This window comes from Zalophus californianus, chromosome 3 (genome assembly GCF_009762305.2).
Source record: "Zalophus californianus isolate mZalCal1 chromosome 3, mZalCal1.pri.v2, whole genome shotgun sequence".
NCBI classification, from domain to species: domain Eukaryota; kingdom Metazoa; phylum Chordata; class Mammalia; order Carnivora; family Otariidae; genus Zalophus; species Zalophus californianus.
The window spans coordinates 74,926,862-76,080,058 of NC_045597.1; the positions used below are offsets into that span (position 1 = coordinate 74,926,862).

Here is a 1,153,197-nt window from a genome sequence, read left to right on the forward strand (position 1 = left end):
CTCCCTGCGATACTTTATGGTATGTACATCTGATCACAGGAGGTAAAACCCATATTTGGACAATTAATAATTTAGATCCATTACAGACTAAATGTGTATTTTTGGACTAGGCTGGGAATTACCATGCATGCTTTCTCTAGAATATGCATTCTGAATCATAAACAATGCTTATTGAAATGAAGCACTTCCAGATTTAAGTTCTTGTCTCCTATTCTCCTTATTCCCAGCCCAGTTCATTATAGTTCTTTCCAGATATGACGTCGTTCATATCTTAAAGATTGATTTATTTTAAAGAGGGAGGGAGGTGCAGAGGGAGTGAGGGAATTTTGAGCAGACTCCTTACTGAGCTCAGAGCCTGATGCAGGCCTCCATTTCACAACCCTGAGATCATGACCTGCGCCAAAATCAAGAGGCAGACACTTAACTGACTGAGCCACCCAGGGGTTCCCTTCATATTTTAAAAAGACAGTTCTCAACAGTGCATGTGTGGACTATTTCTTACACAGGAGTCATTCCCCCTCCCACCTACCCTCTGCTCCATCCTCCCTCCATTACTCCTCTGACAATATTTACTGAGCTCCTATTGTATGCTGTGCCCTTCTGGCTGCTATGAAAACAGCTACTGTGGTGTCTGGAACATGGTGGGTACTCAAAAATGTTTATTTCCTTTCCCACTGACATTGACCTTCTTATGAACTTGTCCATCCCTGTGCTCTTGCCTCTTCCAGTAAAATAGATATGCTTTAATCTTCTACTTGTTTGCCAAAGCTGTCTTTTTATAAGCCTGAGTAGAATTTGGTAACTTTTAACCTCTTCTGGGGATATTTGTGACCACAGGAATGGAAAGTTTGCTTAGGTCAACTTTATTTATAAATGTGATTTAATATTGTTAAATGTCAGTTTGTGTCATAAATAGGGAAGAAATTGCACTTATCTCTCTACTCTTTTCAGTCATTCATTCATTTATTCAATATTAGCGTATGGCTTCCACAGATACTGAGGTAGACCCTGGAAATATCAAGAGGAATAGGACCAGAAGCCTGCCCCATACACATCATAGTCTAGTTCAGTGCTTCTCAATCCTAATTGCACATTACAATAATCTGAGAGCTTTAAAAAGAAATCACTGATGGGGCGCCTGGGTGGCTCATTCGGTTAAGTGTCTGCCTTCGGCTCAGGTCATGATCCCAGGGTCCTGGGATCCAGCCCCGCATCGGGCTCCCTGCTCAGCGGGGAGCCTGCTTCTCCCTCTCCCTTGCCCGCCACTCCCTCTGCCTGTACTCTCTCTCTCTCTCTCTGTCTCTCTCAAATAAATAAATAAAATCTTTAAAAAATAAAAATTAAAAAAACCACTGATGCCCAGATCTAATCCTAGACTAATTAAATCTGAATGTTTTGGCAGATTTTAATCTGCCATACCAAAAATTTTAATAGCTCCTTAGAAGAATCTAATTTTAGCCAGAATTGAGAACCGCTGGGCTAGTGGATATGAGGGGATTTAAGGTAGAACTATAAATATATCCTAATCACTTGGAGAGTTAAATGTATGTATGTATGATATGAGATATGTATATTACATACCTATATCTATTCTTACTTACCCCCCCTCACCCTAAGGCAATATTAAGACCCTCAGAGAGAGGAGTACCACGGGTGTTTTGAAAAGTGCTTCTGTTTTCTCTTCCTCAAACAAGTAGGAAGACAATTATGTGATAAGTCACTATGGGTTACTATCAGATCACATGGAAGGAAAACATAACCAAGGTCAAAGAGTCAGTGAATTTTCTCCAGAAGTGGAGATGTCAGAGCTTATGAGTCCTAAAAGAGTTAGCCTGGTAGAGAGAGATAGGATTAATTTTTCCCAAATGAAAGAACCAAGCTAGGCTAGACATTAGCCCATCTTTGCTCAACTTTTCTCCCTTTCCTGTCTTTCTTCCCTCACCACTGAAAGGTTTTTCCTGGAGAATACTCCATCAATAAATCACTGACTCTTGCTCTGTTGCTAGGGAATCCAACCTAAGATAGTTGATAGCTGGAGGAATCCCAATAAGTAAGGATGACCTTTTGGAGCTGCCATCGTCTGCTAAGGGACTGGCCACAAAGCCCTTAGTGGAGTTTTGACAGTCCTGGCACATGAAAGAGTGCAGCAGCTAAGGTTTTGCCCTGTGGGGAGTTGGTGTGTATTGCAGGTGGAAGAGAATGCCCTGGCTGGTTGTCCGGTATTTGAGAGGTATGGAGGAGGTAGTTATTATAAGGGCTGTGGAATGGGATGGCTAGTGCTGGGCACCACTGATGAACCGAGGAAAGAAAATGGAAGGTGCAAGTCACTTGATCATGAATTAAAAGTGAAATGTGAGAGTCAGAGGCCACTCCCTGACAGCAGGTTTAGGTCTAACTTGCGGGAGCAGCAGAACTGCAGGGAAGGCTCAATGCTTGGTCAAGGCAGATCTGTTCTGAGAGGAAGGGAGTGGAACTCTGAGGTTACAGATCTCATACAGACATAGCATGTGAACCCCCACCCTCCCCCTGAATTAATGGGCCTGCAGAAGTAGTTCTCACCCCTTGCTAGGAAGGTTCTATCTCCTACCTTCCTTCCCTTGCTGTGCAGGAATCTCAGATGAAGGCAAGGATTTTCCACTGCCCACTTCTGGATACCAGACCAAAAACCTGGGGTCACATTTCACCATGATTCAATTAGGGATGTGCTTGTTGTGCTATAAGTAGAGAGTAATTGGACCTAAATAACTTTTCATCAGCAACAATAGGGAGAAAATATCTAGGAGGGGACCACAATTGTGCTTGAGCAAAGCAGGTAGACCAAAAAGCTGGAGAAAAGAGGATTTGTCAGTATAGGGGCATTTCCCCATGAAATAGGATTGAATTCCTTGGAAAGCACCCCGTTTCTGTTATGCTGTTGAATGGCCCTTGGAAACTTGGAAGAAACAGTGGTTTACATTAAATGCAGTAGAAACGCCAGAATTGCCATGAAAGGCTGTGGAGGAAGAGATCAAAAGGCTCAGAGAAGTGGGCATGTGTCTCAGTCAGCTCGGGCTTCTATAGCAAAATACCACAGACTGGGTAGCTTATAAGCAACAGATATTTTTTTTTACAGTTCTGGAAGTTGGAAGTCTGGGATTAGGGTGCCAGCATAGTCGGGTTCTAATGAGGAGCCTCTTGTGGGTTGCAGAATGCTGACTTCTTGTATACACATGGCAGAAAGATAATAAACTAGCTCTCTAGCTTTTTCTTATTAGGGCACTAATCCCATTCATGAGGGCTCTACTTGGTGACCTAATCCTCTTCCAATGGCCCTGCATCCTAATACTCCCACGGTGGGGGGCGGGGTTTGATTTCAACATACGAATTTTGGAGGAACACAAATAGTCCATAACACCATGATAGAATGGATCTACTATAGAAGATCAGAAAGCCCACCAGCTGATTATTTTTTCTCAAGAGGTCCCAGGGAAAACTAAGGCAATAAGAAATTCACAGGTAAAAGGGCTACCAGCATCCTCGAGAGACCATTCTCTGGAGGCTGAGGCTGATAATAAGAGATGGTGTTACAGAACTGGGCTTCCTGGTAGCAAAGGGGATTAGAGAATTCCAGAACAGCAGAGGCCAGGTGACAGCACTTAGCCATCAGAAGCACTAGTCCATGGCCTCAGTTACTTCCCTGGTTCCCAAATGTATCATCAGAATTAGAATGCTTAGCTGTTGGCAGAATCCTCACATTGGTTCCTTGAGCTACTATCGTAGGAAACTCCAAGGAGTAGTCCCTAAAACCACCCCTCTTCCACCAAGATAGTAAATAAAAACCTGTACTCCAGGCCAGGGGAGATGGCAGAGATTAGTACCATCCATGAAGACTTTTTAAATGAAGATATGTTGCTCCTTGTCGTAGCCCTATTTAATTTGTGAATCTGACCTTTGCAAAAACTTGATGGATCATGACATAGGACAGTGGAGTACCACAAACTTAACCAAGTATTGGCCCCACTGCAGCTGCTTATATATATATATATATTTACTAGAGTCTATTAATACAGCCTTGGTACATGTATTCAACTATTAATCTGTAGATATGTTCTTTTCTATATTCACCAGGAAGAAGGATCAGAGGCAGGGGGCAACCACATGGCATGAACACAGGAGACCCTTGCCCCAGGTCAATGTTAATTATCCTGCTCTCTGTCATAATAGAGTTCAAAGGGACCCAGACAACCTGGACATCCAGAAGAATATTACGTTGATCTTCTACATTGATGATACCATGTTATTAGAACTTAGAAGCAAGAAATGGCAAGTACTCTGCATGCCTTGGTAATATATATTCGCAACAGAAGGTGGGAGATAAAGCCTACAAAGAGTCAGGGGTCTGCCACATCAGTGAAGGTTTTAGGGGTCCAGTGGTCTGGGCATGCTAAAACGTCTCTAAAGTATAGGGCAAATTATTAGACTGTGCATTCTTACTGCTAGGAAAACAGCAGAATGCTCAGAGGTCTCTTTGGGTTTGGGAGGCAGCACATTCATTACACTTGGGAATATATTTATCAAGTGACTTAAAAGGTTGTTATCTTTTAGTAAGGCCAGGGCAATAAAGGGTTCTATAGTAGGTACAAGCAGCCCTCCCACTGGGGCCATTTGAGCCAGCAGATCCCATGGTGCTAGAGGTATCTGTTGTAGAGAAAAATGCTGTTTGGTTGCTCCTGGCAAGCCCCAATAGGCGAATCACAGCACAGCCCCTGGGTTTTTGGAGCCAGGCCATGCCATCTGCAGCACAGAAGTATTCAGCATTTGAAAAGCAGCTCCTGTCATGCTACTGGGCTCTGGCAGAAACTAAGCATCTAACATGGGATGCCAAGTGGCCATGAGACACCAAGTGATCCTAAGTTGGGTTCTGCCAGACTTACTGGGTCAGAGGGTGGTCTGATGGTTGTAGCAGCAATGTGGTGTAAAGCCATTTCATACATCTGGGATTAGGCTCAAACAAGTCCAGAGAGCACAAGTGAGCTGTGTAACAGGTGGCTGGGAACCCCATGTCACCTACCACTGTTGTACCAATGCTTCTCCCTCAACACATAGCCATGGCCTCAGGGTGGGGAGGAGGGTCCCTGTGACCAGCTGACACAGAAGGAAAAACCTAAGCTTGGTTCATGGATGGGTCATCTTTGTATGGTTATAAGCTGAAAATATCTGCTACCGTGATTTAGCCCAACACGGGGGTGGTTCTGAAAGGGAGTGGTGAAGGGAAATCTTCCCAGTTGGTGGAGTTTCAGGCAGTGCATTTAGTCAGCAACTTTGTTTGGAGACAGAGTGGCCAGGGTAAGGGTGTACTCTATAGTGACAAATGTTAGCTCAGCTTATTGGTCAGGAGTTGGAAGAAGAAAGATTGGGGAAGGTTGGGGAAGAGACAGATGGCTGGATCTATGGGAGGGCACAGGATGTGAAGATCTTTTATAGCACATAATGCCCACTATAGAGTGTCCACTGCAGAAGAGGCACTAACCAACCCACCACATAGGTTGAGTAGGCTAGCAGATGTCGGTCAGCCTATGTCAGTGGCCACCCAATTCTCACACAGCAGGCTAATGGATGGAGCAGCCATGGTGGCAGAGATGGAGGGACGCACGAACCCAACAACTTGTACTCTCTCTCCAAAGCCAACATAACTACTGCTGCTACTAAATACCTATCAACAGCAGAGACCAACGCTGAGCTTTTAAGGAGGCCAAACAGCTGCTGAGTAGCAAGTTGGTTACACCAGGCCTTCCTGATGTAGAGTAATATTTCATCCTGACTGGGTTTGACCTGTATTCCAAGTATGGGTCTGCTTTTTCTGCCCACAGCCCTTCATCTGGCACCACCATCCGAGGACTCTGACATGGAATCTCATATAATACAGCCTCAGATCAAAGTCTGATATTCTGACATGGGATCTCACATAATGCTGCCTCCAACCAAGGGGCTCACTTTATAGCAAGAGGGTGTGGTGGCGGGCACTCCGCCAGGGGCTCCACTGGTCATAACACATCTCACACACCACACTGCGAGGGAGCTGTCAGATTGATGGAGTGGACCTATGGCTGGTGAAGGCACAGCTGAGGCTCTAGGTTTGAAATGACCCCTTGTGAGGTTGGAGCATTATCCTTCAGGATGCAGTATACTTCCTAAAGCAATGGCCATAATATGGGTCGGTGTCCCTAGTAGGTAGAATACATGGGTCCAGAGATCAAGAGATAAAAGTAGGAGTCGCCTGCTTGCCATAACTCCCAGGGATCCATTTGAAGACTGTGTTTCCTGTCTGCAACCTCAGGCCCTGCTAGCCTAGAGGTCAGACGTGGGACGCTTCCTCCGGCAAAAGTCCCACTAAACTTAAAGCTATGGTTGCTCTCTGGTCACTTGGGGCTCCTAATGCCAGAAGACTGACAAATCATCAGGAGTTGGGGCTACTGCTACATAATGGAGATGGAGAGGTATGGTGCTTGGCACTCAGGAGGTCCACTGGGGGCATTTCTTGGTATTCCCATGCCTGGTTGTAAATATAAACAGATAAGTACAGCAACCGCAGCCTGATAAGAACATGATAACCAGGATATGAAACCACTTAGGGAGCAGTGCCTGGGTTAATCCATCAGTCAGACCACCTATACTAACAGAAATGATAGCCAAAGTGGAGGGAAATCTAGAAATGGTGGTGGAGGAGGGAGATAATGACTCTCATTTGTGAACTTGAGATCAACTACAGCAGTAGGGACTGTAGTTTGTCCCATTACCCTCTTCTTATAAAATTCCCCAGAAATTGTGACGCATAAGAATTCTGGAAAAAATTGTGCTTGGATGGAGTAACTTAATGGGAAAAGTAAGGGATCTACACATTACAAAGGGCAGACTAGAGTGAATTCTGTGTGTGCTTTGCCCAAATCCACTTTATAAGATATTTCATCTATATTTCAGCTTCTCTGAATGTTGGATAACAATTCAGGATGCCACCTTCCCTAGAGGATTGTTGACCTCCCCTGCAAACCTCATGCAATGGCATGGGGACACACAACAAAAATTGGTCTTCTTGGATAACACTTGCTGGTGAATTTTGTGGGGGATCAGTTGAGGTTCATTCTTATTTCTCTGTCTTCCTGGCCAGTCCTGCTTCCTTCACTCCAGAGAGCACTTCCCTAATAAATCACTTGAACAAGAATCTTTGTCCCAGGCTCTATTTCTAGAGAACCTGAACCAGGACACAATCTCTGGCCTAATTGGATAGGTGAAATTGATAAGACTAGTCCTGAATACCTTGGATTTCCTTGCTCAACCTCCATTCTTTCCTCCTTCTAGCATGCCATCTTGTACAAAGGCTGGAACACTAAGAGTAACCTCACCCAGACTTTTCTACAACTACAGTTCTAATGCAAATTGGATTCTGCCAATTAAAATGTATTCACCAAGATGTGGAAAATGGAGCCAAAGCAAAGGCCATATTTCAACCTACTTGGGGCTGTTTTTCTGACGGTAAGCAAGGTATAGAGAAAGGAGGATTTTCTGCAGTAGGATTCAGCACCCAGTTACCAGCTTTGATGGTGTTAAGAGACAACCGATGGTTGTGGTGGCAGATGTTTTTGGATGTTGGCTTCCAGACCACTGTACTGCAGCAGTGGACGCAGTACCTTCTTGACTCAGGACTTTCAGGGGCAGCCTGAGAGGTGGTAGCTCTCCTCTTCAGTAGGTTCTGTACGAAATGCTCCTTCCATAAGTACTTCAAGTGTTGGATTTAATGCCTTCAGTGAATCCTTAAATAATAATGTTAAAATTAATTGTAAAAATTTATATGATGATCCTGAATTTCTCTTAGTTGTTCCCATACTGTCTATAAACTAAGTAAGATTTCAACCAAAACTTAGATATCTAAATCAACTATTCACTTTTGCTTTTTAAATTTCAATTAAGGCTGCCATTGTAAGAAGCCAAAATCATTTAAACATTATAAGAACACAAAACACCAAATATACAGAGGACCTTTTTAATGTCATGGTTTAAATTCTCTTAACACTATTTTTTTTAAGATTTTATTTATTTATTTGTCAGAGAGAGAGAGAAAGAGAGAGATGGAGAGAGAGAGCGCAAGCAGGGGGAGCGGCAGGCAGAAGGAGAAGCAGGCTCCCTGCTGAGCAAGGAACCCTACGGGACTCCATCCCAGGACCCTGGGATCATAACCTGAGCCAAGGGCAGACGCTTAACCGACTGAGCCACCTAGACATCCCTGCACCTTTTTATTCTTAATAAGGGCGCCTGGGTGGCTCAGTCGGTTAAGCGACTGCCTTCGGCTCAGGTCATGATCCTGGAGTCCCAAGATCGAGTCCCCCATCGGGCTCCCTGCTCAGCAGGGAGTCTGCTTCTCCCTCTAGGGCACCTGGGTGGCTCAGTTGGTTAAGCGACTGCCTTCGGCTCAGGTCATGATCCTGGAGTCCCAGGATCGAGTCCCACATCAGGCTCCCTGCTCAGCAGGGAGTCTGCTTCTCCCTCTGCCCCTCTTCCCTCTCGTGCTCTCTGTCTCTCATTCTCTCTCTCTCTCTCTCTCAAATAAATAAATAAAATCTTTGTTTTTTGTTTTTTTTTTTTAAGATTTTATTTATTTATTCATGAGAGACACAGAGAGAGAGAGAGAGAGAGAGGCAGAGGAGAAGCAGGCTCCCAAGGAGCAGGGAGCCCGATGCGGGACTCGATCCCAGGACTCTGGGATCATGACCTGAGCTGAAGGCAGACGCTTAACCATCTGAGCCACCCAGGCGCCCATAAATAAAATCTTTAAAAAAATATATTCTTAATTGTAAAAAGTCCTGGAGTTAAAAGATGTATACACACTAAAAAGGCCAGGTGCCATTTCAGTAAACTCAGACTCATTAGAACAGAGATTTTGGCAGGTTATGAGACCTGGAATGAAGATGTCCAGAATGATTTGTCTCTCTGTCCCAATTACCATATCTCATCCCCCTTTATAGTCACTTTGTCTTGGGCTATAAAAACTGAAGGAAAGTGTTGGATTCGGGTTATATACATTATCCGTTTACTCACAAAAATCTGCAGCTTCCCACCAGCTAAATCACTTGACTGGATTTTACATTTTTTGACTATTAGGATATATACATGTCTTTCAGTTTAAAGGTATTTGCACTTGATGGACTAGTACTCTTTTTAAAAACTCGGTAGATATTTCAAATGATTTCTGCTTGAATTCTGGCCATCTCACCTGTGGCTTTCTCTGACTTGTACTCACAGTTTCTGAGGTCATTGTACTAACATGCATTAATCCTGTTTGCAGAAAGTTTGCATTTTTCTCTGCTCATCCATGCAGTAAGCTGAGGACAATGTGCCAGGAGCTGCGCTGAATTCTGGGAGTATAAAAATAATAAAACTATTTGTTCAAATTTATGGATTTTAGAATCTTGGAGGAGATGCATAAATTAACAGAAAATCATTGTGAGTACTTGCTCAGTGGCTGTCTTTTTCCATTGAAAAGGAGGGCAAGGACCTTGTTTTATCCTCTGCTGTTATCACTAGCACTTAGTACATATGGCACCCCATATTTGTCAAGTAAATGAATATATGCTAAAGTAGAGTTATATGGAGGGAGCTATGGGAGCCCTCAAAGGGACATCTGCCTGGTTTTATGTGTGAATTTTGGGCTGGAGGGTGGAGTGAGGGTGTCACTTCAGAGATGTCAGAAAAAGTTCCTTAAGATGGGGAATGAGCTGGGTCTTGGGACTGCATTATTTATATATTTCCATCTTAGTATCTATATGATTTTTTTTTTAACTTATCTACCCCTACTAAAGCCATAGCTCGTCCATGCTTAAGACTACATCTTCTACCGAGGTGCTCACATAATTGCTGGCAATAGACTAGCTCTTCAAAAATTAAGGCAGGAATGAATGAATGAGTTAATGAACGAGCGAATGAAGAGTAACAGCAGTGTGAGCACTGTGCAATGATTAAGTCTTCTGGATGGTAGGGTTGTTCGGAAAGGAACCTACACCAGGTTGGGCAGAGCCCTACTCAAAGGCTTAATTAATGGTGAAGTGAGTTTGGTTAAGTGTCACGTCTCAGCAGTAAAACTAGGGACATGTAAGCGGGGAGTTTCCAAGTGCATTCCTATCGGGAAAGTGAAGAAATACAAATAAAATCACTTTAGAATGATGGGGATTTGTAGTTTCCAGGTGCCCGTGAGCAATAAAGGGAAGAGCTTGGCTGATTAGTTACGTGGTACCCGGGCAGTAAAGAGATAGGAACAGACTGCTGCTGGGTTGCATGCACTCCGTAGCCAGGCTCGGCAAACAGGCCACAAGAAAGAACAGAGTAGGTGCTACTGCTTCCCAAGGGTGGAAAGCAGGCTGTCCCCAGAACTATGCAGCTGCAGGAGCGCTGAGCGGCCCGGTACTTGGCGCTCCAGAAGGAGGCCCTGGGACTATCAGCCCTGGCCGCGAGCACTGACGGGACGGAACGCGGAACGCTAGTATCCTAGATCCCGCCGGACGCAATTTTCAGTAACACCGGCGAGCGCCCAGCTGGCTGTGCCGCGTCTCCGCTCGTCCGAGGGGGGACCTGGCTGTGAGAAAAAGGACTGGGGCATTCGTCCCTCCTCCGGGGCCGCCAGACCAGCTGGACGACCCCAAGCTGAAGCACGGGCTTCCGGCTTCTCCCTTCAGCAAACGATTAGAGGGTGCAGTGGCCCCTCCTGCCCGTGGGTCACAGCCTTCCAGGACCCCAGAGGAGCGCCACCCGCCACAGACTTTCCTCCGGGGAGTAGGAGGACGGCCCGACTCCCGACGAGGTGAGCTGCGGGTAAGGCGCCGAGCCCGGCCACTACTTCCGGGAGACGCTGAGGAAAGCCAACCCTCCTTGGCCCCCGTCTCTTTTCCGATTGGTTAACTGCTCTCTGAATGCGCCCCCCCCAACTGGTGATTGGCTCAGATGCGCCGTCTGTCACCTGCCTCCCTGTGGGAATCCAGGTCGCTAAGGGAAGCGTTACTTGAGGCTCGGTTGGGAAGAGGTTGGTTTGGCCCTTGAGCCCAGTTTGTTTATTGGAGTGCGAACCGTACTCCGGCGCGAGCTCCTGTCGCAACGGCCAGGAAAGGAACCAGTAGCGGGACGGAGGGCGGGGGTGGCAAGAAAGTGAAGGTTCAGAAGTAAACTGGAGACACCTAACCCTGGTAACATCTGAATGGGAGCAGGCTAGGAAGGAAGGCCTTTGAGAGGGGAGTTGTAATCCCAGGAGCTGTGACAGTGTAGGAGGGAAGGCCTAGTTTCTGTTGTGGGAGAAAAGGGCCTTGTGGGAGGTTTTAATGACCTAATTGTTTGGGGATCTAATTTTCTAGGTGAGTGTCTAACAAAATCCCCCGAAGATTTTTGCTTTGACTTTGCAGCAGAGCTTTGACTTTGCTAGCCATTCCTGTCCTTCAAAGAGACAATTTATTTAATAATTCCGTTCTCTCTTACTGCTTCAGATGGGCCGCTCTCAAAAAAAGCACAAACAATTGAAGGATGGATACCATTGCACATATTAAAAGCATGTTGAAAGGAAAATAAGGTACTCACTTTGTTTAATTGTGGTTAATTGTATAAGAAAATCACCTTTGAGGTGAAGCTCTTAAAGTTTTGAATAATGGTAGGGTAGCTTGATTTTATTATAGCTTTCAATTTTTATGATTGTTTAGTACAAAAATCATATTACTGCTGTACCTACCAAATGTGCTCCTTGCTAATGATGGTCTAGTCCTGTTTATTCTGAAAATGGACAGAAATCTTGAGTTTTTAATAACGTTAATTTGTGTTTGGGTAGTGCTACTAAATCTTTCCTTTAAAAAACTGTAATAATCACTGTAATAAAATCCTTGAATGTATAACCTAATGTTAGAATGTAAGTGAAATTGAATAGTTGCTTACTCGTACATAGTTTAGACTTGTAGACTAATGTATTTTGTATTTAAAGTAGTTTGCTTAAACACTGAGTCAGAGTTGCAACAATTGCTTCACTGGTCACCAAGCTATTTGATCCTCCAGCCTCCATTAAGTCATGTGCTATATTACACATACCCTTCATTAACATCCAGAAATTGTCAAGGAATAGTTTATTTCATCCACAGAATACCCGAATTAGCTCTTAAAGATAGACCTGGGCCCTACCTTGGAAAATTCTGATTTAGGATTGGAGATGAGATCTGGGCATCTGTATTTTTAAAAATTTCCTCAAGTGGAACTAGAGGGTATTATGCTAAGCAAAATAAGTCAATCAGAGAAAAACAATTATATGATCTCACTCATATGTGGAATTTAAGAAACAAAATAGGATCATAGGGGAAGAGAGGAAGAAAAAAGATGAAATCAGAGAGGGAGACAAACCATTAAGAGACTCTTAATCATAGGAAACAAACTGAGGGTTGCTGGAGGGGAGGTGGGTGGGGGAGTGGGGTAACGGGGGATGGGCATTAAGGAGGGCACGTGATATAATGAGCACTGGGTATTATATAAGACTGATGAATCACTGAACTCTACCTCTGAAACTAATAGTACATTATATATTAATTAATTGAATTTAAATTTAAAAAAAAATTAAAAATGTCCTCAAGTAAGTTTGTGCATTCCCAAGTGAGAACTGTTAACTCACTAATACAGGTGTTTAAGAAATTCTAAAATATTTATGAAACAAATAATTTTCTCCGTTGATTTCTTTATAGTTTAAAAATAAGCCTCTAAGGAATGATGTTTAAGTATAATCCAAAAATAAGGTTTGCCTAGGCAAGGTCAGAAAGTTTCACTGGTACTCAAAAATCTCTGGGACTAACCATTCCAGGCCTAAGGATGAGATTTGCTATGGGAAGACACAGAGTGCTCTGCTGTACATTCACAGTCCTCAGAGCCATGTGTTGAGTACTGTTTCCTGTTAGGTTTAAGAAGAGACCAACTCCAAGTCTGTTCAGTAGATATAGTCGGTTAAATTATTTTTACCTCAACATAGTACAATGGAGGGTAATATTACAAATAAATGAGTTTTATTTTGGAAAGAATACATTTGCTGGAAATAAATGTAAATCATAGCCTCCCAGTAGCTCTTTGCTTATTAAGTCAGCTTAAAATTTGTATGCTAACATCAAGTACCCAGATATTTGAAACATCAGTGAGGGCTTTCTGATCAACTTTACCAGAGAGTGAAAGAGGTTAAAAAAAAAAAAAAAAAGTGAGATAATCACTTTGGTATTCAGGAATTAGAAATGAGTGATGAAACCAGATCCAGTCTGACTTAAACAATGGCTTTGAGCAAAGAAGTAGGTCCGATTATAGTCTTACCTCCTAGAAGCTCTTTTTCATTTTATATGTGAGTTCTTCACCGCAAGATTTGGCATATGAAATATATGAGTAGAGGACGAAATTTATTTTATTTTATTTTATTTTTTAAGATTTTATTTATTTGAGAGAGAATGAGAGAGAGAGAGCACCGGAGAGGGGGGAGGTCAGAGGGAGAAGCAGACTCCCCGCCGAGCAGGGAGCCCGACATGGGACTCAATCCCAGGACTCCAGGATCACAACCCGAGCCGAAGGCAGCTGCCCAACCAACTGAGCCACCCAGGCACCCGAGGACGAAATTTAAACTGAAAATAAAGAGGGTGCCTGGGTGGCTCAGTTGGTTAAGAGACTGCCTTTGGCTCAGGTCATGATCCTGGAGTCCTGGGATCGAGTCCCGCATCAGGCTCCCTGCTTGGCGGGGAGTCTGCTTTTCCCTCTGACCCTCCCCCCCCATGCTCTGTCATTCTCTCTCTCTAAAATAAATAAAATCTTTAAAAAATAATGAAAATAAACATGAGTTAAAAACAGGAAGCCATGTGTAGTCTATTGACTAACAGCTTGAATCTAATGTATATTGTTTGAACAGAAAGCGAGGAATCTCAGTATGAATCCCTCTAGATCTAGATCGCATGATGGTAGTGAAGAAGTCTCATCTCAGGACCATAATCATCGTGAAAATGAGAGAAGATGGCAGCAAGAGCGTCTCCACAGAGAAGAAGCCTATTATCAGTTTATTAATGAGCTCAATGATGAAGATTATAGACTAATGAGAGACCACAATCTTTTAGGCACCCCTGGTAAGAGATGGGTGAAAGAGGAGACACCTTTTTTATCATTATAAGAGGAGTTTCAAAATAAGGAGGGTTTTTTCCCCTTCTTCCCTCTCCCAAAATATAATGCACTATTTATTAAATTTAAAAACTTTTTAATATAACAAAATAGAAAATCATTGGCTTACTTCTGTATTTGATAAGTAAGTATGAATCTTGGACATGGAGCACTGTTATACAAATGCCAAGCTAACAAATAGCTTAATGTACATAATAGTGTCAAATATTTACATATATGGTCCTATTTCTCTTTTAAGTAATATTTGTACAAATAAAATATTATTTAGAACCCAATTTTAACTCATTTGAGGTATTATAATTTATTTATTTAGCTGAATTAATAAAACTCCAAAAGTCCAGTGTGCTTCATGAATTTTGTACAGTCATTTCACAAATGAATTAATTAAAACTTGTATGTTTGTACAGTATATATTTGTATATTGCATATTTGCACATTGTATATTGATAACCCATATAGTGAACTACTGAGGTAAAATTCAAACAAAGATTCAAAGTTCTCTCTAGAAATCCAACCTTTTAAATTTCTTTTTATCTCTGACAAAAATCTATGAACTAGAGCTTCTAGATTCCTAAGTGTATCAATTGAGAGGACCTTTTAAATTTTTCAAATTAAATCCTATTTTTTATTTACTAAAACATAAATGAAATACAACAAAAATGATACATACCTGTGTCAATTAAATATTTTTAACTGTCTTCAGTTTAACAGAACGTGAAAATGATAGAATGTCTTCTACAGATTGCTGAAGATTAGTCTTACCCTTCATGAGTTCTCATAAAACAATAGTTTAAAATATTTACTTTCAGTGAGCAATTTTTTATTGTTTTAGGAGAAATAACATCCGAAGAACTACAACAGCGGTTAGATGGAGTGAAGGAACAACTAGCATCTCAGCCTGACTTGAGAAATGGGACAAATACCAGAGGTACTGTGGACTCCTTTCCATTTGAAGCAGGTTTGATTGGAGCAATTGCGAATATGAACTTACTGTATCTTGTATAATATGTTTGTTTTTAATGTTTTCCAGTTTTAATGTGATGTTCAGATAGCATTTACCCATTATATGCAAAGCAGCATACTTAGGCAGCATAGGACAGGGGTTGAATACAAAGACGTTTTTACACACAGATTGCCTTTAGGGAGCTCATAGTATACAATTAAGTTAATTACCAGCATAGTTCTTTTTAATCTTAGAATGTACACACTACTTTTTTTTAAAGTAATGGAAATTTATACCAAGCGATACAGAAGGACTGAATGAGGAGACCTGCTTTATTGTTTTTAGTTTTTTTGTGTTTATCATTTTATTGAACAAACACTAAGTCATAGTATAAGAAGTTTTTAAGAAAAAAAAGTGTAAAAAAAGAAAATTCAAACTAAAGAGAAGTATACAGAATTAAAAGTAAAGCCAACTTAATGTAGCCCTTACCAGTTCCATTTCCTTCCCCAGTGATATTTATTATTGGTAGTTTCACTTTTTTTTGGGGGGGGTAGTTTCACATATTATATTAAGATTATTGTATTAGTTAGGGCAAAGACTATTAAAAACTCAAAAATGTAATGGTTCAATAAGATAGAAATTTATTTTTCTTTCGTGTTAACAGTCCAGGGAAGATAGGCAAATTTTACTCCATAATCCTCCTGGAACCCAGCCAGCCAGCAGAGTAGTTCTACAACTGTGCCATCCAGTGCAGGAGCTACTGACCACGTGTGACCATTTAAACATAAATTAGGTAAAATTAAGTAACATTTAAAATTCACTTCTTCACTCCTATTAGCCACATTCAAGTGTTCAGTAGTCACTGCACATGGTTAGTGACTTCTATATGAGACAGCACAGATGTAGAATATCTCCACTACTGCAGAAAGTTTCACTGGACATTGCTGCTCCAGTGTTGTTTGTATGATCATGTTAAGTCACAACCACATCTAGGTTCTACCTGGCAGGTCTAGGTTCCAGAAGGAGGTTCAGGCACCAGCCCAAAAGTGAGATATATCACTTCCATTCCCATTCCATTGATGAGAGTTTAGTCACATGGCCACACCCAACTGCCAGGCTGTTCATGTGACCATTACAGTGCATTTACAATGGGAGAAGGGCAGGACAGGTTTTGTTAGATAATTAGTGAACTCTTTTACGTATACACATCATCACTATATTCTAGTAATTAAAGAAGGAAGTATCCTTTAGAATGCTTTTTACCTGCCTTTTACTCCTGTCTCTTTCCAAATTAAAATGGAAATTGGATATTAACCCTTTCTCCTCTCTATATGTAGGTATGAGAGTTGTACTATATTGTTATAGCTGGTAATACTTATCCTTTTATTATGTCTTAGCTTGTATCTTTAGATATGGCTAAAGTTGCTGTTTATTTTATTGACACCAGAAGCTGATTAATAACTTTAACATATAAAAAAAGGTTTTTATAAGAGATTGCAGTATGAAATGAAATCAAAGCAATCTCATTTAACAGCCGTTTTTGTGTTGAATAAATGTTAAGGTTAAAGTCTGTGTAGTTCACGTGCATTAGAATGCTTTTCATTGAGTTTTGCCCTGTATATATTCCACTGGTTAAAAATGGAAAACAAGCTTCCCATAGTAACAGAATTGTCACCAAAAAAGTTTATCAGGGGCACATTTACTTCTAAATTGATTCATTCAACAATATTGGGAGTCTGATTTGTACCAGATACTGTTTTAGAGGTTGGGGATTTAACAGTAAATAAAACAAGACAAAACCCTTCATCTTCAACAGAACTTACATTCTAAATGAACAGAAAATATGTTATGCGTAATGGCTAACAATTATTGAATTCTTCTATGTGCCAGGTATTGCACTAATCATTTTATATGCAGTAACTTATTTTATTCTCATGATAACCCTATGGCATTTATACTTTTATTATCTCCAGTTTATAGATAAGGTTACAGTCATTAAGTAACATGCCTAAAGTTTCCCAGCTTCACATAAAGACATGATGTAGTTCTAATATTGTATTCAGAAAGCCGTATTTCTTGAGATACACATTTTTGGCAGTTCCTGAGAAATAGGATAAAATTCCCAAGGTTACAAAAACATGTAATTGCAAAAATGCTGAGTTACCTTTACCAGAAGGATTCCACGAATTCAAGGTGAATTATATATAAGTTTTGCCACTATATTTTATTGATTTTACCATATGAATAAAGCATTTTAAATGTACAATTTTAGTATTGGATCTGTTCCTCATTTGCCTTAATATTTGCCAGTAACAGGCATATAGAAAGTAAAAGTGAGGATTTCTTCAGGGCTTTGCATAAACAGTATTTATATTTTTATAATACATAAGAATGTATTATAATATGCTTATAGTATGTACCTTTCTTTGAGAAAGTTCAGTTTTTTTGCCATTTTTGATTCCTTAAAATGCAGATCCTCTTAAATATAACTTAATTTAATAAAAACTTTTATCTTGTAGGCTTTTAATAAAAGTCAAACCATAGATTTTAGGAATTGATCTTAAGTTGATTTGGTTTGCTTTCCAGACTCAGAAGTCCCTAGAGAAAATTCAAATGAAGATTCTCTGCTAGAATGGTTGAACACCTTTCGACGCACAGGAAATGCAACTCGAAGTGGCCAAAATGGGAACCAAACTTGGAGAGCTGTGAGTCGAACAAACCCAAACAGTGGAGAGTTTCGGTTTAGTCTGGAAATACACATAAATCATGAGAATAGAGGAATTGAAATTCATGGTGAAGATCATACAGGCATTCCACTTTCAGACATTAGCAGAGATCATACTACAAGTAGGCAACAAAGATCAGCTAGTCCTGTGGCTAGGCGAACAAGAAGCCAAACTTCAATGAATTTCAATGGTAGTAGTTCCAATATCCCAAGGACTAGGCTTGGTTCAAGGGGGCAGAATTCAGTAGAAGGCTCTTTCTCAACATTGGGAAGATTAAGAAATGGAATTGGGGGAGCAGCTGGCATTCCTAGAACTAATGCTCCACGCGCTAATTTCAGTGGTCACACAAACCAGTCGGGTGGTAGTGAACTCAGGCAAAGGGAGGGGCAGCGGTTTGGAGCAGCACATATTTGGGAAAATGGGGCTAGAACTAATGTTACAGTGAGGAATACAAACCAAAGATTAGAACCAATTAGATTACGGTCTACTTTTAGTAGTCGAAGCCGTTCACCAATTCAGAGACAAAGTGGCACTGTTTATCGTAATTCACAGAGGGAAAGTAGACCTTTACAGCAAAACATGAGAAGGTCTGTTAGGAGGCGAGGTATAACACGTGTCTTTTTAGAGCAAGATAGGGAACGTAGAGGTACTGCCTATGCTCCGTTCTCTAACTCAAGACTTGTGTCAAGAATAACAGTAGAAGAAGGAGAAGAATCCAGCAGATCCTCAACTGCTGCACGACGACATCCAACAATCACACTGGACCTCCAAGTGAGAAGGATTCGTCCCGGAGAAAACAGAGATCGGGATAGTATTGCAAGTAGGACTCGATCTAGGGTAGGGCTGGCAGAAAATACAGTCACTATTGAAAGCAATAGTGGGGGCTTTCGCCGAACTATCTCTCGTTTAGAGCGGTCGGGTATTCAAACCTATGTTAGTACTATCACCGTTCCTCTTCGTAGGATTTCTGAGAATGAGCTTGTTGAACCGTCATCAGTGGCTCTTCGGTCAATTTTAAGGCAGATCATGACTGGATTTGGAGAATTGAGTTCTTTAATGGAGGCCGAATCTGAGTCAGAAATTCAGAGACATGGTCAGCATTTACCAGAGAGGCACTCAGATCTGAGTAACGTAGGTGCAGTTAATGACATCAGCCAGCGCAGTGAGGGTGCCTCTCAAAACAGGCGGGCCCAGGAAGACAGCACTGCAGTGCATGGCGAAAACCAGACCACCCAGCCTCATGCCCGAAGCAGTGATAATAGAGGTGGCAGGCAGTTGCGAAATTCAAATAACGTAGTTGAAACTGGAACGCTACCTATCCTTCGCCTTGCTCACTTCTTTTTACTAAATGAAGGTGATGATGATGATCACATTCGTGGTTTAACCAAAGAACAGATTGACAATCTTTCCACCCGGAACTATGAGCATAACAGTATCGATAGTGAACTAGGGAAAATCTGTAGTGTGTGTATCAGCGACTATGTAACTGGAAACAAGCTCAGGCAGTTACCTTGCATGCACGAATTTCACATTCATTGTATTGACCGATGGCTCTCAGAGAATTGCACTTGCCCCATCTGTCGGCAGCCTGTTTTAGGGTCCAGCATAGCAAACGATGGGTGAAGTGTTGGGTCTATTCAAATAGTACATTTTAGTAGAGCTGAGTATTTAAGCGCTCTTTTGTTGAATCATTTGTGATGAGCTAACCAGGATGAAAAAGAACAGATTATTATAGTTTGAACTATTTTTTGTGTGCTTTTTTAACTTGTTAAAAAGAAAATTTATATAAAACTTAAAATGGCAAATGTTAAATTATACACAAGTACAGAATAGTTAATATTGCTAGAACCAAATAATCTTTAAAATGTTTTTATTTTGGTAATTTTGTCATGCTAAGCACTTTTGTATCTGCACAATTCAGTAGGTTAAAAGTCAATCTTTTCTTAATAGCACAGCAGACGTTAACTTGGACTTTCATGTTCCATAGGCTTAGTACCATGTGCAGACATTGGTGTCTAAATAAGCCTTTCATTCACTTTTTGTTCTAAGGACAATATCTTTTCACGAAAGTGTGTTTGGCTGAATGTTTCCTAAATATATTTAAGTTACTTGAAATGTTAAATTTAATATGCAGCATACCATATATGTATATATAGATATATAATTTTAAGGTTAAACTATTCAGTCTAAAAACTACAGTGTGGTTCCTATTTAAGCTTTTGGCCTATTACTGCATATGGCACAATGTTTAACATTTACAGAATCATCTCTGGGAGGAAGTAGATTAAGATATTTAAAAATAGAGATAATTTACTGAAGCGTCTCTGACAATCTTACTAGACAGTAAGCAATATGTAATACTGAACAAGTATTTCTTCACTCAGAAATGGAACATGGACATTTTAGTACATATAGATTATTTAACTTGAGTTCAGCCTTTTTGTGACTTTTTTGAACGTGCAGACAGTTCTTTGGATTATATTAAGTAAGGTATACAATATGCATGGTTCCTTAAATTTTCTTTTAAAATCTAAAAAAAAAAAAATGTCTATGAAGAATCAAATGCATAGATAATATGTTAAGTTCACTTGGAGGCCAAAAAACTCCACATAATACAAAAAAAAAAGAATGTAGAATTTATATAAACACAAAGTATGCATTGAAGATTTATTTCTACCAATAAATATTAAAACTAAAGCTGTATGTGAACTATTCTTTTCTATTGGTCCCCTGTGGTTTATTTACTCAAAAAAAAATTTTTTTTTGCACCTACAAGGTGCAGGCAGTGTTAAAGGTGTTGAGGATTTAGCTGAGGACAAAGTTCCTATCTTCATAGGCAAGAGGATATTTGCTCTTAGAAACTGAAAATCAGTTGATAAAATGAATTACTGAATTACATGACTTCTCTGTTTGTTTTTTTTTTAAAGATTTTATTTATTTATTTGAGAGAGAGAATGAGATAGAGAGAGAGCACGCAAGATCCAGGAGGGTCAGAGGGAGAAGCAGACTCCCTGCTGAGCAGGGAGCCCGATGCGGGAATCGATCCCGGGACTCCAGGATCATGACCTGAGCCGAAGGCAGTCGCTTAACCAACTGAGCCACCCAGGCGCCCAACTTCTGTGTTTGTTTATGAATATCTGACAATAGTTCAAATCCTGTGGTGATACTGCTTGGGCAAAATCACAAAAACAAATACCTCAAGACCAGATTCTGTGAGATTTACATGTATCTCAAGATTTAGTTTTACTTTCTGATTAGTAACTGTATTCAATTCATCATGTAAGATGCATACACAGGAATTTTTAGGGAGTGCATTTAACACCTGGAGTGAAAGGTTTAGTAAGAGTCATGACTTTGTCTGGAGTAAGTGGTTTATATAGTTCATTTATGGGGTATGGGACTGGGATGTTTGAAGGCTTTAAATACCAGACTAAGGAATTTGGCTTTACCTTACAGACTTTAGATGTCTCTTGATGAATTTTAGTGGTGAATGGTAAGACCATCTTTCATGTTTCAGGAAAATTGGTGTGGTGTAGTGTTCAGAACACAATGGAATGGGGGAGGAGAGCAAAAGAAATAATAAAGGAATTGTCATTTTTATTATCAGTTATCATCATCCTCAGTTGTTCTCTAACCTAGGGCAATGGCAATGAAACTGGAAAGAGAAGGGAGTAAAAATGTTGGGGAAAAGGACATTATTTGGTTTCTTGTTCAGTATGAAAAAGTGGGAGAGTGATATATTCACAGATGGAAAATCACCCGAATAGAAGAGGGAGAGGTGTTACAAGCTATGCCTATTTATCTCAAATATAGCCTTATTTGTGTATCTCACTCATTTCAGTGTTACCATTTGTTCCCAGTATGACAAGAGACTAAATCCAGTATTTATTGCTCATATGGAATATTCTTCAGGAAGTTCTACCTCCCCTGGGAAATGAAAACAAAAAGGGGGGCGGTGGATAAAGAAGAAAAAGTAAAAGCACATTGATTCTTTGTTTGACTTACTCCTTTGCAGGACATGGTAGGACCAGCATGTAAAGGGATCCCAAATAGGCATTTGAAATAGAACCAAATCCTATACTATGTGGAAAATTCCCTGAAAGCAGCAGGAAAGCTTAATGTATTTTGTAAATTGGTATCCTAGTTGGGAACAAAGAAGTGTATTCTTTAATATTTTCATTCGTTTCCCAGTAAACGAGGCTGATGACAAATACAAAGGCTTTTTATTTATAGCCTCTATTTAGCAATGATTGTACCCCTTATGGTTCCAATATAGAAAGGAACAAATAGTTTGAAACTCTTCATTTGAATATTATGTTCCATGTCATGTCCTTAGAGCTTGTTTTTTTATAGTATGGATGTCTTGCAAACTTCTATTTCAAAACTGTCAGCTTCCCAGCTGCTTTCCCTCTTGCATCCCAGATTTTTATCATTTCAACTAGCATTGACCCGTACTTGACTATCTTTTATTCATTCTGGGGTTATTTTTCTTTCAGTATTTAAAATGAATTTATAATTTAAGCCTCCCAAGATCTCCTTGAAGTATTACTGCCACTTAACATAGTGGCAGAGTTTAGAGTCAATCACAGGACCATTTTCCTCCAAAGCTTCTGCTCTTCCCACTCAATTCCATTTTGGAAAGCAGAAATGTTTTGAGAAGTTTTCAGTCTAATTTACTCCTTCCTAAAGATATTTTTCTGATTTTCTGACTTTGTGATAGCATGTCTTTGTGATTACTCTAATTTCCATGTGCAAATACATCCTTTCTGTCTCACAAATGATGAGAGGACTGCTCCTGAAAGTTATAAAGCAGAATCTGTGTTGTAAGGATGGATCCAGAAAAGAGGTGAATGAGGCATCTCTGTTAAGGAGCATGGTTAATAAGCTGAGTTTGAGGCTTTTTCATGAATATTACTCATAGACAAGAACTTCTAATGAATTTCCAATCTTCTTGCCCCTCTCCATTTGAATAATGTCTGGCCAGAGGAGCAAGAAATTGTGTAGAAGTAGTGCTCCACATGAAGGGGGTAATTATTCCCTTTGCAGTGGCAGTAGGCTTATTTGGGGTCTCTTCTTCAATCCTGTGTCAAATTGGAAGTCAGAGAGCTGGTCTATCTGTTAATACAGAAGATGGTTTCCCAGCAAGCCAGAGCCATCCATCACTGAGAAGTCCAAATGTTTGATGTTCCAGAGGACATGACAGCAAGTGTCAGTGGTGACTGTTTCCTCACTCTCTACAGGCAGGTTGTGAGTTCTTTTCAGTTACTATGGAGGTATTAGACCCTGAACATCCCTGCCCTTATGATAATTAGGGATCAATTACAATAATTACTCTCAGCGAGTTTTTTGTTTTATTTTGAGCATTAAATCTGAAGACTCTGAGTTGGCCCCTATACTTTTCTTTTTCTTTCCTCCTTTTTTTTCTTTTAAAATAATATCCTATATCTTCTGCAAAGTAAAAAACACTTTCAGGTGTATTTTTTCTCTATTGTATTAATGTCTCATTTGAAGACCAAGAAAGCTCTTGGTTGCCCAGTATATATGGACCCTTCCTTCTCACACATTTAACCGAAAAAAGTGCCCCTACTTAACCATAATCAAACTGTCTTCTATGCAATTGCAAAACATTTTCACATTCTCCCCAGTGGGAAATACTCCAAATTCATATATAGTTTCTGTATTGTGAAGTGACACAATTCAGCCACTCTTATGTGTTCAGCTTCCCTGCATGGTGTCCATTCTTCCATTAGCTTGGATTTGATCAGGTTTAATTGTGATCCCTTACCATCCAGCTTATGGGATAAATGATAAACGTAGCTTCTATCTACCTGATAGAGTGAAGTGGAATAAAAAACTAAAAAGCTGGGAAGACGTGTCCTTGATTACATTGATTACTGGTAGAGAATGTACACACATCTTGCTGAACAAGCTTAGTAGGATGAGTGATAGAAATACTGAGTCTTGTAAACATCTCTTTGTTGACTCCCTTATCAGAATGTAGAGTAAGTTATTTGGTCAACCAATTTGGCTGGCCCTGATGCTGAATTAGGGCCACTTTCAGAGAGACATCCAGAGAGAATTTCCCTATTGGTGCTGGGAGTGAGTGTGGGTGGTGGCTCAGAGGTTTGAGGAGATACTAGTGACCAGCTTTGATCTTAGCACTTTGATGTGAGTACTTGGTTCAGGGACTGCTATAATGTTGAACAGTCCCGAGTCTTTGTATAACAGGTTAGGGGCTTTTTAGACAACTTCCTTAGAACTTTAATCAGCTCCTTAACAATTTCATTTGGGGTCTTGTATCACATGCCAGAAATCTTGTATCTTTGATTTGCTAGAGGGAATAGCCGTGGCCCTTAAAGCACTTTTAGGGAATCTTACCGCTCTAACTCTTAGCAAAATAGATGTTGCTTCTGGCGTAGTTGGGAGCTTTTCTTTTTTTTTTTTTTTAATTTAATTTTATTATGTTATGTTAATCTCCATACATTACATCATTAGTTTTTGATGTAGTGTTCCATGATTCATTGTTTGCGTATAACACCCAGTGCTCCATGCAGTACGTGCCCTCTTTAATACCCATCACCAGGCTAAACCATCTTCCCCACACCCCTCCCCTCTAGAACCCTCAGTTTGTTTCTCAGAGTCCATAGTCTCTCATGGTTTGTCTCCCCCTCCGATTTCCCCTCCTTCATTTTTCCCTTCCTACTATTTTTTTTTAACATATAATGTATTATTTGTTTCAGAGGTACAGGTCTGTGATTCATCAGTCCTACACAATTCACAGTGCTCACCATAGCACATACCCTCCCCAATGTCTATCACCCAGCCACCCCATCCCTCCCACCTCCCACCTCCCACCAACCCAGCAACCCTCAGTTTGTTTCCTAATCTTCCCTTGAGTGTTACCTTGTCCCTTTGCTGCACTTCAGACAGTGTGCTTTACAATAGGAAGGAGACATGTTCATTTTTGTCTGTAGGATGAGGCAGCGTGACCATTCCACTCTGACCAGCTGGGGTCAGGTCACATGGCCAGTCCACTGCAAGCATGTAGCTTGGGAGGGGTTTAATTCTATTTTGAGTCCCAGCATTGAAGTACCCAATGTTCCTGATAACTGTGTTGGAAGATCCCAAGACCATCCCCAGGTTAGACTCAAGGGATTCCACATATATAGTTGTGCTCACAGCTAAGATTTACGATAAGGGAAGGAGACAAATCAAAGGGAAAAGGCACATAGGATGAAGTCTGGAGGAAACCAGGCAAGCTTCCAAGAGTCCTATCCCAGTGGAATCACTCAAGACACACATTCCTCCAGCACCAAATGGGACATGGGAGAAGTGTTGTCTGTGAGGGAAGCTCATTACAGACTCAGTGCCCAAGGTTTTTACTGGGGGTTGGTCACATAGGCACTTCAGCCTGGCATGTTCCAAAATTCCAGACTTCCAGAAGGAAATGTTAAGCACAAAGCACACTACACAGTTTAGGCACATTGAGACACTTTTAGCAGTAAGGGAATGGTAGAAGCAGTCCCCAAATCAAGTGCCTAGATGCCAACCAAGAGTCAATCTTGCCTGCAGACCTTTCTGAGGATAGCCTAAGGCTATCTTTTCTGCACACACCCACATCTCCATCCATAGCTCAGAACATTCTCCTGAATTCTAGGATCACATTTGTGTGTTTTAATTTCTTTTAAAATCAGAAAAAAAAAATCCAAACTCTATTATATTTATCTTTAATCATAGTAATAGAATATAATTTTAATATTTTTTATGGAGGAAGGGGCCGCCAAGGCAAAAGTGCTAAGAGCCCATGAAAGTAATGATGTGGCCCCGCTCATCTCCCCATTATGCACTTCAGCTACACTATGTCTTCTGCAAAGAACTGTGAGTTCCTTGAAGTTATCCTTAGCACCTGACATGATGCCTGGTACATACAGTAGGTCACTCAGTATATTTAATAAGTAAGTGAATAAAAGTTCCATATATAGGTGGGCTCTGGCTTACAAACAGCTCTTACATTAAAAGCCTGTTTGTAAGATTTTTTTTTTTTTGAAACTCAGAACACATTTACTGTATACAATATCGTATGTTTGTGGTTTGAGGCAAGAGGGGAAAGGTTCCCAGGCAATCCCACAAAAATCTACATTACCCAGAGTGTTTCTGAAATATGATTTAAGTGTAGCCAAAAGCAGAAAAACCCAATATTCCTGCAAGTTAACAAAGAGAACAAGAATGAAATTGAAGAAATATTTTAAAAATTTATCTTGAATGGTGGTGCTTGAGACTCCATAAAGGATGCCTTCCTCTTTTTTTCTTTTACTTTTTTTTTTTTTTAATGAAAGCTCTACATCCAAGTGGGGCTTGAACTCATGACCCCAAGATCAAGAGTCACAAGCTGTACAGATTGTGCCAGCTAAGTGTCCTAAGGATGACTTTCTCTAATTTCAAGTTGCCCTTTCCTCATTGGCCTGTAGCAGATACTCTTTACTTACCACAGTGGCTAAACCAGGCCCCAATTTCTGCCTTGGGCCACCTGCTCTGTAAATGGTGGCTTTAGTTTTGTGTGCTCTGCTTTTCTTGTCTCTCACTACTTCCATCTTCTCTCTCTCCTGACTCCCATCCCCAAAAACCAGGAGAGGGCAAAGGGCCCTCCAGCCGAAGAGCAGGCAGACAGGCTGGGCATTTGGACTGTGGGGAGAACCACACAGCCAAGTGGAAGAGGGGCTTGGTGGTTGCCAGTGCCTTAGTAGAACAGGTTGACCCTTTTACAGCTTAATTCTGAATGTGTCTCACCATTTTCTGTACTCAGATTTTTTTTTTCCTTGCAAAGAAAAAGGTTTTGGGTTTAATCTTAAAGAGTGTTTATTCTGTGTGACTGTTTGTATCTTGGGAACTGATGATAGCAAACACCTTCTGATTCAATATAACATTATCATGTTTAAAAACAGTTTGTTCAGGTAAGAATAAAGGTTTAACCTTCTCAACTCAGTATACAGAGAGGGATAATTACCACATCCTCCTAAGGGAAGTGTACTATATCCCTATGAAAAGGCATTTTCTGAAATGGCCAGTCCTCATGAGAAACAAAGAATAACCTTAACCTCTTAATAGGGGGTGAGGATTACAACTTCAGTGATTTTATAATGTTGGATCCCCAACATGCAGAATTGTGTGTGTGTGTGTGTGTGTGTGTGTGTGTGTGTGTGTGTGTGTGTGTGTGAGAGATCTGGACAGATTAAATAATGTATCCAAGGTCACACAGGTTATTAGAAGCAAGACATAATAGCCTTGTAACTTTAAAAATGTCTTACTTTATTACGAAGAATTATTCAAAGCGCTAACCCCATATATTCACTGCCAAAATATGTTTAACTATGAGTCTTACAAGGCTAATGACTCAATATAGGGAAAGGCCTCTCCTAACCTAGTCAGGACAAATGCTGAGCCATGGGCTATCTGACTCTTTGGGACTTTGGGGAAGTTTGAGCTGAGTCATGCTGCTCCAGGGATTCAGTAGAGTTCCAAAGCTGGTTTTTGAGGGCTCAAGCCTCAGATCTGCAGCCGTCTGTTACTAATGAGTATTGTTTTCGATTAATTTTATTAATTTTAATAGCATCTGTTAGAGCAGTGCAGATTTCAGATCACAGATGGTGACAGGTGCAATGAAGATGTCATTTCAGGCATTTCTCATAATCATTCTGATAATACCTTAAGGTCATAATTCTTACTTTCATAATGCAGTGAATTTTTTTTTTAAATAAAGCTGAGAACATTCAGCCTGTTCTATTTATGCCCCAAATACAGACTCATAGAATTTTAGGCCTAGGAGAAGACGGACCATCTTCTAAGCACATCCTCTTTGGGCCCTGGGAGCCTGTACTTAAAATTTCTCAGTCACTAGTTGCCACGCTTGCTTTTAAAGACAAAGGTATTATTTCCCTTTCACTACACACTCAATATTGTATCAGTTTGGGTCTCTGAGTAGTGAACACCAACACAGGATTATATGCAAGGGATTTACTGCAGAAACACCTGTTCAGGAGAAAGGGGAGGGAGCAGGAGTAGGTGAGGAGAACCTCCAGGCTGGGATATAGGTATGCTACCTAACAAAGGAGCGGGGTTGAAGGAGGCTTAGGGAGGAGAAGCTTCAGACTGCAGTGGAGTTCTGAGACTCTCAGGTGGGAAGTCCAGGCTGATAGGGGAGGAATGAGCCAGTTCTTGTACCTCTTCGGGCTCGGTCATTGGCTAGGGGCAGCCTGGGGGAAGCATGGCATGGGCCTGAGTGCCAGGGCAGACCCAAAAGTGCGACACCTGGAGGCTGTCAGTCACTTATGCTCCCCACACCAGCTTCTATTGAGTGGTGCATCTTCGTGACTGCCACAAATTCTTAATACTCTTCACTTCTAGAAACAGTCACGATTTAATCCTGGTTTTCTCTGACTTCTTTGCTCTCCAAAACCACCCATACTGGTTTTCCATTCCTTGATCCCAGTTGCCATCAGATAAGTTTACATTGCCCTGGATCATATCTTAGCTTTTCTCCAGATTAAATAATCTTATTCCTTTCACTGCTATCCTTTGAATCCTCATAAGGTTTGCCAAGCACCTTTGCCAAAGCCCAGAACTGCCACCCGTGCTCTAGTGTTCTGTGTGAGCAGCGTGCTCTTTGGGAGTCGATTTACAATACTGGGATTAGAAACACAGAATTTGGTGACAGATATCAGCTCAAGTCTCAGATTTGCTACATAAGGGCCAGGAAAACTTGTGGAAATACTTTAACTTTCTGGTCATCATTTTCTTCATCCGTGAGATTGAATAAGAATCACACCTACCCAGTGGGACTAAATGCATGTATACACTAAGAGTCCATGGCATATAGCAAGTGCTTCATAAACATTAGGATAAAATATTAGCATTGTATTCAGTCTTGAGCTTTACTAATAAAAGGACTTGGGTTGCTGACTCATATCCAATTTGTGATCCATTTGGCTAAGCCTTGGTGTACTTTGGTTCATTATTTATTCTCAGTATCTGCCAGTGTGATAATGAGGTCTCTATTTTTCCTTTCCAAATGTACCATACTATTTTTATTCTTGCTCGCTGACCCTCTCTCTCCTCCAGCTTTTCTGCAAAGTCTGTGCTTCTGGGAATCAGTTAAAGGTTTTCATTTCTGTTTTTGTTTTTGTTTTAGTTATGCTGTGAGGTAAGAAGCTGCCTTGCATCACTGTTAAAAAATCTGAGTTTTAACAACTAATGCTTCTTCTGGATTCATAGCAGTTCCTGGGTTTTCAAGAAGCTGGCATAGCCATAGAACTCTTTGATCCTTGTTTCATGAATAGCAACATATTGAAAGGTCATTCTCTAAATCCTGATTTAGGATTCTAAATCTGATCCTTATTTGATCCTCTCCCATTGCCAATAATCAAGGGGAGGGTGCCAGCCCCACGCTCTAGTGCTACTAATAATAAGTAGCACATCATCTTAATTTTCTATGACATTTCATTTTCCCAAAGAGATTTCATGCTTATTATCTCATTTTATATATGAACCAACCTGAGAATAGGTTGGGTAAGAATAACTTATGCTTATTTGGGAAGAAACTGAAGTATAGAGAAGTGAATAATTTTCCCAAGTCAACCAAAAAGCCAGTGGCAGTGCCAAAAACAGATCTTCGTTCTCCAAACTTACAATGGAGGCGCTTCAGTTTGGGCCAGACTGCTATGCATGGCAGGATAGAGCTACACCCTCAGAATAAGGGCCGAAGGACACTCTTTCTTCCACCATGCGTGGGTCTAGTACCACACACCTCCATAGGCAGCTTGTCTTTGTCCTCCCAGTAGGGGATAAGTAGTCCGTCCCCAAAGCTTCTAGACAGGTCCCACAATTGGGTCACTGGGTATCAGTCAGCTGGCTTTCAAGGTATGAAACCAAACTTCTGGGTAGCAACATAAAATCTCAGGCACTTAATGGGCCTCATATGAATTATGAATTACTATTTTAGGAATCTGAGCCCAAGCCTGCCTCTTAGTTACACTACTCTTAGGCACAATCATTAATAACTCTGTAGTCCTAGGGACCAGTGGCCCATATGTGTTTGAATATGTTTGATCCATGTTTGGTTGCCTCAGGTGTAATTTACAAGCAATTCTTTGCAGAAACCAGTCATTTTTCTAGGTAGTGTCTTAATATAGGCTTAAATCCAAGAAAGGATTGAATCAAAGCAGGAACCTGAAATCTGAGCCCTGCCATCTGTAATAGAATATTCTCACTTTTCTCTCATTTTCTGCCTCCATTATTTTTGCTTGCTCAGCATCCCTTCTCCGTTCTTCTAGGGGAATTACTCTCTCTCCATTCTATGTGTTACTGGTAGGGCTGCCGATCATAAGATCTCATTCACTTTCTTCAGAGGGTACAAATGTCTTCAACTTAGCCACCTTCTCTTTCCAGGTCATGTAGTAAATTCATGGCTGACTTTACAAAAAGTCATCAAATTGTTTTCCAAAATGGTCATACCATCTACATTTCTACCAGAAATGTATAAGCCAGAGCCAGCTGCATAATTTGCTGGATCCAGTGCAAATCAAAATATGTGGTTCACTGTTCAAAAAGCAGGAAATATAAAGCTCTTTTCTTCTACAATCTCTCTCGTCATGGTGGTTTTTATTTTTTGCTCATGTTATTAATTATTAGCATAAAGTTTACTGCTATTTCATCTTTATGTTGTATAATGTCAAGGGATTTAATATATATATGGAAAATGTTCTTTGTATTGTGATGTTTGGACATCTCAAAAGCCTTTCTGGCTGGGGAAAGACTGCTCCCTCTTAGGCTAGCCAATTTATACTCTTCCAGGACCCATTAACCATAGACTATCCCCTGGGCCAGGCACCTGCCATCTGACATGAACGTAAACTTCCACAAATACAAAAACAAAACACAAAACACTGTTAAGTCTTGATCTTATTACTTCTGGTCTGGGTGCTTTCACTCATTTACACTCCAGTAAACATTTGTTTCAACCAAATGTGCCAAATGCTGAGACCCACATCAACTCCAGTAAGTACCCACTTGAGAAGAATGCCCCAGTCCCACATCCCTGACCCAGGAGCTCACTGCTGGAGATGACATCACCTCAGATGACATGGTCTCTACCCAAGACTCGCCACTGGAGACGACCTCGGCCACTGTGTGTGAGAGATACTTCACCCTGGATACTAAGATCGCCACCCGAACAATGCCCCTGGACTACCTCTCCTTAGACACAAATTGGACACAAGGCATGTTTGTTTTTCTTCCTTTGATAGTAGGAATTCTATTATGTTTCTGAGCTCACTGCTTAGCCCATGATCCTGGTATATTCCTTGCTGTCTTCTCAAATGTGCATCCCTACATTCCCATGCCTAATGAGGAATCTGGTAGAAGTTATTGCTATCTGTGCCATCCTAAAAATTAATGGAGATTATTGTTTTCCCCAGGAGGCATTTGCCTCATATTAGTCAACACTTTGACCTTCCCACTGCCTTCTACTATACACCTCCAGCTTCCCACCACGATCTCCTACCTTGCGTCTCAGACCCTGACCACCAAACCACTGTTTCCCCTTGGTTAGAACCGTAAGTCTTAATATATACTAACTTATCATTTCATACCCTTTTACAACATTAACTGCTAGACCTGCCACCTTCACCTGAACATATTTCTAACAAACTTTATAACTCCTCCAAGATATTATTTAAAAACTTTAAAATTTTGGATCTATTTTTCTTGGCTAACGTGTTGATGGGAAATGTAGTTATGGACCAGCCTGTGGAGACTCCTTGTACTTCTACTTCTGTTCCTCCTCTCTACTCTCATAATAAAATGTTTTCTATGCTGTTTGGGGCAACTTATGCCCCTAGTCTAAAAATCTCCATTACTATCACCCCAGACTTTCCTTAATATGATGTTAAAACATCAGAAGACCAATTGCATTGTGTGTGTGTATGTGTGTGTGTGTGTATTTTCCCCCTGTACATTATCACATTTTGACCTCTTAAAAATACTTTCTGACTAGGGAGAGCATGCCCTCCTGGGCTAGCCAATTCTTAAAGGTAGCAAGGAATTCAGCCTCAGCCTGCTGTTGATACACAAACTGTCCAATCCAGAGCCATACCTCCTCTTCCTGGCCCATGCACCCCCAGTAGGCTATATTTCTCTGACTTTATCATCCCAGGTATTCAGGTAACTAGGGACCACCCCTGTAGTCTAAAGCCCGTAGAAATTATTCAGATTAGTCTATCCTATGTTGTTTTCTTGCCGTGTCTTCACTTCTCCAAGGAAACACCAATAAAGATCATGGTCTAAGTGCACCGTTCCCGGCCCCACCCCTGCCAGCACATATAACTGCTCCTACTCCTGTTTTCTGTCTCTTGACCACTCTGGTGTCTTTCCCATATGGCCTTGTGTGCCTCCTGTCTCTAGGACCTGTTAGTATAATTACCATTGTTTTGTCTTGAGCCTCTCCTCTGTCTTCTCTTGTGTCTGCACCTGACTGATGGTCTCATAAAAGAATCCAAAACCACCAGTTTTAGGTGCAAATACAAGAGCTTTTAGCTTGTATGTGGAATCACTGAAATTACACAATTCATAGCTCATACATTTATTTAGCTTTTAGGAAAACAATAGAAATACTGCACAAAACTAACTCAGCTGTGTCTATTTCTCTTCTCGACACATGTACGTTGTAGCAAGTCTACTTTAGGCTTACTGATGACTAAGGAAGAGCTGAAAGGAACAGGAACTCTAGGTTGCCTGATCTTTTTTGTTCCTTTTATGTCTCAGGTCTTTATTCTCAGTGTAAGTAGTTGGCTAACACAGGGGTAACACAAGTGAAAAAGGAAATGGTGGCATTCTTTGGTGTTTCATGTTTCTTGGAATGCTATTGCCACTTTCTTCATTCAAAGCAAGTTCTGGTTCAAACGGCAAGTGTGGCCTCTTGAGTAGGATTGCCAGTTTTAGCAAATAAAAATCTGATATGAGCAATTAAATCTAGGTCTCAGACAAACTGCCAATCATTTCTATAGTACGAGTACATCCCAAATCCTGCATGGGACGTACTGGATTTTACCTGGCAACTCTGTATCTTAGGGCTATCAGTGCCCCCTGCTTCCTCAGTCATACATGTAACATAATTACTTTTTAAAAACTGGTAAAATCCATGGAATCATTAAGCATTTTTAAGCGTCCATTCAGTGGCAGTAAGTACACTTAAATTGTTGTGCAACTGTCACCCACGGAACCCTTTTCATCTTGCAAAATGGAAACTCTGTACCTTTAAACACAAACTCTTCATTTCCCTCTTGTCCCCCCAGCCCCTTGGCACCCACCATTCTACTTTCTGTCTCTATGAACTTAGCTGCACTAAGTACTTCAAATGAGTGGGATCATGTAGTATTTTTTTCTTTTTACAGCATTTTAAAGCCCTTTTGCAACTGGCTATTTCACTTAGCATAGTGTCTTCAGGGTTCATCCATGTTGTACCATGTATCAGAATTTCCTTCCTTTTTAAGGCTGAATAATATTCCATTGTACATACATGCCACATTTTGTTTATCCAGTCATCCATTGATTGATACTTGTGTTTTTTCTACATTTTAGATATTGCAGATAATGCCGCTATGAACATGGGTGTACAAAGTCTCTGCTTTCATTTCTTTTGGGGTATATACCCAGAATGGGATTGTTAGATCGTATGATAATCCTATTTTTAATTTTCTGAAGAACAACATGATTAGTTTTTATCTGCTTTGTGTCTTGCTGAATACCCATGCATTGTGCTCAGCAGAATTCTGTGCTCATGGGACACTGCAAACACCATATCTATAAGAGGTGGCAAGGAACAAACAGGCATATTATGAGCATCTCCTCTGCTCACATGCATTTTCCATCGTTTCATTGGACTTCACTTAAAAAACACTAGTTCAAAGGTAAAATTGTTATCAAGAATGTCAGGACAGTGACAGCAGAGCATTATTAATTCAAGTGTGGAGCCCTTCTGAGCATGGTGCCCAGGAAACCAGTCTTGTATGAGAGTTCCAGTTGCTCCATATTCTCCTTCACATCACTCTTGTCAGGCTCTTTGATTTTAGCCATTGTACAGTTGTGAAATGGTATCTCATTGTAGTTTTAATTTGAATTTCCATGATGGTTAATGATGTTGACCATCTTTTTCTGTACTTGTTTGCTTTTTATACATCTTTTAGTTCTGTCTTTATATAATTATATATGTTTGCCCATCCCCCCCAATTGGTTTATCTTGTTATTATTGAGTTGTAAGAGTTCTTTATGTATTATGAGTATCAGTCATTTGTGATCCATATCTATGTATGTGATACTAGATACATAGATACTACATGTGTATTGACATACATACATACTATATACAGATATATACACATTATAGATGTTTTTCCTCCTAGTGTCTGACTTGCCTTTTCATTTTCTTAATGGCATCTTTGAAGGAGAATGTTTTTAATTTTGATGAAGTCCAAGTTATCAATGTTTGTCTTTTATCGTTTATGCTTTTTGTGTCTTACCTAAGAAGCTTTGCCTAATCCAAAATCACAGAGATTTCTTTCCTCCTCCTTCTCCTCTTGTAATTTGTCTTCCTCCCCCAACCCCCTTCTCTTTCTTTTGTCTTCTTTAGCTGTTATATTTAAATATGATCCATTTTGGGCTTATTTTTTAGTGTGGTGGAAGGTAAGAATCCAGGTTAATTTTTTTGTTTGTTTTTTAATATGGATACTCTCTTGTTTCAACACCATATGCTGAAAAGACTATCCTTCCCATTGAACTCTTTGGTGAAAATTAGTTGAATGTGTATGTGTGAGTCTACTGCTAGGTTTTCTATTGTGTTGTTCTATATATCTATTTTTATGCCATTATACACTCTTTGGCTATTTTAGATCCTTTGTGTTGCATATAAATTTTATAATCAGCTTGTTAATTTCTATGTAAAAGAATGTTGTGGGATGGAGGGACACCTGGCTGGCTCAGTCAGGAGAGTATCTGACTCTTGATCTCGGGGCCATGAGTTCAAGCCCCAAGTTGGGTGTAAAAATTACTTAAATAAAAAACTTTTAAGGGCGCCTGGGTGGTTCAGTTGTTAAGCAACTGCCTTCGGCTCAGGTCATGGTCCCAGGGTCCTGGGATCGAGTCCCACATTGGACTCTCTGCTCCGCGGGAAGCCTGCTTCTCCCTCTCCCACTCCCCCTTGCTTGTGTTCCCTCTCTCACTGTGTCTCTCTCTGTCAAATAAATAAATAAAATCTTTAAAAAAAACCCAAACAAACAAAAAAGACTTTCAAGTCCCTCTTCCCCAAGGATGTCGGCATTTTGATTGGGAATGCATTTGAATCTATAGATTAATTTGGGGAGAAATGAATCTTAAAAAATATTGTATCTTTCAATCTATCAAATTTGTATATATCTCCATTTATTTATTTTTTTTAAATATCAGCAATGATTTGTATTTTTTGAGTGTATTTTGTATATTTTGTTAAATTTATGCCTAAGTATTTCAGGTTATTTGAAGTAATTGTAAATGTTATTTTTGTACAATTTTAATTTCTAGTTCCTCATTACTAGCATATAGAAATGCAATTGGTTTTGTGTATTTTGAGCTTATATTCTCTGATTTTGCTAACCTCACTTATTCTAGTAGCTTTTTAAAGATTCTTAATTATATTCTGTATACCAATCATTTCGTATGCAAATAAAGTTTTTTTTCCCTTTTCGATATGTATGCCTTTTTTTTTCCCTTGCCTTGTAACACTTTGGGATCCCCATTACTTTTAGTTATCTGAAAATATTTTATTTCTCCCCTATTTCTGAAAGATCCTTTCTCTGGACATAACATTCTGGATTGATAAAGTTTCCCTTTCAGCACTTTGGAGATTTTGTATCTTTGACTTCTGGCCCTACCTATATTGTTTCTCATCAGAAACAATGTATGTTTGTGCTATCTTCTTTCTCTTGCTGCTTTCAAGAGATTTTCTTTATCTTTGGTTCTCAGCAGTGTGACTACAATGTACCTAGGTAGTTTTATTTGAATTTATTTTATTTGGTGTTCAGTGAACTTTTTGGGTCTGTGAGCTTTAATCAAATTTTGGAAAATTTTGGTCACTGTATCTTTAAATAGATAGATATCTATTTAAAGATAGATATCTAAATAGAATCTCATTCTAATTCTCTTCTTCTGGGTCTCCTATTATATATATGTTAATCTGTTTGGTATTTTCCCCCACAGGATCCTGGGTTTATCTCATCAGGATTTGACTGAAAAGAATAACTCATATAACATTTCCAAGGAAAATTAAGTTCAAATAAATAAGGTCATCTTTAGAGAAATTACAAAAGATGGTCCTGTATATGAGTGTGTGTGTGTGTGTGTATGTGTGTGTAACAGGGGCGATGATGGGGGTTTGCATATCACCCCACGATGGTACAGTGGTTTGGACTATTAGCTCTAGAGACAGACACACTGGTTTTAAATTGTGATTTTGCAACTGAATAATTGTGTGACCTTGAGCAAGTTACTTAGCCTCTTGAAGCCTCAGTTTCTTCATCTATAAAATGGGGACAGTATTAATATAGGCATACCTCAGGGGGAGATATTGTGGGTTCAGTTCCAGACCACTACAATAAAGCTAATATTGCTATAATTATAATATTGCAATGAGTCAAATGAATTCTTCGGTTTCACAGTGCATATAAAAATTATGTTTACACTATGCTGCAGTCTATTAAGTGTGTAATAGCATTATGTCTAAAAAAACAATGTACATATCTTAATTAAAAATACTTTATTGCTAAAAAATGCTAACCATCATCTTTCAGTGAGTCATAATCACTGATCACAGATTACCATAACAAATATAATAATGAAGGAGTTTGAAATATTGCAAGAATTACCAAAATGTGACAGAGACACAAAATGAGCAAATGCTGTTGGAAAAATGATACTGACATACTTACTTGATGCAGGATTGCCACAAACCTTCAATTTATAAAAATTGCAATATCTACGAAGTGTAATAAAATGAGGTATGCACGTACCTACTTTATGGAGTCATAAGAAGGAAAAAAGGCATTTTGTTGTTTCAATTAGCATTTTTTTTAAATCAGGCTAAGCATCTTTTAATGTATTTTTAGGTCATATTTTTCCATGTGAATTGCCTGCTTGTATTGTTGTGCATTTACATATATTCATTGAGTTAATATTCATTGGGTTATGAGTTTTTTCTCATTACTTTAGATATATTATGAAGTTAAAATATTAGGATGTATTATTGTAACTATTATCTTACTCATATTACTATTTTGTCGATTATATGTGTTATAAATTCTTATTCCTAGTTGAATTTTTAAAAACTTTATTTTTTTCTAAAGAAATTTTAAATTATTATAAAATAAAACCTGACAATATTTCTCTTTATAGCTAGCTGTTGGACTGAGGGCCTCCATTCCCAGCTAGCAATTGGCCAGAGGTCACCCTCGGTCCCTTGCCACATGGGCCTCTCCAACATGGCGGCTTAGTTCATCAAAGCTTGCAAGCTAAGAAGGTAATAGAGAGAGTCCGCTAATAAGAAAGAAGTTACAATATTATGTAATCTCCTCAGGGAAGTAACATCCCATCATCTTTGTTATCTTCTATTGATTTGAAGCAGACCACTGGATCTAGCCCACTCTCAAGAGGAGGGGATTACAAAAGGGTATGATTACCAGGAGGCACGGGTACTTCTCTTTTTCTTTTGCCAGCATATCCAACCCATCCCCACAAATCCTATTAGCTCTGCCTTCCTTATATTCAGAAACAACCACTTCTCACCGGTTTCACTGCTACCACCCTGGTCTGAGCTATTGCTCTCTTTCAGCTGGAATACTGCAATAGCCTTCTAACAGGTCTCCCTGCCCCTGACTTTGCCTTCATTAAGTCTATTTTCAAAACAAAAATTAGAGAGATTCCATTAAAATTAGATCATGCTACTTCCTATCTGACTTGAAAAAGCCAAAGTTCTTATAATGGCCATCAACCTTTGGTCCCTGGCTACCTCTCTGGCCTCCTTTCCTATTATTCTCCCCCCACTCACTGCACATCAGCCACTCCTTGCTATTTCTGAAACAAGTATGCTCCCATTTTAGGGCTTTGTATTAAATGCTACCTCTGCCTGAATGTCCCCCCACCATAACTACATGGCAACCTTCCCACCTTATTTAAGTCTTTACCCAAATGTCATCTTTGTAGTGTTGCTTTCCCTAAACATCCTATTTGAAATTGCAAACTCCTATTCCCTATTCCCATTGCTTGCTTTGTTTTTCTGATAACACATATTCCTACTAATATGCTTACTGTCTGTCACTCCACAGTAGAATGTAGCCTCCATGAGAACCAAGATTCTTTTTTTTTTTAAGATTTATTTATTTTAGAGAGAGAAAGCACATGCATGCACACAAGTGAGGGAGAGGGAAAGGGAGAGAATCTCAAGCAGGCTCTATGCCCAGTGCAGAGCCCATGCAGGGCTTGATCCCATGACCCTGAGATCATGACCTGTGCCAAAACCAAGAGTTGGATGCTCAATTGACTGAGCCACCCAGGCATCCCAAGAACCGAGATTCTTGTCTGGTTTACTGCTGTATCTATAGCAACTTGACCATGGTAATGTTTTAATACATATTTGTTTAGTGAGTGAGTATATTTACATATTTAATCCACCTGGACTTTTCATGAATGGTTGGAGTTAAGACTGTACTTTAATCATCCCCCCCCCCCAAACAGGGCCAATTATTCCAACATCTTGTATTTAATAATCTATCCCATATACCACCCCTTCCCCCCGGCTTGAAATAGTCTAAATAGAGCATAATGTTCCATAGAATATTATCTATTTCTCTACCAGCTTTTTAATATTCTAGCTTTATGGCATCCTTTAATGAGGCTTGGCCTCATGAACACTGGAGCTAGATAATGATTCTGTATTCTCAGAAAGAATTTGTAGATTTTCACTCTAGTTCTCTGACATTTCAAATGACTCAATCCCCCTTTGGATTTCTGGATTTTTCCGTTTCATGCTAAATGAACAATGAATCAAAATGTTGGTGATGATGGTGATGGTGATAATGAAGAAGAACCCATGAATCCACCAGCCATGAAGTGGTGAACAATGACAAATCAAATAAAATTGACAATAGTAAACCATTTCATACAGCCCTTACTTTCACCAGCTAGTGCATGATTTCCAGCTCCTCTCAAAGTCTTCCTGCTTCTTTCTGTGAGACTCCTCAGAGTATCTCACATGTGCTTACAAACAAGTTCTCTCAGCTTCCACCTACTGTCAGTAAGGATCTGATATTGTAGAGATCATCTCTTAGATCTGTCAATCCTGGAGCTGCCCCCAAGAAATAACTTCCTGTATAAGAGTAGACTTTGAGGTTTGGAATATTTTCCATGGTATTTGTAGACATTAAGTAAGCAGAGCTTGGTTTGCTCAAATTGTCTCAAACATGTACATCTTTAAACAGCTAAACCTCTGTACAAATAAGGAAATAAACTGAGTCATAGTTGGCTGCCCCAGCAAGATGACACTTCGCCTCACAGGAATGGGAACCACTGATCTTTGCTACTAGTTGTGCCCAAGTTCCCAGGGGTGATACAGGTAGTAACAGAATGGAGTGACCAGAGTTTTCCAGAACCTTGTCAAGAACCAAAAAAGGATAAGATGCCAGTGTCATACCACTATTTACTCAGACACTGAATAAGGTAGCCAGCACTGTACTACCCTTTCTTATTTTAGACCCTGCGCACTTATAGTGGAATTTTTAGTTTCAAGTGAGCATACCCTCTTAGGGACCCAACAAAATTTAAAAATAAGAAACACTGAGAACAAGATTATCATCACAGGATACAAATTTGGTCCCAACAAAAACAATGCCAGAAACACTTCCAGCAATCATTAAGAAGGTCTTCAGAACTATGACTGATGTCATTCGGTAGCCAAACAAAAGTCAGAATTCTTCCGAGTCTTAAAGGCAGACATGCCAAAATGAATACACAAACTTAAACAATCATTTAGCAACAAAGCATTCTAAAAGAAAGCTAAATTGAAGGAGAGACCTCAAATGTTAATTACAAAATGCATCACTTTCCCAACAATGGAGAAGTTGTGTCATCAGATAACTCAGTCCAGTGAACTTTCAATATTATCGAGTCAACAGCAGAGCCTCTGGGAAAGCCAAATTGAAAATAAACAGATTTTTTTTTCATTTTCTATGTCAGGAAATTTGAATGAAAATTGGTTAGGTTTATTTTCATTATTTCAGTTACATCTAGAAACAGCAGCACAGCATATGAGTAGAAATGGCATGTTCCTATTACCAGCTCCGAGAATGCATGTGGAGAGGCTGAATTAGATGAAGAGAAAAGAGTAAAATTTAAGTTAAATGAATAAGAACAAATGCCTTGATGACCTCACCCATTGGAGCATCCTCTAGCTTTTGCTTTACAGGTTGTCACAGCCTGGAGTTCTGAGTGACTCAGGTAAACTCAACCACAGCAAGCTAAAGGTACTTAGATCTGGATTTTGTAGACTGTAGAGAGGGACACAGCATGAAATGGCTCTTGTGCTCCAAACACCTTCACATTATTTCTGAAGAGCCCATTGGTAGGCTCAAGTGACCTTCCTTTTGAGCACTACAGAGTCAGACTTCCCCATTCTGATGTGTTGCCGATCATGTGAGAAAATATCCTCCGACTGGGGAGTCCAACCTCCCAAGTGCCTTGCTTATCCTCCATGTCTGACTTTTGGTTCTTTCTTCCTTTACAGGATCTTTACAGATAGTATGGGGAAATGCCAGAACTGTGCTATCCCATTGCCACTGAATTCCTAGTCTTCTCTGGAAAACATCCAGATTATGCCCTATCCTCAGCCATATGTCCAAACTAAAAGGCTTATCTGCCCTGATTCTCCCTCTCATCTGGCTGCCTTGGTGTAAGTACAAATCTACAGAATGTCTCTCTGCTAGTCTTTGCTTATTGAAATCTTGGAAGGTCATCTTGGAAGGCTCTACTTTTTCCAGGAAGCCATCTTTGCTAATTCTAATAGAAACTGTTCTGCCTCATTTATAATTGTTTCTCCCTCAAGGCTAGAGTAAGATCTTCAGAGGACCATGGCTCTGAAAAGGTTTTGGTATTCTTCCATTATTCAAAATGTAAACAATTCTAAAATATAAAATGTGTATAAAGGTCTAACCAGTTCTACCCACCCCCTCCATAATTGCTTGACAGGAGATTTTTTGGGGGGGTAGAGGAGCAGAGGGGGAGAGAGAGAGAGAGAGAGAATCTTAAGCAGGCCCCATGCCCAGCACAGAGCCTGATGTGGGGCTCAGTCTCACAACCCTGAGTTCATGACCCGAGCTGAAATCAAGAGTTGGACACTTAACTGACTGAGCCACCCAGGTGCCCCAACAGGTGATTTTTAAAACACACATAAAATTCGTTCAAAAATTATTTTGGTCCCCCTGATTTGGTGGTATTCAAGGTGATGCTACGGCTGTCTATTGGATTATCCACCTGTTTCCTTCACTAGAAGAAATGCATTATGAGACTGGGGACTTTGGCTGATTAATCACTATATCTCTGAAGCCTAGAATAGCATCCACATACAATTGGTGTTCAATTTGTTCAACTAATGAATAAAAGGAAAATCTTCTGGCTGTTTTCAAATATATTAAGAACTTCATGTGGGGGATGCGTAGGTGGGGGTACCAGTTTAGGTTTTCTCCTGTGCTTCTTAAGACAAGGACCTATGCATGGGCCGTACTGGGACTGAACATTAGAATTCTGTGACATTTAGAGTTGGTCAACATTACCCTTTTGTGGCCTTGTGAAGTAATAACCTCCCCATCAGTGGAAGTACTAAGATTAGAGGAACATCTATCAGGGAATTCCTTCTTCTAGAAAGGAGCTGGAAGAGATGCCTGTGATATATGTGGAATGATGACCCCCGATGATGTCTATGTCCTAATCCCTAGAACCTTTGAGTGTTATCTTACAGGGTGGAAGGCATTTTATACATGTGAAGAAAGTAAGGACCTTAAAATGGGGAGATTATTCTGGATTACGGGGGGGGGGGGGAGACAATCTACGTGTCCTTAAAATCAGACGTTTCCTGGCTGACATCGCAAGGGATGATATGAAGAACAGTCAGAGAGGTGCTATGTTGCTGGCTTTGAAGAAGGAGGAAGTGGGCCACAAACCAAGGAATACGGTTAGCCTCTAAAAGGTAGAAAAGGCAAGAAAAGAGTCCCCTGCCCCTACCACACATAGCCTCCAAAAAGGAACACAGCCCAGCTATCACTTTGATTTTTATGACTTGTGTTGAGTTTTTGACTTCTTTTGGAACTCTAATGTACAGAACTGTAAAATAATAAATTTGTGTTTTAATCCATCAAGTCTGTTGGAAAACTAATACAACAACCTTTAAGGTTGTTTTCCAGATCTAAGTTTCCATAATGCTGAATTGTTGGAGGAGGACCTGGATTAGAACCAGGAAAGCAATTCCAAAGGTGAGGGTTTTTAAGCATGGAGGTGGTTTATCAGTAGATTGTGAAATCCCTATTTCCCATGAGCTTAAAGATCTGAATGGGTGAATGTGATCTGTCTAGAACTCAGTCTAAAGTTCTATTACCCAAGAGTTCTGGGATAAGCTAGATGAATTCCTACTCCCTGGAGTCTGTAAAAGGGCTCAGAAGTGAAAATGTAGGCTTTCTATAAGATTGGGGCAAACTGCATTCATTCATTCACCCATTCATTCATTCATTCATTCATTCAAATGGCCTTTAAATAGAATTTCCCTTCTGAATGCTTTGGGTTTTAGGTAAAAATGTCCAAACTGAAGCAATTTTAAAATCTCTATTTCCTATTTGGAATGAGATATAAAATTTCACCTGAACATATACATAAGTAACACAGCCATTGATACTATGTTCAAATGAGCCTGCCATTTGATTTTGAGTGATTGAGCAAACCTGCTTATTTCCATACAAAGGTCTGTTACAATAGGAACCATTTTGATTATATCTTAAATTTAAGAAGACTCCCTTTGGCCTCAGGGGAGTGCAAGCCTTTGAGCCTGCAAATTAATTTTCACACAAACAGAACCCTCTCCAGGAATCTGTTCTGACTTGCCAACTAAGGTCCCCACGGAGAGGGAGAAAATAGCTGCAGATTCCACTTAAAACTCCCCCAGTCTGGGGCGCCTGGGTGGCTCAGTTGGTTAAGCGACTGCCTTCGGCTCGGGTCATGATCCTGGAGTCCCGGGATCGAGTCCCACATCGGGCTCCCTGCTCGGTGGGGAGTCTGCTTCTCCCTCTGACCCTCTTCCCTCTCGTGCTTTCTCTCTCTCATTCTCTCTCTCTCTGAAATAAATAAATTAAATAAATGTGTGGCTTGAAAAAAAAATGAAATAAATAAATTAAAAAAAAAAAACAACTCCCCCAGTCTGTGCTTTTCATGTGACACTGGCCTCTGGCTTCAAGGAAGTCAGCAAGCATACCTTAAGCAGTTCCTGCTCTTTTTTGAACAGTTGCATTTGTTTTGGAAAGTGAAATGTAAATTGAGCTGGACTGTTGATAATTCCAGGAGGTACTCAGCCATATGTGATGTGAGGGATCTCTCTGAAACTTATAAGTGGCATTTGGACTACAGGTCACTGTCTCCAGAATCAGCCTCCCTTCCCCATGTGGCACAGTTAAGTTCTTGTCCATGTCTGTTTGAAGGGAGGCGGAGAGGGAGTGGATGTAGGTGGCAGCTAGTGTCATAATTGCCTCCTTTGCACCCTCAACATTTCTCATCTGTCCTTGTGCACCAACCAGTTTAGTGGTAGGAATCTAGTTTTGCATCAGCGATCATGAGGCCACTTCACCTAGGAGCTGCTGCATCTGGGCTTGAAAATCTGTCAGCCAGGAGACATCATTATGATGGGCTGGATGTGGCTTTCAAATGACCAGTTACACTCCCTAGAATTCCAAGACCTTGGACATTAACCCCATTTCATCCAGAGGAAACTGAAGACCAGAGAACTATAGAGTCTTGTTTCAGGCCACTTCTGACTTGCAGTCAGTGTGCTTTATGCTTCATAGCACTGTGACCCAAACTGGTTTCAAAGAGGGGTGAGGCTAAACATTTCATAAAGAGATATAGCATCTTGGTTGAGAGTACAGCCTCTGGAGACCAGGATATCTGGGTGTGAATCCTGCCACTTACTGGCAGTGTGATCTTGGGTAAGTTACTAAACAGTGAATTTATCCAGCAAGTCAGAATTTGGCCTAACCCCTGGTAAGGGGACTGGGGTAATTTTTATTTCTTAACCAGCCCATTCGATGGGGGCAGGTGGATGTGGTTCAGAGGAGTCAGAAATTGACTGAGACCCAGAAAATCAAGAGGCGTGACGTTTCTTGCTTACCAGAGTTCCCTGGCTGACATTCTTACCCGCCGCTACACCACAAAACCCCAATAATTCTCACTTCTCCGCTATCCCAAAGGTTATTAGCCCGGTCCGACCATCAAACAATCACCCTTCTTGAGCCGGCTTGAGTTTCCAGGCCTTTTTCTGTCCCGTTGTCTCCTGCCGGCTTTCCAGTCCGAAGGCTGGATCTCCCACGCTGCCAGGGCCAGAGGAGCCCACGGTGGCCGGACAAGCCATGGCTCCGCGGGCTGCAGAGACAGAAGGCACGGAGACCTCGCCGTCCCCGAACTTCACCCCAGGCAAGGCTCTGGAGCCCAAGGGCGGGCGAAAAAGGAGGGCTCAAGGGACAGAAAACTGATTCTTCCGCCCCCTCCCCGCGGTGGGCAAGCTGCGATCCTGGGATGGATCGTCAGCACACCCAGCGCGCTGCGCATGTTTGGGAGCGAGGCGCCACGATACCAGTGACAAGCCGGGGACCGCAGAGCGGGCGACGGCGGCCGAGGAGGCCCAAGCCCAAGGCTTCGGCAGATCAGGGTCCGCACTGACGGGTGTGCGCGTGAGCGCCTACGTATAGTCCCGGATCCAAAGCTCGGGAGCTGTGGGCGCGTCTGTGGCATGCGTGGGCGAGGCCCCGAGCCGGATTGGGGTGGCACTGGGCGCAGTCCCGGAGCCTGCGGTGCGGTGCGAAGCCAGGCTGCGGGACCCGGGTAGCCCACGTCGGCCGTGGGCGCGCGCGGCTCTCCAGCTCTGCATTCCAATTAGCCAACTAGTTCCAACTGCGAGCACTCTGCGGACAAACGCGGGCGCGCGAGGTAGTGGCTGGGCACTGTGGGGACCGAGCAGAGCTGGCCAGACCGCTTCAAGCCCTGTGACTGGCCAAGGCCCTTCTGGCACGCGCTTCATCTGTTAGCGGGGCATAGTGCTAGCACTCCCCTCACGGGGGTGTGGCGAGGGCTGGATGAAGAGCGAGAAGCAAAGAGGATGTCTTTCTACATCACCTGCAACTGGGAAAAGCAACCCCTGCATTCTTGTGGCAGCTCGTGTTGTTGGCGCTTCATCTCCCTCTTTGGAGGGTCAGCTTCTGGAAGGTTGTGTTGGGGACAGCTTTACTTTCCCAGAGGCCAGTCATTTACGAGATGTACTCTGTTCTTTTAAGCTACACATTTCAAAAACATTTCTTCCTAAGGCTGTATACTGTTTATAATGTATTATTTTCACTAATTACTATGCTAGAGGAAAGGAAGATAATCAAAGATATGTATGTGTATATATATATATATATGTATATATATATATATATATATATATATATATGAAGACTCTTCAGGGAAGTGTCGGGCCAGAAGGCAACTCACCAGACAGCCAGCATTGTTGCATGAAGAACCATGGGAGCAAACATTAGACTCTTTTAGGGATCATGGTTGGGTTTTCAGGCATTTCCTGTTAAATCATGGTAAAGAATATATATTTGTGAAAAGAGGGGCCCATTTTATGTCTTAAAAACAAGCCCGATGGAGTACCTGGATATCATCTTTTAGGAAGTATGAGCCCATTGTGGTAGGCTGAAAATGCACCCACCCCCAAGATATCCACATCCTAATGCCTGGAACCTGTGAATGTTACCTCATTTGGAAAAAAGTTTGCAGCTGTGATTAAATAAGGATCTCCAAATGGAGAGGTTTTCTTGGATTAGCTGAGTGGGCCCTAAATGCAATCACAGGTGTCCTTAACTAGAGAGAGGCAAAGAGAGATTGGACACGGGAAAAAGAGAAGGAGGTCATGGGAAGATGAAAGCAGAGATTGGAGTTTTATGGCCACAAGCCAAGGAATGTTGGCAGCCATCAGAAGCTGGATGGGGTGAGGACGGGATTCTTCCTTCGAGCCTCCAGAAGGAGCAAGGTGCTTTGTGGACACCTCGATTTTTTTTTCTTTTTTAAAGATTTGTGCATTTATTTTAGAGAGAGCGAGTAAGTGGTGGCAGGGGGAGGGGCAGAGGGAGAGAGAGAATCTCAAGCAGACTCCCTGCTAAATGCAGAGCCCATGGTGGGGTGGGACTGGATCCCAGAACCCTGGGATCATGACCTGAGCCAAAATCAAGATTTGGTTGCTTAACCGACTGAGCCACCCAGGTACCCCATGGACACCTCGATTCACTAGAACTAATTTTGGATTTCTGACCTCAAGAGCTGTGGTAGACTACATTTCTGTTTTAAGCCACCAAGTTTGTGATATTTTGTTACTGTAGCCACAGGAAACTAATACTCATTATTAATTCAGAGAACTAATAGATCTCCAAGTCCATATAACATGGAATTCATTGATACTAGCTTTGTCCTATTTTCCCTCTGTGGAATATCTTGACTTTGTGGTTAATGATATAGAGAATGACTGGGTGACCTTGAGTAGGGTGGCTTTAGCCCACCTATCCAGGTGTTTTCATTTGGTGTTGGTTGCCAGGGATAGCAATATAAACCATAATGTCCCTATCAAGGCCACGAGGTCAACATTAGCCTGTCAATGTCCATGTTGGCTTCAGAATGTTGAAGTTAATTGCTCACCGTGGCTCTCCATGCACTGTGAGACTTGGATAAGCCTCACAATCTCTGTGTGGTTATAAGGTGAGCCAAGTGAAAAGAAACAAAAAGGAAAAAAAAAATACTTGGCTGTTTATATTTAGCATTGTGAGCAAATTTATGTTGTACTGGGTTTATAAATCATAACCCTTAAGCAAATCCATGAAGTCAAGATTGATTCAGGAGCCCAGGCTCCAGTTCTCGCTCTTCTTTAGGCAATTTACTTAACCTTTCTGGAGAGATGAAATGGCATGAGACATAATAACAATACATATTATTTAACAAGCACATGTATCAGAAACTGGGCTAAATGATATGCATATACAATCTTATTTCATCTTTGTAACAATCCATTGCAATAACTTATCTTTATTATATAGATGAAGAAATTGAGTTTCAGAAAAAACTAAGAAAACTTGCCCAAAGCTGCAAAATCAGTGTCTGAGCTGGGATTTGGACACAGAGATGTGTTATTCCCAAGTACATACTGTTAATCACCATTGAGTAGTTCTTAAGTGTAGAGACAGTGGAAAGGTGCCTCATTATGCATTATAAGTTAGAGTCTTTATTGATGTCATTATGATTTTAATTTCAGAGCATCAAATGTCCACACAAACTCTAGATTCTGTTCCTCCTAGAATCAGTGTTGGATGTCCTTGCTCTGAGTGGCCCCAGTAAACCAGTTAGGAGGATTTCTGGGAGTCAGGGCTCTGATGGTATATTTATTTTGGGAAAACAAGCTCAAACCCCACTCTATCAGTGAAGGATTCTCTCCTCACTACTTAATGTAATGATCTCTCATGACCTGAGGATTGCTATAACCGCAGCCCACAGGTTTGGAAACCAAGGAAGTTTCATTCACTATGATTATCCTAAATATGTTATAATTTCTTATTTAATTTCTCATTTAATGCAAGTTACCCAGGAATACATTTTAAAGTTTCTGAGCATTTGAATTTATTTTAAGCTGCAAATCTTAACAGAGCTCTAAATGTGGATTTCCCGCCCCCCCCCCCCCCAAAGATTTACAGATCCAACTGCTAAAACCACTGGGTAACAGCTCTGAAAGCATGAGTGAGGGGCAGGGATGATGTGACCATGACAGTGAGGAAGAGCCAGTATAACAATATGGTCTGAAAATCACTACTGTGGCCAGTGGGAGTTCAATTCCACTGGCAATGTTCCAGATGTTTTCTAGAACTACTTGTTTGAAGGACGGGAACCTGCTTTCTGCCAGTGGTATAGGTTTGCCCTTAGCAGGGGTGTGGAGAGGGGTGTGGGGAGCAGAGGAAACAGCAATCACTCTCCCATATTTCTGGGCAGAGCTCAAACAGGCCAGTGACCTTCCACTGCTTCAGCTTCTGAGAAGGCTCTGAGGCAGGACACCTACAGACGAAAGCACGCTCATTCCTGTATTTCACAAGTGTTGAATACCTGCAAATTTCAGGCATTGGAGATAGAATGTTGAATTAGATATGGTTCTTGTCCTTATGGGAATTACAGTCTAGTGAGATATCATGTACCAGAGTTTATATAGTCAAGGAAGTGACTTGAGCGTGTTGGGACCAAAAAGTTGTTCAGTATTCAATCTAATTGGAACATAGATGGTGAGGGGCAAGACTAAATAACTAGGGGTCAGGTAATAGAACACTCTTGTTAAGAAGCTTGGGCTCCATTTTAAGGGCAGTCGTGTTTTTAAGCAGAGAGTGACATCATCATATTTGTATTTTGAAAAGAAACAAGCATTGTGGAGCAGGACATGACTAGAGGTAGCAGGATCTTGCCAACAGTGCCGGTGAGAAACAGGTGGCTCACAGGAGCCTTTTGGCAATAGTGGTGGTTGGGGGGGAAGGTATTTAAGAGGAAATTGTTTATCAGTTGGATGTGGAGAGTAAGAGAATAAGCTGAAGTTTGGTTTCTGGCGGCAGGGTAGATTGTAAAACTATTGCTCAAGTTATAGAAAATGTAAGGTGGAATAGGTTTGGGGTGATTAGAATTTGGGCCTCTCTCATGGCTATGATTATCACCTGGGTGTTGAAGAATGGATGGACTCTCACACCGAGAGGGCTTCAAACAAGAAAAGAAAGGAACCAGGACAGAGTTCTGCTGCCCACTGATGTTTAGGAAGTGGGAAGAGGAAGAGAATGCTGCCAGGAAGTGACACGGGGGTCTAAGAAGAGTCTGTTGGAGCAGTTGACAAGCAGGACATTGGTGATCTTTGCGAGCAGTTTTCGTGCAGTAGTAGTAGCCAGATTTCATCAAGTTGAATGGTTAATGGGTATTGATAGAGGGTCTGCTGGTGTAGACACTGCTTCCAGGAGGTTTGTCTTTATATCAATTCCTTAGAGCTGCTCTATCCAGAAGTTTTCTGTCAGTTTCTTAGAGCAAAACAAACCAGGTGGCTTAAAACGACAGAAATGTATTCTCACAGTTCTGGAGGATACAAGTCTGAGATCAAGGTATCTGTAGAGCTGGGCTCCATCTGAGGTTTTGAGTAGAATCCTTTCTTGCCTCTTCCTAGTTTTTGGCAGTGGCTGTCAATTCTTGGTGTTCCCTTGCCGGTAGACACATCACTCCAATCTCTTTGTCCATCATCATATGGCATTCTTTTGGTGTGTTTCTTTCTTTTTTTTTTTTAAGATTTTATTTATTTATCTGATGGAGAGAGAGAGAGAGCACAAGCAGGGGGAGCAGCAGAGGAAGAAAGAGAAGCAGACTCTCTGCAGAGCAGGAGCTCGATTCCAGGACCTTGGGATCATGACCGAAGCCAAAGGCAGACGCTTACCTGACTGAGCCACCCAGGCGCCCCCTCTTGGTGTGTTTCTGTCTTTACACGGCACTTTCTTATAAGGACACCAGTCCTATTGGATTAAGATCCACCTAATGACATGTTCTCAGCTTGGCTACATTTACAAAGACCCTATTTCAAATAAGGGCACATTCCCAGATACCAGGGATTAGGGCATCAACATATCTTTTTGGGGGACACAGTCCAATCCATAGCAGTCTTTCAAGGGGAGGCTGGGAAGAGCGTCCTTAAAGTAGAAGTATAGACTAGAGAATACCAGGAAATGAAGACAAGTTTCCCTACATGACAATGGCCAGTCTTTTTTTTTTTTTAATTTTTAATTTTTAAAAAAAATTTTTTTGAGCGAAGAAGAGAGAGAGATTTGGGGGACAGAGGGAGAGGGAGAGAGAGAATTCCAAGCAGGCTCCACACCCAGCGCATAGCCCGACGTGGGGTTCGATCTCATGACCCTGAGATCGTGACCTGAGCCTAAATCAAGAGTCAGACGCTTTACCGACTGAACCACCCAGGCGCCCCAACAATGGCCAGTCTCGAACAGAAAGGTGGAATTTCAGTTCAGAGTTTACTAGCCAACCCTTCTTTCTGTGTCACATCAGGCCTCCCAACCCAGACAGCCATCATTGCCCTTCAGTGATTTCACCTCCTCTTGGTCAGATCTTTGTTTCACTTCTAAAGAGTTGACAGACAATTTTGTGTCCTAAGACTGACGGGTTTGTCCAGAGCAAGTCCGCCACTGGCTTTCCCTGGAATATGAGAATACTGTGTTCCTACCTTTTCCCGGTCAAACACATAGACACTATGCCTTGAGAAGCGTAAGTTTTAAAAAAGTGTGAGAGGACTATAAGAAATCTAGCATTTTTGTTGTTTCCCATGCACATTTTCTTTTTTTTTTAAGATTTTATTTATTTATTTGAGAGAGAGAGAGAAAGAAACAGCATGAGAGGGGAAAGGGTCAGAGGGAGAAGCAGGCTCCCCGCTGAGCCAGGAGCCCGATGTGGGACTCGATCCCAGGACTCCGGGATCATGACCTGAGCCGAAGGCAGTCGCTTAACCAACTGAGCCACCCAGGCGCCCTCCCATGCACATTTTCAAATTGGAAATTGCCTTGCATCCTGCTATAACTTGGAAGTGCACACTTCCATACAGGGAGGTCAGTGCAAAAGTGAAGGGGTGGCAGATTAGTTTCTGGCCCACCCTCTCTGACTCCCTCATGGCACCTTCTGATTCTCCCACCCTCCCCAGTGTTCCTCACTTTCAGGCTGCTCATGGCCTGCAAACAAGGTACATCTGTACATACTTTATTAGGACGCCAGGAGCTGTAATGGTAATCAGGGCACCAAAGATGAATAAGCCAAGTTTTATCTTAGGGAGGGCAATGTGATAAGCCCTAAGGATATCCTGGAGAAGAGGAGTTGATGAGTATGCCTGGGGCCCGGGGACTGGAGAAGGAAGCTCCTTATTCTCTGGGTCAGGGTATTCTCTTGAAATACACCTGATTCAGAAAATGAGCACCTTGGGGCGCCTGGGTGGCTCAGTTGGTTAAGCGTCTGCCTTTAGCTCAGGTCATGATCCCAGAGTCCTTGGATCGAGCCCCACATCGGGCTCCTGGCTCAGCAGGGAGGCTGCTTCTCCCTCTCCCTCTGCCTGCTGCTCTGCCTACTTGTGCTCTTTCTGTCAAATTAATAAATAAAATCTTAAAAAGAAAATTAAAAAAAAAAGAAAAGAAAATGAGCACCTCGGTTGGTACTCAACCCCTTGGCTGCTAAAACATCGAGAGGCACCTGATTGTGAGCAAGACCTTTTGGAAATTGTTATGGATGGAATTATGTCTCCTCAAAAATTCGTATATTGAAGTCCTAATCTCTAGTGCCTCAGAATGTGACTGTATTTGGAAACAGGGCCTTTAAAGAGGTAATTAAATTTAAATGAGGCCTTTAGAGTGGGCCTTAATCCGATATGACTGGTATCCTTTTAGAAGAGATTAGAATCCACAGAGAGCCTCCAGGGATGTGTGTCTACAGAGGAAAGACCACGTGAGAGCACAGCAAGAAGGTGACCATCCGCAAGGCAAGGAGAGAGGTCTCAGAAGAAACCTACCCTGCCGGTACCTTGATCTTCTAACCTCCAGAACTGTGAGAAAATGGATTTATATCATGTAGTCATGTAGTTTGTGGCATTTTGTTTGGGCAGTTCTACCAAACTAATATGAGAATGGGCACTATTAATTCTCCTGGTTTCTTTATACTGTGACCCATCATCTGATGGTAGCATCCTATGGAGAGCTGGTAAGGGGCTCTAAGCTGGGTGCGGTAGGGAGAAGCAAATAAGGTTGAGCAGACTTACCTCTTCTTGCCCAGTGTGTTCAAGGAGTTGCTTTCTGCCACCTGGGCTTATGTTACACTTCATCCAGTTAACATCTTTGCCACTTTAAAAATACAGGGTTAGGGGAGGGAGGCTAACTCTGTTTTAAGTGCTGATTTCCAAGTACAATGAACTCATGAGATGTTCCCTTTTCAGATTCATCCAGGGAAGCAAACCTTCTACATTTCAGATGATAATAGTGAATCAGAAGCAAGCTGTTTCATGGCACATGAAGCACGGACATCACTTCACCAACTGATATTCTTATTTATTTATTTATTTATTTGAGAGAGAGAGAGAGAGAGAGAGAGAGAGAGATACAGGGCTCCATCCCAGGACCCTGAGATCATGACCTAAGCTGAAGGCAGATGTTTAACAGACTGAACCACCCAGGTGCCCCACCAACTGATATTCTAATAACTTAAATGTGGTGGTAGGAAGAAATTAAAAGTGTATATGCACATGTGTGGAATTTACCTGGGAATGATGAGGCACAGGAAGAGAAGGATGAAAAATAAACCACCTATTTATTTTTGTTTTATTTTGTTTCGTCTTTTTTTTTAGAAGGGCCGTAAAAATTCTCCTGTCCATCTGTGGCAGACAGCCTTACAGAGTAATCCATCCTTGGATTTCTCCCTCTCACGAGCAGTCTTTCTTCATCTGTCTGCATTTCCATACTTCTCACTCGCTTATATATTTAATGTTTGTCCCCCACCCAAGCCATCTTGCCTATTTTGAATATATTTCCTTGAAAAACTATATAATAATAGTTATTTTGTATACATTTTAAAATTTTATGTAAAGGATACTGTGCCATAAATCTCATTCTGCTTTCATAAAATGTTAGGTCTTCAGGACCTATTCATGTTACTTTATATGACATGCTTCTGTTTGGCACATATTACTCTATTGCATTCCCATAACATAGCTCTTTTCCTGTACTCATACTTAGGTTATTCCCAACTGTTCCTGCTTCTATGAACTTTTACGTGGTTTCTAATGAACCTGCCCTGTAGTGGTGTTTTTTGGGGGGGGGGGCGGGGTGGGTACATATGTCCTAGAGTAGATGTCAGAGGTTTTGGGCTTATGTATTTCATTTCAGTAAGTAATGCTGGATTGTTCTCAGAAATGGTTGTACAAGTGTAATTTCTAATGGTAAATATTAGTAGTAGATATAAGCTACGTAAACGAAGTTCCTTAGGTTCTTTGATACTTTTTAAGAGTCTGAAGCATTCCTGAGACCCTACATTTTGAAAGCCAATGATTTAGTCTACAAAAGTATTGGTAAAAATCATCAATTATCAAATCTACATTAAGTTCATGTTTCCAGGGGTGCCTGGGTGGCTCAATCGGTGAAGCATCTGGCTTCGGCTCATGTTGTGATCTTGGGGTCCTGAGATCAAGCCCCTGCATTGGGCTTCCCTGCTCAGTGGGGAGCATGCTTCTCCCTCTGCCTCTGCGACATTCCCCCTGCTTGTGCTCTCTCTCTCAAATAAATAAATAAATAAATAAATAAATAAATAAATAAATAAAATCTTAAAAAAAGAGAGACATTACTGTTAAAAAAAAAAAAAAAAAAAAAGCTCATGTTTCCAGTGAGGTATTGTCTTATCTTCAAGTGTTCACCTATTAGTAAGCATGTTACCTACTTTTTTCCACCATTTGGAAGAAAAGCAAATTAGCTCCCAAGTGTGAAAGGTCTCTTTTATCCTTCTAGGCTGGGTTGAAAGGAGGGAGGTACTTCAGAGGGCAAGGAAAGCAGGCTTGGTGAGTGTGGAAGGACAGGAAGTGTGGCAAGCCCCATCCCAGGAGCACAGTGTGAGGGCAGTGCTGAGGCCTCAACTGTCAGAACTTCCAGAGGCAAGCTGGGAAGGTTTCCGCTCATTCCAGGCCAGGACCAGGGGCCACCGTCGGGACTAGGGCTTTTGGTGTTGAGTGAAGACATTCAGGATATTAACCATAACAGGTCATTTTCCAGTCAAATGTGGTGTCCCCAGCCTGACTGGTGAGTAACTAGGAAGCCCTCTGTTTCAGTGTGTGGTCCCTTTAAGCAGCAGCTGTGTAACTGTTCCAGTAACTGAACTGGGGTCCATTCTCAGGCGTCCAAGGCTCACCCAGGGAGCCTGTCCTTTTTCATTCCAGGGTCTGACCCTTGAAATTTTGTGGAACACGTGTCAAGAGGCTGGAATCAGTGCCCTGTACCCTAAATGGCCAGAGAAATAATAAACCAAAACAATAGATTCATATCTCATTTACCTATTGCCTAAAAACTTTCTAGTAGTTTGGACTGTCACTGTTTGGTGGGTGCCTATGCAGTCACTCTGTGTGATGTGTGTCAGTGCACGTGACTAAAATTCAACAAACACACACACAAAAAAACATGTTCACCATACAGAGAAAACAACCTTTATATATATGTATATATGTATATATATATTTTGTTATATTTCTTGTTTCTAAACATTTTATGTTTTTAAGTTTTTATTTAATTTTAATTTAATTTTTTTCCTTTTTCTTTCTTTCTTTCTTTCTTTTTTTTTTTTTTAAGAAATCATTGGAGATAAGGCAAAGCAAAAATCACCTTTAACATTACCTCCAGGCTCGGGTGCCTGGGTGGCTCAGTTGGTTAAGCGACTGCCTTCGGCTCAGGTCATGATCCTGGGGTCCCGGGATCGAATCCCGCATCAGGCTCCCTGCTGAGCAGGGAGTCTGCTTCTCCCTCTGACCTTCCTCCTTCTCATGCTCTCTCTCTACCATTCTCTCTCTCTCTCAATAAATAAATAAAAATCTTTAAAAAAAAAAAACAACATTACCTCCAGGCTCAATCCCCCGTCTCCCTCCCTTGGGCCCTGCTCCAGGCAATTACTATGCTGAGTGCGTTGTGTATGATTTCAGTCGTTTAGTCTAGTTAGCATCTGTCAGCACACATAGTTACAAATTTTTTTCTTGTGATGGGAACTTTTAAGATTTACTCTTAGCAACTTTCAAGTATGCAATACAGTATTATTAACTATAGTCACCATGCTATATGTTATATCCCCAGGATTATTTATTTTGTAACCAGAAGTTTGTACATTTTGACCTTCTTTACAATTTTGCCCACTTCCCATCCGTACCTCTGACAATCACCAGTCTGTTCTCTGGATCTATGAACTTGTTTTTTTTGTTTGTTTATTGTGATTCCCACATTTAAGTGAGATCATAAGGTATTTGTCTTTCTCTGCATTAATTCAGTTAGCATACTGTCCTCATGGTCCATCCATGTTGCCACTGGCAAGATTTTCTTCTTTTTTTATGGCTGAATAATATTTAATTGTATATATATATATATATACACACACCAGGTTTTCTTTATTATTCATTCACCAGTGGACACTTAGGTTGTTTCCATATATTGACGATTGTAAATAATGCTGCAATGAAATGGCTGTATATCTTTTAAAGTTAGTGTTTTCATTTCCTGATTGGTACATAGGCCCTCATGTGGCAGTTTTTAATGTATACAAATATGTATAGTCTTTCAGGACCCTGAAGTTAAGCCCCACTGGCTACCAGAGCCAGGCAATCTAGAGGTGTCCCCTGGGCAACAGTCACAAAAATCAGGGTGCCTAGATGAGGGTGCCAGCTCCTGTCTGGGAATACTGGCAACCCAGAATGAGGTAGAGGGAGAGCACACAGCTAGCATCCACTGGCATCCATCCCTAGAGAATACTCCAACAGCCGTTAGTGTGCCTGCCCCTCAGGCTGAAGCTCCAGGACCAGCTAATAGGCCTCTTCCACAGAAAGACTCAGGGGTGTTTCAGTCGGCTGTCTGTGACATGCCCTGCGGGTGGTGCTGGCCAAGAACCAGCTCTCTGATTATTGCAGTCCCATCCCACCAGACCCAGGAAAGTGAGCCCCACTGGCCCCCAGAGCCACGCAAGCAAGCAGCGTCCCCTGAGTGGCAGCCATAAAAACTGGGGCATCAGCTGAGTGTAAAGGCTCCCCTCTGGGAGATCCTGGTGCTCTGGTGGCAGAGTACAAAGACAGTGCCCACCTTCCAAGGTTTCTGGAGAGTATGACTGAGGGCCTTCAGATGTGTGTTTGACTAGAAGCCTGCTCCTTAGGTCAAGCCTGTGAAGATAAGTTAATTGGCCTTCTTCATAGAGAGCCTGGGCTCCTCAGTCTGTTGCGTCTCTGCTCTGCCCCATAGAGGGGGGTGCAAGCTGGATGAAAACTCTTTCTCCGTTGGTTAGATTCCAGTGGGACTACAGAGCATAAGCCCTGTCAGCTGCAAAATCAGGTCACTAGATGGGGGTACAAGCTCCACTCCAGGAGATGCCAGAGGGCTGGAGGGAGGCATAGGGGAGTGCAAAGATGGCGCCCACAGGCCTCCGTGTTTGGAGAGAATTTCCGCAGATCCCTAGATGTGCATTAATGTAGATGCCAGGCCCTCAGGCCAGTGCTTTAACAGGAGAAAATAAGTCTCTTTCACAGAAAGTCTGGGTAGGCACTTTTCAGTTGGCTGCCTCTGTGCTCAGTCCTGGGGTAGGTGCATTTGCATGTGAACCCTTTAAGAACAACTTCTCAGTTCACCATAGTCTTGTGAGTCTTGTGGATGCAAGCCCCATTAGATGTTTTGGGGGCTCATTTCTAAGATGCAGGTAAAAGTCAGGGTGCCACATGTGGGGTCAAAACCCTGCACTCCTCGGAGAGAAGCTCAGGGTTTTGAGTTCCTTCCTGATTGGGGGTTGCCACACCTCTGGTGGGGTTCACACCTCTGGTGAGACAGAGTCCGCCTCTCGTACCACTCTGATGTGGGTTTTTTTCATTTTTATGTGTAGGAGTTGCTCAGCTAGTTTTTAGCCTCCCCTTTCCCGCCCCTGGAAATTGTTCCATATGTAGCTGTGGATTCAGTGTGTATTTTGGTATCCCTAGAGACTCCTTCTTAAATAGGTTATTAGTTGGTTCTTTCAGCTGTACTTAATTCCCTCTTACTGTGCAGGAACCGTATTCATGTTGTGGTAAGTGCAGGAGAGGGCAAGTGTTCTATAATCCTCTGATTTGGTTTTGTTCTTCACAAGGACTTTTTAGGTTGTTTTTGTTTTTGTTTTCCTGTTAAGTGAGACAGGAAGACTAAGACTAGAATGAGCTAAAGTTAGGCATTTCCTTTCTTCCACGTTGATGAGGCTCTGGTAAAATACTTTTCCTTGAGAGCAGGCCTTTGTTGAGGGGAACAGAATGTGCTGAGCATATTTTCTAATGGTCCCTTTCCCCCATCTCTTGCTGGAAGCATGAGGGGCCTTTTCTCTGATTTTCACCCTGAGAACCTGGTGGTGTTCCTTAAGGTCCCCCTCTTGGGCCATGTCCCCCAGAGATTTTTATCTCAAAGCTAGTGCATGGTTCAGCCTTCTGCAATTAGTCAATTACCCTCTGCATGTTTCTACCAGTTGCTGGCTCCAGAGATAAATTGTGATTCTCTGTATTCACCCAACTCTTCAGTTTTTGGGGACACAATTCGCCTTGTGACCTGAATTCTCTGATGGATCTAAGAAGAGTTGTAGATTTTCAGTTTAATCAGTTTTTTTCTCTTTATGAGGATGGGAGTCTTAATCTCCAATTATTTTTACATGTTACACCAGAGCAGTTTTTTAAAATAGGTTCTTTAAGAGTATTTTACATTGGCAATCATGTAGTTTGTGAATAGAGTTCTATTTCTTTCTTTTCTCTTTGCTTTTTGTTTATTTGTCTTGCCTTATTGCAAGACAAAACCCCCAGTGCAATATTGTATACACGTGGTGAGTAAGGACAGCCTGCATTGTTGCCAGTCTTAGGAAGAAAGCATTTGGTCTTTTGCAATTAAGTCTGATATTTGCTGCAGGTTTTTCATAGATATCCTTCATCAGGTGGAAGAACTTACCCTATTTTCTTGGCTTGCTGAGAGTTTTTATCAGTTGATGTTGAAATTTGTTAAATGCTTTTGTATCTATTGAGATTATCATAGGGCTTTTTTTTTCCTTTTATCTTTTGAGATGACAAATTGCATCATTTTATTTCCAAATGATGAGTCAAACTTCCTTTCCTGGAATAAACCCACTAGATTATTATCAGTTTCCTGGGGTTATCATAGGAAACCACTACAAACTGGGTGACTTAGAACAATAGAAACCTATTGTCTCAGAACGCTCAAGGATAGAAGTCTGAAATCAAGGTGTCAGCACGGTCATGCTTTATTTGCAATCTGTGGGTGAAGGATCATTCTTTGCCTTCCCCAGCTTCTGGGAGCTCCAGATGTTCCTTGGTTTGTAGCAGCACGGTTCCATTCTGTATCTCCATCTTCAGGCATTTCCCCTGTCTCTTCACACTGTCTTCCCTCTATATGTGTATCTGTCTCTGTGATCAAATTTCCCGTTTTCATAAGGACGGCAGTCATATTGGATTAGGGCCCACCCTTTGACATTATCTTAACTTAGTTAACTCTGCAGGGAACTTAAGCTATGGTCTGAATGTTTGTGTCCCTCTCCCCCAATTCATGTGCTGAAATCCTAACCACCAATGGTGAGGTTATTAGTAGGTGGAGCCTTTGGGAGTTGCTTAGGCATGCAGGTGGAGCCCTCACAAATGGGATCAGTGCTGTATAAAAGAGGGCCCGGAGCGCTCCTTAGCCCCTTCCACTATGTGAGGACATGATGAGAATGCACCAGCTGTGAACCAGGAAGATGACCCTCACCAAAACCACCATGCCGGTGCCTTGACCTTGGACTTCCCAGCCTTCGAAACTGTGAGAAATAAATTTGTTGTTTAGGAGCTACCTAGTCCGTGGTATTTTATTAGAGCAGCCTGAACAGACTAAGACAGCTTGTTTCGAAATAAGGTCACATTCTGAGGTACTGGGGGTTAGGACATCAATGTATCTTCTTTTGTGTGAAGATGCAATTCAACCCATAAAAGTCACGATGTGTGATCATTTTAAATATTGGTAGATTTGAGTTTGAGTATTTTGCTAAGGATTTTTGTAATCGTGTTTATAAAGGATTTTAATTTGTACTATTTTTTTTCTTTTAATGACTTTGGTTTTGGTGTCATAATGTGGTTTCATAAAATATTTTGGGAAGAGTTCCTTCCTCTTTTCTTTTTTCTGACTGCTTTTAAGATTTCCTCTTTGTCTTTTGTTTTCTGCATATTCATTATAAATCTAAGTGTGATTTTATTTTTTATTTACCTTGTTTGAGATTTACTGGTTTTCTTGCCTTTGTGAAAAATTCATAGCCATCGTCTTTTCACATGTTGCTTTTGTCCTATTTCTCCCTCCCCGCTTCCTCCCTCTCCCTCCCTCCCTCTCCCCCTCCCTCCCTCTCCCCCTCCCTCCCTCCCTCTCCCCTCCCTCCCTCCCTCCCCCCTCCCCCCTCTTCCTCCCTCCCTCCCCCCTCTCCCTCCCTCCCTCCCCCCTCTCCCTCCCTCCCCCCCTCCCTCCCTCCCCCCTCTCCCTCCCTCCCTCCCTCTCCCCCTCTCCCTCCCTCCCTCCCTCTCCCCCTCTCCCTCCCTCCCTCCCTCCCCCCCCTCCCCCTCCCCCTCCCCCCCTCCCCCCTCCCCCTCCCCCTCTCCCTCCCTCTTTCCCTTTCCCCCCTCCCTCCCTCCTTCTCTTTCTCTCCCTCCATCTCTCTTTTGTTCTCTCTCTCGTTCTCTCTCCTCCCCCTCCCTCCCTCTTTCTCTGTCTCTCTCCCTCTCATTCTCTCATCCTCTCTCTCTCTCTCCCCCTCCCCCCCCCGCCATCAGGACTCAGTTGAAATTTTGCTAGATCTTCTCACTTCGTTTACTTGATCTCTTAAGCTCTTTTATGGATATTCTGTTTTCCTGCTTCCCCGTGCTGTATTTTGGGTAATTTCTATCACTATTATTTTCCCTCTCAGCAGCATCCTATCTGCTGCCAAATCTGTCCATTGAATTTTTTTTAAGATTTTATTTATTTGTCAGAGAGAAAGAGAGAGTGAGCACAAGCAGAGAGAGAAGCAGGCAGAATGAGAAGCAGTCTCCCCACCAAACAAGGAACCCAATGTGGGACTTGATCCTAGCACCCTGGGATCATGACAGGAGCCGAAGGCAGATGCTTAACCGACTGAGCCACCCAGGCATCCCTGCCCATTGAATTTTTAAGTTTCATTAGGACTTACCCCATTTTAGAGATTTTATTTGGTTCTATTTCAAATTTCTGGGTCACTTCCCATAGTTTCTCTCCATATAGTTACTTTATTTTACTTTTTTTAAAGATTTTATTTATTTGACAGAGACAGACACAGTGAGAGAGGGAACACAAGCAGGGGGAGTGGGAGAGGGAGAAGCAGGCTCCCCGCTGAGCAGGGAGCCCGATGTGGGGCTCGATCCCAGGACCCTGGAATCATGACCTGAGCCGAAGGCAGACGCTTAATGACTGAGCCACCCAGGAGCCCCTCCATGTAGTTATTTTAAAGCATGTTTTTCTTCATACATAATAAACATGTTTATTTTCTTTTAAAGAAATCTATAGTGGGTATTTTTGGTAGTCTTTTGTTTGTAATGGTTCTTACAATTTTTGTTTCTTTTGTATAGTACTTCTTTCCTTTGATAATAATTTTTGGGGGTTCCTTGAGGCCTAGGATGAACGGATTTTTCTTTGGAGAGGATTCATATTTGCTTTTACCTCTAGCACTACCAATTCTGAACCATTTTGAACTGACAATGCTTGAGATTTCTTGGACAACTCTGGTGATGCCAATTTGGGTCATTCTGCTAGAAACCTCCCTCCTTCCCATCATTGTGCCTCTCATTCTGCGTCTCTATGTCTGTCTCTCTATGTCTGTCTCTCATTCTGCCTCTCTGTCTGTCTGCCTCTCATTCTGTCTCTCTCCTCTCCTTCCTCAGAATGATACCAAGGCAACTTTCTCCAAAGCCCTGTGGGAGTGGTTGAAGGATAATGGAGCAGCATTCTTTCTACTTCACTCTGGCCCTGAGATGAATCTGTTTGACTATGGGGTTTCTCAGAGTCTCCGTCTTGGGCACAACCTGAGCCTTTACTTAAATACCACCTGTTTCCCCACAGCTAACTTTAGTATTAATTGGCAAATTTCTTCAGGAGAAAAGTGCTTTTTGAATTTTTTGCCTACTTCTCTTGACTTTTGTTTTAGACTTGATAATAGCTACTATCTTGCCTAATGAATTTAAAAAGCTTTTTTTTCCCTTAAAAGTCAGCATTTGAAGCTATTTCAACAGAGTTTGGTCACAATAAGATGGCCTACCATTACCTAAATCCTTATTTTTATATCCAGAGAAATCACTGCTTTCTACATCTCATTTATCAGCTTTTCATTCATTTCTTGATAGGATATCTGGGTCTCCTGCTTCTAGCTTGAATACTTCAATGGTGACATCTGAGTGTGGCCCCAATATTCCCTCTCTCTCCAACCTTCCAAAGTGATTTGATTTGTCTAATACTGATTTTTTTCATTATTCTTAAAGTCCAATAAACTTTGTCAAGAAGTGTCTTGGCATTTATTTTGTGTCAGATCTTTCTTAGTCATGTTCTCATTAAAGAAAGCTCTATTTTACCAATATTTTTATTTATTTTATTCTTTATTTCTTCCTCAAGGACAACAAATATACATATATTGGATATCCTTTGTCCCACATCTATACTTTTTCTCCAGTTCTTTATCTTCTGTGCTCTTTTTCATTTCATTTTGCTTAGTTTTTTTTTTTTTAAAGCTTTTATTTATTTGAGAGGCCTGGGTGGCTCAGTTGTTAGGCGTCTGCCTTCGGCTCAGGTCATGGTCCCAGGGTCTTGGGAACGCCCAAAAATTATTTATCAAAGGAAAGAAGTACTATACAAAAGAAGAAACAAAAATTGTAAGAACCATTACAAACAAAAGACTACCAAAAATACCCACTATAGATTTCTTTAAAAGAAAATAAACATGTTTATTATGTATGAAGAAAAACATGCTTTAAAATAACTATATGGAGGGGCGCCTGGGTGGCTCAGTCATTAAGCATCTGCCTTCGGCTCAGGTCATGATCCCAGGTTCCTGGGATCGAGCCCCGCATCGGACTCCCTGCTCAGCGGGAGGCCTGCTTCTCCCTCTCCCACTCACCCTGCTTGTGTTCCCTCTCTTGCTGTGTCTCTCTCTGTCAAAAATTAATAAATAAAATCTTAAAAAAAATAAAGATTTTATTTATTTGAGAGAGCGAGCACACAAGCAGAGGGAGCGGCAGGTAGAGGGAGAGGGAGAAGCAGGCTTCCCGCTGAGCAGGGAGCCCGAAATGGGGAGGTGGAGGGCTGGGGTTCAATCCCAGGACCCTGGGATCCTAAGGAAGCTGCTTAACCAACTGAGGCACACAGGTGCCCCGCATTTTGCTTAGTTTTCTACAGTCTGTGCAGGATATCCCTCTTTTCAGCTGTCTGTTGTGTAGTTGCTTCTAATGTGACTTTCCTTTTTCTTAATGTATTTCTCTTTCATTTCTTTTCTAAGCTCCTTCAGGTCACGTTAAAAATTCTTCTGCAGTTTTATTATGTTAAAAAATATTTTTGTATTTCTTTTTTTGACCTCTTGTTTCATAATGGCCATATTTAATTTCTTTTACAGGAAATGCATTTTCTCTGTGTTTTGTAACAATTCTTTCGATGTGCAAACAAGAATTTCCTTTGTCTTTTGTTCCTTATACTGTGTCATTTTTTTGGGCAAATGGCTGCATACTTTTTCATAGATTCTGTGCTGGCTCATTTTTTACTATTACTCAAATTAAGGGACCCACTCTAACAGACCAGTTATTTGCTGAAGAGACATGTTGGTGTAGCGGGAGACACCTAGTGTGTGAGCTGGGACATTAGCTTAGGCCTTAAAACTGGGATTCTTGGTCACCGGCACTCTTCTCTCAGGTAGCTGGTTAGCAGGTAGGCTTGAGGATCACAGGTCTCTAGTCAGGTGATTTGAGCTTTATTTATTTTCATCAGCAGCTCCTTAGTTAACTATCACTCACCTTTTGTTTCTTCACCCTCACACATGGATGGGTTGTTAGGGAAATGCTTGAAGAGAAATAGCTAAACTAAACATAAATGATGGTGGGAAAGTTCCTTTACTCCAGAATCTGAATATCCATGTCAATCCTGCACTACAGGACTTTTGGCAAGTCTGAGGAAATTTGAGCACGTGGACTGGCACAAAGATGCTTGTTACTGTTGAGAGCATACTAGCCTCTATTTCTCATCAGAAACAAATGGGACTTTCCTTGGGCCCTTGGTCAAAAACCTTATTCATTTTTGGGTTAGGAGATATCAAAGCAAACATTGCCTGGGCAAAGTTAACCAGGCAAGGAATACTTGATTAAAGACTATTGCAATAGGGAGAGAAACTGAACTCACCTCAGCTGAAACAAAAGATGGGAGAGTTTATAAGAGCTGGGGTGGGGAACGTGGGGATTGTCGTTGGCCATTTGTGTCTGCTAACTGGCCTTGCCCAAAGAATAAGTACATTTTCTCTTATCTTCATGACAGGAAGGAGTTTTATACTTGGAGCAAGGCATCCCCTGAAGTTAGGCTCCTACCTTACCATGGAGATCTTCTCTGATGATTACATTTCAGAGACATCCCAGGTCCTTGAGAAAGGCATTCCCTGGATCTTAAAGCTGGCAAGGGGCTTTTAAGGAGGTTTATATACATTTCAAAGGGAGTAGAGTTAAGAATTTATGGTTAGCAGTTCGTATTTGTGCTACGTGTCGCTGGCGTCTGAGCCGTTGGCTGGCAGGCATCATGGATCAGGTGTTTTGTATTTGTAAATTAAAACAATTCAAAATAAACTTATCTTTTTTCCATCATAAAAAAAAAAGAATTTATGGTTACGTATTCTAAGGTAAATGTTTTATGTTAGCAAAAAGGAAAGGGAGTTCAGGGGTCTATGGATAAGACATCTGTTTAAAATTAAGTCGAACTGAGGGGAGTGTTAAGGCCATCATGGCCAGGGGGTGCTCTCTGGTCAGGAAATTATTGCTCTTCAGCCAAGACACTCTCCCCTCCCTGTCCCCCAGCCCTCTTCACCTTCTCCCCTCCCCCTCCTCTTTCTGACCCAGCTGCTGGATCCTATATCACTGCTTGGTTCCCAGTGTCCTCCCTGGGCAGAGTGTCAGTGCCCACCCAGAGCCTCTGGGGCTGGGGAGGGGAGGGGAGCAGGGTGTGGGAGCTGTGAAGGAAGTAGAGCTGCCTCCCCCAATGCAAGGTGGCAGGGGAGGTCTAGGGGGCCCAATCCCTGGAGAAGTGGATTGGGTAGATGAGGAGCTGGGGGCTAAGAAAGCAGTCTGCCTCCAGGGGACTCACAGAGGCTGAAGTGCCCAACCAGAATACACAGTGCACTTGTACTGTCCCTGGAGTCTGACTTCATTTGCATTTCTGTGTAACATCCCTGTGCCTTCTTGATGTAGGACCTGTCGATTTCTCTTTGGGCTGTCAGAAGGTGGAGGAAAAGATGGGCTGGCAACAATCTCTGCAAGAATCAGATGTGTCCAAAGTCCGCACCATTTACCTCAATGAACCCCTTAGGAACAGTTTCTGCAAAAACTCAATCAGGTGAGAAGTGTGTGTAGCTGGGAGGAGAGGAAGGAGGAAGATGTGGTCCTCACCTGCAAGAAACAATTGGTGTGGATGCTTCAGGCTATAACAGTTGTCTCAGGCCTTGAGAAACTTTGAATTCTCAAGTTCACCACCAAGAATAGGCTGTGTTTTCATCTCACGTTCAAGGTTTCTTTCTGAGTTGGCCTCTCCTCTCACTTGTGCCTGTTCATGGCAATACCAAGCAGCACACTGCCATTTGGGAGCTCTCTTTAGTAATACCTACCTATGACGTAAAGTGCTTTCCAGTGGAATCTCACCGATCTGCTGAATTGTCCACCAATATCCTATATTAGGGAATTGAGCATTTGGCTTCTTTTTTGTTGTTGTTGTTGAAGTTTAGTTAACATACAGAGTTATATTAATTTCAGGATTACAATATAGTGATTCAACAGTTCTATACATTACTCAGTGCTCATCAAGATAACTGTACTCTTAATCCCCTTTACCTATTTCACCACCCCCCCCCCCATTCACCTCTCTTTGGACAACCACCAGTTCATTCTCTGCATTTGAGTCTGTCTCTTTTTTGTTTCTTTTTGAAATTCCCATATGACTGCAATCATATAGTATTTGTCCTTCTCTGACTGACTTATTTCACTTAGCATTATACCCTCTAGGTCCATCCATGTTGTTGCAAATAGAAAGATTTCATTCTCTTTTATGACTGAGTAATATTCTGTTGTATATATGTGTTATACCTTTACCCATTGAACTATGGATGGACACTTGGGTTGCTTCCATATCTTGTAAATAATGCTGCAGTAAATATAGGCGTGCATGATCTTTGTGAATTTAGGTTTTCATTTTCTTTGGATAAATATCCAAAGTGAATTACTAGATCATATGGTAATTATATTTTTAATTTTTCAAGGAACCTCCATAGTGTTTTCCACAGGGGCTGCACCAATCTGCATTCCTACCAACAGTGTGCAAGGGTTCCTTTATCTCCATATCCGTGTTATTTCTTGTTTTTATTTATTTATTTTTTTATTTTAGCCATTCTGACAGGTGTAAGGTGATATTTCATTGTGATTTTAATTTGCATTTCCCTGATGATTAGTGATGTTGAGCATCTTTTTGTGTATCTGTTGGCCATCTGTATGTCTTCTTTGGAAAAATGTCTAGGTCGTCTGCCCATTTTTAATCAAGATTAATTGTGGGGAGGTGTTAAGTTGAATAAGTTCTTTATATATTTTGGATGTTAACCTCTAATTGGATATATCATTTGCAAATATCTTCTCCCACTCAGTAGGGTGCCTGTTTGTTTTGTTTATGGTTTCCTTCACTGTGCAAAAGCTTTTTATTTTAGTGTAGTCCTGATAGTTTAATTTTGCTTTTGTTTCTCTTGCCAGAGAAGACATATCTAGAAAAATATTTCTACAACCAATGCCAAAGAAATAACTGCTTAGGAGTTTTATTATTTCAGGTCTCACATTTAGATATTTAATCCATTTTGAGGGTTTTTGTGTGTGTGTGTGTGTGTAGTGTAAGAAAGTGGTCCAATTTCATTCTTTTGCATTTAGCTGTCCAGTTTTTCCAGTACCATTTCTTAAAGAAACTCTTTTCCTCATTGTATATTCTTGCCTCCTATGTCATAGATTAAGTGATTGTATGTGTGGGTTTATTTCTGAGTTCTCTATTCTGTTCTATTAATCTATGTGTCTATTTTTGTGCCAGTATCATACTGTTTTGATTACTATAGGTTTATTGTAAATCTTAATCTGGGACTGTGATATGTCTAGCTTTGTTCTTCTTTCTCAAGACTGCTTTGGCTACTTGGGGTCTTTTGCAGCTTCATACAAATTTGAAGACTATTCTAGTCCTATGAAAAATGTTGGTATTTTGATAGGTATTGCTTTGGGTAGTATGGAAATTTAAAAAATATTGATTCTTCCAAACCATGGGCATGAAATATCTTGCTATTTGTTGGTGTCATCTTCAGTTTTTTTCATCACTGTTTTAGAGTTTTCAGAGTACAGGTCTTTTACCTCCTTGATGATTAAAGTTTATTCCTAGGTATTTTATTTTGGTGCAATTGTGAATGGGATTTTTTTTCTTGATTTCTCTTTCTGTAACTTCGTAATTAGTGTATAGAAACACAACAGATTTCTGTATATTAACTTTGAATTCTGCAACTTTACTAAATTCATTTCTCAGTCCTAATAGTCTTTTGGTGGAGCTTTAAGGGTTTTTCATATATCATCATGAAACTGCAACTAGTGACAGCTTTTCTTCTTCCTTATCAATTTGGATACCCCCCCTTTTTTTTTTGAATTGCTGTGGCTAGGACTTGGCGGTACTATTTTGAATAAAATTGGTGAGAGTTGACACCCTTTTCTTGTTTTTGATCTTCGAGGAAAAGCTCTCAGTTTTTCACTGTTGAGTGTAGTGTTAGCTGTGGGTTTTTCATATAAAACCTTTAGTATGTTGAGGTACGTTTCCTCCAAACCTATTTTGTTGAGAGTTTTTACTAAGAATGGATGTTATATTTTGTCAATTGCTTTTTCTGCACCTATTAGGATGATCATATGTTTTTATCCTTTTTCTTATTGATATGATATATCACACTAATTGATTTGCAAATATTGAACCACATTTGCATCTCTGGAATAAATCTTACTTGATCCTGGTGAATGATTCTTTTAATGTATTGTTGGATTCAGTTTGGTACTATTTTGTTGAGGATTTTTGAATCTATTCTCATCAGGGATATTGGCCTGTCATTTTCTTTTTTGCAGTGTCTTTATTTGGTTTTGGTATTAGGGTAATGCTGGCCTTGTAGAATGAATTTGGAAGTTTTCCTTCCTCCTCTTCTTCTTTCTTTTCTTTTCTTTTCTTTTTTTTTTTTTTTTTGAAATAGTTTGAGAAGACTCTTTTTCAAAAGTTTGGCAGAATTCACCCGTGGAACTATCTGGTCCTGGACTTTTGTTTGGAGTTTCTTGGTTACCAGTTCAATTTCAATATTAGCAATCTGTGTGTTCAAATTTTCTATTTCTTCCTGCTTCAGTTTTGGAATATTGTATGTTTTTAGGAATTTATCCATTTCTTCTAGGTTGTCCAATTTTTGGCATGTAATTTTTTCATAATATTCTCTTATAATCCTTTGTATTTCTGTGGTGTTGGTTATTTCTCCTCCTTCATTTCTGATTTTATTTGAGTCATTTTTTCCTTGATGACTCTGGTTAGAATTTATCGATTTTTATCTTTTTTAAAGAACCATTCTTCGTTTCATTTGTTTTTTCTAATGTTTTAGTCTCATTTTATTTCTAATCTAATCTTTATTGTCTCCTTCTACTAGCTTTGGACTTCATTCATTCTTCTTTTTCTAGCTCCTTTGGGTGTAAGGTTAGGTTGTTTGAGATTTTTTTTTAATTTCTTGAAGTAGGCCTATATCACTATAAACTTCCTTCCTTAGGTTTTACTGTGTCCCAAAGATTTTGGACCACTGTGTTTCCAATTTCATTTGTCTCCATGTATTTTTTGATTTCTTCATTGATTAGGTGCATGTTATTTAGTTTCCATGTGCTTGTGTTTGCTTTTTTTTTTAAGATTTTATTTATTTATTTGACAGAGAATGAGCACGAGTGGGGAGGAGGGGGAGAGGGTGAAGCAGGCTCCCTGCTGAGCAGGGAGTCAGACAAGGGGCTCAGTCCCAGGACCCTGGGATCATGACCTAAGCCAAAGGCAGAAGAGTAACCGACTGAGCCACCCAGACACCCCATGTTTGTGTTTTTTACAGTTTTTTTTTTTGTAAGTGATTTCTTTTTTTTTTTTTTTTAAAGATTTTATTTATTTATTTGACAGAGAGACACACAGCGAGAGCAGAACACAAGCAGGGGGAGTGGGAGAGGGAGAAGCAGGCTTCCCGCTGAGCAGGGAGCCAGATGTGGGGCTCGATCCCAGGACCCTGGGATCATGACCTGAGCCGAAGGCAGACGCTTAACGACTGAGCCACCCAGGTGCCCCTGTAAGTGATTTCTAGCTTCATATCATTTTGGTCAGAAAAGATGCTTGATACTTTTTTTTGCAAATATTAGCATTTTGCCACATTTGTCTTATTATTCCTTCTCTCTCATACATATAAAATTTTTTCTCTATGTAGTCTCTTTCTCATACACAAATACATATATATCACACATTTTTTCTGAACACTTTGAGATTGGATTGCAAATACGCCTATTTACATCAGTGTGTATTTCCTGAAAATAAGACCATTTTCCCTTATAGACATAGTATAATTATAAAAATCAAGACAGTAACATCAATTTGATATTATTATCTAATCTATAGACCTTATTCAAATTTTACTAATTACTCTACTAATGTCTTTTTTATGTTGTGTTAATCACCATACATTACATCATTAGTTTTTGATGTAGTGTCCCATGATTCATTGTTTGCCTATAACACCCAGTGCTCCATTCAGTATGTGCCCTCTTTAATACCCATCACCAGGCTAACCCATTCCCCATCCCCCCCCCAGAACCCTCAGTTTGTTTCTCAGAGTCCATAGTCTCTCATGGTTTGTCTCCCCCTCCGATTTCCCCAATCTTCTAAATTTACAAAGACTTGTTTTATGGCCTAACATATGATTTACTCTAGAGAATGTTCTATGTGCACTCGAAAAGAATGTGTATTCTGCTGTTTTGGATGGAATATCCTGTTTATATCTATTAGGTCCTTCTGGTCTAATCTGGTTCACAGCTACTGTTTCCTTGATTTTCTCTCTGGATCATCCATCCATTGATGTAAGTGGAGTGTTGAAGTCCTTTACTATTAGCTGTATCACTGTCAGTTTCTTCCTTTATTACTTTTAATGTTTGCTTTTTGTGTTTAGGTGCTCCTAGGTTGAGTGCATAGATATTTACAATTATTATATCCTCTTGTTGGATTAATCCCTTTATCATTGTGTAGTGTATTGTCTCTTGCTATAGTCTTTGTTTTAAGGTCTATTTAGTCTAAGTATTGCTACCCCAGCTTTTTTTTTTTTTTTTTTTTTTTTTTTTTAGCTCCCATTTGCTTGGTATGTTTTTTCATCTCTTCACTTTCTGGTCTTTAGGTCTGGAGTGAGTAACTTATAAGCAGCTTATGGATTATGTTTGTTTATTATTGTTTGTTTTTATCTATTCAGTACCCTATGTATTTTGATTTGAGCATTTAGTCCATTTACATTTAATTATTGATAGGTATTTACTTCCTGTCATTTTTTCCCAATTGTTTCTGGTTGTTTTCTGTTCTTCTCTGTTCCTTTCTTTTCTTGCTCTTTTTCTTTGTGGTTTGATGGCTTTCTTTAGTGTTATGCTTGGATTTCTTTCTCTTTATTTTTTGTGTAACTATTATAGGTTTTTGATCTATGGTTACCATCAGGATCATCTATATGAAATCTTATGTATTTAGCACTCTATGTTAAGTTGATAGTCACTTAAGTTCAAACACATTTTAAAAGCACTAAATTTTTACTTCCCCCCCTGTTTTATTATATGATGTCATATTTTATGTCTTTTTATTTTGACCAGTTTTTTTGGAAGGTAATTTTACTACTTTTGTCTTTTTTTTTTTATAAAGTATATATTTATTTATTTTATTTATTTATTTGAGAGAGAGAATGAGATAGAGCATGAGAGGGGGAGGGTCCGAGGGAGAAGCAGACTCCCTGCTGAGCAGGGACCCCCCCCCCCCCGATGCGGGACTCGATCCCGGGACTCCAGGATCATGACCCGAGCTGAAGGCAGTTGCTTAACCAACTGAGCCACCCAGTCATCCCCTTTTGTCTCTTTTTAATAAAGATTTTATTTATTTGAGAGATAGAGATAGGAAGCACAAGCAGGGGGAGGGGCAGAGGGGGAGAGAGAGAGAGAGAGAGAAGGAGAAGCAGACTCCCCAGAGCCTGACGTGGGGCTCAATACCAGGACCCTGAGATCATGACCTGAGTCAAAGTCCAATGCTTAACCAACTGAGCCACCCAGGCGCCCCACTACTTTTGTCCTTTAACCTTCATAGTCACTTTATAAGTGACTACCTTTACTATGACATAGTAAAGGTAGCTTTACTATGTTTGCTTTTACCTGTGAAATTTTTTCCTTTCATATTTTTAATTACGGCCTTTTCTTTCCACTTAAGGAATTTCCTTACACATTTCTTGTAAGACTGCTTTAGTGGAGATGAACTCCTTTAACTTTTGTTTGTCTGGGAAACTCCTTACCTCTTTTTCTATTCTGAATGGTAAACTTGCTGGATAGAATATTCTTAGTTGTAGGGTTTTGTTTGTTTGTTTGTTTTAGCATTCTGAACTTTTGGTCTGCAGTTTCTGCTGAAAAATCACCTTATAGCTCTTTATGGGGTTTTCCTTGTATGTAACTCTCTGCTTGTCTCTTGCTTTTTAAAAAATTCTCTTTATCATTACTCTTTGGCATTTTAATTATTATATGTCTTGGTGTAGATATCGTTAGGTTCATCTTGTTAGGGACTCTCTCTGCTTCCTATATCTTGATGTCCCCAGATTAGAGTCATCTTCAGCTATTTCTTCACATAAATTTTTTGCCCCCTTCTCTTTCTCTTCCTTTTCTTTCTTTTTTTTTTTTAAGATTTTATTTATTTATTAGAGAGAGAGAGCAAGCACAAGCAGCGGGAGTGGCAGGCAGAGGGAGAAGCAGGCTCCTTGCTGAGCAAGGAGCCCAATGAGGGACTTGATCCCAGGGCCCTGGGATCATGACCTGAGCTGAAGGCAGATGCTTAACCAACTGAGCCACCCAGACGTCCCTCTTTCTCTTCTTTTTCTAGGATCCCTATAATGCGAATGTTATTACACTTGATGATGCCAGAGTCCCCTTAACCTGTTTTCATTTTTTTATTATTGATTTTTCTTTTTTTTTAAAGATTTTATTTATTTAACAGAGAGAGACACAGCGAGAGAGGAAACACAAGCAGGGGGAGTGGGAGAGGGAGAAGCAGGCTTCCCGCGGATCGGGGAGCCCGATGTGGGGCTCGATCCCAGGACCCTGGGACCATGGCCTGAGCTGAAGGCAGACGCTTAACGACTGAACCACCCACGTGCCCCATTATTGATTTTTCTTTTTGCTGTTCAGCTTGGTTGCTTTCCATTACCCTGTCTTTGAGATTGCTAATCTGTTCTTCTGCATCCTCTAATATGCTTGTGGTTCCCTCTAGTGTATTTTTTATTTCTGTTATTGAATTCTTCAGCTCTCACTGGTTTTTTAATTTTTTCTGTCTCTTTGTTGAAGTTCTCATTGAGTTCATCCACTCTTTTCTCAAGTCCCATGGGTATCTTTATGATCAGTACTTTGAATTTTTTTTATCAGGCATATTATTTTTGTTTCATTTTGGTCTTTTCCTGTGGCTTTTGTCTTGGTCTTTCATTTGTGACATATTCTTCTGTCTCCTCATTTTGTCTAACTCTGTGTCTCTATCTATGTATTAGGTAGGTTGCTTACATCTCCTGGACTTGAACATACTGGCCTTCTGTAGAAGAGTGGTGCCCTATAGTGCAATCTCCCTTGGTCACCAGAGCCACATCCTCCAGGGGTGTCCCCTTTGTGGGCTACTTGCACCCTCCTCTTATGGTTGGGCCTCAGTTACCCTTAGTTCAGCCAGCTGCAATGACCCACCTTTCCTTCTGTTTGTGCACAGGACAGGGTTTGCTCCCTGTACTGTGGAGAGACCTGTCTGTGGCTACTGTGGGCTTGCTGGTGGGCAGGGCCAGAAGTCAGCCTAGCTGTCTGCAAATAGACTCTCTGACACAGCTGCAGATGCACAGTAGGGCAGGGCTTGCTTTCTGCATAGCCAGCTAAGAGGCCTGGCTGCAGAAACTGTGGGCATGTTGGTATGTGGGGTTATCTCTCCCTCTTTCCAGAGCAGGAGTCACTTTGAAGTGGTTCTGGTCCCTGTGGGAGTTGCTTGCAGGGTGTGGTGGGGTAGGAGCTGTTTTGGCAGGATGCCTGCTGAGGAATCAAGCAGGTTGGATGGGGTGGGTCCACAGGGGAATGCTGGGGTGGGGCATCCTAATGCTAGCAAGGTAGATGAAGAGTATTTCTAGCTCCCACAAACATCTGGCTATCTAGGCTGAGGAAGGGAAAGAGAAATGGCCTCTGCCAGCACTCTTGTTCCTAGAAAAATCTCATGTAGCCTCCTGCTCCTCCAGCACACATTTTAACATTAGTAAATAAATCTCTTCCTGTATACCCCATGTGCTTTTCAAACTGGTGCTTCTGTGTTGGGTCTTGGGCTGAGTTTAGTATACTGGCTCTTTAAGGGCAGGAACTCAGCTTTCTCTGTCTCTGGCTCTCCCACAGTTATGCTTGCCGAGTTTTACAGCTCTTGGATTGAAGCCCTGCTGGTTTTCAAAGCCAGATTTTTGGGGACTCATCAGTGTGAGTCCCCAAGTCTGGGGGTGCCCTGTGTGGGATCAGATCCTCCTGCTTCTTGGGACTTGTGCTGCCCCCCCCTCCCCGTTTGTGGTTAGTTGTACCAGGAATTTGGTTCCCAACTGCAACTCTGCCCCTCCTGCCCTTTTTGGTGTGGCTTCTCTGTGATGGAGCTGTTATCTTGGTGTGTTTGTGGGACAAGTTGAACTCTGGATCCTCCTATTCTGTTGTCTTCCCAAAACTCCTGGTCTTTCTGATTTTAAAATATAGTAGATTCATTAGAAAACAAGAAACACACCTGTGTCTATGATGTGGCATAGGCATTGGGGGGGGTTGATGGATTTAAGATAACTTAGTGATAAAGAACCTGTGAGGGAGAGAAGGGAGAAAAATGGGTGACTCTTATTATCCTTGAACTCTAAGATGAATGTTTAGAAGTTTTGTTACAAGAATTACAGGCCATTAGAAAATGTGGAATACATCTTGCTTATCTACTATATTCATAGTACTTAGTTCCTGAAATGGGGAAAATTCTTTCTTTATCCTGACATTGTTTTCAGATAATAATGTTTTTAAAAATAGCAAAAAAATCTTTAGAAAGAGTCAGTGTTTTATAACAATATTTTATCTACTTCTGGGTTTTCCTTTGGTGTTTTTAGAGTTCACAGTGTTAACTGATAATGACATTTTTCTTTTTACCTACAGCACAGCCAAGTACAGCATGTGGTCATTCCTCCCTCGATATTTGTATCTGCAGTTTAGCAAAGCTGCTAATGCTTTCTTCCTGTTCATTACTATATTGCAGGTAATATTTCTGAACACATTATTAGAGTAAGCTTTTTAGAAAAGAAAATATAAAAAGCTCATTTAGCTGAAATAAGAATTTGATGTAGAGAATAAATTCAAACACTGTTAAGAAGAGAATTCTCTTCTTATAATATTTAAGTTACTCAGTAAGACCCATTTTGGGGCTGAAAAACATGTTTATGCCCAATATATGATTTGGTCCACAGTTCTTCCTGATTTAGATCACTAATGAGATATTATTGGACCAACTTCTATAATTTATGCCGCTTCCATGATAGGATAATTTTAATATATTTAAAGGAATAGTTTAAAGAAAGTCCAAATGCTAGTTTAAAATAGCTAATTTTCTTTTCTTTTCTTTTCTTTTTTTTTGTATTTCAATAAGAACACTTAATGTGAGATCTACCCCCTTAACAATTTTAAGTATACAATATAGCAGTGTTAACCATAGACATCTGTTGTACAGCAGATCTCTAGGACTTATTAATTTTGCATAACTGAAACTTTATGCTCATTGAATAACAACTCCTCATCTCTCCCTCTCTCTAGCCCCTGACACCACCATTTTACTCTGATTCCATGAATCTGACCATGTTAGATGTCTCATATAAGTGGACTTATGCAGGATTTGTCATTCTGTGGGTAGTTCATTTCACTTAGCATGATGTCCTCAAAGTTCATCCATGTTGTTATGTATGGCAGGATTTCCATCTTTTTGAAGTCTAAATAATATCCCATTGTATATATGCCACACTTTCTTTATCCAGTCATCCATTGACAGACATTGAGGTTATTCCCATATCTTGGCTATGGTGAAAAAATTATGAACATGGGAGTGCTGCTATGTCTCCAAGATCCTGATTTCAACTCTTTTGGATAAATACCCAGAAGTGGGATTGCTGATCCATATGGTAGTTCTATTTTTAATTTTTTGTAAAAGCTTCATATTACTTTCTATAACAGCAGCACCATTTTCTATTTCCACCAGAAGTATACAAGGGTTCCAATCTTTTCACATCCTCACCAACACTTGTTATTTTTTTGTGTTTTGCTAATAGCCATCCTAACATGTGTGCAGTGATATCTGACTGTGATTTGGAATTTCATTTGCATGATGATTAGTGTGATGTTGAGCACCTTTTCATGTACCTCTTGGCCATTTGCATGTTGTCTTTAGAGAAATGTCTATTCAGGTCATTTGCCCATTTTGATTGGATTATTTTTTTTTCCTATTGAGTTGGAGTTCCTTATATATCCTTATCAGATGGGGGGGCTTCAAATATTTTCTCCTATTCTGTAGGTTGCCTTTTCATTTTATTGATGGTTCCCCTTGCTGTGCAGAAGCTTTTCAGTTTGATGTAGTCCCACTTGTCTATTTTTGCTTTTGTTGTCTGTGCTTTTGGCGTCATATCCAAGAAATCATTGCCAAGACCAATGTCTAGAAGCTTTCCCTCTGTTTTCTTTTAGGAATAACATCTTCTCAAAACAGTTAAATTCAAGACTTTCCATATTTTGGTTTATTCCTGTTTATTCAAACTTATTTTCATCATGAACCCTACAATCCAGCACAACCCAAGAGGCAAGCCTCCTCACAATTCCCCAATTTTCTTCCTATCTCTAGACCTTGGTTCATTATATTACCTAACCCAGAAGACACTCATCTGGCTATAATCTATCCATTCTCTTAAAGGCGCAGCTCAAAAATAACCTTCCTTCAAACTTCACGAAATTCCATGCTCCATCTTCATCTTCTGTAGCAGTGATCTGTGCTGTATGTTATAACTGATTTTATTTTTCCTGGAAAACTGAAAATTCCTTGAATAGAAATAGTGCCTTCAAAGTGGCCAAGCTTTGGGATAAAAATTTAGTGAATTTGTTGAATTGAACTTAAACAGAAGACTGGCATTAGTGAACATTTATAGAGGTCAACATAAGTGTGTACCAAAATTTGTGCATGGAATTAAGAATTCAAGGATGAATTATTAGACCTAGCTCCTACCTTTGGAGAGCTGGTAGTCTTAACATACAAATACTTTAAGAAATATTTATAAAGTGTTAGGGGAACACACCGTCCTTTGGGCTTGAGGGTGAGTGGTTCAGGAAAAGCTAGTGAAAAAGATGACCTTTGAGCCAAAGATTAGAGGAGGAGGAGTCTAACAGTAAGCAGAGGGGCAGCGGAAGGAGAGAGGCCTTTCAGGCACAGGAGACTGTGTGAGCAAAGGCACAAACAGGAAGCACTGGTTGCCTTTTATAGGAAACAGGGACAAAGAAGGGGGGAGGGAAAGAGGTAGAATTTTCTCTGAGAACATTTTATGTATTTTGAATTGTGAAAATTGCAAGTATTAAGATTTTTTCTAGTGTATGAAATGTTCTATGAAACAGCAAAATTTTTGTTTGGAGCATAGGGTAGAAAAGAAGCTAAAGATGTCAGCTGAGATCAGGTTATAAGAAGCTTAGTGTGCTACATTCAGAAGCTTGGACTGTATTCTAGGGATAGGAAAAAGGCAGTGACAGTCAGGAGCTAGAGTGAAGTGACCAGCTCTGGTTAGGCTTAACTGAGAGAGAGACGATAGAGGCCTGCGAATGACAAGACTGGCTTGGAGGGGCCCTGCAGAGAGAGATGGAGAGGAGGGGCAGATAGGAGTTATAGGAAAGAGATTTAATTGATAGCCTAAGCAATCCTAAAATTTCTCCCCTTCCTCTTCTGGTTCTCGAATTGTATTGTATTGCATTGTATGTATTTTATTTATTTTGTTTATTTTTATTTTATTAATTTAATTTTTATTATGTATTTTTATTGTGTATGTATGTAATTTTATTTCTTAATGTATTTGTTTATGTAATTTTTAATGTATTTATGTAATTTTATTTCTTATGTATTGATGTAATTTTATTTTTTATGTATTGATGTAATTTTATTTAATTTTAACTTATTTTTATTATTTTTTAGAGATTGTATTTATTTACTTGAGAGAGAGAGGGAAAGAGCATGAGCAGGGGGAGGAGCAGAGGGAGAGGGAAAAACAGGCTCCCCGCTGAGCAGGGAGCCCCACTCTGGACTCATCCTAGGACCTGAGATCATGACCTGAGCCAAAGGCAGATGATTAACCAACTGAGCCGCCCAGGTGCCCTCTCAGATTGCTTTTAAAGTAACTATAAGAATCATCGAGAGTTTCAAAATAAACACTATTTTGCTACACAGAGAGATAAGCAGGAAATAAGGCAGCATAGAGAGTACACACAGGCCCAAGTCTGGAAATACAGGGCTAAGAACTGGTCTAAATCTGGAAAACTAAAGGGGCCAATCTAGGACCTCACCTACCCTTCTGTCCATCAGGAAACTGCCACGGCCTGTTTATCACTTTATTTCTCATATTTTATTTATTTAGAGAGTGTGAGCAGGGGTGAGGGGGGCAAGAGGGGGGCAGAGAGAGAGAGAGAATCTAAAGGCAGGCTCCACGCTCAGTGCGGAGCCGCATGCAGGGCTCAATCTCACAACACTGAGATCATGACCTGAGGCGAAATCAAGAGCCAGACACTTAACTGAGCCACCCAGGCGCCCCACTTTATTTCTCATATTTTAAACAGTAGTGGGTAGACCCAGGGTGCTTTCCACCGGAAATTATAAGAAATGTTATTCGCCTGTGCCTCCAAAAAAATTTTCTCTTTTGCCTCAAAAAGAAGATTCAGTTAACTGACCTTCTGGATTTAACTATTTTGAGAGGATGGTATTTTAGACATTTTAAGTTTTGAACTATTCTCTTCAAAATGTAACAAAAGTATTATATTGGAAAGGTGACATAATGACCAAAGTGTTAAGAAGTTGCACTTTTGCATAATGTAATGTTTAGTGTCCTGCTTCAGGGAGGGTTTTGATATGCTAAGAGTCTCCCTCCTCTTTTTATTTAACACTGTGGGTTGTTCTTATGTCCCGGGTATGCCACTAGTAGCCTGACTTTTAGTGTTAAGCAAAATATAAGAGTCATCATAAGATTCATGGTCACTCTGTTTTTGCAGCAAATTCCAGATGTGTCTCCAACGGGAAAATATACAACTCTCTTGCCTTTGATGATGATTCTTATGGTTTCAGGCATCAAAGAGATTGTAGAAGATTATGTAAGTTTACTGTTAGTGAAATGTTCTCAAAACTACTCCCTTGAGTAGAAGAGACATAGTTGTTGTTTTCAAGCTTCTTGTTGGAACTGGTATAATTTTTTAAATCTGTAATTGATGTGAAAAATCAAATTAAGGTTTTAAGATTTCAAATCTTAAATTGTGTGTGTGTGTGTGTGTGTGTGTGTGTGTTTGAGAAACCAGTAGGACTTAATTGTGGTCATAAGATATATCTTTGAGGCTATAATGGAACCAGAAAATCCTAACGGGCTAAAAAGTTCAGGAATTGTGCAGTGACTTCATTTCTCCTTTAACCTTATCACAGATACAATTTCTTTCTTTTTTTTTTCCTCAAGATTTTATTTATTTGTTAGAGAGAGAGAGAGCACAAGCAGGGGGAGGGGCAGAGCAAGCAGAGGGAGAAGCCGACTCCCGGCTGAGCAAGGAGCACAACGTGGGATTCGATCCCATGACCCTGAGATCATGATCTGAGCTGAAGACAGATGCTTAACCGCTTAATCTGGCTCAGACAGACTGAGCCACCCGGGTGACCCCACAGATAGAATTTCACATGAGCTTACATATTTCAGCAGTGAAGGAAAAGAAGAGAGATATTTAATATTTTCTGTTTGTTCTTACCCAACCTGCTACAGCTGGGGTCACTCTAGTAGAGTCCCCTTCCTCCTCACTCACAATCCTAATGCTCATTTTCCAAAATTGCTAGCTATTGTTAGTCCTATGATTCTGCCTCATTCCTTCATATCTTGAAAAGATAGGTCATCAGTAAGATCTATTTGGTTGCTGGTCTTTTGATTGCTTTATAAGATGAAAGAATTTTTCAAACTTAATCAAAAGCCTTGAGCTAAATTGGGGCATAATTCAAGATTAATTATGTGTTTAACTAGAAAGATAGTCATTGAAAGCAATGTATAATATGCTGACATTTTAAGTAGCACTTCACTGTGTAGGAGGCCCTGTATTGTATGTATTTGTATGCGTGTGTGTGTGTGTATTCAATTACACTGAGGCACATACTGGTCCGTGACCTGACATGGCTACATTCATAAGAGGCAGAGCTGGAATGTCAACCAAAGTAAGCTGTCTCTAGGGACCACATGCTTAACCACTTTGCTATACTCCTTCCCTTAGATCACATCTTAATTTAGAGAGTCGGATAAGAGCAAAACAAAATTGAAATTAGTTATAGCCAAAAAAACCCCCACAAAAAAACAACCCCCCCAAAAACAAACAAACAAAAAACCCAAAATCCTTTACAATCAGGTTTGCTGCCTCTATTCTTTCCTAAACCTCCTATGACTTGTATTATGATGTGGATTATTCACTTTGAACTTTTAACATAATGGATTTTTTTCTATAACAGAAACGACATATGGCAGACAAATTAGTTAACACAAAGACCACGATAGGTAAGATATTAGATTAAGCTTTTATTCCCTTTCACTATAAAAAATATCCAAATTGACCAAATAGATATACGTACTATGTTTCATAATGTTTCATTATTTAAAGAAATATAGAAAACAAAGAACAACCATTAGGAAACTGTTTTCTATATGTGACAATCATCAATTATGTTAATTAGAATAAAATAAACAAAATTGGAATATTTGGGATATGAGCAATTCTTATGTCCATAAAAAAGATCTGGGTGTTACATAGTCTCTCTCAGTCCTAGTTTTGATATGTGTTATCTTTGTAATTGATTAGAAATATATAATGTTGCTTTCGGGCTATCAGCCAGTATTTTAGCATGTAACAGCAAACTGTTTTCTCTTTAGGATCGGAAGTAACTTAACATAGCTTTACCTAACAGTCATCTATCTATCCTTATGTTAAGTTACATTATATTATACATATTGCTCTATTTTGGTGCAGTGATGTGAACACAGTTTACATATTTTTCCAGTTTATATCAAGGTTAAATTAATAAAGACAGTACTTTATAAAGAAACACATTTAGTTTTTTGGAAAAATATCTTCTATTATTTTGGAATTTACCTAATGCAATTGTTACAGTTAATACATAGTTCTGTGTTTTCCAGTGTTAAGAGAGAATGCGTGGAAAATGATTATGTGGAAAGAGGTAAGAATGTATTTTAAGTTAGTAATAAGCACCTACCATATTTAGAGTTACAGATTTTTATCTCTGAAACATGTCTTCAAGAACTGTCAAATTATCCTATTTTGTAGATGAGGAAGGAAGTAGAGGGTCAAAGGGAATAACTATTTTGCTCAAGCTCACACAGCCTAAAAGTGGTGAAAATAGGCTTTGAATTTAAGTCTGTTTGGTTGGAAGTCTACATGCTTTCTAATGTGCCTCAGTGTTACTTTTGTGTCATTGACTGGAATATTTAAAGATGATGCTTCACAAACTGTTGCTCAGGGTACAAGGCAACCTTTATATGGAGACTACCTCAGGGAATATTTTCATGTATATTTGCCCTTGGGATAGAGGTTAAAGGCATAGTGGGTTAAAGGCAAAGTATCAAAAGCATTGATACTTTGTCTTCATAAATAATTCATTACTGACCAGTGTAAAATTCCTTTGAACACTAGTTGTAAGAGTGTTTTGATTTCTAAGTATTATCAGTATGTCTTTCCCTGAAAGAGCTAGAGTGGGTGAGTCAACCATGATTACGTTTTGCTCTTCTCATTGGGACTAAGAGGAAAAAGTCCCTGAGAGATCCACTCCATTCCTGGTTGGCAGAGTCTCAGGGGAGACGGAGACGGTTGGTGAGAGACAAGAGGAGAGGAGTGAGGCGGCAGCAGGGGGAGGGGGGCTTCTTTCTGTGCAGAGGTGATTGCATGATCTGAGCTTTAATTTACTTACCCCCAGTGTCTTCCACTGGAAGAACGAGCCAAACAGCTAGAGCCAAGGACCAGGAATTCTTATCCCTCTGACTCATTTTACCTCCTGTACAAGCAAACAGAGCACATTGCACATCAGGTGCTTACAAAAGGAAAAGGGAGTTGATTTGGGGGTCCTTTGGGCAAAAGAGAAAAAGAGTTTGTAAGAGATGTGCTGGTCATGAGCACCCTTAGAGTAACGACTGCCTGCTATCAGTTCCCTGGGTGCATAATCTGCATCAGTATTGTTTCTTGGTGGGAAGTCTAGTTTTAATTACAAAGTCTCAAACTTATCTCATTCTAGTCATTGTTAAATCTTGCTGTAAGTTAGTTGTTTATATAAGTTACAAACCCTTTATCGTTCGCTGCATTGTGACCTTGATATAAGTTGTGAATGTTTAATTGTCAATCCTTTTTTCTCCCCTACTGTTGCACGTGTTCTCAGCATTTATAGACACTTAAATAGCATTTAATGTTCTCTCCTCACTTTTATCCAGAAGTATTTAATTAAACTTTGTTCAATTAATGAAGATAGAAATGATCTGTATAATCATATTATATATAAAAAAAATAGTCTCCTTGTTCTCTTCCTCCTCCTCAGAAATTTTTTCAATATATGTCCAGAAATTGGTTTAGGAAAGAATTTTTACCCCCAACCTCCCCGCCGATCCCACTTTTCTAGCTGCCCAGGAGGGTCCTGCCAATTTTAAGTGTCCTCAATACCTAGCATGGTGTAAATGCTCAAGGGGTTTGTTAAAGAAAAAGTACACAGGAAGAAAGCATCAGAAATTCATATTGCTTTCTTCAGGTATTGTTCCTAGTATTTACATCTCTCTTAGTTATAAGTTAGAATTCATTCATACATTCAGTCAACAAATTTTGATTGATTGATTGATGGAGGGAGATGGGCATTTTTTCTGTTCTACATGGACCTCACAGAGCAGCAGAGAAAAGCCCACCATTAAGCAAGTGATTACAGCGTGATAGTGTATGAACAGCACACAATTGCAAAAATAGTACTACCAATAGGTCTGTTCGGATTTCTCAACCTCGGCACTATTTACATTTTGGGCCAGAAAATTATTTGTTGTGGGGGGCTGTCCTGTGCATTGTGGACTGTTTAGCAGCATCCCTGGCCTCCATCCACTTGATGCCAGTAGCATCATCCCCTAAAACCCCAAAGTTGTGACAACCAAAAGTGTTTCCGGACATTGCCAAATGTCCCTGGTGGGAGGGGAGGGCAAAGTAGCCCCCGGTTAAGAATAACCATTTTAGAGGGATGATTCCCTCCAAAAATAAAATTGTTCTAATGTAGCTGAAGTTTCTTAGCATGGCTCCAGGATTTTCACATCATAATTTTTCTTAAGAATATTTGACACATTTTGACTCTATTTTTGCTTTTTTTAAAATTCATGCTTCTGTGATTTCTCTCCTGGTCTTATAGGTAATTGTGGGCGACATTGTGAAGGCTTCAAATGGACAGTTCCTTCCTGCAGACATGGTTCTGATTTCTTCTAGGTTGGTTATGATAGTGGGCATTTAAAGAACTTTTTTTTTAGATTTATTTATTTTAGAGTGTGTGGGGGAGGGTGGCAGACTGGGAGGGAGAGTCTCAAGCAGACTCTGCGTGGAGCCCCACTCAGGGCTTGATCTCACGACCCTGAGATCACAAGCTGAGCCGAAACCATGAGTCGGGAGTTTAACAGACTGTACCACCCAAGCTCCCCCACTTAAGGAACTTCTATTCTGAATTAGAAATTTTAAGAAAACCAAAGGCCTACCCTTCTCACCGCTTTCTGCATCCCTCTCTCTCTTATTATAGATCAGCAAAGTTTTACTGCAAAGTAAAGTTGCAAAACCTGCAGTTTTACTGTGAAAGGACTGATAGTAAATATTTTCAGCTTTGCAGGCCATGCAGTCTCTGTTGTAGCATCAGAAGCCACCATAGGCAACATGTAAGCAAATAGGTGTGGCTGTGTTCCAATGAAACTTTATTTGTAAAAAGAGGATTTAGCCTGGATTTAGCCTGTGGGCCATAGTTTGCTGACTGTTAGTCTATACTTTTATTATCTTTTCTTTAATTTCCCTGGACATATTTTCTTCTAGCCTAATTGTTAGATTAATTCTATCCCTCCTGTAATTTCTACAGACATTCAGCAAAATTAAAAAAATATGCTTATCATATTTTAATCTCATGGCAATTCTGAGATGTTCCCATTCTATAAATAAAGTGACTCACACAAGAGTAAGTGATCTTTTCAGTACCATTAGGTGGGCTCATGTGAGGCCCAAGTTTAAAAACACAGCTTCTGTTCTTTTTGTAGAACTATATTGCTTTATTCATTGGCCATTTTAGAGGAAACTTACACAGAGACTCCCTACAATGGGTATTTCCTTTCCATTAGGTCATGTCTGACCACCTCTCCATATGCTTCTATGTTGGGCCCCCTGGGGAGCTCAGCTGTCCCCTCCTTCATGTTCTCTGTAAGGAGAACATAGTCTTGGGCATCTGTGGGTAAGGGTGGCTATAGTCATGAACACAGCTGCATTTGACATGTTGGGTAAACTGTTTCCCTAGATCAAGTCATAATCATCTCCAAGTGATAAAAATGTTCCTAGCCTTCTGGACACACATCATCTTGGAGCATGGAGAGATTTACTGGGAAGAGAGATTTGTTCTAGAGCCATTGTCTGAGCTGGAAAAGCAATAATGCCAACACTAGCTCTTATTCCTACCAGATGCACTTTGTTCTTTTGCCATCAGTGCATTAACCCATTGGACAAAGGAACTTACTGTTGCTGATAGGTTTCTCTCGGGTTTGGTTAGGAGTATGGGGTTGACCACAGGAGCCAGAGATGTACCATAAAGGGCTTTGTTTTTACAACCTCTACATCATTTGTATGTGTGACTTTCTTTGCCTCTTTCTCTCAAAAAAGTACTACTTATATGGAAACCAATCTTTTTTTTGGAGTAGGAGAGAAGTAAGGGGGAGATTAAAAAAATCATTGTTCTTGGACTTTTTTCTGGCAGTTTTACAGATATTTTCTAAGTTTTCACCCTGCCCCCACTAAACAGCTTAGATACAAACACACACACACACACACACACACACACACACACACACACACACACCAATGCTTATTTGATTGGGCATAAAAGTAAGAAAACCACACTGAGTCCCAGAATGAAGTGAGATCCTAAGAACACTAAAAGGTAATACTGTGTCAGTATAGGCTTTTTCCCTGAGTGTTTCTGCCAAACCCCGAAGACCATAAGCTTCTATTTCATTGAGCATAGGAAGTAGGCGATTCTTGCATAAAGCTGAGAACTACACCCTTAATTAAGGGAGAATGAAGAGTAAAAACCACCATGCTGTAGGGGGCAATAGAGAAATGTGCTTGTCTTGACTTTGGCATAGGGTGGAGGGAAAACTGAGATTCGAGTTGGCTCATGCAGATGTGATCTCTGAATTCAACTTGCCTGTGTGCTGAAAAGAATTTTAAGCAGAGAATTTAATGTGATCCTGGAAAATAAAGAAGAAACCTCTAATTAGAAAGAGATAAAACAGACAATGGAAAAGGTAACAGTCCAAAAGAAAATGGCTGACATTTTCTCAGAATTTTTGGAAGTCCGTCCCTTAGATTCATTGGGTTTCCTGGATCTGCAGCTAGAACTAAATAATAGGGAACATCAGAGTAATTTTGAGTGTGATAATCAGAACTATACCAAAGGTGTTCATATTGTTCAGAATGAGAGTGAAGATATCGATTGGTTAGAAACCTTAAACTCTGGATATTTGTCTAAAAATTTACTTTAATATCTAAATGATTAGACATAGAATATATAGCTTCCAGCCATATCATGGGGGAAAATTATTTGAGAAAAAGGAAAAGCCCTCACAAGTAACTAAAAATAGAAAAAAGGCAAAAAGAGGGAGAAATAGAATGCACTTAATCAGGTAGTAGAATAAATAAAAATACATCATCAATAACAAAGCAAATAGATTTCAGAAGTTAAAGAGAGAAGATTATAAAATTGTCCAGCTATATGTTGTTTACAAGAATTTCACAAAACACAAGTGCTCAGGAAGATGGAAATGAAAAAATACATACAGAAATAGTAAAGAAAATAAGTCCAGAAGAGATGGTATCACCATTAGATAAAATAGACTTTGAGGCAAAAAGCATTATTTGAGATAAAGTGTCATTGAAGAAAAAGAAAAAAAGCCATTTCATAATAACAGTTTTAATTGTTATTAAATGATATGGGTTAAACATAAAGAAAAAACTTAAACATCTACAAGAAATTTATAAACCTAACATCATACTGGGATGTTTCAGTGTTTGCTTTCAGGAATTGATCAAATGGAGAAAAAAGTCAGTATGGAGGTAGATTTGAAAAGTACAATCCCAACCTTGAAATAATGGCATGTATAGAAATTTTTGGTGTATTGTACCAAAAAGCAATATATACATACTCTTCAAGCACAATTAGGAACATTTGTCAAAATTGTTAGGACATAAGGAAGAAAAGATTCTAAGGGACTGGTATTCCACAGGCCACTTGCTCTGACCATAATGCTATGAAGTTTGAAATCAATAATAAAAAGATAACTAGGAACTTTATAAGTTGGAAATAAAACATGCCTCTAAACAATTCGTGGGTCAAGGAGGCAATCATAATGGAAGTTGGAAAATACTTAGGTTTTAGTAGTTATGAGAATACATAAAATCTCCTATGATACAGCTAAGTTGATAGACATTTTTAGCTTAAAATGCTTTCATTAAAAAAGAAACGCCAAAAAAATAAGCTAAGAATCTAGTCTAAGAAGTTAGCTCAGTACAAAAGAATAAACTAAAATCAGGCATAAGGAAATAATAAAGAGAAGTAGAAATTAATGAAAAAACAATGGAGAAGGTCAAAATGGGGAAAACTTGCTTCTTAGAAAAAGACAAATTAAAGTTCTGGTAAGATTAATCAGGGAAGAAAAGGAAAGTCACCAATACACAATACTACAAAATTGAAAAGTTGATATAAGTATAAATGCATCAGAGATTAAAGAAATGAGAGGATCTTATGAAAGTTTTATAATCACATTTTAGCATTTAAATGAAGTGCATAAATCCATAGAAAAATATAACTTACCAGAACTTATTCTAGAAGAAATATAGAACCTGAATGGTCCTATAATCATTAAAGATACTATGTAGGTAGTAAAAAAAAAAAATCCCACAAACAGACTCTCAGGACCAGGCATCGTAACTGTCAAATTCTATCACACTTAATGTAGAGAAAATACCAATCTTCCAATAAACTGCTCAAAGAAACAAAGAATACCCTCTGATTAATTTTCTGAGGCTGGTGTAATCTTGACACAAAAAATTAAAGACAGAATGATAAAGGAAATTTACAAGCCCATTTTGTTAATTTAATTTTTATTTTTTAAAAGATTTTATTTATTTGACAGAGACATAGTGAGAGCAGGAACACAAGCAGGGGGAGTGGGAGAGGGAGAAGCAGGCTTCCCGCTGAGCAGGGAGCCCGATGTGGGGCTCGATCCCAGGGCCCTGGGATCATGACCTGAGCCAAAGGCAGCCACCCAACCAACTGAGCCACCCAGGCGCCCCTGTTGTTAATTTTAGTATAAAAATTTTAAAACCTGGCAATATTTAAGATGGTAATATGATCAAATGGGGTTCATCACAGGAGTGTAATTTGTTTTTATAATAAGGAGTCGGACTCCATTTTTGGATGTTTGCTGACAAATTTTAAACCTCCCCTTCTCTTCCCCTCCTGCCACACATCTGGGCTGGTTGACAGGAAAGCCTCGGTGTTCCCTCCTTTGGCACCTTGTAAATAATAAACCTTCCCCCTCTTTTGGTGTGTTTGTAGCATCATCAGTTTTGACACTCAAAATCTTGGGTTGGGGGGGTAGCTTGATCCTGCTTCTGAAGGGTGACCACAACAGTTTCATTATTAGGAAATGAAAGGATTGCACTTTAGTGCATTTTCACTTTGGTAGATTAAAAGGTAGAAAACATGATCATATCAATAGAAGCATTTCAAAATATACAACATTTGTGATAAAAACGCCTAGAAAAGGGAGAGCCTGGGTGGCTCAGTCATTAAGCATCTGCCTTCGGCTCAGGCCATGATCCCAGAGTCCTGGGATCGAGCCCCACATCGGGCTCCCTGCTCTGCAGGAAGCCTGCTTCTCCCTCTCCCACTCCCCTGCTTGTGTTCCCTCTCTCGCTGTATCTCTCTGTCAAATAAATAAAATCTTAAAAAAAACCTCCTAGAAAACTACCAATAAAAGGGAACTATCTTAACCCAATCAAAGGAAAAAACTGGTATATAAGGAGTAAAAAAATTCTCATTATTTGGAGATGACATTATTGTATACAAACCCCCCCAATTTTTAGATTATAAGTGACCAATATATTGCTTAGTGATACACACAAATGTAGTAATGAAATTATAAAGAGAAGGGAATGATTATCACAAATATTAATATAGTAGTTATCTCTGGGAGGAAGAGAAGAAAATGCAATTGGGGGGCCTTTCAGGTACTATAAATAGTCAATTTCTTCTCTTGTAATATATATAGCAATAAAACAGTATTTTGTTCTCAAAATATAAACATTCATTATATAAACTCTTGGATATATATTTCCCACAAAATATAAAATTTTGTTATCTTTCAAATCTGTAAGAGATACATATAAAATTTACTAAAATTCACTGAAAAATTAGTCTTCTGTATTAAAAATAATTTAAAAGTGGGAACCACCTTTATGGTATGAATATCATCAAATTTAGAGACAATTTTTTTAAATAGGGGCTATTGATCTAATGGAAAAGCTTTATCATTTGGAACAGATCTTTTCTATTTGTGTTCTTGGTTCACACTTCTCTCAGGGAAAAAAAAAAGCTTATGATTCCCACATGGTAGTTGTAAAAATAGAAAGATAAGAAGAAGAGTGAAAATATGCTTTGAAAGTAGAAACACCAATATAAAGTTCTAAGCCAGTCGGGGCTTGAACAAGATCATGGTAATATGATTGCTATACTGAGTACATTTGAGTATTTCAGATTTGGAAGAGGAGTTTCACAGGCTCTTAAAAATTAATTTTTTAGAATAGCTAATTCACATATGTGTTTCAAGTTTTAAAACGTAAGAAAAGACATCCAGTGACATCTCCTTCCCTCCTGTTTCCCTGCCATCGGACACTCAATGCTATTATTATGTTCCCGTGTATACTTCCAGGGATCTTTTATGTTTATAGACAAATACATCTACCTGTGCCCCCCTCCTTGTATTCTGAAAACTTTAAGTTTTCTTTATAAGTGTATCTAAAATATCTTCTTTTCCTAGCTTTTTAAGGTGTAAAGTTATTAACTTGAGATTTTTCTTCTTAATTTTTTTAAAATGTAGACATTTACAGTTATAAATTAGACTCTAAGCACTGTTTTAGTTGCATCCCATAGGTCTTGGTATGTGGTATCTTAACTCTCATCCACCTCAGAGTATTTTTTAACTTCCCTTTTTAGTTCTTTTTGATCCATTGGTTATTTAGTAGTGTGTTCTTTAAATTCCACTTATTTGGGAGTTCCCCAAATTTATTTCCCTATTAATTTCCAACTTCATCCTATTGTGATCAAAGAACATACTTTCATGATTTCAGTTCTTTAAATTTATTGAGGCTTATTGTATGGTTTAGCATATGATCAATCCTGGAGAGTGTTCAATAGGCACTTGAAAAGAATGTGTATTTTTCCAGTGCTTTGAATATATCATCCTCATGCCTTCTTTCCTACAAAGTTTTTTTTTTTTTTTTAAGATTTATTTATTTGAGAGAGAGAGAGAGAGAGCAGGGGAAGGGGCAGAGAGAGGCAGAGAGAATCTCAAGCAGACTCTGCGCTGAGTGCAAAACCCCATGTGGAGCTCGATTTCATGACCCTGAGATCATGATCTGAGCTGAAACCAAGAGTTGGATGCTTAACTGACTGCGCCACCCAGGCACTCTGATCCTCCAAGGTTTCTGCTGAGGAATGATATATAGTCTTATTTAGCATTTCTTGAAAGTGGTGAATAACTTTTCCCTCTTGCTTTCCAGATTTTCTCTTTGGCTTTAACTTTTAACAGTTTGATTGTCTAGGTGTGGTTTCTTTGAGAATATTTTACTTGAAGGCTTATTTTGTTGAGCTTCTTGGATGTGTAGATTAACGCTCTTCATCAAATTTGGGAAGTTTTGGGGAATCATTTCTTTAAATATTTTTTTCTGCCCCTTTCTCAATTCTCCTTTTGGGACTCCCATTATATGTATGTTGGTATGTTTGTTCGTGTCCCACAGGTCTCAGGCTCTGTTTATTTTTCTTTATTCTTTTACATTTTTGTTTCTCAGACTGAGTTATCCCAATTGACCTATCTTCAAGTTTGAGTCTTTCTTCTGCCTGCTCAAATTTGAGCAATGAATTTTTCATTTCAGTTATTATACTTTTCAAGCCAGAATTTCTGTTTGGTTTCTTTTTTATCATTTCTATTTCTTTCTTGATGTTCTCTATTTGATGGGATATGTTCAAATATGTTATTTCTTTCAACATAGTTTCCTTTAGCTATTTGCATATATTTAGCATATCTGATTTACATCTTTGTCTAGTAAAGTCAATGTCTGGATTTGCTCAGGGACACTTTCTATTGATTGCTTTTTAATATGTGTATGGGTCATACTTACTTGCTTCTCATGGTTTTCATGTCTCATGGTTTTTGTTGAAAATTGAACATCTTAAGAATATAATGTGGCATCTCTGGGAATCAGATTCTCTCTCCTCCTCAGGATTTATTTTAAAAAAAATTTTTAAAGTAGATTCCCTGCCCAGCATGGAGCCCAATGCAGGGCTTGAACTCATGACCCTGAAATGAAGACCTGAAGTGAGGTCAAGATTTGGAGGCTTAACCGACTGAGCCACCCAGGCACCCCACCCAGGATTTATGTTTGTTGCTTTTCATTACAAGTTTTTCTTTTAGGCCTTTTGGTTAGTCTATTGTTTCCCCTAACTATTATACATCACCTCAGACAACTGCAATGTTCAAACACTTTCCTGTAAATGTTCTCAACAAATCCACACCACTGTTTACCCAGGATTTTAGCACTGGGTAAGCTCTGGGTCAGGTCAAATAAAAACAAACCCTTTAAGTGGGACCTTCCAGAGAACCATCAGATAGGTGAAATAATGACTATGGGAACAAGGCTTTGAATGAGGTCTTGCTCTTTTATGCTCCCTCCAGTACTGGGATTGTGGACAATTATTTTTTAAAGCTGTCACTGAGCCAAAAGCAGGAAGTGGGAGTAGGGCAAGTTAAAATATTACAAAGCTCACTTTTTTAAAAACCAGTATTCAGCTTTTTTTTCTTGAATAAAATCTCCCTGGGTTGATTTAAGTATTTAGTTAATTTTTAAGAGTTCTGAAAAAGTTGATTCTCATAATTTTTTCCGGTTATCTCATTGTTTTATAGAAGAGAAAGTTTTTGGACATTCTTACTTTGTTATCTCACTGCATCTTTAATGAAGATATATATTTATTTTGGGGGTATATGGTCTTGGCTGGCAAGATTGATACAGATTGTTTTACCTTAAACTTGTTATTCAGTAAATGAGATACAGTCAAAAGAGTAAGACTAAAATCAAGACTAAACTTTAATGACAATTTTTGTTATTCTTTGTGGCATTTCCCCCTAAACAATTAATTTTCATGAGTAAATTGCATTTGACATGCAGTAAAATCTGGCAAGGCAAATGTTCATTAATTCAGTGTCTTGATTTCTTAACTGGTGAGGTTAGATAGAAATAGAGAAGCCCAAGTGTAGTGTTTGTCTGAGAGCCTCTGCTCTGTCCAGAGTTATCCTGAAGATTTTATTCTCATTATAAAGGCCATAGAGGGGCACCCAGGTGGCTCAGTCAGTTAAGCATCTGCCTTTGACTCAGGTCATGGTCCCAGGGTCCTGGGATCGCGCCCCATATTGGGCTCCCTGCTCAGTGGACAGCCTGCTTCTCCCTCTCCCACTGCCCCTACCCCCCCAGCTCATGCTTTCTCTCTTAAATAAATAAATAAATAAAATCTTAAAAAAAAAATGAAGGCCACAGAACCTGAGCCATTGGGAACTACAATGGACCCATTTTAGAAAATAACAGAATTTTAGGTTTGACTTGTTGTGACACTGTTTGTTCTGAGCTATATAACATCTTCTATTCACCCTCAGCCATTTCTCCTTTTGGGATTAAAGAATAAACACACAGCTTTGTCAGGGTAGTTTTCTACTACAAGATGAATTTTAGGCTGGTAGTATCAGACTGCTAATTTCTCCTGAAAAAGTAATTGTAGTTCTTTTAGTTTTGAACAGTCCTTTCAGCTGTTGATTTAGATCCCATTTCATTGTTAACATTATTGGGAAATTAATTTTTGGAGAGATATTAATTCAGTGTTATTTGCTTTATCTTCCTTAGTGAACCTCAAGTAACCTGTTATGTTGCAACCTCTAATCTGGATGGGGAGACAAATCTAAAAATACGGCAGGTAAAGACACATTTTTAAATCCTAATTTTGTGTCTAAGCTCACAATGTCAAAGTTTTGTCAGGTACCAGTTATTATTATTTTTTTCATGAAGAAAAGTATGTCACTACTGTTATATAGAAGTAATTCATCCTCACCAGTTATTTAGAGGGTACTTTAAAAAAAATAAGTAGGAACTAGATGATACAGTACTAGTGTAAGAAAAAAAATGTCCTATAAAATTCAGGTCATATAAAGGATAACATGCCTTTGTGCATATTATTTTGAGGATATTTTTGTTAGTGCTTTGGTGATAAAACTACTGTCATGATAAATATCATAACTAGATCAAAGGGGTATAAAGGAGCTCTGAGTATATACCACTGCTTTTTATTTATTTATTAAAAAAATTTTTTTATACCACTGCTTTTTAAACTATCATTTGAATTTCAGAGTAACTTGTGATTGTGAATGGAAGGAGAGAGTTTTCCAATTAACTTCCTATTAATGGAAAAAAGACAATCTTTACGATAATTGACTCTTTGCTTTATCACTTTGCTTCAGTAAGGAAGTCCCTGAATTTACATTTGACTATTTATATGTCTGCTAATCTTTTTTTGCAAACTTTAATTTGATTGAAAATGAAAAAAAATATTTAGAATTTATTGAAGTAATATATTATCTTCATAAAAGCAATATAAGTAATACAGAAACTTATTAAACCTTATCCCCACCTCCCAAATCCCACCTTTATTCCCAGTACTAATTGTTGTAATAGCTTGGTGGTACCTTCTTATTTTTAAAAATGCAATTGTAGACTTCTTCAGGGGAAATGAAGTAGACATACTTTCTTCTATTTTTCCTGCTAAGTACAACTAAAATGTTTGGTCATTATATAGGAAAACAAATATGAGAAGACACTGAAAGAGTGATAGAAGAAGGTAGATTGTGGGACCCTGGAACCCAGGGAACAACATGGTGGTGAGTTCCCTGGGTTTTCCTTTTGTCATATATACCAGACTTGGAACTGAAGAAGTCAAAAACCCAGAAAAACCAATGGACACAGACCAAAAAATGCCCCAACAAAAGCCTCCTTTCTTTAGTCAAAGGACCAGGAAAGGGGCAGCCAGCAAGACAGGAAGTTTGAGACGATGGCCACTCCATCCCAGCCAAACACCAGAGTAAAAATTTGGCCCCACTCCCACTGATACCAGCAAAGGTTGAGTGTGGAGCCTAGAATTCCACCCTTACCCAGCTGTGATGAGGCACCCAAATCCCCAACAAGGATGGTGTCAGAGAAACCAAGCAAGAAGCCAAGACTGTCATTTTGTAATAAGGATGGTAATAAGGCCCTCCTCTCTTTTTGCTGTGTCAGTGAAGACTACATGGACAGCAGCACTCCAACCCTTCAGTCCAGGGAGGTAATGATGGAGGCCTACAGGGGAGCCAGAACTCCCACTCCTGCCCAGCTGTAACAAGGAGCCCCTCCATTTGGTTGTCAACAGAGGCCAAGTGTGCAACTTGCCTCTCTGTCCGCCATCTTGCAGTAATGAGGCCACACCGGCTTCCCTTGTCAGACTAGTGTCAGAGGAAGGCACCTAACACAGAAAGTTTAGTGATGTCCAGATCTTATATTACCCCAAATATCCAGATTCCAATAAAAAGTGATTCATTATGCCAAAAACCAGGAGGATCTCAAACTCAGTGAAAAAAGACAATCAACTAATGCTAAGATGAAGATAATGAGATGTTAGAATTATCTGACAGAGATTTTAAAGGCTCCATCAGGAAAAGAGCTTCACTGAGCAACTATAAACATGCTTGAAACAAATGAAAATACAAAAGTTCTCAGCAAAGCAATAGAAGATGTAAAGATGATCCAAATGGAAACTTTAGAACTTAAAAGTACAGTAAGTACTTAAGGCATCAAAAACTCTCAGGGGATGAGCTCAACAGCAGAATAGAAGGGACAGAGGAAAGAATCCATGAACTGAAAGATAAAACAATAGGAACTTCCCAACTTGAAAGCAGAGATAATAGGCTGAAAAGGAAATGGACAGAGCTCCAGACACCTGTGGGAATATAACAAAAGATCTAACATTCATGACATGAGATGCTGGAAGGAGAAGGGAGGAACTGAAAAACTACTAGAAGAAACGGTTGCTAAAACTTCACAAATTTGCCAGAAGACATAAACTACAAATTTAAGAAGCTGAGCAAGCCAAAAAAGATAGACCCAAAGAATCCATACCAAGACACATTATAGTAAAACTTCTGAAAACAAAGAAAAAACTATTTTAAAGCAGTGAGAGAAAAAGGACCCTACCTCTAGGGGAAAGACCCTTTGTGTAATAGCAGATCTCTCGTTAAAACCCATGGAGGTCAGAAAGAAATGGCATAACATTTTTAAAATGCTGATAGGGAAGAATTGTCAGTCCAGAATCATGTATCCAGCAAACGCCTTTTTCAAGAGAGAAGAGAGAATTAAAATACTCTCAATTGAAGGAAAAATAACAAGTTGTTGCCACAAGGCCCACTGTCAAAGAATGGCTAAAGGAAGGTCTTGAAACAGAAAGGAAACCATAAAAAAGGAATGAACATAAGGAAGAAGGAACATGATAAGCAAAAATAAGGCTAAATACAGTAAGCTTTTTTCCTTTTGAGTTTCCTAAATTACGTCTGATGGTTGAAGCAAAAATCATAAGATCTAATATGGTTCTAAATGTGTGAGAGAAAATATTTAAGATATATAACAGGGGAGAGTAAAGAGACATAAGAGGAAGCAAGGCTTCTATATTTAAATTTGTAAAATGATGATACAAATAAACTGTGAGAAGTTGCTTATAAATAATGTAATGCCTGGAGCAACCACTACAATAGTTATACAAATGAAGATACTAAAAAACACTATCAATAAACCAAAATGGAATCCTAAAAAATGTCCAAGTAACCCAAAGGAAAGCAGGAAAAAGCAAAAAGCAAAACCAGAGAGGACAAAAAAAAAATCAATAATTCTATTAAATGTAAATGGTATTAATATGCCATTAAGTTTTGGATTAAAGTAATATCTAATGGATTAAAAACATGATCCAACTATATGCTGTCTATTCAAAACTCATTTTACTTATAATGGTATAGGCAGGTTAAAAGTAAAAAGATGGCATGTGGGTGGCTCAGTCGGTTAAGCGTCTGCCTTTGACTCAGGTCATGATCCCAGGGTCTAGGATCCAGCCCTACGTGGGGCTCCCTGCTCAGTTGGGAGCCTGCTTCTCCCTCTCCCTCTGCCTCTCTCCCCTACTCATGCTCTGTCTCTCTCAAACTCTCTCTCTCTCTCAAATAAAATCTTTAAAAAAAAGTAAAAAGATGGAAAAAGATATATCATGTAAAGATTAATTAAAAGAAATCAGGAGTGGCTATATTAATATCAAGTAGACATGAGAGCAAATGAAATTGCTAGAGACAGAAAGGAATATTTTTTTCTTATCATTATACAATGATAAGAGAGTCAATCCACCAATAAGACATAGCAATGCTACTGTGTGTATACATCAAAAAATAGAACTGCCAATATGTGAAGCTAAAAGTGATAGAACTTAAAAGATAGACAAATCCACATTTATAGTTGCAGACTTCAGCAACCCCCTCTTGTTAATTGACAGAACAACTAGATCAAAAATTCTTCAAGATACAGAACTATATGCCATTAATCAACAGGATCTGTTTGATAGTTATACAACATTCAACAATACCCAACAAAAGAAAAACACACGTTCTTTTCAGTGTGCAAGGAACACACACCAAGATAGACCATACCTGTGTCATAAAACAAGCCTCATAAAATTAGAAGAATTGAAACCATGGAGAATGTGTTCTCCAACCACGGTGGAATAAAGCTGGAAATCAGTGACAAAGATAACAGACAAACCTACAAACACCTGAAAAAGGTAAACTGAATAGCTCAGTAACTACTAAGGAAGTTGAATTTATAATTTAAAAACTCCCCGAAAAGAAATCTCAAATCTCAGGCCCAGGTGGTTTCACTGGAGATTTCTAACAAACACAAAAGAAAAATTAAGATCAATTATACACAGTCTCCTCCAGAAAACAGAAGAGAGGGACTACTTCCTGACCAAGCTTTTATTACCCTGATACCCAAGCCAGACAGAGACAGTGGAAAAAAACACAACCAAACAGTCCAATATTCCTCATGGGTATAGACACCTGAATTCTTTAAAAGTATTAATAAGTGGAATTCAGCAATATATGAAAAGAATTATAAAGGTTTATTCCATGTACTCAAGGCTTGTTTAATAATTGAAAAATCTATCCATGTAATCCACTATTTTAGGCTAAAGAAGAAAAATCACATAATATTAATAAATGCAGGAAAACATCTGACAAAATTCAGTGTCGATTCATGACAAAAACTTAGAGAAATGTAGAAATAGAGGGGAACATTCTCAACTTGGTAAAGAACATCTACAAAAAAACTTAGAGCTAATATTAAAATATATGTGGTGAAATATAAGTGGTAAAGACTAAATGCATTCCTCCGAGACAGGAAACGGGCAAGGATATCTGCTCTCACTATTCTTGTTCACATAGCACTGGAAGAGTTAAAAAATACAATGAGAGGAAAACAAGACATACAGATTGGAAGGGAAGTAATAAGACTCTCTATTTGATTTTGACATAGTTGTTTACATAGAAAAGTTGTCTACCTAGATTCCCAAGGAATCTAAAATAAAATGAAATCATGTGTTTTTAGCAAGGATATAGGATACCAGATAAATATACAAGCCACTTTTTTTTTTTTAAAGATTTTATTATTTGACAGAGAGAGACAGCGAGAGAGGGAACACAAGCAGGGGAAGTGGCAGAGGGAGAAGCAGGCTTCCCACTGAGTAGGGAGCCTGATGCGGGGCTTGATCCCAGGACCCCAGGATCACCACCTGAGCTGAAGGCAGATGCTTAATGACTGAGCCACCCAGGTGCCCCTACAAAAGCACTTTTATTTCTGTATAGTAGCAATAAATGTGTGGACCCTGAAATTAAAAATACAGTATCGGGGCACCTGGGTGGTTCGGTCGGTTAAGTTTCTGCTTTCAGCTCAGGTCATGATCCTGGGATTGAGCCCCACATCAGGCTTCCTGCTCAGCAGGGATTCTGCTTCTCCCTCTCCCTCTGCTCCTCCCCCTCTCCTGCCCCTGCACATAAAATCTTTAAAAAAATACAGTATCATTTATAAGTGCTCAAAATGTGAATTAGAGGGCACCTGGGTGGTGCAGTTGATTAAGCATCTGACTCTTGGTTTCAGCTCAGGTCATGATCTTGGGGTTTTGAGATCAAACCCTGCATAGGGTTCTGCACTTGGCGCAGAGTCTGCTTGAGACTCTGTCTCTCTCTGCCCCTACACTTTCTCTCTCTCTCTCTCTCTCTCAAATAAATAAATCTTTAAAAAATATGAGTTAGGTGTAAATCTAACAAGATAGACAGGATCTGTATGCTGAAAATTTCATTATAATGTTGATGAAAGAAATTAAAAAAGATCTAGATAAATGGAGAGAAAAACAGTGTTCATGGATTGGAAGACTCAATACAGTAAGGATGTTAATTCTCCCCAAATTGACATACAGGTTTAATGTGACTCCTGTGAAAATACCAGCAAGGTCTTTTGTAGAGATAGATGAGCTTATCCTAAAATATGTACGGAAAGGCAAAGAAACTATAATAGCTAAAACAATTTTGAAAAAGCAGCATAAAATGGAAGGAATCAATCTACCTGATTTCAAGTCATTTTTTAACTACATTAATCAAGAGTATGTAGTTTTGGTAAGGGACAGGCACACAGCTCAATGCAGCAGAATAGAAAACCCAGAAATAGATCTACACAGATAGGCCCAAATGACTTCGTCAAAGGAGCAAAAACAATTCATTGGAGAAAAGATAAACTTTTCAACAAATGGTGCTGGAGCAATTGTATGTTCATAGCAAAAAAACAAATTAAAAAACCCTTGACCTAAGTCTCATACTTTATACAAAAGTTAACTAATAATTTATCATAACTTAAATGTAAAACTATAAAACTTTTAGGAAAAAAAACTGGAAAAAAATCTTCAGAATTTAGAGTAGGCCAAGATTTTCAGAGTCAATACTAAAAATGTGATCCAGAAAAGGAAAAATTGATAAATTGGACCTCATCAAAATGAAAAGCTTTTGCTTTTGAATAATATGAAAAGATAAGCTGAAAACTGGGAGAAAATATTTGCAAACCACATATCTGACAAAGGATTGGTATTTCAAATATATAAAGAACTCTCAAAACTCTACAGAAAAAAAAAATAGCCAAACCAAACAATTCAATTAGAACATGGGCAAAAAGAGACATTTCATAGAACAGGATATAAAAATGGCAAATAAGCACATGAAGATATTTTCTACATCATTAGCCATTAGGGAAATGCAAATTAAAATCAAAGTGAAATGTTACTACATACCTATCAGAATGGCCAAAATTAAAAATAGTTCCAACACCAAATGCAGGTAAGGATGTGGAGAAACTGGATCAATCAAACACACTGAATGGGAATATAAAATGATACAGCCACTTGGGAAAACATTTTGGTGGTTTTGTATAAAATTAAACATGCAAATATTATATGACCCAGTAATTGTACTATCCCAGAGAGATGAAAACCTATGTTCACAGGACAGACAAACTTTATGCAAATATTTATAGCAGCTTCATTAGCAATAGCCAGCTATCTTCTAGTGGATGAATGTTTAACTGTGATACATCTATACTTATTTTTGTTTATTGATCTTAAATTCAGATACCTTACTAAACTCTCTTATACATTTTTATGATTTTTAAGTCAAGCAGATAGGATTTTTGCGGTAACAAATTCTTTCTATAAAGTTGGTTCATTTCTGGTGCTTACTTTTCAGTAATCATACTTAGTTTCTTTTTTCCCCAGTCTTATGGTATTACCCAGAAACTCCTGAGCAGTTGCAAATAAATTTGATGATAGAACCTAGTCTCTTCTTGATCCTGACTAACATGGAAATGCTTTAACATTTTATAGTTAAGTGTGGATACTTGCTTTTTGTTTGCTTTTATCAAATTTGTGAAGTCTTGCTAAGAATTTTTTTTTCTAGAATGCATGTTAAGCTCTTTACTATTTTTTCTGCCTCTATTGATAGGATAATGCTTTTTCTTTTTTAATTCATTAATATATCACTCTTGAGCATCTATTTTTGAGCGTACTGGTAATACATATTTTCTTTTTTGGGAAAATATTTGTTCATGTTGTTTGTTCATTTTTCTATTGGGATATTTATATTTTTATTGGTTTATAGGATTTCTTAACATATTTTTCTTACTAATTATTTGTCAGTTATATGTATTATAAATGTCTAGAAGACATTTACCCAGTTGGTAACTTGGTCTTACACTTTATTTAAGGCATCTTTTGATTAACAGAAGTTCATCCCAAACTGTTTTGATGTAGGTTTCTGAGTGTCAAAACTTCCAAGACATCGTTTGCATGCCTGAAAATATTTGCGTTAAACTTTCACATTTGTTTGATATTTGGGAAATTTAAAGGTCTAAATTTAAAGGTCTTCTATTTAGATAACTAAAAATAAAAATTCACTGTCTTCCTATATCTTGTATTGTTGTTAAAAAGACTGATGACAATTTGATTCTTTTTTTTTTTAAAGATTTTATTTATTTATTTGAGAGAGAGAGAGAGCACGAGGTGGGGGAAGGTCAGAGGGAGAAGCAGACTCCCTGCTGAGCAGGGAGCCGCATGTGGGATTGGATCCTGGGACTCCAGGATCATGACCTGAGCCGAAGGCAGTCGCTTAACCAACTGAGCCAAACAGGTGCCCTGACAATTTGATTCTTGTTCTCCTGAAGATGATCCGCTTTTTCTCTCTGGAAAGTTGAGATCATCTTATCACAATGAGCCATTCTCTAGATCAATGTTTCTCCAAGTGTGATCCCTGGACCAGCACCATCACCATTCTTTTGGAAATACAAATTCTAGTGACCCACCCCAGACCTACTGAAAACAAAAAACAAAAAACAAAAAAACCCCTCAGGGTACATCTCAGCAGTCTGTATTTAAAGACTTCCAGGTGAATCTGATGCATGCAAATCAGGTGATGCATGGAATCACTATTCTAGATCCTTGCTACTCTAAATGTGGGCCAGAGTTCAGCATCATCAGCTACATCTGTAAATGTATCAAACATGACATGATGTTTGGTTACAGTGACTACACTTTCAAAAACATTATTTTCATATCGAGATGATGAAAACTTAACTTTCCTACATCTTTCAACCTTATTAAAATTATTTGCCAAATGCTGTCCTGGCAAAGTTTTCTAACAAAGTTTATGTTAAAGTTTCATGTGCATTATTTGTTACCTGATAAGTGCAGTACATTTTTAGACCCTGATTTTCATAATTTTCTTTTATTAACTACTAGAGACATTGAACTTTGCTATTAAAATTTAATTTTCATATTTTTTAACTTTGCCTTTATTTTACAGGCTTTGTTAGAAACAGCTGAAATGCAAACAGAAAAACAATTATCAAGCCTATCAGGAAAAATAGAATGTGAAGGACCTAATCGTCATTTCAATACCTTCATTGGAACCTTGTATCTAAATGGTAAAAGGTATCATCTTTCACTTCTCAAACCTTTTTTTTTCTTAATGGAACTTTAAAAAATGGCAGTTTTTATTCTCTTGGTTGATAACATTTTAAACCTTTATACTTTTTCATTTTTTACTTGATTTTGAAATACCTGAGGCATCAATATATTGTTTTTAAAAAAAGGAATTCTTAAGTATAGGAGGAAAGTGTATGACATTTTCTTAATCAGTTTACTTGCAAATGGAAGGACTAGAGAAGTCAGGTCCAAGTTCCCATTGCAGACAAGCACTTAGCACATCCCTTAGGGTAAATTAGTGGAAAGAACAGATTTTGAATGTCATCCAGGGAGAGAAGCCACTAAGGATTTAGTTTGATAACGATGAAGGATTTTTCCTAATTTCTACTCCATTTCTACTTAGCTTCTACTTTAGACTTCCACAAAAACATCTTTTATATGGTGAGTTGGGCTGTGCTGGAGGGGACAAGTAAATATGGCAGACTGATCTTGCTTTGTATACTCTGAATGACCACATGTAGTCTTTTCTATAGATTACCAAATTGGCACACAGGTATTTATTCCTCCACCTAATCTTTCTTGACAATAAGATTTATAGTCACCCTAGGTATCAGAGATATTTTCTCTCCAAAATTTTAGTCAGCATACTTTTTTGGGTTAGTGAGAAATGGATGATAAAACATTGTTTTTCCATGCTCATTTAGAAGGAGGTACTTTCTATGAAGACACATTTGTTTTTATTGCTATTTCCCCCCAGTGTTGAACTTGACAAAAGGAAATATATATAAGGTGAAAGCTTAGGCTTGCTTTACGTTGTGAAAAGAAAAGAGAAAACTTTTTGGTTAATTTATAAATGCTCTCCTTTATTTTTAGCCCTGTTCCAATTGGGCCTGATCAGATCTTGCTAAGAGGCACACAACTTAAAAATACTCAGTGGATCCTTGGCATAGTTGTTTACACTGGATTTGAAACCAAATTCATGCAGGTAAAATAATTTGTGATGACAGATAGTATTGCCTCTGGTTTTTTCTTCTTTTAGGAGGTGAGGGATTTAGTATTTATCTCTTGAATTTAGGAAGCTTATTTCTGGGGGCACCTGGGTGGCTCAGTTGGTTAAGTGTCTGCCTTTGGCTCAGGTCATGATCCCAGAGTCCTGGGATCAAGTCCCACACTGGGCTCCCTGCTCAGCGGGAAGTCTGCTTCTCCTTCTCCTTCTGCCCCTCCTCCTGCTCCTGCTCTCTCTCTTAAATAAATAAATAAAATATTTTTTTTAAAAGGAAGCTTATTTCTGTTTATTAGCCTGAAGTTTGGAAGGGAGGTCCATATTTCATTTTAGTCTATATGGCTCCCATTTATGGTAAAATTATTTTGGCCAAATGACATCAGAAATTCTATGTAAATTCTTACTCTCATGTACCATTCCTCTCAATCATCTTTCTTTCTTTTTTGAAATTCTATAATGAACAAATATTTAATAATACGTGTACAGACATACATATAAACGTGCAGAAAACATTTTGTGTTGGCAAAAATGGTATCAATCTGTACAGACTATTATATGAATTGCTATTTAAGACTTGAAATTACATTCTATGTTAACATATGGAGGGGTGCCCGGGTGGCTCAGTCGGTTGAGCATTGGACTCTTGATTTCGGCTCAGGTTATGATCTCGGGGACGTGGTGGGATTGAGCCCTATACCGGGCTCCACGCTTAGAGCAGAGTCTGCTTGAGGTTCTCTCTCTCTCTCCCTCTATCCTTCCTCCCACTTGTGTGCTTGCTCTGTCTTAAATAAATAAATAAATCTTTAACATGTGGAAATGACATAGTTACATTAGAGAGTCTAGGGGAGAGAAACTATTATAAATATTGCTGCAGTGAACATGGATAGTTGCTTATTTTTTTCACAGAAGATAAAGCTCTAGCATTGAAATTGTTGAAACAAAAGGCAGCATATTTTTTTAAAGTTTTTATTTAAATTCCAGTTGGGGAGAGCTGGTTGGGGGGATGGGTTGAATAGGTGATAGGGATTAAGTGTTGTGATGAGCACCAGCTGTTGTGTAGAAGTGCTGAATCACTAAAATGTATGCCTGAAAATCAATCGCCGTCTTTGTTTTGGAGTAGGAATTTTTGCATGTTTATTATTCATGAGAAGTAACTTAACAGTAAGTCTACCCATTATACCATCTGCTAAAATACAACATTTGGCTTTGACTATTCCTTCTACAAATATCTCTTTAGTACTTATGTAATGCCAGACACTGTGCTAAGACCTTGGAGTGTAGTAGGCCTGTTGCCTGTCCTTGAGTTACTTGCAGTGTGTGAAGGAAGACAGTCAAGGTAACGTAATAGCAAGAGGTCACTCAGGAGGGGTAAGTATAGGATGCTCCATGTCTGCAGAGGCGCTCCATCCAACCCGATGCTGAGGCTGTTGTGGGGAAGTAGCATGTAAAGCAAGGCCTGAAGGCTGAGTGGAATACATGGGAGTGTCAAGGGTTTGGGGAGGTTCAGAAAGAAAGGGAGGCAGGTGGGACAGCGCCAGGCCAAGAATTGGCATGAGCCCTACTGGGCAGTGCAACTCCGCGTGACTGAGAGCAGAGAGAGAACGCATGGAATGGTGACAGACTAGTCTGAGGAAAGTTGGAGGCTGTACGACTGAAGACCTGGGTACATTTTCTTGCAAAGCTATGACCGGTCTGTGACATTCCCCTGTGTTTGCTTCCCAATTTCTTGTCTCACTTTTCTTTTACCTCTCATTCTTCCTGCCCTGGGATTGTACCCTGCAATAACGCCTTAATGGGTAAGATTTCCTTACACTCTGTATACTAGAAACCCCAGACTAAGACAGCGATATAAACACAGCCTATCCCCAAATAGAAGTTTGTATTTGGACAGGGAACCAAGGGCAACGTAGAACACACATAATCATGACCCATGATTCAGTTGTAAACTGCTCCACCCTCAAACAGTACACTTCAAATGATCGTGCTGGCTTACTTAATTGTCCACCTGGTAATACAACACTGCATCTCAGATTTCACTGTCTACTGTTAATGGAAAAAGCCCACTCCATTACCCCCCAGTATGGCTTGTCTGTGCTGCAGCTCATTGGAAAGTGCATCCTTCTTTATGATATTTTGTGGATGTAAATCACTGCACAAGTTGATTATACATGTTGATTGTGTCATTTAAGAATAACAGAAATCTCCAGGAGAGGAAGAATGAAGGGGAGTAAGTCAGAGGGGGAGACTAACCAGGAGAGACGATGGACTCTGAAAAACAAACTGAGGGTTCTAGAGGGGAGGAGGGTGGGGGATGGGTTAGCCTGGTGATGGGTATTAAAGAGGGCACATTCTGCATGGAGCACTGGGTGTTATGAACAAACAATGAATCATGGAACACTACACCAAAACAAATTATGTAATATATGGTGATTAACATAACAATAAGAAATTAAAAGATTTAAAAAAAAAAGAATAACAGAAATCTCAAAGAGTGCTTTTTCATGACTTCAGAAAAGAAAGAACTAGTAAATGTCAGTATTTCCTTATTGAAAGATTTTAAGTACAACACCCTTAGCTGAAAACTGTTTTATATTGTATAACATTTGAAGACATTACTTATACAGGTTAACAAAAGAGAAGGAATGACATGATTGCTTTGGAGATATTATACATAAGTATATATATATTTATATATATGTGTGTATATATATATAAATTATGTGCACACACACACGGATGTTCTCTAATACTAGGCTTAATGCAGTTAAACCTAGATTTTAAAAAAATCTTATTCATATGCTTTGTAAAAAAGTTGAGTAATTTAGAGTACTAACTCATATTTTCATAACTTGTAGACTTCAAGAATTTATGCTTCTACATTTAAAAAAATGTAGAAATGGTAAACTTAATCTGTCAAAGTGTGATTGAAAAGTTAAATATCTATATCTACCTATATCTGTATATATCTATATGCTTGCCAATTATATATGTTATATATTAAAAAATTAAATACACACATATTTGCCAATATTTCAGTAGACCTCAGCAGACAATTATCAGAAATTTATGGGCAATTCTGAAATGCTAATAGAAAATTATTATTTGAAACTCTCACTGTATCCCTAACCCAGAGCTTTGGTTTCCCTAAAATATGCATGTGTCAGAACAATTATTGTACTGGTAAAATCTTGAATATTTTCCCAACAGACTCAGATGAAAGGTATCTTCCTATGGTTTTTAAACCAGAAGTAATTCAATAACTATAAATAGTAAAACCAACAAATTAGTACGGTTTTTTATTGGGGGGTTCTGTACAGAAGATCACCTAGACTGATTTACCACATTGGATTTTTTTTTTAAAACCCTAGAACGCTGGGGTGATAGATCATCTGTGTGAATATGTTCTTTGTGAATTAGTAAAAAATGCTTCAAGGACCGAAGTGGAAAAGCCATATCATTCAACAATATGGCACACTTTTAGTCTTGGTAGTTATTTGGCAAAAAAAAAAAGTGTGCTATTTTTCAGCTGTTGGGATTTTTGACCTCTTCTTGCCATTAGAGTATTCATGAGTTATAATTCCTTTGATTGTTTTTCATTCTTTTTGGTGTGTGTGCATGTGCTATTATGCAGAATTCTATCAAATTGCCTCTCAAGAGATCAAATGTTGAGAAGGTGACCAATGTGCAGATCCTGGTGTTGTTCCTGCTGCTCCTGGCCATGTCCTTGGTGAGCTGTTTGGGAGCCATACTCTGGAATGACTGGTACAGAAAAGGCATTTGGTACATCAGGACAAAGGGTAAGTGTCCAAGGGTGGTAAGAAGCTACCATTTTGGGAGCCGTAATGCTGTAACCCTGAGGGTTAATGAGTTTAGAAACAATGTTTCCTTCTTAAGATTGTTCTGCCAGTTCCGCATAATCTTGGCATTCCAGAAAAAAGGAGAGGGAGGAGTCAAGGCAGAGGAATGAGACTGTGAGCCAGACAGATAAGGCCCACATCTCTGCCTCTACCACCTAGTCACCGGGAGAAGTTGGACAAGGCTTTTTACTTGTCTGGGCTTCTCTTTTTACTTCTTCTTCCCTCATTTGAAAATAGCGATAATACCCACCTCACTGGGTTAGTACAGTGCTCTGTGGACAATGAATGATGCCAAGAAAATGATGACAAGGGGCCCCCCCGAAGGGGATTCAGTGGTTAAATTGACCAGAAGGTCAGTAAAAGATTTAAAGGTAAACTATCCTTGGCATTAAAAGTTCAGTCTTTTTTTTTTTTTTTTTTTGGCTTATGTCTTTCCATGTTTTCAGAATTAGCTGTCGTACATCCTTCTGCCTTTTCTCATCTATCAGCTGAGGATTTTAAAAATTTTTCTAACTTCCTTTGAGAGGATCTGTCTGGGAGCATCTTAAAAATAAAGAAGCTAAGATAAAGACTTTGTAGATTGGATAAAAAAAAATCAAAGATTCATTCTCACGCAATCTGGATTTCTAGATATACCTATCCAGTTTTTATCTCAAGCTTTTAGATTTTCAATGATTTCAAAAAAGTAATCTCAATTTAAATGTGCTTGTTTAATTTGTCCAAGCCCGGGGCTGTGAATATTATATTTTGAAACAGACATAAATTCTTACAGAAGTCACTGATATTTTGTTGCGGATAAAATGTGTCAAGTTCTACATACCCTACAAATGACCTGTTCTTTCCTTCTTGATCAGATTTCTTGAAAGAAGAGACAACCCTCATTGTTTCTATTTTCTTGCATCCTGGTCACTCTTGGGTCCATTTCCATCTGCTGTCCACTTCAACCAGTCCACTGGAATTGTGGCTCAAGGGAAGGATCAATTCCTAATTGCCAAACCCAGTGGTCATTTTTTTAAGTGGGATCTAACTGGACCCCTGCCACCCTCTTCTGATATTTTTTTTAAACCATCTCTTCCCTATTTGATTCATAGAAACTTTGATCCACCTTTTAAAGGCTGGTATTTTTCAGGACCCTAGGTTCACCAGGAATGTCTCAACTTGAGTCCATAAATCCTAAAAATTTTGTGAGAACTTCATTCATATATGTATATGTGCATGTTTTTTCCTGCAGAAGGGCCTTCACTGGCTCCTTAGGGATCACCTTGTCCAAGAAAATCCTTCTAAGAGAGCTCACTTGCTCTAATAATTTCACCTGTCATCCATCAGTTGATGTCTTCTACCTGTTTGCCTCAAGCTCAGATCACTCTCTGAATTATTAACTCATTGTTGTCTGGACATTGCTTTGCAGGTATCATGTAGACTTCTTTTTTTTTCAATTTAATTTAATTTTATTATGTTATGTTAGTCACCATACAGTACATCATTAGTTTTTGATGTCGTGTTCCATGATTCATTGTTTGCGTATAACACCCAGTGCTCCATGCAGTACGTGCCCTCCTTGATACCCATCACCAGGCTAACCCATCCCCCCACCTCCCCTCCCCTCTAAAACCCTCAGTTTGTTTCTCGGAGTCCATAGTCTCTCATGGTTCATCTCTCCCTCTGATTTCACCCCTTCATTTTTCCCTTCCTTCTTCTGATGTCCTCCAAGCTATTCCTTATGTTCCACAAATAAGTGAAACCATACGATAATTGACTTTCTCTGCTTGACTTCTTAATTCAGCACGTACAAAATTAAATGCATCTTTTTTCCCCAAACCATTGTCTTTTTTCAGTATTCTCCATGTAAATTGTAGGTACTCCATCCAACCATCATCCAAGCTAGAAACATAAAGGTCACTCTTAGTCCTCCTTCTCAGCTTCCTCCTCTTTTCCCGACTCCTACCCCTATGGCCTTCATCATCCAATCAGTCCCAAAGTCTTATTCATTCCACCTTTTCAGTATTTTCTCTGTGTGTACTCTCTTTTTCATCCCTGGACAACTGTCACAGTTTTCCAACTGGTTGCCCAGCCCTCAGTCAAGTTCTACTCCAATTCATTCTTCATACAGTTTCCAGAGAGATGCAGATAAAAAATAGGAATACATGCAGTAGCTTCAGTGTATCCTGTTGTTTATACTGGCATGGTAGACTACTGCCTGATGGCCCACTGCTTGTTTTTGTAAATAAAGTTTTATCGGAGCACAGCCATACTTATTTATTTATGTATTATCTGTGATTTATTTCAGTGCTACAATAGCAGAGTTGAGTAATTGAAACAGAGACTATGTCCTGCAAAACCTAAAATATTTACCCTCTGGCTGTAAACTCCTGGCCTACAGGGTCAAGATAAATCTCCTTTAGCATGGTATATCAGGACTTTTATAATCTGGTCCTATCTCCATCACCTGATACCTCACCACTTCTTCCTGAGCACTTGGTCTCTATTCACAGAAGATTGACTTTTGTTCTATTTCATGATCCTTCCATCCACCAGTTGCTTCAGCATCCCCAGGCCTTTCATCTTGTGCTCCTTTCTTCTGCTTCAAATGCATCTCTGGTCCCTTCTTGACTGGATACCTGTCACTTCTCATTTCGGTCCAAGATGAGGTATTACCTTCTCCAGTAGCATTTCCTATATCTTATCTTCCTCTTTTCATTTAATGAGGAGCCCTCTTGGCTTCTATAATGATATCCTGAATAGACATCATTCCATTTCCATGTTTTACAATTATTGTTTGTCCCTCCCCCCAGCTAGACTGTGAATTTTTGAAAATTGTGAATTTTGGGGAATCACTGTATCTTTAACTCCAAGAACAGTGCCTTTTCATAATAGGAACTCAGTAATTTTTTGGCTAAAAGAAATAATTTTATATTTAGAAACAGAACTATATAGTTTTCTAGTCCAGCCCCTTGTTTTATGAAAGTGAAACAGATTCTGTATATTTCCCAAAAAGCACAGAGGAACTTAGTGGCTTATTTGGAATGAGAATCCATAATTGGCTCTAGACTACTACACCACTCTACCAGGATATTCTAGTCCAAAAGAAGAAAAAGGTATTGGGTAATTAAAGTATAACTGTATTTTTAATAATTAATAAATATATCAAAGCACTTGATCTTGTCTCCACTTCTCTGTCCATCAAATGGTCATAATAATATCTGCCTCTAGTATTCCTAAAAGAATAATTTATGACCACAAAGTAGTACAGTAAGTATAAAAGTATAAATATGGCAAATAGGGGAAAGTTCATAAACTGAATGGTGACAAGAGTTTGAATAGATATGATAGCGAATTAAACTTGACTTTTGTTTTTATTTTTTTATTTTTTAAAGGCTTTGTTTGTTTATTTGACAGAGAGATAGAGAGCACAAGTAGGCAGAGTGGCAGGCAGAGGGAGAGGGAGAAGCAGGCTTCCCACCAAGCAGGGAGCCCAATGCGGGGCTTGATCCCAGGACCCCGGGGCCACAACCTGAGCTGAAGGCAGCTGCTTGACCGACTGAGCCACCAGGCGCCCCAAACATGACTTTTAAATTGATGGAATTTAGAAATCTAGATTTAACTACTGTTCTAAATTACAAGTGTGCTCCCTTTTTAGGAAAAATGGATATAAAGTTTTAACTTAAAATTATTATTTAATTTTGAATTTATATATTCATATTTGTGTTTAATTACACTTTACAAATCAATTTGTGTTTAGTTCTTTTCAGTTATAACCCCACCTCCCATAACTCAACATATAAATTTAATATTTAAGGTTGAGATGTAAGTTTTGAGAAAGACATGTATAAAGCAGCATGTATATATCCCCTGAATACCTTCTAGATATTTTTCAGTGCATTTCTGTGAAATTAGATTGAATTTTTATTGGAAAATTACTCTCTCAAATGTATCCATCTCTTTAAAAAGGAGGATATCAGGGGTGCCTGAGTGGCTCAGTCGGTTAAGTGGCTGCCTTTGGCTCGGGTCATGATCCCAGGGCCCTGGGATCGAGTCCCGCATAGGGTTCCCTGCTCAGCAGGGAGGCTGCTTCTCCCTCTCCCACTCCCCCTGCTTGTGTTCCCTCTCTCGCTGTGTCTCTCTGTCAAATAAATAAATAAAATCTTAAAAAAAAATAAAAAAATAAAAAGGAGGATATCACTAGGTTTTACAAAGTATATTCATTTTCTTTTCTTTTCCTTTTGGCTTCACTTTCCTTCTTTCCCTGAGTTTTAAAAATCATTCATTATTTGTCTTCAAGCCATGTAGTTCCTGCTAAATAAGATGTCATCCCCATTCTCTTCCCCTCATCTTCTCCATTTAACAAACTCCCTTCTTCAAACTTTGCTGCACCCTCTTTCTGGGCCCTCCACTTTGTGCTGTTGTTGTGACTCTCCGTGGTCAGTGCTAGCACGGAATTCATCACGCCGTGCTTCCTGACTCATCTTCCCTTCTCAAGCTGCATCCAAAGCTCCCTGAGGCCGGGGTCTATCTCTTGCTAGATCTTGTACTTTGATACTTGCCATCCACCCTATTACACGGTTGGTGCTTCACTGATTCTTTAAAACCCATTTTGATGTGTCCATTTTCGTTATACTTTTAAGAAGTTTCATGCAGAAATGCTCACAATTGTAAAAAGTAATAATGCAAACAAAGATGAAAGCTATTGCCTGAAGCTGTGACATGATTCCTCTGCTCTTCTTCCGCAGATTACAGCTCCCACAGTTTAGGGTTTGACTTATTGGTGTTCATCATCCTGTACCACAATCTCATCCCCATTAGCCTGCTGGTCACTCTGGAAATTGTGAAATGTGTGCAGGCCATGTTTATAAACTGGGTGAGTATTGAAATCAGAATGTTTAAAAAACAGTTCTCTCTTGATCTGTAGCTTTGGTTTTGAAAATCAGCATAGCAGTTCTCACCATGGGGCTAGGACGTGGGCCAGTTGTGCTTCTGACAGGAAAGCCAAACATTGGTGTCAGCCTGACTCCAACATGCCTGGGCCTCTCTGTGTCACTCTTGAGGACACCACTGTTTCATATGTTTATTCTAACTGAAAGGGAAGATTTAAGAGTTAGTGGCTTAGTAGCAACTGTGAAGAGATAGCCCATTAAGAGAGAACCCATTCAGCGGGAAGCCTGCTTCTCCCTCTCCCACTCCCCCTGCTTGTGTTCCCTCTCTCGCTTTGTCTCTCTCTGTCAAATAAATAAATAAATAAAACTTAAGAAAAAAATATAAGATCCTCGAGAGGAGTCCAGTAGACTTATAATAGATTTACATATCTTGGCAAGAGTGACAGAAACAGCTATTTCAGAATCATTTCACATTAAGGAAAAGATATCTTAAGTGAAAGCCATGCATTCACTTAAGTAAATACTTAATAACATGTGACTGAATGAATTTTCCAACTTGAATGTATGGTTGCAATTTTCAGTTCTGTTTTAAAAGATTTTTCCTGGAAGTAAGATTTTTGCTAGATATCTCATTAAAATGATCTCCCTATGCCAATAAATTACCACCACTTGAAGGGTACTGTTATTTTTAACAACCACAAAATGAGACAGAGTGCTTTTAAATGTATTCCCATAATTTTCATAGGAATGCTGGGAGATCAGTGTTATTGCTCCCATTTTACAGATGTAGTAGCTGCAAAGCACCCTCAGGATCCCACAGAGTGAGAGCCTGAGGCAGAGCTGGGATTTGGAAGCCAAGTCTTCCAGTACCAAACCAACGATACACTGACATTTGTTTCTATATAGCATTGCCTCTCCTGAATCAGCTCTGCCAACGTATGTGAGACACTAGCACCCGAGACTCTCCAAGTATTCTAGACTCGCCATTTTGAATTCTTTCTCATGTCAGCCATGTCAGAAGACCAGTGGCGGTACAGTCGACCTGAAGAAATTTTGAGCCTAGTTCTGACTGTGTGTCTCGGCTATTTTGTTCATGTCTTGCAGGATGAAGATATGCATTGTAAAGGAAATAATGTCTATGCCATGGCCAGAACATCCAATCTTAATGAAGAGCTTGGGCAGGTGAGGGCCCCTTCAGGGACTGGGTACGTGACAGGAACTTTGAAGAAGGTGGATCTAGGGAGAGGGTGAGCAAAGCCGGAAGTGCTGAATTCAGCCACAGGCTGTAGTTAATATGATACCTATATGGAGCTTCAAAAGTAGGATTTGTTAAAAATATTGATAATGCATCCTGGGTTGCAACCTAATACAGGTTATTAATGTGCTTAGGAAGAGGCAGGTAGGGAAAGCTTCAGTTAGCTCTCAAGTTTTCACTTAGCTTTTAGGGAGTCACAGGAGCTTGGAGACCTGCTACATGTGGCCATGCTCCTGCTTCCCTAAGGCAGATGACCCTTGGGGAAGCTTCTGGAGCTGCTGTAAAATTTTCCACCTGCCTAACCCGTGTACCCTCAGGCCTTTAGTCCCTGCAATACACTACAAAGGGGCAGAAATGATGCCAGGTTACCAACAGACAGTTGGTTACCTTCTAAATGACAGTGGCGTGGTTACAAGTAGAAATTGTTTTTAAAAACTCCCACAGTTATTTGTCAGTTATACCACAGGACAGCTGGAAGAACCCAAAGAACTCCCACGGTTGTGTGGTACCTGACAGGAGGAAGACTTCTGATTGTTATTTTTCTGTAATTACTTTTTGTTCTTAATATATTTTTTTACAAGATTATAATTTTCCCATCTTTCAATTAATTGGAGGCAATATGTAAATTATGGTAAAAGCAGAATTTTGGAGTTAAGCTTCCTAGGAATGAACCCTGATTTCACCCATTTATAAGCAAAGTCACCATGGGCTTCTGAGGTAACTTGTTGGCCTTCATTCCTCATTTGTAAATCAGGAGAGATGATAGCATCTACTTCAGAAAGTTGTTCGGGGGATTGAATAAGATAATGTATTTGTGGGATGCCTGGGTGGCTCAATCAGTTGAGTCTGCCTTTGGCTCAGGTCATGATCCCAGGGTCCTGGAATCGAGCCCCGCATCTGGCTCCCTGCTCAGCGGGGAGCCTGCTTCTCCCTCTCCCTCTGCGTGCCGCTCTGCCTACTTGTGCTCTCTCTCTGTCAAATAAATAAATAAAATCTTTAAAAAAAAAGATAATGTATTTTTGATATACTCAGCATAGTACCTAGTATGAAGAAGGGATTTAATTAATGCTAATAATTATAACCAGCAATTTGCATATATGCTTTCTAATTTAGGGTCACCTTGTATAGTATCATTTGAATAGAGAGTTCGCAGTAAATAATTATTTTAGAAGGTTTCTGGTGCCTGGAAATGCCTGATAAGAGAACATGAACAGCATTTTTACCTTGGACAAGTAAAGAAGGAGGATGGAATCATCAGCATTCTAGCAACTTTTCTGCTTATGAAAATCTGATTACTTGCTAATCCTCTAAACATATGTTTTCTGTTGACAGTTAGGAAAAGATTCCTTTATCTACCTTGCCTTGTCAGTTGACTCTAGCCTCTTTAGGGTGGTAATTAAATATAATAAAACTGGCTGTGGAACTCAAGCTTTAAAAATTAATTATATTGTTTATGTAGGTAATACATAAAGATAAGGGCAGAAATCAATGAAATTGAATATTGTCTTATTAATTAATTAATTAATTAAACCCTATAGAGGGTTTAATATTCAGAATATATCAAAAAACTACAACTCAATTGCAAACCACAAATAACCCAATTCAAGAATTGGCAAGGGATTTTAATAGGCATTTCTCCAAAGAATATATATAAATGGACAATAAGCACATGAAAAGTGGTCAACATTACTAATATTTAGGGAAAAGCAAATTAAGACCTCATTGAGACACCATTTCATGCCCACTAGGATGGCTACTATAAAACAATAATACCAACAGAGAGCAACAAGTGTTCATGAGGACGTGGAGAGAATGGAACCCTTGTGCACTCCTGGTGAAACTATAAAATGATGCAGCCACTGTGGAAAACAGTATGGGGAAACCTCGAAAAATTAAACTGAGGATTACCATATGTTCCAGCAATCCAACTTTTGGATATTTTCATGAAATAATTGAGAGTAGGGACTCAAAAACTGTATGCAGGTGTTTTTAGCAGCCTTATTTACAATAGCCAAATGGTGGAAACAACTGAAATTCCCATCAATAGGTAAATGGTTAAACAAAATGTGGTATATACATGAAATGGAATATCATTCAGCCCCGAAAATGATTGAAATTCAGAAACATGCTACAACATGGATGGACCTTGAATCTCACACTAAATGAAACATGCCAGACACAAAAGGACAAGTAGTATATGATTCCACTTATATGAGGTACCTGGAATAGTCAGACTCACACAGAAACAGCATAGTGGTTACCTGGGGCCACGGGACAGGAGAGAATGAAGGGTTAACTATATCATTGAGGTGATAAGAGGTTTCAGTTTGGGATGATGAAAAAGTTCTGGAGGTGGATGGTGGTGATGGTTGCACAATTATGTGAATGTGCTCAATAACATTTAAAAATGGTTAAAATGGCAAATTTTATCTAGGTACATTTTACCACAATAATAAAAAATGCTTTAACACTGCCTCTTTCCCTTTTTTACTGAGCTATAATTGACACATAGGATTATATTAGTTTCAGGTGTACAGCATAATGGTTTGATATTTGTAAATATTGCAAAATGACCATCACGATACATCTAGTTAACATCTGTCACCATATATAGTTACAGAGTTTTGGTGATGAGAACTTTTGAATTTGCAATAGAGTATTTTTTTTTGAAAATGCAATATAGTAGTATTAACTGTAATCACCATGCTCAGGATTTATTTTATAACTGGAAGTTTGTACCTTTTGACCCCCTTTGCCCATTTTGCTCACCCAACACTCCCTGCCTCTGGCAACAACCAATTTTTTCTCTGTAGCTATGAGTTTAGTTATTTTTTTCAGATCACACATGTGAGATCATGTGGCATTTGTCTCTTTGTCCGACTTATTTCAGGTAGCATAATGCCCTTAAAGTCTTTTAATGTTATACAAAGGGCAAGATCTTCTTTCTTATGGCTGAATTGTGTGTGTTTGTGCACGTGTGTGCATAATTATGTATCATTATATATACACCACATTTTCTTTATCCGTTCATCCATTGACAGACACTCAAGTTGTTTCATCTTGACTATTGTAGATAATGCTGCCATGAACATGGGGGTACTTATATTTTTTCAAATTAGTTTTTTCATTTTCTTCAGATAAATACCCAGAAATGGAATTGCTGGTAGTTCTATTTTTAATTTTTTGAGGAGCTTCCATGCTATTTTCCATAGTGGTTGCCTCAATTTACATTCCCACCAACAGTGCACCAAGGGTTCCCTTTTCTCCACATCCTCACCAACACTTGTTATTTTTTGTCTTTTGGTAATCGCCATTCTAAGGTGTGAAAGTGATATCTCATTATGGTTCTGATTTGTAGTTCACTGATGATTAGTGATGCTGAGCATCTTTTCATGTGTCTGGTGGCCATTTGTATGTCTTCTTTGGAAAAACATCTGTTGAGATCCTCTCCTCGTTTTTTAAGTTGGATTGCTATTTTGCTGTTGCATCATATGAATTCTTTATATATTCCGGATACTAACCCCCCTCACCAAATATATGATTTGCAAATATTTTCTCCCATTCGTTGTGTTGCCTTTTTATTTTGTTGGTGGTTTGCTTTGCTTTACAGAAGCTTTTTAATTTAATGTAGTCCCACTTCTTTATTTTTGCTTTTGTTGTCTTAGTTTTTAGTGTCAAATCCAAAAAAATTCTCACCAAGACTGATATCAAAGATCTTACTACCTATGTTTTCTTCTAGAGATTTTATTGTTTCGGTTTCTTCTGTTCAAGTCTTTAGTCCGTTTTGAGTTACTTTTTCATATGGTGTAAGAAAGTGGTCCAGTTTCATTTTTTTGCATGTAGTTATCCAGTTTATTGAAGAGACTGTCATTTATTTATTGAATACCATTTTTTGAAGAGGCTGTCCTTTACCTAATGTGTATTTTTGGCTCCTTTGTTATAAATTAATTGATGATAGGTGTGTTCGTTATTTCTGAGTTCTCTATTCTGTTCCATTGATCTGTGTGTCTGTTCTTATGCCAGTACCATACCTTTGGATTGCTATAGCTTTGTAATGGAGTTTGAAATCAGGAAGCATGATGCCTCCAGCTTTGTTCTTTTTCAAGATCGCCTTGGTTATTTGGGGTCTTTTGTCATTCCATACACATTTTAGGATTGTTTGTTCTAAATCTGTGAAAAATGCCATTAGAATCTTGATGGGGGTTACTTTGAATCTGTAGTTGGCTTTGCGTAGTATGGACATTTTAACAATGTTGATTCCTCCAATGCGTGAATGTGGAGTATCTTTCCATTTGTTTGTGTCTTTTTCACTTTTTTTTTTTTTATCAGTGTATAGGTCTTTCCCTTCCTTGCTTAAATTTATTCCTAGGTATTTTATTCTTTTTAATGCAATTGTAAATGAAATTGTTAATTTCTCTTTTTCTGGTAATTCATTATTGTATAGAAATGCAGTATTACACTATATGTTAACTAACTAGAATTTAAATAAAAATTTTTAAAAAATTAAAATTAAAAAGAGTGAACCATAATGTAAACTATGGACTTCAGTAATAATGATAAGGCAGTGTAGGTTTTTTGACTGTGACAGATGTACCACTCTGGGGCAGGATGTCAATAGTGGGAGAGGCTAATCATGTGCTGGAGCAGAAGATATATGAGAACGCTATACTTTCCACTAAATTTTGCTGTTAACTTAAAACTGCTCTAAAAAATAAAGTCTATTTTAAAAAAACTCAAATAAAAAAAATTAAAAAGAAAACAAAATGCAATAGATTTTTGTATGTTGACTTTATATCCTGTAACTTTACTGAATCCATTGATTCTAACAGGTTTTTGGTGCAGTCTTTAGGGTTTTCTATATATGAAATGTCCTCTGCAAATAGTGACAGTTTTACTTCTTCTTTTTTAATTTGGATGCCTTTCATTTATCTTGCCTAATTGTTCTGGCCAGGATTTCCAATGCTATGTTGAATAAAGTGGTGAGGGGAGGCATCCCTTCTTGTTTCTGATCTTAGAGGAAAAGCCTTCAGCTTTTCACCGTTGACCATTGGTGTTAGCAGCAGGCTTGTCACATTGACCTTTATTATGGTGAGGTTTGTTCCTTTAACCCCACTTCATTGAGAGTTTTTATCATAAATGGATATTGAATTTTGTAAAATATTTTTTCAGCCTCTATTGAGATGGTTGTATGATTTTTGTCCTTTATTTTGTTAATGTGGTATATCACATTGATTGATTTAACTATTCTTATATCCCTAGAATAAATTCTACTTGATTATGTTGTGTAATCCTTTCAATGTACTGTTGAATTCAATTTGCTAATGTGTTGTCAAGTATTTTTGCATCTATGTTCATCAGGGATATTGGCCTGTAATTTTTTTTCTTGTGGTGTCTTTGTTTGGTTTTGGGGTGTGTGTGTGTGTGTGTCTATATATCTACTTAATGTTTTCTAGAGACTTTTGATGAGATTTCTTGTGGCAAAAAAATGAACTTGGACTTCTGATTTTCTTAGGTTTGATGGCTTGAAATTTACTTTGCTTATTAGCATAGAAATTTCCCTGCAGTGTAAAACAAAGAAAAGAGAATCTCTGAAAGAAGTATAAATATTAAAGGTAGAATTTTTATAAACTGAACTTCCTGTTTCCTAAAAGTCCAAAGATTTTGAGGATTTGAAGAGAAAGAACTTGATTTTGTCTTTGTTCTCTAAATATAGTTTATGTTGTTTATCATGTTTGTTTTTTCTTTGTTTAGGTAAAATACTTATTTTCTGATAAAACAGGAACCCTCACTTGCAATATTATGACATTTAAGAAGTGTACCATTGCAGGTATAATTTATGGGTAAGTGTTCTTATTGCCATACTCTGTTGAAAATTCTCGTTTTTGTCTTAAATTAATTAGCCTTTATTTACTTCAAAACTTATATGAATTTCTAATAACATAGCTATATCTGAATGAGATGCCTGGGTGATAGACATTGGGGAAGGTATGTGCTATGGTGAGTGCTGTGAATTGTGTAAGACTGATGAATCACAGACCTGTACCCCTGAAACAAATAATAACATTATATGTTAAAATAGTAGGAGGGGAAAAATGAAGGGGGGGGAATCGGAGGGGGAGATGAACCATGAAAGACTATGGACTCTGAGAAACAAACTGAGGGTTCTAGAGGGGAGGGGGTGGGGGGATGGGTTAGCCTGGTGATGGGTATTAAAGATGGCACATACTGAATGGAGCACTGGGTGTTATATGCAAACAATGAATCATGGGACACTACATCATCAAAAACTAATGATGTAATGTATGGTGATTAACATAACATAATAAAAATAAACAAAACTTACTATAACCCAAATGAAAATTTGCAGTTGTTAAAAAAATAAGGTTTATATTTACTTTTATATGCGCTTAGAATTCCTAAAGCATTTTATATCTATAGTCTTAAAACCATTATATTTCCTCCCTCATTTTCCCTCAGAAATCAGTCAGACAGAAGTGATATCAATTTGGAAAAGTTAAGGTAACTAGACAACATTCTTTTCTACTTTGTCCATGCTCCTCCCTTCCCGCGCCCCCCATGGACTTTTTATCAGTATTGGAGTTCTGATATATGATAACACAGCTGTCCCTTGTCAAGACCTACAAAGGCAGTTCCCAGAAATCTCCCCTGGATAGATCTTTCCCATGTGATATTCAAAGAACCCAGAATCCAGGCTTTGATTTGTTGCTTTTATAGTTACTCTGTCTTAAATTCTGTATAACTATATGGAATTCCACAAAAATTTAGGCATTTTCTAATGCCATTTTGCAACCTGAGTCCTGATAGGATTATAATTTGATAGAACTTTAAATATTTACTATATAGTTTACCCTTGAACAACACAGAGGATAGGGGTGCTGACCGTCCCCACGCAGCTGAAAATCCGTGTATAGATTTTACCTCCCCAATTAACTACTAAAAGCCTACTGTTGGACCAGAAACCTTACTGATAATATAAACAGTTGATTAACACACATTTTGTATGTGTATTATATAGGGTGCTCTTACAATAAAGCTAGAGAAAAGAAAATGATAACTAAGAAAATTACAAGGAAGACAAAATACATTGACTGTATGAGAAAAATCTGTGTATAAGTGGATCTGCACAGTTGATACCCATGTTATTCAAGCTCTACAAACTTGATACTGTAACTTACTGAAAACGTGTTCACTTGAGGTCCATTTGATTGCTAACTGGCCCCATCAGGAATTTTAGTTACAACAAATCTTCTCTGTTCTTCCTCAGTCTGTCACCCTCTGTCATCACAGAGTCCTGTGAATTTAATGACCCAAAATTACTGCAGAACTTTGAAAATGACCATGTAAGTCTGCTATTTTCACTTAAAGCCAACAGGGGTAATGCTACATAACTTTAAAAAATATATATGGTTTATTAAAAGGTATAATTTTCTCAGCCAGGACAGAGTCTTGAAATTTTTTTTTTGATGTTAATAAACAGTGGACTTCATGCTGATATTAGGAGGAGTGTGCTACACTTGTTAGTGTCAATGAATCCAAACATTAAGAAAGAATATTTTACTATGTAGCAATCTATGTAAGAAAATCTCTAAATGCTTCTAAGCTATTTGGTTCTATTGTATGTTACCAATATCTTCACTTACCAGTTTTAAGATACTGATCTACTTGATTTGAAATCTTGATCTTCTCAAAAATAAAAGTGATCTTTTAAAACATAAAGCTGTACATGCCCTTCCTTTGCTTAAAAACCTTCAGTGAACTGACACCCCCTCTTAAGATAAAATCCTAATTCATTACTGTGACTTTCTCTCCATCCTCATTCTGTGTCATTGTTCTCCTTGTTCAAGATGCTGGAGTCACACTTGTCTTGAAGTTCACAAACCTATGAATCTGTTTCCTGACTCAGGGCCTTTGAAAGTGCTATTCCCTTTGCCTAGTATGTACCACAGTCACATGTCAGTGAACACAGCTAACTAACCTTTCCATTTAGGTCTTAATTTAAATATTATCTCCTCGATGTATTCCCCCCCATCACCTCCCTAAAATAGGTCCCTCTATTCTCTGTAACAACCCCTATTTTTTCCTCCAGCTTTGAGAAACCTCTTTCCCCAGTGAGACTAGAAGCTCCAAGAGAGCAGGGTCATCTTCACTGAGGTCTCCCCAGCCCTGCACTGTCTCTACCTCGGTGGCCACTCCACAAACACATTTTGAATGCATGATATGGTTTTTAGTCAGTGCCTGACTCTGTGTACCTGAAGTGAAACCACAGTTGATACAAATTGCAGACTATATATTAAGTCTTATGTCACTGGTCTTGGAAGAGACTCATTAGCTCTGTGCCTTTTTTATAGCCCACGAAAGATTATATAAAGGAATTTCTTACCCTGTTATGTGTGTGCCACACTGTTGTTCCTGAGAGAGACGGAAAGAATATAATCTACCAGGCTTCCTCCCCAGGTAGGTGCTGTGTGCCCCTAGAGCTCCTGGTAGGTGATGAGCCTTGAGAAGAGGCGATATACTCCTGCTGATCCCTGGATTGCTCCTGTGTTGCTCCTTCCCCAGACTTCTCACGGGTCAGGGGTACTCATGGTACTGGGTAGTTACTGGGGCTCTTCCCTACACCCCCAAAGACTGCCATAAGGAGGCTGGTCAGGAGGGCTCTCTGAGCTGGGGTTCAATAGAACATTTACTTATAACCAGTAACAAGGCAGGAGTAAGGTTAAGGCACTGCACCATGTTGTGGAGATTCTCTTAATGGCTTTAGAACAAAACCATAATGAGTACTAGGAAAGAACTATATCTTAACCCCCCTAAAAAAGGCCTATTTAACGAAATTTCCTCTTTTATGAATGCCTTCTGGTACCTAGATAAGTGCATTTGGATCAAAAAAAAAAAAAAAGGCCAAGTTTAAAAAAATATTCATGGTGTTTTAGTACTGGAGAATGGAAATCTGTTTCAATTAAATTCGGTATTAACGTATTTGCTCCATCTCCATTAATAGACTTTTTATTGACAGATGAAGCAGCTTTAGTGAAGGGAGTGAAGAAGCTTGGCTTTGTTTTTACTACAAGAACGCCAACCTCTGTCACTGTAGAAGCTGTGAGTAACGTCTTACATACTTTCTCATGGTTTACACGCCCCTTCCAGAGAGACAGAAGTAGAGTAGTTGAGCGGAGAAGCTCTGGAATCTCAGAGCCTGGGATTCCCACCTGGACCCACACTTTTTCAGCCATATTCTCAGGCATGTTCCTTAACTTCTGTGTTTGCCCCAATCTTCTTATCACGCATGTCATAGGGTTTTTGTGAGGATTAAATGAGTTAATATATGTAAAGCAATTGGAATTAGTGCTTGGAGCAGAGAGAGTGCTCAATAAAAGTGAGCTATTTAAAAAAGAATCATCAGATCTTCAAGAAATATACTATTTCTTAATTTTTTAACGAAAAATTAAAAATTTTCAAACTTTTTGGTGAGTTCTCTTGTGTTGATTTGTTCATTATATGTAATATATGTTATGTATCTGTTTTTCTTGTTTTGTCTTGATGACCACTTACCACAAGCCTTTGATACTATGGGGAAGAATTGAAGCAATGTGAACATGGTGCCCAACACACTCAGTTTTTTTCCTAGTAGTTAAGGATGCCTACTAGACATTCAGTCCTTAGAATGGACTGACTGATTCATCTTTATATCTGTAGTATGTGCCACATGGACAACTCTCAAATTATTTGAAATTCTGAATTGCCTTATTGGTGAATTGATCATGGCTACAGGAAGTCAAGAGGCTGTAACTGGAAAAATTTAGAAAAGAAAGCAAGTTTAATTGATATAGAATTTTATAGCATGCCATCTCTTTCCCTGGGTACCTCTTCAAATTAACGATTAAGGATTTTGTTTGATCTGTGCAATTTTATGAAAAGACTTGTTTTCCCATTTCTGCTGTTGATTGTCTCACTTACTCCATATAACCTTGCAACATGAGAGTATTCATAAAATGTTTCTAGTAGTGCTGATTTTATATTGAAAGAGGTGTTTTAGTCTTAAATCTGCCCTTTGAGAAGTATTTTTGCCAATAGTCCCCCAGTTTGCAAACAATGTTCTTGCCAGAAGAGGGCACCATTATTTCATCAGGTTTGCAAGGAAATGTGTTATTTTGAAAAAGATGTGTAGTTGTAGGGTAGGTAAAACTTTTTTCTGATTGGGAGAATGAGCTCTTTTGCAGGATGAGTACTTTTTTTTTCCCCCCTCGGGTAAGAAGATGTTGTCTTATCTTCCTGTAGATGGGAGAAAACTTCACATTTGAAATTCTTAATGTCCTGGAGTTTTCTAGGTAAGATACCTTTTCATTCTGTTCATGTATCCCCCGGGGCTCCTTCTGTGACTCTTCAGTTAAGATTTGGTAATGCAAATCAAAACTTTGATATAGAATCACAAAATTCTAGTTAGCTTCCATCCACTCTTTAATCTGAGCCTGGTGCTCCCTTCTTTGGGTATCATTAGGCCAAATCCCTTTTTGTAGCTGAGAGGAGGTCCCATACCTCTCCTTCCTAGCACTTGTCAGAATCAGACTTGAGGTTTACATCTGGGTTACTACTTACTGACTGTGTTGCCAACTCGACTCTCAGTTCCAGGAGGGCGGGAGTCACCTTCTGTGGAAGTAAGTGCTCAATAAATATTTGATGAATGGATGAACATTGGATATTATTTTTCCAAATAAACCCAACACTATTTCTTTAAAAAGAGATAGTGAATTAATTCCTTTTTGTCTCCCCCAAAGGAAACAATGTGCATACAAATCCTTCTCTCCCCGGAGACTTCAGAGGGCCTCCTGGTCCAGCCGCTGTGGCCTGATCCCCAAAGCCTAGCGGGGGAATATTGGTGATGATTTTATTTTCATTGCCCTGTTTTGAAGATTCACAAAGTCTCATCTCTTAGACCATCTGAGCATTTCTAATGTAGAATCTGAAAAGTTAGAAAAGGAAATGCTAGAAATTTAGAAAAGGAATAATTCATTCTTTTCAAAGCCAGATGACTTTTTTAAATCATGTTTTTTTAATGCCTTGTTGGCCAATGACACATTAAAAAAAAAAAAAAACGCTTTGAACCTCAGTAAAGTTGTTGTCAGCTTCTCTTTTCTCTAGGAAAGCTTTTTCTCAAAACTTTTTTTTATAAGAAAATGTATCTTAATGTTCATTTTAGCTTTCCCTACTACTGGAACACTCGTTTCCTGTCCTTAAAATAATGAGCTCCTAGTTAGGTGACACTTAAATAACTCAATTGCCTTGAGTAGTGTTCTAACAGCTAAGTAGGTAAAGCAATTGCTAGTCCCTGTCCCTTTTGACAAGTACTTTCTAGCTCAAGGGCTCAGGTGTAGGATTACTCACTGGGATCCTCCTTGGATCGTACAACACATAGAGTTGTGGGATATGACGATTATCTGAGAAGGTGCTGAGTGACTGTTTGGGTCTCTTAAAAAGTGGTTATAGGCCATGGAGAGCCATTCAAGGGTTATGGTCGGGGAGTGACAAGATGTGGAAGAAGGCAAAAAAAAAAAAAAAAAGAAACCAAACCTGATTGAGCCCCACATCGGGGGCGCCCCCTGCTTGTGCTCTCTCTCTCTGTCAAATAAGTAAATAAATCATTTATTTGACAGAGAGAGACAGCGAGAGAGGGAACACAAGCAGGCAGAGGGAGAGGGAAAAGCAGCCTCCCCGCTGAGCAAGGAGCCTGATGCGGGGCTCGATCCCAGGATGCTGGGATCATGACCTGAGCCAAAGGCAGATGCTTAATGACTGAGCCACCCAGGCGCCCCTCTTTTTTTTTTTTTTTTTTTTTTTAAAGAATCTCAGTTTAAAATGTAGGTAAATCAGAAAAGGAGAAAGAAACACATTGGCCTTTTCACTAACGGTCAGCTGAGGACTTGTAAATTTGGTTTTGTGTGTGTGCCTTAGCACCATGTACTGAGGAACATAGAAGCTAATAATAATTCTTATATTGTTTTAGTAATAGAAAAAGGATGTCTGTAATTGTCCGAACTCCTACAGGAAATCTCCGGCTCTACTGCAAAGGGGCTGTGAGTATAGGGATTCATTATTCATATTAACTCCTTCCCTCTGTTTCAACAACTTGTAGGAAGCCTTTTACAACTTCACAATATTTTTAAATGGTGTTACTTTGTGTCTGCTGTTGGGCTGGTTGTTGAGAGATTTATCCAAGACTGAAACAGAGTAGCCCCAAAGCTTCCCCAACAGTCAAGCCCATTGAAATTTATGGTGGTTCACACCAGAGTGTTTATTAAGCTTTAATGTCAGTGACAAATTTGTTGTCACTCAGTTGTTCTGTGGAGAACTAATGGTTAGATTGTTGAGGCTAAGGGTTTATTAGCAGGAATTTTGATCCCAGTTTCCAGCCCAAAGTGTTTGGATTTGGTAAATCTCAGGAAATGGCTTAACCTCCGTAAAAACCTTTTTTTTTTTTTAAGAACTTATATATTTGTTCACAGCCATAGGCAATTAAAAGAAAAACAGCTTTATTCAGGTAAAAGTGACATAAAATAAACTGCACATATTTAAAGTGTACATTTTGATAAGTTTTGACACCAATGTGCTTTTTGTCACTCTAGACTCATTTGCGTTTACTAAATTTTATATAAAGTCACGTAGGATATATGGCTTTTTGTCTGGCTTTTTTTTACTCATAATTATTTTAAAATTCATTCATGTTGTAGCTCATATTAATAGTTCATTTCTTCATATTGCTGAGTGGTGTTCCATTGTATGGATATATCAGTTTGTTCATCCATCACCTGTTAATGGACTTTTTTTTTTTTTTTTTAAAGATTTTATTTATTTGAGAGAGAGAGAATGAGAGATAGAGAGCACAAGAGGGAAGAGGGTCAGAGGGAGAAGCAGACTCCTTGCTGAGCAGGGAGCCGGATGTGGGACTCGACCCCGGGACTCCAGGATCATGACCTGAGCTGAAGGCAGTCGCTTAACCAACTGAGCCACCCAGGCGCCCCTGTTAATGGACTTTTTGTTTGCAGTTTTGTCTACTACAAACAATGCTCCTATAAACATTTGTGTACAAGTCCTTGTATGGGCACATAGTTTCATTTCTCTTTGGTAAATATCTAGCAGTAAAATGGCTAGATCAATGGTAGGTGTATTTTAACTTTTTAAAAAACCACCAAACTGTGGTCACATTTCTACCAGCCATTGTCACCAGCACTTGGCATGGTTAGTCTCTTTAATTTTAGCCATTCTCATAGGTGTGTATCTCATTGCGATTTTAATTTACATTTCCATGCCATGACTGATGATAGTGAGCATCTTTTCATGTTCTTATTTGCCATCTGTGTTGGGGGTTCTCAAGATTACCCATATGTTTTTAGTGGATCTCTAAAAGGATTCATGATTATATGCATGGCTAAGATGTATTATAGTAATGTAGCAAGGACACACAACCAGATTATAAGGGAAAAAGACAGGCAGAGTCTGGAGGAATCCATGTGCAGGCTTCCCATGGGTGTTATACAGGGAAAGTTTCTATCAGCTCAAAGAATTGAATACCAGCCAAGTCCCTTAGATGCTATCCAAGAACCAACCTTGTAAGGAGGTCTTTCTAAGGATAACATTCTCTGACCTGCTTTGGTAACTCTTTTCTGTGCACCATCCACTTATTTTCTTTGGTGAAATGTCTGCTTAAATATTTGTCCCTGTTTTTATAACTGTTTGTGTTTCTTTGTATTGAGTTTTGAGAGTTCTTTTTTAATTTTTGGATATAAGTTCCTTATCAGATACATGATCTGCAAATATCTGTGGCTTTTTTCATTCTCTTAACAGGTCTCTGAAGAACAGGAATTTGTAATTTTGATGAAGTCCGATTTAACAATTTGTTCCTTTATGGGTCATGCTTTTAGTGTCCTAGCTAACAAATTTTTGCCTAATTCAAGGTCACAAAGATTTCCTCCTGTTTTATCCTCCTTTTATAGTTTTAGGTTTTACACTTACTTCTGGGATCCATCTTGAGTGATTTTGGGATATGGTATGAGACATGAGTAGGAGTTCTTTTTTACAGATGAATATCTAATTTCACAGCACCATTTATTAAACTGTTTATTCGTTCTTCACTGAATTGCCTTTGCACTTTTGTAAAAAATGAACTGTTTATATATATGTGGGTCTATTTCTGGACTTTCTGTTTTCTATCATTGTTTCGTTGGTTATCTTTACACCAATACCACAGTATCTTGATTATATTACTTTATAATAAGTCTTAAAATCAGATATCATGAATTTTCCAACTTTGTTCTTTTTCAAAGTTGTTTTGAATGTTCTGGAACCTTTGCATTTCCATATGAGTTTCATACTTTTTTTGAAGATGCTTTTTATCATATTAAGGAAATTTCCTCCAATTCCTAGTTGGCTGAGATTTTAAAAAAATCAGTAATGGATGTTAAATTTTGTCAAATAGTTTTCTTGATTTGATTGAGATACTAATATGATTTTGTGCCTGTTAATATGGTAAATTACATTGAATTGATTTTTTAATGTTAAACCTATCTTGTATTCCTGAGATAAGCCCCATTTGTTCATGATATCCTTTTTCTGTATAGTTGGATTCACTTTCCTAAAGTTTTATTTAGAATTTTTGCATCTACTTTCAAAAGGGATAGTGATCTTTAATTTTCCTTTCTTGTAATGTCTTTGATTTTTAATGCTGACCCTATGAAATTAACGGGGAGGACTCTTTCCTTTTCAGTTTTCTGGAAAAGTGTGCATGGAATTGAGATTGTTCTTTAAATGTTTGCTAGAATTTACCAGAAAGCCATCTGGACCTGAGGGTAGGCTAGCTAGACAGTTATTAGTTTTATTTATTTTTTCACTTATAGGTTTTATTGATCTCCCTAAAGAAATTGCTTTCAGATTTGATTTTTCTTGAATGTTTCTCTGTCTTCTGTTTCATTAATTTCTACTCTTTATTATTCCCATTCTTTTGCCTACTTGTGGTTTGATTCGCTCCTCTTTTTCTAGCTTCTTAAGGCAGAACTTGATTTGAGATCTTTCTTTTTAATACAAATGTTTAGTGCTATAAATATCCTCCAAATCTTTGCTTTAGCAGCATGTCACAAATTTTGATATGCTGCATTTTCATCTTCATTCAGTTCAAAATATTCTAATATTCTAAGTTTTCTTTTGATTTCTTCTTTGGCTCATGGGTTATCTTGAAGTGGGTTAGTTTTCAAATATTTAGGAATTTTCTGGAAATATTCCTTTGATTTATAACATAATTTGATTTTATTAGAGAACACACTTTATATGACGTGAATTTTTAATTTAATTGGGACTTGTTTTATGGCTCACATTGTGACTTATCTAATGTTAAATGTTTTGCATGCACCTAAAAAGCCTGAATATTCTGCTGTTTTGAGGTAAAGTAGTTTATAACTATCTGTTAAGTCAAGTTGATTGATAGTGTTGTTCAAATCTATATCCTTAATGATGCTTCGTTTACTTGTTCTATCAATTATTGATAGATAATTGATAGGGGGATATTGAAATCCCCACTGTCATTGTGGATTTATGATTTTCATCTTGGAAGTTCTGTTAGTTTTTACGACATTGCATTTACTTCTATTAGTTTAGCTTCATTTTGAAACTGATTTATTAGATGCATAAGCATTCGGAATTACTAGTTCCTCTTGATGAATTGACCCTTCTGTCATTCCAAAATGATTTTCCTTATCCCTGGCAATTCTCTTTACTCTGAAATCTCTATTGTCTGGTTATAATATTGCCATTCCAGGCTACTTTTGATTAGTGTTGGGTAGGGTATATCTTTTTCTTCCTCTTTAACCCATTTGTGTCTTTATATGTAAAGTGTGATTCTTCCAGGGAGCATGTAGTTGGTTTGTGTTTTGGAAATCTCTGCCTTTTAACTGGATGTTTAGACCATTTACATGTGTGCTTACTGATACAGCTAGGTTTAAATACATCATCCTTCAATTTATTTTCTATTTGTCCCAGTTCTTTTTTCCTTTATTCCAAGAATTACTTGAGTATTTTATAATTCCAATTTCTTCCTTTTAAAAAAAATTTTAGTGGTTGTTAGTAGGCACCTTCAATTTATTACTTTCTATTTTCAAGTGGTAATATACTATTTCATGTGTAGTATAAGAATTACAATTCTGAACTTCTATCTGTCTCCTCCCAATCTTTGTGCTCTTGTCAGACATTTTAATTTTACAAATGTTATAAACTTCACACTACATTAAGTTTGTTCAAGCAGTTATCCTTTTTTAATAAAATATATAACAAGAAAAATATTGTATATATATCCGTATACGTATATATGTGTATATATACACACATAGACTCATGTCATTACCATTTTCAATGCTCTTCAAACTCATATTTCCATTTGCTATAATTTCCTTCTGTCTGATGGATTCCCTTTACCATATCTTATAGCATGGATCTGTTGGTGATAAGTTTTTTCAGACTGTTTATGTCTGAAAAGATTTTTTTTCATCTTTATTTTCTCTTGCATTCATTTTGAAATTTTTGCTGAATATAGGATTCTAGGTTGACAATTTTTTTCTTTCAGTTTTTTAAAGCTTGTGCTTCATTTGCATTCTCAATGAGCAATCTGTTATCTCTGTTCCTCTGTATGTAATGTATCCTTTTTGGAATTGTGCCTTCCCTGGGGCTTTTTGGGTTCCTTCATATCTATTAGATATAACAATAAAAATATAATGCAGTATTTAGAATTTGGATTGTTAGGCTTAGGTAAGATATTGGTCACAAGAACTTTTTTTTTTTTTTTCCGGATAGGATACAGTGATTTATGAGAGACTTTCAGAAGATTCTCGCTTTATGAAGGAGACATTAACCCACCTGGAATATTTTGCCAAAGAAGGTAAGTGAACATTGTTTAGAATCTTGTTTCTTTTTGAAATGCTATTCTTAAATATTAAAATTGTAACCTGAATGCATGTCACTGATGCTTGGCCCATAGGTGGGCAAGGGGAGCTCATTCCTATATGTGACTTTGTAATGCCTTCTGTTTGCTTAAAAAATAAATGGTTCCTCAAACACACCCTGTTGAGATATTATTTTTCCTTTCTTCCTCTCTCCACCAGCAAATGTTGAAAAGTATGTTTTTACTGTGTAGTTCTTCCTTCATTCCAAAAACAGTGTCTTCAAAGACATCTATTTTCTGTTTCTATTTGTTGTAGTAGGAACTTGGCCCCTAATGGAAAAAGAGAGGTTTTTCCAGTATGTGTTGTATATTTCAAAGTTAATTACTTTGTGCATATAACTCAGAAACCTGACATAGTTGATGTTTTCCTGTCATTCTCTTCTTATCCTTCTGATTTTGACTTGTCACCCACCTCAAGAAATAAAATTCCATGAGTGAGTTTTGAATAAGAACAACACTCACTAAAAAAGTTTATAGAAGTTTTGAAAAATTGAGGTGTAATATCACATAAAAGTAAAGCTAATAATACCTGGAAGCAGTCGCTCACTTTGTCCTTCCAGTTTGTAAGCTGCTGGATATTTTGCAAGGCTGCACTTTGGGCCTTTTGCTGCCATCTTAAAATATAAGTGAGCTGTAGGCAGGTTACAACAGGTAGAAGCATATAGGAACTGTATTGTAACGGAGCTCAAAACAGAATAACAACTTCTATAGCTTATCTGTAGAGCTTTAATTTCTAGGGGAACCTCAACTATTTGAATGTTTTGCAGGAGTTAGTCTAAAATATTAGGATACAATATAATTTCTAAAATTTTTTCTTTGCAAAAATGGGACTTAAATTAATTTTCTGTTATTTTAATGATAATTTGGCTTACTTTGAAATTGAAAAACTAAAGCCTTATTCAATTCTTTCCTTCCTCCAACAAATAATTATTGAGTATTTATTGAGTGCTGTGCACTGTTCTAAGCTTCTAGGACAGAAGTGAACAAAACATAGCTCATACCCTGAAGAAATTAGCCAATAATAGATAATGTCAGGGGGTGATAAGTGCTATGGAGAAAAATTAAACAGGATAAGGGGAACAGAGTATGATGGGGGTGCTATCTCTATAGGGTGAGTTAGAGACTAAAGGAAGAGAAGGAGAATACCAGATGAAAGTATTCCAGGTCAAGGGCAGAACAAGTTCAAGAGTCTAGAAGCAAGAGGATCAGCAGAGACAGGACCGTAAGCAATGAGGAGGTGGCAGGTGGTGGGGGGAGTAAGATCAGCAAGGTAGCCGGGGACAGAGCAGGTAAGGCTGTGTGAAGGACTTCACATTCCCATGACCTCTACACTTTTGGATTTTGTTTTCAAATTCTGTACTCCTCTCTGATCACTGGTGGCTTGATCAGTTTACATTCCATTCTTTCTTACAGGGCTGAGAACTCTCTGTGTTGCCTATGCAGATTTAACTGAGGAAGAATATCAGCAGTGGTTGACGCAGTATGAAAAAGCTAGTACAGTTATCCAAGACAGAATGCGGAGTTTGGAAGAATGTTATGATAATATTGAAAAGGTAACATACCCGATATGTATTCTACATGCCTAGTTAAATATGTGAAAACATACACTTAGCAATGTTTTCATATCTTGATGTCATTTTAAAAAACTCAGTTAAAATGGGGCGCCTGGGTGGCTCAGTTGGTTGTGTCTGCCTTCAGCTCAGGTCATGATCCCAGGTTCCTGGGATCGAGTCCTGTTGCCCGATCGGGCTCCCAGCTTAATGGGGAGTCTGCTTCTCCCTCTCTCCCTGCTTGTGCGCTCTCTCTCTCTCTCTCTCTCTCTCTCACTCTCAAATAAATAAAATCTTAACCAAAAAAAGCTCAGTTAAATTGTTTTTTTTTCCTTCAGAAGTATAAAGCTATCTTATACTGAAAATTCATAAAATGGGTTTTTTAAAATATTCAAAATATTTCTTTCATTTCTGAATCATATCCTAATCACTTCAATTTTGTTACCCCTTTTTATAACTTTTCCCATCCAAAAGAAATACATGTTTATCACACAAAACTAAGCCAGAATAGTAAATAATAATCATCTGTAATATTGGGCTAATGACTAAATTCTGGTGTATAATCCTCCAACGTCTTTCTTCATATATGTGTATTGTCTATGTAGTATTCCATTGTAGGTTTTTAATACACATACATACATTTTTCCCATAAAAATTTAAAAATCTCCCCCCACCCAAAATCTCTGTCAAATGTTCCCTATAAAAACACTGCTCAGATCATAAAATTTTTCACTCTGCAATAAATTGGTAATATTTTCCATATCACTGAATATTTTTCTGTTAATTGCATAGATTAGTCATGGTATTTCATTACTTTTATTGTGCTATTCTCTGGTGCTTACTGTCCCAGGGGATCTCGTGCCCCCTAGACTATTGTCGTTGGAAGGTCATTGTGAATTTGTTTGTGGTGGCCTCAGGGATCTTGTGGCTCCTGGGCCAATTCTTATCTTAGTTTCTTGGCTTGGGTTCTTTTGTCATTTGCTTCCATGAACTCTGCATTTCATTTCTGCAGGAACATGGCCAGAACAGATTTAGACTGGGGGATTTTCTTTTCTTTTTTAAGATTTTATTTATTTATTTGAGTGAGAGAGAGAGAGCATGAGGTAGGGAGAGAGGGAGAAGCAGACTCCTTGCTGAGCAGGGAGCCCGATGCGGGGCTCAATCCCAGGACCCTGGGACCATGACCTGAACCAAACTCAGATGCTTAACTGACTGAGCCACAGGTGCCCTGATAGACTGGGGGATTTTCTTGACATCATGGGGTTCATCTTTTTTTTCAAAGTCATCTTGTTGAGAAATTAGGAACCTAACCTAGCTTCACACCAAGTGCAGGAAGATGCTGCAGGAGCCCTCATGGGTGATTATTCAGCATCTGTTGACACAGCACAGCGAAGGGACAGACTGATTTATGTAACCCTCCTCTTCCTCATGTTCCCAGCAGGTTGTTTGTGAAGAAATTTGGGCAATGGAAAATTGGCCTCTAGGGGCGCCTGGGTGGCTCAGTGGGTTAAGCTTCTGACTCCTGGTTTTGGCTCAGGTCATGATGTCGGGACTCTGAGGTCGACCTCACATCAGGCTCCAAACTCAGCGCAGAGCCTGATTGAGCCCTCTCCCTCTGCTCCGCCCCCCCCCCCCCCCCCCCGCCACACACCCTCTCTCTCTCTCAGAAATAAAATCTTAAAAAGGAAAAAAAAGCAAGAAAGGGAAACTGGCCTCTGGAACTTGAAAGATTGTATAGTTCCTTTTCAATCAAACTGATATATTTTATATTTTAGTTTTAAGTTTTAATCTGGAAGTCATAGGTGATAAGGAAGTCAAAGAGTAAGTACGTTTGCCTTTGCCAGGTCATGTGGGTGGGTGGCAAGGGCAGGGCATGGCATGGCCTTAAGCTGACTGGTTCATTCATCAGTTGAATGCTAGTCTCCAGCATGTACACAGTGCCTGGCACACAGTTGGCGTTCAGCAAGTATTAATTGAATAGATGAATGAAATATTGGGGTTGAATGTTTTAAGATCCTCTGCTTTCCAAGGAAGGTAGATAACTATGTATAATTGGCAGGGCTTGATGTTGATTCTTTTTCTTCAACTTCAAAGAGCAGTCATAAACGGTAGAAGGGCTATCATGGGCCAGTTTTTCCTATCTGGTCTTAGAGGTTTTTGACCTGGGTGAGTGCCACATTACAGATTGTCTGTATAGTCAGAGTGAGTAATGAGCAGCATACAGTGCTTGGAAGGTCTGAATGGAAATCTAATCAGTTTTAGATACTTTAACAAAGTACTATTGTACTGTTTAATAAACTACTGCATTTTCTCTCCATGACTATGAGGTTAAAATTGCAGGCATCAAAATACTCAGTGTCTGTGTTTAGTGTGACTAGGATATCTCTTTAGCCTTTGTCATTTATGCAAATGACAGGCTCTGTGATGTTAAAATCACATTGAAAATTGTCAAATATATTCATTGGTGTCCCTTTCCCCCACAGGATGTTTTCCAGTTCACCCAGGAGCGATGAGCTCCTGGGTGTTGAATCACGTGGGCCAGACTTCTGGGGGGCTGGGGACTAGACCTTGCTATTCATTACAACTCTGTCAGGGGAGACCTATCTTGAGAACTAGGTACCCCACTGAAGAAGGGTACTTCATGAAAAATGGACCCATTAGGAGGGCAAATGATACATGAGAGGATTGTTGTACATAGGTTTTGATCAGAGGGAATTGGATTTTTTTTAAAAAGCTGTATCTCTCAAGCTGTAATGGCCTGAAAGAATTTTGTTCTTCACTTTTTTTCTTTTCTTTTCCTTAAGTCTATGTCATCAATTCTAGTTTTCTGGGCTTGGAACAACTGTATGCCACCTAGAAAAACTTGTCCTTCCAGTTGTCCTTCAACTGTTATTTTTCTTACTTTATATTAGCCACCAGAGCATCTAATCTTCTGCTTCATGACTTGTGTTAATTTCCACAGTTCTAGCTGATGTTGTATTAGTTATAACTATTGTTGCAGTTAAATGGCTATTCTCTGCAGACTGTTAGGTAAATATTGGAATCTGACACCAAAGACGGGTCAGGGTCAACTAATTCTGTGAAATGATTCTTATAGATAATTCCATGTACGTTGTTATGATCCTACTTGTTTTCAGTTCTAGGGAGGTATTTTCTGATCATCTTAGATCTTGAGGCCAGGAGTACTTCTTTACCTCTTGAATATATTTCCTTTGGACACTCATAGATTTAAGTTTCTTTCCTATTGGGTAAGAGTAAGAAAGACAATGTCTACATTTGTATCAATAGTCATTAAGTACATCATAACTTAGAGCATAACTGCTAAAGTAATTAACTTACTTTTTTTTAAGATTTTTTATTTATTTATTTGAGAGAGAGAATGAGATAGAGAGCATGAGAGGGGAGAGGGTCAGAGGGAGAAGCGACTCCCTGCTGAGCAGGGAGCCCGATGCCGGACTCGATCCTGGGACTCCAGAATCATGACCTGAGCCGAAGGCAGTCGCTTAACCAACTGAGCCACTTTCATGTTGCCAGGGTCACTCTATTGGTAAAACATAAATTTGACATACTGGCTGATTGAATTAGACTTTGAAGCATTCCTTGTTTATTTTTTTTTCTTAATACAACAGCTTTATTGAGAGATAATTCACATACCCTACAATTCTCCCATTTAAAGTATATAAGCTACAGTTTTTAGTATATTCAGAGAATTGTAAGACCGTCACCACAGTTAACACGGAATATTTTAAACATACCCCCCCCAAGCCCTATATCCATTAGTCTTCACTCTTTGTTACCCTCCTATTCTCTCCCCCAGCCCTATGCAGCCACTAATTTACTTCTAGTCTCTATAGATTCACCTTCTCTGGATATTTCATATAAATAGAATCATAAAATAGGTGGTCATTAGTGACTTGCTTCTTTCACTTAGCTTAATGTTTTCAGGATTCACCCATATTGTAGCATGTACCAGTGTTTCATTACTTTTCATTGCTAAATAGTATTCCATTGCATAGATACCTGATTGTTTATCCATTCTTCTTTTGAAGGACATTTGGATTGTTTCCACTTGGTTATTGTGAATAATGCTTCCATAAGTAATCATACAAGTTTTCATGTGGACACATTCTTTAATTTATCTTATGCATATACCTGGGCGTGAAATTGCTGGGTCATATGGCAACTCTATATAACCATTTGGGAAGCTGCCAGACTAGTTTTCCAAAGTGGCTGCACCATTCTACATTCCTACCACCAGTGTTTGAGGGTTCCATTTTTTTCACATCCTTGTCAACACTTGTTACTATCTGTAACTTATTATAACCATCCTAGTGGGTATGAAGGAGTATCTCATTGTGATTTTAATTCACATTTCTTTAATGGTTAATGATGTTGAACATCTTTTCATGTGTTTTTAGATTATTTGTATATCTTCTTTTGGAGAAGTGTTGGCCATTTTTCAATTAATATATTAATATATACCTATAATAGTACATTCATCTATTTCTCTTTGCTGTTCCATGAGTTCTTGTCTAATATATTTTGATGCTCTGTTGTTAGGTGCACTGAAGATTGTTACATCTTCTTAGAAAACTGACTCCTTTATTATCATGCAATGCCTCTTTTTATTCCTAGTAATTTTCCTTCATCTGAATTCAGTTTTGTCTGAAATTAATATAGCTACTCCAGCTTCTTTTATTAGTCTTAGTATGTGTATCTTTCTCCATCCCTCTATATTTTTAATTTTTATTTATTTAAATTCAATTAGCCAACTCCATCCTTTTATTTTAATCTATCTGTGTCTTCATATTTAATGTGTGCTTCTTATGACAACATAGAGTTGTCTTTTTTTTTAATCCACTCATACAGTGTCTGTCTTTTAATGGGTATATTTAGATCATACATTTTTACAGTTATTACTAGTTTAATACCTTTCATACTTGTAACTATTTTCTATTTGTACCCTTTCTTATGTGTTTTCTTTGTCTTCCACTTTTTTTTCCTGCCTTGTCTGGTTTTTAACTGATCTATTTTCTCTCCTTTCTTAGCATTTCAATTATACCTCTTTTAAAAATGTTTTTAGTGGTTGTCTTAGAGTTCGCAATTTACATTTACCACTAAATTGTCCACTGTCATATAATACTATACCATGTCATGGGTAGGACAGTTACCTTACAACAGTATTTCCACTTCCTCTCTCCAATCTCTTATATTGCTGTCATACATTGCATTTGTCCATAGCCCATAATCACCTAACACATCATTGCTATTATATTTTGAAAAAACCATATCTGTTAAACCAATAAGAAAAATAAAAGATATCATTTAATCCTTATTCATTCCTTCTTTAATGTTATTCCTTTCTCTTCTCTATGTATATCTGAGTTATTAATCTACATTATTTTACTTCTCTTGAAGAACTTTTAACATTTCTTGCAAGGCAGGTGTGAGAGCAACAAATTTCCTCAATTTTTGTTTGTCTGAGAAAGCGTTTATTTCTCCTTTACACTTGGAGAATAATTTCACTGGATACAAAATTCTAGCTTGGTGTTTTTTTCCTTTTAACTCTTTAAGTATTTCACTCCACTCTGTTCTTGCTTTCATAGTTTTGAAAAAGAAGTCCAATGTAGTTATTATCCTTGTTCCTGTAGAGGTGAGGGTGTTTTTGTTTTTGTTTTTTTTATCCTCTCTGGCTTCTTTCAAGATTTTCTTTTGAAAACAGTTTGCACAGGAAATGCCTAGGTGTAGATTTTTGGGATTTATCACGATTGGTGTTTTTTGAGGTCTGGGTCTAATTTTGATGTCTGTGATTAATATTGGAAAATTCTCACCAATAATTATTTCACGGATTTTCTGTTCCTTTCTCTCTTCTATTTCTGGTATTCCCAATCCATGTATGTTATACCTTTTATAATTGCCCCACAGTTCTTGGTATTTTATTTTATTTTTTTCATTCTTTTATCTCTTTGTTTTTCATTTTGGGAAGTTTTTATTGACATATCTTCACATTCACTAGTTATTTCCTTGGGGATGTTCAGACAACTGATGAGCCCATCAGAAGCATTCCTTATTTATGTTACAGTGTTTTTTTTATTGCTAACATTTCCTTCTGATTCTTTCTTAGAGTTTCTATCTCTCTGCTTCCATTGTCCATCTGTAAAAAGTAAACATGTCATTTACTTTTACCACTAGAATCTTTAGCATATTAATCATAGTTATTTCAAATTTCTAGTCAGGAAATTCCCAAATTTCTGTCATATCTGAGTCTGAGTCTGATTCTGATGTTTGCTCTGTCTGTTCAGACTGTGATTTTTGTCTTGAGCTCCCCTATAACTTTTTGTTGAATGCCACACATGATGTTTTGGATAAAAGGAATGAGGCAAATTGGCCTTTTGGGTGAGGTTTCATGTCTCTCTGACTAGAAGTGAGGCTGTGTTTACTATTTGCTGTAGCTGTGATATTAGAGGCTAAAATTGCATCTAGTATTCTTGTTTTCATCCTCCGGCTATCTTCAGGTTTCCCTAGAAACTCCTTCTTAAACAGGGTCTGAGCCTTACACTTCTTTCATCAGCAATCCCTTATATTCATGCAAGAGACAGACCGATGTGGTAAGGTGAGGGAGAGGAGATCTATGGTTTAGCCCTTGATTAGATCTCAATCTTCTATGAGTCTGAGTTCTGTATTTGTCTTCCCCCATGTCGAAAACTAGAAGGTGCTGGAGATGAGTATTTCCCTTCCCTCAGATTGACAGGCTCTGGTAAGTCCAAGTTGATAAGCCTCTGATAAGATAGTTTCCTTTGAGTACAGGCTTTTGTGAGAGAGCAGAATAATCTGGGAGTATTTCAAATGTTTACTTTCCCCCTCCTCTTGACATAATCAGGAAGGGATCCCTTTTATTCCTAGTTAGCTGTGTGTTTTTATCATGAAAATGTTTAAAGCATTCTTTTAAAAATCCATGTTTCATACCCAGAAACATAAATCATTATTGAAAATACTTTTTGCTAGCTGTGGGAAATTTTACATTAAAATCCAAAGTTTTAATACAGAAATATCTTGAAAGTATTATAGTAGAAATAGCCCAAAAATAGAATAATGAAGATAAAGAATGTCTAATAAGATTGATATACTTGAATATTTAGCACTTAAAAATTCAGCTGGTCATTGAGAAGACTAAAAATTTTATGGTTATTTTAAAGTTTAATTTATAGTTTATATATGATAGTATCTCAAATTATTTCAATTCTAATTATCAGCACAGAATCAGCTTACTTTATATCTTAATTTCATTTTAACAACTAATAGCAATGTAAAAAACCCTTGAATGTTTAGGTTGTTCTGGCTTCTGGGAAACAACTTATGCTTTATAGAAACCTTTTTATCTACCATAGAGCTTCTGCTTGAATCTCCACAGTGATAGGGAAATAATTCACATTAGGAACAAAAACTATAAACTATCTGATGCTATGAAATTTATGGAGAAAATATGAAATTTCTTGTAAGGACTTACATAAGTGGATAGGTGTATTCAATATATAGAAAACCGCAGTATAATAAATGTGGCAATTCTCCTCAAAGTCATTTATAAATTCAGTGTAATACAGGAAATAATAAAGGAAATGCATATAATTCCCAACAGGATTTTTATAGAACTTGAGCAGTTTGTTCTAAAATTCACACAGAAGTAGGAGGAAGCTGAGAATTATCATGATACTTTTTTAAGAATAATAAAGGAAGGGGGCTTACCTCTCTAGATTTAATTGCCTAATTATAATCTGCTAGATACTCTTTTTTAAGATTTTATTTATTTATTAGAGAGGGAGGGTGGGGTGAGTAGGGTGGGGAGGGGTAGAGGGAGAGGGACAAGCAGACTCCTTGCTGAGCAGGGAGCCTGATGCAGGGCTGGATCCCAGGATCCCGGGATCATGACCTGAGCAGAAGGCAGACGCTTAACCAACTGAACCACCCAGGCACCCCCATGAGCCTATACTCTTTAACTATCATGCTACACTGCCTCATGCTGTAGCAAAATAGGGACAAATAGACCAGTGGAAGAGACTAGGAAGAAAGTGTGTGTGTGTGTGTGTGTGTGTGTGTGTGTGTGTGTGTGTGTGTGTGTGAGACATGTATGGGACTTTACATAATAAGTAGACTGCATAACATTTGTCAAAATTTGCCCATTTATGCCATATTAAAATGTTTTTTATCTTTTTTTTTAAAGATTTTATTTATTTATTTGACAGAGAGACACAGCGAGAGAGGGGACATAAGCAGGGGGAGTGGAAGAGGGAGAAGCAGGCTTCCCATGGAGCAGGAGCCTGATGTGGGCTTGATCCCAGGACCCTGGGACAATGACCTGAGCTGAAGGCAGACGCTTAATGACTGAGCCACCCAGGCGCCCCATTTTTTTTTATCTTAACTAGTAATAAAAAATATCTCTTTCAAAAATATATCTAGAAATTTCTGCTTCTTGGAGCCACAGCCATTGAAGATCGCCTTCAAGCACGTGTTCCAGAAACAATAACAACTTTACTGAAAGCAAACATAAGAATATGGGTTTTGACAGGAGATAAACGAGAAACTACAATTAACATAGGTAATAGATATAAAGTTTTAGAAAATCTGTTTGGACAGGTATTCTAAATATATCCTGGTATCAAGAATGAATGATTGAACTTCCTTCAAGTAGTTGTTTTATATGCCTTTGGGTAAATGGAGTGCAAAGGAATCTTGCCATCACATGGCAGGAAATTTGAGCAAACTAAGCAAAGCAAAGAGTCTGTCTCCTTCACACTGTTGAAATATAGACTGCAGAATGCTTACATGAGTAATATGTATGTTTCTTGTTCCTTTCCTTTGATATTTGAGGTTATGGCATATTTTCCCTATAATGTATATACCTATATTTGTATTATGTATGTTTATTCATAAACATTTTGATTATTAGTGAGAATATTCAATTGTTTTTTTCTTTTTAAATTTAAATTCAATTAGCCAACCTGTAGTACATCATTAGTTTCAAGTGTAGTGTTCAATAATTTATCAGTTGCATATAACACCCAGTGCTCATCACATCATGTGCCCTCCTTAATGCCCATCAACAAATTACCTCTTCCCTCCACCCCCTTCTCCCTCCAGCAACCCTCAGTTTGTTCCCTACAGTTAAGAGTCTCTCATGGTGGGTTGCTGGAGTGGTGGGGGGTGGGAGGGATGGGGTGGCTGTGTGATAGACATTAGGGAGGGTATGTGCTATGGTGAATGCTGTGAATAGTGCAAGACTGTTGAATCACAGACCTGTACCTCTGAAACAAATAATACATTATATGTAAAAAAAAAAGATAACAGGAGGCGAAGAATGAAGGGGGGGAAATCGGAGGGCGAGATGAACCATGAGAGACTATGGACTCTGAGAAACAAACTGAGGGTTCTAGAGGGGAGGGGGGTGGGAGGATGGGTTAGCCTGGTGATGAGTATTAAAGCGGGAACGTTCTGCATGGAGCACTGGGTGTTACACGCAAACAATGAATCATGGAACACTACATCAAAAACTAATGATGTAATGTATGGTGATTAACATAACATAATTAAAAATATATATATAAAGAGTCTCTCATGGGGGGAAAACTGGGAAGTCATCAGAGAGGGAAAAAAACAATTGTTTTTTTTCAATGTCTTTTTTTTTTTTTGCCTTTTTTCCCCTTTTACTGTATGATTGTATCTTAGAGTTGAGATGTGCAGAATAGGAGTTGAAAAGTCAATTGTTAGCTGTGAATATTCATGTTTTGATGGTGAGAAGGAATTGAAATTATTATGTTTTTCATAATCATCATGGTAGTCAGCTCCAGTTAGACTAACATATATGATAAAACAAGTCTGTATGCGCCAGACACCACCTTTAAATGTTGTCTCCACTCATTTGTTTATTCTACATTCATTCATTTAGTGAATATTGATCACTTGCTAGGTACCAGGAAAATCTAGGAGCTGGGAATGAAAACCTGAGTAATAGTCTCTGTCCTTATGAAACTTATATCCAAGTAGAAAAGATAAAATTAATAAGCAGATCACTGTGTTTTGTAATATTGCAATCAGTGCTAAGAATAAAAACACAGCAAGGCATAGCAAGAGGTAGACAAGCTAATCACATAGAACACCTCTAAAGAAGGTGACTTTTGAAGCAGAGACCCAAATGGAAAGAGGGAGCAAGCATTGAAAGGATCTCTGGGATGAGTGTTCCAGGCAAAGATTATAGTGAGCACATTGGCCCTGGTGTGGGGATGTGCATATTCGAGGAACAAATGAAAGGCCGGAGTGGTTGGAATATGGGGAGGAAAGCAAAGAAGATAGGAAATGAAAGCTTGTCAGGCCACAATAAGAAATGTGTATGGTTTTAAGCAAGAGAGTAATATGATCTAGTTTATATTTTAAAAACAATCTCTTGGTTCTTGTATGGAGACTAGGCTGAATGGAAGTCAGGAGATCAGGTAGGAAGCCTTCATAAAAGTCTAGACAAGAGATGCTGGTGACTTGTACTAGGATGTGATGGGGCATGTGAGAGAAGGACTAAATCTGGGGTCCATTTGGTAGGTTGATCTGTCAACCCTCACTGATGAGGGTGTAGTGAGTGCAGATGAGTCTTTCAGAATTTTGCTGTGAAGGGGAGCAGAGAAATAGGGTGTAGCTGGAAGAAAACAGTCAGTGAAGGGTTGGCTATTTTTGAAGGATCTGCTTAACCTCTCTAAACATCAATTTTCTTGTCTGTAAAATGGGGATAATAATAGTTTTGGCCTCATATCACTGTTGTAAGGACACCTTGAGGTAATCCCTGTAAAGAGCTTAGCTTGGTGTGAAGCACTTACAAGTCCTTCATGAATGCTAGATGTTAACATAACTATTAAGGACTCACCAAAGGAGTCCAACCATGATGTAGTCACTCATTTATCCCCCTGGCAAATTTTGAGAGCATACCATGCTCCTTTTGCCAGGTCTCCCCTATTTCGGCTTTAGTGTGACTTGCTATGCTTCTTGGTAATCATGAACTCAGCAACCACTGTAACTTGGTGTATATCCTGTGAAGGGGCTCAATGGACAGAGCACCACAGAGGAGGATGATTGCTCTCTCATCACCTTCCTAAATTGCTCCCAATCCCTTTTTCCAGACCCACAAGCAGAGGATTGTTTTTCCTGAGCCTCTGGCTGTCTCCTCAGCTGGGGACTGAAACCCAACCTAGATGAGACACAGCCATTGTTGTTGGTAGGGGAATTTTTATCCTTATTGAATGAGACCTATTTTTGTTAGTAGAAGTCTCTAATTCACTTGAAGGATTCTTTGCTGAGAATAACTGGATTCTTAGATAACTGCTATATCTAATTGCACTCATTAAAAAAAATTGTTTAGTAACTGTGGTGGACTTGAAGGAAGAAAGGAAACAATCTCTCCAGTTTCTTAAAGCAGGGCTTGCAAACATCTGGGAGAACCAGGCAGGACAAGAGTGAAGGGCAATGTCCACAAGGGGATGCTGGTCCCTGAAGGGGCAGCCAGTACATCCTTGCCTTTTGGAAATGTCTGCAATTGGCACAGGGTTTTTTTTTTTTATTTTTTAAAAAAATTTAGGGTGTAGAGGGGCAGAGAGAGAGAGGGAGAGAGAGAATCCTAAACAGGCTCCACACTGGGCGTGGGGCCTGAGGTGGGGCTCAATCTCACAACCCTGAGATCATGATCTGAATGGAAATTGAAAGATGGACACTTGACTGATTGAGGCCCAGGCAACCTAGGTTTTTAGTTTTTAAGAGATAATTGGGAATTCTGTCTCTGATATGAAATATCCTGATGCACAGATGTTGACTTAAATGTATAAAACTTTGTAAGGGCAAAGCAAAACATGTCTGTTGGCTGAAGGCAGCCCACAGTCCCCTGACCTCTTTTGAATACTGGGTCCCAGCTTAAATTTTATCATCACCCCTTAGAGGCTACGCCTGCAGAGACCAGCTAAAAGATGGAGTCCATGAACTTAGTATAAACTGAAAACCGTGCTGACATAATTTGTTTTCTTAGAAGCTCTCTGAGCTCTAGCTTTTTCCAAGAAAAACAATAGCCTTTGGTTAGAGAGCTCTCATGTTACTTTCATGGTTCAAATGTCTGGGGGATGGATTCAAAAATAAAAAGATTGAGCTGTGTCTGAGAGCTGACATCTTTATATCTTTGGAAGACAATGTAGAGCACAGTGGTTGAAAATCAGACTGTAGAGTTACCAAGGACCCTGTTGTGAGCCTGAATCTCCTGCCTCTATATTTATGAGCTTGTGCTTTTGTGGGCTTTTCTAACCCTCAATTTTCTCACTAATGAAATGGAGATAACCATGATAACTCTGGTGGTTGTGATGATTAAGTGAGATATGTATGTGAAGTTCTCTCTAAAGTACTGGACACAGTAAGGGCTTTGAAAAGTTGGCTGCTGCCTTTATGAATGTGGTGACAGTTATTATCATCAGCTCTCCTGGAGCTCAAGTTGGCTAATGTTTTTGTGGCTAAAAGACTAAACATAGTCTTGATTCTGATTACAAAATTTGACTAAGGATTTGGCAGGAGGGTGACTTTTAGCAATCAGTATGTCAAGACTGGTTTTTGACAATGGTCACTAGTGACTATATAAGGACCACTGTCACATTTTTGCCTATTTTCTAAGACTACTAGTTCTATTAACTTCTGAAACTTTCTGACAACATGATTCAACATGATCTGCTGCTTCTTGACCTCAGCAGCATTTATACTATTATATTTCACTTACCAATATGCTGGGTTTTTTTTCTTTTTTGCATTAGCTTTGATTCCTTAGGTTTTAGAGGCTTATCATATATCTGTTGTAAATCTTCATTTGCACCCAACATAATGCTGGGTACGAGCAAGCACTCAGTGCTTGCATAGTGACTGGATTTTCATCATAATATATGGAGACCTTTGGCTTTGTCTATAGAGAGCCAGCAGCAGCAACAACAGCTTCAGGAGAAAGGAAGTTTCCTCGTGGGGGCAGCTCGAGAACCCACAGTGGGCTGGCTTGTCTGTGTCCAGCACAAATATGAACTCTCCAACCTGGGGGTTGGTAGAGAAACTGCCAACCTTAGACAGTTAACTTTGTCAGTAACTTACCACAAAATGAAGGTGGACACATGAACATTGCAATAAAACATATCAGGAAATCTTTAGAATTCTTTGAAAAGTTTAGAATCTCTGGTTTTGAAAAACCACTGCAATAGGGCAAAAAAAAATCCACAGGCTTTGAAATAGAAATTAAATTTAAAGACCAGTACATTCTGGGGGCAGGGGACACTGTTTAAATAGGAAGCATCAGATGAACCAATAATTGATGAAGAAGACCATTTAAAAAGTGATTATCTCCTGTAATTGGATAGACTGCAATAGAATACATAAATAGGTATTTTGAATTATATAAAAATCATGAAGCTACTTTTGCTTTTCTGTATGATGTCCACAAGTTTCAGGAAATTTCAAAGGAAATATTAAAATGATAGTGTATAAATTTACATTTAAATTAAATTCCAATTTACATGAAACTGATTTATATGAACAGTTAGTTTTAGAAAATTTGTTCCATAGGAATCATCAGTTACAAATGTACAAAAATTTAATTTTCAAAATAATATATCAGAAATTCATCACAATATCCTCACAGCCTATAAAAAAATCTTAAAAGCTCTAGTAATAGTTACATCAGAAAGATGATGCTCAAAATTAAAAATGGTCAAAAATTACAATCTTACATTTTCCAAGAGTGACAAACATTGCTTTCAATTACATATATTGTTTGAAAATAAAGTTGCTAAAAGTATAAGTTTTGATGATCGAATAAATGAATTTGCAGAAGTGTAAGAGAAAAATCTAATGATCCAACAAGATATCACATTAATAAAGTTTTATTTTTATCGCATTATATAAGATTATGGCACCAAAACTATATATTTTTTGCAATTTGTAAGTTTATGTTGTTTTTTGTCTATCACCATTACCCCTGTTACATTTTCTAAGTATAAAATATTTTTAGAGAAAAACTTTCTATTTTAGAATCTATAATGGCATTCTGTCCTCCCCCCTCCCCCTGGTTTTTGAATAAGGGACCCCATACTTCCATTTTGCTGAGAGGATGGCTGGGGTGAGAGAGGAGAAGATGAACCAGCACTCTGGAGAGCAGGTCTCCTGGATTTGTGGACAGATGCCGAATTAAACACCCACGCACTATCTTCTTAGGACAACCATTAGTTCTCAGAGACAAAAACTGAACCTGTAAGAAGGAAGAAAAATACTATCCTAACTCACTCAACATTTGCAGGGCTCTCTTCTTACACTCAAATCACTACTTCCTATTATTTTCACAGTGGGGTTAATTCCTTTCATTTATCCAGCAGCCTTCCTACTGTGCCCCTTTGAGCCTATAGGAGGAAAAGAAAGTGACATTTTTGGACTGTTAGTAGATGTTTCCTCAGCTTCATAGAATTTAAAATGACTGCTTTTACAAAGACTCAAACTTTTTTGATAAGGGTTCATCTATCTCAGAGATAGTTTCATTCTTGTAGATACAGATGTGATTTTCTATTTGCGCCCTCATAGGCTAATCCCGTATTTACAAAAATATTCTCAGTCTAGTTTCTAAAGTGAGAATGACTTAGTTTTCAAACTGGAAAATGCTCTCTGAGGTGTCTCACTGGATCATCACATTGAACGTTATTATGAGCATTGGGTGAGTTTATTTCCTTCAATCCTACCTAGGATTTTATGAGTACGGTAGACATAATGCTGTTGATATAGCAGCTTGATACAACAAAACTTGATACAGCAGTCTTCCTCAAGCCTTGGAATTGTTATAAAGCATGAATTGAATCTCATGTCATATAAAGATAATAAAAATAAAAATCCACAGACATTTAAAAGTACAGAGTTAGCCATTAGTTATATGCACCTTCCCAACCATTTCTATTTAGGTTGCCAATTAAGATTAAATGAAGCAATGTTTCAACTTTTTCAATCTACAACCTTTTGCTCAGTATTTGAGATGAGCTACTAGGCTTTGACCTAGTCATAAAGCAGAGACTCTGATGAAGAAAATGTATAAATAGATGTCTTACTCTAAAAAATGAACTCATGGAAGGCATTGAGTCTTCAAATATGTGACATGTTTATTTCTCTCTTGATAGCATATTCCTGTAAACTGCTATCAGCTCACATGCCTCATATTCAATTGAATTCAAACTCATTTGAGGTAAGTGATTTTTAAAAATTTGATTTAATATGAGTGTAACCAATTTGTTACTTCAGTGTTCCCCCATACCTTAAAATCTACATAAGTTGCCTTGAACTCTCAAGTCCATTAGAACATTACCTCTGGTCCCCATTTCTTGCCTCATTCTTAGGCTAGTCCTTTATCACCCCTGCTTCTGACATCATACCAAATCCAACACTCAAATCTTTGATTTTAAAAATGCAAAAAAAAAAAAAAAAGAAAATATGTGTAAATAGCAGTCTTTATCAAAAGTTTGAGTAGATAGGTGGCATTTACATTGAAGGAATGAAAGGATTTTGTAATCCAATATTGAACCTCCTTGCCCTTAAAAATTAAATGGTTACAGCCATTTATTTTCTGTTAAATATTTTTTACTGTGTAATTTTCTTATCATTTAAAAAATTTTAAATAGATTTCATCTATTCCTTTTCAGTCTTCTTTTTTAAAATGTAGATCTCAGTTTCTGACATATATCATAATTATTCTCCATGAAAAACTTTAAAAATATTTCTTATGGGGCAGATCAGCTGGCATTGAATTTCCTCAGTTTTTGTCTGAGAAAAATCTTTATTTCTCTTTCACATTTGAAGGATAATTACACTGGATATAGAATTCTAGGTTGGTGTCTCTTGTTCCTTCAACACTTTCTTCTCAACTGTATGGTTTCTGATGAGAAGCTTGCTGTTTTTTACTTTATTCTTCCCTTTAGCTTCTTTCAACATTTCTTCTGCCTTTGATTTTGTGGTTTGAATATGATATGCATAGGTGTAAATTTTTTGGTATTTATCCTGCTTGGTGTTTTCTAAGTTTCCTGGGTCTGTAGTTATGTGTTTGCTATTAGTTTGGGAACATTCTTAGTCATTTGTACTTAAAATTTTCCTTCTGTTCTCTTTCTCCTCTCCTTCTGATATTCCAATTAGCTGTATGTTAGACCTTTTAAATTGTCCCACAGTTCTTGAATATTCCATTCTGGGATTTTTTTTTCTAATTCTTTTTTTTCCCTTTATATTTCAGTTTGGGAAATTTCTGTTGATTTATCTTTAAGCTCATTAATTTTTAGACTTTGTGCAGTCTATTGTTGGGCCCAATAAGGGCACTCTTCATTTCTGTTAAGTGTTTTTTTCTTTTTTATTTCTAGCATTTCATTTTTATTCTTTCTTAAGTGTTTCTCTCTGCTTATCTTCCCCATTTGTTCTTTTATGTTGTCTATTTTTCCATTAGAGTCCTTAACATGTTAATCATAGCTTATTTTAAATTCACTGTCTGATACTTCAAAAATGTGTGTTATCTTTGAATCTGGTTCAGATGCTTGCTTTAGCTCTTCAGACAGTGATTTTTCTTGCCTTTTAGCAAGTCTTGTAATTTTTGTTGAAAGCTGAATGTGATGAATGTGGTAAGAGAAATTGTGGTAAAGGCCTTTAATGTGAAGTCTTATGGTAATCTGGCTGTATTTAATGTTTGCTGCAGCTATACACATGAGAAGCTCCAAATTCCTCTAGTGTCATTGTTTAGTCCCCCTTGTTGTCTTTGGGTTTCCCTAAGAACTCCTCCTTAAATAGATCCGCACCTCACAGTTCTTTCATGTGTAATGCACTGTTACTATACTGGGACCCCATTGGTGTGTGGTAAGGTGTGTGGGAAGAGAAGTGATCTTATGATTAAATCTCAGTCTTTTAGTGAGCCTGTGCCCCTGTGTCTTTATAAGCATTTCTTAGCATCTTTCTCCCGTTGGGTGAGACAGGGAGGTTAGAGGAGGCTAGAATTGGGTAAATACCCTTCCCTTTAGGTGGGATAAGACTCTGGTAAAGTTTTTAACTTTGGAGACTAGGCTTTCATTATGGAGAATGCTCTGAACATATATCAAAATGGTCGCTTTCCCCCTCCTCCTGCCTGAACCATGAGGGGAATTTTTCTTGGCTTTTCTCCATAAGAACCTGGTGAGGTTTCTAGAAGTAAATCCACAAAAATGTGAGTCTTTACCCATCAAGATTGCAACCCAAGGAGTGTCTCATTTTCGTGGTAACCCATACTCAGCCTACATCAGTTCCTCAAAATTACCAGTTAAGTGTTCCTACCAGTTTTTGACTCTAGTATTACCTTCTGCTCCAGTTAAACAGAGCTCAGCTGTGATTCTCTGTATTCCCTTGTCTCTTCAGATTTCTGGTGGAAGTTTGTCATGTGATCTCACCTATCTCTGATAGGTCCAAAGAAGGTTGGTTTTCACTTTGTTCAGCTTTTTTCTATAAGGATGAGAGTGGTGAATCCAAGCTCTTTATGTGTCATTGTTGAAATTTCAGTGCCTTTGACTAACTTTTGACTTTTAAGTTTGTACAAGGGACAGTACTCAAGTTTTTGAGAGGAATAAATTTGCATAAGTAATTAGATGAATGAGTTAGAATTTTCCAGAAGCTAGTCTTGTTAGTGAAGCTTACTATGGAAAACTCTGTCACTTACATATTGTGATTTACCTAGTGATCCTGGTACATTGTTTCTCTAAGATTTTCTCTATGTTTTAAGTTCCTGTTAACTTTAGAGTCATGTCATTTTCAAAACTCATTATTCTTAAATAATCATTACTTAGTTACTGATAGACTTGTTTTACATATGAAGCATATAATGCAATTTTCCCATATAATGTGCTACAGGTTGTGCTGCAGGATTTTACATAATTAATGTTGGCAAATGACTCAGGTACTCATGTTCTAGAGTGAACCATGTTGGAAGAATTACCTTTACCTTCTGTTAACATTGGCAACAGAAGGACTGGTAAAGAGAACCAATTTAGGAGTAGAAGAAAAAAATAAGACATTAAACTAATAGCTTTAGCTCCAAGCATTTACTTGTTTTAAGAAGCTGTAAAATTGAAAACAATATGTTAGCTAGAAAAGCACCAAGTTTTGTGTTCACTAACCAAATGAAATATGAGAAGAATTATTAAAGTGAGGAAAACTTCAATTTTGCCAGATTATTTTGGGGCAACAAAATAGTCACTTGAGATCATTGATGGGATATGCAGTCCACTGTGTAGAAAAAGCAGAAGTAGAAATGTTTAATATGATATATATATATCACATATATTATACACACACACACACACACATATATGTAATACCTCATAGTTCCTACACAGCATGAACTCAAATTTAAAGTGTTTGAATTCCATCTGTTATTAGACCTTCAGGTTTATAAAGCCTTCAGTAATTCAAGGATTATTAAAGTAACTTTATTTTTGGGAAAAACAGTTATTTCATTTGAGTAATGAGTATTGAGTAATGAAGACCTTCTGAGAAAAATAGGGAGGAGGATTTTTTCATTAAAGGTTTTGGTGCTTGATGCCTGTTATGCTTTAAAAATTTTCCCCAGGTGGCACATTTTCTTAAAATTTCATTTATTAATATGTTTAGGGGAGATCATAAAAAAAATCTCTGATTTCTGTAGATCATTGAATATACCTGAAAATTAGAGTTAAATAAAATAAATAAGCTTTTAAATATGATTTAGTATTTTATGGCATTCATTTCACACAGTCATAGAAGTAAAACAGAGTTGGTAAGAATCAAGAAATATTTTGGCAAACTTATTATTTCCCTAATGTTTCAATAGAAAATGGTAACTGATATATTTTATTTTACTTGTATTTGATGAAGAAATTTTTTTTAGAATTAATCTATATAACTTAAAATTTTATTACATATTTTCCTTAAAATTCCTGAATTTTCCACTCTGCTACTGGCATGAGGAGTCATTTCTCTAAAATTTTGAGCTTCCAACAGTTTATGTGAATTATGAAGGAAGGAAAATTTGGGTGAGGAAAATAAGCTAAGGGAGGTGATGCCCACACATCTTAAATTGAGTGATGAGTCTTTACAACTTCTTTATTTCTCCCTTAGGAGGCTGAGACTCAGTTTTGTAGAGTACACTCATTATTTTGTTCCCACCTTTGACATTTTTCTCAAAAATTTTCTGAACTTTCTGATATGCTATTAACATCCATCCATATTTTCCAACTGATATGAATTCACTCTTCTGTACCTTTTAAAAAACAGCTTTATTGAGATATAATCCACATCACATAAAATTTGTTTAATGTGTACAATTCAATCTGTTTTAGTATTTTCACTTATATATGCAACCGTCACCACAGTCAACTTTTAGAACACTTTCATCAACTCTAAAAGAATCTCCCTGCTTTTTTTAAAATTTTTTATTGTTATGTTAATCACCATACATTACATCACTAGTTTTTGATGTAGTGTTCCATGATTCTTTTTTTTTTAAGATTTTATTTTATTTATTTGAGAGAGAGAATGAGAGATAGCACGAGAGGGAAGAGGGTCAGAGGGAGAAGCAGACTCCCCGCTGAGCAGGGAGCCTGATGCGGGACTCGATCCTGGGACTCCAGGATCATGACCTGAGCTGAAGGCATTCACTTAACCAACTGAGCCACCCAGGCGCCCTAGTGTTCCATGATTCATTGTTTGTGCATAACACCCAGTGCTCCACGCAGAATGTGTCCTCTTTAATACCCATCACCAGGCTAACCCCCACCCCCCTTCCCCTCTAGAAACCTGTTTGTTTTTCAGAGTCCATCGTCTTTCATGGTTCGTCTCCCGCTCCGACTTACTCCCCTTCATTCTTCCCCTCCTGCTATCTTCTTTTTGTACAGATCTGTGATTCAACAGTCTTGCACAATTCACAGCGCTCACCATAGCACATACCCTCCCCAATGTCTATCACCCAGCCACCCCATCCCTCCCACCCCCCACCACTCCAGCAACCCTCAGTTTGTTTCCTGAGGTTAAAAATTCCTCATATCAGCGAGGTCATATGATACATGTCTTTCTCTGATAAGAATCTCCCTACTCTTTAGTTAATCATCTCTCTCATCCTCCTTCCCCCACCCTGAACAAACACTAATCTATTTTTTGTCTCTATGGGTTTGTTTATTCTCAACTTTCATGTGAATTGAATCATAATAGCATACAGATTTTGTGACTGGCTTCTTTAGTTACCACATTTTCAAGGTTCCTTCATGTCGTAGCATGAATTAATACCTCATAACCTTTTTATAGCCAAAGAATATTCCATTATATGGATATACCATATTTTGTTTATCCATTCATTAGGTTGTTATAACTTTTAGGCAGTTGTGAATAGTGCTGCTATAAACATACAAGTTTTGTGTAGACACTTGTTTTCATTTGTCTTGGGTATATATATGTATGAGTGGAATTGCTGGGTCATGGGTAAACTCCATGTTTACCCATCTGTGGAACTGTCAGACTATTTTCCAAGGTGGCTACACCATTTTACCTTCCCAACAGCAGTGTATGGGAATTTTGCATTTCTCTATATCCCAATCAACACTTATTATCTCACTTTTTGATTCTAGTCATGTTAATGGATATGAAGTATTATCTCATTGTGGTTTCAATTGGCATTTCACTGATGACAAATGATGTCAATCTTCTTTTCATGTTATTTACTTTTTAATTTCAGTGAGCTATTTGAAGGAAAGAATGAGGTAAAAATATGCCTCAGTTTACCATCTTGATTCAGAAAGTGTTTTCATTTATATTTAAAATGAGAAAAATAAAGTTATTCCCTCCCCCCACCTTTGTTTTAGGCAACACAACAAGCAGTTACTCAGAACTGTGAAGCTCTTGGAACCCGGCTAGGTAAAGAAAATGACCTGGCCCTCATCATTGATGGTGAAACACTGAAGTATGCCCTCCATTCTGAAATTAAGAGGAGCTTCCTCAATTTGGCCCTCTCATGTAGAGCAGTATTATGCTGTAGGTAAGGATATATTCACTGTTCTTTTTCCCTCCCTGCTATCTTTAACACTGTTTATATAAAGAAAATGTGGACATGGAAATACAAGTTTTTGTAGAAGCAAAGTTACTTATTAGTAAAATATATGCTGAAATTGAAGAGAGATATCTGAATTTAATTTTAATTGTCAGGCTTAAGATGTTACTAGAAAGCAGATTATAATTTTTCAGTGATAAATTGTTTAGTGATGTATTGACCAGATGAAAGATGTCTTTAGTAAGAACAAAAGCCCTCTATTTATAGTGAGGGGCAAATCTGAAAAAAATCCACCGATGTCTAGAGGAAAATGAAATTATCAGTATTAGTGCAAGTTAAAACATCAATTTAAAAAGGCAAAACATGTACAAGAAAGTTGGCTGGAACTAAGAAAATAATGAAACTAGGTACAGAATAGTTGTTTCTTGCTCCTGAATGAAAATATTAAATGGACCAATTATTAAAACATCTTGATGCTTTGAACTTCTAAGTATTAATATAGATTTGCTCCTCAATCAATTGAGTTCCTTATATGCTTCAAATGTTTCCCTTAGATGTCCTCCTGCGTTCACATTCATTCAGCATCTGCTACAAAAATTCAGCACCTTCTGTTCTTCACTCCACCCTCACTTGTCATGACTGTAGTTTAGCCTTTAGGATTCTTTGTGATTTAGTCTTCCATCAGTTAGAACTGAAAAAAAAAAATAATGGATAACTGAATTCAAGTCCAGCTTGGGCAAAAAGGGAATTTATTGGCTCGCATAACTGAAAATTCTATAGGTAAAGCTGACTTCAAGGGAAGCAAGAAAATTCATCAATAGTCAATTCACCAATTTTTTTGTTTCTTTTAACTATTTAGATTTAATTGCCCAGTTTTCATTTTGCATCATACCAATATTTTAAGGAATGCTCACTTTTTCTTACTCAAACTTCCTACTCATGCTGGAGGAAGCAATGAGAGGACCTACTGAAGAAACAGAGAGGAGAGAACATTTTGCCACCAAGGATGGATATTCCAGCAGTTGGCTTGCAATGAACTATTAGTGGTTTGTCCTAAATCTGGCTTTACTTGTGGTTTGATGTAGAGTTCAAATGGTGTCTCCCTTTTGATTCACCTGGTGCAGGCTTTATCCCCAGGCCAGATACCCTTTTGGCAGCAAGTTGGGGGTTGAGAGACCCAAGCTTCACAACCTCAAATGATTGCATGCAGGAGAAGATTCACATATGCTTTTTCCCAGAAATCTCAGCAAATGGGACATCATGTTTGGCTCTGAAAGATACTTGCTTTCAGGAGCCCAAGAGGAAAACAAAGGGATTATATACATGCTGGTAACAGTGGAAAGAGCCGATATACCCCTAGGTCCAAAGGGATCGGAGGAGGGAAGTAGTCACTGTAGCTGCAAAGAGAGAACCCTGCAGAGGGGACTGCTTCTAGAGGAGCCTCGAGCTGTGGTCGATAGACATAGCCCCCTGGAGAAGACATGGCAGGGAGGAGCAGGGAAATGTCCAACTTGACCTCACTCTCCTCCCTGTCCAGCTTCTGCAGGGGTCACTCATTGGCCAACCATGACAGCAACTCTCAATGATCCAGGTTTAAGTGGTTCATTGCCTTAGTTTCTCCACTTAGTCACTTCATCCCTTTAAGTCATTAAAGGGACTGTTCATCCCATTAGATGAACAGTAAACATAAATGAATACAAAACTGAAGTCTGTTGACTGAGCTATATCCTGAACTGAGGAAAGCAATTTGGTATGGAACTGGTTGAAACTGTAACTTACAAAGGGAGTGGTGGTAGGGGAGGAGAGCAGAGTCTGTTTCTAACATTCTTCATGGCTTCAAAATTTTATGAATTTTATTTTTATTTCTTTTTTTTAAGATTTTATTTATTTGAGAGAGAAAGAGAGAGAGAAAGGGCAAGCACAAGCCGGGGGATGGGCAGAGGGAGAGGGAGAAGCAGACTCCCTGCTAAGCAGGGAGTCTGACCCCAGCCTCAATCCCAGGATCCCATAGATTGTGATATCTCAATCTCAATCTCAACACATTTGGGTCTTTCCTATATCCCTTTCTCTTACTGATTTCTAAGTTAAAGCTATTTTCAAATAAAATACTAGGTTTATTTTTTTTTCCCCTTGGTACTTTGTCATTCTGTTGTCTTCTGGCTTCCTTGTTTCTGATGAGAAGTTTGCACTGTTGTTACCCTGTATGTGACAAATCATTTTCCTCTTCCTTCTTTCCAGATACTTTCTTTGTTACTTGGTTTCAGTTGTTTGGCAATGCTGGCTCTATACATGGTTCTTATTATATTTGTTCTCCTTTGGATTCAGGGGATCCCTAAATTAACGTTTTGTTTTGTTTTTACTAGATTGGAAAATTTCAATCATTATTTTTTCAAGGTTTTTTTTCTTTCTACTTTTGATTTCCTTTACTTTCAGGACTCCGATCATATACATGAGTGAATGATTGATGTTGACTTGTGGCACCGCCACTGCATTTTTAATTTTCCCTCTTTTCTTTTTGTATTGCATATTTTCTATTGATGTGACTTCAAATTCACTGATTCCTTCCACTATCTCAGATCTGATGTTAAGTTCATGAAGTACATTTTTCATTTCATCCCTAGAATTTCTATTTTTTAATATAGTTTCCATTCTTCTGCTGGGATATGCTGTTTGTTGACTCATAATTGTTACAATTTTCTTTGATTCTTCGGACGTATTTTATTTCAATTCTATGAACATATTTATAATGCTGCTTTGAAGTTTTTGTCTGCAGAGTTGAGTCTTCACCCAATTACTTGGACAAGTTTGTGCCTCAACAATTCAAACTCTAAGACTTCTACCTCTGCTGCCAGGGCTATATGTGGTTGGAGCAATGCTTTCAGAAGTCTAACAGGTTGCAGCCTCTCTAGGCTGTTCCCTGCATATCCTTAATTTAGTGGTCCATCCAGAATATGTAGAAAGTTTATTATCTCAATGCTCCCATGATTCTTTTGTTGCAAAAATCTCCCTGTTAAATTTCTATCTGATTTTTTGCCCTCCCTGAACTAAGAGAGCCACCCCAGTTGATAAAGATGTGGGTGATCATCATCTGCTCCAAACCATATCCACCATGTCCAGATAGTAAATCTGTAGATTCTTGCCCCACTCCCAGGTCAGGGGAATACAAACACCTCCAGGAAAGGAGGTCACAAACTTGCTGCACTTACCTGATACAGTAATATCTTTTCATGAATAAACATGTCTCAAGTTCTTTTCCACCTTTGGTCATTTTTCTGGTGAGATGAAATACTTGCTTTTAATCATTTTTTCCAGTTCCACACTTGTTTTCTTATTGAAGGAAATTGTCCAGTGTCCTTATATGCCATTAACAGGTATAGAAAGTTTTCTTAAAAATTTAACCAACAATTTGCTTACTGAATGTCACTTAGAAATAAAAAAGTTTAGATAGTTGGAGGGTGTCATACAGTATTTGTTATAATTGCTTCATCAGTGGCACTCAGGTGAACATAATTAAAAGAGAAAAATTATTTTTTAAAAGTCAATTTATGAAGCTGTAGAGTTATTTTCCCCATAATTCTTATCACTATATGCCATAATTTTTGTTTTACTTACTTGGTTTATTGTCTGTCTCCTCTCCACTGCAATGTAAACTTCATGAAGGCAGGGATATTTATATATTTTATTTTCTGCTCTATCTTCTCTATCAAGGATTGTGCCTAGCTCATAGTAGGGACATAAATATTTGTTGAATAAATAATAATTGCTGAATATGAGGTTACCTTTAAGTAGCTTACTCAGCAAATTGCAAGCACAAATATAGCAAAAACACTTGTTTATATATCTAAGAAAACATCTGTGCTGTACAATATGTTGAATCTATTTTACAATTTTTAAAAGGCTTTTATTTAAATTCTAGTTAGTTAACATATAGTGTAATACAGTTTCAGACGTACAATATAGTGATTCAACCCTCCCATACATCAGCCGGTGCTCATCACCTGTGCACTCCTTAATCTTCGTCACCTATTTAACCCAAATTTTGAGTGGAAACCATTTTATTTTTTATTCCTCACACTGATTATATTGATAAAGAAGTCAATAGTATGTGCCCATGGAAAAACCATGACATTATTCCAGCCAATTTGTTTATTTATCTCTGTATATTTTTAATCCATGAAAATAGATGATAAAAGTACTGCAATTTTTGAATTACTCAAATGGGACTCGAGTCTTTTATAGGTTGGGATCTATTACGTGTTCTTTATAAATTATTGTTGAATTTGTTATTTGGTTCCATGTTATAGATTAAAAATCAAAATGAGAGTTGACATGTAAAATACTATTTTTGGAAAGTAAAGATGTCCATTCGGATGAGAAGAGTAGAAATGAACTGTTTAATGTCTGTTTTGAATTCCTAAAACTATTTTTTAGGGCTGTGTTTTCTTATCACTTTTGTGCTCTGAAACAGCATATTGACTTTTTTCCTATCCTGAGTAGATTTCTCCCCTTTCAATTTTTGTGACTAGATGGCTATGGGACTTCTATGTTGTTTCAGTCAATAGAATGACAAGATGAATTTGGCCAGACATGAGTGTAAATACCATCAATTGGATATAACCCTAAAATTTCAGGATTAGGGAAATTTGGCTTAATGCCCATACATGGACACATGACCTAAAGTGTTTTATTAATTGGAGCTCAATTAACAGATGGTTATTAAAAGACTAATATTATTTTAGGATTTATTTTCATATATGGTTGGGGAGGACCCAAAATCAGAATAGTGATGATCCACTTCTATTCTTAACTGGTCAGAACTGACTTGGAGCTTTGGTGAAAGGCCTAGAACCACATTACCAAAGGACTGAAGGACTCAGTGATGTTTAGCAAGGGGAGAAGAAGGTTTAGTGGGTCCCTGACAGTTCTTTTCTTATATTTTGGAGAGCTTGGTCGGCCCAGAGGATAGAATTAGGATTTGAAAGTTTAAAGAGTGAAATTTGGGATTAATATGAGGTAGTTTTTCTTTTTTCCACAAATATCGCAGTCTGAATATAAAAGTAGTTGCCAGACTAAATGGTGAAATTATTATCATTGTCAGCATTCCAGCAAAACAACCAGCATCTCTTGATGGAAACGAAACATACAAATGGTTTCTGGAACATCCTCTACTTCAGTAACTTTTCATACTGTGACGACAAAGTAATGTTAACTCATTATATTTTCTTCATTATGAAGCAAAAGTTTTTCCATCTGTGCTTCTGTCTTAAAATTTGGAGTGTGAGCTAGTCAAGGAAGCCTATCTCCTCAGTTTTTAATAATCTCACCTAAAATTTGAAAGGTTTAAATTTAAATTAGTTTGTAGGAGCTGTTTTGTGGGAAGGGGGATGATCATTCAATTACTAGAAAACAAAACCTTTGTGTGTCTCTTATTTTTTGGATAGAGATGTGTATCCAATTTATTTAGTGGATGAATACATAAGTGATGAATAAGAGATAAAAATTTTTGCTTCTCTTTCCTTGATATATCTGTAAGTATTTTGTGTAGACAGGGTCTGTTAGCCTGAAATATTTTAGGAATACTAAATTTGCTTTTGTAAGCTCATCTGAGGGGGGGAAAAGGATCAACAGTATTCTCATTTATTGGACACATACAATGGAAAGAAACAAACATCTGTTATGTTAGGTTACTTTGCTTTTGTTTGTTACCACAGACTCGCCTGACTGACACCTTCATGTTTTTACATCTCCTTGTATTTTTCAAGTTCACTTGAAGGTACTTTGATTTTCATAGGCTAGTCTACAGGCTATCCTTTGGGTAAATGCCTTCATATAGTTTCAGAAATCTTCACTTCTTGCTCTCGTTTAGGTAGATGATATAAATTAATAGAGCAGGCCAGTGTTAGGCAACAGGGAGTGATGGGGAGAAAGGCAAACTGAAGAGTTTATCTCCATGTAAACTGGGCAACTGCTATTGTGTATTTCTTTTGGATGTTAAAGAAGTTACTGTGTGGTTTCTTTGCTTTTCTTTTTATTTTGGGTACGGGTGGGAGGGAACTTTTTAGGAAAAATGGAGTGTAGTTGACACACAATGTTACATTAGTTTCAGGAGTAGGACACCGTAATTGGACATCTCTATATGTTATGCGATGCTCACCACGAGTGGAGCTCCCGTCTGTCACCAGACAACACTATTACAGTTCCACTGCCTGTATTCCCTGGGCTGTGCCTTTTATCCCTACGACTTACTCATTGCATAACTGAAAGCCTGTACCTCCAGGTCCTCCTCACCCATTTTGCGCATCCCTCCATTCCCTCCCCCTCCAGCAGCCATCAGTTTGTTCTTTGCATTTGTAATTCTGATTCTGCTTTTTGTTTGTTCATTTGTTTTTTTCGATTGGTGGGTGGAACATATTTATATATGTAAAAAGCTTAATTAATGACTTGGGAAATGTACCGGTAACTGATATTTAAAGGTGGTTACGTGTAGATCATTGTTGACTCCTTGTTAAAGACTTTGTGAACAAAAACAAAACAGTAAAAAAATGGTGGTTTCTGTCTTCTTTTTCAGGTTATCTCCCCTCCAGAAGGCAGAAATAGTGAACTTGGTTAAGAACCATGTAGGGGCCATCACTCTTGCCATTGGGGATGGTGCTAATGATGTTGGGATGATCCAGATGGCCCACGTGGGTGTGGGAATCAGTGGGAATGAGGGCGTGCTGGCCACCAACAACTCAGATTATTCCATTGCACAGGTCAGTAGTGGGGGCATGAGATTATTGGAATATCTTGAGTCTATCCCCGAGGCCTACCCCGCTCTTTAAGCTGCTTTTCATATGAAACTACCAACACATTTGGGGTTTTCTTTCGTTTTGTCCTTATGCACTTTGCAGCAAAAAAAGTTTTCCTTGAGCAGTTATGGAGTTGGTCATACTGATGCCACCAAGAATCTATAGCTCTGCTAATACAATCTCTAAATCCCCAGTCTCTTTAGTCTGTAATGTGTGCTTTTCTTTGTGGTGTCTCTCAATGGAGATTTCTTAAAGACTTATAATCTCCCCATTTCTGCTTTTTAAAAAGTAGGCATTGCCTCTTGGCAGGCATTTAAAAAAAAATAGACTGTATTTTAGAGCAATTATAGCTTCACAACAAAACTGAGCAGAAAGTATAGAGTTGCCATATATTCCCCGCCTTCCTCCACAAACTCCCCCATCATCAACATCCCCCACCAGAGCAGTATATTTGTTATAACTGATGAACCTACATTGACACATCATTATCATCACCCAAAGTCCACAGTTTACATTAGGGCTCACTCTTAGTGTTGTATATTCTATGGGTTTGGAGAAATGTATATTGACAAGTATCCACCATCACAGTATCATACACAGTAGTTTTACTGCCTTAAAAATCCTCTGCACTCTGCCTATTCATCATTCTCTCCATGCATGAACCCTTGGCAACCACTGATTTTTGTACTATCTCCATGGTTTTGTCTTTTCCAGAATGTCATATTCATACAGTATGGCTTCTTTCACTTAGTAATATGCATTGGAGTGTCCTCCACGTCTTTTATGGCTTGATAGCTCATTTCTATTTAGTGATGAGTAATATTCCACTTTCTGGACGTACTTTATCCATTCGTCTACTGAAAAATATCTTGATTATTTCCAAGTTTGGGCAATTATTAATAAAGCTGTTATAAATATCCATATGCAGGTTTTTTTGTGTGGACATGAGTTTTCAACTTTGGATTTATACCACAGAATGTAATTGCTAGATCATATAGTAAAAATATAAAAGTATGTCTAGTTTTGTAAGAAACTGCCAAACTGCCTTCCACAGTAGCTGTACCATTTATTGGAAGGCATTTAAGCAGTGTGTGTGGTCTGTGATTTACAGCCTTTGTATATTTATGTAATATCCTAGGCTGTTTAACAAGAATACCTCCTCCTTCTACATATTAATATTTTGACTTTTGAAGAATATTTTAATCAGTAATTTAAGATTAGCTTTTAATGGATCTAGTATTTTATCACAGTTGAGCAACTAAGAATAACACTTTTCAATTTTGCTGAATTCAGGAGCCACCTGTAATTCTTGAACATTCCTTAGGAATAATCCCATACGCTGAGTAGGCCTTCCCTCCTGGGGCTATTCTTATGGTGGCTGTCCCTGAGGGGCTAGATGATTTAGTACCCTGTCCACAGGTAAACAGATGCCTGAAATTGGAGTGGTAACAAAATGGATTCCTAGGATTTTACAGCATAGATAAAGAGCATATTACCCCAGTGTTTGAATCAGATCCATTCTGAGACCCTTCTTCTTACTTACAGGTTAAGTGTTCTGGTTTTATAGCAGGGAAAACTAAGGCTCCTCTGTGCTAGAGTATTTGTGTTGGGTGGGGAGAGTGTCAGTAAACCATGATCAGAGCACCTGTGTCTGTAAATAAACAAATGGCCACCAAATTCACCTAATTGTGTCCTAAACTGCTACATGCTATTAGGATACATACTTCCAGTGATCTCAGCAATTATATGTGACATAAGCCTTGAACTACTAAACACTGTAGACACACCAAGCTGGCCAGTATCAGGAGTCCTGGGGATCCAGAAAAACATTTCTGGCTTTTTTGTTTGTTTTTTTAGATTCCACATTAGAAGTGAAATCAAATGGTAGTAATCTTTTTCTGTTGGACTTACTTTACTGAGCACAATATCTACTAGGTCCATTCATGTTGTCGCAAAAAGCAAGATTTCATTCTTTTTTATGGCTAATATTCCATTACACACACACACACACACACACACACACACACACACACACACACAATCTTCTTTATCCATTCACCTATTGATGGACACCGAGGTTGCTTCCATATCTTGGCTATTGTCAGTAATGCTTCAGTAAACATAAAGGTGCAATAATACCTTTTCAAGTTAGTGTTTTTGTTTTCTTTGGGTAAATACACAGTAGTGGAATTACAAGATTATTTGGTATTTTTAATATTTCAAGGAACCTGAATACTGTTTTCCTCAGTGGCTGTACCAGTTTGTATTCCCACCAAAGTGCACGAGGGTTCCTTTTTCCCCACAGCCTCACCAACACCTGGTATTTCTTGTCTTTTTGATTCTAGCCATTCTGACAGGTGTGAGGTGATATTTTATTTTGGTTTTGATTAGCATTTCCCAGCAAATTAGGTGATGTTTGGTGCAAATTAGGTGATTGGTGATGTTGAGAATATTTTCATGTGTTTGTTTGCCATCTGTGTATCTTCTTTGGAAAAATATCTATTCATGTCCTCTCCCCATTTTTTAAAGTTTTTATATGAATTCCAGTTAGTTAACATACAGTGTAATATTAGTCTCAGGAGTACAACATAGTGATTCAACACTTCCATAAAATACCCAATGTTCATCACAAGTGCACTCCCTAATCCCCATCACCTATTAAACCCACCTCCCCCAAACCTCTGCCTTTTTAAATTGGGTTATTTACAGTTTTGGGGTGCTCAGTTGAATAGCTTCATTATATATTTTTAATATTATCCCTTATCAAATATATAATTTTCTTTTTTTTTTAAGATTTTATTTATTTGACAGAGAGAGACACAGTGAGAGAGGGAACACAAGCAGGGGGAGTGGGAGAGGGAGAAGCAGACTCCCTGCTGAGCAGGGAGCCCGATGCGGGACTCAATCCCAGGACCCTGAGATCATGACGTGAGCTGAAGGCAGACGCCCATCGACTGAGCCACCCAGTTGCCCCATCAAATATATAATTTTCAAATGTCTTCTCCCACTCAGTTGGTTGCCTTTTCATTTTGTTGATGGTTTCCTTAGCTGTGTAAAAGATTTTTGTTTTGATGTAGTCCCCATAATTTATTTTTACTTTTGTTTTCCTTGCCTGAGGACATATATATAGAAAAGCGTTGCTAAAGGTCAATGTCCAGGAGATTGCTGCCTTTTTTTTCCTTTTTCAAGTTTTTATTTAAATACAGTTAGTTAACATACAGTGTAATATTAGTTTCAGGTGTAGAATTTAGTGATTCATCCCCTACAACACCCAGTGCTCATCACAAGTGCCCTGGAATTCAGGTCTCACATTTAGGTCATTAATTCATTTTGAGTTTACTTTTCTGTATTGTATAAGAAAGTAGTCCAGTTTCATTCTTTTGCAAGTGGCTTTCCAATTTTCCCAACATCTTTTTTGAAGAGACTTTTTCCCCATTGTATATTCTTGCCTCCTTTGCTGTAAATTAATTGGCCATGTAAGTGTGGGATATTTCTCAGCTCTCTATTCTTTTTTTTATTATTATTAACATACAATGTATTATTTGTTCCAGGGGTACAGGTCTGTGATTCATCAGTTTTTTTTTTTAATTATGTTATGTTAATCACCATATATTACATCATTAGTTTTTGATGCAGTGTTCCATGATTCATCATCTGCGTACAACACCCAGTGCTCCATGCAGTACGTACCCTCCTTAATACCTATCACCAGGCTAACCCATCCCCCCACCCCCCTCCCCTCTAGAACCCTCAGTTTGTTTTACAGAGTCCATAGTCTCTCATGGTTCGTCTCCCCCTCTGATTTCCCCCCCTTCATTTTTCCGTTCCTGCTAGCTGCTGCTGTTTTTTTGTGTTTTTTTTGTTTTTTTTAACATATAACGTATTATTTGTTTCAGAGGTACAGGTCTGTGATTCAACAGTCTTACACAATTCACAGTGCTCACCATAGCACATACCCTCCCCAATGTCTATCACCCAGCCACCCCATCCTCCCATAACCCCAACCCTCCAGCAACCCTCAATTTGTTTCCTGAGATTAAGAGTCTCTTATGGTTTGTCTCCCTCTCTGGTTTCATCTTGTTTCATTTTTTTCTCTCTTCCCCTATAATCCTCTGCCTTGTTTCTTAAATTCCGCATATCAGTGAGATCATACTAAAATTGTCTTTCTCTGATTGACTTATTTCCCTTAGCATAATACCCTTTAGGTTCCATCCACATTGCTGCAAATGGCAAGATTTCATTTTTGATGGCTGCATAATATTCCATTGTATATATATATACTACATCTTCTTTATCCATTCATCTGTTGATGGACATCTAGGCTCTTTCCATAGTTTGGCTATTGTGGACATTGCTGCTATAAACATTGGGGTGCATGTGCCCCTTTGGATCCCTACATTTGTATCTTTGGTGTAAATATCCAGTAGTGCAATTGCTAGGTCATAGGGTAGCTCTATTTTCAATTTTTTGAGGAAACTCCATACTGTTTTCCAGAGTGGCTGCACCAGCTTGCATTCCCACCAACAGTGTAGGAGAGGGTTCCCCCTTCTCCGCATCCTTGCCAACATCTGTTGTTTCCTGACTTGTTAATTTTAGTCATTCTGACTGGTGTGAAGTGGTATCTCATTGAGGTTTTGATTTGTATTTCCCTGATGCCAAGGGATGTTGAGCATCTTTTCATGTGTTTGTTGGTCATTTGTGTGTCTTCTTTGGAGAAATGTCTGTTCATGTCTTCTGCCCATTTCTTGATTGGATTATTTGTTCTTTGGGTGTTGAGTTTGATAAGTTCTTTATAGATTATGGATACTAGCCCTTTATCTGATATGTCATTTGCAAATACCTTCTCCCATTTTGTCAGTTGTTTTTTGGTTTTGTTGATTGTTTCCTTTGCTGTGCAGAAGCTTTTTTATTTAATGGATTCCCAATAGTTCATTTTTGCCCTTCCCTTGCCTTTGGAGATGTGTCTAGCAAGAAGTTGCTGCAGCTGAGGTCAAAGAGGTTGCTCCCTGTGTTCTCCTCAAGGATTTTGATGGATTCCTGTCTCACATTTAGGTCTTTCATCTGTTTTGAGTCTATTTTTGTGTATGGTGTAAGGAAACGGTCCAATTTCATTCTTCTGCATGTGGCTGTCCAATTTTCCCAATACCATTTGCTGAAGAGACTGTCTTTTTTCCATTAGACATTCTTTCCTGCTTTGTTGAAGATTAGTTGACCATAGAGTTGAGGGTCCATTTCTGAGTTCTCTACTCTGTTCCATTGATCTGTGTGTCTGTTTTTGTGCCAGTACCATACTGTCTTGATGATTACAGCTTTGTAATAGAGCTTGAAGTCTGGAATTGTGATGCCACCAGCTTTGCTTTTCTTTTTCTTTTTTCTTTTTTAAAGATTTTAGTTATTCATGAGAGAGAGAGGGAGAAGCAGGCTCCCCGCTGAGCAGGGAGCCCAATGTGGGACTCGATCCCAGGACCCTGGGATCATGACCTGAGCCGAAGGCAGACGCTTAACCAGCTGAGCCACTCAGGTGCCCCTTTGCTTTTCTTTTTCAACATTCCTTTGGCTATTAGGGGTCTTTTCTGGTTCCATACAAATTTTAGGATTTGTTCCAGTTCTGTGAAAAAAGTTGATGGTATTTTGACAGCTCTCTATTCTGTTCCATTGATCTATGTGTCTGTTTTTATGCCAGTATCACACTGTTTTGATTATTATAGCTTTGTACTATATCTTGAAATCTGGGATTGTGATACCTCTGGCATTTTTCTTCTTAAGATTGCTTTGGCTACTTGGGATCTTTCGTGGTTCCATACTAATTTTAGAATTATTCTATTTCTATGAAAAATATTGTTATTTTGACAGGAATTGCATTGAACCTATAGATTACTTGGGGTAGTATGGACATTTTAACAATATTAATTTTTCCAATCCATGAGTATGGAACGTTTTTCCATTTCTTTGTGTCTTCCTCAATTTCTTTCATGAGTGTTCTATAGTTCTATAGTTTCCTTTGCCTTTTTGGTTAGGTTTATTCCTAGGTATCTTATGGTTTTTGGTGCAATTGTAAATGGGATCGACTCCTTAATTTCTCTTTTTCCTGTTTCATTGTTAGTGTATAAAAATGCAACTGATTTCTGTGCATTGATTTTATATCCTGCCACTTTGCTGAATTCCTATATGAGTTCTAGCAAGTTTGGGGTGGAATCTTTTCCACATAGAGTATCATATCTGTGAAGAATGAGAGTTTGACTTCTTCTTTGCCAATTTGGATGTCTTTTATTTCTTTTCATTGTCTGATTGCTGAGGCTAAGATTTCTAATACTATGTTGAACAACAGTTGTGTTCCTGACCTTAGGGGAAAAGCTCAGTTTTTCCCCATTGAGAATGATATTCACTGTGGGCTCTTTGTATATGGCTTTTGTGATATTGAGGTATGTTCCCTCTATCCCTACACTTTGAAGAGTTTTAATCAAGAAAGGATGCTGTACTTTGTCAAATGCTTTATCTCTACTGAGAGGATCATATGGTTCTTGTTCTTTCTTTTATTAATGTAGTGCATCACATTGATTGATTTGCAGACACTGAACCATCCTTGCAACCCAGGAATAAATCCCATTTGGTCATGGTGAATAATCCTTTTAATGTACTGTTGGATCCTATTGACTAGTATCTTGGTGAGAATTTTTGCATACATGTTCATCAGGGATATTGGTGTGTAGTTCTCCTTTATGGTGGGGTCTTTGGTTTTGGGATCAAGGTAATGTTGGCCTCATAGATTTTGGAAGTTTTCCTTCCATTTCTCTTTTTTGAAAGAGCTTCACAAGAATAGGTATTAATTCTTCTTGAAATGTTTGGTAGAATTCCCCTGGCAAGCCATCTGGCCCTGGACTCTTGTTTATTGGGAGATTTTTGATTAGTTTCAATTTCCTTGCTGGTGATGGTTCTGTTCAGGTTTTCTATTTTTTCCTGTTTCAGTTTTGGTAGTTTGTGTTTCTAGGAATGCATCCATTTCTTCCAGATTGCCTAATTTGTTGGCATATAGTTGCTCATAATATGTTCTTATAATTATTTGTATTTCTTTGGTGTTGGTTGTGATCTCTCCTCTTTTATTCATGATTTTATTTATTTGTGTCCTTTCTCTTTTCTTTTTGATAAGCCTGGCCAGGGGTTTATAAATCTTACTAAATCTTTCAAAGAACCAGCTCCTAGTTTTGTTGATCTGTTCTACTGTTCTTTTGGTTTCTATTTCATTGATTTCTGCTCTAATCTTCTGATTATCTGATTATCTTCTATCTGATTACCATCTATCTATCTATCTAATTATCTTCTGATGATCTCCAATATGTCTTCTTTTATTATTTCTCTTCTCCTGCTGGATTTAGGCTATATTTGCTGTTCTTTTTCTAGCTCCTTTAAGTGTAAGGTTAGGTTGTGTATTTGAGACGTTTCTTGTTTCTTGAGAAAGGCCTGTATATACTTCCCTCTTACGACCGCCTTTGCTGCAGTCCAATGGTGTTGAACAGTTGTGTTTTCATTTGTTTCCATAAATTTTCTAAATTCTTCCTTAATGTCCTGGTTAACCCATTCATTCTTTAGTAGGATGTTCTTTAGCTTTCACGTATTTGAGTTCTTTCTGACTTTCCTCTTATGATTGAGTTCAAGTTTCAAAGCATTGTGGTCTGAAAATATGTAGGGAATGATCCCAATCTTTTTGTACCAGTTGAGACCTGATTTGTGGCCCAGTATGTGATCTATTCTGGAGAATGTTCCATGTGCACTTGAGAAGAATGTGTATTCTGTTGCTTTAGGATGGAATGCTTTGAATATATCTGTGAATTCCATCTGGTCCAGTGTGTCATTCAAAGCCCTTGTTTCCTTGTTGATCTAATGCTTAGATGATCTATCCATTCCAGTGAATGGGGTGTTGAAGTCCCTTACTATTATTTTATTATTATAATGTGTTTCTTTCATTTTGTTATTGACTGGTTTATATAGTTGGCTACTCTCATGTTGGGGGCATAAATATTTGCAATTGTTATATCTTCTTGTGTATAGACCCTTTAATTATGATGTAGTGTCCTTCCTCATCTTTTATTATAGTCTTTGGTTTAAAATCTAATTTGTCTGATATAAGGATTGCTACCTCAGATTTCTTTTGATGCCCATTAGCATGATAAATGGTTTTACACCCCCTCACTTTCAATCAGGAGGTGTCTTTGGGTCTAAAATGAGTCTTGTAGACCGCATATGGACAGGTCTTGTTTTTTTGTTTGTTTTTAGTTTTTTTGTTTGTTTTTTTATCCAATCTGATTCCTCCTTTTGACTGGAGCATTTAGTCCATTTACATTCAGAGTAATTATTGAAGATATGAATTTGGTGCCATTGTATTACCTGTAAAGTCACTGTTTCTGTATACTGTCTCTGTTCCTTTCTGGTCTATGTTACTTTTGGGCTTTCTCTTTGCTTAAAGGATCCCCTTTAATATTTCTTGCAGGGCTGGTTTAGTGATCACAAATTCTTTTAGTTTCTGTTTGTCCTGGAAGCTTTTTATCTCTTCTATTTTGAATGACCCTTTCTGGATAAAGTATTCTTGGCTGCATATTTTTCTCATTTAGTACCCTGAATATATCATGCCAGTCCTTTCTGGCCTGGCAGATCTCTGTGGATAGGTCTGCTGCCAGTCTGATGTTTCTACCCTTTTAGGTTATGGACCTCTTGTCCCAAGCTGCTTTCAGGATTTTCTCTTTGTCTCTGAGATTTGCAAGTTTCACTATTATATGTTGAGGTGTTGAGCTATTTTTATTAATTTTGAAGGGGATTCTCTGTGCCTCCTGGATTTTGATGCCTGTTTCCTTTCCCAGATTAGGAAGTTCTCCACTATAATTTGCTCCAATATACCTTCTGCCCCCCTCCTTTCCTCTTCTTGGATTCTAATTGTTCTAACATTGTTTCTCTTTATGCTATCACTTATCTCTCAAATTCTCTCCTCATGATCCAGTAGTTATCTCTTTTTCTCAGCTTCTTTATTCTCCATCATTTTGTCTTCTATATCACTAATTCTTTCTTTTGCCTCATTTATCCTCGCAGTTAGAGCCTCCATTTTTTATTGCATCTCATTAATAGCTTTTTTGATTTTGACTTGATTAGATTTTAGTTCTTTTATGTCTCCAGAAAGGGATTCTCTAGTGTCTACTATGCTTTTTTTTTCAAGCCCAGCTAGTATCTTTGTAACCACTATTCTGAACTCTAGTTCTGATATCTTATTTACATCCATACTGATTAGGTCCCTGGCAGTCAGTACTGCTCCTTGTTCTCTTTTTTTTTTTCTTGTTCTCTTTTTTTGAGGTGAGTTTTTCTGTCTTGTCATTCTTGCAGAATGTGGTAGCTTTTCTATTTGTAGAGTTTCAGCTAATCTTTTCTCAGATCTCTGATTGAGTTCGCAGGTGTTCAGAATGATTTGATAGCTATCTAGCTGAATTCCTGGGACCAGACAATACTAAGATCTTCTACTCCTCTGTTATCTTGGACTATCTCCTCCATGTATTTTTTAATTTCTTATTTGATTTCTTCATTGACCCAGTGGCTGTTTAGTGCCATATTGTTTAGTCTCCACATGTTTGTGCTTTTTCTGTTTTTTTCCTTGTAATTGATGTCTAGCTTCATTCATACCAGTTGTAGTCAAAAAAGATGCTTGGTATGATTTTAATCTTCTGAAATTTATTTAGGCTTCTTTTGTGGCCCAACATGATGTATCCTGGAGAATGTTCCATGTGCACTTGAAAAGAATGTGTATTCTGTTGTTTTTGGATGGTATTTTCTGTATATGTCAAGTCCATCTGGTCTAATGTGTTGTTCAAAGATGCTGTTTCCTTACTCATTTTCTACCTGGATGATCTATTCATTGATATGAGTGGGGTGTTATAGTCCCCTACTATTTATCATATTGCTATCAAGTTTTCCCTTTGTGTCTATTAATATTTGCTTTATTTAGGTGCTCCTATGTTGGGTACATAGATAACTACAATTATATCCTCTTGTTTATTGATCTCTTTATCATTGCTGGTCCATTCTTCTGCATCCTCTAATCTACCTTCAATTCCCTCTAGTGTATTCTTTATTTCAATTATTGTATTTTTTTTCTAGTTTTTTTTTTTTTTTTTTTGTATTCTTCAACCCTGATTGGTTCTTTTTTTATATTTTCTTTGTTGAAGGTCTCACTGAGTTTATCCACTCTTTTCTCTAGTCTGGTAAACATCTTTATGACCATTACTTTAAACCCTTTATCAGGTAGGTTGGTTATCTGTTTTGTTTAGTTCTTTCTCTTTTTTAGGTTTTTGTCTTGTTCTTTCATATTCCTCTGTCTTCTCATTTTACTTGGTTCTCTGTGTTTGTTTTTATGAATTAGGGAGAACAGCTGCTTCTCCTAAACTTAAGGAAATGATCTTGTGTATGGTTGTCCCTTATGTAGACTATGTGTGCCTGGTCACTTTGGCTGCCTGGCTGGAGCTGTGCCTGGCGTGGGATGGGATTCCCAAGGCATTCTTTGCTAGAGCTACCCTAGTGGGATGGCCTGAGCTGAACTAGGCATGTAAGAGGATGTTCCTAAGTCTCTCTATGCTGAGGGTGTCCTGGAAGGACAGCTGAAGCTGAAGTGCGTATAAGCTGGCTGTCCTTGGGTACTCCACACAGGGAGCACCCTGGCAGGTAGCTGGTGCAAATGCAGGCTCAAGCTATAGGTTCCTAGGCTTTCTGTGTAGGGTGGTTGGAGCTGAGGTGTGTATGGCCCAAGGGGTTCTCAGGGCACTCTGCTCAGGGTATACCCTGGTGAGTAGTGCAGAACCAAACTGGTGTGGGCCAGGAGTGTTCTGGGGTGCTTTGCTCCTGTGTCACCTTGGTGTGATGGCTGGCATTGTAGTGAGTGCTGACCTGGGTTGTCCCGGTGTGTGCCATGCTGGAGCCACCTTGGTAGGACAGTTGGGCTGATGTGGGCTAGGGGCCTAGGGCTCACTGAGGTCGTAGACTGGCTAGGGCACCCAAAGTATTCTCCCATCTACACTATCAAGGTGGAAAGGGAACAAACTGTGGCACTCAGCAGTCCCTCCAACCTAGAGTTTTCTAGCAGCTCCCCACACTATTTGTCAGAGTTTTAGGGTTGGCTCTTTTATATTCTAGTTGCTCTTTTAAACTGTGGCTTTTTTTTTTTCCCCCACACAAACGATGGTACTCATTAGCCCTTCTAACTTGGAGAGAGTTCTAGGGGCTCCTCTGCTGTTTGGGAGGGTTCTGGGGCTGGTTCCTTTATATTCTAGTTACCTTTTTAGACTGTGGCTTTTTTCCTGCACCCCAGGGCAGATGAATCCACTCATGGTCCTTAAGTACTGCTGTTGCTCCCCACTGCTGTTTGCAGTGTCAGGGGTGGGGATTCTTTTTCGTACCGTGTCTCCATCTTTTGTGGTGCAGAAGCTATTCAGTCAGCCCTCCGGAGGAATTCCTTTGTAAATAGGTGTAAATTTGGTGTGTCTATGAAGGAGGTCTGAGTTGAGAGTCTTCCTGTGTCACCGTCTTGGAACAGACCTTCCAAGTTTTCTCTTCTTCCTTCCACCCACCCCTAAAGTGCCACACCAAGACAGCTACTAATGCAGGAGATTGATTTGATTTGACCCAAGAGCAGCTTTGACTGTAGAGGGGGAGAAGGTATTCTGCCAGTGATGTGTGCCATCTTATACTTTTGCAGAATGAATCTTATTCCCAGAACTGTAAGTGGAAATTTTCCCATTTCTGCCCCATCTGCCTCCAGCCTTTCATATGTATTCTGCAGCAGTGGTCAAACAAATGTCTTTTACTCTGCTCTTTCTGGGTAATGAAGAAATTTCCCTTTTCAGAGTATATCAGTATAACATTCTATTCATAACCTGGATCATTTTATTCTCTGAAAAGTGTAAATTATTCACTTCCTTCTCCAAATTTCTTAATATTTTTAAGTCATCCCAAGAAATGGAACTCTGACCTTCAACCACTGCAAAGCTAAACACTGAGGCAATAGGAATGTTTTCTATAGTGACTCAAGTTTAATGTCAAGTTCTGGTTATAAACGAACAAAAACCTTTCTTTAATTCACTGAGCATCTTCTTCCCCATCCTGCTCTCTCATGATCCAAAATCTTAAGTGCTCTTTTTTTGAAAGTTTAAGGTTTTTCATATGTACTACCTGGTGCCACTTTGAAGTGAGTATTTAATTCCAGGAGTCATTAAATTACTGAATTACTTCATTTTGTGGAATAACTCTCCTGAACAGTCGTTCAAAAAAATGTTCACTGAGCGAATACCATATTTTGGGCATGTTTCTGGGTGTTTAGGATTCATCAGTAAAGTCAACAATGAGACTTACTCTCTCAGAGCTTCCATTGTAGGAAACAAAAATATACAGTAGTGCCTGTCGTTTGTTAGAAGGTAATAACTGCTATGAAAGTATGTATGTAGATGAGGGTAAGGAGGTTCACAACACTGCAGAAGCTGCATGTAACCTTCATTTTTAATTTTAACTTTTTATTTATTATACGAAGTGGGGAACTGATTCCTGTAAGACTTTGTTACTTATACCTGATTACACATTAAAAAAAAAAAAAGATGAGTGATTTAGCCTGAGTTCTTGTTTCTAATAGGATGTTCCTTTCATTAAATAAGTCTGTCCCATTACTATGATTAAAGTCCCAGATGTGCATCAGATTAAAAGTCTTGCATGTTCCAAGTGAAAATCTAAGCGGCATTTACTGGGCAAAAAAATATGTTAAAAAGATTTGTTTTAGTGATAAGAGAGGTGAATTTTATAAAGCTTTAAACAAATTTCTTTATAGAGAACTGCCATGTCAGGTTGTGAAACTGGTTTCACTCTTCTTCCTCCTGTGTTATATTTTCTAGAGTGGAAACTGAAATGTGAAATGCTGAGAAAATGACGTTTTGTGGGTTTTGTCACTAACTGGTAGGTCCCTTTGAACTTGCAAATGACTGTTGTTTCCTTCTTTTAGTTTAGCTACTTGGAGAAGCTTCTGTTGGTTCATGGAGCTTGGAATCATTTTCGAGTGACGAAATGCATATTGTATTGTTTCTACAAAAATGTAGTGTTATACATTATTGAGGTAAGAAAAGAGATACACCTTCTTTCATGGAAAAGTTAGGTCTTTCTTTGACATCAGGCTTGGTAGTTTAGGGTTTTTTTCCCCCATATTTGTATCACTTAAATTACCATTACCTAATTCTGTTTTAGGTTTTCACTCTAAGTTATTCAGTAAATTTGAATCTTCTAACCCCACCATCCTGACTTAAAAAATACTTGTTAAGCCTTTAATTTGGCTATAGAAATATATTTTTAAATATTTTATTTTGAAATAATTATAGATTCAAAGGAAGTTACAAAAATATTTTTAGGAGGTCCTGTGAAACATTCACCCAATTTTCCCTAAAGAACACCTTGAATAACTCCAGGACAATACCAAAACCAGGATATAACCAACAGAGTTTTTTCATATTTCACCAGCTTTACACATACTTGTGTGTGTGATTCTGTGTACTTTTATACACACGTAGACTGATGTAAACACCATAGAAATCAAGGCAGAGGCCTCTTGCCCTCCCCAACCCTCCCCCAATGATATAGACCTGTTCCCTCACCACAAGGATCCCCCTCATGCTATCCCTTTATAGCCACATCCATCCCTAACCCTGACAGTGACTAATCTGTTCCCTATCCTGGTAAGTTTGTTCTTTCAAGAATGTTATGAAAGTGGAATCATGTAGTATATAACCTTTTGAGATCGGATTTTTTCAGTCAGTATAATTCCCTTGAGATCGGTACAAGTTATTCCCTGTATCATTTGTTCCCTTACCATAACATTTATCATCCACCTGTTGAAGAGCATTTGTGTGTAGGTTTTGTGCAAACACAAGTTTTCACTTATTTAGGACAAATATCCAAGAGTACAATTGCTGGTTCATATGGGAAGTGCATGTTTAGTTTGAAAAGAAACTCCCAACTATTTTCCAGAGGGACTTCACCATTTTCAGTTCCCACCAGCAAAGCATCTGTTATCTTGTTTCTCTGGATCTTTACCAGCACTTGATGTTATCACTATTTTTTTAGCCATTCTGATAGATGGGTAGTGATACGTCATTGTGGTTTTAAACTGCATTTCCGTAGGGGCTAATGATGTTGAACATCTTCTCATGTACTTATTTGCTATCTTCATATCTTCTTCAGTGAAATGTGTCTTCATATTTTTTGTCCATTTTCTAATTGAATTGTTTTCTCACTCTTAAGTTTTGAGTTCACATATTTTAGATGTTAGTCCTCTGGCAGGTAAGTAGTTTGCAAATATTTTCTTCCAGTCTGTATCATGTTGTCTTGTCGTCTCAATAGTCTTTCAGAGTACAAAAGTTTTTAATTTTGATGTGGTCTGATTTATATATTTTCCTTTTATGGATCATGCTTTTGGTTCTATGTCAAAAAACTCTTTGCCTAGCTCTAGATTCCAAAGATTTTCCTCTATGTAGTTCTCTAAAAGTGTTTTACACTTAATGTCATGGTTCATTTTCAGTTAATTTTTGTGTGCAGTGGAGGGTTTAGATTGTCTAGTTATTTTGCCTATGTAGATCCAATTACTTCAGTACTATTTAATGAAAAGGTTATCCTTCCATTAAATTGATTTTCCACCTTTGTCAAAAATCAGCTGGGCAAATAATGAAGAAATAGAAAATATGAACAGACTATAGTAAGGAGATGAGATCAGTAATCAAACACCTCCCTGGAAAATTATACCAATCATTCAAAGAAAAATTAACACCAATCTTCCTCAAACTCTTCCAAAAAGTAACACTTACAAACTCAAATCCATCCATGCTGTTGCAAATGGTGGAATCTCATACTTTCATTGGAGATATACATATATATATGTGAGTGTATGTAACCTCATTATCCATTCTTCTGTTGATGAACACCTAGGTTGCTTCCATATTTTTGCTATTGTAAATAATGCTGCAATAAACATAGAGGGGCATAGATCTTTTTGAATTAGGAGGTCTCCTTTCTTTGGCTGGGCCATTTACAAATATTATTAGTTGCAGATGCTACAATTTGCTGAAGCCATAGACAAAATCATTCTGAACCTTTACAACTCAGTATCATTCTTTACTGAAGCAATGCATTATTGGACAATGAGATGTAAATATTTCATTGAAATTATTTTTTGATAGAGACAGTACAGTAACAAAGAATGAAATAAAAATTCTAAAATAAATGGACTGGCTTTCTGTTAGGCTCAAATACTCAAGCTTGATTTTGTTTACATTTTGGTAAAATCCCATTTGATGACATGGAAAAAAAATGATAAAGTACTTCAGTGAATGGAAACACTTAGGTCAATATAAAACTTCTTGAACTTTCTTTCAGCTTTGGTTTGCCTTTGTTAATGGATTTTCTGGGCAGATTATATTTGAACATTGGTGCATAAGCTTGTACAATGTGGTAAGCATTCTCCATCTTTATTTGATAGCATGCTGTTTATGTCTGGGAAGTGTATCTAAGTCAATCATCTGCACATAGCAGGCAGCACAAATACATCTTTAGAGCCTTTGTTGCTGCAACACATCTTGCAGAAGCCCATACTCTCCACACATGGTTTCAATCATAGGAGATCATTCTATAGCAACTACATTAAATTTCTATACAATGCATTTTGATAATATGTCCAAAACCTCCTTACTATATGCCTGTACAATGTTTTTAGGCTTTTAAGCCAAGTAATTATTATTGAACTCTACTTCTTTCCATTCTACTTAATACATATAATACATTTATTTATATCTGTGTATGTGGGTGTGTGTTTATAGTGTAGTTCCCCAGCCTTTTAAACCTCCTGGTAGAAAATTTGTCCTTTTGTAAATATTTTAACCCTGTGTTTGTAGGAAATGATGAATTTTGATATGAAGTCCTATAATAAAAAAAATGGAATCTTCTGAAACTAACAATCCCATACCATTACTTAACTCATTTTAAATTAAAAAACTAGAAATAAACAGTATGGTTAAATGGTTTTTTAATTCACCTTTAAATTTTTTGTTTATTATTCCAGTTTAAAGATTAGAGGTCAGGGAAACCTAGCATAAAAATTAGGCTCCCAGTAATATATCATGACCTTTCTTTTGTACTGCATTATCATAACATATTAGAATCTAGATCCATAACATTCTGTCTTCTAGCAGCTTGAATTCTGAAACAGCACAGACAAGTCATTGAGTGTCCAATAATATAAAAATGTCTAGTGCTATGAATAGTTACAGTTGTGTACATGTCAATTCTAGACATATTTGCCTAGAGCACTATATCAGTGAACCTGAGGTCATACACATATTTGTCTCTACCAGGCTTTTGGTCGCAGATGACAATACTCAATTTTTTTTTTTAAGTTTCATTACAGACTGGGCTGGCAGAATCTGTGTGTGAGAAAATTCACTATGAATGCATAGGCCACAGATATTGGTCAATAGAATTTTATATATATATATATATATATATATATATATATATATATGCAGTAAATGATGGCTTCAGTGGGAAACAAAATTGTGGACATTTTAGGATAATATGACTTAATATCCACTGACTTATTAAATCTTATTACATATATATTTTACAGATGGGAGAAAGATGAAGCCTAGGACATCAAATAGTTACTGGCCATAAGAGAGCTAGATTGCTTATTTAATAACTACATTTAAATAGGTATTCATACTGTTTCTGGAGGTCCTGCATTATTTCTGCTTCTGCCCATGCATGACTAACTGCTATAGGAATTACCCTCCTACCAGAAATAACCTATAGTGTCAGCCAAAATATATAAAACAATGGTTTTCAAAAATTAAACAAAAGGCTGCTCATGGCTGTGATCCTTGAGAGAAGGACTATTTCCAAGCCACAGTGCAAGAAGATGGATCCAAAAGAAAACCCAGGTGTCTTAATGAGTTGAAGACACAGAGGTTGGAGCTCAGTGGGCCCAGGTAGCTAGAATGTCAAAGAGGAAACTGTACTGAGAGAGAGACAGAAAGAATGACTGAAGATCTATAGAGAGCCCCCTTGAGACTTTGGTTCTAGTTTGTGTATGCATGAGAAAAATCTACCCAAAGCTAGGGAAAGAACTACCAGAAAGCATTAGGATGAATTCTTGGAGTTAATTCAGGGCTAGGAATAACTAGTTACATATGATATTGGGAAAACTTAATCAAGTTACACTTTTAAAAATAAGGATAAATTAGACCTATAATAAACACTATTCTGGGCCCATCATAAGAAAACTTAAAAGCAACCTTAAAAAAACCATCAAACTAATTTGCAAGTCACTTACCTGCAAATCAGACACAGGCAAACAATATTTAAAGAGCTGAGCTGTCCTTCAACAGGTGATGGATAAAGAAGATGTGGTTCATATATACAATCGAATATTACTCAGCCATCAGAAAGGATGAAAACCCACCATTTGCATCGACATGGATGGAACTGGAGGGGATGATGCTAAGTGAAATAAGTCAAGAAGAGGAAGTCAATTATCAGATGGTTTCACTCATATGTGGAACATAAGGAATAGCATGGAGGACCACAGGGGAAGGGAGGGAAAACTAAATGGGAAGGAATCAGAGAGGGAGACAAACCATGAGAGACTCTGGACTCCAGGAACCAAACTGAGGGTTACAGAAGGGAGCGGAGTGGGGGGATGGGGTAATCGGGTGATGGGTATTAAGGAGGGCACATGTGGTGATGAGCACTGGGTGTTATATGCAACTAATGAATTGTTGAACACTACATCAAAAACTAATGATGTACTATATGTTGGCTAATTGAACATAATAAAAAATAAAAATAAATAGAAAAAAAAGAAATAGAGGCTAAGGGGGCTCCAAAGCCACAGAAAATATCTAATATATACAAATAAAGAACAAAATTAAGTACTCAAGAACACAGAATTCATAGTTGTGCATCCAATAAAAGATATCGGTCATGCAAGAAATAGGAAAATAAGATCCATAATGTGAAAAATAAGTCAATGAGAGCAGATATAAAAATTGTTGTTGGAAAGAGTAGGTAAGAACTTAAAACAGGTATTTTAAATCTTATAAACATGTGCAAGAATATAAAGGAAGAAATGAACATAATGAGAAAAACAGAAGATATAGAAAAGAACCAAATAGAACCTTATGATGAAAAATACAATAGAAAATGGACATTTTTCTGGATGGGATTAAGAGCAAATTAGAAACTTCAGAAATAGGATCAGTAAATATGAAGACATAGCAATTATAGAAGCACAGAGAGAAAAATCAGAAAAACACACAAATGTTCTTCTTAACCTAATTGTTGCAAATCTGTGACCAAGAGAATAATCTTTAAATCAACCAGGTAAATATTATGTATAGAAAATAAATGTAGGAGTAAAAGCAGATTTCTCATTGAAAACCATGCAGGGCAGAAGACAATGGAATATCTTTAAAGATCTTAAAGAAAGAAAAATCCATTAACCCCAAATTCTATATCCAGCTAAAATGTCTTTTGAAAATAAACCAAGAAAATGAAAATTTATCACCAGAAGACCTATAATACTTGAAATGTTAAAGGAAGCTCTTCAAACAAAAGGAAAAGTATACCAGGATGAAATTTGGATCTATCCAAAGAAATAAAGAGGAACAGAAATGTTAATTATATGGGAATTAATAAAAGACTTACCCTTTTCCCCTCATTTTCAGTCATGATGACAGATAACTGTTAAAGCAAAATTAATTATGTATTCTGGGATTTGTCATTAATTTAGAATAAAAATGTCTGATAAGTATAGCACAAAGAATGGGAGGAGGGATTTGAGAATGTACTATTATTTGAATTTTGTGATACATTGCATATATATATACTGTAAACCTTAAAGAACTAAAACCCCCAAAAGTTATGGCTAATGAATAATGGAGATAAAATCTTAATATTTCAATTACTTCAAAAGAAGTCAGTAAATAAGGCAGAGAGGAAGATGAAATGCAACAAATAGAAAAAATAGGAAGATGGGAGATTTAAATCCAACCACATTTATAATTACACTGAAATGTAAGTGGTCTAAATATTTAATTAAAAGGCAGATATTGTCAGATTGGATTAACAAAATCAAAACCTACTTCAAATATAAAGGCACAGATAGGTAAAAAGGAAAAGGATGGGAAAAGATTTACTTTGTAAACAATAATTAAAAAAAAAAACCAAAGTGGCTATATTAATAACAGAAATAATAGCCTTCAGAAAAATAAATATGGCTAGTGATGAAGATTGATATTTCTTTTTTTTTTTTTTTTTTTTCGATTTTTTTTTTAAGATTTTATTTATTTATTTGACAGAGAGAGACAGTGAGAGCAGGAACACAAGCAGGGGGAGTGGGAGAGGGAGAAACAGGCCTCCTGCTGAGCAGGGAGCCCGATGTGGGACTCGATCCCAGGACCCTGGGATCATGACCTGAGCCGAAGGCAGACGCTCAACGACTGAGCCACCCAGGCGCCCGAAGATTGATATTTCTTAATTATAAAGTGTTAACTTGATAACACAGAATTCTATGTAAGAATAACATAGCTTATTAGAAACTAATTAGAAATGAAGCAGATATTGATATAATTAAATGGCAAGTTAAGTAAATCAACACTTACATTCAGAGACTTAAACTCTCTTTAATGAACAGGGTCTGGGTGTCCTAGCCAACCTACCACCTCCACGAGCCCTGGGACCCCAATCTACACCAGCACCAGCCATTGGTTTCTTTTTTTTTTTTTTTTTTTTTTTTTAAAGATTTTATCCATTTATTTGACAGAGAGAGACACAGAGAGAAAGGGAACACAAGCAGGGGGAGTGGGAGAGGGAGAAGCAGGCTTCCCGCTGAGCAGGGAGCCCGATGTGGGGCTCGATCCCAGGACCCCGGGATCATGACCCGAGCCGAAGGCAGACGCTTAACGACTGAGCCACCCAGGCGCCCCCAGCCATTGGTTTCTGATGAGCACTAAGTGCTTCTATGAAAAACCTACAGCTAACATCATACCTAATGGCAAAGCCTGTTCCCTTAAGATGAAGAACAGGAGAAGAATGTATGTTCTTACCACTTCTATTCAACATCATCCTTAGGTCCTAGGCAGTGTAATAAGACCAAAAAAAAAAAAAAAAAAAAGGATTGACAAAGAATAATGCTTGCTTTAGTTGCTGTCAACATTCTGTATAAAATTCTAGAAAATCTACATAGGTCATATGTTGTGTTAGATTGTTATAATAAAGGTCCCCCAATTTGTCCATGCCCTTCTGTATCCACATTTTTGGTGTACCCACTCACACTGACTCTGAGTTTGGTCATGTGATCGATTTAGCCAATGAGACACAGCAGATACAAGAAGCCCAAAGATGTGAAAAATGCTTGCTCATTGAAGCTTGCACCATCTTGTTGCTCTTTGTGAAGAATCCCTGGTTAAACTGCCATAGAAACAGAAACAATATGGAGCAGAAATATGTCACTTCTATCTTCCTGCTATTTTCCTCTCATTTTCTCTCCCCTCTCCTCCTTTCCCCTTCTTTCTCCTTTTTTAACTTCTCCCTTACTTCACCATTTTTTTTCTATTATTATACCTACTATTACAAGGTTCCCTCCTTGACAAGGTCCAGAGGGAACTTGGATCTTAAAGGTTCATGTATTTTTCATTTAATATGGTTGCTAGCATAATGATTGTTAGTAAAATATTTGAAGAGTAAATGAGTAGGAAACATCCCTTTGTTTCTGATAATAATTATCAAGATAAAGAATTCTTGTGTATTTTTTTTAATCTAACATTCACAACACTATTTACTGAGTAACTACTACCTGCCAAGACCTGGCAAGTGAACTAGCTTATAAAACCAACTGGTTCTTATGAGGGATATAGATATCATTATTGGTAGATATATTGGTCAGTACCATGCCTATTATTTAAATATCTAGATATTCAATTTATTTTTATGCTCATTAAATAGAAGAAATTTATTCATTTTATGCTCATAAAGCAACATTTACAGTTTCAAATCAATCAGAAAATTTAAGTCATGATTTGTTAAGTGTTTAAATCTATGTGACTCATTAATATCGTCTTTGTAAATAATTTTTGTTTTTAAATAGCGTAAGACTTACCAGAATATGCAAAAACAGTTCTGTGTACCCTTCAACCAGTTTCCCCCATAATGATATCTTAATAGTTGTAATACATTATCAAAGTCAGGAAACTGACATTGCTACAATATTAACTCCATTACAGACTAAAAGTACTTTTTACTAAATCCTTGTTTTCTATGTAGATTTTCACTTCATTACCCCCTTTTACTCTGGGGATCTTTGAACAGTGTTGCAGTCAGAAGAGCCTGCTTACACATCCACAGCTCTACAGGATTTCTCAGGCAGGGAATACTTTCAACACAAAGGTAAACAGAAGATTTATTGCAGGCCTTTCATCTCAACGCCAAAGTTACCTTTGGTCTTTTCCTTTTCTGATGCTTAAAAAAATAATTTACAAACCAAGGGATGCAGCCCTGTGCAATCATTTACCTTGTAGTTTAGTTTATCCAGGAAATTGAGGTTTAAATAATAATATGTGGGGAAGAGAAGCCTTAAAGAGAAAGAAGCAAGGCACCATGTATGGTCCCACAAATTGTGCACTGAGCAGCTTCAGGAGGCATGTTGTGCAATGGGGCAGTCCTGGAAAATACTTTTCTTCGTCTTTTTAGATGAGACAAGTGATTCTTTTGGAATGATTTCTTCCTGGGATCATGGAGTTGAGATTTAACAGGGGAATTAAAGGGATTTTATAGGCCATAAGAGTAAACCTAATTGCATCTCAATCATTAGTGAAGCTTTAAAAAAATATAGACACCTGCAAGTATCTTTTCAAATTAATGTTTTTGTTTTCTTTGGCTAAATACCCAGTAGTGCCATACTAGATCACATGATCATTATATTTTTAACTTTTTGAGGAACTTCTATACTGTTTTCCATAGTGGGTGTAGCAATTTGCATTCCTACCAACAGTACACAAGGGTTCCTTTTTCTCTACATTCTTACCAACACTTGTTATTTCTTGTATTTTTTATTTCAGCCATTTTGACAGGTGTAAACTGATATTTCATTGTGGTTTTAATTTACATTTCCATGATGATTGATGTTGAGCATCTTTTGATGTGTCAGTTAATCATCTGTTAGGTCTTCTTTGGAAAAACGTCTATTCAGGTCCTCTGCCCATTTTAAATCACATTGTTTTGGGGTTTTTTTGGTTATTGTTTATTTTGTTCTTTATATATTTTGTTCTTTATATATTTTGCATATTAATCCCTATGCACTCCTGTATTTATTGCATCATCTGCAATAGCCAAAATATGGAAGTAACCCAAGTGTCCACCAATAGATGAATGGATAAAGAAGATGTGGTATATACATATATACAATGGAATATTACTCAGCAATAAAAGGAATGAAATCTTGCCATTTGCAATAACATGGATGGACTTAGAGGGTATAATGCTAATTGAAATAAGTTAGAGAAAGACAAGTACCATATGATTTCACTCATATGTGGAATTTAAGAAACAAGTGAACAACAAAAAGAGTAAAAAAGTAGACTCTTAAAAACAGGGAACAAACTGGTGTTGCCAGATGAGAGCTGGATAGGAGGATGGGTGAAATAAAAGGAATCAAGAGCACACTTATCATGATGAGCACTGAGTAATGTTTAGAATTATTAAATCATTATATTGTGTGCCTGAAACTAATATAACACTGAATGTTAATTTTACTTTGATAAAAAAATATAGACACCTGGAAAAAACATGGGCCTTTTAAATATATTGCTTCATGGCTCAGAATATGGTCTATCTTATAAATATTTTATCTTTGTACAGAATGATTAAATTAGGTCAAATTCTTATTTTCTGTCCATTTATTCTATCAATTATGGAAAGGAACTAAAATCTCCCAACTGAAAGTATAGATTCATCTCTCTTTGACGTTCTATCAGTTTTGCTTCACATACTTTGAAGTACTGTTATTAGGTGTATAGATGTTTAGGATTGTTACATTGTCTTGATTGATCGCTTTTTCACTAAGAAATTACCTTTTTAAAATCTGTTTTGTCTGATACTAGCATGACCGCTTCAGCTTTTTTAACTGTTTCTGTATCTTTTTCCATCCCTATAACCTATTTGTGTCTTCATATTTAAAGTGTATTTCTTGTAGGCAGTTTATAGTCTTGCTTTGTTATCCAATCTGAAAATATGTCTTTATACTGAGTGTTTAAAGCATTTATATTTAATGTGTTTATTGATGTGTTTTGGTGTAAACTTACCATCTTTCTATATATTTTCCATTTTTCCTAATAAAATTTGTTTCCTTGTTTTCTGTTGTTCTGATTTCTTTTGGAATAATTTTTGTGAATTCTATTTCATCTCCTTGTTGGCTTCTTAGGTTTAATTCTTTTTTTTTTTTTAAAGAATTTGTTTAGGTTTTATACATCTTCAGGTTAGTATAGTCGACCTTCAAGTGATATACTAATTCACACACAGTATAAAAAACTTAATGGTATACTTCCATATCTCTCCTTCTGACTTTTGGACTGTCATACATGTTACTTTTACACCCCATACTATATTCACATTTGTGTTTGAACATTTTTAAAAGTGATTTAAATAGCAAAATAAATACTTTTGGGTTTTTTTTTAAGATTTTTGTTTATTTATTTGTCAGAGAGAGACTGAGCAAGCAGGTGGAGTGGCAGGCAGAGAGAGCAGCAGGTTCCCTGATGCAGGACTCGATCCCAGAACCCTGGGATCATGACCTGAGCCAAAGGCAGACGCTCAACCAACTGAGCCACCCAGGTGTCACAGCAAGAGAAACACTTAAATCTTTACCCATATATTTATTATTTCCAGTGATCTTCTATCCTTTGTGTAGATTCACATTATTATTTGTTGTAATTTCCTTTCTGCCTGAAGGACTTCCTTTAAAATTTCTTGTAGTGCTAATCTGCTGGTGATGAACTCTTTCAGCTTTTATATATCTCAAAAAAATCTTCATTTTATTTTTAAAAATTTTTTATTGTTATGTTAATCACCATACACCATTAGTTTTTGATGTAGTGTTCCATGATTCATTGTTTGTGCATAACACCCAGTGCTCCATGCAGAACGTGCCCTATTTAATACCCATCACCAGGCTAACCCATCCCCCCAAACCTGTTTGTTTTTCAGAGTCCATCGTCTCTCATGGTTCGTCTCCCCCTCCGACTTACTCCCGTTCATTCTTCCCCTCCTGCTTTTTTTTTCTTAACATATATTGCATTATTTGTTTCAGAAGTACTGATCTGTGATTCAACAGTCTTGCACAATTCACAGCACTCACCATAGCACATACCCTCCCCAATGTCTATCACCCAGCCACCTCATCTCTCCCACCCTCCACCACTCCAGCAACCCTCAGTTTGTTTCCCAAGGTTAAAAATTCCTCATATCAGCGAGGTCATATGATACATGTCTTTCTCTGATTGACTTATTTCACTCAGCATAACACCCTCCAGTTCCATCCATGTCGTTGCAAATGGCAAGATCTCATTCCTTTTTATGGATGCATAATATTCCATTGTGTATATATACCACACCTTCTTTATCCATTCATCTGTTGATGGACATCTGGGCTCTTTCCACAGTTTGGCTATTGTGGACATTGCTGCCATAAACATTGGGGTGCACGTACCCCTTCAGATCCCTACATTTGTACCTTTGGGGTAAATACCCAGTAGTGCAATTGCTAGATCAGATGGTAGCTCTATTTTCAACCTTTTGAGGAACCACCATACTGTTTTCCAGAGTAGTTGTACAAGCTTGCATTCCCACCAACAGTGTACGAGGGTTCCCCTTTCTCCACATCCCCGCCAACATCTGTCATTTCCTGACTTGTTAATTCTAGCCATTCTGACTGGTGTGAGGTGATATCTCATTGAGGTTTTGATTTGGATTTCCCTGATGCTGGGCGATGTTGAGCACTTTTTCATGTGTCTGTTGGCCATTTGGATGTCTTCTTTGGAAAAATGTCTGTTCATGTCTTCTGCCCATTTCTTGATTGCATTATTTGTTCTTTGGGTGTTGAGTTTGATAAGTTCTTTATAGATTTTGGATACTAGCCCTTTATCTGATATGTCATTTGCAAATATTTTCTCCCATTCTGTCTGTTGTCTTTTGGTTCTGTGGACTGTTTCTTTCGCTGTGCAAAAGCTTTTTATCTTGATGAAATCCCAATAGTTCATTTTTGCCCTTGCTTCCCTTGCCTTTGGCGATGTTTCTAGGAAGAAGTTGCTGCGGCTGAGGTCGAAGAGGTTGCTACCTGTGTTCTCCTTTAGGATTTTGATGGACTCCAGTCTCACGTTTAGGTTTTTCAACCATTTGGAGTCTATTTTTGTGTGTGGTATAAGAAAATGGTCCAGTTTCATTCTTCTGCATGTGGCTGTCCAATTTTCCCAACACCATTTGTTGAAGAGACTGTCTTTATTCCACTGGACATTCTTTCCTGCTTTGTCGAAGATTAGTTGACCATAGAGTTGAGGTCCATTTCTGGGCTCTCTATTCTGTTCCATTGATCTATGTGTCTGTTTTTGTGCCAGTACCATACTGTCTTGATGATGACAGCTTTGTAATAGAGCTGGAAGTCCGGAATTGTGATGCCGCCAGCTTTGCTTTTCTTTTTCAATATTCCTCTGGCTATTTGGGGTCTCTTCCGGTTCCATACAAATTTTAGGATTATTTGTTCCATTTCTTTGAAAAAAGTGGATGGTATTTTGATGGGGATTGCACTGAATGTGTAGATTGCTCTAGGTAGCATTGACATCTTCACAATGTTTGTTCTTCCAATCCATGAGCATGGAACGTTTTTCCATTTCTTTGTGTCTTCTTCAATTTCTTTCATGAGTATTTTATAGTTTTCTGAGTACAGATCCTTTGCCTCTTTGGTTAAATTTATTCCTAGGTATCTTATGGTTTTGGGTGCAATTGTAAATGGGATCGACCCCTTGATTTGTCTCTCTTCTGTCTTGTTGTTGGTGTATAGGAATGCCACTGATTTCTGTGCATTGATTTTATATCCTTCTACTTTACTGAATTCCTGTATGAGTTCTAGCAGTTTTGGGATGGAGTCTTTTGGGTTTTCACATACAGAATCATATCATCTGCAAAGAGTGAGAGTTTGACTTCTTCTTTGCTGATTTGGATGCCTTTGATTTCTTTTTGTTGTCTGATTGCTGTGGCTAGGACTTCTAATACTATGTTGAATAGCAGTGGTGAGAGTGGACATCCCTGCCGCGTTCCTGACCTTAGGGAAAAAGCTCTCCGCTTTTCCCCATTGAGAATGATATTCGCTGTAGGTTTTTCATAGATGGCTTTTATGATATTGAGGTATGTACCCTCCATCCCTATACTCTGAAGAGTTTTGACCAAGAAAGGATGCTGTACTTTGTCAAATGCTTTTTCTGCATCTATTGAGAGGATCATATGACTTTTTCTTTCTTTTGTTAATGTATTGTATCACGTTGATTGATTTGCGGATGTTGAACCAACCTTGCAGCCCAGGGATAAATCCCACTTGATCATGGTGAATAATTCTTTGAATGTACCGTTGGATCCTATTGGCTAGTATTTTGGTGAGAATTTTTGCATCCATGTTCATCAAGGATATTGGTCTGTAATTCTCCTTTTTGATGGGGTCCTTGTCTGGTTTGGAGATCAAGGTAATGGTGGCCTCATAAAATGAGTTTGGAAGTTTTCCTTCCATTTCTATTTTTTGGAACAGTTTCAGGAGAATAGGTATTAATTCTTCTTGAAATGTTTGATAGAATTCCCCTGGGAAGCCATCTGGCCCTGGGCTTTTTGTTGGGAGATTTTTGATGACTGCTTCAATTTCCTTAGTGGTTATAGGTCTGTTCAGGTTTTCTATTTCTTCCTGGTTCAGTTTTGGTAGTTGATACCTCTCTAGGAATGCACCCATTTCTTCCAGGTTATCTAATTTGCTAGCATAGAGTTGCTCATAATATGTTCTTATAATTGTTTGTATTTCTTTGGTGTTGGTTGTGATCTCTCCTCTTTCATTCATGATTTTGTTGATTTGGGTCATTTCTCTTTTTGATAAGTCTGGCCAGCGGTTTATCAATCTTGTTAATTCTTTCAAAAAACCAGCTCCTAGTTTCGCTGATCTGTTTTACTGTTCTTTTGGTTTCTATTTCATTGATTTCTGCTCTGATCTTTATTATTTCTCTTCTCCCGCTGGGTTTAGGCTTTATTTGCTGTTCTTTCTCTAGCTCCTTTAGGTGTAGGGTTAGGTTGTGTATTTGAGACCTTTCTTGTTTCTTGAGAAAGGCTTGTATTGCTATATACTTTCCTCTCAGGACTGCCTTTGCTGTATCCCAAAGATTTTGAACAGTTGTGTTTTCATTTTCATTGGTTTCCATGAATTTTTTTAATTCTTCTTTAATTTCCTGGTTGACCCATTCATTCTTCAGTAGGATGCTCTTTAGCCTCCATGTATTTGAGTTCTTTCCGACTTTCCTCTTGTGATTCAGTTCTAGTTTCAAAGCACTGTGGTCTGAAAATATGCAAGGAATAATCCCAATCTCTTGGTATCGGTTGAGACCTGATTTTTGACCTAGGATGTGATCAATTCTGGAGAATGTTCCATGGGCACTAGAGAAGAATGTGTATTCCATTGCTTTGGGATGGAATGTTCTGAATATGTCTGTGAAGTCCATTTGGTCCAGTGTTTCATTTAAAGTCTTTATTTCCTTGTTGATCTTTGGCTTAGATGATCTGTCCATTTCAGTTAGGGGGGTGTTAAAGTCCCCCACTATTATTGTATTGTTGTCAATGTGTTTCTTTGCTTTTGTTATTAATTGCCTTATAAAAGTGGCTGCTCCCATGTTAGGGGCATAGATATTTACTATTGTTAGATCTTCTTGTTGGATAGACCCTTTAAGTAAGATATAGTGTCCTTCTTCATCTCTTATTACAGTCTTTGTTTTAAAATCTAATTTGTCTGATATAAGAATTGCCACCCCAGCTTTCTTTTGGTGTCCATTAGCATGGTAAATGGTTTTCCATCCCCTCACTTTCAATCTGGGGGTGTCTTTGGGTCTAAAATGAGTCTCTTGCAGACAGCATATGGATGGGTCTTGTTTTTTAATCCAATTTGATAGCCTGTGTCTTTTGATTGGGGCATTTAGCCATTTACATTCAGGGTAACTATTGAAAGGTATGAATTTAGTGCCATTGTATTGCCTGTAAGGTGACTGTGACTATATATTGTCTGTGTTCCTTTCTGATCTATGCTGCTTTTAGGCTCTCTCTTTACTTAGAGGACCCCTTTCAATATTTCTTTTAGGGCTGGTTTTGTGTTTGCAAATTCCTTTAGTTTTTGTTTGTCCTGGAAGCTTTTTACCTCTCCTTCTATTTTCAATGACAGCCTTGCTGGATATAGTATTCTTGGCTGCATATTTTTCTCATTTAGTGCTCTAAAGATATCATGCCAGTCCTTTCTGGCCTGCCAGGTCTCTGTGGATAGGTCTGTTGCCAATCTAATGTTTCTACCATTGTAGGTTACATATCTCTTCTCCCGAGCTGCTTTCAGGATTTTCTCTTTGTCTCTGAGACTCGTAAGTTTTACTATTAGATGTCAGGATGTTGACCTCTTTTTATTGATTTTGAGAGGGGTTCTCTGTGCCTCCTGGATTTTGATGCCTGTTTCCTTCCCCAAATTAGGGTAGTTCTCTGCTATAATTTGCTCCAATATTCCTTCTGCCCCCCTCTCTCTTCTTCTTCTGGGATCCCAATTATTCTAATGTTGTTTCGTCTTATCGTATCACTTATCTCTCGAATTCTGCCCTCGTGATCCTGTAGTTGTTTCTCTCTCTTTTTCTCAGCCTCTTTATTTTCCATCATTTGGTCTTCTATATCACTGATTCTCTCTTCTGCCTCATTTATCCTAGCAGTTAGTGCCCCCATTTTTGATTGCACCTAATAGCCTTTTTGATTTCGTCTTGGTTAGATTCTAGTTCTTTTATTTCTCCAGAAAGGTTTCTCTAATAATTTCCACGCTTTTTTCAAGCCCAGCTAGTATCTTAAAGTCATGATTCTGAACTCTAGGTCCGATATCGTACTAATGTCAGTATTGAGTAGGTCCCTGGCAGACGGTACTACCTCTTGTTCTTTTTGCTGAGGTGATCTTTTTCGTCTTGTCATTTTGTCCAGAGGAGAACAGATAAATGAGAGAACAAAATGCTAACAGGTTAACAATGTCCCCAGCAAATATACTCTATACAAATCAGAAAAGACCTGAAACCAGGGGAAAAGAAAGGGAAAGAAAGGAAAAAGAAAGAAAAAAAAGAAAAAGATAAAAACAAAAACAGAACAAAACAAAAAAACAGAATATGATCAAATATGATCAGGCTAGTGCATAGATCAGTGCCACACACTAGATTTTGGGTGTATTTTGGTCTGTTAGAAGAAAGCGCCTCCTAAGATTTTAAAGGAAGAAAGACTTATATATGTACAAAATAAGGGTTGATACAATAAAGGGATAGAAGATGACTGTAAAGATGAAACTTATAAAAGGTTTTATAAACGGAATTGATAAGAAGTTGAAAGAAGAAAGAAGATTTAAAAAAAAGAAAAAATGGGAGAGACTGTGATCAGGCAGGAGACTAGAACAAAGCCATACACTAGTGATTTAGGGTATATTTTGATCTGTTAGAAGAAACTGTATATCAAAATTTTAAAGAGAGAACAACTTATATATATATGCCAAAAATAAGGGTAACTACTATGAAGGGATAAAATATGACTCTAAAAATGAAAAATAAAAAAAATTTTTTAAAAAAGGGATTGATAAGATGTTGGTTGAAAAAGGGAAAAAGAAAAGTTAAAAAAAATAACAGTTAAAAAATTAACTTTGAAAAACTAATGAATCATGGTAAAAAAGCCATGAATTCTATGTGCAGTATTCCCCTAGCGCTGGAGTTCTCCCGTTCTCCTTGATGGGTAAACTTGGTCTTGGCTTGCTGGCTGTTCGTGCTGATTTTCTGGGGGAGGGGTCTGTTGCTGTGGTTCCCAAATGTCTTTGCTGGAGGCGGAATTGCCCTGCCCTTTTCGGTCTGGGCTAAGCAAGCTGCTTGGGTTTGCTCTCAGGAGATTTTGTTCCCTGCAAGCTCTCGGTACAGCTTTGGAGGACCAGGGTGAAAATGGTGGCCTCCCACTCTCTGCCCAGAGGAGCTGAGAACTCAGGGCCCCACTCCTCAGTGCGCCCCAGAGAAAAGCAGTCAATCACTCCCGTCTCCTCGGTCTCCGGCCATACTCCGCGCTCACCCAGTCTGTGACCGAGCATTTCTATCTCTGGCACCCGACCCCGTGTGGAGTCTCCAAACCCAGCAGATCCCTGCGGTGCACTCCTGCGCTGCTCCTCCTGGGGGAGGGAGGGGAGTCTCCCCGCTCTGCTGCTTGTTGGGTCCCTGCTGGAGGCGCAATGGCCCAAGTGGGCCGGGGATCACAGTTTATGGCAACCCCGAGCTGCAAGCCCGCGCCTCGGCTCCGTCTCTGCAGCCGGCTTCCCCGCTCCGATACCTGGGAGCTCTGCTGCACTCAGGCACCCCCCGTCTTTCTGTGACCCTGAGGGTCCTGAGTCCACACTGTACCGCGAGGTTTCCACCCCCCCGCTTAGCCACTGGAGTGACGTCCCTCAGCGGAGCCGACTTCTAAAAGTTCTGATTTTGTGCTCCGTGGCTCTATCACTTGCTGGTAGTGGCCGACGGAGGCCCCCTCCCCCGCCGTCTATCCTCCCGAATATCGCCTCGGATTCACTTCTCCGCACGTCCTACCTTCCAGTGAGTGGTCGCTTCTCTGTTCAGAGAGTTGTTGCTACTCTCCTCTTTGATCTCCTGTTGAGTTCGTAGGTGTTCAGAATGGTTTGACCCCTATTCAACTGAATTTCTGAGACCAGACGAAATCCAGGTCTCCTACTCCTCCGCCATCTTGCTCCGCCACCCATTTTACCTTTACTTTTGAAAGTTATTTTTGCTTGGCATAAAATTTTAGGTTGATAGTTTATTTCAGCAATTTCCATTATCTTCTTACTTGCCTTGTTTTAATGTAGAATTACTGTTATCTTCGTCTTTATGACTTTAATATGTCTTTTTTCATCTGGCTGCTTTGAAGATCTTTTTCTTTATTACCAAATTTGAGCAATTTGATTGTGATGTCTCATTTCTTCATGGTTCTTGTGCTTGGGGTACTTTGAGCTTCTTGGATCTGTAGGTTGATAGTAAGAAGATCAGCAAACTATGGTCTATAGGCCAAATCTAGTCCTCTGCCTGCTTTTATAAACTTTTATTGGGAAGTAGCCATGCCCATTCACTTAAAAATTCCCTGTGATTACCTTAAAGTTACAAGAGCAGAATTGAATAGTTGCAATGGAGATCAACGTGGACCCCAAAGAATATAAAATATTTTCCATTTTGTCCCTTACAAGAAAAGTTTCCTGGTTTATAGTCTACATCAAATATAGAAAATTTTTAGCCATTGTTTTTTCAAATTTTTCTGGTCGACCTCCCCTCCTTCTGTTGCTTCCAATTATACATATATTAGATCACTTGAAGTTATCCAAAACCTCAATGAATCTATATTTTTGTTTCATACATTTTCTTCTCTGTTAAATTTTGGGTATTTTTAGAAATTATTTTGTCTTCAATTTAATTCTGCATATCTATGTCATTAATTTTTCCTTCTGCAGTGTTGAATCTGCATTACTGCCATCTAGTAAATTTATTATCTCAAAAATTGTAGCTTTTAATCCATAGAATTTCTATTTGGAAATTTTTTATATCTTCTATTTACCTACTTACCATTTGAACATAAAGAATAGAGTTATACTTTTCAACATCCTTATCTGCAAATTCTAACATTTATGTTGGTTGTGGGTTGGATTTAATTGATTTATTTACTTCCTTATTTTGGGTAGTATTTTTCTGTTTTTGCATGCCTGGTAATTCTGGATTGGATGTCCAATATCATGAAATTTACCTAGGTGATGGATATTTTTATAACTATGAATATTTTTTCTTTACATTTACTTTTAAAAAATTTTTAGTGAAGTAGTTGACACACAATGCTACATTATTTCAAGTGTAAAACATAGTGATTCAACAAATCTATACATTATGCTATGCTCACAAGTGTAGCTACCATTAGTCACCATACAACACTATTACAATACCATTGACTATATTCCCTATGCTGTACCTTTTATCCCCATGACTTATTCATTCCACAACTGGAAGCCTGTATCTCTCATACCCCTTCACCCACTTTGCCCATCCCCCTACCCCCCACCCCTCTGGAAAACTTCAGTGTGTTCTCCGTATTGATGGGTCTGTTTCTGCTTTTTGTTCATCTATTTTTTAGATTCCACATATAAGTGAAATCATATGGTATTTGTCATTCTCTGCCTGACCTATTTCACTTAGCATGATACCCTCTCAGTCCATCCATATTGTTGTCAATGGTGGATCACATACTTTTGTTTATAGCTGAGTAATATTTCATTGTGTGTGTGTGTGTGTGTGTGTGTGTGTATACACACACACACACCTTTTTTATCCATTCTTCTATGGATGGACAGTTGGATTGCTTCCATGTCTTAGCTGTTGTAAATAATGCTGCAGTAAACATAGGGGTGAATATATCTGTTTGAATTAGTGTTTTTGTTTTCTTTGGGTAAATACCCAGTAGTGGAATTATTAGATTATACGGTATTTCTATGCTTAATTTTTTGAGAAACCTCCATACTGTTTTCTACAGTGGCTGCACCACTTTGCATTGCCACCAACAGTGCACAAGTTTCCTTTTTCTTCATATCCTCTTCTACACTTGTTTTTGTGTGTGTGTGTTTATGATTTTAGCCATTCTGATAGATATAAAACGATATTGTGATTTTGATTTGCATTTCCATGATGATTAGTGATATTGAGCATCTTTTCTTGTGTTAGTTGGCCATTTGTATGTCTTCCCATTTCTAATCAGATTATTTTTTTGGTGTTGAGTTGTAGAAGTTTTTAAATGTATTTTGGATATTTACTCCTTATTGGATGTATCATTTGCAAATATCTTCTCCCATTCAGTAGGTTGCTTTTATGTTTTGTTGATGGCTTCCTTTGCTGTGCTTAAAAGCTTTTTACTTTGTATTACCATGACTGTTCTTGAATTTTGTTCTGGAAAACAAGCAAGTTAACTGGAAACAATTTAATCCTCATGGATCTTCATCTTAATATTAGGAAGAACAGGAGTTGTGCTAAGTCCAAGGATAATTTTTCTCCAGTACCAAGACAAAAACTTCTATGTATTCTACCCAGTGTTCCATGAGTCTTGAGGTTTTCCAATTTGGCATTAGCTGCGTTTTTAAACCAGTTTCTTACATTCTTTCCTAAAAACAGCTTTACTCCAAGAAATTTAGGTCACAGGACAAAATATGCTTTTTCCACATTTTTTTCTTCTCTAGTCCTTTATCTGTAAGTCTTCCTGGCAAGCATAAAAATAACTGATATATTTAGAACCAAAAGAACAAAGATTTGTTTTTGTTGTTCAACCATCTCCTAACCCCAAGGTGTACCTTTTTTTGACCCTAGGGATTTTATATTATTAAGATTTCCTCTAAGAAAATTGTATGTGGTTTATTAAAATTTATTTTGACTAGAGTCTGGGTGGAGATGTAAAGATGCAGAGTTTATCATATGAAATAAGGTATGAAATTATATTTAAAATACTACAACCTAAGTATTGAAAATATTTTTATTTCTTTTAAAAATTGCTTCTGGTTCTTTTTCATTGGATAATTTTGGTCTTTATAATTTTTTATAACAAATATTCTATATTTGAGTTCTACACATTTATATTTAATGAGTTTTCTTTTCAAATAATATCCCATACTTTCACAGTCATTTCTTTTAGAAGTAGAAGAAATGGAATTTTTCCATCTCTAGGAAAACATTTTGGCTTTATAACTGTTTCAAACTACAAGCATATTTCATAATGTCACGTTTTTAGGTTTAGAACAATGTACTATCATAACTTTCTTGCCTTGCTTTCTTCTAGGTGTTTTGGTTTCAATGTTTAAATGCTTTGATCCATTCCTTCATTCTCTTCTGGATGCCCATGAAAATGCTGGAGCATGGTAATGGCTTCATTGTTTCATATATTCAACAAAGAGCATGTTTTTCTCACTGGGGCCAATATTTCTGTGTTTGTGTGTGTGTGTTTATGTGTTTGTCTCCACAGAAAGAACTCAAGGCAAAAAAAAAAAAAAAAAAGGAATTTAAAAATATTTACCTATATGTAATATTACAATTTGGTTGAGATTTAACGGTTAATCTTTAGAACACATTTTCGTTGTCTTTGACATATATAAATTGAAAATTAGTGCTTTTGTTCTTAATTTGTAATAAATATTTGAGTCAGAAGGTTTGATGGAAAACACAACAGTTCTAATGAATTATAGATACCTTCTGTAAGTTTGAAATTTATGTCTATTTCTTGTTTCACTTCCCAAACTTAACACTTCAATTTAGACTATTACACAAGTTCAGTATACTTTATTATTAGACCAAGTCTCCTTTTCCTGATGTACAATTAAAAAAAACAAACATTATGTGTGAAGTTTTTCTACAGACTGATCTGGGTCTAACACATCTAAATGTAGGAGACATACTTCTGAAGTATGCTATTGCTGTATAATGGGTTCACAGCCACAAATTAAGGTATAAAGTGTAATTATTTTTCTTTAATCAGATTTAATTTTCATTGGGTATTACTAGCGATATGTCCTTTATTGTGGACATATTTTTTTAAACATTGAATTTGAGTTGCATGTGTTTGTGTTTGTTGGTATTTAAAAGAATGGATCTGCCATTAATATAGCTAAAGCCCTTCCTTGTAAAGAAAACGGGCAAAACTTTCAAATGATGACAAATACAGCAAATCACAAGCTTACAAAAAGTTCCTTTTGGTATGGAAGTGTGTGGGGCTCTTTGGATCTGCTCTCCACCCAAATAAGCCAAACTGGTCAAAACTACAAAAGCACAACTCTGGATATTGTCCTAAAGACAAATGAAGAAACATTTATTCAAGCGAATCTACTGCAACTCAGTAAGAATGTCAAAAGCCTGTGGCATTGTAGCCATGACCTACTCCTTCTCTCTCTTACTCACAACCTGCTTGATGGAAACTCCACTGCAGGCAGATGTGGTAAGGGTGTAGGACTACTAGTCTTCTCAATTATCAATCAGGGTTACCATATCTCACAGGAGGGGCAGGCTACCAGCATTTCTCATACCCCCAAATCTGAGGTAAAGAGGCAAAATTCCTGATGAGTGTGTCCAGGAGGTTAGAACTCCCCTTTGCCAATCAACTTATATCCATGGGACAGAATCTCTACCACAGGCATTACAGGCTAAGAATATTGGGTTCCTGATCACTTTCACCACAGCTTGCTTGTAAGGCAGAGAATCTCTAAGAGATTGTTGGGAAGGCAAGCCAAGAAGACCAGTGACTACAACTTCACTATCACCAAGAGTAGTGGCAGTAAGATTTTGCCTATGGTGAGAGGTAGTACATAAGAAGAGAGAGCTCCAAAACTCTTCCCAAAGGAAGTGACTATTTGAAACAGACTAGGGGGAGAGTTCAAGTCTAGGGATGTTCTCAAAAATACCAACTCTTCCTCGTTGAGACCGATAAGCTAAATCATAGGCCTACTAATTTACTAGAATGAAACAGAGACAGAGACATAAAAATAGCTCTCCTGAGGTGGGAACAAACCTCAAAGACTTGTGTCAAAATTATCCAAGCCTGAATTTAATTGTCTCAGCCTGATGTACAATTTATGCCCCAGAACACTCTCAAAAACCATAGACTAACCCCTGGGTAATTAGTGGACCTTAACAACTGGTGTAATGCCAAATGAGTCAGATAGCTTAATGGAGAAATCAGCAAAAAACAGTCAGGACAGACCAGATAACACCAAGGGGGCTTTGCTTGCCCAGCACTGCACCTTCCAAGGTGCAGTACCAAGGTTTAGCCCTGGGGAAACAGACTTCACTAAAATAGCCAGCCGAATCACAAAACAAATAAACAAGCATCAAAGCAAATATATGCCTTAAAGGGAGGGGGGGATTAGTATCCAGAGTAGCTATAATATATTGTGTAAAATTTCCAGTTTTCAACAACAACCAAAAAGTACAAGACACACAAAGAGACAGGACTGCATGAGCCACACACCAAGAAGCAGGTAACAGAAACTACCTGTGAGAGGCTCTACATGTCAGATTTAACAAAGAGTTCAAATTAGCCAATATAAACATGTTCAAAGAGCCAAAAGAAATGCATAAAGGTATGAAGGCATGGAGGCACATCAAAGATTGCCAATTAAGAGAGAGAAATTTAATAACCAAATGAAAATTCTGGGGTTGAAAATTTTAATTAAAAAAATTCATTAGAGTGACTCAATGGTAGATTTGAACTGGAAGAAGAAATTATGAAACCTGATCTTACATTAATAGAAAGTATTCAGTTTGAAGACCAGAGAGAAAGTAGAATGAAGAAACATGAACACAGACTCAAAAAATGTGAGAAGCCTTTAAACACACCAATCTAGGCATATGGGAGTATAAGAACAAGAGCAGAAAAAGAATGAAATAGAAAAAATATTCATGGAAATGGTAGCTAAAGAGCTTCAAATTAGCTTAACAACATTAATGTGTACATCCAAGGGGGCTCAGTGAACTTTAAATGAGATAATTGCAAAGAGATCTATATCCAGACACATTGTAGCAAAAATGTTGAAAGCCAGAAACAATGGGATAATATTGAAAGCAGCAAAAGAAAAATGACTCAGGTACAAAGGAGCTCCAAAAAGATTTTCAGATGACTTCTCATTACACACACAAAAAATGGAGGCCAGAAGGCAGTGGGATGACAAATTCAAAGTGCTTAGAGAAAAAAATACCTGTCAACAAAGAAACTTAAGCCCAGCAAAATAATCTTTCAAAAATGAAGGCAAAATAAAGGCATTTCCATATAAACAGAAAAATGAGAGGATTTCTTACTATAATACAAACTTTTCAGGAAATATTAAAAGGAAGTTCTTCAGATTAAAAATAAGTAAACCAGTCCACAAAGAGCCTTGGCAAAAATCTTCATCAAAATATCAATATACCAAAACTAGAAATATATATAAGGTTATATATAAACACCAGATGGCATTATGCCAAGAATGCAAAATTGGCTTAACATCCAAAAATAATGTAATACATCATAACAGTAAAGGATAGAAACTACATGATCATCTCTATAAATTCAGAAAAAGCATTTGACAAAAGCCAACACATCTTCAGGATAAAAGCAGTCAACACCATAGGAATAGAATGGATCTTCCTCAACTGATTAAAAAAAATCTACAAAAAACACAGTTAACATTTTGCTTAGTGGTGAAAGACTGAATGCTTTCCCCTAAAATCAGGAACAGGACAAAAATATCATTTCCAACATTCCTATTCACTATTGTACTGGAAATTTTAGACAGTGCAGTTGGGCATGAAAATGCAATAAAAATCATCCAGATTAGAAAAGTAAAAGTAAAATGATCTCTATTTGCATATGACATGATATATATATATATATATATATATATATATATATATAAAATGCTGAAATTATATGTTATATATATAAAATGCTAAAATTAAAATACTATTAGAAGTAATAAATTAAGGTTTCAGGGTACAAGATTAATATACAAAAATCCATTTTATTTCTTTTTTTTTAAGATTTTTATTTATTTATTGAGAGAGAGAATGGTAGAGAGAGAGCAGGAGAGGGAGGAAGGTCAGAGGGAGAAGCAGACTCCCTGCTGAGCAGGGAGCCCGATGTGGGACTCGATCCCGGGACTCCAGGATCATGACCTGAGCTGAAGGCAGTCGCCCAACCAACTGAGCCACCCAGGTGCCCTTAAAATCCATTTTATTTCTATACAACAGAAATAAGACAGAAAATGACATTAAGAAAACAATTATATTAACTACTGAAGAAAAATGAAGAAAATACTTAGAAATAAATTTAACAAAAGTGCAAAATGTATACTTTGAAAATTGCAAAACATTGTTGGAAGACGAAAGAAGGCTTAAATGAATGTAAAGATAGCCCATGTTTGTGGATTGGATGATGTGATAATGATAAGCTGGCAATACTTCTCAAATCAATCTAGAGGCCCAATTAAATTCTTTTCAAAGTTCCAGCTGACTTTTTAGAAAGGAACAAGCTGATTCTAAAATTTGTATGAAAACATAAGTGACTCAGAATAGCTAAACAACCTTTAAAAAGAAAAACAAAGTTGTAGAACTCACACTTCTTGATTTCAAAACTTACTCCAAAGCTGCAATAATCAAGACAATGCAATATTGGTATAAATGTGGGTATATTATATATATATATATATATATATATATATCTCCCAATGAATAAAATTGAGAAATAAACCCTCGTATTTATTAAGTGATATTTAGCAAGTACACCAGTGCAATTCAATGGAGGGTGGGAAAGAATAGTCTTTTTGAAAAATTGTTCTGAGATAAGTGGATATTCATTTACAAAAGAATAAATCTGGATGTGTACCAGACAAAACACAAAAGTAAACTCAAAATAGATTATAGAACTAAATGTAAGAGCTAAAAGTATAAATATATCTTAGAAGAATGTATAGGGATAAACATTTTTTACTTTGGTTAGATGAAGATGCTTAGATGTATGACACCACAACACAAACAACACAAAAATAAGTAAATGGGACTTAAAACAAAACAAAACAAACGTGCATCAGAAGACACCATTAAGAAAGTAAAAATATAGACAAAATCAATGAAATCAAGAGCTGGTTCTTTGAAAAGATAAACAAAATGGATAAACCTTTAGCCACTCTTTAAGAAAAAATATGAGAGCACTCAATGTCCAAAATGGAGAAATACCACCACCACCACACAAATACAAAAATGTGAGATTATGAAATATACCAACAAATTGGACAACCTAGAATAAATGGATAAAGTCCTAGAAATATACAGTCTTCCAAACTGAATCTAGAAGAAATAGAAAATTTAAACAGACCAATTACTTGTAAAGAAATTAAATCAATAATCAAAAATCTCTCAACAAAAAAAAAGTCCAGGACCAGACAGCTTCACAAGAGAATTGTACCCAATAAAGAAGAGTTAATACCTATTTTTTTAAAAGATTTTATTTCTTTATTTGACAGAGAGAGAGAACACAAGCAGGGGGAGTGGCAGGCAGAGGCAGAGAGAGAAGCAGGCTACCTGCTGAGCAGGGAGTCCAATGTGGGACTCGATCCCAGGACCCCAGGATCATGACCTGAGCCGAAGGCAGTCGTTTAACCAACTGAGCCACCCAGGAGCCCTAATACCTATTTTTGTACCCAATATTTAAAGAAGAGTTAATACCTATTTCTCAAAATAGTCCAAAAAAATAGAGGAATAAAACTTCCAAATTCATTCTATGAAGTCAGTATTGCCCTGATACCAAAACCAGAAAAACACACTACAAAAAAAGAAAACTACATAACAATAGTAACCGTCAACAAAAGGCAACCTAGTAAATGGGAGAAGGTATTTGCAAATGATGTATCTGAAAAGTAGTTAATATCCAAAAAATATAAAGAATTTATGCAACTCAACATAAAAAAAAGCAATCTGATTAAAAACGGGCAGAAGACCTAAATAGACATTTTTCCAAAGAAGACATACAAATGGCCGACTGACACATTAAAAGATGCTCAACATCACTAATCATCAGGGAAATGTAAATCAAAACCACAATGAGCTATCGCTTCATACCAATCAGAATGGCTAATCCCCAAAAGACAAAATATAAGTGTTGGTGAGGATATGGTAAAAAGGGAGCCCTATGCACTGTTGATGGGAATGTAAATTGGTGCCAGTGTGGAAAGCAGTATGGAGGTTCCTCAAAAACTAAACATATAAATACCATATGACACAGTTTTTCCACTACTGGGTATTTACCCAAAGAAAACAAAAACACTAATTTGAAAAGATATATGCACCTTTATGATTATTGCAGCATTACTTATAATAGCCAAGATGTAGAAGCAACCCAAGTGTCCATTCATAGGTGACTAAAGAAGATGTGGTACACTTACGTACACACAATGGAATATAACTCAACCATAAAAAAAGAACAAAATCTTGCCATTTGTGACATCTGGATGGACATAGAGGGTGTTATGCTAAATGAAATAAGTCAGAGAAAGACAAATACTAGATGATTTCACTTACATGTGGAATCTAAAAACAAAACAACTGGACAAAGAAACAAAAAAGCAGACAAATACAGAGAATAAATTCGTGGTTGCCAGATGGGAGGAAGATGGGGGATGGGTGAAATAGATGAAAGGGGTTTAAAAGGTTCAAACTTCCATTTATAAAATAAGTCATAAAGGTGAAATATACAGCATAAAGAATATAGTCAATAATACTGTAATAACCTTGTATTGTGACAGATGGTGACTAACCCTTATCATGGTGAGCAGTGAGTAATGGACAGATTTGTCTAATGTTTTATACCTGAAACTAATAAAACATTGTATGTTAATTATATTTCAATTAAAAATGAAAATACAACCCACGGAATGGAACAAAGCATTTGCTCATTATATTTATAACAAAGATTTCTATCTGGGATATATAAAGAATGCTTACAACTTAACAGTAAAAAGACAAAAAGACCCAATTTTTTAAAACATACAAAAGATTTGAATAGACATTTCTCCCCAAAGGATATACAAATAACTAATAAATACATGAAAAGATGCTCAACATCATTAATCATTAAACAAATGTAAATTAAAACCACAATGAGGTACTACTTCCTGTCCATTAGGATGGCTATAATCAAAATGACACATAGCAATAAGTACTGGCAAGGATGTGGGGACTGGAACCCTCATACACAGCTGGCAGGAACGTGTGGCCGCTTTGGGAAACAGTCTGGCACTTCCTGTAATGGGTAAGCATTGAGTTACCATATTATCCATCAATTACACTAAGTACATGCCCAAGAGAAATTAAAATCTATGCCCACAGAAAAATTTGTAAACATAGCAGCATTAATCATAACAGCCCAGATGTTCATTAATCAATGAATGGATATACAGTTGATGTGTGCTACATCCATACAATGGAATAGTGTTAGTTAATAAAAAGGAATGAAGTACCGATCATGCTACAACAGTGATGAATCTTGAAAATATTACACTAAATGAAAGAAGCCAGTCACAAGGACCACGTAATGTGTGAGTCTATTTACAGGAAATGTCCAGAACAGGCAAATATATAGAGACAGAAAATAGATTAGTGTTCACCTAAGGCTGGGGGGATGGAGGGATGGGCAGTGACAGCTGAGGGGTCTGGGGTTTCTTTCTGTGGGGGAATGAAAGTGTTCCAAAATTGATTATGCTGATAGTTGCAAGACTCTGTTAATATACTAAAAGCCATTGACCTGTACATTTTAAGTGTGTGGATTTATGGTATGTAAATTATATCTCAATAAATCTGGTAAAAAAAAAATGAAGACTTAACTTCATACTATATCAAAGAGTCCAGAGAAAAGAATGCTCACTATACAATAAATAAAATATATTTGGGGGATCATAGATCATCCTCAAAATATAGAATGGGATCTGAACCACTGTAGTAATAATGAATGCAAATCCAGAACGAGAAATACCATGGTTTTACTAAATTAGTATTTTACAGAAATTGTTGTTAATGTCAAGTATTAAACAAGCTAATTCTTTTTAAGACATTCATTTTTTAGCATTTTTCTCTGAGATTCATGAAAATTTTCCATCTCATGACACTTAACATGTTCCCCAGTGCACACACACACATGCGACACCCTCATATTCTCTATAAGGAATAAACAATTACTGATTATTTGTGCTTTCTGGGTGGGACAGAGAACTAATTTAAATAATCTTTGCCAATTTCCTTAAAAGTTAATGGGACTGAATTATTTAACTGCTCACAACACCTGGTGCAGTTTTTTTTGGCACTAACAGGTTTAACACATGTTCAAATTTAAAGGTATTTTCTACACAACAGGCAAGCAAACTACATAATCACAAACTCTCAGTCACCATTGTGAAGTTATGTGAAGTGACAACCAGTGTTTCCAGGTTCCTACTTTGTAAATTCAGCCTAAATGTGTCATACTAAATGTAACTGACCAGGTATACGTTATCTACATAGTGTTCTTTATGTTATAACTTGTATCACATGAAATCTGTTAATACAAGACATTAATAATGAGAGAGAGAGAGAAAATCCATCTTCCTTACCATTTTCTACTAATTACAGCAGTTCCCAAACTTATCTGTATGTTAGAATGGGTGGAAGATTTTTTTTTTTTTTTTTTTAATTCCAAAGCTCAGACCATCCCCAAACCAACTGAATCACAATCTCTGTGGTTAGGCCACAGGCATCAGTAGCTTATGAAGCTCACCAGAATATTCCAAAGTACAGACAAGTTTGGGAATTACTGCTCTAGTACAAGTGCAAACAGGCAAGGAATGATGATTTTCCATATTTCAAAAATGTTCATTTTTTTAATGCTTTACTATGCTTTGTATTCTATAGTATTAATTATATTTCTGGTGATTTATAGCTAATGAAAATTTTATTCTAAAAGGTCATTACAATTATTTAAAATTTAGGATGTATTTTCCATTTTTAATTTACTTATAACGGTGTCACTGACCTGTTCAATATCACATTTTTTTTTTTTTTTTTTTTTACCCTCTTTGAGTTCTCAGAGATTGAGGTGGTCTTATGCAAGTTGCAGCTGGGTATCTTCTCCAGCAGCTGTGGTAGTATAGGCTCTTAGGGCAGGAAAATAGGAGTGGTGATGGGGGCAGGGATCAAGACCCAGGCACGAGATCCTCACAGAAGTGTCTTGGAAAAAGGTTCTGTTGCCATAGAAGCCCATTATATAGGGAGGCCATTTGCAACTTGGGTATATATAAATCAGGGCCTGTAATTTTACTTGTACGATGGTTTCTTATCAAATAATCTAAAATTAGAAATTCAGTGTGAATAAGTTTACCCCATTTTATCCTGTATCACTGTTTACATCACTAAAATATTTATACACTAGCTCTTTGTTATTTTATTTTGCATTCTTCTGATGACTAATGATATAGACCCTCTCTCATGTGATCCTTTGTCATTTGTATACCCTCTCTGAAGGAGTTTTTTTAATTCCTTTGCCCCCTTCTTAATTGAATTATTTTCTTAGGGAGTTGCAAGAGTTCTTTCTAAATAAGAATCCTTTTTCATGTGTACATTGTAAGTTTTTCCCTTAATCTATGCCTTGACTAATATTATTAAAATCAGAAGTATTAAATTTTGAGTACAATTTACTGAAACATTTTTATGGTCTGTGCTTTTCTTTTTGTCCTAAGAAATCTTTGCCCACCCCAAGGTTACAAAGACTAATGCTGTTTTCTTTTAGAAGTTTTCTCTTTTTAGGTTTTATGTTTAGTTTTCTAATCTATTTTAATTTTTGTTTATGGTTTGATGTCAAAGTTGAGATTTATTTGTTGCATATTGATGTCCAGTTGTTACAGTACCTTTTGTTGAAAAGATTATGCTTTTCTCATGAAATTATGTTGGCATCTTTGAAACTGTATGTATGGATCTATATCTGAAATCTGTTTCACTGATCTAGATGTCTATTTCATTGATCAACATGTCTATTTTTGGACCATACTGTCTTGATAACTGCACTTTATATTTAAATCCTGAACCAGGTAGTATAACTTCTCTGAAAAAAATTTGGCTATTCCATGTCCTTTGAATTTCAATATAAATTATTAAAAATCAGCTTTTCAAATTCTAATTAAAAATACTGGGATTTGGATTGCAATTGCATTTAATCTATAGTTTAACATCAGGAGAATTGGAAAATTGACATTTCTAACATTATTGAGTCTTCCAGTTCATAAATATAGTATATCTCTCCAATGATTTAAGTTGTCTTTCATTTCTCTCAGGAATGTTTTGGAGTTTTTAATGTACAGTCTTGGCACATCTTTTGTTAAACTTATCCATCAGTATTCAAGTTTTGAATGCTACTATAAATGGCATTTTTAGATCTTATTTTCCAATTTTTCAATGTTACTATATAGAAATACCTTTTATTTCTTACAATAACTTGCATCCTGTGTCCTTGCTAAATTCACTATTTGTTCTAGTAGCTATTTTTTTTTGCTTTATTGGGATTTTCTATATATAAAACCATGTTGTCTGTGAATAAAGAGAGGTTTACTTCCTTTCCTTTCATTTATTTTTCTTGCACTGATGCAGAATCTACAACCTCCAGAACAATGTCAAATCAAAGTAGTGAGTGTGGACGTGTTTGCTTTTTTCCTCTTAGGAGGAAAAAAAAATTTTTTACCATTAATCATGATGTTAGCTTTTTCATAAATGTCTTTTTCCTCTCTTCTGGGACTCCAACTACACATCTGTTGACACTTTTGATATTTTCCCACCTCTCTGTTCATTTATACCATCTTTGTTTTCTCTTTTGGTTCATTTTTAGTTTCTTTTGCCATGTCTTTAAGTTCACTGATCTTTTATTTAACAGTCTCTCTGAAGGTAATATCAAACCAGTGACATTTTCCTTCCATATGTTAATACTCTTCATCTCTAGAAATTCTAATTAGTTCTTCTTTACCTCTTTCCTTTCTCTTTTTTTTTCAAATGCCTGAGTGTAATTGTGATACTTATAATAGCTATCTTAGAGATTTTTCTGCTAATTCCAACATGTCTGTTATTTCTGTGTTGGTTCTATTACCAATTTTCCCCTGCTATGGGTCAAAATTTTGCTTCTTCATATATCATAATTTTATAATGGAGACTGGGCATTGTGAATTTTATGCTGCTGAATGTTTTTTTGTGGTATACATTTAAATATTGACTTTGTTTTGGCCAGCAGTTACATTCCCTATGAACAGTTTGATCCTTCTAAGATCTGTTTTTCTTGAGTCTTGTAGAGTATCTTTTACTATAGAAGTAATTTAGTTCCTCTACAAAGGTTCTCTCTTCTTGGGTGTCTACTGAATGCTTCATATATTAATGATGTCTCTTTATTTTGGCCCATGGAAATTTGAGTAAACCCTAGCTTTATATTAGATCTGGCAATTTTCAACTTGCAGTTCTGTGGTAATTTGGTTTTCCACAGTAATTGCTTGTTGGTGACCTTGTGAAATTTCTCAGTACACGTATGCAGATTGGCATTCAGCCACTTATGAAGATCCCATGTGACTTTCTGGAGCTCATTCTCAGCATTGTTCTCTCATTTCCAGTGTTCACTTCTGCAAATTCCAGCCATCTTGGCCTGTCTAAAGTCCAATCTCTTTCTCATCACCAGAAATTGCCTCCAAGTATGAAGCAAGGGCAGTGGTAGGTCTCACCTAATTGTTTACCCTTCTCTCAGGGATCACAACCCTGTGCTTTTTAGCCAGTGTCTGAAAAAAATATTTCATATGTTTTGTTCAACTTTCTAATTGATTATAGCAAGAGGAAAATTACTGTTGCTTCTTCATAGGTAAAAGAAAAAGTCCTGATCTTTCTAATTTTTTTTCTTTTGTCACTAGTCTGTCATGTACTGAGAAAGGTAAGGTAAAGTCTACTACTACTAACATATTTGTTTCCCTTTTAATTTCTCATAATTTATAGTTTAGAAATGTATGTTATTTGTTGCACCAGTATTTCTAGTTGTTTCATATTCATTGCAACCTGTACCATTTGGCATTACAAAGTTCTCTTCTTTGTCTGGCTTCGTTCTTTTCAGCCTCAATTTCTTAATATTAATATCATTTTTGTGCTTTGAATTTGTATTTTTCATGCCTGTAATTTACTTTTCAAACTTTATGAATTACTTTTTTTAGGTCTGTTGCTTGTATACAGCATAGAATTGGGTTTTGTTTTTGAGACACAATTGGAGAGTCATTTTTTAAAAAATGGGTTTTTGTTTGCAATATCTCATTTGACTTTGCATTTCCTGTTTTAATATACTTTTCTAATCTTTATGTGCCTGGCTTTCTTTGTGGGTTTTTTGTGTGTTGTCTTGTGGTATCCAGGAAGGTTTGAATTTTTTTCCTTATGCTTATTTTTATTATAAGTTTATATAGACAGTGCTGTTTCTTTGGACAAATCCATTGGTTTCCAAGTATGATAAAATTATGTTTCCCATCTTTCCATCTCCCTTCCCTCTAGCAACCCATTATCTTGAACATGGCATACTTGTATACTTTATATAAACTTGTAATTCCATTACTTGTTAGCTTTGAATATTTTTTAGACTCCCAATTATAGATGAGAAAATCTGCAAACTTACTCTACTTCCCATCTAAATAACCTGTATCCCTGGATCTTATATAAATTGCATCATTCCCACAGTGTCTGGCATTGAATAATTATAATCAGATTGATCGTTTTAGCACCGTATTTTTTGTTTTTGCTTTATTTTAACTCTATAGTTAAATATATAAAATGCTCACAGTAAGTCTTTTTGCTCTGACTTCTCCAATCATTTCTTTGTTGGCTAGTTGTAATAGTTTTTTTTTAATCCCTTGGTGAGTATACTTTATCTAATAAGTTTTGGTGCTCTTCTTTTAATTTGCTTTCAAACAATTTTTTTTCAGTTTAAAGATTTTATTTATTTATTTATTTATAGCATGGATGGGGGAGGGGCAGGGGGAGAGGGAGAGAGAGAATCTCAGGCAGACTCTGTGCTGAGTGCAAAGCCCAATGTGGGGCTCCATCTCACGACCCTGAGATCATAACCTGAGCTGAAATCAACAGTGGGATGCTAAACTGACTGGGCCACCCAGGAGCCCCTGATTTCAAACCAATTTCAAACACATACATTAGGCAAATTTATAGTGTAGTGAACAGTAACCACACAAATCACATAGAATAGAATACCCTGCCTTTTTTCCTATAGTCTGTTTTTATGGATGCTGTGCCTACTTTTATATTATTCCTCAAGAAATTAGATTTTTATTTCCCAGCTACTGGAGGAAGGTTCTTTCAAGGAGAGTATTTTTGCTGATATTTCTGAGGTCTGCTACCATCAGCCAGCTTGGTATTTGCTTTGCCCTGGTGCTTTTATCATCACCAAGCATAGTTTCTGCTCACCTTAGCTGCTTGGAAGCCCTCATTAGCTTTCTGAGACTGTGGATTTTTTGTCTCATAGTTTCCCTGACACAGATTCTGTGGAGGTTTGCTCTGTTTGCATCATTGATTTTGCACAATATCCGGAAGGAAAAGAATTTGTTTCACATCACCAAGTGCAAACTGGAAGTTTCCCTTTTGTCCCAACAAAGCTTATAATTTCTCTCTTCCCTTTGAGAATATGCATCTGGACAACATAACTCACTACTATGGGCTTTCTATGCAGTTTTCTCCCTGTTTCTAGTCAATTGCAAGATTGTTCTCATCTATACTATCACTCTGTTCCCATTAAAACTCAGCAAGTTAAGTCTGTACACAATTCAGGCTCTTGATTGTCACTTCCCTAGCTGGTCTAACCTGGCCCACATATTTACCTATAGTTTCTGGCAATGAGATGCCTTAATATTCCACTGCAGATAAGTTTAAGAAAGAGTATGAGCTTTGTGTATTTTAGTGGGCCCTAAATCAAGAGAAAATGGAATATGTGAGCTTCTGAATTGGTATTAGGATCAGGAATTTGCACCCCCACATTTCCATATCAACCAGGACCAGAAGCACAAGTATATATTTGAGAATTTTAAAAAGTGAAAATAAGTGAAAAAATCATCCTAATCTTGAGATAGTTTTCACCCTTTATACAGAATGAAATTCATAAGTTATAGCAGACTTAGCAATAAGAGAATATGAAATTCCATTGTAAATTTAAATTATCTGTTAGGTTGATTATTTTAGTAATCCTGGAAAAGAAAAAGAGTGAAAAGTGTGATTTTAAAATGCTTAGAATCCTAACCTTGTTTCCTAGCATCACTCATGAGATTGTTTGGGCTTTCAATTTGCCAGATGGTTTATATGCATGTAAAACTAGGTTTCATAATCACATTCATGTACTCCTTGTAATTTATTTACTCATTTTTTGCTCAGTATGTCTTTGGAGAGAGTAAGAAATAGAAAAATGTCACAATTGTGACAGGCAAAGCAAGCATTGTTGTCACTTTAGAAATATGACCAATTATTGAGAAACATTTTTGGTGGCCAGTATGGGTTCCTTTGATAAAAATAAATTCAAATCTATGTTTCAGACTCTATAAAGATAAAAAAAATGACTTTTTCCATTTTTCAGATATGGTCTTACAAGGGGGTCACACTACAGACTATTTGTTTCTTGGAAATTTTATTTATACGGTAAGATCACCCATATGATTCAATCACTTTTTCTAGTTTTTAATTGAAAAATTCAAGCATTATAAGAATTTCATAAATTTTAATTCTGCCTCATGCTCCAATACCTTTTCCAAGAAGGAACTATTACAGTGGTTGTATATGCATGTGTGTATATGTGTGGGAGTATATGTATAATTTCTAGAAATATGAAATACATTTAACAAATGTATATGTCCTCCCTTTTTTGTACAGGTAGGGAGGTGCCTTCTATATCTTGTTTTTTCACTATACAATATGCCTTGGTGATGGCTTCAAGCCAGCCCATAAATATCTATTTCATTCTTTCAGGTCTGCTTATATGACTAACTCACCACTATTTATTTAGCCAGTCTCCTATTAGTGGACCTTGAGATTGTTTGGGGTCCTTTGCCATTGCCAACAATGCTGCAAAGATTATCCTTTATGCCCATGAGTAAGTATATCTGTAGGATAAATTTCTAGAAGTGTAATTGCTGGATCAGAGAGTATTGTGAATTTTGAAAATCATTACTAAATTATCCCCTAGAGAGGTTCTTCTTATAACAACTAGTTATAAGAATATCAGTTTCCCTAAGCCCCTATGGGTGTTAGTCTTATCACACTTTTTGATCTAGTAGGTAAAATGGTATTCTATCACAGTTTTTGCCTTGAAGAAAAGCATATTTTCATGAAAAACCACTTTCATTTCTTCTTTTGTGAAGGCTTATTGAATTACTTTAGCAGTCCTATTATTTTGTTGGTCTTTTTATTATTAGTAGTAGATATTTATATGTTAAGGATGTTAATTTTTTTCCTCACATTTGTTACAAAAATATATTCTGTTTTACATTTTCACTTTTCATGGCATTTTTGTCACACATATATTCTTCCGATTAGTTTTCTGTAGTTAAATTTATTGATATTTTGCTTTATGGCTTCTGAGTTTTGTGTCTGCCACTAATTTTTTAACTCATAATTCCTAAAATTATAGATGTGTATTTAACTGTATGTTATCCCTTTTGTATGCAAGTAGAAACATATTCCTCTGCATGTTATTCCTTTTCATTTAACAACATATGTTGGAACAAGAAAACTACAAACCATTTTTCCTCATGTTTTCTTCTATGTAAGAAGCAATTTATTGGCATATTGCCTCTTTTCACTTTAGCTGGTTGTCTTTATTATTTCATGTTATTGGGTGTGGCTTTTAACTCTATATTATATAGTCCTAAACATCAAATGTGGTTAGATAGTAGTGTCTTATTTATTTGGACATACTCATACAGCAAATTTCTTTCTTTTCGGACCTCCTCACATACAGACATGCATGCATATATACAAATGTACAAGATAGTCAAGATGCCAGAGTAAATTGATCTCATGGAATCTCTATCTCCCAAGGCAAAAAAAAAAAGTATAGATAGTAAAACCACCACCAACAAATTACAGCAAAATAAATTTAGCGTAGCAATTAAAGAAGGAAAGGGGACTAGACCAATGCTAAATATGAGATGCCAAAGGAGAGATGGTAGAGTTGGCAGGGTCAGGATGGTGAGGTCATTAACTCAGCCTTCATGATACACTGTTCCCAGTGCCAGTGGGTTTGAGGAAGTACTAGGCCCAAAGATAGTGCCTGGAGGAATACAGTAAACCTCCAGGGAGGTAGAGTCCACCCTAATGCTTTCAGAGAATTAAAGAAGGCCAATGGAACTAGAGCACAGTGTGAACGTGTGTTGGGCAAGGGAGGTTCAGGATAATGGCGAAGATGAACTTGGAGCAGTAGGTAGAGGCCAGTGCTTGGGCACCTTTAAGGTTTTGGAATAGTTTAGATGAGATGATGGAGGCTAGCTGGGATGCTGAATCTAGAGCTAGGGAGTGGACATAAAGTCTGCTTCAAAAGTAGGACTTTAAACACTCAGTGTATGTCACACATCTGTTGCACAGGAACCCACACTGTGACAAAATCATACTTAATGAAACACTTAGAGCTTTTTTTTTTTTTTTTGAGATTAAGAAAGTTGCTCAGTATTACCGCCTCTCTCCAACACTGTGGAGGAGTTACTAACCAACACAATAAGAAGATGAGAAAAGGAGCACAAGTCTTAGCAAGGGGAAAAATTGGTTTTAAATCAGAGGTGATACAAGTGTACACAAAAAATACAAAAAATTCTACAAATAAAATATCACAATTAATAAAAGAGGTTGGCAATTTGCTGGATATTGGCCAATGTTTTAAAAAACCAATTATATTTCAACATACCAGCAGCAAATATTTAGAAAATAAAAAAATTTATATACTATTTTACCATAGTATCCAACAAGGGAAAAACAAACAAATTTAACAAATGATGTCCAAGACCTCTGAGGAAAATTAGAAGACTTTATTGGAGACATTAAGAACATCTAAATGGAGAAATATACCATGCTCATTAGTTGGAATACTCAATACTATGAGGAAGTCAGCTCTCCTCAAATTGATTTATAGATTCATTATAATCCCAGTCAAAAGCCCCAAGTGCCTGACGGGCTATTTCTAAAATATGTATATATGAAATGCAAAAGGCCAAGAATAGCCAAAATGTTCTTTATGATGATTTCAATCTACCCTGTTCAACTGTGCTTTTTATCAATAGCACTTGGATTTCTAATGAGAAAGAAATCTTCCGTGCTATTTATAAAAAATATAAATATATATATGATATAAACATGATTTTTGTCATATGTTAAAAGGGCTTCTAAATATGAAACATTTATTGAAAAGTACTACATTCTGTCCTCAATTAAAACCTAGCAAAACCTATGAAACCGGAATTCACTGGACATGGAGAACAGGGATGGATGGGAGGAATCAGGAAGGGAGTGAGGTAACATGGATTCTAGTGGAAATTTTAACACATTTTTCCAATCTGTTTCCCCTTCTCATCTCCGTGCACAGTATGTAATTGTTACTGTCTGTCTGAAAGCTGGTTTGGAGACACTATCTTGGAATAAAGTGAGTATTCTTGAGGGTATTTCCTTAATCCAGTATAGTTGTTTGCATGTTGATTTACTTTTAAGGTTTAGAAAAGTAGTAAGCATTTTTTTTCCTGGTCTTCATATTTTACCTTCTTTTGTTTTGCATATTCAAGTGATTTAAACTGGATGGTGGCATATTAGCAATCTAATGTCTTTAAAATATTCATTTCCCTGCCTTACATCTTAGAAATAGATTCAATTTATCATGACATTAGAGATTCTTACGTTATCATTACATGAGATCCTTAATTCATTGTTATTATCAAGGAACAAAATTATAATGGAAAATTTAGCAAAAACAGAAAAAGAAAGAAATACAAATTACCCATACCTTTCTGTATCAGTGACATGGACATTTTAGTTTTTGTTCTATTCTTTCAGCCTTTGTTTTACATGTGCTTGGTTTGGTTTTCTTTTCATAAAAAGAGAATTCTAAGGTACCTAATATTTTGTAATTTGCTTTTTTCACTTAATACTAGATCTTTAACATTTTTCTATATCTTTAATATTTATATCTCACTATATAATATTTTATCACCTGGATGCTTATTATTTACATTACTTTTAGAATAATTGTTTTAATTTCTGTTACTATAAATAATATATAATCAGTACTGTTATGAACACAAATATGCGTGTACTTACAGACATGAGTAATAATTTCCCTAGGATACTATTAAAAGTAGAACTTCTGATAAGTAGAATGTTTTTATGAACTGCTGAATAATTTAAGTGAATCTGTATGTAAGTACATATACACACATATACCCATAAAAATAAGTTGTTTTCCAAGTTGTACTCAAAAGTTTATGAGACAAAATGAATTTTTATCAGCCTGTCACCTTCGGAGAGCTTAGATTACGTAGCATATCGTGTATTTCTTCTCCAATGAATAGAGTTCTCACTGTCCCTCTCCCTAATGCAACATCAACACAATGTTGGGACTGAAGCATTCTGAACAAAAACATTTTATTAGCAATACATAAGACACACCAGTTGTGTGTATTATACTGCCTTAAGGTAACATAAACGATGATTTTCTATTCCTTTTAATTATTGTTAAATTCTCTTCGGTAAGAGTGTTTGATCCATGATCACCTACACAATCTGCATATGGTGAATCTCATTTATGAATAAGGTAGTATTTTAAGGCCAAAACAGACTTAACAAAACTCTTCTGGCCTATGAGCTACCAGGCTCCTGCCCTCCAGCTCACATGCTGGTTAGGAAGGAACCTGGGAACTGGGGCAGGAAAGAAAAGGGACTGGTTTTCAATTTTGGTCATAGGCTACTCTACCCCATGGGGAAGGTCAAGGAGGGAGCCCGTACTTCTTCACTGGAGAAGAGTGCTGGCAGCCACTGTTTAGTTCAGAGAATGAGCCAGGGCAGAGAGAGATAACAAAATATATCTCAGAGCAGCAATGGTGGCTTGCTGCTGCCCCCAAGGTGATGGTCCTGACGGAAACCGACCTGAAAATTCTTTTTAAGCCGCAAAAAATGCCTTGCATTGCAGCCCATGTGTTAATACCAACTATAAGGGAATGGTTACATGAAAATACACTGAAGTGCTTGAAAAATTTAAAGCTCACAGTCTTGAGCTGATTCTCTTCTCCATCATCTCCTGCATGATCACAAGAAAGAGCCCTCAGGAGACCAGTTCTATTTAATGAGAGAGAAATCCTCTAAGAGATTCTTTTTTTATTATTATGTTATGTTAATCACCATACATTACATCATTAGTTTTTGATGTAGTGTTCCATGATTAAGAGATTATTTCTAAAGAGTATAAAAAACTGCCTTTGAAAATGACTCATAAAGAAGTAAAAATAAATACTCTGAGAAAATAGCAGATCGCGTTTTTTTCCTCCATATTTTTGTTTTTCAGATAGGATTAAGTAATGAGCAGTACCTAACAGGATGAGAGCACTTGAGCTCTTAAGAAATCATCTTGTCTCTCAAATCACTGATTTATACACAGATGGTAACTCTGAGGTGCCCAGCACAGCCAGGTTTAGAACAGAGGTCTCCTATTCATTTTCCTTATGATTCCTCTGCTAACACAAATCGTACAAGGCAACAGATCAGATCAACAGAAGGACCTACCTCCTTAGCATTAACCATTAAGAATTTGTCACAGTTCCCAGCCCCAGGCACAGACAGTGATCCTTCAGCCAACACCCTCAATCTGAATGATATACACACTTGATATGCACAGAAAACCTTCCAGTTTCAAACTAAGAGTCACAACTTCTGCCATTGTCCCAGAATTATTCATGCAGAACAGATACGATAGGGTTAAATTTTTAGCCCTCTTAATGATTTCTGTTCAAACTTTTTTTTCTGAAGAGATCTTTGTTTTAATAAGTGGGCAGAAGCAGAAGTCTCTTTGAATAACCTATCAATTGTATGAACCAATTCTGATTGAGAGTTGACAGTTTCACTGAAGACACTAAATATCACTTGGCTTAGGTGACAAGGTACAGTTGTTTTAGATACTTTAAACAATGGCTCCTTGAATCCACAGCAAAATATTCTGAGAAGGATGTTAGAAAGGAAGTCTCAAGTATCAAGAAATCAAAAGATTATAATTTTCTTCATCTGAATACATATGGCCTAGACAAATGATTTTGTCAGTTGATAGTTATTTTTTTCTTTTAAATGGAAAAGCTTGAAGTGTTTCTGTAATATTTTTTCTGCAGTTTAGTCATTTGGCCATTTGGGGAAGCATACTTATATGGCTGGTGTTTTTGGCAATTTACTCTTTCGTATGGCCCACCATTCCTATTGCTCCTGAAATGAGAGGACAGGTTAGTTTTATTAATTGTCAGTGGTGAGTATACTATACATCCCTTTTGAAAACTTATGTTTGTTAATAGTAAAAGCTTATGTTATCTGCTCTCAGAGTGATTTGGAAAGAGAAGAAAAAAATCAACACAATTAGAAATAGTTGGTGATCCAGCTAAATTCTGGTTGATGTTTTAAGTATTATTTTATCTAAAATCTCATTACCTCAAACTATATATGTTAACCATGGTTTCCAAACTTTTTATCTTTTGTGCATAACTGATAAAAGCTATAATCACTTCAGGATCATCCAAAATAGCTAATACTGTAATTATATTTTTTATGTAATGTGCTATGTGCTATTTGGTACTTGGAAAGGACACATGACAAATAAGAAAACATTTTTTTAAAGATTTTATTTGTTTGTTTGACAGAGAGATAGAGAGCACAAGTAGGCAGAGCGGCAGGCAGAGGGAGAGAGAGAAGGGAGCAGGGAGCCCAATGCAGGACTCATTCCCAGGACCCCGGGATCATAACCTGAGCCAAAGGCAGACACTTAACTGACTGAGCCACCCAGGCACCCATGAAAACATTTTTATTTGAAATGTTTAACCAGAATTCACATTCCTTGGAGCTCCAGAAGCTCCAGCTTCTAAATATTTAGTTTCATGAAACTGTTACTTTGCTTATATCAAACCTCAGAAGTGATATAGTTTTTAGACTTTTACAATTTTTTACATATTTCTAAATTCTACTTTGTCTATACTTATAATGGAGGATTAGGCCTGTGATGCTTAGATATGAATCACAGAATCACATGATTGTAGGACTAGAAATAACCTTGGTCCAAAGTCAGTCAGTTACTAACTAGAGAAACGTAGGTCCAGAGTTGCCCAGTTCAATCCCTGTCTGTCTGCCTATCTGTCATACTGTCTTTCTCTGTGGAAATAAGAGATGATCCTTGTACCCCTGGCCTGTGTCAGCCCAATTCTCAGGAAATAAGAATTTTAAGAGACTTCCTGTTTCAGCCACGACTAAGTGTCTAGTATTGGAAAATCCTGACAAAAACAGCTCTAAAAACTAGAATATTTCTTCAAATAAGAATTATTTGAAGACATTGGCTAGAAACCAACAGAGGTAATACTTGAGGATATGATTCTTGAATGAAGGGAAGCCTTTCCCTTCCTTATCTTGGCATCTTCCCTATGAGTATTTCTCAACTCGCAGTACAAGAAAAGGAGCCCAAAGTTAATGCAGTGATCTTACTGGGAGGAGGAGGTAGAATTTAGAGTTTCGGGCTGCTGAAATGCCTGTACTTGAGGGACAAAACCCTCAAGAAGATGTAGCCATAGAGAAGTGAGAGGCGTAGGCACAGAACCAGGGAAAGACTTTGATAGGGCCAAGGGTAGTTTGAAGCTTGGTTTTGCCCTTAACTATCATGGCCTTATTCCAGGGTGTAGTACTTTCTTCTAATTTGAGGCATTTCGTTCCAGGGCATGGCTTTTCTGGGATCTCAAGTAGACTGGATATTTACCAAGAGCATTCCCACTTGACAAGATTTAAACTACAATCTCTATCTCCCCAACATTGGGTGGGCACCAAATCTTGCTTGGTTTTTCAACCTGTTGTTTTCTGCTGAGTCTCTGAAAGTCTCAACATACTCATGCACTGCTTAAAAGTCAGTCCAGGGGTGCCTGGCTGGTTCAGTCAGTTAAGAATCTGCCTTCAGCTCAGGTTATGATTCCAGGGTCCTGGGATCAAGCCCCATGTTGGGCTCCCTGCTCAGCAGGGAGCCTGCTTCTTCCTCTTCCTCTGCCTGTTGCTCCCCCTGTTTCTGCGCGCGCTCTCCCTCTCTCTTTCAAATAAAGAAAATCCTTTAAAAAATTTAAAAGTCAGTCCAGGAGTTAAGGGCAATTGCCATACTTCATTTATATGTCAGAGAGGAAATTGGACATTATGAACTAAATGAAAATGAAAACATGATGAATCAAAATTTATAAGATGCAGCTGATGTACTTAGAGGGAAATTTTTAGCACTATATCTGTAAAAAAGAATGTTTTCAAATAAACAGCTCTAGCTTCCACATTAAGGAACTAGAAAAAGGACAAATGAAACCCAACTGAGAAGAAGAAAGTAAATAATAAAGATAAAATGACCAAAGTATACAATGGGCAAAATATTCAAATAGATACTTCACCAAAGAATATATATGAATAACAAAGCAAATGAAAAGATGCTCAACATCATTAGTTATGAGGTAAATACAAATTAAAACCAAAATGAGATAACAACATGCAACTATTAGCATGGCTAAAATTATAAAAATGTCAACACCAAATGTTGCTGAGGATGTGGAGCAATCGCAACTCTCATATGCTGCTCATAAGAATGTAAAATGGTACAACTGATTTGGAAAGCAGTTCGGCAGTTTCATAAAGGTGTAACGTACATGTACATAAGACCCTGTCATTCCACTTCCTGTGAAGGCATATGTCCACACAAAGACTTGAACATGAATATTCATAGCAACTTTGTTTGCAATGGCCAAAACTGAAACAACCCAAAAGTGCATTGACAGGTGAATGAAAAGACAAATCACCATACAATAGACTATTATTCAGCAATAAAAAGGAAACAAAAAAAACTATTGACCCATACAACGACATGGATGGCTCTCAAAATAATTATGTTAAGAGAAATAAACCAGGCCAAAAAGTTTGCAAACTGTATGGATCTGTTTATAAAAATTCCCAACAAATTTATAGTGGCAGAAAGCAGACCAGTGGTTAACTGGAGACAGGGTGGTGGGTGGTATGTGGCAGGGAAGGGCAGGAAAGAATGCTCACATTGCAGGATAAGGAGACTCCTGGGGTGCTAGATATATTCTTGATTGTGGTAATGATCTTATTAGCATAATGTATGTCAAACATGTCAAATTGTTCACTTTAATTTGACATGTTTGTCAAATTTTATGTTCAGTATATTGTAAGCCAATTATGCCTTGCTAAGCTTCTTTAAATAATATTTAAATGAGCCCTAATTCATAAATGTGGTGAAGTAAGTACTCTATTAAGGGAATGGTGATAAGCTCATTTTGTTCCTATTTTAGGAGAGAATATTTATATTGTCATAAATTCTGCATTAAAATTGAGAATTTTAGTGAAAAACAGAGCTTTTTCCCTAAGATCAGGAATAAGACAAGCATATCCACTCTCACCACTTCTATTCAACATAGTACTGGAAGGCCTAGCCACAGCAATCAGACAAGAAAAATAAAAGACACACAAATTGGTAAGGAAGAAGTAAAACTGTCACTATTTGCAAATGACATGATACTATATATAGAATACCCTGAGGACTCCACCAAAAAAAACTACTGGAACAGGTAAATGAATTCAGTAAGGTCACAGGATACAAAATTAATATACAGAAATCAGTTGCATTTCTATATGCTAATAATGAAGTAGCAGAAAGAGAAATTAAGAAAACAATCCATTTACAATTGCACCAAAAATAATACCTAGGAATAAACTTAACCAAGGAGGTGACAGGTCTGTACTCTGAAAACTATATAATATTGATGAAAGAAATTGAAGATGACAAACAAATGGGAAGATATTCCATGCTCATGGATTGGGAGAACAAATACTGTTAAAATGTATCACCCAAAACAATCAGCACATTTAGTGCAATCCCTAACAAAATACCAACAGTATTTTTCACAAAACTACAACAAATAATCCTAAAATTTGTATGGAACCAGGAAAGACTCTGAATAGCCAAAGCAATATTGAAAAAGAAGAACAGGGCTACCTGGGTGGCTCAGTTCGTTAAGCGTCTGGCTCTTGATTTCATCTCAGGTCATGATCTCACAGTTGTGAAATCAAGCCCCATGTCGGGCTCCACACTTGGTTGTGGAACCTGCTTAAGATTTTCTCACTCCCTCTCCCTCCCCCCCAGCTCTCTGTCTTTCTCTCTCAAGAAAAAGAAGAACAAACCCAGAAGTATCACAATCCCAGATTTCAAGATACTACAAATCTATAGTAATCACAGCAGTACGGTACTGGCACAAAAATAGACACATATATCGATGGAACAGAATAGAGAACCCAGAAATAAACTCATGATTACCTGGTCAATTATTAATCTTCAACAAAGGAGGCAAGAATATGCAATGTGAAAAAAGACACTCACTTCAACAAATGTTGTTGGGAAAATTGGATGGCTACATGCAAAAGAATGAAACTGGACCACTTTTTACACCATACACAAAAATAAACTAAAATTGACTAATTTATTTATTTATTTATTTATTTATTTTTAAAGGTTATTTTTTCTTTTGAATGGGCCACACTTTCCTATTTCTTTGTATGTCTTATGAATTTTTTGTTGAACACTGAAAATTTAAATCTAATAATGTGGTAACTCTGGAAATAAAATTTTCCCTTCTCCCCAAGTTTTGCTGGGTTTTGTTATTTTTGTTTGTTTATTGTAGGCTGCCTCTGTGCTGAGGATCAACTTGAGGCATACATTTACTGTCCTCTTAGGTCTTTTCTAGACTTCTCCCTGGGCATAAGTGGTCACTTTTTAATTTTACTTGTATATATAGCTATTTTTGAATGTCCTAGTTTTAAATATGTCTGGCTCCTAAAAGGGGAAAAATGAAAAAAATGGAGTGGAAAAAGAGTTCTGGTGCTTTAAGGCCCTCTGAAGTCACTTCAGCCAGAGGGGAGGGGCTTGGAACAATGCAGGGATGTACAACAATTGCTGTCTGCCTCTTTGCACCTCTGTGATCAGAAGCAGCAATCAGTGATCAAAGACCTCCAATATTTGGATAACAGCTTCCTTTCTCCCAGCCAGCTTCCCCTAACCTGTATGCAAGATGCTCCAGAAATATGTGACTGGGAGTATATGATGGGTAGCTGCTACTACTGGGTAGTGCTAAGAGCTGAAATTGACCAAAGCTAAACACAATTTACCATGCAAGTCACCCCCTGGAATATGCCAGCCTTCAACGGATTTCAGAGTCCAAAAACAGACACATTCTAGGAGTGCAGTTTTGTTGTCTAGGGGGGGAGACAGATCCCCGTTGCTGCTTATTCTGCCATCATCCTAGAATACTGTTACATTTATTTCTGCTCTGGTATTTATTATTGCCTTCCTTTTGGCTGTGGGCTTAGTTGTTCTTGTTTTTCTAGTTCCTTAAGTTGTTAAGTTAGATTGTTTGAGATCTCTTTTTTCTTGATATAAACATTTATTGCTATAAACTTCTTTCTTAAAATTGCTTTTATCATATCCCAATTTTGATACATTGTGTTCTCATTTTTGTTTGTCTAAAGATACTTTCCAATTTCCTTTTCTGTTTCTCAACTATTTTTGTTGAGCTTTGTTTTTTAATTAAAGTATAATTAACCTACAGTGTTATATTAATTTCAACTGTATAACATAGTGATTCAACAACTCTATATGTTATGCTATGCTCACTTCCAAGTGTAACTACCATCTATCACCATACAATGCTATTATGATATCCTTGACTATATTCACTGTGGTATACCTTTAATACCATGACTTATTCATTCCATTAGTGGAATTACTGGATCATATAGTGTTTCTTTTTTAATTTTTGAAGGACCTCCATACTGTTTTCCACAGTGGCTTGCACCAATTTACATTCCTGACATTGCATGAGGATTTCTTTTTCTCCACATCCTCACCAACACTTGTTATTTTTTGTTTTAATTCTAGCCATTCTGACAGGTATAAGGTGTGGTTTTGACCTGCCATTTCTCTGATGATTAGGGATGTTGGGCATCCTTTCATGTGTCTATTGACTGTCTCCAAATCTTCCTTAGAAAAATGTCTATTTGGGTCCTCTGCCAATTTTTAGTTGAAATATTTGTTTCTTTTCTTTTTTTTGGTGTTGACTTCTATAAGCTCTTTATGTATTTTGGATTTTAATTTCTGATTGGATATATGATTTGCAAATATCTCCCATTCAGTAGGTTGTCTTTTTGCTTTGTGGCCCAAGATGTGATCTATCCTGTAGAGTGTTCCATGTGCACTGGAAAGGAATGTATATTCTTGTGCTGTTGGATCAAATGTTCTGTATGTGTCTATAAGGTCCATCTTGTCTATTTTGTTATTCAGGTAAGCTGTTTCCTTATTGAGTTTTCCGTCCAAATGATCTAGCCATTGTTAAAAGTGAAGTATTGAATTCCTACTATTATTATATTGCTCTGACTTTGCCCCTTCAGTTTTGTTAGTATCTGGTTTAAATATTTAGGTGCACCAATGTTAGGTGCAAAAAAATTTACAATTCTTATATCCTCTTAATGAATTGACCCTCATACTATACAGTGACCTTCTTTGTCTCTTATGACCAATTTGGCCTGAATGTCATTTTAGCTAATATGTATAGTCACTCTTGCTCTCTTTTGGTTACCATTTACTTGTAATATATTTTTCAATAACTTTACTTTGTGCCTAAGTGTCCTTAAAGCTGAAGTGAGTCTCTTATCAGCAGCATACTGTTAGATCTTATTTTTGTTTTTAGATTTTATTTATTTGAGAGAACATGCATAAGCTGGGGGTGGGGAGGGGCAGAGGGAGAAACAGATTCCCCACTGAACAGGGAGCCCAATGCAGGGCTTGTTCCCAGGACCCTGGATCATGACTTGAGCTGAAGGCAGATGCTTAGCTGACCGAGCCACCCAGGCACACCTGGATCTTATTTTTTTATCCATTCAGTCACTCTGGGTCTTTTGATTGGAGAATTTAATCCATTTACATTTGAAGTAATTACAGATAGGTAAGGACTTACTATTGCCATTTTAACAAAATTTATCATTTTCACAGTTCCTAAAGATAAAGCACAGAATGCCACATAGGGCCACAAGGGAAAGATAGCAGGGTGGTCAGGAGGCAGAACACAGGAGCTGGGGAGCACTTAGGCCTTGCCTTTATTGGGGTTTCCATCAGAAAAGCAAGGCAGAGCAGGGTAAACAACCCAGGAATGGATAGTTTGAGTGATTTTTGCAGGATTTGGGCTAGAGGTGGTTTCTAGTTGCCTGGTCCCTGGTTCTGGGATGATTACGGCAGAGGAATATTGCCTCCTGGGGTGTATGGGCCAGTTAGAGGAGATAGGGCTGTGGATTTAGCCCTTGAGTTTGCAGATCAAAAGCATCCTCCCAGTTAAGATCTTACTATCTCTAAGAACAGACTAGCCCTGGGAGGGGCAGTCTCCAGATAGAAAGGTTTTTTAAGATGTTGAAATATTAGAATATACAGAAAATTAAAAATATATAAATAGTACAGAGCCTTACCCAGTCTCAAGTCAGTACAGTCCTTATTGAATTAAAGTGATCTGTTAGTTACCAATTTGTCAGGCAGAGAGAAGAGTGAATTTTTTCAGGGGACTATAATGGCAGAATTGCCTTACACACAATGTCTGGAAGTTAAAGTTGTATTGCTAGGGAATATTGCTAGGTAATACTCTTGCATTCCTGAGATATGACTTATTTGATCAAAATATTTAGTTGGTTGTTTACAGAATATACTATTAAATTAAGCTAGCTAATACTATAGTTAGGCTTTATGTACTCACATTGGTTTAGTAGTTCTAGACTCTTTGACTGCATCCATACCTGCATCTCCAGGTTTTTGTGGAGGAGAAGGGAAACTGAAATTTGCACTTTCTACACAATACTGACAAACTAAAAGATTCCTATTTAGATATTCTTTATTTCTGTTTATTTGCAGGTCAATATGGTCCTGGTTTGTCCACACTTCTGGCTGGGTTTTTTCATAGTCCCCATTGTGTGCCTGATTCTAAATTTAATATGGAAATTGTAAGTTGAAAAATGAAGTAGTAACCAAAAGATACGTTGTCATGGTTAATTGTCCTTTTCCAATTATACGGTTTTCAAGTTAAAGTAAATTTAAAAATCTGTCATTTTATGAATATTAAAAATCATGGAACTTTTAGAGGAAGTAAATGCCCTCTGCCTTTGCCACTGACTTACCAGCAATCAATTTAGGGGGAAAAAAAAAGATGGAATCAAAATTCACAAGAGGTAAAATTTGTAGTGATATTACCTCGTTTGTGATTTTTTTCTGAAAGGTCATCCATTTACTGTTTAGAAGTGGGAATTATATAACTTCTCTCCACTTTAGAGGAACCAAAACCTGATATCAGAGGATCATAGATTAAAAGCTAATAATAAGAAATAGGAGGGAGATATTCTAATTAGAAAGACATTCTTCACTTTTTAAAAACATTTGGAATAAGAATCTGTCAAATATCGTTCTCCCAGAATATGTAACTATTAGGTTACAGAATTCTCCCACTTTTTTTTTTTTTAACAAATCCAACAGGAAAAAAAAGCTTTAAACTAAGGTGCTAGAAATCCCTGCAATCCCTAATGTGGGACAAAAAATCCATGAAATTACAAGATTTCAAATCAGAAATAACTTACATAAGATCATTGTACATAATCTGCAACATAAACAGAGATCTGAAACATTACAAATTTCAAACTAAGAAGCAGAGAAAGGAATTTCTAGAAGGGATAAAATTAATTTTGCTTTTTAATGTCCAATTCTTCCTTAATCCTTCTATGTATCAGGGCAAACACAATTATTTGAGAAAATGTGCCCTTAGATCCAAAAAGATGTACAAATGAGCATTTGGACATAATTTGTTTAGAAATTGGGTACCACCTCCATGAATTTAAATGGATTCCTCTGGAAGTGAGGGCTGAGATGCATCTGCCACTACTGTTTTCCAGGAAACTTTGCCTAGTAAATTCCATAGTTAGGTAAGGATACCAAATTTTTGCTTGATAATGTGTAACTGTGAGATGGCAAAAATTTAATACTAATATCCCTGAAAAATTTTTGGAAAGTGATCCATGTTATTGAATGAAGGTCTTAACTTGGATCTTTTAAAACCTATGGTCTCGCTCATATGTGGAACATAAGGAACAGCATGGAAAACCACAGGGGAAGGGAGGGGAAACTGAAGGGGAAAACAGAGAGGGAGACACACCATGAGAGACTCTGGACTCTAGGGAAACAAACAGGGTTTTAGAGGGGAAGGGGGTTGAAGGGATGGGGTAACCTGGTTATGGTTATTAAGGAGGGCATTTGTGGTGATGAGCACTGGGTGTTATTGTCAACTAATGAATCATTGAACACTACGTCAAAAACTAATGATGTTATTATAGCCACCACTAACTGAAGATAATAAAAATAAATAAATAAAAATAAAATTGGGGGGGAGGAGCAAGATGGCAGAGGAGTAGGAGACCTAAATTTCGTTCTGGTCCCAGGAATTCAGCTAGATAGGGATCAAACCATTCTGAACACCTACAAACTCAATAGGAGATTGAAGAAAAGAACAGCAGCAACTCTCTGAAAAAAGCGATCACTTTCTGGAAGGTAGGACATGCGGAGAAGTGAATCCAGGCGATATTTGGGAGGATAGACAGCAGGGAGGGGACCTCCGTCAGTTGCTACCAGCAAGTGATAGAGCAGTGGAGCACAAAGTTGGAACTTTTAGAAGTCGGCTCCGCTGAGGGACGTCGCTCCAGTGGCTAAGCAGGGGGTGGAACCCTCACGGGACAGTGTGGTCTCAGGACCCTCGGGGTCACAGAAAGACGGGGGTGCCTGAGTGCGGCAGAGCACCCAGGTATCGGAGCAGGGAAGCCAGCTGCAGAGACAGAGCCAAGGAGTGGGCTCTCAGCTTGGGGTTGCCATAAACTGTGATTCGCGACACAGTCGGGCCATTGCTCCTCCAGGAGGGACCCAACAAGCGGCAGATCCGGGGAGACTCTCCCTCCTCCCCTGGGAGGAGCGGCGCAGAAGCGGGCCGCAGGGATCTGCTCGGTTTGGAGACTCCACACGGGGTCGTGTGCCAGAGATAGAAACTCTCAGTCACAGGCCAGGTGAGCACGGGGTGCGGCCAGAGACCAGGGAGATGGGAGTGACTGACTGCTTTTCTCTGGGGCTCACTGAAGAGCGGGGCCAAGTTTTGGCTCCTCCAGGCGGAGATTGGGAGGCTGCCATTTTCACTCTCGTCCTCCAAAGCTGTACGGAAAGCTTGCAGGGAACAAAAGCTCCCGAGAGCAAACCCAAGCAGATTACTTAGCCCAGACTGGCAAGGGAGGGACAATTCGGCCTCCAGCAAAGACATTTGGGAACCATGGCAACAGGCCCCTCCCCTAGAAGATCAGCAAGAACAGCCAGCGAAGATCTAGTTTACCAATCAATGAGAATGGCAGAACTCCAGCAGTAGAGGAATACTGCACATAGAATCGATGGCTTTTTTCCCATGATTCTTTAGTCCCTCAAAGTTAACTTTTTTAATTTTCTTTTTTTAATTTTTCTTTTTCCCTTTTTCAACCAACATCTTATCAATCCCTTTTTTAAAAATCTTTTTTATTTTTCATTTTTAGAGTCATATTCTATCCCTTCATCGTAGTTAACCTTATTTTTGGTATATAGGTAAGTTGTTCTCTCTTTAAAATTTTGGGATACAATTTTTTCTAACAGACCAAAATATACCCTAAATCTCTAGTGTATGGCTTTGTTCTGGTCTCCTGCCTGATCACATTCTCTCCCCCCACCCTTTTTTTAAATTCCTTTTCTTTCTTTTTCAAACCAACTTCTTATTAATTTCTTTTATAAAATCTTTTATACTTTTTATCTTTATAGTCATATTCCATCCCTTCATCGTATTTACCCTTATTTTTGTACATATATAAGTTTTTCTTTAAAACTTTAGGAGGTACTTTGTTCTAACAGACGAAAATACACCCAAAATCTAGTGTGTGGCACTGATCTTATGCACCAGCCTGATCATATTTGATCATATTCTTTTTTTTTTAAACTTTTTTCTTTTTCTTTCTTTCTTTCCCTTTCTTTTCCCCTGGCTTCAGGTCTCTTCTGATTTGTTTAGTGTATATTTTTCTGGGGTCATTGTTACCCTGTTAGCATTTTGTTCTCTCATTCATCTGTTGTCCTCTGGACAAAATGACAAGAAGGAAAAAATCACCTCAACAAAAAGAACAAGGGGAAGTACCGACTGCCAGGGACCTAACCAATACGGACATTAGTAAGATGTCAGAACTAGAGTTCAGAATGACGATTTTAAAAATACCAGCTGGGCTTGAAAACATGGAAGATATTAGAGAAACCCTTTCTGGAGAAATAAAAGAACTGAAATCTAACCAAGTTGAAATTAAAAAGGCTATTAATGAGGTGCAATAAAAAATGGAGACTCTAACTGCTAGGATAAATGAAGCAGAAGAGAGAATTAGTGATATAGAAAACCAAATGATGGAAAATAAAGAGGCTGAGAATAAGAGAGATAAACAACTACTGGATCATGAAGGCAGAATTCGAGAGATAAGTGATACCATAAGACAAAACAATATTAGAATAATGGGGATCCCAGAAGAAGAAGAAAGAGAGAGAGGGGCAGAAGGTATATTGGAGCAAATTATAGCAGAGAACTTCCCTAATTTGGGGAAGGAAACAGGCATCAAAATCCAGGAGGCACAGAGAACCCCTCTCAAAATCAGTAAAAATAGGTCAACACCCCAACATCTAATAGTAAAACGTACGAGTCTCAGAGACAAAGAGAAAATCCTGAAAGCAGCTTGGGACAAGAGATCTGTAACCTACAATGGTAGAAACATTAGATTGGCAATGGACCTATCCACAGAGACCTGGCAGGCCCGAAAGGATGGGCATGATATATTCAGAGCACTTAATGAGAAAAATATGCAGTCAAGAATACTGTATCCAGCTAGGCTGTCATTGAAAATAGAAGGAGAGAGAAAAAGCTTCCAGGACAAACAAAAACTAAAGGAATTTGCAAACACAAAGCCAGCCCTACAAGAAATATTGAAAGGGGTCCTCTAAGCAAAGAGAGAGGCTAAAAGTACCATAGACCAGAAAGGAACACAGAGAATATACAGTAACAGTCACCTTACAGGCAATACAATGGCACTAAATTCATATCTTTCAATAGTTACCCTGAATGTAAATGGGCTAAATGCCCCAGTCAAAAGACACAAGACCCATTGATATGCTGTCTGCAAGAGACTCATTTTAGACCCAAAGACACCTCCAGATTGAAAGTGAGGGGGTGGAAAACCATTTACCATGCTAATGGACACCAAAAGAAAGCTGAGGTGGCAATCCTTCTATCAGACAAATTAGATTTTAAACCAAAGACTGTAATAAGGGATGAGGAAGGACACTATATCCTACTTAAAGCATCTATCCAACAAGATCTAACAATTGTAAATATCTATGCCCCTAACATGGGAGCAGCCAATTATATAAGCCAATTAATAACAAAAGCAAAGAAACACATTGACAACAATACAGTAATAGCGGGGGACTTTAACAACCCCTGACTGAAATGGACAGATCATCTAAGCAAAAGATCAACAAGGATATAAAGACTTTAAATGACACACTGGACCAAATGGACTTCACAGATATATTCAGAACATTCCATCCCAAAGCAACAGAATACACATTCTTCTCTAGTGTCCAGGAACATTCTCCAGAATAGATCACATCCTAGGTCACAAATCAGGTGTCAACCGGTACCAAAATATTTGGATCATTCCTGAATATTTTCGGACCACAATGCTTTGAAACTAGAACTCATCACAAGAGGAAAGTCGGAAAGAACTCAAATACATGGAGGTTAAAGAGCATCCTACTGAAGAATGAATGGGTCAACCAGGAAATTAAAGAAGAATTTTAAAAATTCATGGAAATAAATGAAAATGAAAACACAACTGTTCAAAATCTTTGGGATGCAGCAAAGGCAGTCCTGAGAGGAAAGTATATAGCAATACAAGCCTTTCTCAAGAAACAAGAAAGATCTCAAATACACAACCTAACCCTACACCTAAAGGAGCTGGAGTAAGAACAGCAAATAAAGCCTAAACCCAGCAGAAGAAGAGAAATAATAAAGATCACAGCAGAAATCAATGAAATAGAAACAAAAAGAACAGTAGAACAGATCAACGAAACTAGGAGCTGGTTCTTTGAAAGAATTAACAAGATTGATAAACCGCTGGCCAGACTTATCAAAAAGAAAAGACTAAGGACCCAAATAAATAAAACCATGAATGAAAGAGGAGAGATCACAACCAACACCAAAGAAATACAAAGAATTATAAGAACATATTATGAGCAACTCTATGCCAGCAAATTAGATAATCTGGAGGAAATGGATGCATTCCTAGAGATGTATCAACTACCAAAACTGAACCAGGAAGAAATAGAAAACCTGAACAGACCCATAACCAGTAAAGAAATTGAAGCAGTAATCAAAAATCTCCCAAACACAAAAGCCCAGGGCCAGGTGGCTTCCCAGGGGAATTCTACGGAACATTTAAAGAAGAATTAGTACCTATTCTTCTGAAACTGTTCCAAAAAATAGAAATGGAAGGAAAACTTCCAAACTCGTTTTATGAAGCCACCTTGATCCCAAAACCCGACAAAGACCCCATCAAAAAGGAGAATTACAGACCAATATCCTTGATGAACATGGATGCAAAAATTCTCACCAAGATACTAGCGAATAGGATCCAACAGTACATTCAAAGGATTATTCACCATGACCAGGTAGGATTTATCCCTGGGCTGCAAGGTTGGTTCAACATCCGCAAATCAATCAATGTGATACAATCCATTAATAAAAGAAAGAACAAGAACCATATGATCCTCTCAATAGATGCAGAAAAAGCATTTGACAAAGTACAGCATCCTCTCTTGATCAAAACTCTTCAGGGTATAGGGATAGACGGTACATACCTCAATATCATAAAAGCCATCTATGAAAAACCCACAGTGAATATCATTCTCAATGGGGAAAAACTGAGAGTTTTCCCCCTAAGGTCAGGAACACAGCAGGGATGTCCACTATCACCACTGCTATTCAACATAGTATTAGAAGTCCTAGCCACAGCAATCAGACAACAAAAAGAAAGAAAAGGTCTCCAAATCAGCAAAGAAGTCAAACTCTCACTCTTTGCAGATGATATGGTACTTTATGTAGATAACCCAAAAGACTCCACCCCAAAACTGCTAGAACTCATACAGGAATTCAGTCAAGTGGCAGGATATAAAATCAATGCACAGAAATCAGTGGCATTCCTATACACCAACAACAAGAGAGAAGAAAGAGAAATTAAGGAGTCAATTCCTTTTACAATTGCACCCAAAACCATGAGATACCTAGGAATAAATCTAACCAAAGAGGCAAAGGATCTATACTCAGAAAACTACAAAATACTCATGAAAGAAATTGAGGAAGACACACACACAAAAAATGGAAAAACATTCCATGCTCATGGATTAGAACAAATATTGTGAAGATGTCAATGCTACCCAGAGCAATCTACACATTTAATGTAATCCCTATCAAAATACCATCCACTTTTTTCAAAGAAATGGAACAAATAATCTTAAAATTTGTATGGAACCATAAGAGACCCTGAATAGCCAGAGGATTGTTGTAAAAGAAAAGCAAAGCTGGTAGCATCACAATTCTGAACTTCAAGCTCTATTACAAAGCTGTCATCATCAAGACAGTATGGTACTGGCACAAAAACAGACACATAGATCAATGGAACAGAATCGAGAGCCCAGAAATGGACCCTCAACTCTATGGTCAACTAATCTTCAACAAAGCAGGAAAGCATGTCCAATGGAAAAAAGACAGTTTCTTCAACAAACATGTTGGGAAAATTGGACAGCCACATGCAGAAGAATGAAACTGGACCATTTCCTTACACCACACACAAAAATAGACTCAAAATTGTTGAAAGACCTAAATGTGAGACAGGAGTCCATCAAAATCCTAAAGGAGAACACAGGTAGCAACCTCTTCGACCTCAGCCGCAGCAACTTCTTCCTAGAAACATTGCCAAAGGCAAGGGAAGCAAGAGCAAAAATGAACTACTGGGACTTCATCAGGATAAAAAGCTTTTGCACAGCAAAAGAAACAGTCAACAAAACCAAAAGACAACCGACAGAATGGGAGAAGATATTTGCAAATGACATATCACATAATGGGCTAGTATCCAAAATCTATACAGAACTTATCAAACTCAACAGCCAAAGAACAGATGATCCAATCAAGAAATGGACAGAAGACATGAACAGACATTTTTCCAAAGAAGACATCCTAATGGCCAACAGACACATGAAAAAGTGCTCAACATCGCCCGGCATCAGGGAAATCCAAATGAAAACCTCAATGAGATACCACCTCACACCCGTCAGAATGGCTAAAATTAACAAGTCAGGAAACGACAGATGTTGGCGGGGATGCAGAGAAAGGGGAACCCTCCTACACTGTTGGTGGGAATGCAAGCTGTTGCAGCTACTCTGGAAAACAGTGTGGTGGTTCCTCAAAAGGTTGAAAATAGAGCTACCCTATGATCTAGCAATTGCACTACTGGGTATTTACCCCAAAGATACAAATGTAGGGATCCAGAGGGGCCATGCACCCCAATGTTTATAGTGGCAATGTCCACAATAGCCAAACTGTGGAAAGAGCCAAGATGTCCATTGACAGATGAATGGATAAAGAAGATGTGGTGTATGTGTGTATACACACACACACACACACACACACACACACACACACACACACACACACACACACACACACACACACACCCAACGGAATATTATGCAGCCATCAAAAGGAATGAAATCTTGCCATTTGCAATGACGTGGATGGAACTGGAGGGTATTATGCTGAGTGAAATAAGTCAATCAGAGAAAGACATGTATCATTTTTTCACTGATATGAGGAATTCTTAATCTCAGGAAACAAACTGAGGGTTGCTGGAGTGGTGGGGGGTGGGAGGGATGGGATGGCTATTATTTTGGCTATAGATAGACACTGGGGAAGGTATGTGCTATGGTGAGCGCTGTGAATTGTGTAAGACTGTTGAATCACAGACCTGTACCTCTGAAACAAATCATACATTATATGTTAAAAGAAGAAGATAGTAGGAAGGGAAAAATCAAGGGGGGTGGGGAATCAGACGGGGAGATGAACCATGAGAGACTATGGACTCTGAGAAACAAACTGAAGGTTCTAGAGGGGAGGGGGGTGGGGGGATGGGTTAGCCCGGTGATGGGTATTAAAGAGGGCATGTATTGAATGGAGCACTGGGTGTTATACGCAAACAATGAATCATGGAACACTACATCAAAAACTAATGATGTAATGTATGGTGGTTAACATAATAAAATAAAATAAATAAAATCTGTGGCTTCTCTGAATTGATTCCTCAGTGATCTTCATCTAGGTGTAGAGTCCAGATTTCCAAAAAGAGATAATGGTGCACTGGGTATTGAGGGGCTTATGTTAGAATCATCCTATCAGTATGTTAGCATCTTCTACGTAACAGTATAGCCAAGGTTGTCTGCAAGTTCCCAACTGCATTTTCAAGGCAAGTAATAATAATCTTGAATTTTTTGTTGTCTTTGTAATTACGTGAGACCTCTTTTTTCCTGTGAGTAAAGATAATTTAGTACACCACTTTTTTTGTTTTTGTTTTGTTTTATAATATGGTAAATAGAGGTGTGAAAATTTGTAAGTCAAGGGGGACTGTGAAATCTTTGAAATTTATACTTTGGTGTAAGTGCTATGTAGCTCAAAAAAAGTATTTTAGTAGTATGTACAGTCTTTTAAAATCCAAGTCACATGTACATTTGAATTATTTCATATTTTTTAAGTTCAATTAGCCAACATATAGTACATCTTTAGTTTTTGATGTAGTGTTCAATGATTCATTAGTTGCGTATAACACCCAGTGCTCATTACATCACATGCCCTACTTTAAATACCCATCACCCAGTTATCCCATCCCCCACCCACTTCCCCTCCAGCAACCCTCAGTTTGTTTCCTATGGTTAAGAATCTTATGGTTTTTCTCTCTCTGATGACTTCCCATTCAGTTTTCCCTCCCTTCCCCTATGCAATATTTCTTATAGTCCACATATGAGTGAAAATATTTGGTTGTCTTTCTCTGACATATTTCACTGAATTATTTCACATTTTTGCTTAATTTTCACTTAAGTGTCTTCCTGGGATTGTACCAAGATTTTTAAATCATTCTAGATCATAGAATATTTTATAAGCAGGAAGTAGATTAGTAAGGAAACAGATATATTGAGGCTAAAAACAAAATAGAATTGAAAGAACTGCCCCTCAAAGGCCAGTGGCTTTCGAGGTAGCATTTTACAGCAACTTTAACAAATGAACTTGGTTGTGCTGTGAGTATATAGCAGTTCATTTAAAAATGCCACCTCAGATAAATAATTCAACATTACTTCAGCTATGTGGGGTCTTTTCCGGTTGTATACAGATTTTAGGATTGTTTGTTCTAGCTCTGTGAAAAAATGGTGGTATTTTGATAGGGATTGCATTTAATGTGTAAACTGCTTTGTAGTATAGACATTTGAACAATATTTGTTTTCCAATCCATGAGCATTGAATGTTTTTTCCGTTTCTTTGTGTCATTTTCAATTTCTTTTATAAGTGTTCTATAGTTTTCAGAGTACAGATCTTTTTACCACTTTGGTTAGCTTTACTCCTGGGTATCTTATGGTTTTTGGTGCAATAGTGAATGGGATCAATTCCTTGATTTCTCTTTCTGCTGTTTCATTATTGGTGTATAGAAATGCAACAGATTTCTGTGCATTGGTTTTATATTCTGTGACTTTCCTGAATTCATGTATCAGTTCTAGCAACTTTTTGGTGGAGTTTTCCAGGTTTTCCACATAGAGTATCATATTGTTTGCAAATAGTGAAAGTTTTACTTCTTCCTTGCCAATCTGAATGCCTTTTATTTATTTCTGTTGTATGATTGCTGAGGCTAGGACTTCCAGTACTAGGTTAAATAACAATGGTGAGAGTGGACATCCATGTCTTATTCCTGACTGTAGAGGAAAAGCTCTCAGTTTTTCCCCATTGAGGATGATATCAGCTGTGGTTCTTTCATATATAGCCTTTATGATGTTAAAGTATGTCTCATCTATCCCTACTTTGTTGAGGGTTTTTATCAAGAATGCTTGCTGTATTTTGTCAAATGCTTTTTCTGAATCTTTTGAGAGGATCACATAATTCTTATCCTTTCTTTTATTAATGTGGTGTATCATATTGATTGATTTGTGAATATTGAACCAGCTCTGCAGCCCAGAAATAAATCCCACTTGATTGTGGTAAATAATTCCTTTAATACACTGTTGGATTCAATTTGCTAGTATCTTGTTGAGAATTATTGCATCCATGTTCATCAGGGATATCGGCCTATATTTCTCCTTTATAGTGGAGTCTTTGTCTAGTTTTGGAATCAAGGTAACACTCATCTCATAAAATGAGTTTGGAAATTTTCCTTCCATTTCTATTTTTTGGAACAGTTTGAGAAGAATAGGTATTAACTCTTCTTTAGATGTCTGGAAGAATCCCCCTGGGAAGCCATCTGGCCCTGGACTCTTGTTTGTTGGGAGATTTTTGATTACTGATTCAATTTCTTTGCTGGTTATAGGTCTGTTCAAATTTTCTATTTCCTCCTGTTTCTGTTTTGGTAGTTTATATGTTTCTAGGAATTTATCTATTTCTTCCAGATTGCCCAATTTGTTGGCATATAATTATTCATAATATTATTTTATAATTGTTTGTATTTCTCTGGTGTTGGTTGTGATCTCTCCTCTTTCATTTGTGATTTTATTTATTTGGGTCCTTTCTCTTCTCTTTTTGCTAAGTCTGGGTAGGAGTTTATTAATTTTATTAATTCTTTCAAAGAACCAGCTCTTAGATTCATTGGTCTGTTTTCCTGGGGGGGGGGTTGTTTGTTTGTTTCTATATCATTTATTTCTGCTCTAATATTTATTATTTTCCTCCTTCTGTTGGCTTTAGGCTTTATTTGCTGTTCTTTCTCCAGCTCCTTTAGGTGTAAGGTTAGGTTGTGTATTTGAGATTTTTCTTGCTTCTTGAGGTAGGCCTGTATTGCTAAGTACTTCCCTCTTATGGTCACCTTTGCTGCATCCCAAAGGTGCTGGACTGTTTTCATTTTCATTTGCCTCCATGTATTTTTTTTTTATTTCTTCTTTACTGTCTTAGTTAACCCATTCATTCTTTAGTAGGATGTTCTTTAATCTTCATGTATAAGTGGTCTTTCCAATTTTTTTCTTGTGGTTGACTTCAAGTTTCATAGTGTTGTGGTCTGAAAATATGCATGGTATGACCCCAATCTTTTTGTGCTAGTTGAGGCCTGATTTGTGACCCAGTATGTGATCTATTCTGGGGAATGTTCCATGTGCATTCAAAAAGAATGTGTATTCAGCTGCTTTGGGATAAAATGTTCTGAATATATCTTTTAAGTCCATCTGGTCTAGTGTGTCATTCAAAGCCATTGTTTCCTTGTTGATTTTCTGCTTAGATGATCTGTCCATTGCTGTGAGTGGGGTGTTAAATTTCCCTACTATTATTGTATTATTATCAATAAGTTTATGTTTGTTATTGATTTATATATTTGAGTGTTCCCAAGTTGGGGGCATAGATATTTACAATTGTTACATTTTTTTTGGATATACCCCTTTATTATGATTTATTATGATATAGTGCCCGTCTTCATCTCTTGTTACAGTCTTTGGTTTAAAATCTAGTTTGTCTGATATAAATATGGCTACACCGGTTTTCTTTTGATGTCCATTAACATGATAGATGGTTCTCCATCCCCTCACTTTCTATCTGGAGGTGGCTTTAGGTCTAAAATGATTCTCTTGGGCCTCCTGGGTGGCTCACTTGGTTAAATGTCTGCCTTTAGCTTGGGGTCATGATCCCAGGGTCCTGAGATCAAGCCCTGTGTTGGGCTCCCTGTATCGTGGGAGCCTGCTTCTCCCCCACCCCACCCCCTGGCTCATGCTCTCTCTCACTCACTCTGCGCTCTCAAATAAAATCTTTTAAAAAGTAAAATAAAATGATTCTCTTGCTGGCAGCATATAGAGGGGTCTTGGTTTTTTTATTTCTTTTAACATGATGACCCCATGTCTTTTGACTGGAGCATTTAGTCCATTTACATTTAGAGCAATTATTGATAGGAATTTAGTGCCATTATATTACCTATAAAGTAATTGTTTCTGGAGGTTTTCCCTGTTCCTTTCTAGTCTTTGGTGCTTTTGGTCTTTCTTTCCCAGAGTTCCCTTTAATATTTCTTGCAGGGCTGGTTTAGTGGTCATGAACTCTTAGTTTTTGTTTATCTGGCAAACTCTCTCTCTCCTTCTATTGTGAATGACAGCCTTGCTGGATAAAGTATTCTTGGCTGCATATTTTTCCCCTTCAGCACATTGAATAGATCATGTCACTCTCTTCTGGCCTGCTAGATTTCTATGGAGAGATCTGCTGCTAACCTGATTTGTCTTCCCTTGTAGTTTAGAGATCTCCTTTCCCTTGCTGCTTTCTTTCCTTATCTCTGTTTTGCAAATTTTACTATGATATGTCTTGGTGTTGGCTGGCTTTTGTTGATTTTGATGGGAATTTTCTGTCTCTCCTGAGTTTGGATGTCTGCTGCTTTCCCCAGATTAGGAAAGTTTTTAGCTATAATTTACTCAAATAAACCTGCCCCTTTTCTCTCTCTTCTTCTGAGACTCCTATGGCATTAATATTATTACACACTATGGAGTCACTGACTTCTTTAAGTCTACATTCATGATCCAATATTTATCTTTCCATCTTCTTTTCAGCTTCATTATCTTCCATAATTCTATCTTCTCTATCACTTATTCTATCCTCTTTTTTTTTTTTCTATCCTCTGCTTCTTGTGGTGATTACATCCAGTTGGTTTTGCATTTTGGTTATAGCATTTTTCATTTCAGCCTGACTAGTTTTTAGGTGTTTTACCTCTGCAGTAAGGGTCTCTATGGTTTCTTCTATGCTTCTCTCAAGCCCAGCTAGTATTGTTATGATTGTTGTTTTAAATTCTGGTTCAGGCATATTACTTATATCTATTTTGATTAGCTCCCTGTCTGTAACCTCTTCTTGTTCTTCCTTTTGGGATTAATTCCTCCATCTTGGCATTTTGTCTAGGTCTCTTTCTTTGTGTGTTAGGAAAGCCTATGCTTGGCTTTATTTCCCCTAGAGTTAAAGCTTTGCAGCACTCTGATCAGGTGACCTGGTGCATGGGGTGGGGGGGAGGTGCTGGCTGATCCCTGCCTTCACCTTGTCTGTGTCCAAGCCATCTGCCTGCCTTGCAGTGCTCCTGTGTTTTATCTCAGGCATGCAGATAGGTTTCAAAACTCCAAATTTTGGGGACCAGGCACAGTGCGGACCTCACTGATCCTCTCGGGGAGGCTCTTGCCAGGCTGTGGTTGGTGCTGGTTCGTTTCACAAAAGCAGTCCCACTACCAAGTAGGGGCCTGGGTTTTATGGTGAAGCATAGCAAAAAGCCAGCATCCAGTTAGCTGCCCTCAGGTGTCTCTACTCATATGCTAATGAATAGGACAGCTCAATGGTGCCTGCTGGCTCTTTTGTCCCTGAGAAGCAGTGTTACCTCTCCCAAATGCACTCCAAGAAGGGGAACTGTCTCTCCCAGCATGATCCAGGGGATCCTCAGAGCACAATATCTGCTCCTGGGCCTCTGCCCTCCTTCTCCACAATAACACTGCTATGCCCACCAGGCTCAAACCTGGCGATGGCACAGACTTCTAAAACTTCAGATTTTCAGCTCTACTGCTTATAAAAACTTGTGATAATTAGCCCCTCTAATTTTCCCCATCAGTGGTTTTGGGTAAGTGTTTTTCTTGTGTAATCCCCGGTGTACTGCTCTCTCTCTCTCTCTGATAGGGCTCCCTGCCCTCTACAGAACCTATGATTCTTTTCTCCCCCAAGTCACATCACCACACCTCCTACCTTCCACAATGTGGCCACTTTCCTCCCTCTAGTTGTGGAGATGGACTTTCTGGGTGTTCAGAATGATTTGATAATTATCTAGCTGTGTTTAAGGGACAAGGCAAACATAAGGTCCTCGTACTACTCCAGCATCTTACCTCCTCCCTGATAGCTTCCTGTTTTTAGGGAGCAACTTAGAAAATTCCTAAATTGAAGCATACCACTTAGATAAATGTGTTTTTCTTCAGGTGCATGTTAGAATTTAGGCTTATTAATTCTTTTATAATGCAATTTTGAAGTGTGTGGCATCACATTTTTTTACTTTTTGTTCTAAAATTTGACCACTGACTTCTCTAATAATTTCTGCCAATCACCCAATCTTCTTCCCATAATTTTCTGTCTCAGCCAGCCTAAAATTTGTAAACCAAGTCTTACTATCATCTTAAACTCTTTTGCACTTTTTTATTGTACGTACCTGGGGGTAAAAGCAGTCATGATTAACCAAAAGCCCGTGAGCTGTCCTCTGTGCCACTTCTTAACACCTGCCAAATCCCTCCAGTCCATCTCTCTTACCTCTCTCAGACCATGCTCACTGTGCCTCCCCTCACTACAGGGCTCTCCCGTAGGAAGTTTCTTCTGTCCAGAATGTTCTCCAACACCCCCCTTTACTTACTTCCTTCTCCTTTACCCCAGCTCAGACTCCACTTTCCTAGAGGAGCCTTCACTAAGACTCTTAACAAGCTTCTACCTCTGCCTCATACTGTAATGCTGCCATCTAGGGACCCTTGAATCATACCTATTTCCTTCTGACATGGCTCATTCGTTTACTTGTCTGTCGTCTCTCTCTATATGTTGGAAGTTTTATGAAAGTAGAGATAATGTCTGTGTCTTTGACACCTAATTGTGTCTCAAAAAAATTTAAGGAATACATGAGTGGATGAATGATGAGTGCCTGAATATAGATAGTGATAGAGACCCCAATGAAAATAAGTTGCCACAGAAATGGAGAGCATCTGTCTGGGTTGCTTTGCATGTTTCAAGTCAAATATGCACACCTGATACATGAAGCTCTGACACATCCCCTCTGCCATTATAACTGCTATAAATGGCACAGTTAGTCCTAGATCTCTCTGACTAAAGTGAAGATTAGAGGTAGCACACAGCTGAAAATTTAAGAATCCAGATTGTGGAATAGTGACCATGGTAGAAAAAGTCATACAGAATCATGCTAGTCCTATGAATCTTTAACTGTCTAGCTGCATTCATGCAGATTGACTCTTTCAGGGTCAGGGCCCTCTGTGGCTTAGACACTCAGATCTACAGACATGGAAGTCTGTGTTTGGGGTGGCTGGCTACTAATGGGCACTACCCGGCTCTGTCCAATATCCTCTCTGGTAATGCTTCATAGCTACTAGGAAAACAGAGTCTGGTTTCACATGGAGACTGGGTCTGCTGCATTGCATCCCCTCATATGGCCTGTAGGTAAGGGATGTCCAGAGTTATCCAAGAGGGGAGAAATTGTTGCTTAGAGTGTGTAATGCTCATGTGTTATGCTCTATCTTTCCCACATAATACAGGATTATAAATACCTGCAACAGAACATTACTAGAGGAGATTCGGGAGCTGGAAAGTAGCAGAGCTCAAGGACTTTATCCTCCTAAAATGTTTAAAAGGAGGTGAGGCTGTTCCCTTTATCCTGACTTTTGTTAAAAAGCTGTTCTCCTCATTCTTTTTTTTTTTTTTAAGATCTATTTATTTATTCCAGAGAAAGGGAGAATGAGCAAGTGGGGGAGGGGCAGAGGGACAGACTCCCCAAGCAGACCCCCTCCACCCACTGCCGCTGAGTGTGGAGCCTGATGCTGGGCTCCGTCCTATGACCCATGAGATCATGACCTGAGCTGAAACCAAGAGTTAGATGCTTAACCGACTGAGCCCCCCAGGTGCTCCTGTTCTCCTTGTTCTTCCCACCTTTCCCTCCCAGGTACTTCCATACTTTCCATGATTTCTCCAAGCTTATTAAGCACATGTCAACCAGGCATCTTGAACTTCATATCCCCAGCAGCACAGGCCCCTATTCTGCCACACCAGCTTCCCCTAAGTTCCTCCTTTCAGTGGATGGCAACTTCATTCTTCCAGTTTCTCAGGCCAAAAATCTTGAGGTCACTCTCACATCTTCTTTCTGCTATCCCATACCCATGTCATTAAATCCTATTGTTCCTACCTCAAAGTAAAACTGAGAATTAGATCACTACTAACAATCTGTACCATCTTGCCCTGGTCCAGCCCCTATCATCTTTCGTCTGGATTATTTCAGTAGCCTCTTAACAGATATCTCTGCTTCTGGCCCTTCCCATAGCAATCAGAGAGAGGACACTTCGGCAGTATAAATTAGACATCACTCCCCGCTCTCCACCTTCCCATTACCTCCCCTTTCACTCAGAGAAAGATAAGACCCTTTCAGTGGCTTAGAGTGCCCTACACACTGTCCCTTCATACACACCCACACACAACCAGTTTGAGATATCTTATTGTTTTCTTTACCAATTTTTTTTAAATGACTCATTTTGGAAAATCATGTTTCCATTTCACCTCACATGTTTTTAAAGAAAGCTTTGTCCTTTTCACAACCTTCCTTGCTATTATTTTAACAGATGGCGCATCAAGTTTGTATATCCTAACTTTATATTAACTTCTGGTGGTTGGTGGACAGACACCCAAATATCTGTCTTGGGCCAGAGAATCTGCTAATTTCTGCCACTTTTTCCTGCAGATTCTTGCAAAAAGGTTTAGATATGCAGGGTCTGTGTCCTCCCCACTAGATGAAGCTATGGCTACTGGAGGTCAGGGAAGTGCACTGCAGGAGAAAAGGACCAGGGCTTCTTCTAGAATTGCTCCCTTTCTCCCACTGCCTTGGAAGAAGACAACAAATTACATTGTTTACTTTCACAGTTGCTGCCTTGTTCCCACTGGTCCTGATCTGATGGCTTTGAGAGAAGAATAGGCCAAATGCTAGAAATTAATGTGTATTAATATTTTTAATCTCTATACCCAAACTATCTCCAGGAAGAGGTCATCTCCAATGGTCTGCCATAACCTGGGTGTTCTTCTGAGTGAAAGAGCCATGCTCCTTCTCAGTAACAACAGACTTCTATTTCAGACACTTATATGAAGCCTGGTATGTCCTGAGGTTTTAAGCGGGCTTTATCTGGATCTGGACTATTTATACAGGAATTATAAGGCAAAGAATCAGTCTTTAACTATATTGAATGCCTGCTATATTTGGAGTACTTTGTTAACCATGAAGGAAAGGGTCAAAAGCAACTGATGGTGTGACCTGGGTAAAGAGGCCCAAAGGTACTTTTTAAAATTTAAATTGGAAGCATGGGCAAATCTAAAGTAAATGAATGGATTAATTATCACCCCCATATTTGGCACCTACTGAGTACTCAGCACTGACAGTACCAAGTGTTGGCAAGGATGAAGAGCAACTATAACTCTTGAACAATCAGTCTGGGCAACTGACCATTTCTAATCAGTTTAAAGAAATGCTTATCCCCATGACCCAACAATTCCATTTCAGGTATTTACCCAAGAGACTTTAAAATATGTGTCCACACATCCAGGTACATGATGCTAAAGGATTCCCAAGTCAGGTACAACCCAAAGAAGACTTCAACAAGATACATTATAGTGAAACTGTCAAAAATCAAAGACAAAGAATCTTGAAAGCAACACAATAAAAGAAGCTAATCACACACAAGGGAATTCTATGAACAGATTTCTCAGAACAAACCTTGTAGGTCAAGAGTGGGTAGGATGCTATATTAAAAATGCTACAGGAAAAACAACCACCAACCAAGAATACTGTATCCAGCAAAGCTGGAACTGAAAATTTTCCAGACAAACAAAAGGTAAAGAAGTTCATCACCACTGACCTGCCCTTACAAGAAATGTTAAAGGGACTTCTTTAAACTGAAATGAAAGGACGCTAATCAGTAACAGAAAAACATGAAAGTATAAATTTCATTGGTAAAGGTAAATTATAGTAAAGTTCAGAATCTAATATTGTAAAGGTGATGGATAAATCACTTATAAAGCTAATATGAAGCTTAAAAGACAAAAGTAGTAAAAATAACTATAGTTGCAATCATTTGTTAAGATACACAAGATAAAAAATATAAATTGTGACATCAAAAACAGAGTGGTGAGGAGGGTAAAAATTCCAACCTTTAGATTGCATTTGAACTTTAGTTGTTATCAACTTAAAATAGACCTAAAATATAATTTTATGTAAGTTTCATGGTAACCACAGAGCAAAAACCTATAGTAAATACACACAAAAAATAAGTAAAGAGAAAGGACTCTAAACATACCACTGCAGAAAATCATCAAATCATAAAGAGAAGAAATGAAGGAACAAAGCAATTACTAAACAGCCAGGAAACAATGAACAAAATGGCAATAAGTATACACAGGCATATCTTGTTTTATTGTGCTTTTCCTTATGGTACTTCACAGATACTGCTTTCTTTTTTTCCCTTTTCTTTTCTTTCTACAAATTGAAGGTTTGTGGTATACCGTGTCCACAAATCTGTTGGTGCCATTTTTCCAACAACATTTGCTCACTTCATGTCTCTGTCACATTTTGGTAATTTGCACAATATTGCAAACTTCTTCCTTATTATTTTTTATGGTGATCTGTGAAGAGTGATTGTGACATGCTGAAAGTTCAGGTGGTGGCAGGCATACATTAACAATAAATTATTTTTAATTAAGGTATGTACATTGTTCTTTTTAGGCATAATGCAATGATACACTTGAGAGACTACAGTATAGTGAAAACATAACTTTTATATGCACTGGGAAAGCAAAAAATCCACTTGACTCGATTTACTGTAATATTAGCTATATTGTGATAGTCTGAAACCAAGCCTGCAGTATTACTGAGGTATGCCTATGCTGATGAGTAATTTCTTTAAAGGTGAATAGATTAAACTATCCAATTAAAAGACAGAGTGGCTAAATGGATTAAAAAACAAAACCCATCTATATGTTGCCTACAGGAGACTCACTTTAGATGTAAGGACATGCAGAGAATGAAGGTAAAGGAATGGAAAATGATATTCTATGCAAATGGAAACCAAAAGAAATCTAGGGTAGCTATACTTATATCAGACAAAGTAGACTTTAAAATAAAAACAAGAGAGAAAGAAAGTCATTACATAATGATAAACTGGTCAGTCCAATAAGAGGATATGACATTTGTAAATATTTATGCACCCAACATAAGAGTACTACATGTATAAAGCAAATATTAACAGACCCAAAAGGAGAAATAAACAGCAATATAATAACAGTAAGGGACTTTAATATCCTACTTTTTTTTTAAAGATTTTATTTATTTACTTGAGAGAGAGAATGAGAGAGAGAGAGAGAGAGAGAGCACATGAGAGGGGGGCGGGACAGAGGGAGAAACAGACTCCCTGCTGAGCAGGGAGCCCAATGCAGGACTCCATCCCAGGACTCCAGGATCATGCCCTGAGCAGAAGGCAGTCGCTTAACCAACTGAGCCACCCAGGTGCCCAATATCCTACTTTCATCAATGGATAGGTCTTCTAGATAGAAAATTAATAAGGAATACTGTCCTTAAATGCTTCATTAGACAATTGGCTTAACAGATACATGCAGAACATTCCAACCCAAAGCAAGAGAATATACATTCTTCTCAAGAGCACATGGAACAATCTCCAAGATAGATCATACATTAAGCCCCAAAACAAGTCTTAGTAAATTTAAGAAGACTGAAATAATATCAAGCATCTTTTCTAACCACAATGGTATGAAACTGGAAATCAATTACAAGAAGAAAACTGGAAAATTCACAATGTGTGGAGATTAAACAACATACTACTGAACAACCAATGGATCAAAAAAGAAACTGAAAAAGAAATAAAAATACATCTGGAGACAAATGAAAATGGGAGGGCAACAATGGGGTGCAGCAAAAGCAGCTCTATGGAGGGAAGTTCATTACAATAAATGCCAACATTGAGATACAAAAGACATCTCAAATAAAAAACCTAATCTTACACTTTAAGGAACTAGGAAAAGAAGAACTAAGCCTCAAGGTAGCAGAAGGAAGGAAATAACTAAGATCAGAGCAGAAATAAATGAAATAGAGACGAAAACACAGTAGAAAATATCAATTAACAGCTGTGGTTTTTCAAAAAATAGACAAAGTAGACAAACTTTTGGTTAGACTCATGAAGAAAAAAAGAGGACTCAAATCAGAAACAAAAGAGGAGACATTACAGCTGATAACACAGACATACAAAGGATCATAAAGCACTACTACAGAACCAAAGCAATCTTGAAGAAGAACAAAGCTGGAGGCATCACACTTTCTGATTTCAAACTATATTACAAAGCTATTCTATTACATTTTACTATAAAGCTAATATATATTGCTGTAGCAATCCAAACAGTATGGTACTAGTATAAAAAACAGATCTGGGAGATTGATACATAGGTAAATAGGTCTGTTAAAATTCATCACACTGTACTTTTAAGATCTATGCATTTTATCACATGCAAAATGAACCTCGGTAATAAGAAACCAAACCAAAAATATAAACAGTATAAATTGTACAAAAAGAAAATTCACATAACAAAGTGCTAGCCTCCCAAAAAGATAAATTGTTTCCAGAAATCAGCAAGACCAAACACCCAAGCAATAGAAAAATAGGCAAAGTATAAACACACAGTTCACAGAAAAGGAAATGCTAAAGATTCTTAAACATATGAAAATATTCTCAACTTTATTCATAGTAAGAAATGAAAATGCTAAGCACACAGGCAGGATATTTTTCATCTATCATTGTTGGCCACCCTTGGCTCGTGAAAATATGGGAAAGGAAAGAATTATGGTAGTTAATTTGGCAATATCTATCAGAAATACAATTGCGTATGGCCTTTGACTCAGTAATTCTATTTCTGGGAATGTACCATCCCCTCTCATCCCCCAAAAACTCACATATGTCCCAGTGTTAGGGACTGCAGCAGTATTTGGAACTGCCAACGTTTAGGAACAACCTTACTTGTGTGGTACATTCACGCACTCCAGTACTCTCTAGCTGTGAAAAGCAGTCAGGAAGCTGTGTACTGAGGTGCAAATGATTCCAGGATATGTTAACAGAAAAAATCAGATGTTGAACCCTTTGTACAATATGCATCCTTTAGTGCAAAAGGGCAGGAATAATAATATGCAAGCACTTTTTCTTATAAAGCACCTCTGCAAAATTAGCTAAGAAACCACTATGAGTGATTACCGGTAGAGAACAGAGGTGAGGAACAAGGAAGTTGGGAAAAGGAAGTCGAATGTTTATTCTCCATCTTTACATATTTTCTCTTTAAATTTTTAACCATGTAAGTGATTTATCTGTGAAAAATTTAACAGAAAAAGAGGAAGAGGGAGAGAGGGAGAAAAAAGGAGGGAATGCAAATGAGTAAATGGATTCTGGAAAGCCCAGAGCCAAATGTTCTTCAGCTCCTGGATATACAAGCAAAAGTAAAATCCTAATCTGAGTCTTTCAAACGCTTTGGAAAACCTCAACCTTTTTTTTTTTTTATGATTAACTTTTTTTTTGTTCTGGTTCAGAACATTAGCAATGGGTCACTTTCATTCCGGGGAGCAATGGAGAGAGGGAAGTCAGTAGTCAGTTATTCCCAAGGCCACGCCCCTTGTGTAATAACCTTTGAGCCGCACCAACTCAGGAACTGTTCCTTCAGGCAGTCCTTAGAAAACGTCCTCTGAGCCACCAAAGGGAAGCCTTCCCACAGGAGGGCATGGTATAGGGGTACAGTTGTGGTTGTTGAAAGCAACTGCAGTTTGTCACACCAGCTGTGAGCCCCTCAGATCTCTGGCAATACCAGGATACATGGCGAATCCCAAAACAGCAAAAGGCTCCTATAGCCTGGTGACATCTTAGAAGTGAGAAAACAGAGCAGGTTAGGCTGCATGGGTTTTTGTTTTGTTTTAACCCTATTTTCAGGCTTATAGAGAGAAAAAAGGAAGAAACAACCATGGACTTCCCTAATTATGCTGCTGTGTTTACCCACAATGGCCCCACACTCTTTGAAATTTAGAAAGTATTGAACTTGGGGCGTCCAGTGTGGTCCCCTTGGGGTTTAGAGAAGGTGTCTCTTATGCTTAGAGCTGACCCTTCCTGATGCACGGTATTCAGAGTCTTGAACCAGGAAATTGAGACAAAGATTTTTAAAATACACAGCATAAAATCTCTAAGGTGCTCTGGGAGGCCAGAAGACTGACAGGACATGCATTGTTCCATTCAGCTCCTGGGGAGGGACAGTTAGGAGGGCCGTATGTAAGAAATGTTCACAAGCAAAACCCCTATTTTAGAAGAAGCACCTTGTTGAGTATCTGGATAATATCAATTTTATTTTAAATATACAAACAGTCCCTAAAACATGAAGACTTTTTTCTTTTACCTTGCAACTTCTTTTTTGTCCCAATAAATTTCTTTCAAATCTGTTCCAATGAACTAAAGTGAGGCTATGATTGATTTATTCACAGAGTGGAGGCAACAAAACTCAGAATGTCCGTAGCCAGCACACTGCAGAAGATTGTCTTCCCAAATGAATCTTTTGATCAAAGCATCCCACGTAAGTAACATGCTGTAAAGTAGGCCACAAACTGAGACTCCACCTACTGACATGAAAGATGAGCAATTCAATGTCAGGTGCTTCTTGAAGAGATTAGGCCAAGTGAAATGAGCCAGACACAAAAAGACAAGGACTCTACGATTCCACTGATATGAGGTACTTAGTCAAATTCATAGCGACAGAAAGGAGAATGGGGGTTTCCAGGGGGTGGAGGTGGGGGATGATGGGAGAATGGGCACTTGGTGTTTAATGGGTATGCAGTTTCAGTTTGGGAAGATGGAGAGGTCTGCAGATGGATGCTGGTAATGGTTCCACAGCACAGTGAATGTACTTAATGTCCCTGAACTGTACACTTAAACACCATTAAGTGGTATATTTTATGTTACATGTATTTTACCACAATTTTTTTAAAAGGAAACTACCTGTGGTATTTTATATATATTTTTTAAAAGGTAAGGTAGTTCTCATAGGGCAGGAAGGCTCACCTGGATTCATCAAATTAATGTTCTTGGCCTAAAGCAAGTGCAGTTTCAAAGACCGCAATTCCTGGTCAACCATTCCTGAATGATAACCTCCTTAAATCTAACATCCTCACGTTTTCAAGATCCTCTTACAGACTCCCAACATGCCATTTAAGATGGAAAAGTGGTATTTGGCTCCAAATAATTTTTACCCTTAGAAAACTTGTGTACACTTTTTGGGGGTATGATGTTAACATAGCCCATGTTGGACATGGAAAACCTTTAAAAGTTATTTCATTTTCCTGTCCTTTAATAAGAAATGCATCCGAGAAGTGCCTAGATGAAAGATTTAGGTCCTATGTGACTCATGTCTGATAATGTGAGTGCTGATTACTATCCTGAGAAAGGAAATGAGTCAAACACAAAGGTAGTACAAACAAAGGAACGTGGGATATTTGCATGGAATGAGAGCTAACTGTCCCTCTTTTCTGACCAAGGTATTCACTGAAAGTTGTAGAATTTTAAAAATTCTAGATTCTTTTATTGTCTTTTTTTCATATCTCTGAGATTTGTGTGTCTCTGGATTGATCGCTAGTTCTCCTTTGCACACACACACAGTTACTTCTTCCTGTCCTGTGCCCAGCACTTTGGTTTTCCCCCTCTCCCTAGATATATTTAAGCAGAAGCAGCGGAAAGGTAACCAAAGGTAAAAAAAAATGAACCAGGACAAGAAAATAAAAAGTACAACAGATGTCTTAAGGATTTGGATTAACATCTCTCCGATCTTCTTTCCCAAATGATGACCTTGATTTCTACATCCCAGAGAAAAATGGGCCAAAAATGAACTTTCAGTCACTCTCTCCACCACCTCACCTGTCAGCTACTTCCACCCACACACTCTGTCTTCCCACTTATTTCCACAGACTGGCTCTTGTGCCAGTGAGTGGCCACTGACTCCATTTGCTCTTGTGCACCCGAGAATCTCATTCCCATCTTTTCTTTGTCTCCTAGGTCACCACTTTTTCACTCTCCGCTACTAGATCATTCTCACCAGCACACAAAAGTAGAACTTTCTCTGGACCGTCCATTACCCATTAGAATGTGCTTCATTTCATTGAACTCCTTTGCAGGAACAGTTCTTGGTCAAATGGTCTGTATCCATTTTCTCAAATCCCCTTCTTTCATTCTCCCTTAAACTCACTCCCCATCAAGCCTTCACGCCTACCACCTAACTGACATTTCTCCAGTCAAAGCCACCAATGATGTCCAAAACTGAGCCCCTGGTCTCCTCTCCCACCAAGCCTGCTCCACCTACAGCCTTCACTTGAAGACAACTGCATGCTTTCAGTTGCTCAAGCCAAAATCCTTGCAGTCCTTCCAATTCCTCTAACATATTAGATGGCTCTGCCATCACATTATATTCAGAGACTGACCACTTCTCACTCAAACCCCTGTTGGCACCCTGCTTTGGACCACCACCACCACCACCTGTCTGAATTTCTGCAACAATCTCTTAACAAGTCTCCTGCTTCTACCCTTGACTCTTGTACAGCAGCCAAAGTGATGCATTTAAGATCATGTCAGCACAAGCATATCAATTTTCTGCTCAAAATTCTTCAATAGCTATCTATCACATTCAATATAAAAGCCTTACAATGGCCAAAAAAGACTTATCTGGACCCTGTTACTTTCCTGATGTCATCTAATCTTCTTCCTCCTTCATTCCACTCCAACCTCTGTGCTCTTCTTATATCAAGAATGCTCCTGCCCCGGGGCCTTTGCACTGGATGACACTTCAGCCTAGAAAGCAAATCTTTCATATATCTGTGCTGCTCAATCTCTCACTTCCTTCAAGGCTTTGCCCAAATATTACCTTCTCAATGAACCCTACCTTGACCACTCTACAGCTACACAACCCCACCCCTGATTTCAGTTTTTTCTTTTGTTCATAGCTCTTTAGTATACTCTTGGATACTATGATTAACTCTTTGTTTTGTGCTTATTATCTTCATATGCTTACATAATTCATCTTTATTGCTAGAATGTAAGCTCTGTAAGAACAAGGATTTTTGCTTTGCTAATTTATTCCAAGAACACATGTACATAGTGGACACTCAGTACAAATCTTATGGAATGAACTAATTGACTAATGAAGTGTCCAGGCAGAATTATGTATATTAACAAATAGCCATTTCTTCTTCCAACTGTCCAACGTCAACCATTGGAAATGGACAAAATGGAACCAATATTTATTGAGCACATACCGTGATCTTGGCCACTGTTAAAACACTGGGTCTTTATTGCACTAAATATCTGAAACCACTATGTAGAGACAGTTATTAAATATTTGTTGAACAACAAGTTAACTGAATGAATCCTCATTTTGCAGGGAAGGAAATGGTTCAGCAAATTTCATCACTTGCCTTAGATTATATAATTAGAAACGGGTGGAAGACAGACGGGAACTTCAGTATGTCACATTCCAAAGTGCCACATAGTTCAGCTCCATGGGAATTCGGTTGATACACAGGAATCCAATGGTCAACTGCATCCCAGCTTTGCCTCTTGACTTGCTATGCGACCCTAGGCATGTCACTTATCATCTCTGAGCTGCACTATCTCTATCTTTTTGGTACTTCATGCTATTGGGGTCACTGTAGATAATATGGAGTGTTAAAGGACATATGTAACTGGATTCAAATAGAGGGATAAGTGCTTTATGCAGGAATCACATGCTCCTGAAACCACTACCAAACATTTCGTTAATATATGAGGATATGAATGACTTTAAAATATCATTGAATATATATGAGAAATAGAAAAGTATATTTCAGTTACTTTAAAAATATTTTTAAAATATTGTATAGAAAGAAATTATTTTCATGACTCACTTTTTAAAAACGTTAAAATAGAGAATACTATTGGAGGGTTAGAAATCGTATAGGATTACAAGAGATTCTAAGGTGTGTTCTCTATGACATTATCTTTTGTTGCTGGAGGTGAAGTGCCTCAGCCAGTTTGGAGGTTTTGGGGTCCTGTATGTTTTTCTGCATTTCACCACAATGTTAACTTGAATTTGTAAAGTGCTCTGAGCTCCTCAAATAAGAAATAGACAGGGAGGTTCTCTGTTAATTGCAACTAACAACTCTTTCTTGAGCCAGAAAATTCTGACTTTAAGATGTTATCAGACTCCCAAATTTATAATGAAGTGAATTAAATGAGACAGTTATGCCAAAATAATGAGAAATGACATGGTTGATTCTGAAATCTGCTAAACGTTTTACCAGGTTGAAGAAAAAAAATGACTTGGAAATTCCTTCATCCTTCACCTCTACCCCCCTCCCCTTACCTCCCTTGCCTCTGTCCCCCATCCTCCCAGATTCTGGCTGCAGCTGAGCATTTAGGAAGCAGATGCACTGGGAAACCAGCCCGGGGAAGTTCAGGAGTTGGGTCCATGGACGGCTTTCCCCAGGCCCCCATCATTACTTTGTGGCTGTCAGGACTTCCTGAAAGATGAATGAAAGTGGGAAAGGCTAAGAACTGGAAGCTTCCCCTTAGCTCCCCATTTGGATGCAAATGGCAGCTAAATGTTCATCAGGCAGAAACGGGTGACCTGATGGTGTATCTTTGTCAGGCTGAGGGGTGTAGGCTGGACAGGTGGAGGGTCATGGTCCAGGTTGTCCCTCTTCAGCTCTCACTCCTCCCTGAGAACACTGCAGATAGGAAAACCAGCCCAGATTTCCAAAAAGATACCATTTATCTCTGAGTAGCAGTAGAATCCTGGTTTTCTGAGGCCAGATCTTTATACAATTTGGGGGACCTTTTTAGGAAAATTAGGTTTAAACGCAAATATTTAGATGAGTAAAAAAATAAAATCACAACAAATTACTAGTATACAAAAGAAAATTCTAAAACCTTACCCACCCTTGAACGGGGGTAATGTGGCTGAAACTTCATCAGCTCACAAAAGATCTTCTCTGTGTACATGTCTTATAAGAACTAAGGAGAAATATTTTTTCAGGCCATATCTGAAATATTGTTTTCAGACCCACCTGCTCCCTGGAGGTTAAGGCAAGAATTAAAAACAGAGGGGGAAAAAAAAAGGTTTTATGTCTCCATTTGAGCGGGGAAGAGACAATTTAAAATGCTAACACATCTTCCATTTAAAAAGAAGGTGGGGGGCAGTAAATAAAGAGGGCGGGGCTATGTTTTATTTGTTCATTTACAGCCCTCCTTGTTTTTATGATTAGAACATTTAATATAAAAATGAATGGACAGCTGTTTTTCCACCTTTGGTTGTTTGCGTGGCTGACATGAAGTGGGCCCACTCTCTAAAAGAGGCGGTCTCTGAACGCTCAGAAATCCTGCCTCTGGGTTTTCCTGCCACACCTGCAGGCCCTGTCCTGCAGTATTATGTTCTTCATAGCCACTCAGAGCATCCATGGATACACATGAGAAACATTTGGGTGGTTCTAAAAAATGCCAAAGTTTCACCTTGAGATTATGATCTACTTCCTCCAAGTGGGAAGGAAAGAGATAGAAGAACATCGTGAGGGGTTGAAAGCTATTGATACCAGCATCTACCCACAGGTTGTGGTTCAATTGGCCTAAACAGTGGTTCTCCAGGCCTTGTATTTAGGCCAGCAGCAGGCGCATCAGCCGGGAAGTTATTAGAAATGTCAGTTCTTGATCCCCTATGGCAGATTTACTAAGCCAGAAATTCTGGAGATGGGGCCAGTGGTCGCCAAGTGAATTCTGGTGCCCACTGAAGTGTGAGAACCACCGGTCCAGTGTTGGTACCGGATCCTGGGATTTTACCAGGTTTCAGGTGATGCTACTGAGGAGAGAAGTCTGGGACCACTTGTCTTTCCTTCCACACAGAAGCACTGCAGTAAATCCAATATAATCAGTATATACCACATAGATAGAAGTTACTTTCCTTCTTTCAGTTGCGGCCCCAGAAATGGGTATGTTTAAAGGGCTCCCCTAAGTCGTTCTTTAATACCGCCAAACATGCAAGGTGTTCCATTACCATTCTCTCAACATACCTCACCACTTTCCCCTACCTCTGTCACTGGCCTGGCTGATGTGGCCAATGCGTCTCAGTTGGATAGGAATCTTGCTTTCAGTCAGCAGAATGCTCCCTGTACGTCAGTGCTCCTAACAGATTCCCCTGTCCTTTCTTTACTCTTTCAGATGGGTACGCATTTTCTCAAGTAGAACAAGCTGTGATTACTCAGGAAGAACTAGTCCGTTCTTATAACACTACTAAAAGCAAAAGCAGTAAGATAAGTATGGACTCTTCTGACTCCAGATAGGAGTGAGGTTTGGACGACATCCTGTGTTCTCATGTCCTTCCCCAAGGCTGCAGAACATGCCAACACCCCCGAACACTCATTTCTTGTGGCTCTGGGCAGACAGTTTGTTATTTATGTATCAATTGAGTCAATCCTTGGATATAAATTATGGGGGAAGCCTATTTTTCTTAATTTGTCTTTAATGTTTTACCTAACCTGTTTACTTTTCTGTTGTTTTGAGATAATTTACCAGTTCAGTCTAAAGTATAAAATTAAAAACATTTTGTTTCACCAAAATTTAAGCTTTGGTACAAGTTGTTTTGGGAGAAAAGGTAAAGAAGGTCATGATGCATAACAAGCCTATCTTAGTTGAAAAGGAGTCACACAGAAACTTTGTATTTTGAAAACTCACAGATTAAGGCGGGCATATAAAGGCAACATATAAAATATTTTTCTAAGTAGGCTGTCCTGTCACTTTGAATCATACCTTATTTGTAGGAAATTTGCACAGTATTCTTGATTTTTTAATGAATTCACATAATAGGTGTAATATACTATAATCTCAGGTTTCAAAATCAGTGTGCAAAAATCAACATATCTCCTTATTTTCTGTACATTGATTTAATCTCCATTCTGATTCCCCCATGCATTAGGACTTAGTGGGAAATTCAGCCACAGTCATTCTTGGGACTGTGCTTTAGGCTTATACTAACTTCCCTGGGTTTCACACAATGCATAGCATTGGGGCACCATCTGTTCTTCTGTCATCTTCCCACACAGGTCACCACTAAAACAAATGATTTATTTTGGTCACTTTATGACGCTTCTGTACCAGGTAGGGGAAACTGGAACCTCTAGGGAGGCTGGAAATCCCCATGCCTATTAATGATTCTGGGTCACTAATTCTGATGTATGGGAGGGTTTTTCCCCATACATACAAAGAATTCTCAGACACCAGCTGGGTGCCCTACAATTCAACTCAATTCTGACACTATCTACCTGAAGATAGCATCAGACCCCACAGGTTAAGGACTCAGTCCCACAAGACTGCCCCCCATCCCCACATACACAGTTCAGATGCCAATCCTGGGCCCAGATTGTCACCCGTGCTTCTGACCAACTGATTATAAGTCAAAGGTTCCCATGACACCCTCCTTGGATTCAATTAATTAGCTCGAGCAGCTCACAGAACTCCGGAAACCCATTTACTCATTAAATTACCAATTTATTACAAAGGATATTAAATAATATGAAAGAATATGATTCAACAGCCAGATGAAGAGATACACAGGGCAAGGTCCCAAACAAAGCAGCTTCTGTCCCAGTGGAGTTTGGGCCCAGCATGGTAACACATGGAAACATTCTGGTTCACCAACACAGCTTTCTAAAACCCTTCCTTTTGGTTGGTTATGGAGGCTTCATTACATAGGCATGACTGATGAAATCTTTGGCTGTTGGTGACTGATTCAACTCCACTCCTTCACCCTCCCCAGAAAGGGGTGGGTGGGACTCAAAGTGCCAACCCTCTATTTATTGGTGGTTCCCTTGGTAACCAGGTCCCATCCTAAGTTTTTTTTTTCCTAAAAGTTACCTCATTAACATAAATCCAATTGGGGTAGAAAGGGACTTAATAGGAATAAAAATATAGCATTTCACCTTTATGTGTCTGAAGCATTTTCAGGTACAGAAGACAAGAAACCAAATATTATAACAAAAGATGTTCTCATTGCTCTTATCACCCAGGGAATTCCAAGGGTTTTTGTTGCTGTGAGCCTGGAACCATGGACAAAAACCAAACATATATGAGAAGTATTTTGGTCATTCAGATGACCTTCTTGACCAAATATAGATTTCTTATAAATCACAATATTGTACCTGTGGTCTAACATTGCCAGGAAAGCCATTCCTCTCCTGGAACACATCATCATCCCAGTGTACAGTGAGGGGATGAGGAGATAGTTTTTGAATTCCTTCTGTAGTCTGAAGTCCCCTTTCTTACACCCATTCTACTTAGTTTTTAAAAGCAAAAGTAAGAATTCTTGAAGACAGAATCCTCTATTTTGTCCTTTTTTTTAAAAAAAGATTTTATTTATTTATTTGACAGAGAGAGACACAGCGAGAGAGGGAACACAAGCGGGGGCGGGGGTGGGAAAGGGAGAAGCAGGCTTTCCGTGAAGCAGGGAGCCTGATGCAGGGCTTGATCCCAGGACCCTGGGATCATGACCTGAGCCGAAGGCAGATGCTTAATGATTGAGTCACCCAGGCGCCCCTATTTTCTGTCCTTCTATCCAAATGACTCCTCTGAGGAAATAACCCCAAAAGCCTGATAACTGTTTGGAGATAAAGCAACGAGAAAAACATGGGGGAAGAAAAACCTAATCAATTAAGATAAAAATGTAATGATCCAAACGGGCACATGCACCCCAAAGTTTATAGCAGCAATGGCCACAATAGCCAAATTATGGAAAGAGTTGAAATCTCCATTGACAGATGAATGGATAAAGAAGATGTGGTATATATATATACAATGGAATATTACTCAGCCATCAGAAAGGATGAATACTTATCATTTACATCCATGTGGATAGAACTGGAGGGTATTATGCTGAGCGAAATAAGTCAAGCAGGGAAAGACAAGTATCATATGGTTTCATTAATCGGTGGAATATAAGAAACAGTACAGAGGATCATAGGGGAAGGGAGGGAAAACTGAATGGGAAGTCATCAGAGAGGGATACAACCCATGAGAGACTCTTAACTATAGGATACAAACTGAGGGTTGCTGGAGGGGAAGTGGGTGGAGGGTGGGGTGGGCATTAGGAGGGCACATGATGTTATGAGCACTGGGTGTTATATACAACTGATCAATTATTGAACACTACATCTGAAACTAATGATGTACTCTGTTGGTTAATTGAATTTAATTAAAAAAGAATGCAAGCCTAAAAAAAAAAAAAAAATCCCAAAAAATGTATCCATGAATGGAAAAACAAAATGTGGTATGTCCACACAATGGAGTATTATCTGACCATAACAAGTAATTAAATACTGATATATGCACAACATGGATGAACCTTAAAAACTATGCTAAGTTAAAAAAAAAAAGCCAGTCATTAAAGGCCACATATAATATGATTTCATTGGGGAAGTTCATAAGCAAAACTATAGATATATAAAGATTAGTAGTTGCTTAGGGTTGGTGGGAAGATGAAGGGCAAAGGTTTAATATGTAAAGGGTACAGGGCTTCTTTTTGAGGTGATGAACATATTCTAAAGTTGACTGCATTAATAGTTGCACATATTTGTGAATATATTTAAAAAAACATTGAGTTGTGTACTTTAAATGGATGAATTGGTGACTTAAATCTCAATAAAGCTATTTTCAAAAATTTTCCAGGTGAATTCTACTTCTAATCATAATGTACTAGACGTGCCCTCCTGCTTAAAACTATTAGAAAACTGGAAAAATATATGAAAAAAATATTTTCAGATATTGAACAAAGGGCAGCATAGGAATATAATCCCCAAGAGAAAAGAATTAAAGTAAGTCATACTATTTCCCAGGCTTTCTTCCTAGAGGCACTTTCCAGGCCATGGTGCAGAAAAGTAGCACCCAAGCAAAGTAGTCTTGTCAGTGAACTGGGGAGACTAAGCTAAAAGTTTGGGGAGGCTGAGGCAGCTGATATTTGCTGGGTATAGTACCATTGAGAAAGGAGCTGTACATAGAGTTCTAGACATTTATTTAGGGATATTCTAGAGTAAATAGCTAGATGTTAACCTACATATATGTGGAATGAAACTCAGTGAAGTTGGGCAAATCCAACTACCAGAGACATGTAAGCTGGACAATTCACAGAACTTTCACAGGATACAATATTTAACCAAATAGGGTGGAAAGGGTTTGATGAATACTTGAGATATTCCATAGAGACCCCAAAAGACCCATACCTTAATAGTATGGCTAAGCTAGCACTATAGCAAGAACTACTCTAGACTCATGATCTTATTTTAGCAAAGCTTATTTTAGCAAAGCTTGAAAAGAAGCATCCAAAGCATCAAGGGGATCCATAGTTAATTTAGCTGCCTGTAGGAAAAAAACAAGCCCTCTAACAGAAGAAAACAAATCCAGACACTTCAGTGTAATAATAACAATGTCCAACATCTAGTAAAAAAATACTCAGAGATTCAAAGCAGCAAAACTGAATCCATAAGCAAAATAAAAGTCAATGGAACAATCCAGAACTGACAGAGATGATGGAATTAACAGACAAGAACTTTAAAAACTTTAAAACAATTATTACAAATATGTTTAATGAGTTAAGGACAACATGAACACATTGAGGAAAAAAATGAAAACCAGAAACAAAGAAAGAAATGAAACTTCTAGACCTGAAAAAACTATGCTAAATGAAAATTTTATTGAATAAGTTTAGCATATTGGACACTGCAGAATAAAAAATAACCTTGAACATAGCGGGAGAAACAATCCAAACTGAAACACAAAGAAAAAGGCTGAACAAAAACTGAAAAGCACCAATTACCTGTGAGAAAAGATCAAGCAGTTTTATATGCATTCTTTTGAGTTGCAGATAGAGAAAGTAATAGAAAAAAAAATCACTGAAGAAACAAAGGCAGAACATTTTCCAAGAATTATCTGAGAAGCATAGCCAACCCAGAGTAGGCTAACCCACACCGCCCCCCCCCGGCACAACACACACACAGCATAATCAATTTGCTGAAAATCAAGGATCAGGAAACAAATCTTAAAATTAGCCAGAAGGTAAACACACACACACACACACACACATACACACACACAAAATGATGTTAAGAAAAAGCAAATTGAAAATGACCACTAATTTCTCAGAAAAGACAAAAGGAAATTTGCTGAAAGAAAAATATTGTCAACCTGAAGTCTATAGCTAATGAAAATATCCTCCAAGATGAAAGGGGAAGATAAGGCATTTTTCAGACAAATATTGCAACAGTTTACCAATAATAATCCTGAACTAAAAGAAGATATTTTTTTTTAAATTTTTTATTGTTATGTTAATCACCATATATTACATAATTTGTTTTGGTGTAGTGTTCCATGATTCATTGTTTGTTCATAACACCCAGTGCTCCATGCAGAATGTGCCCTCCTCAATACCCATCACCAGGCTAACCCATCCCCCTACCCTCCTCCCCTCTAGAAACCTCAGTTTGTTTTTCAGAGTCCATCATCTCTCCTGGTTCATCTCCCCCTCTGACTTACTCCCCTTCATTCTTCCTCTCCTGCTATCTTCTTTTTCTTTTTTCTTAAAATATGTTGCGTTATTTGTTTCAGAACTACAGATCTGTGATTCAACAGTCTTACACAATTCACAGCGCTCACCGTAGCACATATCTTCCCCAATGTCTATCACCCAGCCACCCTATCCCTCCCAGCCCCGACCACTCCAGCAACCCTCAGTTTGTTCCTGAGATTAAGAATTCCTCATATCAGTGAGGTCATATGATACATGTCTTTCTCTGATTGACTTATTTCACTCAGCATAACACCCTCCAGTTCCATCCACGTCGTTGCAAATGGCAAGATCTCATTCCTTTTGATGGCTGCATAATATTCCATTGTGTATATATACCACCTCTTCTTTATCCATTCATCTGTCGATGGACATCTTGGCTCTTTCCACAGTTTGGCTATTGTGGACATTGCTGCTATAAACATTGGGGTGCACGTACCCCTTCGGGTCCCTACATTTGTATCTTTGTGGTAAATACCCAGTAGTGCAGTTGCTGGATCGAATGGTAGCTCTAATTTCAACTGTTTGAGGAACCTCCATACTGTTTTCCAGAGTGGTTGCACCAGCTTGCATTCCCACCAATAGTGTAGGAGGGTTCCCCCTTTTCCACATCCCTGCCAACATCTGTCGTTCCCTGACTTGTTAATTTTAGCCATTCTGACAGGTGTGAGGTGGTATCTCATTGAGGTTTTGATTTGGATTTCCCTGATGCCGAGCGATGTTGAGCACTTTTTCATGGGCCTGTTGGCCATTTGGATGTCTTCTTTGGAAAAATGTCTGTTCATGTCTTCTGCCCATTTCTTGATTGGATTATTTGTTCTTTGGGTGTTGAGTTTGATAAGTTCTTTATAGATTTTGGATACTAGCCCTTTATCTGATATGTCATTTGCAAATATTTTCTCCCATTCTGTCGGTTGTCTTTTGGTTTTGTGGACTGTTGCTTTTGCTGTGCAAAAGCTTTTTATCTTGATGAAATCCCAACAGTTCATTTTTGCCCTGGGTTCCTGTGCCTTTGGTGATGTTTCTAGGAAGAAGTTGCTGTGGCTGAGGTCGAAGAGGTTGCTACCTGTGTTCTCCTTTAGGATTTGGATGGACTCCTGTCTCACATTTAGGTCTTTCAACCATTTGGAGTCTATTTTTGTGTGTGGTGTAAGGTAATGGTCCAGTTTCATTCTTCTGCATGTGGCTGTCCAATTTTCCCAACACCATTTGTTGAAGAGACTGTCTTTTTTCCACTGGACATTCTTTCCTGCTTTGTCAAAGATAAGTTGACCATAGAGTTGAGGGTCCATTTCAGGCTCTCGATTCTGTTCCATTGATCTATGTGTCTGTTTTTGTGCCAGTACCATACGGTCTTGATGATGACAGCTTTGTAATAGAGCTGGAAGTCCGGAATTGTGATGCCGCCAGCTTTGCTTTTCTTTTTCAATATTCTTCTGGCTATTCGGGGTCTCTTCTGGTTCCATACAAATTTTAGGATTATTTGTTCCATTTCTTTGAAAAAAGTGGATGGTATTTTGATAGGGATTGCATTGAATGTGTAGATTGCTCTAGGTAGCATTGACATCTTCACAATGTTGGTTCTTCCAATCCATGAGCATGGAACGTTTTTCCATTTCTTTGTGTCTTCTTCAATTTCTTTCATGAGTATTTTATAGTTTTCTGAGTACAGATCCTTTGCCTCTTTGGTTAAATTTATTCCTAGGTATCTTATGGTTTTGGGTGCAATTGTGAATGGGATCGACTCCTTGATTTGTCTCTCTTCTGTCTTGTTGTTGGTGTATAGGAATGCCACTGATTTCTGTGCATTGATTTTATAGCCTGCTACTTGACTGAATTCCTGTATGAGTTCTAGCAGTTTTGGGGTGGAGTCTTTTGGGTTTTCCACATAAAGTATCATATCATCTGCAAAGAGTGAGAGTTTGACTTCCTCTTTGCCGATTTGGATGCCTTTGATTTCTTTTTGTTGTCTGACTGCTGTGGCTAGGACTTCTAATACTATGTTGAATAGCAGTGGTGAGAGTGGACATCCCTGCCGCGTTCCTGACCTTAGGGGAAAAGCTCTCAGCTTTTCCCCATTGAGAATGATATTCGCTGTAGGTTTTTCATAGATGGCTTTTATGATATTGAGGTATGTACCCTCTCTCCCTATACTCTGAAGAGTTTTGATCAAGACTGGATGCTGTACTTTGTCAAATGCTTTTTCTGCATCTATTGAGAGGATCATATGATTCTTGTTCTTTCTTTTGTTAATGTATTGTATCACGTTGATTGATTTGCGGATGTTGAACCAGCCTTGCAGCCCAGGGATAAATCCCACTTGGTTGTGGTGAATAATCCTTTTAATGTACTGTTGGATCCTATTGGCTAGTATTTTGGTGAGAATTTTTGCATCCATGTTCATCAAGGATATTGGCCTGTAATTCTCCTTTCTGATGGGATCTTTGTCTGGTTTTGGGATCAAGGTAATGGTGGCCTCATAAAATGAATTTGGAAGTTTTCCTTCCATTTCTGTTTTTTGGAACAGTTTCAGGAGAATAGGTATTAATTCTTCTTTAAATGTCTGATAGAATTCCCCTGGGAAGCCATCTGGCCCTGGGCTTTTGTTTCTTGGGAGATTTTTGATGACTGCTTCAATTTCCTTAGTGGTTATAGGTCTGTTTAGGTTTTCTATTTCTTCCTGGTTCAGTTTTGGTAGTTGATACATCTCTAGGAATGCACCCATTTCTTCCAGGTTATCTAATTTGCTGGCATAGAGTTGCTCATAATATGTTCTTATAATTGTTTGTATTTCTTTGGTGTTGGTTGTGATCTCTCCTCTTTCATTCATGATTTTGTTGATTTGGGTCATTTCTCTTTTCTTTTTGATCAGTCTGGCCAGGGGTTTATCAATCTTGTTAATTCTTTCAAAGAACCAGCTCCTAGTTTCGTTGATCTGTTCTACTGTTCTTTTGGTTTCTAGTTCATTGATTTCTGCTTTGATCTTTATTATTTCTCTTCTCCTGCTGGGTTTAGGCTTTATTTGCTGTTCTTTCTCCAGCTCCTTTAGGTGTAGGGTTAGGTTGTGTATTTGAGACCTTTCTTGTTTCTTGAGAAAGGCTTGTATTGCTATATACTTTCCTCTCAGGACTGCCTTTGCTGTATCCCAAAGATTTTGGACAGTTGTGTTTTCATTTTCATTGGTTTCCATGAATTTTTTTAATTCTTCTTTAATTTCCTGGTTGACCCATTCATTCTTTAGTAGGATGCTCTTTAGCCTCCATGTATTTGAGTTCTTTCCGACTTTCCTCTTGTGATTGAGTTCTAGTTTCAAAGAATTGTGGTCTGAAAATATGCAGGGAATGATCCCAATCTTTTGGTACCAGTTGAGACCTGATTTGTGACCTAGGATGTGATCAATTCTGGAGAATGTTCCATGGGCACTAGAGAAGAATGTGTATTCCGTTGCTTTGGGATGGAATGTTCTGAATATGTCTGTGAAGTCCATTTGGTCCAGTGTGTCATTTAAAGTCTTTATTTCCTTGTTGATCTTTTGCTTAGATGATCTGTCCATTTCAGTCAGGGGGATGTTAAAGTCCCCCACTATTATTGTATTGTTGTCAATGTGTTTCTTTGCTTTTGTTATTAATTGCCTTATATAATTGGCTGCTCCCATGTTAGGGGCATAGATATTTACAATTGTTAGATCTTCTTGTTGGATAGACCCTTTAAGTAGGATATAGTGTCCTTCCTCATCCCTTATTACAGTCTTTGGTTTAAAATCTAGTTTGTCTGATATAAGGATTGCCACCCCAGCTTTCTTTTGGTGTCCATTAGCATGGTAAATGGTTTTCCATCCCCTCACTTTCAATCTGGGGGTGTCTTTGGGTCTAAAATGAGTCTCTTGCAGACAGCATATGGATGGGTCTTGTTTTTTAATCCAATCTGATAGCCTGTGTCTTTTGATTGGGGCATTGAGCCCATTTACATTCAGGGTAACTATTGAAAGGTATGAATTTAGTGCCATTATATTGCCTGTAAGGTGACTGTTACTGGATGTTGTCTGTGTTCCTTTCTGATCTTTGCTGCTTTTAGGCTCTCTCTTTGCTTAGAGGACCCTTTTCAATATTTCTTGGAGGGCTGGTTTCGTGTTTGCAAATTCCTTTAGTTTTTGTTTGTTCTGGAAGCTTTTGATCTCTCCTTCTATTTTCAATGACAGCCTAGCTGGATATAGTATTCTTGGCTGCATATTTTTCTCGTTTAGTGCTCTGAAGATATCTTGCCAGTCCTTTCTGGCCTGCCAGGTCTCTGTGGATAGGTCTGTTGCCAATCTAACATTTTTACCATTGTAGGTTACATATCTCTTTTCCCGAGCTGCTTTCAGGATTTTCTCTTTGTCTCTGAGACTCGTAAGTTTTACTATTAGATGTCGGGGTGTTGACATATTTTTATTGATTTTGAGAGGGGTTCTCTGTGCCTCCTGGATTTTGATGCCTGTTTCCTTCCTCACATTAGGGAAGTTCTCTGCTATTATTTGCTCCAATATACCTTCTGCCCCTCTCTCTCTTTCTTCTTCTTCTGGGATCCCAATTATTCTAATGTTGTTTCATCTTATCGAATCACTTATCTCTCGAATTCTACCCTCGTGATCCTGTAGTTGTTTCTCCCTCTTTTTCTCACCCTCTTTACTTTCCATCATTTGGTCTTCTATATCACTGATTCTCTCTTCTGCCTCATTTATCCTAGCAGTTAGTGCCCCCATTTTTGATTGCACCTCTTCAATAGCCTTTTTGATTTCAACTTGGTTAGATTTTAGTTCTTTTATTTCTCCAGAAAGGGTTTCTCTAATAACTTCCATGCTTTTTTCAAGCCCAGCTAGTATCTTTAAAGTCATGATTCTGAACTCTAGGTCCGACATCGTACTAATGTCCGTATTGAGTAGGTCCCTGGCTGACGGTACTACCTCTTGTTCTTTTTGCTGAGGTGATTTTTTTCGTCTTGTCATTTTGTCCAGAGGAGAATAGATGAATGAGAGAACAAAATGCTAATAGGTTTACAACGTCCCCAGCAAATATACTGTGTACAAATCAGAAAAGACCTGAAACCAGGGGAAAAGAAAGGGAAAGAAAGAAAAAAGAAAGAGAAAAAGAAAAAAAAAGATAAAAACAAAAACAGAACAATACAAAAAAAGCAGAATGTGATCAAATATGATCAGGCTAGTGCATAGATCAGTGCCACACACTAGATTTTGGGTGTATTTTGGTCTGTTAGAAAAAAGTACCTCCTAAAATTTTAGAGGAAGGAAGACATATATGTACAAAATAAGGGTTGATACAATGAAGGGATAGAAGATGACTGTAAAGATGAAAATTATAAAAGATTTTATAAAAGGACTTGATAAGATAAGAAGTTGTTTGAAAAAAGAAAGAAGATTTAAAAAAAAAATGGGAGAGAATGTGATCAGGCAGGATACTAGAACAGAACCATACACTAGTGATTTAGGGTATATTTTTATCTGTTAGAAGAAACTGTATCTCAGAATTTTAAAGAGAGAACAACTTATATATATATGCCAAAAATAAGGGTAACTACTATGAAGGGATAAAATATGACTCTAAAAATGAAAAATAAAAAATTTTTTTTTAAAAAGAGATTGATAAGATGTTGGTTGAAAAAGGGAAAAAGGAAAAGAAAAAAAAAAAAAACAGTTAACAAAAATTAACTTTGATGAACTAATGAATCATGGTAAAAAAAAAAGCCATGAATTCTATGTGCAGTATTCCCCTAGCGCTGGAGTTCTCCCGTTCTCCTTGATCGGTAAACTTGGTCTTGGCTTGCTGGCTGTTCGTGCTGATCTTCTGGGGGAGGGGCCTGTTGCTGTGGTTTCCAAATGTCTTTGCCGGAGGCTGAATTGCCCCGCCCTTGTCGGTCCGGGCTAAGCAAGCTGCTCGGGTTTGATCTCAGGAGCTTTTGTTCCCTGCAAGCTCTCCGTACAGCCTTGGAGGACCAGGGCAAAAATGGTGGCCTCTCAATCTCCACCCGGAGGAGGTGAGAACTGGGGGCCCCTCTCCTCAGTGCGCCCCCAGAGAAAAGCAGTCACTCCCTTGTCCCTGGTCTCCGGCCGCTCTCCGTGCTCACCCGGCCTGTGACCAAGCGTTTGTATCTCTGGCGCCCGACCCCGTGTGGAGTCTCCAAACCCAGCAGATCCCTGCGGTGCGTTCCCGCGCCGCTCCTCCCCGGGAAGGAAGGGGAGTCTCCCCGGATCTGCCACCTGTTGGGTCCCTGCTGCAGGGGCAGTGGCCCGACTGGGCCGCGGATCACAGTTTATGGCCACCCCAAGCTGAGAGCCCGCGCCTCAGCTCCGTCTCTGCAGCCAGCTTCCCCGCTCTGATACCTGGGAGCTCTGGCGCACTCAGGCTCCCCCGGCCTTTCTGTGACCCCAAGGGTCCTGAGACCCCACTGTCCCGCGAGGGTTCCACCCCCTCTTAGCCACTGGAGCGACGTCCCTCAGCGGAGCCGACTTCTAAAAGGTCCGATTTTGTGCTCCGCGGCTCTAGTACTTGCCAGAAGCGGCCGGCGGAGGCCCCTCCCCCGCCGTCTATCCTCCCGAATATCGCCTCAGATTCACTTCTCCGCACGTCCTACCTTCCTGTAAGTGGTCGCTTCTCTGTTCAGAGAGTTGCTACTCTCCTCTTCGATCTCCTGTTGAGTTCGTAGGTGTTCAGAATGGTTTGATCACTATTCAGCTGAATTCCTGAGACCAGACAAAATCTAGGTCTCCTACTCCTCCGCCATCTTGCTCCGCCCCCCCAAAAGAAGATATTTAAAGGAAGTTGTTTAGGTGGAAAGAACATGATAAGAGATGGAAAATCTGGTCTACAAAAATTTCAAAAATGGTAATTCTTGGAGAAATATAAAAGAACTTTATTTTCTAATTAAAAAATGTTTCTATTAATGCAAAATTAGTAACAATGTATTGCAGGGTTTATAATATATGTAGCATAAAATATATGTCCACAGTAGCACAAAGGAAAGGAGTGAGGGAAGGAAATAATTATACAGTTTTTACATTATATGTTATATGATTTACTATTGTTTAAATGTAGTCTGTGGTACATTAAGGAGGTATACTATAAATTGTATACAACCGCTAAAAACGTAAATCAAATGGTATGTCTAATAAACCAGTTTATGGGATAAAAATAGAATACCAAAAATAATTAACAGAGAGGGAGGCAAACCATAAGAGACTCTTAAATACAGAGAATAAACTGAGGGTTGCTGGAGGGGAGGTGGGTGGAGGATGGGCTGGGTGGGGGATGGGCATTAAGGAGGGTACTTGTTGGGATGAGCACCGGGTGTTACATATTATAAGTGATGAATCACTAAATTTTACTCCTGAAACCAATACCTCACTATGTTAACTAATTTGAATTAAAAAAGAAAGGCGCAAGAGAAGTGGGAAAAATAGAAAATAAAAAGAATAAAAAATAAATAGAAAGCTGGTAGGTTTAAACCCAACTATATTGATAATTACATTAAATATAAATGGTTTAAATACTCCAAATAAAAGTCAGAGGTTGTCAGACTCAACAAAGAAGCAAGATCCAACAATATGGTGTTGGCAAGAAATGCACTTTGAATATAAATACATAAGATGAAAAACTTCTAGAGATTTGTTGCACACTGAATACACTTAACACTACTGAACTGTACACTTAAAAATGGTAAATTTGGGGTGGCTGGGTGTTCAGTTGATTGAGTGTCCGACTCCTAATTTTTGCCTCAGGTCATGATCTCGAGGTCATGAGATCGAGTTCTGCATTGGGCTCCATGCTGAACATGAAGTCTGCTTGGAATTCTCTCTCTCCCTCTCTCTCTGCACCCCCTCTCCCCACTGGCCCACTCGCTTTCTCTCAAAAAAAAAAAGGGGGGTAAATTTAATGTTATGTGGCATTTTTTACCACAAGAAATATGTACATTAGTAGTTTAAAAGGATAGAAACACACCTAAACCATGGAAACACTAATAGAAAAGGTAGGCTGCCTATATTAATATCAGAAAATTTAGCGTTAAGGTTGATTAACACTAATAGAGAGAAGGTACATGTCATAAGGATAAAAGGGTCAATTTATCAAGAAAATTAGCAATCCTAAGTGTATATGCACATAATTACAAGTCTCCAAATACATAAAGTGAAAATTGGTAAAACTGAAAGGAGAAATAGACAAATGCACAGTTATAACTGGAGACTTCAGCACTCCTCTCTTAGATTATAAAATAAGTAGAAAGTAAAGATATAGAGGATTTAACCAATACTACCAGTTAAAGTTGATCTAACTGAAATTTATAGAATACTAGTTACACCAACAAGACACAGATTCTTTTCAAGTGCGCATGGAATATTCACCAATATAAAATATACGCTGAGTTGTAAAATAAGCCTCAATAAATTTAAAAGGCTTGAAATTATATAGAATATCTTCTCTGGTATTAAATTACCAATCTCACTTGAAGGACAGATAATCTAGCTGTAATCCCCTAGATATTTGGAGGTTAAATACACATATTACTAACTCATGAGTTAAATAAGAAAAAAATATTTTTAATAGCATGATTGTGAAAAGACAACATATTAAAATTTTGTGGGATGCAGCTAAGGGGTGCTTAGAAGGAAATTTATAGCTATAAATGTAAATGATACATGAGATAAGAAGTCTAAAATCATGAATGAAGTTTCCCAGGAAAAAAAGAGCAAATTAAAGTTGATTAGAAGTTTGTTAAAATAGAAAATGGAAAAATGTAATATAAGTACCTAACATTAAGCTTTAGATTGACAAGGCATCCATTTCAAAAGATGTTCATCTTGAGTAAACATTGTCAGCTACTAGCAAAACAACCAGATAAAGAATTAGGTTGCCCCCATGCATGAAATTCCCTTTTTCAGAAAGCCCAGATAACCTATACAACTAACTACTTGAGAAACTTCTCACTTTCTGTGCTCTAATTCCCACTTTTATGTTTTAAATTAGCCAATAAAGATTGAACCCTCAAAACCTAGACATGCCACCCTCAACCCTAATAAAGGCAGAACCTCAGATCCTTTCTCTCTCTCTCTCTCTACACATGACCTCAGTGTGTGGCCCTTGGTCATGCTGTGTACCCTCCAGGACTTGTGAGTAATAAATCTTGTTCCTCAAAGTTCCCTGATGGTTTTTGCTGTTTTGCATCCCACAGTCACAATAAGAACCACTAGGGCTGATCCAACCACATTTGCCTGGGTTGGGGAAATGTCTGTGGGGGTTCACTGTGGGTAATACAGGCAAGTGCCTCAGGCATTCCTAGCTGATAGCATCACTATCAATAGGCTGGAACTGGCACAACACAGCAATAGAAAAAATAAACAAAAAACCTAGATCATTGAAAACATCAATGAAATAAATGTCTAGTTTGACTAAGAAAAAAGTGAAGACACTAATTGTCAATATCAGAAATGAAAGAGGGGACATCAGTACAGATCCTACAAACTTTATAATGATAATAAAGAAATATTAACAATGTTAAGCTGGTAAATCCAAAAACCTAGATAAAATTGATAAATTACTGGAATAAAACATTACCAAAATATGCACAAAATAAAAATCTTAATGGTCTTTTATCTGTTAAATAACTTGAAATTGAATTTATAGTTTGAAACCTTCCCCTAGAGAAAATTCTAGGTCCAAGTAGTTTTACTGATGGAAATATATAAAATATTTAAGGAATAAATATCAATTCTACACAAACCCTTTCTAAAAATAACAGAGTGGGGGTACCTGGGTGGCTCAGTTGGTTAAGCATCTGCCTTTGGATCAGGTCATGATCTCAGGGTCCTGGGATGTATCCCCATGTCAGGCTCCTTGCTTAGTGAGGAGTCTGCTTGTCCCTCTCCCTCTCTCTCTCTGCCCCTCACCACTACTCATGCTCTTTCTCTCTCAAACTCTCTCTCTTTCTCAAATAAATAGAATCTTGTAAAAGAAAAAAGTAAAAATAAAAGAGAAAGGAACTCTCCCCAACTTATTTTATGAGAACAGTATTTTCCTGATTCTCAAACCAAAGAAAGAAATAATAAAACTATAGGTTAATATCTTTCAAAATTATAAACACAAAAGTCCCTGACAAAATATTAAATTCAGCAAAATATAAAAAGTAAAATACATCATGAGCAACTGAAATTTAATTCAGGAAGGCAAAGTTGAAAATCATCACTCTAGTTCATCATTTTAACAGACTCAAGGAGAAAAAGCATATGAACATTTCTAAAAATGCAGAAAAGTCTTTTCACAAAATTCAACAACATTCATGACCCCCCCAAAACTTTAAACAAAGAAAAAACTTCTCAAACTGATTTAAAAAATCTATAAAAATCCCACAGCTAACAATAAATAGAAAAAGGCCGAACTCTTTTCCCCTGAGATCAGCTACAAAACAGCAATGTCTGATCTCACAACTTCTAAGCAACATTGTTCTGGATGTTCTAGCCAGTGCAATAGGAGGGGAAAGAAAAATACAGATTGAAAGAAAAAAGTGCAATTGTCTTTATTTTCAGATAATGGTGTATTTACAAATCCCAAGAAGTATGGCAAAAAGCTACTAGATCATAAAAAGAAATGAAATACTGACAGATGTTACAAAATGGATTAATTTTTAAAACACCAAGGTAAGTGAAAGAAGCCAAACAGAAAAGGCCACACTTGTGCCTTGTGATCCCACTTATATAAAATAACCAGAATAGGTGAATCTGTAAACATAAAGTAAATCAGTTGTTGCCTAAGGCTGGGGGAGGGGAGGTTGAAATGTAATGAAGAATAACTGTTAATGAACGGTGTTTCTTTTGAGAATGATAAAAATGTTCTAAATTTAGATAGTGACAGTTGAACAATTCAGTGACTATAGTAAAAACCACTGATTTGCACACCTTAAAAGGGTGAATTTTATGGTATGTGAACTGTATCTCAATAAACCTGCTAAGTTTTAAAAAATCACTTAAGATATTAATAAGTGAATTCAGAAAATTTGAAGCAACACAGTCCATACACAAAAATCAATTGTATTTTTATATGCTAGCAATAAACAATTAGAAAATGAAATTTCTTTTAAGATAACATTTACAATAGCACAAAATGACAGAAAATAAGTAGAAATCCAAAAGATGTGTAAGATCTGTATGCTGAAAAATTAAACACTCATTAGGAAGACAATAAATGAAGGGATATCATGTTCATGGATTGGAAAACTCACTATTGTTAAGACATCAGTCTCCCCCCCCCGCAACTGATCAACAGGTTCAACACAATCCTAATCAAAATCATAAATAACAATACAATTTAAAATAGGGATCTACCTTTAGGTAAATTTAGGAATAAATTAAAGTGCTACTGAATACTGCACATTATAAAATATTGCTGAGAGAAATTGGAGATGATCTTAATAGATATACCATGTTCATGAACTGGTTAATTCTTACTAAAAATCATTAAGATGTCAAGAGAAAGAGACAAACCAATAATTCACCATAATTCTAAATAACACTCCATCCAGTTTTTGTGTTTGTTTTTGTTGTTTTTTTGTTTTTTTAGGAAAAGTTGATGGCTAATTCTAAAATTTTTATGGAATATCAAAGACCTAGAACAGTGAAAACAATTTGGGGGAAAAAGAATAAGTCTGAAGAACATACATTACCTAATTTCAAAACTTACTCTAAAGCCACATACAGTAATCAAATATAGTGTATATACTTAGACATATAGATCAATGGAACAGAAGAATCCAAATATAGACCCACAAAATATATATATATAAGGTCAATTGATATTTGACAAACATTTTGAGGTAACCCCATACAAAAAATGAGTAACCCATTAAGGATTACCTTTAAATGCTTTCAGTAAATCTTGCTGAAACAACTAAATACCCATATGTAAAAAATCTGAATTTCAACCTCTACCTCATATCAAATGTGAAATTAATTTGAAAAGTAGACAGACATAAAGGCAAAAGCTAATCTATAAAATTTCTAGAAAACATTATAAGAAGGAAGGAAGGACCCATGATTTATAATAATATTTGCAATTAACAGGGAAAATAAACCTTAAACTCATCAGGAAAATTAGATTTGAAGAGACACTAGAGGAAAGCAGGATAATGAAATGAATGAGTAAGGCTGAAGAAACTTTCCCTCCTTTTCATCCTATCCTAGAAAAGAGCAAGTTTGGTCTGTTGGTTGGTTTTAATGCTAAGTAATTAATAGCCATTGGGTCAGGCAATTTGCTGATCATTTAGAAACATCTGTTAACACTTTTGTAGAGAAATTATAATATATTCACGGTCAACAATAAATCAACATGTGTATTTATATGCATATGCATATTCTAGAGCTGTATTAAACATATTTATGTGAGAAAACAAATTGTAACAAAGATCTTAAAAGTCTACTTTTGGAGATATTTTTAGCACTGTAAGTATTTTATTTCATTTGTGGATCCAAACCATTTGAAAAGTGAGCCAAAATTCGATTCTTTTTCAGACACTCAGCTATTTTCAGAACTTGATTCTGACCAAGATAAATCCACAAATCAAACTTTTTATACTCCTTACTGCAGTTCTTTTTTTCCTTATTTTTCAGGGGTTGTACTCACCTGTTAGAGTGAGTTCCAGTACTTGCTGTGATGAAATTCCACAGTCATTGGGCCATTAAAAAGCTGAAGGCTGATTTTGTGTCGATTTTTCCTCCAAAACATTTGATTGATGTAATTTTCTTTTCTGACAAAGTCCTGTTTCCTATTAATGCAAAATGAAAACAAATTTGTGGGAGACCATAAATTAAATTAAAAGGCAAATTGAAGTTGGGTAAAAGATAAGTTATGATAAATAATTAGAAAAGCAATACCTCACTAGATAAAAGGGGAACAAAGAACATAAATGATTTACGGATGCAGGAAAACACAAATGACCCTTAAAAATGAAAAATTAAAAAGTTAACTTCACTTGTAATCAATGGGAAAACAAGTGAGAATGACAGTGAGCCACGACTTTTCACTTAACTGGAAATGGCTGACAAAGGAAAGCCAGTGTTTATGAGTGTGATAAACCAAACAATTTTATTCACTACTCATGAAACAGCAGAGCAAAATGTCTAAGTACGTCAGAAGTTTCAAAACTGTACTTTCCCTTTTAACTAACTATTTAATGTACATGTTTACTCTGACCATATAATCAAATTTGCCGGTAAAAATCCAAGTACAAGGATGCTCAGTTGAAAATAGTGTAAAGAAACAGAAATTGGAGAAAGATATAAATGTCCTGCAGTAGATCACTGATTAAATAAGTTATAATATATCTTATGTTAAATACCCAGAAATCATTTAAAATCATGTTATAAAAGAATATTTACCCACATGGGAAAATGTTCATATTTTATAAGGTAGGGGAAGAAAATGAGCTTCCAAAATAGCATGTTTACTATGATCCTGTTTATGCGTATGTGAGCACCCATACATCTGTGGGTACATCAGACAAGACTGGAATAACATGTCCCAGACGTTAACATTGAAAGGTTAACAATATTTACTTTGGGACGGTGAAAATACAAGCAAATTTTAGTATTGTCCATATTTTCTACACGTTCAATATGATTCACATTAGTAAGACACTCGAGTATGAGCATTTCAGTATTGGTGTATGTTATGACTATAATTCTCTTTTTATAAGTTCAAGTTCAAATTTTTGCCAGCCATCAAAAGATCTTATAATGTTGGACTTTTATATTTTCTATTATCAAAGACTATTCTCAGAGGCATAATGATGCTTCCCTTCTAGTACCTCAGGGTAAACTGTCACAGGTTTATCTAAAGAATTGCCAAGATAACAGGGACATACTCCTACCCTGGCCCCAACCCTAACCCTAGATCTGAAGGGGAAAAAAAAAAGTGCTGTGTGTGTGTGTGTGTGTGTGTGTGTGTGTGTTTAATGGAATATTACTCAGCCATAAGAAAGAATGAATCTTGCCATTTGCAATGACATGGTTGGAGCTAGAGAGTATTAAGCTAAGTGAAGTAGGTCAGTCAGAGAAAGACAAATACCACATGATTTCACTCATATGTGCAATTTAAGAAACAAAACAAATGAGCAAAGGAAAAAGAGAAAGAGACAAACCAAGAAAGAGATTCTTAACTATAGAGAACAAACTGATGGTTACCAGAAGGGAAGTTGGGGGAGGAATGGGTGAAATAGGTGATAGAGATGAAGGAGTGCACTTGCTGTGTTAAGCACCAAGTGTTGTATGGAAGTGTTGAATCATTGTATTGTACACCTGAAACTAATATTATACTGCATATTAACTAACTGGAATTTAAATAAAAACTTAAAAAGAATTGCTAAGAAAGAGTATAATGTGCCCAGATGGGTTATTTTTAACTGCAAAAGAAATCATATTTTTCAGAGTAAATGCTCCCACCCATTATAAATTATATGACATTTTGTCAAATAATACTTTTAGTGATCATTCTTAGAAAGGCAAAATTACTTGTTTGCCATCTTGAATGGCATTTTTATATAAATGGCTGCTGTATCAGTCCCTTTTATATTGCTACAACTCACTTTTGGAAAATAACATTAGTCAAAACTTACTGAATTTTTTAGGTGATTAAAAAGAAAGGCCAATCCCCTTATATAAATAAGTCCTGCGGATATAATGTACAACATGATATAGTTAATATTGTGTATTTGAAAGTTGCTAAGAGAGTAGACCTTAAGAGATCTTATCAGGGGCACCTGGGGGGCTCAGTCAGTTAAGTGTCTGCCTTCAGCTCAGGTCATGATCCCAGGGTCCTGGTATGGAGCCCTCAGCAGGGAGCCTCCTTCTCTCTCTCCCTCTGCCCTCCCCACCCCACCCCCCACCCCTGCTCATGCTCTCTCTCAAATAAAACCTTAAAGAAAAAAAAAAGAATTCTTATCACACAAAAAATTGTAGCCATGTGTGGTGATGGATATTAACTGACTAATAAGTCAAAATAATGGTGATCATTCTGCACTATGTATAAATACTGAGTCATTATGTTGTACACTTGAAACTAATATGATGTTAGGTCAATTATATCTCAACTTGGAAAAAGGAACAGGATTAAGATGTCTCCAGTTATTTGAACATCTATAATTTTATTTTCTCATTACAGGAACGTTTATTGGACTTCCAAATTGGAATAAATAAGAGCAATCTTACTCCAACAAGTTTATGCCTCTAAAACAGAATAAAAATCTTAAACCCAGAAAGGACATTGATAAGCCAACTTAGTCACTATTTTGTTTGTTTGCCTTAAGGTGAAACACCACCAAATCCTTCTTAGAAAAATTAATCCTTCTCCTTCTGTATGTGTCATTTGTATTTAGAAAGTTGTAATCTTCCTTGTTAAGGAGAACAAGTGGAGTGTAAACCCCCATGCTGAGCCAGGCAGGGAAGCTGCTCAGATGCTGGTCCACCTGACCTTGCCTTTCCAAATCTGTTCTGGGCACGAGCGACAGGGACTCCATAAAGCTCATGCATCTGCAATGCTTCCAGGAGGAGACCACCCCTTCAGGTATATCAGTTTTTTCTGCTGACAAGAGGCCCAAATCTGTGGCCATGGCCATAGGAGGCCCCTACTCATGGACCTTGGATGATGGAAGAAGGGAGGGAGTGCCACTGTGTTTTCCATCTCACTGCTCAAGGTTATAGTCCTGGGTGCTCTCACCTCCTCCAGCTGCTCAAATCCTTCCTTCCTCTGATATTCACAAAAAAGCGGCAGAATTCACAGCCAACTATGGAAAACCCAGCATCCTTCTTCAATTTGTCTAAGGATTCTCAGATCTTATGTTTCTCCTATTCATCTCAGCTCCAATTTCCTACCTCAAGTAGATCCTTGATTTCTTTTTCTTCACCTTGAAGCTGTTTCCTTCTCTCTACCTTTCCTCACCTTAAACTTGGAACACAGCCTTTTTGCTTTGATTTGCTTAAACACCCCGAATACAAAACAATTATGGCTTTTTTTTTTTTTTTTACTGAGTATTTGAAATGAGGAGTGAAGATGGGTAAAGAAGGGGAATTCTATTTGCACAAATGGTAGGATGACCAACTATCCCAGTCTACCTGGGACTGAGGTTTTTTCCTGGGATGTGGGACTTCAGGAGAATTCTGGGTAAAGTGGGATGAAATGATCATCCTAACCAAGTTTGACTGCTAAAGAGACAGGACTCAACATGACAAAGCTTTTGCATTTACAGTTTATTGCATGAAAAGATGTACTCTAACAAAAGCACTAAAGTAAGGTGATACATCACAGTCAGATGTTACCCCAAGCAACAGGGTCACAGAGGCCAGGCATCAGCTCCCAGAGTCCTCCTGCTGTGAGGGCCGGTGCAGACACCCTTTCTCTGTCTCGGTTCAGGAACCACTGACCTATGCATGGAATACCTCAGAACCAGAGTCCAAAGTGTAATCGCAGCTGTTTCTTATACCCTCTAGGCATTTTCTTGTTATATAACCAATCTAAATGGCAAGGCACCCTAGGGTCAAGAGGGTCTCATTGAGACAAAGTGCAGATCATCATTCTTACTGTTATCCATCAACAATGCTGACAAGCTGGTACCAAACTCAGCAGATCTACGGTTACAAAGAAACACTATCACTCAGTACATTCCCCCATACATTGACCAGGGGTTAATGCCTTGCATGGAATTAGTAAAACAGTTCAGGTCAATTCCAGGTCTGCTGGAGTAAACCCTCACAGTTCATATCAAATCAGCGAAAGAAGAGACTTAAAATAGAAGGGAAGGTGCTTTTATCATTATAAGTCTTTTGGCTTTTCCTGCCAAAGGAAGCTTCCATTTGGCCTCTTCTTGGGCTCCTGCTTCCTTACCCGCAAACTCGGCCCAGTTTGTCTTCACTTCTCATTTCCAATCCAGCCTTCCTTTTTACTCTACTACTCAGGATGCTGCACAAACTAAAAATTCTTCATATTTTACTTTGCAAAGCAATTTGCTTCACTTTGCTGTACTCCAAGTTCTCACAAGCAGTGGCCCACCTCTTCATCCTCCTCCTCATCATGATTATAATTACTACAACATCAACAGGAGTGGCAGTAGCAATGCTTAATATAGGCCTTACTCTGTCCCAGGCCCTAAGCATCTTACACATACTATCATATTTAATCATCACAACAGTGTTGCTAAGTAAGGAGTATTAATACGCCCATTTTACAAATGAAGAAAGTGAAACAAAGAAGTTCAATAATTTTCCCAAGGTCACTCAAATTGTAAATGATGAAGTCAGAATTCTAAGCCAGGCACTCGGACTGCCACATCTGTGCTTTACTTCACTGTACTCTCCAGAATGGCCCATCAGGCAATTTCACAGGCATTTCTCTCCAGTAGTATCCTGCCACTTGTAATTAGTATTTTGGAAAATCAACAGCATAGAATACAAAGTTTTTAATAAAATCACTTCTAAAAATACACCAATTAGGGCGCCTGGGTGGCTCAGATGGTTAAGTGTCTGCCTTCGGCTCAGGTCATGATCCCAGGGTCCTAGGATCAAGTCCCGTGTCGGGCTCCCTGCTCCTTGGGAGCCTGCTTCTGCCTCTGCCTCTCTCTCTTTCATGAATAAATAAATAAAATCTTTAAAAGAAAAAAAATAAAAATACACCAATAACTAGCAAAATAAAACTTTTTTTTACAAAAAACTGGTAATTATATATTCAGATATTTTTGAGAACACATCCATAAAACAAGAAAAGAGTGCTATGAAAACGACAAATCAAAGAACATGAAAGTGTTCTTAACAATTACAAATATTGCTAACATAAAATAAAACACACCTTCCAAAAGGGATTTATAAAGTTTGGACAGTGTCCTAGAATGTAGAGGAAAAGGAAGAATCAAATTATGAAAGAAGAGATAGAAGATACAGAGAATTAATCTAGAATGTCCAACATCCAACTAAGAGGAGTACAAGAAGGAAGAGACAGGACAATGAAGATGGGGAATCTAGAAAAAGCCACTTGGAAGAATATCAAAGCTGGAAGAAAAGCACAATCTTCACTGAAAACAACTTACTAATAGAGATCAAGATGAAAAAGAAAAGACAGTTGTATACACTACTTCACACATTAAAGAATAAAGAAAAGATGCTGAAAGCATCCAGAGAGGAAAAAGAGGTCATCAAGAAATAACTGTTAGAGTGGCACCACCATGTGACCTAACTAGTTAATCTCTCTGTGCCTCAGTCTCCTGATCTGTAAAAGGAGGATAAAATAGTATTTTCCTCAAAAAAGTGTTGTGAATATTAGCAAGAATTTTGGGAAGATGACAAAATAGAAGGATCCTTACCCCATCCCACAAACATACCAAAATAACAGCTACATGTAGGTAACCACTCTAAAGACAACCTGAAGACTATCCAAACAGACCTTCCTTAGCTAATCATGGAGAGGAGGCCACATACCAAAGGGGTGGTGGGGCAGAGACATGGTTGAGAACTAAACCACCCAGTGAGACTAACCACAAATGGGAGGGACATTACAAGCATGAAGAGGTGAGAGTGCATCTCAGCACTGGAGACCTGCACTGGGAAGACAAGTCCCCATAATGTCTGGCTTTGAAAACCAGAAAGACTTAGGGAGTTTTTAAAATCAGCAGGGCTTAACTCTGGGTATTTTAATATCAATGGGCTTAACTCTGGGAAAGCCAGAGGGCAACAGGAAATGGAGTCCCAACCCTGAAAGAGCCAGGATACAAAATAACTCAGCCTGAGACATAGCACAGAAGCACTAGTTTCAAAATGCCTGGAGTATACATGAAAGAGATTTATTAAGTAATCTTAGAACATGTTCTGGAGGGGCAAGTAATCTTAGAACATCTATGGGAAATTTTTCCAGAAACAAAAGTGCTGGTGAGTGCCATTTCTCTTCCCCTCCTCCCAGTCTAGGTAGCTGGACACTTGTGGGAGACAACACCATACTCTCCATCTACCCTGCTAGCACTACATGCCTGCCAAACATTCCCCTGTGGACCTGCCCCACCAACCCCACCTGACTCTGGAGGTTTCCTTCCAAAACAACTTCTCCCTGCCATACCCAGCAGGAGCCACAGCCAGAACCAGTGCCACTCCAAAGTGACTCCCGCCTAAGGGAGGGGGAGGGATACAGCCCCACAGCTAGGCCTCTTGGCTGGCTATGCAGAAAGTGAGTTTTGCCTTTCAGTGCACCTGTAGCTGTGGCAGAAAGGCTAACTGTAGACAGCTAGGCTGGCTGACCACTGGCCCACCAAAGAGATGACAGTGGCTGCAGACAGGCTTCTCAACAGCATAGGAAGCAAACCCTGCCTATACACCCACAGCAGGAAAAATGGGACATTGCAGTCAGCTGTGCTGTAGGCAATCACAGCCCAGTCACAACAGGAGGGTGTGTGCAGCCCATACAGGGGGCACCCTGGAGCACCTGGCTCTGGTGATAGGATTGTGTTATAGGGCATCACATGACCTCTTCTACACAAGGACACTACTTTTAATACCAGCTGTAGCTGACCTACCTAATACATAGAAACACAGAGTTAGACAAATTAAAAACATAGAAGAATGTGTCCCAAATGAAAGAAAAAGAAAATCACAGTAAAAGAGCTAAATAAAATGAAGATAAGCAATATGCCTGATAAAGAATTTAAAAGTAGCAGCCATAAAAATATTCACGGGACTTAAGAAGAGTGGATAAATTCAGTGAAAATTTCAAGAGAAAAAAATATTAAAAAGAACCCAGCTGAGCTGAAGAATTCAAACATTGAAAAAAACAAACACACTAGAGGAAATCAACAGCAGATTAGAGGATGCAGAAGAATGTATCAGTGACCTGGAAGACAGGGTAATGGAAAGCAACCCAGCTGAACATCAAAAAGAAAAAATAAAAAATGAGAATAGGTTAAGGGAACTCTGTGACATCATCAAGCATACTAATATTCATAGTTTACGGATCCCAGAAGGAGAAAAAAGAGAAGGGGGCAGAAGACTTATATGAGGAAATAATAGCTGAAAACTTCCCTAATCTGGGAAAGGAAATGAACATTCAGGTCCAGGAAGGAAAGAGGGGGCCTTAACAAAATAAAACCAAGGAGGATCCACATTGAAACATAATAATAAAAATGGCAAAAAGTAATGGTAAAGAGAGAATTTTTTGAAAAGATTATTTGAGAGAGAGAGAGAGCATGTGTGCATACGAGCAGGGAGAGTTGTAGTGGGGAAGGAAAGGGAGAGGTAGAGGTAAAGTATCTCAAGTAGACTCCCTGATGAATGTGGAGCTGATGCAGGGCTCAATCCCAGGACCCTGAGATCATGACCTAAGTTGAAATCAAGAGTCACTCAACTGACTGTGCCACCCAGGCACTCCAATAAAGAGAGAATGTTAAAAGCAGCAAGAGAAAACAGTTACATACAAGGGAAACCCCATAAGGCTACCAGCTGATTTTTCAGCAAAAATTTTGCAGGCCAAAGGGGAGTGACATGATATATTCAAAATGCTGAAAGGAAAAAAAACCCTACACCAAGAATACACTACATAAAGTTATCATTTGGAATAGAAGGAGAGATAAAGAGTTTCCCAGATAAAGTTAAAAGAATTCATCAAAACTAAACCAGCCTTACAAGAAATGTTAAAGGAATTCTTTAAGTGGAAATAAAAGGCCATAATTAGAAGAAAGTTATGAAAGAAAAAAATTTCACAGGTAAAAGCAAACATATAGTAGAGGTACTAGATTAATCACTTATAAAGCCGGTATGGAGGTTAAAACACAAAAGTAGTAAAATCAGTTATATCTACAAAAATCAATCAAGGGATACACAAAATATAAAGATGTAAAATATTACATCATATATATAAAATGTGGAGGGGGGAGTAAAAATTGAGTGCTTTTAGAATGTATTCAAACTTCAGTGACCATCAACTTGATATAGACTGCTATGCACATAAGATGTTATATATGAACCTCATGGTAACTACAAATCAAAAACCAATAATAGATACACACAAAAAGAGAAAGGAATCCGAGCATAACACTAAAGGGAGCCATTAAACCACAAGGGATGAGAGCAAGAAAGGAACAGAGAAGACCTATAAAAACAATCATAAAACAAAATGGCCATAAGTATACACCTTTTAATAATTACTTTAAATGTACATTGCCTAAATGCTCCAATCAGAAGACATAGTATGACAGAATGGATAAAAAACAAGACTCATCTATATGCTGCCTAGAAGAGACTCACTTCAGACTTAAAGACACATACAGACAGAAAGAGAAAGGATGGGAAAATATATGCTATGCAAAAGGAAGCAAAAAAAAAGAAGTGGGGTAGCAATACTTAAATAAAATAGACTTTAAAACAAAGACTGTAGCAAGAAACAAAGAAGGTCACTACATAATAATAAAGTGATTAATCCAACAAGACTGTAGCAAGAGACAAAGAAGGTCACTACATAATAATAAAGTGATTAATCCAACAAGAGGATAGAACAGTTTAGATGCCTATGCACCCAACACAAGAGCACCTAAACACATAAGCAAATATTAACAGACATAATGGTAGAAATTGACAGTAATACAATAATAGTAGGGAACTTCATCATTCCATTTACATCAATGGATAGGTCATCCAGACAGAATGTCAGCAACTGTGTCATGACTATGAATGACACATTAGACCAGAGGGATTTAACCAATATATAGTCCATCGAAAAGCAGAATACACATTCTTTTCAAGTGCACATGAAACATTCTCCAGAATAGATCACATTTTGGACCATGAAACAAGTCTCAATACATTTAAGAGGACTGAAATCATATCAAGTACTTTTCCCAACCATGATGGTATGAAACTAGAAGTCAAACACAAGAACAAAACTGGAAGAAACACAAACACATGAAGACTAAACAACATACCTACTGAACTACCAATGGCTCAGTGAAGAAATCAAAGAGGAAATAAGACTCATAACTATAGAGAACAAACTGATGGTCACCAAAGAGGAGTTGGGGTGGGAGGGATGAGTCAGGTAGGTGATGGGGATTAAGGAGTGCACTTGCTGTGATGAGCAGCAGGTGTTGTATGGAAGTGTTGAATCACTATGTTGTACACAAATGAAATTAATATTACACTGTATGTTAACTGGAATTTAAATAAAAACTTAAAATTTAAAAAGATGAAATAAAAAAATACAGGGAGACACATGAAAATGAAAACACAATGGTTTAAAATCTTTGGGGTGCATCAAAAGCAGTTCTAAGAGGAAATTTTATAGCAATATGGGCCTACCCCAAGAGAAAAGAAAAATCTCAAACAGCCTTATATCTGAAGGAAATAAAAAGAAGAAATAAAGCCCAAAGCTAGTAGAAGAAATAAAAAGTATTAGAGTGGAAATAAAGGAAATAGAGACTAAAAAAAATGATAGGAAAAAAAAATCACCCATTTACAATCACACCAAAACCAGGAGGTGGGTCTTTGAAAAGGTAAACAAAATTGATAAACCTTTAGCCAGACTCATCAAGAAAAAGAGGATTCAAATAAAGTCAGAAGTAAACACAGAAATACCAAAACCACAGAAATACAAAGGGCATACTCCTTTTGTTATTTCAATACTATTTATTTTGAATCCTTATTTGAAAAATTATATGCCAGCAAACTGGACAACCTAGATGAAATTGATAATTTTCTAGAAACATACAATTTTTCAAAACTGAATCAGAAAGATATAGAAAATTTGACCATATTGATGACTAGTAATGAAATTAAATCAGTAATCAAAAACCTCCCAACAAACAAAAGTCCGGGACCAGATAGCTTCACAGATGAATTCTACTAAGCATTTAAAGAAAAGTTAATACCTAGTCTTCTCAAACTATTCCAAACAATAGAAGAGGAAGAAAACTTCCAAATTCACTCTATGAGGCCAGCATTACTCTGATACCCAAATGAGATAAAGATACTACAAAAAAAGATACAGGATAATATCTCTGATGAACATGGATGCAAAAATCCTCAACATAATATTAGCAAACTGAATTCAACAATTCATTAAAAAAATCATTCACCATTATCAAATGGATTTATTCCAGGGATGCAAAGATGGTTTAATATTTGCAAATCAATGTCATACCTCACATTAAGAGGAAGGATAAAAACTGATCATCTCAATAGATGCAGGTAAAACACTGAAAAATTCAACACCCATTCATGATAAAAGCTCTCAACAAAGTGAGGTTAAAGAGACTATAGCTCAACATAATAAAGGCCATATAGGAAAAACCCACAATTAACCTCGTACTCAGTGGTGAAAAACTGGAAGCTTTTCCTCTAAGATCAGGGACAAGACAAGGATGTCCACTCCTACCACTTTTATTCAACACAGCACTGGAAGTCCTAACCACAGCAATCAGACAAGGAAAAGAAATAAAAGGCATCCAAAGCAATAAGGAAAAAGTAAAACCTTCACTAATATGCAGATAACATGATACTATATAGAGAAAACTCCAAAGACTGCACCAAAACATGACTAGAACTGATAAATGAATTCAGTAAAGTTGCAGGATACAAATTTAACATAGAGAAATCTGTTACATTTCTATACATTAATAATGAAGCAGAAAGAGAAAGTAAGAAAACAATCACCTTTACAATCACACCAAAAAGAATACCTAGGAATAAATTTAACCAAGGAGGTGAAAGAACTGTACTCTGTAAACTATAAGACACTGATGAAAGTAACTGAATACAACACAAACAAAATGGAAAGCTTTTTCATGCTTATGGACTGGGAGAATAAATATTGTTAAAAGTCCATACTACCCAAAGCAACATACAGATTTAATGTAATCCCTATCAAAATGCCAACAACTTTTTTACAGAACTAGAACAAATAATCCTAACACTTGTATGGAACCACAAAAGACCCTGAACAGCCAAAACAATCTTGAGAAAGAAGAACAAAGCTAGAGGTAATATAATCCCAGATTTCAAGACATACTACAAAGCTATGATAATCAAAACAGTATGGTAATAGCACATAGATAGGTACATAGATCAACAGAACAGACTCCCAGAAATAAATCCATGCTTATATGGTCAATTAACCTACAACAAAGGAGGCAAGAATATACAATGGTGAAAGTAAAGTCTCTTTAACAAATGGTGCTTGGACAACTGAACAGATATATGCAAAAGAATGAAATTGGACCACTTTCTTACACCATACACTCAAAATGGATTAAAGACCTAAGTGTGAGACCTGAAACCATAAAACTCTTAGAAAACATGAGCAGTAATTTCTTTAAGCAACATTTTTCTAGATATGTCTCCTAAGGCAAGGGAAACATGCAAAAATAAACTGTTGGGACTACACTAAAATAAAAGGCTTTTGCACAACAAAGGAGACCATTAACAAAACAAAAAACCTAGTGAATGGGAGATGATATTCACAAATAATATATCTAATAAGGGTTTAAGATCCAAAACATATAAACAAGAACTTATACAGCTCTACACCAAATAATAATAATCCTACTAAAAATGGCAGAGGTCCTGAATATACATTTTTCCAAAGACAATATATAGATGGCCAGCCGACACATTAAAATATATTCAACATCACTATTCATCAGCAAAAATGCAAACCAATACCACCTGTTAGAATGAGTAAAATCAAAAACAAGAAATAACAAGTGTTGGAGAGGATATGGACAAAAAGGAACACTTGTGCACTGTTAGTGGGACTGCAAACTGGTGCAGCCACTGTGGAAAACAGTATAGAGGTTCCTCAAAAAGTTAAAAATAACATTACCATATAATCCAGTAATTCTACTACTGTGTATTTACCCAAAGAAAATAAAAGCACTAATTCAAAAAGACATATGCATCACTACATTTATTGCAGCATTATTTACAAAAGCCAAGCTATGGAAGCAACCCAACTCTCCACTGATAGATGAACTGATAAAGATGATGCAGTATATATGTACAGCGGGATATTACCCAGCCATAAAAAAGAATGAGATTTTGCCATTTGCAACAGCATAAATGCACGTAGAGAGTATAATGCTAAGAGAAATAGTCAGAGATAGACAAATACATATGACTTCATTCATATGTGGAATTTAACAAAACAAAACAAAGAAAGACAAAAAAATAGACTCTTAAATATAGAGAAGAAACTGCTGTTTGCCATAGGGAAGGTGGATGGGGAATGGGGATTAAGAGTGCACCTATGTTATTTAATAGTGTTGTATGGTGACGTGTGGTGGCTACACTTGTGGTGAGCATAACATAGTGTATAAACTTGCCAAATCACTATGTTGTACACCTGAAACTAATGGAATATTGTGAATCAACAGTGCTCAAGTAAAAAATTCAATTAAAGGTAAAAAAAATATACTTATCTTCATGAACACTGAATAATGTATAGAATTATTGAATCATATCGTACACCTGAAACTAATATAATGTATTTTAATTTACTTCATTGAAAAAGAAAAAGACAAAAACTAGTTAACTATATCTAAAGCAGAACAAAAATGTGAATGACCACAAATTTGATAAATCTGAAACCCTGATGGAGTCCTAAGTGAGGCAGCACAATATTTTTCAAGGGCTGAAAGAACTCTACAATCAGGGAAAATATCCTTCAGGGATAAAGGTGAAATAAATTCCAATGTGCATGCTCTAGTCAGAGCTCTTACAGGTGGATTTTCTCTAAGCAGGGACCCAAAGATCCAGGATCCTTCCATCTTATGAGACACCTTCAACATGTGTGATCTAGCCCTGGGTATATATTCTTACTATTCAAAATATGTGGTCCATAGACCAGGAGCATTAGCTTACCTGGGAGCCTCTTAGAAATGCTTCTGAGAAATCTGAGGCCCTACCCACACTTACTGAGTCCAAATTTGATTATTAGCAAGATCTCCGGATCATTTTATGCACATGTCACTTAGAAGCACTACTGTGTATCAGTTTATCACCCCTGCCACCATTCAATTTTGGCCAGACTGATTATTTGGCACTACCTAAATGGACTATGTAGGCTCTTGAAATGTAGTCCATGTCTATGGCTAGGAGGAAAACAAAACAATTTTGTGAACACATAATACTGAACCATTTTGTTCTTTTTCCTACACAGAGAATACACTTGCTTCTCCTCAGAGGAGAGGACTCAACTACATCCACCGATATTAGTTTTCTCCAAGTGTTCAACTTACTACAATAAGTATAGTAGGCAATGTTCAGTTTCCTCCATCAGTTCCAGACATGGCCCCATCCTGCTATGGTCACCATACTGTTAATTGGATCTTTGCCATGAGGCTCAGTCACTCTGTACAGCCAAAAAATCTCACTAAGTCCATGCCAATTGAAGACTTTTAAATCCCATGTCTCACCACTTAAAGTTAGCTTTCCAGTCCTTTAAGATCCTTATAATCTTTGCATCTCATTTCTCTTTCATATCTGCTTGCAAAATGGCCAATTTACTCTGAACTCCTCTCTTTCTTGCAATACCTTGCCAAATGCATCAATGACAATATTATTCTTTCCAGTCACATCCTCTAGAGCCATTGGCTTACCAAGCCCATGACCTGCTTGCAAAATTATTACCGGTGACACCTCTGTCAGACATGCACAACATGAGCCTCCATCTTCTCACAGCCTGGTATCAGTTTTTTTGCAGCTCACAAGTTGACCATTGAGCCAGTGCTGCACGTGTTAGCCTGCAGTACTATTTTGCAGCACCGATCTCTGAACTAGTCAGGATTGGCAACTGCTGTATCCAACAACTTCCAAAAACCATAACATTCATTTCTCAGTCACACAAAGTTCATGATCCCAGGGTCATTGAGCCCAGGTAGCTTTTGTACAACTTGCTTCTCAAAGCTCAAAGATCTAGACCTCTTACATCTTGTGACACCACCTTCAACACAGGGCTTCCAAGGCTGTCGTGGAAGATGACCATGTGTAGGAATTCCATTTGGACTACAGGAGGAAATGGTGTATATCACATCTGCCCACGTTTACCAAAACGAGTCACACTGGCCAAAACTAGATGCAAAGAAGCTAGGTGTAAAAACAGCTGCAGGAAGCACGGGAAATTAAAAAGCAGCAGCAGCTTGGAAAATATCATCTTCCCTCGTAACAAGGATAAAACTCACACAGTATGATGGACAAACTCACACAGTCTGTATTAGCTTTCCCAAAGCAGATACAGATTGGAGCAGGAGGTCATAATGTTCTGAAAATCAAGACTTAAAGAATTAAGAGGATTTCATACAGTAGATACTATGATTGAGAAGTGGGATTACATTGAAGACATGAAAAAGGCATGTATTTCTTCTATTAAGAAAAAAAGAAAGGCAATTAGAAGCCTCCAGAAAACCCAAAAGCTATAGAAGAAAATTATGCTCTAAATATGAAGGAAAATTAAAAGTTGTATGACCTTGAACAGTTGATGGCATATAAAAAGAGATGGAAAGAATAGAGAGAATATGTTTGTCCTCAAAGCCTGTCAGTCATTAAGGAAGACACAAGGCCAGTGAAATTGAACACAGAGAACTGTAGAGAAGAAAAGTTAATCCTAGAATATGACTTGGTTCGGTAGGGAACAGGGAACGTATAGAATAAAAAGAATGTAAATACTGTTCATTGGCTTTCAATGTACAGACTCAACTTGCAATGAAGCACACAATGCTTAGAATACAAATATTAACAGCTATGAAAATGCAAAGCAAAGGTGTAGTTAATAGAAGAGGAGATAGGTATAGTCAGAAAAAGGTAAAGATATATAGCTAATAGAAGGAGGAAAATACAGAAGCATTCATTTATACAGTAGAGTTGCTATGGACTGAATTGTTTCCCTAAAATTCATATGTTGAAACCCTAACCCCTGGTGTGACTGTATCTGGTTAGGGTTTTTAGGGAGATAATTAATGTTAAAGGAGTTCAGAAGGGTGGGGCCTTAATCTGATAGGGCTGGTGTCCTCATAAGAGGAAGAGACCCCACAGATCTCTGTGCACAGAGAAGAGGTCATGGGAAGACACAGTGAGGAGGTGGCCATCAATAAGCCAGAAGAAAAAACTTCATCAGAAACCAAACCTGACAGAACCTTGATTATGGACTTCCAGCTTCTGCAACTGTGAGAAAATTAATTTCTGTTGTTTGAGCTTCCCAGTCTGTGGTATTTGGTTACGGCAGCTCAAGCAGACTAACATAGGAGTCAAGAGACTAAAGTTGATGGAAGAAGAGTAGAGGTTTAAAAAAGTTATGATGAATCCACTAAATTATACTCCTGAAACAAATATTACACTATATATTAACTAACTAGAATTTAAATCAAATTTTGGGAAAATAATAAATATAAAGTTACAAAGGTAGGTAACCAAGAGAAAACTTTTAAATAATATAATTATCAAAAATGAGACCAAAAAAGAGGGATAAGTATCAAAATGCATGCTTATCTCAAGTAGGCAGAAGAAAATGCCTTAGGAGGGAGAAGAATAATTGGTCCTGCTCTTGGGCAAATTCCTCAGAGCTCTGCAAGGAAATGGGGTCCGTGCATCCTCGCCCAAGACAGACATGGTGATTGGCAACTTCTAAGGTGTTATGCAGTTGTCCCTGCTTCCTGGTATTCATGTACTTGTGTAAATTTACCCCTTTGAGTATAGGCTGCAGCTAGCACCTTGCTTCTAATAGAATATGGTCAAAGGTACGTGGGGTGTCATGAGGTTAAGTGACAAAGACTCCAAATTTCATCTGGCCATCTTTCTGGTTCTCTCTTACTTGCTCTGATCAATGCCAGCTACCATGTTGTGAGCTACCCTATGGGAACAGTCAGTCAGAAGGTTGCGAAGGGGGGCCTCTAGCCAACTGCCAGCAAGGACTTGTGTCTTTAAAATCTGATGGTGTGTGAGGAACTGAATCCAGAGAACAAGCACACGAGTGACACATCCTTCTCTGATTGAGCCTTCAGATGGGATGCAACCCTAAACGACGCTCATCTTGATTGCAACCTCATGAGAGACTTTAATCCAGCTAAAGCACACCGAATTCTTGCCCCACAGATTCTGAGATAATAAATGTTTGTTGGTTTTAAGCCTCTAATATTTGGAGTAAATTGTTATATGGCAATAGGTAACTAATAAAAATTTATCATTTGTAAACTTAAAATTTGATATACTTTTCTCATCCAGAGTTGTGGCCAAAATCACTGCACCATACTCTAACATCTGTGGCAGAGACTGCCACTTGTCTACCAACAATCACTTTCCTCATGTACCCTATTAACAGTCTGATTATATTTATCACATTTCCTAGCTTCCTTTGAAGATGTCTTCAATTTAGGCTAAATAATCTAAAAGCAGATTAGGGGAGGGGGCAATCCAGGATAGACCCTTAAGAGAGGACCATACCCAATTGGCACATCTGTTTTACTGCTTGCCCTTTCTTGCTTCATTCCCACATGGGCCTGATGTTGGAGTCACAGCAGCCATGATGTACCATGAGGCAACAAGCACATCCTATAAATGAATGAGCGGAAAGACAGGACTCCAAACTGCAATGGCATCCTGTAAATATATACCAGCCCTGATCTGAATACTATAAAGCTACTAACTTTGTTAAGCCACTGTTTGCCAGCTTTAAGTTACTTGCAGCCAAACTTAGTTCCTAACTCATACACAGGTTGTCATGACTGCTGCTGAGATATACATAGTGCAGCCTGAGCTCACCATTTAAAAGCATTCCCTATGCCATACATAACAAATCCATGGTTATCTACTGATATCCCATATGAAAGAGGATTTGTCTCAGAAGAAACTTATTTTCTATTTTTCCCAAATTTCTGTTTATAATAAAAAGCATGATTATTCTAGAACATTTAGTATAGGGGAAAATAATAGACTCATGGACCATCAGCGTACTGTAGCACAATATAACACCCATTATAGTCCTTAGCCAATAATTAATAAAGGATTAAATTATTTCAATACATATCAATACACATGTATCAATACACACACACACACACACACATATATATATATAAACCTTCAGCACAGCAACTCCCCTTGCACTTTTAACCTAAGGAAATAATTTGGTAAGCAGAAAACACAGGTGCTATCAGGGAAGTTTTCAGATAAGCCATGGGAATTCCAAAAGACCTTTTGAACTTCTGTTTGACTTAGAATAGCCTTATTCTGCTTAAAATCTTTGACAACTTCCTATTGCATTTAGGAATAAATACAAATCCCTACACTAGTTTCCAATCACAGTCATGGGGTCCAGCTCCTCCTTTTCTCCCCACTTCGTCTCTTTTCTACTCTTCCCCACTCAAAAGTTCCTATTCATTTCTTATACACAGCAGAACCATCTCCTTGTTTATGGTCTCTTTTGAGCTTCCCAGTCCGTGGTATTTGGTTACGGCAGCTCAGGCAGACTAACATAGGAGTCAAGAGACTAAAGTTGATGGAAGAAGAGTAGAGGTTTAAAAAAGTTATGATGAATCCACTAAATTATAACTCCTGAAACAAATATTACACTATATATTAACTAACTAGAATTTAAATAAAAATTTGGGAAAATAACAAAGTTATGAAGGTAGGTAACCAAGAGAAAATTTTTATATAATATAATTATCAAAAATGAGACAAAAAAAGAGGGATAAGTATCAAAATGCCATCAAATCTTCACCTTCCACCACCAAGATATTATTTACCTCTCTTTTTATGGGTGCCAGCTATTCATTTTTTGTCCTACTGCAGTTCCTAAGGTAACCCTGTTGGTGGATGTATCATGCCATTCTTTCTTATTCAGAAATACTAAGTCCAAGCTCTTCAGGATGGTATTCAAGTTCTTTCACCACCTGACCCAACTCACCTTTCTAGGTAGGCTCATGGCTGTTGTTAAATTAACCTTAATGTAAGCAGTTTGAAGTGCTGATTTCTATGTGCTTTTTCTAGTTATAAGGAAGAAAACCATGAATATGTGGGTGTGTTGGGAAATGTGATCGCCAACTGACCCATGAGCTGGACTGGGGCACTCAGAGGCTCCTCACGCCTTCCCCTGTCCTTGGAATGTGGGTTCCACTTGTCTTTCCCACTGCCAGAGGTTGCTCCAAGGACAGAGCCTTGAGATGGTGATGTGATGTTGAAAACACCTGCATGGTATACGTGACCGAGCCCAGTTAGCGCCTGTTTTTAAGCTTTCAAAATTTGGAGGCAGGTGCGGGGATCCATTCATCTTGCTGCCACCAAAGACAAGCCTTGAATGTATGTTCCCTGTGCTATTATTAAAACCGTCACCGACCAAGCTGGAGTGGCCCACCTCTTTGGTCTCTCCTGCCCTCTGTGTATGGGAGGTTTCAGATTACCCCAGGAAAGCTCCCAAGAGGGCTGTGAAGCTACAGATGCAGAACCTTCACGGGCCCACCATGCCAATGTGCCCGAGCACACAAATCATCCTCAGGTTAAGAAGGTATATCTCAACAGTGGCCAGGATCATTTTCGCTAACTCTTCAGACTTGTATTCACTATTAACATAGACAACAACAAATCTAACCAATGTTGATCACTCCCCTCTCTCTCTATATATATATTCCTGGAAAATGCTGTAAAAAGATGTGATGAAGGGAGCCAACCAGAAACCAAGAAATGGCAGAACATATTGAAAAGGGATTCACCTTTTGTCACAACCTACTGAACTCCCTCAGTTGTTGCCATGGCTGCAACCTCACAAGCAGCCAGAGCCTACAAGGGTCCGGGCACATTCCAGCAATAACTCACTATTTCAGGTTTTGCCAAAGATACACTAAGTATGAGGAGCCTTTTACAACAGTCAAAAGGAGCTTTAAGGGAAGCAGCTGAGCACACAGGAGCGCTGAGAAAAGGGGCTTCAGGTGGAGATCTAATCTGGTCCATGGTCTCCATGGAGATAGAAGATCTTGCTTAGGGGACAGCGGAGTGAAAAGAGAAGGAAGCTGAGCCCTGCATCTCCAGGGGGATCTTAACTTACTGTCTCAACCCCCAAATCTTGAGTAAATGTCTCAAACACACTACTACCTTACTAGTGTTTGGGGAGTCAGGTGCAAATGCCTGGGTTCTGTCTTGGGGTCGGCACACACAGAGGGACTTTAAGTGGAAAGGAAACTTGTTCAAGATCAGCAAGAACACCTCACTGAAATCTCTGAAAGGGGGGCCGTGCTCCCAGCAGGAGGTGGGGGGGGCGGGAGGATGGGAGAGGATTGAGTCAATGTGAACTAAATGCCAACAAGTACGGAAGGTGCCCCCAGCTGCCATGGGGGTTACACGGGTGATTTTCAGGAATGCTGGACTCATCAATGCTTTTACATGCCTTTGTAGTAAATATTTATTATGCAGCCCCAACCGGACACCCATTTTCCTTGGCCCTAGGGTGACAGCAGGCAACCTGAAAAGCCAGTTGGCTGACATCATACAGGTCACTATCTGGTTAGGGAAAAATTATTAAATACCTGATTGACAGTCTTGCCTATTCCCTAAAAACTATCTTTTCCCAGCCGCTGAGGCTCATTGAGAAAAGATTTTCTGACATACAAACTAGCCCAGCTGTGTACCACCCTATGTAAATCATTTGGGAACATTTTGTGTCCCAAAGCTCCCTGTTAAAATCTCATTTCCACTCAGGACATCTTTTTTGGAGGCTTTCTTGTGTAAAGGAACTTATGAGAGGCATCTGCGGTCTCTTGCCAGACTGCATCTCTCAAGGCTGATTGCTCAGACTTTCTGTCTGCTGTTGATTGGTTTAAGAAATAGGACACTAGGTGGAACCTGTGTTCTGTCCATGTCCTCACAAAACAGGCTGGCCACAGCTACATGTGGCTTCCCGTGTTCCACCTGCTTCCAGTCCACTACTGGCCCCTAACCTAGATAGAATGAAATGCAATATTCACCAAGAAATAGACGATAGCACATAAATGATAAAGTTTTCCCTGCATTCATTTTATCCCTTAAGTCAGGGTTTTGTCCTGTTATCCTAAAGATTCTATTTGTGCCACCTTGTCCAGAGAGATCAGCCACACCTAATGCTTTGAAAGCTAAAAACAGGGGCACCTGGCTGGCTCAGTTGGAAGGGTGTGCCACTCGATCTCTACGCCATGTTGGGCGTAGAGATTACTCAAATAAATAGAACTTAAAAAAATACCAAAGGCAAACAAAAACTGATGAAGATACCCTTAGACAAGGCTCTTTTCAAGAATTTTGTCTCAGGGGCGCTCGGGTGGGCTCAGTCAGTTAAGCGTCTGCCTTCGGCTCAGGTCATGATCCCGGAGTCCTGGAATCGAGCCCCACATCGTACTCCCTGCTCAGCGGGAAGCCTGCTTCTCCCTCTCCGTCTGCCTCTCCTCCCCGCTTATTCTCTCTCTCTCTCTCTCTCGAATAAATAAAATCTTTAAATAAATAAAGGTAAAAATCTTCTGAAAGGTATAATAGAACTTGCTTGATTCTGTAGATTTGGTTTACTGGGGACACCTGGGCAGCTCAGCTGGTTGAGCGTCTGCTTCGGCTCAGGTCATGATCCCAGAGTCCTGGGATCGAGTTCCGCATCAGGCTCCCTGCTCCGCGGGGAGTCTGCTTCTCCCTCTCCTTCTGCCTCTGCCCCTCCCCCTGCTCACTCTCTCTAGCTTGCTCTCTCTCAAGTAAATAAAATCTTAAACAAAACAAAACAAGAATTGTGTCTCTCTGCCCCTAGGGTCTCTTGGAGTTTTACCATCTAGGAATCTACATTTCAGTGCAGATAGGCGTGGGCTCTGGAGAGACACGGGACCCCTGAACCTGGGGACATACAGCCACAACCAGGAGCCCGCGCAGCACCTACCAGGGTGTGTGTGTGAGCTGGGCCGAGGAAGAAGGGAAGCTGGCCTGACGAGGAAGGTGGTCCTCTGCGGATATAGAATCAAGGACCATTTCCTTCGTGCTGAAGCGTCCTTCAAGCGTATGTGATTTCCTCCACTCAGGCTACCTGTCAAACAGCCCGAGAAGCTGAATACCACACCCAAGGGGAAGGAGCAAGCCTCCTGAAGCGCCCCCAGAGCTCAGGGCAGGTTGAGCCCCCGAAAGCACCCACTACCCCAGCTGCTGCCAGGCCACCAGAGTGCGTGGTTCCCACTCCTTTTAAAGATCCTGTGTTCCTCTCCGACCCTCCGGCCAGTGCGGGTCTGAGTGAGGGCGGAGCCGGATCAAGGCGGGGCTCAGGGGGGAGGGGCAGGGCAGCGCTGAGGCTGGGCTCGGGCGGAGGCGGCTGGGCGCAGGTGGGGAGGGGAGGGGCAGAGCAGGGCCTGGGGGGGCTCGGCGGGGCGCGGGTCCAGAGGGAAGTGCGGGGCTTGGGCGGGACGCAGGTGGAGAGGGGCAGGGCGGGGGTGCCAGGCGCCGGGAGGCGCCTTCGCTCCACGTCGTCCTTGCATCTCTGGTGGGAAGGTCCACAGTGGGGCGCCAGGGTGAGCTTAGGTGAGTTTGGCGCCTGCGTGGGCTTAGGTGTTTGCGCCGTGCCTGCCAGTCAATCCGCTAAGGAGAGGAAAGTGCCCGAGAACGCCGCTGCGCACCGTTTGCTCCTGGCAGCCTGGGGATGGGTCAGCTCTGTGCAGAGGGTTGCCTCGGAGCTCAAAGGGAGATGAAGCGTCACGGGGAATGTTCTAGACACATCCAACCTTCTCCTTCCTCACCCATCCAACCAGCTCCTCAAAAATTGCCTCACGCAGCCGTTCTCAGGGCGGGCTCCAGGGTGGCCAGGGAACTTGTTAGAAACGCAAGTTCTTAGCCCCACCGCAGATCTACAGAATCGGACTCTGGCGGTTGACTCTCCCACCCGATCTATTTTATTCAAGGTCTCCAGGTGATTCTTAGGCACGCTAGGAGCGCAAACCGGCGCCCACAGGGACCCACCTTGGGGTTTTATCGCTACATGCAGAGAACACACGCAGGGACTTCAAATACGGACCCACAAACTGGTCACACCTTTATGTATTTCGCTATTTACCAGTTTAACCAGCTATTTAGATGGAAGTCCAGATCTTGCTGAGCTGTGAGTGTACAGAGCCATGCCCTAGAAACCCCTTTTCCCAGAAACTTGGATAATGAAAAACTCGAAAAGAGAATTCTTATGTCTCCAATCACTGTACAGGAGATTTGGCTTTCAAGGCAACAGGTAAACCAATAGAGTCACCGAGCCAAGTGTTCTATTTCCTCCCCCGCCAAAAATCACATGCCTGAAAAATATTTTTCCAAAGCCTGTTGTCTGGTCTTTGATTTGTTCATGTTCTTTAGATATTTAAATTTTTTAAACAAATGTCTGAAGATTCTAAGTACAACTGGTAGGAGCAAATGTATATAAACCACTTCCTTCACCTGTTTGATCACATTATTTTGATTATTTCTCTGAAATGGGATTTCTTCCCCCCCCATGGCCTCTTTTTGTTTTGATAGATGTTTATTTGATTGTCTATCTTAGATCCAAATTAGATTGGAGCAACATTCAAAATTCCAATCCCTTCATGTTTTTCTTCCTCCCGTGGTCTAGTCTGTGTTTGTACTTTCCACAAAATTCCTAACTCGGTTCTCCTCTTGTAGTCGTGATTTTATTCCTTGGCTATGGTCCCTTTGCTTGACAAACTTTATTGCTTTTTATAGCCACTCAGTCCTCGTCCCTGTCCCCTGCTAGTAATTACTTCAGACATGTGTTCAGTGTTGGCAGCCATCTGGAGGACCTCATGCTCTTAGCATTCTTATTTAGCCCCATTTTATAGCTGGAGTAAACTCAGTAACAGTCATCAGCAAACACGGGGCCTTCCTTTCTCTCATATTTAGATAGATATTTGAATTACTTTTATAGATAATAAAGTCTCACATAAATAAAAACAGGGACTCAGAATTCATTCACTGTGATGTGAATTTTTCTGCAGTAGGAGACAATCTACAGGAATCTTTTCCGCTGAAATACTCAATCAAGAACTCTGGAATACTGCAAGTCCCAGCAGAAGACACCAGGGAGCGTGAGAGACTTTTTGTTCCCCTCTGGTCAGCTCAGTCACCTAGTTTATGAAGAAAGATCACACTTCCCTCCAATGCCATGTTTGTAGCTTTTCCACCTAGAATACCTGTATTTGTGTTTTTTTCATAGTTTATATATTTTCCTATTATGAATCTTGCTTCCCCCCCCACACACACACACCCTGCCCTGTGTAATAATCTATCTGGCTACATATTAACTGAAAATAAAATATCTGGGCCAATAGATTAGTATTTGTCTGTTTCACATAACTTATTCCCAAAGCAGTAGCTGAGGCCCAGGCATACATTCTCTCCTGTATCAGGCAACATCCTTCTACTTCAGCATATTAGGATGTTCAAAAGGTGCTTTAGGGAAAAAAAAATAAGGTAGTCTTACTCATGGAGTAGGAGGTTTTTCCTAGAAAATACTTAATGGGAAAATAATTCCACCAGCAACTAAAACAAAATGTAAATGACAGGCATTATATGGTTTTCAATAAATATTAGTTACCTGGATGCATTTGTAAGAGGTGTTTTAGGATCAGTAGTATACATTTTGAACCACATATACCCTAGGATTAAAAATAATTTTTCTGTCCTTTCCTGAAGGATATTGGAAAATTTCAAAAGTGATGTGTTTGTTTCATTTTCCAAATTGTCAGTGCTCTTATGAGTTTTTTTTTTTTAAGATTTTATTTATTTGACAGAGAGAGACACAGCGAGAGCAGGAACACAAGCAGGGGGAGTGGGAGAGGGAGAAGCAGGCCTCCCGCTGAGCAGGGAGCCCGATGCCGGGCTCGATCCCAGGACCCTGCGATCATGACCTGAGCCGAAGGCAGACGCTTAACGACGGAGCCACCCAGGCGCCCCAACAATGAGTTTTATACCTGCCCCCTCCAGAGACTCTGAAGTTCTTCCTGCTTTGGTCAGGAAAGTATCAGCTTAGGTAGTTAGAGCAGCTAGGATGTATCACGTAACGAATAGGAGACAAATGACAAATGTTCCATTCGCTTCTGTTTTCATCTCAGATCAAACTCTCTGCCCTCTTTATCCACCTGCCCAGGTGGTCTTCGGACTTCTGGTAGAGTTATCGATCTTCTAACTAACCTTGGCGAACTATGGGGGTGGCGGTTGAATTCCCTTGCCCCACCTGCAGAATCCATCCCACCTGACCGCTCCTCCTTGCCCCAGTCCCCAGCACCCCTCCTCATGCTCTTCCAGGCACAAGGCCTTCTCATAGGCTGTTTTCAGACAGGTTTGCCTTCTCAGAGTCTTGTCTTCCCGCCTGAAATATCCACTGCCTCTTCTTCGCTCAGCTGAGAAGCCTTCTCTCCAGTGTCCTCATTGGCTTTCTCTTCTGAGATCCACTGAGCAAGATTTGTTTCAGCATTTAGCACATCTTATCTGCATCCTCTAGACTGACTTCTACTTTTCCATTCCCAGTGCTTCATGCATGCCTTCCACATGATAGAGCCTCGATAAACACTTGCTAGGTAAATGAAATGATGGCTATATTAATGGAATCGTTCATGGCTGAACTTTCCCATAGGTTTAGTATCCTTACATCCCATGAATGGTTCACAGCATTTAACTGGACCTTTACAACTCGTTCTTACACAGAGCCATGAATTTAAAGGGAAGAATTCCAGATCTGAGTAATCACTTGAATCCATCGTGTCTCTTATATAAGGTGCTTTTGATTTCTGTCCCATATTTTGGACAGTGTTCCTGAATACATGTACACACTTCACTCCAGCCAAGCATTCAGCAAGGAGCACACCTTTCTAGAATCCGCACCGGCTGATTTTTCATCTTCTAATTCCACAAGCTCTCAAGTACATACAAGCTAAATTTCTTGAGACTGATTTCAGAAGTAGCTTTGTAACAATTAACTAAAAATTATTCCAACAAAAAACTCCAACACAGACATTAAAATTACGTTGCATTTCTTCTACTGGATGTGTCATTCCTGACCTTCAGGAGAAAAGGGTATCTTAAAACTTTTTTCCTGTCCATAATACATAATTTTGTCCTCCCTCATAAACTCTTTTCTTCTGCAGTTTCAAAATAGCAACTACAGCTGCTAATAGAGATTCTTCCTCTGGGATTTTGAGGCCGCTACTCAATTTCACAGCTGGAGGCAAAGCACTTGGCTGGGAAATATTTTTTGCATGACATACAAAGTGCTCTGACCTTGTGGGGCAGCCAGAGGGTTAAGCTTAAGGAGTAAGGGAAGCTGGAGCAGAGTGAGGAGGCCACAGGTGGGCTGGGGCTCCTCTGTTAGTTGCCTTTCCCCTGCCTCCGTTCATTGTTCACCAACCGAGCTGGTGAACAAGGAGACTCCAGTGCCTCCAGCAGCCTCAGGGAGCAGAGAGCCAGGAGGGTCAGAGCTGCCTGATTCCACCTCTCTGAACTATGTGCAAGACCCAAGCTTAAAGGGTATAAGGAAGAAAAACCCTCCTTTTGAATGACACCTTCCTCTTCTCTGGTGGTTCTTCACCTTCAGTGGGCATCAGAACCACCTAAATGGTTTGTTGAAACCAAAGACCCGAGGATGGGCAGTTCTAAAACATCCTCCAATGATGCCAAGGCTGCTCACCCTGCAGCCACCTTGCTCTTCTCTGTCCAAGTGATATACTGTCTTTCCCTCAAATATTTACTCACAAGAGAGTTTCCTGCTCTGTGTTTCTCCTACAAACACACTGCTTCACTCCCAACATCTTTCTTCAAATGTCAGTTTTGTCCAATCGGAGGAGGGAGGTAGACTAACCAGGCATATGGTCAAATAATTGGTCTTGCCTAATTTCGGAGTAAATGTGTCAGGAGAATAACAGAAAGGACTGTAATATAAAATCATAATTTTAACAGATTTCCTTTCTTTAGGCTGCAAAGCATATTTCACCGATAAGGAAATTTCATGAACTCAGTACACTTTTACTGAGCATCTGTGCCAGTCTGTGGTGGGTTTACGGCATTTCCTTCCATCCAGACTCTCTTTTCCCAGAAAATCAAGTTTGTTTTCATGCACAGATATCAGTTCCCAAATGGAAGGGGACTTCTTCATTTCCTACCCAGGATAAATCGTCCATCGGGCCATAGGTTGACTCCTGTGAGTGAACATCTCCATTCTTGCTGAGCTCATCCCAGGCACTGTGTAACTCAGTGGTTAAGAACACCGTCTGGAGGCAGATAGATCTGACTTGGACCTGAGAAATCTTCCAAACCCTTGGTTGTGTGCGTGTGGGGCTTTTAAGTTACACATTGGAGATGATAATTCTTAACTCAGGGAGAAACATCAAATCCATACTTTGGTTGAATATTCTTTATGGCCAGGTCACTGAAGCCAAATCCAAATATCACCATCATAACATGGATTTCTAGAATAAAAGTAACATTAACAGTGTCAGTCATGCATTGTCATAACATGGCTGTGCAACCACAAACTTCAGTGGCATACAATAATAAACATTCATCTTTCACCACCATTCTGTCAGTCAGCTGGGTTGCTGTGCTGCTCCGGGTCAGACCCAGATGATCTCAGCCAGGTTCTGCTGAGTGTGAGTCTGCTCACTCACACGGCTGCAGTCACCTGGCAGGTCAGCTAGGAGCTGACGGGTCTAGGCTGCCATCCCCTCTGACAACCAGTCTCTGCTCTCAGTGGTCTCTCCTATTCCCAGTAGACAACTGAGCCAGTTCTCAGGGCACAGCAGGGTTCAAAGAGTGAGAGCCGAAGCATGCAAACCAATGAGGTCTCTAGAGATTAAGCTTAGAGCTGGCATTATCAGTCACTTCTGCTGTGTTCTGTTGGCTAATATAAATCACAAAGCTGCTCAGATTCAGAGTGGGAAAACAGACTCCCCCTCTTCAAGGGAGGGTCTTCAAAGTTACATTGCAAAGGCTAGCTATGAATAAATGTTGGGGTAGAGAATTATTCTTTTTTTTTCAGTCAATATACTACATTAACAAGTTTTATTAATAAGATTTTATCAGTCAAATGTTATACATTTTTTTTTAAGATTTTATCTATCTAGAGAAAGAGAGCACACATGACAGGGGGTCGGCCAGAAGGAGAGGGAGAGAGAATCTCAAGTGGACTTTGCGCTGAGCACAGGGCCCAATGCAGAGTTTGATCTCATGACCCTAAGATCCTGATCTGAGCTGAAACCAAGAGTCAGAGCTTAAGCCACCCAGGTGCCCAAATGTTATAAACTTAACATTATGGGAAACAATTTCTTCACTGTCAACTACTAGATTTCTGGTAGCTTCCTACGTTTTTTAAAAAAGATTTTATTTATTTATCTGAGAGAGAGAGAGAGAGAGAAAGCGCACACAAGCAGCGGGGAGGGACCGGGGAGAAGGAGAAGCAGACTCCCTGCTGAGCAGGGAGCCTGACACGGGGCTCCATCCCAAGACCCTGGGATCATGACCCAAGCTGAAGGCAGACATTTAACCAACTGAACCACCCAGGTGCCCCTAACTACCTACATTTTTCAATACTAGATAGAACCCATTTTCACCTTTGACTGGTAAAGAAGCGAAGTATTTTTGGTCATTTTTTAAAAAAAAAGATTTTATTATTTGAGAGAGAGAGAGAGAATGAGAGAGAGAGCACATGGGGGGGAGGGTCAGAGGGAGAAGCAGACTCCCCACTGAGCAGGGAGCCTGATGCGGGGCTCGATCCCAGGACTCCAGGATCATGACCTGAGCCTAAGGCAGACGCTTAACCAACTGAGCCACCCAGGCACCCCTGAGCAGCTCATTTTTAAGTAAATATTCTGTTCTTCTTCCTTTAGTTTTTACTATGTCTAGATCAGAGATGATTTATCCTGGATGTCGCTGTAGAGTAATTTAAGTGATTTAGGAGTTTTTCCTGTGAAATTTTTAGTGGTAAGGTTAACATGCTGATTTTAAAGCATCCATAAAAAGGTTGAATTTCTAAATAGTATTTTTCCTTAAAAGGATCATGGCTTACATAGAATGTAAAGAAATGAAAAAAGAAATACAGTTCTTACTTGTCACTTTATTTAATTTTAAGAATGCTAGTACACAAAAACAATTCTACAAAGCCTACAATTATGATATAATTGATAATCCTTATTATTCTGCCTCATATTATCATTTCAATTTGTGCGAACATTTGTTGACTCAAAAAAGGATGTATCTAGAAGCTAACATACTTTCTTTTACATAATCTTTGTGATTTCCATACTCAGCATAGTCTTACTATAATAAACATAATTTTATACTTCAACTGACTGATAGAATTCCAAACTCTAAACGCACAAAAGTGATTTTCGGTCAAGTTTCATGTAGAAACACTTACCTATATTTGAAAGTAAGTGCTGTATTTCAATATTAACAACTCATCCAAATGCCACACCATGTTTGCTTTTCTACAAACATGTTATGATGATTAGATATGATGGTAGCTTATGCAAGAAGATGACCACTGACCGTACAAGTTCAGGGATGCTGGAGAGACTGTCGAAGCAAGCTCCCGAAGCTGACCTCAGAGGCAAATGGTAGATTTCAGCTGGACAAGGAGGCCAAAGCTGAGCTCTGTGTGTAACTATGCTCCCAAATGGGTTTTGGGAGCGTAAATGAGACAACATATACGAACAATCTATGGCACACAGGAGGTCTTCAATAAATGACATATTATTTTCCACGCTTTGTGCCTTTCGTTAGAACTATACTATTGCACCGTATTTTGACCCCGAGGGAAACTTACCGGCAAGCCTTCTTAAATCAAAGCAGACACGAAGTTAAGAATGGGGGATGTTTGTGCAAAAAAGATCTGGTCCCTTGGAGATTTTAATTTAATGTTGTATAAAAGGCTGTCTCCATGTTGCCTTAGTTAACCAACGCCTCCATGTTTCACTCTGGTGTGACTGTCAGTACACGGCATTATGACAATTATTTTGCCTGTTTTAAGGATATGTTGCAAATATGATTAAACCCAGAACAGGCTTTCAAAGGGTATGGGATCTGTAGATGGGACCTGTAGAATTATTTATGATCATGTTCCAAGCCCAAACGGATATTGATTTTGGATGTAAAGTATACACCTTTCATAGCCCATTCCAAGTCGAGAATATTAGGATTCTAAGTAGAAAATTAGTTTCTGGTTGGATTGAAATTGAAAAAATGACTAAATAGGTATATATAACTTTGGCTACAGAAAAGCTATTAGTTCCTAGATATTTTGCTATTGTGTACTGTAATAATCTATTACTTGAATATTTGTATTTCAGATTAAAACTTTAACAGCATGCCTGCATGTATTAAACAAAAGCAAAGAAATTAGTTTACCATTCTTCACTCATCCGACAAGAAAATCTACAGTCTATGGATGATACAAAGGTAAACTGGACTCGGTTCTTGCCTTCAAAGGGTTTAGATTTCAGAGCAGTGACTTGGAGAAAAGTTACCCAAAATTTAAAGTAAAATCATGATGATCAGCTGATTGTTCCCCATGCCTGGTGTCCGTACTTCCTTCTCCCCTACCTTCATCGTGCACTGGGTCCTCAAACCCTGGAGTGGGTTTCTGGGATTGACATTCCAGGTAAGCAGGGGTGCCATTTCAACCTGTAGTCATCTTCTTTCTTATGTATTGCTGTTTCTCCTGTGGATTCAGTACATTTTTGCTGGCACAGTATCAGTGTTTCTCTTTTGATTTAATCTTGTGCCACAGAGGCTCTGGGCTAGGCAATTGATTGTAACGGTTGGTGTGCTCAACTCAACTGTCTCACAGCCAACTTTTAGCCAGAAGATGGAGTGCAAGAGCCAAAGACAGGAAATCCTGGGACATGTATGGCTGTCACAGATTTTCCTCTGTACTGAAAGGCTTGAAATGATATTCTTCGCTGTGACACTTAGAGCCCAAAATTTAGCATCGTGATACATGTAAAGTTAGGCAAGCTGTTAGGGGCGGGCTACCCAAATAAGTGTGTTTTAAGAAGCATATCATTTAGATTTAATAATTTGTTAACAAGGAGGGGCATGTATAAATCAAAGACCAGCATCAGGGAATGGTTTTGGTTTTGTTTTAACAAGCAAGGTACAATTAGTACTGTTCGTGCTTTTGTCTACATGTCTGTAGGACAGAGAGTCCCAAATCAGAAGAAGCAGGGTTAAGCCATTTTTATGAGTCATTGTTTGGACATTAAACAGATTTCCCAAATGTTAACAATTGACGAACATTGTGAAGGGGTACACGGGAATTCTCTATATGATTCTTACCCTCGCGACCCTTTCTCCAAGTCTGAAATTGCTTACAAGTCAAAAGTAAAAACAAAAACCTCCCAGATTTCATAGTTTATTCAGTCAACCAGACATGGCATGATTTTATCAGCTGGTTAAAAACAATTCTTACATTGCCTGATCCTACCTCTTAGGGAAAAAATAGTCAAATACCGGAGTTTGCCAACATCTACAGCCAATTGTGAAATTAAACACAATGAACATTAATTAAGGGAGTTGGAAGATTTGATGGGTCAATTATCAGAATACCAAGTTTTCATTATCCTAGGAATCTTGGAATCTCCAGTGAGCTGGAGACATCGCAAATAGTGTCAAAATACCTCCATAGAGAGGGAGTGTTCACTTTCTGTGACACGTGGAAAGGGTGAGGAGACTGCTATTGGACTTCTCTGCTCATGTTTTAGAAAGAATCTTCGGTTTAGTGAGCTTGCTCTATGTTCATGACTCAGCCCCTGTAATGTTGGCGTGTGTCAGAAGACCCTGCTCCTCGCACTGGAACTCAACAAGTGGGGGGCTGTGCTTCTTATATTTATTCCAACACTCAGACTTTAAAGTAAACCAAGGCCTGATCTTCAGCATCTCCTTCCAACACTACCAAAACAGGACCCACCATAATGAAAAAAACAGCAGTGAGTGCTGTTTCTTGGAACCAGTTACCCATTTTTTTTTTTTTTTTTTTATTACTTGGAGGCTGGCTTAATCCTTCTCTTCCTATCAAGCAACATGTGGATTATATTTTCCCCCAAATTAGGCAGAGTTTGGCAGCCTCATATAAATTCTGGAAATGTATGAATGAGTTTAAAAGGAAGTGTTTTTTGTTTTGTTTTGTTTTGTTTTTTGCTTGTTTGGTTGCATTTTTTGTTTTGTTTTGTCTTGTGTCTTAGCACTTTTATTCATTCTCTACCAAGAGGATATTGAATAGTCAAGTGCATCTGAAATAGTACTACAGAAGTTGAAAGTTCGATTTAAAGAGCTGAGTTCACCTCTCCTGTGGTTTTAGCACTCAATATCATGACCACGCATTCAATCCGGTTGGCAGGATTTCTCGAAGTGAAGTGAGAGATATGGGTTTTACTGCACTCTATAAATATAACCATTTATTGGCCCCAGCATATTTATGTTCCCATTCATTCAGTACTCACTTAAACTGTCGAATTTGCTTGACCCAGTCTATAAATGTAAATTGCCTACATCTGAAACTCACCCCGGATGGCTTTTGAGTGTGCAGGGGTTGGAACCGTGTGACTTCCACAGACCAGACCAGGTCTCAAGGTAACCTGCAGGCAGCAAGTCACTCCCTGCCCCCCGCTCTCCCTTTCCTCCTGCTCAGAAGCACTAAAATGCATATTATTCCAGACCTTTAAAATATTATTGGAAGGTAATACATTAATAGAGGCAATAATCTTGTCTTGTTTTAAAATATTTTATTTGCTTGAGGAAGTCAGGAAGCTTGGTCAATGTCAAAAAGAGCAAATGTGAACCTTGTTTGCTGTTTCCTTTATTATAAGCCTAAAAGTTTTATGTGGCATGGTAAGATTCAAGGAAGACTAGTAAGGAATCTCAAGAATTTAACTAGTCCTGGCTGTGTCCATCGGCACAGTTATCCTGAGACACCCCTCCTTCTTCCAAGGCTCCAGTTTATTGAACAGGTTCCTAGGGAAATAGGGGTTGGGAGTTTCCATTACTTCCTTCATCATCCACATTACAGCTTCTTCATCCACGCTGGTTAGAGAGTGCTCTTTAAAAATCACTTTCTGAAATGTGACTCCACTCCCCCTGGTCTGTCTTCTCTGTACTGGAGGGCTAAGCGCCCTCCTGAAATAATCATTCACATTGAAGGATTTTTGAAACAACCTCCTTCACCTTATTTTCTTTAGGCATAATATCCTCATCATCTTGGACCTTCCTGTACTTTTCTACTTTCTATTTTTCTAATATTTTCTTCTCGGCCTCGTATCTCCAAAGTAAACTGACCTACTTCCAGAAATAAAATAAAAATATGCGCACCTTATAAAATCAAACCACCATGTGCCAAAAAGGAAATTGGTAACAAATTAAGAATGCCAGTGATTTGTGTATTTTTTCTAAGACATTTCATCTCATTTGTGTAACATTAGAAGTGGGATCATTGAAAATAAAAGCTGGGAAAGGAATACTAACAGTGCTTGTATTAAAATTAATTGGATGACATTCTGCATAGGCTTTCTTTTTTTAACTCATTAGGAAATTTAGAAAGGTGGATGAATTTAAACCTTTTTAGCTTATTAATAACATATTCATTAGAAGAGACACTATAATGGTATCAAAGAATTTAGCACAATACCTGTGGCACATACCAGACGCTCAATAAGCAGTAGTTATTAACTGATTCGGCTTCAGTCTTAGAGCTATTCAAGCATATTTCCTGACATGAAAACATTTGAAAAAAAAAAAAAAACAACCTTTCCTTTTAATTAAGTAATGAAGACTAGTAAACTGGAGACCCTCCAGATAACTGTTACATTGTATAAGATCTTATAATTTCAAGCAAGAAGTATCTGAATATCGTAAAGCTCTGAAGTGGCCCGAAATACTTAAACAAGTCTTAAGGTGTTATCAGAACGCTAACATTTTTAGGAGATGGAATTCATTACACATTTTTCTGCTCATTTGAATACTACACAATGCAGAACGTTCTTTCTTTCTTCTTTCAGTGGAGACGTCTTGAGGAACTGCAGATGTGAGGCACTACCCAAGGACTTTTAAACAAATATTAAGTTTAATTCAATTGTTTCCTGAGAGATTGACTTTTGCAAAAGCCAAAGAAAATCTCTTACTAATCCAAAAGTTACAAAAAGAAGGTTGAAACCATAAAACGGGGGAGGGCTTGGTTCAGAAAAGTTAAAGTCTTTGGACAGGGATAATTACCAGGAGGCTGCGCTGTGAATTCCGTCATTCCACTTCTGTTAAAATAAGCAGCACAATGGTCCTTTTATCTTTTTATGTTTTTACCAGGAGACTGGTGAGGCAGCTTTGATGAAAGAAATTCCTATTTACATCAAATCTAAACACCCGGGATAAATGGGCTTTTTTTCCCCCCTATGACCGGGTCATAAAAACGATCATCTTCAATAATGTGAAATCCTAAAGAACCTGTGATCTAAAGTGTCTTCTGAATTATTTTCATAAATAATATGAAACTAGATTCAAGGAATCTAGTTTCTTAGACTGGATGTGAAACAACATAATTCCTTACTACGTAACAAGATTAGACATTTCTCCACCCTCTCTTGCTCTGCGGGGAGGAGCCCCACCCCACTCAGAAATTCCTCTTAGTTGTGAGAATCCCCCCAGAGTGTCCTCTTCTCAGGCTCATTCTTCTGGTGCCCACGAGGCTGGTGCTGTTGACTTGCATCTCCTCTAGCTCTCAGCCATGCCGCCTCATATGCTGGGGACAGAAGTGATACCCTCAGTGCCTGCAGAAGGTGCTGGCAATGACATTGTCCCGACCAAACCAGGCACTGAGGCAAAGTCAAGACCACCGATGGAGGCACAATGGAGCTTCTCCTGCCATGCACAGACCAAAGCTGCCGGCACAATTCTGTGCGTGGCTTACGTGTTGATTTTCACATGGTGACATCCAGAAACAGCCTGTTCCTTTCTTGCATCTTCTCTCATCGCAAAACATCTCTCACCTTAAGTCTCAAATGAAGGTCCGTGCGGGTGGGGCCGGGGGAGGCTCTGACTCGGAATTATTCCCTCCCTCTGAACTCACTCACTGTCCAAGGATTTCTTCCTAGGCACCACTTTTTTTTTTTAAGCCTAATCTTACCAGATATTTTATATCCAAGCTTTGATACTTAGAATGGCTTTAATGTTTAGGTAAGTTTTATAGGTTGTATTTTGGTTTTAAAGATTTTATTTATTTGAGAGAGAGAGCGAGTGAGAGTGCATGAGCAAGGAGAGAAGCAGAGGGAGAAGCCGACTCCCCGCTGGGCAGGGAGCCTGATGCGGGGCTTGATCCCAGGACCCTAGGATCATGACCTGAGCCGAAGGCAGATGCTTCATCGACTGAGGCACCCAGGTGCTCCAAGTTTTATTGGTTTTAAATTCCTTACAATTAACACTTCAATTCAATACTGAGTATTTTTGTGCCTGGCACATACACATGCCCAATAAATGTTTATTGACTGGGTAGCCTGAGCCCCCTCTATGTCCCACACTGTGGGGACTCAAAGATGAGTAAGATTTGATTTCTGCCCTCAAGGATTTATTTCTAGAAAAGAAGGTGAAAGGAATCATAATTCCAGTTAGATCAATAGAGAATAAATAAAATGTTTTGGGGGTAAATTGAACATGGATCTGTGGGATAGGCCACTTTCAGCAATCAGTTAACTAATACTCCACCTTCCAACCATTTTGAATCAGCACACATTTACCGTATCTTATTCTAGATGGACATGCAATTTTCTCAAACTGTTTCTAGCACATATCCCTGTCACCTCGAGCCACCCCTCTCTGGTCCAGAGATAGAGCTCTTACCCAAGTTGCCTCGCATTTTAAGGAAGACCTCACAGTTGTCTTAGGGCATTCCTGTTGTTAGTCAGTTGGAGGGAGGTGGGGGGAGCAGGGTATATTAGTATGCTCCGGCTACCACAACAACATACCACAGACTGGGAGGCTTAAACAACAGGAATGTATTTCTCACAGTTCTGGGGGCTGGAAGCTTGAGGTCAAGAGCTGGCTGGATTGAAACCTCTCTCCTTGGCTTGCTGATAGCCGCCTTCTTGCTGTGTCTTCACATGGTCATGCCTCTGTGCACACCTATCCCTGGTGTCTCTTCCTCCTTCTATAAGGACACCAGTCCTATTGGATTAGGGCCCCCCCTCTTGTGAACTTTAATTATCTCCCTAAAAGCCCTATCTCTAACTACAGTCACATTGGGATTAAGGCTTCAACCTATGAACTTGAAGGAGCGAGGATGCCATTCAGTCGGTAACAGAGGATTTGCAACATTAATTTAAGGGCTTGGAATTACACTCAAAAGTACCTGGCCATGTCACAGGTCTTCTTAACTGATAATCTTTCAGTACTATTCATTTCTAAGAGAATAGAGACTTGACATTGATGTACCTGCTTCAGGATCTTTGCGTGACATCACGGGCAGATGACTAGTTTCACAGATGGAGGCTTTTTTCTTTTAGTTCTAGATTCTTTTTTTTTTTTTTTAAAGATTTTATTTATTTATTTGACACACAGAGAGAGATAGCGAGAGAGAGAGAGAGAGAGAGAGGGAGAGAGCACAAGCAGGGGGAGCGGCAGGCAGAGGGAGAAGCAGACTTCCTGCATGAGCAGGGAGCCCGATGTGGGGTTCGATCCCAGGACCCTGGGATCATGACCTGAGCTGAAGGCAGCGGTTTAACCAACTGAGCCACCCAGGCGCCCCAGTTCTAGATTCTTTCTTACTGTGGTAAAATACACAGAACATAAATTTTACCACTAGTGACATTTGGTGCATACACAGTGTCATGCAACTATCACTAACATCTAGTTCCAGAACATCTTCAACCCTGGAGGAAAATTCGTACCCATTAAGCAGTCACTCTCTTCCTTCCCCCACCCCAGCCAGCCCCGGCAACCACGAATCTACTTTCTGTCTCTGTGGATTTCCCTATTCTGGACATTTCCTAGAAATGCAATCATACAATATGTGCCTTTTGTGTTTGGCTTCCTTAACTTAGCATAATACTTTCAAGATTCATTCCGGTTGTAGCAAGTGTCAGTTCTTCATTCCTTTTTGTGGCTGAATAACAATTCCAATTGCACGGATACACCACGCGTTTATCTGTTCATCAGTTGATGGACATTGGATTGTTTCCACTTTTTGGCTATTATGAATAGTGCTGCCATGAGCATTTGTGTACAGATATATACAGGGACATAGGTTTTCTTTCTTTTTTTTAAATATTTTATGTATTTATTTGAGAGAGAGAGAGAGAGCATGCTAGTGGGGGTAAGGGAAGAAGGAGAGGGAGAGGGAGAATCTCAAGCCAACTCCTTGTTGAGTGCAGAGGCCAACATGGGGCTCTATCCCACGACTCTGAGATCATGACCTGAGCTGAAATCAAGAGTTGGACACCTAACTGACTGAACCATCCAGGCGCCCCCAGAGACAGGGCCATATGTTTTCAATTCTTCTGGGTATATTATTTTGAGAAACTGTCAGGCTGTTTTGTACAGTGGTTGCACCATTTTATATTCCCACTAGCAATGTGCAAGGGCTCCCATATCTCCATATCCTCTCCAATCCTTATTTTCCGATTATTATTGTTTTTATTATTGCCATCCTAGCAGGTGTGACATGGTAACTCATGTTGAGTATCTCTTCATGTGTTTGTTGGTTGTTGGAGAAATATTTATTCAAGCCCTTCGCCTGTTTTTTAATTGGGTGGTTTGTCTTTTTGTTGTTGATTTGTATATATACTCTGGATACTAAACTCTTTTTTTTTTTTTTTTTTTTTTTTAAAGATTTTATTTATTTGAGAGACAGAGAATGAGAGATAGAGAACACGAGAGGGACGAGGGTCAGAGGGAGAAGCAGACTCCCCGCTGAGCGGGGAGCCCGATGCGGGACTCGATCCCGGGACTCCAGGATCATGACCTGAGCCGAAGGCAGTCGCTTAACCAACTGAGCCACCCAGGCGCCCCCTGGATACTAAACTCTTATCAGTTATGTGATTTGCAGATATTTGCTGTAGGATTTTGGTGCCCGGTTGATTTTGTTTATGCTACCCTTTTAGATATTCCAGACTTACTGGAAGAAGTCCTGGCTGGCTGGTAACTCTATATTTCCAAAAAGAAAATATAACAATAGTAAACATCAAAATCAACATAAAAAATGGTTCATTAAAACTCTGGACTTAGGGGTGAGGATGGGGGAGGGAGAGAAGTATGTCAAATGTTTAAAGTCAATGGTAGATGAGAAAAAAACATATTTTTAAAAGATTTATTTATTTGTTTATTTATTTGAGAGAAAGGGAGAGAATGAGCCCGGGTGGGGGGGGGCAGAGAGAGAAGGAGAAGGAGAGAAGCAGACTCCCTGCTGAGTGTGGAGCCCTGATACGATGCAGGGCTGGAGGCAGGTCTCAGTCTCACAACCTTGAGATCATGACCTGAGCCAAAATCAAGAGTCTGTCACTTAACCAACTGAGCCACCCAGGTGCCCCGAGAAAAAAAGAATTTAAAATACAGAAATTACTTGGCTGAAAGTCAGTATATTAATTACAAGGAAGAAAACCAGGAGGATGAAAGATGAGAAATTTAAAAGCAACAAGAAAGATTTTTTTTTTCAAAATTTTATGACCATTTTTATTTTCGGATGAGGTTAGGTAACCACGAGGCAAAATTAAAAGAAATGTAAATTAGCATATTTGTTTGGGTTTGAGGTCTCATTTGTTAACGCAAACACTTTAACTTAAAAGAACTTCTGGTAAACCAAATGTGAATTTTCAATACTACTCCTATTTATAAAAGAGGAAGGAAAAAAATGAATGAACCCAGCAAAAGCCATTCTTCCTACAGACTGCCGACTGGTGTACAGATGGTAAGAACCTTCTGCTCTTGCTGAAGCTTGCAGAACAACACTGTAGATCTTGCATCGTTTAGAACTGCCAGCCAAATGAAATATGATTACCTCCATACGATTTGTGTCAACTCCAGTTAGCAAAGGTATAAGTAATCATTTCTTTAGTTATAGGACTTTCTACTTGTACTTTTGAAGATATGTCAGCAGTTTGCATTTAAATCAATTGCATTTTATTCATATACACAGGCACAGACTGAAAGACAAAATTACCTGAAAATGTACTTTGCAATGAATGTCTATAGAATTAAGCTTTTTGAAAGGGAAGAGGGCACTCTTTCCTATGTGTTTAAATATGTTTTGGCAGACTGCCTGACATTTAGTTTTGATTATAATAAATTATTATTACCACTACTACCTATATGTTATGATTTCTAGTTACAGTTTCTCAGAAGAGACTAGTAAAATTAGTTTAGGCTGTCTGTTAAGGAAAGCAAGGGAATTTCTTTTTATTTCTTATCGAAGGAACAAGACCAACTCAATATCTCTCAGCAGCACCTCCCATAGAGAAGCTCAATAAGTATTTGGCAACTTATTTTATAAAATTTTAATACAACATACTAGAGACACAAGTTAAAAGTTAAAACAAGCCAGAGAAGAACAGAGTGATTTAAAGGATCTGAACCTTGATGACAATCAAATCAACCACCACAAGAAACAGGCCTTTCCTTAAATTTTTTTTAAAGATTTCACTTATTTATTTATTAGAGAGAGAACATGAGAGAGCACAAATGGGGAGGGGGAGGAGCAGGGTGGAAGGGAGAAGGGAGGGGAGAAAGAATCTCAAGCAGACTCCTGGCTGAGCACAGAGCCCAACACGGGGCTCGATCTCATGACAAGGAGATCAGGACCCAGAAGTCAGGACCTGAGCCGAAACCAGGAGTCGGAGGCTCAACCGACTGAGCCAGTCAGGTGCCCCAGGCCTCTCCTTAATTTTCAAGGAATAAAGGAACACAGCAATAAAAAAGAAAATGAATTTGTTATGAACTCTGCACTTCTAAGTTTACTAACAGTGACTAAATTGTGAACTGTTTGGGAAGAATGTATTGTGTTGACACTGTGGCACTACTGGGTCCACCCAGTCAATTCTAATATGAAAATGCTCAACGTTGCTTTGTCTTAAACGCTGGCAAACTGTCGGTGTCTTGGAGAAGAGGATAAATGGGTGATGGAAGAAGAGTATGGTACTGGTACTGTTTGGAGGTATGTACAATCGTTTTGCATTCGTTTTTTTCCCCCTTTGTATTAGCCCTCTAGACACCACCCTAATCAATTTATGGTGCCGTAGAAAAATAATGATACCTAAGCATCTGGTGATTGGCATAGAGTTCACAGTTAATCCTAGGCTTGCTGCAGTGGAGATTGTGGGGACTGGCAGTGTGCTGCAGTGGGCCAGAACTTGGTGCAGTCCAGGCAAATTGACAATTTCTATCTACATGAATTGAGCAAGTTATCCTCACTAGTAAAATGGAATAGTGACTATGTCTTTTTCATAGGGTTGTTGAGAGGATTCCAAGAGACTATGCATGTAAACCTCAGCACAGGGCCTGGTACAGAATAAGCCCTCAGTAAACTTAGCTAATAGGATTTTTGAAGAAAATGACTCAACCCGAGGGGCACCTGGGTGGCTCCGATGGTTAAGCGTCTGCCTTCGGCTCAGGTCATGGTCCCAGGGTCCTGGGATGGAGCCCTGCATCGGGCTCCCTGCTCAGCGGGGAGTCTGCTTCTCCCTCTTCCACTCCCCCTGCTTGTGTTCCCTCTCTCGCTGTGTCTCTCTCTGTCAAATAAATAAACAAAATCTTAAAAAAAGATAAGAAAATGACTCAACCTGAAATAAATGGGTCTTCCCTCACTTTCTTCTGGTCTAATTTAATGCCATTCCTCTGATGATATTTCTGACCTCCCCACCCTCCTCACCCCCAGGTTATGTGCTTAAATTGACCCAGTACACCACCAGTCACAGCTTTTATCAGACTTATATCATCTTTGTTTATTCAACTCTTTGTCTTTCTGTCCAATTTGTTTTACCCCAGAGACCTTGAGCTCTCTTTGAAGGGAATGTCCATGCTGTTTGGATTCTTGATGAATCCCCAGTACCCCACACAGAGTACAGTATACTTACTGTAAGACTTCAACATGTGTTTGTTGAATGAATAATTTGACACTGAAATTTTGTTAACATACTGGGTTAAGAACACTTGGTGGCTGATGCATTTAAAATACATAATTTTATGAAGCTGAAAATAACCCCCCAAAAGCCATGAAATTAAGTGCAATCCTTGGAGAGAGGCTTAGTGAAAAGAATGAGGTGTTCATTGGGGGTGGAGAAGAAGATAGGTTTTTTTCTTTTGATTTGATTTTGTTGGGCTGAGTGGAAGACTATCAACCACGTCTGAGTCTATGCATTTACCAGGCATACACAAGTGCTCAGTGGTTGTTTGAACAGCAGTGTCTTTGCTGGGAACGCAATTGCCTTGTGTTCTACAGTTCTACAGTTAAGGACTTGGAAGGGACCTTACTGGTCATCACATCCCAGACTCCACCTTAAAGAGGAAGAGAAGGGGTGGCTGGGTGATAGACATTGGGGAGGGTATGTGCTATGGTGAGCGCTGTGAATTGTGCAAGACTTGAATCACAGATCTGTACCTCTGAAACAATACAATATATGTTAAGAAAAAAAAAAAGAAGAAGCTAGCAGGAGGGGAAGAATGAAGGAGGGGGCTATCGGAGGGGGAGACGAACCATGAGAGACGATGGACTCTGAAAAACAAACTGAGGGTAATAGAGGAGAGGGGGTGGGGGGATGGGTTAGCCTGGTGATGGGTATTAAAGAGGGCACGTACTGAATGGAGCACTGGGTGTTATGCACAATGAATCATGGACCACTACATCACAAACCAATGATGTAATGTATGGTGATTAACATAACAATAAAAAAAATTAAAGAAAAGAGTAAAAAAAGAGGAAGAAGAAACCGAGGCCAACAAAATGCAGTACTTCTTTCCTGATGGGGCTGGGCCGAGATATCAGGTCCGCTGACTTCCAGACCGTGTCGGAAGGGTCACTAGTTCTTTTAAAAATAATCACTGCTGCTTTAATAGCATCAGCACCTGTTGTTTTAGCTTCCGCAAGGGAGAAGCTATTAATTTCTCCTTCATCAAAGCCGCATTTCGGGTCTGTCTGAACCTTGTTTGCTTCCTCACTGCAGCTGTCTGCACCCGTAAGGCCAAATGTTGAACGGAGGCACCTTTCTGCTTAAACCCAGTAAATCGCCACGGCCAAATATGGAAAGAAAAAATTCGACACACATCATCTAGACAGTGGCCAAATTTATAAGGTTTTTCCTGAAGTCTCTCCATTCATTCCACCTGGCAGAAGCCCGCAGCCCACCAGACGCAGCCCCTGGCGCGCGAACCCTTCCACAAGCATCCTCGTTTGTGGTCTGTGACCAGCCGTGGCCAGGGCACGAGCTGGGGGAAGCTGAAAGAGGCAGTTAATCTGAGTGGCAATTTCACTGTCTGTAAAATGGGAAGTAATTATAATCCTTCCTTGGGGAAGTTTTGAGAATCAAATCGAATGCCGAGGATCTTCCATAAGCCAGCTTAGTTCGCTTTGATTACCATTACTACCGTTCTTGTGTTAGCAAGGCCCAGATCGTTTGAGTTCTCTTTTCTCCCGCGCCTATCCCAGCTGGCGGCCCGCTGCCCCACGGGCGTCGGAAAGCGAAGGGCTCCGGGCGTCTCCGGGCGTCCCGAGGAGGAGGGAAAGCCCGCGCAGCGCGCATGCGCATCCTAGGAGCCGCCAGCCCCCTAATAAGAGCGCCGCGCAGCGCGGGGGCCAGCCCAGTCGGAGCTGGCTTGGTACTGGGCGCCGGTAGTGTGCGGGCGGCTGCAGCGCTCGGCTTCTTACGCAGCCCCGAGGACTGAAACTTCCGTGGGAGGCTCCCATCGGTGCGCCCATCCCGGGGGAAGCGGCGGCCAAGGCGAGAGGGAGAGCCGGACGGACGCTGCCCGGCGCCCGTGGGAGCGAGCTGCAGCCGGAGAGGCGGAGCAGGGTAGCCCGGGGCGAGCGGCCCGCCTGGACCCGCGCCCAGCAGCAGCCGCGGCCGCCGCCAGCCAGGCAGGCTCCCGGGGCTGCGGCGGGGGCGCGCCGGACCGTCGCTCGCGTCCCGGACGCCGGCGTGCGCTGGGAGGATTGGCTGTCAGCCCCGCGGAGGGCAGCGCTGCCCGGGCGGCGCGGCCGGAGCCATGCGGACCGAGTTCGGAGCTGGGGAGGCTGAGCACGGCCGGCCGCTGCACTTGCTGCCCGGAGCCCTGTGCGCGCTGCCCGCCTTCTTGGCCCCTTCTCGCCGCCCGAGAGGGGAATAAAGGAGGGGAGACGCCCCCCGACTCGTGCGCGGGACCCCGAGGCTTAAACTCCGCGGCCGCGACCTGGCTTCAGGTCGGCAGCGGGAGTGAGCGTCCCCTCGGGGATGCGCAGGGAGGCTCCTGTCGTGGGCGAAGCCTCCAGGGGCTGCGGGCCAGCAGCTCCGGCGCCCCTCTGACTCTGCGCCCAGAGAGTTCCATCAGCGAGTGCCCGCTCTCCAGGCAGCCCCATGAGGGACCGGGCCGCCCGGCCGAGGGAGGGATGGCTTAGGACCCCTGCCCCGGCAGCCCAGCGTCGTCAGCTCCTGGACGTCGCGGCAGAGAGCAGAGGCAGGCTTGGAGAGCGCCGCGGAAGGGACACTCGGGCGTCCAAGTCCCGGCCTCCGCACCACCGGGAGCCGGGTCGCCGGGTCGTCGGGACCCCGACTTCCCGGAGACCGCTCTGCGCCCCCTGGAGCCGCGCCGCCCGCGCCCGGGGTGGTGCCATGTGGGGCGGACGCCGCTCGCCCGCCGCCTCCCCTCGGAACGCCGCTTCGCTCCTGCAGCTGCTGCTGGCCGCGCTGCTGGCGGCGGGGGCGCGGGCCAGCGGCGAGTACTGCCACGGCTGGCTGGACGCGCAGGGCGTCTGGCGCATCGGCTTCCAGTGCCCCGAGCGCTTCGACGGCGGCGACGCCACCATCTGCTGCGGCAGCTGCGCGCTGCGCTACTGCTGCTCCAGCGCCGAGGCGCGCCTGGACCAGGGCGGCTGCGACAACGACCGCCAGCAGGGCGCCGGCGAGCCTGGCCGGGCGGACAAAGACGGCCCAGACGGCTCGGCAGGTAGGGCAGGCGGGTCCGGGCGCGACGGGGCAGGAGGGTTAGCTTTGCCTGGGAGCCTGGAGACGGGAGAGGAATCAGGAGCACTGGAATTTCAGAAAAGGGCTTGGACCAGGAGGTGGTGTCTGCACCCTGGCCCAGCTGTTAACTTGTGCTAAGCGGAGCGCCACTTCACTGCCCCGAGCCTCAGTTCCCCCATCTGTCACCTAAAGAGTGGGTTGGCTTGGATTTATTTTCCGAAGAAAACCACATATGTAAGGCAGTGTGGGGTGCAGACAGTCCCACATTCCTCCTGGCCAGGGAACCTCTGTTTCCCCTCCCACACCTCCTGTCTCCGCGGGTCCAACTTCTAGTAAGGGTGAATGTCTTGATGGTACCCCAGGAAGCCATGAGGCGCGACCCCAGCGAGAGGGTTGGCGGGGGGTGCTTTCGTCCATAAAGGCTCCGCAGAAGGCGGGCATCTCCTCGGGGCCTTCCCGTGGGTGATGCACTCTTCCAGACCCCGAGGCATTCTCATCGTCTGGAACATTTGGCTGCACGGCCTCTCTGGTTTTTGGACGGTTCTCCTGACCACGTCAGACTTAGGAGGTGTGACATTAGAGCCATGCCCAAGCTTGCTCTTTGTGGCTTTGATTTTTTTTTTTTTTTTGATTATATTTTTTTCAAGTTGCCAAAGCCAGAGCTGGAAACATAACCAAATCCAGGAACGAATTTGATAGGTTCCATTTCCTCCGTTCTTCAGAAACCTCACAGACCTCCTCCCTTGAGGGTCTACACCAATGTGTGTACGGGAGGGAGGATGTATCACCCAGCTGGGAATAGAGGTCAAATGGCAAACATGTCACAGAGTGGCTGTCTCCTCCTTCTGCAGCTGGTTGTGTTAAGGAGAGGACTGTTTACCAGCACCTTGAGCCAGGGCTTAAGCTACCTGAGCTTTGGCACTGAGTGTTTACAGAACTGTCTCCTGGGCCTGGTAAGAGGCAGCTCTCTTCAGTGCCGTTCCCTTTGCCAGCAGGCGTTTTATGAGTAAGCTACTCCTGTTGTTCCGCTGCCTTGAATCTTGAAGAATGGACAACTGAGGGTAATAATTCCAGAAGAGGTGCCATCTTAAAGCTCGAGATCGTGGCTGCAGGGGTGTGTGTGGACTAAAGCCTTGAGAAATGAGCCAAAGACGGAACTGCTTCCTTGATGTATCTGCTAAGTTGGGCTCATTAGTGATCTCTAAAAAGTTGGGTTGACTTTGGACAAATCCTCATGGGGCCGTGTGATGTGCGTGGGTGCCTTCTTCACTCTACCTTTAAATCTTTTTTCCTAAAAATTCTCTTCCCTCTCACTTCTCTTCTGCAGTCAAGAAGGACCACGTGCCTAATCAGGCAGTGGGGAGAGTTTACGGGAGCACAACATTCTTTACTTCTGTGTGGTTATTTACCTTCCCAATTAAAAACCTGGAAGAACAGTTTTCTCCCAAAAACTCCTTCTGTGGACTTATCTTGCTTTCGGCTAGTTTCTGCTATAATGTTTGGAGTATTTTTTTTTTTTTTTACACTTGTTTACATCCTAATGACATATTTAGGGCTGGTATCTTAATTTAGAGAATGAAGTATTTATCACCTGCATCCACTGTTCCAGTACGTTGTCTCTCCCCCGTTATTAGAACAGTCCCATCATCTGAAGACCCGCTGAGCTCACCGCAGGCTCTGGAACAAGTGTTCCTACCCGCTAACAGGCACCATGTAAATATAGTATTTATTCTTCAGCAGTGAAGGTTTAGGAAACCTTCAAATGTCAGCCTTTGGTGAAATGCCTATAAAGTATGTTTTACTTCACAAGGCCTGATTCTTCCAGGTCTCCATGTGGCACTGTAGTCTAACACCCCTGCCATCAGGAATATCAGAGCCGTGGACAGGAGCATAATTAGAAAGGCCACTGCTCTAGCAGATAGTCCAAGGGTTTTTCACAAATTTGACCTCAGAGGTGAGGTCAAGGTCTCCCTCAGCGGGAGAACTGGGCTTTTTCCCCAAGTGCTGCCCTGTACCACTGCGCTGGCCCTGGGCTTGGCCAGGACTGGGGAGCCCTAGTTCCTGTCCTTACATATTTTCCAATCAGATAGTCAAGGCAACAGGCAGGAGCACATCAAAGAACCCGTTCTTGGTAACATGGGGTGGAAGTCCCCAGAAGTGGCTCTGAGGCATTCTGCAGCCTCCTCTCCCCCCATTCTTCGTCCCCATCAGCCAGTGTATCTAGCTCCTGAAAGCCCTAGAGTGCCAGCCCCATGGCTTCCAGAAGCTTAAGTAACACCGTGTAAAAATGGAACCACTACCAACTAGAGGAGAGTCGTTCTTTTCATCTTTCACGTTATTTTTCAGAATATACCTCACTTGTTAAAGATGACGCCCACTGCTTAATGGTCTGCAGGCTTTCCCTGTAGTTCTGCACACAGAACCCAGTGTTAAGTCCAGGTGTAACTGCCACACCCCAGCCACCCTCGGCCCACCTGGGGGCCTTCTTAAACACTGGAGGCTGCTCTTCTTCCTGGAACAAATGTCTGGTTGCTCCCAACATTTGTTCTTCTTGATACCTTGCTTCATGCTGACCTGCGGCCTGGAATAGCTTCCCTTTTCATAAGTCACTTCATCTCTCCACCATCCAGTGGGTGGGCCCGAGGTCCAGCCCTCAGCTAAGCAAGTCAGTGTAGAGGTGGTTTTTTATCTTTTTTCACCCTTTTTTGACCTTTGTGTCTTATATTACAGATTTGGAAATGGTCATGGCTAGATCTAAATTTTTGGGGTTTTTTTTTTCAAAGATTTTATCTAAGAGCGATAGAGAGAGAGGGAGAGAGAGAGCGCACAAGCTGGGGGCAGGAGGGGCAGAGGGAGAGGGAGAAGCAGACTCCCAATTGAGCAGAGAGCCCTATGCGGGGCTCAGTCCCAGGACCCTGAGATCATGACCTGAGCTGAAGGCAGACGCTTAACATACTGAGCCACCCAGGCACCCCTCAATTTTTTATTTATTGGCCTGTGAAAAAAAGAAGAGTTCAAAAGTGGCAAAAGAATATCATTTTCAGGGGGAAAAAGACTCTTAAATCATGTAATTCACTTAGATGCAGATCCTACAACTATCCATTAGGGCAGACTTAAGTTCAGGCAGTTCGGAATCTTAGAAGTCTCAAAACATTAAATTCATATTTTTGCTAAATCGGACATTTGTCTCAGCCAGTGTTGCAGTTGGCAAGCCTAGCTGTGAATGTTAACCGTTTTGCTTTGGGGGCGCTGATCCGCCCTGCCTAGAGGGCCCTAGCACCCTTCCTAAGTGCCTGATAAAGGACAGTGCATGCTGTGGGCTGCTAATAAGCGCACAAACCTGTCCAGCAATGTGAGGCCCGAAATTGGTCCTTCAGTCCAGGCGTGGGCGTCGCTCACTTACGGATCTCCACTGCCAAGCACGGATTTTTCACCGCATTCTGAGAGTAAATCCTAATGATGTGTTTTCATCCTTTAGTCCCCATTTACGTGCCATTCCTCATCGTTGGGTCCGTCTTTGTCGCCTTCATCATTTTGGGGTCGCTCGTGGCCGCTTGTTGCTGCAGATGTCTCCGGCCCAAGCAGGAGCCCCAGCAGAGCCGCGCCCCGGGAGGGAACCGCTTGATGGAGACCATCCCCATGATCCCCAGCGCCAGCACTTCGCGAGGGTCGTCCTCCCGCCAGTCCAGCACAGCAGCCAGCTCCAGCTCCAGCGCCAACTCAGGGGCCCGGGCGCCCCCAACAAGGTCCCAGACCAACTGTTGCTTGCCCGAGGGGACCATGAACAACGTGTATGTCAACATGCCCACAAATTTCTCCGTGCTGAACTGTCAGCAGGCCACCCAGATTGTGCCCCATCAGGGACAGTACCTGCACCCCCCATATGTGGGGTACACGGTGCAGCACGACTCCGTGCCTATGACTCCCGTGCCCCCTTTCCTGGACAGCTTGCAGACGGGCTACCGGCAGATCCAGGCCCCCTTCCCTCACACTAACAGCGAGCAGAAGATGTACCCAGCTGTGACTGTGTAACCTGGGGTGCTGGCCGGGTCCCTTTACGAGACCCAGGAGCCCAGGGAAGCTCTGGACTTGGAAAGGATTCTCTAAGAGGAAGTCTGCCCGCCTTGCTGGTGCAGACAGCCCCGTTGTTTTGGATGGCTTCCTTTGGCCCCCAAGTGTATGAAAACATTTCTTCCCGATTTAGCCTTTCTGGATATGTTTCATCCCACTGCATGATCGATTTATGATGGGGAAAAAAGCATCATCTGGAGATGACTGTGTTGTTGCCCCTGGTTGTGTGACAAATGCTTGAGGCCTTAAGTGCTCTTGAGGTATGGCTGTCAGGGGAATTTTGTAACCGGGTAGACTAAAGGTTTTTATTATATCCTTATTAGTGTTTCTTTTTTGTTTTTTTACCGTGCAAGATCAGAATACCTGTTCCCTCCCTTGGACCTGGAAGAGTTTTATAAGCATCCAAGGTTCAGGGGAAGACGTAAAGAAACAGAACTATGATGAAAGGAAATCCAGTTGGAACTCCCTGAGATTAGTCCTTGATCTCATTGTTTCCCAGGCACATCTTAATTTCATTGTAAAAAAGTATATATATTTTGTCTATTTTTGTGTTTTTTTTTTTTGGTCTATTTTGTGCTTTTTTACCTTGTGTAGAGATCTTATTACAAAGTGATTTTCTACATTAAAAAGAGACTGAAAGAAATTGTATAGTTAACTAATGATATTTCAGAACTCTGGGATTATTTTAAGCTTGGAAGTAGCAGGTGGTGTAGTAATACAACCATTCATCTCATTTCTCGATCATATCGTCTAATTTGCTGACTTTACAGTGACATCTGAGAAGAAGCAATTAGAATGTTTTTATATTGAAATCGTAAACTGTCACCTGCTCCTTCTCCAGGTTACTTTGAATTTTACCATGTGGTATGGCTTGGCATTCGTTCTGTTCGGCTTTCAGATCCCCATGTCTATGTAGTACCATGTGCAGGTAATTACTGTTATAAATGAAGGTCAGCATTTCGGCCTAGATCTGATAAAACATTTTCTTGTTTTCCTATAAAAATTCGAAGAAATGCTTTACAAAGATACTTCATCCAGCTTCTCAGCCATAATCTGAGATTTGGGATGAAATTTAAACCACAAATAGAGTTTACTTTGCAAATCATAAGGCTTTTTATACTCCTCTTATCAAAATGGCTTATTTTTCAGGCAGTGAGGACTGTTGAGTCAAGAGAAAAGCTTTTCAAAGAGATATTGCCTTTCTTCCCCCACAAGGTTAGTTTTTGTTTTCCTCTCTCTTTTAGTCCTCAACAAGCACTGTATTCATTACTAATGTTCTGAATTATGAAATGCAAGTGAGCCTGTATTGTTTACTTAAAAGAAGTAAGCCTAAATATGTGCAAGCAAATTTGCAACTGCTGACAACACCGAGGTTTACAATTAAACATTGTAAGGTGCAGTCTTTCACACGTTTGTGTCTATAGTTTATTTATCCACCCACCCATTCATCATCTGTCTACCCTAGTCTCCTCGCCCCTCCCTACATCTACCCATCATCTCCCTCTCTCTCATGACTGAATGATGTAAAAGCATTGTTGGCAAGTGGTATCAACGAAGATGCTCAGATTTTTTAAATAGCAAAGGCAGGGGAAATCATTTTACTTATTAATAAATATTTTATGGTATGAATTCCAAGGGAGTTGGGTTTTTTTCATTTTTGTTTTACTTGGTAACTTTGCAGATGGTCTATTAAGCCTGTTAGTGTCATAAAATTGCGAAAAATGGTAAATATCGCTTTCTAGAACCAAAAGCCTACCTTTGAAAGTAATCCATACCTGGGAAGTTTATGTGTATATTCTAGGAATGAGTATTATTTTACGTATTCCATGGGAAGTGTTGACAACATGAAAGAGACAGTCTTTGGGGATTATTGTATTATGTGGCTAATGCATGTTCCATGCCTTCTCTTTGAGGGAGGATCCTGGGTTATCTAAAGAAGTAAAATTCCTAGAAATGTGGAGGTGAAAAGGACCTCAGAGATCACTCAGCCTAGAGATTGGCAAACTTTTTTTTGGCTTTTTTCCCCTGGGAAGGAGCCAGAGAGTAAATATTTTAGGTCTTGCAGGCCAGATGGTCTCCACCAGCTATGCAACTCTGCCATTGTCACACAGAAGCCACCACAGGGGCTACAAATGAGTACAGCCGTGTTCCACTAACACCTTACTGGTGGACATTGATGTTTGAATTTCACACAATTTTCACATGTCACAAAATACTTGATGTTTTTTCTCAACGATTTCAAAATGTAAAAACCATTCTGAACTCTTGGGCCATAAAAACCAGGCAGTGGGCCAGATTTGCCCATTGGTCTTAGCTCACCCATCCCTAATCTAGTCCATCCTTACCTGATGCAGGAGTCCCTCTGTGACATTTTTCACAGCCTTTTCTTAAACATGGAGGGATGGGGAGTGCTTGTTTCTCTAAGACTAACTTTTCCTTCTTTTCTATGTGGTATTAAATATCACGATTAAAGCAAAAGTGCACTTTAATAAATGAGTTCTTCACTTTAGTGCTACCTGGTCTTTCCAAAAGTATAAATAACATCACTGGAAGTACCCTCAGACCTTTTTAGTTTTGGTAAAAACTCGAGAAGTTGAGCTGTCAAAGTAAAAGGTCAGACAGCTGGTTTAAGGGTATCTTCCTTACTATCGCGAAATCAGAATCTGTATGGTGTAGTATGCACCCAGTAGGAAAATTTTAAAGTCTGCTAGAAAAAAAAAAAAAAAAACAGTTACAGATAGGAAAATAGTTTGCTGCTGTACATTTTCTTCTGTATCTAAATCTTTGGTTCATGATGGTTCTGGGGATTTCTGAATCCCTCTGTGTGGGACAGAAAGACCCTCTGATTGTAAGGAAGAAGAAATTAACCAGCTCTTTCTGTCCATTTAAGGGCCCCGGGGAAGCAAAGCATCTCCTTTCATTTCTGCTGTGGCTGGAAAAGTTACAATTAATTACACAATAATACCAACATCCAAAGTGGCAAGAAGACCATTAAGACAAACACGCGTGGGTCTGGCATATTTACTCTGCAATACTCCTGGTTTCAGGCTAGCATTCCATTTTTGATTATGTTCCTAGATGCTTGACTAATATTTCCTATATTAAATTTACCTTGAGCTCGTTTTTCTCAGACTGCATGGTTTTATTTCGTGAATTTTATGGCTGATCTTTTCTCCTTGTTTGGATACATATTCGGATTTCAGTTGCCTTCAGAAGTATTTTCTGAAGAAACCATGACCATCAGAACTAAGTTGGCAAGGAAAGTTAGGGCAGATGTCTGCAAATGGACTGGACACAGAGGAGAAAAGTTTCAGAGGTGCTCACAATTGGGACAGGGAAGGGTTTGGCCCGTGCCTGGTAACAGCACTCACACTACTCCCTATCTGCATCAGAGGCTTTCTGCAAATTCACATTCTGTCTCGCTACCACGCAGACCCTCAGTGACTCATTTAAAAGCCATTTAAATGAATGAGCTGCATGCTGGCTTTCCACTGCTTCAGCTTTTCAAATGCTTAAAAGGAATACGTTTGTTTCTGTTTAAGGGATTTCGGTGGACTTCTCACTAACTTAGCCTGGGCTCCCTCAGTCAGAACTGCCCCGTTAAAATGTGTAATGTGTATTTTCCTACACTGTCCACTGCAGACCTCTGTTTGAGCTATGTGCTTGGCGGAGCTTGGCGGAACTTGGCGGAATTTGGGGAGAGGGGTTATTATGAGCAGACAGAGAAATCTAACTCTGTCGGTCATTGGGATGGACAAGGAGTGGCCCAGGAACCTGCCCGCCCTCCTTGACCTGCTGAGTTCCTGCTAAGTAAGTAATGGATCAGCGGTAACGGCTAAGGGAACTTTCTAGGATTTTAAAACCTGTGATCCCTTCCCCATCCCGCTTCTTTCCCTTGCTTCTTGAGCAGGAGACAAATCAAACCATCCGAGCAGGCTGTACGATCTTGAATGGAGAAAGCTCAAGGCAGGCAGGAGGACAGTGGCTTTAACAACCCTGGTGTGCGGGCTCCCCGGGGCCTGCCTAGGGAAGGGCCCAGGAGCCCAGCAGTGAGTCTGGACCTGGGCACTGGGGAAGGCACACCCTTTGCGTTCAACTTTTAGAGCGCCTTTCATTTTTAAAAGGAGCAGCCTAAATATTGCAGGAAGAATAAATCATGCATACAAATGAGAACACCATTCCTCATCACTCAACCTTAATCCTACTTTTCTTTTTCTTAGATGCTAGAGCCTTGAGGACATTTCCACCCTGTTACCCCTCGCCCTTTCTCTCTTTTTTTTTTAAGAGCCGGAGATCAGGTCTTTTCATTCAGGCTATTCATTCCAAAATACTTATATAGAAAATTTCTTTGCCTTCTGAAATTTTTCTCTTAATTGAAAACATGAATGTTACTGGGCTTCAAGTGCCTTGAAAGGGTTGAGTGGGGAGAGAGGACAAAGAGTTAGAAATTGTTAACTCTTTCCCTGAAAATTAAAGATAACGTTAGGTAAACATTGTTTAGCGCATGATTTGCATTTGCTTTTCCTTGCCCTCTGTTCTTCCAGATAGAATCCTTTATCAGTGAGAAATGGGAGAATAAAATCCTAGAGAAAGAGTGACTCCTGCCCAAGAAGTTCAGTATTTTTGACTGTTAACTATAACGCCAGGGCACCATGACAGCATGACTTTGAGATAACATTACAGTTTTACGGAGGGAGTTGGCGGTGAGCATCCTTGTGCTTTTCACAGTGACATCTTCAGAATGCCTTCAACATTTATTCCCCAAATTGAAGGAACCAGACTCAAATCAAGAATAAGAAATTTAAAATTAATGCTTAAAAAAAAAAGCTTTTAAATGAGGGATGATAAAAGGGGTAAAAAGTGTATGGTGGCAGCCTTAAGATGGATTTTAAACAGAAAACTTGCATCTCAGTTTCAACCATCTTGAAGTGTAGGTCTTTTCATTTAGAAAAATCATAGGTTACACAAGACATTATTTACTCAGTAGACATAATAGCTGTGGAAGACTATTGCCATCTGTAACATGTATATAAAATTACCACGTGTGTATACGTATGTGTGCCGAATGATCACAGGAAAATTTGAAACAGAAATAACTTATTGTATGAGGCTATCTCATCCAAGACTCTGTTCTCAATTCTTGACTGATTTTTTCAAACCGGAGCTGGTTTGCAGCCCTCAGCTCTGCTCATCTCAGCTGTAACTGGTTCTAGTGGACTTCCTCTGGAGTTGGATGGGCCCAAGTTAGAAGTCATCTCTACCACTGATGGTGTGGCCTTCAATGTGAACTTTCATGTCTGAACCTCAGCATGCCCTCTGGGAAAGGACATCGTCTACACCTACCTCCTCTGGTTAGTGTGGAGATAAAAAACCTACCACAGTGCTAGTGGCATCTGATAGGTTTTTATAATACATATAGAATTTAATTTCTTTTCAGATATTTTTAACCTGCCCAATTCAAAGAAATACAAAATTTATATTGACAAAATATGTCAAATATAGATAGATAGATCCTTAGAACTACATTAGGAGGTTCTCCTTATTTTTGTTTCAATAACCAGTTTTACCTGGGTTAGTCTACATTTCTAGTGTTTTCAGGTTGCCTAAGAGACTTGCACAGAATTGGCTTTCTCTGACCCTCAAATCAATACCACTCTTGGTGATGCCCTAAGTGGCCTGATTTCTCTGTGCTGTTACTTTGAAAAGTCACAGGATTTCTCTCCTCCCTCTGTCGCCCCTAGGTTTGGCTTATCCTACGGAGCCTTTCTAGTCTGCCAGTTGGCATCTCTCTGAACCAACTGGGCTTCGGTCAGAAACACACACTGAATCATCTTACACACACAGGAAAGCACACAAATCTTAAATGTACAGCTCAATAAACCATCATCAAGGTCAAGAGACAGAAACAATCCTGTTGATAGTTCCCTTCAAAGAGAGGGGCTCTGCTGATCTCTCTCACCATAGATTAGCTTTGCCTGGTTTTGAACTTCACACAAATGGGATTACACAACACGGACTCTTGTGCCCGGCTTCTCTCACTCCGTTTTGTGACTGCTACTGAAGGGAGCTGCAGCCCCTTTTCATCGCTGTGTAGTAGTCCATCATAGAAAAGTACCACAAATGGACCGTATTTATCCACTCAACTGTTGGCAGACATTTGGGTTACTCTCAGGTTGGGGCTGTTAGGAATGATTCTAAACGTGTTTTGGTAAACACAAGCACTCAGCTCTCTTGGGTGGAATTCCAGGAGAGGAGCTGCTGTATCCAAGGCTATGTGGGTGTTTGCCTTAGTAGATTATGGCCACTGTAACAGAGAATTTGTGAAAAGAATTGGTTAAACAGCTGTTAGGGAACTGAAACAGCAAAAGGGGAAACAGGCAATGCAGAGCTAGTGATTACCTGAGGCAGTTACTACCCCTAGGGCCAAAGGAACAAAGGGGGGCGTTAGAATCCAGATGCTTGAAGGAAAGGCCCTGTCATGCTCAGAGAGGGGGCACCTGCTGACCGGGACCCCAGGGGGACACAATGTGGTTGGTTCTGGGAATGCCAATTTTTTTTCAAAGCTGGAAACTGGTGCCAACTGCCACCAGGGTGAAGGCTGTGTCTTTGGACACAGGTCAGGGGACAGACAGGACCTTGCCCTTCTACTCCCTCAGCCTCTCGGGCTCCCTGTAGCGCCCCCTGTTGGCAGAACCAGCAGGCAAAGGGTAAGGTGCTTGGCTGCCCCACCACAGCATCACAGGGCAGGGTTGGAAGGGTGGGGTTGGAAGTCAATAACTGGCATCTTTCAAGCTGACACTGTGATTTGTGACCCGAATGGCTCTTAGGATTTTCCTCATCTTTCTGACGTGTATGTTGCAAATGTATTGATCTACTTAGGACAGCTGTGTACCAAGTCGGTGACTGAACTCGGGAGTATTTCGTATGTCTCATTTCAAGGCAAAAATAAAAACTAAATGTTCCATCAGAGTGGGGTTTAAGAGCATTCCCTGGGCAGCTGCATTGGTGGGGCCTTTGCAGGCGTCCTTTGGAGACCTACTTTAGCACAGTCCTTTGAGGTAAATAAAGCATGGCCTTGGGAGGAGGTGGAGGAGTTGGATTCGAGGTCCTCCTCCAGCCCTAACAAGTGTGTGACAAATCGAGACACCTCTCGGAGCTTCACTTGGTCAAAATGGGACTCACCATCACTTCTGCTCCCAGGGCAGTTGTGTGGCGTAAGTGACAAACTATGACAGTGATGGCTACCTCAGCTTTCTCCCAACATGGCATTGCTTTCCAGCAGCTCTGGTTTTATGGAAGTGAGCGTTTTTTGGCTAAATGTTAAACTATCTTTAAAACCTCACCTAGCCGCACTCTTTGTTGATCCTTTGTTGTTCCTCTGTTCTCAAGTTACCCAATAATCCTGAGATTGGCCTAAGGGAACCAAGAGCAGTAGAGACCGGGGAGGGGGCAGTGCTGCTCTCTGCTCCTTTCACACACACTGGGTGTGATACCCCTTTGTTCTCTACAGCACTCGCTGCACCCTTGGTGTGCTGCTTGGTGCCATGTTGAATCGTGTACATATACCCTTAGATGCCGAGTTTCTCAAGGATTGAAACCAAGACTTCAGCTCTCAATGACGCCTCGGCACCTAGCACAATGCCTGCGTACAGTACGTGTATGTGTGCAGTTAACCTCTGTGGAGGTAGAAAATGTATTTGGACATAAAGATTTTAAGTATTTCAAAAGGAATCTAATAAGAGACGTCCTTAGGCCAAGGCAATGCCACATTTCCCGAAAAGTGGCATCCAATAAACTTGACATTATGTGGACTAGCACACAGATTTTTCTTCGCTTACAAAAATTTTCAAATAGCCATTCAGTTAACGATGCCCGAGACAGAATAGAACTTTAATCCTGTTTGCTTTGTTCTCGGACCCTTCTCCTGGTGACCTCTGCAAGAATGACATTTGCTGCTTCTGTCTAGAGTTTTGTCACAGGTTGACTCCAAATATTTGGCCCAACAGAACTATGTGAGGATGGCAAAAGTGTGAAATTACTAGAGCCATCTTAAAGCAATTTCTCCTGATAACTAATTAGAAGACTAAGAGTGATCTGAAGTGATCACTCTTATTAAGTTTTCATTTTCTTCTTTTTTAACCAGTCCAGTATTTCTGTATTAGTTTTAATTTTAAGAAACTTTATATCTAATGAAAGGTGTCTTGGAACAGAAAGTCGCCTTTGTTGAATACCTAAGGATCAATATTCATTCAGGAGTCCTTTACTGAGAAGTCTCAGGAACTCATGAGATTCAGTGACTCCTCTTCTTCACAATGTGAAGGTAGCATTCAATGTCAACAACTCTAATAACAACTGCTGGGACAGACCCTGCCAATTCACAGGTCTGGCCAAGGCTGTGGCTCTCAGGGACCCTGTGCAGCTTTCTCGAAACTTCCATCATTCTGTGGTCTAAAGTCAAGGAGAGTGCAGTTGCCAGAAGAGGTAAATCGCTGAAGGTAGAGCTTTGGGACCCACCCTCAGGAAACATAAGTCATTTTAGTTATGTGTATGGCCTATTTCAAGTAAATGAAAACTTAATGTTTGTGAGCTGCTCTGTGTGGGTTTGGTGCTTCTAGCCTTCGTGGGTGAAGGGATTTTATTTTGTCCTCTTTCGGAAAATATGAAGTCCAGACCTCACCTGTAGTCCCAGTTACAGCAACAGCTGGCTTTTCAACAATTGCTGGAAAGTTCCCTTGAAAGATTCATATGTGGTGGGATGCCTGGGTGGCTCAGTTGGTTGGGCGGCTGCCTTCGGCTCAGGTCATGATCCCAGGATGCCTGCTCGGCGGGGAGCCTGCTTCTCCCTCTGCCTGCCACTCCTCCTGCTTGTGCTCTTTCTCTCTCTCTCTCTCTGACAAATAAATAAAATCTTTTTTTTTTTTTTTTTTAAAAAGATTCATACATGGAATGGAATGTAGGCAGAAGATTAGAGGCTAGAGTGGGCTCCTGTTGTGTGCCCTGTTGCTTTGATATACATTTCAGTCCTTCACATTCAATATGTCTCTTACACAAACATGTTGAAAATAAATAGTGGAATCTGAATGATTTTTCAAAGTAGCCAGAGTCTTTGTCACAGGGAAAACTATTCTAAAGAGTATTGCTGTAGGCAGAAATGTAGGGTCTGCTCTGTCTTCTGCTAATGGCCTCTCAATGATTCGAGTTTATTCTGGTGAGCACAAGTGAAGGATGACATTTCAAAAAAAATCACTGTAGGGGTACCTGGGTGGCTCAGTTGGTTAAGCATCTGCCTTTGGCTCAGGTCATGATCCCGGGGTCCTAGGATCGAGCCCCGCATCTGGCTCCCTGCTCAGCGGGAAGCCTGCTTCTCCCTCTCCCACTCCCCCTGCTTGTGTTTCCTTTCTCGCTGTGTCTCTCGCTGTCAAATAAATAAATAAAATCTTTAAAAAAAAAATCACTGTAGCAGCAAAGGCAGAGTTGTAGACACGACCAAGAAACAGCACAGGTTTGGAATAGAACACCTTGCTCTTGACTGTATTAAATCATTTTCAGTTTTGCATGATTTAAGAAAAATAAGTCCAGGCCTATGGAGAGCAGAAGGAAGTCCTTCCCCGTTCTGCCCTAAGCTGTGGAGCTCTGCCTGGAATGAGGCCCGGCCTCCTGTCCCTGCCCATGCCTGGGGATGTAGCTACCAAGGTCGTGACTGCGCTATCCTGGCCAAATTCAGCTGTGATCTGACTATCTGGGAGGAATCAGAGTCAGCTCTGGGAATCTGCAGTAAATCTGAAGTGGGCCGTTAAGAGGCTTTGGGGCTCCAGACAGGGGCCTCTGCAGGGAACGATCTCTCGCAGGCTTTCTTTCCTTCCTGTTCTCCACCCCCAGAGTCACTCCTCACTGTGCACAGCTGAAGTGTAGAGCTGCCCACACAAAGCCAGGCAAGCAGGTGATACACCGAGCCTGAGGCTGGTTTCCCCTGCCTCCGTGCTTCCCAGGCCAACGTCCGGGCCCTCCAGCTCCCGCTTTACCCCAGGCTCAATGTGGTCTCTGCCGTGTGACTTGTGCATCCCAGGGAACCTCGAGGCAGTGGATGCTTACCTAAATGTGACTTAGGGTACCTACAGGGAACGGGAGGGTGATTCTTACTCTCTTTAAAATAACATAAGGGAGAAGAAACTTCCTTCTTTCTACCCTCTGAGGTTCTGTGGCTGGCCTAAGAGTTTAACTGACACAAGACAAACAGGAGAAAAGCATACAAGTTTATTTAATATTTTTACATGCACGTGGGAATCTTCAGAAGGAAGATGAAGACCCCAAGAAGCCATTAGATCCAGAAGCTTATAGGCCTTTTTACACAAAGAGAGATAAATTGGGAATGGGACCGGACAAAGGCGATTGGGCTGGGGCAGTAAACTGTGGGGCAGTCCTCGGGAAAGATACAGGGGAAACGAATGGAAGGTCAGGGTTATTTCAGTAGGTTTGTTTGTACCGGTCCATTCCAGCACCCACCCCCAGTCTCCAATGATAAGAACATTCTCTTCCCAGTACGGGGAAGGTACTTTTCTCAGTGGCAATGTTATGACCTGCTTTTAGGTAGAAGGGGGAGGTCAGAGAGCCTTCCCTGCATCTGCTGTTTCTCAATGGCCTTCAGTTCACAACAATCAGTATGTCAGAGTGGCATCCTTTGGGGTGGAGTGTTTGGCACCCCTTCAATGACGGTCCTGTCATCTCATGCGTGACAATAGAATTTGAACTTTTCACATCTCAGTTTGCAGGGAAACTGAGATAAACCAAGGGGAATACAGTAATCAATGGGGGAAGCCCTTCGATGCACAGTTCTTTCCATTGTGTGATCCATCCAAACTCAGTGTGGCCTCCTGGACTCTGCTCTCATGAAGGGGCCCTGGACTGGCGGAGCTCATGTTAATCTACAATTCAGATTCTCCTGAGCTCCTGCCACTGAGCAGCGTTTCCTTGGCCATCAGCTCTTGGGGCAGAGCGTATACGTAGCCTGTACCTGCTGACACAACCTCTGTATTATTGTCCCAAGTCCCTATGGCAGCAACTGCCTATTAGTGCAAGAGAAAATTCCAAAATAAAACACGGTCCAATCATTTACTTTAACAAAAGATTTATTTGAAACAGGTTTGTGTAGACATATACCAGTCAACAGGATTGATCAAAGCCACAAATCACTACATTTTCCAAAACCTCTAAAAATACAAGTAAATGCCCTTCATTTGTATTCACTCCAGGAGGGAACCCAGCTCTGCTATAATGTGCGGCTGTAATTTAACAACCAGAGGACATTAATAGGACATGAAAATGGTAACACTTCTAGAGGGAGGGAACAAAAACCCCACACTCCATAGACATGCTCACTACTCTGCTGGGAGCCAATTAAACGTGCCCCCACAGCCCCGCTTCCCTCTGCATAACCAGATTAAAACCTCCCTGTCGCAAACAATATTTAAGCAATCGGAGCACAGATGTGACAGCAGACAGGAGGGCACATGGCTTTGCTGGCATGAGAAAGACACCGCAAAGATGGTGCATTCAAACAGCAATTCAGTGACCTGCAGGAAAGAGGACACATGCAGGCTGCAGACCTAGCTGCTCCTGGCGGAGCCCCCGGGGCCCCACCCCTGCAGTGGCAGGGCTGCAGCTGGTAGCAGGGCCCTTCAGAGGGAGGCTTCCTAGGGAAGCAGTGGGCACACTTCTGAACTCAGCAATCACCGGCAACGTGGGAGAAGGAAGGCGGAGGAATGCACATGTCAGCACACACACTGACTTTATTAATGAAAAGCCCGCCAAGTATCCACTTGTGCAGGGATCCTGTGGGAAGGACAGAAGTCCTAGAACAGGGCGGATTTTCTTTTTCCACTTTTTAATTGGTGTTTACTGATCGACCTGTAGTTGTGTGGCGGTCTTCGGGGGTGACTGAATCCAACGCCGTCGGAAGTGGGTTCACATTCCCACCTTCAGGCTGTCCCCCCTCCTTCTGGCCCCTTCTCTGCGGCACAGAAGAGCTTGCCTATAAAAGGCTCTTGATAAGCTCTCTTGACCCCTCAGTTTCCTGGGCAAGGTTATTTGGATAGCGCTATTACCTCAACTTTCTTCTTCCTATTTCTGTCATAAATCAAAGCCACCTGACACTTTGTTCCTGACTTTTAAAAGGAACAGGTCTCCTTTCTTTCGTTAGCCAGGTCAGAAGAAATGCCGATGGGCTAATCTTGGGAGCATATTTTTCTTGGTCTGGAGCCTGAGAGAAAGAGCAGAGTGGATGTCTCTAAGGCAACCAGGGCAAGAGATTGTCATTGACAATGAGCCAGCCCAGTGTAAAAGAATCACTCTTTTGTCTCCCCTCAGTGAGGGGAGCAGAGGTGTTGGTCAGAGTTAACAGCTATGGATTATGCTTGGGGTGGGGTAACAGGGTGAGCTCGCCCCTCTTTTCTGCCCCCTTTTGCTTCACAGCTTCTGAACACTATGTTGGCTCAGTAGCCTTTTCTTCCCGTTAAAGACTGCATGCTGGTTGGTCACACTCAGACCCCACAAGCTAAGAGAGAACTTTCCACACAGTGCCAGTGGAACCTTGGCATTCAATGAAGCTCTTGTAATGTCAAAGGAAATGTGTACTGTGGGACAATATGGGATGCTGAGAAAAAAAATAAATGAGGAGTACAACACATCAAAGTAGAGTATTTCAGGTCTATTCCTTTCAGGGATACTTATTAATATATTCTGGGGGACCTTGGACTCTCACCTCTACGACCCACTGGAAACCCTTCTCACCAACCTCTTCGCCTCTGAGGATGGGAAAGTGTCCAGGATGAGGCTAAACAATCTCGCCCGAGGCTATACTGAGACCAACAACTGTCTTGAGCCAGTGGAGAACCAGCAACAAAGCCAGCTGATGTATGCTTTCCCTTTGAAGGGGGATGGCTGTCTTTTCACTATCTCCATCATTACTAAATTTGCTAATACAAGCATTGGCATGATGAAAGTATTTAACGAATATGATGGGGGATGCCATCTTTTACCTTGACCTGATAAACTCATTTCTTTGCCAGGTTATTATTTCGGGCTCTGCTTAACCACAGTTTCCCTGTTTCCATTTTTTTATGGATCCCTGGAGATGAAGTCTACATTTCAAATGCTGAGACTGAATTGCTCCTTGAATTACCTTGGGACAATGACCCTTGGTAATAAACCAAATGCCAGCTGAAATGTGTGCACTTCCTTCCCATGTTCAAGACGAAAGACCACCTTGTCCTCTTGCAGAGTTTTGCAAACATTCTATTCAACTTACGGTCTAAGACATAAACCCCTAGGAACAGAAATAGGATTAAAAATTCTCTTCAAAAAATGAGATAAAGGGTCATTGTTATAGCAAACAGATTACAGACTCTAGCTTTCTTTAAAAAAATTCAGTCGTAAAGCCTGTAATATATACATCTATATGCATTTTCAGACATTAGTTACTCATATTCACTTCTTTTTTTCATTATTCACTGCTTCTTGACAAGTTATCACTGATTTTCACTGCCAGCTCCCTACAGCAAGACCTGAAGCCTTGTCAAGGAAAAGAAAATGTCAACAGAGTTCCCAGCCATGCTTTGCTAAAACTCAGGTTCACGTTTTAGGGTATTACTCCATGGATGTTAAAGCAACAGCATCTCCTTTCTCCAAAGGAAGGTTTTGTATGCTCTACTGATCCTCCCCCCCCAAATGATCACATGTGTGCTGGGAGATGGGAGAACATAACACTGGTCAAGAAGTCCTGAATATTCCACAGAGAGGCAGGATGGACACATCAGCCACACCCCAAAATTATTACCAAGCCCATTCTGATCAGCAATGAAGTGCTAATCTGGACAACCAGGCAGAAATGGTTGGTTTATTCTGTTCTCCTATCCCGCCTTTTCAATGGGCACTTTCCCCAGCCCCCCTTGCTGGTCCGTGCTGGTGTGTAGTGGAACTCAGAGCTAATGCATGGAAGGGCTGCTCTTTGCCTTCTGCAGACTCAGCCAGAACAGAACACACACTCGTAAGTAAGAGTCGGCAGTCTGTGTACGACAGCAGACCAAGGCTGGCCCTCAGTGGATTCTGCTACTTTAGCCCAATCCAGAGTCCGGCCCTATAGCGCTGACCAAGTATGACCTGTCAGACTGTATGTCACTTACCATGTGGCCGAGTGACAAGTCCAATGTGGCATTTCCACTGAGCTGACAGCCAGAGTACACAACTTACTCCAGCCCACCCTGCTCCCTGGGGAGGGGCCTGTGTGACACTCTGACCTCAATTTGAAGATAGGACAAATGACACAGCCCCTGAGCTGGCCATGGCTAAATATCATACATCACTCATGGTGACAGCTTCTCCTCCTCGAAGCCCAATTTAGTCATTTGGCCACCAGATAGCTTGATCGCATACGACAATTAATAGACTAGAAACGTTTCCCATCTAATGTTTCTTCTGAGTGCACATTTCATTATTGCAAACACTGTTCAGTTGTCAAAAGAATCAGAAAATATACTTAAATCTCAGAAAATGTGAACTGCACTTTAACCTAAAACATAAAATAAAAAATGAAAAGCCCAAAACAAAACATACACACACTGTAATTCACAAATCTAATTCAGAAGACTTCAAGTTTAAGAAAGAGCTAAGTGTCTGACAAAGAATAAGCCTGAGTTCCCCTTTCCAGAGGCTTAGTTCCAAATGGAACCAAGGAGTCAGGATGCCAAACGCACATTCGATTCAAATTTTCATTTCTCCTCTATACTTAGGACATCATCTCTCTGGGTGTCCAATAAAGACCTATACCTCAGTCTGTTATGTTAATTCCAGGCACATTTGTAGGGGGGAGGGGTGTTGTAATTCCTGCATTCAGACAGTCCTTTAGGGATTCATCTCACTGGGCGCTCTAATATTTAACAATGGTTTTCCACCTCGGGGAGGAAGGAATGGCAATTTTCTAAGCCTCACCTGTTCACTGCATTGTTCTGCTTCCCCTTAAGTCCTCCCTGGATCCTGGTCACGTCATAAGCAAAGGATTAGTTTTGTCAATGCAAATTATACTTTAAGTTATTACAATGCCCAATTAAATGTGGATGCTCCAAAAATAAAGGATAAGGAAGCAAAGTGCACTATTGTTTTAGTTCCCAATTTAGCGCAGCCAACCCTCAGAAGAACGGTGCCATTTTAAGCAGTAACAGCTGCCCAGAAGTATTTATGTTAAGCCATCCAAAAATCTGGTTTGGCAACAAAAGTCAAGAGGAGAGAACGTGCCTCCAGGCTGGCCATTTATTAAGGGCTCCAGGTGCTCATATTCATGCCCGAGGGCACGCAAGTTCCGTCCAAATTTAGAAGGTGGGACTCCACAGTTTGGAAAGTCAGTGACGAAGCACTTCTCCTTAGAGTCAGGACACTTTCTTTTCAGAGGTGCCTGTGTCTACCACCGACTGGATTAGGACGGAAACCTCACCCATATAGAAAAGGGCATTTCCGTAAATGTTTGGAATTCTTGCTGATAAAAACTGCATGTCAATATCTTGTTTAGCCTCCTGCATGCATTACCACAACTGTCTGGGCTTCCAGGCTTGATTTCGGTGTCTACTGAGCAGATTTGGCTAACCCGTCCTCTCTGGCCTCCTCCCCGGGGCTCTGTGCTCCTTGCCTCTTGCTGTCCCCTTTGATGGTGATCTTCCTCCACTAGCCTCAGGGGCTCCCTACTCTCCCACCGGGTTCACTCATCCTGCCTGATTTTAGAGTTACAAAGTGACAGGCGTGTCCCTCCGTGGGGCGACATGCTATACATTCACTTGTTTCCCAGCAGTGAAAGTCCAAAATGGGCTCCGAACTCCCGAGAAAATACATGAGGGTCTCACTGAAGTGAATGCCCAAGGTCCAATACTCATTGGGGAATGAGTATTGAGAACCTGACCAGAGCAGGAGTGCCAAAGCATTCTACCACACACAGACCTGCAGGCTTCCCTGTCATTGGAATGCGGCAGAGAAACATTTAGAAAATAGCTATGCTTCTTTTTTTTAGTTCTAGGAGGTGAAGGGTGGTGGCAGAGGGGATTTCTTGAATCCATATCTGAATGTGTGCCAGGACAAGAAATAGTGCACATTTGGGTTGGTTGCCCACCAGCTGCCATGCGCTGAGCACAGCGGTCAGCCATGCAGAAGGTCTGAGATGAGAGAAGCCCGGACAGCCCAGAAGGCACCTGGGAAGAGTGCAGGAGAATGCTAGAAGACCGACCTGCCTGCCTTGCTGGGAGTGTGGCTAAGAGGTTCAGAGAAGCGTTCTCAGGGTCACCACCCTGATGATAGACATTTTTGTGATTTCACTGCAATCAAGAAGCTTATGCCCACTTCATACAAACAAGATAGGAATCAAAACAAGACATCAACCTACCTACAATGAAGTTTACATGCTGCCTGGTGGACTTCATCTGTGAGTGAACAAAAGAAGAAGGAAGCGTGCCCCCGCTCCAATTCCACAAGATGGGTTTCTCACGCAACATAAAACTCTCTTAGCTTTCTCCCAGAACTAGTCCTGATGTTTAAATATTGGTGAAACATAACGTTTTTAATTTCACACCTCACAGAGCACAGTTGAATGCTTCAGAACAAGGTAAACAGAAGTTAGGCCAAGCACTGCGAATGAACTGAAAGGGAACAAAATGGCTTCCCCTGCGGTATCTACTCCAGGTTTGCGAGGGAATGTGGAACTAACAAACTGGTTGGCTAAGGCCACAGAAATGGGTTTTATGGTGTTTTGGCTGCTGACACCAGTCTCTTCTGACAGAGATGTGTTAACACTGGGTGCAACAAACTGCATCTCTTTCCTGGGACCAATCAAGACGACTCACGTCTTATTTCTTCCTCGATTTCTTTTTGGTGGTGTCATAAGCACGGACAATTTCTTCCTGAGTAACAGCTCCATGCTCTTCTTGAGAGAAGGCATACCCATCTGCAAGAGGAGCACACACAGGGATCGGTGAGGAGGAGAATCAGGGTAGCATGCTGGATTTAGAAGAAAAGGCCTTCGTGGGAGACAGCAGCTGACCTTTGCCACACTGGTCTCGCCAGCCTCAGGCAGGTGGGGCACCCGGATGGACAGACCTGTGGCTTGGAAGGGAAACGTGGGCAGAGTGTGGGGTGGGGTGGGACAGGGCCTGACCAGTCCTGGCTGCTGATGCCGAGGCTGGGATGTGAGGGGCTGGGGAGGCGGGGGAGGGTGGCCTCCCTGCAGCTGAGCTCAGCCTGGGAAGCATAAACAGTGGGTCACTGGTCCATGTCTGCACTTTCCCAGCGCCAATCAAGAGGAAAGGCAACTTGCTCAGCTCCAGAAGTGTCCCAGGCTGCCCAACACAGCAGGCTGGCTGGGTAATTTATAGCTGTAAACAGGCCGGGGAACACACACACAATGCTAGTAGGCAAAACTGGCCATGTGCGCATGGATGCTTGTGGCATTCCTGCGCTTATATGGGACTGATATGGACTGGTAATCAGAAATTACAGTGGGTTCATTTTTGTGGAAATAAAGGAAAAGATCACAAGATAAAGTCAAGAGGCCACAGGAAGACCGGGTCTTATCAACAGTTCCAACAAGAGTAATGCTAGCAGCAGGCGCAACAAAATCAGATGCTGTGTGTATGGGGCCTGTTCTATGTACTACACACAAACAGCTCATTCATTACCCCAGCAGCCCCATGAGGCAGGTGATAGTATTCTCCCCATTTCTCAGATGGGGAAACTGAGGCACAGGGTGATTTTTTTTTTTTTCCCCCCATGACTTGCCCAAGGTCACAGACCTAGTGAGTAGTATAGCTGGGAGCCCAACCCAGGCAGTGGTTCTGCAGGACCCACACTCTCCCTGCATCTCCAGTTCTAGAGAGAGATTCAGCATTTAAAAGCCCACAGTAGGGCCCTCCTTCCTAACTGGTCCTCCCCGCTGAAGGAGCATTTATAAGACTCTCTCTCTCTCTGTTGGCTTACCTTTCTGGGTCAGGGGTACGGAAAAGTCTCACAGCTGGATTAGACATTCTGGCCCAAAGACAACAACAGTAAAATGTCTGACAAGGGTGACTCCCATCCATGTGTATATATGACTTGTCAACAGACATGTTTGTTCACTGTCACGTTCTTTAAAGGGGAAAATGAAATCAGAAATTGTGCCCATGTACCACCTCCTGGATTGCTAATTATTTTACTCAGACCCCTGGCTTACAAAGGAAAGTTTTTGAACTATAAAGACATAGAACAGCAACGTATCTGGTGGGGATGGTGAGGAAGGCGCTCCGCTAGAGGATGCTCAGGGTGACTTCGTACTCTGCCTGTGCTCATAAGCCAGAGTCTCTGCCCCTGGGCTGGCGCCCCAGCTCCCCTGGCCCCCGCCTGAGGAAACTCCAGGGCTCAGGAGAGCCAACCTGGGAGGTGAGGCCTTGTCTGCACGGGTGGCCTGGGAGGCAGTGACGGCCCCAGGCTAGGTAGCGGGGCGGGTGGGAGCTAAGGAAGGACTAGTGAAGGATAGGACAGAAAGGAGTCTTCCCCAGGGAGATGTCCATCCACTGGCTCACCTCCGTCTCTAACAAAACCAAATCCAGTGACCAAAAAGCAGCCGGGGCACAGCAGCCCCCAGGCCGGCGCGGGCCCCACCTGGCCGCGTCCGGGAGCGGGCAGTGTCCCTGGGCTGCCCTGCGGGAATAGGCCCAGGGAGGGAGGCCCTGGGGGTGCTGGGTGCAGGGCACTTGAACGTCCTCGTCATGGCTTTCCACACAAGGAGCCTTCAGAGGCCTCACAGGATCTGAGGAGGAAATGCCTCTCCTCCATTCCTCTGAGAGCTTTTAGACTTTCCCCGCATGAGCTGCTTGATCAGTGAGGCCCCAGGGACGAGGAGCCGTCCTCTGTCCAGCTTCGGAGGGGCGGCTCCCTCCCTCGCCTGTGCTGTGGTGGCCCCTCTAGGACAAGGTGCCCTTTGTGCAGCTTTCTGAATGCCATCCGAGACCAGATGCCTTTCCCTGGGATGGTTCAAAGCAGAATCTAGCAAACGACACTGTCTCCTCCAGTCACAAGGCTGTGTTCTGTGGTCGATGTGGATAATCTCTATTCTCCGGTCTTTAAAGGTAACATTTCTAGTAAACAACTGATGTTTTCCTGTGGGAGCCACACAGTGGTCGTCTGTGGCCTGCCGTGCCACCCCAGGTGGACGCTTCTCAACCTGGCAGAGTGTGACTCTGATCCCAAGCAGTGGGGGGCCCTTCTAAGTGCTCTCCATGAGCCGTTCTGGCGGCAGGCTGATGACTAGGGAGCTTTCCACCCTGAAGGCGGCTTTCTTTGCCTGCTCTGCTTTCATCTTGGATCCGGGGCCCAGGGCCTGAGGCAAGAAGGATGCTTCTAATCCTTGCCTGGCAGTAACTTGGCCACAGGACCATGGTTTCTTTAAGTTCTCTGGGTCTTCTTCATTTACTGTTCTGTGAAATAAAGGGCCTGGACCAGGTGGGGTCCAAGTTCCAGCAGAGCTCCCACCCTCCCAATGGGCTCCAGGCTTTTCCATGGCCAACTATACCCAGGCCACAGAATCCTCTCCTTCATTCAGGGCCAATTCACACTCAGCACCAACGGAGGAAGCCTCTACCTCCATACCAGAGAAGAAAGGAACCTGTCGCAACAACCCATCCAAAAAGAACAGCTGCAACTTGTCTTTTTTGGTGAGCTTTTTGGAGGGGGCTCCCGGGGGAGAGGAAGAAATGAAGGGGACTCGTTGAGACAAAAAAAGCAAACATTGTTTGGGAGTGTCCTTGGGAAAGGTAGCTTAGCATCTGGAATTGTCTACTCCTTGGTCAAGTGGAAGGAACAAAAGCCTTGTCTTCCTTTTTCTGTTTTTCATGCACACCCTGCCTATGCCTACTGGGACAGAACCATAGCTGAGAGCTGTGAGGCATCCGTGGCTTGTATTTGACTCACTGGCACGAGGGCCTTCCACTGGGATTACTCAGCCACTCCAGACTGCGAAGGGCTTCCAGGTGTCCACTTGAGAGGACCTTCCCAAGCAAATCTCGTCTCAGGGTAAGTTGAGACCCAGAGGTCATGACCAAAGGGCTTGTCCAGCAGTTCCCATGTTTGCAGAATGTTACACACTAAGATTTCCCTCACTAGACTTTCTTAGCCTCCGCAGAGACTTGAACTCTGCAACTCAAGAAGGGAAAGGAGGATGGCTTGGTAGGGTTATCCTGGGGCAGGGGTGTCTCCCTGGTTCAGATATAATAGTTTCCTCTCAGAAACCAGGCCTGGTGGGAGATACGGCTGTAATGGGAAAAGTTTTAGTGGGGCAAAAGAGGCTATGACCACCCAACTAGCCTTTGCCTGTCCAGCCTACATCCCTCAGCCTGACAAAGATGCACCATCAGGGCACCAGCTTCTGCCTGATGAACATTTAGCCGCCATTTGCATCCAAATGGGGAGCTCAGAGGAAGCCTCCAGCTCTTAGCCTTTCCCACTTTCATTCATCTTTCAGGAAGTCCTGACAGCCACAAAGTAATGATGGGGGCTTGGGGAAAGCCGTCCATGGACCCAACTCCTGCACTTCCCCGGGCTGGCTTCCAGGGAAGCATCTGCTTCCTAAATGCTCAGCTGCAGCCAGAATCTGGGGGCAGAATAGGGTAGGTGAAAAGGGATGGAAGGGGAGGGGAGTGTCTAAGTTGTTTTGTATTCTCCTGATAGAACATTTGGTGAAGTCCATAAAATCATGTCATTTTTTTTCATTATTTTGGAATAAAACTCCCCTTAAATAGCTCTGATAACATCTTCATGAGAGTAGAAGTTTCCTGTCTGGAAAAAGATTCCTAAAAGCAACAGAAGTGGGGACAACCATGAGGACAACAAGGAATTAAGACTGTAGGAAATGCTGATCTCAGTTATACATACTGTGTGTTGGTGTCCTGGTGTCCTGCAAGGGACTAAAAATGCGGCCAAGGTGAGAGTTGTCCTTCCGGTTTTCTGGGAAGACAGGCCCAGAACAGTGGAAGGACAGATCCAGGAGGGAGAGCTATGCTGGAGGCTGACAGAAGAATGCAGAACTTCTCACAGGCCACGACCACTTCCGGTCTCCCCATGGCCTTCTCTAGTTACTGACAGAACGTTTGGTTATCGATCGGTTTCTCACTATTAGTTGCTGGGTGTTTTTAAAATGTGGTGTGATTTTAGAGGCTTTTTTATCTCTTGTACTTGCTCATTCTAATTTTCTTTTGTCCTTCAAAATCCCAAGTTAAGAAAATTTTTTTAGTAGTTTTGAGACATTTTATGACTCTCCTGTAAAAGTTTTTACTCGGTCTTTGATCTCAATATATGTATCCTATATATTCTTCCTAGGGTTATTGTGAAATATTTATTAGAGAAGCAGCAGGGCTCCATGGCATGAACCCCACTGTTTACAGAATCAGTACTCATTTTCTCTGTGTCTGCTAGAAAGAAGGTGCTTTATATACATCGTCCTAAAGCCTCACAAAGACTGTGTAAGATGTGTATTATTTTTTTTCCCTTTTAGATGTATATTATTAGATTTCTTTTTTCCCCTCAGTGGAGGAAACAGAAGTTTAGAGAAATATGTACATCGCCCAAAGTTACTCAACTAGTGGCAGAAAAAACCTGGTAATACCTCACATTTTTTGGACTCCATATCGTCAGGTGCTATTCCAGGCTCTTCGTATAAATGATCAAATTTAATTCTCCCCCCAAACCCAGTTCTTACATCATCTCCATTTTACAGATATAGAAATGGAGAGGTTAACTTACCTAAGTGCACAAAAAAGTGACAGAGCTGGAACAGGACCCTCAGGCAGCCCAGCTCCAGAAGCGGGGCCCCACAGACCTCATTCCCTGGACTGTACCATCAAGCCTCCTGACCGGACCTCTCTCCTGGCTCAGAGAGACCACGGCTGACCCAGATCGTTGGGGCCTTGCTGGGCCAGTTACTATACTACACTGGCCTGAGCCTCTGCCACGTGCTCTTGGGGCTGACAGCACCTACTCCCTGGGACAGGACGCGAAGCAGGTGAGGTGCCACATGGGCTTGGTCTCTGCCATGTTGGTATCCCACGTGGGAAAGTGAGGGGAGGGAGTCCTTCCTTTCCTTCTGTTAGAAGATCTGTGACGATCTGTTGATGGGTGGAGCTCAACCGAGCCTGACACAGACCCCTCAATACCTGTATTATGGATACAAGGATTCTTCACTTCTAAACCACTCTTGTTTCCTTCTGAACACGTCAGGGAGAGAAAGGGAAGCAGGAAGCAGTGTTGTTGAAGAGATGCGAAGTGCACGTGCAAGAGAGGGAGTTCTGGAAAAAGAGGTGGGATTTGGAGGGGCAGAAGCAGGTGACAGGCCACGACATGCCAACAGGCCTCACCTTGGGGAAGGCAGAGATAACCCCCTCCCGAAGGAAACCAGTGCTAACAGCGCCCCTCAGCGGGGAGTCAAGTGGCTTAATTGCTGAAATAGCCCCACAACCCCCGTTAGCTCTGCTACCCATCTTTCTTTCATGGCCTCCTGCCCCCTCCCCTGGGGTCTGGCACATCCCCACTGACCCCGGCTTAGGTTTGGTCCTTTCAACAGAAACCAGGCCTGGCCTCTGGTGTTGAGTGGGGCACCAATGCTAGATGCGGGGCAGCCTTCCTGGGAAAAGTACAGAGACTTTTTCCCCAGTGATTGTCATTGTTTTAATTAATAAGCTAATATTAATGAACTATCTTTGTGGGCAATAATCCAAAAGTAAGATCATTTCAGCCTTAGAACAAAATCCTACTGGGAGGCTGACAGAAGGATCTCGACCACATCAGGATTTTAAGTTTTAGGATTTTGTCATTCAGGCATTTGATTGGGTCCCAGGGAATTACCTGCACTCAAGCTACGCTTGCCTAGGGCCAAATACACAAATTCCACTTCCAAATGTGGGGCTCCGGCTTGGCAGTGGTCTCCAGACATATCAGCACCAGCATGCTTTAACGAAGCCACTGCCTTCCCTGCGTGGCCGGGGCTACTTACGGGGGACACACTGCTGGATGGAGCCTCCCCGGAAGAGAGTGGGGGGTGTCTTCCTGCTGAGCCTCTTCAGTAGGCGGTCACGTTCATTCATCCTGCAGGTAGATCAAATGCAGTCAGTCCTGGTTCATAGAAACACCTCTCAAAGGGCCTCACCCAGTGACTTGAGGTTGCAAAAATAAAACGGACAGGGGAAAAAGGCTTCCTCATGTCAGGAAAAACGTCCAGGTTGGCAAGCAGCTCTATTATTTACAGTAGATGCTATCTCGACACCTTGAGTGCACTGCTCCCTCTTCTAAAAGGTGCTCTGTTTCCAGTCTGTCCTGTCCGTAACGCCTCTCAATGCGGCCTTCCTCTTAACTGAAGCACACTACAAGTGCCCTTTCATACCAGGCTCACCCTTGGCTTTCCAGATTGCTTATGCAAGCAGTGATTTGTTTCTAGGGAAATGTCTTAAAGCCTCCGTTCCACCTGCAGCCGCCTCTCCCCGAGCCAATAAACTCTACCAAGGGCGAGAGCCTCCCCAGGGGCCTTGGGTCCCCAGCAAGAGACTGATTTCTTTTTGCACAACCTGATTGTTATTTTGAAACAGTGAAAACCAAGGTGAGTTTTCTTGGAAAACACAAGGATTAGGAGCTCTTCTTGCCTTCCCTGAAATGATTGCCTCCAAGTCTGGCACCTCTGTAAGGAAATATGGAGCACAGCTGATGTTCATTCCTATAAAGCAAAAGGGGGATGCTTTAAAATTGCCCAGGTAGGCAAGAGGGCTTTGATTTCTTATCATTACAATGTCACTTTGCTTGCCCCAGGAGATTCCTGGTGTGTGGGAGTTTGCCAATGCCCTCTGATATGGGCTGAACTGTGTTCCCCACAGATGCATATGGTGAAGTCCTAACTCCCCAGTTACCTCTAAATGGGACTGTATTTGGAGACGGGATCTTTAAAGAGGTCATTAGGGTGGCTCTTAATCCAAGATGACTGGTGTCTTCTTGAGGAGAGGAGATTAGGACACAGACACCCACAGAAGGAAGTCCATATGAAGACAAAGAAGACAGCCATCTACCAGGCTCAGAAGGAACCAACACTGCCAGCACCTTGATCTTGGACTGCCAGCCTCCAGAAGTGTGAGAAAATAAACCCTGCTAAGTCACTCAGTCTGCGGTACTTTGCGATGGCAGCGTAGCAGACAAATCCCCCGCAGATCTGCTGTTTGTGGGAACGTGAGGCACAGAAGCTGCAGCTGCCTGCCGTCCCGAGCACATCCCCCACCATGTCTGTGGGCCTTGAGCCTGAGGAGGGTGATCTCCTGATCACAGTCCACTTCACAGCGACCTCAAGGGCCTCAAAAGAACGGGGCCCAAGGTATTCTCAATAGTTCTCTGAGCTGAAGTTCATTTTGCCCTTGAGTTTCCAGAAGAGAATATTTTCTGATTATGTCAGTTGAAAGGACAATGTTTAATTCATCACCAATTAAAGGTGAGCCTCAGCTAGCTAAGCTTGGCAAAATGTCTGATGGCTGATGAGGAAAAACACTTTTTCTATCCCTTCACAGGCTTTCCCTTCTCTCTCATGTCTTTTTCTTCCCTGGGCCAAATTAATCTCACTGGGCCCTGCTGAGTGACTGCCCCGGCCAGCAGCCGACAGGAGCAGACGACCGAGGAGGAGCCTGTGAGTGTGCCGGGTGCCGTCTGGCTGGTAGCTCGCTCCCTGCTGACAGTCTGCGGTTCCCTGTGCTGGCTGCTTTCAGGACAGACGGAGGGTAATGAAGGGCTGTCCTCCCTGTGTGAGCCAGCACTGGCCAGGATGCCTCCATGGAAGGCACTGCCAGGCTCTGCCCAGGGCATGTGTGAAGATGGGGCACCTGAGGGCTGGGCTGCAGCTCCCTAGGGCAGGCTCTCCAGCCAGGTTGTGGCAAGGAAAAGGCACTCCCTCCCCAGGAACCTAGTGGACAGACTCAGCCTACGCTCCGCCAGCACACCCGACCTCTGCCCTGGCCATCCCTGTGCCTCCACACTCAGGTCCAGAAGCTCTGCCAGCGGTGGGGCGAATGAGAACTTCACAGGACCACACAAGTGGGAAATCCCACATCTTGGTCTCTCACAGGGCAGGTGAGGAGACTCGGCTGTACCAAACACAAAGGTCACAGGATGCATTACTGGCACTGTTCCTGCCCCTGCCTTTGCGCCGTGCAGGCATCCCTAATTCCCTCGTGAAATGGTGTATGCTTCTCTTTTTTATAACGAAACACTCCAAACGCATAGAAACTAATACGGCGAATGTCCACCAACCTGCTCAGCTTTAGCAAATGGTAGCTCCGCCGCTTGACCCCTTGTTTCAGAGGGACCCACTCTGTCCTGCAGCCCTTCCTTCCAGGTGGCAAAGGCTCCATAGGGCCAAGGAGACATGTCCACCCAGAGCCCATGCCTGTCCCCCAGCCCAGGTATTTGGGACACCAGAAGTCCCTGTTGAGTGACACCTCTCCAAGCTGGCATCCAAAGCCAACTTGACCTCCTCACTATCTTCCTAAGAGCAAGACCCTATAGCCAGTGTGCACTCTCCTAGGCCTGTGGGTGGCCAAGGAGTGGTTTTTTGCAAGGGATATGTATGGATGGGGATGTCCAAACACATGTGTGCAAACTCCTTCACAGTTTAGGACAGAGCTGGGGTCTGCTAACTCTTCTCCATGCCACCACTTTCTGGCTCCAACCCCCAAAGAATCTGGGAATCACAAAGCACCACAGTCTTTTGGAAGGTATATTAATCAAGGTATATGGCTATTTGTTAGCTTGACTTATAACTTTCACATACCCAGACATGGTACTTGGTCTCCATTTGCACTCTCACACCAAGTCCTGTCCTGCTTGTGAGAACTACTTCAAAAAAAATTTTTAAGTGGATTTATTATTATTATTATTATTATTATAATCTCTACACCCAATGTGTGGCTTGAACTCACAACCTTGAGATCAAGTGTCACATGCTCCTCCGACTGAACCAACCAGCCCCACCGACTTCAATTTTAACAAAATGATAAAATCTCAAATATAAAGTCCCTTATATTCCTCCCAGATCCCATTCTTTTTCCTTCTAGTATAATAAGGTTAGAAATAATCTTCCATCTATATGTCATACTTTTGTTTTACACATATATGCAACACAACTAATACTTAATCATGTTCTAAAATACGTCTAAATAGTGTCATTTATTTTATCCTTCTCTTGTATCACATTTTTCTTTGCTCCTTTTCTTCTTATATTCTTTTTAATTATCTACTCATTTAGAGGAACTAATTCTTTGCAGGTAATCTTTTTCCTTCTAGATACTTTTATAATTACTCTGTCTTTGGTGCTGCAGTTTTGTTACAACACTTAGTATGACTAGGTGTAGATTTGGTTGTATATCCCGCTCGGTTACTCAGGCCTGGAATGCCACTATAACTCGAAAGTTTACCTTCGTGTATGGAAAACACTTTGAATACTGCCTGTCCCCAATTCTCTGTTTTTTCTTATTCAGGGGCTTCTTACATATATAATTCTATCTTCCACATCTCTACATCTCCTCTACATTTTCCATTTCCTTTCTTTCTTTGGCTTTATCTAAACTATGATTCAGCTGACTGGCATGCTTTAATTTCAATTAGGACCCTTTTCATGTTTATCTTCCAGACCCACCTGGTTTTACATTTTTGCATACTGTCTTACTCTTGGTTTTTGATTTCTGTATCTTCTTTCTTCAGTACTTTATAGATCCTTTCAGATAGTCCTTGCATCTCCCATTCTTGGGGGGATGGGAGGTGGACTAATAAATGTCTGCAGTATTCCACAACTCGCCTTCACTGTGGTTCATTTACTGTGTGTGCTCTAGTTATGCAATCATTCTTCAGAATGATTTTCTTTTGCCTCTGCCAGGATCCTATGGTTTACATCAATTTTTATATTATCTTAGCTTAGTTCCTATAGCATTGGGAATAGTCTAAAATTGGACCTCATACATAAGCATGGGCTTCCAGTTTCTAGTGGGTAATTCTTTCCTCCGCATTGCTGCTTTGTCAATCTAGTGAGTAAAATGTTTCTAGTTTCTGTTTCATTAAAATAGCAGCCCTACCAAATTTGCAGCTTTATGCATAGGGTTCTCTTCTATCTCACATGGGACTGAGGTTTTATCTTCTCTCCCTACATTAATCTCTGAACCGTCAGTCTCTGAGCCTCTTATGCGGTCTGATGTCCCTTCTTCAGCTTCATCTCCTTCTTAGCCTACTGGCTTTTGTGTCTCTCCATTTTTGGCACCTAGGTTTCTGTGTGCTTCTTTTGAACTCAATTACGTATTAAAAGCCTTTCTTTGTTCATATTTCACTGAGCATATCTATGCATCTGGAAAAGTTCTGAGTCAGCTCAGTCTACCATATTGACTTTATCTGGTTTCTGTGAATAATTTATGTTCCCTTGACCCAATTACTGGAAAACATTATGGCTACAAAACAAAGTCATAGAACTGTTCTTTCTCAAGTCCTGCCATCCTCAGAAACAACCTTTTCTGGAGACCCTTAAAATAGCAACATGTTTGACAAAGCTTTGGGTAATGAAAAGGGTCCTAGAGCTTATAAAACACTCTAGTGGAGATGTTTGAGCCACTGACTTCTCTATGTGCTCCAATGTCGAAAATGCAAAGGAATATTATATTCCCAATTTCCCTTTTTCTTCTCTGTGGAAGAAAAAAAGTGTTATGAATGAATATTATTAAAATTTTTCATGAACGATAATATTGAAAAAGCTCAAGATAGAAAGGGGTGATAATAACATTTGCCCTTCATAGTATTCTGTCATCTACATATGTCTTGGAAGCTATCTACTCACAAAGACATAGGAAAGAAGGTGAAGGAAACACAAAACAAATATTTGGTTAATTTTGAATAATGAGAAGAAGAGAAAAAAGGAGTACAAATTAGCACAGCGGAGGACAATTTAAGTCTATGAGATTTTGGTTTAAAAAAGGAGAGAGAATCCTCAAGAAAATACTGGCAAACTGAATTCAGCAGTATAATAAAAGGATTACACACCATGACCAAATGGCATTTATCCCAGCAATGCAAGGATGGCTCAACATACAGAAATCAATCAATGTAATGTACCACACATTAACAGAATGAAGGAAAACATCACATGATCATCTCAATTGATGCAGAAAAAGCATTTGACAAAATCCAGCACTCTTTCATGATAAAAATACTCAGCAAACAAGGGATAGAAGTGAAATTCCTCAACATAGCACAGGTCATTTATGAAAGACCCATAGCTAACATCTTACTCAGTGGTGAAAGACTGAAAGTTACATCTCTATAATCAGGAAGAAGACAAAGGAAGCCTGCTTTCACCACTTCTATTTGATGAATTTGTTGGAAGTTTTAATCAAAGCAGTTAGACAAAATTCCAAGTCTTTTTTTATAAAAATGGAAAAACTTATCCTAAGATTCATAGGGAACTGCAAGAGACCCCCAAATTGCCAAAATAATCTTGAAAAAAGAACAAAGTTATAGGACTCACTTTACTGATTTCAAAACTTAATATAAAGCTATGGTAATAAGAACAGTGTGGCACTGGCATAAAGATAGACATATCAATCAATGTAATGTAATTAAGAGCCTAGAAATAAACTCATATATATCTATGGCCAATTTATTTTTGGTTAGGTTGCCAAAATCATACAAAAATTAACCAAATTTGGATAAAAGACTTAAATATAAGAGTTGAAACTATATAAATCTTAGAAGAAAACAAAGGCGTTGTTTAATGTTTATAAACAACTATACATCTTTATAACCTTGGATTTGGTAATGGTTTCAAAAATATGAAGCCCAAAGCACACGCAACAGAAGAAAAAATAAACTGGATTTCATCAAAATTAAAAACTTTTTCTCATCAAAGGACATAATCAAGAAATAGAAAGGCAACCATAAAATGAGAGAAAGTATTTGCAAGTCACATATCTGATAAGGGTCTAGTATCCAGAATATATCAATAATCCCCAAAACTTAACAACAAAAAAGACAAACAACCCAGTTCAAAAATGGGCAAAGGACTTAAATAGACATTTATCCAAAGAATAAATACGATGGCCAACAAGGACATGAAAAGATATTCAACATCATTAGTCATTAGGGAAATACAATTAAAACCCACAAAGCGACAGCACTTAACTTCTACTAGGATGGCTATAATTAAAAAACAAACAGAAAACAGAAAATAACAAGTATTGGAGAGGATGTAGGGAACTTGGAAGCCCAGCACATTATTGGTGGGATTATAAAATGGTGCAGCCACTGTTCTTCAATAAATTCCACACAGAATATCGCATCACCCAGCCATTCCACTCCAAGGTAAAGATCCAAAAAGAAAGGAAAATGGTCTCAAATAGATACTTGTACACCAGTATCTATAGCAGCATTATTCACAACAGCCAAAAGATCAAAACAATCCAGATGCCTATCAACTGATGAATGGAAATAAAATGTGTATATTCTATACGGTGGACTATTACTCAGCCATGAAAAGGAACCAAGTACCGAGACATGCTACAACATGGACAAGCCTTGAAAATATTATGGTAAGTGAAAGAAGCCAAACCCCAGAGGCCATTTATTGCATGATTATATGAAATGTCCAGAATCGACAAATACATAAATAGAAAAAAGAGTAGTGGATACCAGGAATACAGGGTGGGTAGGTGGAGGAGAGAAATGGGAAATGACTGCTTAAAGCATATGAGGTTTCCTTTGGGGAAGTGAAAATGTTCTGGAAGTAGACAGTGGCAATGGTGGTACAATACTGTAAATGTACTAAATGCCACCGAATTGTACACTTTAAAATGGTAAGTGTGGGGCGCCTAGCTGGTTCAGTTGGTAGGGATGTGACTCTTGATATCGGGGTTGTAAATTCGAGCCCCACACTGGGTGTAGAGATTATGTAAAATAATAAGTTTCACACTATGTGAATTTTACCACAATTTAAATGAAAGAAAACTCAAACAGAAAGGAGAGGGAATGGGTCCTGAATTGAAGAAAATTCCCTCCCATAGCCTGAACTGTTGCTAATGATGCCATCTTCACATTTTACTTCCCTAATGGTGGGAGATGCTGGAGCTAATGTGTTATCTTTGATTGTGTCCTATCCTAGATGAAGTATACACGCCGACCGTGACTTACCGATATGAAAGTTGTATATAACATACATTCACCAAATGTACGTGCACTCTCAGTGCCTCCCCAGTAATGATGGTGAAACCTAATGTCATGCAAATCCATACAAGCAGGCTCTATTTAGAAGCTGACATATCCTAGGGGCGCCTGGGTGACTCAGTTGGTTAAGCGACTGCCTTCGGCTCAGGTCATGATCCCGGAGTCCCGGGATCGAGTTCCACATCGGGCTCCCTGCTCAGCGGGGAGTCTGCTTCTCCCTCTGACCCTCCCCCCTCTCATGCTCTCTCTATCTCATTCTCTCTCTCAGATAAATAAATAAATAAATCTTTAGAAGCTGATATATCCTAGAGGTGGTGGTGTGTTCCTATCTCAAAAAATGAGCAGTTTAGGAAGGAGCAGGGAGCTGAGAAGCATTATGTTGGGGAATAACAAACTCATGTCCACATTTCTGTCAGGCTATTCCTGCAAAAATCACATGAGCATAACTGCCAAAGAGCAGGAACATGGAGAATATAGCAAATAATTGCAAGTCTGTTTTTAGATCTTGTCAGTAGTTACAGCTGCTAGGAATCATAGCTGACATACAAAGCCAAAAACAAATAGGTATTTTTAGAAACTTATTTTTCAATTACTGCTGGACCATATTCAAAACATAAATCTGACAGGTTCCTCAATAAAAAAGCTAGTCCAAAGTTACTTTTCCTTCAGGTAAGGCTAAACATCTACCAATCTATCAGACTACTGAAATTCTAACCTATTTTTAAGGATCCCTAGAGAATGAGATTTCATAGCCTCAATTGGTAACTTATTTTACGCCTTATAATCTGAACATCAGAAACTGAGAAGCTTGTAGGCTCAAGTGCATTCCAGACCTACCTAGGCCTTTGTAGGATCAAAAACCTTGCCTTAGTTAAACAGACTAATGAAATGAGGGAAAATAACAAGAATAAAAACAAAATAGGTTTTCTAGACTAAGATTCCAATAAGATAGGAGTTATGACCCTGGAGCTAGGAGCCCTTCATAAATTCTGTTCCATTAGATGGTAGTAAATTATTCTCCTGTTTCCTTTCTGCCAATCCATACACATCCTGCTTTTAAAACATGACTTCCTTTCATTGAGCAATTATGTTATATGTGAGATCCAGTGCTGTTCCTGCCCTTATGAAGCTCACAGTCTCTGAGGTGATCTCGCGGTGCAGACACATATCATGGCAAAGGTGATGAGTGCCATAATGGAGATTACATGGGCCTCCAAAGTGGTAAAACTGAGGAGTGAGAACTCGGAGAAAGCTCAGGAAGGCTTCAAGAAGAATCATCACTGAAGCTGCATCTTGAACAATGGATAACTCCTTGTTGATCATCCAGATGTAAACACAGAAGAACAGGGTTAGTGGGAAAGACAATGAGTCCAGTTTTGGATGTGAGGCTTCACATTGCCTCTGAGACATTCAGAAGGCCATGGGATATTGGGGTCTAGAGAGGTCCAAGCCAGAGATGCCACTTTGGATTCCTCAGCCTGTGTAAATCCACAGAGACCAGGCAGGATGAGGAGGTACCATGAGGAATGATTCCTCGAAGCACCAACATGTTGTCTGAGGGTTCAACCAGAGGGTCTGTTCTCTCAGGGACCAAGTCATACTGTCTCTGCATTCTTCATAGTACCCACCCTCGGCTGAGAACAGAGGACGTGGTTACATACATAAAATTGCATTTGTGCTCTGTATTTACTGATTCGGGATGTCTTATTCTATCTTATTCTCATGTGTCTCCACAGCCTGATTCTGCCATCATTTGTCTCTGTATCTGTCCCAATGCCTAACACTGGGCTAGGACACAGTGGACTTTCTAATAGCAGCCAAGATGAATTCCTTTGTATTATTCTCTACAGATGACAGAATAGGGACATCATCCCAATTCTCTTCCAGAGGAGAAAAGCCCCCCTCCAAACTCTAGAAGAGACTGTGAGAAACAAGACCTAACAAAACAACTCTGTGGCCTTTATAGAGATAGGACATTGTATTTTGTTAAGAATTCAGATTACATGGAACAGCTGAAAGACAGTCTGGCTGAGGACTCAAGGTTAACTAACTTAATACAAATTCCATTAAAAAATAAAAGGATAGATCCCTCCTGTCCTCCCTGGTCTCAAGTCTCCTCTGACCATCACAACTGGGAACTGGAAGGAAGAAAGGTTCATACTAGCAAGGTGCTTTATCTGTCCAAAGTTTTGGAAAGTGGACTGTTCTGGGTGTTGGACGAAATGCCATTTTTTTACAATGTGGATTAGTTGATTTCCTATCAAAAAGACAACTTTGTCCTCTGAGGAGTTGTAGTACCAAATTAAGTAGTGAATTTGCAAGAGGAAACAGCAGATTTGCCACCTCCAGATAGATGGGATCTGTCTGTTGACAACCACCCCGGGTTAGAACACAGGTGATGCACAAAGCCAACCCTGCTGATGGGCAGAACTGCAAGCCTTTAACAAAAAGAGGGGCAGCTGACATTGAAAAGATTTAAAAGCAAAGACAGATAACATGTGATCCTTTTCTAACGTGTCTGCTAGTAGGAGTGAGAACTTAAATAAACCAATGCAGTTGGAAGGAAAGTTCAAGAAGAAATAGAAACTAGCAGCTGGCAACCACATTGTCCTTTCACTTGAAACAGCAACTTGGATGAAATTGTTAAAAATGGCTTCTCCTGAAAATTAGTACTGCATTACCATATCCCACTGACTTTTAAAAAGTAAAAAAACAAAAACAAACAAAAAAATCCATTTAAAAGACATTTCTGTCCAGAGAGACTTCTGCTTTTAGAAAGATGAAATAGATGTATTTTCCCTGTTCCTTTTGCTAAGCACAGCTGACAACCCATTATATATAAAATTAGATATATAAAACAATTATACATACAAAACAAATTATATATATAATTATGTATGAATATACATATACATATAAAACAATTATATATATAAAACATTATATATAAAACAAATAGAAAACACTAAAAAGTGGAGAGAAGAAGGAACCTCAGAGCATGAGAAACCTCAGTTTTCTTTTGGCCTCACAGATCCCAGACTTGGAGCTGAAAAGCCTGGCAACCCAGAAATGCCACTGGGTGCAACCAAAAAAGCCCAGAAAAAAGCCTGTTTTCTCTAGCCAGAGGAACAGGAAAGGGGCAGGCTAGCAAGACAGAAAACTTTTAGACCATAATCACACAACCCCACCCTAACACCACAGGAAGGAAAAAACAACAAGTGTGGCTCCACCCCCACTCATGCCAGCAAAGACCAAGTGGTAAGCCTAGACTTCCACCCTTATGAGGCTGCAAAAAGGCACCTTATGGCCCTACTGAGGTGGTGACAGAGGAGGCCAAGTAGGGACCTGGGATTTGCATCCTTGCCAGCTGATAATGAAGTCTCTGGCCCCCTGTATTGTCCGCAGAGACAACATGGGAAGAATGATCTTCTACCCTGCCCCCACCACCCAGCAAAAGGAGGCATTCCTTCTCCTCCTTTGCGTGGTATCAGAAGAGGCCTAATAGAGAATCAGGACTTTCATCACTCCCCAGTAGTAACAAGGGCATACCCCTGCCTCCTCCCCTGTGCCCCACCTGCCTACCCTTAGCAGTGTCAGTGGAGATTGTGTGGACAGCAGGAACTCCCATCCCCACCTAGCAGGTTTCAGTGGAGATCAAGTCGGGGATCTGGATGACTTCTACTTGGCAGGATCCAGAGTCAGATAACATAACACCTAAGATGTCCACATTTCATTTGAAAGTGACTTGTCATATGAAGAACCAAGAAGATGTCCAAATGAATGAAAAAATTCAACTGATGCCAACACTGAGATGACAGAGATGGTGGTATCATCTGACAAAATATTAAAGCAGCCATGATTAAAAATGCTTCTATGTGCAGTTAGGAATATGCTTAAAACAAATGAAAACAAAAGAAGCAAGCCTCAAAAAAGAAATGGAAGATATAAAGAACCAGTTATAAATTTTAGAACTCAAAAATACAGTAACAAATAAAGAGCTTAGTGGATGAGCTCAATAGCAGGATGGAGAGGATAGAAGAAACAATTAGTAATCAGGAAGACAGAACAGTGGCAATGACTGAATCTGAACAACAGACAAAACAGACTGAGGAAAAAACTAACAGGGTCTCAGGGACTTGTGGGAATAAAAGAAGATATAACACTCATGTCTTCAGAGTTGCAGAAGGAGAGAAGAAAGAAAAAGCACTCAAAGAAATAAAGGCTGAACTTCCCAAATTGGTGACAGACATAAACCTATAGATTCAAGAAGCTGCACAAATTCTAAATATGCTAAGCCCAAAGAAATCCAGCCCAAGATAGATCATAATTAAATTTCTGGAAGCTAAAGACAAAGAAAAGATCTCAAAAGCAGCCAACAATAAATGATACTTTACCTATAGGGAAAACCAATTGGAATGACAGTGGATTTCTCATCAGAAACTACGGAGGCCAGAAGAGGCATAATATTTTTCAAGTGTTGAAAGAACTGTCTACTTGGTGGAAATATCTTTCTGGAATGAAGAACTCAAGAGATTTTCAAATGGAAGGAACTAAGACTTTGTCACCATCAGAAGTACCCTACAAGAATAGCTAACAGAAGTTTTAGAAACAAAAAGGACATGATGAAAGAAAGAATCTTGGGACATCAGGAAGAAAGAACGAACATGGGAAGCAAAAATATACATTGGTACATACAATGGGCTTTTCTTTTCCTCTTGAAGTCCCCAAATTATGGCTAAGTTAAAGCAAAAATTATACACTGTCTGATGTGGTTCTAAATGTATATAGAGAAAATATTTAAGAAAAGTATATTATAAGTGGGCATGGGTAAAGAAATGTAAAAGGAGGTAAGTTTTCTATACTTCACTCAGGCTGGTAAAATAACAAAAGCACTAGACTATGATTAGTTATGTATATATAACATATAGAACAACAGTAAAGAAAGCTATACTGTGAGGCACATTAAAAAATACAATAGATAAATCAAAATGGAACTCTAAAAATTGTACACATAACCCACAAGAAGGAAAGAAAAACAAAACAGAGAAACGAAAACCAGAACAAATAGAAAACAAAAGATAAAATGGAGAATTCTACTGGATTCTATTCTCCCTGGATAATTCTATCAAATATATTTAAAGAAGACTTAACACCAATTCTACACAATCTTTCCCGAAAATCGAAGAAGAAAGGATATTTTCCAATTCATTTATTAAACTAGTATTTCTGTGACAGCAAAACCATTTAAAGACATTTAAAAAAAGAAAAAAGAAAGAAGAAAACCATTGCCAATACTCATGAATATAGATGCAGAATTTCTGAATAAAATATTAGTAAATGCAATTCAACAATAGATAATGATAGCAACACCACACGAACAAGTGGGTTTTATTCCAGGGATGCAACACTGGTTCAATATACAAAAATCAATCAATGTAATCCACCGTATTAACAGGCTAAAGAGGGGGGGGAAGCACGTGATCCTATCAGTTGCTACAGTAAAACACTTTACAAGATTCAACACCCATTCATGATTTAAAAAACAAAGTAAAACCTCCTAGTAAATTAGGAATAAAGGGGAACTTCCTCAACCTGACAAAGAATATCTATGAAAACCCCACAGCTAACACCATACTTTGTTATAAAAGACTGATACTTTCCCCCTAAGATAGGGAACAAGGCAAGGTTGTCCATTCCCACCACTCTTATTTGGCATAGTGCTGAAAGTTATAGCCAGTGCAATATGGCAAGAAAAGGAAATAAAAGAAATATGGATCAGAAAGGAAGTAATAAAAATGTTTCCATTTGCAGATGATGTGATGATCCAGAAAATCCCAAGAAATATAAATATAAATAAGAAAGTACCAACACAGGGCGCCGGGGTGGCTCAGTCATTAAGTGTCTGCCTTCAGCTCGGGTCATGATCCCAGGGTCCTGGGATTTAGCCCCACGTCAGGATCCCTGCTCAGCGGGAAGCCTGCTTCTCCCTCTCCCACTTCCCCTGCTTGTGTTCCCTCTCTTGCAGTGTCTCTCTCTGTCAAATAAATAAATAAAATTTAAAAAAAAGTACCAACACACATATATAAATGCATATAAAACTCCCAGAACTAAGACGTGAGCTCAGCAAGGCTGCATGCTATGCATGCTATAAGACCAACATACAAAAGTCAGTTGTATTTCTATGTACTAGCAATGAACACATGAATCCTGAAATGAAAAATATGATGCAATTTATGATTGCTCAAAAATACGAAATAGGTGTAAATCTAGCAAAATATATACAGGACTTATACACTGAAAAGTACACAATGTTGACAAAAGAAAGATCTAAATAAATGGAGAGACATGTCATTTTCATGGATTGGAAGACTCAACATAATAAAAATACTAATTCTTCCCAAATTAATATATAAGTTTAAAGCAATTCCTATCAAAATCCCAAGAAGATATTTTGTAGGTATAGACAAGATTACCTAAAAAATTTATAGAGAAGCAAAGGAGCTACAGTAGCTAAAACCAATTTTGAAAAAGAAGAATAAAATGGAACAGATCAGTCCACCTGATTTCAAGACCTACTGTAATCAAGACAGTATGCCATGGGTCAACCAAGAAATTAAAGAAGAATTAAAAAAATTCATGGAAACCAATGAAAATGAAAACACAACTGTTCAAAATCTTTGGGATACAGCAAAGGCAGTCCTGAGAGGAAAGTATATAGCAATACAAGCCTTTCTCAAGAAACAAGAAAGGTCTCAAATACACAACCTAACCCTACACCTAAAGGAGCTGGAGAAAGAACAGCAAATAAAGCCTAAACCCAGCAGGAGAAGAGAAATCATAAAGATCAGAGCTGAAATCAATGAACTAGAAACCAAAAGAACAGTAGAACAGATCAACGAAACTAGGAGCTGGTTCTTTGAAAGAATTAACAAGATTGATAAACCCCTGGCCAGACTGATCAAAAAGAAAAGAGAAATGACCCAAATCAACAAAATCATGAATGAAAGAGGAGAGATCACAACCAACACCAAAGAAATACAAACAATTATAAGAACATATTATGAGCAACTCTATGCAAGCAATTTAGATAACCTGGAAGAAATGGGTGCATTCCTAGAGATGTATCAACTACCAAAATTGAACCAGGAAGAAATAGAAAACCTGAACAGACCTATAACCACTAAGGAAATTGAAACAGTCATCAAAAATCTCCCAAGAAACAAAAGCCCAGGGCCAGATGGCTTCCCAGGGGAATTCTATCAGACATTTCAAGAAGAATTAATACCTATTCTCCTGAAACTGTTCCAAAAAATAGAAATGGAAGGGAAACTTCCAAACTCATTTTATGAGGCCAGCATTACCTTGATCCCAAAACCAGACAAAGACCCCATCAAAAAAGAGAATTACAGACCAATATCCTTGATGAACATGGATGCAAAAATTCTCACCAAAATACTAGCCAATAGGATCCAACAGTACATTAAAAGGATTATTCACCATGACCAAGTGGGATTTATCCCTGGGCTGCAAGGCTGGTTCAACATCCGCAAATCAATCAACGTGATACAATACATTAACAAAAGAAAGAACAAGAATCATATGATCCTCTCAATAGATGCAGAAAAAGCATTTGACAAAGTACAGCATCCTTTCTTGATCAAAACTCTTCAGAGTATAGGGATAGAGGGTACATAGCTCAATATCATAAAAGCCATCTATGAAAAACCTACAGCGAATATCATTCTCAATGGGGAAAGGCTGAGAGCTTTTCCCCTAAGGTCAGGTACACGGCAGGGATGTCCACTCTCACCACTGCTATTCAACATAGTATTAGAAGTCCTAGCCACAGCAATTAGACAACAAAAAGAAATCAAAGGCATCCAAATCGGCAAAGAGGAAGTCAAACTCTCACTCTTTGCAGATGATATGATACTGTATGTGGAAAACCCAAAAGACTCCACCCCAAAACTGCTAGAACTCATACAGGAATTCAGTAAAGTAGCAGGCTATAAAATCAATGCACAGAAATCAGTGGCATTCCTATACACCAACAACATGACAGAAGAGAGACAAATCAAGGAGTCGATCCCATTTACAATTGCACCCAAAACCATTAGATACCTAGGAATAAATCTAACCAAAGAGGCAAAGGATCTGTACTCAGAAAACTATAAAATACTCATGAAAGAAATTGAAGAAGACACAAAGAAATGGAAAAACGTTCCATGCTCATGGATTGGGAGAATCAACATTGTGAAGATGTCAATGCTACCTAGAGCAATCTACACATTCAATGCAATCCCCATCAAAATACCATCCACTTTTTTCAAAGAAATGGAACAAATAATCCTAAAATTTGTATGGAACCAGAAGAGACCCAGAATAGCCAGAGGAATACTGAAAAAGAAAAGCAAAGCTGGCGGCATCACAATTCCGGACTTCCAGCTCTATTACAAAGCTGTCATCATCAAGACAGTATGGTACTGGCACAAAAACAGACACATAGATCAATGGAACAGAATCGAGAGCCCAGAAATGGACCCTCAACTCTATGGTCAACTTATCTTTGACAAAGCAGGAAAGAATGTCCAATGGAAAAGAGACAGTCTCTTCAACAAATGGTGTTGGGAAAATTGGACAGCCACATGCAGAAGAATGAAACTGGACCATTTCCTTACACCACACACAAAAATAGACTCCAAATGGTTGAAAGACCTAAACGTGAGACAGGAGTCCATCAAAATCCTAAAGGAGAACACAGGTAGCAACCTTTTCGACCTTAGCCGCAGCAACTTCTTCCTAGAAACATCGCCAAAGGCACGGGAAGCCAGGGCAAAAATGAACTATTGGGATTTCATCAAGATAAAAAGCTTTTGCACAGCAAAAGAAACAGTCCACAAAACCAAAAGACAACCGACAGAATGGGAGAAAATATTTGCAAATGACATATCAGATAAAGGGCTAGTATCCAAAATCTATAAAGAACTTATCAAACTCAACACCCAAAGAACAAATAATCCAATCAAGAAATGGGCAGATGACATGAACAGACATTTCTCCAAAGAAGACATCCAAATGGCCAACAGGCACATGAAAAAGTGCTCAACATCGCTCGGCATCAGGGAAATCCAAATCAAAACCTCAATGAGATACCACCTCACACCCGTCAGAATGGCTAAAATTAACAAGTCAGGGAACGACAGATGTTGGCGGGGATGTGGAGAAAGGGGAACCCTCCTACACTGTTGGTGGGAATGCAAGCTGGTGCAACCCCTCTGGAAAACAGTATGGAGGTTCCTCAAACAGTTGAAATTAGAGCTACCGTTCGATCCAGCAATTGCACTACTGGGTATTTACCACAAAGATACAAATGTAGGGACCCGAAGGGGTACATGTACCCCAATGTTTATAGCAGCAATGTCCACCATAGCCAAACTGTGGAAAGAGCCAAGATGCCCATCGACAGATGAATGGATAAAGAAGATGTGGTATATATACACAATGGAATATTATGCAGCCATCAAAAGGAATGAGATCTTGCCATTTGCAACGACGTGGATGGAACTGGAGGGTGTTATGCTGAGTGAAATAAGTCAATCAGAGAAAGACATGTATCACATGACCTCACTGATATGAGGAATTCTTAATCTCAGGAAAGAAACTGAGTGTTACTGGAGTGGTTGGGGGTGGGAGGGATGGGGTGGCTGGGTGATAGACATTGGGGAGGGTATGTGCTACGGTGAGCGCTGTGAATTGTGCAAGACTGTTGAATCACAGTTCTGTACTTCTGAAACAAATAACGCAACATATTTTAAGAAAAAAGAAAAAGAAGATAACAGGAGAGGAAGAAAAGGGGAGTATGTCAGAGGGGGAGACGAACCATGAGAGATGATGGACTCTGAAAAACAAACTGAGGGTTCTAGAGGGGAGGGGGGTAGGGGGATGGGTTAGCCTGGTGATGGGTATTGAGGAGGGCACATTCTGCATGGAGCACTGGGTGTTATGAACAAACAATGAATCATGGAACACTGCACCAAAAACTAATGATGTAATATATGGTGATTAACATAACAATAAAAAAATTAAAAAAAAAAAAAAGACAGTATGCCATTGGTTGGGGAAAAAGACACATAGATTAATAGACTAGATTAGAATAGAGAACCCAGGAAAAAGACCACAAAAACCTACCTAATTTTGGACGAAGGTGTGAAAGCAATTCAGTAAAAGATATTCTTTTCCACAAATGATGCAGGAGCAACTATGCATATGTAGGGAAAAAGCAAACTCTCTATATAGGTCTCCCACCTTATATAAAAATCAACTCAGTGTGAATCACAGACTTAAAAGCAAAATATACAAATATATAACTTGTAGAAAAAAAATCAGACAACATATTTGGGATCTAGGACTACGCAAAGAGTTCTTGGATGACACCAAAAGCAAAAATCCATAAAGAAAAATTCATTTGGGCTTAAAAACTTTTTTTTTTTTCTCCTGAGAAAGATTCTCTTCCAGAAGCCGAAAGGACATACTACAGAGTGGGAGAAAATATTTGTCAACTATAGATCTGACAAAGGACTAAAAGTCTAGAGTATATAAAGAACTCTCAAAACTCAGCAGGAAAAAAACCCAAGGAATCCAATTAGAAAATGGGCAAAAGACACAAAGAGACATTTCATCAGAAAGGATATACAGATGGCAAATAAGCACATGAAAAGATGTTTAGCATCATTAGCAATTAGGGAAATGCAAATTAAAACCAAAACGAGCTACTACTACACACTTACCACAATGGCTAACATAAAAAAAATAGTGACAACAAATGCTGGCGAGGATGTGGAAAAATTGGATCACTCTTACATTACTGGTGGAAATATAAAATGGTATGGCCACTCTAAAAAACAGTTTGGCATTTCCTTAAAAAACCAAACACATCACAACCTTGTGAATACACTAAAAACCACTGAACTATATACTTTAGAAAGGTAAAGTTTCTGTATTTGAATTATATGTAAAAAGAAAAAAAAAAGATCAGATAAACCTGAGCTAATGTGCAGCCCAAATTATCACCCCACAGAATGGAAGCTAAAAAATGGTTCTTATTTTAAAAAACAAACAAACAAAAACCCTACCTAAATATGCAGTGACCACAAACCCAGCAGTTGCACTCCTGAACATTTATCCCAGAGAAATAAGGACTTACGTTCACAGAAAAACCTGTAAACACGTGTTTACAGGAGCTTTACTCACAATAGCCCCAAGCCGGAAACCCAAATATCCTTCAACAGGTGAATGCTTTAACAAAGTGTGGTATACCCATGCCATGAAATATTACTCAGCAAGAAAGAGAAAGAAACCATTGATACTATGCAAGAACCTGGATGAGTCCCCAGAGAATTATGCCAAGCGAGAAAAGGTCACTACACCTTGTATGACTCATGTATATGACATTCTTGAAATGACAAAATTATGGAAATAGAGAACAGATTAATAGCTGCCCAGAGCTAAGGAGAGGGCAGAAGGTAGATGTGGCTATAAAAAGATATGAAGATCCTTGTGGTGACAAAATGTTTCCTATCTTGACTGCATCAGTGTCGATTCCCTGGCCATGATACTGTTCTTATAGTTTTGCAAGATGTCCCCAGAGGGGGAAACTGAGTAAAGGCTACAACAGGATCTCTCCGTACTATCTCTTACAACCACATGTGAAGCTGCCAATGATCTCAAAATAAAACGTTTAAACAAACCCCCCAAAATATATGCATTTCCTTCTATTTTGTGCTCCTCTGCAGGGTGAGGAAATGCTCCCTCGCTGAGCTCCTCACAAGGGGGTGGGAGACTCTCATCCATCTCCTGCAGCCGCCTACCCCAGGGAGAGCCGTCCGGCCTCATTAGCAGAGCAGGCGAAGTGCAATTTGAGTGACAGCCCCGGCACATATGGAAACCATTACCTCATTTCGCGACTTGTAACAAGGTAGTGAGGCTCCCCTTCTACAAGGCTGAGTTCCGTGGTCCAGTCAGAAAGCCTATGTAAAGGTCAGGTGGGAGTCACAGGGCTGTTAGGAACAGATAAATTAGCAGGGCACCTGGCTGACCCCGCGCGGCCTCGGTGAAATGCCATGCGGGGGGCTGAAAAGCCCCCAGCGTGCGGCAGTGAGCGAGTAGTTTAGGCTCCGTGCGTTTCCTGATGGGGCGTTTGGGAAAGGACAAGGTAAAAGAACTTGGGGGTGAGGCACCATGCCGGCCAGGAAGAGGCAGCTTTCCAGGCATCGAGTTCTGTGAAAGTTCTATTTCTACCCATTGGCCCATGCCATCTCCCCGCTCAAAAGCATACACTAAATGCAAGGCCCTGGCTTCCTCTGAAGCCCAGTCCCCTACTATGCTTCCCCCGGCCCCAGCCACATGGCCTTTCTTGTTTCTTGCCATTGCTGGAACACTACAAATTTCCCACATCAGGGTCTTTGCACTTGGTGGTCTCTCTGTCTGGGATGTTCTTCCCACGGTAGCTCTCTCCTTCAGAGCAGCCTCCCTCAGAGGAGCTTGCTGTAAAACCTCCCTGCCTCTTCACTCCCTACCCCTAAACCTTGCTTTATTTTTCTTCATCTCCCTTTTCACTCCAGAGTTTGTGTTTACTTTCAGTGCCCCCCCCCCCCAGAAGGTATGTTCTCAGAGGGTCAGTTCTATCCATGTCTTTCGTTCACCGAAACCAGTGCCCAGGACAAGGAAGATGCTCAAGGATTGTTTGTGAAAGGATTGGAGCAATGAAGAGATGAAGAATAAATGCAGGTGGGCCAAAGTACAAAAGCAAAGGCAAAGATGAAAAGGGCCAGGCCCCAAGGCCCTCTGGTCTTTCTCCTTCCAAAGGCTGTGCAGGCACGTCACCATCCTGGGGGAGGGGAGGAGCTGACGTGACCGGCCAGGAGCTCATCACAGGGAGATTCTCTGTAAAGAGCATTTCCAGGGCCACAGGACTACCAAGTCGACATTCTCATTCTGCCAAAGAAGGGTCAACACTTCTCAGACGGACACAGACTGGCTAAGAGTTACTTGCTTGTACAATGGAAACGGTGCATTTCAGCGCAGGTCCAAAGTTCACCCTCACGTGAAGTCTGAAAACAATGGCCTCATTTAAGGGTGTTAAATTAGTGAAACAAGGAGGCCCTTAGACTGATGTGGTTTTAATGCCATGGTGGCCTATGTAGGTAAACCAAAGTCTGGGCTTGTAAATACCTCACGGTTATGAAATTGAAACCTAAGGACAAGCAATCACAAACCCAACTAGGCTTTAGGCGATAGCCCATCCAGAATATCCTTCATTTGCAGGGCCTTTTCTCTATGAAACTCTCTCCCTGAGCTCCTTCCTGTTGGTGGAGCGCTCCTAAAACCATGTCTGGTCTGTTGCTTCTGATTCAAATAGACTTTTGCTCAAATAGACTCAATTTTTTAATATGCCTCAGTTTATCTTTTAACAAGGGGCAAGTGGCGAAGGAGGGAAGACACGCACTTGGGAGGGTGGAAAGAATAAATAAAGAACAAAAAAGCAATGATGATTTTTAAAGGGCTTGATTCTTATAGATAACAGCTGGAAATAGCACAGGGTGCTGGGAAGCAGCAGAGGAAAATTTAAGGCAGGTATTAAGGACAGTTTTTGAACAATGAAGCCTACTGGGCGAGAGTATAGTTAGCAGCTTTATCACATAAAAGACTGAAAATCAGCTGTGACTTGACAGAGCATCTAATATACGAAGGGAGAGACATGGGGGTAATGACTTAACAGTATTTTAATCTATTAAATTCCTTTAATGTGAACTTGCCTTTACATGTAAAATGACACAAGTTTGCCTATTTGAGCTGAAGAAGATTTGGGTCAAGTTTGAAACCATTGAGACTGTTCATGAATGTTAGTTTCTTTTTAAAATAGCAAACTTTCTAGTAAGCCCATTAAGCTGCAAATTAATTACAGTAAAAGTAACTGTCCCCATACTTTGCTCCTCCTCTCCTAGGACCCTTCCTAGGACACAGTGTCTGGAACTGGGCAATAAACATCTGACTTTACAAATTCAAGTAAGAATCCAAACAATTCAAAGTTGGCCCCAGGGTCCCCCTGACTCAATTGTCAAAGTAAGGAAAGGTAAGCTTCACTACCGATTAACCTCCTAAACACTAATTAAAGATAATGAGGGATCAAGGTACCTGGCACAGCCTGACCTCTGTGTCCTCCCAGAATTCACAAGAGTCTGATGGTCCGTGTGAGACTCACAGAGGGAAAAAGGATAAAGTGGAAGCAGGTGCCTGCATCATACGGTCTCCTTGGGAAAAACACACGGCCCCATCAATGGGGAATACAATAAACTCTCTTTATGAGAATTACATAGAGCAGAATGTGCAGATCTTAGCCGAGGGTATTTGTTGATAGGACTTCAGACCATAAGTGAGTCACTAAGTTTGGACCAGTCCTTGGAGAGAGCTAGAGGCCTTCAACAAATTATCTTTTAAACTAGAACACTTGATTCATGTTTTTGAGGGCCTTAAAGTCCATTCTGGAACAAGGTGCGGTGTAAGACTTTATAAGGGGGTGAATGAACTCACAATTGTGCACACTCTGGAGTCCAGCCATGCCACCACCAATATTTGGAAGTATTCTTCTCTACCTTCTTCTACCTCATCCCACATGGAGCAGTGTAATATCAATTAAGTCCTAGGTAAAGCCAGACAAAGCCATTGGAAAAAGTAATCTGTGTGTATCCGAGCTTCCTTCCCTTTTCCAGTGAACCTGTTATGACTAGGATGTAGCACAGGGCCTAGCCCTTCCTACCTGTGTGTGGCTGCCATTCTCATCACTTGTGAGTCAATGCCTTTTCCCAGCTCCGCATGCAGGCACTGGGGTCCACTGTCTTCATTCTCATGGCAGAGATGGAAAATGAGTCATGGGACACTGAGGGACAGGCGGACAACACAGCCCCCTGAGGCTGACACACACGCTGAGTTAGCCAGGGCTGGACACACAGGAGGTTCAGCTGAGCTCTCCTCAGTCACTAACCTGAATCAGGTCCCCATTAACTAGCTGGATTGCTTTGGAGTTGGAACTAAAATCTCATTTTCCATAATCTTGTATGTATACTTACAATTCTGTTTCCTGTGGCCAAGTAGCTGGGCTAAGTACCTGAAAGTGTCTCTTGAAAAATGTCTGCTTCATCCAAAAAAAAAAAAAAAAAAAAGAACCCACATTCTTCGGCAGAAAGTGACTATACACAGTGGGTTTTCAAATCCGCAATTTCAAGAGAACGAGTGTGCAATAATTGTTCAAGGGAGGCCACACCTGCGGGAAAATTCTATGTGCAACAAGCAGGAACCATACCACAGCTACCTTTTAAAATTTGTGTGTTGATTGTTAAGGTAAACAGAAAAGGAAAATTAACATTCAGTTATCTGGTGTCCTTTGAAGGCTGTCCAGATTGAGAACCAGACCTGGGCTACAGAGGGCTGGGAAATGTGACCCCCAACTCTACTTGGCTGGTGGCCACAGATGGTCTTGGCAACTCATCGAATCCTCTCTGGGTCTCCTCTTTTAAAGAAGCATCTTCAGGGTGAACGTGGGGAGGGAGGCAACATGATGCAGACTTTGCCAGGGTCTTCTTTCATTACTTCTAAAGCAGGATTTACTGAAAACTGATAAGCACATGGATAGACAAGGCTCAGGGGCTCTTCAGGGGGCTCTCCAGGGGTCAGGTCCTTGCCTTCTTCCAAGTAGAACAGCTGCTAAAGCTGCCTGGTATTTCTGGCAAACCATTTCTTTTCAAATTTCAAAATAAGGCGATTGTCCACATCATTACTTGCTCATGTTTTCCAGGTTAGAGAAGAGCTCTCGTTGAAAAGGCTCACCCAGATCCCACACTGTGTGGCTGCTCTGACGGGTCTGGCCAAATCACCTTACTTTTGGTTCCTAGCAGTCTGTGGAAAGATTCATGGCAACGGATGTGGGGATAGCGTTAGAAAAGATGTGGTAGAAAATAAAACTACCTGGGGCACAGGACAGGGAAAACACGTTTTTCTTCTCATTCCCAGTGGAAAAAAACCTTTGGGTTATGAATTTCTTAAAGAATGAATTGGATGTTTGCAATGAATTATTCATATGTTATTACTTGGCCTCTCTCTGGGTCATCCATGAAAATTGTGAAATAGTGAATTAAAACCACAATTTAACTCCAGTGTTAGATGGTGTACTTTCAGAATGGAGAAAGCGTACAGGTCAATGCTAACATCTAAGAGAAAGATGCATCTCTGCTCTGGAAGCGATGCAATTTTTCTGAGATGAAGAACAACAGTCTTCAGGTGGTTAGTGAATCCCCTAAAAACCGAACGCAAAATGGACACAGGGAGGGACGGAGCATAGCTTTCATCAGATGATCAGAGGCCTGAAGTGGACTTGCTACTGTTTCCACCAACATCCACCACGTGTTTCCTCCCCTGCTGAGAAGACACCTTGACAGAGCGACACCCTGCTACCCCGACATTCCTACATGGATGGATTCTGCTAATCCAACCCTAAACCAAACCTCCATGGCATTTCTCCGACTGCCAGGATTTGCACAGGATGGCTCCTTCCCCTTCCAGAAAAATAGAAACTTGTGAACTGCTGGTCAGGGGCAAACTCTCCTTCCAATGGTTGTGAACAAGGTTCATGTAGGGGTGACCTCCCTGGGATCATGACAGGGGCTGGAGCAGACTTCATATCAAGTGTTGGAGCAAAGTGAAAAGGCGGAAAGACTCTGGGTCCTGGTGACATTCCTGGCCAGGGATCCATCAACCATGACTGCTCTCCAGCAGGAGGTTCAAATTATTGGATAAGCTGGGACCTCTCATGACCTGAAGGGTGGTTTGAATTGGAGCCTGTCTTATTTGCAACGGGAAGCAGCCTCTACGGATACAAGACTTCTTGTTCCAAAACAATTACGAGCCATTGGCACAAGGACAGACTTTAAGGAACCAAGAGCGTATGCCCAGGAGAGCAACAGGGAGAGTAACCTGAGAAGGTATACAGAGGACAACATGGGACTTGGCTATTTATTCTTGGCCTTGTGGCCTCGAGGTATACTTTGGAGTTATTTGTTGAAGAACAGTTTTTGGATATAATTCATAACAGTAATCTAGGTTTTATCATCTTTTTCATTCTTATAACCAGCATATGTCACTTATAGCTGGTATGTTATAGGACAAATAAATCTATGTTATATAAACAGCTGCCCATTAGGTCTTGTGTGAGAAACTGCATTCCCCACATCAGCAGTGCCAGGAAGTCCCCGGCGCTGGAGGTCAGCCCAAGGGGACATTACCCTAAATTTGCATATTTGGTTGCTTGGTGCTTATCTGCCAGGCAGTTAGTAACCTACAAATTCCTTTTCTCCTCAAAAAGGCTGTGAAACCACTATAAGAAAGCTTTCTTATAATGTAAATTATTCTAGAGCAGGGTATCAAATATGCATGTCCTGACACAGCCCTGTATCACAGAGGAATTCTGGGGACAGCTATACCTCGTTTTTGCCTAGACAACTGTAGAGACCTTGGTGAAGAAAGGTCAAGTGGTTCTTTTTAATATTCTCTACTCATGAGATCTCATTCGATAGCTATTTCTAATTAGTGAGGCTTTTAATGGCTCCCTGTGGCTCATAGAATAAATCCCCAGCCTCATCACGGGTCATATGATTTGGTCCTTATCTATTTGTGCAACCTAACCTTTCACCACCATGCTGGACTCCCGGCCCGTCATACTGAACTTCTCATTGTGCTGGGAGAACTCTGCAGAGTTATTCTTACAGCCAGAATCCCCTTCCCCTGCTTCACTCCCTGTGAACAAATTCTAATTTGCACTGGGCTCCCCCCTCCCATCATTCTCTTAAAGCACTTTGCACACTGTATTCCCATTCTCTATCTGCTCATCTGACATCATCACTTTACTCTTTTCCTATTCATCACCTAGCATGATCTCTGGCAAAATGCAAGGCTCAATACATACTCTTGCCTGGATTAGCATCACCACAAAGGATGACAACACTGGCATCTCTGAGTGAGTGAATACGTATGAGCAACCATGTGTGGAAAATTCTCAGAAACTCCACTTTTATCCAGGCTGACCCCTGAAGCTTAGGAAGAGAATGCACCAAGAATCTGTCAGAGAAATCTACTTTTATAACGTGACCTTCAACAACAGGATATGCACACTCACAGACATTTAAAAAAGTCATGATACTACTTGTCAGCAGGAGTTTTATACAAAATATAAGAGTTTGGATATAAATGGATAATGATTTATAGAAAAAAAAAAAGAGGGGCGCTTGGGTGGCTCAGTCAGTTAAGTGTCCGACTCTTGGTTTCAGCTCAGGTCGTGATCTCCTGGGTCCTGGGATCAAGCCCTGTGTCGGGCTCCGTGCTCAGCGGGAGTCTGCTTGAAGATTCTCTGTCTTTCCCTCTCTGCTCCTCCCCCCACTTGCAAGCACGCATGTGCGCACTCTAAGTCAAAATAAGTCTCTCTCACTAAAATAAACAAATCCTTAAAAAAACAAAACAAAAAGAAGGAAAAAAAAAGAAAGTAGCATCATGTCCTCACAGATGGGTGGACACAGTTTTGGGAGAACAAATGATAAACTTCACTATAAATTCAATGATCAGGTTTTTCTTTTGTTGTGACTTCATTTTCTTTTGTTGTTCTTCTAAATGGCAGGTGTTCCTTTGTTGTTATAAGTGGTAGAAGCGGATGAGAAATGCTGTGCGCGCGCACACACACACACACACACACATTATACACACACATCTCAGTTGTTAGAAAGGTGAAAATATTTGCTGCAGACACTAACATGAATAGCGGCACAGAAAATCAAGATGGATAAACAGAAGGTGCATTTCAGAGCCTGTACATTTCTAATGATGTCATAAGTTGGACGTGTTCCAACAGAGCTATAAAAGAACAAAAGTCGGAAAACACGAAATCTATGCATGGTTTAAGTATAAGCTGCTGTCTTCAAGAAAGAAATTAATGCAAGGAATCCAGCAGTGACAGAACAATGAAGTAAACTTGATGGAATGATGTGGTTATGTCCTTTGAGAATACTACATAAAAAGGAAGAAGAAAAAGTCGCCTAAAGGAACAATAAGAACCGAGCATCTAAAGTACATAAATGAGGATGTCTGCTGGGCCTAATGGAAGAAATCCCTGAAGATCCTCAAGAAAACTATCTGGAATCAGACGGTGCACTTTTCCCAGAGACATTCCTCACAAAACAGCACAAATACAAATCAATTGTTTTTGAGGCTGCAAGTGTATTTTCATTTCCCGATACTGAAGAAACTAAAGTGAAAACTTTGAGGGAGAGCAACAATGGGGTCTTCAGCTAGTTGACCTAGGACTGCACAGTTTGTGGGTATAAAAAAACAGAGGCCAGAATGGAGTAGAAACACGTGGCTACAGCATTTCTCTGGGTGATCCAAGAAGCTCCCTGGGTTTCTACTCTGAAAAGTCACTGTATCTCCAGCGCTCCAGCACCCAAAGTATCTGTAGATGGCTGGTCAAAGAATACAACCAATTTGTCCAGCAATATGGCAGCAACCAGTCTGCTCGCGATCCGGCCCCATGCCTCTTTGCTCTCCCTGAGTGCCTCAGTGTCTTTGACCTTCTGCAGCTGGTGAAAGACACTGCATGAACGGGGAGCATGCACACAGCTTTGTCTCCAGCCTGTGGGCAACTTGGATATTTCTTCAGTTTTCAATAGATGTGTGAGTGTGGCAGAAAGATGACAGCATGGACAATGATCCTGAAGTTGCACGTGACAAAAGTGCTGTCAGCAAGTTCCTGTCCTTACCTCTTTTCAGAAAAGCAAATGCTTTCTGAACAGGTAGGATAGAGTCAGGATGACAAAAGGTCTGGGTGACATACCAACGACATACCAACACTTTAATAAACAAAACAACTATCATTCTAGAAATACATGGGATATCTAAAATTTTTCCCATCAGAAATCTTGAGTATTTGTGATTAACTGGAAAAAAGAAATCTATCGCAGAATTGGAAATTTTTTATTCCATCAGTGATGGAAAGTTCTATTTACCCATAAATTTAAAGAGGGCATGTAAAACTCCTAAGTTATACTTCTAAATTTAAATGCCAAAAATTAAGTTATTCATTTTATATTCCCTAAACTAGATGGTAAGTGATATTAAAATAACTACACGTGTTTTACTTTCTCTGAAATGTATATTCTTACCAAAGTCTTCAAATTTTTTGATGCATGTATGCATCTGGATATTGTGACTAAATTGAAATACAGGGATAATGTATGCTTTTAAGGTTACAGCACTGTTTACTAATTTTCAACCGCTAGTTTTTAAAGATTTTACTTATTTATTTGAGAGACAGCGAGTGAGCGAGCGAAGGGAGGAGCAGAGGGAGAGGGACAAGCAAATTCCCCGCTGAGAGCAGAGCCCAACATGTGGCAAGATCTCAGGACTCTGAGATCATGACCTAAGCCGAAATCAAGAGTCAGACACTCAACTGACTGAACCACCCAGGCGCCCCCGTGAGACACTATTAATGTGGCAACTGACCTTTATACATCAGGGCTTTTCTCAATACATCCAAAAGAAAACAAAAAAAATTTGGATAAGACATCTGTCCTCCCTAACACTTATTTTAAATTTCTGTCATTTTAAAAAATCATCTCACTGTTACTACTAATTGGCTTTAAAACAAGTGTGCTAATTTTAACTGTTATAATACATTCATACTAAAAAAATACTTTCTTTTTTACTTTTTTTGTACCTTCACTTTTATATATATATAGCTTTTACTCAACTTTTGAAGAATGGGATTCTATGGCTTTCAAATGGCATGGCAATCACGTATTTTATAATATTGGGTCATGCATTTCTCTTGCTTAAGCCCTTTCCATGGCTCCTGGTGGCTGAAATCCTGACCTCCATCCTTATGGCAAATTTTCATGTGAGCTGGCCCCTCGGGTGACTTTGCCCTGTACTTCGTAGACACCAGCCAGACCACCAGCTCTTCTGGCTGTCTGCGATGCATCTTCCCCAGATCTTGGTTGGGTTGGCTATGTGTTTTATTTAGGTCTCTTAAGTGACATTTTGAGAGGCTTTCCTGACACGCAAACCCATTCATTCCCCCATGACAAACCTCTGTTCCATGTTCCTCACAGTGGTCATCACTGATTCTCTTGTTTATTCGCTGTTTGTTCGCTGTCTGTTACCCTCACTGGAATGTGAGCTCGAACACGGTGGGGCCCCGTCTGTTTCATCCTACGCCACACCCTGGCCTGGCACATCCTCGGTTTTCAATAAATGTCTGTTGCATGATGAGTAAATGACTTGTCCCGTATTAAGCCAAACACTGATTCTATTTGCTATGAAGCCAACATGTTTACTCATTAGCAAGTGTGAATTCCCAATTACCACCACCTAAGGTGCCTTGAGCCAATCCTAATTGCTAGGGCAAGAGAATAAACACTGAATAACCATATTATCACTGCCTTGTTAGAAAGGGAAGACGTAATTGCAACTCACTGAATGGCTAAACCACCAACGCTCTAACATAAGTAGCCATTCCCAAGTCCTGGCCTACAGAGGGATTTACTCTTTTGTGCACTAGAGAGACACATTCGTTTTCTTCTGCTCTTATTAGTACAGAAATCCCTCCAAAAGTTCAACATATCTATTACTAAATGCAGCAGTTGCCATTACAATGATCATCTCTGAGCAATAACTTTTACAAAGTCTCTGAGTTCTCGACTACAAGGTAAATGATGTCATATTCACCTGTGGCCAAATGGCCCTTAACTGGCTTTCCAGGTGCCAGGCACAGAGATGGCAACCACTGTGCCTTACCACAAAGACCACACCTGGCCCCTGGGTGTGTGTATGTTCAGAGTAGCGCTGGGTACAAAAACACACCAAAAATAAACAAAAAATGTCCAACACTGCCTCTCAAGTTTTTTTCCTCTAAAAGTCTAATACATCCAGGGGATTCAGTAATTCTCTTAAATGCACTACAGAAGCAACTTTGCAGCTGTACTTTTGGGATGCTAGAAGGTCTACACTGCTTTCCTCAGCCTCCCTAAGGATTTAGGAACAGCCCATGAGAAATGAGCAAAGGAATCTGGCGGTTCCTGGATTATGTTTAAATTGTAACTCGATTTCAGAATGGATGTTCCTGGTCATCCGTTTTCTGCTGGCTGGAATGCTTTACCATCACAGTTGGAGGGAGGGAGGAAAAGGGAGTCACAGTGAAAAGCAGACACTCACTGATAATGAAGTAGAAAAGCGATTAGCCAAGATCTTCTCAAAACCTCCTGAAGAACTAATCTCTGCTTGGAATGTGAAATATCGCTATTTAAATGATAAGACCTACACCATGAAAAAAATTATTTAAAAATTTACCTCTGCATGTTTCTATTGTTGTTCAAATGGGTGAAATAAAACTGACTTTCAAAAAAAAGGGATTAGAATATTTCATACTGCTTTACAAGGCATACAGTGAGCCATCAGCACTAGTTACTGACATTAACCTCTCAAGTAAAAACGATTTTTGAAAAGGGGCCTTGTTGGCAAATAGAGAAAGCTGACATTGAACGAACCTAAGCCCTGATGGGAAAAAATAAATTTACTCCAGTCATCCCGGAAACAGAGGCTAAGGACGCGTTACCAGCACACCGAGGTCTGACACTAAGTTGCCTCCACGCCCATCGGCTCACCTCGCTGCAACACACGTCAGACCACAGTTTCTCCATTCTCTTCCAGAGACTGCATAAAGATTCTGCAATCCTTCCATTACAGCAACGGCCAGTGGCTCGGCTCCTGGGAAGTCTAGTACAGCTAATGAGCCCCTTAAAGGGGAACAAGAAGGCCTTTGCTTGCTCCCTAACAAATGACAAAAGGTATTTATAAAAGTTTTCTTCAATTATTAAACACCCGTCCATAACAACAACAACAACAATCCCAAAGGCACTCAGGATTTACCATCCGTAAAATAACAGAGAACCAATTATTTTCTGTTCACACAGGAGGCTTAGGCATTAAGTAAATGCTAATTAGGTGTTTTACTTCCTTAGGAGTTGATTTCCCTCATCCTCTCTCTTTCCTTTGCCCAGGATGCAAACAGTCACCAGAAATCCCCATTTGGGTAATCCAGTGAGCCTTTCTCTAATTTCCTGCACCGTTTACTCCCTTTGTTCTACTCATGCATTTCCTCACCTGTTCTATTTGTCAGCAAGGTGGCAGGTCTCACTGGGCTTGCGTGGGGGTGCGGTGGACTCTCCCACGGTTCTACGAACCTCTCCCTGTGGTCTCAACCGCCATGGGTGCCGTCTTAGGTCTTACCCTGGGTTCTTCCCTACACAGGATTAAATCCACTCAATTAGTTTCTTTCATAGACCATCCTAGTCTCCATTCAGGTGATTCTGGCTGGAAATCATCTTCCTCAATAAGGCTTCTCTTTTCTGAATCCTGTCAAAGCAGCTGAGTGCCTTCGTGAACTCCTTTGCTCTTATTTGCTCTGAAGTTGACCGACCGTTTGGTTTCCGTATTCCTGTAGGGGAGGGCAGAGTCTCTATGTTCTCTTCACATTTAGGGATGCATAAGGCACCAATGTGCAACTATTATTTTCCCGTTTCCTTGGAGTTCTGCAAAGGGAAGTTATCAAACTGGCACATTTTGACCTTTTCCCGAAGCTTCCAATCAGATTCCTGCTCTCAGGAAGCCAGCCCTCCTGGTCTCTCTGGGGGCTCCACTGCTTTCCACACAAGCCAACTGAGACACAATTGGAAATGCAAGCACTTGGGTAGCTCTCAAAACCCTGGCTTTGTGGAAGGAAGCCTGGAGTCAAAGAGGAGGGTCTGGCCTCTGACTTTGCTTGGGTGATGCTGGGGGGAGGGGGTGACCCCACCTCCTTGAGGCTGAGCCCCCTTTTCTGCATAGGAGCACACTCATTCACAGCATGTGGTGATAATCATTTTGAGACAAAGAAAATGGGGCATAACTCCTGTTAAGCCCATGGCATTAAAAACAAGGAAGAGAGGGGGTGGAGGCTGGGGGGGGCACTTCTCGGGATTAAAAGAAACTTAAAAACACAGCAACCAAAGGTTACATGTGGCCTTTGCCTTGATCCTCATGCAAACCTAATCCCTAAAAAGAGGGTTGGTAGGACTCAGAAAATCTGTTTATGGACCGGGTATCAACTAATAACAAGGAATTATTGATTTTTTATATGTGGTAACAGGCATTGCAGTTACGCTGTTTACATGTAATAGAATAAACAAGTGTAACATGTATTAACAAATAATACATGTTAAACTGTACGATGTGATATTTAGAGCTACATCCTTAAGTGTGTGAGGGTGAAATGTGAGGTTGAGGATTTGCTTTATATGCTTCAGCGAAACCCAAACGTGGCCAAAAAGGAGCTAGATGAAGCGGTTGTGGCAAAATCTTGGTAAGTGTTAAAAAATCTGGGCAGCGAGGATACGGGAGTTCTTTGTACTAGTTGCTCTACTGTTGTGTATGCTGAATATTTGAATCACAGAAAAAAGTTTCAAAATGAATACATTAAAAGCAGCCCAGGCTGACATTATCCTAGTGGCGAGAAGTCAGACAACTTAGTCACGTCAGAGAGTGTGTCCTCAGGACTGCAGGTCCCTCCAGGACAAGAGTCTGCCTCAACTGTCCCTGAGGACCCAGACCTTGACCCAGTACCGACACTGTCGTCTAAAAAGAGCCAACAGAGAAGGGCCAAGGGGCAGCACCAGCCACAGAAACGCATGACCCATCCCAGAAAAGCCTGGGAGGGCAAAGGGAGGTGGAAGGCCAAAAGAGGGAGAGCAGGCAGAAATCACTGTGTGGCCCGAGTCTGCACGTGGTTGGACAGCTGATGGGAAAGGTTCTAGACCAGGGAGTGGTGGGAGGAGGGCTGTGCTTTGGAAACAGGCTCGGCTGGGTGGAGGGTGGAGCGAGGCCAGAAGGCACCACAGCAGGGAGACCAGTCAGGGGGACTGCACGGCAAAGAAGCCACTGACCCCGGGAACGGTGCTGTCCCGGGGGCTGCAAAGGTGGCCTATTTCGGAGTCCTGGTGTCCTGCTGCATGCGGCAGCAAACGGGGGACAGAATGATGCTGGGAGAGGGTGAGGTACTGGAGCACCTTATCACTGATGGGGGCAGAGAACTCCGAAGGAAGGGCTGGTCCTCAGGGGCAGATGGCCAGCTCGGGCAGAGACGTGCTGAGCACAGACAGTCTGGATGTGGGAGGCAGCCTGGCTGGGAGCACGCTCTTCTTTGCAGCGTAGAGTCAGTGGAAGCAGAAATCCAAGGCTGACTTGGGCAACTGACAGGATTGTGAACTCTCCCCCACGCCCCCGACCCCAAACTCACTGTGGCTTCCTCGTGCTGCTCTGGTGTGTCTAGGGCTCGGCAGGGTCCATGCCCTTCACCCCAGCCAGGGGCGCGTACCCTGATGACGCAAACTGGAGAGTGTGCTGGACTCACGCTCTGAGAGCTCTGGGAAAAACCCACGTGCGTTAAAACGGCCAGTGAAACTTGGTATTCAGCTTCTATGTTAGGGAACAACATGCTGTCAACACTTGCCCAACGTCTCCATATGCTATAGATTTAACATGTGTTATTTCCCTTAAACCTCCAAGTCTCATGATGGTGAGAAAGCTGAAGGTCAGCGAAGTTAATAACCCAGCCAAGGTCACACAGCTCAGTGAGTGGCAGGGCTTGGAGCCCGACTCAGGTCCGTCTGTCTCTACACTTTGTGCGCTTTCCTCTGCTTCATGACACAGTCATGGAAAAAATGCAGCTGGAAGTGAAATAAATCCTAACCAGGTGTTGGGAGCAGACATTTGCCACCTGGCCTGGAGAGGTTTGCTAAAATGATGCCATAATTTCCTAGCCTTTTAGCTAATAAAAAACACTTTCGGGAGGAAAAGTGTGGGGAGGGGAAACAAAGGGAAGACAGAGACGTGCTGCCAATAACCAAAACTAGGAGGAAAAACTATTCTTCCTGAAATGATTTAAAATCTATATTGGGGAAATAATATACGATCAAGCCGGTGTACCTCCTGTTTTGAGGCTTGCTTGCACTCATCTTTGACTCAGCAGATATACAATTTTGACTTGGGAGGTGTGAAAACACCAAAGAGCCTTTAAACATTATTTTAAAGGCCAAAGGATCTCTCCTTAAAGCTCAAAGCATAGTGGCTATTTTTTGAGTTGAGTACTCACCTCAAAATGTATTGGGGAATTTTTGTTTTTTAATATAATTGGGTTTTAAAAGAGCACCCAGGTGAGTGTCGCCTGGAGTGGACGAAAAAATAATATTTGGTGTGTCTGAAAATGGTGCTGATGTGTTTCAGGCTCTGGCCTCTATTTTCCACTGATAACACTCCATTAGGATTCCCAGATGGCTCGCTTGGACCCGTGCCCTGCCTATCTGCACAAGGGAGCCTTGATGACACGGATGCTGTGAGAGCACAGGCTGTGGCACCCAGACACAGTGAACCACATTTCCCTCCTGAAACCCCAAGAGGCAGACAGGCTGTCTAGATTACCCTGTGTGTGCCAGCTCGGCCCCGGGGTCACAGAGCCCATGTATCAGCATTCACAAGGACATAAAACCAAATAAGAGATTCAGTGATCGCTCACCATAAGGCAAAGACCAGTCATCCGGCTACCTTTACCAAGGGCACAGAGTAAATTATACTCCAGGGAGGCACTTAAGTGAAAGAGAATCCCACCCCCTTGCTGGTGAAAGCCAAGGGTAGCAACCAGAACTCCTTGACCTTGAAACTGGAGAAAATCAGCCCAGGGCCTACCCTACCGCCCCCCCCCCACCCCCACCCCCCGGCAACTGTGATGAACAGAAAGAAATTCTAAAACAAAACAAGGGTCTCCTTGTGGTTTAGTCAGATTAAGTATAACTGGAAAACTAGATGTTTTCATCAAATATATTCACCTTGCTTCTTGACTGCTGTAATACCCAGAACATCCGAACACCCTCTTACCTTGCACCAAGGAAGAAAAACAATTTAAGGGGAAAAAATTTAGTTTGCCACCCATACATGACATCTTAGGCATTTTTAAAAATTATATTTGTAAAGGTAAATGACCACCGGTAGATTTTCTTCCACCAGAGGGAAAAAATTTGCGTGAGTTACATTTTAGGAATAAAGAGGGAGAGGGAGAAAATATTACCAAAACATTGAAAGAAAGAATTCTTCCCTTTAGCTCATTTTTTTAGACACCCGCAAAGTACTGACATGCCTGACAGATTTTATTCCACACACAGAACAGTAGGGATATCTCTTGGTCAAGATTTTGGGGAAGATGGTTTGGGGAAAGGTATTCTGAACAATATAAATACTAACAAGTGTCTAGTGTTTGTGAGGTACATAGACAACATATCAAGAAAAATTGTGTCATCAGAAAGAGACAAAATAAAAGACAAAATAAAAACATTTCTGTTAGCCACCTGAAGCATTTTCTTATTTCCCTGTACTTTCTGGATATCTCATTTGCAGATCTTGTCTTTTCTCTTTATCAGCTTGTTTTCTCTAAGTCATGAGCACAGGTTTAATTATGCATAAATGACCCATTCATTTTGGAAGACAAGTTTTACTAACACAAAAGTGCAGGAGCAAGCTAATCAAATTTTCATGTTTACCAAAAATAATGTAAGAGTTTGGGGCTTCGACAAGATCAATAAAATGGTAAGTTGAAGTGTTTTATTGAATGGATAAAGGGCGTAGAGGGACACTTAGAATTTCTAGCTACCGTTTCAAAATTGTAATTGTAAATTTGGCACGAAAGGGCTTTTTTTTTAGATTAATGCATAAAATTTTTGTTCTTTTTCTTAGGAGTACATTCCTGAGAAAAACTGCTTGAACATTTGCCAGTGACTTGGACCCAGGTTTTATGACTTGGCAGAGTATCCTGAAGGGGCCTTTAGGAAGGCTTTCAGCATTGAGCCGCGTAGCTGTCCTGTGGTTAGGGATGTTGAGGACACCTGGCGAGCAGAGGCCCTGGAAGGCAGGACGGGTGGGAGGACCAGCTCCCAGCCTACTCATCTTTGCATGGGTAGGCGATGCTGACGTCCCACACGTCTGTCCATGTGTGACTCTGTTAGCTCTATTCCGAAGCCATGACTTAAAGGGCCCCCTCATGACAGGGCCGCCTGCAACTCTGAGCATCTCTCTGTGGTTACTCTCTGCGTGAGCCGACGCAACGGGCACGGATAATGCAGGTTAACCCTCCCTTCCTCACCACCAACTCACTGAGCTTTTGCAGTTCCCGTCGGTCAACAAATATTTACAGAGCTTTCACCGTGTGCCAGCCTAACAGCTAAAGAGAGATGCACAAGCACACGGAAATATTCGGTGGGGGTGGGGAATAAGGAGCAGGGAGGTGTGAGAAGAGAGAAGTACTCAGGCTCCCTCAACAAGGGCGTCTCTAAATCCTTACACTGCTGAAGAAACCTCCGTCCCCCTCCCCCACCCCATCCCTGGGCTTACCCTCCCCCACCCCTCACCAGCACCAGGGGTGCACAGGAATCCAGGCAGGTGTGAAAGAAGCAAACAAAGGTGATAAACGAACAGTTGTGAGGCCAAGCAGGACAAAAATCAGAGCAGCCATTCGCCACTATCTAGTTTGCAAAGGGACCACCCGGAAAATCCGGAGCAATTAGGAGGGAGAAAAAAAACAAATGGTGGTGGTGGTGGCTGGGTGCTCCGAGGACGTGGGGAGAAGGGGACCACACAAGTAGGGCAGGACACTGGGGCTAGAGGAGACCCAGTCACAGGGTGGGGGGGCACACTCACATTCACGTGCCATTAGTACAACTAGGAAGTCGCGACACTTACAAAACGATCAGAAAACAGATTTTAAAATGCAGAGGGAAGGAAACCACATTTAAACTCTATCTTCTGATACTCATTGGAACATTGAAAAGTGAATTTTGAACAGGATACATGAGTTTTAAAAATTCCATTCTTTTTCTCAACATCAAGGAGGGCTCACACCCCCTCCGGCCAAACTGAAGACCAGCAGCTGACACTGCACTCCGGCCACGGGTCAGGCAATATGCCGTGCTGTGCGCATTGTTTCATGAGCCCCAGCCCCCCTCCCCCAACTCATATAGTCTTCTCACTCTATGAAATAGCTTGTCCAAGGTCACATGGCTAAGCAGTAGCTGAGCCAGAATTCAAACACAGGCTCCAGATCCCTTGCGGGGATTGCACCACGGCACACAACCCCACCGGTGCCTCTGCACAGGCTGCTCCCTCTGCTGGAAACACACACTCATCATTTCCATCTACTCACCTCCTCCAAGCCCTCTCTTCCATCCTCTCTCCCACGTGAAGCCCTTCATCTCTCAAGCCAGATGTGGCTTGCTGCCTCCTCTGAACGCCTCCACGCTACCCAGCCCATGTCCGGCCCTGTTTTAACCTCCGGGGCCAGAACCAGACCCTGACCCATATCAGATCAAACACGGTAAAGCACATTCTTATACCACGCGAGGGGCAAGGTTTTCCTGTCCAATGTTGGAGAAGAGTTTTAGAATTTGGCTTTGAAATTCTCATTTTACTTAGAAATTACCCATGATCTCTCAGCAGCTACTGTGTGTATGTGAGCATTCTTGAGATCTAAGAGGCCCTGGGAGTTGTTTTCAAAGATGCTAAAACTCGGTGGTTTAATAAGCCTAACACTTACTAAAACTGATCTGCATTTTGTAGAGTTTTAAGTCTTTATGAATTTCAATTTGCAGAGGCTTCTCCCTATTTTTAGAGCCTATGAACACTTTTTTTCCTCAGGTCTCAGAGTTTTGTAAGTCCTTGAAAATCTAGTAGGTGCTAAGCACTGTGCCTAAAGAATCTAACGGATAGCGCAGGCCTTCGCCATGAGCTGCCCTGTGTAATGGTTATATATAGCTCTGCTTCAAGCTCCGCCGCTGTCCCCACACACTCGTGGCTTTCAGCTTATTGAAGACAGTGATTTTTGTCCTGTTGACAGATTATTTTTTAGAGTGACAAGCACAGCTGCCATGTAATGGATGCTAATGGACTCACTTGTTAAAAAATGTCATAAACAAACACAAAAACCACAGCTTCAACTATGTACTCTACCACCCCTTTCCTAAAACATCTGCAGTTATTTAAAGTTATATTCCTAATGCTTCTCAAAATTTGGATTCTCTTTCCCTAAGAAAAATGCTTTGTCTTCATTGCTTTGAAAGACAGTTATGAATAAACAGAATACAAACAAGACACATAGTAGGAATCTCTAAAAGTATTCAACTTGTAGATCTCTGTTTCCCTGGCAGTTAGCTACAGATTTCCTTTGAAGCATTTATAGGAGAGTTGTACTCATAATTTTCCAGACATGCCATGTGTCTAAGACAGCAATGCTTAAACTGTTCTTGGGTCCAGGTAGACTTTCTTTGGTCATATATGGGCTTCAACTCAATGCAATCTAATAACATTATAACAAAAATGATTAACCAAAAGCTTTTCACATGCCCAACTTTTAGGGATGGGGAAGAGGCGGCTGAGGTTCTACCACAAGTAAGGGGAGGGAATGACGGCATTTGTTTCTGTGAACTAGCCCGTATGTCACATGATCGTTTTCACCACACCAGCAGAAAATCATGATTCATGAAAAGGAAAACAAAAAGGCCCAGGTATACTTGCTGTGAACCGTAACAAGATTTACATGAATAACAGGCGTTATTTGGCACACAAACCTTCATGGTAGATACTCATCCTTTAGTATAATAATTGGCCCTGATATCAAAAGGCCTAGCTTTTAAATACTCTTTGGTAATATAACCAAAACAGAACTCTTCCACATCAGGATAGTGTTGCTACTATTTCCTACATGGAAGTAGTATGGGTTGTTTTACCTGGACCCAATAAAAACCCCAGCTTTACCCAGGGACAGGCCAGATTTCATGTGGCCACTGAGAAAATGTAATTTAAATCTCCCTATGACAGTACTCTTAGAGAATAACCAAAGTGCTTAAAACTGAGCAGGTCATGCTCGCATGGAAAACCGAGAAGAGAAAAAGAAAGCCAGGAAGGAAAGGTAGGGGGAAGGGCCGGGAGGACTTGTGCTCCCCACACACTCGGCCAGAGCTGGCCTACCTCTTTCCATTACTGTCCCGAAGCATCGCCTTCCCCATCACTCTGGACTTCGTCTCCAGCTCCTGCACCTCCTCCAGCAACGTTTTTTTGCAGGTATGCTTGGCCCTGTGTCACAAGGAAAAGACAAAAAACACATGACACATGAACCTTACACAGCTGTAGAGACCAGTCGCTCCCTTTGGGGCCACATCTTGATGCCCTTTGAGGCCGAGGCTGTGGCTTTGGACATCATGGAACACTCACTGTCCTGGTGTATGGCCAGGGTTCCACTTTCATAACTTGGGAAGCATCCCAAGTCTTGCAGAACACACTTGAACCATGAACCTCTGAAGTTACCCCACATCCCCCAAAGAACACCGCTTGTTGCCGAAAGCCTGGGGATCTGGCTGAGGACCCGTGCCATTCAGACCAAGGACCGGGGTTCACAGATATTCATGGGTCTATCTCTAAAGCTTCTCACTGCAGGACCTAAGAACCCAGAAGACACCTTAAAATCCTTACCTAGTGGATGTATGCAGGTCCCCAGGCCCTGGCCCCTACTGTGATCCCAGAGCCCCAAGTGAGCAGTTTGTTCTCTTTTTTAGCGAGGAAAGAGCCACTATCAGAGCAGGAATGGGAATTACAATGCTAGAGTTCATGCTCTTCAAGCCAAACCCTGCACCTGAAATTTAGGGTCAACACAAATATCCAGGCACAGCTTCTCCACCCGTCTCTTGCAGAGACTTACCACCAGGGCCCATATTCATGGGCCTGCACAGAGTAAAGCAACTGAGGGAGTAACAAAAACAAGTTGGCCTCTCCACCACAGCCGAAACCTCAGCCTGGCCCTGTCACTCCCCTTGAACTGTAGGAAGAGCTGCCTGCACTCTTTTTCTGGTTAACGAAAAATACCTTACAACGAACGTTCAAATAAGCGGCTGAGCTAGGATCTTCCTAAAATTGAGACTACACACAGAGCTACTGGTTGGAAAGGATCCAGTTGAAGAAAGGCAGTTGGCTAGACACGGGTATGAAATGGGAAAAGAAAAACTCAAGAAGAAAAAAAGGCTCCGAACTTAGCAATACAGGGCCGTTTTCCTTATTAGGAAAAGCTTTTCATTTGTTTCAGTGTAAACAGATGTGAAGATCCTGCTAAGGACCAGGACTCCAAGACAGAATACGAACAAACACGGAGCATCTCTGCAAGGAAGTGAGAACAGTGTAGTAGGAACATTCGTGAGCAGTTTCAGAATGACCTACTCCCGCCCACCCCCCACCTTCAAGGGAAGAAAGTCTGTTAAGATAATACCCAGTCATCCCCTAACACTCCAAGTTAATCTATAATGGAGTATTAGTCCTAAGACACTGTATATGTGCCTGCCATTCCTTTCCCCCAAAGTAAACACAAGAACTTAGCCGCACAGGTTTTAACACATAATACCTTAATTACATCAAGCCGAGTCCAGGGACTCAGTAGTGATAACAATACCGCAGTTCAAAGCAGAGGCTGTGGAATTTTAATTTAAACAAGAAATGAGAAAACATTTAACGTTTTGCTGGAGACAGTCAAAAAGAATGTTAAAATTTACACTGTTCCGTATTATCGAATATGTTGGGCCCCCAACTTTCATTTTCATCTCATGGGCTCACGGGGCTAGAATGGTAACAAGACAACCGAGGGGCAAGCCCCACTCCAGCAGGATTCACCCCGGATATACAGGCCCCAGGAGAACACGTGTGCCGGCCCTGAGGATGAGTGTGTGCTCTGTTTGAGACCCTCCTCCCTCTACCACTGTCCTCCCCTCCTTCCCCTTCCTCCCCACACGGAGCAAGCAGAGCTCACTAACCTCTGGAACAGCCCTCGGACTTCTCTTCTGGGCTGGGTGACAGAAGCATCATCAAGAAGGAGACTAGGAACAGGAAGCCGGGCCAGTGGGTGCAGGGCACTGGAAAGCTATACCTTAGCCCAAGCGAGAAAGAATCTGGCCCACTGCATCAAAACTGCTGGTTTGGGCTCATACATAAAATCACCTCAGAAGGAAAGGATCTGAGGATGCTGATGCCCCCAGGCACTGTGCATGTTCTCAGTGGACGAAATTCATCTGTATCTAAGAGTTACTCAGCAATTTCTTAGAATTTCCACTAGGCTAGCTCCCGTGAGGTAGCCTGGGGACTTGACCACTATTTGAGAACGCTGGGTGGCAACGCTGGGGAGGATTCTGTGAGTCTTTCTGCGTGTGGCACTGAGGTAGAAGCAATGTTAGCAATGCAAAAGTGCTTTCTCAACAGCCTTTACCTAATAAAGCCTTAATTAGATAAATGATTCCCCCTGGCCCCGTCCACCTGTGAAAAGCCAGTCTTTAAGCATTAGCCACCGGCATGCAATTTAGGTCTCACCAGGAGCTGGGGTTTGGCTTGCTCTCAGTCACAGCTGTGACAGAGTGAACCCCATGATCCATGAGTGGCTTATCTCCAGTGGCGTGGGGCTGCTCCATCTAACCCCACACCAAGAAACCAGATGATTGCAGAAGAGGCAACATGGGGTTGCTTGGCCACTGTCAGAGTGCGAGAGTCATCTGTGAGCCTCCAGGGATAGCTGTGAGCAACTCCAGGTTATGAGGGACTTTTAAAATAAATAGATTGGCTTAGATTTTCATTTTTTTTTTTTTCTGGAAACTTTTTTCCTGGACTCTTTCTTTTGCATGGAAAAGTAGCAAGTCAGAAGGATACATTAAATTCTAAATGTGGATGAAAATGTAGGTACAATGTGCTTCATATGAGCTTAGTTCAGGTAGAAAGTTTTTTGTTTTTTTTTTTAAATCAAGACTCATTTGTATACAGAAATTTCTTATTACCTTTTATTTCCATTTAACTGCCTGTCTGGGATTATAATAAGGAAATGAAGTCATTCTGGAATTGCTGAACGTATTGTGTGCTGACTGGTAAAGTATGAGATACAGTTAGATAAAAGGAGACTGGTTCCTGTGTTCAGTGGCCTTGAGCTTTATATTATTTTTATAAAGCAACTAACAGATTTCTCCTAAATGAGAATAAGTACATAGCAGCTTACCTAAGAATGCTGTCATGGGTAAACATTTTGGAAGTGTGTAAGCTAAAGGATATTAAAATAGTTCTGGGCAATTTAAACTTTATGCTCATAATAAAAATACTCATTAGCCAGGTATCACATATAATCAATCAATTATTTTAGTAAAAGATGTGTTAGTTTGGTCCCTCATGAAAATTATGGTTAACAGGATAACAGAGTAGGTACTTTATGGCGTCCAAATCTGACTTAAGATAGTCTAGTAATGGATCTTCAAGCAGAAAGCTAACAGACTTCATGGAAAAAATGACTAAATTACCTCATGCTGAGTTTCTTTTTTTTAAGTTTTCTTTTTTCTTCTTTTTCCCTGACTCTGAACAGTCTGGGTCCTAAAATGGCAGAGAGGGACTGGGCAAAGTAAGGGGGCAGAGGGATGCAGAAAGAGACCAGTTCACTTTACTAAGCACTCCTAGAAAGACACATGAAAAGGTGGGCCTGCATTCTGCTGGGATTTAAAAGCTCTTTTCAAAATAGAGTCAACCACTAAAATTCAAAACAAAACAAGAGATCTGTAAGATTGGCCCAAGGCAAGATGAGAGAATGCAACCGCCCTGCAAACATTGCCCCACGTCCCTGTCACGGCACAGGCTCTTCGTGGACCCGGGATTCCGGTTCACTTCATTCAAAACTCTCCTTGGAAGTCCAAGGAGAGCCATAGCACATCATGTTTCAATAAATAGTTGACAATTGGAACCAAATGAAGGGTGGCTGTGGACAATCAGGGCTCATGTTTTTGTCCAGTGTGCAGGAAGGGAAAACAGAACACATTCTGGGAGGCAGAAGCTCAGAAAGAAATCACAGTCCCATACGGTGGCCTCACTGGAGGCGAGCAACTCATAGTCTGCTTCCACGTCCTGGAGAAACCTCTGAATTTACTGGATCCAACAACATCTATTTCAGGCAGGGAGTATAATATAAGATAAAACCCGAGCCCCGTGATCTCAGGGAAAATTCCCAAATAAGCTTGCCAAATGCTTGTCTTTGAGGAGGGAGGTGACTGTAGTTTAGACATTAAATGTGTATTACAAATTGCGCATGTACTTTGGGCAAATACTGTGGGGGGAGGGGCGGGGAGAGCCAATATATACCATTCTCCCTGGCTTCCCCGAATAAAACCAGACAAAAGTACATTTCTGTAAGTGCCTCTGGTATTCAGTAGGAGCCTTTCCAGCTCAGCCCAAAGCTGAAGTGCTGTCTGCTCCTGGGAAGGGCTGTTTTCTGGGCCTGTCCTGGGCAGGAGGCAGCAGGTAGGACAATGCCCGGGGTCTGCCTCTGCTGGTCCCCCGACCAGCACCTCCTTCGTAGTGCATGGGCCCTTCTACCTGGCTGGCAAGCTTCTCGGAAACAAGTGACTTTTACTTTTTCCATATGGTGGAGCTGGAGGCAGTGTCCTTTGATTTATCCTTGCTAAAATGTAAATGGTGCTAATTTTATAGTGCCGGGGGAAACCAAAAACAAGTCCTGTTTGAAGGAATAATTTGCTTCATTGGTGACTGGTAACTTTTACTTGGAATGGATGGGAAAAGATCCAGAAGACTGGGGAGGAGGTAGAGACATTGTAATCTGCAACCACTTTTTGAAATAGTAGAAAGATACTTCTGCTAAAGTCTCACTCGGCAAGTACACAGACTCCACATTTTTTTTTGCCATGACGTTAATCAAGATAGTTGAATTAAAACAGGCTGAGATTAATTTATAATCACATTCCTATTCTCAATCACTATAAATTGTAAAGTGATCTGATGTAGCCAGGATCATGTTGTATTTACCTAAAACTAACCTGTCATGTAAAATTGAAGAGATTTAGCAAGGTAATATAGCATGCCACAACTGGGCTATGTGCTATAAAGAACAAATAATAGAACTAGCATTTTGTTTCAGCGCATTTATTAGATTAAGAACACATCTTTCCTGGCTATAATAATTTCATTTCCAAGGATTCTAATTCAGCTATTTATAGAATACAGTTTTAGCAGATAAAAGGGAAGTAGTGGAAATCAAGGCATTTAATAGAGTTATTTAATTTTTACTAATAGTTGCAAAACTCAGTGAAAAGAAAAAACACCCAAAATATGCGCTATACAATTCTCTCTCTTCCTCTCTCTCTCTGCATTAGGCATCACCGGTTGTCAAGATAATGCCAAAATGAAGACTTTTTCAAAAGACATCCTTAACTGTCAGGCAAGAACAGTTCTCCTTGAATGTGGGAGGAAGGGGAGATAAAAATGAAATCTGATGTCTTTTCCTGAAAGGTTTGGATTAAAGTCTCAATTCTCTACCTCAGGGCCCCAAAATAATTATGCTTTGCCAAAAGTAAAACCAATCCACTTTTCAGGGAAGTTGGCAACTATTTGTAGGAGGAATCAGCCTACCCCAAACAAAAATCAATATTACCTCTTTTGAAATCTTCCATCTCTTTCTCATGGATGAAATTAAAATTAACATTATCTTGGAACTTAGTTGCTTAGTTTACCTTGTGCACAAGATATTTCGGAAACAATATATTTTGAAACATACAAGCAAAACTGAGCATGAATTATTTCCTACTTAACCTACATTATAATTTCATCTTTGTGATTAATCTCATAGATTTGTACACTGACACTCTAAATAAATTATGTTTGAAGGATTCCTACTGTGAATTATTGGAAAAATGAAGAATACTTCATTCCAAGTTATTTTCTAACTTGAAATGGCTTACATATACACAATTTTTGTTTAAGTCTGGGATTTAAAGCCAGGTTATATTTGTGATCGCTTAGGCATTGATTTTTTAGATACAAGGAGAAGTGAGTTTTGAGTTATGCTTCCTAAACCTGATGGAATGAATCTGTAGTTAGAAACCCTCCGTTAAAATCACGTACAAGCACCATACCTACTGACCTGCACACAGCCTGTCTTGGGACTCCTTTTTGTCTATATTCTCCTATCAAGGTGAAGCACAGGTTAAAAGAAAAAAAGAAAACCACAAGAAACCAAAACTGCCAACATCCCTTATAAACATCTGTTGCTGGCAGGTAGCAGGAGACCTGTTCTTTCTGAAGTCCCACAGCATGAAATATCCTGTGGCCAGGGTTCATGACAGGTGACTGCAAGGACAGATGAGCAAGACTTAGGGTGACTATGTCACTCTTCACTTACGCTCTCCATGCTACATCTTCCATCAAACACGCTGTGGGCACCAGAAATAATCCCAGCCAGAAGTGTGCGGAGCTCAGGACCATTGTTGCCTGCAAGAAACAGAAGTGACACGTGTGTTAATACTTGTTCTTTCAAAAGCAGATGTAATTGAATCAATGTGAAACATTCCATGACACAAACACAACAGAAAGCATTAAATTCAACCACAGTGAAAACATTCACCTAGGAAGGATGTCCAGGGGACCTGACGCGGTGAGTGCCTCTCTGTTGATCTCCATCAGCTTTCGCCTCCTTTTATTTTAACAAATGTTGTTGTCTCCTTCTGTCTATAAAGTGCTTTTAAGCCCCCTTCTGGTCAGAATGTTGACCATAAAGCCCTCCTTTAGAGAAAGCTGGAGCCAGACTCCTACCAAATGAATTTTTCTCTACTAGGCTCCTCACATCCGCTTCCCCTATCCATGAGTTCATGTTCCTTCACTGCTCATTCATTCACAGAACCAGTACCTTAGCGCAAGGCCCGGTGATTCTCAACACCCAGAAGAGGAAAAGGGATGGTTATAGACTTTGCTTCAAGGAACCTATAATTATAAGTAAGCACGTGCACACACAGACACACACACACACACACACACACACAACCATTGTGCGGTATAATCTACAGATTTTCCTTGATTTATGATGGGGTCACATCCTAATAAACCCAACATAAATTGAAAATATCCTAAGTCAAAAATGCATTTAATAACCTAACCTACTGAACATCATACAGTTGGGCAATACCATCTATTATAAGATAGATATTATTATAAAAATGGAAGTGCCTCAGAAAATTAAAAATAGAAATACCATATGATCCAGTAATTTCACTACTGGGTATTTACCCACAGAAAATAAAACACTAATTTGAAAGGTATATGCACCCTTATGTTTATTGTAGCATTATTTACAAGAGTCAAGAAATGGAAACAACCTAAGTGTCCATCCACAGATGAATGGATAAAGAAGATATTGTGTGTACATACACACACAATCACTCACACATAATGAAATATTACTTGGCCATAAAAAAGAATGAGATTTTGCCATTTCTGACAACATGGATGGACCTAGAAGATGTGCTAAGTGAAATAAGCCAGATAGAGAAAGACAAATACCATAAGTGCAAACTAGTATGTGGAATCTAAAAAAACAAATGAACAAACAAAAAAAAAGCAAAAAAAAAAAGGACTCATAAATACAGAGAACAAACTGGTAGTTGCCAGGGGGTGGGGGGTGGGGGGATGGGCACAACAGGTAAAGGGGAGAGGGAGACACAGGCTTCCAGTGACGGAATGACTAAGTCATGGAGATGAAATGCACAGCATAGGGAATATAGTCAGTGGTACAGTAACAGTGTTGCCCAGTGACACATGGTAGCTACACTATGAATCAACTTCTCAAATCACTCTGTTGTACACCTGAAAATAACGTAACGTGTGTCACCCATATTTCAATAATAAAGAAACAGAAAACAAGATTGAAAATATAATAAAGTGTCGAGTATCTCATGTAATGTATCGAATACTGCACTAGAAGTGACAAACACATGGTTGTCTGGGTGCAGAATGGTTGTCAGTGTGTTGGTTATTTACACTCGTGGTGATGTGGCTGGCTGGGAGTGGCCAGTGCCCAGCATCATGAAAGAGGATTGTGCCACAAACTGCTAGACTAGGAAGAGATCCACATCCAAAATTCCAAATATGGTTTCTACTGAATGCATATCACTCTCACGCCATCATAAAGTTGAAAAATCCTAAGTTGAAAGTCCATCCGACATCAGGGACCATCTGTCCACTAGACACAGTGGAATATAATAAGGATCATGATCACATTCTACGGGGTTTCAGAAGGCTAGAAGGCTGGTAAGGCTTCTTAAAGCAGACAGAAGGTGGTGAGATGTGTCCAGAAAGATAAACAGGATTTCCAGAGCTAAAGAGGGGCAGAGAGAGAGAGCAATTCCAAGGGGAAGGCTGAATGACAGGGACAGGCAGTGAGGAGCGCAGCCTTTGATGAGATTTACTTGTTCCCGGCATGCTGAGTCACAGACAGTTTTGGGCAGAGGGTTTTAAGGAATAGAGTTGCAACGCCGAGTTAAATGTCAGGCGAGGAGCTGAAAAGAAAATTTAGGGCAAAAGCAGAGGGAGGGATAAGTTTGCTCTGAATGGAAACAGGGGCTGGGGAGTCCAGAGTCCTCGGAGTTTGGTTTCCAGGGAGCATGGCCAGGAGCATGGAGCTGGCTGGCCACTGGCAAGCTGGCCTAGGAGGGTGGGCTACTTAGAAAAGGGATCAAAGTGACAGAACCCTTTTACATTCATCGGTTTGCTTTTTCTGGAGGCCTCACCATGTGGTTCTACTGGAATAGACAGGTTTTGCCACAACTCATTACAAAGTGGCACAAGGCTTTCCAAGGGCAGGCGGGCAGTGGGGTGGCTGAGGCACATGTAGGGTGGGGGACACTTTGAGAATCAAGGAGGGCTCAGGGCAGCTCTCTTCAAGTGCTAGAGGGTGGGGTTCACCCTGACCCCAGTGTGGCATACAAGCTTCAACTCATTCTGTTCTGGGGGGCCGGCCACTCCCGCTGAGGCCCTTCTTGCTCCATCTGACTACACCTGAGAAGGGCTTCTGTCTCTGTGCCTGTCCTCCCAGTTTCTCTGTCTACACCCCGAATCTCTGGCAGCCCTGGCAAAGCCCATGCCTGACTACACCTGTCTTGCCTCTGAACTCTGGCACATCACTCTGTGTGGTACTAGGGACTTGATGACAATGAATCTGAGAAGCAGTGAGGTCTGGGGTAGAGCCGAACTCTATCCTGGCATTGGAGGACCTGCTTTCATTTTCTAAAACAAGAGTGCCAGCTTTCTGAAAGAATACTTTTGAACCTCAAAACCATGTGAGTACATTGTGCCCCATCAATTTTATCTCTCCAAGTTCATCCTAAGGAAGTAAGACAACATCAGAAGTAGCAAGTACAAGAATATCCACGTAGTGCTACCAAAGAAAGTAAGAAAGAAATGTCCAAGAACAGGACTTAGCTCTACGGTGGGACGTACACACAATGGGCCTCTGTACAGCAACGGAAGTGATCGAGAATTATATTTGTTGACGTAGAGAAAGATAATGTTATACTCCTGAGGAAAGCTCTAGGTCCTGACACCTCTTACAACAGACCTACCATGGCAATGTACGGGGGCGGGGGGGGCGGGGAGAAAAAGCATAATTAGGCCAAATCTCAAAATTGAACTTGAGATGCCATGTCCTGATGCAGTCCACTGCAAGTTATCGTGTCTTTAAGTGTTAAGCATTATACACATATCTATATCTATGTATCAATATAGACTCTAATTTTTGTAAGTCCTGCTTTAGGATTTCCTCACCTTTCACAGACACATTCTGGGACTTCAAAAACAGTGAGTGGTCCCAGCCTCCCTGGACTTCAGACTGACTACCACCCCCTTTCATATGTGCATGCTTACATGTTCAGGAATAACACACGGAACAGCACAGCAGAAGGAGTATGACTGCTGATTATTGTTTGCATATCTCTTTGGCTATCTCGATTTCCTCTTTTTTTCTACAGAAAACACATCTTCCTCATATGAAAGAAACACTTAACTCAAGCCCACTCTCCATCCCCCTAGCGCACTTCAGGAAGGAGCGGATTAGCTAGCTCCCTTGGCAAGTCCAGCCTCCCCCCACCCCCGACAGATAGCCCTCTTGCCTCTGGGCCCGGCCCTGTGGCCAGTCCAGTCACAGTGCTGAGCTGGCTCGTTGGGGTTTGCTCTCCACTCTGCATGCTTAGGGTGGGGCATGGCCCCGGAAGGTGGACTCCTTCGAGCTATACTTACAGGGTTACATCCTGGATCATCTGCCTGGTATATTTATCAAAGCGTAGGGTCATTTAAAACTAACACTACAGGGGCTCCTGGGTGGCTCAGTTGGTTAAGCGACTGCCTTCGGCTCAGGTCATGATCCTGGAGTCCCGGGATTGAGTCCTGCATCCGGCTCCCTGCTCCCCAGGGAGTCTGCTTCTCCCTCTGACCCTCCCTCCTCTCATGCTCTCTTTCTCTCCCTCTCAAATAAACAAAATCTTTTAAAAAAACCTAACAGTTTACAACAACAAGGTGCTATTTAAAACAGATTATGAAACTAAGAATTTTAGTTGCTGAGGGAAGTCAGGACAATGAACTTTGCACTGCCCTGTTGGAAATAGGCAGCCCCCTCTCAAATGAATAAAAGTTAGACAGAAATTTGCAACTATTGTTTTGTCGTTGGTTTTTAAAACTTGGAGCTGGGAAGATTTCTTGTATATAACCTAAAGGTGTGTCTCCAGAAAGGTTTCTACATATTTTTACAGAATGACCGAGATCCAAAGTCCTGAAAGCTTCTCTAAGGCCACAGCTTTTGTTATTTAAATTTAATTACATTTTTCTTGTTCTTAGCATAGCAAAAAAAAAAGTTTATTGAGAAAAAAAAAAGTGACTTAAATTACCCTCTGTCCTCACCCCTCCTAAATACTGTTGAGTGAGGTTTTAAAAGCATCCTTTTGATGTGCTGTCTATTGGGAAGAATGACCCCTCAGTTAACATATCTTTACTAGCACTGGCTGAACAACTCAGGTGCCAAATGCATAGGAACCCACTGCAGGTAAACTGAGGCGTAGGTGGGTGAAATGAGTTGACACATTACGGCATAAACAGGTGAGAGCCCTGACGGGACTGGAGGCTTGACTGATTGTAATGAGCTGCCCAGCTCAGCTGTGGAGTTAGACCAGTAGTATTAACCAGGGACACCCGTAATGGGAGTGATCAGGGATTAGTACATTCATTTGCTTCAGCGTGCTACTACTTATCACACACACACACACACACACACACACACACACACACACACACACACACACACACACACACGGTCTAGCCACCCAAGACAGTGGTGATAAATGAGAAGTTTCTGCGTTGGTTTTTTTTTTTTTTAATTTAATTTATTTATTTTTGAGAGAGAGAGCACAGAGGGAGAAGGAGAGGGAGAAGCAGGCTCCCCGCTAAGCAGGGAACCCGATGCGGGACTCAATCCAAGGACTCCGAGATCATGACCTGAGCCCAAGGCAGACGCTTCACCGACTGAGCCACCCAGGCGCCCAGGAAGTTTTTAAAAGGGAAGCAGAAGTAACCAGAGCCAGGTAAGGGCAGTTTAAGATCCCAGTGTGGGGCGCAGGGGAAACAATGCTGACAGTGGAGAAGGGGACAGCTCAACTGCCCCAGAGAAGGAACTAGGATTTCTCTGCACATCGCTAAGTGCCAGGCCTTCCCATTTAATCCTTCACAGTTCCCATTTCACAGACGAAAATTTAAGTCTGCAACTCTCCCCCCCTCCCCCGCCCAGGACTTGCTGCCAGATTCAAACACACGTTGCTTGGTCCCAAACCCTCCTCCCTCTCCCCAGCATGAGCAATGAGGAGCTTCCTTCTTCCCCTGCCAGCCTGTCCCGAGGCAGGCGAGAGCATTTTCAAGTACAGACAGGGTACCACACTCCAGGCACGAGTCTGATTTCGATTTAACACCAGAAACCCAGGGCACCAAATTGAAAATGGAAGTAAAAGAAAATCTGAACAGCTTGCAATGTCACAAAAACAGAACCAAAGAAAAGCCACCCCAATCCCTGCCCCCCCACCGGGCCACAACAACAACAAAATTTATCCAAAACTTAAGGCCCATCAGCCTGGTAGAACAGTTGTCCTTGCAATCCCTAGCTCCTCTTTTGACTCTTGCTTAATTTATTTTTTCTTCCATTCAAAGGCCAAGGGAGCCCCAGTTTTGCTTGTGAGCTCTGACTTTTTGAAAACCTTGTTTTCCATGACGGTGCAGAAGTTCAATCTGCTTTTCTCCCAACAGGAGCCCTTTTCAGAAAGGCGGCAGTGTATATTTGAATGCTGTTTGCTCTGGGCGACCGTACAACAGTGGACGTGTTTGAGAGTTGCACACCCCTCCCAAGCCTGGGCTGGGAGGCAGGTGTGCTGCACAAATCCATCCTCCACAGGGAATTCTCGGAGCATGCGGAACCCAGACAGGTGTGGACTCTGCAGTGCAGCAGGAAAGAATTTCCCATGGCCCCATAAAGGACTGAGTGGGACTGTATTCACTTGCCACAGGAGGGAGGATGCGAATTCTGAAATAGGGTTCCTCTCCTGACATTGTGCATACCCACTCGTCCCCTGTATAAGGTGCCAATGACCTGGTGCCAATTTTAAGCTTAGATGTACTGAAAAGGGGAAGACATCTCTCAGTTGTCTTCCATGGAACATCCTCTGAAGATTACCCTACCAAGCACTCTGTAATTGCAAATGCATTTTTAGAAAAACCACCAAGTGATCCCAGAAGTACCTCCATATCTGTGCTAACTCAAACTTTCCCACATACCTGATCCTAATATTTAACTGCCAATCCAGTGGTATTTCCAGGTCCACCTTCACAAAAGGGGATTTGAAGCCATAACCTCCAGCCCAAAAATCTGCTGCCTCAGCCTCCCTCTGATCTGCCCCTGACGGCAGGAGAGAATAAGCAACCACCTAAAAATATCAGTCCTACAAATGTAGGGTCATTCAAAACAGAACATATAACTAACACTCTCTTTTTGACAGTGGGCTTCATTATTATTATTATTATCATTTTGTCACCGAAGCATAACATTGCCTTATCAAAGGATACTACTATTTTGAAACCCTGAAGTTAGTGGTGGATGATTACCATAGTCACATGATACGGGTTTTTCAAAAGCATCCCCTTATGCTCTTGAGAAAGTTATTCACCCTCCAGGAGGATAAAGGAATGCTTTCAGGGGGGTTATAACTTAAATACACTCAAATGCACAAATCTTAAGGATTTAGTTCAAAGAGTTGTGACAATTGTCTACATCTGAATAATGACATCTGTATGCATAAACGGAATGTGCAATGCCTGTCCAGATTCGGCACTACGTTTTGCCTATTTTAGAATTTCATCTAGCCCACCATCTGGCCCCGTGGACCCACGAACTGACTGATCCACACACGAATGAATCTGCCCGCTCTTGAGACCGCCATGTCTGGTTCCTCCAGCATCACTGCTATGAAGAAAGTGGTTCAACAGCTCAGGCTGGAAGCCGGGCTCGACCGTGTGAAGGTTTCCCAGGCAGCTGCAGATTTGAAACAATTCTGTCTGCAGAATGCCCAGCACGAACCCCTGCTAACTGGTGTATCTTCAAGTGCGAATCCCACCAGACCCCAAAAATTCTGTTCCTTTTTATAGCAAAATGAATCTTTGGATGGTTTTCTAAACCACTTTTCATGAACCAGTGAATATTCAAAGGAGAACTGAATTTGAAGCCTGTACAAAACTTTATTATCCCTATAACACGTGCCATACTATATAAACTTCTACTTTTGTCAGTCCTTAACATCTACCTCTGAATTTTCATAAATTTCTATTTCACAAAGGTAATTATTTTATATACACTAGCAGCAGCATACAATAAAATACTTAGTGTAAAAAAAAAAGAATTTCATCTAAATGGGAAAGTATTCATATTTTCGAATCTGGCTTCTTTTTCACCCAACATGATGCCTTGAGATTCATTCATGTTCTTGCATGTACCTATAACTCACTTTTTATTTTTTTTAAAGATTTTATTTATTTATTTGACAGAGAGAGACAGTGAGAGAAAGAACACAAGCAGGGGGAGTGGGAGAGGGAAAAGCAGGCTTCCCGCTGAGCAGGAAGCCCGATGTGGGACTTGATCCCAGGACCCTGGAATCATGACCTGAGCCGAAGGCAGATGCTTAACGACTGAGCCACCCAGGCGCCCTACAACTCGCTTTTTAAAAATTTTTTTGAGTAGTATTCTGTCATGCGAATATATCACAATTTGTTTAACTAGTCTCCTATGAATGGACATTTGGGTTATTTCTAGTTTGGGGCTATTATTAAGAATAAGGCTGCTCTCCACATGTGTTTGTACAAGTCATTTTGTGTACATATGTTTCTGTTTCTGTGGGGTACACACTTGGGAGTGGGGTTGCTCTGTCATATGGAAAGTGAAGGCAGACCTCAGAGATATTGTGGGTTCGGTTCCAGACCACTGCCATAAAGCAAATATTGCAATAAAGCAAGTCAAATGAAATTGGTTTCCCAGTGTATATAAAAGTTATGTATACACTTACTGTAGTCTGTTAAGTGTACAATAGCATTATGTCTTAAAAAACAATGCACATACCTTAATTTAAAAATACTTATTGCTAAGAAATGATCACTGATCTGAGTTTTCAGCAAGTTGTAATCTTTCTGCTGGCTGAGCGGCTCGCCTCCATGTAGGTGGCTGCTGACCGACCAGGGTGGTGGTTGCTGAAGGCTGGGGTGGCAGGAGGAGTTTCTTAGAAGACAACAGGGAAGTTTGCTGCATTGAGTGACTCTTCCTTTCCCGAACGATTTCTCTGTAGCTTGTGATGCTGTTTGATAGCATTTCACTCACAGTGGAACTTCTTTCAAAACTGTAGTCAATCCTCTCAAACCCTACTGCTGATTTATCAGCTAAGTTGTTGTAAGATTCTAAATCCTTTGTGGTCAACAGTCTTCACAGCATCTCCACCAGGAGCAGATTGCATCTCAAGAAACCACTTTCTTGGCTCATCCATGAGAAGCAGCTCCTTAACTGTTCAAGTTTGATCATGAGATTGCAGCAACGTGGTCCCATCTTCAGGCTCCACTTCTAATTCCAGTTTTCTTGCTGTTTCCACCACCTCTGCAGTGACTGCCCCCACTGATGTCCTGAACCCCTCCAACTCCTCCATGTGTGTGGGAACCAACCTCTCCCAAACTCCTGTGAATGTGGAGATTTTGACCTCTTCCCATGAATCATGGATGTTCTTAAAGGCATCTAGAATGGTGAATCCTTTTCAGAAGGTTTTCAATTGACTTTGCCCAGGCCCATTAGAGGAATCACTTTCTATGGCAGTGAGAGCCTTTCGACATGTATTTCTTCAATAATAAGACTTGAGAGTTGCAATTATTCTCTGATCTGTGAGCTGCCATATCAATACTGTGTCAGCGGGCATGAAAACAACATTCATCTCATTGTACATCTCTGTCGGAGCTCTTGGATGACCGGGTGCATTGTCAATGAGCAGCAAAATTTTGATAAGAATCTTTTTTTCCAAGCACTAGGTCTCAACAGTGGGTTTAAAATATTCAGTAAACCATGTTGTAAACAGAAGCGCTATCAGACGTGCTGTCTGACAGGCTTTCTTTTTCCATTTATAAAGCATGGGCACAGTGGATTGAACATCATTCTGAAGGGCCCTAAGATTTTCAGAATGGCCAGTGAGCACTTTGCTGACTTCAAGTCACCAGCTACATTAGTCCCTAACAAGAGAGTCAGCCTGTCCTTTGGAGCTTAGAAGCCAGGCACTGACTTCTCTGTATCTCTGAAAGTCCTTGATGGCATCTTCTTCCAGTAGAAGGCTGTCCTGTCTACACTGAAAGTCTGTCTTGGAGTGTAGCCACCTGCATTGCTGTTGTAGCTGGACCTTCTGGAGAACTTGCTGCAGCTTCTCCACCAGCCCTTGCTGCTTCACCTTGTGCTTTCTGTTGTGGAGCTGGCTTCTTTCCTTCAACCTCGTGAACCAACCTCTGCCGGCTTCAGACTTTCCTTCTGCGGACTTCTCACTTCTCTCAGCCTTCCTAAATTGAAGAGAATTAGTGGCTTGCTCTGGATTAGCCTCTGCCTTGAGAATGTTGTGGCTGGTTTCATCTTCTGCCCAGACCACTCAAAACTACTCCATATCTGCAATAAGGCCGTTTCACTTTCTCATCATTTGTGTGTTCACTGGAGTTGCAATTTTACCTCCCTTCCAGAACATTTTCTTTGCATTCACAGCTTGGCTGTTTGGTGCAAAAGGGCTACTTTTTGGCCTGGCTCAGCTTTTGGCATGCCTTCCTCACTAAGCTTAATCATGTCTAGGTTTTGATTTAAAGGGAGAGACATGTGCCAATCTTCCTTTCACCTGAACACTCAGAGGCCATGGTAGGGTTATTCATTTGCCTAACTTCAATATTGTGTCTCGGGGAACAGGGAGACACCCAAGGAGAGGGAGAGAGACAGGGGAACATTTGGTTGATAGAGCAGTCAGATTTATGGATTAAGTTCATGGTCTTATGTGGGTGTGGTTTGTGGTGCCTCCAAACAATTACAAGAGTAACATCAAAGATCACTGACCACAGATCCCCATAACAAATGTAATCACGACGAAAAAGTTTAGAATATTGTGAGAACTACGAAAATGTGACACAGACAGACACCAAATAAGCAAATGTTGTTGGAAAAATGGCACCCATAGGCTTGCTCAAGCCAGGGTTGCCACAGACCTTCAGTTTGTAAAAGGTGCAGTATCTGTGAAGCATCACAAAAGGTGGGCTTGTATATAATTACCCTTTAAGAAATGGCCTAAGTGTCCACCGAGGCAGTTGTATGAGTGAAGTGAATGGATGAGCATTCCTCTTGTTCCACGTGTTCACCACATTTGGTATTGTCAGTAATTTCTATTTGAGCCGTTCAAGTGGCTTAGAGGCTCATTGTGGTAATGACATTGTGCCTGTGGGGTCTACTCTGACAAACATTATTATCATCACGTGAACTACTTATGACAGAAGCCACAGGACTGAGAGCCTTTCCCCACTGACTGGAGGGGCAGCTGTGACAAAGTTAAAAGCTCCAGAAAGAAAACTTGGAAGCCAACACAGACTCCCTTCACCACACTCCACCCCCACCCAAGGGAGGGCATGCTTGTTTCAGGGCATGTAGAATGGGGTGATTTTTAAAAACCTTGTGGCAACATTTAAACTCTTATTTACTCCCCACCTGGTGAAGAAACACCATCTCCCAGTTTTCCCAAACAGGCTGTTTGGGAAAGAGAGAAAGGTGAGGCTTGACATCCCTTGGATTATTAACTTATCCTTTTCCAGGTCATTTTGATTTCCAATTTTGCTCTTTAGCACAGCATTTTATTTTATTTAAAGATTTATTTATTTATTTATTTGTCAGAGAGAGAGAGAGAGAGAGAGAGAGAGAGAGGGAGAGGCAAAGGCAGAGGAAGAGGCGGGGAGCCCGATGTGGGGCTCAATCTCAGGACCCTGGGACCATGACCCGAGCCAAAGGCAGATGCTTAACCAACTGAGCCACCCAGGCGTCCCAGCACCCCATTTTAGAGACCACTGATTTCCTGAGATGGTTTTTTGGATGAGAAGACAATTCTTACCACTCTTCACAGGGCCTGCTACATGAAATGAAGGCAAGGAAATCGGTTATCGCTGCTCAGAAATGTGGGACTCACGTCCAAGGTAAGAAGGGGTCAGGTTTAAAACTGGTTGTGTATAATTTAAAAAATATGCAGTCTGTACTCTCTTCTACCTTCAAGAACAAAAGAAGTGACATTCACTGAAGACATACATGTAGCCTCTGTCTTCTGTGTCTTGGGGCAGCTGTCCTGCAGGGGGTTGGGGAGGGCTGTGGGGACACCGCGGTCCCAGCTCTGACTCTCCTCCCATAGAGGTGGGCCTGCTGGCTTCCAGAAATCATGCTGTGGACCTGAGTGTCTGAGGCACAGTGTTTATTTTATGCGTGTATAAACAATTTCAAAAATTACTATTTCTAGATTGCGATTGTCGTGTGGTTGCACAGAAAGCCAAAAGGGTCACAGAAAGTTATCCATTTTCCTGAAATATTAGATGCCTCACAGTTGCAACAACTATGGTAATTTAGAACATTAGGTTCAATGTTAAAGCACAGTGTTTAGGACAGATACCAGTAAAAATGGCCCATCTCAACAATTCACCATCTGAGGGACGAGCCCCTAGAAGAGAGATGATTATGACTAGCTGGCCCCTGACTCTAGAAGGTTCAGAGACACAGGGACTGGCTCCAGGTACAGCTAAAGCTGCCCTCCTGCCCCCACAGAGCCCAGGGCTCTGGAACAGAAAAGTGCTTCTTTCGCTTCATTCATTCCTTGGCTGCTATGGTGTCAGAATACACACCCTTGTGGCGCAGCCTATGGGTCACCTGCTCTTCCTACGGTAGAATAAGGAGGTGTTTCACTCATTGCTCCTCCCACAGAGGTGGATGAAATCAAGGTCTCGAATCAAGAGCTTGGCAGAGGCACTGCTGAAAAAGGACATCTGAAAGACCAAAAAGAGTGAGCAGCAATGTTTCTTGAAAAGCTGAGGGTCTGTGAGGGCTTCTATGGGGGGCTGGACTGCACAGTCTTCAAGAGCACTGTCTGTCAGCTTGAGCTGCCATAACAGCGTGCCAGCGACTGTGGGCTCAGACCACAGATGTGCGTCCTCATAGTTCTGGAGGCTGGACATCCGGGACATGGGTGCCAGGGAGGTGCCCATAGAAGGCTGCCTTCTCGCTGTGCTCACATGACGTGTGTGTGTGTGTGTGTGTGTGTGTGTGTGTGTGTGTACATACGCATGCAAGGAGGGAGGGGGAGGGGGAGAGAGAGGGAGCAAGCTCTCTGACGCCTCCTCTTACAAGGGCCCTGCTCACATCACGAGAGCCCCCACCCCCGCCACATGACCTCATCTAAACCTAATCACCTCTCAAAGGCCCCATCTCCAAATATCATTACATTAACGGTGAGGGCTTCAATATATGAATTTTGGGGGTACACATTCAGTCCATAACAAGCACAGACAGCCTGCCAAAACGCCAATCCCACCTCTGACACTTACTCTTACTTAACTACCATGCCTCAGTTTCTTCCTCTGTAAAATGGTAAAAATAGAATACTTACCTCATTAGGGATACCCTGAGGCCTAAATGAATTCATAAATGTAAAGCACTATAAAAAGTGCCTGGCACGTGGTAAGTACTATACACATTCCTATAACTACCTAATTTTTCTGTGCTATTTATATAAGCCCAAATCTTACTTGGATATCCCAAAAGTGGCCAGTAGTAATGCAGACTGATTCCTGAGTCAGCATTTAAGGGCGAGCTGGGTGATGAGATTCTGCTCCAGCTATCAGGAGGTGTACCCACCACTGCTCTCTGGTGGGTGGACAGGTTGAGCTGCATGATGCAGAATTCCCAAATTCTATTGCAAATAGGTTGCTTACTGGTGACGGGCAGCAAGTGTTCCCAGTAAAAATAGCTAAAGAGTGAAATAACCAAATTCTATTCTTTCTACTCAGCTATAAGCACTGCTCATTTGTGTTTACTGCCGATAGGGTGCCTTCTATTTTTAACTGATCAAGGTGAACTTCCTATCATTATAGCAGGCCAAGCACTGCTCTCATCTCTACAGAACACCACTCAGAGCACGGACTCAGCTGTCACTCTACAATGATGAAAGATGTCCACTCATAACTTTGTGCCCGAGTAGAAAAAAGAATAGCTGTTAATTGTTCATGAAAAATGTTCTCCAGGTGGATGCATGTCAGAAGGCTAACTATGGTGCCTGCCTGAGTCCTGGCCCAGGAAGCTGGAGGAAAATTTTCAACCCAGACTCTGTCAAAGAGCCTAAGCCACGTCCACAGGGCTAAGGAGTGAGTGAGGTCTCCCCAGTCACACAGAATTGAACACTATAGAATAAACAGCCCACAATCATCTTAGTGCAGATGGCAAGGAATTCAGAGCTGGAAGATCCTGGAGATCCTGCAGGCTTTTAGGTTTTTCTGTAGGCTCCTTGGTGGCAGGAACCACAAACTAAATACATAAAATCATTGTTTTGGGTGATGATAAAAACTTCCACCCTAGAAGACGGCCTTACAGGTACATAAGGTTGGCAGCCACTCATGTGACCTGACAGGAGTGACCCTAGGAAAGACTGTCTCCCCAGCTTTTGTACTTGAAATTAATGAAGAGGTAGACAATGGGAACTGCATAATTAATAGAATGTATACACTCTCACACACATATCCTAAATATGAGACATTTTATCTCACTGAAAAGTCCTCATTAATCACTCCTTTGTGCATTTAGAATACCTTTAAAAATGCTAATATGACCTGGAAGATTTGTGTAGTCTAAATTGGAGTAAAAACCACAGGGAAAACAAGATACATCATCCTAGATCTTCAATCTCACCTAAAGATTTGAAAAATAGATCATTTCATGTTAAAACCAAGAAAAGAGGGTAAGGGGAAGATGGCGGCAGAGTAGGAGGACCTTAGGTTTGTCTCATCCCACAAATACAACTAGATAACTATGAAATCATCCTAAATACCCCAGAAATTGACCTAAACACTGGCAGGACAAACTCCACAACTAAAGGTAGAGAAGAGGTCACATAGAAGAAGCTAGGAAGTACAGAGACGTGGCTTGGGAGGGAAACAGCTTGTGGCCACTGTGGTGGGGAGGGAGGCATAGTTGCAGAGAAGGGCAAGACACAGACTAGCCCACAGGGGAATGAGCACACGGGGAAAATGAATCCCCATAGCAACTGGCTTGGAAAGCTAGAGGGTCGGAATGTCATGAGTTCCTGTAACCAACAGGGCTTAAAGCTTGGGGTTTTAAAGATCAGCAGGCTTGGTTCTGGGAGAGCTCAGAGGGCACTGTGCTGCTCTTGGAGAGAAGGCAGGGCAACAGCCCACAGACATACTGGAAACAGGGATCTGAAGAGTCCCTGGGGCACACAGTGGGGAGATTATTCGCTCATCTTGGAGCACATCCCAGAGAGACAAGCATTCATGGAGACACTGCTCAGAGAACAAAGGAACTGGCCAATGCCATTTCCTTCCCCCACCCCTCAGCATAAGCCTTGGGCCACATGCAGGAACCAGCAGAGTGCTGACTCTCAATATACTCTGGTGGAATACCCCCTCCCAGTCATGCTTGCCTCAGTCCCAGCATGGTGGGGGGCCCTCCCCCAGAAGACTGGCCTAAACTCCAGCCAATACCACATCTCTCAACTAGGGAGTTTTGCAAGACCTCAGTTCCCAGGACGGTGAAGACAGGTCTCATTTCCCAAGCAGACCAGAACACACCTAGTTAAAACATACCACATTCAGGCCAGGGACCAAATACTGCCCATAACAGGCAAAGAGAGCCTCTGGAGATGACTATCTTGAAGAATAAAGTGGCCAGGTCACAACAGCAGAGTGCACGCAGCACACACTGGAGATACTCTCAGAAGCATCAGGCCCTAGGGAATAAGGGACATTACACAGCAGGGCAGTACAGGACCTCTTCTTCATAAAGCCTCTACCCTCAAAAACAGGAGACTTAGCCGACTTTCCTAACACCCAGAAATAGGCACAGAGACTTAGACAAAATGAAAAGAGAAAGGGATTTGTCTCAAATGAAAGAACAGGACAAGGCCATGGATGGAGACCTAAGTGCAACAGATATAAATAACATGCCTGACGGAGAATTTAAAACATTGGACTTGAGAAAAGAGTGGAGGACATCAGTGAGACAATTAACACAGAGATAAGGAATAACATAGCAGAGAGGATAAAGGGCTCAGTAGTGAAATGAGAAACACACTTGATGGAAGGAATAGGAGGCTGGAAGAAGCAGAACAATTAATGACCTAGAAGATGAAGTAGTGGAGAGTAAGCAAGCTGAACAAAAGAGAAAAAAAGAATTATGCAAATGAGAATAGACTTAGGGAAGTCAGTGACTCCACCAAATGTACGAACATTCATATTATAGGAGTCCCAGAAGAAGAAGAAGAGATAAAAGGGGCCAGAGAATTTATTTGAAGAAATAATAACAAAACTTTCCTAATCTGTGGAAGGAAACAGATATCCAGACCCAGGAGGCACAGAGAATTCCCAACAGAATCAATAAAAGCAGATCCACACCAAGACATATTGTAATTAAAATGGCAAAATATAGTGATAAAAAAATATTAAACACAACAAAAAGATAGTTACATACAAAGGAAACCCCATAAGACTATCAGCAGATTTTTCAACAGAAACTTTGCAAGCCAGAAGTGGCATGATATATTCGGAGTGCTGAATAGGAAAAACCTGCAGCCAAGAATACTCTATCCAGCCAGGCGATCATTCAAAATAGAAGGAGAGATAGTTTCCCAGACAAACGGAAACTAAAGGAGTTCATGACCATTAAACCAGCCCTGCATGAAATATTAGAAGGGGTCTCTCTGAATGGGGGGAAAGGCCAAAAATGACAGTATGAAGGTAAGAAACACAAAAGCAGTAAAAATGAGTATTTCTGTGTATGCCTGGGTGGCTCAGTCAGTTACGTGTCTGCCTTTGGCTTAGGTCATTATCCCAGGGTCCTGGGATCCAGTTCCGCATCAGGCTCCTTGCTCGGCAGGGAGCCTGCTTCTCCCTCTGCCTGCCACTTCCCCTGCTTGTGCTCTCTCTCTGACAAATAAGTAAGTAAGTAAGTAAATAAATAAATAAATAAATCTTTAAAGAATTAGTATTTCTGTAAAATATCTGTCAAGGAACTCACAAAATAAAAGGATATAAAATATGACACCATATACCTAAAATGTGGGGAGTACAAGAGTAAAGAATGGGTTCAAACTCAAATGACCATCAACTTAATATAGAATGCTATATGCAGAAGATGCTATATACAAACCTAATGGTAACCACAAATAAAAAACCACTAATAAATATGCAAAGAATAAAGAGAGAGAAATCCAAATATATTGCTAAAGAATTTCAGCAAACCATGAAAGAGAGAAAGAAAGGATCAGAGAAAATATTCAGAAATACCCACAAAACAAATAATAAAATGGCAGTAAGTACATATCTATCAAGAATTACTCTGGATGTAAATGGACTAAACACTCCAATCAAAAGACATAGGATGTCAGAATGGATATAAAAACAAGACCCATCTATATGCTGCCTACAGGAGACTGATTTCAGACCTAAAGACACCTGCATACTGAAAGTGAGGGAATGGAGAAACATCTATCATGCAAATTAATTATCAAAAGAAATCAGCATAGCAATACTTACATTGGACAAAACAGACTTTAGAACAAAGACTGTAACAAAAGTCAAAGAATGACACTAGATAATAATAAAGGGAACAACCCAACAAGAAGATAAACGATTGTAAATATTTATGCTCCTAACATAAAAGCACCCAGATCTATAAAGCAATTAAAAACAAACATAAAAGAACTAATTGATAATCATACAACAGTAGTAGGAGACTTTAACCTCCACTTACATCAATGGACAGATCATCTAAACAGAAAATCAACAAGAAAACCATGGCTTTGCATCAAAAGGAATGAGATCTTGCCATTTGCAACGACGTGGATGGAACTGGAGGGTGTTATGCTGAGTGAAATAAGTCAATCAGAGAAAGACATGTATCACATGACCTCACTGATATGAGGAATTCTTAATCTCAGGAAAGAAACTGAGTGTTACTGGAGTGGTTGGGGGTGGGAGGGATGGGGTGGCTGGGTGATAGACATTGGGGAGGGTATGTGCTACGGTGAGCGCTGTGAATTGTGCAAGACTGTTGAATCACAGTTCTGTACTTCTGAAACAAATAACGCAACATATTTTAAGAAAAAAGAAAAAGAAGAAGATAACAGGAGAGGAAGAAAAGGGGAGTATGTCAGAGGGGGAGACGAACCATGAGAGATGATGGACTCTGAAAAACAAACTGAGGGTTCTAGAGGGGAGGGGGGTAGGGGGATGGGTTAGCCTGGTGATGGGTATTGAGGAGGGCACGTTCTGCATGGAGCACTGGGTGTTATGAACAAACAATGAATCATGGAACACTGCACCAAAAACTAATGATGTAATATATGGTGATTAACATAACAATAAAAAAAATAAAAAAAAAAAAGAAAACCATGGCTTTGAATGACACACTGGACCAGATGGATTTAACAGATATATTCAGAACATTCCACCCCAGAACAGCAGATTACACATTCTTTTCAAATACACCTGGAACATTCTCTAGAACAGATCACATATTAGCCCACAAAACAATTCTCAACGAGTTCAGGAAAATCAAAGTCATACCATGCACCTTTTCTGACCACAACACTATGAAACTAGAAGTCAACAAGAAAAACTCTGGAAAGATCACAAATACATGAAGGTTAAATAACATGCTACTAAACAGTGAATGGGTCAACCAGGAAATAAAAGAAGAAATTTAAAAGTACATGGAAGCAAATAAAAATGGAGGTGAAAACATAATGGTCCAAAACCTTTGGGATGCTGCAAAAGCAGTTCTAAGAGGGAAGTTTATAGCAATACAGACCTATCTCAAGAAGCAAGAAAAATCTCATATAACCTAAGTTTATGTTTAAAGGAGCTAGAAAAAGAACAAATGAAGACAGAAACCAGCAGAAAGAAGGAAACAATAAAGATTAGAGCAGAATTAAAGGATATAGAAAATAAAATCAAGAACATTTTTACAATAAAATTGGATGGTTTTTTTCCCTAAAACCAGAGTCTTCAAGTCAATATCATTTTTGAGATGCAATGCCACAGGATATATCCCCAGGCTTCCCTGGGGAATGCTTGCCTTCTCTTTCCTCCACTGTCAGGGGTGTCCCCTGAACAAGTTTAAGGAAAATGTAGTGAACAGTCACAAAAACATATCTAGGTTTGCAAAGAATTTGTACATTAGATGGCCAATCAGTAGGCACGGGACATTCCCAGGAGCTGTAAGCAGGAGCTTACTGGGGGTGGGAGCAAAGGTGGGGGCAGACATGGAAAGCCCTTGAATCACCAAGATTTAACTATATCACACTTTTTTTACTCAGATCCAGGCTTCAAGTGGCTCTTGATCACTGCTGTGGATCGAGGTCTCTCTGCTTCCTACCCTGTTGGGGTAGTCCTTGGGCTGCTTCTCAATCTATTTCCCAGAATGGAGATCCACGACCAGAAGGATTCTCAGGAGGAGAGTGACATTCCCCTGGGGATACAGGCACTCTGCTCCATTGCCTCACAGTCACAGTGAACATCTACTGAAGCAGTAGAGTTCTAGAACCCAGTGTAGCAGCCTTGGGCTAACTCCTTACTGCTCCTGCAGGAATCTTCCTGGCCACTGAATACAGTAGTGAAGAATGAGGACTTTGGATTCAGGGGGACCTGGGATAGAACTGTGCCTCTAAGCTTCAGACCATGACACTTACACAGGGTTAGTTAACCTCTCCATGCCTTAGTTTCCTCCGCTGTAGAACCAAGAGGGCTGCAGCACTTCCCTCCCAGGGCTGTTGTGCCCAGCACCCAGTTAGCTAGGTTCATCCACAGTTCATTTCACCTAAATCCCCAAGAAGCCCTGGGCTTACCCTTCAAAACTACCTATGGACTTCTTCCTTCCTTCCACTCTGCCTTGTTTCCCCCACCCCCAAACATGGGCACAGTGTCTTGTGCTCATCCTGAAGCAGCTCTGACTGTAAAAGTTACCCGAGGTGGAGCAAATGAGCTCAATGGCTGGTGCGTGGCACCCGGTCATCAGAGCCCCTGCCAGTTGGCTTCGGTGCCCCCGCTAGCTGTCCTTCTTACAGCACAACAATCCGGGGAACCCTCCATGAGACATTTTCTCCAGTGTTTTCTTTAACTCTGACAACTGCAACTGAAATTTAGCAGCAGCGTGTAGTCCCCCAGGGACGCCTTCTGCATAGTTCTCTCTTTCTTGTTCACTCTTGCTGTTACTTTTTACTGCTCCTCTACACCAAAGTTCAGATTTCCTTTTTTTTTTAATAGAAAAAAATGTTCTTGCAAGGGAGAAAGGACTTGATTTAATCAAGTTTCATGGTAAGCAAATGAGTATTGCAAAATACCCACCCCAAGTACCAAATGAAGAAATTAAAATAATGCTGCCTACTCTTAAATTGGATTTCTTTCTTTCTTTCCTTTTTTTTTTAAAGATTTTATTTATTTATTTTGACAGAGGGAGAGACAGTGAAAGGGGGAACATAAGCAGGGGGAGTGGGAGAGGGAGAAGCAGGCTTCCCACCAAGCAGGGAGCCTGATGCAGGGCTCGATCCCAGGACCCTGGGATCATGACCTGAGCCAAAGGCAGATGCTTAAGGACTGAGTCACCCAGGTGCCCCAATGAATTTCTTTCTTTCACGAAACTAGGAGCTTCACAGCAACACCCAACCTGCCTTCCTCCCTCCAGCAGTTTTTGAGCACTCATTCTGTGTTAACCTCTCTGCTACCCACTAGAGATAGAAAGATGAAGGGAGCATGCTCCTCCAAGGTTACATCCACAGGCATCTACACACAAGGACAGAATGCAGTGCATTTGGTTAAACTCTGTATTCATCTCTATGCATACACTGCTGGGTGCCCTTATGGGCTCAGAAGCACAACCTGCAATACCTCCAAACTCCCAGCGAGGGTAACCCAAACAACATAAATATATGTTATTACTCTAAAACCAACCCTCACTTCTTCCCAACTCTTCCCTAGCATTTTCTGTCTTCCTTAAAGACACCACTGGCCTCAGGCCCAAGTGGGAGGTGGGTCTTTATTTGAGCTTCTCCTCTCTTCCATGGAACATCTCTTCCTGGGTACTCCCAACTATATTATTTCTAAGCCCCCCAAAAACACCTGCAAGAGAGAAACTAATTGTTCCCCTTTTACAGATGATGCAACTAAGACTCAGTGGTTAAGCAACCAATTCCAGGTCACATGGTAAGCGTCTGAGTTGGAATTTGAATCCATGTCTCTCTGACTCTAGAGCCAGGGCCTGCCTGTCTCATGGTATGAGAGCCATATTCTTAACAGACAGTGGCTGTGCTGTCTATTCATACTTGACTAATATTTTATTATGATTTGTTCGCATTTCAATAACTTTCCTTTTAATAAATTGCAAGGCTTTATGTTTGTATAATCCAGCTTCATTTTTAGCTCAGAAATCCTATCCTGACTTTACATAATTCTTTCATTACATTTCTGACCCTTCCCTTTTTCTATTCTGCTTAAAATGTAACATTTTAAAATGATAAGTTTAAATAAGTAGATAATTGAATTATTTCATGGGAATGTTTTCATTTCCCAGGCACAGGGCAGTCACGCTGAGCAAGCAGTCACATGTCTTCACTCAATAAAACAAAAGTTGCCATGTCTTGGTGCTCAGTAACAAACAACATGGTGCACGTCTGTTAATGGATGGCCCACAATCTACATAGGCTGCAGGAGCCTGGCTGGCTTAGTCAGCGGAGCGTGAGGCTCTTGATCTCAGGGTTGTGAATTCGAGGCCCATATTAGGTGTAGAGATTACTTAAATCAAACAAACAAGCAATAAATAGGCTGAAGGATCTGTTGGGATTCCATGGTTCCTCACTATTTCTCAGTAGGACAAGTCTTATAACATTGATACCTATGAAACAAAAATAATATCTTGGCCTTCAAAGCATTCCAGAGGGCATCAAAGGATTAGAAAATAATCATTTTTATAAAACGGAAGTAATATGAGTGAGGAGAGGAGGTCTCCAGTTGATGGCCCAGCAGTTCTCCAGAGATTTCCGCCCTAACTATACCGGAGGTCTTACTATTCTGAGGCTCTCCATAGAGACAGTCTCCAGTGCAGGGGTTGTGGAGCATCTCAGATGCTCTCTATGTTCAAACCCATTTGCCTGGAGGCACATGCTCATGTTCCTCTAAGTGTGACTAGCAGGATATCCCCAGCCCCACTCTACTCAGACCCCACCCCTGAGATGAAACACGGGAGGGGCTGGACATGAAGAATCCCACATGACAATACTAGAGACCTAGCGGTAGAGTATCCTGTGCACAGAGTACCCTGTGGGGGAGGGCTCACCAGGGCGGGGCCCTGCGTATCAAGTTGCAAAACATCCAATTGTCCTTGCTTCCCACCACAGGCACACGCCACTCCCAAGGTGACAAGCAAAACTTTAAAACTTGTAGAAAATGTGGAAGAATACCCTTATGACCTTGACTATCTTTTAGAAAATGATACAAAACAGCAGAAACCATGAAGGAAGGAGATGAGTTTGACTGCATTACAATGGAAAACTTTGCATTAAAAGACACAAGTTTCAAGAAAAGCCACAGGTTGAGAGATTCCCAATGTACATTCCATTCCTGATTATATACTCCAGGGAAACTCATATGCGTCCACAAATACAGACAGGAGAAGTTTGCTATGGTATTTTCGGAAATGGCGAAAAAAAAAGTAACTTAAATGTTTATCAATAGGAGAATAAATGTTGGCATATTTATGTAACTGTAAACAGCATTAAAATGAATGAACTACAATTATATCACTATGGATAAACATCAAAAGCAGTTTTGAGAGAAACCCCAAAACAACCCAGTGTTGAAGAGAAGGGTATATATGATACAATCTATATGAAGTTTCAAAACCCTGCACAACTCAACACTGTGTATTATTTTTTTTTAAGATTTTATTTATTTATTTGAGAGAGAGAGAATGAGAGATAGAGAGCACGAGAGGGAAGAGGGTCAGAGGGAGAAGCAGACTCCCCGCTGAGCAGGGAGCCCGATGTGGGACTTGATCCTGGGACTCCAGGATCATGACCTGAGCCGAAGGCAGTCGCTTAACCAACTGAGCCACCCAGGTGCCCAACACTGCGTATCATTTATATTTTCTATAGGTTTATACATACATAATACATGCATGAAAACAGTAAACATTAAAGTCACAAGAGTATTTCTATCTCAAGGTGAACGAGATGGGGAGGGCCACCAGGGGCACTCAACAATATGGCTAACATTTTGTTTCTTTTCAAAAAGAGATGAAGCAAGTGGTATGTTAATACTTAAGTAGGCTGGGTATTTGATTCCATGATTTGTCCCTACACAGGAAAGTTGTCACAATGTTGAAAATTCCATTTTTAGGCCACAGTGGCAGCAGCGTAAGGCACAGCTGTGTGTTAGATTTAAGTGCTAGATTTAAAGGCGGGTGTTGCGGGGTTGGGGGGAGGTTGTCCAGGTAGGAATTCACAAAGTTCATTTCCGTGTGTGATGCTGCTAGGCCTGCATGGGGAGCAAGAGGGATGGGCCTGTCCTCTAGCAGCTTCTGGTTGGCAGAGGAGGAGAAGATAAGGTATGTCTAAGGCAAAGTAGAGTAGTCTATAAGAGGCATGCTTGTGTGGGGTTCACTGGGATTCTATTTAGTTACAAGGAATGAGAAACCCTCCAGCCACAAGAAGAGCTGAGATAAAGACCTAAGTTGGGAGTGATGAGAGCATATTCTGCAAGAGAAAAATGTGCCTGGGTTTGGGCCATGTGTAGGGAGGCTGGCCTGAATGTTGGCCTGAGGGGTTTAGATTTAATTCCAGAGACTAGAAAAAGTCACAGAAGGCGTTTGGAACAGGAAACGTTAATCAAGGCACTAGTTTATAGGAGCCATCAAAGTGAGGGCAGAACATGCAAGGCCAAAACAGGGCCTCTGAAGTAGCCCAGGAGACAAAGGAGAGCCTCCAGGGTAGGAGGCACAACAGAGGAGGTAGAAGCTTCTGGAGCGTGGGAAGCCACAGAAGCCAGCAAGAAGGGGAAGGTGGGACCCACGGTTCTGAGGCTGACTGGCTCTCACTGGTTTTTGAGGGAGGCTGAGGAAACGAGGCTGTGCGGCTTACAGTAAGATTAACGCATGGACACTGATGAGGATGACCATGACGATGAGAGAAAACCTACAATTACTCTGTGCTTGCCGTGTGCCCAGCAATGGCCTCAGCCCTCTCCACAAAGTGGCGCATTCCATCCTCCAACAACCCCGCCGGGGAGGCACTATTGTCATTCCTGTCTTACAGGTGAGGTAACTCAGGCGAGAAAGGTCATGTGCCCCAGCCAGGGTCATGCAGCTGCCATGTGGCGAGCCAGGGTTTGAACCCAGCCGTCTGACCCCAGAGCCCAGGCTCTGTCGCAAGAGAGGTGGGCAAGCCTTATGTATTGAGGTGTCCCTTGTACCCCCATGATGGGCAAATGCCGTGATTTCTGGGTAGTAAGAAGACTGAAGAAACTGATAGGAAATGACCTCAATCTCTATAAGCAGGTGGAGGCATATGTATAGAACAAAGCAGTCTGGGGCTACAGAGAGCAAGAAACATTAGAAAATGCTGCTTGGAGAATGGGAATTCAGATAAACAGATCTTACAATACCAATGAGAGTCAACTATTAGCACAAACAGATGAATTTGATGAGGATACAACCCATCTGACTTTTTCTAAAACCGTTGAGAACCCTAAGAGCACAGAGCTAAGCAAGCAGATGGTGAGGAGGGACAAGTGGAACCATCAGAACAAAAGAGGGCACAGAAATTAAGGACAGGAATGTACAAATCACTTAAATACTTGATTCTGGAGCCCAGCTGGGAAAAAGAAAGATGAAGTCTGGGGGAATCGGTAGGAGAACATGCATGGAGTTTTTAACTACAAGGTTGAGAGATTGATAATGACAGTGAAGGTGGACAGCAGGGTCAGTGGGAATGAGGGCCCATAGGCAGCAGAAAAACAAGGGCTCGCTGTGAGCTCAGGGGAATTAGATGTTAAGATCTTGGAGAAGACACAGATTTCAGGGACCAGGTCATAGAGGTGTAGCAAGGCCAAGGAAAGGGAAGGTGGCCATGGAGAAGCTCCAGGCATTGAGGAGGTCAGAAGATTATGAAGACCTGATAAATAGAAGAATCATCTACATAAGTAGAAAACTTCCCAATGATGAAGCCAAAGTCAGGAGTGAAAAATCAGGGTGTGGCTATGATGAGGGTAGAAGATGCTAAAAGGAGACACACGAAGGGGAAGAGAAATGGCCTGTACAATGCTTCAGGAAGAAATATGTAGACCCCTCCATCCTGGTCCTACGTCTGAAGGGAGAGATGTATTGGAATATACAGCATATGAGTTGACTGGAACTTTTTAAAAAAGCAAACAACTAAAAAAAAAAAAAAAAAGCAAAAGCAAACAACAACTAGATCGGTAGGTTGGATGCTTTAAAAGGAAAACACTGTTATTTTAGCTCCCGTAATGAGCCCAGTAAGAGAAGAGATTTATAGAGAGAGAAAATGGATGGTAATCGGGCAAAAAAATAGGGGCACAAGGAGTATATTAGAGAGATATGGAGTAGTTTACATGAGGCAAGCAAAAGGAAAGGAGAAATTAGAGTAGAGTCGCATTAAATCCAATGTGTCGTCTTGGGAAGGTACTATAGACTTCCTTCCGCGTACCCAGGACACTCATGACTTCTTTACAACTGTTAAGAAATGCGTGTATCTTCCCAGTGCCTTTGCTGAACAACTGGACTTTGAATCAAAGCCTGACTCCTCCTCCACTCTACTCCAAGGCGCATGACCCGCCCGGGCTTCAGTGCTCCTGGGTGACTTGTGAAAGGAGCAGGCAATCCATTACGTGTCCTGTTTGCACCTTTGTTCCCATTACAACCGTAATTCAGACGAAACACACACACACGCCTGCATGCTTAGGCGTGAAAGTTAACACCATATACAGTAATATGAAATACTACATATGTGCACTGGGGTTAATTTACAGTTACTGCGGGATCCATAACTTTGTAATTTCCTGGCTTTGGTCTGTATAGTTTTTCAGACTCAACATTTTATTAACTTTTTCTTTAAACCAGCTATCTGTCTTTTGGCTGGTATTCCCCAGCGTATTAGCTTGCATATTTCCAAGCTGAATATCATGTTGTAAAAGTCTGTCTATTTCCCCTCATCTCTCTCAGTCCATCTGTATTTTTTTACATCTAACCTCCTGGGTCTTTGCCTTTTTTGGCTCTGTGAATTTAATTAATGTACTTTTGACTTTCTTTACCAGGTCACTGTTGAAAATTTACATAAAACAGATCCAATTTTTTTTTTATCATACCCTAATAGAAGCACTTCAGCTACATTTTCCTTTCCCATATATCTCAATTTATCTTTTCAATACAGCTTCCCTCACTTAAGCATTCTTAGATGCAATCAAACATGAACACTTTTGACTGTTCTTTCTACAGAGAGCCCGGTACATTTGTGGCATTTTCCCATGTTAAAATCAGTTGATATGTAAATAACATTTGATGTCATAATGCTCTTCATAATATCATCCAGCCCTTCTTTTCGTCTTTGTTCTTCTTGATATTGAAGTGTCTGAGGGATTTCTTCGCTTTGATAGAATTGTTTCCTTATATTTCTCTTGATTTGGGAGAAATGAAGATGTTTTCAGAGGAGAAACAAAATATAGGTATTAGCCTTCTTTCGCATTTTCTCAAAAACAAAACCAACGAGGTTATTTTGAGTTGCTAATAAAAAACAAACGAACAAAAAGCCCTCCTATCTGACTGAATGAACAAATTCTAAAGCATTTGAGATTTTGAATCTTAGAATGTTAATTGCAAGGATCCATTATGTTTTTCCTCATATTTTTGCTTGCTTGTTCACTACGACATTTAATGCCAATGATCTACAAATTTATGTCTCTTTTATCTCTTTTTTTCTTTAAAAACATTCACTGGTAAGCTATGGTCAGTTTCTTTGTTCTCCATATTAACAATGTGCTTTCTTGCTAGCAGAAACATTTTTATGTCTACACCATAGAAATCAACATTTATGCTACATTCTTGGAAAAGACAACTCAAATCAACTCTAAGGCAGTAACATCTGAGCTCCCATTTTTGCCTGTAATTCTTTAAAAAAATTTTTTTTAAAGATTTTATTTATTTATTTGACAGAGAGAGATACAGCGAGAGAGGGAACACAAGCAGGGGGAGTAGGAGAGGAAGAAGCAGGCTTCTTGCCGAGCAGGGAGCCCGATGTGGGGCCCGATCCCAGGACCCCGGGATCATGACCTGAGCTGAAGGCAGATGCTTAACCACTGACCCACCCAGGTGCCCCTAAAATTTTTTTTATTAACATATAATGTATTATTTGTTTCAGGGGTACAGGTCTGTGATTCATCAGTCTTGCACAATTCACAGTGCTCACCATAGCACATACCCTCCCCAGTGTCCATCACCCAGGCACCCCATCCCTCCCACCCCCCTCCACTCCAGCAACCCTCAGTTTGTTTCCTAATTCTTACTGCTGATATTCTTAACACATTATAAATAAGTTGGCAATGAAACCAATAAAAGTGAGAATGCTGAATTCTATTCTTCTTAGAAACCCTGTTTAAATACTTCACCTGATTTCCAAATTTTTCTTTGATGACCCTTACTAGTTGGAACAATTTTAATCGTATCATCACTTTCTTTTTGGCTCTTTAAACCATCTGATATCTTAACCAATAGCACACAGACTAAAATGTACCAACGAATACAGCTTCTCATTGCCATGGAAGGATCAAACTGAATTAAATATATGGAATGCTATCCGGAAAGACTTAAGAAAAAAGGGAGTTACCTTCTGGTTAGCTTTCTACAGAGCACTGCTCCAGTCAGAGCTGAGGATCACAGTGCTCCTATCATAACCTACAGCCTTCTACGGTTTGGACCTCTGACTCAGAGGGTCTTGGACAGTGAGCTGAGCGTTGGACACCAGGGGGGCTAGCTAGACGAAGAAACTCCAGGACAGCCAGAAATGGCCAGGAAGAAATAGCCTCGTGTTCTATGGGGGTAAATTGAGCCCAGCCGTGAAGGAATGTTCCTGGAAGGTGGGGTGGGATGGGGGTGGGGGGCAGCCAACCTTCCAGCACTTTCCAGCACTCTGCAAATGGTCTTCCAACGCTTTACCGTGGGGTCCATCAGAGGATTCTACTCTGATGCTTCAGTGTCCTGATCCCACTAAGTAATTCATAGATGAGAACATAAGTGAAAATTTGTGGGATTAGGTTGCTTCCCTACTCCATTTAAAGATGATTTATTATTTTTCTTTTAATTAAACGACCCCAGGAAAACATTTGTTTTGAGTCCTGATACACAGGCCCACCGAGACTTATTTCATAGAACTTCTCACTGAAGGTTCAGCAGGTCCTGTCTGCGTCTCTACAATGTATTACTTCCGTGGACACTCGGGCCCACAGCCTCCCCGAATCCTTCCTCATAATCCCCAACATCTGTTCTATGTCCAGTGCTGACCAATGTGGGAATCGGCAAGTATTGGCTGTCAGCATTGACACAGATGAGCAAACATGCTCACAGAGCATCAGCTGGCCCTGTGATTTCAGCTGAACACGCCGGACATATGCTAGGCTCTAGTTTAAACCATTTGTGACATAGAGGAAACACCTGTTTAGAAGTCATCCAAAATAAATGGTGTTGCGTAATTTGAGGGGTTAAGGTTGATAGAGCAGTTCAGATTGCAGAGCTCTGGGTACTTGGGTGCATCATATACCCCAAATCCCTAGGGTTGAGGCTAACATGTACTTCTCCAGTGTTTGGAGTGAGGATGGTCTATTTAACGTTGGGGTGAATCTTATTCCTTTTTGGGTGACACACAGAATTTTATGAAATCCATAGCTTCAACCTCAACCAAACGTCTCATCTTCCCTTATTTTGGACTCAAGCCTAATACCTTTCATAAAAAAATTAAATCATAATGTGCTGCTTTTAATAGAATGCTTGATTTGTTTGGGGAGAACAATATGACCCAAAGGAAAAGCTGGATCTTTGTATAGTAGTGAATTACACTGGACTGTGAGCCACGTCTCCCTTCTACCTAATCAATTGCCCAGCTGGAGAAAGTGACCCAACTCACTCAAGTGTGATCAGTGGAGGCATTCTAGAGGCACTGTGGTGTTGCTTTGTTCCAAAGGTATCCAGGGTGGAATGACAAAGAATATGAAACAAAAAGAAAAATAAGGCAACACAATTTAACATGAAATACCAAATGAGACATGTCCTTCAGATACGCAACCTGCCTAACTCACTGGAAGCTAATATGGTGAGTTCAATGATTAAGTAACAATCTCCTTGAGTCCAAGTTTGCCCATCTACAAAATGGGGCCATCTTATCCTTGCAGGGTGGTTGCTGGGCATCCAATAAAAATAAATGGCCTAGGATGGTACTTGGCACTGGAATTTTTAGTACACTGCAAACTTTGGCAAAATCTAACTCTCTGGCATGGAATGTGAGGCTGTTCGTGGTCCGGCTCCTATCTATCATCAAGAACCCGCTCTTGGTCTTTCATCACCAGCACCCCAGCCATGCTGAACTGTCTGCATGTCTCCCAGTCCTCAATACTCTTTTTTTTCTTTCTCTTGGCCTTTGCCCATCTCATTCTTTGCCCAGCTGACAATGCCCCATTCTGCCATTGCTCTGACTTGGAGAATTCTTCTTCCTCCCTCAAGATTCAGTTCAAATATCACTTCCTCAGCTTCTCCAGGCAGGATTATATACTTCCATTTTTTTTTTTTTTTTTTTTTTTGCATGGCTACCATCTGTCAGGCACTGGACTAGTAACTTGCCTTCCTCTCATTTAGCACACAAAAATCACATTATCTTCCATCTTACAGATGCGAAAGTTTGGTTCAGAGAGGTCACATGATCTTTCTAAGGTCATGCTGCTGGCCAGAGGTCAGAATCACTGTTTGCTCCAGGTCCATCAACCGCAGAATGCCTGCTCTTTCCACTGTACCCTGCGATCCTGCATTATGTGCAATGCTCTGCTTCTTTGTTTAGCCATCTTCATTAGACTGAAAGCCTCCTAATGGTAGGGCCGTGTTCTATCCAACTGAGCAGCTGGTTTGTCCCAGGCAGCCACTTATTAACAGATTCACTAGAGACAATGAAGGGGAACCCATTTTCTGCCCAGGCTATCCATACATACTCTACATTTGATACTGGCCTTCTTTGTCGGGTATAAACATCTGGAAAGGAAGCGAAAGCCTCGCACATGAGTACCATCCAGGGAACACCTGTTTGAAAATCTTTAGCAATGGACACTAAATGTTTTTGTCTGGATTCTTAATGGTTCTTGGATCAACATCAGGTAAACCTTCCCTCTTGGGTGGCTTTCCAGCAGTTAGATTCTAGGGTCGGCTCTCAGCACATGGGTCTATTTTAAGCCGATTAGCTAGAAGCATACACTCTATGAAGTGCAGTGTGCCCACAGTCAGGCCAGCCCGCCTCAGCCCTAGGAGATATGGCTGCCTGCCTTTATTGCCACGGCCATGATCCTGGCAACAAATTCCCCTGGAGACCTGACTATGAGTGGTATCTTCAGAGCAAGAGTCCCATAGTGTAATGACAAAGTGGCTCAGGTTTAACTTACTGTTAGTAGTCCCTGTCACTTCCATGACTGCTGGGAAAGCTGGTCACACGACAGACACTCCAGTGACCTTAGCTGTGTGTGCAATCTCTCACGTGACCTCTGAGGCCTCTCAGACCAGGCCTGCTCATAGCATAGCAGCTGGGTCTAGCTACTCCCTGCCTCTGGGAGGGGTCTACGTGCACAGCGCTTCCGTCTTCCTTCGCCCACTGGTCGCAGCTAATGGAGACGTGTCTGTCTATGTCCTGGGACAGTCGTGGTAATTGTTGCCATTTACTGAACACTCATCTTGAGCCAGGCATGGCGCTAAGTGCATTACCATGAATTATTTTATCGAATTAACACAGTAAACAGTAAACGCAGTGCAGTTTCCCCCACCTGGATCTCCCTTTTGTAGATGATATAAAATGCAGGAAGAGATCAGGTGACTTGTCCAAGGCCACATGGACAGGAAGTGGTCTAGCTGGAGATCCTGTGCTCCGAACTGCCACGCTGCACTGCCTCTCAGGCAACCCTGGGTCTTCTTAAAGGGATCCAAGAACACGACTGCCAAACCAGGCAGGAAAACTGGGCTGGCCCTGCCGTGTAATCTGGTATCAGGGGAAGAAGCTGAGTAAACAGAAGTCAGAGTAGGAGTTCATGTACAGCTCACAATAACGCACTGGTAATGGGAAACCTAAATAAGAAGATAAAAAGTGAAATTTGGGGGGCATTAAATATGGTTCTTTTCAGGTCTAAACCCCATGACTGACTTCCCCAGCAGGCTTTGAGCAATCAAAACACCCAAGACAAATCCCATAAGCATACCTAATTGAATAATCCAGATTCTGTTTGCTTGGGTTTTTGAAGCATCAAAACAGTTCCTTTATATGCTGACTTTGGCTCCCCTGCAGTTTTAATTAAGCCTCCCAAGGCTCCCAAGGCTCCCAAGCATATTAAAATGAGGCGGAAAGAAAGCCTGCGGCCTTTGATGCCAATGACCACAAGGTGCAAGAATTCTGGTTTGATCTGTGCTAGAGCAGCTACGGCTGATGCTCAGAGCCGACCCAAAGGGAGAATTCTCTGTTTATTTTCCTTTGTGGGGAGAGGGCGGTGATTACTCAAGTGATGAAAAGATTTCTTTCTTGTGGGAAGCTGCAACAAAACAGGCACCAGGGAATCCCCAGGCAGACGGGCGGTTCTGTTCTGACCAATCCCAAGAGACTAGAGATGGGCGCTCATCAGTCAAGGACCACACCAGGGCTTTTCCCTTGTTGGGCCTCTCTGAGATCCATGTTCAGCACCACATCCGCTCAGCCAATAGATTTTAGTGCTTTTTTCCTGCTTTAGGGGAATGAAGTCACGTCATGCCCACCCCTTCTGTGTACGTTTATTACAAAACCCTAAGCTCTCTGGCTCTACCTTATCTTGAATGTCGCTCAGGACTTCTTATCAAGTATCTTCTCTGGGGCTGGCTAACAACCTAACCTGAGTTAGGTTCATGTGTTTCCAACAGATAACTCAGCTTGCTCTCCCTGCCTCGATGGAATGTGTAGCACCACTGCCCCAGCCCACCTGTTTATCCAGCAGGCTGACCAACCAGGCCCTGTGCTCAGAAGCATGCTGGGTGCTGAGACCAATGGGACACATTCTTCTCTAGCATCTTACATGCTAGCTCAAGAGAGAAAAAAACACAGACCATTTCTGTCTAGCACAGGATAAGCTCAGAAATGATGATACAGCAATGTACTCTGGGAAAGCAAGGGTGGCAGAGACCACTTCTGGTTGGGGACAAATCCAAAATGCATCATAAAGTGACACGTACTGAACTAGTAAAGAATGGGTAGGGTTGCTATATAAAAAGTGGCAATGGGAGGGACATTCAGGTGGAGAACAAGGAGCAACAAAGAGATGCAGGCAGCAGTGAAGGGTTCAATTTGCTCAATCACACATCACATACATGGGCGTTGTGAGGGAAGAGGCGGGAAAGGCTAGTGGAAGTCAGGCTCTAGAGGCCCTAGAGCAAGAGGCTGAGGAACTGAGATTTTATTTGATAGACAGTGAGACAACCTTCATTTGTTATTCACACAAAGAGTATTTTTGAGCCCATGTTATGAGTAAGACACTAAGCTAGTTGCTGGGCACACAATGAAGAAAAAATAAAGGATATTTCCTCAACTCAAGGTGCTGACATTCTAGGGGTGGGAGGAATAGAACATTAAACAAATAACACAACTGACGTTCCTGTCATTCATGGCAATGAAGGAAAATATTTTGATGTAATTACAAAGAATAATGAGGGGTCCTAGGGTTTCTCTTAAGAAGTACCATTTGAGCTAAGCCCAAAAGAAGGGTTAGAAATTTCCAGGAGAATTTGGGCAAGGGGTTTGGAGTACTGAACATGGAAAGAACAGCACATGCAAAGGCCCTGAGCAGGAAAGACCTTAGTCAGTGTGAAGAACTGAAAGATGAGCCATACCACCGGACAGACAGTGTTTCAGGAGGAAGCTGGCAAGACTCGCAGGGCTAGGTCAGGCTGGGCCTTGTCTGCCATGTAAAAGAGTTTGGCTCTACACAAAATTCTAAATCATTAAAGGGTTTGAAAAGGGGGAAGAGCATAATTTCACACTGTTAAGAGAACATTCCAGTTGCAGTGCAGAAAATAGAGAGGAACAAGACGAGAAGCAAAGAGCTAAGCCAAAGGTAGTGGCCTGTGCCAGGGTGATGGCATGAAAGTGAGGGTAAAGGGACAGAATGGGAAGATATTTGGGAGGAAGAATGGACAGGACTCAGTGACGGATTAAGTGTGAGTTAGGGTGAGGGAGGTGCCAAGGAGGTGATCAGATAGGTAGGCTAGACTCACACAAATAAACCAATGAAGATATTCCTACACTTACAGGCCGCCATCAGGAGGGCAGTGCTAGAAATATAAACTGCAGGAAACGTGTGAGAAAATTTTGCTGAGGGAAAATGGGTAAGATTTGATGTTTGAATAGAGTTTGTGGGAAGAGGATGAGGAAGATTCTAGGGTGACTTGAAGTAAAGATCTATAATCTAGCAGTTGGAAACAGAGACTACTTCCAACACTGGGCCAAAGTGGGACAGATTTGAGACACAGTCACAGAAATAATACAGGAAGCTGGGTTTAGAGTAGAAGAGACCGGCAGGGGAGAGAGGGGAGGGAGAAGAGAAATGAGAAGTGCAATGGAATGTTGAGGGACCTCTGTATCTCAGGGAACAAAGAAAGACAAGAGCCAGAGGAAGACCAGAGAGTCAGAGGAGAGCTTCAACACGGCGGGAGAAGACAACAGTGTCAAACGTTGCAGAAAGGCTGAGGAACGGCAAGACTAAGACCCATAGTTCCAGGGACTAGAAAGACATTCATGACCTGTGAGAGAAAAGGTTAAGTGAGTGCCAGGAGTAAAGGAATGTGAGGGACACAGGAGGGCGCGTATAGGTTACTCTTTCACCAAGCTTGGGAGGGAAATAGAGCACAGAGTACTTTAAGGGGGGAAAACCAAGGACGAGGAAGGTGTCTGGGGAGCTCATGTTAGGGAAAAAGCCAGGGAACATAGAGAAATTAAAAATGTATAAGAAGTCCCAGGATTAGGCAAAGTATTTATATTTGCTTTGTTTTGGGGGAGAAGGGAGTACCCACTAGGTTGTACTTGTCCACAGGTAACTAAAAATTCAACAAACAGTGCTCAAACAACAAACAGTTGCCGACTGTTCTCCCAAAATAATTCTGGACAAAGGTCCTTGCTCCTCTGTGCTATCAAGTCCCCAGGCTTTTCCTGCCCTGCAGCAGGACCACCCTCAGTGTAGGCTTTCTGTTCCCTTGCTTCTGGCCTCACAGTTCCCAAATGGCTGTGGAGGCCAGGCATCCTATCTGCCTTCCAGGAAGGAAGAGAAGGTAGCCCTATCCAGCTCCACTCTCACGAAGGAAGTCTGTGGCCAACTTTCCCTAGTGCTTGCCCGCCACTTCCTGCTCATGTGGCGCCGTGTCACTACAAGGGAGGCTGGGGACCCAAATGTTTGTCTTTTCAGCACCCTTCATAGGCAGTGGTAGGAAGCAAAGATTTGTTAATGGCATCTGAGTTAGCCATAGAGATGCAGACTACGATCTGGGGAAGAGGTAGTTAGGCTTAACACATAGAGAAAGTACAGTTCCTGAGAAGGGAAGAGAAGACAGGGGATACAGAGGTGTCTTGAGAAAGCAAACCACGAAACCGGAGGTGGGTGAGATGGGTGGGTCATCAGTGTGGGATGTGGGACTGTCCTCTCAGCGAGCATGAGGGAGGGAGGAAGAGCAGGGTTACACAGTCCGGAGAGAATTGCAGGACACGGGAATCTCACCTGGGGCAACACGACCGCGAGTCAGCAGAATGGGGAACCCCCAGGGGCTTGGCCGGCTCCAGCATGGGAAGCCTAGAACAATGTTCTGTCAACGAAACACCACTGCCAGATATCAGTTTTCTTTGTATAAATTATCAACAACCATTTTATTTTTCTTAAAAGGTTGGCTCTTAAGGTTGGTTCTAAAAGGTTGGCTATATTCCTGAAAATATTTAAGGGACTGGTTGAGCCACTTCTAGAGAAGGAAATATCAATCACTACAGGCCTAACGTAAAGTAGGGAGAGAAAACGGAGGAAAATGGGTCAACGATTTTCATTTGAACACAGAGAAATAAATGGAATAAATAATTCTTCACATTCTTCAATGACAGAAATTATGTAATTTTGAATCAATTGAAAGGATTCTAATATCTCTTATTCCAAAGGGAGTCTTTAAACATGCACGTCTGCCGACTCTTTGCCTCTTCTTTAAAGCAGGGCCCCCGGCCATCTGCTCTGGGGCGCCCGGAAGTGTTGGGCAGGTTGTTACTTCTGCCGAGCGGGATCTACTTTCTAACTGACAGACAGAAAATGTGGGCTTGTAGAACGTAGCGACTGTTTTCTCTGGGGTTTGAAACCATAACATTTCCATTCAGAGGAAATAGTCTAGGATGTTTATTTTTTCAGACTTCATGAATATTAAAAGCCCCATAACTGAAGCCAAAACATAAGGAAAATGAGTGCAGTGATACCAAATGTGGGTGTTCTGCCTTCAAAGTAGTCTTCATCCATGTAAAATGTTTGAAGCAAAAGAAGATAAATGGTATACATATACAGCTACATTAAATAGAGTTCTGGAGACGAAGTGATCACAATTTTATCTGGGCTTTTGCCACACCCCGTGATGGAAGGCAGCATGAGTAAGAAACGTGCTGTTAATGTGAGTGCACCACAGAGAAGCAGCAGACCCCTCTTGGAAATTCAGTGTGCCATTTCCCTTCTCAAAGGTTCAGATTTATTCAGCCCGCATATACCATGAACCTCTGAGGATTTACATATCTTTAATTTAATGTGAAGAACTAATAACCAGTGAGGGGCTTAGATAAGAGACCTTATGAATATTCAAGCCTTTTAAATCTCCCAGTGCCAAGACACACATTTCTCAACATGAACCCGTGCACTACCACATGTGTCATATTATTTCTTGCTCGATGTTGCTGGTACAAGAGCAGAGGCCCACGGTTGGAGAAACACTCTGGCACTGAGACAAAAACAGTTCAGAATGCCGACTTAAGACAGCCAGCAGCCTACTTGGGGATTGAGAATGATTCAGGTTCTGCAAAAAAAGTCAATGTTTTTTTTTTTAAGAGAAAAACCAAACACTAAATCACTTCTGAAATGAAGGAGCCATTAAAATTCATTCAATAAAGGTGATAAAATGCAGAATTCTAACTTCTTTTTTTTTTTTTTTTTTAAATTAAATGCTTTCCCCAGTGTGTTGAGTAGTACGGGAAGGCTGTAGGATTCCCCATGCAAAGACCAGCCATGCAGTTGGGGTGGAGGGAACAATACTGACCTAGGGTTTATGCACTTGCGTGAGAACCAACTGTGTAGCTGACACCCAGGAAAGGAAAGAGGGAGTGGGCAGGAGGAAAAGAAAATACCAAAGAAGCACACAAAGGAGAGACGAGGAGAAGGAAGCCCAGGAGAATCTAGGGAGTGCATGTCTCCTGCTGTTCCCATGGTCCTCCATGGTTTTCTGGCCTCAAGGCAGGTACTGACCACCTCGTTTTTCCATTCATTGGTTCATTCTTTCAAACATTTCTGAGAGTTAACTAAATACAAACTATATTAGTTTTGCAAAAATTTAAAATTTAGCTTTTCTTGTGTGACTGGTCATGAATACTTGATTTTTTATTTTCTATATTTATACTTATTTTGGGGACATGACCACATGAGAAACACAATTATGTGTTTCTCATTCACTCATTTGGCAAAACATCCATGGAAGACCTGCCGTGTGCCAGGTATACTACCGTAGGCCGAGGACATGGTGGGCTGTAAGGGAGACACAGTTTATGCCCTCCAGAGCCTCCTGTCTACTGGAAAAGAAAGATATTCAGGGAACAAATGTCATGGAAGTAACAACAGGGATGACACCATGCTCTGGGAGGTGACAGCAGCTGAGGCAGGAGTAGGGAGCCATCAGGAACCCCCTCCAATAAGCCACTTTTCGGCAGAAGCTTGAAGGAGGAGGAGGAGTGGATCAGGTATCGGGGGAAGGCGTGCCACTGGAAGGAACAGAGGGCCCTGTTCCAGGCCTGGGCAGAGCCCCAGATGCTGGAGAGAGCTGGAACATTCCAGGGGCTAATACAGAGGAGCAGAGAGAGTAAGGGAGAGCTGACGCAAAGAGAAATTAGATTGTGGAGGGTCTTTAAATCTTGTTAAGTATCCTGGACTACATCAAAATGTCAAGATGAAGCTATTTGGGGTTTTAAGCAGCAAAATGACACACTCCAATTTACATTTAAGAAAGATGATTTAGCCGTGGAAATTTCCTGTAACAATTGAGCACTTTAGCTTGAAATCTTCAACTCTAAATCTTTTTTATACTATTAAATGTAACCTACAATCACACCCTTATTAACTATTTTCAGTTTAATCTTAGGCCCAAGGTGTTTCTCTTCTTGTCCAAAGCCACTGTTTTGTCCTGAACTCTTGATTCCACTTTTCTCTCTTGAGTCCATTCATTACTCTTGCCACGAGCCCCTGCCTCCCCTCCTTTATCTTCCATCCCTCTGGTCCTAGAACAGTTTGTTCTCACGGAAATGCTTTCCCACTTCTTAAATGTGGGGGCAGGGGGATGAATCTCTATTTTCCTTCAGGAACTTGCTGAGGGGAGTCATGGTTATCCCTAAGAGTCCCCATAATTCTTTAACCGCACCTCAATGTTGACCTTGTCCTTGTGTAGCTTGAGTTCATTACTTCCATGTACACACTTCATTCATTACACAGAACATATTGTACTATTTGTGTTCTTCACTCACTCTTTGAGGACAATAACCACACATTTTTATATTCTCAGCACCAAGCTCAAAGCCTGACAGAAAGAAGACCTGCTATTTTTTTCACTTGAATTTAGTAAAAACAGCAAGCATTTGAAAGTCCTTGTGACTCCCCAGACCTAGATGAGAGATGATTCTTCTGTGAAAAAGAAGGGCTACACAATTTATAAAACAAGCACAATCCCATCTTTACCTGCTTAGTACTTAGTGAGAATTATTTTATGTAGGAGGAACCCAAAATACTTCAATGAAAAATCAATTTATGATAGTGTTGTAGGTTGAATTATCTCCCTCCCAAATTCTTAAGTTAAAGTCCTAAAACCTGGTACTTCAGAATGTGACTTCATTTGGAAATAGGTCATTGCAGATGTAATTAGTTAAGATGAGATCATTAGGGTGGGCCCTTAATCCTGTGACTGGTTATAAAAAGGAGAAATCTGAACACAGACATGAACGCAGGGAGCAAAGCAGGGGCCAGGGTGATGCTTGGGCAAGCCAAGGAACATCAAAGATTGCCAGATACCACTAGGAGACAGACACATGGAAAGATTCTCCTTCACAGCTCTGGACACCTTGACTGACGACACTCAACTGACACCTTAACCGACACTCAGCCGACACCTTGACCTCAGACTTCCAGCTTCCAGCTCTGAGAGACAAATTCTGTTAAGCCACCCAGTTTGTGGTACTTTCTTACAGCAGCCCTAGGAAATGAGTGCAGATATTAGTAGGTGGTCAACTATTCATAGTGGAATGGCCCTGGCCAAGCCTTCAGTCACTGTGCTCTGAATGGGAGAGGCACAGCAGAGAACAGTGAAGGGAGGGTAGAAACTGTTTTATGGGATGTACCCCTGGGACATTATCAATCCATCATCAACATTATCACCTGAGTCTTGCAAAGACAAGGGAAAGTAAGTTGAAGGGCACCTTACTGGCTAGTATTTACTTCCCCTGTCCACATCAGCCATTTGGAAAAGAATCATCCTTTGACAATGACACAAATCCATCAGTTAAAAAGCCAGACACTGAAACTATACCAACAATTTCTGTAGTGTTTATGCAGCCAGAGAACAACTTCATGGCAAAAGCTAAAATTATATAATCGTATCTAGATGATATTCCCAGAAAAATAAAGCTGTTGTTCAACCCTCCGTGTACAGAAAGAAAAATTCCATCATGGATGTGGGTGTCACCATTAATGAGAATACAGCACAGGACCACCATCTCCATTAGTATGGTAACTTCCAGGGACAACGGGACTGAGGATCATCCCGTGAAGGAAAGTCCAGACCAGAGTTTGTGTTATCCCAGGCTACCATGTCGGTAGATGGTAGGACGGGCTCTGGACCCGATCACTCGGACTTCAGTCTGAATCATTTTCCTAAAATAAATGTTATCTGGATGGACATCAACATGGAGAGTCATTTTTCTTAAAAATGGTAATGGTAAAAAACAGAAAAAGATTTCATGCAATGTGCATTTCGTGCTCTTTAGCACTTGGACAGGCCCCCGGTGGCCGCAGACCACGGCTTACCCTCGCTGTCTGCAGGGCCCAGTGACACGCTGGCTTGTAGTAGGCGAACAGAATAAACGTTCACAGCGAGTGCAATCAAAGACTTTAATAAAATACCCTTTTAGAAGACTCCATGGGCTGGCAAGAGCACTGCTGCCTGCTCTTGGCAGGACTGTGCTGGTGGGTCTGGTTATGGGAAAAGTTACTACACTGTTCAGCCAAATATGATAACTGCCCAACCTTTTCTGATGTGAGGAGGGGCACTACTTTTCACTCTGTGTTCCTACCCAGACATGTGTTTCTAGGTTGCTCCCTTGCTTTCTAAAGTAAACAGGGTAGCTGAGTCTGGATCTGTTTAACCCCACCTGTCCTTTCCCTTCAAGTTGATAATAAAAAGAGGAGATCCCAGTTCAGATCTAGCCCAACACGGCACAGAGCCCAAGACTGGTTCCCTATAAAAGAAGGCGTTCCCTGGGCTTTCTAACAGGCAAGGCTCTGTGTACAATTATGGGAACGAGGTTACAAGGATTAGAATTAGTGCATGTCACAGTCGGAAAGTGTGGCTGGCTGGCAGTTGCCTGAGATGCTAACAGATGAGCAGCAAATATGTGTAGCAGACCAAATCTCCCCCTTTTTGGGAAGCCACACCCCAGCGAGGGATATCTGGACACATGCAGGCATATTAGATGTGGCGTACTAATTCTAATAGCAGACCAAAAAAAGAATATGAGGATTTGCTAACCCTTCTGCTTAATGCTTTCTGAAGGGGCTCCAATAATTGCTTATTTATAACCTCTGAGCACTTGGTGGCCTTCCATGGACGCGGCAAGCAGCTGCCTACAGGAAACCAACTGCCCTGCCCACTGACTGGAAACACACTCTCCTTTCTGTCATCTTGGGGAATAGTTGCAATTCCATAATGTGATGGCTGTCAACTTGTTTCCTTCTATTGGTGGTTCACTGAAACTTCAGGATCTAAAGGTCTCATCATCCTGTCACCAGCCCCTATGAATGCCTGAAACAATGTTGCAATAATAAGACCAACCAGACTTACTCTTGTAAAATCATCCCTTTATTCTAATCTCCTACAAATTCACATGGGGCCCCTGCTCAGGCTCACTCAAGATACCCAGACTCTGGGTGTTAGAATAAAATTCTGAACGTTTAGAATAAAAACTCTTAATGAGCACAATGAACTGACCACAGAGATTTTTTTTTTTTTTTAAATTGCATGTCACTGATTAGGATGATGGACCCATTAGAATTTTAGAGTGGAAGAACTTTTATTGATCATGTGGCACACTTCTACTTTCTTATTTTATATATCTGATAAAGCAATCACTGTGCCAGGATTTTCCTATTCCAGTCTACAACTCTGAAAATGCAGCTAATTCTTACTCTTCACACTTTGGAGAGCAAGTTAATTCTTACTCTCTAAAATTGACAAGACAAACTTGACAAACTCTTCTTAGATTTCAAAAGTCTTAAGAAATCAAATTGTAGAAGGAAAGATATTCTCTACCTCAATAAATTATTTAACTTATTGGGGCACCTGGGTGGCCATTCGGTTGGGTGTCTGACTCTTGGTTTTGATTCAGGTCATGATCTCAGCATCCTGAGACCGAGCCCAGCATCAGCCTTTGTGCTCAGCGAGGAGGCGACTTGGGGATTCTCTCCCTCCACCACTCCCTCCACTCACGCGCACGTACTCTCTCTCTAATAAATAAACAAATCTTTAAAAAAAATTATTTAACTTACTAACTTATTTCTAGCTTAGAAATACTGTGAAATACTTTTCACTTTTACACACATTTGATCAAATAAACACCAAAAACTGTACTTCAAACTATAGATATTGTGTTGTTTTATAATATGTACTCAATCGAAACAGCATATCTTGGCTTTTAGGCTTAAATCTTTCATGCCAGCACAAGATTTTATAGGTAAATAAATTATATGGAACACATAAATAGGAATTTACCTTCAGTTTTTCAAATATCTGATAATCTTTCATACATTTTAAAGGGGGAAAAAGGCTCAAAGCATGTTTTCCGTGATACTCACACTAGCTTATTCTGTTGGAGGTGAAGTCTTTTAGCCTTGCTGTTGAAATTTTTCAGATCTTCTTCATTAGACATTGCTTTTTATGGGCATGTGGAGAGGCCAAACAGGATAGAGTTACTTCTTGGGATACAAGGGAGGCAGACAGAGTTTCTGTCCTCTGGATCCTTACAGTTTTGTTCTGAGCACAAATAAGTAAAAGTAAAATAAGAAAACGTTGGGAATATTCAGGAAAAGGAGTCTGTTAAAAGGCAGAGAGAGGAAGGGCATGGCAAATCGAGAAGGTGGGGCCAATGGCCAAGCTGTAGGACAGGGCCTCCTGTGTCCACCGCATTGGCCAGAGACAATGAGATGCCAATGAGGCCATGCAGAGTAGAATGCAGGGAGACTTGGCAAAGTTTCAGAGGTGGAATTACCAAACGTGGTGATTGACGAGCCTGGCAAGAGGGAGGATTCTAGCTCCTGGCTATGTGAGCTGGTAGATGGTGGTGCCATTTACAGAGGCAGAAACATAGACAGCTGAGGGGGCGTGCAGGGGAATGTGAAGATGTCTTATACATGCTCAGCTCAGGATGTGTGTGCGTGTGTGTGTGTGTGTGTGTGTGTGTGTGTGCGCGCGTGCGCGTGCACCATCCAAGTTGGGAAGTCTGGAAGGCTCTGGGTCACTGAGTCTGGCACTTAGACCAGTGATTTCACCTTTCAGAGATTTAGTCTTGGAGCTCCCAAGTCCATAGGTATTAGTGGAAGTCAGATGAGTAGATGAGACCATTCAAGAAGAATGAGCCAGTGGCTAAGGACAGAACTTTGGCAAACTGCAGCATGTCAGTTACCAAGGAGGAAAGGGTGTTTAGAATGGAGAAGCGAAGTGCTGGCTGGAGTATAGACAGAGTCCCAGGGAAGATGGCTTTAAAGAAAAAAAAAATAGAAGCGAGTTTTATTTTTACATTTTTTTTGAGAGAGAGAGAGTGCACGCACACACACATAAGCGTGGGGGTGGGAGGAGGGGGGAGGGGCAGAGGTGAGGGAGAGGGAGAGAGAGAATCTTAAGTAGGCTCCATGCTCAGCGTGAGCCTGACACCAGGGCTCAATCTCACAACCCTGGGATCGTGCCCTGAAACAACATCAAGAGTCAGACACTTAACCGACTGAGCCACCCAGGCACTCCCAAAGGAGTGAGTTTTAAAAAGAAAACACAAGGGTGCCTGGGTGGCTCAGTTGGTTAAGCATCTGCTTTCGGCTCAGGTCATGATCCCAGGGTCCTGGGATCGAGCCCCACATCGGGCTCCCTGCTCAGTGGGGAGCCTGCTTCTCCCTCTGCCTGCAGCTCCCCCTGCTTGTGCTCTCTCTCTCTCTCAGTGTCAAATAAATAAATAAAAATCTTAAAAAAAAAATGAAAACCCAACAAACTACAGAAAGGTGTGTAAGAAAGAGAGAGAAAATATTCTTTGGAGTTGTAATTAAGAACTGGTTACAAACTGGTGAGAACAGTTTCATAGGAATGATGAGGGGAGTAGTCCATTCTGACAGGTTAAGGGCTGAATTGAAAGTGAGAAAATGGGTTGAATAAGGATGAATCTCCTCTAACAGCATGGAGTCTCTTAGGACTAGGGGGAGGGGGTGTAGAGAACCCGGAGGGCTACCCCACCTCCCCACACTTCCTAACTTAGAGCTTAGAGAATGCACCTCTCTACTGGACCATTTTCCTCAGCACAGAAATATATTAATTTTTTTTATATCCTAAAACAAACATAAAACCCAAATACCTCAAATCTCCCGGGCATAGTGATCACAATATAGTTAAAAAGGAGGTGGTACACCTCAGCTAAGAATCACGCCAACCATAAATGTAAAAAGTTGTTATTCTTGGCCAATGGCTTTACTGTAATTTGTATAATATGTAATATACATATTATAACAAGTGCACTTAAGTATTTGAAAGAAAAATATTTTAAAACTGAAATTCAAAATATAGTAAAAGTTTGCAATCAAATTGCAATCATAATAATAACCGAATAAAGTTTCATATTTAAAAATTAACCCCTAGTCAATTAAACTGTAAGCACAGAGCTTTGCAAATAGCAGATATGCAATAAATGTTTACTGACGTGCATTCTAGGACACCATTGTAATTGTGGGCAAAGCTCTGAGCCCTCAAGCTATTTCTAGTATCATACCAACAGGCTAGGGAGCAAGACTTCCTGGGGCGTACAGGAAGCCAACCTCACAGGGATGACTACCTTTTATGAATATCTATAAAGGCATTGATAGTCCCAGGAAACAGACTAGCTCTAGCTTTCCTGCACCTTACTAAAGGGTGTGTGTATCTAACAATATATGTGTATGTGCATATGTGTGTGTACAGTATTCGTCAGATATAACTTTTAGAATATCTAGCAAGAGTTCGATGTCATGATGTGCCTACAGTCTCCGATCCTATAGTTTACACTTGAAAAGCATTCACAAGCTCTTTTTTCTACCTCTTAGCTCAAGGATCAAATACAGGGAATCCAAAAAAGGACGATGAGTCATTTGCCATAATGCCGAATGCCTCAGCCAAGACTTCTTGTGTGTTTTTTGCCTACATCTAAGTCCTAACCATGAGATCACCTGAACATTTCCAGTAAAAATGACAATGTATAATTTTGGAGGAGAATACTTTAAAACATGAATGCCTTCATATCTGGAAAAAACATGCATTTCTTTAAGTGTGAATTTCATTTACTTTCCAGGGAGCATTTAGTCCAGTTTTAAAAAGCAAAGTCATTATTTCTGATCTTAGCCAGCTCTGTCCTCTAATTCAGTCACTGTGTAAGGTCTCAAGCAACACAGGTGCCCATACTGACTTTCAGGACTCACATGTATTAATATCCTTGCCTGAGAGGAATAGTATTTTGAACCTCTTCCTCCTGCTGCTTAGCCTCCATTCCAGTGCCAAATCCTAGATAGTAATTTGCTTTCTTAAATAATTCTTTTAAGAAGTAAACAAGGGAAGTCAATTTAAAATCATTGCAGTAACAAATACAATACCCCCTAACATCGCGTTACAAGTGGGGTCCAAAATGAAATGAAATGTTTGGGGACAGGCTGCTGGGATGGATGGGAGTCAAATGCCGATCACAATACTAGAATTCATGCTATTCTTGCTTTCACTGTGCCCAAATCTTCCGTGAGATGATTCATTAATTTGGGGGGGGGTTCTCAAACTTTCACAAATTAGAACAAATCTTTAAAATAAACCATTGTAATATTTTATCACGTAAACTTGTGCTCATCCCCTTCAGATTTGAGAGTGGACTCTCCTTTCTAGGTTTCCCTTTGATGCCACAGGCAACAGACATAGTTTTCACACTGTTGAATGCTCTGCACCACATTGGTCTTTTCCGCCTGTGGATCTGGCTCCTTGTGCAACAATGTAGTCACCAGGAAAAAGTAACTTTATAATTGGAACATCACATAGTTGGAAGGATACATAGTCCAATCAACAAATGTAACATTTTGGCTTCCTCATTTCCTGTTACAGATTTCTCTCTCTCCTATTTTAATGATTGATGTTCTTCCCAAGAAAACCTCCTATCTATCACTCACGAACCTCTAGCATCTTGAAGTATTTTGTATGTATCGGAATGTATTGGGAAACCTATCCTTCAGGCTCTACCAGTGCCTTTTCATTTCTAGAACATTCCTTATCTGGCAGTCAGTTCAAGTCCATTTATGTGGTTTGGCCAGGATTTCCACTTCATAAAAGATGAATTCACTGAATCTAAAAACATATGTCCTCCTACAGATAATTATTTTCTTTAAACATCCGCCTTCTCTTTCTCTCATCTTATTTCTTCATGGTCAACAATTTTTGGAGGGGCCCCTAATACTCAAAGGTTAAAAATGTATTCTGTGATATTAAAGAAATTTTAGAATTAAATCAGTTATCTTGTTCTATTACGGCCCATTGCAATGAAATATCAACTAACACTTTACAATAATATGCCCTATTGTGAAGAAATTATTTTTATACTTACTGGGGGGAAAAGGACACATGTTTCCTTAGATATTTACCAGCAGAATAGAAGCCATGCTATTTTTAAGCTTTGCCAAGACAGAATTTTCTAACAAATAATTTATGTCAACATTAATTAGTGATTGTTTCTGAAATTATAGTGATTTATATGAATTCTGATTGGTGTAGCCACCAGTTAATCCTATGTATCATAATACCGTATAGTGATAACATAGTCATGAGCAGGTCTGAAATCAGTCAGACCTGGGACTGAACCACAGCTGTGCATTTAATATCTCTGTGATACTGGGTAGGTTACTTAATCTCTCTCTCTCTCTCTCTCTCTCAATTTCTTCACAAAGTACAGAAACTAAAACTGGTGCTGCAGGGTTACTGTGAGGAACAGATATAATCAATGTAAAACAACTAGTAGAGTATTTGGCTTGAATTTGACATCTACTAATTTAACCTGAAGAATTAGAGTTAAAATCAGTTCTCTGCAGGTATAGGAACGTCTTTCCATGGGGAGAAAGGAAAGGAAGAGAAGAAACAGGAAGGAAGTAAATGAGGGTACCATAATGTCATCATACTAAACATGTGGGGTCAGATTTGACGAACCGCATCCATCCTGCTGTCTGGGATAGAGGAGACCACCGCTCTGGCCAAGAGCTGAATCGGATGACAATCTCAAAGACACAGAAATTCTACCTACACATAGAGTTTGGTACCAGGTGTGGGTGGCTAGATACAACCTCCGAGCTGAGTACAATCTGTTCCTGCAGTAAGGAGTCAGAGTGAGTATGGGACTTAAGGAGTTGGGGGTGAGAGCAACTGGACTGAGGGAAGGACACAGGTGCTGGAGAAAACAGGAAATGAGAACCCAGGACATTGTCTGGAGCCCAGCAAGTGTTCCATATATGGTCTCGGAGTCCAAAACTAAAATAAGCTAATAAAGGGGGATACAGAAAAAATGAGTACATCTTAATTAGAAATAAGGGGAGACACAGAGAAAGTGCAAACGCAAATTAATTCACTAACATGGACAATGACAACACTGCAACATTCTGTCCAAGGGTAGGGTTTCAAACAACTTCTGGAGCTTGTATGGCAAAAGAAAAACAACTATGGGCGAGGGACGGCATGGGGCACCTTCTAGGCCCCATAAGCTGCCATCAAGTTACCGGCTGTGAGCAACTGTCAAACTTGGAGCTTCAGTTTCCTCACGTGGAAACAAAGGGCTTTGGATGTTCTCTAAGATCTCCTCTGACCCTGCGTGGCCACATGCCTTGAATACTAGATCCCAGGACATATTCGAAGTCCCAACCCTGTGTCCAGCCCATCTGATCTATAGAATTTTGCAGCAGGCAGGCGTCACCAGAAGAGTAAGGCTAGAAGCTGCTTCTTAAGCAAGAGTGTGACCTCTGAAAGTGCATGCATCTGAATGCCATGACCACGGGTGCTGCTGTGGGGACAGCCTTTCTTCTTTGGAACTTCTCCTCTGAGGGAAATCAAGACAACTTAAGAAGGGAGGCTGGAATTGGCTACCCAGCCTTCCACCTCAGACCTGCTATGCTCTGCCCATGGTGATCGCTCTCTACTCCTGAAGCTCTGTTCTGAGGGGCGCAGGGGAGCCTGGCCAAGACCAGGGGAGGAGCCTGTTCAAAGGCACATTTAGGATGAGTTATGTGAAAATTGCCCACAACAACATTTTTTTTCTTTTTCTCTCACATTGTTAGCATTTATTAAGTCAATGTCTCCATTTCCCTTCCTGTATTTTAATCTGACTCACAGTTGGTGGAAAAGGTTTTAAAACCAACCCAGAGCTGATAAATAGCACTGGCTTCATGTTAATAAAGGAACAGGGTTGAGATTGAACTGAGGCATGGGTTTAAGTAAATAATTACACAAAATCTATGATTTTATAAAGAAAAATTTCACGGAAATGTTTCATGTTTTTGTTTCAACATTGTGATAAATGGAGGTAATGCACTGGTAGTGAAAGCATAATTTTAGTCTTGGAAGGAAACTTTAGAGTTCATTTCAATTCACTAAATACTTATTAAACCTTTGTTCGTGCTAGGCACTCTGGTTACAAAAGCAAGTCAGAAGTGTCTGTTTTTAAGCAACTCTATATATATTAAGGAGACAAAATACAACCTGCGCCCATGCTTGGTCTCCCCTGCACTCAAATCCCTTCCGCATGGCCCTGCTCTGCTCTGTGTCACAGGCCTGACCCCTGCAGGCTGCAAGTTCTGGTCGCCCCAACTGGGTTCTGCCATGGGAGCTTCTAGCAAGAGATTAGAGGGTGGGAAGAAGGGACAAGCCACGATTTCTCCCCTCTGCCTGAAGGTCTCCAGAAGTGGCCATGTTTCCCTCTGGGATTTTGCTCCAGCTGGACAGATCCCTCAGGATTCCCACTCTGCAGGGTCTCCTGGCTCCTAGGCTGATACCACTGCTCCTTCCCTTTGGCCTTCCAGCCTAGGGTGGTGGGGACCTCCTATTGTGGGTCACCTCTGGGCTCTCTCTCAGATCCTATATTACTTCTACAACCAAGTCTTTGAATTAGAATATACCATTTTTTATTTTTTTTAAAAAAGATTTTATTTATTTGACAGAGAGAGAGAGAGAGCACAAGCAGGGGGAGCAGAAGGCTCCCCGCTGAGCAGGGAGCTCAATCCCAGGACCCTGGAATCGTGACCTGAGCAGAAGGCAGATGCTCAACTGACTGAGCCACCCAGGCGCCCCAAAATACGCTACTTTAATTAGTCCGGCTTCTATATTCCTGGTTAGACCCTGATATACAACCCCTTAATGACAACAAAGCATGACAGACTTTCTTCCAACAGAAACACTTAAGAACTATGAGTAGGCATGGAGAAAAAGATGAATTTTGCTGGGAGGTCTGGAAAACTCCACTCAGGTAGAAATTCCTGTCATGGCGAAACACTGACTAATGATAAGGGTTTGGTCCTTGAAAGGTGAGCCAAATCTTAACAGTTGAGGGAGGAGGAAGAAGGGCATTCCATAGGGAAAAGAGCATAACCCGAATTTTGGAAATGTGTAGCATGTTTCTACCCAGGGTATCGTGAAAAAAGAAGTAGTGAACAGGGTACAGAAAGGCTCCATTATGAGGCTCCTGAAAGCCCTTCCAAGGAGTCTGAAGTCAACCCGTAGGTAACTATGACCCTTAACAAGTTTCTAAGCAGTGACAAGTTTGCATTCCATGGTAAAGCATGGAGTAAAGGAGGTTATGACATAGGGATCATCCAGGGTAACATCTAGAGTTGAACAGAAGGTGAGGAGGGCCACAGTCATCATGATAGCAGTTGAGAAGTGGATTTGCAAGACGTACTGGTGAAGAGAAGGATGGGATTGGGAAAAGATGGATGTGTAGGTCAGGGAGTAGCAAGAGTATAAGAAAAATCCCATGTTCCATGTTTAAGCACAGAGATGAATAATGATGTGTTAAGCACACAGGTTGTAGGCAATGAGTTTGATTTTTGAGTATGTTGAATCTTAGGTGACCATATGAACACAGAGAGGGCAATGTGAGAGGTCCTTATAAATGCAAGTCTGGTACTCATGAAGAGGTGAGGATTAGGGATTTATATTTGCAACGTAAATATTTATATTTGGTTGGAGCACAGCAATGGAAGAGATGGCCACAGGAAGTGATAAGAAGTCATGAAGGATGCAACTGAACTCTAAGGAACACCCCACATAATGGCCAGAAAGGAAAAGAAGACCCAGCAAATGAAGTGGAAAGACATGGATAGGAAATTAGGCAAGAGAGATAATTTGGGTGTCAAGAGAGAAGAGTTTTAAGAAGTAGAAGGTGGCCATGAATATATAATAGCATAAATATCAAGTGAGATGAGGACTGGAACGTCTTTTGGTCTGGTGCTGTGATAGTTATTTTACGGGTCAACTTGAGTTTTAGGAGGTCATCTTGTTCTATCCCTTCATTTTACAGTTGAGGGAACAGACCCTGGGGTGACTGGCTAAACTGCCCAAGGACTCAGAACTGCAGAACAGTAAAGCTGGACCAGAACTTTGGCTTTTGCTGACCAGTCGGAATGTTCCCCACCCAGGAGCCTACTCTCCGTGAGAAAAACCAAGGTTTCTCATGGAGAATCTCAGAAAGACTTGATACTCTACATCAGCTCCCTAACTCAAGTCACTTCAAGAAATTCAGGTGCTTTTGTTATTGTTGTTTTATTTGTTGGTCATGTCTTATATTTATCTACAGAACCTAAGAGAATTTAATTCTTAAAGACTGAACCTATTCACCAGATCAAACATCCAAACGAATACAAAATCAACCTCTAATTGAGGCATTTCAAATTAAAAGATCCTTTCTATCACGTTCAGGCATTAGCATGTGCCCATGAAGTCTGTTTAGAAATTGTACAGACAGTTATCTTGAGAACCAGCAATTAACACTCTGCTTAAATGTTTTCCTCTCCCTGATAGAAACTTGCTAGAAATAAATGAATTTCTAGTTCTATGAAAGGAAAATAGTTTCCTGACCAAGACGAGAATGTACTTACAAATTTTTGGTTAAATTTAACATTTTTCTCTCTTCTCCTGTTTTTAACGATGAGAGCAAGCATTGCTATTTTATTTTTCACCATTTTCAAAGCAGTATAGTCACATTTTCTCTTAAACTCTAGGGATGGATTAACAATGGGGCATCCTGGAAAAGCAGAGGCTTTACGAGGCAAACAGCAGTCCGTATGGTCTGTATCTCCATCGTTCCCTGGCTTCGCAATCTTGGGGCGATAATTCTAACAGATGGCACAGTGGGTGCTGCTGCTTACCTGGCGCCATATTGAATAAAATAATAGATGTGCTCATTTACTCTACCTCTGCAATTACTTTACAAGGTATGCATTTTACTCCCATTTTAAGGCTGAAACTTAAGTTTGGGCATTTTAGGAACTTGTTTGAAGGTCGCACTCGTTGACGGTAGCTCAGTTAAGATTAGGACCCAGTTCTGACTGACCTCAAAGGTGACAGGACCCAGCTATGGCATTTCAGGGGTCTCACAAACACTCCTGCTTAGACTGAGCTGTTACAATCACTACACAAAAGCTCCATGTGAAGCGCCAAGCACAAGGCAGGGTCCGGAGGGTATTATAAAGGGGATAAGGGGATGCTAATTTAAAATCTAACCTTGATTAGAATTAGGACACAAACTGCAAAGCAGGATTTTCTTAGGTAGTGTATACCATATCATTCCCTATCCCATCCTGATAGTTAATTTAAAAAACAAATTCTCCAACGACCTCAGTACAAAACTACTTGTAAGATAGCTGACGATTTATGATCATAGAGCATGAGGTGACCCCAAGTTTTGGGACTCATTTGACCCAACATTTGAAATCAAAATGTCCCTTTTTATAAAGGGGGAGGGGGACTGAAGTATGGGCTGGAAATGAACCTTCACGTGTAGAAGCTTTGCAATATTTCCACCCGCGCTGGGGCCCTTTGCCCTACATCTTCTCACTGACCACATGAGTCCTCAACTGCCAAGCTACTAACTCATTTCTTTCAAACTACTAACTCATTCCTTTCAAACTCCTAACTCATTCCTTTATGCACTCCTTTATGATTCCGAAGATAAATTCTAATGGCGCTCAGCACATTGCCTCCTCAGTAAGCCCAAATTAGTCCCCTCTCTCAGACTCCCACTGGGCTCTCTTTGGTCCTTCACAGAACGCTGGCTGAGAAAATCTCTTTTCAGTCCCTACAAATCACCCTAGTACCTGCTACTCTGACTAGGCCTGTGCCATTATTTATTACAGAACAAGTGCTGGCTGTTGAGGGTCAATTATTCCATTGACCAGGCATTACAATAATTCCTGGTAATTAAAAGAGGTACTTAATGTGAATCTGGGTGCATATTGAAAGAAACATTAGTCCTTTTGTCATCTTGGCAAGTCTATTGTTCTGAGCCAGGCCCAACCAATTAACATCTTTTGCCAATCCCTGTCAGCTGGAGCTTAAAAAAGGAGAGGAGGGGGGTCAGTCAGATGCTAATTTAGATACAATTGTGTCAGGGCTGTTTGGAGGGGACTGGCTCTAAAGAAGCCACCAGGGTTTAATGAAGCAAACAGCTTGGGTCCCAGTGACCCTGCAGGGGTAATTTTAAAAAGACCCCTCTGTGTTCCTGTGCCAAATAGCAGAGGGGCATCACAAGAAGTCCTTCCTTTAAAAAAAATGAAGAGAGGGATAATCATCCGTTTAATCTGCTCATTAAACAAATCTCTCAGGCGGACTTAACATGAATTAGCACTTCTCTAAAAAGGTAAAATGTGACATACAGCAGACAGTTCAGATAATTTGAAAGGTCACAATTTTTTATTATAAGCTCAGTTGTTAATGGATTAATATTCGATGATACTGAGCAAAAGACTGCCACCTTCATTCAACCTTGGGAGCAAAACACTTATGTTTTCCTGACTGGAAGACAACAACAAAAAACACATTCATCAGGCCCCAGTACAGATCTAAGCACCAGCTATGTACAGAAGACACGTTTGGTTCCATGTTTTTCAAACACAGGAATCAAGAGGAAAAGAAATGGGAGTCTGTTGACTCCCTCCACTAGCTTTCCACCTCACTCGGGCTAGGCTCACATATGTGTGCTAGGAAGGTGATAGTCGGGTTTCAACGAGACATCGAACCTCAGAAGGCTAGGGCACACGTTTCAGGGGCCACCTGGTCTAGAGCACCCCAGCCTGGACACAGTGATTCAAGGGGCCGAGGCCCCCAGGGAGATCCATGACTGGCAGTGCCTGGGAGGCAAACTTCCTGGAAAACAGGGGAATCTTTTGTCCACAAACAAGACACCACACTGACATAAGCAGCTCTCTCACAAACCTCCCAGCGTTATCTGAGGGGGATAATTAGTCTTCTCTTCATATTTACTTAATTGTGCCTAGGTGACGTGAATGGCCCTGTGATCAAGTTAAGATGGTGTTTACAAGGAGGCATGAAGACTCACACAGTTCTCTAACTAGTCAACCTAAACCTTCACACAGGAAGTTGAGGCCCGCTGAATTGTTATTTCATTTGTAAAGAACAAAAAGGTCAATCCCGGACCACTTTTGGAAGAAATATTTAGTATGTCCTATCATAAGGAAAAGAGTAAGGCACATTTCAAAATAAACTGACCCTAAAACAGAACCTTGCACACCAGTGTTATTCCCAATGGCCAAAAAGTAGAAACAACACAAATGTTCACCAATGGATGAATTAATACATAAAATGTGATACACAGTCATGGGGTTCAAGACATGCTGCCCTGAAAACATGGCATCGAGGCATATTAAATATTTGAAGCTGAAGGAGTTTGAGAAAATGGCAGAAGAGAGGTTCTTTCTGACTTCCTCGCACCCTTCTCCCCTGAAGCAGGTCATAAGACTCTCAGGTAAGAGGTGTCCTCCCTGTACTCAGAGTAAAGAATCATGGACACACTGGGAAGAGCCCAAACACACAGGTCTTGCTAAATATCCCCCAGTTTATTCCACTTAGCTTATACTCTGTGTCCCATCGTATCTTTCCGACCTCCCACTCTTCATCAAACCTAGCATAGAAACATTCAGGTTTAATCATTTCTTTGGGTCTTTATGTCCTTACGCCAGCTCCCATGTGACATCAAATTCACATAAATAAATTTGTATGCTTTTCTCCTGTTAATCTTTCCGTTTAATTTTCAGACACAGCCAAGGACCCTAAGAAGATCAAGGAAAACTTGTTTCCTCTTCTACAAAACATTCAGTGGAGTAATGTTATTCAGTCTTAAAAAGGAAAGTGATTCTTGACACGTGCTACAACATGGATGAGCCTTGGAATCATCGTGCCAAGTGAAATCAGCAAGACATAAAAAACCGCTATTGTAGAATTGGACTTTATATATGAGGTACCTAAGTCTCAGCAAATTCTGAGAGGCACAAAGTATAATAGGATCTGGGGACAAGCGGGAATAAGGAATTATTGTTTCATACATACAGATTTTCTGATTGGGATGATGAAAAAATTCTGGAGATAGACAGTGGTGACAGTTGTACGTTATAAATATACTTAATGTCAATGAATTGTATACTTAAGAAATGGTTAAAATGATTAGAATACAAAATAAAATATGACATGGATAGTCAGTCATAATTATATTTTTTGTTAGCTACATTATTCTGGGAACTCACGTCATTAAGTTTCCTGGAGTAATTATTATTATCATAACATCAACATGTATTCAGAGTTTTCTTTTAAATAAACTAAGTAAACTATAAAATAAGTCAACAACACCAATGTATATTTGCAATGCTTTCATACTCAGCTAACACGTATCAGATTTAAATAAAGATTTAATATACAGATATTACTGGTAAAGAAATAGCCTCACAGCTCAAGGCAAGCCATGAATAAGATATTTAGTTTTTAAAACACTCTTTAACACCATTTGCTCCTCTTCTTATCCAAATAATATTTTCTACTTTATTGGCTTGTTATTTAAAAGTTAACCATCACACACAAAAAATCAAAATCATTGAGTCAAATGTCCCCACTACGAAAGGGCCAAGAACCTAAAATGCTGTCCAAGTAAATGGAACCAGGATCATGATTGCCTGGAAGAGCTGTTCCTCTAAAGTCAATTTCCTTGGAAGAAAGCAGCAGTCAGTTGGCATTTGAAATGTTTTCTCTCTTTGGAAATTGTTGCCTGAACAGTAAGTCATGTCAGCTTTGACTCTGTCCTCTTGAGGCCTGAACCAAGTGAAGCCTGAAGTCACCATTAAGCAACTGCCGCAGCCATGGGGCGTCTGGAATTTGTTGAGTGCACTGAGCCTTAAAACAGAACAGCTGTTGTGGAATGCTGTTACAAGACACCTACGGGGGACTTGAGGCCTCGGGGACACCCTTGTCTATTCTGAATAGGGAGGCCAATCACTGCTTCATTACTTCCTAGTGAGACAAGAAGTTGCAGAGATGAAAGTACCCAAGCACAGGCCTGGACAAGACAACTTGATGAGTGAAACTATGTTCAACATACCTAAGTCACAGTTACCACAGCCCCATGTGCTCAGAATAGAGCTGCACATGCTGCAAGCCCACAGCAGTTGCTGACTTTCAGAAATCATCGAAACCATGACATGAAAAGATCTGCTGTAATAGACACAGGAGCAAATATGGTGTATCTCAGCAGGAAGCCATCCAGCATGGAAGGATTACCTCTAAATGAGATTTCTCAGGTTGATCTCAAATCATGGTATTTATATAAATTATTTCAATTATGAGGGTCTGATAGGGGACATACTAGACCATAGAGCTGATTTGTTATCACAGAACTTTAATCTGAAAAAAAATCTGCCAAGGATATAGAAATAAGTCAAAGTCTTAGAATAAAAAAGCAATGCAATAGGACAGTTTAATTCCTGGAAAGAACTGGTAAGATCCTACTTCTCCATTAAAAGCTGGCTCTATCATTTCATGCTTTGGTCAATCACAGAACTCAGACAAAATCTCTGCTGGCTCTGTATTCTACTGCGCTTGTTTAAAAGTGTAGTGTGATGTATGATGGCTGAAAGCACAGGGGCCTAGCCTTGGGTTAGACATAAAGTTAGGGTTTAAAAAAGGGGGGGTGAGGGTATAAAGAAAGACTGTAATGGCAAAAAGAAAATTGGAAAAGAAAATCTCTGAGGGGCCTGCTAATCAAGTGAGGTCTTTGTATTCAGAAAATGTCATTGCTCTTGTACAGCTGAAAGGGCCCTTAAAATCAACACATCCCCATCGTAGGGATTCATGAAATGATTGCTGATTGGCTGAGTCAATAAACTCTTATACTGTACAAATTAAAAAAAAGCAAGAAATAGAAATCTAAGACCTCTGTCATGGAGAAACCCACTGAGGTGGCCAAGATTCCAGATGATTGTTAGTAAACGGTTATCAAACTGGCAGTCTGATTGTAATTTACCTCCTTTCCAAAGTTATCATTTGTTGGAATGCAACAATATACCAGTTCCTTGAATGTTTTCTACCTGTTTAGACTGCTTGTCTAAAAATTAAACATATTTATTAAGGACCCTGGGAGAGAAACAGAGAAAGATCTGAGGCGGGGTCAGGGAAGTGCGCAGGACCCTCAGGTCACAGAAGAGAGCCTATCCTAAGGTTCTCATTTTGAAATCTCGATAATGAAGTAGAAAAAGCACCGGGAAAGCAAAGACCTGTAGAGGAAGTACTCACAAAGGAACAAGAGGGAGAAGAAAAGGGCAGCTGAGGGGAGGTGCAGAGAAGGAGGGAGGGGATTTTATACGGGAAGAACAAAAGCATTCATAAGAAGGCAGAGAAGAACCCAGGGGAAGGAGACCCCACTGCTGGGGCAGCAGGGTACTGGGGAACCTCTAACATGGGACAGGCTGTGGAGAGCCTAGAACTGGGGAGAGTTACTAGAAGAAAAACAAGGGAATCACTGCGACCGAGGGACAACAGGATCTTAAAAAAGGCGGCTGTCTTTGTCTGCACCACCAAAGGAGAGGTTGAAGACAGGAGGACGGAAGCCATAAAGGATATGAAGGTTACAGTGGGGGGAGGGGAGGAAAGTCAATGAGGTGCGGAGACTGATCACCTGTGAAGGGCAAACAGGGGAGGGGGCCACCGAGATGATCAAAGGCTTGGGACACCAGTCAGAAGAGGAAGGACAAGAGCAGAGACATGAGGAGGGATCTATTTGGGAGGGGGTGAGGGAGAGAGGAGATAAGGTTTAGACGTGCAAAGCTGAAGGTTACAACACATCAGGCATGTGGCTGGGAAGCAGAGAGAGCGAGCTGGGGTAACTGTCACCTTTTGAGAGAGAGGGTTCCCTGAGGAGTGGTAAACAAGGAACAAAGAGGAAAGGACTGAGGCTTGGGAACAAGACACAGGAGCGTGCCGAGCCCTGAGGTCGCCGCAGGCTTTCTTGCCAGGGCTATCATCCATCGTCCAGCAGCCCGGCAGGGGAGGGAGGACTGGCACAGGGGACGTGGTGGGGGAGGCGGAAAGGGGCAGGGAAAAGGGCAGCACGGCCTCACAGGAGCCTCTCCGGTGCCCTTCAGCGAAGCAGAAGGCAAGAGGCTGAGGCTGCGTGCCAAGGGGTGGGGGAGGACCAGGACGGTGACGGGTGCCGAGTCTGCCGAGTCTGGGGCTCCATGGCAGCTGGTGACTTCTGCACTGCGAGTCGTGAGGAAGCAGAGGCAACAAGCAGAAGCTCGGTGCTCACAGCTGATGAAGGCCAAGTGGCAGAGGGAAGAAAGAGCAGGCAGGGCTCAGCACAGGGGATCAGGCAGGGTTTGTTTTGTTTTTTTTTTTAACTGTTCTTATTTTTTGAATGGTAGGAGAGACCAAAATATTAAAAGACAAAAGGAGAGACAGAGACAGACCCTGAGACACAGAGATGAGAGAGAGAGAAAGAGCATGAATGGGGATTAAAACAGAATCAAGGTCCACCAAGAAGTGACAGAAGACAGAATCAGAGAACAGGAAGAAAAGTTAAGTCTAGAGAGGAAGAGAAAATCTTATCTGTTTAGAAATAAGTACAGAAGAGATAACACTTAGAAAGTCTTTGTTTAAAAATTTTTTTAAGTGGGGCACCTGGGTGGCCCAGTCAGTTAAGTGTCCAACTCTTGATCTCAGCTCAGGTCTCAATCTCAGGGTCATGAGTTCAAGCCCCAGGTTGGGCTCCATGCTGGGTGTGGAGCCTTACTTAAAAAAACTGAATGGGGCGCCTGGGTGGCTCAGTTGGTTAAGTGACTGCCTTTGGCTCAGGTCATGATCCTGGAGTCCTGGGATCGAGTCCCACATCGGGCTCCTTGCTCGGCGGGGAGTCTGCTTCTCCCTCTGACCCTACCCCCTCTTGCGCTCTCTCTCTCAAAAAGAAAAAAAAAAACTGAATGAATGAATGAATGAATAAACATTTTAAGTGCCTAAGGATGTCATCTGCTGAAAGAGAGTAGTTAGAGATTAACTTGGGGGCAAGAGAAGGTGGTAAACTGGCAGCAACAGAACAGGTCCAAGGGACCAGGACTGGACACACACACATCTGCTTAGATGTGTCTGTGTGTTTTCCTGCAGGTATCTAGCTACTGAATACTCAAGAAAACCCAAAAAAGGTATCTCAAAACATTAAGATAATTTTTGTTTAGGTACACGAAGGAATTGTATCTAATAATTTGCTAGATGTTAAGGATAAAACAAAGGATGTCCCTGTAATCTTTTAGGAGTTTAGAGTCTCCTGAGGAACAGTCCAGGGTTTTTTTAAGTTTTATTCATTTAAGTAATCTCTACACCTAACATGGGACTTGAACTCACAACCCTGAGATCAAGAGTTGTGCATTCCTCCGACTGAGACAGCCAGGCGCCCCAAGAAGCAGTCCAATTCTAACAGAGTATGATACAGTAAGATAGACAATGTGCTGTAAAAGTGACCTATAATTATTGGGACAGTTATGGAGAAGTGAGGGTATAAGGGAAAATTATACTTAACCGCTGACATTTGAATCAAAACATAACCATGAGCAATTCACCCGATAAAGAGTGTGAAAAAAGTACTTCAGCGGAGAAAAGATACATGAAGCATGTGAAATAAGGTGACATGCTAGGGAAGACACAAAAGTCTCCATTTGAAAAGTCCCCCAGGGGTTCGATTGACACAGGGTCTTGAACGGCACCTCAAGGAGTCTGGGCATGCCTCCAGAGGAAAATGGAATGCTGTGGAGGACTTGAAGCTGGGGCCATTTGTGGCTTAAACAATCTCTCTGGCAGCAATGGCTCCCAACCTGGGTTGGACACTGGATCGCCTGAGGACCTTGTACAAATATTAACTTCTGGACTGCACACCCTGAGGTTCTGATTCAATAGGTCTGAGGTAGAATTTGCACAACAGTGTTTTTAAATGCTTCCTGGATGATTCTCATTCATTTATTTTGAAACCATCTATTTAATTTCTATTATTTTAAGCTGATAATGCATCAAGGAATAAAATAGACAAAAATTGCAGAGCCATAGGACTTGTATATGTGGGAAGTCAAATCAAAGACATGTGTACATTGTAAGGTATACCAGAAGGTGAGCAGAGCCATGAATAAGAAGCATGGGAAGAAGGATAGGTGGGTGTGTTGCACAACATGCCTACTGTGCTGTCGAGAAGGGCACTGGTGAGAATTTGAGTAACGACGGAAGGGGTGACAGTGCGGGGACACTCATTTCTGAGAAAGAGGGCTGTTAGCAAAGGAACCAGCAAGTTCACAAGCCTGAGGCTGGAAGATTCCTCAGATAGTTGAATAATGAGACCAGTGTGGTAGAGAAAAATGTGTGAGGGGGGCAGTGGCAGAGGATGGTCATGAATGGCCTTATAGACCATGGCAAGGACTTACCACGAATGAGGTGAGAAGCCACCAGAGGCTTCTGAAGAGGGGAATTGCATGAGTGATTCAGGTTTTTAAAGGACCAATTGGGTTGCTGTGTTGAGAACAGATGGAGAGGGGCCAGGATGGAAGCAGGGAGATGGAGTGGGTAGCGGCAGAGTTGGCGAGAAGTGATGGAAACTGGATACGTATGCAGGGAAGGCTGAGATGAAGGGAAGGAAGAGGGAAGCAGCCAGACCAGTCGCGAGGTCAGTGCTATGGTTGAGGAGGACACTGACAAGGGTGGTAGGAAGGGAAGACTCGTCAGAAAGCAACATCAGGGTTAACACTGCCATGCTTGATGACCACTTGCACAGACGGTGACGGGTCAAGAATGAGTGTTGGGTTCCTGGTTTGAGTTACTTGAAACCAAGACAGGATTTACAGCAGGAGAAACAAGTTTCAGTTCTGCTGTGACCCCCACCCCCACCCCAACTCTGGTGCACACGTGCATGTGTGAATGTGTGAATGCGTGTTTGGGAGGTGCATAAAGTTAGTGAATAATTTGGTATGTTGATTTTTGAGAGGCCTAGAGAACAGGAGATATTAAGGAGGAAATGGCCAGTTGAAAAAGCTGAAAATTCATTCCACAAACATGGGCCTGCAGCTTGAGAGGTCTGAGCTGGACACGGGATTGGGGTCACTATCTAAGAGCACTGGTTGACTGCATAAGAATAAGCAGAGGGACAGAAGAAATTGAAGACCAGCACCCTGGGGACATCAACATTCGAGGGAAAATGGAGGAAGAGGACCTTTTGTTAGCATGATGCAAAATGCCTATAGAAACACACACACACTTTGGAAAATCTTTTTTTTTTTTTAATGGATACTCTATAGCTATGATGTGAGAAAGCCTTTCAAACAAATGGTTATGAGTGATTATTTCAAATACTCATGATCCAAAATATAAGTATCCAGACGCATAGGATTTATTCTTTATTCTCCCCACCAGATATGGGGATTCCTATGGATAGAAGCTGGATTTCCTACTTCAAAAATGCTGGTCATTCGAACAAATAACCCAATCTGCTTATACAGAGTAATGTCCAATGTCCCCCAAAGCTTTGGGGAATGGAGTAAAGATGTTATTGAAGCTTCATTGCAAGTAAAAAAAGACCAGATAGACCATTAGTATCTCACTCCACAGTCAGATGATGTCTTCTGGCTGGAATTGCGTTTGACTTTTGAAATGTAGAGATGATGGTGGGAAAAATGGTTTCCTGCAGATCTGTTGAGCAATCTTTCCTTCCTGCTCAGTGAAATTTTCATTGTCCTTTTTTTTAAACCCCATGCTCTTGTTTCATTTGATTGCCAAGAATTTTTTATTTTGTTATCCTTTTCCATAAATACTAGTCTAGTTACTGAATAGATCCCTAATCTACATAACTAAATTATTGTGAATTATCTTTACTTAGGAATCTTCTGATTTGGTAGATCAGCTAGTATTTATAGGCTTGTAAATATGATATTTTCATTCAAATTGTCTTTATATGCATGTTTTAAAGGAGCTGTTCCCCTGAGCACCCAGTGATGAGCTACTGTCAGCAGAGCAATGATCATTTACAAATAATCACTATATCCTGTTTGGAGATAGTTTCCCAGCTAACAGGCTACGGAGTGACTGTAGCTTAGCTAATAAACTCAGGAGTGAAATCTAATCTAATTTCGAAACCTCAGCCCTCCGTGGCAGGTTCTTTAGCATCATGGCAATTTAAAGCATGCCTATTTACACCTCCCAGAAACTGACTTCTGAAACTACTGTTCCTGCTTCTAAGATTTGTATATGAAATTAATGGAAAAATAATTAAAAATTCAAATTTGTCCTTTCTAGTTGATTTAGTTTCTTCTAAAAATCACATTTTAATTTGTGTATATATTTATGAGTTTGTATTCATAGCTACGATAAATTTTTACATTAAAATATATGCATCTATGGAGTATAAAATTTAACTCCTTTAAAGGCACATACATGCATATAACACTTCTCAACCCCAAGTACTATGGGATTTTCTTTTTTCTTTTGCAGGTACACAGCAGCAGCTGGAGCTCCTTACTTAAGAAAAATTCTCTAATCCCATGAAACTCCCAAGGCCCTTTCAGTTTGGGCCATTTTCCCTTTTCCTCCTCTTCAAACTAACTCTTGGCCTCCCTTACCCCAATTCTACTTACAAAATTCTTGGCCCAGTGCCATTCTTCAGCACCACCCAGGCTGGCAGAATCATGCATAAGAGTTTCTTCTCCCAAGTCTGGTGTTTTCAGTAAAGCTTAGCCTCAGTGAGTCGCCCACCTCAGATAGTTCTGTGCAATCCCAGCATTGTCTCCATTACCATATCTCCCTTCGCCCGTCTGCTTCTCCTTCTTCGCTGCACTTGGGGCCACCTCCAAATACGATACTAACTAAACTACCCATTTGACTCTATGATGGGTCATGCCTTAGACATATATCAAATGGGTAGACATTTGATAGACTTAGACATGCCTTAGTCCTACATCACATGGGTAGTTAGCCCTTTCTCCCAGCCAGATTCAAACTCCATGAAGACTCACTGATTCTCTTGCTTCTTCTGTATACCTCCTACATTAGCAGCTAACATGGCCAGAAGAGAGGAGTTGATTTCCCCCACAAACCCCCTCTTCTTGCAGTGTTTCCTGTTTTCCTAAACAGCACTGCACTGTCACCTCCTTGCTCAGATGAAATATCTAGAAGGTATCTTGGATTCTTCCCTTTCTCTAAGCCTCTCATCCAATCCCTGTGCAAGCTCTACATGCCCTGAATACATTTCTCTCACCTCCACCCACCACTCTACTCTAAGTTCTCACTATTGAAACTGAACTGTCTCGGAGGCCTCCCTGCCTCTTCTCTTTCCACTGAACCACCTACTTCCTACATAGCAGCAAGATGACCTTTTAAAATGTATGTCAGATTGTGCAATTTTCCTGCTTAAAACTCTTCAGAGACTTTCCATCCCATTTACAGTAAAATCCAAGTTTCTTATTTTGTCCTTTACAAAGGCCCCCATGGTCTGGCCACTGCTCACCCCATGCTCTCCTTTCCTGCCACCCTCCCCTATTCCCAGTCCAACCAAACTGACCACTGCTCTGTACTTAGAGCACACCACTCTCTGCACATTCTAATTGGTGCCTCTCTCCTCCCTTGGGCACCATGGGCTCCTGCTTCCTGGTCAGATCCCAACCAAGATGGCAGCTCCCCTGAGATGCCTCCATTACCACCCTATCTGAAGGAAGTACACAGTCACTTGTTGTAATTCTCTGCATAACTATGATACATTTTTTTTCCCTGTTTATACATTATCCATTAGTTTCTGCCTGACATCACCAGAATGGAAGCTCCATGAGAACAGGGGCCCTTAGTCTTCATCCTGATTATATCTCCAGGTCCTACAACAGTATCTGGTATATAATAGGCATAAATGAATTTGTGCTGAATGGCTACATACAGAGTGTTTGACAAAAAAAAAAAAAAAAAAAAAAAATGCTCCAAAACTATTTCTGACAGGTTGACACTAGAAAGAGAGAAGAGTCCCATAAGTGTCATTTACCAAGCAACTGTCACAGGGACTTTACCAGATACCTTCATGTGTTATCTCACAAAATCCTTAATAAATTGAGTTCTGAATCCTCCATTTGTCAGACATGCCCAGGAGGTTAAGTACATTGTGGAATGTCCCACAGCAAGGGGCAGCTTCCCGAGCAGGGCTAAAATGGTGGCCCCTCCTTACACAGGCTTCCAGTGGCATGTCAGTGGGCCAACCCAGAGATGTCTTGGCTCTATGGAGCTCCAACATTTAGATGAGGAACTGAGGAAAGTGAGCATCATGCTTATCAGTAATAAGCTTCTGCAGATCTATACGAAGGCAATATCTGATTAAGATGTCCAACATGTTTGATGGAAAAGTCCCAAACCAGGGCCTACCTAATTTGAACTACCACTTAATACTTAGTGCTTAATACTCAATGCTTTCAGCCCTGGGTAGTGTTTGAAGAATACTTTCAATTAGAAGTCACTTAATGACCTAGCCCTCATTTTTATGCCAAATACAACCAGCACACAAAACAATATCTCTGTGCTTCACACACAGGCAACCTAGCCTGCGACCCTGTATAAGTCACCCGTGGCATTGAATATGCCACTGCAGAGGACAGGAGAGCTTCCAGCCCTCAAGGAGAGAGATCTCTGCACCAGGCATGCACAGAACTTGCCTGAGTATCTCAATAATGCAGGTGGAAGAAAGAAGAAGAGTCACTAAGGGGTGCATGTATGAAAACAAAGTTTTCAGTCATTGTTTCCATTGCCTTTAACTTATTTTCCACAGGCTTCAAGAAAATTCCATCCCTAAAGCCAAAATGAATATCACATAACCAAGGAGATGCCACACCATGCCAGGATAGGCTCTGCATGGTAGGCCACCCAAAGCAACACAGCCTACTAATAAAAATAAGAGAAAGATTTTAAAAGGCCACACACCTCTGTTTTTCAAAAGGATGTGAAGCCTCAACATTGAGCAAACAACAACAAAATGCCAGATCAAAATCAATGTTAGACAGGTTACCTTGGGATTTTGTTTTTTAATGTCTTTTTGCTTTTTTGTCCTTTTCCCCAGCATGGTACATGTTGGCTCTACCTGGAGAAATGCTCATACACTTCAGTACAGAGACAGAGACTGCGGTGTGTCCCCTCCACAGTTAGAACCCACCAGAGAGAGCCCCGAATGTAAATTATGTATATGTGTGTGTGTGTGTGTGTGTGTGTGTGTGTGTGTGTATATATATATATATATATATATATATATAATTTGTAACTCCTAGAGGTAACAGTGGGTAGTAGCAGGGATCAAATGGTTCAGATCTAAGCAGCAACCCAATTTCACTCAGTTCTGAATTCTGTAGGCTTTAACACGACCTTTCTTGAGTGATATAACTTGGCCTTAAAGAAACTTCAAATACACTTTGAAGAAAAACCACAGGTTTTCTTGAGTGAGAGCAATGTACAGGATCTATTAAGACACATTTTCATTAAATAAAAGTAAATCTCAAAGACAACATAGCTTGCATTTTCGGTTTCACTCTTTGGCTTTACTCAGTCAACTCAGGAAGAGAAGCAGGCTACTTCTCAAGCAATGGGAGTACATTTCCCCTTCCCCGGCCCGTTGCATAACGAGAGCACTCTCTATCGCTGCAGACCCTCAACCGGGGAGCTCTGTCTGCTGAGTTGTCAAAATGTGTTCCAGGTTGTAACTTGGCAAACATGACTTAACCTGAGAGAAATGCTTTAAAACAAATTTTCATAACATCTGCCATGTCATTTTTAAGCAATACCTTCTGTTTCCACAGAACTTAAACACAGTTTTGTTTTTAAAAGCTAAATTTCATAGGACTTTCTTCAGCTCTATGGGATATTCACTTCTGGCTATAAAAGGCTCCCACTAGGAAAAAAAAAAAGGTTCTCAAATGTTTTAGCATTTCTGCTCAATGGACTTATGTTCAAAATCATTCTGTCCCACAAGAATCAGGGAAAAAGAAATTCTGCAAAGTGTCATCTCAATCCCCAAAATGCACTTCCACAAGAAGTTTGAAGTTTGATATGCCTCTTTAACTAAAAATGCACCAGTTGTGAGGGGGGCCTGCTGATCATCACAACAGAAGCATCAGGGAGAGGAAATAACTATATTCGTTCTCCCGGTACACATCCTTGTTTGAGGGCTATTTCATTAGAATGAAATCACAAAACTGAACACAGAAATTTAGAAACTTTATGGTTGTGAGCATGCTTCTCATCCATCTAATACGTATTATGTACCAGGTAGTCCATTATGTATTTAAAGAGATACAGAAGATATAAAGATCTGTCTCCATTTTCCAAGTAAATTGAGTTGTAGACAACTATAAAGTGTTGGCCTAAAGATATATAGTTGGAAGTTGATTATTTTTAGCTGGAAATGAACCCTTTGGTATATATGATGTAACATAGGGAGAAAGTTAAAAAAAAAAGGTTAGCAAAGAATCCTTAAAACCAATTACATTTAAGGGATAGGACATGGAGTAAGACAGACCAAGGAAATAAAGTCACAGTCAGGAGAGATAGGAAAGCATTATGTTTCAGAAGCCAAAAGGCAGAATTTCTAGAAGCAATGAGTGTTGAGTGTTGCCAGATCAACCACTCTGAAGGTGAAGAAGAGGTTACTGAATTAGGGAGGAAGGATTTGAAGTGGTATTGATAATATCCAACAGGAAAAGAGCTAAGGTTTGCATAAAAACCCATGCTGAGCCTAAAATAATAGTTCTTCTTAAAGAATATTTTATTAATCTGCCATTGAGCCTTGAGCAAGTGTGAAGAGAGTTATGATCAGATCACATCTCAAAGACTTTTTATAAGAGAAGTGAAGTCATTTCTTAAAGAGTCCTGTAGCCAAGACCTGGGGGAGGGGGTGCGGGGATGGTGATTTAAACAAAACTTATTCATACAATGCTTTCCCCCAGGGAATTTTCAACTTTCTGAAATCTAGAGACCTTTTATTATTTTTAAAGAAATCATTCAAGGGGCACCTGGGTGGCTCAGATGGTTAAGTGTCTGCCTTCGGCTCAGATCATGATCCCGGGGTCCAGGGATCGAGCCCCGCATCGGGCTCCTGGCTGGCAAGGAGCCTCCCTCTCCCTCTCCCTCTGCCTCTCCCCCTGCTCATGCTCCCTCTCTCTGTGTGTCTCTGTGTCTCAAATGAATAAAAAAAAAAATATTCAAATTGTATGTATGACGAATGATGATAAAATAAATTTAACAGCAATGAATAGACAGACACTAGTCTTAGCTGGGAAATGGGGAAGAAGACCAGAATTGAAGCAACAATAAAACAACAACGAAACAGTAAAATCAATTATTGTCTGAAGATGGTATACAAATAACACTTAATTATTTATAAAAAGGAAGTCTCTCTTATGTGGTCAACTTGAATTGTTTGCTTCCTGGCAATAGTGCTCGATAGGTCATAGAAAAAATGCCATGTTAAAGTGGAGGAAAAGAAAGCTTCAGAAGTAGTATTTTCACATAAAATTAAACATGCGGAAAGAGATGCACCTATGACAATAAACTTTCCATCTATAAGAAAGACCCCATGAGTCTACACACTTTATACACCCCCTGGTTGACCAGCCTGGCACCAACACTTGAATGCACTGTGTGCACCAAGCGGTGACCCTTTAGACTCCGTCCTGCACACTGTGCCCATATGTGGTTGCTTTCCCTTTTGTTTTTAGCTTTTTCTGAGCTGGGTAAAGAAAGAATAAAGATATTTTCCTTGTAAGTTTCAGAAAGTGTATACAAAATATCGATGGGCACATTGTAAAAATTCTTTAGTGAGGAAAACTGCAGTGGTGCTAACTTGTTAGTTTGGGTACTGGTTTGGTCCTGACCGAAAATTTCAGGACAAGGAATTTTAAAGCAGCCCAAAGCTATCTCACTTTAAAATATATATATATATTTTATTTATTTATTTGAAAGAGAGAAAGCGTGTGCGTACATGAGCAAGGGGTGGGGGGGCAGAGGGAGAGAGAGCAGACCCCCCGTTGAGCAGGGAGCCCCACCCCGGGCTTGATCTCAGGACCCTGAGATCATGACCTGAGCTAAAGTCAGATGCTTCACTGACTGAGCCACCCAGATGCCCTAAAGCTATTTCACTTTTTAAAGAGAAAACAAGATTGAATCCTTCAGGCAGTCTTTATAGAGTGATCACTGTATTCTGCATAGTTCACTTATGCTACCTTTGGTGAGCAGAAGGCTGTTTACCTGCCCTGTAGATGCCAATATGCCCCGGGGGCTTGGGCCTCAGTTCCTTTTTTTTTTTTTAAACTCTTTGCCCACCTACTCTGGGCAGTACCCATCTACTTCCATGACTCTAACTACCATCCAAATAGCGGCAATTTCCAAGTCAGTATAGTAAAATAAATGTTTTACATTTTGTACATTTTACATGTTTTACATTCTACATTACTCAATGCATAAGCAGCAATGGAAATATTTATTCAAAAGTGTTCTACTGAGATTCAAAACATATTGATATAGTTACCATTATTCTGTTAAAAAAATCAAACTAAAAAAGCAAACTGGGAACCCCCAATAGACAAGTCAAAACTTAAGGAGAAGAGTTATTAAAAGCAAAGCCCTGCTTGGCTGGCTCAGTTGATTGGGCGTGTAACTCCTGATCTTGGGGTTGTGAATTCGAATCCCACGTTGGGTGTAAAGATTACTTAAAAATAAGATCTTAAAAAAAAGTGAAGTCTTCACAGGGCAGATGGGAAGCAAGTTCCTATCTTAGGGGGCTGCCCACTTTGACTTGTGGCCACCTTCTCGTTTCTTTTGACTGAATTTATTAATAATGAATGCTAGATTGAGGAAAGTCTTTCCTTATGTACTTATCATATTTGTAAATGTAAACTTTTTATCGAAGTAAAATATATACACAACAGCAAGGTGCACACCTCATAGGTGTACATCTCAAATGACTTTTAATTTTCACACAACGAATACCTGGACAGAGCACTCAGATGAAAACCCAAACCCAAACCCAAATCAAACCACCCAGAAGCTTAGCAGAAACCTCCTCATGCCCTTTCCATTTCTACTCATCTTCCCTGCACTCAACGGGAACTACCATCCTGACCTCTAATCACTATAAATTATTTTGCAAGTTTTTGAACTTCCTATAGATGCAATCACACAATGTGGATGTTTCTAGTGACCTCTTAGACATTATGGAGAATTGATGAGTATATGGAAAAATGTTCTGTGTCTGCTAGTTGACTAGATGTTCTCAATGTGTGCGTAAGTTGACTCCCCTTTTCTTTGTAAATTTGATTCTAGAATGAAACACCAGCAATACCATATACACAAAATCTAGGGAACACTAAGGGGTTAAAAACTGGAAGGCTCATCATATTTTTCTCATAATTTTCCACTCCCATGGCAGTAACTCTGACAGTCCCTCTGGAGAAGGTCCTGAGTCTCAGAATGTTTGTCCTACATGCCACTCAACAGCTACCAGATGGCACACAGGCTCTGGGCTGCCGTTTGGCATGGTGTTCCCTGGAGTGGTCCAAGGAGGCACTCCGCCGTGTGAGGGTGAGCCCTCAGGGCCTTCCCTCTCTTGCTGCTGGCATTCAGCACATGTGGAGCGTATGCGGCCATGCGTGGCATCAGCTGTACGTCACGCCACTAGTCTGGAATTAGTGACCTGTTTACAAAAGGCAGACTGCGCTTGCAGATGTGACAAAAAATAGGGAGGCCAAAAGGGTGGGCAACATGTGACAGGCACTGTATATAAAGCAGAGGCACAGAATCCCCTTCTAATTATAAAGACACACAAAACATGTGCAGCCAAATCCAGCTCAAGCCAAATGCCACCATTTCCACACTAAGAATCTTCCAGAAAAAGAGCTGATTTAGATTTATGACCTAATCCCAGCGACAAATGCTTTACTCCACCATCACCATCCCCCACATTCCAACTTCTGTTGTGGGGGAGCGGGTCCCACACTAGGTAGTTTGGAAATCTCAATGTCATTATTGATTAGTTACAGGTACATAAAAACATACCCTTTACCTAGGAGGTGATATAACATTGCCAGCTAATTTCAGAACTAGCTACTATGATATTCTCAGAGGAAAAACCTCCCTCAGACCAAGTGTAGCTTTCAAACAATCATGAATGAGCAGAGATAGCGAGCGATGTGCTACCTTGGAAGACTGCCCTCTTAATTCAGTTCTTTTCCCACATCCTCTTTGGCAGGGTTTTAATTCAGAGTTTCTCTCAGGAATTTTCAACCTGCGATTCCCTTTGCTTTTCTTTGAAACACCCCTTCCTTCAACAGGCATCCTGGTTATTACAAGTTAATATTGGATTATTAGAGGGCAAGAGAGAATTGTGTGGGTCGAGGTAAATAAACATATCATTAAGGAGTAATGCATGGAAACAATCCCTGTGACTCAGTAAAAGGCCAACTTTAAAAGAGAAAAAAAATGCCTTGACTTGACAAATTGCCTGCTCTGGTCGAATTCCCCTCCTATCAGGTCGTGACTGCTTTACTGTAAGAGAAACCAGACTAACAGAATGAACAGGAAGAAAATGGCACCATGAGAAACAGTGGGCCACTAAGATTGTTCTGGGTCAGGACTGATGACTCTGCTACCAGCCCCCACCGTCTGTTCTGTTAATGAGCTGGCAAGGGCAAGCAATATCCCTTAGACAATTACCTCAGACCCAGTACTGGCCTTTACATCCCCCTCGTGAAGGAGCATGGCTCTCACACGGGGTGGAAGCGTGGAATGACGGAAGGGTGGAAGGATGGAAGGGCAGGGTCCGGGAAAGAAACACAGGAGAAAAAGCGCAAGTGAAAGGAGGCCCGGCCGTAAGTTGGGGTGAGGAAGGGAGCCCTGGGCGAAGCAGGAAGTGGAAGCAAGAGCGGGAGAGCGTGGCCTGCTCCAATGTCCTTGCTGCAAAGACCAGGGCCCGGGAGAGACAGAAAGGCAAAGGCCACAGTGCCAAGTCCCTTTCCTTTCCTCAGAAAGTTCTCTTGGTCTCGAGGAGTAAACAGTCAGCAGGGCGGGGAGAGGGGTATAAGCAGACATAAGAGGAGAAGAAGAAGGGGCCCGGGGACTTGAGAAGGCTCAAGGGCGGAGGTCAGCAGGGAAGAGAGAAGCAGGGGCATTAGGGCAATCGAGTTCTGTTCACCCGGCTGCTCTGACTTGGGCCCTGTTCCTCAAACATCGGGCTTCTCAACACAGGCTCAGGACTTCCGCAGACCCAGGTGAGGAGCAAGAAGTTGGAAGTGAAAGTAGCCATGTCACCTGAGGAAACACGCACAGAGAGAAGGGGTGCACCACGGCCCCAGCTCAGGTGAGCCGCTCACAAGATCCTGCTCCCTTCCCAAGGAAGCCGACTTGAAGTGTGAGCCAAAGCAAACACTGGTTTAGAATCATCTTCCTGCTTCTTTCCATTGTCTGCTTTCTGAAAGCCTGCTAACGAGCAGAAAAGGCTGGAAGAGACAGGCGGCAGAGAGTGGGCGCAGAAACAGGGGAATGGCACTTCTCCACAAATACATCAGTCCCTGAATACTGGGGAGCTGGGCATGTGGGTGATGAGTGACAGAGAGTGAAATCCCGAGATGATATTTTTTTCCTCCAACACTGTTCAGTTGCCATCCTCAAGCCCCAAGGACGGGTGTGATTTGTAGAGTCCCTTTGCAACACTGCGGTGATGGCCAAGGGAGCAGAGACCAACCCAACTTCAACTAGGACTGTCTGCCGAAGGCCACCCACCCGCCCAGAGGTGGCTACTCACATCAGGCAAGGGCAAGACGCCCACAGCCCTCTTCTTAACCAGTCTCCCACGATGCTGTGCAAGTTAGAATACTGAGGGTGGGCTAGACAGACAGGCCTGAAGAACTTGATTGCTCATCTTTTCTGCCTCCGCTCTCTCCCCCTCCCAAGGGAAAGGCCCGTCGTGTGTACAAACCCGAGGAAATAACCAGAAATGAAAACTCCTTGCTTTGTTTCCTGTCACTCTCAGCCAGAGTTTAAATCCATCCTAAGCTAAAAGCAGTATGTCTGCCAAGACTGTCAATCAAGGCCTCAAGGACTTGGCGATATTTTTGTGTGCGTTCCCTTGACTTACACATGCAGCCTGCGTCCACGTTAATGGGACTTCCATGTGGGTACGGCAGACCATGAGGTGGTCTCTGGTTTTACCTGCAGTTGCCTATAGGGGAGGATTTTTCTCTAGCCTTTTAAAGAAGGGATATAAAGCCAAGAGACAAGGGTTCTCCACTCTTACCCAGAATGTCATTCAGTGTTGGTAAAGCCCAATGACCTGTTAAGTCCCCTTATGGGACCAGAGCAAGGTGCAGGACTGAAGACACTGGCCTGTCAGCATTCGGGAGGAATTAATTTCTGTTCAGTGAGGGCCTAGTCTATGCCAGTCCCTTCTCTAAGGTTCCCAAAGATCCAGTGGGTGAGAGACTTGTGTACACATTAGTTTATAATAATAATAAAAAATGTTTTTTCATAACAAATCATGCAGAAGCCTCTAAGAGCACAGAGAAGACATGTAGCACTCAGGGGATGGCGTGCTGGGGGCAATTCAAAGAGAGGGTACTGCTGTGGACTGAGGGGTGAATGGCTGCTCTGAGGAGCCCCCACGGCAGCCTGAGGTCAAATCCCCGGTCCCCTCCTGCACCCGTGACCATGGGTCACGGTTCCTCAACTTTGCCAGGACTTGGTTTCACATCTACAAAATAGGAATTGTACTGAAGAGTAAACATACAAAGCATTCGGTAAAGCGCCCAGCACTTGGTTAGCGATTCTTATTATCATCAGCATCAGCCTAAGCACAGAGGCATTAAGGAAAACATTTCTAGATAAAATTAAAGAATATGACTCTTCTCAGTATAGCCATTCCTTCAGTGAATAGGGACGAGGGACTCGTGGCTGACTTTTAAGCTGTAAAGCAGATGTTTCTTGGGCATAAATAACATTCAATGAGCTCCTAAAAATGACAGTATGCAAACCATCTTTTAATGGCTAGGCAAGCATCTTCACCCAGCACGCCACATGGGGTTTAGTAAATATTAATCAGAGATTATTGCTCAGTCCCACGAAACAGTTAACGAACACGAAGTGCCAAAAATCAAACCTGTGAACATTTTACAGGTTTGGGGTACACAGGATTGCTCTTATCCTAGAGAACTCGATTTTCCCTTCCCTGTTTCTCAGGGAGTCAGTTTTGAAGGGGAAAGGTGGCCGTGAACAGGTTATTTATTTGGAAAGGCGGACAGGCTGCGTAGGACTGTGGCACTGTCCTTCTCATTTAACCCTTTTGGAAATCTGATCCGGTCGGATTTAAAGAAAGGAGGAGGGAACAGTCAGGCATGCTTAACCTTTTCAAATAATTAAGATTTTTATCTATGCCTCACACAGCCTCTCCTGTTCCACTCGGTTTGGCACTTAACTCCGCATTTAAAACCTCCCTAATACGATAACGATAATGCCTTCTTTTCCGTCATTATCTCGCGGCTGCAGGGCTATCTGACCGATCCCCAGTCAGGTTTTTGCGGCCACTGGCCCCTGCATTCCTGCCTGAGCCCCGCAGGAAACAGAGCCTCTGCAGCTGCCAACGTTTATTTACACACATTCCTCCCTCAAATTGAATTAATGAGCATAATTTAACTCAGGCGATGTCCTCCCCAGCTCTCCTTCCTCTTTGCCCCGCTGCCCGGCCTGTTTTCTCCCTCGAGCCCTCCCGTGGAGATCTTACTGGAATGGACTCAGGCAGTCTGCTGCAAAGGACAGGACTCCCAACTTTCCCCCTTCAATGTCCTCTGAGCCACGTGGGGCTCAGGTTAAAATGCAGATTCTCATCCAGCAGCTCCACTTTGGGGCCTGAGACTCAGCATTCACACAAGCCCTCTCTCTGGTGATAACGAGGCTGCCTGTCTAGGGGCCACACCAGGAGTAGCCGCCTTACCCAAGGACTCCCCTGCACTGAATAGAATAAGCCAGGTCCTTAATGAGTAATCGAAAGGCAAATGCTAACTTCTGATCTTCCCGATCAGTCTGATGGCCCAGAAGGTTTACCGAAAGCATCCCCATAGGGGATCTGTTTACCTGTTTCCCCTTCCCGTGTGTGCACAAAGAAAACAGAGTAAGTCAAACCACAAGTCCCATTAACTCTTAAATGCAGCCCTACACAAATTCCAAACCTAGGAGCTAAAGAAAGTGTAGATTGGAATCTTGGGACCCTTAACTTCTACACAAAAAGCAGAAGTAACCCCACCTAAGAAACTGCAGCGTGGATGTGGTTAGATGCAGGAGGTCTGTTTATTGCATTGGGGAGACCAACGAGGAATTTCCTGCACGCTATGCCAAAGTCGGAGTGCAAGGAACTTTCTCTGAAGTCTGTGCAATGAAACCAGCAGATCTCCTGTGTATTCACACACTGTATACCTTTGCTAGTTATCCCTGGCAAAAATCCTTCTAAATTCTACCAAGTGTGGAAAAGGATTAAAAAGGGAAGGAGAAAAACATTCCCTCTAAAACAAAAGAAAGTAAATGAATATATTTGAAAACCACTGTTGATGGGTTGGATTTTGTTCTTCCTGGATACGAATATATGTAATACCTCCGGCAATAAATATCCTTAACCTTGGACCCAAAACTGTTTGCCCAGGTCCACACAACTCCGTATTTGGCTGCTTCCAGAGAGAAAGGCCTTCACATCGAATTTTGCACAGAAAAGTAGATTTGGGGAATTTTTTTTTTTTTTTTGAGGAAAGATTGAATTTATCATGAAACATTTTTCACTGGGAAACCAGTAAAATGAACCACCTTTTTACCCAAACCACAAAGACTGCAAATTCCTTTGCTAGAAAACTTGGCTGCTTCTGTTGAAAAGATTAACTTATGCTGAATAGCTTCTGGGGGCATGCAGGGATAGATGGGGTTGTGCTTTCCATTTAGGGGGACATAACTTGTAATGACAAATAATAGCTCCTGCGAGAGGAAAAATGGTTAGCTTACCAATACTATTGCCTTACTGTAAAGGTTCTTCCAGCAGATGTACAGATATTAATCGGAATGTATTCCAGAAATATCTTCACAATGCCTAAATTCTGCAAAAACAAAGCTCATCTGAAACTTTTCATTACCACTTACAGCCTCACTGTCAGGATTATAAGTGGGGTAGCAACTTCCCTTGGTTTCAGTAACTATGTCGCTTAAGCCAAAACTGCCACAGTGTTTTAATTAATACAACGAAATAAGGCTAATCACATTTTTTCTCTTCTCTCTTTCTCTCTCTCTCTCTTTTTTTTTTTTTTTTTGGTTGCTCCTGACTTGACAGTAACCTGAGAAAGAAATTACACCTTTTAACCTGATGGAATGTTTAGCTATTTCACACGAAGCCAGTGTGCCAAGAAGCAACCCTCTGCAGATCAGCTACTGGGTTTTCTTGATGCCCAAGGAAAAGGAAAATTGTTATCTGAATTGTCACAGACAATGGCCAGTTACAGGTAATTATCTATCTGTACATCATTAATTTCTGATTTTAGGATTATCTGAGATCCGATTATCCAGCACAGCCCCTCTGCCCCAAACAGGTCACGCCATGGACTGTCCCTTGCCCCTGCAGCTTCTGTCCCGGATGCCACCTCCTCTTTACCATCTACATTTTTTTTTTAAGATTTTTTTTATTTATTTACTTGAGAGAGAGAGTGCACATGAGAGAGCACAGTGGGAGTGGGAGAAGTAGACTCCCCACCGAGCAGGGAGCCTGATGCGGGCCTCAATCCCAGGACCCCGGGATCATGACCTGAGCTGAAGGCAGATGCTTAACTGACTGAGCCAGCCAGGTGCACCCACCATCTACATTTTTAAGCATACGAAGCTCAGGGATGCCTTTCCCGAAACTCTAGTCTTCTTTAAGTTTTCTTACAGGGGAGACTCTTGCTTTGTCTCTGCTCATTACTGAGTATGATATAGTGTGACCGTACTTCTCAAACGTATTCCAATTACCTGTTAAGTTAGGCAAATTTATCTTCTCACTGAGAGAAGCTGTTCCAGAAAAGGTCTAGGATTCTCTTCACTCCTTCCCCATATGGAAGCCTAATGGAAAAGATGTTTCTCCCTCCTGTTATCTTCAGGAGAAGGTGGGCACTGCCAGGATCGTTATAAAACACATTTGGGTCAGTTGATAATAAATCTGCTAGAGAAACCATCCACAGAAAAGAAATTGCTGGTGCAAGGCAGGAGACTGGGGGCTGGTCCATCACATGCTCCTGCCTGTACTTTGGGGGACCTCAAGGATTATTTACAGGAGTGGAGTCCAGAGTCTGTCACTAGCAGAAGCACACAGCTAATGGTCATGGTGCTGGGCTGTGTCCTGACCACACCGTGGTAAGAAAGCCTTCCCATACATCTTGTGGGCTGCATCATTTCCTTCCATATATTCCTTTTCTGTTTATCAAGTCAAAGCCGGTTTTCTTTTCCTTTGTTCACTGCAACCAATGACCCTGACTGGTATAATTAATAAAAAAAAGTTGAGCATGTTTGGGTTATAGCCCCAAGCAGGCAAAGTCAAGGCTAATGGCCGATAGAACAGCCTGCTCTCCATCAGAAGACTTCATGTAGTGCCACCATTGGAGATATTTTCCTGGGCGTTCAGCGAAGAATTTCTAAAAAACAGACGCCAGTAGGGAATAAGAGTTTAGGTTTTAAGATTTTTTTCTCCATGGAAATAAGCCACAACAAAAGACAATATCCAGAGTCCTGATTCTTTGAGTTTACTTAAAATCTTGTCTTCAATGCCAAATCCTCTCTCTTCTTCTGCCACTTCAACATGTCCTATAGACCAAGTACGTGTACAGACTATCTGTGCTCTATTGGAGCAAATCACATAAAATATCTGCCATGAGACTGGTGGGACAAGGCTACAGACCCCGGACCACAAGCCCACCGGCACAAGTGAAAATTAATGATGGGACTGCAGGGAAGGGAGCTTAAAGGCCGCAGCCTGTGTGACCGTGGTGGATGGTGACAGCCCCGGAGAGGGGGAGCACGAGGGAGCCCATGAGAGCCAGAGGAAGTCAGTGAGGACTTCAGAGGCCAAGCGTGGGGATGACACAGACCTAGGCAAAATTATTTAGATTCACCACATGGTTAGTACATCCTACTATTCGTTAGTTTTGATACAAATTGTACAACAAATAACAAGTAACCCAGCACATCTGAGGGAGCCTGCTTGGCGATGACTGGGGAGGGGGCAGCTCATCTGGCTTATATTCTAGCCGTCCCCTCCCACCTCAATCATCTGTCCCCTCAACACTTACTGAATCGTCTTCTACAGGCCAATGAGTGTGCTGTCCTCAAGAAGTTTTCCATCCCAAGGGAAGAACTGAAAACCCAGTTTTCTCCATGCTGAGTGGAAGTGAGTGGTTCAACTCTCAACCTTTTGCTTACAATCTATTTACCAAATTATTTTCTCAGGTGATCTTCTAAGACTGACACATATTTCAGTTCTCGAGGGCTGTCTTTCCGTGTACAGTACGGGCTCTGTTAGGAAGCCATCAGAAAAGGAGCATTTCCCCTTTGATAGCAATTGCACATAGTGAATAGTGTCTTCATGAGCTCTTAATGAACAAAACTACTTTCCAAGCTACATCTGAAGGGTTGAGGGACTTGTAAAAAAGGCTTCAGAATTCACGGAGATAGTGATTTGAGTAGTAAACAGTCTGAGAAAGGCTTTCTTGGCAAAACTGTGATCAATAAACGACAATGTAAACTTAAGCCATTATAGCAGTGGACAAAAACTTAGAAAAACCCTTGCTCTAAGGAACAGGAGAAAAGATATCCTGGAGGAAACTCATACTGAAAGGGAACTTGAGTTAAGAGACAGGGAAGAGCAGGGGGTGGAAATGACAAGAGAACATCAGAAGAAAAACAGTCAAGAACTAGCTTTAAAGAAGGCAAAATATATATAAAACTAATGAAGATAAGCAACTCTCTATGAAATTGAAAGCAAAATGACATGGAGAATTCCAAAATAATACAGCTTCAAACACATCACTTTATTAGATGTTCAACATTTAAAGTTCTGAGTTTTGGAAGCTCATTTCACCCCACCCAGTTCAGAGGTTGAAGAGTTGGGCTCTGGAGAACACCTGAACACAAACTGCAATTTTCTAAAATGACAACCACCCAGTGTTGGCAGGGACATAAACAACATGAGGAATAAAGGAGTGATTCTATTTCTTCAAGAGAAAAAAATGTTGTTTTTTGGGAGAAAGTGTTCCTAAAATGGCATCTATCACTAGTAGGTGGTGATTGATCACTAAGACCTGTGTCAGAAGGACTTCAAAAAGGCTTGAACAGAATTCACGTTCATGCCGTATATGAGAATACTATCTTCATTAGGTTATCCCACTACATCTGAACCATCAAAAACACTGGGGAAGAGAAGGATTAGTTTTTCTTTTAACAAAATGGACAAATCCCCAAGTAGACAATTACACTAGTTATTTAAAATTGCTTCTTGATTTTATATTTCCTGTTCAAAACAAACTATTCTGACATAATAAGTTGTCTAAAATCATGGCCATCTCAGATTTTAAAAATCTCATTTAGAATCAACAAGTTTATATTACAGAAAACTACTATCATGCCCTAATGCAATTCTCTTTGAGTGATGGAAGAATTCAGTGTGTGTGTGTGTGTGTGTGTGTGTGTGTGTGTGTGTGTGTGTGTGTGTGTGTTTTACCACCCAGACAAGGGCTTTTTTTTTTAGTTCATTTTAAATGATTTAGTAGTCAGATAGGTTAACACAAAATAACACTCATATGTCCTCTATTTCCTTTTGTATCTAAGAATTACTTTTCCCACATTAATCATAAAAAGGTAAGATTCTGACTTACTGTCTTACAGGACCTTTATTCATGGTCAATTTTTCTTTCTTGAGAAAGGAAACTTTCTCAACAACCTTACGGTATCCTTCAGTGAAATGTGAAAACCCTCTTCCTCCAGGCTCCCTTGCCCCACCTGGCCTTCTCCGTCACGTTAAGACTTCTGGTGCTCCCTGTTATCAATCACATTTCCCTCCCTCATTCTCTTCCTCCGCTCTGCTTCTTCTGGCTTTACTGGGTGTAGAATCACTTTACTTACTGCTTTTCTTTCCTTTAATTATGATGTTGTGTTGGAGACAGAAAACTTTCAAATCATATGCTTTTCCTTTTCGTGTAGTATCACTTTACTTGACGCTAAAATTTTATGCCCCAACTCGGCTCTTGGTGCCAGATCCACTCGTGCTTTAAATTTCTCTTCTAAGGTAATCCAGGAACCTGGAATGTTCCACCATCTGGCTGAGGACCAGTTCCCCCAGAGAAGGTCTATTTCTTCCATGAAATCATCCCAGATTTATCAGAGGCCAGCTGCCACCTAAACTCTCCCTAACCTTGACATTTTTTTTTTGACCAAAATCTCCTCTTCAAATATGCACTTATATTTATTACTCCAAACACATCAGTCCCTTCAATATAATAATGAAAATGCCATCCAATGATGCAGTGGGTTAGAGAACTTACATTTCTGCCAGATGCACTGTCTTCATCAGCTTTATCTCCCATAATAAGACCACTGGATAACGATGAGCTTAGCACTTCCTTAAATTACGTACTCAAGAATCTATCTTTATTCCATTTTTGCCTTTCCTTTAGTAGCAGTTCCAAAACAAACACCTGTCATGAAGCAATTTGACCTTACTATCAATCCTTTACAAATACCGATATCAACAAATACTATAAACCAGATATCACCCATGTACTAAAGTAGCTCGACTACAATTTTAACTGGAAATGTTCTAAAAATCTTTAAACTGGAAATCATTCTTTGGGTGGGAAAAATGCATGGTTTGTGCTACTGGTTTTTAGCACACTTAAGAAAAAATCCTAAATTCATTAATCTACCCATCACTTATTATGTGCAGACCCTTGCTAGGTGATTCCCAAATGTTTGAGTATGTGGCACCTGCTTTCGTTATCAGTTCAGCAAACAGATATTATGAACCTATTGCACAAAGCCAAATCCATTCCCTAATTCTATATGAGAGGTGCTTCTTTTAATTTTATTAATTCACTAATTTAAATATTTACTGAATGCTAGGGAAGAGGGGAGATAGGTATCAAGGATATATTGAAGATATTCACTTTCCTTTTACAGCTTCCAGTTTAGAGGAAGAAATTGATATAAATTATGAAATCACATAAATGTATTTAAAATACATTTTTAAAAACTGTGATAAAAAAACACATAACAAAATGTATCATCTTAACCATTTTTCAGTATGTAGTTGAGCAGCATTAACTGTGTTCACATTGTTGGGCAATACATCCCAAACTTTGTCATCTTGCAAAACTGACACCGCTATACCCATTAAGCACTCCTTCCTCATTTCCCCTTGCCATCCAGACTCTGGCAACCACCGTTCCACCTTCTGTCTCTATAAACTTGACTTCTCTAGGTACCCCATGTAAGTGGCACCATACTGTATTAGCCCTTTTGTGTCTGGCTTATTTCACTTAGAATGATGTCAAGCCTCAACTGTATTATAGGACATGACAGGACTTCATTCTTTTGAAAGGCTGCATAATATTCCTTCATATGTATAGATCTCCTTTTGGTTATCCATTCACTTATCAGCAGACATTTGGGTTGTTCCTCTTTCTTGGCTGTTGTGAATACTGCTGCTATGAACAAGAATGTGCAAATAGCTCTTCAAGAGCCTGCTTCACATTCTTGTGGGTATATGCCCAGAAGTGGAATTGCTGAGTCATACAGTAATTCTGTGTTTAATTTTTTTTAAGTTTATTTATTTAAGCAATTTCTACACCCTATGTGGGGCTCGAACTCACAACCCTGAGATCAAGAGTTGCATGCTCTACTGACGAAGCCAGCCAGGTGCCGCACTGTGTTTAATTTTTTGAGGAACCTCCATACCACTTTCCACAGTGATATACCATTTTACATTCCCACCAACAAGGATTTCATTTTTTTACCTTTTCATAACATGTGTCATTTTTGTTTTTTAAATGGTGGTCATCTTAATGGGTGTAAGGTGTTACCTTGTATTCACATGTAAATTTTTAACTGTGGTAAATGCAACAAAGGAGAGGTAAGTCATGTTAAGGGCACATGTGCTAGGAGGATTTAACCTGGTCAGGAATGCAAGAAAAGGCACCCTCAGGAAGTAATGACTCATGTGAGGTCTGAAAACTATGTACACATTAGCTAGGTGGAAGGCGGAGACCAGGCCATGCAGGAAGTGAGGGGACCAGGTGCAAATGCACTGTGAGAGTACGACTGGGCACGCCAGGAAGCAAGACAAGACCAGTGTGGGCAGGGTGAGGAGTGAGGAGTGAGGAAGAGTACTACAGGAGAAGAGGTCAGGGCTTGGCAGGGCCTCAGAGACCAGGAAAGTAACCTGGAACTTTCTCCTGAGGGCAACAGGAAGCCAGGGGGACAACTACATCAGATTTGTGTTCTGAAAGACTGCTTTGACTACAGTACAGCAATGGATCCAGACAGACTGTAGCTGGTCAGGTGGCTACTGCAATAGTCCAGGCAAAAAAAAAAAAAAATTCTACAGCACCAACTAACCAGACAGGATCAGAACTGGAGAGAGGAAGATATATGTAGGAGGTAAAACTGACAAAGGGCTTGTATTAAGCATCATGATGGAGAGAAGGGGCCTGGAACTCTAGAAGGAAAAAAGGACAAAGGTTTCACATGATCTTAGAAATGACATAATAATCCTACTTAGAAATTGCCACTTATTGAACACATTAACCATTTGTTAGGAACAGATCTAATTTATTTTTGGTGCCACAGGTTATTATTGCCCAGGTGGTTGCAGCATGACATAAATGTGACCGAAGTCCTGGATCCTGACCCCTTCCCTCCCACATTCAGGAGGAAATGTCTGGGGTATTAGCCAACACTTTGGAAAAACTACTTAAAATCAGACCCACACTTTATAAATCATGGTTTATAAACTCTGCTTAAAGCAATTAATAAGCATAGATTAACAGCTGAGTTGTCTGTGATTTTATTTTTTAGGGAAAGCCTTGTGTAAGAGCCAAGACCCTTTGAAGTGCAGGCGACTGAAATGAAAGTCAGGGAGGCCCCACCCTGGATGCAGAGAAGGGACCTGGAGGACCAAGCTTCTCCCAGGTCCCAAACCAATCTGAGGCTGGGTTTCCTTACCTCTTAATCTTGCTTGCACTAAATTTAGCTTTGGAGAATGAGTCTGGGTTTCCAAATCTCTGTTGGTCAAGAGCTATGCCATCCAGTAAAGGGGCTGCTGGCCAGAGATGGCTACTGAGCCCTTGCAGTAGGTCTGGTCTGACTTGAGATGCGCCGTAAATCTAACACACACACTGGATTTCAAAGATTTAGTACAAAAACACCATAAATTATCTCACTAATAATTTCTTTTAATGTTGATCACAAGTTGGGCTAAATAGATTAATAACACTAATTTTTTTAAACTTTCTTTAATGGAGCCACTAGAAAATTGAACGTTACCCATGTGTCTCCCATTATATTTCTATCGGACGGCACTGCTCAGGACCATTCGATGCTGACGGTTTGAATTGTTGGCTGCCAAGGGAAAGAGGCCTCTCTCAGAAAAGCTTCCATTTCTTAACACCCCTGTTTCAAACAATTAGTTCTACCCAAGCCTGTCTTCTTGCTCTTGGGTGGGGGGCAGGGGGGAGAAGGAGGGGAGGAAGGCTACTATTGTGTCAACTTGGAGACACAATAGGGAGAGTTCACCAGCTGCTTTTCTACAACACAACAATGCCGATTTTCTACAAGGATAGGAGAGTTCTGTCTTCACTTGACCCAGTCAGTTTTACCTCTTGTGTCTGTGACTTAGCAATTTCTTCATTTTTAGAAGTAACAGAAATCCAACTTGAACGGTCTTAAGCAAAAATGGGAATATATCGATTTATGTGTTATCTAAACGTTCAGAGAGAGCCCTAGCTTCAGGCAGAGCTGGATCCAGCAGTGCATTCCATGCTTCCTGCCCCCCACCCCCGCCCCACTCTGTTCATCCTTAGCTGGGCTCTCTCTCTGTGGTAGACACTGGCAGCTCCAGGCTGACATTATCCCTATATACCAGCAAGAGTGCTTTCCCCTTCCCCTATTAGTTTCTATTAAAAAAAAAAAAAAATCCCTGAGGGGCGCCTGGGTGGCTCAGTCGGTTAAGTGTCTGCTTTCGGCTCTGGTCATGATCCCGGGGTCTTGGGATAGAGTCCCACATCAGGCTCCCTGCTCAGTGGGGAGTCTGCTTCTCCCTCTGCCTGCCGTTCCCCTGCCTGTGCTCTCTGACAAATAAATAAAATCTTTAAAAAAAATCCTTGAACTGTCCCTAAGTGGCCTGGTGTGGGTCACCATGCCTGTTTCTGAATCAGTCACCATGGACCACAATATGAGCATCCTGGTTGACTAGTCCTGGGGGGCAGGTCCAGACCCAGAGGTGGAGCTGAGGCAGAACCAGCACCATCTAAATACGTGTTCTGGAAGAGGGGAAGGGATTTAGGGGCTGAGACTGGAAAAACAGGAAATGGATGTAGGGCAGGTGGTTGGTGACAAGATGCTCTTGAACCCAGGATGCAAGACGGGTGTTCACTGCTGCTGAGCCAAGTACTTCACGGCACGCCCAGAAGTCTACACATTTAAACGTGTCCTCTTTGTTTCTATCCTTTGTTACAATCAGGTTGCAGTAATTAAAAGACTAAAATAAAACACTACAGGCACAGACGCAGGTAACCTACATTTCTCTTTTCCTGTCTTTAGCTGAAGGAATGCCAAATGCTTACGACAGCTGGTTAATCGCGGTTCAAAAAGCATACGATCGCCTGGATGGATTCTGATATTTTATGATGCCAATGGCCACAAGAGTCACTGAAGAAAGAGCTAACCTACTTTAAATCCTTTCACTATTTTGGTCTTCTTGGATTCTGGCAACAGCAGGTTTGCATCACTGTTTATACAAAATAGGAAAGGCCTGGCATAGGCCTAACAGCATGCTGTGACTCTGTGTAGTCTAACCTACCCTTTCTTGCCAGGTTATCTTTCCTTGCACAAATCCTTAATCTGTTGGCCTTTCTCAGGCAGCTCTCCACCTCCTAAATCGAACATGCCTAAAGAAAGATGTCTCTGCGCGGGAGGACTACGGTCTCCCACTGAGGTCACCAGACAAATCCATTTTCCTCTGCAGATGTCAGGGAAGTAAACCCTTGCATAGACTCTCTCAACCCCAGTGCCGCACATACACATTTCCACATGTTTGGAGAAAGGAAAAGTTCAAAACCACATCAAACATACTCTGTGACCACGGAATATAAATATTACAAACAAACAAAATCAGCATGTAATGTGTACTTTAATTTGCTGACAGATATTTAAAAAAATTAACATCTGAATAAATGGCAAATGCCAACACCACAACAAAACCTTTCACTGAAGAGAAAAATAACTCACAATCAAAGCCGCCTGGCCTCTAATTAGCACACAGCATCCTTGAAAGGCCAAAATAAAATAAACTGCCAAAAGAAAGAGAACGGTGGTGGGTGGGTGGGTGGGTGTTTGGGGGTGGGGTGCAGGAACTAAAAAATTAGGGCTTTCCATGATGTACTTAAAAAAAAAAAAGACATTGTCTGAAACCTACCTTCCTGGGGTTCAAGGCCAGAAGATTGCAGCTCAAACACAAAGTACGTGTATGCTTCTGACTCTATAGTTATGTTTTAAAAATTATTTCTTTTAAGATTTTATTTATTTATTTGACAGAGTGAGCACAAGCAGTGGGGAGAGGCAGGGGGAGAGGCAGAGGGAGAGGGAGACTCCCAGCTGAGCAAGGAGCCTGATGCAGGACAGGATCCCAGGACCCTGAGATCATGACTTGAGCCAAAGGCGGAAGCTTAACCAACTGAGCCACCCAGGGGCCCTGTTTTAAAAATTCTACTACACTTCAGGGTAGGTGTCTTCAGATGCAACTTAATAAATGCAAAATTTTAAGGAGATTCGACTGACACTGACTCGACACCTGGCTTGTACCAAGCATCACCTTGGGGGCTTTTCATAGTGACCAAGTGTGGGCATCCATACCCTGGAGTCTGGCCAACTTGGAAAGTCCCAGCTACTCCAGTCCAGAGCCTGACCAACGTGTTGCTTCTTTCTTCCCAAGCCTCTGTACCCTCCTATGGCTGGCAGATTATCGGGTGAACTAATGCCTGATCCACTGTGTAAGTGCAAATGTACAGCATATTTATATGAAGGTACATTTGTCTGAGACATAGTAAGTGCTCAATAAAAAGTACCTCCTATTATTTACATGCCTTCTTTTCTTCAATCTCCCTATTAATTCCAAAGATAGATACTATCTTCTCCATATACCTGACAAAACTGTCGCTCAGAATAACAGTCACAGAGATGACGTACAATGGACTCAACTTTATGTATTTTTTTTTTTTTAAGATTTTATTTATTTACTTGACAGAGAGAAAGAGAGAGAGCACAAGCAGGGGGAGTGGCAGGCAAGGGAGAGGGAAAAGTAGGCTTCCTGCTGAGCAGGGAGCCCGATGCGGGGCTCAATCCCAGGACCCTGGATTCATGACCTGAGCCGAAGGCAGATGCTTAACCGACTGAGCCACGCAGGCGCCCCTCAACTTTATGTATTTCTTAGGTGTTAGGTTAACTGGGTTCAAATCCCACTTTCAGTGTCAGGATTTGCACTGAAGAGGAGAGAGGTTTGATTCCGGTCACTTGAACCCAGACCACGTCTGTGGATCCCGCCAGGCCTGGCACAGAAGCAAGCAGGAGAAAGAGGTGCTGGCCCCATTACTGCCTGTAGAAAGAATCTGAAATTGCTTTAAGGAGCTCACACATTTTTAAAAATATACTTTCCCTCTTGTTCGGAAATCAGGGAAAGGCAAACAAAAACAACTTGGCATGACATGTAACAACTATGAAGGCCATATTCTGAGGGAGCTGTTATCCGATGCCTGAATTTTATGATTTTAGAGCCCAAATATTTATAGGCCTGGGAGAAATTCATCTTGATATCCCTAATCAAGCAAAGGTTTGTTTTTCTTTTCATTATCAATAAAGAATCTTTGGTTGTAGTTCTAAAGCTTTTCCATTCTAGTGGTTGCCTCCGACAAGGATTAGTGTGCGGTGCCTTTAAGGATGGCAAATACACACGAATGGGGGAAACCCTGGGTGTGGGTGACAAGACTTAGAGATACAGGAGAAACCCGAAGTCCTCCTTAATTTTGCTCATATTGATATTTATTCAGATAACAATGTCATCCAGAAACACAGCAAGTCAATCTTATTATTACACAAAATGTACAAGTTTAAAGGCCAAAATGAAAATCGGACTTCAGCAAATAATTTGGCCAAATTCAATAAACAAGAAAATTATACAAAGAAGATGCCAGAAAGTTATTTTAAGCCAAGAGGCAAGTCTCTATTGACGGGGCTTTCTACCTTATCAGGCTGACCACTTTTCACATAAGCTAGGCCACCGACTTGGGAAGTACATTATTTGAGGAAAATATGCTGTATTAAAGATAACTCCAATAAGCTTACAGTATTCATGTTAGGTGTTTCTGGGATGTTATTACCTAAAACACTAATAATTATGACATTAAAGTAATTCTTTACCAAATATTTATTTATTTATTCATTATTTATTTAAATTTTACTTAGTTAACATTCAGTGCAATATTGGTTTCTGGAGACTTCAGTGATTCATCATTTACATACAACACCCAGTGCCCAACATAACAAGTGCCCTCCTTAATACCCATTACCCATCTAGCTCATCCCCCACCCACCTCCCTCTATCAACCCTCAGTTTATATTGTTAAGAGTCTCTTATGGTTTATTTTCTCTCTCCCCTCCCCCCTTCCCATTTGTTCATCTGTATTCTTTCTTAAATTCTGCATATGAGAAAGAACATATGGTATTTGTCTTCCTATGACTGACTTATTTCACTTATATAATACATTCTAGCTCCATCCATGTCCCTGAAAATGGCAAGATTTCACTCTTTTTGATGGCTGAGTAATAGTTCATTGTGCACGTGCGTGCGCGCGCGCGCGTGTGTGTGTGTATGTATACCACCTCTTCTTTATCCATCAGGTCGATGGACATTTGGGCTCTCTCCATAGTTTGGTTATTGTGGACATTGCTGCTATAAACATCGGGGGGCATGTACCCCTTTGAATCTCTATTTTTGTATCCTTTGGGTAAATATCTAGTAGTGCAATTGCTGGGTCATAGGGTATTTCTATCTTTAACTTTTTGGGGAACCTCCATACTGTTCTCCAGAGTGGCTGCACCAGTTTGCATTCCCACCAATAGTGCAAGAGGGTTCCCCTTTCTCTGCATCCTCACCAACACCTGTTGTTTCCTGTGTTCTTAATTTTAGCCATTCTGACAGGTTTGAGGTAGTATCTCATTGTGGTTTTGATTTGTATTTCCCTAATGCTGAGTGATGCTGAGCATCTTCTCATGTGTCTGTTAGCCATCTGGTTGTCTTCTTTTGAAAAGTCTCTATTCATGTCTTCTGCCCATTTCTTAACTGGATTATTTGTTTTTTGGGTGTTGAGTTTGATAAGTTCTTTATAGAGTTTGGATAATAATTCTTTATCCAATAGTTGTTTGCAAAAATCTTCTCCCATTCCACAGGCTGCCTTTTAGTTTTGTTGATTGTTTCTTTCACTGAAGCTTTTTATGTTGAGGAAGTCCCAATAGTTCATTTTTGCTTTTGATTCCCTTGCCTCCAGCAATGTGTCCAGTAAGAAATTGCTACAGCCAAGGCCAAAGAGGTTGCTGCCTGTGTTCTCCTCTAGGATTTTGATGGTTTCCTGTCTCACATTTAGGTCTTTCATCCATTTTGAATTTATTTTTGTGTATAGTGAAAGAAAGTGGTCCAGTTTCATTCTTCTGCATGTGGCTGTCCAATTTTTCCCAACACCATTTGTTGAAGAGACTATCTTTTTCCATTGGATACTTTTTCCTGCCTTGTTGAAGATTAGTAGACCATAGAGTTGTGGGTCCATTTCTGGGTTCTCTAGTCTGTTCCATTCATCTATGTGTCTGTTTTTGTGCCAGTACCATTCTGTCTTGATGATTACAGCTTTGTAATAGAGCTTGAGGTCTGGAATTGTGATGCCTCCAGTTCTCTTTCTCTTTTTCAGTATTGCTTTGGCTACTCAGGGTCTTTTGTGGTTCCATACAAATTTTAGGATTGTTTGTTCTAGTTTTGTGAAGAATGCTGGTGGTATTTTGATACGGATTGCACTAAATGTGTAGATTGCTTTGGGTAGTATAGACATTTTAATGATGTTTGTTCTTCCAATTCATGAGCATGGAACGTTTTTCCACTTCTTTATGTCTTCTTTAATTTCTTTCATAAGTGTTCTAAAGTTTTTGGAGTACAGATCTTTTACCTCTTTAATTAGGTTTATTGCTAGGTGTCTTTTTTTTTTTTTTTTTACCAAATCTTTAAATAAATCTATAAGCACCCAACTTCGAATATCGTATAATATGTAATGTTAAGCCTTAAGCCTGTTTTTTTTAAAGCACCTATTTCCTTGATTGACTATATGCTGATGACTATAAAAGAAACATCCTAACATCTACGTGTGGGTGGGGTGCCTTTAGAGGACAGGCAGCACACGCAGGGGATGCTCCTTGGAAAGCTAGCATGGGTGCGGGGTGGAAGGGACTTTGAGGCTGGCTTCATTTGGTGGCTCAACAATCACACAAGAGACTCTGGTTGTTTTTTGTCTTTAGATCACACCTTTCATGGCGGCAGCAGGATTCTGGAGGTGGCTTCCCTCCCACTGGTTGAACAGCTCCGTGCAGCACAGTAGCAGTTACCTCACACACAAGAGAAGGCCGTATCTTTGATGGATTTCTTTCCAGAGCAAACATGCTTCCATCTCAGAAGCCCCCAGCGAATGTCTCCTGTGTCTCCTGCAGGGTTTTTGAATCACTTACTATATCAGGGGCTGGGATCAAGCTCTCCCCTGGAGTCAGGGGTGGAAATGACTCTCCAAAGGTGCTGGGCATCTTACACAAGGTCTGGTATTCGCCTACGAAACTGGGCCCCTTCAGAAAGGGTGGTGGAGGATGGATGCTGGGGGTGAAACAACCCTGTCCCACACTGGGAAAGTGAACCCATGCACATGTCCGCTCCTGGCCCTTGGGCCAGTCTCTACCCTACAGCGATGTTCTGGAACCCCAGCTGAGCAAAGATGGTGGCCGATGGGGCTGTGACCCTCCTGCCTCACTTATCTCCCAGAGCACATGCCACTTGGAGACAAAACCCCCTCTTTTTACATTTGGTGTGGAAAATACCTGGGCCTGAGATCTTACCCGGCTGTGAAGTCTAGGAGAAACCAGTCACTTAGGGAAGATGAGTAGTGGATCGCTTTGACCAAGCAGCAACCACTCCTCCTTCTGTGTACTTTTCGTCTATTGGGATCTGCACTGTGTATACACAAGTGTGGGTATAAAACTCTAATGTAAACCCATTCCTGTCTTTAGGATAAAAAAAAAAAAGCCTGTCATACGCCAGAAACTGGCTGGAGCCTGGAGCTTGGCACTGCAGACAGAGTTAACAGTTTGTAGGCTTTGAAGTGAAAAATTTTCCCCCTCTTTTACTAGCAATGAAAAGAACGTTAAAGGAAAAGCACCAAAGTTGATGAGGACTATTTTTCCATGGTGAACGATGTAATGTCTTTCAGTATAATTCTCTATGTAGAAAGCGAGTTACCTTAAAGCAGCTACACTGGCAATACCTGCCGAGTCTTACATAACCACTGCCCGGGAGACATACATCAACTGTGATACTTTAAATATACCATCTTCTCCTGGAACACCCTGCGTGACTCAAACACTGTGAGGTCTCCCTCACAGTTTTAGGGGTTTTGGAGCAGTGGTTCTCAAACGTTTAAGGAGGAATAGCTTGCAGGTTTATTAAAATTCAGAGGCTGTGGCTATGCACCCCAGGACTGTGGTTCTGTGTGTGTGTGTGTGTGCGCACGCGCGCGTGTGTGTGTGTGTGTGTGTTGCAAGAATATATTTTCTGGGTGGGGAGGAGGTTGTTTTTTAACAAGTAACCCGGATGATTCAGATGCAGGTGGTCCCTGGACCTTACTGAGAAATATCACATCTAGAACCTATAAAATGTTAAAATTCTTTGGCCTAAAAGAATTAGAAGTTGAAGTCACACTATTTCTATTTATAAAAGTTAAAAAATAAATGGTTACTCCAGGAAAAAGAGCAGGCGTGTTTTCCATTTCCCTTGGGTTTTCTTCTTATATCTGTACCACATTCCTCTGAGATAATGAGGGTGGGTAATATTATTCTGACTTTGCCAATAAGGAAATTAACACAGGCTGAGTGATTCACCAAAGGTGACAGAGCTAGTTGGGGCAGGTCTCTTTGGCCTTTTACACAGACATCAAATGAGATAGCATCCCCTCAGATACTCCCCAAATCAAGAAGTCTTGAGAAACACGTGAAGAAAATGAAAGGACATTTCCTGATCCGGTTTTAGATAAAGTTTTCCTCATCTCTCTAATTGAAAGCTCTCCTTCAGCAGACAACTCTGAGCTAAATGACGTTTGTAGTTTTCCACCTTCAAGCACTGGCTTTGGGGACCCATTATGGAGATTCTTGTAACCCATGGTTATGCTACTGGGAGAAAGAAAAACAGACGGTCCCCTATGGAAAAACATCAGCACATATTTTCCCTGGTAGGGGACTTGGGCTTTAACCAGGATAGACACAACTTGAGTTTTTAATTCGCTTTAGATCTAGCTTGGTCCTAGAAAAATGGAAAAACAAAGTGTCCCTTAAAATCCCACAAATGTTGCGTATTTTCAGGAGGGACTCCACAGATGACTTCTTTGATTTCAGAAACTTCCACTGGGACATCCTGGTCACTGTCTGGTTGGGTCTTGTGTATCATATCATGAGGTGCTGGAGGGAAGATAAAGACCCTTTGACAGTGGAAAATCACTCTCATCTAGAGCCTTCTCCTCCTTTGCCCTCGAGGGAAAACCTGCCTTCTCCCTCATGAGAAAAACTCCAGATATAATGGACGAGACAAAGAAATATTTAACCAAATCCATTAGGAAACCCCAGCAGAAACAATGCATCTTTTCAACAGTTGAAGATGTTATGCATAGACAGAATGTTTTGTGTGGGGCATCTGTCTCAGGCTCCCAAGTGAGAAATGCCGTTTGCCATTAGACACTAGTTTAATTCCAAAGCTCAAAAGAACCGTGTTCATTTGCCAAAATCCTACTGCTCTGTGAACTACAAAAAATGGTTTATACAAATCACTAGAAACATCCAATAATAGTAATAATAATAATAAGAAGAAGAAGAAGAATAAAAAGAGTCTTTCCTCAGAGTACCCCTCACTCCTAAGCATTCACCAACTGTTTTAGTTCAGGCTGCTATAACAAAATACCATAGACTGGGTGGCTTATCAGCCAGAGACATTTATTTCTCACGGTGCTGGAGGCTGGACGTCTGAAATCAGGGTGCCAACATGGTGGTGAGGATGCTCTTTTGGGTGCAGATAACTAACTTTTCATTGTATTGTCAACAAGGCAGAAAACGAGTGAGCTAGCTCTCCGGCCCCTTCTTACAAGAGCACCCTTCTTATAAGGGCACCAATCCTCTTGATGACCTAATTACTTCCCAAATACCCTACCTCCAAATACCATCACACTGGGGGTTAGGGCCTCAACACGAGAATCTGGGGTGGGGACACAAACCCTGAGTCCATAAGACCAACCTAGAACCAAAGGGATGACCATGGCTTGGGCATATTCTCAGTAGTAGCCCCAAGGAGCCCTGTTCCTGCCTGTACCTGAGCCCAGGTCCCGTCTTTCTTCATGATAGCCTGTAATTCCTTCTGAGGCAGCAAGAAGTCTTTGGGAGACCTCCAGCTAGTTTTGGCCACTCTCCACGTAAGGTCTTCTTCAAAAGTGTTCAAAGAATGAACAAACTGCTGGGCAGCAGACACCAGGTCAAAGACTGTTAGGTTGGCTCTGACATTGTTTTCTGACACCCTGTCCCCACTAAGAGGTCTCCCCTGGAGGAAGACTAGTGATCACAAACAGCTCTTCACACACAGACAGCAGAATACCCACTCGGAAGTCCTGTGCATGAAAAGCACATATTAACCATCTCATTCAACGTCTAATGAGAACCTCAGCTTCAGCCAGCTATGTTTGATTTCAAAACAACATCATTTGCCTCATGCAAACCAACCAACCAACAAAAAAGCGAGAATGACAGGGAATATGTAAAAAATTAAAAAAAAATTATACCAAAGTGATTTGTGATTTGATATTATGATTTCTTTGCTTTGGGATGGTAGGAATACCTCATTAAATGTGTTTGAAAAGTCCCCAATGACAGAAATTTCACCATTAGGCTGAGCCCTCACACCACACAGACCAGCATCCAACTTGGATACTTGACTATGTGGCATGTTAGTAGTGTCTGCCTGGCAGATGTGGTCTCTCTGCCCTTGGAAAGTAACTTACTGCTTGGAGTGAGTCAGAAACCAGCCTAGCTCGTGCACCTCTGACCTGGAGTTGCTGCTGCAAATGCACACAGAGGGGCGCACCAGAGCATCTGGTGGGGGGCTTCCAAAAGAATGGGTTTTGTTGGCTGGTCACACATGGACTGATTCCATTCTGCCAGCTTTCTCTCCTCTCACCTAAGAAACTCTCTGCATCCATCAGCTGCTGTCCTGCACCGTAAAATCCCCTGAAAGAAACAGTCATGAGGCCACACCTGCTCTTGCCCAGAAGGAAGGGAACATGAAGCAGATATTCTAGGCACCACCACCTTACCAACTGATCATCGTTGTTGTGAATACTTGTCTTGGTTTGTTTTTGGGGGAATGATTCACATTGCTTTAAAATATAACTGATTTCTTTAAATGCTCCACAATCTTCTTAATTCATTCAATGCGCTGTGATTTCGGCCATCACTTGTGTTTGGAAAAGAACTGCCATGTGTGTTATGGGTTTGTCCTCAACCCTTACAGACAGTGTAGATGCATTAGGGGACATACACGGCTACTTCTGTAGCACATGTCTGTCCTGCTTAGCACCCACACTCGAGGAGGTCTGACACACCCTGGGGTATACGTCAGCTACTGATTCGCCAAGGGAACAAGGCACACAGTGCTAGCCCTGCGTTATCTCACATGACACAGCTGCTGCCCATATATTTAGAGTTGGGTAGACCCAGGAGTTTGGGCTTATTTCTGCAGAGGAAGTGAGGCTAAGATAGTAGCCAGATGTGGCATGCACAGGCCTGGCCCTAAAATATGCATTCCTGGGGCAGGAACACCAGTGGAAGCACCCGACCCATAGGCCTTCTCTTCTCATCCTTGGTTCTGTTCTATAGCATGAGCGTCCTCATGCAAATCGGGGTGGCTATATAGATTCTAACATTCAATTGGCCCAAAGTATGTGTCTTACAACTAGCTGCCTCTTGGGCCAAGGGTATTCACAAAGGCTTGGATCTGGGGAGAGGACCAGGCAGGCCTGGGAAATGGGCTTTTGTGGCTATTGGGGAAGGAAATTCAAGATCCTGGGAACCTAGGGGATGGACTAGAAGTAGGGTTCTGTCTCTGTGTACCATGGGCTTCTCACCCTATGAAGAGGAACAGATCCAGCCAAGGCTGGCCAGTTCAGAGGCTTCCAAAGCACAGAGCCTGGGGCAGCCACTTGCTGGGATCTTAGGGCAGTGCTGGATATGGGCAGACCCCAAAATGGGGGTCTATGGGGTGAGCCTGGAGTGTCTGGGCCTATGCAGCTTCATCTGTAAACTGAGGTGGTTCAGAACCTGGAACTGTCAAACTCCTCTCCAGACCCAATACTATAGGGTTCTAAGATCCAGCTTGTCATTGTTGATGGCTTAGTCTCAAACACTGGATAAAGATAATACAAAAGAAAAGAAAATACTAAACAAATTTAAATGAGTATATAGGTCTTCAATCTCAGCCTCTCTAGTTCAAGAGAACAATGAGATATTCTGGTTAATCAATGATCTGGCTAATGGAGTTGTTAGATTTCTCTTTCACAGGTGACTAATAATCAGATCATTGTAGTACACTTAATCTCACGATGACCATCCACATCATCACTGGATGGTGAACGACTCAGAACATCTCCAGTTTTCCAAGGGCCATGAACTACCTGGACACATCAGGACTGTGTGTAATTAATACACAATTCATTATGGAAATGTGGACATGCCAGGTAGGCCAGCAGATTTAAGTTGACAATCTCCAATACGTAATAAAATAAAATTTAAAAAAAATTTCAAATGCCATTTCTGTGGACAAGGCAACCTCTTCCAGGTTCTCTGATTTGGTCTGTTTCCCTCCTGATGAATGCTGATGGAAGCAGGCCGCACCAACCTCTCCTGAAGTTCATCAGTGTCATGAGACATAGAGAGCCCACACACGGAAAGCATTGTTGTCATGAGACAGGGAAAGCCCACTCACAGTTAGGAGCACTGACCTGTCCTTTCATATCTGGAGCAATGGGAATGGTGGGCCAGATGGTTGAGTAGACACCAAAAAACACCAGCCAGATCAGCATGCTTCCCCAGACAGCCAGATGACTGAACTGCAAAGGAAACACAGACTCAGGTGGGGCTTCTCTGCTGGCAAAGGAGAGCCACCCGAACCCCACCTGCAGCAGAACCCCTGTGTCCAGGCCAGCTTTCTTCATGGAAACGTTTTGACTAGTCATCCGTCATTGGAAAGTGCCGTCTCGTAATTATCTTGTCTCAGAATGTTACACAGTGAATTCAAGGAACTGGTGGCCCCAAACTACCCTGAAGATCAAGGTGCTTTCCCTGCCTCAGCGGACTTTCTCCTAGACCCATTGCACAGTTTTAGCTGGCCCCTGGCTGATCCTCACCAGTATTTGCTCCAGCTTGGAGCTACACAGGCCAGTTCACCTTAATCCAGTAAGAAAGCACCAGATGGACAAAAAGAACAAGATGTTCTTACTTATTGTTTTGAGACTTTGATTATTCTTCTCATTTTCCAAAGAATTTTTTACAAATCTGGGTTGGATATTACATCTTAACAATCCTTTAAGCATCTGCTGAGTTGTTAGCCTTTTCTCCTTTGTCTTAATATGACGACCCTTGACTTCTTCCTTCCAGACTCCATGATATAATCCATCATCAAAGTCTGTTAGCTTTTCAAAAATAATACTTTTGGAATCTGACCATTGCTCACTACCTCCTCCTGTAAGAGCCCAGGCCAAGCCTCTTGTCTGGATTAATTACCATTGTCACTTGATGGATTCCCCACAAGCATCTCCAACCTCCTCCCTCATTTTCCCAGCACAGAATTAGGAGCCTATTTATACAACAGTGATAAATAAACACGAAACATGGGTTATGTTCCCAAAATGTGGTACATCACCAAAATGTCTAAAATTGGGGAATGATTAAATGATGGGATATTGATCAAACTTAATACTCTTTAATCATGAACAAAGATTTTGTAGAAGTAAATTTAAGGTGTGGAAAAAAGGATCACAAAACTATATGCTCTATAATGCATTATCTTATTAAAAATATAAACGTGGAACGTCTGTAATGTTATCCAGAAAAGTGTTAACAGTAACTGTCTCTTGCTCATAAAGTTATGGAAATTAGAAATTCTCCTTTTTGTCTTTCTGTATTTTCTGTGTGCATATACATTTGAAATGAGAGGACTGTTAATAGCTTAGAGCTGTTAGTAAGTACCAAGCAAATGAATCACCAGAAAACTTTGGATTTGCAAATTTGCCCTGATAAAGATCAAATGACAACTTTTACATGCAAAATTTAAATAAGATAGCTAGATCCTGCTGATTGGTTTCCCAAAGCTTAAAAAAAGATCCATGCCATTAAAATATCTGTAGTGGATAGTGCAACAGTTCCAGAGAAAACTTACTTTAGTCCATGCTGTGGTCTCCAAACCAGCTTTCAGACACACAGTGACAACAACATACTGTGAAAACAAACAGGAATTGGGGAAAATGTATTATCCTCAGTGACTTATTATTACTTTCCAGGAGAAATCCCAAGTCTCCCCTCCAGAGGTGGTGGGAGTCACTTTTGTGCTTTTCTTAGCTTGGAGAGATTTGGGGAAAATCACCTTCTTCAGTGCTGCCTTTTTCACAGCTAGATGTGAAACTGTCATTTGAAGAACGGGGTGACCTGGTAATCACCTGTCTAGAAATCTTGACTCTGCAAAATCTCCGTTAGGAAATGAGGTAAGCATTTCACAACCATTTTGAGCTTTAAGGAATCTACACTATAGAGTTGAAAGATTTAAAACAAATCATATGAAGAAAGGCCTTATATAAAGGGCTTCCAGAGGCAGCGCCCACACGTATGCCACTTAAGAACAGTTCCGTAAACAGAGAGATAAACTTACCGTGTAAACAATATTTCCAACAAACAAATAGTCTGTGGCCTGGCCACTGGCCAATGCAGTATCTGAAAAACAAAGAAGTTATTACTAACTTCTGGGGAAGAGCACTGCAATCTGTTTTGTTCAGAACATAAAAACAGAACTTTAGAAACATTTATCAAATGGTAAGGGAATTTCAAAAATTGCATCATCTGTGATTCTAATGCCTACTCTTTCTGTGAATTTTTTTCATCTTATATTTTCTCCAAATGAAGCAAACAAACAAAATCAGGTTTCTAACAAACTGAACCAAACACTTGATCTGTATTGAAATTTACATTTTTATAAAGATTAAAATCTCCCTTTGTGAGGTTAAACAAAGGGAAGAGTAAGAACATAATAATATCTTTATTAAGAGCAGCATTAGACTTTTTATGAGTGCTCTTTTACTATTTATTTTTAATTTTTGCAAATTGGAACTATGGACCAATAAAGGAAGATAACTACGTGAGTACAAATCAATTCATAATTACTGAACTCAGAGAATCTTGGGGGATATTCACTACTCATGTTCTCATATGTAATTGCATGAACTTCTGAAGTCTATAAATTGGGGGAATGCAAGCAATCCAATGAGAGACATCCAGACAATACAACTAGGATTTTGAAGCTTTAATTTTCTTATCTTTTCTACTTTTTTCCTTTTTATGGATGACTATTACAATGTATAAAACAATCACTAAGGCTGAAAACTCTAATAGAATTGTCTAACTTCCATCAGCTAGCCTGTTGTGAAAAGTCTGGTTATTATCCTGAGGGGTCAAAGCCTGTTTCAACATCAGGAATGGTTTCTTTGGATGGCACTGCTAATCTCCTTTTATTCCCTTTTATACTCAAATTCAGATCTCTGGCTGACAGACCAAGTATTATAGGGATTTTTGTGTTCAAATTTCCAATCCAGTAGCTGCCATACACACATATTTGGGTTGGCTGATTTACCCATCTGTTTATTGAGGAATCTGACTTTTATTAAATATTCAAGATCTGTTTAGTTTTCTAAAACACCAAAATGACCAAGTAGCATCATAGGCAGAATCTGGTCATTGTGGGGCCATAGATCGAGCTCCAGGGTGTGCCCTTTCTCCTGATTCTAGATAAGTATATTTGTGGATAGAAGGAAAGAAGAACTACAAAGTGACATTATGGGCTATATTAACTATACACCTAAACTAAGGGACTGCTGCTGGGGAACATAAGAATTATCCTATGAGAACACAGAGAGATGGCCACGACTTACAAAGGAATGATCTGGAAATTTAGAGGAGACACTTGAAACTTAGGCAGAATTTCATTAAAAGGAAAGGAAGGAAAAAGTTCAAAACACCTATTCTTCCATTCTTGAGCAATAAATAGGAATGAAACACTGAAACATGCTGTAACATGGGTGAACCTTGAAAATCTTGTGCTAAGTGAAAGAAGCCAGTCAAAAAGGCCATCTATTGTAGGATTCTACTTCTTGAACTGTTCAGAAGAGGCAAATCTACAGAGACAGAAAGTAGACTAGAGATCATCAGGAGGTGGGAGTTTTTGGGGGGCGGGGCCAGAATGGGAAGTAACTGCTCGTGGTTATGGGGTTTCTTTTGGGGGCAATGAAAATGCTCAAACACTGATTAACTGATATAAGGTGACAGTTGCACAATTACATGATATATACCATAGAATTGTACCCTTTAAATGAGTGGATTTTAGGGTATGTAAATTATGTATTGATAAAGCTGATATAAAAAAAATTCAGTTCCTCAGTCACACTTAGTCACATTTCAAACACTCAATGGCCACAGGTGGCTAGTGACTACTATATAGGACACCACGGATACAGAACATCTCCATTGTCACAGAAAGTTCTACTGGACATTGCAGGCCAGAGCAGCTATGCTGAAGGTGGAAAGAAGTGGTAGGAATTGGCACATATTTTGAAGATGTTAGGATTTAGGATTTGGATGTGGGGTGGAAAAAAATGCGAGGAATCAAGGGTGATTTAAGGTTTTTGCCTGAGTACCTAGGTGAACAGTGATATCATTTACCAGATTCTGGTCATATTAATACAGGAATATTGATTAAAAGAGTGACACATTAAAACCTGGTACTGAGTGGTCAATATTTTAAATTCACAATAGGAAGAACAGGTAACAAAGAAGCATGATGCTATTAAGAGAGAAACAAAAGCATACAGAGGAAAATGAGGTGGTGAGGAGTCAGGTTAGTGGGGAACAAAAATCACAGCAATGAGCATTAGAAGACCATATTCCAGCCCTGCTCTCTTGTTCCAGCTCTACCATTATTTAGTTCCTTAAAATGTTCAGTTCTAAGTCTCTTTCCACATCTCTAAGATGGGGATTTTATACTAGATACAGATGATGATGGTTGAATTATCACTAAGGTTCCTCTAAGAAAATTCTGAGATGATAAGGTCTGCGTTCTTCATTGCTACATCAGCCCCAGGTGTGTAATGGTAGAAACTGGAGCGTTTCAGATCTTCTTCCTGTTCAATTTAGCTCAGGGGGGTTTTCCTAGTCTCAGCCTATGTTCCTGAAAGGAGAACAATGACATGAGTGCCCTGAAGTACCCACACTAAGCCCTAATGGAGTCCAGAGTCAACGCTGACCAGATGCAAGAGTTAGAAGGGGTATGAGACCAAACTGAAAATCAGAGTTCACAGTCATGGTTTGACAACTTTTTGAATTTCCTTTTAGTACTAATATTTCAAATGTTTGCTGATGCACATACTAAAAGAAATGAACTATACAAGGCATTTGTCTAATATGAAGGGCTTAGAATATGTTTCAGATTTTATGGCCATAAACAGAAAATTGCTAAGCATCGTAAGAAATTCTACATTCAAAAGAGAGCATGTGATTCTATGACTCACTCTATGAGCACTTTACGTATATTTGTATGCTTATTAACAGATGTAATACTAGTGTATTATTTCAGTTACTAATATGCAATAATAGTATACGTAATACTCCTTTGCTATTCTAACTATATGAAAACAGTATTATTATCTGCATAATCCAGATGAGAAAACTAGGGCAGCAAAGAGAAGTCAAATGACATGAAAAAGGTCATGCACTTAGTAACGAACTGTAAATGAGGGTTTGTTTTCATTACTGACCTAGAAAAATGGATCCCAAAGAAAAAAAGAAAACTCCAAGAAGAAAAAAAAATATATTAAAATGTACTCCTTTGAAATACCAACACCTAATGGGAAAGAACTTCCAGGAGAGAATTAAGGAGGACAGGTAATTAGGTTCCTGTGACAGAGATTCTGGGCCACATAGGAAGTAAATGTAATGCACCGACCTGGTGAGCAGCAGATACCCCCTGGAACCTGAGTTAGGTGGGCACAGCAGCAGTCCCGAGTTTCTCAACCTTGGCACTGCTGACATTTTTCCAGATAACTCTTTGTTGTGCGCGACTGTCCTGTGCATTGCCGGATGTTTGGCAGCACCCCTGCCTCCACCCGGCGAATGCCAGGAGTCCCCACTCACTAGCTGTGACAATGAAAACTTTCTCCAGACGTTGCCAAATGTGTCCTGGGGGCCAAATTGCCCTGTCTGAGAACCACAGCTTTGGAGGTAAGACAAAAGAGGAACTGGAATATACAGAAGCGTACAGAATATACTGACGTGAGAGTGTCTAATGTAAGAAGGGAACCCTCTTCACTCCCGTCAGACTAGGAGAGAACGCAGTGACCCCCAGTTGTCCCACGATCAATCGATCGATCGACAGGAAGAAACAGCAGGAGGCTTTAGTACAAAGTGATGCAACTCACAACACCAGATGGCCTTTAGAAGGGGGCAAACTCCGGGATTACCTGTGGGACTGAGAACTCATTTATGAGGCCAGGACCTCTGTGACTACTGAACGCTCTGTGGACAACTTGGTGTGGAGAGAAAATAGGGAAGACTAAAAGACATTTTCCAACCGTAGCTTTTAGAATCTTATAATGCATTAATTTCTACCTTATCAAGAGAGTAAAATGCTCACTGGCATTAAATACAATGTTTATACGTGAGGTAATCTGAACATGCTTAAAGTAACTTTTAGAGAAGACAGGATAAACCTTTTATTTCTGTTCATCGTTTTGGGAGGATAACTCAGCACTGCGTCTTCGCTTTCTGCTGAGGAAAGAGTATCTCCTGCCCCACTCCAAACTCAGACCATCTGGAAAGAATTTACTCCTTGAAGGAGAAACTCCTAAACCAACTTGAGATTCTGGGACACGCCAAAAGTCTCAAAAAGATAGCATCCTTTAGACAAGTCACAAGTCATCACTCTGTACACCCCATTAGGGAAATTCCCACAGAATGGATTGTTCCCTTACGGTTATATTTCAACTGCTTTAGAAGCAAATACCTGTGGGCATCATCTTTGTTAAATCCTGCCAATAACATACTACTGAAGGAAAGATCAGAAGTCCTAAGAAATCATTTGTGAATGAATGCAGCAATATGCTACAGCTTGCTGATAATTCAAGTGTGGAAAAGCCCATTAGACTGTCCAGTGTATTCCTGAAGCACGCTGCTGACAAATTCTTTCTTCCCACTTTACTTAAACGTAATAAATAGCACTGTTACAATTCCGGCGATCCACTCAGGAAAACATCTTTCTTGTAGTTTAGCTGTTTTTATTTTAGTCAGATATTTAAAATCACAAGTGATTTTTTTTTGAAAGGGAAAAAGTAACCCCCAAACCCAGGTGAGTGGTTCGAGTTCCGCAAGCCAGCCTTCAGAACATTATTTAACTGCCATCTGTGTAAATGAGAGTGAGAACATTACTTCACACAAAGCAGCAAGGGGTGGTAGAGATGGCTATTTGGGTGGAAGGGGGCAGTGAGAAGGGAAGGGACAATTCAGGCAAAAAAGGAAATCAGCCTGCAGAGAGGTATGGAGGGGAACGCCCCTCCCCCGCTGGGTCGAGGGTTGAGCTATGGGACCCTGGTGGTGTGTGGGTAGGTGCCAAACCGTGCAAGGCTCTCGAGAGGTCCCTCATAAGAGAGATCCATCAAAAGGGCATGTGGAGAGATGTGATCTCACCAAACCTTTGTTGTCCTATCTTAACCAGCAGGACGCTGAGCACTTCCTAACAGAAGCCCATCATTAGCACACAAAGGCTTGACTGAACAGGAGGAGAGAGGTCAGGGGGATTAAGCTGCCTATTGCACCAAACAGCTGCTGTTTACCCCAAATGGGACCAGTAGGCCTTTTGCAAATCGAGGATCAAATTCACCCAGATGAGAGATGAAATGAGAGAGGAGGGCACTGCCTCTCCCAAAAGTCCATAGGAAGATTTCCATAGAGTGAAGAACTTAAAGAGTAGGAAAAATTCCCCCATCTACTTCGATAAGACAGAGCCATGTTTAGAATAATACAATGGCTCCATGTGATGTAAAACCCAGTATAAGGATGGTGTTTCCTATGGACATCAAAAGTGTTAAACAAAGTGACAGAGGTGGGGACACTCTCCCAGGTAGTCCGCTCATTCTCTTAGAGGCCAATATCATGCTGGGGCTTTAGGCTCCACTGACCCACAGCAGTGGGTGCCACTGTTCTTCCAGACTTATATTGTTTGCAAAATCTGCTTGGATCCAGGGGCCAACATAAAGTAGGATTAGCCAAATGTGGTTTAGAAATAGTCACTCAAACAGACTATTGTGAACAACTGGGACAAAACCACATGGACCCTCCACATTAGTAGTGACAGCCCAAAATGGTTGCATGCAAAAACCTCTCTGAAAATATTTGTGGGAAAACCCACAATTTGTAAGGAAAGTATGTCTCATTTTCTAAGCAGATGGAATGATCAAGGAACTTACTTCAGAATATTCCAAAGGGCTAGGTTGGTGACATTTTATAAAGATGCCATTTCAATTAAATCCTCATTAAAAGCATTACATCATTACCCAACTAAACCACAAGAATGCATCCAGAAATGGCTCTGACAAAAAGCAAAATCTGAAGACAAAGTTATAGCATGGTCCTGTATGGTTAGAGAAGACAGGATTTAATAATCAAGAAAACAGATGGGGTGAATTTATATGTGCATTTTTAATGAAGTAAGAATCCACGGAACACCTGAATTACAAATCACAAGCACCTCACTCACATATGACTCAGGAGGGAGAACTGAGGTGGAGGCGCACCATTCCCTTGACATCCAGGCACCTGCCAAGAATTCTGGCTGCAGAGCAGATGCCAAGTTTCTCCTGCTTTCCTGTTCCCACCCTTTGGCTTCAGAGTTCTCAGCAGCTTTGGTTGAGAGCAGCCCTTACTCCAGAATATGCACAGGGTGTCTCTTCCCCATCTTACTCTCTGGGCCTCTCAAGACTGCAGATGTTTGAAGGAGGTACTATGCCAACCAGGTACTACTGGATTAATATCAGGAGTGAAGAGGTATTCTAAGTTCCAAGTAACTCATTTACAAACAAACTTTTACAACTCACCCTGCTCAAATGCCTGGACTGCCTGGACTATAACTGAAACTATTCTTTTTGCTTCCAATGCTATGTATTCACCAAGAGAAAATTTATTTTTTCCTTTCTCTGTAAAGAGTGGTATAAAATATTGGAAAGAGTTTATAGGAGGTAGAGTTTATACAAGTGTTAGTGATTATAATTACATTCATAACCAGTGCTGGGTTAAGTTCCTGGTTATATAAGCCTTTTTGCTGGATTTTCTCCTCTCTACTGCCATTATTGATGACAAAGTGAAGGATACAAAACTCAAATTTCAATCTGCTTTTTTTTTCCACTTTTGTTTACTAAAAATGGATTTTAAAAAGGTAGTTTAAAAAAAGGTGGTAACAATGATGAAAAGTGAACTTGATGGCCAATGTCCAACAGCCACCTGTGTAGCCATAGACTCTTGTTCTTGGGTACATAGCTAAGTAATGTTCCCTAGCTCCTTGTACCCAGGTGGGGCCCTGTGACCAGTCTTTGCCAATCGGACATGAGCAGAAGTGATGGATCATCTCCCAGAGATGGTCAAGAGCAACCACTCCTTCTCCTGGTTCTGTCCCCTATTAATGTGAAGGCTGAGAGTGCACTCAGGGGTCATGCATGAAATGGAGCCCCACTGTATTGAAATGGACCCAGAATTCATTTTCATGAGGTATGGTAAGATACACAGACATGGAAATGATTGTCGTGAAGGACAAAGTTTATACATAGAGATCCCTAGAAACAGGAGGCGTGGATGCCATGCAAGCCCACAAGGGAAAGCACCGGGGTCAGTAAGGAGGAAGAAGAGGAAAAGGGAGAACATGGTCCAGAGCCTTTACTGGGGTTTTCAGGGGATGGAATGGACAAAGCAGGGTAGGTATGCTGTGTAAGTTTAGGATTGGATGGTGTGAATAATTTCAGCAGGCTCTGGGTTATAGGAGTGATCTCTAGTTGTCTGGTATCTGGCCCCAGGGTGATTTAGGGCAGGGAGAATATTGCGTTGGTGCATGACAGTTCAGAGAGGAGATGGTTGGGGGTGTGGCCTCCAGGCTGGTTGATATGAGTATCAGAGACATTCTTGCAGGGGAGTCCTTCGCTCTCTCTAAGAATGAAGTAGCCCTGGGAGGGGCAGTCTCTCCAGGATCAAGGCCCCAATTATCAGAGCATCAAAAATGTGGGTAAAAAAATACGGAACATAAGAAAATATGCTCAATGCACTCTTCCGATTGACAGTGACATGAGTAAGAAATTAGCTTTTATTGGGATATGTTCCAAGATTTGGGGGTTGTTTGTTACAGATTAGTCCCACCCTGGCTAATGCACCTCAATTCAACTTCCTGATAAAGTTATAAGGGTTAGTGAAATCGGGGAACTCTGGCTCACGCCTCTTAAAGCGTTACACTGAACCTGACTGTTTCAAATATGCGTAACATGGGGCTTATTAAAAGAGACACTGAAACCTAAGAGATATTTAACTGAATGAAAACAATGGGCCTCCAGCCCAATTCTGTTTCCAAACACCCGCACTACAGATTTGTGAGGCAGAACACAATGTCCGAGCTTTCCCTCAAGAGGTCATTGTGTTTAAAACAAGCTCAAATAAAACAAAAAGTGTTCTGAATTTGGAAACTTGGGTTTAATTTAAGTATACTACAATGGGGTTAGTAATGAGATATTTAGATTTATAAGCTGTAGTTTCATTTGTACAAAAATCTAAAAAACTTCCAAAGTATTCCATCTTTCTAGTTTTTAGTGAACAAGCCCCGTTCACTTCACCTACATGCTTCGGGGTCTTGGGAAGATCCTGCACTACACTCTGTCTTTTCAGCAGGGGTTCCAGATGGCGGAGGCCACATGGAGTAATCACCCCCCTTTCTGTCCCATTTACCTTTTAATGTTCATCCCTAGATTGTTTCCATGGATTTCAGATCTTTTCAAATATGGGCACAGTAGGGTAGTGACTTGTAAAGGGGAACGAAACGTTGGCTTACTTGAAAATACAGCACTTTGTTGGGAAACTCTGTGGCTGCAATCGCACATTCTCCTGGCAGGCCCAAGCGCTACAGCCATCAAGTAGGTTCGGGCCGTATTCACCCACGCAATATGGGCTCCCTATGGGATGCTCAGAAGCCGGTGTTGGCCTGGCACAGAGAACAGACTCATTTAGCTTTTCCTTTTTAATGAATACATAACTGAGTTTAAGAAGTTGCAGTCTCAGAGAACAATGGCATTCTTGCCCAAACTTAGCTGAATGTGAAGCAAGGCAAGTCATTAGGATTTATGTGATATAAAATAGCTAAATTTTCAGCACCAGGTACGGATCAGAAGTAGTTCAAGCTCAGATGACCGAATAATGCCATAAGCAGAGACAAGCAGGCTATGTTTCATCTTATACATGTGCACAGTTTACAAAACTGGTCTTCTAGAAGCACATTTATTAAAAAGTATGAAACAGCCTTTTCCAGAAACCTCAAAAGACCTTGCTGCTTAATTAGTGCCAATAAAATAAGTATCCATACGGTAATTTTCCTTCTGAAAAGGGGTGGGAATGATTTCCAGGGTGTGGACTATGAAGAATGGAGAAACAAATGTTTTGAGGAATTTTTCTCTGCTGCTAAGTATATTCTCTTTCTCCTCACCTCCCTCTTAAATTTCATCAAGAAAAATCTGAAAGTTTCCTTTTTTTAAGTCAAAACTGATTCTACTTTCTTTTGCCAATAACCACATTCCACTTCAAGGATGATTACTCAAATATGCAGACTGGATACCACCAATGGAAAACCTGAGTGGCCTGACACAAAGGGTCTTGATGAATTTTGGTCCCTGCAAAGGTGACATCTCCGGTTTTAACCTAGACTCACTTTCAGATCAAAGGGTGGGAGCTGCAGACAGGCTTTGGGGACTGAGCGTAAGGTTGTGATGGTTGGAAGAAATCTGATTTGCTGAATTGCTTGAGTGGAAAAATTTATTTTGAAACTTGAAATGAATCATCACAAACTCCATCAGCAAAGGAGTGCTTTGAAAGGTCTATCCAAAACCACGCAAAAATAAGCAAAGCAAAATACTTGGAACCTTTCTAAGGAATGAATGACGGGCTCACACCTTCTCAAAAATATTTCTTCCCGACAATTATGTGCCCAAAGTGAACAACACTGGTATGTAAGCCTCTAAGCCTCTCTTCATGGATAGTGGAGAGGGAAGCCCCTAGTAAAATTCACCATCTTTGTGACATAATCCACAAAGTGTGGAACAATGAAATGAAGGACTCTAGGGACCTTAGCCCATCAGGCAAAACTCCTTTAGGGCCCTGGGTGTGGGTTAGAGTCTGGGGGACACCTTCAGGTGGGACTTGGGGGTGGATAGAGACACTCCTCTGTTAGATCAGGGTCCCCCAGGCCTTGAAAGTGTCTCAGTTCCTCTCAAATCAGTGCCATGTTCCTGCATTTCTTTGGGGGTGGGGTGATACACCATTTTAAATGGTGATTCAAAGTGTAGCAGGAACTCATTTATAGTTAAGACAGTAAATCAGCACATATAAACAAGTAATCCAATCAGCTGCCATATCCCTGTCTTCTCAAACTTGCAATCTTTCTCGATTTCCACCACTGACTTTCTTTCTCCCTCCCGCCACCCCCCCCAAAAAAATTCATGCTCTTGCCAAACATTATGTGTTTTTCTACACACCAGTCTTCCTACCTCCAACCTCTCACTGAGAAAAGTCCGCACCTGGGTTTTCCTGATATGACCCTTACCTAACCCTGACCTTCCACCCTCCTTTCCAGCCACTCCCGACTGCAGGTGCCATTGCTGACCCAGGGGATGTTGGGAATATGTGAAGACATGTTTTGATCTATTATAGTTGCACAAGGATAGGGAAAGAAGGAGGGAAGGTTACCAACATTTTGCTGTCCAGCATCCTGAAATGCTCATCAGGGAGCCCAGCGAAGTCTGGAATCCAGGTAACCTCCAGCCCCACATTGGGAAATACTGCCCATGGTGTCTTCAGGTTTGTGTGCTTGCCTGGTTGGTCCAGGAATGCTCTCGCTCCCCAACTTTTCCCACCCCTGTCCTGCCCCATTTGATCAGCCCCTCCTCATCTTTCAAGAACATAAATGTCACTTCCTTGGAGAAGCCTCTTCCTTGACCCACTGGACTGGGCTGTGTCCCCACAGCACACAGCACACTGGCCATGAAGCCGTGATATACACACCTCCTGATCATCAGCTCTGACCTCCCAGAAGCTGCCAGGGGCGGGGAGGGGAGAGGAAGCATTTTGACGTGTGCTCTCCTCTCAGGGTCTGGCACATCACAGATATGCTGTGACTCTGCTAAATCAAGAGGTTCTAAAAACATGCTCCTTCCTCTTCAAGCACATTCCCATTTCCTGGGTGTAACTCTCCTTACACGCTCCCTGTAATACCCGGACACACAACTAGTGTTCTTGCCTCTAGTTCTCCTTCTACCATTCACCTTACCAGACATGATACATTCAGTCCCTCAAATGCCTCTGATCATGGTAGTCTCATTGATCTAAAATCTAGGCTGGGGGCACTTGGGTGGCTCCGATGGTTAAGCATCTGCCTTCGGCTCAGGTCATGATCTCCGGGTCCTGGGATCAAGCCCCGCATCAGGCTCCCTGCTTGGCGGGGAGCCTGCTTCTCCCTCTCCCTCTGCTATTCTCTTCACCTAACTCTTCACCTAACAACTTAAGTCCTGACCTCTTAACATCACATTCAAAACCCTGTGCTGTCCAGCTTTCACCCACCTTCTCAAACCTCTTCCTGTCTTCCACCTTGAAGGGATCAACTCCTCGCAGCATTCCACATCTGCCCTGAAATTCCCCACTTCGTTTGGCTCTTCCTTCCATTCTTACACATCTCGATCCTACTTGGACTTCCAGGCTAAGCCTGGATATTACCTCTTCTAATAAGTCATTAATAATCCCAGATGAAAGGCAGTTTTCTCTCAGCCCTCTGAAATCCCACAGCACATTATCTGTATTTTACTTGAGGCAATTATTTTCTACTTTGTACTAGAAGTTGCCATGCATGAATCTAGTTTCCCTACCAGACTACAAACTCTTTGACAGTAAGACCCACATTGATTCATTCACTTTTCACCCTTAGAATCCACAGTGCCTTAGACATAAATATTGCATGAATAAAGTTAATGAGCAATGATGCAATCATCGTTGCTACACATTAATAGTGAGAATTTAGAAATTAATTCTAAAATATTCATTTGCTGGAGGAAGCCAACTAATGAACAAGCACACCAATGGCCTTCTATAATTCTCTGCCAAATATAATTAATATTTGCAATTTATTTCATCTTACACATTTTCACTCAATAGGTTAACGTTTACAACATAATTAAAAGAAAATCTCTACGCCGAAGGCTTAATACATACAATGAAATAATGGCATTGATGATGATAGTGATAATACAAACTGGAAAAACTCATGCTATGGGCTGGCTACTAGGCAAATTGCCAAATTTGAGGGACATGGATAAGGGTGGCAGAAATGGACTTGAAATTCACTTGGTGTTATCTCTCAGGTAAATTAGTAACTTTTGGGAGTCTGTCTGCTTTTAAACACAGGCTATTTCAGGTGAATGAACAGATTTACATAGTGGCATCTAGGGAGACTATAGCAATTCCACCATAAACAGCAAGCTGTAATTTCAAAGCGCATAATCCTAACTCCAGGATTGGAAAACCATTTCCTCTACTGCAGAATTGGCCACATTAGTAGCAATTCAATGACCATCTTATAAATCTTCTGAGAATCCAAAGGCAAGCACTTTGGAGTTAGGACCAGAGTGCAATGTCTAGATAAGAAGGGTAAGGGGCCTGGCGATGGTACTTGTGGTCCAGTCCATGCTGGTCCCCGTGTCTTCCTGAGTACGGGCTCAGGGATAAGAGGGCAGCTGTCCAAATTGTCCTTAAGCTCATCAGACAAACTGCTTCACATCCCCAGTCCATCCTGCTACAGTGATGGCAGCTTATATCACCAAACTGGCGGAGCTTCTAAAACAAACCACATTCAACACTCTTCTATTTGTAGCCCCTACTCACTCAAAATACATAAAAATCCACACTGAGTAAAGATGAATCACAGGAAAGCTTTAGAGTTCAAAGGACACGATTTTGCTAGAATGGCCCATGTTGCGGGGGCGGTTAGAAGCAGAACATTTTATTTCCTGATCTAGAGACTTAGGGACCCTTGAAGGAAAAGGAGGTCGGATGAAACTCAAAGAACAGGTCACAGGGTGTAATAAATTGGCTGTGCATGCATTTTCTCTGTCGGTATTTAATAGGTTAAAGAATATCAGTGAGGATGAATCATTTCTGTTTGAAGCACAAAACAGATTGACATAGAAACAAAGAGGCTTGGAAGCTTTATATTCTCTGGTTCTCTGAACAATAAAAGGCCTTGTCTAGTCAACATTTGGAGTAATTTTTCCCAAGGGGATTATTACTATTTGAGAAGGATGAAAGAGTAGCATTCTCATGATCCATTTCCCTTTTCTGAGACTAAAAGGTGCGTCTCGTTAGGAGGCAACATTTTGGATGTATTCAGGAGTGTGAGCAAATACAGGCAGCCACGTTTCTCACACGTTCTTTTCCAGCTGGAGGAAAGACTAAAACCAGCGGAGAGAATCAGGCCTCAAAATTTAAAAGGTTGCTTGAAAAGTGTATGTCAAGGAAAGGAGACTTTTTCAAGAAACTAGGTGTAAGGTTAGACTTTCACAAGATTTGAGTGCTTCTGCATAGAGGTATATGAGGTTGGAAAATGAAAGCCCAAGAAATTAACAGAAAATGTCAAACTCGTGGACGAGGGGCATCAATGTTTCATTACAGTACAGTGCTTTGCTTCAAGATCCTCGACTCAGTTATTAAAAATACAGTTTAGAATTTCTAGCCTTTAAACTCTCCAGGCAACTGGAAAGAAAATGGGCTCTCAGAGCCAGAATGCATGAAACCTACAGGCTATAAACTGAGCCTGAGCTCTCATTAGATTTTAGGTATGTTTTTCTTCTAAAATGTGTTCTTGTGATCTCTCGGTCTGCAGACCTGGGAAAAAAAAATTGTGAACAACTGGCACCAGAGGGACTGCAGAGCTACTTGCTGACAGTTGAAATCATGAAGCCGTTACCATGCTCCAGCGCTTTCATGGGAAACCAGAAGAGGATGAGGGAGTGGACCAAGGCGTTGATGCAGTGACCCCAGAAAACCTAAGGGAAAACAAACCAAGGGAGTCAGGAGCTGCCCACAACTCTTGACCTCTGTGCAACTCAACAAATGCCTCATTGTGAAGGATACTGGCAGTGGGCTGCATCGCTCCAGAAGTAGCGTATTATTCTTGAAGTTAAAAAAATACCGATTTCCTCATTTTTACATACAAATGACTGGACTGTCTCCAGATAACATTACCGTGCTGCAAAGACCTAAATATATATGCACATATACATGGACCAATATACAATCTGTCCACATCCAAAAAATGAATTATAATCCTTTTTTTTTTTAGGATCATAAAAAGACAACAGACTTTTACAATCATCTAGAAAGAGAAAGGTATTAGGTCAAAATTGTTACCAAGAGACAGGAACTGTGGACTTTTTGAAAGCATTAAAAACACTTTAAATGTAGATTCCTACATGGTGCTCTCGCTCTTTTGTTTTGCTTTTTAAAATCTCTCCCGAGCAACTTGTTAATTTCTAGGAGTTTGGTTAATATCATGCACATTTAAAAATTCTCTTTAACACTTCAAAGGTCACACAAAAGAACACAAAGTTTAGTTTCTTCTAAATTAAGTTTTTATAAATGCATTTCAATGATCTTTTTAACTACTGAGATGACAGAACTACTATACTGAAGCCAGCTTGAATTTATTTTTAAAAATCTAGATTGTTCTGGGGATTGTCATATAGTTTGATCCTAAGTAGTGGTGGGGAAACAGAAAAATGAAAAAAATTGTAAGACAATGGGATTTTCCCATTTTTAAATGTTCATTTTTTTTCTTCCTTCTCCCTAACCTCTTCACCTACGCCTTCAAAAAACAAACAAACAAACAAACAAAAACTCCACAGTGTCTGCAAATAAGTCTCAGAGCATTCTCAGCTCTACTACCTTTTAAGTGGCTCCATTCCCGACTTACTTCCCATCTTACAGGGCCTTTGAACTCAAGCTCTATAAAAAACAGATTTATAAAAAGAATGCAGAACCAACAGGCCCTGCTTCCCATTGATAAAATCATAGTAAACATGGACTGATACAATTATTCATCCAAGTCTTCCTGTGTATGGAAGACACTAGGACCAATAGGATCCATTTTGTTTTTTCCAGGCTTGGATGTGCCTGTTATGCTTTCCTCAAAATAAGGCAGCTCTGAAAGAAGACTATCAAGTAATACCTGGCTCAAAACAAAAGCTTCAGAGATTGTTCTCTTATGGAGGACTCCCCTTCGCATCCTTACCGAGGCCCGGGGGGCTACCCAAGCAAATCATGCACACAACTGGTGTCCAGTAATTTCACTGACCTCTGTTAAAAGGTTTCAATGAACCTCTGTTTCAACTTCCTAATCTCCCCTCCTGCACAAACATCTAAGACAGAAACATGGCAATACAGGTGACCTGCACCAAGCCAGGCACAGGTCTTCCCTCCTGGCTGGTGGCCCTCAACCACTCTTCCAGTTAGCTAAGACTGACAGACCCCATGATGTCCCCTTTTGCCCATCCTGACTGCAGAATCCTGGCAACACCTAACCCAGCTTCTGCTTGGCCCTTCACAGGATTATTTACACCTTTCAGGTCTAGGGGCTTTCTCTCTTCTGATTCTCCAGTCTGAAAAAAAAGATACCTATGACTGACTTGATTCCTGTGTTGACATCTGGCCAATTTTTCTCACTAGCTAAAGAAACATTTTCTTTTAAAGGAAAAACCAAGCCATGGTGGCGAGAAGGCTCTGTTAGGCAAGCTCCCAGCCCGCCTCAATGCAGGGCTTTATGAAGGGTAAGGGGAGCCTCTGTAGCTGATCCTAAAGGCGCCAGGGCCATGGGTGCTGCTGGCCACATGTGGACAAGAGGAAAGCAGTCAACAAACAGGAACTGAACTTGCAGCACGGAAGCTTCCTTTCTGAGCTGGCATCTTGAATTCACTGGCTTGCTACACTGGGAGAGGGCAGGGGTCTCACCTCTTCTCGAATGTTGTCTCTAATGCATTAGCTCCTCACAGGCAGATAACTAGAGCTGGAAGACATACAGCAGTGCTTATGCCCTTCTGAGGTGACAATTCTGCAATAACACTGTGTACCTTTGTGTTGAAGCCTTCCGCATTCTGGGTGATTTTGTAGAGCTGTGGGAACCTGAGCATGCTCTCCTGGGTGCAAGACCTCTCGAAGATTCCCAGAGTGAAGGGTGGTAGTGCGGTGAAAATCTGTATGGAAAACAATGAGCCATTAAAAGAGGACATTCCGATTCACCTGGCTTAGGTGTTTCCGTTCTGTGGAATGATGACTTAATTTTAAGTCAAGTCCGAACCTGAGATTCAATGATTCACAACTCGCCAGACACCCTCCAAACAAAGAGAGTGCATGGAAGACCGTTTTTAATTGTTACTTAATCAGCATAAAATGAATCCACTGGACATTAAAAACAACACCATAAATATTTGATTAGCTAAGAAATCATGTTAAATTAACAACTACCTTCCTATGTCAAATGAGCGGTGATTTAGGTGGCTTTGTGAAGTGTCGTGCTTTCCGTGAGCATCGGCTAAGACACAACTTTACAACTTCCCATCCTGATCTTATACTCAGATTTCAGGAAGCACAATGTGCTTCATCCATTTATGCATCTGACAGACATTTACTGGGAATGAATTATGGGCCAGACACTGTGATAAGCACCAGGAATAGGTACGGAGATTTAAAGACAGAAGAAGAAGGAAAAGAAGCAGGTCCCTGACCTCCAGGAACTCTGTCTACTGCAGAGGTGGAGACGGGCAGCCAGCAGCAGGCATATAAATAAACACAGAAAACACAGCGCTCTGCAAAACTCATGGGGGAGAGGGTGGAGAAGGAGAAGGGAGAGTCAAGAAAGGACTCTGGGACCAGACTGCCTGACCTGTAAGGTACTGGACCTATGGGATTTGGCAGGAGGAAAAGGTGTGTTGGGGAGAGGGGCACAGAAGGAAGGACTCCCCTGAAACAGGCACCCCTCACAAAGCTTCAGGTCTGAACACATGTGGTACATTTGGGGGTGGGGGTTGGACTTGTAAGACATCCAGGGTGCTGGCTGGCTGAGGACAGGGCATAAGACAGGGCTGGGAAGGAGACCGCAAGCTCCCATGACAATGAGTTTCTTGGGCAGATGGTGCCTTCTGAGACTTTTAACTTTACCTGTAATCTATAGGAGGCGGACACACTCATATTTGTGTTTTGGAAAGAGAAAGCCAGATCCTGAAGAAGAGGTTTGGAATAAAGACGTCATTCCAGCCCAGAGAGCACAGCAGTCCTGCAGGCCATTCTCTTCCTTGGTTCTGGGAATGGCTCACATACTGGGTCACTCGCTGCTAAGCATCAGCATCGAGCAATTCCATACCCGCAGACCCAGCAAGCTCTCAAGCCCGTGGGAACTGGACGTGTGCCTCTGAGAACACTGTGTACACAAGTTACTGGGAGCCTGAGTCCAGATAAATAAGCCTTTTCTAAATCTCTTAGGATAAAGCAATCAGAGATATGGTGGAGGAAGGCCAATAAAACTTGCAGGCTCCTCTTTCAACCTGGAGCAGAAAGGAAAACAGCCCTGGGATGTCAGTGTGCTCCAGATTTCAAGGATAAAAGGCAAGAGTGGTCGTACTCGTCCCTTTCACAGGAATACAAGTTGTCTGTTTAAGGGAGATGCTCCTAACAGACATCTCAGAAGTTTTGCACATTCTTAGTACATCAACTCACCCTTGTGGTTTTGCTTAAATGTGCTATCATGCACACTTGATACTGCCATCTTGCTTTTTGTTTTTGTTTTTGTTTTCTTTTTTACTTGACTTTCTACCCACTTCAAAGCGTCCTACCCCTCACCAATGGCCAACTACCCGGTAGGGCCTACCATATGTTTCACCCTGCTTACAACATACCACGTACACATACATATACTGTTTGGGGATCATTCTTTGTTGTTACAGAAACCAGACATTATTACACATTTTTCTTCATCATATTTCTCTCACAAAACAATGCATTATGGGATGTCCTTCAAGTCCCCTGGGCTTGACACTAATGCAATCTTTTGCATGCCTACATAGTAATTCATAGTATGAATGCACTGTATTTTTTAAGCTATTCACCTACAGATAGACATTCATTTCTTTCCACTTCTTTGTTCCACAAACATTATATAAAAAACATCTACAATATATTATAATATATATACTTTATCTTTTATTTCTATGGGAAAGTTTCTCAGAAACAGGGTGGTGGGGTAAAAAGATACATTTATTTTAAATTTTATAAGATGCTGCTTGGTTGCGTTCACAAGAGTTTACCTTTCCCTTCACAAAGGACAACAGTAATCTTGTTGCTGCTTCCCTATCAGCAATGGGTGTTATATTTAATGTTCTCCAGACTAAAAAACTGGAGATATTAACTCTTACTTTAAAAAATTTACATTTCTGGGGCACCTGGGTGGTGCAGTTGGTTGATCGTCCAACTCTTGGTTTTAGTTCAGTTTGTGATCTCAGGGTCCTGGGATTGAGCCCCGAGCCGGGCTCTGTGCTCAGCGTGGAGTTTGCTTAGAGTTTCTCTATTTCTCTCTCCCTCTGCCTCCCCACCCCCTGCACTTGCTTGTCCTCTCTCTCTCTCTCTCTCCCCCCTCTAAAATAAAAAAATAAATCTTAAAAAATTTACATTTCCCTGACAATCGGTGCGTTTGAGCATGTTTTTATTTGTTGGACATTTGGACTTGCAATTTTGTGAATGGTCTAGTCAGGTCCTTTGTCTGTTTTCTATTTGTGGTTTATCCACTTTTCTAAGGATTCTTGGAGTATAACAGATATCCATTCTGTCTTTATATTATAAAGTTTCATCCAAATGCACTCTGTCTCCTGGCTTTCTTTATGGTTTCTCTTGCCGTATAAAAGTGTTTAATTTTTATATGGTCAAGAATAGCTTTGAGAGTCCAATTATGGTTATGAAGTTTTCAGGAGTTTCCTGCAGGAAGCTTACAGTTTCCATTTTTCACATGTAAGCCTTAACATATCTGGAATTTATTTATCTATGTGGTAAAGACAGAAGTCTAATTTTATTTTTTCCAAATAAAGAGCCAGTTGTTAGAACACAATCAATCCAAACATTTCCCATTAACCTAAAATAGCACCTTTGACATTTATTAAATTCTTACATACTACAGATCTGGAATCCAAAACTGGAATTTACTTCTGGATTCCTTAACTTATGAGTCCAGTTTCATGTCAGCATCACATTGACTTGGTTACAACAGGTTTGTAGTATAGAATGATGTTTAGTAGAGAGAAGTTGACCCGTACAATTGTTCTTTTTTGTACTTTACATCTTTATTCTCAGGTATGTGTTAATTCCATTTATACTTCAATATCATTTCATGCAACTCCCTCCCCCCCCACCAAACAATCACTGGGATTCTATTTGGAATACATAAATTTATATATCAATTTAGAGGAGTTTTTTTTATGATACCATCTTCTCACACGAAAGAAAGGCTTTCTATCTGTTCAACTCTATTTTGTATACTTCAATAAGATTTTGGATTTTTTTTTCTATTTGGTACCGCAAAAATTATTCCTATGCAATGTATATGAAAGTAATTATTATACCTTTGCATTTCTAAGTGCTCATTGCTAGAGTTAAAAAAAAAAAGCTATTGATTGCTAGGATAGAAAAAAGCTATTGGTCCTTATATATTTATTATGAGTCTAGTAGCCTTATAAATTCTCTTATAATTCTAGAATTTCTTTACTGGTATCTTTTGGGTTTTCTGATATACAGCCATTTATGAACACATTCAAAAGGCCACTTTTTGTGTGCATATTTGTATAAACACAGAAATCATTTTTTTCTAGTATTTGTAATAGTTAATTTTCTTGGCAGGTGCTGAAAATTCCAAAAACAAAGCTGAATTATATAGTGATTTCAGGCATCCCTGACTAATTTCTTATTTAAAATGAAATCATTTAAGAATTTTGCCATTTATGGCAATACGCTGTTTTTTGTTGTTTTTTGGTTTTTTGTTTTTTATAAATAGTCTAGATTAGGTTAATTGGCTTCTTTCTTTCCTATTTTACTTAGAGTTCTTATTTTGGGAATGGCAGCTGACTTGTCTCAAATACTTTCTCAGCAACCACTGATGAGATCAGGTTTTTCTTTTTTCTTTCGTTGATATAATGATATTTAGAAATATTTAAAAAGTGTGAACCTCCTATATTCCTGAAATAAGCCCTACTTGGTCAAATATTTTACTCTTTTGATACATTGTTGAACTCTATTTGCTGCTATTTTATTTAGATTTTTTATAATGCTGTTTACAAGTGAGGCTGGCTCACAGTTTTTTCTTCAAATTATTCTGACTTGATAAGATTAAAAGGGATAAATTTTTGAAACAGTTGAAAACACATTAAGAGTTATCTCTTAATAAAATAAGGATGAAATCTAACTGAAATCCATCTGATCATGGTGGTTCTAGTAACCATAAAATAAAATGATGGAGAAATTTGATTATGGATATAATGAGAATCCAATGGGATGACATTCATTCATTATTCTGAGAGATTTAAGAGTTTCAAGTTAGTTTTAATGCTATTTAATCTGCTACGAGAAATGATGACTCGCTACTTTAGCTGGCCTGGGGAATCAAATATAAATATAAAGAGTAAATACAGAAGAAGAAAAAGCAACACAAGCAAGACAGAAATGCTGTTTGGAGAAAATGGCAAGAGGAAATCCAGCCCAGAAGAGGGATCACTAGTGAACATCTCAGATGTCCCAAACTGCCTCTTGTACCATACTGTACTCTGGGCAGTGCGGCTAGAGGGGGGAAAACCTACTAAATAGGCATTATTGGAACAGCCATGGCAAAACTGGAATATGGACTAATATGGATCAGATAATAGTATTGTATCCATGCTTATTTTTAGACTTCAGTCATTATACTGTGGTTATATAAGACTGTGGTCTTAGCATCTATGCACCAAAGTAAGGGGGCCTGATGTCTTCAGTTATTTTCAAGTGGTTCAGAAATGAGTGTATTGGTGTGTGTGTGCCACGAGCGCCCACGAGGGGTGTGCACACACATGCACGTGTGCAGACAGACAATGCAAATGAGGACAAAATGCTAATAACTGAGGAATCTAATACAGGAGTTCTTTGTACTCTTTTTGCAATATTTCTCTGAGTTTCAATTTATTTCAAACAAAATTCACCAAAATAATTTCTACGGGGACAGACTTCCATGTTCTCAAAAGGTTTGGCCCTTTCAGCATGAATGACTTCTGGAGGCCAACACCTTTCTGAGACCACTTCACAGATCCTTGAGAGTCCCAACTCTGCCACCACTGGTTGGTGACTCACTCTAACACCTGTACTGTGTACCTGTAGTGACATGGGCCATTTCACCTGGAAATTCACTTCTCTCCTGCAATATTCTCTTTTCTATAGTCTGGGGGACACAAAGAGCATACCACACATTCCCAACTCTAGGGATCAAAGATCATCGTGGGTCCTAAACTTTCATATGCACAACCGTTCCTAAAAAAAATGTATTTAACATTTTGTTTTGTTTCTCAGTATCTCTGAGAAACTCTGATGGGGCTTAGGAATCTGCATCTTCAAACGAATCCTAGTTATTCTAATGTAAGTGGTGTGTGGACCCTATTTTGACCAACCCTGTCCTATAGCCTATCAGCGTCTTAAGCATAGCAGGCCCTCAGTACAAGTTTGTTGGATTAATTTCAATTGCCCAAGGCTGCACAGAGCTAAGAAAAGAATCCAGCTGTCATGCCTGAGCACAAAAGTAGGGCTAGCTTCCATGCCTCGTGTGACCAGGGGACTTGTATTCCAGTCCTTAGCTCTAAAGCACAGGTTCACAGGTCTCAGCTTCCCATTTATAAATACGTGTATGGGTATGGATTTGGCCCTTTCTGGCACTAAATCATTATGGAGCAGTCAGCATAATTTTCATCTACTCAAAACAGTTTTAAATTCTGCAAAGTTAACAATCTGTCCGAGGGGAGGTCCTTGAGCCTCTATCCATGTGATAAGTGAGTTAGAGTAGCTGTTAGGGCACAGGTGATGAACAGGCACTGATTCAGCCCTGCTCTCACTACGGTCACCTTTGCCTTTTGAGCCTAAGTATTAGTAATAAATGTGCTAGCGTACAGTTCCTAACCGACCAATGCTGTTTAAACTCAAGATATGAACTCAGGCTTAGTGGTAGCTTAGTCTATCTATTTGAGCCTCTTCACCTGTCAAGCTACATAGGGCTGGGGCAACCTGTCATATGCGGCATTTTATACCCAGCACCTAGCATGGTAGCTACTAAAAAAGAAAAAGACTGAGTGGAGATGACTTGAACATCCAGCCACATATGTATATACAAACTAAATATTTATAGCACCACAATGTATACTGTATGTCTGGTAACTGCCATCTATATCTACCTATGATGGCTGCTTCTGACTATAAACTCCCATAGGGCAGGCAACGTCAGAGTTAGTGTCCAAAAGACATGGGAAAGTGCAACTCAAAATGTCGCATGCTGGGGTCTCTAAAGCACCAGGCTATGAGCCCCTTAGTTCTCACCACCAAACAAAAAGCCAAGTAGCTACACTTTGTCATTTTCGGCTTGTAGTTCATATTTATTTCTAGCTTTTGAATCCACAATAGTGAAGTAATGAAAAAAGAACTCTAAAATCATGCAAAATATGGAACAAGCTGATTACCATTCACCATGGGAGCTGGAAGTCAGCATTCATTATTTTAGCACTAGCAGTGGAAGAAAACATTCTTCCACAAGGACAGATACTCTTTTAAGAAGGACAAAAAGGACACTAGATTATGTGCTATATATGTGTGTCTATGTTTAGGAATTCAGATATAAAATTATGAAGTGGAATAGGTTGAGATGTAGCTCAGAAATTTTTACTTGAGCTAAAAACATGGAAATGTTGTGCAGGCATTTAGTAAGGAGGTAACAAGGGTCTATTATCAAGATATATGGGTTAATAATTTCATGGGGTTATTCAAGAATGATCTGCTATGATTGAAACCATGTGTGGAGAGCTTGGGCTTCTGCAGGATGTGTCCCAGCAACAAAGGCTCTAAAGATGTATTTGTGCTGCCTGCTATGTATACAGATGATTGACTTAGATACACTTCCCAGACATAAACAGTAAAGGAATGTCACTGAAGTTCTGCATGCTATCTGATAGAGATGGAGAATGCTTACCACATTGTACAAGCCGATGCACCAACGTTCAAATAAAATCTGCCCAGAAAATCCATTAACAAAGGCGAACCAAAGCTGAAAGAGAAGAAAGTTCAAGAAGTTTTATATCAATATTGACCTAAATGTTTCCATTCACTGAAGAAGTAGCAGGGGAATGTGGACCACCAGCTGGACCCAGCTGCTGAGGGATAAAGAGCCACAGGACGTGGCGGTCTTTCTTTCATAAAATATAAGGTCCCAATATCACATGTACCGATATTTTAAAGGAAATTTATACTGAACGCATACATCAATTTGGTAATGTGCACATATTTACAGAAAAGCACCTTATGTTTAACTTATATCAAATCTGTTTTGTGGCAATGCTTTCTCATTGACTGGAAGAGTCTCAAATTCATGCTTTTTCCCTGTAAAGTTGATTTGGTAAATATGATTGATCCTTGTAGGACTTTCAAACAGATAAAAACCATAAATAAAAAACAACAGAAACTCCTTTATTGGTCATTTGTGTGCTTAGCTCATAAAATATCACCCTCCCCCCCTTAATCGGACATCCACCACTTCAGCCAAGGTCAAAACACAGTAATATGGAAGGAACATGCTCAAGTCATCTTCAGGAGTAACATGGGATGTATAAATAAATAAAATGTAGACGATTATTTATGTCTTCAAGTGGACTATAATTCTAATTGATTAAGCAAGACTGACATAAAAAACAACTGTGGAGCAAAATGTCAGGGAATAAAAATATTTCAGAGAAGGAGCCATCAGGCAGGCATAATTAGGAGAAGATGTGGGGCAGTAAGAGTGCATTAGAAGAGAGGCGAGCCATCACGAGGCTGGCGGAAAACCTGGTCTAGAAGGATGTGAATATGGATAAATGAAATACAAAATGCTGCTGCTTAAAAGTCATCTAAATTTATGGGACACAACAGGATTCCAGTGATTTGGAGGTAAATTTTAAAGCATCCTGTGTAAATCATAGAATCCACCTAAGTGGTAAAAACCATGACAGACTGAATCTGCTACTAGAGTAGAACTACAATGGCAACACAGAACAGCTACCCCGTGATAATAAGAGTTGAGGTCAACTCCGCTATTGAAATTTTACTGAGTCAGATTTTTCCAAATCAGTTTCTTAAATCCACCAGACTAAGCTTCTTGCAAAAGGAACTGTTCCCTACACTGCACAACTGTACTGAGTGGGATACCTAGTACAAAGGACTCACCGAGCCCCAGTGGGATCAAATGAAATCACCTCAATTCAATTGCCAGATGAAGTTTTCTTAAGCACAGCCCTCATTATCTCATCCCCTGGTTCAAAAAACTACTACGGATCTCTCCTAAACCTAAGATAAGCTTGCTGACCTTCAAAAATCCTTCTACACGCCAACTCACTCTTGAATCCAACTGTCTCCTGAGAGGTCCCCATGAGGCATGGCTGTTCTCAGCCAAGAAATATTGATGGGGGACTAAGAATCAGAAATTGGTGCCATGTTCTGCACTCCAAATATTTTTTACAACACCTGTTCAAATATTAGCTGTCCCTAAAACAGTATTTCCAATTGCACTGCTTTCTAACCCCTGGAGGCCTTGACAATCAATACTTCAACCAAGCTTTTAGTGCAACGAGAGCCTGGATCCACATCTGACTCAAGCATATTTGTAAATTGTTTCAAGAGTTGTAACTTTATTTCCCCAAGATTGTGCTATACTTCTATATTCTCCTATTCAAACAAGTGAGCGAACACTGATAAATATCTAGTGAACACTTAACTATTTTATTGCTTAATTCAGTTAACTCGTCATCTTTTGTCGAAGGTAGAGTAGTGATATTTCTATAGCTATTCCCCCTTCCCTACTATCAAGTGAAAACAGCAAAAATAATTGAAAATAGAAAATAGCTATTTTCAGTGAAAGTATGGGATAGCCTTTATTAAAAGACAGATGACACAGACGGAAATAACAAATGCGACAAGGTTAGCTCAAACAAGGGGGACTGCTGATAGCAGACAAAACCTACAGAGTATAAAGTTTTCTAGGAAACAGGGGGAACAATCCAAAAAAGAGCTGAACCACCTCTTATTTAAAGGGTGAAATCTAGAAGCAGGGCAAGTCATGGCTGAGGTCCCTTGCCCCATTCAGCATAGCAAGCAAACTGAGGTTGAGGGGCAATGTAAATACATATGCTGTTTCCCCCCAAGAAGCAATGAGGAGGATGGCAGGGTAAAGTAGGGAGCATAAATGGCCATCAACTGGTCAGACACTGATGGAGGAACCTGAAAAGAAATTAATGCAAACTCATTTAACAGAAAACCCATAACATACAGACATTTAGTGTGAGACACATGGCCCTCCAACTCCCCGAAGGAGAAGAAATGGCGGTGAGGGAGGTGCATTTTGCTGCAAAGAGACAGGTGACCAGTGTGCAAGAAGCAGAACATTTGATTGAGAAAGTGTTCTGAGACAATTTTGTAGCCCCTCTTCCCTAGACATTATCAGAAAATAACAAGGAAAACATAAATAAATAAATATGTATATGAAATAATATGATAGATGAATAAATGACAATAACATGAAATAATCTCTACAGAAAGAACCAGGTCACAGAGCAGAAGAATATCTTGAATGCTCTCGACAAGCACAGAAGAGCTCAAGAAAATGTGGCTTTTCATTGAAACAAGAGCTAAAGTAAGATGTCTAAGATATCAAAGAAGATAATAAATAAGAAAGAGTCAATGTTGCAGATAAAAGGCATATAAAGGGGGATAGCTCCCAGAACTGATACTGCTGACGCCACATTTAGGGGTAGGGAGGGAGGGCTTGGGAAAATAAATGTCAAACAAAGCATAAAAGGTTAACATTCATTTTAAGAGAAACTGATAGCCTCCCAAAGATAACCAAAAAGTTCCTAAAAGGTGTACCTTAAAGAAAAAAGAACAAGTAGAATAGAAAAAAAAATGTCCAAAGATATAATAAAAGAAAAATTCTGAAATACTCTTAATACCTTACTCAGCCAATAGGGAGAGCACCGTTTGTCTCCAGGAAACAAAACCACAGAAAAAGAAAGATTAACATGTACCCATATCCTGATAAGTGAGTTAATGAGTTAAAATTTTATAAGATCGCTTCTTTAATATATTCTAGCAGAAAAAGCAGCTAACCTACAAGGGGAAAGATCAATCGGCTTCACATTTCTCCCCAGCAGTATACAATACCAGAGGCCAGTGGGAATGTTTACAAGTCCTTAGGGAAGTAACGCAGGACAAGAATTTTGACAAAAGATAGAAACCAAGGAAACATTAAGAGCTAAAAACATGACAGAAATGTAATGATGGAAATAATAGAGTGTCTGTTGTATAAATAATACAGAAAATTTAAAATGTTCAATGGATTAAAAAAATTAAAATATATTTTATATAGAGAGAAACATGTGAAACCAACATGAAAAAGAAACACTACTTGAATAAGATCAAATTCACAACTCTGACTTACAAAGCCCTGCAGAGCAGCTCCTCGCCTGCTGTCCAGACAGCACTGCTTCTCCTTCACTGAGTTATAACAGCCCTCTCTTGGTTCTTTGCAAGCACCAAGTATGGATCTAGCTTTATTATTTTGCACTCAAATATGAGGCAATTTTGTCAGCAGCATGATATGATATTTAGAAAAAATTATATGGTATTTTGGTCTCACTCCATATACTCAAGTGAATTATAGATGGCTTGAATAGTTGAACATAAAAAACAACTCAAAGCAATAGAAGAAAATAGGGGGGAAGAAAGCATTTTTGTATGTAAAACTCTGTAGACGTCAAATTCAGAAATTGTACCAAAAGAGAGTTAAATTTGAAATAATTCATTTCAACAGAGAAAAATATTAATAAAATTGAAATAAAATAAGTAGTACCAACATATTTGTAACATCTAAGATGACAGAGGACTAATTTCCTTAAAATATAAAGAGTTCCTACAAATGAGAAAGAAAATGCCCAATAAACTGTTAGGGAAATAGGCAAAGAATATACACAGTGCTATGGTGAGCACTGTGAATTGTGCAGGACTGCTGAATCACAGATCTGTACCTCTGAAACAAATAATACATTATATGTTAAAAAAAAAAAAAAGCAAGAAGAAGAAGAAGATAGCAGGAGGGGAAGAATGAAGTGGGGGAAATCGGAGGGGGAGATGAACCATGAGAGACTGTGGACTCTGAAAAACAAACTGAGGGTTCTAGAGGGGAGGGGGGTGGGGGGATGGGTTAGCCTGGTGATGGGTATTAAAGAGGGCACGTACTGAATGGAGCACTGGGTGTTATACACAAACAATGAATCATGGAACACTACATCAAAAACTAATGATGTAATGTATGGTGATTAACATAACATAATAATTAAAAAAAGATAAAAAAAGAATATACACAATGTGGTCACAGGGGAAAAAAACAACTTATAAATACAGGAAATCTCACTTTTTATGAAATACACACACACGGGATATCATGAGCAAAGACTTAAAGTTTGATAACCCGGGGAAATGGCTACCCTCATACACAGAGGCTAGTGTAACACTGTTTACAAATATGTTTAATGTACTTTTACTTTGGTCTAGTGATTCCATTTTTAGGGAATACTCTAAATGATATAGTTGTAATCACATAGTATTCAACATGAAAATACAAGGATGTTTACCATGGTATTCAGAAGGATAAAAAAAATTAGGACCCACATGTACACTGACTAGCTAAATGAATTATGGTTCATCCGTAACAATGCAACACTGTGCAGACATTGAAAAGAGTAATATGAAACTGTAAGCATCATAATACAAAAGTCTCACAGATCTGTTAAAATGAAAAATATCAAAAAAATTTAAAAAAAAGAAAAAAATGAAAAATATCAAGGTATATGTTGAATGGTCATGACTGTGCAGAATAGATACCATTTTACATGGTAACTTTCTGGAAGACATATAAGAAACTCAATATTCATTATCCTTAGGCAGCAGAAGTGTTCTTCAGGAGGCAGTATGGAGTCTCACACCTCTTGTTCATGTTTTATTTACATAACTACTTCAAGCAGTAATTCTCCACTAGGGTTGGTTTTCCCTCTGAGGACACTGACAATGTCTAGAGACCTTTGCGAGGTTGCTATTGGCATCTCGCGCATAGAGGCCAAAGATTTGGCCCTACGTATCCTACACCACCCAGGACAGCTCCCTACAACAGGGAATTATCTGGTCCAAAATGTCAATCGATGCTGCCACTATTGGGTGCAAAATAAATTTATTAGGTCAACCTGATAAAACTTAGAAATCTCGGCATAACAGAGGGTTATTATAAGCAAAAGAATGGTATGTGACCAATTGCATGAAGGCATGCTTCCTTTGTGTTTACAGGCTGTGGGTTAGGAAAGCCTCACTTCTTTTTGAGTACCTCCCCCCTGGCCTGACCTCATTCGTAGAACCACAGCTCTAGTCTTTAGAGGCCATGGTGGCACCAGATATGAACCCAGAACTTCACAAATTTAGATCCTTAAATCAGAAACATAGCTTTAAAAATTGTTAATGAGAAATTATTCTAAAGACTGAGTTAATTTCATGTAACTAAGACACTCACATTGTGGAAAAAATCCTAAGAAATCAACCATTTCTTTCCCAGCATTAACCTTTGCTCCAAGCAATCCTGAACCATGTAAAATATTTTAATCTTTACTTCAGATTAACATCCTTGATTAGCTGAATGTTGGGATATTTCCTCCAAGCAGCCAGTGCTCTGATTCTGTCCAAGTTGGCACTGGCTTGACTACATGTCTCTTTAAAGATTTTTGGTATGTTTGTACTAATTTTTATCAGTTGCAGGTGGTGTTGCAGCTTTTTGAAAAGTATAAACAAGCTCGTTCTCAACATTTCCAATTCAATTTCAATCTTCATTCAAATGATCCATCATTAGACGATCAGACCTGTTTATTTCATTGGAAATATTTGTAGAGGAAAAAAATGAAAACCCAAATAAATGAAACAAACAAACAAACAAAAAATCCATCTCCTAATTTTAAAATCCACAAGCTGGTTTTCTCTTACCTTGTAAACACTCAAACTTGATTTCATTTTGGCAAGAGTTCCATAGGTGAAATGGAAAAAGTATGAGAACACACAATTTTTAAAAAAATTTATACAAACATAGTTTTTTTTATTTATTCATGTGACAGGTACACAATGGCTCCCTGACACACTATAAAATCAGACTTTTCACATTGGGTAGCCATATACAAATGTATATACATTTATATATATACATATATATATAAATGTATATACATATGTATATATATATACATACATATATAAATGTATATACATATATATACATATATATACATATACAAATGTATATACATTTATATACATTTGTATATATATTATATATATATTTAATTTACATATACATTATATACATTAAATACATTTATTTGTGTATGTATATACATCATATACAAAAAAGAAAGCACTGCCCAATTCCTAAACACAAATGTCATTTTCGGTGGACCACAAGCTCCAAGCTGTATTCAACCAACACACAGCCCTCAATGCAAACAGACACCCTGTTCCCCACCAGTGGAGTTACTCGGACCATGGCTTGCTTAGAGCCACCACATTTTACTCTTCTGGATTAATGGGGAGAAAGATTCCTCAGCCTTCACTTTCTTGTTAACTAGGAATGCTCTTAAATGAGTACAGTCAAAGCGGAGGGAGCCAAGTTCTGCCTGGTCGGCCTCAGACTTGGTGAGTTGGTGGGAAGACCTGCCAAGCACTGATGACTTGCCAAGCTCCTGGGGTTTTGGGTCCTCAAGTGTAGTGCTGTTATGAGCAAACGGACTCAAACTTATTAAATGGCTTTTCCTTCTTGGAAAAAGATCTTTCTTTGCTTTAACTGCTGCTTCCCTGCCAAAAACGCTGTAACCGTCTTGGCTAATTGCACAGACTCCCGTCTAGAGGTCCTGGCCGCACTGCACAATCTCAGCAGGCTGTACCTGCTGCCACTCAGGTTCTCAACTAACAGCCGACATACTTAGATGATTGCCTCATTTAGGAAAGGGAGGCTCTGTTCCTCGATTGACTCTGTGCTTCCAAGACCCAGGGTAGAGGACTGAGGTGGGAAAGTACCCTATAGGGAATAATTAAATAAATTAGCCATCTGGTTTCTTACTGAAGTGGCAATAACATCATGATCTACTGATCTGCACGTTAGGTCTGAACTGATTAACTGGCATTACAGATACCTGTTTAAAAGTCAAAGTGCTACAGTCTTTCTGGAATTTGATCTGGCAATGTGTATTCGGATAAAAAATGAGCGTATACTGCATCGAAAAGTCCTATTTTTAGAAATTCATTCTCATAAATAAAAGCACTTGTATGTAAAAAATCTACCTTGTTTTTCAGTATGGGTAATAGTGGGAAACAAAAATAAAACAAAGCAAAAAGCACAGGGAAAGAAGCCCCTAAAGTTCTTTATTAAGGGGTGAAGGTAGCAAGTCTGTAAAATAGTAAGCACTCATCTTTTGAAATGTTAAATTTATAGGCATGTAAACAAAGGAATGTATGCCAAAGAAATAGTGCTAGATTGACAGAAGACAGGCAAACTAGGTAAGTCAGTAGGTAGGTAGGCAGGAAATCAAGGGAAAAAAAATCAGGGGCGCTATTCTAGAGCAAGGGTTGTCAGAAATAATAATGGTAGTAATAATAATAACGGTAATAACAGCAAGATACTCTAAAAACTTCCCCCTCAAGTGTCTTCAGTCCAATAAATTATGGGATTGAGTCAGCGTTAAATAGTGACTATTGTAATAAATGGGCAGGGCTTCAGCTCTAAAATCTTTGGAGAATTTTCTCTGAGTTGGTCCTGGACAGGTACGATGCTCGCAGCAAACACCACATACTTATAAAACTGGTAAGGACTTTTTAAGGCAAACAAACAAAAAGAAAGTTAGGGAGGAATGTGTATAGGATCCATTTTTAAAAATTAATTATTTTTTAAGTAAGCTCCACACCCAAAGTGGGGCTTAAACTCACACCGTGAGATCAAGAGTAGCATGCTCTACCAACATAAAATCTATTTTTTTGGTAAAACCACACAAAAAATGCCATACATTTATTTTATATGTATTTGTATTAGTGCAAACAGCTAGCCTGTTCCTATTGATTACCTGGACGGGAATGGAGGCAGATGAGGAGAAATTCTTTTTCTATCTCTATTATTATTGTTACAAGAAATCAGCATTACATTAAAGAATTAGGTAGAAGAAAAGGCCTTGTTGTTCTCTATCACCGCAGCAGGCTCGTTTCTCTGTTAGCTTGTCATATTTATAATTTTTGTTGCACTGCTTGCTGCCTGTCTACCCCACCGCTTGTTAAGATGTACATAGCCTGAGATTATAAAGATTTTGCTCACTATTACATACTCAGAATCTAGTGCAGTCCATGCTCAATAAATGAATACATACAGAATATTAGCATTTAACATTAAAAAGGAAAAGTCACCCAAATAGAGCACAGGACAGATCATGGAATTGGCTACACACATTTCATCCTAGTTTGAGCACTTAATTGCTACATGAACATAGGCACACTTCCTTAACCCCCAGCTTCATTTTTTTTTTTTAATGAAAAAATGGAAAGAAAGCCACATACTGCAGAATGGTCACCTTGGTACTTTATTTTTTATTTTTTATTTTTTTAAGATTTTATTTATTCATTCATGAGAGACAGAGGGATAGAGAGAGAGAGAGAAGCAGAGGGAGAAGCAGGCTCCCAAGGAGCAGGGAGCCCGATGCGGGACTCGATCCCAGGACCCTGGGATCATGACCTGAGCCGAAGGCAGACGCCCAACCATCTGAGCCACCCAGGCGCCTGGTACTTTATTTTTTAAAGATTTTATTTTATTTTAATTTATTTGAGAGAGAGAGAATGAGAGATAGCACGAAGGGAAGAGGGTCAGAGGGAGAAGCAGACTCCCTGCCAAGCAGGGAGCCCAATGCAGGACTCGATCCTGGGACTCCAGGATCATGACCTGAGCCAAAGGCAGTCAGTCGCTTAACCAACTGAGCCACCCAGGCGCCCATCACCTTGGTACTTTTGATGAAGATAAAAGCTAACATACATCCTGTGCCAAGAATCTTCACAACATTCCAAATGAGTATCTCATTTAAATCTCATAGCAATCTTAACAAGTAGGCATGGTCCCCATTACACAAATGAGGAAGTCAGGGCACAAGGAAGATCACAGATATTATGGCTGGTACCAAATAGGTAGTTGTTAACAGCAGACCCTATATAACACGTGATCTTTTAAAAAATCGAAGTTCAGGCAATTCAGAATAGAATCAACATTAATGGCTACTAATTTACAACACTGATGTTTTAAGATTGTAATGTGAACAAAATATTTTACAACTATGAGCACATAAGCAGATCAAAAAACTTAAGAAAATGACCCAAATCTTAAGCCCCTAATGCCATGTAAGGAAGCTAACGGATCCTTTTTACATTAGGGTATAAAGTATTTTTGGAAAACAGGCTGCAAAATCTTCCCCATTTTGCATAATAAAATGCAATCACTCTGGTTTGAAACAGTTTCCTGTAATATTGTGAACTAAAATATTATGATCTTTAGCTAATACAGTTGAAACCAGGCTATTAGACAATCAAAAGCAAACCTCTTGTTTTCATTATCCAAATTCTTTGAATAAAAAGACAACACAAGGGGCGCCTGGGTGGCTCAGTCGTTAAGCGTCTGCCTTCGGCTCAGGTCGTGATCCCAGGGTCCTGGGATAGAGCCCCATGTCGGGCTCCTTGCTCCGCAGGAAGCCTGCTTCTCCCTCTCCTGCTCCCCATGCTTGTGTTCTTGCTGTGTCTCTGTCAAATAAATAAAATCTTAAAAAAAAAAAAAAAGACAACACAAATACTAACGTGACAGTCTGTCTTGTTTAATGGAACTAGAGTTTCAAAAATATGATAGAATTGTTCATGAAAATAAATGTAGCAAATGATGTGCACATACACATTTCTTACTGTCTTTTCCATTAAAATCCTAAATGATACAAAATATTAAATCTTATAGCTCAAAAGTCACAAGAGTTTAAATAAAGGAAAGTCTAGTAAACACTTTTAAAGTTTTTTTAATTATTAATTTTTCAGTGCTACAAAAATTCTCCCCCTTTTTATGAAATGACATCTTATCCAATAGAACATCAGGTAAATACAAAATTGTGGTTCCCTCCCATAAAAGACCATAATACCGACCAGATGGTATATGCACAATGAAATTGATTTTTAATCAGGAATTCTTGGCACAATAGAATGTAATCACTCCAAATTATGTCAAGGACTACTTACATTTTTTTATAGTTCAAGGCTTAAACTGTTCAGTCTAAATTCTGTGCTACAGTGTTAGGGAACAAAACAGCTCTGGAGACCAGTAATGAAATAATGAGCCTTTCATCTGGAGGTCATTGGTTAGGATCTGGTATCGTTCATTAATGACACAGTTGTTTCCAAACTGTGGGGTTGGAACAGCGGCAGGGGGTTTATTATGGAAGGAGTAGCAGAAATATGTATAAGATCATTTCATTTATGGACAAAACCTATGGCAAATATTCAAAAACATGTGTTTTATAACCAATAAAGTAATGCTCTTAACATATTGACAATAAGATTTAGTGCCTGGCTCCACAGGCCTGGGCTGTAAGAAGGCAGATTTTTGATAGTTTCTCCACCCCCATCAGCCACCTGACGCCTGTAGCCTGAGCAAGGTGTGACATTTTCTTATTTTCTTGTTCTGGAAAGTGGGGTGAAGGTCTACCTTCTCTCTCAGAGGAGAATTATGAGGAAATAATCATACATATTCTTAAAAATTCAGTTATTGAACTATTTACTAAGATCCTGCTTCAAATTATGCTCTGTGCTATGTATCGGAGTCACAGAGATGAGGCATATACCATTCTTGCCCTTAAAGAATTCAGTCTGGTTGAGGACAGGTTTGGAATGCATCAGAGGTATGAAAGAGTTCTTTGGAAACACAATAGAGGGAGAAATGGGTTCTCTCTATAGGAGTCACACAGCTTTTCCAAAGGTGGTAGGTATTGGAGTATCAGATTCCATTAATCAATTTGGTGTGTGGGGGGGGAATGAGCATTACAGATTGAGGAACAACTTGTACATAATTATAGCAGATGTGGACTTCCAGGTGGCTAAAACAAAGAAAATGAAGTGAGGGAGAGGGCTGGGTCCAGACTGTGAAGGACACCAGACAGGTGTTCAAATACATGAACAGCTACGCATGTATTGCCTAAATGTACCTCCAAATCTGAACAACTCTCTCAATACATTTTTATTTATTTTGCTGTGACAAAATATACATAACTTAAAATTTACCATTTTTACCATTTTTAAGTGTAAAGTTCAGTGGTATTAAGCAGATTCACTCTGTTGTAAAACCATCACCACTATCTCTAGAATTTTTTCATCATCCCAAACTAAAACTCTTCCCATAAACAGCTCTCCATTTTCCCTACCTCTTGCCTCTGGTAACCCCTCCTCTACTTTCTGTTTCTGTGCGTGTAACTATTCTAGTCATTTTGGGTAAGTGGAATCCTGCAGTATTTGTCCTTTTATGTCTGCCTTGTATCTCTCAACATAATGTTTTCAAGACTCATTCACCTTGTAGCATTCCTTTTTAAGGCCACATAATATTTCATTGCACATACAGATCACATTTTGCTTAGCTATTCATCCATTGATGGCTACTTGGGTTGCTTCTATCTTTTGGCTACTGTAAATAATGTACCTATGAACCCTGGTGTTAAAGTATTTGTTTGAGTCCTTGTTTTCAATTATTTTGGGGATATATCCAGAGGTAGAGTTGCTGGACTATAAGGCAGTTCTATGCTCAACTTTTTGAGGACCTCCATACTGTCTTCCACAGTGGCTCTACCCTTTTACTTTCCCACCTGCAAGGCACAAATATTCAATTTCTCTACATCTTCACCAACACTCATTATTTTCTGTTTCTTTCTTTCTTTCTTTCTTTCTTTCTTTCTTTCTTTCTTTCTTTCTTTCTTTCTTTCTTTCTTTCTTTCTTTCTTTCTTTCTTTCTTTCTTTCTTTCTTTCTTTCTCTTTCTTTCTTTCTTTCTTTCTTTCTTTCTTTCTTTCTTTCTTTCTTTCTTTCTTTCTTTCTTTCTTTCTTTTCTTAATAGTAGTGGGTATGGATTGGCATGTCATTGTGGTTCTGATTTGCATTTCCTTAATAGATAGAAATGTTGAGCATTTTTTCATATGCTTCTTGGCCATTTGTATACCTTCTTTGGAAAAATGCCTATTCAAGTCCTTTACTGATTTTTGAATTGGGTATTCTTGTTGCTGAGTTGTCAGGTTCTTTATATATACTGGCTATTAATCCCTTATCAGATACATGATTTACAAATATTTTCTCCCATTCTGTGGGCTGCCTTTTCACTCTATTGGTAGTATTTTCCAATGCACAAAAATTTTAATTTTAAAGAAGTCCAATTTATCTGTATTTTCTTTTGTTGCCTGTGCTTTTGGTGCTGCATTCAAGAAATCATTGCCGGGCGCCTGGGTGGCTCAGTTGGTTAAGCGATTGCCTTCGGTTCAGGTCATGATCCTGGAGTCCTGGGATCGAGTCCCGCATCGGGCTCCCTGCTCAGCAGGGAGTCTGCTTCTCCCTCTGACCCTCCCCCCTCTCATGTGCTCTCTTTCTCTCTCATTCTCTCTCTTTCAAATAAATAAATCTTTAAAAAAAAAAAGAAATCATTGCCAAATGCAATGTCATGCTTCCCCTCTATGTATTCTTTTAAGAGTTTTATAGTTTTAACTCTCATATTTAGGTCTTTGATCCACTTTGAGTTAATCTTCCTATATGGTATAAGGTAAGGGTCCAATTTTCTTTTGCATGTGGAATATCCAGCACCATTTGTTGAACAGACAATACTTTCCTCATTGAAAGGTTTTGTCATCCTTGTCAAAAATCATTTGGCCATATATGTAGGGGTTTATTTCTGGGCTCTCTATTCCATTGCTCTGTATGACTATCTTTATGGCAGTACTACACTATTTTGATTACTGTAGCTTTGTAGCAAGGTATGAAATCAGGAAGTGTGATTCCTCCAACTTTGTCCTTCCTTTTCAAGATTGTTTGGGCTATTTAAGGTGCCCTTAGATTCCATAAGAATTTTAGGGTGGGTTTTTCTACTTCTGCAAAAACTGTCATTAGGATTTTTTTTAAAGATTTTATTTTTATTTATTTGACAGAGAGAGAGAGAGAGCACAAGCAGGGAGAGTGGCAGGCAGAGGGAGAGGGAGAAGAAGACTCCCCACTGAGCAAGGAGCCTAACACAGGGCTCGATCCCAGGACTCCAGGATCATGACCTGAGCTGAAGGCAGTTGCTTAACGAACTGAGCCACCCAGGTAACCCTGTCACTAGGATTTTGATAGAGACTGCATTGACTGCAAAGTGCTTTGGTCTCAATATATTTTTAAGGTAATGTAATTTTTTTAATGATAAGGAAAAGTAGTTGCAAAGGATATAATTTCTGGCATAATGTAAATATTGACATTTTAAAATAAATTTCATCATTCTGTTAATGTTTCCAATGGATTCTAAATACTACAAGTGGATGTCCATTATAACCCACTTTAAGAAAGCCATGAACAAATACCTAACAGTCAGAAAGTTTATATCACCCTTTTTGTCTTGAACTTGTTTTCCATTACACTTGACTCAGATATAATTTAACCCTAATTTTATGTGTTTTTGTTTGAAAGTCTTATATTGATCACCCTATCATACTGTACAAGAGTGGAAATTAAAATTTTCTTTTAATTTCTTATGGTTGTATAGCTCTAAGTGCTAAAAAGTTCTGGATTCAGTATTCATTACAGTTATTAGTCGTATACAATTGATAAAAAATATACATTTTGATAATCATTAAATAATAAATAAAATTTTTGTTGGAAATACATCTTTTAATAAGATAGATGGAGCCAAATATTCCTTCTGCCCATGAGTTTATGTTAACTGTGGAAGAATATTACCTATTGCTAGACTGAGACAGGGTTCAGTGTCATTTCTATTCTATAGATTTAAGTCCTGAGAAATCTAATTCACATAATAAATGAGAATATAAAGTTTTATTAGAGCAATATCCTTCAATACTTGGGATCTCTGAGCCATTTGCCAAAAAAAAAAAAAATACAGTGTTCTAATACTAAAGTTACTGGAAATAATCTACCTGCTGACATTTTGATTAGGTCCTTTTTTAAAGTTTTCTGAGAGCAAAGAAACAAAACACAATGACTTGCAAAAGGTTCTGTTAACTATTCACCAGAATAATTTACTTTCTTAACTTCTAGGAAGTATACCTAAAGGCTATACCAAGAATTTTCAAGTAACTTTTAATATTCCTGCTATGTTTTCATTTAGATACACCCTTTTCACCTAATACAATCAGAAAATTTGGGGGAAAATAAAAACATTTTTCATTTTTAATATACTATTGCTATTACATTATTGCTTGCTAACAGTTTCCTCTTATACCTTACATTGCATTCTCTGCAATGAGGTCCTCTGAGTGTGTGACACCATCACCCTTTATCACATGCTTTAAGTATTCTTCCAAACCTTATAGTTGGAGATTTAGCTGATTCAAGCTTTGGAAGATTTCTGCTATAAAATCTAATTGGCAACACCTAACTTCACTTTTTAACTAATTGGTTAAATCAGAAAAAATTCTGGCTTCAATTTTCAATTAAAATATACATGTTAATATTCATATCTCCATGATGACCATGTCACTCCTGAGCTTCCACGCACAGACACAGATCAACGGGATGAACAGAGCCTTGCCATGAATATGGTATCTACATGAAATATGGGACAGCTGCCTCAGTTTCTCACTGAGATTCTCTCTGGACAGTTCCTCAGGAGCCATGTGTCACTGACCATTGTGTGGGGTAGAAAAGGTAGGGTTTTAATTTTTCAATAAATGCTGTCTCCTTGGTTTGTTTCTGACATCTTTTTATACCATGAGGCATGCCCCATAGTGAGATTCAGAAGAGGTGAGATGTATGCTTTTCTTTCATAAAGTAGGAAATGTTGACTATGGAGAGGGAGGTGGGGAAGGAGAGTGTCCTGGAAGTGACCTCTGGGAACGGACTCCCAAGGCAAGTCTTCATATGCTCCCAGGAGTACTTTCTGCTCTAAAACGTACTTTCTCAGGGCAACTAGGAGGCCGGGCAACTGCATTTTGGCAGGAATGTGGCACAAGCCATTCACCTTTCTGGAAGTTTACCTAATAGAAAAGTATAGGAGGCAGACTTGAGAGTCATGAAGGGAAGGAATCACCGTTGGGCGCAGTCTTAGAGAGAGATCTTGAGAGGTCCTGTTTGATGGAATTAATATGGAGTGGCAGCCACAGAGGATTCTGAGAGTCCCCTGAAGGAGACTGGAGCCACAGTCATGATCATGAGTAGAGGTGAAGCTTGGTGATGAGAGGGCAGTAGATGAGCTCATTTTGGGGGCATGTGAAGTGGGCAGTACCTGTGGGCTCTCCAGGAAGAAATTCAAAATGCAAGGCTGATGCTCACGGGAGTGTTTTAGATAAGAAAAATGTATGCAACATTAGTAAACAGACAATGATCACATCAACGGGAATGAAGTCATCCAGTGAGGGAACCCGTGCAAGCAAGACTGAAGGAAGAAACATTTTTAGGACGGGCCAAAGAAAAGGCATTTTGCATTACATTTTAAATAGTTCATTTACTTTAACCCTAAGTAAATATTTATTCATGGTCCAGGCATGTCTGGAAGTCCCATCCAGAGACTTCTACTTACACATGATGACCAGAACAAGGTCACACAGCCACCTCCGGAACAATCACTGAGAGTGGCTACAGGAAAGGAGGTTACAGAAAATGTCAAGCTAGTCCGACAACCCTGTCTGTCCCATCAGAGCAAAATGACATAACACAATAAAAGTTAAAACCATGCCATACTTTTGTAAAAGCACTCACTCACTCAGCCCTTTTTCCTAGGAGTTACATGGAATGTTTCTGGCCATGAACTCTGGCCCTTAGAAATGGCAGATTCTTCAAAGGCCCCAGATTGAGAGCTGCTTCAGTAGGCTTAGCTGTATAATCCCTGAATGAATTAAAATGGGAAACAACAGCAGGAGCAACACTTCTTCTCCATTAGCACCACCAAACTGTCCCAGGCCTTACAAAGTTGCCAATATAAGGCAGAATGATGTTAGTCAACTAAACTTAGGGATTCATGTGGAAAACCATCCTTTAACACTTTTTCCTTTCTCTTCCCCCTTTTCTTTGCTCTCAGCTTTTATTTTCGGAATGAACAAGTAATATTTCATTAGTAAATTCATAGCAATCAAGCTACTACAGTGGTCATTTTATTGCCCTATGCCCAATTATGGCATTATTAATATTTAGAATACAACATTATTTATTTAATATAATTTTAAGGTATTGATACAGCTAACTTGTCCATTTTAAGTGTATATATTTATGATTTCAGATATTAACTACCAGCAGAAATATATTTTCAATCTTGCCAAAAAGCCTAGAATACTAATATAGACAGAGTACCAGCAGTTGCTGTAGGCACTAATTACTGCATGGTACATATTTTACGAGGAGTTAAATTCTCAAAATATCCTTTCTTGCAGCAGAAACTTGTCAATCTTAGACTTCCACTAAATAAGCTAATACATAATTTAACCTGAACATTATATACAACACAATTAATTATTAACATCTGGGAAAAATTCCAGAATTCATTCCAGAGAAGGTTCTCTTAGTTATCCTAGTCAGTATGAACATATATAGTATTAATTATGTGTTCTTTATACTTGGATGGTGTAAAACTCTCTTTCACAATAGAATCTGAAGAAGCAGGCACAGTGCCTGCCATTGTCTAGATGTGCTAAAAAGTTTGCTATTATTTTCATGACTTTTTTGGGAAATTCTTCCAGGAGAGGAAAAGTAAATGTGATAAACATTGGGAAAGTTTTCACTCAGCCAAATCACTATAAGCACACATAAATTTTATTAAAATCTGAAATGTATTAACTATTCAGTATTTCAATGTTTGCATTATCAGTTGAATGTTAAAACATGTAAATAACAAATAAAAGAGCTAAATGTAGAAAGACTAAAAGTACACATTAGAGTATCTAAGAAGAACTCTCAAAAAAAGAAACCCAGATAAAATGGAGAAAATATGGGGGAAAATGAGAACTTCAAATCAACTTTATTTTATATCCTCAAAGAGATCTAATAAGATATTACATCCACAGACTAAGATTAGAATGTTACCATAAAAATAGGGAGAAAAAATAAAATAAAGGACTTGCAAATTAAAAAGAAAAAAAAAACATTAAAAAAAACCCCAAAGCCTCAATAGTGAGTGGTTAGAGGTAAGTCAAGGAATCCTTAAGAGGGCAAAAGAGTTAAATTACAGGAAATATAAGGAGACTGGGTGATAAATCCAGAAGGTTCAATACATGACTTAGCTGTAGAAAGACAAAATGCAGAAAATAAAAAGGAGGATATTACAAAACTATATCTATAAGAAAATTTCCCAAAGAAAACCAGACTCTAGGTTGAAAAGGTACATAAAGAAAAGCACACACACACATATCTTTGCAAATTTTGGAACACTAAACAAAGACAAAAATATTCTGGAGTGTAAATACAAAGGATTAAGAATCAGAATTGCACTGAGTTTCTCTTCAGCTGATCAGAAGGAGGCTAAAGGACAGAGAGCATTCAGAGAGAAGAAAAAAGAATGTCAGCCTAGAATTTTATACCCAGCCAATCTGCCAACCAAATATATTCATAGGATAAAGATATCCAATGTCTCAAATATACTGCTCATGTAACACTTCAAGGATCCTGATGTATAAGCTTTAAGAGCATGAGTGAAGAAGTCAAGAATAATGACAAGGAATCCAGGAGGCAAATTTCAGCATCAGGAAGAAAGCCTAGAGAATAGGCAGTCCAGATGGGGTGGGAGGGAGAGGGGGCTTCATAGGGGAGGGGGAGGGGAAGAGGAGGTTCAAGAAAATAATACATAACATAATAGAACTTCTGGAGAATATTAAAAGTATGTGGAATTCTGTTAGGACAAGAGACAAAAAGGAAGCTTTCTTGAAACTACAGGAAAAATGGAAATCTATGTAAGAAAGGAAAAATAATCATACCTTTGGCTCTTCAGTGAACATTATTTACATATTGTTAAAAAGGTTAACACAGGTCCCTGAATTAATTAAAATGATAGCTGTAACTATATTGGAAGGGAGTAGGAAAGAGGTCAGACAGTAATGCATAGGAGGGAAATCCTTACCCACCAAAACAGGAAGTTGAAAGATAATGTCTGAAATAGAGAAATCAACACATAGCACAAGGCACATTACTTAGAGATAAGCAGATAGCTTCCAGAAGAAACATCTAAAAAGGGTTTTCTTTTGGGAGTATGACTAGAGATACAAGTAGAGGTAAGGATTACTATTTTTAATGGTATGAAAATATATACATACACATAAGGTATAAACATATGTGTGTGTGCACAGACACACACACACACATACACACTATGCCTCCAGGTCCTAGTACTTTTAAATAAGCTACATATTTTGTTTTGATTAAAAAATTTAATGTAATTGACTGTATTTCCCAAAATATTTTATCAAATTATTGACTATCTGGTCCTGGTTTTATTTCTGCACTGACATTTAGATTATATTTATATTTTTCTATTGCCAAGGTTATGCCACTGATATTGCTGTATATTTCACTGCCAAATGCCTTCCACACACTAATTATCAATTTAAACTCATGTTATTACATCCCACTCAGCATAGCTTATATAATTAAGAGGGAAAAGAGCTGCCTCTTAATTAAGATGACAGAGTTTTTTAATATAGTACAGACATTCTTTCTTTTAGGGGAGGCAAATAGCAAAAATTTTGTATAACTCTCTGTTAAATTCATCCCTGAAGATCCTTAATTATAACATCGTGTACAAAATTTATAGGACAAACTGAAAACAAAATGATGAAATAAAATGTAAACATGAGCATAATTCTATCCCTTAATATTTACTTTCCAAAGATTTGGCAAAATTCATCAACAATTTAATGGTATTAATATACCATAATCACTTCAATAATTGTCTTCAAAAAATCAAATGGTCAACCCAGGAAGAAAATGACCTGTTTGCAATTCTGCAATTGAAAGTTAAACCTGGCTTCTCCAGCAAGTGTGCATTACCCTGTTCCTCTCATTGAGCCTTTCATTTATGTCCCTGTATTTGAGGTTTCTAGAAATTTACTTAATATTACAAAGTCACGTATTATGGCTGCTGGAAAGTGGATTCATGAATCAGAGATATCAGTATTTTAAAGCTGGTTAATTGATTCAACTTATTTTACTGAATGCTTCCTAGAGATACAGGTGTTTAAAAAAAAAGACCATCATGTTCTCTGGCTTCCAAGAATTTTTAGACTGGGACTGGGTCCAACTAATTTTGTTACCACTAATTTTGTTATCTGGAATGTGATAAATGCTGTGAAGGACAGTAAAGGCTGCTAAGGACCCAAAAAAAGCTTCCTTGAGGAAAGACCACGTGAGCTGAGGTTTGAGAGGTAGGTGGTAGTCAGCTGCAAGAATCAATAAGGAGGGTGAGTGCTCTCCATTCAAATTGCAATTTCTTACTTGCTATCTAAAGAAACAGAATCTTGTGTAAGTTAATTAGTAATAAGATCAAAAATAGGCATAAATCCAGAAACAAGAGGAAGCCTCATTCAGAGAAGGTGCTTTTCCATAATAGTCCATACTGAATGAAGGTCACAGCCTATAGGAGTGGAATGGAAGTGGTTACAATTACATTTCTGGGGTTCAAAGCCCAGTGAAAAAACACAACCAAAGAAAACAAAAACAATTTTTTCCTTTACTGCATTCAAATGGTTGAAGATGCCATTAAGTAGACTCCCCCTTGGAAATGAGTTTAGATAGCCCACTCTGTGGCAATATACTAATTATGGTTCTACACATATGCACGTCCTCTCAGAGTCTCCAGGGTTTTTTGATTCTGGTTACAATTCACTACTGTTTGATCTGATCATTTATTGGACACATATTTATGGGGCACCAACTGGGTACTAGGCTCTACTCCAGGTACTGGAGATTTAGGGGGAAAGATAAAAAGATCTTTGCCTCTAAAGCAATTATGGACCAGTGGGGGACACAGGTAATGCAGAAGCAAACATACAAATTAGAACATCAGGGCTATGAAGAAAATAAGCAGGGTGATGTGAGCTGGAGGTGAGAACAACCAGCCTTTCAAAGGGGGATGGAATGGCTCAGAGAGAAGAAAGGAAAGTTTGGTTTATTCACATAACGGTAAAGAGGGCACGTGGGCTGAAGCTCAATAAGTAACTGGGAGAATGGCACAAACAGGTTGAAACATTTGTAAGGTCAGATCACAAGGGAAGGGGAGAGGGGGAACAAGAATAGGTTCTGAGGAGAAAGAATCAACAGCTGTCTTTTGGAATGTCAGATGTGAGAAGGCAAAGCAATGTAGATTTTAAATAGGTGATGGGGATTAAGGAGGGCACTTGTGATGAGCACTGGGTGTTGTATGTAGTAATGGATCAATATATTGTACACCTGAAACTAATATTACACTGTATGTTAGCTAACTGGAATTTAAATAAAAACTTTAAAAAGAAAAATAGTATTTTTAAATAAGAAACTTCATTTTAAAAAGCAGTATTCCACTGCCTAATAATTTTTAAAATTTTAATTTCAGTATAGTTAATATACAGTGTTACATTACTTTCAGGTGTACAATACAGTGATTCAACAATTCTATACATTATTCAGTGCTCATCATGATACGTGTGCACCTAATCCCCTTCACCTATTTCAACCACTCCTCCTCTGGGGACCATCAGTTTGTTCTCTATAGTTAAGAGAAGTTAACTGGTTTTTTTGTCTCTTTCACTGTCTAATACTTTTAAAGCTAATATTATTTCATATACAAGCCAAGTCATTGTCAAAATATGGTAATTTACAATGTAGCACATGAATATTCTCGGGAACCATAAATTTTTGAAATATTACATGTTTTTCATGCCTCGCTCTGACCTAGGACACAATCCTTCCTTCTGAGATTTCAATTCCTTAGATCTCTTTCAACTTTCTGGAAAATCTCTGGGCTCTCAGAAAATACGGATTCCCAGTTTGGTTCTCAAAAGATCTCTTTGTTTATAAGGTCACAGAGGTTTCTAAAAGTTAAATCATGGGAATTAAAGTATAGATATCTGAAGGATTTTTTTTTTTAATTTCAAGTAGAAATACGCTTTAAATAGATATTTCAGGTATAAAAAAAGTCTTTGGGGAGCAAAGAAACCAGTCTGAACTTGGGTTCAAAAAAGGTTTATGTTTTGTTCAGAATGTTCTTTCCTTGCTCTTAAATTAAGGTAACTTGTGATTCACAGTTCTCATGGAAGTATTTATAAAAGTGCACTCATGTGCACAGCTGCTGTTGAGCCTCAGGACCGCACTCTGTAAATCAGTGGCTTAGAGTAGAAACAGGGACAACAAAATACAAAATATTAAAAGGAAATTTAACCTTTACCTCTTCCTCTATGCATGTGTGTAAAGTGATTTTAGGGGTCCTGCTGCTTTGCCCATGCCTTGTCTTCTGTCATCTGCAGTATATGGGAAAAGAAATGAGCAGTGCGAGCAGAGGTTTTTTTTTTTTTTAAAGGAAAGAATAACAATTGTAAAGGAATTAAATGGTCTAAGTCTCGCTCAAGGGAAATATGGCAAAACATTTACAGTGAGAGGTAATAGATAACTTTTCCATTCTCTGTTTTCCACATGGATTTATTAATATGACTAAGTTAATTGTCTCACTATTTGTTTTTAAAGATTTTTAGTTGAAACATATAGATCAATAGAATACAGAGTCCAGAAATAAACCACCTTATGTTCAATTGGTTTTCAACAAGGGTACCAAGACATTCAATGATGGAGAGAACAGTCTTTTCAATAAATAATGCTGATGCAACTTGATATCTATATGCAAAAAAATGAAGTTGGACACCTACCTTACATCATATACAAAAACTAATTCAAAATGGACAATAGTCCTAAATTTAAGAGCTAAACCTACAGAACACCTAGAAGAAAACATAGGAATACATTTTTGTGACCTTGGGTTAGGTAACAGTTTTTAGATAGGACACCAAAAACATAAAAGACAAAAGAAGAAAAAGCTGGACTATATGAAAATTAGAAACTAAGTTTCAAAGGATACCAACAAGAAGATGAAAAGACAACTCACAGATAGGAAGAAATATTTTAAAATAAGGGATTTGTATTCAGAATACATAAAGAACTCTTACAACTCAAGAATAAAAAAAAAAAACAAAAACCTAAGTAATCCAATTGGCAAAGAAAAAAGGCAAAGGATCTAAATAGACATTGCTCCAAAGAAGACATACAGATGGGCAACAAGCACATGCTCAACATTAGTCATTAGAAAAATGCACACCCAGACCACAGTGAGGTACCCCTTCACACCCACTAGGATGGCTATAACCCAAAAGAAGGATAGTAAGTGTTGGTGAGAGTGTGGAGAAATTGGAACCCTTGTCCATTGCTGGTAGGAATGTAAAACAGTACAGCTAATTTGGAAAACAATTTGGCAGTTCCTCAAAAAGTTAAACAGAGAGTTACTTCATATATGATTCAGCAATTCCATTCCTAGGTATATACCAAGAGAACTGAACATATAGCTCTATACAAAAACCTGTATATGAGTGTTCATAGCAGTATTACTCATAATATACAAAATGTGGAAACATTCCAAATGGCTCTCAATGGACAAATGGATTAAAAAATGTGGTAGATCCATACAATGGAGTATTATTTTGCCATAAAAAGAAATGAAGTACTAATACATGCTACAACACGGATGAACTCTTGAAAACCTTATGCTAAGTGAAAGAAGCTGGACACAAATGCAAGATATTACATGATTCCATGTATATGAAATGTCTGGAATAGACAAGTCCATAGAGACAGAAGGTAGATTAGAGATTGCCAGAGGCATTTGGTGGCAGTGCTGGTGGGGTTGAGGGGTGATTAATGACTGTTAATAGGTTTGGGGTTTCTTTTTGGAGTGATAAAAGTGTTCTGGAATTATATAGTGGTGATAGTTGCACAAATCTGTCAATATACTAAAACCCCTCAATTGTATACTTTAAGGGGCAAATTTTATGATATGTGATTATATTTCAATCTACAGTTGTCTACCAGACATCTCATCAGAGCAGCTCAAATTTTGCATAGCTGCAGTGATGGAGAAGGAGAAATACAAGACTTGCCTGAGAGAAGACTCCTGGAATGGTCTTGATTCTGAAGAGCCATGTGACTTCAGGCAATCTACAGAACCATTCTCTATGCCACTCTCCTTTGAAACAGGAATGGGTTGGGCCTGATAATTTCTATGGGATCTTTTGAATTAAAAATGATGTCTCTATGCAATATATTCAGATCACTTTACTGTGGGGGACTTCAAATGTAAATGCTTCAAAACTTCATCTTAACCATGCTCCATTTGGCCCAACATCTCAAACACCAAGCAACTGTCAGGTGGGTTGAACTCTTACTTTATTAAAGACATAGAGATGATATAACTTTAATCTCCCCATCTAGTTTCTTTGTAACCCCAAGTATCTGATGGCAGGCACACTAAACCACCTTATATATTTTTCTGTTTCATCCATTTTCCAATTCCTTCCGGTTTCTGGGCTACTTCTTGATAATCAAGTTCTTGGGTCCATTTCCATCTTTTTCTACCATTTCAAATGTCCAGCCTCTACCAGAATTTTGGCTCTTTAGCCTCTTCCTGTAAATACAACTTCTTCCAGAGATTGTTAATTAATTAATTAGGTTTTTAATGACATTTATCACTTAAACATTTTTTAAAAAATATCTAGGTAGGTTTTCCTTCTTTCTTAATACAACCAATGATTTAATATATGTTCTTTGTGCATATTTCATTGTGTTTTGGGCTTAGTATTATTATTGTAGGACTTTGTAAAATTGTTAGTTTTTCAAAAATTTAATTTCATTTTAATTCCAGTATAGTTAATATACAGTGTTATATTAGCTTCAAGTATACATTGACTTGATACCCATACATCACTCAGAGATCATGGGAAGTACACCCTTAATCCCCTTCACCTATTCACCCATACTCTTTTCCACAGTGGCTGCACCAGTTTGCATTCCCACCACAGATCTTAAAAAATAAGAACTGTTCCTCAGCTCTCTAAAAGGAAAGCCGTTTCCTTCCTAAAAGGAACCTATATTGTAGCTTCCAGATCAACTGAGTCTTAACCTCTACAACCCAAATGTAACTAGGATGCTATTAAAACTACTCTCTCTGACCAGTTCCTTCCCACCTAATCATTAGATTTTTTTTTATTTATTTATTTGAGAGAGAGAGAGAATGAGAGATAGAAAGCACGAGAGGGAAGAGGGTCAGAGGGAGAAGCAGACTCCCCGCCGAGCAGGAAGCCCGATGCGGGACTCGATCCCGGGACTCCAGGATCATGACCCGAGCCGAAGGCAGTCGCTCAACCAACTGAGCCACCCAGGTGCCCCTAATCATTAGATTTTAATGGCCATTTTAAGTCCTCATTATCCTTTACCTCTTTGGAACATCAGTACTCACTTTCTGGGGTCATGTCCTTCTCGGCGGCTGTGCTGTGATGTGATACTTGTCCTCCTCTAATTTTTTTTTTTTTTTTTTTTTTAGTGTCATTCCATTCTGGTCATCGCTATTTCCTTGTCATAAGGCAGACCCCCACCTACATGGGAATATCATTGCAAGGCTGGGTGCTGGGCCTTCATGTCTTTCCTTTCATCATTCCCTATTAGAGCTCATCTACCCCTGAAGCCCCGGAAGTTCCTCTATATTGATATCCTTCAAACTGTTTTCTGACATCAATACTTCACTACCCCAAGGCTGCTGACCGTCTTCAGGTATCACTGCAGTTTTAAAAAATAATTAATAGACCTAATGGTGTAGAAAAATTTAGATTACAGAAAAAATGAGCAGAAAGCCCAGAAGTCCCATACTACCCACACATACCCAACACAGTTTCCCTTATTATCTTCTACCAGTGTGGTACATCTGTTGCAACTGATGAGCCAATACTGATAATATAATTATCTACTAAAGTCCCTGGTTTAAACTAGGGAACACTCTTTGTATTATACAGTTCTGTGGGTTTTGACAAATCCAAGATACCACATAACATCCCGGTATCACACAGAATACTTTCATTGCCCTGAAAAGCCCGTGTTCCACCTCTTCATTTCATCCCAGTTCCCACCCCAACACACTGCAATTTTAACATCTCTAAAGTCAACTTGTCCCTTTTTACCCAATCAGATTTCTCTCTAGATGTCCCCACTGGAAGGCTTAAAATCTCGAGTTCAAGACGTCTCTCCTTGCTTCCTTCTCATTTATTCTCTTGGTGGTGTGTCTTTTGTTTCCTCTTCCTTCAATTTTCTTTATTGTTCTATTCTAAATTGTGAGATTTGATTCAAGCAGGGAATTTGTTCCACCTGTTTGTAGAGCAGGTATTTCTAGAGTCTGAAATAAAGTCAGTCTTTAAACAATTGAAAAATGACCTCCCCTTGCATCACCAGGAGCTTGATCTTGTGATCTGTTCTCCAAAGGAGCAAGGGCCACATTACAGTAAGAGCATATTGCCACTGTTTTTGAGGTTAAAGTATTTACATTTTTTTCCACTTTCTTGTAAGTATTAAGATATATGTACAGTGGAATAAATAGTCCAGAAAAATGAATCCCTATAGTCCCAATCACTTAGCATCTATGAATGCCTTCAAATCAATGTTAAGAACTCAAGGTTGTAAGAGCTGTAGCCTTCATCAAGACAGTAAATATTTCCACAGTTTCAAAATTAAGCACCATATGCCATTTTATAAACATACTTTGTACTTAATTTCTGAAATGCCAGTATGGTTTTTCACTATGGAATACCTGTGGAGACTGTATCTATATGCATAGCTTAAGATTTCAAACATGTGAAGAAAAAAAAGGTTTCAAGCATGTAGAAATTTCATTTTTTTAAAGATTTATTTATTTATTTGAAAGAGAGAGAATGAGACAGAGAGAGAGCACATGAGAGGGGGGAGGGTCAGAGGGAGAAGCAGACTCCCCGCTGAGCAGGGAGACCAATGCGGGACTCGATCCCGGGACTCCAGGATCATGACCTGAGCCGAAGGCAGTCGCCCAACCAGCTGAGCCACCCAGGCGCCCTGTAGAAATTTCAAAAGCAAACTTGCTTTTGAATAAATTATACATATCACAGTTATTTTACAACCAAATAAAAGGTATTACCTCATTATCCTTAAACAAGGGTAAATAAGAAAAAATAAGCTATCTCTAACTATCTACCTCTAAAGCAAAGTCGGAATTTGCAGAAAAATGAATTAAAACAAGAAAAGATATTTTAACAAAATCCTTAGTCAAACACCTAAAACACATGGACTGAACATTAACAATCAAGAAAACAGGGGCACCTGGTGGTTCCATCGTTAAGCATCTGCCTTCGGCTCTGGTCATGATTCCAGGGTCCTGGGATCGAGCCCCACCCACATCAGGCTCCCTGCTAGGCAGGAAGCCTGCTTCTCCCTCTCCCACTCCCCCTGCTTGTGTTCCCTCTCTCTGTCTCTCTCTGTCAAATAAATAAATAAAATCTTAAAAAAAAGAAAAGAAAAGAAAACAGAAGCTGGCAACTGAATGTTTAATGTCCATGAGTTGGATAACTGTTACATTCTGGACCTAAGATCTGAATAATTTGGAACTATTAATCAATGTTAAAAATCTGATGGCAGTGTCTAACTGTTTAACGCCTCATTTTTCTCCTAAATAAACATCTTAAACCTCCACTAGCTTCTGTTTTTTCTTTATGGTAGAAGTTCCCTTGGGTAAAGGCTATGATTTTAAGATCATGGAATCCATTTTTCTACACACAGAGTGAGGAAGTCATTTAACAGGGCCACCAAATCCAGACTGTGGCAGCTTGATGGTAAGGCCACATTCCGTTCAGAGTATTTCTCCCTAAGAAGCCCTCTTTATAGTAAAGAAAAATGCTGGCCAACAGAATTTTTGCCTTAGAGGAAAAAGGAGAAAAGTTCATTTTAAAGATACTTTTAGATTTAGAATGTGTTTACAGAAAGTTCTTGATAGTTTTTGGGACCCAATAATAATGAAGAAGCTAGCCACATGCTAGCTAGTCTCCTATAAATGGAGACACAGCATTTTTATTTCACTGTTAGATCAATACAGTTACAAAGCCACAAAACTTACCATGTGAAATTGGCTAATACCATAGAAGATTAAACTCCAAAACACATGGAGCTTAGAGTGCAAAGTTAAAATTAGCATCCCCATCTCTTGTTAGAGCAGGTAGCTTCTGAATTTTATAGCTTTCCAAGTAGGTACCACTTCTTTCCTTTTTTTTAAAAAAAATTTTTATTGTTATGTTAATCACCATACATTACATAATTAGTTTTTGATGTAGTGTTCCATGATTCACTGTGTATAACACCCAGTGCTCCATGCAGAACGTGCCCTCTTTAATGCCCATCACCAGGCTAACCCATCCTCCCACACCCTTCCCCTCTAGAACCCTCAGTTTGTTTTTCAGAGTCCATCATCTTTCATGGTTCGTCTCCCCCTCCGATTTCCCCCCCTCATTCTTCCCCTCCTATCTTTTTTTTTTTTTAACATATAATGTATTATTTGTTTCAGAGGTACAGGTCTGTGATTCAACAGTCTTACACAATTCACAGCACTCACCATAACACATAACCTCCCCAGTGTCTATCACCCAGCCACCCCATCCCTCCCACCCCCCACTACTCCCGCAACACTCAGTTTGTTTCCTGAGATTAAGAATTCCTCATATCAGTGAGGTCATATAATACATGTCTTTCTCTGATTGACTTATTTTGCTCAGCATAACATCCTCCAGTTCCATCCACGTCGTTGCAAATGGCAAGATTTCATTCCTTTTGATAGCTGCATAATATTCTGGTGTGTGTGTGTGTGTGTGTGTGTGTGTGTGTGTGTGTGTGTGTGTGTGTGTGTGTGTGTGTGTGTGTGTGTATCTCACATCTTCTTTATCCATTCATCTGTCAATGGACATCTTGGCTCTTTCCACAGTTTGGCTATTGTGGACATTGCCGCTATAAACATTGGGGTGCATGGCCCCTCTGGATCCCTACATTTGTATCTTTGGGGTAAATACCCAGTAGTGCAATTGCTAGATCAGATGGTAGCTCTATTTTCAACCTTTTGAGGAACCACCATACTGTTTTCCAGAGTAGCTGCACCAGCTTGCATTCCCACCAACAGTGTAGGAGGGTTCCCCTTTCTCCACATCCCCGCCAACATCTGTCGTTTCCTGACTTGTTAATTCTAGCCATTCTGACTGGTATGAGGTGGTATCTCATTGAGGTTTTGATTTGGATTTCCCTGATGCCGAGTGATGCTGAGCACTTTTTCATGTGTCTGTTGGCCATTGGGATGTCTTCTTTGGAAAAATGTCCGTTCATGTCTTCTGCCCAATTCTTGATTGGATTATTTGTTCTTTGGGTGTTGAGTTTAATAAGTTCATTATAGATTTTAGACACTAGCCCTTTATCTTTATATATAGCCACAGTGATCAGACAACAAAAAGAAATAAAAGGCATCCAAATCAGCAAAGAAGTCAAACTCTCACTCTTTGCAGATGATATGATACTTTATGTGGAAAACCCAAAAGACTCCACCCCAAAACTGCTAGAACTCATACAGGAATTCAGTAAAGTGGCAGGATAGAAAATCAATGCACAGAAATCAGTGGCATTCCTATACACCAACAAGACAGAAGAAAGAGAACTTAAGGAGTAGATCCCATTTACAATGGCACCCAAAACCATAAGATACCTAGGAATAAATCTCACCAAAGAGGCAAAGAATCTGTACTCAGAAAACTATAAAATACTCATGAAAGAAGTTGAGGAAGACACAAAGAAATGGAAAAAAGTTTCCATGCTCATGGATTGGAAGAACAAATATTGTGAAGATGTCAATGCTACCTAGAGCAATCTACACATTCAATGCAATCCCCATCAAAATACCATCCACTTTTTTCAAAGAAATGGAACAAATAATCCTAAAATTTGTATGGAACCAGAAAAGACCCCGAATAGCCAGAAGAATGTTGAAAAAGAAAAGCAAAGCTGGTGGCATCACAATTCTGGACTTCCAGCTCTATTACAAAGCTGTCATCATCAAGACCGTATGGTACTGGCACAAAAACAGACATATAGACCAATGGAACAGAATACAGAGCCCAGAAATGGACCCTCAGCTCTATGGTCAACTAATCTTCGACAAAGCAGGAAAGAATGTCCAATGGAAAAAAGACAGTCTCTTCAACAAATGGTGTTGGGAAAATTGGAAAGCCACATGCAGAAGAATGAAACTGGACCATTTCCTTACACCACACACAAAAATAGACTCAAAATGGTTGAAAGACCTCAATGTGAGACAGGAGTCCATCAACATCCTAAAGGAGAACACGGGCAGCACCCTCTTCGACCTCAGCTGCAGCAACTTCTTCCTGGAAACATTGCCAAAGGCAAGGGAAGCAAGGGCAAAAATGAACTACTGAGACCTCATCGAGATAAAAAGCTTTTGCACAGCAAAAGAAACAGTCAACAAAACCAAAAGACAACCGACAGAATGGGAGAAGATATTTGCAAATGACATATCAGATAAAGGTACCACTTCTTTCTATCTTCACACTTTTAGTATAAATTGTAATAGTTACTAACAGTATTTTCCAACCAACAATCTTCTCTATGTTAATATCATTCGAGTGATCATTCCTCATGCCCCCCAGAAAATGATTATAAGTTAAGACAAGCATTTTTTAATATCCTAGCAAAACCTGAAAGTCTCGCTAAGTTTAAACGTTTCGCCAAAGTATATACTGCACTACACATATAGGCAGTCACTTCTCCAAGAGAATATTAATAATGTGTTTTCCCCTCAAAAATGTATGTTTATGCTTGCTGTGGATAATTATCTATTATCTCTTCTGATACGTAAATGGAAGTTCTTGCTGCTCCTCACAGTATTGTTGGTGCAAAAGTACCAATGACAGTGTGCAGAACAACAGGAGATTTGACTGCATCCAGACAAACACACACACAGAACGAGTACATCATCACTAACAGGATTCCAAAAATCATAGTACCAGTACCAACTCTAAGGAAAACAGTAGGTAGTACTGCAATGTGTTATCAACAAACACGTTTCAGGAGTCTACCACAGCTCCACATGAAGAACCTAGGAAAGCCTTTAGGTAAAAAGTAATGTTGGAGCTGGCTTCTGAATGATGGTAGAATTTCAATACTAAGGTAGAAGAGGCAAGTGGCATTTTGGGTTCAGATGCTGATATAGACAAAAACATGAGAGCAAAGCAGCATATATAATCTATGTGATAATTATTCAGTGAAGGACTGCAGCTAAATAAAACTAAATAAAACTGGGCCATGTCTTCACAAATATACTGTTTAGTAATATACATATATACATTTATATAGTACAGGATATCCCATAAAATGACAGCATGAACCTCCATTAAATTACTGTGTTATATACTTGTACCCCAAACCCTGAAGTGTAATTTTTTAAAAAGATTTTATTTATTTATTTGAGAGAGAGAGCAAGAGAGAAGGGGGAGGAGCAGAGAGAGACAGGGACAAGTAGACTCCACGCTGAGCGTGGAGCCTGATGCAGGGCTGGATCCCATGACCCTGAGATCATGACCTGAGCAGACATCAAGAGTCAGATGCTTAACCAACTGAGCCACCCAAGCACCCCTGAAGTGTAATTTTGATATTCAGTTTCAATTATATTATGAAGCTCATTTCAGCAATCTATTCCAATCCCATCATCTGATTTAGCTGAGGCCTGCAGGAAGTCAATTAATTAAAAAATTAGTCAAGCCTGATAAATAAATATTTTACTTCGAATATATAAATGTCATTTCCTTCACCAAAACTTGATTCCACAGTCAAGAATGGCTCTCCTGGTTCAAGTTCCATTTTCTCCATCACACTTAAGATACTACAAACTATCAATAATATTCAATTACAAAATGCCCAATTTCAGGGTATTTTAAGTGAAGGGAAAACTTGAGAGGCACTTTGAGTGTAAATCATGATTTTTTTTTTAAATTTGTCAGTTTTTCATTTGTCTTCTAATTGGTTTAAAAAAAAAACCCCTCACCTGTGAGTCTTTCCAAAACATACAAATAGTTTTCATTAAAACAACACAACTCCCTGACTTTCTGCACATGTATCTCATCACTTCCTATAATAGTTTATACTATATGGTTATAACCACTCACACTACTACTAAAGAAGGAACCACTGAAGGGACACATGGAACGAAAGGGAAACACAACTTCATTCTTCTTCTTCACAACTGGAAGAGACACAATTTCTGTGTGGAAGCCAAGTTTGGGGCACCTGGGTGGCTCAGCCTGCTAAGGGTTTGACTTTGGCTCCGGTCATGAGCTTGTGGGTCCTGGAATCCAGCCTGCATCAGGCTCTGCGCTCAGCAGGGAGTCTGCTTCTCCATCTGCCCCTCCCCCTGCTCGTACTCTCTCTCTCAAATAAATAAAATCTTAAAAAAAAAAGCCAAGTTTCAGATTTATCTATTGCTAAGTTAATATCTAGCATCTAAGCCTTCTATTTGATGGATAAAAATCACAACTGGCCCACACTGGATAACAGAATTCCAGTGGTTACATTTTTCTATTACTTCTCAGTCTGCTGTTTTCAATCTGACTTGAGAAAAAGTTCTCCAGTACAATTAGTCCTCCTGTGCCTTTGCCTACTCCGGAGGGAAGGATACAGGTGGGAGTTGCTGGGCTGCAAGGTCTCTGGGAAGCTGCCGCTACAGAAACTGTGCTCAAGCACTGCACGTTGATCCCTTGTTTTGTTTCACTGCAATTATTCATCGTGTATATTTGTAAAGACAAGTTCTAAAATGACGTATGCTTATTTTTAATAATAGCAAGTGTCTCCAGCGCGAGGCAAAAGTTTCAAAAGTTCTATTATCCAAAGAATGAACCTGTAATTAATGTAGGTCACCATGTGGATGGCACTTGTTAATATCTGAATAGTCAAGTAACGTTTGTTTGCATCCAGCTACTTAATTATCTTCAAATTTAAAATAATTTTTTTTTTTTTTTTTTTAAATCCAAGTACTCTGGCAAGGGGAAGAAAGAATATCCAGAAGCAATTCCTCTCTGATTGTTCTGGAACTCTTTGCCATCTTCACGAGAGTCCCACACACAGACAGGGATGTGGGAGGTAGATTATAAGAGCAGCACTGGGTAAAGCTTACCTATATGAGCTTCCAAAAGAGTTATGTGTTTGGCCAATAGGTTAGAACAATGGAGCAATACCGAAGCCTTAAGGAATTTGGCTCGAAACTGAGAAACAAGGGGATTTTTATTCGGGTCAGAACACTAACGCATTCTAGGTGAACATGTCTGGACAGCCTACCAGACATGGAGGACATCCTAGAAAGGGGTGCCCTGGACTCCATAGCCATCCAGAAGACAGAGCACAGATTCCATATGAACCTAGAAAAGTAGGCATTGTCCAAAGGTGGAACACCCAGAGAGGCAAAATCCCATCCAACAAACTGTAGTTCTCTCTCCACAAGACAGATCCCTTTCCTGGTTGTAACTATATGTACCTGATGGATACAATAGCCCAAAGGGCTCCTATAGACAGACATCAGAAAACCAAGCAAGATTAGGGCTCAGATTTAGGTTTCATGGCTAATGGGAGTATAGTTTCACCCAGAGTCAAAATCTCAGTAATTCTTGGTCCTGAAAGATGCTCTTTGCTGCATTTGCTCAGGATTAATACAGATTTGGGCAACTGACGGTTTTTATGGAAACTCTTAGAATCAGGAGTACCTGTGGCTGCTGGAACCATGTCCTAGTAACACTCTATGGTTATTCTTGCTGTTGCTTTCTGAGAATTTTACAAAGGTTAAATTTTTCCAGCCTAGATGGAGATGGGGAGGCAGACAAAACATGGCTTGGAGGTGGAAAAGCACAATGCAACTGTGACAGCTGGGGCACTCTTTCTTAGCACTGAGACACACACACATTCTTTGTGAAATGCTCAGCTCCTCAGCTCAGCAGTCTCCTCCTTGATGACAAGTTGTTAGGGAAAAAAAATCCATATAGTGCTTCTAGGTGCTCAGAAACCTTCTATACAACCCTTCTGAAGTCAAAATGAGTAGCTGTACCTTAAATCATATGCAAGATTTTGGAAAATCACTGGAAAAAAGATTGTATCAGACACCAGGGCCTGATTCAAGTGACTACGTGGTAAATTCCAGTGTGTCTTTTGCTTGACTTCTTAGGATTGACCTGTGATCCAATTTGAGATTTTATAATCCTGTACCTGTGTTTGTTAACTGTCTTTATTATCCTTGCCTTTAGTAAACAGTAGACCTGAGCTTTGCTTGGACCAGGTCAGTGCAGATGCCTGGTCCTCATTCCTACTGTATTGAGAAATATTTGGTATAGATAGGAGTCAGTGCTACAGAATCAGAATGCCTGATTTAAAATGTTGGCTTGGCCATTGTTTGACCATGAACAAGTTACTTACATGCCTTGGTTTCCTCATGGAAAATGGGCATAATGGTAGTAAACATCTAAAAGGGGTTGATAAAGCACTTAAAACAGTGGATGGTACATGAAAAGACTCAGTAAATGTTAGCTACTATTGTGACTGTAATTACCATAGAATATAGTATAGTCATCAGATAATATTTCACCTTTTTAACTCCCTTTAGAGAATGTATTACATTTTCCTAAAGATCTGGAGGCTCTAACTGAAAATGTCCAGATTTTGTTTTTATGCAGAAGGGTCACTCAAAGGAGAAGAGTGGTAATTTACCTCTTAAGAACATTCTCGTGCCCTAAAATGGCTTCATCTGGCATCAGTAAGAGCAGCTGAAATCCTTGAATTGGAGAGTTTGATCGAAAGGAGTCCTTAAAAATACATTCAGAGAAAAAGTCCCTTGTTATTCTGAATATAGCTGTGGTTGGGAGCAACTCACATGGATTCCCCTGTGTGGGCTCCTCTTTGTCCACATCTACCCTCCAACGGGGCAGACTGGTTTAAAATTATTTTCAAGTGATGAATGTCCATCATACCTAATATAGTCATCCACCAAAATGACTCTGTTTAGGAGGGGAGTGCGTTTAGGTACTTAGACTCTGGAAAGAGCTCATTTGCTATTACAAGTGAATGGCCACAACTCTCCTAAGAGGTTGGTTAAGTCCCATTTTTATAACTAGGACACTGAAGGGTAGAGAGATTACACAACTGGAGTCTGAGTCAGAAATCATGCCTCCCAGCCTCTCCCTTCTAAAGACCAGCCTTTACAATACCCCTTCCAAATCCTGTCTTTAACACACAGAAATTTGATATTATTTTCTAAGCATTTAAAACTGCATGAAATACTCTTTCTTCACTGAGGATTGGACACTCAGTTTTTAAAAAATGTATAAAAAGAAACCTTTACCTTCTGTGGGCCAGGTAGACAAGAGTCACATCAAAGTACATGATTGCTTCATGGCTGTGTGCACCAAATCACCAAATGTAGATACCTCCCACCATGTTCCTCTGCCTCACCCTGAAATATTCACAGAAAGCTGAAGAAGTTCTTAGAGAACCAGGTGACATTTTCCACAAATAATAGATGTTTCCCTGAGGGAGTTTCAGAGTTACGTGAACTGCTGATCATTCTGTGATAAGTGTCTTCACAGGAGAATAACTACTATTGAAACAAACGCGGTTTGAGATTAGTCTGGAAGCATGTTCCATGACACATGGTGGCCAACAGTCATGTCTACTGACTGGAGATTCTCAAGGGTGAAAGCAGCTTGTGCTGAGGGTAGTGTAGTCTTGGCAAAATTAAACAGGGAAAATAACACAGGTGCTAAAGAATTCTTGAAATGAAATTAACCATGGAACAAAAAAAGGGATTTGTTACTATTGGATATAGATCCAGTCTGCATAAATTAAGCATCTACGGCTCATTCATCTCTACATGGGTCAGATTTACCAGAGTATCCTTCCCATGGATAACCATTCGTACTTCAACAGGATCAGTTTGTCAATGCTACACTGTTTTTCCCTTTTGAATGTACTCAAGTATCAAGACTAATTTTTTATGAATGCAGCGTAGAATGTTTAACAAAACCTCAACACTTCAAAAATGTGCCATTATGAGTGGCACTGAAACAGCTAACAGCCCTTGGAAATTGTACCCATAAACAGTCATGCCATCAAATAAAACTAATTTGGCCCCTCCAAAACTTAAAGATACAGTAGAAAATAGAACCTAAACTGAATAAAACCTATAGTAATAAGGCAACATATACACCAAATTCCTAAAAAAAAAAAAAGTGCACGTGTACTTGATAGAATAGTCTATATAGTTGCAGAAGAAATAGTTTCCTTCAAGTTAGTTAATGCAAAGCTTTATTTGGATTAAAGCTTCTCTTAAACACGCCAGTTACGATGATCAATTACCGTTCAAGTATACATTTTTCAGTACACATTTTTAAACCCAAAAGGAACAAATTAATATAGAAAAACTCAATAAAATACAACCCGTCTGACTGCAATGGGAACTAAACTGTTCCAGGTTCGATGTCCATATCTGATGAGCACTGTGTCTGAAGCTCAAAGAGTGAAATATGAAATTTGTGACTAAAACAGATTTTACCTCAGTGGCTGTTTTGTTTATCCTGCATCATGGTAAGTTTCTATTATCATCTGGGTGTGTTCAGAACTCAGCTCATGCAGAGGTATAAACTACCTAGTGTCCACTAAGACTCTTGAAGCGATAGTTCATAAAGCCCTGCTAAGCAGGGTGCCATTTTAGAAAACTACTTATTATTTATCTTTCAGGGAGGACTATTTGTAATAATATGTCCTATTGCTAGCGAAAGGTATTATAATAATGTAAGATTCCCTAAGTGATGCTTTTCCTATAATATCCTGATTTTTGTCGCAATGGCCTAACTTTTGTTTCTATGGGTTTTCTGGGTGATTTTCGTTTTTAATATGCATGTCGACTCTAACTTCTAGTTGTCTTTTTCCTAAGCCCGGTCATTATAGCATCTACTCACACGTGTATAACTTGACATTTTTTGCATATAAAATCAACATATCATTTTAGAACATTTAAAAATATCTATAAAACACATAGAACAAAATCATCTATACATTTACTGACTCAAATATAAGTATGAATATATCAGGTTTGTTCTTCTAGTCTGTTTTATATGCCCATATATTTGCATAGCTGAGTTTATGTGGTATAAAACACTGTCACTATTTACCCCAACAAAGCTTTCTCTTGGTCATTAAACATGTTCGGTAATCAGATTTTTAAATACAGATTTATAGTGACCCAGTAACTGCACATCAAGTTGCAAAATGCTTTCTACCCACATTATTCTTCACCCTCAAAAGGATTTGACACAAGCTGAGACTGAGGGCACAATTTGGCCAAGGGGCACAGTTTTAGGGTCAGAAGTGAAGCTGTGAATAAGCACTTGAATCCATCCACAAGTGTGTTTTAGTAGCTTTATTTTTGTATTCTTTTTGGATTTATTATCATCATTATTTACACTACCACACTAGCCCTTTTATCCCTATGGCTGGTTATGGTAATAATGCCTTGGGGCCTCCTTCCATTAGGAGGAGGAAAAAAACCTCCCGTTTTGACAGCCAGGTGAGGCTCGGGATGGTGTGGGACAGCTATAAGGAGACCTGAAACCTCGTGGGTACAGCTCAGCCACCCAGGGTTAGAATTCTATGGAAACAGATTTACCTTCCCACAGGACATTTGTGGATTCACCTGAAAAAAAACTCCACTAATGATCACACCAAGGAAACTGCACTGTTTGTAAGCGCTTGAAGGACTGATGGTCCGGTTCCTTAGCAGTTGTTAATTATTTTCCAGAGAAAAATTAAAGCTGCTTTCTTTTATAATAAGATTTACTTTCTTCATTAGTTTAATAGAGTTTTCTTCCTCCCTGGCTCCATGTCTTTAAAGATTTCTCCTTGAAAATCTTCCCAGTTTAAAAGGAATCAAGTTAAGGCAGGCCAGGCTGTTGTGTGGTACAATGGCCATTCAAAGTGAGTATGAAGAAATATATCTCTTTGGGCCAGTGCTGAAGATTTAGGAGAGAGACAGTCGCCTAGGAAGCCAGGCCTATTCTCCCAGTCTGAGAACAGCTCTTCCCCGCTAGGTCCTTGACTAGTTTTATCCCCTGGGAACTAATGTGGGCATTCCTCATATTAAAAGTGATTTAACATGTATCCCGCTCTCCTATCTCAAGTCCTCAGGGCTCATACAATAAAGAGATGGTCCCAAATGTTTAGAGGCAGAAAGAAACACACACCTTCTTATTGAGCGATTTCTGGTACCTCCAGGGAGTAACTAGGTCACAAGCACACAAGTTAGCCTCTGATCCTAATAAAGTATTCGTAAGAAACCAGGATCTCATTAACTGATCATAGTTCTTACATATGTTAGGGAAACACTGTCCTGTGAACTCCAGATTCTAGTTCAATTTCACAAGTAAATGTAGAGAAATGCCATTTCTATCTACCAAGTTTTGATCAGTCCCTTTTCCCAAACATTATCTAAGTAATAAAACACAACAAAGAACCAGAAACAGTTATAAACTATTTTAAATTATTTTTTTCTCTATCTTGGGCCAAGAAGATTGAGATAATTTCCTTTCTTATTTATTAATGTGTCTATTCTAGTAAATGTTAGAATATTTTTTAGCAAGCTCCAATTTTTCTGTTTTATAAAATACTTGTTAATAATTATGAATTAGGTTGACCACAACCAACAAGGAAAAACAATTCTATAGGTTTGACACTTAGAATAACAGTTCTTCTCCCTATTATATCTCTTAGAAAAGCTCACCTAAAAAAAAAAAAAAGCTCACCTAAAAATCTTTCATTCCCACTAAAAATATACATCTAACACAATCTGTGTCAATATGCTGACAATCTGTCATCCCAAAGTAATTCCTTCAGCTGTCACTGAGCGGATATGGGAAAGAAATTGACTATATTAAATGTGGGCACAGAAGGTGTTTGCATTTTTTAATTGTGGTTTATGATTTACTCTAATATTCATATTTGAAGGTTAAGGAAATGTACAGAAACACAAGCATTTTAATTATATTCTTACAACTCAGAAATAATGAGGAATATGAGGCTCTGACAGCCCAGTGATATGTAAAATAAATTTCTGCCCCCACACCTTTGAGCTGTCTAACCTTGCAGGAATGAGAAAACAGAGTGGGAGAAAACTCCTTGCTGCTGTTCACATATGCACACATAATGTGCATGCGCGACTTTTCCAGGCTTGAGGGTCTCGAGGGAGACTAAGTTTAGTTTTGTCAAATATTCCCCAAGTCTCTACAGTATAGAACTGATATTCTGATCACAGCCCTACTTGCTGAATCAAAACTTGGGCATAGATGTATGGATCACCTTTAGCAGGCCTACCCAAAAACTATATTATAAAAAAGTGTGGGATTACGAGAGAGAGGATATGTGTGTATGGGGAGGGGGGTAGAGCAAAGAAGGAAAGGGAGAAGTTCAATATAAACAAAAGACTCTTCTGATAGATGTGGCACTAGGCCTGATTCAAATATCTAAGAGCAATTACTAGAATATCTGCTTATTAAGATATATATTAAGATATAAGTTGTATACAGTAAAATTCACCCTTTTTAGTGTACAGTTCTAGGAGTTTTGACAACTGCATGTACTTGTGGGCAACAGGAAAATCTGATACTTCTCTGTATTCAGAAAACTAATAGTTTTAGTGTCATGGTCAGGTCCAGGGGGAAAACGACACCAGTGCAGGGAGAGTAGACTGTTCATTGCATTGGGCAGTGTGCTTGGTGCGTCATCATTAAACCTCATGGTGACAAGGTCCTTGAAACTAGGTTTCTTTCCAATGACTTTATCATCCATACAAAAAACTCTTCCACATCCCCAAAAGTGACTGCCTCAAAGGAATATGACCCAAAAGACAGAGAAACTTGTTGGCCTGATGGGACATTCATTAATTTGCTTGAAATAAAAATTGGTGTAAGTATTTGTGGTGGGGATTATGGTGATTTAACAAGTTACCCCCATACCCCCAAACTTAGTGATTCAAAACTAATGACACCATTGATTCTGCTCACAGATCTAGAATGGAGCAGGGCTCAGCAGGGATCACGCCCCTCTGCCCCACTGCTATCAGCTAGAAGACTGGGGGCTGGAGTCCTCTGAGGTTTGCACACTCACACAGCTGGCCGCTGAGATCTTGGAGAGCCTGTTGGCCACAGAGTTTCATGTGGCTTCCGCATGTGGCCTAGTCTTCCTACAACAGGTTAGCTGGGTTCCAAAGGAACCTACCTTTGGAAGTCACCCGGTGTCTACTGCTTGAGGCTGTTACAAAGGTCCATCCAGATGCAAGGGAAGGGAACACAGCCCCCACTGTTCAGTTGGAAAAGTGTCAGAAGCACTTTGTATGAAGAGTATGGGACTTAAAAGACGTATTGGTGTAGCCATCTTTGGAAGATATAATCTGTGGCTCTTTTATGAGCCACCAAGATGAACAGCAACAAGAATGATCTTTCAGAAGTGCAAGTATCATCACATCACTACTACTGTGCTTAAAATGCCATGACTCACACATATCCAAGGCTTAACTGATGTCATCCCAATTTTCTCTCCCACACTTCCCATACCCAACCTTCAACCATTCAGAGCTACTTGCAATTTCACAGAATCACTTGTATACCCTCTTCCTAGAGAAAACTTCCTTCTTTGTTTTTGTTTACTCTCACTCATTTCTTTAGAAACCACTTCTCCTGAGCCATGGCCTTCTGTAGGATGCTCTCCTTGGAAGAAGCGGCCTGCACCTGCGTTATGCCAAGAACAGGGATCTGTGTTCTTACCCTGGCTTTGGCCCCTGGCCAGTTGTCTGACCTAGGGTTCATTCATTTACCTGAGCCACAGTTTCTTTGTGCTTCCATTCCCTCCCCTTGATAGATGTTGATCTAAAGGTTACTCCTTAACAAAATCCCTTATGTTAAACTCCAGCTGAGTCTCCTTCCCAGGGAACCCAACCTGCAGTGAACAGTTTGGAAGGATCCCAAGCAAGTAAAATGCTTGCAACTCATGCCACTGACAATGGGCTAATCTCCCCCAATATATAAAGAACTCCTAGAAATTAAAAAAAAAAGAGGGGAAATGGCAGTACTTATCAAAATTATTAATGCATTTACCCTTTGACATGGAAGTCCCACTTCTGGGAATTTATTCAACACTGCAGCAGAATTTGTTGAAGGAAAATGTTGAAGTTGGAAATAACCCAAGTGTCCATCAATAGGGGACTGGTTAAATAAACTATTTACCTAACTGAAGTCTCCACAGTTGCAATAAGAATGAGGAGGCCCTCAACATTAATGTGGAAAGAACCCTGGGATATATTTTTAGGGCACAAAAGGAAGGGGCAGAACAGGAGCCTAGAATGCAATCTTTTGAGTAAGAAAGAAGGTCATGATGAATGATCACACAAGCTGGTGTCTGCATGAACAAATGCTGAAAGATGTATCAGGGAAGGGAAGGGGGCAATGATGAGGACAGACCCAGAGACAGGAGATTTTATTATGTTTAATTTTTACTGGGGTTTTAAAGTCTAGAACCATGTGAAGGCATTACCTTTTCACAACATGGAGGGTTTGTGATTGTTTTTCTTTTTTTTTTTCCTTTCTTTCTTTTTTTTTTTCTTAGAAAAGAACAACCAAATAAAAACAAACCTCAGATCCATTTGTAATTAATTTCGGTGGAAAGAGTAAAGTAAGAATTACAAATCCAATGTAATATTTTTTCCAAATGACCCTCTGTTTCCCTTCACCATTTATGTACAGTATCTTTTACCCACTCACTTCAAATGCCAGTTTAATCATAAACCAAAGATCCAGCTGTATTTGGACTGGGTTTTGCATTCGCTACTTGATTCTACTAATCTGTCTGTGCACAGTCCTAGACTGTTTTTACTGTTACACCTTTGTACCGTGTGTAACATCTGGCATGACAAATCCTCTTAGTACTTTTATTTTTAAGATTTCCAGGCTATTTTTTCATATATTTCCTTATGATCTTCAGCATTTCCTTGTTTAAATAATCACTTTGATGCTTGTATGTGTTATATATGCATGCGTATGTCTCTGTGTGTACAGATTTCTTCCTATCCTATCCTACCCCTGTGAGACAGGTCTTGTTATTTAGTCACATTGACTTTTACAGTGGAACTTTTCTTATTATAATTATTATAACTATAACTATTATAATTATTTAAGTTCACTTTCAGTATTTTTGGTTAATATTTAAATTAAAAGTCTTTTCTGACTCATGATAGGCAGAAAAACTTGCTTTTAATTATTACTTTAATTTTGTCTTTCAGAATTCACTACCAACTTAATTAGCGACAATAAAGACTTGGTTGTTTTAAGGAAAATTCAGGGTTTCCCCCCATTTATGCTTATTGTTTAGAAACTACGGATTAGCATTTCTTGATAGGGGCAGATATCACTTGTGAGATTAACGTTGTGACAAATGCTATAGAAGCAGGAAGAAAAGGAGAAGCAGCAGCAGGATCCATCATGACTCCTAGCTGTGTGGACTCCAGCTAGAGGCAGGTGAACCGTGGCGCTGGCTAGAGTTACAAGAGCAGCCGACAAGGAGAGGGAGGTCGGCAGAGACATCCTGTGAGAGCTCCTTTGGGAGGCACCCCAGGTATTTGCACCACAGACAGATTTCTATCGAACCACACAAACAGAAAGAGGAAAGAAAAACAAAACCCCAAGAGCATGTGTACATACATGGTTCCTGTAAGTATATGGCAGTGCTGAGTCCAGGAAGCATTACTAGAAAGATGAGGGTCCCAGGAGACAAGGCTAAAAAAAAGGCCATCTGCTTGGGGGGGAAGAAAAGTCCATAGCTGCTATAGAACTTCCCTGTAGTGAGTATTCCACCAATCTTTTCAGATGCATTTAGAATTAATGCAACATATTAGGAATATGTAATGTGAGCTTTTAAAATTTCCAGCAAGAATGACCAAGCCAAATGCATATTTTGCATTAGCTAATGATACTATGAACAGATCAAGAACAAGAGAGAGATACCAAATAGCAAAGACATTTTTCATTGGGTAATTTTCTCTGGCTAATCTCCCCCCCCCCCAAAAAAAAAAAAAAGATAGCATATACAAAATGCACCCAGCTTTTATAGATTCAAAATAATCTCAGGGACAGAAACGGCAGTGAGTTCAGGAAATCTTACTTTCCATTTTCATATCAACACATACTAGCGGCCAGGATATATTGCATTGTTGTTTGTTCTTATGGTGGAGTATTCCAAAGCAGGTGAATTTCAAGGCACCCTGAAGGCCCGGTGTAATTGACAGAACTCCTGGATCCTTGAAGGCTATAGTTTGCCCAGGTTAAAAATACCCAAGATCAGCACAGCACTTTACCCACCTGAAAGTTCTGACATTATCTTTGTGGACAGCACAATTCCCACCTGTACACATGCAGACAGAAACTTGTGTTTTCAGGCAACCAGCAGGCACCTGGAGGAGGTGATCTTTTTGGATTCTAACACAGGCATATGTCTTGGTCCAGCGCAGCCTGGAGGACTAGTTCCAGTCAACATGAGATGGTTTGGCTTTTAAAGAAACTAGCAAAACTCATATTCTGGGAGAAGAAACTCTCTCACATGGATTCCTTTCAGCAAACTCCAACAGAGTGCACTGTTTAGGGGCTGGAGTCTTAAGGAACAAGTACGTCAGTTTCAGTGTTTCATTTAAATGCTCTTGATGGAACTCAGGCAAAGTGTGAGAGCATCAAGGAGTCTGGGCTAATTTACGAAATCTGTAAATGCCACCCTGGGTCAGGGGAGAACATCAGGCAATGTTAGAAAAATTGTTTCTCAGTTAAAAACAGATGACCGCATTACTGGAATACAATTACTTATTAGCACCTGAATTGTTAGCAATACACAGACAGGAGGCAAGCAAACTTCATTAATCTAGCAGATTGAATCATGGTTATTTTGCTCTATAATGATCCTATACAGTTGCAGTGTATAAGAGGAGCTACATTTAAGGTAGAACTGTCTAAAGAAGTAGTAAAAGGGAGACTTACCTCATCTTCAAAGGTTCCCAGCAGAGGGTGGACTGGATGACTGTCTGCTATTGTAGGACAGAATCCTATTCTGGGAGGAAGGATGAATTGGAAAATCCTCAAGCCCACAACACTATAGTCAAAAGACTGGTCAAATAAATACCTTAAAATAATGCTAACGGGCTAATTTGAGGACTCTATATGGTTTGGCCCCATGCTGAAGGCTTTCCTGTGTGGTTTTACTTAATCCTCACAAACCCTTTGATGTATGTACTTAATATTATCTTCGTTTTACAGGGAAGGACACTGAGGCTAGGAGTGGCCAGGAGGCAAGCCCAGATTTGCAGGGCTGGAGCTGGAAGCAAAGCCCCCAAGCCGCCTGACTGCAGAGCTTCACCCCGCCCTAACACGGCCGCCGTCGGCTCACGGCAACAGCCAGTGAGACCACAGATAGAAGAGTGATGGTAAGAAGACAAGTCTATGGGCTCCTGGCCCTTCTCCTCCCCAGAAAGGTTAGCAGAAAGTGTTCCCCAGGCCAACTCACCCCTCCACCACCACCATCTTGCGTTGTTATGATCAGTGTTGTTCCCGTCAAATTTTATTCACGCTCTTCCTGAAACTATGATGTTACTTGTAGTGCAGTAACTTCCTGGTCCCTAGTTCACAAGCCCCTGGTACTGGGCTTCCAGAACTCCCCAACCATGGGAAACCCTCTTTCCAGAGTGGAATACTACTCAGCACTAAAAAGAAGAAACCACTGATACAACAACATGGATGAATTGCAAATGCATTATGCTGAAGACCATATTCTGGTATAATTCCACCCACAGGACCTTCTCAGAAAACAGACCAGTCATTGCTAAGGACTGGGTGTAGGGCTCAGGTAAGGACTACAAAGGGGCTGAGGGAGTGTTTCTGAGTGCTGGCGCTGCTCTATAACAGAGCAGAGTGGCATCGACGCTATTGTATGCCTTTGTTGAGACTCAGACTGTACACGAGAAAGGCCTTATTTTATTGCATGTAAATTATACCTCACACAAAAAGAAAGTGGTATACCAGTATACCATATTAATCAATACCTTCAGAGGAATAAAGAAAACCAATAAGGCAAGGCTAACAGGAGGTAAAAGTTCCTAGTTAGTACCTAATGTTACAAAGAAGCAAGTTTCAGGTTGACAAGTGATTGACAAAAAGATTATCAAAACAACATGCAGCTTAGTTAAGGAGCAATAATAAACCTCATCCTATAATCCCTGGATAAAGGAGGTCAACATTTTAATCAATATTCTTTTATTGGCATGCTCAGGAGGTACAAGCAGTACTTAATAACACTAATCTACTTTGCCTCCCCTCACTTTGAAAGATGAGGCAAGAAAGCATATGCATCACTTCTTGAGCCTTCTTTAAATAGTCCACTTGATCTGCCAGCACACGGGAATGAAGAAACGAAGGGCACTCTAAACTCCCAGAACACCTGTTGGAAAACCAGTATAGTGGCTCAAATGAAAACCAATATACTGGCGCCAATGAGTTATCAGAAGGCAATGAAGATTATTTACCACTTAAAAGTACAAGCATTTACTAGATGAGAGATGAGCTTTCTGATGTGATACTTATTCACAGAAGCTATTTTAACTGAAGGTCAAATCCAAAAGACTCGTAAGTCCAAGAAAAAGAATGATGAATTTCATTTTCATAATCACATTTTACTTGCTTGTCAAAAGTATTTTAGAACTATAGGTCAAAATCTATTTCTCTTTCCTCAGTCAGGCTGACCAATTTAGAAAAAAGGAGAAGAGAAGTTACCCTGCTCCTGATCCTCTCAAAGCAAATGGAGGCTTGTCCAAAAAAAGGCGATCATTTTCCATCATTGGAGCGCTACGTTATGAATTCCCTTTTCCTCTTCCTACTATCTTCTCCTTCACCCGCTATAGAAGGTATTCTTTCTGTTGTCACCTTATCTTTTCCACAGCCTATAACTGAAGTCTCTGTTCTCAATCTTGGACTCTCAACCACCCTTAATCAAATGTCCCTGAAATTTACTTGCTCAGAATGGTGCTACGCAGGTGTATAGAGATGAAAATGGATAGATGGGCATGATTGGAGAATCTGTGCTTAGACACTTTCCCAAAATTAATTTTAAGAATTAAAGGATATCTGATTTCAAAACTCTTAGGAAAGCTGGTCTCTACTAGCAGAAAAAAGGGCAGGAAGAAATACAGGAGAGCAACACAGAGTAAAATGACAAAAAAAAAATCTCTAATTGGTAAAATCAACTTCACTAGAGTGAAAATCTAAGAGTTTCAGCTGAAATAAAAGGTAGTCTAAGGTAGGAATGTGTTTAAAGAATGCAATCAAAGGGACGCCTGGGTGGCCCAGTTGGTTAAGTAAGTGTTTGCCTTAGGTTCAGGACTCGATCCCAGTCTGACTTCAGGCTCCTTGCCCATCAGGAAGCCTGTTTCTCCCTCTGCCCCTCCTGCCTACTCACACATTCTCTCTCTCTCTATCTCTCTGACAAATAAAGAAAGAAAGAATCTTAAAAAAAAAGAATGCAATCAAAAGTATATTTTATTCTCTCTCAAAAGATGAGGTTAAACAAATTCTAAATCTGAATTAATCTTCTAATTCTTAGAGGGTATAGTTCTCTGTTTGAAAATTCCACCAGGAAAGATTTAAGTTAGACCAGAAGGGTTTCTAAAAAGGAAGCAGAAATATAATATGCTACTTAAGTAATCTCTCTCTTATATTCTAAACACACACACACAAAGTCCAATAGATTCTGATGTGTCAGCTGCTACTGAAATGCGTTCAATTGATTATCTGTTTATTGAGCATGGTGCATTCAGTCCTGTTTGGGGGCAAAGTCAGAAAGAAAGGGTCCCTGCCCTTAGGGAAGTCAGAAGCAATTTGGTAAACAGAAATAACATTCACTGTGACAAGTGCAAGTACTAAATTATGCAGGTGCTATGTCTGAATGCAATAGGACCTAAAGGAATGGAATAAGTTGGAATAAATGAGCCTTAATGCATGCGGTGATGAGCTGACCCCTCGCCTTCGCTTCTGCCATAGCACCAGGAGGGGAGGAAAGAGCAGGCACCCTAGAATAAGGCCCAGCTTTGCACACAGCAGACCTCTCAAAGTTCACATCACCCCTGGAGTCCTTTGCATTGATTTGTTTTTGGACCTGCACTTTTTCTCCCCCCTCAGGGAGGTTTTATGGAGTTAGAGACTCAATTTTTAAAACATCAATGCCTAAGTACATTTTTTTAGAATGTAGGCTCTTTATAATGAGCCTTTCAGGTAAAACAGCTGCAAAAACATCATTAAAAAAGCATATATTGTCACATGTAAAAGGCAGCAAGCAAGAGTCTATTTTTATAAAGTTCAAAGTGATGGTATATCTTGTAGGGGATCCCTCCAGACTGTGAATACTTCTCTGGCTTTAGAACAACTCCTCCCTGTCACCCCTCCCCCCCAACACACCTTTTGCTGATAAACTCCCAGCTCCATAAATGGGCAGCAACCATCTAGGCTTTGAGAGAACATTCCTAAGCCCATGTGCAGCCAGTTCTGCAGCCATCTTCCTACTGAAACATAAAACCCGGCAAACTACACTTCTTCCCTGTTGTTTACTAAGGGCCTGGTGACTTCTGACATTTATCATGGAGCTGGAATAAACAGAGAGGGTTACGTGGGACAGACAGGTGCAGGCCTCCCTCTGGTACGCCTACCTAACCCTCTCCTCCAGGCCCCCTCACTTGATTGGCTCCTAATCATCCTTTAGGGCTCAGGTCAGGTCATCCTAGAAAGCTGAGGCTCCCATAGAAGTAAAGAACCACTTCTGAGAGTCCTCGTTGCGCACACACACTGTCTTCCTGCAAAGCCAGCCCCGGCAAGCGGCACTGTAACTATGCGAGTCTTGTCTTCATCCCCTACTCACTTCCAAGGGTGGAGGCTCAGTCTGGCTCCTTCATCTGGATCCTACGACCCCAGAGTGCTTGACTTGGGAGAATGCAGATGCCTGAGGTGGGGAAAGTACTCTTCAGAATGTTCCTACTTCTAGTTAATTCCTATTTGCAAACTGCCCACTGGGAAGCCATTCTCGAAATAGTTTTCCTTCCACCATATTAAAATTGTAATTATTGCTCAACAACTATCAGCCCCCAATAGGAACCACCCAGGTAATCACTAACTCAACAAGCTGGGACGTTCTTGGAAAGGGTTTGGCACCAGACTTGTGCATACAACTATCAGAACACTTCTCACACTGCGCACGTCGCCAACACCCCCCATCAAATGGGGAGCTTTGCAGAGCTTATCCCAGGGCCCCCGGTCCTAGCATTCCACCTGTCACAGAGTAGGTGGGCAACACCTGCTTAAAGCTTTTACTAGAAAATGGATGGCTTCATATTTGATGAAGTCAAGTCTCTACAGATAGGTCCATATATTGACTGTGCTTTTCAATTCACCTTCACCTATTAACAAGTTACCATTAAGCTCACGACTCCAATCGAGCCCCTCAAATAAGGACTCTATCAGGAAATAGAAAGCTGCCTCTGACAACAAAGATGCACAGGACAGAAGAGAGAAAGAAGCTTAGCTATCAGGAATTTTGTCTTCTACCATAAAGAGATCTCTTACGTGTCAAGAATGAAATATGTTTCTTCTTGAGATGTACTTCAGTTGTGCATTATAAGCAAAAAGGGGAAAATTTATTGGATAGTATTTTAAAGTTTTAAAACATCTATTCTTCATTGATTCTAACATTTAAAGCAAAATCTACCCAAAGCTAGTGCTTTCTTTCCCTGTTTACAATGCAGTCTGGGTTACTCTCAGGACATAGATGCCAGTTTGGAATATGGCTGAACAAATCCACAGCATCTTTGTACATTCACATATTTAAATTAGGCCTCCACAAATAAGAAGCTAGTCAGACAGTAAATGAAAGAAGGGGCTGCCTACATGTAATTTACATATAATTATTTTCAAACAATTAATGATCTGAAAAATGGAGGGAAAAAACCCCAAAACCTCTCAGAGGTCCAACAACAAAAAACTGTAACACAACTAAAAAGATTATGTAAATGTTTTCAGAAAAAATAAATTCCAAGTACTTCTCTGAGAATATTTTGGATTAGAATGGCAGTTTATGCAGGAACCATAATTCATTTTACTGTTTTAGTTTTAAGACACTGGAAACGAAATGCTGGTAAACCCGAGTATTCTAGAGCACAGGCTTTCGTTTGTTTTTTTAGGCTTGTCAGATATTGATAAGTCTTAAGTAGCGTTCAGTGAAATTCTGTTGTTTGGGTTGCATTTGGTCTCAAATTGCTGTGGTTTAAATCTCTGTCTCATTCAGTGATATTTCCAGACTTCCATGTGAAATATGCATCCCAGTTCCTGGCCAGTATCCCATAACAGTTTAATGACCCCAAGAAAACATTAGTATTTCTTACATATGGTGCCAAAAATAAGTAGACACTCTAAGTGGTATAAAATTCCCATTTTTTCCAATCAATACTTATATGTTATCGTTATTCTCTAAACTAGGAGCCACCAATGAATCATCATGAAAATTTCAAAGTCTCGTCTCTGTTTCAAAGATGATTTGGTGTCTTTTCTTCACGTTATACCAAAGTTGATAAGGGATGTGTATCATAATTTTTTGAAATGCACGTTAAATTCAAGTAACTTCCCTATTGTTTTCCTATTTGCATTTTATTACCACTAAAAATTTTCTCCATTCCAAATAACCTTTTCCTAGGGGCACAGAAAGTCTGTGGACAAACACACACCTAGTAAATGCTTAACATGCTGAGGCTGTTATACTTTGAAACTCTTTATTATGCTTTGTACTCTATTCAGGAAATTCTGAATAACAAATGCCTAGTTCGTTAAATAGCGTAGGAACTTTAAAGAATTTAATTGACCCTCTCTCTTTGGGCATTATCACAGAGCAGTCACATGAGGACCTCAAAAATGTGTAAGAATATTTTTCCAATCTTTACATTTAAGGTAAATTCCTCCCATTGTCAAAATCAAAGAGTTTTTAAAAATCAGTCATTCCTTTCTGATTATAAATTATGCTGGGAAATGGTTACATAATGGTCATGATTTATACCCCAGGTTAAAACTACAAAATTACATTAAAGGTCTATGCTTACCATCTGTCCTACATACTGACATACACATTTTCTGAAATTGCTTTTACTGTGTCACTTGCCTATTCCAGAATGAAAAAGGATTCCCAGCTTCCAATAGCAACATCTAGTTATTTAGATCCCCTTCCTCGGCCACTTACATATTCCTTCCAGCCCTATCTCCTTGCCTTCACTAACTTTATTCCTTTTCCTGCCTCCCACCTCGGACACACCAGGAATGTACCCCCTCTAACTGGCTGACCCCATCCACCCCACAGGCTATGACATTATGCATGGTCTAGCCCACAAAAGAATTTTACCTTCTGAGAAATATGGTCTATCTGGTCACAGCCACAAAACATAGCATTTAATCACTAATACAAAACAAAACTACATGTGAAGTTTATTTTTCAAACCTTCAGTGAGATCTCCAAAGCATATGGTCTGGCTACACATTTTTGTTTCCCTCCACGTGACTAAAGCCCCAAAGTGCTTGTGATACTCTTGTTAAAATGTTTTTAGCATTTTTTTTATTGTGGTAAAATACACACAACATAAAGTTTACCATCCTAATCATTTTTAAGTGTACATTCACACTGTTGGGCAACCATCTGTGTTACCCGTCCCCAGAAACTCTTTGTGACATTCTTGTCATCTATGGGAGGCAGGCAGAAAACTGCCAGTTAGTTTCTAATTATAAAATCCAGCTTTAATTTATAGAACTCTAGGCCTAATAAAGGTGTATCTAACTGTGTATTAATTGTACTTCAATAGCACTGATTAAAAACAGAATGAGGAGGGATGCAGTGGGAGATGAGGCTGGTGACAGTCGGGATCCAGACCACGAGGGGCAGGGGCATGAAGGGGGACACAGGGATTTCATCAGGAGCCACAGGAACCTTGAAGAGTCCTGGGAGGATGGTGGCACTCACTGCCAACATTATTGAGCACCTAGTTCCAGAAGCTGCCAGCCACTGGAATTAATCACATGAGTGTTCAGGAAGCTCATCCCAGTTGCATTATGGATGGTTGATGGGGCAAAGCTAGTGGTCTTTCCTATCAAGCAGATAAGAAGTACTAGATTAAGGCAGCAGTGGAGGGAATGGAGAGCCAAGGTTTATGTATTTTTCGTTTTGCCTATTGATAGGGTGACCACGAAATCACAGATTCCATCATTTTGTTCTAATTTTTAATCACTTGAACCAATGGCTACTTCAGCCTGAATAAATTTTATGTGACACATCAAATAGCATGAAGGTCAGTCAGCAACAAGGAACGCAAGGTACAAATAATAATACATAAATCTGATCATGTGTTATATTCAAGGCACTGTGGTAGTAATGCTTGCATTAGATCACTGTCATTTTGGTAGAATAATTATGGCTGCTTAGAGGGACAACTATTACTCCACAAGGCTCTTTGTGGGTAAAAAGGGAGATGACTTGAACATTTATCAATATAGGAATGGTTAAATAGATTGTAAGAAAACATACTGTGAAACACCAGGCAATGAACCCAGATGTAGTCACGGGGATGATCCCCCAACTACACTGGTAAGTATCACATCAACTGCAGAACATATTACAAAGTATGAGGACATTTATGTAAAAACATTGATTTGTTTGTATATGTAAACAGCTCTATAAACACAGGAAAAGGTCATAAAAGAATATACCTAAGGGGGCTTGGGGATGAGAGTAGAGGGAGCTTTCAGTTGGCCTTCCGTATTGCAGTGAGGATAGAGCCACGTATTCCTTCCACAGAAAACTCAAGTTTTATAGGTCAGTGTACCAAGTGAGTAGATTGTATTAGTTACGGGCTCATAGGTCTTCCATACAATCTTTACTGGTTATTCAAATCATAATGATCCTCATAATAATGGCCAACACGCTATTAGTATGTGTGTGCACACGCCCACTTGTGCATCTTTTTTTAATCTGCCAAACTGCTCTTAGACTGCATTTGTAAATGACCAATAGTTACCTAATCAGAGGACATTTGAGATGAGGACATACTGGCTTTTGCAAAGGGTTTCTCCTTGAGTTACAAGAAAACCATTTAAGAATACAACTTAGGGGCACCTGGGAGGCTCAGATGGTTGAGCGTCTGCCTTCGGCTCGGGTCATGATCCCAGGGTCCTGGGATCAAGCCCCACATCGGGCTCCTGGCTCAGTGGGGAGCCTGCTTCTCCTTCTCCCTCTGCCTCTCCCGCTGCTCATGCTCTCTTTCTTTCTCTCTCTCTCTCTCTCTGTCTCAAATGAATAAATAAAAAATCTTAAAAAAAATAAGAATACAATTTATTCTCAATTAGTTACAAGGTAACCTTTAGAGTACAAAACTATTCATTGCAAAGGAGCAAATCAAATTATAACAATCTTTGATCTTTTGGTTCAAAACACACTAAAATACCATCCAGGTAGAACTTTCCTGTTTTTAAAGTTATATTTGAAGTACATGTTGATGCCACAGAGGTTGGGCAGTCACTGAGTCAATGCTCTTTCTGGGCTCAGTTGAAGATTTTGTTTTTTCTTGATTTTCAAATTAAATCTCCTTGAAATACTAAGTAGAAGACTGAGACCAGAGTGGTGGAGACTTTACTTAATTTTTTAAATTTTATCAGGAATGTTTTTAAAGGCTGTTTACAAAAGACCATGTACAGCTGTGGTTCAGCTACAATTGAAAAATTAAGGAACTCACATGGCATTTTCAGGGCCTCATTCCAAATGGAATTTTCCAGACGGACAAAAATTGTACTCTTCTCGTCCTTAGCCCTCTTGAAGTTTAAAAAAAGGGAGGAGCAAGATAGGAAGTGTAAATGATGAAGGAGGGCCCCGGAGGAAGCTCTGGAAAGCTAAAGGGGTTGGAGCTTCATGTAAAATGTCTTGATAAGAAGTCTAGACTATCTGTAGTTTGCTGATTTTGAGGAAAACCAGATTATTAAGAAATCCTGTGAAGCCAACCCTACAGTAAGAGCTGAAAATGCATGTGGGACTTGGGATGGCATGTGGGAGCAGGGATTCCCACACTCCTTGAGTCCACAGCACTGATTATCTATGACCCCAAGTGACATTCAGGAGTGACTGCTATCACAGAGGGGGGCAAAAAAAGCCACAGAAACAGAAGGACAAATATATTTAAGTGCCAAAAAAAGAGAAAAAATTGTAAAAATGCAGACAGGAGGAAGATAGAAACTATAAAATCCGTTACATGTAACATCTAGAAGTTCTTACTTGGAGCAGACTGAGTTGAGTATCATAGCATGAGCAGACAAGGCAAGTAGGACGCCCTTTGTGCAAATTAGTACAATGTACAACTTGCAAAACTCAGGAAAACTATTCATTAGTAGTTTTGTTACAAACTCAATAATGTGAACCTTTATGTTTCACCTGAATATTCAATAGGATAGAGTAGACAACTGGGTAAAGAAATGTTTAGTCATGGTTACATTAGCAAACCACTTGTTAAATTCCCTGAGCTGCATATTTTAAGGGACCACATGAGATAAAATTGATCTATGTCTTGGTTCTTATTTCTGCCAAGAGTTGAGACATCAGACACAAAATAACTCATAACAGACTGAGATATTAACACCAAATGCAATTAACATTGCTTTTCTATTTCTCCACAGTGACCACCTGCTTCCTCTTTTCTCAACACACTTGGAAATCTATTAGTCACATTGGCCTTAAAAGCCACACCTTTGCAGCAGAGCTGTCCTTAAAAAGGAGGAAAGAGGCAGCTGGTCCTCCCACTGAGTTCAAACAGAAAGTGCCCATTCCGTTTTTCCCTGGGCCCACCCCTCTCCTGCTCTAGTCCCTCTAATAAGGAAAATAAATGTGCTTGCAATTGAATCAACATCCTGAAAACCAGCTTGACAACTCAAGAAGTTCACGGAGATATTTTTAATTATCTTATTTGTTCACTCCCCACTTACTCCCACACCTTCTCCCATTTAAATAGTATCATCCAAATATCCCAGAGGCGATGAATCAATGCTTGGGTAACTTGCAGATGCCATGAGAAATAGAGCAAGAAATCAAGCTCTTTCATTCCAGGAAAGAAAAGAACGACCAGGTTGCCTGGAAATGTCCCCGTGCCCACCAAGAAACGTGGGAGCATCTGCTGCCCAGGCTCTGAGCCCCTGGGAGGAGCAGGGTGTGAGTGACAACAGTCACCAGGCCTCCCCACATTGGTTCCTTGGCATGAGGACCTCAATCTGCGAGGTGTCCCCCATATCACAGAGGTTATGTGTGTCACAGATTCCAGTCTGTCCCATTCAGGACCTTTTAATTTTACAGTAACAAAATCCTTTCTTGCAATTACCTTAAATATGTGAAGATGCCCTCTGCAAAAGCCCCCCCCACCCCAAGGACAAAGTTGGCCCGGCTCACCTCAATAATGTAGAGGACCACATTCTTATAGAAACAGTACAGGATGCACTTGGTCACCCGATTGTAGCTCCAGGCGCCATGGACCAGCAGCAGCTTCTCCAAGTAGGAAAACTGAGGGGGAAACAATGGCAAAGTTCAGGAGCGCCCATCCTTTAGGAACAAAAGTCACAAAATGTTCTTCAGGGACAGAGAAGGTCATCGAGGAAGCCAGATTCTGCAGAGAACCTGAGAAAACCATTCACTTCTGGAAACCAAAGGTAGATCTTTCAGGTCCGGTGAGGACAACTAACCTCTCCTCTTAAATCTACATAGCTAATATTTTCCCCAAATGCCACTTTGAACCTCTCATTGTTATTCTTGTGAATTCTGTTTACACAAATACTTTTTTAGGGTCTTAACTCTTAGGAGAAGGTGACCTCTTGAACTGAAAGAAAAGAAAAGCACAGTGGCAACCAGACGCTTCTATTCAATCCGATTTGATGGTGACCAGGAGCAAGGGACAGGAACACTCGTGCATCAGTATCCTCTTTTAAAAAGGGATGCACATAGAGACACGACCTATTTCCACTGTCAGTCCGCACGTTAAAAGCAACTGCACATTCACAGAGACACAGAGACACTCAGGTGCAAACACACAGCCTTACCAGCCACACCCATTTTGTTCTCCTTTTTTGCTTCCAACTAGTACAGAGTACCTCTTGCTAGAGTGCTATGCAGTCAAGAAAAACAAAAAACCAACAAGTGGCTAACTGATACTAAGGTGACAGTGATGGAACAGATCTTGCAGTCTGAAATACTGAACAGTATTCAGTAAAATCCCTGAATCCTCTTTGGGGCAGGGGGGTCTTCGGGCCCCACTTGAATCCTATCCCCTCAGCCTCCTCTTAGCTTGGCTCTGCTTTCTGTGGCCTACTTCACAAAGGTCCCCAAAAATGTGAAGATGAGCTGGAGGGAGGGAAATGAGTGTTTTTTTGTTGTTATTTTGTTCTGTGGACTATGATGTGCCCTGGCATGAAGGCACCATTAGGGGTGATCCTGTTTGAATTCACGATTTCTATACATTGATTAGCCTCGTACCACACTGAAATGCCCCTTGGTTGCCTTGAACTAAAACCTACCCTGTTCCAAGTCACAGGGCAGTCCTCGGGCTCATTCTCCCAGAAGAGATAATCAGGCTGTATTGAGAACATCCATAAACTTCAGAAATTCTTTTGCTATTGCAAACTTCCTATTAATTTCTGATTACTTCTGAAATTAAATTTAACTATAAGTAGAAAAAAAAAACTCTGACTGGAAATGTAATTTTCTTTCAGGAGGAAGCCACGTAATAATTTCCATTAGCCCTGAAGAAGGGAGCTTGATCTGACATGACATCACATTTCATGAGAGATCTACCCAGGAGATGGGGGTAAGGACGTCACTCAACTGCATACTCCAAAAGCTATATGGCCACTTCAAAATGGCAGGAGTAGGTGCATATGGAAAAATAAAACTCTCCATAAAAGCTCATTAAGGTTTCCAAAGGGGAATAGGGAATCATAAAATAACTGGCTAAACAAATAAAAAGGAAGTTTGCATTTGACCCAGACCCCCTGCTGTTAAACTTCAGTGGGCACACAGAACATCTGCTGGAGTCATCCGGAATGACTCAACGTTAGCGCTACAGTGATTTGTGTTCAGGGGGAAAAAAATACATATAACCTAAATCAAAATGCTATTTTCAGGAGGTCGATCAAAAAATGTTAAGGAGGTAGGGGGCAGGAATGATCGCCCGCTGAGGAGAAGAGGCAGCTGGGGCCAGAGGTGCTGTGCCCTAGGCCGGTGCACGTTGCCCACGGGCAAGGCAGCAGATCAGCGGGTGGCTGGCAGTCCCAGGGGCTGCGCTGTGGGCGAAAGCACAGGCAACCAGGGAAGAAGTACAACCAGAGCTCTGCCCATTTCATCATTTTTCCCAAGGACTGGGAGCTAGTTTTTTCCTCCGTATATAACCTTCCAGGGCACTGCCTCAAAAACCCAAGCAAAAATGTATTCATCCACATGCAATAAAGAGACAAAGCCCAAGATATTGACTTCAACCAGAGACATTTATCATTTCACTGGGGGCAAAAGGATACGTAAAATTGCGGCCTTTCTTGCTTCTAATTGAAGTCGGGGAGAGAAGGTGTAAGGCAAAGAGCAATGCTCCCCTGAAGCCACAGGACCTCTCCCTGATCGTGGGCAGGACCACGGACAGGAGAAATGAAGACCCACAGACACGTGCGGCCCCTCGTCACTTCCTCTGGCAGTGAACACTATTACAGCGGTGGGGCAAGAAAACCCCTAACTCTAACTCTAACTCTACCTCTACCTCTACCTCTAACTCTCCTCCTCCGAATGCTTTTTTGATGCTTTTAATTTGAAGAAAGCAATTGCTCCAGATTCCACAGCCTATTAGTATGCAGTTTTAATAAAGCAGGTCATGGAATCTCCCTTCCCCAGACATTTTAAAGAAAAAGACAGACAAATATTTGCCTGGAACTCCTAGGAAACCTCTAAAGATCCCTTCCAGCCACATGATGCTATAACTCAAGTATTTAATAATGCTGGGGTGTATAACATCTACAGCTGCTGACAGACTACAGGAAGCGAGAGTCCCACAGGCCTCGGAGTGGTTGACTCAGGAAAGTGAATGGGCAGGTGTGCGGGGCTGGTCCCCAAGGTCACGTACAGGTCTGGCGTTCTCTGACCCTGGATGCTCGGGCCTGAGGCTGGTCACCCAGTGTGAAGGAGCCCCAGTGTTCCCACCTGTACAATCAGAATTCCTTCCCCTACCTATTTTAGCATTTATCTTGAGGATTTAGTTGAAATCAACAGAGAAACAAGATTGATTTCATGTACTTTCTGGAGCCATGAGGATTTTGTAATTCCTCCCTGTGTTTGCAGAACCACCGGCTGGGAGGGAATCGGAGAGGTGATCTAATGCAGAACCCCCTCTGGGGAGGTGGACCCCAAAGTTGCACAGGACCAGCCTGCAGCCCTGGGGTTGTTGGAAGCTCTTTCACAGTTCATACGCAGCCCCTGATCTCAGCTTGAAGGGATAAAAAGCCATTACTACCTGTGTTCATGTGATTAAGGTTAACACATTCTTCAAATGACTAAGCACTGGAAGGACATGAGGAAACCCTAGCTAACCACCATATGAGCAGACATTTTATCATGACATACTGCAATCTGTAGACAGGAGGAAACGATCGGTGCCCATTATGAGGTCTAGATTTTCTGGATAATCAAGCAGGCCAAATGATCTAGGTATGTCACCTAAGGTCAGGAGGTTGGCTATTTTCCTTCACTTTTGGCTTTCTACCATTGAGGAGTCGGCAATTCTTTCATCCTTAGGCCATCTGTTCAGTAACTACAAAGTGCACCAGGAACCCTTGCATGCAACATCTGATCCAGAAAGGAATGGGCTGATCTTGGCCTAATAGCAGGAGGACGTTTGCTACTGACCGTGGGTTACGGCTACCGCACCCTGGTTATGGCTACAGAGAGGGTAGCCATTGTAAACCACCACTTTCCCTGACCTTGAATGCCTAAGGAGAGAGTATTCTAGCACCTTCTGAAAAGAGGACAGATTCTGGGGTCAGGATGGTAAAGAAAAGATATAATGAACACAGCCATTCTTTAGCATGGGACGGCACAAGGAAAAGCCCATGCAGCAGACGTGGGAGTTGAGGGTGAGAGACCATCTTAGCAGGATCAGAGACCTATCTGTCAGGAATGACGCCCTGCCTGGAGGACAGAAAGCTCGGCCAACCTCACAGCTAGCAAAAACCACCACAACAACCAGCAGTACAGGGCCTTTCAACTGTACAAGATCAAGGCCACCGGGAAATCTGAATACTCTGGTGGTTTTGTCTAGACACAACCTCAAAAGGGTGGCAGAGTTCTTGGGGCTGGACTGAAGGTCAAGCACCAATCAGACCTTCATGCCCAGTGGACACCTCTGTCAACAGGATGGGACAGCTGGTCAACCATGCCTCTGACCTGAGCAATGGCATAATCCGAGTTGTTGGTCGCCTGCATGCCTTCATTCCCACTGATTCCTACACCCACGTGAGCTGTCTGGATCATCCCAACGTCGTTGGCACCATCCCCAATGGCGAGGGTGATGGCCTTTACCCGCTTCTTAACCACATCCACTATCTCAGACTTCTGCAGAGGAGACACCCTGTAAGAGAAGAAAGAAATGATGACTATATGCATCTTTCCAGAGGAAACAGCTGTAATTTAGCTACATTGAAAGGGCAGTTATTGGACAATTTCCAAATCCAATACATACATTTTATGCTCATGTGCAAAGAAGTTTTCAGAAAACAGTAGCTTGTGGCTTTCAAGTATTTGCCAACTTCACAGATGAAATACACAAGTCAAAACTAACTTAAAACACAGCCCATTTGTAATCGCTCTGCCCAGTGGGAACCGTACATGCAAACTCCTAAGGGGCACATGTGCCCCCGTGAATGATAAAGGCAAGGAAGCTAGTCACAGAGGTCTTAGGAAATGTCTTCTGAACAAATCAGAAAACTAGCAAAGACCCCATTTTTGCTTTGCTGTTCATCATATACAACCTAGGGCTGGCGAGGGAATTTTCTGTAAAATCTGCTTTCACAGAAGGGAAAGAAAATTGGCAGGGGCTTGAGAAGTGCAGAAAGAGAACCAGAGTGAGAGAGAAGAAAGCCTTCCCCTTTTCCACCTCAGAAATGGAGGCAGTGTCTGAAGGGCAGCCACAGCAGAAGGATTTAAGAAGGGGGCAGGGGGTGTCACAGGGATAGAAGGTCTACCAAAGCTCAACTGTGCAGAAGCACAGCCCAAAGGGGGAAGATAAGATTACATTTGCCAAAGGGGGGCTGTTTCTGCAAGGGAGGAAAGAATGTGGGCTATTTTTCATAAGCCCTCAAGTCATCTGGGAAGAAGACCCAGTATAAATCTATGGGGTCTAAAGCACAGCAATGTTAATTATAATGAAGTCTTTGTTCAGAGTATAAGACCAGATAATACAATGACTTGAGAAAACTACTAGTACCTCAGGACTGATTTATTTTAAATTCCGAAATGGTGAGCTGATAGTTACTTTGGGAAATTGACAGGTAAACTCCTTCTGAATGACTAAAACACACACGCGCACATACACTACATGCATGTGCATGCACACACACACACAGTAAAATGCCTGTCCAGGTTTCCCAGAGATACACTGGTTGCACCCACATATGTACTGTACTTGTAAACTAGAATAAACACTTAAAGGCTTTCTCAGTAGAACTAGGACCTCCCATATGGCCTCTGACCTTCAAAACATCAGTTTCCAACAAAAAACTTAAAATGTACACATTTAATTTTACCAACACAGAGACCTATCTGTGTTTGGGGAGACAGCAAACTGGATTTAAAGCACAGTTACTCTGAAAGTCTTTGCTCAATGAAATGAAAATTAGCAAGTTAGAAAAACAGAATCTACAGGTTGAAAGGCCTTTAGGACCCAGGTTGTATGATCTACTGTCTCTTTTATCATTTTCACAGTGATTTTCAATAATGGGAATTTACTGCCTCCCAGGGCAACTGCAACCACTAAAAATTATTATTACTTTTTTGTGGTTGATAAGCTATGCATACTTCAAAACACTAACTCTGTCCTCTGGGTTAGACTAGAACAAGTATAACTCCTCTTTCAAATATTAGGAAGGCTGAACTACAAAGATACCTATCACATCCTTCCTCCCAAAGTTCAGTGTCTGCTAGCTAAACAGTCCCAGATTCTTCACCCATGATTTAACAGGCATGCTTCAGAATTTACAAATAACTTCCAAGTATGATCTTCCAGACAGCTACAAGCAGAGCAGAACAAAATCACTATCTCCCTGGAGCAGATTACTAGACCTACGATAATATATATATATATATATATATATATCCTAACATGAAATCACTGGAAGCTTTACTCTCTCCAACACTGACCCTCCAGGCACCTAAATGTAAGCAATTTTCATGGACAAGGATATAAGCTGTAGCTCTTCCTTCCACATTTGTGCAAGGACTACTTGGAGCCCAGGGCTGACCTTGACATTCCTCTCTCTTTAAACTCCTGATTGGCAGACACAGCTCTCACAATTCTCATCTGCTACACAAATGTGATTTCCTGTTTCATCTCTAAGCGCAATAGAAGCAGAGATCAAATATGGTATGGAGAAAACAATGTAGGATTCGAAGTTAAATTAGTGAGCATAACCTTCTCCTGTTCCCTATACTATTTAAACAGCGGAAATAATTCTGAGTTCTTGTCTTTCCATCAGTAAAAATGGGAAAATGAGAGCCAACCACCTCATGAGATGGTTGATATATTTATGTGAAATCATTATGTTAACTTGCCAGTGTGAAACAAATGTTATCTCCTCCCCTACCTGCAAAACTTTGGTTGCTGGAAAAAGAAAACTGGACATGTCTGAGAGCTGCACACCATCTAACCCATGATCCCCTGTTAAGTATTCTGGGGTGCTGCAGTGGGAAATTATTGATTTTCAAGGAAAAGACAGCAACATCTCTCAGATAGTAGTACGACATACTAGCTTGAAGTAGCTCACAGCTTCGATATTAGATCATGCCACATTCCTTTTTTATAAGATTTTATGTATTTATTTGAGAGAGAGAGAGTGAATGCACACAGGGGAGGGGCAGAGGAAGATGGAGAGAATCTCAAGCAGACTCCCCGCTGAACATGGACACCCCCCCCCCAACACGGGCCTCAATTTCATGACCCTTGGGATCACGACCTGAGCTGAAATCAAGAGTCAGATGCTTAACCAACTGAGCCACCCCGGCACCCTGCTACATTCCTTTTTGTGACATATCTTTGTGAAGCTGAGTTTTCACGGCTGCTGTGATAAAAAGCAAATAGCTTGTGAAAAATCAATGTGGAACAGGAAATGAGGGATGCAGCATTCATGCTTTCTCCAAGGTTTGAGAAGGTGTACAAAGCGCAACAGGTGTGCATATCATAGCACTGGCAAGTGATTATGGTTATTTAAGGATGAAAGAAAGTATTATTTCTTTCCAGCTATGTGCATTAGTGTTTCAAATGTCTGCTAAGTCGTTAGGACATAAATACTTCTTAAATTGTTTGACCCTCCCTTCCTAACAGTTAGAACTGTTTGGTGTTCTTTCTTGGCCTATGGGCTTTGCTGAGGAACTACGGAGACACTAGGGCATGGTGAATGCAGAGAATCTGGGAACCTCTGCGTTGATCATTTCCCTCCATGGTCACATCGATCACTCTTCGAGTACAGTCATTCACTCACTGAAGTAGAACTTCACCACCGTTTAATCTCAAACTCTTCTTCTGCGTCCATGAACGTATTATAGGAGCACACTGGACAGACCCTTAAACAGCACTGGGCTGCTTGAGACTGAGACTCCTTGAGATTCCACATGCCACCCAAGTAATCGAGTAAGCTGGTCTCTTTATCAGCTGACCTGAAGTGATGCAGAGCCAAATGAGGTCTACAGGGCAAAAGGGGAATCTGTAGGGCAGAAAGCTTAACCACACAAACATGGTGCTGTGGGAGGCAGGAAGGGCTGTGGTGGGAAGCTCCTACACAAATCCATGGCTTTCTTCGAGGTTAAAGTTGTTGCTTTTGTGTCAAGGGGTTTAGCAATAAGCCAGCCAACAAGCAGGTAGCAAGTCAAATATACTCACTACATTTGCCACTCTGGGATTTGAATCTCCAACAAATCAAGTCATGATTGTGATGACTTTAAGCAAAATCTATGAAAGTGCAACAGCTGCCTTTTCCCAAAAAGCAAGAATAAAGAGAGAACCTGACTGGGGTATATAAACCAAGTCATACTCCAGCATTTTAGAAGCATGAAATTCTCATCAAGGATTTATTATGCCCTCGGCTGTGATGCCTTGAGAAAATATAATTCTAGCACACACGAGGGGTTCAAAACAGATGTCAAACAGCTAATTTCTACAGAACTGAGCAGGCACCATTACACTTCAGCCATACAAACTATTTTAGTATGCCAAATTGCCACGAAGCACAAACCAGCTCTTTTTTAATCTTAATTTGTAACATGGAATCACATGCCACACTTAAGTATTCCCAGCATATAGTACATTCAACCTATAAAATAAGAATTCCAGACCACATCTGAGCTAAGCTAGGCACTTGGGACAGTCCTATAACCTATTTTGGTGCCTTATGAATAAAAATACAAAATCAAAGATCTTTAATCAACTGGAGAGATATTCTACCTACTTTTTTGGCTAACACAATAGATTCTAAAATAAAAACGTTTTCCTTTTGAGACTTAAAAAAATTCAGTATCCTGGAGTATCTAATTTTATGGGATATGTGTTCTTAAAATTTTTTTAAAGATTTATTTATTTATTTGAGGGAGGGAGAGAGAGAGAGAGAAAGAGAACGTGTGGTGGGGGAGGGACAGAGGAAGAGGGAGAGAGAATATTAAGCAGGCTCCATGCTGAGAGTGGAGCACCACATGGGGATCAATCTCATGACCCTGAGATCACCAACTGAGCTGAAACCAAGAGTTGGACACTTAACCAACTGAGCCACCCAGGCACCCCTGTGTTCCTGAAATTATAGAACTTACTTTCTAAAATTATTTCAAATATAATGCTTAAGTAGAACCTTCGGTAACTGCTTTTCTAGAATTAATGATCATGCATTAAATTTATCTGATCTACAAAAGCCCTGGCCTCAGAATGAGTTTCTACATTCTGAATTCCAATATCATCTAGCAAACTTAAACAAATCCCTTCCCTTCTCAGAGCTCAGAGGTCTCATCTGTCAAAGAGGGGAAGACCTCTATTACTGACTTGTAGACTGAACTCAGTTGAGCCTAGGGAGTCACAAGACACTCCCCTCCAGGGGCATGCAAGAGAACTTCAACTAAAGCCACAACACTTACTCATTAACCAGATTCACTAAATGCTTTTACTAATTGGACTCTCAAACTTCTTTATCCCATATAGAAAGTCCTTATGACAGAAAAGGAAGTTTGAAGACCACTGGTGTAGATCAATATGTCTCAAATTTTAAGTGAATATCAGAATCACCTAGGGAGCTTGTGAAAATAGAGGTTTTGATTCAGAAGTGTGCATTTAACAAGCTCCCAGGTGATGTCGATGCTGCTTGTGTTTGGACAGCACTGATGTAGTTAGCACTGACCTGGACAAGATCATAGATCTCTCTGGTTCAAATGTTTTAATTAGCTAGGCTTACACTTCCATAGCACAAGATACATGTAAAATTTTCATAAAGTGACATTTAACAATTAGCAGGAACACTGAATCTTATCCCCTTCTTTCAAGCTTTGTATATATAGGCTCTTCTTTACTTTTAACCCCCAAATAGTGAGTACAAAATAGGGCTGGAATTTCATTTAAAATACTCTTCCAATCTGAGTGTCTCACATAATAGGCTGAGAGAGAGGAAATACTAACCAAAAATATGGTCTACAGGACTTTGTAAGTTTTTTTTAATGATGCAGAAACCAAAGACTAGGATTTAATTTATGAAAATTTCCATTTTCCCATTAACTTAAAGATAATATCCTTATGAAAGCGATTCTTTCCTTTAAAAAGTTAAAATATTATACCTTATTTCTCATAGCAGCCAGTAATCCTAAATATTTCAGAAATTGCAACATCTTAAAAAAATACTCAGTTTGCAGATAAATGAACACCTAAATAGAGGTCTAAAAATCTAAAAACAATTAAACTATCCTATGTATCTGTTTAATAAGTGCTTCCATGGCTGACCAACACCTGTTCTGACACCTGTGTTCTTTCCTTAGATGGATTTAGTGCATTGACGCAGGGCCAGTTGTCCAGGCCTCCTGGATAGTTTACCCTTCTGGAACATTCCATCCCTGTGCTCTGACCCAAAATGTGTGACTCTCTCAAATTTAATCTCATGTCTCAGTTCTTAGTTCATCTCACCATAGCCCTTAGCTCCAAAAGCAGATAATGTTGGCAGCTTGGGACAGTCCCTAGAGCAGAGTGGCAGATGGGAGGCTTCAGGGGAGAGGGGGTGGCAGGAAGGAGTGTCTGGGCAAACCCAGTAGGTACCTGAGGCTTGTTAATGCGTAGGTACAAAGAAGTGAAATTTAAACTCCCTCACTCAGTGGTTCTCAAGTAGACTTAAGTGCCCCCTCATTATAAAAATGTACACATAGAAAAGGAGCTATCTTCTACATGAGGAAGCCATAAGAGATGGTGTCTCAATACCTCACAAAGATGTAATTGAAGATGTGGTTCAGGTTTTATTTAAAAAATTCAGTGCCTGTTTTTTTTTTTTTAACATATAATGTATTATTTGTTTCAGAGGTGCAGGTCTGTGATTCAACAATCTTGCACAATTAACAGCGCTCACCATAGCACATACCCTCCCCAATGTCCATCACCCAGCCACCCCATCCCTCCCACCCCCTACCACTCCAGCAACCTTCAGTTTGTTTCCTGAGATTAAGAATATAGTAGGAAGGGAAAAATGAAGGGGGGGGGAGAATCGGAGGGGGAGAGGAACCATGAGAGAATATGGACTCAGAAACAAACTGATGGTTCTAGAGGGGAGGGCGGTGGGGGGATGGGTTAGCCTGGTGATGGGTATTAAAGAGGGCACGTATTGAATGGAGCACTGCGTGTTATACGCAAACAATGAATCATGGAACACTACATCAAAAACTAATGATGTAATATATGGTGATTAATATAACATAATAAAATTAAATTAAAAAAAAGAAAAAAATTTCAGTGCCTGACCAAGAGGCAGCCGCTTAGGGTTGGGGCTGGAGCAGAACACATTCTCAAAAGCAGAATGAGTGCTTACAGAGCAAAAAGCCATCCAAGAGATAATGGGTTTGAGCACCATACACCTAGTTGTTAAATGAGCAACATACACAGACTTTCAGAGATGAGCGTCTCTGGCTTTGGTTGCTTTGGCAGTAAAGGGTTCTATTCTATCCCAGCATTTCCTCCAAAAATTGAGATGTTTTGGAGGCCCTCCTGTGGAAGGATTTCTCTCCATCCTTAAAAAGTTCAAACCACATTTGACTGCCAATATAAAAGATAGGGTTTCCTACAAAATGCCATATGACTGAAGTTACTATTCTCTCAATAACCTTATAAAAAAGCTGCCTCATAAAAGAGCAGACAGGATGACAGACCACAGGTGGGAATATCATGGACACCAATGTTTCAAGAATTGACCCTGGAATTATTTAACAGGTACACCCCTTTCAATTAACTCAATGTATGCAATGTAATCATTACACCCATTATGGGGGATGCGTTTATCTCCCTCACCTTCCCCTTCCCCTCCTTTTCCATCCTTCCCTCTCCACACCCCACCCTAAATGCCAACCCAGTCATTTATATGGCGGATGTTCAATAGTAACTAAATACCAAAGTCATGATTCTAAGACGAATTATATCTCTAATCATAATTATGAAGAATAGGAAAAACCACAATTCTACTTAAAAATACATTAACTTTCTTTCTTTTGTTTTTGAAGATTTTATATTTATTTTAAAGAGAGTACAAGCAGTGTGGCGTGACAGACAGAGGGAGAAGCAGATTGCCCCCTGAGCAGAGAGCCTGACGTGGGACTCAATCCCAGGACCCTGGGATCATGACCTGACCGGAAGCCAGATGCTTAACCAACGGAGCCACCCAGGCGCCCTCATTAACTTTCCTATAAATGGGAACATGCTATTGGTGTATAATTCTGAAAGACTACTTCTACTCACAGATGGAGACAAGGAAAGCAATATAAAAACAGTGGTGCACCTCTGTGAGATCTGTTTATCACCCATGGAAAGGAGTTAGAAACAGTCCACTATTACTGTGGTCTAGGGATGGATACTGTTTGCAAATTTTCTGACCAAATATGCCAGTGGCCTTGATTCTGATTTCTACTAATATCCTTAAAAACATTATAGGCTTATTATAGGCTTTTTGTGACAGCTCTTAATGACATGTAGCAGACAACACTCCTTAGCTTCATATAGGGTTCTCCTGGGAAGGGCTACCACATAAGCCTGGGCATCCCCCCCAACACCCTCCCCCCACCGCCTCCTTTGAGTGTCATGCTTTGACTTACAATAAGCCAACAGTTAGCTCCTGAGTATCATCTTGCATAAGCACTCTGAGGGCTTAACACACTGGCTTACCAAGTCTTTTCAAATGGTCTCAGGGATGGCGGGCAAAGCAAATCATCCAAACAAAGTCTTCATGTTTAAGCACCTCGCCAGGTATTTGCTCCTTGCACAGTGATTTCAGTCTTAAATCACCTTCTATCACAATCTCGAATACCTGCATACCTTTGCCCTATTAGTCACTTTTCAACACTGTGCCTAGTAGAATAAGCATTTAACTTGCTGGCTGAGTAAAATGAGGGACCTATATCTCACTATTAGTGATACAAATCTGCATGAAATAGCTATGAACCCTGATATGATCCAGCCACCCTTGAGAAATACAGGCCAATATGCCACGCAATCTGCTAAGCAACTAATCAAAGAGCCCAGATGTCCTGACGGTATTGCTTATTTGGGGATGTTCTGATGACGTTCCCCGTGTGAAGGCTGGCTCCCTTCGCTTATACCACAGGCCCAATAAAGGCGTTGGCACAATGTGACAGCCATGCCACCATCCTGCTTTACATCATGGTCATGGAATTCCATTTGAGGAATTTAACACATATATTTGGTCATATATTAAATTCAAATTGCAGAAAGCTTAAAATTTCCATAGCATCCTAAAAGTGCAAATACTATTTTCAACATGGTATAAAAATTCATTTTTTTTTTCAAAAATACCACGGTTAAATGTTTCCACACTCCAGAAGAGACCTCAGCTTTCAGAAACAGGAGATGAGCTCTCCTTCACACTCTGTCAAAAAGGGGAGGAGAACGGAGGGGCAGCCAAGCAGGCTGGAAGCAAGAGAGGATGTGAGAGCTTTTTGAAACTATTTGTACAAATGGGCCACTCTACTAACAGTTGATAGGAATAATTTCCTTATTGTTTAAAAGGTTCAGTTGACTCATCCAATATTTAATACTATGGCCTTATGGGGTCACTGATTATCTCAGTATTACACACACTCAAACACACACATACTGCACAAAATGTGGTCTTGATTCTCCTACCTTTTAGTATCGAACCTTGAAAAACTACCTTGCTAGTGTCTTAAAGTATTCTACGCTTTTACGTTGAATGCATTACCCAGGGGGGTTTAAATATGAATAACTTTATGACTAGATACTAGTCCCCCGAAGTCACCCTTATATGGCCCCTAAATCTTGATTTCAAAATCCAAAAAACTTCTCAACAAACAAGAATTCTCAAGGGGGGAAACAAACCCTAATGACTGATTTGGGGATGAGGCTCTATATTTATCACTGATCTTAATTACTACTTGACTAGTGACTGCCTTCACTGTCCTGTGAGCCTTCTCTTCTATCCAACCGAGGAGGCAGAGATCAACCATCGTACAGTTGTGAGCTGTGAGGGAACCTAATATTCTTTATTCACTGAAAAAAAAACCTTATAACCTGATCCTGCCTGCACTTTGGCCATAAATGCTGCCCGCGCAGCTGAGGCTTTCGGAACGGCTCTCTCTGGGAAAGGGAGGACACCCTGTCTGCCTGAGATCAGTTTACTCCACAACTAGAAAGGGCTCACTTTGAAATAAGTATCCCCTGCTTGGAGGTTCAGAATTTATGCATCTGTACTTGTGTCCACGACAACTTTATTGCATGTCCAGGAAACAGAACAGTTAAAGTGGTGCTCCTGCAGGAGTCTAGCTTCTGAAAACCTAACATCTCCACTAAATGATACAGAATAGAGTAAGATCTGGGCAACCACATTTGATGTAAAAAATTAATAGGTCGTATGTTGTGAATTACATACGGGTTTATATTCACTGAAGTCAACTGGCTGTAGTCTGTTTCTTCCTGTACTAGGCTGAAAAGAAGGGCCCAGACGAGGAAGGCTGGGATTTAAATAAAAGATATTAGATCCTTCTGTTCCCAGGCTGAAACAGGGATTAGAATAACACATTTAAATACCTTAATGTTTTTAGCACAAAAAGCATTAATTCGATACTCTGCTTCCTTGAAATCCTTTATTAAAGTCCCCCAAACTCTCTCAGGAGTGTCTGCCTTCCTTGGAGTTAACATACATTTATTGTTCTCCACTGCAAATTTCACTAGTATTTCAGAACAGCATGCCTGGCCTCTGTTGTGGGGACGGTGGGAATAGGAAATAGAACCAGGAGGAAACCTGAGAAGGCTTTGAGTTTTGACATTTCAGAGCAAGCTGATGGCTCCTTCAGGACCAGGGATCATGAGCTCATACACCACTGAAAATAAATGACAACCAAGACGCTTAATAGAATGATTTTAATTAGACCTGCCCTTCACCTGTCACAAAGGTCACCTGATTACCAATCCAATAAATAAACCAAACTGTAACTACCTGTACTATGGAAAAAGTGGGGCAGCCTCTCTGCCTCTCGACCTTCAGCCCAGGCCTGATCCAAGCAACCCAGAGCCTTAGAGAGCCACAGGAATGGCAGTGACTGACACCATGTGCACCCATTGTCTCAAATTTGAAAATCTGAGAATGGACTTTGTTGGGTGGAAATGCAGAGAAGTTAGACAAAGCTCTTTCTTCCAGGAATCATATACCCCTTCTCAAATCTAAAGCCTATATTTAATAAGCCACTAATTCTTGATCTCAACAGCAGGAACTGATAATGCTTTCTGGAGGTACATTTGTCCAATCCCATAGAATATACACCAAGAGTGAACTCTAATGTAAACTATGGACTCCAAGTGATAAGGATGTGTCAGTGTGGGTTCATCGATTGTAACAAATGTACCACTGTTGGTGTGGGGGGGGTGGATGTTGATAGTGGGAGAGGTTCTGCATGTCGTGAAAATCTCTGTACCTTCCACTCAATTTTGCTGTGAACCTAAAACTGTTCTAAAACATAAAGGTTATTGGGGGTGGGTGGGGAAGCAGCAGCATTCTACCAGTACCAAAGCAGAACATGAAAATGACTCCTACTGGTTCGATACATCTGCTAAAGTCCTGGAAAGTGACAGAGAAAGATGGAGAGACATCAGACCGATGGGTCAGGAGGGCCTAGAGGCATGAGCATGGGCACAGTGACCAACCATAGGAAGGTCTGTGTAAAGAGAGAACATGAGCCCCAAGACACTGTGTGCCCACAGAAGAAATCAATTATAACAGCTAAGTATAAGAGTAGTCAACTTAATCTACTGCAAGCTGAATTTGTAACTTGCTCTTCTAATTGATTAAGACTATCATAATAGCACTTCTTTGGACAAAGTCTGGTCTGAAATATAGTTGGCTGCGTATTTCTGTCTCCATAATTAGGCTATTATCTACCTGGTCTTAGGGATTTCTTTTGCTCTTCTTTAAAACCTGTAGCACCAAATACAATAGGTAACAAACAAATGTCTGTTGAATTAACCATTTTTCAGTGATTGTTTTGGACTTTAAACACAGGTCTCCTTGTCCTCCTTCTTAATTTTGTTTTCTTTTCATGCTCAAGAATATACTTATCATACTAAATGAGTAATGATCATCTTTCAGTTTTAATCAAAGAAAAAAAAAGATTAAAGTACTTGTTCATTACAACGCCTGTTCAGAGAAGCCCAAATCTCAACCTTCAAGTCCACCTGGTAGCTACACTTTTCAGAGTAAATTAATACACCGACAACCACATTCATCAAGTTACCGCTTCCTCTAAGCAGCAGCCACCACCTAAAAATCAAGTTTGCCCTTTATGTGGTTTGATAGGCAGGGTGAGTGCTACCAACACCTGCCCGGTTCACCTTGGCTGGCAGCTGCAGTGGACAAGTGAGCAAGATCACACTGCTGTCAGGGCAGAGAGCCTGATGCTGAGCTTGGCAAGGAGATCAAGACCAGAGCTAGCTACATAGATGCCTGCTTGCATTAGGGCTACAACCAGAGAGGAGTTCAGAATGAAGAAAGTTCCAAGAAACCTGAGAAGTCGAGGGGATGTATCAGGAGCACTTGAGCAGAGGCTCCCAGCTTTATGCATTTTACTTCTCATCCTGTAAGAGTCTAGAAATACAATGCAAAAGGTGAGAAATGCCTAAATCTTGCAATTATACCCACCTCACAGTTGAGAATGGGAGTCATCAACCAAACTGAGCCTCAAATAAGGGAATGTATTAAGAGAGGCTAAAGCAGTGTCATAGCAAGCAAAGTTAGGGTGAATGCCCTCTTTTTCTTTTACTTCTCTCACATAAATACGTAGTATCTCATTAAATTGAATTGATATATACTCTAGATAGAATGTAAAGCAGTGATACCTTTGGTGTTACAATTTTTTTGGCCACGTAACAAAATGATCTGTCACCCACTTAGAATGACCCCGTTTCAAAGGCAAAGTGACAAGTGCATGCCAGAACTTCAGGGACACACAGATGATAAAAACATGCACTGTGCCCAAAGAAGCCTGCTTTTTTTCCCAATCATATAGCCTATACCAAGATTCTGTGACCTGAGGTCCAAGGTATTCCTAACCTACATGTGGGGAAAGCCTTTATGATCCTGTGGGTTGCTAAGAAAATCCTACCCCCTCTTACAAGAGCCCCCACTTCCCCATCCCTCGGAGAGTCTGTTCTCTTCCAGGTTTTGAGTGCACTCCGTGTTCAGGCTGTGGAGGAGGGAGGACATAAGTCAGGTGAGGACCACGTAGGAGCAGATGAACAAGGAGGGATCCTGGGGAATGCTTCACATGAGAGGAATCCACAGATGGGGCAGAGCTGGCATCCTTGCCTCCACTCATCCAGACAACACCCCCGGTTCTGTGTTCTCGCCTCTGTGACCAACAGTGAGGGTTTCTAATGTTTCTTAAGCTCTAAAACCTATGCTGTTTTTGTTTTGTTTTTTTTTAAATGGAATGCTTCACAAATTTGTGTGTCATCCTTGTGCAGGGACCATGCTAATCTTCCCTGTATCTTCCCTGTATTTTTCCAATTTTAGTATATGTGCTGCCAAAGCAAGCATTAAAACTTATACTTTTAAGTTGAAAGCAAACATATTTTATTATTTTATGATAATAATCATAATCACAAAGGAGCAACAGCAAGTGATGATTTAACACACACTACTTATTCATCAGTAACGGAGCTAAGTGCCCTCCACACACTGGGCAATTCAATCCTCACTGCAACTCTGAGCTAAGTGCCCTCCACACACTGGGCAATTCAATCCTCACTGCAAATCAGGAGTGTCACCCTGACCAACGCGAGGGTGAGAAAACTGGGCTCAAAGAGGTTGATACAATGTGCCCGAGGTCACAGAACCTAACGAGTGGCCAAGATAGGACCTAACCACAGCTGTCTCACCTGAGGTCTGCCTGCTCAGCCACCCTGCTCCTTTCCTGGCCACCGTGCAAATACCCACTCGAGAAGCTTCACCAAGTTCTGCCAAGTAATTGGGCAGGGCCGGGCTGGGGGACAGAGTGCAGGCAAGGGATCATCTGCACCCAGCACTCTGACAGCCCCACAAAGTTACCTGATCCCGAGTCTCCATTCTTGCTTTTGACTTGGGGGTGTCCCCACTGCCACACGCCTCATGAAGACTGAATACATGCTAAAGGTTAGTAAGCATTTTGAAAGATGGGGGAGAAAACCCCACATCATAGCTTCTACCTGAGTCTTGGGTTAAGTGCCCACTACCTTTCATCACCTCTCTGTTGAGGATGCCATCCAGACTCCATGCTAGTCCTGGCTAGGAAGGCCCTCCCCTAAGTTCCTGGCTTCCGGGACCCCCAGGGTTTCTGGTTGGAGGTGGGATGAGAAACAGCAGAGAAGAAAATTTTGGCTAATGTGTCCTTATTTGAATTTATCACCCACTCCCTTAAAGTCCTGTATCTGATTGCTTTCATGTATAACTTTACATAATTTCTTTATATACCAACACATTAAATTGCATACTAATTCACACTAATATTCATACATGCTGAATATGAATGTATGTAAACACAGATAAGACTGTGAGTTCTTGCAGGGTAAAGATTATGTCCTCAGTTTTTCATTGTCCGTACATCCAACGAAGTGCTTGGCACACCATGGCAGCTGCCAAGTTTCCCTCCACGGATCACATTGCAGAAATAATAGAAGCAGTCCTGCTAGACTCTGTGAGGGAAATGGAGCACGTGGAGGTTTGGAGCAGTGAGCAAATGGGAACAAAGAACAAACAATGGTCAGCACACCTCTCTCAGAAGCTTTGTCCCTGGGTGAAGTTGGCAGTTAAAGTGGGGAAAGCCTGCCTCTGCAGATGGAATTGTAATAATATCACTTTTTCTTGAATGATTAGAACTGTGTAATTAGCTCAGTCTGTCTTCATACCCTAAAATCATGTCAGCTGTTCATTAGAACACATTACAAACACAAAAAAATGTGCAACCACCACAAGCGTGATCTCCCCATGATCAAATATGGAAGCATGATTCTTTTTCATTCATGTACTAGAAATAGTTTTTCCTCTTACTCTTGTCTCCTAAAGTGAAACGAAACAGCAAATAACCCAAAAGGGATACAATTAATAAAACGGAAGTCCATAATCCATTTTACTCTTCCCAAAGAAAAGGGACAGAAATTGATATAAGATAAATTTCAAACAAGCCCAACTATGTAAAATAACACCAACGATAAGTCAAACACAGAACCACCCCCTCCAGGGTGCCCGGGTGACTCAGTTGGTTAACTGACTGTCTTCGGCTCAGGTCATGATCCCAGGGTTCTGAGATCGAGTCCTGTATCAGCCTCCCTGCTCAGCGGGGAGCCTGCTTCTCCCTCTTCTGCTCCCCCTGCTTGTGCTCCGTCAAATAAATAAAATCTTAAAAAAAAAAAAAAGAACTACCCCCTCCAACAGATGACCATTTCAGTTATCCTAAAAATTGATGTAAGAGAATTACACAATGAAATGTGTAATTCTCTTACATCACAGATGATCTGTTGCTATAGTAAAAAATAAAATCTAAAAAGCACTTTATCTCTGAAATGATTAAATATTATTTAAAAAGTTAAATTAAAATATGAACTTGTTTATATTTGATCTGAACAAATTTTAAAGCTAAGACCTCTCTGCCTACTTTAGACATCAGACAATTCTCCAGGACACTTTACTTACCCGGGGCCTTATGTGAGCCTCAAACCTCTAGGTAAAGTTCTTTTAAAATTGAAGATATTAATTTTTACTCAAAGAAAAATATTTTTCAACATATTGAAAAGATAGTTTTGGCTGGTTTTTACAAAGCTAGCTATATATAGCCCATTAAATTAGATTAGTAAAAGCTCAAAAAAAATCACATAGGGTTTCTTCCATTTGAAATGAAAACCACTGTTTCCTGGAAAGATAACAGTCTGATGGGTCTGAGCAGTAAGCACAGCAATGAGCACGTTCTGTCTGACTTGCTCCCTGATAATCCGAGCAGTAGTAAAGCAGACGTCAGGCCAGTTAGTTTAATAAGCCACCAATACTCTTTGTCAGCTTTCTTTGTACATTCTGGAACTCTTTATTGGCAGGTAATGAAGTTCAGGTCATTAACAGAACAAAGAAAAATATATTCAATAATCCAGCCACATAGACTGTAGCAAACTAGCTAACCAATACAAATGTGTCGGGCAATTAAGTTAGATTTGTAATGATAGTCTGACACTTTTGAGGTGCTACAGTGATAAGGCGGGGCTCTCAATCTCAACCGAGTCATATGGTATCGGCAGTGTGCCTAACCGCTCTTAGAACAAGTCATATACACATGATGCTAAGTGCAATGGGAGTAATTTCTTTTTTCAAGTCCTTGAGTGAATGAAGGAGAGAAAAGTATGCATGAAGGCTGGCTTAATGCACTTTAATGGTCATTAGGAAATAGGCATTCTCTATTTCTTCCAGATGCTCTGTCAACCAAGGAAACAGACTTTTCTTTAACTCTGAGGGCTAAGTTTTGACACACATGGTGCTTCTCTCTCTCTCTCTTTTCTTTTTTCTGTGTGTGTGTGTGTGTGTGTGTGTGTGTGTGTGTGTGTGTGCGCACATCCACCCACCAAGCACAGTGGCAAAGGAGACCTTTCCCACAGTCAGGGAGATGCTACTCTCCAGAACATTATCCCATGAGTCTTGTGGGGCTGATAGTTCTCATGACAACACGTCTCCAAGACAGAAGCTGGGAAGGATAATTTTTCCTCTGTGGTCCCCCCACGAAGGCCAGCACCACAATATACCCCAATGTTCACCTCAATACCTGGCCTATGGCTTGCGCTCAGAGAATATTTGTGGACCCTCTTCCCCCACTAGAATGAGTCTCCAAATTTATAGTGACACACCACGGCTCTAAAAAGCAGAGCGCTGCATTCATTAAAGGGAAGGGAAGTGAATTACCACACAACCTGAGTGTCTGGCCAATACTCATATGAGTCAGCACTGAGCTGGGTGGCTGAATAAGCTAATGATGGTTTTCTAAATGTGTGTGTGGGTTGAGCCAGAGGCAGCTATGGGACCAGGCCCCTGGGCATTATCATTCGGGCTGCAAGTCCCAATGTGCATCCTCCAGGTCTGTTTGTGATGCCACTTCCCAGATTTACCTGCTTTTTTGCCCATATGGTATTCTTAAACATGCTGTGGCCAGCACTGGCTGTCCCAATAAGGGGGCTAAAACCTATTTATGCACCACTCCAGCCAACTGCACTTCAGGTGAAGACTGATGGAACCCGAGCGAGCAGCCGAAGACATGGTGGAGGGCCTTGAGTCCACCAAAAAAATAAATAAATAAAATAAGGTAGAAATCATAGCTGTCTTTGTCTGCGCTAGTTCTGAGAGAACGGAAGGAGATGGCAGGCTAAAACCGACCAAAGAACAGCCCAGGAGAAGGGAACAGCTTGAACAGAGTTTGTCAAAAAAAACTAAATACACTAAAAATACACAAGTTGATGTGTGGGTAAATAAGCACCCTAATCTACTACAACAGTACATATAACTTCTGAACAGGCAATTTAACTGCAAGAATGTATGCTAAGAAAGTAACCAGATCAATAGATCAGGTGCTGGGCCTAAGACAGCCCCAAGAGCACCATCCGTAAGTACCACGCCGTCAAGAACACCATAGATCTAAAGTGTGTCCCAGTGGAACAGCAAGACGTACGTCCGTGGTGTACCACTGCATGAAGACAGCAAGCTGAGAGATGGCGTCCAGCTTGGGACAAGCAGTAGGTAGACACACACGTGGACATGCAGAGATAAAAGTGCAGGAGAAAACAACTGAGAAAGTGGTTATCTCTGACAAGCACGGATTTAAGTGAATTATTCCTTCCTTTTTGTTCTCTGTGTTTCACACTGAAAATAGGTACTATTATTATCATGAAAAAGCAAATAAGTTCTTAAAACACAAGCTGATTAAATACCCTTTGAGACCTGATTCAATTGTACTCCTCTTTAAAAACTTTCATGGCCACCTTTGCCCTTGAGCGTAGCCATTTGAGTTATATTACACTGTAGGATATTTACAGACTCATGTAGATACGTCTCAACATTCTAAATACCAAAACATATGAAAAAGTCCCACAAAACAAGAGGCTGATGTTTCTTTGCACCCTGCCTCTATGCCTCCCACTCTGGGCACCATTTTTACCTACAGTCTCAGCCTCACTAAACATCTGCTGATGAGGCTGAATTCAAAATAAGCCAAGGGTGTGGGATTAACTTAGTTCCCTTCAAATAAACACAGAGAAGGTTGTAGAAGACTCAGGAAACCCCTCTCTCCCAAATAAATCACATGTACACAGAAGGCTACATTTCACCAGGAAAATGTGGAGTTTGCACCCTGAAGAGAGCAGAGCTGGCTGTGAGCTCACCAGCACCCCGATACACAATGCACCCGAGCCTCTCTCTGTTTTCCAGTATGCTGTGACACAGTCCAAAAGCTCACTTTAATTTTAGACCCTGTACAAACAGAACAACAAATTCTCAGGCTTCAAAAACAGATACATTGCTTCTACATTACATTACCGAACTACCAATGTAATCCCAGAAGGACTTCTTTGTTTTTCCAGAGCAACTCTTTCAAAATAGATATTTTATCTATACGAGTGGGAGCTCTCTACACACAAAGAATTATTTTTAAAGTAAACTTAGATGTCACTGATCAGGAGACAGTATTACAGTTATCTCAAGTAATTCTTTCTTCTCAATAATGACCGGAACTTCCGGTTTTAATTTCCTTTTCATTTTTAAAGAAAAGCTGCAGAAACCCCATGGGTTTGTTGCCCTCCACTTCTGTCCACACTGCACCCTTGCCCTACTCAAAAGGCCATTCCTCCTGCTGCACTTTCTTGAATTCCTCAGGGTCCCCACTCCAAGAACCAGCCTAAGCTTAGTAGATCACCATTCCAGAAGCTTCCTGATCACATTTTAGGAGGTGATGGGTATATGTCCGTTACTTTGACTGCGGTGATGGTTTCATGGGTATTTGCATTTGTCCAAACATCAAACTGTATACATTAAGTACGCACCGTTTTTGTATCCGCACTATACCTCAACAAAGCTGCTAAAAACATGTAATAGTAATGGACTCTGAGGGGAGCATTATGTCTATATCCCAAATTGTCTGTCTTCCTGTGTACGGCTAAGTTCTATTTTCTGGTTTTCTGAGTCTCTTCCATATTTGGGCTGCAAATTAAACTAATATTTCAAAGACATAATTTCCCCTTTATTTCTCTGAACTCAGACCACTATATTAAATTTACAATAAATCTTTTTTTTAAAGAGGTTTCCTGAGCACCCTGTGCCTAATGAGGCTCCTTTCCTGACATTGCCTCCCCGACAATGCCCACGCCCCATCCCCTCCCCACCCACAGTCCTGCTGCCCTGCTTTTCCTCCTGACAAATCTGCTCCTCCAACTCCCTATCTCCCCCGTCCACTAACTTCTACTCCATTTTGAAGACCGGCTTCAATGTCACCTCCTCCTTGGGAGAGGTCTCTGCCAACCCCAACAACCTAACCTAGCCAGTCTCCTCTATGTTCTGGAGCCCCTGGTAAATCCTTCAATCAGCACACTCACCTTATCACCCTGAAACGACCATTTACGTGTCTGTCTTTCTCAAGGAACTAATTGCTGGAAGGCAAATACTGTTTTCTTTTGTATCCTTGGTGCCTAGTTCAATGCATGGCACAAATAGCACCGATGATAATAAGAGTGTCAACTTCTATCTCATGGAAACAAAAAACCCAACCACAATTTTCTGTTCATCAGATCTGCTCTTAGAACTTCTATCTCAATTGGCATTATCATTCCATTGTCCTCTAATGACAAACACCAGTTGCTCCACATAGTTTAGATTTCAAACTTCATAGAAATTTTGGCATAAGACCTAACTGGGTTTCCATATTCTGATTTCCACATACTGAGACGGAAATGCCTATGGGATGTATGTGTGGTGATGATGGTAGGGGTGGCTCTTTGCAAATGCTAAAAACATTAAAATAAAAAGAGAAGAAAAAACATTCTGAAAATGCTACAACCCAAACCAGAATAGTTGCTAATACAAACAGGCCCCTTCCCAAATGTAAGCGGGTCACAAGTAATGGCTCACCTCAAAGCAGCCGCAACCATACTGTTTACTCTCCATTTGGGGCTTAAAAGCATTTTCGTTGATGAACAGGCCCCGAAGCAGAAACATCTAAACCCATGCTAATGCCCAGCAGAGCAGTAACTTCTTTTGATTAATTTACCAGTACTGAAAGCACAAGAAAGAGATCAAACCATGTTCTGTACTAAACAATTAAACAAGCAGCCGATGCCTCCAGGATGGTGTATGTCAGGATGAAAGCCAGTTGGGGTCGAATGGAAAAGCAACAAATATCTTACATTGATTAATGCTTATAGGATTTTTTCCCCTTCAATGTCATAACATTTCATCAATGGTCAAACCGAAGAGTTTATATAACATTGAAAACAGAAAGAAGTTCCAAAAGCTTAAGAAAATTCAGATGTGTAGTGAGGAGAAAAATCAGGTCAGTTCTTCAAAACCTCCAAAACCATTTGGCGGAACTCTGAGCAGTCTACTCAAAAATCTTCCCCATGAAATAGCACGGGGGAAAAATCTCATCACCTCCTTTCGTCGAAAAATAACTTCCCTACTGCGAGATTTTCTTAATTTACATTATCTAGCCCATTCACAATGTTCAATACTATCTATATAGACTGTTCTGAAAACAGAGCCAAAATATAGTACAAATGTATCTCTACTTAATTTTTTTAATTGGAATTTAAACCAAACTGATTCTCAAATCAGAATGAACAACAAATATGTTAGTAGTTAACCCTCAGATTTTCTGAATTAGCTGAATCAATTTTTTAAAACCCAATGAATTTCTTTGTAAGAAGCAGAACTGATTTATATCCTTGTAGAAAAATAACTGAACCAGGCCAGCTAAAAATGTCATCTTGCTGAAAAGTCAGAATTTTTTAATTTTAGATCCCCAAGGAACATTTCTTAGGTAATTCAGTATTATCTTAATGAATTTACTGGTGTGTTTGGGGGCTACTCCCTACTTCTTTTTCCTAATCTATAAAATAGGGATGATGATGCATGCCTTGCAGGAGTTTAAGATTAAATGGTGTACTAATATATAAAGCATAAATCTTTAAACTCTATCATATTCTCTCCCTCCACATACACTCAATACCAGTCTATGCTAGATTATTTGCAGAGCATTCCCTCTGCTTAGAATGCAACACTTTGGGGCTAATTCCCCCGCACGTTTGGGGCTCGCCTCCTCTGTTTTCACACAGAACTCATGTCTCAGAAGGGCTCTTTCACAGGCAGCCTTCAGGGCAAAGATTGTTCAGCAAAGGTTCTCTGGTATGTGGAAGACATTATGATACCCTTTACTACTTCTGTTGAAAAATTAAAACTGAATCCCTTTGCATTTTTAAATTATGTGAAAACACCACAAAATTTGGAGATACAAACCTAAAAGCTGACTCTTCTACTGACCTTCCCACAATTCTTTCCCTCTTACGAAGATATATGAGCCCAAAGAGCACGGACATCTAGGCATGTTTTCCTACTCACACAGTCTAACTCTAATGGGCTCCGATCCCTTATTACTACTAATGGAGAAAATAAATGGGTTGTAGTTGAAGTGAATATAAGATTCTACTGATCCCCATTTCTGATCTCTTATATGTGTACAGAAACACAAAAACTACTATTCTAAGTCTTCTCAAAGATGGTAACATCCTCCCCCAAAAAATACTTGAAAAACTCCTGGGTGAGATCAGGAAACACAAGGAAGAAGGGTCTCATTTTACAGGGGAAGTAGAGGACTGTAGCACAGACTGAACATGATTCTCAGTGGGCTCTGGGATTCCCCCAGCTGGAACTAAATGCATCCTATCTAAGAAGCTCTGGTCACAGGGGTATTTTGAACGCACAGGCAGAAAAGCTGGAGATGATATCACAATGTTGAAGTATAGAATTAAGAAATACATGTGAATTATTCCACAGTGATTTTGACTCTGGTTGTAAAAAAAAAAAAAAAAACGCTTTCACTCAGACTTGTTTATACAGCTCAGTCTTAAATGTACTTCTCTCTAAATACTCTTCAGCTGGAATGGTCAGATTTTTAGCTATTGATGAACTGTTTCACTGCTATTGTTATGGAGGCATATATAACATCTGTCCAGGAGAGAGGATGTGCTGATAAAGTTCCCTTTCAGTACCTGATCATCAGGATCTCCAACAAGTGAACGGGGAACATTATAGACTCAACCTGGGTTAATTTTTTTCTAACTATAATGAAATTTCACAAATATTTGAGCACCTATAGTACACAAAGTGACCTCAAATACTTTAAATAATAAATACTAAAAAGATCATTATGTATACAAAAAGGGACTGTAAACAAGCCCTAGTTCAGATTCAAATTCTTTTAACAGCTTCATTACTTTATTTGCCTGTGTGCTACCCCCTTCTTATTTCCCAGGTTAAATAACCAAGAAAGATGCCTAGGCCCTGTCATCCATTCTGCGTTAAGTTGATGTCAGTATGCAAATTCCTACAGCCTCAATGCTCTGTACAAGTCTTCCTTGTTATCACTGGAGTTGTTTGTTTTTACGGTTTTAGTCGTGAGTGGGCCTTTACCATTAATTCATCGAGAATGTCATTAAGCATGTCAATTTCAGCTGGAAAAATGAGGAATACGAATGGCACCATCTGGATTTTAAAGTCTTTTCTGAAGAATATTTGCTGTGGAGGATCCTCTTGGGTACTGAAGGGCATTTTTACAAAGGTTTATGGCAAAAGAATGAGAAGTCACCCCTAAGGAATCCAGAGTATGGTGAAAACAATATAGGGGACAAACATAGGATTTAGTCAGCCTTATGCGTGGCATTCTGTCAAACCCGGGGATATCTATTCTTACACTATTTCTTTTTTACTAAAATATCCTTTTTGGCATGGGTGCGTGCGCGCGCACGCACACACACACACACACACACACACACACACACACTAACCCTAGGAAACAACTAGAGGATGAAACTCAGGTTATGTATTTGTTTGCTTAAAAACAATCTTATTTTTAAAAGCATAAGCAATAAAGTTCTACTAGCGTTAGAAATTAATCCTGGCACTTACTTATTTCATTCATGTGACATTCACCTCATTCCGGAAATATCATCCCATTACCCTATCTCTGTGTCAGCTATATCTTGGCTGAATTCATATTTACCTCTATGTGGAAACACCCCTTTACATCCCCAGTCACCAGGAAAATTCCACACTCAGTCACAGAGCAGAAATGGGAGTTCAGAGCAGAGATGGACTTAGATGAAGCAAATGAGATATTCTAAGTCCCTGTGAGATAGTCCTGAAAATGATGTCAGCTCAAATGCAAGCATCTCCTGTCTGATTTTTAGAACCCAAACAAAATATAAATAAAGACAAGTTAATTGTACAATTTGCCTTAAATTCTAGGCTGGCTTCCTGTCACTGAGCATGACACTTCCCATTGACATCCATCAGCTTGCAGCATAACACACATGGCTCATCATTAGCCTCAGGAGAACAAGTGGGGAAGTGAATTATGTACTATCAACACTCCCACCTAATCCCTACAATTCCCAAGCCAACTCAGAGCAGGTGGGTCCCTTACCTTAGTGCTGTCCTACAGATACATACTCCTCTCGAATATATAACACAACCAGAAAATCACTATAGCTTTCTCCAAAGGTGTTAATTTCCCTTTCCCCCATCCAGCTTTACTGATATAATTGACACATAACACTGCATAAGTTTAAGGCAGACAACAGGCAACATGTTGATTTGGTACACTGATATACAGCAGAATGATTACCGTCATTGTGTTAGCTAACAATTGCATCATATCACAAAACTGCTATTTCTTTTCTGTGGAGAGAACATTTAAAATCCACTCTTTTAGCAACTTTCAAGTATCTAATACATTACTGTTAACTCTAATGACCATGGTGGACATTAGATCCCCAGAACTTACTCAGCTTACAAATGCAAGTTTCTACTCTCTGACCAACACCTCCCCTTCTCCCTACTCCCCAGCTGCTGGTCATCGTCATTTTAGTCTCTCTTTCTAGGAATTCAGCTTTCTCAGATTCCATGTATAAGTGATATCATACGGTATTTGTCTTTCTCTGACTTCACGATTTCCCTTTGTATGGTCTGCAGGACATGGAACCATATTCTTCAAAAATATATCTAAAGTTCTTTCCTTTGAAAATGCAACCTAGCAAAGATAAGAAAACTCCAGTATTTCCCTCTGGATGAACTCACTTTTGGTTTTATGGCATGCCTTGTAAGGAGCTTGTTATTACAAATACTGTCTGGGGCACGTTACTCTCAACCACAGTGGCTTTTGAGATTTCTAACCGAGGTCACATAACAAGGACACAGCTGAGTTGGGATCAATAATGCCATCTGGATTCTCAGTCTAATTATCAGCCTGTTAATATCAGTGATGGAACTGAAGTGATCTTATAATCTCAAAATATGGAACCATGTGTATAAAAATGGAAGTTCTGCCCTTCCTCCAACTTAGTCCTTTCGAAAGGGCCAAGGAAAGGGCGTTCTAAATGAAATGTCCAGAAACACATTTGTTTGTCCAGCGTGCACTTCCCACTAGCATCCCTGACCCCACAAACCTGCATATCTGGCTGATGCACACATCTAGGGGAGGCAGGTAAGAGCAGGCAGGAGGGCGAATGCAAGTCTCACCATTGAGTTTACTATGGATGAAAACAGATGAGAATGAAGAAAAATATTCTGCCCCCAGCTTCGGGGCTAAATCACATCTACTGCCTTCACAGCAGTTTATTAGCTGAAGAACCAGAAAGAATTGGGCAGTTGCCCGAAAAAATTCACACTTGGGGTGAATGGACTGCAGGCTTTTCCCTCTCACAGGATCAAGACACATATTGGAGGATGTTGGTTTACAAAAATTACTAAACCAGAGCCACAGTAGGAGATAACTAATGACTTTAAAAGTTTCTGCTATTCTAAAAGACAGTATATACTTTTTCTTTCATAAGTAATAGATGTAGTCACAGGATTAACTTACATCCTACAACATTTCAAAAACTTGCCTTATAATCTGCAGTATGCAGATTAAGAATGCAGGACATTCCATCAATGAATAAATCAACTGTTAACTGATGGTGTACATGTTCCTCAGAGGACCTTCACCTCATTCATCCATATAGGTTTTCATAACTAATTAGCATTCTTGCTAAGGTTCAGAAAACTCAGCAACAGGTGAAGTGGATGAAATTGATCAGCGTGCTGAAAGCCTCAGAACAAATCACCGCAGAACTCTTTCAATGGTGCTGCTTGACACCTCAAGACACATTTGTCTGATGTTTCTTTAAGCTTTTCCAGTCCCACATCTGCCAGAACCTGATGCAACTTCCGCCATTACAAATGAAAAATGTGACTGGTAAATTCCATATGTAAAAGCGAAGCAATGTTCCCAGATTCTGTGGCCACCCACAATGGGAGCAAGTCCTGTTATCTCCTCTATATCATCAAGCTTATTCTCTGTGTTTCCTTTCATGTGACCAGACCATCCACGACTCCGTTAGAATCCTACAGGAATTTCTCCTTCGTGACACCATCTCCTTTCGTTATTACTCTCCTAGGGCTGCCACCACAAAATGCCATAAACTGGTTGGCTTAAAACAGAGAAATGTATTGTCTCGCAGATCTGGAGGCTAGAAGTCTTAGGTCAAGGGCTGGGTAGGTTCCTTTTGAGCACTGTGAGGGAGAACCTGTTCCATACCTCTCTCTCGGCTCCTGGTGGTTTGGTAGCAATCTGTGGCATTCCTTGGCTTGTGGAAACCTTACCCTGATTCCTCCCTTCATCTTTACATGGTGTTCTCCCTGTGTGTCTGGGTTCAAGTTTCCCCTTTATAAAAGAGGAGTCCTATTAGATGAGAGACACAATTCAATCCATTACACCCCTACATCTTCCATCTCTTTGGAAATCTTCTACCTCCCAAAATGGAACCTGCCTCCCCCAGGAAAGCCCCCCTCCGTTCTCATGTGCACTACACCTCGTCTCACATTCCAGATCCTTGAGACTGAGAAGGACAGCAGTGGCCTTCTCTTAAACCTCCAAAGGCCATTTCCAAACCAATGCTTCTTCCACCTGCTCTAAAAATCCCGGGTTATGAGGTCCCGATGCATATTCCTCAGAGTAAATGTCTAAAAAGATTCACCACCAATAAGAAAAGTCGGGGGGATTCAAATAAGTCAAAGCCTTGGTTTCTAATTAGTCCCCACCTTGTCAGGCAGTTATCTGGTAATGAAACACGTGTGTGTCCCTCTTTGTTATCTGCTTTAGTCACACGGTCGTTGCTGACATTAACAATGTATTTTACATAGGTACCTCATCTTATATACCTCATATGCACATCGAGGAATTTGACTCTTAGAAATACCTCTAACAAAGGTTGCTGAGATTTCTGTTGATAATCATCTAGACCTCCTGAGTGTCTACAACAAAAAAATGAGAGGAAGGCAGGCACCAGCCCTCAGGTATGGTGGACCTGGGTTCAGGCATCTCCAGAGCCTTGGCAAAACTCACACATCCAATGGGGCAGATCCAGCCTCAGAATACAATTCTCCTGATTCCTGGGTCCAGTGCCCTTCCTGGCATGGACATGTCATGACATCGAGCTCTCAGTTCATAAAAGTTGCATTTTACTTGAATCAATAATTAAACTTTCCTAAGCTTTTAAATTTAAGAACTAAAATTTTGCTTGAGTGGATGTTTCAGCTATTTTACTTCTATTCTGGACACTCTGCTCATTAACTGCTAATTACTACCAAGGGAGAGCATCACTCCCAGTATTTTGAGACACTAAGCAACAATCTGATTTCAACTTCACACAACATCAGCATTCTTAGAATGTTAAATTTATATCCAGTACTCATCCAAATTTCCATGATTTTCTAGAATTAGTTGATTTTTAAACTATTTTTTTCAGACAAACTAAAATATGAGAACTCATTTTATTCTTTAAAGAAGTTATTTTCTTATGTAGTTCTAAAAAATGGTATGTGTTCTTAACTCTGATTTTTAAAATAGATTTACGATAGCTATATTTAAGAAAGGTGAATAAGCGCAGTCTTATGGACAGAAAGGAATACTTAAATATTGGCTTTCTTGTTTTGGCCAAAATGTCTGAGAATCTCACATTTCTCAGCCTTCTAGGATAAAATCTAAAGGTCTACACGATATAATTACTAGATATTTTATATCAATCACTGACACACCAAATTAGCTTACAGATTAATCCAGTTGGACTAAACATCTACTTGTATACTAGAAACTCCTATAGCTGAATATCTCTTTAGCCAAATCAACAAATAGGAGATTCCTTGTCTTTCCTGCCAACTTGGACTTGCTTGCTATAATCCCTCTTGTGGGTATTACAATGACCACCCACTCCACCAAGCCCCACACTGAAGCCATCTACAACTTCTCCTGCCTCTGCCTTGGATCTTCAACCTGATTTTGTCTCCTAGATTTCCTTGAGGTCCATCTATTTTGATCAACCCCATTATCATAATAGTATCAATTCAGACCTTCCTCACCTCTGCTGTTACATCCCCATCCTCCTTGGTGCTATATCGCTTTCTACCAATGACCACCTTCTGGTCTCCTTAGCTCTTCAACAGTGAAATTTGGAAACCAAAACAAACACTTCTGGTTATCTTTTCTGCAAAACAAACCATCTCTTTATTGAGGATGAGCAACGTAGGTGGCCCCTAATGGTCTGTCCATTGTAGTATACTGCGGGGGTCCAGTGGATACTTCCAAATGTTATTATTCTTTGGCACTTTAGTACACATTTCTTCTGTTCACTTGGATTCTGCATTTCACATTATTTTTCCCCAGTTGCACTGAGTGTGCATTTTCCAGGCTGTATCTCATTTTGTTATTTCCTGCCCATATTTTTAATCTCCTGAAGGTATAATTATAATATTTCTGTCCTTCCAGGTTTTTAAAATCTCCTCTGATTTGGGATCATCTGCCAACTTCATTAACATGAAGTTTATTTCTCCTAAAATAAAATGGGATACAGCATACAAATCCCAATAACATCAAGCTACAAGTGGTAACCTTGCCATTTATGTTACATTTTATTTACTGTCTCTCTACTATTTTCCATCTGTGTGGCTCTTCTCCAAGCCAAGTTGGACTTGTTTTGCAGTGGAAAAGGGTCAAAAAGTACTGTAAAAAAATAAGAAAACCTCCTTCCACACTATACAAAGGCTCTTCTCAACTAGTTTACCTAGTTATAGAGCAAGAAGATAACAGCTATAGGTTCTGTTCCCATTTTAATATAATTTGACTGAGGGAGAAAAGAATTTCTCTTGCAAGTGAGCCCATAAGGTCAAGAAGCTCCATTCAGGTGGGATGGGGTGAAGGCCTCTGATGGGCAAGCAGCAGTCGCTCCCATTGCATCCCTAATGCACCACCAAGATGCCTGGAAACCCGTGGTAGCAAGCACCGCGGAGGAGAGGCACTCCTGCATTCAGGTTCCGACCAGGAAAGCATCATTCAGACATTTGAGAGAAACTCCAGGCGATTTCCTTCCCCTCCTTAAACGCGTGACGCGACTCTCCTGCTCCAGAAGTTCAAGAGAAAAGGCAGAGTTTTTACTCGCCAATTCTCTCTTTCCCTCCCGTGCTCACCAGCCAGGTAAGAAGTCTACTTGCCATGATGAGTCCAATTGCCAGCTCGCTCATTTACACTAGTTTTGGACCTCAAAAGTTTTGTGTTTTCATGCTTCTTTTTAAAAAGGAAACCAATATTCACATATCCTGTGCTGAACAGCTGTAACAGATGCAGCCTTATCTTGCCACCTCATTAGGAGAAACAAACAACTATAAATCTTGTATCACATCCAGAAAGTTGTCAGCTTGAAACAAAAGCTGGCAGGGATCCAAGTGGCATGCGCCCTTGATTCCAGTCTTTTGCCTCTAGTTCTTACATATGTAAATTGAGAAACTGTTAGCAGAAGCAAGCCAGCTAAAAACAGATGTGTTTAGGGTACACAGACACATTCAAGGGGCCCTCCAGGCCCGGCCCCCTCCCCACCCTTCACCACAAATCCCTTCTCCTTCCTATTCCGTGTCCTCCCCCCACACCCACACCCTCTGCCTCCCCACCTTCCTCCCAACACAACACATTTTTATCATTTACTCCTGGCTAAGTTCCCATGCCCCACCATGGTGGTAGACCTCAGAATGAAAATACAGGATATAACAAAATGCCACAGCCCTACAACCTTCCTGAAGATTAAACCATCGCAACTATCAGAAAAAGAGATGGCGGAGGAGGAACAGAAGACTGTAGGATCAGACAAGGCAATAGGGACATCATGCCTGTGTTCCAGATTTGCAGCCAGTGCCCTTCTACTTGAGAGAAATCTCTGGGATATGGGAGTTTAAATCCCAGCTCCCTGCTTACTCTGGGCTGGGAGGGGTGGGGGTCATCTTGGACTCTACTTGGCTTTTCTCATGGATAAGATGGAAACATACTTCTGAAATCAGAGGGCTGATCCACAGATTAAATGGGCTAGCACGCCTGATGCTCTTGGCCCAGGGTAAGACACAGTCCTCAGATTCAGCAAGTGGTACCACTATTTAGGGAAAGTGTTGTCTGGTCTCTGCAAGTGAACATGATGGTCCCTAGGGGCAGAGTCCGAGGTGGGTTACTTCTAGAAAGGAGGTTCTACCTGCGTACTGGTAGACCAACAGCTAACTCATTCTTCTTGGTCAAACCAGAAAGGATTCTCTTAACTTGGGATTTTACAAAATAACCAAGAGAATTGGCTTGGGCCCAGGTGGGTATAGTTTTTATTTTTTATTTTTTTTTATTTATTTTTTTTTTTTTTAAGATTTTATCTATTTATTCATGAGAGACAGAGAGAGAGAGAGAGAGAGAGAGAGGCAGAGGGAGAAGCAGGCTCCCAAGGAGCAGGGAGCCCGATGTGGGACTCGATCCCAGGACCCTGGGATCATGACCTGAGCCGAAGGCAGACGCTTAACCATCTGAGCCACCCAGGCGCCCTGGGTATAGTTTTTAAAAACTGCACACAAGTACAAGATGCAATTTCTTGGGTGAGTTTTGGCTCAGGCTTGAGTAATCTGCATTACCTTTGTGAGAGTCTGTTTCCTCATATTTCAGCTTGGGGTAAAAATCCACACCCTTCCTTGCTCACCCTTTTTTCACTCTTCAAAGTGCTTCTGCCCCTACCACACACCAAAACTTCCCTCCTGCCTGATGGACACCATGGCATCACTACTCCAGCACTTAGGTTATCTCACTAGACTTTGACCCACACCTCTAAACACTGAAAACTTCTCCCCACTTTGCCTTGATGGGGGATCTCATTTGCTGGTTTGTCTTCCTTAACACTTGCTAGTCTGCATTCCCTGGCACTCTAGGTCAGGCATATCTACACAGCATACACTCTGATCCACTTCTATGATCAACTACAGTCTCCATGTTGAGAACCACCTAGACAAGGGGTCAAAAGACCCATGGGTCAAATCCAGCCCACTGCCCATTCTCATGACTAAGTCGTACTGGAACACAGCCACCTGTATGGCACCCGGAGAACTGACATGTGGAGAGACCGTGAAGCCTGGGATATTTACAGTCTGGCCCTTCACGGAAAACGTTTGGCAGCCCTTAACGCAGATTGTGTCCCCAGTCACACCTGTATTTGTGACTCCAGCTCATCATGCAGACTATGTCTCACAAGCCACTCTCCAAGTGTTTCCAAATGACCACTCCACCTATAAGCATCTCACCCTCGTGTTGCACTCACAGCTAATGGAAACAGGACCCACACCCGAAAACACGGGTTGCATCCTGAAAGGGGCCTTCTTTAACCACATCCATCTATGACAGTTAGGCCATCCTTGCTCCTGCTCTCAAAATCCCTAGCCCGGCCCTGAGCCCACTGTTGTCCAGCCATCACCCAGGCTACCATTCACCCCCCCTTGGAAGAATGCACATATTTCCTGTTTTCCTTGCTTTCCTCACTCACCTCCTCTCATGCATCCTCCCCCTCCCAACAGTTATCTTCCGAAATGAAAAATTTCCAACTTTTATTTCTCACTCAGTGTCTTCTAAGACATGGCCCCTAACTCTTCAGGGACATCTAAACGTGTGTCTCCCTTCACATCCAACGCTCTAGCTAGCTAGCAACCAGCAACCTAGGATTTCCAAGAGGGAAGATCCAATTCCCACCTTCTAGTGGGGGAATGAAACTACATAACTCAGTAAATGAAATTACATTTTAGGTGTCGGGCTAAAACCAGGTCAACCACATTTTCTTGAGGCTCCCTTGACCATCAGAAAGCTTATCACAATGGCTCATGATGATTTGTTACATTCTGTCCCCTCGACTGGGCTGTGAATTCTCTGAGGGTAAGAGCTGCTTTAAGCAATCCTGAGGCTCCCATATCTCACCCATTGGTAGCATGTAGTAGGTGCTCAATAAATGTGAAGACCCCACATGCTTTGTAAACAGCAAAGTACTACATGAGTACCAGCTGGAAAAGAGACAAACCTACGCTCCTTAATGTCTTATGTTCAGTTTACTCTCCACTTCCAATCCTACAGGCACCGAAAAAAGGGGGGAAAAGCCCTTGGCTAAGAACTTCATCGAGTTCTCACAGATAGGCTTTCCAAGTGTTAGTTCAGCAATGGGCCTGGTTCCTAGTCCCAGCTGGACACAGAGGCCTTTCCAAGTAGTACTAAGCAGGAACAGAAACGGGGACCAGGATGGGGAGAAGAGAATTAGGAAGGAAGGTGATGCTTCATGTACACAGCAACTCACAACCAATATTGAAGTTTATCCAATCAAACTTCATTTCTGAATGTGCACCACATGTTGGGCGTTCTGTTTTGGGCTTCAAAGTAAGCCTGGTAAAAGAGGACTAAAAGAAGAAATTTAACGTGAAAAGAAAGTTAGAGGGTAACTTGATCTTGTTTGTTCATTGGGAAAAGGCAATGTTACAAAAGAGGTAACCGGCTGCTCCCCATCTCCAGTGGAGAAAAATCAAAAGGGAAAGGGGTTAAGCTGTGCCATAAGGTACTGAAATTAGGTAGAAGGAATAATTTGCTGACATCAAAGGGTATCAAACACTATTCGTGGTTTACAATTTTATTGTCAGGAGGTCCTTAAACAGAGAGCATCTGGGCAGTGGTAGCTGAAGAAAGGAGATGGAACAGGTAAATTCTCAAGCTACTTCTTTGAACCATAACTGATATATATATATTTTTTAAATGGGCCCATGGACAAAACAGATTGACTCAACACCCACAACTACTATACACCATACACTTTGAAAAAAAACTATTAAAATCCAGTAAGTGAGAGGGTTGACAAAGTATGAAGAACAGAACAAATAACTACTAAATTAGCATGAATTAAAAGGTAAAGATTCCTCATGGAAAGAATATAAGTTTGGAGTCCTGCCCTAGGCTTTCTGGTCTGCACTTGCCATTTATGACCTATCTGACTTTGTGAAAAATGCAAGATACACACAGAGTACATCACAAAAAATAAAACATGTGCAGGCACATATAGGTACATGCAAATAATAAGTGTTATAAGGAAATAACAATAGTTGTTTGAGAATGGTGACAACATTAGTGACTTCTATTTCCTTTTTTTCTTTTTCAAATTCAATAATATATACTACTTTTACAGGGGTGGGGAGAGGAAATTGCTCCCTGCCCCCCACCAAAATCTGTCTTGGTTTTCTGGGCAATATAATCTTTCATACCATTCTTTATTATGCTATAAACTAACTTCTCTGTTAATCAAAACACCTGCTGTTAGTCCGGTTATTTCCTTATTAGGCATTGAAGCCTTCCATGACACACATCTCCCACTGTCCATATATCATTGTAAAGGCATGTATACTATTTTTCATAGATCCAACCCATTTAATCTTCTCACATGTGGGGAAATTACACCTCTGAGATAGAAGAAAAATCATAGTCAACTACAATAATTCTACATTTGGGATGGGAACAAAGGAAGGGTGGAAGTTTGTACTACATTTTCAATAAATTTTCAATAACTTCCAAATGTTTATGCTTTCCAGGTTTCTTGACACCTGTGGGACAAATCAGCATAATACAATAATACAGGGCATATTTTTTCAGCCATAAGTTACTCCTTTTACTGGAATTATGTATTTTTTCATAATTTTCATCCCTTTGAGACCTGACTGATTGATCCATAAAACACAATATCCATTCTGTTATCACTTAGTTTGTTAGACCAACTCAGCTCCTAGACACACTGGAATCCACTGAAAGGACACAATGAAAAGTAAAACATTTCAAGTAAAATACAGTCCCACAGAAAATAAAATAACACTTCTTTAAATGCTTCATTTACATCAGTGAATATTCTTGGCCATGAACGACATATTAAAAAATAAATTCAGGAGACATTTCATTTATTTATCTTATGTATTACTACTTAAATAACATCTAGACTTTTGGAACAACAGCAAACAATACTTTGGAGATCATGTAGCCTATCCCTCTGATTTCATAAACAGGAAATGGGGGCCTCAAGTGTGAACAGTTTGCTCAATGTACTGTAGGTGGGCCAGTGACGGAATCACTGTGTGGCCACCACGTCTTCTGAGTTCCAGTTACGGATGCTTTCCCATCATGCAACACTGCTCACCTCTGCCGTGACATTGGAAGGAAGTGCTGGCAAGGGACGATCAGTACTTCCATTTCCAAACACTATTTTGGGGGGAAAATTTGCTTCATTTCTCTAAGCCCAATGATTGGGAGTAGGGGTTTCTTTCCCCTTGGAAAAGCCCAGCTCTTTGGGCTTGGAAACAAAAAAACTTGGTTTTATCCTGACATGAGGGAGATAGAGCAGGATGTCTGAGGTGTGTGGGCAGACGAGGGAAAGGAAGGAGGCTGGCAGGTGAAAAGCCAGGAGCCCGGAGAAGTGGAATATGGAGCTGGAGACCTCCCAAGGACAGCAAAGCTGGGAGGATACGCCGCCCACCTATGAAGAAAGTCTAGTTTCCGGTTTTACGTTGTCACCCACAAATCAATCACTTTTATTTTCAGAGCCTAAGGTTTTCTCAGCCTCTGATATAACTGAAACCAAGCTTCAGATGTAGATGTTCACAGTTCTGCGGTATACTCTCCTCTGAGTAGAAAGGACGAATTGGTTGCTGTACACCTAACAATGTGTTTTCCCAGTTGTAAGTGACACTTTCGTATGAGTCACCTAATGAGCCCCACTTCTCATGTGTATGTGTGTCTTATGTGAGATTCTGCCACTCATCCCTCCACTTTTTAAGAAATACCTGATCAGAGCGTTATATGCTACTTTTTGTGAGTTTGATTACACCAACAGGGATATTCCACTAACCATCTGGGTGATGTAAATATCTTACATCGGCTCTCAAGGACTTAGTAACTTTACCCAGAAAAATGAAAATACAAAACTGGACAGGGATCCCTCCAAATAAAAATCACTCTATGGCCAAAAAAGTCTGGGAAGAGGATGAGGAAAACCACAGGCACAAGGATCCAACTGGATAATATTTTAACTATTATGGCTTCAACCAATTAAACAATAAAAATCCAAGAACTCCTCAAATCTCACCTTACATAGTAAGCTTTCCCCAGGTCGGGAAATTGAGCAGGGAGTTACAGTTGGCCTTCTTTACAGCATTCATGTTAGGTCTATTAAACCTGAAAAACTGCAAAGTAAGAATATAGAACAAAGTAAAAAAGCTCAGGCCATAAAGAGAAATTAGCACTGAGTACTATTTGCGAGTCTGCGAGGTAGCGTACCAGCCGAGGCTATAAATTCTGAGAAGGGAAGAAGCTACTATGTGAGCCCTCTTTCACTCATTTACTACATTATAAACACCAGCAGTAAAAGCAGAGAACACCAGTATAAGAGCAGGTAATCCTGACACACACTTGTAAGCCTACCTGACACTTGAGAACCACGATTCCCTTTTATCCTTCAAAACTAAAAGCAATTTGATGGAGCTGAAGACAAATCTGCCTTAATCTTGATTTTGCTTTCTAATAATTTAAGTTAGATGTGGGCAGACAAAAATAAGTGCGCAAAGTGCCCGTATACTATATTCCCTTCTGACATTATGCACGTAAGCACATTAAAGACTCAGGGAAAAAAGCCACTGAATTTAATACTTTCTTTCTCATTGCCATTATTAGCATCCTGAACAATTTTTCCTTCAACGTAATTTATGAAGTGCAAAGTAGGATGAGTACCTAAGTCTCTTGTAGGTCTTTTATCATCAATTCTAACTTTTTCAGTTTAACAAAGTCCTCTAAAAGCAAAGGGAACAAAACAAATCAAACAAGACAAGCCAAACAAGTGTAGGACAGGACCAACTTCATCCAAGCCTTGCTAGGGCGGTGACAATAATAATAGTAATAATAATACCGAACCAAGAAAAAGATCCAGGTGTCACAACAGATTCAACGTAATGATGCAGTAAGGTGGACTCAGACCTGAATTCTGATCCTGAACTGTCTACATGTTAAATAGCAGACAAAGTACTTACTCCAGCTCAGTGGGAATATCGAGGCCTGCGCTGAGGGATGCTAACTGGGGTCAAATGAGAACACAAGAAAGCACCTCCACAGTGCCTGGTCTGGCCACACTGCAGGCATCTCACCCCTTCCCTTCCCAGTTTTCTATAGGACAGAGGCGCCAAGAGGCATGGGGAGAGTGAGAGAACAGAGCAGAAATCAAAGCAAGGTCACCTTGATCCTGCCTTACAAGGTAATAAGTAAGTATGCTTAGTTTATAGTCCTAACACAGAAAGAGGAGATGAGGAAGAGCATGGGGGAACCAAGAGAAGCAATTCAAGGGCATGGTCTTGTAAGGGGAGCTCAAACCGAATGAAATCTTGTGTAAGGTCTGCATGGAGGGTATATGAATGCAACAGGAAGAGCCCCCATGTGACAGGGCCCAAAACAAAGTGACATTTGCATTCTGAGGGTTTTCCGAGGTAGTATTAACAGCAGTCGCCTCCCACGGAGAATGCAATCACAACTAACTGAACAAGATTCAGGCACATGCTTCTTTGCTCACACGTATGTGCTAATCACAACCTTCCCCAATATTCACTGAGGTAAATGCAGTGGGGATGTCTACCTGAAAACCCACAGGTGTGGAGAGAGCCCAAGACAGAAGACAGGACAGAAGTGGCTCCGTTCACACAAAGCCGGGGTACTCGGGACACAGCAGACCCCTTCTCAGACGCTCAGATGCTGCACCCACATGGTTTTCAGATGATCATCTCAGATGTGTGCTAGCAACAGTGTGATGTAATCCTGACCACACAAAATGTCCATTTTCTCCCTTAGGAACAGACATTTTCTCTGTCCATCTCGCGGATCAAAGAAATAGCCTAAATTATCCTGGAAAGTAATATGGCTCTTAAGTATTGGTGGCTTCTACTCAGGATGGAAGCCCCAGCATAGATAAAATAGAAAGGACACTGATGTTCCTGTTACTTCTGTTATTAACCAGGTAATGTTATTAGCCAGGTACTGCATTAAGCACCTGACATTTGCATGGGTATGTCCATGAGGTAGATGTCCCCACTTCATATAGGAAAAAATGCATGATTCTAGCCAATTCCTTGATGAAGGCCCATAGCTGGTAAGTGGTAGAGGTCAGATTCAAAGCCAGGAGTGTTTCACTTCAAAATCTTGTTCTTTTTCATCACTATAGTTTCAAAGTTTATTCACATCAGGAATTTAGATATTGTGAAATTCTAAATAAGAAATTATTAGTGATTAGTTTATTAATAAATAGGTTAAATAAATTAATAAATAAGAAATAGTATTCCACGTTTTGATGTTTCATAAAGACGGTAAAAACAGGTTTTCGTCTTAACGAAATCCAGCGTGTGGTTCTATTACAGCTGACCTAAGAGCAGGAAAGAGCCTTGTGGATGACCAAGCCCTCATCACGCCCTGGGGACAGAACTGCAAGGCACAGGAAGCCACGCTTGGCGAGCAGGCCACACATACTACGGGTGGGCCTCAATGCTGGACCAGAGCACAGAGGTCTCAACTCCAGATTCAGGGTCTGGCCAATTTAAGATTTCCGTCTGGGGCAGTTTCCCATACACAGACTTTGCAGAGTTAATGTTCTATCCATAACTGGGGCAAATCGGTAGGAAATTACAAAGGGGAGCATATTCCCAGTGCTTTGTCATACTTGAGGAAATGAAAGGATTTAAGCATATCTGGCTTGAATAAATATTTTCTCTATAAAAGTTAATCTACAATTACACTTAATGTGAAATATTATATAGAAAAACATCCCACGTGTTTTTGTTGCTGGAGGACTCTTTATAGTTTGTGTTTTATTAGCGGTCCCCCATGTAAGTCTGAAGAATTCCCTCTGGGGAAGTTTATTCCGGATAATGGCTGACTCTAGCCATGAGCATTTCCAATCAGCCAGGACACAGGTTCTCAAGTTGTCTAAAGGCCTGTGCTATTTGCTTTTCAGTGTTGCAAATACAGCTCTTACCATGTTGTGGATGCTTTGGCTTTGACAAGAGAGAATATAAATAATGACAATGACAAAATCACTTCCTTGGTTGTCCACAGCACTGTGTAGTGACTAATGTTTCTGCAAAACTAAACATAACCAAAAACAAACAAAAACAAAAACAAAAAACTCCAAAGTTCTTCCTGTAACGTTCCAATAAACAATGTTTCTCAGACTACAGAAGTTTGTCATGTAAGGGTTAAGCTTGAATATTTTCCAAGTTTAATGGTTTATCTTGAGAATTCGGGTGACCTTTACGCTCTCCATCACACCACAGAGTTAGGCTAATTGAGGTATAAATGCTTTTCTCTGAGATCTGAGGGGAAGATGTGCCCCAGATTTCGTGGCTTTGCTTTCCCCAGGTCTGCACACATGTATTGTACTCACGGTGCCCCAGCTGGAGGAGGATGGGGGTGACATGTTAAAGATACCAGTTTACTGCACTGAAAATCAACACAAAGAGAAAGAAAATCAAGATACACACATGAAGCCATGCCACCCTCCTCCACCTCAGGGCCATTCTCCATGGCTTTTCCTTGGAGAGCCTCCCAACACTCCTGCCTGGTGGCTGGGATGTCCTCCAGAGCCCTGAAGCCCTTGCTTTCCCATGAAAAGGACTCCTTGCAAGTGATCAATTGCTACGTGCTCTCAAGCTGAAGAGTAGCCTCCTAAATATGTCCACATCCAAAACCCCAGAACCTGTAAATGTTACCTTATCCAGCAAAAAGGAATTTTGCAGATATAACTAAGGATCTTGAGACAGAGAGATTTTCTGGGGTTATCTGGGTGGCTCTAAATGTCATCACAAATGTCCATAGAGGGTAATTTTACTTCAGAAGAGGAGGTGACATGATGACAGAAGCAGAGGGTGGAGTGATATATTGTGAAGGTGGAAGAAGGGGCCACAAGTCAAGGAATTTATTATTTAGAGAAATCCTTTAGAATTCAGCATCTACCAGAAACTGCAAAAGGCAAGGAAATGGATTCTCTCCCCTGGAGCCTCCGGGACTGTAAGAGAATAGATTTGTGTTGTTTCCAGCTACTCGGTTTGTGGCAGTTGGCAACTGTGACCACCTCCCAGGCGTCGCTCTGCCTGTCCCCCAGCCCCCCAGCCCCCCAGCCCCCAAGCCCCGTTTCAAACACCAAGTTCCAGAGACACCCTCTGCTGTTCTCGTCTACCTTCTCAAGCACAAGGGTATTTCTGCTTATGTACACAAAACATTATAATCTATTTTACACAAATCTGAAAATTATTCTCTTTGGAAAATAATTCTCATTGAAGGATTTAAGTAATAAACACCACTGATGACATTGAGATAAATAAGGCTACAATATTTTACCTTAGCTTTCTAGTAAGTGTATTTCTATCTATACCCCAAGGGTAAACATGTTCAGCAATAGTATTTGCTTGTCAAGTTATTCTTCCTGAGTTTCAGTTTTCTTACCAGAAAATTGGTGTTGCCATGTGAATGAAATAAACACCACATATAAAACTCCTAGTATAATTCCTGGTACATAATAAGTGCCAATATGTGCACAGCAAGTGACATTTAGCCATGAGGTCCTCGGGCTGATCTTCTGTACTCTTTATGGAGATAGGACTTAAGTCAGAAAGCAAATCAGTCTGATTTCTTTCTAGTGTTACCACACATGGACTTATGCTCTTTTCCCCCTTGGGCTAGTTACTTCTTTGTGCCATGAGAAACAAAAAAGTCATTTACGATGCAGGAACTCAAACAGGAATGAGGACCTGTGGGTATTGTGAACATCAGGAGTAAAACCAGGGTGGAGTGAACGATAGTGAGACAAAGATAAAGCAAGGTTGGGAGCAGTGTCCAGAAGTTAACTGAGCAGAAGCACAGCATGCCAGTAATAAACTCAGAAAAGCATTCAACGAGGCAGGTCCAGAATGTCCAGAGCTAGGGCCAGCTAAAGCACCAGGCCGTTTGACAGTTCTGGTCAAGCCAAAGGTCACCAGACTGGTCGACCCAGATTTGTCTGGGAGTCATTCCCAGGAGGAGCCTGGCTGCCTCAGTCAGACCCTCAGTTGTCTGCCCACAGCACAAAGAGACAAGAGGTGTTGAGATCTGGCTCGCTTTTCCTCCCTCTCTCACACCCATGTGAGAGAAAGTTCACTGGTGGCCTTGCCACTGGTCTTCGGTCCCTTGGGTCTGGGATTGCCCACCTCAAGCATCAGCGTCTACACAGATTGAACCTTGGGCCTAAAAAGGAACTGAGATCCCCACCCTGATCAACTGTCACTCTCACCCTGGTCTGTAAGATCGGCTTGTAGCTCCTCACTCAGAGTTTGCTGCACACATCTGGGTCCATCCTCTGCATCAAGGGCAGAGCCTTGCGGGATGATCTCCCAGACGCGTCCAAGGATGACAAGAAGTAGAGCGCAAAATAGTTAAGAAAAATTCGAGGGTTTTAGGCAAAGGTTTTGTTCCTGTGTTTTCTCCTGTTCGCAGAAGAGGAGTGTTTCTCCAGGGGGACAATGGCCCTCCAAGAAGTGGCATAACACAGAAGGCAGCACATTGCACGGCTTCTGCTAGAAACTGGTATGTACACTGCCCAGCCTGAGAGATGCTGCACTCGGGGAGGGCAGGGGAACCGCCTGTATTGGGTGACACTTAACCTCCAGGTGCTAGCACAAAGGCTGCTGGATAATTAGTACTTCCATCATTTGTTCATTCTGAGAACACCTATTTATTTAAGACAACTAGAAATCAGGACAGTTGATTATTTCCTGGGCTTGGTATAGGATGAAATTCATCTGAACTTTACATCAATGGTCCTTATGTTGGTTACCTGACTGTCCAGACCCTTTGTATACCCGCCCTCCCATCATCATCCTAGGATACCAAAGGGCACAGGTCTGGTTTTCCTACTTTTGTCCATTCTTAACGTAAGATATTCCTGCCAAAGGGAGATCAATAACAGGCATTTGTTTCTCTTCCCACTCCCAGGAAATGACCTGTGGACAAGGCAGCAGTCTGTATCTGCTGTGGGACCATAAGAAACCAATGTGAATTTTTTAAATGGAGAAATGACAGCAGGTGAGATCACCTTGTATTTCTGAAAGTGGTTAGTACATATGTGCTCAGCTCATAAGGCCATTACAACTTACCAACAAGACAAAGCTTACACAGGTTTTGTAACTTACATTGCTCTGAGCTCTACCTCTTCACCCAACAGACCCTCATTCACAATTCAACAGTGGGAAATGAGAGTGCTGCCCAAGGTGCTCTGTTCAGCCACTCTTTACCTATTCGCTGTCTTTCCGACTGACCACATTTACCCTCACATTTCTATAGCAACAGTTGTAAATCTATCCCCAGGCTAAATCTTTCTCTCAAATACAGGTTGATTCCCAATCACCTTCTGGAAATGCCTGAACACTGTTCCGAAGCTCTCTCAAATGCAACATGACTGTATTAGTTTTCTACTGCTGTATAACAAATCCTTACAAACTTAGCTGCTTACAAGAGCACCCGTTTAGTAACTCACAGTTGTATAGGTCAGAAGTCCAGGTCCACCATGACTGGATTCTCTGTGCAGGGTCTCCTAAGGCTAAAATCAAGAGATCAGCCAGGCTGGGTTCTCCTTTGGAGCTCAGGATCTTCTTCTAAGCTCATGTGTCTGTGGCAAACTCAGTTCCTTGCAGTTGTGGGAATGAGGTCCACATCTCTCCACTGGCTGCATCTGGGGCTACTCCCAGCTCCTGGAGGTTTCCTATATTCCTTGCTAGGTGGTCCCCCTCTAACTACAAGCAAATGCCCATCAAATCCTACTCAGATTTTAAACTTCTCTGACTGCCCCATCTCTGACATTTAGAACCACATTTAAAATGCACACATGATATAGGTCAGGCCCACTCAGATAATCTCTGTCTTAAAGTTGACTGTGACACAGCAAAAGAAACAGTCAACAAAACCAAAAGACAAACGACAGAATGGGAGAAGATATTTGCAAATGACATATCAGATAAAGGGCTAATATCCAAAATCTATAAAGAACTTACTAAACTCAACACCCAAAGAACAAATGATCCAATCAAGAAATGGGCAGAAGACATGAACAGACATTGTTCCAAAGAAGACATCCCAATGGCCAACAGACACATGAAAAAGTGCTCAGCATTACTTAGCATCAGGGAAATCCAAATCAAAACCTCAATGAGATATCACCTCACACCCATCAGAATGGCTAACATTAACAAGTCAGGAAATGATAGATGTTGGCAGGGATGCGGAGAAAGGGAAACCCTCCTACACTGTTGGTGGGAATGCAAGCTGGGGCAGCCACTCTGGAAAACAGTATGGATGTTCCTCAGAAAGTTGAAAATAGAGCTACCATACAATCCAGCAATTGCACTACTGGGTGTTTACCCCAAAGATACAAATGTAGGGATCCGAAGGGGTACATGCACCCCAATGTTTATAGCAGCAATGTCCACAATAGCCAAACTGTGGAAAGAGCCAAGATGTCCATCGACAGATGAATGGATAAAGAAGATGTGGTGTGTGTGTGCGCGCGCGCACACACACACACACACACACACACACACACACACACACACACACAATGGAATATTATGCAGCCATCAAAAGGAATGAAATCTTGCCATTTGCAACGACGTGGATGGAACTGGAGGGTATTATGCTGAGCAAAATAAGTCAATCAGAGAAAGACATGTATCATATGACCTCTCTGATATGAGGAATTCTTAATCTCAGGAAACAAACTGAGTGTTGCTGGAGTGGTGGGGGGTGGGAGGGATGGGGTGGCTGGGTGATAGACACTGGGGAGGGTATGTGCTATGGTGAGTGCTGTGAATTGTGTAAGACTGTTGAATCATAGACCTGTACCTCATAAACAAATAATACATTAAAAAAAAAAGTAGAAGATAGCAGGAGGGGAAGAACGAAGGGGGGGAATTGGAGGGGGGGATGAACCATGAGAGACTATGGACTCTGAAAAACAAAGTGAGGGTTCTAGAGGGGAGGAGGGTGGGGGGGATGGGTTAGCCTGGTGATGGGTATTAAAGAGGGCACGTTCTGTGTGGAGCACTGGGTGTTATACACAAACAATGAATCATGGATCACTACATCAAAAACTAATGATGTAATGTATGGTGATTAACATAATAATAAAAAAAAGTTGACTGTGCCAAAAAGCATAACCGAATCATGGAAATAAAACCGTTATATTCCCAGTCTTGGGAATTATGCACGGGTGTCCACCAGAGGGTGGAGAATCCTGGGGCCATCTTGGAATGCTGCCTTGTACAATGGCCACATGCAAACTCATTTCTCCCGTTATTCATGAACCCCAAACAACAATCAATCACCACAGCCTCTGTGGAAATGGGACAAAATTCTCGAGCTACACAGACCCTCCAACTGGAGTTAGAAACAAAAAACTAACAAAACTCAGCTAGATGATGTTTTTAAAAGAATACAGAAAAGCCAAAAGTAAAAAGACAGAAAAAGATATACTAGGCCAATGTTAACTAAAAGAAACACATCATAGCCAAATTAATTCAAAAAGAGACTAAGGCAAAAAAGCATGACTAACAATAAAGTCCTCTCATTAGCAAGTGAGAAACTATGAAAGTGAAACAAGGAGATAAGCCATTTCACATTTGCAAGGTTGGTAAGATTAAAATACCTTAAAAATAGAGGTCTTGGTCAAGATGTAGATCAGGGAAGACTTTTATAAACTGTTAGCAGTTCACTTAAGAATATAATTTTGCATTATTTAGTGAAGTTGAAAATGCACATTTCCCAGTACCAAGCAATTCTACTCCCAAGTATTATACCCTAGAAAAATATTTGCACATGTGCACAAGTAGACATTTACTATTTTCTCAGTCACATTGTGGGTAGTAGTAAAAATCTGGCCACAAGCCAAATGCCTATTGACATGAGAATAATAAAATAAGTTGTGGTAATATTCATACAATGGAACTTCATGTAGCAGTGAGAATGAACACACTAAGGCCACATGAATTAACGTGGATTAAATTTAAACAGCCTTGAACAAACTAAACAATATCGCAGGACACTTCCATTTGCTCTATATTCAAATACATGTATAGGAAAACAATATGAATCACAGATGGGTAGAAACTATGAAAGAAAGCAAGTGAATGACAAAACAAAATTGATGAGAGTAATCACCTCTGTGGGATAGAAGAGGTGACATGATCCCAGGTATAGAGGAGTCTTCAACGGTTTGGTTTCTCAACCAGGGAGTGAAATAGTGGCATTTATTGTGGCTGTTATATGTGATATGCATTTTTGGTATGTACAGACAAAAACCCAAATAGTTAACAAATGCCAAGCAATAAATTAGTGCAAGTGTATGTTGGTAATAATAAATGCTGAAGGGACCTGGAAGAAATCCATTCCATCTGGCAGAGGCAGAGGGGGTCTCATGGAAGAGAAGAATTACAGGAACAAAGGATCAGAAGTATGAACATACTTAGCACCGGCAGGTTATAATAAATACACCAGCCTCATTAGTTAGACAGTCTCCACTCTGCCTAAAAGAAGAGTGGAATGCAAGGCTGAGGTCAACAACGGTGTGTTTGCAACCCCCAAAGAAACGCAGACAGCACCCTGGTCCGGGAAGCTTTTAGGACCAAACGGTACTTAGTAAGGCTCTGGGAGGGCAGCCTGGATGGAGCGCTGGGAGGCAAAAGGGACTCCCGTGACCATCGTGGAAGAAGGGGACGTGAGCACTGCCGGGGGTTCAGAGCCCATGGCCCCCACAGGGCCGCACCACTCATGCCCGCTGGGTTGGCTGCAGCAACAAAGTCAAAGTGGAAGCACACGGCTGGCAGGGATGTCAAATGGTGTGGCCACTATGGAAAGCATTCTGACATAGGCTTGAAGAGGTTACCACACAGTGACTCCACCAGTACAATCCCAGAGAAGCGACAAGAGATATCCACATAAGAGCTTGTATATGGATAGCAGCATTATCCGTCATAGCAAAAAAGGTGGAAACAGCCCAAATATCCGTCCACCGACGAATGGATAAACAAAACGGGGTGTATCCATCCAATGCACTATGACTGCACCATACAAAGTACACAGTGATATGTGTTCTGACATGATAAACCTTGAAAGCATTCTAGGTGAACGGAGCCAGTCACAAAAGACCTCGTGTTGTACAATTTTGTCTACATGAAATGTCTAGAATAGGCAAATCTAGAGGGACGGAGAGTAGACTAGTGGCTGCTTAGGCAGGGGCTGGGGTTTCAAGTATACAGGATTTCTTTTTGAGGGTTTGAAAATGTTTGCAAATTGGCTGTAATGATGGTTGTATGTATCTGTGAATATACCCACTGAATGATGCGCCTACAAGGCTGAATTGTTTGGTACAGAAGTCAGAGCTGGGCTCCTGCTCCCAGCTCCAGGACCAGGGCCAGCCCTGGAACTCCACAGGGTTAGGATGAGGATTTTGTAAGAGAAGGTTCATACGCTTCTGAGGGGAGGCCGTGGCACAGTTTGCTGAAGCCTGAATGAATAGAGAAGAAAAGTTAGATTTAAAAGGAAAAACTTAACAAGAATCAAGAATTGCTAATGCGGAATTGTTAAGGGGCATGAGAAGGAGAAACACAAAACACTGAGGACTCACATGGCGGATGGGGAAAATGAGACTGTCGTCAGCAACATCTTAAAATTACAACAGCTAAAATCAGTGAGGTGGTAGATGTTCTTAGAATGCTTTCCCAGGAATTCTTTATCTGTCCGTCTTTCTACCTATGTAACCTACCAGTTTTTTTCCAACTGAAGAGGCATGTCCATCTCACCCTCAGAGCTGCTCGGCCAGTTCCTCTCACTGACTGTCCACATAGACCCAGGCAGGCTGGGGCCCCCTAGGAAAACCCACTCCCTGGGTTTGAGAAAGTCAATCATGCCAAACAAACAAACAACAACAACAACAAACAGTTCATCTGATTTTCCTTCTCCTGCATGAATGGACTAATTAAAATGTTTGTGGCCAACTCTGAAGGAGAACGAGCAGCTGTCCAACCAGCACAGCACTGCTTTCTTTTGGAAGAAATGAAATGGGAGGACATTCAAAATTAAAGCTTAGAGCCAAATCATGAAGCCTTTCTCTGGCACTGAATTGGATTCACAAAATAAGTGCTTAGCTGAGGAAGTCCAGGCTGAAAAGCATTCACAGAAACTGACCTCTGAGCTTTACACACAAGTTCAAATTCAAAAAGGCAGAACAAGGCGAAAGTCTTTTAAAACCCTGCAATATACAGCAAATGTCACTGGGCATTCGTGTGCAGGCACGTATGTTTTACGTGCATGATGGCCCATTCCCTTGGAGTCCCACTGCCATTTTGTACCAACTTTGTCCATCTGTTCATTTGTTCATTCATTCATTCATTCATTCATTCATTCAGTGAGTTCTAACCAATGCCAAAAGCGAGTTAAAACAGAACAAACAATGCCAAATTTCATTTGTCACTAGATAAAATGGTACATATTTGTAAGGCTTCACTTCCAAACAACTTTCAAAAAGTCAATTTAAACCAATTTGCTGGTGTTTTGATCTTTCATTGTTATTCTTGGCTTTAAAAAACAAAACCAAACCTGGTTTTCTTTTTCTGCTTCATATTGTCTCAGGAGGCTGAGCCTATGTATTGGTGTTCTTGGCAGATGTTTCCTAAATGGTTGCTGGACTTTTAGCAGTATCTCTCTCTCTCTCTCTTTCTTAGTACATGTCAATTTTTGTAGCTCATTGGGCAAAGAAAAATCCATATTCCAGACATAACAGATTGGCATAAAAATAACAAATAGGCTCTCAGTTTTGTGCACCAGCTGGCATCCATAACCACAAAAGTGATAAACAGGGGTGCCTGGGTGGCTCAGCTGTTAAGCGTCTGCCTTCAGCTCAGGTCATGATCCCAGGGTCCTAGGATCGAGCCCTGCATCCGGCTCCCTGCTCCATGGGAAGCCTGCTTCTCCCTCTCCCACTCCCCCTGCTTGTGTTCCCTCTCTCGCTGTGTCTCTCTCTGTCAAATAAATAAATAAAATCTTTTTTTAAAAAAGTGATAAACAGATAAGAACCACAAGATTCAGAATAATAGGTCAATAAAAAAGAAACAAAAGTTTAAAAAATTGTAAAGGAAAGACTCTTATTTATATGTCTAGTCATTTATAATTTTTCTGACCCTAGTCTCAGATATTAAAATGTTTCTTAATATGTTTTATAATTTGAGACTAACTCCAACTCAAGGAATTACACAAATGTCAGTTTTAAAAATAGTTGCTGTCTTTCACTATTATGACAAAAGAGTGATCTCGATCCAACTTTCCTAATGTCATTATCCTGCTCTAAAAAATAGCACAACACCACATAAATTAAAATCCAACGACCTAACTAGTTCCAACTTCAAGGGAGTAAAGTGACGGGACACATATGACAAAATTTACGAATAGGCAGCATGCACCACACCCCAGAGTCCTCCTGTTGTCTATCGCACACAAACCCAGGTATTACTGATGATACTGTCTCCTTTTTCTCGTTACCCTGGACTTTTAAGCACTATAATAAAAAACATACACCATGTACTAAGAAAAAGGAATTAAAATGCAAAAGATAAGCAAGGTTAAGCTCAATTCTTAAATCCAACTTGTGTGTATCAGGCACTCACCACACCGTAAGGACCTGTCCATCGAGCACATGCTACAAGACTAGGATCAATTATACAAAGAGTAGTGTTCAGATTAGGGTTTCTCTCTCAAAAAGGAAGTATATCCACCAAAAGATAGTCATTCATGTATAAAGTCAGTGAGATTATGGGAAATTTAAGTTCTTTGATCAGTTTTTCCTTGGAATTTTCTTTGTTAAATATTTAATTAGGACTATTACATATTTTTTCATTCAATCTTCAGATACTTTTTGAAAAGAGCTTGACAAAGTAAGAGTACGCGATAGTAGTAAAAGGCACCATTATTTATCAAGTTTCATAGTTTTGTGATCCCAGGCAAGTGACTTTATCTCCCTAAACCTTGGTTTCGTCTTCCAGTGATAGTAGTAGGTACCTAACTTGGAAGGGGTTTTTGAGCACCACATGAAACAATGCCTGGAAAGTGCTTAATAGCCAGTCCGTTCTCAGCATTCAGTAGCTATCATCACCATGAAAATACTGAATCCCTGATCCCGTTCTTGACAATTCCCTCTTCTTCACTCTTATCTTCCAGACTTGATTACAAAGTCCTCTCCATTTACATCTAGACCTTCCTCAGATGTGTCTGTTTCTCTTCACCTCCTTAATCCCAGCTACCCTGATCTAATATAGATGAATGAATGAATGAAAGAGTGGTCATTCTTTCAGTCTGTCAGTCTGGCAATGCCACCATCAGTTGGATACACACATTAAGTAAAACTCAGAGGGGAAAGTAGCACGCAGGCTGCAATCACACTAAAGACATCTTTCTTTCCACAGGAGACTATTCACCCAACTCCATTCTACCCGACTTGCGTGACTTGGCATGTTCAACCCAAGTGTTCTCAAACATCTGAAATTGAAGGGAAAAAAACAAACAAGAAATTCACATTTTATGAATTCAATAGCCACATAATTTGTGTGTACAACATCCCTGTTTCTTCTTTCACAATTTATCATCATCTCATTTGCTTTAGTCTTTTTCCTGTTAGATTTGCATCCTTGTCCTCAGTACCAGCACGAGGCTGGGCTACATCTGATTACTTGTTTATCACCACAGTTCCAGTGCCTAGAAAGAATGTTTAACACAGAATAAGAGCTAAACAAGTATTTGTCCAGTTGATCTCCCTTCCTCTACTCTTACCCCTCCTTTAAACCACACTGCCGCCATTTTGAGTGTACTTCTAAAAGTAGAAATCTGGCCCAGACCATTCAGTGGGGAACAGTCTGTCCAATATGTGATGCTGGAAGAACTGGATAGCCATGTGAGAAAGAAAGAAACTGGACCTTACCTCACACCATATACAAAAACTAACTCAAATGGATCAAAGACTTAAATGTAACAGCTAAACTGTAGCTCTTACTAGACAACATAGGTGTAAATATTCATGACCTTGGATCAGGCCATACCTTCTCAGACATGACCAAAAGCATTCGTGACAAGAGATGAAATTGAACAATTGGGCTTCAACAAATTTATAAATGTTTATGCTGCAAACAATGCCATCCAGAAAGTGAAAAGACAACATACAGAGTGGTAGAAAATATCTGCAAATCATATATCTCATAAGATACTTGTATCCAGACTATATAAAGAATACTTACAACTCAATAATAAAAAGACAACCCAATTTAAAAGTGGGGAAAGGATTGAAATAGATATTTCTCAAGGAAGACATACAAATGGCCAGTAAGCACATGAAAAGATGTTCAACATCACTCATCATCATGGAAATACAAAGCAAAACCACAATGAGATACCACCTCACATCTACTAGGATGGCTATAATTAAAAAGCCTGATAACAATTTTGGCAAAGATGTGGTGAAATTGAAGTCTCATACATTGCTAGTGGGAATATAAAATGATATAGTCACCTGAGAAAACAATCTGGAAGTTCCTTTATTTTAGGAAACAGATTTACCATATGACCCAGCAATTCCACTCATAGGTATATATTCAAGACTACTGGAAACATACATTCATACAAAAACTTGTAGATCAATGTCCACAGAAGCATTATTCATAACATAACCCAAATGTCCACCAACTAATGAATGGATAAACAACATGTGATATATCCATCCTAAGAAGTAAAATGCCACAGCATAGATGACCCTTGAAAACTTTATGCTTAGTGATAGAAGCCAGTCACAAAAGACCACATATTATATAATTCCATTTATATGGAACACCCAGAATAGGCAAATATATAGAGACGGAAAGTAGACTAGCAGTTGCCTAAGGCTAAGGGTGGAGGGGAATTGAGAGTGATGAACTGGTGATGAAAATTTTGGGGGTGGTGATAATGTCTTAAAATGGACCCTGGTGATAGCTGCACAATTCTGAATATTCCAAAAGGATTAAATTGTATGCTTCAAATGTGTGAATTGTACCACATGTGAATTATATCTTAGTAAAGCGGTTATTTAAAAGTACATATCAGAGCACCTGGGTGGCTCAGTCAGTTAAATGTCCAACTCCTGATTTCGGCTCAGGTCATGATCTCAGGATGGTGAGATTGAGCCCCACATCGGGCTCAGTCCTGGGCATGGAGCCTGCTTAAGATTTTCTCTTTGGATTTCCCTCTGCCCCTTCCCCACTCCCGCTCTAAAAACAAAAACAACAACAACAAAAAAAACCCATATCTGACCACATCATTCCTTAGTTAAAAATTTTCAAGGTTGCACACTGTGCTGAGGATCAAGTACAAATCCCAACGTGATTGACAGATCCATGTGACTGTGTCCCGATTTGCTTCTCCAGCCTCATCTTGCCTCACTTTTCTCAACAGTGCAGGCACCTAATAGCTGCTCAATAAACTTTAGCCTAAAGAACCAATTTTATGGTAGCAGTCAGTGGTACCAGCTGTCAATGAAGTCAACTTTGCCCTTAAGAAGTCACATGAACATGAGGAAGGGAAAAATAAGGTATGTAATTTCCAAAGAAGCATTTATTCACATGTCCAGTCAATGCTTTTTTTTTTCTATTTCTAGTGCCCAAGTGGAGATCCTATGAGCATGCTGAACTCAGAACTACATGCTAATTCAGATACAAAGGCTCTTTGTTTTCTCCAAGGGCTTTTACATTCTCTTATGTTGACATCTTTTTTCTGTACTCACGTAGGTGGACCAGCTAAGCAGGCGCCCCTGAATTGGAAAACTAATGGAAGGAGAAGAGAGTTGACTCTGACACCGTAAATATTTTCTTTTCATTGTTACATTATCAGTGTTCTCAATGTCACTTCAGCAACTGTTAGGAGGAGGGAGTCGGCTGCCTCCCAGAAAATAAAGGTTTAGGGAGGGTATCACACTGTTCATTCATTCACAAATATCTACTGGGCACTCACTATGTGCTGGGCATCGTTTCAGGCGCTGTGGAACGGAGGGCAAAAGACAAAAGAAAAAAAAAATCCCGGCTTTAAGGGAACTTACATTCTGTTGGGTGGAGAGAGAGTATCGATAATTAAAAGTACAGTCAGGTAGCGATAAATGCTATCTAGCAAAATAAAGCTAAGGAAAGAGGGAGGGGCACTAATTTAGCCAGGTATTCAAGGACACCCTCACAGAAAAGCTAGTATTTGGGTGGACACCTGAGTCAAGGGAGTGTGTTTGCCATGTGGCATCTGGGGTGAGGGCTTTACAAGCAAAGAGAACAGAGCCCGTAACGGTCGTGAGCCAGCGGCCTGCTCAGACTGCAGACGGACAGAAAGGAGTCCCACATGGCTGGTAAGCAAGGGGGAAGCAGTATCCCATTGAGGCCTTTTATTCTCAGAGATGAGAAGCCTCTTGAAGGTTTTTGTTTTAGCAGGAGCATATAGCTTTTCTTTTCACCACACTTTGGGCCAATCAAAGCTGATCATTAAGGGTAGCCACAGAGTCTACGTTGGCCTACAGCATTAGAGAAGCTGGTGTATTTAAGAATTCAATCTACCAGGGCGCCTGGGCGGCTCAGTCGATTAAGCAACTGCCTTCAGCTCAGGTCATGATCCCACGGTCCTGGGATCGAGCACCACATCGGGCTCCCTGCTCAGCAGAGAGCCTGCTTCTCCCTCTCCCTCTGCCTGCCACTCTGCCTACTTGTGCTCTCTCTCTCTGTGTCAAATAAATAAAAAAAAAAGAATTCAATCTACCTAAGATCTAAAGCTGCTCTATACTGAAATACAAGAGACAAAGTAATAAATTCAGAATTGTACAATCCGCACAGTTTTTACTGTCCAGCCCTTCTTCCTCTAGACCGTGAGTGCCACAGAGACGGGGGGTTATGCTCTTCTCATTCCCCATGGTATAATTATATCCCCAGGACAAACCAGGAGCTCACGCAAGTATCTGACAGGAAACATTTTTGTCACACATACCTTTAATTCATTCAGCATATATGCAGATTTCATTTTGATTTTCATTTCAAGAAGCACAATGTGACCTACATTTGAAATAATCCTTAGGAGACTTTGCAATTTGCTGGAATAGCAGCAGAGAAAGTACCAGGGCCTAAACAGGAAAATTTACAAATCGCCAACAGCTACTAGGTTCAGGTTGGGCTTTTCTAGAATCGTGACTGAGAATCTCCATTTAGGGCAATGAGGACCTTTAATTTTTTCTACAGAATATCTACATGAAAGCTGTAGCCCTCACAGTAATACTGGTTAAATTCAGGATTTTCAGCAGTGGGTTAATATGAATGTGTTCTAAATCACTCTCCTTTCATATATAAAGACACGCGTAAACAGCACAATGCATGAACACTGGTAAATATTTCTAAGCTAATAAAACTTGCCTCTTCGTCCTATCTGAAACAACAGACTTAGTGAGAATGATGAAATTTGTTACACGTAATTGTAAAAATGGCTTTCAAGTTGAAAAAAGAAGCAATGTCTGCTTTTTAAAACTTACATCAAAACTGAAATATGCAATGAACAAGGCTGGGAAGTTAATGAAAGAGAAGCAGACATCATTTTGGAAAAAGGGAATTCTGTACAATGGTCACCATCTATATTTTTAGGGATTAATTTGCTAAACTTACCTTAAAACAAAATGAGGCTAATCCTACGATAGTTTTAAGGGAAGATTGGTGCAGTAAACTCAACACAATATTACACTTTTAGCTCCACGAAGATATTCCTTATTTTTGCTTTTACCATGTAAAATGACTCATCCTTTGTGGGAAGGGCATAATTGTAAATACAGAGCATTCCCAAGCTTATTTTGCGAGGAAATAGTCTTAAGCCCATCATCTCCTACTCATGCAATTCTTCCCACCTGTCACTCGCTGCCCCCCTTTCCAATCCTTTCGGATTCCAAGCTCAGCATTCATTAAGACAATTCCAGCTGATTAAAAAGAAGTGAAGATTTTATTAATTAGCTTGGGCAATGTAGAAACAAACCTAAGCTTGTGTATTAGTCAGCTCAGGCAGGCATAACAAAGTAGCACAGCCTGGGGGGCTTAAATAAGAGAAATTTATTTTCTCAGCTCTGGAGGCTGGAGATCCAAGACCAAGATGCTGGTCAATTTGGTTTCTGGTTTCTCCTTTTTGGCTCATAGATGGCTGCCTTCTTACTGTGTATTCACATGGCAGAGAGCTCTCTGGTGTCTTTTATTATAAGGACAATGATCCTATAGAATTGGGACCCCATCATTAAGATCTCATTTTATTTTAATTACCCTCTTAAAGGCTCTATTTCTAAATACAGCCACATTGGGGGTTAGGACTTCATATAAATTTGGGGAGGACACAATTAAGTCTATAGCACTTAGTATCAGGTTTGCTTTCACTGTGTTTTTTGTCTTGGGCAAGCACTAAGGGAGTCACTTAGATCCTTTCTTTCAGTATCATCTAGACCCTTTGAGTCCTCTAGGGGCTTTAGCAAACAAATGGGATTGGCCTTGCTATGGGTAGCATATGGATCCTACCTGATACTACTCAAGCAAGTCTGACCTCACCCAAAGCCCCGCCTCTCAGTCACCGTGACTGAGGGACTAAGTTAATGCAGAAACCTTCACCTTCCTCAACATTTTTTTTTTCCTGTTCTGAATGTGTCCCTAGAAAGAGGGATTTCCTATAAGGCCAGTAGTCCTCCCGGCTCTGGAGTTCTAGAAGCCACAGTGCTAACCAATGAAGATCATCTCAACACGCTGAAGGTGAAGACCTACATGGTCTGTCCAAACCAAGAGGAGTTCAAGAATCTTGTTCTCATGGGGGAACTGCTCACAAAACCCTGGCTCAGAAACCTAATATTAAACAGCAGCCTAGTCTACACATCCTATTGAAGCAAAATAAGCTGACAGAGGAGAGCATGTATTTTGAGTGGCTGCTTGAAGGTACCATTTCATACCTCATGAAAATTAACACGGAAAGGAAGTGCCTCCTCAAAATCAACCACAAAACATTCACATTTTCCTTTTGTGGTTTAGAAAAAGGGGGGGAACAAATGTGTTCTATGAATGAAGATGACCACTTCGTCTAGTGTCCCAAAAGGACATGTTATCCAGTCTCCTAGATTGCTGCAGTTGTGATAGTTACATTCTTCTAAAGTCTTGCCCTTCTCAAATCCAGCTGGTTCATCTACGAGGCAAGGGTTTGCCTCGTCCCATGTTTGAAAGGTTCTATCCCATCTGCAAAAGGCAAAGAGAGCTCGCCTTCATTGGAAAATGTCCCCTGATTAGACAAATTCCGATAATAAATAATGGAACTTACAGCTTTATAGTATCTAACTTTCAATCAGTTCTTGTCTTCTGCATGTGTGGTTTTATGTAGTTTCTAAAGGCATATTACTTTCTTCCACAAGAACCATAAGCTAAGGGAGACCATAAGCTAAGTATCTCCGACTCTTTCTCATTTTCCCCCGGCAGCAGCACAAACTATAGTGACTGATCATGGAATGGTCATTCCATAAATGCTGGCTAGAAAGCAAATAGCCAAGAAGGCATTTTCTATAGCTTTGGACAGATCAACAGACTGTCACCGCGGGGATCCGGACTCGGCGGACACCCACCTGCACTAGACCTGAACCCTCGACAGCTGCTGGAGATTATACAGCACCTTGAAAGGCTGGAAATTAATTCCTCCTCTGGTATCCCCTCTAATGTGGCCTGTCTTACAGCAGGTCTTAACGTTTCCCCATCCTTCCAGCCCCAACTACATTCACCCGCTCACTAGGAGTTACTGATTCTAATTCCTTAATGACTGTTAATATGGATCACAGTCCCTTCCAGAAAATCTAGAAATTTAGTCCCACAGTTGGTTGAATGCCTACTTTGTGTCAGAGACATAGGCTACCACCCCCCTGTTTGAGGTCCCCACTATCGCCAAGTTGAAGAATTGAAAGGGCCTCTTGCCTCGCATCCACAGTCTCCATTGGCCTTCATATTGTTGTCTTCCCTAAACACATGTGAGCTCTGCTCATCTGCACAAAACACTTCAGCTCCTCACCATTATCTTTAGAGTAGTTTTCCAGCATCGACTCTGGAGTGAGGTTGCTGGGGTTCAACCTCGGACTGACTGGTTATAGCTATGGGATTCAGGCTAAGGTGCTCAGCCCCCTGTGTCTGTGTTCTCCAAGCTATAAGGGAAGGATCCTAAGTTTCCTCTCTGTGGGACTGCTTTAAGGATGCTCCAAAGTAGATGTTAAATGCTTCCAGACAATCTGGACACAGTGACAACTTGAGTGCTAGCACCAACAATCATCAGTATTTCCCACCAGATAGCCAGCCCTTGAGCTAATGACGCCCCCTCGTCTTCCTAGATTTGACTTTTACAGCACCTCACACTGTGATCTGTGCTACCATTTGTCCTTTACAGGCTGCCCCCCCCCCATACTGAGTCCCCTTGGCAGGCAGAGGTTGTGCTATTTGCATTTACTCATCCATCTTCATCAGTGGACACATCCTCGGTCAGGCCACAGTGCGGAGTGTGGGCAGGCAGCGAGCTGATTGGGGGCAATGCAGTTACCTAGGCCATCACCCTGAAACCAGCTTATTCCCCCCAAATAATGGGATCCAATACATCAAAATAAATCTTAAAATAGGCCTGGAAGATGTGGGAAAAGTCCTCTTTTTCTCCACAATTTATCTAAACACGCTCAACGCTTAATCTGAAGAAATCTTTGACTTGAGGCAGTCTTGAGCATAAATGGAGAAAGGCAAGACACCCAACAATGGACTCACACCCGAGACTCTCTGCAGCAGTATTCCAACAAAGGAAACACGAGCAGAACCACAGCAAACCCGTACCTTATTTCTTTCACTTCCCTGATTATAAATATTTTCAGACTTGATGAGACGTTGGTATTAGCACTAAAGCATCCATCATTTATTATTCTTTAAGTAGCTATGTTTATACTTACATGTGTTAACATACAATTACAGCCACATAAAATATAAACTCAGACCCCGAGTGTTGTTTAAGTAAATGAACATCACTCAGCACTTATTTGTTTTCCATTTCTAAAAAGGCTTCATGTTAATCTTATATTTGTTCCCAGATTTGATCATTCAAAATTCATAGTTTGATGTGAGCGAAGAGTTTGAAAAAACACTGAACATATCCCTATACCCAGATACTCAAATTATCTACAGGTAAACATGGATCCCTCTTGTTATTTTCCGCTTGAGAAAAAAAAATTCAATGTATATTCATCATGATTTTACAAAGAGAAAACACAAACCCAAGGTTCAGTTATCTGTGAACTGGCAAAATACTGTGATAACAGAGGCCTGCTAATTTCTCAAGCTCCAATATTTTCAAACAACACCTATCCACTAAAACAAATAAAAGTAAGGAAAAAAATGCACAAATGATTGACAGATGGTTTTAAGTTGGCACTTGTATATTTGAGAAAGGATTATCTTAAGCTGGTATATTTACTCTGGTCTTTAAAGACTGCTATGTCCAAGTGGTGAAAGGACAATGCTATGAATACTTGCTTAGCAGGAGAAAAATGCTGGCTCTGTGTTTCTCAAGTGACCCAGGTGTCAAGATTTTGATGGAATAATGGGGGAGGGGGTAGCTGTCTGTTTGTCCCTCCATCTGCTTGCCTCTTCTCATTTGCTGGCCTATCAGGGACGAAGCCACTGAAGCCTGCTCGGCCCCAGAACTGCAACAGAGCTCAGTTAGCTGATTAACAAGAAACAACAGAAACCATATCTTTCAGCAGAAGCTCTTAGTCTCTGCTGACCCAGCAAAGCTGTGCTGATGACAGTGGTAATAAAGTTCAGGAATCGCCAATGATAAAACTCAAATCAAGCCCAGCTTCTAAAATTTGGCAACTTCAGTTGGCTCCATCATTCTGACATATATCTTGCTGTTGACAATTTACCTGTTGCCCTAAATGGGGCTAAATATAAAATTTAAGGATTCAGAGAAACAAAAGATGGAAGCATTCCTCTCTTGTGATTTGTTTTCTCTTCAAAGTTAAACAAGTGAGAAGCTGAATCAGAGACATTTCGAGCACAGCAGCCCTCCTACAATTGTGACAGCATGGATGGACCTGGAAGACATTATGCTGAGTGAACTAAGTCAGTCACAGGAAGACAAATACTTCATGATTCCATTTATACGGCCGAAGGAATAGAAGTAGACAAATGGTGGTCACCAGGGCAGGGGGGAGGAGAACTGGGGAGCTGCTGCTCAATGGGTAGAAGTGTACAGTGACACCAGAGTAAGTTCCAGAGATCTGCGGTACAACACACTGCCTACTGTTGATACTAGAGTGTTGTGCCCTTAAAAAGTTAAGAGGGTGGATCTCATGCTGAGTGTTCTTACTGCATCCAAACACAAAACAAAGCAAAACAAAACCCAAAAACAAAAACGCAAAACACTACCCAAACCAAAGGGACACAAGGGAACTTTTGGAGGTGATGGCTATGGTCATTACGTGGATTGTGGTGATGGTAACAAGAGTGTATATATACGTTCAAACTCAAATTGTATATGTTAATTATATGCAATTTTTTGTATACCAATTCTACCTCAATACAGCTGGAAAAACAAACAAACAAAAAAACCAGAGAAGGCTTCGGTCTGTGTGTAGTTGCTAACTATAATCCCGGGGCTCCCTGTTCAAACTGGAGGACAGCAAAGCTTCCGGGGTGGAGGATTCCTGATGGTCTTCAAAGTCATAGGGGGAATCCTCGGATGGTCGAAATCAGGAAAGGGAAAGCATCGATAATTCAGCAGGTACTAATGAGGGAAAGTGTCAGATGTATAGACAGGAAACTGGAAAACATAATTTTCTTTGGGACCAATTAACGCAAGAGCTACTTTGCATACTCTCAATCAGAAAGATGTCAACGTTGTCAGAAGAAGTGAATTTTTTCCTAATGAAAGTTAATGTGACACTTGTATTAATGAAACACGTTCTGAACTACTTCACAGGAAAAAGAAAAAAAGCACCTTAAGTACAAATACTATCACAAGGCAAGACTTGGGGATATAAATATTCATGACATATTCCATATGTTTAGTTAGGCTCTATTCTTGACTTCTTTTTTCATGGTTTGTTTTTCTAGTAGGAAAGATGCCAAATATTATGAGCTTCTACTTCAGAATTTTGGACCCCAGTTTGACCTAACATCACCTTGTTTCATTTGGCAAGCACTATTGTCAAAAATTACACGCACTGATGAATTAATCATTCACAAAAAGCGGAAGAGGAAGAGGCACAGGAAAAAACTTGAAAAGTGATGTGTCTATGAGCTCTTCTGGCATCTCATGTGGGTTCCAGTGTGTTGACAGCAGCTGAGTGGATGGATGGGAGATCACGCAGACCCTATTACCGTAATTCCTAGACTACTGCCTTCCGAGGAGAAAGGGCCTTATTACTTCTGTTGTCCATTTTGTATCTGGGCTTCTGTATCACCCATACACTAGTGTGAAGATCATCAACCCAAGGGAACTTCTACCACAGAAACCACTTCTCCGCATTGTACAGAATGACAGCTCTACTACGGGAGAAAAGTGGTATGATAACACCAATTTTATAACCAAAAAAACATTTCCTAAGAGATGTGTTCCCAATTATACAACATATTATTATATATCAAACCATATTACAAAATTCCCCTGGTAGAGATTTCTGTCTTGCTAACATGCCACAAGTGCTAGCTTTTAATTTGGATTACTTAACAATGGATTTTCTTAAAGAAGAGCTTTCTTATTCTCAATCTTACACTAAAATATGTGCCCGCATTTTATCACATGTACGGTATTCCCCACCAAAGTATTTTGCTAGTTTGTGGCACAAGCAACAAAGGTGACAGGTTAATTTATTTTTCTATTTCTCACCTGCAGGAGTTATATATAAATAGTGATAATATGTAACTTTTAAAAGGCTGGAGAAAAAACAAAAATATCAGAAATCCTTAATAGTCAAGCATTGATATTCTAGAGTGATTGGTATAAATTATTTCCTGCAAGAGTTATTTAAGATGAAAATAGTCCTCCATGTCTAAACATAAGTCATCATCAAAATTGGCTTTGATTCCAAAAAGCTTAATAAAATGTTTTTTTCTGAGCTAAGATGAATTACTTAGAAAGAGATCCCTTGTTTTACTTTGTATTAATACTGCAAAGCCTCTAAATATGCCACTCTATACAATGATTAAGTAAGCTCTTTCTACACAGTACAGAATTTACATCAATCTAATTTTCATTCTGAATAAATAGTGGTCGAACCTGTGGATGGAAAAACACTTTTTAAACTGTGGGCTTTTGGATATTGTTTTTACTCAACACAATGCTGAGGAGCTATTACTTCTGAGCATGCTGACTTTTAGCAGAGAAACAACAAGGCCAGTTAGGTCCAAATAAAATTGCTGCAATCATTTAAATAATAGCATTCATTTTAGAGCTAAATGAAAGAAAAAGAAAAAAAACTCTTAAGACTGAATTCTACCTTAATTGCATTTAATCAACAAATGGGCAAACATGCTAAGCTGTAATCCAAATAACCCACGGATAGGTTTACAACCTCAACAAGTTAATAATGTTCTCTGGAATAAAACGTCAATGGAGGAAGCTGACTTATAACTAAACATGTATGATGCGGAGAAATCATATCATGAAAGAAACTGAAGTTTTATTTTTGCAAGCATATGATTGGACCCCTTACCAATGCAGAGGCCAACCAAAACACAATTGGTGGTACAATTCTAATTAGTGTGTCTGAACTCTGTTTTGATACCATTCTTGTGTGTGGTTCACAGGCTGAAAGATACCACACACAAAATGCATAATGTTCTAAGATTTCTTATTATCCATCATGCCTCATTAATGTAAAAAGCTAAGCTAGAGAGGAGAACAAATTAGAAGAGCCAGTTCTTTTCTACTCTAAGTTGTCTGAAGGTAAGACTGATGTACAGGTTTTTGGATGCAGGCTACGTGAGTCACCAGCTTAAGAGAGTCCAGAAAATGAGTATAGGAGTGAGCAAGCTATGGAAATGATATACCGTCAGTGTATAAAAATGCTGTGCTGATTTCTTTTCAGATTGTACTCCTATACGTATCCTGTCACAAAGTAATCTCTTAACTGCTCCCTCTTCTTAGTGAAGATAATAAACCCCAGACTTTGCTGACTAAATGGAGGAGAACACATTTGTCCCTGCAGGGAGTGAGCTACTGACCACAGCTCTCTCACTCCAAATCAAATAACTTCACTTTTTTAGGTAAAGGGTACAAACACTTCTGCCAATTTCTACGTGGCTTGCTCTTGAATCCATTATTATTTTAAGGAAATCATCAAATGTCTTTGCAAAGATTTAGCTATAAAAATCTTATTACAGTGATATTTTATTTTTTATTATGTTATGTTAATCACCATACATTACATCATTAGTTTTTGATGTAGTGTTCCATGATTCACTGTTTGTGTATAACACCCAGTGCTCCATTCAGTACGTGCCCTCCCCAATACCCATCAGCGGGCTAACCCATCCCCCTACCCTCCTTCCCTTTAGAACCCTCAGTTTGTTTCTCAGAGTCCACAGTCTCTCATGGTTTGTCTCCCCCTCCAAATCCCCCCCTTCATTTTTTAGTGATATTTATAATAGTAAAAAAATAACCTGTTAACCCAAATATCCAACAACTAGGAATAGATTAATCATTGTGTTTTTAAATAACAGAATACTAGCAAGCTTTTTAAAAACATTTTATATTGCTCTTTGACATAGAAAGTAAACCTTTATAACCTTTTTTTTCAAGATTTATTTATTTGAGAGAGAGTGAGTGAGCGAGAGCATGAGCTTGAGTGGAGGGGATGGCAGAGGGAGAGAGAGAATCTCAAGCAGATTCCCTGCTGAGCATGGAGCCTGGTGTGGGGCTTGATCCCATGACCCTAGCCCTAAGATCATGATCTGAGCCAAAATCAAGAGTCAGATCTTAACTGGCTTAACTACCCAGGCTCCCCCTATAACCTCTTTAAAGGTTTATACCCTTTTTCATTTCACATATTGCGAATAAGCTAACCCATTTCCAATAAAAAGTATTTTAACTGAAAGAGATCTAGATTTAAATACCAATTAAGTCATGAACTCTAGTTGGTGGGATTGTGAATTCTGTTTTCTTTCTTCTTGCTTATCTGAATTTTCTAATTTTTTCTACAAGAAATATAAATCACTCTTAAAGTTAGAAAAATAAGCCCAAAAAGTTTTTAGAAACATTCATTGTGTCCATTCTGTTTTCTTCTCTTGACTGTATTTCTATCATATTACAGTAGGTTCACACATGTTTATCTTTGAATCTGCCCTGAAAGACAGAAGTCAAAACACATCCAAGAAAATAAATGATGTCTTCTGAAACCCTTCATTTGCACAGCCAGTGGAAATCCCTGCTGTGGTGTTTTCCTCCCATTCCATCTCCTGCCCAGAGACAAACAGCCATAAATCATGTCTGCTAATATGGCGGCACTGGGGACAATGAGCATCACCTGTGTTTGCAGGGAACTGTGGCAGGGCCCTCAACCAACTTCCTCACAAGGGGAACCCTGATGATTCTTTGATGACTCTTTTCCTGACGATACACCTTAACTTTTAAAATTTCTGAATGTTCTCAAGAGGTCAAAGACAGCCCCCTCCAGCCCCCGCCATCCCAAGTCTGTGCCTATAAAATTTATCTCCATTTTGACAAAACTAAAGAACTTCAAAGAAAAAGGAAAAATGAGAAAACATGAAAGATGGTAGTTCCAAGGATACAGGGAAGAGAGAACAGAGAATCCCTTCTTGAACATATAAAAATGGTTTACACATTTTCTACATGACTTCTTAGAGAAAGGCAGATCCTAGATACTAAACAGTTTTAACCAAAATCTACAGTTTGAAAATAAGTTAAAAGCAAAAACTTCACATAAAACTCAAGTACTAACAGTAATAAACACGTGACTATAAATTAGCTGCCGCGGCCTGGTACTGCTCCTATCTAGGATAAACTGATTACTAGGTGAGACAATGTAATCTTACTGAGGCCTTTATTTCTTCATTTATAAAAACAAAGACAACATTTACCAAGGATCAACAAATTAAGAGAGTGCAATTTCTGACTCAATATAATAATTTACTCATATGATTTAGTCTCTTACAGGCTCCTTAAATACAAAATCATGCCTATTATGCTACCAAAAGGCTCTGGCAGCTGTGTGGTGCATGCTACCATCATCTGAGACAGTAAACTAATGGAGAAGACCAGAAGGAATGAAGAGGTGCCCAGATGAGGGCACTGTGACTAATTCAGTTTATACATTTTGAATTTAAGGTGTCAAAAGAATGTCACTGTGAAAAAGTCTCAGATGTAGGTGGGGCTACAGATCTGTGGCTCATTCAATTGTCCTGGGAATCAGAGGGTTTTTTTGTTTCTTTCCACAAAGATTTCATTCAAATGAATGAAGCTTTCATTCAACCTTCCATTTTGTTCATTCAACAAACATTTCATTTACATGGATGAACTCTTTTATTCACTTGTTTTTTGTTTTTAAGATTTTATTTATGGGATACCTGGGTGGCTCAGTCGGTTAAGCGTCTGCCTTCAGCTCAGATCATGTCAGAATTAAGCCCCGCATCAGCATCAGGCTCCTTGCTCAGCAGGGAGTCTGCTTCTCCCTCTGCCTCTGCCCCCAACTCATGCTCACTCTCTCTCTCACAAAAATAAATAAATAAAATCTTTAAAAATTCTTTTTCATTTATTTATTTGAGAGAAAGAGAGAGCACAAGCAGGGGGAGTGGCAGAGGGATAGGGAGAAGCAGGCTCCCCACATCACATAAAACTAGCCATTTTTAAGTGTATCGGCTCAGTGCCATCTAGTATATTCACAATGTTGTGCAACCACCATCTTTATCTACTTCCAAATCATTTCCATCATCCCAGAAGGAAACCCAGTACCCATTAAACAGTCACTCCCCATTCCTCCTCCCTTAGCCCCTGGAAACCACTAATCTGCCTTCTGTCTGTATGGATTTACTTATTCTGATTATTTTATGAATGGAATAATTTAATATGTGATCTTCTGTGACAGTTTCTTTCACTAAGTATGTGTCTGAGCTTCATCCATCCATATTGTTGCATGTGTGTCTCTGTGCTTTTTCCTCTTTGTGTCCAAATAATATCCCACTGTATGGATATACCACACTTTATTCATCCATTCATCCATTAATGGACACTTGGGTTGCTTCTGCCTTTTTGCTGTTGTGAATAGTGCTGCTATGAACATGAACATGCAAGTATTTGTCTGATTACCCGTTTTTAATTCTGTGGGTTATACATCTAGCAGTGGGATTGCTGGGTCATATGACAATCCCATATTTAAATATTTGAAGAAAACAAGTTGTTTAAGTTCTCTAGATGATTCACTGTAAACCTAGAGTCGAGAATCACTAATGCAGAAGGTGAATGAAGCCATGAAGATAAATGGAAGGCACCAGGAAGAAGATATGGGTGGGAATATGATAAGGCCAAAGGCAAAACCTTGGAAATATATTTCAAAGGTTGTTGAAAAGATCCCATAAAGAAGACACATATGTAGGAGGAAAAAGAAGTGTCACAGAAATAGATGAGAATCCAGTGGGGGGAGCCACTGACATCAGCTGCTGAGGAGGAATCAAGAAAGAAATTGAGAGTCTATCACGTACGGCAAGATGGAGGTCACTGGAGTCTGGGGATGTGCTAGCTTCCCTGAAGCCCTGCTTTCAAGGAGTTGAGGCCCACATGAGACTCAAAGAAGAAAAGAGGGGAGTACTGTAATACGCTCTTATTCACTATTCCATGACACCCAGGAACATACAGGACAAATATCAAGCCTACCACAAAAATGTTATTAGGTCAATCAGTTTATACCTCAACAAATAATGTGGCGCTGTCCCTGGCAGCTACAGCAGTAAGCCAAGTAGAGTACAGACCTGTACATGTTTTGCTGACCTTTTTATGACCTTTCTAGGATTTTAACTACATGGAAAATATTTGGGTATAATAATATATAATTAGCTAAATTGTTTGAGTCTAACATCAGCAAAATATTTAACAAATTCTTACATTATTTCCATTTTCTGCCTAAAACACTGTTTTAGCTTAAAAGTATTTCAGTTTTTATAAAACATTCACCAGTCTCTGAATCAATATTGATGGCCAACAGAGCTTCATGATTTCACTTAAGTTATTTTCCAAAAGAAATTATTTTCTTCTATTATTAGAGAAGAGGGTAAACTTTATAATGATTGCATTTTAAAGATGAAAAGTGAGAATTAAGGTCAACCTTATGTTTGAAGTCACATTAAATGTAACTTAGGTTTAAATTCTCAATGAGTAGTAAGCAACATCTGAAGTACACGAGTGCTTTTATTAAAAAAAGAAAAAAAGGTATGTGTTGATTTTTTTTGTTTTTAAATCTTGAGTGTGAGACCAGCCAAGAAATCTCCTGGAGCGGTAAAGTAGTACACTATCCTAGATTCCTTTTTTCAATTAGTGCTTCTATTCTGTAGACAGTAACAGTATTTAATTTGAAATTTCCTCTTTCTGGGCCAATTCCAGTTTGCACTCCTTCCTGGGAAGCCTTTGAGTGTACAGCTTTATGTGACACACAAAGCTCTCTGAAAGCAGCCAAAGAAAGAAGGGGAAAAAGATGTTTTTCTTTAGTATCAAGCACCTGGCAAGCAAAGAACTTGTTCCTGTAAAGCCTTGAAGGCATTCCTGCTCTCCCCGGAGAATCCAGACAGACTCGTTTGGATTTCCCTTTGAAAAACCATGAAGTGAGAGCACGTTTGCTTTGATTTACAGTTTACCAGACTTTTCCATGTTGTTTCTTGTTGCTTGTTTCTGTTCACCAACAAGTCAGGCTGATGGCCTCTTGACCAACTCACAGTTGGCGGGGAGAGGGACTCCTTTACCTTGACTTCTGGCCCTGGCCCTGGCCCACAACCTCGAGTGCTGAGGACCTCACAGAAATCAGGGACCTACTCAGCGGCGTTATAACACAGACACAAAGAGGAAATTACGGGAAAAGAGCATTTCACCACAACTCCTCCCCTTATTGCCATTTGCATATCTCTGAGCTAAACTACCCAAATGGAGCCCAGGAAAGAAAGCATAGTATCAGCTACTTAAAAAAGGGAGCCACTGGCTAGGACACCAAAGCACAGGATTAAAGAATAAACAGACACATCAGACTTGATCAAAATTAAAATCTTTTGTGCTGTCAACAATACTTCCAAGAAGATGAAAAGACAGCCAACAGAATGGGAGAAAATATTTGTAAACCACATTTTTTTTTTTTAAAGATTTTATTTATTTGGCAGAGAGAGACACAGCGAGAGAGGGGACACAAGCAGAGGGAGAAGCAGACTCCCCGCGGAGCAGGGAGCCCGATGCGGGGCTCGATCCCAGGACCCTGGGATCATGACCCGAGCCGAAGGCAGATGCCCAACGAATGAGTCACCAGGCGCCCCATGTAAACCATATTTCTGATAAGATACTTGTATCCAGCATACATAAAGAACACCTACAATTCAATAATAAAAACACAAACAATCCAATTTAAAATGGACTTGAACAGACATTTCTCCAAAGAATATATACAAATGTGGGCACCCGGGTGGCTCAGTCAGTTAAGCATCTGCCTTCAGCTCAGGTCATGATCTGAGGGTTCTGGGATCGAGCCCTGAGTCGGGCTCCTTGCTCAGTGGGGAGTCTGCCTCTCCCTCTTCCTCTGTGTGCTGTCGCACTCTCTCTCTCTCTCTCACTCTTTCTCAAGTAAATAAATAAAATCTTTTTTTAAAAAACAAATATATATAAAAGGCCAGTAAGGACATGAAAGGATGCTCAACATCATTAACCATCAGGGAAATGCAATCAAAACTATGAGATACCACTTTACAACTACTAGGCTAAACAATGAAAAAGACAGATAATAATCAATGGATAGATGTGGCCAAGCTAGAACACTCACAAACTGCTGGTGGGAATATAAAAGGGTGTAGCCACTTTGGAAACCAGTCTGACAGTTCTTCAAGACATTAAACATAGACTTACCAGCTGACCCAGCATTTCTACTCCTTGGTATATACCCAAAAGAAATGAAAACGGATGTCCATACAAAAATTTGTATGTGAATCCTCACAGTGGCATTACTCATAATGGTCAAAAACTATAAACAATCCAAATGCTAACCAAGATGGATGACTAACAATGGTATATCCATACCATTGGAATATTATTCAGCTGGGAAAAGGAATGAGGTACTGATATATTCTACAACATGGATGAACCTTGTAAACATTATGCTGAGTGAAAGAAATCAGAAAAAGACCACATCTTATGTAACTGCATTCATATGAAATGTCCCTAATGGGTAAATCTGTACAGATAAGAAAGCAGATTCGTGGCTGTTTAGTACCGAGGGAGGTTAGGGGAGGGTGAAGGAGGATGGGGATTGATTAATAATAGATAAGAGGGTTTCTTTTGGGGGTGATTAAAATATTCTAAAATTGGTTGTGGTGATGGTTACAAAACTCACTGAATATACTAAAAGCCATTGAACTATACACTCTAAATGGGTGAATTGTATGATATGTGAATTATATCTCAATAAAGTTGTTTAAAAAAGAAAAGAAAAGACGGGAGATCATCATAAAACCAAGAAGCATGGCCGTTCATTTCCAAATGCTCTGGTCATCCCTCACTATCTCAGGTCCCTTTCAGCTGCACCGAGTTTCCTGACTTAGAGGCAACACCAAGTTCTCATTCACTGTTTCAGACACATTTGAACTCTTCCTCCCCCAGCATCCTGGGGTCCTTGAACAGCCTACAACCACAGCACAACAGCTACATTCTCTTCCACCATGGAGCCTCCACCAGCTGCCACCCCAGTCCTCCTTGGCCTTTGAGGCCATGTTCCAAATTACAGAAAGGGACCAAGAGAGCAGGATAAAGCGAGAGAGAGCTACCATCGCGGGGAGATGGTTCAGGGTGCTGAGCAGGGACGTGTACTCACGGGGGAATGGCAATAAACTCTTGGTCTCAGGTAAGAACCCCTGGGAGTGGGGAGCAAGGCTGGGGAGACAAGGGAGAGATTTTCCTAACAGCTTTCTCCCAGACTTACTGGCCATCCCAAACATGAGAGGTCCGGGTGGAGAGGACTGGCAGATGATCTCACCAGGGGCTTTCAGTAAGGGAGAAACAGCAAGACCATCTTGTCAGTGTGACAACCATGATCGAAGCCCCAACTGGCGTTCTTCAAGGAGTATTGCAGTGAGGAATTTAAAAGCATCCTGATAACTGACTTCTGACAAAATACCCAAGAAAACAATGTACAAAACTATGTAACCATAAAATATAAGAGCAAGCATAAATGAGATTATTAATCCAATGATATGGATTATGCCTTTAACCGTGTACCAGGTACTGCCCACGCACAGTGTTTTCAGAAGAGAGAAGCTCTCCTCTCACCTTTCAAGTCGTTGGCTGCACAGTCATGGTGGTGCTGCTCATCTTTCTAGCAGCTTATTTTCTTTATCATTCTGACTCTCAAATCTCTATCAGAACTGGACCTCACATGGCCAGTAGTCAGTGGAATGTAGCAAAGCCCACCCTCAAAAACCTTGCCAGATTTCATGAAAAAACAACAAGAGTCCTTCACCTGAAACTAATATAACATTGTATGTTAAGTAGCTGGAATTAAAAACAAAAACAAACAAACAAAAAAACGAACAAAGTTATCTGGTTAGATCCTAACACAAAAATTGGTATGGCATGGACCCAACCAAAGCTCCTTACTGACTGAATAGAAATATCCACTATATATCCCACAGGTCTTGGAAGTTGAGCTCAGATATCCAGAACCAAGGACCCACGTACATAGGGCTCTTCTAACTTATTCCAGTTAATCTCCCAGGAGAGAAGCTCTGACTCTTCTTTTATCTTCTCAGAAGACAATAAACAAAATTGTAAAAACCACTAACTGTTTCCCCCCAAATCTGTGAACGGACAGTTAAACTAAACAAAACTTTTTGTTTTGCTTGTTTTTTAAATGAAACTTTACCCCTATAAATTCTATGCATAGTCTTTTTTAATAAAAGCACAGGAGATAGCCACGTTGGAATGTGAACCACGCACAGCCTGTGCATGCCTACCTGCAGCATATGACCGCTTTACAGGAGAGCGCCAAATCCAGGAAGCTTCTCCTGACTTCAAAGGAGAGCGCATATTTCAGAGTGTGGCCATCGATGATGAGGGCCACGTCATTCTCCTTGCCCAACAGATTCCCAAGGTCAGTGCAGTGCTGCGTAATGGCTGCCCTTGTTGCCTGAAACAAGAGGGGGGGGGGGGTGTCATGTTTTTATGTGTTCAATATATCAAAAACAGAACTTAAGAAAAAAATCAAAAGTTCCTGAAAGTGAGGACAGGCCCATTCTAATGTAAAACATACAGAGTTTAATTTGATGTGAGTATACATAAATGTACATTAAAATTCCATTGAACTGCCTGCTAGGTCTGTTTTATGGGTGAAAACATCCCCTTTAATGATATTTACATTTGATATTTACAATAACCTACTCTGGTTGCAGTCTAGGCTGAACCAGAGCATCCAAATTCTTCTCCATTGGAACTTTAATTGTTAAGGTTCTTATGACTGTTTTTCTCCCTCCTCCTTTATACTACATATATATTATTCTTGGTGCCTCTAGAATGGGAAACTCCATATAAACCAAAGTGTGATGTTGTTTTTTTGTTTTTTTTGTTTTTTTTCAAAAGATAAAGTTGCTAAAACTTAAATGGCAAACATTTCTCAGTTTGCACAGATAATCTTTAAAGCCTCCAAAAGGTATTAGGGGATATACATAAAAGATTAATTTCTATCCTCTGCTGAAATCTTCAAATTAAAATTTCTCCCCATGGGTCATTAGAAGAAGACACAAACTGATCATTTTTTCATGTTACAGAAAATATCTAATCAAATTAAACATTTTAAAACAGTACTTTTTAAGACATCACTACCAGCCGAAATAAGTGCCTTGGTGTGATGTCTTAATCAGATGCAATTAAAGCACAGCATCTTTCTTCAGATTTAAAAAAAAAAAAAGTATGTCTGACTTCCCAGTTGAATTTATGACTATGATTAGGATATCTGGTTCAAATATAAGAATGAAATCTTCGGCTCATAATAAAAAATATGGTTTAAGTTAATGAGGGGAGCACAAAAGTCTGCTGAAATTATCTGTCTGGACAACTGTCCTTTGGCTATTAAACTACATTTATATATAATTTATCCACCTGATAACATAAATTACCACCTTAAAGAAATATGTTGAATGGACAGGAATCTTTCTACCTCTAGTTAAACTGAGGATCAGCTACCATCACAAAGGGCGGCACAAGTTCTATTGTCTCACTGCTCCCTTTTCATTCTTGACAAGAGACTTGAGACAACACTTATCAGAAAGATATATTTGACATAGATCAATGGAACAGAATCGAGAGCCCAGAAATGGACCCTCAACTCTATGGTCAACTCATCTTTGACAAAGCAGGAAAGAATGTCCAGTGGAAAAAAGATAGTCTCTTCAACAAATGGTGTTGGGAAAATTGGACAGCCACATGCAGAAGAATGAAACTGGACCATTTCCTTACACCACACACAAAAATAGACTCCAAATGGTTGAAAGACCTAAACGTGAGACAGGAGTCCATCCAAATCCTAAAGGAGAACACAGGTAGCAACCTCTTCGACCTCAGCCGCAGCAACTTCTTCCTAGAAACATCACCAAAGGCACGGGAAGCCAGGGCAAAAATGAACTATTGGGATTTCATCAAGATAAAAAGCTTTTGCACAGCAAAAGCAACAGTCCACAAAACCAAAAGACAACCGACAGAATGGGAGAAAATATTTGCAAATGACATATCAGATAAAGGGCTAGTATCCAAAATCTATAAAGAACTTATCAAACTCAACACCCAAAGAACAAATGATCCAATCAAGAAATGGGCAGAAGACATGAACAGACATTTTTCCAAAGAAGACATCCAAATGGCCAAGAGGCACATGAAAAAGTGCTCAACATCCCTCGGCATCAGGGAAATCCAAATCAAAACCTCAATGAGATACCACCTCACACCCGTCAGAATGGCTAAAATTAACAAGTCAGGGAACGACAGATGTTGGCGGGGATGTGGAGAAAGGGGAACCCTCCTACACTGTTGGTGGGAATGCAAGCTGGTGCAACCACTCTGGAAAACAGTATGGAAGTTCCTCAAACAGTTGAAATTAGAGCTACCATTTGATCCAGCAATTGCACTACTGGGTATTTACCACAAAGATACAAATGTAGGGACCCGAAGGGGTACGTGCACCCCAATGTTTATAGCAGCAATGTCCACAATAGCCAAACTGTGGAAAGAGCCAAGATGTCCATCGACAGATGAATGGATAAAGAAGATGTGGTATATATACACAATGGAATATTATGCAGCCTTCAAAAGGAATGAGATCTTGCCATTTGCAATGACGTGGATGGAACTGGAGGGTGTTATGCTGAGTGAAATAAGTCAATCAGAGAAAGACATGTATCATAGGACCTCACTGATACGAGGAATTCTTAATCTCAGGAACAAACTGAGGGTTGCTGGAGTGGTCGGGGCTGGGAGGGATGGGGTGGCTGGGTGATAGACATTGGGGAAGATATGTGCTACGGTGAGCGCTGTGAATTGTGTAAGACTGTTGAATCACAGATCTGTACTTCTGAAACAAATAACGCAACATATTTTAAGAAAAAAGAAAAAGAAGAAGATAGCAGGAGAAGAAGAATGAAGGGGAGTAAGTCAGAGGGGGAGACGAACCAGGAGAGATGATGGACTCTGAAAAACAAACTGAGGTTTCTGGAGGGGAGGAGGGTGGGGGGATGGGTTAGCCTGGTGATGGGTATTGAGGAGGGCACATTCTGCATGGAGCACTGGGTGTTATGAACAAACAATGAATCATGGAACACTACACCAAAACAAATTATGTAATATATGGTGATTAACATAACAATAAAAAATTAAAAAAAAAAAAGAAAGATGTATTTGAGGCATAACTGTGGTCTAGAGTCCCGTTCTGTGCTCAGATGGCTCAGGGTCTGGTCTCAACTCTCTATTTATTACCTCTGTGACCTTGGGCAAGTTACTTGGCCTCTTTAAACAGCAATTCTTTAGTGTAAAACAGAGCTAATAGGTAACCTCATAGCACTTTTGTTACAAACAAATGAGCTAATTGGTGCCACCTGCTTAACACTGGGCTTGGCACATAATAAGCACTCAATGAAGCCCATTCTTCCTCTGGTTACTATTTATGCACTAAGAATTTCCTACATCTAGGAAAATACACAGTGGTACTACTTGAGGCGGGGAATAAATGCCATCACTGACAATGCCTTCTTTGTCAAGGTAATAACAGAAGCATAATTGATAGAAGAGTATCCTAAGAATAAAAGTTGACTTTTAGTAAAAATAAAGGAAACTTTATACTTTTTCACTCTTCATTAGTTGCATAATTCTGAATCTCAAACAAAACATCTATGTTTACCTTATCTGTGCAAACAGCCTGCCCTTTAGAATCTGGGTAGAAAAACTCCCACCCACTCAGGGAAATCCCGGTGTGGCGGCCTGGGTGTGCTCACCGGGGAGCTCAGACAAGTCTGGGCAATTCTGAGGAGTGTGCTTGCCAGGGGTCGATGCATGGTGGACAGAAAAACCTCCTGGGAAATATTTTACTCAAAGGGATGAGGCAAGCTCTGCAGATCTGGTCTGTGGCCAACATGCCAATACTACCATGGAGGCACAGTCTAGCCCAGTGCCCTTTCCTCCCATTGCCACCCCCTCCCCATGGATTTATGGAGGAAAAGGTTGAAAAATACAAACCCCTGAGATAAGGAGACCCCTGCCTGTGGCATTTTTGTAAGGGGGCACGTACAAATGAAGATATGCAGTGGTAGTAGTATTATAAAGGGTACTTTCTCCACGTGGGAGTATTTCTGGCCCACTCAGGAAGACAGACTGGACCCTCCTTCCTCAGCCTGAGTGTCGGCAGCTGACCACCTGTCGGGGTGTGAGGCTCTGGGCCATGAGCAGGGAGGGTGCCCAACACTGGGACTGTGAATGGCAGAAAGGTGGTTACTGCATGTAAATCTCCGCCCCCCCACCCCCCCAGTCAGTCAATCCATCAACTGTGTAGGGAAGGACCTGAAAGGGAGCTGGAGTTTCAACATTGGCAGGCAGGGACACAGAGTCGCCCACGTGGCCCCTCTTCCTGAGGGCCTCCTATGCCACAGCCTGCAGTGGCCTGGGGAACACGGATGATACTACATTGAAATGTTTTCAGGTTGAACCACACAAAGTGCTATGGACTTTGGTATCCCCTGAAATGGGGTTGGTATCCCCTGAAAATTCAGACATTGAAACCCTAATCCCCAGTGTGATGGTATTTGAAGGTGGGGGCCTTTGGGAGGTCATTAGGTCACAGGGGCAAGCACTCACAATGAGATTAGTGCCCTTAACAAGAAGCTACAAGAGAGTTTCTTCCTTCTCTCCCTTTCTCTCTCCCCGCCCCACCCCACTCTGCCCCTTTGGCCACAGGAGGACACAGCATGAAGGCAGCCAGTCCATAAACCCGGAAGAGGGCCACTGTCAGACAATGGATCTGCGGGCACCTTGATCTTAGACTTCCCAGCCTTCAGAACCACGAGGAATGGATTTGTGTTATGGAAGCCACCCAGGCTATGGTATTTTTAGTACAGCGGACTGAGCAAAGACAAAGACAACTCCCTGAGCCCACTGGTAATGCAGCACTACTACTCTTGGCATAATGGATAAGAGATGAAAAGACATGGCTTGTGACCAAGACAACGTGAGGGCACACAGACTGAGCACGCAACAACTGCTCTCATGCTTCTTGTCTAATAAAATGTAGTAACTGCACAACAGATACGTGCGTAGTACCGAACATGGAAGAGAAGGCTACTAGTACACAGACGGGGTGGGAGGGCAGCCCCTGGCGTCCTGGAGCAGGAGATGCCCAATGGGAGTGAATGATGCCCCCGAGGCTGTGCCAAACTGCAGACTGTTAGAAACATGGCAGCCATGCTCTCCGGGCGTAGAGAGAGTGCCAAACATTACTGTTACTATGTGGGCCATTCTGTCTTCCTGGTACATTTTGCATTACATTTTCCTTTCCTTTTTTCTTTTTTTCAAGCTTTTATTTAAATTCCAGTTAGTTAACATACAGTGTAATATTAACTCAGGCGTAGAACCGGGTGATTCATCACTTCCATACAACAGCCGGTGCTCATCACATGCCCTCCTTAATCCCCATCACCCATTTCCCCCACCCCCCACCTCCCCTCCAGCAGCCCTCAGTTTGTTCTCCAGAGTTAAGAGTCTATTTTCTGGCTGATCCTTCTTTTCTTTGCATCTTACTCCTTTTGCTTGCAATGTTCTCTACTTCTCACCTCCGTTTCTACCTGAACCGTTCTGTTCTCTCACTTCATCTGTGCAGAATCACACCTTTGCCTGTGAGACTGAACACCTTCCTTACCACTAAAACCTCTCCAGATGCATCCTCCTAACTCCACCCTTGACTTGTCTCCAGCCTCTACTTTTGTTTTAATTCCTCAGCTTCCAGTGCCCACTCGCAATAATCTCTGATCAAACCCAGACTAGCTGGGTTCACTGCACATGTGTGGCAGAATATAGGTCCCTTCTGTGCAGTTCTCAAGCAAGCCAATCGAAGGTATTACTATCACAAACAGTTCCTTATTCTCAAATGGACTATGATTCAAAAGTCTATTTGTAAGTTAGTTATTGGGCACTTAGAATCTATTTTCCCAAAGGAACGATGTTACAAATTGTGGTTGGATCCCAGGGCCTGTTAATGCCTATTTAGCCTAGTCGCTAAAATTTATACTGCAGTCTCTTATTTTAATAAAAAACCAATTACTGAAAGTTACAATGGACTTAGCTGTTATGAGGGGCATAGGGAGTTGGTACCAGGAGTTTCATTCCCAGAAAGATACAGAACATTCCAAACTCCTTCATGAGAATTTGCCTATTAGGCATTAATATAAAAAAATCTATTTCCAGGTTTTCATATGTGTTCTACAATTTTATTTTCCTTCACAATTAAAAACATGCGCAATTTACAGCCAAAGCAAGCAAGTGCAACTACAGATTGTTCCCGTAGGCACGCCAAACACTCTCTCCTCTCCCTTGCTTGTGCTGTCCTGGGAACCCTGCATTTCTTACCAGCAAGCTCAGCACTTGCCTTTGCATTCCCAGCTTTTTAAACAAAATCATGTAAACACCATAGACAGTGCCACCCTTGAGCTTGGGAAATGGCTGTCTGTCTGGTTACAGATCAGAGGTTCACCTGAGGTACAGCTGAAATTCAACCTGCTCAACTTACCCGCAGATGGGATCTGCAAGATGGTTCTACCGTGAGTTACTCTGGATTTAATAAACTGGGAAAGATGAAGATCTCTAGAATCTGGATGCCTGTCTACCAATTTGCAGGTAGCAGGAATCTTTCCTCAAAATAAAACCATTCCAGCAACACTGAAATCTGTCAAGGCAGGTAACCCTCCCTCTCCACGAGCTTGGCAGTGTCATAAGGAATTTCTTAGACACTGAGCTAGCAGCAGCTGCCTCAGAGCCCACTTTGATGTTCTGCAAATTCCAACGGGCTCAGAGCTGATGATGCTGAAAGCCGGACGGTTCAAGTTTCATGAGTGGCAATTCAGCCAAATCTTACTTCGCCTTCAGGAGCAAACTCCCCTCTCCTGAATTAACCATGAGCTAATGAGTATTTAACCATAATGCCCATCCTCTAAACCATGGGTTCAAAATGGTTTTGTTGTTCTTCCATTCCAGCCAGCCATCTATTTTTCTTGTTCCTTGCCAACCATCAGATGCGCCTTCTCTCACCACTGCGTCCTACCACTCTTCCTGTCATTCCCACTGCCCAGCCTCCCAGACCAGCCACGGTGGCATTCTCCTTATTCCAGCCACTTCCATTTTTGTACAAATCTAGCAAACCCATTATAGGCAAATAAAGGTAAAGGCTGAAAACAAGATAATTCCTCATGGCCCCTACTGGCAGCTGTAGGGGCTGCTCTAGACGTTGCTTTGTTCTAATCTATGAATATCTCTAAACTTAAGTTCATTAGAAAGAAGAATCTGTTAAATGTGTAATGTTTCAAAGATTTCCTGTGATACTAATAATTTCAAGGAAAATGGGATGCTATCTCACAGGCATGGAGCAAACATTCTTAAGAGATAATCTGGCCTCTTGCCACCAAGCACCCATGTAACTTGTTTGGTACCCTCAGGTCACCTTTCCCTGCCACCCCCATCAGGCACTCTCTACACTGGCTGTCTCCACCTCCCACAAAATGTTTCTATTTCTGATTTAAAAAAAAAATTGTTTATCTTCTCAGATTGCCAATTTACTGAGTTCTCAGTAACATATAAGACTCTACAGAAGTTATGTTTTTGTTAATCACCTTGAGTTATAGCTAACATACAATGAAGTTGAGCCATTTTAAGTGTACAATTCAATGCATTTTGGTAAAGATATGCAGTCACATAACCTCCTGCATAACCAAAACACAGAACATTTCCATTGCCTCCAAACATTCCTTCCTGCCATCCAGCATGCAATCCTATCCCCCCCACCCCCCCAGACCTGGCCCCTGGCAATCATCGATCCACTCTGCCACTATAGTTTTGCCTTTTCTAGACTGCCATATAAATAGAATCAGACTTTACAGTCTTTTCTGTCTGGCCTATTCCCTTAGCCTAAGGCTTTGAGATCTGTCGGGTGTTTCTGTGCCCAATTCCCTTTTGTTCCTGACTGGTAGTCCACTGTATGAGTATACCACAATTTGTTTAATTCACTCACTCATTATCACACATCTGGGTTGTTTCCAGTTTTAGGATATTATGAATAATTCTATAAATATTTATATACTGGTCTTTGCGTGGGCATATGCTCCTATATCTCCCGGGTAGACACCTAAGATTGGAATTACTCTGTCATGCCTCCAACAGACACGCAGAGCAAGTGTACGTCTAACTTTACAGAGACAGTGAGGCTGTTTCCAACAGAAAGACATGGTTGTGGCATTTTGCTTTCTTACCAGTCCTGTGTGCACACTTTGGTTGCTCCTCGTCCTTGTCAACACTGGCAAACCGTCAGTCTTTTCAAGTCTAGCCATCCCCATGGGTGTGCAGTGTTAGGTTTGGTAGTTTGCATTTGCATTTCCCAAGTGACTAATGGTGTTGAGTATTTCCTAATGCTTATAACTTAAATGAATTTGTTTGCTGGGATTTTAAGACATACAAGTAAGCAAAGTAAAATAATGCAGATAGTATACAGGGGGCATTCTTGTGCAGGGTGATAACCACTGTGTACATAGGCGAGCCCCAAGATCTTCTCCTCAGGAGAGCTGCGGTATCCTATTTTTCAACTTCTTTTTAACAACTCATATCTCTAAAAGATCTACGTTTTCCTGAAAAGGCATCCCAGCAGTGTGAGAAGAGTGATTCAGGAGGTGGGGAATATGGAAGAAAACTGGCAGCAGCTGTTAATGAGCAAGTATCATTTATTGGAAAAAAAGAAAAGAGAGAGAGAGACCTATTTATTCACATAGCCTTCAGAGCCCAGAAAAAGTCTGAAAACATGCAATCACTGTTATCTATTGAAAGACAATCTGACTAACAGTTGTGACTGAGCTCAAGTCATTAAGGTCAAAAAATTCCCTGAAAATATGCACTTTCCTTTTCATGAAGGATATTAAATAGCAAAGCTACTAGGCTTACTTTATTTTCTTTCTTTAAAAACTAGATTTTTATTTTAGCACTAGGAATCCTCTTACATGCTAAACAAATATATTCTTGAATAGCTGTATACAAGATCTCAAAAATAATTTATATGCTTTAAGAAGCATTGCTATTCCAATCTTGACTGGGAATCTTTTTTTTTTTTTTTTGCAATTTTTTAAAAATGTGGAATTCTTCTTAAAGTACATAACCCTTTTTCTATAAGAAAATGATTTTGCAGTGTAACCTTCCTTCAAGAAGAAAGCAAAATCAACATTTGTAAGTGATCAGTCAGCTGCTGTATAAAGTGACCCTCTGTAATTCCACGGAACAGTTGCTGGTCACACATTTGTCCAGACTGGATCTCTGGGAGTCACCGTATACTTCAGAGGCACAAGGAATCATAGCCACGGTTGATATCACACTAACTAGGAATAATGTGACTATGAACATAACCACTTTAGCTTAATTAATTTTCTGACCTTTTGGGATTTAAATTTTTAACTTCGGACGTATCAATGAGATAGCCACTGCACTATTTTTAAAATCTGCTTGGTTCCTGGAGTTATTACAAAGTGCCAGACCAAACACAATGGTGACCAAGTTTATAAATTTAAAAAGAAACAACTGCAGAAAATAATCTCTAGACAATTAAAATTTGCTGAGTGTTTTTAACGCACTACGTGATGAGGTATGTCATATAAACTTTAGCAAAGGAATATAGAGTGCTACTGATCTCACAGAGAAAGAACTACCAGCTGCAAATCAAAGATCTACATTTGGCTCACAGTGACAAATGCTGGTATCTGTCATGTCAGCATAGAAAGCATAGCATAAGTAATGCAAAGTCATTGCAATTCCTGAACTACTTATTTGCTTAATGATAAAACCAGTTTCTTAAAAAATATGCTCACTTTTTGAACAAACCCTTACAGATGCCATGTAAAAAAATAAACATAATAATCTTAATTAGTTAATTTCCTGCCCTTAAGGACTTAAAGTTTTAACATTTCAATAATACAGCCACTGCACTGACTCCTAAAGTTTTCTCGACTCTTAGAGGAATTAAAACATGCCTAGACTGTGTTTAACTTCTGCAAACAACAAATGAAAAAAAAAAAGTTCTAGGGGCACATGGATGGCTCAGTCAGTTAAGCATCTGCTTTTGGCTCCGGTCATGATCTAAGGTCCTGGGATCGAGCCCCGCATTGGGCTCCCTGCTCAGCGGGAAGCCTGCTTCTCCCTCTCCCACTCCCTCTGCTTGTGTTCCCTCTCTCGCTGTGTTTCTCTCTGTCAAATAAATAAATAAAATTTTAAAAAAAAGTTCTAAAAGACACAGTGAAGACAGATCATTAAAAAAAAAAAAAATCCCAAATCCATGTGTGGCAGCTGCAGGCTGTGTGAGGGAGTAACAGGGCATAGGGAAGGTTGTAGCCATGTGAAGAAATTGCGATCTTGGGCTCCCCACTAGTACCTACTGAAGCAAAAAGACTGCACACGAAGGGCTGAGACTGGCCGCCACCCACAGCTCCCAGGCTGCAGCTGAGCCACCATGGGCAGGCTCTGGAAAGCACCTGCCAGTGGGACCTTCTCAATTATCCTTGAATCAGTAGGGGTTGGGGGTACAGAAAGAGTTATGTGAGAGGAAAAGAACAGCTGTATACAAATCCTCTGCTATGTTAGGAAAAAATGTCATGTTTATGTGGAACACTGTTAGTACATTTAAAACTGGGAATACTTTCTAAATGACAGTCTCTAGTCAGTAAAGCCAGTGGCATACGTTATTACATAGATAAAGATTTTAAAAATAAAACCAAATAAATAAGCAAGAAATGTAGAAAAAGTTCCATTTCCACCGGAAACCACCACACTGATGGATGAGCAAGGAGGAACTCTCAGCACATACAACCAGCCAGAAGTCTCCCCCAAATGTGCAGAATCCATAACCAACTAGGATAGGAGAGGGCAGGCTGGGGGTCAGGCCGGAATGCACCTCACAATTCTCTTCTTTACACAGACTGGCAAGGATTCAAGGTTATGGAGATAGAGGTTTACATCAAAATATAGAGCCAAAAAAAAAAAAAAAATCCTTTACTTAATCTTTAGCCATTAAGAGCCTATTATGTGCAGAGGTTTCTAGGGGTGGAGAGGCCCCCAGGGAAGGAAAGAGCTCCAGGGAGAAGAGCACACAGTAGCCCGAGGCCTGGCACACAGCGGTGATACCTTAGCAGGTGCTGATGCCGCCCAGAAGGCGTGAGGAAGCCCAGGCACAGCTCGGAAAGTGCTGGGGGTGGGGAGGCTGGGCGGACAGCAGACAGGACAGAAAGCATTTGCATGTCCTGCCAGAGCTCAGAGGGAGCCAGCAGAAGCTTCCATGTATACAAATACCGCACTCAGGTGTTCATATGTGGAAGCTCACCCACCAACAGCAGAGATGATGAATTGGACAGGGAAACAGACCAGCAAGAAGCCTTCAGATGATGAGAGTCTACCCTTTGACTGGGACAAGGGAGACAAAACCAAGAAACGCATTTCAGAAGAAGGAGACGCAGTGCCTGGTGAGCGGTCAGAGGGTGAGGGAGGGTACGGGGATAAGTGGTGTCGGGCCTGGGAGGTAAAGGAGGCCAGTTCCTCGGAAAGAGACAGAGGAGGACTGGGGGAGGGGCGGGAGCCTGTGTTTGGGGGGTCACAAGAGATTTCATTTGGACTTTGTGTACAGAGCGTTGGCTCTGTGGTTCAAGAGCAACCTACCATTCCCTGCGAGACTAGTGAGGAGACCTGGAGGGACAGTAGGGGATTAGGGGCCCCGGACCACCTGGCGCTGCTCTCTAGGGACACTGCTCCTCAGAAGTCCCTCTGCCTCCTGCGCCCCCATCAACGTCTGCAGAGCTCTGAGTGAACATCCGGCAGCCATCCCTTGTCCTTTGTGGATCATATAACCTCTCAATCAATGCTGCTTAAAGAATGGAAAAAGAAACCATTTGGGTAGTTTCCTTACCACTCCCTCTGGGTGAAAAAAGCAAACAAACAAATCACTCAGCATACAGCAGGTGCTGAGAAAATGCTTGCCACCCCTTGTTTGGGGAATATTTGCTGCTTCCTGAACTCCTGACCCTGGCCAGAACAATCGCTCACTGTCTGTGGTGAGTCATCTCTTCTCTGCTTCTGCTGGTTCCTTCTGCACATCACTGTACTCGCCTTGTGACAAGGTCCTTCTATTCATATTTTGTAAAGTGTCTGAGGCCTCAGCGTGGTGGACCACTCACACAGTAAGTAGCCGTGGGACGCCAACGGCAAGGATGCAGCCATGCACAGAACGGCAAAGGCCCTCTCTCAAGCAGCTTACGTGTTAGTGAGGAGACAGGCAGGAAGCAAACAGACACCCAACAGGTGCCGTGTGGTATGTGCCATGGAGGAAAGGCAGATAGGGTTTAGCAGGAGTCCGTCAGGACCTGGACAGGACGGCTCTCAGAGAGGAAGACCAAGACTGGCTTTCGGGCAGAAGTATTAACAGTTTATGCTTAAGCAGACAAAAGTTCCCAACAGTCGATTTGAGCGGCCAGGAAATAAAATCAATAGGTTGAGTTTAGGTAATTCATCCCATATTTAAAAAAAAAAAAAAATTTTTTTGAAGCCCAAATTGAAAAGCCAGGTGATTTCACATGAAAACTTTGATACCCAGCTTCTCTTAAAAAGTTACAGTACCTGGGAACCTTAGACCCGTGTTCCTGCAAAGCAACACCCAGCTACCCCTAACAAATACATGCTGGCCATAGCATCCCTATCCCCTCGCCAGTACTGGAAGGCCAAGCATCACTGGTCACCGGGTATGTGCTGCTCTGTGGCCCTGACCCACCCATCCATTAAAGTGGGGGAAAAAATTACTAGGGCAGGCCAGAGCTTCCTGGTGAGGGGGACGCAGAGCTCCATTAGCATTCCCACCCTGTCCCTGGTCCTGCAGGTCTGTGCCATAGCCTCCCAGCTTGGTGAGCGCAGCATTCCTAAATTTCTAATGGGACACAAATCGGAGTCCTACCAGGGCTCTGCCCAGATTCTCATTAGGGTTGTCATGGACTGTTGCTAATACAGGCATGGTGCCAGACCCTTTATTTTACCTAGCTGATGAGGGTTCAGTCCCTAAAATTAAACTCCTAATACTGAGAAAACATACAGATTCCTAGATTTAAGACCCAAAAGCTATCCAGAGGAATGAGGATTTCCCAAAGCCTCTTAAATTGCTTTCTGTAGAGATTTCACCTTTAACGCACACACACACACACACACACATACACAATTTTCCAGACGGCTAGCATTTCTAACGGGAAAAATAAGTGTCAGCTTTAGTATTGAAAATGTTGAATAAGATGGCACATTGGATGGAGTTAAAAACTTTGAATGTGCCTATGAGAACCTCTTTCTTCATATACACATTTTTGGGCTCCTAAGCCTCAGTGCTAAATGCTTGAGAGGAGAAATGAAAAGTTATTGAGGAAAAAAATACATATATACACACACGCACATATATATACATACACATACACACACTATATATTTGACATACTAGAGAAAAGGCATAAAATATGCAAAATATTTATTATAAAATATGTATTATATACTTTACCAAATATGTGAATATGTGTGTATACCTATATATATAATACATACATATATATATGCATGTGTATAATATAAAACAGAAGCCACTTTTGTGAACCTTAAGAAACCATACTCAATTCTACAAACTCTATGCTGTTATATGCAGGTGATATTCAAAGTACTGGGGACAAAAAGATGGAGAACCCCCTTGCCTTCCACCCCAGGCACACATGAACAAAAACCATCCTAAGTACTATCATGGAGGACTGTGAAGAAAAGAACAATACAAGATGGAGAGCAGGGAAAACTACCAAAATGCTTAGCGGAGGTTAGGGATGGACCAAAGGGCACTCTGTCAAAGAAGACAACTCTGAAAATTAAAAAAAAAAAAAAAAACAACTCTGCAAAAGAACTGCAGCTTGACAATTGTTCTCACCTGTCGGTATAGGTAAGCGGAACACCTAGAGACGCTCAGGACAGCTGGGCTGGGGCCAAGGGGGAAATCCTGCATTAAGAAAGCTGAATTTCTGAATCCTATAAGAAAAATGATTCAGGGCTCAGTCCAAGGACGTTTCCTACCTGTATCTTTGGGGATCTCAGCTGGTCTTATGTCCTTAAATATGTTAGATTCACAAATGTATATCTCCAGGTAGAACCTCCCCGTCAAATTCCAAACCCGAATATTCACCACCTAAGTTGGTATCTCCAGTTGGTTGTCTTATAAGGCACTGCAAACACATCATCACTGGCATCTTGGTGTTACTCAAACACGCCCTCCTGCTACCTTCCAGCCCTTAATACTGGAATGTTTATCGGAAGCAATAGATTTCCAGTGGCTCCTCCCCTCTTTCTGATGAGATCCTTCTCAGTGACCCTACTTAAAATAACACTCCCCTGGGCACACGCATTTCCCTCTCCTGCTTTATTTCCCTCAGGGCACTTATTTGTCCAAATCTTTCTTGAGGAAAAGGCCACGGGGAGCTGAGGGACAAGTTCAGACACCATGCCAATACCCACATCTACGGTGAGGCCTGCACTAATGAAGCGACAGGATTGAAGACTTTTCAGGGGTAGAATGTACAGGGGGTTCGGTAACAACGTGAGGGCCGTGGGTGGGGGCTAGTAATATGGGCAAAGCTTGACAACCTTCATGAAGATGGACAAGGCCAGAAGGATGAGGGAAGGGGACGGAGAGCAAGGGTAGACACAGCAGTTCAATTTCTGAGCATGTTAATTAAATAAGGCACATTAACATATGCATTAATATATCCTTCTTGATACAGCTCAAAGCCTAATAAACTCCTCCAAGACAACTGCTAAGGTTTAAGTTACTCCTAAATTTCATAAGCCCAAAGACTCACAAGGGCTCAAAGTCACTAGGTATAAAGGCTCCATCCTCCAGAACAAAAAAAAATTTACAAACACCAGAAAAATGTGGGAAATGATGATTTGCAGAAGACCAGAGTATCCCTAGTGCTTGAAACTATGTAGAGAATAAAAAAAGAAGTGGCTCTGTTCTCCAGACTTATATTTAATAGGTTCTAAATCCAGCACAGATTTGACTTTTGCTTTAAATAGATTTTCTTAGAGAAGAGGGAAGAAAACATTGATTCATCCGAGACTCCTGAACGACCTACTGTTCACGTTACTTGAAATAAAGTCTGCTTTAAATCAGAATTCTTGAGACACAGAAATAAATATACCAAAAGGTTTCTAATTCTATGCTTTCGCCAGCTGATTATTTTCATTCACAACAGTGGACGAACTCGATATGGTCTTTCCAGAAGAAGGCCCATGGCCACAGAGAGAGTACACAGAGGAATCAATCAGATCAATGCCATCCAGGCTCAGACTTCAGCTTGTCTTGCGATCAACACTTTCAATAGAGCAAATACGAGAAGTATGTGAAATGGAGATGAATTTTCGGGGGTTTCTAAAGCCCATGTTAATTTAGCAACATTTGAGGAGTAAGGGAAACCTAGGAGCAAAAATGTTTCCAGTGAGACTGAAAAAGGTTAAACCAAAATCATTCAATACCAGGATTGTTCACTCAGGAAACTGGAAACATGCAAGCTTTCCCACACTGCTAAACTCAGTCATCAAGATCAATGCCACAGATTTAAGGGCTAATTAGGCAGCTAATATCTAATCCTGGTCCTAAACCTTCTTAATCTATTTGTTAGCAAATCTGAGTGTTTCCTTGCTCATTTTAAGCCATTACCAGAGACAGTTGGAGAGACAAAACACAAATCTACATCAAATAGAGGTATGCCTTACTATCTATTTGCTTCTGTTTGAGGAAGAATTTGAAAATGTGCTTTGGGTACCAGGTAGATAAATGACCTCAGGGCACCAGACAGGTAATAAAGGTACATCAACAACATTAAGGAGTGGTGGGGTCTGTAGCCAACGGGGAAGTGTCTGTCCCACCTACCAATATTCACAGTGCTCTCCAAGCTCAACACTAACTGCAGGCTGCGTTTGGCCCACCGACTATCAATTTGACACAAAATTCAAGCATGATCAGAGACTCACAATTTAAAGAGGAAATGATGATTCATATGGCATTTTCCCAAAATGGTGACCATTTCTTTTTTTCCTCCTACGAAAGCTAGTGTGTCTTATTTTTTAAGTTTTAAATTTTAATTCTAGCAAAGCTAACACACAGAGCTATATTAGTTTTAGGTGTACAGTATAGTGACTCAACAATTCTACACATTAGTCAGTGCTCATCATAATAAGTGTATTCATTTTTTTCTGAACAGTGAACATCAAAGCATGCTTTCCCAGATGCCACGACTTGTGATCGCATGTCACCCTCTTACCGATTATAGGAAAGGAATTCTTTCTGGGCAATTCATTTGGGGTGAGGACTCATGCCTACAGTCATTTCAAAGCTCTAATGACAAGAATCAAATACAAATCTGTAGACTGAAACAATGAGTAAAGACACAAACTGACACACACACACACATACACACAAAAGTACACACTAAATCCAGCAGAAGTATATTATTCTCCTACCAAATCAAACATTTTGAGAATCTTATGTGTAGAGAAGCCAACACAAGGACCAACTGTGGCCCATACACCCAGGCCTGATGTAGAGAAGTAGAAATCACTCACGTACTCTCTCAACCAGAGCCTCACCTTGGACGTTGCAGTGCCCACAAGCTTCATGCCAAAGGGCAATGTGTTCACACAGAGCCTCCCTCCTTATCTTTTCTTTGTCTACTTCACCCTACACACATTACTAAAATAACCTCAAATTTCACCATTAGCACATCATTTTTCTGTTTGTGGTCTTTTGCTCTCAATTTATGTCCTATCAAATGAAATTATTTGGAGATCAATTTAGTGCTTCCTCCTCTTGCTTGTTTTATGGTTTATAGTATTAGAGCTTCCAACGTTTTACAGCAAATAACCACACAATCTTTCTCTCATTGCATTAAGAATGTCTCCTTTAAAACCAAGGAAAGACTATTAGGTATAAAAGAAAGTCATAAATGCATGTGAAACCAGCCAGAAGGGACCCAGCCCGTACCACCGGCCAGTCCTAAGCTCCTGGCCCCGTGAGAGCACTACCTCATATTCCTTAAGTAACTTACCCATCTACTGTGGGGAGAAAGCTTTAATGTTGCTGAAAACCAATACACACATGTGAATCCTCAAAGCAGGCCTCGCAGTACAAGAACTTTCGTGAAAGACATCCTGCAGCTGAGAACCAAGTTCCACATTCCTTAGAGTGTAACTCAATCGGTCAGCCTGCACAAACTCACCAAAGGACTGCTTGCTGAAGCAAGCAAGCAGAGGAGCGTACCAGAGGGCACAGGCCTAATCACCCGCAGTGTGCCCCACAGAGAGAAAATAACCCGCAATAAAGAAGGTGGGGAAAATTACTCTTGTATGAGTTTTAAGAGTTTGCATGACAGATGAAGAGAACTGTTGCCAATTAAAGCAGCAATACAACTAAGAAAAACAACTGCTGGCCGGCGTGCCAGGCTGCTCCAGTCACTCCTTCTGGAAGGTGATGAGGGTCCCAGAGCCAGACTATGGGAAAGGATTTTGTTCCTGATTACCGCCTTTCAAAACCATAAGGTGTTTGGAGAAAACTATGGAGGAAGGATCCAACTGACAATAAGGGCCCACAGGAGGGTTGAGAAGAAACAGACTCTGGAAATGGAGTGTGACTGATACCAGCTCTTCACTAAATCTTCTAGCATCTTCACTAAAGCTCTATGGCATGTCTTACTAATAGAGTTTAAGTTACAAAGAGCGGCAATCATTTTTTTTTCAAATTTCACTTTCCTTTAGCTATAGTTACACACATATAGCTTCACACGGAAACTGGTATGTGGTAATTTTGCTTCATTTTGATGTCTTTCTTCTACAGGCTAGCCAAAGAGTGTTCTTTTGGTCCTGGATTATATCCAAATAGCACTTGGTAAAGACCCATTCTTCTATCAGAAGGTGAACCAGATCACATCCCAAGCAGTCAATCCAGAGTTTTCCTCCATTCCCATCTGTTTTAAAAGGTATACAAGAATGCAACCACTGAGGTTTCCTTTTTCCAACCTCTTAGATTACTGTTTTCATACATCTTCAGCAAATAAATAATTTTGAGTTGTTCTCAAAGACTTGTTTGCTTTGTTTTGATAAGGGGTAGGAGGGAGGTAAAAAGCAAAAAATTAAATACTTGTATCCAAGGAGGAGGAGGAAACAAACCCGTCCACAAGTTCACATTGGCACTATTGCTCTTTTCCTCTAGGAGCCAACTGCCATTCCTATAACACCACTGGAAACTGCACGAAGGGCTCCCTGTAGGCTTCCTTCCCTGGCAATGGGCTGAGCAACAGGAACCACTGCCCTGAACCCCAGAGCAGTCAGGACTCGAGGAATACATACAGGTCATGCCACTACCCAAAATTATGTACCTGTCAATCTCTGCAAAAATTAGGAGTGTGGAAATACCAAAGTAAACACTAAGTGAGGGGTGCACAAACATTTCATTCTGCCTCCAATATGGGAAAAGTCTTCTAAAACATTAGCACTAATCCCAAATTCATTTCTGATGCAAGAGCTCTAGGATAACAGATTAAAAACATTCATTTTCCTTGTACCCAAACTGTTCAGAGTCTTGGGAGACAAAGGCAACCGAACCCTGCAGGGCCTTCTGCCACCCCTCTGCCCTCAGTATTTGTTAAGTTTGGCACAGCTTTTTTTTTCTTTTTAAAATTTTTCCCCGGTTTCCCAATCTTCAAAGACTCTTTTCTCCAGAAATCAGTCTAGCATTCCCAGTTTTCATGGACAACCCTTGCAAAAGGAGTCAGTCACTTCAATACCAACCGTTTCCCTCTCTTCAGAAATATGTACTAGGGCATACTGCTTGATTGCATTCTCTGCAATGAGAATTTAGGCAAAGAGTGGTTGGCACATTGAACCCATTCAACCTGAAGACCACAGTCCTATTTAGATGCACAGAGCCCCTTTTATAATACCTGCAAAAGAAATCAAATGTCCATACCAAGTGTAGCATAAACCCAAATGGCCAGGAAATAACAGACCTAGACTGAGATGGATAAAACCTGGAATGTAGATGGTGCCTCATGATGATGGTGAAAGTCCCTTACTTTACTTCAAAGAAACTGAGGTACAGAGAGCTCATTGTGACATGACCAGTTAGCTGTGGAGGCTACAGAACACTCCCCTTATCTAGAGGCTTTTAGCATTCAACACTTTTTTTTCACTCCATCTCTCTCTACTGTTCTCCAAATCATGAGCACTGCAACCATATCTGATACCACCTTGGTTTCCATGACCTTCATTTTCACTTCCCTTTGGCCACTATCAGTCTCCCAGGGCTGCCATAACTGACTATAAATGAGGTGGCTGAAAACAACAACAATAAAATCATCTCAGTTCTCAGGGCTAGAAGTCTGAATGGAAGGTGTCAGCAGGGCCATGTTCTCTCTGAAACCTGTAGGGAAGAATAATTCCTAGCCCCAGCCCCTTCCTACCTTCTGGTGGGTTGCAATTCGGGCTTGCAGCTATGGTAACTTCTGTCTCTGCCACTACTCCCTCCCTTATGTGCATGTATCTTGTCTCTTCTTTTAAGATACCAGTCATTGCACAGGGCCTGCTTGACTCTAATATGACCTCATTTTAACTAATTACATCTGCAATGAACCTGTTTACAAACAAGGTCACATTCTAAGGCCCGGGGGATTAAGACTTCAACATATCTCCCCGAATTATCTGGCCTTCTTCTGATACTTCTGCCTTGGTGATGGCATTCAATTCCAAAACTGCCAACACTTCTTCTAGTGGTCAGCACCCAACTCCAGCCTCCATTTTTCCTCTGTGCTTCCAACTAGACTTCTCCTGGCTGTTTCTAGCAGGATGCTCCAGCAGTACCTGGAATTCAGTAAGCGTGACACAAAGACCATCCCCTCGATTGTCAGTCTTTCCCTGCACTACTATCTCACTAGCACTATGGTCTCAGTCATTCAAACTCAGAATCCTGGTACCCTCCTTCTCTTTCATCCTGCTGCCTCACCCCAGTGCTTAACTGGCTTCCAAGTGCAAGTTTTAAATTCTTACTATAAAATTTTACATCCGGTAACACCTGGGTGGGTCGGTCAGTTAAGGGTCTGCCTCCGGCTCAGGTCATGATCCCAGAGTCCTGGGATTGAGCCCCACATCGGGCTCCCTGCTCAGCGGGGAGCCTGCTTCTCCCTCTCCCTCTGCCACTCCCCCTACTTGTGCTCTCTCTTTCTCTCTCACAAATAAATATTTTTTAAAAAAAGAAAACTTTACATCCTTTTTTTGTGTTTCTTTTTACTTTTTTTAAATTTTATTATGTTAATCACCATACATTACATCATTAGTTTTTGATGTAGTGATCCATGATACATTGTTTGCATGTAACACCCAGTGCTCCATGCAGTACGTGCCCTCTTTAATACCGTTTTCTTTTTCTTTCTTTCTTCCTCTCTCTCTCTCTTTCTTTCTTTTTCATTGCCATAGCCTGGGCTCATGTTCTCATTAATTCATTGTAATTATTGCAAAGATAGCTTCACCAGATTTCCTTTGCTCAGATCTCTACCCAATGCAATCCAATTTACAAGTACCTTGATGTTAGAGCTTATAAAATGCTTTCACAAAACTTGCTTTTCATCCCCACTTCAGCCTACACTGATAGACAGTGTAAGAATTACTTCTCTCAGAAATGACCCGAGAGGTTAAGCGACTTGCCCAAGAGCAAGCAGTGGCAGCGCAATCAGTCATTCAATACTGATTCCAAATGCAGAGCTCACCAGCCACAGTGATGCCAAAGTCATTTTCCTAAAGATATTTCTGATACTCTCCATAAAGCATGTGCTCAAAAGCCAGCCACCCCCGGGAGATGTCTTCCAGAAATGGCTACAGCGGCCCTCATCTCTACTTGGTTCCACCAGTCCTGGCCTCCTGCCTCAGGAGAACCCCTTCCACTGGAGCTGCTCTCAGGCCAGAGCCAGGGCTGGGACAGAAGTGCCAATAGCTGAACCAGCAATGTTTACTTTGGCACCTTGGGTCTAGGTAACTCAATAAACTCAGCCACTCTCCAGTGGGGCCTTTTAATTCTATAAACTCAGCAGTGCTGCCAGCCACATACTCGCCCTGCTGTCAGCCCAATCACTAAGGACCTCTACCTTTCTCCCCGACCTCCTTCATTGGTTGCTGAAATTACCATCCTAGGCATGGATATCTGTTTTGCACCATACTCCACGACTACTCAGTTTGGTGACACCAACCTTCCCCACACAGGTAACAAACATTTAAGAGCAATCCAGTAATCATCAAGTGCTTTGCAGGTGCTAGGGACACAAAATTGAGGGCCAAGTTCTTGACACCATGAACTACCTGTTCCTCCATTTCCCTATCCACCGCAACCTGTGGAACCTGGGCTGCTGTAGGTAATCTTCCACTCACCCAAAATTTCTTAAATCCTTGCATTATGGTCATGATTAAAATCTGACTTTCCCTCAAGGCATCACTTGCCTCATACCCTTGTATCATTTTCTGTCTCTCCTGCACGTCCCCTCTCCTTTGCAACAGATCAGCGTAGGGATCCTTCCAGAATGGATCTCTAAACCTCCATCATCATCTGTCCTTTTCAAGCACACGTTTGTCCACTAACACCCTTGTCCCCCATCTTCTTTGCAATTATTGAATCAACTGTTTCATGTTCTCTCTTTGAAGACAGAGGAAATTAAAGATGGTTCAATTCAAACACTGGCCAAAGACCATGGGAAGACACTTTCCTATATAAATCCCTAAGAGAGGATACAGGCCACCTGTCTCTCACTTGCTTCCTTATATTCACCTTATCCTTCACCAGACAGAGATCCTCTACACTTCCCAAATGACCTTCACATTCACATTATTTTCCCAGAACCTTCTACCACCTCTTGCCTGTTGGAGCACCATTCATTCTTCAAAAAGGAATAAAATGTCTCTCCTCTTCCACCAAGCCTCCCCTGAGCACAAGGATTTTTCTAACAACCTTCCAATCAATTATATTCAATCTGTACAGAAAAGCAAGATTTGGGGAAGCTTGGAAGCCAGGCTAAGGGGTTTACATTTAAGCCTTAAGAAAGAGGAAACTCTTAGTGGTATTAGACCAGCACTGCCCAATAGAACTTTCTGTGATGATGCAAATGTTCCTCTGTACTGTCCACATGTGGCTCCAGAGCACTTGAAATGTGGCTAGTGCAACAAAGAAACAAAAATTTTAATTTTATTTAAATTAATTTAAATAGCCACATGTGGCTAGTGGCAACCATAGTGAGCAGATTTCTAGACTAAGTTGATGCCATTATAGTAGAGTTTTTAGAAAGGTAAGTCTGATGTAGTAGGGCTGGAAGAGAGTGTGCTGAGGGCACAGCAAGGGAAACTAGCTAGGAATCCCTGGCAACAATCTGGGTGGGAGACTTCCCTTTCACTAGAAAGGAGAAGAAATACATGACTCAGCCCTATCACCAAAGCATTAGGAAAAGAAAAGCACCAAAAAAAAAAAAAAAAAAAAAAAGTTAGAGGCTTTCTAAATCCCATTAAAAAAATAAAACTACAGAAAGCCCTTTTTTTTTTTTTTGCAAGTTTTAACTTGTCAAATTGGGTTTCCTATTGAATATTTACCAATAAGAAGTTCACAGTTTCATCAAGTCAAATACAAAAATAATTATTTTCTAGAGAAAAACACATAAAATGTAAAAATAATCACTTCATGTGCTATCTACTTTTTCCTTTTCACCTTGGCAAAATTCAAACTTTTTGTTCAGGTACACATAAAACAATAGGTATCTGATGAAGCACAGTGAGGTTGGGGAGAGATGGTAGGCTGTTAAGATATGCTCACATTAAATAAACCTGTTGCCAGGGAAATGATTAGAATGTCCTAAGGTAGAATTCACGTGTGGTCTCTGAACAAGATTAGATCTCACACTTCTGAACAGAGCCCTGAAATGACTTGCTGATTTCCTTTCCATCCTCCACCTCACACAGAGGTCCGTACCTTTCCAACACAACTCAACTCAGAGGGAGAGCTACTGAGTAGAGCCAATTTAGAAGTAGCTAAGCCAGGAAAAAAAAAAAAAACTTGCTCATCCTTCCTCAGATACCTGTGAAACTTCAGGACATTTTAAGATATGTTTAATTTCTCAAGTTAGAAACATGTTCTTTAATTTGAAATTTCAATCCTCTGATCTGTACTGCCAATCAGATTATCTTGTAATCGTTACCTACTTGTCAGAATACTTATCATCCAAGGCACTACTGATTTTTTAAATACATAGGTAGGTTAATTAATCATATCAATTTGCTTTATATAATATAAATCAAAGGGAAAAAGCACTAATTGGGGGATTTCCACTTAAAATGTTCTTTTTTTGATGAAAGATTCAGCATAGGGAATACAGTCAATGGTATTATAATAGTGTTATATGATGACAGATGGGAGTGTAACATAAGGTGTAGACTTGTCCAATTGCTATGTTGTATACCTGAAACTAATGCAGCATTGTGTGTCAACTACACTTTAATGAAATAAAAATAAATGACAAAATAAAATAAAATGTTCTTTTCTGAGGCCTATCGATCCACTGGAAGCACCTGGCCCACCTGCCTCCTAGAGGTGAGCTTATCCAACTCATAAACTGCAGCAGAGCCTGGGGAACTATTTCCAATACTCTTCCAAACACCTTCACTCTCTCAAATATACTCATCAGAACAAAATTATTGCCCACATCTTCTATAATTTGTGTGTATGATATTCTTCTTCCATAATCCTGCCCTCCTGAGAGGGGAATGATTTCACATTCTATCAAAAACACACAAGATGTTAACTAGAAAAGGTTGTGTCATCATATTTCCCAAAATATTAAAATGAGAAAGCTACTTCATAAGACACATAGCTTCCACATAGTTGCCAGCATCTGAAAATAATTGGAGGTATTTCCCAAGGTACTGCTCTGCACCTGGTCTGATTTGTTTCTGTCTGTCCTGTTCTACAACTCTCCTATCGACCAGGCTTGATTTCAACAGCATAAACGTGTAAACACAGGATGCCCTCTGGAAAGGAAGAATGTTAGACATTTTTAAGCATTTGAGATTGACAACTGCGGTACAGTGGCCCCGGAGAAATTTAACTTGGCTCCTGCTCAGCCACCTGGCATCACGGGTCACACAGTGCAAATCCTAAGGACAAAGCCAACATGACAGACATGTACATTGTTGCCATTCCCAAAATTCTGTCCCACTAGGGCCTCTCTGTCACCTCAAGAGGACCGTGTCTCCCCTTCATACATTCACCTTTTCTTATAAAACCTGAACGCTAACAAGCTGGCAAGCACATTTCAGGGGAACGATCAGAATTTAGGGACAGAGAAATGAGAAAAACAGGATCACACCATTTAGTTACAGAATACTCCCATGAAAACTGAGAACTAAGAGAAAAGAGAAAGAATAAAGCATCCTTTAAGGCTGCCTTGTATTCACTTGGTGACTGCAATTTGCTTTTCAGTTACTCAGAAGAATAATTTGTGAATCTGGTATGTTCAAAGCTCACTAGTGGGGCGCCTGGGTGGTTCAGTCAGTTAAGCATCCAACTCTTGATTTTGGCTCAAGTCATGATCTCAGGGTTGTGGGATCAAGCCCCGCATCAGGCTCTGAGCTCAGCAGAGTCTGCTTGAGATTCTCTCTCTCCCTCTGCCCCTGCCCAACCCCCAGTCCCTGCCTACCCCCTGCCCCCCACTCGCGTGCACACACACACACACACACACACTCTCTCTCTCTCTCTCTAAAATAAATGAATGAATGAATGAATGAATGAATGAATAACTTAAAAAAAAAAAAGCTCACAAGTATGATTACCTTCTGGAGGCCAGAGGGAAACAATGTAGACATGATTTAAGCCCACAACCAACTGTTGGCTTCACCAGGGCTCCCAGCTCAATTCTATTTGCTATTGTAGTCACACTGTAATTTTGAAAAATTATTCAAGTTTCACTTTCTTGAAAGCCAATACATGGGAAGAAATGTCCTGGTGAGGACTTGGGGGTGGGGAGAACAGGTCAATCAACACTCTTCCTCATGAAGTTTCACTCTTGTTTTGCTCGCCAAGTCTGTTGGGAATTTTATAATTTTGGAGACATAACAAATAAGAAACTCAAGTCTGTTGCAGGGATTGTAAAGTGACAAATACACTACCTACTCAGGGAGAAAGAAAGGAGAGGACAACTGTGGCAGGGAGCCCATTCCAATCTTCACATGCTGCAAAATGTGGGCCAAGAGGCATCAGAGATACTTCAAAACCAATTTGTTTCAAACAGTTCGGGACCTAATGACTTGATTTGGGGGCATAAAACTGACTGCAATGGAAACAACATACTATTTGAGGTGGCTTCATTTGTAAAAATGCCAAATTTGCATGCTTTATCCCATGCATGACTAAAGACAGAAGAAAGTGCCCTAGGTCCTCATAGAACAGATAGTTTCTTGGGGGCACGAATCTGGACACTCAGTGGGAACCCTGGCAAGACACCATGAGCAGGACAAACTTGTTTACACTAACCCAAAAAGAGACAGAGGTCTGGTGGCTTCTCTGAGTGCAGAAATATTACTTTAGGCAGAAAATGGAGATGTTCTAATGGCTGGGTTGTAACTTAAGACATCAACATCACAAAAATTTCTAAACCATTCCTAAGATCCATTCTTATGGGGGGATATAGCTGCGGTGGAACCAAAGCCAAATGTGATTCCGTACTGCAGTCAAGCTCCTGACTATTATCTGCTGAACTGCAGAAAAACAAGTTGTTTCAAAAACGTAAGCTTAATGATGACACAACAGCATATGGACTATATCATTTTCAACCAAATGTTCTGTACCATCTTTTACTTTTTTCCCCTAAAATCCTTTTCATCTTTTTCTCCTGTCCCTGTGTGAAACCAAATATAACTAGGACCACACGAGCAAATAAATATACATTTTGGATTATGGGGTTTTTTTCTAAGTTAGTTCAGTAGCCATTTTTCTTTTTCTAAACTCCACTGTGTGAGTCATCCTTTATCAGACTAAACCATTCTCTCTACTCACTGACAGCTGTTTTGATGAGGTAGACGGAGGGGCAAGATTAAATTAGTGTCTGGGGTAAGAAGTGAACTTACTAGTGGAACAAGCAGTGTAGACAGGGAGCAATAAATGCTAATTTGTAAAATATCACGAAATTAGGGTAAATTAGTCAGTAAGGTTGCAGGACTTTCGGTATCACGTTTGTTGGATTTTTTTTTTTTTTACTTCGAGCCCTGTAATTACATCGGTATTATGCAAGACAGGATTAGAGCAATGACACTCGATTTCCTGTGTGGAATATGGAAACCAGAGTCACTGTTTTGCAGCTACAGCAATTGGTCTCACTGGCCACATCATGGTAATCTTGTAACCCATCCAGAATCTGTGTGAAGTTAAACAACAATTATCACGTAGAATCCCATGCAAATGTATAGAAGGCCATCAGCGCATACCTGGGAATAACTCCTACCGAACTCTGCTAACAGGGCAGCCTGGAAGCCACGGGGCAGCCAGAGAGAGAGAGAAGAATGCCTTCTGCCCCTTCTCCCTCTCCTTGCCTCTTCCGTCCTGGTGGCAGAGGCAGGACTGGGATGGAAAGGCTGTACTAATGCAGGAATTCTGGGCTTTTTCAATCTAAAACACTCTTCATATTTTCATTCTGAAGAAGGAACCTGCAGAAATTATTTTCAGAGAATACTGATCATAAAAACTACCAGATGAACAAACATTTTTTGCTCTGCCCTGCTCCTTTCATCTTTTCCAGCAATGCCTTCTATTATCTGTGTCTCCCAGAGTCTCCCAAACCACTCAAGTCTGTCCACTCCTACTCTGTAATTGCCTCCTTCTTCCTCTGTGACCTGGGCTTTTCCGGTCTTAAATAAGCATGTTCACAGTCTTGAAATGTTTTAATAGCTATCATATGCAAGGGAAATTAGATTGAATATATTAGCTTAAAGAGGCAGAACCGAGACCTACTGGTACAGATTTTGACCCTGTCCTAGAGTCAACTTTATCTTGAATAAAACCAGTGCCTAGCACCCACTATAGGCAGCTCCAGAACTGCCACAAAACAAACTTAGAAAATGAAGAAAATAAATGGGAGCCAGAGGTAAAAGTTTGGAAGTGAGGAAAACAAAGGCATACATTAAAAAAAAATGAATTTCTTATACTTTTGGATTTAACTTCCCTTGCTAAAGGTGTTAGAGAAAACCATCTTCCTACCCTCAATTTCATCCTCAAAGAGAAATGGAAAGACTTTGCTAGCACAGCAACACATAAAGGCGATGCCATGAGAGGTATCCAATACTTAAGAAAAAGGTTTATGATGCTACAGTCTGAAAAACAAAAGACCTAAGATGCCTTTTCTAGGATGTCTTATAAGAACAGCTGAAATGGAATCAGTATTCTTGGATATCTTGTATTACCCCTCTAGGAAAAAACTAGAATCCTCAAACAAGACAAAAGCATGCAAAGAAGCAAAGAAAGAGATGAGAGACAGACAGACAGGCAGACATTAGCTCCTAGTACATACCCATGCAAGGTGGATGCTATGGCTTACAAGGTCCCCCAGTGGACAACACTGCACCATGCTCCTTGGTACCTCTCCAGAGGCTGAAGCACAGCTAAGGCATGACATGTGATAGAATGGTGAATAAGAAATGAAGTTAAAAAAAAAAAAAACTTTCAGTAATGAAATGGACAAGGCAACAGCACCATGATTTCACATATGGTCCAAGCCTTCAGTGTTAGGGACCCAATGCAAGTTGGCAAACCATCAGGTTGTGATTCCAGGTAAATTCTTTAGATAAAATAATGCATCTAAGCACATAGCTAGACTGTGAGGAAATCTATAAGTTTCTAATTAAAGTATCAGTAGGAACATCCCTGAAAACACTGAGAGTTGCTACCTACCAGGTTTTTCCCTCAGGAAGTCAAAGAAACCAAACTAAGAGCTCTCCCAGTGAGGCTCAGCAAATTTATTTAAATTTGAAATCACATCATTGGCCAGATTGGTTTAACAGCTGAAAAATGGTAACACAATCTGCCAAAAGTAGTTTCTTTTTATATAGCTAAACTAAAATACTCATCTATTTGTCAAATAATAGTAAACCTTTAAAACAGTAGGGCACTATGCCAAGATTTTCAGAGAATGTCAAATGAACCAATATATGCTATCTTCATATATCTTAAAGTCTAAGAGAAGAGTTAGAATATATGCCAAAAATAACTATAATACAAGGTACTAAAGTATTAAGGGCCAAAAAGTAGTAAAGGTAAGTAATAAGGATTTTTTAAAAATAGATATTAACTTTAACAAAGTCTTTGCATCTGGGCTACGTTTTAAGAGAGAGGTAGATCATGGGCACACGAAGAAAAGGAGGTGAGGAAGGGGGAAACTGGCATAAAAGAAACCACAAAGTGAGCATCCCCTATTTCTATACCAGGAATGGTCACTCTCTTCATTTATAGGGAATAGAAAGAAATATAATGGGAATTGGTGGGCAAATAAGACCAGGCTAGAATATTGGAGCATCTTGAAGGTGAGCCCCAGAAGTTGAAGCTTCCTTCTGAAGTTATTAAAATGTATCTAAAAAGTCACCAGATTGAAGTAGTGCTTAAAAAATATTAGATGGGTCAAAACACTGAACAGTAGAATCGAAGAATGGAGAAGCCAGGGGCCTGAAGCTACAGTGACAACACAGGAGAGGCTGAGGGAAGCTAAGGAACCAGCAGCAAGAGGGAAGGAAAAGAGCACATTTCCTCTCCAACTCAATCCACACAGCTGTGGGGCCTTGACAGTGGGGTAAGAGGCTGCTGTGCAGAAAAGCTTATTTAATAACTCCCAGGCAGGAAAAGATTCCCAGGCTCTGAAAGCCTGCTTTAATAACAGCATGTTTAGATAAAAATATTACTATTCAGATTTGTATGAAGTGGGAATATCATCCTTCAAAAAGTAATTACGTGCACTTATTAGAATGGCCAAAATCTGGAATGCTGACAACATCAACTGCTGGTGAGAATTTAGAGCAACAGGAACTCTCGTTTATTGCTGGTAGGAATACAAAATGGTGTAGCCAATTTGGAAGACAGTTTGGCAGTTTCTTATAAAACTAAACATACTTCTACATAAAATCCAGCAATTGCATTCCTGGGTATTTACCCAATAAGAACTGAAAACTTATGTCCACACAGAAACCTGCACCTGGATGTTTATAGTAGCTTTATTTGTAACTGCTAAAGCAGTTATGGAAGGAACCAAGATGTCCTTCAGTAGGTAAATGGATAAATTGATACCTTCAGACAAAGGAATATTATTCGGTGATAAAAAGAAATTAGTTACTGGCCATGAAAAGACATGGAGGAATCTTAAGTGAAAGAAGGCAATCTGAGAATCCTACATACTATGTGATTCCAACTATATGACATCCAGAAAGATTGAAAACTAAGGAGACAAGAAAACAAACCAACAAACAAACAACAGTGTTTACCAGGGTTTGGGGAAGGCAGGGAAGAATAGGTGGAACACAAAGCACCTTTAGGGCAGCAAAACTATATGATCCTGTAAAGGTGGATACCTGACATTATACATTGGTCCAAACCCATAGAATGTACACCAAGAGTGAACCCTAACATAACTATGGGCTTTGGTGACAAGGATGAATCACTGTGGATTCACTGACTGTAACAAATTCAGCGCTCTGGTGGGAGATGGTGAGAGTGGGGGAGACTTTGCATGTGTAGGACTAGGGGATATATAGGAAATCTGTACCTTTCCCTCAATTCACCTGTGAACCACAAACTGCTCTAAAAGAAATTAAGTATCAGTTTTAAAAAATGACCAAAGAAGAAAGTAAGTCTCAAGTTATCTACCAGAAAAATGTGGAATAGGGTGTTCAGAGAAACAGTTCCTCCACTGAAGCAATGATTAAAATGAAAATACTGACACAATCAACTTTTTGGAACTCTGGGATTTAATTTAAAAACCAACAATAACTAAAGGAGTGCTTAGTGAAGAGCCCACATGGGGTAAGGGACAGCAAAGGAGGCAAGCACCAGACAGACCCAAAAGCCTGGGAAGCAAAAAGCTAAGGAGGAAGTCTCTTGAATAAGTAAGGGCTTGGAAGGGCCACCCGGGACTGATGCACATTCAGAAAAGACCTTAGAGGGCCTAGACTTGTACTTCTAGCAGTTCTGTCAGTGCTGCACAAACAGGAGATACAGGTTAAAGCAGAGTTGTAGATAACCTAGCTTCCACATCAAAGGAGTACCCCAGCTCATGGCTAAGCTAGAAAGACAGGGAAAATATTTATTTTCTTTTTGGCTCCAGACATTCAAGGAAATCTGACAGGTCACTGGATGACCAGTGAGAAAACAGAGCAGAGACTTCAGTAACCACACATCAACAGAAGAGAGACTTCGGTGATGACACATGAGAAGGAATACAGTCTTTGAAAAATGGGTTGGCAAACTCACTAAACAAATGGCAGTACTCAACAGTTAACAACTAACCCCAGTTATGCAGAGAATCTGATTTCCAGTCTATCACATTATAATATTTAAAATAACCAGTTGTAGATGACAACAGCAACAAAAATTACAAGGCACACAAAGAAACAAGAGAGAATGTCCCATTCAGAGGGAAAAAGTAAATTGAAAGAAATCATCCCAGAGGAAGCCCAAACACTGAACTTACTAGACAAAGACTTTAATTCAACTGTCTTTTTTTTTTAAGATTTTATTTATTTATTTGACAGAGAGAGACACAGCGAAAGAGGGAACACAAGCAGAGGGAGTGGGAGAGGGAGAAGCAGGCTTCCCGCAGAGCAGGGAGCCTGATGTGGGACTCGATCCCAGGACCCTGGGATCATGACCTGAGCCGAAGGCAGACGCTTAACGACTGAGCCACCCAGGCGCCCCTAATTCAACTGTCTTAAATATGCTCAAACTACTAAAGGAAACATGGACAAAAAAGTAGAGGAAATCAGGAAAGAGTATGACAAATGGAGAATATCAGTAAAGAGATAGGAATTACAATAAGAAACCAAATAGAAACTGGAGCTGAAAACTATAGTAGCTGAAATTAAAAATTCACTAAAAGGGTTTGACAGTAGATTTGAACAAGCAGGAAAAAGATTCAGCAATCCTGAAAATAGGTCAACTAAAATTACACGGACTGAGGAACAAAAAGAAAAAAGAATGAATAAAAATAGAGCCAGGGGACATGCAGGATACCACGAAGCATAGCAGCATACACTTTTGAGAGTCTCAGAAGAGAGGAATAAAGAAGAAAAAAAATATTTGAAGAAAAATGACTGAAAACTCCCAATGTCCATAAAGCTCAACAAACTCCAAACAGGATAAACTCAGATATGTACATTAACACACATTATAATCAAACTGTCAAAGACAAAAAAAAAAAAAAAAGAGAGAGAGAGAGAGAATCTTGAGAACAGCCAAAGAGAAGCTACTCATCATGTAAAACGCATCTTCAGTAAAACTGCCAATTGTTTATTGGAAACTATGGATGCCAAAAGGCAGTAGAATGACTGTATTTAAAGGGCTGAAAGAAAGAACCTGACAAACCAAGAATCCTATATTCGGCAAAAGTACCATTAAAAAATGCAGGGAAAGGGGTGCCTGGTGGGCTCAGTTGGTAAAGCATGCAACTGTTGATCTTGGGGTTGTGAGTTCAAGCCCCACTTTAGGTGTAGAGATTACTGAAAACAAACAGAAAACCAGAAAAATGAAGACATCCCCAGATAAACAAAATGTGAATTCATCACTAGACCTGTCCCAAAAGAAATACTAACGAAGAGTGCTTCAAGCTGAAATGAAAGGACACTAGACAATAACTTGAAGCTCTAGGAAGAAGAGCTCCAACAAAGACAACTACACAGGTAAAACATAAAATCCAATATTAGTGTATTTTTGATTTGCAGCTTTTTGTTTCCTATTAAAAGATAAATGCAGAAAATAATTATTAACCTGTATTAATGGGTATACAGTGTCCAGAGATGAAATGTGTGATAAGAACAATATAAATGGGAGGCAGAACTATAGAGGAACAATTTTTATATGCTATTGAATTTAAATTGCTATCAATTTAAATTGGACTGTTATAAATTTATGATGTTGGTTGTAATCCCCACAGTAGTCACTAAGTAAATAAGAAATATATGGAAAAGGAAATGAGACATGTCTTTGTCTGCTCACGCTGTTGTAACAAAATATAATAGACTGAGCAGATTATTAAATAGCAGAATTTATTTCTCAGAGTTCTGGAGGCTGAAAGTCCAAGATCAGGGTGCCCACATGGTTAGCTGAAGGCCTTTGGGTCCAATGGTGAGGGCTCCACCCTCAGGACCAAATCACCTCCCAAAGGCCCACCTTTTTATACCATTACCTTGAGAATTAGGATTTCAACATATCCTATGGTGGGGAGGCCTGGGGTGGGTGGAGGGAAGGAGGACACAAACATGCAGACCAAAGCAGGGATATGATCAAAAAGGTACACTAGAAAAAAATCAAACACAAAAGAAGGCAGCACTGGTTACTAAGAAAAAGAGAGACAGAAAGCCAACTTACCACAGGCAGGGGATGGGGGGGGGTAGTAGATCCTTAATGAGCACAAGGTTTTATTTTGGGGTGATAAAAATAATTTGGATCTGGACAGAGGTGACAGTTGCACAACACTGTGAATATACTAAATACTACTGAATTATTCACGTTAAAATGGTTAATTTTGTGTGAATTTCACCTCAATGGGAAAAAAGTCAGCAGGAAAAAGAAAAATACCTCTAATTTTGTTTTCATTCTGCCAGTACTAAAAAGCAACCAACCAAAGTTTATCCCTTGTAAGAACAGACTGAACAAAATGGTGTCTCTAAAGAATGAGACACCAGTAGTAATTTTAGAATAACCTCAGCCTTGTCTCTACCCAGAGAACCTTAATCTAGTTGCAAATCCATTTGGAAGTTTTACCCCTTTGCCCTCATCTCCCTGAAAGCAACGTTAAAATGCATGTTTCTTTGTCATACTGAAGCTTACTGTCATCAAAAGGCTGAGAGTTTCACATACACAACAATGGAAAGAGGGAAAATACCAAAAATACCCCCTCTTAAGCCTCCAAATTCAAATAATTACTATAAAAAAAACCAATATTTCAGATAGCAAAATTTAACCTGAAGTCATTAATTTAAAAACCATTTTTAAAGATTCAACAATTAAAATGTGCCAAGAAAAAGCTTCTTCCCGTTACGTTTAAAACCAATGTCATACCATGTAAATATTTAGAAACATAAAGGCAAAGAAGCCTTGGCCGGGATAAACATTTTATAAGTTTGGCTTGCAATCCCTTGATGCCTTTCCCATTGGCCAATAAAAAGAAAAGGACAGAAACACCCATTTATAATCTTAAAACCTCTGGCACACATTTTATGAATATATAAGGCTTAAAAACCTAGCTTTGGATTAAAGAACCTCGCCAACATTGTTATTGTGTGCAACTTTAAAATCCATGATTTCTGGAATTCAAGACTGAATGACAGGAGGTATGAATGGATTCAGATTAAGCCCTTACCTGGCATGAGCACGACTGTGCAAACACATTAGTGTTCTTCCCCATGAGCCCCATAACGCTGTCCATGTTTCACACATACGGCTAAGGTCAGAATCAAAGTTAAGCACCAGCAAATGAAAGTTTGCACGTAGCATCTCTACGACTGATAAAAACAATAAATTGTCCCAATTCTGACCTATGTATCCTAAAATACTCAAAAGAGTTGAATGAGCTATCACAATTTCTAGGTATAATGACAATCCTGAAGAGCTGAATATTAACTTGGAAAAGTCAATGCTTACCAGAAAACAGTTGTCCTGCCCTGAGAGGGAAAATGCTGTTTCCCAAGAGGCTGTCCCTCACTGAGCACAGGGACTTCTGCCACCCAGGACTCTGCCGGAGCCAGAAACGGGGGGCAGCAACAGGAATGTGGATAAACCTTTCGCTGCTTTTTGATGGTATTTCTGGTTCTCTCTGGAGGTCTTTCTGTATCTACCTGATCAACTGGTTCTCTCCACCCTCCCCTACCAACCCACCCAGTTTTGGCTTCACGGGACCCATCATAGCCAAACTGATCCACACTTTATTTGGCTTTCCAGCTCCACCAACCCCTGCCCCCTGGCAACTGCACTCTCTGTTTTGAACAGTTTCTTGGGGCATTCTTTTCTTTCCCTCTCAACTTTACTGAGGAATGATTGACAAATATAACTGTATACGTTTAAAGTGTACAACATGATTTGATATACATACACATGTGAAGTGATTACCAAGATCAAGATAGCGAACACATCCATCACCTCACGCAGTTAACTTTTTAATTTATTTTTGTGTGTACAGATGCTTAAGATCTCAGCAACCTTCAAGTATATAACACCATCTTAACTACAGTCGCCATGCTGTACATTAGATCCTCGGGAAGTTACTCTTGTAACTGAAAAGTCTGTATGTCGGGGCATTCTTGTTGGTATAGCCCATTCTTGAGTCAGTCCACGTCAGAACCCATAAGGCAGGACTCCAGACACCTCCTGACAGTGACGTCCAAGATCCCACCGGCTACGAGGACAGAGTCATGCAACTCACTGCCACACTGGGAGAGGTGAGGGTGGGGAAGGCAGCAATAGAATCTCAAATATTACCACCATCCTAATTTCATATTCTCTCCTATTACCTAATCAGTATTTCAGGCCTTTCACTCAGCATGCAAGAAAGTAAATTCTATTTTAATCATTCATCTTGTAACTTCTACAGTTTCTAATTAAATTTCAGAATTTCCAGGGCGCCTGGGTGGCTCAGTTGTTAAGTATCTGCCTTCGGCTCAGGTCATGATCCCAGGGTTCTGGGCTCGAGCCCCGCATCGGGCTCCCTGCTTGGCGGGAGCATGTGATTTATAATATAATATTATGTTATAATTTATAATATATTTATAATATTTATAAAATTTATATTATAAATAAATAAAAATCTTAAAATAAATAAACTTCAGAATTTCCAACCCCCCCCTTCTGCTATGGTAATTCCCAAAAGTTACAGGTTTGACAAAGGTTTTCAATCATCTGTGGTTAGCAAAGATTCCTATTTCAGGAGACCTCCAAAAATGTCTTCGACCTTGAGCAAAGGGCTAGAATAGAGGCAAAATTCATATTAGTTCTGTACATAATGCGTTGCAATAAAGTCCTATTGCCAGATACTAACCAGGTCAAACATGCTTTATCTCTTTATATTGTCAAATAATGGGTCTAGAACAAGGAGGATTCTAGTCCTGAAAAAGAAGCTTGTCTGCAATCTTTGAAATAGAGAATTTAGGACGTAACTCTGGAGATTAAGGGATAAAAGCCAGTAGCCCAATTTGTCTTCAGTGAAACATAAAAGAAAGTGGATTACAAGGCTATTTGAATATTACATCAGATAATGAGGTTAAATTGAGACATTCTTCCTCTACTCCATTTCTATTGCAAAGGTGACTTGAAGAATACCGCTCCCTATCTACAAACTCATAAATGAGACTTGCTCAGTAATAGAAAAAAACGTTCAATCCAAATTTTATGAATATAATGAACCTGAAATAATGCATAAGGAAAAACTGAATTAATATTGATGTAAAAGTCCCATCTGCACCAAATTAACTTTTGGAGGCATTAGTCGACTATTATTAAACCCACATATTCAGGAACTTCATCAACTTTGGAGTTGAATTTGAATCCTGACTCTGCCACTTACTGCTTGTTATCTTGACCAAGAGACTTATCTCCTCTGAGCCTCAATTTCTTCAATAGGCCAAACAGAGACAGCACGTCCTATTTTGGATGCTGTGCACGTTCACTGGGATGACCACCTACACCCAGCACAAAGCACAAGCCAGCGCAAGTAGTTAAATGCCCACCTGGCTCCCTGCCTGTTTAAGTTCTTAGAGGATCTCTTTTCCTTTGTATTTGGTCTGCTGCCCTCTGTTCCCTGACATGGTGCTTAGAAGTAAGTTAATATCTGTGCCTAAGGATTTTCTTCTGTATTATAAGAGGATGTTGCATGCAAATATTACACTGTACCAGAATACAACCTTAGCACAGACCCAGATTTCTTTAAGATTTTCAAGTGCACCTAGTTTAATCCACTAGCTAATAGTTTTAAGGGACAGTTGCAGCCTAAGCCTAAACACAACTACACATAAATATCTTGATGCGTAAGGTCTATTTGTTGCCAAGGGCTCATTTTCTTTTTCTAGTGATTAGATTAATCACTAATTCACTTTATTTGTGAACTCCTGCTTCCCAGAATAATTGTTTCAGTCTGCAGTGGCTCACTATTAATTTCCAGTCAGGTTTTTGTCAGTTACACAGAGCATCTCAAGAACGTTCTTATTTTTATACCCAAGAAGCTAAAAATTAGTTAAGTCCTCTCTCCTGTTCAATAAAATTAAGAAAAAAAAATTTAGTAGGTAAAGCTAGAAAACAATGAAGTTAATCAGGGAATCAGAATCCCGTATAGAGGTGGTCAGAATTGTGGCTTACATCAATCATATGCTAGGCCTATAAATTCTTTCTTTCTAAAAAACAAGGAACCATTTTGGGGCACTTACTAAACTTTGCCAAGGATGTAGCCCCAAAATAACTTCATCTCTGATGCTGTGAGCCTCCTCTGTGTCCTAGTAAACTTTTGTTCATTAATCCTAGCAAGTGATGGTAAACAACATCTACGGTTTTTACAATATTCTATGCATTCTTTTAATGTGGGTATCTTAACTCACTTTAATCCTCACGATAATCCTATGAGATAGATGTTATTATTAACACCATTTTATAGTCAGGAAAGCCGAGACACAGAGTTTAAATGATTTGCCCCAGGTCACAGAGAGAGGAAGCAGAAGAACCAAGATTCAAATCCAGGCATTCAAACTTCAGAATGCTTGTGTTAAACACAGCCCTGTGCTGCCTCAAGTGTCCTGGAAACAAGGATGCTCAAGGCACATATCCTCATTGTTTGCACTCCTTGTCACCACCCACCAAAGAAATGATTCCATGCATGTAAATCACAGCTTCACACAATCACTCAGTTAATATCTGATCCTTCCTTTTTACTTTAAAATCTGATGCCTTATTTTCTTTAAATTATCTCTATACAAACAACAAAATGACTCATCACCCCTAAAGAATGTGCTTACTCAACTTCCAGTGCCCATGAGGGTGTTAGAAATAGGTACTGGAGGGAGGCCCCACTATTCGCAATTTAGATATTAGGTCTCACATCTTTTAAATTTTGCTTTACACAAATGACACAGGGAAAGATGATCTCTCCAGAGCTATGCAAATTGATTTAATCCTGCTTAAGCTCCTAATCATTTTTCCACTGTTTTCTTAAAGCAAAGTTCACTTATTTAGTATATAATTGATATATCACAAGCTAATGAGCAAGAGAAAAGATAAATCTTGTGTTCCACTCAATGATCGATATGAGCAATTATTCAAAACCAAAAATTGTGTATCTATCCTAACCGGGACCAAAAGACCAATCAATGAAAATGAAACAAACAAACAAACCAAACCAAACAAACAAATAAAAAAAACAGAGAGGAAGGCAAACCAAGAAATAGACTCTTAACCACAGAGAACAAACTGCTGGTTACCAGAGGGGAGGCGGGCTGGGGGAATGGGGGAAACAGGTGATGGGGATTAAGGAGTACATTTGTTGTGATGAGCACCGGGCTTATTATTGAAGTGTTGAATCACTATACTGTACACCTGAAACTAATATTATGCTGTATGATAGCTCACTGGAACTTAAATGATGAAATTTAAAAACACAGAAATATATATAAATAAAAAATGAATGCATATCATCTGAATCACAGAAGATACTGGTAGAAAAATAATTTTAACCCTTAATGCCATGCATTCTTTTCAGCCTCTATAGCTACCTAGACTAGGTGGGGGTAGCCCTAGGCAGCAGCAGATTTTTTCAGAAAGAGTAAAACACATGGTTCCTATAGTCAGTATCTGATAGGTAGGCCAGATTATACTCTCCTGTCAGAGAACCTGAGTACCATAATATTCTTAAACTTCCAGGAACTCACATTCCAGCAAAGGAATGTAAACACTATACATATATATAAAGTTAACTCTCCCCATATCTCCCAGACCCATGTATGCACACAAATTTGCTATCACTACAAATCTCTTGTTAACATATATTCAAAAATGCAACATCGCATACATTTGCAATGAGGAAAGATAATTCTTTTTAAAAGTACCCAGCATGGTGTAAGCACTTAACAAATCACATCCATTATTATAACAGGGTCATTACCATCAACCTGAGAAATACATAGAGTAATACACTTATTGCTGGGGTCAAAGACTTTCTATTGGTTAAAATGCATGTCTAATCATATATTATAAGTCTACTGTTTGCCCCAATTTGCTGAAAATATGCTGAAGGGATTTTTCTTTAAAAGCATCCATAAGGGGCACCTGGGTGGCTCAGTCGTTAGCATCTGCCTTCGGCTCAGGTCATGATCCCGGGATCCTGGGATCAAGCCCCGTGTCAGGCTCCCTGCTCATCGGGAGGCCTGCTTCTCCCTCTCCCACTCCCCCTGCTTGTGTTCCCTCTCTCACTGTCAAATAAATAAATAAAATCTTTAAAAAAATAAAAATAAAAAAAGCATCCATAATGTAATCACCCTAGCACATTAAAAAAAAAATTGTACATTTTCTTACACATCCACACAGGCTAGTTCATACACTGCCACTTACATTTATAGCAATCATTAACCTACCTTAGCAAATGTGTGGGCTTTTACTAAGTAGGTAGGTTAGGTGCCAGAAATCAAAAGACGACCTGACAGGCTCAGCTCTCCAAGAGGCCTTGTTACAATAAGGGAATATTTCTGGATTTGTGACTTGACGTATTGCTTCAACCTGAGCGTACTATCTTTTTATTTTCTACTACGTTTCCTACAGTTTGAGCATTTGTCATCTTTAATCTGGAGCACGCTTTTTATTTGTTTTAGGTTTATAGTGTGGGATCTAAATGTTGGCTCCAAATTGCCCTTTATCTATGCCAACACCATTCATGAACAATTCTGGGGTCTTACTCAGGAGCATTACTGGAAGTAAACTTGACCCACTTTGCTAGCTAGTGATTCTCCACTGCCCTCTGGGTTTCTATTATTTTACATCAGCCCCAGCACCGTATCACCATAAGGACTACTGTTTTAAGTTGAGTTCTAGTATCTGATGGGCTCAACCCTTTCCCCAGATCTGCTGCTACAGCATATGCTATTGGACTTCTTGGCCCACTTATTTTCTGCATCAATTTTAGAATCATGTCATTTCAATGAAGATTTAGGTTTCATTTTAGGGAAGAAAACTCAAGCATGTGGAGTCACCCAGACATAAAGGTAGTAACATAACGGATTTTCCCAGTCAACACTAAGAACATAAAGAACTGGATACCTTGCAGAAGGCTTAAAATGCCAACATTTAGAAGAGCAAAACGAGTCTAAAATAAAGGGCCTGATAGTAAAAGATGCTGAGTTCCTTTCTTACTGCATACTGTGAAACAACTGGCTCTGACTTGTTCTAGTTCATTAAAAATAAAAGGGAAAAAATGGCTAATAGCAAATTCAAGAGGGTAGCTTGGCTCTTGGTAATTTAATTCTAAATGTAATAACATGCTTATTAAAAATGGAAGGTCACTCTTCCAAAAATTTCCCTAAAGGCACAGCTGCCAAATTGACTTCTGATCTAGTCTTTACAACATTAATTCAATGACATAATCAAACTGGCAAGGGAAAGCTTCATGTCTGCCTCACAAAGGGAGAGTGCAGCGCCTGAGAGAGACCTTTGCATGTTTCCTAGAAAAGTGACCTGAAAAAATAAGTCAGCTTACATTGTTGTTGTTGTTTTAACTGTCCTGATAAAGGATGGAAAATGCTTTTTCTCTCACTTTTAGGAAAAGCCTAGCAAACTGGAACCCCTACTTCTCCTGCCTTATATGCTTTGTGTTGCGTTAATGTGTTAGCAGCAAAGCAGTCTGTACCCAGTGGCATAGAGATAGCTTATCCCAGGGCAAGCCCCAGGGATTTGGTCTAATAAGTCAGCTGGCCTGGAGAAAAAGCAGAGCCTCCTTGCGGGTTCTCCACAGCTCAGGCTGAAGACCGTAGAAAGGCACCTGGCTTGGAAGTCGGACTCCAAACCATGACTTGGCAGCAAACTCCAATTAAATGAAACTTGACCGCAAAATGCTTGTTGATCTTAAATCATCTAAAGTTCCAGACTTGGTCGGACAGCAGGTTGAAGCCTGCTAGCATCATAATCAGCACAATCTATAGCTTTTGGAAAGAGCTTATTCTAACTAGGTTTCAAAGGGTCATGTCCTCCTATCTGCAACATGAATCATACTTTGTCTGCCCATAGACACTGGCGGGCTTTCCCACATGCCTTAGCAGTATCATACACCCCACCTTGAAAGGGAGACAATTTGTGAAACAGCTTTTATTCAAGTGGATCAGTCAGTCTTTAACATTAACCCTCCTTTATAAACTATCCTATGTCTTCTGCCTTTAATTTTTATAAGTACCAGAAAGTAAATAACTGTGTAATATTATCGTGAAATCTTACATAGGTATCAATACCCTTCATCCACAGGTCACCAGGATGGACTGCCGGCCCACGCTGGGTTTACTGGCTTGCTGCAATCAGGGAACCAGGCTGTGGGGGACTGTGGGCTGGCTTGTTACCGATTTGGGTTCTGTTAGGTGATCTTAAGAAAGGTTCACTGAAGCATCATTTGCTCTGGGTTAGGAACTGTCAGAACGCAGGGTAAAACCTGTGGTTGGGCATCTTGGTAATTTTATCCGGAAGCTGGGAAGACCACACAAAAGTTCAGTTGTTGATGGGTAAAGAAGCAGCAGTCATCAGATCATCTGGGAAAGGAGGATGTCCAGTCATTTCTGTGGTTTGGACATAGGTAACTCTAGAAGTATATCTGCCTATATGGTAAACTTGCAAATTCGTAGAACTTCTGCAAGTACTACGACTTAAGGAATCTGCTACAAACACCAAAGAGATGTCACTGAAGCAGCCGCTCAGCAGTTGGACACAGAAGACAACAGGCACGTCCATCCCAGCAGGCGAGATGCCAGGGGTCCAACAGATTCTGCTGTCTCTATTAGTTCCTAAAGCTTCCTGAACTCCAGACTGAGCCACAAACCCAACGTTGTTTAGGAGATGACACTACCATTTGAAAGTGAAAGAAGAGAAGAACCAGAAGTAATGTTTCCTTTATGAAACTAACAGCCCCTAAAAGGCAAAAGATGACCATTCCAAATATTTTACGGGATGGCAACCTGCAGCTTCTGGGACAAGTTAGACCTGCAGCAACTGTTCACTCTAAAGTAGGTAGGGACTCGAACAGTATGTATGCCCTGAATAGCTGAAACCAGGCATTGTACAGCAATCTTAATTAGTCCACCAGATATCATCTTACTCAGAGATGCCAGTAAAATTACCTGTTATCTTCAATACTGGTGTGCTACATGTATCACAAACATTTTCTTCTCATTTCAGAGATTGAAAGCTAGGGGCCGTAAGCCTGGATCTAATCTAAGGACAGGACTTATTTGGGCCACACAGAACTCTTAAAACATTGGTTTCCAACGTGTCAAAATCTGAGATTTTATATAAAAATCTGGATTTCTGTCTTCTCTTGTCCCAGCCCACTGCAGGCATGTAGTTTGCCCATCTCGCTCTGGATGCCCTCTGAACATGTGAACTCCCACTTTGCAGAAAGGGACACGGAGGTACAAAGTCAGTTTCTAGGATAGGAGGGAGAAGATTCTCCAGTGTGTTGCAGTTGTGCTCATTAAATCATGCTGCTTCTAGGACTTCCCTGTTCTCTCAGCACCCCACACGTCTCCAGATCAAGCATCTGGAAGAGAAGTATTTCTTCCTCCTGTGTTCACACCTTGCTTTCCTGACCTGAATGCCAAGGATCAATCCCCAATTCACTTTATATGGCTCTCTGGAGTTAAAAGCAAGTACAGCTCCTATGTCAAAGCTTTTCCCCAACCTCCTTGGACACTTGATATCCTAAATTAATGAATAAAACCTACTTAAATAACAGATTATGGATTTTAGAGATCTGAATCCACTAGAACTTTTAAGGAAAACATAATCAAAATTTAAATAGTATAATTCACTAAGAATCACTTCATTTAAGTTAGCATTCTGGTCATTAAGTGAGAGCTACATTTTAGGAATGACTTCATAATAATGTAAGTTAACATTTCAGTGTTCATGCTTTGTCAGATACAATTCTTCATGCTTTTCCATGCATGAACTTATGTAGTCCTCATAACTTTCCTGGGGTACCATTATTATCCCCATTTTACAAAAAAAAGGAAACTGAGGCACAGAACATTAGAGTAATGGGCCCCAAGTTACACAGGATGGAGTCAGGATTTCAGCCTAGGCACTGACTCTGCCTGCAATTTCCTGCTATTTGCTATTCCATTTGTCGAAAGACTCTTAGAAATTAGCAAGTGGTGTGGCACTTGGAAGAAGGGCCTGTTTATAACATTCCTTGAAATCAAGTGACCTAAACAGTGACATCTGATGAGCTGGCAAAATGGCCAACACTCCCAATTCATCCTGCATGTTTGTATACAAGTATTTCCAGAACAAAATATAAATCCTACAGGGTGCATACCACATTGACTACAATAAAGTTTAACATTTAAACTACAAAAAAAATGGATAGTCAAATAATTATGTTGCAAGTTCTAAAACAGTTGATTATTTCCTTTAGTGATATGTTTGGGGCCATCAAGTTGGGAAGCAACACGCTGATGCTTTGGTTTGGCTCTAAGGAATCTAAGGGGTCTTTTTCAAGTCAGAAGTATTTGACAGCTGCTCAGCCACGCCCCAGCCGTGCCTCACCTGTCTACCATTAGGGATAATTGCAGCGGGGGAGCATTTCAACTGTAGAACATCACTATCTCCCACCCCCCTAGGCCTGCTGGCGTGAGCTGCAACAGTAATATTGTAATGATGTTGGGAACTCCACTGAGGAAGCAAGGAAATTAGACACATCACTGGTAATAGCACATTTCACCAATGGAGAATGAGAAGCTTTTCCAATTCTTCCCTCACCTCAGACACCACCTATAAAACACTTAGGTTCACAGAGAGGTTAATCCTGGCCTTCTTCCAGCCATTTTCATTACTGTCTGTAAACCAGGCAATTCGTGTAAACCTGAACAAATTTTGGAGGCTTCTCTTGAACATGGTGGGGTGCCAAAAGGTACCCTAAATAGGGCAGATATCTGTTGAAAACTCCTCAGGGTCATAGGATCATCAAAACCACATCACTGATGAGGATTTCAATGAACTACCCACGGAATGTCACTTGCAGAGAGACTTAAAAGTGAACCCCAGTGAGAAAGACAATGAAAAGAAAGAGAGACACCCTTCTATGCCTATAATCCACAGGCACAGATGAGGGGCAGAAACAAGCTCTCTCATTCAAAGACCCACCCACCCAAAAGAAAACCATACATTAGCTGGGGTCTGAAGATAGAATTCCCACATTTTCTATTTTGTAAGGCCAAAGGACAGCCTAGAGATTTAGTACAGTCGCTTAACATCATAAGAACTATTTTCAAAATGCTGTCACAGTCTTTATTTTTTTAATTAATTTATTTATTTGAGAGAGAATGAGTGCACATGCACATGTGAGCAGGGGGAGGGGCAAAGGGAGAGGGAGAGAGAGAGAGAGAGAATCCTCAAGCGACTCCCCGTCGAGTGGGGAGCCCAACTCGGGACTGGACCCCTTGGCCCTAAGCTCATGACCTGAACTGAAATCAAGAGCTGGACGCTCAACTGACTGAGTCACCCAGACGTCCAAAACACTGTCACAGTCTTTAAAAGCAGTTCACTAGAAAGCACAAATGAGCAAAACAGAACTGCTCTCTATTTGTACCTTAAAACCATTTTGTTAGATTTTGAGGCAAACAATAATTTCTTTTTTTTTTTAAAGATTTTATTTATTTATTTGACAGAGAGACACAGCGAGAGCAGGAACACAAGCAGGGGGAGTGGGAGAGGGAGAAGCAGGCTTCCCGCGGAGCAAGGAGCCCGATATGGGGCTCGATCCCAGGACCCTGGGATCATGACCTGAGCCGAAGGCAGCTGCTTAACCGACTGAGCCACCCAGGTGCCCCGGCAAACAACAATTTCTAAAGTGCGCCCCTTCATGCCTTATCTTCAGGGTATATGGGGAGAAAGCAGATATCACCACCTTTCCCTCACCTTTCTCTGCATGGCCAGTTTCTCTGCAGGTACCCCAATTCACCCAGCTCTCCTACACCTGCACCTAACTGGCACTGAAATGTCAATCACACCTTTTCACTCTGAAATCTAATCTTGATTCTCCATTCCAAGTAAGTCCACCTAAAGTTCACACTCCCCTCTGTCTGGAAAACTGCAGCAGACCTTCCCAGGCTTCCTGACATTCTCCCTCCTCTTCCACCACAGTGTCCACGTTGCCAGATGGATGCTGCTGAAACACAGATCCATGCATTAATTTAACCAACGTATCGAGTGCCCACCATGTGCATGATGTGTCGGGAGACAGCAGCAAAAAGACTAGACGCTCCCTGGCCCTCAAGGAGCTACAGTCTAGCAGGGATAAGTGCAGAAGATGGGCTGTGACGAAGTATACGGCAGAGGACAGAAGCTAGTGAAAGGCTCCAGGATGACATCCTAGGGGAAGTGACAGCACAGCTGAAATTTAGAGCTTGGGGAATAATTAGGAGTGAGCGTGGGGGAAGCAGTGGAGAGGACCACATATACAAGGAACCGCGGCACAATTCAAGGACAAGTGACACAGTTCGGGAACTAAAAGAAGTCCAAAGGAGCCAAAATGCAGCGTGTGCTTTAACCACTCTGCTGAAAGGGACACGAGGGCTTTCCTAGGCACCAATAATAGCCAGTTGAAATCAGGAAAATGTCATTCTTTTCACAAACTCAAAGAGAAAATGAAAGAAAATTCCATGACAATGAAAACCCACACACAGAAGAATTAATCTTAACAAGAAAGGGATGAAAATTACACAAAAAAAGATGATAATGTATAACAGACCCTGTTTTGAGTGACATGTTTAAATGGGAGCAAATACTACATTATTCTGAGTGCAGAGATAAGAACTGTTTTTAAAAGTAAGAGTAAGGAAGAGGGCAGATCAGCCTCATCTGACAGGCAAATGTGTTCTAGAGCTCTCCTCCTTTCGTCTGTGATGTTGGCGTAAGATCACACTGCAAACAGAGCCCCACAACGGTTCCTAGACACCCTGGAGTTTAACACACTGTCAGGGAGGAATCTTAAACCAGCAATGAAGGAAAAGTCTGCTCTGTAATTGTTGCTGGAACAACAAAATATACCTTTATCTGGAAAAATATAGTTAATCAGTCGTCCCCACCGCTGCTTGCACATCACAGACTATCTGTGATATTGTCAGGAAATAAACATTATGAGATCTCACCACCCCACCCCATCCCCAAATTTAGATTCAATTAAGTCTAGAAGAGAATTGGGTGAAGTTCTTTATAGGAAGAACTTCAGGGAATTTGATAATGAAGCTGGAACTTTGAATCATTGTTTAGTCTTATTTCACATCAAAGGTCAGATTAAAATTCAAAATAGAGTTTTATTAGAAATACCATAGAATTAAGTGAGAAGAAATTTTTAAATCTTTAATTTCTTGGTAGAAGATGGTTTTCTAAGTTTAAAAACAATGAAAGACATTACAAAAAATATGACTAAAATAAAAATGAAAGATAACCAGAGAAAATCACTTACAACCAAGTTGTCAGTTAGATGATGAATATCTTCCATACATAAAGACACAACTTGTAAGAAATGATAAGAAAAATACTTGCATCATAATTGACAAGAGAGAAATGGACATGTACAATTTAACCCCAAAATGGCTTTTAGATAAAGCCAAAAACTTGTTCTTTAAAAAGTCTAACAAATTCTCTCACAAGGTAATACTATTATATTAAACAAGATCTCAAATAAACAAACAATAAATCAAATGAAAATGAGAGGTGCTACCATCATAAAGCCGAGAATCATAGCTTTGAACAACTTCAAGCCAATTTTGTTGAAAATTTAATGATATAAATAAACCTGGAGGGGGTGGAGACAGTATAGCCTAATAACCTGACTTCCAAAGAAAGAGAAACCTGAATAATCTTATAATGATTAAGGACATTGACTCAATAGTTTAAATCTTTCCACAAAGAAATTTCCAGGTGAGTTCTAGGAAGAAATAATCCCAGCTTTATCCAAACTAAGTCAGAGCAGACTAAAACAGGGAAGATGTTCCTAAGCCATTGTGAGTTATAGAACTCTGATGTCATAACCCAATAAGGACAACACAGGAAAACAAAAATTATAGACAAATTATACTCAAAGATAGGTATACTATTCTAAATAAATATTTACACACAAAAGTCAATAATGAATAAAAAAAAGTAATTCATCATGACCAAGTTGAATATTTCCAAAAATGCCAGATTGGTTCAGTATTGGAAAACAAGTAAATGTAACTCAAATATCAAAAGATTTTTAAAAATTATATAAAAAATCTACAATAAGCATCACTTGTAAAAGTAAAACATGAGAAGAATTCAGATCAGAGAAAAGCAAAAGTAGCCCCATGACTACTTCTATATGGCAGTGTGCAGGAGTGCCCTAGTCCACAGAGTAAGTCAGGAAAGGGAAATAAACCACCAGGACTGGAAAGATGTACCCAAATACCATTCTAAGGTTGTATTATTATTTACTTTTAAAATTCCAAAGGAATCTACATATTAAAATTAATATTACAGTATAGCAAGATTCCTAGATTACAAAATAAAATACTAAAATTCTATTTAGAAATACCAGCAATGTACATGTAGAAAATAAAATTCTTGAAAAGTTATCATCTATCATAGCATATAAATACAAAGTATCCGGAAAGAAATCTAAAACTATATAGGTGCCCTTTAAGGAGAAATTATAAAATTTCATTAGAAAGACATTAAGGAAATACTAAATATTTAGATGATGTCATGGATTATACAACTTTAATATCAAAGATGTCATTTCTTTGGAAAATGACCTACAGATTAAGTGCAATTTTACGCGAAATCTCAACAGAGTACTTATATAAGAGACAAGTGTCAATGAAAAGAACAGAAATGTCAAACGTATGCACACATATGGGCGCTTCACTGATAAGAAAGCTGGCCTTTATGATAATCAGGGAAAGAACAGATAACCATTCAACTAATGGTATTCATACAATTTCATAAAATTGCTTGTGCCCATAGAATAAAATCAGGCTGCATCTTCACATCCTGTACAAAAATCAATTCAATACTTAGGTGTGAAAGACAAAACCACCAAAAACAATGTATAAAACTACTTTTATGATCTCAAGGAAAGGGTTTCTTTTTTTTTAATGTTATATTAATCACCATACATTACATCATTAGTTTTTTTCTTTTAATATTTTATTTTATTTTAATTATTAATTAATTTATTTTTTTAATTTTTTTATTGTTATGTTAATCACCATATATTACATCACTAGTTTTTGGTGCAGTGTTCCATGATTCATTGTTTGTTCATAACACCCAGTGCTCCATTCAGTACGTGCCCTCTTTAATACCCATCAACAGACTAACACATCCCCCCACCCCCCCCAGAACCCTCAGTTTGTTTCTCAGAGTCTTCTGAGAGTATTCTAATATTCAAAATATATAAAAGAATCTCTACATATTGGTAAGAAAATTATAAACAACCCAATAGAAAGACAGTAACAAGCACTTCACAAAGGAGGCCGCCAAATGCAGACTGGCAAAAATTAAGTCATCTTAGGAGACCGAGGGCTGGAGAGAAGAAGCAACAGAAACTCTAACACAGGAAAGTATATAAATTGCTACCTCTGCTCTGAAAAACAGCTAGCATCATCTCATGAAGTTGAATATGCTTGAACATGATGACCCAGCAATTGCACTCATGGGCTTACACAGAGAAACCTGCACACAGCAAGGGCCGCATACAAGGATGCTCAGGAAAACACTGTTTGTAACAGCAAAAAACTGCAAGCACCCCAAATGTCCATCGCAGGAGAAAGGGTGAAAACATTATCCTCCAATGTAATATTATTCAGCAGGGAAAAGGAACTACACCTTTATTAAAACATGGCTACATTTTTCAGCATAACTTTGAGTGGTAATGAGCGAAGCCCAGAAGAGTACATGCAACTTATTTTGTAAAGCTCACAAACAAGCAAGACATATCTAATGTGGCTAAAACTGTTATTCTTCAGCTTTTAAAAACAAACACAAAGTTGAGGCTAGGGGCTGGAAGACAGGAGGAGAAGGGGTGGGGAACACCACACAGGTGGATTCGGAAGGAGCCTCATCTTGGTGCTGGGTTCATGGCTGCATACACCTCACCACTTGCCATATTGACTTGTGCCCACTGATATCATAATTTAAGAAACAGTAAGATGGTATCTTCAGGAAAATGAAGAACACTGGATAAATTCAAGAGAGCCAAGAATTCACAAACCTTACATGTGGCTTGGTGGGAGCAACAAGCATACTCACCGTGGCACTCTTAGGAGGTTTGCGACAAGCATCTCAATACACTAACGTTACTCATGTGAAATGAAAGTAGTCATGGATACGAGGTAGCATCAGGGCCCTGTACATTATAAAATATAATTTAATCAATCAATTCATATTTCTTGACATCTATTCGGTGCCACACAGCATCTAGTGGAGACACAGCAGGGAAGTTTAAAAAGGCCCTGCTCCAAGTGAGAGTATTTGATAATAAGTTGCTCAAGACCAAAAGCTTTCAGAACTGCAAGATACTCCTTCTCTATCCTCCAAATCCACTCCCCAGATCCCTCTCCCTCTTTCCCACCAATCCTTGAGGTCTTAGCACTGGACCTCCATCATTTGGTGATCTTGGCACCACCGGTGCCCCTGCCCACAACCCTCCTGCTCTGATCCTGCCTCCAGGCCTGCAAATCCAGACAGGAAGCTTCATGGAATCCCCACAGAACACTAGGGAGCATTCTCTTTGTTTAAAGAATCATGCAAAAGCTCCATTTACAGCAAACGATCCCAGTCTCCAGATAGCTTGCATTGCGGACTCTCCATTCAGCTGGGAGTCCCTGGAGGGTATCAAGAGGCCAGCCACTTCCTTTTCGGTCTCTCCAAAGCAGAAAGCCTCTGAGTAATTACAGCATTCTGTTTCTGATAGGGGATGTGAAGACACTAACATTTTTACACAAAGGAAAAATTCAAAATTACAGTGTGGCCTGGAAGACTTCCTATTGTCTGGCCTGGGCCAAGTCTTGCAGCCCCTCATACACCAGCAGCAGATAGTACTTCCTGAGCCACTGAACAGAAATCATTCTGTGGAGTAGCACAAGGATTCCATGCACAACTAAATTTAGAAAATGCTGTACTAAATCAGTGTAAGCTGATTTCTTGGCAAGGGGACGCCTCAGAGACTTTTAAAGGGCTATGTGCTCTGAACATCTCCAAAAGGGGAATTGGATATGTTTCACCATCAAGCTCACTTAGCCACAACTACCCTTTCACTAGAACACATATTTACAGCCTGCAGAGCAAAAATATCTAGCAAAACACTCCCCAATTGTCTCCATATCCTCTAAGGAATGGTTTCTCGTTCCTCATTTTTCCCCATATGCTTCTCTCCAATTTATTTTGTCAGGCTTAACCTTCCCCAATTTTAGCATGCTCCTGTCCTGAATTCCCCCTTCATTCCCATAGCACTCTAAATATCTGGTTATGAGTTTTCACTTTTTAAAATGTTATGTGTGTCCTCCTCCCTTCGACTGAACTCTGTTAAGTGGGCTGATTCTGGTTTTGCACCCTAGCACGGAGCAAAGTTCCTGGCACATAGCATGAGTTGTCACAAACTAGTGACACTGAAACAGCACACACACATTAATGCAAATTCACTTTTTTTCCTAGTTTTGCTCCTGTGCTTCTTTTAAATTAGAAGGGACATTCCTCAAAGCAATTTCAGGAGACATTTTTCAGCCTCTCTTAAAAAAAAAAAAAAAAAAGTGCTCACTAATGACCTAATGATGGTTTTTATGGCTTCTAAACCAATTGCTAACGATTATGGTTAAGTGTCAAGGAGAATAGCCCTCATGGTCGTAACCTTCAGGGAGGCCCAAGCGTGGTCAGAGACCAGAGAGTTCCACAGGCAATCCTGAATCAACTTAAACCAACTTAGAGGAGGCAAATGATAGAAATGTTTGGTACAGAGCTTCTTTCAGATGTCGTTCACTGACAACAAACCAACCAACCAACCGCCACCACCACAGGAGGCAAGGTCAAAACAAAGATGTGTAGACTTATTACAAAGATGTATAGACTTATTTCCAACATCACCATTTGGCACAGGAGAATTTAAAAGAAAACATCAGTTTACACTTCCTAGGGGACTCTTAAGAGATCATCTCAGTCATAATTTAAAAGCCTTAAGACAAACTATGACTCATTACATTTTGAATTTTTGTATAGCTTCCTTTTAGGATGCGTGTAGGACATGCTAGAACTTTATCTGTGAATGATCACTTTCTGGGCCGGACAACACACACACACTCTAACAGCACTTACAGAGCATAATACCCCATTTTAAAGGGCTAGTTATGTTGAGTTACTAGGTATTTACTTTTAAGAAATCATTAATATTCATGGGTCCAATTTATTTGATGCCTACTCCATCAGGAGCACAGTTCCTGATCGTAGCAAGAGTCCCTCAAGAGAACCTGACGGCTTTTCTGACAACTCATTTTGAGATGCTGTCTCCTGAAACAACCAACTAAAAGTAGAGACAACTCATGTGTGTGTCAAGCTTGACTGAGTTAATCTACTTTAAATTCTTACATTTTCTGGTGAAATTTTCAGTAGATTTGTAGATATAGCATTAAAGTTCATTTTTTCCCTACCCACTTTTAATATACAGGTCGTTTTTCCATTAACAAAAATAATATTTGCAAGGTACTCTTGATTTCACTCTGATCTTGATTTAGGTGGCTTCATTACATCCACATTCCCTCACACCTAAACTCCCAGGATACAAGCTTTCCCACAGACACGCCTGTATAAAGTGGCTGTTACATCATCATCATTGTCGTTGTCATGGTTATTTTCTTGTGGTTGAAAGGGCATAGTAATAAATTAAGTTTGATGCCCATAGGTAAGACTTCTAAAAAGACAAAGAGCTGATCTCATGCACACTCCCTGGTGCATTCTCTTTTTCTTTTTGAAGGAAAAAAAAAAACAAGGCTGTAGTTTAAATGAGGTATTCTGAGACTGATGATGCATATTATCCACCCTTAGATTCTTAGAAATCATAATATAAGATGAATCCCCTTAAAAACATACTCATGAAGAGTGAATATGGAATATATAATGAATCCTCCAGGAAGGAAGGAATTTCTTTACATGCCATTCTGAAAGAGCAATAATTGCTTACTTGCTGTGTATAATCTTGATCTGTAAAACAGAGCATACTTGGCCAGATCTACATCACTCTCTGAAGGTTATTATAAAGGCTATCACCATGCTCAAGAGAAATCTAACTTCATTTTTCTTTGCTAATGGGAAGAAGTGCAGGCTTGAACAAATCATCAGGATCTTCTTCTTCTGTACTTTGGGAATCAGTGAAACATTCTTAAATACTGATTATATTCCCATGACTCAGTGCTTTCATTTAAAAGGTTGAATTATAAATAGCTTATCACTCAGGCATAACAGCATAAGCAAGCTACTGATAGTAAATAAGCTGTGTGGCTCTCAGGGTGCCTTCCAGAGCTTGAGCTTCCTCACTGGGGAAGTGACAAAACACTTGGAGGGGTGAGCAGAGCACCTCTTTGCTCCTGTACTTCCCAGCTGAGGTGGAGAATTAATAAGGTGCCTCATTACAGAAGACACAGGCTCCCACTCTTCTTCTGACTCTCTGCTAAATTAAAGATGCTCTCCCACCAGGTACCCCACATAGCGGCTCGGGATTCTACCTTTCATGTAACTCCTGCCCTACCCAATGAGTTACTCTTGTGCTATGATCTTATTCACAGCCTACAAAAGTCAACCAAGTAAAACACAGCATGAAGGATGGCAGCTTTAGGGCAAAAACCAGGTTAGTTAAGAACACTACATAAAGCTGAAAGTAGAGGAATGACTCCTATATTGATGGTAGCAGTATATTTAAGATACCTTCAAAAACACTAATAATGGGGCACCTGGATGGTTCAGTGGGTTGAGTGTCTCTTGATTTCGGCTCAGGTCCTGGGATGGAGCCCCATATCAGGCTCTGCACTCAGTGGGGTATCTACTTGAGGATTTCTCTCCCTCTTCTTCTGCCCCTCCCCCTGTTCGTGCTCCCTTGCTTGCTCTCAAATAAATAAATAAATCTTTAAAAAAAATCACTAATAATGTCTCATGGGTCACTCTCGGGTAAATTAGCATCAGCTGAGAAATTATAATGCCTAATGCAGACACAGCATTTGTACTCTTGATCTTCTGAATGAAGCTGGAGACCACCAATTATTTTTCACATATAAGCAGCAAGCATTTTCTTCTAGGGTCAATGTAATCATCAACCAGCAATTGACAAGATGATATTGCATCAGTACAAAGTTTAGATGACTCCCAAAACATAAGCCTTTTCTCAAATCAACTTAAGACCACAAATACAAACATCTGGAGAGGAGTTAAGTACACGAAATTTATTCTGAACCATCAGGTAGAATAGTCTTCAGTCTTCAAGAAATATTCTAAATCGATACTGTCCAATATGGTAGCTGCCAGCCACATGGGGCCAGTTACAATTAAATTTAAATTTAATAAAAAATGTAGTTTCTCAGTTATACTAGCTACATGTGACAAGAGGTTGCTGTCTTAAAGAGCACAACTGAACATTTCCATCATTGCAGAATGTCCTATTGGACAGCAGTGTTTTAAGTTCTGAAGACTAGTTTTCGACATGCAGGAGCACAGTTCCTTCCTGATAAGAAGTTTTCTCTTATCTAACAATTATTTGCTTGCTTGGTAAAAGTTATCCGTTTGCTTGGTCAGAAACTGAAAAGCAAATCTCTCTCAAAGTCTCAGACAACGCACAGTCAACAATTCAAGATGCAAATAATGTAATTAAGCTATGACAGCAGAGGCACCCTGGCATTTCACAGGTGAAGCCTATAGCCTCTGGCACAGCCAAAGGCCTTTGAATCAGACATAATCCCCAGAAAATACTTCAAGTCAGTCCCAGAAGCAAGCACTGCTTTTGTAAATTAAAATGAAGGATGAGAAATAGGGCTCTAAGGACTTTTTTTTTTCAATAGATGATGCAGTTTCCTTTGGTATGTCCAGAGTATTAATAGAGAATAAACATCCTGTTCATTAACCAATCACATTGCTCAAGATATCAGTCAACACTCCATTTATCTGATTATCATGAACATGTATTATTAAGAAGCATATTTTACATGTATCAACATAAGAGCTGTCTCAAGATTTCCTGTAGAACCATTCCCTCAAGGAAATATTTGGGAGATCTTTCTATTCATAACTGAACATAAGCAGCAGCTAGCCACATTTAGCAAACCACAGCTCTGTCACTTAAATTGTTAGCCTGCAGCCAAGCTTCATCAATGAGGGGATGAACACTGATGCATGTGAAATGAGGATTAGGGCTGAGCATATTGGCAGGGAAAATTGACACTGCGAACTAAGTGTCATGCCAAATAAATGCTGTCATATGAACAAGGGAAAGAGCTTAGTCTCAATTGATTAGTCATCTCTATGGAGATCTGCCACTTCTCTTGGATACATGACAGCACCTGGAGTGGGCTTATTTGCCAATGGGTCTGAGTTACAAATTGTTCTATGAACACATTATTTGCCACTAATTGCAAGCAAAACTAGAAACATTTCAAGGCCACAAAATTAAATCTCTGAAGCACCTAGCTTTGGGTTTATATGACCATATGGTCTCAATTCACTTAGAAATAAAACATTAGAAGCAAGCACAAAAATCCCTAGGCCTGGTTTTCCCTCCCTGTCCCCTGCTCAGGGAAGGTTTAAAAAAAAAAAAGTATCTTTAACAGCATGAGGGTGGTGTGCATGTCTATGATAGAATAATAAGAATCGCTTTCTTTGAAAGATGTTGCCAACACAAAGCTTTCAGTGTTATAAATACGTCACCATTTCTAAAGTCATTGATTTTGCCATAAAATTAAACTGTGGCTGCCATATGAACTGCAATATTACCCCATCCTCCCCACATCTTAAGTTCTCTCTCAATTATAAAAATAAAAGTATTAATATAAAGTTGTCATGGAAAATGGACCAATTTATGCTGTGTGTTAAACCAGCATTTATTCCTTTGAGGTCAGGGGTTTTATACTAGAAAATTGAAGCCACACCGGCCTCAGCAGAGACAGAAAGCAGGGGAAAGCGGGTGGGTGGGAGAGGGGTTGGGTGATCACTGAGGAGAGGCAAGAACATAGGTGGACACTTGGATGGGCCCTCTTACTAGTTTATACCATCTCATTCACACTAGAACAGTCTCCAAAACCCATTGTGGTTTTCCACATATTATATGGATCAGGTAGCCTAATAGAAAATATTTGACAGCTCTTCAAATATCAGATGAAATAAGATATTTTGAACTATTATTTCAAAATGGAAGAATATTCTTAAAGAAGATTGGAAGAAAGGTATTTCTGAAGACTATGTACAAGATTAAATGACTGATTAAAGAAAATAACTTAGAAGGAAAAAGTAAAAGGATCCAAATCAAAAAGGGAGAAGTTATATTGTCACTATGTGCAGAGGACATGATACTAAATACAGAGAACCCTAAACACTCCACTAAAAAATTGTTACGATAAACAAATTCAGAAAAGTTCCAAAAAATACAAAAACAGTGTTTCTATGCACTAATAAAGAACTATCAAAAAGAGAAATTAAGAAAATAATTTATAATTACAATTTACAATTACATCAAAAAGAATAAGATACCTAGGAAAAAATTAACAAAGGAGGGGAAAGACCTGTACACTGAAAACTACAAGACAGCAATAAAGAAATTGAAGATGACACAAATAAAGGGAAAGATATCCATGCTCACGGATTGGAAGAATATTGTTAAAGTGTCCATAATACAAAGCAATGCACCGATTCAATGCAATCCCTGCCAAAATTCCAATGGTATGTTTCACAGAAATAGAACAATCCTAAAATTTGTATGGAACCACAAGAGACCCCCAAAAAGCCAACATAGTATTGAGAAACAAGAACAAACCTGGACAACAAAGCTTCCTGATTTCAAACTATACTACAAAGCTACAGTAATCAAAACAGTATGGCATGGCACAAAAATAGACACATAGATCAATGAAACAGAATAAAGAGCCTAGAAATAAACCCACGCACATATGGTCAATTACTTCATGACAAAGGAGCCAAGAACATACAACGGGGAAGAGGGTCTCTTCAATAAATGGTGTTAAGAAGACAGGACAGCCACATGCAAAAGAACAAAACTGGACCATTTTCTTATACCATACATGAAAACTAACTCAGAATGGATTAAAGGCTTGAATATAAGACCTGAAACCATAAAACTCCTAGAGGAAAACATAGGTGATAAGCTCCTCCACATCAATCTTGGTGATGATTTTTTTGGATCTGACACCAAAAGCAAAGGTAACAAAAGCAAAAATAAGCAAGTGGGACTACATTAAGCTGAAAAGCTGCTGCACAGCAAAGACAACCATCAACAAAATGAAAAGGTAACATACTCAATGGGAGAAAATATTTGCAAATCACATATATGATAAGGAATTAATATCCAAGATATATTTAAAAACCCATATAATTCAATAGCAAAAAACAATCTAGTTAAAAAATATGCAAAGGACCTGATTGACATTTTTCCAAAGATGACATCCAGAGGGCCAACAGACACATGAAAAGATGCTCAACATCATGCATCATCAGGGAAATGCAAATCAAAACCACAATGAGATAGCACCTACCACCTGTTAGAGCGGCTACTATCAAAAAGATAACAACAAGTGCTCACAAAGATGCAGAGACAAAGGAACTCTTGTGCACTGTTGGTGGGAATGTTAATTGGTGCAGCCACTGTGGAAAACAGTATTAACATTCCTCTAAAAGTTAAAAACAGAACTACCACATGACCCAGCTATCCACCTCTGGGAATCTATCTAAAGAAAACAAAATCACTATCTCGAGAGGACATCTGCATCCTCATGTTCAATGCAGTATCCACTGCATTGCTATTATTTATAATAGACAAGACATGGAAGCAACCTAAATGTCCATTCATGAATGATGGAAATGTGTGTGCATGTGTACATGCATGTGCTTACGTGCACATATCATGGAATATTACTCAACCATAACAAAGGAAATCTTACCATCTGCAAAAACATAGAGGGACCTTGAGGCTTGGAGGGCATTTCGCTAAGTGAATTAAGTTGCATAGAGAAAGACAAATACTCTATGATCTCACTTATGTGTGGAAGTAAAAACAAAGAATGAAAAATATGAGCTCACAGATTCAGAGAACAGACTGGTGCTTTCTAGAAGTGTGGAGTAAGGGGTGAATGAGATGGGTCAAAAGGTAAAAACTTCCAGTTACAAAATTAATAAGTCATGGAGATGTGATGTACAGAATGGTAACTATAATTAATAATACTGTATTATATATTTGAAAGTTGCTAAGAAAATAGATCTTAAAAGTTCTCAACACAAGAAAAAATATTTTTGTAACTATATATGGTAATGCATGTTAACTAGACGAACTGCAGCAATAATTTCACGAGAAAAAATAGATCTAGGGGCGCCTCGGTGGCTCAGTTGGTTAAGCGTCCAACTCCTGATTTCGGCTAAAGTCATGATCTCAGGGTCATGAGATCAAGCCCCGTGTCAGGCTCCATGCTCAGCATGGAGCCTGCTTAAAATTCTCCCTCTCCCTCTGTCCCTTTGCAGAGGTAATCACAAGGGGACCCTAATCCAAAATGACTGGTGTCCTTATGAAAACGGAAAATCTGAACACAGACACAGAGGGAAAACATTGTGAAGACACAGCGAGAGAATGGCCATCTACAAGCCAAGGAGTCCCTGAGGCCACCAGAAGCTAGGAGAAAAGCTGAGAACAGATTCTCCTTCAGAATCCCCAGAAGGAACCAACCCTACTGACACCTTGATCTTGGACTTCCGGCTTCCAGAAATGCAAGACAAATTTCTGTTGTTTAAACCCCCCAGTCTGTGGTACTTTGTTACAGCAGCTGGAGCAGATTAATGCACGCAGTGTGGCTCCAACTGAGTTGGACAGAAGGAAAGGGTATTCACACACAGGGATCAGGATGAACAAAGGCAGGAAAAAATTAAAACAAGGCAGTGTATTGCAAGTGTGGACTACAGAAAAAGAGCCTTAGAGTGGTGATTGGGAGGTTGGAGAGAGACTCTAGAACTTGAAAATGCAGTATGATTCATTAACATAAATGATCAAAGCAAAGCTGTGTGACATTATATTAGAGAATGAACAGCTCCCAGGCCAGTGGGCTTTGACAATAATTTGACTGAAGGAATTAACAAGGAAGAAAACACTGTGGATCAGAAAAATGTTGGACTAAAGAAAAGGACTATAATGATCATTTGAGCCCAATAGCATGGGTGCCTAATCAACAAGGTTGGGAGCCCTAGAAGCGTCCAGCCAGGCTTTGCAGGAGTTTCACAGAGACCTAGCCACACCATGAAATGCTTTAAGACATTTAAATTTTAGGATAAGTACCCTTCTATCTGGAGTCCAAGTTCACTCAGCAACTTTCTGATAGATATGGCATCTCAGATACTTTGGTCAGCACAAGCCATATACTCCGTTCACTTCACAAAGAGAATGGTTTTTTAAGTTTTTATTTTAACTGCAGTTAGTTAACATACAGTGTTATATTAGTTTCCTATGTACAATATCGTGATTCAACAATTCCATACATCAGCTGGTGCTCATCACAAGTGCCCTCCTTAATCCCCATCACCTGTATCACCCATCCCCCGACCCATGTCCCCTCTGGTAACCATCAGCTTTTTCTCTATAATTAAGAATCTGTTTCTTAGGGGACGAGCAAGATGTCAGAGGAATAGGAGACCTAAATTTCGCCTGGTCCCAGGAATTCAGCTAGACAGGGCTCAAACCATTCTGAACACCTACGAACTCAACAGGAGATCGAGGAACAGAATAGCAGCAAATCTCTGAACAGAAAAGCGACCACTTTCTGGAAGGTAGGACATGCAGAGAAGTGAATCTGAGGCGATATTCAGGAGGATAGACAGCGGGGGAGAAGGCCTCTGTTGTGGCTTCTGGCAAGTGATAGAGCAGTGGAGCACAAAATCGGAACGTTTAGAAGTTGGCTTTGCTGAGGAATGTCGCTCCAGTGCCTAAGCGGGGGATGGAACCCTCACGGGGACAGTGTGGTCTCAGGACCCTGGGGGTCACAGGAAGACCGGGAGTAACTGACTGCGGCAGAGTTCCCAGGTATCAGAGCGGGGAAGCCAGCTGCAGAGACAGAGCCGAGGTGCGGGCTCTCAGCTCCGGGTTGCCATAAACTGTGATCCACGGCACAGTCAGGCCACTGCTCTTCCGGCAGGAACCCAAGAAGCGGCAGATCCGGGGAGACTCCCCTTCCTCCCCCGGGAGGAGTGGCACGGGAGCACACCGCAGGGATCTGCTGGGTTTGGAGACTCCATATGGGATCGTGTGCCAGAGATAGAAATGCTCAGTCACAGGCCGGGTGAGCATGGAGTGCAGCCAGAGACCGGGGAGATGGGAGTGACTGACTGCTTTTCTCTGGGGACACACTGAGGAGTGGGTTCCCAAGTTCTCGGCTCCTCCGGGGTGGAGAGTGGGAGGCCGCCATTTTCACTCTCATCCTCCAAAGCTGTACGGAAAGCTTGCAAGGAACAAAAGCTCCCTAGAAAAAACCTGAGCAAACCCGACTTAGCCCTAACGGGCAAGGGCGGGGCAATTCCACCTCCAGCAAAGACATTTGGGAACCACGGCAACAGGCCTCTCCCCCAAAAGATCAGCAAGAACAGCCAGCCAAGACCAAGTTTACGGATCAATGAGAACGGCAGAACTCCAGCTCTAGGGAAATACTGCACATAGAATTCATTCATGTAATTTTTCCCATGACTCTATAGTCTTTCAAAGTTAATTTTTAACTTTTTAATTTTTCTTTTTCCCTTTTTCAACCAACATCTGATCAATCCCTTTTTTAAAAATCTTTTTTATTTTTCGTTTTTAGCATCATATTCTATCCCTTCATAGCGGTTAACGTTATTTTTGGTATATGTATATATACAAGTTGTTCTCTCTTAAAAATTTTGGGATACAGTTTCTTCTAACAGACCAAAATATACCCTAAATCTCTAGTGTATGCCTTTGTTCTAGTCTACTGCCTGATCACATTCTCTCCCTTTTATTTTCTAAAGCCTCTTCTTTCTTTTTTCAACCAACTTCTTATCAATTCCTTTTATAAAATCATTTATAATTTTCATCTTTACAGTCATATTCCATCCCTTCATCATCTTTACCCTTATTTTTGTACATATATAAGTTTTTCTTTCCTTAAAATTTTGGGAGGCACTTTCTTCTAACAGACCAAAATACGCCCAAAATCTAGTGTGTGGCACTAATCTATGCACCAGCCTGATCATATTTCATCATATTCTGTTTTGTTTTGTTTGTTTGTTTTTATCTCTTTTTCTTTTTTTTTCTCTTTTTTTCTTTCTTTCCCTTTCATTTCCCCCGGTTTCAGGTCTCTTCTGATTTGTTTAGTGTATATTTTTCTGCTGTTGTTGTTACCCTGTTAGCATTTTGTTCTCTCATTCATCTATTCTCCACTGGACAAAATGACAAGACAGAAAAAAATCACCTCAACAAAAAGAACAAGAGGCAGTACCGACTGCCAGGGACATAATCAATACTGACATTAGTAAGATATCGGAACTAGAGTTCAGAATGACGATTTTAAAGATACTAGCTGGGCTTGAAAAAAGTATGGAAGATATTAGAGAAACCCTTTCTGGAGAAATAAAAGAACTAAAATTTAACCAAGTCTAAATCAGAAAGGCCATTAATGAGGTGCAATCAAAAATGGAGGCTCTAACTGCTAGGATAAATGAGGCAGAAGACAGAATTAGTGATATAGAAGACCAAATGATGAAAAATAAAGAAGGTGAGGGAAAGAGAGATAAAGGGCAGAATTCAAGAGATAAGTGATACCATAAGATGAAACAATATTAGAATAATTGAGATCCCAGAAGAAGAGAGAGAGAGGGGGGCAGAAGGTATATTGGAGCAAATTATAGCAGAGAACGTACCTAATTTGGAGAAGGAAACAGGCATCAAAATCCAGGAGGTACAGAGAACCATCCTCAAGACCAATAAATATAGATCAACACCCCGACATCTAATAGTAAAACTTACAAGTCTCAGCAACAAAGAGAAAATCCTGAAAGCAGCTCGGGACAAGAGATCTGTAACCTACAATGGTAGAAACATTAGATTGGCAACAGATCTATCCACAGACATCTGGCAGGCCAGAAAGGATGGGCATGATATATTCAGAGCACTAAAAAGAAAAATATGCAGCCAAGAATACTATATCCAGCTAGGCTGTCATTGAAAATAGGAGGAGAGATAAAAAGCTTCCAAGACAAACAAAAACTAAAGGAATTTGCAAACACGAAACCAGCCCTCCAAGAAATATTGAAAGGGGTCCTCTAAGCAAAGAGAGAGCCTAAAAGTAACATAGACCAGAAAGGAACACAGACAATATACAGTAACAGTCACCTTACAGGCAATACAACCGCACTAAATTCATATCTTTCAATAGTTACCCTGAATGTAAATGGGCTAAATTCCCCAATCAAAAGACACAGGCTATCAGATTGGATTAAAAAAACAAGACCCATCGATATGCTGTCTGCAATAGACTCATTTTAGACCCAGAGACACCCCCACATTGAAAGTGAAGGGGTGGAAAACCATTTACCATGCTAATGGACACCAAAAGAAAGCTGGGGTGGCAATCCTTATATCAGACAAATTAGATTTTAAACCAAAGACTTTAATAAGAGATGAGGAAGGACACTATATCCTACTTAAAGGGTCTGTTCAACAAGAAGACCTAACAATTGTAAATGTCTATGCCCCTAACATAGGAGCAACCAATTATACAAGCCAATTAATTACAAAAGCAAAGAAACACATCGACAACAATATAATAATAGTGGGGGACTTTAACACCCCCCTGACTGAAATGGACAGATCATCTAAGCAAAAGATCAACAAGGAAATAAAGACTTTAAATGACACACTGGACCAAATGGACTTCACAGCCATATTCAGAACATTCCATCGCAAAGCAACAGAATACACATTCTTCTCTAGTGCCCATGGAACATTCTCGAGAATAGATCATATCCTAGGTCACAAATCAGGTCTCAACTGGTACCAAAAGACTGGGATCATTCCCTGCATATTTTCAGACCACAATGCTTTGAAACTAGAACTCAATCACAGAGAAGAAAATCAGAAAGAACTCAAATACATGGAGGCTAACGAGCATCCTACTAAAGAATGAATGGGTCAACCAGGAAATTAAAGAAGAATTTTAAAAATTTCATGGAAACAAATAAAAATGAAAACACAACTGTTCAAAATCTTTGGGATGCAGCAAAGGCAGTCCTAAGAGGAAAGTATGTAGCAATACAAGCCTTTCTCAAGAAACAAGAAAGGTCTCAAATACACAACCTAACCCTACACCTAAAGGAGCTGGAGAAAGAACAGCAAATAAAGCCTAAACCCAGCAGGAGAAGAGAAATAATAAAGATCAGAGCAGAAATCAATGAAATAGAAACCAAAAGAACAGTAGAACGGATCAACAAAACTAGATGTTTCTTTGAAAGAATTGACAAGATTGATAAACCCCTGGCCAGACTTATCAAAAATAAAAGAGAAAGGACCCAAATAAAAAAAAATCATGAATGATAGAGGAGAGATCACAACCAACACCAAAGAAATACAAACAATTAAAAGAACATATTATGAGCAACTATATACCAGCAAATTAATATTATTATATATTATATATAATATAAAAATAATAATCTGGAAGAAATGGATGCAATCCTAGAGATAAATAAACTACCAAAACTGAACCAGGAAGAAATAGAAAACCTAAACAGAACTATAACCACTGAGGAAATTGAAGCAGTCATCAAAACTCTCCCAAAAAACAAAAGCCCAGGGGCAGATGGCATCCCAGGGGAATTCTACCAAACATTTAAAGAAGAATTAATACTTATTCTTCTGAAACTCTTCCAAAAAACAGAAATGGAAGGAAAACTTCCGAACTTGTTTTAGGAGGCCACCATTACCTTGATCCCAAAACCAGACGAAGACCCTATCAAAAAGGAGAATTACAGACCAATATCCTTGATGAACATGGATGCAAAAAGTCTCACCAAAATACTAGCCAGTAGGATCCAACAGTACATTAAAAGGATTATTCACCACGACCAAGTGGGATTTATCCCTGGGCTGCAAGGTTGGTTCAACATCTGCATATCAATCAATGTGATACAATCCATTAATAAAAGAAAGAACAAGAACCATATGATCCTGTCAATAGATGCAGAAAAAGCATTTGACAAAGTACAGCATCCTTTCTTAATCAAAACTCTTCAGGGTATAGGCATAGAGGGTACATACCTCAATATCATAAAAGCCATCTATGAAAAACCCACAGTGAATATCGTTCTCAATGGGGAAAAACTGAGAGCTTTCCCCCTAAGGTCAGGAACAGGGCAGGGATATCCACTATCACCACTGCTATTCAACATAATATTAGAAGTCCTAGCCACAGCAATCAGACAACAAAAAGAAAGAAAAGCCCTCTAAATCGGCAAAAAAGTCAAACTCTCACTCTTTGCAGATGATATGGTACTTTATGTGGAAAACCCAAAAGACTCCACCCCAAAACTGCAAGAACTCACACAGGAATTCAGTAAAGTGGCAGGATAGAAAATCAATGCACAGAAATCAGTGGCATTCCTATACACCAACAACAAGACAGAAGAGAGACAAATCAAGGAGTCGATCCCATTTACAATGGCACCCAAAACCATAAGATACCTAGAAATAAATCTCACCAAAGAGGCAAAGGATCTGTACTCAGAAAACTGTAAAATACTCATGAAAGAAATTGAGGAAGACACAAAGAAATGGAAAAACGTTCCATGCTCATGGACTGGAAGAACAAATATTGTGAAGATGTCAATGCTACCTAGAGCAATCTATATATTCAATGCAATCCCCATCAAAATACCATCCACTTTTCCCAATGAAATGGAACAAATAATCTAAAATTTGTATGGAACCAGAAAAGACCCCAAATAGCCAAAGGAATGTTGAAAAAGAAAAGCAAAGCTGGTGGCATCACAATTCCGAACTTCAAGCTCTATTACAAAGCTGTCATCATCAAGACAGTATGGTACTGGCACAAAAACAGACACATAGATCAATGGAACAGAATAGAGAGCCCAGATATGGACCCTCAACTCTATGGTCAACTAATCTTCGACAAAGCAGGAAAGAATGTCCAGTGGAAAAAAGACAGTCTCTTCAACAAATGGTGTTGGGAAAATTGGAAAGCCACATGCAGAAGAATGAAACTGGACCATTTCCTTACACCACACACAAAAATAGACTCAAAATGGTTGAAAGACCTAAACGTGAGACAGGAGTCCATCAACATCCTAAAGGAGAACACAAGCAGCACCCTCTTCGACCTCAGCCACAGCAACTTCTTCCTAGAAATATCACCAAAGGCAAGGGAAGCAAGGACAAAAATGAACTATTGGGACTTCATCAAGATAAAAAGCTTTTGCACAGCAAAAGAAACAGTCAACAAAACCAAAAGACAACCGACAGAATGGGAGAAGATATTTGCAAATGACATATCAGATAAAGGGCTAGTATCCAAAATCTATAAAGAACTTATTGAACTCAACAGCCAAAGAACAAATGATCCAATCAAGAAATGGGCAGAAGACATGAACAGACATTTTTCCAAAGAAGACATCCAAATGGCCAACAGGCACATGAAAAAGTGCTCAACATCACTTGGCATCAGAGAAATCCAAATCAAAACCTCAATGAGATACCACCTCATACCAGTCAGAATGGCTAAAATTAACAAGTCAGGAAACGACAGATGTTGGCGGGGATGCAGAGAAAGGAGAACGCTCCTACACTGTTGGTAGGAATGCGGGCTGGTGCAGCCACTCTGGAAAACAGTATGGAGGTTCCTCAAAAAGTTGAAAATAGAGCTACCATACGATCCAGCAATTGCACTACTGGGTATTTACCCCAAAGATACAAATGTAGGGATCCGAAGGGGTACATGCCCCCGATGTTTATAGCAGCAATGTCCACAATAGCCAAAGTGTGGAAAGAGCCAAGATGTCCATCGACAATGAATGGATAAAGAAGATGTGGTATATATGTATACAATGGAATATTATGCAGCCATCAAAAGGAATGAAATCTTGCCATTTGCAACGATGTGGATGGAACTGGAGGGTATTATTATGAGCGAAATAAGTGAATCAAAGATATGTATCATATGACCTCACTGATATGAGGAATTCTTAATCTCAGGAAACAAACAGGGTTGCTGGAGTGGTGGGGGGTGGGAGGGATGGGGTGGCTGGGTGATAGACATTGGGGAGGATATGTGCTATGGTGAGTGCTGTGAATTGTGTAAGACTGTTGAATCACAGTCCTGTACCTCTGAAACAAATAATTCATTATATGTTAAAAAAAATTAAAAAATAGAAGATAGCAGGAAGGAAAAATGAAGGGGGGGAATTGGAGCAGGAGATGAACCATGAGAGACTATGGACTCTGGAAAACAAACTGAGGGTTCTAGAGGGGACGGGGTGGGGGATGGGTTAGCCTGGTGATGGGTATTAAGGAGGGCACGTACTGAATGGAGCACTGGGTGTTATGCACAAACAATGAATCATGGAACACTACATCAAAAACTAATGATGTAATGTATGGTGATTAACATAATAAAAAAAAAGAATCTGTTTCTTAATTCCTCTCTCTTTTCTCCCCTTTTCTTGTTTCTTAAATTCCACATGAGTGAAATCATATGATATTTGTCTTTCTCCGACTTATTTTGCTTAGCATTATACTTTCTAATTCCATCTATGTCCTTGCAAATGGCAAGATTTCATTATTTTTTATGTCTGAATAATATTCTGATGTGTGTGTATGTATATATGTAGGGGTATTTACCCCATCTTCTTTGTCCATTTATCTCTTGATGGACATCTGTGCTGCTTCCATACCTTGGCTACTGTAAATAATGCTGCTATAAAAATTGGGGTGCATGTATCCCTTCGAATTAGTATTTTTTTATTCTTTGGGTAAATATCCAGTAGTGCAATTGCTGTATCATAGGATAGTTCTATTTTTAACTTCTGAGGTACCTCCATACTGTTTTCCAAAGTGGCTGCACCAGTTTGCATTCCCACCAACAGTGCAAGAGGGTTCCCCTTTCCCCACATCCTCACCAATATGTGTTGTTGATTTTAGCCATTCTGACAGGTGTGAGGTGATATCTCATGGAAGTTCTGATTTGCATTTCCCTGATGATTAGTGATGATGAGCACCTTCTCATGTGTTTGCTGGTCTTCTATAAGTTCTCTCTAGAGAAATGTCTATTCATATCTTCTGCCCACTTTTTAATTGGATTATTTGGGTTTTGGGTGTTAAGTTTTGTAAGTTCTTTATATATTTTGGGTACTAACCCTTTATTGGTATGTCATTTGCAAGAATCTTCTCCCATTTTGTAGGCTAACTTTTAGTTTTGTTGTTTCCTTCATTGTGCAGAGCTTTTTATTTTGATGTAGTCCCAATAGTTTATTTTTTATTTTGTTTTTCTTGCCTCAGGAGACATATCTAGTAAGTTGCTACAGCCCATGTCACAGAAATACTGTCTGCTCTCTTCTAGGATTTTTATGGCTTCAGGTCTCACAGTTAGGTCTTTACTCCATTTTGAATTTATTTTTGTGTATGGTGTAAGAAAGTGGTCCAGTTTCTTTTGCACATTGTTCTCCAGTTTTCCCAATACCTTTTGTTGAAAAGACGGTCCTTTTCCCCTTGGATATTCTTTTCTGCTTTGTCAAAGATTAACTGACCATATACTTGTGAATTCATTTCTGGGTTTACTATTCTGTTCTATTGGTCTATGTGTCTATTTACCATACTGTTTTGATCACTACAGCTTTGTAATATAACTTGAAGTCCAGAATTGTGATGCCTCCAGCTTTGCTTTTCTTTTTAAGGTCTTTTGTGGTTCCATACAAATTTTAGAATTGTTTGTTCTAGCTCTGTGAAAAGTGCTCTTGGTATTTTGATAGGGATTGCATTAAACGTGTAGATTGCTTTGGGCAGTTCAGACATTTTAGTGACATTTGTTCTTCCAATCCATGAGAATGGAATGTCTTTCCATTTATGTCATCTTCAATTTCTTTCATCAGTGTTTTATAGTTTTCAGAATACAGATCTTTCACCTCTTTGGTTAGGTTTATTCCTAGGTATCTTATTATTTTTGGTGCAACTGTAAATGGGATTGTTTTAATTTCTCTTTCTGCTGCTTCATTACTGGTGAATAGAAATGCCACAGATTTCTTTACATTGATTTTGTATTCTGTGACTTCTGAATTTGTTTATCAGTTCTAGCGGATTTTTGGTGGAGTTTTTCAGATTTTCTCTATATAGTACCATGTCATCTACAAATAGTGAAAGTTTTACTTCTTCCTTACTGATTTGGATGCCTTTTACTTCCTTTTGTTGTCTGACTGCTGTGGCTGGGACTTCCAGTACTACATTGAATAGAAATGGTGAGAGTGGACATCTTGTCTTGTTCCTGACCTTAAGGGAAAAGCTCTGCTTTTCTCCACTGAGGATGTTAGCTGTGGGTTTTCATATATGGCCTTTATTATGTTGAGGTATGTTCCCCCTAAACCTTCTTTGTTGAGAGTTTTTATCATGAATGGATGTTGTACGTTGTCAGATGCTTTTTCTGTGTCTATTGAGATGATCGTATTTTTTTTTATTATGTTATATTAATCACCATACATTACATCATTAGTTTTTGATGTACTGTTCCATGATTCATTGTTTGCATATAACACCCAGTGCTCCATTCAACACGTGCCCTCTTTAATACCCATCAGCAGGCTAACCCATCCCCCCACCCCCCTCCCCTCTAGAACCCTCAGTTTGTTTCTCAGAGTCCATAGTCTCTCATGGTTCATCTCCCCCTCCGACTCCCCCCCCTTCATTTTTCCCTTCCTACTCTCTTTTTCTTTTTTTTAACATATAATGAATTATTTGTTTCAGAGGTACAGGTCTGTGATTCAACAATCTTACACAATTCACAGCACTCTTATCCTTTCTCTTATTGATGTGACATATCACGTTGTTAGATTTGCAAATATTGAACCACCCTTGCAACCCAGGAATAAGTCCCACTTGATTGTGGTGAATGATTTTTTAAATGTATTGTTGGATTCAGTTTGCTAGTATTTTTTTTTAATTTTTTTATTGTTATGTTAATCACCATATATTACATCATTAGTTTTTGGTGCAGTGTTCCATGATTCATTGTTTGTTCATAACACCCAGTGCTCCATGCAGAACGTGCACTCCTCAATACCCATCACCAGGCTAACCCATCGCCCTACCCCCCTCCCCTCTAGAACCCTCAGTTTGTTTTTCAGAGTCCATCATCTCTCATGGTTCGTCTCCCCCTCTGACATACTCCCCTTTTCTTCCTCTCCTGTTATCTTCTTCTTTTTCTTTTTTCTTAAAATATGTTATGTTATTTGTTTCAGAAGTACAGAACTGTGATTCAACAGTCTTGCACAATTCACAGCGCTAGTATTTTATTGAGGATTTTGCATCCGTGTTCATCAGGGATATTGGACTGTAATTCTCTTCTTAGTGCTACCTTTATCTGGTTTTGGTATCAGGGTAATGCTGGTCTCATAGAATGAATTTAGAAGTTATCCCTCCCTTTGCATTTTTTTGGAATAGTTTAAGAATAGGTATTAACTCTTCTTTAAATGTTTGGTAGAATTCACCTATGAAGACATCCGGACCTGGACTTTTGTCTGTTGGGAGTTTGATTACTGATTCGATTTCCTTACTGGTCATTGGTCTGTTCAAATTTTCTATTTCTTCCTGTTTCAATTTTGCTGGTTTATATGTTTCTAGGAACTCATCCATTTCTTCTAGGTTGTCCAATTTGTTGGCTTTGTAATATAACTTGAAGTCCAGAATTGTGATGTCTTATTTCTGTGGTGTTGGTTGTCAATTTCTCCTCTCTCATTTATGATTTTATTTGAGTCCTTTCCCTTTTTTTCTTGATAAGTCTTGCCAGAAGTTTATCAATTTTATTGATATTTTTCAAAGAACCAGCTCCTGGTTTCACTGATGGTGTTCTATAGTTTTTTTTATTGCTACTCCAGTTTTCTTTTGACATATATTTGCATGATAAATGTTTCTCTATCCCCTCACTTTCAATCTGCAGGTTTAGGTCTAAAATGAGTCTTTAGGTCTAAATGACTAAAGGTCTAAAATGAGTCTCTTGTGGGCAGCATATAGATGGGGCTTGATTTTTAATACATTCTGTCATCCTATGTCTTTGGAGCATTTAGTCCATTTACATTCAAAGTAATTACTGATAGGTATGTATTTTATATCATTTTACTATTTGTTTTGTGGTTGTTCCTGAAGATTTACTCTGATCCTTTCTTGTCTTTCATGTTTGGATTTTCTTTAGTGATATATTTGGATTTCTTTTCTCATTCAACAAAGAGAATTTTTCACTAACAAATAATCCACTTGCATCCTGGCTCAGAGAACTTGTGAGCCATGGTCATCTCTGAACCCAACAGGACAGAGTATATATCAGTACACTGAGGTCTAAACATTCAGCCAGAGTGGCCAAAGGAGATAATGCATTACCCACCCACCCCCAGCAACTTCCCCATCTCAGTAAATGGCAGTACCTGTCAATTAGAAGCCACATTGCATCTAGAATCGTCTAGCTTCCTTCCAAGTCCTATAGTACCCTGTATTATGTACTCTTCCCTCACGTGCTTCTTGACCTCCTCCAGCATTAGGAGGTCTTGCTCACTAGGCTCTGCCTCACCACAGCCTCTGTGTTCTGCCATTGCACTATCTGGAGCAGGGAGGATTTCACGGGCCATTTCCCTGTCCCCCTCTGCCCTGGCCCCACCTCATCACCACTGGTTCTCAGGCCAAAGGTCACCTCCTTACAGAGAGTCCTTGATCACTGTTTCAGAAGGTGCTCTCCTTTATCCCCCAAATCACTCCATAATACACTAGCCTGTTACTTGTCCTTCAAGGCACCTAGGCTATTCTGGTTGATTCATTTTTTTTATTTGTCTACATCTCTCCAGTGAAACTGGGAGTTCCACTTAAGGGACCATCCATGTCTTTTTTAAGCCCTTACTCCCAGTTGCCTGTAGGTGTGCTTAGTACCCAGCAGGTGCTCAATACATTTGTTGAACCAAAGAATAAAACCTACAGTGTCCAATGTAGGTTTAATGAGTGTCCAATCTTTTTTTTTTAATTTTTTTATTGTTATGTTAATCACCATATATTACATCATTAGTTTTTGGTGCAGTGTTCCATGATTCATTGTTTGTTCATAACACCCAGTGCTCCATGCAGAACGTGCCCTCCTTAATACCCATCACCAGGCTAACCCATCCCCCTACCCCCCTCCCCTCTAGAACCCTCAGTTTGTTTTTCAGAGTCCATCATCTCTCATGGTTCGTCTCCCCCTCTGACATACTCCCCTTCTCTTCCTCTCCTGTTATCTTCTTCTTTTTCTTTTTTCTTAAAATATGTTGCGTTATTTGTTTCAGAAGTACAGATCTGTGATTCAACAGTCTTGCACAATTCACAGCGCTCACCGTAGTACATACCCTCCCCAATGTCTATCACCCAGCCACCCCATCCCTCCCACCCCCAACCACTCCAGTAACAATGAGTGTCCAATCTTTATTCCTGGAGCTTGGAATGACAAATCAAAATAACTTTAGATACGATTTTGACTATAAAATATCTGAAACATCAAAACTGCTCAGATACACTAAAAAAACAAACGTTCAGGGCCAGCAGAGTTAGTCTCAGCAATTCTACTAATTTCTGTGGCCTCTGATAAGTCATTTCCGAGCCCAACAGATCTACGTGTGCAATGGAGACAGAGCCAGTCATGTCATAAGCTCTGGTGAGCATTAAATAAAAATATCTGAGTTATGGACCAATGAATGTCTTCAGTTCACAACTTTATCTAATTTCTAGTTATTCGGAGATCAACACAAAACACAATACTGTTGAGTGATGCAAGAGATCTCTACTTTTTTAAACATCCTTTGGAATGAAGAGTTAACAAAATCTCCAGTCTTAGGAAGGAGCAAAAACCCATCAGAGCTCTGCAGTTGCGAAGCTGTAATGAGACACCCATCACCCCTGCTTCCCTGAAGACCTTCGCCACCCACTGCTCCAATGCATTAGTGTGGGTTCCCACAAGAAGGTGTAATTTAATAATCTTTGAATTGCTGAGGCCTGTGTATTTTTAAACCTGACGGCTCAATTAGCAGCTGCAGTTCAATCACTATAGTAGCATTTGTAATTTTAAACAATTACTTCACACTGTGTAGAAAACTGCAGATATAAAGAGCATATATTTTAAGTCACTTCTGCATGACTGCATTTCTGCACCCTTTTCTGAACACTTGATGTTTTCAAAGATGCATTTGTCCTTCCTCAAAAAGGGAGCTGATAGAGTAAAAAGTTTGCTCTTATTACATGACACTTCTCATGTCTCTTGATTCCTGGACTCCAGCTTATGTGTCCCTCCTGATGAACAGTGTCTCCAATTCTCTGCCTGCTGAAGCAAGGACCATCTTTGGATCTATAACTGATCTTTTTCCTTCCACCACTAAATGTACATTTTCTCATTGCCCACGCTTGCCCACCTAGAGTTCTTGTCCCCCAAAATGCGGTACCTATAATAGACTGCACACAATCCATTGTTGTTGTCAAGTCTTCCTTGTACCATTAAATAAAAACGTAACCTTTTCATGGTTTAAGAGATGGGTAAAATGCAAAAACCTTACAAACCTCAGCTGATTTAAGTATGCCATAAGCAACACATTACTGCAAATGGAAGGGACTTCTTTTAAAATGATATAGTTGTAAAATTTCCAGGAGCTGAAAGAAGTGAAAAACTTAGCAGGGTGGTCATCAGGAAAATTGTACTAATCACTTTATTTGGGTAAATTGACTATTTCTGGAAAGCAGCTCACACTGGCAAGACCACCCCTGGGCAAATGTAATTCACACAACTTGTACTTACCCAACTAATGGCCAATCACCAACATGATAAACACATAATTACATACATACTTCAATTGCCTTTAGTACATATAATTTGGGGAAATATTATAATTTGTGCTTGGAAAGTACATCATTCAACTTTCATGCAATACTCCACAATACAGGTGCCATTGAAAATACGTAGAAAGACTAACATTCGGTATCTTGTTAAAGTTAACTGGGTCTCCTAACAACAAAGCAAAATACAAACTGAGATGAAATTTAAAAAGGTAAAGCACTTGCCTACGGTTACAAAAATCAGAGACTTAAGGTTATAACTCAATCAGCCTGAGGCATTCGATAATTAAATTTCCTCCAAATTTCTCTCCTTTTTCTCTTCTGTATTCTTAAACCATGAGCTGTAAGTAGGTGGTAAAGGAACTCTAGCCCTTTGGCCTGTGATCTCTTTCAAAGCCTTAAATGCCATATATCAGGGACTCACACAGACCAGCAAGGAAAGAAACATGAAGGATATATGAGTTATTCAAGTAGAGAAAATTTTCCATTAGACAATGTGCTTCTGAGGGATTTCAACTCAGTGTGTGTCTTAAGCACCACTTATGTGCAAACTATTTTAAAGTTCTCTAATACCAAAAAATGATGTCTTCAGCTTACAGCCCAGGGAAAGGAATGAAGCAAGATCTCCACTCTATCATTAATAGAGGGCAGAATACACCCCCTAAGATAAATACATGGAGATCTAAATCTAGTTGAGGAGATGGGGAGAAATAGCAAAATAAGTCAGGAAGAAATGATATTTCCCACGAGCAGGATTAGGGCTAGTGTTTTAGAAGAATCAGAGGACAGAACTTACAAAGTGATAAATCCAGCTTTCAATCTATGGAGTACCTAACCATCATGTTAGGCAGTGTGCTAGATGCTGAGGATATACTATATAGCATATTATATATATATATATTACAAATATATAATATTCTCTGAAAGCCTTAACTTATAAAAATAATGCATGGCTCAATGTATGATTGAATTATATCCACAGGACAAAATTCAAGGCCCACTGTAGATTTTAAAGACATCAAACTTTGGGGCAAATTTGCTCAAGACTCAGTGCAAATTTGTTTTCTACCATTTCTGATTTTGACTACAACCCTCAATACTTCAAAACAAACAAGCAAAAAACCAATCTTCACATTCCTAGAGGGGAATCCACTGTCACATAAGCAAATCTACCTTCCCTCTACCCCCATTGCCAATTTTCTTGGTGATATCAAGACTGGATTTGGTAAATATCAAGCTAGGATGAGGCTAGAACAAAGAAAAATGGGTTCACTCCAAAAAAGCAGGATGGTTTGGGACCTCACATACACACAAAAAAATCTATGAAAATCTATAAAGAATACCTCTGGCTGGGAAAAACACAGAGATAAGATATATAAGATATTTTGGATCACTTACTCATTGCCATTAGTCTAAAACAAACTCAGAACTAGAAATGACCTAGTAAGTTTCCTATAGGAAAGCACACAAAGCAAATATATTTTGTCCCATGAACTGAACTCAATGAGTATTTGCCACATGCATGCAATTGAAAACAAAATCTACAAGATTAGAGAAAGAAGAATTGCCCCTTTTTGGAACTTTTAAACATAAACCTAAAACTCCAAATGCACACAGGTCTTCTAATACAAGAATAAAAATGCATTATGGTAAATTTACTGTTTATGAATTATATTTCAGCAAAAAATAAGAGTACATTAAATAAAACCCAAGAAAACTGTACTCAAGAGAAAGGAGCTGACCTCTCAGCTCTGTAAGGTATCTCAAGAACTTCCAAGATCAACATCTGCAAGGGCACCTGGTGGCTCAGTTGGTTAAGTGTCTGCCTTTGGCTCAAGTCATGTTCCCAGGGTCCTGGGATCGAGCCCCGCATTGGGCTCGCTTCTTCCTCTCCCTGCCACTTCTCCTCTCTCTCTCTGTCATATAAATAAATAAAATCTAAAAAAAAAAGATTTACAGGTATTATCAGCCTCAGATAATACTTTAAAATAAGCATGTTTAACTTTTACCATCACAAGATGATAAGAAAACACTAAGTAGCAGAAAAGGTTGAGGAAAATAAAAATAGAGCAATGGACAGATTCAATCAAAAATAGGCCAATCTCATGGCTAATTTGTCCTCCTGTGTCTCCACCAACACTTTGCCCAGTGAGTAAGAAATCTGACATTTGACACACGTATGTAGATTTCATACTTACTAATGTATAAAAGTTATACAAAGAACGTCTTTCCTAATTATGAAGTAAACATCTCCTGACATATCTCAAGGTACCTTCTCATGCCCTGGAGAAGACCGCAGATGGGAGAGGACCAGGAAAGGGTAACTACCCCAGATGCTGAGTCTAGTGGGGAAGACACTGGGACCAAGAATTCTAACAGCAAGAGAGATGCTACAACAGATGCCAGTCAGCAATGTCAATCACCTTCTGTTCTCATCGGCAAGCACACTGCTCAATTCTCAACTCAACCTCCCTCAAACCAACTTATGATCATAATGACCTGTTGAGGTTTTCGCTGTTAATTTTAGGTCTCTTTTCCCTCTGTGGTTTCATATAACTTTACTGAAAACAGTAAAATGGTATGATTGGTTCACTCATTTCCCTTTTTTCCTCTTGATTACAGGAATCAAGCAATACTTATTTCTAACATTTTATTCTATTATTCTATCAAAAATGGAGTAGTTTTTAGTCTTAAGATTCCTACCAACTGTAAAGCTGTTTGTGCTTGAAAACTATTTCTAAACATGAGGATTTTAAACACCTATTTCCCACTCTCCTCCACTTGTAGGCTATTGTTGTACTATACTCCAAATCGATTTCACTGCCTCCTACAGATAGTGTTGAATACATTCAATTTTAATCTAGGTTTTATCACATATTTAACACTTTCTTTGCCTTTTTGTTTCTTTACTCAACTCAGGTGTTCCACCCAGGATCATTTTCTTTCTCCGTAAAATGCAACCTTATAATTTCCTTTAGTAAGGGTCAGCTGGTGGCACACTCTCAGCTCTGTTTCTGTGTTTTGATTTTAAATCATTCTTGAAAGATTTTTCTGTCTTTACAACTCTCAGTTGGCAGGTGTTTCCCGCCAGCACTGAAAATACCATTCCACTGTGTTCCAGCTCCACTGTTGCTAGTGGGACGTCACCTGTCTCTCCTAAAGAGTAATCTCTACCTTTCCCCTAACGCCCCCTCCTGCTTTCAAAATCTTGCTTTGTCCTTGGTGTCTGGAAATACCAAATGGTGTTTGGTAGTTTCACAATGATGTATCCTGGTGAGGATGTTTTTGCTTCTTGTTTAGGATTTATTGGGCTTTTCAAATCTATGGAAAGATACCTTTATCGCTTCTAGAAAATTCCTAGCTATTATTTCCTCAGATACTTCCTCTGGCCTATTATTTCTCTTCTTTCCTTCTAGGACTGATTAAGCATATGGCAAACTTTCTCCTTCTGTCCTTTATGCCTCAGCCTCTTCCGTATTTTCTCTCGGTCCTCCTCTCTACGCTGTATTCTAGATTGGAGCCAAGGAGGAAGGGCCCGTGGGCCTAACCCATCCCATGGCCTGTTTCTAGTATGGCTTGTAATCTAAAAATTTTTTTTACATTTTTAAAGACTAAAAGAAACGAAAATAAAGAAGAACATGCAACAGAGACTGTACGTGGTCCACAAAGCCTAAAATATTTACTACCTGGTCCTTTACAGAAAAAAACTGCTGACTCCTTCTATTCTAGATCACTTCTTACCTAACTCTTGCTTCACTAACTCATGCTAGAGTTTTAACTAATATACTGTTTAACCCTTAGAATTTTTCATTTTCTCATTCCAGAAATTTTATGGTTATTCTATTTCTCCAGTTATATTTAATGCTCCAGTTGTTGTATTTTTCATTTCCAGAAATTCTATTCAAACATTTCTCATATTTGCTGTTATCTTTTACAGTTTACTGTTCCCTACAGATATCTTTAGGCTTACTGTCTTTTTTCTTATAAAATAGCATGGCTCTTTCATATTCTATATCTGATTATTCTATTACCTTTAATCTTGGTAGCTTGTTTCTAGGATTTTTGTGCTAATTGCGTGAGGTGCTTTATGATTTCTGACAGTGGACTCATTGTTTTGCACGAGTTAGACTATCCGCCTACGAAAAACATGTGACTTTGTTGCTGGGAGATGCACGACTTGAGGGCCCCTGGACCATACAGGTGAGAAGAACCTGGTGTCAAATCCACAGGAAGCCAGTTTTACATGTGGTTCACTCTCATCCTGGGGCTGTGGCCCTCCAAGGCCCCCAGCACAAAGCAGCTTCATCGTTCCAGCACTCCTCATGCCTCTCTGGGTTCCCGCAATCCCTTCGGTTTTTCCTGAGATTCCCTTACTGTTTTGTCTTCTCTTCAGTACTTTTTAAAATGTGGTTTTTTTTATACTTTATTCAATTATACTTGTTTTTTATTTTTTTATTTTATTTTTTTAATTTTATTTAATTTTATTCAATCATACTTGTTTTCAGTATGAGAGCTGGTTAGGTTAACCTCACCTACCATTACTGGAAAATAAACCTGAGTTCAAGTCTTTAATTACATTGCTGCCATTTAGAGAATTGGGAGTTCTTTCCATTTCAATGCTAAGAGTTAAGCAAGCTCCTTCTCATCATTCAAGAACCTAATAAAAATGCATGTTGGATGTAGTCCAGGAGAATGCTTTCCCACATGTTCCTGCAAGGTCTTAAGGCACCTACTGACTACCACCAGGCATCACCTATTTACCAGCAGCATGAAATCTCCCTGTCTCACATAGGGAATCCTGCTGAAAAAGGATATTTTAACTACTAACAAAACCTTAAATCCTATAAGTTCTAAAGAAGGACATGATCTCCCTTTTCAAACAAATTTTATTGTCATTAATGTAATTCTCCATTGCTCTAGAGCTTTAAACAAACAAATTTCCTAATGAAATTGTTTTCAAGAATCCTAAACAAGTATACTCCCAAGGTAAACATAAAGCTAGCCAACATTTGCCAATTGCATGCCACCTTCCTGCCTGATACCCATTCCAGCACACTCCCTCCCCCAGGATGACAAATCCTTCCAGATAGCATCGAGGTGGTCTTGGAGCAGTAACAACATCTTGCATGAAGAACCACCTACGCCAGTGTCTTCTCCCAACATTGTCCCCCCAGATTCCTCAGCTCACTATTCAGAGGACAGCTCACATAATTATGCTCACACATGTAAAAGCATATGCTCCTAACCAACCCTGGGCCAGTTATGAAAGTCACTCTCAACCCTTCCTGTTCTATTTTAACATTTAAAATTACTGAAGTCCTAGAGTGTATATCAATGCCACTGATGCCCAGGTACTGAGGGACAAAATCAGAAATCTAAGTGAAATTAAATATAGGGACTTAAGCCATCAATATCTTGAGTATATTGAGAAATCTTTCAAAAATCTGTAAATATCTATGCACGCTCATGTGGTCTTTCAGCTCCTAAAGCAGTTTTTATAGGGTCGGCACCTAGCCACAAATTCTAACACTGCCCTCATGAACTTAACATGCTTATTTGCTAAGGACTTGCTCATAACTTGCACATAACTTACAAGCCAATAATCCATTTCTATATGATTTAAGTTGATAAAATAAACATGGCAACCCTTAAGTTAGCTAATGTAAACAATGTGTCATGAGGAACTGGTAGATTAAATGGATAAAAAAAAGGCTTGGCATATTAAATTCGAAACACACATATCACCAATTGCTATCCTGCAAAAATGTAAGAAGCCCTCTCCTCTCCTTTCCTCTATGGGTCATTCATCTATTGTGTGTGTTTTAAGTGTAGATATTGTGACTAATGAGGGCAAGCCCAGAAGGAAAAATAAAACAGGAAGGGTGTTTCTTAAAACATTCTTCTCAGGACTGCTCTTATCTTTCCAATTCTGCAGGAATGAAAGGAAACCGTGGAAAAATATAAGTAATTCAGTAAATTCTATAATGGAATTCTAACAAAAGTAAATTCAAGAAATTCCCAAGAAAATCACCATCAAACACAAAGTCAAGGTCACACCAAGTAAAAATTGAGTCTGCAAGGTCAGTATCTAAGTCCTCTTCTCTGCCCCCTGAGTGTTTTTTGTCAGATAAATCAGAGTTTAGTTTTATTCTGCCAAACTTTTCAAGTCATTTCCCACACACAAAACTGTCCTGCCAATTCTCAAAGGAGAGGACTGAAATAACAAAAACTCTAATTCATGGATTCAACAAAACAGAAAAATCCCCAAATTTAAATAGATATAAAAATAATCAACCCCTAAAACTAAAATCTAAGTTATATAAATGCCCACGTGAATAACAAGACCTTCAAACTCTCTTAGACAATGATAAAGAAGTTGTATACCATGAAATAAAAACTTGCCATGTAATTATAATCAAAAAAATTAACTCCCAGGAAATGAAACTTTTTATATTCAGCTTGGCATGACAGCTTTTGTCATTTCCACATAAATGCAGCAGGCGTTTTAGGCCGACTTGAATCTCTTTGTGGAGATTTATCAATTCAGTCTTGTCTGCTACTAAAACTATAATTAAACTGAACAGTAAGCTATTTATATGTCTGCAATGATTTCCTTTTCAAGATACCCCAGACTTCAGTTTCATTTTCAGTTACATATTTAATCTCTGTGTTATTGCTTAAATTACGCGTGCACCACCCTCCAGCTCAGATCCTGGCTGCGTTCTCTGGCAGCCACTGCCACGCATGTCAAAGGCTTATTATGCTCAATAGGAGCCACATGCGCCGGGCGGCCACAGCAGTTCGTACCCTAGGAGCTAATTCAATCTATCAGAGTTTGCTAATGTTTTGTTCAAGGAACAAAGCGTGATCCCTAGTATTCATGACTCAGAAACAAAATAAATGTTCCAGAAGTGAGGCATCCTGGAAGTAGCACTTTCTCTTGAGATCCCAAAACGGGTACCTATTTAGGGACTTGGAGAATCTGACAAGATCAGCCATACCAAATATGACTGCTCTGAAAATCTAGATTTCATGAAGTCATCACTAAAGAACAGAAGATAAGAACAAACTGATGGTTGTCAGAGGAGAGGTTGGTGGGGGGGCGAGGATTGGGTGTACCAGGTGATGGGGATTAAGGAGGGCACTTGTGATGAGCACCAGGTGATGTATGGAAGTGTTGAATCACTAACCTGTACACCTGAAACTAATAGTACACTATGTTTAACTGGAATTTAAATTAAAAAAAAGAACAGAAAACAAAAAAAAGGATTCATGTTCATGCATTTGGGGGGAAAAAAGGTTGCTCTAGAACAATCTTACCCACAAAAAAGGAGGGAAAGGCCACCAAAAAGTTACAGGGCCTACTGTGTTCAAGACCCATAAGAAGAAAATATTTCAAACACTGATATCCATTCTTCACACAGGTGCGAGTAGACTTCTAGTAAGTCAGGGTGAAGTAACCTGCTGCAGATTTTTCTCCCAAGTAGCCAACAAGCAGGAGGAGTAAGTTTCATTAAAAACTGACCCTCAGTCAGAAGTTCTTAGACTATTAACCAAATTTTTATTTTTTTAAATTTTTTATTGTTATGTTAATCACCATATATTACATAATTTGTTTTGGTGCCCTCTTTAATACCCATCACCAGGCTAACCCATCCCCCTAACCTCCTCCCCTCTAGAAACCTCAGTTTATTAACCAAATTTTTAATTGTAACTCTTTGGGTAGTGGGATTCCAAGCAATTTAATTTTGGGGGGGGTGTCATTTATATCTATTTTTTTCTACACTGAATGCACTGATTCTAGAAAGGGAATAAATGAGGTTTAAAACTATTAGATTGCCATAAAATCTGTATTATCTTCAGAACAAACGGTGATGGTTACACTCCCACTAATCAGGTGAACTTCATCAAAGGTTCTGTCTTAGATACATCTTGGAAGTCATTCCAAACAAAACATGCTCAGGTCTACCTAAGTTACCTCCTACAAGAACAACAGTGCTTAGAAACCTGACACAGAATCAACTTTGTTGATGAAGGAATTTGACAGACTTAAGCCTCTGATTTTTCCTCCTGATACCCTGGCTGCATTGTCACAGCAAAGAAGGTTGTTCTCTCAGGCTAAGAACTGCCATCATTAAGCATTTGTCACGATATACCTTTATGATACACCATGCAATTACCAATTATCTTCTCTTAGGCAGTCAGCAGTGGTAAGAGCCATCAAGCTCCTTGACAGGTTATGCCTTCCTGTTCTCTATGCTGTTGATGCTTTCAAGGATACCATTAGCAGTAGAGGTGGACAAAGCCTTCTAATTCACCCCTACCAAGGCTGGATTCTATAGACATACATGTTCATTAATAAACCCATTGGATGGGAATGATTTTTGACATAACTACAGTAGAACAAAAGAATACTACCAGCTCTATTCTGTAAAAAAGTAGGTTTAAAGTTCTGATTGATTCAATTATTTCAAGACCATCTCTGACAAATATCCACCACTTTCCCTTAAACAGAAAATGTTAAAAGAATATCCTTTTTATTGCTAGAGTTTATTTTTAAAAATCACACTTTATGATACATTAATAGAAGAATAAATTACCCATGAACTTGCTTATCAGAATAAGGAAAGAAGTTACCACACTAACCAAAGATCTGTCAAAAGTTCCAGTAAAACTCATAGAAATCTCTATACATTTTTTCTCCCATTCTTCTCCAGCCAACTCTTTGAACCCTTTCCAATCAGGCATTCATCTCTGCAACATCCCCCAAACAACCCTTGAATGGTCACTGTTGACCTCCACATTGCTGAATCCAGTAATAAATTCTCAGACCTCATCTTACTGGACCTATAAAGCAGCAACTGATACAGTTGTTTCTCCTTCTTGAAGACCTAATTCTATATTTGGTTTTCAAGATACCAACCTCTTGTTTCTCTTCCTACTTCAATGGACACACCCACTTGGTCTCCTTTGCTAGCTCTCTTCTCCTAATCTGTTACACAATTAAGTTCCCCCAGAGCTTAATTCTTTTTTTAAAGATTTTATTTATTTATTTATTTATTTATTTATTTATTTATTTATTCATTCATTCATTTCTTTATTGAGAGAGACAGAGAGAGAAAGTACATGCAAGCGGGGGGGGGGGGGGCAGAGGGAGAGGGACAAGCAGACTCTGTGCTGAGCATGGAGCCCGATGCAGGGCTTGATCCCATGACCCTGAGATCATAATCTGAGCCAAAATCAAGAGTCAGACGCTTCACCGACTGAGCCGCCCAGGTGCCCCCCACCCCAGAGCTTAATTCTTAACCTCTTTGCCATCTCTAATCAATCCTGGGGGTCCCATCAAGTCTCACAGTTTAAAACGGTACATTGACTACTCCCAAGAACCTCTCTCGATCTTACACCTGTTCCCTGAATCCCAGACTTGTATGTTCAACTGCCTGGCAATATCTCATTGCCACGTCAACCCTAACACACCCAAAAAGACTTCTGATTCCCCCAACCACGCTTGCTCCTCCCACAGTCTTCATCTCAGAAATGGCAACTCAATCTTTCTAGTTGCTCAGATCTGAACCCCAAGTCCTACCCTTCTTATATCCCACATCGATAGATTAGCAAATCCTGTCAGCTTTACTGTGAAAATACTCTACACCCAGAATCTCACCACCTCCCATCACCAAGACGGCCAAGACTCAGATCCAACTTTCCCCATCACCTCCTACCCGGCTTAGCACAACAGCCTGCTAACTGGGCAATCTGCTTCTGCTCTCACCTCCCTTTAGGTCTTAATCCACTCCAGCAGCCAGATATCATTAAAAAGCAAATCATATCGTATCACTCTGCTGCTCAGACTTTGCCAATGACCCCCCATTTCACTCAGAATAAAAGCCAAGTCATAACAACAACCTACACAAGTACAGGGTGAAGTTCTTGCTATTTCTCTGACTCCCTCATCCACTCCACTGCAGCCACTTGAGGCTCAACAGAGTAGAAAGGCATTATCAGTCTTGGGACTTGGCACTTGGTGAACCACCTTCTGGAACACTAGTACCCCCAGATATAGAGTGATGATGATATGACAGGACAATAGGTATACACTAAGACTATCCCAAAGTGAGATGTGCGGTCCCCTGTCCAGACAGCACCCTGGCTCCCACCCACCACGTCTGCCCAAATACCATCCTATCAGAGAGAATTTCTCCAAACAACCTATGTAACAGAGTAACCTCTGCCCTTTCTGTTTTTCGTGTCCCCTTCATCCTGCTTTATAGTCCTCAATAAACACTTAACAGTCTTTCCGCCCTTTAAATGTTAAGTACCTTCAAATAATTAAAATAATTATTAATTGAACATGCCTAAATCGAATCGGGAAAAAACTTGCTCAAGCAACATTTCTAGTATACCACAAAAAGATGTCGAAGAACAAATGTAGTTACAAGGTGATCATACCAAGTAGGTAAGCATTATCAGGATGGCAGGGGGAAAAAACGATAAAGGAATATTTTTTTAAATATCAACACCAGTCTTAATAAAAAAAAAAAGAGTTTCACTACCTCTGAGAATTGCTAGGAAGTTTAAGAGCAAGAACTCACATTACTTCACGAAGAAGCACTCAACACACATGAGCTTTTGTTAATGGAGAAGCTATTTAGCCCACAGCTTAAGAGATGCAACCCACATTTTCTGCATTGTAAGCATTTCTAAACATATCTTTCTCAAGTGTTTTCTAGAGACCAAAAAAAAAAAAAACCGTCAGCATATCACACATTAAAATATCACCTTCATCTTTATTTATTATTGAAGCATAATTGACGTACAATGCTGTGTTAGCTTCAGGTGTACAACACTGGTTCCACAATTCTGTGCATTACTCAGAGCTCACCATGGTAAGTGTAGTCACCATCTGTCACCAAACATTATTACAATATTAACTATATCCCTTATGCTATTTCTCTGACTTTTCATCTCTGTGATGAAAATCTCATTTACAGATGGCCAACAGACACATGAAAAGGTGCTCAACATCACTCATCATCAGAGAAATGCAAATCAAAATCACAATGAGATATCACCTCACACCTGTCAGAACAGCTAGTATCAAAAAGACAGAGGTATTTGTAAGGATGTGGAGAAAAGAGAACCCTTGTGCACCCCTGGTGGGGATGAAATTGGTACAATCACTGTAGAAAAGAGTATGGAGGTTCCTCAAAAAAGCAAAAACTGAAACACCATGATCCAATAATTCCACTACTAGGTATTTACCCAAAGAAAACGAAAACACTAATTCAAAGGGATACATGCACCCCTATGTTTACTGCAGCATTATTTACAATAGCCAAGATATGGAAGCAACCCAGGTGTCCATCAACAGATAAACGGATAAAGAAAATGTGGCCCATACACACACACACACACACACACACACACACACACACACACACACAAATATTACTCAGCCATTTAAAAAGAACACAATCTCCCTTTCATCTGGAAGCAACAAATGACAGTATACTTGTGGGTATGAATAATAAAATGTGCTTACATATTGTAAACGTATCTTAGGTAACTTACCAGGGAGTCACCTGTCACTAGAGAAAAGACCAAATTAGAAAAGTGGGCTTTTGTAAAAGAAAAATAGAAAACACATAGTAACTGTGACTTACTAGGAGAATTCATTGTGAGTCAAAGACTTTTCTAAGCATAAACATCAGGATTTGAATGTGGCCAGGCATTCCTGAGCCTGCTTCCTTAACCACTTAATCACTTAACCTGAACTCTCCTTCAACGCCATTAAGGCTGACAACTGTTCAGTGCTTTGCCATGAGAAAAACAACAGAAACAAACTTCTGAGTGGTACACGAAATGTTCATGGTGACTCTACATGTCACTACAAAGTAAAGAATCTACTGTATGTTAAAGACCTAACTTTTATAAAATCAACCACATCAGTGAGATCCTATAGCATCCTGTGTACTCCTGATTCCCACTTCTTGCCTACGAATTTGCCAATACTAGATACTGTTTGCTGACGGATTCTCACTATTTCCATCCTCTTCTATGTTTTTCTCTATCTGGCAAGGCCTGCAAAGCTAAAAACAGCATTTCCCAGACTCCCTTATTAACAGGATTCAGGGTGGATTCTATCAAAAAGACACATTTCTGTAAGATTTGGAAGACAGAAGGAAGAGAGCTATTCCTTTTCATCAGAGGAAGTAGTCCACATTCTACCACCTTGTACCAGTTTCACAGGTGTAGGAAGCTGGAAGCTCAGCAATGATTTCCTCAAGTCTCCTGGGATAGCAACAACAGTATCCTGACCTTGAGAATAAATGTATGGATGCATGAACTGGAAACCCACCTAGGACACACAGACATCTGTCCCTTCAGCTTTTCCAGTAATTTTGCAAGCATCTAATTTACTGTTTTAACTATCTTTATACTTGAAATTAGTTTCTGAGCCAGTTATTGAGTTCACAACTCTCAGCCTCAAGCCTACCCTGCTATATGCAGTTTGGGATCCTAGAGAAGGAACTCTACAAACCATACTCCTTCCTGATTTGCCAGAGGGCTCCATGCTAGGCTCTGCCAGTAGGTGGTGCAAGAGGAGAGAGGCTGCCAATCTGGAGATGAACTTGCTCCTTCCTATGTGTCTCCTGTGTGTTTCCTGTGGGCTTGCAATGCCCTTGAGAGTTGCTTCTTCACCCTGACAAGCACAGTTCCTTCCAACAGCAGAAGATGAATCCAGTTTTCAGATTTCGGCAACACTTGGAAAACTATCTTCATTGTCTTCTACCCCAAAGGAAGAGACACTAGACCAGCCAGGCATCTCCCCCTCTTCAGATATCAAAGTATCAGCTTTGAGAGACCCCTCTCTGAAGTTTAAAAGTATTAATAATTCCAATATTTTTCCCTGTGTTCCCTCAGCCCTAGGTGTGGCCGCTGCTTCCTTCAGTTTCCACTACAAGGTACCTTAGGACAGGCGAACTACGCTAAAAAGGACAAGATAGTAAATACTCTAGGATTTGTGTGCCAAAAGTCTCTAACGTAGTCTCTAACTAATCGACTCTACCACTACAGTATGAAAGCAGCCATGGGCAATTTGGCAATGAATGGGGATGCTGGTGTTCAAGAAAACTTCACTTGCAAAAAGTGTCGGCTCCGACTTTTCCTAAGGGTTGTTACTTGCCCTAGAATTCTCTTTTTATGCTTTTTGTTATCTAATTAAGAACTCCACACTTAATTCAGAGTTTTGTTTATTAAAATCACTCTGTTCAACTAACATGCAGGGTATTTATCTCCTGATCAGACCTGACTGTCACTATTTCCTGCACTGAATCTTGACTATTCCTGTATTAGGTATCAGAAGCAGTTCTAAGAAACAGTCCAAAGATGGGAAACTGGGATTAATTATTTCACCTGCTTGGGTTTCAAGGCAGTGATGATGATTCTTATCACCAGTGGAGAAAAAAATGCTAGTTGTCCATGACAAGCAGTACCAAAACATTATTTAAATTATCATCTATGATATACTTTCTTTGATTTTCCAGCCATCCTCTTGCTTCTTCCCTGGAACCCAGAGGTCATATCAACACTCTTCTTTTCTTTTCTCCTGAACCAGCTGTTTCCCTAGAGTGCTCAAAATCAGAGACAACTGGCCAAGCTCTAGGAGCAGCAAAGAAAAATCCAAGTGGTGCAGACATTTAAACTTGAAATTAGTATTTCTCAAAGATGACCTGACAGAGGCAGAAGTAGATCGAGCAAATTCTGCTTCTAGGCATATAAAGTAACTGAGACACCAGACTTGTAAACAACTAGAGAATTGGAAACAAAAAGATGAAACACTGGACAATAGGTAACTCAGGACTAGAATCCTTTTAAGAAGTGAAGTGAATGAGATGAGCTTCCACTTATATGTGAGATGAAGTAAGGGAAGCTAGACCCAATGCTTTTAATTCTGGGGCCATTTCCTTTGTTCCTCTCTTGTCTGCTTCAACCTCAGAGCTCTGCAACCTGAAATCTCAACTTTGGAGCTCCACAGAGATCTACTCTATACCTAATTTATTTCCCTAGCACTCTGCTTTTATTCCACGCCTACCAAATGAAACATTTTGAGAAAGGAATGCCTTCAACCCGACTAAAGAATGAGGTGGATGGAACAAGGTGAAAGGGGAGGATAGGGAGGGGAAAGAGGAGAAATACGGACTCTAGTCAGAAATACAGAATGCCCCTTGGAGTATGGATCAAAAAAAATCCATAGAAATTGCACCTCTGTTCAGCAGATACTAGTATGTAAAAGTCGTTATACTAAAAGATGATGTTCAACACTGGTTAGGAAGAAGAATTCTCAACAGGTTGCCAAGGAAAGCCAGACACATTCTGTGAAACTTGTTTGGCTTCACAAATCATTCCATGATCTAGGGTCAACCAAAAGTCCCAAGTTGTACTTGCAGCCTTAGACTGCTATGTAGAGTCAAAAGTCCATCTCTTGATTCCAGAGAACACATGGCATAAAAGGAAAATATAGCCTCACTTCTGAGTTACCACCACTTAAGAGGCTTAGTTTAAGATTGTGGATGCCTCGGATCTAGAAGATCGTCAGCAAACAAGGAAACTCTTGGCACAGACATTCTGGGTGTGCTCACAGACTATGTGGATTTGTCTAAGGGTGAAGCTCCCAAGCCATGGAGCAGTATCTTGCCAACGGTGTCTTGGAGGCACAGAGACTCACCCCGACTCATGCCTTTGGAGTCCTGAAGAGGTACAGTGTGTGTTGCCCATCATAGTTTTTAGGGCTTCCCTGATCTGCAAGTATAAATGTCTCTGTACTATATCTTATCCTTTTTACTAACCCTGTCATCTGCTCCTATAAGAGGCTTTAAATATACTGCATGAAGGGTAGCCTTAGGTTCCAAGCAGTAATAAGCCCTTGTTACAAGTCCCGACAAATGGAATCTCATTGCTCAGCTGATATCTTCACATCAAACTACTTCTCAGGTCACTGGTTAACCTCACATCAGTTCCTACCCCTGGTCTCATCAAAGGCTTCAGGCTGTGATGGGGTGGGTACAGGTCTATAAAATGCTCAGAGAACCATGCTGTTCAATCCTCCATGAGCTGGGGTGGCATTAGAATGTCAAGGGAACTAAGTGCTTATGTAGCCTATTCCTATATAAATTCAAACAACTCCTGTATTATCTTTATGTTAAAGTTCGTACTAGAAAGAAAATCCTACAAGTCTCCTTAGTAACCTACTCTGGAGTGAACCATCACCACTTAGCAAATCAAAATAGGTCCCATTAACATTTTAAATGCACAATTCTAGATAAATAAAGGAAAGCATCATGAAGCAGTGTTCCAAATTTACTATTTTGGTGTTTAAAGATAGGAATTTATGACATCTGTTCATAAATAACAAAATACACAGAATAGTTTTAGAGTTATTTTTTAGAAAAAAAACCCCTTATTATCAGTTATAGTAAAAATAAATAAATGAAGAGTTTAATACAGTAATAACAAATACAACTTTTGAAAAACTACTTACATCCAAAGAATCTTCCTTCAACAGGATAAGGGCCATATTTTGTGATACCAACCGGCAGGAATATCCTAGAGTAGAGGAAAGAGCAACACAACTGAGTTAACCATTCCTTCCATGAACTCATTGCTTTCCAATAACTATTTAAATTGTCTCCCTTCTTATGTCTTCCATATTACCTTTTTAAGTCTTCTGGGGAAGACAGAGGAAGTGGACAAGCGTGTGGGGTAGGAAAAGTAAGTTATTTAAGCATATTTTGATTCTTGCAGACAGCCTGAATAGAACTGTCTGGGGAGGTCTTCATAACTAATGGCTAAAATAAATATTGGTCAGTTTTCCGTGGATTTTTCTTTATGCTTGTATAACATCAGGATAAGCCTTGGATTATCTTTAAAAAACAGCTAACACTTTAGAAAGACACATGGAATGTGATGGTGCTTCCAAATCAGCATAAACGAGCCTACCCTACTATCAAGATCCCTCATTTGCTTGTTTAAAAAGTAGGTAATTCTCACAACAGATTTCAAAGGAATACTATCATATGTTGAGGGAATCACTTTTCCTACCCAAGTTCAAAGCAATCCCCATTTCAAGAATTAAACCTGAGTTAAAAAAAAAAAGTGTTTAGAACAAAAGAAATGTCATCCAAAACCCTTTCTTATCAATAATTTCCATCACATTTTAAAATAGTTACCGCTATAGACTAAGCAAGATACTCTTCTACTCTCCTCCCAGAAGGTGAACCTGATTTCTCTGAATCATTTTCCTACTCAGGCTTTGCAGTCCACGCCAAAACATCTGGAGATACTCGGTGACACCACAGAGCAGGAGGAGAGCTCTCCTCCCCACTCAAATCCACACACTCAGGGAAAGAGCAGCTCCAGCCAATCCTGTCTGTCAGGACTCTACTCTTTACTTTCAAGCTACCCTCCACCCTCTGAGTGTCCCTTGAGAGAGCGCTTTCACCAACCACCAATCTCAATTTATCTCATTGAGAAAAGGTAAGAAAAGAATCCTTCCACCTAGAAAGTTGTTTCTTTTTCCTCAGCACCTGAATATAAAATATTAATGATCTCAGAAACATGAAACAAATCATCAGCATGGAGAATTACAACCTTCCAGCAAGTACCTGGGTGACAATCTCAAGGAAGGGGCTTAACCAATGCTGTTCCTAAAACAAGGAGGAGCCTGGATTCTCCTCCACAGAACAGCTAAAATATCCATCCCATTCTGGCAGATGCTATATTTAAGTGAAAAAGGAGACAGGCATTTAACTAATGGGCAAGTCTCAGAACTACTGCATTTACATGACAAATCTACTCAGCAGGGCTTCTCTCCCCCACCTCCCTCCAACCCCCTGCTGAGGAAACCCTATTAAAAGGCACCAAATAGACTTCAAGACACACAGAAATTAAGACCAAGAAAAACCTTGTTTTGTTGTGTTGTTTAGGAAGGAGAGAGACACTAAATATTTGTTTATTTTGGAATGTACAAAGTATTATCCTTCACTAACTATTGTCATTTCAGCATATTTTGTAGATCACCTCAGAACACAAGCCTTCAAGCACAAACTTATGGCTTTTAATCCAAATATTTTTTATTATTTTTATTTTTTTTAAATTTTTTATTGTTATGTTAATCACCATATATTACATCATTTGTTTTGGTGTAGTGTTCCATGATTCATTGTTTGTTCATAACACCCAGTGCTCCATGCAGAACGTGCCCTCTTTAATACCCATCACCAGGCTAACACATCCCCCTACCTCCTCCCCTCTAGAAACCTCAGTTTGTTTTTCAGAGCCCATCATCTCTCCTGGTTCATCTCCCCCTCTGACTTACTCCCCTTCATTCTTCCTCTCCTGCTATCTTCTTCTTTTTCTTTTTTCTTAAAATATGTTGCGTTATTTGTTTCAGAAGTACAGATCTGTGATTCAAAGTCTTGCACAATTCACAGCGCTCACCGTAGCACATACCCTCCCCAATGTCTATCACCCAGCCACCCCATCCCTCCCACCCCCAACCACTCCAGCAACCCTCAGTTTGTTCCTGAGATTAAGAATTCCTCATATCAGTGAGGTCATATAATACATGTCTTTCTCTGATTGACTTATTTCACTAAGCAAAACACCCTCCAGTTCCATCCACATCGTTGCAAATAGCAAGATCTCATTCCTTTTGAAGGCTGCATAATATTCCATTGTGTATATATACCACATCTTCTTTATCCATTCATCTGTCGATGGACATCTTGGCTCTTTCCACAGTTTGGCTATTTTGGACATTGCTGCTATAAACATTGGGGTGCACGTACCCCTTCGGGTCCCTACATTTGTATCTTTGGGGTAAATACCCAGTAGTGCAATTGCTGGATCGAATGGCAGCTCTACTTTCAACTGTTTGAGGAACCTCCATACTGTTTTCCAGAGTGGTTGCACCAGCTTGCATTCCCACCAACAGTGTAGGAGGGTTCCCCTTTCTCCACATCCCCGCCAACATCTGTCATTCCCTGACTTGTTAATTTTAGCCATTCTGACGGGTGTGAGGTGGTATCTCATTGAGGTTTTGATTTGGATTTCTCTGATGCCGAGCGATGTTGAGCACTTTTTCATGGGCCTCTTGGCCATTTGGATGTCTTCTTTGGAAAAATGTCTGTTCATGTCTTCTGCCCATTTCTTGATTGGATCATTTGTTCTTTGGGTGTTGAGTTTGATAAGTTCTTTATAGATTTTGGATACTAGCCCTTTATCTGATATGTCATTTGCAAATATTTTCTCCCATTCTGTCGGTTGTCTTTTGGTTTTTGGACTGTTTCTTTTGCTGTGCAAAAGCTTTTTATCTTGATGAAATCCCAATAGTTCATTTTTGCCCTGGCTTCCCGTGCCTTTGGTGATGTTTCTAGGAAGAAGTTGCTGCGGCTGAGGTCGAAGAGGTTGCTACCTGTGTTCTCCTTTAGGATTTGGATGGACTCCTGTCTCACGTTTAGGTCTTTCAACCATTTGGAGTCTATTTTTGTGTGTGGTGTAAGGAAATGGTCCAGTTTCATTCTTCTGCATGTGGCTGTCCAATTTTCCCAACACCATTTGTTGAAGAGACTGTCTTTTTTCCATTGGACATTCTTTCCTGCTTTGTCGAAGACAAGTTGACCATAGAGTTGAGGGTCCATTTCTGGGCTCTCGATTCTGTTCCATTGATCTATGTGTCTGTTTTTGTGCCAGTACCATACTGTCTTGATGATGACAGCTTTGTAAAAGAGCTGGAAGTCCGGAATTGTGATGCCGCCAGCTTTGCTTTTCTTTTTCAATATTCCTCTGGCTATTTGGGGTCTCTTCTGGTTCCATACAAATTTTAGGATTATTTGTTCCATTTCTTTGAAAAAAGTGGATGGTATTTTGACGGGGATTGCATTGAATGTGTAGATTGCTCTAGGTAGCATTGACATCTTCACAGTGTTGGTTCTCCCAATCCATGAGCATGGAACGTTTTTCCATTTCTTTGTGTCTTCTTCAATTTCTTTCCTGAGTATTTTACAGTTTTCTGAGTACAGATCCTTTGCCTCTTTGGTTAAATTTATTCCTAGGTATCCTATGGTTTTGGGTGCAATTGTGAATGGAATCGACTCCTTGATTTGTCTCTCTTCTGTCTTGTTGTTGGTGTATAGGAATGCCACTGATTTCTGTGCATTGATTTTATAGCCTGCTACTTGACTGAATTCCTGTATGAGTTCTAGCAGTTTTGGGGTGGAGTCTTTTGGGTTTTCCACATAAAGTATCATATCATCTGCAAAGAGTGAGAGTTTGACTTCCTCTTTGCCGATTTGGATGCCTTTGATTTCCTTTTGTTGTCTGATTGCTGTGGCTAGGACTTCTAATACTATGTTGAATAGCAGTGGTGAGAGTGGACATCCCTGCCGCATTCCTGACCTTAGGGGAAAAGCTCTCAGCTTTTCCCCATTGAGAATGATATTCGCTGTAGGTTTTTCGTAGATGGCTTTTATGATATTGAGGTATGTACCCTCTATCCCTATACTCTGAAGAGTTTTGATCAAGAAAGGATGCTGTACTTTGTCAAATGCTTTTTCTGCATCTATTGAGAGGATCATATGATTCTTGTTCTTTCTTTTGTTAATGTATTGTATCACGTTGATTGATTTGCGGATGTTGAACCAGCCTTGCGGCCCAGGGATAAATCCCACTTGGTCGTGGTGAATAATCCTTTTAATGTACTGTTGGATCCTATTGGCTAGTATTTTGGTGAGAATTTTTGCATCCATGTTCATCAAGGATATTGGTCTGTAATTCTCCTTTTTGATGGGGTCTTTGTCTGGTTTTGGGATCAAGGTAATGGTGGCCTCATAAAATGAGTTTGGAAGTTTTCCTTCCATTTCTATTTTTTGGAACAGTTTCAGGAGAATAGGTATTAATTCTTCTTTAAATGTCTGATAGAATTCCCCTGGGATGCCATCTGCCCCTGGGCTTTTGTTTGTTGGGAGATTTTTGATGACTGCTTCAATTTCCTTAGTGGTTATAGGTCTGTTCAGGTTTTCTATTTCTTCCTGGTTCAGTTTTGGTAGTTGATACATCTCTAGGAATGCACCCATTTCTTCCAGGTTCTCTAATTTGCTGGCATAGAGTTGCTCCTAATATGTTCTTATAATTGTTTGTATTTCTTTGGTGTTGGTTGTGATCTCTCCTCTTTCATTCATGATTTTGTTGATTTGGGTCATTTCTCTTTTCTTTTTGATCAGTCTGGCCAGGGGTTTATCAATCTTGTTAATTCTTTCAAAGAACCAGCTCCTAGTTTCGTTGATCAGTTCTACTGTTCTTTTGGTTTCTATTTCATTGATTTCTGCTCTCTTTATTATTTCTCTTCTCCTGCTGGGTTTAGGCTTTATTTGCTGTTCTTTCTCCAGCTCCTTTAGGTGTAGGGTTAGGTTGTGTATTTCAGACCTTTCTTGTTTCTTAAGAAAGGCTTGTATTGCTATATACTTTCCTCTCAGGACTGCCTTTGCTGTATCCCAAAGATTTTGGACAGTTGTGTTTTCATTTTCATTGGTTTCCATGAATTTTTTTAATTCTTCTTTAATTTCCTGGTTGACCCATTCATTCTTTAGTAGGATGCTCTTTAACCTCCATGTATTTGAGTTCTTTCCGACTTTCCTCTTGTGACTGAGTTCTAGTTTCAAAGCATTGTGGTCTGAAAATATGCAGGGAATGATCCCAATCTTTTGGTACCTGATTTGTGACCTAGGATGTGATCAATTCTGGAGAATGTTCCATGGGCACTAGAGAAGAATGTGTATTCCGTTGCTTTGGGATGGAATGTTCTGAATATGTCTGTGAAGTCCATTTGGTCCAGTGTGTCATTTAAAGTCTTTATTTCCTTGTTGATCTTTTGCTTAGATGATCTGTCCATTTCAGTCAGGGGGGTGTTAAAGTCCCCCACTATTATTGTATTGTTGTCAATGTGTTTCTTCGCTTTTGTTATTAATTGCCTTATATAATTGGCTGCTCCCATGTTAGGGGCATAGATATTTACAATTGTTAGATCTTCTTGTTGGATAGACCCTTTAAGTAGGATATAGTGTCCTTCCTCATCTCTTATTACAGTCTTTGTTTTAACATCTAGTTTGTCTGATCTAAGGATTGCCACCCCACCTTTCTTTTGGTGTCCATTAGCACCAGGTAGCCGCTCCGCGGCTCTATCACTTGCCAGAAGCGGCCGGCGGAGGCCCCTCCCCCGCCGTCTATCCTCCCGAATATTGCCTCGGATTCACTTCTCCGCACGTCCTACCTTCCAGTAAGTGGTCGCTTCTCTGTTCAGATAGTTGTTGCTACTCTCCTCTTTGATCTCCTGTTGAGTTCGTAGGTGTTCAGAATGGTTTGATCCCTATTCAGCTGAATTCCTGAGACCAGACGAAATCTAGGTCTCCTACTCCTCTGCCATCTTGCTCCGCCCCCCCAAATATTTTTTAAAGCAATACCATAAAGATATAGTCCAGACAGTTAACAATAGTTACCTCAAGGGAATGAGATTATTTTACTTGCTAAAACTACTATGTATTATTTTAAAAACGAGAACAAACTGAATAATTTAAAATCATAATACTACACGGGCAAATACCTGTTTAACCTCTAAGACAAAAAACAAAAGGAGGAAACATGAAACAATTTTCTATACATTTTCAAATTTGTTCAAGTCTGTATTTTAACAATAGTGATGAGTAAAAATAAGACTTTCCCAGAATGCCATTCAAAGTTCTGTCTGATAGGATTGACATAATTGAAGTTTTTGTTTCCCATTAAAATTTTACAAATGTATTCTTCTTTCCTATAAATTCTTAGATCAGGTCCAGAAGCGAGGTCTACACTTTATTTTCATTTACAAAAGGGGATGTTGCAATTTTAATTATTTCCCACTATGGGAGGCTTGCTCTTTCTTTTTTTTTTTTTTTTTAAAGATTTTATTTATTTATTTCAGAGAGAGAGAGAATGAGTGATAGAAAGCACGAGAGGGAAGAGGGTCAGAGGGAGAAGCAGACTCCCTGCTGAGCAGAGAGCCCGATGTGGGACTCGATCCCGGGACTCCAGGATCATGACCTGAGCCGAAGGCAGTCGCTTAACCAACTGAGCCACCCAGGCGCCCGGCTTGCTCTTTCTTTATATCCCCAGAGGCTTCCAGCAACTTCATGCAACATAGACTGTTACAAATTTAGTATAACTAATGCAAAAGGATTTGCTGGTAGTTTTTGATTTGAACAACAGCTGCAGAAGCAAGCTATAATTTTTAAGCCTTAGCTTGCTGCTTTATTTTATATTTTTCAGTTTAAGCAAAATGCTGCTTGACAACTGAATCTACACAAAGATATTATGGAAAAACTCTTAAGTATTTTTTTAGCCATTGCAGGGACAGGGCAAGAAATAAAACCATGGACGCTTCCATGAATTTCAATATACAAAACTAAAGGTTTCTGGAAATAGCTTTTGTTGTTTGTTTGTTTGTTTTAATTTGGAAAATGAAGTGAGGTTCTGCTTAGAGAATTATCACACAGAACACCTGCACTATAGTTTAACACAAGTTACTTGTGACTTAGCAAATGCAGCAAATTAAATTATGTCAACCCCAGTTTGGTGTGCTTGATTTCTAATGTTTGTGGATAAAATGAGATCAACTCTTGGAGAAGAGCCAGGTATGAAATGTCAATCCATGGTTGAAAATTGAGGTCTAGTTTTTTAATCTTGCAATCTAACAAAACGCCCATAAAATCACCGAGAAGAGAACCTCTGGGATTTCACTTTTTACATCTGAGATTAACAGCACACTACAAAAACGTTTAGTCTTTCTACTACCTGAATATAATCAACATTCAAAGAAATCAAAATATTACAGACTCTATGGTACTTAGAGCAGGACTTCATTTTAAGAAAATAATTATCGATGCTAGAAAGTATCACCAAACCAAATCTCTCAGATCTTGCAATCATTCTCTCTCTCTTTTGAGATAAACTCACATTGTCAAAGATACCCAAATCCAGATTTCTTTGGAGATATTTCTGCAAGGGTTAGAGACAGTTTATCCTTACTAACCACGTATCTTAAGATCAGATTAATAAAGCTACCCAACACTAGGATTCAGCATGTTTCCAAACCCTCAGTAAGTTTGTTGGTCCTAAATATTTTTCAGAAAGAGTCTGATCAATATTTGAGTATGAATGTATGAAACACACTGCCAGACATCAGGAATGGATAATGAAAGATGGTATTCTTAGTCTATTCCAGATGGGGTCAAAGTCCTTCATCATCCAGAGAACAGGAAGCTAAGGACTCATCCACAGAAACACACACCTGGGCACCTTTCGCTCCAGTTCCTTCTCAGGAAGGCTCCATCGCATGTAAAAGCACATGGCCTCAGCCTTGCCTTACGAACCCCTCCCCTCCCCCAAACTGGGCTGTCCTGATCCATTCTATGTGCAGAATTTGTTTTAAATTCAATTAGCCAACATACAGTACATCATCAACTTCAGATGTAGAGTTAAATAATTCATTAGTTGCATATAACACCCAGTGCTCATACATCACATGCCGTCCTTAATGCCTTTTTTTTTCTTTTTAACAAATTCATAAAGGCTCAAGTTTTAAACCTATGTCACCCACGAAGCTTCCCTGGTCTTTTCTAGGAAGTGAATATCAACTGTCACAGGTACATGCTCAGATTTTCGGCACCTTCACAGTCTCTGTGACCTAGGCTGAGTTGCTTGGTATTTCTGTGCCTCAGTTCTATCTTTAAAGGGATGATGGCTATCTGCAAGGAATCAAATATAAAACTGACAGACAGGATTCAGCACAGTATTTGGCATATTCTAGCTAACATTCACTCAGTAACTATTATTTTTTTTAAAGATTTTATTTATTTGAGAGAATGAGATAGAGAGAGAGCATGAGAGGGGGGAGGGTCAGTAACTATTATTAACACCAGTCATACTTAATATCTATCCTGCACAATTAGTACTTTCTCATCTGTTACTCTCGGCTTTGTCTCAGAATTAACTCATGCTCCAATTAGGGGATGTAAGTTCCCCCAGCCTAGAGTAGAGCATCTGGCAACAATGCTAGTTGCAGGTAATCAAAAAATAACATGTCTGGCTTTTTTCTGAAAAACAACACTCAGATTGAGACCACCACCAATGTCCCAGCTTCACTGAAAACAGAAACTGGTCTTCCTTTCGACAGGCAAGGCAAATTATAGGCAATAATAGGAGGATCAGGCACCATATTCACTCACTTTTAAAAATTAAACTTCTAAAACTGTAAGAAGTGGTTTAAAAGTATTGAATGATGAGTCACAACAACTTAGAAATGGTTTAATGAAAGCTATTGCCCACTTAATGACTATTTTTTTAAAGATTTTATTTATTTATTTGAGAGAGCAAGAATGAGAGAGAGAGAGAGCACATGAGAGGGGGGAGGGTCAGAGGGAGAAGCAGACTCCCTGCTGAGCAGGGAGCCCAATGCAGGACTCGATCCCAGGACTCCAGGATCATGACCTGAGCCAAAGGCAGTCGCCCAACCAACTGAGCCACCAAGGCACCCTCACTTAATGACTTTAAAATGGATTTTGTTCTCACTCATCCTGCATCCATTAGAAAAAAACAATTACAGATTCTGTAGCCTTCATATCTGTTGTCTATCCATTTAATAGATGTCTTACCCAGTGGTAATAAGGAAATGACACGATTCACAAAGGCTATAACTGAAATTTCACTTCAGACTAACGGATGCCAAATCTTTAAGCTGAGAAAGAAAACTGCCAACTCCTTGAAACACAGCTAGTTAGCATAAATTCAAGCCCAGCACAGTAGGATTCTGGCATTAGGCCAGTTCCAAACTACCTAAAACCCACAGGCAAGAAGACTGTCTATATAGTACTCATCGGCTCCTAAGAGACACAAATACCCTGGAACTTTAAGGTATGAACTAAAAGTTACATTTTACAAATGCTTCTTTTTTTTAAGATTTCATTTATTTATTTGTCAGAGACAACACAAGCAGAGGTGCGGCAAGCAAAGGGAGAAGCAGACTCTCTGCTGAGCAGGAAGCCCGATGTGGGACTTGACCCCAGGACCCTAAGATCCTTGACCTGAGCCAAAGGCAGATGCTTAACCGGCTGAGCCACCCAGGCGTCCCTTACAAACACTTCTTAAACTATGATAGATAAACCCAATGCTGAGGAGAGCCAACAACCCCAAACATACCAACTGTTGCCTCTAAAGGTGAACTGTTACCATAAGTACCACTAAGACGATGTGATTAAATGGTAAGAGTCAACAGTTATAAGACATCCCAATTTCAGGGACGTTGACATGGGACAACATGGTGCATCCTGGAATGGCTGAAACACAGGACCATTGTCCCCCAGTCTTCCAATTTCAGAGAACAGTTTTATGAAAGCTATGTGAATCTGGTTAAAGGGAGCCCCGCACCAGAAGTGAAGAGCCCTGGGACCTCACACCAGAGTGGTCATGAAACAGAACATAACCTTTATAAACACTGACTTTCCCCCCTTGAGTGGTAAGACTGTTCGTATGTAAAGACTGAAGACAGAATTTAGAAGGCACTCAGCAGGTATTCCATTTGTTTGCTCTCTTGTCCTTCCTTCACAGAGAAGTAGAATTGCTAGACACTTGCTCTTCCTCCCAAATATCTTCTGAGTGCCCGAAAATGTACACAGAATACACTACCATGTACAGAATATCCAGTATAATGGAAGACAGATCAATGATGGCTCACATTACCAGGAGGATGAGGAACACAGAATGGGTAAACAGTCATACAATCCATACTGCATCTGGGGCACGACCTCATGCTGCATATAGCTGTCACCTGTGGTCTGGCATGGACAAGTCTGATACAATGTCTGGACGTCTACACTTTCCTGAGCCTTCTGCATCATTTGCAGGCTCGACAGATATCCTAAATCAGAAAATGACATTTAATCCCTTGACACTGCCCAGGATTACCAGTAAGTTTTGAATGCAAAGTGAAAAAGTAATCCAGACAGAGCTCTTTCAAAGAATATCAGTTCCCTGGCTGTTGGGTGCATACTGAATAACACCAAAGATATGTTTGAATTCTGATACACTAGAAAAAAAATGGGAGTAGAAAAAAGGCTTCAGAAGACAAGATTTCGCCAGTCATCAGCTTTTATATAAGCAGGAAGCATCAACTCATTGCGGTCTTGCAGAGTAGTTGCTAAGAAAGATCAATTTTAAAATATCTAATGGCTATGAATGCTTCTGGTACCAAAACTACAAATGTTGCTATACTCTCTTTGAAAAAAAGCACAAAGTAATATAACCATTATTTTTACAAACTCTTCGGACGAGCATCAATTATACTGTAAGGCTCAGAGAAGACTCGCAGCATTCAAGTCAAGCTTTCCTTTATGAATTATAACCCATTTGTGTTTTCTGGGTTGATTTTCAAGCCTTTGCTTTCATTTGCGTTTATTCCAAACTCCTCCAGACCCTGATACGCTCAGGTATGACGAAAGGAACAAGCCGGAAAAGGGATGAGTGTGCTGCCCAAGGGCAGGGTGATCTGGTGGAGAGGCCATGAGAGGGACAGTGGCCTTCTTCCAGCTAGCACAGTGCCAGCAAAGTCACACTCACTTCTTACAGCAAACACAAGAAAGCACTTAAGGAAGGTGTCTGGGGCTAGGAGCATAGAAAGGTCAATAGTCCAGCAGGAACGCTCAAGCTCTGTTTTCCAGATCTTATCATTATCGTGCAATTTTAACTCGAGGGGTTACTCCCTTCTTTGATACTGCTCCAAGAGAGCAGAAAGCGTTCCCTAAATTGCCAGCATTTCAGGGCAGTAGCCCTACATGAACCACAGGCCACATATCAGGAGCAGGTGTTTTAGCCCAGATTTATATGAGAAATCATACCTGAAGGGACAACATATATACATAGAGGGACAGTATACCAAAAGCAAGTGTTTACCTTCATTTTACAAAATATTGCTGACATCACCAAAGGGCTACACACTCTGGGTTTTTATTTTCCAGTAGTAGTGAGAGATCCACACAGAAACGTCATCCGACTTTTGTCCAGAAACATGCATTTGAAAGACAACACAAATCCACAAAGTCTGTACCTGAAGCTTCCAAGACTGTTTATGAATCACATGTCACTCACCTGTGACTTTGATTTCATTTGTGTGGGAGTCCAAATTGCATGTGACTAGCTACAACCTTGCTAAGAAATGATTAAATGACTCTTGTCTATTAAACCAAAAACAACATTCACTTCAGAGAGGAGGTATCTGTCTACTACTGGGGTTATCGGAGAGAGTTGTTTTGAAAGAGAAGGCTTAAGGAAAGGGGCACCTCTGGATTCAACTGATAATATTCCAAGGAGACTGCTCCATATAGGGCAACAGTCACTTAAATTTGGAGGTTCTAGAGTGTTCTTCCTAAAGGGAGCTGTGACATGGTCTACTTCCATAAATACATTGTAAGTCATGCAGTCCTTACACACTCATCTGATCACATATGCACCAGGGCTTCTTATGCCATAATGGTGCTAAGAGCACCAGGTAACTTGAAAGTAACTTCAGTAACCAAAATTAGATCTTTTAAAATTAGCCATTTCAACTCCTTTCAAACTCAAAATGTTCCTCTTTAACATTAATGTAAGTTATCTGGACTTAAAATTCCCTTTCTTCAATTTTCATTTCCATGATATTTAGCAAGCAAAGAGGTTACCAACCCAGACAGTGAAGGGAAAGAAAGAGACAACACTCTTAGAAGCCCCATCAGTTGGTAAAATCATTCAAGTGGTTATAACTATTTAAAACTATAATGCATATTAGGGGTGCCTGGGTAGCTCAGATGGTTAAGTGTCTGCCTTCAGCTCAGGTCATGATCCCAGGACCCCGGGATCGAGCCCCGCATCAGGCTCCCTGCTCAGTGGGAAGCCTGCTTCTCCCTCTCCCTCTACTGCTCCCCCTGCTTGTGCTCTCTCACTCTCTCTGTCAAATAAATAAATAAAATCTTTAAAAAAATAAAATAAAATTATAATGCACATTAAACTTAGCAAAAAGATGATCTTAGCCTCAGACTACAATTTTGTGAAGGAAGCAGTACGAAAAAGTTGTCAAATCTTGAATTCTGTATCCTATATAAGTGTGTTTAATATAATTCAGGGAGATATAATAGTTTTAATGTTTATTATAGGCAGATAAAGCTCATAAAAGCATCTTCATTTAATTTAGGTAAACTTTTCTTGGCCTTAAAACATCATCTGTCAATGCATTTGAGGAAGCCTTAGGCACGTCTACAAGATACTTTAAAAACAATACAAAACCAACAACGGGAAATTTTAAAATTAGTTACCTATATTAATTGCAGTTTCTTGTTTATCTCCTGTCAACACCCAGATTTTAATTTCTGCCTTCAATAGAGTTGCTATGGTTTCTGGAACACCTGCCTGAAGGCGATCTTCTATGGCCGTGGCTCCAAGTAATAGTAAATTCTAGATTGAAAAAGAACTTCGATTATAGATTGGTACATACTTAAGAGCAGCATCAATGACAAAACTGACCCCAAAAGGCAGTCAAAATGTTCTGAGAGTTCTCCTATTTCCTTCACATTAAACCTTCATTTGCAGATAATTAATGATACCTTGACGTGGGGCATTTCGAAACTATCTGCAATGTTAGAACCACTTGAAACACATAGGCAACCCAGCATCCATCATTTATTTCTTGGACCATGGGCATGTTAGAATAGAAATCACCTAGCAGTAAAGCATATGGGCAAGTTATCCTGTAGATATTCACAGGAGGTGAGCCTTCTCTCACTCCACTGATGAATAACGTACATATTATATTATGGTTAACACAGGAGAAAACCTGATTCTTGACGATGCAAGACTGATGCTAACATTTCAACAGCCAGAGAAGAAAATATCAAAGTATCTTAAGATTAAGGATTATCAAATGTTGCCTCTGTTAAACTTATTCCAGGCCCACAGAGCCCAGTTCACAGTGAGGATGGGTGTGGATGCATGGGGAGATAAAGACCCATCAGCAGCCCGTACCTTGCCTGCTGACCTGGCAGATTCCAGAGCCCCAGCACACAGCACCTACCTCCCCTGAATCCCTCCATGATAGGGCACCGTAACTTGATTACCCGACTGTGGGAAAAGAGAACTACCCCTGCTTGGTGCCACATGGGCCCATCACCTATGTAATCATTTTCTGATTCTAAAAGTAATTTTGCTTATTTCCAGTAAAGCAGAGCAAATGAACACTTGAATTCTGTTCTACTCCTACCAAATTCCACTAAAGTGACAAACAAGTAAATATAAAACTCAAACAAAAACGGAGAATTAAAAAAGCCAAGAGTAATTTTAAAAAACACAAAGAATGAGAAAAGCTAAGGACTTCAGAGTTCCAGAAACTGTTAAATGAATGGGCCAATGGATGCTGACATGAAACAGAAAAAAGTGAAATCTAGCTGCCAGATTGAGGGAATCCAATACCTAGAAATCTACCTAATGCTTTTGGATACACTGCAAAGACCAGCACCAACAACAAAAGCCAAAGGAGGCAATATGGAGTAGCAATGGCAAAGGTAGCTATTATTAGAATAAGTGTGAAAATGCTTAGAATGAATAATGTCCAACCAGCCCACGTACTCGGAATGCTCCTATAACTCAACAGGGTGAGCAATCTCATTAAGTCTAATCTTAGGTAAACCCCAAGAGTCATTGACACTGTTTTTGACCTGATACTTCTTAAGATACCATTAACGCTTAGCTAAACGTGGTTCAACATTTCAGGTAGCCCATAAAAACTAAGTGTTTCTTAAAGCAAAGAAAGACCTCGTTAAAAGCTAATGGTTAAGATATGTACAGGAAAAGGGAACATGGCTATATAGTGAAACGATTCCTGTCCAGAGACTTTGTTCAATACTCGGTGGAGCCCCTCAGTGGGCATGCAACAACTGTCTCACGTGTAATCACCTTCTCTATGATCTCATAGCACTCTTCCAACCGTTGAGCTCTGTCTTTCAGTATGGTGCTGGCTTCTTGATAGACTTTCAGCCACTCCTCATACTCATGCTCAGAGAGGTCGGCGTAAGCCACACAGAGAGTCCTCAAGCCTGCAAAACAGCCACAGTGTATCCAGTGACGGGAGCAAGCAGGATACCCTCCCTCCTAGGTGACATCATGGGGCTCCATTTTAAACCAGCATGCTCAAAAAAATTAAAGAAACCATCAGCTTTTTAGGTCACTCTAATTCAACTTTCACACATCTAAAAAGGGAACTGAAGAACAACTCTAGTGCATTTTGCTGTAAGGCACCTCATGTAAAAATTTGAAAGTACATGGAAGCTGCAGAGCGAACTCCCCACGGCAGAGAAGTGCAGGAGCTGGGCATGCTCCTTATGCGCATGTGCAGTGGGCAGGCATCAGCAAATAGAGGAGGCGCTGGGTACATTTCAAGACAGCAATAAAAGCCCAACGTGCCATCATGTGGAAGAGCCGGGCTTTCTGGCAGACACACGTGTGCGCGAACACACACATGCACACACACACGTGTGCACGTGGCCGTAGGAATGAACGAAGGTGAAAACGCAGCAGTCAGCACTTCAGCCGGCTCCAGCTTCCATCACATTCCCTTGCTGGAAACCCTGACATCAGTGCTATTTGAGGCCTTTCAGAGAACTCCTTTCCTAGCCTCTATGGGCTCAATGAATTATTGTTTCCTCAAGTGATGGATAAGCCAGTGTCATAAGGATAACAAAAGGAAGACAGGGAAATAACCTCATGAATTTTCTGAGAAGAGCAATAATAACTACAAAATGATTCTACATGTTGTGAACTGGCCTGACTGTTCCTTCCCTACTCCTGGTGAAGAGTCAGCAGAGTCCCGGACAGGTAGCTGAGTGTGGACTCTGGCGCACATCTTGTCACTGCCATAGGCACAGAACGCGGAGGGAGGGGGCCAGGGGTGGCACTAGAAAAGTGTATCTTGTGAAGCAAGCCAAGGACCTCACAAAACACACGTGTCCATTCAGAACACGATTGCTCCCCCCAAGCATCAGCCACAAACACATGAAAGTACAACTTCGATGGTTAAAAACATTTCCAAATTTCACTTACCTTCTGTGGCAAAATATTCCAGGTGGCACAGTGTTTCCTCCATATATTTTGAATCTTTTGAGAGTCTCTCAAAAATGACATTATCCTATAAAGTAGAGAAACACTGTGACTGGCAATCCCTTCAGTAAACCTTCCAGTCAGCATTCTAAACCTAGCTCTGCTTTAATGCTTATCCAGCGTGCATGAGAATACTTGAGTGGGCAAGAAGAAATACAGTCTTGGCCAGATTCAGTCATGAGCTTTGGAAAACAAATCGGGTATAGATGTGTCCAAACAAACACTTTTTGGGGAGAATGGTAAGTGTCAAGAGAATTATCAGGGACACAATGGTACCGACATTTACCCAAATTTGCAAAATACATGCCCACGTTTATAACACCTCTGTGCAGAAGTAGAAAGAGTAACAGGCACATCCTAAATTACTCAAATACCCTCTTGTTTCCTGACCCTGCAGGAGCTCCTAGACAGGGAGTGCACAGCCCACTAGGCACTGAACCCAGTTCCACTAAGAAACACTGAGGAACACAACTCAGAAAAGCTCTCTGTGACGACAAACCAACCGCAACAACTAAGAATAGGTGCTAGCGAACACATACACACACACACACACACACACACACACACACACAATCTCAGAGTACTTAAAAGATGATCACAGGTCAATATGAATTATTCTATCTTCCCAAAGTCAGAACCCACTGGTGGTGAAATGAGAATCAGAAGTCAAGCTGCAAGGACTTTGCACGACACAGAGAACTGCTGTTTCTGAAACTATTGGCTAAAAGCAAGCTTTTCATGGGCCATTATTGCCACACTGGCCTGAACCACTGCTATCTTCAGTGGGCTGTTACTAGCAAGTCAATTTTATGGCCAATCTGAAAGAGCCCTTCAACCTTGGGCAAACTCAGGGTAGCCACCAAGGGCGCCTTACTATACAAGACACTTCGCCGGTACTTACAGCCCCCTTACAGTAGAGCCGAAGTTGGCCTGAAGGAGTTCGAACAATTACAGACATTCTTTTTCTGTCACTGTAGGGGTAAGGAAGAAAGAAAAAGTCATCATTCGTCTGTATGATAGGACCCATGCCCTATGGTTAAGCACCCAACAAGTCAAAAGATGATCTGAGAGCCCTAAAAGTGGCAAAGCTCCATTTTCCTTATTTTTTCCTTCAGAGTTGGACTTTAATTGTATATCCACTACTCTTTTTATTTATATATAATGGACATAAATCTATTTTTCCCTGCCATGGAAACTCACTAGTACAACTACAGCAGGAGAACAGAAATGGAAAATTTGACCACCTATTATGCACATTTAATTTACTTCTGACAATATTCTGTAAAAGTGCTATTTTATAGCTCAGAATATTAGTCATCTGCCCAGTAAGCAGCAGAGTGGAAGATTCAATATAAATCCAGTTAGTCCAAAAGCCCCTTGTTGTGTCTTCTGTTAACTGAAGTAGAAAAAAAATAGAAATTCATAGAACACTCCTGATTCAGCACTGAGGTGTGCCTTATTACTGCCCTCCCCACTCCAACATGGACACTTCTGCACTCTTCTTTCATTGTGACCCACGCTCACTCATGGAGCCTTCAATGGCTCCCCACTATCTATAGATTCCAGTTCTTGCTGATGTCCACTCACCTCCACAGCCCGGCCTCACCCCCCTCATCTCTCTCACCTGCAGGCCTCCCACACACCAGAAGACACACCACGCTGCTTCTCTACACCTTCTGTTCCATGCCTTTTGCAGACATTTCATCCTCCTGAAACACATCCCAATCACAGTGGGTCCCCGACCACCCACCCCTGTAAGTGCATTCCCAATGGACTCTTAGTTCCTAAGACTGAGGGATATTCTCTCTCCAGCTTTGTGTAAATTCCCACATCCTAACCCACAGCACTGGGTCTGACCTGGATTTGAATTCTCTCTCAGCTACCTAGTAGCCAGGGACTCTCAGCAAAGTTGTTTACCCAGCATCTCAGTTTCTAAATGTATAAAGCAGGGCTGCCACCAAGTCCTGCGAAGGAGTGGTTGTCAGGATTTATGGCATCTGGAAAAAGAGGAGTCAACTAAAATGAAATAGAACCACAGCTATGGCTACAAACAACCTTTTTACTCGCTCGTATTCTCCCAGAAGTTTTTAATTCATCCTTGGGTCTCTATCCATATTCACCTGTTTTAACCAAATTCCCTTTCCTCCTTCTTGTCCCTGTAATAACTGCTGGTCCCAGTCACCACAGCCACATAACAGCACAGTTTCTAGGACATCCACAAGAGATGGTGCACAAAAGTCCAGAGCAATGTTTAGTGTGTTCCTTATCTCCACACACGGGGACTCTGGCCCCTACTCCCCTATATAAACCACTACTGTTATCAACCATCATTCTTTCCCTCTGAATGCCCATCCCCAAGGGCTCTTGACCCACCAAAGTTCAAGTTTGCAGTCCTAAAACCAAAGACTAGGGCTGGAAAGCATTTTCCACAAGAGGGTTAAAAATTGATCTTTTTCAAATAGCTTATAAAGCAGACAGAGAAAATGTGTGAATCATTTAACAAAGGTTATTAAAAAAAAAACAATTTTACTATGGGAAAACATGCTTTTGAGGTAGCAACAGAACCTTGCTCTAGTATTGACATCAAGTTCAATGTTAAGAAGGAAGGAAACAAAACATTAAGATTTTTTTTAATGACAAGGGAAGCAAATGATCCAACAAATATTCCTGGCTCTTAAATTAAATAAACCAAGTTGGGGAAGAATGAGCTGGAATATATACAGCAGAACTGCCCAACTCAGACAAAGCCTCTGACAGGATGGACTGATCTTGTCGGCCTCTGCTCATCAGTTTCCCAGGCCTGGCAAGAGAGCACTCAGGATGGAGCCTGAGGCTCAACCTCATGGGACGTGGGAAAAACCAACAGAAATAGGGCCCTCATCACATACTCCAAACTATGCAGACATGTCTGCAGCTGCTGATGCCAGAACAGCAGGTCTGGAAATCTAAAGAAAGAGGAGGATATGGGAGCATAAGGTTTCATTCGGAAAAAAAAGAAAAATGGCCTACTTCACTTTCTTTAATGAAAGTCACAAATTCCAGAGAGGAGAGGGCTTGTGGAGATATATTTACTAAACTTAATACTTAGGTACTGCATTTAACCATATTATACAATCCTGCAAATACTGGGATGACGTTGTTAAATATATATGGAAGTATTTTATTTCAAGTGCATGAAAGAGAAACATACCTAGAAAATTCCAGGACGTTAAGGATTCCAAATGTCTGTTCCTGTCCCATCTAAAGGAAGAAAAGCAGGCTCTTACATAAGGTGCAAAGTATTAAAATCTCAAAACAGTCTCCCCAAACATAAACCTCTGTACACACATCTCCCCATCCCTCCAGCATTTTCTCTCTCTGTATGTAATACACATACACGTATGTCCCTCTCTCCCTCTCTCTATAACACATACACATACGTACACCTACATTCCCTCTCCCACTCTTCCTCCTCATCACCTCATTCTCTCTTTCTATCATCCTGCAAAGGTCTTTTCAACAGCTACGGGTTTCCCACAAGCCAGTCCTGTGGGGTCATAGCTCCCCCTTCTGGTAGAAGCTTCTCCTTCTTCTCCAGGCTGTCCTAACAGGGGCTGACAGTCCCTTCCAAGACTGGAGAACACAGGACACAAGCTACACAGGCCCGCCTGAAACCTTGGGGCAGGTCATACTTCAGAATTCAGAATTTTACACATTTTATAAAAATGCACACATACAATTATGTGCCATAATTAGCCCCAGGGGGGTCTGGGGCAACACCCTATAATCCAACTCATCAATTTTCTACAGCAAAATGTAGGACCATTCACACTGAGATTCTTAAGACCACAAACCACTGCATGTCAGTTCTGGTTACATTTTGCTGCCAAATGCCTAAGTCCCCAAATATTGGGGAAAACTTTTAGAATTCAAAGCTTCTTGAATTTTGGATTTGGGATTTAGAAATAAGGATTATGGATCTGCATAAAATTTTAGGGCAATTAATCAAATGTTATTTTTCTTCAGGTTCTTCAAAGTTGGAACCTCAATATTCTCAAATTTTTCCAGAAGATTCTAGACTATGTGTGTACCATTTTCAAACTCCTTGATCAAACCTGCTATTTCCCCAATACATCACAGTGGAAAGAATGTGGGCTTTGGAGTTCCTTGTGAATTTGAATCCTATGCCTGCCACTAAGTGTGTGGCTTCCTTAGGAATGGTGGTAGCACCTGTCCCCAAGGTTTGAGAGAAGTAATGAATGAAGCAACATGCAAATTACCAAGTGCACAACTGACACAGTGGTGCCAACCCATCATTACTGCCTTGTCCACAAGTCCCCACCCCTTCTCTTCTCATCCTGAAATACAATCAGGGACCTACCTCATCCAGCCTTCACCGACCTTTATTCCCCTCCTTCTGCAACTACCAGCTCCTTCTCCTCAGCTTGTCCCAACTTGGTCAGATGTCCATTCAGAAATGTGCCCACTGGTACCCCACAAATTGGCACGAGCGCTGTGATTGCCAGGAGTCCACCCCTTTGCTATCCCATCAACCGCCGTGCAACCACGTGCAGCCCACAGACTCGGCCGTTAAGATGATCGTAGGGCCACTTCATGTAAATAGCCAGTAACCAACTCGAGAACGTGTGGTTTGAGGATACTCTGGTATTTACGGTTAAATAGGATTTTAAAGTTATTATTATGAACCTTAACTAGTCAGGTAGTCTCATTTACTCTCAAAAGTAGAGAGGTTAATAAAAAGATGAAGAGGTGCCAATCTACAGCATCTACCACCATGATGACAACGCCAGTCGGCTCTCTCTCTAGCTCTCCATATTTGTCCGGTACTGTGAGCAAAGCAGAAGCAGCCTGGCTCTCTTCATCTCTCCCACTTGTGTCCCATCAGTCCACACCCGCTCCCAGTCCCCATCACTGCAACGCAGATAAAACAGCAGCACCCATACGACAGAAAACTCCACAGCAAACGTTACAAGTCTCATCAAACTGAAGGGGGTAAAGACTTCATTTATGAGAAGCTTCTATGAAGGAAATTCGATACTCAGTTACTTTGTTCTACTTTAAAGTAAAAAATAATTATGATTTGATCTCTGTACTCCAGAAGACAAGAACCTGAAAGTGCCAAGAAATGAGTGCACTGTAGAAGGTCTGATATTTTCTAGGTTTTGCATATAAGTACAAGAAAAATGGAGTACTGCCAAGTCAGGAATAACAACTTATTAGATAAATTAGAAGTGAATTTCAAATGCACTAACAAGGCCTAGAGATACAAGGATGAATGAAGGCAAAAGCTGTTACAATCCATGAAACCTCCCCAAATTGAGGGGTGGAGGAAGGCAGGGGAGAAAGAAGGCAGTAACTGCTTCCAAGCCCTCATCAACCCCTCCTGCAGCCCTAGAGGGTCAGCATTAAACACACCAGTGCCTGGCCAGTCCTAACCAACAATTTACCCTGTTGCCCACCTCAAGGGTCCTTATTGGATGTTATTCTTGATTTACACTTTTTCCTATCACCGAATTTCTCTCTCAGGCTTCCTGAGCAGGGTAACTCAAAAATCAATCATAAAATAAATAAACCCCCTTGACCTTAGGGAAAAGAAAAACTCCTACAGATGACAAAGATCTTCAGTGTCAACTCACTTCTCCCCCAGCCGGGGAGACTGAAGCCAGTGCACCGAGGGGTGCAAATTCTCCAGGTGCCAAGGCTGCAAAGACAGAGCCAAAGATCCTGCCCTCAAGACGAGTGGGCCATGTGGTTATTCCCCTGACTGTTGCAGAACAAAGAGCAGGCTTGCTAGCTGCTGTACTACAAATCGCTCTAGCGTATGAAACAATTGTGGAGAAGCATCTCCAAGAGAGAAAAATGCCTGCAACACAAACATGAATAAGCCGAGAGAATCACGTGATACCCGCAGCTTCGCAACGGATCTGGTTTCTCACAGGAAAAAAAAACAGAAATGTAGCTATCATGTTTCCATCAGACATGCTATTTCAAACATAGAGTCTTCAAAAAAGTAGGTGATGTACAAGGTGAAGAGGTGTCCAGGCTTGTCACTTACTGCTTCTATGATGACTGAGTATGGCGTTCTGGCCGTGAAGACAAAGCCCAGCTTCCTCGCTCCCTTCACCAATGCAGCTTCATCTGTGAATAGAGTTGAGGAGGCACTGACTCATCCCAGCTAATGGTAGAATTCTGTTGAGCATGTGTTATTTTTCAAACTAACCAAGCCCACAGCCATTGGAGAGGACTGGCCTCTGTGCACAGTGGTAAGGACTCAGGGTTTAGGAGGCACTCACTCACTCCCAGCACCAGGGTCCTGAGGGCAACACTTCTGTTAGGTGGGAAGACAGGAGTGACAGCATGCCTACTATTCTCGGTGGGGATCAAGTGCCTCCTAAGGAACCTAAGTAACATTCCCATGACTTTCTGACTAAACATCTTCTCTGAGGGAGGCAGAGTTTCAGTTCTAGTATGGTGGGATTCAGAGCTCCAGGAAGTGGGTTCAAGAGTTAGTACCCAGCTTAGTTCCATCAGCAGTTGGAAAATCTATGAACAAAGAAGCCAGTCCTCCCTCCCCTGCGAGTTTTGTCTAGTACAGGGTCTTCTGCTAGGAGATGTAAGATGGCCTAGGGTCTCGCCCTGCTGTCACAGTGTTACAGAGTCAGGAGGACTCAGCACCACCTTTCTGCAGCTTTATCACTTGTCACCATAACCTGTAAACCGCATGAGGTCAGAGGCAAAGAGTGGGGTCTTTGTGGGGCACGGGGCCCCACCACACCACCCACAAGTAACTGCAAACACCCGAGTCTCCAGAGAAGGGGACAGCGGGGCACTCCCAGCCCGGAGCCCTCACCTGGGGAAGAGGCCTGGTAGATGATGTTATCTCCATCCTTCTCGGGGACCACGGTGTGGCACACGGCCAGGAGGGTGAGGAACTCCTGTATGCATGGAGCTGTGGGCTACAGACATATGGGCAAGATCATCTGGTAAAACACTGTAGTTAGATTCAGACATCCTCTGCTCAGAACCCTGTACTGGCTTCCCACCCCCTTTAGAATGAAGTCGAGATCCTGCAGGGACTCCGTGTCCCCTGGGATCTGGCAGCTGCTCACCATCCAGTGTCGGCCCTTCCTGCCTCTTCCCTCCTGCATGCTCCACCCACTGCTCCAGTCTGTAGTCTCTCAGACAAGGCTCCACCTGTCCTAAGGCTCATCACCACCCTCCACACACCTGCAGCCAATTATCACTCATCCTCCAGGATGTAATTAAACAGTTGCTCCACCTGCGAAATCCACTATCACCCGGTCTTGGAACATCATTCTTGACGGGCGAACCCTGAGGTCAGGTGAGAACAAAGAGGCATGCGCCCTTCCCAGGGCTCCCCCAGTGCCTGCCCCCCTTGTTCCAACACTTCAAACACTCCTGCTGTTCACATGCTTCCCCCCATGTCCATGAGATCTAGGAGCGCTAGCAGGTCATCTGCCTTCCTCAACAGTGTAACCCTGGACCCCACAGACAGAAGGCACTCAAATCTATGTTGGATCCAAACACTGAGAATGGACTCACCAAACAGGTGAGCCTTGTTCTTTCTCTTCCATTGTCCTGGCACTTACTCTACACCATGTCTGTTCTTTAACTTAATAATTGCTTAAAATGGGGGTGCCTGGGTGGCTCAGTCAGTTGGGTGTCTGCCTTCGGCTCAAGTCATGGTCCCGGGATCCTGGGATCAAGCCCCATGTTGGGCTCCCTGCTTAGTGGGGAGTTTACTTCTCCCTCTTTCTCTGTCCCTCCCCCCTCCCCCGCTCATGCTCTCTCTCACTCTCTCTCTCTCTCAAATAAAATATTTCAAAAAATAATAATTGCTTAAAACCTGTAAGGCAGTGCATCCCATGCCTATTACTTAAAAACAAAAAAAAGAACAATCCTGGATATCTATTTAATATATTTCTCCCATCCTACACACACACTCCTTATAGTTTTCATTGGGATTAGACTAGGACATCTTAATACTGTTTACCCATCTAAGAATACAGAATGCCTTCCTATTTATTAAAGGCTTTTAAAACTTCTAAATATATGTCCTGGCATATTTTCTTCTTAACTAATTTTTTATTCATTCAAAAAATATCTACATGTCTACCATATGTGAGGCACTGCACTGGGCATTTTATCTACTGCTTTCTATATCATGAATAGAATCTTATTTCTATTATATTTCACAAGTGTCCATTCAGATATAAGTAAAAACACTGAATTTGATCAATGAATTTCATGTCCAATTGTAATTAACCTCTTGCTGGCTCCCCAAGTTTCAGTGGACTCTCCTGGGTTTTAAGGCAGCCAATTATTGTATCATCCACAGATGATGATGTTTTCCTTTTCTTTTCTAACATATACACTTGAGTTCTTACTTGCCCACTTGGGCTAGCGCTTTCAGGAGGATGTTCAAAGCCAGGGGTGACACCAGGCCTCCTTGTCCTTGGGTTATTTTAGTGCCAAGATCTTTAATTTTTCACTGTTTGATAGGCAGCTGGCTATGCATTCAAGAGAGATTTGTATTTGCACATTCAGGAAACAACTCTGTGTTTTCTAATTTTTGCAGAGTTTTCGTCTTGGCTTTTTAGTCACAAATGGACAGTGACTGATATTTTAAAACATTCGTAGTTTCTCCTCCTACCTGTTAATGTGACTTAAGAGCAGATGTATGGAAGAAAATAACTGTTCACATGGCTACTTCTTATCAGTCTTCAGGAAAAGGACATGCACAATTATAGTTCAGTGAAATCAAATAAGTTAGGGGATTTACCGGTTCCCCAAGGTCTATACTACAAAAATGTTAAGAAATTTTACCCAAAAGCACTGTGATGATTGGGCTTTGATTCCAGATTGCCTTCCCCACCTGCAAACCTCTCCTCATATATCACTGGCAAAAACTGTGTCAGGCTCCACACCCCTGACCTAAGCACTGTTACTGGAACCAAGTCCCCAAACCACCTAACCGCATCTCATCCAACAGGGTGCTGGAAATCAACCACAGTGACATCAGGTAATGGAATCTTTTGCTGAAGTGAAAAATAACCATCTCTAGGAATATTAGTTATTAGCGTTTAGGGGATATACTTACAACATGTTAATTTCTTGAGAAGGCAGGATAAAAAAAATTATATACAGTATAATCTCATTATCTGCAGTGTGTTTTTATGTGAGTGTTCCCATGTATGGAAAGGAATAAATTGAAATGTTAACAGTAATTTGCAGCAAAGGACAAAAAGGAATTTAGGGGATTAAAAAAATATTTCTCTTTATATCAGAGTTTTCTGCAGTGAAAATAAATTGCTTTTTATGGAGAGGCCACCACTCCTTCCAAGTTTCTGAGAGTCATCACAGCAGCTTAAGAGAACTGGCCCTCCAAGAGAGGCATTCTGTTGACTGCCAACAACAGAAGAGTCCCGTGTTCCAACACACTCTCCCTTGTGCTGCTTTCTGTCACGCCTCGCTCTCAGGCATGCTCTCCCAGTCCTTGCTGGTGCGGATTACCAGGCCCTACCGTCCCTTCAGTGAATAATCCCTCTTCCAAACTGGCAGAGCCATCTTTGGCCCTGTCTGCCATGCTGAAATTGGTCCCCAGTCTTCATCTAGGGGCTAAGGTGGGAGGTGGGGACAGACCTTGAGGAAGATACGCAGTCTCTGGCAAGACATCTGCTTTAGCTGAGACCTGGTCATGGGATCACGGGGAAGCTACCATCTTCTATGAAGGGCCTTAGACCACTTCTGCAGGCCCACATGTTCCAGAAGAATCTGGGGGTCTCAGGTTCTCAGGTGCATCTACCCAGGAGACCCCAACCCTAGTCCCAGGGTCTCCTTCCTACTGGACTTCGGTGCAGATGATTTTGTGAAGCTGCCAATTCTGCCCTTCTAAGAAGTTCTGCCAATTTTACAATTAGGTCTTGGGCCTGCTCTTTGGCAGTATTGGCCTCAGCGTCAGGGGTTGAAGGAAATATTGAAAGACTGCCAAGGACGAGTCTGACTTCCATTCAGGGCCTTACATTGGTAATTCATTGACCTGGGATTATTGTTCTCTCTCTCTGATGTAAATGGTGATCAGCAACAACCAGGTCCACAGGCAATTCAATGAGATAGAAACACATATTTAAAAATGTCGTATGTGGAAAGGAAAAAAAAAGATTGCTTTCTCCTGCATCTGTGAACTATGAAGTCCAGCACATCACCTCATCCCATAGTGAAACATGAAAGAGGATCTTTGATTTCATAGCAAATAGTAAAATATTTCTGAGAGCTATAAAAAGGAGTTGCACACACTCTCTAATTAAGTTTCCACTTGGAGTGGTAGGCCAGACACCATTCCTAAAGATAAAAAGAAAATCCCTAAGACAAAGCCATTCTAACATTGGTTCTCTAGTTCACCTGACATTCTATAATAAATTAGAGAAAGGAGACAAACTCCATTTGCAGCCTATGGATGTCTGTAATCTATTTTAAACAAGTGCTCCGTGTTGGAAAATAATATTTTTTCTGTAACTTCTGAGAAAAGCCTTTATATTTATAACTTCAAAGAACTGATTGTTGAAGACTGTATACATGTATGTATGCATATATATGTATATATATATATCTTTTTAGAAGTTAAAGCTTTTATGTGTTGAAAAATATACATACACTCATTTGAACCATCTGTAAGTGCATGATTCAGGGGCATTAAAAACATTCACATTGCTGTGTAGCCACCAATATATCTATACCCAAAACTTCCATCTTCCCAATAAACTCTGTACCCATCAAAGAGTAACTCCCTGTTCTCACTGTCCCCTAGCCTCTAATAACCTCTATTCTGCTCTGTCTCTATGAATTTGCCTATTTTAGGTACCTCATAATCATAAAATATTTGTCTTCCATTTAACAGATTTTAATCTGCACAAAATGCTTTATATATCTAGAAATGAGTTTTTATTTGATAAATATAAAAATAGAAAACTAGGAATGTACAAAATTGGCACACCAAATCACAGCTATAAAGTATTTAAATGTACATATACAAACAATTTCTTCTTGAAGACTCAACTCAAAAGTTCCAGGCATAAGGATTCAAAAAAAAAAAAAAAAAGTTGTATGATCTCTCTTGGTAAATCTTTGGGAAATTATCCCACAAATAGGAAGTCATGGGTTAGCAATGTAATCAAAGGACCACATGAACCATTCCTTAAAATTTTCCATAGGTTGATTCTTTAATAGGCAAATTCCATCTTGGCTATCAGCCCACACAAAGCTTAAAACACAGTCCTAAAGGACCCAGAAAATCAAAAATGATGACCCAGGAAAAACAAAAATTCTGTAGCAGATGGAAGTACTCTCTTGGGAGGAAAGTAAAGGTTTTCTTGGTCCAAATGCTTTAATTTTAGTCAATGGTCCCAAGACAATTAAGAATGTGGGATATCCATAGGCTAAAATCCTGAAATGTTTCTTCCCTTTCCTCAGCCATATTTTGGCAAAATAACCAAGTGATCTAACAAGCTCTGTATTTAAAAATGTTTTAAAAATCCATTAGGTACACTTAATCCAATCTCACATTTTCTGAAAGAAAAATATTAGAGCCTACGGTCTTCATTACTTATAGTTGAGCTAGATGTTAAATGTCAATGGGATAATTCACACAGTAGCCAAGATGAAGAACACTTCAGAAGGCTTCAAATGAACATAGCTTTAAAAAACGTTGAACTTAGGCAAGTAGGCTTTTCCTAAAAAATTAGAAAATAAATTCTCCAATCCATGGCCACATTATGCACTTAATGAACTGTGAGTGTCCAGATGATTAAAATAGCCTTTAAAGTCTTCATGTTTTCATTGATGCTTATGATAACCTAAGTCAGGGCTTCCTTTTCATAAGGGCTGCATCTGCCCCTACTCTCAATGGCCTTCCCACTGGAATAAAAAGGAAATTTGGCTCAGGAGAGTAGAAGGTGAGGAGGAAAAGGAAGAAAAAATGAGCTCACTAACTTCTCTAAGAGTGGGGTTCCTTCCAAAAACACCTGCCATTGTCCATGGGACAGGAAATGCCCACTAGAGGATCCTGATCCAAGCTCAGATGTCTACTCAAAGGTCAAGAGAGGACAGGCTAGAGAAGAGCATGTGATCAGCGGTCAAAAACCCAGCACACACACATGGGTTCAGCTTTGAAGAGAACATCTTGTATGTGTATATAAATTAACTGAGCTCAGTATTTCAAGATTCCAAAAATGGGGATCTCAGCAGCAAATAGAGTGTGTCTCCCAATGATCTCTTCTCCAAATGAGATTTGTCCCCTGTCCACTGGTTTTCTATACCAGCCCACATGTTAGGTCAGTGCAAATACCATCCAGTGTGGGTGCCCACAATGCCCACATTGCAACAATTATGTTAGCCCTAAAAACCCACCAAAGAGATAAGACTCCTTTATCTACACAAAACAAAATCACTTTCTCAGGGAGTGGTACCATACCTATTCCTATGATGCAAAGGTATACAATGGCGCCTAGTGATTTTACATGTTTCCCCGATTAGCAGAAATCCCTTGAGTGTTTTTTATTCATCTCTTTCCCTAGTTCCTACAAAGGTGACTGATATAAACTACCAAGATGAATGAATAGACAAGTGAGTCTCTTATTTGAACAGGGATCCACTCATGTCCTGCTGTTCCTGAGCCCACACTGGGATCCCAAGGTATTCCATGCACTAGGCTCACCTTACTTCCTCTGCTGCTTTCTCACCTACTGATCTGGGCCAGGAAAACAAACTTCCTGAAAGAAGACTGACAGCAGTTTCTTAAGCCTCTAGGACACCCTTCCACCTTCTTACCCATTTACCACCCCAACCCGAACAGACACATTTAGGCAACCTAAACACTCTCTGAGTACTATTTGAGAATACCCGAGCCCTCTTTTCTGAAAGCAAGTCCTCACAGGGCTGATGTGTCATCTGACATCCTTGATTAAAGCTACCCTCCTCCACAGAAGTTTCTTCTGAGATGCCACTCTTCTGCTTAGAGAACCTCTACCCTAGTAGTTGGACCCACCTCTAACATCGAAATTCAAAAAAAAAGACCACATCCATGCCTGTGAGTATGACACAGAGCATGGACTTCAGCAGCACCCACTGTGTGGTCTGGGACCACTACAGCAGCATCACAGGGGGCTGAAGCAGAATGTCTGCATCCCAGCCTGTGGACGTGGGTACCTTACACACTCACATTTGAGAACCATGACTGGGAAGGTTCTAGCATCAACAAATGGGCAAGTGCAGGGGAGAAGAGGAAATTTCCTCACTGTGAATTCAGAGAAAGTCTTAAAAATATTTGTACCTTAACAAAACTTTGGAATGATAAAGTTTTAATTTTATTCACGTGTACCTAACTTTAAATTTTTTTCAGAAAAAAATATCGTATCTAATCTATACTGATTAAACCGGTTACAAAATGCTTCGATCATTAAATACTTTTCTAAGTCAGTATTTTTCAAAGTAGCTTTTAAAACGAATTTAGGCTATCCTATAGTTAATCCTGGTTTGTTGGAATAGTTGAGATAATGTGATGTCACAGTTAAGAATCCAACAGACTAAGGTTCTGAGTCTCATTTCTAGATTTGTTTGCTGGTAATTCTTGGCCAACTCAGTATTTTCACACAGCTTCCTATCACCTCTCTGGGGTGACTCAAGTGTTAAAGGAAATACACATCAAATATTTGGCACACAGTAGGATGCTATAAGTGCTACATGTTGTTCTGCCTTACTTTCCTTCCCTAAATTATCCTGGTCCAAGCATACTGAGATTGTTTTCCAAAATGCATGACCTCTTAGATTCACAACTGTGAAGAAATAGTACTACAGAAATCTTAAAAATCAAAAGAAATCCACAATGTTAGAGAATTCCATGGTAAGACTCATCTCAATCTTGATGTGCAACTTTCTATCTTCACCACATATTTAATTCAGCTTTTCATTAATTTATCCAGAGTGTTAACCACATACCATTTATTTAAGATCACTTCCCTGAATACTAACACCAGAAAAGTAAAACTGCATCTCTTCCCCAACGTCTAAAATTGCAAATTTCAAGACACTACACATACACATAAATAGAAGTGCACCATAAGCTATGTAATGTCCTAGAAGCAAAATGGTGGCCTTACATGATGATCTTCGATGTTCTTCAAGAGCCTGGGGTCATCAAAGTCACATGAGTCACTAGGGGGAGGAGGCATCCGGCTGTGAGAGAGACAAGAAAATATTTATTCAGTTCAGAAGTTCCTTTAAAATTAGCCCAAACCTAGTAAGAATCTGTCTTCAAGAAGAACTACATCTAAAAAGCCTATAGATTTATATTAAACTTTTAAAGATTTGGAATACTGTATATTATTTCAAAACTTGAGACAGAAAAATTTAGCCCTCCTATAAGCAAAATATTTTATACGTTGTTATAGACAATGACATAGTTACAAGGAGAAGAAACAGGCAGGGATCAACACTTTGTCACTTTGGTTGGTCTGCTTAACTCTGACCACGGAAAACTTCAGAGTATCTGCTAAAAGTAGGTATAATAAGAGTAATGATTGCATTGCATCTGTGCAGTCATTTATGGCCAGAGCTCATATGTAGGAAAGAGAAGGAGGCAAATAATTGTGAGGGAGGAAGCTTGAAATGATGGCTTTGTGCTATCACACTGAAGAAAGTATGAATGGCTAAGTATATTCCTGTATCCCCACTTCCTCCCGAATCTCCTTCTTCAGGACAAAGACAATGGAAGAAGTGGCCACAGTCAAGGTGATGTCAGTCTGAACTCTGGTTGTCAGTTTTAGTACAGCAGAAACCAGCAGCTTACAAGGGGAAGCGCCTAGAATGCAAGCTGATGCCCCCAGCGGAACCTTGGGAATGCTGAGGAAATGGCAGCCAGAGGTCCCTGTCTGATAAGGGGAACATGGGAAGCAGGAGGGGTTCCAAGTCCATCTGAGGAAGAGTCAGCCTGCAGGAACCCTCCCTCATCCCCTGCAGCCAGGTAACTAAACCTTTTGCACCCAGCAAGCCATGGAAGCTTTATCATTTAGAGTAAACAGTCAGTCCCGGCTGATCATCCCATAGGGAAACCAGTCAGACATCAACTACACTGTCTCCCCTACACACACAGCCCTGCTAATCAGCTTTGTTAGTATATAAATCTTAAAATATGAGCATACATCATCACTAATCCTAAGAGAAATGCAAATCAAAACCAAAATGAGATGCCACTTTACACCCACTGGGATGGCTATTGTGATATAGTGAAGAAACATAAATTAACAAGTGTCATGAGGATTTGGGAAAACTCTGTGTTACCGACAGGAATGTAAATGGTGCAACTGCTGTGGAAAACAGTTTGGCAGTTCCTCAAAAAGTTAAAAATTACCACACAACCTACCAATCCCACTTCTAGGTATATAACCATAAGAACTGAAAGCAGAGATTCAGATACTTCTATACCAAAGTTCGTAACAGCATTATTCATACTAGAAAAGGTAGAAAAAGTCCAAATTCCCATCACTAGATGAATACATACACAAAATGTGGTAAACACACACAATGAAATATTATTCAGCCTTTAACGAGAATAAAATTCTGGTCTATGCTACAATATGTATGTTACAACTTTGAAGACATTATGCTAAGAAGTGGGGAGTGAGCTAGAAGTACTAAACGAAGGACTTGCTATTTTTTGTTAAATCCCTGTAGTTCCACTACACTTTTAACACCATATTCATGTTTAAAATTTTAATTTGGTTCTCTCTTGGAATAACAAATATGAAAATTTTGTTTACAAAATATTCAGATAAAAATGTAATACAGAATTAATTGTTCCTTCTCACTAAAGCATCAAGAAGTGCTAGAATCTACTTACCAAAAATCATCTGATGATGGTTCTCTTGTCAATTCTGGAAAATGACTACCAGAAAGAGGGAAATAGAGTGGTCACAAAACTGTAATCACAAGAGGTACTCACACAAAAACATTCTCCAGGATAGATCATAGATAGGCCATGAAATAGTCTTCATAAATTTAAGAAAACTGAAGTCCTATCAAGCATAATTTCCAACTATAACGGTATGACTAGAAAACAATTACCAGAATGAAACTGAAAATTCACAAATATGTGGGGACTAAACAATATGCTTCTGAACAACCAATGGGTCAAAGAAGAAATCAAAAGAGAAATCAGAAAATATGTTGAGACAAAAGAAAAATGGAAATACAACATAGTAAAATGTACGTAGCAAAATCAGTTCTAAGAAGAAAGTTCATAGTGACAAATGCCTACATCAAAAGTCAAGAAAAATCTCAACCTAATTTTACACCTCAAAAAATTAGAAAAGAAGAACAAATGAAGCCCAAAGTTAGTATAAGGAAGAAAGTAATAAAGATTAGAGCAGAAATAAATGAAATAGAGGGGGGAAAGACAATAGAAAAGATCAATGAAACTAAGAGCTTGTACTTGGAAAAGATATACAAAATTGACAAATCTTTAGCTAGATTCACCAAGAAAAAAAGAGGACTCAAAATCAGAAATAAAGGAAGAGAAATTACAACTGATAACACAGAAATACAATGGATCATAAGACACTACTATGAACAATTTATACCAACAAATTGGACAACCTATAAGAAATGGATAAATTCCTAGAAACATACAACAGACGAAGACTGAATCATGATGAAACAGAAAATCTTAGATTGATTACTGGTAAGGAGATTAAGGCAGTAATCAATAACCTCCCAACAATCAAAAGTCAGGTTCAGACAGCTTCAATGGTGATTTCTCCCAAACATTCAAAGAAGAATACCAATCCTTATCAAACTCTTACCAACAATAGGAGAGAAACCCAAACTCATTTTACAAGGTCAGCATTACCCTGATACCAAAATCAGACAAGGGCACCACAAGAAAAGAAAATTAGAGGCCAATACACCTGATGAACACAGATGCAAAAATCCTCAGCAAAGTAATAGCAAACTGAATTCAACAATACATTTTAAAAAAATCATACACCATGATCCACTGAGATTTATTCCAGGGATACAGCAATGGTTCAACATCTGCACTCAATCAATATGACACACCACATTAACACAATGAAGGATAAAAATCATATGATCATTACACTAGCTCCAGAAAAAGCATTAGACAAAATTCAACATCCATTTATGATAAAAACTCTCAACAATTTGGGTATAGAGGGAACATACATCAACATAATAAAGGCCATATATGACAAGCCCACAGCTAACATCATACCCATTAGTGAAAAGCTAAAAGCTTTTCCTCAAAGATCAGGAACAAAAAGATGCCCACTCTTGCCACTTTTATTCAACATAGCACTGGATGTCTTAGCCACAGCAATTAGGAAAGAAAAATGAAATGCTCCCAAACCAGACACAAGTAAAATTGTCACTATTTAGAGATAACATGACACTATATATATAGAAAACCCTAAAGAATACACCAAATAACTGTTAGAATAAATGAATTTAGTACAGCTGCCAGATACAAAATCAATGCAGAAAGGTCTGTTGTATTTCTGTACATTAATAATGAACTATTGGAAATTTTAAAAATCCCATTTACAATTGCATCAAAAAAAATGCCTAGGAATAAATTCAACCAAGGAGGTGAAAAACCTGTATACTGCAAACTGTAAGACATGAAAGAAATTGAAGATAAAATAAATGGATAAAGGGCTAGTATCCAAAATCTATAAAGAACTTATTAAACTCAACACCCAAAGAACAAATGATCCAATCAAGAAATGGGCAGAAGACATGAACAGACATTTTTCCAAAGAAGACATCCAAATGGCCAACAGGCACATGAAAAAGTGCTCACCATCGCTCAGCATCAGGGAAATCCAAATCAAAACCTCAATGAGATACCACCTCATACCCGTCAGAATGGCTAAAATTAACAAGTCAGGAAACGACAGATGTTGGCGGGGATGCGGAGAAAGGGGAACCCTCCTACACTGTTGGTGGGAATGCAAGCTGGTGCAACCACTCTGGAAAACAGTATGGAGGTTCCTCAAACAGTTGAAAATAGAGCTACCATATGATCCAGCAATTGCACTACTGGGTATTTACCACAAAGATACAAATGTAGGGATCTGAAGGGCTATGTGCGCCCCGATGTTTATAGCAGCAATGTCCACAATAGCCAAACTATGGAAAGAGCCAAGATGTCCCTCGACAGTTGAATGGATAAAGAAGATGTGGTATGTATATATACAATGGAATATTATGCAGCCATCAAAAGGAATGAAATCTTGCCATTTGCAACAACGTGGATGGAACTGGAGGGTATTATGCTGAGCAAAATAAGTCAATCAGAGAAAGACATGCATCATATGACCTCACTGAGATGAGGAATTCTTAATCTCAGGAAACAAACTGAGGGTTGCTGGAGTGGTAGGGGGTGGGAGGGATGGGGTGGCTGGGTGATAGACACTGGGAAGGGTATGTGCTATGGTGAGTGCTGTGAATTGTGTAAGACTGTTGAATCACAGACCTGTACCTCTGAAACAAATAATACATTATATGTAAAAAGATAGCAGGAAGGGAAGAATGAAGGGGGGAAATTGGAGGGGGAGATGAACCATGAGAGACTACGGACTCTGAGAAACAAACTGAGGGTTCTAGAGGGGCGGGGGATGGGGGGATGGGTTAGCCTGGTGATGGGTATTAAAGAGGGCACATACTGCATGGAGCACTGGGTGTTATATGCAAACAATGAATCATGAAACACTACATCAAAAACTAATGATGTAATGTATGGTGATTAACGTAACATAATTTAAATAAATAAATAAATAAATGGAAAGATACTCATGCTTGTAGACTAGAAGAATTTATATTGTTAAAATGTCCATACCACCCAAAGCAATCTACAGTCAATCCAATCCCTATCAAAATTCCAACAGCATTTTTCACAGAAATAGAACAAACAGTTCTAATTTATATGGAACAACAAAGACCCAAATTGCCTAAGGATTCTTGAGAAACAAAAACAAATCTAGGGGCATCACACACTCTGATTTCAGACTATATTACAAAGCTATACTAATCAAAATGGTACAGTATTGGCATAAAAACAGACTCCTATAGATCAATGGAACAGAAAACAGAGCCCGAAATTAAATCCACACATTTAGGGTCAGTTAATTTCTGACAAAAGTGCCAAGAATATTTAATGGGAAAGAAACAATCTCTTCAATAAATGAGAAAACTGACCAGCTACATGCAAAATAATCAAACTGGACCACTATCTTATACCATATACAAAAAATAACTCAAGATGGACTAAAGACTTGAATGTTAGACCTGAAAGCATAAGAATCCTAGAAGAAAATGTAGGCAGTAAGCTCCTTAAAACTGGTCTTGGTAATGATTTTTTTGATCTGACATCAAAAGCAAGGCAGCAAAAGCAAAAATACGTAAGTGTGGGACCACATCAAACTAAAATGCTTCTGCACAGCAAAGGAAATCATCAACAAAATGAAAAGGCAACCTACCTATGGGAGAAAATACTTGTAGATCCTATACCTGGGAAGGGGTTAATATCATATATATATATATATATATATATATATATATATATATATGTATAATATATATGTATCTATGTATCTCCCCATACTACTCAATAGCAAAAAAAAAAAAAAATCTGATTAAAAATGGGCAGATCTGAGTAAACATTTTTCCAAAGAAGACATACAGATGACCAAGAGATACATGTAGATGTGTTCAACATCACTAATCATCAGGGAAATGAAAATCAAAACCATAATGAAAGATCACCTACTACCTGTTAAAATGGTTAGAAGAAATAACAAGTGTTTCCAAAGATGTGGAACTCTTGTATGCTACTGGTGGGAATGTAAATTGGTACAGCTACTATGAAAAACCGTATGGAGGTTCCTCAAAAAATTAAAAATAGAGCTACCATATAACCCAGCAATTCCAATTTGGGGTATTTATCCAAAGAAAATGAAAATATTAACTCAAGGATATATGCATCCCATGTTCACTGCAACATTATTTATAATAGTCAAGCTATAGAAACAACCTCAGTCTATCAATGAATGAATGGATAAAGAAAATATGGCACATATACACAATGGAATATGATTCAGCCATAAAAAGGAAATCTTGCCGTTTGGGACAACATGGATGGACCTTGAGGCTATTATGCTAAGTGAAATAAGTCAGACAAAGACAAATACCACATAATCTTACTTATACGTGCACTCAAAAAAAAAAAAAAAGCAGCAGCAGCTCATAGATACAGAGCACAGGTTAGTGGTTGCCAGAGGCACGGGGTAGGGAGTGGTCAAAATGGGTGAAAGGGGCAAAAGGTACAAACTTCCCTTTATAAAATAAATAAGTCATGGGAATTTAACATACAACATTAAGATTGTAGTTAATAATAAATACTATATTGCATATTTGAAAGTTGTTAAAAGAATAGACCTTAAATGCTGCATCACAAGAAAAAATAAATTCTACTAGATTTATTGTGGTGAACATTTTGCAGTATATACCAACACTGAATCATTATGTTGTACATCTGAATCAACTAATAATGTTACATATCAATTAAACACCAATAAAAAAAGACAGGTATTCAGATCAAAATATGAGTAAGACATTTATAATTATTAGGTTATAAATATAAATTTATAGAATTTAAATTTATAGAATAAAGTTTTAAAATTAAATTTATAGCATTAAGTCCAGGGATTTCTCACTAGGTAAATATTTGCAGAATAAACTGGTTAAATGTTCAAAGTTGGGACCCATTAAATATTAAATACGTTCAGTAGTAATTACATATCTAAATCCCTTATAAATATCCTTTGAAAATATCAAGAAGGCATTTGGTTAAGCAGCTAAAAATAAATGTTGGAAGAATACAAATCAAATTTTTAGTAAGTGATAAACATACTTACCCATAGGTTACTCCAGCAATGCTACACTTCTTGAAGTTCATGATATTGCATGTAAGAGTTCCAGTTTTATCAGAAAATAGGTATTTCACCTAAATCAAAGAATAGAGGAAACATACATCAACAATGTAGCTAAGATGCAGAGACCAATAGATCATGCCTCCCCTTCTATATTTTTCAAAATCTCTATTAATTTTATTTTTATTTTATTTTATTATGTTATGTTAGTCACCATACATCATTAGTTTTTGATGTAGTGATCCACAATTCATTGTTTTCGTATAACACCCAGTGCTCCGTGCAGAGCGTGCCCTCTTTAATACCCATCACCAGGATAACCCATCCCCCCACCCCTCCCCTCTAGAACCCTCAGTTTGTGACTGGAGGAGATTATGCTAAGTGAAATAAGTCAAGCAGAGAAAGTCAAAAATCTCTATTAATTGTAAATGGTAAATATCCTTACAGTAAAATATATTTTATAATTATATACAATTATATATTATTATAAAATTAATATATTTTCATGCTTAGACCACTTAAAAACCTTTTCCACTAACCAAGCCTAGAATTGAATTCTGCGGAAATGTGCAAAGGAGGCTTCAGTAACAGCCTGGAGCCCTGTCGATCTATAAGCCTAAGCACTAAGTTCTACCATTAGGCATCTCAAAGACACAGATCACTCTCCAACCTATTCCCACAATCTCATACAGCACTCCAGTCTAGTGTTCAATATATCAAGACAACAAGCTCAAACTTTGGCAACCCTCAAATATTTTTTAATCACTCCACTCCTAGTTGAATTAGGAAGGCATATCCTGAAACAACACAGAACAAACAAATCTTCCTCCATCACAGTAACAATTAAGATTACATGAAGGCAGCATAGGACTGCTATAGATTATATATAACTTCCTGAGATACAAAATTTTACAGACTTAATACACGAAGCTCTCAATATACAAAGGTGAAAAGATAAAATTTCTGGAGGTCAATTTTGACATAATTAACTGGATGCAAAAGAGATGAACTCCACATGCACAGGTGCTGTGTTCCTCCACACTGCTGTTCCCTCCAGTGGATCACGTGATGGGCAAGAAGGAAAAGAGTTCAAGATCAAAGGAGGATAGTAGCCCAGTTCAGGCTCTGGATACTAACTAGTCATGTGGACTCTAGAAAAGTCACCTCATCCTTCTCGGCCCCGATTTCCACATCTATGAAACAAAGAGTTTGGCCAGAATATACGGAACATCATTTTATGTGTAACATACTGGAAAATTACGTCATGGATTGGTTGAAGGGAGAGTAACTAACAGAATTGTCTCCAGTAAAAATTCCAGTTTCTCAGGCCATGATTGCTGCTGGATGCTGGATGTACTCCAGGAATCACAAGGGGAAGCCATGCTTTATTGTTTTATGGAAGAGGGATTAATACTGTGAATTATTTATTCTGTACTTTTTCTTAATGATACAATATAGGCAAATACACTATGAATTATTTTTAAAGCGATCAAAGGGCTGGCCAAGTAAAGGAAAATTATTAATGTTCCTAAAGAAGTCAAATATTACGTAGAAACAAAAATATTAGTAAGGTATGGGTAATTCATGCTCCAACTATAAGTAAGTCTAGGGGTATAAAAAATTCAGTAGAATCAGCCTTCCAATGAAGTGTTTCTTTCTGCCCCTTTTTTTAAAAAATTAAAAGATTATATGAAAATGTTAAAAAATGAAAAATTTCTAATAAGGAATTATCCAGATTTGCTCTCATTCTCCTATTGAATTTTAACTTATCCTTAAGTTCCAACTCAAAGCTTTTTGAGCAAGCAAACTTTTCCCATATTCCCAGTTAGGATGAATTATTATCCTGGATACAACTTGAGCACTTTTAATACTTCAATTACTAGGATCCAGTTAATGGGTCCTGAGAACAATGGGATATTGAGCACTATGCTAGACTGACCAAGGCAACCAAAGACCTCATCCCAGACACATCCACACCCTCGAATGGGCTCAAAAGGCTCAAGATGGAAACAGATACCACCATCACTATCATGTCTCTCACTTTACTGCGTTCATAATTGGAGAGACTGTTATGGGGACGTAGAAGAAAGATCAATTAACTTTACCTGAAAAACTGTAAAAGGGTTCAAAGAGGAGGCAAATTTAGTCTGACATATATACCATCCACCCCCTAGGGCTGTTGGAAGGTTTAAGTAAGATGTATAAGATGAAATTATAATCTTTAATTGCAATGCATTCAAAAGAGGGTATTCCTTACAGTAATTTCAACATAAGATGAAGATATAATGCAAAACACAACTCATTAAAGGCAATAGGAGTTTCAAGGGTGATGGCAGAAAGAAACTCGTTCCCTGGAATGCTCCAGAAACAAAATCTAAGAAGTGTGAGAAATTTAATAGATTTATGTCCTTCAAATTAGCTGCCCCATGTTTTGTAAGATTACCCAATACCTGTATATCTGAACCACTGTTTTCACTATCATTTATTCCTGATAAACAATTTTAATGTCCAGAGTAATGTGGCAGTATATTTTTTGTCTTATTTTTTTTGCAGGCACCTTCTAGATAATAAAATGTATTGATGCCTCAAAAAGCAGGTCAAAGCCAACTAACATTTCTATTTCACAATACTTTCAAACGCTGTATATATAGCTCTTCAGACATCAAAACCATGTTCACAGACAACAATTTTTCTGAAATCTCTCATGGTTCTAGCACTGGTCTCCCCTGATGCTGGAGTCACCACTACCCAAGTTCCCAAAGAGGCTCTCACCTGCCCAAGCTCTTCATTAAGGTTTGATGTCCTGGCCATTGCAGGAGTGTCATTTCCTAGATAATACATGTCTGTGTCCTGAGAGAGAAGGGGTGGAGGGCACTTCAGAAAATATATACCATTAATCCTTCATTTAGACTAACACAGAAAAGAAGCTACAACAGATAACTTAATATTAGTGCTCATTTTTAATTTGGGGGTGAAAGTACAGTGGCTATTAGTATAGAGAAACACTGTGCTAGAGAAATAAAACAAGCAATTTATATACAGAAGGTTTGGTTTTGAGATGATCATTGCATGACCTAGACTAACCCATACTTCTGAGGAGCCAATCCCTCCTTCATGGGATTATTGTGAAGATCAAATAAAAATGCACATGAAAGCACCCAGTCTACAAATACTGGCTGCTGAAGTCTAGTGCTTCATGGCATGGCAGTTGCTTTAAAATTACACCTCTCCACTCTTGCACCAGAATCCAAGTTTATGGTCCCCATGACCTTTGACATGCAATGCACACTGAAATAGATACACCTATGAGACCTTTCATGCAGCACTAATTAGACTGTGAAAGCAGGAGCAGAATTTGCAGCCATTTCGTCCCCACTCACCAGGAGGCATGCACCTGCTCAGCTCTCTGTCTCTATGATCTCCCTTAATCCTCACAAGAACCCCTGGAATAAACAGGCACCAACGTCCTCCAGTTTCGTAGACTAGGAAGCTGAGGTGTCAGGTAACCAGTCATTGCCATCACCGGCTCAGGGACAGCCTTGCCAGAGATCCCTTGCCAGTTCTCTGGCCAGACCCAATCATAAAGGAACCAGATTTGTCCTTTTCTGGCGGCTCAGCTGAAGGACTGATGCTCTGAGAGAGTATGAGAAAATACTGATTGACGTTGCTCCAGCAGCTCAGCTTTGAGACTGCTGTGATACTCACCCAGTTTATAAAAAGGGCTTGAGTGTATTTCACAACCTCAAGGGTCACCAACAGACTGATGGGAATAAGATTGTTGTATAAGATGATGAACGTCAACAAGTTATATCCGAAATTATCTGAGGTCGTGTCTGTGGACGAAAACCAAAGTACCTGTATCACTTTAGTTCATCTCGTTGTTTCCTTCTACCTTATTATTGTGGACTTTTTCTAAAGATGTTCACCAAAAAAGTCTACAGGCTTATGTATAAATTTAGAGATTTGAGTTAAAACAGTTATGGAGCACTTACTATATGGTATGAACTGTGAACACAAAAACTATTAATACAATCTCTTCTAGTAAAGAGCTGGCTTCTAACAGGAGGTTGTAGGGGAGGGGAGTGAGCAGGAGCGAGCAGGAGCAAGCATGCCCCTTCCTGACCATGCAGCAGCATACATCTGCTGAGGAGGAGTTCACAGGGCATTGCTGAAACTAGGAGAGGTTTATTTTAATGGGAAGGCATGGTCACTGAAGGCCATCCAGAAGAACAGAGGCTTTAGTTAAGTTTTGGCAGAAAGAGAGAAGACAGCTAACTAAAAAGGATGCAGAAAAGGGCGCCTGGGTGGCTCAGTCGGTTGAGCGACTGCCTTCGGCTCAGGTCATGATCCTGGAGTCCCCGGATCGAGTCCCGCATCAGGCTCCCTGCTCAGCAGGGAGTCTGCTTCTCCCTCTGACCCTCCCCTCTCCCATGTGCTCTCTCTCTCTCTCTCATTCTTTCTCTCAAATAAATAAATAAAATCTTTAAAAAAAAAAAAAGGATGCAGAAAAGAAGACAGGCATGTCAAATGGCTGTAAGGAATATCTACAACCTTACTAAAGTAAGAGTCCATCTGGGATACTCCAGAGAGTTTGTAAGATATAAAAAAGTATCAATGGTAGCAGGCAAAAAGAGGGAAGCAGGAAGACTGGAGCTATTTATTGAAGATAACAAAAGAAAATCTTAACAGAAGAGGACCCCTAATGATGGATCAAGACCCCTAGGGGACAGAATCCAAAGCAGAAGTAGGGTCAGCTTAGACAAGAAGAGGAACCAGGAGAGAGAAAAGAGGTACAAGGTCAAGTTCTTTCCTGATGATCATGATACCCTGGTTGAAGGAAAGAGTAGTAAGAGCTTAACTTGGCAAGAGGTGAGGAAAGGTTGCAGCAGGCTAAAGGTTTGACTGGTATCAAAGACGCCTCTTGAGGGGAAGTGGTATTTCAAGATAGCAAAAGGCTAGGACTGGAGATTAGTAATTTATAAGGACTTCAAAACACACTTGAGCTTTTCCCCCAGGAAATTAGTCAAATGGTAGTGGTTTGACTCAGCCTGCGAGTTCTGGAGGGTACGATGGCAGCATAAGGGGCTGGTTAAGGGTAACAGGGAGTAGGCACAAGCTAGTCAGTAGTTTCACCTTCCTACCATCCCTTCATTTTCTTCTCTATGGCTTCTGTTTTTCCTGTCGATTGCTTCTTTTCTTTCCGACATGTTACTTTGCAACCTTGTTCCTTTGAACTAAGTAGTTGCTAAATAGGATCTCTAAGCACCAATAGTTAACAAATGTCTCTGAGGTATAATTTCCTTAGGAAGAAATATCTTCCAATTAGAATTATGTATTAAGAAATTTAAAATGTCAGGTTTGAATACATGCCAAAAGCAACTTTGAGTCATCATATATATTATCAATAAGCAGAGCACATTCAGGGAAGACCCTATGTATAAAAGTTCATTCAGCCAAACAAAAACAATCAAGTGGAGATGAGTGAGGACAGAATCTGATAGAAATTAAAGTCAAAGCTCCAACAGTGACAATGTAAATGTGAAGTCTGATGGCTTTTAACAGAGCTACTCCAACTTTTCCATAAGAGAACAAAGCAGACAGCATTATGGATGGGACACAAAAACTATTCTTCCATCATGAATCATACAGCTAGTACTGGAGTTTGAAATTAGGCAATTTAAATGCCAGCTTCCACAAAACCTGTATACCAAGATTGTGCCAATGCTCTTTATTTACCCAGATCATGACATTTTGAAACTATATATGTACACAAAGATTCAATCTTCATATTTGAAGCTAGACATATCCAAATTTTAAGAACCAAAACCAAGAGTTTTGACTCCACCTACAACTCCAGTCCCAGTCATATTTGTAAAGTGGCAACAATAGTTCCCCTGGGCATTCAAAAGTGTTTGATTTTTCTGCATGAGATAATTAGAAAAGGAAAAAATGTTTTATCAGTTTAACCAAAATATATTTAAAGAATAACCAAAACTTCAAAGATTCCAAAGTTTTAAAATTCAGATTTATTTTTTAAAATATTTTGTCATTAAATTTTATTTATTTTTGGAATTGCTATGTAAGGAGATTGGCAAATCTCTCAAAAAAAGGAAGCAATAAAACTGATGAAAATTATCAAAAACAAACATTTAAAGTGCTTGGAAATTGACCACAGTGCATACAAAAAATTCAAAAGCATGTATTCAAAAATTCTACTTAATCTAAGTGGAAACCTTAGGCATTTAAGTCAGAAGCTATTTCCCTCTCCTTTCCCCTTGAGCCATGATGTTTAAATTCTGTTCTGGCTGGGTGGTTGGGACTGACAGCTTGAATCCCCTCTACCCCATGCCCCCAGCTCCATATTGAAGAAATTCTGTCCCAGGGTGAGGCAGGCTGGTACTCTAGAGTAAGGCAGGTTGTCAGGACAGGAACAGCCTGAGGAAGATGACATTATTTGGAACACAGCATGAAAAAAGCCACACCGAGGGCACTGTCAAAACCAATAGAGATTCCAGTGGCTAATAATCAGGGAAGACAAATATCTCACAATACTAGTAGGAGCAAACAAACCAGAAGACTAGCCAAAAGTTAAACAAAGATATCTATGGAAAGAAATGGCCAAAGAAACCTTGGTAAGATCACACTCAACCCTGGTGGTCCAGAAGGTCATGTCCATGCATAAGGCTGTACCTGCTTAGGAGAGACCAGAGAGGGTACTTGTGAGCTACTAGTCCCTGACTGAATGTGGGCAGACTTTAAATTCCCCAAACACTGAAGGCATTCTACAAGCCACACATAAGTCAAACAACCTCTGACCAATCACTGGCTAACCTCTAAGCTATGCTAACCTCTAGGAATCCAGGCTTGAAAATAAAAACAAGGAGAAGAATGATGGCTAATGAAGATAGGGTTTCTTTCTGTGGTGATGAAAATGTTCTAAAGTTAGGTAAGATGTAAAGGTTGCACAATCTGTGAATATACTACAAACCACTATATATCTTAAACTATACATTTGAAAAGCAATAAAAAGTCAGAACATGAAAATAAAACTGAGCAGTAACAGCAGAGGCTATACACTGCAGGAGAAAAGACTTCACAGAATCTTTCCAGGCAAGTCACTAAACAGATAAAAAACAGCAACAAGCTCCAGGAGGAAAAGGAAACAGAATCCAGAACTGCCCCAACATATTATCTAAAGCACCCAGTTTTCAACAATAAAGAAATACGAAACTACAAAGAAACAGGAAAAAAAGCAATAGAAACTGCCTTTGAGGGGGGACCCAGATGATGGACCAAAGACTTCAAAGAAGCTGTTATAAATATATTTAAAGAACTAAAAGAAACCATTTAAAGAATTAAAAGAAAGTATGATGACAAAGATTGTTTAATCAGAGAACATTAAGAAAGAGATAAAAGAAAGAACCCAGTGGAAATTATGAAACTGAAAAGTATGATAATTAAAATGAAAAATATCACTAGTGGAGCTGAAGAGTACATGTGAGCTAGCAGAAGAGAGAAATAAACTTCAATGTAGATCAATAGAGCTTACCCAATCTCAAAAAGAGAAAGAAAACAAAATAAGGAAAAATTAACAGAGCCTAAGGTCACATTATTTGGACCAACACGTACATAAAGGAATTACCAGAAAGAGAAGTGAGTGAAGATGTGGCAGAAACAATATTTGAATAAATAATAGCTGAAAACTTCCCAAATTTGATGAAAATTATTAACATACACATCCAAAAAGCTCAACAAACTCCAAACAAAACAAACTCGAAAACCAAGGACAATTTTGAAAGCAGCAATAGAAAATGACTCACATACAAGTGGAAAAGTAAGATTAACAGCTGACTTCCCATCAGTACAATGGAGGCCAGAAGGCAGTGGGATGGGATATGCAAAGTACTGAAAGGAAAAGAACATAACCAAGAATTCTACAAGAATCCTGTATCAACAAAACTGTGCTTCAAAAACCAAGGAGAAATTAACACATTCCAGGATAAAAACAGAGAATTTGTTGCTCTCCAATCTGCCTTACAAGAAATTCTCCAGGATGAAAGGAAATGACACCAGACAGGAATTGAATCCACATAAACAAAGGATATCAGTAAAGGTAATAACACAACAGGTACTTATAAAAGACAATTACATATTTTTTATCCTTTCTTTTGGACTTAAAAAAACATGGCAAAAATGATTATAAAAGTGCATCACTGGCCTTATACACAGCTGTAATATATATATATATGACAGCCCAAAGGAATGAGAGGATAAAGCTACATGAAGCAAAGAAATAACACAAGCTGGTAACTCAAATCTGTGGAAGAGATGAAGAGTACTAGAAATGGTAAATAAGTAGGTTCATGTAAAACAACTCTGTAAGTGCATTTTCTTTTTGCTTAATCGATATTAAATAATATAAAGCAACAATTATAACACTGGATTACTGGGTTGATAACATAGACGTAATATATATGATAATAGCACAACGCAGGGCGAGAAATGAATCTATACTGGAGTAAAATTTCTGTATTTTACTGGAATTTAGTATTAATCTGAAGCAAATGCTGATTAACTAAGACATTTATTGTAATCCCTAGAGCAACCACTAAGAAAATAACTCAAAAAATAGTTAAAAATACAATCATTTGAATATAAAACAATCCCCACATGTGTCCATCCTTCATTTCATCACATGACTCCTAATCTTTCAAGAAGGCTGGCCTTTTATAGAGTAGCCAAAAGAATGAAGGATGGCATGGCCACCACACATAAACCACACTTGTAAGGGTTTTCCAAAGTGGTTTCGTTCTACTTCAACAAGCACTCCATCCTGACACTTACCCATCTTCTTGATGTACCAGTTCTTTCCACCTTGAGACCCATTCCAGTACAGGGCCCCCACTGAGCTCACCAAGGCCATGACCAAGAGGATGCCAAACAACACCAGGATCTGCACATTAGTCACTTTTTCAACATTCGATCTTTTGAGGGGTGCTTTTGTGGAATTCTATACAACAGCATTGAAAAATGTGTAAGAGTCACAGAACAGGCTTGGGGTTAAGGAGTGGGGAGAAAAGGAGGTAAGTTAACCAAATTCAACAAGTAAAAATAAAAGACTGTATTTTTGCCAAATAACCAATGAAATTAAAAAGTGTACCATACTCCTGAATCAACAGCTAGTTTTAAATAATAACACATTTTGATTCTTAATTCAATCTGTACTTATGATTACATTTTAGTATAAAATGAGCTACTTTTGCAATCTTAGAAAACAAGTTCTAAATCACTTAAAATCAGTTTAAAAGAAATCAAGATGCCATTAATTCAAGAGAAACTTAAAGATTCTGTACCATAAAAATCTAGACTGAATCTTCAAGGTAATAATAGAGCTCTATAATTAATATACAAAGAACTATTTTTGCAGTATATATTTTCCCCTCAAAATTGAGGAAAAAAAGACATACACAGACACATACACATCCAAAATGCAAAATAGGTGTAGACATCAATAGGTATCAAAATAAATGAATGGACAGAGTTCATTTGGAAAACTGAACAAGAAAAAAGCAGGAAAGTCAGGAAAGCTCTAGTGGCCGTGAGAAATCTGAGTGCAGTCTTGAGTCATAAACAGAATGTAGACAGGAAAGTAAAACAAAAGTGGAATACAGCCTCGCCATCTATAAACATGCATGGTCTGATTTCTCACTGCAGGTGGGGAAACCATTCCAGCTCGAACAGAAGCCAGTGTTGGCAAGTGAGTTCAGAAAGATTCATTAAAGCCAGATTCAAGGACCTCTACACATAGGTGAAAAATTTGGAACTATATTCTCTCAGCATTGGAAAAGTCAATAGAACTATTTGTACCAGACATTTATGCACCTGAAGTCATTTTACTAAAAATGTTCTGATTGTAATTGTGGTGGGAAAAATAATGGTTTCCCCAATGACGTCCATGCCCTGATACCTGGACCCTGTAAATACATTATTTTATGTGATAAAAGGGGTTTTGCTTACATGATTAAATTAAAGATATGACTGGGATGTCTGGGTGGCTCAGCTGGTTGAGCGTCTGACTCTTAGTTTTGGCTCAGGTCATGATCTCAGGATCCTGGGATCTTGCAAGCCCTGTTTTGGGCTCCACACTCAGCATGGAGTTTGCTTGTCCCTCTCCCTCTGCTCTCCTCCCCCACCCCTGACTGTCTCTCTCTCTCTCTCATAAATAAAAAAGCTTAAATTTTAAAAAATTAAGGCTATGACTTGGGGAAATATTCTTGGATTATACAAGTAGGTCCAGTTTAATCACATTGGCCCTTAAAAACAGAAAATGAAGAGATCTTTTCCTGGCTACAGTCAGAGGGAAATGTGACTACACAAGAATAGCCCAAGAAATGCAATACTGCCAACTGTGACAATGGAAAAAGGGGCTCATGAGCCAAGAAATTTGGGCAGCGCTAGAAGGCAGGAAAAGGCAAGGAACAGATTCTCTTCTAGAACCCCCTAGAGTGTACTAGAAAGGAATGCTGCCCTGCAGCCTTCGTGACATGGATGAGACCCATACCAGACTTCTGACCTACAGAACTGTAACGTGACAACTTCATGTTACTTTAAGCTACTAAATTTGTATAATTTGTTATGGCAGCAATAGGAAACTAATACAGTAACCCAGAAGATGTTAATAATCCATTCCTGGAGGTGAGCAGAGCCTGGGTTAGACCGGAAGCCAGGAATTAGATAGGGGCAGATGGACACAGGAGCTTCAGTCTACAGGTCTCCCTCCATGAGTCACAAGCTTGGTCTCTCTGGTGAGAGACCAGGTGATCTGAAATCAGGTGATCTGAAAGCTTGAAAGGCATTAACTGGCCATAAAAATGGTGCATTATACAAAACTTAAGTCAGCACTCTTCACTGTTTTCATCTGATCATTAAAAGAGTTAGGATGAAAATGTCTCCAAAAAGAAGAATATGAATAAAACCACAACATAAAAATAAAATCAAATGAAAACAGAGAGCAATTCATCCCTAAGTTCCCTAGAGAAGCTCATACCACAACATCACTGAAATGGTTACCTGAATTCTATCACCAAACCCACAAATACTACCATCATGGCCTGGTCTTCTGTAGGGTAGGGAGGTAGGGAATCAGTTTACTGGCCGTTTTGAAATGTTTCAGTATTTAAACAGCACAGCAACAACTTCCTTTATATTCTCTTTTCTCCCTTTCACTTCAGTTCTCTGAATTGTCCTTTACAGACTTAAAAAAAAAAAAGTCCTTTAAATTTCTAAATGGAAATCTATTAGTGAAGGCTGACCCGTTGATTAAATCCCATCTACAGGTTGATGGGGACAACATATCACCTCTGGTCTTATGGAAGAAGCCAACAGACCAGTTCCAAGACTGTCTAACCCCATCTTTTAAAACTCATGATCTTATCATTCTGAACATTCACTGGAGCACAGGGAGAAAAAAAATTTACAATAAGCATCATTTCTATGACTCCATTAGTTTATTGGCTTCTGATTTTTTCCAATGGTTCAGTTGTGGCCAATTAACAGGGTTAGGAAAAGTTTTCTTTCATCCAGTACAAGAGCGCCAAACTTCATCACACACACTTTGTGGAAAGTCAGGCTCTGCTTATTCACTCCCACTCCCTGAACATGTCAACTTACAATGATGAGCTTGTAATGTTAAATTCTGACTAGCATTTTAAACTCTTCCATAAAATTCTTAGAAAATACTTCTGCTTTTGAACAATGGAGTTCTTAATAGAAATAAGCATCTTTCAACTAACATCTTTCAGGAAGATGTTAGTGATTATGTGAATCTATACACATGTTAAAACACATAGAATTGTAGAGCAAAAAAGTTATTTTTATGGTTTGTTAATTCAACAAAATTTTAATAGTGATAAAAATAATAAAAACTTGAATTAAGTGGCTATATATAATTCCAGAACCATCTCTATTGTCATTTACATTTCTTACAATGTTTTGCTATTAAAAACAACTATGAAACTAGTGCTGATAAATGTATTTAATAAAAATTTTACTTATAGGGCACCTGGGTGGCTCAGTTGGTTAGGCCACTGCCTTCAGCTCAGGTCATGATCCTGGAGTCCCCAGGATCAAGTCTGGCATCGGGCTCCCTGCTCAGCGGGGAGTCTGCTTCTTCCTCTGACCCTCCCCCCCTCATGCTCTCTATCTCATTCTCTCTCTCAAATGAATAAATAAATAAATCTAAAAAAAATTTTACTTACAGTAGTTTAAAAAAAAGCCAAAATGTCAGAGTTTGAAAAGTTTATAATTGACCTGAATTTTATATACTTTCTGCCCTCCTAAGAAAGTAGTCAGTAGAGTAACTAGTGAGAACATGGACTCAGGAGCCAAACTGCATAGGTTTGAATCCCAAATCTCTCTCTTACTGGGTGGGTGTGTAACTTCAGTAACTATTAGACACTGGGTCTCATTGTCCTCATCTAGAAAATGGGCACAATAATAGTATCTTCCTCATAGGGCCATTATGAGGAATAAATGAGTTAATACATGCAAATTGCTTAGAACAATGCATGTGGGCACTAAGTATTTGCTGTAATTAATGTGATGATACCTCCTTCCCATTAAATCAACCAATAGAAATAGTAATATTGAAAATATTTCCACATGTAACTACACTGAACTTGAAACAAGGGAACTCTGAAGAGAAGACACTGAGGCAAGATTTACAGAGCAAACAAAAAAGTAGAAGAACCCTAAAGTAATTGTGTTTCCCCTCTGTGGTCAAGCAGCACAAGTCCACACAAAAAAAATGTTATTTCACAAATAAGATGGCTTCCAGCTATAGGTGTTATATTATATTCCTCTTGAAAGCTAATTATTTTTACTTGTTGTTGCAGTCCTAAAGGCACAGCAAGTCTAGTGCAGATGTTTCTGGGTCTTTCCACCATTCTGTACTAGAACACTCAATACATAATAAGCCTTGCACGGGCTTATCACACGTAGGTGCAAGGAGAAGCGCCTGTCTCACTCACAAGAGCAAACTTCATGAGGTAACTGTGCACACCTTGCTCACTGAAAAGATGATAAGATCATTTTTAGGTATAACTCGATGATCTCTTACACCTTAGCTACAAAACTGTATTACCAATGTCACCCTGAAAAAAACAACTGGTATACAAGGAATCTTGGAGGGTGGTTAAATTTGTAATATGCACAATCTAAAAACAGGTGTTGGGGTCCCATCTAAATATGAGCTAAGTCTTTGTCATCTCTGTCTCTTTATCATAAAAACAGAAGTGATCTGTGGTCAGTAGAGCTCCCAGTGGTAGGTGTGGCTGCCGGCACTGGACTGGGAAGTCAGAGGATACTTAGTAGGTGGTGGAGCACTAAACCATTCATCAAAGTAAAGTCTCCACATAACAGGCTATTCAGAACTAACAAACTTTAAACTTTCTAATCAGTTCTGAACCGGTGAGGACCTAGCAGGAAGGACAGATAAAACACATCTCAGATACACTGAATAATCTTGATCCATCCAAGAGGGGCCTCAGCATTCACCAACTATTTGTTCTCTCAGCTGCCATGGATCCCCACCCTCGTGCACACACTCCCACTGCAGCCATTCCAACACACCCTAGCATCCCAGGGACAAAACTTTTCCATGTCCTCATCCTCCTTTGGGAGCTTTTCTTACCCAGCTGAGGGCACTCCTTCCCTGAAGCTCCTCAAAGCAGAGGATGCTCCAGTGAAGACTCACATGCCTTGGAATCTGAAGCCAATAGTACTTCTGACCCTTATGACTCAAATGCCATGTTAAAACACTCACCTGTGAAACTCATGCCATTTGGCTACACTGTCTTCTGCCTCTTCCCTCAACAAATCCACCAACCTCTCAGGCACGTCCCTCACTCTCTAAAGAGGTGAGCAGTTGGCTTATGGTATCCATCTTGGCCCCAGCCCTGCCACTATCCTGTCTTCAAAATCACAGCACAGAGCACCAGATGCATTATCTCTCAGTCCTCACTACATACTGATCAGCTGGTTGAGCGGCAACTGCAACAGTCTTCAATGTCACGAGACTCTGAAGCCTTATCATGCCCACCATCTCCTCCACTCCCTGCCACCCCGTCTCCATTGCATTTCTCAGCTGGGGTGGACATGGGGTCTATCACCTCATCTGTTCTAATCAATATTTAACTCTCTCCTCCTCCATCATCTGACCTCAAACAGTCAGCCAACACAAGAGTCCCCCCCCCCATCTAAAATGGGTTTCTAGTATCTAGTCAACTAGCAGCCCCAATCCTGGGTTGCTTGGCCTTTCTGTAGACACCTAGAGCACTTTGTAATGATAACACTACAGCAATTCTCATTCTACCTGGTAATTCTGTATTACTCCTTAGTCTGTGTGGCTCCCAGAGGGTGAGCTGGGCCTTTCACTATTGTATCCACACAGCCTACTTCAAGACTTGGTGCATGGTGGCCACTGAATAATTTTGAACTAAGAAATACAGTCATATACATGCTTTGGAAGTGATACAAAAGAGCAGACAAGCTGAAAAGCTGATTCTTGCGAACAGCAACCATTCGCAAAGTAAGATCCAAAAGATATCAAAGAAATATAAGAAATGACACATTGGGACACTGATTTATACAGAATTTCAAAAGCTGTCTGGCAAAATACACCATAATACAAATGCAGGCTGCTGTAAATTCACAAATACTTTGAAAATCATTAACAGGGAGAAAGAGTAAAATCATTTTAACTTAATTCTTTTGGTGTATGAAGAATAAATATTAGTTCAAAAATAACTGATTTTAAATTGCCAAGGATTTAATTTAAAGTACAATTTACTATTAAATCCTAATTCATGGGGCGAGGAAGAGAAGTAGAGATATAAGAAAATTAGAATGAATCTCTGCTTAAGTCCAGAAGATAAAATAAGTTAGAACTGATCATCCCCCTAAATCTGGAAAAAACAAAGCCCATCGATATTTCAAGCAAGAGGTAACAAACATCTGAGAAAATAACGGAAATCCAGGAAAAACTACCCAAGGAACCAGAAATAAAAGGTACTTCCTTTCTAAATTTAGGTTCACAAATTCGAGGCCCTAAATGCAACATTTGCATTTGCACTCTCTACTCCATAAAAGTGGACAGAAAAAAAAAAGACTGAAATCAGCATTGTTTTTCAGCATAGAAATGTTTTACCTGCATGAGTTTGGTGTCGTGTCCAGTATAAACAACTATGCCAAAGACCCACTGAGTATTTCTAAGCTGTGTACCTCTTAATAAGATCTGGTCAGGCCCAAGGGGAACAGGGCTAAAAATAAGAAACAACATTTATATTTAATGATAGTTTGACAAATAAGCATGAGCTTTCCCCCTTAAACATAAACACACAATTAATCAATTAATTCGATTGTTTATTTTATTCAAATTTGAACTATTTCACTGAGAGGAGCAATGAAAGTTACCACTGCCTTCATCTACAAAAAAAAGAAAAAAGAGATCCACAAAAAAGTTTTATCCTATCCATTCATCACTACAAGAAAACTATGTATTTTTCTTATAAAATGTTAGAGGGAATTGTATTCTCTTAAAACCCGGGCATGAAACTATACACCCAAAAAGGAAATTGCTAAAATAACCAGAAGCTTATTCATTGGGAAACCCAGTTTATTTTACAGACTCTAAAGCTAGAATATCAAATTTGTCAAGAATGACTTAATGGTTAAATAAAAGTCTGAGTGATAATGTAGAAATTCAAAAGGGGGAGCCGACTGAATGTCTCTGCATGCTAAATGAAAACCAAGAAAGCAGTCACAGTTGTGATAGTTATTTTGGGTTGATTCCCACAATTAGGTCCTTCCCTCTGAGTCTGTTCAAAATACAAATGTGGGAAGCATTGGTAAGGAGCATGCAGATTAAAGATGGGCAGAAGGGAGAAACTGCACCCCAACATGATGACAAAAATGACTCTCCAACAATCAAACAAATGCCAAGAGACAAAGACAACGGAATATAGACAACAGGGCAGTGAATATTCTAAAAGAAGAGTAATTGCTGTTCCTTCCACTTGATAAGAACAAATCCTACTTAGAAGAATGCTAGTCAAAAAAAAAAAAAAAAGGATGTTTCTCTAATAAATAGATTAGCCCTTATACACCTGATATGCTTCCCTTCTGCTCTTCTGGACAATTTTATGCAGCCCAAACCACCTCTCCTTCCTGGTAAGTAAGACACACAGAAAAACATCCAGTACTTTTAATCTCATTTCAGACCCTGGGGCTGTTTTTCTTGACAAAAATCAGTTCTTTCCTTAAACTTAAGGGAAGGAAGGTTTATATTGACTGAAATTGTGCTTCAGGAAAAGCTCAGTCTCTCATATCTAAGCTAAACATAAGAAATCTCATGGTTTAAAATATTTCAAAACCAAAAAAACAAGCTGATATTTTACCAATTCCAGTAATTCTTAGTCCCATTTAAGAACAAAAAAATAAAATAAAATAAAAACTAAGAAAAGCAAAAGTGATACCTTTTCCCATCTATGTGCAAGTTTCCAGTGAAGTCATAGAGATGGCGGTTGGGTCCTTCACATTCTATAGTTCCAGATAACTTCATCAATACTTCCCTTGTTTGCATGTCAGCAGTGTGACTCAGACCCTAAAATGTTAAACCAAAAGAGGAAACTGAATACAATCTTCCAGGTTTGGGGACAACATTCAGCATCCCCATTGTTAATCCAAAGGAAATAATGAATCATCTAAAATGGAGTCACTGGGGAGGCTAACAAATCAAGCTACCAGCCCCTCAAGATAGACTTCCCAGGCAGCCTTTGCCATAGCAACCTAATGCAAAAGTTTCCAAAGAATTCAATGAAGTGCAGGGTTAAGATTCTCCCATTGTGCTGGGAAGATCCATGTTCAAGTAACCACATACTCAAGCACCTTGCAGAGAGCACTCTATTAGCTCACTTTAATATAAGTCATAAAAACAGAATAAAGCATTCTTTTAATATAATGTTTCATTAGTGTTATATCTAGTACTCAGCAACACTTCTTTAAACAGAAAAAAAAAATACCCTACTTAAATCAAATATCTAAGATAGAAAAGAAAGACAGGCAGATAGAATTATCAAATTCAACTTTATGCAACAGAAAATTTGAGTATCAAATGCTTAAAATTTGTGTTACAGTAAAGACCATTTTTCATTCTAGAATTAAAATATATGGTAAGAACAACTTTGAGGCATAGAAATTTTGTATCTGATGTATTACTTTCTGGAATTAAAGTGTCAGTTAAAACAACCATGTAAAGTAAGGTACCCAGAGCTTGCCTACTGCATCTCTCCATATAGAAGATGCCCTTTCCACCATGTGGCTCAACCTAACTGACAGGATATCTTTCCACCTGCACTAACAGACATAAATCTAAGATATAAATTAAGGCAAGATACTCTTCATGATCCATACCTGGATGAAGCTCACTTTTTCTAACTCCACTGTCTCTCTCAAGGGGTTCCCTTCATAATAAAAGCCAAGTTCTTCCCATGGGTTCCATTAGGGTTAAGGCATAACCCTATCTAGCAGAACATTTTTCTCTAGAAAATACACTGATTGGTATAGTGAATCAAATTTGCAATTTGGGTCTCCATGACAACACAAGTCATAAAAGATTACTTTACCTGACGTATTTTAAGGTTCGTCTCCCCATCTAGATTAGCTGTTTCAACATAACACATTGCCTGAGGTTCACTATGGAGAGAGAAATTTAAAAAGCCAAAGTTTAGTAAGATCCCCTCCACAAATTCACAGCTCATAAAGTCTCTACCATGGAAACTGTGTCTGCTGACTGGCCCTTCAACCACTTTAGTCCTAACTGACCAGAAAGACACTCCTCTTTGAGGCTCAACACCAACACAAAGGTGTTTGCCCAATGATCCATACTTACAGACCCCACATAATGCTGCTTGACCTTAAGTAGCAGAAATAACTGAAGTAGAATGAGAAGAGGACTTGTAGATTAAGGGAAACACAATATGTTCCAGCGAAGACCCCACCACTGTGTTTGGATGACCCTTAGAGTCTGAGTATTGGCCTGCTCCTGACCAAAAGAGCCACCCTAGACACAGCCAGTACAAACACAGCTTTTGAAGAACATTACAGCCAGAGTTCACCAATCAAGTTTGGCAAGCCTTTTCTTCCCTGTACCTTTTACTATGTCAACAGGTAACTTTTTAATCAAAACATCCAATTTTAAGGACAGAACACTCGAAGAATAACAATAAGCATGGCAGGGCTGCCTGGGTGGCTCAGCTGGTTAAGCGTCTGCCTTCGGCTCTAGTCATGATCCATGGTCCTGGGATCCAGCCCTGTCAGGTTTCCTGCTCAGTGGGGAAACTGTTTCTCCCTCTCCCTCTGCCCCTCCCCCTGCTCGTGCTCTCTCTCTCTCAAATAAATAAATAAAATCTTAAAAACAAAAAACAATAATCCTGGTAGATACTGTATTCCTATTTCTAATCATTGGGGTTAGCTGCATAGTTAGTGGTCAAGAGAATGGAATCTGCAACCCACTGGCTAAGTTAAAATCTCCTACTGCTACCTTTGTGGGCTGTGTGGACTTAGAAGTTGTTTAATCTCTGTTTCTGTGTTTTCTCATGTATGAAGTAGGGATACCAAGGGTTTGGGGGAAGATTAAATGGGATAATGTACTCAGTAGACTGCTTAGCATAATGTACAGACTCAAACAGGAATGAGCATCCTAGAAATATGTTGTCAGCTCAGACAAACCATCTCATATTAAAACCAGGTTTTTTGAGGGTGACGGTGAAAATTCATACCCCAAACTGTCAAGTGATCCACATTTCCCTATTTCTCTTGTTACCAATCAATAGGGACAAATATGAGTCCTGCCCTACATATATGGTGCTCTTCCTTCTCTATGGGCCTGGGATCCTATTTTTAAACATTTTATCTCGAGCAGAAAATTCATGCTAAGGCTTAGAATCCAATGTATGATCAAATCCAATAAAAGCAACACTGTCTGCATTCAAAGAAAATGCCAACAGTGTATCTAGGATTCCCTGCAGCACATAAAACATAGAAGTTTCAGTCTTATCATAGAATTAAACTTGAACTCATGAAAAGGAGTTTATTTATATCCTAATTGTAGCATTCCATCTTTGATATATACTTTTATGTATCAAACCAAGGAAAAGTCAAGGACTGCATGGTCCATTATTCATGTCACTTAGTGACTGGTGATACCTTTCCAGCATGAAACTACCTGGAGAACATGACAGTGGCACTTGGGCAGATAGGGGGACACAACATGGACGAATGAAGGGGCAACACCAACTGCAGGTCATGTCTATGCTGCGAACGTGGGCCAGATCTCTGAGCACCTAGTAAAGGAGGCCCTGGCTCTACGGGAAGACTCCCTGGACCCACCAGGAGGCTGGTTCTCAAGCCTCAGAGAGGCTGCAATCTTCGTGTTATTGACGGAATCACTCCACTGCTCTGGAGCATCTCCTATGAATACAAAATAGCCCAGAACTGCTATGAGACTAAAATGAAGCAATACATCTAAAAGAATTCTACAAAAGTACAAGGGAATGAAGGGAGAAAGAAAATTTAGGATTAAGGCAGGAACAAAAAAAGGCAAATGACAAGTAACTGAAGAAGAGGCTGGAGAGAGAAGGCTGGTGCCTCCGGGGGTGGAAGGGAAAGGGTGGCTTGTGATTCCTGTAGTCACCACTTTATGCTTTATTGTTCACATTTATTTCAAACAATGTGCCCACTTGCACACCTGACCTGGAGGATAGCAGGGCCATGTCTGCTGGGAGGTATTGCCCATTGATGACCTTCACAATGTCTCCCACCGCCACCTAGAAAACCAGGGACAAGGACAGAGAAGCATGAAAGACAGGAAAGCACAAACAGTCATTAAGGTGGTTAAATATTTGAAGAAAAAATTACTATATAATTATGCCATGAAGCTTAAGACAGAAGCCCAAATTATTTTCCTTGACAAGAACAGAACAAAAATCTTTCGGTACAAATGGTAATATTGCCTTTCTGCAGTGATTCCAAATGAAAAAAAAATAATAAAACATAAAAGGAGAGTAAGAAAAGAGAAGAGTCAGAACAACTATCAAGGTCTCATTTTCTTTCAATTATTCCATCCACTTGCTAATTCCACTCTTGCACTCTGGTACAATCCCACAGCTGCACATAGTAGGGGAGAATAGTTAAATATACAGGTCCAGAGCCAGCCAGAATGCTGGGCTCAAATCCCCCGGCTGGATTCCTTGCTAGACCTGAGTAACCCGGAGCAAGTTATGTAAACTCTGTGTGCATCAGTCTTCACATCTATATATATAATGGGGTTGAGAGCACGTATATCATGGGGTTATTGCAAGGATCAACTGAGTTAATAAATTTTCTCCATTTTACAAATGGGGAAACTGAGGTTCAAAGAAAAATAACTTGATCAAGGTCACACAGACAGTGAGTGTTAGACCCAAGATTCAAAACTGAGCAACTGGCCAGTGGTCTGATTACAAAGCAATACTGATTTCACCCATGAACAGTGCATCTAAGAGGTCCCCTGGAAACATACCACTTAAAACAGAGATTTGTGTAGCTCAAGAACTTCAACAAAAAAAGAGTCACAGCCAAAGTCAGAGACCACCTAGGGTGATAGATTCCACCAGACACAAGACCCCAAGCTAAAGAAAAAGGCCTTAATCTGCTGACCATGGGGCACCATGGCCAAGGGTTTGTATATCCTTTAAATGAGGTCACAGAAACACCCAGCTGGGTAGAATATGGGCTTTCAAGTCAGGCAGGCTGAGGTTCAGATCCGAGCTTCACAGACACACTAGCCCTGGGATCTTGGCAAGTTCTTCACCTCAGTGAGCTCTAGCATCCTCACTTATAAAATGGAGAAAGATCAACACTTACCTTGTAGGGCTGATGCAATGATTAAGAAAGTATATGCAAGTGCCAGGCCTGAAACAGGCATGTGCTAGTCTCTACCAGCAGGAGTGCAACCAAATGGACACTATGAGGATGAAAGTCAGACAGGCCACGATTCTCAGACAGCACAAGAACAAAGGCTATTCTCAGCACACGTGAGTAAGTTCAAAACGCAAAATGGGCACTATGCCTTACTTCTTATTCTAATGCACATTACTGTTCTCTTAGAAATCAAGAATTTCAAACAGAATACTTCTGAAATATTTATGAAACTAATATTTATGAAAGACTCCTGGATCTTGCGAACTAGGAGAATGGCCCTGGCAGGGGCCTATATTTAACTTTTTTTTTTTTTAAGATTGTACTTATTTATTCATGAGACACAGAGAGAGAGAGAGAGAGAGGCAGAGGGAGAAGCAGGCTCCCAAGAAGCAAGGAGCCCGATGCGGGACCCAACCCCAGGAATCTGGGATCATGACCTGAGCCGAAGGCAGACACTTAACCATCTGAGTCACCCGGGCACCCAATATATTGAACTTTTTATTAGGAAAAAGGAGGGTTTACTAAAAACATGTCCTGCTAGTGTTTTGAGTCAAAGCACTATCAAAGCATGTAGGGAAGTAGGGAATCAGGCCCAATGTGTGTGTGGGGGGGGGTGGTAAAAATTAAATTCCAGAACCACTGTATATTTGAAGTTAGTATCAACGTAAAGCCAAAAGGAAGGCCTACATGTATATTCTATATTCCACAATAAAGAGAATATCAAAGAACAGGTACTACTGAGCTATTTAAACAACCATCAGTACAACAGCAAGGAATGCTTATGAAAATTGAAAAAGTTTCTAAATGTAAAAGTATTTTATGTGAATAGTTTAATTACATAGAAAAAAATCAGAAGAAGCTATTAGTTAGAAACTAGAAAGGAAAATTGGTCATGTTTTCAAAAGAAAAAAGGCGGTGGATTTTTTCTTAATTCAGTGGGAGGACAAGGGAAATTATGGTTTTCTCCCATCTTAGTTATTTAAATAAAGAAACATTCATATCCCAGTAACAAAGTACTAAGAAGTTCCATGCACATGGAAAACTACTTAAGTTGGAAATGTGTTTGAAAATGGTTTTCTATTTGGCGTTTATGCATGATTGTCCCTTGAGTGTGTCAAGTTTCCCAAATGAGAATTCTTAAGGTGAGAAAGAGCCCCCTCTAGATCCCTGAATCCACTCTAGCCTCAGAGGATTCCTCAAGCTTCTTAATTTTGAAGAATAAGCTCAAAGGCCTTCTCAAAGTCAACCAAAGCTATTGAGTTGCACCGAAGAGCTGCCTCCCAGCATTCTATTCTGCTACAGCCCAGGGGATTGCCAACTCAAGCTCAGCATTTCAGATTAGAGTTGTATTGCTTTGGGAAGCTTAAAGAGAGCCAGGTCCACCTTGCCTGACATCTCTGGCATTTGGTACCTCTTATCGCCTATCTTGTCCCATGTTTTCATCATTGTTCCTTGAGCCACTCATCCTCATCTTTGTTCTGAGCTGCTCTGCAGATGTGCCTGAATTTCCTTCCCATACAACTGAGACTTTCATCCAGTTCCCTCTGTCTTGAACAGCATTTCCCTCTTAAAATAATTACCTCTCATTCATCCTTCAAAAGAACACCAGAACATCACACGAGGGATGTCTTTGCTCATCTGAATTAATGGGTCTAGATAGACTGATCATCCATCCCTCCCATATGTTCCAGAAGCACCTGAAGCATGCCCCTACACAGAGCTCAGCACTAACACTGCATTCTATCCAGCTGCCTGGCCCTCCCATGACACCCGTGGTTCGGGGCCAGCAGCATTAGCCTCACCTGGGAACTTGTTACAAATGCAAATTCTAGGGCCCAGTGGAATTCCCAAAACGGAAATTCTGAGAGTGCAGCCTGTGCGGCACTCGGTGTTAGACCAGCCAGGCAAGCGGACTGATGCCCCCTGAAGGCTGAGAATCATGGTAGGCAGCTTCTTAAGGGCAGGGGCCGTGCTTTATTCTTACTTGCATCCCCAATGCCTAACACCATCTCTGGGACATCCTAAGAGCTCCATTTAAACAAACAAAAGCATTTTAATTGAAATAAATATATTTGCAGCAAAGCATATAACAGGTATTTGGTTTGGGATTTTTTTTTTTTTTAACTTCAAATGTGTGTAGGAAATGGTAAGGAACTTTAGGAGTCTGTGAGGCCATCAACTCCTGGACCCAGAATTCAGAGATCATCTCTCCATTTACTGTTTCAAGCAGTGCAAACATCCCAAATCCAAATCATTCCTCACTCCAGCCACTGTTCCGAGCTTTCATGGGGGCGCGGCGGGGGGGGGGGGGGGGGGGGTTGTCAGGAAGCACTTAGAGAAACAGAGGCCATTCCTAAGTGCAGTGAGAATCCTTGAACCCCCATAGCACTGGGAGCATTTCTAACCTCTCTGAGGTCAAGAATTTCCAACCACTTGACAAAGAACCACAGACTTCCAAATAAGAGGGAGGTCAATTAGTATTGGCATTACAGGACTTCTAGATTGCTACCAAGGTTAAGGTGTTATCACAAAACACTGTAAAGAGACTTCACAGTTCTCTTATAATGAAGTAAACAAAACACAAACGAAACTGAGGGCTACAGTTACTGTATCACAGGCATTTTGCAGAGTTAAAGATCATAGAAGCATTTTTAAACACTGCTTACTAAATGGTTAGCAAGAGAAACTATTGTTAACCTTCTAAAAAGTAGTTTTCTTTTGAAATCATGTTAATCATCTTCAAATATTGAAGTCATGAGAGTCATCCCCCACAAAAACCATCTTGTGACCATTAAGAAGGTCCAGGTAAAACAGAGGTTCACTTAAAAAGCTAACTTTATCAGATACAAGGATACCCAGATGGCACAGCATATTTCTTCTACATTTTCTATTCATCACTATAAACAACCAAAAAACCCTCACCATCCGCAAACCCTCCCAACCTCATGTTTCCAGGGACATGGAGGCAAACCCTCTCACTATTGTAAAGTTAAGAGCAGTGACTGCTGGTCCTGACAACCAAGTTCAGGATCAAAACAGGCTGGCCTCCAACCCCCACTCCACCTCTGTTTACATTTCACAGTAAAATCTTAAACCCAAAACTCTTCCCACCAAAAACATTAGAAGTGAGATTCTCCAAAGTTAGAAAATCTTAAAAACAAAACAAAACAAACAAACAAACAAAAAAAACTGGATTTAGGTTAGGAGAACAGAAGCCCAGGGAAGAGGTTTCTTGGATTGGAGTTGGAAACCAGAGGATGCTCTGGTATTTCAGAAGCATCCATCAGGAGCAATGAATTTCATAACTGTGAACTGACACAGTGAGCAGTTCCCAGAAGAAGCAGGAACTGAGTCAACAGGCAGCGGTTCTAAGGAAATCTCATGGGAAACTCCACAATATAAAACTTACATTAGAGATGACCGATGTCTTAACCCAAACTTTACCCACTGCAATTAATACTAGCAATTAATTACACGTCCCCAAACCAGTACTTTCTGGCAGATCTTTATAAAATTAGGGTTTTTAAAATTTTTTATTTAAATTCATTTAGCCAACATATGGTACATCATTACTTTCTGATATCGTGTTCAATAATTTATCAGTTGCCTATAACACCCAGTGCTCATCACATCACTTGTCCTCCTTAATGCCCATCACCCAGTTACGCCATCCCCCCTCCTATCCCCCCCAGCAACCCTCAATTTGTTTCCTATAGTTTTTACCTCTTTCCACATAATGGTATGCCACATACCATTTCTTAACACTGAAAAAGAAAAAACAATGTACCAGTTAATACTGATGATAATCAAAATAAAATCAGCTTTTCAAAATCTAAAAGGTTCCTTTCAAAATTCCACTTATTAATTCCAACCTTATCTTTAGACATAAAGGCAGACCACACCACTCCTCAAAATGGAGCCCCAATCCACATACCATATATATATATATATATATATTAATGCATACATATAAATATAAATACATGCATATAAGTTAAAACCAGCCATTTTATCCCAGAAGAAAAATATCACCCTCTTGTTACGAGATTAAACACACACACACACACACACAATACAGACCTAATGTTCTAGAAATCAATACAATAAAAATAAGAGAGGTAGGGAGCAAGTATAAACCAAGGATGTGAATGCTTGGACTTTTTATAGACCTAACATATGTCTAGCTCCTAAAAATTACCACCTTTTCTAAGCTTCTAAAATACACAAATTCTGTTCAAATCTTACTAGCCAGGACTCCCATTTTATTAGATTGGTTTGTAATTTTGCTATTTCTTTTTAAATATTTTATAGATCCTTTCCCTCCACTTAAGATCAATACCATCAGCTACTTATTTTCCATGCCTTAGATGGGGGTCTGACGTTTTCTAGCTGAGAACGTGACTCAGCCTGGTGTCTTACCTATCGTTTTCTTTTTGTTCACTGCATTGTCTGCCTTATGCCGCTTCTGTTACCAGAAAGAAAAGAAAGTTCTTAGATTCAAAAGTTCCAAATGCATCATTGCAACAGCAACAATGGATCAGGAGAGAAACAGGGCTCCAGGAAACGGACTGGTGGCGATGTGAATATTGTGAAACTCAGCCCAGAGGTCTGTGACCCGGCAGCAGTCCCCAAATTCAGCAGACAAATGTCGCAAACGTGGCTGCAGTCTACTCTGGGGTCAGCCACAATATTTTGGCTCCAACAAGGAACGAGCACTCTGAAGTACGAGATTTCTCACGCCTCGTTTCTTTTAGATCAGACTAAAAGAACTATTCAGGATGATACACCCAACAACAATTGAATTCATTTTACTGGTAAAGAATTTAGGGAGCAAAGTACCTCTGATTTGTATTCCATTTGTTTGTTTACCTAATCCCAGAAAAATGTACATAATGTGTGTGAGTGTATGTGTGAGCATGAGAAAAAGAGACAGAGGGGTGGGGGAGGAAGGGGGGGTGAGGGAGGGAGGGGTGGAGAGGAAGACCCCGGAGGCAAGACCACAGAGGGAGAAAAGGGGACAAAGCATGAATATGGTTGTAGCCACTGAACCTGGAGATACACCGAGGGAGGTAAGTCTGAGGAGAGAGAAGATTCGTAAAATTACCTCAGGCACAGCCAGCCCAATGCTGCTATACTAGGCAGCAATCCATCCTTTTGCTACCCAAATTAGGAAGCTCTAAAGCAGGATTTAAGGAACATCAGTGATAAAAATCAAAGAGAGTTCACAGAGCTAACATTAGAAAACACAGTTTGACCTACTTCTGTGTATAGGTATTTCAGACATTGTGTGTACACATTCCCTCCCCAAAAATACCATCATGAGCCTTGAAAGGTTACTTAGGCTACGGACCAAATTCCTATCTTCAACAAAGAAAAACAGAGCAACAAATAAATTACAAGTTATATTCAATACAAGGTTTTTATTATATGAAAGCAAAAACTTACAAAATCTTCTACAATCTCTTTGATGCCTGCAATTGTTAAAATAATGATCAATGGCACCAGGGTGGTATATCTTCCTGTTGGAGATACATCTGGAATTTGCTGTAAGACAAGAGACCAAAAGAGGGAAGTTGACAAATTAAAATTTTAAAATCAAAATCCTCTCTACAAAAAAGAAAATATGACACTCACCACTCACTCTTTTGAAGTTCTGTTCCATTTCTGTTATACCAAAGTGATTACCTTCTTTTAAAAACTAGCTACGTGTTTTACATATTTTAAAATTTTTATCTAACATGGCTATGTGTTTAGAACTGAAAAGGGGTTAAAAGTATGACTCTCGGGCCATTTTTCAATGCCTCTTTTAGTAACTACAATTATTCTTAAGGCAATATCTAAAAAAAGTCTGCCTTTATGCAGAGATCATGTCTGTGCATGAAAACGATGATCAGATGAGGGGACAAATTACATTCAAGTATTATGACACTTTTTCAGTTAAGTGACCTTTTAGCAAAATCTCATTTTGCATGTAATTAACATTATGAATTTTAAATCACTTTTTAAAAAGTGTTACCTGTAATAAGGCAATGAAGAGGAAGAAGGCATTAGCAGCTCTTCTAATCTGCTCATACAAGAATCGAGGTAGAAACGTCAACACGCTGTACTTGGCCGTACTACAAGTAAAAAGAAAAATGCTCCCATCAGCTACAGATGTAAATTCTACAAAGAAAATGAAAAGTTGCGAGAATTTTACAAGTGGTTTTAAAAATAAAATACTTCAGAATTTAGGACAAGAAAATTGCTGTACTGGCCCTGCCCCACAAAGATTTTGTAAAAGGACACACGTGACAAGAAAATCTTCTAATGTGATCTTTGTTTACATACTTAGATATATTTACTATTCACACAGCATAAGCAGAGAGATTTACCTGCTTTCTAGGAGCTATAGTAAACACATCAAGAATATTTGTTGGGGCGCCTGGGTGGCTCAGTCAGTTGAGCATCCAACTCTTGGTTTTGGCTCAGGTCATGATCTCATGGGTCGTGAGATCGAGCCCCGCATGGGGCTCTGTGATCAGTGGGGAGTCTGCTTGAGATTCTCTCTCTCTCTCCCTCTCCCTCTGCCCCTCCCCCTGCTCCCACTCTCTCTCTCTCTCTAAAATAAATAGATAAATCTTTAACCAAAAAAAAGAGTATTTGTTAAAGGAAGATATGTTTCAAGGATCCCAAAACAGAAGAGGTACACATTCCAAATACAGCAAAAGACATGAACTCTGAAATAAAGAGTGAGATAGAAACACCAATTGAGGGATCCACACAAGCGAGTAGAATTATCCCAGGATTTGTGATGCCTGACAATTCTTAATATAAAGCCACTGATTCAAGGTAGCAAGTTAACTTCATAAAGGATGCCCTGGGTCCCAGGCATGTGTATAACACGTCAATGTGTCCCTCTGGATACCTATCACAGGTGTTTTTTTGTTCAACCACACCCAGATAAACTCCATTCCTATCATACCCTTTATTTGGCCACCTTTGCTCATGCTTGTTTGGATTTTTTTTTTCCAGTTTTATTGAGGAATAATTGACATACATCACTGTATAACTTCAGGCATATGGCAGGATGTTCTGATTTACATATATTGTGAAATGGTTACCACAGCAGGTTCTGCTAGCATCCATCTTCTCATATGGGTACAAGAAAAAAGGGAAAAAACATTAACTTTCATATATATCACACAGCAGTGGCAGCTACTCCATCATGTCGTATATTATGCTCCTTGTACGTATTCATCTTACAACTGGAGCTTGTACTTTGCACCACCTTCTCTAATTTCCTACCCCCCCCCCCACTTCTGGTAATCACAAGTCTTATCTTTTTCTATGAGTCTGGGTTTGTTTTGTTTTGTTTCTTTAGATTCCATGTGTGAGATCACATGTCTTTCTTTTCTGATTTACTTGGCATGCCTTCAAGGTCTACCCATGTCACAAATGGTAGGATTCCCTCATTTTCTGTGGCTGAGTAATATTCCACTTTATGTATATTACCACAACCTCTTCATCCATCAGTGGACACTTAGGCTGGTCTTGGCTATTGTAAACAATGCTGCTATGAATGCGGTGGTGGAGATATCTTTTTTTTAAGTTAGTGTTTTCAATTCCTTTGGATATATTCCCAAAAGTTGAGCTGCTGAATCATAGAGTAATTCTATTTAACTTTTTGAGGAAACTCCATACTGGTTCTCATAGTGGCTGCACAGTCCCACCAACAGGGTTCCCTTTTCTATCAATGCCAGCATTTGTTATCTCTTTATTTTTTTGATGATGACTATTCAAACTGGTATAATGTGATAGGACCTTATGGTTTTAATTTGCATTTCTCTAATGACTAGTGATGCTGGGCATCTTTTCATGTGCCTGTTGGTTTTACATATATCTTCTTTGGAAAAATGTTCAGGTACTTTGCCCATTTTACAATTGGGTTATTATTTTTTGCTATTGAGCTGTATGAGTTCTTTATATATATTACATATTAGCCCCCTATCAGATATATGGTTTGCAAATATTTTTTTCCATTCCAAAGGTTCTATTTGCACTTTATTGATAATTTCTTTTGCTGTGCAGAAGCTTTTTATTTTGTTGCTTGTGCTTTAGATGTCACCCAAAAAATCATCACCAAAACCTGTGTCAAGGAGCTTTGTTCCTATGTTTTCTTCAAGGAGTTTCATGGCTTTGAGTCTTATATTTTAGTCTTTAATCTATTTCAAATTAAGTTTTGTAAGTGGTATAAAATAAGGGTCCAGTTTCATTCTTTTACATGTGAAAATCCAATCATCCCAGCACCATTTATTGAAGAGACTATCTTTTCTCCCTTGAGGATTCTTGGCTCCCTCTCCAAGTATCAGGGAACCATATATGCTTGGGTTTATTTCGGGGCTCTTGATTATGTTCTGTTGGCCTATTTGTTTTTATGCCAATACCATACTGTTGTGAGGACTATGGCTTTACAGCATAGCTTGAAATCAGGAAGTGTAATACCTCCCACTTTGTTCTTCTTTCTCAGAATTTCTTTGGCTATTTGGGGTCTTTAGCGGTTCCACATAATTTTAGCAGTGTTTTTTCTACTTCTGTAAAAAAAATGCCATTAGAATTTCAATTTAATTTGTGTTGAATCTATAGATGCTCACATTGTTGCTTCCACCTGGGACATCCTCTCTCATCCACATGGTCTCTCCATAACTAAACTGCCCTTCCCATCTTACTCTCCCATTCAAACTTATATCTTCCATTAAGTTTGATCAAATCACAAAGATTCTTCTTCCTCCAAGCCCACAGGATGGTGTTTACACCTACATTATACAGTCTCTGCTTTGTTTTATATTTTATTTATCTATCCCCAGAATAGATTCTGGGAACATTAAGAATGCTTACTTCAACTTTGTATGTTCCCACCACATAGCAGATAATCAATGAACAAGGAAATAATCCAAGGCATAAACTGAGAAGCTGAAGGGGCAAAATGAACCATTCCTCTTTTGGCTGCTTGAAGATTTATCCATAAAAGTACCTGCTTGACTTCTAACTTGCCTTCTGAAGACATGATTCTGAGCCAACTCTTAAATGAAATATATTATAGCAAGATTATCTAACACGTTTCAAAAACACAATAAATTAGAAGCATCAAAAGAGAAAAGCAAAGGGTCTTCTTTTGCTTAAGGTATTAAATATACGTATTAAAAAGTATATGAAAACCACTTTTAAGACAGTTCAAACTTAAGGATTCTGACACTTGAGAGGATATCACTGAACTAGCTAGAAAATGTGCTTGCATGGAGCCCCCTACTCACTTATGTAGCCCTTTGGGGTATAGGATGTCACTGTAAATTTTTGCCAGACAGAACAAACTAGCTCAAATCAAGCTTATTAAAGCATAGGGAAAATATATTAAACACATGCACATGATAAGCTCATGGTACAAAATTCTCTTAATTGCAGTTTAGAGGACAAATTCAAACAGAACACCATGCATTCCTTTATGGTGTACTGACCATTGAAATAAAGCAAACAACATTATCATAAAGGGAACATGAACATTCACACACTCTAAGACTAGAAAGCATCTTATAAGGTTGTCTAACTATAACATTTTAACCCCAGATTCCATCTGTATGAAACAGACACACATACACAGTTGGCATATGACCCTGTCTTTGTATGAAACTTTCCCACTCGAGTAAAATACTAAGTATGCTTAAGGGGACCCACATGTCTCTGAAATGCCATAAAGTAGAGGACTGAAGCAGAAAAAGATCCCATTTATGTGAGAAAACCAAAGATAAGATGGGGAAGGAAAGCAGACTTTTTTTCTAGTCAAAATAGAAAAGTGAGTCTAAAATATCTTCAGACTGAAATAGAATGAGCATAATCAATAATTCAGAGAAACTGACATTCATCCAAGAGATGGATACTGTGTAGTAGTAAAATAATTATCTTGATATACAACCTGATGTGTCCTGTTACAGATTTAAACACATAAAACTACAATCAGCTAAAGGCAGCACCCATCAAAATCATTCTACCAGAAGAGTTTAGGGTAGAGTTTTCAAACTTAGAGATGCATACAAATCACCTGGGGATCTTGTTAAAATGTATTAGTAAGGGTTCTCTAGAAAAACAGAACCAACAAGAGTGTATAGAGAGAGAGATTCATTTTAAGGAATTGGTTTACACAATTGTGGAGGCTTGACAAGTCTAAAATCTGCAGGGTGGGCTAGCAGACTACAGACCCAGAGGAAGATCTAATGTTGTCTTTCAAGTCTAAAGGCTGTCTGATGGCAGAATTCCTTCTTGTCCTAGAAAGTCAGACTTTGTTCTATTCAGGTCTTCAACTGACTGGATGAGGCCCACCCACATTAGAGGGTCATCTGCTGCATTCAAAGTCTACCAGTTTAAATGTTCATCTCATTCAAAAACATCTTCACAGAAACATCTACAATGTTTGACCAAACATTCGGGCACCATGGCCCAGTCAAGTTGCACATGAAATTAACCATTACATGCCTATTCTGATTCAGTGGGTCTAGAGTGGGCCTGAGATTTTGATTCGATTTCTAAAGAGTTCCAAGTGAGACCAATGCTACTGGTCCAAGGACCACAGCTTCCACACCCTGACCGGCAACCATGCTTGAACAGGTAGATTTGTTCAAACCTCCTATTTGAAGTCAAAACAGCTGAACACTATAAGACATAAAAGGATAAGAGACATTTGCCACCCACTGTAGCAGGGGAAAGAACAATCCACAGGGTGAAACAGGTCAGTGAAGGAGGTTCCCAACAGAAGAGTTTGTTCACCCAGATGAATGAACCACCCCTAAAAGATTCCCACTCAGACCACATGTGTCAGCACACCTGCCAGGACGGCTGTTCACAGCAAGGACTGATCCTGGCTGCAAGTGGTCCTAGGTATTTAGCGCATCTTAGAGCCTGGGGAATGGGGACAAATGACCAGGAGAAAACAAGAGTTTCCTGTGGTTCACTGAGATTCCCTTTAAACATGTTAGACCAGTGTTTCCTGAAATTGGGTAGCATGAAGAATGATCAGGGGCTTGTCAAAATCCATCCAGCCTTCCTTCAACAGATATTTACTGAGCCCCACCTATGTACTAGGCACTGTGCCAGGCACTGCAGGGAACCAACTGGTCAAAAATGCATACCCTCAAGGGAATTACATTCTAGAGGAAAAATCAGCATGAAAGAAATATACAACAGGATACATGTGATAAATACTATGGAGGAAAAATCAATCCGGGAAGGAGGATACAGAGGGGTACACAGGTGGGAGCCGGGGGAAGGGGCATGATTCCCAATGGCATGATCAGGGAATATTTCACTAAGAAGGTGATGGGTGTGCTGAGCCCTGGAGGAGGTGAATCAGCAGAAACATCCACATGGGTACACAGGGGAAGAGTGTCACAGAGTGAGAGAACAGCAAACACAAGTGCAGAGTGGGACAGCTCATGTTATTTCTTCTGTGGGAGGGGCAGGAAGGGACCAATGTGGGTGGAGCCATGTGGAGAAGTATAAAGAGACCCGCATGGCTACATGCTGGCTTTCTCTTCTCAGGAACAGGAAGCCTCTGGATTCTAAGAAGGCAAGATCTGACAACAGCAGCAACGGGCAAACCCCCTCCCCTGGTAGACATGCTCCTCTTGGACATTCAGGATCTGGCGAATATGGGAACCAACCTATACAGAAAATAGGGCCTGGCAAAAACATGGGTCTGGGGCTATGCGTGCCACAAATCACAAAGCACGGCGGAAGTCTGATCTCCAGAATGCGGCACAAAGCAAGAATCCAGACATGATGCTTGAGTACAGTTTTCTAGCTATGAGAGTAACCCAATGGGTGCCTGGGTAGCTCAGTCGGTTAAGCGTCTGCCTTCCATTCAGGTCATGATCCCAAAGTCCTGGGATGGAGCCCTGTATTGGGCTCCTTACTCAGTAGGAAGCCTGCTTCTCCCTCTGCCTCTGCTGCTCTCCCGAATGCTTGTGCTCTCTCTCTCTCTTTCTCTCTGTCTCTGTGCCAAATAAATAAATAAAATCTAAAAAAAAAAAAAAAACCCGTTGACAACTGTTCTCCAAAGGCAAACCTAAAATGCAGTAACTGCTCAAAGTACAACTTCCCCCTAAAACAAGCCTCCAGAAACTCAGAAATGAAACTAGCTTAACACTCATCTTTGAAATGCAAGCAGTAAATCCACCTGAGGTATACATACAGCCAAAAGCAAGCATTGTTTTTATTCTCCTGCATTACATGGACAGTACATTCTCTTGTGTGTGCCTAATGTACAGTAAGTGTTCAATATTAACTGAAAGAGAAGAGGGCCCTTTTAAATAACTCCACAGGAGGCTGACTGTGAGCTAAACCAGCACTCCATGATCATGTTCTGGAAACCTTCCATTCCACCCAGGTCCTGTAAGATGCCATTCACCTTTCTCCTCTCAAAATATACACTCAACAAGGAGCTCTAGATTATTAGAGGTGGAAGACAAGAAAATACAGCGTCCTAAGAAAGTTGTTCATGTCTTCATAAACAGCTTAATTCATTTATCACTTAGTGTATTCAACTAACTCACAGAAAAGACCAAGAGTGAGTGGGACACTAAATGCAAAGGTCAGCGGACCCCCTGCCATTCCTGCTGACAATGGACATCAGGGCACAGCCAGGAGTCGCCCGAGAGGGCATGCCAATGGACAGCAAAGCCTACGGCCCTCCCCATTTAGCACAGGCTCCTGGTGCTTTGCCAACCAACCCCCCCAAATTATATTCTGGAAATCCTCTCCAATATAGAAACTCCTGCTGATAAACAGGGATAGGACCACTTCACTAGAAATTTTCACTTCATTTGCCTGAGCTACTCTGATTTAACCAGTTGCAAATAAAGGTTAAGAAGCTCATTTGAAAACAATGATATTTCTATTTTTAACACTTTTTCTATTTCTTAGTCTACAGCTGGGGAAAAATACTGCCTTATCTCATAGATTGTTCTCAGAATATAGTAACTGGACCTGGACTGGTGCTATTAGTAATATACTTCTTCATAGTACTTTATTATGGCTTACATAGACCTTTTTGCATATTCTTTATAATACACATCCAATGAGAAACGGGAGCTGAGTTCTAATCAATCAACTTATATACACCTGTGAACATAACTGCATCAATTAGAGATTCCCTTTAATTCCTACTAAACCGTGTGAGTGTCCTGTTCCTATCATATTTTCAAATATGTTCTACTATACATAATGCATTATTCAATAAATAGCTCTGGACACAAAGCATTTATTTCAATACTTCTATGGAAATGTGGACAGGAAAGAAGTGAAGAGAGAGACAATAACATTTTGAGGACAAAGCATGCTGCCAGGGGAACCTTCTACCATGGATGACTCTTAGACAAGCAGTTCTAAAATGCAAGACACATTGGGTGTTTATGGCTACTATCTTTATATGTGGCACCTCTGAAAAGTAGGTTTTGTACAAGACCTGTGAACTTTAGGATATAAAATCAACTGGGGCGCCTGGGTGGCTCAGTCGGGTGAGCGTCTGCCTTTGGCTCAGGTCATGATCCCGGGGTCCTGGGATGGAGCCCTGCATCTGGCTCCCTACTCTTTGGGGAGCCTGCTTCTCCCTCTCCCTCTGCCTGCTGCTCCCCCTGCTTGTGTGCGCCATCTCTCTGTCAAATAAATAAAATCTTTTTTTAAAAAAAGGATATCAAATCGACTGAAAAGGAGTTATGAGACTCCCAACTCAAAGCAAAGCAAAAAGGACCAATTCCAATGAGATTCTATCTTCAATAAAAAGAAACAACCAATATTATGAGAATGTCTGACCTAAAGGCAAACAAGTACCAGAGTCACAAATGTAGCCCAATCCTGCCACTGCCCCGGAAGAAGCAAAACAGGACAAAGTCTATTGCATTTAATTATACCTTTGGTCTTTCATTCAGAATTCAATATATTCTTTCCGAACACAGGAAAATAAACCCAGTCAAAAGGTTTAAGGCTGTCCTGGGGGCTGACAGACTGACAAGTCAAACAAGGTGTGACAGGACTCTGAAACAGAGTCATCAAGGTAGAAGCGCCTAAATCCTGTTTATACTCCAGAGTGGCTGCTCTGAGGCCACTCTGGAGTATAAACTCCAGAGGAGGCAGGGGTACTGCTGGTTGCAAGGGAAGATTGAAACTCGTCAAGAAACCTCATGTCCCAAGCAGGCAGAGCCAAGAAGTCCATTAATGAGCCAGATCTACATGGAATGCTAGCCAAAGCAGACAACCTGGGAAACTAGCAGGAGGTGTGGAGTTTACCAGTGTGGAATACACAAAAATTTCATTTAGATCTGGATACAAACCAAAACTCTGTGAGTCCTGTGTGCTACAAAGAGTCCAAGGAGTTTATGGATATCAAAGCCCCAGGTCAGCAGTATCATTTTTAATAATCGCACACAATTGCCAAACTTTAGTCAAATGTTTAATTTTAATTCAAGTTTTTTCTGCTAGGTTTTCTGCCTGGTTTTCAGTATGCATGAGGAATGAAGTACACGGCTCAACTTTTCATAAAGTGAACACACCCATGTAGTTGTCCACTTGAAATTTCACATAGAGACATGAGGAACATAGGATTTTATCTGTGGGGCTCTGATAGCAATAAAGTCCCAATCTAAAAAATACCTGGCTTCTGACTCACAACTGTAAAATGGACACACACATTTATCATCTTTGTCCACTCAGGGACCATAAATTAGTAGAAAGGAATGTAAAAACATACAGCCATGGTTTTAAAAACGAGGAACAGAATCATCAGCCAAGGAGATTTGTCCCCCCTAAAATAGACTCCTTTCTGCGTTTGTGCATGAGAGTTGTGCAGGTTTCTCTAAGGCACCTTCTGAATAGGAGCTACAGTGAGAGAAAATCTCCAGAGGGGACCATCACCTGGGGAAAGGCCCTGCACTGAGGGAGAAGAACAGGTTCTACTCTCAGAACTGTTTTCTGAGAAGATAAGTCAATCCATTTTTAAGAGAGTAATTCAGCTCTAGAAAGAGGGTCACTGCATTTGTCAGGACTGTCCAGAGAAACAGAACCAACAGAATGTGGTTGTAGGAGAGAGTGAGACTATAAATTTTTCACACAATTATAGTTTCTGACAAGTCCCAAGATCCACAGTCAGTGAGCAGGAGAACCAGTGGTGTAGTTCCAGTCCAAAGGCAGGAGAAAGGGATGCTGTCCCAGCTCAAAGGCTGTCAGGCAGGAGGGGTTCCCTCTTACTCAGCCTTTTTGTTCTATATAGGCCTTCGACTGACTGGAGGAAGCCCACCCACACTGGACAGGGCAATCTGCTTTACTCTGGGATTCAAATGTTAATATAACCCAAAAGCATCCTCACAGAAACACCCATTGACCAAATATCTGGGCACTCCATGGCATATACATAAAATGAATGATCGCCATCACTTATCAGGCAGGGCAGAAGCAGGCACACCCCAGTGTGCCAGAGGGAGCTAAGGACAGGAAGAGAGAGATGTTGGCCTACAAAACAGAGGTGGCTCAGGAGGAGGAGACACCAATGATGGAGAAAGGATGGAGGCAGGAGGGAAAGCAAGGGGACCCAAGCCAGGAGATCACGGTTAAGAGTTTGGAGAAACTTCAGGAGATAAACTATAAAGGGCTAAAAGCAGAGGCTTAAGAAAAGCAGACTATTTTTCTCTCATAAGCCCCACTCTTTTGGCTGCACAGAAACTTCACACAGCCAGACTTCCTACACCCATGGCCCTGAGCAAATGCTGAAACTCTCAAGGAAGACAGAAAAAAATCTTCCACACACTCACATTCAAAGTCCTTCACCTAAAGTCAAGCTTGCTATCTGACCCATGCTCACAGAGCTCCCCTCAGTCTTCTGTGCTCTTTGGAAAATTACCAGATATGTGCAGAAAGTTCCCATTATGAAAAAGAGATTCAAAAATGAAAATGGAAAAAAAATGACTAGAGGAAACACAATGCCACAAACTTTAAAAAGAATAAAATGCTCACATCCTCAGAATTATCAGAGGATAATACATTCATACAAAACCAGGATAAGATGCTATTTTTAAAATGTAATGAGAGAAGAGCTATTAGGAATTAGAAATACGACAGTCTAAGATAATCCAATCATTGAAGTGAAAAATAAAAGTAAACCTCCCAAAAAGTAGAACAAAAATAACAAAAGATGAAAAGTAGAGCCCTAACAATACTGTTATGAGAGTCAATATCCAACCATTAAGAGCTCTACAAAAGTCAGAGAAAGAACACATTTTTAAAAAATATACGAGAAAATTCCTCATAATTCTAACATAGGTTTCTGATTGAAAGGCTTCACCAAGTACCCAAAACAAGAGACTAATACCAAAATTTAAAATTATAGAATATCAAATATTTTTTTAAATGCAAGATCGTAAAAGAGCTTATTTATAAAGGGGAAAAAAATATCACTGTTGAACTTAACTTTAGATTTCTATACCTAGCCAAACTATCAGATCCTCAAATTTACTTTTCATGTAAGCTTTCTTATGAAATTGCTTACTGAAAGATGGGCTTCAACAACATTAGAGATTAATCAATAAATAAAACACACACACTCACACAGTATCCAAAAAACAGGGAATTCAACTCGACAAAAGAGCAAAACAATTCTAGCATGATCACTTTACAAAACATCCACACAACAGCCACTTTACCTGGGAAGGATGACACTAGGGGAAAAACATAGAACTGAGACACTATTTTGAGATATTTCTTTTAAAATATAGAGAGAGTTTGATAATAGATAGTGATCTGACGGGAGAAATAAGGATACGTGAAAAAATGTTCTAGTAGAAAAATGATGCAGAAAAAGCAAGTTACACTAGGAAAGAAACAAACATGATATACCATGTCAGTACTTGGCACCAAAGTCAAGAAGTTAAATCTTCATCTACAAGAGAATTCAGAAAGATCATTTCTAAACCTCATTTAGAAATATGATGGAAACCACAAAAGAATTAAAAACAGAATGACTTCAATGTCAAATGCCTTTGGTAGAACAGAACCAGAATGGGAGAGATGGGGAGGGAGGCTACTGACTTTAATGGCAAACTTCCACACTATTTCAACTTTTAACAACTCACATGTATTACTTTAATAATAACTTAATATTTTAAATTAAAATTAGTAGGATCCAGATGTAACTGTCAAGGGACCATCAGTTCTTTCATTTTTAGCTAATTTCAGGAATGGCATACATAAGGACCTATTTATTAGAACATAAAATTAGGCTAAAGACCTAATTTACTCCTACACTATTTCCCACCACAAATGTTGTAGTAACCACTCATATCTGATATTAATCCCTACAGTCACTGCCTCCTGCCAGCAACAACCGGGCCCTACATTAAAGAAGGAAATTCTAAACAACCCAACTTGAATCCAACAAGAAACAAACATCAGTACTACACTCAGAGTATAAAACTTTTACACAGTCGTCCTTTGGGAAGAGCACTCTGGCTTTCAGCACAAGCTGTAAGTACCTCAGCCCGCAGAAAAATGAGAGTAAAGTTCCTGCCCCATAAACAGAAATCACTTTATGGTGAAGAGTATTAGATTTTTAAGTTCTCTTGCTTCCTTTAATCCCCTGCCAAATTCCTAGAACATCTTTCTTTCCTCTCTTCATCAAACCACATCCTTCTCTACTTCTGAGCCAACAGCCCAAGGTCATCTTCCCTAGCAAGCCTTTCCCTAACCATGTCTACCCAATGCACAGTCTGTAATACACGTATTTCAACACTCAGTCTCTCTCATGCATGAGAGAGAGAGAAAGCAGGACCGGGGGCAGGAAGAGAAAAAGCCATTTCTTCGCCTCTTACACACATACACACAGAGCTCTGGAGGGCCACATCAAATATTTATTCTCTTAACCACCTCTATGGGCCTTGTAGGCAGCGCTCACCGCACACCTAGACTGACAACATGGCGCCCCCTGCTGGCCAGGCCTCATAGCAATGTTTTCTGCAATGAAAACTTCCCTGGAAGGATACCTTGGGGCCAGAGGAAGGTAAGTTCCTCAGTAATTTTCTAAGGCAAATCGTCAGAGAAGCAGTGTTTAAGGAAGAATTTTAAAGCTGTAGTTCAGTTTAACAATTGGTCCTTGTGGGCATTTAATATAAAAACACAATGCACATAGGGGCTCCTGGGTGGCTCAGTGGGTTGAGTGGATGGCTCTTGGTTTCTGCTCAGACCATGGTCTCATGGGTCATGGGACTGAGGCCCAGAGCCAGCTCGGCGCTCAGCAGGGAGTCTGCTTGAAGATTCTCTTCCTCTGCCCCCTCCCCCCCTTCTCAAATAAATCTTAAAAAAAAAAAAAAAACCATAATGTACTATAGTTCATTCCTAAGTAATCCTAAAATGTTTTCTTGTCTTTTCATTTAGTTTACTCATTATATACCCACAGTTAGACCCAGGCTTAATGGGGCCTGGATACAATTTGTATACAACATGCATACAATTTGGAGATCTCACTTTAAGAAAAATACAAAATGACAAAAACAAAATAGAATATTTATTTAGAATGAGGGGAGAAATCACAACATAATTCATAAAACCTGAAATACACTGCATTGCAACTTCCAGAAAACATAGTATTTTTTATTACCTATCTGATATTTTATAATACTTTCTCCCTTGTATTTCTTTTCTGTCATTTGCTTAGATCACTTCTTATAGGACAATTAATAGTTTTTATATTCATTCTTTCCTCTATGGTTGAGAAGTTATTTTTCACTGATCTTTTGATACTGTTTCTTCCACTTCACTATTCATGAACAGCAGTAATGTCACAAAAATGTTTATGATTGTTGTCAAATTCAGAGAAACTGCTATCAAATTTCTTTTATGAATGAAAATTAAAATCTGGAAGATTTTTCTACAGACTAGCTTCTGGCCCCATACATTTCAAACATTGTTCCTGCAATATGACCCACACACTTTTGTGTAATTCTGATCCTTCTAACTCTACACTACCCTCCCACAACCCCAGGTGAGGTGGTGGCAGTAAGAGCATTTCTGATACTTACTTCTATGCTGGGATATTTAATAATTCATTTACAAAAGTGACTGCACGCTACATAAATCTATCTCTAAACCCACACAAAATGTTATTTCCTACTCTCCTTTTCCCAGATCACTACAGTGCCACTCCATTGCCATCTAACAAAAGAGGAAATGTCATAAAGGGTGAAGTCCAACTGAAAAGAGACAGTGGCCTTACCTGATCAGGGTTCAAATCTATTTCTTACACAAAAACCAACGACCATGTAAACATATGGTAGGCTCCCTCCTGAGGCCTTGGGAATGAGCAGATGTCCTGAAGCTTAAGCTCCATTAGCTTCAAGTAAATCTGCTCTCTGGATATATACATAATCCAATACAAAATGTAAGCAATCTACACATGGTTATTTAAATAACAACCTATATACCCTTCCATAATTTTCTCCAGGTTTATAAAATCCTACACATACATGGATACATATCCACACATATACAGTTGCCCATGTTTCACAAAAATCAGACAATATGCCATTTTCTGAATTTTGCTTTTCTCAACACTGTAAAATCCCTTCAAGTCAAGGGTACAGCTCTAATTCATTTTTTTAAAGATTTATTTATTTGAGAGAGAGAGGGCTCATAAGCAGGGGGAGGGGCAGAGGGAGAGAGAGAGAGAGAATCCTAAGCCAACTCTGCGTGGAGTCAGACACAGGGCTTGATCCCACAACCCTGAGACCACAACTGGAGCCAAAACCAAGAGTCAGATACTTAACCGACTGAGCCACCCAGGCGCCCCTGCTCTGATTCATTTTTAATGACTATACAATATTCTTCAAATTATTTATTCATTCTATGATGAGCATTTACTTTATCTCCCGACTTTCATACCCTAAAATATATCATGGTAAATAGCCGTGTTCACATACCCATGATTGCTGATGAGTTTATTGCTATGAGAAAGATTACCTTAAGCGAGATTAAGAATCTAAGGATCACGTAGCTTTTAAAATTATTAACCAAAGCCCACACTTCAGATTTCCTAAGTTGCTACCTAATGTGCTTTTTCTGTTCCAAGAAGATCATAAATTTTTAATTTTAATAGATGGCAAATTATTTCCCAAAAGCATTTTAAAATTCACATTTCTACCAGTAATATACAGGAATATTCTTTATCTTCACATCCCTGCCAATAACAGGTATCAACAGTCAATTTTACAGCATTCAGACTTCTGTCAAATAACATAGCATTGTTGGATTTATGTGCACTTCCTCAATTATAACAAAGTTGAACATACTTTCATACATTTGTGGGCCACATGGCTTTGCTCCATTATCACTTCCTTAAATACTTGGCCCATTTTCCTATTAGTCTGGTGATCTTTTCAGTGTCCACTTGTAATAATTCTTGGTATAAACTAACTCATTTACATAAAATAGATTTATAGACCACTCATTTATATAGTGAGTTTTTTTAATGGTATTTCTGACTTATAAAGAGGTACCAGACAATGCAAATGTTCCCAAAAAATTTACAGCACCTTGGTTTAGTATTAAGAAATTCTTCCAGAAAAAAAAAGAAAGAAATCCTTCCTCATCCTTCCATTACATACATGTAGTCTCCAAGATTCTCTTTATAGATACTTTTAATGTCAGTCTTTCATTTTTACAATCAGGATTTATTTTTACATATGATGCAGGAAGGAGCTCAATTTTGTCTTTATCCTGACAGACAGGCATATTATTTAAGAAATGATACCAGCACAGGGGCACCTGGGTGGCTCAGATGGTTAAGCATCTGCCTTCGGCTCGGGTCATGATCCCAGGGTCCTGGGATCAAGCCCCATGTCCAGCTCCTGGCTCAGCAGGGAGCCTGCTTCTCCCTCTTCCTCTCCCCCTTCTGGTGCTCTCTCTCTCTCTCTCTCTCTCTAACTCTGTGTCTCAAATGAATAAATAAAATCTTTTAAAAAAATGATACCAGCACAATGATTTTTTCCACCTAATGGAAATCACTTTGTAATACATTGGCATGTATTTAGTTCCACACATATCTTTATCAGTTCCCATGCCAGTACCATTTTGATTTACAGTAGTTTTGTATAGGTTCTGACTTTTGCGAAGGTAATTCCTCCCCTGATATTCTTCTTTTCCAAACTTGTCTTGTTCTCCATAGGAGACTAACACCACAAACAGAAATGCATTAGGAAAGATGCAAAAGGAAAAGCATTAGTTTTCCTATCTGTTTTTAAAAATGGTTATTGCAGATTTGAACATGATCACCTGATGAAATAATAAAGTGACTCCATCTTAAGTGCCTCTAATGATTTTTTTCAAGTCATACATATATGTGCTTTATGCTAGAGTACAAATTCCCAGATGGGGACTTGGTTTCCTGATCTGTTTAAGTCATCATTTTAAGGAAATGCACCTGCATTTTTCTAGAATTTTTTGCACCATTAACAATTCCAATTAGTAGTAATATTTTGATAAATAGAACACATTTTGGGGGATGGACATTATTATGACCGAGTGGCAAGAGTCACATGATTGTGGTAATAAAACAAAAAGTCAATCTAAAACTGATCCACAATATTTATACAATATTATGGCCAATTTCTCAATCTTGCAAATTTTCAAGTGTTAAGCACATTATATGCCATTACTAAGAGAACCCTTTTTATTGAAAGCCAAGGAGAATGGAAGGACAACTGCGAAAAAAGATTTTTTGAAAGGCAAACATGAATACATGTGAATTCTCAGAAAAGGAGCAGATACTTTGGTTAGAATAAAATTAGAAATTGAATTCTGCTCCTTGTAGCAAAAATTCATCTAAAGCCACCTAAGCCACCTGAGGGAGAGGGGGTGTTTTCCTCTTAGAACAGAAATTCCAGAGGTAGGCAATCCAGTGCTGATGCAGCAGCTCCACAAATGTCAACACCCTGGGTGTCCTCTCATATTGTGCCACACTATCGTCACAAAAGAGCTGCTCCCCCTTCCGATTCACAGCTATGCCCCACACAGGAGAAAAGCTCTGCGCCTCTGTCGAGAAGTGAAACGTCCCCGGATCCCCTCAGTCCATGGCTCATTGGCCAGAGCTGCATCTCACAGCCATTCCTACTTCCAAGTATTCATACACACCTGGAATAAAATTGGTGGGTGGTATCATCTGAATGCCATTTTCTGAGGCAAGCAAATGTCTGAGACATTTTGTGGCCTCTTGGTTTTATAAATGTAGTTTGGCCATGTGGCGCATACCCCCAGTCCATGCTTTAAATATTAAATATTTAATTTAAGGTAGTCAGCAGGGACTGCGGTTTGGAATTGAACTGAGACTATTCAATATATTGATTAGATTAGGAAAGAGTAGACATATTAGTGATTTGTGTTTGGGGCATGACAAAGATCTTTTGCCCATTAAGTTATCCATACTATGAACTCAGGGGTGAAAAGAGATGTCAGATACCCTCAAATGAGTACTGAACTAGAAAATAACCAACTTTCAGTGATGAAAGCAGGAAAGGCTCTAGACATCAATATTAGGTATTATCTACAATAAACACAAAATTAGAGTTTAAAAACAGCTAAAAGCCATTGTCCTTTATACTGAAAAGTCATCAAGCATTTGTTAGATCTAGTTTCCTCTGAATAATAAAGGAGAAAAAGGCCCAGTCAGGGAATATGAAAAGCTGGTTTCTAATACCAGCTCCAGCTAGTAGAAGCCACTTGACCTTTCTACACTCGTAAGACTATTTTTTCTCCTTTCTATGTCACAGGTCTTAGAAAGATATGGCCAGTCTATAATTCTAAGGCAAGAAAGAACAGCTGTGGAGGAGAAGAGAAAGAAAAATAAGAGTATTTCTGATATTAATAACAATACCTTAATATTATATGATATTATGTAGTATATATTATATAGAATAATACTATTAAGATCTGATGGAAGCTGACTGGCACCAGCTCTGAAGAGGATATAAATGGACAGGCTCTTATCATGAACAAGGTTCACCAGACCTAAGGAGCTAAGAGCCAGAAAATCATATATTGCAGACAAAGTATCTCTAGATTAGATATACTGAAAGCAAAAAATATAAAGAGCTGAGAATGAACTAAAAAGGTAAAGTATTCATAGCAGGGAGTATTTTAAGAAGTCTGAGGTACAATCACATGTGTGAGAGTGTCTTTGACACACATTACCAGCTGTACGATGCAACATGGTTTTACTACGCAGACTTTATAACTCACTCCAGACATTAAGGTTACATGCTGGAAACCAAGCCGGCAAACAACGGTCTTATGAGGAAAAATAAATCAAGGCAGTGTATGTGGCTTTGACAAAAGAAACTGAAAGAAAGAGGAAAAGGTATATGTCAATAGGTCTCTTAAAACAGAGAGAAAGAGATACAGACAGCCATTTCCAGTGATGAGAAAATAACTGTGACCCAAAAAAAGGAGAAAAATTCTGGCTAATAAACCTAAAGAAAATAAGTCTTATCATCTGCAAGCTTGAGACTAGGGGCTGAAGCAGACAGTCTCAGACACATTCAATCCAATCGTACTAAAACTGACACACACTGTTCTTGGTGAGGTGACTACCACATAGGGGAAGATAGAGAAGCTTCCTTAATAACTAACCAGCAGTCCTCATTCACAGTGTCATTCTGAGAACACACGCCAAAGTTAACGGCTTTGGATGGCTTCACAGCTGCCAACGCAAGCAAAGATTTTACAAGTAATGACAACAGTTGGATTTCTGAGCATGCACTTACTAACAAGTGGCCTTTCCCATTACATTATAAAGTGACAGTCTGAATATCACATATTTTTTTAAAAGGAAAGAAAATTAAAATTTGTTCTTAATGAATAATACCCCATAACTACAACTTTAAAAAAGTATGGAATAAATGTCAGATGAAGAAGAATTTTTTTAAGATTTTATTTATTTATTTATTTATTTATTTGACAGAAAGAGAGAGAGAGAGAGTACAAGTAAGGGAGGCGGCAAGCAGAGGGAGAGGGAGAAGCAGGCTCCCTGCTGAGCAAGGAGCCCAATGCAGGGCTCGATCCCAGGACCCTGGGATCATGACCTGAGCCGAAAGCAGACGCTTAACTGACTGAATCACCCAGGCGCCCCTGAAGAAGAATTCTAAAAGAATAGAGTACCAGTTCAGTTGTGCCCTTTCAAAATCCTATGCCAATCCTTGAAAAATTCTACCAAAATTGAATCCTTATACCTTTCATATACACAATACTGAATAGTGACAATATTCAGTCTGAAACCTGACTAGGAGGGAGGTGGTTAGACACACAAAAAATACCATTGAGCAACATTCCATTGGCATGAAGCAGAGGACAGTGACCACAAATACCCATCAGATGCTTCTAACATGCTTTCCAGTATATAGGATAACTGTGTGCACTATGGAGTCATCTTCTCTTACAGCGTGACAAATTTATGATCTCAATATCTTATTTGAGAAGATTTTTTTAAAAGATCTACACACCTTATTTGGTCTTCTGTGCCCAGTATGCATATACCTGCTCATCTTCATGTTAATATTTGCTGAATGCTAGCCACAGACTCACAGCTGCATGGCACCCTAAACTAGTAAGTATTCAGTCTCCATCCTTGTGGCTTGATTTTTTTAACTGAGGTCTTTAATTTTCTTCAAAATTTACTGTATAACTATCCATTTCAGCCATTATAGGGTGCATGGCAAACATTCAAATGCAGAAAGATCCACAAGAGAAGGTACCCAGAGTGTTTAATTATTTTTCTGACATCCTTCTACTTCCAGGAGGAAGTTATTTCTTTCTACTGAGCAAATGAGGCCTTGTCCTGGCCCTGTGTGGAAACAGATGCTTAGTTCTTACGGATTTGGGTCCAACTATCTAAGGACAGAAACAATGCCGAGTATTTTATCCAAAAAGCCAACATCCACTTCAGCATAACTCTTAAAACCGGAAAGCTCTTTATGAATACTATTTCATAGCTCATTTGTTATCACCATGTTGACTTCCTTCTCCAACCTTACAGCTGGTAAGATTATTTCTCTTTTTATTCAGCTCCCTAGCAGGCTACCCCACTTGAATATATCACCAATTTGACCTCAACCAGTACCCAGTCCGGGAGACACTACACAGAGCAGCCAGGCGAGGTCTGGTTGAACTGTCATGCAGTCGTCATATCAGTTTGGGACATTATCTTAGTCACACAATCTCTGTTTCAATTGTACAAGGCAAGGTGGGGGTGGAGCTAGGTGGCACCTTACATCTCTCTAGCCCTGATACCAGAGAATGGCTTCCACCCGGACAGAACACAGACCCACACACGTCGTCCTCAACATCACAGCCTTGCCTGGTTGACTCTGTGACAGTACACTCACCTGCCAAAGCAGCCCAGCCCTCACCTCCAAATGCTCAGTCAAGTTGCCCTGAGCGGTCTCTTCTCCAAACTAGTAAACTAAAACCTCACCATTCAGGTTCCTCAACTGTGCCTCCTTACATGGAATGGCCAAACAACATCCATGAAACACTATGTCTACACTATCATCCTGAACACGACGCTTGTCTAGAGACAGTGGCCGACAGGCAATCACACAGGCAATGACAAGTACCACGGCCATGAAAACATCCAACACAACACAGTCACACAGAGAGAGACACCTGAGCCCAGAGGACCCACAGGAGGGGGTTAGTCAGTGTTTCAGTTTTCATAACCTCTTGAGTCTGACTGCCCTCTTCTGAATATTATAAGAGTTACTATTGGCAGCTTAAGGTTAATTTGTCCTTTATCACCGCCTCCCCCCAAATGGCAGAGGTAGGATTCAAACACAGATTCGCCCAGCCCCAGACTCTGAATTACTCTTGTTGGGTTCTAACCACCTTGGGGAATTGGATGGTGGCGACAGAACCCCCTCAGTAGAAAATGAGCACATGCCCATTTGCAGCATTTTAGACTTCAGTCTTTGACAGTAAGTTCATTTTGCCAATAACATTATGATGATATTACAGTGAAGCTCAAAGCCAAAGTTCTTTTCTGGATAAATTAGTATAGCCAAATGTCTCCCATCATTTTCTTTTTCCACTCCCAAGCCACGATAGCCTACTGGTAAGCCCTCATCACTTCACACCTGCTAACCAGTGCCCCAGAATTTATCCCATACAAGGATACCTGACTGCTTTCTGACATACCACATGTCATATTCAAAAACACCCCAGGATCCAAATAACCACCAGTATTTGAAAACAGTTAAAGGGCTTTGCTTTTGAGCAGTAGCATCAGGAAGCCATGTCAGGGGCATGGGGTTTGGACTTGCACTGCTGACAAACTCATAATGCTCCCCAGCCTGGAACTAAAAGGGTCCAACAGGTCTTTCTACCACTGATCTCTCTCCAGTGCAAGCCCCTGCTTCAGACATGCTTGTCATCCCTTTCCCCTGAACTCACCACGCTCATTTCTCTTCTCTTCTCCTTTAATCATGCTTCCTTCTGAAACCCTTGGCTGTTCTACCCATCCTTCAGGACCTCTCCTCAGAGCCCAGGGGAAAAATGACCCCTTCCCTCAAGTCTGAGGAAGTTCAGCTCATCCCTTCAGCCCTGGACCTTACATTCTGCTCTATTACAAGTTATTCACGTCTGTGGGTCCTGTCTCAGTTTGATTAGAGATAACTAAAGGTTTCCCATTATGTATCAGCTATATTTTCTTATTCTGTATCCATGATGCTCTGACATGTGGGGTATCACTGGCCAGGGAGGACTTCCCCTCTCAGAGTTAGCTAATTCCCAGAGACAGCAAGCCGCTTTCCCAGGACTATGTCCTGCATATACAAACCAACCAACCATATTACATACCCGCCAACTACTTGCTTTACTGAACTGCCACACATCAAGACTGGCCTGGTGTCCTCCCAGAATCAGCTACCAGGCAACCAGGGGCAGCCCCCATGTCCCAGCGCCTACTGAAATCACCCCAACTATCCCATCCTACACCTGCTTACCATGCCTTGTCTTGCCTTACCACAGTAAAAGCTGTTGCCCACACTTTCCCTTCATTCCCTCTGCCACATGAATGACACCAGTGTCTCCCTGTGTGGCCCGGCATGCACACCCCGTCTCCTGCTTCTTGGGAACTGTGAGTACAAACTTCTTCCTTCTGACACCATTTCTGTGTCTGCCTGTCTCCCTATACCTAATTAAAACACATAAATTATATCACTTTTAGGACTCCCCCTTCCTACCCAAAAAACTAAAAGTGTCAGAGTAGGAGTCAAATATGTCAAAGGAATACAAACACGGATCTGAGGCAAAAGACTTGAAGGTTTAAGTTTCCAGATGTGAAAAATACCTAAAGCATACAAATCAAAGATGGCATATGGAATGTATCTATGCCTCAAAAGAATCAAAATACAAAGATTTCAAGCCAATATTTTATAGTGGGCCTCAAGTATCATGTGTTATTCTCATGTCTATTTCCACTTTAGTTTGCTTCTCTAGAGCTGCATGAACCCACCACAGAAACAATCTCACAGAGCTGATCTGCACACACAGTGTAACACCAAGGACTTTTCTGAGTTTGACTAAGCCATTTAAATCTCTTTGGCAAGTTTAAAGGTGTTTTTTAAATGAGATTGAGCTTCTATGCATATCCTCTCATGTTACACCTGAGTATTTCAATTACACCTTCAGAAAAGCTCTATTGAAATATAACTGAGCTCACTTGGCTTCTCTATGGGAACAAGGGGCTTAGACACTCTAGTAAATTTGTAATGACTCATGTGGCATCTCATTCACTCTACTGTGCCTTCTCTTCAAGTTCAAGGAAAAGGGAATCTTATTTTTACCATACTGCAAAGTAATATAGCACTAGGCAGTACATTTTTGGAGAGCACCTTGATATCTTTAAAAGGAAGGGTTTGTAAGGAAATAATTCACTCTTCCCCACTAGGATGGATACACCTTGGTGAACTGAGGGATTACAGTCACACTAGGGAGTCCCGGCTATCCTGCCCTAGGACCGTGGGGGTGAGAACACATTGCTGTGAACAGCTGGGGCAACCCTGAAGGTGACGGTGGCTCCTCAGCTCCCTGCCCTTCGCCTACTCCCCCCAGGTGCAGCTGCTCCATTTTCTGCTCCCACCCTCTACTCAGTATCCTCCCCACCGCTCTTCTCTAGGTGGTTGGTCCTTTCTCTTCCCCATTTATCCTCTCCCATGTGGTGCTATTATTTTATTGTCAAAAGTAAGGGATCTTGGTCTGATTTTCCTTAGGCAAAGTGTCCATGTTCTCATGTTCTAATTTGAACAAAATATCAGAATTACCTGCATGTGAATTCTCTCTGGATATAGGACTCAGTATTATTCCAGTAATGGATATGGCATGTGGCTAAAGCATGAGCTCTGGAGCCAGACAGCTGGGTTTGCTATGAAGGAAAGCAGAATACATGACCTCAAAATATGCCATTTGGGCATATAGATTATTTTGAGCTGAAGGCAATCAAGAAAAATCTTTCTCTCTCCCTTAACTACCTAAAAGAATTTAGATAAGGGGCCAAGCTCAGAGAGAGAACTATTACTAGAGATAACTTTTATCTGAATGGCCTATTTGTATGGCAGGGCAAACATCGAATTACCAAAGATCTGCCCTTATTGTCCTATGGATTACCCTCCTCTCCTTTGAAGCCCCAAGCTCCTATCCCATCCCTCAGCTCGGGATGGTATATAAGCCTCAACAGGCTGACTTACACTTGAGCACCATATTTTTATGGGTCTCCCATAAGTACAAAATTAATTTTTTTTTCCTGTTAATCTAATTATGTCAACTTAATTAGACCAGCCAAATAAACTAGAAGAGTAGAAGTAAAATTTTTCCTCCCCAACACTAAGAGAACCCTAAGCCAGTTATTTGATTACTCTGTGCCTCAGTTTCATCATCTATAAAATAGCAAAGTTAAACACAATAGAAATTGTGTTTGGCATGCAATAAGTTCTCAATAAATGTTAGCTCTTACTATTACTACTATTCTCCAAAACCTCTACCTTCAAATTTTTACTCCAACACACCTGCAGGGAAAGAAAAAACCTTTTGAAGCTAGCTTCATTCACCTAACATTATCTTCTGAACTTGGCCAAGCTTTATTATTAACAAAGCCAGCATTATCCACATCAGCCAATCCTATAACCAAAAAGGAAAGTGTTATACAGAAGCTTCACTGTCAAGCACATCATCAGTACAAGAAAAAATTAGGGCACCTGGGTGGCTCAGTTGGTTAAGCTACTGCCTTCAGCTCAGGTCATGATCCTGGAGTGCCAGGATCAAGTCCTGCATTGGGCTCCCTGCTCAGTGGGGAGTCTGCTTTTCCCTCTGAACCTCCCCCCTCTCATGTGCTCTCTCTCGCTCATTCTCTCTCTCTCAAATAAATAAATAAAATCTTTTTAAAAAATTAGAATCCATGTCTGAGAGAGTGAACCTGTAGTTTGAGAATTTATGATTACCAGAAACACTCATATATAGAAAAAGAACATTTTGCGAGAAGGATGATTATTGAAGGAATAGAGTCCTTTTACAAATAACAAAGCTTACTGATTTATATGATGAGAAATTTTAAAGATAAAATTTCAAATTCTATTAATGAAAGTCTGCCATCTAAAATTCCAGTCAGGCACACAAATATCACTACTATATTTGCTGACCTCCTACTGATACTCTTCTCACAAATATCCATCACACCATAGCTGAAGCATCTGCTTCTCTCTCCTGCCATGCCAGTCCCAACCTATTGATCTTTGGATCCAAAACAGAGCAATTTGCCTGGCCACAGTGGGCACCCAACATTCAGTGTGCATATCCGTATGTATGGGTATACAGCTTATGAGTCAGGTAAAATAGGCAACAATTACGGGGCACCTGGGTGGCTCAGATGGTTAAGCGTCTGCCTTTGGCTCAGGTCATGATCCCCGGGGTCCTGGGATCGAGTCCCGCATCGGGCTCCCTGCTAGGCGGGGAGCCTGCTTCTCCCTCTGCCTCTGCTTCTCTCTCTCTCTCTCTCTCTCTGACTCTCATGAATAAATAAATAAAACATTAAAAAAAAACAATTATGATGCACAAGTACCAGAGAATAAAAGTTTTATTTTTATGTCACTATCTTCAAGAGGGAAAGCAGACCAGGAAAAAACAATGGCCTAAATTATAGATAGTAACTTGCGTTGGCTTAACATACCCATAAATTTTCCCATTAAAGGAAAAATATCATAAAATCAAAAATATTCCTAAGAATTTATCTGAAAAGAAAATTTTATTCTCCCTTTAAATCTGAATAAACTTGTGTCTAAACCAAATTAGGCATTATAAATTCAATTTTCATTCAGCAGTTCAAACTTCTTTTCCTAGTCAGAAATTCAGTAGGCAATGATTAGTCCTAAAACCAACCATTATTTTGAATGTCTAAACCAAACCTAAAAAGTGGTAAGTTTAGTTACTCTATATGTAATTCAGTCTAAATGGGTGTTACAATGAAACGTGAAGCTTGTAATCTTCACAAGAAGTAAAAGCTCATTCATTGTCTTTAATCACACATAATATTCCCCTCCACCTTTTTCTGATATTAACGGCCTGCCTTGGACTTCAAAGAATTTCTCAAAGCAGGCAATTAATCTGTGTTGATTTATCTCTAAAATCTAATAAAAGCTGACCCTCCTTTTGTCTCTTCAGACTTGCATATGTTTTTATCCATAGTTTGCTTGTCCTGAATTACAATTCCTCTGCTATTCCTAAAATAAACTCATTTTGCTAATAAAATAACTATTGTTATTAAAATAAATAAAATAAAATAAAAATGTTTTTAAGGTTGACAGAAACATTTCTCAAAAATGGAATTTTGGGGGCGCCTGGGTGGCTCAGTTGGTTAAGCGACTGCCTTCGGCTCAGGTCATGATCCTGGAGTCCCAGGATCGAGCCCCACATCGGGCTCCCTGCTCACCAGGGAGTCTGCTTCTCCCTCTGACCCTCCCCCGTCTCGTGTTCTCTCTCTCATTCTCTCTCTCTCTCTCTCTCTCAAATAAATAAATAAAATCTTTAAAAAAAAAAAAAAAAAAAAAAAAAAAATGGAATTTTGTTCAAAGGGCTGCTAGTGGTCCTATCACATGACAATCACCAAGCTCCCATCACCTCCCATTTTACCAATAACAATAAAGACAGCGTTGACTGAAAATCCCAAGTGTCCCAGGCACTATTCCTTGTGCATGTTGTGGGGGGGGGGCTGTGCATCATGTATTTAGTCTTTAAAAATCCCTTCACAGGTAAGATCAATTTCATTTTCTCTAGTGAGGAAGTTGAGGTCCATTTAGATTAAGTTGCCTTTATTTTTTTTTTCAAATTTCTTTAACGAAAAACTGTTCCTGTCAGGAGCTAACTAATGTGAGAACAAAATATTTTCTTTCATGCCGGGCTTTGAAATAAGTCAGAATCAATAGGAAAACTATCCATTCATCTAACAATCAAGGGGGAGATGGTAAAGAATTAGCAGGTCCAGAGAAACAGAGGCCAACTGGACTGCACAAATTACTCAACTGGTTCCATTTTCGAAGATGTTTTCAATCTTTTTTCCCCCCACACAGTCTCCTCTTCAACAACTATTCATTTGGAGGACACCATGCAACTGCATTAAGTCTTTAATTGTAGAATTAGCCTTTTGCAATAAAACTTAAAATAGTCTAGTAAAAAAAAAGCTGACACTCTTTTACTGCAGCTTTACAATAGCTAAGATAAGGAGAAGCTCAAGTGTCCATCCATAAATGAATGGATAAAGATGTGGTATGCATACACACACGCGTGCACGTGCACACACACACACACACACACACATACTGGAGTATGACCCAGCCATAAAAAGGGAAGTCCTGCCATCTGCAACAACATGGATGAACCTAGAGGGTATTATGCTACGTGAAATAAGTCAGAGAAAGACAAATACCATACGGTTTCACCTCTATAAGGAATCTAAAAAAACAAAACAACAACAAAAAACAAAATCAGACTCAGATACAGAGAACGAATTGGTGGTTGCCAGAGATGGGTGTGAGGGGGATTGGCAAAATAGGTGAAAAGGATCAAGAGGTACAAACTTCCCATTATCAAATAATTAATTCATGGGGATGCCATGTACAGCATAGAGAATACAGACAATAATATTAACATATAAGCCCATCGGTGTTAGGTGTGGGAAACAGCTCAAGAGAAATCTGAGGAAACACCTGACTCACTTTGTGAACAGCAACAGTAAACAGACAGGAGAGGTGAAGCTCTGAAAAGAAAGAAGGCTGACCCCAGGGATGCTAGTTAGCGAAGACTGCTAGGGGACTGGAAGAACATGGTGGCACTTATATGCTAAACCCATAGGCCCATGTGTTTGCTGACATCACTGCTAAAATTATCAGTGTCAACCTTACTTACCGCTAGAAGGATTCAGACAGAAGATGTCCAAAAAAGTAAATAGGAAGATAAAGTTAACTGTGCTTAAGAACAATTATAAAAGTATCAGAAACTTCAGATCAATTTTTAGCCTTATGTTTTCAGTTTTTTAAACACAGATGAAGGTCCAGTGAGTCCCAGAACAGCTATTCTAAAAACCAGCAGATACCAAGCATTGCCCTTAAAAACAAAACAAATAATCAGCTGTGTTCCTTACATTCTCCCCGTCTTATCATAAATCCTTCCTGCATTCATCTCTGCCAAACAAGCTTTTATTCCCTTTGCAGCATGGTTTTGCTCCTAGGAAACTTAGTAAAATATTTATAAATGATTCAATATTGGCAGCAAGAATCCTCTGCAATGGCAGAAAGGTCAAAGCTTTCACACAGACCCCAATATACACAAAGTCCCCACTTGGAAATTATACTTACAATACACAAAAAAGCAACAGATTCAAACTGATTCCATGTGATATTTCCCCCCAACAAAAGATTTAAAAACTAAAGTATATTATTCGACAAAGCAAAATTAAGTGGGTCCCTTCACATAAAGTAACCTATGTGTGTTTTCCAACATCACCTACATTCCCTGTGCCATGGAGCCTGGATAGCTCCCTCTCCCAAGCACTACTGGCTGATCCAACCCTTCCATTTCCTCAAACTCTCTACCTTACCCCAACACCCTCACTTTAAGGCTGTGCCCTCCATGTCTGGGGTCCACAGAAGCTGATAATTGGATTTGACTCACCTTGCTCCCCAGAGCACACAACCTGCCTGCACATCCAGCCTTAGCCCCTTCCATCCTATCTTTGTTTCGTTTTTTTTTTTTAAGATTTTGTTTATTTGAGAGAGAGAGAGAACATGAGTGGGGAGGGGACAGAGGGAAAGAATCTCAAGCAGACTCCACACCAAAGGCAGAGCCCGATGTGCGGCTCGATCTCATAACCCATGAGATCGTGACCTGAGCCAAAATCAAGAGTCAGACGCTCAACTGACTGAGCCACCCAGGCACCTCCCATCCTATCTTTGAAAGGGAACAAGTACACCTCTGCACCTGAGCTCAGGATCTGATATCCCAGGCCCAATATCCATAGCCTATCCCACCTCCCTTTTCCACCACTTTCCACAAGACAGTTCTTAAAATCCCTCCCTTTTCCCCTTCTTTCAGCCTTTCCTCATCTCCCTTCACTGCCAACTTCATTCAAGAAAACAATTCTACCCTGCCATGCTCCCCACCTCCCACTTAGCCTTTAACCTACCACTACCTGGCCTCTGACACTCTCGTTAACGGAAATTGCTCAATGACCTGACTGTCACAGTGGAGGGATTCTTGCCCACATCTGACACCATTAGTTCCCTCCTTGAGGGGCCATCCTGGGCTTCTGCAGCCCTCTATTTCTAGTCACCACCTCTACCCTGGATGACTCCTTTTCTTTCACTGCTAGATCCTTGAACAGGGGATCTTCCCTAAGGTTCTGCCCTTGGCCTTATTCAACATCCCAAACCATCTTTTCCACTTCCACAGTTCAAATTACCACCACTGGGCCCACGGTCACCAAATCCACCTCCAGCCCTAACCACAGCCCTCTCTGGACACACCTGCCTGCCTATCCCACAGACTGCAAGGTCAATGTGGCCAAAATGGATGGCTCTGCCCCCAGTTTCTTCCATTTGTTTAGTAATTCCACATTGAATTTCATCAACCAAGCCCAAGAGTCAAGGAAAAGGTAAGCAAACAAAAATAACAAAATTATCAAGAAGTCATAAAAATAGGTCAAGTGCCCCTCCTGAATGGAAAAAGAATCTCTGAGGGGATTCTGTTATTCAACACAGAAAAATCTGTGAGGAAAACCAAACAACACAAACATGAGCAAAAAGCAAGCAAAGGCTGTAATATTAACATAAAATCAAGTTTAAGACCAAAATAACAAACAAAGGCCAAAATACTAATTACAGCTATGTTACCACCAGTGGGACAAATTCCATGTATTAAATGATGCAGCAGGAAAAAGATGTAAAACAAAAATGATAAGCAAAATGACCAAAAACTTTGTAACGAGAGACTAATGCTATTACCAGACTAATTGGATAGACTAAGAATATAGACTTGAAAAATGTAATTAAGAAGTCTCAACAAATGAACTTTGGATCCTATAGAGAATACATCTTCCTTCCCAGTGCAGAGGGAAACCTAGAATAACTCCCCCACTCCTAGTCTCATAGACTAAAGCAGCACGGAATAGATGACCATGTCCATGGACTAACTTGAACTTTTGCCAGTGGGCAAGAGAAACTGAATCCCAGTGCACTGGGCCCTGGGAAGAGCAGGAGTGGGGGCGCGTCACAGCAATAACTGGCCAACAGGTCAACCCAAACACTGTTCTGCCTAGGCCAGGTCCCCAGCTTAGGTTCCATTCAACCACAGGATTTCACAACTGGAAGAGACCTTGAAAAGGCCTGGAAGAAACCAAGGCCTGGAAGATAGGGTGCTACATCTACATACATTGACACAGGGTCAGGAGAAACTGCAGCTCCATGGTCAGGGACACTGTGAGAGTCCAGAGCCAGGTCAAGTTTGGCTCACCATGATGCCAGCTGCAGGTGGTGACCCACTCACCCAGTGTGTCTGACGCCCAGAGGAGAGTGGTTTGGTTTGGTTTGGTTTTAAGACAGTCCCCTCCTTAATTTATAAAATTACTTGTAATAACAATCATGAAATAAAAACAAAACTGACCAGGAAAAAGAGACCCAACAGCAAAACATTGTCTTTATTCAATTTTATGTAATCATGTCAATAAATTTTTATTGTAGTATCAAAACAGCACAACTATTTATTCAAACATTTTTATACCATAACAATTCAAACTTTAATCCTTTGGTCATAGGCTGCTAGGATATTTATGTCAGTAACTGTCAAGAAACTAGTAAGTGAAATTTAACAAAACCAAAATGTCTACAAAAGGTGTACTTAGACAACTACTAAATAATACCACTAATGTTACATTTTATTGCCCTCATTGAGTCTTCGGTTTTAAGACCATGAAGAGGGGCGCCTGGGTGGCTCAGTGGGTTAAGCGTCCGACTCCTGATTTCGGCTCAGGTCATGATCTCAGGGTCATGAGATTGAGCCCCACCTCAGGTTCCATGCTGAGCATGGACCCTGCTTAAGATTCTCTCTCTCTCTCCCTCTGGCCCTTTGCCCCCCTCTAAAAAATAAAACAAAACCATAATTATGAAAAAATTCAATTTTAAGATTATAATTTTTTAAAGATTTTATTTATTTGAGAGAGAGAGCATGAAGAAGGGGGCAGGGAGGGGAAGAGGGAGAAGCAGGCTTCCCGCTGGGCAGGAGCCTGATGTGGGGCTCAGTCCCAGGACACTGGGATCATGACCTGAGCAGAAGGCAGATGCTTAAGCAAGCGACTGAGCCACCCAGACGCCCCAATTTTAAGATTATTATTATTAATCTAGTCTATGTACACTGGGGGTCAGAGGGTTACCTGGACATGCTAAATGTCTTCTATCTACAGTACAGTACTTATTTAAAATAAAAATATGCTCATTTGAAGCATATATATATGTATGTTATATACAGACTTATAAAATCTTTCAGATTAAATAATAACCACGGCAATTGTTTAGAACTTAGTTCAACTGAAGACTTTTTGAGGGAAGGGATCTTTACTGCCAACATTGCTTGCAGTTGCTGGTGCCCACGGATAAAAAAAGGCAGGCTGACTTTCAGATGGTTTCATGGCTTGCGCCTCAGGCGGGTCACTCCTGGGTCCTGGGCAGCCTATGGGAACTTGGGCAAGTCACGTAACCTTTTCTTGTTAGTTTCCTCATCTGGGACGTGAGAGCACCAGCTGGTAGCAGTAGCTCTGCCTGCCCCATGCCTCACTTCTGACCTCTCCTTAGGGGGCGCAGGTGCAGATGTGGGAGCCCTGGCTCTCTAGCCTGAGGGCTATTTGCACCCCAAAGTGAGCCTAAGAGGAAGTGCCATGGAAATGAAAGTATAAATGGGACAACCCCTTGCGGGATGACATGCCCCACTTATGGGTGGGGAGAACACGCCTGAACGCTGCTCTGACTCTCTCTCCTGGAGCTCCCCTTTATTTTTTCTTTCTCTTTTTTTTTTTTTTTTTTAGAATTTATGTATTAATCTGAGAGAGAGAGAGAGCATGCACGCAATGCAAGAGAGAGCACGAGGAGGGGGGAGCGGCAGAGGAAGAGGGAGAAGCAAGCTCCCCGCTAAGCAGGGAGCCTGTTGCAGGACTCGATCCCAGGACCCTGGGATCATGACCGACCCAGGCCAAAGGCAGGCACCCAACTGACTGAGCCACCCAGGCACCCAGTAGCTCCGCTTTTAAGAGGCTGAGGACCTGGGCCCAAAAGCAGAGGGGTTATACCTGTGTTCCCTAAGTCCTCTTTCTCAAACCTACCCAAAAAGCTAAAGAGAACTATGGGGAAAGAGGAGGAAAAGTTAATAACAAGAGAATTAGAATCATAAATGCAGTGGCCTTGTTTTCCCACCACCGCATCCCCAATACCAAGCACGATGACTGGTGTGTACTGGGTACTAAAAATAAATTTGATGAATGAACAAATTTTAAACTTCAACTGATATAAATGACTAAGCATGCCAGCAATCACATTAAGTCCCAAAGGCACCTGCATTTGAGGGCAGACATCAATCTGTTAAATCTGAAGAATTGACATTAAAAGCATTTAACTCAGCAGCCCCCTTGCAAGAGTACTTTATATATAAAAGCACATCAAAACCACACATAACATCAATTTTTGAGGCTTAAGTAACTGCTTTGGGGGTTCTGCTTTGTTCAATAAGCAATTAAGTGTGAAGGCAAATCTTAGAACAACACATTAGGGCAAGTTCTATTTTCTGTGCAATTCTGACCTTCACCTGTAGAGCAAAGTCATTCAAGCCAAGATTTTCCACTTCCTATTGGCCAGAACTGTGCTCAGTGCTGGGAGAACACAGCATAAAACAGACAGACTTTGCCATCAAGGATGATACAGCAGAGCTGGAGAGTCAGAGACGCAAAAATAGATACGGTGCACCGTGCTAAGTTCCACAACAGAAGGGTCTGTGCAAGGTTGTGGCGTAGGCAGGGGCAGCTCAACCTGTAAAGGGTGGGGATGGAGGACAAAGGAGAACATGCTTAAGAGGTAGGAGACCTGAACCTTAAGAGACAGAACTGACTAGGAGGAAAAGCTTCTGTAGAAAAAGAGAGCACTCTAGGGAAAGTACTGAGTCAAGGCCCAGGAGTACTCCCTTCCGCCAGAATGCAGGATGAGCAGGGATGTGGGGAACTGGGACAGTCAACCTGGGAGAGAAGGAGAACAGCCTCATGTGTCTCACCAAGACAAAACAGAAGTAGCAACGGCCACTGAACAGGGATTAGCATAGCGCCTTGACTGCTTGTGGACCAGTCACCTCCAATAATCTAGATGGGAGGGAAATGGGTGTGGAGGCCAGAGGTCATGGTTGAAGTGAAGAAGGCAGAGGCTGAAGCAGTGCCATAGAAACCACCTACTTGACAAACCTGACCCGGCTAAAAACCCCATGCCAATCCCCCCACGTTCCCTCTTCAGCCCTCCGGTTCTCCATCCTGGTCCCGGAATCTCCCACCTTCCCCAGGATCATCAGGGAAGGATGGGCATGATAAAGTCAACCACACTGCAGAAGTGGGGGAAGAAAAAAAAATCATGTGAATTTCCTTTAAACCTTTCGATCTATTTTTTTTAATGGTGTTCGCTGTGGTACACAGCAAGCCAGGAGCTAAATCCAACAAGAATTAAAGGATAGAAACTGACCACTTGATAGAGAACCAGAACGCCCCATAGTGGAGGAGAGCTGCAATCTCAGAGAGCAGTAAGACTATTGCATGAGGTACCCAGGGTATCAGGCTCATAGAGACCAAAAGGAGAATGGTGGTTGCCAGGAGCCAGGGAAGTAGAGGAACAGGGACTTGTTTCATGGACATTAAGTCTCACTCTGGGAAGATGAAGTGGGTTCTGGAGATTGGTAACACAACAATGTGAATGTATTTAACACTATTGAGCTCTACACTCAAAAATGGTTAAGATGGTAACTTTTACGTTATGTGTTATTCATCACCATGAAAAAAAGAGCAATAAGCCTGACAGGTTACAGAAGATGGGATATACAATATCCATGGTGCATTACATTCTAGACATTTTCACATTAAAACCTCACTTGGCTACATGACAAGCAGTCAAGGAAGTATGCTTCCCACCCGACAACTGAGGAAACACAGGCTCGGAGAAATTATGGGTGAAAAGTCATTCAGCCAGTCACTGGTGGAGGCAAGACTTCTAGACCAATTTTCCTTTGCCCTTTTTACTTGACCTAATTACATTCCCTCTCTGGCAATCCAAAAACAAACAAACAAAAACATAGTTTACACTGCTAGTTGTTCCATTACCATTTTTCCAGTAAATACTTAATAATTTAAAATTATCCATGATAACCTCAGGCAGACACTAAAGTTAATCTTAATCAGGTTGCTGCAAAAAGAGAATGTTTGTGTTTGTTCCTTAAATACACTCATCCTACTCAATTTGCACATTATTTTTTAAATCCTCTGAATGCAATTCAAAACCTGGTTGTTTTTAACTCAAGTGATACGTAACAAGTTTGGTGGGAGAGTTACTGCCAAACATATAATCTAAAATGCAAGCGACAGTAACATCAAAATCCATAAAGCACCCAGCCAGGCACTGTTTAAAGTGCTTTATACACACTAACTCACTTAACTAATCTTCACAATAATCCTATGAAATATGCACTGTAGGATGGGGATGACCATAAATGAGGACCACCTTCAATCAAAATCCCCTAGAGTGTTAGTTTCAAACAGAAATCAGCTTGCCCCAGATGAAATAAACCTAGATTTTTCTTACACAATGTAAGGTTTAGAAAAAGTGAGCCATAGATTGGGGTCTCACCAACCAAGTAACCTTTATACGCATGCAACAGGAAAGAAGAAGCTCAGCACAGCCTGTGGCATGCAAACATGACAAGAATGACAAATTGAGGACAAAAGTAAATATCAGCACAGAGAGTATTTTGCGAGGATTCCACAAAAATGCACTGGATGGTTTTTAGGTACATAAACCTTGGCAAAAAGATTTTAAGACAATTCACTTTTTAGTCAGAGACTATCTTTGGTCTCACAAACAGAATCGAAGTTACTACAAAGGTACAGCACTCCTACAGAACTCAACAACAGCTCTTCTCTTATAAACATTATTCCGTGGATGTATGTGGACCCAGCTGTATGCTGTTCCAGTTTTTTAAATACTCAATGTATTTTTCAGAAAATAAATAGCATAAGAGTTTCTTTAAAAAGGCTAGATATTATTTTTTTTTAAGATTTTATTTTTAAGTAATCTCTACACCCAACACGGGGCTTGAACTTACAACCCGGAGATTAAGAGTCTCATGCTCTACTGACTGAGCCAGCCAGGCACCCCAGTTATTATATTTTTTCTATTTGAGATATGATAATATCTCAAAATATCAAAATTCATGAGGTCCCTTAGTATAATAGTTCAAAAAACAACTTATCTTCAACTGCTACATGAGAAAACATTTGACTGCAAAGAATGTTAATCAATATTTTTCAACTATTTACATAAGTATTAGGATTTAAAATCAAAATCTGCTAAGTTTCTTATAAAATAGTCTACAATTCTAAAATCCTTAAATATGGGGTGCCTGGGTGGCTCAGTTGGTTAAGCGACTGCCTTCGGCTCAGGTCATGATCCTGGAGTCCCGGGATCGAGTCCCACATCAGGCTCCCTGCTCAGCAGGGTGTCTGCTTCTCCCTTTGACCCTCTTCCCCCTCGTGCTCTCTATCTTTCATTCTCTCTCTCTCTCGAATAAATAAAAATAAAATCTTTAAAAAAAAAATAAAAAATAAAATAAAATAAAATCCTTAAATATAATGGGTTGATTTCTATAAGACACTTTATTCTCGAGCAAATGCCAACACTGTATTAAAAACAGCTTATCTAATTAACTGTATGACATATGATAAAGTATTTTTTGAAACATTGTGGTGTGCCCATGTGTCATCCAAAGAAAATACCAGCAAATGGACCACAAAACTTGGTCCCAAGATATTGGAAGAGAAACGCATGAAAATATTGTCAGTTGCTGACTGATCACCTCCAGCTGTCTCAGCATCTTCTCAAAATTCATATGATACTAAAAACCTTATCTCTACAAATGAGTCTATGACTATTGCACTAAACATTAAGGGAACTATTAAATGCATGACAGTTCATCAATACTAATTCAAATGTGATATCAGAATATTTTGTTATAGTGACTAAAACTATTTATGGCTGCGTATGGGCCAGTTGCTGCTTTTTCTATGTGGGAATCATAAGAAGCCTCAGTGTAAAGGAAGAACTGCCCCATCAAGTAAGCATGGCCTAGACTGGTTTACCAGGTGAATTAATGAGTTCCCAATATAGACACATGTTCATGTGTAGGACGAATGAATTATAAGAAGAATTTCAGGGTATGCATATGTGTGAATACATTTACACAAAGTGGTGGAAGAAAACTGGTCAAGGCATCAGTAAGAATCTCCCATTAGGTTATTTTTTGCTTTGGAGCTCCACGACTTTATAATCTCTACAATGCTTGGCTTACAAATACGGCTAACCCAAGTCAAGACCTCCATGTAGAGAATACCAGTCATATGGTACACACACACACTCACTCCCTCCTGTATTTCTCTTGTAATGTCTAGGCTTATGTAGTGAACAAAACTTTATAAAAATACAAGTGGCCATGAAACCAACAACTGGTAACAGGCAAAACAGTAATACTGAGAAAAGTAAATGTCTCTGTCTGCCCTTGGCATAGTCATTATATGAAATACTTAAATTCACTGATACACCAACACTAGAATTAGATTAAGGAACTCTAATTTGTAAAAGTAACATTAAAAATTAATATGAGGCAGTTTTAATGAAGATGAAATACTAGGGAATTAATTACGATACGACTCAGCAAATAACCTTACTGTCTCAAAATAAAGAGCTCTATTTTTAAACTGTCAGGGCTTTGGTAACACATTTCATATACTAGACAGTAATACTTTCAAGACCTCCCCCTCTCCTGGAATACAAACAAAGGAGTAATATTTTTGATTGGATAAGAATACTCCTTTATATAACTGAATCTACAATGATGTATTCAAATTAAATATCATGCACAGTATTTCTTAGGGAGAGTCAAAAGAGAGTCCGAATAGCTGAAAAGCTGACCGTCCAGAACGAGAAAGGAAAGGAAGGAAGTGGGTAAGAAAGAGGGAGGGAGAGAAAGATACAGACTCAACATTCACAACTCGATAACATTCTAGTTCTCCATTTGGACCAAGGATAAGGTTTTCACCATTCTGTGGTCAAGAATCTTCACTGGTGTTTAGTTGCCGGGGGAGGTCTCAGTGAGTTTGGTGTGAACTTAAACCTGACTGTCCTCCCCATACAGCCAAAAGCAGCTGCCCATTTCTGATGTAACGATGATACAGACACACACTTGAACACATCTCAGTTATGCTCTCAGTACAGCGAGCTTGCCTGTAGAAGTTGCAGACTAGAAAAAATATACAAAAGCCCCTAACACCCAAAATCTACTTTGTTATTCTTTAATCTGCATATTCACTCCTCCGGTACTCTCAGTACCTTGCACAGGGTAGTACTCAAGGAACTTTCCTCCCCCTCCCCCCACCCCCAGTTAGAGCATATCAACTAAATGTTCTAGCTCCCAAATAACTGGGTAGTGAGCAACATGAGTTGCATAAAAGAACATTAGTGATAACTAGGACAGATTTTCAGCTACCCTTTGGACACAGTATAACTAATACCACACCTTGGGTTATACACATAATCTCATCAAACTCCTACCAGTCTATGAGGTACAGTACTATAGTGTCTGCTTACTGAGTCAAACATCTTGGAATCAAACATTATCTCAAGGTAGAAAAAGATCTGTCAGAAGCTGGGGTGACTCTCTGGTAGAGCTGGGTTGCTCCCACCTTGCTGGAAGAGGGAGACAAAAAGCTCCATGCCTTCACAACTCAGCCAAAAGAGGTCACCACATACACCTCTGATCCCCTGGGGTGGGGTAATACTAAGGTAAAGGGAAGTTTGTGCTATTTTGAGGTCAATGACCTTGCCCTAACTCACTGGTCAGTAGAGCTAAAAAAACAAATCCTCAGGAATATGAGAAACAGTGTCACCCCCTTCTCTGTCCCCAAAAGTGGACCCTGAGGACCATGTTTTCTATTCCTCCACCACTCACAACTTCCCATCTAACCACCCCTAGTGACTTGTGCTTCTACAATGCTACAGCCTCCACAACTCATCTTGGACAATTACAACAACTAAATTCTGCTCTAAATAGCAGAGTGTGCTAGAAGGTTCTCAAACACAGATACTGTTACTTGTGCTTTACAAAGCTTCTCCTGGCTACAGTAGCCTAGCCCTCTCACAGCATAGCTTCTCCAGTAACCTAGCTCCAGTAGCCTAGCTTCTCATAGCATATCATCCATCATCCCTGCTTGCTTCCACATCCTTGCTGGAAAGACACACTCTAGGCTTTTCTACTCCTCTGCACCTTCACTTGTGCCATTCCCCATGCCAAGAACGCCCTCCCCCCATGAACCACACGAACCACACCTTGTCTTTCAGGCTGACCTCTAACTCCTCTTCCAACCCAGCTCACTGATCACCCACCTGCAAGCTTTCCCCCTTTCTGGCTGCCTCATCCTGCAGCGCAGCCAAGCACCCACCCCCAATTCAGCAGGTTTGATAAAAGGTGACTGAAGTGCACTTCTAGTATATATCAAATGCAGGGTTAGAGATGGTGCTAAGTCTCATTGCTGCGATCAGTCTCAGTGCTGCTGAGGTCTGAAGTCAAAACTGGAATGGGTCAGACCAGGTAGACACTCTTCTTTGGAGAAAACCTAAAGCTGGTGGTTCCAAAGTAGAAGGTAGGAAGAGGTCATCAGCTTATATGTATATGCACCTCCAAACAAGAGAGATTTAATAACCTTTATTGAATGGATTGGCACTGGTGCCCCCACATGGTCCTACATAATATGGTTTGAGGGAAAGCTCCCTAAGGAGGAGAAAGGGAGTTGGAGGTGCAATGAACTAAACTATGTCCCCTGAAAATTGATGTGGAAGCCCTGCCCCCCAGTGTGATGGCACTTGGAGATGGGGTCTCTGTGAGGTTCTCAAGTGGAGATGAGGTCATGAGCATGGGGGCCCATGACGGGCTTCGTGCCCTTATCAGAAGGACACCAGAGAGCTAGGTCACTCACTTCTCCATATATGCACACAGCAAGGCAGCGGCTATTGTAAGCCAGGGAGAGGGCACACACCAGAGCCTGACCATGCTGCCACTAATGGTCCTGGGCTTCCAGCCCCTATAACTACAGGAAAATCGTGCCTGTTATCATCTAAGCCGCCTATGCTGTGTATATTCACGGTGGCCTGAGAGGACTGCCGAGGGAAGGACAGCAGTACCCTCTCCTGTCTGTTTGCTCCGCTTATTACTATATATTTCCATTTCTGTGTCCAGTTAGGTGCATTTATGGAGAAATTTAGCTCATTTCAGCTCCACCAACCCTCCCAAGAACAAGTGGCTTGAGAATCATGCAACAAAACCAACCACAGATTGAAAGTAAGCAAATGACAAGCAAAAAAGCTGAACTGACTCTTCTTTTCCTAACAAAAGCTCTTCAAATCCATTTTACTAGGTTAAACATTAGGATAATTTCATCAAATCAGATGAAGTCAACCAAAAGTATTCAAAACAATCAAAACTATTAACATGAGTTGACCTCCAATTGTTAACTGAGAACCTTGGTAAATACATGTTGAGTCTTGAGATAATAACTAATGATAATTAAAATATATACAGTTACTTAATATACATATTAAAGTTTCATGGTAAAGTGTTTTACTGATGGGACATGCGATCAAAACAGTCTGGAGACCACGGATATAAATCTCGAACTTCTATGAGTGCACTAAGCCCACTCTCAATTGGATGTCTTCTCTCAGACAGTCCTGAAACTGAAACCAGTCAGCGCTCCTTCGAGAGTGACAGTTTATGTATCAAATCCCAAAGATATATAGAATAATTCTGAGAATAACGAACAACATCCCAAATTCAACCCCAAATCCTTTTATAACTGTATCTAATATAAAACAGTAAGGGTAGCTAAAAACCTATGATTCAAGTTTTGAAGAGCTGGCTTTAAGAGAAAAGGGTAGATCAGCATTTAAATGATCAAACCCAACCTCATGGATTTCAGGAAATTTCTTTGTAAAACATCCCTGCATTTCTGACCCCAACAACAGTCAGACCTCTCCCTTTGTTCTCTGTAAGCATTGTCCCTCTTGAAAGGGATGCTGATTAGCATTTCTGAGTAAGCTTTTGCCGTCTGCTGAGTGATTCAGCCATGAGTGGAATACACACTTAGATGCTACTTTCTAGAGAACTATACAAAAGCCCACGTGACTAAACTCTGACCACAGAATTTTCTGCATTTACTTTGCTACCTACTTTTCAACTCCTGTACAAGTAGGTCAGATGTTATGCAGACTCTCAGTGAGGCAATGTTGCCTGATACCCAAGGAGTAAGTATTCTGCCATCTAATTAGCACAACAAACATGTCAAGAGATGGTTCCAGTCTCCTCTGACCATCATCCCTTCAAAACCATGTCTGTCTCCAATAAAGGACCCAAACATTTCCCAAAGCACCAACACAAAGACAGGAGTGTAGTAGACATTTCCTATTCTCCCAGACACTTCTGGTTTTTCAAATATTTTGAGGTAAGTTTGTCCTTACAGAGGAGTCGCAAAAAATAGTACAAAGAGTTGCCATATGCCCTTCACCCAGTTTCCCCACGATGTTAATATGACCATAGCATAAGGATCAAAGCTATTAACATTGGATGTCACCTACCTCAAAAAAATTACTAAAGCAAATATGAAAATAACACTGACACAATACTAATCCAGCTACACCGTTTATTCAATTTTTCCACTAATGTACTTTTTCTGTTCCAAGATCTGATTCAGAACTCACACTACATTTAGTTGTCCTAGGTCCTTAGTTTCCTCTAATTCTGGTTCAATTTTAAGTTGTTTTTCACAAATCCTCATACTCAATTCTTTTTGTCAGTAAGAAGGAGAAACGCCCCCAAGCTCACAGAAGACAGTAAGACTTAATAAAATTTGGGAGTAAGGGAGAAGGGAAATAAGTTACTAAAACTCTCAAGCCAAATGCCTTTACCTATTTTCATCAATGAGAATGGCACAGATGTGTCTTTGATCGAATTCAAGATATGCTCCATATCCACCCATACAAGGGTCAACTTGATAAAGAAATTACCATGTGAGTCTGTTCTCCTAGATATTTGCTGTTTCTGTAGAAACATCAAATACAAAACTGGCCCAAGGCTGGCATGCTTTTCTGTCTCTAAAAATACACTTCAGGAAAGCTCATGCTTTCAATGGTTACCTGAAATACAGTGTTAAAGGTCTCCCAATTTGAATATTTTTATCTGCACCATGCCTCAAAAGCCTCATCCAAGGGTGTAAACCTGATAATGTTCTAATTACAAGAATCTTCTATGGCATTAGTTGCTGCTGGTATGTTCAAATTAAGGACTCCCAACATGCAGTGACATTCGTGTGCAGAAAATACAGAGCCTGGTTTGGAGATTAACCAAGTGTATCTACCTCTAAACTAAATCATGAAGAAATGAATGAGTGAATGGTCACTAAGTGAGGAGATGAGATTAGCTTGACTAATCATCTCACTATGCATACACACATCAAATCATGTCGTACATCTTCAATATATGCAAATTAAAAATATATAAATAGATCAATAAAAGCAGCTTACACAGAACATCTTGAAGCGGTTTCGAGGTAGGTAACAGGAAAGCTTTCAACAGAAATTACTTTTTTTTTAAAGATTTTATTTATTTATTTATTAGGGAGAGAAATAGTAAAAAGAGAGCATGAGAGCATGAGTGGGGGAGGGGTTGGAGAGGGAGAAGCAGGGGGCTCGATCCCAGGACCCTGAGATCATGACCTGAGCCGAAGGCAGGCGCTTAACTGACTGAGCCAGCCAGGCACCCCAGAAATTACTCTTGATGAGGATTTCTATATATATTTACCTTTGCCAAACTTGACAGAAATAGCTGTCTCAGATATGTAAACTTTGGTTTTTCAAACAATCATCTTTACATGAATCAAAGGGAAGTTATGATTCTTACCAGGGCCTCGGTATTGTTTCTGTTACGCTTTAAGCAGCTTATGTGCTACGACCAGATGCTACCTAAATTCCTCAAGCTTTGGAAGAGAATCATGCATCCTTTCAGCACTCAGTAATATTAGATCTAGAACAATATATGTCATCTATCACCGCTATTCATGCACAAACTGGCATCTGAAGATTTTGTGCCCTTCATTCCTTAAGACAAACATGCGCCCTCAGACGTTAGGATCCCAGCACAATACTGTAAAACTTCCATACTGTCAAACCTACCACCCAGTGCTCAATTCCTTTTTCTAGAAAGGCAAAATTCTATTTTAAACTTAGCTTAGCAAAAACAATATTAAGCAATTTTCCTTTAAGATAAACCAAGAAGAAATGCATTAACTTGACAAAGCTCAAGTTATTGCTTTAATGAAGATTTTTGTTAGCTAGAACTCCCACCTGAAATGACTCATTCAAAAGAGTATCTGTAAACATTCCCAACTTGCTCTGAAGACCTCATTTCAAACTGCCTCACAGCCTTGAAACTCACTATTCCAAATGGCAGGCTGATAATCACATAAAGAATGCATACACCTGAGCTCGATTGAATCCATTTGCTCATTCCTTTGATCAGTAAATTTCAAGGTATTTTCTGGAAAAAAAATTTTAACTTTAAACATTTTTTTTTAAATTAAAGATTAGGGGCGCCTGGGTGGCTCAGTCATTAAGCGTCTGCCTTCGGCTCAGGTCGTGATCCCAGGTTCCTGGGATCGAGCCAGCATCGGGCTCCCTGCTCGGTGGGAAGCCTGCTTCTCCCTCTGCCTCTGCCCCTGCTTGTGTTCCCTCTCTGCTGTGTCTCTCTGTCAAATAAATACATATAATCTTAAAAAAAAAAATTAAAGATTCACCACCAGGTCGCTCTAAATAGCAAGCTTTCCATAAGCATTTAATATTTAAGTTAAGACACTGAAGAGGAAATGATATCATTCATACGAAATGTCCAGAACAGGGAATCTACAGAGATAGAAAGGAAATGAGTGGTTGCTCAGGGATGGCGGAAGAAGAGGTAGAAAGAGGACAGCTAAAGGGTATGGATTTCTTCTGAAAGTAATGAGAATGTTCTAAAATTGACTGTGGTGATGGCTGTACAACTCTGAATATACTAAAAAACATTAAATTGTGTACTTTAGGTAGACGAATTAGATGGTATATAAAGTATATCTCAATAAAGCTATTAAAAATATTTAAGAGGAGACTGTACACCAGAAAAAAGATCCCCACCAGTTAGGTGGACATATACACAATACATGTGTATGTATGTACATTACAATATCCCATTAATTACTTCTCATTTCTAGAGAGTGAAGAAGAGGGTGACTGTCTTCATAATTAAGGCCCTAGAAAAATCAGCGCTTAGGGGAAAAAGACCATGTCCTATTTCTTCATGATTACAATAATCCAAATTCACTGGCTTCAATAATGTTCTAAAATTGACTTACACCTACTACAGCTTCAAATCAATCACTGGTGTTATTTTCAGTGTTGAGAACAAGAACAAGGTTTAGAGAGACATCTACTGACATGGGGCAGACCCTCCCAGAATTTCAAGAAATTGCTTGGGATTTGGAGTTACCACGTCAGGCACTCCCCTAGGGGTGCCAAGGCCATAGTCAACTCCAGCATGACCTTACTCGTACTCACCAGGCCCAGCCTCTCTATTGGATACATTAGTTGAAACATTAACCTTAGATTTTCATTGCCTGTCCTGAATTGTACCATTCAACCCCTCACCAACCTTCCCCACTACCTGACAACCATGTCCCTCCTTAGCAAACTCTGATCCCTTTTCTGAAGTCAAAATGCCAGGTACCCACAAAGACAGTCACAGTGCAACTACCATGATCCGAGGCTCCAAGCCAGAGGGGGCCTGGAGTAGGGAAGGCCAGGGAGAACACCAGCCTCCTGAGGTGTATAGCAGCCACAAAATCAATACCCTTGACTCCTGGGTCTGTCCCACCTGGTCTCTTCTTTTCAAAAACTGACTTAGAAGCAAACAATCTGGGATAAATACTCTATACTCCTGCCTCCAAAAAACAAACAAACAAAAAACCCTTTCTCAAAAAAAATTAAGAAAAAAATAATTTATCAACTCCATCAAGTCCCTTTTATGAAAATATTCCTTTGAATAGTTTTATCAACTTTTAGCAAATTGTCATGGCCAAGAAAAAAAGTTTAATTAAAAGAATATCTTTACAAGACTTGACTTCAGCAATATTAAAGTATGAAAATAATGTGGCTCAACATTTTGTAAAATCCTTAAGCTTTAATGCCAAGAAGTTTTATAATCAGTTCCTTAATGAACAAAAATTCACATTACCACTAGTAATTCCCCTAAATATAGGGTAGAGGTGAAGCAAATACTCAAAAGCCATTTTATAAAATAGCAAGGGTCACATTTTAATTTCTTCAACCCTATTCAGTGTATGCTGAAACATATTCACAGGATAAGCCATGAACTCAGAAATTGTATGAATTTTAATATTTAAGATATTTCAACTAATGCAATTATATTCTTATACAAGACTTTAAATAGAATATTTGGTATCTATCTACTTTATTCCTAGCCAACCCCACCGTATATTCCCATACTTATTCTTCCCCTGACTCCAGAAAAGTACAAGTGAAACCGTACAACAGGTAGCCACTTGAAAAATCAAATAAAATCAGCCTCAAAATTCAGCTTTGCTTCTTGATTGCAGAAAGAATATTGAAGCCACATTAACAAGGCTATTAAAAATCTTCACCTTCCATATAATAGAAAATTTAAACAAAACAAAGACCCTTATTTTCCCAACTTTAAGAATGCATAAATGGATACCAAAGTCAAAGAAACTAAGAGGAATTAAGCAAAAATACTACTCAAAAACATCCTAAGATTTAAAAAGAAAATTCTTCAATTTTAGATCCTTATATTGCGTATGTGTGTGTATTAGCCTAACACATTTACTATCTAAAGTATATCGTATAGTGAAATATATAGTATAGTACTTTATATAGGAATTTCTTAAACCCCAAAATCAAGCAAAGAAAAAAGAGACTGGATATAATCTTTTTTCAAAGTAATCTTTCCATCTTTTTAAAAGCAATTGAATAGAAACACATATAAGGTATGAAGAAATGGAACTGTATCAGCAATAAAGGATTCCAAATATACTTAAAACCAAATTTTAAGTATATTCACAGAGTTGTGCAATCACCACCTCAGAATGAAACCCCACGTACATTAGCAGTCACTCCCATTTCTCAACCTCTTCCTGCTTCCCTAGCCCTAGAAGTCACTAATCTATGTCTCAATGGATTTGCCTCTTCTAGACATTTCCTGTAAGTGGAATAAGGCCTTCTGTGTCTAACTTCTTTCATTTAGCATAATTTTTAAGTCTCACCCCTATTGTAGTATGTATCTATATTTTGTTCCTTTTTATGGCCAGTGGTATTTCACTATATGGATAAACCATATTTTATTTATTCATTCACCAGTTGATAGATATTTGAGTTGTTCCACTTTGGGGCTATTGTGAATAATGCTGCTCTGATCATTTGTGTACATGTGTTTATGTGCACATAGGTTTTCCTTGATCTTGGGTGGATACTCCTAGGAGGACTGGTGGGTCACATGGTAATTTTACATTTAACCTTTTGAGGAACTGCCAAACTGTGTTCTAAAGTAGCTGCACCATTATTCATTCCCATCATCAGTGTATGGAGGGCTCCAATTTTTCCACATCCACGCCAAGACCCAATGCCTGTTATCTTTTTGATTAGAGCCATGTGAGTGTGTGAAGTAATAACTCATTGTAGTTGATGCCCTGTATTTTTTTTAATTTTTTTAAATAATTTTTATTGTTATGTTAATCACCATACATTACATCATTAGTTTTTGATGTAGTGTTCCATGATTCATTGTTTGTGCATAACACCCAGTGCTCCAGGCAGAATGTGCCCTCTTTAATACCCATCACCAGGCTAACCCATGCCCCCACCCCCTCCCCTCTAGAACCCTCAGTTTGTTTTTCAGAGTCCATTGTCTCTCATGGTTCGTCTCCCCCTCCGATTTACTCCCCTTCATTCTTCTCCTCCTGCTATCTTCTTCTTCTTTTTTTTTCCTTAACATATATTGCATTATTTGTTTCAGAAGTACAGATCCGTGATTCATCAGTCTTATACAATTCACAGTGCTCACCATAGCACATACCCTCCCCAATGTCTATCACCCAGCCACCCCATCCCTCCCACCCCCCACCACTCCAGCAACCCTCAGTTTGTTTCCTGAGATTAAGAATTCCTCATATCAGTGAGGTCATATGATACATGTCTTTCTCTGATTGACTTATTTCACTCAGCATAACACCCTCCAGTTCCATCCACGTCGTTGCAAATGGCAAGATCTCATTCCTTTTGATGGCTGCATAATATTCCATTGTATATATATACCACATCTTCTTTATCCATTCATCTGTCGATGGACATCTTGATGCCCTGTATTTTAAACCAAGCCCACTCATTCTTGAATGGGACCTCAGCTACTCTTCTAGGTTACTCTTTTAGGTAAAGAATATGCCCCAATGGTCATTCTTAAAACCCAAAATAAAGCCAAGATAATCTAACACTCCTTTAATAAGTGAAGGTATCACCTCCATATAAAATGCACCATTATTCTACCACAAACTCTATCAAGCTATAATCATGCCCAACAGCCAAACCTTTTTCAAAAGATGTCAGGCTAAGCAGCCTATGTAAGCACTAATGCTGTAATGGAATACTTAAACATGCAACGAAGGTTTAACCAGAGCTTTACAGAAACACTGGATTGGAATTCAAGCTTGTCAATAATCTATGCGTAACCTGATCATTTAACTTGTCTACACCTGAGCATGAGTTCCGAGACACTCACAGAACTACATCCTCTGAAGTCACTCACATAAAGTTGTCTGAGTCTGAAAGTTTAATGAAATTTTAAAAAGTACTAACACGCATGCCTAAAGATCTAGCTTTGCACTGCAGAAAGAATTTGAGCTACAGGAGTCAGAGAAGGCGGGTGCTACGTGCAGCTCTATCGATTAGTAGCTGTATCACCACAGGTACATTATTTAACATCTTTCTATCTCAGTTTCCTGATCTGAAGGTAATGCCTTCAAGAGGTTATGAGGATTCCTTGATCTAGTACAGCTAAAGCATCTATCAGTAGCCAGCAAACAAGTAGACACTTAAATGTTAGCAGAAAGATGGATGAAAGCTAACTCTGGGCAAAGTTTCCCAGCAAATAAAGACCTTATAACCAATGTTGGGGACCACTTAGGGCCAAATGCGAGTCCTTGTGACCTGTGGGATTCCTTTATAAAGCACTTCCCCACATTATGGTCGGCAAATTGATAAGGAGAGCTATCATATGGCTTAAAACAGGACTAGGAGGAATTCTTGGAAGGGAGCCCAAGGATGAAAAGATAAGAGACCTCATTTTTGTCAGGGACAAAAGAATAAAAACTTCCTCAGGGCTCACAGCCTGAGCACAGAACAGATCCTACAGAGAGAAAGGTAAAGGCTGTATTCACATGACTCCATTGGAAGCTCAGGTAGAGACTGCCAGGCTCTAGGGGGACGGGGCGGCGGGGGGGGGGGGGGGGGGGGGCCGGGGAGAGCGGGGACTGGCGGAGGAGAGAGGGGTGGGGGCTGGCTAGGTGTGTGGAAAAGCTGCCAAGAGGAAGACGAACCCCATCCCAGCTGTGAATTAACTGTCCTTGCGTCTCTCAGCCGCCTTCCCCTACCTGATCTGGTTGTCACGGAATTTGTTGAGATGCGGTTGGTTGAGGTAAATGGTGCGGGCTGGTGCCTCCAGCTGGTCTCCAACAGACGTGGCCCGGGACATCTCATCCTCTGCCTTCTTGTAGCCCGAAGAAGGACGAACAGGTCCTGCAGAGACGGGGCGAGAGCAGAAAACACAAAGAAGTCACGCCAGGCAAGAGGCAGCGAACACGGGCTGCGGGCTGGCGGGCGGGGACCAGCTGGGAAGGATGCTCTGGGCGCTGCTGGGCCCGCCTATGTACCTTGGCTCCCCCTGGAGACCTGCCGCCGCAGCTGCTCACGGCTCCGCCCCGCCCCCTCCCGCGCCCCACCCCCTCCCGCGCCCCACCCCCGCCCTGGTCCCCCCGGCGCCGAGGAGGGAGTCTCTGCCGCCGCCGACTCCGCCCTGCCCCCTCCCGCGGCGGCTGCAGCGTGACGCCCGGCTGCCAGAGGCACCGCTGCCGGCTGCAGGGGCGGGGAGGGGCCGCGGGAACAGTGGGGCCGGGGCCTCCCCCCACCTTCCCGCGGTAAGCTCCCTCTGCGGGCCCACGGACTGCGCTCAGGGTCTCGGTTTTCTGGGCTGCTTTGATTGTGCTTAGGACAAAGATACCAGCAAAGGGGATGTGCCCTGCGTTCAGTCACCGCATAAAAGGATGGTGAAAGCACATCTCCATGCCCTACAAACGAAATTCCCAACCCTCCGGGTGATGGGCTTGGCTACCTCATGAGCCTGAACGCACCAGCTGCCTTTCTCCCCAGAAGTGCCCGGCAACCTGAGTGTGGTAGCTTTACCAATCCCAGCTCGCGGAGGGATGCATGATCTTTCATTTCATAGCTCCAGTTAGGTTTCTGTGGTTAAGACACAAGCAAGCCTGTCGCTTTAAGAGTTGATTTCAGTCCTATAGTCAAGCCTCTCTGTGAGCTCAACCTCCCCATAACCTTCACATAGGGAGGTGTCAGCATGGAGAATATGCCCATTAGTCACACTGCTACACCTGAGCACACACAGCCAGTCAACCCCGTCTCCAACTCATCACAAGGGGCAACCCACCTCAAGAAGGGACCTTCAAGGAGGGGTGCCTGCAGCAAAGGATCACAGAAAAATAAATGCCCTACAAATGCAGCCTTCTCTCTTTCTCCTTACATATATTTTCACTCTAGTATCTGCCATGCTTTCCACCTATCAAAGAGATGAATGATGTATCCTGTTTAGGAAACGGACATCTCATTTCAGTCAACATCTACTTCACAGCTACAACAAATATTCACTGACAGAGAAAAATCTTGAAACAGAAAGTTCCCGCTATTGAAGTGTGTCATTTTTTTAAGTGATTATAATCCTATTATAATCTTTATCACAAGCGGAGGACAATCAAAACGTGTAATCGGTTGAGAGCTGACATATCCCGAAGGGTATTCATAGCTGGGTCCCTGGTCATAGCAACCTGGCTGTTCCCCATTAAGGGACTCCATCCTCAGATCCTCACTCCCTGCCTCTGCCTCCACTCTCCCGGTTTCCTCGGGCTTGGGGTGGGGGCAGGGGGAGGGGGACTACTCTGTCCTCTGCTTATGGACAAGGGGCAGCAGAGAGCAAAAGTCCCTACTCCAATACTCACTTGCCTGAGAGCTTAGGCTCCCACACTTCAGTCAGAGAAGGCTAGCTTTTAAAGCATTTGTTGATTTAAGGCAGATAGGCTAGTTTCAAAAATATTCCCTATAGAGAAATATTGCTTTTCTCTTGGCCCACTTACCCCGCTTTATCTCCAGCATTTATCATCATTACCTGGCATTAGTCATCTATGGTCTGTCTTCCCATGGCCAAGCACAGAAGCTCCAGGACAATAGGACATGTTTTGTGCACTACAGTGATCTCAGCACCTACAACAGTGCCTGGCACATAATGGGCATTCATATTTGCTAGTCAAATAAATCATTCTCTTATAAAGCGTCGCTTTGAATTCTCCAGGCAGAGATGCAGTGATATGCACAGAGGGCTCAATGGCCATATACTCCTATGGGTCAGAGTAGTTCATTGCTTAGACTGTATTCACTCAGTGGCTCTTGATCCTTGCTGCACATTATCACCACAAAGGGAGCTCCCACAATTAACTAGATCCTGGGCCCAACCCTCACAGATTCCGACTTGTTTTACTCTGTTTTAAAGTAACTTAAGAGAGGTGGGCCTGGGTGGATCAGTCAGTTAGGCACTGACTCTTAATCTCAACTTCGGTCTTGATCTCAGGGTTGTGAGTTCAAGCCCCATGTAGGGCTCCATGCTGGGCATGGAGCCTACTTGAATAACAACAACGATAATAATAAAGCAACTTAAGGGATATGAGTGGGCAGCCACAGTTGAGAATCACTTCTTATATGCTGCTGGGAACACAAAAAACAAAAGATCTGGCTCCTGCTCTCAAAAATTTTAACCAGTTTAAGGTGCTAAGGTATAACCATGGTTACCAGTAAGCCACAGTTTATGATAAGTGACTAAGAGTGGGCTTGAAAGTGCTAAGGAGGGTCAGGAGTCAGCAGCCTGTTTGTGCTTGAGGGGAGCCAGTCAGAACAGGTATATATATATATGTAGGACAGATATAAAAGACAACGTATGGGTAAGATTTCTATTAGGAAAGAGGAAGACAGGGACATTTGGGGGAAGAATAAGAAAAAGCTTAGGCAAAGGCCCAAATAGACAAGATGTATATGAAGCCAATTAAACCAAACAAACAAAAACCAGCCCTGAGAGTCCAAGTGGGAAACAGAAAGCTTCTGTGGTGGGCGGGGGGAGTGTGGAGGGGTAAAAGACTGGGGAGGATTTAAATGCCAGGCAAAGAAGCTTAAACTTCATCCTGAAGGTCATATGAAGCCACAGTTTCTAAGCAGGAGAGAAATATAATTGGCAGCGATATACAAGTAGGAGCAGAAAGAGGGGAGAATTTGTAGATGAGGAGATCAGACAGGAAATTAATTCTACCTCTAGAAGCAAGGCGTTAAAAAGCAAAAATTAAATGGAGAATGGGTAAAAAACATGGACAGAAGAACCATCTCAAAAGAATACCCTGCAAGACTTTTTTTGGACTTAGTGTGTGGGCCAGAAAAAAAAAAAAAAAAAAGACGATTGGGTAATTGGGATTTGAAGAAGAGAAGATTGGGACAAAAAAAAGCACTACTGATAGAAATGAGAATGGAGGGGCACCTGGGTGGCTCAGTCGTTAAGCGTCTGCCTTCGGCTCAGGTCATGATCCCAGGGTCCTGGGATCGAGCCCCGCATCTGGCACCCTGCTCAGTGGGAAGCCTGCTTCTCCCTCTCCTGCTCCCCCTGCTTCTGTTCCCTCTCTCACTGTGTCACATAAATAAAATCTTAAAAGAAAAAAGAAATGAGAACAGAAACAGTTTTCCCAAACAAGAATGTAAGTGTTGGATAACAAATATTGGGGTGCAAAACAATTACACCATGAGTGATAGAACTACATGAAATAATGTCTCCCAAGCACCTACCATGCATGAGGCCAGCTCACCTTTCTACACTACAACAGGGCCAGCCCTAGAATTTTATTCTGGGTAGCAATCATTATAGTTTCCCCCTACCTAAGACTCTGATGACTTTCTTCTACCTCAGTGGCTTCATCTTGACCCAATCCTGCTTTGGAGAAAAACATTAATCTTTTCAAAATATCCCACATCTGTTGAAAATGTATCACCCAAAGAAAACACTATACCATATATAGTAAAGCACATTATGACTAAGGTTTCAAATTCAGACTCATGAGATGAATCCTGAGCTAACGCATTTTGAAAATACCACCATGCAAAATTAGAGTAGATGCTTACAACTCCCCCTTATAAACAAGCACGGTGTCAGCAGACAGTGGGAGTTCAATAAATAACTGTTGAGAAAGAAACCAAAGTAAAAAGGATAAAGAGAAACAAGAGTAGGCAAATGGGCAAGCACCAAGCTTGCCTACTACAAAATGGAAATGCAGACGACACAGCTGACGGCCAAGGGCACGAGGGCAGGGACTTTGTCTTGCTCATGGTTCTAGCACCATTATCCTGAATGATGCCAAGCACACAGCAGGCAGTCTGTAAACACAGACAAATAAAGGGCTAGTGTAGCAGGTGCTTTTTGAGGACGCCTACCCAGCTGCTGAACCCCAGACTCCCTTGTCTGGTAACTGCACCTTTCCCCTCCCACACACAGGCCAGGGAGCCTACAGACAGGCCTATAAAATGCAATGCCCTTCATCCATCACAGCTCTCTGCCCTGGGGACAGTTACTTGGTCCAAGTTGGACTGTTAGGAGTCTTCTGGAAACTGACAGGGGACCTAAGGAAGATGGTTTCTGCATGTGGCTGCTCTATGAACATATACACTCCGGGTCTCTGGTGGCCCTCTCCTACCCCTGGAGTAGGCAGGGAAGGAAAGGGTTTCTTTGGGAATAAAGATGAAGCAGTTTCATGGAGAGCAACAGAAACTGTCCCAACAGCTTTCTGGATTCTGGGTAAAGTCCCCTCCTAGATGCCAGCTATATTAGGGTCTTTGGGTTCCATGACCCACCCTGAATAACCAGAAATGCCAACCAATACGGTAAGGGAGCACACAGAGAACCTATTTTTCCCTTTAAGACAGATGAGCAAGTAAGGTTAATGAGGAGGGAGAAATAACTCTTCACATAGAGATCACCCTGTTGAGGGGAGGCAAGGTTTTAGATGCCTCTGGCACAGGTGCCCTTAGATGCCACAACCCACACCCAGGGAAGCCAGATCTGACAGAGGAACGTCTGCATGGCAACATTTAGGTTGCCTGGTTTGGATAAAGCCCAGCAATAGCTGGAAGGTGATCAGCTAAATAAAGAAGCCCCTCCTCCCTTGAGACTTTCTGCCAGGATAGGAGAAAGAATTCTAAGAAACAGAGATAAATGACAGGCACAGTCTCCTGCTGGAGAGCATTCTCTAAGAGGACAGATAAAGAATAGGAAAGGGGCAGAGGAAAACAGGCTAGTTCTAGTGCACATGCCACTGACACCCACAACTCTGCCATGGGCCCCAGCCACACCGTGGCTCTAGCTTGCCTGTGAATCCCCTCCTACTCACTTTGTCCATGTCCTGGCCCAAATTTCTCACTCCACTCACACAACCTGTCTGTGGCAACAGGGAGGTGAAGTCACCAGCTAGGAAGCAGAGTCCCACTGGCAGGTGAGCAGACAGAAGTGAGGGCAATGCCTCAGGTCTCCTCATTACATAAATTAATTCCATGGAGATTGTTCCGGGAAGAGAATGAAAAATGTTAACAGGTTTCTGAAATTTGTTCCTATCTAATTAAGTATATATTATTTTATGACTATTAATATAATATACATATTAGTGTGAATGAAATTGGTCCAGGGAGTTAAGAACCTCAAAGAGTTAAACACAAAAGGGGAGATAACGTAAGGCCAATTTTTACTAAGCATTTCATTGCCTTAAGCAACATAGAAATAAAATCCTTCACTCTGAACTGCAGTATTTTTCTCTAACTCAGAACTCCAGAAGATGCTGGTAAATTATCTAGTCCACATCCCTTGCAAAGAAATCTTACTATCTCACAGTAGAAATTCTTGGGAAAGAAATACTCTACTCTTCCTAAGTCAGAAATCTGTTAAAGTGGTGAGCCTTTTCCCAGAACCTCTGTAACTAGCTCTGTGGGAAGTCAGAAATTGGTTGGACATTGTTGTAGGAGAGAGAATTTGGCTGGTCTCTGTCCTGGCTTTCTGGGGAAGCTTCTAACCCCTTGGAACTATCCCAGTGACTGGACTGTATTTGTTATTCATGGTGGGGCCTTGGGACCACACCCAGTTTTATGCTAATGATGTGACCCTGGTGGGCCCCTAGACCATTTCAGAATGGGGGTTGATCATGTCAGAAAAACCAACCATGTGATTAGAGGGTTGGGGTCTGACCTCCCAACTCAGGGAGGAAAGGGGACTGGAGACTGGAATTCAATCATGTGGCCAATGATCCGATTAATAATGCCTATGTAATGAGGCCCCAGTAAAAATTACAGACACCAAAGCTCAGGTGACATGCCCTAAGGACATGGAAGCTTCGTATGTGGGACCCTCCCAGACCTCTCCCTGTGTCTCTCTCCATTTGGCTGGTCCTGATTTGTATCCTTTAGGATAAAACCTGTAATTCTGAGTATATTGCTTTTCTGAGTTCTCAGTTTTTCTAGCTTTTTACTGAAACTGAAGAGGTAATGGGAATCCTTGAATTTGTAACTATTTGGTCAGAAGTGCAAGTGGTCAAGGCATCCCAGAGCTTGCAGCTGCTGTCTGAAGTGAGGGAGGTCTTCTAGAAATTTGTGCCCTTAACCTGTGAGGTCTGAGCTAACTCTGGGTACTTAGTATTACAACTGAACTACAGATATTACTCTGTGAACTCTAGAATGACAGAACCAAAAGGGAGACTTTATGAACCATCACAGAAGTATATTAGGTCAAACACAAGATAGGATGAGAAGCCAGATCTGCAGAAACTTGAAGCCAATGCTCCTTCCATTAGGACAGGCTGCCTCTATGAGCTTCAGCAAATCAGGACACCATCTGAGCCCTGGTTTCTTCATCCGCAAAACAGAAATCAATGGTATAAATCAAGAGTTGGCAAACTTTCTGTAAAAGGTCAGACAGTAAATATTTTAGGCTTTGAGCTACATACGGCCTCTCTTTTTTAAATACAAAAATCTTAAAAATGTAACCACCATTCTTCACTCACAGGCCAGATTTGGCCCACAGGCCGTAGTTTGCTGACCCTTCATATAAACTAAGTTCTTTCACAGTTAACAAGCCAATTACATCCCAACTCCCACCTCAAGGAAATATTAAATATCTCCCATACCAACAAAACAGGACATAAAATTCCTAGTAAACAGGTTCTTCGGGCTTTTGTTCCTGGAGTTAAGTTGACTATGTATTTTCTCCTAATTTTGTATGTACTTTAAAAGTAGGTAAAAGATGGTTTTTGCCTCCAGAAAAATTTCCAGGAAAACAGTACAATCATCATAGAGCTTCATCACAAGAGGCATGTGTGTGTGTGTGTGTCTCCTCTGCTTCCCAAAAGGGTTTCAAGTTCAACTCTGGCCTCTACTCCTTGTTTCATAATCCTTCAGAACACAGACACAAAGCAGTCAGGCAGCTGGGGAAGCACTTGAGCTGGTTATTTCTCCTAATCAAACGAGCACAATGAAAATGCAGTGCAAATGTGGGATGTGATTATTCTAGCCCTGGCGGACACATTTTGGAGGCCTTTTCCAGACCCCACGTTGCACAAACCACATCTCTCCAAATATAGCACCTGTGATCCATTTCTACCCAAGAATTAAAAAGAAACACAAAGAGAGAGGGACACCTTTTACTGCCAATACTTATTGGCTTCTCTTTTCTCTTTTTCAGGGATAGAGAAAGCGAGAGGGGAGGTAACTGGCCCTGGACTATTTAGGATTTGAAATATTGCTGGGTGCTGAATTTATTTAAGCACATATTGGGCCCTTCCTAGATCTAAGGCATTTTGCCAAGTAGTGGGAGGGAAAAGTGTGCAGTTTAAGCCCTGGACTGACGCTTTAGTAGAAGCAACAGAAACAAATGAGACCAAGAAATAGGAGAACCCAGAGGGCAAAGATGACTGACAGTCTCATCTAGGGCCAAAGAACTGGGCAACTTCATGGAGGAAGCATTTGAACCAGGCTTACAAAAACGAGTATTATAGTCTAATTGGGTTGTGTGGAAAAAGAGCATCCCAGGAATAATGGCGTGTGAGCAAAGACACATGCCTGTGATACTTTATTTACAACCTAGTTGGCTCTGGCACCATGGGTGAAAGTGGGACCATGGTAATTTGAGGCTTTGTTTCCAATAAGTAGAGCAATACAAATCAGCCTTCTGTTCCTTGAAACCCATTTTTACACTTTAGATCATTTACTAATTCACAAATGATGAATTTTAATATAAGCAAAGGCAAATGTGTTTTTAAGGAAATATCTTTGATATATAAAAGCTAAAACAACCAAAAAGGAATGCTAGGTTTTACAATACTCAATTCAGAGGATTTTTCTATATGGACTGGACTGGCTGAGGCTTAAAATACAAGCCCAGTGGCTTCTCTGTAGCAACTCCTGTGTTGCTAGGAGAGATATTCATTACTCCTGAGGCCAGGAAACTGGGCGCAAGTTAAGGACACCAACCTTAAAAATCATGATTCAGGAAGCATGAATGCAGTCTTTGAACAGTGAATCCTAGGAGAGGTGCAGTTTTCTCTGAAGGTGTTTTGCCTGTCCTCAGCATTTGGGAGACGTGTACACAACACCTTGGCCAGGTGTCTCACAGCCAGCCCACCTGTCCAGTGTCATTGGCGACCAATCCTTCTCTTGCTCATGGTCATCAGCCCCCTATCAGCAGCCCTGCCAGGATCAGCCCCTGGAAGGCCCCAGTAGCTTTTAAATCTGCTCCCAGACCACATGAAAAGTATAGGTAGGCAATTCAGGAAAATGAGACTTCGTCTTACTCCTCAGTTTTATCCTCAGTTTTATCCTCAGGTATGTCACATTCTCCCCTTTGATTGGGGAAACTTCCCCCAGAGAGAAAAAAATTAAGATGTTTCTTTTCAGATTGATTTCTTTTCTCTCCACTTCTCCCCCTTCCACCTCCTAAAGAGCAAAAAGACAGGCAAGCTTTTCCATGTATGTCCCTGACATCATTCTCTTTCTGGATCCCAAACAACCCTTTACAAACCCACTGAGGTAGCTCTTCTTCAACATAGAAAATGCTGACAGTCTGTTGTAAACACTACAAAAGGACGGAAAAATTAATCTACAAAATCTCCTCATAAACAAAAGGCTAGCTTGCCTATCACTGCTATTTTTGAAAGGTATAAGGTGAAGACACCTTGATATTTCTCTTGGCAGATCTTCTAAGCTTTCCCAGGGAGGTGGAGGCTCCAAGTGCATGGAAATCAAATGTCAAGTACAAGAGAAAGGCACATTCATTTACTCCAACTATCAAACCATTTCACATGTAAATCTGCCTGTCATGTTTGCTTTTTACCACTGGTCATATGAACCTAACACCCTTTATTTCTACCAACAATCTTAATGTAACCTTCAAAATTACACGCATTCAGAAAGAGTCAACCAGGAGGCCAACTTTATTCCCGATTCCACTGATACAACATATTCTTTTCCAGAGTGATGACTTTTCCTGACTTTCTTGTTGATGTGACATTTTGTGTATCACGTTTCTTCTCAGACACAGAAGTGAGAAAGTTCCAAATATGGAAAAATCTTTAAAGAGGAGCAATGCCAAAGAGATGCAGATGGAGTCCGTTAACTCCCCAGCATCCTCCACCGAGTTGCATTGCCAAACCAATTAGCTGCCTTGCCATGTCACTGAGAGGTCATAAATAGTTATGGTAAGAAGCACAGCTATCTTTTGTTGAGCCTGGTCTAAGCACTCCATATGTATTAACCCACAGAATTCACAAAACAATCATGAGGAGCATGTTCATTTTGGAAATAATGAGAATGGAGTAATTTACCAACTAGCTTAGTAACTACAAGGTGAATTTCGTTCCTTATTACATGAGTCATCTATAGGACCTACATTATAAATAATTTGGGGGAGGGGCTTCAAGGAGTTTCCTAAAACAGACAAATATTTGTTGACTGTCTTTTATCCTATTAGGTTTCGGTTTATATATATATTTTTTAACTAAAAGTATATCCAAAAAAGGTATATCCCCAGAGTCTATACATAAAAAAAAAAAAAACCCACAACTCCCACAAATGCCAGGCTCACAGGTACATGGTGGTGGCAACAGTGATTATGGGACTGGATGCTTAAACTAGGAAAGCCAAGTCTCTAGAGATTCAAGTGCCCCGAAGTCAGGAACATTTGGAAGAAATCAGTAAGTCAAGCAGGCAGGCAAAATGATTGAGGCAGACAGGAAGTCATTCATACATCCAAGGTTCAGAATATTCTATGTGCACAATGCCAAAGTCAAAACTCTCTCCCTGCATTCAGAGAGCTTGTAATCTGGTGAGGAAATAAATTGGTGCAGAGTAATATAGCGCAAAATGTGCAAGGTTTCCTTTCACCTGGATTTTCTTCCTTCTAGGGTGTTCTCCGCCTGCCAACAAACTCATCCTTAGACCATAGCTCAGGTTATCTCTCCTCTGAGAAGTCTTCGCTCATCACACTTTCCCAGGTTGGGTTAGATGCCCCTCCTCTACTTACAGGACCCTCAGATATTGGCCAGGCAGGGAATTCCTCCAGGGGACATTTTTCTCAGTCTTACACAACCTACATAACCATATACAACTGTCCAGTCTATGCATCTTCCATGTCATAATTACTGTTTATGTGTCTTTTTAATTGTGTCTCCAACTGGAAAAGTATGGACTATGCCTTGTTGATCTTACTATCCTCAGCATCTGTGGGAGGGGAAGAAGGGACAGTGAATGCTATGGGTATGTGGGGTCTAAGAGAAAGACTAGTGCTTCCAGCTGGAGTAGAAAGGGGGATGGTAGTGGTTGGAGAGATTTAGGAGATCTCTCACTGTAAAGCCAGCAACTGAGCTCTATGTGAAGGGCTCTAAAGGGTAAAGATGGGGAAGGACATCCACAGAGCAAGACAAAACCGTGGACAAGTATGTGATGTGAACAGCTCTCACGCAGCCTTCTAGGATGTCCTCTGTCGTTCTTGTATATCTGTCTGGATGTGGAGGGGAGGAGAGCACAACAGCGACAAAAGCTCTTAGCTTTGCTTCCCTACACAACACTGCCTCTGAAGGCCAGAGCCAAGAATAGGGACTGCAAAGACCATTTTGATCGACAAGGTAGAAGAGGCTAGATGACCGAGTGGTGAAAACATGTACAAAACTACACAGGTGTAGAGTAAGAAATGCTGTGATAGAGCTACACATCAGGGAAGCTGCTCACACAAAGGAAGGGTCTCTAGCTGTAGGTTAAAGAGCCAGACGGACAGCAGCTGATTTTAGAAGCAGATCAAAGGAATTAATGAACAAAGCCTGGCAGTTGACTGGCTGAGAGGGAGGGGGGAAGACCAGAGGCTTGTCATTTTCTGATGCTCTTCCTTTACCTATGGATTTCTGATCATTTAAGCAATTAGTTCCCCCTTGAATGAAAGGATTTTCACAATGGACCAAGAAATTGTAAAGTTAATACAATCAAATACACAATCTGCATAGTCGGATATCCTTATGACCAATAATTCTATGAAGATGAGGGTATTTGAGGCCCAAATAATAAAAGCATTACATACTACTCTTGGACAAGAGTTCAATCTACCAAAGACACTACTTAAATGGACTGAGTATTACAAAGACCTGCCAAAATTATCCCAAGTTCTCAGTAACTTCTGACATACAATCCCGGCTCATAACTAAGTTTCTGCGGCATACTCCACTCTGCAAATCCTTTGCCGATACACTAGCAGCAAGGGTGGTCACAACCAGAGTCCTGAATTATTTCCAGAGCTTCCTTTTATTACCTTTTACTCTGCTGACAATCTGACTCAGTTCTACATAACTGTGGTTGAAAATGTTGGGGTAGAGGGAGAGAGCACTAGTCAAGGGACTATACCACACGGAATCTAGGGACCCCCTCTGAAATGGACCTCCTTGCAAGGAGATAAATGGACTTATAAAACGGAAAGAAAAAAAAAACACACACACACAAAAACAGCCACTCCAGAAGATCAGTAAATGTGATGTTACTAAGACCAAAGTAGCTCCTAAAGTTCTGTGATTAGTCCAAGCCATTAAGATGGTGACGGGCCCGCAGGCTGGAACTCGCCAAGCCCAGTTCTAGAGGTTTCCACTGGACCAGCATTGCAGCCCAAGGCTCTGCCCGCCCAGCTCTACTGCCTTCCCTCTTTTCCCTGACAGGCAGCACATCAGCACTGCTGTAAGAAGGCTCTCTTGGCTCAATCCCACAGCACCCCATGCCCGCCTGCATCTTTCAGAGGCACTGCCTCTAAGAAAGCTCTCCTACTCCCTAAGCCTATCTCAGTGTCTGTGGTCCCTAGATCTAGTGTGCCCTGATTACAACGTGCATTTTCCCATTCACAGAAAGAACAGTTTCTGCTTTCATTTGAATAATCACAGTAACGGTTGAACTGCTATACAGTGGGTTGACCGATGTACCAACAACAAAGGGAAACACGCACAACCCTTGCAAAGAGATAGCCAAGCAACAAAGGATCAAGCAACAAAAATAAAAAGACCATACCATTTACTCCAGAGAGATACAATCCAGGGGATCCAGAAATGAAAAGATAAACCACCAGTGAAGCTCTCCAAGTGCTTAATGAAACCAATATCAGAAGTACACATTCCATGAGGAAATAATTCCATTTCAATCTTCAGCCCTTACACACATGGAAGGCTCTCATATTAGCTTCAAACACCAAAGCCGGGTGGCAGAGTGAGGGATGAGGTTATTTTAACTTATTTTCTTTAGACACATTTATTTTTTTTTATTTAAATTCAATTAGCCAACATTTGGTACATTAGTTTCAGATGTAGTGTTCCATAATTCATCAGTTGCATGTAACACCCAGTGCTCATCACATCACATGCCCTCCTTAATCCCCATCACCCAGTTACCCCATCCCCCCACTCACCTCACCTCCAGCTCAGTTTGTTTCCTATAGTTAAGAGTCTCATGGTTTTTCTCTCTCTCTGATGACTTCCCATTCAGTTTTCCCTCCCTTCCCCTATGATCCTCTGCACTATTTCTTATATTCCACATATGAGTGAAACCATATGATAATTGTCTTTCTCTGACTGACATTCCGCTCGGCATTAATACCCTCCAGTTCCATCCATGTCGATGTAAATAGTAGGTATTCATCCTTTCTGATGGCTGAGTAATATTCCATTGTATATATGAACCACATCTCCTTTACCCATTCATCTCTTGAAGACCATCTCTGCTCCTTCCACAGTTTGGCTATTGTGGACATTGCTGCTATGAACATTGGGGTGCAGGTGCCCCTTCGTTTCACTACATCTGTGTCTTTGGGATAAATACCCAGTAGTGCAATTGCTGGGTCGTAGGGTAGCTCTATTTTTAACTTCTTGAGGAACTCCATACTGTTTTCCAGAGTGACTGCACCCCCTTGCATTCCCACCAATAGTGTAAGAGGGTTCCCCTTTCTCCACATCCTCGCCAGCATCCGTTGTTTCCTTTCTTAATTTCTTCCTTTGTTAATTTTAGCCATTCTGACTGGTGCAAGGTGGTATCTTATCGTGGTTTTGATTTGTATTTCCCTGATGCCAAGCAATGTGGAGCATTTTTTCATGTATCTGTTGGCCATTTTATATCTTCTTTGGAGAAATATCTGTTCATGTCTTCTGCCCATTTCTTGACTGGGTTATTTGTTTTAGGGGTGTTGAGTCTGATAAGTTCTTTACTGATCCTGAATACTAGCCCTTTATCTGATATGTCGTTTGCAAATATCTTCTTCCACTCTGTAGGTTGCCTTTTAGTTTTGTTGACTGTTTTCTTTGCTGTGCAGAAGCTATTTATCTTGATGAAGTGCCTATTTCTCAAGAAAAATGCAAATAAAGTACAAATGTTTTTCAAGTGCATGGTTTGAAACGTATTACCTCAAATCTTTGTAAGTAGAGATGCTTTATTTAAAACTCATTACCCAGAGTATAACAAGTGTTGCTTAGATTCAAACATCTCTTCGTTCAGCCTCATCTCTTACTGCTCCGGCCATCGCTCAAACTTGAGACTTCTTGGACCAGTTGCAGCAGCTGAAAGAGCTCAGTTCTCTTTCTCACAGTGTGATACCTGTAGCTCCTACTTCTTTCTTCACTTGGGAAGTGACAGATAGGAGACAGCAGACACAGAAGGGCGCATGCTGGGACGCTGCCTCGCCACATTTCCCCAGCTCTTGCATTTGTGAGAGTGTCTTCCCATGCATGCTTACCTTTCCCACCTTTGCTTCTCTTCCTCTCTGGTCGCATTAATCTCTCAACAGATTGCTAGGTCCATCTTGATCTGTGCTTTCAGAAGACAGACAAATCTGGACCCAGGGACTTCCAGGCATTGAGGCAGAGCACACAGAAGAGGTCAGGGAGCCTAGCAGGTGACTGGAAGCATCACCCCAACCACAGCATATATACTGAAATTCTATGATGGCTGGTAATGCCTTTCTCCCTATGAAAACCTATTTTAGGGCAATCATGGCCTACACAGTTCAGGCCTAAGGTGGAAGCAAGGCAATAGCCTCAGCACATGAGCAGCCAGATACCAAAACTGTCAACGCAGGCACTGAATAAAAAACAAACTTGATCTTTTTATTCCTGATTAGATTTTATCACTTTCTGCTGAAACAATATAATTTGAAATCTAAGGGGGAAAGCTTGATTTACGTTAAATACTGTGAACTTTAATGACGTGGAAAGTACTTTTCAACTTTCTTTTTCTGAAATATTATTTATGTAAATTCCTTCTTTTTGCATATTTCGTAGGACATGCATCTCTGAGCTTTATCATTGCCAAGGTGTACAGATGATAAAAATACAAGTTTATGAATGTAAAAAAGAAGCCACATAATTCAAATAGGTAATGACGAGGATAATAAAAAGTAACTTCATTCTTCACTCCATGGACAATGGGGGAACACATTCATACAAGCCAACAGCACCCACCATGCTTCCTATTTATACCTCCCCCTGGATACTTTCTCTGCCAAAACGTTCTCCTCTGTTGGCTTTAATTCTCTCCTCCTCTTAGAGAATAACTTGAACTTTCCGAAAGTCCTGCTTTTGGGTCCTTGAAGTCAAGGACTATCTCATTTCCCTAGAATTTCTGGCATTTAAGATGTGCTCAAAGTGAATAAATGGATTGTCTTTATATTGTGGGAGGGCAGGGAACCCCTCCAGGAATGGCTGACCTGAATTAGAAGTAGTGCAGCATCCTCCCTTGCAATTACTTCCAAATATTTTGATTTATCTTCCCATCCCACATCCAGTCTGTCAGGAAGTACCATCAGTTCTACCCCCACTCCTACTCTGAACGGACCCCGAATCAGACTACTTCTCTCCCCATCGGCTGCTACTACCCCCGATCAACCCGTCGCCATTCCTCACCCGGACAACGCAGAACTTCCTCACCCACCCTCCTGCCTTCCACTCAAGAGGCAGGGCCATATTTTTAAACGTAACCCCAGATCTGGTAGATCAGTTTTCCACTATGCTTTGAATAGAGAGCAAACTCCCCAGCAGAGGCTAATAAGGCTCTATTCCAGACACACTGGCCTTTTCTTCTGTCCCCCATATATGTCCAGCTCATGTCCACCTCAACTCCTTAGCTCTTACTATTCCTTCTGCTTAGGAGTTCTCTAGAGCTGGAACTCCCTTCACTTCTCTGGTTTCTAATTGCTTGGGTCTCTGCTCAAATGTCCCATCTTCAAACCATTCTACTGTAACTGTGCTATCTACAGTCGTTCTTCCCTTTGGGCATTTGCTCTCCAGGCTTTCTTTACTTTAGAGCAGTGATAACTCTTATAAATAGCATTTATCCACACGTCATCTGTCTACCCCTCTAGAATGTAAACTGCGTGAGCTGAGCTTTTCTTTGTTTTCTTTGTTCTGCTCTCCCTCTGGTGCCCGGTACATGTGTTTGGTACTTGCCTTCTGAATGATTCCATGGATTCAATCTGCTTTAACACGTCTTAGAAAATAATCTGTTGCTAAACCCAACTCTGTTGCTAAGGTTCATTAATGACCTGGCATATATCAAAATTACCTATATCATCGCTTCTTTTCACTATGACCATAAGCAGACATTTTGTCCTTTGGTAGGCCAGGCTTTGAGCCCCATTTTACCAATTTCTCAAACCCACAATGTTTTACCTATAATTTAAAGCTTAATCTGTGAGATCTGACCTCTTTATCTGAGCGATGAAGATAATACCTACTTTGCCTAATAACTTTATAATGCTAAAACTGAGACCTTGGGTTTGAAAAAGGTAAGTAAACTACAAAGTTCTATAATAAAATAAGGAGGTTATTGTAAAATCACAGAATACAGTCATTAGTGACTGTATGCTAATAATTAAACTTCCATTTCCTAAGACCTCCCCACCACTGCCAGAAGCTGTCCATACAAACTCACATATAATTCATAACCACCCTGTGAGAGTTATCATCACCCTTTAACAGATGAGAATACTGAGGACTTGTGAGGTTAAACCAAGGTCACTTAACTCATAGGTGATAATATCCGAAGTTCAGATCTAGGTCTGTCTGGTTTCACTGATCAGGCTTTGAAATTAGACAATATTGTCTTATAAAGATGTTCCATGGGACACCTGGGCAGTTCAATCAGTTAAGTATCTCCCTTTGGCTCAGGTCATGATCGAGTCCCGCATCAAGGTCGTTGCTCAGCGAGGACCCTGCTTCTCCCTCTGCCTGCTGCTCTCTCTCTGACAAATAAATAAATAAAATCTTTAAAAAAAAATGTTCCATAATATTAAGAACTCATCCAAGAATCTATATAATATTATTGACATGAGCAAACGGAAGAATTTTTTAATGTAAACACAATGACACAGTGAAAAAGTGTTCAAATCACAGAAGGCAGCCAAGGGAGTTTTTCTGGTGTTCTGAGTGGTACCGTGGTACCCACCTGCATTTCTGGAACAGGCAGAAGACCATGCATTACCCATCAAAGCCATGAAGACCATAAAATGGATACTCGTGTCCAAATGTGGTCCAAATCTAAGAATATAGGGCAACCAAAAGTTCTGGCAACATGAAGAAATATGCTGAATAAGAAAACAAGGTTTGAAAAAGCAGCCACATTGCGACAAAGCTGCACATGTTTCAAGCTACTTGGCCAGCCAGGTCGAACAACTTACCCTCAGAGATTTTAAAAACATAATATCTGAAAATAAATGTGCTAGAACAGTGCTTGTTGGCATCTTAGTTGGCCTAAGTAACTTTCAAAATGAGACCTATTTACTTCCCATTTTGAATTCTATGATCACCTTGAGAACAACTTGAAATCTGAGATTTGCAAAAACATTAAGCAAACGTTCACAAGTCAAAAGCTATAGGAAGATAAAAATTATTAAAACCAATCCCACAAAAACAGAATTCCCTGAAGGTGATATAAAATGTAACTACATGAAACATACAACGACTCATCATCACAAGGGCCTTGCTCCACATCACATGTTTGCCCGACTCGGCGCTCTTGCTGTCCCTGCCACTGTGTGAAGGACACATCTGCCAAGTGACTGCTCCCCTAGGTTAGCAACTCAGTCTTAAAGCTACTCAACTCTATGGAAAGCCCACACACCTGACATTGACATTGTTAATACAATGATCTCATTACAACAGCCGCACCAGGTGTTACTCAAGTCTAATCAAGAGTCCTAAATCAACCTCCAACTTGACAAAACCAAAGAACAGATCTCTCCGTCTTCCCAACCCCAAACACTGATACGCTCTCCTGAGAGGTGCTGGATACAGGTACCAAAGAGAATTTTGTAAGGACAAGGTTTTTCATTGAAGAGTCTATTAACTGATATGGTTGTAGTCATCAAACAGAAACGTCACATGAGAACACTTGCTAAATACCTGAACATCAAACCCCGTACGTAATGCCTCAAATAAGGACTTTCTGTCAAGAGTCATTATTCCCAAGAACTTCTCCATATTTACTTAGTTTATATTCCAACCAGGAATTCTTCTAAGGTGGTCCACTTAGAGTCTCTCTTTTTTGTTTCAGAGCCCAAGGGCAATCCCCATGTTCACCCTTCCCTTCTAACAGTATCACTCCTGTACCTTAGAATTCTAGTTAAATCCCATATTTTCCTTGACCAAAAAATCATTTGCACATTAACCCAGTAAACTCTTCTTTTTCTACCGTGCTTTTCACAGCTCATGTTGAAAATCTTTACTATGTTTAAGGTTGCCCTCAAGTTTTTATCATTTGAGAGGCACTGCATTGTAAAGATCCTCTGTTAATTACTCCAGCGGGTATAAACATCCTGACTAGAGTACTGATAAGTATAATTATGAATAACCAAAACACCAAAGATTATTTCATTATGGCTATCCGAAGTGCATTAAATATGGCTATTTCTGAATACTTTCCTTATACTGCAATTTGTGTGTGCATATTTAATTTTGAATAAGAACAATGTTGATCAGATAACAATCGGAGACTAACACTGTGCTGTCCAAAAAGGTAGCCACTAGCCCATGTGACTACTGAGTACTTGAAATATTGCTAGTCAGAACTGAGATATGCTATAAGTGGAAAATACACAGTAGATTTTGATTATTTTATATTAAAAATGGACATAAAATGTCTCAACTTTTTATATTGACTACATGCTGAAATAACATTTGGGATATATGGAGTTAAATGAAATACACTGTTAAAGTATAAATATGCTCACATTAGATTTCTTTTTTTACAGCACTGGCTTAGCAGTTATAACTTCATTATTAACTTGCCTGTCAACATACCCCACAGCCCTCCCCACCCCTCAAACTCACAACTTGTATCTAAAGGAAGAAAAGTAATTTAAATACCAGCTTAAGGAAAACTTAACAGGGAAGATAGATCTATACCCAAAATCACTGCCCAAAGCTAGGTACAAGTCATTTACCTAGCTACAACTTAGCCTACTGGCAAACACCCCTCCAGCTGTGATTTAAGGACCCAAATGCCTGTCCGTAGAAAAACCCACATTGATATAAGAGTTTTTCACTAAAACCAAAACAGTTTTTTTATACAAGAACTTTAGTCCTGGCTTAGAGGTAAGCACATATTTTGTTTATCCTTGTTTCTAGGAAGATTAACAACCTAGACGTTCCCTTACCTCAGATTAGAGAAAATTAGAGGGGGAAAAAGATCATTACAGTCAGCCACACGTCAGTCAGAAGTGACTGTCCACAGCAAGGAAGGACAGAACTGCACAGGGCCCACAAGTGTACCAAGTATAACAACCCTGAGGCTATTTTGAGTCATTAAGAAAAGTCTGTATAACACTTTCCTAGGGGTCCTGATGCTTTGCCCAAAGTTATTTTTACTTCAAAACTTTCCTATTATGCTTTTATTTTTTACTTGAGAAAGAAAGAGAGAGGGAGAGAGAATCTAAAGCAGACTCCTCACTGAGCACAGAGCCTGACATGGGGCCCAGTCCCACAACCATGAGATGATGACCTGAGCTGAAACAAAGAGTTGGATGCTCAACCAACTGAGCCACCCAGGCACCCCTCCTATTACGCTTTGATAAATACTTTTCACAACAATGATAATTTATCAAAATTGCATTTTTAAACAACTTTAAGTACTTAATTTAGTATCTCAGATAAAGCTAAAGATACTTGCTGTTTGAAATATTTAAGATCTTCCTATAAATACCAAATGTTTAAAACAATATACGGCAGTGTAGCTTAAAAGCATCTGTCTATAAATACATTTATAGCCAGTGAATTACTACATACTTAATACAAACTTAAATAGCGGAGTGCCTGGGTGGCTCAGATGGTTAAGCGTCTGCCTTCGGCTTGGGTCATGATCCCAGGGTCCTGGGATCGAGCCCCACATCGGGCTCCTGGCTCAGCGGGGAGCCTATTTCTCCCTCTGCCTCTCTCCCTGCTCATGCTCTCTCTCAATCTATCTCTGTGTCTCAAATGAATAAATAAAATCTTAAAAAAAAAAACTTAAATAGCATATCAGTCTTTAATACCCCTTATCTTTAATAATTAACAATTATTTATTTAATCATTTAATAATTGACATCTTTAATACCTCAAGCATACTATATTGATATTTGATTTATACAAAAATGTCTCTAGCGAAGTGGACATAAAAACCAGTCATAAGATTATAAGGGAAGAAAAGCCCCTAACTAGAATTTAGTAGGAAAAAATCAAGATGATATTCTATGGTACACAAAGAATAGAATGTAACATCCTTTTTCTGCCCTCCATAGGGAAGGTGCCAGAGGTGACTGTGCAGCAGTCCCCCACTTTTCCACACCTCGTGTCATAGTAGTCACTCGTGTGACTTGTGTGACCACTTGAGCTAGGCTGCGAGCTTCCACTTCGTTCTCCAACTAAAACTTAGGGACTTCTTAAATTCAGGAAGATGTTTAGAAGAGCTTTTCCCTTTTTAAACTCTACATTGAGATTTGGAAAACTGAAGCCAGCATGATGTCTGTGGTTTTGGTGGGGTGTGACTTCCCATGCCTGTAAGAACAACCCAAGTGAGAGGATGTCCAAGCAACTGGCTCCCTCAAACTATACCATGGTAAGCCCAGGAAGTCTAAGCTAATTTAGAAGATGAAAAGTACACATCAAAAACCAAATATAAATTAAAATGAGATCTTATCTCACAAATTGGTAGTTTCAAATACCCAACTGGGATTTCTGTTTCTGACCATGTGGGGTATAAGGAGGTCCAGACTAGCACCCTTCCACCACATGATTAGAAAACTAGAGAGAAAATATAGGAAACAACTGTTTTCTGGTATCAAGTGACAAACGGTATAAGTAATCCTTGAGAGAAGAAAAACAAACCAGGGGAGCCCTGTGATCATACCTCTTTACCTGAAAACAATTTCTGGGCCAAAGTGTAATGAGCAGAGAATCCAGACAAAAACCTCACAGTCTCACCAAATTGAGGAGACAAAGATCTCAGTGTGAGGACGCCAAAATGCTAAGAATTTACAAGGCAGAGAATGGAGAGGGGGAGAGCTATGCAAAACAGAAGCTCCAGAAATTTGCATTAAGTTCACCTTGAATCTTCAGCTAAATTCCAATCTGCACATACATATGGCAAAACTCATTAAGGCCAGGGAAGAATAATTACCAAGAAACTGTCAGAGGAACAATTTCCAGGGTTCACACAAAGCCAGGAAATTGTTGGAGGTGCCATGAGCCACAGTGGGGAGGCCTCACTGACTACATTGGGAGGCATGTCTGAGCTGTGAGACTAGAATACACCTATAAGAAAAGCTACTCTAGACCCACTGCATAATAGCTTAAAAACTAGCCTAAATAGGATCAAATTAATCTACAAGTAACTGAGCAGAACAAAGTCCAAAACTCCTGATAGGAATTAAAATCTAGCACTCAGTTCACAAGGTATGGTATTCAATAATGCAAAGAAACAGAAAACCTGAATGAAACAAATGATCCATAATCAGAAGATAATTCAGTAATGGAAACAGACCCATAAGTGAGAACAATGTGGAATTACCACATAAAGATGTTAAAATAATGTAAGTAGACACAATATGTTCAGGGATTTAGAGGGGGGAGAAAAGTATAATAAGAAACAAGATATAACAAATAGAACTTCTAGAGATGAGAACTAGAATATCTGAAATGAAAATGATGCTGGCTGAGGTTAAAATCCAATCAGGCACTGCAAAGGAAAGAATTCATGAAATTTGCTAATTTGAGGACACAGCCACAGACCTCTCCCAATTGAAGCACTGAGAAAAATAAATCAACAGAGCATCAATGACATGTGAGGCAATATCAGGGGTCTACAGTATATACAGTTGGAGTCCTAGGCACAAAAAGGGGCAGGGGGGCAAGGAAGGAGAACACAGAAACAGTTGAAGACACAATTTGGAAAAACATTTCAGATTTAATGAAAACTATAAAACCAAAAGGTCCAGAAGCTCAATGAACCCCAAGCAGGGTAAACAAAAACACATCAAGGCATATCACATTCAAATGACAAAACCAGGAAGAAAGAAAAATATATTTAGCCAAGAAAGACATAGTGCATATTGAAGAACAAACATAAGAACTTTCTCAGACTTCTCATTAGAAACTATGAAAGTTTAAAGAAAATAGAATAACTTTGAGGTTTTTTTTAAATGTTAGTTTTGAATTCCCTATCAATCCATAATATCTTTCAATAATGAAGGTGAAATAAAGACTTTTTTCATATAAGCAAAAGCTGACGGAACTTATATACTACAAGTTAAAGGAAGTGCTGTAGGCTAAAGAAGACTATCAGATAGAAACTGATCCCATACAAAAACAAGGAAGGCCTAAAGTTGGAAATATATAGGTAAGTGAAATATTTCCTTTACAAACTCCTAAAAAATATTTGATAGTATAATAGTGTATTGTGGGAATTATACTTAGAACTAAGATGGATAGTGCAACAGATTAAAGGGGAGTGAATAAAAACATACTATAATAAGGCTCTTACTAGATATAAAACATTATATTGTTATCTGATAGAAAGCAACAAGTGAAAAGATGCACATAGGAGATCCTGGAGCAACCCTTAAAAATATAAAACAAAGAGCTACAGTTAATAAATCCAGAGTGGAGATAAAATAGAATAGCTCAAATGAACAATCAATACTTTTTTAAAAAGCAACAGAAGAGGAAAATAAAGGGCAAAGAAGAGACTGGACAAGTAGAAAGCAAGCAGCAAGATGAGAGACTTAAATCTAACCACAATGATAACTACGTTAATTATAAATGGTCCACATACTCCAATTTATTCAATTGTCAGATTGATTAAAAAAGATCCAACTATAGGCCATCTACGAGAAATCCACCTTAAATATAAAACACAGGTTAAATGGGAAATGGGAAAAGTTATCACGCAGACCATCAAAAGAAAGGTACAGCATCACAGCATCAGACAAAACAGATTTTTAGAACAAGAATATTACCAGGGTAAAAAGGCACATTTGATCATTACAAAAATGGCAATCACCAAGAGGACTTAATCCTAAACATTCATGCATCAAATAACAGCTCTATGAAGCAAAACCATTAGACCTGCAAGTAGAAATAGATGAAGCCACAACTATACTTGGAGACTAGAATACTTCTCGGTAGTTGATACAATAAAGAAAGAAAACCAATAATGAAATACAAGATGTGAACAACACTATAAAACAATCTGACAACACTTCTAGAACACTCCACCCAACAAATGAGAAACACAGGCCGTTCAACAAGATGAACTACAATCTATACAAGTCTCAACACATTTAAAAGAGCTAAAATGATATAAAATACATTCTGACCGCAATCAGAAATAATGGAGAGCTCTTTGAAAAATATCTAAATGTTTGAAAGTGAAACACACTTCTCAACTGTAGGTAAAAGAAGATATTAAAAGAAAAATCAGGAAATATTTTGAACTGAATAAAAATAAGGCTCTAGTTTGGGGCCAGGAGTCAGGGCAGCAGTCTGAGAAGTAGACACATGAAAATATTTAAAACGACTACTTCCCTCACTTCTCTCGGAATTATTTAGGAGAAAGGTAAGTGAGATATATAAAAATACATTCTGTGTTGCATTGTGAGCACCAAGACGTATGAAGAATGCGTTCAGCAATCGTACAGCTTGGCCTTCTATGCATGGTCAGGAGAAGACGAGGCAGCCATGGACATGTGGAGAAGGGAGGAAACAGGCAGAGGAGGCAGTCCAGCAAGAAGGAAAGTGAAACCAAAGCATCAGTAATACCAACACTGACATCTGGAGCACATATTGTGCTTTATATTCATAGCCTCTCATTTATAGCAGCTCCAGGAGGTAGGCATTAACTTCATTTTCTATACAGGAATCTTGTAAGCTGGTTAACTTGTTCAAGTTCACAATAGCTGTTAGAGCTGGGGAAGACGTCACAATCCAAGCGCCTCATCGCTGCCTACTTGAGAACCCAGAGATGGTTTTTCAGTGAGTGGACATCTCCAGCATCCCAGTCTTGTCCCATCAAGTCCACTAATCCACCAGCCACACTCATGCTTTTGCTCCTGCTCTGCCCAAATTCTTCCCTCCCCCAGCCATTCACAACGGGAGCCTTCTGCACTGAGACCAAAGGGTCTGCCTCTGTAACCTTTTCATGGCCCATTGAGAATTTAAATTGTCTTTCTCTTATACAGTCTCTATTTAAGGAGCACAGTGAGCGTTTATACCAAAATCTGAAGATGTGTATTTTAGGTAAAAGAAATTTTGGAAATACTTGACTAAAGTCAGCATACCTCAATTCCATCAGTACAACTAGTGCCCACTTGTGTTCAGAGCAATGTGGTGCACTCAGAACAAAGAGTAAGGAGGCAGACACTGCCCTTCGTGGATCCCCCAGTTCAGGGGTAACGGAACCCTGTACACAAATAACTTCCAAGGAGAATATCAAGTGCTACAAGGAGCTCAGGTACCTGGGCCCACGGAAGCACATCACGTGGCCTCCTAACCAAGTCAAAGAGGATAATACCAGAGTTCGCAGAGTGGGTAAATAGCTAGGCCCATATTTAAAGACAAACAACAGACAGGCTGCAACAAGATATTCTGGATAAAAGCAGCAATATATGTAATTCCTCCTAGGCTATAACAAATATGCAACATTATGTTCTGGAGGCTGCAAGAAGACCCATGTGGCTAGAACACAAGGTATGTGTCATACGGTGAAGGAAGAGGAGAGCAGTAAGTAGAAACCCAAATCTGGAGGGCCCCGAAAGCCATGTAAGGTCATCGAGACGTCAAAGGCCAACTGCGAGGTAATCACTGGAGAGGGGGAGAAAAGATGTGATCAGGCTTTTCGGCATTGAGCAACGTCACTGTGCTCAGGTCAGAGGGGGGAAGAGGGAAGCTGGGGAGGAGGAGGAGAGGTAGGTTAAATCACCGCGGTGACGAACCATGTAAGGGCCAGTGGCCCAGAAGAAGGCAGTGGCAGAACTGAAAGCAGCAGAGAATGTTGGAAAATCACTAAGTCACTGGGCTCAATAAGGTGACCACTTGAGAGAAGAAAGCAAGGCCAGGCAGGACACTGGTTGGGGGCATGCGCAACCGAGGTAGAGACCATCAACCACAGTGGAGAGAATGATGTCCGGGGTGTCTGGGTGAAAGGAACCCATGAGGGAGACATAAGAGGGAGTTTGTTGCCGTTTTCTATTGTTGTTCAGACATGTTAAGTTTGTGGTTGCTGTGAAACCTTCAAGGGAGATATCTGGGATATATTTAGGCATTTGTGAACAGAGGTTGAAGTCAATCTGGAGGAGAGATCAAGGAATCATGAACATGGACAAAGGGTCCAAATGCCTGGGGGCATCAGTGGGGGCCATAATAAAAGGAGAAACTGCTAAATGAGAAAAACAAGACCAGTGTTGGATACGTAGCGTGCTGTGGCTTAGAGGGAATCTAAGCTTTAAATGCTGATGATATTAAAAAAGAAGAAAAGTCTAAAATGAGCTAAGCTTTTATCCTCAGAAGCTAGAAAGAGCAAATAAAACACAAAGTAGAGAAATAGAGAAGGGGGGGAAAGCCCAACGAAATAGAAAGTAAACCATAACAAAGACCAACAAAAGATTTTTAACCCATATATCTGATCATGGGAATACAGAAAAAAAAAGCCTACAAAGCAATAGCAAAAAGAAAATGTTTACAAATGGACACTTGTTTCTGAGAACAAAATCTTTGCCTATACCTGAACGTGACAAAGACAAAATTAAATATGATCTAGGAAAACAGAAAGTTCTCCCCAGTCACCCCTTTAAAAAGACATTGTACCAGGTAATTCACTTGAAAATACACTCAAAGCAGAAATACAGCCTCCAGAAAGAGCAATGGCATGGCTGCAAGGTGGCTTCCCTGTCTCACTGCATTTTAAGGAAGAAGCTCAACACTAGGAAAGTTTGGGAACAATGTCAATTGAACTCCGGTGTACAGCAACCTCACATTTTACCAGCCATTAATGGTTCACGGCAGGTGCCACCTTCCAACACCCTGATAGGCTCTGGCATGAAGGCCACAGTCCCTGCCTCCTTCAGCTGCTGGGTTAACACAAAATGATAAAAGTTTATAAGAAAGTTCACGAAGGAAAGGGGAGAAGCAAACCGGAGAAGTTATGCCCAAAATTCGTGAAGGAGAGAGAAGACCAAGGTTCCAAGGCCAAGTTCAACAATGTACTCGCTCCCAAATCACCGTCCCCTTACTGTGGCCAATAGGCCACATTGTCTTAACGTTAGGCAAAACAAAGTTCAATTTAAAAAAAAAAGTCTGTGCATGAGAAAGGCTATATAAAAAGAGGCCTTGTGTCTTAGTCTTATCCTTAAGAAAGATGTTTGGATTCTGTACTCGTATAAAATTAATTCTTCACCCCTTTCAAATGAGTGTCTAATTTGAGCTCATTTTATTGTGTTAACTGCATTAATGGCTTTAAAATCATTCCAGATAGGCAACGTTTTTTAAACAGAACACAAACAATAATCTTTGAGGTAACCTTGATCAATTTGACTTCATCAAAATTAAGAACTTTGATTTATTAAAAGATATTAGGAAATGGAAGAGGGCAAGACACAGACTGGAAAAGTATATTTGCACTATGTGTATCTGACAATAGACTTATGCCCAAAATAAAGAATGCATACAAAACAACAAGATGCAAAGACAAGATGAGCAAAAGACTTGAACAGGTATTTCACAGAGAATCCTCAAATGGCCAGTAAGCACATGAGCAGATGCTCAACCTCACTCATTAGAGGAATGAAAATTAAAACCACAGCGGATGCACTAGACACCCACAAGTGTGGCTTAAAAAGAGATGCAGGGGCTTCTGGGGGGCTCAATCAGTTAAGCGTCCAACTCTTGATTTCAGCTCAGATCATGGTCTCATGGGTCGTGAGATCCAGCCCTGAGTCAGGCTCTGTGCTCAGCGTGGAGTCTGCTGGAGATTCTCTTTCTCCCTCTCTCTCTGACCCTCCCCACACTCACGTTTTCTCTCTCTCTCTCTCGCTCTCTCTCCCAAATAAATAAGATTTTGGGAGAGAGAGCGAGAGTGAGAGAGATCGCAGAGGGAGAGAGAGAAGCAGGCTCCCCGCTGAGCAGAGAGCCTGATGTGGGACTTGATGCCAGGACCCTGAGATCATGACCTGAGGCGAAGGCAGGCACTTAACTGACTGAGCCACCCAGGTGCCCCTAAAATCTTTATTTTTTTTAAAGATTTTTATTTATTTATTTGACAGAAAGAGAGAGGATGAGAGAGCACAAGCAGGGGGAACAGCAGAGGGAGAGGGAGAAGCAGGCTCCCCACCAAGCAGGGAGCCTGATGCAGGGCTCGGTCCCAGGACCCTGGGATCACAAACTGAGCTGAAAGCAGATGCTTAACCAACTGGGCCACCCATAAATAAAATATTTAAAAAAAGAGAGAGAGAGAGGCACTGTTCACCAGAATGGGGATCAATTGCTGTGAGAATGTCAATCACTTCCACCACCCTAGAAAACCATTTGGCAGTTTCTTAAGAAAGTATACGTCTATCATGTGAAGTAATTCAACTCCTATGTATTTTATCCAAGTTATGTCCACAGAAAATACATACAAGAATCGTATTCACAATAGCAAAAACAAAAACAAAAAACCCTCAGATGTCCATCAGCAAGGGAGTGGATAAACAAACAGTGATCTATCATACAGCAAAACACTCACATGGCTAAATCTCCCAGACATGCTGGCTGAAAGAAGCCAGACAAAAGAGTATATCCTATAAAATGCAATTTAACTGAAGCTCAAAGGCAAATAAATCTGTGGGTGATAGAAATTAAAACAGTGATTACATCCGGCAGGGAGGGGAGCGTCTGGAGGGGACACAAGGGATCGTCTAAGGTGGAAAACAGTCTACATTTTTATTTGGGTATTGGCCACAGGCATATGGATACATGAATATTCATTGAGTTATATACTCCAGATTTGTATGCTTTATGTTAAATCTCAAAACGACATTACGATAAAATATCCCAAATGCATTTGTCCTTCAAGTGACTTATTTTACTTACAATATTTTATCACTCCACAGATATTTGCTGATCACCTACTATGTGCCAGGCACCCTTCTTGGCTAGACCTACAGCAAAGAACAAAACAGACAGAAGTCTGTGCCCTCGTGGAGCTTACACTCTAGAGGGAAAAGAGACAATGAAGAAAAGAAGTTGCATAGTATTCATAAAAAGGTAAGAGAGCAAAAAAAAAGATTACAGATAGATAGATATGTATATGCACACATACATATAAGAGGATAAGGATAGGGAACAGTGGGGCAGATTATAATCTAGGCACTGACCGCATTAAACTAGTGCTTAAATCAAATCATGATGGACAGGCACATACAATAAATTACATGTATAGTCTTTTAACTGCAGTAAAACATTTATCTTAACCAGTTGTAAATGTGCCATTAGTAACATTAAGGACATTCACATTGTTGAACAGCCATCTTGCAAAACTAGAACTCTGTCCCCATTAAAGACTAAGTCCCAGTCCCTCCCCCCCACCCCCACACCAGCCCCTGGCCAGCACCCTTCTACTTTCTGTCTCTGTGACTGTAACGACTCCAGGCACCTCCTATAAACAGAATCCTACAGAACTTGTCTTTTGTGACGGCCTCTTTCACTTCATACAACGTCCTCAAGGCTCATCCAGGCTACAGCCTGTCAGAATCTCCTTCCTTTTGGAGGCTGAATAACATCCCACTGCATTATTTCTATTTTTAATTTTTTGAGGAACCTCCATACCGTTTTCCATAGTAGTTGCACCAATTTACCTTCCCACCAACAGTGCACGCGGGCTCCAATTTCTCCACATCCTTGCCAACACTTATTATTTTCTGTGGTTTTTTTTTTAAATATGTTACAGTAGCCATCTTAAAGGATATGAGGGAGTATTGTTTCTTTAATTGCATTTCCACATCATCGGTGTGAAGTACAAACTCACATTCCTGGAAACGGCAGCAGTCTGTCCTCCCAAGTTAGCTTACCTGAAATTTACTAACCCTCTCGCTTTTGTGAGAGTTTCTATTGTCTGCAAAGGCCTCAAGGGGGGAAAAAAATCCAATAAAGTTCCTATTTGCCCTTCAATAGATCTCAAGGAAATGACAGCATTTCAGCCTAAGAGACTTTTAATTTTAAAATAAATTTCCATCTGCATTTAAGATTAATCATGGTCTTTATAGCTTTAAGTTCTTAATTTCTGTTCAGTAGGTTTCATTTGTTACGCATAATAGTACAAGAAAAATAGCTACCTCAGAGTTATAAGGGTAAAATGAAACTGAAAAAGAAACAAATCTAGTCTAATCATTGAAAAAAATTATACATAAAGATGTTTTTTAGTGTTATTTGTTGACTATGGCAATTTTCCCATCATCCAACACTACTTATATAAAGTAAGTAGGAGGGGCACCTGGGTGGCTCTGTTGGTTAAGCATCTGCCTTGGGCTCAGGTCATGATCCCAGGGTCCTGGGACCGAGTCCGCCATCGGGCTCCCTGCTCAGCGGGGAGTGTGCTTCTCCTTCTGCCTCTCCCCCCCTGCTCGTGCTCTCCCTCTAATAAATTTTAAAAATCTTTTTAAAAAAATAAATAAATAAAATAAAGTAAATAGGAGAGGATCATAATTTGTGTCTAAGTTGCAAAAACCTGAGTCTCACATTGTAGTAGGTTTAAAACATGAATGAGGAGACAGGCCATGAGAAGACCAGACAAGTGAAGCGGGAAAGCTCCCAGAATGCTTCACAGCACAGCCGCACAGACTTCCTCACCACACACACCTGGCATCAAGAGGTCATTCTGTTGTGTTGACCACTCCTGTTCCGATTATCAGGTGGGGACAAAACCAGTCAATTGCCAAAAGCAACAGGTTTTGACAAACGATGCTTTAGATTCTTCTCCCGACTACAGTTTTCAGCAGTTGCAACTTTTACCAGTTAAAAGAAGTGGTCTAGAAAGTCAGAATCCAATTCGTGTTCTTTGGATTTGTATATTTTAGTAGCCATTACATCACTGTTCTCAAGTTGCAAAAGCAAAGTAAATACCTGACAATTCAGGATGATATTTAAACTCCTAGTCCAAAACCAAATTAAGAAAGAGTAATTTTAAAAAAAAGTGAATATCATGACCCCCAGTCAGGAGCTTATAGTTTTGAGTTCATGGTTTTCCTTTTTGGTGCCCACTGAGGTAAACAACCTATTCTAAGACAGAATATTATTAGACCATTTTCACATGTAATTTCTGGGTTTCTGGCTTCCTATATACCATCTAATTCATCTTAAGATTTCGCCTAAATATTTTTATTGCAAAAAAACTATTTTAAGGCTCTGAACATATTTAAAATATATTTGGCTAACATTTACAAAAAGAAAAAAGAATTCCTTGAATCGCCTAGGCTGTTTTTGCTTCTTTGTAAGCTATAGGACGAATGATCCGTATCTCCAAGGCAGAGGACTGAAGAAATGCTAGCTACAGGCTAAGCGTCTGCTCACAGCATAGCTGCTCTTCTCACTGTCCTCCGTCAGCCATGCCTTGGGTAGGCTGCACCTACATTAGAACAACTTTGTAAATGGAGTGCGTTACCTATGGTGTAACATCTCCTCCAGCCGCAGGTCAGGGGCATGGTGCTCAGTCCTTCACATGGGATGCGTGAAGACAAAAGCAGCCGTAACTGTTTGTAGATGTCTAGGTATTAAAAGCTCAAAGCTGATCCCCAAGATAATCTGAGATAATTATATTATGCCCTGAAACTGTCCTGTTCTAATTCACCTGGCAGGAAGCATCGCTCTTGAGTACAAGAAATTTAGGATGGATAGCAGAAAGTTAGAGAAGTGGGAGCAATTTTTAATGGAAAAAAACTCTTTTTTTCAACTTTTTACCTACCACATTAGCAAAGGAAAATACTGAAGAATACTCATTGGTATATCTTGCTAGATTACAGTAAAAATTCTAGATGAACAGAAGCCTTCTTGGCTTGCTTTAATTCCAAGTCACATCTGAGGATTCATCTTTGAGGCTGTGAGCAAGTTAAAAGAGAAGAACCACAGCCAAGACTCAGGCTGCCCCAGCACCACGCTAGAGCTCTTTCCCTTCACTGCATCTCCACACAGAACTCAGCTACACCAAGGCAAGCACCACCATCACACCACTTAAGAAGGGGTCAAATAGGTGACACAAGCAGGCCACAAAACTTTTCCCTGGTTAACCTCCGCTCAAGAAACGGTTCTTGGATTTTTAATCCTCAAACTCCAAACGGCAAAGATTTCTCAATATGACGGCTTTTAGTGGATATATAGATATGGAAGAAAACGTATGTAAGACCCAAAATTCAGTACACTTAACAAAACCCTATGCAAGATAGTTAAAATCCAAAAACAGGTAGGGAGAAAAAACTCAGAGTCACGTGACTCTGTGTATGTGGTATGTATTTTAGAATCATGTGACATTTTAAAAGCCCACCAAGTGGCAGAGGATGTGCAGAGGCAATGGCAAGGTTATCCTTGAATGGATTGCAAAAGAAGACTTTCTTCTACAAAATGGCCTGATGGATTCTACAGCCCCACATGGATAACATTTACGGAAATCAATAAGATGGTGAGTGGAGTTCCATTTTGTAATTTTTTTCCATTCTAAAGCACCTCCCACCTCCTCAGAAGTTTTAATGCTGTCTGCCCATTAGGGAACCCTGCAGCAGCACCCAGGCCTGCTAACAGTGCCCGGACCATTTTCCAGAATTGCCCCTGCCCAGTCTGGGCACGCAGTAGGTGCTGGGAGAGCTCACAACTGACTAGTGCATCTCCAGGCAACACATCACTACATTTGCTTTAGAGATGGTGTGAAGGCTCTTGTCTCTCATTACAGCACCCTTTGGGATTCCTAAGAGAAATTCCAATCTGGACTCTACTGGACACTAATAGCTCAGTGTCTCCAGAGCAGAATTATTCCTCTAAAAGACACTAATTCTCATGACTGATCATACCTCCTGCTTGTTTTGGCTACTTAAAGGATGGGAGCCAAATACACTTGGACTTCTGATTTTGTCTTTTTCTTAGCTCTTATTTCCTCTTATCCCCTATTTTCGCACTTATTTCCAATTGTGAGACGCCATGCCATGTTGCTATGTGGGCTAAATAATTCTTCCATAAAAGGGCTAATGAAATATAATTAGCAACACAGAAATAAAAGTCCAGCATAAAGGAGGCCAAGTTTGCTAACAAACGTGGTTCAAAACTGGGAGACTATATTTTCTAATTCATCTCTTATGATCTTTGATTTTTTTATAAAAGATAAAAATCCCTCTTTCTTCGAAGTCATCCAAAAAAGTTGATAACACCTTTAAAAGCTCTTTGGAAAACACAAATTTTTAGTGATGGGCATCTTTCTTAAAGATTTGCTGGACTTTGCTAGGTTGCAAATCTCCTACCCAGAACCTTCTTTATTTCTCATCTGTCCTCAGAGTTTAACTGTCCCACAGGTAAAAACCCACTAAGGATCACAGAATGCCTTAGAGACATTCATGGATCTAAGATTTTAAAAAATTGTGACTCTGAAAAATAACAAATATAACAAACGGGGAAAAGAATTAAGACTCTTCATATTTCCCAAGAGGATATACACCAAAATGTTAATAGTAGTTCTCTTCTTTGGACTTTAAGAATATAAAGGACTTGTTTCTTCTTTATTCCTATTCTGTTTGTTTGTTTGTTTGTTTGTTTTTAAGTAGGCTTCAAGCTCAGTGTGGAGCCCAACGCAGGGCTTGAACTCACGACCCTGAGATCAAGACCTGAGTTGAGATCAGGAGTTGGATGCTTAACTAACTGAGCCACCCGGGAGCCCCTTCTTTATTCCTGTTCTTATTCTCATTTTCTAAAATGAGAACATTTTATAATCAGAAAAAGATTAAAATAGGAAGGTTGTTTTCTTTACCATTTCCATATTTTTTAAAAGCTGCCTTCTTAACATTGGATTAATAAATTAAGGCTGCCTTATCTCATCAAAAATAGTATTCCATATCTAAATGGGAGGTTGCCCAATGGTGAAGAATCCTTTTGGGAATTATGAAGATCCCCAAGTGTCCACTTGTTTGAAAGTTGCCTCAGTTTCCCTCTAAAGCAGAGTATACACTCCTTCAACCTCCTCTCCCCTAGCTATTCTTTTAGACCTCGAATAAAATAGAAGCTTCCCTTAATGTATTTTCTTCAAAATCCATTTGTAATCCTGACTAAAAAATACATAGCTCTCTAATCCTGTTTAATGGTGAGGTTTTTACCATCAAGAAACTGTTAGAAATGCTAAATACAAATCCCTAGCAATACCAGGAAAAGCTTCATTTTAAAAAGAGTGGCACTGATTTTATTTACACTATTTCCTGAAATACCACAGCTTCAAAAGCTTTGAAGACTAATTTTATAGGGCTTTGATCTGTTGAAAAGCCATCAGATTTCTTAGCATAAACATATCCCTGGGAGGAAAAAAAGCAAAATATGTAAACATCTGAGATTTTAAATTAAAACTAAAGCAGTTATTAGCAACGAGGTTTAGATGGTCAAAATATTGCTCTGAATCCAAATGACTAATTCTGACCCTAACTGGAAGGCAAAAATTTTCACGAGACCAGTTTAGCCTGTAATTTAAGATAAAATTAGGGGAAGAATAAATAAGATTCTGGCCAAATGGTAGTTCCAAAAATTAATAGTTTACATTTTATTTTCCATTTCTAATGCATGAGTGTTCTGTGTGCAACTAAGCACTGTGGCCAAAACTCAAGAATCAAGCGTGTGCACTTGACTGTCATATATTCAAGGAACACTTTAAGAACAGGCTAGAAACAGTGTAAACTGCAGGACACACCTGAAATTGTCAGGGGAACCCCACACCACTCCTTCCTCCTCTCCCTACCCATACACACCCAAGTCGAGGAATAAACATATTACAAAATGTCTTTTCCATGAAATTGTGGAAAGGTGTAGGGCAAAAGCTTAGGAACTCAGACCTTGCAACAACTCACAGATTAAAAACAAAAGGAAAAAAGAATTATAAGTCATTCTCCAGACTGGCTTAGATTTCTCCTGAACTGAAGAAGTACACGAGGAGCCTCATTAAAGCTGACTACTCCCCACTCCACGTAGAGCCAAGAAAATCCAGTGTTGGGGTGTTCCTCTTTAGATAACATGACTGCTAGATAACACAAACTGTCCCTGTCATTTACTGAGAAGGAAAATGTATATCTTTAGGGAAAAAAATATAAAACCAAGGATGTTAGGCTCTATGAAAGAATATTTACCCACCTGAGAACACGTAAATACCTAGAATCCCACTTAGTTATGAATCTTAAAGGAATTTTTCTGGGAGTGCTCCCTTTTGAGAAATGTAAACATGATAATGTCATCCACAGAAAAAGCGGACAGGAAGCAAATGAGCAGGCTAGACCACTTGTGCGAACCCCAGGGACATGACCTTGGTTGGCAGAAGCCTGGCTCCTAGCTGGGGTGTCCCTGGCCAGGAAGTTCCATCCCACCTCTGAGACCCCCTCCCTGATCAGCTCACATACATGTGACTGGATGCAGCCCCAAGATTTTGCTAGGAACCATCAAAGCTCCCAAACTAGTCACTGTTCACACCAACGGGGCGGGGGGGGCGTAGTTTACTTCATGTTTATACAAATCTAAAGATCCCCAATGATGAAAGTCAACTGACACTTTGCATGGGGTTTCTGCTCCATCTCAGGGGCCCCAGAAACACCCTAGCCTGGGATCCACTGCAGAAAACCCCAAGCAATCCTGTGGCTGTGAGCACCTAAGCGTGCAGACACACAAGGGCCTCAAGGGTCAATCAGCAAAGGACCCTCAAGAGCCAAGTGATCTGGGCTAAGCTGATAGCACAGCTTCCATGTGGGCTCCTATGTGGTCCTTCATGCACAGAGCAAGCCCGAAGCTTTAAAAATTAAAACATTAAAAGTCAATCACGGGCATGGGTAAACAGAATGTGGTATATCCATACAATGGAATATTATTGGACCATAAGTAAATAAGAGTCTAATTCATGCTAGAACACAGATGATCCCTGAAGATATCAAGCCAAGTAAAAGAAGTCAGACACAAAATATTGGATGATTCCATTTACAGGAAATTTCCACAATAGGCAAATCCACAGACACAGAAAATCGGTTAGTGATTGCTAGGGACTCTGGAAAAGGCAGAAATGGGGAGTGACTGCTGATGAGTATGGAGGTGCTTTGGGGGCAGGGGGTAAAAATGTTCTGTTATTAGATAGTGGGGGTAGCTGCTTTGGGAAGGTATTAAAAACCCACTGAAGTGTACATTTTAAAGGAGTGAATTTGATGTATGATTGATAGCTCAGTAAAAAACAATCTTGCACTTTTCAGTATGTAGGTTATACTCAGTGAAGAATTAAACTTCAAAACATGCTACAAGTTCACATTTCACTAAGAAGCACCTCATACTAAAGCAAGATTATTGCTTAATTAGAAGAAATCAAGTTAGTACTAAAAACTGGATTTCAGATAACCTCAGGTTGTATTCTAGAGCTGGGGGTGTTGGGGGATGGAATCAATTCCCATTCCACTGTAACTCCATGGGATCTCCCTGCACCAAAGTAAAAAAGTGCATATAAAATTAAGTTTGAGGCTTTCCAGTACATTCAAAGGCTTTTTTTTTTATCAAAATAGGAGACAGGTTATAGATATATGTATACGTCATATGTGTAATTTATATGTTATAGATGTGTATATATATGTATTGCATATGTATTACACATACAATGAATGCCTACTTTGTAAAATACATTTTAGGAGGAAATATACGCTTACACAAGGAGATACAATACCAACTATTCCATTCCTGTTAAACATGTTAAATTTTATACCATCACCTCTACCTTATTCATCTCTCAGAACGTCTCGAACAATCCTCATGTCTAACCACCATTTCTCAACCCACTATCGTGGCTTCCTGCTACCATCTTCTGGAATCACTCTTCTAAGATCAAGAACAACCCCTTACCTACCAAATCCAGCTGTCCACATGCTAGTTCCCACAAACCCCTCTGCACCATTCAGCCTTATAAAGCAGTCCCCACCCCTTGCCCGCCAGGTTGCAACAATCCCTGTTTGGGGTTCCAGGAATCTGTGTGCCTGGCTATCCTTACAGTTGTTGTTTTCTTCTCTTTCCACACAGGTGCCCCCCTGACAATCCGCCACATGTGAGGTCTCCCCCAGTTCTGTGTGCAGCTCCCTCCCGTGCTGCACACTCTCCCGAGGTTATGGCCTCCTCTTCCAAGCTGGCCTGGGTGCTAGACCATTCCCACAGACACGAGCTTCTCACATTTCCAGCTTCTCACCAGACATCTCCACCCAGAGGTCCCACATACTTCTCCAGCTCTCTAAAACCAAACTGAATGGGCTTTCCTCATTAAATCTGCTGTTTATCTCAGCTCTCCAACCACAAACGTCAGAGCCAACACTGATTTCCTGTCTTGGAGGCGACTCACTGGTTTCATCTCTACAAGCCCAGCCCCTCCCCGCAGTCTCCACAGCCATCCATCTCCAGGGCCTCATCCCCCCAGTCTGGACCATCGAACACCTGCCCAGACTCTTGCCTAGACCATCTCCTTCAGCCCCAACACCTGACCCATCACTCCAGGCCTGTGATAGCGCCTCCCGCCTCCGTGGATCCTCCTGGCCTACAGAAGGGACCTGAACCGCTGCATGAAACACACAAGGTAAAGTGCCTTCTGCCTCAGCCGCCATTCCACCCAAGCATGTGAGCAGTGAATGAATCCCGAATGCACCAAGTTCCTGCATGACTCCAGCTTTTCACACAGTATTTGGCAGTCTGTTACCTTTACCAATTTCTTGAATAATTAATACACTTAAAATGGAAACACTCAAGGAGTACAAACGGCTGTAGCATAAAGAATAGCCCATCCATTCAGCTACCTGGTTTCCCTCCTTGCTGGTGACAACCAGATCTGGAGGAATCCTTCCAAAGAATGAACATGCTTGATTTCTTCTTTAGACTCTAACTGGAATCGAAAAAAATTACAAATAGAAATACTATATGACTGAGTAATTCCACTTCTGGACATTTACCCAAAGAAAATGAAAGCACTAATTCGAAAAGACATATGCACCCCTATGTTTATTGCAGCATTATTTACAAGAGCTAAGACAAGGAAGCAGCCAAGTATCCACTGATAGATGCATGGATAGAGAAGAGGTCACACACACATACACACTGGATTATGTAGCCATGAAAAAGAAGAAAAATCTTGCCACTCATGACAACATGGATGGACCTAGAAAGTTATGCTAAGTAAAATAAGTCACAGAAAAAGAAATACCATATGATTTTGCTTATATGGGTAATGTAATAAGAAAAAAAAAACTAGACTCAAATACAGAGAACAAACTAGTGGTTGCCAGTATGCCAACTCAAATGTCCCATTCTTTATCAAACACTTCCTTTCCAAGGAAATCTGAAGACTAAAATTCTCACTAACACATCCAACAAGAGGAGGGACCCTTGGGGGTTGGGAAAGCAACAAGCAAAAAGGAATTTTACCTATATACATAATTCTTTAGAGAGTCAAATTATATCCTCTACACACACCACAAATTTAAGACATTCAGGAGATTTAATAGAAAAAGATTAAAAATAAGAGATCCATTTTATTCAGTTTCAGTAATAAAGCTCAAATAGGGTGGGCGTGGGGGTATAATAACAAAACACTATCAACTCTGACTTCAGTCCCAGGAGTCTGTCCAGCTTCTCACCCTCTATTAAACCACATCTCAACAGATCTCAGCAAGAAAGCACTCTGTGTCCCCCACAGACCTTTTTTTTTTTTTTTTAAGTCTCCAACTTTAAAACAGAAAGATTGATCTTGGGCAAGAGTGGGAGGAAAGGTAAATGGGAAAAATGTATATTCAAAACACAGCAGTAATGGAACACAGACACAAATGCGCTAATGGTAACTGAAGGAAAGAGAAGCCCATTTGCAGACTTTCCCAGAGCATGTGTTTCAGGCTGTGTGCTTTAGTCAGACCCTTAATTTAAGAGATGTGTTGTGTTTGGAATTATCAAAAAAAAAAACACCCATAGCTAGAAAAGAAGACGAGGGGCAACGATCATCACTGGAATGCACCAGGTCTATGAGGAAACAACTCAGGATGCATTTTTAAACACATAAGCCACTCAACAAAATGATTTGGTTTAAGTGAACTTGTTTCCAAAAAGAGCTTTAATTGAGTATTTTACAATTAAGTTTCAAAGAAATCCTGTGAGCACTTTAATCTGTTTTGCCATACACTTTATATTAAGAGTAATAGAAACCTGAATGTGTGCATATGACTGGAACATTCTGCCCAGAAGTTCCTGCAGGAACCCAGCAACAGGGCACAGAGGACAGAAGAAAGTAATCACCAATCAAGTCCCTTCTAAATTGGAAGGTCGCTAAAATCCAAAACCACGTTGCTTGACGATGTGGTTATAGAGACCATAAGGTTCAAACTGCTTTTAGAACCATCAGCTCTAGAAGAAATGCCACAGGGACAGGACAAGTAAATGGCAGGTTCTAAAAACAAAGCAAAAATAAATAAATTACACAAAGAAAGGGACGGACCTGAAAGGGACAGGATAAGTCCCACCCTGAAAATGACGTGAAATTCTGAGATGTTCCCAAAGCTTTGGTTTAAAGGCTGTTCCTGTGACTGGGTTTTCCAAAGATGCTTTAATAAAAAAGCTGAGAACTCGGAGATGATGTAATTTACTCAGCCGATGCACCTGCGCACATGCACGCACGCGCTTGTCCATGAGTAATCTAGGATAGTCCTTCCTAGAACTAGTCACACACCTGCCTCAGTTCTTTGTTCCCATCAATTGGCACCAGAAGCTTAGCCAAGATGGCCCATTATCTGGATTGTTAAGAAGTCTGCACAGGGAACCAGGACACTTTCCTGACCAGCTACAGCGTTTATCCTTTATTGACGCTCCTTCACAGCACTGGATCCTGCTTTACTCTTGTAGTATTTCCTACTTGTTAAGCTTATATTTCCAATTAAATGTAATAAATATAAGTTCCCTAAAGCAAGAGATCATGTCTTAATGGTTCTTTAGAGGTCTGCCCGAGATCAGTGCTTATACTAAATACTCCGCAGCTGGTGGGGAAAAAAAACTTACCAACGGTTCCCATTACTATTCCTTATTTGAATCCCAGGGCTTCCTCTAGTACTACAAACTCAGGGAGCGTAGTGAAAGAGCACCTGGGGTGTGGGTTACACCTTCTGGTAGTTTTGTGATTTGGACAATGTCGGGCCCCTCCTTTAGCCCCCACTCCTTAATGGTTGAGGATAAAGTCAGTGGGCCCAGGACAAAGGGCAGCAGAATGGCAGAAAACTCACCTTTGGAGAGCACCTGCTAAGTGCCAGGTACTTTATGTGTCATTTCATTTAAACTCTACAAGATCCTAGGAGGGAAGGATTGTTATCTCTGTTTGAAAGAGGCTTCTAGGGCTCAGAGAAGTGCGGCAATCTGTCCAGTTCGCACACTACAAGGAAGAAGAGCTAGAAGAGTCTCACTCTAGACCTTTGTGCTGTCTGCTCTCAGTAGTGAAGGACCAAAACCAACAGCAAGGACTGGGGAATAACTCACAAAATAATAAGCAGAAGAACAGATAATGCTGCATATTATCACATGTAAAATACTTCAGTATGTGTTATCTGAGTTGATCCTCAAACAAAATGTATGACAGGCACATCTTAGGTGAAGGTATCTATAGTTAAGTGATTGATCCAAAGCCCCCAAGGGGTGCAAGTAGTTCACTGGGACTAGAAATTGGGTCTCTAGGGACAGGCCACGAGTCATTGCTTTGACTGATAAGAATAAATGGGGACGTAAAGTGTCAGAGCAGTCCCGTATCTCAACAAGGGAGCGCTTTTCCAAAACACATACACACATGCACATGCGCGTGCACACACACACAGCCCTATAGGTGATTCTGATACAGCCCTCCCCTACCTTCATTCTCCTCCTTCCCCTCCCTGCCACCAAGTCAACTACCTGAAGGACCCCTCCCTTCATTAGCTGCCTTGCTCCTATTTTAATAGGAGAGCTTAGGTGAGGGAAATCTCAGAGCAGCCCAATTTAGCATAAATTGCCTTCTGCAAATTGACTGTTCAACATAAGTGCCTAAAGCCACAGTAGGCACAATTTGTCCTTCAATAGAAAACTATGAATTGTTGAGCTCATGTCTTTCCAGGTTATTTGATTTTCCCTTTTCATTGTCTTCCAGTTCTGTGAATTGTAGATAACTGAAGGCAATTCCAAGTAATTCTTGTCTGCAGACACGGAAATGCTGCCAGGTGGCAGACAGTTCAATTTATACCCCCCCATTTCTGCAGAAAATGCTAATTTTGCCTCCATATGCACATACACTTCAATATCCCTGATCTATAAATGTGTCTTCTTTGGATTATCCTTTGAATGGACTGTAACATAACATCTTCCTGGTTCTCTAACACTATCTGTATGGAGTCATGATTTAAATTAAAAACAAACAAAAATCCCTTAACAGGGTGAAGTGATAGATGAGGAGGCAGGCAGAGCGGATCTCCAGTCCCAAGGAGATCAGAGCTCCCACGTGGAGGGCTGGCAGCTGCAAGGCTGAAATCCTGTTCATTAACTCCTGTAGCGTTGACGTTTCTGCAGAGGCTTTTAAAGACTGCTGCCCCTCCGTGACACACAGCTTCCCTTGGTTCTATGCAAACTTTAGATATATTAATCCAGAGCAGTTGGGATCCCTTTATACAGTTCCCATTCCTCTACATTTGAGGGTCTGTATTCATATGCTGTGGGCCAGAGAGTACCTGGTTGGGGAAGGGGACGAGTTAGGACAGCACTGCAGACTCCACTTGAATGATGCTGCCTCGGACGGGAGCCTTAGCTGTGGAGGTGGTGAGAAGCAGCTCTATTTGGGACATTTCTGAAGTAGAATCCACAGGACTTGAGGATGGGTTCGAAGTGGGGTGTGCGAGAGAGCAGTCAAGGATCGCTCCAAGAATTTGTGCTCCATAACTAGATGAATGGTGGTGCCCTTTGTCAAGGAGAGCACATGCGGAAGTGGGGTGTGTTCAATTTAATATACACATGAAGCTTCCAGTGAGTTCATGTTCACAGACAAACATGACCATAACACTCCATGCTGCAGGATCTATGATGGTGGAAGTGTGAGTCTAATGAAAAAGCTTATAAACTATTAAAGCTGTTATATTCTGTTCCCTTAGCGCGTCAGTTTTCCCAGAAACCATCCATCTTTAGTATCTCCTTGATCTGCAAAAGCACCACGCTCTTTGGCTTCTTCCCTGGCAAATTTCAAGTATGTGCGCTCTCCTGGTTAATTATTTACACAGTACCTGCTTGACATGACCCTGTGCCACCAGAAACTGACAAAAGAACAAAGGAAGAGATGGAAGAACAGCTGGGTAGTGGCCAGGGCACAAAGGGAGGGAACGACAAAAAGGAATCAAGAGCAATGCTCAGAACAAAATGTACATTAGGTAATTAACCACAAATCAGGAAATGAAATTCAGCACCACGTGTGGTTCTGAGGCATGGAATTAATATTACAACTAGGGTTATTCATATGTAGGAAGCCTCAATTAGATAGATGGAAGCACTCAATTTATGGAAAAGAGGCATACAGAAGATGATCCGCGGACTGGTAAGGACATTTCACATTATGTCCTTGGCCAAAGACCAGACAGCTTAATCTCCTAAAACGTATTCTATTTCCCCTAGAGTTTAATACAATTGATACATTTGTTTGAAACACAGCCCTTGTGATAATAGAGTCACAGAATCTAGAGTCTCAGCTGCCCGTCACAGCTCTGATTTTTGACAAGCTATTTGGTCTTTATGGGTCTTCGATTCCCCCTGTGAAAGTGAAAGTCATGCCCAGTGATGACCAAGTCCCCTCTGGCTCTAACCATCAGTGGTTCTGCCATCGGTCATGATCATGCCACATGGCCAACCCTGACCCGTCCTCCCACTCACATCACTGCACCAATGAACGAGAAAGAGGACCCACTTTCAGAAAGATTTTCAGTCAACCTGTGGGAAAATGATAACCCTCATCAGTAATCAAAGAAATACCCATTAAAACAGAGAGTTATTGAGGAATAAAAACAGAGCAGCCGTCTGGGAAATGAAGTCTTTATTCTGAAATGGTGACCAGTTCTTTAGACGGCCCCAGGTGAGAAGTCCCGTCAGCCTCGACATGGCTGCTGATTTTGGGCCAGTCACAGAACACTCTGGCCTCCATTTTCTCGATTTAAAGAGTGAGTTGAACTCCATGCCACATTTTAGCTTAAATCAGAATCAGCAACAGTAACCAGACTCACTTAATTTTTAACTTAGATTATCACATTACCAAATCAGGTTGTAAATCTCTTGAAAAAGAAGTCTGACTGCAGGTATAAAAGGTATGCTCACAATAAACTACGTGATTGATTTACTAGAGAACTTCACATAAAATCAAGCATAAAGTTAAAGTTTGTGTTCGCTTACTGAATTGACAAGTAGGTCCGTTTGGCATTGTGAGGGTATGCCCACGTGTGTCCTGCCTGAACACTGTGGGCTCCAAGAGAGGACAGGCTGGTGGGGGACCAGTCAGCTCTGCTGGTCCCCTGGGGGTCTACTGTCCTCATCCTCCAGGCCTCTGGCTCCTTCTTGCTGGTATAACGAGATCCACAACACCTCAAGTGGACCATCTCTGTCTCTCGCTCAAGTCCAAAGGCCTCAAGAAGCCATGAAGGCCGCTCTCATAAGCCTCCAGGAGCCACCTGGCCAGCAGCGGCTAGGGACAGTAAGAAGCTGGGAACTCCACTCCCCTTAAGTAGATTACTTTGGCACCTAATATATTCTGAGCACAGCCTGTGGCTGTGGAAGGCGGATGGTCTCTAAACAATCAAATCATGTCTCCATGGGAAATAAAGACATTGCTTAACAGGTGGATCCTTTTAGCTACCAGTCCCTAAATATTGTGGCTTAAGCTGTAGTTTTTGTAAACAATTCCTTCATTTTCAGCATAGCTTTATGCATACTAACTGTCCTGCAGGGGCCATCATGTAGACTACTGCCATCATGAAACGGCCCGGAGCTCGGCCCTGAAATACTCCACATGGAGCTGTGCTTTCTCCCGGTCCAACCAGCACCACCCAACCCACACCTGTAGCTGCCCTGCGGGCCGGCCCGTCTGTCTGGGGGAGACACACCACCCCCCCTCACCCCACCCCAGCCTGCTAATGCGCATTTGCAGTTTCCAAAGTAGCCTATATTTTAAGCTTCCCAGCATTCCTTGCAAATTTCACCAAAAAGAAATCTGTACGGTATGTTAGTCTAATGCAAGAAGAGAAAGAATTGTAGACAAAAAGCACATTTTATTTATATAGCATGAGGAGAACAAGAGTTTGGGTGGAAAGATTTATAGTGCTGTTTATTCATTTGTTTTAAATGCTGCAACAGAGAAGGCAGAGGTCACCCAGAATCCCAACATTTTGCAGAAATGTCGATACATGAAATGATCCCAAGCCTCCATTCTCACGCTGCAGTCACAGCTCTCCGTACCCCCTTGAAGGGCCTGCCCCATTTTCTATATGTGTGTATATACACGTGTGCATGTATACAAATAGACACACACACTTCTTTTACATAAACTAGAATTACGGGGTAACTCTTTAACAACACATTCTGAGCAGCTTCGCAGAGCCAGAACTATAGAGCTACAACTTGGCACCCTATTATGTGGATACACATCATTTGTTAAACTCGTTTCTCCCCGGTCTCCTAACAATGGTAGATGTTTTTGCTGACAAATAGGTGACACTTTCTGAGGGAGATGAGGATAATCAGCCCTGCTTTCTGTGTAAGAAAACTGAGGTTGAGGAGGTTAAGTGACTTGTCAGAAGTCACACGGCTGCTAAGCGGGGAGCAGGACACGGACATGAGAGTCTCCCTGTTAATCCCGGCGTCCTCCTGGCTCCTCTCACTAACCACTCACCACGTGAAAACATGCATCTGACAGTCTCCTTCTGACCAACCAGGACTCAGCGTGACCTGCAGCAGGAAAAACCTCAGTCTTTGCCAAAGCAGTCTCCCTCCTTAGAATTTAGGAGTGGTATGAAACTAAGAGGAGGGTTGTTGGTTTTTTTTTTTTCTATTTATAAGCTTGACAACATTTAAATAAGCCCCTGTTTTTGGCTGATACTGTCCTAATGGGCAGCATGGAAGACAAAGGATAAAGGAAGAATCTAGGTCAGAAGATCAGGAGCCCAGAACACCAGGAACACAGTCAGCAGAAGAATCAGGGATAGTAAGAAGAAAGCAGAACTGGACGAACCTAGCAGGATCAGATAAACGAGAGTGCTAACAGCAAGAACGAAGGAAAATGACCAAAGGAGTGGTCATGAAAACTGGGAAACAAGTTGCAGGTCCAGAAGGAAGCCGAAGCCAGTTCAGGGAACTTCCTAAAGTGGAATCCCGGGGCTGATGTTAGCTCAGGGCACTGCCACGGGGAAGGGCCAGCTGTGCAGCCCATCATTGATGGAGCCCTTCCTTCTAGTCTTCACTGCAAGGCTGAGCAGAGCACATAACCCTCACACAGCACCTAACTCACAAGAGGTATTGAAAATGTATGTGTTATTTAGGAAATACACAGGGAAGGATTTAGGAGTAAAGGAACATGATGTATGCAACCTCCTCTCAAATTGTTTAGAAAAATATGATGCATATATGCATATATCTATGCCTATAAGATACACATATATAGACAGAATGAGAAAATGAATACACAAACTGTTAAAAGTTGGTGAACATGAATAAAGTATTCGGAGTTTCCTGCACCATTCTTGCAAAAAAAAAAAAAGAAAGAAAGAAAATCTATGTGTTGATTTAACATGATCTGCTATACCTGGGTATTAATCCTTTACTTTGTTTAAAACTAACTTATTTCTCCAGCAAATACTGTCTGAGGGCCCACCAGGTGCCAGACACTGTGTAGAGCATTGAGGAAACAAGAATAAGATACAGTCTTTGAGTTCGAGTAAGGTAAAATCCAAAGGGAGAGACAGGTGTATAAATGAAAATATATGACGGTGAATTTGACTTCTACATATAAACAGACAACAGTGCAGCAGAACTTTTAGCAAGACTTAACTCCTTTCCAACAAGACATAGAGGAAAAGCTCCACGGAGGAAACGGTATTTGACCAAGGTCCTGAATACAAACATGAATTCAATAATCAGAAACTGGAAGGAGAACATTTATCGGAAGTGGAGAAACCCACCCTAAGCCCCGTCTGTATAAATTCACTCGCCCTTGTAAGCGCCATGGCTGATGTGAGAAGCTAATAGCGTTTGTGTTGTGAAGCAAACCACTGCAGCTGGAGCCACGGAGAAGACTGCGCCTCGTATCTCATTAATTTTGGAAAAGCATGGTGCTAATGGGGTCAGCCTCTTCGGCCATTTGGAATCAGAAAATGCCTTAACCTCTGCGGCTTGCTGTAAAAATAACCAGGTACTGGGTGCCTGGGTGGCTCAGTTGGTTAAGCGTCTGCCTTCAGCTCAGGTCATGATCCCAGGGTCCTGGGATCGAGTCCCAATCTAGCCTGCTTCTCCCTCTGCCTCTGCCTCTCTCTGTCTCTCATGAAAAGATAAAATTTAAAAAAAATATTAATAACCAGGTGTCAGCGCAATATGAAAATTCCATTACCTCTACTGGCAAAACTTAAGGGCCTATAGTTTCTCCTGATGGTCAGGCAGTACATCCTGTTTCATGGCTGTACATTAGTTTTGTTCTTTTGCTTTTTCCATCTTTTTCCCTAGTTATCCTCGCTGATTCAAAGGCAGTACCACAATTTGACCTGAGCTTCATGGTGTCTGGCTTAGTGTTTCCTGTCTCTTTGAAGGTCATGATGCATCCTTACAAGAACCTGAAATAAAACATGATCATTCTCTTGAGTCACTTTTTCCATGTACTCTTCCAGGGTATAGATTTTACCATCTCTTTCCTATGTTGGCTTAGCTATTTGCTATGGTATTTGGGTTTTTTTAATCTTCGATTTTGAGCCCCAGATGTCCGAGATCTTATCTCTGTTTTACATTCGTCATGCTTCATAAAGATCCTGCTGAGAGTGATATACAAATGTCCATAGCCATCGCCTTCCTTCCCAAAAGGAAATGAAGCGCCAATAAATTCTCTTCCTGTAAATAGACACAATGGACGTTATTACTAAGCCTGCAGACTTTAAGTCAATACTTCAGTAGACAGAGCGTATCATGGCAGAGGGGATGAAAGCCAGCCTGCTGGCCTAGCCGGTAGTGATGTTTCCAGAAACTGTTTACAGGAAAAGAGAGCTTTACAGGAAAATCAAAATAGAAAAGGGCATATACCAGTACAGGCAGGGAACAGAAAAGTAAAGAAGAAAGAGTTTTGAATAACAATTCCATGAGATGGCATATGAATTTGCAAGCTATAACTGAAGATATTAAAATCAAGAATCACAACAACGCTTTATTTCTTCAAGTGTTATTATAATTCTTTGCATGTTTGCAGAAAGCCCATTATTTCTATATTTGAACTGCTCCTTTTGAACAGTCCAAGAGAATCACAGTATTGTTCTGCATCTATAATCAGAAATTAAAATTATTAGATGTAAAATTAGTTTCCTTGAACTATCCAATCAAGGAGCCATGAGGGCTGTCCCAAAGCATAAGAGATAGGAGGATTCCCTGATTAAACAGTCTTTTAAAATAAAGCCGAGACTATTTTGGGAGAGACAAGAGTTTAAGGTAATCGCTTAATCTAGATAACCCATAAATAGAACTCATTAATAAGACACTCATAGTATACTTTAAATTTTTTATTTAAATTCAATTTAGTTAACATATACTGTATTATTAGTTTCAGAGGTAGAATTTAGTGATTCATCAATTGCATACAACACCCAGTGCTCATTACATCACATGCCCTCCTTAAAGCCCATCACCCAGGTACCCCATCCCCCCACCCACCTCCTCTCCTGCAACCCTCAGTTTGTTTCCTATAGTTAAGAGTCTCTTATGGTTTGCCTCCCTCTCTGTTTTCATCTTATTTTATTTTTCTTTCTCTTCCCCTATGTTCATCTGCAGAGCTAAAGAAGCAGTCAATAAAACTGGAAGGCAACCTACGGGGTGGGAGAAGATACTTTGCAAATGTCTTATCAAATAATGGGCTAGTATCCAAAATCTATAAAGAACTTATCAAACTCAACACCCAAAACCCAAAAAAATCCAGTCAAGAAATGGGCAGAAGACATGAACAGACACTTCTCCAAACAAGACACACAAATGACCAACAGACACATGAAAAAATGCTCCACATCACTCGGCACCAGGGAAATACAGATCAAAACCACAATGAGATACCACCTCACATTGGGCAGAATGGCTAAAATAAACAACTCAAGACACTAACAGTCTATCTTGAGAATTTTGACTTTGCTATTCTACAAACCTAGTCACCGAGTAAATATCCCCTGACTGCGGACTGGAAAAAAAATGTCTTTTAACAAGATTAATACATCAACACCAGTGTGCTGATCCCTCCACAAGAAACAGGAGCTCTGCGGCAGGAGTCTCCACAGCACCCTGTCCTGTCCCACCAGCATCCCCGAGAGCAGGGCCAACTTATTCTGGGAACCTGATCAAACGTTTTAAGACCCCAGGAATGAGGGCCCTCTCTGACTCCAGTGGGAGTGTTATCTTTGGCCACAAGAGACACCAGCTCCACAGCAGCCAGATTAGACAGATTACACCAACAGCATGACAGCAAACCCAGCCTGCATCCAGGCCAGCTCATCTCCTGGAACAGAGGCCACAGAGTGGCAGTGGGGTGCCCGACAGCAGCAGCTACAACAGGAGGGCCTTAGCAGCCAACACAGAAAGCAGGACTGGGGAGGGAGGAGTCTGCAGGGGGAGGCAAGCGTGGGAATGAGTTCCAGTCATTCTGCTGGTGGGCATTCAGAGCCTGAAACCAGGCAGAACTGTGCCAGGTTGCCACAAAGTTAGGACGATAGGGTCCTACAGTTAACAAGGAATTCATCAATCCATTCAAATAGGATTCGAAAAATTCAAAAATTTCATAACAAGTGAAGCTTTAAAGGGATGAAGCTTCTCTCCAGGAGTGACTATCAAATTCGGGGTCCAGAAGACACTGACCCTCTAGATATCCCTATCTCCTTTACTTCTGTCTCTGTACCTCAAGGCATCCTGAGGATGCTCAGAAAAGTCTGAAAAAGAGGCTTGGATACTCTTTAGCACTAAAAAGAAAGGGGCTATCAGGCCAAGAAAAGACATGGAGGAACCTTCCACGCATATCACTAAATGAAAGAAGCCAATCTGAAACGGCTGCACATGGATGATTCCAACTATCTGACATTCTGGAAAAGGTAAAACTGGAGAATAAAAAATGGGTGGGTGCCAGGGTTATTTAAGGGGGAGGGAGTGATGAATAGGCAGCACACAGAGGAATTTTAGGGCAGGGACACTATTCTATGTGACACCATAATGGCAGATACATGTCACTACACGTTTGTTAAAACCCACAGAATGGACACCACCAAGACAGAACCCTAATGTAACCTTAGGGACTTTGGCCAACACTGAGGTGTCAGTGCCGGTTCATTGACTGTCAAAGACGTACCACTCTAGTGCAGGACGTTGATGGTGCGGGTAGCTGGGCTGGGGCAGGGGCAAGGAACTCTAGACTTTCGACCAATTTTGTTGTGAACTTGAAAAATAAAGTCTATTGAGAGAGAAGTGGGACTGGGGACAGATCCAGAGCCCAGAGTATGCAGAAAAGGCTAAGGAGAGAGCTGGAGGAAAGGAGACTGGTGTGGTCAATGTGACCTGGGCCAATTACAAACTGTGGAGTCAAAGTGTTCCTTGGCTGCATTGATTTTTGAAAATCGTTTTATATAAGAGTGATTCCTTCCCTCCACTGAATGGCCTTGAGAGATGATGCAGTCAATGCCCCTCAACCCAAGTCATTCCACACGCTGCCCTTTTGTGGTCCCACAGGTCAGAGACCCTGTCTAGGGTCACCCCACAGCACTGGCGTGATGCCTGCCACCAAATATATATTCCCATTAGTCGCAGAAGGAAGATTGCTGTCTTGGTTGGAAACCCACCTGGAGCTCCCAGCTTAGCACAAGCAGGAAGCCTTCCCTAATGGCAAACATCCTCTTCAATTTCAATCTGCTTTCTTCTAGGCCTTTCGGTTGTTTCCCTACTGTGAAATTTCTTAAGATCTGCTTATCATTTTCCTCTTAATGCCCTTGTCTAATTCTCCTCTAAATCAAGTAATCCCCACTTTCCAATCCCACACCCATTTCCCTAGACCTCAATATGAGGTAGAGGTGAAGGTGAAAATGCCTTTTCTCTCACTCCTCACTAACTCACTGGATATTTGGAGTATAAATTTCTGACCTAGATGACATTTCAGTATTACCATCACTAATTCTAATTGCATTTTCCAAAACACACAAAGTTGGAAGAGTCTGGCTTCTTAAATTTGCTTCCTCATTAGGTGGATTTTAACACTTAATAATGAATAAGGGTCTTCACAGGGAGCACAAAAGTCCATTAGCCTTCTCCCTCAAGCATCCGGGCACAGGGTGGGGAAGAAGTGAAGCCATGAGGCTCGCTTGTCTCTCTGGCCTGCCCCAGACAGCACAGCTTCCCTCCTTCCCCGCAACCCATGTGCTATCAGCTCATTCCCACACCTTCCTATCAAGTCAGTCAACTGATCTCCACTAAATGAGGACTGACGTTTTCCAGGTGTTTACATCGCACAGGGGACCTTAGATCTAAAAGAATGGTGAGATGAACCATAGTCTCTCCTCTACCCACACCTACCGCCTGATTATGACATCAACCTTGTCTGGACATCAGGGCTCCCCAGAGCTCCTTGGGAAGGAGAATGGTGCCTCCTTACACAGGGACCAGTCCCTAAACCACCAGGGTGCAACCAGGCAAATAAGGCCTGCAAGAAAGAGCTAGAATTGCATCTGGAAGTGAAGAGAAAGATGTGGATTTCCCACCAACAGGGTGTCCTGGAATTACTTGAGGATGTATGATTTCCAGAGAGTTCCAGGTAGCAAAAATTAATTAAGCCTCCCCATAAAGACAGATTTGACCAAGTCCTAAAATGAGAAGAGTTAGAAACCACCAGCAGCCTGTTTATTGTCTGTACTTCTGTAGGTACTAACTGGAGAGGGGGTCCCCAGCCTTAATTCAAAAGCAAAAAAGTGCTATGATTACAGTAACCTTCACCTTTCAGGACAGTCTGACCACCACAATCAGAGGGAAACTCCATTCATTCTCTCATTTACCTAACAAAGGCGTACCGTGAGCCCCCTATATCCTAGAATGTGTAGGCTTACACATTATCCTTTGCAAAATTTGGTTTCCCATCTCACTGAGATGAATTTGTCTGAAATACAGTCTAGAAACAAAATCTTAACATCAGAATTCAAAGACATTCTTCCTTTAATCCGAAGAAGACTCTCAGAAAGAATGCCAAGGTTTTGTTTTCCCTAGAAATTACTCTTTAAATTATCTCACCAGGGGGCGCCTGGACGGCTCAGTCGGTTAAGCGCCTGACTCATGGTTTCGGCTCAGGTCAAGATCTCGGGGGTTGGGAGATCAAGCCCTGCGTCGGGCTCCATGCTGGGTATGGAGCCTGCTTAGGATTCTCTCCCTCTGCCCCTCTACCTTGCTTGCACACACACACTCTCTCTCTCTCTTCCTCTAAAAAAATAGAATAAAAACAATTTCACCAAAAAGCATTCTTTCCCTCTCTCTCAAAAAATAAAATAAAAACAAATAAATAATCACGCCAAAAAAAAATATCATCCAGTCAGGATTATGGGGTATCAGTTATCTTCTAAAGTTATCAACTTCCCCAGTTTAATTAGATTTAATGGTAGAGGCTTTTCTACAGTGAAACTCTGTATTGACACCGAGAACATTAGCATAACACTTGAAACACTTCTCTGTGGTTCTGAATTCAACCCAGTCGTGGTGTCTATAAGGGCCCTTACAGATCCCTGCTACCAGGCAAACGGTCCCTTCTCAACAATGCCGTCACTTGGCGCACAGTCTGGCAGCGGCGGAAACAGGCTGAAACCAGTCAAGAGGGTGGCTCTGTCTGTGACATCTTCTGAGAGGCACGACTATCTGGCAGCCTGAAAACACATCCCACGTTGTTTGGTGGCATACACAGCATTGTTAAAATAAAAATATCTTACCTGGAGGATAGAATACATTTTCTAGGCAGGGTGACAAAACTGTCTCATCAACTCCTTAGCCTAGAATCTGACCCTCCAAGGATGAGATGGTTGCAGAGCAGGGAGATGGATTCGGGAGAGGCAGAGGGGATTCCAAGTATGGGCTCAGCTTGAACCACCTGGAGAAATCCAACTCTCCTCTCTGGGCTAGACTCAAACGCTGCCTCCTCCGGGAGGTCCTCCCTGCCCTTTGTATATTCCCAGGCGTTCTATGGAGTTTCCACTGCAGTGTGTGCTTGGTCTCATTAGAGCATTTGTCAGATTCCCCTCACGGAGCAAAAAAATCCCATTTTGCTCATCTTCATCTTTGAATCCTTAATGCCAATCACAGCCAGACACATAGATCCTCAAAATATTTTTGTTGAGGGAGAGAATGGATGAATGAGTGAGTCATGATCCAATGGGCCAGGGGCCAGTTGAGAGAAGCTAGGGGCAGGGGAAGCATGGCTAAAGGGAAGGAGGGAAGACCATGTGCCTGTGGGTAACACACCTTTTCCAGTTTCCCCAGAACCTTCCCCACCCAGAATGTGCACTTGGAAGTACAAGTAACTACCCAACCTAAAAAACACAACAAAACATTGCATGTGACACTATATCCTGAGTTTGTTTTAATATATGATGTTTAGGATTCTGTCCATTTATTCGAAACTCATGATCCCAAAGGCGTGGCCCGGCACCGGCCTTATCTGTTGACGTGCCAGGCTCTCCAGGAGAAAGTAGCACAATGTCAAGCCTGGGCAGGGCCTCAGATCCAAAGGGGTGCAGGGGAGCAGCCCAGAAGCATGGCGTGCAAGGATAGGAAGCAGAGGCTGTGGGCTGGAGGTCTGAGCTAAGGGCGCCATCTGGAAGAAAGCTCAGAATTGGGCTGAAGAAGAGTGAATGAGGCAGATGGATTTTACTGATAAGGTCTATGTATTCCAACTTTAACTTGGCCTACAAGGGCACGACCAGTCTTTATGTGGTAGATAGCGTTCCTCTTTAAGCCTCCATTTTCTATATTTTACTCATCTGTCAACAGCTTCTTCCCAACCCTCCCTTGCAGATGAGTTTTCAAAAGCACTGTTTCTACTCGCCTATTGGCTCCTCCCCACTCCCTGTCCCCTTAGTGCCACTCTGCAGCTTGTCCCCGGCCCTTCACACAGCTGCTCCCTTCAGAGTCTCCACAGCCTCGTGCTGCTGCAACAAACCTTTACAGCCCTTGCCTTAGCCCTGCTGACTGCTCTCTATCTGGGGCACTCCCAACCTGGTGCCTCTGGGAGGCCACACTCCCCGGCTTTCCTCCAACTTCCCTGCTCACTTCTCCATGGTACTCATAGCTTTCTCCTCCCCTACCTGCTCCTTTCATGCCAATGTTCAGGAATGTTCTCTTCAAGACACATTTTTGTCACCTCCCATAGGCACCTCATCATTCACTGAAGCATCAGGTCCCATGAGCACCCGTCGATGACTTGCATCTCTCACGTCCCAGGGCCATGCCCTTAGATCCAACTACCCACTAGACACCTGCTCTTTATCATTTTGAGGCCACTTCAAACCAATGTAGCCAAGAAATAAAAGCACTTATCTTCTCCTCCTCCCATATTCCTCATCCATCCAGTTGCCCAAGCAAGGAGCCTGAGGAGCACGCTTGCCTTTCTTTCTCCCTCAGCTCCACCTACCATCAAGTTTCTCCTGCGAAATCTGCCTCCCTCCCCCTTTACTACCACCCTCCCTGGGTTCACCCCCATTCCTCTCCCGTTGATGCTTCCTTAGCATAATCACGCTCATCTCCAAGCCACTCTCCAGTGAAACCAGAGTCAAAATTCTCTAGTGCAGATCTCACTGCAGCACTTCAAAATCCTTCAGAGGACTCTCCACCACCTCATCCTGAAATTCAAATTGTTTAACGAGGCCAGGCTCTCTGGCCAATTCTGTTTCCCTTCTCCAGTGCCAGCCAGACTGGAATACCCCCAGCCCTCCTCGCTTCAGTCCTCCCCTGGCTTCTGCCCACATTGTCCCCTTTGCCCCGAACACTCCTGACACCCCCAGCACCCTTCAATGCATGACTTAGTCTTCATTCGGTCGCAGACACTGCGTCCTCCAGGAAGCCTTCTCTGGCCACCATGACCCGGTGGGCGCTTTTTGCATGTGCCTCCTCTACCTTCCCAGCTGTCTCCTTTCCCACCATTCCAGAAAAGCCTGTCTACCTGTCTATGTCTTCCACTGGGCCAGAAGTTCACACTGTCCTCATCAGCACATCCCCAGCACCTAACTCAGTGCCTGGCACACTGCAAATAACCAATCAACACTCAAACAGATGGGTGAATGAATGGATTCTTTCAGCAGCCCCTCTGCATCCCTCATATTTTAGGATTTGTCTTACCCATGACGAATAAAGCACACTGATAACTTTCATGCAGATGACAGCAATCATACCACGGGATCTTCTCAGACCTCTCAACTTCAAGCTCTCCACTCTTCTAAACCCCCAAACTTCAAAGTGTCATGGCTGCAACTAGCAACCAAATGAATCAAATTAGTAGACCATATTCAATTAAAAAGAAATAGAGGTGGGGCGCCTGAGTGGCTCAATTGGTTAAGCGGCTGCCTTCGGCTCAGGTCATGATCCCAGGGCCCTGGGATCGAGCCCCGCATCGGGCTCCCTGCTCGGCGGAGAACCTGCTTCTCCCTCTCCCTCTGTCTGCCGCTCTGCCTACTTGTGCTCTCTCTCTATCTCTGTTAAATAAATAAATAAAAATCTTAAAAAAAAAAAAAAAGAAATAGAGGTCAGAAAAAAATATTTCCAGACTGTGTGTTCCTATTGGGTTCTGGGAAAATGTGGTTGCCACACATACAGAGGTAGCTCCCCAATCTCCCTGTGCAGAGAAGGCTGGCTTGGAGTGAAAACTCTGCATGCAGAGGAGTTGAAAACATATTCGAGATCACCCAGTAAGTTCCTGGCAAAGGCAGAGATAGAATTTACAAGTCAGCCTGAATTCTGTTTAGAGGGTTTTTTCCCCATACATTCTCCAGCACAGCTGGAGTTCAACCAGTGTCTTCTAAACTCAGTATTACCAGGCAAGACGGATCCCTCCACAGAACAAGAACCATCTCACCAAGGAAGCCCCTCTCCAGGCCTTTTAATTGGTACCCAGCCTGACTCAGCTACACCCTCCTGAAAGGCAAAGAAAAAATGAGATTAGACCATAAATCACACGCTTGCTGGGACGCAGACCCAGGACCCAGCACCATGGCAAACCAGCACAGAAAAAAAGCTATTTTTAAAGGGCAGCTTCTAATCAATCCTGTGCCGGGGTGCCTGGCTGGCTCAGTCAAAAGAGCAGGCAGCTCTTGGACTCAGGGTCATAAGTTCGAGCCCTACATTGGGTGTAGAGATTATTTAAATAAAACTTTAAAATATATATATTAATCCTATCCTTTCGCCCATGCAGAAAGACACACTGACCCTCAAACACAGAGGACTAGTGGCCACGAAGGCAGTTTGTGTCTGATAAACGTTGGCCTCATACCCACCCCAACCAAAAAGCACGTATCTTTGTCACTCACCATCTAGCCTAAACTGTCTTTGTCAATAAATAAAGAGCAGCCAGAAGCAAGAGAATAGCAATGAAAAAATGGTTATTGCGGGAGATTAAAGCTTTTGGCTGTCACTTAAAGAAAACAAGAGCCTCCGCACCCCATCCTGAGCAAGCGTTTATTAATAACATTGCTTCTAGCCCTTCTTTCAAGATTCAGTTTATAACTTGATAGATAAGAGCATTTGCTATAGGGTTACCAGGCTGAAACTAACTTGAGAAAATGCCACTTCAATGACAGCATCATGCCACTGATCCGGAGATCCTATTTCTAACACTTCCAATGAAAAAATAAATAATGATCCCCTTCATTTGTATAATACTTAACCATTTCAAAGAGCTTTTGCGGGGCGCCTGGGTGGCTCAGTCAGTCAAGCACTGGACTCTCCATTTCCACTCAGGTCATGATCTCTGAGTGGTGAGATCAAGCCCCAAGTCAGGCTCCATGCTCAGCAGCGAGTCTGCCTGAGATCCTCTCTCCCCCCCTCCCGCTGCCCCTCCCCCTGCTCATGCACTCTCTCTAAATAAATCAATCTTTTAAAAGAGAGAGAGAGAGAGAGCTTTTGCATACTTTTTCATTTTATCCTCACTACTCTGCAATATCGGAAGGGCAAGAATGCCCTCAAATTTTCCCAAGAAAACACTGAGTCTCAGAAAAGTGAAGGACCCAGAGTAATTTCCAAGCTGAACAGCACACTCACTGTATGCCTGATTCATCTGTCTGAACCCAGAGTGCTTGGTAGTTGTTCAAAGAGTGCATCCAAGTTAACAATTAACGATGGCTAAGGACCTACTAATAAGAAGAAAACACTAAATACTAAAACCAGCCTAGTAGTGAAGTGGGCAGTCACAGAACCCATATGTGTTCAGGGTTGATATGTATAGTACAACCCTACTGTTGTTAAAATATGGAAATGTTCCCATACCAACTGGTAAAATGCCACCCTCCCAAGCTCCTAAGTGGCCTTCTGCGGCTGGCCTCCTCTGACCCTCTCTCAGGTACCCTGGGGCCTCCCCATGAGCCAGGGACTGCCAGGTTAGGGCCTGCCAAAATGCAGGCATCCAGGACCCCTCTCCATTGGAGGACAGGAACCTGTGCTGACCGGAATGGCCCCTGCTGTTTGGTGTTGACTGGTTCAAATATCGCCCCTTTGCATGACTACACAGAACCATGATGGATGTTCATTACGACCGACATCGAGTCATCAAGACAGGGTCCAAGGGTGTTCAGAAACTTCTCTTGAGAAAGTAAAGAAATGCAGAATTCATTTTAGAAAGTGTTCCCTTCACATGATTTAAAGAAACAAAGGTCTGGCATTGGGAGAGAGAAGTTTTCATTCCCTGAGTAAGTCATTCATGTGGGACACCCTGTTCCTCAGAAGAGCCAAGAAATCAGGGGTGGTCTATCTTATACACCAGTGATTCTCCAAGTGTGGTCACAGACCCCACCACCAGCAGCAGCACCAACAGCAGCACCTGGGATGTGCTAGAAATACAACCTCTCAACCCCACCCCAGACCTGCCAAATCAGAACTTCTGAGGGTGAGGGGCCCAGCCGTGCACATTTCACCTAACCTCCAAGTGACTCCAGCGCACGCTTTCAGTTTGAGAATCCCTGCTCTCGGCCAGTGGCCCCCATCTTTGGCGGTATCAACCCCCCGGGGAGCTGGTTAGAAGTGCAGATTAGATACCCAGCTTCCCTCTCCCGGGACTCAGCCAGTCCACAAATTGGCATTTGGCGATCACTGCTGTAAACTGCAGCGAAATTTTCAAACAGAGGTGAAGACTTCTCACAGTAATGACATCTTATTATACATATTTATACAAATGCACAAAGCCCGGGGTTCATAATGTCTATCCCCTGCCTTATTTCTTTTCACATTCGTTACTTCAGTTAAGTAAGGACACTTTATAATAGCATTGCTTTCTCTTGTGAAGTTTTCTTGATCTCTCCCAGCCCAGGCAGAATGCACACTCTTCCCTGTCCACCTCTCAAAATCACGCATATCTGTTAATAAAATTTATCACATTGTATGGAAAATATTCTATAAAAATCTTCCTCTTCTCCCGAGTTCCTCAAGAACAAGAACCAAGTCCCATTCCAAGTTGTATTTCTAGGACTTGCAGCATGGGCATTCAGTTAACAATGTTTACTAAGCATCTGCTGATACCAGGCACCAGGGACACAACAGTGAGGCAGAGGAGATGCGGGCCGTCCTCATGCACCTGTGGCCTACAGTGGTGGCCAAGAGAAAACCCCACTCAGGGAAATATAATGGCTTATTATAAAGGAAAATTCCAGGAGGTTATAAAAAGGAATCCCGATTGTTATGGACTGAAATGTTTGTGTCCCCCCAATATTCAGATCTTGAAGCCCTACCCTCCATGACGATGGTATTTGGAAGTGGGACCTTTGGGGGGTGAGTAGGTTTAAGGCGGTCATAAGAATGGTGCCTTTGTGATGGAATCAGTATCCTTATAAGAATAGGAAGAGGGGGAGGGGGAATAGGATGGGGGGGTTCGAATTAAAAAAAAAAAAGAAGAAGAAGAAGAAGAGGAAGAGAGACCAGAGCTCTCTCTCTCTCTCCATCATGTGAAGACACAGAAGACAGCTGTCTGCAAGTCAGGAAGCAGGCCCTCACTGGGGAACCAAATCAGTCAGCACCTTGATCTTGGACTTCTCAGCTCCCAGAACTGAGAGAAATACAGGTCTATTGTTTAATCCACCCAATCTATGATATTTTGTTGCATAAGTCCAAGCTGATGAATGAACACCAATGAAGAGAGAAACTGATTCCCAGAAGTGGGATATTGTAAGTTACCAGTCCTAGGGACTCCTGGGTGGCGCAGTTGGTTGAGCGTCTGACTCTTGGTTTCAGCTCAGGTCATGATCTTGGGATCATGAGATGGAGCAGTGCATCGGCTCCACACTCAGCAGGGAGTCTGTTGGAGAATTTCTCTCTCTCCCTCTGCCCCTCCCCCTGCACATGCGCAATCTCTCTCTCTCTCTCAAATAAATAAATAAATCTTAAAAAAAAAAGTTGCCAGTCCGAAAGTGTGAAACATGAGCTGAGTCCAGATGGACAAGGAGCAGTGAGGACGCCCCCCGCCAATGCCCAATTAGGAAACTGCAGTCATCTTCAATGGCAGCAAAGCAAGCAGGTTGAAAGGTCCCTGTGCATCTCTGGATTTCTACCACCCATCCATACAGGCTGGCGCTTTAGGACTTAAAGAAAAGTATCAGGATGTTGGTGGTGTTGGCATCCTCTAGTGGATTTCAGTAAGGTCCTCCTATAAGAAACAGACAAGCTTTTTTCTCAGTTACCTGGTCTGAAAGTAGAAAGGAAAGGAAATGCAGCCTTGCTAGAGAAGCAAGGCTTTCCAACTACAGCTCCAGATCAGTGTTAAAAATACCAAGATAAGGTTAGTACTGTTAGGAGTTAGTTGGATAGTTAGGTAGTCAGGGCCAGGCTCCCCAACAGGAAAATATGGTGTCGGGACAGCTAAGACAAACCAGCACTAAAATCCTGTTTTGCAGCTTAGACGGGACTGCGCTAGCATTCTGTTTTGCAGCCTTTGCAAAAATGAGTTCTGTAAAACATCCTAAAATAAAACAATTAGCCACAAAGCAATTGTCACTAACATGAGCCAGGGGCAGTTAAGACAGAAGCCCCCAGATGTCAGCCCAAAAAGACCATGAACACGTAAACATTAACCTAATAGGTAGACACACGCATAATGAAAGCCCTGATTGGCACAACTCAGCACACCCTGATTGCTTAAGATCATTCTGCAAATGAGCTCATAAAAATCCCTAAACTTAGAAACTCCAATAGCAACCCTCTCAGGTCCCCTCCCTCTTCAGGAGCTTGTACTATCACTCAGTAAACTTTGCTTTGCTGCCCACCACTCTTCATCTGGTCTACCTCTTCATTCTTTGAAGCAGTGTGACCAAGAACCACAGGCACTAAAGGAGTAGAAATCCTAGAACAGTACAAACACGAAGATATTAATGCATCCAAGAGCACCCTCATGGTCACTGGCCATCTGAGGTCAAGGACACATTAGCTCACCTTCCTAGATGTCCAGGCCAAGACAGGAGCCACTGAGCCAAGGGTGAGAATGACAAGTGGAGCCCCATGGCCTTCCTCTAAAAGACAGACTCCCTCAGACTGGAGATAAGATCTCTGCCTTTGACAACTAGCTTCTGGAGCTGACAAACTGTGGAGGGACCAGTGGTCTATATCGAGGTGGCCTGAAGAAATGTCAAGCCTGAGAAGCCTAGATCTTACCTGTGTCATCAATTTGGCCAGCAACTGCTCTCTGCAACCTCCTGCTTTCTGCTTACCAGCCTGTTCTGCCTGAGTCTCCCCCTCAGGCTGGTGGGGGCAGGGAGTGGGGGCAGGGGCACAGGGTTAGCCTGCTTCACACTGGTTGGGCTTGCAGTCTTCTTTTGTCTTGATTTTTGGTTTCCTTCTTTTTTTTTCTTTCTTTTTTTTGGGGGGGGGGCTTTTGTTTTCTATTGTAACATAAAATACAGATATCGAAAACCAGACAAAGCAAATGGATGGCTTAATGGCTTATCTGAAAGCAACACCCTTGTTGATGTCTGCCTGAGGCCAACTTCCCTGCATTGCCACTAATTTCTAATGAGCTAGGAGCTCCCCTCCCCTTGACTGTCCCCACTCCCCAGCCTACTTATGGCCAGATCAGGCCATGCCTGATCACATTACAGAGGATGCACCAACCCATCTGTGGCCCGTAAAGGAGACCCAGAAAACCAAAACCAACCACTAGAATCTTTCCAATCTCTTAAAGATGTACTTACCAGGTGATGACAACTATACTGATCACTCACTTAACTATCTGACAACAATCAAAACAATAAAAGCAGTTATTTATGGGGTAACCACCAAAAGCCAAGTGCTGTCTATATAGTCTAGTTGCTCTCAATGATCATGAGATAGTAGTCATACGTTTTAAGTTGATGGCCCGAGTCTAAAAAGTTTCATAGTTTTCCCAAAATCTCAGACCCAGACTCTGGGATTTCAACCTCAGTCTGCCAGATGTGGAAGCCTAGATTCTTCCCAGTTAACCCCATTGCCCTGTTAGTGAAGGGCAACAGAAAATACCACTGCAAAATATGCCCCTTTGGCATAAGGATTATTTTGAGTTGATTATTTTGCAAAACTGCAGACACAGGATAAACTCTGAAAACAGAATAGCAGTGACCCATTTGGAAGGGAAACTTACGTTAGAAATGGGGCCATACCAGGAAGAGAGCTATTGCCAGAAATAACTTCATCACCTGAGGGGTAGCCTTTGTTTGCCAAATATTTCCTCTCCTGCCTTCCTGTGAATCCCCTCCCCTCTTTGAAGCCCCAGACCTTTCCCAGTTCAGGAACTAGTCATCTGGCTGCCTTCTGAGCCTCCCATCTTTGTGGGGTTCCTGTGAGTACATATACATGCAATTAAAATTCACTGTTTACTTCTGTTAATTGATCTTTTATCATAAGGAGAGGGGTCTCAGTCAAGAACCTAACAGGGTAGAGGGAAAATTATTTTCTTTTCGATGAAATTTTTTTTAAAAGATTTATTTATTTGAGAGACAGACAGTGAGTGTGAGCAGGGGAAGCGACAGAGGGAGAGGGAGAGAAGCAGACTCCACAGTGACTGTGGAGCCCAATGCAGGCTCAGTTTCATGGCCCTGACAATCATGACTTGAGCCAAAATCAAGAGTTGGTCACTCAACCAACAGAGCCACCCAGGCACTCCTAGATGAGATTTTCAAAAATTGTGTACTGAGCATCTGTGGAGTCAAGACCCATACAAAATGTAAGGAATCCCAGATGAACCCCCTCAAGATGATGAAGTCAAATAGCAGGCTCAAAAAATATCAGACGGAGAAACAAATACCATACGATTTCACTTACATGTGGAATCTAAAACACAAACAAACAAAAGACAAACAGAAACAGACTCATAAATGCAGAGAGCTGGTGGTTGCCAGAGGGTAGGGGTTGGGTGAAATAGATGAAGGGGATTAAGAGGTACAAACTTCCAGTTACAAAATAAATAAGTACAGCATGAGGAATATAGACCATAGTATTGCAATAACACTGTATGGTGACAGATGGTGACTACACTTACCGTGGTGAGCGCAGAGTAATATACAGAATTGTTGAATCAGTGTTGTACACGTGAAACTAATATATGTCAACTATACTCCAATTCAAAAAACTGAGTAAGAAAACAAATGACCCGGGTGCCTGGGTGGCTCAGTTGGTTAAGCGACTGCCTTCGGCTCAGGTCATGATCCTGGAGTCCCGGGATCGAGTCTCGCATCGGGCTCCCTGCTCGGCAGGGAGTCTGCTTCTCCCTCTGACCCAACCCCCTCTCATGCGCGCTCTCTCTCTCTCTCTCATTCTTTCTCTCAAATAAATAAATAAAATCTTTAAAAAAAAAAGAAAACAAATGTCCCAATTTAAAAATGGGCAAAAGATCTAAAAAGACACCCCAGCAAATAAGATATATGGATGACAAAGAAACCTATGAAAAGATTGTCAACATCATGTCATTAGAAAAATGCAAATTAAAGTCACAAGGAGGTACCACTGCTCACCTACTGGAATGGCTAAAATCAACAACAAAACCAAATGCAACAGGGACTCTCACTGCTGGTGGAAATGCAAAATGCTGATCCCAGTCACTTTGGAAGACAGTTTGCAGTTTCTAATCATGGGAAAACACCAGACAAACCCAAATTGAAGGGTATTGTATAAAATAACTGCTTAGTACTCTTCAAACCTGCTAAGTTCATAAAAAAATAAGGAAAGACAGAAATTGTCACAGATGAGAGAAGATGAAAAAGCCATGACCACTAAACACAATGTGGGATCCTGGGCAGGATCCTGGGGCAGAAAGAGGGCAGCAGGGAAAAAAACTGGTGAAATCCAAATAAAATGTGTAGTTTTGTTAATCAGTATGTTGACTAATGCATCATGGTTATGTCAGATATTAATATAAGGGAAGGTGGGTGAAGAATACAACTGTGAGCTCAAACCGCAGTAAGTGACTGAGGTCAGCCTCCTGCGACCGTCTCAAGTGACCTCAAGGAGAAACCAACAACAACAAGAACCAGAACACCAGTTGAGGGGAGACACACAGGCAATATTTTTGAACAATTAGATATGGAAGAAACATAATGTGTTAAGAGGACCTACGGGTCTCTCACGCATCTACATGGAAATCAGTAAGCCTTAATTTCCACAAGCGAGCAAACCCTGTGACGTGCAACCATGCTCTGGAGAACCGCAGACAAGCACATACACCCCTTTGGCTTTTTGTAAATAATCCCCTATAAACCAACAAGCTTTGGAGCAGGTCTTACAGAGCAATCTGAGATACTGTCTCCTGGGCTATCATCCTAGGAAAGATAGCGTATAAAGCATTTACTAACCTACTTTGAAGTTGGCTTTTATTTTCCAGTGGACATACCAAACCCTGTATTATCTTTGCAACTTTTCTGTAATTCTGAAATTATTCCAAAGTAAATAATTTATTAAGAAAAGAAACCCCAGGGGCTCCTGGCAGGCTCAGTCAGTAGAGCATACGACTCTATCTCAGGGTTGTAAATTCGAGCCCCACATTAGGTGGAGAGATTACTTAAAAAAATTTTTTTTACATCTTAAAAAAGAAAACGGAACCCCACAGTGAGAAACACACCCATGAAAGTGTCTAATAAAAAAAGTATGTAAATAATTCTGAGAAGGTTAAAAAAAAAAGTATACAAGAATTCAAAAGTGGTGAGCATAAAATGCCAGGGTGGCTTAGGGAAAGAAAAGCTCATTCATCTTGATTAACCATGAAGGGCTCCATGGAGGAGGGGACATTTGGGTCTGGAGGGACCTGGGCAGATGTACAAAGGAAAGGCACAGTAGGTGGAAAAGCAATAGTATTTTCTTCTGACTGGAGTGTCAGACACCTGCCAGTGTGAGGCTTACCATCAATCACTGGAGCCACACCAACGCCCGCCATGGTGGGGCGTAAGCCTAACTACACCTCCCACTGCCCGGGCTCAGCACTACATGAGTGAACCCGGGGACTTCCTGGTTGCCTTTGTCCATCCACCTCCATGCAATGGAATTTGATGGTTTTATTTTTTTTAACTCATGGGCTTAACTATTGTAATATTACGATAGACTGGCTCATTGGCATTTTTCAAACGATTTTCTCAGCCACAAATAGGTAGCAAGTAAAATATAACTGCTGTCAGCTGTGACTTTCCCTGAGCCCCACACCTGCTAAAACAGCCTGCTCAGGGTCCCCACCTGGGCCAAAGTTTCTTCTGTATGGCATCCTACAAGGGCAAAAATGTAAACATCGATACTGGTCGGTTCTGTCTCTTTCCCAAAGACCAAAACTAATCTAAACGGCTTCAACTATCTCAGGATATTCAAGGCTCCAAAATGGAGGGTAAGGTGATCTTCCTGCCCAAAAGGACCCACATCGAAAGTTAAATAACAATTGAAATCATTATATAAGTGTCTTTGCTAATTATTGATGTTCCTGTTATGTCCTCCACTAGACTAAGGACTTCCAGGGGGCAGGGGTTATGATTTTTAATTTGCTTAACCTGATCATAACTCAGTGCCTGGCACTTTGAAGGCTGAGTGATGAATGAACAGAATAAATAAATAGATGATGGGAGAATGGATGGATAAATGATGGATGGATGGATAGACAAATAGATGGGCAAAGATGGACAGAATAATAGGTGTCCAGGGCAGGGAGAAATTACTGCTAGTTAGTTACAAAGGGGGAAGAAAGGCTTAAGCTGGACTTATCGATAATAAAAATGCAGATAGATCCTCCTATCAAGAGGCTTCCTCTCTGATTTACTGGTTCTGCCCAGACTCAGGATACAACTGAGAAACTCATTCTGTTCTAACTCATGCCACTCTACCTCTGAGCTGCCCTGTCCTCTCCCCACTACCACCTCCATCTAGATCTGCCCGTCCTTTGAAACCTAACTCAAGGAAATGGGTAAAAGGATAAACAAATGGCGGTACATCCATACAATAAAATGCTAGTCAGCCATACAAAGGACATGGATGAAGCTCAAAAGCAGAAACCAAAAGAAGCCAAACACAAAAGAATGCAATACATATTATTCCATTTGTCTGACATCCTGAAAAAAGCAAAACTACAAGGACAGAAATCAGACCAGTAGCTGTCAGCAGCTGGGACCCGGGAGGGAACTGGCCACAAAAGGACAGGGGAGAAACTCGGGGGTGATGAAAATGGTCTGTGTCAAGACGGCACTCAGCTGTATGCACTTGTCAAAGTCATCAAGCCAGGCTACACACCTAAAAAGTGTGAATTTCACTGTATGGAAATCATACCTTAATTACTCTGACTTTTTTTTTTTAAGATTTTTTTTATTTATTTGACAGAGAGACACAGCGAGAGAGGGAACACAGCAGGGGGAGTGGGAGAGGGAGAAGCAGCCTCCCCGCCGAGCAGGGAGCCCGATGCGGGGTTCGATCCCAGGACCCTGGGATCATGACCTGAGCCAAAGGCAGACACTTAACGACTGAGCCACCCAGACGCCCAATTACCCTGACTTTTAACAAAGCCAAAAAATAAAAAAACCTCACTCAAGTCCTGCTCTGAAAAGCTCTGCTTCAAGTGTCCATTTATCATCCTCATAACTCACTCATGCCCTATGGGCACCTCTTCTATTATTGTCTTGAAATATTATTTATTTTTATTACCTGCTTTTTACATGTCCAGGTCTTATCTCCCCAACCAGATGGTAAATTCCTTGGAAACAGAACTATGTAGTATCATGCCTCCTTCAGCCACAAAGTATCCAGATCACTGCTTGACACATTATAAGTGAGAAAGGTTCAATAATTATTTGTTGAGGGGCGCCTGGGTGGCTCAGTCATTGAGCGCCTGCCTTCGGCTCAGGTCATGATCCCAGGGTCCTGGGATCGAGCCCCGCATCGGGCTCTCTGCTCGGTGGGAGGCCTGCTTCTCCCTCGCCCACTCCCCCTGCTTGTGTTCCTGCTCTCGCTGTCTCTGTCTCTGTCTCTGTCAAATAAATAAAATCTTTAAAAAATAATTATTATTATTATTTGTTGATTTCCAGTGAAAACCAGCTAGGTGAAGTAATTTTGTGGACTTCTTCGATCCAAACTTGAGTATGATAAAGAGGCTCACCGATGCCTATTTCTGTTCATCACCACTTTTCCCACAGCGGCTCAGATCTTCTACATCATTCGTATATTTCACCCCCAGGAGCTCTCTGGTTGATTCATCACTGACATAAGATAATGAGACCGAAGATTTCCACATGAACCTAGAGCAGGTGGAGGATGCTTCCCAGAAAGTGCTTGGACTAGGTGCTGCTACCTCCTTTCCCATGATTACTGACCTCAATTAAGCCCAGAGTTTATCAGACACTACAAAATCACATTCCTGTATTTGTAACATTACAAAATCCAACAATTTCTATTTCATTCTCCTTACATCTAAAATGCTGAGATTTCCAATTTCCAAACTTGCCTATTTTCAGTAACTGAAAATAAAACAATGGCCACTTCTCTCCCTGTATTCCCTCAAATTTCATGAAGAGCTGCTATCCTAATTAAATTGTCTTATCACACCCTTTTAAAGGGAATTAGTCTGTGATGGGAGGCAAGTAGTTTGTCCTGTGCTCATTTAACCCCACGTTAGCAGCAGAATGCTGTTCTTTCACATTGCAGAGCTTTGCCCTCGCTCTTTTTTTTTTAAGATTTTATTTATTTATTTATTTATTTATTGGAGAGTGCGCACAAGCAGGGGGAGAGGAGCAGAGAGAGAGGGGGATCGTGACCTGAGCTGAAAGCAGAGGCTTAACCGACTGAGCCACCCTGGCGCCCCTGCCCTCACTCTTAACTGGTTTCCTCTCAGATCTCTCGTGGCCACCTCGGTGAATCTATTTCCCATCAAACAGGTAGAGCAGCATTTCCTTTAAGCACACTTCCCACGCTCACCTTTGTGGGCGCTTTTCCTTCCACCCAACCCCCCGCCATGCAGCTGCTCCCATGTCCAGGCCGCCCCTCCCCCTCTCCTACCCGCGGGGCACCACCTAGTCCTTGACCTACCCTCCAGCGAGTTTTCCACCTTGTCCCTGAGGCAGGACACTTTCTGCCTGCCTGCCTTCCCCTCTGCATTCTCACACTGAGAAAGATATCACAACAATGTCTCTACCAGAACAACTGGGACCACAAAAATATTTAATAATATTAATAAAGAGAAAAAAATTTTAATATAGAGAAACATTTACATTGTATTTAATACATATAAATACTTTAAAGTTAAAGAAAAGAAGCATCTATTATTACATTTTTCTCATTTACAAAAACTTTTTCTTTTTTTTAAGATTTTATTTATTTATCTGACAGAGAGAGAGCACAAGTATGGGGAGTGGTGGGCAGAGGGAGAGGGAGAAGCAGACACCCTGCCCCCCTCCCCCCCAACTGAGCAGGGAGCCGGAAGCGGGACTCAATACCAGGACCCTGGGATCATGACCTGAGCCAAAGGCAGACGCTCAACCGACTGAGCCACCCAGGCGCCCTACAAAAACTTGTATAACTATAAAATTACCATTAGAGTTTTAGGAAGTTTTAGCTCTAAGTGCTGTTTCAGGTACTTCAGTAGTAACTTGGTGAAAAGGTTTTTATTTATACTCATTTTAGAGAACAGTGACGTACCAAGGCTGTGAAGGTGTGCACAAACACTCAACGCCCACCCACCTGAAGCATGGTGAACACCCCCAGGGCTTGGCCCAACATCTCTCTCTCCACCTGCTCAGGGCTTCACCTCCCAGAGCAGAAAAGTGCTAAAGCCAATGTACAACATACATGTGACCCACAGCCCACCTCAGGGTGACCTACAAAAGCAGAGGCAAGTGTTTAGAAATGAATACATATAAACAAAAAAGGGAAAAGAAAAGTTTAAGATGTGGAAACAACAGGTTCATTTAGACTCTGCCACACAGAACCATCTGCACAATTTTAATTCCTGCTAAAACACACAGCTGGAGGTTCGTGGCGCTTACCCTCCCCTGAGAAATTCTCAATGCTCTCTAGGCTCTGACCACCTCGGCAATGTTTTCTTGAGTTGTTCAGTGCCTTAGTTCCAAGCACAGAATGAGCCTGTTCTCTTTATTTCCAATGCTAAAGGAGTGGGAACATTTTCCCCTGAGAGTCCAGAGAAAAAGTGATTCAATGTTGTATTTACAAGATCAGCTGAGAAGCCAGAAGGTCCCGGAAAGATGTGCTCTGTGGCAGAAATCAAGGTTGAAAAAAAAAAAAAGAGACACCATTAAATTGTTTCAGAATCTGGAGTGTATGAGGTTGTCACACCTTCCATGTTTAGTGATGAGAGGAAATGACAATTTGCATTCCAAGAGAAAAACCATCCATCCTTATTAGTGCGCAAACTACTACTCAGCATAGCACAGTTTCAGTTAAGAAGTACAAGTCTGCAATGGTGCCAACTCGGCATGCCCATATCCCTTCCAGTGGCCAATGTGGGCACAGGGAGGTTGGGTAGCAGGGCTCTGCATGGTCACTATTCCTCTAAGTTTACCAAAGCACCCTCATCAGGCGGAAAATTGGCTTGTTTCACAAGAAGAGACAAATTCTCCAATGCATTTGCTGATACGAGAATTTTGTAATGCTCTTTAAAAATTAAGCCCACGATGGGGAAGCCTGGGTGGCTCAGTTGGTTAGGCATCCGACTCTTGATTTCAGCTCAGGTCATGATCTCCTGTCAGGAGATGGAGCGCTGCATCAGGCTCCCCGCTGAGCAGGGAGCCTGCTTGAAATACTCTCTCTCCCTCTCCCTCTGCCCCTCCCCCTGCTCATGAGCTCTCGCGCACTCTCTCTCTCTAAAATAAATATACCTTTATTTTTTAAAAAGATTTTATTTATTTATTCATGAGAGACAGAGAGAGAGAGAGAGAGAGAGAGGCAGAGGGAGAGGCAGGCTCCCAAGGAGCAGGGAGCCCGATGCGGGACTCGATCCCAGGCCCCTGGGATCATGACCTGAGCCGAAGGCAGACGCTTAATGACTGAGCCACCCAGGCGCCCTAAAATAAATATATCTTTAAAAAGAAAAAAGTTAAGCCCACTACAACTGGCATTTGACTTTCCAGACAAAGACTTTGGTATCCATATAGAGGTCATATTAAGTGGAGAAAAGTTAACAATCTACTTATGGACCAAATAAAATGGAGGAGGGTCAGAGCCCTATATCCCTAGCATATTACTCTCGAAATAATTACAGTAGCATTTTATGTCACTGTTTTTAATTATTAATTTTATAATAACTAATGAGTAACATTAAGTTTCAGATAGTGGTAGGTGCTCCCTAGGTTATCCTGTTCAAGGTCTCAGTAATCAGCAAGGTGGGTATTATGATCACCTGCATTTTATGGATGAGGAAAGAGGGGCTGATGGAGTCAGGTAACTAACTTCCCCATGGACACCCAGTGAGGATGTGTAAGGGTCAGAACTCAGAAGCAGGTCGGACTGGAGTCATCTGGGCTGCATCCCTGCCTGAAGTCAGGACTGGGTTCAGCCTAAACTACAGCACAGACCAAATGAAAATAGAGTACTGTGGTGGCTTCCCTTCGGCAGCAAAAGAGAGAGCACGATAGACAACTCGCCCAGCTACTGTGGTCCCGTAGGACACCTGGCGAGGGTTAAACCACGGACACATGGGCCCTTTGGAAACTGACCAATACTTTTTCTTTGGAGAGAGCCTCCCCTGTTCATGGGACACAGAGCTGTTCATGTGTAAAGAATGAGGAGCAAAGAGGCTCAGCACACCACCCACGGAGGCAGCCCACTTGGTAGCATGCGTGTGTGTGTGTGTGTGTGTGTGTGTGTGTTTGTGTGTGTGTGTGAGTTTGTGTGTGTGTGTGATGTGTCCTGCACTCACTGAAGACAGTGCAGACACTCCCTGCAGCTCTGCTTTGCCCCCTCCAGGGACCCTCAACTGAAAAAAAAAAAAAATGAGTTCTGGAATCACAAGGTACTTTAAGTGCATGAACAGCATGAAAAGGACAAAAAGAACTCACACTCCAATGATAAAACCATCAGAAAAAGACTGAAACGTGTAATTCACATCCTCCAGGAAAGGAGAGTGTTCAATATCTTATGTGATACTAGACTGTTCTGAAAAAAGAATCAGTTAGAGACCATGAAAGAAATCACATAGCTGTTGAAATAAAAAGTCCACAGATATTTAAACTAAGGAGAAAAAAGAAAAGCCAAAGCTGAAGAGTGCATTAGTGAACTAAAAGGTAACACCAAGCAATGATACCAAAATGGGGCATTAAGGGGTAAGGAGTATAAAACCAATTAAGGAACCTGCAGGGAGAGACAGAAGTGCCAACAGCCATGTGGAGGAAGTTGCGGGTAGGAAGGGGGAGGATGGGGATGGGGGGACACAGCAGGTGACTGACAGCACCAGATGAAAACCGTCCCCCAAAAGAAAGCCAGCATTCTCAGATGGAAAGGCCCTCCAGTGCTGAGCATTTGATGGGGAGAAGAAAATACTTAGACCATCACACTGAAACTTGAGAACATCAAGGACACATATATCATTAAAATCTAATCAAAAAGGAAAACAGCTTCACGGCAAAGGAACAAGAATCAGATGGACATAGATTCCCGTCAGCAAATCTGGGTACGGGAAGATAACGAAGCGATCTCCCTAAAGTGCTGAAGGAACAGAGTTTTGAGTCTAGAACTCTGTATTCAGCAAAACTATCGCTTAACAGGGAGGATGACATAAAAGCATTTTCGGCGACAGGAAGAATCCGTTTACACTCACAGATGGTCACTAGGAGATCCTAAGGGATCTACCCCAACATGCGGAATGGCACATAAGGAAGGCTGCTGAGCAAAGAAAGCAGTAAATACCACCGGTTAGCTACGCTCTGGAGCCAACACAGGGGATTTCAGCAGAGAAGGGAGTGGGGGAGGGAGTCAAACCGCCAAGGTTTTTGTCTTTTTTTTGTCCGCAGGCTCAGGGTGGAGAGGAAAAGGGTACAGGTGCCTCTGTCAGGGGGAAAAAAATAGTATGTGTAATTTGCAAATTAAAATACCCTCTAGAAAAATAAGTTTACACATAGTATGTTTCAAAAAGCTAAGGAAAAATATTGAGAGAAAACTTGAAACAAGAGCATAATCTATGAAAGTAAATATTGATAAGTTGGATTTTGTTAAAATTAAAGTGGTCTGGGAAAGACACTTAGAGAGTGAAAGACAAGACACAGACTGGGAGAAGATATTTGCAAAACATACCTGATAAAGAACTTGTATCAAAAATTTACAAAGAACTCTTCAAACTCAACAATAAGAAAACACATAACCTGAGTTACAAATGGGCAAAAGATGTGAATAGGTGCTTCACCAAAGAAGATATGCAGATAGTCAGATAAGCATATGAAAAAATGCTCCACATCATGCGTCATTAAGGATCTGCAAATTAAAACAGCAATTAGAATGGCTTGAATCCAAAACACTGAGGACACCAAATGCTGGTGAGGATGTGGAGCAGCAGGAACTCTTAGTCACTGCTGGTGAGAATGTAAAATGCTACCACCACTCTGGAAGACAGTTTGGCAGTTTCTTACAAAATTAAATATACTCTATATTTAATATAAATAAATAATATAAAATAAATAAACTAGATCATTATATGATCTAGTTTACCCAAAGAAGTTGAAAACTTATGTCCACACACAAACCTGCACACAGATGTTTACAGCAGGCTTATTCATAATTGCCAAAACTTGGAAGCAACCAAGATGTCCTTCAGTAGCTTAAAGGATAAATAAACTGTGGTACATCCAGACAACAGAATATTACTCAGGGATTCAAAAAAAAAAAATTAGCTATCAAGCCATGAAAAGGCATGGACGAATCTTACATGCATATCACTAAGTGAAAGAAGCCAATCTGAGAAGGCTACATCCTATAGGATTCCAACCAAATGATATTCTGGAAAAGGCAGAACTATGGAGACAGTAAAAAGATCAGCGGTAGCCAGGGGAGGAGTCAGGGGAGGACAAACCCTGTAAGGCAGTGACAGTACTGTGTGTCAGTGACAGATACTGTGATGGTGGGTGCATGCCATTATGCATTTGTCACGGTGCAACACTACAGAGCTGACCTCACGGTGTGACGTCACAGCACCAAGTTGAGAGTTGGCAGAGCCGTCACCACATCCAAGATGTCCTCTCCTCTGCCTCAGCACCATACTGCTGGCATTGCCCTGGTATATCCTGTCAATGAAAGAGCCTGAATGGCAGCCTTGGAACTATGGACTACCTCTCCTACCCAGGGTATCTTCAGTCATGCTCTCCAGCCATGCTCATAAAGCCAAGACCTCTACTGAAATATATCAGAGACGACAGACAACAGAGCTGTCCGTTACACAGACTCACAGACTGAGTCAAATCATACCCCTAGGCACACCTGGGTGGCTGAGCCAGTTAAGTGTCTGCCTTCTGCCCAGGTCATGATCCCAGGGTCCTGGGATCGAGCCCCACATCGGGCTCCCCGCTCAGCAAGGAGTCTGCTTCTCCCTCTCCCTCTGCTGCTCCCCCTGCTTGTGCTCTTTCTGTCAAATAAATAAATAAAAATCTTAAAAAAAAAATCTTACCCCTAAAGCAAAACAACCACACGCCACTGGTACAAGATAATCAGACTGCTAACAACACAAATATCATCTCAGTTACCAAGCCTGTATAGTATCACAGCCCATAATCTCATCAATGTTAAAAGAAATTCCTAAAAACTCAAAGTACAGGAACAATCTCAAAAGCCCAGCTTAATCCCCTGGTAATAAAACCTACTTTGTCTTCTCAACAAGACTCAGTGCCACTCATAGCCTAATGGTGTTTGAACACAGCCCTTGGATTATTTTTTTCTTTTGTGTTTACTTTCTCCATTTCTGGGGGACACCCTTTTGAGAAAGTTATGAAGAAAATATACACTAAGAGGGAAACATTTTTAAAATGTGTATCTTTAAAAAACTCAACTCTAATTACTGATTGGCCTCTGGGAAGAGGAGATCTATACTGAGAACGCCCACTGGTTGTAAAGGAGGCTGTCCTGCGGGCGGGTAAGATTTGCCAGCGGATCGCTCTAGACCGCGCAGCATGTGGCCAAAAGTTCATTTAATCATAAAGTGCAGGTGCGTAATATTTGAAGATCCTCTCTGCAAATACTGACTGATGATCTCAGACGACAAACACTCAAGCAAGTAGGTTTTATTAGACGTTAGGTTCAGAGAAATACAACAGAATTGTGCAGTACAGTAACCGCCCCCATCCACAAAGACATGTTCCAACACCTCCAGTGGATGCCTGAAACTGTGGATAGCACTGAGCCCTATGTATACTATGGTGTTCCTATACATACATACACCGTTGTGATAAGTTAAATTTATAAATTAGGCACAGTAAGAGATTAATAACTACTAATAAACAGACCAATGTAACAACAATATACTATAATAAAAGTGAGGGGAATGTGGCCTCTCCCTCAAAATATCTTCTTACACTGCACTCCCCCTTCTTCTTGTGATGACGTGGGGTGATAAAATGCCCACATGATGAGACAAAGTGAGGTCGGTGACACAGGCGTTGTGACGTAGGGTTAGGCTACTACTGACCCTCCGTCGATTGGCCAGAATGAGGATCATTGTTTCCAGAGGGCATTTTGACTGCTGGTGACTGAAATTACCCAAAGCAAAACTGAAGACATGGCGGGGGGGCCTACTGTACCATGAGCCAGTTAATTTTCAGAATAAACTTAAGGTGGACTGCATAGATTGTGTCCAAGAGAGATTTTCACCCAGTGTAAAAGAAAGACAAAATAACCCTGAAAAGAATATTGGAAGAGTGGAAAGACACAGGCTCTGGGCTGTCACTACCCCTGGAATGCTGGGCAAGTTGCAGAATATAACCCTCCACAGCCTTGGTTTCCTCCCCTAGGAAGGAGGGTATTGGGCTCCTAGACAATTTTATTTCCAAAAGTCTGCAATTCTATGAATAGTCAATGGATGTCCAACATCACAAATGTTTGGACAACATCATCTATGCAGTCATCCAAGCTGTATACACTGTCTTTCATTTTCTAGTAGCCACACTAAAAAAAAGGTAAAAAGAAACAGAAAATAATTGGAATATATTTTATTTAACTTGACCTATCCAAAATATTATTTCAATATATAAAAAACATAAAGCATTACTAATGAGATGGCTCAGATTCTTTTTCCATAGTGAGTCTTCAAACTCCAGTGTGCTTTCTACACTTTCAGCACGGCTAAGTCTGACTCATACCTCGGGTGCTCAGTAGCCATCTGGGACCGCAGAAATCTAGAAAGTCACCTTCGACTTCAATAATGTCTGACTCTGACTGTTGCTGACTCTCTGCAAAGGATCTGGGCTCTAAAGGACAAATAGTGAGCAGCCAAAGATGGACAGACTTCTCCACTTGCCTGGTTCCATCTCTGCACCTTGTCGATTCCAACTCAGCTGCACTTCCCACAGTCAGTCCCTCTCTGGTGTTGCCCTGGCCCAGGCCCTCATTATTTCTCACCCAGAATATTCTAATAGCCCCTAACCGTGCACTGCATTTGCGATCTTTCCCTTGTGTTTACACCCAGCCCAATTTATTTTTACCGAAGTTCCTCTCAATCGCTGGCCCACACTGGTGCCTTCCCTTCCAGAACACTGGCCCACACCCGAACATCTGAAAATTAGACAGTGGAAGAGTTCAAGAGAGTTGAATAGACGCATTTCCAAGCATCAGGAAGGGTTAACACAAACATGAACGAGGAGAGGATCCAGAGAGCGTATTTCTAATATTCTCGCCAGCGCCAGTGCACAGCGCGGATAATCTGGGGAAGGGACTGGGAGGCAGGGGGCACAACAGAAACACTGCACGCTATCGTACACCCTTCACAATCTGGTCAGTTAAACTCAGCTGCTGAGCGAGGCTCCAGAGATTTCAGAGGACAAAAAAGGTCACTTCGTTTGCTAGATAAACAGTAACTACCTCTTTGGGGGTCCAAAGATAAAAATTCTGTAGTCGTAAAACCAAAGTTCTGTTTCCTCAGTGCCTTAGAATAAAGAAAACAAAAAGAAAATGGAAAAGAGCCTTAAATAAGGATAATCGTTATGTGGCTAAAAATAGTTCATAAGAGGCTGATCCTGTGGAGCACGAAGCCGAACAGCTCAGCAGCAGTCCATGGTTTTCTCCCTCTGAATGTGAATGAGCATCTCTGTGATATGCAGGCATCATTTAAGGCCAGTGAAGAAAGCCACGCTCCCTGAACTTAGGATCTGGAATGAGATTCCAAATGTCCGAGTAGAGAGGTCCTTCCTCCATGGAGTATTTGCTTACCCTCGTTTCCCATATGACCAGTCTCAGTAATGTACTTAAAATATTTACAGTAATCCTGGAGCCTCAGTGCTGATTGCAGCTAACACAGTATCTCCAGAGATAGAAGAGGGAGAAGCAGCACCCAAACACTTCACCAAAATGTGTGAAATGTGACATTTGCTTATTATTTGGCATACGATTACAAAAGACTGGAAAACTTCCTTGCAAATGTAAAACCTCTAAATCAAAGTTAATCAGGATTAGATCACTTTTTAGGGAGAAATGTGATGCTATATCAGATTCTGATTCTTACAGACAGTGAGCAAAGAGATGAGCTGTCAGAGCAAGAGACACACATAAACAGTATGTGCACACACACACAGCACACATACACAACCATCTATGGTATATTGACACAGTGAGCCCTCCCCAATCACTGTGGATGAATGAACAATATTATTCATGCACTCTTATGAACACATCTTTGCAGGCAGACACAGGTATCCATGTGTGACTGTGTCCCTATGGGCTGTCAGGGTATTTTGCGTGAGCCACTAACCATCCCTGCTTCCTTGGTGCTCTATCCTGGCAAGGGCTCTCTCCCAGGTCTTGCTCCTGTGTTTGCCCTTAATGATGGGGAAAAACTCCCAGGGCATGGATATGAGATCACTTCTATTTTTAGTCTTTCTTAATGGTTGTTAACATTTGCCCTGTGCGCTTTTACTGGCCTAAGTGGATGTAAATAATATCTTGTACCCAGTGTTGTATTGACCAGGGGTTATATTTAGTAAATGTAAAGATCCAAGGAGGAAAGGCAGAAACTCATCTTTAAAGGTGTTCTATACACACCCTCCCATAACCATTTGAAAACGTTTTTAGAGAATAATTTTAATTTAACGCTTTGGTCTAGCCGGAACCTCTGTCAGAGAAGGGTTTAAGATGAAACATCCACTGTAAAAGGAAAACCAATTATTAAGCAAGCGAAGCCATCAACTGAGGGGCTTACTGGCTACCTGTAGGGTAAAAAAGGCCCTTGAAGGCAGGACAAATGAACCAAAGGTGAGAGCCTCCAGAGACACTGGAGGATGAATTCTCTATCATCAAAGCGTTTGGTGGGTGATCACATACACCTGGATAATGACATGCAAAGAATGTTTTAATGCTCCAATAATGACTCCGAGTTAGGCCTCCTCATGAGATTTAGAGGGGGGAAATAATGACAAGTGAAGTTTTCGCCAATCCTGCTGGCTTGCAGGGTAAGTATCTGGGTGCAGGAGTTTACTTTGAATGATGATGGGCAGCATGAGAAAGATCTGACATATTGTCAATATAAGTTTGATTACATCACAAAGTTCTCTTAATGTATCAAATAATTAATGCCCGCATTCTTATACACATTACTCACTAATCACAACCACCCCGTGAAGTACAAAATTGATTTTCATCCACATCTGTAATAGAAATAAAGGAAGCTTGCCAATGTCATACAGAATTGGATCCAATTCTCTCCAATCCCAAAGCTAGGTGTTTTAACCCTGATGTCTACCGCCAGAAAGAAACTTCCAAACATAATCTAGACCGTTAGATCAAGTTCAAAAATTAATCCATGACAGAGCTCAGTCAGAGCTTTATTTATTGAGTACCCACAGGATAGATGCCACAGAAAACAGAAGCAGGGCAAATTTGGCCCAGCTCTTTATGTATTTCCATCTGAGGAACAGAAGACAAAAACAGAACGTGTTCCATTCAACTTGGGTGTGATTTTGAACCAGGCGCGTTGGAGGGGGCCCAAAGCACCCTGGGCTCGGGGATTCGCTGGTCCTGCTGGACACTAAGCAGCAAGCAAGGAATGTCTCTGAATTGTTTTCCTCCTCTGTGAAACTGGAGGATGAAGCCATTTCTGAGACGTCATCCAGCCCTTTGTGAGGACAAACACTTATGTTTCTGAGTTGCTGCCTAGGTATTTTACAGTATGACAAGCCGACTCGTACCCAGGCTCCGGGCATGTAGAGGTGGACTTGAGTTTAGGAAGGCACCATCAGTTCCCACTTTGCTTGTCCCAAGGTGCCTTTTAAAAATAACCACTTAGAGTTAAGGTCGGGAAAAGCTAGTGCCCTCCACCCCGACCACCTTTGAAATAAAAGGTGCTTGTACCCTGTTCTCTGTCTCCTGTTCACTCATGACCTGGGATAAAGGGCTGCCCCTCCCCGAGCTCACTGCACCCCAACCCCATTTCTGGGATTTGTAAGTAATACATCTTGTGACCACTTCCTTGTTTAAGTGTACTGAAAGTGCATCTTCAGTCAAAACGACCCCGAGGGTTTTCACGTTCCCACAGTGGGCACTCGGGTGCTGAAGGAGCTGCCTGCCAGCCTCAGGCGAGGGGCTCGTGCCTCCTCACTCAGCAGATCATGATCTGCATGTTCTGAGTTCCATACACCAGCTCTGACTTCCAACACACCTTCACGTTCTAACAGGAGAGCTCTTTCCACTTTCAACTGCCCTCCGTTTCCTACTTACCCCCTTGAAGCTTGGGGCACATTGTTGCCGGAAACCAAAGTCCGTGTAGGAACGCTTTTTAAACAAAACACCACGAAAAACACCTTTGCTGACCAGGAGAGGACAGAAGAGATGAATGGGCCCAACGTGGAATCTGGAGGAGGACACTAGGGACAGTTTCTGGCAGATGTGTTCTCCTCCGGGTTCTGTATTCGCTCTGTATGCTTACTGCCCACCAGCTCTTCATTGCTAATCTTGTATCATTTAAGCCAAACCCCTAAACTTAATAAGATAGGGAGGACGCTTCGTCCCGAGATACTGTTGACAACTATAGTCTATAAACAACAACTCCCCTTCCTTTCGGTCCTCTCTCCTTACCTCCACCCCCCCACACACCCACTTCACTGTTCATCTGTGTGCACTGTTCTGGAGCATCACCATCCACGAGTGTCACTGTCCATGAGTGTCAGAGCGAGTCAGGATAAGAGAGTTGAGAGCACTAACCCCGTGGCTTGTAACCAGCCGTGAGACCAAAGGCTCCACGAGGGTACACCTGCTCTGCTCGCCGCTCCTTCTCCAGCCCCAGGGGCAGTGCCTGGCACACAGGAGGCACTCAGCATATATTTGTCAAAGTCAACAACTCCAGTTCCTCCCTGTCTCCCTTCCTGGACTGAAAGGCTCGATCTTGAGCCAACCGTAAGCTCTGTATAGGCAGGGGGACCACCCCTTATTAGTCTTCTCATTCCCACCACCTGGTAAAATATCTGAGACACTAACACAGAATATATATTTGGAGAAAGGTAGAATTTGCAGAAGTACCACTGAACATCTAGATTAAGGAAGGAGTCAAAGATATCTCATAAGCAAAAAATAATAATCCCAGAAGTATTTGCCTAAATAGTATGCAGCTGAGCACATAATCTTGAGGCAGATGGTGGTCTTTGATCCTTTCACTGTGAGTTTATTAATAAAATGAGAATAATTTTAGGAAAGTGCACCAAGGTCTGAGTTCACCCCTGCCCCAGACCCTACCAAGAGACATCAAACAGCAGCTAATGGGCCAAGCAAAAGCTTCTCAAACCAGAGGTTCTGCCGTGTTACAGAAACAGGTGGTAAACAATTTAATTGCTTTATCACTCAAATTATAATATTATCACTCAAATGTCTTGAACTGAGAGTACATTACCGACCTGAAATATGATGACTATTTTCTTTTGATAAAAATTACGATGGTTTAACTTTTTTTTCCCACTAAACTTTTTATTTTGAGATCATTTTAGATCCACATGCAGTTGTAAGAAAAGTAGATTTTGTGCACCCTTAACCCAGCTTCCCCCCATGGAAACGCCTTATAAAACTACAGCACAATATCACAACCAGGATACTGATGTTGGCTAAGTCAGGACACAGAACATCTCTATCCACACAAGGCTCCCTCGTGTCACCCACCTATCCTTCTCACCCCCACACCTCCTTCTCTCCTGGCAAGCACTAATTTGTTCTCCCTTTCTACAAGTTTGCCATTTCATGAATGTTGTATAAATAGGATAAGATGATGTGTAGCCTTTGGGATTGCACTTGGACTTTTTTTTTTTTTTTACTCAGCACAACTCCCTGGAGACTCATCCAAGTTGTTGTGTACGCCAGTAGTTGGTTCCTTTTTATTTCTGAGTAGTAGTCCATGGTGTGGATGTACCACAGCTTGTTTATCCTTTCAGCTATCAAAGGACATCCAAATTTTGGCTAAATGAATAGAGCTGCTACGGATATTCATGTATAAGTTTTTGTGTAAAGATACGTTTCCATTTCTCCAAAATCAGTGCTCAGGACTACAAATGCTGTATCAAATGACAGTTGCTGTTCAGCTTTCTAAGAAACTACCATACCCAAAATGTATGAAGAGTTTATACAATTCAACACCAAAAGAAGTCCAATTAAAAATGAGCAGAAGATATGAACAGACATTTTTCCAAAGAAAACATCCAGATGGCCAACAGACACATGAAAAGATGCTCAACATCACTCATCACAGGGAAATGCAAATCAAAACCACAATGAGATGTCACCTCACACCTGTCAGAATGGCTCATATAAAAAAGACAAGAACTAACAAGTGTTGGTGAGCTCTAGTGCACTGTTGGTGGGAATGTAGATTGGGGCAGCCCCTGTGGAAAAAAAGTATGAATGTTCCCCCCAAAATTAAAAATAGAAATGATATATGATCCAGTAATTTCACTACTGGGTATTCACCCAAAGAAAACAAAAACACTAATTCAAAAAGTTATAAGCACCCCCAGGTTCACTGCAACATTCCCAGGTTCACTGCAACATTATTTACAATGGTCAAGACATGGAAGCAACCTAATTGTCCATTGATAATTGTGCATTGATCATTGAAATGGATAAAGAAGATGTGGTCTATATACACAATGGAATATACTCAGCCATAAAATGAATGGAATCTTGCCATTTGCTACAACATCGATCGACCTAGAGGGTATTCGGCTCAGTGAAAGCAGTCAGACAAACACAAATACCATATTATCTTATTTAAATGTGGAATCTAAAAAACAAAACAAACAAAAACAGCAGAAACAGATCCTAAATCCAGAGAACAAACTGGTGATTGCCAGAGGGGAGAGGAGGGGAGGGGAGGGGAGGGGAGGGGAGTGGGAGAGGAGGGGAGGGGAGGGGGAGATGGACAAAATGGATGAGGTACAGGCTTCCAGTTATGGAATGAATAAGTCGGGGGGACAAGAGGTACAGCATAGGGAATAGAGTGTGTAGCACTGAATGCTGACAGTCGGTAGCCACACTTGTGGTGAGCACAGCATAACATTCAGAAATGGCCAATCACTATGTTGTACACACAAAACTAATGGAACACTGGGTCAACATTACTTCAATTTAGAAAAAAGAAAAGAAAAGAAAAAAGAAAAAAGAAAGAAAAGAAAAGAAAAGAAAAAAAACTGCCAAACCTTCCCGAGTGGCTGTGCCATTTTACATTCCCAGCAACCACGCAGGAGTGATCCAGCTTTCTGCATCCTTGCAAGCATTTGCTGATGTCACTAGTTTTTATTAATAGCCATTCTGATGCATGGGCTGCAATTCACTTTTAATGAACACAAAAATCCAGAGAGGAAAGGGAAAGACCTGACAACTACCCAGGTATCTTTAAGTATTTTGCTGGTCCCTTATGATTATCTTAATATGCACAATAAATCCGCCTCTGCCCTAAATGAAGAACTGGGTAGGAAGAGCACAGTGCTTCCTTAGAGTAATACAGAGCAGGTACCAACTGCAACAGCAAATATCACCCTGCACATGAAATCCTGGAAGCATTCCCTTTAATATTCTAGGAGCAAAGCAAGAACGGCACTCTGGTTAAACTTTTTATTGGCAGTACTAGCAAATATCATCAAATAAGAAAAATATTATGAGGTATAACAATTATAGAGGAAGAAATGAAATTATTATTTGCAGATAATGAGGATGTCTACACAAAAAAAATTAAGAGAATCCGAAACTTTGAAAATTTATGACAGTTCACTAGGTTGTTGATACACAACATAAAAATTCAATAGCTTTCCTAGACATCAGCAACAACCCAACTAAAAATGTAATGTTTAATAACCCCATTCATTCTAATAACAGAAGTATCTAGGAATAAACCTTTTAAAATGCATAGAAATCTATGGAGAAAATTATACCTCTTTAATAAAAGACCTAAAAGAAGACACATAGAAATGATGAGAAATAACCACATTTATGGTTAAAAGGACATTTTTTTAAATGTCTACTCTCTCCAGGCCAATCTGTAAATTTAATGCAAATTTAACCAAAATTCTAAAAGGATGTTGTTTTGTTTCATTTTAAAACAGGTTCTTTTAAAAATACACATGGAGGGGCGTCTGGGTGGCTCAGTCGTTGGGCGTCTGCCTTCTGCTCATGTGTAGCAGAAGGTCATGATCCCGGGGTCCTGGGATCGAGCCCCGCATCGGGCTCCCTACTCGGCGGGAGGCCTGCTTCTCCCTCTCCCACTCCCCGCGCTTGTGTTCCCTCTCTCGACGTCTCTCTCTGTCAAATAAATAAATCAAAAATCTAAAAAAAAAAAAAATACATGTGGAGAAGTAAAGGACCAAAAGGAGTGAAGCCATTTTGCAGAATGGGTGACAAAGGTACCCAAAGCTTTGCGCGCTGGTTGTGCTGATGGCAACGTCCCACTCGTGATGGCAGCACAGGTCTGTCAACTGGAAAGAAGTGGTTTCGGAGCTCGGGACACTCCTGGGCCATCCCTCCAGCACCGACCAGCCCTCCCCTCGCCATACCCCCAGTCCCAGCACTTCCATCTGCCCTGGTCCTCGTCCAAACAGCCTATCAGTCCCTTCATCCTCATTCACAGGAGTGTCCCCACGAAGCCCACATTATCCAGGTCCCCCTTCTTCCTCACACCGTATGCAAATTCTTCACAGAGACTCCACCTCTTAGAACCTTCCTGTCTTCTGGAACTTGCCGCCTTTCAGCAGCAAATGCCCCATCTCCTCCACCTCTGGACTTCTTACCTTCACTGCTCTGCTTCGATGACCCTGCTCCTCGTTGTTGATCTCAGATCATTGTCCCTCCTTTCTCCCTAAAAACCCCTTACTTTGACACTCACACCATCGACTGAATGATTGTAATACTAGTTTTATTTTATTTTTTTAAAGATTTTTATTTATTTATTCGACAGAGAGAGACACAGCGAGAGAGGGAACACAAGCAGGGGGAGTGGGAGAGGGAGAAGCGGGCTTGCGGCGAAGCGGGGAGCCCGATGCGGGGCTCGATGCGGGGCTCGATGCGGGGCTCGATGCGGGGCTCGATGCGGGGCTCGATGCTGGGCTCGATCCAGGACCCTGGGATCATGACCTGAGCCAAAGGCAGACGCTTAACGACTGAGCCACCCAGGCGCCCCTGTAATACTAGTTTTAATATAGAACAACCTCTCTGGAACTCACATCTTCCCTTCCAGCTACCACTCAATTTGCTCTCTCCCCCTTTGCTACAGAATTCACCCAAAAGAGTTTTCTGGACTTGCGGTTTCCGATATCCTCTTACGTCTCTCCTGCTCTGAAGCTGTTCTATAGACATTCTTGCCCACGCTCACACAAAAACAGCTCTCTGCAAGGCCACCTGCGCCCTCCCATGAGGGACTCTTCTCAGGTCTCGCTGTTCCCGAGCTCCCCGCAGCACTGGGCACAGATAAGCCCCCCTGCTTTCTGAACAGTGGGCTCACTGAGCTTCAGGACACTGCTCTGGGCTTTTCCTCCGACCTCGCTGGCCATTCTCTCAGCCCCGGGGCTGTCGCCTTAACCTCCCTGACCTTGAAATGTCCAGTACCCAGGCCTCTGTCCAAGAACCTTTCTCTTCTGGGCCACGTCTGTACACACTGGTTACATAATTGGCAGGTCGCACTGCAAAATGAAAATGCAGGCCCCTCATTCAAAAATTATTAACCGTTCTGTCACAGAGCCACCGAGCTGAGGACTCTTGAATTTATATCTCTGCTGTAGACCACTCCCCTGAACTCCAGGCTCAGAGATGTAAACATCTCTACTGGGCTCTCTCGCAGGCACTTCAAAACCAAATTCCTGCCCCCCCCGCCCCCCCAAATGAGAGCCCTGGTCTTTCTGCAGTTTTCCCCATCTCGGTGAGCGAGACACGTTCTTCGACTTTCTTTTTCCTCCTAGCCGCCCCCCCCCCCCCCCCCCGCTTTGATTCTTTTACTGAAACCTCACATCCAAATCATGAACAAATGCTGTTGGGTCTACCTTCAAACATATGGAGGACATGCCCACTCCCGCCCCCCCCCCCCCACCGTCCACCCTAGCATTGCCACAGGTACCATCTGGCACCTGGATTAGAGCTGTCCCCTCTCAGTTGGTCTCCCTGCTTCTGCCCGCACTCCCCACAGGGTAGCCTCAGCCCTAAGTCCCGCGATCCTTTCACACTGGGATTCTCCTCGGGTGGATCTGAAGGTGCCCTGACGTTACTCAGAAACACTGGTCGTTGAAATGACCTGATAGCTCTTTCCATGTCACATGACTCAACTACAGAAATAGAAAGTCGTTTATTTTCATATGCCTATTTTATCAAAACAACAGAAATCTCACAAACATTACAAGTGCCCCATCCCCAAATTGCAAACCCTGTCCCTTCCTCCCATCGAAGATGATCTACAAACTTGCAGGCAGTTCCGAAATGGGAAGCGAATCATTCCTCAAGTTCCCTTTCCATGTTTCATTATCTAAGGGTCTAGGTAACCCGTCGTGGATCATAATCACAGAACATCCAGCTTAACATGATTTGGGTTTCTAAATATTTCTGTACGAAACAAAATGCAAGTGTCTAGACGTGAGGGGCCGCGGGGCTGCGTCTGAAGCACGGGGGTGTTTGGCTTTAGAGGTTTGGCGTCCCTGCGCGCGGGCGCTTGAGTGCAGTGTGGGGTGTGCGGTGGCTGTGCGTGCGGTCGCGAGCAAGGCCCGCGGGCCCAGCTAGCGACAAACGTTTCTGCCACCCTTTGGCTCCCTAAGGCTCTGCAGCAAACACCGCGCGGGGCCAGGGCACACGCCAGACGGTCTCTGAGCCCACCGAGCGGAGGCCGGGGCACCCCCGCGTGGAGGCGGCCGGGCATGCGCGCCGCGGCTTGCACGCACACGCACACACACCGAGCGCGCGCACACACACCCCGGCCCGGCGGGCGGACTGGGGTCTCCTACGCCCCCGCTCCCTCCCGGCGGCGCAGGTGTTGGGCCGCCCCGCCCCTCAGGTGCGGGCCGCTGCGGAGCCGCGGGAACCTGCGGCCACCGACAGGCCCCCGCGGCGGGAGACGGACGGAGGGCGGGGCGGTGGCTCCCCTCCGCGCGCCCGCGCCCTGGCCCCGCCGACCCCCCCCCCCCCGCCGGGCGCCCCTCCCCTCTCACCAACGGACGAGCGGATCCTCGACCTTCGGGGCAGGGACATCTTAAGAGCTCTGTCCAGGCCGGAGGTGTTCGGCATCGCGCTCCAGTCGGGGGCTAGGCGGCCCCCGGGCGATTGGCGTTGGCTGCGCGCAGGGCTGGGCGCAGGGGCGACGGCCCGAGGGCCATGGGTGGGCGCGCTCCTAGACCGGACTGCGGGGCCGCCGTGAGCGCCGGCGCCTGTGCCTGTGCCGCGGCCGCCGCCCGGGGAGGCTGCGCCGTCCGTGCCGCAGCCGCCGGCCAATGCGGCAGCGCCCGCGAACGCCAGCGCTGCGGGCCCCGCTGGCCGGGTGGCGGCGGCGGGGGAGGGGTCCGGCCCTCCGGCGGGGAGCCGAGCGGGAGGAGGAGCGGGCTGCGGCCGCGGCTGGGAGAATCTGGACCGTTAAGCGGGACTGGGGGCTTTTAGGTGGCGGAGAAGGCGGGGAGGGGGAAGGGGCATGGATCGGTGCTCTAGGGGGCTCTCCTAGGAGACGGGTGCGCCTTGGGGTACCCTTTTCTGTCTGTGCCAGTCTGCTACCTATTTTACCTGTCACTTGTCATGCGGTGCAAGTGTTCCGTGAAAACCGTTCAGAAACTTGCCTTTCTTTTCTCGGTTTCTGTTCTGTGTCTGTTTTGGTGGGATCTGTATCGGTTCTTCAAGGAACAGGTATTTCTAAGGTGTAGGGCCTGGAACGAAAAGAAATCCAGACTCCTAACCCCCAGCCCGCCTAGAATTCTAATTAGTGGCATGTTAAAACTGTAAGAAGCCCCTAGGAATACTTAGCTCGCGACACACACACACACACACACACACACACACACACACACACACACATATACACCTTCTTCCATAGGAAACAAAATCAATGAGAGGTGAGGTGACTTGTCCAAGGTCACTTGATCCATTTTTTTATTGTTTTTACTCATCAGTGTTTAAACTGCGCTTGGTCTTTCTGGGCACAGTTCCACAAAGGGGGGGGGGAAGCTGAATCTATTTAATATCTGATGAAATTCTGACCTCAGAATGAAAAGAGAAAAATGATTCAAGTAGAGTCTGACCTTACATTTATTGATGTGATCATTCACTAAATTTAGCATAAATACCAGAGGCTGAGGAAAAGAACAGAGTTCAGCAGGAAGAATTGGTGCCCCATGAGGAAACACCATGCAGCCCCTCAAGCTCCTACTGGCTAGTCTTTGCTCCAGATTTTCTTAGAAAAAAATGCGGAAGGGATGGACAGTAGACTGGCAACTTTAGCTTCAAGTAGGATTCCCTGCCTGTTTCTTCTGGGCCCTCAAAAAAAAAAAAAAGTGTTTCTGATAAGAAATGAGTCTTCAGCAGGATGTTGAGGAAAAAGAAAATTTTCAAAATTGTTGATCTGAGCTTCAGGGTGGGAGATGTTTTCTCAGTGGGTCTTCATAGCTGCTGAGGGTGAACTTAAAGCCACTTCATCCTAGCAGTGAGTTTGTCAAAAACTTTGTCACTAATGATTCAATTTTCTATCAATGACAAGGCTAAGCAGAACTGAAAAGGACTTGAGTGAAAAATATGATTTTTTTCAACCCCAAATTTTAAGATGAAAAATGTTTCCACCATAACCAGATGGGAAAAGAAAGAGTAGATAGACGTTATTTTTAATTTTTAAGAAGTTGAGTATGTTAAATATAGAACATTGCCTTGCTCACCATAGACTGACCCAGTGCATTATTACCCTGATTTTGTGCTTCCTTATCATGAAATGGATGGGGGGTAAGGGATACTTCTGTTTCTGTATTCATCTTCTGATAACCAAAACTGTTCTAACAACTTGGTACAGTGTTGAGGTTCAGTTGATCCACTTTGAAGATGTGCAAGGAGCCATAGATGGGTGACTCACTTGAACTTGCATTTTCTCATTGACTGCCATGGCTAATTTCCCTGATCTGACTGGCTGGTATCTCTCCTGGGAAGTTAGTTAAGTATGGGCTTTGAGCACAGAATCTAGACCTAAATCCCATCTTTGAGGTCTTCTAAAGAAACACATGCACAAAGGGTAAAAGCTAGCTGATGACCATTATTTACTATTAGTCTTGGAATCCAAATGTCAATATGGATCATTCAATAACCTGTGCTTGACCTCTCAGAGAAATGCTTTCACCCTTGCCAGAGGCAACCTAGGCTAGAACCAAAGAAGACCCCAGAAGCCTGTATAAAGAAGGGACAATGCAAAATCAGAGCAACAGGGATAGTCAGAGAAATGTATTTTGTCTCTACCCTACCCTACCCTATTTTGTCTCTACCCTATAGTACTCAAGAACTTCTTAAGAAAGAGCATTTGTCTCAATTCTCTAGAGTCACCACCCCAGGCACTCACAAGTCAGGTGACAGAGGCAGCCTGCAGAAGAAAATATCCCTCAAAAGACAGGCTGAGCAGGATGCACCAAGCCCCTAGCACGGATTGATAAATATCATTGAGCTAAGTCAGAGTAGCCCTTTTTGTCCTAAGGGATGATGTAGAAGAAAAAAGGGGGGATTAGAGTTTTCTTTCCCTGAAAGCCAACTGTCTCCATCGTCTCTATTCTGTGTGGCCCCTCCCTAAGCAGTGAGATCAGCCAAAACAGACCCAGTCTCCCAGAGAGAGAACCCACCCCCCTCATGGTGTGACTGCAGAAAGGCTGACCATGTTTTCCCCTAAGATTTCCAAGGAAGGAAAACTGCACTTCTCTCAGCAGCACACTTCAATGCTAAGGAACTAGGGTTTTCAAGCAGTTCTTCCCTATGACCATCTTAAATTCCATTTTAACTTAAGCCCATTCTTATTTAATCTTCATGGTTCCAGAGAACAACCAGTTTGCATCCTTCTCAAGAAGTTCTTTCAAACAAATGAAGACTTTGAGTCATTTCTTAAGTCCCTTCAAACTAAAACCACATTTCCTTTTAAAATGTTTATACATGAAAAAATGTTCATACATGTATACATATATGTATATCTCTTATATGTGTACATATATGTCTATACATAGATATTTTTAAAAGGGAAATGGCATATACACGCCATATAAAAAGGTATACATATGCATATGGCATTCATCTGTGTACCTGCTCCCCAGTTTAGGGAATAATATAGACAGAGTGGAAGCCACTACTAATCCCAAACCCATTTCCTTTCCATTGGTCCCCAGGTCCTCTTTCCCTGTTATTTACAAACAGGCTAAAAGGCAACCCTGATAGTACTGGGCAAAGACTCCAGGGAGAAAAATGATTTCATAGAAAACTTTATTCTCTGCGGTCTCATGCAGCATTCTGTAAATGCATTCTGATGACTCCAAATTCCTCTCATTTTTACAATTTTACACAGTGTCCCACATTGGACATAGAAGAGGAAATATTCAGAACAGTCAATATCTATCTCCCTAATTACCAAAGGGCAGGTACCCCAGACCCCTGCCCCTCAATTACTCATTAGCACTCGTGTCTAGCATGTGATGCTGGCTGCAGCTGGACTCTTAGCTGGGGCTGTCATCTCGTATACTTCATCATGTCCTCTCCAGGTAGCCTGGGCTTCCTCACAGCATGGCGGCTGGCTTCCAAGAGTTCCAGGGGACAGAGCCGGGTGGAGGCTCTGTCACTTTTTCTAACCTAGGCTCAGGAATCATGCAGTATTACTCCCACCACAACCTGTTATGGCAGTCACAAAGGCCCAGTCAGTTCAAGAGGACAGGAAATAGACTCTAGCTCTTGCTAGATTCTGCTAGAACATAAGGATTGGAAACACTGTTGCAGCCATTTTTGAAACTACATCAAAGCTAGCAACAAATTTTAATTTTAATAAAACATAATTGCACCCAAGTCATAAAATATTTATGGAAATATTAAGGAAAGACATGCAAGATGTTTACATTGAAAATAAGGGACCCAAAGAACAAAATGGAAGGACATACATTATCTGATGTCAAATCTTACCATACTACCAATGTTGGTCAAGACAGTGTAGTGTAGACACATGAATAGATCACTGAAACAGAGTCCAGAAATAGGTCCATGTATATATGGTTAAATAATTTTGACAAAGGCATCAAAACAACTCAATAGGGAAAATATAGTCATTTCAATAGATAGTGCTATAACAGGGGTTCCTGGGTGTCTCATTCAGTCTCAGGTCATGATCTCAAGGTCCTGGGATTGAGCCCTGTGTTGGGCTCCCTGCTGAGCAGGGAGTCTATTTCTCCCTCTCCATTTGCCCCTCCCCCTGCTCATGCTCTCTCTCAAATAAAATCTTTAAAAGAAAAATAGTGCTCTAACAACTTGTTGTTCATATGGAAAAAAAATTAAATAAGCCTTGACACTTAACCATACACAATAATTAACTCAAAATGGATCATAAGCTTAAACTGTAAAAAAGTAACCATATAAAGCTTCCAGAAGAAACCGTAGGAGAAAATATTTCTTACACAAGACATAGAAAGGAGGAAAGCGAAAAGATGGTGGAAGAGTAGGGCACCCTATTTCAACTGGTCCCCGGAATTGAGCAGGATATCTACCAGACCACTCTGAGCACCCACGAAACCAGCCTGAGATGTAAGAAGATCTGGATCTCTACAAACAGAATATTGCAGGCGGTTGGTTTCCAGGTACAAAGCAGGGAACCTTGATTCCGCGGGCAGATAACTGAGGATAAATGGCAGCGGGAGGGAGCCTGGCCATGGGGATCCTACACCGCCAGTGAGCGACAGCCTCGCTCCCTGGGGACAAGACACAGACTTGCAGACCGGTAGCAGCGGGGAAAGGACTTTACGGCAGCCCCCGGGGCGGAAACCCGGAGCGGCGGGGTCGCGCGGGCGAACTGGGGGGGCTGGCGGATTTAGAAGCACAGAGGGCAGAGACATGCTCCGACCTGGAGGCAGGACTGGGGGCGCTGCAGAGGGGCGCACAACAAGGCCGCTGCAGGTTATAGCAGCACGGACAGAAACGGAGACGGTGTGGCCTGGAGAGCTCACTGAAAAACAGACTGCGGTCTCTATGCTCTGAGGCACAGGGTTGGAAACAGTCTCTTCTGCTCTGACTCGCGGAAGAGATGCGGAAAGCCGCCAGGGAAAGCCATCAGAGAACAAAAGCCCCCAAAACTGATTCCCGCTGATCCCATCCCCCGCCAGAGGGGGGCAGGGCAACTCCGCCCAAACAGGGCTGCCTGAGTAACGGCGCGGCAGGCCCCTCCCCCAGAAGAGAGGCTGGGAAAACAAGAGGCCAGCAACCCTAAGGTCCCAGGAAAACAGGCGCATCTTGCTTGGGTTCTAGTCAATAATTTGGACTCTATACATTCCCTCAAACACCCATCAACAGAATGACTAGGAGGAGGAGCCCCCAAAATAGAAAAGACTCAGAGATTATGACTTATGCTGCAGATTTACAAATGGATGCAGATATAACCAAGATGTCGGAGATGGAATTCAGGCGAGCAATTGTGAAGGCAATAGCTAGAATGGAGAAATCAATTAATGGCAACATACAGTCTCTAAGGGCAGAAATGAGAGCTGAACTGGCAGAACCTAAAAATGCTATCAGTGAGATCCAATCCAATCTAGATAATCTAACAGCTAGGGTAACTGAGGCAGAAGAACGAATAAGCGACCTGGAAGACAATATAAGAGATAAAAAGGGAAAAGACGAGGCCAGGGAAAAACAACGCAGAATCCATTAAAATAGAATCAGAGAAATGAGTGACACCATGAAGCGTTCCAATGTCAGAGCAATTGGAATCCCGGAGGGAGTGGAGAGAGAGAGAGGACTAGAAGATGTATTTGAGCAAATCGTAGCTGAGAACTTCCCTAATCTGGGGAAGGAAACAAACATTCGCGTCCTAGAGGCAGAGAGGACCCCTCCCAAGATCAAGGAAAACAGGCCAACACCCCGGCATGTAATAGTAAAACTTGCAAATCTTAGAACCAAGAAAACCATTTTAAGGGCAGTTAGGGGGAAGAGATTCCTTACCTGCAGAGGGAGGAACATCAGAATAACGTCAGACCTATCCACAGAGACCCGGCAAGCCAGAAAGGCCTGGCAAGACATATTCAGGGTACTAAATGAGAAGAACATGCAGCCAAGAATACTTTATCCGGCAAGCCTTTCATTTAGAATGGATGGAGAGATGCAGAGCTTCCAAGACCGGCAGAAACTGAAAGAATATGTGACCACTAAGCCGGCCCTGCAAGAAATATTAAGGGGGGTTCTATAAAAGGAGAAAGACCCCAAGAGTGATATACAACAGAAATTTACAGGGACAATCTATAAAAACAACGTCTTCACAGGCAACATGATGACAATTAATTCATATCTTTCAATAATCACTCTCAACGTGAATGGAATAAGGCTCCCATAAAACGGCACAGGCTTGCAGATTGGATAAAAAGACAGGACCCATCCGTATGTTGTCTACAAGAGACTCATTTTGAACCTAAAGATACATCCAGACTGAAAGTGAAGGGATGGAGATCCATCTTCCATGCCAGCAGACCTCAAAAGAAAGCTGGGGTAGCAATTCTTATATCACACAAATTAGATTTTAAACTAAAGTCTGTAGTTAGAGACACAGAAGGACACTATATCATTCTTCAAGGGTCTATCCAACAAGAAGATCTAACAATTGTAAATATCTATGCCCCCAACACGGGAGTAGCCATCTACATAAGCCAACTGTTAACCAAAATAAAGAGTCATATTGATAACAATACGTTAATTGTAGGAGACCTCAATACTCCACTCTCAGCAATGGACAGATCATCTAAGCAGAAAATCAACAAGGAAACAAGAGCTTTGAATGATACACTGGACTAGATGGACCTCATAGATATTTACAGAACATTCCACCCTAAAACAACAGAATACTCATTCTTCTCGAGCGCCCATGGAACTTTCTCCAGAATAGACCACATACTGGGTCACAAGTCAGGTCTCGACTGATACCAAAAGATTGAGATTATTTCCTGCATATTCTCAGACCACAATGCTTTAAAACTGGAACTCAATCACAAGAAAAAATTTGGCAGAAATTCAAACACTTGGAAGCTAAAGACCACTCTGCTCAAGAATGTTTGGGTCAACCAGGAAATCAAAGAAGAACTTAAACAATTCATGGAAATCAATGAGAACGAAAACACATTGGTCCAAAACCTATGGGATACTGCAAAGGCGGCCCTAAGGGGGAACTACAAAGCCATCCAAGCCTCACTCAAAAAAATAGAAAAATCCCAAATTCACCAACTAACTCTACACCTTAAAGAACTAGAGGAAGAGCAACAAACGATGCCTAAGCCACCCATTAGAAGAGAAATAATTAAAATTAGAGCAGAGATCAGTGAATTAGAAACCAGAAACACAGTAGATCAGCTCAACGAAACTAGAAGTTGGTTCTTTGAAAGAATTAATAAGATCGATAAACCACTGGCCAGACTTATCGAAAAGAAAAGAGAAAGGACCCAAATTAATAAAATTATGAATGAAAGGGGAGAGATCACGACTAACACCAAGGAAATAGAAACAATTATTAGAAATTATTATCAACAACTATATGCCAATAAGCCGAGCAATCTGGATGAAATGGAGGCCTTCCTGGAAACCTATAAGCTGCCAAAACTGAAACAGGAAGAAATTGACAACCTGAATAGGCCAATACCCAGAAACGAGATTGAAGCACTGATCCAAAACCTCCCAAAAAACAAGAGTCCAGGGCCTGATGGATTCCCTGGGGAATTCTACCCAACATTCAAAGAAGAAATAATACCTATTCTACTGAAGCTGTTTCAAAAAATAGAAACAGAAGGAAAACTTCCAAACTCATTCTATGAGGCCAGCATTACCTTAATCCCCAAACCAGGCAAAGACCCCATCAAAAAGGAGACTTTCAGACCGATATCCCTGATGAATATGGATTCCAAAATCCTCAGCATAATCCTAGCTAATAGGATCCAACAATACCTTAAAAGGATCACCCACCACGACCAAGTGGGATTTATCCCCGGGATGCAAGGGTGGTTCAACATTCGCAAATCAATCAATGTGATAGAACACATTAATAAGAGGAGGGGGGAGGACCATATGGTCCTCTCAATTGATGCAGAAAAAGCATTTGACAAAATACAACATCCTTTCCTGATTAAAACTCTTCAGAGTATAGGGATAGAGGGAACATTCCTCAAGTTCATAAAATCCATCTATGAAAACCCACAGCGAATATCATCCTCAATGGGGAAAAGCTGAGAGCCTTTCCCTTAAGATCAAGAACACGTTAAGGATGCCCACTCTCGCCACTATTGTTCAACATAGTACTAGAAGTCCTAGCAACAGCAATCAGACAACAAAAAGAAATAAAAGATATTCAAATTGGCAAAGAAGACGTCAAACTCTCTCTTTTCACAGACGACATGATACTTTATGTGGAAAACCCAAAAGACTCCACCCCCAAGTTACTAGAACTCACACAGCAATTCAGTAATGTGGCAGGATACAAAATCAACGCACAGAAGTCAGTTGCTTTCTTGTACACTAACAAGGCAACTGTAGAAAGAGAAATTAGAGAAACGATTCCATTTACAATAGCATCAAAAACCATAAGATACCTCGGAGTGAGCCTAACCAAAGAGGTAAAGGATCTATACTCTAGGAACTACAGAACACTCATGAAAGACATTGAAGAAGACACAAAAAGATGGAAAAATATTCCATGCTCATGGATCGGAAGAATAAACATTGTTAAAATGTCTATGCTACCCAGAGCAATCTATACCTTCAATGCCATCCGGATCAAAATTCCAATGACGTTTTTCAAAGTGCTGGAACAAACAATCCTAAAATTTGTATGGAATCAGAAAAGACCCCGAATCGCCAAGGAAATGTTGAAAAAGGAAAACAGAGCTGGGGACACCACGTTGCCCGATTTCAAGCCACATTACAAAGCTGTGATCACCAGGACAGCATGGTACTGGCACAAAAACAGACATACAGACCAGTGGAACGGAATAGAGAACCCAGATATGGACGCTCAATTCTATGGTCAAACAATCTTTGACAAAGCAGGAGAAAACATGCAATGGAAAAAAGACAGTCTCTTCAATAAATGGTGCTGGGAAAATTGGACAGCCACATGCAGAAGAATGAAACTCGACCGTTCTCTAACACCACACACAAAGATAAACCCAAAATGGACGAAAGACCTCAATGTGAGACAGGAGTCCATCAATATCCTAGAGGAGAACATAGGCAGTCACCTCTTTGACATCGGCCACAGCAACTTCTTTCAAGATACATCTCCAAAAGCTAGTGAAACAAAAGCAAAAATGAACTTTTGGGAAAAGCTTCTGCACAGCAAAGGAAACAGTCAACAAAACGAAGAGGCAACCCACAGAATGGGAGAAGATATTTGCAAATGACACTACAGATAAAGGGCTGGTATCCAAGATCTATAAAGAACTTCTCAAACTCAACACCCAAAAATCAAATAATCAAGTCAAAAAGCGGGCAGCAGATATGAAAAGACTCTTCTCTGAAGAAGACATACAAATGGCTAGCAGACACGTGAAAAAATGTTCATCATCATTAGCCATCAGGGAAATTCAAATCAAAACCACATTGAGATACCACCTTACACCAGTTACAATGGCAAAAATGGACAGGGAAAGAAACAACAAATGTTGGAGAGGTTGTGGAGAGAGGGGAACCCTCTTACACTGTTGGTGGGAATGCAAGTTGGTACAGCCACTTTGGAAAACAGTGTGGAGGTTCCCCAAAATTTAAAAATAGAGCTACCCTATGGCCCAGCAATTGCAGTCCTGGGTATTTACCCCAAAGACACAGATGTAGTGAAAAGAAGGGCCACATGCACCCCGATGTTCATAGCAGCAATGTCCGCAATAGCCCAACTGTGGAAAGAGCCGAGATGCCCTTCAACAGATGAATGGATTGAGAAGATGTGGTCCAAATATACAATGGAATATTACTCAGCCATCAGAAAGGATGAATACCCAACTTTTGCATCAACATGGATGGGACTGGAGGAGATGATGCTAAGTGAAATAAGTCACGCAGAGAAAGTCCATTATCATATGGTTTCACTTATTTGTGGAACATAAGGAATAACATGGAGGACATCAGGAGAAGGAAGGGAAAAATGAAGGGGCGGAATTGGAGGGAGAGATGAACCATGAGAGACCATGGACTCTGAGAAACAAACAGTGTTCTAGAGGGGAGGGGGGAGGGGGGATGAGTTAGCCCGGTGATGGGTATTAAGGAGGGCACGTACTGCATGGAGCACTGGGTGTTATACAAAAACAATGGATCGTGGATCACCACATCAAACACTAATGATGTATTGTATGGTGACTAACATAATAAAATTTAAAAAAACCCCACAAGACATAGAAAGCACTAACCATAAAAGAAAAAAACTTATAAATTGGACATCATTAAAAAGAAAACTTCTGTTCATCAGAAACAACACCAAGAGAACAAATAGGTAAGCCACAGACAAGGAGAAAATGCATATGCATTTCACAATGCATACATCTGAAAAAGGACCTGTTCTAGAATATATAAGTAACTCCTACAATCAATTGTATAAAGACAAATTTGTTAATGATCAGGGAAATGCAAATTAAAACACAGTGACATTCCACTACACACCATGATGCTGAAATTAAGATTAACATCTCCAAGTACTATAGAAGATGGTGAACAACCAGAACTCATACTTGCTGGTGGGAGTGTAAAATGTTATGACCACTTTGAAAAAACTTGTAATTTCCGATATAGTTAAATGTATACCTTCCCTATGACCCAGAAATTCTGCCTCTTGGTATTTGCCCAAGAGAAATGTACACATATTTACAAGCAGACTTAAAAGAGAATATTAATAGCAGCTTTATTCTTAATAGCCTCAAACTGGAAACAACCCAAATACCCATCAACAGGTAAATGGATCAACAAATTGCCATGTATTCATATAATGGACTATGACTTGGGAATAAAAAGGAATAAATTACCAATGTATACAACAATGTAGATGGATCTCAAAAACATTATGCTGAGTGAAAACAAGACACAAAAGAGTAGACAGTATAATCCCATTTGAAGTAACCAGATTAGGTCCAACTTGAAGTTCCTCATGCTAAGCCCCACATAAGCAAACCAAAACTTAAGTTACTATGCTCTGTGCTTGGCTCCCCCAGATAAGAAAGGCCTAGGCCAGCCAATCAGCACTCATCTGTCCAGCACAAATTACCTAACATGGTTCCAAAATGTCCCTTTGCTCCATATAAGGAAAGTAACCCTGCTTTAATCAGTCAGCAAATGCCCAGTAGAACGTCCTTGTTCCTGCTCACTTTAATTTATAAGAATGTCTTGCCAGGTGTTCAACATCACTAATGATCTGGGAAATGCAAATCAGAACCACATTGAGATAGCACCTCCCACCTCTTAGAACGGTTAGTATTAAAAAGACAAGGAACAACAAGCGTTGCTGAGGATGTGAAGAAAAGGGAACCCTCATGCACTGTTGCTGGGAATGTAAATTGGTTCAGCTACTATGGAAAATGTTATGGAGGTTCCTCAAAAAATGTAAAATAGAAATACCAGGGGCACATGGGTGGTTCCGTGGGCCAAGTGTCCTACTCTTGATTTCAGCTCAGGTCATGATCACAGGGTTGTGAGATGAGCCCCATGTAGGGCTCTATGCTCGGTGGGGAGTCTACTTGTCCCTTTCCCTCTGCTCCTCCCCCTACTCCTGCTTGCACACTCTCTCTCTCAAATAAATAAAAAAAATTTTAAATAGAAATACCATATGATCCAGCAATTCCACTTCTGGGTATTCATCTGTAAGAAACAAAAATACTTACTCAAAAAGATATCTGTGCCAAGTTTATTGCAGCATTATTTACAATAGCCAAGATGTGGAAACAACCATTATATATATAATGGAATATTACCAAGCCATAAAAAAGAAGGAAATCTTGCCATTTATGACATGGATGGACCTTGATGGCATTATGCTAAGTGCAATAAGTCAGACTAGGAAGACCATATGAGCTCACTCATACAGGCATACATCAGAGATATTGCAGATTTGGTTCCAGACCACTGCAATAAAGCAAATATCCCAATAAAGTGAGTCAAATGAAATTTTAGGTTCCCCAGTGCATATAGAAGTTATGTTTACTCTATACTGTAGTCTGTTAAGTTTGCAATAGCATTATGTCTACAAAAACATGCATACCTTAATTAAAAAACACTTTATTGCAAAAAAATGCTAACCATAATCTGAGCTTTTAGCAAATAGCAATCGTTGATCACAGTCTCACTGTAACAAATGTAATAATAATGAAAAAGTCTGAAACATTGCAAGAATTACCAAATGTGACCCAGAGACTAAAGGGAGCAAATGCTGTTGGGAAAATGGGGCCAATGGACTTGCTCCACTTGTAAGAAACGTGACTATCTGTGAAGAACACAGTAAAGGACAACGGAACAAGGTATACCTGTATATGGGGGCATGGAGTGGGGAGCAGAATGGGTGAAGGTGGTCAAAAGGCACAAACTTCCAGTTATAAAATAAATAAGCCCCAGGGATGTCATGTACAACCTGGTGACTATAGTTAACAATACTATGTTGTATATTTGTAAGTTGCTGAAAGAGTAGATCTTAAAGATCTTATCAAAGAACAAGTATTTGTAACTGTGTATGGTAACAAATGTTAACTAGACTTCTTATGATCACTTCACAATATATACAAATATTGACTCATCATGTTGTACACCTGAAACTAATATGTTAGCTACCAATCATGCCTCAATAAAAAACAATCTCTTGCCTTTTACAACTCTTTAAAGCTGCTTTCTAATCTCCTAGACTGAACGCTCCTTGACAAAAGCCTACTTGATCTAGTAAATGGATCTGCAGATCATCTGTGGGAAACTTTAACAATTCCCTTTAAATGAAGTTTAAGAAAAACCAAAAAAATTCTAACGGTCAGGTTGTAGAGATTCACCGAAAAGGGACTCAAGGGAACTTCCTGGGGTAATAGGAGATTTTTTTTTTTTTGACAAAGGAGTGGATATTGGGTGTGTGCATTTTTTCAAAACTCATCAAACCGTACAGTTAAGATCTGCACGTTTCACTGTAAACTATTCCTCAATGTTTGCAATATTAATAAAGGAAGTAAGTTTTTTCATTATGTTTACTAGCCAACATATAGTACATCATTAGTTTTTAAAGGAAGTGAGTTTTTTTTATTTTTTTATTGTTATGTTAACCACCATACATTACATCATTGGTTTTTGATGTAGTGTTCCATGATTCATTGTTTGTGCATAACACCCAGTGCTCCACGCAGCATGTGCCCTCTTTAATACCTATCACCAGGCTAACCCATCCCCCCACCCCCTCCCCTCTAGAACCCTCAGTTTGTTTTTCAGAGTCCATAGTCTCTCATGGTTCGTCTCCCCCTCCGACTTACTCCCCTTCATTCTTCCCCTCCTGCTATCTTCTTCTTTTTCTTTTTTCTTAACATATGTTGCATTATTTGTTTCAGAGGTACAGATCTGTGATTCAACAGTCTTGCACAATTCACAGCGCTCACCATAGCACATACCCTACCCAATGTCTGTCACCCAGCCACCCCATCCCTCCCAACCCCCACCACTGTAGCAACACTCAGTTTGTTTCCTGAGATTAAGAATTCCTCATATCAGTGAGGTCATATGATACATGTCTTTCTCTGATTGACTTATTTCACTCAGCATAACACCCTCCAGTTCCATCCACATCATTGCAAATGGCAAGATCTCATTCCTTTTGATGGCTGCATAATATTCCATTGTATATATATACCACATCTTCTTTATCCATTCATCTGTCGATGGACATCTTGGCTCTTTCCACAGTTTGGCTATTGTGGACATTGCTGCTATAAACATTGGGGTGCACATACCCCTTCGGATCCCTACATTTGTATCTTTGTGGTAAATACCCAGTAGTGCAATTGCTGGATCATATGGTAGCTCAGGAAGTGAGTTTTTAAATGCTTGCCCTAAGATACTCATAATAATGTCTTTTATAAAAGCAAAAAGTTGGAAAACAAGCCTAATGACAAAAGAATGAGGAAGTAAGTTAAAATTCTTAAAAAAAAACTAAAATCTCTTTAAAAATAAAATGTTCAAAAAATATGTAATGGCTTGAGAAATTATAATGTTAAATGAACAAAGGGGAAATGTAAAACTGTATATACGTTGTCATCTGTTTTTAATATACATATATACACATATATAAAATATATCTCATACACACACACACACACATATCCCTATCTAGAGAGAGAGGTGTTAAAATGTAACCATAATCATCTCTGGATGATGATTTTTATTTCCATCTTATACTCTTTCAAACTTCTTGCAATCATTCTCCTTAAATGAAGTGTAGGAATGTAGTGAGTTTATCAGCCTAAAGCTGTTGCTTTGCTACAATTCCAGTCGGCTGAACATGTGCAAAGGACGGATGTCAGAGCGATCAAAGCCAGTGTTGGTTGCCAGGCTGAACTGGGGGGGACCAGAGGGATGTCAGAATAACAGAGTAAAGCACCTCCTCGGGAAATGCAACACAGCTGCAGAATATTGGGGAATTCAACAGCCAACACAGAGACTTGACAAGTGAACAAGTCTAAAAGCAGATGAACTAGTTTTATAATAATGATAAAAATAGCTAGCATTGGGGCGCCGGGGTGTCTCAGTCATTAAGTGTCTGCCTTCGGCTCAGGTCATGGTCCCAGGGTCCTGGGATCGAGCCCCACATCGGGCTCCCTGCTCGGCGGGAAGCCTGCTTCTCCCTCTCCCACTCCCCCTGCTTGTGTTCCCTCTCTCGCTGTATGTCTCTCTGTCAGATAAATAAATAAAATCTTAAAAAAGAATAGCTAGCATTGCGGCACCTGGGTGGCTCAGTCGGTGAAGTGTCTGCCTTCGGCTCAGGTCATGATCCCAGGGTCCTAGGATCGAGTCCCGCATCAGGCTCCCTGCTCGGTGGAGAGCCTGCTTCTCCCTCTGCCTCTGCTGGCTGCTCCCTCCCCCCGCTTGTGCTTTCTCTGTCAAATAAATAAATAAATAAAATCTTAAAAAAAAAATAGCTAGCCTTTTTAAGTGCTTACTCTGCACCAGGCAATAAGCTAAATTCTTGACTTGCACTTTCTCATGTAATTTTCAAAATAATATAAAGAGATAAGTACATGATTCTCCCCATTTCGTGGATGAGAAAACTCGGGGTTAGAAAAGTGCCATCATTTCCCCAAGATCACACAGTTTGGTAGTAAGTGGAGCCAGAAGTTGAGCTGTCTAGTGGCCACATTCATAATCATGGTACCCTCTAAAGAGCTCTTTCAACAGAGGAGTAGAAGTTAAAAAAGAAAAGAAACAAAGTGTTTCTAGACAGTCATAATAACACAAACCCAAAGCATACTTTTATATAGACAGAAGGAAAGGCTTTAATCAAATTAGCTATATTTTTTCCACCAAAGGTAATTCAGATGCCCTCTCACATACAATATGAGTAAAAACTCATATTTTACTAAATTCTGGAGTTCATCAGATGAGCATCTGTTGCTTTGTCATGTTTTAGGACCTGCTATCTCTGCACAAGTGATTTGGAGGGAGAGAGCTAACAACGTCACCGCCCACGCCCGCTGCCACTGCAGTGGCCGGAAGCGTCAGTCTCCCTGGAAACCACGCTTTATCTGCGCAGGAAAAGGTGATTCCGAGTAGGAAAAACCAGAGGGCCATGCCCTTTAGCAGTTCCTTAAAAAGGTAAACGTGGCGGGGGGGGCGCCTGGGTGGCTCAGTCGGTTGAGCGTCTGCCCTCCACTAGGGTCATGATCTCAGGGCTCTGAGATCGAGTCCCGCATCGGGCTCTCTGCTCTGCGGGGAGCCTGCTTCTCCCTCTCCCCCTGTTCCTCTCTCTGTGTCTGTCAAATAAATAAAATCTTTAAAAAAAAAAAAGATAAACGTAAATTTACTCTATAACCCCCGCAATTTTGCTCCTAGGAATCCACCAAGAAAAATGAAAACATCCTTCCACAGAAAACTTGTACACAAATGTTTATAGCAGCATGGTTCATAATAGCCTCAAATCAGAAATAACTGAAATGTCCATCGACTGCTGAACAGATAAATGTGGTCTGTCCATACCTGTAATACTATTCAACAATGAAAAGGAAATAAGTTTTTTTTAAAGATTTTATTTATTTATTTATTTATTTATTTATTTATTTGAGAGAGAGAGAGAGAGCATGCATGAGCGGGGGGCGGGGACGGTTGCAGAAGGAGAGGGAGAAAGCCGACTCCCCACTGAGCAGGGAGCCCCATGTGGGGCTCCACGGAGGGCTGGATCTGAGGACCCTGAGATCAGGACCTGAGCAGAAGGCACTTAACCCCCTGAGCCAGGCAGGCGCCCTAAAAAAGGAAATAAGGATTAATACATGCTACCGTATGGATGAAACTCACTGACATCATCAGAACCGAAAAACACCCTCTTGGCAAACTGGCTACAGAATACTAGAGAATTACTTGCCTGGGCAGAACTTGAAGACAATGCTTTGAGAAGTTAACACTTAATATTTGGTTTGCTATCTGCTTTATCACCTCTATGGGCTGAGATACTTTAGAAACATTAATGCTCTCACATCACATTAAACACTCTTTCCTCACTGTTTTCTATTTTCTTGCTCTGCATTTAACAGGAGCGGCAAAGATAGATGAACGTTTTCTGAATTATTTAACAATCAGAACGCTTTAGGTTGCCTTTTGGCAGAGTAACAAAAGCACACTCAGGCCACTCCAAGCCACCGCCGTCAGGAAGGGGAGGAGCCGGCTCTTTGCAGGTGTGCTCCAGGCAGGAGGCCGGTGGAAAAGCTGGGACGGAGAGACCGACCCCTTGGGGCTATGGAAGGTCGGGAGCGGCAGGTGGCCTCCGCTGGAGGTGCTGGAGGTCTCCCCGCTGCGCTGCAGCCCAGCTGCGCCCCACTCCTGTGATGATTGAGGAGCACCGTTTACACCGCAGGTGGAGTATTCGCCAGTGTGCATCCTAGGACAACGGCAAGATACACCATTTCATTTATGACTGAACTTCGAAAAACAAGTCTCAAAAAAACCTAGCAAATATCCCCCCAGCTTATGGAGAATGAGGTGCACGTTTTATGAGCAGAATGTAGAACCCGGCGCCTAAGCATTATGACTGCCTCGGCGCCAATGTCCCTCATGCACAGGAGGTGGTCGTCTCTGCAGGCAGCTTTGCCAGAAACAGCCCACCGTGCTCAAGGAGGTGACCAGGCCTGGAGTCCCACGCGTGTCCGGAGCCAGGAGAGGAAATGAGCACAGACAGGGTATACGGAGAAGAGGAGGGGGAGGAAAGAGAGACATGGCAGGAGTTAGGGCAAAGGGAGCGGGTCTTTTCCCTTGCTCCCCCCTCACACACACACAACCTCCCCCTGCACCCTGATGCCCCCTCCAACCTGGAGCCCGAGCCTCCGCCTCTCCCGGGAGCTCCTCCCCCGCGGTGGGTGGGGGCTCTCCATTCCCACAACGGCAAGCTCTGGACTCATGCTCACCCTCCTCCTTGCGCACAGACACAAGCGCATGGACAGATGCACGCACGCCTTCATCCGCACCCGCCATCTCTCCCACTTGCCAGCCACCTGCCTGCCCCTACCTCCTGAATTGCCCTGGGGCTCTCTTCTTTCCTGGGACCCTTCCTTCTTGTCTGCCCCAGACCACCACCACCTCCAGCCCCGGGCAGTTCTTACCCCTTCCTTACCCAAGGCACCCCTGCAGGGCTGGCAGTTGTTACAGAGGTGGGCCCCAGTAAAACTCCAGAGAGAGAGCTTCGTTAGCAGCAGCAGGTGGAGGATGTGGTTCTAGAACGTGGACTGGTCGGAGAAGTGGGAGGCAGAGATGGAGGGAGCCCAGTGGAGGGGTCTGGCGGTGGGCCCTGGCAGGCTGAGCGCCCAGAGCAGATGTGCAGAGATCTCAGCTTAGCCTGGCTCCACAGCGTTCCCCACTCGAAGCCAGCCGGGTTCTTGCAGATCTCCTCTGTAGAGTGTGTCATAGCTTAGAGACCAAAGGAAGGCACACCCCCGGTCAATGGACAAGGCGTTGGAAAACAGAACCAAATACCCAGAAAGGTAAGGAAATAGAGATTTGAGCTTCGGAAAAGATTTCCTTGAAAGGTATCAACTGTTGGAAAATACAGCCTGTGGTTTACTCTGCCACCAGAAATTTTAGTATATGTGCTGCCGAAGCGAGCACAGCTCTGCCACCAGAAAAACCTAATAGATGTTAAATAGTTGATTTTTTTTAAGTTTGTATAGCTTTGCTTATTAGAAAGAGTAAACATCTTTTCGTGTATTTATTGGTAGTATTTTCCTTTTGTGAACTGGCCATTAATATTCTTTACTTATCTATAATGGCGCATTTATTCCTACTGTAAATATTTTCCCATTTTATTACTTTTTTTCAACTGGTTTAGCATGTTTTATGGGAGGAGGGGAGCAGAGTGAGTCAGGGGATGTTTTCCCCCAATCCAGATCTCCATTTGTTAAGAGTCCTCTGAGTGCAAACCATAAACACTGACTTCGGCTAACTTAAACAGAAATGGAACTCATAAAAGGACTGGGGCCCTCACAGAACCACAAGCAAACGGGAACACCGGAGCCTTGGGAAGTGAACACCCCTGGTGATCTGAGGTACAAGTGCTAGATGGTCTCCTCAGGGAACTACCGCCACTTTCAGACCCTGTGGACCCTCGCTCCAGATTCACAATTCTCAGACGGAGTCCGGAGTCCGAGTGGCCCAGACGTGGTCAAGCAGCCAAGAGGGCATGGACAAGCAATAAAAGGAATGTGGGTGGAAAGGGCTAGCCCACACAGGACAGCCACAGGACCCCTAGCATCCAAAGAGGGAAGGGATCATGGGAAGCAAGGCCGAGCTACCCTAGAAACAATGTTCAGGTAGTCAACTTCCTTATCATTTTTGCCCTTCAGCTTTCTGGATTTCATGACATTTTTTAAAAGCATTCCTCACCTCCAGATTAAACTTTTTTTAAAAAAATCCATTTATTTTCATATTTTTGTGTTTTCCTTTCTCATATTTGGTTCTCCATCCTACCTGAAATTTATTTTGCTTTCTGGAAAAAGCCAGGGCGTCCAGCTCTGTTGTTTTCTAAATGGCAAGCAGGAATGCACACACTGCTTATTAAACTAGCCATTTCTTTCACACTCATTGGAAATGCCACCTGTGGTGTGGATCTTTATTCTATACTAGATTCCCATAGAGACTTCTGTCTGTTTCTGAACACTATCTTTTAGACCATGGACAGAGCTCTGCAGGCTGGAAGACGCTGCAGCCTCTGGATGGGCAGAGAGAGGGACAGGGTCAAGGACAGAGCCTGGTTGCCCACCAGAACTCAGAACTCAGAGCTATGAGCACAAGGGACGGCAGGATGAAAGAACAACTGCAAACAGAGTTAGTGGAACCCTGAGTAGTCTACATGAACATGTGCATGCACAAAAATGTGTGCACACACCCCCACATGCATGGAACACATTCATACAGGCACATATGCATACATGTACATACACACAGAAGCACAGATACAAACCCTGACACAGACCCTGACACACATACAGACACATCTGCTTACTTGATGCAGAGAACACCCAGCAGGTGTTTGGAGAAAGAAGAGAGAAAGGATAGAGAATTAGAAAATTAATCTGGTTATTAATAGAAGTTCCAGAAAAAGAACACTGAGAAAATTAATAGATGGAAAATAGTTTTTTATATATTTTTAAAACAATATTTCTAGAGCTGTGTTCCACTGTTTTCTAATTTAAAAGATCAATAAAGGGGGCGCATGGGTGGCTCAGTCGGTTAAGTGTCTGCCTTCGGCTCACATCATGATCCGGGGGTCCTGGGATGGAGCACCATGTTGGGCTGCCTGCTCAGTGGGGAGTCTGTTTCTCCCTTTTCTTCTGCCCCTCCCCCAGCTTGTGCTCTCTCTTACTCGCTTGCTTGCTCACTCTGTCTCTCAAATAAATAAATAAAAAAAATCTTTTTTGTTGTTGCCTTTGTTGATGAATTTATTATTATTTATTATTATTATTATTACATTTTTAATTAACTCCTGATACATATTGATCTTCTATCCAGAAATCTTGCTAAATTTGTAGAGTAAAGAGTTTGTATATTGGGTTTTTTCTTTTTTTTTAATTTTATTATGTTATGTTAGTCACCATACATTACATCATTAGTGTTTGATGTGGTGATCCACGATCCATTGTTTTTGTATAACACCCAGTGCTCCATGCAGTACGTGCCCTCCTTAATACCCATCACCGGGCTAACTCATCCCCCCTCCCCCCTCCCCTCTAGAACACTGTTTGTTTCTCAGAGTCCATGGTCTCTCATGGTTCATCTCTCCCTCCAATTCCGCCCCTTCATTTTTCCCTTCCTTCTCCTGATGTCCTCCATGTTATTCCTTATGTTCCACAAATAAGTGAAACCATATGATAATGGACTTTCTCTGCGTGACTTATTTCACTTAGCATCATCTCCTCCAGTCCCATCCATGTTGATGCAAAAGTTGGGTATTCATCCTTTCTGATGGCTGAGTAATATTCCATTGTATATTTGGACCACATCTTCTCAATCCATTCATCTGTTGAAGGGCATCTCGGCTCTTTCCACAGTTGGGCTATTGCGGACATTGCTGCTATGAACATCGGGGTGCATGTGGCCCTTCTTTTCACTACATCTGTGTCTTTGGGGTAAATACCCAGGACTGCAATTGCTGGGCCATAGGGTAGCTCTATTTTTAAATTTTGGGGAACCTCCACACTGTTTTCCAAAGTGGCTGTACCAACTTGCATTCCCACCAACAGTGTAAGAGGGTTCCCCTCTCTCCACAACCTCTCCAACATTTGTTGTTTCTTTCCCTGTCCATTTTTGCCATTGTAACTGGTGTAAGGTGGTATCTCAATGTGGTTTTGATTTGAATTTCCCTGATGGCTAATGATGATGAACATTTTTTCACGTGTCTGCTAGCCATTTGTATGTCTTCTTCAGAGAAGAGTCTTTTCATATCTGCTGCCCGCTTTTTGACTTGATTATTTGATTTTTGGGTGTTGAGTTTGAGAAGTTCTTTATAGATCTTGGATACCAGCCCTTTATCTGTAGTGTCATTTGCAAATATCTTCTCCCATTCTGTGGGTTGCCTCTTCGTTTTGTTGACTGTTTCCTTTGCTGTGCAGAAGCTTTTCCCAAAAGTTCATTTTTGCTTTTGTTTCACTAGCTTTTGGAGATGTATCTTGAAAGAAGTTGCTGTGGCCGATGTCAAAGAGGTGACTGCCTATGTTCTCCTCTAGGATATTGATGGACTCCTGTCTCACATTGAGGTCTTTCGTCCATTTTGGGTTTATCTTTGTGTGTGGTGTTAGAGAACGGTCGAGTTTCATTCTTCTGCATGTGGCTGTCCAATTTTCCCAGCACCATTTATTGAAGAGACTGTCTTTTTTCCATTGCATGTTTTCTCCTGCTTTGTCAAAGATTGTTTGACCATAGAATTGAGCGTCCATATCTGGGTTCTCTATTCCGTTCCACTGGTCTGTATGTCTGTTTTTGTGCCAGTACCATGCTGTCCTGGTGATCACAGCTTTGTAATGTGGCTTGAAATCGGGCAACGTGGTGTCCCCAGCTCTGTTTTCCTTTTTCAACATTTCCTTGGCGATTCGGGGTCTTTTCTGATTCCATACAAATTTTAGGATTGTTTGTTCCAGCACTTTGAAAAACGTCATTGGAATTTTGATCCGGATGGCATTGAAGGTATAGATTGCTCTGGGTAGCATAGACATTTTAACAATGTTTATTCTTCCGATCCATGAGCATGGAATATTTTTCCATCTTTTTGTGTCTTCTTCAATGTCTTTCATGAGTGTTCTGTAGTTCCTAGAGTATAGATCCTTTACCTCTTTGGTTAGGCTCACTCCGAGGTATCTTATGGTTTTTGATGCTATTGTAAATGGAATCGTTTCTCTAATTTCTCTTTCTACAGTTGCCTTGTTAGTGTACAAGAAAGCAACTGACTTCTGTGCGTTGATTTTGTATCCTGCCACATTACTGAATTGCTGTGTGAGTTCTAGTAACTTGGGGGTGGAGTCTTTTGGGTTTTCCACATAAAGTATCATGTCGTCTGTGAAAAGAGAGAGTTTGACGTCTTCTTTGCCAATTTGAATATCTTTTATTTCTTTTTGTTGTCTGATTGCTGTTGCTAGGACTTCTAGTACTATGTTGAACAATAGTGGCGAGAGTGGGCATCCTTAACGTGTTCTTGATCTTAAGGGAAAGGCTCTCAGCTTTTCCCCATTGAGGATGATATTCGCTGTGGGTTTTCATAGATGGATTTTATGAACTTGAGGAATGTTCCCTCTATCCCTATACTCTGAAGAGTTTTAATCAGGAAAGGATGTTGTATTTTGTCAAATGCTTTTTCTGCATCAATTGAGAGGACCATATGGTCCTCCCCCCTCCTCTTATTAATGTGTTCTATCACATTGATTGATTTGCGAATGTTGAACCACCCTTGCATCCCGGGGATAAATCCCACTTGGTCGTGGTGGGTGATCCTTTTAAGGTATTGTTGGATCCTATTAGCTAGGATTATGCTGAGGATTTTGGAATCCATATTCATCAGGGATATCGGTCTGAAAGTCTCCTTTTTGATGGGGTCTTTGCCTGGTTTGGGGATTAAGGTAATGCTGGCCTCATAGAATGAGTTTGGAAGTTTTCCTTCTGTTTCTATTTTTTGAAACAGCTTCAGTAGAATAGGTATTATTTCTTCTTTGAATGTTGGGTAGAATTCCCCAGGGAATCCATCAGGCCCTGGACTCTTGTTTTTTGGGAGGTTTTGGATCAGTGCTTCAATCTCGTTTCTGGGTATTGGCCTATTCAGGTTGTCAATTTCTTCCTGTTTCAGTTTTGGCAGCTTATAGGTTTCCAGGAAGGCCTCCATTTCATCCAGATTGCTCGGCTTATTGGCATATAGTTGTTGATAATAATTTCTAATAATTGTTTCTATTTCCTTGGTGTTAGTCGTGATCTCTCCCCTTTCATTCATAATTTTATTAATTTGGGTCCTTTCTCTTTTCTTTTCGATAAGTCTGGCCAGTGGTTTATCGATCTTATTAATTCTTTCAAAGAACCAACTTCTAGTTTCGTTGAGCTGATCTACTGTGTTTCTGGTTTCTAATTCACTGATCTCTGCTCTAATTTTAATTATTTCTCTTCTAATGGGTGGCTTAGGCATCGTTTGTTGCTCTTCCTCTAGTTCTTTAAGGTGTAGAGTTAGTTGGTGAATTTGGGATTTTTCTATTTTTTTGAGTGAGGCTTGGATGGCTTTGTAGTTCCCCCTTAGGGCCGCCTTTGCAGTATCCCATAGGTTTTGGACCAATGTGTTTTCGTTCTCATTGATTTCCATGAATTGTTTAAGTTCTTCTTTGATTTCCTGGTTGACCCAAACATTCTTGAGCAGAGTGGTCTTTAGCTTCCAAGTGTTTGAATTTCTGCCAAATTTTTTCTTGTGATTGAGTTCCAGTTTTAAAGCATTGTGGTCTGAGAATATGCAGGAAATAATCTCAATCTTTTGGTATCAGTCGAGACCTGACTTGTGACCCAGTATGTGGTCTATTCTGGAGAAAGTTCCATGGGCGCTCGAGAAGAATGAGTATTCTGTTGTTTTAGGGTGGAATGTTCTGTAAATATCTATGAGGTCCATCTAGTCCAGTGTATCATTCAAAGCTCTTGTTTCCTTGTTGATTTTCTGCTTAGATGATCTGTCCATTGCTGAGAGTGGAGTATTGAGGTCTCCTACAATTAACGTATTGTTATCAATATGACTCTTTATTTTGGTTAACAGTTGGCTTATGTAGATGGCTACTCCCGTGTTGGGGGCATAGATATTTACAATTGTTAGATCTTCTTGTTGGATAGACCCTTGAAGAATGATATAGTGTCCTTCTGTGTCTCTAACTACAGACTTTAGTTTAAAATCTAATTTGTGTGATATAAGAATTGCTACCCCAGCTTTCTTTTGAGGTCTGCTGGCATGGAAGATGGATCTCCATCCCTTCACTTTCAGTCTGGATGTATCTTTAGGTTCAAAATGAGTCTCTTGTAGACAACATACGGATGGGTCCTGTCTTTTTATCCAATCTGCAAGCCTGTGCCGTTTTATGGGAGCCTTATTCCATTCACGTTGAGAGTGATTATTGAAAGATATGAATTAATTGTCATCATGTTGCCTGTGAAGACGTTGTTTTTATAGATTGTCCCTGTAAATTTCTGTTGTATATCACTCTTGGGGTCTTTCTCCTTTTATAGAACCCCCCTTAATATTTCTTGCAGGGCCGGCTTAGTGGTCACATATTCTTTCAGTTTCTGCCGGTCTTGGAAGCTCTGCATCTCTCCATCCATTCTAAATGAAAGGCTTGCCGGATAAAGTATTCTTGGCTGCATGTTCTTCTCATTTAGTACCCTGAATATGTCTTGCCAGGCCTTTCTGGCTTGCCGGGTCTCTGTGGATAGGTCTGACGTTATTCTGATGTTCCTCCCTCTGCAGGTAAGGAATCTCTTCCCCCTAACTGCCCTTAAAATGGTTTTCTTGGTTCTAAGATTTGCAAGTTTTACTATTACATGCCGGGGTGTTGGCCTGTTTTCCTTGATCTTGGGAGGGGTCCTCTCTGCCTCTAGGACGCGAATGTTTGTTTCCTTCCCCAGATTAGGGAAGTTCTCAGCTACGATTTGCTCAAATACATCTTCTAGTCCTCTCTCTCTCTCCACTCCCTCCGGGATTCCAATTGCTCTGACATTGGAACGCTTCATGGTGTCACTCATTTCTCTGATTCTATTTTAATGGATTCTGCGTTGTTTTTCCCTGGCCTCGTCTTTTCCCTTTTTATCTCTTATATTGTCTTCCAGGTCGCTTATTCGTTCTTCTGCCTCAGTTACCCTAGCTGTTAGATTATCTAGATTGGATTGGATCTCACTGATAGCATTTTTAGGTTCTGCCAGTTCAGCTCTCATTTCTGCCCTTAGAGACTGTATGTTGCCATTAATTGATTTCTCCATTCTAGCTATTGCCTTCACAATTGCTCGCCTGAATTCCATCTCCGACATCTTGGTTATATCTGCATCCATTTGTAAATCTGCAGCATAAGTCATAATCTCTGAGTCTTTTCTATTTTGGGGGCTCCTCCTCCTAGTCATTCTGTTGATGGGTGTTTGAGGGAATGTATAGAGTCCAAATTATTGACCAGAACCCAAGCAAGATGCGCCTGTTTTCTTGGGACCTTAGGGTTGCTGGCCTCTTGTTTTCCCAGCCTCTCTTCTGGGGGAGGGGCCTGCCGCGCCGTTACTCAGGCAGCCCTGTTTGGGCGGAGTTGCCCTGCCCCCCTGTGGTGGGGGATGGGATCAGCGGGAATCAGTTTTGGGGGCTTTTGTTCTCTGGTGGCTTTCCCTGGCGGCTTTCCGCATCTCCTCCGCGAGTCAGAGCAGAAGAGAACGTTTCCAACCCTCTGCCTCAGAGCAGAGAGACCGCAGTCCGTTTTTCAGTGAGCTCTCCAGGCCACACCGTCTCCGTTTCTGTCCGTGCTGCTATAACCTGCAGCGGCCTTGTTGTGCGCCTCTCTGCAGCGCCCCCAGTCCTGCCTCCAGGTCAGATCATGTCTCTGCCCTTTGTGCTTCTAGATCTGTCAGGCCCCCCAGTTCCCCCGCGCGACCCTGCTGCTCCGGGTTTCTGCCCCAGGGGCTGCCCTAAAGTCATTTCCCAGCCGCTATCGGTCTGCGAGTCTGGCCCCGTCCCCAGGGAGCGAGGCTGTTGCTCACCAGCGGTGTAGGATCCCCCTGGCCAGGCACCCTCCCGCTGCCGTTTATCCTCCGATATCTGCGGGAGGATTCACGGCTCCCTGCTTCGTATCTCAAAACCAACCGCCTGCGATATTCTGTTTGTAGAAATCCAGATCTTCTTACATCTCAGGCTGGTTTCGTGGGTGCTCAGAGTGGTCTGGTAGATATCCAGCTCAATTCCAGGAACCAGTTGAAACAGGGTCCCCTACTCCGCCATCTTTTTTCTCTTTTTTTTTTTATTATGTTATGTTGGTCACCATACAGTATATCATTAGGTTTTTTTTTTGTTTTTACACATTTTTCATTATGTTATGTTAATCACCATACATTACATCATTACTTTTTGATGTAGTGTTCCATGATTCATTGTTTGCGTATAACACCCAGTGCTCCATGCAGTACATGCCCTCTTTAATACCCATTACCAGGCTAACCCATCCCCCCACCCCCTCCCCTCTAGAACCCTCAGTTTGTTTTTCAGAGTCCGTAGTCTCTCAAGGTTCATCTCCCCCTCCGATTTTCCCCTGTTCATTTTTCCCTTCCTACTATCTTCTTCTTCTTTATTTTAACATATAATCTATTATTTGTTTCAGAGGTTCAAGTCTGTGATTCAACAGTCTTAGACAATTCACAGCGCTCACCATAGCACATACCCTCTCCAGTGTCTGTCACCCAGCCACCCCCTCCCTCCCACCTCCCACCACTCCAGCAACCCTCAGTTTGTTTCCTGGGATTAAGAATTCCTCATATCAGTGAGAGGACTTCCAAGGCAGAGTAGGAGGACCCTAAACTCTCCTCGTCCCATGAATACAGCTAGATAATACCCACATCAGTGTAAATAACCCAGAAAATAACCCAAAGACTGGCAGAACAGATTCTCTACAGCCAAATGTAGAGAAGAGGCCACATGGAAGAGGGTAAGAAGGGAGGAGATGTGGTCCAGAGTGAAACGGACCCATGTGACTGTCCCTGGGATGGAGGGATGCCAGAGACCCTGAGAGAGAAAGAAACAGACCCTCACACTGGGCACCCCAGGCACACAGAACCTGCACAGGGAAGACAAATCCCCATAACATTTGGCTCTGAAAACCAGAGGGGCATAATTTCATAAGTTCTTACTATCAGTAAGGCATAATACCTGGAATTGTAAAAATCAGCTGGTTTCGCTCTAGGGGAGCTGGGAGGGTAAGGGAAGACTTACTCCCCACCCTTAAAGAGACAACACAACAAACAGCCCCATGGAGATATAGCACAGAAGCAGCATTTTGTAAAATGCCTGGAGTATATGGGAGGGACATTTGTTCACTAATCTCAGAGTGTGGCCTGGAGAGGCAGGGATCATTGGGAGACTTCTCCAAGAACAAAAGAGCTGGCAGGTGCCATTTCCCTCTGCCACCCCTCAGCCTAGACCCAGGGACACGTGCACAAACTAGTGCAGTGCCAACACGACCTAACTTGCTAACAGCATGCCCCGCCCCCATGTTCTGCCAACTGCCCCCTCCAGCCAAGCCTTGAGTTCAGATCCTCTCCCACAGCTGACCTACCCAGACATTGTTAACACTGCACCCTTCCTCCACATTCAGCAGACCTGCCCCCTTTACAAGGCCCTTGGCAAGAGCCCACCCAAAGCAGTGCCACAAGCCTGACAGTGGGCAAACAGCCCCAACAAGGATCAACATAACCTCAAAGTGACTCCTACCCCAGGGAGAGGGGAAAATAACCACACACACCAGTCTGACTGCAGTCCCAAGCAGTGGGCTGGGGTAGACATCTGGTCTGACTACAGGCCCTGCCCACAAAAAAAGGCTTCTCAGGGGACAACACAGGGAAAGTGCCCTATAGTTCAGGACTACCCCATCTCTAGAAAATGCCTGGTCTGTCTCAACTCAAGCCCAGGACAGCCCCAGACTGACCAACTTAACAACACAGGGACCAAACTCTGTCCACAGGCAAACTCTGCCACAGGCAAAGAGAGCCACTGCTGACGACTGGACTGAAGGCAAATACACTCAGCTACAATAGTAGGGTGAAGGAAACAAACATAAGAGACACCCTTGAAACACGACCTCTTCATAAGGCCACTACTTTCAAGAGCAAGGAAAGTAGCTGATTTTAACACACAGAATGAGACACAGAGAATTAGACAAAATGAGGAGACAGAAGAATATGTCCTAAACAAAAAAGCAGGACAAAATCTCAGCAAGAAAGCTAAATAACAGAGATAAATCATACGTCTGATAAAGAATTAAAGTAATCGCCATAAAGATATTCACATGACTTGAGAAAAGAGTGGAAGACCTCAGTGAGATCCTTAAGAAAGAGATAAAAAACATAAAAAAGAACCAATCAGAGATCAAGAACTCAATAAGTGAAATTGAAATACACTAGATGGAATGAATAGTAGATTAGAGGAAGCAGAAGACTGGATCAGCGGTCTGGAAAACAGTAATGAAAAGCAGTCATGCTGAACAGGAGATTAAAAATAATAATAAATGAAAATAGACTTAGGGAACTCAGCAACACTATTGAGTGTAGTAACATTTGCATTATAGGGATCCCAGAAGGAGAAGAGAAAGGGGGAGGGGGCAGAAAATATATTTGAAGAAATATTAACTGAAAACATCCTGAACTGGGGGAAGGAAACAGAAATCCAGATCCAGAAGTCATGGAGAGCCCCCAACAAAATCAACCCAAGGAGGTCCACACCTAGACACATAGCAATTAAAATGGCAAAAGTGGTAATAAAGAGAGGATTTTAAAGGCAGCAAGAGAAAAGAAAACAGTTACATACAAGGGGAACCTCATAAGGCTATCAGTGGATTTTACAGCAAAAACATTGCAAGACAGAAGGGAGTGCCATGATATATTCAAAGTACTAAAAGAAAAAAAATCTCAGCCAAGCTCTATCCATCAAGATTACCATTCAGAAGAGAAGGAAAGATAGTTTCCCAGACAAACAAAAGTTAAAGGAATTAATGACCACTAAACCAGCCCTACAAGAAATGTTAAAGGGGATGTTTTGAGTGGAAAAGAAAGACCATAGCAGGAGTAAGAAAATTAGGAAGCACAAAAGCAGTAATATAAGGTACATCTATAAAAATCAGTCAAGAGACTCTGTAAAGTATGACACCAGATACTTAAAATATGGTGGGGAGAGGAGTAAAGAATGAGTTCAAACTTAAGCAACCATCAACTTAATATAGACTGCTATATGCATAACATGTCATATATAAACTTAATAGCAACCACATATCAAAAAAAACTGGAAATATATATGCAAAAAATAGTGAAGAATCCATGTATATCACTAAAGGAAGCCAGCAAACCATGAGAAGAGAGCAAGAGAAGAAAGAAACAGAGAACTACAAAAACAACCATAAAACAAGTAACAAAATGGCAAGAAGCACATCTCTATCAGTAATTACTTTGAATATAAATGTACTAAACACTTCAATCAAAAGACATAGGGTGATGGAATGGATTAAAAAAAAAAGTAAGACCCATGTATATCTTCCTTATTTCAAACCTAAAGACACCTACAGATTGAAAGTGAGGGGATAGAGAACATCTATCATGCAAATGGAAGTAAAAGGAAAGCCAGAGTAGCAATACTTGTATCAGACAAAATAAACTTTAAAACAAAGACTGTAACAAGAGACAAAGAAGGATACTATATAATTATATAAGGAACAATCCAACAAGAAGTTATAACAATTGTAAATATTTATGCACCCAACATGGGAGCACCCAAATATGTAAAACAGTATATAACAAACATAAAGGAAGTAATTGATAGTAAAACAGTAATAGTAGGGGACTTTAACAGCCCACTTACTTCAATGGATAGATTATCCAAACAGAAAATCAACAAGGAAACAATGGTTTGAATGGCACATTGGACCCTATGGATCTAGCAGATATATTCAGAACACTCCATCCTAAAACAACAAAATACACATTCTTTTCAAGTGCACATGAAACATTCTCCAGAATAGATCACATATTAGGCCACAAAACAAGTCTCAACAAATTCAAAAAGATTGAAGTCATACCATGCATCTTTGCTGACCACAATGCCATGAAACAAGAAATCAACCACAAGAAAAAATCTGGAAAGAACACAAATACGTGGAGGTTAAGTAACATGTTACTAAACAATGAATGGGTCAACTAAGAAATCAAAGAGGAAATAAAAAAATACATGGAAACAAGTGAAAATGAATACACGACAGTCCAAAATATTTGGGGATGCAGCAAAAGCTATGTTAAGAGGGAAGTTAATAGCAATATACTCCTACCTCAAGAAGCAAAAAAAATCTCAAATAAACAACCTAACCTTATACCTAATGGAGCTAGAAAAAGAAAAACTAAGATAACCCAAAACCAGCAGAAGGAAGAAAATAATAAAGATTAGAGCAGAAATAAACAAAGTAGAAACTAAAAATACAATAGAACAGATCAATGAAAATAGGAGCTGGATCCTTGAAAAGATCAACAAAATTGTTAAACTTTTAGCCAGATTCATTGAGAGACAGAGAGAGGGAGAACTCAAATAAGTAAAATCAGAAATGAAAGAAGAGAAATAACAACCAACACCACAGAAACGCAAAGGATAGTAAGAGAATATTATGAAAAGCTATACACCAACAAATTGGATAAACTAGAAAAAATGGATAAATTCCTAGAAACATATAACTTCCCAAAACTGAATCAGGAAGAAATAGAAAATTTGAACAGACTGATTACTAGCAATGAAATTGAATCAGTAATCAAAAAACTCCCAACAAACAAAAGTCCAGGATCAGATGTTTTCACAGGTGAATCCTACCAAACATTTAAAGAGTTAATATCTAGTCTTCTCAAACTATTCCAAAAAATAGAAGAGGAAGGAAAGCCTCCAAATTCATTCTATAAGGCCATCATTACCCTGATACCAAAACCACATAAAGACACTGCCAAAAAAAGAGGACTACAGGCCAATCTGATAATATCTCTGATGAACATAGATGCAAAAATCATGAACAACGAGGCGCCTGGGTGGCTCAGTTGGTTAAGCAACTGCCTTCGGCTCAGGTTATGATTCTGGAGGCCCAGGATCGAGTCCCACATCAGGCTCCCTGCTCAGTGGGGAGTCTGCTTCTCCCTCTGACCCTCTTCCCTCTCATGCTCTCTATCTCTCATTCTCTCTCTCTCTCAAATAAATAAATAAATCTTTTTAAAAAAATCATGAACAAAATATAAGCAAACCAAATCCAACAATACATTAAAAAGATCATTCACTATGATCAAGTGGGATTTATTCCTGGGTTACAAGTGTAGTTCAAAATTTGCAAATCAATCAATGTGATACACCACATAAGCAAGAGAAAGGATTAAAAACATGATCATTTCAGGGGCACCTGGGTGGCTCAGTCATTAAGCATCTGCCTTCCGCTCAGGTCATGATCCCAGGGTCCTGGGATTGAGCCCCGCATCGGGATCCCTGCTCAGCGGGAGGCCTGCTTCTCCCTCTCCCACTCCCCCTGCTTGTGTTCCCTCTCTCGCTGTGTCTTTCTCTGTCAAATACAAATGTATTTGTCAGAAAAAGCATCTGACAAAATACAACATCCATACATGATAAAAACTCTCAACAAAGTAGGTTTAGAGTGAACATACCTCAACATAATAAAAGCCATATACAAAAAACCCACAGCTAACATCATACTCAATGGTGAAACACTGAGAGCTTTTCTTCTAAGATCAGGAATAAGACAAGAATGTCCAGTTTCACCACTTTTATTCAACATAGTACTGGGAGTCATAGCCACAGAAATCAGACAAGAAAAAGAAATAAAAGGCATCCAAATTGGTAAGGAAGAAGTAAAACTTTCACTATTTGCAGATGACATGATACTATATATAGAAAATCCTAAAGACTCCATCAAAAACTACTAGAAGTGAAAAATAAAATTCAGTAAGGTCACAGGATATAGAAATCTGTGGCATTTCTATACACTAATAATAAAGTAACAGAAAGAGAAACTAAGAAAACAGTCCCATTTATAATAGCACCAAAAAGAATAAAATACCTAGGAATAAACCAAGGAGGTGAAAATATTGACCCCCCAAAACTGTAAGACATTAATGAGAGAAATCGAAGACGACACAAATGGAAAGATATTACATGTTCATGGATTGGAAGAACAAATATTTTTAAACTGTCTATGCTACTCGAAGCAATCTACACAGTTAATGCAATCCTTTCAAAATATCAAGAGCATTTCTCACAGAACTACAACAAATAATCCCAAAATTTATAATGAACCACAAAAGACCCCAAATAGCCAAAGCAATCTTGAAAAAAAAGAAGAAAAATGGAAGTATCCCCAGATTTCAAAATATACTACAAAGCTATAGTAATCAAAATGGTATGGTACTGGCACAAAAATAGACACAGAGATCATGGAACAGAATAGAAAGCCCAGAAATAAACCCAAGATTATATGGTCAATGAATCTTTAACAAAGCAGGAAAACATTCTATTGGGAAAAAGTCTCTTCAACAAATGGTGCTGGGAAAACTGGACAGCAGCATGCAAAAGAATGAAACTGGACCACTTTCTTACACTATATATAAAAATAAACTCAAAATAGATTAAGGACCTAAATATGAGACCTGAAACCATAAAAATCCTAGAAGAGAGCACGGGCAGTACTATTTCTCTGAGATTGGCCATAGCAACATTTTTCTAGATGTTTCCTGAGGAAAGGAAAACAAAAGCAAAAATAAACTGTTGGGAATACATCAAAATAAAAAGCTTCCACACAGCAAAAGAAACAATCAACAAAACTAAAAGAAAACCTACTGAATGGGAAAAAATATTTGCAAATGACATATCTATCTGATAATGGGTTAATATCCAAAATATATAAGGAATTTACACAACTCAACACCAGAAAAACCACTAATCCAATTAAAAAATGGGCAAAAGACAAAACAGACATTTTTCCAAAGAAGACATACAGATGGCCAGTGGGAAGTGCAAATTAAAACCACAATGAGATAGCACATCACACCTGTCAGAATGGCGAAAATCAAAAACACAAGAAACAACAAATGTTGGTGAGGATGTGGAGAAAAAGAACCCCTTTTGCACTGTTGGTGGGAATGTAACTGGTGCAGCCATAGTGGAAAACATTATGGAGGTTCCTCAAAAAATTAAAAATAGAATTACCTTATGATCCAGTAATTCCACTACTGGGTATTTACCCAAAGAATATGAAAACTCTACTTCAAAAAGATAATATGCACCCCTATGATCATTGCAGCATTATTTGCCATAGCCAAATTATGGAAGCAACCCAAATATCCATCAATAGATGAATGGATAAAAAAGATGTGGTGTCTATATACAATGGAATATTACTCAGCCATAAAAAGAATGACATCTTGCCATTTACAGCATGAATGGATGTGAGAGTATAATGCTAAGTAAAACAAGTCAGTCAAAGAAAGACAAATACCATATGATTTCACTCATATGTGGAATTTAAGAAACAAAACAAATGAACAAAGAAAAAAAAAAGACAAACCAGAAACAGACTCTTAACCACAGAGAAGCAACTGATGGTTATCAGAGGGGAGGTAGGTGGGGGGATGGGTGAAATAGGTGAAGGGGATTAAGAGTGCACTTACCAAGATGAACACTGAGTAATATATAGAATTGTTGGATCACTATATTGTATACTGAAACTAACATAACACTGTTAATTATCTTGGAATTAAAATTTTTTTAAATAATTATTTTTTAAAAAGACCAGTCAAGTGCCCAACATGGGGATTTAAAAAAAAAAACAACAAAAAAACTCTACACCTGGACAAAATACTGTGATATTTCAAGACACCAAGAAAAAAAGGGAAGATGCTACAGGCTCCTAGAAAGAAATAAACCAATTACTCTGAAAGAAATGAGACTCGGACAAGCAGAGATAACTTTCCTCTTCACTAACATAAAGCCAGAAAACAAATGAATGAAGCCTTCAAATTTCTAAGGCAAACTATTTTTATTTTATTTTTAAAAAGATTTTATTTATTTATTTGAGAGAGAGAATGAGAGAGAGCATGAGAGGGGGGAGGGTCATAGGGAGAAAAAGACTCCCCGCTGAGCAGGGAGCCCAATGCGGGACTTGATCCTGGGACCCCAGGATCATGACCTGAGCCGAAGGCAGTCGCTTCACCAACTGAGCCACCCAGGCACCCGGCAAACTATTTTTAACCTAAAATTTGTACACAATCAAACCTCTAAGTAAGTATGAATGAGAGTATAATAATTAAGAGTGTTTCTAATTTGTGTCCCTACTCTTTAATTTTTTTCCCTTTGTTTGTCTATTTTGTTTCTTAATTCCACATATGAGTGAAATCACATGGTATTTGTCTTTCAAACTGATGGTTATGGCAGGGGTGGGAGGGAGATGAATGAAATAGGTGATGGGGATTAAGGAGGGCACTGGTGATGAGCACCAGGTGATGTATAGAAGTGTTGAATCACTATATTGTAGACTTGAAACTAATATAACACGTGTGTTAACTAACTGGAATTACAATAAAAACTTAAATAAAAATAAGATGTGGAATAGATACACAATAGAATTTTACTCAGCCATTAAAAAGAATGAAATCTTGCCATTTGCAGTGAAATAAATGGAGCTAGAGTGTATAATGCTAAGCAAAATAAATCAGAAAGACCTATAGAGTATCCTGGGAAAAAAATTCTAAAGATGAAATCCAACCAACCAGTAGAGGAATCTAAAGGGAACTCACAGCACCAAAGATTGGTGAAGTTCAAATGATTATAGAATTATGGATCAATAATTATGGAAACATTGTTTAAGAAAAGTAAGTGATATAAGCCATATCAACAGAAAAATAACAGTAGGACACTGGAATATAAAAATTGGGAATAGAAAGACAGGAAGTGAGAGAAATGATATGAAGTTACTTACCTGCTTTCATCACTTTCACATCAGGAAGTTAATACTTACTGTTTAAAATTATAGCATGAAGCAAAATATGTATATAAAGACTGTAGCCTCTCATTATATATTCCTACTTATTATTTCTTCATCTTAAAGAACTTGTTTAGAAAGCAGTGGTTCCTGTGTGAAGAAATACTGATTTGAGTTTCAGTATTTCTATTAGTTTCAATTTGGTTAGGTTTTTATCCCTATGAAACTTGAGGGAAATAAATAGTTTTCTTTCTTTTTTTAAGTATGCATTGTATGGCCTTATTTGTAGAAAATCTATTTCTTCTACCCAACAATTTTTTCTACCTACCTACCTATTTATATGTTAAAGAGATCTGTTTGGAAGTACGGCCAACATTAATGATGGTTATTTATGGTAGGATTGCGAGTAAGTTTCAACTTGTATCTTTGTAATTCCCCATATTTAAAAAAGATAGTAACTATGTGTTGTTTTTGTAAAACAATAGTCATTAAAACAAAATGAGAATGATAACAAAAGGGAATAATTCTCAGACGAAATTGAATTCAAGGACACACAATATTAAGTTGGACAAACAACTACTTTCTATTGATAAAAGTTTACAATCCTCTGAAAAGACAAAACAGTAAACATTATATACATAATAGCATATGTTTTGTTTATTTTTCAGCTAATGTAAGGCTGTAGGATGACCTGAATAATACATTAAAAATTTTAACTGATTTATCTGATATTCACCAAAGGGGTTACCTCTAGAAAGGGGAAGGAATTAAGAATGAGAAGAGGCAGAGAGACACAAGTTTTCATTTTTATTCCACGTATTATACTTTTCATATTAAATTGTGCCCTCTAGAATGTTTTCCTATATTATTTGAATAATTTTTAAATAAGCAATATCATTTATATTTTTATCCCTTTGACTTATGAGTGTGGTAAGTTTTTTTAAATAGATTTCCTAGCAATGAATAATCCTCATCTTAGAATAGCTCCATCTGGTCAAGTTGTACCATTTATTAATGTTCTACTAAATTCTATTTGCTAATATTTTACTAGAATGTTTGCATTAATTTCATGGTCGAGATTGTTCTGTGGTTTTCTTTTTGTGTACTGCTTTTACTAGACATTTAGATATTTTACTAGGTATTTATGTCTTTAAACAATAATTGGACAAGTTTCATTTTTCACTGTGATCTGGAATAGTTTGGGTAGCAGAGGGATGAGGTGGGATAGCATGGTGGTTGAGTGCAGCCTTTGGAGGCAGACTGCCTGGATTTGCATCCCAGATCTGTCATTTCCTAGTGGTGCGACATTGAGCAAAGAAATCATTTTGTGCCACAGTGTCCTCATCTATAAAATAGGGGTGATGATGATATGATTTCATAGTGGTATTTTAAAAAATTCATATAAAGGACATAGTAAGTTTTCATAAGTTCCTTAAGTATTTGTAAAAATTCATTCATGAAATTGTCTGAGCCAGGTCCTTTTGGGGAGTATATCTCTTTGTAACTTTTCTCTTTAGACATAGTGATAATATAGATTGAACTGCCATCAAATATTACATGAAGATAGCACTACTATTTATCCATTTCTACTGATAGCCATTTTAGCTGTTTCTAGATTTCACTATTACAAACAATGCTGCATCAACATTTCCTGTGCTTCCTTACATATATAATGAGAATTTTCCTAGGGTCTATACCTAGGAGCCAAATTGCTGTGTCTTAGTATATGTGGATCATCAACTTTAGCAAATATTTCCAAATTCTTCTCAAAGTGTTACTTCTGTTCTTTTTTATTTTTTAGTTCTCTCTATATGCTTTTGCCTGTACTAAAACTTCCTGTTTTCACTCTGTCATTCATATTTTTGACTTCTAGAATTTAATGTTTATGATTACATTGCAAAACTCATGTTTGTTCAACATGATTGTTCATACTTTATATCTCAGTTGACTGGATTATGTCTACAAGTAGAGTTTTCAAGAAGAGAGCCTGGGCAATATACTTCTCTCAACTCTGGAGACCCGTCTGCCACATTCCTGAGTTGAAGCGGCAGCTGACTGTATCCCTCTCCAAGGTCTGAGCACCAAGTTTGTGGGTCTCCCTTTCAGATTTCTACATTTTCTATCTCTTCTTTTATGTCCCTCAATCCAGGCACGGTAGCTCCTTCCTGGAGATTTTACTGGCTTTGATTTTTGCTCTTTTAGCCCCTAGCACCTATGTAACCAATTCCTCACATTAAATCCCTTCTGTTGATACATCTTCTGTGTTTTTATGTGTTTTCTGACTATACTGTGTGGTCATGAGCTGAAGAAACATCGGTTGGATCCACATCTTCTTCCAATATGACCAAATTACATTTTGTCTGACTTACATTCTTTGGAATCCATAGCACGAATTTGAAGATTTTTTAAGTTTTAATATAAATATACATTTTCCTTTCTATTTATGTTTCTTTTTAAGATATATGTTAGCAAGTGAAGTTCTTTCTATAGAAAAAAGAATGAAAGAAAATATGCTGAAATTTTAAACAGTATTATCTCTGAGTGATGGGCTTTTTTGTGTGCTTTTAAATTGTTCACAATAGGTATGTATTACTTCTGTAAGCAGGAACTAAGAAATGTTAAATTTTTTTTGAGTAATTTTTGGTAAAAGCTATTCCCAAAAATAATGATGAGGGTTCCTGGGGGACTCAGTTGGTTAAACAGCCAATTCTTGATTTCAGCTCAGGTCATGATCTCAGAGTTGTGGGATCGAGCCCCATGTCGGTCTCCCTGCTCAGCAGGAGTCTGCTGGAGAGTCTGTCTCTCCCTCTCCCTTCGTCCCTCCCCCACCCCCATCAAATAAATAAATAAATCTTTAGAAAAATAAAAATAAAAATAATGATGTATATTCTGGATGGTGATCACTTAATGTACAAATTTTGTAGGTCAATTTCCTTCATGTATTCACTTAATCCATCTGCAAAAAAAAAAAAAGTTGTCCCCTTCTCACATAGGTGTTGGGGGTACAAATTAAACCAAAAAAAAAAAAAATAAAACATGCCTGGAAATGTTATGAACTCTGCAAGAGAAATGTGATGGTATGTTTTTTTAAAGATTTTATTTATTTTAAAGAGAGAGAGTGGGCAGAGGGACAAGGAGAGAAGGAGAGAGAGAACCTCAAGCAGACTCTGGGCTAAGCATGAAGACTGACTCCGGGCTTGATCTCACAACCCTGAGATCATGATCTGAGCCAAAATCAAGGGTTGGATGCTCAACCGACTGAGCCACCCGGGCACCCCTGTGATGGTTTTATAAAGTGGAAGCATCTTGGTATTTTAAAGATTTGGTCCTTAGATAACATCCTATTTGCAGAGAGTAATTATGGAGCCATGAAATTAACACAAGGGCAGGTTTCTTCAGAATGTAAAATACTCAAACACTAAAAAGAGCTTATGGAAAATTCAAATCTTTCTCTAAAACTTGGGAACACAACAGCCACTGACAGCCATTATCTTGTCTTTTGGAAACTGGGCTGTTTGTTTGGCATTTTCGGTGACCGATGCGCCTGGCCTTCTTGGATAACAATCTAGCACAGACGGCCCTGCTCTTTGTTTTTCAGTGTTAAAACAAGATCGAAAAGGCACCCTCAATAAGTCAGCTGCCACCACCAAGTGAATTATAGCAATTCCCTCCACATGGAATGCTCCTTCTACACAATGTGTCCTCCTCTGGTTGGAGATCTCTCAAGCAGAGAAGGCAGGCAGCATTGATTAATATAAGCCTGGGGGCCATATGCATGAAAATGCACAATGGGCAGCTACCATTTCTGCATTTTCAGTCACCCTGTTTGTTTCTTTTCTGGGACCCTCTCTATGGTACAGAATCTGATTTGTATTTTTTAAGATTCTCTCCCCTCTTCCCTTATACCATAGAAAGGATACTTTTGCAAATCTTCAGACTCATTCTAAAGACACAGATCAGCCAATTTACCTTCAGTGAAAGATCTTTAGGGAAAAGCAGATTTATATAAAAAAGGACTCTCCCCCAACCCATCCAAAGCATTTCTCTAATTTTTCCAGTGTAGCCATGCAATGAGCACAACTATTAAAGAAGTACTGTCAGACATTTGAATGGCAGTGCTATATCCCAGCTTGTGAACTGGGACTAGTAACAAATTTCTCTCTCTCAGCACAGGACATTAATCATCCTATCTTGAAGGGAAATGGAAGGTTCAAATTATGAATATAATATTAAGGATAAAAGTTGATATAAATTATATCAACAAAAGGATAAAATTGGAAAACAAGCATTAGCTCAACCCTACATAAGATAAAATAACTCCCACTGTGATTTGGAAATGGAGGGTCAGTGGTAGATAGGTAAGACTGAAAGCTTATAAATGTAACTTAACAAAATGCCTACAGTCCAAAGAACAGGCTCTTAGGACCTAGTCTGAGGCTCAAAGGAAGAATTTAAAACATCTTCCATTATGGGCCAAAACAATAAAAGACACAATCATTGCTAGTAGAAATTATAAATAGATGATGAGCCTGTGTATTTGTCATCAACAATATTTACTAGGAAAACAAATGAACATATTAAGGAAAACTCTTCCTTATCCCCAAATGGGATCCTGGTGTAAAAATTAATTGAGTTTTGTTGCCACGTTCTCAGAGACATCCCATACAGGGCCTATTCTAGATTAATTTCCAACCCCTCTTGTCTCCCTCTTGGTCTCCCTCTTGTCATGTGTAATACTCACATAAACACTCATATAGCTAAAGTCTTTTACAATTGACTGTGTCTTTTTCCTACACTTCCCGATCAATTCCTTTTGCTCATCTTACCATTGTTTTGTGGCCAGGCTAGAGAAGGTGGAATTGTCTGGTGATAAAAGAAGGAATGAAAGATAAATGATGAGAACTTTAGGACCTTCAGCTGGAAACAAGTAGACACTGCCATCATCATACCTTTTAAAGCATTACTGAGTTCACAAGGAAGCATCAAAAGCTACCAAAAAAGGTGGGATTGGGGGAAGGCTAGGGAGGAAAAAAAGGATAGAGAGCTGAAATGAGAATAGTAGTCAAGAAGCAAACAAACTTGTAAGATAGGATTTGCCCTGGAAGCAGCATCACCTCCTGAAGCCCACCACACAGTGGAAGAGTGAACCTTGGACTCCCCCTGTTAGCTGAGGCCTTCAAAGGGAAAAATTAAACGTGAAGCTGAAATGGCAATTTAAGATGAGAAAAGGAATTAATGAACAAATAAAAAAAATCCAGAATTACAGCATAGAGAGCAAGGAGATGGAACAAACTAAAAGAATCACAGGCAAGAGCAGAATTCTGGGGCACTGGGTTCATAGGGGTCATCTACACTGAATATCCCTGCATATCCTCCAGTGACATATACAGCACAAGGACAAAGTAGCCAGAATCCCATGCTGTCAGCATAACTAGAAGACAGAGATTACAAATTTTAGATCACCTGTGTGTGGAAAATAAACTATGCTTTCCAGAGAGATATACCTAAAATTCCTAGCACAAGATTTTGTGGAGAACTTTGGAGGTCCCCACAAAAGAGAAAATGAAGGAACAAAGGACTTACTATTCACCTAAAAGCTCCCAAAGACACAGAAACTCCACCCCAAGAATGACAATATTGAAAAAGCATCCTAGCACATCAGAGCATTGACTTAAGGCTTTGACAGGATTTAAGAGTCCGTTGAGCTCAAGGTGGCAGTCACATAAAAACATCACTTCTCTGGGAAAAAAAAATACTCAAAAAGATAAGCAAGGCCCCTTTGGAGATATAACAGTGAGGGGAAAAATAAACTAGAGGGAAAATTTTAGGATCTTCAAAGATAAAAGTGAACCAACGATACACACCCCCCCCAGCCTCCTTTGTTCTTCTCAAAAATAAATAAATAAATAAATATAAAAAACAGTAGTTTCTTACATTTCCACTTCGCTACATAAAGAGGAGAGGGTTCTCTTGGAATTAGCAATTTTCTCTAGAGGTTATTCACAAAGATTGATGCAACAATTCCTCTTATCCATCTTCACATGCCCTTTGCAATGGGATTTAGCACTCTATTTCCCCTGTGCCTTGAATCTGGGCTAAGCTCATGATTTGCTTTGATTAGTAGAATGCAGTGGAAGTGACACTGGGTGGTATCTGAGCCCAGGCCTTGAGAGTCCGTGCAGTTCCCATGCTTACCCTCTTAGAACACTGTCTTCAGGCCATGTGCACCCCAGTGTTCATAGCAGCAAAGTCCGCAACAGCCAAACTGTGGAAAGAGCCGAGATGCCCTTCAACAGACGAATGGATAAAGAAGATGTGGTCCATATATACAATGGAATATTACTCAGCCATCAGAAAGGATGAATACCCAACTTTTACATCAACAGGGATGGGACTGGAGGAGATTATGCTAAGTGAAATAAGTGAAATAAGTCAAACAGAGAAAGTCAATTACCACATGGTTTCACTTATTTGTGGAACATAAGGAATAACATGGAGGACATCAGGAGAAGGAAAAGAAAACTGAAGGGGGGGGAGATCAGAGGGGGAGACGAACCATGAGAGACTATGGACTCCAAGAAACAAACTGAGGGTTTTAGAGGGGAGGGGTGGTGGGGGAGATGGGTTAGCCTGGCGATGGGTATTAAGGAGGGGATGTACTGCATGGAGCACTGGGTGTTATATGAAAAAAATGAGTCGTGGATCACTACATCAAAAACTGATGATGTATTGTATGGTGACTAACATAACATAATAAAATAAATTTTAAAAAAAGAACACTGCCTTCAGAATGAAAGACTCAGGATCAGAGTCCCAGCAGTCCACTCCAGCTAAGCCCACCCCAACCAGCTCATCAGCTAAATGTGACTGCATGGATGAGCCCACGTGAGACAACTGAAGAATCACCAGCAGTCAATACACACAAACCACTAAAGTTATGGTTTCAGGCCTGTAAGTTTTACAGTGCTTTGTTATACAGCAAAAGATAACTGATAACACACCATAATCAAACAACCTTGCCCCTAAAATGCATAGATATAAGCAGTCTTCCTTTATACATAACTACCGTAAGAGGAAAAAAATATCCGAAAGTAAGAATCAAAGCATTCAACTGATGAACTCAATGAACTGCTTTTCCTTGACAAAAGTGAACAGCAGAGGGAAAGTGTAACAATACTCCAAACAGAACTAAATCATCTCAAACAAGCATTTGGGAAAATGAAAAAATACCTTTAATGAGGAATTTTTATTTAAAAAAGAAGAAAGAAATGTATCCAAAAACCAAAAGAATTAAAACGAGGAAAGAAATGAAAGCGAAAGATAAGATCATATCAGAAATGAAGACTAAATTGCAAAGTTTCTGAGAGAGAATAGACTCAAATGGAAGCTTACTAAGGTGCATTGAAGAGATGCAAAAAATGAAAAAAAAAATGAGATGAGATTTAAAAAGAAAATGGTTGACACAGAACATGGGAAAAGAAGATCTAACGTGGGTATAAGTAGAGCCCCTCACTGAGGAAAATAGGGAAAATAGACACTGGATGAGGAGGAGGAACAGAAAGAGGACACGTGGGAGTAAAGGAGACAAAGACAAAGGGAAAGGGGTTGGTCGGGGAGGGACAAGGAAGAAGAGGAGAAGGAGAGCACGCTAACGGACTCATCCATAGGCTGTACTCCAGGAGAACACTCATGAAGTAGAAGAGCTGAAGATACTTATTGAGAGGATCAATCAGATTTCTGGGAAAATTAAGAGAGCCTGGTAAAACTGTTAGAACTTTAAAGATAAAAAGAAAAAAAAATCCTCAGGGCCTCCAGGTAAAAAACTAAAATAACTTGTAAGGGCGAGAGAATTTGACTGCTAGCTAAAAGCAATATAGATGGGGAAATGACACAGCCACAGGCAAAGAATGAAAGTGGACCACTTCCTTACAACATACACAGAATTTAACTCAAAATGAATGAAAGACCTAAAAGTGAGACCTGAAACCATAAAACTCCTAAACACACACACACACACACACACACACACACAAAGTAATCTCTTGGACGTTGGCCTCAGGAACATTTTTTGAGATATGTCTCCTCAGGTAAGGGAAACAAAAGCAAAAATAAATTACTAGGACAACACCAAAATAGAAAGCTTCTGTACAGCAAAGGAAAGCATCAATAAAACAAAAAGGCAATCTCCTGAATGGAAGAAGATATTTGCAAATGACATATTTGATAAGAGCTAATATCCAAAAATATATAAAGAACTTAGACAACTATGACACCAAAAAAATAAACAATCCAATTTAAAAAATGGGTAGAGGACCTGAATAGACATTTTTCTAAATAAGACATAGAAATGGCCAAAGGACACATGAAAAGATGTTCAGTATCACTCATCATCAGGGAAATGCAAATCAAAACCACAAGGAGATACCACCTCACACCTGTCAGACTGGCTCCTATCAAACAGATAAGAAATAACAAGTTGTTGGTGAAGATGTGGAGAAAAGGAAACCCTCAAGTGAAATCATATGGTGTTTGTTTTTCTCTGATTGACTTATTTTGTTTAACATTACACCTTCAAATACATCCATCTTGTTGCAAATGACAAGATCTCATCCTTTTTTATGGCTGAATAATGTTCCATTGTGTGTATGTACCACATCGTCTTTATCCATTCATCTGTCAGTGGACACTTGGGCTGCTTCCATATCTTGGCTATTGTAAATAATCCTGCAATAAACAAAGGGGTGCATTTATCTCTTCAAATTAGTGTTTTCATTTTCTTTGGGTCAACGTCCAGTAGTGAAATTACTGGATAATATGGTAATTCTATTTTTAATTTTTTGAGGAACCTCCATACTCTCTCCTGCAGTGGCTGCACCAGTTTGCATTTCCACCAACAGTGCATGAGGGTTCCTTTTTCTCCACAACCTCGCCAACATGTGCTGTTGCTTGTGTTTCTGATTTTAGCCATGCTGACAGGTGTGAGGTGGTAATCTCATGGGAGCAACATTTTAAAGAAATACAAAAAAACCCCACTATGAAAAAAAGTATATAAAGAAAATGTGAACCAATAATGATCTAAGCAAACTCTTTCAAGCTGAAGTCTTATGGAAAAACAATTTTAAAGATGCAAAGTACAGAAGATACAAGAAAAAATAGATATAAACACATTAATAATAGGAGATTTTAAGACACCACTCTTTGTACAAGTTAGGTCAAGTGGACAAAAAATAAAAATAATGAATACCTAAACAATATTACCGATAAAGTAGGACTTCTGGGATATACATAGAACTTCATACACTAATACTAGAGAATACATCTTTTTCTCAACTGCTCATGGAACATTCACAAAAATTCATCTTATGTTAGGTAATAAAGAAATATCAATAACTTCCATAAAATACAAATAACATGAATGATGCTCTGGTCACAGCATAATAACCATTAATTCATAACAAGCTTTTTTTTTTTAGAAATATCACGATTTAATTGTGATACTAAATATGGCTATGAAAGCTAAAATATATGAACAGAATCTTTTTATTATTCAAGACACTAAATGCACATAGGTTAAGAGCATAGGCTTTGCCATTTATCAGCTCAGGTAGCTTAAGCAATTGCTCAATTATGATAACCTTCCTTTTCTTCATCTATAACACAGAATTAAAGGAATTAAATTAAATACATCACTGAGCTCACTGCCTGCATACTGTGAGCGCTCAGTGATTGTTAGCTCTAGCCATTATTAGGGGTTGATAGTGGTCTGTAAATCTCAAAAATGGAAAATTATAGATTTGAGGGGCGCCTGGGTGGCTCAGTCAGTTAAGCGTCTGCCTTCTGCTCAGGTCATGATCCCGGGGTCCTGGGATCGAGTCCCACATCGGGCTCCCTGCTCAGTGGGGAGCCTGCTTCTCCCTCTCCCGCTGCCATTCTTCCCTGCTCCTGCTCTCTCTCTCTTGCTTTCTCTCTCTTTCTCTCTAAGTAAATAAATAAAATCTTTTTAAAAAAGTATAGATTTGATAGAATCAGGACTTTAAAAAATCTTTTTAAGTGTAGGGAAATTGTACTCTGAAAAACAGAACTCAGTCTAAAGTCTAGGAAGTTTAGAATTTACATTGTGGCTAGCAGAGTTCTACTTCATAGTGAAAAATGGATGTGCCCCCAGGGAAACTCAAAACTACCATAAGATACCACCTTTCACCTGTCAGAATGGCTAAAATCAAAAACACAAGCGGGCGCCTGGGTGGCTCAGTCGTTAAGCGTCTGCCTTCGGCTCAGGTCATGATCCCAGGGTCCTGGGATTGAGTCCCACATCGGGCTCCCTGCTCAGCGGGAAGCCTGCTTCTCCCTCTCCCACTCCCCCTGTTTGTGTTCCTGCTCTCGCTGTCTCTCTCTGTCAAATAAATAAATAAAATCTTAAAAAAAAAAACAACACATGTTGGTGAGAACGTGGAGAAAAAAGGAACCCTCATGCACTGTTGGTGGGAATGCAAATTTGTGCAGCCACTGTGGAAAACAGTATGGAGGTTCCTCAAAAAAGTAAACATAGAATTACCACATGATCCAGTAATTCCACTAGTGGATATTTACCCCAAAAATACAAAAACACTAATTTGAAGGGATACATGCGCCCTATGTTTACTGCAGTATTATTTCCAATAGCCAAATTATGGAAGCAGCCCAAGTGTCCATTGACTGATGAATGGATAAAGAAGTATATGTATATACAATGGAATATTATACATCCATAAAAAGAGTGAAATCTTGTGATTTGCAATGACACAGATGGAACTAGAGAGTATCATGCTAAGCGAAATAAGCCAGTCAGAGAAAGACAAATACCTTATGATCTCATTCATATGCAGAATTTAAGAAACAAAACAAATGAGCAAAAGAAAAAAAAGGGGGGGAGAGAGGGAGGCAAACCAAGAAACAGACTCTTAACTACAGAGAACAGAGCGTTACCAGAGGGGCAGTGGGGTAGGGGTGGATAAAGGATGGGGATTAAAGGGCATACTTATCATGATGAAAAAATTAAGTAAAATAAAATTTTAAAAAAAGAAAAGAAAATGGATGTGCCCCTAAAAGGATATTTGTGTTATTTTTGGCCAGGCTACAAATGAAGCTGAAGGTTAATTATGATTTTCCAGTGGAACTGGTGAGGTGACACTTTACAGGCCCTGGTGGAATCAACGTATACATTTTTTTTCCTCCTCTGAAAGTTTTATTGGGAGATTTGATGAATGTAGCATACCCAATAAATTAAAGTCAGATAGTGGGCTTGAATGTGTGTCTGCATGTTTCTTCTGCTTTAAAAAAGGCCTGGCAGAACAAACATATTTTAAAAAGTCCTTCCAGTGGAAATTTAAAACCTTGTATTTAACAACTCTCAGGTGAAAGGGCAATTTTTTAAATTAACAAAACCCCTACAGAATAAAGTTATTGAAAAGCCCTAGGTATCAGAATCTATGAGATACTTTTAAAGATAATGATAAAATTTATAGTCTTAAACATATATACCAATAAAAATGAAAAGTAAAATAAATTATTAAGCTAAATGCTATTTATAAGAGACAGGCCAAAAATATAAGGACACTGAAAGTTTGGAAGCAAAAGAACACAAAGGCTACATTATGCAGATATTAACAAAAAGGAAAGCAAGAGTGACTGTTAATAAGAGACAATAGTATAATATAATATATAACATAATACTATAATATAATAGTATAATAATGACAGATAATAGTAATATTACTAGAGATAAAAGGGTTCTGCCTAATGATGAAAGATTCAATTCACCTAATATAATAGCCTTAATGCGTATAATGAAAACTTGACAGAACATCACTGTGAAATTGACAGATACATCAGTACTGTGGGAGTTCTTGACACATGGTATAATGTAGCAATGAAGAGCTTGCATTCTGCAACCTGAGTGTCATGTGTGATTCCTTACTCTGGTACTTACTAGCTGTGTGATCTTGGACAAATTACTCAATTCCTTTCAGTTTCTCATCGGTAAAATGAAGGTACTGATAGTACTCACCTTAAAGAGTAGTCAGTTGGGCGTCTGCCTTTGGCTCGGGTTGTGATCCCAGGGTCCTGGGATCGAGCCCCGCATCAGGCTCCCTGCTCGGCGGGAGGCCTGCTTCTCCCTCCCCCACTCCCCCTGTTTGTGTTCCCTCTCTCGCTGTGTCTCTCTCTGTCGAATAAATAGATAAAATCTTTAAAGAAAAAAAATAAATAAAGGGTAGTTAAAATAATTACCTAATAACTAATGCAAAGAGCCTGGAACATCACCTGGTGCATAGCAAGCGCTACGTAATTGCTCATTATTTCATTGTCAAGGTCAAGTGTACCAAAAACAAACAAACAAATGTACAAAATGTAGAGGATTTAAACAACATAAATAAAAGTTTGATTTTTAATAGGCAATTGAAATCTTGCACTCAACAGAGAATATTCTTTTCAAGGACACATAAAAATGGAGCAAGTGCTATATCAAAGGCTTCAAGAAGAGTACAGACCACATTCTATGACCACAGTTCAAGTAAATTAGAAATCCATAACAAAAGTAAATATGTGTATTTTAAAGAATATAATTGGAAATGTAGAGACTCCGTGCTAAGTAACTCATGAGGCAAAGCAGAATGCATGCTGAACAAGAAATACTTAGAACTGAACATTAATAAAAATGATCAAAATTTGTGGGATAATGCTAAACTGACACAAGGAGATAAATTTAGAAACATCATGTTTATGTTAGAAAAACAAGAAATGAAAAATAACCCCAAAATTAATTAGTCTAATGTCCAGTTTTAGAAATTAGGAAAAGAGGAACAGACAAGATAGAAGATTCCAAGGATAGGAACAGAAATTAATGGAATAGGAAAGAAAGATATGATACAGAGTATCAACAAACTCAACAGTTTATGCCTTCAAAAAACTAATAAAATAGATAAACCACCAGTGGGATGGGGAGAGTGGCAGGGGGAGAGACAGAGAGAGACACAGAGACAGACAGAAAATAAGAAATAAGAAACGTTAATTGTTTTCTTTAAAAAGTGAATACCATTGGGCGCCTGGGTGGCTCAGATGGTTAAGCATCTGCCTTCGGCTCAGGTCATGATCCCGGGGTCCTGGGATCGAGTCCCGCATCGGGCTCCCTGCTCTTTGGGAGCCTGCTTCTCCCTCTGCCTCTCTCTCTCTCTCTCCGTCTCTCATGAATAAATAAATAAAATCTTAAAAAAAAAAGTGAATACCATTTATAATAGCAATAAAAGTCTGTGAATAAATCTAACAAATAGTGTGCAGGTCCTATTATGGAAAAAGGTTATAAAATTTTATTAAAAGACATTAAAAAGACCTAAATAAATGGAACCTTATACCATACCCCTTGGTAGAAAAACTCAGTATTATATGATGTCATTATCCACAAATTAATCCATAGATTCAATAGAACTTAAGACAAGTTTCCAACAGGAATTTTCATGAAACTTGAGAAGCAGATTTTCATCTTCTTAGAAGAGGGCCAAGAATAAGCAAAATAGTCCAAAACAAAGAGCAAAGTAGGAGAACTTAACCTACTAGACATATTATGAAGTTATAGAAACTAAGTTTGTAATTTAGTTTCTATAACAGTTAAATCAGTGCATAATTGATGCTGGAAGAGCTGCACAAACCAGTGGAGCAGCACAGCGAGAAAGAGGTGTGCGAGTACATGAGCCATGATCTATGCCAGAGGCTGTGCTCTGGGCAGTGGGAAAATAATAGATTTATTTTCCACGTGAGTTTCCACGTGAAAAAAATAAAATTGTGTCTCTCACACCACCCCTGAGTCAGTTCCAGGTGGAAAGAGCAAAGACTGTTATGACTTCTAAGTAAGCAAAGATTTTTAAAATAATCCCCCGCAAAAACCTATAAAAACATAAAGGAAAAAAATGAATAATTTTAACTACATTAAAACTAAGAACTTCCATGCATCAAAAAGCCCTCTAGATGAAAAAGACAAGCCACAAACTGTGACTAAACGTTTGCAACATGTGTAACCAACAAAGGATGGACAGCTAGAATTTATGAGTTAATAAGAAAAAGATAACCCAATAGAAAAAGAAATGAGCAAAGGATATCACTGATATTTAATTGGAAAGAAAAATATGAACGGCCCATAAACATATGAAAATATTCTCAACCTTATTAGTCATTTAGTAACTAAATATTGAAACCACCAGGAGATACCATTTAATACTAATTAGACTGACAAAAATTAAGGGATTTCTCATTATTATTGCTAGTGAGGATGCAGAAAGAGAGACTCACAAAAACTGCTGGTAGGAAGGTAAATTTATACAACTCCTGTGAAAAACAATTTGAACATTTGCATACTCAAATACTCCATAGAAGAATGGCTTTAAATCTTGTGACTATCAGCGGCAATAATATATTTTATATCCCAAACCAGCACAACAACATGCTTACAAGTGAAAATAGTGTTCTATGTGATATACTGATACTTTCTATTTTTTCATACAAAAGTGTTCATTTCTTTTAAACCAATCCTGCCATGAATTTATATAGAGTCAGTCCCAGCAGCGTAAACCTCTTACGTCAGGCCTTCATAAAGGTATTATGTTTACATAGAGCAGCCTGGTGTCCCAGTTGAACCCCATGCCTTTCTCGGTTGACTTCCATTTTTGTCTGAGCATTTTTCTTCATATTTCAGTAAACTCCCTCATTTTATTAGAGTGCTTATAACATGCACAAGTCACACATTACTTCTGGTAAATATCTTCTTTGATCCAACAATTTCAAAAGTGTGGTATTTGACATTCTAGATTCTTTCCAGGTTTGTCGCAGTAACGTTTGCAGGGCCTTCCTTTTAGAATAGGCTGTATCCCCTTGATGTCTGCAATATCAACTTTCTGGTGGATCCCCATGTATACAGCCAAAGGAACAACTCCATGGTTTCAACAAGGCCCAGGAAATGTGTACGAAGTCCCTCCTCTTTTTCCCTGCTCACCATCCTGGTAATCGCTAAAAGATAGCACTTCGGGTTGAAATCTGTAAATGCTGGTGGCATTCCAAAATTTGTTTTCATGACTTACTAATGAATTGTGACCGACTGTTTGGAAAACACTGCCCCAGAGAACTTCTTACATGGTGTGTCAGGAAACACACACAGAAATATGCATCACAACCATTTGCTCATAGTGGAAAACAATGTAGAAACTACTAAGTGCCCACTCTCAGGAGAAGGGATAGTTAATTTCACACAATAAATGTTTGCGCAGTCAGGAACATACCTAGATACACCTAGATACAATGTGTATAAATCTTGGAAATGTATTAAGTGAAAATAAGCAATTTGCAGACTACATATAGATACCATTTTTGTAATACTCAAAACAAGCAAAATACAATATTTAGGGAAATGTACATATGTGATAAAAACTATTTTTCAAACACCAAAGGAAAATTTAGAAATTTTATTTTTTTAAAGATTTTATTTATTTATTTATTTGACAGAGAGAGAGAGAAAGAGAGAGCAGGAACACAAGCAGGGGGAGTGGGAGAGAGAGAAGCAGGCTTCCTGTGGAGCAGGGAGCCCAATGTGGGGTTCGATCCTCGGGATCATGACCCAAGCCGAAGGCAGCCGCTTAACTGACTGAGCCACCCAGGCACCCCAGCAATTTTTTTTTTTTGGAGAAAAAATGTTTTTAATTTTTTTTAAGATTTTTATTTCTTTATTTGTCAGAGAGAGAGAGAAAGAGAGAGAGCACAAGCAGGGGTAGCTGCAGGCAGAGGGAGAAGCGGGCTCCCCGCTGAGCAAGGTGCAGTATGCAGGACTCGATTCCAGGACACTGGGATCATGACCTGAGCCGAAGGCAGACGCTTAACTGACTGAGTCACCCAGGTGTCCCAAAATTTAGAAATTTTAGAAAATTTAGAGTAGTGGTAAGTTTTATGGGGAGCCGGGAAGATGGGATTGGGTAAGAACACACAGGTAACTTCAACAATATTGATCATGTTCTGATTCTAAATTGCATGATGATTTCATGAGTGTCTATCATTACTACTCACAATTTATATCTATATTATTATACTTATTTGTTAGGTTTATTATGTGGTCATTATTATATATTATATGCTTGTTATTATTAAACTTGTATTATGCCTAAACTTATTCCACATAACCCATACTTCCTTTTTTTATATGTATCAGATAGCATATAATGCAAATTTTTAAAAAAAAATTTACTTATTTGATAGAGAGAGAGCACACAAGCAGGGGGAGTGGCAGGCAGAGGGAGAAGGAGAAGCAGGCTCTCCGAGGAACAGGGAGCCCAATGCGGGGCTTGATTCCAGGACCCTGGGATCATGACCTGAGCAGAAGGCAGACGCTTAACGACTGAGCCACCCAGGCACCCTGCATACAATGCACTTTTAAAATGAAGAAGAAACCCAAACCTGTAGGTTTGGTCCAAGTTGCCATGTACAAGAGTCAAGAGTGCATCCCATATGCTCAGAGTAAGAACAGCTTTTCCTCAAGCCCCCAAATCTCCACTAACAGTCCCTAAGAGGAGGCACTAGAACTCTGCATGCTCCAGGCAAGATTCCCAGTTCACCTAAAACTCAACCCCACGGCTTTGACACCAACAGAACTAGGCTCATAATTACCTTTAACTGCATGTGAAATCCATACAACTCCAGAATTCCCCATTTGCCTCTCAATTCCCACATTCAAACTCCATAAAACTTTGCATAGAGTTGCAATCTCATCACTCACACTTCCTCGATTCTTAGATCCTGTGTCCTCTGCAAGGCAAGGTCAGTCATCAGCAAAATCCCCTATAGCCTCAAACTCTGAATACTCCTGTCATCTTCTTGCTATAATAGAAACCCACCTCTCTCCTAAGGACACTCCTTCCCTTGCTGCCTTCACATAGTGTTGCTGCCTTTTCTCATGTCCCTCATACACCTGGCCAGGAGATGGTGAAAATGCCCTTCCTTCTTCATTGCTACTTCCAGGCCATTCTCCCTCCTTCTCCAAAAAATCCCTGAGCTCTGAAACCCAGGCCATCCGACTATACCATTGGTTACCCCAGGTCATTCCTCCTTACCTCTTTCCTTGAAGACTTTAGCTCCTGATCGATTCCCACTCTTTCCAGTACTACTCCTGCTGTGATTCTTGGTGATTCCAGTGTCCATGTAAATGATCCATCCAGTACCCTGGTCTCAGGGTTCCTTAACTTCCTTTCCTCCAGTGATTTTTATCTTCGCAATATTAGCATTCATCCCCATGGTTACACACCCAGCACTGTCCAGTACATCTGTCTGTGAAGATGGAAATGTCCTATATCTGCACAGTTCAATGTGGTGGCCATCTGTCACATGTGGCTTTTCAAATTGGGCTAGTGCAACTGAAGAACTGAATTTTTTATTTTGTTTACTTTTAGTTAGTTTAAATTTAAATAGCCACTCAAAGCTAGTGGCTATCATATTGGAAAGCACAGCTCTAGATTATGTCAATACAAGCAACTGGAAAACTTCTCTCCAATTTGAATTTCAATCACCACATTTTCCTACCGTCTATTTTTCCACCACATTCCCTCGAACATCATCTATAATAATCTTTTCATCACCATAGGAGCTAAAGCCCACTGATTCTACAATTATTTCATTGACCCTCAATTAATTTCCCTCTTTACACAATTTGAATTCTGTAATCCCAAACCCCTTGGTATTCCCCAGCTTCATTTTTACCTGCTTGGCAAAACCTAAAACCTGATTCAATCCAAGTCTTTGCCTTCTACACACCAAATCTGACTATCTGAATGTGGAGAAGAAAAATGCCCAACTCTATGGACTGGACTTGTTGAGAGATTGTCAACCTCAAAAGGGTACTCAGTGAGTATTGCCTCACAATCTAATCTATTCACTTTCTGACCATCATAGGATGACAATTTTCGATCTTCTTTCTTCTCAACCTCTTTACCCGCATCAGCACACTCAGCTTTCCCAAGTTCCACCACCATATCTTCCCACAGGCCACATCTAGGCTCACAAGCTCTGCATTCCCTCGGGTTACAACGGATCATCTATCTCTGCTCTTATTTGAGACAGGTCCCTTGTCCCCTCACTCAGCTAAGGACATCTTTCCAATAATTCTCTCCTCTCTCTCTTGCCTCGCCAATTTTCCCCTCTCTATTGGGTCTTTTCTGTCAGTATACCAACATACCATTATTTCTAACATCTTAACTAATTCTTTATTCTAATTTTCCCTCAAATTCTAATTTTCCCTTAATCTAATATTCAACTATCTCCTCCAAAGTGTTGCCTTTACTTGCTGAAAATTCTGAATTTCTCTCTTCCCATTCTCTCGTTCACTTTTTTCTGTCTTCCCATTATCTCTTTCACTTTTTTGAAGTAAAACTGGTGTACAATAAACCACATACACTTAAAGTGTGCAATTAGATAAAGCTTGGTGTATGTATTCACCTGGGCACAATCAAATCAACAAACATTTTCTTCAATCCCATAAGCTTTGCTCTGTTCCCCTTGTGTGACTTCTCTTAAATATCTGAGCATATTCAGCATTCCATTTTAATTCATCTATTGGCATTGTGGCTATACCTCTCTGTATTTTTGTTGTTGGTTGGAGTGGTTGCTCTAGGGATTATAATATACATACTTAAACTTTCAAATCCGTTAACTGTAGAGATCTTGCAACCATTGAGATCCTGTTATTCTTCCCCCAATGCACTTGGTGATACAGTTACCACAAGTATTACACCCACATACATTTTCTTTCAACACTTGAAGGATGTTCTTCCATTCAATGTTGTCATGCTTGGTTTGTGATGAGAAATCCATGATTACTCAAACTGTCATTTTTCTATAGTTACTTTAAATTTTTCTTTATCTTTAATCTATGCAGTTTGACTGTGATATACGTAGGCACAGTATATTTTAATTTGTTGTGCTTGGACTTTGGTGAGCCTTTTGAATTTGTGAATGTATGCCTTTCATCAAATTTAGAAAATTTCTATTATTTCTTTAAATGTTGTCTCTACTCCATTTATCTCCTCTCCTTCTGGGACTCATGTTAGACATATGTTAAATTTTTTAAGATCATACCATATGTTCCTAGAGCTCCGTTCATCTTTTTTCAATCTTTCTTTTCCTCTGTTCTTCACATTTGATAATTTTTATTGTTCTCCAAGTTCACTATCTTTCCTATATTATTTTCATTTTGCTATCAATTTCAACGGCGAATTTTTTATTTCAGATGTAATTTTCAGTTATAAATTTTCATTTGGTTTTTCATTATAGTTTTTCTTTATTGAGGTTTCTCACCTTTTAGTCATCTCAAGTGAGTTTTCTTTTACTCTCTGGAGTATCTCGGCATTGTCTCTTCCCTTGGGAATGGGTCACATTTTTCTGGGTTCTTTGTATGTTGTGTAATTTTGTATTGTGTCCTGGACATTGCCAATATTAAGTCATATAGCCTCTGAGTTGTTTTAATGCTCTAGAGAATGTTGTTTTTATTTTTTACTTTATTTCTGTCCTGGTTAACCTCAGACCATAATTCCATTTTGCCTTTAGTGGTTCAAGTCTCAGTTCAGTTATCTAAGAGTTTGCAACCTTGGATTGGGTCTGCCCTGCATGCATATGGTTCAGGGTTAATCTGAGACTTATGCAGGTTCATACACAGAGTTAAGGAATCCCCTTCTCTGTTTTGTTTTGTTTTTTTTTTCATTCTCAAATCTGTCCATCCCTTCACCACCACCACACTCACCAGACTACACACACTCTCTCTTTCCAGTTCATGGGGCTCCTTTACCTGAATCCTCTGGCCAGAAAGACTAGGGAGTTTCTACTGGAATTTTAGCCACCTGAAATGCACTGACAAGCTACTATGGCCTGCCCCTGGGGGCGAAGCACTGAGGGGAAAAAAAAATGGAAACTGGTCACTATTTGACAATCTGCCTTCTTTTGCATATTCCAACATCCTCATGTAGTGTTTTTGTGTTCTGTACAGAGTTTATATGTGTAATCAGCATGAAGAATGTGCTATCAGGGGAAAGAATATAATAACCAGACTAGGAACCTCCTCTTTCCCTTTGACCCCACTCCAGGCAGGTCTTCCTCCTCACCACTGCACCTAGTTGTCCTGCTAAAGGTGGCCAGAAATTTCCTCTTACTTGACAGTTAACTTCTTTCTCCTTCTACCTCACTGGCCATTCTTTTTCAGTCTCCTTGGTTGGTTCCTGCTCATCACTCTGACTTTTTTATGTTGGAAAGCCCAAGCTTGTTCCTTCTCTAACTCACTCTTTTGTTGATCACCTGTCCTCATAAAATTCCAAAATTTAGGGGCACCTGGGTGGTTCAGTTGGTTAAGTGACTGACTCTTGGTTTCGGCACAAGTCATGATCTCAGGGTCCTGGTATCAAGCCCCACATTGGGCTCTCCACTCAGCAAGAATCTGCTTGTCTCCCTCTCTCTCTCTGCCCCAACCCCCACTTGCACACTCTCTCTCTAAAATCAATAAATAAATCTTTAAAAGAGAAAAACTCCAAAATTGTTATCATCCTTCAAGACTCTTTTTAACTGCAGACTTGTGTTTCCAACTGCCTACTTACCATGTCCACTTGTATGCCTGAAGGCATAACAAAATTAAAATACCTGACTAGACCCATGATTCTACCACCACTTCCCCACCCACTCCTCCCTCAGTCTTATCCTTCCAATGAATGCCAACTCCTTTTTCCCCAAAATCCTTGAAGTCACTTTTGATTCTTCTCTTAGTCTTACCTCATAGTCCATCTGTCAACTCCAACTTCAAAATATATTCGGAATCATCAAGCTTCCTTATCACCCACACTGCCCCAGCCTGATTCAAATCACTCTCATTTCTTAGATTGCAGGAATAGTCTCTCAACTCACCTCCTGTTTCTTTGCACCAGTGTTTTCCAGCACACCCTTTATTGACATTTTGTACATCGCAAAATGTTTAGCACCCCTGGTCCCCAGTCATTGTGACAACTAATACCCCTTCACCCATGTGTTTGTACACAAGTGCATCTCTGAACATCCTGTTAAGATGGAGGTCATAGAAAGATATTTCATACTCATGAATTGGAAGAACTAATGTTAAAATGTCCATATTTCCGGGCGCCTGGGTGGCTCAGATGGTTAAGCGTCTGCCTTCAGCTCAGGTCATGATCCCAGGGTCCTGGGATCGAGTCCCACATCAGGCTCCCTGCTCCTTGGGAGCCTACTTCTCCCTCTGCTTCTCTCTCTCTCTCTCTCTCTGTCTCTCATGAATAAATAAATGAAATCTTTAAAAAAAATAAATAAATAAAAATAAAATGTCCATATTTCCCAAAGCAATCTACAGATTCAATGCAACCTCTATCAAAATTCCAATGGCATTTTTCACAAAAATAGAAAAAACATTTCTAAAATTTGTATGGACCCACAGAAGACCCTGAATACCCAAAGCTACCTTGAAAAACAAGAACAAAGCTGAAGGCATCATGATTCTTGATTTCAAACTGTATTACAAAGCTATAGTAATCAAAACAGTATGGTATTGGCATAGAACAGACACAAAGCTCAATGGAACAGAAAAGAGAGTTCAGAAATAAACCTATGCATATATGGTCAATTAATTTACAACCAAAAAAAAGCCAAAAATATACAATAGGGAAAGGACAGTCTCTTCAATAAATGGTGTTTGGAAAATTGCAAAAAATGCAGTTTTCCACATGCAATAAATGAAACTGGACCACTCTTATATCACACACAAAAATTAAATCAAAGTGGATTAAAGATTGGAATGTAAGACCTGAAACCATAAAACTCCTAGAAGAAAACATAGGCAGTAAGCTCCTTGACATTGGTCTTGGTGATGATTTTTTTGAATTTGACTTCAAAAGCAAAGGCAACAAAAGGCAAAAAAAAAAAAAAAAGTGAGACTACCTCAAACCAAAAAGCTTCACACAGCAAAGGAAACTATCAACAAAATGAAATGGCAACCTACTGAATGGGAGAAAATATTTGCAGATCATGTATCTGATAAGGGATTAATATCCAAAATGTATTTTAAAAAAAACCTCATACTACTCAATAGCAAACAAACAAATCAATTTAAAAATGGGCAGAGATTCTGAATAGATATTTTTCAAAGAAGACATGCAGATGACCAACAGGTACATGAAAATGTGCTCAACATTACTCACCATCAGGGAAATGAAAATCAAAACCACAAGGAGATATCACTTACACCTGTTGGAATAGCTATTATAAAAAGACAAGAAATAACAAGTATTGGGTGTTGGTGAGGATGTGGAGAGAAAGGAACTCTTGTGCACTGTTGGTGGGAATATAAGTTGATGCAGCCACTGTAGAAAAAAGTATGGCGATTCCTCAAAAAATTAAAAGTAGAACTACCAGATGAACTGACAATTCCATGTCTGGGTATTTATCCAAAGGAAACGAAAACACTAATTTGAAATGATATGTGGCAACCCCATGTTCATTGCAGCATTTTTTACAACAGTCAAGACATGAAAGCAACTTGTCTATCAACAGATAAAGAAAATGTGGTGTATATATATATATATACAATAGGATGTTATCCAGCTACAGAAAAGAAGGAAGTTTTGCCATTTGTGACAATATGGATGTACCTTGAGGGCATTATATTAAGTGAAATAAATCAGAGAAAGGCAAATACTATTTTCTATGTGAAATTTTAAAAATATAAGCAAACAGAACCTAATAGCTACAGAGAACAGATTAGTTGTTGCCAAAGGTGGGTGTGGGGAGATAGACAAAATTAGTAAAGTTGGTCAAAAGGTACAAACTTCCAATTATAAAATAGATAAGTCATGGAGATGTAATGGGCAGCATTAATGTGAAAGTTGCTAAGAGTAGATCTCAAAAGTTCTCATCACAAGGAACAAAAAATTGTAACTATGTGTAGTGATGGACGCTAACTTGACTTATTTTGGTGATCAATTCATAACATATACCGATACTGAATCATTAGTTGTAAACCTGAAACTAATATGTCAATTATATCTCAATTAAAAAACCATTGCTCCTTGAACTTGCTAAAGTTTTCTCATAAGTAAGGTAATATCTCTCAAATATATCTTCTTCCTGGAATTTGCTAAATGTTTTACATATTTCATGCTTTATGATATGCAGCTGTATCTCATGGCCAAATTTTATGCATTCCAGGCTTTATGCTTTTCATAAAAATCTAAATCAAATCAAGTAAATTTCAGAGTGTTATTTTGTCCCAAGACCAAAAGTATAACTATTAATCATTTCTGATTTTATTAGGGTTCTCTAAATATTATAAAATTAATATTTTAAAAAAGGTAGAAGTCAGATCATGTACTCCTCTGTACAAATCCTCCAAAGACTTCCTATCTTACCCAGACAGAAAGCCAAAGCCCACATCATGGCTTACAAGACCCTACACAATCCGATGGCATTTTACCTCTAATCTTCCCATAGGGTTCCTACTCTCCTCCCTCTCTTTATTCCTGCCATACTGATGCTCTTTGAATGAGCCACTGAATCCTCTTGCCTCTGATACATTTGCGCTATTCCCCCGGTCTGCTCTTGCTCAAGTCTCTGCCTGGTTCCCTGCATCATCAGCTCTTAGCGTCACTCAGACCCAATCTTCTAGGGGAGGTCTTCTACAGTTACTTGTTCTAGCATTGTAAGCCTCACCCCCAGCACTCTCCATCCCTCTTTCCCACTTTATTTCTTCCATGCGTTTTATCACCACCTCACATTCTACATATTTACCTTATTATTTTTTATATAATCTGCATCCCCCAACTAGAATATATATTCCACGAGGGCTGGAATTTTTGTTTGATGTATTTACTTACCTCTTCTGACACTTAGAAAGGTGTCCGGCACATAATAGTTTCTCAACAAATATTTGTTAATAGAATGAACACGGGAATGGCGTATGTTTCCAAAGAATGAAGTACATAATACACAGATGGCCAGCAAGCATATGAAAAGATGGTCAACATTTATGTCATTAGGGAAATTGAAATCAAACCCACAATGAGATACTACTTCACACCCACTAGGATGGCTATATTTTTTTAAAAAGACAATAACAAGATATGAAGAAATTGGAACCCTCATATATTGCTGGTGAGAATGTAAAATGGTGCAGCTACTTTGGAAAAGTTTGACAATTCCTCAAAATGGTAAATAGTCACCATGTGACCCAGTAATTCCTTCACTAGGTATACGCCCATGAGAATTGAAAACATACATCCACACAAAAACCTGTACATAAATATTCACAGCAGCATTATTCATAATAGCCAAAAAGTGGAAACAACCCAAATGTCCATTAATTGTTGAATGAATAAGCAAAATGCATTATATCCATGCAATTGAATATTATTCAGCAGTAAAAAGGAATGAAGTACTGCTATATCCTACAATATGGATGATCTTTGAACACATTATGCTAAGTGAAAGATGCCAGTCACACTTACAAGAAATGTCCAGAATAGGCAAGCATATATATATATATATGAACAAAAGGGAGATTAAAATTGGCTTAGGACTTGGGGTGGGAGTGGTGGTGGTGAGGGAGAAGGGGGAGTGAGTACTAATGTGTATGGGGTTTCCTTCTGGGGGGTCAAAAATATTCTAAAACTAGGTTGTGGCATTGCATAACTTTGTAAATACACTAAAAAACACTGAATGTACACTTCAAATGGATGAATTGTATGGTATATAAATTATTCTCAGTAAAGCTGTTTTTTTTTAAAAGGATGAGTTGCATAATTAAAGTTAACAAATATTTAATTCACTATACTTGGTCAATTGCATTTTGTAACAACTTTTCCTACTCCATCTGTAAATTTTCCACAATTCCTTATATTACATTGAATTAGTGGCCTAATTCCCAGTTTTGTAAAACACTCTCAGTAACTGGTTTATGATCCATTTGATCATCTTTAAATCAAAGGGCAAGTTTTCTTTACTGAATTCAAAACATCTTGACCAAACCCCCTCTAAGCGTTATAGTTCTATTCTTAAATAGTGAGGTTCATAAAATGATAATCAGAAGTTCCTCGCAAAGTAGATATTTGTTGATTCAATGACTGCTCAGAACTGGATTTTTCTTCCTACTTCATTCGTTTCTATAACACTGGGTTTTCGAAATCCAGTTAAAATCTGTGATTTGTTGCCTGAGAGAAAAAGAAAAATAGTTTAGACTGTATTGTGACAATTATAATTTTTAATATTTATTGCATGCTTAGCTTGCACCAGGCACACATTGAAGCACGTCATATATCTTAACTCATTTTAATCCTCACAGTCAAACTGTAAAGTAGGTATTACTGTCTCTATTTCACTAATGAGTTACCTAAAAGACAGAAATAACTTGGCCAAGGTCAAATATTTACTAAGTGGTGAAGCAGAGATTCTAACCCCAGCCTCATGGTTCCAACACCTATGCAGAGAAAAGTCTGCAGTGAGTCACTGAATTAACCCTTTTCCCACTGCAGTATTCATTCAATTAATAAATATTTATGGAGTCCAATCAAATGAAGACATAAAAACAAAACAAAATAATAACGAGCCAGGGCTCTCGTTCTGGAATTACGCAATCTAATGTGGGAGACAAATACATTCTTCAGCAATTAAAATATAATATGATAAGTCTGTATCATAAGGTCCAAAGTCCAACCAGAGTGAAAGGTGCATATTAACTTCGCGGAAGATGGAGAAGGATGAGGAAAAATGGCACTGAGAGGCTGTTTATTCCAAACAAAAGAAGCAGAGGAGGCAAATGTAAAGTGGTATGAAAAGAACATAGTGTCCTGGAATGACCTTGGTGTGTGAAAGCAGCAGAAGAGGACTGGTAAAGTGGACACCTGGCTGTGAGTGACCCTGTATATTCTGCTAATGTGTTTGGAATAAAGAGCACCAAAGAGTATGGGCTTTACATAATCCCATTTGCGTTTTGAGGAGGTAACTAAGAATTCCAATCACTGACAAGGGTAGAGACAATGAAAGGGTAGAGACGGCAGACAGTAGGCTGTTGTAACAATTAATTTCTTACACTGTTGGTGGGAATGCAAGCTGGTGCAGTCACTCTGGAAAACAGTATGGAGGTTCCTCAAAACGTTCAAAATAGAGCTACCCTACAACCGAGCAATTGCACTACTGGGTATTTACCCCAAAGATACAAATGTAGTGATCCGAAGGGGCACTTGCACCCCAATGTTTATAGCAGCAATGTCCACAATAGCCAAACTGTGGAAAGAGCTGAGATGTCCATCGACAGATGAATGGATAAAGAAGACGTGGTCCATATATACACAATGGAGTATTACTCAGCCATCAGAAAGGATGCTTACCATTTACATCAATGTAGATGCTGAGTGAAATACGGAAGAGAAAGACAATTATCATCTGGTTTCACTCATATGTGGAACATAAGAAAGAGGGCAGAGGGTCATAGGGGAAGGGAGGGAAAACAGAATGGGAAGTCATCAGAGAGGGAGACAAAACATGAGAGACTCTTAACTATAGGAAACAAACTGAAGGTTGCTGGAGGGGAAATGGGTGTGAGGATGGGGTAACTGGGTGATGGGCATTAAGAAGGGCTCGTGATGCAAGGAGCACTGGGTGTTATATGAAACTGATAAATTATTGAACACTGTATCTGAATCTAATGATGTGCTCTTTTAAGTTGGTTAGTTGAATTTAAATTTAAAAAATGCAAAAAAAAACCCCACCCACAATTGACACATATTTTTTTTTAAAAGAAACAATTAAAAGTTAGTAATTTATTTCTCTTTTTAGGTTTATGATAAGCCATTTGTGGTCCCAGGACCATGGTTAGTACTATCTAAAGCAGTACTGTCCAACAAATATAATGCAAGTCACATATGTAATTTAAATTTAAATTGAATCAAATTAAAATTTAGAAGCCCCATTAAAACAAGTAAGACAAACACATGAAATTAATATTTTATTTAACCCAATATATTAATCATCTCAATGTGAAATCAATATAAAATATTAATGAAATATTTTATTCCTTTTTTTGATGCCAAGTCTTCCAAATCCAGTGTGGGTTTTACACCTAAACAGTTCTCAAATGCTAAATTTGCTTTGGAACTACTTGATCTGCATGTAGATTTCATAAAATTTACAATCAAAAAGTAGACTCATATATCCAGGTTGTTCCAAACACACTTAAATGTTACCCAGTATTTAAATTGAATGTCCATTTTCAAATTTAATTTGATTCAAATGAAAATTTTTTTAAAGATATACTTATTTATCTTTTAGAGAGAGCACAAGCGGGAAGGGGAGAGAGAGAGAAAGAATCCCAAGCAGGCTCCACACCCAGCACAGAGCCCTATGCGGGGCTCCATCTCACAACCCTGAGATCACAGCCTGAGCCAAAACCAAGAGTCCAAGGTTTAACCGAAGGCACAAACCCAGGTGCCCCTCACTAATTATACGTCAAGGGCTCAGTACCCACACATGGCAAGTGGCTACCATTTTAGACAGTGCAGACTGAAGTACTAATTCTGAACCAAGGCAGAATGACTTACCACACACTCCTGCTTGGCTTACCATAGGTGTTCACTAAATATGTTTGTTACTATCAGAAAGCATAGGATTTAAAAAATAGAGACTCTGGGCTGCCTGGGTGGCTCAGTCAGTTAAGCGTCTGCCTTCAGCTCAGGTCATGATCTCAGGGTCCTGGGATGGAACCCCGCATCATCAGGGTCCTGGGATTGAGCCCCGCATCATCGGGCTCCCTGCTCAGTGGGGAGTCTGTTTCTCCTTCTGCCTCTGCCTTTCCCTCTGCTCATGCTCTCTCTCCCTCTCTCAAATAAAATAAAAAATCTTTAAAAAAAATAAAATAAAAAATACAGAATCACTAATTCTAAACTAACTGCAAATAAAGCCATGTATAAGATGGGAGGAATTCTTTTGGAAACCAAAAAGAATAAATGCTCAGCACATCAGTGATTTTGGCTATTATTTAAAAGAACACTTTTCTTTAGACCAATCCTCTGTTCAGCTACATAGAAAATGTAAATTATGATTAGAAAGAATTATTGTGTTATTAATGTACCTACAAAGTAATACACACACACACACACACACACACACACACACACACACACACACAGTCCCAACAGGTCAGGAAACTTACACTGTGCCTTGAATAATAGTACAAGAAACTAGCCTTCCTGCAGGAGGGAAGTCATCTCCCCTGCCCCCTGCTGTCGGCTGCCCTGCACTGCAGAGCTCCAATGCTGGACTCACTGCATTCAGTGATGACAGATGGCCAAAGGTTTCCCACAGCACTGAGAAATTTGCCAATGGTGAATACACTTTCCTTCTTAATGATGATTTGAGTGCCATCTCTGTGAGTAGGGAAGGCTAGGAGCCCAGCTCCCTATGAATTGGTTTCCCCACCAGTCATGGCACTAGTAAAGGAGAATGTAGAGAGGACTCCGATGACAGTTAAAGGAGAGAAAAGTAATGGACAAGGCCGGTGTGCAACAGAGCAAATGATGATATTGGCACACAAGGTCATTCAACAAGTGGTGTGGACGTAAGAGATGGCAGGGAGCAGTGGGGACTGGGGTAAATTGGAGGGTCAATGACAGCTCCGAAAAGACAGCTCCCTGAGTAGGTGGGGGGAGGGGGCAATCCCTGCTGCCGGATCTGCCCACTGTCTGTTCACAAGAGAAAGATTTGGGATTTCATGTAAAATCTGGTTTTTAAAAATCAGCAAACATCCTGTGGGCCAAACAGGTGTCCAGTTTACAACCTCTGAACATAAAGTCACAGAAGGTCAAAATAGGGGCGCCTGGGTGGCTCAGTCGGTGGAGTGCCCAACTCTTGATTTCGGCTCAGGTGATGATCTCATGGAATCTGTCCTGTGTGGGACTCCATGGTCGGTGGGAAGTCGGCTTCTCTCCCTCTCTCACTGTCCCTCCCCCTGCTCATGCTCTCTCTCTAAATAAAAAAAAATCTTAAAAAAAGAGAAAAGGTCAAAATAAAGAGCAACACCAGAAACAGAGTTAAAGTAAAAGCTATGTGAAAGATAGTTATTTTGAAGAAAGGATAATGCAAATTAGATCATAGACCAAAGAGAATAAAATCCCTGCTGGGATAGATGCAATCTAGGTCAGTTTACATCCATATCAGGAATAAGATAGATTAATAGACTAGGTACCCATAACAATTAAGTAAAGGCCTCCTCTCTAGAGCTATATTTGGGGGCGCCTGGATAGTGCAGTCAGTTAAGTATCTGACTCTTGGTTTTGGCTCAGGTCATGATCTCAGGGTTGTGAGATCAATCCCTGCATGGGGGTCCGTGCTCAGTGAGGTATCTGCTTGAAATTCTCTCTCCCTCTTTCTCTGCCCCTCCTGCTCATTCTCTCTCTCTCTCTCAAATAAATGAATAAATCTTAAAAAAAAGAAGAAAGAACTATATTTGGATTAGGTCTCCAAAAATACACTCCCACTACAAAACACCTGGAAATGTTGGGTAGAATTTTTTTTATAGAGATTTTATTTATTTATTTGACAGAGAGACAGAGAGAGAGGGAACACAAGCAGGGGGAGTGAGAGAGGGAGAAGCAGACTTCCCGACGAGTAGGGAGCTCGATGCAGGGCTCGATCCCAGGACCTGGGACCTTGACCTGAGCCGAAGGCAGATGCCTAACGACTGAGACACCCAGGCACCCCTTAAACCCCAGTTTTGCCAAAAGTTTGGTTAAAGATGATTTTGTGAGCCTATTCTACCTGATGGGTAGAATTTTTTAAAACTTTTTTTTTTTTTAAGTAGGCTCTACGCCCAATGTGGAGCCTAAACTCACAACCCCAAGATCAAGAGTTCCATGCTCTAAGTGAGCCTGCTAGGCACCCCTGAAAACACCCTCTTTGCTCATAGCTGAGCTAGCAAGAAAATGTAAATTCTTATAAGTAAAAAAATTGAAGTGAAAGCTTGAGGAAGGGGGAGAATGGAGGCTGGTAGCTGCCAAAGATCTAGAGGGTTTAGCAGCTGCTTAGGGGATAGGCCAAGGCTCAGGAGCCTGTGCAGTCTACCAGTTGTCCCCCAGAAAACATTGTCCCCTTCTTCTTTGCCAATAGGAACTTTAGTTCAGTGCCTGACCACCTACCAAAAGACATATCCCGACCTCATTTGTAGCTATGTGACCAGGTCCTGGCCACTGTGATGTGGGCAGAAGTGACATATGGAGATTCAGTGGAGCAAGATAGCGGAGGAGTAGCAGACCTGGATTTCGTCTGGTCTCAGGAATTCAGCTGAATAGGGATCAAACCATTCTGAACACCTACGAACTCAACAGGAGATCGAAGATAAGAATAGCAACAACTCTCTGAACAGAAAAGCGACCACTTACTGGAAGGTAGGACATGCGGAGAAGTGAATCCAAGGCGATATTCGGGAGATTAGACGGCAGGGGAGGGGGCCTCCGTCGGCCGCTTCTGGCAAGTGATAGAGCCGCGGAGCACAAATCGGACCTTTTAGAAGTCGGCTCCGCTGAGGGACGTCGCTGCAGTGGCTAAGCGGGGGGTGGAACCCTCGCGGGACAGTGTGGTCTCAGGACCCTCGGGGTCACAGAAAGACCGGGGGTGCCTGAGTGCGGCAGAGCTCCCAGGTATCAGAGCGGGGAAGCCGGCTGCAGAGACGGAGCCGAGGCGCGGGCTCCCAGCTCGGGGTGGCCATAAACTGTGATCTGCGGCCCAGTCGGGCCACTGCTCCTCCAGCAGGGACCCAACAAGCGGCAGAGCCGGGGAGACTCCCCTTCCTTCCCTGGGAGGAGCGGCGCAGGAACGCACCGCAGGGATCTGCTGGGTTTGGAGACTCCACACAGGGTCGGGTGCCAGAGATAGAAAGGATCGGTCACAGGCCATGTGAGCATGGAGTGCGGCCGGAGACCGGGGAGACGGGAGTGACTGACTGCTTTTCTCTGGGGGCGCATTGATGAGCGGAGCCCCAAGTTCTTGCCTCCTCTGGGGCAGAGATTGGGAGGCCGCCATTTTCACTGTCCTCCTCCAAAGCCGTCCGGAAAGCTTGCAAGGAACAAAAGCTCCTGAGAGCAAACCCGAGCAGCTTGCTTAGCTGGGACCGACAAGGGCGGGGCAATTCCGCCTCCGGCAAAGACATTTGGGAACCACGGCAACAGGCCCCTCCCCCAGAAGATCAGCACGAACAGCCAGCAAGCCAAGACCAAGTTTACCCATCAAGGAGAACGGGAGAACTCCAGCGCTAGGGGAATACTGCACATAGAATTCATGGCTTTTTTTTACCATGATTCATTAGTTTTTCAAAGTTAATTTTTTTAACTGTTTTTTTAATTTCTCTTTTTCCCTTTTTCAACCAACATCTTATCAATCCCTTTTTTTAAAAAAAAACATTATTTTTCATTTTTAGAGTCATATTTTATCCCTTCATAGTAGTTACCCTTATTTTTGGCATATATATATAACTTGTTCTCTCTTTAAAATTTTGAGACACAGTTTCTCCTAACAGATCAAAATAGACCCTAAATCACTAGTGTATGGCTTTGTTCTAGTCTCCTGCCTGATCACATTCTCTCCCCTTTTTTTTTTAAATCTTCTTTCTTTTTTCAAACTTCTTATCGTATCAATTCCTTTTATAAAATCTTTTATAATTTTCATCTTTACAGTCATCTTCCATCCCTTCATTGTATCAACCCTTATTTTGTACATATATAAGTCTTTCTTCCTTTAAAATTTTAGGAGGCACTTTTTCCTAACAGACCAAAATACGCCCAAAATCTAGTCTGTGGCACTGATCTATGCACTAGCCTGATCATATTTGATCATATTCGTTTTTTTTTGTATTGTTCTGTTTTTGTTTTTAATCTTTTTTTGGGGTTTTTTTTTTCCTTCTTTTCTCTTTCTTTTTTCTTTCTTTCCCTTTCTTTTCCCCTGGTTTCAGGTCTTTTCTGATTTGTATAGAATATATTTGCTGGGGACGTTCTTAACCTGTTGGCATTTTGTTCTCTCATTCATCTATTCTCCTCTGGACAAAATGACAAGACGAAAAAAATCACCTCAGCAAAAAGAACAAGAGATAGTACCGTCAGCCGGGGACCTACTTAATACGGACATTAGTACGATGTCGGACCTAGAGTTCAGAATCATGACTTTAAAGATACTAGCTGGGCTTGAAAAAAGCGTGGAAGTTATTAGAAAAACCCTTTCTGGAGAAATAAAAGAACTAAAATCTAACCAAGTCGAAATCAAAAAGGCTATTAATGAGGTGCAATAAAAAATGGGGGCACTAACTGCTGATAAATGAGGCAGAAGAGAGAATCAGCGAAGAAAATAAAGAGGCTGAGAAAAAGAAAGAGAAACAACTACAGGATCACGAGGGCAGAATTCGAGAGATAAGCGATACCATAAGACGAAACAACATTAGAATAATTGGGATCCCAGAAGAAGAAGAAAGAGAGAGAGGGGCAGAAGGTATATTGGAGCAAATTATAGCAGAGAACTTCCCTAATGTGGGGAAGGAAACAGGCATCAAAATCCAGGAGGCACAGAGAACCCCTCTCAAAATCAATAAAAATAGGTCAACACCCCGACATCTAATAGTAAAACTTACGAGTCTCAGAGACAAAGAGAAAATCCTGAAAGCAGCTCGGGAGAAGAGATCTGTAACCTACAATGGTAGAAACATTAGATTGGCAACAGACCTATCCACAGAGACCTGGCAGGCCAGAAAGGTCTGGAATGATATCTTCAGAGCACTAAATGAGAAAAATATGCAGCCGAGAATACTATATCCAGCTAGGCTTTCATTGAAAACTGAAGGAGAGATAAAAAGCTTCCAGGACAAACAAAAACTAAAGGAATTTGCAAACACAAAACCAGCCCTCCAAGAAATATTGAAAGGGGTCCTCTAAGCAAAGAGAGAGCCTAAAAGCAGCACAGATCAGAAAGGAACAGAGACAATATACAGTAACAGTCACCTTACAGGCAATACAATGGCACTAAATTCATACCTTTCAATAGTTACCCTGAATGTAAATCGGCTAAATGCCCCAATCAAAAGACACAGGCTATCAGATTGGATTAAAAAACAAGACCCATCAATATGCTGTCTGCAAGAGACTCATTTTAGACCCAAAGTCACCCCCACATTGAAAGTGAGGGGGTGGAAAACCATTTACCATGCTAATGGACACCAAAAGAAAGCTGGGGTGGCAATCCTTATATCATACAAATTAGATTTTAAAACAAAGACTGTAATAAGAGATGAGGAAGGACACTATATCCTACTTAAAGGGTCTATCCAACAAGAAGATCTAACAATTGTAAATATCTATGCCCCGAACATGGGAGCAGCCAATTATATAAGGCAATTAATAACAAAAGCAAAGAAACACATTGACAGCAATACAATAAGAGTGGGGGACTTTAACACCCCCCTGACTGAAATGGACAGATCATCTAAGCAAAAGATCAACAAGGAAATAAAGACTTTAAATGACACACTGGACCAAATGGACTTCACAGACATACTCAGAACATTCCATCCCAAAGCAATGGAATACACATTCTTCTCTAGTGCCCACGGAACATTCTCCAGAATAGATCACATCCTAGGTCACAAATCAGGTTTCAACTGGTACCAAAAGATTGGGATTATTCCCTGCATATTTTCAGACCACAATGCTTTGAAACTAGAACTCAATCACAAGAGGAAAGTCGGAAAGAACTCAAATGCATGGAGGCTAAAGAGCATCCTACTAAGGAATGAATGGGTCAACCAGGAAATTAAAGAAGAATTAAAAAAATTTATGGAAACCAATGAAAATGAAAACACAACTGTTCAAAATCTTTGGGATATGGCAAAGGCAGTCCTGAGAGGAAAGTATATAGCAATACAAGCCTTTCTCAAGAAACAAGAAAGGTCTCAAATACACAACCTAACCCTACACCTAAAGGAGCTGGAGAAAGAACAGCAAAGAAAGCCTAAACCCAGCAGAAGAAGAGAAATAATAAAGATCAGAGCAGAAATCAATAAAATAGAAACCAAAAGAACAGTAGAACAGATCAACGAAACTAGGAGCTGGTTCTTTGAAAGAATTAACAAGATTGATAAACCCCTGGCCAGACTTATCAAAAAGAAAAGAGAAATGACCCAAATCAACAAAATCATGAATGAAAGAGGAGAGATCACAACCAACACCAAAGAAATACAAACAATTACAAAAACATATTATGAGCAACTCTATGCCAGCAAATTAGATAACCTGGAAGAAATGGGTGCATTCCTAGAGATGTATCAACTACCAAAATTGAACCAGGAAGAAATAGAAAACCTGAACAGACCTATAACCACTAAGGAAATTGAAGCAGTCATCAAAAATCTCCCAACAAACAAAAGCCCAGGGCCAGATGGCTTCCCAGGGGAATTCTATCAGACATTTAAAGAAGAATTAATACCTATCCTCCTGAAACTGTTCCAAAAACAGAAATAGAAGGAAAACTTCCAAACTCATTTTATGAGGCCACCATTACCTTGATCCCAAAACCAGACAAAGACCCCATCCAAAAGGAGAATTGCAGACCAATATCCTTGATGAACATGGATGCAAAAATTCTCACCAAAATACTAGCCAATAGGATCCAACAGTACATTAAAAGGATTATTCACCATGACCAAGTGGGACTTATCCCTGGGCTGCAAGGCTGATTCAACATCCGCAGATCAATCAACGTGATACAATACATTAACAAAAGAATGAACAAGAATCATATGATCCTCTCAATAGATGCAGAAAAAGCATTTGACAAAGTACAGCATCCTTTCTTGATCAAAACTCTTCAGAGTATAGGGATAGAGGGTACCTACCTCAATATGATAAAAGCCATCTATGAAAAACCTACAGCGAATATCATTCTCAATGGGGAAAAGCTGAGAGCTTTTCCCCTAAGGTCAGGAACGCGGCAGGGATGTCCACTATCACCACTGCTATTCAACATAGTATTAGAAGTCCTAGCCACAGCAATCAGACAACAAAAAGAAATCAAAGGCATCCAAAATGGCAAAGAGGAAGTCAAACTCTCACTGTTTGCAGATGATATGATACTGTATGTGGAAAACCCAAAAGACTCCACCCCAAAACTGCTAGAACTCATACAGGAATTCAGTAAAGTAGCAGGATATAAAATCAATGCACAGAAATCAGTGGCATTCCTGTACACCAACAACAAGACAGAAGAGAGACAAATCAAGGAGTCAATCCCATTTACAATTGTACCCAAAACCATAAGATACCTAGGAATAAATTTAACCGAAGAGGCAAAGGATCTGTACTCAGAAAACTATAAAATACTCATGAAAGAAATTGAAGAAGACACAAAGAAATGGAAAAACGTTCCATGCTCATGGATTGGAAGAACAAACATTGTGAAGATGTCAATGCTACCTAGCGCAATCTACACATTCAATGCAATCCCCATCAAAATACCATCCACTTTTTTCAAAGAAATGGAACAAATAATCCTAAAATTTGTATGGAACCAGAAGAGACCCCGAATAGCCAGAGGAATATTGAAAAAGAAAAGCAAAGCTGGCGGCATCATAATTCCGGACTTCCAGCTCTATTACAAAGCTGTCATCATCAAGACAGTATGGTACTGGCACAAAAACAGACACACAGATCAATGGAACAGAATCGAGAGCCCAGAAATGGACCCTCAACTCTATGGTCAACTCATCTTTGACAAAGCAGGAAAGAATGTCCAATGGAAAAAAGACAGTCTCTTCAACAAATGCTGTTGGGAAAATTGGACAGCCACATGCAGAAAAATGAAACTGAACCATTTCCTTACACCACACACAAAAATAGACTCCAAATGGTTGAAAGACCTAAACGTGAGACAGGAGTCCATTCAAATCCTAAAGGAGAACACAGACAGCAACCTCTTCGACCTCAGCCGCAGCAACTTCTTCCTAGAAACATCACCAAAAGCAAGGGAAGCAAGGGCAAAAATGAACTATTGGGATTTCATCAAGATAAAAAGCTTTTGCACAGCAAAAGAAACAGTCCACAGAACCAAAAGACAACCGACAGAATGGGAGAAAATATTTGCAAATGACATATCAGATAAAGGGCTAGTATCCAAAATCTATAAAGAACTTATCAAACTCAACACCCAAAGAACAAATAATCCAATCAAGAAACGGGCAGAAGACATGAACAGACATTTTTCCAAAGAAGACATCCAAATGGCCAACAGACACATGAAAAAGTGCTCAACATCGCTCAGCATCAGGGAAATCTAAATCAAAACCTCAATGAGATACCACCTCACACCAGTCAGAATGGCTAGAATTAACAAGTCAGGAAACGACAGATGTTGGCGGGGATGTGGAGAAAGGGGAACCCTCCTACACTGTTGGTGGGAATGCAAGCTGGTGCAGCCACTCTGGAAAACAGTATGGAGGTTCCTCAAACAGTTGAAAATAGAGCTACCCTATGATCCAGCAATTGCACTACTGGGTATTTACCACAAAGATACAAATGTAGGGATCCGAAGGGGTACGTGCACCCCAATGTTTATAGCAGCAATGTCCACAATAGCCAAACTGTGGAAAGAGCCAAGATGTCCATCGACAGATGAATGGATAAGAAGAAGTGGTATATATACACAATGGAATATTATGCAGCCATCAAAAGGAATGAGATCTTGCCATTTGCAATGACGTGGATGGAACTGGAGGGTGTTATGCTGAGTGAAACAAGTCAATCATAGAAAGACATGTATCATATGACCTCACTGATAATGAGTAATTCTTAATCTCAGGAAACAAACTGAGTGTTGGTGAGTGGTGGGGGGTGGGAGGGATGGGGTGGCTGGGTGATAGACATTGGGGAAGGTATGTGCTATGGTGAGCGCTGTGAATTGTGCAAGACTGTTGAATCACAGATCTGTACTTCTGAAACAAATAATGCAAGATATGTTAGGAAAAAAGAAAAAGAAGAAGATAGCAGGAGGGGAAGAATGAAGGGGAGTAAGTCGGAGGGGGAGACAAACCATGAGAGACGATGGACTCTGAAAAACAAACTGAGGGTTCTAGAGGGGAGGGAGGTAGGGGGATGGGTTAGCCTGGTGATGGGTATTAAGGAGGGCACGTTCTGCGTGGAGCACTGGGTGTTATGCACAAACAACGAATCATGGAACACTACATCAAGAACTAATGATGTAATGTATGGTGATTAACATAACAATAAAAAATTTAAAAAAAAAGAAGTGACATATGCAACTTCCAGATCACACTCTTAAAAGAAAAGAGGTGTCTTCTCCATGCTTTCCCTCTTCCCATGAGCTGGTATGCAAATATATTCCACTGTGCAGACAAGAACATTATTCTCCAAATAGCAGAACAATATATTAGGAGTCTGGGCCTCTGAGTCTGCTGAGCAGTCACATCAACCCTGGACTGCTGCTTGGACCATCATATGAAAGAGAAATAAACTATCTTTTTCAAGCCAATGCATTTTGCGGTCTCTTAATAAAGCAGCATTGCCTGTATCCAAAGTAATATGAGCCATACAAAGTAAAGAGATGACAGAACCCCCCACCTCATAGAACAGGGACACCAAACGTCTACTAGGAGCCACCCTTTTCATCTAATGGACCAGAAGACAGTGATTATTTTAGGCTTTGCAGGCTGTATGGCCTCTATGCCAGCTAGTTAACTCTGCCATTGCAGACCAGAAGCAGCCACAGACAATAAGTAAACAAATGGGTATGGCTGTGTTCCAATAAAATTACTTAAACAGTAAGTGGGCTTGATTTGGCCCAGAGGCTATCGTTTGCCAACCCCTTGTCAACATATTATTAAATAAATAAATAAAGTGTCTAATAAAGAAAAGATTCCTGTTGTAGCCTTGGCTCTCTCAAGTGAAAGAAAATTCTACTGAGAATTCATTACTCAGAACTGACTCTCAGAAGCAACTATGGTTTCAAGTCACACTATATATGTGGTCTAAGAAAATCTTCAGAGTGAGATGTTATTTTGAAGTGGACCTGGGTCAGGGGCCTAACAAAAGCAAATGCAAATCCTCTGGAACACATCTTCAGCCTCAAAGAATTCCCAAAGATAAATTCCTATCAAGGATGAGCTCACACATAAAAATTATAAAACACACAAGGAGAAAGACAATCACTTTGAACAATTCAGCAGAAGAAAAAACAACAAAATCAGATTCTATTGACTTTAGATACCGGACTCATAAATGACAAACATAAAATGAGTGTATTGAATAATGTATAAAGAAAACAAAGTGTAAGTAAGGATAAGAGATTATCAAAAAGTGACCAGGCATAGTATTTAAAGGACAAATGAGAACTTCCACAAAGGAAAAAAAATTGAAGTTTAAAATTAAGTGAATTTTCAATAAAATTACCAAAATGATTAAAATTTTTAAAAGATGGTCTAAACACATGAAAAAATGGTCAACATCACTGGGCATCAGGGAAATACAAATCAAAACCACAATGAGATACCACCTCACACCAGTCAGAATGGCTAAAATTAACAAGTCAGGAAATGACAGATGTTGGCGGGGATGTGGAGAAAGGGGAACCCTCCTACACTGTTGGTGGGAATGCAAGCTGGTGCAGCCACTCTGGAGAACAGTATGGAGGTTCCTCAAAAAGTTGAAAATAGAGCTACCCTATGACCCAGTAATTGCACTACTAGGTATTTGCCCCAAAGATACAAATGTAGTAATTTGAAGGGGCACTTGCACCTCAATGTTTATAGCAGCAATGTCCACAATAGCCAAACCATGGAAAGAGCTGAGATGTCCATCAACAGATGAATGGATAAAGAAGATGTGGTATATATATATAACAGAATATTACTCAGCGATCAAAAAAATTGAAATCTTGCCATTTGCAACGACATGGTTGGAACTGGAGGGTATTATGCTGAATGAAATAAATCAATCAGAGAAAGACAATCATTATATGATCTCACTCATATGTGGAATTTAAGAAACAAAACAGGATCATAGGGGAAGGTAGGGAAACCAAAACAAGAAGAAATCAGAGAGGGAAACAAACCCTAAGAGACTCTTAATCATAGGAAACAAACTGAGGGTTGCTGGAGGGGAGGGGGCGGGGGAATGGGGTAACGGGGGATGGACATTAAGGATTAAGGAGGGCATGTGATGTAATGAGCACTGGGTATCATGTAACACTGATGAATCACTGACCTCTACCTCTGAAACTAATAATACACTATGTTAATTAATTGAATTTAAATTTTAAAAATAATGAATAAATAAAATAAAAATTAAAAAATAAAAGTCTAAAATCACAAAGACAATGAGAATAGGAAAAAAGTTAATAGCAAAGGAATTTTACGAACTGTAATGGAAAAGTAACTTAGCAGATCAAGAGGAAGGGGAGGGGCAGAGGGAGAGGGAGAATCTTAAGCAGGCTCTAAGCCCACCATGGAGGCCTGCTCCATCTCACAACCCTGAGATCATGACCTGAGCTGAAAGCAAGAGTTGGATGTTTAACTGACTGAGCCACCCAAGCGCCCCCTAGAAAGCTGATACTTCTGTAAGCAGGGGTGAAGATGGGACTGAAAACAGAATTGACTAAAAGCTTTAAGAGGTGAAAAACTGTCACTTCCAAATGGAGAAAAGGGAGACTGCTGCTTTTGTAACAAGGCTTATAGAAACAGTTGACTCTTTAAATTGTCATGTGATGTTGATAAAAAATAATTTAAAAATGAAAATAATTCTGCTATTTTCAAGAGTAAGAAATTCACTAATAATTCAGTTAGAGGGGCATAATATTGATAAACAAAAATATGTCTTTAAATGTTCATATATCATCAAAAATAGGGATGACTTTCAATGATACATTTGCAATCTTATTTATATACAAATGATTTTAATTGTATCTGTATACACACAGACACACACAGATACACACACCTCACATACAATTACAGTTTTAGGGGGAAAAAAGTACAAAAAGGCCACATCCACATAGGCTCAACACTACCTACATAAGGATTCTAAAAGTGGTAGTTTTTAAAAACTTAACAGATTATTTCAAAAATAAGATAAAATCATTCCATCAAACAAGTGCTCAGTCAAGAAGGTCCAATTAAAAGACAGTTTATTCCAGTTTCCACAGTGGCACCTACAGTTCGCCAAGTAAGGTAAGAATAGAATTTGTCACTCATGTTGTTTATCTAAGAGTTGGTGTCAGTGAATCAAGTTATCATGTCTATCTAGGAGAAAAATTTTTAGAAAGAAAAAAAAGCAGGGGCGCCTGGGTGGCTCAGTCGGTTGGGTGTCTGCCTTCAGCTCAGGTCATGATCTCAGGGTCCTGGGATCGAGCCCCACATCGGGCTCCCTGCTCCGAGGGAAGCCTGCTTCTCCCTCTCCCACTTCCCCTGCTTGTGCTCCCTCTCTTGCTGTGTCTCTGTCAAATAAATAAATAAAATCTTAAATAAAAAAAAGCATTGGCCACAGAGATTTAACTTTTCTTCTGCCTTCTCAATATATAACAATATAGAAGGCATTAAATTTGGAAATGACACTGAGCTGAAAGTACTATCATTTAATAATGGGTTTCTAAAAGACTTCACTAGAACACTTGGGATACTGAAGTTTGAATCTCTAGCATCATCACTTAGGACTTGTATCACTTTGAGCAAATTACTTAGTTTCTTCTCTCATCTCTAAAAGAGAAAGGATATCACCTACCTTAATGTTACTGGAATGCTCAAAAACTTCATGACTGTCAACGCACTCTAGAAAGTGGTACACATGAAGTCTCCTTTGAGTTCTGCGATTCTCTGATTACAACCTGGCAGCAGCCACCTCACTGAGTCTTCTAAAGACAACTTCATACAATTATGAAGTTGCAATGGTAAATAAATACAAGACCATAAATTGTATAACTTAAAATGTCTTAATTCTTTTTTTCTTCTCATTGACTTCTCACTCATTCCCAGAAGTCATTAAAAAAGACATAAAAATTTAAAACTTCTCCACAGCAAAAACAAAAACAACCATAAATGGGTGAAAAGGTTAACTGTGAAACATTTGCAATACAGAAGAAATTATATAAAATATTAAGGACGCCTGGGTGGCTCAGTTGGTTAAGCGTCTGCCTTTGGCTCGGGTCATGATCCCAGGGTCCTGGGATCAAGTCCCCCATCAGGCTCCCTGCTCAGCGGGAAGCCTGCTTCTCCCTCTCCCTCTGCCTGCTGCTCCCTGATGCTTGCGCTCTCTCGCACTCTGACAAATAAATAAATAAAATCTTTGAAAAAAAATTATATAAAATATTAAGAAAGTTTGAGAGCAACATGAAGGGGGGATGATGACATAATTTTCATTTAAAAAAGTCACACGGATCCAAGACTAAAGGTTTAAAATTGTTAGTTTTTCCAAACATCTCTGCAAATAGAAAGTGAATACCTCCAAAGAGCTCTTACAATTTTTTAAAAGACGGCTAATACCACACAAAAATGTTCAAAGTCCCTCATAATTTAAGAAATTAATAAAACTGGATGCCATTTTCACCTATCCTACTAGAATTATTTTTAATAGCAAAAAAAAAGAACACACAATCTAAATATTCACCAAAACAAACTAGTTATTAAACAACAGTGTGGGCATATATGCTATGCAGCTATGAAGAAAAATAGTAGGTATCAGAATGAAATGTAACTGAAACTTCCTCTGGAAAGTGGGGTATTAGTTGCCTTTTATCCCTTTGTTGTTCAAATGCAAAATTATCTTTATTAAATAAACATGTGGTTCTTTAAATTCAAATTATTAATACGTCATTAAAAATAAATGATATTCTGGGGCACCTGGGTAGCTCAGACCATTGTGTCCGACTCTTCGTTTCTGCTCAGGTCATGATCTCAGGGTTGTGAGATCGAGCTCTACCTCGGGCCCCACACTCAGCACGGAGTCTGTTCAAGATTCTTTCTCCCTCTTCCCCTCCCCTTGCTCTCGTGCACTCTTTCTCTCAAATAAATAAAATCTTAAAAATAAATCACTCATTGCTCAAAGCCACCTACTATTACAATTTTTTTGGAGTTTCCCCAAGTCAAATTAGTATCACCTCTGTGCTCTCAATAATTTTCTTTGTATCTTTATCCTATCACCTTAATAAGAAGCTCATATTGTATTATACTTATTTACATATAGTAAGAGTTAAAATCCTAGACTCTAGAAAAACAGCCTGGGCTTACTGGCCCATCTACTTACTAGTGACCATTAAAGATTACTTAACTTCTCTGCACCTATTTTCTCATTTGTAAAAAAGAAATAATCCACCTACTAGGACTGAGGAATAAATGAGTTCATATACAGAAAGCTCTTAAGAGTAGGCCCTTGCCTCCACTAAGCACCAGATGTTAGCTGAATCTGAGCACAGAAAATACCCTACTCAGATTTATTTTCCTCTAAACTCCGAGCAGTGACTTGCATACAGCAAATACTAACAAATGTATACTGAATTAAACTGACTTGCTACCAGAGGATTCAAAGGGATTGAGGATGACAAAAACAAGGTCTCTGAAAGTTAAATTTACAGCCCACTCTTGAGCACTGCAACCTTTGTGAGCCTGGTAGGTTTTTTTGTTGTGCTTCACTGGCAGATTAGGTAGAAGAGGAAAAGTGCATTAGATTGAATAGGAAAAGGCAAAAAACAATTTGGACCATGACCAATTTTTCCAGTAATCCTTAATCTTTCCTCTATCTGCCATCTCTGAGCACCTGAGCTGCTTGCCCATTTCCATGGTCTCCTCAGGCCAGTTGAGGTTCATCTCTCTGTAAGGAGAGATCTAGTCTCACGCAGTCTGAGCATGTAGTGCTCTCTTGGGTTCCAGGAGTCAGGCAAACCTTCCTGGAAAGGCTTTCTTGCTAAACTTCTTACTGTCCTAAGAGTCAAATAGCCCAAACTGCTCCCCCTTACCATTTTCAAGGTGAGCAGAGCACCCCTCATGCTGGAATGACTGGCTTTTCTCTGAGCCTCTTCATAGGGAAGCAGTGGGAAAAGGTGGCTACGGGAGCGTGGCCCCTGCTTCTTCCTAACAACACTCTTTACACCCTCGATATGACTATTTACCAAGTGCCATAGCCCCTTGTACTTACCTTGCCTTGATCTACAGTTTATTGTATACTTGGAATTTTCCCCATCTAAATCATGTAATGTCATTACCCTCAGTGCCTTTGAGAGTTTAGGCATGGAAATCAGTGTGCTATTCCTGTTACCACAGAAAACCCCAGCTCCATGATTTGACAACCATGTGACATCCAGTAAACTGCTTAAATTAAACCTCTGTTTCTTCATCTAGAAATTGGGAGTTTTTTGCTTTATAGGATAATATTGAGATTAAACAGTGTATAAAAGTTGTTGTGTTAACACACACACACACATATATATATATAACAGCGTATAAAAGTTGTTGAGTGTGCCGCCCAGAAGAGACTACACACTCAATAAATGGGAGATACCCATAAGGCAAAGGTGCCTTTGTGAATGAGATTTAAACTAGGCCCTTCTGGCTCAGATTTTTCAGGACACTGACCCTATGTTACCAAGTCCCAAGGTTGCATCCCCTAAGTAATAACTTTGTGGTGTGACCTCCAAAAAATACAGTGCAGCCAGGTTTATACACAGTGAAACTGGAACAAGGCACAGAGGAAGGGGATGCCAAAGCAAATGTGATAAATCATTCAAAGCCAAATATTTCACACACAAAAATCCCATTACAATATTGCCAAAAGCACTATTCAAATTCCTTTGTTCCCAAAAAACACTATTTGAGATTATTTGGAAGACATTAACTTGGGTTTACCATACCATCACGGAACAGTTAATCTGCCTCTGTAATAATGCAAATGACCTTGTACCAACTGCAGGAAAAATCAGGATGCTGTTAGGAAAAACAATTAACCAAGTATCTAATAAACACTGTAAAACGTTGCTGAAAGAATAAGAGACCTAATAAATGCAAGTATCATGCTATCCATATTAAGATGTCAACTCTCCCCAGATCAAAATGTATTTTATTTGTATAAACCCAATCAAAATCCCAGTAAGATCTTTTAAAGAAAAATAATAGGTACTCGTTTATTTTAAAGAATAAGTGTCCTAAAATAGCCACCCCACACAAAAACAAAAACAAACAAACAAAAAAAAGGAGTAAGATAGGGCAGCTTCCCTGTCAGGTACCAAAATAAAGCACCCAGCTCTAGTGATTACCAGCAGTGAGGTACTGGTGCAGAGCAAGAGCAGTGATGCTTGCAAAGTATCAGGGGCTCAATTCTATTATTAATACAACTACCCATCTTTATCAACCACATTTTTCAGATGATAAAGCTTAAGGTCTAGAAAAGTGAATAACTTGCCCAAGATCAACAGGTTCAAGGCAAGGGTCTGAACCCAGCTGACTCCAGGAGTCCAAACTACCTCACAAGAAAAATAATGTTCACTACCTACAGAGATCATTAAGAAAAAAAACCCTACTAAATAACCTGGTATAAAAATGGACAAAGGATATCAACATGCAATTACATTAACATGCAAATGGCTAAATATATATTAAAAAGCTCAACCTCACAAATATTATTAAGATTGATAATATCTAGGGTTACAGAGAATACTTGGAAATGGGTACTCATTAGTGTATTACTTATACAGCAATTTTGGGAGGCAAACTGGCATTAATAAATACAATTTGTATGCCTTTTCAGTAATTCCTCTTCAAACATCAGTCCCAAAGAAACATTAAACATAAGCACAGAGAGCCATGTACAGATATTCACTGCAGCTTTTTCTGCAAAACTGAAATACTGGAAAGAACTGAATTGCCCAACCACAGAGAATATGCTATGGGATGGTACATAAAAAGCAAATTACATGGACTGACATGGAAAACCATGGCGATCTATCATTAAAGGGGAAAAAAAGCAAATCATAGCGCATACAGATTTTTAACCCATTTGTTAGAAAAAAAAAGGCTCTAAGAGAGAATGATAAAATATAAGAAAACGAGAGAGAGAAAATAAAAGGGAAAAGGAAAAAATGAACATTTGTACACGTTATATGGGAAACAGCATTTTTTAAAGGGGTCCAAAAGGATAGACACCAAAGTATGAACAGTATATACTCAGGGGAAGAAAGTGGGATTAGGGGCTGGGAGTTGAAGGGGACTTTCATGTTCTACCCAATATTCTTCTATATAACTGTGTTTTCGTAATCTTGAGAGGACAAAAGCAAGTGACAAAGAACTTACTATCTTGTGTTCACTCTATAATTTTTTAAAGAAGCAATATATTTAACCTGGTAAAAAGAAAACACTAAAAACTGACCAAAGAGAATAAAAGAGCAATAAAGAGAAAATTACATTTTAAGAACAACTACTGACACCTATAAAGATTCAAAGCAACTGACACAATAAATTTTATTGTTTACATAATGATAGGCTCTGGACAGAGTGAAGACAACGGCAACAATGACAACACATTTAAACTCCTATCACAAATTGATCTGTTACAAATTTCCAGTGCTTCAACATATTAAAATGTAAAATATATAAAGAAAAAAATAAGAAATATAAATACTCAGATTTTTGCAGCACAATGCAATGTCCTTTTAAAAAAAAGGTTTGCTGTAATTGGGTATTTAATTCTGACAGTAATTCAAAACACAAAAATCCCATATTTTCCTACCCTTCCCCAAAATCTGGATCTGGGGATTGCAGTATTAGAGAAGTATGCAAAAATAAAAACAACTTCAGTGCTCAGAAACAAAGCATTTTCCTTATTTTAATGCATCAAGGCGCAAAAGTTTCAATTCCAAAAAGCCAATCATTGCTATATGCGGATAAATAAAACAGATTTAACAACACTTTAATAATCAAACCCAACTAACATTATACTAAAAATATATGTGTGTGTATTTATATATATATGCAATACCTATTTTAGAAAAAAAGGTGTCTTGGTGAAAATGATTCTGAAAATATTCACTTGATGCACATTATGTACAAAACCTTCTATATAAAAAATTAAACTATTTTCAATGAAATTCCATGTTCACATCCCATTTGAAAACTGTACTTGAAAGATAAGTAGGTCTACCTAATGGTTTCTGTCTGAAATCATGGCTAAGGCAGTTCTCTTTCCAAGGGCCCTCTTTTTCACCCACTCTATGTCACTAATACTAATATAGACAAATATTACACAGATGAAATCTGACATGCCTATGTGTTATTACCTGGAATTCTGTTCACTGTTAAAACTGGATAGTTGCTACAAAGAATACATTTTTTTCTTAAAATATATTGTTTCTCTATTCCAAATTAAGCACTTACTTAAGACATTAAGAGGCTGATAAACCACTCCATTTGGTGTCAATATCAATAGCCCTATAAGAAAGAACTCTGTATTGGAATAGCTAGAAAAGTTTCCACTAAAGTAATAGTGCATCCTTCACCTGCATAGAATCAATTTGGCTTAATAGCTCTTTGCCCCCAGACACCAGTCTGGAGTTCAAATATGCTCTTGAAGGTTCATCTCAGATATGAGAAAACATCTCATATAGGCAATATGAGGGTATATGGAATAATAAAAGCTGTGAAAGTATGTTCAGTGATTCTTACAGCACTCCTCATTCAGAGTAGCTGTTAGAGGTTAAGGTGGAAACAAAAATGGAAAAGACTGGGGGGCAATGAAGCGGAGTTGGTCAAATATTTACACCAGTAATCATTTCACTAAATCTTTAAGCAAATAACTGCAATGACCTGGTACCTCTAAGCTCACCATTCTACAAGCACTGAGGATTTGAAGCTTAAAAGGTGAAAAATAGAATACCCTTAGAAAAGGGGAACAAGTCTGAGGCAAAAGTTGTAGGTCTGTAAATATATATTTTATATGAACACACAACTGTGTGTATTATTCTGCATATATTTACATATGTATTCACAAGATGCCCTGCAGTGTAGTTCAAAAGGCCTTTATCAAGGAACAAACTGATTCTACTATAGGACTCAGAGTTCATACCATCTGTATAAGAAACAAATGTGCATATATTCACTCATGTAAACCTTATCAACAAAAACATTGCTACAACACTAGGTTAAATAGGTTTTACTAATCAGTGATGTAAACAGAACATTTCTTACACTGACAATCAAAATAATGAAAAATACACAACTGGGTTTCAAATTCACAAGAAAAAAGATGTTTAGCATGGCAAACAAGAACAAAGTTCAGATTCCAGAGTAGGGAAAAATATCAAAACTTTATAAATCTCCTGGGATGCAATTTAATTACTGCATCGATTTTAGAAAAATAGACTCATAGAATGAACGATGCCGCTATGAATTCTCTCAACCACATCAACCCGTATGTTTATCTTTTTCCTCTTTTGTTTCCAGCTGGAGGTTTCTTCAACTGAAGGAGTTGTCCTCCTGTTCCAAAACCTGCAGAGGCAGGATTGGACACCCCAAATGTCAAACCAGCTGATGCCGTGATGCCAGGATTGCTGAAGTTAAACCCAGATGTACTTGAGCTGCCAAAGCCTTATGTTTAGGGAAGAAAATATTCATATCAGAAGTTAAATAACAAAAACAAATATAAAAAAATGGGGATGAGAGGTAAATTTCTAGCTAAAAGAATATATAATCTATAAAAATAACAAATATCTTAGAATCCTAACTTTGTAACATGGAATTTTACAGGAAAATAATTTAGCTAACAACTAAGAGGCACCTTTAAAGACAGAAATTTAGTGATCCAGGCCAAAAGAGAAACCTCAGCACAAATAACTGAACTCTACAGAAAACTTCAAGTTGTCATATACTTTCCTGTTAATTAAATATGCCATGGTGCCTTCCTCCTCAGTCCCTCTAGAAACATATTCTCAACATGTAGAAGAGAGACTTTACAACCTTTGGACCCATTCCTGTAATCCTAAGTCCTTCAAGAAGGCCTTAACCCACGATTTTCAGGGCAATGAACACACCAAAGAGTAGTACCAATTGTTCTGATTTTATAAGAACCCTTGCAAAATGAAGATCAAGAACTATCACTGCCTACTTAACTAGGAGTACCATATTTAGATTATAATTCTCAAACCACTGAATTCTACTGTAATTTTACTCTTTTGGAACTGCTGATTTTAAATACCACTTAATATTAAATGGAATTTCCTTAAAATTCCCTCAATTTAAACATAATTTAATAAGTATTATGTCATTATTTCAGACATGCTATTTATCCCTAAGCACTGCATGTTAAAACAAGCCATTATTTATGAACATAGAGAAAATGGAGAAGAGATCTGGAATTTTCTACTCAAAGAGTCAGAAGATTATATACCTATTTCAAATGAACAAAGAATCCAATTAATCATCATCTCTAAGCCTGGTGTTCTTAAAACCAAAGGGACTGATAACTAAAGAACATCTCTTTGGGAGAAAAATTATTCTCCTAAATAAATAATGATAAAAACTGGGTTAAAACCTTTATAATGATGGGTTATTTTTATAATAATGAAGAGACTCGTTTAACCATGAAACTAGTCTTTGGGTTTAAAAGACTCTCTACTTAGTTAAAAGAGGACATAGTTACTTATTATATCAAACTAGTAAGTCTTGTTAGAAATATTTCACAAACCTTTTAGTTTATAAGAGAGATAAAACTACATGATTTGTTAGGCTTGCATGCTTCATTCAGGGGGTAGAAACTGAATCAGGGATCATTTTTGGATACTGGAAATAACAATACTTATACTTTTAAATTAAATAATTTGCATCTTTAAATTTGCCTGAAATTCAGGCCAAAAACACACAAACCTGCACTAAGACTTCCTGAGGGTTTATTTGTTGTTCCAAATCCAAATGTGGAGGCCCCTGTGGTGCTGCATCCAAAACCAGAGCTAGTTCCAAATCCTAGTGGAAGGGTGATAGAGAAATATACAATGGTATGTAAAACATAGGTTAAAGGATACTGACAAGTAAAACCTAAAATTATCAAAGGTCTAATAAATACAGTGCTATTACAGAAACCTGCGATTTACTCTTTTGCATAAGGCTTTTTGGAAGAATCAGGTTAAATCTGAGATAAACATTTTTTTATGTACTTAGACTAAATTTATGACCCATCAGTAATTTTTAAAGAACAAAGCTATAAAGAACAAGATCATATTAGTATTTTCTCTCCCAAATGGACTAGAAATGTTAATGACCATTCAAATATGATGTCAAACAGATATAAACATATCTACTTAGGGATATTTCATTAAAAAAAAAAAGACTGACTAAATTCATAAATAAGCATGACATGCACAACAATTTAAATGCCAAGTACCATAAGGTAACTTTACTCTGCTTTTTACCAAAACGTTTTCACCTACAAACTTTTACCATTGAAAACTTGCATAATTACAACTTAGTCAATCACGTTAAATCTACTCAGTAACGGTAGGCTCCTGTCACATACCAGCCGATGTTAACAATTGAGAAATTTAGAGCGGGAGCATCATGGTTTTTCTTTTAGTAATACTATTCACAATTTAAATAAAGAAATATTTTTCATTATATAAAGTTGAAGAGGTGATTCTGCTAAGTAAAGACTGTTTCCATTCTCTTAAAAGTCAAGTGCTTTAAAAATAAAATTCAAATTCTTAGGCTACTACTCTGCAACAGCTTATCTAAAATACTGAGTTTGACAGTATTATGGCCTATAACGCTAAGAAATATGATAGCAAACTGGATTATAGATCATAGGACATATGCTGTCTGCCAAAATTCTACTAATTCCAATAGAGTCTACTATATTAAGTAACCTTGACTGCTCACTGGCTTCCCTCTTATGATGATGTATTTTAGTGGAAATAAGGGAACCTTATTCATATATGACAATACACTTGTTACAATACACTCTACTTTCAAATACCCATACCAGGGAATTGTGAATATGTTTGTATTTAGCATGACGTCTTGTAGAAGACTTACCTTACTAGTTAGAATTAACTTATAAAACTATTAATTGCTACATATACAAGTATGCATAAAGGCAAATATGCCAAAAATGCTCAGGAAAAGACAGAAGCCGAGCTGTTCAATTATAAAAAAATTATTTCCCCATTTAAAGTGTCATTTACAGAAGAAGAAGATAATGATTAGTAGGATGTATGTCCAGAAGTAGTTTGGACTCCAAACCAATGTTATTAAGACTACTGACTTTTTAAAGTTAATTAAATTTATTAAAACTAAGTAATTTTCAAGTTCACATTTTAGCATATTGCTTTGAAAATATGAAAATCCCTACCAATTAATTTTACTACTCTTTTGTACTTAATATTCACCAAAGATGAAATGATTTTTTTAAGTTCTAAATCTAATACCTTCTTAGAAAGCACTAATTATGTTTGGAGAACTGTTTTTGTCAGATGGAACCTTCACTTCCAATACAGCAGACCCTCTTAGAAATTTTTTACAGGCTACTATCAATTCAAATGTATAATAGTCCATTGCAATATTAGAAAAGTGAAAGTGTACCTCCAAGGTTTGAAGAACCTAAGCCACTTGATTGCAAGCCAGTGCCAATACCTGAGCCGAATGGCGTTCCAAAACTAACTCCCAGAGATGGCTGTGGCCCTGGTATAACAAAACAAAACAAAAACAGAAACAAAACAAAACAAAACAAAAAATGGGGGGGGAAAAAAAACAAATTTGCCTTACTCTTTCAAGATTAAAGTTTCTTTATGAAATTATTTTTTAAATAGACAGTGATTAATTTTGACAAATGCTATTTGCTAAAACTCAATTTTCAGGATGTCTCCCCAGCCTTATTTATCTATCCTAACTGATTTACCTATCCAAAACAAAATTGTTTTTAAGTGACTTGTTTGTGCCATACAATTAAGAGGCTTACCACACTGAACGATGAATGTTAATTTACCCTACTAAATAATTTGAAATCTTTAATGTATTGTAAATTATAATTCTTTTAGTTTTACTTCTAGAATGGTTTTAGATCTCCCCACTTGTTTTCTGATGAAATTACTTGGTGTAATCAGTAAAGGTTTTTATTTTCTTTTCTTTTTAAAACAAGCTCCTTATCGTTAGAGTCAAGTCTCAACTGATCAAAGAGACTGACACTAACGTGGCAAAACTATCATGTTACTTCATAAGAGTAAGTACCAAAAAACTAGGCATCACTTTTTATATGAAATATAAATAATATATACAATAAATAGATAAAAAACAAGACAATGTTTAATTTTATTAAATTTATTGTTCATTTTAAAGCAAATCAATTACACAGTAACATGACAATTCCAACTTGTTCACAAAAAGTGATAACTGAGTTCTATTATTAAGCTCTGCTACATTACACCACTTATCACCTGATTAAATAAGATAGATAATGAACATTTACAAAGGCACCGCTGTGTACCTTGACAGATTCAATACATTCAAGATTTCAATTCAGAAGTTTCTTTCCAACATTTTGGAAAATGTACTCAGATGCAGAACAATTAATTAGTCATCCTTTTCCCGTCTGTCACTTTAAAGATTTTGGCTGAGTTTGTTTGGCAAGAATAGCATCAAACTTACTAGCCTCTCTTTTTAACTACTTTTTTTCTTTAACTAAGCAGAATACAAAAATCTAAAAATCTCTCATTTGATAAATAATTTATGAAAATTATTCAATAAATTTCATAGTACAATCTTCAGTCTTGTCTTTTTCAAGCACAGTGATCAGTGCATCTCAAAGTTGAGGGAACTGCCAAAGTAATATACAGTTTGAAATTTAAACTTTTCAAAAAAATCAAAGCCTTCAAGTTGTTCAATGAAGAATGAGGTTTGTATATTCAAAAGGTAGTGTAAAATTATAAAGCATTAAAAAAAAAAGAGGAAACTGCATTTTGCTACACTGGGACAGAAACTGGACTTTTCAAATAGCTTCTACCCAGAAAATAAAGAATAACAACTAATAGCAGCCAGAGTTCTTACACTATTATTAAAAAATAAATTAAAAAAGGATTTAAATTTTTACATCCAGTTTGAGATCAATTTGAGAATAAAATACCTGCCTAGCAGCTCTTTTGTAAAATGTTACTATAGGAAAAAGAAACTAAGCATATTACTCTCTTATTTCTAACAAAAATAATACGTAGAAAACACACGTCCAGTTTCTTGAACACTGAGAGACTTAAGTGTCACATGTTGATAGGAGGCACTGCTGGTGGAAGACCCTAAAGAATAATGCACACCACAGCCCTCAACCCTACAAGTCGTTAAAGAGTTACTCAAATAACATGCTTTTTGTTGTGTGTGGGTCTGTTTTTAAGAGTAATCCTAATCAATATTCAGGATATAGGTAATCAAGAACTCTGACAATGACAAGACTTTCCATTGCACAACAGGTACATGATACTTTGAGTTTTGTACCTTCACACAAATTCTGAAGGCAACATCATTTATAAAACTAGTAGGCAAATGTATAACATTTTTTAATATTAAAAACTCATGATAAATATCTCCCATGCCAAAGTATTAGCATATATTACACTCTGGCCACCATATAAATTAGTTTCACTATTAGAAAGCAGAATCTAAATCCTTCAGGCAAAAGTCACGTAAACAATTCAAGAAATCTGTTTCAAAATCTGAATAGTCAGTCATTCAATGAGAGGCTTAGTTCCATAAATAAAACCAAGTTAGTAGTAATATATCCCAATAATTGCCCAAAGTGAAATCTTCATGTAGAGTAACATTTTACAAAAGTTACCGTATAATATATTCACACACAACAAAATCAAGTTTAGCACTGTAATTCATATTTTCCAGAATAAATTCTACTTTCTTAAAAGTAAAACTGCATTCACAGGAAAAGGACTAAAGTGCTAAAATTTTTTAATAACTTTCAGTAATACTCAAAATACCTACTGTAATTAGTATGATTATTCCTAAGTCATATTTTAAAAATAATTTTTCTTAGAAACAAAAAAATGCCTTTTCCCCAATTTGAAAAATTTTACTTACTGATTTAATGGGGAATGTTCCTTTGGTTGTTAAATACAACAAAACCACAAAACTACAAGAAACTAAAATGAAATACTTAAAGTCTCCTATTTAACACTACATCTTAAATGTCCAAACCTACACTAAAAGCTAGAAATTAGGAATTCCTAACAAAATGTCTCAGCTCTCCTTAAAAATAGCAGCTAAGTCACATGAGAATAGTCTTATTATGTAAACATCAAGAACTTTTAAAAGTGTCAAAACACAACAGCAAAACTTAATCCCAATACATTAGCTTAAAACAATCTATCCTAAGTTAAAATTATACTGATAACCCTAATGTAAATGTCTTAAGCTTTTTAAGAGGCTTCAAAAGCACTGATGGACAAGTGTACTCAAGATCTACTAATATGTCATTTACCCATGTATTGATGCTTATTTCACACATAATTAGCCTGCTGGTTTTTCATCAATTCTCTTCAGCCTTCAGAAGCAATAACCATAAATCATGCAGGCCTAATCTCTATTATATTTTTTCATTAAAAAACACCAAAGAAAAGTTAAGAAGTCACTTAAATCCATACCTCCACCTCCAAGAAAGACTACGTAGAAACCACCTTCAGAAGGTAGAAGCCTAAGAAGCTATCTGCACTTTTTACATTAATGAAGAACCCATATGCAACCAAAAGCAAAACTCCTGACAACTCAGATCTTGCACAGATCAACAGTGATGTATAAAAACAGCACACCAGCTTTACCTAACCGAATCTAGATGGTCTTTAAAATTTGTTATTGGCACTTAAAAAAAAAAAAAGAAAAAGATGTCCTCAAAGTCACAAGACAAAGAATAAGTCACTAAGTACAAAGCACAATGCAAGAATTTCTTAACAGGCTGTAACTCATGAAAGCAGTACGTATCTAAGAGACCTCATCCATCTCCCTGTAGTGGTGACATGACCAGAATAACTAACATTCTAAGATGCATAAAGGAATGCACTACGGAGCTGGGGAGGCCTTCAAAGAAACAAAAGGAAAAAGAGAAGACATAATGCAAAATTGTTATTACTACTGTTTAGCTTCTCAGTTCTAAAAATCCACACAACTCAAAATGAAAACAATGTAAGACTGTTTAAGGTTGATAAATTACAATCCTGCCAGCCGATGTGGAAGCCCTTATGTGGGTTTCAGAACTGCAGGGAACACAGAAAGCCATCAAGTTTCCCTGAAGCGTGGCAAAAGTCACAATAAAATTAAACTGAGCAAAGGCTCCTCAAGATGATTACTCTAAATCAAGCTAACCCTCTCCACCATGACGGAGAGCAAACACCATACTCAACTCGTATTGTTTACCTTTGTATCCTCGGAGCCTAGCACATAATAGGCACTCAAATGTACAGAACGAACATATATCTTCGTAAGTCCATGAGCCCAAAATGCATGACCTCTCAAGACTGTCTACATAAGAGAACTAAAAACAACAACGCTGACAAGTGGTTTTGCTTCAAATTTAGTTGTATACCACAGAATATAATTTATACCATGACATTTTAAGTAACTGACCTTTCTCAAGTTGTATTTATTAAAATGGAAATCCCTTATATTTTAAAGAATACTTAACCAAACCCATGCTTATCTGATCTATTGTAGGATTAATATTGGAGCTAAAAAGTAAATTGGTATTACGTTGGTTTGATTAGCTGGTTAAATAATCAGGAGAACTGATAATCACTAATTATGGGACTGATTCCTATACCGACTTGATAGGAATCAGCCACATAATGACTTTTTTCCCTCCATAACTTGAGAATGGAATTCTACACTCCAGCCAGCTAGAGAACTACTACAGAGTGCTACTGTGAGCCACTATTCACATGGGTCCAGCCATGGAATGTGGACGATTTGGCATAAACCAATCATCAGCCATTCACTGATGGTAAGTCAATTCTGTCATCTCCAAATGTGAAGAATAATTTTTAAACTGCCAGTACTGAAAACCAGAGAATGCTTCCCTAGTAGAGGCAGCCTGAATGCAATCTAGATATGCCTGTGTTTTACTCTTTTTGTACTATAATTTAATACTGGACTATATGGAACTCTCAGAAAGACACATGCTATAGGAATAAGCATTACTCAAAAATTTATGAATGAGTAAAGTAAAAAATCAATATCCATTAAAACTATATTTTCTATGTCATACTTCAAGCCTGACAAAAAAAGAGACTGCAGAAGTAAAGACAATAATTTCCAAAAGACACAGGACCAAACTCCATACTGCAGAACTAGACTACAAAAATGTTTCTCTTGTTAGAAGTGGAATTAAACCAAGGACTAAAATTATCTGCTTTCCAGTATCTCACCAATTATTTTCATCATCTGCCCAGCTTCCCAGTTCATACTTCTTAATGTGCAATCCAGAACATCTCAAAACATCTTTTTCCTGCTCTTGCTACTGTTCTGTTCATTCTGAAAAGGTACAAATAATTCTAGCATGTACTTTCTTCCAAATTTGGTTAAGACTGTTTCCAGTCATTATGCATAAAAACAACCAAGTGATCTTCAACACACCTTTAGTCATAACAATGTACTTCATCCTAAATGTGGGTACTCTGTAATCACTATGTATGAAGAAACGAGAATGCACCATCTATCAGTATCATATATGAAAAATGCAATGTATGGCTGGATTATCTCTGACTTTAAAACAATAAATGATACAATCACGATTTTAGAATCTAATATTCTTAAATGTAATTCGGTAGTGAAACACCATGTTCTAAAGGGCATTTATAGCAATACAGCAAGTAACATTAAGTAATTCACAATATTCAATATCCAATTGATGTATAATTATTGCTAAGACTACCCTGCATTTTTTTTATCAGGTATGTTTATAATTGTGTCCATCACAATTTTTAGATTGTATTGGAACAGCTACTCATATAAATTTCTTCAGTGCTAACACAAAAGGAAGACTTAGAAAAATGCACATCAATGTTCTGCATTTGAACAGTAAGAAGCTATAACTTGAATGCATTCAGACCTGTAGCAGGCTGTTGCTGCTGTGTAAGTGTTGCAGCCATGGCAACGGCTGCTGCATTTGGCATGCTGCTGAAAGGGGTGGGTCCAGTAGTAACTCTGGGTGCATTCTGCCACTTCTTGGCTTCTGCTCGCCTGGCTTCAAACACATCTACAGCATCTCCCAAGAACATTTTCCTATAGCCAAGGTACTGTTCTTTTAGCACCTAAACAAAAGAAAAAAGAGACAGTTAATTAAGTTCTTTGTTGCCTTTGGAAATATATGAATAATCTAACTAGGAAATAAGTAAGCAGACAGAGGAAAGACAGTGCCAATATTACACACTCGCCCTAAAGTGCAAATCAAAAGGAGGCATGGTGTGGTTTTCTTCCCTATTTTTGTCATATCTTTATAATAAACTGCCTAAAATATTCTGGCTCCATGACGCCCTCTTTAAAATGAGTTAGCAAAGCTTTTAAACAAGCAAAGTATTATCTAAAATTTCATTTTCAATATTCCAGTTTTTCACGTTTCCCCCTCCAACACCCAACCTTTTGATAGCTTTTACATTCAAAAGGCTATAAACTAGTAAATGCCTTCTTTAAAAGGCCTGGGTGACATGGGTTAAAATAAGAGGTTACCTTAGCAGAGAGAGCTTGGAGGGTATAAAGAGAACTTTTACTTTATCAATATTATTTGACTATTTTACAATGAGAATGACTTATGTTGAGCTTGTGTCACCAAACCAGGGGGGTGGGGATAGTGAGCTTATAATTTCAGATTAAGAAAGGTAAATTACCAAATTCATAAAGTGGACTGGTTCAAGCAGTGCAACATCTGCCCTGATTAAGGCCATTAATGGGAGCAATCCTACTTCACATCAGAATTACTAAATACTTTCATTAAAGGTTTAATCTAACTTGGATCAGTTTCAAACAACTTTTTGAAGAGATGTCGAATTTTCAGATTTCCTACCATTCTCAGCAGAAATTAGTATTAGTCTTTTTGGTCTTAACAGGTAGAGCATTTAGAAATCTATTATTTACAGTATTTAAAAGTTATCATCCCCTTTTGTGTGGACATCAGTATTTGATGTTCCAGTTCCAAACTTTCCTACCTCTATAATGTATTGAAGCAGGCCTGCCAAAAACTGAAAACTGCGGGAAATCCAGTCAGAAGTAGGGTATGTGATATCAGAAGAATGAATTTTATTAAAATTGATCTCCCCCTATTCCGTCCTCCCTTTTCTCTGTGCAACTGTGCAATTATATGCCCATACCCATGCAATGTTTAGCATCGATGGCCCATAAATTTTAGTTCTACTTCAGGTACTAGAAAATAATGACCTGCCTTAGAGACTGGAAAAACAACTGGTTTAAGGAAAGGGGAAAAAAAAAAAAAACCTGACCTCAGCCATGATTTATATAATTACTGATACAATGTCCAATTTTGTTAATGTCCATGAAGACTGGCTGGCTCAGGTAGTTTAAGCCTGTTTCAGCAGATTATCTCATGAAAAACAATACACAAGAAACAAAAATAAAAAAAAAAAACACTTCTTGTGAGATTTCTATAAGTAAGTAAATCTCGAAATTATAGTTTGCTCACTAAAAGGAGCTGAAAATAAATGGCAACACAGCGCATCTGCTCACAGATCATCCTTTGGTTCTTAGGAATGTGCATTACAAAAAAAAAGAGTAGGTCAAATTGTCATGTCAAGTTTATCCAAAATGATCAGAGGTGATTTTGTGTGAATCTGTCTCACTGTTTTATGGTCATGTTACTGAAAAGGGTAGTTTTCAAACCAGAGAGGAGAAAATGCCATTGAAAAAGCATGTATACTTACAAATGACATGTCTGGAATTTGCTTTAAAATATTCCAGGGGGGAAAAGCATCTCTGTGTGGAAAATTGATAAAGCAAGACCAGCAGAATCTTGATAATGGTTGAAGCTGAGTGGTGAGTAGCTGGGCATTCATTACAATAGTGCCCTACTTTCTGTGTGTGTGTATATTAGAAAACTTTCACAATAAAAATTAAGAAAAAAAAAATCTGTACAACACAGACTTCAAAGTATCAACAGGGAATCATCTTTAGCCCTTTAAAAAACTAAAGTAATATTTATTACAGACCTATAAATTTCAAGAAAATTCGATAAAAATTCCTTCTTTAAAACTAAATTATCTAAGCACCATTTTTCATGTGGGTGGAAGAAGTTGCTGTTTAGTTTTCATTTCCTCGTGGGATGCCGTAGAAATGTCTTCTGTGCTGCTTCAGAGCTGGAGTTGAGGACGAGGAATATTGCTATATAAACCACAAGCTACTGCAAATAATGCTGCTTGCTATTAACATGGCTGTACAAGTATCTCCTTGAGACCCTGCTTTCAACTCTCCTGGGTATATACCAGAAGTGGAATTGCTGGATCCTATGAGACTGGACAAAGACTCAGAGGAGTCTCCTGATCCCAGGACCCAACCGTGAAGCAGAGGCTCTCTGATTTCATTGCATAATGGCAAAGACACAGTTTTACAGGTTGAAACTAAATCACTGGGATAGAGATAGCTTGCAAAATTGCAGGGAGGGAAAGTTGCAGGGAAGGGAAGGAGACCCTGGAGAGAACGGGGACAGATGGGGGAGCTGAAGTAGAGGACAAGACGAGGGGGGTTCCAAACTATGGCAGGGGCGCCAGAATGGGGGAAAGCAGGAGGAGAATATAAACCCCAAGTATTACACAGTTTTATGAACAATGTACTGATGTGTACTGTTTCTAGCCCTCTCATCAACTTAATTCAAAGCAAAGGTCTCAAGGATGGAATTTTGGAATTATAGAACTGTGCCCAGTAAACAAAAAGTCAAAATCCATGGTTTTTCCATTACATAAAATTGTCATATTAAAGTTACAAATGTTATCTCCAAAAAAAAAAAAACAACTAAATTATCTAAAAAATTTGGTTTGGAATTTTAAATATACTAAAGCAAAGGTCCAAAGTATGCTCATTTCAAACATGGTATAATTTAAATGGTTAACTTTTTAAAAAATCTATTACCATGTACCAGATTAAAATAAAAATGAAAATAATGGTAATCTCAAACTGTATTCTACACAGTTACTAATTTATTTAGACTCAGGTTTGGATACTTTGAATTTTAAAGGTTTTTCTGACTATATAACTCCAAGGAAGAATTTAATTATACTTGCCTAACTAGTTGGAAAAAGTATACTTACATTTAACATTTCATTTAAATTTTAAAAACTAATATTACACAAGGTATAAAATGTTCAGTGACATATTATTTTATTTATATTATTTAATAAACACAAATAGTTCCCTGTATTTAGAAGGGAAAAATGTAAGCATTTGATGACCAATAAGTATTTAAAAAATATGAAAAATTAAAGCAGTGCAAAATGATTTTGCTACTAAGAATGTTTATTTTCTGTAGTACTGCTTATAGCAGTAGAGATGGAAACAACCTGCGTGTCGAACAAGAGAGGCCTAAGGAAACTATGCATGTATATACAATGAAATCCTACATAACTACTAAAAATGATGCTGAAGAAATATACATATTAACACAGAAAGTTGTTTACAATATACTACTGAAAAAAGTTAAAACAGCTGATTGCATAGAATACTCGGATCTTTTTGGAAAAAAAAATAGATCACTAGTGAACTGGTAATGAAAACTTACCTTTACATTTTCATGAATAGACTGAAGTTGTGCAGCTAAAGCTACAAATGTTTGATAAATTTTCTGCATAGCCATTGACAAATCTATAAAAGAAAATTATATTATCACACAAATATCTATATAACACAATCGGTATTTTTCTATTACTTGAGTCCAATTTTTGGTACAGTTTAAAGCATAGGAGGAAAAAACTACATGAATATTTGCATGAATAATGAATGAGAAGACAGCACAGTGAGCACACTAAGAGCAGGGTGTCTGCATTAGTCATCAGGGGGAAGGGAGGAAGCCCTGAGACTTCTGTCCTGGTTAGCATAGTAAGAATTCATAATAAAGCACTTTCTACTTACAGAGAATAAATATCTAATCAAGGCCTTAAGGAAATTTTCTTATAGCAGCTTAAGACAACTACTAGTAGTTATTTAGAATATCTATTATGTAATAACACCTTAATCTTTCTCACCAAAACACAGTGCTATCAAAAAAAAAAAAAAAATCACCGCAGAAAACATGTTACCTTGAGGGGTTATATGTGAGTTATTTGCTTGAGTGGCAAGATGGTTTTCTAGTTCTTCGATCTGCTGTCTGTACTGCTGAAGCTGTACCTCAAACTGCTGAACCAAGATTCTGAAGTAGCTACACAAAAATATTTACAAAGTCAGATCAAAGTTTTAAAAATATTCTTTTCCTTACATTCAAAATACCAAATAAATAAATATATGTCCCCATTTAAGTAGGCCTTTGATTTAGTCTGATGACCTAATGACATAGCACAGATATTATTGAAAGAAAAACTAAATAAGTTATCAAGGTATCAAAAATAGATGCACATCCTTACTCTAATCATGAAAAATTCCAACTAAGGGATAATCTACAAAATAGCTTTATACTCTTCAAAAGAATCAGGGTCATGAAACACAAATAAAGACTGAATGGGAGAGAAATAACAACTAAATGCAAAGTGAATAGGATCCTGGAATCGGAAAAGTACACTAGTACAAAACAGATCGGATCCTGGAAAATAAAAAGTACTTTAGTGGCAAAGTCAATAAAATTCAAGTAAGTTCTGTAGCTTGGTTAGTATCATATCTATGTTAAGGGAAGCAGGGTAAGGGATATAAGGAATTCTCTATACTACCATTTTTCAAATTTTCTTAAGGTCTAAAATAAGTTCAATGTAAAAAGTTTGTTTTTTTTTTAAAGTGCAATTGTCAATCAGGTTTTACAAGCAAGTACTTAGGGTTCTTATATTTATAATATAAAAACACTATAGTGTTTACAGGGTTAACGTTAAGGGAAGCAGGGTAAGGGATATAAGGAAATTCTCTGTACTACCATTTTTCAAATTTTCTTAAGGTCTAAAATAAGTTCAATGTAAAAAGTTTTTGTTTTCTTTTTTTTTTTTTTTAAAGATTTATTTATCTGAGAGAGAGAGGGAATGAGAGATAGAAAGCACGAGAGGGAAGAGGGTCAGAGGGAGAAGCAGACCCCCTGCTGAGCAGGAAGCCCGATGCGGGACTCGATCCCGGGACTCCAGGATCATGACCTGAGCCGAAGGCAGTCGCTTAACCAACTGAGCCACCCAGGCGCCCTTTGTTTTCTTTTTTTAAAGTGCAATTGTCAATCAGGTTTTACAAGCAAGTACTTAGGGTTCTTATATTTATAATCTAAAAACACTATAGTGTTTACAGAAAAAACATGTAATACTACTACTATTCTGATAAATTTAACTAGAGAATGCCAGAAAGATAAAAGGGACCTTGAATAGCATGCAAAGCATGCTGAATGTTATTCTGTAAGAAATGGAGAACTATGAAAGCTTTTTGCAGTGGAAAATGATACAATGCACCCATTTTAAAACCAGCTCTGATGGCAGCATGGAGAACAAGACAGAGGGATAAGATACTAGAGGAAGTCCAGTGAGGAAGCACAGACCATGCTAATCTGAGTAAGATAAGAGGAGCATCACTGTCTTTGTTAATTTTCTGATTTTGATCATTGAACTGTGGTTATGTAACAGAATATTACATTTAAAGAATACACACTGAAGTACTTTAGCATAAAGGACATCACGTCGCAAATAACTCAAACTGTTCAGGGGGGAAAATATGTATATACATATAGAGAGCAGGGAACAAAACAAATATAGTAAAAATATTAACATGTAAGGAAACTAGATAAAAGATATATGGGAATTCTTTGTTTTATTCTTGAAACTTCCCTATAAGCCTGAAATTATATCATAATAAAAAGTTAAAAGAAAAAAGAAAGTGAGGGACCAGGAATCAGACGGACCTATACCACTCACAAGCTCAGGGCTTCACCTCTTCATGCCTCAGGTTCCTCATCTCTAAGAATGGAATAGTAACAGCTGTAAAGGTTTTGTGGAAAATGAGATAAAGTATGTAAAGTGCTAAGCACACCGCTTGGCATATGGTAAGCATCTGATAAATATTAGCCATTATTCTATCTAGCAACACAAAAGGATATAAAGAAAAGAAACAAGACAGAGATCACATGGCAACTACACAAATACACAACCTACATGATGAGACTGCAGGTGGATTTTTTAAATTTTAACTTATCTACATCTTCTAATTGCTCTTCCTGAAAACTTATTACCTATATGAATAAAACTATGCAAGTAAGTAAAAGGGTTAAACTATTTCTAGAATGCCCTGTTTAAGGAAGGGATGATCATAAACTTATTTTTAAATTAAAAAGTCCTTATTGGTAAAAATATAAGTTTCTACTATCTGCAAAATTTAATATAGTGGAATAGGCCCTGTACGTAACAGGCAAAATAAACTATAATTGCATAATAGTGGTTAAAAGCTCAGATCTTAGCTGTCACTTACCCTCCAATAAAATGAAGGTAAGAACTGCCTTCTTAGGGTTATTATGAGAATTAAATGGAGAAATACATGTTAAGTGCTTATTAACCCAGGTTTGCTACAGAGTAAACTAAAAATTCTTAGCCTGTGTATTGTACTGTTTTGCTTTCTTAAAGTGAGAAAATCTAGTAACTTACTCAGCAGGAGCTGTGTTTTCATGTTGGAGTCCAGGTGGTGTTTTCTGGGTTCTTAAAGCTATTTCAGCATTCTTTAATTCCTAATAGATCAATAGATCAGAGGATTAAAAAAAAAAAAAAAGACCAGTTAAAAATACCAATCTTCTCTGGACTGAAATTTCAAACAATGCCACTCTTATGCTATGAGAACATGCTATGTTTAACCTGCTTTACAAGTTGCTAAAACCTCTTCCCAAAGAAGACAAAGTACATCTTTAAAAAACTTTATGATAAATTTATAATGAGCTGCTGATCTATTTTAAGAACTAGGGGGACTCAGGGCGCCTGGGTGGCTCAGTCGGTTACGCGGCTGCCTTTGGCTCAGGTCATGATCCCAGGGTTCTGGGATGGAGCCTTACCACAGGCTCCTTGCTCAGCAGGGAGCCTCCTTCTCTCTTGGCCTGCCACTCCCCCTGCTTGTGCTCTCTCTCTCTGACAAATAAATAAAATCTTAAAAAAAAAGAAGAAAAAGAACTATGGACTTCTGCAAAATTCATGAAGTTAATTCATCTACAGCAAAAGACTCTGCTATTATTTAAAAATCTTTAATATACAAATATAGAAAATGCTGTTTTAAAAAAGCAAGGTAGTAGCAGTAATAACGTTGAGGCTGATGCAGCAGCAGTTAACATTCCGGCAACTTACTAAGTACCAAGCACTATGCTAAAGGCCTTATGTGTATATGGTCCATCCTCAGTAACAACCTTATAATGTATGTGACATCTCCCTTTATACCAATGAAGAGGGGAACTTACAAGGACATGAGGTAACTTGTCCAGACCCATGTAGCTGGAATACCTGACAACTGCATCAAAGCAGCCCCATTTTAAAGCTTACATACCTAACCATTCTTATATTGCCTTCTGTTCCTCAATGTCATTCCTCTCTTTTAGCCAGTGGTTTTTCAAGACTGATACTCTGGTTCTACCCCCTTACATCCCACACTGCTATTACCTCACTGATTTTCAACCTCTATTTAGTTCTTATTTAAAAAAAAAAAAAAAAAAGTACCTTAACTTTATATTCCCTGCAGCAACCTCTTGCCCTCATCTTACTGCCAAACTAAGTCTCTAACAGTCTCTACCTGTTCTTTCCACTTCCTTTTCATTCTTCACCTCAGTCTTCCATCCTATCCCACTTCAGGACAAATGCCCTGGAGAGATCTGGACTATTAACTCTGAACCCTGCCTACCTCTTGCCAGGCCCAGACTCATAATCTAGCTCCTATAATACTTAACTGCTTACAGATCCTCAAACGTGCCTATTTCATGGCTCCATGCCTCTGCTTGGTATTCTTTCTACCAGCCTGGTGAACACTCATTATGTTCAAGATTCAGCACAAAGGTATGCTACTCTTGACAGATGATAAAGTGCCCACTTGAATTCTTTGTGCCTCTATCATACCTTGTACCTGGAATATGTTACCCAACTGATTTAACTCATTCTCCCTAGTATATTTTAAGTCTTTTGACCCCAAACACTTCTGTCGAAGTGCTCTGTGTATAACAGATGCTTAAAAATGCTCACTGACTGCATGTAACCTCAACAAACCATTGGCACCTGCCCTACCCAAAAAGAAAAGATTTAAATTCCTTTCTTATTTAAACTCTTGAGTTATGTAATCAAAAAAATGAAGGATTTAAGAGATTTTGCTTTCATAAGATTCTGGTCAATCACAACACTGCTCCTCAGAATTGCCTGCATTTCCCAAAAAGGCTTTCTTTGAAGAAAAGGTTTAGGGTTAAAGAAGACTGATAACTATTTCACTAAGGGAGTCAGAATATTTTCTCAACTGATAATTCACTAAACTGTTGGTAGAGCAATAATTCCTGAATTAGAAATAAGAATCTTAGATCAAATTTCTTTGATATCTACAAAATTTTCTAGACTTGACTTAGATGACTTTTCCTTACAGAAACTTTGACTCATCCCCTTCTTCATTTGCCACCTTTATACTCTACCCAATCTTTTATTATTTCATTTACACCACTAGTCTTTTAGTATCTTTGGGGTTGGGTCTTTATCTCTGAAAGACTATTAACAAGTCTGATACATAAAAGGTATTCTACAAATATTTATGAATGGAATCATCCAGTGCTAGAGTTACAGTGAATCCCATTATAGCATTCATTTCTCTTTTTCTTGAGTTTGCTTCCTCTATTACTGTGCTAATGACCCTTCCCATATAATTTCATATATTTCACTTATGAAATTTGTAATTTCATGTAATGTTTAATCGGAGTCTAAACATTCTCCACTGTCTAAAAGCGTAACCAACATTTCCTTCCTCCTAGAAAGATGATACATACATATCTGACGATGTATACAGAACGATAAGTGGAAAAAAAAATGGGAGAATATCTTAATCATATTTAACTAAAGAGTTTGTAGGCAACCAGGAAATCTGAAAGCAGACAATAAGGGCTTTGAATTCCTTTTAAACATCATAGTTTAGAATAGCTACTTTAGTAACACATTTTTATTAAAAATATCACAAAGTATTCTCTAATAGTTGACTTGAAGACACATAAGCACATACAAACTTCCAATTTTAAATCAAATAAGTCCTGGGGATTTAATGTACAGCATGGTGACTACAGTTAATAATACTGTATTGTGTATTTGCAAGTTGCTAAGACAGTAATCATGAAAGTTCTCATCTCAAGGGGAAACATTTTTTTAACTAAGTATGGTGGTAGATGTTAACCAGATTTGTTGTGGTCATTTTGCAATATATACAAATATTGAATCATTACATCGCACACCTAAAACTAATATAGTTTTATATGTAAATCATATTTCAATAATAAGGGATATATGAGCACCTTTAAAATTTTTACTTAAATTATTATCACTTTATGAAGAGCATAGCACTCTGATAAGCCCATGTTTTAAAAAGGCATATAACAGGGGCATCTGGGTGGCACACTTATCATGAGATCAAGCCCCTCATTGGGCGCCCTGCTGAGTATGAAGTCTGCTGGAGATTCTCTCCCCGTCTCCCTCTGCCCCTCCTGCTAGTAAGCGTGCACCCTCTCTCTCTAGTTTGCTCTAAAATAAATAAATCTTTAAAAAGGCATATCACATAAAGTTCATTAATAGATGAGGGAAAACTTTAGGGAAAGATTTCTAGACTGCCACGATCAGATGAAGCATATTTTATAACTGTGAAATATAAAACAAATCATCTACCATCATTCTTCCCCAACAATGTAGATAAGAACTATGTACTATATATTTTATATTATACCAAAGAAACAAAAAACAAGTACACGAGTGACAAAAAACATGAGCCTCATTAACATTTTTAACAAAGACATAAGACTAGCAAGTCATCAGAATTATTTATAAAGCACGATATAGTTTTTATTTAATCGCTGACAGATTTTTAGAAACATATTTTTCTGCCCAGCTTGTATAATATAGCAATTTAGCCAGCAGGCACTCTTAGGAAGCAAACTAGTTAAGAGTATCACCTCTAGAGTTAGATTACCAGGGTCTGAATCCAAGGTCTTCCATTTATTAACAAAGCTCTCTGCCCATTTTCTTATTTATATAGATAAAAGTGCCTACCTCATAGACTTGTCATGAAAACTAAACTGGACTAATAAATATAAACTGCTTAAAATACTGCCTCATAAATAGCAAGCACTCAATACAAACTAGTAACTACTATTATTACAGCAACTTAAAAGTATACAAGCTATATGACTTTCTTATAGTATATCTGTATCAAGTCTTATAATCTATAAAAGAATGATTTCCACTTACATAAAACAAAACAAAACCCTACAATAAAATGACTGTAAGATAGTTTACCTGAGCAGTTTCTATTTTCAACTTGTCGATATTGAGGGTGTTTCTCTGTAACCCACTGGCAGCCAGTGACAGAAGCTGCTTCAGAGCTTTAATATCTTCTTGTACTTTAAGCATGGCTTTTGAAGACATTCTACTAATTTCTTCTTGTACCTGCTTTTGTTCCTTCACAAATTTCCTAAGAAGATATATAAAACTGACTTTAAAAAATACACTTTTGGTTTCCTACAGGAAAAAAGTACATTTACAACAGGTTGGTCAGAGTCCTAGTGTTTTAAGAAGGAAATATTAAAAATTCATCTACAGTTCACATGTTTTCAGAATGACAGTAAAAAAATTTTAATTCCTATTATTCTGCTTTCTCTGTTTATAAAAATATTAAAATTTTTACCCAAGTTAAAATGTTTAAGAGGAAGAAGAGATGTTCCCCCTAAAATTTATTCTAACGTTCTTCAACATGATTTATCTAATTATATTTTACACACTTACTGGAGATTTTCAACATCCTGGCAGATGACAGGAGGTAGATTTTCATCCTTCAGTGCTTTACTATCCCTAAGAAAAATGCCACAGATGTATTAAAGCCATTGAGATTATAAAAAGCTAACAGCTGAGTTCCACTAAAGTATGTGTTAAAGCAGAGGAAATAAAGCAAATATTGCCCATTTATAGCTTTCATGGTTGATTTCAAATCTCTTTATAAAAAACCGTAAGTTTCCTGACCTTTAAAGTAACTTTAACACTTCATTTGACAGGGAGATTTCTTTTCTAAAAAGAATGGCATCTATCATTAAGTACACATAAATGCATCTGATCAAATGTTTAAGAAAAAAATTAGAAAATACAACAGATTAGATTAAATATTGAACTAAGTTCCCCTGGCTCAAAAATTCTATGACTGACCTTTTATTCAGTTCAAAAATATTAAAGCATTCATTAAAGAAAGTCTACAAAACTTCTCATGAGATGCTCAATCTATTTTAATAATTTCAATTTGTTCTTCAACAAAATAAAAACTTTATTTTTCAATAAAATATATTTTATTGAACTGTATTTATCAAACTATATTTTCTTTCAATAAAAACTAGGAATAGGCTAAGGGAATCATAAATATTTAATGAGGATAGGAATAGGTGAAATTTGGCATGCTGTAATGTAATTATGAGTTAAATTTCAGTCACAGATCTGCTACTACTTCCTTGATATAACCCTAAGCAAACCTCAATCTCTCCCAGCTTTCTCATTTATGTAATAGGGCTAAAATATACACAAGATGTTTTGGAGGCATGAACTTGATCATTTATTTACAAATGTTTTATTTAATGTAATACAAATTAGGTGAGAAAATATAAGTGGTAGTAAAAATAGTGATCTTCAAACATATATGATGTATATGGAGGCTTTTCTCCCTCTTCATCAGAAGAAAATAAATGGCACTGGTATAGTAACTTACATATAAAAGGTATATATATGTAAAATTGAGCATAAAGCATTCTAGAAAGAATTGGTTACAAATTTTCCTAATAATTAAAAATTAAAGATTTGACCTTCCAAAATCTTTGCATATGTTTATTATTTTATTTTAGACAAAAACTGATTCAAAGAATTTTTCTTCTAAATGCCTATATGGTTTCATTTACTTCAACAATACCACCTGCCTATAAATTAACAAATAAAATTCTACAATTAAAAATTGTAAACTTACTCTGGTCTTGTTCCTGTTTTATCACCTAGAAAATTCAAGAAGCTTCATGTAAGAACAGGTCATTTAACAATGTATTCCAAATTCAAGTTTTAATTTAACACAAACTAGGGTATAAATAGAAACTGCTACGCATTTTTTAGACTGCCTCTTATACACCATGTGAGGTCATGAGTTGTCATAAACTCCAAACAAAACATGTTATAGATACATGTTTGTGTACATATAAACAGACAGTTATGTAGCTGATTTGTATCTATTTCTTTCAAGGGCAAGAATCTTCCTCTTTCAACTATCTTCCATGAAAAATGTTCTTGCTTAGCGCAGTTTAACTCCTGAGAGTTTTACTTGATGCTTTCTTAGGTTCTATCAGTTTAGAATACTAAAATATGTCAGATTACCTGGACATCTCTAAATACAAAAGCAGCAATTTTTTTTAAAGATGAAGTTATTAATGTGTGCAGAAATATCAACTACTTTCTCACTAACACCTATTTAGTGGTTATCATTAATAGTATATGTCTGAAAGTAGAAAAGAAAAATTTTCTGTCAGGAAAATGCAGACTCCCTTTCTCCTTTTCCAAAATTTATTTCACACTACAAAATAAGACCTGCTTAATTAAGAAAATGCAGGCACACACAAAACTTCATCCCACCAGAGAACCTTAATGGTTCCTCTTATAAGCTATTTCTGCACTTACACACACATTTTTAAAAGCAATCAGGATAATTATGTTATGCTAACATATTTTCTCAGCATGTTGTAATTAAGTCTTTTCCAAGTCACTTAACATATTTTAAATGACCACAGAATACTGATGACATAGCTGTATCAGAACCTTTATGTCCAACCCTCTTATTAACATATGAGCATTCACTATATAAACAATGCTGCTATAGTCAATGTCTTTATCTCCAAATACTGGTGCATGACTTTATTTGTATTCCAAAAAAGAGTAATTTATAGGTCAAAGATTACATCAGGGAAGGCCTCTGACATCAAACTGATCCTTTCAAACAACTGTTCCACTTTATCTTCCCACCTACTATGAATAAGAGTACTTTATCCACCACATCCTCAACAACGAACATTTTTTTTAAAACAATCACTGCCAGTATATAGGTGAAAAATGCCGCTTCATTATAATCTAAATTCATATTTCTGACAGTACTAAGTAAAACATTTCAAATGTTAATTAGACAAGTACATTTCTCCTTTAGCGAATGGCCTATTCAGGCTATTTGTACATCTTTTAGGTATGTTTCTCACTGACTTCTAAGAGCTATTTCAACATTAAGCATATTAATTCTGTCTCATATATATATTTCATGTGTCTATTTCTAAAATCAGACCCTAATTTTAAGACACATCTCAATTTCAGATGTTAAAATGTTAAAAAATAAGCATCTAGAAATCAAGTACTTTTCTTCCAATTTGTCATTTACCTTTTGCCTTTGTCCATGGGGTTTCTTTTGTTTACCTCTTTAATCTAACTATAATTTATTTTTCCATATTTTGTATTTCACTGATTCTAAGATCTTTCTCTTTCATAGTTTAACATTTCTGAAATTGGTACCCATGTTCTACAGAAGGGGGTCTTTGACTGGATGAGACACAGTAATATAAAGTAGGGATTTAAATTTTTTTCCAAATAGTTCAACTTTTTTATTCATTAATGTACTATTTTGCTCTTTCCTTCATATTCCATTTTTATTATATTCACAGAAGTTTATACAGACAGACCTGTGTACATAAAACTTAGGCCTGTTTTTAGTCTACCGTGGGCCCTGACTAGTCTATCTAGCTTTGCATCTGTAACACCTGTGGACTGCTATAAAAGCTCCCTAACAGCACTCTGTATCTGTTCTTGCCCTCCTGCACATTATCTTCCAAATGGCTGCCAGAATGCTCTTCAAAAATGTATCTCAGGGCGCCTGGGTGGCGCAGATGGTTAAGCGTCTGCCTTCGGCTCAGGTCGTGATCCCGGGGTCCTGGGATCAAGTCCCACGCTGGGCTCCCTGCTCAGCGGGGAGCCTGTTTCTCCCTCTGCCTCTGCCTCTCTGTCTCTGCCTCTCATGAATAAATAAATAATCTTAAAAAAATAAATAAATAAAAACGTATCTCATGTCACATTATCCACATCAAAATCCTAGCAGGTCTCAACTGTCCTCCATGTAATTACAAAACTCCTTTAAGTGGCACACACGGCCCTTCCCTTTATGACGTCTGGAATCTGATCTTCCCATGCTGTAGCTTGCTGGTCTTCCAGCAGTTCTTCAAAAAAGATCATCCTCATCTCTAGATCTTGCTCTATGCTGCCCCCACTTACAGAACATTGCTTCCTACCACTCTTCATCTATTAAACCCAATACTGTAGGTCCAGGCTAACTGATACAGCTACTAGAGAAACAGAGAAATCCTTTACATTAAAAAAAGAATCCCTTGACACGTATAGCAGGTTAAAGGGAACTGATGTGGTACATCAGGTCATGTATATTTATTCTACATATTCCTTTTGTTCAACTCTAAGGCATAACATGAGAGGAAGACAATTGGGGAAGGCGGGGGGGGGGCAGGGAAAGAGGGGAGATTAACTCCTCATATTTCTCTTACTCCTTTGCCTCAATCAGCTCTTTCACATGGAACCTAAAAGCAATTACAATAAAAAGAGAAACAGTTTCACAATTAAAATCAAAGTAGTTGGAGGGTACCAGACTGCTCCAGCTGAGTAAAAAAATAAGCTGCTAAAACATCTAAGATAATTTTTCTAATTTTGAAGTTGCTACAAAGAAAACTAAGTAAAAACAAGAGAGACCCCTATGTTTAAAAATCAATTTTCATTCAAATAAAAATAATCCCAAATTTTCTAAGTTTAAAAGGATTTTAGGAGAGTCAACTTTTAAAACAGTACTTCACCCTAGAATAATAACTGTATAATAAAAACCATGTCCAAAACAAAAAATTCTTACACAGATATATGGACACGGCATATTTTACACCTTCATCTATTACCTCATTCTAAGCTCTTCAGAGGGGTTCAACGCAATATGCATGTATATACCCTACTGAAACATGCTTTCACCAGAGGCATAAGAAAACAAAAAATCATGCATAGGGACAACAAAACTAAAACACTTTTTTTTTTTTTTTTTTAAAGATTTTACTTGTCAGAAAGAGAGAGAGAGCAGAAGCAGGGGGAACAGCAGAGACAGAAGCAGCAGCAGGCTCCCTGAGCCTGATGTGGGACTCGATTCCAGGATACTAGGATCATGACCTGAGCTAAGGGCAGACACTTAACCGACTTGAGCCACCCAGGCGTCCCTAAAACACTTTTCAAAATGAATCTAGATTGGCAATTTTTAAAAAGAATATTCAGCATGGCAAGGGCACAGTGAGAAGAGTATTTTCATACTGGCTGGTGGGAAATAGATTGGTAAAACCTTTCTGAAAAGTGATTTCACAATATATACCAAGAGTCTCCAAAACTGTCCCTTTCTTTAAGCCAATGATTCAGTTTCTAGGTATTTGTCTTAAAAAAATAACCAAAAATATGAATGAAAATTTGTAATAAAAGCAAACACCTAGACAGCATCTACTATGTGCCTGGCTCTGCTGAAGTCTTATAAATAGTAATCCTCAGACCAATGTTGTCAAGTAGGTACTACTATTTTCCCCCACTTTACATAAAGAAACTAAGGCACAGAGGGATAAATAACTTGAATAAGGTCACAGAGCTTGTAATAGTTGGGGGGATTTGAAGCCAGATGATTTCAGCTCAAGTCTACACCCTTAAACTACAATACTATTTTGCCTCCCTCTATAAAGATGCTCAATATGTTGAGCATTCTACTTCCTAGAATAAATGAACTGAAAACAAACACTAATAATAGAATGATGGTTGATTAATGATATACCGATTCATAAAGCTGATATTAAGCAGCAGAATACCCCTAAAAGAATTACTGAACTGACAAATACCTGTGATATAATACATGAGAAAGAACAGATTACAAAGCAATGCAGTTGACATTTGAACAATGCAGGGATTAGGGGTCCCAACCCCCCAGGCAGTTGAAAATCCGTGCATAATTTTTGATTCCCCAAAATCTTTACTAATAGCTTACTGCTGACCAGAAATTTTACTGATAATATAAAGTCAGTTAACACACACTTGGTATATGTACTATATACTGCATTCTTACAATAAAATAAGAGAAAATGTTTTAAGAAAATCATAAGGAAAACACATTTATAGTACTCCACTGTTATTTACTGGAAAAAATCCACATATAAGTGGAGCTAAACAGTTCAAAGCATGTTGTTCAAGGGTCAACTTGTATACCCTATATGTGTGCATGATCCCAACTTAATATATATTAATACACACATTAAGATAACTACATAAGACATATGCACATACAAAACCCAGTTTTCTACAATAAAATCTTAAACACACAATACACACAAAATTTGTGAAATATAAAGCAAACAAATTTAAAAGTAAAAACTTTACTACTGAATATATAACTAAAAATCTTGCTGACATAGGAATTTAAGTTACTGTTAGAATATAACATTACTTACTCTTTTTATCTGATGAGCTACAAAAATCTATACCACCAAGACCTTCATTGCCTGCAGTTGAAGTAGCTGCTGTGGTTCCCAAAGTCAAGCCTAAAGCATTCTGTCCAAGTCCTACAAATAAGCCAAATATAATTTACAAAGTTCACTGAAAGTCTTTATAATGATTTTCCCTTAATGACCAAAGCTCTCAAATGCTTTTAAGTTGGATCCCGTTTTTCTTCATACTGATTTAAGTAAATAACAAGGAATAAGTCTGGAGCGAGTCAATGGTATATGTAGTTTGGATGATGTAATTTTAACTTTACTTTTTAGGTAATTTTTTTAAGTATAGTTGACACACAATGTCACCACACAATGTCACATTAGTGTACAAAAGTGATTTGACAGTCTACACATGCTATGTTCACCACAACTGTCATTACCCCATCTGTCACCATACAGCATTATAACAACATTGATTATATTCCCTAGGCTATACCTTTCATCCCTGTGACTTACTCATTCCATAACTGGAAGCCTGTACCAACCCCCTCCCCCTTCACCCATTTTGCCTGTCTTCCCTACCCTTTCTGGGAACCATCAGTTCTCTGTATTTATGGGTCTATCAATTTTTCTTTACTGAAAACGTCAGAGCGTATCTGTTAATTCAATAAATGTGAACATACTACCTATTGTTTTTTTAAACCCTCCTAAAAAAGCAGTTTTAGTTTGTGTATTTTCAGGTGAATACTTCTTGTCTTCCAGTCATGCTTTGGAATTGTATACTTTTAAAATAATCTAATACCGGATGTGTTAATTAACTTGATGGGAATTTACAATGTGCATGTATATATGAAATCATCATGCTCTACACTTTAAGTATCTTACAATTTTACTTCTCAATTATACCTCAATAAAGCTGGTGACAGATAAACAAATAAGTAAAATAATCTACTAATGATTTATAAGATTTTAGTATAACATAAAGCAAATAGTTTTACTATTAATGAAATTTAAAGAGCTGAGAGTTGGAAGCCTTACAGTTCAAACATCATCAAAATTTTATACTCCTAAGTTTTCTTAACAAAACTTTATGAAAGAAGTAGACTTCATTTATTTAAATTCTACCTCACTGACAAAAGGAACTGAAGGGACTAAATTATAGTTACTCTTAAGTCATTATTGTATGCTTGTGAATCAAGTAGCAAAATTTGAAAGACCATGCATTGGCAAATCATCTAAGTACATGCATTCCCAAGCTGACACAACTGTGGTTCTTTTTAGACAGATGCTATTTACTTTAGAAACAAAGGAAACGGTAGGATGTACTGGATAAGAGCATGGCATAACTGAAAACTGGATTTAAATACTGACAATGTGTGACAAAAAATATAGCTAAATAAAGGTCCATTTTTTAAAAACAATCAATGGCATCTTTAGGTTAGCATAACCATAAATCAAGCACTGACGTGGTAGTCTAGAGTCTAGTAAAAATTAGAAAAGGCCTAAAAACTCATCAGCAAGACACAAAAACAATCCTCCACCTCCCCTTTCTGCTATTTTTGTGTTTTGCTCTCATAGGAATCTTTGGGAGAGATGTTTAAATACTTATCCTGCAAAGAATGTATGTTATAGTCATCCAGTGATTTGGTTATTAGGAGACATTTTGAATACCTACAAGGTTAGACAATAGTGACAAAGATAAGTATTTGAAAGATCAACGCAAACTTAAATGCTACAAATTTTTAGATTATCTTCACCAACTCCTTTTTTCCCCTCCCACTGACCAAGAGTTTCTTCATTAAATTTAGTATCTGAATAGAGTACATGAAAGAACCGTTTAATAGCCTGAATTATAAACTGAATTATAAAAAATATATTTGTTATATAATTATATATGATATATAATTATAAAAAATATAAAAAAATAAACTGTTTATTTATAAATAAACACTAGGTCATACTCCTTCATCTTTCCCACACAACCAAGTATTAGACACCTATAGGTGTTCAGTAAAACTTCTGAAATTAAATAGCCATTATAAATGAACATATGTATTATTGGAAATTCTGTGATTTCAACATGTTTCAATGTTGAAAAACATGTTTTTCCTAACTCATAAATTGTTAAAGAGAAGTTCTTGATGTTCTATTGCTATGTGAGATAATCATACAATGTTTTCAAGTCAGAGGAAAGCTTTTCTCACTCTTACATTTTATTATATTATATACAGTATCATGTTTCCTCTATTATTCATTCCCAATATTCAAAACATCCGTAGAATCCTTAACATGAGGCTAATTTCAAAATAAACGTGTAATGAAAAATCAATCCAAGATAAAAACGATTAGGTATTCTCTGCCAAGTGAACTGGTACTTTAGTATTTTGCCTGACTATGATAAACTTAATACTTGTGTTCTAAAACGTTGTCTTCAAAGCATGCTAATACCCTTTCCTGATGTCTGTAATGGAAAGCTATGCTTAAAACCAGGGCTTAAAAGGTCAAGTTGTTTTACAATGAACTTAGATACTAAATGATCCAAAACTATGCAACTGCCATTTATTAAAAAGGTAAGTTTCTCTAGAATAGTTTACAGACTCCTTAAACAGGCCCTTCTTTGCTTCTTTATCTAGTCAGTCAATATTTTTTTTCAGCATTTATTTTATTTTTTTTAATTTTTATTTTTTATTGTTATGTTAATCACCATATATTACATCATTAGTTTTTGATGAAGTGTTCCATGATTCATTGTTTGTGCATAACACCCAGTGCTCCATGCAGAACGTGCCCCCTTGAATACCCAGCACCAGGCTAACCCATCCCCCCACCCTCCTCCCCTCTAGAACCCTCAGTTTGTTTTTCAGAGTCCATCGTCTCTCATGGTTCGTTTCCCCGATTTACTCCCCCTCATTCTTCCCCTCCTGCTATTTTCTTCTTTTTCTTTTTTCTTAACATATGTTGCATTATTTGTCGCAGAAGTACAGATCTGCAACTCAACAGTCTTTATCTAGTCAGTCAATATTGAGAAGCAGAAGCAGATTTATTTCTATAATATGGCTAAGATATCCAATTATGTATGAAAAACATTATTTTATAATTCAGTTTTCATACCAAACAAAAAACACACAGGTTAAAGAGACAAAGTGGTCTGTTCAAAATGTCAAAATATAGATAAAGTAAATTTAAATATAAATACTATTTTGGAAAATGAGTATCATCAATTACCTGATGTCGCTGTATTTGAACTCTGGAAAAGCGAACCTCCCAAACCAGCTAAGGCTCCCCCTAAGGAAAGGCTTGTTGATGCGGTGGTAGTTGTGGCTGTTGTTCCACCCAAATTATTTAGGGTAAATCCTGTAGATGCTATAAAAAGTGAAACTGTAAGGCTTCACAAGGAAACATCATTTCTAAGAACACCAGAGAAAATGCAAAACATTTCCAAAAAAAAAAAAAAAAAACTTCATGTCCATGAGGTTTAGGAAAAATTACTCACTAAAGATAAAATTATATATGCTTAAGAATAAAGACAAATAGTACCTTAAAGCAAAAACTAGTGACAGAAATAAGAGTTCTGGGTAATACTAGAATGGTATCAGGTAACTGATTCCAGACAGTGATAAAGAGTTTTCAACCCAGGACACCAACTTCGCCTTCAAAAGCCAGGCAAGGTTTAGGCAAACTCTTTATCCTTCCTTGTCACCAAAATGCTCCTTTACAAAAACTATTAATAGTTTTACATTTTACCTCTCACCCTGTCCCTGCTTTGCTCTGTAAATAGAGACCAACTTCCAGGATGACCCCTGTTGCTTTAAAGCCCAATGATGACCTTCACAAATCAGCAATTTTATAGGTCAAAACTGCTGATTAAAATAAAAACTTTCCAAAACTGAAGTTAGCTTTAAAAAGGTGGATACCTAAATTCACTAGCCAAAAACAAAATAAAATTCAACCACAAAACGTGACTTTTTCCATTCTGCCTCACCTGCTGGAGTTGATGTCAGAGCAGACGAAAGAGTAAGACCACTAGCTGAGGTAGAAGTAATAGGGAGAGCAAATGGTGTGGCAGATGCGGCAGGTTTAGTGAATCCTAAACTGAAACCTGTTGTAGACGTAGATGTAGTAGCTGGCGTTCCTGTGTCAAACAAACAAACAAACAAACCCTATTTTACCATAACTGTGTATGTATTATACCAGTTTCAGTCAGGATCCCTAAAAGTTTGTGATCCTACTTTTGTAGATAGAAGGATATTTGGATATATATGAAAAAGGAAAATATAGAAGTTGGAACCAAATCATGGTGAATACTTAAAAGAGGACCCTATGATTTAAGAAAAGCAAAAGAAAGTCCAATCAGTGTGGTAATATTGAAATCCAATTTCAGTTCTATCCCTGGATTTACCTAAAACAGCATTTATCCTTCCTTTTCTTTATACTCAACAGAAAAACATCCCTTCCCTCCAAGGCTATTTAAACCACCATTCTCTACTGCTTCTACTTCCTTCTGTGTTTCTGTCATCTCCCGCTACGCCTTTCAATCTGCTTTTGTCCATCTCCTTCCTCTGTTCACTTCTTAAATGATACTGCCTATGGCTCCAGACCTGCTCCCATACTTCCCAACTGCAGAATTTCCACTAGGGGAACATGGGTCTAAATCTACACCTACCGGAGTAGGTGTAGATTTAGACCCATGGAGTCTAAATCTACACCTACACCTACCAGGGAGTCTCCCCTGGTTAGTTCCACCTGGATGTCCCTTCCCTTTGTACCTCAACGTCTCCTTATACAAAAACGTTCCTAAATCCCCTGCCATGGTCCACTCGGTTGCTCAAGCCAGAAACCGTAATCACCCCTGACGTTCCTTCTCTCTCCTGCATTCTACTAGTCACAAATCCTATTGATTCCACTACAGAAATATCCCTGGACTACAAGCATCCTCAAAACCCTTAGCTCAGGTCATCTCCCTCTCAAGAACAATTACAGTAACCTCTTAATTTGTTTTTGTGCTATCAGTCCTTCTAAACTTAATTCTTTGAATTACTTCAGTTACTTTAAAAATGAGAGAACACCACCAAAAAATAATACCCTGGTGATTCTCCCTGACGGAAGGCTCCCATTAGCTCTATACTACCTCTACACTAGAGTCAAAAGGCGTGGCACCCACCTGCTCCTCACACCCCCTCTCCCTACCACTCCCATTTCTGAATCCTAAACTGCAAGAACCGAGTACTTTTCCTATTTCCCTGGATCCCTTTATGACTGGGCCTTTCCACTCCTCCATCAGGAATGATGTTTTCTGCCACCCCAGATAAACTCCTACTCTTATCTTCCTCTGCCTTCCTTGGTGCCTTTCATACCTATGTTAGAGCACTTACCAGATCACACAAGAACATATTACTGTAACTGCCAGTCACCTTCACCTCATAACCCACTGAATGCCTTGCTCATGCACTCAGCAACTGACATCATCAGTACCATCCTCCCCACCAGTACCATCACCACAACAACAGCTAATACTAAATGTTTAAAGCATTATGTATACCTAAGGCCACAGAGTTAGGAAGTAATAGCTGCTCAAAAATATTAAATAAAGAAATACATAATGACCTGCATTTTGGCTTCTCCTCAAGGCACTGAGAGAAGCAGCTGCCAGAAATTAAACTTCTGGATTGCCCTTACCACAACCAGAAATTCCTGCCAGAGTACAGTGCTTTGAAATCCTGTATGGGTTCTCCAATGTCAGAAAATAAGAGAATCCAACTGCTTGCCCTTGAAGCCAATCCTGTCCAAAAACTCTGGTAGTAAACAGATGTGTTACACCTTCTGCTGGTAACAGGTGAGTAGCATCCAAGTGAAGAAAGTCCACCAATCTTTAGTTTATTTAAACTTTTTATTTAATGTCAGTTCAATTAATAAATCTAACTGAGTTTCCTCACTGTCCTCTCATTCATTCATTTCCTTTGACATTATTAACTGCTGTCCTACTTAACTCACATTCCCTTTGGCATATCATTACAGAGAACTATGATGTTTTTGAACTGGAAAGGAATCCAAAAACTTTTTAGTCCAATACACCCCTTTTATAGGTAACTAAAAGCTGCCAGATACTCTGACCACCTAAGACCTCACAATGATTTGGAGGTACAAGCAGGGTTTAATTTCAAGACTTCTGGCCTACAGTCTGTTGCTTTTTTTCACTAAAAGGATTCAAATGACTACAAAATTCAGTGTGAAATAAATCTCCACAGAAAAACCATATCTGTATTTAAGGGTTTTTTCCTGAATTAAAAAGTCATTGACTTTTTTAAAAACTCCAATACTGAAAGGTTCTGTGATGAGTGAGTGTCTGTGATCTATATTAGGTTCCTTACATGCTTCCTTCTATACCCCAGCTCTGTGAGATATTAAGAAAGAGAAGAATAGAAAACCACAGATCTGGGATCTTTCCTCAAAAATTCTTACCCAGAGTTAATCCTGTAGTTATAGTTGTTGCTATTCCTGGGGACAAAAAGAGAAATAAAATTTAATCATCAAGGGAAGATGACATTTTTTGGAGTTTATCACAAGGGCAAGACTTGGGAGTCATCCTCAGGGTGTGATACTACAACAACCAGTATCTTCCACCATAACCACTAAAACAAACATTTTTCCTATAGCACTGGTTTTCATATTACAGGCTGTATATAATTTGTTATATTAGGCAATAAAATTTATAAATGCAAACAACTATGGCTTATAACAACATTAGGCAAGAAGTAAAAAAGCTACTCCAAGCAAACACTGGCACACAGAGTTGTCTCAAGAAGTTCACTGGCTGCTCTCATATTTACTCCTGCAGTTCTTACATTTTCTATGTATGGCTGTGAAAAGTTGCAGTCAAAGCTGGAAGGTCAATGCAAAAAGTGGTAACTGAGACCAAGAGGCCCTGAGGGTAGAGAATAAAGAGTAAGTAAAGAAGTAAACTTTTTAAATGGCAGCACCAGTGAAACATATTTTTAACTTAATAATAATCAAATGTCTGTAAGTATTAAAAAACAAACACCTTTTTATTATTGAAATGTCTACCAGAAACCTTGACTTCTTGCCCTTTTCCCATCGAAACAACTGTTTTAATAATACAAAAACTTAGGGCGCCTGGGTGGCTCAGTTGGTTGGGCGACTGCCTTCAGCTCAGGTCATGATGCTGGAGTCCCGGGATCGAGTCCCGCATCGAGTCCCTCCCTGCTCAGCAGGGAGCCCACTTCTCCCTCTAACCCTCCCCCCTCTCATGGTCTATCTCATTCTCTCTCTGAAATAAATAAATAAATAAAATCTTTAAAAAAAATAATACAAAAACTTAAAACATCTCTTAGGAAGGTAAATGATAATATTATAGCAAGACAGGATGCTGACTGTCCCACATATGTGACTAAATTAATTAATGTCCAAATTGGTAAACTGGCTTATCTTCACTAAGGTTAAACACTGCATTATATAATCTAATATAAAAATTAAATTAATTCATTATATTTAAAGAGGTGTATCTTCTTCGTGTCAAGTATATATTTAAAAAGTTATTTAAAAAAAGAGATCTTATTTCTTTAAATGTGTTTTCCTTCCTTTTTTTTAAGATTTATTTATTTATTTTTGAAAGAGAGCTCCAGTGTTGAGGGGGCAGGGGGCGCGGCAGGGGGACAGGGAGAAGAGAGAATCTCAAGCAGATTCCCTGAGGAGCCTGAGGCCCAAAGAGGGGCTCATTCTGCAACCATGAGATTATGACCTGAGAGGAAATCAAGAGCTGGACCCTTAACCAACTGAGCCACCCACCCAGGCACCCCTAAATGTGTGTTTTCCTTTACACTAAAATACATTATAACCAATGTTGGGCCTATCACTGGCCCTTAATTCCACATCCCTATATATTTTTTCATCTTAGTGTTTACCATTTTTTAGGTCTATCACCAAAGACAATCCCTGTAAAGGGAAGAGATATAGAAAAGAACTTGAAAAAGAATATCCCATACCTATTCCCTGAAAATGTGACAATCCTCCTTACCTGTATTTGTTCCTCCTAGAGTGAACCCAGTGGTAGGTTTCGATCCAAAGAGCCCAGTGCCAAAACCACCTGAAGGAGCAGATGTAGTTGCAGGCGTTGCAGTGCTTCCAAGAGTTCCAAAATTGAGCCCCACAGAAGGGTTGCTTGTTTATAAAAAAACACAAAACAAAGTCTACTAGAGCCAGTATTTCCTTAAGAAAAATAAAAATTAACTCTTCAAGGTTAAGTACTTTCTTTCATTTAACATATTCAATATATCGCCATAGGATACAAAAGGAACTAACAATTTATTTTTAACAAATCAAATTCAAATATTTTCCTGTTCTCTTTTAAAGTCACCTACAAAAGATTTCAGATTCCAAGTAATCATAAACAGTATCACATATTCTACTTTTATAAGTTTTATTGAAAGCTATCATATTTTAAAATGGCCATAGAGAAATCCTATGAATATGGATCATTTTCCTCTTGAATGACTAACGTATAGTTCACATTTCTAAATACATTTGTTCTTCCCCAACTACTAATAACATAAAGAAAAATAAAACATACTCAGAAATAGGAAAGTTATTCTAAGTTGTCTTCACCACCTCTCTGTTGCTATATCACCATATTTATGGAGTTGGGCAGGGAGTGGGGGATGCAGTTAGTTTTCTTGCCACCAAAACAGCAATAAGAACTGGGGTCGGTGTGGGAAGAGGAAAAGGACTAAACATAACCTGGCAAGAGTAAAATACAAAGCAAAACTACCCACTATCCAGATTATGTGTTCGTTCATCAGCAGAAATCCTCTTCAGAGTTCTTGAAAGCTTAAAAAGAACAGCTGATAATAACAAGGGATGTGAACAAAGTTCACAAATTTCAACTGTTCTTATCAAAACTCAGGGGCTCATATTTGCTATCTATAGGTGGGAGAGCAAATTATAAAAATAAACAAAAAAATCTTAACGACTTGACACTCCAAAAATTGTGTAGGAGAGTTAAGAGAGATTATAACACATAACATAATGGGAGCTCCCACTCATTCTATATAGGTATCTTTATTCCATCTGCCTGCCCTTCCATACAGACACAATCACCATAAAAGCCAAGGTCAGTTTTTAAAAAGCTTAAAAGTCTGGGACATTTCAATTTAAGGAGGCAACAGTGTTATGGCTGGGTTCTAGTACCAGCTCCCCAACGTCCTGGGACTTGTGTGACATAACTTAGCCTTTTTGATCCTCTATTTCCTCAGATGCAAAATGGGAATAACAGTGCCCACTTAACAGTTTTGCAAAAGATTAAGAGATTGTGCATGGTGAATTAACCTCACTTAATAAATGTTGTTACTACTGTCATCAGTAGGAACTTAATAAATTCAACTAAACACATTATATACAAGGTATTACGCCAGCCCATCACCGTGAGGGGAACAGAACCTGAAATCAGGCATCAACACTGAGTAGGGGGGAAAAAGGGGAGTGTACCCTATGTCTTAGTTTATCACTGATTTTAAAACGATCTCTAGGAGCATAGGTGTGTGAAGTACAGAGGGCTGGCAGAACAGGGTTGCAAGGTCTCACCAACAAAGCACAAATCTTTAAACAATCAACTGAAATAAAAAGGTATCTTAATAAACATTATTGGCAAATTTTGAAGACCTCAAATTAAGAAAATGGTTATTATGCTCTCCTCCCTCCCAAATAATTCAGTGATTCCATTTGGTTTTACTGCTATTCCATAAATATACAAAAGATGTACAGTGAAATTATGTATTTTTAGACAAATTTCTTGACAACCTTAAGATAACTGAAGACACAATGAAGTGTTTCATAATTAAATGTGAAAACATTACCAAAGAAATACATCAAAGTGGTATCTTCTTACTCAAGAAAGCAAAAGAGAAATTTCTCGCAGGAGAGAAATTTACTTAGTTTAACAAAAGCTACCCCAGACAGGACCAAGTTTTGCCTCAAACCACTATTATCTGCCAATGACTCATCAGGATGTGTTATAGAAAAGCCAAGTTGTCTCCAACAGGTCAGGAATATTGTTTTAACTTCTCCAGCATGCCCTAATGTGGACTTAGAAAGTAACATTATTGAGCACTTACCAAGTGCCAGATATGATGCTAAGTACTTTACATGCTTTACCTCATTCAACAACTGTGTGAAGTAAATATATTATACCCCTTTTCCAGATGTGGGAACTGAGGCATGGAAAGTAACTTCACTAAAATGATTTACCTAAAGAGACCAAATGACCAGATGGCACTAGGGGAAGTCAGGTCTCCAAACCAGTACTCCACCAGACAAATGTTAGACTGTGTCTCCTTTCGTTCATTTATGTAAGCCCTTCTAAAGTTTATTTTCTTTATCTCTACACCCAGTGTGGGGCTTTCACCCATCCCGAGATCAAGAGTTTCATGCTGTTCTGACTGAACCAGCCAGGTGCCCCTTATCTAAGCCCTTCTAAAGACTGTGTACATGTTTCTAGCTGATCACTAATAATTCCTTTACTCAATTAACAAATATTTATTAAAGCCCTCTTTGTGTGCCAGGAACTGTCATAGGGACTGAGGATGGAGTGGTAAATAAGACTCAGATACAGTTCAGTAAGTTTCCAGTTAGTGAGAGAAAGAGATTAATCAATCATTCATTCATTCAAAAAATGTGTATTGAGCTCCACTATGTCTACTAAAAAAAAAAAACAGTATGAAAAGGTCTTCACTGTCATGGAGCTTCTATTCTATTGCTGGAATCAGAAAATAAGTCAACAAAAAACACAACGAACTGATTACAACTGTGATAAGTGCTATGTTACAGGGTATTATGAAGATGGAAACCTCCTGTACACTTGTAGATCTAAAAACTGCCTCTCTGGAGATGTTAACATTTGAGTCCCAAAAGTAGACACTAGCTTGGCATATGAGGCAGGAGGTAGTAGGGGAATTCCAATCAGAGGGAACTGCTCCCAAGTGGGAAGGGGTTTGGCTAAGCCTACCTGAGGAACTGAGAAAATGCCCAAGTTGCTACAGCAGTATTTTTCAAACTAAGATTAGGAGTATAAAATCAATTTAGTAGATCATAACTGGCATTTTAAAAAATGAAATAGAACAGAACAGAAAATATCAAAGAGCATCACATAAATTAAGGGTAAATATCTTCCTTTGAAACTTTCAGTTATTTCTTTGCCTTTAATTTTTTTCATAGTAGGTCTGTATCACTGAATTGTAGCAAACTGAAATGAGGAGTTGGGCTCAGGATGAGTCTGAAGAGGTTCCAGATTATTTGGATCTTGTGGATCATGGTAAGATTTATTTTTACTTCATTCCAAGGATAATGAAAAATCATTAAAGGAAGGCAATGGGAATTTTAAAAAATGCCTCTGATTATGTGTTAAAAAAAGGCTTGACATCAAAGATGATTTTTCAAACAGCAATTGCGATTCCACTGAAGTAATCAAAGTAGGAGATGATGGGAATAGTTTTCATCAAATACGAGAAAGGTTACTGGTTGAAAACTTGGAAGAAATCCTAAGTATTTTCATAAGAATGTAAGCTTCAGGAGAGCAGGACCCTTATTTATCTCACCACCTAAAACAGAGTCTATTATATAGGAGTGTGTTCAATAAATATTTGTTCCATGAACGACAATAGCTTGCAACAGGATGGTGGCACTGGAAGTGAAGCAAATGGAAACTGAGTAATTAAAATTATCAGGCCTTGCTGATTAAAGGTGCAGAGAGAAAAGGAGGTATTAAGGGAAATTCCCAGATTTTTTACTTGACTATGTAGTCTGCCCCCCTCCTTTCGAATACAAGGAAGATATTTTTGCCTTTTTAATCTACAATCACATCCCTCAACTTCAGGAGATACCTTGTAACACCTTCTATGCACACTTCTTGATTTCATTAACTCCTTCACTTTTACATTTTTAAAAAGACTGAGTTCTAAACATTAAATCTCTCACCATGAAAATGACGTTTAACTATTTTGTCTCTTTCTGGACCTCTGCTAGCTGTATTTTGTCACCGCCTGAAGTGGTGGTTTAGCAGGTTGCACAAAAACGATAAATATGCTATACTTACATTTTTCAATGTAAGCAGAAGACAATGTGAGTCATTACAACACAACACTCACGTACACTAATTTGCACATACTGTTCAAAATTATCACCAATAAATTCTACAACACGTATTTAAAATAAGAAACTACAGTAACAAAGGATAGGGTTCCATGAGGTACAAAGATGTGAGCTCGTTTAAAATACCACTTAGTCATTAAAGCATTGGAATGTCCAAAACCATATATCCTGCAACTGAATCTGAATTATCAGAAATAAACTTGTAATTGTCCTCCTTAAAATTTTCTATTGTCTTTTTCTGAAACCCCAGAGTTGCCACAATGTCGTTCATTCGTTCTGTGCCTCAGATTGCCGCACTAAGAGGGCTCGGCGTGAAATCCCAGGCCCTTTCACCCAGCCAGACCCCACTCGGTAGGGACACTGTGTGAACCATCGTGGATTCTGGGGACCTCACAACCCTGTGACCACCCTCCCCATCAGGCCGCCAAACGGCAGGACTACGAGGCTGGCGCTGCGCAAGTATTTTTTTTTCCAGGCCCACCAGAAAGGAAGCCAGCGGGAAGAGAAAGGGACGGGCCCACCCACGGGAGTCCGCTGGGAGGACCCGGGCCGGGAAGGCGAGGAAGCGCGGTTACCTAGATGCTCCCGTCCCGAAGGAGAAACCGCCGCCTGCCCCGGTCCCGCCGGCGGCTACGGTGGTGGAGCCCAGTGTGCTGGTTCCGAAGGAGAACCCCGTGGACATGGCTGCCGGGGCTCAGCGCCGTCAGGTAGCTGCAAGGGGTCTGGGACGCTCCTCTCTCCTCAAAGCCAAGGCGGGCCGGGCAGCATCGCTCTCGCCCAGCCGCGACCTGGCGGGAACCTCAAGCCACCGTGGTTGCGAAGACGAGGCCGAAGTGGGTGGGGCAACCACCCGAGAGCACGTTCCGGCGCCCGCCGCGCGCACGTAACCCACCAAGAGCGAGCCCGCTGCGCAAGGCACTCTGGGATGGGGGTGGGTTGCGCGCCGCGCAAAGCGTCCTGGGAGGGAGTGAGCTGGGGGTGGGGCCGGTCCTCTTAAGGGGTAGTCGTCTAGCGTTGAAGACGAGTGAAACCGTTTTCTTTAGTTCTGTATTGGCATATGTGTTGACGTAATGTGTACTTTAAGGCTGTTGAATCTTAATTATTGCTTTACGTCTTTCCCTACTGCTAAAAGGGATGCGCGAAATCCCAGAGTGGGGAAGGCCCTACTGAGCAGTCCAAGCCCTGCTGCAGAAAAGGAGGCGCGCTCAGCCTTCGTTTGGCTGCCGTCCCTTCCCGGAGAGGGACAGGGAGCTTCTCTGCTCCCGGACGGTTCGGAAATCAGTCGATAATAATTCACTGATCCGCTCCACAGCGTTTGGAGCCCGTTAAGCGCAGTCATTGCGAGTTGCCACCCAGGAGGCTCAGAGAGCGGCCTTTGGTGGGGGGTGGCCGAACTTGGTGGTGGTGCCGTGCAAACCCCCTGGACGTCAAAGGATGTGGTCAAGTCCACGAAGTTTTGCAGCGTATCCTGCTGGGTAGGAGTTTGGGACCCCCGGCCCGTCGCGGGAGGGCCCCCCCCCATGGCTGCATTCTGGCTTTGGGCTTTGCATTGCTCTGACGCCCCTTTGCTACCTACCAGAGGAACTGCAAAGTGGACGGGATAAGTACAGAAACAAGCACAATATAGTGCGGAATTTAAGGGTTCCATGAGCAACCCCTAAACATAAGAAAAATGTAGATTTAAGGAAGAGATCCTGGCTTGTAGAAAGATCAGGAAAGGCTTCGTGTCTGTGGTGCATTGGGGTGCTGTCATCATAATGTGGGTCTTCATTCAGAGATTGTTACATCCCGCAAAAATGGTTTTCTTACCTGTGATTTCTTACAGTAAAATTCATCCCAAAAGCAACCACCAGATTTGCTTTCGTAAAACATAATTCTCACCACTGCACTGCCTTGATGGAACACCCAGTGGCTGTTTAGTCTAGCATTCATCCTCCATATGACAAATCTTTTTAAGCTCAGGTCTCACAACTCTAAATGCAGGACTTTCTCCTCTGTTGAGGTTGGGCATTGCTGCCTCCTGTAAACTGAATTGTGTCCCTCCAAAATTCATGTGTTAAAGCCTTAACCTCCAATGTGATGGTGTTTGAAAAGAGGGCCTGTGGAACGTAATCAGGGTTAGATGAGGTCATGAGGGTAGGGTCCTCATGATGGGATTAATTCCCTTCTAAGAAGAGATATGAGAGAACTCTTATTTCTCAACTTCTGAGGACACAGCTAAAAGGCAGCCTTCTTAGGCAAGAAGAGAGCTAATGGGCACCTTACCTTGAACTTCTCAGCCTCCAAAACTGAGAAGTAAATTTCTGTTGTTTAAGCCACCCAGTCTGTGGTATTTTGTCATGGCAGCCTGAGCACTTACACATCACCTCTGCTTGTTTAACTAAAAAACTAAATAGCATTTTAAATATTATGGAAGTCACCATAATAATAAAAAAGGGACATATTTGAACTGTAGTTTAAAGAAAAATTTCATAGTGATTGAACAGGAAAAGAAAAAATAAAATATTGAGGGTTTTAGAGCTTCAGTGATCTAGAGAATGCTATTATCAGTGATGATTTATAAGATGGTCAATAAGAGGACTATGGGGAAAAAAAATCTATGGTACTTTTGTCTGGAAAAGAAAAAGATGATTTTTGGAGGAAGATAGAATATGGCTCCCTACATCTTTTAATCCCATTGTGTATTCTTTCCAAAACTTTTGAAGAATATCAACCTAAAATTAGTAAGATCAAAATGCTTGGCACAGGGGCACCTGGGTGGCTCAGTGGGTTTAGCGTCTGCCTTCCACTCAGAGCCCCGAGTGGGGCTGTCTGCTCAGCAGGGAGCCTGCTTTTCCCTCTCCCTCTGCTTGCCATTCCCCCTGCTTGTGCTCTCTCTCACTCTCTCTCTCTGTCAAATAAATGAATAAAGTATTTTTTAAAAATAGTTGGCACATACAATTTATATGTTAATTAACAAAACATGTAAGATTAGCAAGAAGGAAAGAGGATGTAAAAATGTAGTAGGGACTAATAATATTTTGTAATAGGGGAAACTGATATGGGCTATATAGGAATTATCTTTGGAATCATTCTGTAAATCCAAAACAATTTTTTAAAAGTTTATAAGGGGCACCTGGCTGGCTTAGTTGGTAGAGCATGCAACTCTTGATTCTCAAGGTCATGAATTCAAGCCCCATGTTGGGTGTGGAGTCTACTTTTTAAAAACAAAATAAGTAAAATAAAAATAAGTTTATAAAAGAACGTAGTGAGAAATATGACTTAGATAAAAGTTTGTGTTTTGGGGGAGTCACTCAAATTGACAACCTATTCTTTTAACTTTATAAAAAGTTTTAGTATGGGGTGCCTGGGTGGCTCAGTTGGTTAAGCGACTGCCTTCAGCTCAGGTCATGATCCTGGAGTCCCGGGATTGAGTCCCGCATTGGGCTCCCTGCTCAGCAGGGAGTCTGCTTCTCCCTCTGACCCTCTTCCCTCTCGTGCTCTCTATCTCTCATTCTCTCTCTCTCAAATAAATAAAATCTTTTTTAAAAATAAAATAAAATAAAAAAAAGTTTTAGTATGGCATTTTTGTCTTGTATCTGGCAGAGTAGTTTAAATTATGCAGCAGTAACCCCCAAGATGCCACAGAGAGGAACACTGCAGAGATGGAAAGTGGACTACTTAACGAACAGCAGTATTACAATCTATTACATGCCTCTAGATACACCGAGTGTAAAACCGGACCTCAAAGACCTCTTCTCATAGAGCTTCTTCTGTTTGTCCTATTAGCAAAAAGAAAACACTTCGCATCCTTTGTTCTACAGAAATAAAACTCCAAAGAAAGCAGTTACTATAAGCCAGTTATTTGGTTATTCAGTGGAAAGCTTGAAGTAAAATGTCAACATAAGCTTCATGCCTATTTAAGCCTAAAACCTATGCAGCCAGGCAAAACCATGCAGCACAGGTTTTTGGCTTAACCATCCTTATTTAGAGTAACACATTGTATTCCAAAGGATGTTTCAGATATTCCTCCTTGACATTGTGGGACCTGAACCCATGTATCAATTCTATGTGAATTACTGCTTTCCAAGAATGAAGCAAATTATTCAAATTCTAAATTATATAGCAAACCACTTTGTTTCCCCTTGTTTTTTATATTACGAGAATCATGCTAAGAAACCCTATCTTTTGCTGATTTACTGGCTGTATGGTGACATTGTTAATGTCACAATCAAACTGAATTATCTGAAAGGCAATAGCACTGTGAAAAATTTTAATTTTAACTTGCATTAAAATGTCTAAAGAGGCTTGTTTCCGTGGTATATTCAGATCAAGATAACTCTGAGAAGGAAATTGGAATCTTAAGTCTATTTAAGAGGAGCTGCAATATGTATGGTCTGATCCTCTGAAATATCCAAGAGAGAAGTTGTAATTTAGAGCCTATATATAACCAGATGACCTCTGTCTTGAATTTATTCCTGGGAATCTATTGACTTTAAAGATTTAGATAGTGTCCTTCCCTTTTAAAAATCCTATTAAATTTTCAAAAGATCCAACAACAACAAAATGTATGGAGAGATAGAGCAATAATGAAAATTTGACAAAATGTTAATAATTGGTGACTCTACAAGAAAGATACATGGATGTTCATTGTACTGTTCTCTCAGCTTCTCTACAGGTTTGAAATTTTTCATAATGAAAAGTTGGAGCCTAAAGCTGAAACAAAAGTTTCCAAGAATAGGTCCAGTAATGATCTGTTTCCTGATAGCTTTCACCCATCACCCAAGAAATGAAAAAAAATGAAAAGCAATATAGGGAGTTTTACATGAAGATAATTTTATTTATTTATTTTTAAATATTTTATTTTTTTAAGTAATCTCTACACCCAACGTGGGGTTCAAACTCACAACCCCACAGTCAAGAGTCACATGCTCTATTGACTGAACTAGCCAGGCATCCTGAAGCTAATTATATTTAAAGTGTAGTCATTTGTTTTGAAATTGTGTCCTTCCTATTGGTGAGTGTGGGTGATGGGACGGTTGTTTTCATGACCTGATAACAATACTGAATAAGATCAGGAAAAGAAACTTGGCAATGTCGGCATAAAATAAATGAGGGAAGCTATCTTGTTGCCATTCATTTTCATGCTTCTCTTTTTCCCTAAAAAAAAAAAAATCCCGATTTTGTTCAATGTGCACACATTTACCTGTGGCCAATTAGGTGTATGTGGGAGACTTGAGATGATACTCACCTCATGTATGAATATGGCTCATTTAAAGGAGTAGCTGCCGAACATCCCTTTTGCCATTGTCCTCCTTCTTTCCTGCTGCCTGGGACTTAGACACATGGCTGGGTCTCCCAATAGCCATCCTGGTCTGTGAGGAACTTAAGAATGAAAGTTATATGCTAAGGAGGGTGTAGCAGAAAAATAGTATCATAGAGTCATCATATCAGCCATGATTTGCCTACCTTCAGACTTCTTTTACTTTATTTATTTATTTATTTATTTATTTATTTATTTGAGAGAGAGAGAGAGAGAGAGAGAGAGAGAGAGAGCGTGCACAGAGGGGCAAAGGGAGAGGGAGAAGCGACTCTATCACTGAGCAGGGAGCCTGACACGGAGCTTGATCCCAAGACCTTGGGATCACGACCCAAGCTGAAGGCAGATGCTCAACCAACTAAGCCACCCAGGTGCCCCTTCAGACTTGTTTTAAATGAAAGAAAAAATCAACTTCTGTGTTAAGTTACCATAGTTGGGGCTCTGTTATTCATAGCTAAATTTTTTTTTAAAGATTTTATTTATTTATTTGACAGAGAGACACAGCAAGAGCAGGAACACAAGCAGGGGGAGTGGGAGAGGGAGAAGCAGGTCTCCAGTCGAGCAGGGAGCCTGATGTGGGACTCGATCCCAGGACCCTGGGATCATGACCTGAGCCGAAGGCAGACGCTTAATGACTGAGCCACCCAGGCGCCCCATAGCTAAATTTAATATACCAGTTTAAGTAGGAACCCACACTAAAATATAAATTTTACATGTGTTACTGAAGAAACAGGAAACATCCAAGATGAACCAAGGTCCAGATTATCTGTAGGACTGGAATATAGTGATAAAGGCAATGACAAAATATCCTGTTATCTAATTGTCTGGAAACATGATAGCAGAGGGCACAGTCAGGTTCTAGTCTCAAAAACATGGGAGCCAAAGAGGGAGAATGTATCTGCATTTACTGTTCTCATATTTTAAGGAAACAAGTCACTATACCTGATGGACTCAGTGTCCACTGTCATGAAGCTGAAATACATTCATAAGACTGTTCCATAGCATGCACAAAATTTCCCTCAATTCTCTTTGATCAGTTTGCCCATAGCTTGATTAGACCTCTTTTGATTACAAAGAATAGAAATCTGCTCAAAATAGTTTAAGCACAAGCGTGTATGTATGTGGGGGAGACGTGGGACTACAAAGTTACTACTGATAGGTCTTATTATTGAGACATAGGAGACAGACATGGGATACAGAGAAGTTTCAAGTGAATCTAGAAGAAAAGGAATAGCCAGGCCTCAAGTATATCAGAAAGGAACAGCTAGCTCATAAGAAATGAACTGGAGAGGGTTGCACTTATTTCGGAGAACTAAGAAGATCTGGAGGTCCCAGAGGATGGGTGAAGGATTAACTAACTGATTGAGTGTCCAAGGGAGACAGAAGGGCGTTCAGGCATCTGCCACACAAGAATCTGAGACCCAACTCTGAAGGAGCAAAGGCTAGTAAGCAAGCAGGGAGAAAGTGAAACAAACTTGGCAAAACAGATCCCTCCCCCCACCCCATCCCCAACTCCAACCCCACTGTTACCAAACTAGGGAGGTATAGGGAAAAAGAAGCTTTGAATAGGATAAAGGGGCAAGTTTATATTTATGTTAAAAATCAAATTTTTCTAAACCCAGAGTAATCAGTACAAAATTATCAAGAGAGGTAAAGGGAGAGCCAACAAACAGCCTTAAAGGGTAACTGTGAAGAAAAACCTGCTGCCTGTTTCACACCATAAGAATCCAGCGTTCAATGAAGGGGTTACAGAGAATAGAGCACGACCGACCACTGTATCAACCAATGTTAATAGCCAGTGTGAATGGACAGAAAGATCAGACATGGATACCACTTGGGTAAATCATCAAGATTTACTCATCTAAAGGATTCAGAGAGAAAGTCACACAATCAGGATACAGTGAAAAGTGATGAGTAATTTTCTTTAAGACAGAATGAGGAGCAAGCCTCCAAACCCTAAAAATGCTGAAAGAATGAGAGTCATACTAGCCTTCTGGAAATACAAATACTTCTCCCTCCCAGTATGAGACTGAGGCATATCAGCTAACTTGGCTATGTGCACTTTGCTGGGCCCGGCGCACGACCTCACCTGCAGTTATAGAATACATAATGTGATCACTTGCATACAGCGTACAGTCACTCAGATAAGAACAAATCTTTCCTCTATCGCCCATCCTTCTCAAATGAACACAGCCTGATCCAAATAAATTCCTAAACTCAATGCTGAAGAGTTAGAATGAGGATCAGCAGGCATGCAGATATCTCCAAGGATTCTGGGATGCATTCTTCTTAAAACACATGTGCACACACCTATTATTTGTTGAGCATTCATTGAGGTCAGCCACTAAGCTTGAGGATTCCTCTTTATTACTTCATTAACTAACACAAATAACTCAATGGAGAAGATGATGGTAAGTACTACCACTTACAGATAAGTAAACCAAGAGTTAGAGAAATAACTTTACTAAACTCACACAGATAATGAACAGCAGAAATGAGTTTTGAATTTAGATAACTTTGGTTCCAGAAAGAATTCTGATCATAGATTTCATCTTCTGCAAGAATATACCTAAAAATAAAAGCTAAGAAATGAGTCAGATGAAATATTCTTGTTCTTTTAATGACTTACGTTTATTTAAGAAGCACCCAAATTAAGAAGTATAATTGCTTTTACATCTCATTAGATGGCATATAGTAAACATAATTATAATTATAAAAGCATCAACATTTACTTTTAAAATATGAAATGTTATCTCACATGACAATCATAGTAGTATCAAGCACCTCTTACACATTTTGTAGGGGAATTAAGTGTTTTTTTTTTAACAGTGTAAAAACAAACATTAAGCATTAGGGAGAAATGAATGCAGGAGATTCTGATTCCTTATTATTTCAAAACATCATGATTGTTTATTTAATGCTTTGTTGTGTATTTGTTATTTTTGATGCAAAAACCACCATCTTTAAGTGGAAGTTCAATTAAGAAAATGCTATTTAATTAAAGTCATCAATAACTAGTCACATCACTATTGTAAGTGGTTTTTGTAGGTGCATATAAGGCAAATCTAGGTGTCCCCTAAAACTTGGATGAAAAAGGAAGTTAATAACTATACACATCAAAACAAAACTAATCAGGGGTGCCTGGGTGGCTCAGTCAGTTATGCGTCTGCCTTCGGCTCAGGTCATGATCCCAGGATCCTGGGATCAAGCCCCACATAGGGCTCCCTGCTCGGTGGGGAGTCTGCTTCTCCCTCTCCCTCTGCCTGCTGCTCCCCTGGCTTGTACTCTCTCTCCCTGTGTCAAATACATAAAAAAAAAAAAAAAAAGCACAAACATTTAAGGACTCCATAGAAAGACAGCATGGTGTCTAGACCATATCTCGATATGAACTTAGTTGGCCGAATGGCATAAAGAAACAACAGGGCCCTCAGAAGGAGGCTTTTTCAGCAATAAAGCCTAAATTAGGGTTACTTGATATATCCCTATAATAATGAACCTTCAGGGCTGCCTCCAGAGGCTTCCCTGGCCCAGAAACACTACTATCTTGTCCTGCAGTTGATACATCCCAATAGGATTTACAGATGCAACAACATTTTCACTAAGTGAGAACAGCCTAGCACAACGTTTTTTCCCTTGCTCTGAATTCATCCTGACTAAGCAAACTTCTCAACAGTAAAGTGTCTGTATAGCTTTATAGGAAGAGAATATGTTGACCTCATTACTGTCTGCTTTAAACTCTATTTCTCATGGTCAATGATTAAGTTGGTATTTTGATATTCACCAGTCTAACCCTAAGAAGCAGATTTCTCCTTGGCTGTCTGGTCTTCCTTCGGGTTAGCCTCAGTGGACTTCTTCATTGAAAACTGTTAACTGTTATAAGTGCCCTATTTGCATAAGCGATGAGATGAAGATAGCAGGAAATACTTAATCTGATTAATTTTATTGTGCTCCCACTTTTTTTAGGGAAAGAGAGGATTTAGGAACACTGGTGCACATTGAAGTCCTCTTAAACTGGACCATATGTTTGATGAACATTAATAAGAACAAAACACATCTAAATGAATGAAACTCTTCTCTTTTCTAGTGTCTCTTTATTTCCCTTGAGTGAACCACCCCTTTTTAGTGACAGAGGAATTGGGGCTCTTTGTTTCTTGTGGTAATCGCTGAGGGTAGAGCTACTGACAGAAAAGCAAATGGTCTAGATCCTTTGGAACCTGTGCATGGTGCCTAATTGGGGCTTCTACTCAGTTTCTGCTACTCCTGCTAACAAGACATCTGTTCCCAGACTTCCTTGTGCCCATTCAAATGCACAGTCCCTTCAAATAGTGATATGGGAGATCCCCAACAAAATGCTTGCCTCATCGTTCTATAGCTTGGCTTGCCAATTGTCAAACTCTCCTACAAAGATTGTTTCTAATTAACATTTTATTACTTGAAAGGTTGGTCAAAGATCATCAGATATTAAAGAACAGTTGTGACATGAAAGTCAGAAACCAAAACAACAAACCTAGAGGGAATCTAGAGGGAATAGAGATAATTTGGGAAGCAAAATAAATAAATTAGTTTATTTTTATTGTATCTCATACCTAGAGATATGAGATCCACAAAATCAGAACTAGGTGCTACCAAAAAAAAATTGGAAAAAGGAAAATGTATATAACCAAATGAACCCTTAGCCTGGAAGGAACAATATTCCGGTAGCAATAGGCACACCTAGTGCTCAGATCTTGGATTCTAATATCATTCCAGGTAAAAGGATTAGATCTCTTTGGAGGAATGGTTAATTATAAGAGCTGGGGTGGAAAAGATGCAAGATGAGCCTGGAGCATATTATAGTGCCAGAAAGTAAGGAAGTGCTCAAAAACAAAAACAAAAAAAGCCCCACCTATGTTGATGAGATATGTCAAAGGGACATAGGAGCCAAGTGAAAGATTTCCTGATGGTCACAGCTGGAACAATTCAAGTAAGAAAATAAGGAATTCTCAGATTATAAACAAAAGTACCAAATGAACATCCATTTCATACTGATGTAAACAAATGATAGAATGAATGAATGAATAAATAAATAGAGAAGAATAGAAAAATATCTTGTGCTGAAGAATTCCAAATAATTTATGTAGAAACACTGCCCTACAAGAGGGGAAGAACAACTTCCTACTCTGTAAGTGTAGACTGTGAATAGTGATCTCTTTCAAAAGAGGACACTATAAGGATGCCTCGGTGGCTCAGTCGGTTAAGTGTCTGCCTTCAGCTCAGGTGACCATCCCAGGGTCCTGGGATCAAGTCCAGCATTGGGCTCCTTGCCCAGCGGGGAGCCTGCTTTTCTCTCTGCCTGCCACTCCCCCGGCTTGTGCTCTGTCTCTCTGACAAATAAATAAATAAAATTGTTAAAAAAAAAAAAAAAGAGGACACTATAGAAATGGGGAGATAGTACCTTTATGGAGGAGAAACTTGACAAACATTACCTCAGTCAGGTGATTAAGGTGAACATCAGCAGCGATTAATCATGTTGGGTGTATGTACCCTTGACATGATGTGATAAAAATGGCACTTTATCTCTATGATCTTCCTCCTCTAAACCCTGAACCCTAGTTCAACTATGAGAAAAACGTTAGGCAAATTCCAGCACAAGGGCATTCTACAAAATACATGACCAGGACTCTGCAAAACTGTCAAGGTTATAAAAAAATCAAAGAAAATAAAAAACTGTCATAGTTGAGGGAGACATCACTCCTAAAAGTAATGTGATATCCTGAATAGAATTCTGGCACAGAAATAGGACATTAGATAAAAACTAAAGAAATCTGCATAAAATGTGAACTTTAGCTAATGATAATATATCCATATTGGCTCATTAATGTAACAAATATACTAATGTAAGATACTAATAATAGAAGAGACTAGCTATGAAGTATGTGGGAACTGTCTGCATTACCTTTTCAATTATTCTGTAAATCTAAAACTGTCCTAAAAATAAGGTCTATTTAAAATTTAAAAAGAGCTCTTGGAAATTAAAAATATAATTGCAGCAATTAAAAAATATTAGAAACAATGGACTATAAAGTTATAAGAATTTCCCAGAAAGTGTATTAGAAAGACAAAAGCCTAGAGAATAGAAATAAAAGGATAATAAAATTAGAGTCAGACCAGGAGTTTTCACATCTGATAAAAGAAAGAAAGGAGAAAGGGAGGGAAATAGGAAGGAAGAACAATGAGGAACAGAAGAAGAAAGGGAGGAAAAAGCAGAAAAAAAATAGAGAAAAAGGAAGAAAGAGTAATTATCTCAGAAATAATACAAGAAAATTTCCTAGAACCAAAGAAAATGTGTTATTAGATTAAAAGAGCTTAGCATGTGTGTAAACACTAGATGGGAATAAAGGAGAAAACCAAGTTTCCTTATTTTAAAATTTCAGATCATGGGGATAAAGAGATCCAAACAGCTTCCTGAGAAAATGAAGCAGGGATACCCACAGGGAAATGAGGAAGTCATCAGGTTTCTGAACAGGTACATTGGAAGATAGGATGTGTTTCTGGGAGCTCTCAAAATCCTAGGAGAATTTTTTTTCCAGCACAGGTAGACCCAACCAAACTATCCATCAAAGATTTGCCTTTCACCTTACTTCAGGAAGTCAACAAAGAATATACTCCACCAAAACAAAACAGAACAAAGTAAGCAAATCAAGAAGAATAAAACATAAGATCTAGGAATTCAACACAAAAGACTTATTAGGACATTTCCCCAGCTGATGGTGAAGGGGAGTCCCAAAGATAATATCTGTTTGGTAGGCCTAGAGAACAACTAGACCAGACTGGAACAAGAGAAGTAGAGGTTCCTAGAGATATCTAGGGACCTCTAGAAAGATGTCTCAAGGAAAAACAATGGACCTGAGAAATTATCTGCCAGTGTTAGCCATGAGGAATATTGTATCTAGTGTGAGACTAGTTAACATGAGAGTGAAAGAAGCCTAAGCAAACTACTCCAAGAGGCCACTGAGCCAGAAAAAAATTTTTAATTATATAAGAAAGGAAATGTAAGTAGTGTACTTAATTTGGATTAACAGTGAGCAGTATATAAGAATAATAATGACAATATGAATGGGCACTTAATTTTTTTAAAGTGTTAAAACTCTAGGAGGACAAGAGGAGGGAGAAATGTGAGTCTGGGAACAGGGAGGTTGCAAAATAGCAAAATTCTGACCTTCCATTAAGGAAGTAAACAGATGATCTAAAACTGAAAAAAAAAATCAAGAAAGAGTCCCATAACTATGTTACTTAGACATATGCAAGTAAAAACAGAAGAAATAGACAGAAATCAAGATGAGTGCTTTGGGGAAGTAGGAATAGTGATGAAGCATGGGATAACCAAATTTTGTCATAAGCTTTATGCTACTCTTGAACTTTTAAAACCAGTACATTATTTTGGAAAAAAGTTCAAATTTCCTACTCATAGACTTTTCCCAATTGTGAAAATATCATACTTGCAGAAGAAGGCATAAAGTATGTAAGTACTGTTTACAAACTAGACACCCTCATCTCTAAACACCACATTGTAACTACCACTCACATCAAGAAACTGAGTCCTGCAAGCAATTTAGAAGTTAGAAGCCCTTCCTCAATCACACCCCAATGGTAACCATTATCCTTGCTATTGTAAGGATATATTCTTTACTTTTCTTTATAGATTTAACACCTACATGCTCACCCCTAAACACAGTTGAGTTTTGCCTATTTTTGAACTATGATATAAATGGAATCATACCATATGGATCATTTTGTGCCTTGAATTTTTTTTAAATTATTTTTTAAGTAGGCTCCACACCCAACATGGGGCCCAGAGCAGAGTTTGAACTCATGACCCTGAGATCAAGACCTGAGCTGAAATCAAGAATCAGATGCTTAACTGACTGAGCCATCCAGGTGGCCCTGTGCCTTGCATCTTTTGCTCAACCTTATGTTTAAATTTTCATCCTTGTTACATGTAACTGAAGATTGTTCCTTTCCATTGCTGCATAGTATTCCATTTTTTGACTATATCACCATTTATCTGTCTCTTTTACTGTTGCTATTGTTTATAGTTTTGGGCTATTAGAATGGGGCTGCTATAAACATTATTATACATGTATCCTGTGCATATGCTTAAGATTCTCTAGAGTCCCCATTTAGGAGTGAGCTGATGGTTCCTAGGCTATGTACATGTTCCATTGGATAAGGGGATGATAAACTGTTTTTGAAAGGCTTTGTAACAAATTGCACTCCCACAGCAACCAACATCTGAGAGTCCATGCTGTTACATATCTTTGCCAAAATGTTGCTATCAACATTTTTTAATTTTCCTGATTAATAATAAATACTTTTACATATATTTATTAAACTTTTGGCTATCCTATTTTAAGTCCTGTTCAAAGGTTTTTCCCACTTTTCTGTGGAGCCTCTGCCTTTTTCTAACTTATTTGTAGGAATTCTTTATATTTTCTGAATATGAATCCTTTTATATTATACATGTTAAAACTGTCTTACACTTGGAGCACCTGGGTGGCTCAGTTGGTTAAGCCTCCGACTCTTGACTTCAGGTGCGGTCATGATCTCAGGGTCTGGGACTGAGCCCCATGTGAGGCTCTGTGCTCGGCACAGAGCCTGCTTGTCCCTCTCCCTCTGCTCCTTCCTCCTACTTGCTCTCTTTCCCTTTCTCAAATAAATAAATGAAGTATTTCTAAAAACTGCCTTACACTCTACGGTTTACCTTTGTACTGCCTTATTGTTGTCTTTTTTCTTTTTTAGGAATAGAAATGTACAATTTAAATATTGTTCAGTTTATTATCTACAATGTTTTTATGGTCTGTTTTAAATATTATTCTCTATAATAAAGTCATGAGAATATTCTCACCTACCCTCCAAAAGTTTATTATGCTGCTCTTCACATTTGGGTCTTTAATCAACATGGGATTAGATAGTGTGGGGTAAAGATCAAATCTCATTTTTTGACTCATATAGATAGCAAATTTTCTCAGCCCCATTTACTGAAAAGAGAGTTTCCCCATACTGATCTGCAATATCACATTTTTCATAAATCAAATATCTACATATATGTGGTTTTATTTCTGGACTCTCATTCTGTTTGCCTATTCTTGCAAGATGCCACCTTACTTATTGTAAATTTATAAAGTCTCGAAAATTCCTTTGGGAAAATCTTGTCTTCTCATTCTTCCTCAGAATTATTCTTAGCCCTTTACATTACCATATATGTTGTAGAATCAGCTTATCACACATACATACTGACAACTCCCCTGCACCTCCAAAATATATACACACACCTATTAGCATAGTGATTGGGAATACATTGAATTTGTAGATAGATTAGTTTGGGAAGAATTGATATGTTTTAAAATTGAGTTTTCTATTCCATGAACATAGTGCATTCTTCCATTTATTTAAGTTTGTGTGTGTGTGTGTGTGTTGGGGGGAGAGAGAGAGAGATTGAGATTGATCTATCTCAATATATCTATCCATCCATCCATCCATTTATGGAGTTTTATAATATTCTCTATAAATATCTTACACATATTTTGTTAAATTTGTTCATTGACATCTGATATTCTTTTTGTGCTGTGGTAAATACATTTTTTTAAAATTCCATTTTCATCTTCTACTAAATTGGAACTTATATGCTGTTTCTATTATTTTAGCAGTTACCCTAGCAATTAAAACATATAAACACAACTTTTTTTTTTGAGAGAGAGAGAAGGATGGGGGTGTGGGAGAAGGGGAAGAGGGAATGGGGGGAGAGAGAGAGAGAGAGAGAGAGAATCTTAAGTAGGATTGATCTCACAACCCCGAAATCATAACCTGAGCCAAAATCAAAAGTCAGAGGCCTAACTGACTGAGCCACCCAGGCAACCCTAAGCATTCCTACTCTTAACCAAGATGATGCAAGGATCCTAAGATACTTTATTTCATTCCTCACTCATGTATTTGAATTGTTTTTTCAACTTTACAGAACTTCATTATTATTGTTTTATGCAGTCAGTGTTTATTTACATTTACTCATTTCTTTACATTTAAAAAAATCTTCATTTCTTTTGTATCTTAGATCTTCCATCTGTGATCATTTTCCTTATTCTAAAGTATAATTTAGAATTTGCTTTAATATGGGTCATGGCAAACTCAGTCTTTTGTTTTGTTTTGTTTTTTGGAAAATGAGTTTTCCCCCCTACTCTCATTTTCTGAAAGATAGTTTTTTTCTGGGAAAAGTATTTTATTTATTTATTTATATTCATTTTTTAAAAGATTTTTTTCCTAAGTAATCTCTACACCCAACATGGGGCTCAAACTTACAACCTGGAGATCAGGTGTCACATGCTTTACCGACTGAGCTAGCCAGCTGCCCCTGGGAAAAGTATTTGAGATTGTCAGTTGTTTCTTTCTGTATATGGAAGATACCATTGCAATGTTACATGGCTTCTATTGCTGATAAGAAGTCAGCTGTAAGTTTAATTGTTGATCTACTGGAGGTAATTTGTACTTCTATTCTGGATGCTTTTAAGATCTCCCATTGTCTTTGGTGTTGCCATAGTGAATTCACCATAGTGAATCTGTAGTTCATTATTATGTGTCTGGAGATGGATTTCTTTTTATTTATCATACTTGGAATTTGTTGGCTGCTTTATACTGTGAATTGATGTCTTCCATGCATTCTGAAAAAAAATATATCAGGCATTATCTCTTCAAATATTATCTTTGCCCCAGTCGCTCTCTCTTATTCTTGTGAAACTGTGATCAGGTTTATTATAGATCTTTTGAGTCTATCCTTCATTTTTCTTAACCTCTTTTCATATAATCTTTTTGTCTCTCTGTATTCCTTTCCTTTGTGGATAGTTTTCTTTTAGTTATTTCTGGTTTTCTAATTCTTCTTATTTGTCTAACTTATTAAACCCATCCAATGAGCTTTCCATTCCAATTTTTATATTACATTTGTAGAAGTTACATTTGGTTCTTTTTCATATTTGCTATATCGTTCAAAAATCATTTTCCCATATACTGCAGACATTTTAAGTATCTTTCATTTCTTTAAACACAACAGCTGCTTTATAAACAAAGCCTGATAATTATAAAATCTTTTATTGCCATTATGTTGTAACTGCCAATGATCTCTTGAGAATTGTTTCCTTATGTACTAGTTATCCTTTGAAAACTAATTGTGAGAATTATTTGAAACCTATTGTAGAGGGATAGTCCAACCAAAAAGGGTTTGTATTTGCTGTAATAAGATTCCTAGGCACTACTAATTCCAAACACTTTCAACTATATTCACAGCTTGACATTTGGGGGAAGTTTTTTAGGTGGTAAGAATCTAGGCTGTAAATCCATCTATTAACTTTTTGTGGTTGCAATATATCCAAGACAGGCAATTTCTCAATATCAATGCAAATTTTCTGACGTATTCTAGGGGTTAGGTTGGTTGTGTTTCCATATAGCCCTGGCTTTATGTAGGAAGAGTACCTCATTAGACTCCCCACCTGGAATGGGCCCTAGATTTTAACTTCTGAATTTCATGTCCTGTAAGAAATGGAAATTGTCCTCTTGCCACAATTTCACTATCCTGCTTACCTCTCCAGGCATACACTTTCCCTTATAGTTTGCACTTGTACTTTCTCACTAAATTGTCAGTTACCTGGTGCTTTACAGAACTTGATTTCTACTTTGTTATTTTAGTTTTTTTAAGGCAGGGTCATTTCCTACCCTATTATATTATCATAAATGGAACTTCTATATGGATTTTGAAAAACAAATCAGTGTAGAATAGCTGTTAAGAAAACAGACTCTAGAGTCAGACTGTCTGGCTTTACATCATGGATCTAGGCTTTATCTTCTCTGCGATATTGGGCAAGATACTTAACTTCATTGTATTCCACTTTCCTCATCTTTAAACTGAGGAAAGGAATAATATTTTCCTCACAACACAGGCGATGTATTTGGTATAATTTCTGCCTCTTGATAATCACTTATTACCTCTCTATGAAAATTGGTGAGAGAGAAAAAAGTGAGAAATGACAAGAGAAAAGAGTGGGAAAGGATAACTTGGTATGTGAAGGCAAACTGTAGGGGAACAGGAAGTGGGAAAAATGACAAAAATGTGGGAGAAACAGTATACAAAGAGGTTTTATTAAAAAAGTCTTGATGTATGTTATTCAATATAATTCAGCCTATTTTGCTTTCTCAAAAGATCTTCAGTAAGGACCTACATTAGTTTCCAATGTGTGTTTTTTAAAACAGGATTTGTGTTTCTTTTGGATGTGATATTGTACCAAGACTGCTGTCTAGGTGGCTCGATCTTATTTTTATTTCATATATACCTGCAGGAGTAAGTAATTTCATCACAAAGACTGCTGTGTTAAATAAGCGCTTGCTTGCCAATCTGTCTGAAGCAGAGCAGGCATTAAAAAAAAAAATCCCAAACCAAAACGAACCAGCACCAAGACAAGTTGAATTAAATAAATGAATGAATGAAATGCTGGCAAATTTTTAATTAGAAAAGAAAACTTAAGATATTAGGCCTTTGTAGCACCAAACACAGCAAGAAAGATGATGTAAAGATGATGATGTTTTACAAAGAGCATTTTCTAGTTACAGTAAGTGAAACTGCTTAGTACAGAACCCCTGGGAAACATAAAGCAGGGTTCTCCACCTCTTCGCAGGTGACATGTTGGTCTGGATAATTCTTCACTGGGAGGTGTGTGTCCGGTGCACTGTAGGATGTTCAGCAGAAGAGCTAGCCTCTACCACTAGATGCCAGTAGCACTCTCCACACGTGCACCCAGTTGTGACCACCAAAAATATCTCCAGATATTGCCAAATATCCTCGGAGGGGCAAAATCACTTCAGACTGAGAACCACTGAAATAGAGGAATTACAAAAAATCATCCACAATCCTCCCACCAAGAAACATAAACTTTTTGTTTATATAAATAAAAATTACAAAACAGTGTCACATTGATCTTATTCTATAGCCAGCTTATTTTTCACTCAGTAAACAGCATCAACATTTTTGTTATATAATATTCCTCTGCAGCATAATTTTTTTGGTAGTGCAAGTACTTAATAACAAAATAATCCTAATTCCTCCTCCCTCCCTCCCATCCCTTGTATCACTGCTGTCCTTCCATTCATTTCACTTATAAACACATACACAAACACACATGCACACATGTGTGCACACATACATAATCAGATACATTATTGCTATTATTATTTTGAACAAAATGCTTTTTATTAGATCAATAAAGAATAAGGAAATGTTTTTATTTTACTTTCACTTATTCCTTCTCCAATACTCTTCTTTTCTTTACATAGATCCAAATTTCTGACCTATATCATTTTCCTTCTCTCTAAAGGACTTCTTTTAACATTTTTTTCCCAAGGCAACTCTACTGGCAACAAATTTGCTCAATTTTTGTTTATCTGAGAAAGGCTTTATTTCACTTTAGTCTTTTCTTGCTTGTGCAGACTCCTCACAACTGAAGAGAAGTAAAATGTGATTGTTATCTTTGCTCTTCTATTGGTAGACTGTTTTTCCCCTCTGGCTTTTTCAGAATTTTTTCTTTATCTTTGACTTTGTATAGTTTGAGAATGATATGCAGTTTTCCTGACATCTATGCTGCTTAGTGTTCTCTGAGCTTACTGGGTCTGACTTTTGGTGTATGACATTAATTTGAGGGAATATCTCAGACATTATTATTCGAAATACTTGCTTATGTTCCTTTTTTTCTTCAGATATTCATTACGTGCGTGTGTTTCACCTTTTGTAGATGTCCAGCAGTTTTTGGATATTCTGCTCTGGCTTTGTTTTTGTTTTGTTTTGTTTTGTTTTTCAGGCTTTGTTTCCTTTGTTTTTCAGCTTTGGAGGTTTCTGTTGAGTATCTTCAAGCTCTCTGTGGATAAAGATCTCTTTCCTTAGCCATGTCCAGACTATTAATAACCCCACCAGAGGCATTCTTCATTTCTTTTGCAGTGTTTTTTTTTTTTTTATCTCTAGCATTTCTCTTCAGTTCTTTCTTAGGATTCCCATCTCTCTGTTTACATTGTCCATCTGTTCTAGCGTGTTGTCTCCTTTATCCGGATAAATTAGAGCCTTTAGTATATTAAATCCGAATTGTTTTAAATTTTCAATCTGATAATTCCAACATCCCTGTCATATCCAAGTCTTGGTTTTGGTGCTAGCTCTGTGTCTTCACATGTTTTCTGACCTTCAGTATGCCTTGTAAGTTTTCCTGGATTGTTGGACATAATGCACTTGGTAAAAGAAACTGCCCAGTACTGGCGCCCGGTAAGGCTGCTGCTTGTGGGTTTCTATTCCCTTACATTGTGTATTTTGCCTGCCCCTCTCTCTAATTCTGGGGGTAGCGGTTTTCCCTGTGACCTCAGGTTTCTTGCAGATCTAAGAAAAGTTGATGATTTTTCAGTTTGTTCAGTTTTTACTTGTTAGGATCTACTGCATATTATTATTATTATTATTATTATTATTATTTTGCCCATTGAACATTTATTTATTTAAGATCTACTCCATGATTTTTAATGGAAAACTGGTGTGTATGGACATAGTGCGCTTTTACATAACTAATTGTGGAGTATTGGGAATTTTGATTGTTTCAAATAAGGCTACAGTAAATGTATTTGATGATCGATCCTTAGAATAGATTCTTGGGGGGGTGTTGGTGAGCCTCCACCAGCAGGCGGCGCTGTAGGACCTACGGCGGCCCGGGAAGAGCCAGACGCCGCTCTCCCTCGGAGGGCACTCTGCCCCGCCCGTCCTCTCCCCTCAGCGGTGGCGGGTTTGGGGAAGTGTTTCTAGGAGACGGCGCCCGCCGGCTGCGCCTGCGCGGTTGACGCTGCCAGGGGGCGGGCTGACGGGCCGCGGCGCTGGCCGGCTGGTAGTTCTTTTTGGGCCTGGGTCGTTGGGCCTGCCCGGGTTCTCTTGCTCCATGGTACGCCTGTGAGTCACGTTGCCGGCGGACGTCTCCTCGGGATGGAGCACATCCGTACGACCAAGGTAGTCGCGGAGAACAATTAGCCGCTAGCCATGGTTTGACCCAGCAGAGGTGGGGGGCGACGATAACTCGGCTGGCCGGACCAGGGCTGAGGACCGGCCGCGCGGGGGCCTGCCCGGGCCTAGTCTGGGAGGGCAGGGGCAGTTTGGGCCAGGGTGGGTGCGGAGGGCTCCTGTACCTATGGGAGTGGGAGTCCCGCTTTCAGCCCTTGGTGTTGGGGTGTGGATGATTTGGGCTGCTGGGGGTTGAGTCCCATGAATTGGGTCGCCGCCCTCTCAGCGCTACACTTTCTTGGGCAAAATTGGGGCTGCTTTAGCTTCAGCTGCTTTCAGGCATTCGCCTCCCCCAAAGACCTGAAAACGGGTGGGTCCTCAAATCAGCTTTGCAATATTGTGTAAGCTTTTCCTTGTTCACGTTGAATTGTCCCGTGTCACAAATTCTTGATGCAAGTTTTGGAGGCGCTGAGGTCAGCACTCTGCTCCACCTCACTTTGTTGTCTCGGTCTCCATCCAGTCATTTAGGTTTGGTACTCCGTCTCTTTGCTTCAAAACTTCAACTTCATTGTCTTTAGCGTCAATAGTTTAACAGAGGAGTTACGGAGAAGGAAAACATGTTATCCCATATTTTAAAGTGTCTGATGGAACTCTTTTTCAGTTGATCTTATTAAATCCCATGCTTAATTTTTGCATGCGAAAGGCATTTATTTTTAGGAACGAACAAGTATTCGTATAATTCCATTACAAATGTTGAAACTGAAGGAAATGGTATCAAAATATTACCAAGTTACGTTACCAGGAATTAAGTTCAGTTTCAACCTTGGGAGGGAGAAAACATAAATCAAGACAAGAAGAATTGAATAACATAATTTTAAGATCGCCTGGAGCCTAACAAAATTAGGAAGAGGACCCACTGTGAATTTTGACTCCTCTGTTTTGCTAACTCCATCGCTCCATTGCCGCGCATCCTAAAATTACCGTTCATTTAGAAAAAATAGCGACATACGTTATCTTCATTTGTTCCATGGAGAATTTGAGGTCTATGTCATTAAAATTTTTCACGAACCTTTTTAAGGTGTTAGGGATTTTGTTAGAGCTTGTTTATAACATTGCATATACTATAATATTTGAAGATGCTAAAAACTAGTCCCTTTTTAAAAACCTTTTTTTTTTTCCTTAAGGGAAGAATGGTAAAGAAACTGTTTAATTCTGGTTGCTGGCTCTTAAAGTTTGAAAATAGAAGGGTGGTTAAGTAAATAACCAAACTAGTAGAAGACGCAGAGATGGAAAAGAGGGCTAGAGCATGCATCAGATCAGGTTCTCGTCCTGGTTCCAGGGTTCCAAATGTGTATTATATAGTAGTTTTTCACAGTGGGCCTATCCTGATGGTTTAGTAAGGTCCTTTTATGACTTTTTAAGGAGCAGATTTCTGAATAATTTTCTATTAAAATTACTTTTCAAGTTGTGCTCTTTTATTACTTTGAGTTATTTTTCTAGCATGGGATCACCAGTACTCTGAGATAATCATAAATGGCTATAGGTAGACTGCAATTAAACTAATACTTACTAGGTCCCAGTTATGTGCCAGGCATAGGACAGATACTGGCTGTAGAGCAGTGAGCACGATAGACATGGACCTCACTGTACATTCTGACAATTGTGTGAACTATAATATTTTCTTAAATTATGACTTAAAAGATTGTTATGAACATAGCCTATTGCATTATTATACTACTTTGCATAACCTTCACTTGGACATGGTTAATTTACTGCAAAAATGATTGTATTTCAAAACTAAAAATGAATTGCTTTAAGTTTACTTAGCTGTTTTGAACTATGCAGTTTAGTCACTATGATCAAGAATTGACTGTGGAGTGGTTCTATATAACTATTCTATGTGGAGACAGCTGTATTTGAGAAGTAATAATTACCAGTTCTTGAGCAACTCTGTGTCCGTGTAGCCAGCTGTGCAATATTACTTTACAATATTTACAGTTTCACAAGTATGCTAATTTATACACAGTTGTCACTAATTTCTTTTTTTTAAGATTTTATTTATTGATTTTGACAGAGAGTTGTCACTAATTTCTTAAATAACCCTGCCAGTTAGGTACATTATCGGCATTTGCAGATGAGAAGGAAATAGGCTTGGGGAGTTGAAGTAATCTGCCCAGTTATCTCATGAGGGATAGAGTTAAGATTTAAACCAAAGTTTGTCGTAATTTTTTTCGTTACTTCTCTAGTTTTAATCTGATTGTTAAAATGTATTAATCTTCAGAAATGAATCCTAATGAATTCTAAGAGCTTTTTTTCCTCTAAACCTCTTCTTGACATAAGTAAATAATATTTATGTGGTATTTTTTTGTATTGTTTATGGTCATTGTTTTTTTTTATTGTTTACAAACCAGAGATTTATCAGATAAAGTATTTTAGCTGAGTACTGATTAAATGGCTTTATAGTTATAAAATTCAGGAACAGATATACCATCCTGTTTTGGTCACATTTGGTTTACTTACTGCATAGCATCACTAAAGATGTCAAGTCTAGTCTGAATTTGAATTTCTGAAAGACTGTTTCCAAGCTCTGCCTATCACTTTGAGCTCTAATTTGGCCATAATGAGATAGTCTTGCCAAGAAACAATGGGAAATATGCAGAGACAGTTCTTCTTTATGCAGTCTTTCTCCTTTCCCTGCCAGGCTCCAGTGCTTTGGCTGACATCATCTGTTGATGTCAAACGATGTTGTGCTGTTTGTGAATGGAACTTTACAGAATGTAATGGAAGAATGTTTTCCTAAACTATATATGGAAGACTGCTTTCTACAGTTTGTTAAGGAATGGAATGTCCCAAGAAACTCTGACCCCATTAGGGCTCAAGTTGAATTATTCCAAAAGTAATGCCTACTTTGTTCTTAGCTTGCTACCCATTTTTGTCATTAGAATGTGTGATCATAGGTGTATGTACACAAATATGTGTAATCAGTTACAAAGAGGGAAAGAGATGCAAATAAGAACCAGTAGATTGTGGGGAGCACCTGAATGCTTTTCCTCCCATAAAGTGCTATTTTGACTCACTAATATTATTCCATTTTACAGGTGAGAAAACTGAAATTTGCAGAAATTAAATACCTTGTCCTGACTCAAACAGCTAGTTCTAATAAGGAAGAGATGGAGCTGGGAACTTGAATCCAGGTCTTTCTGATACTAGTCCTGTTCTCTTAACCATAGCACTCCTCTGCCTCACAGAGTAATTGTCTAATCAAGAGATTTGAGGGGCACCTGGGTGGCTCAGTTAAGTGCCTTCGGCTCAAGTCATGATCTCAGGGTCCAGGATCGAGCCCCACATCAAGCTCCCTGCTCAGTGGGGAGTCTGCTTCTCCCTCTCCCTCTGCCCACCCCCACTTGTGCACCCAGACACGCTCCCTTCTCCCCCTCTCTCTCAAGTAAATAAATAAAATCTTTTAAAAATTAATTAATTAATTAATAGATTTGAATAGTGAGGTAGGTCAGTGTGAGTAGGACTGGAAGGAAGGTAGGGGATGGAGGAGAGGAACTTAGGTGGTAGGATTTTGTCTAGTAGGTAACCTATTATGAGGGTGTAGGGTTAGGGAAAAGGTATGGTCCAGAAGAATAGATTTGGGAGTTGTCGGTGTTTAGGTAATCATTGATGTTTTCTTTTATGGATGAGTTTATGCAAGGAGTACACGTGTAGAGGCTCTTTGGAGAAGAGTGTGAAGGTTAGAGCCCTGGGAATACTTAGAAAGGGGCAAGCAGAGGAAGAGGAGTCAGAGAAAGAGTACTAGGGATATAATGGGAAGAGGTGAATCACAAGAAGGGAAGTCTTCCCTATTCAAATTTCCTTCTTTGCTCCCTCTTCCTCTGCTCTTTCCTTTTCTTGGGGCCTGGTACTGTTCTATGTACTGGAGAAATGGTGGTTCCCAGACAAAAGTCCCTGCCATTCCAAAACTTACTTTCTAGTTGGGGGAGACACAACAGTAAACAAAGTTAATAAGCCAAATAATAATATAGTAGATGGTAGTAAATGCTATGGAGAGTGCCAGGGTGAGATTGGGGGAGGACGGTTGTAAATAGGGTAGTTAGGGAAGTTCTTACAGAGATAGTGACAATTGAGTACAGACTGAAAGTGGTGAGGGAGCAAGCCATCTTCACAGGGGCAGGGGTTGGGGAGGAGTGGCTGGAAGAGTCCCAGCAGAGGGAACGGCAAGGGCAAAAGCCCTATGTTGCCATGCCTGGTTCGTAGAAATCAGCAAGAGGACCAGTGTGGCTAGATCAGAGTGAGTGAAGGAGAGTGCAGTAGGAAATTAAAAGTTGCAGACAGCAGCAAGGCTTGAAGGCTAATGTGAATCTTTGGTTTTACTGAGTGAGACAGGAAGCCATTCATAGAAAGTCACCTGAATTCAGTGCTGCAGAAAAGCAAAGTAAGATAGGACTGAAAAGTGTCCTTGGATTTATGATCTATTTTGTTTGGTGATTTATGCAGCCAGACGCTGTTGTAGGAACTTGGCATACACGAACAAAGAAAGATGAAAACCTCTGTCCTTTTGAGGGTTACTTTCCACTTCCCCAAGGCAACCTGATGCTCTTTTTTTTTTTTTTTTTTTTTTTTAAGATGTCAGTGCTGTAGAGTGTGGAATAATGATACTAAGAGTCGCGAATGAGTGCCTGGCTATAGGGGCAGCTCACAGCAAGTCAGAAAAGCCATGACAGTGTGTTTTCTACTTCAGTAGCCCTGTCATGTAGTTGTAAAGTACAACTGTTGGCTACAGAACATTGATTAAGATGGCCATTGGTCCTTTCTTGTCCCAGAGACCACTTGGTGTCCGAATTTTCTGGATGTAATACTGAATATTTGTGATATCCTCTGTTTTTTCATTTCCATTTGTAATCATTTCCTTTGTAATCAGCTGAAATTTGAACTTCCTGTTTAGAGTACCTTTTAGTGCAGGCCCAAAGTTGGCAACAACTCAACTAAATGGCCCTCAAAGTAATGTGTTGGCATTTCCCATCCTTACCATAATGACTACACCCTCCAATTCTCTTCTCCCTACTCTGTTTCTTCTTTGTTCTTTCTCTTCCCAAAACTTTGTCCTTCTTCCCCATTCTCTTTTTGCCTGTGATAATACCTATAATTAAAGGGTCCTGACACTATTTCCGTAGTGTCTCAGTGCTAGTGACCTGAAAGAGTCGTGATTGCTTCCTAAATACTTGACTTAAAACATTTCCAGGAAAGCATTGCGAAAAATATGTAGCAATATCTGTAAAGTATTTTCAGTTCCCTGGTGAAAAGGGGAAATATGAGGCAGTAGTTGGTGCTTGGAAATTGGCTAAGTCTCTGGTTTGAAATTTGTATGCTGATAATTTTAGCAAAGAAAAAGCTCTGCTTTCTTTTGTTTTTTACATTTATCTTAGGATTTGCAGCTAAGAACAGAATAATCAGTAAACTCAGAACCTAAAGTTTTTCCAGAACCTAAAGTACTAAATGAATGTTTTGGAATAATTTTCAGATTAATTTTATTATCGGTCATATCCATATAGCGATTGCCATATTGAAGCAGTCATGTAATGATTTTTCTATTATATTTTCTTGATTTGAATATAATTTTCCATTTACTAAAGTAATAATCCTCAGTTTATTAAAGTCCTATATAGTCTCTTTTCTCTCAGATTTACATTTCTTTTTGTACCTTATCTTAGTGAATGGCAACCAGTCTGACAAGCTTAACATCTTCAAGAAGCCTCTATTTCTCCTTCCTTCTCACATCCATTTTGTCATCTCTAGATGGGCATCTGCTTTATCCTGTCTATTGCAACTTAATCTGGGCCTTTATCGTATCTCTCCAGGCACTCTTAGATTACTTTGTTAGCCTTTTACCTGGTTACCCACCTCCTGTCTCTTCTCTACTCAACATTTTCTCCACATTGCCATTGGAAAGATCTTCTTAAAAACCATATCTAGTCATGGCTACTGTGCTTAAAATCTGCTGTATCCTTTTATCTGCAACACAGATACTCTACCTTAACAGGTGTTTCTTTTTCATCAAATATTATTGTCGCTCCCCTTTTGTGTTCTCTCTCTTCTGAGAATTCTGTATTTTCTGTGTTATAGTTAAGAAAATTTTGTTCAGCTTTGCTTTCAATATTATATTAGGAAAACAGTTTTTTCCAGCTGTAGGACACATTAGAATATTGAATTTGCTTTTAAAGTCCATGTGCCTCCTCCTTCCTTTCTCCATTTGAATTTGAACATTAGTTTAAGACAGAGGACTGTCAGGGCTCAACTTACCTCATCAGCTTACTGACTTACTAACAGTACTCATTTTTGCAAACATCTGAGCACTTTATTGCTTACTGTTTGTCAAGCAACCTTGGCGTCAAGTACCTACATTTATTATCCAGCCTTACTACAGCCCTCGAAGAAGAGACTGTTGTCCTTATTTTATAGATAAAGAAATGAGACCCAGACAATTTGGCCTTTAGTTGATAGCCAGTCAATTTCTGTGGAGTGAATCAGTAAACTGTCTTTCTTGAAAATGTCTATTTATGTGGATCTTTTCAAAAATGTGTGTGTATGTGTGTGGGGGGGGGTGGGGTTTGCATACACCCATAATGCAGTTGTATATTTTAAAGGACCATAGTTGTAAGAAGCTCTTTTAAAAAGTGGGAGGACTGGGGCGCCTGGGCGGCTCAGTCAGTTAAGCGGCTGCCTTCGGCTCGGGTTGTGATCCCAGGGTCCTGGGATCGAGCCCCTCATCGGACTCCCTGCTCAGCAGGAAGCCTGCTTCTCCCTTTGCCTGCCATTTCCCCTGCTTGTGCTCTCTCTCTCTCTGTCAAATAAATAAATAAAATCTTAAAAAAAAAATACATTTCTCTCCAAATCTTAAAAAAAAAAAAGTGGGAGGACTACACAAACTGGAGCCTTAAACATTGGAGAAGAGCATAAAGATAGAGAAGGAACCTAGCCTAATGTGAGTTAAGAGCAAGAGGGATTAATTTGGAGTTGCATAAAAATGACCTGGTGAGCTTCTTAAAATACAGATCTTTGGGGGCGCCTACGTAGCTCAGTCAGTTAAGCGTCTGATCCCAGGGTCCTGCTCAGTGAGGAGTCTGCTTCTGCTTCTGCCCCTACCCCTGTGCACGTGCTCTCTCTCTCTCTCTAATAAATAAAAAACCTTTAAGAAAAATACAGATTTTTGGTCTCCATCTCCTGAGATGGCCGAGTGAAGTTGAGTGGGGCTTAGGATTTGTATTTATGCAGAGTTTTGGAGATGATTCAGATGAACAGCTAGGCTTTGGGACTTGAATGTAGGTAATCAGAATTAAAGATCTAATAAATGGGATTTCAGATAATTTTGGATTTAGAGATGGGGGAATCAAGAAATAGGCTTGGAGTGTTAGGATGAGTATTTTTAACTTGAATTTCCAATCTTGATAGACAACAAGCTCGAAAGAACTATGTAGTGTTATGCAGCTCTAGAGGAAGAGTGACTTTGTCTTAATTGGGTGATAGGGTGGGAATAGCAGACTGAGAGTTCACACGTGTATTTAAAAACAAGAAAAGCCAAACTATAACTGTACATTCTTAGTAATTTTTCTGCTTATTTTAAGTTTGTTCATTTATTTGTAAATTACTATTTACTGTTCACCTTCTATGTAGGGAGAAGGTGGCAGAGAGAAATGAGGGACAGTATAATGTTATAAAGAAGAACTTTATATAATAAATCTCTTGGATGATTTCAGCAAGAGACCACTGGTAAACTGTGGGCACCTTCTGTTTTCCCCTGTGGGAAGTGTTTCTATGGCCTTTCCCCCTAGTCCAACAAATATTTATTGTGTCAGATGCTATATTAGTCATTAGGTAGTCAAACATAAATAAGAGAGAGTTCTTGCCCTGGGGTATGTTGTAGCTTTAGTGGGAGAGATGGACACATGAACTTTATATGATGCTTTATAATGTAGAAACTACTCTAACAGTAGTGGAAGGTGCAGATTTTAAAAGTATTTAGGCTATAAAATTGATAGGAGTTAGTGATTAGTTGAATATTGGCGGTCAAGAGGAAGTCATAGGATGATTCCCAGATTTCTAATGTGGGTGATTGGATGAAGATGGAGTCATATTAATTCAAATCAGAAATATAGGATTAGGAACCTACTTGTGAGGGGTGAGGGAAAATCAGTTTCATTTTCTGTATGCTTAACATGAGTCTTAAGACATCCAAATAGAGCAGTATGCATGGTGGGAAGGTGTTCTACCTCAGGAATCAGACCTATGACATAGGGTTATTACTGTGCTGTTCCGCTTACTAGCTGTTACTAGCTGTGTGATGTTGGGACATTTAACATTTAACTTCTCTAAGTCTCAGTTTCCATACGAAATTAATAGTACTTACTACATAGGAATTGTTAAAATTAAAAGAAATAATGTATGTTAAGCACTTATCATAATACTGGACATATAATAAGACCTCAATACTATGTCAGGAATTATTATTGTTATTATGTGTATAGCAGGCAGTGTGAACTCAGGAGAGCTCAGAGTTGGGCATTTAGTTTGGAGAGTCACTAAGGACAGTGGATAAGATGCCTATAGAGAATGGAGCCCCTGAATAAGAATAGTAATGAATAGGGGATGGACAGAGGGTTAAAATTCAAATGAAAGTAGTGTGATTGTTTTGCATGTAGATATTTGTGTGTAGAGTATTTGTGCCTTGTCAAAAAATTATTTATGGCTTGTGATTGAAGCATAACAAGAAATATTTATGACCTTTTGATTAAAAGACTTAATCAAACTGGGTGTTGTGTGTAAGTGATGAATCACTGAATTCTACTCCAGAAACCAATATTGCACTGTATGTTAACTAAATAATATTTAAATTAAAAAATATGTGGACTCTTGAATATGAAAACTGTTTATACCATGTGCCTCCTTCCTGTTCCCCTTAATATTTGTGTTATTTTTTTTACAGAGTACCTTTATTGGTTGTATTTCTAACTCTAAACAGTACCTGTGTAACTTGTGGTTTACATATTCCCCAAGATGTGTGAAATTTAATGTTCAACATTAAATAAACTCATGTTTTTGAATAGAAAGAAGAGCTTTGAAAATGGTACATTTAACTCCTAGGATAACAAAGAATTTGTGTTACTTTTGAAATGAGAAATAACTTCTTTTTCTTTTTTTAGGTTGAGCAAGTGAAATTACTTGACCGATTCAGTACCAGCAACAAGTCACTAACAGGAACGCTCTATCTTACGGCCACACATCTATTATTTATAGACTCTCATCAGAAAGAAACCTGGGTAAGAAGGGCATCTTCTGTACTGCTTACCATACTTAGAGTAATGGCCTTGGCCTTTTGCTGTATTTCATTTTGATCATGAACAAAAAATTTAATCATTAGTTAACCTGTTTCAACAAAAAGTTTTTCAAAGTCACCTGATCACTTCTACCCTCCCTCCTAATAAAACAAGGATACAATGTAGAATGTGGAACTCTTTTAGAAGATATAGCAAGACTCTTTTTATCTGCATTAATAATTATAGAATACCTACTTGTTCCTTTTAATTTTTAAAAATGTAATATATGTACATGTTTAATATTTAATATTAAGTTCACATGGCATAGTCACAGTGGTTTTTTTTAAGATTTTATTTATTTATTTGAGAGAGAGAATGAGAGGGCACCTCATCCATGGTATTTTTATACAAAATTACAATTACAGTGTTTTTTTAATTGATTGTAGATCAAATAATACAGTAATGGATATTTTGTATATATTACTTCCTGTGTATGTGCCAGAGTTTCTCAGCGGTGTCTGCCTGGGGTAAAATTACTGGATCTTCTAGAGGGGAGGGGGGTAGGGGGATGAGTTAGCCTGGTGATGGGTATTGAGGAGGGCACGTTCTGCATGGAGCACTGGGTGTTATGAACAAACAATGAATCATGGAACACTGCACCAAAAACTAATGATGTAATATATGGTGATTAACATAACAATAAAAAATTAAAAAAATATATAAAAAAAGTGCATATTTTCCTTCACTAAATATGGCCCCTTTCCAAAATAGTTGTCTCAAAATATTCTCAGTAGAAAGTGATACATTGTCCACCATTGTCGGCAACATTGATATTGTCAGCTTTAAAATTTTTGCCTCTTCGGTGGATGTGCAATTGTGATTTTAATTTGCTGATTACAAGGAAGTTGTCCTTTCAGATATTTTGGCCTTTAGATTTCCTTTTCTTTTTCTCTTGGGCTATTTGTCCTTTTATTGACTTTATGAGTCTGGTTTTTAATGTTTTGTCAGGTATGTGTGTTGTAAATAACTTCTCCCAGTGTGTGGCTTGTCTTGTGTGTATATACATCTTTGAATTAAAGTTTAAAATTTTAGTGTATTAGACTTTTCATTTTTTCTTTTATGGTTTATGCTGTATTCTGACTTAAGGGATTCTTTTTTTTTTTTTAAGATTTTATTTTTTTATTTGAGAGAGAATGAGAGATGGAGAGCACGAGAGGGAAGAGGGTCAGAGGGAGAAGCAGACTCCCTGCCGAGCAGGGAGCCCGATGTGGGACTCGATCCCAGGACTCCAGGATCATGACCTGAGCCAAAGGCAGTCGCTCAACCAACTGAGCCACCCAGGCGCCCTGACTTAAGGGATTCTTAAAGGCATAAAGATTCTCCTGTATTTTTTTCTAAAAGCTTACATTTTATATTTCAAGTATAAGTTGTTAACACATATGGGAAATATTTTGTTGGATGATATAACTTAGGGATTCACTTTTGTTTTTATTCTTTTCAGATGGATACTGGCGCCATTTATTGACAGTTTCAATGCATTAATGTATAGTATCAACTCTGTCATAAATAAAGTGAGGGTTTGCTTTTGACCTCTCTATTCTGTTCTTTTGATATATTGATTCCACTGTATAATAGCATACTGCTTTATTGACTCTAGCTTTTTAATATAGTCTCTCTTTTATTGTACTCTCTTGATTTCCACAGGAAGGCCATCCAGTTGATAGGTGATTGCAATAAGTAAGTCAAGATACTTACCTGAGATGTTGATCTCGGGGAGTTGTATTCCTCGAGCACTGGAGCTCTTCCCCATCCAGTGTTGGCCCAGGAACTGTCAAGGGTTTTACCTAGCAGGGCCTTGTTAAATCATTAGTCACGTGATCATCCACTCTGTCTACCCTGCCTTTGTCCGTCTGACTTAATATCTTCTCAGTATGTTTTCCATCTCCTAGAGATAGACAGGGAAGTTTCCCATAGACCTCTTCTTGCATATATTATGAACATAGTTTGGGGAGCAGCAAAAAAAGATCTATGTTATTCTCTCCTATTGTTGTTTTATCAGTGTATTCCCATCTCTCTCTCCTGAATGAAATCTGTTTAGTATACTCGATCCATAGAAATGAACATTTTAGATCTAGAAGGGGACTTACTAACTTTTTTTTCTCATTTTACAGGTAATTCTTTTTTCAAGATCACGTAATTAGTGGCAGAGTCAGGTCTCTTCAACATTTTCTTCTTGCAAATGATTTTGGGTCTTAATTAGAATCATAAAAGTGATACATTATAGTAGCTTATTGTCTCTTATTCTCTATTTAGATGTTACTATTAGATCATTTTGAGTAACTTGGCACAGGCCTGCTAATATAAATGTTACTAGTGCTAAATCTTAGCCATAAGTTGGGCCATGTGTAGTGTATACTAAATATCTATGTTATGTATACTTTTAGTGTCTGTAGAACAAGTTCTTATTAATCTTTTTTAAGCTTTTCTTGATGATTTTATGCATTTAATCTTGCATGTGAACTTTAGAAAATACATATAATATGATTAATATCAGCATTTAATATTATAATTACATAGTACATATGTATGATATAAATAATCATCCATCTCTTACCCTGCCACAGAAAAAGACAAAAAGCAGTTTGGAATTTTTTACTGAACTTGTATCAAAGTTTTAGATTAATTTGGGATGAACTGATTTCTTTCCATGATGGAGTTTTTATCATTCAGGAACCTGCTATGACTCTAAGATCTTTGATTTTCTAGAAAAACTTTCTATAAATATTTTAAATTCATAGGAATGGTATTGAGAAAAAACTTTTTTTTTAGTAGCAAACAGAATATTAGAACTGGTATGAATGATAATCATATATTTAAAATGCCATCAAGTATTGAGTTTATAGTAGGACTTTCTATTCATTCAATAAACATTGTGATGGAGGTATAAGCAATGATACTTGTATTGCTGGTTTGGTCAAGTTTTAAGTTTGGATTTATAAGATACAACATTTGAAACTTTTTTTTTTTTTTTTAATTTGAGCAGGGTCATTATAATGCTCCAGATACTGGAGGTAGAATGGTGCTCGACTGAGCTGTAGTATTGCTCCCTACAAAGTTCCCAGCATCTGGCTGGAGAAATAGACATTCACCATATAAGGAATTACTCATGTTCTAAGTACTGTGAAGGAAAAGTATAGGCATAAGAAAATGGACAGGACCTAACTTACTTGGGAAGGGCCATGGGGGTTGTCAGGCTGTTCTTCTTGGTGATGATGTTTAAACAAAGGCCAGAAATAATACTAGGAGTTCCTAGATGAAGAAGTAGATCTATAATTTCCCAGTTAGTAAGAGCAACTCAGTGTGTGTAGAAGAGGTTGGTGCATTTGAGGAGCCAAAAGAGGACTCTGTCACTCGAACTTGATGTGGGGAGGGACTTGAAGTGAGTCTAGAGCCTAGAGTCTGGGAAATGACATGACATCACTTTTTTAAAAATCGCTTTTTCGTGGTCACTCAGCTGCCTTGTAGAAAATGGACTAGAGGGGGTCAAGAGTAGATATGGAGAGAGCTTTCCTAAAAGGCCACTTACAGTTACCTAAGTGAGAAACAGTGGGAGCATTGCAGCTAGGGGAGTGACAGCAGACATGGAGAGAAGTTGCAGAGATAGGTAGGAGATGCAGTTCTCGGGGTTTGATGATGTATTGAGTATGTGGAGTGATGGAGGAAGTATCAGAGAGCATAGTTCGGCTTAGGCATTCAGTCACACGTTTTGAGTACTTTGTTTGAAGAGGGCATTTCTAACATGTATTCTGGAAGAGAATATGATATTCAGTGCCCTTTGATGATGATGATGATCATGTTTTTTCCATGCTGTAGATATTGCACCACCATATTGCCTTAGTAGAGAAACTAGCTTTGACTACTTCTGGATGCCCACTGGTGATTCAGTGCAAGAACTTCAGGATTGTGCATTTCATTGTTCCCAGAGAAAGAGATTGCCATGATATTTACAATTCTTTGCTACAGCTGTCAAAACAAGGTACTGTTTTTAGAGACCAAAGCTTACTTAGTGTTGAGATGGATTATCTAAGATACTTAATATGCCATTGTTACTTTATACTTGAAGTTACTCTTAAGTTCTTGTGCACTCTATTCCAAAAAGTTTGACTTGGAAATAATTAGATGCTTCTGATCTGAATCATAAGAATGGTTTCCAAAGAAGGAGTAAGAGTAAGGAAAAAGTTAAACATTTAGAGTACAGAGTTTAAAAACCATAGATTTTTATTAATGTTTTTAAAATTTGTTGGTAGCCAACAGCACAGCTTTTTTTTTTTTTTTTAAGTGGGTATCCACAACCAAGGGAAATAACTTGGAAATTGATTGCTGAATGAAAAGTTAAGGAAGGTCAGGCTCCTCTGGTAGCAGTGGGACCAATGAATTTAACTGACCAGAGTGGAGCATAAGGGAGATGACCAGAGGGAAAAGAGAGGGTGAATCCTACTTTACTAGAGGTGGGAGTGAGAGGAGTGTAGGCCAGAAAGAGGAATCCTGTCACTATGCCTTTGGGATCTGGAGGCTTTCTTCCCCCAACTTGATTTGAATTATGTAGATCTCTCCAAGAGACAAAGCACACTGGTTACTGAATGTTACTTTGTTGTTGAACACCTGGACTGCAGTGGTCTAGGAGCAGGTGTACACCCTTCTCTCCTAACACATAAAGCCTAGGCAGTTATCCCCCATTGTCCCAAGTTAAGCCAGATCTTATAGTAAAGATGGTTCTGTCACTTTTGGGGACTTAATATTATTCAGGAGTAAGTGCTCTCTGGAGCTCTCTGCAGCCATTGCCAGTTTTGGTCAACACTGTCCTATAGGATTGTATATGCAATTTCAAGTTCTATATGCCACCTCTAATTTTTTATCACAACATTAATATTTCCATTTTATATCTCATTTGGGAAGTGTGAGTGAGAAGTGTCTGTGTCTGTGTCATTAAAACTTTAGTTTTAAGAAAAGGAGATACTACACTAGAGTATTTAATATCAAAGTATTGTTTATTAGCTTTTGCTGATATAAATTGAATCTCAGATTGATATGTATGCCTTTAGATATGATCGTTTGAATTAAAGAACTGAGAACATAAATTGAATTCAAATATATTCAGATAATAGTTACCTCTTTGAAAATTTTAAAGAAAAAATGGAGGGATAAAGCTGAAAAATTACTATTATTTGTAGAGTGTTAAGTCCTAGAAGTTGCATTGTAACATTTATGTATTTTGTATACTATAGCAAAATATGAAGATCTCTATGCATTCTCTTATAATCCCAAACAAAATGATTCGGAACGACTACAGGGTTGGCAGCTCATTGACCTTGCCGAGGAATATAAGAGGATGGGAGTACCGAATTCAAACTGGCAGCTGTCTGATGCCAACCGAGAATACAAGGTAACTTTTTATTTACATTCCAGTTAGTTAACATAACATACAATAACCTGTTAATTTCAGGTGTACAATATAGTGATTCAGCACTTCCATACAGCACCCGGTGCTCATCACAACAAGTGCGCTCTTTAATCCCCATCACCTGTTTCCCCCATCCCCACACCCACCTCCCTTCTGGTAACCATCAGTTTGTTATTTACGGTTAAGAGTCTGTTGGTTTGCCACCCTCTTTTTTTTTTACCCCCCTTTGCTCATTTGTTTTGTTTCTTAAATTCCACATATGAGTGAAATCACATGGTATTTGCCTTTCTCTGACTGACTTATTTCGACTTGGCAATTCTTTGGAGAAATTCAGAATTCATAGTAGCAAGTTGTCTACATATTGCTATGTACTCTTCTTGCATTTAATAAGTTTTAAAGTTTTTTAAAGGTGATTTTTAACCTCATAGTTTTTGAAATGTGAGTAGAATGGTTATGTTTTATTTGATTTTTACAGATTTGTGAAACTTATCCCAGAGAACTTTATGTTCCCCGAATAGCAAGCAAACCAATAATTGTTGGTAGTTCCAAGTTCCGGAGCAAGGGAAGATTCCCAGTTCTTTCCTATTATCATCAAAATAAAGAGGTAACAAGAGAAGATTTTCTTTTTTTATTTTACAAATGTGGTATAACACCTTTTCAGGTTTAAGTATCCAAATGAACACTCATTTATACATAGGGAGGTCATTATAATGTTGCTGATAGAGAAGTGTTGGCTTTTCTCTTGATTACATTTTTGAAATTTTAAAATTACCCTGACATATAGAAACTTTCATACTTGTCATCTTTCTTTCCTCCCACATCCTCCTTCAGTCTTTCTTTTCTTCTGGTAGGGACTTAAAAATAATGAGATTAGTGAACAAATAGGTTCTTCTTTCCTGTGGTTCTCTTTTGATACTGCTTATATTTAGGAAAACCAGATAGTTTTGACAAACCAACTATTGAGAAAAAGAAGAGAACCAAGGGTATTTCAGGCTCTCAATTTTTATAGAAAGCTCTTCTAATCAGAAGGATTTTGCAATACGAAGAGGTGGAGGAGACATCTTTATACTGAGATGCTGTAATAGGGATTACTCATTACAGCAAAATTTTCCTTTTGTAGCTTGTAACAGACCACAAGATCCTATGTGTTAGATGCTTTATATGCATGAAATCCCATGATAATTTTATAAGGTAGGCTCTGCTAATTTCTTGTAACTTTCAACCTGTAAAGAGAGGGTAAATCACCTTTCCTATATCTAACAGCTAGCAAGTTGTGGAGTTCCGTGCCAGTTCTGACTCCCACTGCTTTGTGACCTGATTTTTTCTCCTCAGGAAGCTTTTAGAATCTTTTCTCCCCAGTGTCCTGAAATTTCACAGTGAAGTGCCATGGCGTGTTTTTTTAAATCTATCTGGGAACTCACTTTTGGGAAATTACTTCTCTATTTCTGTGGTAACTTCTTCTCTTACTTTCCTTTGTACGTGTGTGTGTGTGTAGGTTGGCAAGTGGGCCTCTCTAAACCTCCGTTTTTCTTAATTTTCTCTCCTATTTTCCATCTCTTTCTAGTTTTTTAGAAGATTTCCTCAACTTTGTTTCCAGTCCACCTCTTTATTTTTGCTATACCGTTTTTAAAATCTAAGAACTCTTTCCTATTTTCTGAACTTTTTAGACACTTTTCTGTTCTTGGCTATGATGACTGGGTTCTCTGAAGACATTAAGGATTTTTTTTAAAGAATTCTTTTGCTCCCCACATTAGTTGTCTGTTGCTCAGAGTTCCTTTTTTCTGTTTATTTTGTTTGTTTCTCATGTCTTTCAAATATCTGATTCTTGGCTGGCCTCTCATACTTAAAGAGTGAGGTACCACAAGCTTGTTTAGAAGTTTGTGTGCATGAGCTATCTCTATCTTTGGATTATTTCTGTTGTTAATTTTCATCCCAATATGTGTGTTAGTTCTGTCCAGGATTCAAGTGTGCGAAGGCGGATGGGAGGATCTCATATTTTGTTTTGTAGGCTTTACTTCATCCTCTTGTTGTGGGGGGTACAGGGCTTCGCTCCCACCCACATCTGTGCATATTGTCCAGAGTCTTCAGGTTAATCCTTTTCATAGAATAAACTTTGCCTTCAGGGCGAGGGAAGATCTGGGAGCCTTAATTAGCCCCTATATGGATATTCAACCAATTCTGTTTTCAGTTATACTCCAGCTCAGGCTTTCAGAGGTACCAAATCTTGAGCCTTTCTGGGATTTTGCTGCTCAAAATGCTTGCTTCTTGTTAACTCATAACAATTCGGCAACTTTCTTTGTTCTGGTAAATTGGTCATTACTAGCTTGTACAATCTGCTTTCATTTCCTGACATTTTATTAACATCTCTACTCTATTTTTCTCTCCTTTTCCATTCTCTTTGATCTTTTGATTTTATGCATTTCAGATATCTTTATTAGGACTTTAGTTGGGTTTTAGAAAGGAGCCAGAGGTAAAAAGTAAAACTTTAAACAAATTCCTAATCATAGTTAGGAATAACAAAATCATAGGGAGTTATGACTGGTTATGGCCTCTGTTTGACACACCCATGTTTGTATACATTGTTTATTGGAAAGCTGAACTCAAAATAGATATTCAGTGCCTAACTTAAATCAGAAAGTACGTCTGAAAAGAATTTTACAAAGCAATCCTCATTTTCTTCTATTTTATTAAATTCACATGGTTTTATTTTGTCTGTGAATTTAAAATGTGAATTTATGTATGCTTTTTTTTCCTTAATGATACTATGGTTGGAATGATTGGGTAGAGTTCAGTTGGAGTTGGTATGGATGAGATTGGAGATAAAATATATGGGTCTAAATCTTCTAATCTTTTTTTAAGACTTGGAACAAAAGTAAATATCTAATCCACCATTCACTATTTCTTACAGATATTTTTACCCTCTTAGATTTATGTTTTAACTCAAATTTGAATTGAAGTTCATTTTTCCCATTTTGTGTCTCATTTTATATTGCTGATTTCTAGAGATCTGAAAGCTTTTGGAATATAAGAGCTCAGATGTTGCTATTTTTAAAAATCCTGTTCTATCTTTATTGATTAATCCCTTACTTGAACTTGAATTGAAAGTATCTTGTAATCTAGAGCATAGCATGCAAGTATCTTAGTAGGTTACATGATAGAGAATTGACCAAGTGTTGCTTCTTAGGACTTAAGATTTTTGCATCAAACTATGTAAGGAGGCATTTCACTTTTTCAGAAGAGAATATTAGGAAAACTTATGTAACATCAAGATGTTCACATAGTGTTTAATTCAAATAGGATTTCAAGGTTAATGTCTTCTAATTATCCTGCCAACTTTTAAACAGATTACATGTTTGATTTTAACTTTTGTTTTTCTTTTAAGCATTTTTTTTTTTAAGAAATGTTTTAGACATCTTTGGATAATCTGTTGTTTTCTGTCCTTTTAAAATTAGGCTGCCATTTGTCGATGTAGTCAACCACTATCAGGATTCAGTGCCAGGTGCCTGGAGGATGAACATTTGCTTCAAGCCATTAGTAAAGCTAATCCAGTCAATCGCTATATGTATGTCATGGATACCAGGCCCAAAGTATGTGTCTTGAATCTAGTACAGTCTGTTAGTTTAATTATCTTTGTTACTTTAATTAATGAGAGTTAATCAATTTGCCCATATTTAACCTATCTGAATCCTGGTTTTAAATTGACTGAGGCTAATGATAATGAGGAAAGCAATCTTTTAAAGGATACCAACTTAAGAGACCTGTTTCCCAGATGGTGATTTCTTATGTCTTCTGATTTATATATAAATTTAGAAAAACAGATTTTTATATTGGGAACTCTTGATGGTGTGGAAGACTTACATTATTGGGAAGAAATGTTAAATAGTGTGTGTGTTTGAAAAATTATGAAAATCTTACTAATTTTTTTGGTAGACTTTTTAATGGTCAAAACACTGTGTGTTTGTTAAAATAATGGGCCTTAATTTGAAATATACAAGAAAATAAGGAAAATAGTAAGTTAGGAAACATTGAACTAGAGAATTATAAATAGTGAACTGGTACATATATACGATGGAATATAACTCAGCCATCAGAAAGAATGAATACCCACCATTTGCATCGACATGGATGGAACTGGAGAGGATTATGCTAAGTGAAGTAAGTCAAGCAGAGAAAAAACAATTATCATGATTTCACTCATACATGGAACATAAACAATAATGCGGAGGACCATAGGGGAAGGAAGGAAAATCTGAAGGGGGAGAAATCAGAGAGGGAGATGAACCATGAGAGACTATGGACTACGGGAAACAAACTGAGAGTTTCAGAGGGGAGGAGGGTGGGAGGAGGTGTAATAGGTTGATGGGCATTTAGAAGGGCAAGTGTTACGATGAACACTGGGTGTTATATGGAACTAATGAATTATTGAACACTACATCAGAAACTAATGATGTACTTATAGTGGCTAACTGAACATAATAAAAAAAATCATTCTGTAAATACTAGTTGGAGTAGAGAAAATATATCATTTTATCCTCACTACATATTTGTTATACAATAAAAAGAGATCATTTTCACCAATTCAAAACAAAAAACAAAACCACACTGGATTTTGAAGACACAGTGCAAAAAACACTAAAATATTCTATAATATTTTAATATTGATTACATGCTGAAATGGTAATATTTTTTCTGTTTGGAGTTAAATAAAATATATTACTAAAATTAAAAAAAAATAAATAGTGAAGAGGACATAGTTCTGTTAGGCATCTGTAATGTTAGGTTCAGTTTTTATCATTGAGACAAATGTCAGAATCCCTTTTTTTTTCTATAAACACAGTTAAGCAACTAATTCATATAGGATCCTGAAACTAAAGTAATTAAAATCCTCAAAGGTAATAGCTAACATTACTTTTAATTTTTATTATAGCATCGAATGCAGAGCTGGTGGGCTACCCAAAAGGACATTGGCAGAATTATAGTGAGGATTTCTTCAAAAATCTGGAATGATGAGAAAATAAGAGAAAGCGATGAGAAAAAGCGAGTGAGCGATATAGAGCACAATTTTAGGCAGCTTTGTTGAAAGGAATGGTAGCTGTTTAGAAGTTATTCTCATCATTATGCATTCTCACAAAAGATAATGGAGGAAACAGAAGATGGGATTAATATGAGTAAATTAAGTATTAAAAACTAGAAATTGATAATTTGATAATTTTTTATCTTGTTAACAAGAAAAGACTTTCTTAGAAGTCAAGAATGTTGGTGATATCTCTTGTAAGACAAATTTTATTTTTCTTCCTTGTTTAATCTGGGTGGATTCATTGGTCAGAATTACTTCTAGCTAATACTAGGTATAAAAGATGGTTCAAGAGTTTCTGAATATGAGGCCTGAGGGTGATCTGTTTCCCAGGACCTAGTACCTCTATTTGTATAATTGACTTCACAGAAAATAGGCCTTTCTTTGATTGTTTTGTTTGTACTATTTAAACTTCAACTTAACTAGTAGTAATGAAGCATTTTAATATCTAACTCTCACCTAAGTCATCATAGGTGCTGAATAACCAGTGAGTCAGTAGGTAGAATTGAACTGTTCTTTTTACCAACCTGGGCCCCTATCTACTGAATGAAAAGCTACTTTTTCTTCCAATTTAGGTTTTGTTTCATCCAAATTCATAAGAATATTTTGTAAACTGTAATAATGTGCAATATGAAATCCTAGTCTCAAAGAATTAAACATACCAAATCTGAAATGAACCTCTTGATAGCATTGGGCGTGGGCCTGCTGGCGGTCTGTCTTCCCCTTAGAGACCAATTTTGGCCCAATTCTTGGAGATATATCAAGCTAGTGGATTATATGCCATATATACTGTATGGGCCTCCAGTAATCTCCAATATGGAGGACCTCAAATAATCTGACGTGTATTTCAGATCTGATTTTTCAGGGTCCCTGTGGCTCTCTGAATGATCATGTGTTCCACAGGCTTGCTCTGAAGTGAATCTAACAGGTTCATTCTATAACCGGAAACTTCCCAGCTTGGCTCATCTCTGAATCATTTAGGATTCAGATAAGAGATACTTCTTTCTTTTTTACATTTTGAAATATTATACACATATGGAAAACTGACTAAAAACATAAGTGAATTAGTTTCATAAATTATTTGTGGTGGAACTTCTTGTCTGACCTTTCCATTATATAGTAGTCATGTTGTTACTTTATATAAAGTATTCTTCTTTACTCTTAATAACATATGTGACACTTTTACTTATTAAAAACGGTAGCATATTCAGTTTGGAAGAGTTCTTTAAACTCTGCTAAAATGTGGTTTATTTAGTATTTTCATGATGTTTTGGTAAACTAAGTTAAGAGATAAAACCAGTTTGTCTCTAAATTTCTAAAACTTTAAATTTTAGCTGAATGCAATGGCCAACAGAGCAGCTGGAAAAGGTTATGAAAATGAAGACAACTATTCTAACATTAGATTTCAGTTTGTTGGAATTGAAAATATTCATGTCATGCGGTCCAGCCTTCAGAAATTATTGGAAGGTATGATTATTTTTTGCCTTTGAGGCAACTTTGTCTAATAGAAATATAATGTCAGCACATTATAAAATTAAGGATTATGTAATTTAAAATTTTCCTATATCCACATTCAAAAAAGTAAAATAAAGTTGAAATTAATATATTTTGCATAATGTATTAAAAACATGTTAACATGTAATCAATATAAAAAATTAGTAATGACACATTTTAGATTTTTTCCCTTAACTCTTAAAAATTGACTAGTTTGTATTTTACACTGTTACACCACATCTCAGTTTGGATTACCCACGTGTCAGTTTGGGTAGTGGCTACTGTATTGGACAGTACAGTTCTAATGGTTTTGCAAAAAAAAAATTCTTGCTTAGTCTGTACAGTGAAGATTAATTGATAATGCTCCATTTAAGTATTAAGGTATCTTTCCAGTTGTGGTATGGAATTTTAAAAATTAAAATATCAAACTTTTAAATTAAGCACTTCATAAAAAAAAAAAATTAAGCACTTCATACACCAAATTTTTTTTTCTTAAAAGAGATTGGAGCTTTTTTTAAGCACAAGGAATGACAGTAAATTGTACCCAAAAAATCCAATATTGAGGTTCTGATAGCATCTTTTCATTTATAGAGTCTCGTTTTTTATTTTGTCCTCATCCTCCCAATTCACTCACTCAGAGCTTGAGTAGGAGAAGTGGAGACTCTAGCTGCATTCTAATGAAATGTTTTTTTCCCCTTTTTAGTCAATGGTACCAAAGGGCTTTCTGTCAGTGATTTCTACTCTGGTTTGGAGAGCTCAGGATGGCTTCGCCATATCAAAGCTGTTATGGACGCTGCAATCTTCTTAGCCAAGGTAACTCTTCTTCGTTCATATTTTGTTTGAGGATTTATAATGGTTGGGAAGGAATGCATTTATCCTGTTGGGTGCTGCTACCCTTTCCAGTCAGATAACTTTTATGTTTTACCTCTTTAATGAGGCTTCCTTTAATTTGAGCATTAAAAGATCATGTAGTACTTCGTGTAGGGATTTAAAAAGAAACCCCCAGACACTTTGGAAACAGCAATTTTGGTTTTGTTTTTTGTTTGCTTTGTGTTTTGTCTTGTTTTTTTTGGAAATTATGCTGTGACAGCGTTATCATTACAGTCCTTGCTCTTCCTTGTAATGCAATACTTGCTAGTATAGTTTGAGTAAGTAGACCTTAATTGATGTACCTAAATTCTGCTATAATCTAAGTATGTGATCTTTCTTTTCAGGCAATAATGGTTGAAAATGCAAGTGTGTTGGTACATTGTTCTGATGGTTGGGATAGGACTTCCCAGGTTTGTTCCCTTGGCTCTCTTTTATTGGATTCCTACTACAGGACAATCAAAGGATTCATGGTAAGGAGTGATTTGGCTAGACCAGTGATTCTCAAATAGGAATGATTTTGTCCTCCCAGGAGACATTTGGCAATGTTAGGAGAGTTTTGGTTGTTACAAAGAAAAGGGTACAACTAGCACTTAGCTGGTAGAGGCCCAGGATACTGCTAATATTCTGTACCACAGAGGATAGCCCCTGCAATAAAGACCTAACTGGCCCAAACTGTATTTAGTGCTGAGGTTGAAAAACCTTGAGTTAGACTGATTTCCATTTGTGCCATCTCTTTGACAACAAGTTTTGAATATAGAAGTTTTTTTTCTAAAATGTTATAGTAGAAATATTCAGTATTTTCCTCTCCATTTTTATACGACAAATGTGAATGATGTAAAACAAGGCAGAAATAGGAGTACTTAAAAATTACGTTCTAGAGGAAACTTTCTATTTAAAATTTCTAATTGAATGGATTTTTCTGCTTTGTGAAGCTAAAGCCCTGGCTCCTGTTTTTTGTTTGTCTTTTAACACAAGATCAGATTAACTTATGTTTTCAAAATTTACATCTTAATTCATGGCAAGTAAAGTAAGCGAAGAGACGGTAGAAAGTTTTCATTAGTTTAGAATAATTAAGTGCAGTGCCATCCTAAAGCAGGGGAAGGTTTAATATCACCAGATCCCTTTCAGCACCATTATTTGTTGGCACTAACATATTGAGTCTTGGACAGGCTGAATGGAAGTACTGCTGATAAAATTATGTGCAGCTTACCTTAAGGGTGTAAGATGAGGAATACTTTCTCTGCCATGTTTGGCTTTAATTGTTTGCTAGACATTCAAATGAAATCATGTAATAAATGCCCAGGGACAGTGTGAGAGCTTCCCAGGCAAAAGGAACAATGAAAACCAAAGCATAGCTCTGTTGGCTGAATGCAAGTGATGTGTGATGGCGGAGTTCAGGGTGTTAGCACGGGGAGCTTGGGTGCAGAAGGATATAGTGGGATGAAGGCCTCAGGAAGAGAAGACTGGAATTTGGCCTTTACCCTCTTGGGTAGTGAGAGCCATTGAAGAGCTTTAAGTAGAGGAAACAGTAACTTGCTTGGATCTGCTTTGTAAAAAGATGGCTTGGTGTCTTCCAGGTGGAGGGTAGTGGAAATGGAGGCTGGGAGACCAGTATGGAAACTGGAAAGATAACTCCGGAGAGAAAAGAGGGCTAGGAGTAAGGCAGTACCACACGAATGCAGAGGAGGTCATAGGTTCAACCTCCAAGGATGCTGAGAAGGTAGAATCAGTAGGAATTGTTCCTGGATTGGATGTGAGGAGAGGAGGCCTCTTCCAGGATGATTTCCTGTCTCTGGACTTAGTTGCTAGGATGGATGGTGCTGTTCTCTTGTTCTCTACTGAGAAAAGCAGAAGTCTAAGTTTAGTGAGAAAGACACTGAGTTAAGTTTTAGTTGTGGATGTGTAGAGGACCGGCAGAGGGCCTGCAGTAAAGTCTGGGGCTGCAGCCTGAAGACCACTTGCCTGAGGTCACGCAGGTGTGGAAGTGGCAAAGCTAGGATTTGGGCCCATGCAATATGGCTCCAGAAACTGTATCTTTCCCCGTCACATTATATGGCCTTCTGGAAAGATTTATAACAGAAGCTAAAGGTGGCTGTTTTTTTAAATCCCTGGCATTGAGTACTACCTCCCTCTCCCTCCCTCCCTTCTTTCTTTTGGCGTGTGTTTCTCCATCTCGTCATTTTGTACAGTAGGAATTTGACCTCCCTGTTCCAGAGTGTGCTCAGCTGAAAGTAAGGAACATGTTGCCTCTCGGTGCTTCTTCAGTGGGGCTTCTTCTTTCCCCTTAGTTGTGGAGTTTGTTCTGTCAGTCTTCAGGCCGATTTCTGGGGTATTCAGCATGATTTGATAATTATCTGTTTGTGTTTAACTGACAAGACCAGCCTGGGATCCTCCTACTCTGCCGCCATCTTAGCTTCCCCCACCAAAGGTGGCAGTTTTGACTGAAAAGAATGTACTTGGTGATTATATAATGAAATTATGAGATATATTAAATACTAAGAAGATAGGTTGTATAAATTAGACTGAAAAAATTAGAAGCCTATTACTTCAGTAGAGTTGTGACAGAGAAAACAGATAAAGACAGTCCATTCAAGAGGTTAGATATCACCATATGAATTTGAATATACACTTTTTATTGGTGTCTTTATCATTCTTTTTCTGTTAAGTACCGTATAAGTAATGTACTAGTAAGCCAGAAGGTTTAAAGCATACACCCCAGTCTACCACCTACAGTTCACACTGTTAACATTTTGATTTCCATTTTTATAGCCTTTTTTCTATGCAGATATCATCATTAGACATACAGAAATGTAAATGTGCTAGCGCTCTATAACATGTAGTTTTTACTTAAAATGTAATAAATACAACCTAAATGATTTAAGTCACAGGACTACCGTATTTCTTTTATGTGTCATTTTTACTCTTTGTTAAACCAGCCTCTAATCCAGGTTCTTGCTGTCTTTTGTCTATAATTAAACAAAAGTTTGTTTTGTTTTCAACCATAAGTTAAAAGGGTAAATGCTGTTAAGATAATAGGATTTAATCCATTTTAAACAAAAGAAATTGAAAATAGTTGTAAAATGGGTTTCACTTTTTCTCATTAAGGTTTTAATAGAAAAGGATTGGATCTCTTTTGGACATAAGTTTTCAGAGAGGTGAGTCATAGTTGTACATTTATATATTTTGTAAAATTAGTAAAACCATTTTAGAGTACCAGAATATTTCTGTTCTTCATGAATTCGCATATCCAGTGGTAGGTGAGAGTGCTGTCAGGTTTTTTGTATGAAAACTGATTTAATTTTTTTCTGTCATTTCTTTCAATTCTCATACCTTAGTTAAATTTTCATGGCAGTTTATTGCCTTCCTTTTTGTCTGGATTGTGGTACTTAGAAGGCAATAGATCCTTTAAAGTTGTGGTTGAAAAACATAGATTTAAATTGTTTTTAATAAAAACATTATGCCTTTTTTATGACAATAGAATAGTGTTTCAGGTTCATGTGTGTATGTTTAAATTTGATAATATGTGAATAATTGACTTCTTTCAGAGGCATTTTTAAAAGCTTGTACTTTCTCGGGGGTAGGTGTGGCCATTTGGATGGTGACCCAAAGGAAGTCTCACCGGTGTTTACTCAGTTCTTGGAGTGTGTGTGGCATTTGACTGAACAGTTCCCACAAGACTTTGAATTCAATGAAGCATTTCTTCTTCAGATCCATGAACATATTCACTCATGCCAATTTGGAAACTTCCTTGGAAATTGTCAGAAGGAAAGAGAAGAGCTCAAGTAAGACAGTTTGCATAAAATGGGCTCTTTTTTTCCTACTTGGTTGAGGTCTAACATAAATCATAGTGGAACATAATAAAATATCTTGACAGTATGTAATAGAATTGAATTTTGTTGTAAAGATTTTTTTGTCTATTTCTGAAGCTAAGTGCCCTCTCTCCCTCACATCCTCAGGTTAACAGTAAAAACACATTTTAAAGAATTTGTTTTGAAATGTAGCATACATATAGAAAAGTGCATATGGCATAAGTGCGAAGCTCAGTGAATCTGAAACTCATCCATCTGTGTAACCAGCACCCAGAACAAGAAACCTTACCAATACCCTGGAAACCGCCGTTCTACTCCTTTCTAATCTGAATATATATTTAGAGCAGAAAACTATTAACTTATTTCATTTCTTAGAAAGTATTGGTCACTAAGCTTTAAAGTTTGGTTAAAGATTTTTAAAAACTTTTGGTTTTAAGGTAAGATGAAGCCTTACAGTTTTCCTCCCATTTCTAAACAGATGTTCTCTGGGGAAAATAGATCTGTGTTAGCTGTAGTGTGTCTGTCCCTGAGTTGGGTCTCGTACCTCTTCTTTCCTAACCAATCTTTGGGAGTAGGGGTTTCTGGCTAAATTTTGATGCAAAGAAAATGTGGGGTGAGGCTGTGAGAAGTGCTTAAATAAAAATTTTTTTTAGGTTGGGTTTCTGAGTTTAGAGTTCTTACAAGTCAATAAAGAGCAGTTATAGATTCTTGAATGTCCAAGTGACATATTAGAGAAGCTAAATCTGGTAGTAGTTTGAAGACAGCCACATACTCTCACTCTCAACAGAATTGAAGGCAGAACTGAGAGCACTTGGAAGATTCTAAAGATGTGTAAAGGGAATTACAAGTGAAATCAGAGTATGACAGAGGTGAACAAATCAAAGAGCATTCAGACTTTAGCTCTGTGCCATAGTAATTCACAGTAGTGTGTCATAATTTGGAGCAGGTGACTCTTAGAGTACAGAGCTCTTTTAGGAAAAACTGTTCTTCCCAGTTAGTGCCAAACATCCTCTTACAAAGGAAGATGGTAATAAAAGCACTTATTTCCTAGTAGTCTTTCTCTAAGAACTTACTTACTGGTCATCTTAGGGGTCATAGAAAAATGAGCAGACTCTCCATTTTTCCCCTGTATGTTTATTTGGTAAATATACTATCTAAACCATTCTACCCTTTATCCACTTATTTCACCTAACTTACTCTTAGAGTTGCAATATGATTGGCATCTTTTTACTGTTGAATAATGTCCTGATTTTTCCTAATTCCCTTTTTTTTTGCTACTCACATTTAAATTTGTCCCTGCTCTATAAGACATGTTATTACAGCCCAGATATAGGGCTAAGAGAATGAGGCCAAAGAGTGATACAAGTGTCTTTACTCTGTATACATGTGTATGGTGATGTGAAATAGGTATAACAGAGGCCATGTTTATGAAATTGTGTGAGTTGAAAGGAATCTCTTAACGTGTATGGTTGTGAGAGAAAATGGTAGACCTGTGTTGTGTTCAGAGAAACATGGTTTTATTTATTTCATGATTATAAGTGAAAGAAAAGGGAGAATACAGAATTCAGAGACAAGGTGAGGTTAGGTTGCGAAGAGAAGGAAAAATTAAAACTTAAATCTACTTGGGAAACAATTACCTGGTTTGTAAAAATGAGTATTAGCATCTGTGGGAAAGATCTTTGTTTTTCTCATTACATTAAGGTTAAAGGAAAAGACTTACTCCCTGTGGCCATTTCTCCTGGATGACCAAAAGAAGTACTTAAATCCTCTCTACAGTTCCAAATCTCCGAAATTTGCAGTTTTGGAGCCAAATACAGTATCTTTCAATTTTAAGTAAGTTGGCATCATTGAGGTACTTATACTTGATTTTTCTCAAACACAATTTATTGAGTTGTTGTTTTTTGTTTTTGTCATAAAGGTTTTGGAGAAACATGTACCACCAATTTGATCGAACATTGCATCCTAGACAGTCCGTGTTTAATATAATTATGAATATGAATGAGCAAAATAAGCAGTTAGAGAAAGATATTAAAGACTTAGAATCTGTAAGTATTCTGAAGTGTCTAATGTGATATATTTGAAATATTAAATTAGTGTATTTCCTTACTTATGTTCTCAGTGTAAATTAGTATATATAGAAACCTCATAAGTACACGACTGCTTCCAAATCAGATCTCCTCTACTTTCAGTATGTTAATTTGAATTGCTTTCCCTGAATTTTAACATTGAAGTATTTGAAGTACAGTTGACCTTTGAACAACATCGGTTTGAGTTGCGCAGGTCCACTTACAAGTGGATTTTTTTTTTGATAAAAAAAAGTACAGTACTGTAAATGTATTTTCTCTTGTGATTTTCTTAGTAACACTTTTTTTCTCTAGCTTACTTTATTGTGAGAATATAGTATTAATACATACAACTTACAAAATATGTGTCAATTGAGTCTTTATGCTATTGGTAAGGTTTCCAGTCACGAGTAGACTATTAGTAATTACCTTTTGGGGGGAGTCAGAAGTTATATATGGATTTTTGATTGCATGGGGGTTTGGTTCCCCCAACCCCTGTGTTGTTCAGGGGTGAACTGTATATAGAAAGGTAGAGTTATGAACATAATAAATATCAGGGAATCCACCACCTAGCTTTGTGAGATTTTAACATTTATCATATTCGCTTCAGATCTTTCATGTTTTTGTTTTAAGAAATGAAACGTGATAGGTATATTTGAAGAAATATACTCCTCCTTAGCCCTCCCCACCTGCTTTGGGCTGAATTTGGGGTTAATTGTTCCTGTGCATATTTTTGTACTTCTATATATGTTTTTATCCCCTATTTATAATATTGTTTTGTGTGATTTGAAATATTTTTATTTTATATTGAAGAAGTACAAAAGAATATATTTTTATAAGGCATAAAAGAGCAACAGAAACATCAAGGCACATGTACCCTTCACCGAGCTTAAGGAACTGCATGTTTTAAAGGTTGTTACACTGTCATGCTTCATTTTACTCAACATTGTTTTGAAATTTATCCATGTTGATACATGTAGCTTTAATTCTTGTGTTTTATTAATAACTACTGTATAACATTCTCTTATATGCATATATCACAGTCTATCCATTCAGCTACCGCAGAACATTTAACTTGTTCTCAGTTTTGGATTTCCATGATAACAAAGGAAGTTGAATGAGTTTGCATATATTTGCTGGCCATTTTGTTTTTCCTGTTCTCTGAATGGCCTATTCAAACCTCCACTTATTTTTCTGTTGGTATATTTGCCTTTTCCTTATTGATCTGTAAGATTCTTTATACACCAGACATTAGTTCTTTGTTAGATATCTGTCTGTCTATCTATCTATCTATCTATCTATCTATCTATCTATCTATCACAAGTGGCTTTGTTTAGTCTGTGTTCTCGTCTTTTTCATTTTATTTATGGTATGTTTTGTATAGATGTTTTGAATTTTAATGCAGTCAATTGCACTCTTTATGTTTTATGCCTTCTTTTGTATCTTGTTTAAGAAGTCTCTCTCGACCATAAGACTTTTTTGTAATCTTTTCTCTGTCATCACATATAAGCAAAAAGGATCGGTGAGTCCATACTTCAAAAATCCTAGACAGTTGGTATAACTCAGACTGTCGTGTCTGCCTCTCAAGCAGGACTGTTCCTTAGTCATCTCTCAGATACGGAGGTAACGATAGGAGGATGTGTAAGGAGAGAGGCAAATCCAAGACATAGGTAAATATCAGCAGAGTGGCCAGAGATCAGTCCGGGGATTAGAGAGCATGACACTCTGTCACAGAATACATTTAAAATCTTATGTTCTGTTTGGGAAAAAAATTCTGTTGGGACACCTGGGGGTGGCTCAGTTGAGCGTCCAACTCTTGGTTTCAGTTCAGGTAATGATCTCAGGGTCATGAGATCAAGCAAGCCAAAGCTGGGAGTCTGCTTGAGATTCTCTCTTTCCCTCTTCCTCTGTTCCCTCCCCTGTTCTCCTGCTCTCTCTCTCTCTCAAAAATATATAAATAAATCTTAAAAAAAATTAAAAATATAAAAAAATTCTGTTGTGTTCTAAAGCTGGTTATGTTCACCTAACAAATCATTGTAGGGAAACCATGTAAGAAAGTTGTTTAGGTAAATAAGTGTGCGTTTGTTATATTATACAATTATGATTCAGGGTGACGTCTCATACACATTTCTTTTATTATAAAATGTTTACCTTTTATACTTCCCAAGTAATCTATGCCCTTTCAAATATGAAGGTTTGATCTTTTACAGTCAAGCATAATAACCATTTTCCACTGTAAAAGTTTTAAACAATTAGGATTCTCAACCATGTCTTACTCTTCTGCACTAGATTTTACTAATTTTTTTTTTAAAGATTTTATTTATTTGACAGAGAGAGACACAGCGAGAGCAGGAACACAAGCAGGGGGAGTGGGAGAGGGAGAAGCAGGTCTCCTGCTGAGCAGGGAGCCTGATGTGGGACTCGATCCCAGGACCCTGGGATCATGACCTGAGCCGAAGGCAGACGCTTAACGACTGAGCCGCCCAGGCGCCCGATTTTATTAATTTTTTGAGATCTTTGTATATTCATAAAGAGGACATTTACAAAAGGATGGTTTTTTCTTTCTTTTTTTTTTTAAAGATTTTATTTATTTATTTGAGAGAGAGAGAATGAGAGAGAGCACGAGAGGGAAAAGGGTCAGAGGGAGAAGCAGACTCCCCGCTGAGCAGGGAGCCCGATGCAGGACTCGATCCCGGGAATCCAGGATCATGACCTGAGCTGAAGGCAGTCGCTTAACCAACTGAGCCACCCAGGCACCCTGGTTTTTTCTTTCATCTAACCTGTATTGAACATGTAGTGTGTGTAATTAGTAATTTTTTTCAAATTTGGATTTGTTCTAGAAAATTAAGCAACGTAAAAATAGGCAAACAGATGGAATTCTCACCAAGGAATTGTTACATTCAGTTCATCCTGAATCACCTACCCTCAAAACTTCCTTGTGTTTTAAGGAGCAAACTCTGTTGCCTGTGAATCATGCTCTTCGAACTATAGAGGGCAGCAACCCAGCAGATAATCGTTACAGTGAATACGCTGAAGAATTCTCCAAGTCGGAACCTGGTGTGGTCAGCTTAGAGTATGGTGTGGCCAGAATGACCTGTTAGATCCGTAGAGTATTTTCTGGACTGACTAGTGCAAGAATTGGATTCTTGTGAGAATGATGTGCGCATGACCAAAAGGAATTTGTCAAATAATGATCTTAGAGTTTAATAGTTGAAGAAAGGATAATAACTGCTCTTGTGAGAGAAGTAAGTCCGTTTAATTGCATTTCCAGCAGGGAATGACTTTAAGTTCTTTAAGAAACGAGTGGTGTTGGCAGATTTATTCAAAACACAGTTTGTACTGTATACTAGTGAATTGACATTTCTGTATGATTTATATGTTAATTACAGCCAAACAATTCTGAATAACCTTCCTTAACTATAACTTAATTGCCAGGAAACAAAACTCGACAAAGTTCTCCCTTAATAATTGACATGGCATGTACTTTTGATTATATAACTCTGTAACTATGGATATTTACATATTTTGCCTATTAGTGATGTTTAATGTTGAAGTGCCATGAAAAATATTTTAAGAAAGCCTTAAAATTGCAACTTATTCTTAAGTTTCATAGCCAGGAGCAGGTTTTTGGGTTTTTTGGTTTTTTTTTCTTTGGGTCAGCCTTGTTTTTATTTGTAAAGAATTGCACCATCATCACTGCAGGGCCTGCATGCTACAACAGTCCTGTATAAACAGATGTGCACGTACAGTGTTAAGTTCATGGTCAGCTGCTCCCACATCCATATTCAAAATTAATGAAACTGAAGGTTTTATCCTGATTACAGTTTGTACAGTGCTACATTTGATGACATTATTTACAACTTAGATTATTGACTTCTTGAATATGTGTAAACTTATTTGACTGTCTTTTATGTATGGATTACTGCATTCTTTTGATTCTTACTTTGTGGTTGGCTTTATTCCTTGGATAACTGTGTAACTTTAAAAAGCTAAGGCTCTAAAACTGTTCTTAGAAACAACGAAGAATGTGTATGTGTACACACACACACACACATACTGTTTTCTCTCTCAATGAGTTGCTCTTCCTAGAACAGGCTTTCAGTTTCCCCCAAATTTTGGGGTTAAAAAAAAGGAAGTACAGATAGTTTAGATTTTGCTTGGTTGCATGAATTTTAAAGCAGCCATTTCTATGTGGAACATTTTTTCTTCTCCATTAACATAGGAATAAAAAAGGAAAATTAAGGATAGCCTAGTACAAAGTTAATGTTTAGCAGGAACAACTTAAATGCTAGGAAAAGTTTCATTTTGCCATGTTATATTAACTGTTCTGTGTGCTACTAACATATCTTTACATAACAAAAACAAAACAAAACAATTCACATGCAATTGATGGTATTACCCAGCTGGCTTTAAAATTGAAGGTTTAAGTAACATGACTGACAAGAGGTATGATTCAGGGGTAATAGGAAACCTGGATAGGATCCCTAATGCTTCTCTTTACTGTACTTATATCTATTATATTAGTTTTGAGCATAAATATCTTTTTCAAATGGAAAAAAAGCTTTATTGTATGAGAACTTATCTAATCCTGTTTATTTTTCCAATGCTTTTGTGTAATGCATTATGTAATAAGAAAAATACTGCTTTTTAAACAGTAACAGAAATGTACTATTAAATATAGTTTGTGATTTAGCCAAGCCTATTTCCATACTTAAGCGCTGGGACAGAAAACTTAATCTTTGTGACCACAAAGGGAAACTTTTGTGCCTTGTTCCTTGGTTCCAGTTACCGATTATGGTTTTGGAATCTTCCATGGCAGACTTCTTATATTCAAATGTTTTTTTGGTTTATTATTATCTTCAACTTCAGGCATATATATGTGTGTTTATGTGCTCACACATGGACTGAGAAATCAGTTAACATCTTAAGTGACCTACAGGGTATATGTTGGCAAAAAGCAGATTGTGTATATGTCTTACAAAATTTCAGTGTGTTTGGGAATGTATAGCATGTAAATTATTACATATTATTTAAAGGAAATTAAATGTTCATATTTTACTTTGGATGTTTTTCTTTTGGAAAAAAACAAATGGGATCAAGTTGTGATTGGTTTTTTCTTTCCTCACTTAGGCAAATGGACCTGCACATTATACTGATGATAACACTATAAGGTTTGAGCAAGTCATTTTCCAAAAGGTTGATGATAAATTATAACTTACATATAAAAATAATTTCCAAAATATTTAAAATAGGCATAGTGGGCTAAAAGTTTCAGCAAATATAGTTGATAATGTCACTAATTTTGGTGGAAGGCAGTGTCCAGTGAATGTCTGCGGTGTGAAATGTCTCACCAAAGGCAGACCTAGGGATAAAGAGGACGATGAAAATGACTTGCGGGAGAGAGTTTGTATGGGCGTGTTCTGAGAGATTAGCCGGGACAGAAGTAGCTCAGGGAATCCTGACCGAATCAAGATGGAGGGAAGTCCTTTTTTTTTTTTTTTAAGTTCTCTTTATTTGGTAGAGTAGCAGGGCAGGGGGGTCGTATCAGGAGCCGCCCCCCCCCCTTTTTTAAGATTCTTTTTTTAAGAGAAGTTTTAGGTTCACAGCAAAATTGAAAGGTCCAGAAATTTCTTATATACTCCACCAGAGTAGTACATTTGTTACAATTGATAAACCTGCACTGACACATCATAATCACCCCAAGTCCATAGTTTGCCTTAGGGTTCATTCTTGGTGGTGTATATTCTGTGGGTTTTGGACAAATGTATAATGACCATATAGGGTATTTTTCATGGTGCAAACAATCCACTATGCTCTGCCTATCAATCCCTCCCTATCCCCCCAACCCCTGGCAACCACTGATCTTTCTGTTGTCTCCATAGTTTTACCATTTCTAGAGTGTCACATAGTAGGGATCATACAGTGTGTGGCCTTTCAGATTGACGTCTTTCACTTAAGTGCATTTCAGGGTCTTCTATGTGTTTTCATGTCTTGATGGCTCATTTCTTTTTTAACACTGAATAATATTCCATTGTCTGGATGTACCAAGTTTATTCATTCACCTATTGAAGACACCTGGCTTGCTTCCAAGTCACAGCAATTGTGAATAAAGTTGGCTTTAAACATCCGTGTACAGGTTTTTGTGTGGACAGAAGTTTTCAGCTCCTTTGAGAATATACCAAGGAGTGTAATTACTGGGTTGTATATAGTAAGAGCATGTTTAATTTCGTAAGAAATTGCCAAACTGTCTTCCAAAGTAGCTGCACCATTTCCCACCAGCAGTGAATGAGAGTGCCTGTTGCTCCACATCCTCACCAGCGTTCAGTATTGCCAGTGTTCTGCATTTTGGCCATTTGAATAGCCTTTTCTGACCTCTTTTTTTTTTTTTCTTCAGGTCAGCTTGAGAGTACTGAAAAATTTTCAGTTGGCATTCTAAGGTGTATGAAATTCTGTTCATTTATAAAACTATTGAGAGCAGTTGCAGACTTTTGTCAGTGATATCGATCCATTTTCTTTGGCCAAGTTTTAGCTATTTTGTTGGCTTTTCCATGCAGTAATCCAAACGGCATTAACATGTTTTGGTTAAGTTAAAATGTAGAACCTATTTTTAAAAATACATATCTGTAAGCTTTAGAAATCTGTCTCTAGAAAAAGACCAACTGTAATCTAAAATCATTGAACGTCTGAAGAACAGGATATATACTATGGTACTTCTCAGAAAATAAAACACTGATTTCTGCCATTTTTATGAACACTATTGTTGCTTTAGTTATTTCTAAGCAAGGAAAATATCCTTTTGCACAGCAACTTTTGTAAAGTAGTGGAATGTGTAACTGAAAGCAAATTTCAGAAGTGTGCATTTAACAATATTTTGGAGCTTCTGTTGCAGAATGATAGGAGTATCACACTCTAAACCACCTACCCCAATCAGTAAGCATCTCTCTTGTTCTGAAAGGAAATGCACAATTACTCTGCTACACAACAGGGGGGGGAGAAACCTTTGTTTTAGGCCACTGAGAGTTTAGGTTCTTTGTTACTGTAGCATAACCTAGTTCATCCTGAACGATGAAACCATTAGCACATCCAAGAAGCTAATATCCTCTGATTTCGTCTAAATTCAGTCTTTCATTGACTCCACATGGGCTTTTCCTTATTTTTGCACTCCTACCCAGTTAAGGTTCATGCATGGCATTTGCTTTTAGCTCTTTAGTCTCCTTTTGAACAGTCCCCTCACCTTCCTTTGCACTGATGTCTTGAACCAGACCAGATATAGAGTATCTTACCACTTCCTGCATTTGCCCAGTTGTTTCCTCATGGTGTAGTTTAACTTGTTCCTCTATCTGCTGTACCTCCTATAAAGTAGGCATTAAATGAGATTCAGATCAAGCATTTTAGGAAAGATGCTTTGCACTTCATATTGAATTACTCAGGAGGGTATAATATCAGGCTGTTCCACTATTTTGATAAGTTTGATCACTTGGTTGATCTCTCCTTATAAAGGAGAGGTCTCCTTTAAGTTGGTTTCTCTCCTTTGCACTTAGCAAATGCTCAGCCAGGTGTTATTTTGACATCAAAATGAATATCCCATTCCCTAACAACCTGCGCATTGATGATAATTGCCTGAATCACTTATTTCATTCGGTGTTCCAAAATGGCAATTTTCCAATTTGCCTTTAGATTTACATTTATTTGGTGGTATTCTTTAAAGAAGTGCTTTCAGGGGCACCTGGGTGGCTCAGTCGTTAAGCAGCTGCCTTCAGCTCAGGTCATGATCCTGGGGTCTTGGGATCGAGCCCCACTCCGGCTTCCTGCTCAGCAGAGAGCCTGTTTCTCCCTCTCCATCTGCGTGCCCCTCTGCCTACTTGTGCTCTCTCTCTCTGTCAATTAAATAAAATCTTTAAAAAAAAAAATCTCAAGTCATTTCGCTCATCAAATCGGGAAATTCCTCTAAAAAAAGGCATGATAAAAGTTTAAATCTTCCCCTTTAATCACTAGTTTTCAGAATAAGGAGTTGTAATGGTCACCTCCAAACACTAGTTTTCTCTCTGTAGGGACGTGTATTTTTATAATCAATTACAGTAAATGCTCTTTTTGCTCAAACTGTTCTAAGTCTGTCCAGAAGAGCTCCAAGGTCCTTTCATATCCTTTTCGTGTACCAGTTAGTTTTGAGCACATTTTCGGTTTCTAACATGAGCAGATGTCCCAGGCTCATCTTGTGCTTTCTTTACTCCAGTTTTGGAATCAGCCATTTCTTGTTCCTGTTAGTGGGGAATGATATTTAAAACCAAACTCTGGACATAAGATGTGCTCATTGCTACTGGACCATTATTGCTTCCAGGTCCTTTCAATGGACAGAACTAGAAAATGTATTTTTAAAAATAATGAGTTTAAACAATATTAACCAAGTTATTATTACCACAGTGTTTTCTTCTTTGATGTGTATCTCTATTTCCCTTATACTAAAAATTTTGGTTTCTTGCAGTGCCTGCGTGGCTCAGGCGGTTAAGTGTCCCGACTCTTCATTTCAGCTCAGGTCATGATCACAGGGTTGTGAGATTGAGCCCCATGTTGGACTCTGCTGGGCATGGAGTCTGCTTAAGATTCTCTTTCCCTCTCCCTCTGCCCCTCCTCCCCCTCTAAAAAATACATAAAAAATAAAAATCTTAGTTTCTAATGGCATGTGCAAATTGACATTTTTTGCTTTATACTACAATATTCAAAATATAGTTTCAAAATTATAATTAGTACTACTACTAATAGGAATACTGAGTAAAATATAAGATTTCTTTGCATCCTACCAAGGATGTACAAAATTCTATATTCAGGAGTCACTTGAAATAATTTCTCTGTATGCATTATAGGCATACCTCAGAGATACTGGGGTTTGATCCCGGACCACTGCAATGGAGTGAATATCTCAATAAAGTCAGTCAAATGAATTTTCTGGTTTCCAGTGCTTATAAAAGTTATTTTTACACTATATTATAGTATATTAAGTGTGCAATAGAATTATGCCAAAAAAACAATGTACATACCTTAATAATACTTTTTTGCTAAAAAATGCTCACCATCATCTGAGCTTTCAGTGAGTCATAATCACTGATCACAGCTCACCATAACAAATATAATAATAATGAAAAAGTTTGAAACATTGCAAGAATTACCAAAATGCAACACAGAGATATGAAGTGAACAAATGCTGTTGGATAAATGGTGCCAGTAGACTTACTCGGTGTAGGGTTGCCACAAACCTTCAATTTGTAAAAAAATTAATAAAAAGTATCTATGAAGTGCAATAAAACAAGGTATGTCTGTACTAATTTGAAATACAACAGATATTTTGTTTTCAAATTTAGGATTTGCTAATTTTCTTTTTGATTTAGTGGATTTTTAAATAGGCAAAACATAGTTCAAAATTCAAATTTATATTAAAAGGTATATGCAGAAGTCTTGCTTTCATTACCTTCCCTTCCACCTTGTTTTTTTTCCACGACTCTTCCATCCTCCCCACCATAGGTAGCCGCTTTTACTGGTTTCTCTTACCCTTCCAATGTTTCTCTTTGTAAATATATATGCATACTTATACTATGTATATACGTATATATATTTATTCCCTTTTTTCTTGAACAAAGAATACATACTGCATATACTATTCTATATCTTGCTTTTTTTTTTACTTAACTGAATCTTGGCGATTACTTCTATCATTACAAATTGAGCTTGCTCATTGCTTGTTTATGGCTGCATCATACTTCATTGTATAGAGTTTATTAAACTAGTTAATTCAAGTCCTTCCTATTTTTTTAACTTTTTATCATGCAAATGCCCAAAAGTTAAAAAATAGGAGTAATATAATGAACCTCCTTGTATCCTCTAGAATCAATTATTAATAACACTTTGCTAATCACATGTGATTGATACTTTACCGTTTTTTGTTGTTGGCATATATGAAAACAGATTTCAGACATGCCATTTTACCCAAATAGTTCAAAGTGTGTGTGTGTGTGTGTGTGTGTGTGTGTGTGTGTGTGTGTGTGTGTGTGTTAGGAAGGTCTGGTAAAGATACTGTAGGTTGATGGATAAAGCATCAATATATTTTTTTCTTTTTCATATATTTAAGACCATTTGCTCTTCTCTGTGAATTGTGTGTTCATGTCTTTTGCCCATTTTTTTTTTCTGAACAGGTTCTATTTTGTCTTTACTTAAGAGCTTTTTATATTTTAGGGAGACCAACTCTCTATGATATAATGTGCCAAATATAGTCTCCTTGTTTGTCATTTGCTTCTGGTGCTTTTTGCCATGCAAGAGACTTTTATATTTTGGCGGTGGAATTCTATTAATCTTACATTGCTTCTTGTTTTGAGTTATAGTTAGACTTTCTAATTCTAGGCTATAAAAGAATTCACCCATGTTCTTTTAGTACTTACTTACAGGGTTGTTTTTTTTTGTTTTTTTTTTCTTGTCCCATTTGACTCTGATTGATTTGGAGTTTGTTCTGGTATATAAAAACAAATATGGATCCAAATTTATCTTTTCCCAAATGGTTATCTGGTTGTTTCAGTCATTTATTAGTAAATTCATCTTGTCAGTGATTTGAGACATTACGTCTATGTACTTCTAGATTCTCTTCGTTAGCATTCATGTGTCTATTCATGTACCAAAGCCATACAGCTGTATTTATCAAGGCTATATGGTAAAGCTAATCCTGCCTTGTCACTTTTCTTTCTCAGGGTGTTCTTATTATTTTTGTTATTTATTTTGAGACAATCTCAACTATTCAGAAAAGTTGCAAGTACAGAAGGAACTTTTTTCCTGAGCCGCTTTGATAGTAAGATGCTGACATGTTGTCCTATCTCCTTTAGGCACTTAGTGTATTTTCCCTACAAAGACATTTTTATATAACCACAATGCAGCCATCAAAATCAGAAAGTTAACATAACCACTCTATAATCCTCAGACCCCCGTTCAAATTTTCCAGCTGTCCCCTATCTGAAAAGACAATCCAGCTGTTGAATCCACTTGTTGAATTTGGTTCTCCAGTCTCTTTAGCTTCTTCAATCAGGAACAGTTTCTCAGTGTTTCCTTGAATTTCATGATGAGTTATTTTGTACTATCAGGTGAAATCAGTTTATTCTGCCACCGGTGATCTTCATTATGATACCTTGATTAAAGTGGTATGTCCCAGGGCATCTGGGTGGCTCAGTCACTGAGGCTCTGACTCTTGGTTTCGGCTCAGGTCATAATCTCAGGGTTTTGAGATCAAGCCCCACATTAGGCTTCATTCTGGTGTGGAGTCTACTTCAGATTCTCTCTCTCTCCCTCTCCCTTTGCCCTCCCCTGCTTGCTCTCACTCTCTAAATAAATATATAAATAAATAAATAAATAAAATCTTTAAAAAAATTATCTCCCTCTGCTCCCCTTTCTCTCTCTAAAAATAAATAAATAAATAAATAAATAAATAAAAACTTTACAGGTTGTATGTCCCAGGTTTCTTCAGTGTAAAATTACTTTTTCTCTTTAAAACTAATTATATTAGTATTTTGTGGAAAGGTACTTTGAGCCTATGTAAACAATCCTTTTTATCATCATATTTTCAATTCATTTATTTATATTAACATGGACTCATCTTTGGTGTTAGCATTGCCATAATTTATTACTTTGTTGTGTGTGCATTTACTGCAACTTTCTACATTTACTGTATCTTTTTACTATGTAGTCTTTTTAAAAACATTTTTAAACATTTCTTTTAGTAATTACATATTTGGACTTGTATTCAAGTGGTTGCCTTTTTAGTGATACTTTATATGATGCATCTAGTTCATTTTTTACCTTACTTAGGTTTCTGATTTTTGATTGTCCTCTATATTTAATAATCCTTGGCTCTCATCTGTTACTTACGTGTCAATCAATGAGTTGATTCTACTCTTGCCTTTCTCTCTCACTTCTCCAACCTTGTTCGGCTATGTTTTATTTCCACTTTGTCAGAGCATATAACATTACCAAAATATCCTTCCACTCTTATCCTCAGTTTTGTTGTGCTCTGGAATTTTTCACTAAATATCTTAGATGCTCAACACCAGTCTTTTGCCAAAGTTTCCCCAGTGGAGCTTATCCCCTAGAAGAGTCTTCAAAAGGGCTTGCCAGTACAATCTTTCTGTAGTTCTTGTGTTTCAAATTCTTTAAGGGTAGCATGGCTGGATATAAAATCCTTTGCTCACACTTTCCTGGAGTTTCTTGAAAATGTTGCTTACTTTACTTACTGTTAAGAAGTCTGATGTCAGCCAGATTTATTTTCTTTATAAGTGACTTGGTCCTTTCCCTGGAGGTCCAGTGCGTTTATTTTTTTTCTTTTTATTAAAGTCAAGTCATTTTATAAACTTATGTCTTGTAGTTACCTCCTCTAGGTCAGTTTTTCCAGGTACACTAGGGCCCAGCTCAACATAGAGATTCAGGTCTTCTATTTCAGCAAAGTTTTCTTGAATCATCTTTTAAATATTAGTTTTATTGTTTTATTTTACTTCTTCAGTCAAATTTCCTAAGTGTTGGATCTTTTTAGTTTTCTGTATCTATCAGTTTCTCTTTTTACCATTTTTGTTCATTTCTGTTTAATTTTTTGCATTTTTTTATTTCTTTCCTCTATGCTGCTTTTGTGGTTTTAGTTATTCATATTTTCCTTTTGGAAACTTAAAATTTAATCTTTCTTTCTGGAATTGTTTTCTTTTGCTTCAGTTTCTTTTTCAAGTTCGTTAATACTTGTTTCACATCTTTTTGTCCATTTCTATTCTGAGATTTTGAATTTGTGATTAGTAGTTGTTTATCTTATCAGCACTTTTTAAAATTATATTTTAATGCATGTTTTAATGCAGTTTGCCTTTACTTGTAGCCTTTCTCTTTGGGGTTTCATCTACTGAAAAGTTTTAATTCTCATCTTTGTTTTCCTCTTATAATAACTTCACATGGATGCTTGTTTTTTGTTTTCATAAGTATTTGTGTAGAATTTTCTTGGAACAGTTGTAGCAGGTGATCCAATGAAGAAGAATGGAAGAATTAGCATGTCTTACTAGGTTTCTTAGTTCAAGAACTTCCTCTTCTGTTGCTGTAGTGATGTACAGTTTCTTCAGTAAATGTGCCTTTGTTGTCTGTCCTCTGATCTATTTATATTATGTTGTCTCAGTAGAAGGCTTATCTTTAGTTGTCTTCTTCTTTCCCAGTATCTCCACCTTTCAAAATGCTTTCTTTCCCTGAGAGGTAACATCGTCCTAAGATCACCACAACATACGTTCTAAGCCCCTTCTTTTTGACTCTATAGTTTCAGATATGCTGTCAATATTTCTTCACTTAGAGAGGGATTCTCTGTCTATGGAAAAGAACTGTAGTTGGTGTTAACTGTCCCATCACCACCGAAACCTCATTGCACTCTCTCTTGTTCATTTTCCATCTGACTCTCCACTTTTGGTGTGGACTGTGGAAACTGGAACCAACGCTGCTGGTCTCAGATCTTTATTTCCCCAGTCACATTTAAATTGAAATCTATAAAATTCTCTTAGTCATGCCGCAAGTGAGTGCCAAGAGGGACTTAATTAGTCCTCCCTGTTGATCTTTACAGTTACACGGATGAATATGTGGAAGTTCTAATGGAAGTAATTGTATCTAAGGGTGGCAGGGGTCAAGTGGCTGCATTCAACAGCCAAAGGCAAGGTGGATATTGTTACTTGAATGGACAGCAGACTCAAAACAGCAATCAGAATAGTCTGGCTCATAAAGACCTATGGCATTGGCTATTGATAACGGTGTTTCTAGAAGTCAAATAGATAGGAAACCTACTAAATTCTTACTTGATCTGTATAAACAGGAAAGCTGATGCTCACTGGTCTTGTCATGTTCCCTACCATCCTGAAACAGCTGGTTTGACAGAACAAAGGAATGGCCCTTTGAAGATTCAGTTGCAGTGCCAGCCAGGTAGCAATACCTTGCAGGCTGGGACAAGGTTCTCCAGAAGGCTGTATATGCTCTGAATCAGTGTCCAATAGCAGAAATCAAGGGGGTTAGTGCTTTTTCAGTTGTATGCAGGAGAGTTGTATCATGTTAGACATAATTATGATCCAGTTATTTATTTGGAGATTAAGTATGGTTTAAGGAGATTTGTATGGGTGCCAAGTTGACAAGGGGGTGGGCTTGTGGTGGTTAGTTTTATGTGTCAATGTGACTGGGTCATGGATACCCAGATATTTGGCTGAACATTATTCTAGGTGTTCTGTGTTGGCGTTTGTGGATGAGATTAGCATTTGAATTGGTCGACTCAGTAAAGCAGGTTGCCCTCCCCAACATGGGTGGGCATCTTCCCATCCACTGAAGGCCTGAGTAGAATGAAATGTGGAGGAAGAGAGAATTTACCTTCTTCTACTGCCTGAGTGATTTAGCTAGGACACTGGTCTTCTCCAGCCCTAGGACTGGGGCTTATACCATTGGGTCCCCCTGATTCTCAGGCCTTCGGGCTTGGACTAAATTATATCACTGGCTTTCCTTGGGTCTCCAGTTTGCAGATGGTTGATTGTGGGACTTCTCAGCCTCCATAATCATGTGAGCCAATTCCTCATAATAAATCTCTTTCTCTGTGTATATCCTCTTGGTTCTGTTTCTCTGTAGAACCCAACTAATAGAGGTAGCTACAGTTAGCCTGTGGGAACCCAGGAATCCCCCATTTCTTCTTTTTATGTTATTATTGTGATAAAGTATACATAACATTGAATTTACCATTTCGGTTGTTTTTAAATGTACAATTCAGTGGCATTAAGTACATTCACAATGTTGTGAAATTCATCACCCCTGTCCATTTGAAGAACTCTTTAATCATCCCAAACAGAAACTGTACGCATTAATCAATAACTCCCCAGTGCCTCTGGCAGCCATTCTTCTACTTTCTGTCTCTATAAATTTGACTATTCTAGTTACCTCGTGTAAGTATAATCATGCAATTTATGTCCTGTTGTGTCTGGTAGAGTTCATTCAGCATATTTTTTATTTTGATCCATTTTGAGTGAATTTTTGTATATGGTAAGAGAAGAGTTCAACTTCATTATTTTGCATGTGGATACCCAGTTTTCCCAGCATTGTTTGTTGAAAAAAAAAACCTGTCCTTTCCCCATTGAACAGTCTTGGCACTCTTATTGAAAATCTAGTGACCATATATGTGAGGATTTATTTCTTTGTTCCTGGGCTCTATATTTTATCCCAGTAGTCCACATTTTGCCTTTATGCTAGTACAACACTCTTTTGATTATTGTAGTGTTGGAGTAATTTTTGAAATCAGAGAGTGTGAGTCCTCTAACTTGGTTCTTTTTTCAAGGTTGTTTGGTTATTAGGGTCCTTGAAATTCCATGGGAATTTTTGGATGTGCTTTTCTATTTCTGCAAAAAATGTTGTGGGATTTTTGATAGGCATTTTATTGAACCAATAGATTCCTTTGGCTAGTATTGACATTAGTAGATCTTCTGATCCATGAACATGGGATGTCTTTCCATTTATTTTTTTCTTTAATTTCTTTTTTTTCCAGGTTGAATATGCTTTACTATTATTTTCTTTTTTATTAACATATATTGTATTATTTGTTTCAGGGGTACAGGTCTTACCTGTACCCCTGAAACAAATTTTTATCTTGATGAAGTCCACTTTTTATCTTGATGAAGTCCCAAGACTGTGATTCATCAGTCTTACACAATTCACAGCGCTCACCATTGCACATACCCTCTCCAATGTCCATGACCCAGCCACCCCATCCCTCCCACCCCCCTCCACTCCAGCAACCCTCAGTTTGTTTCCTGAGATTAAAAGTCTCTTATGCTTTGTCTCCCTCTCTGGTTTCCTCTTGTTTCATTTTTCCCTCCCTTCCCCTATGATCCTCTGTCTTGTTTCTCAAAGTCCTCATATCAGTGAATCATATGATACTTGTCTTTCTCTGATTGACTTATTTCGCTTATCATAATACACGCTAGTTCCATCCACGTCATTGCAAATGGCAAGATTTCATTTTGTTGATGGCTGCATAATATTCCATTGTATATATATACCACATCTTCTTTATCCGTTCATCTGTTGATGGACATCTAGGCTCTTTAGACAGTTTAGCTATTGTGGACATTGCTACTATAAACATTGGGGTGCCCGTGCCCCTTTGAATCAAAATGTTTGTATCTTTGCAGTAAATACCCAGTAGTGCAATTGCTGGGTCGTAGGGTAGCTCTATTTTCAACTGTTTGAGGAACTTCCATACTGTTTTCCAGAGTGGCTGCTCCAGCTTGCATTCCCACCAACAGTGTAGGAGGGTTCCCCTTTCTCCGCATCCTCGCCAACATCTGTCATTTCCTGACTTGTTAATTTTAGCCATTCTGACTGGTGTGAGGTGGTATCTCATTGAGGTTTTGATTTGTATTTCCCTGATGCCGAGTGATGTTGAGCACTTTTTCATGTGTCTGTTAGTCATTTGGATGTCTTCTTTGCAGAAATGTCTGTTCATGTCTTCTGCCCATTTCTTGATTGGATTATTTGTTCTTTGGGTGTTGAGTTTAATAAGTTTTTTATAGATTTTGGATACTAGCCCTTTTTCTGAAATGTCATTTGCAAATATCTTCCCCCATTCTGTTGGTTGTCTTTCGGTTTTGTTGACTGTTTCCTTTGCTGTGCGAAAGCTTTTTATCTTGATGAAATCCCAATAGTTCATTTTTACCCTTGCTTCCCTTGCCTTTGGCGATGTTTCTAGGAAGAAGTTGCTGCAGCTGAGGTCGAAGAGGTTGCTGCTTGTGTTCTTCTCAAGGATTTTGATGGATTCCTGCCTCACACTTAGGTCTTGCATACATTTTGGGTCTGTTTTTGTGTGTGGTGTAAGGAAATGGTCCAGTTTCATTCTTCTGCATGTGGCTGTCCAATTTTCCCAACACCATTTATAGAAGAGACTATCTTTTTTCCACTGGACATTCTTTCTTCCTTTGTCGAAGATTACTTAACCATAGAGTTGAGGGTCCATTTCTGAGCTCTCTATTCTGTTCCACTGATCTATGTGTCTGTTTTTGTGCCAGTACCATCTGTCTTGATGATGACAGCTTTGTAATAGAGCTGGAAGTCTGGAATTGTGATGCTACCAGCTTTGCTTTTCTTTTTCAACATTCCTCTGGCTATTCGGGTCTTTTCTGGTTCCATACAAATTTTAGGGTTATTTGTTCAATTTCTTTGAAAAAAGTTGATGGTATTTTGATAGGGATTGCATTAAATGTGTAGATTGCTCTAGGTAGCATAGACATTTTCACAATATTTGTTCTTCCAATCCATGAGCATGAAATATTTTTCTATTTCTTTGTGTCTTCCTCAATTTCTTTCATGAGTATTCTATAGTTTTCTGAGTACAGATTCTTTGCCTCTTTGGTGAGATTTATTCCTAGGTATTTTATGGTTTTGGGTGCAATTGTAAATGGGATCGACTCCTTAATTTCTCTTTCTTCTATCTTGTTGGTGTATAGAAATGCAACTGATTTCTGTGCATTTATTTTATATCCTGCCACTTTACTGAATTCCTGTATTAGTTCCAGCAGTTTTGGGGTGGAGACTTCTGGGTTTTCCACATAAAGTATCATATCATCTGCAAAGAGAGTTTTCTTTAATTTCTTTTGGCGACATTTATAGTTTTCAATGTACAAGTCTTTTACCTCCTTGGTTTAAGTTTATTTCTAAGTATTTTGTTCTTTTTGATACTATTTTGAATGGAATTGTTTTCTTTTCTTTTTTTAAAGATTTTATTTATTTATTAACAGGGAGAGAGAGAGAATGAGTGGGGGGAGGGGCAGAGAGAGAAGCAGACTCCCTGCTGAGCAGGGAGCCAGATGTGGGGCTCGATCCCAGAACCCTGGGATCATGACCTGAACTGAAGGCAGACGCTTAACCGACTGAGCCACCCAGGTGCCCCAAATGGAATTGTTTTCTCAATTTCCTTTTTAGACTGTTCATTGCTAGCATATAGAAACCCAACTGATTTTTGTGTTTTTCATCTTGCAACTTTGCTACATTCATTTATTAGCTCTAACAGGTTTTTTTTTGTGTGTAGAATCTTTAGGGTTTTATACATATAAGATCATGTCATCTGTGAACAGAGATAATTTTACTTCTTTCTTTCCAATTTGGATACCTTTTGTTTCTTTTTCTTGCCTAATCGCTCTGGCTAGAACTTCCAGTACTATGTTGAATATAAATGGCGAAAACAGGTATCCTTGTATTGTATAGGAGAAAAGCTTTCTGTCTTTCACCATTGAGTATGGTGTTGGCTATGGGTTTTTCATATATGGCCTTCATAATATTGAGGAAATTTCCTTCTATTCCTAGTTTGTTCAGTGTTTTTATCACGAAAGGGCATTGAAATTTGTCAAGTGAATTTTCTGCATCAATTGAGATGATCATGTGGTTTTCTTCCCTTTTTGTTAATGTGGTGTATTGCATTGATTGATTTTTTTGAACCATCTTTTCATTCCAAGAATAAATCCCACTTGGTCATGGTCTATAATCTTTTTAATGTGCTGTTGAACCAGTTTGCTAGTATTTTGTTGAGGATTTTTGCATTAATGTTCATAAGGCATTTTCCTCTCTAGTTTTCTTTTCTTATGGTGTCTTTGGCTTTGGCCCAGCCATTCTCTGGTGTTGGCTTGGTATAGGTTGAAAAACTAGAGAAAGAGTAGCCCCATGAAAAGCTGACACCTCAGCAAGGAAGAAGAGAGAAAAGCACATTTCTCAGCTGCATTAACTTAAGCCATCATCCTTCAACTCATCTTAAATTTTTGTTTTGATATGGTTATCAAAAATATGAAAATTAAAATAATAAACACGGCTAAAAGGATCATGTAAAATATATGAGAAATTCTAGACTCATAACCATCTGAAAGCAAACACAGAATATTGTAAAGTAACCTGAAGTTGGAGACAAGTTGAATAGCACATGTGAGTGTGAAATTGGGTGAGTGAGAAGCTGCTATTTAAGTTACCAGATCATCCAATGTTATTATTAGAGGGTATTCTTGTGGTAAAGTCATGAATGAGAAACAGTTGTGAGGAAAGTCCAGATTAATTCTCTTCTATAGAAGGGTGCCTGGCTCAGTTTGTTAAGTATCTGACCCTTGATTTTGGTTTAGGTCATGATCTCAGGGTTGGGGGATCAAGCTCCAAGGTGGGCCTTGCATCGAGCCCTGCGTGGAGCCACAGGTCGGGCTCTGCACTCAGTGGAGTCTGCTTGAGATTCTCTTCCTCTCCCTCTTCCTCTGCCCCTCCCCCCTGCTCACACTCTCTCTCTTAAATAAATAAATAAATCTTTAAAAAATTTTAAAAATACTCTTCTATTGAAATATAATGCAAGCCATATATGTAACTTTAAAATATTCTAGGATCCACATTTAAAAAAGTAAAAAGAAACAGATGAAATTAATTTTAATGATATATTTTGTTTAATCCAATACATCTAAAATATTATTTTAACAAGTAATTGATATAAAATTATAAATGTGATATTTAACATATATTTTGTACTAGTCTTCCAAATCTGGTATATACATTTACAGCACATATCAACTTGGACTCACCACATTTTACAAGCTCAGTAGCCACATGTGCCTACCATATTGGGCAGTAAAAATCTAAACAGTGGGGTCTCACTTATCCAGATCTGTTCATCAGTTTAATTTTCCAGAGTTTGACAGATGAAAATGTTAGCTTTTCTTCTCTCTGTTCTTAACAGATCCAACTGTATGCTCTTCTACAAGGTGGTTCTGTAGGAAGGTATCAATCCTGAAGTCTTTATCTAATGACGTAATCTTTAGAAAAAGCTGACATTGGACAGATTGTCAAGAAACAAGTCCTTGGCAAGCAATCTTGGCATGTGTGGAGGGGAAAAGGGGTCTGGTGGCTAAGTAGTTGTGGCAGGTGAGGGCCTAGGGAATTTGTTGAGGATTTTAGGCTCACTGGATCCAGCAGGAGGTAGATTTCTTGAGCAGTTGGTAGATAAGGGAACAAGACATCAGGGAGATTGGGAACAAAAATTGAGTGGGCAAAGAAGTTGGCCTTTCTTCCCTCTTTTTGTGCCCATGTGTGAGTATGAGGGAGGTGTGTGTACATGAGAGTGCAGTCTGTAGGACCATGGGCGTCTGGATGCCAAGTACATAACAGCAGCAACTCACACAGGTCCCTGTCTTGAGCTGTTTCCCTTTCACCTCACTTATGTTCCACTCCCCAAAACATCCATTCAGAGTGTTTAATGGGTGTCATTCTTGTCCTTAAAATTTGTGTGTGTTTTACATTTATGTAAATGTGTTGAGTGCTTCTTCCTGCCCATTCTTCCTACTTTGTCTCACTTGTGCTGCCTTCTCACTATCCTTTATTTTGATGCTTTTCCCACTTCAGTGCTTTTCCCCATTTCTTTTCTTTCAGGCATTTGGCATTAGCTGAGTGTCTAGTGCATGCCAGGTAGGATGCTGGATACATCGTTTCATTAAAGTCTCTCAGTAACCCTGCAAGGATGGTGATATTTTCCTCATTTTGTGAAGGGACCAGCTTGGAGCAGTTAGGTGACATGCCCACTATCAGACAGCTAGCGATCTGGATTCACACTTCACCTTTCTGATTCCAAAATCAACACTCTTTCTGCTGTTCCAAAACCCTTCTTATTCTTTGGAGAAAAAATGTACACATCCCTCTCTTAAATGAAGAAAAACAATACAATTTGGCTATCTCTTGGGATGTAGGGAAACTAGCTATTTGCAGAGTTGGCGATAAGAGCAGCTAACATTACTCAGTGCTATGGAAGGTGGTATAGAACAGGGATTAAGTGCACAGACTCTGGAGCCTGGCTGATCCCAGCTCTGCCCCCAAGCCCCTAAGTATCTGTAGACTTTGGGCTGATTATCAAGCCCTCCCTGGAGGAAGAAGCCAAATTCTATGTGGTAGAAAGAGTACATAGTAAGAAAATAGATGTTTGCCTGTTTTTCATTTATTCATCCATTTGGCAAACATTTGACAGGTCTACCATGTACTAGAGATTACTCTAGGATTATTCTAGGAGCTGGGGATATAGAAGAGAACAAAGTATAATAAGTCCCTGCCCTTGAGAAGTTTACCTTTTAGCAGCAGCAAGCAGGAAGGCTGATACTAAAGGAGGGATGGGGACCTCAGCTGGAGGAGGAAACAGTAATAGGCAGTAACTGCTGTCGTGTGCTAGAGCCTGCTTCTGACCAAATTCCATTCCCTAAGGATAAGATTTCATTGTTTACCAGCTTTATTGAGGCATAATTTACATACTCTAAAATTCAACCGTCTTAAGTATGCAATGATTTTGAATAAGTTTATAGAGTTGTGCAACCCTCACTTAATCCAGCTTTAGAACATCCTCATCAATCCATAAAGCTCCTTCTTACTAAGAACAAGGTGTTTCTGTTTCCTTGATAAATGAAGGGAGGCAGTCTCGTGTGTGGAAGAAGAACTGACCCAAGAGCCAGGAGAAGCAGGCCCTCATCCTAGCTCTGCCACTGTGCCCCCAGGCAAGACTCTTCCCCACAGAGTCTCACTTTCCTCACTGCATTCTGCAGAATGTAAAGGGCAATGCTTACTAGGTCTTCTTACAGTTCTAAGATCTTACAATTTTATTTAAGAAAGATCTGAATATCTGTGGCAGTTAGAGAAGGGATTAGAGAAGAGATATAAAATATAACAGGAAAGGGAATTTCTGTAATTTATTTCTAATAAATCTCTGATCAACATCAGAAATATATGGTTTACACATCACATGACTTGTTTTTATTGAGATATAATTAACATAGAGTATTATATTTGTTTCAGTTGTACAGCACAATTCACTCCATATCAGAAATATATGGTTTACACATAGTTTTCTGATCAACATCAGAAAATTATTAGAAGGCATTCATGTGGGGGTACAGTGGGGATTAAGTAGCTCAACTTTTCTTTCAGCACTTTGTCCAATGACATTAGAATCAACCAACCAATGTTGTTGTATGCCTTAGTTTTCCAAAAATGTTCTAAAGTATCATCTACAGAGTCGTTTAGTGTCTTACTTCTTATAATTGGTTAATCAGGAGATCTAATGCAGCTATTTTGCATCTTTCTATAGATGGTTCATACCATGGACTATCAGTGCTCTCTTCACTACTGGAAATAGACTCATTAGCATCTTTAAACCTAATCAAACTAGAAAGCCAATTCCCCAAACCCAAGAACCAATTCAGAACACTCATCCCTAAAATTCTGTTCCTCTAGAACCACTTTTGGTACCAAAATCTGTGAGTGTTAGGGTTCTCCAGAGACACAGAACCAACAGGACATACAGGCATACCTCACTTTAGTGCACTTTGCTTTATTGTTTTGCAGATACTGTGTTTTTTTATACTGAAGGTTTGTGGCAACCCCTGTGTCAAGCAATTCTATTGGCACCAACAGCATTTCCTCACTTTGTGTCTATGGGTCAAGTTTTGGTAATTCTTGCATTGTCTCAAACTTTTTCATTATTATAACTATTACGGTGATCTGTGATCAGTGATTGTTGATGTTACTATTGTAATTTGTAACATGCCCATAGAAGACAGCAACCTTAATCTATAAATGTTAATCTATAAATCTAACTGCTCCACTGGCTAGCCTTTCCTCCATCTCTTTCCCTCTCCTTGGGCCTCCCTGTTACCTGAGACACAACAATATTGAAATCAGGCCAGTTAGTAACCCTACAGTGGCCTCTAAGTGTTCAAGTTAAAGGAAGAGTTGCACACCTCTCACTTTAGATCAAAAGCTAGAAATGATTAAGCTTAGTGAGGAAGGCAAGTTGAAAGCCATGGCAGGCTGAAAATGAGGCCTCTTATGCCAAACAGTAAGCCAAGTTGTGAATGCCTAGGAAAAGTTCTTGCAGGAAATTAAAAGTGCTGCTCCAGTGAACACATGAGAGATAAGAAAGAGAAACAGCCTTACTGATGAGGTGGAGAAAGTTCAAGTAGTCTGGAGATGAGAGCAAACCAGCCCCAGCATTCCCTTAAGCCAAAGCCTAATCCAGAGCAAGGCCCTAGCTAGCTCTCTGTAATTCTGTGAGGGCTGAGAGAGGCGAGGAGGCTGCAGAAGGAAAGTCTGAAGCTGGCAGAGGTTGGTTCACGAGGTTGAAGGAAAGAAGCCAGCTCCACAACAGAAAGCACAAGGTGAAGCTGTGAGGGCTGGTGGAGAAGCTGCAGCAAGTTCTCCAGAAGGTCCAGCTACAATAGCAATGCAGGTGGCTACACTCCACGACAGGCTTTCAGTGTAGATGGGACAGCCTTCTACTGGAAAAAAATGCCATCGAGGACCCTCATGCCTAGACAGGAGAGGTCAATGCCTGGCTTCAAAGCTTCAAAAGACAGGCTGTCTATCTCATTAGGAGCTAACGCAGCCGGTGACTTTAAGTTGAAGCCAAACTCATCAACCATTCCCCAAACCCTAGGGCCCATAAGAATTATGCTCAATCTATTCTGTCTATGCTCTATAAATGGAATGATGAACCCTGGATGACAGCACATCCACTTACAACATGGTTTACTGAATATTTTAAGCCCACTATTGAGATCTATTGCTCAGAAAAAAAAGATTCCTTTCAAAATGTTACTGCTCGTTGACAATACACCTCACCCAAGAGCTCTGATGAAGATGTACAGTGAGATGAATGTTGTCTTCATGCCTGCTGACACAATAGCCATCCTGCATTTCATAATAAAATAATAAAAATAATAAAATAAATTTCATAAGGCTATATGGGTGCCATAGAGAGTGATTCCTCTGATGGATGTGAGCAAAGTCAATTGAATCCTTCCTGGAAATGGGATGTCGTTACAAACAATTGGAAGAGGTCAACATCTCCACATTCACAGGAATTTAGGAGAGGTTGGTTCCCACCCTCACAGAGGACTTGGAGGGGTTCAAGACATCAGTGGGGGCAGTCACTGCAGAGGTGGTGGAAACAGCAAGAGAACTGGAATTAGAAGTCGGACCTGAAGATGGGACCACATTGCTGCAATCTCATGATCAAACTTGAATGCGTGAGGAGTTGCTTCTCATGGATGACCAAAGAAAGTGGTTTCTTGAGATGGAATCTGCTCCTGGTGGAGATGCCTATTGAAATGACCACAGAGGATTTAGAATCTTACATCAACTTAGTAGATAAAAGAACAGCAGAGTTTGAGAGGATTGATTCCCATTTTGAAAGAAGTTCTACTATGGGTGAAGTGTTGTCAAATAGCATTGCAAGCTACAGAGAAATCATTCATGATAGGAAGAGCCACTCGATGCAGCAAACTCCATTGTTGTCTTATTTTAAGAGATTGCCACAACCACCCCAGCCTTCAGAATCACCACCCTGATCAGTCATCAGCAGCCATCAACATCAAGGCAAGACTTTCCCCAACAAAAAGATTGCAATTCACTGAAAACTCAGATGATGGTTAACATTTTTTAGCAGTATATTTTTTTAAAGATTTTTTATTTATTTATTTGACAGAGAGAGACACAGCGAGAAAGGGAACACAAGCAGGGGGAGTGGGAGAGGGAGAAGCAGGCTTCCCGCAGAGCAGGGAGCCCAATGTGGTGCTCGATCCCAGGACACTGGGATCATGACCTGAGCTGAAGGCAGATGCTTAATGGCTGAGCCACCCAGGCGCTCCTAGCAATATTTTTAAATTAAGGTATGTACATGTTTTTTTAAGATAATGCTATTTTCCACTTAAAAGACTATAGGATAGTGTAAACATAACTTTTATATGCACTGAGAAACCAAAAAATTCATTTGACTTACATTGTGTTATTCGCTTTATTACAATGGTCTAGAATTGAACCTGTAATATCTCCGAACTATGCCTGTGTGTGTGTTTATATATATAGATATAAATTTATATGAATATGGAAATTTATTATGGGAATCAGCTCATGCAGTAGAGGAGGCCAAGAAGCCCCACAGTCTGCTGTCTTCTAGTTGTTTAACCAGGAAAGTTGGTGCTGTAATTCAGATGAGTCCAAAGATGTGAGAAAGTGGGAGAGGGCGGCTGATGGTGTGATCAGTATGAAAGCTCAAGCTGATGGAGAAGACAGATGTCTCAGGTCAAGAAAGGAGAGTAAATTCCCTCTTCTTCTGCCTTTTTGTTCTATTTGGGTCCACAATGGACTGGGCGATGCCCACCCACGTGGGGGAGGAACATCTGCTTTACTCAGTCCACCAACTGAAATGCTAATTTTTTCTGGAAATACCTTCACAGACACACTCAGAAATAATGTTTTACCAGCTATCTGGGCATCTCTTAGCCCAGTCAAGTAGGCACATAAAATTAACCATCACAAGAGGCAGGACTCTTGAAGGCCTTCAAATCCAGGTCAAGGATTTAATTCAGTTGAGTGTCGTGGGGACACCACTGAAACTTTTAGTTATTGCTTTCATATATCAGTGAATGATTGAAAATATGGTATCCTGGAACAAGGCCCAAACTTAAATCCTATCATTTGTAGCTGTGAATTTGATCAAATTAAGTTCCACAACCTTCTATTTCTTTATCTATAGATAATACCAACCTTACCAAGCTTAAGAGAATTGACAGGTATGTGTGAAGCACATAATTGTGTTTGGTGCCAAGTACTTGTTGTTTTAAAATTATAAAAGTTACTTTATGAATATTAATTTGGTGGCAATGTATTGAGTCAACTGATGAGAAGCCAGTTCAATGTTCAGTGTTTTCCAAAATATGGTTCCTAGATCAACTGTGTCAGAATCAGTTTGAGTATTTTGTTAAAAATGTAGATTCCTGATCCCAGCCCCAAATCTGATGAATCTGCATATTGGAATGAGCTTTGGAGACCATCATTTTAACATTCCCAGGTGATTCTTATACACATTTAGATTTGAGAACCACTGTGACTTGTTTGCCCTCAGTAAATATTAGGTGTTGTTTTATTTTTGCTGCTGCTGTAAGTTATTACCATCATAGCATGGAGAAATCCTAGCCCAGCTTGGGGAGGGGCCATCAAAGGCTTCCTTTTGAACTGTTTGCATGAATGAATAAGCTTGGTATGGATATATAGGCTTTGGCCAGGTAAAAAAAAAAAAGGGGGGGAATTTTATCTATTTAGAATAAAGGCACAGAAATATGGGAGAACATGGCTTTTGCAGGGAACCCCAAATAGTTCAGAATATGATCATAATGAAAAGTGTTACTAGAGAGTAGTAAGAGTTGATATTGGATGTTATGTTGAAGAAGATGGAAAGGCAATTGGAAGTTTTGGTTTTACATAAGAATGATGTAAGTTCAGATTTGTGTTTTAGAAGGATTGCTCTGGACTGGAGGGGGTCAAAAGAGGTTGCTGAGATAACCCAAGAGAGAAGTTATGGAGGCCTGAAATAAGATTTTGATAAAGGATATGGTGGGACCTGAATAGAGAGAGAGCTAGAATAGACTGGGTTTGCTGACAAATACATTGCCGAGGGCCTGAGTGTGTGCATAAGCACAAGTCAGTGACAACTTCCAGATTTGTCTAGAAGGGTAACTGGGATGGGTGGGACTACCCTTCACCTAGGTGGGGAAGAAAAGAGGAGAATCAGGTATGTGGGGAAAAGATGCTCATGGGCTTAGTTATGTTACACTGGAGATGTTAATGGGACATCTAAGTGAAGATATTTTTTAAATATGGGAATTTGAGGCTGGTATTAAGAGGAGAGACCTCAGAAAAGGAAAGTCTGGAAGCCACCAGGATTAAGATATGGGTGTGCATAAAATTTATCAAGAGGTCTTAGAATAAGATAAGAGATTGGCGATTGAGACCTTGAAAAGGAGGCAAAAGAAGAGAAGCCCAAGAAAAAAATTACAAGACACAGAGAGAGCACTGGAAAACCAAAGAGTCAGATAGGCTCCAGGGAAGAAGAACCTGAGAAAGTTATTTACTATGTCAAATGCCATAGAGGTCATTTAATTTAAAGAGTAGAAATTGTCTATGTCCTTGTCGTTTGGCAAGAACAATTTCAATATGAGATCATGGAGGCAGAAATCAGATTTCGGTGGCTTTATGGCTGAACGGGAGGTGAGCTAATAGAGACAGTGACTAGAGAATATACTTATAATTGGGAGAAAAAAGTTTTTATCTATATAACTCTTTAAAAAATCAAAGTATACTAAAGATCATAGATTTAAAAAAACCAGAATGAACATATCCTATGGAACATACATGGAAAAAGAGAAAAAATGTCTCATAGGGGATTTTGGTCCTGGACTACAAGTCTTTCGATAACAAAGAGTGTCTTCATCCTTTTATCCACAACCTGTGAGCATCTTGCCAGGCACCCAGCAATTGTGCAGGAGAGCTTTATGGATTGGATGGGTGGGTGAATACAAAGGCCCAGAATTAATTAATTAGTTAGTTAGTTAATTTTATAGACCCAGAAGTTTTAAGGTTATTTTTTTCTAATTTCAGATGGAGTTAAAAGAAAGGGAACTAAAAGGAACCATGTTAAAATATTAATACATACCAAGAATGATGCTTTTAATTTTCAAATAATCTATTTCTTTTTTGCAGTTTGCCAGAATTGCTCTCTCTCTCTCTCTTCTAATAAGCAATCTTTTCACTTCCTCATAATTCCATGTGAGTATTTAATCCAAATATTTTAGTATGAGGCGCCTGGGTGGCTCAATCGTTAAGTGTCTGCCTTCGCTCGGGTCATGATCCTGGGGTCCTGGGATCGAGCCCCGCATCGGACTCCCTGCTCAGCAGGGAGACTGCTTCTCCCTCTCCCTCTGCTGCTCCCCCTGCTTGTGCTCTCTCTCTCCCTGACAAATAAATAAATAAAATCTTTAAAAAATATTTTAGTATCTTCTAGAGCTTGGAAGTAAGTTAGGATATTAAAATTTGTATGTTACTACTGGACGGTAAGAACATCGGATCCTAGCGGGGATAGAGCTAACGCTGCTCGGAGCCCTGTGCCTTCAGCGGAGATTCCGCTTAGAAGGCTCGTGTGGTCTGAAGCCAGCCTCCTAGCAGGCAGCGCTGGGGCCACTGCTCCAGGAGTCAGGCCAGGTGGCTCTTGGCCAAATGGTTTCTGAAAATGGGCAATATTAATAAATGTTTAATGCTCCTCCTTCCCATGCAGCTGCTACAAAGTGCTTGTGTTTGGCGCTGTTTTCCCTGATGGTTCTCACGGAATGTTTTCATCCAGTTTCTTATTCTGCATCGCCATTGTCTCCATTTGCCCTCTTCCCGTGCTGCATTGGCGGGAATGGGTAGATGGGAGGGGAGGTCAGGAAGGCTGTGGTGGCCAGATCATGCAGGCTGTATACTCTATTCTAATGGGTATGGGTGCTGTGTTGTAAGCTCACTTAACTGGAGGATTTTAAGCAAGGGGGTTACATAATTTTATTCTAGAAAGACATTTTAAAGAAAGGTGGGTTCAATAGGGCAGGTGTCAGATATCTCCGGTACCTGGCCCCACACCCCTTCACCTTGGCTCCTAGGTGTAGGAGATTTAACATGCTTGTAGTGAGGAATGGGAGCCAGAGGCTAAATGCTTCTTCTGGTCTCTCCTCAGTGAATAATTCCGAGGGGAAATCTGCATGTGTCTGTGAATGGGATCAAGCCCCTGCTACCCACAGAGGTGATCTTAGTCGGTCATCCTTATATTGGCTTTTACTCCCACCACTCTCCCAGCTCCCTCATTCCTGCTGCGTTGAGCAGGTTCTAATCAAGCTCTACATTAGAGGAGGAAGGGGGACACCCAGGCTGCGATGGAAGGTAACCAAAGAGGAAGCTCTTGCAGGAGTTCAGGTGAGGACGATAAAGGATCAAAGCGAAATATTAATTGCTGGGACATCAAATAGGAGAAGGAGTGGAGAGGGTTGTAGGAGGGAGAATGGAAAGGTCTCGATGGCCAATTCAATGTGTGGGGTGGAGAAGAAGGGGGGATTTCTGATGCCTCTTGGATTGCTGAGGATGATAGTATCATTAACCAAGTTGAGAAATAAAGCAGGTGTATGTGGGGGAGAATGTGGGTTCTACTTTCCATGCGAAGAATTCAAGGCACTGGGAAACACAGGCAGAGATGGTTATTAAGAAGTTGGATGCAAGAGTCTGGAGCTCAGGAAAGAGGTCTGTGCCTGGCAGTTTTGTGAATCATGAGCATACAGGAAGGAGAGGACACCAACATTTATTGAGGGTCTAGTATCAGTTAAATGTAGCTCTTTCCCCAGACTTTGAGAGGAAAGGGCAGGGTATGGCTGAGTGCCCTGAAAGTACCCCTATTTTCTGCATCCCATTGGTTTAACTTCCTGTCACGTCACTGTTTTGGTTTTGTTTTGTTTTACTAAGACAGTATTCATTTGTTAAAAGTTATGTTATCATAGTTTTCTATTTAAATTTTGTCTTCCGAAGAAAGGGACTCATGATAAAGTCCCTTGATCACATTTTTGAGAGCAGTGAAGGAGAGAAAGGAGGGCAGAGAGGCAGGTTCACAGGTTAGGTGCTTGGGTTTTATTCCAGCTTTGCTGGGAAGTCACTGGAGAATGCAGCCATCCAAGGATGGTGCATGCTGGGGAACTGAGACCTGCCTGGAATTGGGGGAGTTTATTGGCTCTGCCAGTGTAACCCTTGTCCTTACTCCCCCTTGTCATTCTTCTTGGCTAACTTCTCATCCTTCAGATTTCCTCTGAGGCCAGTGAACCCTTGAACTCATGATCAAACAGGAGTGGTTCACCTGTGACCCCCCAGCAATTCAGATAAATCCGTGTATATCTTCAGCACAGCACTGGGTAGTGAAAATGTTTGTATGTCTGCCTCAAGTATATTATAAGCTCCTTGAGGACAGGGGCCAAGGCTTATTTCATCCCTGTATCCTTAATGACCACATATCTAACATATCACAGGCACAAAATCATTGTTGAAAAGAACCAAGTATGACACCCAAGGGAATATGTAAGGTATGGGTAGGACAAGAGATACTGGAGGAGACTCAGAAGGAGCTGCTAAGGGAGGAAGGAGGCAGTCAATAAACTATAACCACTGAAAGTAATTTGTAGTGTAGGGTAAAAACTGGTAAGAGTTATGAAAAAAAATACGGCTTAGGAGGAGGGTTGCATAGGTGATAATGGTGGGCCTCCTTGAGGAGGTGGCATGGGAGCAAAGATGGGCAGGGGATGAGGAGTTGGCTGTCAGAGAGAAAGGCCCTGGGGCAGGAGCTGCCTGGCAGGCCTGAGGAACAAGGGTGAGGGTGGGTACGAGCAGACACTGGTTTCTCTGGGCCCCCCAAAGTGCCCATCCTTTCGATCCATTTGCAGCACAGCTGTCTTAAACTCTCAGGTAGCTCCCTTGAATATATCTGCTCCATGAAGACAGGGATGTTCATGTGGGCTTAGTGTAGTGTGGACACTCTGGGATTTGTCCAATTAAAGAGTGAATACAAGAAGTCAAGAGGGGTCAAGGTTTGGAAAGGAGAATGATCCACAATGTGAAATGCAACGGAATGGCAAAAGAAAATACGCCATGAAAAGAACCTTTGACTTTGGTAACCTCTCCATGATGATAGGTTACTATAAAGAAAAAAACTTCTTAATATAAGGCAAATTTTCTGTGTGATTCTAAAATTAAACCTTCTTCATCCTCCTCTGGCCACTTTATTTACTTGTGAAAGGCTGTATCTTTGGGCTTCTGTCTCTTGATTTAATATGGGCCCTGTTAAATTTAAAGCTATAGGTCGGGGGAGCAAGATGGCGGAGGAGTAGGAGACCTGGATTTTGTCTGCTCTCAGGAATTCAGCTGAATAGGGATCAAACCATTCTGAACACCTACGAACTCAACAGGAGATCAAAGAAGAGAGTAGCAACAACTCTCTGAACAGAGAAGCGACCACTTACTGGAAGGTAGGACGTGCGGAGAAGTGAATCCGAGGCGATATTCGGGAGGTTAGACGGCGGGGGAGGGGGCCTCCGTCGGCCGCTTCTGGCAAGTGATAGAGCCGCGGAGCACAAAATCGGAACTTTCAGAAGTCGGCTCCGCTGAGGGACGTCGCTCCAGTGGCTAAGCGGGGGGTGGAACCCTCGCGGGACAGTGTGGTCTCAGGACTCTCGGGGTCACAGAAAGACCGGGGGTGCCTGAGGGCGGCAGAGCTCACAGGTATCGGAGCGGGGAAGCCGGCTGCAGAGACGGAGCCGAGGCGCGGGCTCTCAGCTCAGGTTTGCCATAAACTGTGATCCGCAGCCCAGTCGGGCCACTGCTCCTCCAGCAGGGACCCAACAAGCGGCAGAGCCGGGGAGACTCCCCTCCCTCCCCTGGGAGGAGCAGCGCGGGAGCGCACCGCAGGGATCTGCTGGGTTTGGAGACTCCACACAGGGTCGGGTGCCAGAGATAGAAAGGATCGGTCACAGGCCAGGTGAACACGGAGTGCGGCCAGAGACCGGGGAGACGGGTCTTTGGGGCACACTGAGGAGCGGGGCCCCGAGTTCTCAGCTCCTCCGGGGCAGAGATTGGGAGGCCGCCATTTTCACTGTCGTCCTCCAAAGCTGTACGGAGAGCTTGCAGGGAACAAAAGCTCCCGAGAGCAAACCCGAGCAGATTGCTCAGCCCGGACGGGCAAGGGCGGGGCAATTCCCCCTCCGGCAAAGACATTTGGGAACCACGGCAACAGGCCCCTCCCCCAGAAGATCAGCACGAACAGCCAGCCAAGACCAAGTTTACCGATCAAGGAGAACGGGAGAACTCCAGCGCTAGGGGAATACTGCACATAGGATTCATGGCTTTTTTACCATGATTCATTAGTCTTTCAAAGTTAATTTTTTTAACTGTTTTTTTTATATTTCTTTTTCCCTTTTTCAACCAACATCTTATCAATCCCTTTTTAAAAACATTTTTTTATTTTTCATTTTTAGAGTCATATTCTATCCCTTCATAGTAGTTACCCTAACTTTTGGCAGATATATATATAAGTTGTTCTCTCTTTAAAATTTTGAGATACAGTTTCTTCTAACATATCAAAATATACCCTAAATCTCTACTGTATGGCTTTGTTCTAGTCTCCTGCCTGATCACATTCTCTCCCCGCCCTTTTATTTTTCTTTCTTTCTTTCCTTTTTTTTAATCCTCTTCTTTCTTTTTTCAAACATTTTCTTATCAATTCCTTTTTTAAAATTTTTTATAATTTTCATCTTTACAGTCATATTCCATCCCTTCATCGTATCAACCCTTATTTTGTACATATATAAGCCTTTCTTTCTTTAAAATTTTAGGAGGCACTTTCTTCTAACAGACTAAAATACACCCAAAATCTAGTGTGTGGCACTGATCTATGCACCAGCCTGATCATATTTGATCATATTCTGTTTTTTTTGTTGTTTTGTTCTGTTTTTGTTTGTTTTTATCTTTTTCTATTTCTTTTCTTTTTTCTCTTTCTTTTTTCTTTCTTTCCTTTCTTTTCCCCTGGTTTCAGGTCTTTTCTGATTTGATTAGAGTATATTTTCTGGGGACATTTTTAACCTGTTAGCATTTTGTTCTCTCATTCATCTCTTCTCCTCTGGACAAAATGACAAGACGGAAAAATCACCTCAGCAAAAAGAACAAGAGGTAGTACCATCTGCCAGGGACCTACTTAATATGGACATTACTGCGATGTCAGACCTAGAGTTCAGAATCATGACTTTAAAGATACTAGCTGGGCTTGAAAAAAGCATGGAAGTTGGTAGAGAAATGCTTTCTGGAGAAATAAAAGAACTAAAATCTAACCAAGTCGAAATCAAAAAGGCTATTAATGAGGTGCAATCAAAAATGGGGGCACTAACTGCTAGGATAAATGAGGCAGAAAAGAGAAGCAGCGATATAGAAGACCAAGTGATGGAAAATAAAGAAGCTGAGAAAAAGAGAGATAAACAACTACTGGATCACGAGGGCAGAATTCGAGAGATAAGCGATACCATAAGACGAAACAACATTAGAATAATTGGGATCCCAGAAGAAGAAGAAAGAGAGAGAGGGGCAGAAGGTATATTGGAGCAAATTATAGCAGAGAACTTCCCTAATGTGGGGAAGGAAACAGGCATCAAAATCCAGGAGGCACAGAGAACCCCTCTCAAAATCAATAAAAATAGGTCAACACCCCGACATCTAATAGTAAAACTTACGAGTCTCAGAGACAAAGAGAAAATCCTGAAAGCAGCTCGGGAGAAGAGATCTGTAACCTACAATGGTAGAAACATTAGATTGGCAACAGACCTATCCACAGAGATCTGGCAGGCCAGCAAGGACTGGCATGATATATTCAGAGCACTAAACGAGAAAAATATGCAGCCGAGAATACTATATCCAGCTAGGCTCTCATTGAAAATAGAAGGAGAGATAAAAATCTTCCAGGACAAACAAAAACTAAAGGAATTTGCAAACACAAAACCAGCCCTCCAAGAAATATTGAAAGGGGTCCTCTAAGCAAAGAGAGAGCCTAAAAGCAGCATGGACCAGAAAGGAATACAGACAATATACAGTAACAATCACTTTACAGGCAATACAGTGGCACTAAATTCATATCTTTCAATAGTTATCCTGAATGTAAATGGGCTAAATGCCCCAATCAAAAGACACAGGCTATCAGATTGGATTAAACAACAAGACCCATTGATATGCTGTCTGCAAGAGACTCATTTTAGACCCAAAGACACCCCCACATTGAAAGTGAAGGGGTGGAAAACCATTTACCATGCTAATGGACACCAAAAGAAAGCTGGGGTGGCAATCCTTATATCAGACAAATTAGATTTTAAAACAAAGACTGTAATAAGAGATGAGGAAGGACACTATGTCCTAATTAAAGGGTCTATCCAACAAGAAGATCTAACAATTGTAAATATCTATGCCCCTAACGTGGGAGGAGCCAATTATATAAGGCAATTAATAACAAAAGCAAAGACACACATTGACAACAATACAATAATACTGGGGGACTTTAACACCCCCTGACTGAAATGGACAGATTATCTAAGCAAAAGATCAACAAGGAAATACAGACTTTAAATGACACACTGGACCAAATGGACTTCACAGACATATTCAGAACTTTCCATCCCAAAGCAACAGAATACACATTCTTCTCTAGTGCCCATGGAACATTCTCCAGAATAGATCACATCCTAGGTCACAAATCAGGTCTCAACCGGTACCAAAATATTGGGATTATTCCCTGCGTATTATCAGACGACAATGCTTTGAAACTAGAACTCAATCACAACAGGAAAGTCGGAAAGAACTCAAATACATGGAGGCTAAAGGGCATCCTACTAAAGAATGAATGGGTCAACCAGGAAATTAAAGAAGAATTAAAAAAATTCATGGAAACCAATGAAAATGAAAACATAACTGTTCAAAATCTTTGGGATGCAGCAAAGGCAGTCCTGAGAGGAAAGTATATAGCAATACAAACCTTTCTCAAAAAACAAGAAAGGTCTCAAATACACAACCTAACCCTACACCTAAAGGAGCTAGAGAAAAAACAGCAAATAAAGCCTAAACCCAGCAGGAGAAGAGAAATAATAAAGATCAGAGCAGAAATCAATGAACTAGAAACCAAAAGAACAGTAGAACAGACCAACGAAACTAGGAGCTGGTTCTTTGAAAGAATTAACAAGATTGATAAACCCCTGGCCAGACTTATCAAAAAGAAAAGAGAAATGACCCAAATCAACAAAATCATGAACGAAAGAGGCGAGATCACAACCAACACCAAAGAAATACAAACAATAATAAGAACATATTATGAGCAACTCTATGCCAGCAAATTAGATAACCTGGAAGAAATGGATTCATTCCTAGAGATGTATCAACTACCAAAATTGAACCAGGAAGAAATAGAAAACCTAAACAGACCTATAACCACTAAGGAAATTGAAGCAGTCATCAAAAATCTCCCAACAAACAAAAGCCCAGGGCCAGATGGCTTCCCAGGGGAATTCTACCAAACCTTTAAAGAAGAATTAATACCTATCCTCCTGAAACTGTTCCAAAAAATAGAAATGGAAGGAAAACTTCCAAACTCATTTTATGAGGCCACCATTACCTTGATGTCCAAGCCAGACAAAGACCCCATCAAAAAGGAGAATTACAGACCAATATCCTTGATGAACACGGATGTAAAAATTCTCACTAAAATACCAGCCAATAGGATCCAACAGTACATTAAAAGGATTATTCACCATGACCAAGTGGGATTTATCCCTGGGCTGCAAGGTTGGTTCAATATCTGCAAATCAATCAACGTGATACAATACATTAACAAAAGAAAGAACAAGAATCATATGATCCTCTCAATAGATGCAGAGAAAGCATTTGACAAAGTACAGCATCCTTTCTTGATCAAAACTCTTCAGAGTATAGGGATAGAGGGTACCTACCTCAATATGATAAAAAGCCATCTATGAAAAACCTACAGCGAATATCATTCTCAATGGGGGAAAACTGAGAGCTTTCCCCCTAAGGTCAGGGATGCGGCAGGGATGTCCACTCTCACCACTGCTATTCAACATAGTATTAGAAGTCCTAGCCTCAGCAATCAGACAACAAAAAGAAATCAAAGGCATCCAAATCGGCAAGGAGGAAGTCAAACTCTCATTCTTTGCAGATGATATGATACTTTATGTGGAAAATCCAAAAGACTCCACCCCAAAACTGCTAGAATTCATACAGGAATTCAGTCAAGTGGCAGGATAGAAAATCAATGCACAGAATTCAGTGGCATTCCTGTACACCAACAACAAGACAGAAGAGAGAGAAATTAAGGAGTCGATCCCATTTACAATTGCACCCAAAACCATAAGATACCTAGGAATAAATCTAACCAAAGAGGCAAAGAATCTGTGCTCAGAAAACTATAAAATACTCATGAAAGAAGTTGAGGAAGACACAAAGAAATGGAAAAAGTTTCCATGCTCATGGATTGGAAGAACAAACATTGTGAAGATGTCAATGCTCCCTAGAGCAATCTACACATTCAATGCAATCCCCATCAAAATACCATCCACTTTTTTTCAAAGAAATGGAACAAATAATCCTAAAATTTGTATGGAACCAGAAAAGACCCCGAATAGCCAGAGGAATGTTGAAAAAGGAAAGCAAACCTGGCGGCATCACAATTCCGGACTTCCAGCTCTAATACGAAGCTGTCATCATCAAGACAGTATGGTACTGGCACAAAAACAGACACATAGATCAATGGAACAGAATCGAGAGCCCAGAAATGGACCCTCAACTCTATGGTCAACTCATCTTTGACAAAGCAGGAAAGAATGTCCAATGGAAAAAAGACAGTCTCTTCCACAAATGGTGTTGGGAAAATTGGACAGCCACATGCAGAAGAATGAAACTGGACCATTTCCTTACACCACACACAGAAATAGACTCCAAATGGTCGAAAGACCTAGATGTGAGACAGGAGTCCATTCAAATCCTAAAGGAGAACACAGGCAGCAACCTCTTCGACCTCAGCCGCAGCAACTTCGTCCTAGAAACATCGCCAAAGGCAAGGGAAGCAAGAGCAAAAATGAACTATTGGGATTTCATCAAGATAAAAAGCTTTCGCACAGCAAAAGAAACAGTCCACAAAACCAAAAGACAACCGACAGAATGGGAGAAAATATTTGCAAATGACATATCAGATAAAGGGCTAGTATCCAAAATCCATAAAGAACTTATCAAACTCAACACCCAAAGAACAAATCATCCAATCAAGAAATGGGCAGAAGACATGAGTAGACATTTTTCCACAGAAGACATCCAAATGGCCAACAGACACATGAAAAAGTGCTCAGCATTACTTAGCATCAGGGAAATCCAAATCAAAACCTCCATGAGCTACCACCTCACACCAGTCAGAATGGCTAAAATTAACACGTCAGGAAAGGACAGATGTTGGCGGGGATGTGGAGAAAGGGGAACCCTCCTACACTGTTGGTGGGAATGCAAGCTGGTGCAACCACTCTGGAAAACAGTATGGAGGTTCCTCAAAAAGTTGAAAATAGAGGTACCATACGATCCAGCGATTGCACTACTGGGTATTTACCCCAAAGATACAAATGTAGGGATTTGAAGGGGTACGTGCACCCCAATGTTTATAGCAGCAATGACCACAATAGCCAAACTGTGGAAAGAGCCAAGATGTCCATCAACAGATGAATGGATAAAGAAGAAGTGGTATATATACACAATGGAATATTATGCAGCCATCAAAAGGAATGAGATCTTGCCATTTGCAAGGAGGTGGCTGGAACTGGAGGGTGTTATGCTGAGTGAAATAAGTCAATCAGAGAAAGACGTATCATATGACCTCACTGATATGAGGAATTCTTAATCTCGGGAAACAAACTGAGGGTTGCTGGAGTGGTGGGGGGTGGGAAGGATGGGGTGGCTGGGTGATAGACATTGGGGAGGGTATGTGCTATGGTGAGTGCTATGAATTGTGCAAGACTGTTGAATCACAGATCTGTACCTCTGAAACAAATAATGCAATATATGTTAAGAACAAAAAAAAAGAAGAAGATAGCAGGAGGGGAAGAATGAAGGGGGGAAATCGGAGGGGGAGATGAACCATGAGAGACGATGGACTCTGAAAAACAAACTGAGGATTCTGGAGGGGAGGGAGGTAGGGGGATGGGTTAGCCTGGTGATGGGTATTAAAGAGGGCACATTCTGCGTGGAGCACTGGGTATTATGCACAAACAATGAATCATGGAACACTATATTAAAAACTAATGATGTAAAAAAGAAAAATAGTCCCAGGGCACCTGGGTGGCTCAGTCATTAAGCATCTGCCTTTGTCTCAGGTCATGATCCCAGGGTCCTGGGATCGAGCCCCGCATCGGGCTCCCTGCTCTGTGGGAAGCCTGCTTCTCCCTCTCCCACTCCCCCTGCTTGTATTCCCTCTCTTGCTGTCTCTCTCTATATATCAAATAAATTAATAAAATCTTTAAAAAAATTAAAGCTATAAGGAATTTTTTCTTATTTATTTGAATTATCTATTTTTGTCATCTTCTATTTATTTATGGTCTCAAGGTCTGACCTAAGGAATGTTCTGTTGTTCTCCACAATGGTTCTACTAGTGTGTTTGGAAAATAGATGGGAATAAGCTATTTAAAGACTTCGTTTTAATAATCCTATCCCAGGGCTCAAATGCAGGATTGCAAACACCCCCACTCAATGGTGTGGCTTTGCAACCAAAATCAAATACAATAGTTCACTCTTGGAATACTGATTTCTTGTGTCTCTTTTTTCATAGTGTACAGCTCACAGTTCGCATTGACATGAAAATGAAAGAGGGTCAAAAATCTTTTCATAAATAGTAATGTGGTGAAACCCCTTAATCTAGGATTCTAGTCTTTGGCATTCACTTTTTAGATTCAACTCATAACGAGGTATCTGTCATAGAGATTTGACATTGTAGGGAATGCGCAAGGGGAAAATGTCTCACTCTTTTAAGAGTGACAGTCAGTCATCAGAAAGCCAAAGGATAAGGTTAGAGGTGATGTCCAGAGCATACAGGCTACAAGGAAGGCTTTTAAGTTCTGGAATTCACTTTCGATGGTAAAGTACAGTTGTTTTGACAGGGAGAGCTTGCTTTTAGCCAACTCAAATATTTATATACTTGACTTTTATTCAACTCACCCATAGAATAGGAGTACATTCAAAGATAAGCATTTAAACCACAGAGAAAGGTTGAGGCCCCTGATGGGGAACACTAAAATTGTGTTCTCAGGAGGGAAGAGGCATGTTTTATTCAGTAAAATCATGTTTTATTCAGTAAAAACAAAAGCACGTATATAAAATAACCTTCACTAGTTTTTGCAATTATAGGGATAGATGGGAGGAGAAAAATACTGGAGGTCCACATCAGTGAAATTCAAATAATTTCCAAATATATTAAGTCCAGTTTCCTCATGGAAGATGAAGCCATATCTAGGAGGGTGGTTCTGCTTTGCTTAGGAATATCAGGAGTATGGTCCCTGCTCAGTCTGTCTGGCTGAGCAATCCTTTTTTCCCTCTGCAGACCCTGGGCATTTGGTAGACCATTCCAGCTACCTGGGGTTCTCTCTCAGTACCAGCTTTAGAGTGTGATGCATTTTATCCAGCTTTCATTCTTACATCTTCTGAAACAAAACACACACGTGCTATGAAGATTGGCTGCTACAAAAATCTTGAAATGTCAAGGGAGTTTTGAACGCTCCAGAAATCTCAAAACAATGTCAACCACAGTAGCTGATGGTCTCCCTTGTCACCTTTTCTCAAACCTCCAACATTTCCTTGTGCCTCCTTCCTCCCAGGTGATGGCCTCCCTTCACTCACTGAGGTGCCATCAGAAAGAGTGGCCTTAGCTTCCAACTACCCCCAATCTCCCTGTTGCCACCCCCAGTGGCCAGCTTTCATTGCTCCCCTTACCTAGTTTTCTAGGAATATTGAATATGTGTAATCATCCTTCTTTCATGAAACTCTGTCTGCTGTCAGCTTCTGTAAGTTCCTCTGTCACTGTGTGGTTGTGGCCCTCACTGCTTCATTTCAGTGGGGCTCTCACAGCCATCAGTTCTTCCTGGCACTGGCTTCCAATTTAGAGTCTAGTGTCTGTGTCCTAATGCAAGAGGAGGTGGGAAAGTATCTGGGATTTCCATTTAAAATAGGATAGACAGGTTGTGTTTCATATGGTAAGGAGTTCCCCAAACATGACAGGGTTCAAAAAGAATAACAATTGTCCATGTGGAACCTTGACCTAGTGAAATTTGGGCCATTAATGTGAGGCCATTAACACCCCAACTGACAGTGTCTGATGAAACTAAGGTTTTGTGGGGCACCTGGGTGGCTCAGTCGTTAAGCGTCTGCCTTTGGCTCAGGTCATGATCCCAGGGTCCTGGGATCGAGCCCCACATCGGGCTCCCTGCTCAGCGGGAAGCCTGCTTCCCCTCTCACACTCCCCTTGCTTGTGTTCCCTCTCTCGCTGTCCCTCTCTCGCTGTCCCTCTCTCGCTGTCAAATAAATAAATAAATAAAATCTTTAAAAAAAAAAAAGAAACTAAAATTTTCTTCCTATCAGATTTATGGGATATACTGAAATCTCTAAATATCTTTGATTTTAAAGAAAGCAACAAACAAATGAGCTAAGAATCAGAAAAGAGCAAAGGGACAAGCAGTAAAAGAAAAATAGGAAAAAAATCTCAGAGGTCAAAACACCATTAATGAATTATTGACAGGAGAACGTCAGGAAACCCAAGAGTTGTTTCTTAGACAAAAGCAATCACATAGGCAAACTTCCAGAATATCTACTCAAGGGGAAAAAGACAACTCACACTGAGAAAAGGGATATGGCAACACTTTCACCTGTTGCCTGGGCAGCCACCGAACACCCTAACTAGTCTCTCAGCTGCCAATCTTGTTTCCTGCCCTAACACTCTGAATAACAGCCGAACAAATCTTCCGAAGATATACATTGGATCATGCCAACCATGCATAAAGCCCCCTAGTATCTTCCCATTTTACGATGGCCAAGTGATTTCACCTGTGCCTGCCTCTTTGACCTCCTTTATCATTACCTGCCTGCCTTTTCTTCCTGTCCTCTTTTTGCTCTCTACCCTGCCGTGCTTATTTGGACTTTGGAGACTTGGCAATATGGGTTCTTGGCCTTTGGAAGCCTGCTTCCCATGAAATCTCAGCTCCTCTGGCCACTGTGATCCAGGCAGGCACGCTTGCCCATGTCCATCACATGGTCTTGTCTTATCTTTTTGTCACTGCAATCAATCTGTTTACTTCATCTATGGTTTCCCCCACTAGGATGTAAGCTCTTATTGGGAAGGACTTCTCAAGGCACATTCACGACTGTGTCACCAGCAGATAAATCAGCACCAGGCACAGTGATTAAATACCTAAAATGTGACGTCTCCATGGCAGACATTTTATTATGAATTGAATCTATAAAGTCAGGTTCAATCATTATTTGTTGAATGAAGAAAGAAATGAATAAGTATAGAGGAGTTTTGAAAGATTATTTAAAAGCAGTAAATGCTAATAAATAGAAAAATCTTTAACTGGACAAAAATGGAAACTTGAATAGATCAATAATAAAAAATAAATTTAAAAATTTTGTTAAAAATATATTTCCCCCAAATTCCGGAATAAAAAACTGTAGACCAGACTCAGCTTTTTTTTTTTTTTTAATTTATTTCTTTGAGAGAGAGAGAGAGAAAGAGTGCGCATGAGTAGGGGGAAGGACAGAAGGAAAGAATCTTCAGGCAGACTCCCCCGCCCAGCGCAGAACCCCATGTGGGGCTCTATCTCATGATCCATGAGATCATGGCCTGAGTGGACCAAGAGTCGATACTCAACCAACTGAGCCACCCAGGCACCCCCCAGAATCACCTTTTAAGATAGATGTGAAATCCTACATAAAATACTAATAAATTAAATTTGATAGCACATTTAAAGAACAATTGATTATGATCATGTAGGATTTATTACAGAAATACAAGAATAACTATATTAAAATATATTAATAAACCAAATCAATAACTTAAAAAGGAAAAAGTTTATCTTGTTAGATGCTGAAGAGATATTGTGAAATTCAAAGCTCTTCTTGTCCTATTGAGATAAGCAAAATCTCTAAAACACTAGGGATATCAAGATGCACATTTGGGATAGAATATATAACTCTATTGAACAACAGCTAACTTAAATATGAAATCCTAGAAGTATTTTTATTAAAATTGTAAAATAAAAAGTATTTCTATTAAAATTTTCTATTAAAATTCTATTAAAATGTGGGAACCTCAAGGATGTCTGCTGTTACTATTACTCACCATTACCTGGAAGTTCTGGGCAATACAATTAAATATCAAATATAAATAAGATATATAATTATTTAAAAGGAGGAAAAATTGCAATCAATATTGTCTACTTAAGAAAGTGCCACATAGACAATTAAAGACCCACTTCATTTGATAAAGAATCAGCAAAGTGGCTGAATCAAGATAAATATCTAAAAATTGATAGTTTGCTTCTATACCGGCAATTCTTTACCTGGTCTGAAACAAATAGTTTGTCATAATTCCGAAGTGGAACCAGAGTTGCCTTCACTAAGAAACTATTATTATTCCCCACTGATTGTGGTTTTGTTTTTCTTCCTCACTCTCAGAAGTCTACCACATACCACTACCCTAACAGAGAAGTTTGGAGGCTAAGGAAGCCGCTCTAAATCTAAAAGGTAAAAGCCACTTAGATAAAGTAGAGGTGTGTGTGTTTGGGTGGGGGGAGGGCAGGAACATACCACACAGTGTCCTTGTGCTATGTAAAGGGTGGCTTGCAAAAAGAATTACCCAAGGAGTCAATATTAATCGGTGCAAGTTTAATAATTTAAGACCTTTAAGTGTTCCTTTTTGGAAAAAGAAATCAAGAGTTAATTGTTCTCTGGAAATGGTGAACCCTATGAGGCAGTGAAATTGTGTGGAAGAAAAAGGGTGGCACCCTCTTCTCAAGCAAAGGCATCAGGAAACTATGAGTTTAGCAGTCCTTAGCTTTTACTGTAGCAGACATTGCAAATCAGAGGCTTCAGCTTCCAAGAAAAGAGCAGCACACACACTGAGTGCAAAATTCTGTTGCTCCCACAATACGCTCTCTGTCTCTCCTAGTTAAAAAGAGAGTTTCTGTCAGGAAGGTCATCTTCTGGCCCAGTGGCCCCAAACACCAGCTAGCCCGTGGGCCGCTGCTGGCTTCAGGCCATGGTAAGGTTTTCCCAGTCTTTGGCAAGATGACTGAAGGACAGCATGGTGTGTACATATGTGTTTGGATCAGGTTGCAAACTGTCTTTTCCTGGGATGGATGATCTTTGTTTCTGAGAACATGTCATCTCTACATTTGTAGCTGTTATAATCTCTTTTCTTTGTTTTTGTTTGCTCATTGCTTAATGACCTTACTTGGAGTCATGGAATGCTACTGTTCTATCTGCCTAACTCTACTTTCCCTTCTGTTCTTTCTAGTACATCTTACTGTATTATATTTATTTTTTGTTTGCTTGTGTATTCATTCCTTTATTCAACATATATTAACCGACCATGAGATTTAGTGGATCTTAGGTCAAAACCGTAAAAAACAACTTTGCCCCTATTGAAACACACTTTGAGCTTCATCATTTCCTTGAACTTCAGTGTGGGTAAGTTTTAGATTCTCTCCTGAGAGGCCGGAGTGGAAAGAGAGACAGTGAGAGAGTTTGGAATTCTAAGGAGAGTGTAAAGGATATAGAAAGATGCACAGGAAGTCACCAAATTAAACTTGGTCAGTGTCCCAACTCTCCAGGCATCTGAGTGGATGGGTGTTGACTTTGGTAAATTCACTAGCATCAACCGGAAGAAGTTGTTCTTAAATCACACAGACTTTAAACATGAGTAACGAAGGCGTTAACACATGAAAAGCTGCAGGATCTCCACACCAGAGAAAATTTGGGTATCATTCTGTAGATGTTCTAATTTGGGGTGAGTTTATAAAACATAAAAGCCAGATGAAATTGGAAGGAGTCATTCCCAACCAGTACCCATTCCTGCCTCTCTCCAACACTAAGCTGTAGGTGTCTTAAGGGCAGGGGCTGAGTCTTGATCATCATTATTCCTGGTGTTCAGCACAGTGTGCGCATTGCTAGTACTGAATCAGTACTTACTAACTGATGAAATGAAAAAGTGCTGCATGATGGCCCAGAGTACCAAGATCCTATTCTAGAATTAAGCCTTGATTCTGTCTTATGGTGGGATCCCATGAATATAGCTTCTTGTAGGGTAAACCTTTCAGGAACTCAAGACTTTGGGAAATTGTTTCTTTTCACCCCAACTTTCTAACGTCTCATTAAAATTTATGAGGGAGAAGACAGAGCCGATAAACTTTCCCCCCATTCCAGGCAGGTCTCTTAAGTCTGTTAGCACACACTGTCCTTGAATGGCTGCACCTTCCAGTGACTTCCCAGTGCACTTGGAATAAAATCTAAACCCCTCGCTGCATATGTAGCCTTTTCCCTGCCAGTCTCCTTCTTGTGTGTTGTGCTAGAATGTGATAAAAAGAACCTTTGTCCTCACCATGAATCCTTCCTTAGGAACACAAAATCAAATACACTGTCAAACCCATGATATTACCACTGTTAGTGTATGAATGCTTGCTTATTGAAAAAGACAGCAATGGGAAATGAAACAGTGGGGTGGCGGAAAGAAGGGGCATTTTCACAGCGCCCTTGGCCTGGCCTCTCCTCTCCTCAGAAGGCCTGGGAAAAGAGCTGTGTTTAAGACCGAGCCGGCCCTGAAGAGCAGGGCCTTCATTGTGCTGAGCTGGGTTCCCCACTGAGCTGCCACTCAAATGGCAGCGTGACCAGAAGTCAGCAACCCCGTTGCCATGGCCATGGCGTCTGGGTACCATCTCCACGGGGAGGCCCCTGTGGGAAAACGCCACTGGTCCCACAAGCATCCCCAGTATCATCTTCACCAGCACTTTTGGAGTTAAAGCTCTAAGGCTAAATCCCTTTTTCTGCTCCCACAACCTAGGATTGGTTGCTGCCTGTGGTGAGTTGCATCAGGTAGCCTGAAGGCAGGAGAGAGGAGGAGGGACTGACTGGCCATCATCTCCTGAACCCTAGTCATCTTCCTGCAGGAGCACATTCCGATTCACATTCCTCTGGTGTCACTTGCAGATGCAAGTTCTGAGATGTATTCAACTGGGATTACCCAGAAGAGAAAGAAGCAAAATCTGCAACTCCAAGTTTCAATTGAATCATAGTCTGGTTAATCTTTTATAATTAAGTACCCCGAGTACTGTCACTGATCCTTTCCAAAATCCTAAGTCCCAAATCGGAGGTAATTAACATCTGGTAATGTCGTTACCCTCTTTTGATTCCGTTTGTGTCATCTTCACTACTCTTGGAGGTGCAGGATCCAGTGTTGTGAGGTTTAGACTTTTTCAATTTTCCATTCCTTAGTCTTATATCAATGACTTAATACTGCTGTAGCTTAGGCTCATCTGATTGCTTAGAAATTGTTTGATTTCAGAATACTTTTAGGTTGATGGAAGAGGTGCAGAGATGGCCCAGAGACTTCCATCCCCGTATCCAGCATCCCCTGTTGTTAACTTCTTACAATACTATGGCACATCGGTGGCAACTGAGGGACTCACGTTAGTGTGTTACTATTTAACCATATGCTTTCCTCAGATTTCACTAGTTTTTTTTCCTAATGCTCTTTTTCTGTTCCAGGATCCTATCTAGATGACTATGTTCCATTTCAGTGTCATGTTCTTGTAACCTCCTTTGGTCTGTGACAATTTCTTAGTCTTTCCTTGCTTTTTATGACCTTGATGGTTTTGAAGAGGACTGATCAGGTATTTTGTAGAATGTCCCTCTGTTGGGATGTATGAAATCTGACTACCATGAGACTACCCTGAGCAGAGGGAGGGGGCCCTCAAGGAGGAGATGCCAGGTAGAGAGGGAGAGGCCTGGAAGCCCGGATACCAGACAGGGGTGTGAAGAAGTGGTCTTGGAAGTGGCTCCTTCAGCTCCATCTCCCCACCTGACGCTCCGCTGATCAGAGACAGATTGCCCAGCTATGACTTTCCTGCACTGTGAGCAAAATCAATGGTGATTTCCAGAGAGTGAGCTTGGGGGTAGTCTTGAAACTGTTATAGAGAAATTATTCTGACATGTGAAAATGACATAAAGCGTTTATTCAAAACAACTGCAAATGGAGTGGACTATTGCAGTAGGGGAGAGAGCTTCAATGCAACTGGGAAGACAATAGGAACAAGTGGGGATTTATGACCAACTGGCAGGATGAAACAGCGGATGGAAAATTACTAGAGTCGTCAGTCAAACTGGACTCCATAGACCAAGGACAGGGGCCAAGGATGAAGCGCAGCTGAAAAGAGGGCTGTGGGGCCTGATGGAAGTATGGTCGAGGAGGGTGTCCTTGTCTTGCGCAGTAATGGAGACCAGAGGGCCAGAGTGAGGATGGCTGGAAAGCGTGGCAGGTGTGGTCTGAGCTCCCCCCGAACCCTCATGGCTCCAGACTCAGGAGTGACTGGAGGAACTGGACTCCTTCCCTCTGGCCCCAGGAGGACACTTGGCTCAAAAGACAATCATAACTTCAGCAAATTTCCATCTTTTCAAGGGGGACCAGGGATAGGAAAGCTGGGGTAATCACCAGGAAAGCCGGTGCCGTGGCCGAGGTTGCTCTGCGTGTGGACATGTGATGGTGTTGGGAGAATGATGGTGTTGGGAGAATGAGCACGGTGCTTGGGGCTGGGCAGGGGGAGCGAGCCCTCATGCTCCCGCTGGGTGGGGGACTGAGGCAGGCTTCAGGGGAGAGTTCCCACCTGGGATCTTCACTTTATCTTATCTTTTCAACAGTGAGTTGCTTGTCCACCTTTCTCTGTGAGTGAAAAGGGCCCAAACTGTGACCCAGAACAGCAACCCCAACACCTTTTGCTTGTCCTCATTGGCACCACTATCCTCGACAAACCATCTGCCGTAGGATATATGGCCTATAACGACGTCAGTCTTCCCATTGCCATTGCTGGGAAACAGATGCTTTTTCTGTGAAGGTGTCTTGGTAATTATTGCTGGTCTCCAGTGTGATCCCTTCTGGGATGGCATAAGGCTATGGCCCAGTGGCCCCTATGAGAGTGTGCCAGAGACTCACCTATGTCCTCATAGCTGATGAGAGCCCACTGACAGGTGCAAACCTACTTAGTACCAGGGGCTGTAACAAGGACCCCTATAGAGGGTGTTGGCACATCCCCGCCCCCACCCCCAATCCAGACAGGTCCTTTGATCCTCAGCAAATCTGGAATTGGCCCCATTTAGCCCCTCTTGTAGTCACGACCAGAGGGTCCCTGGAAGGTGCCAGGGGAGACGAGATTCCCCAGCACCACCACACGCTGTCATTAGCTACCCCCACCTCTCATTCACCATCTTGGAGAAGTGCAGGGAGAGAGGGAAATATCTGAGAGACTCAGTATTTTACTTAAGAGACTGAACATATAGCAAAGGTGATGCTTAAGTGATTACATCAGACTGAATTTCCTGAGTCCGGGGAAATGTAACCCCTACCTTCCCTCCCTACAGTGCAGGGGGCTCCTGAGGAAGAGCAGCTCAGGAATGGAGAAAGCTAGAGGCCAATTTTCTCTGCTTCGTTTTGGAGGAGGGGTAAAGGTGAGCCCTGTTACACAGGCTGTATGTTCCAGGATAGTTTTCATCCTCTGCCACAGCTATGGGGGCGGGAACCCCAAAACCACGTTCTAACTTCCACATGCCCAGTACTTCCTTAAGTATCGGCAGCATAGATGGACTTCTGTGCTTCTGAGTTATAAATTTCATCTTTAATCATCACTCCCATGAAAGGGATTCACCACTGGTTTCTAGATAATCACCGAATAATGTGATGAATGGAGCGCAGAGCTATAGACGTGCTTTATGTGACATGAGCACCGTGGCTTGCCTAATGAGTTAGATGATATATTTATGACCCTCATGTTTCACTTTCAATCCAAAGCCTAGAATATTTCATAAATATTATTTTATATCCAAGCTTGTGGAATCACTATTCCAGAAGTATTTCATCGGTCGTGTATTTTCTCTCTGAAATTGCTCTTGTGAGATCCGAGTTATGTGTGAAGCCTCACGCTACACGTGCAACAGGCAAGACTGGAGGAGTGGGGCTCCTTCCCTCTGGTCCCAGGAGCTCTTGTATCGAGAACCGCCCCCGGAAAGGAAACACTGGATTCCACTCTGCTTCATCAGCACCGGTATTGTGCGTGGAAGAGATGAAGTCTGAAAAAGAACTGGAAAAGATCTTTGGGTGGGTCCAGTTCTTCCTCCTGCCCTGGGGGCACACGGTGAAGCAATTTACAGTGCCATGGAAGAGAGAACAAGAGAACTGGGCTCCCTACCCCGCAGTGGGGAATAATGGCGTAAGATGTTGAGTATTAGGGTTACAGAGCTCCCCCAAGGAGGGGGTGTGCTGACTGCCATGTTGCAAGTGAGGAAAGAGAGCCTGAGAGGTCCCGAGATTTAGATCAAGGTCCTGTCCTGGGGCTGCTCTGTGGGTACAAGGGCTCATATTCACCATAATCCTATAGATTAGGTATAGCAGGAAGGGTTATTCTCATTTGAGTCAAAGCAGGGAAAGCTCAGAAAGACCAGTCTCCCAGTTTAAAGCTGGTGCTGAACCTCCATCCTGGCTGCACTATGTGGGGTCCATTTTCCAAGAGAGCAAAGGGCCACCTGGTCGTGGCAAGGTTGGCTGATGTGCTCCTGGTTCTGGTATTTCACGCCCCACTCTGTCAGTGGGGTTGTCTTCTCTCCTCTTTCCAGATCACAGCAGTGATGGAGGACAGGGCTTGGTGGACTAATCAGTCTGTGTGAGCATCCCAGTGTCACCCTGACCATCTGACGTGGTCAGGCTGACTTCATGAAAGTTGATTTTTTCCCCCTCTCCCAAATCTCAGTTTCCTCCTTGGTACACTGGGGGTATAATAAATAAATGCACTTGTGCATGCCCACACACACATCCATCCTGAGTGTGCTATGAGGTTGTGATAAGATGGTTTGTTGAAAATTAACACCAGTTAACTCCCACCGAGAGCTCTCTTGCGGGCTCAACATTTGACACGAATTCCGTCACTTGATCCTTACAACCCCCTGAGAGGGGTAGTATTATAATCCTCACTTTACGAAGGAGAAAGCTGGGGTGCAGTGGGGCGAGGTCCCTTCCTGAGGTCACCTGTTAGCGGAGTGGAGGATAGGTGGTCAGTCCAGCCTCTCAGGGTGCCTGGCACATGGTGAGGCCCAGTAGGGACAGTAGCTCCTGGTTTTATAGCCCTCGTCTGCTACACAAAACCAGGAGATTCGGAACATGCCCCTGCCAGCTCCATGGGGGCAGGGGTGGCATCTGAACGTAAACCTAAGAGAAAACAGTTTCCAACAGACCCCATGTTTATTCCCTCTCTTTCTTTTAAAGGTTTTATATATTTATTTGACAGAGAGAGAGAGCATGAGCAGGGGCAGAGGCAGGCAGTGGGAGAGGGAGAAGCAGGCTCCCGCTGAGCAGGGACCCGGATTGCGGGGCTCCATCCCAGGACCCCAGGATCATGACCTGCGCCGAAGGCAGACACTTAATCAACTGAATCACCCAGGCCCCCCACCCATGTTTATTCTCTTGCAGAGAATCTACATCATTATGCTCAGTTTGTGGAAATTATTTTATAGAAATGGCTTATTTAAGAGACTTAACAACACAGCTGTCCACACCAGGGCATTTTTCTGGTAGAGAGCCTTAGAGAACATTCATCTTTAATGACACAGGCTAATATTAAAATGTAATTAAGATGGTAAGACCAATAGTTTTATGAGAAAAATTTCCTAAAATGACTATTTCTTTGTAGAGCACGGGATGTAATGAAATGAGTCACCTGCTGAAGCCATCAGTTTGTTCCTGGCCCCTCCCTGTTATGCCTGTAAGTCAGTGGTTAGGAGAGAGGGAGCTTCTCACTTCCTCCTCTCTCCTTCCTCTCGCCCAGTATTTTTTTTTAATAATTTTTTTTATCGTTATGTTAATCACCATACATTACATCATTAGTTTTTGATGTAGTGTTCCATGATTCATTGTTTGTGCATAACACCCAGTGCTCTACTCTCGCCCAGTATTTATTGTGAGCCTGCTCTGGACCAGCTGGTGTGCTGGTTACCGGGGGTGAAGATGAACAAGAAAGATGAGTTTGTGCCTCACAAAGCTTACAGTCTAAAAGGAGAGGACCATTATACCACTGAGCACATGTTTCCAATGGAGGGACATGCTGTGAAGGTACAGGGAGCATGAGAGTTTTTAGCAAGCGACCTTCTTAGAGGAGGCTTGGGGTTGGCAGGCTGTGAGCTGAGCCTCAAACTCACCTGAAGCAGGAAGTGGGAAAGGGTGTGAGGAGCTGGTGTATGGGGAGACTGGGGTAGGAGTGGGTGGGCACTCAGGGCCAGGTGGCTGGAGCCTCGGGGAAAAGGGGACAGTGGCAGGGAGTTGGGTAGGACAGAGAGCCAAGGGCCGTGCCATCAGGGCTATATAGATGAGGTTAAAGATTTCAGACTTGATGGTCCTAAGAAACCTGGGAAATGACTGGAAGGCTGTAAGCAGGAGAGGGGCTTTATTCTCAGAATCTCACCATTTAGAAGAGAAAGAGCCCCTAGTGTGGCTGTGTGGAGCTTCTGTCACCCCTCCTGGCTTTGGAAGCCCAGCCCGTTCTGCAGGACCGCCCTGCCCCCTGTACAGGTCATCTCACTTAGAGGGGCCTGGCTGCAGCTAACTGGGCCGGGACAATCATCTGTGAGGAACAGCGAGCTGTCCATTCACCAAAACTTACTGAGTCCCTCCTATGGGTAGTGACATAATGACAGTTCCAACTGGATGAGATTTAAGAGCTCTTTTTTAAGCAACTATTGTTTTGTGGGCTGTTGGATATTTGTTGGGAAAAATATGTCATTCCGATAATTGGACACCCTCCTTCTCCCATTTGGGATCTGTGGGGGTGGGGGACCAAGGAGAGTTTCCGGGGGAGACCAGGGGTGACTTTTGTCCCTGCAGACCAATGACTGCTTCTGCCTGACAGAGAGAAGTGTCCAGGGTGTCAACATACAAAATATAAGGGAAAACAGAGCTAGACCAATTTCCCCTCATGAAACATCCCTCTCCACGTGCATAATACATTTTGGAAGGAGATGAAGCAAGGCTGAGGCCAGGTTAACTCAGAGTGGTGAGGAGAATTTTGTCCTTGTGGAAAGTCAAAAAACTTCATGGAGTCTTAAACTTCTTTATCTAAGTGCCTTATTTTTGTGCTCTCTTTTGTTTTATTCAGATTATTAGGATAATTTCTTTTAAGGCTTGTGAGTCTGAAGTCAAGGCTTTGTTTCCTGCCAGGAATTTTCCGTCCTGGATCCATGTTTCTTCATGAGTGAGTTCAAGCTGAGTAAAAGTCTTCTCACTTGTACTAAGAAGGAGCTGTGGAGGGAGGTGTGGAATAAAGTGTTTTACAGATGATTACAGTTGCTACTGTCTTTGGGTGGTTCCCATGCAGTGTGTAACAGCCCAGGCAGTGGTGGTATAAAAAAGAGTAAATATGAGTAAATATGAGCACATAATAATTCTTGGAGTATAATGTCCAAAAAGTAGGGCAAAAAGTAGGAAAAGTCAGTCCTCCTTTTGAAAGTGTACTAAGAGCATATTTCTCATGTCAGGTGTGAAGGATTCTGATAGAACACATGAATCCACTGGACTCCAAATGATGCCACTTCTTAAAAAAATAATTTATGTGCACTTGAACCCAGCATCCAGTCTTTGAACTGGGCCTTGAATCCGCTAGCCAATTAGCGGCAGCCAGCACTTCTTGATTATTCAAAATATAACCAGCAAATGCTTTGGCACAATCATTCATTCTAAAAAATCCTCGCACCTTCCTAGAAGTCACATTTCCTTCACTTGGAATGCATCTGAAGCCCTGGCACACAAAAGCTCTCACATCTACGTGGCTTTTTTGGATAAATCATGTATGACAGTGTTATAGTCACACTTGGCCTTATGCACATACCTTTATTATTTTTCAGTTTTAAAAGCCAAACACACAGCAGCCACTGTCCAGAATGCAGGCCTTGTCCCGGCTGCCTGGGCCTTCAACAGCCCCGCCAGCAGCACACAGAGCTTGGTTTGGTGTTGGCCTCCATGCATCGGAAGCCCTGGGCCTGACGGGTGCCGGCAGGAGAGTTCTAGGTTGTCCTGAGGCCGGGCTGCCTATCTGGAGAAGACCAGTGGCATTGAAGACGGGTGCTGTCATCCACCCAGGGAGGACCCACCGTGCACCCCCAGGTGATCCCTTCATTTCTCTCTTCTCTCCCATCCTCACCAGGAGGCACATGGCCTTGTGGTCCTTTCTCCTTCCCTAAGGCCAGCGAACATCTTTGTGATCTTTCTTCCTCCATAGTTCACTCGTTTTTGGTTTTAGTTTTTCTATACTATTTTCTAAGGTGTAAAATACTCCAGGGAGAACAGTGACACATTCCTGCTGTGTTGCTCCTCCCGAAACCTCACACCCTGGCATCTAGGGCCAATTAAATATGTGTTGGATGAGCCATGAACGAATGAATGAATGAATGCCTATTTTGGCCACACAGGCACACACCATCCAAACCAGAGCCCTCAGAATAACAGCATTCACGTACACAGACCTGAAACTTACCTCACCGTCAGAAAAATGTTATTGATGTGGGGTCAAAACTGAGAGGCAAATAAATTGAAGAAGGTTAAAGAACAGTTAAGTACTGAACAATGATAGTAATGAGCTATAAAAAGGTACTCATCTGGTTACTTTGTGTAAGGCGGGCTTCTGAAAGGGAGAGGTGAGGAAACAAAGCAGGTACATGTCCCATGACAGGGGACTCAGGAGGACAGGGTGGGAGGCAGGCTGCCTCATTCCGCAAGAAGAGCAGCTCTTAGAACAGGACAGCCTGGCCCCCGGGGGCAGCGAGAACATGCTGAGCTTGGTTCCCCTGTCTCGGCACCCAGGTGATCAGTTCTCGGTTTCTGATACTAGCAAGTTCATCTTGATCATGGAACAACTTCTTCTTCCAACGATTCTGTTGGCCACTGTTCCCTCTCTGCATTGTTTTTGCAGGCTCCTGACCTGCTGGTGGTCTCTGCTGCCTGCCTTCTGTCCTGCACTTTGCTTCCTTTATCTTCTGTCAACTCCATCCCTGTTATTTCCCGTTCAAACTCCCCAAGAGGAGAACCGGATTAATCACTGACAGTGGTGGAAATTAAATGAACCCCAAACCCAGAGCATGGATATTCAAACTAATTAAAACAAGCCACAGGCTGACCTGCGGAAGTGTTCATCAGAAACCAGAAAGCAGGAGGAAGCAGAACTAAAAGTAAAGTCCCCAGCTCTCCCAGCACACCACCCGCCCTGACTCTCTACCTCCTCCCTCCTTCTAGCTTCTATCTAGATAGATGGCTACAGGCTCTGCCGTGTGCCCTGTGCTGTCAGAACTCCGACACCTTTCACTTTGCTTCTGGCTGATTTTCACAGTCTGGCCCAGCCCTCCTGCTTCCCACTCTCTTCTGGGACTTCGCAGCTTTGTTGGTTCTCAGCAGCGCCCCGCTCCGGCCAGGGAAGTTGGAGGGAGAGGGAGGCCAGGCTGACAAGCGCTGCCCAGGGGAGGGGCCTGGGTACACCAATGATGGATCTCCCGGTGAAGGCCTGCAGCCTGGGGGCGTGGATCTTGGTGTGGCACCCTGCAGTGGCTCCCACTCTCTGATTCAGCCTATTCAGGGACTTCAGAGGGACATTTAATGTAGGAACAATCCTATTTAAACTGCAGAACTCACTCATGTGTGTGACTGTTCTGTTTCTAAAAATGACTGATAAATGCTGTCTCATGATTTGCCCCTAGGCAGAGTCATGAAGTGAAAGGAGGTGGCATTTGTCTTTGGTGCTTGTGTTGACTATGTGCTGGTCTACCAACATCCAGTCATTTCTTTCCCCTGTTAATGAAGTCTCAACTTATTTCTAGGATTGGCTGACTGAAGGAAGATGGAACCAGCTCCAGAGGATGAATCATGACTAGTCTAAGACTAGCCCTATTCCCTTTGTTAGTGATTGGGTCCGGGCAGGAGAGGAGTGGGGGCATGTGACCTTGCTCTGGCCAATGAGATGTAAAGGAAAGTCTGTTGGAGAATTTTGGGAAATATTTCCATTCTGAAGAGAACAGAAGTATATGAAGTGAATTTATCCTTTCCTTCCTGTCTTTGTATGTTATGGTAGATATTTGGAACTATGGCAGCCATCTTGTGACCAAGAGGATCACAAAAAAGAAATCAAGAGAATGCAGAGAAGTTGACCTAGAGCCCTGATATCATCAAACCACCAGATCAACATGGAACTTTCTACTTCTATAGTTACTATACATAATCGTAAACCCTTACTGCTCAAGCCACACTTAGATATTCTGTTACTTGCTGCCAAAAGGTCCTTGACTGGTGTATCAGGCACCAACATGCCTTTGGACCTTCTGGGAGAGGCCCATAGTGGTGGATTTAGTCTGGAGAACCTTGTTGCATACATGGCAGAGAGGAAGGATGATCGGAAAAGATGGAGCAGGTTCCTTTTTGATAATCATTAGCTAAGAAATAGCAGTAGCCCTCACCCCCAAGAAATGTCAGCATCCGCTGTTGTCCCCACCCCATCCCAGATTATCACCTCAGTCAAATGTACCTACTTGAAAGAGAATTTGGAAAGGAAACAAATGAAGAGACCCCGAAGTTAAGGAACATCCTTTATCTTGTTGCTGGGGCACTGAGCTAGAATGAGAGGTGGTCTACACAGAAGAAAGAACCAGACTGGAGCCATCTTAAAAAGAACTTCATCTGAGAAAGCCACAGGAAATGACATTGGGGCAGCAACAGAGAGTCAATATATGTGTGCATGGGGGTTACACTGCTGGAAATCCTGGGGGCTGGGGGAGATAACAAATGGTCAGCCTATGGGGGCATTGCCCACATTAAGGGGCTTGTGAGTGAGAGAGCCCCAACAAAGAAGAGTGTCTAAAAATTTAACATAAAATTTACCCCCGCAACCCCAAAAAGTCAGCTTTGAATACCTGCTAGTCCCAGAAAGCCTTTGATCCCAAAGGCTCCTGTAAGGTGAGATAGTTTTTGCAGGGCAGGCCAGCAGGCTGGAGACCCAGGAAAAGGTGGAAGTTGCAGCTTCAATCGGAAGGCAGACAGAACGCAGAATTCCCTCTTCTTCAGGGAGCATCAGTCCTTTAACTCCTTCAACTGATTAGATGAGGCCCACCATGCCATGGAGGATAATCTACTTTACCCAAAGCCTACTGATTTAAATGTTAATCTCATCTAAAATATGTCTTCACAGAAACCTCCAGACAGATGTTGGGCTGAATATTGGAGTACCGTGGCCAGGTGGGTGGACACATAAAATTAACCATCACAAGGCCTTACCTAGAATGAGAGAAGGTGGGGATCATCTCCACAGCAAGGGCTGACTGGACTGCCAGCTAGAAGACCTGTAACAAATGCCAAGTCAGTGGCTCTCCAGGCTGAAGACATGTTGAGCTGGAGTTGAAACGACAGGTGGAACTGTCAGGCACCTGAAGAAGCAGGTGGAGACCACCTCCCCGGCCTGGGGGAGAAGGTGGGAAGCTCACTAGTAACTGCGGTGCCAGGATCTGCAAGGCCTATGTTTAGTGAACTTCCCTCAGGGTTCCTCGCAGCTGCCACTACTTTGACCACTAGTGCAGCCCTGTGGGGTGTCTGAAGAGGACATACACAGTGCTGGAGCGGCCGTCACTTGTCTGTCCTTCCCCCTGGGCAGCAAGTTTGAGGACAGGGCCACAGCCTCTTTGACACTGCGCTCACCGAGAAGTGGAGGCAACTCCCCCTGCCCGTGAGCCCATGCTGGCCTTGAAGCCCGCTTGGCTGACGGAATGCTGCTGAAGTGTCGCTGTGTCCCTTCTGGGGGAGCCCGAGAGCCTGCCTTTGCGCTCTTGGACCCCAGCCACCATGCTGTGAGGAAGCCCAAGCTGGCCTGCTGGAGAGGGGCTTCGCGGGTGGCTGTGGAGCACACAGCAGCACGTGCAGGGAGAGAGGGCTTGCGGGGGGGACAAGCGAACCGAGGCACTCCAGCAGACACGTGGCGCCCTCGCTGCACCATGCGGGGACCTCCCCGGATCCCTCGGGCCAGCCCACGCCCCACCCGGACACCGAAGCGTGAACCATCCGCAGCGAGAAGAACCGCCAGGCACACCATGAAATCAGGAGACATCAAGGGTTGTTTTAAGCCCCTGTGCTTTGGGGTGATTTGTTATGCAGCAATAGATCATTGAAACACTCAGAACAGAAAATGGCCTGGGGCCAGATTAAAGAAATTTATTCAGGAAAACATTCTGCCCCTTGTAAAAAAGGAGAATAAAGATTTCATGTGAGAAAATGATTCACTCGCTATCTACTTGGATGTATGCAAAGACTAGTCTGATCATTGGAGCAACAACTGGGCTGGTGGCGCTCACGCTCTGGGGTGCCGGAGAGAATCGCAGTCTTGCCATCACTGGCTGGGAGACCCTGGGCCATAAATTTTCTGATTTGTGGCTTGGAAAACCCCCCCTGAAGTTGTAGCTTTCAGAGCTGCTAAGGGAAGGCGGTTTGTCACGCAGGGGAAAGAGCTCTGACAGGAGCTCCCGCTCCCCCCGCCCCCGGCCGCACCCCCGCCCAAGCCCAGCTCTGCAGAGGTAGCAGGGAGCTCTGATAAGATAGTGAAAGAACACAAAGATGTTCTGATCGAATTTCATGCTCCTAGTAGGAGGACTTTGGGAATCAGGAGCCCAAGTATAAAGCACTGAGGAAGAAGGTAAACCGAGGTCTGGTTAGGGTGGAGCCCAGACAAGGGTGTGCTTTCCCAGGGGAGCCCGGGCTTCCTGACTGGCTACTCCCCTGACATCCATAAGAAGTTAAATCCCAGAGAGGAAGGCAGGTGGGAAGCAAGTGAAGTTATTAGCTGCCTACAATGGAAAGCTACACCTGTCTCTGTAAACCAAAATTAAAAAATGCCCAGAAGCTTGCTGACACCATAGCCAAACGAAGTACTTTGCAAAAGACCTTTTCAGCAAAGATGGGAAAACCAGCAGGCACTCTGGCTCTGGGTGTGAAGGGGTATGCTTCCTTCAGGACCAAGAACACAACACGTAGAATCTGTGTGCTGCTGAATTTCCTTAGCTGCCCTCTCTGTGGAGACGCAAGGACCAGCTGATGGTAGTGGCTTGGGGAAAGTCCTTTGTGTTAGAGCAAATGCTGTGGAGGTGGGGGTACTTACATTAGAGGAGATTACATTTGGAACAGTGAAAATCAATGTTATGATGTTACAATTTTAGCATATTATGTTTTCAAATGTTTTAGTTTTTAAATGTTGAAGATGTTATAATTTTAAGATACAATTTTCATCTCATTTATGTATGGTAATATTTACTGTCAGAAATTAGTAATTTTCATATAATCAAATCTTAATAGCTTCATTTCCTCACTATATATTTTGAATAGACTTTATTTTTTTAGAGTAGTTTTGGGTTCACAGCAAAAAAGTGAAAACTATGGAGATTTCCCACATACCTCCTGTCCCCACATGCCCATAGCCTCCCCACTATCAAAATCTTGCACCAGAATGGTGCCTTTGTTATAATCAGTGAACTTGCAATGACCCATAGTTACTATCCAAAGACTACAGTTTACATTAGGGTTCACTGTTGGTGTTGTGCATTCTATAGGTTTTGACAAATGCATAATGACTTGTATCCTCCATTATAGCATCACACAGAGTAGTTTCACTGCCCTAAAAACCCTTTGTGCTCTCCCTATACATCCTTTCCTCCCTACTGGTCCCTGACAACCACTGAACTGTTTACTGTCTCCATGGTTTTGCCTTTTCCAGAATCTCATATAGTTGAAATCATACAGTATGTAGCCTTTTCAGATTGGCTTCTTTCACTTAGTAATATGCATTTATATTTCCTTCATGTCTTTTCATGGCTTAATAACTCATTTCTTTTTGTTGCTAAATAATATCCCATTGTCTGGATGTAGCACAGTTTATTTATTCACCCATTAAAAGACATCTTGGCTGCTTCCAAGTTTTGGCAGTTATGAATAAAGCTGCTATAAACATACGTGGGCAGGTTTTTGTGTGGTTATAATTTTTCAGTTCATTTGTGTAAATACCATGGAGAGCGATTGCTGGATCATATGGTTAGAGTATGTTTGGTCTTATAAGAAACTTCCAAACTGTCCTCCAAAGTGGTAATACCATTTTGCATTCTCATCAGCCATGAATGAGCGCTCCTGTTGCTCCATATTCTTGCCAGCGTTTAGTGTTGTCCATGTTGGATTTTGGCCATTCTAATAGGTGTGTAGGGGTATCTCACTGTTGTTTTAAATTGCAATTCCCTCATGAAATACAATGTGAAGCATCTTTTCATATGTTTATCTGCCATTTGTATGTCTTCTTTGGTCAGGTGTCTGTTCACTTTTGCCCATTTTTTAAAATGAGTTGTTCATTTCCTTACATGTTGAGTTTTACGAATTCTTTGTATTTTTTTTTATCAGATGTGTCTTTTATCAGATGTGTCTTTTGCAAATATTTTCTCCTAGTTTGTGGCTTGTCTTCTCATTTGCTTGACATTGCCTTTTGCAGAGCAGCAGTTTTTTAGTGAAGCCCAGTTTATCAATTATTTCTTTCATGGATTGTAGTCTTTGGTGTTAGATGTGAAAAACCATTGCCATACCCCAAATTAGTTAAACTTTCTCCTGTGTTGTCTCTAAGAGTTTTATAGTTTTGCATTTTACATTTTTAAAAATCAGTTGACTATATTTATGTGGGTCCATTTCTAGGCTCTCTATTCTGTTCTATCGATCTATTTGTCTTTTTTCTCTTTTTCCTTCCCTCCCTTCTTTCTATTTTTCTTTCTTTTTTCTTTCTTTCTTTCTTTCTTTCTTTCTTTCTTTCTTTCTTTCTTTCTTTCTTTCTTTCTTTCTTCTTTCTTCTTCTTTCTCTCTCTCTCTCTCTCTCTCTTTCTTTCTCTTTTTCTCTCTTTCTTTCTGCCAATACCACACTGATCTTCTGATTACTATAGCTTTATAGTAAGTCCCAAGGTCAGGGATGGTCAGCCCTCTGACTTTGTTCTTCTCCTTTACATTGTGTTGGCTCTTCTAGGTCTGTTGCCTCTTGATACAAACAATTCAATCAGCTTGCTAATATCCTCAAAAAGACTTACTAGGATTCTAACTGGGACTGCACTGAATCTATAGATCAAGTTGAGAAGAAATGACATCTTGACAGTATTGTATCTTCCTATCCATGCACATGGAATATCTCTCCATTAATTTAGATCTTTGATTCTTTCATCAGAGTTTTGTATTTTTCCTCATAAAGATCTTGTACATATTTTATTAGATATATACCTCATTTTTAGGTATAGATTTAGACCTCATTTGGGGGTTGCTAATGTAAGTGGCATTGTCTTTTCATTTCATTTTTTTAAGTAAGCTCTAGGCCCAACGTGAGGCTTGAACTCATGACCCTGAGATCAGTGGTCATAATGCTGTACTGACTGAGCCAACCAGGCACCCCTTATTTCAAATCCCACTTGTCCGTTGCTGATATATAGAACAGTGTTGACTTTTATATATTAACCTTGTTTGCTGCAGCCTTGCTCTAAGTGCTTATTAGTTCCAAGAGGTTTTGTTTGATTCCTTCAGTTTTTTACATAGATGATCATGTCATCTGTGAATGAGATAGTTTTATTTCTTTCTTCCTGGTTGGCATAATTTTTATTTCTCTTTCTTATCTTACAGTATTAAGTAGGACTTCCAGTACAATGTTGGAAAGAAGTAGTGAGAAGGGACATACTTGCCTTGTTTCTAATCTTAGCAAGAAGGCTTCTAGTTTCTCACCATTAGGTGTGATGTTAGCCATAGGCATTTTGTGGATGTTCTTTATCAAGTTGAGGAAGTTCTCTTTTATTCCTAGTTCTATGAGAGTTTTTATCATGAATGGGTATTGGTACATTTTTAATTAAAATCACATGATCTTTTCCTAGTACTTTTATAGTTTTTTTAATTTATTTTAAAAATTATTTATTTATTTCTGTATATATGTATGTAATCTTTGCACCAAATGTGGGGCTCAAACTCATGACCCTGAGATCGAGAGTCACATGCTCTACTGTTTGAGCCAGGCAGGCACCCCACTTTTATGGTTTTAACTTAAAAATTTTGGCTCTTTTCTTTCTTTCTTTCTTTCTTTCTTTCTTTCTTTCTTTCTTTCTTTCTTTCTTTCTTTTTCTTTCTTTCTTTCTTTCTTTTTCTTTCTTTTTGATTTTTGCTTTGGTATATGTTGCCTTAACGGTATTTTGTTTTGTTTTGTTTTAAGATTTTATTTTTAAGTAATCTCTACACCCAGCGTGGGGCTTGAACTCACAACCCTGAGATCAAGAGTCACGTGTTCCACTGAGTGGCCAGGTGCCCCAGTTTTTTATTAACTAGAATCTGAAAGAATTTTCAGAGGAAGGCGATACAGAGGAGACCAAGGAGGAGAGAGGGGAGTACTGGGGTGGGAAGAGAAGAGGAAGAGAATTTGAGAGGAAGGGAAATGGCAATTGGTCAGAAGGGAAGTGTGGAACAAATGGAAGAGCACCAGGTTGGCATTTTACTTCAGCAGGATGGGGCACAAAGATTTGGGTTCCAAGGTTGGAGGTGGTTGACACCCGTGGGTGGTGGGAAGGGTGCTGGCTTCCACTGCTGGAGCCAGAGCTGGGGAGAATCTCCTGCTAACGCTCTGATACACATAGACACATTTCAGGGAGATTCGTCATGGCCATTCTCCTTCCTGTGTCCTTCCGCAGATGCCCGCCCTGAGGCGGAGCCATACCAGACCCACATGACAGGGGCTGCGTGGGCCTGATGGACAGCGGGCTGGGCACTGCTGGGCCAGGGTCCTGGAAGAAGACAGATTCAGATTGTCAGTCACAGGGAAGACCCATCAAGAGTTTCCTTTTCCCCTCCAGCCTGGCCCTGCTTTGTCTTCTAGAGCTACATCCAGAACCCCTCTTTCTACAGGAGAGAGGCTCCAACAACTGGAAGGGGCTTTCCATTTCACCCACTCCAAACCCTCTGAGCCTTCATGGCCACCTCAAGCACGCCCACCTTCCCTGGTCCTCCCCCAACCCAGGGCCAAATTACTCCTTTCTTGGCTCTTTCTTTTAAAATGGCACACTCCCCCACCCCGTTGCCCAGCATCCCCTCTTCTCTTCCTTGGTTTCTTGATTTTTTCACGTGGTACATTTCAGATCCTGACAGGTTCTATGTCTTCTTTATTTATTTGCTTTTTGCCAGTTTCCTCAACCAGAATGGAAGCTCCACACAGGTATGCAGGCCTTTTGTCTCTTCGTTTGCTATTCCATTCCCAGGACCTACCACAGTGCCTTGTTCTTTATAGCTTTCAGTAAGTACCTGTTGACTAAATAAATGCATAATGTGAGGTACTTCTATTTGTCAATTAGTTCAGTCAGGCTTGTGTACATTTTTAAAATTATATCTGTTTCCTCTACCACAATTTAAAGATGGAGATCCTGCCTCATTTGAACAATGTTCGTTCATTTGATAAATATTTATTTAGTGGCTACTATATGCCCTCCGGGCACTGTGGGAAGCATGAGATACAGACTTGGCCCCTATTCGCATGAAATTTTCAGCCCAGCCGTGAACACAGATGACGAGGGAATAAAAATTAAATGGGATGATTATTTTCCTAGGAGATTCACCCTTCCACAGGATTAATGTAGCGCCTGACACTAAATTTTTATTGAACCAAATACTCCTTCAATGCAAGAGATGATACTGATGTCATATTCCTACTGAGAGATTATAGGGAAATTAATTTCATGCTTGTCTTCAACTGCTCCCGTTTCAACCTCAGAATTAAAATAGAAGTAAGAAACATTAGTCTAGTGACACACTTAAGCCAAGCTAATATGAATCTTAAATCAGTTTACACATTAATATGATCTGGGCATCTGGTGTCTCCCAGAGGACCCGGTTATGTGTCCACTGCTTGACCACAAGTACATGTCCTTGGCTCAGCAAATGACTCGACAGCTGTGAAGTATTGTCTCTCTCTGAAATCGGACTAAGTTCAGCAACCCAAATTCAACGGCCTTCTCCTCTTCTCTCCCTAGAATCTTCTCTACTGAGGATTTTCCAACCTTGAGTGAAAAGCTCCCCATCTGGACTAGTGTGATAGTTCCGTGCTCAGCTGATGCCATATTCCTTTATTGTGTGGCCCCACCCAGACTCTGGCAGCACATCTGTGGTTGACAATAAGTCTGAGTTCACATTTTGGCTCCGCCGTAGGCATTGTCATAGGAACTGAATGCAGGCCCAAAGGATTGTAAACAAGGAGCTATTCAGCAACAAATATCAAAAAGAAAGAAAAAAAAAAGCTGTTTGTTTTTCTCTGTTCTTTCTAGTTCCTTAAGATTCCTCCGTGGGTCTTCATGAAAACCCTCTACCATATTGGTTTCCTCCTAAATGCCCAAAGGCTTCTCTGGAGAGAGACGGCAGCTACATTAATCCCGGGGAAGGGTAAATTTCCTAGTAAAATAATCATCCCATTTAATTTTTATTCCCTAGTTATCTGTGTTCACAGCTAGGCAGCAAATTGGGAGAAAATGTATTCCCTCCAGCATGTCGCCCTGTTGAACGTGGTCCAGCTGCCCTCTGAGATAGCAGAGTGTGGAGAGATAGGCCAAGACTCTAAGAACAATGCCGCTGTGGTCACCAGCAGGAGAATGGGGGTTGGGGGTGGGGTCACTGGAGTGGCCAAGCAGAGCGCTGGTCCCTGCTGCCTGCTGATGAAGGGGTCAAGTGTCGTTGGGGAGAATTATGGGCTGGTAGAGGGGCGTCTAGAGAGAGAAGAAGCAAATGGTGCTCCTGGGGCAATCCTGCTCTTCTCAGAGCACTCCCGTTCATGCAAGCACCTCTGCTCCATGTTTGCTTCTTCTTCCCATCCACAGGGCTTCTGGAAGGTCTCCCTCTGAGCTTGTGTTTCCCTGAGTCTGACCATATTCGCTTTGGAGTCCTTAGGGACTCACAATGTTCAAGATGTGGGTCTTGAGCATACTGCTTATCAAAGTGGCTCATTCAGCCTCTGTGGTCCTGGGGTACACACAGAAAGGTGAACAAAAGCCACAGTTTGTTCACATAGGGTCCACAAACAGGGATGCATGTATTTTCTTCTCAAAATATACATGACACTGCTTACTCTTCCGTTAGTGGAGTGACCCACTCATCCTGGTCTGGCAAGGATTTTCCTGATTTTAAAATTGAAAATCACACATCTTTCCATCTCAGGCAAATCAGGATGGCGGGATGCTGTCCCTGCAAAGGAAATTTGGAAGATTTCCATATGTTCTAGGTGGGTCTGTGTTCCCCTGATCTCTGTATCCCCTGAATGGAGCCTCCAGCCTCACACATGGCCAATAGGGGCTCAACAGTGACTTGGGAGGATTCCCCCTCTGGTAGTGCAGTTGCAGTGTACTGACCATCATGCTGTCTCAACGGTGCTCTCAAATGGAAACCTTGCATGTAGGACATAGCTGAGCGAGAGGTAAGTCAGAGCCCATAGGGCAGAGATCTTTCCTACCTGAAAGACTCTGAGAGATGCCTGGAGCTCTGGAGCCCCCTGGCTCAGATCCTCCCCCACTGGCCGGCAGGACACCCTGGGCAAGAGCCGAGACAGGCTGAGCCTTGCTTTCCTCATGTCCAACAGCAGGAGTCCCTACCCCTTGTGACTGCAAGAATTAAGTGATAATATAAACAAAGAGCACGTCATAGGGCCTGATGTACTAAACAACCACTCAACATTACCCCTTATCATTATCAGTGGTAGTAGTAACCAACCAGGCTATTTGTAAATGGGGCCTGTGTTTTCTAATACGTTTAGAACTCAAATTACATGAAGGCAACTCTCTCCAGTCCCTCCCTCCTCGGGAGGTTTTTACTATGGCTCGTTTATATAAACTTTGCTTTGCTGCCCATCCAGGAAAAAAAAAAAAAACCTGCTGTCTCTTTCTCTCTCTCTCAAACAAATAAAAATCTTTCTTGGAGCCAGCAGGGGGAGGGGAAGGGGCAGAGGGAAAGGGAGAAGAAGACTCCCCACCGAGCAGGGAGCCCAACACGGGGCTCGATCCCAGGACCCTGAGATCATGACCTGAGCCGAAGGCAGGAGCTTAACCAACTGAGCCACCCAGGCGCCCCTAAATAAATAAAATCTTAAAAAAAAAAAAAAAGAATTCAAATTACGTGGGTGAAGCACAAAGTCCTTTGAAGACAGGAATAGATGATATGTGAAAATAGCCTGTATTTGGATTAATATTTAAAAGATTCAGTAAATAAATAAACTCCAAAGGGGAAGAATGACTTTATCTCAATTATTTGAAAAGGTGGTGGAAATACTTCATAAAGAACAATCTTGATTGGCAGAAGATTGATGGATTAAACGGAATGGTCCCTTCAGTCTCTGGGTTTTAGAGACTTTCCCACTGTTATAAAGATGTATGTGTCTCTGGGAAATAATTTGATATAGTTTAATGGTGAAGGAGTGAATTTTCCTGGTTTATAGAATACGAGGCCAAAGGAGAGAAATGGCTTGGTCTCCAGTTCACCAACCTCAGCCTGTCTCAAGAGACATCTGTATATGGTAACGTTTATTATTCATAAAACAAGATAAATTTGAGCCTCGTTTAGGATCTCTCAGGACTAAGGGGCAATTTGGACACAACTTATTTATAGTAGTGAGTAAAAGATTGTGAAATGGGAGTATGACTGATTTATTTTAAAGGCGTTGCAATTTTGTCTCATCTGAAACATTCAGTTTGGCTAAGGAAAATCAGTTCCTTTCCTAAAGCTTTGACAAAAATCATAGAAAGATGTTGCCTGGCTCATCTATCACAAAATAGGGCACATATGCCACAAAATCACAATTATCTATTTATTCTGGGATTAGACATAGGGCTAGACCAAGAACAGATTAAAATGATCTGACTTCATTAGCTTAATTAGGGAGTCCCAAATTAGATTTTTGCAGCTAAATTCTTCAGTCACTCAGGGCGAGCAGCTGTTGCCAGGCGCCGGCCTCAAAGGTAGAGCTCCCAGCGTGGTCTGGCGAGCCCCTGGCCCTCCCAAAGCTGACCTCAATGAAGGACCGCGGGAAACCCATGGGGCCACATCCTTGCGGGCCCTGCGTTGCTTTGACCTGAAGAGCCATTTCAAACATTGTTTCCAGCAGAGGCCCCACTGACCTTTTCCATTATTACTGAGACATGTGTTTAGTTCTGCAGCAGGACTGGCTGCATAATCTGCGGGGCCCAGTGCAAAATAAAAATGCAGGGCTCCCTGTTCAAAAAGTGTTTACCATTTCAAGACGCAGCAGCAGGGCATGAGCCCAGAAGCTGGCCCTGCCTTGCAGTCTGAACCGTTCACACACTCACCATCTAGGATGTGGTCCCTTCTCTCTGGTTCTCACATACCCTCTACAGATAGGTCCTTACTTACAGTGGTTCAACTTAGGATTTTTGACTTTACGATGCAGTGAAAGCAATATGCATTTAGTAGAAACCGGACTTTGAATTTTGAATTTCAGTCTTTTCCTGGGCTGGTGATATGCAGTGAGATCCTTTCTCCTGATGCTGGCAGCAGCTGCAACCCCTTGCCCAGGCATGTCATCACTAGAGTAAAGGACCAATACGCGGACAACCATTCTGAACCCAGACGACCATGCTATTTGTCACTTTCAGCACAGAACTCAATACGTTACAGGAGATATTCAATACTTTGTTATAAAATAGGCTTTGTGTTAGATGATTTCGCCCAATTGGAGGCTAGTGTAAATGTTCTGAGCACCTTTATGGTAGACTAGGCAAAGCTACAATGTTCGATAGGTTAGGTGCATTAAATGCATTTTCAATTTATGATATTTTCTATTTATGATGGGTTTATTGAGACATAACCCCATCGTAAGTGAATTAAGATCTGAACTCAGGAGGTGATGGCTGAGGTCCATAGTAAGTGCATTTTGTACATAATGCATACACGATTGGATTATTTACCAGGTGGGCACAATTTTTTTATCTTGATATACACAAATACAGCATGATACAGTCCCTAGAAGTAGTATTCACGAAAGGAAATGCATTATCACAAACCAAAAAATACCAAAAGGTACACCAGCCTAGGGGTTGATTATCATTGAATGACTTCGAGTTAGCCTGGAAAACATAAATACCATTTATAGAGTTCTGGAAGCCTAAAAATTCAGAGCTATCATCTGATTAAAAAACAACACAACAACAAACCTTGAGGCTTAGCAAGCTCACGGGCCAAATTCTACAACAGAAATTTTGTCAAAGATCTTTCTCAGCAACAGTAAATTTTATTCCTTGGGCATCATAGTGTCCAATGAAGTAGAGACAGAATCCCCAGACAAGCAAGCCAGAAAGTCATTTGGAACGTTATCAAGCCAGCTATGTGCCAGGGTGGCATCCAGGTCCAAGCAAGTTAAAGGTCAGTTGAGCAGAGTATCAAGCAACTATCTTGATAACCTGCCTCCTTATATCTCCTTGCCCGCAGCCTTTCTCCATCCCTCCTTTCTGCTTCTACATTATCCTTTCTTGGCAATTTCATGCACCCCCATGCTTTGAGTCTTATCTCCAAGAAGAAGACTCAGGCTGGGATCCCAGCCCTCGTGTCCCTGGGTGTTAGCTGTGCACCTGAGTGTGCCTGCGAGGTACCTCCACCTTTGGGTGCCAGGTGCACCTGAAATTCTGTTAGAAACCAATAGCAGCCCCCCACTCTCCTAGTCATGAAACCTCAGCACGCTTTAGTTCCCTTTTCTCCTTTCCTCTTTTTTTCACATTCAACCAGAAAATGACAATCATGGCTCCACACCCAGAGGGTTTCTCGAATCTAGTTTCTTCTCCCACCTAGAGCCAGACCTGTGACCGACCTCCAAGTCCCGGCTTTGCCTCCTTCAGCCACCTGCAATAGACAGCAGTAAACTGTCTTCAGCTCCAACACCCCCCTGCTCAAAAACCCTCAGCCCACAGAGTGAATTCTTGCACTTGCACTTACAGCTTGCTGAAACTGATCTTAACCTACCTTCAGACTTCCAACAAGGACCCCTTTGTGTGGATCTCACCCTCCAGCCCAAACCACCACTTGTGACTTTTGAATACACTTGACGCTTTCCTGTCCCTGTGGTATTCCTATCCCATTTGCCAGCACTTTTCCTAGAAAGCCTTCCTCCCCTTGTATGCTCACCAAGACCCTCATCCTTCACAGTTCAACCCATCTGGGCCGGCTCCATGGAAGCACTCCTAGATTGCCCCAGGCAGAGATCGTTTTTCCCCTGTTGGAAAGTTTTAATTCCTCTGTGTTGTACTTCTCAAGGCACTCGTCATATCTGGTCAGATGCAGAATCTTCTGTTCTAGATTTTACAAGCAGCTTTGAGGATAGGCCTTTTGTCTTATTTTCCTTTACTGAGCTCAGTAAATTACTGACTCAATAGTAGTGATCAAATGTAGTAGCGGTCATCATAGATGTCACATCCAGCTTTGCAATGGTTAACGTTTAACTTAGGAGGGCTGAGAACTCAGTCCGTTAGCACATGATGCCTCCTCCCACTCCCCTCAGTTGCCCCTACCTTAGTCCAAACCACCAGCAGCCCTCCTTGGATTGCTGAGCAGCCCCAAACTGGCCTCCCCATGTGCTCCTTGTCCTCCAAATCTAACCTCCACATGTTGGCCAGGAGGTATTCTGAAAATGTCAGTTCTTATCAGCCCCTTGTTTAGAACCTCTGTAGACTTTCTACAGAGGAAGGGCTTAGATCATAATCTGGTTGGAAAGGAAGACTAGGACAATTGTCTTGATGCCGTATTTGCGCCCCAAGAACAGGGTATAAAAAGTTGAGGCTGCTCTGGATGGCTGATGGAGTACTCCCCAAACCACCTGGCTGCTGGGACCTGGTTCCCCGCTGGAGTGTGCCAAGTGAGAAGAACAGAAAGGAGGCAGAGACTGGGTCCTGTCTTGGTTTGGAATCTACCAGAGGGTTCTCCCTCTTGCTCCCCTCTCCTTCCTTCTTTTGTGACGGTTTCCTTCCTGACTCTCAGTTGCGCTGGCTCTTCCTTCCTGGGGGCTGCATGTGGAGCCGTGGTCCCTTTCTTTTCCAGTACCTCCCTCTGTCTGTACAAGAACAGAGAAGGCTTGCCTGGCTTCTCAGGCAGGCGTTGCTCCCGCCTGCGAGGGGGGAGTGGGGAGAAACAGAAGCAAGCTCAGGAGATCTAATGTATGAAGTGAGAGGAGCCGTACTCCGGAAACACAACGTTTCACACATGAATGAGGGCAGCCCCCCTCAGTGGGAGTGACAGAGCACCGTCATCCTCACAGGTAGGTGCAAGAAGAACCTCTTCTCAGCTTATGCAGAGAACCAACCTCTTGTAATGATTTAAAGACACGAAAGAACAGTGTCTGCTCGCACCACCTACAAGCAATTTCGTGCACATTATTAATAGGGAAAACTCTTTCTTCCAGGGCTTTGTGTTGCTGGAGGGAGGAAGAGAAGAGAGAAAGGAATCGGAGTGCCGCCCACCGATAAGCTCTGTGTCTATCCTCGGACGAGCTGTGAATAGCTGTTGTGCTCCCCACACATCCACGACAGTAAGATTGTGTGTGGCTGCGAGCTATTTCCGTGAAAATTTCGAGAAATGGCTTCAGATGGAAATACCAGTGGCCCTTCCCTGTGCTCACGGATCCTCACTTTTCCCCCAGGAAACCGGCCGGTGAGCTGCACAGAGGCTCCTTGTTTACATCTGGGGGGACGGTGGTGGGTTAGTTGGAAGCTAAATGTTTAGCAGAGGTAAAAAACAAAAACAAAAACAAAACAGAGTTTGCCCAGGTTAACTCCCTTAGTCTTGCTAGGCTTACAAAAGAAGGTAAGCAGCGCACATTATACAGCGCCCCTGGCCATCAAGCCTGCAGGGAGGTAGGTTGCCGCCTGAGCGCCGGGAGGAGACCAGCAGGTGCATCCTGCACATCCCAGGCACAGGTGTCCAACCGGCGGAAGCCCTGTCCTCCCAGAAATCCTGCCCAGGTGCCAGGTGTCACGGAGGCAGTCTGCCAACAGGATGAGAAGAAGTCAGATAACCAGTCAAGCTTTCACTTGCAGGCTGGAGCTTATTCACGCAAAGCAAGGAGGGTCGGGCATCATTTAGTAGAACACCCGCCACCTAGGGCAGAGGTGGTAGCCCGCCTTCCTGTGCCACGCTGGCTTTTCTTCACTTCTTGACTTTCCAAATGATATTACTCTCCCAAGAACTTGGACTCCAAATATTTTCATTATCTTTAAAGACTCGGAAAATGTAGCAATATATATAAAGAAGAATGAAAATCTCAGACCCCCATTACCAGAGATGGCCACTGCTTCTGTTTGATTAAACTTGCTCCTTGATGCATATTGTTTTACATAGTTGAGTTGATACTGGGTAGAATTTTAAGATTGTATCTTGCTTTTTTCCTGCTTAGCTCGTGTTATCATAAGCATTTTCTCATGTCATAAAAAATTCTTCCTACAGTAATGTGAGGGGGAAATGTATATTATTAGCAACTGACACAAGAATTCCTTTTAGGGAAAAATTCGCCTTTATTAAGAAGAAAGCTCTGGGGAGGACTGGGGGGCATACTTTGTCAGTTACTCCAGGGAGCAAGCGTGTGAGAGTGAGGGGCAGCCGGCTTGCGCAATCTGAGCCCCCTTGACGGCTCCTCACGACAGTAAGTCATCCAAATCACAAAATGCTTGTGGGGAGAGAGGAAGTTGAATTAGGCAGCCCCGGACAGAGCATTGGCAGGAAAAAGACACTTGGAAGGAAGGAAGCTCTTGGTAATCTACACAATTAGTGGGAAAGAATTGCCTTGTGTAAATTGTGGAGCGGAGAACCAGGCCATGTTCATCAGATATCTGCAAGACAAGGGGAGGGCCTCTCGGTCCCACAGCTGATATCATGTTGATGCTCACAGTCTTTTGATGGTTGTCTAGTGTTCCATTAAAAGGCACTATCATTTAAGTAACATTTTGAATAACTTTGTATTTAGGTTAATTCCTTGGACACGGAAAGCACTAGGTCAAATGGTATAAGCATCTTAAAGGAATCTGTTACACCACCACCTGGTTGTTTTCAAGAATGTCTGCAAACAGGGAGTGTGACAGCCATTTCTTTGCGTCCTCGCTAGCACTCACCTGCTATTTAGGATCTGCTCTACCAGCTACCGCTTCCAAGAACCGTTTTTTTTTTTTTATTCTGCCCAGGTAGAAATAATTTGTCTTATACACCTTGTAATGCCTCACTTTCATCCCCTAAAGGCAGGGTTTCTATTATTGTCATTAGCATACACACGTCCCCCTTGAACTATACTGTAAGCGGTCTGAAGGTAGACTCTGCCTTTCCTACCCTGCCAGGCCATCAGTATTGCAGGACAGCAGGAGCCCACATTGCCCGAACACAGGGGGCAGCACCTGACACTCTCACGTTGTGTCTCCTGACCCAGATTCATAAGGGGATCAGGTTCAAAGAGCTGTGGTGATTCAATTCCGTGACTGCGCCACTGAGGCGATCTCTGGGGAAGTCTGGAAAACGGACAAGTGCCAGAAGGCTGCCAATGGGTGAACAGTGTGCTGGTGTTCAGAAACGGGCCGAGGGTGGAGGAGGTGGGGCAGAGTCCAGCGTGCTGCACTAGCAGAATGATTCGGGGAGGGGAGGCCGTGATCACCAGGAGTCAGCAGGGGCTCAGTGAGAGCCTTCGCACTGACCTAGTTTCTTTTGCTGCCAGTATTCTGGTTGTGGCACACACCAGAGAAATGCGAAGAGCGGGACGTCTCCGGAACCCGGTGAACGTGCTAGCAGGGTTCTTCTGACCCTCCTGAGACAAAGTGTGAAAAGGTGGGTTGGATGCAAAGCAAGACAAGTTAGTGAATCCACAAATACCTGAACAAATCTGCCCTGCCGGTTTGCAAACGTGCAGATCAATGGCCAGATGTTAGTGTGGAGAGAGGTTTTTTTTTAAAGTGATGTTCCTCAGAGCTTTCTGCTTGTCTCTGAATGCTTGGGAAAAGATGTGGAAGGAAAAGGTAAGTCATGAGCCAAACACAGGTTTGGCTGAAAGCTGCAGAGGAGCATGAAATTAGTGGAACACAAAATCAGGATCTAGAAAGACCGGATGAATCAGAGCATCAGGCCAAATTCCATAAAATGGAATTTAACTTGGGTCCCTCAAAATAATTGCACAGGGATGGAGTGAGAGGTAACACATTTCAGGTGACAGAATTTCTATGTGATGCCGTATGGCAGTCAAAAATTCCCCTTTGATTCAATATCCATATCTAGAAGACAGGAGGTGATGGTCAGTCTGTTCTGTACCAGCCTAGGCATACCCTGGAATAGGACACTAAATTCTCGGGTCCGTCATGGGAAAATGATAGGATGATAAGGAACAGTTCAAGAACAAAGAAGGCTACCCTAAAAAAACAAAATCTCAGAGATACTTGAAAGGTAGTTTCTGGAAGAGGTGTCATTTGGAAGTATGTATGAACTTATTTTCTAGAAAAAAAAAGAAGTTGCAGCAGTTTTGGTAGATGGTATTCTCTCTCATGGCCATCATAAGCTTTCTCATCTCACATGTTCTTTTATGCTATGGTCTTGCCACTCTCCAATAAAGACATCGAATTTAGTTATCCTTCCCTTGAATCCAGGCTACCCTGGGACTTATTTTGACCCATAGAATTTGGTGGATATGGTGATATATAACTTCTGAAGCTGGCCCTTACCAGTTAGGCAGCTTTCCACCTTTGTTGATTGAAATGCTCAATTTCGGGGTCCAGTTCTAGCCGCCTTCACATTGCAATCCGTGACAGACCTCAGTGGATGCTAGGTGGAGCGGAAGATTCACCTCACTGAACCCTGACAAAATATCTGATCCACAAAATTCTGAGCAAATAAGACGGTCATTGTTTGAAGCTACTAAGTTTTAGAGTGGTATGTTACTCAGCAACAGATCATCAAAACAGTGATTAAGAAGGTAGACTATGGAGTCAGACTGTTTACTAGCTATTACATCTTGAGCAAATCATTTAACTTCTTTGCCCCAGTTTCCTTTTCTGTAAAATAGGGAGGGTAAACCTCACGATTACTGTGAGGATTAAATAAGGCATGAGAATCCCTTGGAATAATACCTGGCCCATAAAAACTGGTCAGTACTAGCATAGTAATAGGACTAAGGGGTGTAAGCTGTGAAGATACAAAATAATTCAACTCTATTTTTAAAAAATTCTCTAGTGGAATTGTCCAAACGTGGAGCAAGCTGCTTCTGGATGTGGTGAAGCCCCCTTGCCTGGAGATTTCCAATCATGAATGGGTGGCTGTTTGTAGAGTTTGGGGATTGATGACCCCGTCAACCTTAAGATTCTATGTCCTGTCATGTTGGGGCCAAGTTTTTGATGGAGGAGGCACTCAATGTGTTCAATACACTTTTCTTGAATTGACTTGAGCTAGATACAGAAGAAAGACGTACTCATCTGGCTAGATCATTACAATTTTGAGATTACCAACATATTTTACTTGGCATAATGTTTTCTCATCAACCATTAATGTTCCTGTACACATCTTTATGAGGTCAGCATCACCATTCCTGTAAGATGAAGGACTTAAAGCAGAAAAGCTAAGTGGCTTATTAATTATTGAATGAACCGCTTAGAGCACCTTTCCACTTGTGAATTCAAGGCTGGAACACGAGGCCCAGGCCACTCAGCTTCCTTGCGCAGCAAGGTGGTACAGAGACCGTCCCGAGCTCCCCGAATACAGGGACAAAAAGGCACAAAGACACAGCACAGATCTTACTTCTCTCCAGCTTCTGAGCTCAAGAAGCAGCCCCAAGTAACCCCTGAATTACAGAAGTTCAAGAAAGGAGGGGTTGCCCATTCAGAAGTTAACGAAGGAAAAGGAGGTCTGGCATGGGAACTGTCCTGTCTGTTATGAACTAATAAAATGTCCCAGACCTGCTCCCAAGGGCCCTGAGAAATAACAACTCCAAAGTCACTTGCCATTCAGCTGACTGTTTCTTGCCAGGTCATTCTAGGGCAGGGCACAAGACAGGGAGAGAGAAACAGGAGGGCAGAAGTTCTGGGCGAGCGGGGGAGGGGCCCCAGCTTGCTTCCTGTGCTTTTGAGTTTCCCCACACATTGGCATCAAAGACTGCGATCTTGGGGCTCTAAATGAGGACAGACTGACCCAAGAAACAGAGACAGGTGGTCACTTTGCTACTTACTCTGAAACCCCACATGGGGTATTTTAATAGTGCTCTCCATCTGTCCAACCTCGGGGGCTAATCCCTTCCTAATCTGAGCTGTAATATAATAATTGGGTAATCAGACAAGACACTGCAAAAAGCTCAGGCCATAGTTTTGCTGTGCTTTTTGGCTAGACTCTCCCCCTATTAGAGCGAAGTATAGCTGACCTAGAAATTTCCCATTTAAACTTCAGTCTTCGCTAAACAAAAGCAGACACTCTGAAGAAGTATACATGTTTAGGAAGCACAACCCTCCTTCTTGAGGGTAATTTCAGTCCCTGCTCCCTGCACATACAGGAATCAGCTGCTAGGGGACCACATGATCTTGCTCTGTGCTACAAACTGGAAAAAAAAAAAAAAAGGAGAAGAAAAGGGGGAGAAAAGCTTCATGGTTAGCTTGGGCTAATGAGCTCACTGGTGTGTGTCCAGGAAACAACCCAGAATGAATACATCTGCTGAGATTTCTCTTTTGAAAGAAGTAACCTTGTTGTGGTGGATGGAAATGAAACATAAATGTAAGCTGCATGAAGCCGGATCAGGGACTGAACCTAAAGCACATGCAGAAAACCCAGTAGGTGGTTAGGCGCTGGGACCAAAGTAAGCAGGGCTATCTGGGGATTAACCCATTATGGAGGAAAACATAGATTTTTTTTTCCCCCCAAAGGAGAAAAAACAAACACTTACACTGCTGAGGCCGGATCCCACTGGCCTAGCACCTGGGAGGAAACAAAGGTGCTGTCAGTCCAGTCGGCTGGAGGTTTCTCACACTGGGGAGTCTCCTGGTTGCCATCAAGGACAGGGTCACAGTTTATTCATGACAGCCCCCAGCATACAGTAGGCACACACTAAATGCTAATGGATGCGGCTAAGGCAACATGAAGGCCCTTTCTAAAATAGTACAGAGGTGGCAGTGGCTGCAGTCAGGTAGATGTTCATTCACTTGAGTCTATTTCAAACATTTGCTAAACGTATTTGCTTTGACCAAAACATATTCTCTCCAAAAGAGAAGGCTAAAGGAAATGGAGCGAGCCGGGAGCGGGTGACAGAGACTGGAACGTGAGGGTCTGGAGATCGAATGCACGGTCTTGTGGCAGGAGGAAGCATGGAGGAAAGTGAGCCCACTGGGGATGTGGGGTGTTTCCTTTCCCCAGAAGGGCTGCAGAGTGGGCTGATTTGCTAGCAAATTCTGCTAGTTGTCTGCTCTAATCTATTCTCTCCTTCCATAGTAATAGGGGTGTGGCCAGGCACATGGTTAGACCATATTTCCCATGCTTTCTTGTAGCTAGATGTGGCCATAGGACTAGCTGTCACCGTTGGAATATGAGAGGAAGTGATACGCACCACTTCTAAGTCGAAGCTTCTTCCAGGATCCCTTTCCCAACAACCGACTAGATGTGGACGGCGACAGGACCCCCGGGGAGATATGAGGTGTGAAGCCTGAGACCCTGGGTGATCACATGGAAGAAACCCCTGCTCTGTTGACTTGGATACCTACCTAGAATTGGTAGGTGAGCAAGAAATAGACTTCTGTTGGGTTGAGTCATTATTTTGGAAGACCTGTTACAGAAGCTAACACCATCCTAAGTAGTGTTTAGAATATCAAGAGAAGTAACCTCCCCCCCATATCATGTAACTCAAAAAGGGAAGATGATGGCCCCAGAAAGTGAGTTATCAGCCTCTGACTGAGATGACTGAGCTACTCCCTTGCAGCTCTGCTGGTCCACGGCTCTGCTGGTCGCAGAGGGCAGAACTACACTCTTCCCTGTCAACACAACGCTCAGTCCCTCCAAGTCAGAGTCAGTTTATGGGAAGTGGGCCCTGGGGCACCACGATGATGGAGGCTGTGCAGAAAATGCCTGATTGTGTGTGATGTATCATGAGAATATGCTGCACCTCATAGAGACACAGAGGAACTGGGGTCCCAGCCATGACGTGGGGAATGCACGGGATACATGAGCTGCGTAGCGGGAGCAATAGTCCCCCAAGTGAGAGCCTTGGTGTGTACAAAGCAGGTGCACAGTGACATATTCTGGGAATTTGCTCTGACTTGCTGGAATAAAGACTATGAGAGCACGTGTGCTTCTGTGTTGTGTGTAGGGGGTTAGGGATGGGATGGGGCTGGGAAGTTAGAGTAGAAGAGGTAGGCATCAATGCAGAAAAAAGAAAGCAAAAACAAGATAAGAGTCTTTTTCAAATTCAAAATAAGCTTTTAAAGCCCATGGCAGTATCTTTGGGTATAAGGTTTTTTTTTAACTTACACGAGGCAGGGTCATTTAAACTTTAAGAACCAAGGTTGCAACCTCAGCGATCAATTTAAAAGAACACGCATGTGTTTTGCTGGCCCAGACTACTTAAGACCCCAAAGCTTGGGGGATGGGAGAAAAGAAGTTGGAGAGGAAGAAAGGGTGCTAGGGTTTTTAATAAGAAGGGGCTCTGCATGGTCCATCCAGGTTAGCTCCAAAGGAGTGGGCATGAGACACGCTTCCCCATGTTGCCATGAGCTTAGGAGCTGAGACTAGGAAGGACCCTGCTACTATCTGTCTGGAGCACTTATGTATGTCCCCTTCGCCATCATGGCAGGGACAAGGGAGTAGATGTTATGATGTGGGGCAGGGGCAGAACCAGAGTGGCATAGGAAAGCAAGGGAACTCTTCATGTTTCTGAGAGTGAGGTTGAAGTGGCTGAGAAAGGGAGCCAGCGATCCAGAAGGTGTCATGGTTGCAGTGAGGAGATGCTGTGGCAGAGAGCAGGTTGCTCGTGTGACTGGAAACCAGATGGGAAGGACAAACCTGGGCAGAGGGCCTCCCGTACCTGCACGGGCTGGTTCGTGCTTACTGTCTATCTGCTAAGAGGGCTGGACCAACCTTGTGTGTGATGTGGCTCTGTGTCGAGAAGCAGAGACACAGTAGAATTTCTTTAAGATGAGAGAGAATACACCCAAGGGAGCAGGTGCTCGGGCTTGAATTCATTTCTTGCAGCCCCTCTAGGCTCTCGATCTTGAATTCCTGTGCCTTGCATCCTCATTAACACCTGTGGGCCACCTCTTGGACTCTGGCTGTAGTTTGCACCCTCTCTGGGATCAGATGATTCCCACTGCTGAGTCTGGCCACTCCCTAACATGCATTCATCCATGCCCAAAGCCCTGGCATCCCGTCCACATGGCCTCTGCTGTCCGATCTCATTTTGCCTGGTTTTGGCTTCTTTGCACCCACCTTGGCACTGACATCTGGAAGGGGCCCCACCCCACTCTGCAATCTAAGATGGAATATTTTCTAAGAGTAGCTCAGCCAAAGAGCAGGCCAGGAGAAAGGGAATTATGGGAAGGAGCCGCCCAACGGTTATGGTGTAACCCCTTTGCCAGGCTGCCCTGCAGGAAATTGGAGAACAACAAAGCCATAGTGTTTCTCTTATTCTTTCCCAGCCGGACAGCCCTCGAGGCTCCTCCTGGTTAGTCCCCGCGGACCCAGGGCTCTCACATGTGTGTGCCAATGTCTAGTCTGGGCTGACGTCATTTTCGTTCTTGTGCGCTCTGGCTGGCTCTGGTGCTGTCCCCTCACTGCTGGCCACCCCCGGAGTGCCATCCCCAACCTTGCAATCTGCCAAGAGTCCGCACCTGCTGGAGCAGCCCCTGCCCAAGCTGAACCCACTGAGGGGGTCTGCACGAGGGCACTGGCGGTTGTGCCGAAGGATGAAGGTGACATGGATGCTGTCACCACCACTGGCCATGCTGCTTGTTATGGGTTGAACTGTGGCCCCCAAAGCTACGTTAACGTCCTAACCCTGGGATACCTGCGAATGTGACCTTATTTGGAAATAGGATCTTTGCCATTGTGACAAAGATATAAAATTAAGATGAAGTGATGCTGGAGTGGGGTGGGCCCGTGGTGCCGTGTGACTGGTGCTCTCATAAAAAGAGAGGAGACACAGACAGACACCGGAGGGAGAACATCATGTGAAGATGGAGGCAGATGACCTCATTCTGCCTGGTTTTGGCTTCTTTGCACCCACCTAGGCACTGACAGCTGGAAGGGGCCCCAAGGGATGCCAATGATGGCCAGAAAGAACCAGAAGCTAAGAGAGAGGCACGGGAGCTACCCCGATACCAGCATTGGCAGCTTCTGCATGGCCTGTGCCCCCCAAGACCCCCCGACATTAGAGACAAGTGCTCATTTTGCTTTTGTTTGGTCTTTTCTTCACACCCTCTTGCTCTACAATCCAGGTATAAACCGGCAGGGGCTGGGCCAGGGTGACACCTTATGAGTGGTGACCCGCGGAACCCAGAACACCTCCCCCCCGAGCTTCCTGGCCATTCCAGAGCCCAGGTGGGCTTCTGTCTCCTCTTGAGAGGAGCTCTTTCCCCTCAGCCACCTCAGCTGTGCTCCAGGGTTGATGTGGAAAATGACAAATTGGGGGCACTTTTTACAGTGCATGTTACTAATTAGAAAAGAATTTCTCCTCTGTGTAAGCATATACCCAGAACAGCTATTACCCCACCCTGAAAGCCGATGTTCAGGACAGATCAGGAATCAAAATATGCAAATAAGAACGTAAGAACTTCAGTCTAGCCTTGGCTGACTGGTGCTCAGACCTCTCTAGTCCTCTTCTGCCAAGCGCTCGCCTAGAGCTCTCTTCGCAGAAAGGAGGGTACAGCAAAATGTCAGTAGCATGGACCCCTGGGCCGGGCTCCCTGGCAAGCGGCATTCACACATCTCTCCCCTGGCAACTGTGCACTTTACCTTGTTGTCTCAGCTTGTGTGTGGCCCTTGGAGGGCAAGGATAGACCTTGGCCACAAGGACAGAGTCAACTGCAGGATGAGGGTCAAGGTTGGCAAAGCTGGAGCTCCTCCTGATGGTCCTCAAACAAAGACATTTGAGGGTCTTCACTCAGCTCGCCCTAGAGGATAACCATGGTGGGGTGGGGTGGGGGTGGAGATGGACAAGAGTGGGAAGGCAACATGGCCAATTGGGCTGGGGCCCAGAGCAGGCTAAGTGGTCTGGAGACAGAAGGTGTTGGTCCCAGTTCAAGTATCATTTCCAAATGTCATTGGCTAAGCATTATCCCTTTAAAGACCGTAGGCAAATGTAAGGTAAAGCCAGCAGTCTCCTCAATGGGAATGCTGTGACAAGGGGAGGTCCACAGTAGCAGCTGCTTCCTGGCTTGAAGGGTAGCTCCTCTCCCGGCCTTTTCTGTAGAATGTTCTGGGTGGTTCCCCTCAGAGAGAAAATGCCACCCAATAAGCTTGGGACACAGACTGGAGCTAGGCTGGTCAGAAGACACACTGAAAAGGGAATTGATGATGATGATGATGATGATGATGTTGACGATGAAGATGATGGTAAGCTCTC

The 1,153,197-nt window shown here is 40.2% G+C and overlaps 7 protein-coding genes and 1 pseudogene across 30 annotated transcripts; 5 read left to right on the plus strand and 3 right to left on the minus strand.

The window, feature by feature from the left end:
* Nucleotides 1–10,707: 10,707 nt before the first annotated feature.
* On the plus strand, nucleotides 10,708–248,564 carry LOC113919824 (phospholipid-transporting ATPase IB-like). Of its 13 annotated transcripts, none has more exons than XM_027589591.2 (41): nucleotides 10,708–10,836; nucleotides 11,499–11,581; nucleotides 15,017–15,112; nucleotides 17,714–17,832; nucleotides 37,324–37,447; nucleotides 40,706–40,870; nucleotides 73,790–73,889; nucleotides 77,909–78,007; nucleotides 79,386–79,431; nucleotides 80,068–80,108; nucleotides 82,317–82,390; nucleotides 91,379–91,448; nucleotides 99,985–100,112; nucleotides 100,980–101,091; nucleotides 104,741–104,906; nucleotides 109,694–109,821; nucleotides 110,942–111,019; nucleotides 116,844–116,932; nucleotides 117,570–117,611; nucleotides 118,378–118,453; nucleotides 119,462–119,567; nucleotides 120,127–120,209; nucleotides 121,389–121,438; nucleotides 123,112–123,181; nucleotides 127,941–128,025; nucleotides 129,502–129,641; nucleotides 138,093–138,231; nucleotides 144,842–144,906; nucleotides 150,554–150,726; nucleotides 157,307–157,490; nucleotides 170,542–170,652; nucleotides 172,959–173,033; nucleotides 178,899–179,021; nucleotides 191,760–191,838; nucleotides 206,103–206,164; nucleotides 209,097–209,153; nucleotides 211,876–211,983; nucleotides 219,723–219,811; nucleotides 235,482–235,580; nucleotides 242,498–242,586; nucleotides 248,244–248,564. In XM_027589591.2, the coding sequence occupies exons 6-41, from the start codon at nucleotides 40,794–40,796 to the stop codon at nucleotides 248,363–248,365; spliced, it is 3,435 nt and encodes a 1,144-aa protein (XP_027445392.1). In that variant the 5' UTR covers nucleotides 10,708–10,836; nucleotides 11,499–11,581; nucleotides 15,017–15,112; nucleotides 17,714–17,832; nucleotides 37,324–37,447; nucleotides 40,706–40,793; the 3' UTR covers nucleotides 248,366–248,564. The 13 variants fall into 13 exon arrangements, with proteins under 13 accessions (XP_027445392.1, XP_027445389.1, XP_027445393.1 ...); XM_027589588.2 differs by having other exon boundaries at nucleotides 10,774–10,825; XM_027589592.2 differs by lacking the exon at nucleotides 10,708–10,836 and adding an exon at nucleotides 10,993–11,044.
* Nucleotides 10,771–20,550, plus strand: RNF6 (ring finger protein 6). 3 transcript variants are annotated; one of them, XM_027589602.1, is made up of 5 exons: nucleotides 10,771–10,825; nucleotides 11,499–11,581; nucleotides 13,922–14,132; nucleotides 15,017–15,112; nucleotides 17,714–20,550. In XM_027589602.1, exons 3-5 carry the CDS (start codon nucleotides 13,940–13,942, stop codon nucleotides 19,474–19,476), a joined length of 2,052 nt encoding a protein of 683 aa, XP_027445403.1. In that variant the 5' UTR covers nucleotides 10,771–10,825; nucleotides 11,499–11,581; nucleotides 13,922–13,939; the 3' UTR covers nucleotides 19,477–20,550. The 3 variants fall into 3 exon arrangements, with proteins under 3 accessions (XP_027445403.1, XP_027445404.1, XP_027445405.1); XM_027589603.1 differs by lacking the exon at nucleotides 10,771–10,825 and adding an exon at nucleotides 10,993–11,044; XM_027589604.1 differs by lacking the exon at nucleotides 10,771–10,825 and adding an exon at nucleotides 11,068–11,204.
* A 59,906-nt stretch (nucleotides 248,565–308,470) lies between the features above and the next one.
* Nucleotides 308,471–315,271, plus strand: SHISA2 (shisa family member 2). Its single transcript, XM_027590002.2, has 2 exons — nucleotides 308,471–309,784; nucleotides 313,280–315,271. The coding sequence occupies exons 1-2, from the start codon at nucleotides 309,196–309,198 to the stop codon at nucleotides 313,831–313,833; spliced, it is 1,143 nt and encodes a 380-aa protein (XP_027445803.2). The 5' UTR covers nucleotides 308,471–309,195; the 3' UTR covers nucleotides 313,834–315,271.
* A 9,709-nt stretch (nucleotides 315,272–324,980) lies between these two features.
* ATP8A2 (ATPase phospholipid transporting 8A2) lies at nucleotides 324,981–906,929 on the minus strand. Of its 7 annotated transcripts, none has more exons than XM_027591115.2 (37): nucleotides 906,798–906,929; nucleotides 822,504–822,648; nucleotides 775,836–775,935; nucleotides 775,265–775,363; nucleotides 774,239–774,284; nucleotides 773,543–773,583; nucleotides 768,611–768,684; nucleotides 766,483–766,552; nucleotides 765,334–765,461; nucleotides 764,007–764,118; nucleotides 757,646–757,811; nucleotides 752,507–752,634; nucleotides 751,574–751,651; nucleotides 748,787–748,875; nucleotides 743,692–743,736; nucleotides 741,953–742,028; nucleotides 734,629–734,734; nucleotides 733,834–733,916; nucleotides 730,969–731,018; nucleotides 728,680–728,749; nucleotides 727,722–727,806; nucleotides 726,579–726,718; nucleotides 724,946–725,084; nucleotides 712,057–712,121; nucleotides 624,828–625,000; nucleotides 557,266–557,449; nucleotides 553,243–553,353; nucleotides 499,191–499,265; nucleotides 492,031–492,153; nucleotides 489,873–489,951; nucleotides 476,235–476,296; nucleotides 475,749–475,805; nucleotides 474,313–474,420; nucleotides 381,563–381,651; nucleotides 375,337–375,441; nucleotides 336,917–337,008; nucleotides 324,981–330,847 (listed from the first exon to the last, which is right to left on the minus strand). In XM_027591115.2, the coding sequence occupies exons 2-37, from the start codon at nucleotides 822,602–822,604 to the stop codon at nucleotides 330,750–330,752; spliced, it is 3,447 nt and encodes a 1,148-aa protein (XP_027446916.1). In that variant the 5' UTR covers nucleotides 822,605–822,648; nucleotides 906,798–906,929; the 3' UTR covers nucleotides 324,981–330,749. The 7 variants fall into 7 exon arrangements, with proteins under 7 accessions (XP_027446916.1, XP_027446915.1, XP_027446913.1 ...); XM_027591114.2 differs by having other exon boundaries at nucleotides 775,836–775,981; XM_027591112.2 differs by lacking the exon at nucleotides 906,798–906,929 and adding an exon at nucleotides 906,236–906,488.
* On the plus strand, nucleotides 388,678–388,884 carry LOC113920778 (guanine nucleotide-binding protein G(I)/G(S)/G(O) subunit gamma-5-like). The gene has a single exon (XM_035726895.1). The coding sequence runs from the start codon at nucleotides 388,678–388,680 to the stop codon at nucleotides 388,882–388,884; it is 207 nt and encodes a 68-aa protein (XP_035582788.1).
* LOC113921111 lies at nucleotides 570,257–570,370 on the minus strand (annotated as a pseudogene).
* Nucleotides 906,930–986,725: 79,796 nt separating the features above from the next.
* Nucleotides 986,726–1,027,236, minus strand: NUP58 (nucleoporin 58). Of its 2 annotated transcripts, XM_027589424.2 has the most exons (16): nucleotides 1,026,927–1,027,235; nucleotides 1,022,228–1,022,370; nucleotides 1,020,655–1,020,690; nucleotides 1,018,178–1,018,327; nucleotides 1,017,421–1,017,558; nucleotides 1,014,214–1,014,324; nucleotides 1,009,632–1,009,656; nucleotides 1,008,416–1,008,481; nucleotides 1,007,930–1,008,104; nucleotides 1,004,072–1,004,151; nucleotides 1,001,558–1,001,676; nucleotides 1,001,041–1,001,123; nucleotides 997,372–997,573; nucleotides 991,860–991,958; nucleotides 990,153–990,248; nucleotides 986,726–988,877 (listed from the first exon to the last, which is right to left on the minus strand). In XM_027589424.2, exons 1-16 carry the CDS (start codon nucleotides 1,027,031–1,027,033, stop codon nucleotides 988,708–988,710), a joined length of 1,800 nt encoding a protein of 599 aa, XP_027445225.1. In that variant the 5' UTR covers nucleotides 1,027,034–1,027,235; the 3' UTR covers nucleotides 986,726–988,707. The 2 variants fall into 2 exon arrangements, with proteins under 2 accessions (XP_027445225.1, XP_027445226.1); XM_027589425.2 differs by lacking the exon at nucleotides 1,020,655–1,020,690 and having other exon boundaries at nucleotides 1,026,927–1,027,236.
* Nucleotides 1,027,237–1,046,509: 19,273 nt separating this feature from the next.
* On the plus strand, nucleotides 1,046,510–1,079,827 carry MTMR6 (myotubularin related protein 6). 3 transcript variants are annotated; one of them, XM_027589278.2, is made up of 15 exons: nucleotides 1,046,510–1,046,693; nucleotides 1,055,888–1,056,004; nucleotides 1,059,875–1,060,037; nucleotides 1,061,287–1,061,444; nucleotides 1,061,938–1,062,066; nucleotides 1,064,915–1,065,049; nucleotides 1,066,390–1,066,503; nucleotides 1,067,871–1,068,003; nucleotides 1,068,734–1,068,843; nucleotides 1,069,245–1,069,370; nucleotides 1,072,006–1,072,055; nucleotides 1,072,482–1,072,682; nucleotides 1,074,411–1,074,542; nucleotides 1,074,628–1,074,754; nucleotides 1,077,613–1,079,827. In XM_027589278.2, exons 1-15 carry the CDS (start codon nucleotides 1,046,670–1,046,672, stop codon nucleotides 1,077,871–1,077,873), a joined length of 1,980 nt encoding a protein of 659 aa, XP_027445079.1. In that variant the 5' UTR covers nucleotides 1,046,510–1,046,669; the 3' UTR covers nucleotides 1,077,874–1,079,827. The 3 variants fall into 3 exon arrangements, with proteins under 3 accessions (XP_027445079.1, XP_035582541.1, XP_027445080.1); XM_027589279.2 differs by lacking the exon at nucleotides 1,066,390–1,066,503 and having other exon boundaries at nucleotides 1,046,512–1,046,693; XM_035726648.1 differs by lacking the exons at nucleotides 1,066,390–1,066,503; nucleotides 1,074,628–1,074,754 and having other exon boundaries at nucleotides 1,046,511–1,046,693; nucleotides 1,077,613–1,077,888.
* The last annotated feature ends 73,370 nt before the right edge of the window (nucleotides 1,079,828–1,153,197 follow it).

Bases quoted from the DNA above. Each gene is read 5' to 3' on its own strand.
- RNF6 (XM_027589602.1), top strand. From the start codon at position 13,940: ATGAATCCCTCTAGATCTAGATCGCATGATGGTAGTGAAGAAGTCTCA. The intron at 14,133-15,016 runs GTAAGAGATGGG...TTATTGTTTTAG, and splicing joins CAATCTTTTAGGCACCCCTG to GAGAAATAACATCCGAAGAA. The intron at 15,113-17,713 runs GTACTGTGGACT...TTTGCTTTCCAG, and splicing joins AAATGGGACAAATACCAGAG to ACTCAGAAGTCCCTAGAGAA.
- LOC113919824 (XM_027589587.2), top strand. From the start codon at position 64,558: ATGGGCTGGCAACAATCTCTGCAAGAATCAGATGTGTCCAAAGTCCGC. The intron at 80,109-82,316 runs GTAAGAATGTAT...CTGGTCTTATAG, and splicing joins AAATGATTATGTGGAAAGAG to GTAATTGTGGGCGACATTGT. The intron at 157,491-170,541 runs GTCAGTAGTGGG...TCCTTCTTTTAG, and splicing joins CAGATTATTCCATTGCACAG to TTTAGCTACTTGGAGAAGCT.
- SHISA2 (XM_027590002.2), top strand. From the start codon at position 309,196: ATGAGGGACCGGGCCGCCCGGCCGAGGGAGGGATGGCTTAGGACCCCT. The intron at 309,785-313,279 runs GTAGGGCAGGCG...TTCATCCTTTAG, and splicing joins CGGCCCAGACGGCTCGGCAG to TCCCCATTTACGTGCCATTC.
- LOC113920778 (XM_035726895.1), top strand. From the start codon at position 388,678: ATGTCTGGTTCCTCCAGCATCACTGCTATGAAGAAAGTGGTTCAACAG.
- ATP8A2 (XM_027591112.2), bottom strand. From the start codon at position 906,311: ATGCCGAACACCTCCGGCCTGGACAGAGCTCTTAAGATGTCCCTGCCC. The intron at 775,364-775,835 runs GTAACACTTTTT...CTTGTCTTACAG, and splicing joins TCTTCATTGCCTTATTACAG to CAAATTCCAGATGTATCTCC. The intron at 375,442-381,562 runs GTAAGTGAAGAG...CTTGTGACACAG, and splicing joins GAAGATGTAGCATGGAGAGC to GGCCAAGCATACCTGCAAAA.
- NUP58 (XM_027589424.2), bottom strand. From the start codon at position 1,027,033: ATGTCCACGGGGTTCTCCTTCGGAACCAGCACACTGGGCTCCACCACC. The intron at 1,022,371-1,026,926 runs GTAACCGCGCTT...TTTATAAACAAG, and splicing joins TTCGGGACGGGAGCATCTAG to CAACCCTTCTGTGGGGCTCA. The intron at 1,004,152-1,007,929 runs GTAAACTATCTT...TTGATCTATTAG, and splicing joins TGAAAATAGAAACTGCTCAG to GAATTAAAGAATGCTGAAAT.
- MTMR6 (XM_027589278.2), top strand. From the start codon at position 1,046,670: ATGGAGCACATCCGTACGACCAAG. The intron at 1,068,844-1,069,244 runs GTAACTCTTCTT...CTTTCTTTTCAG, and splicing joins CTGCAATCTTCTTAGCCAAG to GCAATAATGGTTGAAAATGC. The intron at 1,072,683-1,074,410 runs GTAAGACAGTTT...CATTACATTAAG, and splicing joins AAGGAAAGAGAAGAGCTCAA to GTTAAAGGAAAAGACTTACT.